Source organism: Sturnus vulgaris, chromosome 3 (assembly GCF_052056855.1).
Source record: "Sturnus vulgaris isolate bStuVul1 chromosome 3, bStuVul1.hap1, whole genome shotgun sequence".
NCBI lineage: Eukaryota > Metazoa > Chordata > Aves > Passeriformes > Sturnidae > Sturnus > Sturnus vulgaris.
This window is the reverse complement of record NC_142245.1, coordinates 38,550,153-39,656,699: the sequence shown is the minus strand read 5'-3', so window position 1 is coordinate 39,656,699 and position 1,106,547 is coordinate 38,550,153. Positions and strand designations below refer to the sequence as shown.

The 1,106,547-nt window shown below is 36.8% G+C and overlaps 4 protein-coding genes, 4 long non-coding RNA genes and 1 pseudogene across 11 annotated transcripts; 5 read left to right on the top strand and 4 right to left on the bottom strand.

The window, feature by feature from the left end:
* Positions 1-10,169: 10,169 nt before the first annotated feature.
* LOC148224291 (uncharacterized) lies at positions 10,170-24,758 on the bottom strand. The gene is made up of 2 exons (XR_015802300.1): positions 14,037-24,758; positions 10,170-12,946 (listed from the first exon to the last, which is right to left on the bottom strand). It is a non-coding gene; the product is annotated as an uncharacterized LOC148224291 (long non-coding RNA).
* A 56,520-nt stretch (positions 24,759-81,278) lies between these two features.
* LOC148224290 (uncharacterized) lies at positions 81,279-98,733 on the top strand. The gene is made up of 3 exons (XR_015802301.1): positions 81,279-84,554; positions 89,874-91,411; positions 98,509-98,733. It is a non-coding gene; the product is annotated as an uncharacterized LOC148224290 (long non-coding RNA).
* An 11,568-nt stretch (positions 98,734-110,301) lies between these two features.
* LOC148224289 (uncharacterized) lies at positions 110,302-113,561 on the top strand. The gene is made up of 3 exons (XR_015802302.1): positions 110,302-110,954; positions 111,044-111,122; positions 113,407-113,561. It is a non-coding gene; the product is annotated as an uncharacterized LOC148224289 (long non-coding RNA).
* Positions 113,562-136,182: 22,621 nt separating this feature from the next.
* Positions 136,183-216,961, top strand: LOC148224288 (uncharacterized). The gene is made up of 6 exons (XR_015802299.1): positions 136,183-137,330; positions 137,430-137,872; positions 184,169-184,234; positions 203,195-203,271; positions 209,957-210,092; positions 214,381-216,961. It is a non-coding gene; the product is annotated as an uncharacterized LOC148224288 (long non-coding RNA).
* On the bottom strand, positions 166,178-261,760 carry PACRG (parkin coregulated). The gene is made up of 4 exons (XM_088161416.1): positions 261,630-261,760; positions 261,001-261,186; positions 212,275-212,409; positions 166,178-170,839 (listed from the first exon to the last, which is right to left on the bottom strand). Exons 2-4 carry the CDS (start codon positions 261,142-261,144, stop codon positions 170,786-170,788), a joined length of 333 nt encoding a protein of 110 aa, XP_088017542.1. The 5' UTR covers positions 261,145-261,186; positions 261,630-261,760; the 3' UTR covers positions 166,178-170,785.
* Positions 261,761-261,828: 68 nt separating this feature from the next.
* Positions 261,829-933,705, top strand: PRKN (parkin RBR E3 ubiquitin protein ligase). Its single transcript, XM_014875951.2, has 12 exons — positions 261,829-261,959; positions 384,022-384,185; positions 475,005-475,245; positions 498,090-498,208; positions 564,884-564,967; positions 591,931-592,046; positions 667,761-667,897; positions 812,814-812,875; positions 824,357-824,506; positions 917,470-917,556; positions 929,286-929,403; positions 932,435-933,705. The coding sequence occupies exons 1-12, from the start codon at positions 261,953-261,955 to the stop codon at positions 932,542-932,544; spliced, it is 1,395 nt and encodes a 464-aa protein (XP_014731437.2). The 5' UTR covers positions 261,829-261,952; the 3' UTR covers positions 932,545-933,705.
* Positions 933,706-961,152: 27,447 nt separating this feature from the next.
* On the top strand, positions 961,153-1,035,245 carry AGPAT4 (1-acylglycerol-3-phosphate O-acyltransferase 4). 4 transcript variants are annotated; one of them, XM_088161408.1, is made up of 9 exons: positions 961,153-961,173; positions 977,717-977,947; positions 1,000,909-1,001,078; positions 1,009,120-1,009,281; positions 1,011,477-1,011,630; positions 1,017,779-1,017,881; positions 1,019,209-1,019,284; positions 1,025,089-1,025,287; positions 1,032,600-1,035,245. In XM_088161408.1, exons 2-9 carry the CDS (start codon positions 977,770-977,772, stop codon positions 1,032,704-1,032,706), a joined length of 1,149 nt encoding a protein of 382 aa, XP_088017534.1. In that variant the 5' UTR covers positions 961,153-961,173; positions 977,717-977,769; the 3' UTR covers positions 1,032,707-1,035,245. The 4 variants fall into 4 exon arrangements, with proteins under 4 accessions (XP_088017534.1, XP_088017533.1, XP_088017536.1 ...); XM_088161407.1 differs by lacking the exon at positions 961,153-961,173 and adding an exon at positions 963,608-963,675; XM_088161409.1 differs by lacking the exon at positions 961,153-961,173 and adding an exon at positions 983,837-983,958 and having other exon boundaries at positions 977,812-977,947.
* LOC148224287 (uncharacterized) lies at positions 963,323-972,386 on the bottom strand (annotated as a pseudogene).
* MAP3K4 (mitogen-activated protein kinase kinase kinase 4) lies at positions 1,034,737-1,100,616 on the bottom strand. Its single transcript, XM_014876009.2, has 27 exons — positions 1,100,495-1,100,616; positions 1,087,289-1,087,479; positions 1,082,090-1,083,471; positions 1,078,096-1,078,338; positions 1,073,915-1,074,061; positions 1,072,608-1,072,765; positions 1,072,164-1,072,280; positions 1,071,647-1,071,746; positions 1,071,477-1,071,560; positions 1,069,208-1,069,474; positions 1,067,230-1,067,379; positions 1,066,082-1,066,243; positions 1,063,539-1,063,672; positions 1,061,957-1,062,035; positions 1,059,930-1,060,008; positions 1,057,615-1,057,711; positions 1,056,626-1,056,742; positions 1,053,018-1,053,118; positions 1,051,856-1,051,936; positions 1,050,209-1,050,400; positions 1,049,323-1,049,393; positions 1,047,058-1,047,174; positions 1,045,469-1,045,628; positions 1,038,836-1,038,958; positions 1,038,200-1,038,306; positions 1,037,814-1,037,993; positions 1,034,737-1,036,917 (listed from the first exon to the last, which is right to left on the bottom strand). The coding sequence occupies exons 1-27, from the start codon at positions 1,100,566-1,100,568 to the stop codon at positions 1,036,897-1,036,899; spliced, it is 4,734 nt and encodes a 1,577-aa protein (XP_014731495.2). The 5' UTR covers positions 1,100,569-1,100,616; the 3' UTR covers positions 1,034,737-1,036,896.
* Between the last annotated feature and the right edge of the window lie 5,931 nt (positions 1,100,617-1,106,547).

The window sequence follows — 1,106,547 nt, the reverse complement described above, 5'->3', positions numbered from 1 at the left end:
CGCTGCCCCCTGTCTCCGCGGCGGGGGAGGGAGGGAGGGACGCGCGGGGCGGGCGGGCGCTGCTGGCGCGGCTGCCGCTTCCGAAGAGCCGCCGCCGGTGTCTCCCCGCTGTTGCCGCCGCCGCTGCTGTTGTTGCCGCCGCGCTGCGCCTAGCGTGTGTCCTCCTCCTCCTCCTCTCCTCCTCTCCGCCTCCCTCCCGCCCGCCCGCCCTCCCGCCGCCGCTGCTGCTGCCGCCGCCTGTGGCTGCTGAGTCTCAGCCCCGCCGCCGCCTCCTCACTTCTCCTCAGTTCGCTCCGGAGTTCGCTTCAGTTCAGGCTGCGCTGGCAGCGGCGGCGGCGGCGGCAGGAGGGGAGGGGGCAGGGCCCGCGGGGGTGGGACACGCCGGGGGCAGGACCAGGGGCGGGGCGGCCGCTGCCCGGCGGCGGCGGCGGCGGCAGGAGCGCCGCTTGGCGGAGCCACAGCTGTCCCTCCCTCCCTCCTTCCCTCCCTTCCGCTCCGGGGGCCCGGGGCGGCGGCGGGGGGACAGCCGGCTTCCCGTGCGGCTCCCGCCCGGCCCCGCCGCGCGGAAACACGCGCGCGCGCACGGAACTCTCCCAAACAAAGTCGCGTCGCGGCACCTCCGGGGCGGGGACGCGTCACGTGCGCTCCCCCCGGGGGCGGGGACAGCCCCGCCGGGGCGCGCGCGCTCCCGCCGCTCCGCGCGGCCCCGGTGTCGCGTGGCGGCGGTGGGGGGGAGGGGGGGCAGGGCAGGTGTGCGCGGGGGCTGCGGCCGCGCCTGCGCGCGCGCGCGGTGGGCGGCGCGGACGGCGCGAGGAGCGATCCCGGTCGGTCCCGGGGCCGGGCGGGGAGCGCGGAGGAGCCGCCGGAGTGCCCTCTGTAGCCGGCCGCTGCCCGGCTCCGCGGGGGAGCGAGGAGGGAAAAGCGGGGCTGCCGGGAGCCGCTCCCCCCGGCTGCGGGGCCCCGGGAGCGTTGGGTGGCCGCGGGCGGCCCCCGCGGGGCGCGGAGAGGGTCGAGGTCCGCGGTCCGCGGGCGCCGGCGCTGCCCCGGGCGGGCACGGCCGGCCCTTTCCCCCGGCTGTGCAGCGCCTGTCCCGGCCGGATCCCGGCCCGCTGAGCTCCTTTCCGTCCCAGCCTCCCCGGCAGGGCTGCGCGTCGCCCTTGTTGCTTGTAGGGCAGCGCCGCGTTTTGACATCAGCCGTGGCTTGTTTGACGGGTTTGGATGGGAGACGTGACGGGAGCAGCGGTGTCCGGCAGCCAGAACCAAAATTACCGTGCTCCATCCACTGCAGCCGCAGAGGCAAAGCAGCGCGACGCGGTTGCTTGTACGTATTGCTCCTTCCCCACGCAGCTACTCGGTGCTCTTACTTGGTGTTCAGCACTCAAGAGGCTGGCAGGAGGCTTTGAGGCAGTTCGCGGTAGCTTGGGAGAGCTTGTGTTACAGATCTGGATAAAAATCGCTGCGTTCTTCACGTAGCTCGCTGAAAACAGTCATATTTCATAGGACTAGGTATAAAGTCTAGCTGTTGCTTGAAGTTCCGTAAGAAATTCAAATGCATTTCAATACATACTGCGTAGTATTTGAAGATATTTTCAATGCTAGGTTAATGGTAATGAACAATGCTTCTTCCTAAACTAAATAGAAACATTGACACGTCATCTTGACAGGTGTACAGTGTCATTGAGTATTGTCAGGCATTGTTAACTCTGCTTTTCCTGAAAGATGTGCATTGACAAAAATGTAGAGAACGCATCATTCTCATAACAGTAAGAATGCCTTGAATTATTGCATTATGTCCAGCGTTCATTGTATATTCCCCCTTTAAACAGGTAGATATAACTCATTATTTGCACATTGGAGTTTTTATTTCATTTCAGGGTTTTGTTTACCTTAGAAATCAATGGCTTATGTAAGGTAAGTCAGTCTTACTGCTTTCATCCTTAAAAAATTGTATATTCAGTAAGAAAATATTATCTTTGTTATCGAAGAATAGCAGTGTTGCAAACCATTATTTTAAATATAGATTCTTAGTTCATCAATAGCATGCCCACAGCACACCGCAGTATGGTTATGGATGATAAAACAATGCGGTTTCTCTTCAGTAGCTTGATTATGTTTGCTCTATTCCAACCTTGTTTTAAGAGTGTGACAAGCTAAAATACCACTTTACATGCTTAACAAAATTGCCATCGTTTTGCTTCTTGTAGGCCAGTCTGGACAATGATGCGTTTTTGTAGCCCTTTGCTTTCCAATTTTTAACTGGTGAGTGAAAGCTCTTTTTAACCCTGGGAAACCGTGCTGTCGAATCCTTCCATTTGATTAAGGGCATCTGCCGAACAGCAAGCTTTCCTCTTACAATTAGATGAACGTTGATGATGTTAGAATAATTGTTCTGGACTGATGATTCTTACAGTAAAAATAGCATATGGAGACTTTTGCAGCAGATTTGGTGCAGCTGTTCCCATACCACATCATTATTGCTTCCTGCACATAAAGAGTTTCCAGTGCTCGAATATAAGCAGACAATACAAGGTAAAAAATACCAGCACAAGTTGCTGTGCAGTAACACCAGTAACCTACTGATAGCAACAATATAGTTTGTCCTAAGGTATTTTGTGCTTATTTAGTGGAGACTGAGATGGTGCACACCAACACTTGCAGAATCACTGATTCCAGTGCAATGCAAAATCCAAGATCTAGTTTGCTCGGTTGTTAATCTGAATTATTTTCTCAGAACAGTACAGAAATTGAGGCAAAGCTATGTGATGAAGCTGCCCGTTTAATTAGGCATAAATGACGGGAAAAGTTCTCATCCTTGATTCTTCCCATAAATACTTCAAAACTCTGGATTTAAGTCTTTAGAAAAAAAACCCTTGGAAAAGCAGAACGTTTTCATAAAATGCAAAAAGCTCCTGATTGGTTTCAAATAGGCAAATCAGCATGATACCTTTCTTTAGCAAGGATACAGTAAAAACCAAAAAAGCTATCTGAAAGCCCCTCTCAGCATACCTAATGTTCTGCTCTCTCCCTTTACCTTCCCACACTCCCACAAGAAGAGGTGTTTTAAGAGTTCCTGGGAGAATAAAGTTGAATTAATTCAGGTTAAAGAGCTGTGAGAAAGCATAGCTCCCATCAAGACTGGCATGACTACAGCTATTAAGGCAGTAGAAATACTTCTGCACTCTCTTAATTTTACAGCTCTCCCGTGGGGGAAGAAGGCTGGGGGGAAGACATGGTACAGGGCTGGGTGAGCAGGTTCTGTGGATATGGGGGAGAGGTTGTGTGGTGGTGATATCGGGGAAGGGGAGGGGGCAGGGAGATAGAGGTTGCTTAGTCTGTTTCAAGATAACCAGGTCCTGTGGTATGGTAGGGTTCTTTAGGTAACTGCCCAATGTCCTAACTTCTGTCTAGACACAAGCAGGAATCCTTATCTTCAGCTGTTTTCATGTAGGTAGCCCTTCTTGTATCATGTAACCTGTAGTACTCTCCAGTAGTTTCTCTTTTAAGGTGAAGTTTTATTGCATTAATCTTATCTCAAAGTTAGAAGAATTATGATAATGCCAGCAGCAGCCTCTGTGTATTACAGTAAAGGCCCACAATGATCATAAAAAACAAATTCAATTACTGCTATAATGTTCATAGCTGATAACACCTTTGGAAATAGAGGCAAAGGCTAATGACTACTGGGAAGTATGCTCTTTCAAAAGTGTTGGCTGTTACTTTCCAGTGTCTCTGACTAAATCATAGGCATAGGCTGTTGGATGTCATCAGCCTTCTGTGCTGCTCTCTATAACTGGAAGGTACCAATATGCTATACAACGCTGCTTCAGGGAAAGAAGCAATTCTTCACTCACCCATTACAGTCACTTGGAAAAACTATGTTGTATGTGTGATTCAGTATAGAACTATTCATGGTGTATGAGACTATAGCTACCGTAATCCAGTATGCCCATGTTGTGATTGCTGAAGAACTGAAAGATGAAGGTTTTAAGCACACCTTAGTCTGGAAGGATTCAGATTCGTATCTCTTAAGTTACTTGGAGCTGTACAACTACTGTGAAGAAAGGTGTAGTAACCCACAGTATCACTCCTAGTAGAACTGACTCTCCCTCAGTCTGGAATAAAGGAGCCAGAAGAGTTACCTTTGTGATTCATCCACTTACACAAGAGTAGGAAGAGCTACATTGTCATTGTTCCTGTGGCTGTGTATTAATTATGCAATCATTAAGCTGGGGAGAAAAGACAATGCTCTAAGTAAAACAAAAAAGTATTTTTCTACTTTCAACCTAAATCTTGTACCTGTCAGCTTTCTTGATAAGGTGGGTATTTCATATGCCTTAAGTCACTGTTACAGGGATATACCTATCCACTGTTACATGGATAGGATGGAGAGGAATAAGTTCTGCTTGATAAAATACTAAGCATTTTGTGTAACTCTCAGTAGTTAGGGAGGGCAGGGGTATCTCTGTATTTGGGTTCATCTTACCTACCTGCCAGAGAGTTATGCACAGAAAAGATGTAAATCAATATATAGTAGAGTATATTACAGCTGTGTTCAAGATTATCATAGAATGATTGCCTATGAGATTGTACTTTTCAGTAGCTAATTTCCATGGGTTTGCAGTGGCTGTACATGCAGTTCCTCTAAGTGCTAGGCAGACTTTTTTCTAGAAAAGATAGCATTCTAGCAACAAGAAAAGGTGTGTCTGTCTAGAGAGGGTGGTGCTTCCTCTGTGCTCTTGAGAAATCTCTATGCATTAAAAACAAAGTTTAGATCGGTTTCATTTCTTGCTGTCCAATAGGAGACTTCCAAAGTGAAGTCTCAGGTATGTCAGTTTTATGACAGCATTGTTGAGAAAGGCAGAAAATGGTTAGAAGGAGGAAAAGAAAAGCAATCTGACAAGGCATAGAAAAGAAAAAAATGCTAGCAGTTACAGAGAGAAAACTAAATTGAGGTCCTGCATTGTAAACATAAAATTTATCCACTTTATCTTCTTCATAATAGCACTTAAATAGTGTTGCCCCCCCTCACTTCTAAATTTACAGGCCATATTTGAATCCTGTATTTTGAAGTATGTTTTGCCTCTGAGCTCATAATATTCCCACAGCTTATAATTTATAAATACTTTCATTGTTTTAGTGCATTTTACAGATGGATTGTCAGTAACTGATGCTCTTCCTAGGTCAATAAAAGAAGCCAACTAATTTCTTTAAACACATCATGCACAGTGTTTTCCCAGTATTTCTGGCCCCATGGCTTCAAGTGTGCTAGGATATGACACTTTTCCATTTCTGCAGTCACAAAATTACTACCTTAGCTGTGTAGCTCTGTGCTCACATGGGGAGGAATTTCAAATGGCTTCTGGCCTGTCCCTTTTGGTAGCCAGCCTGTGCCCCACACTGCAAAGTGGGAGTAGCAGTGAGTGTGTATTACTGTAAATGCTGCCCAGATCTGTGGGGCACTGAACTGACCACTGCTAAATATAATACCTGCCAGTGGAAGTCCAGCTAATGCACCTTCAAGTTTAAAGGTCTACAGTATTATCATATCTGGAAAATAGGAATAATGAGAGTTCTTGGCCATTATTTCAGACATATTTGAGATTTTTTTGCCTTCTGTCTGTTTTGAACTAGATGCCTAAGTTTAAAACTATCCAGGATAACATTCTGCATTTTAATTGACACAGTCATCTCGGCTATAATGGTGCCCTCAGCACTTTTTTAAAATTTGCTACAGGTAGCTAAAAGTACAGTGTTGAAAGACACGTATATGATACATAACCAATATTTTTACTTTTCACCATAGTGAGAAGTGTTTTCACCTAAACTACAGGATTAAAAAAAATAAATAGTTCACATCTGGGAAAATTTCAGATTTATTTTGGCCACCACAGTGGCAAAGATCTGACAGCTGAAGAAACAGGTAGGTTTTGCTTTTCAGGTGCACCATTGGTAAAATACCAGAGTGTATTGGTTACTGTGAAATATGAATGTTTTCAGTCTTATCTTTGTACATAGATTTAAATTTGCTATTCTTCTCAATTATGACTAAAACAAAATAGAATATAAAATGTAGCTGAAGCATTAATTAAACTTTTCCTTATAACATTTGAAATGTGAATGCATATATATATTGACTTACACTGTGGGATTGCTAGTGATGTGTTGCATATGATTCTTAATGTTCAGTACTTAAAGAGCAGCACTTCTTACAAAAGGAGCATATATTTACTGGACAGAAAATATCTAAACAAATTACAAGAAAACTTCAGCCTTTTTTAAAGCTGCAGTAATGAGCAAGAAACATTTGTATTGCTTGGCCTTCTAAGAAAATGTAATTAATCAGTCTGAAAAGGACAGAGTTTTATTTTTTACTAGAAGTCTCTTTTTCTACCTGCTCAAAATACTTTATATTTTCCAAGTCATTATTAAGTGTGAATCGTTGTTTTAATGGTGAAGAGAAAAATGTGGAGCTACAAAGCTGTGAGAAAAGAAAGGGACTAAGCAGTACAAATGTTGAAAGCTTCTGGAGATGAGACAGAGTTGCTCAACAGTGTTCATCCGAAGCAAAGGACAAAGCAGTGCTACAGTGGTTGTTGATTACCCACACAAAGACCATTGTGCTTCCATGCTATAGTATTCTCAGACACTCTTTTTTTATCTGTCCATTGCTATTTTTGCTTTTTCTCTAAAAGGAAATTACAGTGTTCCATTTCTTAATATTTTCTAATGGTCCTTTTTCACTTTAGGAAGCCTAAACTCTGTTTTGATTGTGAATGACTCATTGTCTCCCATTTGTTCCTCCTACCCACAGTCTTTCTGTTGAGTGTGGGAGATTTTTCCCGGAATATAGTAGCCATATATATTTGAATTATCATATACCCTGGAATCCATTTCACTGTTTCCTACTCTTCAGAAGCTATGAAACACTTTGTAGTTGAACACTTCAAGTTGTTTATATGAAAGACGTTATAAAAATGCAGAGAATTATTGCTTAAGCACTCAGATAAATTCAGAATTTCCTCCTAGAAACAGGAAGCATCCCAAATCTCATGCCATCTTTGGTGGAATTTGTAGGCGGGTGCATCATAAGTCCCTATTTGACTGTCATCAGAGCTCAAAGGCCAAATCATAGCAATCAGTAAAACATGACTCTTAGGCTCAGAGCCAAAAGGTAGACAGTACTGGGTTGTTTGCTTATCTAGGAATCTGCCTCATTTTGAGCTGCAGTCACTTTATACAAGATGGTATCATCCTACATAGCTAATGCTGGATCTGATTATAGTTTAAAACTAATTCATTGCTTGATCCTATTAAGTCACTATTACAAGTTTATAAGCACAATAAAGGATAGGATTCACTTGCCTTGTGGTATTCCACTTGTATCTCCAGAAGTTCACTTTGGTCTCATATTTTTTGTATGGCATTTGCCTGCTCTGTGCAGATGTGTTCTACACCTTTTGGATGTCTGGAGTGACCATTGCCAACTGTTGAGCCGTCAGGTGCATCTCACTGCAAACATACAGAAACTTTTTCTGTTAACCACTTCTGCTCTTGGCATAGTTTGAACAACAACTTGGGTTCAAGTTTTTGACAAGAACGAAATACTCTGCTGAAGGTAATGCAGTCATTCCCTAGCTTTGACTTTCAGATGTGTGATAATATTTTGCATTCATCTAGCCATGGTGTTGGCCAGACCACAGAGTAGAGGCGCAGGAGAATAAGCTGAAAAGCTCTCCGTGGTGTAGAAGCAAAATACATGAAAAAATTATTGCAGCTAAATTTGCAGTGTCAGGAAATTACGCTTTACACCGCTGGCCATTCTCAAATTCTTAAAATTTTTTGTTACTATTTTAGCGTGAAATGTTTTGTGCTTGTTCAAAGATTATGACTGAAATATAGAGAGGGGAAATATAAAGTATTTCTTGCAGATTCAAATTACTTCTGTACGGATCCATTCATGTGAGTCTAGATGTTCCTGTTTCTTTAGAACACTCGAAGTTTCCAATATTTATTTTATAATTTGTAGAAACTTTTAAGGACCCTTCTCTAATAGGAAGCTTTTTGTTATGGAAGTTACTGTGTAGTTCATAAATTAGGGTGATCACTGAAATGTTAACATTATCTCTTATGGTATTGTATTTGTTTAAAAATGAGTGCATGAAAGATTCATGGACAGTTCTTAACCTTTTAGGTATTTAAGTAACTTGTCAGGTTGTTAAAGGTGATTACACTTCTTTGCAGGTTTTTGTTTTGACAGAACAGGTATGACAACTGTCTCTGGTTTTAGCATGTGCATCCCCTACACATCTCAAATCCAGATAGGGCTAAAAAATTGTTACCCTATTAGCAGAGCAGAGAAATGGAAAAATAAGTTTCCTGGAGAGTATACTCTGCTGTTCAATTTTCATAACAACACTATTTGTATAATGTATTAACAAATACTTGGTCTGACAGCATGCCCAAAAAACAACAGGTTGTGGTGGAAACAACATAGAAAAAAAGGTACTGTTAATTTTTGTTATGATTTCTTGAATAAAGAAGATCAACATGAAAACAGGTATTCAATAATCCAAATTATATCCTTCCTTCTTCTCACTGTATAAAGGTCTGTAAAGTTCCTGTTTTTTGTGAGGCTGGCAAACCATTTCTATGCTGGAGGTGGAAGGAAGGCACTGCTTGACCTAAAGCATTTCCCCATCTCTAGAATTTTTCTATTTGGTTTTAAGAAGTCATGACCTAGCCAATTAGATGGCTAATTTTAAGGCCAGGTGGTCTTCCCTTTAGCAAGTCAATTAAAATATACATCCCTACCTTGGTTTTCCTTCCAAGTAGTCTATTTCTAGCAATCCATCTGATTTTCATTACTAGAGGCATAATTGGTATTTTGTCCCATTTTGAAGCTTGTATGCACCTGTCTTACAGGTTCATAGCAAAATCAATGATCCCTCTGGCTACAGATACATCCTGGTGCTTCGTTAGTTTGTCTGTGTAGGCAGAGTCCTGCGTGGCAGAGTGGCACCAGGTGGTGAGTGGGGGAGTCAGAGCAGCTTGTGTGCTCCTGCTTGTACCTGATGTCACACTGGTGTGGTCACTGACAGGGTTTTGAGGAGATCTGGTAACAAAAACCAAACAAACAAACCCACTTTGGCTGAGTTCATTTAAAGAAGAGACTGAAATAGAGATTAATTTGAAAACAGTGTGCTTGGACTTCTCTGTTATCATAAGTCCATAATAGAAGAATAGAATAGAAGTAGTAAGAGAAATGGTTATGTGGCTAAAATTACCATTTTGCATGTAGTATTTATATAATTTTTCTGTAATTCAGTTCATCTGACTGTGTGGAATTTGATTAATTCAGTAATTACACATAGTTCATTATAAGCTTGTCCTCAAAAGGAAACAAAAATGCTATTTTGGCTGTTTATGATCAAGAATTTTGGTTTTTGTGAAATCATTAATTCTGTCTGATAAGAGACTTGAGTGGTCTTTATGCCCTTTTGGCTGAGAAGAATACCTGTAAACAGCAGTTGTAGATCAGAAGTCCTTGTATGTCGATAGTATGATGTAATAACTGAAAATTAATTTGTCTCCGATCATAAAAAAGAATGCATTACATATTCCCTCATTTTTAAAAATTAAAATATATAAAAACAATTTACAGAATCCTAAATTATTCTGTGACTGTTCAATTGTGAGGGTACACTATGTCGTGAATTTTCATCTGCAATTTTTGACACTGTTGTTTGTTAGAAATAGTGGAGTTTTATATGTAAATCTATACAACCCTTGGTCCAAGTTGTATGGGTTTCTAGCATGCTTTAAGCTACATCGTGATGTCATTACCTCTCATTAATTGTCAAATGACCTAAAATTGCTTTTCATATAACCTACTTGTCCTTTTTGTAAGTGATTTAATATGTATGTCGGTGTGTGGACCACAAGCAGGTAGAGAAATTTCTCCAGCTTCCTAAAGGTATTTTTCTTCTCTGGCAAAAGTACCCGACAGAAGCAAACCAGGCTTAATCTCGCCCATCCTTTGCAAAGCCAGGCTGGGTCATGCGCAGAGTACAGCCAAGCAGCGAGACTGAGATTGTATTGACAAGAACAAGATGAATGGCCCCCTGGAGACTATGGGGTTTGTATGCTCGTTTCCACCACCTTTTCATCCTTTTGTACCCCCTTTCAGTTCATATGCAGATTAACTCAAACCAAGTCCACACTAAATACTCTTTTTCACTTCAGTTTTGGAAGGTAGGTGGAGGATCTAAATATTTATGAGGCTTTTTTCCTCTGGTTTATGATGCACTCTTGTTGAATGTTGAGGAATTACGTTAATGAATGCATGCCTGCACACACAGACACAGAAACCAGGCAAAAGGAAAGAAACCACACAAAGCATTGTCAGCTCTAATGTCAGTGCTTACTAAAACAGTTCCCATTAAAAAAAAAAAAAAAAAAAAAAAAGGGGAAAGAGATTTAAAATCCATTGCCAGGAGAAAAATAAATTGTATGGCTGAGCACAAAAGAAAGAACAAAGTTTCATCTTTGCTTTCCTCAGCTGTAAATGAAACTCTTGTTTCAGCTCTGAATAAAATTGAAATAAAACATGTTAATGAGAGCTTGACTGAAGTTTTAAATGGATTTGTGTTTTCAGTAATAAAAGACCAAGCTTGAGTCCTGTACAAGTTTCCTTTAACACCAGTAGTAATAAACACGATATTTTTTAGTATGATACAAGGTGCAGTTAAGTATACTTTAATTAGACTTCCAAGTCAGATAATTAAATGACACTGGTTTTGCCACAGTTTTACTGTGTTCAATACACTTATTCAGGAGACTTTGTTTTTATGAGACAAGGATTTTTATGAAAACAGAACTTTTTTTTTATTAAATAGAATATACTAATATTATAGCTAGATATACTAGAATATTAATTTATTTTCAGAATTATTAGTTCAAAACTAACTTAACATTTTTTCTATAGGTGGAAGAATAAATGACATTAAAATACTAGTACTGAAATATGGGCATATTAATTCTTTTAATACTATGTTGTCAAAAAGAGTTGCCTCTTCAACTGAAAATTATCTCTGCCTTCCACCCCTTTTTATCCTCCAGTACACACATAGCTGTGCCAGACAGGGCTGCAGCTCACACAAGTGGGACAGTAAATTCTGCATTCAGGAAGCAGAACAAGAGATTTTAGAATGTGCTTTTGTGCTATAATTTAAAAACCTACTGAATCAATTGCAAAATAGTAGTTCCTCAAGGGCAGTAGTATTTCTCTGTCCAGACTCAGTTTTTCGTATTAACAATATGCATATCTGAAGTTCATAATACATTGTCCTAATAAATGGTAGTTTGTGTTCTATGTATTCAGTTTCATATGTAATTAAATCCAATAAAGCCATCTATATTTCATTTGTTCTGAACTTACTGCTTTTCATCTTAAAACACTGATTTTGCTATTTTCAATAACTTTGCCTGTGTTACTCAATGGTTAAGTGAAACGGCTTTGTTTAGCAGATCCCAAAATAGTAAAGCTGTATACGACATAATAAAAAATTAGTCTTTAACAATTGAAATTGCATCACTATTTTTTTTAATCTGTTATTATCCTTTAGCCTAAATCTTCTCCCTCTTGCCTTTTTCTTTTCTATAAGTCTACATAGCCAATTGTGACCACAGATACAATATTAGGTATTGCTGAAGTACTTAAATTCCTTGAATGTGAATTTAAAAAAAAACAAATGTCAGTTTTGTCTGTCAGCTGGTAAGATTTCAATTTTACCTGGACTTGTCTATCCTGAACAAATTGAAGCATTTATGTGTTAACTTAGCCAAACATACTTGCCCACCTCGATAATGATGTGCCTCTTTTTCTCTGGGGGTGGATTTGCAGGAAGGAGAAGTAGGACTTCCTTGTATATATACATGTACATCACACAGTGGACTAACAGGCAAGTGGAAAAAATGCATCAAGCTGGTAAAGGTTGGAAGAAGAGGGCATCAGGGAGATGATATACTTGAATAAACTTGGAAGAAGAAGGGTTAGAGGCAGGCATAGCAAAAAGTTTTTATATGGAGGACTGTAAAAAAAAAAAAAAAATAAAAATTCAGAGTCTTTGGCTCGAGCAAGGACCTTGGGGATTACCTTTATGCTATTAACATTCCCAAAGCGAGGAGATAAAAAATAGCACACCAGCTAAGGTCCTTTTTTGGGATAAGAAAGGTGAATGAACTAAGGCCAAAGTCAGGGAATAGGTACAACAGAGTCCTGTAAAAGACTTTAATTTGTAATACCAAGTAAGTACCCACACATACACACCAAAAAAAAAAAAAAAATCCCCAAAGTCAGAGGTTGTAGTGCCCAGGAGTGCCATGTTAATGATGAGGAGAGCAATTATCTCTACTTTTCCCAAAAGGAAGTGGCACAGGAAAATTGAGGAATGGACAAAGATCATAAGCCTGAGCTAGGCATCATCCACATGTGCCTGTCAGCTGACAGCACCTCCAGCCAGCATGTCCTGGTAAGGACAAGGCGCCTTCTCCAGGCCCAAATATTTCTGTGGAAAGGAGCCCTCTGAGGAGGCAGAAAATGCAGACCAAGGGGACCTGTGGCCTGTGCACTAGTTAGCTCACATTCCTTAAACAGAATATAGGACAAAAACTGTTACCTGTGCTGAGCGCTTTGCTTCTGCTGAAACCAATCTGCATCCACAGATTTCTGATCTGTTAGAACAACCTCTGCTTCCAGAAGATGAAAACACACAAATTCAACTGCGAAAATGCAACACTGATGTTTTCGGTGCATTCTTAAAGGCAACACCACGTGCCTACCTAGTGATCTGTGCCTTCAGAGGTTTTGCTTCAGCCATTCCTCACTTCCTTGATCAGAGTCCCATAGCAGATCCAGACTTTGGGTCCCAATGCAAAATCCTAACTCCTGGAGAGCAAAAAAAGAAAGAAAGGAAAACAAAAAAGGTAATGGAACTGATTATAAGGACTCAAATTATAGCACTGTCAGGATTACCAAACAGGTTAAGATTTCCAACAATAGAAGCTCCCCTTTATTTGTTTGTACTCTTTCTACATTTTTTACTGTTTTTCTTAATTTGTTTAAATTCAGAAATCACAAGATATATAAAGATTAAATAAAAATAAAAAACACAAGCTACTGGAAATTGCAGGTAAGTTCTTTCAATACTCAACTTTAGTGGTAAACACCAAAAATGAGTAATATTCCTTTTTTCTGAGGCTGATTCTGAAGTATCATCACGTATCTGAAGGCAGTGGGGTGCAGCCATGTGTTTTCAAGAAAGTACTTTCATGAGTCCACCTAATCTTGAGGCTGAGATCTTTCCAAATGGCATCCTGCATAAATTTCCCTTTTTTTTTTCCCTTCCCAAAAAGAAATTTCCTACAGCTGAATCACAGCATTCTAAATGGAGTCTGCCACCCGCCTAAGCTATGAGAAGTCTAGCTGTCTCCATACTAGTGTGACAGAGTCATCTCACAGATGGGAGGTGTATCCCCACGGGTGGCACTGAACTGAAAGGAAATCTGAAAAACATTTTTTTTGTGTGAGTTTGATGTACAGGATTACAGTATTTGTCTTTGGTGCCTAAACAACTGAATTAGGTGTAAAACACAAAAATTCTGTACTTACAGATGCCTCGAATTCTGCTGAGAGACAGACCTAGAGCCCCTAGCAGACAGAAGGGTACAAGTGCTGAAACCACAATTACCAAAGTGCTTAGAGGTCTAACATATGTCCTTAAACACTTTTCTCAAATGCCAGGTCTACCAAAAACCCCAACAAAACAGGTCTGCAAATTTTCTCAAGTTATGGGTGATGCGTGCTTTTTTCTTATATACAAAAGCAATGTTCAAATTCGTAGTTTAGATTCATAAGCACAGTTCTCTTTGGACTCCCCAGCCAATCTAGGTTCCAGAAATATCCTTCAGACTTCTAACCTTCATTAATTAATTGACGAGGGAACCTGAGCCCACCTCTAGACACAAAGATTTACTACCTTGGGCACAGAACTCCAGTAGGGCTTAAGTGTCATAGCAGAAAGGTTGTGAGATTCTGGTAGAATAAAACAGAACATCATTCCTTCTTCTTACACAAATCAACTCCAGATTTCTTCACAAATCATCAAGAGACTCGTGGTTGTTCTTCAGGCAAACAGCTTCCAATATCAACAAGTGCTGACCTAGGAAGGAGGAAAGTGGATTTGGGAGAGTTTTATTCTCCAAGCACAGTATTGTTCTTATCCTGCTTTCTCCTGGTTGAATTTCTGTGTGCAAAGGGGGAAGGGCAGAAAAAGAGGGTTCTGTTTGACAGCTGCTTTCTTACTTGTTACATCAGAATCTTCACACTTCATAGATACACAGGGATTATTTGAAAGGCAAAAGATGATACAGGCAAAATTTGCAGACTTATTTGAAGGAGAACAGAGTAAACTGAGGAGCCTATATTGTTATTTCAAGAACGAATATTCTGTTTCAGAACATAATAATTTGCCTCCATTTTTAAACAAGAACCATTGACAAAGAAATCCTTGACAAAAAAAAATTCCAAAGTGTGAGAATTTTTCTTTTAAAAACTATTGACTATCAGGAATTAAATAAATGAAGGAAGTTTACAGAAACCTCAAGACTAATTTCTTCCTAAAGATCATTTACTGTTCCTAAACTGTGTGGACTGAATTTGTTACCAAGTCTGCAAATATAAATGCTCATAAGTTGTGTATTAATTACATTATCTAATTTGGGAGCATTCTAGAAGTTTGTTATTGAATCAGCTATCTTTAGCTTTTTTCATTTTTAGGAAAAAAAAACCAAAAAACATGTCAAAGCTGAAAACTAATCAATTAACATTTTGTGATATTTGTCTGAGGAAGATCAAAGGGCTTGTTTTGTTCTTTAAACACTGTCTTAGTCACTTTACTAGAGCGACTTTTAAGAATAATGTCATCTGAATAAGGGTAATGATCTAGAAAGACACTGAAATGAGACAAAAGAAATCTGCATTTAATGTCAGCTTTTGATACAGATTTTTTTCTGCCTCTCATCTGAAAAGTTTAACAAACAGAACCAGGATCAAGTTGCGACCATAGTGCTGCTCACCCTGGGCTGGCCGTGCTCATAGTGTTGATATTTCATCCAACACAGCATGGCAGCTTATCAAACAGTGCCTGGCAAGTCTTTGGGAAAGTGTTAGTTAGCCTTGGGGCAAAACTGTCCCCAGGCTCTTCGGAGCAGCACTGCCGCTGGGGTGCATTCCCTGGCACTGCTGAATTTCTCCGTGCTCATGCAACTCTCAGGACTCTGATCAGACCATGGGACAGTTCTATCAGACAGTGCCCCTTTAGTGGGGAATAACTATTTTTCCTTTCTTCCTCTCCTTATCTGCTACATCTGCTTGGGCCACGATATCACCAGCAAAAGTAGTCTCTCCCTATTATATGTAAACCATCTATTACAGGCAGATCACAACTTTAATTTGAAGTTATTACATAGTATATTAATTAGAGTAGCAACAAAGAGATTGCCGAAATTTAGAAAAGTCTGATAAAAGAAAATTTGTGTCTTCCCACACAAATATATATCTATTCATGTAAGTGTGAATCTGTCAGTGTACTAATATACAGTAGATGTCTGGACATATATTTTTAAATATACTATATAAAAGAGTTCTGCGTTACTGCATCTTTCTGCCAGCAGAATTAAGATAACAATCTATTACACAGCTTTTTGACAGAGATGTTATAGCTACCTAGATAAGCTTATTCTTGCATTATTAATTGCTCCTCCAAAAATCTGGTCAATAGGCTTATTATATGACATTTCACTCAAAATTGACAGTATTTCACAAAGAAAACAAAGAGAGCTGTTCTCTGATAATATTTTTATTATCTTTTAAGATCAGGTTACATACCATATGATTTAAATTATAGCACCAAAACACCCTACGTAATGAAGGATGAAGTTTGGAATAGAGATGAGGGATAGCACAAGAAAAATGGAACCCATGCCTGAGACAGGTGTTTTAATGGCTACATCTTGGCAGTCAATTTCCCTCTAACACTGGTATCTGCACATGAAACAAGAAAGGTAATTAAGGAAACAGCAGAGGATAACAGTACATGCACAAACAGGGACCTTGCACAAAAGTCCAAGACAAAGTAAACCAACCTCGTAAACTGGAAACCAGGAATTCAGAAACCTAAAAATATTTTTTCATCTAATAATCATAGTTCCAAGTAAAACTGGGTGACATAGCCACACAATATGCAAAGTAGCTGTCTAACTGCACATCAAAATGGCAATCTACAAATACTCCAGGCTTCTTTTGGATTTACCAGCTCCATCAAGAATGTGCATTTAGTACCAGCTGCCAACATTTCCAGGATCAAATGTTTTAAATAAATATTACAGCGTGGGGCAGAATTTCCTCACTTGATGGTAAATTATGTGACTTTGCAAACTGATACAGAACCTCCTCCCTTGGTCCAGGGAAAGAAGCAAAATATAAGTGACTGAGCCAAACACTTATTAAGGCCCTTCAGACCTGATTAAAGTCAAATTGCAGGAAACATTTCATAGAAAATATGCACAGCAACACAACCTTAATTAGACACTCACATCTCTCAAGATATCAATAAATGTTTCCTTTTTGATAAGTCTGATTTAATAGACTGTAATAACAGGAACGATTCTGAAACATCATTCAAGGAAGTGAGAGAAATAAACAAGCTCAAACATTTAAAACTCAACACCAATTAGCAGACCATTCTTTTCAAAAGAAATCTGAATTTCAAATTTATTTCGCTTTAGTCAAACATAACAAAGGCTTTGTTTTTAGAATAATTGGCTTTGAGACTTGAGAAACGGCTTCTGGGTGTTGGTATCTTCATTCACAGAAGGCTACATCACCAGCGAAATGTATTTGGGCCTTTAAGTTTTAGCAGTGAATTAGAAAATAAATTTAACGACAGATCTCCCAATCTAAAGAGGTTTTGTGTCTGTTCTTACCTTTGGCATGAAACAGAAATTGAGAGGTCAGAAATGGGATCTTGCCTTCTGCAACTTCCTGGTGACAGCACCATGTGCAGCATGACCACGCGAGTTCTCACTTGGGTTTGGCACCTTCGGGAACTTTGAAGCCAGAAATGCACAGCACATACATTCAGCATTTTCAAGCAAAGCAAATTTATAGGAGCACTTGCACTCCCTTTTGGCCATCTACACCATGGAAAAGTGGTGCAGATTGCTTAAAATTCCAAGAACAATACTCTAATATCCTTTCTCATAAAGGTTTCTGCTCCAATTCAGACACAGAGTGTTTGATTTGTGTTGAATGGTGCTTGCTGGTTGTATTTCAGAGGTGATGACAGAAAGACAAATGGTCACAAAGACAGACCTGCAGGAACAAATGAGGACCCCCTGTGTCTCCTAGCAAAGGACAGGCCTGGGGGCAAGGTTTGTGTCTGGAGCCAGTAATGGGTGTAAAATAAAGTAGTGATCTTAAATCTTACATCATACCATGACTGTTCTGTGAAGAAGCCCAGGGCTGCAGAACGAGGAGATCTCTTTACTCTAAAATTATTTTCTTGCCAGCAAGGAAGAAGGGAATGAGCATTCCTACATGAGTGAAACCTGTGAAAACACTCACCTCCATCTCTTCATTTTCTCAGAATGGTTTCCTGGGTATCAGCTTTTCCTGTGTGCAGTTATTCTGCTGCCATGGGATGTAAAGCAAATAATTACCTTTGTTCAGGTTCTTGTAATTCAGAAATAAGAATATTTGAGCATAAATGCAGGAGTGGATTTTTAATACAGTGAGTTCATGAAAACACGTAACATTGTTCTTTAAAGTAGAGAGAAGGTTCAAGCCCACCTGACATCAATGACTAACTTGATTCAGTGATGCCAGGATTTAATCCGTAATTTTCCAAAACAATGATTAAAATTACAATATCCCCTTTAAAGGGGCTTTCCTTTAAAAAAAAAAAAATCCAGAGATTGTATTTGGGAGGTTTAAAAATTGTCCCTCATAAAGAGTGTCTGTAACAGCAAAAGGAAAGATTTCATCTGTATCACTGTTTCTATTACATCAGCTCTTTAAACATGCTGAAATAAAAGACCCCAGAATAAGCAGCAGCAGAAATCATAGATCTTAAAACACTAGAAAACTTCACAATATCATTAACTGCAAATATACTGAGTTTCAATGCCAGCATTTTGTATTTTTTCATGACATGACTACCTTTTTTAAAAAGACATAAAAAGATAAAACACTTTTTGAAAAGTTAACAAACATGCAGATATGAACTGGAACATTCAAATGTATTATCAAATAAGAGAATTTATTTTTAATATATACTGCTATATTATTGATTATACCATATAAAAAAAACCCCTGCACTTTAGCAATGGTTTTGCTGCATTAAGTCAGTGGAACTGCCCACCAGGCTGTCACAGTGTGCTCAGTGAAAGAGGCTGGATACTACATGATGTCCTAGCAGGTGGCCTGTTTAAATAATTTGTACGTGGTGCTGGACTAAGTGCATAATTCCCTCCAATCCACTAGAGTGCTGAAGTGGCCAATGCATAATAGGCCTTTAATAATGCCTTTGGTGATGAAGAAGGACAGTGGAAGAAAGATGCTCTAACTCAGGTACTTCTCACTCCTGATCTCTAGTCCTCATAAATCCTGGAGGGGAAAGGCTCTGTTGATGGAAAGCTTGTTTTCTCAAAGGTCAATGGAAAAAAAAGAAACAGAGAAGACATTCCCCAGGATCAGAATGTACAAAGCTTTCTTCTGCATCTTCCATTGCCACCACCCCAAACAGGTCAAATCTTCCAAAATTTAAGAACCACTGAGATGACTTTACCTCTTCTCAGAGAAAACCTCAGTCTCAGCAGATGGGAGTTATATATTTTTTTATTTGCTGTCAGAGAAACCCAAGTATTCACTGGAATCTGTAATTCACTTAAGGAAATAGAGAGTGAACTGCAAGAAAAGAAGAAAAAAAAAAGAGAAAAGAAAAGAGCAAACTAATGCTGTGGGTGCCAGATCACCTGCAGAAGAAAGCTTTTCCCGAAACGAGGGAAACATTCAGCAGTGCCTGTGGGAATCCGGCGCTAAAAAGAGAGGAAATGACTTAGCAGATAGCTTTGGTGCCTCTCAACATGGGCAGCAGCAAAAATGTAACATGAAAGTAGAAAAAATGCAAAGAACTGAAGCAAAGAACAAAATGAACCCCAGAGGAATTCAGAGGGTGGTGGCGAAGGGCACTTGCCGTGGATGGGACAGAGCAGCCACAGTAAGGAGGTGATAAACAGAGTGCCAGAGGCATGACGGCATGTGCTGTGGAAAATAAAATTTGTAACTGCAGACATTTTAAGAATGCATTCATTCACTGAATACAGTGCAAAGCACACAAGCACACAATGTCTGGAGGGCCAGAGAACTGTTCCTCCCTGAAAAGTTAACCTACTTTTTCTTTAAAAGTTACTTTTTTTGTGTGTGTGTTGGACCATACTCAGATACACCATCACTGAAACTTTCACCCTGTTTTGACTCTGTTGGGCAGACGAGAAAAATTCTATAACTTTCCACACGATTTTTTTTCCCCTGTGCTTCCATTACTAGCAAAATAAAGTTCTTGAGACTGGATACTGCATGCAGATACAGAGAGGCCACTAAGAGAAATGGTAACCCTCTATCGTCTTCTACAGCTTTGCTTACTGTATTGCATAGATAGTTTACTAGATCTAATGCTCTCCCACCTACAAAGGGCATATTCCCTCCCTTTTCCAATGCTTCTGTTCCTTCTTCTGTCCCTGTAATACACTTCCCATCCTCATGTTTGTTCCTTTCCCCCCCTCTTACTTTAATCTTCCGCTGCCATGCTTACCTCCAAAATAGATATCCTTAGCTTTTCTTAACTTGAATTTACTACTCCTCCACAGTTCACCTTCTCACCTTCCTTCTGCCAGATGATAGCTTTAAAGCCTCTCAGGTGGCTACATCTTCCTTATTCATTTCACCTGCTATTCCAACTTCAAACACAAAATGCAGACGATAAAATCTACTCCGTTTTGCTTTTCTTTCCATACGTCTCACAATTCCTGACTTTCTAAGCATTCTGCACCATTTTTTTCCTGCCTAATTACCCAGGCTTCTCCTGTGGAGCTGCTCTCCTGGCGCTGTTGGTTTGGTCAGCTTCCATGTGCCACATGTCCCCTTATCCTGCATCAATATCCACCCTTTTCTCATGGCTGCTACAACTAAACTGTATATTTTGACACAAACGATGTTATAGTATTTCCACTTTCTGTTTTGTTGTGTTGTGCAGACACACAAAGGTTTCAATTAGCCTGTAAGCTTGCCATGACAAGGATCTTCCTTGCCTAAACTAGAAAGAACCTTTTAAGCACAAATGCAGAGATTTTGGCACCATCTCATTTCCAGAGGCCTTATTTTGTGGAAAGTAGAGCTCAGTGCTTCCTCTCCTCCCCCATCTATTCTCTGCTGTCTCTCCAATCCATTTGGATCTCCAGGCATAAACACGATTTCACCAGAGTTGTTTTGCAGCTCTGTAAAATTGCATCAAACCTAAAGAAATGTAGAGGTTTCTGGGGTGACTGTTTCTGCCTGTTACAGTAATATGTCCTGCTGGCTGCTGTGTTGTAGCACACCAAAAATTTAAGTCCATATCCTACCCCAGCTACCTCTACTACAGAGTATAGTTAGTGGAAAAGTAAGGAATACAAATTAGGAGAAATACATGCCTCATGTTATCCTTCCACAAATGCTTTTTTATGTTTCCTACAGCTAAACTTACATTTTACTGCCTTGACTCATATGTTGGGTGTTTCTCAACTAAATCTTGTTACAAAATTCTGTCTTTGTATCACAGACCAAAAGAACAATTAAACTGAGTTGTCAGTCATGTTATGAAATGTCACCTTCACTCAGTCTTTCATTCCACTATTCAGTACAATCTGTATCTTGCTCTACTGAATACTGAGAGAAGGAATTCAGTACAGCATCTGCATAAGCAAGGATTAGAGCTGTAGTTTGTATAAACGTATTATACAGCATTGCAAAATGAAGGCAAAATTTAAATAACATAGAACATTTCTTTCAAGGCATACATTACACTTAAACAATCAAATTTTTCTGCCAATATTTTTGCAAAAAGTTGAATTGCTTATTATTGCAGCATCTAATGGAATCCCAAGCCCTTATTCAGTTTCTCTGGTTTTCCAACAGCATTGCTCCAATATCCCTCCCAAACACATACACATTACTCCTTAAGAACAGATGGAGTTTATGCACAACTGGCTTTTTTTTCCTGTAACGAATTGAAACGAGCAGCCAGACAAGACAGAAATTTGCTGAAATTCTGAATTCTTTCTGCAAGTTTAAAGATTTTATAAGTTATCACTCATTGATTATACAACATCCATGCTCACAAGCATCTGTTGGTTGCATATGGGACTTTAGACAAACTCCTTTTCTTATACTACTGCAGAAAATAAGACACAACTTGATCAAAAGAGAAGTGCTGCAGCAGCTGTTTGCAGGATGAGCTCTCTGCCCCCCTCTGAACTGAGGCAGAAGCAACCAGTAAGAGAAGATGTACCATATCACACACACCAAGAGCTCAGGGACAGATATGATAAAGCCAAATTTTCCCATCTGGGCAGAAACAAGGGGAGTTATGGCTGAGATTCAGCTCTGGCAACTTACAGGAAGATTATGAGCAGTTCATAATAAGCAGAAGTTTTTCTGGCAACTGTTTCGTATGTTTATGCAGATAATCAATCCATTTGCGAAAACTGCAGACCAGGTATATTTAAGGCTCCTGAAACTCATGGGTTTATTCCTAATCATTGGAAGACATGCTTATACATCATAGATCTTCATTAGCAGAATTTTAGCTTTCAGATTTTTGCCTCCAGCCTCAGCTATTTGTTTCAGTCCATTCAGCTCTGTGAACACTGGAAAAGATGAATAAATCCTGGCTTATATTCTTTCCTTTTCCTGACTATCAAAAGTTCAAACCCAACCAATAAACATGCAACATTTACTTAATGGCATGCTTTGTTAAGGAGTACTGTTCAGTCCTTTTGAATATGCCAAAAACACAGGAAAACAACTTAAAAAAAATTTAGGAAAATTACTCTGACTCATTCAGTTTGTTTCCTTTTTTCTACCGTGATGAAACACTGAGCTGTAGGAATAGAGTCTTCCAGGAAGCAGTAGGGAATTCTTGTCACCATTAAATATATCACTACGCTGGGCTATATTTTTCCCACAGGGTTAAAATTGCCAGTCTTTTAGGTTGTTCTCCCTAAAGGTGGAAGGGAGGAACATGCTAAAGAAATAACAGCCGAGTCAAGAAAATATCTATCACTGAAAAAAAAAAATAAAATAAAATCCCGCTACTCCAAACAGCAGAAAGACAGACAACCATTAATTTAAATCAGTAAAAGAGCTGGGTTCACTTGTCTTCAGTCTTTCTGGTTTTCTGTCCTGAGTTGAGAGCACATTCCTGCAGTCCAAAACTTGGCACATTTTTCCCTTTTTCATCTATGCTGCCTCCTTCAGATATCTTCTAATTTCTACTCTTGTCTGAGCCTAGTCCTGGCTTCAAACTTTCTAAGTATGCCATCTTTATTTTATGAAAGCTTTTCTTATGTTAATTTCAAGCCATCTAATCAATTAACACAATGAAGTTCAACTCACACAAACTGGTTTTCAACCAACACTTAAAGTTCACTATTTCTGTTTCAGGCCTGAAATTCAAAAACATTTTTTCCAAAAGTATCACTCGGTCTAGTAAAAGAGATTTATTTCCTCTCTCTTGAAAGGAGCTATTCTTTTGTGAACACTACCACCAGTGTGCTCTTGGACCCAGATTTTCTATGTTTCTGTCCTGTGCTATATATTGTATTTCTCTAATTTACGTAATATATTACTCAAAACCAATGCCTTGACTATTATAAGAATTTTATCAAGGATGCTTCACAAATAACAGTACTGCAGGAGATCAGTTTTGCCAATGCTTTGCTAAAATTTACTGCAGCATTTTGCTTTTCAATTGTACAGTAATGGTTTCTTTAGGATCAGCCTGATCCAAAAAAGCACATTCAGAGTTTGTATCTAGATTTTAGAAACCCCTAAAGTTCAAAGAAAACTCCAAAGTCAAGGTGTATATTTGCATTTTCACACTCCCCCCAGCACACTGTAGAGCCTACAATGCAGTATGACAGGATTAATGGCTTCATTTCTAGCCAATTTATTTTCTAATTCCATCTGGCTTCATTTTATACTTTCACAATCCAGTGACTTTGTTGACACTGCAAGACAGGAGTAAGTCACATACACAATGTTGTGTTTGGATGCTGCAATGTATTACAGAATTCTGACAGAAATAGAAAATGGCAAAGCATGTGCAAAAGTCATCTCATAACTTTGCCAAGGCACTCTGGGTTTCTCCTAGGCTGGATAGTATTTTACTCAAACTGTTGCAGAATATGCATCAGTATTTTTTTGTTTCAAATTGTGAACATGGTCTGCTTAACATAATGTTTCTATTTTAATATAAACAAAGCACAGCCTCTGTACCTTCTATGTTTAATCCGCTGTAACCATATAAGAAGGATGGAGAGAGATTGGTGAAAATTTGCTCAGCTTCTGTTTCTTGACTTCCAAGATCTTCCAAGGTCTTTTACAAATGAATGAGGGGCGAAAAAAAAGAAAGTCTTTGTATGTAGAATCTGCTGGGTGCTAATTTGACATGGCAATGAGATGAAAGTTGGATTCATGCTAGTTTCAACATCAGAGGATTGGAATGCAGCCTACTTAGCATAGAAGTCAAACAATTCACTGGCAATAGATTGCTTTCCACTTCTAGATCTGCTAAATAAATAGAAAACTAATTAACAGTGTGGTATGGCAGATGTAGCAGGCTAGAATTTCATTAGAGCACTGGCTGAGAACTGAAAGAATCACAAAGTCGTTGTATGTCCTAGAGTGTAATGAATCTTCCTTACTGTCTTTTCCATGGGACAGATAAGATACTATTTGTGTGCCCCTACATAAGAATTTCCTGATACATTTTCACATAAAATAAGAATCAAAGTATAAGCCCTTGAAATTATGCAAGTATTCTTTTCATTTCCCATAAAATAGCTTTGGTTCCTTTGGTTCCCTAACAGCAGCATCACGTTTCTTTGCCTTGTGCATTTTGGTTCAGCTACTTAAAGCTTATTAAATATGTTTTTCACAGGGCATTTTTCTGTTTCGTTATCTATGCTTCTTTTTCACCAATGAAAAGTGAAAATAGGTTGTATTTCCTGTAGTGTTAAGAACAGGGATCACACAAAGGGATATCTATACTCACACTCTGAACGGGGAAAAAAAAGTTAAGACATTTATTTTTAGACTTTTTCCCCCATAAACACACATTAAACTGAACTTCCTATATCCAGAATTGCATAACCAGATTTGGCAGTATTAATTAACAATAAAAGTAGTGTTTTGCCCCATAAGAATCAATAAGATAATTATGTTACTTAGGAAAGGGTAGTCATATGATTTTGCTTTCAGTGCATAATGAATAACACTAAGTTCTGTGCAACAAAAGGGTTTTACAGACCTAACCAAGCCCTAGGACCTGTCTGAAATTCTTCCAGGAAAGCCTGATTGAAGTTCTGTAACAACTACCTGCTTTTACTGACTCAGAGGTATGTATATATGCTTGCAAACACATACTCATTTCATCAAGCACACACATTCTTGAGCAGCATACTCCCAGGACGTAGTTTTCGGCTGGCATGCAGGAAATACCAGGACCACTTCTATATTTTAATATTTGGACCCTGGAACACTTTTGCCACACTCTACATAGCTTCATTCCTAGGCAAAAAAAAATGAATTAAATGTCTTTCAAGTGTCCATTATAAAGCTAAGTGCTGTACATAAATATGCATGAGAGGTCATTATTGCCAAGAGATGATTCTCAAGAAGTTCAAGTGTCTCTTACTAAGATTTTCCTCCTTGCTCTATGGCAGTGAAGTGAGTATTCAAAGGTGTAGTTGCATCTCTAGAATCTGATTTCAGTGTTTTGGCTTCTACTCCTGTTTTCTTGCAAGGTCTCCCATGATCCAACATACACTCCCAGATATCCCAGCAGACAGGTGGATCAAATGCACTGCTCAGCCTTCACTTTCAGTCACAGCAGAAGCCAGCTCCAGAGTTAAGGAGATGTCTTGGATCCTCCTCCCCACGGTCCCTGGAGCATGGAGGCAGTGTCCCTGCTGCCACCACTGCCCTGCTCAGCATCACCTTCCCCAGCAGTGGGGAAGTGCAGTGCAATGGGCAAGGCATGGAATATGATAACGAGGCTGAGGAATGCAAACATGCTCTCCAGGTAACTCTGGCTTTCAGTCTATTCTTTGAAAAGGTAAAACCCAGGAAAGATCACGAGCTGAGTGTATTTAGACTCGATTATAGCCTGCTGGGGTTTTTCCAGCATTGCTAAACATTCCCTGCAATTACTGTGGGAGCTGCATAAAGCCAGCGTCTGACTCCAAATCCTGAGCTAGACTCCTATCAAACACTATTTTTAGCAGTTCTGTTGTAGGCACAGGTTACCTACAGTGGCAGCAGCTGCACTTGTCAAATGCCACATTCACTGGGTATTTCCCCCTCCCTTTGTGCATTTTTCCACAGTTCTTCCAGTCGGGATTTTGACTCTCTCACATGCATATTAGCTTGCTATTATGTCATTCTTCCAACTACACAAACCTTTCCAAAATGCTTGTCAAACCTGCAAGTGTTTCAGTGTTTTGTCATTTTTTTGTTTGGTTTGGGGTTGTTCTTTCTGAAAACATTTGGTTAGAAGTACAAAGCATGCATTCCCACACTTTACTCGTGTGCAACAGGAAAGCTTGTGCTCTTCTCAGCACAGGGTAGCCTGGAGAAGGTGACTACATGGTCCCTGGCTATTGTTGCTCCTCTTCCATCAAGTCAGTCACATCCTCTGTTACAGATGGCTGGCTTGTAGATAACTCAAAGAGCAAATAAGTGGTTCACTCCTGATCATAAAGCTAATTTACTCCCATGCCTCTCACAAATCTGTTTCTATCATATGACAAGATTAAAATAAAAATCTGTAATTAATTTTGTTTCAGGTTTTTGTTTATGATTTCAATTGCTTTTAGTAACCTGGTGTGTATCCCCTCAATACATCTAATTCCAGAGCCATGGTTTAACTTTGGAGTATATTGGTTCTTGCTCTCTGGTTAATGCATCCATTCCTTGAGTTATTGCCTTTGCATTGATCTCTATTGACTCAGTTAAAAGACCTTATCCATGTTTCCATTTCTGTGAGGGAGACATGCTTGCATTATGGGACCTTTAATGGCAGGGTTATCTCTCCTGTCATAGCCTCCATCTGCAACGTATTTTACTGATTATTTTTCATGAGTAATCCTCATCAGAAGCTGCCTAAGAGATGGAACAATGTACGTGTCTGATGCTCCTCGCTGTTTTGCACTTAGCTAATGAACACACCCATGCAAGTGGGGCACGGCTGGCTTGGACCTACTCTTCAGTCCTAAAGAAGGCTGTCACCAAACCTGTAAATCTATCCAGGACATGGCAGGAATAACCAAAAGTATGCACATTAACCCAACAAAATGAAAGCTGCAGTAAAGATTTGACATCATGTAAGAACAGCAAGGGAAAGAGCAGAGGAATGGCTGGCAGAAAGTTCCCTGCTCTTTTACAGACAGATGTTAAGTGGAGGCTGTGTGCTCAGACAAGAAGCTGTTTGGAAACAAGGGAAATGACATAGTGTCAGGAGATTCACTTCCTCACACAAAAGCAGCCTGATGTAAAAAAACCACACCAGCCTTTTGCTAATGAAAATGTTGCAAATGCAGCAAAAGTACAAATAGATGCTTTTTGATAACTCAGCAAAAAGATAAAAAAAAAAAAGAAGAAAAAAAATATTTTTTCCTCTCAGCTAGAATCACCAATGTTTGTATTCTAGGACTGCAGTGTTTGCTTGGCAGGCTATGGGCTACCTGTTAGAGGGGAGGATAAACCCCAGCAAGGTGGTTCTGTTTCCAAAACAATCTTTGGACAGCTCGGGAGCTCATGCCCAAACACTTACTGCATTTTAAGGAAATGAAATTCTGACTCTCAAAAATAAAAAAGGAGAAATGAATCTAACCAGCTTTACATCGATTTAGCTCTCTGCCTGTCTGTGGCATGTTTCAAACACCAGCTCAGCTGCCTTTTAAAAAGAAAATTAGAGCTGGGACAAATGATGGCTCAGCAGCTGGGTTTGCCTGATAAATATCCATTAGATGCATCAGCCCCCAAGAACCTCGGAGTCAAACAATCTCTGGAATTTTAAGATTCCTCCTTCCCCACCATCTTCCAGCTTCTCCCAGACAAACAATTAATTTTAAAACGATATGTCCCTAATCCGATCACCGTTCTGTATGGTCACCAAATCACAAGATGAAACAGATCCTCCAGGGAAAACTCATGTCCCTGCATTGTCAGTAATGAATGGAATTATTTCATGCTTCACAATGCCCTTGAGGAGGAGTCATACCAATTAGCATAACTGGGCTTTTCTTATTACATGATTGAAATTAATGAGAAAAGAGGAAAAAAAGAAAGGGGAAGGGGAAGGAAGATAGTATGGAGCAGTGCTTTATAATGCGTTTTAATCTATAAGTTGAGGATGCGTGACTGTCTTAACAAAGCCCAGCCCCTCAGAGGTAAAAATTGCCTCAGTGCTAAGAAATTTGGGCTGGTTTTGCCCATGTAAGTTCATCAGGACTAAACCCTATTTCAAAATAATGTTTGTGTAATACTTAAGTGTAGGACATGTTTACAGGACATATTATTGCCCGAGTTCACTAGGGGTAAAGATTTCCTACGAGAGGAGTCCACATCTTCAGGTGGAAGTATAAGGTTGTTACTGCCAATGTCTAGACAGCATGGAAGAGTTTAATGCTCAAGGAGGCTCTACAGCCATAGCAAAGCAGCTCTGGCATTCCTTCATTTCTTGCTATCTACACACAGAAATGCAAAAAAACTTGCTTTGAAGACAGGTAAAAGCCAACAGCAGTTACAAGTTGGGACACTTTATTTGCTTTGTCACAGGCGGGAGTTAGTAATGATTTTGTCAATTTTTGGGGGGCTAGATTTATGAAAATAGGCACGAGAATGCAGCTGGCAGACCCTTGTACCTTGGTGTACATATCATTTACAGTAACAAGGTACTCACAGCAGCTCACTGTGAGACACCTGCAGTGTCTGACTGCCTCCATTGACACAGAAACACATTCTGTGATCAGCTCAGGGGTATCAGCCTTTCCTCTCCGTTCATATAGGGGATGCAGAAAATATCCATTTCCTCCTTTTTGTACCAAGGTCCTGAAGACTCATCTTCAGAAACTCCTCTGTTAACTGCACTCCATTACCTCCCCTCTGAAACTTACTGCCATTTCCCCACCAGCCAAATGATTTTCTCTCCGAGTTCCCTTTTTAATTCTCAGGTCATCCAGTTTCACCAGACATCTACATTTCCTAAGCAGGAGAACTAAGTATTTCCTTTATCTAGGACATAAAATTCAATTTAATCAAAGAAAGATATCAGTCAGTCTGGCATAACCTACTGCAGTAAGCTGAACTCTAGCATTTTCTTTCAGATTCTCCTACCTCCATGTATCTGAATATTCTTCCCTTCAAAAATTCTTCTAGAGATCTACATGCCCTTAAGGCTACCCATTTCTCCTTACTTACTATCCTTCTGCCTCCCTCCTTCTGCAGATGAGTGCTGGAACCCAAAACTTCAATATGAACATGTTCAATCTTACCCACTTTCCACGTCATGCTGAAATGTGAACATCAGCAGGGCAGCACCTGGGCCATGCAGGACAGTCTTGCTGGGCCCAGCTCTTGTTCTCTCTGTGGATCAATTGCAACTCAAAATTGAGAAAAGCTTTCCTTGGAGGAATCCAAAAGACCTATTTCAAGGTTTCACAGAGGAGGTCTATGGGCTGAGACACCTCCAGGAAGGGAGGACAAGCTTCAAACTCAATGTCTCCATGTCCCAGCTGCATGCTCTGATCACCTTCATGACAGGAGGTTGTAACAAGTCAGGTGAAGGGTGTGCCTGCAGCCCAGCTCCAGCTGTGCTCCTGTTCCACAGCAAACACTGCAGGGAAAGAGCAGCAGAACCATCTTGTGTCACTGGGGATCTGCAGCACTTCTTGCAGGGTAATCACCAGCTTAGTATGAAACAAGCTTTGGGTCCTATTGCTGGCTAGCTCTGTCTCCTCAAGCACTGCAAATGCAAGCATTAAGGTTATGAACTCCATCAAAGTACATAAAAATTAGATGTTGCAACATTCACACCTAGTTCTTTCATTCCCTGAACCTTAAAAAGGAACACAAACAGAAACTTGGCTGCTACCCTCAGATATTTTTCCTATGCTGACTTGCCCCAGCTATCTCCTTAAGGCACCTTTACCTTGACTTTCTTTTTCCCAGCCTCACATTTTTTCGGGTTAAATTCCATATACCAGTGCAAACATTCTCTGCTCCCAAAAGCTTTCTTCCTCTTTGCTCTCCCTTATGCCTCTTTCTTTGATGTCTCTGCTTTCTTGTGCTCTTTCTTCCAAATGACAGATGTACAGTGCTAACAGAGTTCAATATATAAACATGTCACTCAATTATCCACCCCTATCCTAAATAATTGCTACATATTTATCACCTGGATGAGGTAATCAAGCCCAGCATATCAAGAAACTCCATCCCATATCTCCCATCTTACTCAGCAGTGCCCCACAGAGCACTGAATCCTTGTACTCTTGAAAGCTGAGGATGCTAAAATAAAATCTTTTATTCCTCTTAATCCCATTTTTCTTCTTTTATTTAATGAAGTAAAGAATTGGTGTCCAGTTTTATCTGTCTAGTAATAATAATCAGCTGTCTTAAGTGCTTCCTGGAGTTGATAGACACTTCTTCCTCTATTATTTCCCTTTAAAAGTCTGGGATGCAGCAATGTCTCCTCCTAACTCCTCTGGTACCTCTCCCATAGCGAGCTTGTTTCCTAGATGATTTCATTCCTTTAACATTTATTTTTTTAGGATAAATCTGGGTGTAAACAACCCACCTTTTTTATAGTTCTTTATCTAGGTGGGTTTAGTAAATTGTTTGATTCCCTGGTAGCCTTTAATGATTTTTTTAATGAGTTTTTTTTCCTGTCCTTGGAAAATGTCTAGAAACCGTGACAGACTTCACATCTCTCCCTACTGAAGACTGAAAGTAATTCACTTTCCAGGCAATATCCCCCATTTAGTCAAGGTAGCCACCCTGTTGCCCAGGAAGATGATGCCTGTATCCTCAGCTGATCTGCAACTTGTTACACACCAAACTTATAAAAACTTTTATCACGTTCACATATTTTTCCCTTCTTATTTTTCTGTCTCAGCTTTTTGGATCATTTTCTTGTATTCTTTCACAATCAGCTCTTCTACGTGTTCCTGCAGCACTGACCCTGCTGATTTATAAGTCTCATATTCTTCTCACTTTATTGCTCATTTTGTTTCCCCCAGTCAATCACAGTGGTCATCCCTATTCCAAGTAGAACTATATCTCAATGGCATACAGATTTCTTGATTTCTATCGACTGTATCTTTGAGTATTTCCCCACTGCATCCTACCTCTTCACTGCCTTTTGCTGGTATTTTTTTAGAAAACATATGCCCCTCTCAGTGTTCTGAGAAGTGTGGAGAACTCTCAGTGTTTTCTGAGAGTTCAAAGCTTTTGCACTTCTAATTTTGGGGAGTCACATGTTCCAGGTTTCAGAACTCATTAAGTTTGGCCTGTGTTTTCGTATCCTCCTCTTCTTGGCTCTTCTGCATGATACATGGCATATCTGGGGAGGTGCCAAGTGCCTCAATGCCAGCCCACAACTTTAGCTGTATATTCATAGTCTGCTATACTTCCCATATAGCACAAGTGCTTCCCAGAAATGAATGAACTTGTTTTCACACCACCCTGTGAGTAACGAAAGTGCTATTATTTATATTTTATGGAGAGGGAAACTGGGGTACAGAAGCTAAGATTCACATTTGTGAATGAACTTAAGTGCTTTACTCTAATTCAGTTGAAAATAAAAATATTTTCTTAATGCTGTAAGTTATTAGTTTTTTCTGTTCTCAGAAGCCCAGCTGCTTTCCTCTGAGAAGCTTCCCATTTTTAACACTTTCCAGCCCCTTTGTCCCACACAAGTCCTGCCTCCACCAACACCAATTTGTTCATTCCACCTGCCTACATAATTCCCTCTAATTTCCCTCTTGCTTTCACACAGAAGCTTAACATACATGTACTCAACACAGCTAAAGCCCAGGCCAGCCTGCAGCCAGCATCACTTCCAGCAGGGCAGCATCTGGACTCTGATAGCAAGGCTTATTCAGCTTGCTTTGTTTTCCCACTGAGAGCATGGAGAGCATGGACATGACCCATCTGCTTTACAGTGGTTTAAAGTATTTAATTCCTCAGTGATGGGAATTTCCTTCCTACACAGATGCAAAAAATGAAGAGATGAACCTCTTGAACACTCAGACCCCAGAGGATGAGAGGCAGTCACTGCTGTAAGCCCCAAGTCCCCAGGCCCCTGCTCCACTGCCAGCTGCTCCTGGAAGTCTCTAAGAACTGCAGACCCTCACACTTCCCCTGCTGAAACCCCACAGAGCCACTTCTGCACAGCCAGATACAAAACGATGGTGGGTTACAAAACCAATGTCTCCCACACCTCTCCACCCTTTCCCCAGCCTTTCCCCTCCTGTTTGCTCCCTGCAGACACTTGTTATCTCTGCCAAAATGGCCCGAAGGAGAAGCCTGCCCTGGCTATGCCTGCAGGTGATAAGGGTCAGGGCTGCAGGCTATGCTCACTGACCAAAACCCTGAAGTCAGCCTGTTCCTGGTGGCTTTCTTATCCGCAGCTCCACAAAGGATTTATCTAACAACACACGGGACAACACATGAGACAGGTGCTCTGGACTAAATTCTGAACTCTGCTGTTAAAGTTGTTCCATACCACAATGATTTGTCACAGTTTGGACAGGGCCATAGGAACTGGGGATCTCATCATGCTCCCCTTTTAGTTAGTGGAGGTCAGTCAGCATGGTCAGTGGAGTCAAGGAAAGATTTGCCTGACATGAAGATGTCCATCTGAGTGGCTGATGTACTGACTCTGTTGGTCCACCCAGATCTCCCAGTACAGCAACTCACCCTTTGGGCCACAGGATTTTTCTGGCTGTCTCCCAGGTTATTGGCACAGCCAGTGTGAGTCTCACTCACAGACGGACAGAAATACACTGGGGCTCAGGAAGAGGAACTCACTGGGAGCCTGTGCACAGGACATGGGACAGATAGCAATGCTCTGTCAACAGACAGACCTAGGCAGATGAAGGGAAATTAATGAGGAGAGCAGCAGGAAGTGTCACAGCCCTGCCTTCCTACATCACCAATTGATTACAAATGACCCTGTTTTATCAGGCACTCAGTATTGGTGCTGCAGTCTCAGCACTGGGCAGTTTATGGCACAAGCCAGTGTGCTGTTACAATAAGATTCTAGTATTTTGAACAATCAGGTACTCGCCACCATAAAATAAAGCTAAGCACTTAAGATCCTGCTTAACAAGCCTGCTAATGCACTATTGAAATCAATGACACATTTGAACAGTAAGAACTGCCCTGAAGCTTTTTAAAGCCTGCTGTCCTTATTTTTCATTTTGTGAACAGAATTACTCCTTCCAGGAGAGCACCTTCTGTTTGAAAGGCTACACGACCAAAAGCAGAAAGACAAAGACATGATTAGTTGCTAACGTGCCAGAAAATAGCATCCAAGAAGTTACTTGATCTTGCCCTACCTCAGCTTCTGCAGCTTGCTGAGAGTCAGATATAAACACAGAAATGGCCTTTTCTACTGCTCAAGTGCTTTGTGACTTGTGGATTGATGGAAATGCAATATTAAAGGTTACAGACAATTATTCTTAAATGGGCTCCAGCGATTTTTGTTTACACAATACAGACTTGATAAAACAATTCCACATAAAACATATATCAAAACCATTTAAGCAAGAGCATCTGTCACACCTAAAATACGGAATTCCATGAGAGGCAAAGAAGAGAAAATGGGAACTGTATAATCACAGGAAGGGACAATGGGGAAATAATGACAAATCAAATATAGTAACTTTTTTCTCTTCCAAACGACACTTCTCATCAGCTAGCTTATGTCGAAGGAAAAAGGAAAAAATCTCCGGTGATTTTTATCTATTAGATTTTGCTCCAAATACTCGCTACGCTCCGGAGCTGCGGCTGCGAGGAGGCCCAGCTCTGCCACTCTCAGCTAATAGGTTTGATTGTTCCCTCTGAAATTATACTCACAGATACTGACCTGCGAGTCAATCTGCCAGTCAGCCTTGCAGAGCGAGGACAGGGCTCAGATAAGGGAGCAGGTGAGCGACATGTGCAGCCCGGCAGCCCCAGCGCTGCTGGGCAGATAACTCACTGTGATCCACAAAGTGCTGCTGTTTAGTATACAGTATTTATATTTTATGAATGTTAACAAGCAAGAAGCCCTGAACAACTGAGCAGTTACAAGCTCAAAAGGCTTTGTGAGATATTTTCTCTAAGGGCTCATTAATGTGGTCTTTTAATGGAGTGCTTGCATGTCTGAATCTTTAACTGTAGCTATAAATAGAGTCTATAAGCACTTGACAGTGTGTGGCAAAGCTGTGTTAGCAGTGTTTGCCCTGCTTTTTTGCAAGTTCCATTTGCAAAAGATATTTAAGAGGTGGAATATAAACGTTTCTGAAAACAGTTGTATACATCCTAATAAAGCTGCACACCCCATTCCCACTGGGTCTAATGCACGTTCCCTCATTTAACAGGGCATCACAGCACCTCAACAAAACATCTAATATTCACATGCTATTGAAGGGAAAATTAGAGCATAAAGAGGTCAAGCTACAACCCAAATGTCCTGCAGCAAGTTAGCAGGGGCAGGAACCAATGAGCTCCAATTACCTGCCCTAATGTTAAACCCCGAGAGACAAGTGCTGCCTTATTGTCCCTGGTGCTGAAGTAGAGTCACTCCAGGCCTGCAAGCTACCAGCACTGTCTGATGTAGCAAACAGTGGGATTTACCCTTCCCTAGTGGATTCCCTTGCCCTGAAAAACACCCACACTACGCTGACCATGTGGCCTTTTCTCCTACCCTTTTGATCCATTTAGAGTGATGGCACTTTCAGCTTACCAGCCCACCCTGTGCAATCTTACATAGAGTTTTGTCAGCCCTGGTGAAGAACCAACAGAATTACCCAGCTTAATGCACTGTACAGGAGTGTTGGTTTACGATGATACAATAAAAGCTGCTGGAGAATCACAGCTTTTAATAAATCACCACATAGTATTATCCATAAAATTGCCATTTCCATGCACTGCAGTGCTTGTAATAGCTCTCCTGTTTTGCCTGGCCACCTGGGGCTGTGCACACATAACACACCAGCACCATGTACATGCTGCTGTCCCATGCAAAGCAGCAATCACACAGGTCAAGCATGACAAATTCAAAGGGCTAGTTTCCAAAACGTCAATGACTTGAAGCATCCAGCACACCTAAGGTATCCACGAAGTGTAAATAGACTTTAACAGTTTGTTTTTCAAAAAATACTTTTAAAACATGGACTTTTAAAATATCTCCCTGTTGAAGTGGGTCCTGGAAACCTTGACAGCCTCAGGAGATAAACAGTGGCACATCCACCTTTATCTGTCTTTCCACCATACTCATCCTATCCTGTAGCTGCACTGGCTTACTTCACCCATAATACAGTGGGGACTGAAGTCCAGATGTGTCTAGAAAATGAAATATCACACAGATCATGAGGCTACACTGGGAGATGATTTCTTGCCTGGCTTCAGCACCCAGTTGTATGGTACATCTACTTGGACAGAATTACATGTATTTGCAGAACACCCAGACAGAGTCCCTTTAATGTAATTACAGGGCTTGTGTTATCCTCTAGGCTGACATCTACTAAGGGTCATTATTTGGATTTTTCACTAGCACTTTTAAATGCTTCCATTTTTGGTTCATCTCCGATGCGGCTGCAATTGAGTTTTCCACATGCATGCATCCTGAATTTATTTTAAATGTGCTCAGTGTTTAGGAAGGTAAGTGAGGATGCTATTAGCTACCAGTCTGCATCTATGAATGATCAATTACTACCTTCTCAGTAGTTTGGTTCAACATGTGAGAGAATATGTTAGTTTGTAATGAGACTATCACAGACTGCATTGTTTGAGGGAGCCTGTTGTCAAATGATTGCTTTTGTCTTGAGGAGGAAAAAAGAAAATCAACCAGAATAATTTATAGCTTTAAAATGCTGATATTCTGTGAGCATGTTTTGGATGCTTCAACACCAGTAAACTACTGTAAACCAAAACACAATTAAATATTTAGGCAGTATTCTCTTTACTACACAGGAATAAATATCTATTTGTCTTGTATCACAATTGCAAGCACTTAGTGTCGTTTCAGCACTGTGGTGTCCCACAGTACATACTCAGGCTCAGTGCCTCCTGGAGAAGCATGTGGGCAGCTCCCAAGTGTTGTTTGAGCAGATCTAGCAGCCGCATCCTCCCGTTACAGCACAGGAGTTTTTCCTCCTCCTCAGTCAACCATGTCCACCTACTACAGGGATATGTATTTTTCTCTGCTCTTTAGTTAATTTGCATCTTACTCCTTCTTTTACTCCTTCTTCCCCACCACCAATCTTGCCCACCTCGACCTTCTTCCTCTGCTGCCTTTTGCCTCCCATACACTACAGGTCTTCTAGAACATTTGCTCCTCTTCTCATGAGTTTTTTTCACCTTCCTCCTCTCACTCCATCAGCCCTTTGATGTTGAGCACTTCTTCCTATGCTCATGTTGCCTGCAAATCCTAATTTCTGAGCATCTTAGCTCCCTTTCTCCTGCCTGTAGAAGGCTCTGTCCCTGCCCAGAGGGATTTCTGAGTATGTGCTGCAGTGCTAAAAATCACAGAGGGAAGAGGAGACAGGCTGGGACCAGGTGGCCAGATCTAAGGAAGCACTTGCAGGAAGAACAGTTTATTTCTGCTGCCTCTTGGTGGCCTGGCAGGGACACCACTCATCATTATTGAGACATTTTTGCCCAGCTGCAGATCAGCTTGGATCCATCCCTTAAAACAACAGCTGTATATTTCTCTTGCAGCACCATGAAGTTTTCCCCAGGAGAACTTCCCATCTGGAGCCCAAACAGGCCATTAGGTGGGAGACAAAACCCAACATACAGGGTCCATGTACCAGCCACCTTTTCAGCAGCACATACTGCTACTTCCCTGGTGTCTGAAATGCTGCTGTAATTATTGACTCAGCCTGCAGCAGTAGGTCATCATTGGACTCAAGGAGAATATGATCAAAATTCAAACAAATAGATAACTGAGTTTAAAAAAAAAATACCTAACCCCCCCAAAAAAACCATTTCCAGCTAGGAAGGCTGATTTTGCTCTCCAGTACATTGCTATAAATCAGGGTAAGTGAGGCAGTGGAGAAACAAGAGAGGATGGGTAAGAAGAGGACTCTGGTTTTGACCTTAAGGGACATGTTTTGTTTTCCTGGAAGAGAAGCCAGAGACAAAAATCTCAGAAAACAGCCTGGGACTCAGTCTCTGGCTAAAAGGGCAAATATTATGGCACTGTAGGCTGAACTCTCTTTAGCTTGCTGCAGCATGTCCACGTCCAAATGGGATATCTCTCCAGTACATCCCACCCTGCCTCACACTCACTCTCAGCTCAGCAAGCAGTCACATTTGGGTGCCTGTATGAGATTTAAAATTTGGGGGTTGACCTATTAATCTTGTTCAAAAGAATCTACTCAGCCAGCTGGGACTGGAGGGAAAACTGTCTCGGTACCTAGGAAATTTTGGCAGGAGCAGTTGTGCCAATTGGGAAGATACTGACACAAATTTGCTCTTGCAGAAACAGGAGCTGCTGAGGTGGTTCCTAACATCTCCCTGCCTGTGCAATCACATCTTACCTCTCACAAAAGGAGGCATCACAGATGCAAGGTCAGTCTTTCACGAGAGTTATTTTCACTTATTCAACTTTAATTTATCTGTTGGCTTGTTTGGAGTTTTTTCCTTCCCATTTTTACTCTTTGTATTGGGTCTTATGGGGGAAAATGAGCAAGGCATAAAAATACAGTTTAATTTTTCCCTCTTACATTCAACTTTAAAGGCTATTACCTATTTCAGCACAAACAGCTGTTGACAAGGTTTGTTCCTGTTTCCGATTTAATTTCTTTCACAAATTCCACATTTATCTGTGAGTTTACCTGTGGTACTTACCAGAGTACCACACACCAAAGCCCTCAGCCACTTCCTGTGGGCAGGGCAGCACAGTCCTCAAGCCCTTCCTCTCCTCCCCAGGGGTGCAGTCCCTGCCCCACTGCCTCCCCATATGCTTTTGGAGACCAACCACTGCTGGGTTCTGTGGTTATGGTATTTTCCTCCCTCTCTCTAGCATGGCATCAAGTGGGCAGCAGGTGCTGCAGCCAAGGTGGGTTTTTCCAAGCCTGTCTTGGGAAGGTCCCAAAAGGCAGCCCTTGGCACCACAGGAGGATGGGTACTGCATGCAGCAGGAAAACCAGGCAGCTGCAAAGCCTCAAGTGCAAACCCTCTGTATGGGCATTTACAGTATTGGATTTATTGCACTTTTATTGGGCATTTACTGAAATAAGCGAAGAGGTGTAAAGTTCACCATAAAAAAGAAATTGCTTTCATAGAAATTTCATGATTCTTATTATTGTCTGATAGCAGCAGTTTTGTGCAAGTTCTTAAATAAATAGATAAGAATCACAGATTTTAACCTTAGCCAGTGTTTAAAGAAAGGTGCACACTACTTTTTTATCAAATCACAACATCATGTAAGAGAAAGAGCTCCCCAGCTTCCTGACATTTTCTGTAGAAAGTAATTTAAATAGAAAATTGCAGGTTAAGAGCTAATGAGTGAAACAGATTAAAATTGCATGAACCAAATAAACACAGAGAATACAATTGAAAAGACCCCACAGCTATAACATGGAAATATGGTTTCATGCAAATATGGTCCTTCTAAAGCACTGCTTGGAGGAAAAGAAGAGATGTACTGGAGAAAACCCTCATGCAACCCACTGTACAGCAACAGCATAAGTTTAAGCTAAGTTCAGGAGGCAGCTCCTTGCTCTTCTTTTTCCTATGAATAGCCACTTTGACTTTATTAAGGCCAATCTGAAAATGGACTATATTTACCAGCAATTGTGGCTCTGTGCAGCTACAGCCAGTTCTGTCCATGCTGAACTGAAACCAGGGCAGTCACACGGCCCTGCTTCCCCATTTCACTCTCATGGAGACCGAGGCAAGGAGGAGCTCTGGCACCAGAATGGCATCAGCAGTTGTTAGAGCAAGTGGCTGGGTTTCACCCTCTGCTCCAGCACACATTTTCTGTGTGACTGCAGTTTGCTCAGCTAAAAGCAGAAATAGCAGCACTTCCGACTGTACAGCAACATTTTGGGTTTCAGCTGGCTGACCCCAGAGAGCCACCAACTCCCAGGAAGAGGCTTGTGGTGGCCTGCCCTGCCCACCAGAATGCCCCACCATTCACTGAGGAGGAACAGAAGGAATGGCCCTTTGCTGAGCATTAGAAGTGAGCAGTCACAGCTCTTTCCTGGTCTCCCTATATCTGCAGCACATACACCATTCCTGCTCTTGCCCAGAGCAAAGCTAGTGCAAAGCAGCAGCACAGGCATCTCCTTGTAAAAACATATCACTGTGTTCAACCCCTTGCCCTGCTGCTGCTTCATCCTTTTCCTCCTCCTCCAAGCCTGGCTGATGCCAATTACCAGCTGCTTTTCCCGGCTGTAGTAACCACGTGCTGTGGCAGGAAGGAAGCAGATGTGCTGAGAATTTGGCAGCTCAGTGCACAGTGGGCACAGCGAGCACCTGCTTTTGCCAGGAGCAAGCTGGTGGGTGCTGCAGGGTCACTCACAGCTGGGTAAGGCGGCCACCAAACGCATCCTATGGCGCTGGGAAAAGTCCTTTCATTGACCTCCTTGGGGACCACAGCTTTGAGGTCATCTCCCATCCTTGCTTCATAAGCCCGGGTCCAAGTAGGGACCAGCAGACAGCTTGTTTCACCCTACTCTCAGCCAAGTTTAAGACATTTCTGCACCTCAAGGCCAGCAGCTGCCCTTCAAGGTTTATTGTGGAATGTTGATGAGGGAAGAGAACCTTCTCCCAGCCTTCAGGATGGCAGGTGCATGTGCCTGTATGGACCACGCAGCCCAGCAGGGTCAGTGCCATGGTTTCACAAGAGGGAGTGGGAAACAATCGCCACAAAACGTCTCAGGCAAAGCAAATGAAATTGCTTTATATATTAAAAAAAAATTAAATCTTTATGAGAAACTTGAAACTGAAATTGGAAATTAAAAACTACTGTTTGTACAACTGCCTTCTATTGATTAAATTATAGAAAACAGCCCTGAGTGAGGGCTGTGGAGAAACCAATCACACACTCAGCAGACCATCCATCTCCATTCCCCAAACACAATTATAGCAATACAGGAGACATGAAAATACAATGCAATCCTACACAATAGTAATAAAGAGCTGAAAATATTCGTGCTGTTGAGCAAAGGCAATGCAACCATCTTCTTGAGGAGAAAAAATGCTCAGTGTGTAAAAGGTTTTAAAAAAACCCACTGAAATCAGAGGAATATTATTTTTTCTTTCTTTGAAAAGAAAAAACCCCACCCTTATAATACATATGAAAAAACACTGCAGAATTTGCAACTGCCCATTTTTCCTACTTCATGTGGTACCTAGGCTGCCTTATAATTAAAAGCTGCTATAACACAGACCACAAAAATCAATTCTGCGCTATGTCAGTAGCAAAATTATTGATAGAAAACAGTCTTATCAAGTTAATTTAGGCCCTGTTATTTCCATTGCTGGATTTAAGTAAGAGGATCTATCCTTTAAAGAAGGCCAGAGCACTGTTACACAGATTTTTTAAAAACATATGTATATACACACACGTAGAATTTAAAAGCCAATGGTCTGAATTTACAAACTTATATTTCTTTTCTGTGATGAGGATTTATTTTTTTTCCTTCTACTGATAAAAAAGAAAAACCTTATTAATGAGGCCTCAGTGGTAGTTACACTGGTGCCACTACATGGTGAGAGATGTACACTTTTTTTTTTACTCAGGGAGGGTTTAACTGCTTTGTAGATCCATAACAATATTTCACAGAGAAAGCTTTATTCAACTGGAGCTCTTAAACCTCCTTTGTGAAATGTTGTGGTATTTTGTGAGATACGTGGCCTTCGCTATGCACGTGATGCTGGTAGGTTTCTAGGCATGCAAGTTCAAGAGCTTTATTTTCCACATTTTTTTCAATCAATTAATCTCATTGGTAAGACTGCACACACTTCAGAAAGACAGGAAAAGAAAAATAACCACCGACTCTTTCTTCTGCAGAAGCAGCTGGATTTGCTGCTGCTGTCTGCACAGAGCAGTGTGGATGCTGGCTTTGGCTGCCTGCAGGTTCACAGCCCTGGAATGTTTCTGGTGGGCTTTTCCTCCTTCATTAGGAACATTCTTGTGATGCGGGGGATTCCTATCAAAACTATCATCACCCTCACAACACGAGTCATTCCCCTGCCTTTGAATACAGACAGCTGCCAAGCTACAGAAAACATAGCTGAGCCTCTACAGAATTCTTCACAGAGGGTTTTTTTTTCCCCCTTAATGTTGCATTTTAACGTGCTTGTAACACCCAGCCCCTATGGGGGAGTGAACAAAAGGCCTTTTAAAGGCAATCTTTCAGAATGCTCCGATTGTACCCTTAATTGCAGTTAAGTACATGTGGGCTCAGCTTTATGCGGACATAGTTTTAGCTGTAGGTTGATTTGAAGCAAGCCACACATTCTATACCAAAGCAATGCATAAAAGCACACACAGGAGAAGAAAGATTTAATTTAGTCACATTACTACTGTAAATAATGCATAGCAAGCAATAATCAGATGCAAGAAGTTTAGAGCAGATGTTCCCTTTACTTGGATTCTTGAGGCAGTGCAGTAGCAATTTCTTCCTTTGTAAGAGACAAAGATGAGTCACTGTTAGTAAAAAAGGTGTCAGGCATGAAGTTCTTCCAGTTAAAAGCTGAGGAATAATTCACACTGTGAAATGTGGGGCTGAACGAGGGCTTCCAGGTATTTCCCCTCCCCATACTATGAGCATTTTGAAGGAGACCTGGGGTTTATCTTTGGGCTTATGGTAGTGGTTTAAAGTACTATTTCTGCTAGATTCTAGTCTTCCTCTACTCCCCCACCCCTTACCCCTGGAAGAATTTAGTTGCTTTCCAAAGAGGTGGGGAATTGCAGACCACCCACCTCAGAGTGTCTTGCTCAGCATGTGCTGGGGAAGAGGCTTGCTCCAGCCTGGGAAAACACCACCATCGGCCCATGCAGGAGAAGGGAAAAGAGGCTCAGCAGGTTGTGCCACTGGCTAGGAGGAACAAGGCTCAGCCCCATGACGCCTGGTGATACCCTAACTTTGATGGTGACAACATCCCATCCATCAAGGCAGGACGTGGCCATGAGCACACTGGGGCAGAGATGGCAGGGCTTGGAGGAGAAGATGTGTGCTGCTTTCCCAACAGCATCAGCAGCTCCAAGCAGGCCTTGGAAGTCACACAGGAAGTGAGGGGAGAAGTCACAGGCTTCCTCGTATCACAGTAGTGTGGCACCTGCCTGGCCCTCCTCAGAAGCAGAGCCTAGGAAGGCTCTGCCAAAGAAAATCCAGAAAATTCCCAGGCACAGGTTGTAGCTGGGGAACAAATGGTGGCCCAGAGAGGCATGGGGTGGTGATGTGCAGCTGCAGGGGCCCCAAAAGTTCAACAAATGCATCCTCTAAGTGCTCACAATGAGAGCAAATTGTGGGAAGCCGAGAGCTTCCCACCATTTGCTCGCATTCCTGTCACCCACCTGCAGCAGAGCTAATATTTCCCACCCCAGAGCTGCTCCCTGGGCAGTAGCTGAGGCAAAACATCTCTGCAATAAGGCTTCCATTCCCTTCCTCCATAATGCTGCAATGTATTGGGAGAAAGAGACGCAAGTTCCCCAAAACTCACATTTTCCAAAACATAAACTGTCAAGGAAAAGCCTTTGCCGGAATAGCTGCTCACTCCTGGTCTCTTCTCATCAGCTTCCCCCCTACCCACACAGATCCCTCTGCATCCCTTCCAGCTCAGCACAGCACCACAGGGACCCAGGAGAAGCGGGAAGCAGAAACACATGGAAATGAAGTAATGAGACTAATGCACAAGATGGAGATGGCCAGATGCAGGGATATCATCCCCTGCTTCTAGGGCGAGAGTTAGGTAAGCCAAGCTGCTTTTCAGTAATTGCTCCTTAGGGAAGGGCTTAGGAATTACACCCAGAAAACAGAAATGAAATTTGATACAAAACTGGATGGACCACACATTGAAAGCCAGGCCCCCTGATTAATGCAAAGATGTGCAACATGAGGTAGATGCTTTATGTCAGACATTAATTTTTCCTGCCTATACCCAGCGGGCTTCATCATCCAACACTGCTATACATGTCGCTGACAGGCTGTGCTTGTGATGCAGAGACCTCCCTGAGATTTCTTGTAATCTTTTGTGTTTTGAGGAGTTTGTGCACGGGGTTTCTTTGATCACTACGCCCATATCAGAGAGCAATGTGATTTCATGCAAGATCAGAATGACTCTGTGGCAGTCACAGAGCTGCAGTGGCTGCAACACTTATTGCAGAGTGGTATGCTACCAAAAGCATCCATCCAGTTACCTCCAGTCACATGAAGTACGGCAGGCTAAATTAATTTCTACCAAGTTGTGCATCACATGGCTACAAAAGCAGAAGTGGTACATAACAAAGCAACATGTTCCCACTGCTGCAGAGCAAGCTACAACAGCAGGCTGGCATATAGCTGATCCCATTCTGCCCTCCAACAACCTTAACCTCTGATTTTATTTTATTTTTTTTAAAAAGCATTGTGCTTATAGAGATGACCAGAGGAAGTTTGGATTGCTGAGACCATTTAATAAACTAAGGGTATGTCATACAAGATCCAACACTATGGTGCTTTTTTTGGTGCTCCCTTTCTTCCTATTACCTCAATGCATTAATCCACCTTGACCAAGGCAGAGTAAGAAGGCTAGGATTTAACTTCTTTCAGTATTTGGAAAGCACTAGGATTAGTTCCCATTTCATCCCCTCTCACTCCACGCCCCATCAGCCAGGGTCACCAGACCATAGCAAATGCAGAGGGCTCCTGTGCATGGGGTACCCACAGCAGCAGCAGAGACAGCATGGTCCCAAAATTGCCCATGGCAACAGCCTTGCCAACATGGCTGTGCCCTCAGCTTTCTCTTCCATGAAGGTGCCTGCTCTTCTGTAGCTTAAGGGTTTTGCTCTATGTGAGAGGCTCTGTTGGCCAAAAAAAAAAAAAAAAAAAAAAAAAAAAAAAAAAAAAAAAAAAATCGGAGCAGCCTCTCCTTTCAGAAGGGGACTGGGAGCACATTCCCGGTTGGAAAGTGCCACAGCAGGGTGGTGTAGAGAGTGGAGCAGTGTCACCCACTTCTGGGCACACAGACCCTGTCCTGCTGCACACACAGCCTACATCAGGAGCACACGGGGTGGTGAGCCTGGGTACGAGAGAGCTGCTTAACTCACTCCTGAATGACATTAGTAAAAAATTCATTATTTGTTGATTTGTGGCATCACAAATGGGATGTGAAGCACAAAGCTGACTCCCTGCTCTGCAAGAAACATACTTTTTCCTCCCTGAGGCTGCAATTTGCCGTCTCTGCTCAAGCAGGCTTCCACCCACCTCACCAGAAGCCACCAGGCACTGTCCAAGAAGGGGAGAGCTCTCAGCAAGGAACCCCACAGACATACCCAGGCTGGATTTGCTAGGCAAGAACAAGAACAGCTAAGATATGCCCCACCACGCACATTCCCCTTTCCTCCCCTCACATGCCGGAAGGATTATGGGGCCAGTGCAGGGAACTTCTTGTCCTGCCAGGGCATAAACCTTCCTCTCCCAGTCTCCAGGAGGCACAAAGCAGCTCTGAGAGGTTGCAAGCAGACAGGCTTTATATGGAGTTCCCACAAACATCACTGCTTTTATTTAAGGCAGAAAACACAGGATGTTACAGATGAGTGGAAAAATGTGATGCGCCCCACTGCCTGCAGAGCCCCCCAGACTGGAGAATGCTCTTCTAGAAGTCAGAGGGTCTCCAGACAGGATTAGGAAAGCACACAGTGTCTGCTCTAACATTTTATTTTTGCCCTGCTTGGCTGCAGCTACACCTCCCTGCACCTCACACACAAACACCCTCCCAGCGAGGGTCCCATACCTTCCCTCCCACTTACAACTTCCCACAGCCCTTTTGTATTTGACTCCTGGGAGGCTCTTTTCAAACTTTTTTGGCAGCTCCATCTCTTTGAAACACTGGAAAGCTACCAGCGAGAAGCCTGGCTCCGGCTCCCTGCCACCAATGCTGGCAGTGTCTCACTCCATCCTCTGCCAGGCTCTGCCCCTCGGCAGGAGCCCACGGGCAGCCCCAGCCCAAGCTGGGATGGAGCCCCAGCCACCCCTGCCCACCTTCACATGGGCAACTCAGAGCGTTCAGTGAACAATAGCTCACACAGTGACTGCTCTACAGCACCTGCCAGCATTCACAAAGTGCCAGAGTTCCCTAAACACCTGTTACAGGGCTCCCTTACACAGCCTTGGGGAGGAATTATCAAAAATATTTTATTTTATGCTTGTTTTCATGATCACAGGCAACAAAGGCAGCCAAATTTCCCCCCCTTATGTTACCACATGCTTTTTCTTCTTCAAACTAAACGGTTGCCAGCCAACCTAACATAATTATTAAGGTAAACTGGAGATACTTCAAACAGGTAGTTTCAGAAAATCAGCACTTACAGCTTAACTTTCCACACATTTGTTCACTGATGCTCCTTACCTTAACATCACTGGAGAGCTAGAAAGCAGCAGAAGACACCAGAGTAGGGCATGAACCACATCACTTCTGTAAAGCCAAATTAACCTTAGTGCCTCTACACTTGATTTATACCCCTTGAAGCACCTGCCCAGAGTACCTTTTAATGGATTACAATTAAGAATTGTTGATTGGCTTGCCCCTAGCATCAGTGACCACAATTACATGATCTGGTCAAAAGAGAGGCAGTTACTGTTTTTTGACCACAATCCTGGTTTTTCAGCATAGTAAGACAGCGAAGCAGTGTATTGAATGAATAGTATTACTCGTACGCTTAATCACAGAATTAAGCACCTGAGTCCTTGATCTTGTGCTTTATAAAGTGCTCTGAGCTGTGCTGTAATTGCCTATAAATATGCTGCTGATCATGCTTAAAAGGGACATTGTCAAGGTTGGAAGGCCCACAGTTTGACTTAGTAAAATGACATCTTAAAATAGTTTTATTCTCAGTGTTTCTAAATTACCAACCTGTGGGTTTTATCATGTTTCTTTTTATCAGTCCAGCTCCTAGAATATAAGGTTATGGGAGAATGTTCACTTTTAAATCAAAGGACCAGACATAGGAATAGTATTGATGGAGGCTTATGTTGTCATCCTGAACATGCAAATAAAAGCACTTTTCTATAAAACTTAGTTTTCCTGATGTGAATATGCATGACCCCTATTGCCCTTATGGTTTGCCATAAGGTCACTCCTTGTTGAACCTATGTCTTGTGAAAGAAATCTTCAAGAAAGAGCACAAGGCTGAGGGCATCAGGCCCGGGCAAGTCTGCAGCTTCACAAAGTACCCATTTTCCATGGTGTCTCTTTGCCAGTCAGCAGTCTTGTCCTAGTTGAGCTGAAGGGGAGGGGATGCAAGACGAGGGGGCTGGGGAACAGAATTACAAAAGCTGGTGAGGAGACTGAAACTTCTCATCCTTGGCAGAGCTGTTGGGAATGCAGAGGGGTGATGGGATGGGGAAAACCCAGGGCTGAGAGTCCTTTCCTGCACAGTCCCTTCTGCAAGTGGCTCTGTGGCTGGAGCCCAGCATCAGGGGAACTGAAGCCAGCTATTGAGGAGCTTTTTGATCTCAGGCAAAGAGCAGTACTGGACTTTCTCTTAAGGAAAGAATACAAATAGCTGAGGAGTGAAAGGTGGCCTGGGAATTCTCCTTTTATGAAGGGCTTGGTTTGTTTCTGAGCTGAATAACTCAGCTCCCTCCGAGCCGCAGTTTTCCAGCACAGTCTGTACTCATGGGAAACCTGCAATGCCACAGTTACCAAATCCATAGATGTCAGTAAATGAAAAACTATGGCTCATCGGTGCCAGGGACAATGCAAGGCAAATGGGGAGAAGCTGTAAGCAAAGGCTGTGAGGATACTGCCAGAGTGGCTGGGTAAAAAGGCATTTTTGGAAGAGGAGACGTGGCCTGTGCCCCCCTGCATTATCCAGCTAGCCTCTGTGCTGCAAGGTTTGAAGACAAAGGTCTCAAGTTTCCAGAGGGTTGGGCCTATAGCCAGGCTTGACCTCCCTTTCTGCCCAGAAGGTGAAAGATTTGTCGATACCCTAGATGTGAGCCAGAGTTTTGGATGCACTTAGCCATCACAGGTGTATGTTGGACACGGGACAGACCTTGTCTCAACTCTAGGGACTTGAGGGTAGCCTTGGAAAAAATGTGTAAAACAAAACTCAGGAAGAACAGGAAAAAAAAAAAAAACAAACAGAAAAGAAATGTCTCTGGGGCCTGGGAAAAAGGCACTCCTCCAGCAGCCATGCCTATTCCAGGGGCTAATGAGTGCTTGTGGCTGGTGGAATCACTTGAAGGTGCAGCTCCTCAAAGAGGTGGGAAGAGTAAAAATATTTTTTTAAATTTTTTTTTTTATTTACAGGAAAGAGAAGAATGTCAAAGAAAACCCTCAGGCTGAAGATGCCACAGAACAGAAAAAGGAAAGTTCTAATGTCAATCTAATGACAGATATGGCTCAAAGTTTCAGCAGGTGGGAAGATGCTCCCCACACTTCCAGCAGGCATCCAAGAGAGCAGGGCAGCGTAGGGGCTGTGTCTCTCACTTGGGCAAGCCTTGTAAGGTGTGAATATGGATATGGATAAGGATAAGCACTTGGAAAAAGTCTTATGTGTCTAACACCAAGAAGTGTGTTTCAGGCTCTTAACAGTTACAGTGAAACACTTGAAAGTGCAACTTGCATACATTTGAAGAGCTCCACAAAACATAATAAAAGCCAGATGAGCCCAAAGTCTTTAAAAGTACTTTAAAAAAATCTCATGTTTTTTAGGCAAAATTCATATCTCTGGTTTGTTTTGAGCCGACTCAATAATTTTAAATGGTTGTCCTTGAGAATTGTAAGACTGGTGGGGTTTTTTTGTTTTGTTTTGTTTTTATTTTTTTGTAGGTTTATTCCATAGAAATGCTCAAAAAGCAATCAAGTTGACTTCAATAGCTTTACTTAAATCCGTGATTATATCAGTTCTGTGTTATGGGTATGTAGGAAGAAACTAACTGAATAGGAAATTGTAAGGGATTCCTACAACAATAGTTATGTTGTTTGCACACATACACACCATAATAATAATAACAGAAAAGCAAAAGCAACCTTGTAGTTACAAAAATACCAAATGGCCTTTAAAAATGTACTTGTATATTCTGTGTTTGTCAGATTAACAGTGTTGCTATGGACTGATACTTTATGTATGTTGTATCTTCCATTGGATTTATTCAAGTTTTTTTCTGGGCTTCTTTTCTTCAACGCTGTGCTTGTGCCTTATGTTCAACAAGAGGAACCAAGTTCCATGAGAACAGGAGTGTGTAAGAAACCTGGATTAATTTAATGACAGTGGTTTATAATGGAAAATATAAATTTTCCTGCTGCAATCGGTATACACATTCAACAGTTTTATTGTATGTCAGTGCACATTATTCGGCACAGCTGCTAGAGAGGCATTGCTGAACTGGTGTTTCTCTTCCATGACAAACACCTATTAAGCAGTCAGCATAAACTCTTCTTGTTACAGCCTCTGACATCACCCTCAGGGCAAGCGGACACAGAACAGCGATTGCTGAATCGCGTATGAAAATTATAGTTTTATTGTCTACACAAGTGAAGGTTTAACTCAGATTCCTGTTCGAGTCAGCTCTGTTATAAAGGAGTGATTCTTTCAGGGAACAAACAAGCACAGTACACCATTGTAATCAAAGGAACAGACACTATTTATGTATTGGAAAGCCTTGTTCACAATAGTGCTAACACTCCAATGCCCCAGAAGCCACTATTTTAGCAGCTGTAGAGAAGATAAAGCATGACTAACAAGATGCCATACAGAGTCAGATACAGTTTTTTTAGAGCACAGATGGAATCATCCCATTTAATATAATTCAGTTTACATGCACGACTCATAAGTGGGGATCATGTAGTTAATGTTTATATAAGCATTTTTTCCACCGTAGCGTTCAAAGAGTTGCAGTGTCTCTTGAATGAGAACTCCGATATTTTCACGCTTCTGCTGGCTGTATTCTATTCCATCACCTAAATTAACTGGTTAATAAAATAAAAAAAAGAAAAAAAAAGAAAAAGAAAATAATTATATTGAATTTCATCTTACACTTTGAAATAACAACATAGGAAATTGCAATTACTGGTCAATTACTGTGGCTCTATTAGAAACTTTGTTCTGTGACATGAAACAGAGCTGAATTTGAAAACAGGATAGGTTTGGTATCTCTTTAAGGCTTTCCTCAGGCTCCAGCTTCATATGCTTTCAAAATATATGCACACATTACTTTAGTATCTAGGCAAAAATCCTTATGAAAATAAACAGATTATTTTATAAGATGAATATGGATTCTCTCTTTCACAGTTCACCTCTAAAACCATTACTTCTTTATCTTTAACATTGCTTATTTAAGACAAAAGTCTACTGCCAGATGCATAAGCACTTTTCTTAAAAAATAACTTAATCTAGACTTGTTATGGTTTGAAATTTTAAATAGGTATTACTTTGGGATTGCTCCACATTAGTCATCATATTCACACACTTGTGTGGGTCCTGATAGAGGGAATCTGGCTAAAAGAGATTTTTGGAGTATAACGGTGCTCATTCAATTTCAGCTTCCTGAAAAATGTGTAAAATTAAATCAATGTCAAAAGGACAAATTATTGCAGTCCCCAGACACAGTAACATTTACTGCTGCTTTCTCTAACATGGACTAGCAAGGGTGACACACCCTCATACACACAGAACATAATTCTTTAAAAATCAGTGCGAACAACCGTGACAACAAAATAAGAGCAATAAGAAATAACTTCACCAACAAAGTTGCTGAGAGATTTAAAGGAGGAAAATAGTTTCCCTTTGGTTTAAAAATAATATTCTGAAAAGTATCTGAATATATATTCCAAGACATGTATAAAAATAATTTGGAAGGAGCAAAGTGTACTCAGATCAGGTTTGGTGGTGTAGTGGGGAGATGTCACACTGCTGTAGGGTAGTGGCAGCCAGTGGCCTCACTCTGGGCAGTGGTGACAATGTGCCCATGCTTACATCTCAAATAATCAGTGGCACTCTCACTCAGCCAGAGAAAGACCCATTTGTCAAGACAATGCAACTCCTCTGGCAGAGCTGGCCTTTCACATTTGAAACAGGGCCAACACGAAGGCAAGGGTAGATTTTGCCCCCACTGTTGCTTCCAGATCCCCAGGCTGATGCCACATAGATTTACAACTGCAGCAATCCTCATATCCTCTCCTAGATCTAAACCCAAAGATCTGGATTTAAAGCTTGTGGCTTTGTTACCAGCAAAAGCTGAAGAACTGTGATTATGAAGAAACAGCTAGTGAACCTGGGTAAAAATCATCCTTCTGATGAATTTTTCTGTAAAATATTTGACTGCTTGCACAAACTACACTTTACTTTTTAATGAAATGGTTATACAAATACGGAAGTGATATACAAGGACTGTGCTTCTTGAGTGGGAAGGAGGTAATTTCTTTTTAACGATGATTACTTTTAAGTGCACAAATATTTTCCAATACATTAACTGCTAATCTCACTGACTTGAAAAGCCAAGGTTGTGACATCAACGTTTATTACAATGAATTTACTGTAATGTTACAAATAACAGATTATGAGAGTTCATAGAAAACACCAAGAACTAGTAGAAAAAGTATTGGCTTATACAAAAAAAGTGCAAAAAGAAAAGCACATCACAATTGTGTGCAATTTAGAGTAAACAGGGCTTGCTCTTGCAGAAGGCAACTGAGATAACTGTGCCTCATCACCTGTCTCGCGTGTGCACTGCAAGCCCTCCCCAGAATACCTGGAGGTATTTCTGATTTCACCAGTTTGAGCAAAGGAAACCCTGAACCTTGACCTAAGTCTTGGCAAATATGTAAAGGAATTACTGACTTTCCAACCATATGTCTATTATCTGTAATTTTAAGCCTACACACATGCTCTGCTAATGAGCTTACACAGCTTTCATCGTTCTTTCAAAGAAGTAGTAAAAAAAATCATCTGTCTGGAAGTAATGGTGATATATTTCTGTGGAAGTCTGGGGGAGGCCAATGTGAAGCTATGATAATGCTGGTAGCAGAGGTATTTTCTAGAACTGCATGTTACAATCTTTATTATAGAACATGGTCTGTACAAAAAATTATGTCTTAGATGCTTGATTAAAAGGTACCTAAGAGCATGAGGCAATGATAAAGGAAAGAGTCTGCAAGGGAAGACTGAATGTGTGATGTGCAGACCGTCATTACAATTTTTTTTTTCTACAGACCATCTGTGTTATATGAAGATTTGTAACCTCAAGACAGCCATAATTCACACTAGTGTCATGACACAAGCTACAACCAACAATGCTGGAAAGGTTATGCAAGCATCAATGTCACCTGGTAAGTACTAAAATGGCTATCCTATGTAGTTACAGGAATTAGCAAAGCTTTCATACAAAAAAGATAATCATTAACCCAAGAGGACAACATCCATTGAATGGATGAGTCAGAATGATCTGCCCAGTGCACCTAAGGGTAAATATCTACTCATAATAATAATGATGATTAGTTGGGAAAAACTAGCCATTGAAGTATAGCGGTCTCAGCATGCCCTTCTCTGGTGTGACTTTATTTCCCAGTTAGTTTGCCTGAGAAGCCAGCTTTGTCAGCCACAAAAATGTTGCATATGTAAAGTGTGAACGTGGATCTGATTCAAATGCTTTACGAAGTTGTCCTTTGTGAGAAAGAATAAATCAACATGAAAATGCTAGGAAGCACATTTGTCATATCTTTGCCTCAAAGTGAAATGTCTGGCAAATTCAGCATGCACCAAGGACTCATTTCAGAACAAATGGTACTTCTATGTTTAGAAGAAATGCATTGAAGGACTACTGACAGCTCTAGAGGATTACGTTCAGGATCTCTGATCCCAGCCCTTCCTGGATAAAAAAGTTCCTCATCTCCCAGATCAAGCACCAAAGGTTTTATGGTGTTTAAAGTGAAGTGAAAGTCTTTGCACCTGTCAAGACCTGTGTTAGCTGATGAAATCACCCAGCACACCAAGGCCAGGAGTGGCACTCCCTGCCCTGCCAATGCCAGCTGCTGTAGCCAAGGAAATCCTGCTCAGGCCCTCAGGGACTGAACTCAGCATTTGGCAGGGAAAGAGGAGGATTTGAATTTTGCTATAAAAGGTGGTTTGTATTTGAGTCTAGACATGCTTCTATTCATGATTTGGGATATTAAAGAAATTTTGGTGCTATTTGTATTCCATGTCATCTCATTTTAAAATTTTACTAGGGTAATGGTACAAATATAAAATACTATTGCTTTAAAGTAGGACAAGTAAGTTTCTTTCTGTGAATTAAAAGCCTGATATGGCAGTTTTGACATCCTGGAGTGGACAAGGTAAACCAACCCTTAAAGCTCACTCAGATCTATTCTTAACTCTAGACATTTGCTAGCACCTGAAAGTGTCCAAGAAATTCTTTTAGTTTATTAGACTTCACTTCAAGGCAGGCTGGATCTCAAAAAGAGGAGTTTTTAATCCTCTATGATGCTTGCAAGTATTTCACAGATACCAGAGCTTGCTCCTGGTGGTGATTGTTTGAAAGGTTCTGCTTTACACAAATTAAAGTCAGGGTTTTCATACACCTGTTGCAGGGATGTCATTGATCTTGGGATATTAGATTTTCCACAAATGTTAAATATCTGAGGAACGCTGAGTTGGAATTGGAATAACATTTAAAAGAAATTTCTGAAGTGACTGTGAAGACAGCCCCATGTCCCCAGCTTAGTCGACATTTTTAATCAAATTGTAATTCAAATGTAATTCCTTTATTCTTTACTGGTGAAAGTGTTTCTTTACTGATTTTAGGTGCATATAGTCACACTTGTGCACTTCAGCTTATCTTGGAACAATTTTTTTTTTGGCACACAGATCAATAAAACTACTCGGAAAGATATGCATCATGCCTTTTGAGTCTTGAAAAAATAAAGATACTGAAAGGTAAAGTGACTTCTAAGTCATGGAAGGTATCAGTCACAAACCATGATTCTTAACTTTTATTGTTGACAATGAAAGTACTATTTATGGTAAAATATAACTATGGTAAAAAATCCATTTTAAGTGGCTCAGTTCACCCTAGTCAAACCAATACATATTTTCAGCAATTAGAATGACTACAGGAATGCAACATGCTAAACTGAATATTACTTCAAAACAAAAAATCCCAGCTGCAGTGTGATTGAGCCTGTCACATAAAATGCAGCTAAGCAGGACAAACTAGCATTAAAACATTTTGAGGAAAATGTCAGGGCTTTCTTTCCTTCTAGGAGTCATCACCAAAACCAAGAAATAGATGGAAGCTGATTTCAGCTACAGATTGACACGCATCCATGTCAGGGTTCACATCATGTAAGTTCACTGCTTAGGTACAGTTCAGAGCTTAATTAAGCTTTCAAAGTCTTCTTGTTAGGATAAATTTAATTGTCATAGAATGTGTTGGCTTCCTGACTGGCATGGAAAATGAAAGCCCTGATGAGTCAGTGTGGGGAGAGAGAGGAAGGCTCCTTTGCACCACTCCTATCACTGTGACTCAGAACTGTGCTTTGAAATTGTCAGCTCCAGGAAGCATGAGGTAGTTGAGTCTCCCTGTTCATGTAATTGAAAGTCTGTGAAAAGTCACAGGCTAAGAGTCTAAACTCCTCCTGTCTGCTAAGAAACAGTGAGACATTTCCAGTTCATTTCACCCAGGGCAAGGAAGAGACTCCAGGAGGTTATGACTTCTAACCCACACAGAGAACCCCTTTCTGAAGGCTCTGAGCAATGTGACCATCAGTTTTAGATGTTCTTTAGGATAAGTCTAGATTATGTACACATAAAGTGCAAACTGGCCTCAAGTAGGCTGATCCCAATGCTAGAGTGTTGGAAAGAAGAGCTCCTAGAGTAATTTATGTTGGAAGGAACCTCTGGAGTCATTTGGTCCAAATGCTCTGCTCTAAGTCAGCTCCAGTTAGATCAGGTTGCTCAGGGTGCAATAGCTGCAGTTGCTCAGCACAGTGTAATCCCAGAATGGGAAAGGGTACAGAGATCCCCTTGGGCTGGCAGAGATTTTCACCAGCCATTTTAAATGTGATGGAGGAGAGTGTTACTCCTTAAATATGAACATCTGTTTCATGAAGGACTTGCTGGAGTTACAAACATCATAGGGAGAATTATTATGTGTTTTGATACAAAATAAATCTAAACTTTTGGTATAGTAACAGATTACCACATATATAACACTGCTTTTGGAACCTTAATCTTATTCCAAGGAAAGAGGCACAAATTTGGCTGAAAAATTAATAAAATTTCATTAGCACTCTGATTTGAAATCATGAAACATAATTTTAAAAACTCAAATTAGCACATATTTCAAAGCACTTTAAAACATTAAGGCTGAATACATGAATATAAACTAAGAAGGCCTAATCTTTAAATAAGCACAGACCTGTTTTCTGACACTATCAACATTTGAGTTCCTTGTCTCTTGCTTTACTTGGCTCTTCCTTCTATTTTTCAACACAAGTGCTGAGTGTTTATCACTTTACAATGCTACAGTACTGCAGAGATGGCAGAATATTTCAATCCAAAAAAGCATGTATGCTTGGAATTTAAAAAGAATACTAATATAGAGACATTTCAGCTCATCCTGTCTTAGAAAAGATTTTCTTAATTCTCATTGAAAGCATTTTGCTTTAGCATAAAATATAGATTCTTCCTGTAGTTATCTTCCATATGCAGCCAGCTTTTAGTTATTTTACAAATAAGCATCTATGGTAAAGTGAAAGCGCTGCTATACTATAAATGCTGTTCAGAAAGTCAACAAGTCAGCAAGTAGAGGAACTGATCTGACTGGACAGGAAACATGGAAATGAGGTTTTACTAATGATGTAAGCTTACTAGAGATAGCTGCAACTACTTGCAAATTGCTGTAAAAAAAAAAAACCAAACCAAAACAAAAAAGAAAAAAAAACCAGCAAACCAACAAAAACCTAAATAAAACAAACCAAAAAACTCAACTGAAAATGAGCCAAGCAGCTGTTATCACAGTTTTTCCATTTCCAGGAAATATTATCAATATCAGAGGCAACCCTTTCTAAGCCCAAGTTTTGGGTTTTTTTTGCTGTTTGTTTGGCTTTTTTTCAATAGAAGTACAAGTATGAAAAAGAAATCACAGGTTTTGTAACAACATTTATTAGCAAACATATCAATGCGCTAAAAAAATAAGAGGGTACTTTTTCCTTTATAAGTACTTAAACTTCTCCAATTAATTTAGACTTTGAAATTTGCCTATGTTAGTGCTACAGATCAATATCAAACAAAGTAGAGTTAAATAATCTTAGATAAATAGTATGCTCAACAGAGGAATGGAATTTGGAGGCTGACATCTTGTTGGCCTTGAGACAACATTTACTATTGCAAAATAATATATTAGTCACAAATCATGCTTAACATGCAACAAGAGTTGCACTAGTAATGTGAATCTGATGTTCTGCCAGTTGTTTTAGATGTATATAAGCTAGTACAAAGTAAATAGTATTTTTTTAGTTGGAAATCATGTTTGTGTGTGCAAAATTTGCACAGCTTTGCTGGACTGATGTGAAATATGTTTGTTCATCCCATTAATTTCTCATCCAAATATAGCATCATTCATGCAAAAGGAATTAAAACCATGAAAAAACAAATTTTTGCATGTGTGTGGAATAAACATAATTTACTTTTTAATGTAATTCAAAGTGACAAACCTGAAAGTCCTCAAGTGCTTCAAAGATCACTGATTTCAATATGAAACACAATCCTAAACCAGATGATTTTTGACATTGAGTTACATACACACTTAAACCCAAGATGCTTAGCTATCCATCCTCCTTCCACCAAGGAACGTTTTTATTAAAGCAACCAAAATGCTTTTAAGGGGGAACCCCATGTTTTTCTTCACAAGCAAAAGCTCAGTAATCCATTACTTTGTGTTAATAACTGCTGCTATGTTTGTACATCTGCCATGTACCAATGGAATTGGTTGTGCCTAATTTTGCCATTCAAAAGCATTACCATTTAAGGAGTCTATTTGGTCGAGCTTGCCCATCAAAAGTTGCAAGGAGAACTAAATGATTCAGTGACTGCTTTCCTAACTTCATGACTGAAGGGTGAATCCTTTTTTGTCAGGGGAAGTTTCACCTCAGCATGAGGAAGAACTTCTTTACATTGAGGGTTGCAGAGCACTGGAATAAGCTGCCAAAGGAGGTCATGGAGTCTGCCTGTCTGGAAACATTCCAAACCCACCTGGACACATTCCTGGGTCACCTGCTCTGGGTGACCCTGCCTTGGCAGGAGGGGTTGGACTATGTGATCTACTTTCCAACCCAGCTATTCTGTGGTTCTGTGGAATGCAACCATATAAAAATAGGCCAATGCATTAAAAACTTTTCATCAAAATTATGGGAGCAAGTGGTTAGATATGCCTAGAGGTTGCTGAATATGCCTAAAGCTGCCAGTTTTCTAGTTTCACTGTTCCCTAATTAAGCTAAATAAGCAAGAGCCTGAAGTCAACAGAGGGTGATTTAGCAGTGATTTGAGAAAGGACAAGGAGATGAAAGCTATGAATGACTGTGTGGATTTGCCAAAATTTCTTTCGTTGCTTAGGACAAGGACAGAATTTATGCAGTTTAAAGGACAACTAGCACTGAAACTGGAATATGCTATTTTATCCTCAAGCCAGACATAAAGGAACACCCTGCTCCACAGATACCAGTACTTTAAGGATCAGGATATCTCCTTCTGGTGTGTCTTTATATTTTTTATGAATATATATATATATATATGTAAATGAATTGGGTAATAATCTGATTACTCTTCCTTTGTTTTTCCAGTTGAATTAATGCATATTACAGATAAAAAAGTAGCCTTCCCATGATGTGGATTTGCTTTCATTTTATGAAGGACATAAAAATAAATACTTATCAAAAGCTAGTTAACAGCTATTCATTTTACATTAAGAAAAGCATATATTTGAATTCATAACAGCTTTTCGAGCAAACAGAAAAAAGCCAGTTTTTATACAACTAAAATGTTTTATAATGTGTAGTCTTACAGGAATGCAAAACAGATAAAAAGAGAAAGGAAATTGTGTCCCTTAGGTGTGGTAATTCTGCAGATTCACGGCTTTTGAATTGGGTAAGTCGAAGTCTTTTGAAAACAATGTAGAAACTGCACATAGACTACATTCAGACTGGGTTTTGTTTGCTCATTTGTTTTTTGTTTTGTTTTTGTTTTGTTGTGCTTTTTTTTTTTAACTGTAGGAATCTGAATTAAGTGTGAAAAAAGATAAGTGAATAAGAACTATTTGATTAGTGACTCTTAACTGGAAAACACTCAATCTTCTTCTTGTCTAAATTACACCCGTACCAAGTGACAAAAGATATTTAAATGTCACTAACCTGACTTAGACCACTTACTTAGATTTAGTAGACTGTCACACTCTTGCAATGCACAGCAAAACCTTTTGTTTGGCCACTTATGCAATGTTTATAAGATTACTTTCTTTAGTATCTCATACAAAATCATTATTTACTGTACCATTAAAGATACCACAGACTCTAGACTGTGTTTATTAAAATGTACTCCTAATGTTTACACAAAGGGATCACAGTGTTATTAAAACACAAGCATTTTAGGGAGGCTTAAATACAACTGTTTGTAACAAACAGTTACAGTTATGCAAATTTAGGTAATTGTATTAAAAAGTGTGTATAAAAACATTAGGATGGGAAGTGATTAGCAGCTTTTTTAAGGTAAAATTAATATTGATACTAAATAATAAATATATTACAATATTTTAAAAGAAAAATATTTTTACTATATCCCATATATTTATTTTATTACACTTTATTAGTTTTCTTTATTGTTTTAAGAAAATGGAGATATTCCAGTAAAAATTATTAATGAAAGGTTATTTTTCCCATTCCAGACAGCATTTTTTCTGATAAAAATGAAAAGCAATCAAAGGTCCTAGCTATAGGAGTAAGAATGAAGAATATATTTTTCTGATTTCCATTGTTCATGACACCATTTTACTCTTGGCATGTATGAATATAGGAAAAAAGTGCTGCTCTTACTTGCATTGCTTACACTTGAAGAATTGTAATCATCCAGAAGCATATAATGCCTTAAGGCTGTTGAGAAAAAGACCTTTAAACATCTATTCTGGAACTACACATGGGAGTAAAAATGGGTTTTCTGTGTGCAAAGAGGATACATGACATGCTGAGCACTGTGAATTGGAACCTGGTTAACACTGATCATACATGTGTCATAACAGAGACAACCTCCAACTGCTAACAATGCAGCACTTCTGGTTCACTTTGTAATATTTCTCTTAATATCCTTCCACTTCATTACAAAAGCAGTGAACCTGAACAGTCATGCTTAAAAAAAATAAAATACCTTTGCTTCTCAGGTGAATTTTTAGTTGCTTGTCTGAAATTGCTGCACATATCATGTATCTATAGGCTGATGGCAGTGAAGTAGTTATAGTAATTTCATCCCCTCTGTAGTGGTCTTTTGAGTGTTTGCTATCCTTATTTGCTGCCATGCCAGCACTTTAAAGTATGAGAGTAGAATTTTTATCACTTATCAGTCTCCAGCCAATCCTGGCAAATATGACCATTTTTGTCCTCTAACACTGCTAAAGCATGCTATGTTTTGTAACCACAATCTTAATTCTCTATTCATCATTCGCTCATCTTACAGTCCTTCCAGCCCTGGTGCCTGACAAGCCCACAGCTGCTCAGCTTGCAAAGAAAAACAGCTCATACACACACACAAACCCACCCACACACACACACACATGCATGTCAGGTCAGGGAGGAAGAGACAAGAGAAGAGCCAAGTGATATGGCTGAATGCTCTTGGTCAGCTCAGGCCAGCCTAGAGCTTTATAACAGCCAAGAAAACAGTTCTATAGCACAGCAGAGCACAATGTGTTTGAATATTTGAAGTTTGCATTTTTCTGTATTGTAATGAAGAGCAAAAGTAAAAAGCTGTCAAGAAAATTCTTCCCTGGGAACTTAAATATCCTTTCTCACACTTGGGTGATCTGAGAGGACGTGCACACATAGTAATCAGCTTTACATTAATAACAATGAAATGTCCATTCCTATGAAGGGAAGTCATGAAGGGGGTTTTTAGAGAAATTTGGGCCACCTTGAAAAGATAACCTGGAAGTCAGTGTGACTAATATCTAAGTGGGACATATTTCAAGAGCAATATTCTCTTGAAGTTTTCCTGGAATGCTTATTGTTCAGTGGATAGGGTAAGCCTCCAGAGGAAAGGAAGAAGTAACATCTCACAAAATTCCTTTATCACTTCTCTCCAGCAGACCACAGATGGCTGCTTCATCTCCTATGTTGTTTAATGCTAATGGCTGCAGTGAGTTTACAGGTCTCTGACCCAACTCTGCAGCTGCAGTGCTGCTGAATTGGTACCCATGGAAGCAGTACCTCAATATTAAGAGAAAATTCTGCATCAGAAAAATATCACTGAGCATTTTTTGACAACAGCAGCTAGAGCAAAATGGTGATTTTGAAGGAAACAATGATGTTATTTTAAGGGAAAAGAATAACATACATTAGTCTCAATAAAATCATGTGAAGAAAATTCATGAGTCACCAAGAAATGTCATCACTGGATGGTGGTATCTGGAAAGATCCTCCTGAATTACTTGTCCTAACACAGCAAAGTTTATTGGGTGCTTGACTGATAAGTAAATTAGATATTTCTTGTCCCAGGGAGAAGAATGTGGACATGGGAGAAGTAGAAGACAAACAAAGACTGAAAGTGGAGGAAGGGAAGCCAAGGACATTCCTTTGGCTAGTTAATTTTCCAAAGTATGCTTCATAAAGGTTCTAACTTATAAGAATAAATGCATTATGGTTTAGTATAATTATTCCAGAGTGTAACTTAAAATATCCCACTGGATGCTAATTAACATGTTGTAGCTGAGCCTGTTGACTTTCTGCTGTAGTTCTGTAGCAAAACACTGTGAAAGGGTAGATAGGCTTATCTGCACATCTCTTGCTAGAACTCAATATCTCTGCTTTACAGTTAAGAGTAAAAATCTCACCTATTTACATAGTCCCAAGTCTGCTTGGGAAATGATTAGAACGGAATGTCAACTGTATTAACACAAGCATAGGGCTCTTACAGGAATGTGTGTATCAGCTAAAGAATTGACTTTATAACATGGAGGAGGTGAACTGAAGCTGTTGTCAATCTGTGAGAAGAGAGGTACCAACACCTCCCAGTGCTTGAGACCTCTCCTACTGTCTTTTCCTTTGCTTGTATGGATTAAAAAACTGAAGAAAGAAAAAAAGAAAAAAAGAGTAATCCAGAAATCTCTTGCTGTTTTTTTTAATATCTTCATTTTACAAAGGCATAAGCTTTCCTCTCTACCTTGTATCAAAAAATGCAGAAAAATCAGTAAGTTCGGGCATGCTTGTTATCAGATCTAGTGCCTCAGCCATCTGTCTCAACAGTTCCTCAAACTGCTGATAGTTGTCTGGCAGGGATTATAACCACTGTCACTGAATCCTGAGAAGACATTAAAGAAGTCAGGCTAATATTAATTTATTTGCATATCCCTTCCCTTGTAATATATCTCTATCTAGCAGCTCAGCATGGCTTAAACTGGGCTTATGGTTCTAGTTCTGTAGAGGAAATGGCACGAGAAGATCAGAACTCGACTTTATAGGAGAGGAACAATAGTACCACCCGCAATTTTCAGCTAACAGACTGACTTAATTTCACACATCCACAGAAGACAACTGTGAAAACAGGCAGAATTAGGGACACAGGGCAGGAGGCAACACTGTGGTATAAATCTTTTACAGCCAGAACAGAAATTTCGACCACGTCAGGAATTGCAACACTTAGTTCTGTGGGCTCTGCAGGAGACTCGGTAGGGCTGCATTAAATTTCCCTCTCAGCATATAGTAGGAGCTGGATTCCCAAGAGTAGTGTTCCAGTGAGTGAAAGGCTGATCAGTGAGTCTCACGGAGGTAGCCAGTGGGGAACATGGAGCAGAAGAGTTTTTCTCTGAGACTTAAATACTTGCATTCGGCCTGGAGCTACAGCCCAGGAGCTTTCCTCATAGTAGACAGCCATTGCCATTCCTTCTGGGTGAGTCTGAATGATTTCTTTAAAAGCAAGTTGTGTCATGAAACTGTAGCGATGCCTGTTTCCCATGGATGTGTGCTGATTTTGCACTATACCTCTTTACAATGACAATTTGTTACCCAAGAGTTCTACCAACTAACACAGGGTATGAGCTGAGGCATGATCTGACACCTTCTACCTCTTGCATACCCTACCAGTAGTTCTCTCACCAGGACACGAATTTGGATCCCTCCCTCCTACCCAGATGCTTATTTTTCCAGAAGCTCTATTCTTTTTTCAGTTTGACTGATTTTGGACAATGAGTTTAAAAGTTATGTGAGTTGAGGGGGCGGGTGAGAAAAATTTACAGAAAAGAATAAGCTTATGCCCATTAAGCCTGGTGTTTTTAAGAAAGCAGGCAAAAAATGTATGAGTGAGGGCAGGCATGACTGCCTTCGCTTTTACAGTTTGAAAACCTAGTGATGAAGCACCCTCCCAGGAAGCAGGAAACAAGCCCAGCCTATGTGGTTTCAAATCTGCATCTTTCATGATCAGGGAGATTTCACCTAATTACCAAATTATTTAATCATGGAGACAGGCTCATGTGACCTCCATGCTTATGATTTGGCAAGGAAGCAGCTGTGAAGACAGACCTATTGTTAGACTATGAACTTGTGCCAATATTTCAGAGAAACACAAAGTTTAGCACCTGAATCCAATTTTCAGCAGCTACCTGAGTGGGTCGATCCTGAGCCCTTAGCAGTTCCCAAATAAAGGCTGCAGTGAATCAGAACATCTGTACATCAGGCTAGATATTTAAATGTCTAAATTCATATTTACATGAATACAGTCTACAGTGCCAATTTTTAAGTGTTTTGACTTGAACTAACTTCCTAACAGATGGTTATTCTGAATCTATCTTCATTTATTTATGGCTGTTTATGTTTTTACAGATATAATAAATGATCCAGAGCCTATTCCTTGTCTATTTATTTATATTTTAATAACAGTTAAAGATATTGTTGTACTGCCCAATTTATACAAATTATATGAAGATAGTCTTTCTGTGTTGTACTTACATGAGATCCCTCTGAATATTCAAGGAAAAAATTCTATGACCACAAGGCAAAGTGAACAAGCATAAATAAGGTGTTAGAATCATCTATAATATTGTAAGCTTAAGTGAGATGTTGCCACAAATTAAAAAAACCCCAAAATATATGAAATTAAAAAAAAAAGAAAGAAAAAAGAGGACAAAATATAGGAAGATAAAGAAAATATTTAAGTAGATGTATGAGAAGCTTTGGAAAGTGGAGTTCAACAAATTTCATGCAAATTTTCTCAAAAAGATAAAGCTCATGGTACAAAAAATGCTGGTTTTGGCTGCATAAGCAGATATAGGCCTGACTCAGGAAACTGTCATGAAAATGTGTACGTGATTGCAAAATCAGGACCAATCTGTGTTTATTTATATCAAAGCATTTCCTAACTAAAGAAACAAGCATATACAAAGTATTAACAAATGAAAGGTATAACACTGCTGCCAACTATAGTCATGCCTCACCATGTAAATCAATGAGTTTCAGAAAAGTAAATAAGAGAGGGAGTTAGTTTTTCTCTGCCCACAAGAGTGATTAATTAGCTTATTTTCAATAAGAAAAGTACTAGCTATATTGTTATCTCGTAGCTTTTTTTCACATTATCAATAGCACCAGAAAACAACAGCTATCCATTACCCCTCTAAAAGCAAAAGGCATATGTGACCATGAAACACTGTGAGACTTTGGTAAAAAATGTAATGAGAAAGAAAATTTCTCAACTTTGAAGCTGTATTTGTTTACATGTAAGTTTTAATATCCAGGCAAGCAAAGCTTCCTGTAATAATTTTCTTACATTACTATGACATGCATTTTTAATGCATGGTTTTAACTACAATTGTCTGAAGAAGGTTCAGAAGATATCAGAGTTGCCAACTTTTATTATGCAACTTTACATGCACCGTAACACCACTGCATTTGTACCAAGAAATCAGGTCTAGAAGGAAAGACAAGGAAATTTTCCCACTGAATGATAAAGTTGGTTTATTTCCATAAGCCAAATAAATTTTTCAGGAAACATAAACTCAAAAACTTATTGATGTAGAACAGTTTTTATCGCATCAGCTGCAGAACTCCACTGGGGAAAACAGAAGGGAGAAGCCCTTAGGCCACATTTTGTGTGACCTAATTCTTTCAAGGGTATGTTTCTGCAAATTTTTAGGAAGTAACAATACAAACGAACAACAGTTCTCACTGTGATGTTTTCATGGAATCTCTGCAAAACCCTCAAACAGCAGACTTTGCACCAACACTACAGCACGCAGTTTTGTTGTAGAGCTTAATTACTTTCGGATGTAAATGAGCAGAAAAACAATTATCACACACCCAGTAGAAGAAATGGTTATGCTTCTATAAATTTCTGGTATTCTACTGCTGTGATTGTCAATTTAAAGTTTCAGTCTCTGGGCTGCTGCCAGTTAATGATTAGTCTACTACATTTTGGTGAAATTGCACTCCAGTCAAGGGAAATGAAGTAAAAAGATGAGGGGAAAAAAGAAACTAATATTGTTGAAGTCTAATTAGAGTAGCAGGGCCAGTGCTGGACTTAGCTGCGATGAGGTTGACTTTCCATTAAACTCAATACACAGAATTCACTGAGAGCAAGATCAAATGCCATGATTTCATTTTCATGGGTGATGTGTTAATAGGAGTGGGATTAACTTCTTCCTCATGTACTGATTTTTTTTTTACATCAATGCAAATCAGAATGCAATCATTCTTTCCTTTGCAAGTATAGTTCTAAAATCTGCCACTTTACTTTCAGAAGGATTAGTGCCATGCAGCTTATTTTGAAGGAAATCACATTGCTTTAACAAAGGAAAAGAAATCTTTCTATTGACTTCAGCATCATCAGAAATATCTTCCAGAAATACACTTCAACAGCTTCCTATGTCAGACAACCATTTCTAACTTATATGGTTTGAATTCACATTGCTTTGTTTCTGAATGACTACTTGCAGCAAGTGAATGTGTGCTCATTTAGCAGCTTAAGTTTTCCATTTAAACAGCTAAAGATTTCATTTGACCCATAGTTAATAAAAATATGTTAATAAAATTCTTTTAAATGAATATTATTGAATTTTATCCCCAAAAAAGTAATCACCCTCCAAAAGGCCCCCCAAACCCCAGAAAACTGCCAGCCAAACCCCCTCCCCCTACCAATACCCTGATATTGAACTCTGTATTTCTTCTCTAGAATATCAATGTATCATATTATTTTACTTCTCCTTGAAAAGTGTTAATGGGCATTCACCAGAGCTTTACTAGCCATATATGCTGAAATACTTCAGGGCTCCTGACACATGATGTCACACTTGGTACAATAAGTATTGATAATAAAACCTGCTTGAATGCCAATAAATATATATTGTGGAGAAATATTACATATGAAGCTTTATCCTTCCACCTACAATTATTTAATACAGAAAGATCCAAACCATATATAATTTAGATAAGGCAGAATAGCATTTAAATGAAAAAGGTCAGATGCATGTACTACACATTTTTCATTTTAAATTGTGCACAAAGTCTACTTGTAGACCTTTGAAATTGATGGCAAATGTGAGTGTTTATTCAGCTGGAACTTTAAGTATTTCATATATAATGCATATGTTCCCTGGAATAGTTTAAATTGGCTACTACAAACAAATACTGGGATGTTATGCACTCATCTCAAATATTCTATACAGCAGATTAAAAATGTGATAAGGACATCAATTCCCTAATACTTCATAATGTCTATTCAATAGTAAAAGAAATCAATAGAATTTTGTATTGGATTTTCTAAGAGAACCATGACACCCCACTTCTTACCTGAATACAAGAAAAATCTAAGGAATGTATGCTATATTTATATACTTTTTTCCTTTCTTTTTAAATGTTCTGTTCTGAGGATATTCTCAAAAATTATTTTGAGAAACATCTTTAACATAAATACTTCTATTGACAGGATTATTTTCATTGGGGAGTAACTTTGATAGTCCAAAATCTCTGATGTGTCAATAGTTCCACCATGTTGTCTATTTATCTCAAAAATGTTCCCAGCTTTCACCTGTCCCAGTGTCTCACATGAACCAGCTCTTAAAATATAGAAGTTGTACACATTCACATTCTATCAAGATTGAAAATGACGAGAAGAGACTATTGAGTTAAATTTTGCTAAACCTATCATCTTCCAACCTATCACCTTATACTGATGGATTTTCACGTTAGCTAGAGAACCAAAGCAGTTCACTTGGATAGCTTGGCATTCAATCATAGAATGACTGAATAGTTAAAAATTTTGAAAAATGCCTTTTCCCACCTGAGGTTGACTACAAAGCTGCACCTGAGCCTGCTGTCTTATTATTAGGTCCTGGCTTTTTCATTGAAAACTGCCTGAATGAATTACTGAAGTTTATACCACTTCAACAGAAATAAAGCAAACACTGACTGCTGTTATCCTTTAAAATTGTCAGTCTGAAGATGTGGTCTCTATCTGTGAAAATCCTGTAAGAAATGTTTTTCCCCAAGTCCTGCAGAATATATTTATACATGAGGAGACTGCCATCCTCAGTTGTTCTCTTTTGTATTAATCATGACTCTATCAATCTGAAAAACGAAGCTCATGGGAGCAGAAGATAGGCTAATTCAATCAACAGAACAAAAGATTTCAGATTCCCTGTCAGAGGACACAATTTTCTCAGCTTTCAGAACAAAGCTGAAAACTCACTTCAAATTAGTATCCTCATAGTCACTATAAAAAGCAGCTATGAAGAAGAAAATAGGACATGGATCATGGTGGAAGGGGTGAAGCTAAGAGTAAATGAGGTTGCTGAGCTGTTGTGAGTCTAATTAGTTTTTGGAAAATGCTCAACTCCTATGATAGGTAACACTACGACAGGTGAGAAATACTTTACTCTGGAAAAGTATTTAATGTTGGGAAATGTTGGTTAAATAGAAAATCAGATAGGAAGGTGATTTTTTTTTTTAATTAGCAATGAAATAATCACATTAAGTAATAAATACTTTGTGGCTTTTACCATAATCACAATTGATTCTTTAGTTGCAATGGTTTCTAGAAAAGAAAATGGTTTAAGTTAAGAAAATGTGCTATTTAAAATGCATGTGTATGGTACTTTGTAATAAGGTATGGATTATAACTGTGTAATTGACATTCAATTAAAAAGCTTTAAATTAAGTTAAGATGGGTGTGTATTGAACTGTTGCATTTTAATACACTTGTGGTGGCAAATCAAGAGGTGGCTCTTGAATTGAATCACCAAGGGTGTGGAGCTGCCCGTTGAAGGGCAGTGTCTGGAATCAATACACTGATCTGTCTCTAACAGGTGTTATCTCAAGGCATGCACATGCTGTTTCCATCTTCTGAACCAAACAGAAAACATTAGGACAAAATTTTAGATTAACTTTTCTGTAAAATTTAAATGCAACTACCCTTAGATAATGTTTCTGGAGTGACAAGCACTTATATGAGCTGAAGATCTGGCCAATTCAATTTATTTACAAAAGACAAAGTGTTTTTCTCAAAGACAAATGAGTTCTTAAGGTTCTGAAACAACCACAAAAAAATCATGTTACCGTCTTAAAAGCACCTAGCAAAACATGCTTGGAATGTTTGGAAATATAACATAGACACTAAAGAATAATTTATATATTAACATTAAAGTCCAATATTCACTCCAGGTTTACTGACCTAGCAAGAAATAAGTGTTATTTAAATCTTAAAATTGCTAGTGCACAGAATTGCGCTTGGAAGAAGAACAGGATTAACAGAGTGAGGGAAAGATGAGGTTTTTGGACCTCTAGGTCCTTATGTCAATACTAGTGTGTGACAGAGCCCATCACTTGATATTATGAGCTTTCAGTGCTGGAAAGTTGTTTAATTTACAATATTACCAGTAGACCTACTTCATCACAGCCCATGTAAACATGGAAATGACAAGACCATGGTCATTAGGGATGTCTAAAAATAACAAAAAATTAATCTACTTTTGTCCATGAAGGTGAAGTAAATGAGTAAGGAAGAGGTATTTCCTACTGCTACTATGTAAGGTCAAACTCCCTTCATCAATATAGATGCTATTTTAATTGAGGTGCAAGCAGATCTGCAAACAGAATCTAAGATAAGGAAACTACCATTTTAAGCAGAATTAACAGTAGTATAATGTACATAATATTAAACAATTTACAAATTGACCTTAGTAGAGTTTACAAATTTGGATCAAAATATAAAATGCGGATATTTGGATTTGTATCATTTGTACTCCAGCTATACATTGTGACTGTCCTTTTGCATAATTCTAACACCATTTGTTTGTTATACTTTATTTATTAAAAGAAATAAATAATCTATATTTTACTTTTCAGAGTAATCACAAACCAGAAAAAGCATTTTAAATTATTCTGCTTCATACAAAATGTTATAAACTTCAGAATGCATTCTAAATGCTCCTAGAGAATTGTATGTTTGGGGTTTTTTTAGTTTGGTACCCCTCATTACTTCACGTTGAGCAATTAAACTGATCAAATACATGTTTCTCTGTGAATGATGAATGAAAAACATACTGTTCAGCATGTTTGTTAAATGTCATTGAATTTAGCACGTATGCTAGGAATGAAATCTCATTTCTTCTTCTAAATTTGTAGATCACAGGTTGCATTAAGTGGAGCGTAACTCCCACATAACGTTTGGATTTTGTACCATTATATCTCAAAAACTTATTCTAATTTCATCATTATAGCATATCCTTTAAGATGTTGAAAATCTTGAGGTTTTTTTCTGATGAATCTTTTAACATACTATTTCACATCTTCCATATTCCTAAATCCCATGATTGATTAGAATAGGGATTTGAACAAATAAAGAAACATATTTTGTTGGCTGCAAACAACTGATCAAATACAAAGAGATGAAAATCAATACATAGACCCAGGTATGAAAGGCCCTGGGCACCAATGAACATTGGCTGCTTACCTGATTTCTAACATGGGCTCTCATGGGCTTCAGGGGAACCCTGAATCCACCAGACACCTTTTCTGATGAATATCCTGACTATCACCCACAGGCTTCATTTATAAATAAGAGCCCACAATAACCTCTCTTTTCTCTTGTCTTTCAGCTGGTATACCTGGATATTTACGTTATGTCTTAACTAGCATGTACGTAAGTTTTTCAGCGAGCCACACTAATACAGAAATATAGTTTAAAATATGCTTTCAAATGACAAACTACTAATTAACATATAAGGTAAGTGGGCATGGTTACAGTACACGGTGTTGATAATTTATAAAAATTTTTGGCTTTGCTATTTAGAAACTAATGTGTTGAGCTATAGATCTTGTTACACCTATTAACTTTTACAGTTCTTGGTAATATTAATATCAGGCTTTTACATATATATAAAGCCCCCAGGATTGTTGGCAATAGCATAAAATAAATAAGATGTAGAAAAATCCTTTCAAACAAGAAGTTTAATAAGGCACAGGACCTTCTCTAAACTCAGTGAGAGTAAAAATAATTTTTAAGTGTTTTTTCCTTCCACATAAGCTCTGGAGGTTAATAAAACACATAAAATCGAGTCAGTAGTACGACTGCTCAACTAACCCTGAAGTTTTCCAAAAGATATGACAAAGATCATCTAAGCTTATTTCACAACTACAGTCACCCACATGATGAAATCATTGGCCCGTACTAAAAGTTAAATCAGCTTCTGGATGAAGAAAGAGCATATTTCAACAATATTACCAGGTAACTTTTAGACTTAAATTGATATGAAGACAAAGATAAGAGAAGAAATGTAGATAGCATGGTGACTTGACACACATTAACTGGATTTTCACCCCAACATATGAGAGCTGGGAGTCAAAGCGTAAAATTGTTCTCTGGTGTCTTATCCATTTGTCAACAGTACAACATCACCATGGAATTTTCTCCAGTTAATTGTGATTTATTCAAATAGTCTGGAACTGTACTGGAAGCTGTAAAATGACAAAGTGCCAACACCCATGTAGAAAGGTAAAGGTAAATGATAATTCTACATTTATCTCCTTTCCATGGTAAACACCATTTAACCTTTCCAGGAACTGAAATCACGCATGAAACAAGAAATGCAAGTGACAAGGACAAACAGGCTTTCCTTCCCCACAAATAATAGTAAAATGAAAGAGTAGAAAGAGGATTGGAAGGAAATGCTGTGTGACAGGTCTTCTGGAAGCTTTCAGGAAGCATGAAGATTATGTACATTTAAGAAGAAAAAAATCAGATTTCATTTAAACACAACTGATATATATTTCAGTTAATTTGGATGATTATTTATTATGTCAGTAGATAAATCTCTTTTGTTTCTTTCAGTGGCCTTCTGCCACTATTAGCTTCACTCTCAGTTTACTTCTTTCAGGAAACAAAGGGGCTCATTTATGCAAATAAACTTGATATGGGCAGATATGAACTACCTTTCTGATGGCTGATGTTGCAGATTTCCAATGCATTAGTTTCTGACAACACTCAGTTTCCAGAATGCATCCTATCCACTGGAAGAATTGTATAAGGTACATATACAGTTATAAAAATTACTGTCTGAACCTTCCCAAAAAAAGGCTGAAGAAATGTAGAAGCAGGTAAGCAAGATAAGCCAATAATTACCAGGGACAACAAAAATTCCATATCTTCTTGCTGGAACAGACTTGCAAGTAGTTTATCTTTCCATTTCTCATATCTTCATCCCTGCCACTTCTTCCAGAAGAAAAGGTAGGAATTGATAAGCTTTAGTCATTGCAGAACAATCAGCCAAGCATCAGGAAGGTTCCTCTCTGGACTTTTCATCCATTCCCAAGCTACTAATCTATCTGAAGGTTAATTAGAACTCCATTCTACTTTGCAAAATTATAGTTCCATTTCTCATTCTAAAAAGACTTACTAACTCTTGGTATTGGATAAATATCCAAAGTAACACAAAACTTTGAACTTCTGAATGTTCACAGACTACCTGAGCAAGTGCTGGTCATTCCTGTTTACAAAATTTCACAGTCTTCAGTGCAGCTAAGCACTAAGTTTGATAACAACCTTTTCATCAGACAACAGTTAAATCAATTAAATCTGAAACAATGCATTACTAAGACACATCATTGTAATTTTCCAGTGCAAAGCCAATTGGAATGATAAGAGAGTAATTTTGTGTTAAAAGAGATAACATGGTCATGCTCACTTTAATATTTGTATTCAAGTTAAAGGCCAGGAGTCAAAACAGAAAGCAAACCTAATTTTTAGACCTTAGTCTACAACTTCAGGAAAGCAGTGAATATACTTAAATCCATCCTAGCTTAAGAAATATAGTTGATTATGTTCTTAACTATAACCCAATGCTTATGCTCATTATGTGATGCTCGCCTAAATTCATTACCACAAGAAACAATTCTTCAAGTCACTGCTGGATGATCCTCTATCCAAACCTCAGAACCACATTACCAGATCAAAAACTAGGTGTATGGGATTTAAATATTCCTTTTCATTCGAGATCATTTGTTAACTTTTGCACACTTCTTTTCTGTTACATACAAACAAATATGTTCATTCTCAGTGCTCTGAAACGGTGAATGATATGAAATGCAGTGAAATGGAGTCAATAATGGCCAAGTAAACAAAGATGCTGTAGCTTATTTAGGTTCATCTTGTAAACAGGCCAGCCATGTGTTCATCAGGCAGGGACTAGGCTGGGCTGGGTTATCACACAGGGGCAATGTGCCACATTCTTCTCATGCCACACTGTCGAATTCCTCACGGCCTGGATGTAATCCCACAGGCTCACAGCCTTGACAGAGAGCGAAAGAGCAAAGTCACACAATCCTTCCTAGCAAAGCATCTTCTGGGAGATGCTGCTAAAGCTAATTCATTAGTCGAGAATTTTTGGGATGAACTGTGACCCTGCTAAATATAAAAGGAAGTGCTAAATGCTACACATCCCATGTTTTTCCCTTTTTCATGGTTATACAAACACTTTTGAATTATCTAGAAGATTCATGCTAACTTGATCAAAACCTTGGAATATATTGTAACTCCAAATTCTGGATTAATCCCTGATTTAAACAAAGAAAATGGAAAACTGAACAGTCTCTCCAATTCTTGGCTGCAAACAGGAATGGGATAAAATCAGATCCCATCTACTGCTCATGCTCAGAGGTACACAGGGAAATTAGAAAGTCATTTCTGCATTGGCAGTTTCACTCAAAATGGTTTTTTGAACTGAGAAACAATACTAATGATATAAAACAAAATAAGAAAACAGACACTTTAGCACTTCTGTCTGTCTAGAAAGTATTTTGCTTCTTCTAAGATATTTTAATGAGATTTATATTTTTCTATTATGAGGACACCCAAGACTGACTCCATAACACTTTATAAAATAAGTGATTCCATTCTACTGAGTTAGATGGAATATCATCCAGGAATAAATATTTATGCAATTAGACATGTTAATTTTGTGCAAGGCAATGCTCTAACCTACGGCAAATAAAATGAAATCACAGAAATTAATTTAAACAAAAGTGAACATAAATTTGGAAGGTGGCACATTTTTGATAATGCAATTTACTCACACAGTGATGTGTGAATTCATTTTCATAGACTATTATACTTTAATATTTTTCTGACAAGTAAAAATAAATTATGATGTAAAACTTCCAACAAAGTTTTGAAAAAAAGGTTGTGTTAAAACAAGAACGATCAGTGTACAGGAAGGGATAAAAAAAAATTAGCTCTGTTCTTTCACAAGTTATGTATTTTCACTTATACTTTTGTAAAAGCTCAAAAATTTCTAGCTGCTTTTGGAATTCCAGGCATAGATATTCTATTTAGAGTTAGACTGTATATCTACATTTTAAATATTCATACCATCTTCAGCACATCACTATATGAAATGATTCATCACTTTCCTGATACTGAGCCAAGGAAACAGGTTGGTTTCTATTTATAGAAGACTCTTTGTAAAGAAAGGAAATGCAAGGAAAATTAAAGATACTAAATAAACAGCACTTAGAATTGTGGTCTGCAACTTACAGTATGAAGTTCTTCATAAGAATTATTGTAAGGGGAGGCTTGTTCTATAACAGTCCAGAAAAAATCTCCACTATCCTATTCTCTTACTTTACGATTTCTTAAAAAATCTTAAGATTTCTAAAAATTTAAGAGGTTATTGAAGTAATTTCTTATTTCTTCTTATTTTTTAATTTTTTTTTTAAATCATACCCTGGGGGAAATGATATTTTTGCCAGGACCATATAAGATTTTTTGATCTTTACCTGTTACAGTGGAATAATACCAACTAATAGAACAATAACAGCTTCTGTTAGAAGCTTTGGCTCTTGTTAAGAAAGAATCAAATATTCAGACACAAGTAAAAATATTTCGGTTGAAAAGTTACTTATGTCTGAAAAGTTCATGTTAAAAAAAGAACTAGATGGATTTTTTAGAACTAAATTATATATTTTGAGGTTTTAAATAAAAATGGAATGATAAGTTCAAAAATATTGATTGTTCAGGACATAATTTTTAATGCAAACATAAATGGAGGAGTTTTCTGGTAGAGAATCAAGCCTTGATTACTTTCTTCCAACCAAAAATGCCAAACCAGAAAAAGTTAAAAAAATTTTCAATGACTACAAAATGGCTTTTGTCAGAGTCATAGAATTACTTGGGCTGGAAGGGTCTTTAAAGACCCTCTGGTTCCAACCCACCTGCCCTAGGCAGGGACACCTTCCACTAGGTCAAGTTGCTCAAATCCCCATCCAGCCTGGCCTTGAAGACTTCCAACTTTTCTGGGCAACCTGTTCCAGTGCCTCACCACCCTCACACTGAAGAATTTCTTTCTAATATCCAATCTAAACCCACTCTCTTGCAGTTTACAGCTATTCCCTCTTGTCCTATGTGCAAGGAAAATACTATTTAGGCAAAAAAGCTACGTTTTTCTTTTTTTTTTGTTGTTCAAATCTGGGTACATTACTACAGCTCTGATTTGCAAAAATCTGTTTATATACACAAAACTACTATGCACAGGTGAGTGCAGTCAAGAGGCAGGAAAGTACTCACAAGTGAAAACTTATGTTTATATGTGTATATGTTTGCAAAAGCAAGGAGTTACTTTAGAACTTGGTCATGCAGAGATAAATCAACGCAGGTATTAAAAAATCATAATTAAAATTTTAATGTAGAGCATGTGTTATAAAGCATGTAAAAGAGACAAATCCCAGCTAACCAAAGTTTTCCTTCTTTTGAGAATGCAAAAAATGTATTATCTCTTCCTCATGAGTAGGCTGTTACAAAAAAACCAGGGAACGCTGAATCTGAGTTGACATAATATAAGCTACAGATTTCTCAATCATGGAAAAACACATTATTGTCATTTTTATTTCTGTAGCAAGCATAATAATGGAAGAAGGAAAAAACTTTAGCCTTATCTTCAAATATAAGTTTAGCATTTTTTTTCTGCTTGTCTTATTCTCATTTCTGTATTGTCAATATAGTAATGAATTTCTTTCTCTTGTTTGCCAAAGTCCCCCAGAAAACATTTGTAATATGCCAGCATGTAAACTAATTCTGAAACTTGATTGGAAAATGTATTTTTGAATGTTTTATTGAATACGCTGAACAATTTTCTGAAATCTAGAATCCAGTTAAAATTACCAAAGCTGAATTTTGAAACAAATTAGTTCAATTCTTAGCATTTCTCATTAGAATTTGATTAGCACTTTGTTGAAGCCACTGGAAGGCAAACACAAAGGCTAACATTAGCCTAAGGTTAGTCTCTCAGTCTCTTCAACATTTATAGTACAGGAAGAGGTCAGATTCCTCCTGAGGTGAATCAAAATGCCTAAAATTAGATTCCTGTTTGGAAGTGACTTCTAGAGAAACTTTCTACTCACAAATGAGTAGAGAGAAACTCTATAGAAATAACCCTCTTTAGCATAATTTCTAACCTTTTGACACTCTGATTCTTCTTTCTCCTCCCTCCCCTGTTAAATTATCTCTTATTCTGGATGCATTTTAATTTCATGTTAGGCAGGATTTTGTGTGTGTGTGCTCACAATGTTAAAAAATCCAGTATTTTTAGTACTTTTTTATTTTACATTTTGGGGCCCCAGATTTGGAGGAACGTGGTATTTTTTTACCTTCTGTCCTAGAAACATTTCTTCTTGTCATTTTCTCTGAATATTTCACGTGTTTGTAGGTGAATTCAACTCACAAACCCAGCAGAATACCAACCATACTTTTTTTGTTGTTGCTAGATTCATTTTCAGACAAAATACTCGATTGCATCAGGTCTCTTAGGGCAGAGCTAAAGGAAGCAGCAGGGCCCTTTGCCCGGGAGGGAAGGTGAGAAAGTGACTGCCTTTTTCAGCAGTGGGAAATGCAACAGTCACTCTGACTATGGTCAGACAATCTATTCCAGCTGCTAGAATAGATCCTGCAACTTTGTTTAAGAAGTTGCCATGTAAAGTTACCAGCCCGGTGACTCTTTTTTAACCCTTTTTTGAGAGAAGCTTTCTATATGAAACAGGTTTATCTTTTTACATATATGGCAAATTATAGTTATGTGCTGAAAGGTAGTAATGATTCAGATAGTACATTACAATAATTTTGTGAGAGACACCTACAGTAATCAACATGCTGAGTTTTCTATTTGTTTAGTTTTTAGATGCAAAATACTATTTTATAGTATGTATTGAATCACTGGTAGCCCCAGGTTCAAACTGCTCCTTCTCTCCCTACCTCCCAGTCATCTGGATACTGGCACCAGGACCAACTTCCACTTATGAAAACTTATGAAATAGAGGCCCTGGTGCAGCACAATTCTACTTCTGTTCACAGCTGTCCATTGTATTAGCACATCTAAAAAAAAAATCTACTAGTAACAAAAAATAAATATATCTACAGACATAGTTTCTGCTGTGTCACATTATCCTGAGAATGTTTATATGGGTACACATATAGGAGTGACTACAATCTGTCTTTTACCCTTCCCAGCCTCAAAAAAAATCTGCCTTAAAAAAATATCAGTAGGTGTCCTGGTAATGAAATGGATACATGAAAGCAAAGCATTACATTCCTGAATATGAATGCTATTCATGCTTCCTTTTCTCAAGATACTATATGAGCAATAGTATGTTGCTATGTTGAATAGGAACAGCAGTAAAAATACATACTTCTAATTGCTGTGACTGAAAATTAAAGTAAAGCAATGCTTTATGGAAGAATAAACAGGTTTGCCTCTGAATCATTCTTGTCAAAATAATTCTATTATGGGCACTTTCGTCACAGCCGCTTGTTTTTCTTGTGGGGTCCATTTCCCCCAAACCTTTCCCGCAAGTTGCTATTCAGGAAACCTGTGGTTTGCTTAAGACAGGATTAACACCTAAATTTAATCTATAGTAAAAAAACAGAGATGTATGTTACTCTTATGGCTAACTTCACATAGAAAAATTATTTACTAATTCCATAAATAATTTATGTTGTAAAATATTTCAATAAAAATTGATAAAACATGACCAGCTGACCCTCCCTTTTATGCGTGGACAGAAGAAATAAAATGTCATATTTTATATGTTGATGAAAACCAGAATGGAGAGAAGTAAGACACTGGGCACAGAAGTATTTATTAAATGTAAAGACATTAAGGAGTGAGATTGCCAATTAATTAATAACTAATGAACTGTTATAATCTTCTTTCTTACTAAGCCAACAGTATACTCCCATGATCCCTTCTTAATAATTGAATATGAGATGGTTTAAAAGTCAATGCATTTAAGATGGCTTTGAAAATGTCAATAAGTGGGTATTCTCCTGCCTTGTTCTACTGCTGTCTAATTCACCACAATTGTGCTGTGCTTCATTAACTTCCATTTTATTATAAAAGAAAATGAAATTTATCATGAGAACACATTAAATGGTGTGACTTTAGCTTCCTGCAATGGGCAAAGTAATGATTAAAATATGTGTCTGCAACCTTATGGCCAGTTGGAGGGATGCCACTAATGTCTGAAAAATAATGGTGTTGCGTGACAGTTGTTATGATGGCAGGGGGTGATGTGTCAGTCATTTATTCCCTGTGGTAGAAATTTCATATGGGGAAGCAAAAAAAACCATAATATGACTGGCATTTGTAAGCCTAACTTGTCTTATAATAACCAGCTGGCTTTGCTTCCCTTTTTTGAGAGAAAAAAATCAGTGTTGATTTGGCCAAAGTGAATCTTATTAATTTTAAGAAAGAAGCAGGCTGGATCCTGTATCTTTTAAGGTAAATTCAGGAGTGAATTTACCTTGAAAGAGAGTGTGGATATAAGATCAGAAAGAAGTTCTTCTAAGATTACTTCCCTTTCCATTTTAATTTCAATTTGAAAAAAAAATAAGTGCTTGGACTTTATTATGTATGTCGCTTAGCATGAACTCTTTGAAGCTGATGCCACTCAAACTTTTATCATATTTCCAAAAGAGCAAAGGATAGCTATTAATAATATCTGTATGTTGGATTGGCCACAGACAATAATGATAATAAAAATATTAGTGTAAAAGTTCTTCTTTGCAATTTCCATACACAATATTTACAATGTCTCATTAACTTCACACTGGAATTCTACACATGGAAGAACAGAAAATTGGTTGAGCCAGGATTTACTCAAAACATATAAAAGAATAAGTCTGTTTAGTGCGTTTAGTGAGTCTCTATAGTCCCTAAACAAATAACAATTTCAGCACACGTTAGCATTAGACTAGGAGTTCCTATTACTCTGCACTACTGTCAAGAGAAGAATGCATCTTCTTCAAAAATATTAATTCATAAATTAAATGTCTGAATTTTGAACCAAAATAATTTTTAAAAACCCAAACAATATTTGACAGAAGGCTAAAGTGAAATAAGACATAAATAATTTGAACAGTAAAAAATAAGCCAGTCATATTATTTTATGAAAGTGTCCACCTACAGATGAAGATTAATGGAATTGATTAGGGTTAGTTAATCAAAAAATTCCACAAACAATCTCTCCCAATAATTTTCCAGAAAGATTTTGCATTCTTCTTCCGTAGAAATCATGCATATACTGAGCCAAAGATTATATATCATATCTTATTTAAGAGTGTTACAAAATGAATTAACATTAGATATTCATTGGCTTTGGAATGGATTTAGATTTCATTAGAAATTGAGCTTTTTGTGGGTTAATGGAGCAGGAAAAGCAGCAATCACAGTAGTAGGTCCTCATTCTCATAAACTATTATGTAGTTTGGAAAATAAATAATGTGCATTGTTTCCAAACACATAAGGAAATAGATTTACTACATTGACTGAATATTCTACTACATATTAAAAGTAACCACAAGAAAGGAAATAATTAAGAGTAAAAACCTCTAAAGGTCACACAGTCAGTAAAGAGTGGGTACATTGTAGAAAATACAATTTTAAAAGGGAGAAAACAAAATCAATCTCATTGTCTCCAAGCTTCTTAACATGGTGTTGTTTTCATCTTGTTGACTAACATAGTTGAAACACATAAACCCCATTATAACCTTCCAGCTTGGCACCAATCCCTTCAGTTCTAGTCTCCTTGACAGAAACTATTCAATTTTCAAGTCAACTCAAAACATAGATACTGTCATCTTCCTTCCCTGGAGCTCTGATGTAAATAATCACACCATTTTTGCACACTTTCTGGCTTGCCATTTTCTGCTGTATCAGACTCAGAGTTCTGGCTCCGTAACTTTCATTCCTTCTTCTACTCACTCCCATCACAGTGTATCAACCGACTCGAATTTCCATGCTACTCACCCTATCGACCAGCTTTGAACATGTTTTATTGATTGCTCCTTACAAACAGCTTTGTATCAAAAGAAACTTTTCAAAGCTTTTTTATTAGGGAGAGCAAGCTGAGAGGCGACAGAGGAGAAGTGCTCAAAATCCTCTGTAGTATGAGCTGAAAAAATCCTTTATCATCCCCAGTGCCAATTCTAGCTGTTCACTTTCCCTAGAGCAGCTGCTAAACTTTCTAAGTGTAGCAAGCACTGATGTGTGTCAGCTCTCCTCAAAAATATGTCAATATCTTGGCCAAATATTTTTTACTAAATAGGTAATTCAATTTCAGTGCAGTAAGGTGTTTCAGCAAGGAGCAGCAGTTAAAATTTTTGAAAATGAAAGAGATAATACATATAAATCCATCTTCATCCCTCCTAGTTTTGTTCACATGAGTCAGAAGGTTCCTAAGAGATGTTGCCATTATATCCATCTGAGAGACAGGAAAGGAAATTCTCTCACTTCCATTAAAGCTGGGGTAGAGCTTATGACAACCTACAGCTGCAGTCACAGAGGAGATCACTGGCTTCTTCAGAAGGTTCTATGATTACTGAAAATTAAATAGCTCTAATTTATATAATTCCCTTCTGTCCTGCCAACTTCTATATCCTTCTACAGACATATCTATCTCACTACCATTAATGAACAGACTGGAGAAATGCTGGAGAAAATGAGTAAGGAGCAGCACAGAAGATCTAAAACCCTCAGAGAATGGAACACAAGTCTCTGTAAAAGAGGGATGCTCTTATCCCTCTATGTGCTGTCACTACTAAAAAAGCTGAGTGAATGGGTGAATAACTAGATACAGATTCTGGGAGAGTCCTACAATGCACATAAAATTGCTTAAATATGGGAAAGTTTTGAGTTTTAATTAAAAAAACCCCAAACCTCTGCAGCTCTGTACTTTCTTGGTGACAGAGGGAAAGACTATGAAGGGGAATGCGGAACTGACAGGAAAGCAATTTCTTTCCTAATAGAGGTAAACATTAATCTCCTTAGTATATGGACACTAAGAGAAATATCTGGAAAAGTTATTTTTATCATTTGATAAGTCCAGGAGTGTTGAGAATGTGTCTGACTGAAATATTTCAGATTAGTTAACCAAACCTTCTCACACAGTAATCATGTCCTCTTTTGAAAAATTACTTTCATTTTAGCTGCTCATTTTTGATCAAATGATTGCGTCAAAAAAGGAGTTCAGCTTGGGTTCAGCTGAGGAGCAGCACAGAGGAAATCCTATGTATTGCTTATAATACAGCTACTAGAAGTTATAGTAGGCTATTTTAAGCTCTTTAACTGTCAACTGATTCTTCTTACTCAGCTTTAAATCTTACTACTTATGGTTCAATTTATGCTGATGATGACCTTTACAATCAAAGAAATTGGAAGACAACAGGTGTTAGGTATGCAAGGATATATACCATATATTTAGCTGAAAATAGCTAAATGAAAACAAGAGCTTTGTTGTTTCTTTATTTGAAAACTGCAAATGAGGCCTATTAATAATAAAGTGTTCACCCAAGACTCTAAAGGCATTTAAAGAATTGTTATTATAAGTTATTGCAAATGCTAATAAATACCATAGATGTATCTGCTTAATACAAAGATGCTTTTCATAGATCTTGTTTTGCTTATTTTCAGAACTGCTCTGACAGGAAATAATGTGTCACTACCCTTACTATATGGACAACAAACCAGAAGACATTAAGCTTTGAAAGAACAAAGTTAAAACCTATTTAGGATCCTGAACTGACCCTGATTACAAATATTTTGAAATCTCTCATATTAAACATACTGACAGACATTTAAGGAGGGAAAAGAATTGGACAATTGTTCAATTAGGTGTGAAAAGCTGTTTATCATATTTAAAACCAGAATGTAGAGATGTTAAGCAATGTACTATGAGGGAAGCTTGGATGCTGACACAAAAGAATTTTTAAAAACCCAAACATATCCTTAGCAGACAGTGGTTAAGTTTCTCCCAGCAAGGGAACCATAAATTCAAGAAGACTGGAAATATGCAAACCAAGTAATTTCATTCCTCTAATAGTTCAATTTTAAGGGTAGCTTTTTCTCCTGTTAGGTTATCTTTTTCTCTTTCCTATGGTAAACCAGTGCAGGCTGTCAATTAGTTCATAAATAACCCCATCTCAGAACTTCTGGTATTCAGTTAAGCTAATTACATGATTGCAGGCAGCCCAAACCTCAAGTGGTTGTTCCCTTCTACAATCTTGGCAAAGGCCTCTGGAGTTCCTGGCTACTTTAAATAAAAATTTAACACACTGCTTAACAGAGATCAAGTGGAGTTATAAACACTGCAGCAGGTTTGATATTATAGCAGATTATTACTGCAGATTTTGTTCACAGTATTATTTCAGTTCATAGTAGCCCAATAATACTGTGAAACTCTGAAATTTCCAATAAACTAGCTGCTTCAAGAACCTAAATAATAAATATTAAAATACTGTATTTAATTTAAATGTCTGGGAGGTAGTTTCAATGATCAAACTTAATTCCATAACTGATACACAATATGGAGTAAAGACTTTATGGTAAAATACATTTTTTCTTTACTGCTTAGAACTTGCTCATGAATACTACTGAGCAGATGTATCTATTTTTATGCTGAGAATGAAAAAAAATATTTTCACACTTGAGAGCATGTTAAAGAAGACTTTGACTCTCTTAAACAGCAAGTAAGCTTGGATTTGTTTATTGTATGTGAAAATATTTTTTTAGCAAAGGCATTAAAAATGGCACTGCCTAAACACAGCATCTAAATATGATGGTATCACATGTGATACCCTCTGTGTCGTACAAACACAATTTACACCAAATTTGTAAGTGATTCTATCACTTCTCACTGTCTTGTACGTACCACATTAACTTCTGAGCTTCAGGTGAAGTACATTTCCTTTCTCAGTGTTTCTCTTTTAACTACTAATATTGCTATTTTCTTCATCTTAAGAATCAGCTCATGTGTTGGAACTGAATATGGCAAATTGTTAAACACTGCCCAAACTCAACAATTGATTTGTTTTAATGTATTTTTGTATGACGAAAAAAAAATAAATTGAGAAGGGTCCTATTCCAGCATGCATAGTAATTATGTGAGAGAGACAACTGGTTGATGATTAAACTGTCAACTATACAAGACTCATTTCAGTTGCAATTTACAACTCATCGCTTAGTTTCCTTTAAATGTTACTTTGAGTCTAAACCTATTTGAATATAAAAATAAACAAGTCTCTGTAATATTTGGGCAAATCCTCTTTTTTGAGAAGTGAATGAAATAAGAAATTTTAGCTGCCTGAAAAAACTGACATACTCTGAAGGATATATTGGCACCAGAATATGACTTTTTAAAGTGTCTCAGTTTAGATCTCTAATTTTAGATATACTTAATTTAATAAGTCTTTTGAGACTGAAGACCATTTCTTCAGCAATATTAATTTTCTGGGGTTATAATTTTTAACTAGAAAAAATCAGTATTGTCTTACCTGTTTAAAAGTAATGATAAAATTCAGCCTTAACTGACTCAAACTTAAAAAAAAAAAAGTTTAAACAAGGAGAGCTAATTAGAACCCAAAGGTTATGAAGAAATGTCACAGTGATTGTACCTTACTAGCTTCTTCACAGCATTTTCTAATATATTGGAAAAACTGGCACTGAGGTTCTCACCAAGTTGCTTAGCACAATTCCAATCTGTAAACATTCTGCACACAGTAATTTGCATTAGTTCCACATAATGTACAGCAGCATTAATTAATAGAGTGGATAGCGTCTGTACATCTGTTAGCTATTAGTCTTTACTCTAATTCATTAGATCTTTATCATTTACCTGAGCAGCCCATCAAGATCAGGCAAAGGAGACCTTGGCTCATGTCATCTGTAGAACAGAACAGTCTGGAATATTAAATTCTCTTGTGTATGCCCAGCTACTTTATATGCGCAATGATCTCACAAATTTTGGTTAAGGACTTAGAAATTTCTCTGTTGTTTAAATGAAACATTCAAAAATTATCCAGGTCTAATCTGTGCAACTGCTGTGAAACAATGGTAAATACCATCTGAGCCAGTTCACGATACGCTCAGGATCTTTCTGATCTGACTAACTGAACTGCATTCCTGCAATTCCTGGAAGTTGCCTTCCACTTTTGGTCCAACTCACAGCTGATAAAAATTGTTATGAGAACAACACATTTACACAACCCAGCTGATTGTTGTGCTTATTTATCACTGATAACAATAAGTCATGGATTTAAGTTTAAACGATCCAGTTCTTCTGGTTCAGCATTATCCTTTCTTTTGTGTCCATTTCAGAAGTAATGAAATTTAGGCATAATATAAAGATTGAAGACATGATGAAAAATGTTATTTCACAAGCAGTGCAACAAAAATGCAACAAATTGCACGGTATATTGCATATATTAATTTCAAATCACCTCTTCACCCTGCAGATTTGATGAGTAAATCCTTTGGCAAATAATCTCCCTGTCCATCTCAAAAGTGTGGGTGTCACAGACACTTAAATATTTACACCAGTATTACTTTGGGATGAGTTCTACTTACCCTCATGGAAAGACTGTAACCCTTGTTGGAATCCCACTGACCTGAAAAGTTTCCTTAAAATATGCAAACTCTCTTAGATTGAGGAAATTTCAGGATTGTCACTATAGATCTTTTTAAAACAGGTAGTGATTGTAAGAAGAGGCTTTCAACAAAGAAAATGTATTTGATTAAAAGACCAGAAAATGAATGATTAGTCATTCTTATAAATTAAGCAGAGCTAAATCGATGTTTGCAGTAATATATCCAGTAAGGAGCCATACATCTTTGGTATATCTCTTGGCTACAAACATGAAAACAGATACAAGTGGCACAATAAGAGTTTCAGTGTGTTACACCACTATGCTGAAGCTATGAAGAAATGACCTATACACTAAAAATTAACGAGAATACCTAAAAAAAACCCCACAACCAGTAATTCAAATTACCTAAATTCTTGGCATCACTTAATGTGTTAAAGGAATAATTTTCACATAGGCTAATAATATCACAGATACCTACATGAACAAGCCTGACTCTTCCCAGAAAAGTGATTCTATCAATGACTTATCTACATGGGCAGGCTCTACTCAGCCATGCAGTGCTAGACAGCTGATGGTACAGCTGCTTGCAAATGAATAGTTCATTTTATTTCATGATGAGTAATTTCTTGCAAGCATAGAGAAACTTTCTCAGGACTGTATGTTTACTGTAAGTTGGGTTATAACTCAAGTCCTGTTGTATCACTGGTCCCTCTGGGAGAGAATTTGCAGTGTAAGATGGAAGTGTTCTGAAAATTAGCCAGGTGTCAGTGCAATTCCACAATATGATTATATAAAAGAGCCAACAAAGAAACAAACAAAACACCAAAACCCCCCAAAACCCAACCCGCCTGATTAATTATATCCCAAATCAACTTTTTATGCTTGCAAGGTATATAGATTTGTGTATCTTATTAATTTGGCAATCATGGATGTCCAGTTAGGTGACCATTGAAGTAATACTTGATATTTCACTGTGAAGCTGCATGTCTGTAAGGCAGCAGACTCTTCCATAACTTTTGGCACAGTTGTTACATGAACACATAGTCCTGTGTTGGAAGATGTCTCAGCAGACAGAAAACAAAGTGGGAGGAAAGAGGGAAATAAGGAAGAAGAGGGCATGGAAGGCTGACTATTACAAGACAGTGCTAGAGAAGTAACTTACCTTTCTGAAAAGGAAAAACAGCAGCCAGGACTGGGAAGTAATGAACAGAATTTTAAAAGCTCACATGGCAGCTCATGCTTCAGTGATTTTCTCCATAGCAATGCATTCTGAACATTTGAAAGGCTGAAAGGCTAGCTGGCAGTAAAAGTGAGACACAGTCCACTTCAGAGAGATCTCAGCTGATTTTATACATTGGATACTGTACAGTTGAAAAGCCTTTTCTGCTATTGAGTTATTGTTAGCCCTGGCATCTGCAGTAGCTTTCAAAGGAAACTGCAGGTTGATGCTTATGCCCTGTGGCAAAATCTGACTTACTCCATCATAATTTAGAGGTCTGATCTTTGTTCTTGGACATCCTGTGATTCATTTTCATACTTTAGTTTTAATGTGCCATTGCAACTGCGATTCTAATTATAATCAGGCTTAGCTAGGTCTTTATTATGACTAGAAAATGTCTCTGTTGTGATTTCTTATCTTCAGGATTTCTGGACTCCTGGCTTTCCTGAGGACAAATAAATTTAGTATTTTTGCATAGGTCCATATGAAAAGATATAACAGCATAGTATGGGAGTAAAACAGAGTCCTAACTACACTGACTCCAGGCACCAGCAAGTGCAAATATGCCAAGCCTTGCTGCCAGCTTTAAAATAGGTGGGTGCCATTCAGTCAGCTTCCCCCAGAGTAAATCCAGACCACTCAGACTAAGCTAATAAACACACCAGACCACAGCAACAAACACTTTGCTAAGGTTGAGAAGCAATATGGCAGAAAGAACCAAGATTTGACACATAGACGTATAAGCTTAGAATCCTTAGAAAAGCATATGTGGGGACTATGGTCTCAATAATGTTAATTATGCTATTTGTTATTCTTTAGGTTTTTTTAATTGGAGCTTCCCTTATGGTTCAGAATCTCCATCGTGTAAACCCCTACAGACGCAGGTAAAAAAATAATTCCTGTGTCAAAGACCAAATAGATTGAGTGATGGACAGAAAGCAAAAGCCTAAATGTTCATCATGGATGCACATGCCATTTAAATGTAAAAGCAGAGAAACAAGAGACAATGCTGATTATTATCACAGTGTTACTTTAGAGTGACTTTGTGTTAATTTTTACGTAGATCACAGCCAATCTTTTCAAACTCTCACCATTATACAATTTACTTGGGCTGTGATTCAGAATTTAATTCTGTATCATATTTTGCTGATACAGTCTGGTCACAACTGAGATACTAAATTGTAAAACTAAGATGATTCTGAATTTTTAGGATATCCTTAAAACTTTTCCCAGTATCTATTGCATCATTTGGATTTTTGTTCCATTTGCTATTATTTTTAATTGTTTTGCATTATTGAGAGTCAGCTGAAGTAAGAGACCCCTTCAATGCTGATGGGTGCTAAGCTCCTACTGATGTAGGCAGGGGATACATGGGATCAGCACTCCTCAGGTTTCACCCTACAGTCTTCATTGGGTTGACAAATATAGCCAAAGCCTGTGGGAGGAGGAAACCTTTGCAAATCTCTGCAGTCTCAAATAATACAGCAATGACAATCTTTCGTACCTAACACAACTCACTTCTCTGAAGAAGATCAAAAGTAAAATTATGGTTTTGTTATAAGCTGCATGGAGCTCAAATAAATTCCTGAATAAATTAATTTATTATTTTTAAAATTTTCTCGCTCTTAGTGAAAAAAATAGTTATAAAACCACCTCAACCCTTACATTGAAGGCATTACTCTCTGGAGTCAATTTTTGATGGAGATGGCTGTGACCAAATATTTGGAACATGGTATCATGTTCTGGGATGCTGTATGATGATGATTCTTGAATTTTTACTAGACATCATATTGTAAGCCTGGCTAAAAATATTTTCTGCTTCTTTCACAGGCATAGGCCTCAAATATGGTCCATTCTTGAAGATTTTCTTTTAACATAAATGGTCCTCAGACAAACATTTAACTTTCCTTCAAAGCCTACTGAGTGCTATATCCCCTGTTAAACTGTCATTATTTTATAATAATAGGTTTTTTAGAGATCATATTGCCTTGTTAAAGGCAAAAAACTTCCCCTTTTAGCATCTAAATAAAAATCTTATTTTTATATAGAAACATTTTAATAGAAGTAAGGATAAAAGAGGGGCTATTTACTTGTCCAGATCTCAGTAACTTGTTCTCTGCTAAGTTTTCCAAAGTTTATCTCTTCTACTTTTGAAAGCTCTAGGTGATTGCTCCTTCAAGAGAATTTTCTGAAAACTGAAATATCAGAACAGCAGGGAGTATTTCCCTAATTTCAGTCTCATGTATATTTTTTTAAAATTTCATTCTTTCACTCAACGTGATAGCCCCATGGTATCAATCTCTCCTTGATGTGAATGAAATTCAAATATTTGCAAGCTGAAGTCCTGCCTTTTCAAAAGTATTCATATAATCCTTCTTCATTATCAGTTCCTAAAGCTTCCAAGATCTTTTATTGCTTGCTTTATGCAGATTGCATTCAAAAAAGTTTGGGTTTCATTGTGGTAATCTGAAGTCAAGAAATATTAAAAAAATAGTGACATCAGATGCATGCACGAGTATGTCTTTCTTAGCTCTTTAAAGACTTTGTCTACACAAGTTGAATCAGCTATTTTTGTCCTCTACGGTACATTGAAAATTGATTGTCCACCATCACCCCTGCTTGCTTTGTCACTGCTGTGTTTTAGAGTATCCCCCACAGTCACTAATTGCAGAAAGGCAGCTGGATAGAAATGAAAACATGTAAAACTGTTACAACTCTCCTTCTGTTATTGAGTCTGAAGGGCGCTACCAGAGCTGAAAAAATTAATACCACTCTGGGACTGCGTGTGAGTGGAGTACCAGGAGATGCATTACCTGAGTGCATTTCCACTGCTGTTTCCATCGGCCAGCGTCTGAATAAGCCCCAACTACAATTACTGCTGCCTCTCCCAAGATGTGTGCGGGCACATAACAGCAGATATGCCAACTGTTCTTTCTCTGAAATGTCACCTTTTTACTACTGCCATGGTACAGTGATCGTTGGCAGCACAGCAAAACAAAATTTGCACTCTGTGCTGCTTGGGGTGACTCGGCCAGATATGCACTGCAAACTGTAATTGAAAATAAGTATCTCTCATCCTGAGTTTCACTTTATCTGCCACCCAGCATTGAATAAGTGATGTTTCTCTTCAATCTTATGTGGCTGCTTGCAAGAGACTATATTTATGACTAAGGATCACCAATGTAAAAAATCCAAATCATTACTGGCTTGGATCTATTGTATTTGTGTCAGAATTAGTCATCAAAAATACATGCAGGCAGAAATGGATATACAGAATCATGTATCCAGAGAACTTCTCTGTATTTGAGTATTTGTGTTTGACAAAGCAACATAGAACATAGTACTTAGCTAAAAACAGAGGACAAACAAATTGGACAGTCTACTTGTGTTTCTTGCTCTAAAGAAAAACACTGAGGCATGGCCTTGCTTCCAGTAAAAAAGTGTTAATTTTAGGTTGAGGCATCTTTAAAAAGAGCAACATAAAATAATTGGTGGTACAGACTGAAAGGGTGCAGCTTCATCAACATGAGACAATGTCAAGAAACTATGAGAAGCACAACTCTAACATAGGAAGGGAGGTAATAGCATAATTTTGGCATAGATAAAAGAAACTATAAAAATATTTTCAAAATAGCTCATAGATATTGAACTTAGGAAAACTGCAGTTACTGAATAATAGAATAAGCCTATTTAAAACCCAGCAATTAGAGTTGGTTAACCACAACTTTCATTTATCAACACTTTAACAACTTCATTAATGGAGCAGTTATAAAGACAGACCAGTTTCTGGTTTTGACAATACATTGGATGTAAAACCTCAGTTTTGGTCACCCAGAAACAAGTTACATTCTTACAGTGAATTTTCTGAACAGATTCTGGTGAAACATTTTGGTACAGCATAACTGGACAGTGAAAGGGACATCCCCTTTCTTCAAACATGCTCAGTAGCAAGGGTACCTTTCCCTGGGACTCTGAACATCACTTTCAGTTCTTGATGAACTGTCACTGAACTGTTTGTGAGCTCTGATCACTTATTCAGGACAGTTACTTTTGAGAAGAAGAAGCTCTGAATCTAGCATTTAATTTGTCTGGCTTTGATAGTAACACATCAATTGAAGAGACTGCAGAACAGCATGAGAAAAAGACACTCTTCAGAGTATCATTTAAGCTCAGATCATCTTACTTTTCCTTGTAATATGCTTGCTCAGAATAATGGAGAGAACTGAGCCCAAGTTTCTGTGCTATGATGATGAGCAGCTGTTAGAAAACAGGTAATAATAGCAATTCCTCAAGATTTTAGCATGTCTTTGAAAAGAAAAGAATCCCAATCCAGAGAATCTGGGTTTTATTCAACTGTACAGACCCTAAGCCTTCAATTTAAGCTTGTATACAAATGTTTGGAAAACACTCTTTAAGAACTCATTTTCATTAGCCATTGCATTTATGACTTATACAGTAAAATCGTACTAGGATTGCTTATCTTTTCAAACAACCTCATTCTAAATCATAGAATTTGATTTTTTTTCCCTATGGAAGCCGAGGACTATTTCCCTCTTCATAGGAAGTCCCTAATCTATATTATAGTATAGCAAATGCCTGCAAATGCACCTCTTGTGGGTACAGCTAAGTAAAACAGCTCCACTCCTGTGCAGAGCACAGATTCTTCGCCTGTGTTCACTGATAACAATTTCTTCCTGTATTGAGCTAAAGAACTCAGAACTTTATGCTGAAGAATCAGTATAGAAATATAATAGGAGAAAAAGAACATACACACAAGGAGCAAATCCTCATGTTCCCATCAGTACATGAAACCTAATCCAAGAGAACTGTTAGTTATAATCCCCTCCGTTGCTTGCAGGACCCCATGTCCCAGTGCTGAGAATGTGGCTGGAATGAATAGCTGGCGTTTGGGACAGAGGGCAGGTGGTAGTAAAGGACTTCTCTTCTTAGAAACAGCCCATATTTATGATAGACATTATCTACTGGGTAACAACAAGCCTATTTATAAAAGGGACACAACTAGCCCATAAAATCCTTTTGGAGCTGAACTGATCACTCCTGTGTACAGCACAGATTCTTTCCTTGTGTTCACTAAAAACACGTGATCCTACAGGATAACTAGAGGAAGAAGCAGAATAAAAGTGTGATGCTATGAGCCATTTAAAGTAAAAAAAAAAAATAGTACTTTATAGTGATATTAAAACTGCAAGTGACAATGACAAGGAATTTTAACTGTGGCTAATGTTTTTCAAAGCTTCTTCTGGTGCTCTGATAATGACACTGTAATACTAGGTTATCATGTAATATTGAAACTTCTGAAAAATAATAGTAGAAATTGTAATTGGAGAGTTCATTGCTTTGCTGAAGGAGTAAAAGGGAAAAATATTTTTTAAGATCTCTCAATTCTTTATTTCTTCCTTTAAAATATCTTTTTCTGACAAGCACAACGGAAGGATGCCTGCATTGCTTCGGGCAACCCTCTGAATAAATAAGGTCTAGGATGACCACTTTGTGAAATATAAAAAAAGAACCCTTAAGAAAATATGAAAAAGAATGTCTTCTCTTCTCTTCTCTTCTCTTCTCTTCTCTTCTCTTCTCTTCTCTTCTCTTCTCTTCTCTTCTCTTCTCTTCTCTTCTCTCTCTTTTCCCTCTCCTCTCCTCTCCTCTCCTCTCCTCTCCTCTCCTCTCCTCTCCTCTCCTCTCCTCTCCTCTCCTCTCCTCTCCTCTCCTCTCCTCTCCTCTCCTCTCCTCTCCTCTCCTCTCCTCTCCTCTCCTCTCCTCTCCTCTCCTCTCCTCTCCTCTCCTCTCCTCTCCTCTCCTCTCCTCTCCTCTCCTCTCCTCTCCTCTCCTCTCCTCTCCTCTCCTCTCCTCCTCTTCCCATTTTCATTTTCATTCTCATTTTCTCAGAAACAAGATGCTCCTTTTTTTACAGCAAAATTTCACCTGAGAAACTCAACTCAAATGCAGAGGCACAAAGATGAAGTTTTCGATATGGCAGAACTAATTTGATAAGATCCTTTTTCTTAAATTCCACAGGCATATAAACATTGACTCTGGAAGCACAAATACTGTGACTGTCCTTAGTGAAATACGGTTGCCTATAAAGTTAGTTACATATGTCAGCATGTAAGGGGAGGCATTTTAGGGGAATATTTAGCAATATCTACAGTGGCAAACAAGATCCCTTGGTTGTGTCCACACAGGGCAGTGGAACCCTGCTGAGAGACCCCCAGGCCAGCACCCAGTGATTCAGCTCTACTCATCTGCTTGTCCCAGGACTGTTTTGTGCTTCCAGCGGCTTGGCCTTAAGGAGGACAACTCAGTGTGCTGCTACAGCGCAGACATTTCCCAAATGTTAGCCAGCAGACAATGGGGAGCTCTCAGGCCAGTAGCTGTATTACTGGTAATGGCAGTAGAGACCGTGACTAGCACACAATAATCTATAGGTGGCTGAGCTATTCTGTCATTCATATCTGCACACATTTATGCACACCTTGTAAAGAAAGAAATTGATAACAATTTCTTGAATTTATATTAGAATAGAATAGGATTATATTAGAATATAATAGAAATTCCTGCTGGAATTAATTTGAGAAGACTGTTTTATTCTGAATCAGTGTTGCTGAAGTGCTACATTTTCCCTTTAAAATTATTTAACAGCCCTTTTAAATTGGAAATTTAAAAAAATAACAAAAATGTCATAGTGTATAAGTTATGTTCACTTTAACTCTTCCCTATCTTGACAGCTTAAATTATTTGGGTTAAATTTAATTTACAATGAGAGAAAAAAAATCCCTTTGAAATCAGTAGCTATTTTGAGCTTCTTCTTTAGACATGCATTTACTCTCCTCATCAAAACACTTTTATCAGAGATGACTATACCCTGTCCTACTTATTTGCCACATAAACCTTACTTACATAAATTCAGTTTAATGTTACTTGAGAAGTAAAAAGCTGAAAATAATATAAGGAAATATATGGTGAAAAAAAAATCCTAATGTGAAGATGATAAAGCCAATACACTGATATTTCCATAATCAAAAGCATACGATAAGTCTTTCCTGTGAGATCAATAAAAGCCTGATTATGAGATTTTTTCAAACCTATTCTGGAACTTTTTTCATTCAGCACCAAATATGTTAAAATATATACCGAAGCTTCACTTCTCTGTCCCAGAACTACAAAGTATTTGAACAAATATTCTTCTGTATTTTCTTGTAAATATTAATTGTATTTTCGTTAGCTCCAATAAGAAAGCAACTTAGCATAAAAATAATCAACTAAGGAAGAAGAATTTTACTCCTGGAGGATACAAAACCATATGCTGTGTAAAAGTATTCTTAGAAATACCTTGTCAGGTAAGAAAAAAAAAATACAGCAACAATAAGATGACGGCAATGAAACGCAGGGGCTCTCTCACTTTAAAGACATACTGTGGATTGACTCCTGAAAGCCCAAGTTAATATTTACTAACTCTAAGCACATCCAGTAGCTTCAGATTTCCTTTCTTTTAGTGGGGCCACTGCTCCTGTTGTTTGAAGACAGAGCAAAGCTGTGAATAATGCCTAAGAGCAAAACTAAACCAGAAGTAAATGACTTTTTAAATGTGAGACCTTCAACCTCAATTCCAGCTCCCCAGAGGCCGTCTTTGACTCCTTATCACATCATGCTCTCACAGGTGTCAATCGGGGATAAAGATTCTTCCACAAAGAAACTGATGAAGGAACTACTTCAGAGAAAGGTGAGCTTACAAGTCTCTCTTGACACTGTTGAAGAGAACTTAGGGCAGTATCATTTAGAACAGCCAATTTAAATAAATGTGCTGTAGGAGGTTTAACAGTGACTGCAGATAGCAAGGGCAAGCTGCATAGCTGTTAAACCAGTCAGTGAAGGCCACTGCTCAATAGCTGTTATAGCTATTTTAGCACTATTTAAAATAGTATTAAAAATGAATTAATTTTGCGTGTTTTGCAACATATGCTGGACAGTTTGAAATGCATTTGTAAGTGTTACTGGATCCTTCTGAAGACTTTTTATGACACAGTTAGAAAAAAAAATATTAGAAAAGAGCCATTTTACATGGATAAACTTCTCTTCCTCTCTATCCCACAAAGGAGTCTGGAGACCAAGGAAAAAAATCAGACTTTTTACTGTCTTAGTGACTGATGCAAGAGCTGCAAGTGTTAGGGTTGCCAGGATTTAAGAAAGAATGTCCCAGTTAAGGAATTAAATTAGCCTCTTCCCTAATAGAGGCTGAATTTTTATTGATGTATAATTCCTTTTCTGGAGAGGGATTTTCACTCCTTTAATACATATTTTGGTTGAACTGAAACTTGTTTGACATCTATTGTGATATTGCATAATGACCTAAAGGTTTTGCATGAGTTTACAACATATAGAGCTATTTTTCAAGTAAAAGGTTTATATTTAATACAGCACTACTTTCCCCCATCCCCATACCCTCTCAAAAGTTAGAACTTTCATAGCTAAATTTCAAATGTTTAAACATATGTTTATTGATAGATCATATATGCTATTCATTTATTGTGTCAGTTTACATCTTTATTTTTGTGCTGCTGATTACACATTTTAGCATTCCTATGTTCACAAGGCCTTCTCATCTCTGGGTTTTGAACAGCATTCCCTCACTATTTCCACTCTGACTGATAATAGTAGGTGGTTTTGCCGTCTGACCATGAAATAGCCAACAAGGCATTTGAGATGAGTTTATTTAATGACTACTATACAGAATACACAAAGATTTTTAAAAATGCTCGGTACATGATGTCCTAATAGGGCAGTGATTAGATATTTCCTTGGTCACCTTCAGTTATGGGAGATAACTTAATAGATGCAGCTTTCACAACTTATCAAGATTTATACAGCATATATGTCCATGCACATATATGTAAGCACACAATACAAATATGTCCATGCACACCATTCTTTTATCAAAGCCAAAACTCCATACAAATAAAATGAATATCATAAAACTGTAAGTGCAATTGTTACACAAAATTTTTGTATTCTAGAAGTGTGTATCAGTCTTACATAAATTATCTTTTCCATTGAAAGCTGTTTTTCTGCTACTAATTTAAATGTAATGCTAGTATTTACAGTCCCTGAACTTTACTTACTAGAATACAATAGGAAACTCTTACCTAAATCAATGTTAATAATTATGTATTTATCAATTACTTCACGTAATACTTCACATTTCATTATTTACTACTTCCATTAAATTCACCTAGACTATTGTCATAAGGGAAGGATATCAGGAGAAGTAAGTAATATTTATCCCAGAGCCTTACCAAGTAACTGACATGCAAAGATGATCATTCAAGTGGTTTGACATTAAGTCTGTCAACAAAATAAAATATCAAACCACATTTTCTCATTTAAAACCCCCCCAAACTTGAAATACTTGATTTGCACCTCATAAAACAAAGATCCACAGATCCACTTCTGTAGAAAGGCCCTTTATGTTTGTAACAAATTGTCTCTCTGCAGATTCTCCTTAGTTCAGGAACTCCTACATAGCCCAAGATGACATTAAATACAGCACAACATATGGAAAGTTATTATGCTGTTATTATGCATTTTTCATCATATTTATTGATTTGATATAATGATATTATATTTGAAATAAAATCAATACAAAAGATCCTTGTTATCCTTGCTAAATCCTTGATATTATTATTCTATGATTACTTTTCTTCCTTAATCTATTCTGTAGAAGTAAAGTCCACAAAGACTTTCACTTATCTGGGTGTGTACAAAAGTTTAAGTCCACATTGAACTGTACAAGACAAAATGGATCCTAGAATAAAATAATCTGTCTCACAACCATAGAATAAATTAAAGTTATATCTGGTTCTTCAGGAAATAATAGATTTGACACAATGTTAATTCTAGAGAAAAATTAGATTGCTAACACCAACACAAAGCGTTTGTAAGAAATTACTACTGCCTTTTAAATTGGGCTCATATTTAAAGTCATGATGTCAGGAAAAATGCAGAAGGTGGAAGAAACATTGCTGTAAGAACAGTCATCAAAAAAAGTTACTCCCATATGTCATTATAAAGCTAGCAGCTGTGTTGATGAAATCACAATTCCTTTTGGTGACATCCATATGGAATGTAGAGCTTTGACATTACCCTTCAGTAAAAGCTGTTGTCTGATTTTTTTTTGCATTAGGCAGTTGTCAATTCTATTTGATATTTTCTTCCAAAATAAAAATGCTGAGGAGCATTCATCCAGAAGAAATTCAGAGTTACATTTGGTGTGAAATATGTTGTGGTGGGCTTGTTCCTGATGTAAAGAAAATTGTCTGAGTCATGAAAATCACAAGACATTCAAGTTGGAAAGGACAAGTGCAGGTTTCTCATCCTCCCTCCTGCTCAATGCAGGATCAGCTATGAGATCAGATCAGGCTGCTCAGAGCTTTTTTCAGTTAGATCTTAAAAACCGCCTAGAATGGACACTCCAGAGCATCTGTGGACAATCTGCTCCAGTGCTTGCCTGCCCTAAGGATGGTTTCATACAGAAGTTTACATCAGAAATTAACTGTCTCATGTTTTCACAAGGAGACTTGGATTTTCTACTAATTAACTATAAGGAATGTTCTTTTACTATTGTTGTACACTCCTTGGAGCTTTGGTTTTTTTGAGTGCAAAGTCACAACAGCTTTAGGTGTACATTGAGAAAATAGTTCTGCATCCTTTATACCTCTCCTAGATCTCATGATTTCTTAATCCTTCAAAGAACTCCACTTAGTGACTCTAAGTCTGGAAATGGCTCTTTTGCATCACAATACAAGATATTTGAAATTATGAAGGCACCCACTGCACAGAGAATTTCACTGAATCAATCACACAAGTTTTCAGAACTCAGTAGCCCAGCCTTTGTCACTGACAGACAGAACAGCATATCCTTTTCCCACAATGTGAGTGAGGAAATGCCCTTGCTGGCTGGCCGTGAAGATAACATAGACATTATGATATAGTCAATTCTTATAATCAAGTTGTATAAATAAAATTATACGAAAGTCTTACTAGACAGCCATAATAATTGTTTCTGACTTAATTAAGCTATAAATCATTATATGATATACCCAGTACAAACAATAAGTTGAAAAGCCAGAGATGTTGTTTCTTCCCTTTGAGTGCCCATTGAATTTTGAAATACTAAGAAAATTCAAGAGAAAAAACAAAGAACTGAGAAAATCAGAGAAGACTAAGAAAAAGCTACAGACCAGTTTAATAGAGAACAAGTAGTTGCGCATTCAATATTTCACTGAAAATGTCTTATATGTGCCTATCTTTATTAGCTACTTCTTGCAACCATTTGTATGAAAACAAGGTGAATAAACACCCTTAATATTTAAGGTGAAGAGCTTATTTGATATCATGTAATGGTATGGGGAACAAATAGGTAATAAACAATAACAAATAAACTGCAACAGGCTGTACCTATTATGTGGTCTATTATATTTCCTTACCTGTTCCACCCAAGATTACAAAAGTGAGATTACTAGAATTTCCACTTTAAATTAAATTAAGCCAATGCAGATAACTGCAAGAGTGCCAGCAGTCTCACATGGTAATAGTCTGGACATTAGGAAAAAAATTCTAACAGAAAGATTGATTAGGTACTGGAATGGGCTTCTGGGGGAGGTGGTGGAGCCACCAGCCCTGAAGATGTTTAAAAGAAGAGTAGATGTGACACTCAGTGCCATGGTCTAGTTGACAAGGTGACATTCATAGGTTGGACTCCATGATCTCAAAGGTCTTTTCCAACCTAGTTTATTCTGTGATTCTGTGACATGAATGTACAAACAGCAGTAGCAACAGTGTTTTAAAATGTAGATCATACTTGACACTTTCTATTTTATGATACACATAATTCACCTTAACAGCAGAGCTTGTCAGGGCTCTAGATGCACCAATAGGCAGGATTACCTGTGGGGAGTCTCAGTGCTGGCAGAGACTGCTGCACAGAACTCAGGACACTGCTGACTGTGGCTGCTGGTAGATCCCGTTACCAGCTATCCTGTATGGGACTGTGACAACTGGTAAGGACCACCAGCCTGTGCTGGGGTCACCTTTGGCTCCTGGCTTGTCCTTGTCCATGAAACTGCACTGCTCTCACTTCTCCCTGCTAAAAGTGCAGGTCCAAAATGAGCCCGTACTACCAGGAGGACTGGTGTCCTTCCAGGTCACAGGAGGGCAGGGTGGAGAAGCCTCCCTGCTAGCTGAATACCTAGAGTGAGTTTTTCACCTCTCATCCTAAGCATCTCTAATAATATGATTTTTAAAAACAATTTGGTTTCACAGGCTGCTCAAATAAAAGGTTCTTCTTCTTTCGAGTATCTTCTAAGAACTCATGTTTTTGTTACATGGAACTTGTAACGCTGAAGCTTTTGGTCAGTAAAAGCAGTATTTGGTGGTACAAAAACCTAAAAGAACACGCTGCAAAAAGCTAGAAGGTATCCATTTACGAAATACCTGGATGATGGAGTGTTTGTCATTCCTCAGCTCCACCCAGCTTGACTTAAACACCTAACAAGGTTTGAATTCTCTGATAACAGAGCATTCGAGCCTTGACTACATAGTTCTTTCATAAGACCTGCCACTGTTGCTCTTTCAGTGTCACATAGCAGTGGGAAGTTCAGTGCAGAGAGGTCACAAGATGTTTTGTCACACATCTCGGCTGGCTTTGGGGAGACGCCATGGAGAGCCAGCCTATGCATGCAACATTCCCTTCATCGCTGGCATTGCTGGAGCAGCACCCTGTGAGATCCGAGAATGTTTAAAGGACTATAAATATGGCAAGAATTCAGAGAGTAGGCAGGCTTTCGAGGCTGCTTCAGGATACGGATGATCACTGAAAATGTTACTGAAAAGGCTTGCAAATTAAAGCAACAGTTGCTTTTTAATAGAAGAATCAAAGAATAGCAGACAAAATTAATTTTGTCTTTCATTTCAGAGTATCTACTGATCAAGTGGCAAATCTGCTATTCTTAAAGTATAGGCATATAAATAGAAATTTTCTGCATTGATGCTCCATTTTGCTGCTTAGTCTTTAGTGTATCTGTCAGTTAACTACATGGCACACAAATGCCGTGAAGGCATCTGAACTCTGCAAGTTATCATGGCATTTTGCCTAAGGCTTTGTCTCCCTTTCCTGCAGGGTTTGCTTCCTGGAGCCAGTTGACTTGGCTTTAGTGGTCCCAGTACCTGAACTAGGTTGCTCAGAGAGCTTCACACTGCTTTGTGTAACAAATATTCTTAACTGTCAGCTACTGGAAAGCAAGATACTTGCCAAGTGTTTTAATATACACCTAAAAATCAAATTATTTCTAAATGAAAATGTAATTTATTATTAATTTCTTTTTACACATGATAAACAAAACTGGAGGTTTTAATTTTACACTATTTTATTTCCTCTTTTTCAGTATGGTGTAAATTACACAACCGAATAGATTAAATTCAAGGTACTGAATGTGTTCCCCAATGACTGTATTTTAGAAGCCTTTAAACTGTGTTTCATACAGTAAAGAAAACAATATACATTGAGTGTTAAATCATGATATAAAAGCACCTATAAAACTGACTGCTGAGTTTTTTAAATGGCACTTAAATCCTGATTTATTTCCCTGAATGCATCACTTCTGAGAATCAGACTGAGATAGGTGTCTGGCTACAAATGTAGCTCTTTAACTACACAAATTTGCATCTTGCTCAATGAAGTCCAAGTTTCAATGTTGAAACATCACTCAGCTGTCACAAAAAATTTGGAAAATGTCTATTGCTCCTGCTGGATAACAGAACTAGCCTAAGTAGAGATCTATGGAAATATAAGAGTAAATAAATATTCTCTCATAAGAGCTGAAAATAACCCTTCACTCAGGCTGAGATAAAGCCAAGAGTGTATTTCTCAAATGTAAGCCTAAAAAGGTGTAAAAATTGTCTCAAACTAAGCACTAAGATGGCTGGAAATTAAAAAATTACATCCTACTCAAAGAAACCCCATGTTTGAGCTAGTTATGGTCTATTTATTGTTTCTCAACACTATTGACCATTTCTGTATTTGGGTGTGTATGTTCTGTAAACCAATTAGTTTCATTCAGTCAAAGCTTGTTTTAGTGTAATAGGTACTTAAGCCTTTAAAAGCTCTGCCCATGCCTGCATGCTTAATACTACTTATTTCTTCAAGACTCTTTTTCATCTGTTTATTCTGTGTATTATAAAATGATTTGGCTTACAGCGAAGACCTCCTGTTCATTAGGAGCTATGGAATTGCAGTAATTTATTATTTAAGATGTGGAGATAATCACTGAGGGCAAAAAAAAAAATAAGGCCAAGACAAATTTTAAGAAAACAAAGAAAAGGGGAAAAAATTAAAGGATGAGTTATAAAGAAAAAATGGACACACATATTTAAATCATTCATATTGGAAAGACATAGTCTGTTATGATTAAAAACTCATACCAAAATTAGATCTTGATTTTTTTTTTTCTTTGGGAAATCTACCCTGGTGATTGGGACTTGCTGCTGAGCCCTGCTCTTATCAGTAGAATCTTGAACTGCATACATAGAATGCATTTCTATGGTACCAGTCATGGAGACCCATTGCTGCAAACATGCACAAGCACACAAGTGTTTGACATATGAACACAGTTTAGCTTGTGATCTTGCCATCTGTAGTTCAAAGTTAATACCTTTTTATTTTGAAGCTCATAATGCATGATGGAACTGAGCATCATTTTGTTGCTATAGTGTCACCGGTATGAGCTTCATATTAGAAATGATTGAAAACTGTGTTGCTTTCCTCAGGTACAGAGTGTCTTCAAATCTCTCCAGTCTGAAGCTCAGAAACCAGACCTCACAGAAAGTTATAACAAGCTTTCTTGCATTCTCTTCCTGCCTCCTTTTGAGCTCTGCTCTTCTTTTTTCCCCCCTTCATCCATGGTACTCTCCTGTATCTATGCATCTTTGTCCGCTACACAGCTGATTTGACCTTGCTTTTGCTCCTTTGTAAATGAATAATAAAACTGCACTTGAAGCTTAAGACACTTTCTGAGTGACAATGTTTTTAGCCTTTCTAGTTAATAGGTCAATTAAAATAACAAAACAAGTTTTACTGAGCTGAAAACCTATAGTTCCTAAATATGAGAAATTCCTGAAAAGAGACCATTTTAACCACTTGCTTAATAAAGAGTAGGCTACAAAACTGTGTCTGTGGGTTGGGCCAATTGATTTAAGCTGAGAGATCAGATACACTCTTTAAAGATTTTCTTCTCCAGTGTATCTAAGAGGAGCTACTTGAAAGCATGAACTGAACTCTCACCTGTTTTGAACTATTTTGACTGAAATCTTTCTCTCGGTTTACATAAAGCAAGTATAACACTTTATTCCTAGCTGCAGTGGCACAGCATTTGCTACCTGCTCTTTTGATGTAATTTTGTCAAAATTCTTAAGTTGCGAAAGTGATCTGATGTTCTAAAGGGCAATGTAAAAAGATAGGTGAATTTAAAATAAAACCAAAACAACCCAAAACAAACTGAAAATAATCACACCTATGGTTCTTTTCTCCTTCATTCAAATGAACACAAAACCATAAAGACCTACTGCTGAGGCTACTGGCAAATATCTAGATAATCAGTTGTCAAGAAGAGCTCTGCCACACATTCACTTTTCTGACAACTGCAAAGCAAAATTGCTTAGCCCACAATTTAAAAAAAAAATGACAAGAGCTTTTGTACTTCAGAACAAAAGAAAGCAACACATTCCAGTGCTGTACTGAATAGTAACCTGACCATAATCCTACTAACGGAGTCAGCGAACATGAGGATTGCTGACAGAGAACAATAGAAAGAATTTTTTTCCCAAGGCATTAATAAAGTCAGAATGTAGTCTTCAACCCTGCAATAAAATGCTTTCAAGATCATGTGTACTCTTAAGCGTAAGTAGAGTTTTCACTGATAATCAAACACTGTGTATTAATTCAATGTGCTTCTGCATTAAAACACTTGATGCATAGAGCCACATATGTACAGTGGCTGTTATGCAAAATACCAGGAAAAGGAAAATCTGAACGCTGCACTATGTATCACCTATCTGATCTTTGCCAAAGGAGTCAGAATGATTCCTTCACAGGTAAGCCTTCAACTGCCTTCCATTCCTAATGATGCACTCATGTCTTGGATTTCTGGACACGTGCTTGAGCTAGAGGGTAGTGGGAGGTCTAGCAGAATCAGGACATTGAGACTTCAGGAGCTATGAGAATTTGAGATGCTCTTCACAACAGCTAATCCTGTGACAGCCACGGGCCTTATAAAGCCACAGATGTCTGCATCTGTCCAAAGCTTGACAAAGTGTTTCAACAAAGCAGACACTGAGAACTTAGAGATACTCTGTTTCTATGAATTTTGGGAGAACTTTTTCACCTGTAAAAAAATAAATGATGGTGGACAAAAACATATGGCCTAAATACAAGGCATGAAAGTATATAGTCCAATATTCATGAAATAGATCAGGCTAGTAGAAGCAATGTATAGAAATTAGTTTAAAGACAGAAATTTTGTTAATAAATCACAAACAAGTTGTAATAAATAAAGAATATAGTTTTTAATGTCTGACAAACCAGAAAGAGAAACACAGCCTATCTCATAGTCCCACATTTTAAACTATGCATGCTATGAGATTATAGTAATAAACAACAGATCCTGTGTCTGTACATAGGAAAACAAAGAACAGTTCTTTTTTAGGAACTCTCTGTAGGAAGAACATACAATTTAGTCAACAAGCGAGCTGGAATAACCTCTTGTATTCCTTCCAATGACTACAGTTTAGTATTTAGTAGAAGGAATGTTTTTGTTCTTTCTTTGTGCTTTTTCTTCTGTCTATCCTCCTCCTCTTTCTGGCATAGCATGGATTTCTTTTTCTGTTCTTGCACCTGGTGTGACAAACAGTATACCCACTATTTTAACATGTTCTAACACACAGCACTTTTCTTCAGACAGCTGCAAGTGCTGTGCTCTCTGACCAAGGAGGCAAGTCTCTGACCTCTCACTAATGAACACAGGCAATCAGACAGCATATGATCCTCCAAGTACCAATTTCTTCTAATGTCCATGATGAAAAACTGTACAGCAATCCTAGTCCAGCAATCTTGTCCTGAAATTCCCCCTTCCCCTGAAGCTCATGACTTCATAGTAAATATGGGGTAGCTACTTAATTAATTTGCAAAAATGTATTATGTTTTCTTTCTTTCAGAAAATCTGAAACTGTTAGTGGAAGAAATGGATGAAGTTCAGCCAAAGTGTGTTACATTCTAGATGGCTTCTGATGATGAACAAATGTTAGTTTGGCAACAATAGGAAAGATATCCTTAGAATAAGTTTCATTGTAACAAATAGCTTTCCTGTTCTACAAAGCATGTACACTGTCAAAGAAGAAAAACATGGGATAAACATTTTTGCGTTTTGGGCCTGAATGTCTCTGTGTACTGCGACAACTTCAATTCATCTTATAGACAGGTTTGGCGAGGAAAACAATTGCTCAGAATAGAAAAGGTGGGGGAAAAAAAATCCAAATTAATACACATCCAAAGCTTAATTTTAACTGAATGCACTTTTTTGTATTTAACATTTCCTGGGATTGTTAACATACCACACAAAAATTTCTCATTTTAGTGATTTTAATTCTTCATGGAATTCTTCTCATAGCTGTTTTTTTCATAGCTCTCTAATACTCTATTAGTCTGGATGATTCAGATTTGCTTAGTATTGAAAGGCAATGTAAACTTTTAATAAGCAATCTGCACTGGAACTTGGAAACTTCAGAAACTCATGAAAATATAAGAGGTTTTGTTGAAAGTGAGCACATCACAAGGTAAAGAAATGTTTCTTTGATAGGGTGTTTTACACTCCAATTTACATCATGTTACAATGTAAATGCAAGTATACGACAATCTAAATACAGTGTGAATTTAATGGAATGAAAACTTGTTCATAAATTAAATGTAAATTATTTTGAAATGCATTTTCATAGGAAACTGATAGAATCTGAAGAGCAGTAAGTCACAAAACATACATTATGCTATCTCTTTCTCTTCAGCAAATACCGGAAAGGTAATCATCAGCTGACAGAAAATGAGAGCAACATTTCTTGCATTTTCAGATAGTAATTATAGTCCTTAAATGCTAGAGACCTTACGAAGGTTGCAAATAATTTATGGGTTTTCTTGGATGCATTTTTAAAAAGAATATACTTTTAATAATGTTCTTTTATTTTTAAAACGTTTAGTTGCAGATGAAAAACTTCTAAATGAAGGACACATCTACCCAAAATACCAAGTTGGATCTGATATACGTTTAAATTGGCAGTTCCCTAGTATCCTTCAGAAATTAAATTATACAATGAAACCAGCAGGCTTTTTGGACCTAAAACTCCCACAATTACTCCAGTTACTTTTGAGAATTAAAGTGTTATTAAGACTTTACTGTCACCATGAGTTTGCGCTATAAATTAATCCCAGTTTTATTCCAAAAGGCATCTTTGCAGCGTTTTGCAACATGTTGAGAATAAATCTACTTTGGATCAGCATAAATGGAACATTCCATGGACAAGGTAACTTACTGGAAACAGTAATCAATGAATAGAGAATGAAAGGAGCTTCATCAAACATCCAGGTTAACCCATATCTGTTTGATTACATAAAGAGAGGAAATCTGCCATCTGAGAAGAGTGATGAAGAGTCTTAAATTTAGAGGTAAATTTTTCAGGGCTTGAATTTTAGAAATTATAATGTAAAAAAAAAAAGTTAAAAGTTGCTGCTGCTTTCTGAGACTAAATATTGTGCTTGATACATTAGTCAAATAAACTTTTGCTCAAAAGGATGATTCTAATACTTAATGAAAAGAGCTCATGGTACCTAAGTTGGAAAGAACAGAGGAAAGACTCTTCTAGATTATTTTCTCTGTCTGCTAGCACTGGAAGATGCCAGAGTGACATTGCCAAATATCTTGATCAAGATTTTTAGGTGGCACTCTATCTTATCTTAACACTGCACATCCATCTGATAATTCTGAAGAGAGGTGCATTTTTTGGAAGGTAACTACTATATTCTTCTGTCACTAAGCCACTTGGAATATTGATTTCTCAGAAAAAAATACAATGACCATTTTTTCAGATATTTAGTGTGTTGAACCACTGGCTGTGCTATGCTTCTTCCTTCTTTTGTCTTTACCCCAGCAATTTTAAGAAGTCAGATACACACTGATGTCACTGGGGCCTCTGGGAGCTGGACAGCCCTAGAAAATCAGATTTCATGTTATCTGTCTTCAGGAGATTCACAGAATTTCCTGATGTACAGGTAACAACTTAGCAGGACAAAAAATAGTATTGCTTCAGATTTTCAGATGTTCTACTGCTGGCAAGTTTTGCCTCTAGTAATAAGTACTTGACATTGCAAGATACAATCACTGACCTGCCAACCTAGCTGTGCTCAACATCTTAGAATGACAATGTGTGCTACTTTCTGTAAATGTTACTACTCGCATGGAAGAAATATATATTTTGGGTGGTTTCTACAGTTTAGCTCAGAAACATCTCTTCTATAGTGCCAGATGCTGATGATATACACAGTAATTTGTGAATTAGACTCTAAACTCAGTTCTTTTGGTGGTTTTATGCTACAGAAACAACATACAGGAAAAATATAATTTTCTTGTAAAACATATTAACATACAATCTGTGTGAAAAATAAAAGTAGAAGAAAACAATATTATAAAAATCTGATTTACAATTGAACCCAGCTGAAAAGGAATTCTGGTACAGTACATGCAACTACAGTGTAATGAATCAGCTCATAAAATTTCTGAATTAATTAGTTTTTGTTCTTTAGTCTGTATTTGTCACTGAGTATTCCTCTTTGTTATTTGTTCCTGACCTCTAATAGGCTGCCCGCTTTTCACATAAAACAAATGTCTGCTTACAGATTTCTAATATATTAAGCAAAGTGAAGTAGTTATTTACTGTGCTACATGCCCCATTAAAATTAGCCTGACAGTACATTTGGTTGGGTTTAGCAATACAACATAGCAGAAAAATAGGAAATCAATAGAATTGCTAATATGTATTTTGACTAAACTGAGGTAACCATGATGTAATTAAATCTATAGATTTTCATTAAAAAAAATTAAAATCCACCTTTCTAAATTATGGGGCTTCCATTTATGAGATACTGAAATGCAGATCCCGTAAGTGAGGAAAACCAAAATCAAGCGTAATTCAGCTTTTACATAAAAACGTTTAGCTAAATTCAGTTTTAAATGATGAATGAAAAGAGAAAAGTTGCTGATCTATCATAAACATTATCATCCTATTTAACTTACTAAACAATTCCATTCTAAATAATTACAGTATTTTCAGATTCTTGGCATCATAGAAGAGATATTTCTGCAGTGAACTGTAGAAATCATCCATAAGCAAAAGATGTACTACTTTAGAATATTATGAAACAAAATTACCCAATAGTGCACCTGTTTTACCTGTTGTACTTTAGGAGAAATTAAGGGTGGCAGGTATAATAGCAACAAACTACTTTAGTGGTTGGAGTACACAATAAGAGATGGATTCTTGACACAGTCAATAGGCAGGTATATTTATATCAGAGAGTCAATTTCTCATATTTAAGTAGGTCAATATTACCCTTTCAAAACGGTTACAGATCACACAGTGAAATACCAAAATATTGTCAGAGGATTATACTACAACCACCACAGCATCACAGTAAAGCGTGATAAAACAGCTCTGATATCTATTACTGAAAAATACAATAAAGACTGTGAATATCAATTATTTTTACTAGCCTCTCCAGAATGAAAATTTGGCTAAGCTTTTAAACTGGACAATTTCTGCTATGAACTCCTAGAGGTGGCAGCTGCTCTTCAGCCTCATAGGAAAATAAATACATTTGGAAGCACAGGGTGCCCTCAGTATCATAGGGGGTATTGTTTGCTTCTGATTCAGCAAAGGAATTTTATCCCTTAGCCAATGAAATTCTCCAGTTTCTTTCCCTTCTTGTTGGTCACTCAGACTGTGGTTTGTAGCTCATGACAGAGAATTTGCCATTTTAATAATGTCTCAGCATCCTGTTATTTCTGGCTTTATCTGTTCTTCCCAACTCTTTATTCCCACCATCTTCCTTCTATCCACTCTGACTTGATCATCTCATACTGGATCAGGCCATTTCACCATGCTAGTTTCATAGCAAATCTTAATCTTTTTGTAAGATCATACTCACTAGTAAGAAAACCAGCAGGATGAAACTAGTATTGGACCTGGCCAAAGAGAATGGGAAGAAATGTACAACTGCTGGTAGGAGAGAAAGAGGAAACAGGATGTAAATTAGATTTGGCTACTGTGGAACACTAACCATGTACAAAGAATCTAAGCCTTCCAATGTCAGTCCTCTAAGATTTTGTATATTCTGCTGAATATAAATTGAAACTATTTCCAAGAAGTATACATTATTTATAACTGATTCCTTAATAAACTATAGATTTTAGTACAAAGAATCAAATGCAAAAACACTATTCATGTCTTGTTTTAATGATGACAGTGAACTTAAGAAAGAATACATAGGTCCAGACTTAAAGCAATCGTTTTAGTCTCCAAAAATAAATTCAAAGCATGTACAATATGTGCTACACTTTCCTTTTACCCAAAGGAAGAGCACTCTAAATTTCCACAGAGCCACATTCACTGTCCGCCTTCCAATGCCTATTTAAAATCCTTTGTCATGATGACAAAAACCCATGAAAACCTCATGTACACAACGGCTAGGTGGCTGTTTTTCTAACTGCTGTTTTCACACTGATGAAAACAGACTGGTTTCATACTGGTTTGATGTTCTCTTGTGCTTCCCCTGTGCATGTGTTTTTCTTCCTCTGTTAATGGCAGAATTGCCCTCTAGACCGTGAGGTGTTTTGAGTAAGGACTGTCCCTTTGTAGAATGTTTGCACTGTGGGGACCAAGGAGTCCAGGGATCTGTAAAACTCTACAGAGGAGACCACTTGGCTTCATGGGGCATAGGGCCTGGCTATGGCACTTTCTTCTTTCCCTATGCTTGAAACATTCTGCAGGAAGGAGTCAGTGAGCATGAAGAAGGATCTCGAGCCACTGATGACATCAGATTATTTGTTAGTATTAAGCAACCCACCTTTGTTCTGATTCTGTTCATTCTAGCCTTTTTCTGTTTTATCTCATACTATTCTCAGTTACAGACATAGCTTTTTTCTATTTCCTGCTCTATCTTCTTCTTTCACTAATTCTTCCATATGGATTTTTCATTTCTTAAATGAAATATTCCCTAAAAATATTTAAGGCCTTTTTAAAGCCTTGCACCTTTGGCTTTATGGGCAATGTAGATCTCCACTGCAAAGAAGCAAGTACTTATTTATGGGGCGCTAAAAAAGTGCAGTGACAGAAGCAGAAGGAATTTTTATAGTCTTGGTGAGGCTAGTTCTTGAATATATATGTATTGATCTTGGGTATTGCTAATAAAAAAAGGGTGAAAACTGGCAGAGGTATAGCCAAAAATCACAATGTCTGAGAAAATACCACACAGCTGTGAGTGTTCCAAAGTGCAACACTTCCAAAGCGTTTCAGCTATTAAGAAGAAAGACTGAAAAGTAACTTGTACAAAAGCAACTTCATGAAAAGAAAATACTATCTACTAAAAACTTCTTTGATTGTATGAAGAGGGATATCACTGAAACAAAATGCTGAGCACCAAAGTCAAATTCAAATGAAAATTAAAAACTCAATTGAGCTTAGACATGAATTTCAACAATAAGAACATCTGGCTACTAGAAGAAATGCAAACCAAACAGGGCTTCAAATAAGGTGTGGCTGCTTTTGTGGAAACTAAAATTCAGTCAACCTTTGAGCTCTCCTTTTTTCAATAAGAGGCACATTTTATTCAAACACACATTATCGGGCATCAACATTGGTGTTGATGGTCTGCTTATCTCTTTGGCTTTGACATCTATGTATCTCCTGACATTCAGCCACTCCACAGCCTCAGATCTACCAGTCTTGCCTGTGCGTTCTCCTGATTCCAAAGTTATTGTGCAACGGCTGGCTGTTTATTATAGACGATTCGTTTGAAGTACTGAGTTAAAATATAATTAACTCTTCTGAAGCCTCAAAACCTCCGTTCAAATCTGAGGCAAAGCAGAAAGTTGACTTATCTCTTATTGCTTAGTTACTATAGAACTTACTAAGCATTGATACTTTAGGAGGTCTGTTGCTTGCTGAGGTTTTGGGGACCGGAGCATTAGCAAAAATAGGCTCCTTTCATCTCACGAAACATAGTAACTACAAATTTTGCAATGCAATTCAAGAAAACTGAGAAATATGGGTCTGAGTTATTTCAGGACATTTGGTGCATCCCTCCCACAGCAAAAAAAAATGCAGATTGCGACTGCATTAATGAAACAAACAGAGCTAGAGCATGGCCAAGCACTGCTCCAGTACTTCCCGTACTGTTTAATTATTAGCAGGCTTCCAAGCACAAATACTGAGCCACTAGAGAACAGGCTAGGGATATTTTATTTGCTAATAGAGACATAGCCATAGAATCTAAGGCTATAAATACATGACAATTTTCTCCCCTAAGAACTGGATTAAAATATCTCTTTAATAAATCTATCCGGCCCTATCTTAAAGGCCATTGTAGAATCCTGAATATGATACATAAATTGTTCCAGGGCATATTAACTACACTTGCAATTGGAACTTTGGGATGCTAGCAACTTTTAGTCTTTGAAAACTGCATTATCCTCTGTTGGCAAAATTAAGAGCTAACAAGAGTTTACATAATTTTTTTGTCACGAATAGCTATCTATGTCAAATTACTAAGTTCTTCCTCAATAGCTTCTGTAGTGTATAAAGGACTAAACTAAAAACTGTAAATTTCATGTTTCAGGACATCTTTTTTCCTAATTCTTTGAAATCTCTCAAATATTTCATGTTCTCTTTGAAGTGGGAATATCAGCTTTAAACACAGCACTATCACAATAATTTTAATGAGCTATGCACAGACACGTTCACTTTCTACTTGATAGTGCTTCTCTTATAAACATTGTATTATCCCATTTGATCACACACAGCACTGAGAATTCCTGTTGAGGCAGTGACCTTCAATGACCTTTGTTTCCAGGCTTACTATGCTTCACCTAGCTATATTAAAACAAATTGATTTCTCTACTAAATGGTGATTAGGGAACTTTTGATTTAATTTTTTCATACCAAACATTGTTACTTGCAAAGGTTTTGTAACCTTACTTGTATGATCAATCACACCATAGATGAACACAAAGCCAGAAAATAATTCCCTCTGAGAGACCCCTTCACTTAGGGCCATTGGTATCTTCCCAGAAATTAGTGCATTTTGATATTTGCTTCTGAGGCTCTCACTAATACACCTAGTATACTGATAAATTCCATGTATTACACTTCAGTGTCATACATTGTCAAAACAAATCAGCTGCAGATCCACGTAAACCATGTCAACATGCATCATTACATGGCCTGTTATAACAGTCTTATATGAATTGGTAGAGTTTACCTCTTCTGTTTATTCTAATTTTCATTTGTCAAAACCATCTTTACATGGAATTAGAATAATTTGAATTATTTTGGATATATTAATTGTAAGCCCATAGTAACAGTTGCATTAAAAATGTGGTTAGGATTAATTCTCTTATTTTTAATAGGTAAAAAACCCCCAAACATTCTTCCTTAATGTTTTCTGTGATTCAGTGAAAAGATGAGAAGTTAGAAGATTTTTTTAATAGGACTGATTAAAACACAACAGAACAAAACTGTGGCATAATACACTACCTTGCGTTTCTCTAGCTTCAAGTACTTAAAACTTCATAAATATGTTATTTACAATATATGTGAATATCAATCAAAATACTCCAGGAAAGGTGTGTGATTAATCAGCAACATTAAGTATTTCTATACTCTTTACCCATATTTCTCCCTACTTATGTTAAAACTTGTGAGAAAACAAAAACTTACAGAATTATCTTGCATTTACATGCAAGTCACATATTCCAGCCCCCTTTGCTACTTGTCAGATGTTTCACTTGCTCTCAGTCTGGTCCCTGATGCTCTAAAGTGCTGCATGATAGGAGATGTGTATATACAGGTAGATACAAATACACACAGGCATCCTAAAACACACCTATGTATGTATATACTTGCCATCACAAGAAAGACTCTTTTATAAATTTGGATTGGTTACTTGAACTTATGCGTGCAAATATGTTACAATTTCATGATTCCTAAACTGGTGAACGAATCATAGTCATGATGATCTGGGTTTTAATATTTGCATTTAGAGCTTGGTATCAGCATCCTTAACAAGTATCAGCGTGTCTTCTGTAGTTGTAGCAATTACAGCAAAACTAGAATGCAAATTTGGTCATTGGTTATGTCTTTTGCTTAATTTGTGGTTAAATCCAAAGGATGGAGAGGAGGCTTTATTTTACAGAGGCCAAAGTTCAGTAAGAATATAATAAAACATTGTCAAAACAAACTTTTCACAATGAAATTTTTAGTAAAATCTCACTTCTTTAATTAATGTTCTAATATAGCCAAGCAATGTTAGAGAACTAAACTCCCATAATATTGAAGAATTATCAGAATACATTGGATTATATTTTAATTTCAATCAAGATAACATCATCTATTTGATGCTGATTTAAGAATACATGCTCAAAACATTTGATACCTAAATCAATAATGAAGAACATGTGATTTCCTGCACTTCTATTCTTAGTGATTCATTTGTAAACTGCATAGAAAGAAAATTAAGAGAATGTGTTGTCACATACCATGTTCTTTGAATGGAATGAAGTTTTTATTTGAAATTACAGCATTCTTTTCAGTGCAAGGTTTTGGTGAAATTTCTTGAGTGGCCAGACAGCCCTGAAGGTATATCAGCTAAAACTAAGTTTCTGAACCTGTAATTCCACATGCAGAACTGGTTTATCAGCTCTCAGAACTGAATCAAAACAACTCAGTTTCTCGACCTTTTTTTTTTCCTTAGTAGTAGAATTTTGTGGCCTAGTTCTTGTGTTTGTAACTTCTTTTGCCATCGAAAAAACTGCAGAAAGAAGCTTTTTAAGAAGCCTCAAAATATATTTATCAGCAGCTATAAATAAGCTATCATTTCCACATATATGTACTCTTAAACTGCATGTCATGCTAACGTGTTAGAAAACTCCTTATAGCAGAAGATAGTAAACACATTCCCTACTCACATTTCCTTCACATGAAAAAATGAGATGTTTCTGCCCTACAGCATCCAGACATTCTTGTTGTTTCAATAACAAAGAAAATAAATAAATCAATAAATAAACCAACACAATAATTGCAGGAGGCCAAATCCTAACAATAGCAAATGTTATCTGTTTGCATTATGAACAAGATTCGCCACAAAGAAATGTGAAGAGAAAACCAAGTGTCACTGAAGTCAATAGCAAAACCTATGCTAATTTCAATACTCAAGAGTTCGAAATGAGAGTTTAAAAGTAAATAGGCATGTATAATTAAAGCTGAAACTAGACACATTGATTTGCAAAGAAATGAAAGGAACTGCTCTCCAAAATTTAAAAAGAAAACAAGTTTTTAAAATTACTTTTCATATACTGTCAGTGCAGGTTCTCACAGCATTGCATTTATTCTTTCGTTACATGGTTTCTGAAAGCCTGTGAAACCGGTATGTGCAAAGAATCTGTGTGTTAAGGTAAGCCTGAAGAGGACATGTTCAGAATCTTGCAAATGAGATGACTAATATACATGAAACCATCGGACTCAATATCCTGAGGCATGAGCATACTGTCACCACTGACTGGTGACTCAGAAGTGCAAATGCTTCCTTCAATCTAAAAAACATTAATGTGGGAGAAAGACAGATGTTACTAAGGAATACAGGACTTACTCTACAAGGATGAAAATTATTTCTCTTCCTGTATGTAATCAGCAGTACAAAAAAAAAAAGGGATAAATGCTTCTGAATAAGTAAATTTCTGTGTTTGTTACTCTTCCTATTGTATATGATTTGTATTCCTGTAAACTATTCTCTCCATGCTGTTACAGAGCTAAAAGCTGAACCAACCCATTTTCCATTAGCTGTTTTTGATGTGAACAGTTTTTACCTAGAGACTGAAGCGATGAAGCTCTTTTACAACTAGAAGGTAGTTTAGCTAAACGTATTTTCTGTACCTTGTCTACATTGCTTTAAATTGTCTAGTCCGATACTTATCTTCAGTTTTTCATCACTTAGATTTATTTTCTCCAACATGAACAAAGCACGTTTGATCTCCAGGGGCCATTATTACAACTGCTAAATAAAGGAGCACAAGGTAATTGTGTAATGCTATTTCATATCCAAATACTCTTTGGCCAATATGTCTCTTCCTTTGATATATGATGCACATTTCCAATTTTTACCACGTTTACAAAGCTTACTGTCTATTTGTGTCTGTGTTCAAAGAAAACTGCTGACTGAGATCTACCAGGAGTTTATCTTGTTACCACTGATTTTATCTTCCTCCTGCCTTTTTCACAATTAGTACTGCATATTTTGAGATTAAATCTGTCTGGAATATGCTCTATTCTATTGAACAATCTGCAAACAACAGAGAACAGCAGCATGGTACTGTCACCACTTGGAATGTAGTAGGCTGATAATTTTGCTCATAGAAGGCTCACAGAGATGCAGAAGAAACATGACATTTTCTTGAAATAGGCTAATATAAAGATATGAAAGGCAGATTTTGAGGTTATTACTGAGGGGAAGATTGGCCACATGCAAAGACTGTTTATACAAACTGTGTGCAAAACTGCATATACTAGAGTGTTCTTGGGAAGAAGAAATATTTCATGGTCATTCTAATTACCAATCTTTATGAAATACGGTGAATGGGAAATATCTGAACTTTCAATCAGTGTAGAACAACAAATATATTTTCAAAAATTTATGAAGTGAACCTGGAGTTTGAATATCTGAAAATATAATTTCCTTCAATTCTATCAGGCACTTCAATAAAAGAGGTCTTTCTCTGCAAACAGTGCCTATCATAATTCTTGCAATTTCTCTCAAGTCTAATTAAAAAAAGTCACTTTGATAGCTCATTCCACCAGATGGAACTGTTCATAATTCATTTGTAAATGTTCTTATTCAGACATTAGCACATATATTATACACAGCATGCAGAGTATATATATGGTGAGAGTCCATCACGAAGACAAAATAACAGAGCTACTAAGCACCCTAAACTTTTTCTAGACAGCTTTAACTAAAAAAAAAAAAAAAAACCAAACCAAAAACAAACAACAAAAAACAAACAAAAACCCACAAAACAAAACAAAACAAAAAAAGTGGGAAGACCAAATTTTCGTGAAAAATTCATTTAGAGTAGAATAATCAATGTGTCCTGTTTGGTTAACTGCTTAGCCTTTTTTCCTCAGAAGACTGACTACTCCCTAATGTCCAAGATTTTGCTTTCTAAATGTTTCAAAGTTGAATGTTGTTTAAAAAGGTATTGCCTGAATAATAAGGATTGGTAATAGGCATTTTGGAACAGGAAATAATTGATTAATACCATGGAAAGCAAGGAGTATTTCCGAACAATCAACATGCATACATTCTTCCTGTCACATACAGCAGCTTTCTGACTTCTCTATTTTTCTATGGAAACTAGCATCTTTACTGTGAAATTATGTAGCATACTTTACACAAGCAAAGTGTTGAGATTAAGAGCCAGATGGTTAATGAAGATTAAGTGAAAAATATCTGATTATATCTAACTAACTAATAAAGGAGATTTCTTGCACAGTGAACAGGGTAGGTGAGAAAAGAACCTCCACCATGAAAGGGGATAGTCCTACCAGTTCATGCTGGAACTCTGTGTGTAGGATTACAAAAATAAATTCTCTTAAGCAGACTCATCCTCTGTCCTCTGTGGATAGACCTTATGCTGAAGAGGGACCTCCTGAGTGAGAGAGCTTCAAATCACTTTTTAGCAGGTCCTTTACCAGAGGCATGAAAGCTCTGCTTGGACAAAGTAGAGAATCAAGATGTTTTGATCTGCAATTTTTTTTTAAAAAACCTGCTTCTTAACTGTTAACAAATTCAGGAAAAAAATGCAGACATCTAATTATTGTGATTTCATTGGTAATAATTGCACATAACAAGTCTCAAATATACACTAGCTTGTTTGAGAAAGTGACTTGAAAGATGCAATTTACACAACATGTGCATTGAAACAATATAGTCTTTGATTCTACAGAACACTTATGGAGATCGGGTATACAATGACAGTCAGTAATGTTCAACTAGAAGCTAAGACTTCTTATATCTACTAGATGTTTTATGTACATTCCTTGGGAAATGATGGCATTTTTCGGAATGCTTTCCTGCATTTTATTAGTACTTAAAAATGTTACAAAAATAAATAAAATATATGTTATAGAGTATATAAAATAATACATAAATTAAGGTATATATTATAGCATAATACTGAAAAATATTATAAGACTTCTTAAGCATCTCTTTTCAGGTACACTAATATTTTACTTAAATGTTATTAATATTTAGTATTGAGAATTTATAGCAAATTTAAGTATCATTTTATTTGTATAAAGGTGTGAATGACAGCATGACGAACAAGCTCCAGCTCCCAAAGATAAAACAAAGCTCAAGAAGTGGATGAAAGTGAACCATATATCAATGGCTGTCTCCTTTTGTAGATCACTCTATTTAGGTGCTTATTGCTATAAGCTAACTGTGTCTAATTTGAAAAGGAATATTCCACATTGACATGCTTGTAAATGCATCCCCAACCAGCACAGATGGCATAAAATGCTTAATGTTGTTTTCACACGACATGTCACGCTGTGGGAAGATATGGATGGAATAAATACATTTTATTTTGTCTTCTGACATTTTTCCATATTATTTAATTATTTGGAGAATAGTTTACAAGAGAACTTCAGTATGAAGGGGTTTTATTATATACTCACAAGTGACTTCAATACTTTGTCAAAAGTGAAAATATATTTGTGTGGCCTGTAAATAAGATAACATTAGGTGGTACTTGGTTTAGCTTATGTATTTTGCCCAAAGGAACAGGTGATTATGAGGTTACTTTCTCCTTCATCCACATATTCTGAACAGTCTAAATAATACGCGATTATTCAGATATCAATGGATAAATTCAGAAACTTTTTCTTTCATTGCCAGAGAAAGTAAAGATTGATTTTATCCTATTTTCACTATGTCTATTGACGACAGAAGAAAGAAACCAACACAAGTTACATGCAAAAGCGGAAAGAAAAAAGGACAGATTCTGTGTCAGCTCTGTGCAGATGCAGAGGAATCAAGTACAATAACCTTTTACATGCAGCAGTCAAGAAATAGCACTGCACAGATACTTATTTTTTCTATTGCAGAACAAAGAGCCTGAGTTCATGCATCACTGAATGTGAGGCAGCAGCTTGCCATCAGGGACTGGCTCTTGGGGAACCCACAGGCAAAACAATGCAAACTGTAATTAGAATACTTTTCTCTCCCATTCTGGGAATAAACAATCTTTTAATTGTTCAAGTTTACACAAATAACAAAATGCTCAGCTGCGTTTTACTAACTAAAGACAATACAGTAGCAGTCTTGTTATAAATAATATATATGCCAATGTAATTTAGGATTTCTAATTAATGTAGAAAATCTTTAAGCATTTTCAGCCTCTTGAATTGCTCAAGCACGCATTTTCTGCATACTATAGGACTTAGATTCTGTAATGTCTTTTCTTGTTAAATATTTTCAATTAAATGATATTAAGTATGACCACTTTTGAAAGTGGTCATACTTTTAACTTCCCTTTTCACAGCTTTCTAACTTTATATTAGCTAATATGCTGGGGAAGTAGTAAAAAAAAAATCTGCTTGTCTGACCTCAAGTAATACCTACAGAATTTATCAGTTTTATTTTGGTCCAATAAAAAATAGCAGTAGCAATTTTATTCCTTACAATTATAATTACTTTATAGTAATGGAAGTATTCACATTTTAAGTTAGACCTCTCCAGTTATGTTTCTTCCTTACAAGCCCTTTCTACCTTTAAATTCATTATTTACTTAAAGAGACAAAACACATGGAGAAATTTAATATGTAATATCAATGCATAGCCTATTTATAAATGGATGCTATATTTCAGAAATGAAAAACAAAGCTATTAATATTTTATTACTACTCTCAATTATGCCTCTAACATACTGTGCAAGGTATTTCACTAGCTGGGGATGAGTTAGGAGATCTAGTACACTTCATCTGAGTTTTATGATCATTGTGTTTGGAATGCATGCTATCATAACAACAACATGTATCAGACTAACACTATTTAATATTAGATGATTAATAAAAAACTAATTGCAATTACACACCATAGTCAGTTTGATGTGAAAAAAAATAGTTCATTATTTAGAATTTGTGTGGGTAAGAAGAATGGCCATTGCTTGTCCATTGAACAAGCAAATGAAACCAATAAAGAGTGTGCTTTTAAAATCTTTACCACATATGACAAAGTAAAACAAAGCTTCATATACAGGCAAAGATTTAAACTATTTTGGTTACCTACAGCATATGTGCTTCTTCATAAGAAGGCATCCAACAACACTATAGGTACTAATTTCTGTTCTTCAACATTATTATCTTTATTTTAGAATACACCCGACAAAATGACTGAAGACATTACAAGGGCATAGCTTGCAGTCTTTCTGTGACACAAGCCAGCCTTGAATGGATTTTTATTTCCTGTTACCGTATATATCTTACTATATATTGTAAAATTTTAATGTAGAGGAAACCTTTGAGAGAGATTCCTGACAAATGTGACTTGGCTAGAATTATGAGTATTTTTGAATCCATTAATCCCTAGTTCAGCTGATTTAAGTGACAGATAGCTTTAGAACATGAAAAAAAAGAAAAGAAATTGATTTTCTCACCTAAAATATTTTTTCCGTTTTTAATTTTTGAGAAAAAGAGAATTTATAGATGTCATGAAGTTAAATTCAGATTACAGAATTTCATAAAAATACGTCTATTTTCTGGCCAAAGGTTGAGACTTTGGGGATGTAAAATCAGGTATCTAATCCTATGTTTCAGTAACAGGAAACAGAACTTGATTGTCAAAGAATGGAAGCAATTCCTCAATAAATGAGGCCTGTGGTTTATTTTCTGAGGTCCTCTTCAGGCAACACAGCTGAAGGCAAACCAGCTATATGTGGGAGAAAGAGCATTTTAGTATATAATACTGAATTTCATGCAGTATCTCAGACAAGCTACTGTGACCATGTACAAGGATGTTCATGCACCTCCTGAAGTAGGTTGAGTATAAATTTGGCTTCAAGCCTAGTGATACACAGCTCTGAATCTCAACCAGGGATGACTAGTATGAGTAACATAGCTATCTCTTCTTAATTTAACAGCAAAAAGAAAGTATATTTCTTTACGTTCATAATCATGTAAGATGATCTTGCAATTAAAAAAATTACATGATGTTAAGTCTTGAAATCATCTTAAAGCTGCATTCTACTTCAGGGCAAAAAAATTTAAAAATCACTTTCTCTTTCACTTTTTTGGGATGATTATTATCTCCATCTTATACATTTTAAACTATACAAAACAAATTGAACTAAGGACTAGACATTCATCTTCAGAAATTAGAAAGAGATGCTGGCAGCTTCTATCTATAAAAAGGGCAGAGAATCACCCAGCATACTGAAACACTCAGGGTTTCTTCTCAGATTGACAGGACTTGTATCTGCATTTCCTACTTCACAATGAAACTGCTCTGATCATTATATTGTGCATTAGCCTGGGTTTTATGCATTTGTTTGTATTTTCTCACTCTGCTCCGGTTTGCATCAGTTATTTAAATGCTTACTGACACAGATAAAATGTACAATGTTATACTCTAAACAAAAAACATGTAACATTGAAACTCAAGTTATTGCAGTAAGAAATATTTTGATATATTATAATAATATTGATGCAATAAGTGGAATAACACCTGAAAAAAAACCGTAAAAACATTGTCAAAAGATATTGCTGTTCAGATCTGCTTTCTGTTTAGAAATTCAAATCCATACTTGCTAGGTTTTGGTGGGCACTTTAACAAATAGCTATGGGGAATCAGCTCCCTGCTAATTTTATAATTTAGTCCCTTATTTATGAATTATTTTCTATTTTTCTTGAAAAACTAGTTAGCAAAATAAAGTTTGCAAATAGTTTACATGTAAAAAAGCACTGACTTTCATAAAGTTCTCAGTACTTGCACTATTTTCTTCCACAAGATTAACAACATCTAGTATGATATAAATATTTGTTCACACCATCTTCTATGCTCTAGGCTTAACTCCATTTGCCCTGGAGTCAATTAAAGTCACTGATATCAGTAGATCTAAAATATTGATTTCTGCATGTAGTAAAAATTATAGCAATAAGTACATAATCATCTGCATACATTTTAGTCCTTCAAGCAGAATTTAGAATCTGAATCAAACTCATGGTTTGGTAATGTTATTCATACACCTTACATTTTGTTCACTGCAAAGCACCTAAGGTGTTTTGTGAATCAACATGAAACATATACAAAACTCAAAAGATTTTTGAAGTGCCTTTAATTCCTGATGAGGGAAAGCTGATGATTTTACTTTAGGTATTTGCTGAGATTTGTTTGAATTTAAAACTCTGACTGCAGCTCAGGAGGTAGTCTCTCAGAGTTGTTATTTTTTTCACTGTTCTAGTTTTTAGTTTCTTCATGGAAGTGGAAACTAAAAATAATGACAATATTTATTTTTTATAACTTATTTTAAACAGTTTAATAATAATTGAAATATTATTCTAGTTACAAAAATCATTATAAAGCACTTGAATTCAATAGCTAAGACTGACAACATCTATCTTTTCCTAATTAATTTATAACTCTAGCATACTTTGAACAGGTGGACTCAGTCTCAAAGTGCCAAAGAATTTCTAAACCTTGGATACATAGTGTAGTTCTTAAAATACAAAAGCTGGACTGTAAAATGTAGCAGTAAAAAGTAGCAGCCAGATAGACAATGGCTTCCTGCACCTATTTTCCAGCACATGGAGAAAGGCTTTGGTACAGTATCAAACCAAGATTAATTGCTTATTCAAGTTTATTTTCAATTTTTAATTTCAGTAAATATGATTCCAGCCTCTAATGTTTTGTCCAAGTACAGAACAAACTGCAGTTTAACTAATTTTTCTTGGAAGTGCATAGTCAATCATTTCATTATTGAACCTATGGTTCTCTGCAGTCTGGCAAAAAGGGTCTTCTTTCTTTTCAAATGATTATTGATTCAGAGAATAGACCAGATTACACTTTTAATAACATGAATTATATCCTCTAATAGCACATGTAGACCTTCGGTTAGGAGAACTGAATCACCAATTGTACGCATAGTCCTGTGATTCTGTTGTGATGACTAACTTGGCTACTTCAGTTAATTAAAAGGCTATACAAATTGTTCATTTATAGGCTGATCCAATTCTCATTGAAGTTAAAATCAATGGGAATCCTTCCTGGGTCTAACTGTTCTCCAGCTCCTAAGTTTGGAAGGATTTTATGACTTAAGTTTCTTAACACTGTAAGAGATGGGTGACAAAGCTATGAGAATAATGACATAAGAAATTTAGTAATCAAGTGCTAAAGAGTTATGCAGTCTAAATTAGACATTTTCTCTGGTAGGTCCTGTCTGAAATACCCTATTCCTTCTCGCTCTGATGACACCCCTACTTGCACTTCAAAAGGAAGCCCACAAAACCCACTAACTTTGCAGTTACGACCAGCCACCGCAGAACAGAATTCTCTGGACTGCAGTGCCACCCAGAGCAGGCATCAAGTGCAGGGGAAAGAAAAAGGGCAATAAATTAGTCTACTGGAAAAACAAGGAGTTGGTTTAAAAAATACACTGCATTCATCACATACATGTAGGCTCTCAAGTTTTTTGTGCAGTTAATTTTCTGGTTTGTGGAATCCAGTAGGGCTCATTTAAGGTTAGAAGAACTTTGGTTAGTTTGTAAAAAGGAAAAAATGGTCCGGTTATCCCAAAGGAAAACTGAGCCAATTTTCTTTGATAATCCATAACCGCAAACGTTTTAGAAAAATATCCTTTTTTTTAAAAAAAAGTGGTGATTTCACAATTTGAAGCTTTGCCTAGTTATTGTTTCCAGTTTAGAATGGAATTCAGTTATTTGGATTTGAACAATAAAAAATAATTGGACTAAATTATTTTTTTTAGAATGTACTTTCTGATAACCTATTCCACAAGTTGTCACAATGAACCCTGAAAAAGTACAATAGCATATACTGGGAAATCTATCATTTTAAAATTAATAGTTGGTAAAATTATGGTAAAAACATGATAAATATTATGATGTAATAACAGAGTAAAGGTATATTTTATTGAAGAGTATATAATATCCTACATATGCATTACTTTAAAAATGTGCAACTTAAATTTTCTTCTATAATTTTTGTTCACAAGCCATTTCAAAAATAGTTTTATACTATTTTTGCTTTAGAAATTCTAGGTTATATAAAAAACAGGGGGAACAGAGAAATTCTGATTTAGATCAATATATTGGATATATAAAATTTATATATTATTTTCAAAATGGTGATGATTCTGATGACAGAATCTGCTTAGGTTTATTTCTATGTTATTTTTGTTTGCATAAAGAGAGTTAGTGTTACATAGCTTTGACCACAAAGAGATGTGTTGCACCTTATAGAATGGAAAAAGTTCATTCATGCACTTTTCTGAACCTTAAGACTGATGGAGTTCTGTTCCTGTTTGGGCAAATGAGGAGTTTTAGTTCCCATTGCACTCATCTGGCTGTTACTACATGCCCCATTGTTTCACTTCTGACTATTTTTCTATGTTTTTCTATCAGATTATTTTTTCCTTGGAGAAATTTTAGGTATTAGAAGCAATAATAAGTAAAAACAATTATTTTGACTAAATCATAATTTATGAGACAAAAAAAGCCCCAACACAACTTCAGAAACTCCAAAACCAGACCAAGCCTCTGATTATAACAAGGGTTAAAGCGTTCAGTCAGTTTCCACCCAGCATGCAATTCATTGTTCTCTCACTGACAGAATTCTCTGTTCATGGCAATAAAAAATATAACTGCTTACTTTGTTCAACAGTTATATATCAAGATATATTTAAATTCTGAAAATAAATTATCCTCAAAGCATCTACAAGATTTTTATTCTACGGTTAGGCATCATAAAAATGATAAATAGTACTTCTTTACATTTATTTGAAAGAATTAGCTCTTTGAACATGAAAGTCAGTCCAATTTCATTTCTAAGAAGAAATGAAATCAGAGAGCTTACTTGAAAAACAAAAAGTGTGTAAGCATTACTTTAGACTCAATGTTATAGCTACACAGTGAGTGGTCAGACAATGAGAAAATCTACAAATGTATGACAATTCTTGATACAGGTTCATCACAAATTTTCACATCACTGGATTAGTTCAGAAAGAACAGCATGAAAAAAAACATTTTTGGGGCCTATCAGGTTGTTTCCTTAATGAAACAGGCCTATATCAATAAAGACACCAAATTTGTGGCTTCATCCGGACTCCATAGGTATGTGATATTTCTAGCTTATGCTGAAAGAATTTCATTACAGCAGATCAAACAAAATACAGAGGAAATAACTGTAGTGGAAAAGCTACAATAAACCAAATAGAAAAGAAGTTTAAGACAGCAATGATTTATAAAATCTTTGGTCAAAGCACACGAAGGCTCGTTTAGAAATTCAGACTTGCAAAGAGACTGAAATTTCATATGGATTTTGCTGAAAGCTTTGTACGAAATAATTTCAATTGGTCAAAGCACCAGGAATCTGCTTTGCCCCTGCCAATGTAATTCTGAGCACTTCATGCATTAATGGCACACTCCATTTTGGGCAAGCTGAGCATGACAGATAAACTGCTGGCCACAGATGTCCATTATATCCATTAAGTACCTAATCCTCACTGAAAGCACAAGTTCACCAGTATGGTTGTACCTGCAATCCTTTCCTAACTAACTTCTATTAGAATGAAGCAGGTTAACAAAAAGATTAAAATTCTGAGTTATTTGACAGACTTGGGGCAAGGAACAATGACACATACAAGTATATCAACTTTCAAGTAGTTAGGCAAAGGTCCCTCATGTGACTTCTGTAGAAACATCTTGATCTGATTTGGCTGCAGCCGTAAAACAAATTTACCTCTACTGTACTTTCCCCATTTATAAATTACACATACAAACTTTTGTACACCTACAGAGAAGAAAAATCCTTTGCAGATAAGTACCACCATCAGCTTCTGTCCATGCTGGTACTTTGCATATGAATTAGTGCATATGTGTATGCACAAAGTATTTATGAAGGAAACCTTTAAAATGCTTTTTCTTCAAATTACCATGAACTGCACTTAAATGCAATTTATTTTCACTCAACTGCATATAGGATAGTCGTAAATGGAGGCTTAAATGGATAGTCTTAAGTGGGTAGTCTTAAGTGACAGTCTTAAATTGATAGTCTTAAGTGGTCTATTAATTAAAAAATAGTATCTTTCTTAAAGGAAGTCCACACTGCAAGTGGACCACCATCTCAGATCTGCATAATTAAAAACTCCCATGGAGAACATGGCAATAAATATCCTGTTGCCTTCCTAATTTAAATCTTTCCTTTGCATTCTAATCAGATGGAAACAGGATCCAATTCCCAATATGAAAAATAAACACATTAAAGAAAATTAGTTTAGGCATCATTACAGTGCACATACACAAGTGTCTACATTTTTTTGATGGACACTTGCTATACAGCATTTAAGTAGTAACTGTAATTTCTCTGTGTGGCTAATTTGACCACACATATTGCAAACTGTTTTCATTTTCCTTTATTGTCCTCTAATGAGCTCATCAAGAGTATATAATTAGTGCAGTAAACTGCATAACACAGGCTCTGCCCTAAAGCAGCCAAGCAGAGTTCTTGACTAGCCCACTTTCCCACCAGAACTTAGTACTGTTAATGGCCCATGATCGGTAGGAAGTATATCGAGGGATATGCTCTGTTTTAAACAGCTTGTGATCTCTGCCTCGAAGCAACAGTTCTGGGGCTATCACCATCTGTACTGACACACAAATGAAAGTTGTTTTATCTCTTTTTAATGAAGCTACCGGGGTCAATTAATAATGGCTTCAGATGCCTGAAAAACATGTATGACTGAGTGACTGGATTCTAGAGCAATTTCTCTCTGTGTATAAAAGTTTTAATATTCTCCACAGTAGATAATCCTAAAATTCTGTACTAAAATCTGAACATAGAAGTAGATATGAGTTTACAAAGATGCAATTTATACAAGTAAGAAAACATTGCAGACATTTACGGGCACAAACACAGATATAAATATGCTATAACAATCAGGTAGATTTCAGTTGAGGTAGCTTTGGAGGACTCAGTACTTGAGAGGTATTCTTCCCTTCCAATATACAGCATATCATAACAAACCAGCCCTTTGAGAAATGGGCACCTGGAAGACTTAAGAATCTGGTGGTTTAGATTCACAGAATTTGCTACACTGTTGTTCAAGATCCATATGATAGAGATTCTAATGTAATATCTCTGTTATCATATAGAAATTAATTCTAATTTTTGTGACCTGTTTCTTGCAGGAGATGGCTATATTAACATAAGGAATTACGAAGATATTTGGTCTTGTCACAGTGTTTTTGTCACTCTGTTTTTGACACCACTGACCCCCAAAATATGCAGGAAACTGTTGACACCCCAGAAAGAGCATTGCAGTACTATCCTTTCTACTTCACAACTGGCATGAACATGCTCTCTTCAAAGAACATATGGCATAGACTCTGAATAAGCAAGTTCTTCAATACTTTTTCAAGCTAAAAGTAAGAAATGTCTTCCAAAAGAGTAGGGTATAATCTGTGCATACCCATTAACATAAGTATGTGTGTGTGTATATCTATACATGTGTGAGTATACATACATATACCTATGCATATGTGCAATTAATGTCCACAAAATCAGTTTTGGATATCTTCCTAGTGACAACCAATCCCCAAAATTAGACAGAGTTTAATCACTGGGCACAGGAGTAACTGACAGGAATGTAAGGCAAGGAGCAATAAAAACTAATAAAGAATGCATTGAAAAATAAGACAAAAATGTAAACTCAGTTACTGTGAAATCTGACATCACCATTCCTCTCCAATCACTTCTTATTTATCAGAGCCTGCATAGCAAAACAGCACACTCAGGAGCATCTCTGGTAATTAGTTTATCAGGGCTCTAATCTTCTTCTGCAATTAATCATGTAAAATCTTATCACCAGTTTAATTTTAATCCCTGCTGTTCATCTTCTACAGAATAAAGTACAGATATGTATTGTGGTGGAAACAGTTTTCCACTTCAGTAAACACTTAATATCTAAAATCAAAGTTAAAAAAATCTGTGCACAAACTAAAATTCTTTATGGAAGGCTAAAGTATCATTATAATTCACTTCCAGTGTTGCTGCAGCAGGTTAGGCGATTTCACACCACAATTAAAAGTGCTGGAAAAAGGAAAATTAACAGTCGCATAAGACTAATGAAATAGAAATAATCTTTTTAGGGTTTGCTTACATGTATTTAGATTTTTCTGTAAATAAATAAATAAATAAATATGTACATACATAACAGCACATAAATTATAAAGATCATTAAATATACATTTTTGCCCAACGTCATTGAAAATTTATATATTTTGATTTTCCACAAATCGCATTTGGAAACAAAATGACAGATATATAAAGAAAAATCAACAAGTACTAAGGATATATAAATAAAAAACTAAGTTTATTGCACAACAGTAGAAAACTGTTCACAAAACTGTCACATTCTTTCCTCGATGACATTGCAAGCAGCACTAGATTTTAAACAATGACTCAAACGTCCTGAATTAAAAAAAAAAAAACAATGCCCCCGACTTAATGTATTATTCTACTCAGTAACAAAGCTGCTATTTAAACTGAACCAAAGAGGCCCTTCAAATAATTTTTTAAAGTAAGTAAAATTCCATAAAGTTTACAAAACAGCAGTGTTTATGTAAACGGCATAAAGAGTAAAAATTTTTTGAGTTTTAATGAAATTTTATAAAATGTTCCTGTTTTCAATGCATTCTCATATCTAAAGCAGGAACTCTGGAGTTTATAATGTTTTCCTCATAGAAGAAAGGAGAAAAACTTCGAGATATACCTGCAAGTCCTCAGGAGTAAAAGAACATAAACACTAATGAGAACAAACTGGAAGCATAGAAAACATCCAAGTTAAGCTGAATTTATACCCTTCCAGATTAATATGCTTCTAGTTGCACTTCTAGATATAGGTTAGATATACATGAGAACTAAAAAAGAAAAAATGAAACATCATTCTTCGTCACAATTCATCTCCATTGTTTTCTTGAGAGCAGAGTAATTTATTAGAATTTTTTAAAAATCTGAAAAGATATGGACATAAACCAGGCTCTTACTTTTGAAATAGAAGATTCTATTATCGAAATTAATTTTTCTGCACTGAAACACAAAGGTCATTCCTTGTCTAACTCAGCAGTTTCTTCAAAAATATTTTCCCTACAATAATGCTGCCATTTATGAAATTTATTGAACTAAAAGAAATTCCATACTAAGTAAGGTCTTGAAATGAAATTAACACCTCTCCAAAGATATTTGACAGTAACTATTGTGTTGATCAATATGTATCACTATAGATTTTCTTGTAATTTATAAGCTTTAATATTTGGAATTTGTACACTTCATACAAGTTCTGTGAAGGACTTTGGATTTTCACAATGTCATTTCATCACATATGTACTCACCCAGGTGCTACTTCCTGTTTGTATTTAAGACTACCCCAAACCACAATGGGAAATCACAAATTTGTGGTAGAGGTAAATTTCAAAGGAAGCCTTTTCTAGAAAGAAAAGCAGTGAAGTTATCCAGTGGTAAATTCTGTAAGAGTTTCTGAGACCAGAAAGTTACCCAGGTACAGAGCTGAAATCACTGAAGGGCTTGACCATTATTTTTCATGAATTCACAAAATTCCATTTTTTTCACATTCAAAACACATGTAGTCCTACTGTGGAAGATAAACAATCATAGTTTAATGATATAGTGATGATTTAGCAGCAGCTAAATGGGATTTCTGGCAAGAAACATATATTGTAGAAAAGGCAAAGTTTTTTCTGTCCTGGCCAGAGATAGATGTTACACAAAAAACAATGTAACAGGAATTAAAACAACGCATATGCTCACAATTACTTCCAATGAGAAGATAATTTTATGTAAAAGGAAAAATAATACATAATTAATATATGCATAGCTAATATAATTAGTGTTCAGATAAATGACTTCTGGCACGGTGACTGTCACTGGATCTGACAATGTGGGCTTCTGCATTTAAACACTTCTGCTTTTGGTTGGCACCAGATTCTGCTCTCACTAAGATTTTGAACAGACCTTCACTTTATGAAATCCCTGGCTCCCCTGGCAATTTGTTTCACAAGGATCAATAACTATAAAAAGTGTTGCCTCAGTATGAATTAAGATATGTGAAGTGGACCCATTGCCTCTATATGGCTCCTTTACATAAACAGCATATTGCTTGTCATTCTAAAAAATGCAACAAGAGGAACCTTTCTCTTCTAATGTTGATATATAATTGTACTGGACAAAACATGGTAAATATTAATTATAGAAGAGTAAATGTGCACAGAATCCTGCCCTTGAATAACGTACTTTGTATGGTTGATGGCACTCATCAAAGCAGAACAAATATATTTCTTCTGCAGTTATGAGAAGTACTCCTATTAGATCAAAAGTAAAAGAACAAAAACTGTAAAAAATGAAAAGCACAGTGTTAACAGTTTTTAAAAATTAAATATTACCAAAAAAGTTTGATATATTTTTTGCTGCATTATCCAGATTCTCGACTGAAATACTGTTGTCTTTACTCATAAAAATATCCCCTCAAATGTTAAAACATCCTAACCTTTATATCACATTTGCTGTCTGAATTTCTGTACCTATTTAATGCAAACCATAAACAGAACAAATCAATGAAGAATCTGCATATATTCCAGCCATTTAACAAATATTTTTAATTGCCATAGAGTATACAGACAGTTTAAGGATAGGATGATATTTGAGGACCATTGTTTGTTTTAACAACTCAGATTGGCAAGGAGTCTTAATTTCTTTTACCAACGTGTTGCACTGTGGGATTTGCAAATAAACAGCAAAACAACATGGACACTACCCCTGTAGAACCTCTGAGTGCCAGGAAACTCCACCAATATAAAAGTGGCAGAAATAAGAGAGTAACCTTTTGTTCTGTGCTAATTTTTGCCTATATTTCCACTCTATCCAGCCATACCTAGCACATCTGGTGTTTGTACATGGTGGCTGCAGAATTGATTCATTTTTAGGGAAGGAACAAAGAAAGGGTGCATTATGTTGGATACAAAATTCACAGAAAAAGTACTGAATTATGCATACAGTAATACAATAATACTTCTAATGCATGAAGCCAACACAGATTCACTTCCTAATCACTAAACCAAATTAAAACTGTCCTGGAAATGACCAAAGTAACTTTTTAGTTACATAAGAAATAAACTTTTGGAATGTGTTTCTCTTCTTGTGACCAACTGGCAAAAGCATGCTGGACAGCACTTGGCACTATCTTTTGGGCCAGAGGTGACAGCTATCTGACCCTCAGGAAATGATTATTTTGGTTTCAGTTCTTTCTTCACTTCAAAGTGTCTGACATAAAGAATAGGGCTGGTGCAGCTCAGCAGAATGGCATTTATACAGCACAGCATCAAAAGTAGGAGGTGAACAAGGATGGGGTTGATGGTACCATGCACTCTGGAATGGTATTCAAAAACTGCAGGGAAGAAAGTACCCAGGCCACCAAAGTTTTGTCCATGCTATCTACTGGAGGAATCATTCTGTGTATGCTTCATAGATAAAAAATTGTCTCAGTTGTGCTAGTCAGTACAGGCCAAATTCATGCCAGGCACAGCGCTAACAGTTAATTAACACAGATGCTCACGTAACCAGTGCTTGAACTCAGCGTCTCTCTATTTTTTTTCAAATTAGCAGTAAGAATATAGCCTCATTGTCTCTGCTGCAGGCCGAGTCTAAACTCTGCAGTGAAAAGATCAAATGGTCACTAGTTGTTTTCAGTACAGAAACTAAGCACAACAAAGCAAGCTGGGAGTCCTACATAATATCACACAACACAAGAACAATATATGCTAATTTCTGTATGATATAGTAAGAAGATGCACTTTACACTTCTGAGGATCAAAAATTAAATTTCCTTTTCTGTGAAGAGACTGAAGAACATGGTTTTGTGAAGGCAATGCAGAAAACATTCATGTCTAACTAGAGTAAGGACAAAGGGGTCAAGCAAGTTTCTCTCAATTACCAGCATTTCAAATTTGAAAATCAGAATCCCACAAAATACAGTTCCAAACTCTCTGAATTATTATTTAAGTTCATTTTTATTTATCAAATCAAGACTTAATAAAAAACAAATAGCAACCTGTATTTTGTATGTGTGTTAGATTAAGAATACTATAATGTAAATATAAAGTTTTTTTATTTTATTATTTTCCAAAAAGAAAAGCCATTGGAAAAAAACCAAAAAAACAAAACCAAACATAAAAAGGCTTGGAATACTCTTGTTGCATGATCATATACTCTACTATTCATATATAAATCTACAATACACCTATACTACATATCCCATTCAAGTTATGTGTTATTTTGAAACCTAATTAACACAGAGTTGTTTTCTTTTCAAGGCCACACATAAAGTTCTTTTTCTCCAGCTGGCCTCTACAAAGAAGTCTCTGCTCCTACTTTGAGTTACATAGGATTTTTCTGGGATTACATACAAGAAATAATGATACTTCACTACCTACCAGTTCCAGCCAGAGAAGCAAGAATACTTTCTGTAGGTTTGATATAAATATGTACGACAGGTCCTCTGTTTAGTTTTCAAGAATATAGGAAATAATCTTTGCATCTCCTCAACATAACCTTGAATTGCTAAATTCATAAGAATAATTTAACAGAATCTTTACCATAGACCTGCCTTCATTTAAAAAAAAATTGTGTGCACACACACACACACACACACTTCTCATGTTTTCTGGTTCCATCCTTACACATGCATTATTTCAGATGGAAGGTTCATGATTTTCTTTATCACACAGAAATATGTGTATGCCAGCCAATCCTGATCATTTAAGTTTGCTGGATCTCTTCCTTGTGGGGGCCTACAACACAGTAGTTTCCATTTGACAAGTATTTGTTTATCAAAGAAACAATAGAAAAAGTATTCCAAGGCAACAAAATAATTTTGTTTCATCAAACTTTTTGCATTACTAGTAGGTGGTTAAATAAGGTATGTGTGAGTTCATTTAACAGAAAGAAAATACAAGCAATTTCAGATCTTTCAAGAAGAGATTCTGAGGCCTGACAAGCATGCCTCTAGTGCCACAGGGAAACTGCCTTTTCATAATGCCTGTGATAACTATTTGTGCTGCTGGTAAAATAGCATACCACATAATGTTTTTATTGCAGAGACTGCAACTACAACTGAAATTATCCATATGCCTTACATTTATTTTTCTCATGAAAAATCATGAACATCTCTAAGGATTTTCATGTTATGACCACTCCAGTGTTTAGCTTTGATTGGCAATTGGCATTTTTGTGATGGTTAATCTACTGGGACAGTCTACTTCTCTCTGAAATTTAACCCATGAAGAGTGTGCTCACCAAAGCTAATTTTGCTCCTAAAAAGGTTAACCACGCTAGGCTCTCCCTGCAATCAGTGGAGACAGGTTTCTCCAAAGATGGAACTTTCACATATCCAGCCTTTCTGAATATATTTAGTCTCTTTCCATTGCTAGTCAGGAATACAGTATATAATCTATCATTTAAGTACTTTAAATGATCAGCATTGAACATCACACTCTTATATTTATCAGTAAAGCTTTTTCTTAGTGTATGGTTCTCATCAAACCAAAATACAGCCATCTAAAGAGATTCAGGTACCTTGGCATATGTCTCGGTTCTGTTCATTTCTCTCATGCACACAGTCGAGCCAGCATGGCCGAAAAACAAACTCACTGTGTTTATCAAATCACAACACGCAGGTGGACAACTTCTGAGACAGTGGCAAGGAAGAGATGGAAATTTCTTAGTATTAACTGATAACAAGCAGGAAAACCATTTGAAGAAAGAAATCCTCAGAAGAAAGTACCTTCACATATATCACAGAAATATCCCTTAGCTACAGTAATTTCAGGAACTTCCTCTACAAAGAAAAGGTTAGATAATATTCTTTCTCAGTTTCAAAACAGATTTACACCGTTTTCTTACTTCCTTCAGTGAGGTTAGATTTATTAAACATGTAATTTACTGGATACACATAATAAAAAACTTTCTCTTCTCTGTAATGGTCCCTCCTATTTGCTTTGGTTGAGTAGGAATTAATTCTTAAAGGTAATTCTTAAGTGAATTCTGGAAATTTATTTCACTTCTTTTGGTGGCATTTGCTGAAGGACTCTTCTTTCTTACACAAAGATACTGACAATAATAGTAAACCAGCAAAAATGAAAGAATTTTTATTCTCAATTTGAATTAAAAAATTAAAGGTAAAGTCTTCAAAAGTAAGGCTAACATAAAATAAAATGAGATTAGGAAATGAAAGAAAAATGTAGGAAAATGGTAGGAGGAAAAAAGAGGACTGACAGACACAAAGGTGTGATTTGCAGGAGTACATTCTTTGAACCAAAATTTTTATTTTATGCATCTAGTTTCATTCCTTAGTTTTTTGCTAAAATTTGTATTCTTTTCCTTACTTTCTCCTAGCTACAGAAATATTAAGAATTTTTATCTTTAATTAGTTTTTCTGCTCTCTTAAAGTATATCAAAGAACAAATTGATCAATAATGTTTTTACGGCCTTATACTTTAACATACTGATAAGAGAAATATAAGGAATAATGTATAGTACAAAATTATAATTTAATTTCAAATCACAATCCCTAGCTCAATTCAATGCTCAATCATTGCTATCTAGTTAAACTACTGTAAAGCTTCAGAATCCTAGTCAGGGACCATGGATTATTAACTCATTAAAAAAACTATACAAACACATCAGAAACACATCTATTGTCTTTGAGACTTGAACATTAAGTAAAAAAAAGAAACAGCGTATCAACAATACACAGGGACTGTTGGGAGTGAAAAAGAATGTATACAATTACTGTTGACATTATAGAAAATCACTTCAGAATATCAATGTCTTAACCAATACCCAGCATTATGGAAGTAGAAAAGGCATTTTGCAGTGAGACAAGGAGTACCATTTGACAACCTCTACTTCGTATATTGGCCAAAGTCCTTTCCTATTTCATTCACCCCTAAATGGGTTTCTGATCACTGGTCTGGAGAATCAAAGGCAGAAAGTAGGCACAAGCAACCCCATCACTGTCATGTGTTAACTGAGCTCGAGGGTGGCTTGACAACTGCTAAATCCGAAGAATTATTAACATTCTTAATTATATATTGATTTGATTTCTTCTCATGTACTATGACACATTCTTTTTCTTAGAAACTGTATCATAATACCGTGAACAAAGTGAGAAGAGAGCTGGATGATAGCTTTGGCATTTCTTACATTTGTTGAACACTAAGATTATGCCATCAAAGCAAAAATAAAAGGGAACCTAACATGGTGCACAAGTGGAAAGTCTTAACATAGAATCAGGTGTTCTGGGGATTTTTTGTTTGCTTTTGGATTTTTTTTTTTTTTTTTTTAATTGGTTTGGTTGGTTGATTGGCTTTGACATTTTTTTCCTCCAAAAATATAATTCCTAGCTGAAACTTCTACGTTTTTTTCTAAGGTTTGAATTAGATTGCATTAATAAGCAAATGCTCTGATCATAACTGTCTAATCTACTTCACCTAATTCTCAAATAAGAAAAGTCAAAAGGGTACCTCTCAGCTAGCATAGTCCTGTCCAACAGACAAAGACTTCCATGTGCTAATTGCATCAGTATTGGGACAGCCAGATGATGTTATAACAAGAATACATATTTTTGCTGGAGTGTCTAAAAACAAAGATGATGGATGTGCAATATAAAAAATAAATCAATAGTCCAAAGCTATGGGCCTCACAAAATCAATTTTATTGCCTAGAGTGTTCTTCAAAAACTATGAAAAAACAACATCTTGAAATGAGATGAAATGATATAACAGAATAATAACTGAAAGACCTGAAGCACTTTAATCACCTGAGTATTTTGGTGGTTTAATCACACTGCAATATTTATGTTCCCACCGGTATCATTCCATTATATGGGGCTTTAATCTGTTTTCCTTGAGGGTGAGAGAGAAATGCCACAAGAAAATTGTTATCCATACAAGGAGTTCCCTCTCTCCCAAGCTTCTCTCTCCCCACTACTTGTTCGTTTTAGGGTTTATTTTTATTAATATAAGAACAGAAAGCCAGGTGCAAAGCACATTTCTTTGATTTTAGCTACCTCACACTGATTTTCACAGAAATATTTTTCTCAGAACAGAAATACTAATTGAGCACACAAATTAAAGACCTGCAATAAACCAACAGAATAAACTTAAAATTATTACGTGAACCCAGATTTCAGATGTATATTTAAAATAAAATATAAGCCTCCTTAATAAATGTGACAAGCTGAAATCATATGTCCCCTCAAACATACAGCAAATTTGTTTGCAAACATATATAAAAAGACAATTACGCACAAATATTTTCTCAGAATTATTTAGTGTGTATTCTGAAAGTAGTTCTATGTGAAGTCGGCAGTGCAAGTCCAACTGAAGAAATCACTTCTCAATCCCAACAACCAACTGCAAACCAACTGTGTGAAAAACATAGAAATTAATTACCCAGGAGAAAGGAATAACTCCTAGCTGGAGGGGCAGTAGCCAAATTTCAAATAATTTACATTCTAAGGGGCAGATCCAAAGAAAGCCTTAATATCTAGAGAACATATTTAGGTGTCTCAACTCTGCAAACTGAATCAGGAGCCTGAGAAGAGTGACAAAGAAGTCCATAGGGAGTTGCTTATAGCAAATAAATGGAAAATGAGAAATTTAGGCACATGCTTGAACTCTACTCATCTAAAACCTAAAGGCCTTTATCCAGAATTGCAGAATGGAAGGTGAAGTTCTGATCTACCCAGGACAGGCTAGGGAACTGTGAACCTCTGGATGTAATGCCACCAAACTGGGATGTGTGTTAAACTGGCTGATTCTGCAGGTAGTATTTTCTAGATGAATCTGTGCCAGCCTGCACCATCCCTTATGATGTGGTTCGCTTAGGTTCAGCAAAGAGTTCAGAACTCCTGCCCAAAGAAGAAATTATAGATGAAGCACAGTTACACAAGTCAACAAGTCAAACAGCAGTTGAGAACTGTGGGTTCTAGTTCAGCTTGCAAAATTGTACACTTATTTACTTTTCAAAAAATAGCCTAGAACTATAGAACTGTTTAGATTGGAAAAGACCTCTAAGATCATGAAGTCAAACCATGAACTGAACCCTGTCAAGTTCACCACTAAATTATATCCCAAAGTGCCACACCTATAAGTTTTTCCAACAGCCTCAGGGCTAGCGACCCCACCAATGACAGTCTGTTCCAACGTTTGACAACCCTGTCCATGAAGAAACTTTTCCTAATATACAATCTAAACCTTCCCTGACACAACCTGAGGCCATTTCCTCTTGTCCTATTTCTTGTTATTTGGGAGAAGTGACCAGCCTTCACTTTGCTACAGCCTCCTTTCAGGCAGTTGTAGAGAGCAAATGAGATTCTCTCCAGGCTAAACACTGCCAGCTTCCTCAGGTGCAAAAAGACTCGTGCTCTAGACCCTTTCCCTGTTCCATTGCTCTTCTCTGGACACACTCCAGCATCTCAATGTTCTTCTTAAAATGAGAGGTCCAAAACTGGACCACAGGATTGGAAGTGTTGCCTCACCAGTGTTGAGCACTGAGTGCTGAGTACAATCACTGCCCTGGTCCTGCTGGCCACACTATTGCTGATACAGGTCAGGATGCCACTGGCCTTCTTAGCCAACCCAATGCCAAAATAAGCCAGAAATAAAGCTGCTAGCAAAATAAAATTGCTATGCATGATGTGTTTTGATGTTAGTACTACAGCTCTGCATTAGATTTGCTCAAAGCATGCTTTCATGCTTTGAGGCTATTTGGAGGCCAGATACACACCTGCTGATATTAAGACAGGTATTAGCATCCAGTATAAACACACATATAGATGCTACTGTAATTCTGCAAAAGTCTAGTTCTGAATGCCCAGATCTTCCTCAAACATGGTATTTCCAAAGGTAATTATTTACCAAAGGAACACAAATCAAACAAATGTATTAAAGCAAAGCATGATATGAATTCTTAACGCTATAAAAACTATGCTTCATTGACATATATACCCACACTCCTGGTACTTTGTGAAAGCTCTGATTAATTGCCAAACAAAATGCTGATTGAGGCCTACAAGCCCTTTCAGGTTGTATCCATTTTATAGATGTTTGTACTGAAGCACAGGAAGAATTCAATGTTTCCATATTTTACTTGTCCATGAATTTTCTGTGAGTTCAGAAGTCCTAACTCACACACACCCCATTTGTCATTCAGTAGAAAACTCATTTTCTTGAGTCATAATACCCAAAAAATAAAAAACTTAAAAGGGAAAAAGAAAATATTGGATGTAATGTATCACTCTTCATCATGGCAGGCTTTTCATTTTTCTTTCATCAAAAATTCAAGATGCTGGATTAATTAGACTATTAACACATTAAAAGTAAGTGCTAAGTGTGAATAGCTTCAATTTAATCACAGCTGAATCAGTTCTATTTTGCACAGACTTGTGCTGTATTTTCAGCTAAGGAATTAGAGAGTAATTAGAAATTATCCAGTAATTATGATCTAAGTGATGATTCTCTCAATGTTTTAGAAAGTACCTGAGAGAGTATTGATTACACATTAGAAGTTTACTATATAATCAGTTTAAAATCACATGGTTTGTATTGAAGATACTAAAACAACAAATGCTCCCATACAGGTAGATCTTGGTAACTCCCAATTTCTCCGCTTCAGAGTTCCAGTGATTTTTTTGTAGATCTATATGTAAGAGTGGTCACTGAAATAAAATGAAATTGATTGGTGCAAAAAAAAGGTCAGATAACAGATGATAATGGTTGAGGATTACTTTCCTGCTTACTCAATTACAATGTAAAGCACTCTTTTGTATGACTTTTACTTTCAAGATGAGAATCTTGACAAAAAAACTTGAAACATTTTTGAAAAATACCATTAAAAGGCCATCAGGGGATATCATAGACAAGAAATGTTTTGATGTTCTTAAAACATTGAAGAATATTTGTTAAATAAATATCCTTAGAACTGTAATTCACAGAAAGCCTGTAGAAATAATATCATTAATCACAGTTCGGAATGACAAAAATATATTTTGCTTCTCACCAGTATGGTAATAACATTTTTTGGAGTGCAATCAATCTGTCTTCATCTGCTTAAAAAGGTGATTTACTGGCAGATGTCATTTTGGGAAAACCACAATATTTTTCATTAAACGTTGATGAATCAGAACATTCTGAATCCTCTTATACTGAAAGTAAATATTAAAACCTCCCCAGAAAATATATCAAAACTAGTTTTTTCACTTAGATTCGTGTTGTCATGGTGGCCTTATTCCTTTGAAGTGTGTATCCTTAAAGCCACATCAGAATCTTTGTTTTCAAATTTCAGAAATTATAACTGATAGAATTCAAAAAAAGCTTAGAAATAATGAAAATCTTGCAAAATATGCATAGTAATAGGAAGAGTAAGTGTCAAAATGTGGTATAAGAACAATGTGAAAACGATGTAGAATACAGTTTATGTTACTAGTATATTGCATGGCTTATTTTATAAATAATCTTATAGCATTACATGTTTTTTATGCAAATTTCAACCATGAATCAACTAATTCTCGGGGAATCTTCATTTTCCATTTAAAAGGAAAAAGAAAAGCCAAAGTTACTATCACTGGAACCCTGAGAAAAGTTTTCTGAGAATAGTCTGAGATCTCAGAATTCATAGGAGAAATTAAGAGAGCCTCAAATACATTACTTTGTAAACATTGATGTTCAGGATGTCTGGGTTTTTTTGTTTGTGGGATTTTCTTAATCTGAAACATGATTTCTGAACACAGAGTTGGCAAAATGCAAGCATTTTAGAACAAGACTGACCTTTGAAAGGACTTTTGTATTTCCCAGAGGAAGAAGCAGACAGTTGAAATGTTCTGGGCAAGAGATTTTTCTTTAGAGCATATTCAATCACATTAAAGCATAATTGCTGCTTCTTACTAGTAACTATGAACCACTTGGAAGAGCATCACTGCCTCTGAATACACAGGCAGCTCTGAAAATACTCAAACACAGGGAGGACTTGTACCTCTAGGCACAGTCTTTTGCTTTGCCATTTAACACTTTGGTCCTGCTTCTTCCTTTAGAGTCTGTGCAATATTATTGCACTTTCTAAAATAGAGTTCTCCAAAATATGTGAAGTACCTTTCAGAAAAGAGAATATTTTTTCCCAAGTGAAGTTCAGGTGCTGTAAAGCATGCAGAATAATTCTGCTTTGTAGCTTCACAATTGGTTGAATGCTGCAATGCAACTACATATATTCTCAATCATACCTCTAAAATTTTATATTCTAGGACTGGCTACATAGATAGAGACTGTCCAAAGTTTATGTTAGCTTTAAGTTATTGATAGTGCCAAGGCAATTTCATTGGAGCAAAAAGAAACTTCAGTCTGCCCTACTTCCACTGTTTACCACATAGTGACTGTAACAAGTCACAGATGAAATTACCATGCTGGAGAGGTACCTTCCACAGTGCAGTGGCACCTCCCACTTCTCTCTTTGAGGCCTGTAAATTCTAATAATATTTTTGTTTAATCTAACTTAATTTTATTTGCAAAACGGTTCTTGCTCCATATAATATAATATAATATAATACATGACATTTTCATTTACCAGTCAGGTGTCTAATCCTTCTAATGAATAGGTTTCTGTTTCAGACATCATTCTGGCATAAATGTACCCCAATAGCATATTCCAGGCTCTGAAGACTCCTTTTTTTCCTCTTTTTTCTCTTTTGTTTTTCTCTTCTGTCTGCTTTCATAAAATAACAAACTTACTGTATTTATTTTTAAGTTGTAATTACTCCAGATAATTCACAGATTTATAAAAGACAGCTTAGAAAAGAAGATACACAAAAAGACAGGGTTTTGTGATGCAAAAGAATACTTACATTTGAGTCTATACAGAATTTTCTTTCCCTCTTCACAAGATTTAAATGAGTTTTATAGGAGTACATTTACCTTACTCATTTAACTACAGTCGCAATACAGAATATATAAGACTTAGTAAGTACTGTCATGACATTTTTAGTTTCTTATCTTAGATAGTAGCAAATTTGTATAATAGTCCCTATGTTGGGAAGCTTGCTTGGAGACTGTTAGTCTCCTCCCAGTCTCCAGAAAATAGACAAACAGCTCCTGTATCGCAGCAGTATTCCCCTTCCTCAGTCACTGGAATATATTCTCATTCCTTCTCTTGCTCTCCTGCCAGCCTTATGGCTCTGGCTGGCAGTTTGAGGAGAAAGCTTCAGCCCTGTTTCAGAGCACACTCAGGCCACATGGTGAGGGTGCTCTCCCTGTCTCCACCAATAAAGACATGAGTGGTAGCATCACCAGCAGAACTTTGATCCTTTATGTCTTCATGCTCTGCCAGAGGGCAATTGGGAACCCAAGGGAAAAGAGGCATCCACTGAAAGTCAGGGCCAAAGTTCCAGAGAGGGCACAAATTCAGGCACACCAATTATGCTTTGTGCACCAAAAACCCCCTTGCTCACTAACCAGACTGTTCAGAAGTTAATGGAACCATCTCCTCTGGATTTCACACAGACTATCTTGGGAAGCTTGGATTTCCCCCTGGCATTTATAACTTCGATTGCATTGATTACTTTTAAACCTGTATCTTGTGACTTAGTTGGGTGAACATGTTTTATATGCTTTCAATGATTAAAACTCCTAATTTATTTTTCATCAATGCTCTCCTTTTTTATAATTTACAAAAATTACTAATAGTAATGACACGTGTTTTATCAAACAAGCAATAAACTCTCTTTTTTAATGACACTTCTGAAACTCCACCTAATATATGGAAATCTTTTGTATCTAAAGAATTTCAAGTTGGAAGTTCCAGAGCTTCACATCACACACACTGCATGAAGAATCATTTTGATTTGTTCTAAACTGGTCACCAGGTAACTAAGGTAAGTTGACCTTAATTTTTTAATAAAACTTTTCTTTTTTCCTTTTTTCCCCCCTTTTCTCTTAACTATAAGCTTGTTTACTGAGAGTGGTATTCACAGATGCTGAATTTGGGAAGGAGTTCCTTTCACCAGATAGATACTGATCTACTGAGGTGGAAATGACTAAAATATGGCTTCTTCCAGTTAACTTTAATCTGGACAAACTTCCACAGTGTCTGACTTAATAAACTGCAAATCATACAAGTCCAGGAAGATGCACCACAGTTCTTAGTTCCTACAAGCTATACAGAAAAGAAGAAAGAAGCACACTTCACTTACCCCATCTTTCACCTGTATCAATAAACATTGAAGAAAATAGCCCAGATCAGTCTCTACAATTCCCTTATAATTGGGAGCAAACACCTGCACCTGAGCTGCCTATTAGCTTATGTCAGATAGAGGAGGAAAGGATCCTGTATTTCCTGCCAACCACCAGTGAAGAAGGAAAGAGACATAATCTTTTTGTGGAAGGAGGAGACAGAAGTATTCCCTGTCATCCACATGTAAGTACTGAGTAAGTTGAACAGTTACACGTTAGGCGTTGCAAATAGCATCTATTTCATTCCCGGTAATACTAAAGCTTCAAAATTTTTATTTCTCAAAAAGTAATGACTTAATAAAATCAGTTAATTTTGGATTACTACTTTTCATTTATTTTGGGGGGTTTAGTTCTTAAATGTCAAACATCACGATTTAGTGTAGTTTTGTATAGGGACAAATTCACAGATCACAGATCTCATGCAAATACATTGAAAATATGTTTTATTTTGCTCACAATACGATCAAAACTAAAGATATATTTAGATTGTGTTTAATGCCTTTCCAAGCTATGTACCTGGCTACACTTGAGCTTTCCCTATTATTCATCTGAAATCACTGTAGAAAAGCCCAGCCAAGAGAATTTATGGGCTACTTCAAGCTGAAATTTGGAAAAAAAGCATGTGTGCTATATTCATTAATCAATGATAGTCATTTTTGCAGTCTTGTTTTGTGCCAGATACTGAAATTAGATCTGTTAGGGGGAAATCTTCCAATTCATAAGGAGCCCTACTGAAATTGCTTAAGTTCAGCCAACAGATTCACTCATAACCTTTCATCCCACAACTTCTGGAAAGCCACAACTGTCATCAGAAATAACTTGCATTTGTGAAATTCCACGTTACTGAATGGTTCTCACTAAGTAAAACAAAGTCAGAAATGCACATGTATTTAAACAGATCTAAAACGTAAATTTCATTGGTGCCTTCAAGTCGGTCTCTGAACAGGCATTTTTCAATCTGATTTGAATCATACACTTACTACAGAGTGAGTATAAGGTATTACATTCTGTAGTAATGCAAACAAAAAGTATAATATGGAGTCCTACAGAGAACTATTAAAATGCTATGAATTTCATGAAAACTCTCTTTTGAAAGCTCGTGAGGAATTAATTTCTTTTCATCTATATGGCTAAAAATCAATAATAGAAATGTTAAAGTCAGTAACTTCATAGATAATTGAAAATAAGTACAGATAGATTTACTACCAATAAGTATTTTAAAAATTAATTTGATAAAAGCAATATACATCATGCTGACTTCAGCTGATGACTGTGGTGTAAATGTATTCACAGTATATAGAAACTCATAGTACCAGTTATTAAAGACTGAGACTGGTGAGATCTGCACTACAAAGAAAACACATACTTAACTGTAGACATAAATTAGTACTAAAGTTCTCTATAATAAAACCTGCTAAGTGTGCAGCAATGACTTCAAACTTCACTATTTTGCTCAATATCATCTAACTTCAAATTCTTCTACAACATGGAGTTCTCTCAACCCTCAAATTAATTAGTTTGATCTCTACTTTTATTTTTAATCTTTCCTAAACCTTCTGGTAGCAGCAAATTGCTTGTGGAGAGCAAAGAATTGAATAAAACAGCTGGACTAAACTAATGTGTTGGAGGGAGGAAAAAACCTTTGCAATTTATTAATGTATTCAAAAGACTGTTACAAACTTTACAATTTAATTATTGGAAGATTATAGAACTGCTTCACTGCTTCTGTACTGTGTTAAATAAACTGTACGTGCAAGGAGTAATAAATGAAATTGTTAATTTCAGTGCATCCTTAGGGAATAGTAAGAGGGGGAGTTTACATTATTTAGAGCTCCAAATGGATTTGAGTTTATATACAGTAATAAATCTTAACTACATTGCTAATTAACCCTGCCTCGAGCCTCTTTTGCCTTAGGAGTTGAAAGACACAGTGTCTGTTAGGATAACTCACCATTCATGTGCTTAAAGATGCTTAGGACTGGGAGAATTTGCCGATAATAGGGCACCAAGGCCTCCCCCACCATTTCAGCTGACACCACCAGGTGCTGGATGATTTTCAGCGTGGTGCAGAGGATCTGTCGGTTACGAAGGTTCAGTGCATCTGTGATGCAAAAAGAACAACAGGCAGAAAGCAGAATTAATTTCTAAAATGTAGAGGGAGGGGGAGGAGTCCTCTAATGGACAAATTTAATTAAACTATACTCTGTTGGGAATTGTAAGTGGGCCTTTATTAGCCCAGCTTAGAAAGACCCCAAAGATGGATTGCCGTCCTGATGTTATAAAACACTGCCTTGTCTGATTGTTATTTGTTCCCACAATTTGTGCTGACTCTTCAGTAACCCAAAGAATGTGGCTCATTATTCCCTCATGCTGCCTGTATAATACTGGCGTGGTCCAAACAAATGAAAAATAAATGTTCAATAAGTACCACTTGGGGCCAATGGAACTATACAACTGCAAGACAACCTGCAAAGGTTGACAACAGATGCATTCTAGTGCAACAATTGGTGTTTGTAAATTTGTACTCATTTATTTCATGATCATTTTATTCATTCAACTTACAATTCCTACTATTCTGAGAGTCAGTACAATGAAGCAAATGTTTATAGAAAAAAAAAACCCACAAACAAACCTTGTAGGCTTTTTTCAAAATAAAAACATTCTAGGGGAAAAATAAGGGTTTTTTCTAGCCTACTTAGATGTTTCTCTTAGCTTTCAGTGTCATGCTTCTAATCTTATGACACTAAGACATTTCATAAAAAACACTTGTTTCATCTCTTTTAATTTTATTAAAAGCAAGTACTTTGCATTCTCTCTCGTAATTAAAAATGAGTCATGCTTGAAGTATTTTTTTTTACCTTGCAAAAGCCATTTATTTATAAAAGCATTTCTGAAATTAGGCAGCTGGATAAATTTGTCAGCAGTTGTCAAATTTTATATGGTCTTATCTATCGGTCTAATACTCCCATGTTCTGCCCAGTCACATAGACTTCTACATCATTGCACTAGGACAGAACTAAAAAACTTGACCAACTTGTCATACACATAAATAATAGCTAACTGAACTAATAGGGAAATTATCACTAACACTGGTAATTTCAGTACAATAGTTGTGTCATGCATAAAAGCATGAATGAATATTTATATTCAATGTTATGAATTATTACAAATTAATACAATTAATTATTCATACACACACAATTAAAGGATATAAAAATTAATCATTGACAGAAATCACTGCATCTTAAATTTTTAACAAGTTGTACCCACTCCCAGGAAGAGTACTTCTGGACTAGTTCAGACTAGAAGGTGTCCCAGACTGTGAGAAACCTTATTTCTAGGCATGCAGAGTATGTCCTGTAAGTGGAAATGGCTGTCCAAATACTCCTAGGAAGAACTTGTGGATGGATCCCATCTGATGCTGTAGACTCGTCTCTGTCCAAGTGGAGCAGCAGGTCCCTGACCATTTCTCCTTGGATTATGGTGGCTCCATTCTGCTCCCCTTCCCTATCTCCAGCTCAGGGATATTCAGATAACTGGTCTTACAACTGAAGATGGAGGTAAATAATGTATTAAGTACCTCAGCCTTTCCTTCATCTTTTGTCACTACACTTCCCCTACAACCAATGAAAATTGGAGATAGATTCTGCTCAGCCCCCCCTTTTGCTTCTGATACAGTTATAGAAACATTTTTTATTATATTTTATGGTAGTAGTCAGATTAAGTTTTATTTGGGCTTTAGGACTTCTAATTTTCTCCCTACATAACCTTATGACAACTTTCTAGTCTTCATGAGTTGCCTGCCCTTTCTACCAATGGTCATAAACTCTTTTTTATCCCCTGAATCCCAGACACGTTTCTCTGTTCAGTCAGGCCCATCTGGTGGCTCATCTTTCAGCCCATGGGGACAGTTTGCTCCTGAACCTTTTAAGATTTTCTCCTTGAAGAACATCCATCCTTCCTGGAGCCCTCTACCTTCAGGACTGCCTCCCAAGGATCTCTGTCAAACATGCTCCTGAACAGGCCAAAGCCTGCCCTCTCTAAGTCCAAGGTAGCAGTCCTACTGACCTGTCTCCTTACTTCTCTGATAATTGAAAAGTCTATCATTACATGGACAATGTGCCCAAGATGGCCTTCAGCCACCACATCACCCACCTGGATCTCCATCCCCTACCTATACTGAAACATAAGACTGAAGGACTTCAGTGGCACCATCCCTTGTAGAGTGGCATGCTGCACCCAGGCTTATCTCTAGTAAACCCTGTTTGATCACTTTTCCCCTTCAAACCTAATTTAAAGCTCTTTCAATGAACCCTGCTAACTCCTGTGCAAAGATCCTTTCCCCCTTCTGACACAGGTACCAATAGGCCTCATGTTATTTAAACCAATCCACGATCAAAAAACTCCAAATCCTGCCAGTGACACCAGCCTCAGAGCCAGATCCTGATCTGATGGCTCTTCCTATTTCTTTCCTCATTGTTCTCTGCAACTGGAAGGGTAGCAGAGAGAACGACTTCCACTCCTGGTCCCTTAACCAGTTGTCCCATAGCCTTGATGTCTCAGTTGTCCTCAGAAATCTTGTTTGGACTTTATCACTGCATGCCTGAAAAATAAATAATGGATAATAATCTGAAGGCCATCTGAGGGGAGGAAGCTTTCTCTTCATATCCTCAACCTCTGCAGGCCTCAGGGAGGCATCAGACTTTCCCAAGAAGTGGGTCCAGTCTGCATACTGAGCCTTCTGTTAGCTGCTGATGGGACCCTCCTATTCAAATGACCAGTTGGTTCTTTTTTTATGGAAGCAGTTTTGATGTAAGGCACAGGTCAACATAACCTTTGTGATATCTTCATGCTAGATGAACCATTATGCTTGTTGCTGTTTGGTACCACTTGCAGAGTCTTGTCCCAATTATATTAGGGCACCTTGGAAGCTGGGGCAGACCCAGAGGAAATGTGCTTGTTGTGCCAGCAAAGGAACTTGTCACCATCTCCCCCTATCCCTTAAGTAATTCTGTTTTCCCAAGTGGAGAAAGTACAGGGAACTTGTGTGTCTGCCTGTGTCTTCTCAGAGAAGACAGGGTACAATTTCAGTAGTCTCTCTCTCTCTCACTCTCCTCACTGCCTGGTACTGGTATGAGAGTAGGGCACACACTGCAGCCTGCAGAGGTATAGCTGCAGATGGATATGGTAGAATCAAACAGACTGAAAATTGGAGCCTGAATCCCTCCAAATTGCAGAAATTGACAGTGTGTGTTAGGAAAACACTTGAAAATATCAAAAGAAAGATCATTATGACTACAGAACTGTTGTTATTTTTCTTAAATATTTGGACTGTGCCATGCATAGCAGTCAACCAGCTCCTGGCTTAATTATATTAGGCACTTTATAAACATTCAATTAGAGGCAGTCCCTGCCCCAAAGATACACCACTTTCAAATATCTGTTTATCTTTTAAAAATCTGGTAATTCTTTTCTTTGGACTACCATCACTACAGACCATTCTCCTACATGACTAAAGGAAGAAAATATTAATGCAGTATTTGAAAAAAGTACATTCCAGTGCCGGAAAATATCAGTGGTATCCAGAGCTTAACAGAAATTGAAGAAAGTACCAGTATCCTTATACAGGTATAAAGCAGACCATTTAGGAATCTTGGTACACTACAGCTACATAGCCTAGATGAAGGAAAGATGCATAATACCCAAAGTATTCAAATTTAGAAAACATTCCAAGCTGTTGCCTCTTGGCCTAGAAGTCTGCTGTAAGACATGGATCTTCACAGTAACAGCAAAATCCACAACTGGCTTGCTCCTCAGTTAAAGGCACCTTTCTGCTCCCTGAAGGGTTTTGAAAGGACTTTCCTCCCTCACTGGTACATATTTCTCTTTCATCATTTTAGACTACTGTAACATTCTCTTAGACAGCAAAGCACTGCAACCTAATAAATTGATTCTGTTGCTTGGTAGTTTTGATGTTTTCTACTTTAATGGTATAAACTGGAAAATTTTGCTTCTGATTTAGGATAACCTTTTCCAAGAAATCCTCCAGCTTAAATAACTGCTCAATTGAAGTACACAATGAAGTATTTTTCATTCAAACATACACTATTTTGTACTGCTATAGCTTTTCCAAACAAATATTTTCCGAAGTTCATCATAACTTTTTTAAACAAAAGAAAATTTTACAATGATGGCAATTTAATATCTGACTTGAAAGCTCAGTATCTAAGTTTGTTCTGTTTCTACCATTCAAAGCCAAAGTAAGAAATAACTATGAAATTTGAAAGCATATTTGAAACACCACAGTGCTGTTTATCGAAGCTTGTTAGCAATGAGACAATATGATACCAATTCATTGACTTCAGTGAATGTTAATTCACCATATTTTTAATTTCAGATAAATTTTATTGGCAATTCATGTAAATTGATGTAAATTTATCATTTCTTTTGTTAATTTCTGTTAAGAGCAGAAACTCTCCTTAATATATGCCACTTGTTTGCTTACCCATTTAGATGTTTACATATAAAGCAATGGAAGTAATTATTTTAAAACATTTGTTTTCTTGAGTAACACTTCTAACATCTAAAAGAAAATACACAGAAGTTATATAAATTGATATTTTTTATTTTTATGTGGCAGTTTGGCAAATCCAATATCAGTTCCAGATATTGTCTATAATAGAAGCCACAGTTCTCATCTGATAGATGAGATTGATAGATTCTATAAGGCAGGAAACATGACAGCATTTCTCCCAGTACACAATGGATCTTTTTCATGACACAATATAGTTCCACAGAAGAGATCCAATCAGAACATTCTCTCCCAGATAGCACATTGATATCCTGAGTTTTACAGAATCAAATCAGTCTCCCTAAACTTCTGTCTCTTCTCTAAATACTAACTTTAAATTTTGATCATTATATTAAAAGTTATGTTGATAATTTAATTCTCTTCAACTTCTCTTTCAAATACACCTGTGAATCTATGCTTAGAAGTGTATCAACATTTTCCATTTTCTATTTAGGTCTCACAACCAAACATTAAAACCAGTTTATTTTGCATCCATATCTCTCACTCAATTGGTAAATGAGGCAACAGTTTCAGAAAATTCTTTGCCTGAAGCAGAACAAAATACATAGAGTAGGTATCCTGTGAGGTAAAAAGCACTCAGAAGAAAAATGCTTGACTGTTGTGATCTACTTAATCTTGTTGATTGAGGACTTATTTTAAATTCACACAGTCAGGTTTAAAGAAGTCCTAACATGAAGTGTTCTCAAAATGCAATTGATTAAAGTGATACAAAGTTTTGTCCAAAATCTTCAAAGTCATAATACTTTACCTATACTTATATAATAGAATTATGCTAAACTTACAGAACAGTAATGAAGGCTGTTACAAAACTCAGCATTTCAATCAAGAGTGAATAAAAACCAGAATAAGAACCTTGTGTTCCATACTTTTTAGAAGTCTAGTAAGAGCCTGATCCAAATAACAGTACAGATGTAAAAAAATTTCTTTCTGTACAACTGAAAGAGTGATGTGTTACAGTGAAATGATAGGAAGGAGAAATAGGGAGTTAAGGCATGAAAACTTTATGCCAATTTTGTCATCAAAGATGCTTTTTAATAAAGCCAAAGTCTAAGGCATAGAAAAGGCTGAGACCAATAAGTGAAACACTGATACTTGCAAACATATGATCAAGCAGAATATGGAAGAGAAAGTCAGTGGCTTTTTTCAGCTTTAGTTGTGCTTCTAATTGTAGCATTTCACTAGATCAGCTCCCATAAATCTGGAATTCTATTAACATTTGTGGACCAATTTAATTATATAGTATAAAGAACACGTAGAAGAGAGTCCCAAAAACCTGCTTATTGACTATGCCAGTCTACAGTTTTTATCCATTCCTAGATGTACATTCCTTCCTCTGCCCTAAGATACTAAAATTGTACCGAGTACCCACCCTCCTGATGAAAACAGGTCTGTTATCAATGAAATGTGATGCCAGTTAAAAAAAGTTCTGTGGAATCAAAGTAGTACTGGCATCTGTACTGCAAAACTTAATATAGCATTCTAAATGTGCTCTAGGTCCTTGAAGAAGGAGGATGTGGACAAGAAAAACCTGATAATACCATTTTCTTAGACTTTCAACAGGTATTTGATAAAGTCCCTCGCTGAACCGCCATGGCTTACACAGAAATAAATTATGACTTAGAGATAGAAACTGAGGGTAACAATAAATGATCACAGAGGAGGAGTATCACTGGTAGGGCCTTGCAGGAACCTATGCTGAAGTTCCATGTTTTTCACTAGATCCAGAGGTGATCTGGAAGAGTTTTTACTGATGATAACAAAGATTTCTGATGATAGCAAGTTATTACAGATGCCAAAGACAAGGACTGACTCTGAAGAACTGTAAAACGACTTACAGTACAAAACAACTGGGTGATAAAATTGAAGATGAAATTCATTACTAATAAATGCTAAATATTAATACATATATAAATTCAGGAAAGAATAGCTCCAACTGCAGCTTTCAAAGTCAGAGATGTTAATTGCAGATTTCACTTTCCAAACATGAATGAGATTTATCTTTATTAAATAAGAAACAGTTACTCCTCACAGAAAAGAGTAAAGAGGAGTAATAAAGGATCTACTTCCTACACCATTTGAAAATATCTGAAATGACCAGTTTTGAGCAGAAGAATCTTACATAAAGTTAACTGCAACTAGTTCTACTGGTTGATGAAACCTCCAGGGGAAATGTTTTACTATTTGAATACCAGGACAATTAAAAAAAAACAACCATGAGACCTTTGCTTTCTTTAAAAGCATTTTAAATCTATAAAAGCATTCTTGTTTACTTTTATCTTTCAATCTGTGATCTTAATAACCAGAATTGGTTCTCAAGAGCAACAGTCATCCAGGAGGAAAATTACAATTACATAAGTTTTAGCTTACTTTCTGTAGGTGATAGAAATCAACTTACATGATTTGCAGAAAGAAAATGACAACAGACCAGAAAATCATACTTATTCCATAAAAATATTGCAGCACTTCGTGAAAGGCAGTATTTAACAGTTATTAAATACTCCTAAATATGGTGAAGATACGTGAGAAATATAACTGTGCTTAAAACAACTGCTAGCAACACATTCAACTTTACATATCTAAATGCAAAAGTGACACTGATTTGACATTAAATGGGCATTAACTACACTGTAGTCCAAGACAACATTTTACATGCAAATAGAATGAACAATAAGAAAACAGAACTTAGGTGCAAACAAAATGTGAACAATAAGAAAACAGAAATCAGTTTAATTTGGAAATTTATAAAACATGAAAAAGGACTCTGTACCTGATACTGAGGAAGGAATGCTCTATTCATTTCTCTATATCTGACTCATAAAAATATATGTTTCCTTAATGAAACATTTTAAACAAAGTTTATGGTATCCTTGATTTATTGTACCACAGAAGTTATGTTTAACAGCATGGTAAAAGCCCTAAAAAGGAAAACTTCAGTATCCCTTAGGATGGAGATTATTCTTTTCGGACTCAACCAGAATTGGTCTGCTGACTGGAACTCTGTAGAAACAGTATTTTCTTCTAAGTTGCAAGTGCAAAGATGTGAGCTTTTCTGGCTTTTAGGCCTAAATTCAGATTGTCTGCATATCTGTTTTAGGATTCACAGCACAGAACAGAAAAGATTCTGCCAAATGGGTGATCCAACACTTAAGTGTTTAATTTCATATTATTATCTTCATGAACAAAGCTATATGAAGATCTTCCTATTGATAATTTCTACCTATTCACTCCAATATCTGTGCTATGGTGTACTGTTCCTTCATTTGTGGCAGTGCATTTATAACCTAGACCATTGAAATGACCTGACTTTAAAAGTAATGCCACTCTAAAAATATCTTAGATTTATTTTAGAGTTGGGTTCTTTGGCTGGTTTTTATTTTGTTGTTGGTGGGTTTTTTTTGGTTTTTTTTTGGTTTTTTTTGTTTGTTTGTTTGTTTTTTGTGTTTTTGTTTTTTTGTTTTTTGTTTTTTTTTTACCACATCTAGATGAGAGTATCACCAAGTTGCTCCACAAACAATTGCATTAACAAAAGTCAGAATGTGGGAGCTGGAACAATTGGTGACTTGATGCGTGCAGGGGTTGAAAACTCCTACAACTACATTGTCAGCAAAACAAATGCGAATGGCAGCATGCTTGCTGCCGCTGAAAGGAGAGGAGGTGCTTCCACACACTGTGCTGCATGTCCCTGATGGTACTCATAGAAATAATAGACAAAGGTGTAGAAACTTCTGGCTCCCTCAGTGTTTATGTCTACATGTGTGTCTCATGCAGAGAACATCAGGGAAGCCTGAAGTCAGGAATCTGAGAGCTGCAGAAGCCTAATGCAAGCAAGCAAAAGGACTTATGGCTTTTCTGATCCATTCATTATGGGAAATGTTATATTAAAAGTAATAATGTTCCCCAAAAATGAGCATCAAAAGGAATTTTGCATTCCTATAATGACCACAGAGAAAAACATAGCAGGCTAGACAGAATCCTCTGTTTCCTAGAAATAAGGGAACTCTAATGTAACCTACAGACATCTTTTCTTGCTACTCCAGGGTGCTATGCCTGGGTTCTGTTCAGCTCTCTGTCACCAATGCAATCGGTGATGTGGGGCACAATTAGCCTCCTTCTGCTTTTTTACCTGTCTGTAATATGAAAATAGCAATATGGCTCTTCCTGGCAAGGAAGATATCTGGCTGTGTATTCAGCATCAGAATTTCCATGATACTGCTACAAAGTACCTTGCTATTTGCCATATATTTCAATTTATATATCTTTGCTGAAGTTGAAATAACTCAGCCAATGGGTTTGCCTATATCTTCTGTGAAAGGGAGCAAAAAGCCCTACATCTTAAGTAATCCCATTTTCTAATTTTGTGTTTTATTTATTTTTAGTTGGATTCCTTACAAGTTTGACATATACAGGTAATTTGTTTCTTCTGAGTTTTATGTCATGCAATGACTATATTTATAAACTATTTTATGTTTTTCCAGTGCAAGATGCAATATACTCTGAATTTATATTTTGAGAAATCAAAGTATATTTTGAACATTTTTCTCTCTGAGAAATTAATGCCTCCAACCTGAGGGATTTTTTCTTCCTTTGAATTTCCAGTAAAATGTTCCTTCCAGTGTGACAAGAATTATTTTTCAACTAAAGATCATGCTTCTTTATTATTTTAATCATATTTCAGTTATTTTGGAAGAGAATCCAAGCCTAGTATTTCAATTGTCTGTCTTTTTTTAGTCACTGCCTGTTTAACCAGAAAAAAATGAAAGCATTTGGGCTTACAATAACCCACAGATGGATTAAATAATATTATTTTCATTTTAGTGATACAGTGTTTAAATGTGTAAAATTTAAACAAGGATGGCTGGAAGAAAAATTTCTTAATTATGTTCTTAATTATATGATTTCTTATATCTTTAAAATATAACACAGAATTCTAATATTTAATTTAAAATGTTTTTAGAGAACACTTAGGTCTTTAATAATATCTTCCTTTGATGACCATGGAGAAGAGAAAACTGCTTTTAAAAGCATTCTACCTGTAGAGTTGTTTTTCTGCCTTTCTTTTAGCCTTTCCCCCTTGATCATATATATTACCTTGCCTAACAATCAATTGATTCACTCTTTCACAGTAGAAATATGGTAGAGTGGTCTAGAAGACGACTGGTTAATCAGAAATAACTCACCCAGTGGGACACTTGAGAGACAGTAATCTGTGTAAAACATAGCTGAGTTTATTGTGGATGCTGCTGAGTCACAGAAATGTATAGCTATTACTACACTGCTGTATTACACAGTCATAGCAAATTTAAAAACCCTTAAAAGTACACATTTTCAGACTCCTGGAGATGGTGGTATCTTCTTTTACTATTAATACGGCTTTAATTAGGAAGAAGCCTTTATCATTGATAACACTTAGACCCTTCACATATTAAAGCTGATAGAGAAGCATTTTTTTTTAATAAAGCACTTTAGAATAAAATTAAGCAGAAATAATAACTAAATTTATCTAGCAGATTCTTGAATGTGTTCTAGCACCATAAATTATGACTTAAGACTACATATCAAACCCCTACAAATTCCCTTACCTAGCAATCTCTTTGCTAGGTAAGCAAAGGTAGCTTCTAGGTAATTAAATCTAAGCTAGATTCTGGTCTCAGAAAGACTACAAAATCCCAGCTGAGGAGGTGTTGTCATAAACTTGCAGTCTTTTCTGAAGAAATTATTTTAGCTTAAAAAAAAAAAAAAAAGATACTACTGTATATAATTTGGGTGAGGTTGAAAATGCAGTTCTAAAGAAATTATATCATTCCCCTCTTTACGTGATTCCCTTTTAGAGCAAAAAATGGTAATATTATTTTCATAACCTTTCTCAAGTCTCACAGAGTAAACATTCTGAATATTATATATTCCTTCTGACATTTTCTAAACTACAGTAAGATAGATATAGTGACATCTATAATCAATCTTCTTAAATTGAGAAAAAATTAAATGAAAAAAACACAATTCTGGCACTTCCAACACTATTATTTCAGTATTATCAGGTTCCCAACTACATTTACTTCCCTTTTTACAAAATTGTATTTAAAGCTGAACTGTCTCATGGACAGGATAAAGGATAGCAATAATACCATTTATGATTAATGATAAAAGAGAAGCCAAGTTCAACAAACACGAGCATCTATTCATATTGGTGTAGCGTGCAGATTTAAGAATCACCATAACCAACTAGAGAAGGACGATGGTTCACAATAATATCTCTTCAAGGTACTGACCTAAACAAATAGGAAACGGCAAAATAATATATCTGAAGGACTAGGTGGTTCAAGAAGATAAATTTTAGTTGTAGTGCACTTGAAGTTTAGTGGTAATACATTTGTGTTAAAATAATTTATTGCTTTTTACAAAATTTTTCTACATAAAAACTATGTTTGACTATATAAGCCCTTCAAAAGTAATATTGTTAAAATGACATCTCTTGATGTCTCCTGTCATTTTAGATGAACTGGTCTATACAGTAGAGGATTTACATAGTAAATATAGAAAATCAGCTAAGAAAATGTCACTTCACATTTCCAAAGACCAAGGGCCACCCTGTAATAAGAAAAACACTAATCAGAGAGAGTCTATTCTTCTGAAATATTGCACATATCAGATTATTGAAGGGATAAGCTTCCCGGCCTTATATCTTAAAATTTACTCACACTTGCAATAATCTTCATGTGATGTTCAGGCTGTCATGTCTTACAGCTTAATTAGCACATTTTCAAAAATTTACGTAATATAAATAGAATTTATGGATTTTTCTCCACGTGTTCACTTACTTTTTATTGGGATAATGAGCTGAGGAACAACAGGAAGAATCTTGTTTCCACCATGTTCCAGCATATCATGGCATCCTTGACGAGCAAAAAACTCATATGGAAATTCTGTTTCACAAAGCCCATCAAAGAACAAAGGAAGAAAGTAATGATAGTCCAGATTTTCAATCTCTACCTGAAAATACAAAATAAATAAACAGATAAATGCCATTTTTCAGTACTAATACAATGTGAGCAGGCCAACAGATAATACATACCACCTACACAGACATATTTAGTAAATAAAAATTCACTTTTTATCATTGAAGAATATATTGAATCCCAAATATGGTTTATGACAAGATATTAAAACACAGAAATATTAGTTCTAAAGAAGAGAATAAATATTAATATACTCCCATATATTTTCACTTTTTAATAAGTCAGTACCAGATTCTTATCATCTTGCTTACACACTTTGTAAGTTACCAATAGGAATCAAACCAGTAATTTTAAGAACGAATCTCTGCCTCTTTCAAAAAATTAGATATTACATCTTCCTTTGGACATTCCACAAAGAAAAGAAAGAATCCTGTAAGCAACAAATATACAGAACTGCACAATACATCAGTATCATCATTTGTACATAATTCCCTAATTTGTTGAATATTGACATAATTTATTTCCTATTCATTTCAAGAGCAGAATTCTGAAAAAATTCCATGGTTCTCTACTGAAAGAAAAGGTAGAAGAAAAGGTAGAGAAATTATGTACCTATTTTTAATAGGAATTTCCTTCCAATCCTAAAATACCAAATAACCTTAACAAACTGTGGAGGGATTTTGCACTCTAGTTTTCTTCCCTTTTCCTTCTTTTCCCCATTAGGAATCTACCACAGACACTCAAGCTAGCCAGGGAGAATCAGAAGTTTGTTTATGGCCTGTCAAAGCTTTGAATACAGCTGAGAAGTGACTCAACAGCAATGCATTTTCTCTGAAAAGAATATGATTCTCCAAATCACTTGGAGACTAATCCATCTCTTTAAGAATGCACTTCCATCTTTAAAAGACTGCTTAGCTGCTACCCGACTTTTCCAGTGAGATTTGGTAGTATTCTGGTGAGACTCTTCACACCCAACAAGCTTTGTCACATAGGCCAAACTGAAGCTCCAAATATCCTAAATAGAATTTTTCAGGTTAAACAAAAAAACCACCAAACCAACAAACCCCACCCATTGATTTCAGAACAGAAATCACAGTCTCACTTGAACTGTGGAAGTCTGAACTAAAGCAGCCAAGAACTGAACTTTACAACTCTTGGGTAAATCCCACAGTCAGGAGGCAGCATGTCGACATTCTCTGTTTGAGGCCATAGTTCATTTTTCTCCTTGCTGGACTCTGAGTCAATCTGAATCCTGGCTTTGAACACCTTAGCTACTGACTTCAATCTTTCAGGCTGAAACAAATCAATCCAGGTAAATCAAAATTAACTGGAACCGATACTTGAAAGAAAGTAATATGCATTTGCTGTAAGCATCTCAGAATTGGCAGACATTGTGCCAATGACATACTAACATAGCTAGCCTTGCATGCACTGGTTGTTAATCTCTTACAGGAGATTAAAAGGGCAATTGCATAATACCTATTCACCATGTGAATGAAATCAAGTCCCAATAGTGGATCATGCAGGAGAAGGAACAAAGGGAGCTAACATTTCCTGATTCCTCAACATCATATATTGCTTGCTTCTCTGTATTTTTTTTTCATTGGCTTTTTACTTCACAAGAAAAAATCATAGGCCTTTATGAGGTGCTTTTATAGTCAGTATGAACCCAGGGTAATGGCCTCAACTTGCTCCAGGGAAGGTTTAGATTAGATATTAGGAAAAATTTCTTCACAGAAAGGGTTGTAAAGCACTGGAACAGACTTTCCAAGGAAGTGGTGGAGTTGCCAACCACGGAAGTGTTCAAAACTATGTGGCTATGGCACTTGAGGACATGGTTTAGTGGTGAACATGGTGGTGGTGCTGGGTTGACATTTGGGCTTTATGGTCTTTTCTAACCTTAATGATTCTATGATTATATAGTTCTATGAATATACCAGGGTCAATTTGTGAGAAATTTCGAATATAACAAAATAATTAAGTAGGAAGAATAAATTAAATACTATGATTATTAATAAATAAGATAACAAGAATTAAAAGACATTTAAAATCCTAAATTGATGGGGTTAGTATTTCTTGAGGACATTCAGCATGCCATTAGCAATACTCATTAGATGATAAAATAAGTCTGCTCCAAAAGTCACTAGAAAGTTCTATCAGGTAATAAGGGACCAGGAGGTCAAAAAATCATTGACAAAAAAGCAGGACCAAGAAGAAGCAATTTTTTCATGTTTTCTGACAATAGGACAATGAAACTTCCTTTAATATTTCTTTTTAGCAAGAAAAGAAGTATTTGTCTGGCAAAAAAAGAATTGTCTGGCAAAAGCTTCAGATGTTAAAGGGAGAGATACAATTAGTAATATGTCTTTTTTTTTTTTAAAATTCATAATGGGAGGTGTCTCACTAGGCAAAACACCTTACCACACTATCTTAATGAGATGGAGTTAGAATGTATTCCTTATATGGGTATTTGACAACTCTTTCAAAATTACAAAGGATTTCCATAGCGAAAAATACCCTTGATGCACATCCACACTAGGTTACTGAATCAGAATTTACATATATTTTGCTCCAAATACACCTATGTCTCATTTCTTTTCTCCCGCTCTTCATTAATACCTCCCCTAACTGTAACTGCCAGTAATATTTCTTCTCAAAGATTTGGTATTTCTGATACTCTATGCAATTTTTTCCAGGGTTTTTTTTGTGCTCGAAATGAGGTTTCTCTGATTCAGATATGAAGAAAGCTTCTGTATTCAGAAGCTTGTCAATGTTTTTCAGCAATAATAACTGGTCAATAAAAGATATTATCCTTATCTATCAACTCTGTATTATGGTTGCACATTACATATACAGAGGAACAATATATCAACTTTAAGGTAAATATGATTTCAGGATTTAAAAACAACTCTTGATTTTTACACACAGCTCAAAATATTTATTCAGAGAAATCTTTTACAAAATAGACATATGACAAGCTGCAGATTATGAAGTATTTGTGTGTAGTCCTCAATTAGTTCCAAATCTCTAAGTGCTTAGCAACTAGCATGGCTCTGAAAACAATTTTGATTTCTAACTTATTTATTGAAGTGTCAGCTGTCCAAGCACACAATTTTTACTTAGGTTTTTTTTGCTCTATAATAACTCCCACAATATGGAAGCCAGAAATATTTTGTCTTACATTCTATGGGGTGAAACCCTTTCGTTCTGTGTTTATTATTTAGCTTTTAAAAGTGGCTATTATACAGCCATTCAGAGAAAAATGTGATTTTTCTGTTTACGCCTACAAAATCCTTTTGTTTTTTATATCCACTTACAAAAAATGCTGATTAATGCTCAAATTCTTGGCAAAACTTGTCCACATCTGACAATAATGCTGTAGCTATGAATTTTAAGAAGAAAAATTTCACAATAATTATTATGAACTTCTGTATTAGTGGTTTGTAAATTTTGCAGACATAGCCTCTGAATTTTCAGTGAATAGGCCCTTATAAAAATTAATACATAATATATGACTAAATAACAAAAGCAACCATAGAATGAGTAAAATCTTCTGTTTCATGAAACTTCCAGGCTCCTTAAATGTTTTAAAAGTTCCCTAGGTGAAAAACAATACACAGTTAATTAGTGTTGCTTTATCATTACAAAAAACCAATGTACAAGATGGGATGGAAGTAATCACAGTATCACAGTCAATTTGTCCAGGAGAGAATCTGTTCCTATGAAGCAACCCATAGAGAGTGGCAAGTCTGCTGAGACAAAGAAAAATCAGATAAAGATCCTAGACTGACAATAGAAAAATAAGAATTGTGGCTAATCTGCCTGAGAGATGAAAGAAAACAAACTATTTGACAGAACTTAAGGTATAGAAGAATTTTGACAATAATGGTATCACTGGTCTTCTTTAAACAATTTTATTTAAAATAATCTAGTAAACTGTAAGACAAACCCGAGTTTTAGAAAGTACTGTTTAAGCCACATAATTCAATTTTCCATCTCATTTCACACAACTGATTACATAATACCATGCCTTTGATCTGATTATCCAAAAACTGGATTTGATCTCCCAGAAACATTTTATCTAATTGTGTATGTACTCATTTAATGTCTTTGTCTAAAGCATTAAAATTAAGTAAAGAAACTCCAGAATTGTTAGGTTGATAAGGAAAAACAAGAGTTTTTGTAAGGCTTGTAAAGATTTTGTAAGGATTCTTTGGTAACATAATAGTTCCTCTTAAGATTTACTTTCATCTCTGTTTTGTAGGCTAATGAAAAGAGAAAAACAGAAACATTTTATAGCAGTCTCAATTTTAAACTTCCTTTCCACTTTTTTTCCCAAGGCTTTTTTCAACCTTTCTTTTTTTTCTTCCAGTACCTTGTACAAATAGTCAAGATAAAGCCTGTGCATTTCACAGCTTTTGATTTCTTGCTTTTAATATATTTGATGCATAGTGGCATGTTACTTTTAATCTTCACTACGGAGTGAGTAATGCTCACTAGTATTTCCCAGACTTGCCGAGATAGATTTTTCAATATGGTAATTTTGCTTATGGTTCAAAACACAATTCTGCTGTTGCATTTAGTCCCTACAAGTTTTCTAGCAAGAAAATATTCTCTTTTTAGTCTGCTTTATTTCACCTTCCAATAGGGTCATACTACAAAGATTTTCTATTAAAAGGGTTTAGTCTAAGTTATTACCTATGTCTTATGAAAACAACAACAAAAACAACAAAAAAAGACAGTTGTGCCTATATTTTCTATTCTGCAATGAAATGCTAAAATACTTATCTTAAAACAAGTGGGAGATTATCAGACTTGAAGAGAAATAGATAATGGCAAGGGACCTAAGAGAAATCATTCAACTCAGTCAAACTGTATTTACAGCCTCTTTAATATATTCTGTAGATATTTAACTTCCCACAAGAAGTTAAATAACAGAAGAAAATATTTGCCTCCTATGAATAAATTAAGAGAAGCAATAATAAGAAATATCACTGGAGTGTTACTATACTATCTGAATTTAGCTTTGAAATAACTCTTCAAGTAAAAATAAAACACAAAACCTAAAACCCTAAAAATACGGAAATGTTTATGCATAATAATGAACTTACTGTATTTTCTAGTACCTCCATTTTAGTTACAAAAGTAACAGTTACTTGGGAAGACAAACACCACCACTCCTAACGTCCTCTCCTTCCTCCTTCTTCTCCCCACTTTATATACTGAGCATGATGTCACATGGTCTGGAATATCCCTTGGGTCAGTTTGGGCCATCTGTCCTGGCTGTGTCCCCACCCAACCTCCCATTCACTCACCATTTCCTTATCACTGTGGCCATAGAAAAAGCAGAGGAGGCCTTGGCTTTGTGTAAGCCCTGCTCAGCAATAACAAAAACATCTCAACATTACTAACCCTGCATTCAGCACAAATTCAAAATACAGCTCCATACCAGCCACTGTAAAGTTAATTACTTCAGCTGAAACCATCATGATATGCTAACCAAAACATATTCTTTTCAGTTGCCACAGCTGAAGGTGACAATCTAATCTTACTGAGGTTATTGAGGTGAGGAGAATTAATAGTCAACATGAAGGCCATATTATTCCCTAATAACTAGAGGATCAGTGACTAGTTCAGAAATTAAGGCACTAAGAAGGAAGATACAAATTTGTGTAAAATATTCTCCAGCTAGAGAGAGAGAAAAAAAACACCCTGAAATCTCTTCCTATGAATGTAACTTAACAATTCATTCTTAATTAAAGAAATGTGAATCTCTAAGTCTGTGAGCCATGTCATCCAGAAGATAATCTAGCACATTTTTGTGAGGAGCAGATTTTAATCCTGCACTTTCATAAATCTTTTTAATTGTACTGCCAGGATTTAAATTTTTAAAATATACACCTCTCTGGTAATACAGAGCAGGTAAGCCTTGCAAAATACAGAGGAGGGTCAGTGTATCACTCAGGAAAAAACAGGATGACAATAAATCCTTGGATTACGGGATATAGGCCTAAAGTATGATATGCAATATTGAAGTGACAGATTAAAAGTGAGGACTTCTGCTACAGTATAGGAGTTTATCAGTGTGACATAGAAATAGTGTGACAGGAAATATAATTGAGCCAACTAATTAATCATTATGAATTACCAATATGTTGCAGCTACGAAAAGGCTAAACATTATTTTAAATGTATGAGCTCTTTCTAGTAGAGATAGGAAAACATTAAGGCTACTATACAAGGCAGTCATGAGAGCTCACCTGTCACTATCATCAATTTGCCCTAATATAAAACATATAGAATTTATTCTTATTGATTCCTCATTGGAAATGACAAGGACAAACTGATATATAGGAATACACAAAACTGAAAAGGAAATTAAGTGCTAACTTGCTTTTATTAATTTTGGATTAATTTAGATTATCTGAGTCAACTGATTTCTAAAAATGCATGTAAAATATACAATTCTTTCAATACAGCAAATAGTTGTAGACTATGCTTCAAGGACTCCTTTCTTTTAATTGATGGGAAGTATTATAAATAGAAGATTAAGTACCCTGAGAAAAGGGCTCTGTAAACATGACTCTGACAAATGTGGAACGTACCTGAGAATTGTTCACGTGAAGCAAACAATGGACCACACAATAACCTCGGCGGCAGACAAAAGTATGTCTGCTACATCAGAATGTATGTTTATCTAATTACATTCTTCTTGCTCTTCTAAGGCTTACTGACACATTTTCAGACACTCAGTTGTTCTCCTTTTTCTTTATGTGATTTATTAATGTTTCCCGAGTTTCACAAGCACAGTAATGTAAAATTTTAGATTAAGAGAAAGAAGCATTATGTCTCTGCATTTTGTTAATCTCTCATGTTTGCAATTACCTAATATGAGCATTACAAGATATATCAAGATAAATTGCCTATTTTAAAGCCATGTGATATTATATGTATTATATACACCTACTCTGAGAGGTGAAATAGAATTAGTGACCTCACTGGGATCTACAGCCTGGTGGTAGATTAAGGTTTCACCCTCAGCTGCAACATCTAAGAACCTCTCCAGATTAGGCACCTGCAAGAATCAGAGGACAAGCTCTAGTTCTTTCCTACAGAACACACAGAGGATTACCATTACAAAGAAGATATGTTCAGTTTTCCAGACACTTTATCAGACAGCAGTGGACAACTTTTCTCTGAAAGGGAAAGCAAAGATGCTAAGACTGTCCCAGACAAGGGGAGAAGGCTCAGTGGAGCCCACTTTCCAAGGCTGAATTTGAAGGTAGGACTACATGGAGCTAGTTGCAAGACTCTCCCACCACCTTCTGAGGAAGATATACTGATCTTCATTTATTTACTTCATGAAGTATGAAGTTCATTTTAAACATCATCATCAGAAGAATGAACCAGTTTGTTCATCCCCACAAAACACATACAAAGCAGTATGTCAGTGAAGAACAAATTTAAAACTGTCATCTTGGAAATAAATATTCGTTTGCTCAAAGGTCTGCTACCATTTTAATAGGATGGAGTTATTTGTAAAGAATTCTGAAGGTAAATCAGGATAGTGTCAAGTGATTGTATCCCATTAGTAGCCAAAGTATGTAGTTTATTTTTTTATGTTCTTTTCCTTTCTCTTTCCCAATTTTTCATGCATAGCTGTTTGTCAAATAAACTTGGAATTATTTGGTTTTAATAAAAATAACACAAAGCACAAAAGTAAAGAGATAAAGAAAAGCACTGGGACAAAGGCACATATAAAAAAGTGCTGCGGGAAAAGTTAAATACAACTCTCTGAACATTTGTTTTAATAATTAAACTATAGCATGAAATACCACAAAACCTTCTACAATGTAATGCACAACTAGAATTGTCCATCCATTCAATTTTTGTCATGTTTGACATATAAACATAATGAAAACCTGGCATTTTTATGGTGTTGGGAATTGTGGAAACTTATAAAACGTATCATTAAACATTATGATTTTTATTTTCACGCACACAGAAAGAAAGATGTGACAAAATCAAATTAGAATAATTATTTTTCTATACTATGAGCATTTTATGATACAGTTCCTATTGGCTTCTGATTCTTGTCATTTATCTCATGCATGAAAATGACACTCCTCCCCAAGAAGGAGCAGTGTCTGAACATTTCCACATAACCATCCAGAATCCAGAAAGAAATTATAACGCAGTGGGACAACTGCCATGAATGCTGCATACCTAGGCCAGGAACTCTTGCATCTTACTAACAAAGAAGTTATGCAGTCAAATCTTCCTGAAACAAGTTGAAAAAAAGCACAATATGTCATTCTTCATTAACTTCAGGGCCAGCACAGAGGAAAACCAAAATGTTCTCACTGCCTCCAAGTATGCTTGAGAAATAGCATGGACCAGGAGCAGTTTTAGAGTAGATGGCTGTCTTGAGGAGATGAGATCAACCAACAGAAAACCTTTGTCCAATGGCTTCCAAGAGTCCTGGGAGATGGCTCTGAAGTTACTTCATATTTTTCAGTCATAACCTGGTGGAATTAAATACCTGAGACAATGTGCTAACAACACTGAAAGGTCCCCAAAAGTAAATTGCAGATAAGTGAATCAAATACTAAATGAACAAATTCCAGATATTGACAGAAGGCAGAAATGGAAGGGAATACTGCACCATCTGCTGGCTGACACCAAACACTGTGAAGGTGTTCTCTCTATTTCAAGAGCAAACAATGAAACAAAACAAGCAGGATATTACTGAAATTGTCAAGGTCAGATTTTGGAAGAAATGACCTGTGTTACCATAGAAAAGTTAAAATGAAAATCCTAATGAAATCCTTAGGAAAACCATGTTATTTCAAGGAAGTCAAAATTCAAGACTAGCACATAATTTTCAGAACTCATAAGCAACAACACGACTAACAGATGTTTGCATGAACTGTATCTATGCTCAAAACCAAAACAGAGTGTGAGTCATTCTCTGAGCCTGATGCTCAGTAGTATGGAAGAGGTAACTTCTGTACAGCTAAATTCTTTGATTCTTTGTACAAGACAGGGTAGTTGACTTTAAATTATATACTGTAAATAGTCTTGGTAGTTGCTTATTCTGAATCATGGATGAGCATTATCTAGGCAAATAAGCACAAGAGAGAATCATAGCAGGGGCTGTGCTGTCTGCGTACTTAAACAGTGCTAGGTCAAGACTCAAGATCATACTGTGATATAAACAACCCTGTTAATTTTATAGGATGCATGTGGATGTTGGTATGACCTACACAAACTGAGATGGAATGAAGAGCAGAAATAAATTTGTAAAAATAATTCAATAGAAGTTGCCTTGCAGGACTTTTTAGTATTGTATAAAATACATCAAAGTGTATATGAGGAAAATTTTAGGTGAAGATGCATCAATCATGACTATTAAGGAAGTTGATTAGACAGTATTACTTTCAGAAAGCTAACAAAAAACCCCAGCTTTGGGAGGACATTAGAGTGGCTTGTGGCATCTGACATGGATGTCTATGAAATGAGACACCTGAATAACTGTTACATTGATGATGTAATTGAAAATGGCATTTAACACTTGGAAAGAAGTCTTCAGATGACTTTCAGTCAAGACATCCATATGACACTGCTGATTTTTTTAAAAAAATAATACGTTGTAAAAACATTAAACAGAAACAAATATTGTAATTATTAATTTGCTTCTTTTTCACATATTCATTTACCTGTGATAATTTATCAAGCTATGGTAATTTGAATTTCATCACACACTGCCATACAGTCAGCCCATACAGAAGTTTTCTTCATATATTGGATACAATGTTAGTGTTATGGTAACTGAGTAGACTCATAGCAATCAGGTAATTCAAAAGGTCTTCTGCAATTTCTCAATACCCATTAAAAATCTACTTAGGTGTACAAATACAGCACTTCAAGTGGCCCAAATGACTTAAGACATTGAATTTAGAACTCCTTCCTAATGTAGTTCTGATTTATTTATTAAGCATTTATCTGCTCTCTCAAGGAAAACTTTTTCCAAACTGTTTTCATTTCACCAAGACAGAGTAAGTCCCAGAAGAATGGAGTAGCTCTGATAAAATAGAAAACATTAAAACATTAATACTCAAAGGCTTTATTTTGTTGGGTTAGAAAAGTTACAGATAAAATTGTTCTTTACATTTAAAAAAATTAAAAAGCTTCTGTAGTGTGGGTAAACCCAATGACCAATGATCATTTGCCTAAGTTAAAGTGACATTTCTTATAGTAAGATGTGTTTTCTGACTTAGCAACTGAGCAAGTTGGTAAAGGATTATTTTCTAATTAGAACCATGACTAGCAACCTTGTTTTAAATATCAGAATATGGGTCTTTTTCTCTTTGGCATAACATATTTTATGTATTTCTTTTGTTTCAAAGCTAAATTTATCTTGAAAATTCACATGTCCTATAATGCCAAAAATGTCCAGTATTAGAGTTTTTAATTTCTTGTTTACAGAGTGCATATTACTGAGAGTCTAGATAAATTTTAAAAAGAAAAATTAAAGCATTATATTTGTTCATTTTTCTATTTTGAAAGTGGTCTTTAATTCTGGAAACAACAAAGAAAAAAATTTCAAATTATTTTCCCAAGATCTCAGAATCCTTCTCACATTTTGTGGATCTACTTTGCAGGCATATCTACAGTCTTCACAGAAACTTGCAAAATACTTCTTTTAAAATACACAACATTTAATGTCTGAACATACTGTAGATATTGTGACAGTGGTTGCCAATATAAAATATAAAAAAAAAATATAAAATCACTAATACACAGGAATTGAAGATAAGACAATCATATACTGAATATATATATAATAAAAATACTTGGAATCTGCAGAGAAAACTTTAAAAATGTTCCTAATCAACTCCTTTCAAAAACAGAAGTCATTAAGAAGTCAGCTAAAATTTGTGGGTTTAGATCAAAATTAAACTTTTCCTTACTAAAAAAAAAGAGTATCATGTTTACTAAGATTATTTAGTATGATACTCACCTGCCACAGCAATGCTTTAAATTTTAACCACTCAGAATACTGACGCAAGAACTTTCATTCAGGCTAGATGAAACTCTTCTGAAAATTACAGGCAAGGACAAACTATATCAGAAGCTCAGATAAATAACAACTGTAGAATGTGGCAATGATAGTTCTGGTTGATTTTTTATTTTCTTTGCAGTTAATAAAATGTGTAAACCAAAGACAAATTTGTGGAAAGTAAAGTGAACTTTTATAAAATAACTATCAGTGAAATAAAGTAAAATAAATAACAGCAAAATGGTTGTTAGCACAAAACTTTAATATCTTTGCAAACCTCATGGATTACATTATACAAAATACAATATCACACAGCACAGTAAGTCAGAATATATTTCATAAGATCATTGCCCAGGTTTGTCTTTTCCATTCAATTTGTCAATGAAAGATGAACAGTGCCTTTCTGTGTGTTGTAGTCTGCATTTTAAACGAACAGATTTTTATAATAACAGTTTTTCACTAGATGAAACAAGGTCAAGTTTTGCAAACTGTCCTTAAAAAACGCACTGAGGAGGTCAACACATCATGTTGTATGTGTCTCTAAGTTACAGTATTGATATGTGTCCTAGGTATGTATCTTTGTAAGTTTACTCCATAAGATGAATTTTGATTGATACTTCTAAGTATCTAAAGATAAGAGTTTCGAAATTCAGAAGGTACGCTGTTCTGTTTTGATATTGGCCAAAAGAATAAATGGGAACAAGTAATGCACAAAAAACTTGAGAAATTATGCCTATACATGTGTGGGACTTTTTTCCCAATGCTCTATTGGCCATAGTTACATTCATTAGCAGTTAAATAGCATATATGTCAGCAAGTTGAACATACAAGTTAAATGGACGAAAACCATTGTCAAATATACAGGAAAGATTACAAGTTTAAAAAATAGTTGGTTTCCAGGTCACATGAAATATAACTGCATAAGAGGGGCAGAGGGAAGTTAATGCAGGTAAAATAAACCACTGTATTTGGCTTGCTTTACATTGTTTTGTGTGTAAGTCCTATATTGGACTACTTTGCCATGTCAGTACTCACAGCTGATTTATGGTTGATATTTTATGCCTAATTAATAGTCAGATTCTCAGGTACAAATTCCTATGGTTAATGGGGCTGCAGAGTTTGGAGTAACGCTATTAATGCAACCATTCCTGCACATTCTCTAAAGATAAAAGTAATTTTGAAAAGCAAAGACAATGAAGATCTTTTCATTACCCATTACTGGAAATCTAGTTAATTTTTCTTAAATAGAAATATCCAGAAGTCATTACATCATAACAATGTAAATTCTGCATATCCCTGCAAAGTAAATGGAGAGTGCCCCTTTTTTTAAAAGTAATCTTCAAAATAATGTTAGTGATGATGGTAAAAGTCTCTGACTACCAAGGCAGAATCATTGAAACCAGCAGAAAATCTCACTGCTACATTACAGATTCTAATGAACAGAAGTGAACAGCCAAAGTCAGGAAAGAAATTCATTTTTTTTAATACTGGGATATCCTAGATAAGATATAGGATACAGGACCTGAATGTGAAAGCTGAACTTCTAAAAAATACATCAGAATGCAAGATAACTTGTTGATGGAGTTGTTCTAAATGTGGGCATCATCAAATACAGAAGCTTAACATATTAGTTTTATGAATCTCAAACTGCATTCTGAGTGAAATGCAGTAAAGTCAGACTGTGAAGAAATGTGTTAAAAATCTTATTTAGAGAAATAATTCAAAGGCTTTACATAGTATAATTATATGACAACTATAAAAAGACTTCACTAATGCAATAGGGCTCACAATTTTTAGAAACGACAGTATACAATAGTCATCCAATATAGAAATTCCTTGTGCTTTTTCTTCCACAGACCTATTTCCTTAGCAATCACTGTAACATGATGTGTTTGCTATGCAGTATAGTGTAGTCTTAGCAATCTTAACAGGAACTCTGCACTTCAGAGAGAAAGAAAGAAAAATAATAAAAAAAGTAGACAGGGTACCATGGACTGAGGTCCAAATCATTAGCACCTGGGCTTCAAAAGTTATTCCACTGTCTCCTTAGCTACCAAAACTGTGCTATGTAATTAAAAAAACCTGAAATGTTGATCTATTTTTTCTCTCATTATGCAAATATTTACAGTATGTACTTTATTAAAAAGTAATTGAATTTTTGCATAGTTTCCAATTCTTACATTGTTGTAGTGATACTTCAGTAATTTCACTTGCTGTCTGGAAGATGCAGTTAAATAAATGGGTGTGTCAGTGATTTTTCTACATGAAACTCTCTCTGGACTAAGCTGAGGCATTTTCCCAAATCAGTGCATTAGCACTGTTTGTATTGTCTCAGCATTGGGGCAGGAAATTAACTTTGCTGTGTAATGAGCTAAAACCAAATACTTGTCACTACGGTTTCTCCACAGATTTTCTTTTTTCAAAGTATGTTATATTTGTCAGTGAAGAGTTACTTGTCACCCTCCTTCAATAAGCTTCCAGGCAGCTTTTAAACTCAGTTAGGATTGAAATGCACTATGAAGACCAATATAAATATATACTTTTATGCAATATAAGATAAACCTGAAAAGTGAAATAACAAAAGAGAAGGAAATTAGAATCTGATAAAGGTTCATATTAATAGCTATCAAATGGGCTGTGAAATGTAAATTTGAAAACAACCTACACACACATTGCTGGAACACTATCGAAAATCGATTACAATATTCTTTTTTATTATTTACCATACCATCATTAAGTATCAGTTATGCCTAACAATACCTTAAGAGGAAGACAATTAATCAAAATTCTGCAGAAATCCAAGAATGTTTTAAGTGGGCTTAATAAAATTTTAAAAGAGCAACAAATATTTTCGTTCTTTGAATAATCCAAATTGTATTCGATAGACCATTCATTGGCTGCTACTGTACTTACAGCTTTGTTCCTACACTATGAAGTTCAGTAAGATCAATTAAACTTTATAACTACTTCCTCTAATCACACCAGACAAGCATTCAAGATGAATACTCTCATAAAGAACACTAAAAATAATTTAATATATTGAGATTTAAGTGATCATAATCAGCTTTCAGACTTAATACTCTGTTAAGATTGATAGTTATGTTTTTGTCTGCTGTGGTATTCTCATTATAAAAAAGATGTCTTCTTGACATTACCCAAAGAGACGAAAATAATATCTTTTAATATTTAGATACCAACTCTTTCCAGTGTAAAAACATTATATTCCATTTTATCAACTAAAATTACCTCATATATAAGGTCTAGAATTTCAATGGAGAATTAGGGATTTGATGTTGGGCTAATTCTGTACAGGAACCAGAGAGAAAAGTTGTGATTTGCATTCTTTTTATAAAACTGAGCCACTAGTTTAAGCCTCATGTCATTTGCAAATTCAGTTGATGTTCCTAGTTCATCATCTCAAGTAAAGTGAGCTTGTCTTTGCAGTCAAAGGATGGTAAGTATTAACCTCTCATTTCAGAGAATGAATTTACATTATATAACCAAAAGCTATGTCTCCATTTCAGATTGAGGTAGAATGGTTATGGAGTTTGGCACACACTGTAACCCCCAAAGACTTGTCTTTGTGCACAAGTTCTGCAGGGAGGAAGGAGACAGTGGAAAAAATGGAAAAAGATACAGTGATAATGGCCAGTGGGTTTTAAAAATAAAGAAGTATAAATCTGCCATTATAGCCAGAGCACCAAACTATCCCAAGTCTCATTATGGCTGATATTGATACTTCAGTAGAAGGCCAAAAAATGCCTGTTAAAAACCTGTTTTTCTCTCACACAGATGAATGAAGCTTATAAGCTTATAAGAATGAGTGTATCATTCAAATAGTGAAAATTTTATTTAATCAACAACTCAAGAAGATGAGTTATTAAGATGAATAATTTCTTAGCCTCAGTGGTTTCCTGTAAGGACACTTTTCACTGCATGAGGATTTCTTATGCATTGTATTATTACCATTTGATCTTTTCTTAATTTCATACTTGTAAATATTGTAGTTTCCCGCATCACTATATTTTATATCACTATATTTTGTATTTTGTCTGCTATGGAAATCCCAGTTGATGAGTCAAAAGCCAAATCCTCAGTTTATTACAAAGGCTTGTTAGTTACATTAATTTTTAAATAATGTATTACTGTCATCTATTAGCAAACTGATGAAATATCCTGGAGTTCCAATTTCATGATACAAAGCCAACAATTCTATATGAGCACTAACTCCATCATGGTTCAATACAGGATATTTTACTGAAAACAGATATGGTATATAATAACTTTCATTTTGAGAGCTCTCACACTCTTTGTGAGACCACAACAATTAAGAATTCACCTCCCATTTTCCTCTGTGGCAAAACTGCCTGAGTATGCCTGGCTATATCATAACTAGTCTTGGAATTATTTACCCAGGTTTATGATTTCACATAAAAAATTTAAGGCCTATTTTTAAACTCCTCATGGTTGATACCACATTAATAAATACACTTCCTCATTTGTATGAGGAAATTTTGGACACCTTATTTTGTACACCATTACCTTAAGGTAACGGGCAAGAACACTGAAACAGAAGATATTTGTAGTACTACGGCTACTACTATTATTATTACTAATATTATTACATTGTTTCATGTTTTCATTGCTTATAGTTTCTTTAAATACTTTATCTCCTATAGTGTCTTAGAATGACAATTCTAAGTTTTTAAAAATAGCTCTTTCCATATCACAGTGCCTTCAGCTCCCAACAGCATTAACTGCCATGTTCAGGTTAATAAGAAAAAGGTCAAGCATTACTAAAAAGTACATCTGGAGCCAAAACAAGTTGCCACTTCTTCATGTAACTTCAGCCAGATATGTCCCAATTAACTTCTATCAAGAAAAACGCTTACAACTGACCTCTTCATAACCTTATGAGCTCTTCAGATACAATCATATGCTTACCTTACAAAATATATTTATCATTTTGGGGAAAAAAAAGTATTTCGTGTCATCATGTCAAGTATAATCACTGTAATCACACTAACACTTCAGTTTTGAATGCAAACTTCCTGTCATCTTCAATATGCAAAAACATTGCTGTTTAGCCATAGCACACGGTATGGAAGATATTCACCACTAAAACACCAAAACAAAAAAAATCCCACAAAACAGAAATGGGAAATTAACAAACTGTTTTTGGTAGTAGAGTAGATTTTATACCAAAGATGGCAAACAAAGCCATACTTAATCCTTAAGTTTTCAAACAAAGCTAAAAATAACTATAACGTCTAACTACGCTGAAGGGTATGTTATCAAAAAAAGCTTCTCATTAGTTGTCAGCTAAGAGTAACTTCAAAAGCAGTCCCTGAGCATCCATTAATAGCTTACTGACAACTTCCTTATCTCTTACAAGCTGTTGTGAGAGCTGAATCAAACCAGCATATGAGGAAAACTTTCTAACAGTGTAAATCAAAGCAATCACATGCATCTCATCAGTTAACAACAGTTAACAACAGTTACCCTTTTCAGATCATCAAAAAGGTTAAGTTTATATAATGAAAAATAGACAGAAATCTACGTCTGTCACCTGCACCTGTGGGGTTTCTCTAGTTTGCTTGTTTTGGTTGGTTGGGGTTCTTTACTATAACACTATAGAAATATATTAACGAGGATTTAAATATACAGTTCAAAACGTCAAATACTTCTAACAGAACTGTGATTTCGAGTTTCTATATTTAAGCATATTTTGGAAGCAGAATTGAGACACTATCTTCTACTTAACTTTCATCTTACACTTATTTCATGTGATCTATAATAATCTATTATCTGCATTCACATCTGCTTTGTAAACATACTTATATTGACAGCTTCCTGAACACACTGTCTCAATACAAACTCTGGCTGTGAATGTTTCGGAACACTTCAGAATTCAACATAAAAAAGCTATATATTTGTTTCCAAATATTTTGACCTGTAGAAAAGTAGGTGGTAGCAAGTGAAAGTTTATTTTTATCTCTTTTTGTAGCTTTTAAATTTACCTGAACATGGAAAATAGATTTTTGTTCTGTTGCTTTTGTTTTTTTTCTCTGCTTATCTAGAGAAAAAGTCGTAGGATGTAGGACAAAAGTCCTCTGTAAGTCTAAGACTAATGTAACTTTTGAGTAGTAATTACGGTACTTTCCAGATTATACAAAAGAAGGCTGTTACACTGTGAAGCCCCTAAAAGCCCATGTGTGTAAGTACGCTTATATCTTCCTTTTTTTTTTTTTCAACAGTGAACAAAAGCAGAAGGCAAGGAAAAGAGTTTCGCCAAGATTCCCTACAAGGGTATACTCTCCAGATGGCTGAGAGAGTAGAAAACCATTGACGTGAGAAAAGTGGAAAAAACCCTAATTTGTTGTGGAAGAAAGTTCCACATCCTCATCCGTACAACCTCTTGAAAATTTTGGGTTTAATGCCTCTTAATAAAATTCTTATGAAAATATTAGCATGCAAACAGTGAATGTGACAATCCAAAGTCAGATTAGGACTTTAAGACATTCAAACATCTGAAACTTGAATGTCTGAAATTATTCTGAAAATCTGAACAGCTTTATTGTACAATGTGATTCCCATACCAAACAAACTTTTTGCAGTCAAAATATTCTACACTCACAGTTACAATGACAAATCCTAAAATGTGAGGTTAGTACTTTGGGTGCTCTTAGGCACCCAACTTGTCGGGTTGTTTTTTTTAATGAGCCAAGCAGCTAATAGTTGCTATATAGTTATTTATTGCAGAAGTACATTACTTTTAAAGCAGAAGTCAGAGGCACTAAAGTTCATGGTAAGTTTTGGTATAAAGTTCCAAATAGAAGCAGAAGTAAAGTAAAAGTAAAAAGAGCAAATGGCAAAAAGCAATGGCAAAAAGCAATGGCAAAGAGTAATGGCAAAACACAAAAGTAAAAGCACCTGCTCTTTTTACTGCATGTTCTTATATAGAAACTTCCCAACTAGCTAAGACGTAAACTCAGATCACTACTTTTTAACTTAGAATTTTGGCTTTTTAGCACACCAGGCTACGTATAAACTACACATATGGTTCATTTTGTTCTATTAAAAAAATGTAAGCAATATAATCACTATAGCTTTATTATGTCTAAGATTAAATTCTTGGAGTTTCTGCAGAAGTCTTGGTATCTCAGACTGTGTTTTTCAACTTTTACTAGGAACTCACACTTCTACACTGGCATCTAAGACTTTTTGCTTACTGAAGGCACTTAAAACTTGTTTTACTTAATAACTTGTCTGCTTATTTTAAAACTTAAACTTATATCTCTATTTTATATGTGAGTGGCTTAACATACTTCAATCGATCTAAAGGCTTTAATTCAATCTCTGTACTTTGATTTCTCTTTGAAGAATTCAGAGACTCCTGACTTACTAACACTAAAAGGTTTTTTAAAAATCAAGAAAAAAGCCTGCATATATATACATATCCACATGCTGTTTTCTCCACTTGCTATTATGTTCAATAGTTTAATAATTTTTTTAAACTACAAATTAAAGATGAGGTAATAGGTTGCATCAAGCTCTAGAAAAACTCTTATTTGTACGGTATTTCTGACTGACAAACTATGATCTCTGTGGAACTAACAGTTTTTGTGAGCATCATGTTGCGAAGAGTCTGCTTCATGTTTGTGTGTGAATCAGGCAGGCCAGTTTTTGAAGGAGCTAATCAGCTTCTAGAAAAAGGATAAAAACTCTGGGGTATATGTTCTATGTAGAAAGCTTCTATAGAGAAAGCTTGAAATTAGGCTTTTGGTCAGAGTGAAGACTGAAAAAGCAGGTGTCATGAGTTGAACCTCTTTCCCATCCTTGAATTCCCCTACTATTTAGGAAAGCAGGACTTCACACTTTCTTGTAAATAAACAAATTTGCATGAAAACATGAACTTCATTAACAATTTTTCCTCTAAGCTAGAAAGATGTGCAAAACCTTTAAGTCCAGTTAATTACTTTAGTCAAACCCATAACAAACAAGTAATGTACCAAACTGGAACAGAATTATTTTTTCATGGCATGTAAATATACTCGAAGAGGAACACAGTAAGGGCACTCAACTGAAATAGCCCAAGGTTATTTTCACAGTCATATAACACTGTACTGTCATGCAACCTACTTATTAAAGAATTCATATAAATTCAAGCTGGATAGATACAATAAATCTTGAAGTAAGAGGATATGAATGTTCCTTTATATTACACACCAACTCCATTTAAAGTCAGCTTTTCTCTATAGAGAAAATGTTTTTCCTGTCTTATTGACCCAGCGAAGCAGTGAAGACTTCCACTTTTATTTTTTTTTAATTCACATTTCCCAGACTATTATTCTACAAAACCCTACTTACTAACCCTGAAAAGAACAACAAATGTTGACTTGGAACACTGTGATATCAACAGAATAAATTACTGAACAAGATGGACAGAAATAGGAAGTTTCATCCAGCCAGTTTGAGAGGTCAGCTTCAGTCATTCTACAGAAATGCAGATTGCAATTGGAGTGAACCAGGATACACTTGAAATCTAGAAAGGCAAAGAAAGAAAAGATCTTGACTAGAACAGGACCAATGGAATTCTGACCCCTGGGCATAACCAGGTATCATCAAAAATTGTCAGCATATACAGGCACTAAACTGGTTCATTGACAGAGAACTTACTTGAGCATGCAGGTCACGAGGATGTAGAACCTGTTACAGAAACAATTGCTTGTGAAAAAGCAAGCAGCTACTAAAAGAAGACAGAAACGTTTATTGCTCTTTGTATAAAGTACTCTCTAACAAGTTTAATGGAAAATGAGACACCATTATAGTTTACCTGAACATTTGGAAAAGTAATATATTTATTTTGTTTTTCAAACAAAATAAATTTACTGTGGAAATCTAAGTAGTGAATACATACTATGACTGAGTAAATAGACAAGAAAAGATATTACTAGAAATATAATTTTTTTTCCCACCAGACACATTGAAACATAATTTCCAAAACTGTTCTCATTTGGAGAAATGTCTACCACAGAAGTAAACTTATGTCATCTCTTCTTCAATTCACTCTTGCAGAAAACAATGTATTAAATACAGGTGTATTTTTGGTCCTTTACTAACACTTTGGGTCAAAAATAGATCAGTATTTAACGAAGTAGTATGTTTAAAAGTATAAATATATTTGGCATTTGAGCAAATAAAAAATCTTTGAATTTTGCTTTAACGCTACTTGGATTTCTTCAAGCTTTTCCTATAAAAACTAAAAATTATATTTGCTTTAATTTCCCATTGCCTTATAATATAGTGTCTACATTTTCCTAAAGAAATATAATTTTTTAATGGAGTTTGTTTGGGTTGCTTCTGGAAGTACAAATTATGCATTACAGAACCAAAGCTGCCTATGCAATGACCTCTCAGTACAGAAGGTGTCATCTCTTCCTGATTGAACGTAATAATTGGCATTCATTGGTGGGACAACAGAAGAGACAGAAGAAGAAACAGTAAGGGCTCTCAGTCAGACACTCTGCTGATCTCGTTTAAGTTAAGACTCATAAATTAATTGTTGTTGTTAAATTAAATAGATGTATATAAAATAACCAAATAGAAAAATGGTTTTGTTTTAGACTTTTTAATACAAGACTATATAAAGAACTTTACTTAAAATCAAGATGAACTATTTTCACTGCATTACACCTAAACCAGATGTTTTTCAGTCAGAAAAACATGCATGATCTATTTTATAGAAAATAATGCTTTTTTCCTTCACTGTTTTCTTCCATGATATTGTCAAATTTATTTATTTTAGGGTTAGTGTCTAAGTTCTGTAATAGTCTCTTACTGTACTGAATCTGTCACTTTTAAAGATGTTATTTGGGCTTCCTAGTGTAATTTTAACCTTATAATGTGGCTACTCATTCTGCTTAGTTTAGGCCTGCAATAGCTCTGAAAGAGATAGATCAAAGAACAAATACGAATAACAGAATAGAAGTGCATATTCACTAATACTAGAAAAGAGAGAGTCTCTTATGATTTTCACCCCTATAGAAGACTTTGGCTCTGCCACTCCAGGCTTCCTTTTACTTCCCATAGACTAAACTGCAAATCTCCTGTTTATAAGATGAATAACATAATGGATATTGGTGTCTGAAAACGTACACACCTTTAACATTTCAAAATGGTTCCTGCAACCAGATCTATAATTATTTAATCAGGAGCTTATAATTATTTAATCAGTAAACAAATATTAGTGGCAATTTTAGATATATACATATAACTATATAGCAAGAGGGTATTATCTGTATTTATCCATCTTGAGTGATAACAGATTCTAAAATCACTCTACAAGAGCAGTGGTCTTCTTCTTGAAGTTGACATATGAAGAGGATAACAAATAACTTGTTTGCACACTTCTGCAAGTATAATTCCTGAAGATCTATGGAAGTTTTCCATATATTTTTCAAGGCTAATTTGTCCAGGAAATATTCTCTGACCTCTAATGAACATAATCACTGATGAATAATAATTGACTAACTTTTTCCTGCTTCATAACACTTAATACAGAATGTTGTATAAAAGACAATACAGGCAGGATCATTGACTGTGTCAAATATGAATTTTTATGGCCAGCAAAATGAGGGAGGGGATTCTGCCCCTGTACTCTGCACTGGTGAGACTCCACCTGGAGTGCTGCATCCAGTTCTGGGGTCCCCAGCCCAGGAAGGACATGGACTTGTCAGAGCAGGTTCTGAGGAAGGCCACAAAAATGATCAGAGGGATGGAACACCTCTCCCATGAAGACAGACTGAGAGAGCTGGGGTTATTCATCCTGGAGAAGAAAAGGCTCTGGGAAGACCTCCTTGTGACCTCTCAGTACTTAAGAGGGACTTATAAGAAAGTAGGGATGCACTTTTTTTGAAGGGCCTGCAGACTTAGGAGTAAGGGTTTTAAACTAAAGGAAAGTAGAGTCAGATTAGATGTAAGGAAGAAGTTTTTTATGATGAGAGTGGTGAGACACTGGAACAGGTTGTCCAGGAAGATGGCAATGCCAAGTACCTGGAAACAATTAAGGTCAGGCTCGATGGGGCTCTGAGCAACCTGATCTAGTTGAAGTTGACCCTGGGTTGGACTGTATGATGTTAAAAAGTCCCATTCAATCCAAAGTATTCTATGATTGTTCTATTTAGCAAGGAAATTCACTCAGGATGGTAAAGTGCTTTTCCTTTGTGAAGAAAAACTCAAGCTTTAGCCAAAGTATAAAAAAATCACAAAATATGATAAACTCATTTTCTTATTTGCAATGTACAAGCAAATTTTAGTGGACTGCCAATTTGGCTGAATATGTACTTTCTAAGTCTATGAAAAAGCTGTCACAAAAGACAGACTTTGGAGATATTGAAGAAGGTGCTGTGGAGCAGAGAAATCTGTATTAGACTCTCCTCCTGCCACTGTTTGTAACGTTGCTGAAGACTTACAGGTGCAATAAATGCTAATAATAATGCTAATATAAAGTTAGAAAAGAACTTTTACCTCTTTTCTTAAAACAAGAAAATAAACTCATATCCCTACAAATTTAGTTTTAAAAATAGTAAAACTATTTCAGAAAATCATCAGAATAAAAAGTCAACATCTAAAAAACCACAGGATTGTCTACACAATGTTAAATTCTCTCTCTATTATATCTGCACCACTGAATTCAACGCTTTTTCAAACTTTAAACCTTACATTCAGTGCAAAGAAAGAAAGAAAGTGTAAACGATTGAAATTTGAGTTACTCAGGCCGCTGGTAATTCCTGAATTTCAAGTTTCAAAAGCTTCATCTTAAATAATGCTCATCTAGCCTAGATGTCATCCCATGAGATTATATTTTCAGGATCACATTTTTTATTCTCCATTAGTCCATATTGTAGCAGCTCATTAGGTTTTTTGATTATCTACATATGAAATGTGGACATTTCACAAAAAAGAACAAAATATGATTCTAAACAAAGATCGTGAAGGACCTCTGTCATAAGTGTCATAAAATACAGAGGTGATTTTGAATCATGGAATAGCCAATTATTTCTTTACATTAGCACTTTGAAATGTACATTAAGGGTATAATGTGATTTTGTCTTGAGTTAAAAATTGCCAAGAAACTTATCTATGAGATCTGGTAGAGAACCTTAACCATGGAACTGTTGTGACAATACTGAAGACTGTGAGGTAGATTTTTGTCCTATTTAGAGGGAAGGGGAAGGGGAAGGGATTTGCTGTGGAAAGGACCTATAATGACCATCTAGTCCAACTGCCTGATCAATTCAGGGACAGCCAAAATGTAAAGCATATTGTTAAGGGCATACTCTAAATGGCAGGAATCAAGCACCTCTCGAGAGTTTGAGTCATGCAGCTCTTCACTAATCTTTGTTTTCAAGTAAATTCTATTCCACTTAGTGATAATCCAAGTATTTTTTGGCAAAAAACCCCAAATCAGAGAGTACATGTGTTACTGAAGAGAAAGACAACAGTTAAGTTCAGTATAGAATATTTGGATACATAATTAAGAAAGACTAGACATCAAGATTTAAGAAATGAAAATCAGCTGTTTTCTACTGAATTCTCATATTGAGAATTTACGACATTTTTTCTCCCACAGTAAAATATATTTAAGTCTTCTAATTTAATTAGATATCTGAGCAATAGTGCCTAGTAATTTCTTTGCTAAATGTCTACCAATATTCAGGTCACCTGAAAACAAATTTGTTTTGTTTCATTTTTAGGGGGGCCAAAAAGTTCCATGTCACTGTTGTTTATTGCTGTACTTTGATCTCACAAAGAAAATACCTAAAAATATATTGACATTGCTTTCCACTCTTTACAGATAAGGTAAAGTTTAATAATAAACATAAACATGAACTCCAAACACCTTAAAAGACTTTCAAAAAAAAGTAATCAGAATACAGAAGTCCTATAAGTTTATTAGGTAGCTACTGATTAAAACAGTGACTGCAACTCAAATAAACTTTTTTTTAATAAAAAAGGTACTTCAGTCTAGATCTCTTTGTGCCTTATTCAAATTCGACATGCAAATATAAGAAAACAGCTATACATGATTGTTTCATCACAGACCACAAAAGAATTAATCTGTTTATTTGACTAAAGATATTATTGGAGAGGTTTTCACTGACAAAGTTGACTTAGTAAATAATGGTCCGCATTCATTATTGCAGGAAAGACATCTACAATATCTAAGTTAAAAATCCAATAAATCACTTTTTTATTGCTTAATGCAGCAGCTGAGAGTACTATGAGGTTACAGACCTGTAGTTTCACTATTGGCATGTTTCAGGTCTTTCTCAGAAATACAAAATCAAAATATCCTAACCCATACTCATTTTTTTTCTTAAAAGAACAATGATTCTAGTCATGTTCTGATTAATGATCCTATGGATAACAAAAAAACCCATAATAATAACAGGTGCTAAAGAAAACCACTACTTTAGAAGATTAAGAAAAGTTATATCAAACTGGAAATTACGGTATGAATTTTGTAATGACACGGTTTCCAACACAAACTTGTTTTGCCTGTATGGCAAAGCATTACTCCAATTTGCATATAAACACACTTTTAGATGCAGGAGCTCCAGCAGTGTAATCTGCTCAACTCACAGTGGATGGTCACATAATTTTCAGAAAAAGGGATGCCATTCTCATACTGAATTCCTCAAAAATTCTACAAAATTGACAGAACAAAATAGCAATAATGTTAACAGTAATCTGTGTCCTGCTCATTATCAAAGTAACTGAATGAACATGACCTGAAATGCAATGAGTGTTGCTAAATGCAAAACAAGCCATACAGGTGAAAATAAACCTCCAGCAAATTGGGAAGATGACCTCAAGAAAAAGGGCAACTCATCAATCATTCACAGATAAATGAAAAAGACTATGCTCACTAGGGAGCTGTAACTAAGCAGTAAACAAAAGGTTAGAATTTGGAAAACATGGAATAGAATGAAAAGCAGAGGAAAAAATATAGTGCAAATCATCCAGAATATTGTACGAAGTAATGATTACCTCCCTTCAAATGAAACCTTAGGGTTAAAAAGTTCAGAGATAGTGAAACACTGAGATAGATTAAGGATTTAGGAAAAAAAGCCTGAGGAACTAAAAAAAGTGATTGATCATTTCAAAACTATGATGAATAAAGATTATTATATTGGAAGTACATGAAATAATGAATGGTGTATGTGAAAATTGATTGGGAGCTTCTGTTGTTCCTGTTGCAAAAAACAGAAAGGAAGGCAGTGAAATTAAGAAAAAATTAAAATTGCAAATATTTAGTTATAAATACATAATCAATGCATGGAACTCATCAAACAATGTTCCAAAAAAAGTAAAAAAAATTCAAATAACTGAATAATCATTCTTCTCTTATTGAAAATGTATTTGATCATTAATTTAATAATATAACAAAGAACAAAAGGCAATCCCTTACAAAGTATGTTAGAGAGTTAAGAATGTGTGATACCCTGTGCTTCACTGTTTCAGTGCATTTGCAACTACAAAAAGAAATTTTCAGATAATTACGCATTTCAGCAGAGGGGTTTCCCTTTCTTCCCACTGGTTCTGGCTGAACCAGAACTCAAAATACAACAGGTCCAGGCTAGTCCTCCTTTTCTTCTAGTATAACAGTTTCAGTATTTAGCAGCTGTGCTGCAGAAAGCAGTGCTACTATACAGATGAGGAATTGGACAAAGAAATAATGCTTCACGGAAGCTAATACCAAGGCTTTGCTTTTCATGTATTCATCAAGGTATTTAGGGGAAAAAAATATCCTCAAGAGTCATACCAACTTTAGGTTGTTGTCATTAGACCTGTGTGCAAAAGTTTTAATAACACAGTAGAATGAAAAAATTCTCAGGCAGGACAAAGAGGGCCAAAAGGGCTAGACAGGCTCTTCAAAGCACACAACTTCTTAAAAGTCAAGCAAGCATGGCAGAAGGACAGCAAAAATGCATCTTTTCCATGGAGGTTACAGAAACTTGATACTGGGAAATTTAAAAAAAAACTCACTTGGGCACAGCTCTGAGCTACCTGATCCAAGTTGTTCCTGCATGGGGGTTTGGATCAAATAAAGTTTACAGGTTCCTTGCAATCCTAAAGTATAATTTACTTTTATAATAGTCCAGTATGAGTATGTTATCTCAGCCTGTACTTCTGCACTCTCAGAGTAAAATAACCCTTTTTAGTGCTTCTCTCCCCATGGAATACAAAGTTGCCTCCTAGTTTGCTGCCAATCTGGCGATATACTCAATATCACTTTTTCCTTAGTCATATCATTATGGGTAACAAAGCAAATTCTAACTCAAACTTTCAACCATTTCTTCCAAAAGATTAGAAAGAGTTTAGGACATTTAAAATATTTTTTTCCAAAACTTAACTACCATGCATGTTTAAGAAAACATCTTGTTTCAGTAGTTTCTAATGGCTTAATCTCCTTGTAGTAGTGCCTAGCAGTCGCCTACTGTGGAACAAAATTTTGGAACAAAAAATTATGTTCTGCACCAGACAAAGATATTCTATTTACTTAAGTATTTTCATAAGCATTGAAGACATGGTACTTAAATACAATATGTGTTTCATCATCACGGTACAAGTTCTAATATTTAAGCTGAAGGTCATATATTCCTCTTAGGCAAAAGACATGTTCAAAGTAATACAAATAGAGAGAGATAAAATTACTGCAGAACTCTGGACAATGTAGAGGATGCAGCAGGAGAGATGAAAGTTATTAAGAGGCTCATGAAGCTCCTGTACATTAAGTAAGCATAGTTATTCAAAGAAATAAAGCAGCATAGAAACATAAAGCAGTGTTTTGTTTTCATTGCCTTATTTGTTGATTTTGCTAGGGGAAGCTCTTCAGAAGCACTAGAGATTTTAAGTACTGAACTTGAAAATTTTTGTCTCTGCTTGAAACTTACGTCCTTCAAAAGTATTGAGATGAGTGGGAGATTGAAAAATAGATTCCATGGAAATGTGGTGGAAGGAAGAAAATTAGTGAGAGGTATTATAAAGTACAAACTATAGCTGAGCCCCACTGTTGGAGAGCTTCTGTTAGATATTAAAGGAAAAAATGCTGTGAAGTAGATGTTAACTGCATGAAGATACACCAGAAGTTCTAAAGCTTTAAATGCTATGTTTAATAATAATTTATTTGTATCAAAGCTACTGACAACAGTTTATCTTAAAGTAAATATAGCTATGCTATTTCTGCATCTCTTACTGGTGCATCCTATCAAGCCAGCAAATACTCAGAGCAACAGAACAGAACATGACAGATAGGACAGCACTTGAGTGGGTAAAATGGATCATAAAATGAATGGATACATATATAAATATGATATACTTGGAAGGATTCAAAACATCTTAAAAGCCATATAGGAGGCATGTGCTGCAAGAAAAGGATGGTTCTGTGTTTGTATTGGTATTTCTAGAAATCTTTGATAAAATGGTGCATTCCTACCTGTGAAACCCTGCTTTACCATCTCTGGAGTGAAGAGCTACAGAAGAGACAGAGGTGTGACTCTGGGGGTGATTCTGAATGGGAGTCTAGCATATGCCATGTGAGAAATGTCTGTGTTAGTGCATTAGTTCAGGGAAGTATGCTTCTTTTGAAACAAATCTCCCTACTATCCTCACAAATAACAAAAAGCGGTCTTGGAGCGCTTGAATTGGATTCTATTCAGATAAAGCTAAATCAGAAGATGTGCTCCAAGAGCTAACTTAGCCTGTTCCAACTGCCGATGGGTATTCAACACATGAAATCAAAGCACAGATACCCAGACATAAATCTCCCATAACCCACGTGGTATGGATGCAAAGTTATCATGACTGACTGTTTTACAGACCTGCTTCTATTGCACCTTCTTGTTTGCTAAGATGATGTTCCTCTTACTCCACTGTCTACAGAAGACACTTCCAAAGGAGATTTAGCACAGTTAGGTGTCTGAAATTGCAGACATAGAGCACCAAATTCATCAAAAGATTCTTATGGAGACTAAAGAGCAACAGGCTAACAAGGAAAGCCCTTTAATATAGTAGTAACTTGAAGTGCAGTAAGGAGGAATGGAACCGAGTATTCAATTTCTGTAATGTGGAGAAGTTACTAGCATGATTCCAAAGGGTTATATGCTTGCCCATGCTGTAAACTAGATATTAAACAATAACTAGAAAAGGGCGATAGCATGATAGATTAAGTTCATTATTGGTAAAGGTAGAGTAATACACATAAGGGAAAACAATAAATCCTAATTATACAATCCTGAGATTACTACTTGGGAAAGAGACATCAAAGTCCCTGCAGATAGTTATCTGAAACGTAGGAACAGCATTTGGCAACAGTAAGAAAGGCTTATAAATAAAATGGTTACAATTATTAGTAAACATTAAGTTATGGTCATAAAGCTTCATTATGTCAGATGATAAATTCACCATGCTTAGTTGCTGCAAAATTTTGTACTCCCATGACTAAAGAGGATGTAAAAATTGAGACAATAAAGGGCAGCATGGATTACTCAAGGTACAGAACATTTTTTCATAGTGGAGAAAACTAAGTAAGCTAGAACTGTTCTGTTTAGATAAAGTGGTGACTGAACAGCATACATCAGAACCATGAACAGTGGAGGTATGAATCGATAACAGTAATTCAACTTTTTTTTATAATACAAAGGAAAAACAATAATCAGTAATAAATTAAGATCAAAGGAAGATTTTTTTTTTTTATAAAATGCATAAGGAAACAGTAGTTTATAGACAAAGTATATTATGGAGATCAATTAATAAATAGATTTAAAAGGATTAGGAAAGGTCCATCCAGTCTTCTTAAATGCAAAAATTTGCTACTGAGAGTTGGAATTTGGGAGGATATACTGGAGAATACAGATGAAATATTTACCTTGTTAATTATATTTTCCCCAACTGTTGCATGCCAATCCCCTTTAGAAATGAGACAAACAGACCTTTGACTGAGCATAATGGGATCTTGTTCTTATGAATAATAAAGTATTTAAAGTTTTCTCGGGCTCTGAATTGAAAGGAGAATATGATCACTGGAATTTTAAAACTACTTTGGGTAACAACTCTGAATCTATATTTTTAATATTCACTAAATTCAAGCATAATCTTTTTTGTTCTCATTCAGGGCTGGGATTTTGCTTATTAAAAATGAATAGAAGGCTTTTTAACAACTTCAGTAAAAGGTCTGAAATTCAGTTTGAAGTGACACATATAATAGTCAGTCAAATATATGAACGGCATGTGAAAAATTAAAAAGAGAAGGTCAATTCTTTCTCCACATAATTTAGTAGTAGAAATAAAACAGGTATTACCCCTGCAACTAGGCAAATTACACCCATTTACATGTCAAAGTAACTTTAAGATACAGTACACCAAACAGTGATTGTAGAATCAGACTACCAAGGAAACTAACTTACTTCTCTCTCTAATAGAAAACATAAGCATCTCTTCATTACCATACACGCTGAAACTAATCAAAAAATAAAAGAAAAATACTAGAGAAGAAATTATGGAAAAAATAATGGAGAAATTAATGATGTTGGAATACTGAATTTACTGCAAAATTCATTAACAATAATATCGAATAGACAGGTTTTTTAATTTCCTGAAGAAAACTTTTATCAATAAAAATAATATTATCTCAAAGGTAAAAGTATGATTGGAAACTGTTTTAGCCATTTAGAATACCCCCACTTTAAGATAAATAAAGCTTATTTTGTAATAACAGTAAGACTTTTACAAAACAAATTTTTTCCACTTAAGGGAAAAATTTAGGTATGCAGCAAAAAACCTCTCACTTAATATTGAACTATTACATCTTCATATACTGCAATATGAAGCAAGTCTTGTTTTATGCTGGAATATTTATCACAGAAAGGCATTAGAAGCATTCCTACAATGCTCAGTCTCATTTCAAGAGGTTTTTTTTGCATTGCTAACTTTCTAATAGCAGTATCATGAAGAGTAGGCAGTGAAGTATTCTTCTGTCTCTGCACACCACTACTTTTCAAAATCCGTTCTCCTATCAGATATGTACTCCTTCACAATTTTGTATCTGATTAAAAGCATTCTGGCCTCCTCAGTTTCCACTAAAGAATACACATTTTAGAAAGAATTATATAGACATTATAAAATTAATTGTGCACACACAATTTCAAAGTGTCTATTTAAGCCTTCTTTTAGAATAGTATCGTTCTCTATGTTATGATGATTATTATAATGCCAATTATCAATCTATTGGTTTAATGTCTGAATCCACTATCAGATTTGTACTACAAACCTTCTCCAGGTTGCATGGGAAGTATTTTGTAGCTACTTCTGGAAAATTCCTATTTTAAAAGTGAAATGCAAAGGTATTTTCCAAGTAGATGTCTGCTTTTTTCTTCTCACTCACCAGTCAATAAGACCCATCTCCAGCTAAAAAGTTAATTCCCATGGCAAGATCTCAGAAGTTTCAGTAAGAGATATTGAATAGGACGGAGAAAAAAAAAAAAACCAACCACAATATTATATTAACTATAAAAGTAGGTTTGTGATTTAAAAGTATTTCATTAAAATATTCTTAGCAAAAAAATACAAAATTCTGGGTTTGATTTGAATGTATTATTTTAGCTTCTAGACTATATAATAGTATATTACCTAATTACTAAGATAGTATTTAGTGTGATGTGACAGTTCTAGGTAATTACTAAAAATATTTTAGAACTATCTTAAAGATGTTAATTAAGCCATACCGTGCTTTTACTTGGCAGTATTGCTTCTGACAACCAATTTGCCACATGTTGGTGACATATATCTCAGTTAAAATGTATACATATAAAGTGATAATAAAATCCAAACAATCATAAATACGTCCTGTAAAACTTCCAGCAGAACTAAGATTTTTTTTTTCCAGTACTCATGTTTAGATTACATTTCTACTAATTCCTGAGGTAGTACTAAATATCAGTGTCCAGAGGAATGCCTGCAGTAAGATATTCTTACTGGAGCAGCTGTAGGTTACCCAGCAATGAGTCTGTATGAATTCCAGCTGGGTCCTCTTTCAGGAGCAAGATATCAGCTACTTGCCTTTCTCTCTTATTTCCCTTCTTTCAAACTATTCAAAAAGGAACACTGTTGTTCCATAGTCTTAATGCAAACACTATACATGAAGTCCTAAATGGAGAAGTTGACAAAAGCATATACCTAATTACAAACAAATACCTCAGTTGTTTCTGCTTGAAGGTTGCAACTGTGTTTCTTGAATAAAACCCCCACAGCATATCTCATTAAAAACTTTCAAATAGGTTCTTGCAACACTACTATGGATAAATGAAGTTCTTTTTAGCAAGAGGATATCGATTTAGCTGATTATTTTATACACTACATTGACAGTTTATGGCATTCTAATGCCATACATTTACATTTTATTTTTTTACATTTATTTTCATTTATTTTATTACATTTACATTTTATTGTAAATTACTATGAATTGATGGAACATAGATCAAGTTTTAATACTAAAAGATTACCAAATAATCACGTGTCAAAGTACTTGGAGAACTTAGCTTTCCTATTTGGTTTCTATCCGCAATCAAGTTTTTGTAGACATATATATTTATATGTGATTGGCTGCTATATTAAATAAAAATTAATAATTCCCTAATAAAAATGAATGTTAGTCAGTGAAATTACATTTTGTAGTTCTCACTTCTGCAGGAAAACATAACCTTTCCCATTTTCACTTTGTCTATCTAAGAGATAAATACTTTCTAAAACAAAAATGTAGGGAAAATCGGGTTTTTTTAATTTTATTTTTTAAAATTTAGGCTGTAGTGAATGAGTCTGAACTTGCAATCAAATACAACACTTTTATACCAACAAATAATTACCAAAACATTTCAGTCCTGCAACCTTCTGGAAACTGTCAATCATAATGTAGACAGTCACAAAAAAAAAAGGTAAGTTTTGATCCAATACTAAATACATCCTGATTGTTGTGCAATTTTGAAAAATTTACATCAGCAAAATGAGGAATCATGATATGACCTTAATATGCAACCACCATATTACTATTTTATTATTAAATTTGTTTGAAGACTATTGCTAAAGAGCCTGTCAATCTGCAAATTTAGTTGGAGTAAAATGATTTTTGCCATACCATACAGACCACTGAGTAAAGCTGGAAATTATTAAAAGAATCCTCCTTCTTAATACATCTACAGAATAAAACTACTGACAATAATTCCAAGTTATCTGTCTTATTTTAGCTTGCTTCCTGAAGGCAAAAACCACTCATGGCTACAAGTATCTTTCCTTTACGAACAAAGGTCAAACTTCAAGAGAAGAATTGTCCAGATAACTTTCTGTTAATTATAGAAATGCTGAGTACTTCAAATGAATAAACAAAAAAAATTCAAGAAATAAAACAAGAGAAAAAATATTTCTAGTCCAAAAGATTTTTGTTTTGCACTCCTTCTGTCAAGAAAAAGAAACACTGAAGAACTGAATGAATACTGTGCAAATAAGAAGTTAAGGTTTTATTTTAGTACCCCTTTGAGAAAATCATACTTATAGAGACACATACAAAATAATTTATTATCTACCAGAATTTTATTATCTACCAGAAATCTCCAGGAATTACAATTTTGACATACAATTCTTCCACAAGCCTTTCAAGTGACTGCTGCCACACAATTTTGAAGATTATTCCAGACTTTCACTACTGACACAATTTCTAGTCACAATCTATAACCATGCATTTATTCTGAGTAGCATATTTCCTTCTCAAGTTATGTTTGTCTCAGCTAAATACACCACTCTCCTCTCTCTTTAACAGGTATTTTATCCTTCTAGTCATCCTTGGGGTTCTCTATGCTTGTTTAAATTAATCTTTCTTGAAAAGGTAAGTAGAACTACAGAATAATAAAAATTACATCTTTTCACTGCCTTGTACAAAGTTACATTTCCTGTCTCTACTAAATTCACTAATGCATAGCAAAATTGCATTATATTTCCATCATACCCAGTATCCCATAACCATCTTCCACTCAACTGACATTGTCAGACTTTAAAAAAAAGTTTTATGTTAAGATAAGCACGAACTCCCACCAACCTCACAGAAAAAGAAACCCCTAAGAATAAATTAATATCACCAGGAGTAACTTTTACTATTACTGTCTATAACTTTTTTGGTGTTAGATTTAATCAATTTATTACGTTCCAGTTGAGAAACTTGTCTAACTTTTGTTTTTTATTGCATTAGCAATACTTTCCAACTTTATAATATTTTTATTCTCACTAAGACTTGCAAATACCTCAAGAAAAAGGAAACAAAAGCATAATAGGTCCCAGTAAACCAAAAAAGGTAGCATTGGTATCAGACTGAAATGAAGAGTAAAAATAATGTTCCTGTAACAGTGAGAAAATTATGAAGTAAATGGTTGGCATCACCAAACATGCAATGACATATTCATTGCCTGTAGAATATCTTTCATGTGCTGCTTTACATAATATATGAATAATACTCACTGACCTACAGAGGTATTAGGGTCCCTTATTATTTTTGTTCTAAATGTAATAGAGACAGGCAGATAGCAAACTGATACTGCTCCTTGATTCATAAGTAATTCTGTCACTGAAGACCATAGGATAGTGTTCTAATCTCAGTATGTTTTTCGTGATTCTTTGACAATTTAGTGCCTCCTGTTCCAAAAATGAAATGTGCCAGCTGATTCTTGTGGGAATGAGTTGTCAGAGATGCCATGAGACCAGCTGAGTTTTGTATGTCCCAAAAGTTTCTGACAAGCAGAATAAATTAACTAAGAGTGCCTAGCTAAAGAAATCTGTAGATTTTTTCTTTTCTGGAGTCTAGCTCATATCTAAAGCAACTTCATATAGTAGAATATGGCTCACTTTTGTGTTGTAGTAATACACTGTTAAAACAAATAAAATTAGATTTTCTTTATGCTTACTTCAAGTAATATCTTATGCAAGTTTTTTTGCTAAATTCATTTATTGATAAGATAAAGAACTATTGAGTTTCTCCAAATACAGCTCAGTGAAAAAACATTACACTGAGAAAATAAAGGCCTTATAGGTGATATATAAGTCACCAGAAATGAAATTAATGCCAATTAAAGCTCTATATCACACCATACCACTATGTACTTGAAAAATGTTTCTTACTTGAAATAAATTCTAATTAATAGACTAGCAATGCAAATACACTAGTCTTGATTTTATCATCTCTCCAATTGTAATATCCTTTATGACTACTGATATCTTTGAAAAAACTAATGATCTTCTTAATGATCTTCTATAAGCGAAGTCAAATGCATTTAAAATATTTTTATATATGTTTTTATTATAAATTTCACAATCTATTGAGGCTAGAAAATATTTTAACCCATTGCAATATAGCTATATCTATCATAACATCATATAACAGCAGAAAACCCTTATTCCTACCTGTCTCAATTGTTAGATATTTTGATGTAGGAATTCTTTCTTCCTATCCTGATGAAGATACCCTGTCAGTGAAGGACAGAGGTTCCTTTCACAGAGAGAAAAGTTTTAAGTACTTCTTTTACTCCTACTCCTGTATTTTTCTCAAAATAAGAAGTAATGATTTGAAGACACACAGAAGCAGGGACAAAACTAACTGATCTCACCAGTGGGCAAATTCACAGACGAGATTACTGTACATGCATCATATGCAGAGCTTTTCCTAAGATTTTCAAGTTAAAATCATGACCATATTCATTTGTATTATGTCAAATGAGAAACTGCAGCTAGGCAAAGTGATTACTTCCACTTTTTGTTAGACAAATACAGAGCATGAGGCTGAGCTATCAAATGGGTTATCTAATTTAAGATATCCAGGTGTTTGGCATATGACCCAGATGGCTTTAATTTGATGGACTACTGGAAAATCAAAGGAAAATATTAAACCAAGGCTTTCCATACAAAAGCACAAGTATTTAATACACATTAGATGCAACCAAATGAGGTAAAAAGCTTTTGAGACACTCCCTGAACAATTTTGTTAATGGAGAGAACTGAAGAAAAAGGACTAAATACAGTCAAGGCCAGAACGAACATCATTTCAACAGATGACTAAAACAATCTGGCTGTGTGACACACTCAATGAGGTCACACTTCCTCCCTCTCTCCATGATCATGCTTGCATTTGCAGTATCTTTCTCTCCTGCTTGCTCTGGTGTTCTCTTACCCTCTGCTGAGCAATTCAGATCACCAAACCAACAGAACACTATCCACCAGCTTAGTGAGGGGAGCAAAACACACCTTAGGCCTAGCTGAACAGTTGGACTTACCCAAGGGAAACTGCAGAAGCCAGTAGGGAAAAATTATCATTTTGGCAGCAGCAAGCTATTTTCCTGGCTCAATCATTTAATGAAGTACTATGGACCATACTTTCTCCAGAGAAGTTTACAAATCTGGGCATGGTTGAAAGTAGTTGTTCTATGAACCTTAATGAGAGGCTTGTGCACAGCTGGATCCTACGTAATTCATAATATGACAGAATCCCTATCAGACTAGTTAAAGGGCACACCAAAAAGTTTCTATCAATTGTCACCAAGGCCTCCACACAACCAAATGGCACAATTATAATCATGTGTTTTAAGCCAACCAATAATGAAAGATATACAGCAACTTGTGCAAAGCATCATTTTGTGGTATAAAGGTGACAGAAGTTTTACTATTAGTGACAAATTATACGATCACGTGAAATAAGCATCAATACAATCCTTAGCCTAAATCTGAAATCTCACAAAATACTACTGCTTAAAACTGTCTAGTCAAAATCTGATGTATCCAGTCAAAATCTGATCCTGTGCATCAACTTCAACAAAATTCTCGACAACAATTATGTATTTTGTACACTGAAATAGCCTTCTAATAAGAAAAGGGTCTTTTGCAAAGTGCTGACTTGTTTAAATGACAGAGGAAGACCCAATAAAACTAGAGAAGATATGCATACAAATAGCAATGATCCAAAACAATTTCTATTTACTTTTTGGTTTGCGTTTTTCACATGGCAGCTCAATAAAAGGGATTTATTCTACAGGTTTTCTAAATACATAGTACCTTCATATTTAAAATGTGTCTATGTCAGCGCAAGGTTTCACTGAAGTGACATAGACAGGTGATCCCTTCACACCAACGGAATTGACAAAAAAAATAGTTCCTCAAATGTTCCCTAGAGTGCTGAAACCAGGCTATTATATTCAATATAATACTTATTTAGGGAAAAATTAATCTACTCATTTTATACTATGAAAATATTGGCTCACATAATAAAATGTCCAAAATAAAATCTGGGATGAATGCTAATACACAAAGAAAAACTGACCTGTCCTCAAAGTTTCACTGCCAAAAGATTAAAGTCATTTGACTTTATGTACATGCTGCTAATATTTCTTCATTAAAAAAATTAGGTAAGAAAAAATGTATGAATTTTAAGTAATTTATTTACATTAGCCCAAGTACAACTTTATAAAGGCAGATTTAAAATCTGCAGTCCTTGGAGGCAATGTCAAAATTCCCATTTACTTCTATAAAATTGAGTTTGGGAATGAGGTCAATAATAATATGACAACTTAAAGAAACTTCAATGCTTTTCTCAACACAGATAATGGCATTGCTAGCAAGATAAACAACAGTATGTTTACTTTTCTAACATTCCATCTACTTGCCTGAAAAACAGGTTGCAACACGATGGTCACAACAGGAAAGTCAGAATATTTTGAAACAGTTGCATTTTGTCCAGTGAAAATATGAGCGAATGGGGATGCATTCTTACTCTTTAGACTAAGTCTATTAAAAGAATGCTAAAGAGAACTGAGCATGCAGATCATCTGGAGAATTCAAAACTTAAAGTGATTAATTAGACCTTATTTTGTCTCGAGCAGATTTACGGAGTTTTTTTCAACTTAGCCCCCATTGTTTGTAATTACCAAAATCACACCTCCATTGGCTGGTCTGTGCTGCTTCATGCATGAACAGCAATCTGATTGAGCACTCTTGTTAGGATTCCATTCGTCATTGTAATTAGCCATAATCATAGCCTTCCTGGGTGCATGAGAATGTGCAAACGACCGATTCACAACCCCAACCTATTTGAATATGAATCTTCTCAGTGAGTAGCAATAAAATAGTGGAAACAAAGCAGCTTCTCTAGGGAATTTTGTAAAGCATCCCTGTCTCTGATTCTCCCCCCTTAAAAATGTTCCCTTTTTAGTATTTGAATTCTGTTTGCTAAAACAAGGCTTGCTTAATGAAGACAATGGCTTATTATTTCGTTAAGTGCCACAGCAGGGCCCAAGTATTACAGACCCAGCTCTTTCAGCCCTTGCCAAGGACACAGGGAACAAAGGGGCAGGCAGTAACGCCAGTCAAATAGACCTCTCCTCACACTGCACTCCGGGAACACTTTCCCCAGAGCAGGACCCAGGTCTCGCCTATTCTGGAACTCAAAGACGGGGTCTTTCTCCCGTAAATGGCTGGTCCAGCCCCGCATTCCCAGCGCGGCCGCTCCGCCCAGCCCAGCCCAGCCCAGCCCAGCCCGGGGAGCGCAGCCCGAGCAGCGCGGGTGTCACAGCCACGGCTGTGCCCGCTGCCGAAACACAGGCACGATTAGGTGGGGAAACAGCAATTGTGACCACCGCAGCTCTGGCACGATGAGCTGGTTAACCTTTTAACATATTTAGCAATATTTCGGTAAGAGGAAATCTCAGAGGCAAAGTGTCAAATAAAAAGAATTATTACTTAAGTTGCCACATACCTCTTGCCTGGAATGAAATTCTGACTTGTAAGATCCCCAAACCAGCCCTTCTTGTATAATGATTATGAATTCGTTTTTGTTTTTGTTTATTGAGGAAATAATAGCATGAAATAGAGCACGGGATAACATACAAGACTGCAGTTTTCCTAATATTTAATTTTGAAATTATAATCCTCTCATGCAATATGTTACACTAGTTTTTCTTGCTACAATTTCTTGTTTCCAGAGCCTTCAATTTAATAGAGCAGCTATGCAATGGCTATTTTATTTATGCAAATATTTTATTCAACTAGCACTATTAGTAAGAAGTAATAATCCTAATAATAATAAGATATAGATTAACTAAAGATTTAAGACAAAAGTCCTTTCAAATGATCATAAAACTAATTTCACAACATTAAACTTAATTTCAATGGCAGATAAGACAAAATATTTATTATATATAGGTCTCTAGGAGAAATGGCAAGTCCAAGTGTTTCACACTTACAGTCTTGAGTCAGCAATCGTTAATTCTTGTAATTAACAAAACAGTTTTTCCTCCTTAATCAGTCTAACACCTTCATGAAAAAAATTAGAAAGCTCAGGATCTACTGTAACTAATAAACAGGATATTTACTAGATGACAATTTCGTAGATTGATCTTCACTGATTTAAAAACCTTGCTAAATGTGGGGGTGGGAGGGTTAACACTTGCTCTATTTCTGGGGAAACAACTACTTTCAGTGCAGAGCTATGCTTTCTGGGTGACTGGTGATCAGATCCTCCTGGAGAAATTGCAGCATGGAAGAGATGCAAATTAAATCCTGCCAAATGTTGCTCTGCCATGCCAGCTCAGAAAATAGTTCCATAGCAACCATTTCCCTGTCAACCTTTACAGTCCACGCTGAAGAAGCTTTCCCAGACGCTGAAAAAACAGTATTGTTGCAATTAGAGCAGCAAATACTTTAAAAGTAATAATATTCAGCAGGCTGCAACAAAAATGCATCTAGTAACACGGAGGTTTTTGTTGTCTGAGGCTTCCCCATTACTTTAGAACAAATGGAAATCATGGAAGCAAATAGGACAAATGTAAAGTTTTGTGATGGTAGCTGCTGCACTCCTGAGTCATCCCCTTTTCATCCCTTTGGGTACATCTTGGTGTGATGCCACAAACAATCCTTATGGGTTTTTGGATTCTGACATCATCACTGGAAACCTAAGGAGACTGCAAGATCATCTCTTGCTTTCAGCGAAGAACCATACTGAATAAAACTCTTATCTTAATATGCACAACATTTAACAGTTGAGACAGATGGTTCAGAGAAGTGTTGCTACTTTGTTTGGGTTCATTTTTGCTGATCAGTTGAAGGAAACAAGTTTCTGATACTTCTACAGCATGTCTCTTCAATAACTTTTTTGTAAAGGAATAGGTGAAAGATTGTTCTCATTTCAATGAGACTTATGTCACTAATTACTATTTAATGTAGATTTTAGGACTTGATCCATATTTGACTGATTTGTCAAATCACTAGAGAAAAAACCCTTTAAATTATATCAGTACATTTAAGAAAAGATTCTGCAAAAACTAAAAAGGTGGTAAGTGGAAGAAAATCTTTTAGCTCATTGCATAATACATAAATTGTTAAATTATAGCAATATGGAATTAGATATAAAGTATTGATGAATGATCATTTTATTATAACCTGTTCCATATAGATTTTTCACTACAATATTCCACCAAAATATTTTAACCATTTTCTGTATTAAAAGCCATCAAAATATGAATAATTGCACCTCTCCCATGCAATCCACATTAGAAGTGTGTAGGGTGGGACTTGCATATTCCATTTAAACAGTAACCATTAAACAAAAATTCTTGGCCCTGTTTGTGAATGCTTTGGAAAAAATAATCTTAAAACTTATGCCTCTTTCTGTGAAGTTAAAGGATTCTTCCTCTATATGTCCTATCCTTAAATTTGTTCAGAGAGATGAGATACTTGTTATAAGTTATACAACCAACCCCTTTCTCACCAAATTTTGAAATTTACTGCAATGGATGTCAGCTTACTAAGAAGGTTTCAACTGTCTCAATATATTTTTTCTTTATATGTATAATAGATTCACCTTTACTGCTTTTTTTCCCACCACTGTGTGGCAACTGAACATTTGTGCAATTTAATGTTTCAGTTGCTATTGAAAGCTTTTCTATGAAGTTTATTAACAAAGACTAAAGTAAAATGAAATTTAGATAAGCTCACTTCATTATTCTGTAATATTTCTTATATAATCTGAAAAACAGGATAGAGATGATGCTCTGAGCTAGCTATAAAATATGTATTTTTATATAATTCTCTATATTTTAATAAATTTATATTTATCTATTTGTATAAAATAATCTATATTTATATAAATCTATACATTTTCATAAATATTTATATGTATGCTTAATTATTTGAATCTCTTCTCAGCTGCAACTATTCCATATAAACTGTTCCCTCAAACCACAGATTTCATGGGATTATATTTATGACCCATATTTTTGAGTAGCCCTCTGGTTGCATAAGCACAATACTGTACTGTTTACTATGTGCTCTGTATTCCATAAAAATGAGATTTTTAATACCAATGTTATTTTTTATCATACACTAATATCAGAATTTTCCTAGCTCATTTTCCTTGGGGTCTCCATACAGCAGTGCACTTCACTGACCTGTGTATACAGGGAATAATGATGAATCTTAGATTGGTGTCACACAGAGTTCTAGTTAGAGCAGAGTACTTGATTTTAAGCTGGCCACTTCCAGCATGATTCAAGACAGAAATAATGTACATAACATATTCCCTTTTCTTACTAAAATGCAAGCAATTGAGAATAACTAATCATAAACAGGTGTACTGGGTTTTGACTCTATTGAAATAAAAAAGCAAAACATTCCTACTGTTATCATCACAATAAGATTAGGCTTCAAAATAGCAAAAGGCATGAATAATAGCTGTGTACTGAAAGGTATTTTATTCAATACATTGTGATGCATAAGGTTTCACAGCTCTATGAAAAGTTTAAGATATAACAAATAGTCTTTTAATAGAGATGGAAACATTCAATTTTGGGTTTTGATTTTTTCCTGTTAAGAGGTAGGAGGTTTTTGGTTTTTTTTCCCTTAAATAAGATAACCGTGTATTCATCTCTGCAGAAATATTATTTTTTCTTCAAAACTTATCTATAAAATTTAGGATACTAGAATGAAGTTACAAATAGTTAAATATGGCATTAAAAAAGAAACGTGTTTAACTTTCATTCTACAGGATTTTCAATTTGTTTCTGCACTGCACAGAGTGGGACAGAAAATACGTACTTATCTTTAGGATTGCAAAAATACAGGGAGGCAGATAAATACTGTAATCAAAAATTACAGGACAATTCTGAAGTTGCATCACTGAGTACTTGTTACATTTGCTACACAATCTAAAATGTGATCTTTTCATTTTTTATAAAAACGTCATAAAGTTTTTATCTATAGAATCAACCTTCTGCCTCTCAACAGGGATGATTTACACATTGTATAGAAAGATCCTATTAGAGAAGACATATGGTGTAAATTTATTAGCAGTTTGGTGTCTACAAAATATCTATTATATATAGTCTATTATATATAATATATATTAATAATATATAATATATATTATATATATATTCTATTCCATATATTCTTTGATTCTTTAGCTAAAGCAGCTGAAGATGTGTTCTTGCTAAGAAAGAAGAACTCCAGGAAAAGAAAGAATAATTGAAAGATGCATTGGAGGGTTCTGGATTCTCCCTTTCTGCCCCTTGAAAAAACCAGAACATCTAAGGCCATAGAGTACTTTTACTTTAAAATTTTTGTATGTCTACTCCTTGTTTTCCAGGAAGCACACTTCAGAGGCCTGGATTTGATTTGTAGAATTGCCTAGTAGAAGAATAAAGAGAGCTTTGTTTGGTTTGATTTCTGTCTGGAAACTACATTTTCTGTATTTTTAATTGAAATATTTGTTTCATTTTACTGAAATAGTATACTTTGATTCTAGGCAATTTTAAAGGATTTAAAGATCTGAAGAAAGTTTCTAAAGTCTTTCAGTTAGAGCCCTCATAAAAATTGTATAAGTCAGCAGGAGTTGAACAGGAAAAATAAATAAATAAAATTAAGTAATCTGAACAGTCAAGCATTAGAATAAAATGACCAGCTTCTAATTAATCATTAAATTATTTAAAAAAATTATCAGGATTAAGTTACAGTTAGAAATCTAATACAAAGTCTCCCTCTGTGACCTTTATCTACAAGACAGGTTTAATAGCATGAACTGTGTAAAATAAACTGATGAACCTTTGTGAAGTGATCTGATATAAAATGAGGCCACTATAAAAAAGCACAGATTATAAAGATATAAACCAAAATACTCTTCATGCAATGTTCCTAGAGACCACTGGTTAGATATTTTATCTTTTAAAATTGTAGATATGTATAAAATGGATTTAAGACATCTTCCCTTCCTCCTTCCCTCTGCTTCCTCATGTACTGCCAGGGCTCACACCTTTCAACTGTACCAGTACAAATATCTCTATGGATGCTGTCAGGTTATTGTGATGACCTAAATATAAATAAAACTAAGAGGAGAAAAACCCCACCAAACCAAAACAAAACCAAAACCACCACAAATGCATTTCTTACTGGCTTTAAGATATACCATTATAGTGACCTGATTAATAAAATGAAACCTAAGTGCAACTGAGGAAACATTGAACTGTGGCACAGGACATAAACAAACAGCTGGAATTTCTTTAATCTGGTTCTGATGCCAAAGCAAGTATTCATGCAGTTCCATTTCAAGTAAACTCTATCCATCCTGCATATTAGATGAAATCAGATCCTAAGGAAAAATATATGTTTCTGTAGTAAAAGAGCATAATAATGAATCAAAACAGAGTTTTTGTTGATTGGGATGTATGGCATTTCCCAGTTTGTTGAAAAAGCAAATGAAAATTTAAGATTCATGTATCATCATACTAGCATGAAGAATGCTTATTGGCAGAGACAGAACATATAATCTAAAACTATTGACTGTTTCAACATTAATAAGGATATGCTGTTGGTCACCATTCTTAGGAATGGAAGAACAGAACAGTATCCAAACACAGAAATTTTCCCACAAATCCAGTGGTATCGTCAGAACATAGACTCAAAAATCCTGAATACCACCATTATTTTATCCTAGTTTTTCTAGCCCAGTAGCTCCATTTGAGCAGTCTGTTTCTAAAAACACTACTTATTCTTGCAGATAACTCTACACCCAAGTAAAAGGAGCCAAAATGTTATCAGCTTTAATAATTATGCTCAGGAATCCTTCTTAAAGGGCTTTATATTTATATTCCTTACTCTGGTCTTGCCTTAGAAGAGAAAGAAACTGCAGTCAAAGGAGTACATGCAGATGCAAGGGCCTGGAAGGATTTTTGAATCTCTAATGTTAGATGTTAACTGTTTGTCCAATACCATATCTTTAAAGGCCTTCCAAACATTTCTACAGTTTATGCTTGAAACTCATCTCCACATTGACCATTCTAAATTACCAAAATAAACCAAATGTTAATAGGAGGAAAGAACATAAAGATATATTTAAGCACTCAGTAAAACAGCAAACATAAACAAATGAAGAAATGGGGGTTTCAAAGAATCCATCTTTTGTTTCCTTAACTGCAAAATGACATATTGTCTGATATTACTGATGGATTAACATGTGTGCACACCCACACCAGACCTTGGAGAAGATATTGTGCTGCAACACTTAAGTCACTATCAATTTTCCTAGAACATGTGGATTTTATATTTAATTTTTACATCCTCCCCCCCCCCCCCCCCCCCCCAAATGTGAAAGGCAAAGCCCAACATTAAGAACGATGAGTAAATGTAAACTAAAGCTTAAATTTCAAGGAACCTTCAGAAATGTGAAGAAACATTGTGGCATTCAACCAGAGGTGCAAGGCCCTGCAGCTCGAATAGAACAAGTAGAGGCTGGGAAGTGACTGGCTGAGTAACAGTCCTGCTCCCTTGAGGGTTATGGTGATGGCCACATTGCAGAACAGCCAGTAATACTCCTGTCACAAGGAAAGCAAAATTGCATCCTGGGCTGCATTAAAAAGAATATGGCCAGCAAGTAAAGGAAAAATATTGTCCTTTAATAAGAAATGGTGAGGCTGTACGTAGAATACAATGTTCCTGTTTCCTCACCACATCTTAAGAAATAAAATGAGAAGCTAGAAAGATGTTCCAGTTGATGGTTACCAAAATAGTTGCCAGATAAATTAATTACTATTCCATATATTGCCTCCAGGTTCTGGTATTCAATAGCTTGGTAGGAGATTTGTGAGGTATTAGATACCTTTTTCCTCATTAGTTTTTATAAGTTAAAGAGAAAACAGATGAGACTGTCCACTTCAGTCACTTTTAGAACCTGATTCTACATGACAAGTACTGTCAAGTCTTTGAGTCATTTGAATCACATTCAATCTAGAGGCCCAAAGCACTTCGTGCATTGTCAACAGAATAATAATACTAATTTTTAGCATTTCTGGCTTTCCTGCTTGAAAAAGGGATATTCCTCAGTAAGCTACATGAATATCAAAGCCTTCAAGAAGAACTAAACTGACACAAGTTCAGAGAGGTTTTAGTGTGTTGACTGTAGGATCTAAAGGTGGAGGTGTTTTTATATTTATCATTTAGTTATGGTAAACTGAACATGAACATAAATCTCAGACATCTCATGAATGAAGCTGTAAATTTACCTATGGCTAGAGAGAATTATCAAGTATGTACTGAAAAATACACATGTATGTATAAATACTGCACATGGTAAAGATGTGATTTTAAATTAAAGGAATTTTAAGACTGTAATAAAATGAATTAAGTTTGTTAACACATTTCAAGTAGTACCATTATTTTTGTGCCTTACTTTCTTTACCACTAAAGCACTTGTTTCAGAAGTACAGGGAAGTCTTATTAATTAAGCAGCAGTATGTTATGACATTTTCAATAGAAAGGTAATGCAGAAATATAAAATAATAGGCTCATCCATCTCATTTCATAGAATCACAATAATTTACTTTGGAAGAGACCTCTGGAGATCATCTCATTCAATTCCCTGCCTCAAACATGGATAACTATTTTTCCACTATCCAGTTAAAATTTTCTTTATTGCAAATTGTGACTGCTGCCTTTTTGCTTTCTGTTGCGCACCACTGAAAAGTGTCTGGCTCTGTCTCCTCCACAACACCCCTTTAGGCACTGGAAGACTGCAATTAGCTCTCAATTAGCTTTCTCTTGCCTAGACTAACCCAACCAATAAAATAAACAGAAGATTCTGGAATAAACTCACAAACTAAATGAGATGGTGGGAGTCTGAAAGGACTGCAGAGTGGTTAATGATCCAGAAACCATTCATACAATGATTAATAATAACAACCGGCCCAAAGATCTGACAACCAGGAAAAATAATAACCTTCTAGAAATTACAGAACAATAGTTATTATATCCCTAGTTGGTAACAATATCGAAACTTAAAATCCCCATACCAAAACAAAATCTAAGACGAGCATTGGACAGGATATAGGTATAACACTTTTTGCTAAGGAGGAATGAATGGTTTGAACTTATTTAAATTCTTGATATCAATAAAGTTGTAGGCAACTGGGAAAATATGTGATATCATAATCTGCACCTTAACTAGAAGGTGTTTCTTTAGGAGGTCTTGAAAAAGGCTTTGTCATGGTTGTTCATAAAAATGTAGCATTTATTAGAGAACAGGTTAAACATTTCTATGAGGGGGAAAAAACCTCACACACTTAAAGTTAGAAATAAATTGGAGTAAAAAGTAAGTACAGTTAGAACAAAATACTTGGCCCACTAAATCTGTGACTTAGATAGATAGACTTAAAAAGCAATTTGCAAATAAAGAACTTAACTATTTAACAATTTCACGAAGTATTTTAAAGTATTCAGAAACAAACACTCACCAAATGTGACTCAGGTACTGTTTATTGCTGAGCAACTGTAAATAATTGTATGCAGGTACACAGTATTTCTTGGTAGGTCCTAGGTAGGCCTTGGAAGATTCTACTGGCTTAGTGAAATTTTATATATATGGTATGATATGGAACACCTGAATCAAGTAATTTTCAGGTAACATCAGATCAGACGCAATTACTTTAAAAAACCCATTTGGAAATAAAAGGCAATAGTTTTTATTTAGATAATATCTTAGAGGCTTATTCGGTTATACCATCAATTTCATAACCTGCAGATGAGAATGTGGGTATAAGCAAAGACAATTCTTAGCTGATGTGAAACTATTGCTTTAAGCATAAAAACTTAGAAAAACCATTATAATGTGCTTGTGCACATTATCTGTTACTCTGTGCAAGGATGGAATAGTTTTGACTTCCTTAGAGAAATAACAGCAGTATAAAAGGCTGTCACTTTATAATGAAATATACATGGATACCGAATTAATTATTAAAGCAGAAAAACAGCTTCACTCTTAGAGAGAACTCACTTTTACATTCTAAGGCTTATCAGCAAACCTCTTTGATAAAATAAAAGATTAAGAGAAACAGCACAATTCTAGCAGTACCAATGTGTATCTGCTACCTTTAAAATTTCATCAAATAACTCAATGCTTTTGAATTACAGCTAGTGCAAATCTAAAAATTAAGCCACTTCTTAAAATATATTTTTGAAAGATTATTCTAACCTGATAGTCAACATATTAGATGATATCACCACATTAGGTTATGTTTTAAAAAACCATTAATAATCTAGGATTCTTAATGCATAAATAAACAATTATCTGGGGAAAAGGCATAGGGCTGAAGCTCCTGCTCTCTGTGATTGTTACTGATGGTTTCTAGTTTTATCTAACTGATCTATTTATCTAATCCATCAGAAAGTAGTCAGGCAGTGGACTAATGGTGTGTCCCTTTCAACTGAAATATCCTATTCTATTCTAGTGAGCATTTGAAATCAACTTTGTGCAACGTCAGTCAGATGGTCTAGATCACCTTCTGAGGTGGTCAATTCATGTAAGTTTGACTTTCCACACCCTTGAAAACAAACTGCTGTCCCTAATTAGCTGCAACTCTAACGTGTTCTTGTACACAAGAACACATTAACATAACCTTGCTTTCTGCTGTCATGACTGTCTAGAGACAAGAGATCACTGATGGATTGATGTCAGGAGCTATGGGAACAGGAAGTTGTATTCAATTCATCTTTCCACCCTTGTTATACATAGCTTAAGGACTTCTATTGAAGGAGGACTGAACTTTATGATCTTCTTTTATTATCTCACAGAAATAATAGATCAAATTAATCACAGTTGATGATAAATACATTGCAAATAATATGCTACTCATTTCTAATCTAATTTGTGAAGGAATTTTTTTGAGTAAGTTCAAGGTAAAAGATTAATAAAAATCCAAGCATAAATTCAAAAAAGATCAAGGTTTTTCCTCATCAGAAAAGCTTTATCTAAAATTTTTTTTTCTCATTTTGGGGAAGGTTTGTAGTATCATGGCTTTGGCTATATGCTTGTTATAGTTCATCAAAAAAAGAACAGGACAAATTCAGCGATATTACTGAAGAGTTTTTATTATTTTCCCAACCTCTTCAGAAAAGCAGCAAACCATATAAGGAATGAAAAACTATAAAGCAGAAAGTAGACATAAAACACAGATCTAGTTCTAAAAAGCAAAAATGCAGCTTTCTTCATCTTTAGCTTAAGCTAAAAATTTCCAGCTAAATTAGAAAATTGGCAGCTATTATTTGAGCTCAAAATGAATCAACCTCTGATAACTGTATGACAGCAACAATTTTGAACAGGAAAATTAATATTCTAACTCTCAAATGAGTAAACTAGTCTTAATAACGACGGAATACAAATTTCCAAACAAATACATACTATGCCCTTTTGTATCAATTTATAGTTGCCTGTGGTTTCACCCAAAGTGCTGCACAGGATCAGAAGGTTAGCTTTTGGAACAGACATAAAAAGGACTGCAGTTTTCACCTGATTAATATGTGGCTTGGCTTTTGTTGTTTTTTGTGGGTTTTGTGGTTTTTTTTGTTTTTTTGCAACCATTTGAACTGATCTGTGAACATGTTAACCAAAAATTCATACTAAGGTAAGTTACTGCATTTTGTCTTTCACACTGTGGAAGCACAAGGTAAGCAATGACTCAAAGGAAACTTAAATTTACCCGAGTTCAAGTGCGAACTTGACACTCTAGCACAAACTTTGTTAAAAGGAATGTTTCTGCCTCAAATATGGGCCCGTCTACCACTCTAGGAATAATAAGAGCAGCAATGTTCCAATGCTGCTATTAAATAGCGAGGTAAAGTAGGGGTTTCCCATCCAAACTGGCCTTTGTAAGAGCCTGGAAGGACAAGATAAAAAGCACAGAATGGGAACATCACTTACAGTACAGGCTCATATAGGTATTTATGATTCTGAAGTGTACCACCACAGGCTTCTGACCCTATCAGAATTTTTTTGGATATGAAGAGAACAGAGCAATATTGACTCTGATACTTTGTGACAGTAATATTATACGTCAGTGCACATGTTCTTCATTATGAGACAAGATCCACTACATTACAATAAAACTCATGTTTCTAATGAGATCTGCATTCAAACTGAAGTTTCAATTACACTGGAAGCAACACCCTTTTTTAGCTCCATTATAGCCTAAGACATTAATCTGAATATTTGTATCTCCTTAAAGACCAACATTTGTAATTTTCATTTGTCTATCTTTCTGTAATAGTTCTTTAAATAAGGCATGGATTGACTTGCATTTATGAATATATTATTAATTTGAAAACAATGCAAGAGATTTAAATTAATTCTTTTTAAATTTAATGTGCCAGTTAGGTTATTGAGGGATTTAACTGATATTCTAAATATAGAATTCTACCAGGTCTACAGCTATTCAGAATTTTTTCATTGTAGGGAAACTATGTAGCTTTAAAACCTAAGTAAGACACGTATTTTTTGCATGGTATTGAAGGAAGCCACAGTAGAGCATACTAGCAACCCACAGATTCTGTCTCTTAGTAAAACTGCAGTATTTGTAATTCCCTAGAATTGTCTGTTTCCTGAGTGTCAATGTGCAAAGCCGAAAGCGAAAAGAAACTATCTCATTTAAATATATAAGACATCTTATTTTTGTTCTGAAAAACTACCACGTGCTACTACACTGTCAAAAATTCACAGTGCTATTTGAAATGTAAATATAGACTCAGTCTTGTTTTTATAAAACTCATAATTCAGTCACCTTAATAGAGATTTTATCAGACACTTCAAAATGAGTTTTTAAGATCTTTAAGATCTTTAATGCCTTAAACATGCAATAATATTAATTTGAAACTAGCACTTCTTAAGGAAGTTGTGATGACATGATTGTGATCAAAAACAAACAAATGGAAGTATCTTTTTCTCACGGTAGAGGAATGTAAATCTCACACCAATGCTACATAGTCCAAGCAAAAGCTTGACTTCAGTGGTTTAATCACAAGGTATTAAGCGCATGCTTAAATATTTGCAGGAACAGATCTCCTTCATGCCAAATTTATATTTCATCAAACCAAGTTGTCAACAAGTTTCAAAGGATGAAGGAATTTAGGGAAAGAAAGAAAAAGTCTAAAATTTAGCTCTTGCTGTTTTAGGAAGTTTTATCAATCTTAATCTATATGATTTCTGTCCAAGGACACACTAACTCCATTAAAAAAATGCATAAAAGGCATTCTTTACTTAAACCAGATCCTGCTGAGTTATCCTTGTGAATAACTTCTCATGAAAATAAACTCTTCATAGTTAAGCAAGAGGAAATACAGATGAAAAAAATCAAGATGGAAGAAACAAAACAGACAATAAAATGGGTATTATTATCAAAGAGATACTATTATTTTGCAGAATAACAGTGTGAGAAGAGAGCAGTGCTTAGGCTAGATCAGAACTCAGTAGGATAGTAGATGTGAACATGAATTTGATGTGAAACATTCATCAAGGCTAGTGATGAGAAAACGTTACTGAAATGATGATGAATTAATTCATGCTCTGAAAGTAGTATAGGAAATGAAATGGAACTGAGGGAGATAAATTTTCCTCGTGCACATGCCTAATATATAGTGGACAACAAAAATGAAACAATGACAAATTAACAAAATATATAGTGTCTGTCACAAAACCGAGAACAGACATCCACAAAAAATACATTCCCAAAGTTGACACATTCATTGAATACGGTTTTAGAATGTATGTTTCCAGTGATAGTGAACTTTTCTCTGTAAATTTAGAGACATACAATATGAAGTTTTCTTAAACACCTCACATTCTCCTCTACACATCTTACAATTTTATAAGCTGCATTATAACTGTTTAACATATCTCTTCAACACTTACAGCAAAATAAGGTAGTTACAGTTTGTATGTAATTGTTATAGGTTCTTAGCTCAATATTTTCATAATCTTCAGTCACTCAATAACATACACAACATATGAATAACCAGTACCCATGTCAGGTAGTAACTTATATTTATACAAAAGAAATAATTGATAATGATGATCTAGTTAATCTGCACTACTCTGCTTTTCTTCACTGAAATTTATGTTGTTCAGAAAGTATATTGTCTGTGTGAGCTAGGTCAGAATATCCACGGCTACACAAAATCAGATGATTGTGGAAAGCTACACAAAGCCATTTTTTTTAAACAGTTGCCTTAAGAAGCAAAAAGTTCAGAATTGTAGAGCATGACTCATCCTGCTATTCACGTGAACATCTTATACCTCATCTTTGTGTTTTTCAAGGCAAAATCTGCTCCATATTTTCATATTGAAAGACTGTATAATCTCTATATTTCTTTTTTAAATAAAAAACACACTTAACTCAATGCCATCTTTTACCTGAAATGTCATTAAAAAATCAGAATTGATAAGAAAAAGTAGTTGAAGAAATTATTCAGTATCTGAGACTCAAAGTAGAATGGTCACGGTATATAACTAGTAGAAATTAAAACATCAAACACACATTGATTTTTATGTTGTCAATTCCATTTGTTTTGTCACTTGCCAGAGAACTCTGCAATATTTAGGTAAAAGTAGGAAGGTTGATAACTAATGGCCAGAGAACAAGTCATCCATTAATTGGATAGGGCTCAGAAATCACCTTCAGGGTAGATGGAGAAAATTCATCAGTGCTGTGTTTGCGGCACTGAACAAAACTTTCCGACAAAACAACAAGATGCACTTTTAAAGACAGATGTTTCTGCTTGTACTTTAAAGATTAAAGTGGAACAAGTCCTGGCACTTCTAGATGGCAACCTTTGTAGCTAGGAAAAGCTTACCCTGCTTGAATATAACAAGCATAACAAGTCTTGGCTGTATTACCTACTTCCTAAAATGCTTCCATCTTTAAGAAGAAAGGTATCTGCTTAGCTGAAGGAGGAGGAACAATTTGTTTTTGTCCTACATGTCAATTTACCAATTTCCAAAGCTTACACCACCACTTGTGTCCTCTGGAGTCCATAGTAATATGAATTGTCTTTATCCAAGTACCTAGCAAATCATTGTCACATAGCAGCAGTCGACCTTTCTTTTCAATCTATGCACTTTTCAGGAGTCATAAATCAGTTGACTTTCAGGCTCGATGAGATGGCATATGCCCTGGTTTGAAGAACAGATGGAGGCTTGGGGGAAAATTGTTTCTGCAGGCTTACTACATGCAGCACTGCTCCATAAAAGTGAACCATTCACACTAATTTCTCACATACATTATACAGGCAGGGAGCACCAGCCCATTCAGCAGAAAATCTTTCATCTAGCTTTCAGAGGTCATTTAGCAAATTTAAATTAAAGTTATTTCTGATACATGGCTGAGTTTTCATTCCATACACTTTCAAGAGATGCCAAATTATATCAAATAAAGAAATGGCTTTAATTGTGTATTCAGGGGAAAAGGAACATCAAATTAACTGCCACAACATTACTGTTTTCTAGAATCCTGGGATAAGTTGCAACTATTAATTAGCCACAGAGGAACCAATGAATGAAATATTTCTGCTGTGAGGAATCAGGTAAACTATCACTATTCTTTGCAAGACTTTTTTAGACTTCACCGCAAAACTAGTCCCCAGATTCACCACTGATGTTGTTAAAAGAATGCAAAATCTCACAAATTTATAGGAAAACTTTTACTTTAAGTAAAACATTATTCAGCTGTTAAATAAATGGATTTGCCATATTTTTAAAAAATATGCTACATTTTCTGAGCACAGAGAAAAGAGACATTTCATTAAATTAATAAATTATAAATATGAAAGAAATAGAAATATCTAGAGGACAGTAAAAAAATCTAACTCCAGAAAGAATTACATTTTACAATCACATTACTTGTGAGCCACAAGTGGTGAAACAGAGGGATTACACTGAATAACCTCTAATACATAATGTGACTTTAACTTGTGTTTCACTAGAAATAGTAGTTTAAATGTAAAAATCAACCAATGAGAACGTTGGTAAGTACTGAAATAGTCACAATGATTTTTATGGGATTTCATAAAAATATAGTATTTTGCAGCAGGGTTTTGCAGTAGCATTTTGATAAGACTTTTTTAATCTCTACCACCTCACATTTCTTCTAAGACCTGCACTATTATTAAAACATTTTTTCAACAGAAAATTAAATCTAGAACAGTGCTTTGGAAAAGCAAGACTTGAATATGATAAATTTATTTGGAATTTGTGTTATTTGTGGTGGGATCAAATCAACACAAATTTCAAACTTGAGAAACCTATTGTTGTAATACTTTCTGTGACTGTATGTACCATGGAATGAAAACTGGATATACCCAAAATTACACAACAACTTGAAAAATGTTTCCTTAATTGAAGGACATCAGCTTGGTACCCTATTTTAGTCTGTAAATGATTAAACTGAAGGATGATTAAACTTAGCCATGTCACATAAAATGCTAGTGTCAATATAAATAGTGACTTTTGAAAAAATCCAACCACAAACATATTGCATGTAAAATTAAGACATTGGTAAATATAAATGTAATTAGACTAAAAGTAACACTGTCTTATATTTAAGACAGAGATTTGAATTGGCAGTTGTTAAAAAGGATGATTATAAATTCTGGAACTTTCATAACTTTGGACACTATCATAGAAACACAGAATGGTCCATGTTGGAAGGGACCTTAAAGACCATCTGGTTCCAACCCTTTTGCAATAGGCAGGGTCATCTTCCACCAGATCACACCACAGGTAGCTCAGTCTGGCCAAGAACACTTCGAGGGATAGGGCAACCACAAATTCTCTGGACAACCTGTTGCAGTGCCTCACCAGCCTGACAGTAAAGAATTTCTTCCCAATACCCAATTTACACTTACTCTCTGTCAGTTAAAAGCCATTCCCCCTTGTTGTGACACTCTGTGCCCTTTTAATATCTCTGTCCATCTCTCTTGTAGCCTCTCTTCAGGTACTGAAAGGCTACAGTAAAGTCATCCTGAAACCACCTCTTTTCCAGGCTGAAAAATCCCAACTATTGTAGTCTTTATAATTTAGAGATGGAAAGGCTGCTGGGCCATCTTGGCTAAATGACGCTTTTGACTAGAAAGGTTGGATCAGATGATCGTTAAAGTCTCCTTCAAACCTACAACTGTACGATTCCATGGTTCTATGACAGCTGATCAAAAATGGGTTCCTGTGAGCATTATCAACTATAAACTTAATAGATCAGGGGAAAATTTGTCATACTATAGGGAGAAAAAGGGACAAGATTATGAATAATATTTACATCTGGGAATAATGATCCCATTCTATTGCACTCAATGGAAATTTTGTTGTTTTATTTGCTAGAAAATATTTGGCATTTATTCACTCTTTATATGACCTAGGGTCATAGAGTGGGTATACATATAGTACTACATAACTTCGCTCAAGAAATTTGAGGGAGTTTTCATTAAATGAACACCAGGTCATAGTCATTAAGATGTGCCTATTAGCTTAGTATTCTGCATTTAAAAAACAAAACAAGAACAGTCTTGTAATGGAAATTTCTAACAATCTCTAAGAAAAAGTCACATGCACATCAGTCAAGACAACTTCTGAAAGTGATTAGTAAGGTACTAATATCACAGTCATAAAGAATGATGAATGACATTTGTCTAAACACAACTATTTACACTAAGTATTTACTTGTGCTTGCTTCAGTAAGCCATGGTATACAAATTATTAATAACTTCTGACTTAAGATGATGCAACTGAGTATTGCTATTTTTAGTTTAAAGCTGAATATTTCTTCCTTGCTACTATGCCACACAGTTTGCTGTATTACTGTCTTCATAGAAAACTGAGAGTTTTACTCTCCTTTAAAAAAAAAAATTAGTATCCAAACTATCAGTTTACACTATATATGTTAATACAACTGTGGGTTTTTTTCCCCACAGGCAGCATTTAAAATTTGCTTCTTCGAGACTTGATTTTTTACCTCAATTCATACTTGCAGTTTCTCTAAATTATTATATATTATTTCTGGCTTAATAAATTCTTGCTTTCAGTTGCCTTTTCTTGAATCCACACTGCAATTTTCTGTTATACCAACACACTTTTATTGGAGACAGGCTTATAAAGGATCACTGGAATGATTTTAAAAGGAGCCCTCCGGGAAAGATAAACAGAGGTCAATTGCAGCAGAAGACGGGACTATCGCTTAAAACACTAATGAAGACATTTAATAAAATATCAACTAACACCACTCTGTGCTGTACCGACTGTGTCTATGCATGATACATGACTGTTCCTCTTTCTACATAACCTTGGAAAAAGCTTTCATTCTGTATGACAACACTTGTGGGGGATTTACCAGTTTTTTTACAGTGTACTCTCAGCATGTTTTACTAAGAAGATATTAAATACAGTTTAACAAAAAATGGATGCAGAAAAAATATGCTTCTATATGAAAATACATTTTTTAAAACTATTAGTTTTACAGCAATTTTTTCTCTTTGCTTTCAGATATCTAAGGCTGCAATTGCATGAACAGCTAAAGTAATCTAGCAGATCACTGCTAAAAACAGTTTTGAAATCCCTCAACTGTCTTACATTTTTCACTGTACTTCACTACTGTTTCTCTCTTCACCAACAATCAGCATGAACACTCATGGATTACCATGTACCCAGAGTTTCCAGGACCATGAGCGTGTTGCTTTCCAAAAAAAAACCACACCCACCTTCTTTTCCTGAGTTAGTGAGATAAAATTACTCAAAGAGGGTTCTGATAAATGTCAGTGCCAGTGTCAAGTGTGCTTCAGAAATAGAAAGCAGAAGAGGTGAAGCAAAGTTGAACCTCCTCCTTAAATGGCAATATGCTTAAAACCCCTCAACTTCTTGAATTACATCTTAAATTACACAAATTGCAAGATGACAGTATAATAATGGGGTCATTCCTTAGGGTAAATGAGCTCCATCTGATTACTTTTAATTTATTTAGAGATTTGAACTTTGCAAAGTGTTACCTGAGTTTGTGAATAACATACAGTGTTTCTTCATCTGGTTTAATGACAAAACAATATTAAAAAATGAAAAATATGAAGACAATAACTGAAAGCTCTGCAAATGAAAACCTGTCTTCCCTCCCAACTATACTGGTTGATATTAAAAAAAGTATTTTCTCTCTCTTAAGGTTTATCCCCCAAGCAAGCAAAAAAGACTGCACTTCCAGGAAAAGAAAACAAAATTTAAAACCAAGTTATTTTGTAGAGAAAACCCCAAAACAAAGTCCAACACTCAAGTCAACCAACCAAAACAAAACCAAAACCACCACCAAAACAAATGAAGAAAATAGTTTTTTCTTTGTGCTCAGTATAAGTACCAGCTTAATCATAGAAATTCAGAATTATATGTAAACTAGTATACAACTCACTAATAAAAATTGTAGTTCTATGGAAAGTTGAACTTATTTGTACACTCTACTACTAAAAACTTTCAGTATTAGGTGTAAGGAGAAAGTGTATGTACATTCCAAATTCATTATGTCCAAGGCAGTCACTTTCTTTCAGCCCAGCATTTAGTCTCTATCACAAAGAAATAATTTTGCTACCATAGCTTATACTAGCTCCTGAAAAAAACAAAAAACAAACTGTGTAGGAAAGAGGAGAAGAGAAACTAAAATGGTAGAAGTCATATCCTTAGTGAATACAGATACTCTGGGAAAGGAACCCCAGAAGATGGAAATCATGTTTGTGTTGACATTTTGCTTAGAAAGTTTGAGTTTCTGAATTTGGCTTTCATTTCTCTGAAATTGCTACAGCTCTTTTGAAGAATAGAAGTTTTTTTTATGCCTGCATAATGACTTCCATAATTAACTCCACTCCCTAAAAATTTTTTCAAACATTCTGGTGACTTTCCACTTAATACAGAGAGACTGCATTTCAAACACATACTTTATGATTCAAAAATACTTTCTTGGTTTTATCAACTTTCTTAGTCAAAGGTTTAATTGCATTCTGACCTTTTTTAATTCAGTATCGTATATTTAAAAATGGAAGTCCTTTTCAGACCTGAACTATGAGCTTTTATTATTCATAGCTTGGTATGAAATTGTGCAAAAGAATGTATTAATACATTTTGAAATAAAATTGCAATATACATAAGCTGAAAAAGAACTGTGGGAAAAGTAGTCAAAAAGACTTATAAATATTTTAGTACTTTTTTTGATAGAAAGATCACTTTCAAATATTATTTAATTCTAAATTAACAATAATTTATGTACCCAAGTTTTATTTTTAATACACACTAGAAATACTTTTTCAAACTGTACCATTATTACTCATTTTCACTTATGAAGCATTTGATTTTTTCCACTATTTGGAAAGACCCTTGAACATTTGTTCAATAACCCAACCAAAGAAGTTGTTTATTCCCAGATCCAAAAAACTACTTTAAGAAAGAAACATAAAAATTAACTATTTGCAGAATTTTTAAGGCATTGGTATATATACAGTTCTCTTTTTGATTACCAAGGAAGGATATAAATAAAGGCTTCAAAGTAGATATTAAAATGTTACATTTAGCAAAGAATTCATTGACTGCTAGTACATCCTCTGAATGGGGATGAAAAGTCTAGAATTAATTTTGAAATTAGTTTCTTAGTTTAATTGCAATCAAAGCCAGAAATCTGTTTAGCAAGTTATGTCTTGTATTCACAGACATGATTAACAAGTCATTCTCTATATTCACTTTTTCAAAATAACAAAAGGATAACTTCTTTCTAGATTAGAAAATAAACATTAGGAACCCCAAAACAATCAATGCCTTCTTTCAGAAATAAATGTGATTATATCCTCTGGAACCACATAGTTTTGCTTTGGCATTATCAGAGTTTTTTTCCTCTGGATCGTATTCTTTAATACCAGGTTAAATTTCCTGTTCTTGTATATTATATGTTGTAAATGTATATTATATTTTCACATTTTTTCTTCCATTAGGTTGAAACAAGTTTATTTGAACTTGCAACAATAGTAAAACTTACCAACCAGAATGACAGTTTTACAGAAATATTTGATGAGGTGCTTGTCTACACATAGATACCAAGAACACACATCTTCCTATAATGATCTACTGAGACCTAATTTGCTTTGGTCCCCTTTTTTAAGAAAAGACACCAAGGTGAACACCACGGTTTATCTGTACAGTTTAATCTTGTTTCTGCTTAGGATTAATTTGGAGCAAGAATGCCTCTTTCTAAATTCAGTGCATTTTGGAAAACATTAAGGTATGTAATAACAGATAAAGCACTATTATTTCATAATTAAATATTCAACACATGCAGTTACTCAAAAACAGTTCTATACATTTCCTGAAGTTTAAATTTATATTTCATCTAGGTCTACAACCACAGTTATGTGTAGCCAGTCTTTACAGGTAATTAATCATGGGCTTAAAATTCCAAGTATGCAGAACTGTATATCACAATATCAAGTGCCATTTGTATGAATTTCTTGGTACATATTAACCAAATACCATTCATGTATATTAAAGCATTTCAGATTCTCCCGGGCTGAAAATGACTGTATTCTGTCCACAGAATTATAATATAATGAACAGGCGTTCAAAGTGTTTAAAAAATAATAAATGTCTGACAATCACAGTTTTGATTCAGTAATTATAAAAACAAACAAAGAAGGAAATAAAAGACAGCTGTGCATTTTGCAGGAAAGAAAAAATCCTGTAGTATTTTCCTCTGCCAGTAAAAAAATCAAGTTTCTAAGACCCTCCTGCATTTTCTCTCATGCACCACTTGATAGACAAACAAGAGTGAAATGAACCATGATATACACTATAACTAAACAGAGCAAAATAAATGCTCTCAACATAAAACTTTGATATTGTGTAATTACAGCAGGATTAAAACATCACTGTTGTTATTTCTTCTTTTTATCCTTTGACTTGATAAAGATTCATGCAAATAAGTATATTTCAGCCAAGATTTTATATATTTCCCTAGACACATTTAATTAGTAAATCTCTTTTCAGTTGTCATGAATTTAAGCACTATTAAGTAAACTATATTACTAAAAAGTTAACTTCTTTATTAGATATAAAATTAAGTATGATGAACTTATCAAAATTAGCCATTAGATATCTTGTGGGTAGTGCAACTGTGTCCTTAAAACAAGGGAAAAATACAGACCTTAGTTTATCTGTACCTTAAATTATCAGCTAATGATAAACAACATTCTCACCCTTTTGCAGCTCTGGGCAGCCTCTAAGACTTCAGGAACTATCTAATGCGAAGTTTTAACTGGAAAATGCCAATTTGCCTGTTTCATATACTTAAACCGCACAATAATCCATGACAGTGGCATGTCAAACTAAACAACAGCCTCAGGTAACTCCACTACCTCAGTGTTGTTTTCTTGAGTGCCTGCCTGCCATAGAACTCAGTCAGGATTGATTCATGTGATAAATTGAGTGGCATGGAATAAGGAAAATAAGGTTGAATCTGAACATGCACTAATATAGGAACGGAATAGTCCACTACTGTGCTGATTATTTACATTCATGCTGAAGTTCTGATAGTTTTTCCAAAGAAAGGATTAGCAGAATAGCAAAAATAACTCTTGCATGACAGCTCAATCCTACACTGCACTAGCAAAAACATTGCAGTAGGTGGACATTAGGTCTAGAAGACTGCACAGTGTGTTAAGAAAAAATACACGCTGGATCTTTGACTAGAGACTCTGCTCAAAGCAGTATGTTTGCAAACAAAACTGTCAAATATAGGAATCAAACACTTACTTTAGCATCCATCTGTGGTTAGAAGGCTTGCAGATAAGTTAGCAAGCTGGAAGTGACCCATAAGGATCATAAAATACAACTCCCTCCTCCTCACAGGACTACCTAAATCTAAATCATATGATTAAGAGCTTGGTCCAGAAACTAACAAGCTTTGTGCTGTGACCACTTTCCTGGGGAATCTGTTCCAGTGACAAACCATCCTCTCAATGAAAAACCTTTTACTAATGTCCCATCTGAACTTCTTATGCAGCTTCATTTCATTTCCTGATGTCCTAAGTCAACTAAGCAGTCACTAGCATCATCTAGTGGAATGTCAGTCCAGTAGTGTTTCTGTACCTCTCTGTCTGATTTTGAGAAATTAGAAATTACAACGCCTCAAGATGAAAACTAAAATGTGCAGATTTTTTTGCAGTTGCTTGAAAATCACCTTTGAGTCTCACCTGGTGATGAAAGATTAGAATGCAGGCTTAAGTTGTAAGCCTGTTTTAGTCCAGCAAGGGAATTTCTAGTGTTGCCTAAAATCCAATTGCACTAGAATCTCATCTCGATTATGGGTAGTCTTTTGGGATAGAGATTCCTTTTGCTGCAAGAACTATTAATTGTTACTTGTGCTGATTTAAAACTGCTATACAGGCAACCAAATAGTAGCACAAATCTTTCTTCTGTATTCCAATAAGCAAAAGAACTACCTTAAAAATTTAGTTACTATCAAATATTGTACTACTTACCACACTACAGAGCTAATCCTGTTTGCTCCATTACAAGAAGAATTGGTTGTAAGATTGCAAAATCCCTCCTTTTAGTGTTGACTTAAGAGAGCTTTACATTTAAATTTGGTATCATGTTTTTGACATGAACAATTTAAAACATTCTACAAATCTGATGCATCATGTTTATACATATCATGTCCACTTTCTGTAACTAACATCGCTTCCAGCAAAATCTTATTCTAGTCCAATAAATGAGAGAAAAAATAAAGTAATTCATGAAAACCAAAATAATTAAATAGTAGGAGCAGGTTAAAGATCAGCATTCATTTTTAAAATTAAATTTAAAAGTCTGCAGTAGTTACTTAGAAGATTGGCAAGTTTTACAAATAACGTCACCAAGCATTTTAGAGAGAAACACAGCCGCATTAGAATGGAGTCATTAGGCAATACATTTATTTTGAAGCCAATTAACCTTTTGTCAGAGAAATGTCGGAGCTGTAATGGTTTCAGCAGTGGAGGTCAGCCTGTAACAGAGGCACGTATGACAGCGATTACGCTGTCTGACATATGCTGGAGACTGAGAGTACAGCCGTGGAATGAGAATCTGCCTTCGTTTGTATTCTGCTCTGCATTTTCAGGGAGCAGACAATCTTGACCTATCCATTTAGGTAATTAAAGCTTCTATTTGGAAGTGTCCTGCAGGAAGGTGAAATCTGGGGGAGATAAATGGCTGCTGCTCACTGTATCCAGCCACTTCCATCATTTGATGGACTGCCTGAAACAGGCTGCATTGCCAAGTCCTCATAAAAATAGAGATGAATTGGGCAGGAGACAATTCTCTAAGGCAAAGCAACTCTGTCATCTTCCTTTTTGCAGCATATAATTTAATTGTTAGCAAAGGCAGACAGCTGACTCAGGGGCCTTACTCTAATGACTTTCCCACCATCTTCCATTTGCTAAGAAATTATTTCAGTGTATTTACTTGCAAGCTAACTTTGTCTGACAATGAGAAATGTCACTTCAATAAGCTCAGCTGGTTGTCACAGCTGTGCCAGGACTTACCTTCCAGGCAATTTTGTTTCCTGCACACTCATGCTGAACAGCAATTGGAAAGTCTCCTCTGTCATAAAACTTGCGAAAAGCTGTGCGTTTTGCTGGTCTTTGTTTTACTGATCCTGCAGGTGGGGGCCCTCTTACCTTAAAAAGAAGAAAAACAAAACAAAAAAACCCCATAGTTTAGTAACATATTTTTAGAAAAAGCCTAAAGTCTGGCTTAAAAGAGATATAAAAGACGAATAAGTGATCTCCCAAATTATAGTTTGCTTTCTTCTTTACATGCTACACTACACTACTTTGAAAATACACTTTGGTAATGATCTACAGGTTTTGTTAACTGCCTTTTTTTTGCCACTTTCAGATTATCCCATAAAAATTTGCTATATTTTAAAGTACATCTTTCTATTACCACAATATTTCTAAGCAAAAAGAAAACACTAAGAAGAACATTACACAGTAGAAGTTGTTAGAAAATTAAGTATTTCTCCCTTTTCTATTTCTTTCTAGAAGTAATTTGACTTGATTTCCAACTAATATTACTGTTCATGCTCTCCACCATCTTTTGCTAGTCATTAGGTAATGAGATTAGGTAATCTCTTTTAGCATATCCCATCCCTAAATGCTATGGATTTGGCTTTCAGATGACTTCCAGTCCTTCAGTATTGATGGCTGAAGTACTGGAAAAAATGAAGGTCTTTTGCTCAGACCTCTCTTCTCTGCCTGTGAGGAAATTTGATTTAGCTTCACTCAGTTCCTTATCTGAGTTGTTGCTGGTTTAGCATATAGCACAGTCTGAATGACAGTCGAATTCCAAAATGCTCATGCTGGAACCTTTTCCTCAGATAAACATGGTAGCAACAGCAACTAACAATTGGCACTAAGATAATAGAATTTCAAGTACTTAAAAGAAATCTATTGTTTAAGCTAATTAACAAACCTAATCTCAAATGCTAGGAGAGTCTAAGAGAGCTAAACTAATCTCAAATGCTAAGAGAGTCTAAGAGAGCTAAACTAATCTCAAATGTCCTTGACAACTGATTCTTCACTCTGAAACTCCATAGCTGTGCATCCGGGATAAGAACTTCTTACAATTCTCTTCATGTTTCTTCTGTTAAAAATGCTATAATGTGTCATTTTCAAAAAAAAAAACAAAAAACGCAAAAATGAGAACTTCAGTGTTCGTAAACCATACCCAGTATTTTTTACTGTTCTATTTGTCTTCAGTGACCCTTTCATTAAGTTTCTAGCAGTACAGACATTCAGATTTCCAGCAAACAGAATGTAAACTTGTAACATCCTCTTTTTCATTTGGGTCATTCCATAATTTAACTCTGCTAAATACAGATATAAATTTGACTTGGCATTTTTTTCCCCCCAAAGTGTTTTCACATAATTTTCCACTGGCCAAGGTAGAGGAGTCCACTAGTGATATGTCTACACTGTGCTTTTCTACAAATTGCTTCAACTAGGCTACTAAACTGTGACCTATTGTTGCATATTGCTGTCCCTGATAGACCATGTCCAGTAAAACCAGATTTGATATGCACAGGTGTAACTTTGCTTAATAAACACATCTGCAGCAGTTGGGAATAATACTCCAAGAAAAGCATTCCTAACCCATGTAAATAAACCTCCACTTGCTGTTCTGCAGAGGAGCAATTTGTTCTACACCACCAGTATAATTACTTTCACTTGTTTTTTTGTGGGATCGTTTTGGTTTTTTCTCAGTTGAGGCAAATCTCAGAGTCACAGCACTTTGAGGCCAATGGAAAAACACCTCTGTTCTTTTGTATATTTTTTCACAAACAGGTCTTTAATACATCCTTTAAAACATTATTTGCTGTATAATATCAGAGGTACCTGTTAGATTTTAACTTAAATTATTGATAAAGAATATGCTGTCTTGGTTACATGAGATACAATCTGAATAATTTTAGGAGACTACCATAACTAGAGGTAGTTAATGCAATCTCAAATTACATCTTCTCTGATACCAGACATTCTCTTCTTCCCAACTCATATTAGTAAATTTGCTATGAGCCTTTCCCTACTGTACTTTATAAATTTTCTAGAAAATATGTTTATGTTAATTTCTTCATATTCTTTATCCAGGAACAAAGATACTAGAAGGACTTAAAGTATGCTGGTATCAAACCCCTTCATTGTGCATTGTCCTTAGATGAAGACTTTGAAGCTCCATCTTAATTAATATACCTACTTTGATCTGCCATCTCCAAAAAAGGTATGGTAGAATCAGAGAAGGTTCAGAAGAGGATAATGACTGAAGGTATGGAATGGCTTTCAAAAGAACAGAATAAAGGAGAAAATTATTAGTATGGAAGAATAAAATAAAGAACTATAAAATCCTGATATTATGGAAAAGGTGACAAGGGCAGATTTCCCATTATTTCCTTCAGTAAAAGCATGGGACATTAAATCTAGCCAGTAAGAAGTTTGGAACAAACAAAAGTAGTTATGTATTCATGCAGCAAATAGTGGATTTATGGAACTCCTGGCCAAAAGTCAGTTCACTGTAAACACTAAAAACTTCTGTACATTCAAGCTGTGACTGCAAAAGTTGACAAAAAAAAAGTCCATTCAAGTTGACTAAATCCTGATTATCAGTAATCATAAATACAATGAGTATTATTTTGGATGTGATACAGTCTGTTTAGGAGATTGCTCAGCCTTACATTTAGTCTCATGGTGACATCACATTGGCATCTTATACTTATCCATTGATTAAGTGCCACAGCAAGGGTCTTTCAGATGATGAGCTCAATGTAAATAATACAACTTCTTGTCATTAATGTTAAGTACATTATGTTGTACTTTGTACTATAATATTAAATTCCATTTCTATAACATCAGGACTCAAAGGCTTCCACTTCTGTCACACCATGATCTTCATCCAAACATTATGCCAACTATAAATTTCATTATGCAATCCTGATTTTTTCAATGAAAATATTAAGCAAGGTTATTCCTAAAACCAAAAATGAAGAAGTTCCATTAATAAATGCAATCTATTATCGTATCTCTCATTTCAATATTACATGTCATTTTTGTCTCCACTTCAATATGGACCTTTTTACCCTCTGAACATGTCTTGCTGTATAACTACCAAAGTACTGTATACAGCTGGAGAAACAGCACTGTACTGAATCCTTGAAAAGAGTGTCAACAGAGAGAGCTGCTGTTTTTCTCTTTGTCCTGAAGATGCTTTTCTTGTCAGATCGGTCTGCAATAGGTACAGAGACCTTTAAATACCTGGAAGACAAATTGATTTCAAAGCAATGAAATGCTCAAGACAGAAATGAGCCTGACATCTACCTAGAAGAAAGAAATAGCAGCAATCAGGAAGACAGTGGAACTGTCCCTGCAATGAAGATACAGTAATGTTGCATGACTGAAGAGTACTTTTGCTCCTTTATTTAATGAAGACAATTTGTTTTCTCTGTATCTGACAAACCTAGCTTATGAGACCTCTGCTAGAGTGGCTGCACTGAGCCAGTACTGCTTACCTTTTGCAAACAGTTTCTTTTCCTTCCAGTCTTCACTACTAGTGAGACCACCACAGAGCATTATTCTCTAATGCAGACACTGCTTTGGGTCATTCTAGCTGTGCATAATCTGCCTGAGGAAAAGTTTACGTGTTTGATTTCCTCTTTCATTTTTGCAATTCCTGATCTAAGTCTGGATGACATTATCTCTACAGGTGTCCCTCAGCTCAAGCTTCTCAGTGATTTTATGTTGCTAAGTGAAATACAAAACAAAATAATTGGACAATGCTTTTCTTTGGTATAGTGAGTTTTGCTTTCTTACATTTTATATTGTTATAATTACTGATAAAAAGGTCACTCGGAAAGTAGTCCATTTATTGGAAAAATAGTAACAAATATTATCTTCTTCAGGCTAATAAAAATGTTTCATTGCAATATAGTGAGAAAGATTAAGATTAGAGTTCCAGTTAATTAAAGGCTAATATTCATGATAGCAAAGTATATGAAGCAATAAACAGATTGTGAGGTTCGTTAAATGCCAAAGTGAAGTTGAAGAGTTTGATAATTGCAAAACTAATTTATTGTAATTCTATGCCATTGAACTATGTGACAAGATAAAAGATGTAAGCCATTAAGCAAAAAAGAGAGAAAGACCGTATTTCTTTCATTGATTCATGGGCATTGAAAGCCATTTTACCTGGTTGCATTCTTAAATTTTTCAGTGATGGCACATTAGGAAAATTACAAAGAAAAAATTTTTGAGGTCAGGTTTAAACAGTGATTAATATTTGAAGACTGAATTTTGTTCATTTTCTGAGTGTCAAACTCTATGCACACTCAGGCACCTAAATATCTGTGTAGGACAACCGGCCATTTTTGTGAAAACTATCACTAGTTTCATGAGCAGTTTAAGCCAAACAAAAACTGGACTGAGATCCTACTGGTCTTATACAACAATTCATGTATTCTATTAAAAAAAAGACAAGTGACACAATCAAATTTAATGGTTAAAAGATTTTTTTTATTATTATTTAACTCACATTAAGCATTTGGAAGAAAGAAATAGTGTCCACTTTTTGTCTGCCAAGATTCTTATATAAAAATTGGAATTTAACCCCAGCCTTTTATATTTTCTCCTCATAAAAATATTAATTGAATTTATTTTTGAAGTTACAGGGATGAAAAGTTATATGACCACCAACTGTCTTAGCTAAAAAAGGCAGTCTTTCTTGAAAATATAATGACGTTATCACCTTGAAGAATAAAATTTTCAGAAATAAAACCATAAATTCCCATTTTTGTATCTAAACTAAAAGAAAAATGTATGTTTACAAAATTGCACTGTACCCACAGAATAGAATTTACTAGTGCCTTCTGTCTCAGGGAACAAAAAGGTGATGGCATTAAGGAAATGTTTGTGTAATCACTGACAGACTCTTTGTCTCATCCTCCTCTTCTACTGGTGTTAAACTTGGCTAATGCAGCATAGTTCAACTGGCAATCCATTTATTTCACCATGGGAAAGATCAGCATCCATTTCTTTGTGCACTGGTGCCAGAAGCTATGACCAAAACCCTAATGTCAACTTCAAGCAAAATGCAATATATATTTAATAAGTCAAACTACACAAGGAAGAATACTCAAGCTAGCACAAGTGCTAGCAGAAGTATTCAAAAATAAAGACCAAGTAAGATACCTAGCACTATTCAGGGCCATGCTAACACACAAAACTTTACTAGAACTGTCAACTACAGGGTCCTCATCCTCACAGTGTGATAAAGCTCTTATCTTGGCTGGACAGGCATTGACACAAAACTGCCTAGGTACAACTCATGCCCAATGAACAGGCTGAGGTACAAAAGCTATGAGCCACAGTTTGTGTTTTTGGTGTCAGCCCACTAAAGTACCTTACATGTTTCTACATTTGTAACACAGACAATCCCATCATCAAAACCCTCTCATCAATAACCCGTGAGAAAACATCAAGATTTTGGCAGAATAGCATGATAGTAGTTTTGGTGACATCCACAGAGTTTTGAATAAGCACAGTAGCAGTACTGAAGATGTAGAAACCCAAATCTTAGGCAAGTGTTAACAATCAGAACCTCATCTAGGCAACCCCAAGGGTGTCTACTCTGACTGGTAATAAGCAACAAAGTCTGCCCTGCTCTTCTTAATTTACTGATCCTAATTTGATTAAACTGACTTGGGTAGTTAATACATCCTGAAATCATGTTTTGATTTTGTTATGCAGTCATACCAAAAATTGAATAAGAAACTTCAAATGACAGGAGAGGCACAGTAAGATGTCCCAGTAGATACTGCTGAGTTCCACATTAGTTCTTTTTATTTAATGTCAGTATCACAAGCATTCAATATCAAAAGAACATGATCCCTCAACATGTATCAGATAAAAGCTTTTGATATCCAAAAAGAAACCGGGAGATATTTCTTCAAATGTGCCACTCTTGATATGCTTTAAATGGTGCCACATCTAATGCTTAAAAGCTAGTTCTGGGGCTATTCCACAAATCTGGACAAGACATCAAAGCCCATCTCATAGCTTCAAAAGTCAAATGGAGAAAAATCAATTTTACAACCCCCAAATGAAACTACTGATAGGTCAGCAAACATTACAAATGCTTCCAAAGCACTACAACTTGAAAGAAAAATTAGACACGTGATTTTGTACAAAGATACTGTATCTCGTTACTGCCTTGAGACACTACAGCAAGTAAGTCATAAGCTGCATGCAGAATTATTCTATTTCACCACCTCAAGAAACATTACTTTTGATTGGGGAAGGGACAAGCTGTTTCAGTAAGACAGATGTGCCTATGTCACAAACTCCTCTACAGCACTATGTACTTGGAAGGTCCTTCATCTCTTATCCTCTACTGGAATACAATGTAATTATTTCATATAATTTAGATTTCTCTCCTGATGCTTGCCAAGCAATTTCCTTTGATGCAAAGGGAGAAGAGCCACAACTGCTAATATATTTCTCTCCTAATACATTTCTTTCCTTCCAGTCCAGATGAATATAGTCTTGCTCTGTTAGTTTCATAAAGCATCCCAGTGCATCAACTGCACTAAATCTGGAAGCCTTCTAAATTTTTCCTGATAGCTATTTTACTTTATGGCAGGGTTTTTTACTTTCAGTGATACTGTTGCTCATGAAGATATTTATTAAGCTGCAAAGACATGGCCTTTTTCCAGAGACAACTGATCAATTGATTTCTTTGATGTCAAGTTCAAATCATTCCCTCACAAGAGGAACTCTCATAGGAAACAAATAGTTTTTAATTCATATTGTGCGCAGTTGAAAATGTTTTAACAAAATCTGCTTGTCTGCTTGGCATATACGTAAAAAAAAAAACTCCCAAGAAGAGAAAATTTTCCTTGGTGAGTCAACTTTGTCTCATATCAGAAGTCAAATTTGTAGGATGCAAGTGAAAAGGAGCTCTCACAGAATAGTTCTTCTCTGATGCTTACAATAGCTGGGTTGTAACTGTGAAGCAACAAATTTATCTTTCTCAAGTCACAATGCTCTTTCATAATTTTATTATTTTAAATGCTTTCATATTGGCAAATGCAAGATTCATCACTTTCTGTAGTAACTGATATTCCTCAAATATTTTATTTCTATCTCCATAACTACCTAGACTGTTTGTTTGCAACCCTTTTACTTGAAATATAATTTTTCATGCCTAAAAGTAATGATAAAACTTTATTATATTGATGTTAATGATTTCAGAACAGCTGGAAGTTATAGTGCTATTGAAGTCTACTACATCTGCATGGAAAGACATGAAACTTGACCAGAGCACATGAAATATTAAAAAAAAACCCCCAAACTTTTAACTTTTAACTCCATAGGATCCTTTTACAATTTCTATTTACTGAATATAGCTGTTCCTCATACTGAAGCTCTTATGCAGCATCTTTAATCCATACAGCATTGTTACTGTAGGCTAAATCAATCTGCCCCATATTCAGGGCAGTGAGAATTCTGTGGTCTTTTTGAGGTCTGGAAGGTATGAGGGAGCCTCTTGTTAATGGCAAAAAAAAAAAAAACCAAAAAACTTTCTTACATAAAATTATCATCTTTATACTTTTTAGTAGTTTTTAGTTTGGCCATCATACATTGATATTTGTTAATCATCAGTGACAAGTTTTAAATCTATCCAGTGCCACAGCCTATGCTTTTATTTTAGAATTGTTCCACTTATGTGTGCTATGACTTAAGAAATCACTTAAGGAAAAAAGCAATTAAATAGAGTTTAAGACCTTTTCTGAAGTCCTGCCCCCTCTTTTTCTTTCCTGAAACTGATTTCTTCACACGTATCTGAAAGCAATGTACTGTGAATTTCACCATGATTCTCTAATAAACAGTTTGGGAAGGAGTTGCTAACTGTTTGGACATCATGATGTCTCAGGTGGGGAGTGGAGTACAGTTAGATTAACTCTTCTTGTTAAACATCAAAACCTGCTCAGTTTTTTAAAATCTTACTATTGGTTTTTGTGCTTCATTTTTTCTGTCATGCTACCAAAAATTCCTTGAAATATTACAAATCTCTCTTGTTAGTAAGCTGATTAGACTGGAGAATACTGACAAGGGTTTTGAGACTTGTCTTTGCCATTTTGGAAAGGAATCTGAGACACAGATTCCTTTTAGAATTGTGATCATTCACTGCCATAGGCTGTCCAACTGCTTCAGCTGTAATTTACTCAGTTGCTTTCCACATAAGATAATTAAACCTTCAAATATCACTTCAGCAGTTTTCCTGCTAGCCTTGCTGTCCTATATACTTATGTTATTAGAGATTCAGATAGGCATAATTTTTTTCATTATTGAAAATATCTTTTATTCAACTTAGAATTGAAATAACACAAGATAACAGAATAGCAGAAGATTGACCAAAAAGTTTTTCTTTGGTTCACAGGAATATTCTCAGGGATTTTTATTTTTTATTTTTTTTTTTTTGCACAGGAAGGTATATTCTATCCAGCTAGTGGAAACAGGGTTTTTAACAAGTTTGAGCTCATTTCATTCTTTATACTCAAAGCATTACCACAGCAGATGTAGAGCTTTTTTCTTCATCTGCCAGTTAATATGACCAACTACGTATTTTCTTTTCCTCATCATTATTATTTCCTCTTATATACCTCATCATCTCCAGAGCTGATTGCTAGGGTGCTAACGGGAACAGAATCCCAACCCTCTCCAGTTTTCAGCTAAGCAAGAAGCATGAAGATTCTCTTAGGCCAAAGTCAAAGGACAGAAACAGGGCATTTTCAGCATATATTATTAGCAAAATAGACTTTGTCATAACTATCTAGACAGTGAGCACATAAAATTTAATGAAACTTCTTGGTGATTTAGACATTCTAAAAAATTAACAAGGATCACTTTTACTTAGAAGAAACTGAGAAGTATGTACAATGTGAAGAATAAAAGTGATACTTTTAGACTTTATATCATTTCTCAACCAAATTATGTCTAATTCATCCCATTTTCTTGTGTTGTAACCTACACATTTATAGTCAATTCAGTTTAAATTGACACCACTGATTTACTGTGTACAGACTCCTTACACAACAAGTGGTGTAGCAGAAAAGAGAAGCCTTTTTTCCTATGGGACTTTTGGGGGTGGCTCTTTTCCTAGAATATTCTGATGCAGTTTTATATGGTATACATGGAATTCTGAGCAGAGACTGGAATGAAGGTATCTAGTTTCAAGGGGACTGCTCTAATCAATTTATTTATATCTTATTTCTTCATGTAGTTCTAGAATCCTTGAAAATACAGTTTTAGTGGAAACCATATCCCCAAAGCATAAATTTCACTGCTATAACTGAAAAAAAATTCTAAGATTTTCATAGCACAGACTAGTGTCTTGACTTCCAGGGTACCAAAACAGGATATTAGTTATTAAGAAATCTATTTCTGAAATTTATCAAAGAAATTAGAAAAAGCCAAAATAAATTAACTATTTATTATGATGAACTATGAGGAACTACGATGAAACTGCTCTATGCAGCATCTAGGAAAGGCATTAAGAATAAAACTATTAATAAAACTCTGAAATGCAAAATTATATCAATATTGTACAGGTACATCAAAGAGAAATATTGTCTCCATATGTTAGCCAAAAATAATCGTTCTTAAAAACCCCAGAACTCAAAACTATGCACATTAAGAGTTGAAAAACATACTTTATAGACTAGAATGATAAACAGGTCGCTTACAAATGTTGGTAACTAGCCATAGGAAACTTTAAATGGGCATTTTTTATTTAATGACTCCCAGCTCCTTAAGGAGGACCAGAGGTGTGTGAGAAAATCCAGTGCCATGAGCAACAAACTGCTACAATTACACAAAACAGTGCAATTAAAAAAAAAGTGAGTTTCAGTAAACTTCTTGGAAAGTAGGTAGAGTCTCAGGGAACCATATTCTTTGAATGCTTCATATAGTTTCCATTATAATAACGTTATAATTACAGAATCATTATCATGGCTTGGTAAGGACAATAAAGAATAAAAAGAGACTACATATTGATAGATTTAAACACCCCCCCACCAGACAAGAACATGCATAGAACATACGTGAATCACAGAATTTATAGTAATTTTGGATAGAACGTGGCAATGAAGAAAAAGTCAGCTATGTTATAATAAATAAATGTGATGCCAAGCATACCCAAGGGGAACTCTCTGGTTATGGGGAAAAGGTCATCAACAAAATATCACACTAACAAAATTGGGATAATGATCACTGCATAACTGTTTCTTCCAAAGAGGAAGAGCACTATTTACTTCAGAACCCAGACATGCATTGGAAGGCTGAGCACAACATCAGCTTAAGGCACAGATACTAGAAAGCTTGTGTGTATACATTGCAATGGCTTCAACTACTGGGCACGAGCAGCAACAGGTGGATAACTTGACTTTAAGTATCTTCTTATCTACACCACTTTGTGGGTTTTTTTTAAACCAAACTGCTAGGACTTTAATTAAATGAATCACAAATTCCTGAAGAAATTGCATAGGCCGCTTTGTCTGGTAACTTTGCCCTGGAGGCTTTGCTATTAAATTTCAGTGCAGCAAGCGATAGAGATTGCAGGTGATCTAGGCTGCAATTCAGATGCAACAGCATTTATTTACCATGCTACTAGATGCAATCCTTTTTATTAAGCTCTTTTTTTTTTTTAAACAGCTTTAAGGACGTTATTATTCAAATTTACATTTCGCCAGAAAGTTCAGACTCTTTACCTGAGACACATCTGTACTATCAACTGCTTCAATTATTTGTTTGGGGCTTCATTTCCTAACACAGGTACTTATGTCTGCTCTAATTCTGTATAACCTTGCAGCCTCTCAGACAAGCATCTCTTAAGAGATTTAATTTTCGAACTCCCATTTTGAACTTCAAGACACAGAAATCATACTTTAAAGACCATACCAATCAAAGTAAAAACATTTCTATTATTTTAATAATAAGTAAAAATTTTAAAATAAATCAACTGGTACTCAGGAGAAACAAAATTCCAGAAAAGTTTCAATTTTCAGTAACACAAAGATAAAAGATGAAAACAGAAGAAACACTGTTAAAATAATCTAGTAAGATGAAGTTAAGGGAAAAGGAGGTAGCTTTTTACATGCCAGAACAGAAACATGAATAATTTTACTCCATATAGGTTGCAAGAGAATCAATTAAAAAAAAGCCATAAGAGCTTACCAGAAAGTAGCTCTTCCATGAACACAAATGAACAAGAATTATGACTCCAAGACATGGAAGTTTCAAATACTTTTTTTCCTTTGAAAAAAGCTTTTCCAATATAGAGAAATGAAGGACTGTTTGAAGAAGCATTGAAAACAGTTCGAATAGATGTGACATTGTCTCTCAGTTGAGACTCTTTATGACTTTTTTCAACATGCACAGCAATTTTGCTGGTGGTCATATAAACAAACAATCTTTCAATGTCAATCCCGCTGCTAGATATAAATATAGACACTAGGATGAAGACTGCAAGGCATCTGGCTATTCTTAACAACATTGCATAGTTTCCTGTCATAAGGCTACATATGCAATGTTTTCCTGTCAGAGAAGCCAGTTTTCAGTACGCTAACAGGGATGCTGAAAGATAATTGGAAATCTGAGCATGATTCTCTATATGGAAAATTGTATTTTAATTTCCATAGTTTTCTCCACCTTTTTGGGTAGAAGAAATGCTCTTTCCAGTAAAAAGTAAAAAGCACAGTTGAGATCCCAGTAGAGTGACAGCTGGAAACCAGCAGTAAGACATAAGGTTTCATCTATCTTTTCTTAAACTCACTAAGCTTACTACAAGGTAAGCACAAGTTCTTGGCAGAACTGAGGATCAACAAAGAGACTGTTGTAATGGATCATTATGCATTAATAATAATTGTAAAGACATCTAGAATTTATAGTAAAAAACTTTATTTCTAACTATTATAAATATTTTATTAGCTCTATTTTCCTTGACAAATGCAATCAACATACATAGAATCTAGCAATAAGATTTGCAGATAGGGTGAATAGCATTTATTAGTTTAATTTATATAACCAACAAAATCAAAACAGAAGCTCTTCTTCAGCTCTGTAACCCAAACTGCAACTTCAAAGTTAAACAAACTGAAGAAAAAACCTGACAATTTAATTTGATACATATCAATTACACCATCTCGGAAAGAAAACATGGTTGGGTAATTGTGAAGTAAAAAACGTGAAAGAAAAGTGAGTAGTAACCATTATTTACTTATCAAATTTATTAACCTTTTAAGCAGAAATCAATTTTGAGCAATACAGTATTTGACAGATCAACTGTCAACTGAGAGCAACTACTAATAACACTGATGGAAGTCAGTGCTATAAAGTACTGCAGCTCATCATAGAATAGAATCACAAAATCATTAAGGTAGAAAAAGATCCCTAGGATCATTGAGTCTAGTCCTTAACCCAACACTTCCAAGTCCACCAGCAAATAAAATCCTTAAGCACCACATCTTCATGTCTTTTCAATATTGCTTTCTAAATACGCTGGTTCAACCACTTCCCTGGGCAGCTTGTCCAGGACTTGACAACCTTTTTGGTGAAGACAGTTTTCATCATATCCAGTACAAACCTCCCCTGGAGCAATTTGAGGCAGTTTCCCCTTACTCTATAGCTTTATACCTGGAAGAAGAGATTGATCTGACTATACCCTCCTTTCAGGTAGTTGCAGAGAGTGACAAGGTGTCCCATAAGTCTGCTTTTCTCTAAACCTGCTGATAGTTTTAATTTTACTGATTACAAACATGAAGCTCAGCTTTTCCATTTTTTTTTTATATTGAATTATCTACAAATTTACACAAAAATCACTTTTAATAAGAAGGTGTATGGACAACACTTAAATTTCTGGGACATTTCCTTTCTGTGAAAAAGGACTGTAATGTAATTTTTCATTGCTTGGTTCCCATCCATCTAAGAAGAGCTCTCTTGGTGAATTTATGAGATTACAGGAAACAATGAAAATCTCCAGCTGATCATATATTACGCTTTGTATTTTATGTGCCAAATTACTTTCAATCTCACATTTTATCTTCCAGTATGAAATAGCCATAGTTGCAAGTTACTCTTCAAAGTCTTGAACATAGTGATTCTGCTCTCAATTATACTTTCTTTTTCAAAAGCAAAGATTGTCTTCTAAGAGATGGTTAACTCAGATGGATTGAAGAGACTACTTAGAAGGTTTACCTAATTGAAACTGTGTTTTATTATAAACGGATGCCCACATTAAAAATACATTGACAAATTGCTGAAAAGATTTACACAACAAATCAGTACAATAGATAAGAGTGAGGGAATTCAGATAGTCTCAAACAATTTTGAAACAACAAAGCAAACTCATTTAAACTCATCAAGCAAATTCCTTTCTAGGACTTATTTCCTTGATTCCTGAAAAAAATGAGGCTCTAAAACTTCAGGTTGATATCAGTCAGCTTTTGCTTTGTATTTATCAATCAAAACACTTTCAGCTAGTAATAAAACAAGGAAGAAATTAATCTTATGGTTACTGGTAAAACTTCAAAAGCTTCAAAAAACCTCAACAAAAGATGCCTAGGATTATATAGTGTTGCGACAAAAAAACTGCAAAGATGCACAGGCAGAGCATGCAATCAGAAAAACTCATTTCCAGAATTAAGTCAGATTGTAACTGGCATAATAAAAACACTTATGTCAGACACTGGAGTTTGCAATAATAAAGAGTCTTAGAAAGGATTGAAGAGGCTATAAGAGATTAAACTAATCACAGCTGATATTGGCACAAATCAGGTATCAGATGCCATATATTAAAATCTTTATCTATGCCTTCTTTAGAAACATGGAGTCCTAATATCTTAAAAAAAAAAAAAGAAAAATGCATGTACATAATAAAACCCAGCATTTTTAAAACCTAGTAAGTTGCCAGTGGAAAATGCACTTCGAGGATTTTCCTCAAAGTTCAATGCTGAATAAAAGGAGGGTTCCAAGCATCTGAAAGGACAAAGTTTCTTTTCCATCTCTATCTACCTTTTTATTCTGCTCTACCAAAATAGCTATTTTAGCATGTCCTTTGTTGTCATGCATTTCTTACTGAGATTCAGATTTTAAAAAACCACAAACATAAACCTTCTCCCAGTGTCCCCCAGATGATTTGCAGAACAAGTGTCATCCCAAAGATCGTTAGCAGGCAACTGGATTATCAAAATCAAGAGCAGCTACATAAAAAACTCCAAACATTCTGTTGTCAGTTTTCTTTAGATCCTCAAACAGACTCTACTACTGAAAGAAAAAGGAATATATTTCAAAGAAGTTGATGTATATTTTTAAAAAAATAAAAATTTGAAAAAGGCAAAAAAGGTCCTATTAGCCAAAGGAATTGTAAAAAGCCAATGCCAAAAAATATAGTTCCATGTAAAATTTTTTAGTGAATTTGTCAGTTTCAATAGATAAGAAAAAGAGAGAATGCACTCATAAAGCTATAGGTTCTTTGAAGATCAAAAACCATATTGAGTAACTACATAGTGAATTTGGGAAAAACAAAATTAGAGCAGTGACAGAGCTAGATGACAGATAAAACTTATTTTCAAAACTACTACAAATGTTGACATCTAAAATCTTAACAGTAACTACAGCTCAGTGACATCATAACTTTTGATCAAATAAAGACCAAAATCTATTTCAATTTGCTTAAAAATTATGTGAAAAGAAACTACCTCTCCCTAAGTCCAATGATATATTTGCTTTTTTTATCTCATGCATTTTCTCTTTTAATCTCAGAGGAAAAGGGTCATTATCATGTCAACCCATGACTAGGATTAGACATAATGAAACTGCAAAAAATTGGAATCAGAGTAAAATATTTGCACATAGGGACAAAGACTAAATGAAAATAAAACGCTAGCAATTAGCACTATGTGATAGATATTTCCATACTATTTCTGTAGCTTTCTCAGAATATTCTGCCAGAATATCCCTCCAAGCTCTCTAGTCTTCTGTTCCAGTGAAATAATTCTCTTCAAATATTTCTATAACATGCAATTAAGGTTTTTAAAAGTACAGATACAATAACCTTGAGCTTCTCATTTTGCAATGGTGTACAATGCCATCAGCAGATCCTGTAATTTTACTATGGCTTCTAGTGACAATGTGTTATGAATTTGCAACTACACCATTAAGAATAGTACAGTAACACACATTTTTCAAGGATTCAAAAGTGATATAGATAAGGCCATCTCAGAAAATAAAGAAGTTACCCTTTCTCTGGCTTGCTGTATTTTCACTATAGAGGAAGAAATTGATCCATAAGGGAAGTACTAGTAAAGTTTTATGCTGTTTAACACCTTAGCATTTCTGCATGTTAAGGAATAAACTCAGGAACATGACTGTATAGAATATTTGATGCTGAGAAACAAGTAATTGTGAAAATGAAATACATGACCACAAATCTTTGCTCCAATGCAAATGCAGTATAAAGTTGCAACTAATTTTAGCAAATGACAGAACATGCTGAGTTGGAAGGGACCCACGAGGATCATCGAGTCCAGCGCTCAGCCAGGACAATTCCCAAGAGTCACACCATATGCCTGAGAAAATTGTCCAAACACTTATTGAACTCTGTCAGGCTTGGTGCTGAGACCACTTACTAATTGAAGAAAATTCCAGTGCTCAAATTTGAAGAAAATCTTCCCCCATACTGCAAAAGCAATGATTGTTTTGGAACCAGCAACGTTGCAGTAATTATTATTGATGGCATGACAAACTGCCTTAAGTGTGGTGTTCTGATAACCACTGAAGAATTGTGGTATGATTGATGCATGCCTTGTTGTCTCACCCTACATCTCCATTGATTCATTAGTTCCATGGGGTGTACTGTAGCCAAAACAGGAAGGGAATACAGAATATAGGAAGAGTACTGCAATATAAACCTGTTTAATAAAACAGCTTAAAGACATTTTAACTAATGAACAATAAACTACATTTTTACAGGAAAAAAAAAAACAAGAACTGGTAATGTTAACAGTGATTTTTTTGAAAACAGCTCAGAAAAAGAACAGTACTATTATTCTAGAAAGGAAGAATATCTAACATGGGGTTATTCCTAAAAATCCAATCATGACTGGGAGATAAAAGTAAAAACTAGCAAAATAAATAGATTAACATTCTTCTGAAAAAGCTATTTCTAAAGAAAATATGAGAACCTTAAATAATCTGAGAGTAATGTAAGAAAAAGTACTGATAATGTTAACCTTCTGAGAAATAGATTATTTCCTAACAGAAGAGTGAGTGAAAAAAAAAAAAAATTATTTTCCACAGTAAATACAGGGAAGAGATACAAAATAAGTGCTTATCAGTATAATTTTCCTGCTTTTAGTTCATGACATTGACAATACTCCATGATGTCCAACATACTGGTCTACATAACCGAGTGCATTAGGAATAGAAAAATAAAGTACTTAACTAGAGAATGAAAACTGAGAAATAAAACAGAGATCCTCTGTGCAGTATAAGTAAGTCATATTGTAAACTATATCACAAAGGAACTATGATGAATGCTCAACTGCATAAGAAAAAGGGAGAGTGCATACACACAGCCTGAACATTTCTGTCCAATACACCTGAACAGAACACCAAGTAAAAACTGAATGTAACACAAAGAAGGAAAAAATAATCAAGAATCCTCTAGAGGATGAAGAATTAATTCCAAATATAATGGGTTTAATAAAGAACTAATCCTAACAAACTTTTTTTTAATTCTTAGAGGTGATTATAGAGAAGCCTACACTTAGAAGCCTTAGCTCCACTGCCTGAAGTAGGAAATCATGCCTGCCAGGGTATTTTTGAGGGATCATTGTCAAGTGCAAGCTTCCATAGTGGCTTTGCTATCACAACATTCCTACACAACGAGCTGATATAACATCTCACCACTGCTTAGAGTTTCCTTCTCCTCCACTCCCTGACATACATAACCAGCATTTGACTTCTACTGGGTGATGTGCCTGTGAGTGTTCCCTGAACTGATTCATCTGAATAATTTTGTAAAAACTAAACCAGGATGAAAAAATAGTTTTTAATAGGTTTTTTTTCTGACTTAGAAAGCCAAATCACCTTACTCAAGCATCAGATGAATGGGAAAGATGGCACAAGAAGAGAGGCTGCAAAATGAAGACCAAGGAAGAAAAAAACACCCCAGTACAGATTTCTAGGCAGCAGCCAAGGTTATCTGCTCATAGAACCATAGCTGCAGAACAGAGGATTTACTGCTGCTTTTGGAAGCTGGTGGAAATGTTTCCTGCAGGGCACACACATGAATGACAAGGATGTTTCCCTTCACTCTGGAACAAGACAACTACAGTAGAACTCAATCTATGTAACACTTTGGAGAGCTCAATAAATCATCTGAATGCCCCATTAAATCCTATTCAAAACTGCTAATTGCCTGAACTCTATCTACTCCAGTAAATATTAAAAGCTGGCTCAGTAGTTTTGAAAGAACATTCATTGAAGCAAGAGGAATTAAATCCAATGGGCTTTGGACCAAATCTTCAGGGTACATCATTAAACACCCATCAAGAGCTGGAAGTTTTCTAAAATATTTCATTATGCTCTAAGTAGTCTAGAACATTTTTTCTTTTAAATTCTTTCACCTTAAGTCCATATGGAAACACACCTAGGAGTTGAGCATTCACATAAAGATAATTATTCTAGAATTACTTGACTTTGGAAAACCTAAAATGCAAACAAAACCAGGTAAAGAAATATTCCCTTTAAACTTGTCTTGCAGTATAAGGGATTTATATGTAATGCAAGAAGGTATCTTCATGACCTTTTCCCAATTGCTGACATTATATACGAATAAAATACTTTACATACAGTCTCTACAGGCCTTGTTTAGCCCATTATATACATGACCAGAGCTCATTGCTGCTTACCACTGCCAGTACCACTTAGACAATAGATAACTTGTTTTCCAATCCCGGTTTTACAACACATAGACCCTACTCAGCGCATCTGGCCTGCATTTCCTGCTTGCCAACTGTATAACCTTACACTGAGCTGTAAAAAAAAACCAAAAAAGCAACATATATTTTCTGGAAGATTTGCTATAGTTCAAACAAGCCATTTAAGAAAGCCTTGGGAAATCACAAAACTAAGCAACTATCACCAGGAAATAGCCTACACCTTACTGAAAATTACAAAATTTGCCTTATAGGAAGAGTTAGTTCCAGAAATTTCAAAGTAAATGTTACCTTTTGGAATTGTAATCCTTTGAATCTAGAATATATAAGAATTTTGTACACACTCAAAGTATTTTCCCTCTTAAATAATTATTCTAATAAAACAGATCTTTCAGAATTTCCATGAAATTTTAAATGTTTCAAATTCAACTTTTTTGAATATAAATTTTTTACATTAATTCAGAAAAAGCTCTATTATATTTAACCATCACAAAAAAACCACAAAAAGTACTAAACAAGCAAAAAACAGGCAACAAAAAAAACGTTCAAAAGCAGATCTGTCTCCTTGTAATTCTTGCTAAAATTCAAGTTCAAGGCTGTCTGTGGTAGATGACCGTCTTTCACCATCACAATAATTACTTCCAAAAAGAGAACACAGGGCTGCCTGCTGTTAGCTAAACTCAAGCAGGTACAAGGTTCCTTCTTTTTTAGAGCAGCTGTCCTATAAAGCAATTAACCTGAAGATATGCACATTGTACATAAGTCTATATAAAAATTTTTAGTGTCCTTATTAAAACTGATGCTGTTATATGTATCATGAGTTGAAGAATAACCTCACCAGACACTGCATGCCTAAAGTGTGATGTAGATCACATTGCTAGGAAGTGTTTTTCTTCACTGTGTTCAAAGAAGAAGTAAATGCTAAGTGAAAATACAAACCATAACAGGAAACACACATTAAATAAACATAACAGATTTTTGAACCAGTCGGCTGAAATTAGAGTTTTGTGTTTTCATAAATTACTTCATATGAAGATCTTCTGATACTTTAGAAATATCAATGAAATGTATTTAAACTTTAAAAATTGGATTGCTGCCTCTTATATGAAGTCTCAAGACAAAAACAACATGGTTCATCAGCGTACAGGTTAATTAAAATGCTTACCAAAATGCAGGTATTTTAGAGCCCCTCTGAAATTTACTGGTTTAAAGAAATGCAAATACTTTACAAAGAGTGGACAAATAGTTGAAATATCAAATGTACATGGAAATATGAAATTAATAGTATATTCATTCCTAAAGAACTTCTAAGTTTCAAAAAGGTATTTAGGCAATCTTATGCCCAGTATTTCTGCAGAATTAAGCAGCATGTACTAAGCAACTCTTTACCTAGCAATAAAAGAGAAAGGTATGATCAAATATAGGCAAAGTTAAAATACCTATTTTGAAGTTTTGTAAGTAGGACAACATTGGAAACTCTTTAGAAGAGTAAAAGCTGGTCTGATACTGGAAATCCATAATCTTATTTGTCCATCAGCCTTGGTGGATATTAAAATAAAATAATCAGTGTTTTGCTTAGGTTATCCAATTTTAATGTTAAAGTATCAAGTTAAAAAAAAAAAAAGTTTTCCTTTGTATTGACCATTCAGTAATGACTTAATTTGCAGTTTAAGAAGCACATTCATTTTCAAGAACTGAAACTTTAAGTAGAAGACCCTACAGATCCTCTTTACACAGAAAACTTAAAATTTTTATTCTATTCCAAATTACAAATGGAGATGAAGCTTAAACCTAATGCTAGGAAAAATATGGCTCATTGTTACTTGTTTTTTATTAGGATCAAAAAGACAATACTTTTCCCCAAAAACTGACACATCATTTTGTCTAAAATTATCCACACTTCCTAAAACCCTTTCAAAGTCTATAAAGAGTGTTTGGATTACTCAGACATTCTATGACATTAATGTAACACAAGTAGAATTACAATGATTGAAGTTCAACTGATGCTAACTCTTAACTTCCTGGAAGAAATAAAGACACAGGTGAATATTAAAAGTCACTGTAATTTTAATCAGTAATATGCAAAAAAGGTTGTGACTTCCTGATATGAAATAGTCCTTGACTTTCATAATTCTTAAGCACTTTCTTTTATCATTTTGCTGATGTATGTTATATTTTAAAATCAGAAGGATAATGGATGTGCTTCTTAAACTGTAAATTGGGTTTTATATCAGAGACCTGTCAGCACCACGACAGGCTGACCTGACAGTGGTCTTGCATTTGCAGATCTCCTTCATGGCTGCTTTTCAAGGTGATAGGTCAGTCTTTAGAAGTGTACAGATTTCTTGATCCCTCAGGAAGCATCTGAGAGTCCTAACATGTAGTGCTTCTATGATCTTTCTAACAGACTGAAAGCAGAGCTATCCTTGGCTGTCACATATATTGTTATTAATCAAGGGCATTTAATTTTAGGGAAAATAATAAATTAAAATACATTTGATTTTTCTATAGCCTCTAGGGCAAACATCAAAATTGAGGAGAAGTAGTTAATTTCTCAGTGTTACTGATAACTGCAATACAAAAACAAACACTTACTTCACTTTACACACTTTTTTTTTTTGCTATGCTGATTACTCCAAGACTAATGATAATGTTTTTTTTAAACAAAGTTATAAAATTTCATAAATCTACTCACACTGTATAAAGACTGTTTTCTAGGTATTATTAAGATTTGATTGATCATAATCTCTTGAAGGCTACTGGTATCAGCCTGCTGATGATACTGCTCTATAATACAACATGCATGAAATGAGAAAAAGCTCTCAGAAAACTGAGAGCTAATTACTACAGCATCTACTTTCTATTCTGTTTTGCAGTCCTCCTTGCTTGGCTTAGATAATAAGCAATAATATTTAAAATTTACCTTACACAGAGTATGCCATTTGGGTTACTTTAAGAACAATTACGATTCTTTTAGCATCACATTGCATCTTTCTACTGAAAAATTTTATTAGACTACTTGAAAATATGTACTTGAAATTCATAAAAATAAATTACATGAGAAATGCAGTAGTCACTGCCAACTCTTCCAGTGTGACTCTTCCAACCAAGCTCTAAAATGGTATATATTCTCAACAGCATTTCTGTTTGCAATCAACAGAAAACATGATAATTTATTTTACTAACTGATAATGTAAGCGTTCATAAGTAATTGTGCTGTGAAAAGTTCAGTATATTTTCAAATGAAATAGCAATGAAAATGTACACTGTACTTAAATTTTATTTTGACCTTGTCTTTCAGTGGTAAGTATCTAACAAAGTGAGAATGATAAAATACTGCTCTTTGAGGCTGAGGATACTGTAGTAAGCCTGTTATAAACAATTTGGCCTTGTTTTTCAACTAGCAATTATAAGTCGGCATTTCACTGAGGGGGAAATGAACATTAATACTGCTTTGAGATGAGATAAAAGAAATACTGTGAAATACACTCAAGTAAATTTGTCTGCACCCATTTCAGAATGTCACTTTTATAACTAAAATGTATTTTAGCATGTTCAAAGCTGCATGACAACAGCCTTATTCTTGCTTCCATGTTTCCTTTTCTTCTCTTCCCTTAGATCTAGAGATGCTAAACCGTTTTCATGCACTACGTAATCAAAAAATTGTACTCATGTTCACAGAAAAGAGGGATTACATTTCTGCCATTTCATCATGCTAAAACAGCTTCCAAATGTAAAAGCTGAAATCTTTTCATTGTTGTCACTCTTCCATTTAACATGAAATCAATGGAAATGGTTAAGGATATAAATACGTACACATGGAGGCTCATGGGAGAAGTGAACCTGAATCTCCTCTGTAGAATCCAACCCAGACTTTACATTTCTTAGCCAAAAGTCTCTAAACACAAGCTTATTTAGATATAGGATGGCAGCTGTGGCACAGAAGCAAATCTCAACTTCATTTGTTCAAAGAATACTGGTAACTGATTATTCTCTGAAAAAGACTCTTCAATCTTTCAGCTTCAAGTGAATGAGGGTACCTTCCTGCACTCATAAGCCAAAGATGACAAATGTAAGTTGATGAGATACTGTACAACACCATAGGTTTCACATTTTCTATTCCAAGAGGCACGTAGTCAGAACAGAAGTTTCATCTTTTTATGGCAGTTATCCTCAAGATGCTATACAAGGAGCTTAGTGACTAAGCTGTGGAGTCCATGTTCCTCCTTTGGGAACAAGAGCCTAAAATTCAGGACTGCATTCCACACCCATTATTGGGATTTGCAAGGCCCGTGGATGATTAAACACCTAATCAAACAGCTGGTACAGAGCTCAAGAGGCAGTGCCAAACCACAGGGGTTTTCAAAGAGAAATGTTATACAATCATCATCACAGGGTAAACCTGACTCAAGACCAGGGCTTCATTGTTGGAAAAGTGCCAATCAGTTATATTTTTCTTGTGACTGGATTGGGAAGAATAAATCCCAGTAACATATGATTAAAATTACATTTTATAGGCAAGAATAAGTCATGTCATGCCACACCAAATTAACAGGAAATGTTTGAAGGAATTGTGTATTTTATGGCAGCTTACCAAACAAAAATCTATAGAAATCAGCATTAATCTTTCATAGGGTTGCATAAATCTCTACTAGGGTTGCCCCAGTTAAGCTAATTTCAGAACTTTAAGAACAGTAACTGCATTAGGGAAAACATCCTCAGTTTTCTTTCTTGGGCTTTTTTAGCTCTACTAAACTTCCTAATTGTGTCCTGATTTACAATTTTTTCATTGACATAACATGCATCTCAATATTGGATACATAATTAGCCTTCAAGAAGCTTTCAAGAACAGATTCGTCTGGATGAGTATTTAAAGAATTGCTACAAAAAAGCAAGTTGAAATTACATCTGTAGAGTAACTGAAGTTTGTTCTTTCTCATGGACAGCTAAGTGAATAGCTACACTGAGGTATTAGAAGTAGCAAAATTCAGATAACGAAATAGTACTTATTTTTTCTGACTCAACACCTAAGAATGTTACATCAAAAGAAAAAGCCATTCAACAGTCAGTTGTGTAGCACTCTCAAGATATCAAGTATTCATAAAAGTGAAAAAAATAATTTAAGGATGCTTTCAAAATTTTTTTACTTGAAACAGTGAAATATCAGAAAACTTAATTTTAAAAAAGCGTAATTTTTCTTAACAAAGCAATAATATAACCAAACCAATGATTCAAAGAGACAGAGACAGTCTTATGTCTCAAGATTTGAGTTGTGTAGCTGTTATTGTGCATGCTGTTAACTTCTGTAACCTTCATAAATTAAGGTAATAGCATGTATTCAAATACAGAGATGTGCATGTTAGCCTTCTTTTTGGAAAATCAGGTATGTATACTTAACCTGTAGTCTTACAATAAAAATATCAAATAGAATTTAAAACTACACAAATATAAATACATATTCAACTGAGTTATGTTACTTTATGACAATAATTTATGTGGTTAACATCTTAATTTAAAGAAATAAGGGTGCAAATTGAATAAACACTGCTCAAATAAAAACAAAATCCAGCTTTTGTACAAATACATATGAACAAGTTTATTGTTCTTTCACATGATAGCTGGTTCTGAAACCTTGCTATTCGTTTCAGCTCTAAACAGTAGAAAACAATCCAACACGGGTTCTTGTGAGGATTTTCTTGTTATCATAAGATCTAATCTGCCCTAAATTCACACCCACACATATATATAAAAAGCTAGTCAGGGCTATTAACTAAGCTTAGAGTGCTAGCTCAAGACATCAACTTTTTTTTTCAAATTAAAACATTCTAATGTGTCTGATGAAAAGAAAAACAATAGTTGAAGTTAGAATTCTCAAAATAAGTTGAGCGAAGATTGAAATTACTTACATTTTGAGACTAAAGATATAACTAATGCAAGTTTAGTCAAGGTTCAGTTTTTTCAGGTAGTAACATAGCTTTTCTGAAAAGAAATATTACGTTCCATTTCAGTTTGCTCTTTTAAAAGTAATATTTTTAGAGAATTTAATCATTTAGTTAGCAATTCAGTCAATCAAAAGTTTACATAAGAATTCATCATAACTATTTTTAAGCCCCATGAATTCTCAGCATATAGACCGCATGAGACTTTCAAAAATCAACGGTTGTAAAACCCATATAATTTAATTTTGTAAGTAAAGGTTTCAACAACTGCTTTTTCTCACTCAAGCTATAACAGACACAAATAGTTTTTAATTTACAGAGAAGCAACAGAAGAAAAAAAACCTGTTAATTTAACAGTAATTACTTATTGCTTCTTGGTAGCTATAAAAAGAGTACAGTAAAGAGTGAAGTATAAATACATCCTATGTGCATTATTTATTGGTACAGCTTCAAAAACAAATGCATTTGAAACAATTAAATATACTCTAGCCCTACCATTTTGGTGACAAATCTTACAGCTCTGTATTTTAACCACAGAAAAAAGCTTCAGCACCCTAGTTTTCCTGATTAGTCAGCTCTTTGGTATATTAAAGAATTCTTTAAGGGCAAGTTTAAGCATTTCTTCAACGGCAATACAGCAAAACAAACTTTTCTAATAGCAGAAAATTTCTAACTGGAGTTTCCTACAGTTTTGTATTCTCCTCCACAGTACCCAACACCACCATCTCAGCTCCTTTAACATTTCTTATGACCTTGCCTTCAGCTTTCTCTCTCCCCCTTTAGAAACCACAATCAGAAAAAATGAAAAACAACTTTATGCTATGAAGAAGTCTTCAATCTTTGATGGAATGAACATGTGAATTTGTTAACTTATCATGTAATACAAATCTAATTTGCACACAAAGGATGAAAATATAACAGTAATCACCACTACCATAATGAGTTTGATTTACACTGGTTTGATATAAAAGGAATTCTATTATATTGTCTTAATTTTCTTTTGTTCATAGCACTTAGCATATTAGAATTTTACAACTAAATATTCTTGTCTTCAATGAATGCATGGACAGAACAATGGTAAACATAGATATACACTATATTAAACATTATTGGTTATGAACAGTATCTTCTAATGAAATAAATTTTAGCATTTCTGAAAAATAATTTTCCCAAATAATCAAAATAAACTGCATCTAACATAATATATACCGCAAATATTATTTTCTCAGATAATTGCTGATGAAATTCCATCACACTTGTCTACATACAGTGATTGAGCTAAAGATTTTAATATTGCAAAATGAAGCAGTAATCTAAACCCAGCAGATTTAAAAGTATGCAATCTCAATTCTAACACTTCCAAGTTTATCCTGAGGACTAAATATTAAAAGTTACTGTAACATTATTAAAAATGATAACACACTATGAACACACAGACACCGTAATTAAGATACCATAGGCAATGTAGAACCTGGAATTTCCTGATTTTGGTATGCCTTACAACTAATACCCATTTGTTCCTCTGTGCTCTTTTAAAGGAGCAAGCAACAGGTCGTTCCATCTTTGGCCAACGGAACAACTCCCCCCAGTATAGTTTTCCCCTCTACCTCTCATGATCTTTGTTAGAATATTAAGATACCTGGACATGGGGCGACATTTACCAGGAATAAGAACCAAGCTTCATGCCTTCTGCAGACATATTGCTGTTTTGTCAGGGGTAGGATAGAGCCAAGTTCTGAAAACAGGTCAGCAGCTTGGGGGTTTTTTTTGGATCCAGTCCCACCCCTACCAATAAAGAGCAGTTCAGAAAGCTCTCTAGTATTCACTTTGGCTGAAAGGTCTGTCTGACCCCAAATTTTGATGCAATATTATTCTGGTAATTAGCTACATTTCTTCTGCAAGTAAGAAAGGAAACCCCAAAATTCAAGTCTATATATCAGCCAAAGTTCAAGAGAATTTCATGTTACAAAACACACACTATAGCCTATAGGGCTTACTTACACCAAATTAAAGAACTGCAAACACCGTAAATGTGACACTTCTAAAAAAAAAAAGAGACTCCATTAAAACAGTAAAAGTTATGCCACCTAAGTACTAAGGCTGCTAGAAACACCACTATTAGCTACCAAGCTCTGCTATGAAGGCTGTAAGGAGAGGGAATCCAAGAAACACTATTCCACTATGAACTCTCACTTTCAAATACTGCTCACTGGGAAAAGTAATCTTTATGCTAAATTTCTTTATACTAATTTTATGCTAAAAGGTTAAGCTCTTGAAAAGTACTTACAAATCATCTCCACAGATCCATAGAAAATAATTAGTTATGTCTGTATGGTAAAAAATAATGACAGATTTGCTTTAATACTGAATATACATTTTCTCATTCATGTTTATGAAAATACCTTAGATCTTTTAAGATTATGATATATTCAAATGGTACAAAAGCAGAATTTGAGACATGTTTTGAAGTAACTTAACTGTGAATTATCTACCTTTTTGTGAAAATACAATAACACATTTATGTCTGTACCAAGTAACTGTGTAACTACATGTATATACAATTCAGTAATATATATACACATAGTACTAAATATAACTAGACATGGTAAAAAAAACGGATAGACCTATCTTATGAACATCCTCCACTGCGAGCAGAAGGATTATGACAGCACATATTAACACACACTCTACCGGCTTTCCCTGAGCTGACACTGAGATGGAACTATCAGTAGCTCTGAAGTTTCTGGCACAGAAGTGTTCATCCAGATTCCCTAGTACTAAGCGCAGCAGCTTCCCTGTACCGAACTTAATGTCACAGCAGCATGAAGTTTTACATTCCTGCTCATGCTGGAACCAGATATATACCATGTTTACAGAATAATTGTTAATATCCTAAACCATTTTTAATTTATATCAAGATCTTTGATGATCTGCCTTCAAAGGGACACCTACGATTGTATACAGCTCTTCTGACTTCTACAAGCAAAATGAAGAAGTTTGTGGGCTTAGAAGTCTACACAGCTACAAGTCTATGGGGCCGGGTGGATTCACTCCAGAGTACTGAGGAATCTGGCAGAAGAGTTCAAACCACTCACCATCATTTATCATCAGTTCTGGGTAACTCAGGGAGCCCATGACTGGAGGTTGGCCAGTTTGATGCCCACCTATAAGAAGGGAGGATCAGGAAACTATAAGCCTGTCAGCCTGACCTCAGTACCAGGGCCTGTTACGGAACATCTTGGTGCATTCACATAGCACATACACAACACAAAGGATCAATCGAGACAAAAGAGGTTTAAAAAAAGGCAGGTCCTGCCTAACCTACTTGATCTCCTTTTATGATCAGATGTCCTGACTACTGGTTGAGGTGGATGTTGCCTACCTGGAATTTAGTAAAGCCTTTGATAGTCTCCCATGGCATTCTACTGGGAAAACCAGCAGCCCATGGCTTGGACAGGTAGACTGTTCACTGTATTAAAAACTGGCTGGATGGCCAGGTCCTGAGAGTGGTGGTCAGTGGAGTAAAGTCCAGCTGGCAGCTTGTCACTAAGTGGTGTTGTCCAGGGCTCAATAACGGGGCCAGTTCTGTTTAACATCTTTACTGATGATCTGGGTAAGGGGACTGAGTGCACCCTCAGTAAATCAGCAGATGACACACAGTTGGGTATGAGTGTCGTCCACTGGAACGTACAAAGGCTCTGCAGAGGGATCTGGACAGGGTGGATCAGTGGGCTGAGACCAATTGTATGTGGTTCAATAAGTGGTGGGTCCTGCCTTTGTGTCACAACAGCCCCATGCAGTGCTACAGGCTGGGGGCAAAGTGGCTGGAAAACTGCCTGGCAGAAAAGGGCCTAGAAGTGCTGATGGACAGCTGGCTGGACATGAGCCAGCGTGTGCCAAAGGGGCCAAGAATGCCAATGGCATCCTGGCCTGTACCAGCAATAGTGTGGCCAGCAGGGTGAGGGAAGTGCACATACTTGGCACTGTACTCAACACTGGTGAGGCTACACCTAAAGTCTTTTGGCCAGTTCTGGGCTCCTACTTCAAGAAGGACATAGAAGTGCTGGAGCAAGTCCAGAGAAAGACAATGAAGCTGGTCAGAGGTGTAGAGTATAAGTTAACAGTCCTCCTGTGAGGAGTGGCTGAGGGAGCTGGGGTTGTTTAGCCTGTAGAAAAGGAGGCTCTGGGGTGACCTTAACACTCTACAACTTCATGAAAGGAGGGTGTAGCCAGAGGAGTGTTGGCCACTTCTCCCAGCCAGTGACAGGATGAGAGGACATAGCCTCAAGCTCTGCTAGGGGAGGGTCAGTTCAGACATCCAGAACAATTTCTTCACTCTAAGAAGGATCAGACATTGGAATGGCTGCACAGGAGGAGGTGAAGTCACCACCCCTGGAAGTATTCAAGAAACAACTGGATAAGGCACTTAGTACTATGATTGAGGTGACATGGTGGTGATCGGCCAAAGGTTGGACTCAATCTTGGAGGTCTTTTCCAACCTTTATCATTCTATGATATCTGCGGCTCAATAAAAATAAAGATAAATTAATGATAAAGGCATTCTGAGAAATATGAACAGCTTTGCATCAATTAAGTAAACTAATGAATTTAGTTTAATTAAACAATGAACTTAATTATTTCATTAATGAATTAACAAAGTACAGAAAAATATCAGGCTTGATGTACTTTCTTACTTTTTTTTTTTTTCCATAAAATACTTGTTAGGAGAAGCCTAACAAAAGTAAACTTAGGCAGTACTCTACATCCACCACTTCAGTTTTGGAAAATCATAGTCAGTAATCAAGCAAATGTTACTATAAGTGCATTATAATAACTACATGACTTATTCATAGGCTACGCTGAATATAATTTAATTATACGTTTTGATGAAAAGGAGACATTTTTGACTTGCTGATTTAAAAAAATACAAAAAAACCCAAATAATTTTTATGATTTGCAGAAAAGACCTCAATCCTTGACAACATTAGGAGAAAACAGAGAGAAGCTGACATCCTAACATTCTGTCATAGAATATTAAGCTTGTTCACCCTTATTTACATTTTCCCTTAACCACAACAGTGAGATAAAGTTGTTTATATACGATTACTGTTTGCTGAGTTAGGTTGGTGGCTCTATATAGTTTTGAGTTACCACACAAGCTATCATTACAATTGACAGTATGGAATTAACAGACAAGATAAAACCTGAACAAGCCAGCAAAATTAATTTTCATTTTAATGTCAAATTGGATTCTTTCTTGTAGCTAGGTAAATATGTTGGTAAGTACAATGAATTTCAAGAACATGTAAAATATTTAACATCAGTCAATATCCAGTGCTTTAAAACCTTTAATTTTCCTTAAATATTTTCAAGTTTTTAGAGATAATTCTGATAAATTAGCCTATAGAACAGTGCAATAGATGCCCAACTAAATATCGGGTTAAATGCAATGGTATTTTATCATAGAAACTGCAAACTATAGTTTTTAATCATTAATGCTTTACTGTCTGAGATATAAGTTTGAAATTCTATTAGAAATTTGAACATAACAATAAATTTTTAAATAAAAACAAGAGAAACAATAAAACTGAAAGTTATCCACCACTGGCCTCTACTGAATAATTCATGACAAAAACACAACTAGAGAAGCCTGTAAAATGTGATACACTAAACACATGCAAGGAAGTTGCTCGATAACTTCTTGTTTCCAAATAGTAGTTCAAATTAAAACATTTTCCTCTAAATTCTGCCTGATTCAATCACAGACACATTTATGTTGTGTAATGCAATCCGATTACCAGAGAAAGTTCTCAGTATCAATCACACACTGTGAAAAATGTTGTTTGGTATTTTATAGAACCCACTCCGCAAGAATTTTGTAACAGAACAGACCATCTTCGGGATTCCAGTTATTATGAGGTAATAACGCAAAGAATTAGTAATACAACTTCTGCCACATAGCCCTAAGGATGCTTTGTTTAATTCACATTCAGTGTAATTTGTTTCTCAACTATACCGCTGATCACTTCTGACTGCAATCCTTTTGGTCAAAAACAAGCCAAATTTCCACTCACACTGCCATGCCGACTGTCTGCCAATTACACTACTGAATACAGAGAGGTTCATTTTCACAACTGTGCAACATCACCACCCTACTGTAACGACTGAAATAACAACGAAAAAGTGCTAATATGATCACACTGTGGCTAAGTATTATGTAGAACATCAGATAATTTAGATTAGCCCTTAGATTTCATCAAAAGAGATGATTAGAACAAGACTAACAAGAAGTCAGACTTATGAGAGAAGAATGTAAAGAAAGAGTAAATACATCTTCACTAAGGATAGCTACAGAATAAATACTGGTTACCCACTTTTTCAGCATGTTTTCTCTATTTATGTTCCTGATAAATCTTATAAAATACTAACGAAATCCTGTTCAAAAATATGACAAAACCCCAACAGGCTGACCTCCAAAAGAAAAATAAACAAATGCCAAGATACACAATACTACATGAAGCTTCAAAGGCTACATATAAAACAATAAGCTTACTTTCATTAAGAAGAATTAAATTTCTAGCATTTTCTTCCATGGAGTTTAATAAAGTAGGTTTGGTTAACTTAATATTTAAAAACTGCATCTCCCAATCATGTTGGTTAATTTTTACATCTAGCTTTGCTCTGACCTACTAATACAACTGTGTATTCAGCCCACAATTAATCTAATCTCCATCAAATATAATTACAACAATATAGCTATGTAGAAGCCAGCTGTATGTATTGCTCCACACAGAAAATCTAGTCATTAACAAGCTTTTTCAACTTAGTCCTAGGGTTGCAAGTGAAAAATAACTAGTATTCAAATGATACAAAACCCAGAAAGCACTTAAAATACTGCATTGTATTAATTGCCATTAAGATGCTGAAATTTTACTTGCATTACATAACCAGAAATCTACATAATCTAGAAATGAATAGTAAGGTCAAGTGGCCCTGTTAACATGAATTACATTGCTGCTCCTTCTTGCTTCAAGAAATTGTAATTACATATATTTTTAACTCAAATTTTATATAGTAAATATAGAAAGGTCCACAGGCTATCAGAGAAAATTATAGATATAAGATACACTGTTTACAGACCCAATAGTGATGAAAAAAAAAAAAATCAGTTTTATAGTCTTCATATTCATCACATAAGGGATAAAATAAGCAATTAATCCCTTTAAGAAATGGTGGAGAATTAAAATTTTAAAATTATGGAGTGTAAAAATCATGTAGCTTGATTATGTCACTCTCAAGGAGCAGTGAATTGAGGTAGAAATGAGTTCACCCATTGACCCATGATCTTGATGAGACAGATCTTCATAAATGTGATATGCAGCATCTAAAGCCACTCCACAGTCTACATCAAATTTCAAGGAAGGCATTCAGAAACATCTTAACAGGCTGGAAAAACGAAATGATAGGAATTTCATAAAGTTCAGCAATAGTAAAACTGAAGTTCTGCACTGGAACAGTTCAGACCAGACACTGACTGGCCAGAATACAGCTTTGGAGGAAAGATCTTGGCGTAATCTCTGTGAACAAGTGGAACATTTCTGTACCCTTGGGGCAAAGATGAGCTAACTACATTTTGAGGTACATAAGAGCATTGTGGGGATTTGACATTTTCCTTTATTTGATGTTTGTGAGTCTATATTTGAGCATAAAGTCACAATTCGGACTACCCAGTACAAGAGAGACATTGATATATTGAAACAAGGTTGGTGAAGGCCACCAGCATGAAGAGAGGATTGGAGTATGTGACACCTGAGGAGAGGGTGAGAGAAAGAGGAATCTCAACAGGAATCTCATTGCTGCCTCCAGTTACAAACATGGGAGCACAGTAGGTATAGTCAAGCTCTTTGCAGTGTTGCACAAAAAAAGGCAACAGTCACACATGGCAATAAAGAAAACTCTGATTTCACTGTAAAAAAAACCACCTTTTTTTCATAATGAAGGTAGTCATGGAAGGTTATCCAAAGATTATATATCATCTCCATCCTTAAAGACAATCAAAACCCAGCTGGACAAAATCCTGAGCATCCCAACGTAATCTGAATGCAAATCACAGTCTTTAAACTACCTGAAAAATGAAGTGTAAATTCCCAGGCTGCAAAAACCCTTAGTCCAAATATTCTGCCCAGCTTTTTATTTTTGGGGAAAATGATCAAATAAATAATTTAGAAGCCCCAACAACATACTCTCCTACAGAATTTGACTTCTCTGCCAAGAACCTAAATCAGGGCAGTCAGGCTTTCAAACTTGGTAACAGCTTTCAGAGTGCATTAGTCTTGCTTGCAAACAATTTCCTCTCTGGCACAGCTCAGAGGAAGATATCCATGCTTACTTCATTAAACCCATCAGCAGTGTTTGACACTGAAGATCACCACGTGCTGCTGACTTGCCTGGGAGATTGGCAGAAATGAGTCAGCCACCCCAAACTGGATAGGTCAACTCCTATCAGTCAGATTTCAAGACAATTCTGATGGATGGTTTCTTTCTAGCCCTGAAAGCTCTTATGGAATGCTACAAGGATTGTTGTTGTTGTTTCATATAAACACAAAACTTTATGAGAAGTCTTGAGACAGACTTCTTCAGTGGCAATAGAAGCCATCAGATTGCTTATTTTATTTCTGCAAACACAGATGGACTTGCGGGGGGAAAAAAGGGGATGCATTGTTTAAAAAATACCTGGAATGAATCAAAGAAAGCTGTGGTATGGTGTGAAGAAGAGAAAAGACAGAGGACCAAAAACTGTTGTGATGTTTGATGAGGTACACGTATGTCTTACTTGTGGCTGTGCTAGAAAGGAACACTTTATCAGGAACACAGTACACTTTCAATGCAAGACTGAGGAGATGCCAAAACTAAGTCACTCAAGCCCTCCTGCTTCTTTAGTGAGCATCACTGCACAAACAGCACCATCAGCCATCCATAGACACACACTGCCACCATCTTTGTTCCCCTGTTCATACATGGATGTTATTATCTACACTTTCATTTTCAATCAAGGGCAAACAACTGCAGCTAACAAGGACATGACAGACTCAAAAAATTACTTCCCAATATTTTTATATTATACTTGAGAAATTTGGAGTTTTAAGGATAAGCATATATATTAGAGGACAAATAAACAGAAGTTCTGCTTAGCAAGATTGTTTAAATATAACCCCCCCACATGGTTGCGGCTCTAATATTAGTTTTCATGTTATATGGATTGCTGCACCCCTTGGTTAGTAATGTTTTTTTTTCCCTTGACTGTTATTCCTATTTCAGTGTGTAATGGTTTTCCCGCCATTACCCCAAGCCCCACCTATTCTTCGAGAGCTTTCCCTGCCAGTTTCCTTAATCCCCTCCCAAGCCCCTGTCAATCCCCCTTGGCCCCTCCTATTGTTCCAGACCTTCTGCATTAGTCATTCCCTCTTAAGTATATGATATGTTGTTATGTCTAAGTCCACACCTCTGTCATCCCCCATTGGTTAATTATGTATTTCTCCCCTCACCGTGTACCTTCCCCAAGGAGTTTTGATTGGTTGTTGAATTGTATCCACCCTTTGGACCTCCCCCATATTTAAGCTGATGCACAGCGATACTCCCTGCCTTTTTGGGTTCCCTTCCTTCGTGTCCAGTTGTCCCCCTGCTCTCCTAATAAACCCTACCCTGGAACCTGAAAAGGTCTCCCTCTCGTCCTTTGCCTCTCCTTGGATGTTGGAAGCAGCCAAAGGCGGCTTGGAGCCCTAGCTATACCCGTGGTTCTGGGAACCTGGGAGATAGCCCACTCTCAGCACCAGCAGCCTGCAGAGCTAGCTGGGCTTGCCAGGTTTGGAGTGGTTCAGGCTGCCGCATCACCACTTGTGATATGAAAATGGGAAATCGTTGTCTTTACATTCCATTAAGCTTTTTATATGTAAATTCTGAAAATGTCAAAATTTCACCTACTCAAGTCTTAAGCAAAAGCATGGTATTTTTTCATGATAAAAAGTTGAATTTTGATGGCTGAATTCTGTTTTCAGCATGTGTACAGTAAATCATACTGTTTTGGAAAAAACCCCAGTATACATAGACAGCTCATAGCAAAAAAAATTATTGATACTTAATCCACCCTCTATACTCTTTACGACAAAGTTCTCAGCTAGCCGTTTCCCTTCAATTCTCGGTAGTTACAGAAAAAATACCTAATCATTAAAAACCAACATTTTAATGTAGGTTGTGAATCTATTTAGAACAGTAAAAAAAATTACATATTCTGAGAAAATAAATTAAGTATCCAATACTTAAGTACCAGTCTATTAACTGACCTCACAGATCACTAAAGACATGTTTTTTTATAAACATGTAAAATGGATATTTATCAATATGTTAAGAATTTAGTACCTCATGATATCATCTTACCTCTGTAATTCACGCCATGTTATTTCTAAAAAAAATAGCTAATGATAATTTTCTATAAAATGCCTATCCTTAGAAGAATTCCTTTTAATACCCTTCCCAAAACACAATCTCACATGTTTATTCATAATAAACAAATTACAAACCATATTTTATATTAATGAGCATTGATAAAATTACTTTGGTTTTTTCTCACATGGGAACACAACTATTTGCCTTATACAATGCAATTACTCCCTCTGCCTTTTATCTAGCACTTAACTCCTATTTATAAGAACTTACTGTCTCAAGGCTATTTTTCATTAACACCACACAAATTATTTATATAATAAAACCTCCAATGTACATTACAATGCTTAGACTCACTGGTAACTTTGCAGCTGGATTCTTTGCAAATTAGAAGGGTTACCATGATTACTACCTTCCTGTGTTATAACTTATCATAAGATATACAGTAAAATTTGAGAAATGTTTCTTAAATGCTATACTTTTTCATTAAATTCATGTTTCTAGAACATTAAAATCTGGATGTTCAACAATAGGACCTAAAACCAACATACTTCCTGGTTAACCACAAAACTTAGCAACACATAATTCAACCTTTAGTCATTTGAAATTACACCTATAGGCTAAACACGGGAACCAGAAAGGAAGCGAGAGATTTCTCCTGTCACTACATGAAAACTTCTGCCTACTTGTAAGAACTGAAATGACAGATGCAGGGCTCTAGGTGGTTCTTTAAAATGCTGTTTATTGTATTTAAATGATACAGCAATTCATGGGTCATGGGTGACAAAAGCCCAGCCCACAGCTTTTTTAGCCACAGCTGCAGGTTCGTTTGAAGGCAAATCTAGTTCAGGTTACAACACATTATATACTTTTCATTGCAGACCATCTTAAAACATGACAACCAATCAATAGTTTTACTATTACTTATAGCTTATCATAACTACTAACATTGCTATATTCATGTTACTACTTTCTAATCACAAAAAGTTTAAGCTAGAAGTTGTTTTGCAGTTTTCTTGGAGTGAAAAACTTTGAAGTCTTTTTTCTGCTTGCAACATGGGCTTTCTTGTTCACCTGTGAAAATCTTTTTGCTTCGCAAAAACATTTTTTGTTTGAGGTGGATGTAGCCTTGGCTCTAAGTTATAAAAGCCCTTTCCAATTTACATGCTAACATACACTTGGCTTTGCAGTTATCCAATAAAATTAGCTCATCAATTCTTTTCTTCTATATCAAAACTTGCTACCATTTCTATTCTTCCTTCAAATTCTACATTCAAAGATCTTTTTGTTATCCATACATATCTGTAAAACTTTCCTGTCAAATCCTTATCTTTTCCAACACTTACTAGTGAAGCTCAAAAAGGATCTGCTTCCAATATTCTGACTCTACAAGAATTTCTCTACTGTGCTGCTGAGCCTTCTGTCATCAACTTTGTTGGTACCAGCCACTTCACTGGAAAACCACCGAAGTTGCTAATGTTCTTGTAGTTCCAACAATGAAATCCAGAGTCTGAGAGAGAGTGCTCATTTTCACAGCGCAATTATGTAACACAGGTATAAAGTTTTCATCTTCAAGAAATGTCTTCTGATTGAAAGGAACTCATGCCTGATTCACTTGTGATACTGCCATTTTATTTAGCTCCTTTGTAATCCCATGCTTTTTCATGGTGAATTGCATATCCTTTCCAAAACACCTCCATAAGGAAACAAGGCTCATACATCCATGCTGTGTGTACATTTGCCTGTCTTCACTCCTAAAAATGTGCATTTCTTGGTCATTTTCAACTGCATTTGAGGAAATGGCAGTTTCAAGCATAAACAGCTGCCCTTGTGTTTTTTTGGAAATAATGGACAAAAGGGTGATCCAAACATAACACTTCTTTGTCATGTTACTAGACACCAAGTATTGTATTAAAAAGCTAAAGAAGTTTAACTTTTATACTAATCAACCAGGAAAAAAAAAACCCCAAAAGCCCGCAGGATATCAGGCTTTGTTAGTTTGAATACATGGCACCTAGTACAGCAGCTTATTTTCATTCTGTGTTACTTTTCATATAGTATTATAATCTTCTGTGGTTCGGCTGCAAATTTTACATGGCTCTAGAGAGTCCTTCAGAAAACACAAGAATCTTGACAATATTTATTAAGATGTCCCTTAAAAAACACACCTTATTTCCTTTCTTCGGAAAAACATGACCCAAAATGATAATTTCGATCAGACAGTTTGTAACTTGCAAGAAAACAAGACACAATAATAGCTCCTTAATGGATACCTTGTTAACTACTCTGTCTCTTAGAGTAAGTCTAGGGGACCCTGAAGTAAAGTTAATGTATTATTTAAAGCTGTCAATTAGGAGCGATCAAGAAAACAGGGAAATAGAAAGCATAAAGAAACCTTAAAAATATAGGATAAAGGAAACTATTCTAAAGAGGATTACAGAACCTCTTCATATAATGAGTGCATTACATAAAGTGGAATGTTTTTAAACACTCACTAGGGAAATAACCAATTTTTACATTATAGCATTTTCTAGATGGCTAATTAAAAAGGTTTTAGCCAATTGAGTTACCCATGGTCAAACCCAAGATCAGTTTGAACACCAGCCCCCAAAAATCAGGGTAAATTCAAAGAGCCTAATTAGGCTTTATCCCAGGCTCCTTCCATTTGATGAAGACAATGAGACACTTCAGCATGCTTAGGTGCTGGAAGACCTTCTGTGAATACCTGCACAACCCTGAATATGGGGATGAATGTGAATTTCCATTCCTCTTTGGAGTTCAGACTCTTGAATCAAAACTATAAAAGTGATATCAGACTATTGAATATGCAGACCATGAAATTATTTTGTCAAGACTGAAACCTGCTTACAGGAAGGTCCTCTTAAACAACATTGCCTTCTTTTGCATATTTATTTAGAGTTAGAACACAAGCTCAAGAGGTGATGACTTTGTTAATTTCTGTGTTAAGAACGAAGTGAAGGCTTCAAAACATCTGACACTAGGGAGTCTACCTCCAGCCCACAGGGAAGAGCATTCAGTTAGGAGGGAGCTGATTTGCATTCAGTCTGGGTATGAACTCTAAACTGTGACTTCAAGCACAAAAAGGTGATATGCATATCTTAGGTAAAGGATCTCCCAGACGAACTGTTTCAGCAATCAGAAGAAGCATTTTGCTCCCCAATGCTTAGCTTTGTCATTGGCTAAGCATTTGTGCCAAACACCCCTAGGCATGGGTTTTTTTATCTTAGAAGAGATTAACTTAAAACTAATAACACTGAAGAATATTTAATGTAATAATAGAACAAAGACCTCAAAGTGTTCCACTTGCCAGAAGCAAAAGAATAAAGAGGATAAAATAAGGAGAATAATCACCTAAGTCCTACCAATGACCTGATAAAGAAAAATTAAATATCAAATGGGGGGAAGAAATCTAAAGTTAACTGATGTGTTAACAGCAATTTGTAATTACCTGTACAAATACATTTTAATATTTCCACCCACTATATACTTTGTTATTACTGTCTAATGGAACATGGTACAACAGAGGCAGAATTGTTCTATTGCTAGTAAAGGGTCATTTGTTTTTTCACTTAAGCTGAAAAATATTTCAATTCTATCTGGTGTCAAGGAAAAGAAAAAATGACAATCCAAACCAAATGCATTAAAACCCAATAATTTCTTCAATAAAATTTACACCTAAAGGTCTGAACATTGTATACTATTGGCAGGCACAGCATTGTCAATAGTTGGCACTCAGTTGACATTTCTCTTATAAAGATCCCTTTGTCAGACAACAGCAGAGAAGAGTTTGCGAAATCACCTGCAGTCTTAAATACATAACTCATTGATTTCTTATTGATACACTGGAACTTACTTTACTTTTTAAAATTAAAGTGAGGGATGTTACACAATTTTAGTGCACAGTCTATGAATTCTTACTAGATGAACAACTGGATGACTGAAAGCCTTCAGAAGCTATCAAATAAAATATTAAAACTTGATTGCTGTCCTGAATCATAATATTGTAATACATCTTGAATATGTCCAAAGGCATACTAGAAGCTCAGAAAATAATCCTGAATAAACCAGATTTTTAGAAGGCAGAAGGAGGCTAAAGTTTTACTTTCGTGCATTTTTAAGGACTTTATCTCTCTCGAAGTAGTTTTCTCACTCTAAACTATTTGCACAATAAAATTTGACTAATATGAGATAAATTCATATAGGTATGAACTTCAAATTTGTAATAACATTGCATTAGCATAATTTAGAGATAAAACAGACTCTGAGACCATTACCTTCGGGCTGCATTATTTTCTAAAAAACCTAACATAATTCTTAGTTCAACCAGATGTTACACATTAGATACAGAAATCACTTCCTGAATTTGACAGACTGCATTATACAGGAGACCAAATCAAGTTTTAGTAATCGTTCCTCTGACCTTTAACTATTAATATAAAACCTGACGAATTTCATGAAGGATACACAAACTAGAAGGGCATGAGATAGTAAAACACTGTATTAAAAAAAAAAAAAGCTAATACACATATACTTTATGTGAAAAATATTTTCCAGTTATGCCTTACAAAATTTCAATTTAAAATTATAATAATCTCATTCCTTTGAGGTTTTTTTTTTTTCCACCCCAGAAAAAAGTAATATATAGAGTACTCTAATAAGCTTGACATTCTCTGGATGTTTTCTTGCTATGTGGAACTGCCCTCCCTCCAAACACCCAGCTGATGAACAACACTGCAAGGGAAATCCACTGATATTAAAAAAAAAAAAAAAAGACACCATCCAGAGAAGTGAATAAAGCCATAGAAAAGGTGAGCCCAAATAGCAGATAATACTGCAGGAAGAGAGATCAACGGACCTGCTTTGGGAAGTAAGAATGTAAGTTTTTGACTTTTGTGAAAAAACAGAAAAGGTTTATCAAATTCTGTCTATAATGTCAGTAAAAGTACACATGCACCTTTGCCTAAATAGTCTTGCTGAGAAGATATCCAATACAAAACAATGTGACATTAAAACATGATTAGGACAGTAAAATAAACCAGGGAATAATATCTTTTTTCTGAAGACTTAAATGTAGACCACCAGTCTTTTCTACTAAGTATACAATTATTAGCCTTGAAACAGACAACTTGAATCATTAGGTATGCCTCCTAATTCTACGCACCAAGACTTACAAGAAAACTAAATCCAAAGCTTTCAGATTTTTTAGAACACATCTTTAACACTGTTTTAAAAAGGGGTCTCTGACGGCCACACTCGGTGAAGGATCCAGGACTGGGAGCACGCCCAGAGGCACATATCAGCCTCAAATGCATGATCCTGCACAATCCCAGTCTTGCACCCTAATTTTTAGCCAGGCTGTTCCTTGCCCACAAGCCCTTGAGCACTCACTCTCTTGCAGAGATTCTCCTTCCGTGGGGCTTCCCTCACTCCCTCCCTTAAGTAAAAAAAAAAAAAATAAAAGAATTCAGGAAATAACATTTCATTCCATAAATCATGTGCTTAAAAATGTCAAGGCAAATCCTACATGGAAATAATAAAAAAAACCTATTGAAAACCTATGTGAAAGAATGAAAAATTTGCTAAACTTAGAAGATCTAATTCCTATAGGTATTTTCAAGAATACCTAGTAAGTCCAAACAATTTGTGCAGAAGTAGTTCTTTCCTATTATAGCGGGATGAAGAGCAAGATAAAAATTATTGAAAATGCTTATGTGATTAGGGCAAAAACAATGATGTCTTAAGCACATTACATATATACACATACACTGTATTCTCTGAGCTGGATTTAGGTCACTTTTTGTGCAGAATACTATGTATTGCTTACCAACCACACAAAACATTCTCATTAATGCTTCTGACCAACAAATTGGGCCTCAAATAGAATTTTAAAGATGTATTCTTCCTCCAACTGGTTGTTACACAGGAAGTTAGCAGTATGCCATGATTGCTTCAAGAGTTGTCATTAATATTTCTACGATGTATTTTGTCTTAAATTTGTCATGTTGTGCAGTATTTTGTTCCTTACTGCAGTATATACTTGTTTAAAATGTCTTTTATTGCACAAAAAATTGAATCGATCAACAACCAAACCCCACCAAACAATGCTAGGCTGTACCCTAGTCAAACTAATGACATAATTCTGAAAACAAATCAGAATTTACTCTTGCTATCAAGATCTTGACATCACCCTTCACAGAAAGATGGTGAAAAGTAATTTTGTAAAAGGAAAAAATTAAAATACACCACCACAACAGAATGAAAAGCTCAATTATATGTTTATCATCCTATTATAATTAAGGCAGGTTTTATTATCACATCAGAATCCTTTTTTTTCAGGTAAGAGGCCCAGCAGAAACTTCACAGAATGTCTGACTAGAATTAAATTGCTCTCAGGAACAATTCCTTTATTATTATTGAGGCATCCCCTCAACTTACACTCAAAGTCCAAAATCTGAAACTATAAGAAACATTAAATTTGTAATGTATCTACACAATCAGAGTGCAACTATTAAATACAAGACCCCATAATTCAACCTTCAGCTCATTATGACCCAATAGAAGAGTTTTTAGTTTTATCTTATCTGACATGTATTTTATCTAAGAAAGGAAGTCATCAGAGTGCAGTAAATTTTCCAGCAAAAATTATTCAACTATGCTATGAAAATGAAAAGCTAGGCCAAACTGCTTATATTCATGTCAAGTATACAAAAGAATCAACTACTTCTAGGAGGAACCAGTCAGTCTTTCACAGGAGTTTTTCTATGACACTGTTTAGAAATATTATCAATGTACCAATAGGATTGTTTACTACAATTTTTTGATTTGACGATAATTGTCATTGCAAAATGGTTAAGAAAACTTGGTGAAAAAACCAAAACCTCTCTGACCCCTTAAAAGCCATATCAGGTAATTTCAGTTAAACTTAGACTAACCATATATATTACCCAAAGTATCAGTTATGAAAAACGGGGAAAACGTCATTTCCATGGTACAGACTGCAGCACACTCTGTCTGTAAAGTCTGGGAACACACACACAGGAAAATCATATTGTGTTAATGATCACCCATGTCCTCGCTTTAGGGAGTCACATTCAGCTCCTTTTCTGCGTGCACATGCCACTGAGCTAACATCTCCTGTCTTCTTCACCCACTGAAAGCTTCCAGTGTTATTTAAGTTTTAGCAGTGACAAGAGGAGACTGAAACAAGGGACACCACCCAGAAGCTGAAAGCTACAGACTTGGCCAGCAGCTCCAATTTCTTGAAGCATTCATTGCATACTTGGCAGCAGCACTCCCTGCACACTTGCAGCAGACCACATAAGAAGAATAGCTGCAGCTGAACTCATTTAATAAGCACATGTTGCTGCTACCCAAGCACTGATGTAGGCTTACTAAACTGTATTCAGAAAGATAACCTGCGGCTTATGATGTAGTTCACCATTGTAACTAGAACAATAAGCTGTTATATAGTTTCTCTGAGGGTCAGAAGAGAGATGTGTTTATTACCCTCTCCACAACTTGAGAAAGGCAGCAGATTTATTGAAGCAAAAACATTCAAATGCCTTTTTCCTTGTCCAAATATAAAGTAAGTTAGTCATCACTAATTTGTCTGATCTTAGCAACAAAAAAAGCCACAGAGTGACCACAAACAACCATAACGTGGAAGACACAAAACCATGGGAAAATTCAGGTTGAAAATTACCCCATGAAGTCTCCAATTTAACCTCTTTCTCCAAGCACGGTTATCTCAGAACAGGTTGCTCAGGGCTTTTTTTCCATTTGGGTCTGAAAATCTCCAAGAAGACTGCAGAGCTCTGGGAAACCTGATGCACTGCTTGACTATCCTCATTGCAAAAAACCTTTTCACCATCACAAACATTGTATTTCAACACATATGTCTTGTCCTCCTGCAGCAATTATTTTGAGACAGACATGACCAGCATCATCACCAACCCTTTATCAAAAGCTTTTCATGCCTTCTCTCAATGGATCCCTCTCATGCAACTCTGACTCCTTCCCTCACAGGCCGCTTCACCCAGTACTGACTCCTTTTATTACAGGGAGCTCCACACAGCACTGACTCCTCTCCTCTCTGCAAGTTTCCTCCATCCTTCTACATGACTGGCTAAGCCCCAAGCTGTCCCTTACCCAGTCACCTAACCACATCTATCCCTCACACAGAATCTTCTTACCTTATCTGTCCCATGCCTCCTCATAGCCAGCAGACTCTCAGTCCCAAGCTCCAACTGTAATTTTTGGCTAGCCCACTCTTTTATAATACCCATCCTGATTGGGCAGGCAAGGCTGTTTCTACTCCTTGGTAATCAGTACAGCTGTAATTCATTGGGAAAGATTGCCTCCTGCACTATGCTTACAACCCATCTTCCCACATCCTCCCATCACTACAGTGCTTTTTCTTCCTGACACCTTTCTCACAGCTATTAGGTCACTAGGTCTGTTAAGATCGAATACCATGAAGTATCCTGGTAGGTTTCTCTTTTCCAGGCTGAAATACACTTCTCCTCAGCCTCTCCTCCTGCAACATCTAGAACCCTTCCTTGATGGCTCTTCACTGAACTCACTTCAGATAGCATCCTAAAGTATTCCAAATCAACTAACAGGGAAAAGACTAAGACAAAGGCTGAAACTTACACAGAGCACAGGATTTTTCTCGAATGAAACTGAAGATACCAAGTTAAAAGGAAGAATATGTACATATGTGTCAGTTTCTTTGGAAACTGTTCTGGAGACTTAGTACTGAGAAGGGTGTATGGTTCATGCATTCTAACTCATCTCTTTCAATTTTCAGTTGGGTGGCTCCAGAGGCATACTCAGCTGCATAAAGGAAATGCTGACCTTAGATAATTCCCTACACAGCAAGTTGACAGCTTAAAATCATGTTCAGAGACTATTCTTACTAACTATAGTTTAATAATTTGTTCTAAATTAGTACATTTACAGTAAAAAAAAAATCTCAAAACTGAAAAATGCTGTCTTCAGAGAAACAGCAGATGAAGATATCCATATATTCAGAGCACTGTAGGATTTTAACTTGTATGAAATCTGTAAACACAGTTTGCAGAGTTCAAAACAGTTCAATTCCTGTGCAAGAATTGACAGAATTTAACAACTATCTTTGCAATCACTTCCAGTTACAATATTTTATTCATTAGTTCATAAAAAAGTAATTAGTAGGGGAGTTTTGAAAAAGCACTGCCATGTCTTAAAATCAATTTACTTTTACCTTCTCTAAACGTGAAACTTAAAACCTTCCCAAGGTCTTTTTCTTTATAAAATATCATTAATCAAATGAAGTGATTTAAGACAAGAATTGTCAATCAAACCACAAAACAGAGTCTAACTGATAATTTACTTATTAACTATTTTAAGTCATATGACTGAATTAGAAGAGAAGATTTACTGGAAATTCAAATGTGCAACAGTTTTTCATAAATGAAGCAGCATAATTTCTTAGTGCTTATGCTAAGAAACTGATCTTTTCATCCTCAGACTGCAACTATGAACAATACCTTTCACCACATTCACAAAAATAAAGTGCTGGCTTTGAAGTATTTTAAAATAAGAGCAGTATGATTAAGCCATCTAGGGTATAGCTGGAAAACATAATATGAAATAGAAGCTTTTTGAAGAAATTACAGTCTTAAGCATTAGTATTTTTTCTGTATATTCTGCTTTTACGTTTTACTATCAAAGAGGTCATTACAGTAAATACAAGCATGGAATTGGAAAGGAATCTAACTTTATGAGGGGAAATAAAAACCTCGTTGTGTTGAAGCTTTTCATGTTTGAATCTAATGCAACTGAAGTGCCTCATCAATCTAGTGGGATGACTATGTACTGGCACAAAGGAGGAGCTACAAACAGGCAGCAGACTCAGGCAGGGCTGCAGCAGTGACAATTTTTGTGAGCTTACACTATTATCAAAGTATATGTCAAGTCTATTAAAATGCTATTAAATAAAAAAAAAAAATTGAGCTGCTTTTAATCTAGGTTTAACCAGGACCCCTGTCCAGTTTACCACAAAGCCATACAAAAGTTCACATTGCACAAAGAATAAATGTCCAGGGATGAAAACAACGCCTTTCAATTGTGGTTCAAGTTTATGCTGCTGTAAGTGCTTGTGGAATTACTCTGCTAGAATTCGATATCATAACTGGTTTCAAATGAATTAAGACTGGAATGTTGCCAAAGAGGGTACATTGCCACACACATAGCTTGTGCTGACATTCTCCTGCTTCCCTTCTCATTGCATACATTAACTTAAGAGCTGTTACTGCTGATCCAACTTACTCTATATTTGCAAGAATAAACGTCAGTGCAAAAGAAGAGATGGAAGCATGCAGTCAGGACCGGGAGAAGGGCAAAACAGGTGAACCTCGTTAAAGAAGAAGCTTTGCTTGCCTCAATCCCACAGACAGCAGTTCAACGCTATAAGCTTTAAGAGGCTGGAGTATTTTCAGCAGGATCAGTTCTCTGAGCAGCCAACATTGTAAAAATGAGAACACAACAATGGGCAGCAGTACTAAACAGCCTGATGAGAGGAAGAAAATAGGATTGCCTTCCAGAGCACTGACAGTTTTAATTGTCTCACAGTGTTCACTGAAGTGCACTTGTAGATTGTACACAATTGCTATTGTTAAACTGGAGAAGCTCCTCCAAGACAGATGTGCTACTTCCCAATATACATCGACCAAAACACTCTTTTAACTTGACATGTTTTGCCCCAAAACACACTGCTTTTTCCAATAAATTAGCTGTTATAATCAAAAGATACAACTTCTTTCTCATATTCTTTCCTGTAGCCTCAAAATCAAATCAGAAATTTGGATTGCTACAAGGTAAATAACAAAAGTAGTCTTGGTTACACAGTGTGGATGAATACAAATATAATGACAAATTTCAGAACATAAATAAATCACATTATGGTTAAATTTAAACTTTTGCTATGAGTTATTATCAAATGGTAAAGGGTAAGAAAGCCCTTCACAACACACATTAGTGAAGATGCCTTGAAATAAGAGTGTAAAGTACAAAGATTGAGAATTTATCCCAATACATACAGACTGCAGACTCCTAAATGCAGAACAGAAGATGAAAATCCAGAGCTGCAATATAAATGACCATTTATTCTGCTTAAGAGCAATTACACTTTTTTTAAGAGAAGAAAGCTGCGCCCTACACATAGCTAAGACTCTCTAAGGTTGAATAACTACTTTGGTTTTAGAAATCCAGAAAAAAAATTTAGCATCCCTTCCTTTTTAAGGCCATCTAGTAAACGTTCTCATCCTATCCCAGTGGCCTGTTCCTGGAGGCAGTTTCTGACTGATGTCATGGAACACATCAGTGTAATAGTAAATATTTTAAAAGTTGGGAGATAGATAGGAATTACCTTTCTACTGTTTCCTTTAAGTACTAAAATGAATCCTGTCCTTGAAAAAGTGCTTTTACCATTGGTGCATTACAGAAAAGTGGGACACTAACACTTTATTCTCTTACATACAGTTGCAGAAAATAGGAAAATATCATCTAGAGAGAATCAGAAGTGAACAGAGATATCTTCCTGCTGTCCACATTCAAGTTCAGGCACTTCTATATTTGCTAGTTTATATATTAGTTTTTAATTGTATTCCTAATTCTACATGCAGCACCTCTGAAGTAAGAGCACATTACATTCTTGATTACATTGGAGGACAAAACAATTAAAATGTAAATGTAGTTTGTTAGCATAGAAGAGCTTTATTGAACCTTGCTTTTAATCTGAACTGCTATATAAATTTACAGTTTTGGAATAACTTAAACACTTTATTCAGTTCAGGAACATTTTTAGGTGAATATTTAAGCATTATATTTCACTTACCGAGAGCTGAGAAAAGTCTTAAATATTGTATCTACCTAATTTCTGCACTTACTAACGACTATGAAAGCAGACTATTCAGAAGCATTCATGAAAAACAGGTTAGTAAAACACTCTTTGCCCAAGCAATGTAAAAGAATTCTGGAACGTTTACTACAATATTTACAGTGATAGATGTATAATGGTAATCTGTTAAGACTCTAGACTAAGAGTTTAAGACTAACTACATGCTTACACCAAAGGCTATTAATCAGTACCTCATTGTTTGACCTGGGGATGCCAAACACGTTTAACCCTATGCCTTATCATGCTGCTAACAAAAAGAATTACCATGTCTTAACTAGATATTCCTGCTGTGCTTTCAACCCTCCAGTCAACTCCTAAGCCTTCCATGAGAACTTCATCAATGATGTCAACCTCTGACAAGTGAGCACTTAATAAATCTAAAGCTCAATTTAAAAAGTAGTTGGAAAAGAGAAAAGGAATTCCCACTTCTGCACAGACAGAGTGGCAGTGAAATATTCCTTACTCTACCCTGATTTTTCTGCACGCTGACTGAAAATTATTCTGGTGGGTGCCTGACCACAGCTGGAGCTCTTGCAAAACAGTGCTGACACTATCCATGTCCCAAGACCACTAAGAGTTTCAGAGCATCCAAGCCAGTTATGAATAGAACGTGTGCAGCAGGCCAAAACACTGTAAACCCGAGCTCTGACAGGCCTGAAAGGGCAGGCAAGGGAGCAGATGAGCAGGGCAGAATTGAAACAGATTGCCCAGACAGGTCAGGCAATCCCTGATGTTGGAGGGTTTCACAGTTTAGCTAGGAAAACCCATGACTGAGCTGATGTGAGTGCTGGTGACAGGCCCACTTCAAGCGGGAAGTTGGGCTACATGACTTCCAGATGTCCATGCCAAAGAAAGTAATTTCTGTTCTTCTGTGAGTAGCTGCAAAGGCAGCAGTTTACCTGTATGCAGTTCCCTAATGGCAGTATCACAATTTAATGTTCTGTTAACGTTTAAGAAATTAGAAATGCAGCCATAGAAGTTAATATTCTATAAATATTTAAAAGGAAACCTAAATTCTGATGAAACTCATAGTTAGTTATGTTCACAAGTCACAGTTCCTTTTTTAAAATTAAATATATATTTCTCAAACTCCACTGAAACTGCTAATTCTTCTGGACAAAATCATCTTTTACATATCTAGGTGCAAACAATCACGTGCAAATATCCATTACTTTAATTTTTTTTCAGAGATCAGGAAACATTTTAAAAACTAATCCTAAATGTTGCTTAAGTATTATAGTCTATTTCATGCATCTCTAGAATAAAAATAAACCTAACAGTCTTTTAAAAAATGGGATTTTTTTGGTCGTGTTCATCTTGTGTTTTTGCAAGTAAGGTGAAATATGTTTTAGTTTTATTAATTAGGAGAAAGTTTTTCAGGTACACAACTTTTACTCTATTTAAAATTTCATTAAAAATGTGCTTGTTTAGGTTTTTAAGTAGATGTTCTTGCAAATAACAAGGTCAGAGAGACCGCTCCAGGAAGACCACTTGAGCAAAACAAGGGGAAATAATGTATTTCATAATAGCTGTGAGAATACTCTATAGATTAAAAAAAACCCTGGAGGACTCAAGCCTTTGCTAACACCTTGAACTGTTTCCAAATGAAGAATACAATTCAGGAGTTTAGGCAGAGATGTATGGTAATATTACCTCATCCACTTACATGTTGAACATTTGTACTCTGTACTAGTTGAAGCTTTTTAACTCCTAAATCCTGATAAAGGTAGACAAATAAAACAGTATAAAGAGATTTGAAGGGCTTTTATATTACTATTTTAACGCCCAAGCCTCCAAGTTCATTAGAAATTGTGACTGTTACTTGTTGGATCAATTTCTCTGCCTTTGAACTACAAGTTGGAGAACTAATATTTGTTTGTTTAGTATTCTCCTGGATGGTGTGGAAGCTTTTTGTTATTTTCCAAGTTTGTTTTAAAAATCTATTAATCTGTTCTCCAGATCTTTGCCGTCCTATGTGACATTCACATCAATTTTATACACTATGCCAGTGTATGAAAACTTTTGAGAAATACTGCACTACCACTTGACAGCATTTTGCTATGTGGGAAGCAGTAAGCCTCACACACAGTTCCATAGTCTGGCTGTTTACAGAATGGGCACTGCCAATACAAAATCATACAAAAAAAGAAAAAATTGTGGCACCAAAGCAAAGCACTTGGTGAAAGCACCACAACTTCCACAGGCACAAAGTTACCTTGCAGTAATACTTCTGCAAAGTCTGAGGGTAAGTTCAGCAACCATCAAACTCCAGATAAGCAACTTGCACACCTTCCTGACGTGTTTTGTCCACAGCTCTAACTTGCTGTGCTTCTTGGACAAGTTAAGCTAATTAGCATCACCTCTATGCTAGCAGCAAACCTACCACGCTGTTTTTCATCATGGCTTTAATACTGAATCCCTCGCAGGCCTGCTGCTTGTCCTGCTGCTTGTCCTTCTTCTCTCGTTGCCGGGGGTACCTGTCACCTGCGGGCTTTGAGGGGCCCGGGCCCCCCTCCTCCATTACCATCTCCCCACCGTCGCCCGCGACGGACCAGATTCAAACTACGGACTGGAAAAAACAAGCGAACATCAGCGTCCCGTGCCCAGCGAGTTAGAGCAGGCAGCAGGTCCAGCTCCACTCCCTCCCCACGCACCCGTCCCGTGCCTTCCCCGCCCCTCACGGGCCCCCTTTGCCTGCCCCTCGCCCCCGCCCCCGGTCCCCTTCTGCATCATCCCAGCTCGTCTCCCCCGTCTCGGCCGTGTCCAGCCCTTCATCACCACCTGATGTCCTTGTCCCCGGGAGGGTCCTCGCCCCCGCCTGCCCGCCGCTGTCCCCCCGCCGCGTCCGACCCTGCGGGTCCCTCTCGGGCTCCGTTGGGCACCTGCCGCCACGCGCGGTCCCATGGCCACGCGACCGTCGCCAAGCAACGCGTCAACAACCCGCCGGGGAAGCGGGAGGGGAATCACCGAGAGCCCCGTCGGCACCGCCCGGCGCCGCACGGCTATACCTACCCCCGGTGCACCGTACACCGGGGCGGCGGGCAGCAGTTAACGAGAAAGCCATTAGCGGTGCGGTGGAGAAATGTGAGGCGATGACGTGAGAGAAGCGTGTGCGGGTGTGAACTGGCCAAGAACTCCGTTACCCAGGGAGCGCAGCGTGCCGCTCCACCTCCCTCACTGAGGCGCGTGCGCGTTCAGGGCCGGCCCACCCCGCCCGCAGTCGCGAGACCCCCCAGGGCGGCTACAGGGGCCGTGCTCGAGCGGCAGGCGCGGCCGGCACGTGCGCGCGCGTGCACGCGACGCCCCTCTCCTCCCCCGAGGCCGCCGCCGCCGCCATGATCGGTGAGTGAGCGCGTCGGGGAGCGGGGCGAGCCCGGATGCGGCTCCGCCCTTTCCTCCCCGCCCCTTTCCTCCCCGCCCCTTCCCTGCTGCCGTCTCGGCCGGTGCTCTTGTCATGTCTGCGGCCCTGGGGGTATTGGGGGCTTGCCCAGCTCCCTTCGTTTTCATTCGGTCCCCACCCGTCCTCCCCGGTGGCTCGGCAGGAGCGGGGGTCGAGCTGGGGCTGTTCTCGGTCTGTTCTCGGTCTGCGCCCGCTGGTTAAATCGCGTCGGGACCGCGCAGGGCCCGCCAAGCCCAATGTGCTGAGAGGGGTCACTGACCTCCTGTTTTACCCCCGTGGGAAAAGGGGTAAAAAGTCTGGCCAGACCTTGTGACTGAGGTCGTTTTTAAATTGCTTTTTATTCCTTCTCGGTATATCGATTGTAAGTGCTTCTCGGCGAGGTTTGTGTGTTCTGCGATCTTTTTTTGGCCTTGCCTGCATCTCTACATGTAATTGGTCTAGCGGGGTGCCTGGTGGCAGCCTGGAAAAGAAGCAGCTTAGAGCACCTCGTGGTGTTGGGAGTGTGACCCTTTGGTCCTTGATCTTCGCTCTGTACCCATCCAGTGCTCGTGGGAAGCGTGACTCGCTTGTTTCAGCACTGCGTTTTCTTCTCTTCCTTGAAAGATTAACCCATACCTGGGGAGTTCAAAATTACAGGATCCGTTTTGTAACCTTCCCGTTACACATTTCATCTTGATTTGACTTTCACAGTTTTGAGAATTATTTAAAGCAAAACCTGTAAAATGTAATGGATGCACATGCATTTTAGCAACTCTTTGCTGTCCTCAAGGTTTTCTGTTTCATCATCAGCGTTGGTGTCATAGTTGCTGTCTATTTAAGATCTGATCGAGTTGAAAACCATGCATTTTGTTGTGAAAGTAGTTATTGTTTCTAAATTGAACATCTCAAAAGTTTCCAAGAATGCTGTTTCAGCTATTCATGTTTTCTTAGCAGTATATGATTGCAGGTGTACGGCTAATGTTCTTTCACCTTTGCTAAAGCTAAAAAGAAGGTTATAAACAGTTGTCCAGTATTTTCACTTGGTATACTTATTAATGCAAATGATCTCTTCTTAGTTATGATTTTTTTATACGACTTTCTTGTCATTCGGGCTACTTTTTTCTTACATAGTTGAGAACCTTTTAAATTGAAGGCTTGGCTTAAGGAAAGCACAGAGGGTCAGGTGTTCCACTGTTTTTATTTTGCAATGTCATCTGCTGATCTGATGTATTGCTGTAGTATATAAAATACATGTGTTTGCAGAAACTGCAGTGCGTGTTTGTTTTTGAATGCTTCAGAATAGTAAGCTGAGTGTACCTAAGGGACTGCCCGTGTGGTTACAGAGCTGATGCCTCCAGCCCTCACACTGAAATCTAGGTATTTACTTACTGCTCATGAATATAAATGTTATATGACTAAGGAATTATAATTCTGTTTTCACTGTGGCAGACAGAAACGTTTGTGAATATTGATTATGAAATGTACAGACCGATTAGTTGCAAATTTAAAAACACAGCTTTACACGAGTTGCAGCCTGCCCTGATTTAACCCCAGCTGGCAACTATGCACAACACAGCCACTGGCTCACTCGCTCCTCCCCTGCTTAGCAGTGGCATGGGGAGGAGAATTGGGGGCAAAAATAAGAACAGTTTAATAATTGAAACAGAGTAATAATAATACTGATAATGCTAATGATGATGATAAGGAGAGAGAGAGGAATAAAACCCAAGAGAAACAAGGAATGCACAATAAAATTGTTCATAGGCCACTGACCAATGCCCAGCCCATCCTCCAGACCAACTCCCACCAGTTTGTCTACTGGGCATGATCTATGTTGTGTGGAATATCCCTGTGGCCAGTTTGACTCAGCTGTCTCCTGGCCACACTGTCCCAGGTTCTTATGCACCTCCTCACTGACAGAGCATGGGAAACTGAAAAGTCCTTGATTTGGGCTAAGCACTATTTAGCAACAACTGAAACATCAGTGTGTTGCCAACATTATTCTCATACTAAATTCAAGATGCAGCATTGTACCAGCTTTTAAGTTGAATTAACTCTATCCTAGCCAAAATCAGTATGACACCCTCCCTCACCCCCCAAAAATAAAATACTTATCTTCAAAGCATGTGATGTGGAGATCTAGTCCAAGGTCCCACTCTAAGACTTTCTGAAAACTCTCCTCTAAACATTTGTGAGCTGGGAATGCCATAACAAAAACTGGAGGCAGAATGGGAAGGATGAGATAACCGTCTACCCATTTTTTTAACCTGAGTATTGAAAAGAATTTTCCTATGAAACACATGGTATATTTTCAAAAATGTTCCACAGTTTCATATCTCTAGAAATGTCTTATGTCCTCATAAGTTAGTACCATAATATACTTATACAGGTAATAATTCCTTTAACTGATTTTTGATTTTCTATCTTTCCTTTTGATCTTTGTTTCTCACAGACCAGGTTGTATAGACTTGTACACATTCAGGTTCCTTAAATGGTAATTTGAATCTAGACTGAGCTAGTTAAGTGACATAGCTTGTCATAGCTCTATGTAGGGGCATGCAAGATTTGGGGAGTCGTTTGTGGTGGGTTTTAAAAGTTTATTCTTTATTTTATTTATTTATTTGCTTACCATTGGATCAGCTGAAAACTGCTGTTAGTGGAATGGAAGTGACAACCTGCAGTTGGATTGGCTGAACTATTTCTTAGCCAACAGCCCTGGCAATAACGTCACATTCTTGAACACCTGTTTTGGGGGGAGAAAATAAAAAATTAAAACTGATTTTGAAGGAAGATACTGGGACAGCTTTGTGGAATTTTTCAGAAAATATCTCTCAAAGAGCAAAAAACCCAGAAGGCCCTTGCTGTTTTAGAAATGTAGAAGATTGACTCTATATAGTTAACAGTGGCAGTTCTGCATTTCTGTGTTGAATGAGAGATGAAGGTGGTAGTAACGACAGGTTGCAAAGGGCTTTGACAGTGAAATATGATTCATCCAGCAGTAATCAAGTTAAGGGAGAATGGGAGCCTGGGTGAAAGTTTTAGCTATCTGGATGACCGATCACTCCCCTGTGTTGCACCCTTTTTCAGTGTGTTGGTAATCTACTTTCTGCATAAATATTTCTCATTGCTATGAAAATAACCTTGAGGAAGCAAAATAAGAATAAACCCTTTCAGAATTTCCTTGAATATATGTACATACATGGTACTATTATCATAATGGTACTTGTGTAGCAACCAAAGGAAAAGTAGTTCAGGAATTTTCTTCTTAGATATTTTGATGTCATGCTGCAATTTTGTGGTTTTTTTCTGTTTCCATTTTGCTGTTATAATGCTATGGATAGTTCTACTACAATACTGGAGTAATAGCTCAAGTTGTAGTTCACGAGCATGTGGCATAATCTGGCTGATAGTTTGATTAAACGAAGCTTAAACCTCAGACTATCAAAGGCTATTTGCATTTCAAATACATGACCTGTTTCGCTCAGTTTGTTTGAGCCTTTTTCCCTTCAGCTAGGGTTGCTGTATTGGACTGTGTGTACAGAATTGCATCATGAAACACTTTGTGTTTTACTGGTATTTTAACGATTATTTTCCTGCAAAATGCTTTGTTATTACTCTGTCAGCAAGGTGTTATAAACTTAGTGCCATTCGAAGTAGGATATCTTCAAAATACAGCTGCATTTTGCTAAATATACATAAGTGTTCTGCATTTTGTTTTTTCCATTAAGGGAGATGAGAAGGCTTTTTGCTTGGATTTCTTTTTGAAAGATAAGTAGTAAGGGGGAGGAAAAGTGGGATGTGTCTTTTTGCTTTCTTATGGTACTTTTGGTTGATTTTTTTTGATGTCTGCAGAATAACAGTATTATAATATCAAGACACTGGAGACTAACTAAGCAGGGGCTAAGGATATTCTGATGCAGTGTTTTGAGTTTTTCAGGTAGGGCGCTACAGAAAATTGATTTAGCAGGTTTTATAAATTATTGCCCATGCTTACTTGCATGTAATGTGTAACTAGAGAATCCATTGCCAAATGCTTTGGTTCAGGTGCTCTCTCCCTTTAGAGAGTAGTTGCAATTAAAAGCTGTTGGTTGTGCTGTGTTCTTTGTGAAGGTGGTATGAACAATGCATTTGTTGCCACAAAAGTTGGATATCCTCCTTTACTTTAGTGTATCTTTTGAGAGTGCAGTTTTCTGTAGTATGCAGAAGTAGGCTTGTGCACTAAGCTTGCTCTTGATGACCTAGAAGGGCACTGAACCAAATTCATTTGCATTTGTAAATTGTTTGTGGTACGTAAAAACCACAAACAAAAAAAGCAGAGTTGACTTTCCAGTAACAAAAATGTGCTTGCTTTGTTCACCACTGTTGTGATGACCAGTGTTAGTGTTGTTCTGTTAAAAGTGTAAAGCTTTTCTATATTATGATGTAGTTCCCCTACTTCCTTTTATTTGTTTGGTTTTTGAGTTTGATTTTTCCCCCCCAGTGTCTTCCTGTCTGTGCTGCTGTCTTCTATGTCTTTTGTTTAGCATTTTTGAATGTCTTGCTCAGTGGTGAATTTCCCCTCTTAATTGATTAATTTTTTTTTTCCTAGTAAATTTAGCCAGTAGAACTGACTTGTTAGATTTGACACACTTTGGATTTAAAACTTTTAGTGTATAGAGCTAAGGATATTTAGCTAAATTTACAAGAGTGAGAATCACAAGAAACTGAGATGCCTGGGCTTTTTTAGGCCCATTCTGTGAGCTATTTCTCCAAGACATCCTTTCCACCAGTGGAAACATTTAGACCTGCCAAGTTCAAGGAATAGTGTTCAGCTGCTATCTGTCATAATAATTTTACATGTGTATTTTCTTTTTTTTTTGACTGTGCCAATCCAGTAATGTTTTGGTAATGTGCTTTGATGTCATGGAAAAATTGTTTTCCATTTTCTTCATTGGTATTAAATTAAAGGACTGTGCATGATGGAAACAAAAGTGGTTCATATTGGACATCATGTTACATCTCTGGCATATGGTTCTCCTTTCAATTTTTTTTTTTTTTTTTTTTTTTTTTTTTTTTTTTTTTTTTTTGATGAGCTGAAATATTTTTGGTAGATTTATGTTTACATTTTTTGCCTTCTCTGGTACAGTGTCCTCTGTGGAATACTCTCAGTGGAAACATATGTTCAGAACTTCAAAGTAATTACGCTATTACTAAAAGCTTCATAATTAGATTACTGAAACTAAATGTTGAAAAAATTTGATTTTGCTTTATCCAATCATATCAATTTCATTCCAATCTGCTTTCTGGCTGATTGAAGAAATATGGTAGGACAAAGTCGAAGCCTGAGTAGAATTTCTTAAGTCTGGTATAGACCAGTTCCTGAAGAAGAAAAGGGAGCTTAGCGTAGTGTTTCATCTGAGAGCAAGATTTAAAAAGAAGAAAACATATATTGCCATTTTAACAGTAAATTTATAGTGGTAGGTACCTCTATTTGGCAAACTGGATTGGGATAATTGAAGCATAAGCTTATCTCTCTATGACAACTGACCCTATTTCTCAGAATTAATGGGTTCAGTTTGTGTCTAAGTTACTGTGTTTACAAAATATTGCCCTTATTGTCTGTTATCTTCCTTTAAGAGTGAATTTGTTGTTGTGATGAAATGGGTGTAGCTTGTATTGAAAAAAGCTGTTTATTGCCACTAACAATTCAGGGCTACAGTCTTAAGATATTGACACAACCAAAAAAACCACCCAAAACCAAACAAACGAAACCCTCAAAACAAAACAAAAATGAAACAAACACAAAATCAACAACAACAAAACAAAAAAACCCCCAGCTGTTTCATTTTGCTCTAGCACAGTTAGTGCACAGTACTTTAAAAATTCTTAGACAAATGTACAAGAAGTCGTCAAAAACTGTAACTGTAGAACTATACCTCATCTACCTGCTTTGTCTTTTGTAGCTCATCTGGAAAATACGGTGTCTTTTAAGAACAGGAGATGTTATCTTAATGTCCCTGAACAAAAATGCTGTGTCTGTTAGGTCTCACAAGGTCCTGGTGTATTGGTCTGTTGACATGCTTCATATTTTTTCTTCAAGCTGTATGAAGCTACAGGCTAACCTTTAGGTTGATTATTTTTTACTCATTTTGTCTAATTTTAAGATATTTTATTCACATTAACTCTGCTACTGTTTGAGATTTGGCTTTAGCCTGATATGTTCTTTATGTAAGCAGTTGGTGTTCTGAGGCACATAAATTCGAAACTTGGTTAATGATTAATGTTTTGAATTTTTAAAATTTTACAGTTTGTTTTCATAGTCTGCTTTTCATTCTGCCTGCCCTTATTATACACAATAAAATAACAGATGAAGCTGAAAAGTTTCTTTTACAGTACTTCTAACAATTTCCATTAGAATTGTCTTGTTGGAAGCAAATGTCCCATCTGGTTTACTTTTTAACACAGCAAAACTCCATAGTGAGCTTTGTGCTGGAGCCTGGCTGAATTCTATACAATGAGACTCTTGGCCCTAAGCAAGATGAGCACAATCTGTTTCCCTTATTCTAATAAAGGAAAAGGAGAGTTTCTTCATTTGCTTTGTTGCATTATGTTTAGATTTTATGCCTCCCTTTCTTAGAATAGCTGCTTTCCTGCTGTTATCCATTCTTTTTTTTTTTTTTTTTTTTTCCAGTACAGGTAAAATGAAAACACATTACAGCCTTATAAAAGTACTGAGTGCTGCTCTGAAATAACATTAAAACTCAAAATTTTCAAGTATGGCATGGTGCTTTGGCCACATCAATCTCATAAAACACCTGAAGCTCAGGAGAAGTACTTCTGGAGCTTTTTCTGTTGCCTTGTTCCTCAAATAAATACAAGACTTAAGTAACATGTACTAAAATCAATCAGAGCCACACAGTTAATCCTAGCACTGCTCCTAAAGTTTACTTGTGCTGTCCAAATTCACCTTCCTTGGCCCAGAACTTTATGTGCCCATTTGTACCTGAGAATTATTGAGTCACGTATACTTAATGCCAGCTGATATTCCTGTAGGTGTATGTGACTCTGCCTAGGAGTTATGACATTCTATCTCTGAATTACTCTTGGGATTAAATTTGCTAATTTTTGTTACAGATATGGAGACAAAAATAATTCCACATTTAAAAACAAGCATCAGATGCTTTAAAATGTATTTAAAACTATAGTTATTGTAATATTATATAAAATAAGCAAACATTTACTGTATTAACATACTTTCCCTTTTGCAGAGATTTTGGGTTCTTGGGTAATATTCTGATGGAGGGTCATGTAACTTGCATTAAAGTGAGCAGGCTGTTTTGGGAACACCAGCTTTTTAAAATCGTGTCATGAACACATCTGTGATGGGGTTTTTTCCTTCTCAGTTGTACAGAGTTTTACATTAAAAATCCCAAGTACCACTCACATACTACTAACAATCCTTGCTTATGGTATAAATTATATTTGGTCACAGACTTAAAATGTTTCTCAAGAAGTACTCCACTTCTGAAATCCTGGCATTTCCCTTCTTTCATCTGTCAGTGACAACAGTTGCAACATATGTTGTTCATTCCTGATTTTTCAACATTAAGAAGTCAGTAGTTCTTTTTAATGTAAATCAAATTGGAAAAATTAAGCACTCTCAGTGGGTGATATAACTAATACAACTATTGGTGTAATTCTGGTAAGAACCTAAGATGTCCTTGTGTATCACTGTGTGCAATGAGTATTCAGCATCAATTCCTGTTTCATTTCAAATGTGTTATTTTAGAACTGTTCATATAATGCGTTTCCTGACCTAGGAGAGCAGACAGTGAGCTATAAACCAATCTAGGATACAATTGCAACACATAAGAAAATGAGATAGTTGATTTCATGTGAATAACAGCTTTTGAAATTTAGTTCAGTTCTAGACATGAATTAAAATAGGCAGCCCTTTGATGACAAAGGACTGTGCACAGGGAGACTTTTCATTTATTTTGCCATTTGTGCAAAAGGGAGCATTAGGAAAAAGAGTTAAAACGTTTGTGTTTCTTGTTCATTTCATCTACAAGGAACTGTTGTGCGTATCTACTTGCTGTGTGTTGTTATTAAAGAATCAAACTATTGACAGTGATGTTGCAGTCAAATAAAAGAATGCTGATTTCTTCAGAAGGCAAGTTGGGACCACTTCTCTTGGTTTCCAGCTGGATTTGAAACTATCTTAGAAGAAACAGGTGACTTTCTGAGAAGGATTCTCAACTGTTTTTTCCATAAGACAGTAACGAAATTCTGTTTGTCCTTGGTGTTAATGTCAGGAAACACAACCTTCCTGGGCTACTACATTACTGAACAGAGAGCGAGTGAGAGACACCAGGGAATAGTTACCGTGTAGATGATTCAGAATCAGGACCCAAAAGCCTGACCTTCTTTGTTTTCCCCAACATTATCAGGACCAATTCATCCAAAGTGTGTCTTTAAAAGTATGTAGATAATGTATCTATGGAATGATTAGATACAGCCAGAAAGACAGCCTCCTTCCTTAGGCCCATGCACCTTTGAGCACTCATGCACTTAGGCCCTTGCTCTTTCAAGCTTTTATCTGTGTTGGACACTGCAAGTTACAGCCAGCCACTCACTAATATGATACTTCTTAAGACCAAACTGTGCTTGGGGGGAACAAAGCAGTTAAAACACTAACTGTGTTCTCTTGTTACTTTAAAAACTAAAAGATGGGTTTTGAATTTTCATACAACTAGAATTTTTTGTGCATAGGGCATTATTTTACTCAGAGAGCAGACTAAGCTGTTGAAGTGGATTTACTTTTTTTTCTACATCAGAATTAATTAAGTTTGTAAGGATAAAGCTGATTTTTCCATGGTGGTTTACTGATGCATCAAAGCTAATTTTGTTCCATTGAGTAAATTACAAAATGATTGTCTAGTCCCTGTCTTAATGTGTTTATATTGAATGTGATTTTTTACTGAATCTGGCCATCTAGTTAGTCATGTGCATCGAAATCCAGATGTTACTAATACATGACATAATTCTGTAAGAATTATCTATTATGTGACCATGAAGAATGAAGTCTTGTGGTCTTTATGGGTCATAATTGGTGTCAGTAACTGCTTTATTAGTAGGTATTTTTAACTATAGTTAAAAGAGTTCCAATTCCAAATCATAGCATTTTTGCATCATAGATATGTTTAATGGGATATACTTAGTTTAATCCTTAATTGAAGTAAAATATTCTTGTTAAAAGGATCTATTAGAGAGTCATGAAAACATAAATAGCTCTTATACCATATAGCTAAATGTGTGGAAATGTGACACTTCAAATCTGCAAATAAACCAAATTTCATTAGATAGATAAAATTTTGTTGGTTTTACTTATCTATTAAATTAATATCAACTTTTAGAAAGGAATGTAGAATTTTGGATTGTAAAAATTGTAAAACAAAATTTAAAAATTTAAATTCTTTAGGGCTTTTAGAGTCCCTGGGTTCCTGGTAGGTGGCTTCTCATTTTGATGGTAACACTGTTTATCTGACTTTCCCGGTTAAGTTATTTCAATAAGAATGATGCCCTAAGAGTGATGCCCCCGTAGTGAACTAAGGAAGTTGCCATGAATTATTAATAACAAGCTGAGTTTAATGTGATTTTATAGCCCCTTAAGGAGTTGGAGTAATGTACTCTGTAAAACCATTCAGTTCACCTGATCTTGACACTGGAAGCATCAAAAACATATTCCTACTTGTTAACACTAAAGGGGGAAGAGGTGTCTTGGGAATGCATCAGTCTGTGCATCACTGTTTAGCCCTCAATTATTTTTAAAAACCACTAATGTATTAATAGTAGATTAAGGAACCGAAAACTGTAAGCGCATGAACAATTGTAGAATTTGTGAAATGCAGAAAATTTGTTGTGTTTTAAAGACCTAATAATGAATTTTATCTCTAGAATATTACTTTTGAAACAAGTAGCTTTTTCATACCTTTACTAATATTTGGCAATATTTCATTTTTTTTCATTTTTTTAAAATGATTTGTCACTTAACTGCCTAACTTAAAAGCATTTAAACCTTTACTATCAAATTTTAATTTGGATGGTCACCAAAACGTATAATTAAAGAGTCAGTGCATTCAGCACTATCTACCTCTTAGTGCGTGCTGCCTAACCTGCTGCAGAGTTTGTACTGGGCAGTAACCATCTTGGTAGTGCAAGTTTATACAAAATCTGTATAATTTTCTCATAAGATGCTGGATGTTTCACACTGTGTGTGTTAGTTAATGTCACAATGGCTCTTGACTGTAAGCTATCATTCTGACATAAATGTTGTGAATCGAATTGTGATTTTACTGCAGCAAAACATTAGGCTTCTTAAGTTACTTTAATTTTGATATGTTGTAGTTTATACCTATGTTAGAAACGGGTACATTTCTTACAGAGTGAGCAGTTATTTTATAATATATTTAGCCTTGCTGGGATTTCTATTCTGTTTTTATGGTATATTACATCAGTTTCTAGATCTTGAAGGCTACGTTCAGTTTTTTCACATTACTCCTCAGTTTACAAATGCAACTTCTAACAAATGAAACTTCTAACACATAAATCAACAATACTTCAAACTGGAAAAGCACTCATTTAAGAAAAAAAAAAAGTTGCCCTGTGTTAGTGGGGTACCTTAGTGTTTCCCTTTTGGGCACTTTTTAGGATTTGCTTTTCATTGTCCTAAAATTTACTTTCAATAAAGATACATGAACTTTCAGGTACATGAACTATTTCTATACAACTCCACTTTTGTATTCTTAACATGTACATTTGTTTTTTTCACAAGTTACTGTTTGGCTTAGTTTGTTTTTTAGGTTGTGTATATTTCCCAGTTATAGCAGAAAACTGTGTTACTTAAGCTTCAGCTGCTTAGATTCTTTTGAAGTTAAGAGTGTAGGATTTTAGTTAGAACATTAAAAGTTGGTTTGTAGGTAATATGTTACACTGAAATGCAGTAGTTGTAAAGCTGGCACATACTCATCTCTGTTGCCCAGATTCTAAGTAGGCAGGGAGCTTCTGGCCAAAGATGAGCACAGAGATGGGCTGGAATGGCTCAACACCCCCACCTTTGTTAAGGGACTAATCTTAAAAATATTTCTCTGCAATGATGGCAGGAGAGATAGAATTGTCCTGCTGGAGAATCCTTTGGATTGTGAATTTTGTTTCCTTCTTCAATAACTACTATTTTAAGACTAGGCATTTATTTTGTCATGGCTCTTTTCATCATACGGTTTCCTTTGGGTTCAGGATGGCAGATTTCTTTATGTCATATGTTTCATAGTCAGTAGATTTGAGAAGAACCTCAAGATTAGGTATGCTTCTTTATGCCAACATACTGAAGAATAATTTAGGACTATAAAATTGTATTCTTTCAAATCCAGCTAACAGGTTAAAGTACTTTCATGCTTTTCTTGAGTAGTTGTATTGATTTTAGTGAGGGGAAATGCTGGAACTACAAATATATACTACAAATATAAACTGCTTTCAGATTTTCAAAGAGGTGAAAAATGCTGAAACTTCTTAATTGTGGTAACATTTGGTGTAAGAGTATATTAAAAGTAAAGGGCATATTAATATAAGGCATTGTTTTTATAGGTTTATATTTTAAATAAGTTTGTAAAATAGCAGTGTTTAAAGGCAAATTTTAATTTCACTTTGTTTTTAAGAAAAAAGCACTGTTCATATCAAAGCATAGGTTTCTACTAAAAAAAGTGTTTCTAAGACATGTTACACGGAAAGAATATAATTACACGTAAGTTTTGCACAGTCATGTTCACAATCTGGAAAGTCAATTAAATGGTATCTTTGTCTCGTTGCTGAAAGAAATCTGTTACAGCCTCAGAGTAAAGTCCTAGAGAAATCAAGACAATGAGAAACGTGTGTACTTCAGCAAATAAAATAAGTCTGGGTTAGCCTTCGTAATATACCGGTAAAATATAGCCTGCTTATTTGAAACAGAATCTATTAATTTGGAATTTATTGGAGCATCTTCACACACTGATGAGGGTAAATCTAGAAAATTAAATTGAATGTGCAGTGCAACATATATAAGTGAATATAAGCTGCAGAACATGGTACAACCAACAAGACTTTTTCTTAAGGCTACTTTCTTAAGGTAGCATGATGCATGTAGGTAAGCATCTTTAGTTAGATTTCTTTATTTATAAGTTGTAAGAATAGTAAGAATGTCTCTTAAGTGTAAATGAGTTCATTACTAACCTTTTTGATGGAAGTCTGGATCACTTAAACAGTTACCTGCTTTTAAATAGATAAGTATGTGTGATAGCAAGTAAGGGAAGAAAAAGATATTTTTAAAAACATGGATATATTAATATTTGTTAATTCTACTCTCATTCCAAGATAGACTTAGAATAAATTTTAGTTTGTTTCTGCAGAGCTTCTGTCTCATTCAGTTTAAATTCAATATGCCACTGAAATTACTCCTTATTAAGTATCTCAGACTGTGCCTATCTTGTTGTGTCCTATTGAAATCTGATTTGAAATCGGGACATATGTTCTTGTCTTTGATGATAAACACCATGGTACTGGAATGTTTCCCTAATCATTCCATCACTCCTTGAAACTGTTTTTATTTTCTTTTAGTATTTATTATTAGAATATTTCTTTCTGTATATTTAAAACTCAATAAAGAGAAAAGAAATTGAATAAAGGTCATTCGGTAGGAAACAACAGGCAATCTAAATAATGAACTGTCCTACACAGCTTGCTTACAATATGCAGTCTGCTTATACTCAGCCATAAGCCACAAAACTACATCTGTCCTGTAAGCATCGTTTTAGTGCCATGCAAAGAGAGGCATAAGTAGCTGGATTTGATAGTACATTTTCTTTTTTTAAACTTGAAAAATAAAAAAAATTCCCCCTACTGTAAGAATTCTGGTCGTGAACTCTGTTTTGTTACTGGAATAATTACGGAGCTTTGTCAGACTTCAGGAGAAAAGTAGTTTTAAACTGTTGGAAGTGTATAATGAAGTCTGAAGTGCTGTTCAGAAGGATATACACCAACAGTGTCAAAAGTACAAGCAGAGAATTTTGGTTTCTCTGTATGCATTGCACCTTGCTGAAGGGACCTTGGTGAGTCTTTGAGTCTCTTGGGTTTGGACTGTTAGCCTTCAAACTAATATTTTCCCAAACTTCCAAGTTATGCTAGTTAACATACTTCAGGATTATAAAAAGCTAGAGCTTTTAGCATGTATTGCATTTTTAAAAATCTCATTAAGCACTCAAATTTGTGATATAATGCTGCCTTCTCTTGATAATTTTATCCTGTATTTTCAGGCTTCCCAGTTAGGTGATTTGCTCTCGTGCACCTCTGTTCTGGTAAGATCACATTTGGAGGCAAATTGATGTACCAAGATTTTTAAAAAAGAGTTGGCAAAGCCTGGAAGCAAGCATGCTGTCCTATCCTGTTAATTTCACTTTTTAATAAAAGTGCAAAGTAATGTCTTCTAAAAATTTTTGTGTTTAGATTGCAAATATTTATTTAGTGTAAACTGATAAGCAGTCAAAACTAGTTATATGAGAGATACAATCTACTTAACAATTTCTGTTTACATCCTAAAGAAAAATGGCCACATTAGCAGTAAACTTATTGGCAGTATTAGCAAAGTAGTGATTAAAATGGTTCACTTTCTTAATTATTTGTTTGTTTGGGTTGGTTTTAGTAGTTGAAGCAATTTGTAGAGATTTCTTTAGAAGGGAAAGGCTTAATCCATTGAAAACTTAGTAAATATTCTTGTTAACTCTAGTTCCTTATAAACAGAAGGTTGTAAATTTTAGGCTAGGCTTCACCTGCCTTATGATGACAGAAATTCCTGTCTGAATACAATGAAATGAGAACACTTAGGTCAGCAAAGGTCCGGAGTTAACTTTTTTTCCAATTATTTTGGAAAGAGGATGATAGTTAATGACTAGAAATACACACACATGTACACGTGTGTGTGTGAGTGTATCTACCTATATATCACAAAACATGCTGAGTTGGATGGGATCATCAAGTCCAACTCCTAGCCCTGCACAGCACCATCCCTAAAGAGTCACACCATTTGCCCAAGAGCATTGTCCAAATTCTTCTTGAACTCTGTCAGGTTTGATGCTGTTACCTCTTCCCTGGGGAGCTGTTCCAGTGTCCAATCACCCTCTGGGTGAAGAACCTTTTCTAATATCCAACATAAACCTCCCCTGACACAGGTTCAGGCCGTTCCCTCGGGTCCTGTCACTGGTCAGCACAGAGCAGAGATCAGTGCCTGCCCCTCCTCTTGCCCTCACAGGGAAGTTGGAACTGCAGTGAGGGCTCCCCTCAGTCTCCTTTTCAAGCTGAACAGACCCAGTGACCTCAGCTGTTCATCATATGGCTTCCCCTCAAGGCCCTTCATCATCCTTGTTGCCATGCTCTGGACACTCTCTTAGAGCTTAATGTCTTTTTTACATTGTGGCACCCAAAGCTCTCCCCATCACTTGGGGTGAGGCTGCCCCAGCTCAGAGCAGAGCAGGACAAACCCCTCCTTTGCCCGGCTGTGATGCTGTGCCTGAAGCCCCTCAGAACAGGGCTGGCCCTCCTGGCTCCCAGGGCACTGCTGACTCAGGTTCAACTTGCCAGCAACCAGGATCCCCAGGTTCCTTTCCATGGCACTGCTCTCCAGCATCCCCTTCCCCAGCCTGTCCATATATCCAGGGTTGTCCCATCCCAGGTACAGAATCTGGCACTTTCCCCTGTTGAACTTCATACGGTTGGTGATTGCTCAGCTCTCTGGTTTGTTGAGGTCTCTTTGCAGAGTCTCCCTGCCCTCAAGGGACTCAACAGCTCCTCACGGTTTTGTATCCTCTGTGAACTTGCTCTGTATCCCTCCAGTCCTGTGTCCAAGTCATTTATGAAGATGTTGAGAAGCGCAGGCCCGAGGATGGAGCCCTGTGGAACCCCACTAGTGACAGGTCCCCAGTCTGATGTCACCTCATTCACTGTAACCCTTTGTGCCTGACCCGTGAGCCAGGTGCTCACCCATCCCATGACGTGTTTATCCAGCTGTGTACTGGACATTTTGTCCAGAAGGATCCTGTGAGAGACAGTATCAAAAGCTTTACTGAGATAAAAAAATATTACATCAACTGGATTCCCCCATCAGCTAGGTGTGATCACAAAAAGAAATCAGGTTTGATAAGCAGAACTTTCATCAAGTTGTGCTGGTTGTGACCAATGACTGCATTGTCCTCCAGATGTTTTTCAATACCTGCAGTATCTATAACTGAAGTAAGTCTGACAGACCTGTAGTTAACAGTTTATAACACATGATGGCTAATTTATTGCTTTCACCATGATATTAGCAAAATGTTAAAGTATTTCTCCAATTTTTCACTCAAAGTTAGTTTATGTATGTTAACTTAAACTTTTTTTTCATAAAGTCAACAACATATCTAATTCCATTTAGCAGTGGCAGCAGTTGATATGTTAGGTAACTGAGCATTCATGTTAGTTGATTTGGTCTGCAACTCAATTTGCAGTTTTGCAATATTGCTGACTTGTTCACATGGGTCGGCAAAACAATAAAATAGCTAAATCATCTCTTCCAGCACCTTTCACATGCCAGTACTCACTCTTACTTGTCTCCCTCAGTGCTTAGCTGATTCAGGTGTTTGCATTTTCTTTTGTTCTAGTTGTGGTGAGTTTTAGCTCCTTGAACCGGGCAATGTGTTCCAGTGCCTCACTGCTCACATAGTGAAGGATTTCTCCCTAAGGCCTAATCTGACACTGCCTTCTTTCAGTTTAAAGCTATTCCCCCTTTTCCTGTCACTACACCTTGTAAAAAGCAGCCCTCCATCTGTCTTGTAGGTCCCCTTTAGGTAATGGAAAGTGCTGTAAAGTCTCCCTGGAGGATTCTCTTTTCCAATCTGGACATTCCCAATTCTCTCATCCTGTCCTCCTGGGAGAGGTGCTCCAGCCCCTTAATCATCTTCATGGCTCTGTTCTGGACTTGCTCCAGCAGGTCACATTCTTCCAATGTTGGAAACCCCAGAAACTGATGCAGTACTCCAGGAGGGATCTCATCAGGGTGGAGTAGATGGTGAGAATCACCTCCCTTGACTGACTGGCCATTCTGCTTCTGAGACAAGCTAGGAGTTGTTCCTTTAAACACAATATAATCCTGTATCACTTGTCAGAGCTTTTCTGGGAGATGCTTCAAAGTCACGGAAGAATTTCTGGAATTATTTAAGCCCGTTTCAGAAATTTCTATTTTGTATTCCCAGTGTTAGGTGTAGTTAGCACTGGATTTACAGACACCTGTAGAGAATTGCAAATGTAAAATGAGTAAATAGTAACTTAAATTAAATGCTCTTCTTGGGAGATACAAATGGAGCAGTAGAGAAGCACTCCTGATTTTTACTGTTGCTTTGTTGAATCATATGCTATTTAGCTCTTGTAAAATTAAAGATAAAATATATTTTTAACACGTAAGGGTTTTTTTTTTTAATAAGGGGCTAGTAAGAGCCTGCATAGGACTGAATGAGTATCCAGCCATGCTAGCAGTCTGACTTCAGATACTGATGAGCTTATTAAATATTCATTAAAAAGTTCTACAGTTTTTAATTAAATAATTGAATAATAATCTACTGTTGAGGCAGTCTTTGCTCTACCCTAACTTTGGTTCTTACAATGGTAGACTTTCCATTCATTGTGCCTGTGGCTTATAGTAGAAGGAATTAATTAAATCTTTGTAGCCTTTTCCCCTTTTCATTCAGTTTATGACTCAATATAAAATTGCATTTATTTTGTTGCTTTTCTTTGACATTCGTGGCTATTGGGTTTTCTTCATTTTGTACCTGATTTCTAAAATAATTATTACCTCAATCCTCTAATGTTTTACCAGCGTTTCTTGTAACATTGGCTCAGAATGCCTTTGATTTGACAAGTGTTTCTATCTTGTGTAAATAAACAGTCTTAGTGTCTCCTCATTTCTTCTCATGTGGTCGTGTAAAATTCACACAGATTTTTCCTTCTCCTAAGATATTAACCTAAAATCTTTTGGAATTTTCCATTTTCTTTGCTAATTTTTCCCTACTGAAAGAAATGACAATTCTGGCCTGGCTTGTAATGAGAGTTATTACAAGACCCATTAAATACATGTATTTGTATTGTGCTTTTATGTTTTGGCATTTTAATAATTTTAGAGTGGGAAATTACTTCATGGAATTACTGTCCATGTTGAAAACTAGAATAGAAGGTAATTTTTTTTTTCTCTTAACTTCTTGCTTTGCATTCAGCCCGTGCCCTGTCTTTGTGCTCATTGATATAAACAGGCACGGACAGAAGGGTGGGCTGCTTTAAATCAGGATGTGATGCCTGTATGAGCTAGTGATGCATCCTGAACTTATTATATACAAACCCACAACAATCAGTATTTCTAAGAAGAAACGGAATTGGTGGTGATGGTGAGAATTTCTACGCCCTATAGGATTTACACACCATGCAGCAATGAAGACAATTTAATATGCAAAGATACAAGCATATTTAAATAATGTTCCTTGGGAAGACAGGAGTCCATTGTACATACATACACACACAGGGTCACTGGAAGATAAGTGAGCATATCTTCATATCATGTGTTTGAAATTTTGTAAGGTTCCTGTGATGATGATATGCCTCATGCTTTGAGCAGTTAAAAAAAAACTGGTTATCTTATAATGAGATGGGAATTGATTCCTTAATATTGGATGATGACGATGATGATTTTGAAAACAATCTGTCAATATTCTGGATCACTTTGGATGTTCTGACATATGTTTAGTATCATTGTAAGGAATGTAAATTTCAAAGCCTCCATTTTTTAAGAAATTAATTTAGGAGGTACCTTTAAATGATGCAAATATTTGAAGTTTCAACCTGTCTTACAACTTTTTCCTCTAGGATTTCCCTTTTATTGCATGAGAAAGCATAATTCTCATATTCCTTTTTCAGTTTTGGATTTCTTTTTTTTTCTTTTCTTTTTCCCTTTTAATAAAATTAATGTAGTTAATAAAATTAATGTAGTTGAAACTGAAGTAAGAAAGGTGCCAAACCTTTTTCTTAATTCCGGTTCAGCAGCCTAGTTGGTCAGAGTACAGGAACTTGACTCCTTTTTGTTGCTGTCTTGTGTGTTTGTCTTTTGTGAAAGCCAATACAATCTGCAAAGCCAGCATAGATAAAGAGCCCTGGAGGATTGTGGTATAGTAGCAAGACTGTTTTGTGACCATGTTCTGAAGGCAGACCGCAGGTGACAGTATTATTTACTTTTGTTGCTTGGGGTCCAAAGAGAGAATAAATTGCTATTGATTTTTGAGACATTACAGTGAGGTGTCTGAATGTCTGCGGAATCGCTGGGTGGCAGGACAGTCAGAGTCTGCATGGAGACTGCTTTGGAAATCCTTTTTTACCCCTTTGTGTTGGTTTGGTTTTTTCTTACTTTTCAGAACCAGCTGCTAGAAAATTTTGTTGTTTATTACAAATATATTTTATCTTTCCAAAAAAATAGAATTCAACAGCCATTTTATAACAATTTGAAATAGATGAATGGAGTTTGGAATACAGCCATCTGTGTACATTACTGTTAGGAAGAGAATGCTGAGCGTTGCATTAAATTAACCACTTCATTAAAGACATCTTTTTCAGAGGTGTAACAATTTATAAGAGGAAAATCAGCTGTATGGAAGTGGGAATGATTCGCAGCTAACAGTTTTCCCCACCCTCTCATCACAAAGCTCATTTTTGTGGACTAATCAGATTTGACATCATTAGTCTGCAGAGGTACTTTGCCAGTTTGGGAAAAGGAAAGGGAACTCGCTACTTGAATGTTTGTTAGTTTAAGATTGTACTGCAATGCTACATCGTAGTGACACCTGCTGGGAGAGATCTGAAGGGAGCAGCTGAAACTATGGCTGCTGCCTGTCAGCTCTTTTCCTCGAGTCCAGAGCGTGTTCCCGGGGTGGCAGTCCGGGATGACGCGCGGTTTGTAGCTTCCCTGGAGGGCATCTGCTGTCACTCCTCTCCGAGGAGCCTGACTCCCCTGCCACATTCACTGAGCCTCACAACCTCACTCGGATGTCATTGCGCGTTTGGATCTCCCAGCTGGGACTTAAATGCACAGCACCTAAGAGCCTAGGCGGATGTGTAAAGTAATGGTGGAGGGTATTCAGAATGGTGAATCCCAGGAATTAACCTGCTTCATTAAGGGAGACATAAAACAAGATTTCACTCTACTTGAATTGATCAACGTTTGTGTGTTTGCTGTTCTGCAATGATAATTTATGACTGCATTCATACCTATTTGGCTGTTTACCATGGGAAGAGGAATTTCCTGTGTTAAGAAGCTTTTCAGAACCAGCTTCCAAATATAAACAAACAGAAGCTGATTGATTCTAAGCTACAGCTTCCTCCCACCCGAAAGCTGAATGGAGTGAAATTTCCCAGACCTCTACCAATTGTAACTTTCAGTTTTCAAATCATGTGGAGAACTATGAAACTAGCAAACTTTTTTGACAAAAGCAGTGGAAAGAGCAGTGGGACCATGTACTTGTTCTTTAGCTTCTGTAGCCTCATTTTTGCTTGCATGTGGTATAGTTCTCTGATTTATAGCTCTTGGTGTATTTGTCTTGAGATTTGCCTCAAAACTATCTGGATACTTGAGCCTGAGAAATAGCTATCTGATTTCTGTCCAGGATACTGCCTCTCAGAGACTTCCTGAAGATTTATGTTAAGCAGTTCCCTGAACAAGAATGCAAGGCTTTTGTCCGTTCTTAAAGCTACAGAACCGTTCTCTGTTTCTTACCAAATTCTTTGCAATTGTTTTTCCATTCAATTAAGAAAGTTCTCAGAAATGACAGCAAAACTCAAAGGGTTTCAAATAGTTCCCCATAATCTCCCCTAAGCGCGCTCTCTCCTTTCCTTGTTCTGAGGGCTCTGTCCTGGTCTGATGGGTGATGATGGGTCTGGGTGAAGTTGTACTTCCATTGCTAACAATAGTGCTAGAAGTTTTCTCCCTATTTCTAGATATACATATTATCCATCCATAATAGTTGTGTGAAGTTCAAGATTTAGTTAATTGCAACAGACAAAGAAAATACACTCTCTGGCTTCTGAGCAGTAGAGCTCTGTAAAAGATGAAAGACCCTGAAATTACCTCTCTTTATCTTTCCTAAGGAAGGGCTACTTGTATTTCCTAGACTGACAGACATTGAGCCAGTAGCCTCTCCATAACAGTGAAGCCATGTAACAATGAGGCTGTGCCAGCAAAGATCAATAACTGCCACTTAGTTGAAGGGTAACAGTCTGTTCCTACCTGAACCAGTAGTTTGCCCATGACAAATAATCCTTGACGATAATCAGATCACACCACTTGATTTAATTCACTTTCTACAGCAGGAGTATTTGTTCAATGGACCACAAACCCCTCTGGTTTAGCATGATTTCATATATATTTGCTCATTTGTCTTATTCCACACTATTAAATTTTGTTTCTATTTCTTATCTCTAAAAGGTCTTGCTGCATTGCATTAAAAAATAAGTTTTCCTTTAAAACATTCCCTACTTTAGCTCTGTACAGCAAGTCCCTAGCCTAGTAAGCACCAGCTTCCAGAGAAATAAAACTTAATGGAAATCCTGATAGTGTCATTTAATATCATCTGATGAGAGACTGGTGATGGCCTACTCCTTTTCTGCTGCTCCTGGCAGACTCTTCCATCCAAGAAATCTTTTACAGCTAACTTTCTGTGGAAGCTACTGGGCTATCTTGTCCTAGGTTTTCTTGAGAGCTAAGAGAAAGTTCAAAAGTGAATTTGTGGGAGCCAGGCCAGCATGAATTCCTAACACTGATGTTCTCTTGCTGTCTTTAGATTCTTCATTGTTGGATAATGAACTTCTAAACTTGTGTAACAGTACTTGATCTTTACACTTGTACTTATTTATCTAAGAAATGTTTTACTTTGTAATATTTAACCTGTGAAACAGCACAATTAGTTTTATACATCTTTCATTAAGTATTGTATTATCATTGTTTGGCTGTGCAGGTTATTGTCCTTTACAACACAGTACCTGGTATGAAATGAGTTAATGCTGTTAGTCTGCAGAGAAACTATTTTTTTGACAAAAATAAAATTCCTTCAAAAAAATGTACTTTAATTGAAAACCCATTTAAGGAGTAAAATTATATTATTGATTATGATCAAAATGTCCCAGACACTGACAAATTCATCAATTTCTGGTTTAGACATGTTATAAATCTTTTAGTGGAGGCAGATGAATGTGAATGAGGTGAATATTTTCAAATTAGGTTGGCATATTACTTTTTATGTAAAAGTTTTTTGTTCTTTTCAATGTACCTGTGAATGGAAACAGCTTTTTTTTAAGAGCTGCACTAGAAAAATAACATACAATGAAATGTTCATTATAAATCAAGCTGAAATCAAAGTGGTTTATGCCAATAAAAAGTATGTTTAAAAAATCATGACAAATTGTTTCAAAGATTGTTGAAAAATTATTTCAGTAGTTACTCTGCTAGGGGAAAAACTGTGTAGTAAACAAGTGCAAACGATTCAGCTTTCAAGTATAGTGAGAAATTAGACCAGTATTTTATATAATTGTATAAGTTGCAACATCTTTGATTCAAGTTTCCTGATCAAGATTCATAAAGCAGTATTTATGTTCTGCATTAATTTGAAGATTATCTATGATGAATCTGCATTATAAACTAATAGCACTGTTTTTTTGTGGCAGTGATAAAGTCTTAAGAATGGAAAATACCAGTAATTTCCAAGATGTACAGCCCCTTACTACCCATAGGAAATGCTACATTGAGTAGGTAGATCATAAATGAGATACATTTTTGAGGGTATCCTGCCTCTTCCTAAGTTCCTGGAATAATTGAGCTTCTTGGTCAGGGCCTGGACACAGCTGATTCACTTAGTTAGCATCAGAGTCAATTCAAAACACGTGTGACAGGAACCTTGCACACAGGCTGTGTGGGTGGTGAGAGAGCACAAAGTGAGAGTTACAGATACTGTTTGCAAGTACAGTTCTCTGCTTGCAGAAATGTATCCTAAGCTAGGACCATCCTGTAGCTGAAGTTGGGATGTTTTTTAGCTGTACCAGATTCATGAGGTGTTAGGTATGGCTTCTTTTAAATGCCAAAGCTGGTTTAAATTGTAGGCTCTGATCCCTCTGTCCACACAGAGACTCAGTCACTGTGGTGAGAGTGGAAGAACCCTTTTCCTGGTTCTCTTTACAGCTTAGAGCTTTTTTCCTACAAAGAAGTTGTGGCTTCAGGGTGACCATGGCTTGGAAATCAGCAGTCAGGTGAGTACTACTTGAATACTACTCCATTGTATATAAGAAGCACTCCAATGTTTTCTCTAACTAAAGTAAAGTAAGTATCAGTGTGTTGCTAGCACAGTCCTTTTTGAACTGAGGTGTGAGGTTTGTACCTTCTTGAAGAAAGGGTGATGCTCTTTGTGATGGAAAGTATCTGCTTGCAATATTGCTGTTTCCTATGCCCCTGGTGGTCTGCATTCTGTTTTAAAGGGTTTACAAGTGTGCTACATAAACTGCACTGAGATAAACTGCACTGAGACTCTGATGATAGTTTTGACAAAAAGTTGACAATTTTTTCTTTTTTTCTTTTTTTTTTTTAAATTAGCTCAGTTCCTCATGTCCTAGCGAAAAGACAATCTTCTGCTGCAGTGTGGGGAGAGCAGCAATTCCATAATATATATGTATGGTATATAAACTAGAGTGTTTGTAGCATGAAGCTACAAACTATTTTTTATAATGAGGTCCTGTATTTATAAGTTGTCTGCCTCACTGAAAATACTAGGCATACTGTTTTGCTTTCTGGAAAACAGATATTTGATATACTTGAGTAAATACTAACTGAAGGATATTACAAATACTGGTGTGTTTCTTCAGTTATTGATAACGAACTGCCTGACTGTCCAGAGGAGGTGATGTGCATTCTGTACTGCCAGGATATAGAAAAAAGGAAATAGCAACAAATAATTTTTTTTCTAATATTTTTTCTTTTGGCAAATGGAACCTCCTCCCCTACCCCTGCTCCAGATATTATGGCCCTTGTAAAGTTATTTAATTGCTTCCTAGTTCTTAGAACAATAAATTGTAAAAATAAAATTGTAGGGAAAAAGAATTCATGTTCTCCATGAAACTCCTGAATATGTAAATTCAGTCATAGTCTTCTAATTCCTGTAGCAAATTCATCTGCATGTGGCTGTCCACATCAATCTGCTAATTATGGTAGAGATAGTCATGAATATCACAGAGCTGATAAGAACAAAGTATTTGACTGTTGAATCTGCAGTCTAAAAAGCATAAGTAAATAATAATAATAATAATAATAATTTCCTTTATATAATTGGAAAAAACACGTAAATTTTGGAAAACAGGATGCCTGTGTTTGCAGGTTTAGCTGTCAGCAGTATCACAGATACTGTCCAGACTTTACTTTCACAATAAAACCAGTTGTCTTCTATGTAACACCAGCTAGTGTTTTCAGAAAGTTGTATCATCTTCCTTTTGTTTTTGCCTCCAGAGAGATGCAAAAATTAGTAATGTTTCGGATTGTCTTATTGTTTGGTTTTGGAGCTTTTTGCAAGAATCAAAATGCTCAAAAAGTGTTTTTTGAGTACTTATGATCCTGGCTAAAAGAAGAAATGCTATACTGATTTTGGGGTCTTGATAACTATTTTAAATCTAATTTGTAATCTTCAATTTTTCAAACTGGTTTCAAAAGTAACCAGGCTCTTTGGATTTGGGTTATAATCTATTGAAAGGATAAGAAATTATGTCGATTATAATCACAGGCAGCACAAAGGTCATGAGAGGTATTGGGAGCTTCATCCAGCTTTATTCAGGGATTGGCGAAACAAAGTTCTGAGGTTATAAAGCAGCAAAGGTGTGGTTTAGTAGAGCTAAAAATCAGGTGTTTTACTAACACAAAAGTAACAACTCGTAGTCATTATTGACTTGCATTGTGTTTGTAGCAGTGACCCAGAGGTGAAAGGCTCCACATCTCATTTCCAACCCTCTGAGCTATGTAGCCCTCCATAATTTAATTTGATGCAAAGCAATTATCAGGCAATTGATTTTTATTGATTGTACTGTAGGACAGAAACATTTCTGTTGCAGCAGACAAGAACTTCTGGTATTGCCATCCACCCCTATTCACAGTAAGCAGAGATATGTTTAAAGCTATGTAACTGAAGCTCTCAATAACCTTAGATGTCAGTAGATAGAATATTTCTTTACTTTTTGTGCCAGTGCATGCTCTGTGATCTTTCTTAAGTTCTTTGTACTTGTCGTTTATTTTTGCTTTAAGTTTGCATGGATGCTTGCTTGCTTAATTTCTTCTTTCTTCCTGAGCCCTCTAATTCTTGAATATTTTCTAGTATCTCTTTCCCCCTTCCTCATTGCAATATTTTCCATTGCCAGGTCTTTCTCTTACATAGTTTTTTTTTCTCTCCTTACTAATTTCTATCATATTTGATGACCCTGTAATGCTGTTCTCTGTGGATCCCCTTTCTCTAATATTTTGTTTTGTGAACCTCAGGTTCTCTTGCTACTTGTGTGGGGATTTACTTCTTTGCTCCAGCAGTTGTTGTCTCAGCCTGCTCATTTCACCTCCTTTGTACACCTGAACTGCACCAGTAGAGCTCTCTTCAGAAACCTACAGCACTAAGTGTACCTCAGTGCTGTAATTTAACCCTTGTGTGTAGTTGGTTATAAAGCGTGGATGCTTCATCTAACAGGCATTGAATTGAGACATGCATTGTTTCAGATACCAACACTTCAATTTATAGCACAGTTGCTTATTTTTTCTAACTTATTAAAACAAGAATACATACCACACAATTTAATGCTGGGATTTGATTTCTGATAGTCTTAGTATAACTTATAGACAGTAATGTAGCATAGACTTAAGAGTATAAATCAAGTGGAGGGAAAAAAAGAGATTTTTAAGAGCTCTGAACTATCTTGAACAGTTGCAACTATAAAATACTAACTTACATTACTAACTTACTAATATCTTTTTGGACTGTATTCACTGTACACTGATAGATGATTTTAACTCCTGATTTTAATATAAATTCCTACATGATCACATTTTTCTACTTGGAAGTAGTTTAATTTCATAGAGAAAAAAAGTAACTGAAAATTGTTAAAACTGAAAGAAAAAGTTGAAAATGTTTTTATATGAGGACTTTTAATAGAAGTTTTATTCTGAGTAATTGTCTCGGTCTATAGATCTTTGACAAGACTGTTAGTGAAATTGGTTTCAGTGTTTCTCTCTGATAAAAGTGACCGGGAAATTCAGGTCATGGGTTTCAGTATGGGCAGTAGAAGACAACTTTTATGGGCTACTTGTGGGAATTGATAAAGCTTTTGAAAGAGCTTTGGGAAATCTTTCCACTGAAGCATTATTTCTTGATGCAGTGACTTAGGAGACAACATTCTGCTGCTGATCTTTGTAGATTGCTTAATTCCTTGCAGTTCAAGGCAGATTGTTAAGCATGGCTAAAATGTGCACTAAGAAGATAGAGCTGACTAAGTTTCATTCTGCCACCATAGTTTTTGGCAAAGTGATATTTGAACATTGTTGTAGTTGTCCTTTTAAATGTGATATTAACACTTTTAAAGCCATTTTCATCTTTTTTTTAATTTTTTTTTTCTTTTTTAATGGTTATGGCATGTTGCAATATACTGCAAAAATATTGTTGCATATGTTGCTCATTTTGCCTTTATATTTACAAATGGAAATAAATCAAGAATGTAGAAAATGATGGCACTGAGGGAAAGCCATGCTATTCTTCTATGTTACGGTAGTAATTTTCTTTTACAAATTAATCAAGCTTATTTACTATATTAATAGCAACCACTTTAAGTCCTTTCAGAGGGATTTAGAGACATGTCCTCTAATTTGCAGAATTTGAGAAAGGGTTTTGTATTCATAGTCTGGAGTTCTGGTATGAGAGGAGAAAATACTTTGTGAGTATAGCACCAGCCATATTTTCCAAAGTCCTGTATCTAGTTAAGTTGGATAGAGTTTTCAGAAGTCAGTGAACCCTTTGAGGGCATTCCTCCAAAGTCCCATTCTAGGCCCCATTTTTAGGTCTTAATCCACTATAGTTATGTTATCAGTCTGGTTCCCTTGCCCCATTCCAATAAAGTTGTATTATTTCACGACAAGCTGCAGCTGCACATCATTTTGGACAGACTTACAAACAAGACAGATGTTCAGGAATAAATTATTCCTCAGTCTTTCTCTGTGGTTTAGGGTTTTTCTGAGCCCAAGTTTGTAGCTTTCATTTTTCATTTGCACTTTCATTTACTAGGCATTGGTAGCAATTTTTACTTGCACTTATCTAATTACCTTTTGAACCCATCTATAGATAAAGAAAGCATTGATTGGAGGAACCTATTCTGTGTAAGGAAGTGGCACCAGGGCAGTTAAGGAAAGAATGATGTCAAAGAGAAAAAAAAGGAAGACAGTGAAATTCAGGAGAAATTTGTAGAAGTGTAGGAACTTCAAATGTCACAAACTATTAGTGTTTACCAACATAACAGTTTACTCCCATGGAAATGAATGTTGAGTATAGACAATTAAGAAGAGGGATGTAGCATCCCATAGTTCGTGCTTTTGAACTCCATACTGAAACCTTGGGAAATTAGGCAATATTACATGTATCAATCAAGGTTAGTGGGTAATTATTATAACATTGAAGTTTTCATTAGCTTGATCTGTGATCAGCAGCAAATCCAGCAAGTTCAAATCCCTTTTCTGCAATTTGGACCTAGATATCCTTAACTATTTTTCTGCAAAGCTGGAGTGTGTAATACTGAAAAGAATGTGAATAACAGGTTTACTCCCTAACAATGAAGGTAATATAGGTAGTTTTAGAGTACTTATGTAATTGTGAAGAGAAAGCTAACAGCTATTTTGTGAATTAAATAGGGGAAATAATAGAGACAGAGGAAGCTTAGTAGAATAGTAAAATAATCCTACTTAGCTTGTTTAATAAAGGTAGAAGTGATGTCTTATGAGTGTCTGATAGCAATTAGCATTGGAACATTTATTTGATTATTTCACATTTATTTGTGAAAACAACAGTGTATCACTTCAATAATTTTTGGTTGTTTTTCCAGTTTAAATTAAACTCAACTTTAAAAACTTAAGATTTCTTACCCTTGTAGCTGTTGCAGGAAGATACTTAATCTGAAAATGAATCTATTTTTAAAGCCCAGTCAGACTAAATCATATAAAAATAGCAACATCATCAGTTCCCTTTGAATAGATGGCTTTTGAGACTGCCCAGCAGCTCAGGGCATAGTCCAGCACATGACAACTGAAATCCTGTACACTTGTTCTAATGGTTCATATTAGACTTAAAAAAAAAAGTCATGGTATTCAGTGGAGATGGGTTGTTTTGTCTGCTCACTGGCGACTGCAGAGCATAAGGCAGTATTTCCATTTCAAAATGTTCTTACTACTGAGCTCTTGTAAGTAGAGCAAGGAATTACAGCAACTCAGGTAAAGCAGCACAAAGAATCTAAAGACTATCCATAGTTAAGATGCATGCTGGTTTATTACACAATTCAAAATGGTCACCAGAGGAAGAGAGCTCATGTGATAATGATACAGATTTCATATTTGCTTTGTAGAGTATTTTCTTAGTTACTAGTATTCCTTTATTTAGCAACTTAGGTCTAGGGAATCCTAGGACACTTCTGTTAGGTTAAAGGTCTTGAAGTTCTGTACCAGGACTCCAAAGCAGTGAGAACTTAATTTGAAATCGTTTGAGGGCAGAATGACAGATCAATGGCAAGATGAGTTAAGTCTGGAGGGGAGAAATCAATTTATAAGAGATAAATCACTACATATTAATGGACTAATTAAATAGCCTAGGGTAATCATTTAAATGATTCCTAGAATACAGTGCATTAATTGACAGCACAGTGATATTCTTTGAGTTATTGTTCCTGTTTCTCTATGTATTTGCAATAGAATATTGCTCCATACATAAGGAGAGTTCAATTTTATTGATGGTTTATTGGTAAGTGAAGTACAAGATAGGGTGATTGCAAGCATTGAGCAATAGATACAGAAATGAAATAACAACATTGTTCTTATTTGCTAGGTTTTCAATTTTGAGTCATTATGTAACATCAAATCAGTCATAATTGCACACATAGTTAAAAGTCTTTTATCTTCATACATTAATATATATTTCATGGTACCTACTAAATCTTTTTGGCCTTTTTGCAGTATTATGGCAGTCAGACATAATGACAGCCTCAGGTGTCTGGGACTAAGTTTCACAGTTTGCACACACAGGTATACTTAAGCACCTGGAAAAGTAACAAAGAATTACTGTTTGGATATAACAAGTAGGATCAAGAAAAGAAATAATAGTTCATTTAACATAGTGAAGATGTTAAGTGAAAAAAGTAATCCGAACTAAAACATAAAGAGATTTTTTTTATATATGCTCAATGTATTTCAGCAATAAACAGAAAATTCAGTTATAGAAGGCAGTGCTTTAACAAGGAATAATCAGTACTTTTCTGTTAATAATTTCTATATGGATCTTATTCAAGGCAATGTTAGATGATCATCTATATCTTTTGGGGAGATTTCATCTCCCTAAAAGATAAATTGATTTAGATTTCAACATAGGTTGTGTGTCCAACTACAAATCACTTCAAAGGAATCAGTAGATCGTACAAGATTGATTTCAGAGTGTTTCTAATTCATTTTGCCACACTTTCATTTGTGTATGTGATAGAAATAATTCAAATAAATGTTTGAAAGAAGTGGCTGCCTTTAATAATTCAGACTTTTTTTAATGCTGATACCAGATACACATTTTGAAGAAGCATGCACATAAACAACTTCATGTGGCTTCTGTTTTTATAGTGTATCTCAGGAGTATATGACTAAAATAATAGAACAACAGTGAGTAAAATAGTGTGAGTTAATTATACTTTGAGTGAGAGAATCTAACTTTAAATATCATCAGAGTATTTTTCTCTATCAGATATATTTGTTAACGTTTATGGAATTAAAATGTATTTTAAGCACTGTTATTTGCATATTTGCCCTATAATAATATATTGCCATTAGAGATCTTAAATAAATAGACTTATTTAGAAATTTTAATTTTCCAGTAAGTTCAGTTTTGGCACTGAACACTAGGCAGACAATGAAAATATTACTGTGGCTAACATTTACTTTTATTCAATTAATGAATAATTAGGAGAGAGCTTACTTTCCTTAAGTGCAGTCATCTCCTTATTTTTTTAGTGGCTTGCTGTTCATTATGTTTCTAAATGAATAATAACACAAGCTGTGGAATAAATGCCGTTTGGGATTACAGTTGATGATGACCCCCACTCTGGCTCGTCATTTGTAATATTTCTGTCTTGTGGTTCTAAAGATTTTCAAAGTAATTGAATCTTTCCTTTTTGTGACTGAACTCCAAAGGGGTTTTTCAATTCCCCTGTTGTCTTTTATAACCATAAAATTAATTTTTTTATCCCAGAGCTTCTGTGTTAGTAAAATTTCTTTAGAGAAAAATTAAATATGAAAGTCTTATAACTGGGAAGAAAGGAGATTTACATTCTCTTTACTAATCAGTTCGGGTAAAAAACAGCTTTTATAAAATTACAGGCAAGGAAATACATTTGTGAACTTGCTGTTAAAAAACCAAAGCCACAACCATATAAAATCATTACAGTTCAAACTACTGGGAGCATCATCAAGAGTATTCCGTATACTTGTGTTTCTTAAAGTGACATCTCTTTTAAAGGTCCTGAAAGTTTTATAGAGCTATCCAACTGATCTGCTCTTCAAGACTAGTAGGATTTTTAAATTTTTTCTTTTAAACCTCAAAGGCAACTCAGTTCTGAACTGAAATGTGTTTTCTGAATAATATTCTTCAAATTTTAAAACCAGTGTCTAATTCTCTCTGTCAGAAGTGGGAAAGGAGACAACGTTGTGTGACTTTCTTGGTGTGTACTCCCAGCTCAAATACCTTGTGTAACTGCAGCACTGCACTAATACCTGTTCAGCACAAGTCATGGTATGGGTTCATTGGACAGAAACAAGTTGGAGATAAGAGTTCTTCACTGCAAATCTCATGTATTGGTGTTAGAAAAGAAGGAAGGAGTATCTGGAAGAAAGGAGAAACAGCTTTTACTTTGCTGTTTAAAACTAAAATGAGGTCTTGATGGGCATAAGACAGAATTGAATAGGCTACTAAAACCTTGATAGCTGATTTATACAAAGAAGTCCTTATTAGGTAGAAATCAGTTTACTGACAGAATTATGACAGAACAAATGACACAAGACATTTAAGACTTTTCTTCAACTGGATTATATAAATAATCCTGAAAAAAGTCTCGATGATGAGATTATACATGAGTTTATTCATTTCTGTAGTACACTTTAAATTTTAGAACAACTATGATAATAATATTATTCTTGCAACAGCTGAGGTATACTAATTAATGCACTTTCAGTTCGAATTGACAAATTTTCCGTAATACATTTTCAATTTTAGATTATTTTTTTTTGGGCTTCTGAAATTGTATTTCAAAGATGTACTACGTCAATGTTGTGCCTCAAATATTTGATCAACTCCTGACTCTTCCCATGTTAATGTAGAAGCCATACTAGCTTCTTGTTTCACATAATGATTTTTAATGTAAAAATAAACCTTGAATGTTGTTTTTGGGATACTATAACTGGGATACTGGGGTTGATTCAGACTATTGACTGCTGTGTAATTATCATGTCCTGTTTCTCTCTCTGTATATATATATATATATGCTGCCCTTCTAACCTTTCAGTTCAAAGGTGAGATTTTAATAATCCGTTGGACAAAGCAAGCCATGCCAGATATTGAATTGGGCATTAACTTACTTGGCAACATGATACTCAACATTTCAAGTTAATTGGCTGCTTTAAAAGTTAGTTTTGTAACAAAATGTGGCAGGTGCAAGAAGATGCACAGACAAATAATGTGTGTACATCTGGAGAGAGTAGTCAGAAAGAAAAATGGCTATTGGGCCTCTTTCATAGTAATGTTCAGTTTATAAGAGCGTTTTCAAGGTTGGAGTTGAATCACTCAGATTTGTTCCAGCTTGTTGTCCCTTGAAGACGAAGAGCCTGTAAGTTTCTAAGCTGCCTTTTGAGTTGCTTTGGAATATCTTCCTTTGAAAGGAAAAGATTAAGGGTTTTTGTGAACTTTAATACTGTAAAAACCAACTTTTGTGTTTTTTCACCCCTTATTTTTCTGTCAGCATCCTGATGGCTTTTGCATTGGCTGATTGTCACACTGCCACTCTTCTGTAGGAGCCAATGCATAGGAAGGACATGACTGGCTGGTAGTTCATGGATGTGCTTCATAATTGCTCCATGTACAGGGGTCTCCAATCCAGGGACAAGATACTGTAATGTGCACGAGTGGTACCACAGCTGCTTTCTAGACATGTGGGTGAATCCAGTCAGGTATCAGAGTGAGGCTTGGTCCTGTGGAACCCACAATCTACGAAAATGACACAACAGCTGTATTTGGTCTTAGGAAGAAAATGCTGAGAAGAGGTGATGATACCCAGTGAAATGAAGCTCTTTTCACAGGAGCACTGTGATAGGACAGGAAGCAACTGACACAAGTTGTAAAAACAAAAGTAATATATTAGGGAAAAAAATAGTCAGAAGAGTAGTAAAATATTGGAACAGGCTGTGTGGGGAGGCTGTGGAATCTCCTTCCTTGATAATTGTATCTTGACTGGACACAGCCCTAAGCACCCTGATAAAATCGTGTCTGCTTAAGGCAGCAGTGTGGACTAGATGACCCACATAGGAAGGTCTCTTGCAGCCTTAATAGCTCTGTGGCTCAACCCAGTCTTCCCATCAGTCATGCTGGTACTAAGTGTCTGTCATGCTGTCAGACTCCTTTTTCTCCTCATCTGTCTCTGGTATTGGCCTCCCCTGCATTTCAGAAAGACAGCTCAGAGAATTGTGCAGGAAGTGGCAGGACTAATCCATTAGTTCATACCTAAAATTCAAATGGAAAGGAACTGGAAATTTAATGGAAGTAAGACTGTGTTGTAGTTCAATCTTATTGATGGACAAATCTGTTTCAGAGGACCAGGCATCAAGTGTGCTATTTTAGCTGTTGATAACACCTGGGTCCATATCTTGGAAAGAATAATTTATTCTGGGCCACAGCTTTGTCAGCCAGATGCCTGGCTGCAATAACTGTTTTCTGAAGAAGCGGGTGCAGCGAGGCTGCTATGGATAAAAGCAAAATGAAGGGTGCTGCTTATATATGGCCCTGCATTATACATTTAAAGGACAGCTGTCTTTGTCAAGGTGTCCACTCAAGCAGCATTCTTTAGGGTGGAAGCTTGTAGGCAACATGGATGTGCATTGCCTGGTTCAGCATGCTGAGCTGAAGAAGCTGAATGGTGTGTGGGAGCTGCATCTGCCAGAGTGCATCCACCCCCACACATGGTGCTTGTGCTGGGCCCACTGGCTGAGCCAGGCATGTGGCTGGCCAGTGTGTACAGCACGTGTTGGCTCTGTAAGAGGCTGCACAAACTGAGCTGGGAGAGTGGAGCCCTGTGCCAAAGCCAATACACTCTGAAGGCAAACATGGCACACTCTGGGACCCTTCTGTTTTGATGTTTGCCTTTGAGAAACTAAAATCACCTGATAGTCTGATAAATGCTGTTGGTAACAAGACTTATGGCAATGTCAGCAGGTGAAAGTGGCATCAATATAAGTAAATAATTTTGGAAACATTTTCATTCAGAGAAACTACCTTCTGCTGGTTTCTACATTGATTAACCTTAAAAAGTATGTCTTCTGTCAATGGAAGGGCTGGAATATGGGAGTAGAAGACAAAAAAACTCTTGCACTACAGAAGTGCTAATCATACACATTCTGAAAAGCCATTGCGACTTAGTGCTTATAAATGTAATTTTCAAATACTTATCTGTGACAGTGAACATTTGGCTTGAAGTTCTTTGTCACATTAATTTTTTTCAAGTCAGAAGGCTACTGATGCTCTTGAGCACCATACTCTTTAGAAAAATATTTACAAGTTTGGGGGTTTATAAATAAGGCCTTCATAAATGCAGGTTTCCTAATGGAAGTATGAAAGTACTGTCCCAGAAGGGTGATAACTTTGAACAGTAGCCACGGGGTGTGTGTGCAGTGTGAGGAACAAAGTCAGAACACAATCTGCTTATAACCTCCTGGCTGCAGCTGTTCAAACATTGTTTCTCTGCTTCCATCTCTGCAGAGAATTTCTCGCAAATATAAACAGTTAAGTCAGTAGATGATCTTATGTGCTAAAAATAATGACTGCTGGTAATTAATAAGATGATGATTGTGACTATAATGTTTTCAGAGAGGCAATTGGCAAACAAACGTTGTCTTGTTTGGTTACTCCATCCAAACTTTCCATTGGTCCTTTACAAAATGAATAACTTCTGTGGTGAGACTGGCATGTTAGCAAAGTTGACTACTGCAAGTGTTGCTGAGAAAGCTGGCTTAGATGCTACAGGGTCAGTTACTGTGCTGTAAGATATTTTGCACATACTTGGTGAAATGTTTCCATGAACAAATAAAAAAATAGTCTACCATTTCAGTGTAGATGTGAGAGATATGTACGCGAGAACCAATCAACTACAATAATAGAAAATCATTCAAACAAAACAAAGCAAACTGCAGAGTAACAAGGTTCAGAAAAACCACCCTGAAAATACTTTTATCTTTAAATAACTTTTGAAACAAACAAAATGAATATTCATGAAACTATGAAACATTTATGGCATGAAATGAGGGCAAACATAAAAATTTTATCATCTTTTGTGGAAGCAATAGCTAGAAAGTAGTCTGGTGACAGATAATTAAACAATTAAAGAATTAAGAAGTAAAGAAGTGTATACAAGTGGGAAATGGCTATTGCTATTAGGATGATTAGAAAACAATGTTGCAAAAAGTATTCTACATCTGTGTTGCTTCCAGACAATATTCTAAGAAAATATTTCTACTTTTTTGTATATTCTGCTAAGGGTTTTCAGCTGCTTACTTGGAAAATAATTCAGGAATCCACTGGATCTCTGTCAGAAAGTATGTTGTGAATAGTAGCCTACAATTACACACTTTAAAACAATGAAACAGTTTGAACGTAAACATTTCTTTTCCCAATCTCACTTCTTCATTTTCGAGAGCTTAAATGTACAAATACATTCAAGTATTTGTACAAGACTTGCATATGACAGTGTTTTCACTTTGTATCCAATATGGCATCTGAAGAGGTAGTGAAGGACCTGATTTAATTTCTGACTTTGTTTTCTAAAAGTGCTTTGTCAAGTTTTTTTAATATAATTTTCATAGTTTTTTTTTTTCCTTTAAACTAGAGAATAAAAATTATTAAACTGTAACTTGTAATTCTAAAGTAGGCTGCAGATAATGCATTCAAATATTAGTTTTCAATGTTGCAGTATCCCTGTTGTAATTCTGGCCTAGAAATTGTTTAAGGAGGGCAAGGGAAAGCCCATCTGTATTACTAGCACTCAGAGAACTCAAAGTTTGAAATATTTGTAATGGGAATTACTGAAAATTTCTTAAATTACTCTTGTGCCACATGTAAAACATAAATTAGTGAGGCTGTGAGTAAAGAGCTGTACTTTATGATTACAGAGAGAGCATCTTAATATTAACAAGCCCTTGGCTTATGGTTACACTAAAATATGAAGTAATTCATATTACAGCTAGCAAGAGCTAGGAGCAGGCATTGAAATCTGTTGTCATAGTGTTATTTTCCAGTTCAGTAAACTAGATTGCAGATAGTTGCTAAATTATCACATTTACTGCTTTGGCACAGACTTTGGTTATTTTTTTTTTCCAAACCTGCAGTCTCAGGTTTTTAAATTTTTGCATGTTTGTTTGTTTGTTTCAAGTGATTGCCTGCACTTAAGGCAATAAAGACTAAAGACAGTAAGAACACCCCATAATTATTTCACTTGTTGCATATTTCCTCTCCACATTCCTTAGTTCTGCTCAAGACAGAGCCACAAATTATTGTGGCTACAAAGAGAAAAACAGGGAAAGGGGTAGGAGTCAGAATTTGTTCAATTTGTTCTCAGAGACACTTCGCTAGATTAGGAAATTGGGAACACCGACCAAACTTGTGCTTTCCTAATGAGGTGAACAGGAGTTGTATTTGAAGGTGCCCTCCAATACCAGAAATCTTACTACATTCACAGTGATGTGAGTTTCAATTCCTTGGCTGCAAGGAACTTTTGAAAACTCATTTTGAAAGCTTCAGATGAATAATGCACCAGCTTAAAACTTCGTCTAGTATTTCTGCAGGACATTTTTATTGCAAATCATGGATGTTTGTATATGGGTGTTTCATACTTTCCTTTCTTCTTTTTATCTGATTTACTGGGATGCCTTCTTAATTCACAAAAACTACATATTAACAGAAGAGTTTTTGTCTATGTTTTAAGCAAATCCTAAGTAGACATGTCTTACTAAACAATATATACAAGCAATGTCATCCAGACTAGATGTTTGTGAAGTACTTTGCCAGAGCCAGAAGTGCTGTATTTTAGAGTATATTTAGTATCCAGTATATTAAAAATTGAGCTGAAACAAACTTCTAGATCTTAGGTCACCAGAGTTTCTGAATTAATTAGTCATTGATTTAGTTTTCAGTACAGAGGTATGCTACATTTTTAACTTCTGTCTAAACATGAAAAATAACATTAATGGTCCTAAAAATTCTGCAAATGAAGACAGGAAGAAAATACGTCTAAAACTTAAAAGCCCATCATGACTTAACAGATTTCATAACAATCACCTAGTGTAGTAGAATATGTATCCCTTTTTTCACTAGAAACACCTTTGGTTTTAAGTGGGCATGTGTTAAGCAGTGTTAGAGCTGAAAACCTTAATATTTAAATCTGCAGGTGTAAATTAAGACAGCTGAGATGCCACTTCCAACAAGTGATTGTGTTTTGGCAATTAAAAGGTTTTTTTTTTTTTTAATTGTATAAAAGAAATCAAGGAAACAAGTGATGGAAACCATATTTCAGGTATTTGCCTATCAGTACTGTCTGATTATTGGTCAATTAAGCTTTACTTTGAGAACATTCAGAAAACAGACTTATTGGCATCAGAGGTCTAGCTGACAGACAAAGCTACTATCTGGAATATATTATGCTTTCTAAGATATGAACTCAAGTGTTGTCAACAGCTAAAATACTGTGCTCTATCCCCAGCCCTCTGAAATAACCTATTTAGAAACATAATGCAAACGTAACATGCCCCAAGATTTGAATAAGTACAAATTGAATATTTTTTATGATAGTTCTCAAGCTACTTGGTACAGTATATTAAAATAAAATCAGTTTTTACTATTTTTTTTCATAGACTCTTGAGTTTCCCTAAATTTTTTCCTTTTATGCTTTGCATTATTCATTTCATCCCATGAAATCTGATTATAGGGCTCCAGGGTCATGATATGACACAATGAGGTTGTGTTTTCCAGCATTTTACGATAAAAACTAATATATTACTTTGCATAAAATTGTGTCCCAAGACCCTTTAGAGTATGACACATTGCAAGCCATGACAGTCTGTGCTATAAATCATGGAAAAGTCTTGTTCAAATTCATTGGATAGTGAACAAATTAAATCACTCATTGTGCATGGCCAACAACATTTTCATACATTGAACAGTTATAGCATTTTTTTCTCTAGCACTAGAGCCTGCCATGAGGGTGTTCTTTGAACAATGAAAGGTGACAGCAAATCTGCTTCTCCAAAATAATTAGCTCATTCATCAGGACATATTAAGCAATTCCAAATTATTTCTTCTTGTGGAGGATTTTTTTTTTGTGCAAGTGAGAATCAGCAACTCATAAATCACAAAGACAGCAGAATGCACTGAGTGCCAGCCAAATAGGACCTAAACATTTCCACCATAAAGTAATGAAGAGTATTTTAAGTAAAATAACAATGATGAAAAAAGAGTAATAGAAAGTAGTAGTGTCAGAATGCATTTGAGATGTAGCATGAAAATGGCATTGATGTTGCTGCTGGACAATGTCAATGTGTCAATTTCTATGTGTCCATTGCTGCTGGACAATGGTGGTCTGTAAACTCAAAATTTTACTTTGGTAGCCACATGTACGCTTGCAAGAAATGCATTGGTAATTGTATTGATGGGTTTATCCCTAGAGGGCAAATATAGCTACATCTGATTTCAGTCTTATAGAATCTAGTTTTCCTCCTCATGGAATAATAAAATGAGAAGAAAGGACAGGAGAAAGGGAAGAAACAACAAAACAAGTAGTTAACAAAAGCTTTATCGAATTGTACATTTGTAGAATTTGTAGGTTACTCAATGAATGAAATATTAGCTCATGTTTTAAGTTAAGGCCTTTGGAGATAATTTAGTCCAACACCCTGCTTAAACTAGAGTCATTCAGGTTGCTCAGAGTTTTGGAATGCTCTGAGGGTACAAACTGTACAACACCTCTTGCCAATCTTATTCCGGTGTTCTACCACAGTTGTGGTATAATTTCCCACCCCCCTCCCCCCCTCCCCTTTAAATTTAATTAGAACTTTCTGTCTTGCAATTTGTTGCCTTTTGTTCCATCCCTGGGTGCCAATGCAAAGAGTCTGGCTGCATTGTCTCTGTGCCCTCCCATCCAGAAGCTGAAAACAGCAGGAAGATCTCTCCTGAGCCTCTAAAGCTGAAGAGACTTAGTGGTCTCAGCTTCGTGTGTATGAAGAGTCAGAATTCTGCTGGGCTCAGTCCTGCACATCAAATCTTTTCCAAGGCTGAAAATCCTAAAACTGATCTCGGGACTTCACATACATTCTCACCCTTGCTCAAGAGGGGAATAATCACTCTTCCACATTGTGGTTTGTGTGTTGCTAATGCAGTCCACTGGGTCACTGGGTTTCTGGGCTGCAAGAGCACACTGCTGACTCATCTTCAATTTACTGTGCATCAGGAACCGCAGGTCCTTCCTAGCCAGCTTGCTCACAGTCTGTGCTGTAATTTGGTTTTTCCATCCCAGATACAGGGCTCGTTTACCTTTGTTGGGCTTTGTGAGGTTCTTGTCAGACCAATTCTCCACTTACTTCTCCAGGCTGACCCTGCAGCACATTGGCTGCTCTCCGCAGCAGGATCTGAGCTTTGTCAAAGACAGAACTCTGTTTGTGAGAAACTCCTTTGCACAGATTGCAATGCCACATCCTCACCTTTCTGGCCTCTCTTTCCCAGAGAGCTTGTTTCTGTCTGTTTCAGCGCTACAGGTATACAAGCTATGCCTCCATATCCCTCTAATTTTGGTGAGATCGTAAGTCTACAACTGTGCACAGATTTCTCATTCTTCCTTTTTTATCCAAGGCTGTGTATAACCATTGTAGAGGTGCTTGAGATGAGCCCACCATCACCTGGCTTTCAAAACAGAAAGGAAGTGTGAGAGCTTCCCTCATCCTATTACACCCTGGTCTATTTCTCACAGCCCCTGCGCTATTGCTTTAGGTAATAATAAACTTTCTCTGGTTTACCTAGTTTAAATCCCTTCTCATAAGGTCAATAAGTGTGTTTGTTCTCTTTATACCTTGAGGCAGATCTTCAAATACTGTAAAATGACATAGCAGTGCTTGGTAGAGACTTCTGCTGTTTTAAAGTGCTTAATAAAATTATGGTTTAATTTCGAAGGCTGGTATTCAGTGCATTGTTAATTTAAGGTGTAATTCACCAATTACATTCATCTGGTTTTATTCCAAAAGCTCAGGATTAGTGATGCTTTAAATTTGAGTTTGAGTAGTGTGGATTGAATTAGGAATACAATAGCTACTTAGTGCTGCTAATGCAATCAATCTGTGCTGTGTGCTCTCACTGCGCCTGCTCTCTTCTGAGCTAGGTTAACTCAAGAAGTGATAACTGGCAGGGAAATTATTTCAGGTAGTTGTCGTGAAACTACATACATAGTCTTTTTATTGTACTCATACCATGTTTTTTAGCTTCCGAGTGGCTGGTAGGTCTTAATTTTCTTCCACTTTTTAAGCATCTTTTGTTGTGACTGTTAACCTTAAGAAAATATAGCTATAGTCTGTATGAATGTGTCTTTGAACAACAAAACTTATTTGAGCTATATTACCATCTCTTAATTTATATTTTTAATAGAAAAAAAAATCCTTTAAAGTTGTTTACGAACTCTGAGAGGAAATTTATTTGAAAACCTAAGTCAGAATTGTGATTCCATTTTTACATTTCATTAATTGTCTCATATTTCATAATGAGGCCAGCTCAAAACTCTTACTCTAAATAAAGTGATTTTATTTCCCCCAGCACATTGCTAATTAACCTAATTTTGGTCATGTTGTGGGAAAGAAGTAAAGCAGATAGGAAAAAGATAGTGCTTCCTCATTAATTGCCTCATGCCACAGAAGGGATTGTTGCAATGAAGTCAGATTTGACTGTTTGAGACTGGCACTGCTGACCCCTTCAAAGACACTGAAGGAACAGTCAGGCAAAAAAGGGAGTCAAAGAAAGAAGGCAGTAACCACCCTTGGGGCTAGAGTGTTACCAATAGAAATGTCTCATCTGGATCCTTTGTACTACTCAACCACGGATTTGAGGTTTCTGGGTTTCTTTGAGTTGTTTTCCCTCACCAGAAATAGGTACTTATAAAGCACTTTCCTGCCACTATAACAACCGGTACCAAAAGTGATGGGGCAAAGCTACCTAGTACTTTGGTAGTCCATATTTTGGCAGTGGGAGACACGTAAATAAGAAATGAAGGGGTTCCAAGTTTATAAACATATTTTATCAGTTGCTGTGAAAAAACAGAAGGAACAAAATCTCCCAATCACCAGCATTAAGGATTGCTAGGGAAAAAGAAATCTTTTTAGAAACAGGGAAGAGAACACTGACTTAAAGGCTGTAACATTGGACAAGGAAAGATTAGAGAACAGCTGGTTGGCAATCTTCTGAACAGATTTCATTTTGTCAGAAATAATTTGCTAGTTGAATATGAATAACAGTTTCACCACAGATTTTTCCTTGGCTTTGTTGGAATTTGTTGTTTGAGTATAAAGGTAAAAAATAACCCTGTCCCAGAAAAAAACATGAGCATAATGTTCCCTTCATTGCCTCTTGCAGACTGCAAAGTTAAGTACTGTTAGAATTTCCCATATCAAATGCATGTGTTAACTATCATGTTAGTATTTGTCCTTCTTTCCTCCTTCCCTCTTTGTGTTGTCTGAAAATTTCAAGCAGAGTATTTGTGAAATCTGAGAGATAGGAAATCTGTCTTCTGGTCATCTCTGTCAAGTAGTAGATGTTGTAGACATACAGGAAATAAAAAGGAATAGTGAAAGGTGAAAGGAAGATCTCTACCTTGGTGGTTGTAAAGTATAAGAACTTGATGTGAAAGATGAAGTGACGACACAGTAGATATCAAGGTTTGTGAAAGTGATATTTTGAGAACTGTGGCAGATATAATTTTAATTGCAATGAATTAGAATCACAAGATAATCGAGGTTGTGTGGACACACTGTTAGAGAGCTAGGAAATTACAGCCTGGAAAATCACCCAGGCCAGAGCTTCTCCTGCTCTCTCAGCTCCCATTCGTAGGCTGATAAGCCTGTTCAGCTTCAGTTGGGGAGATTTTCTCCTAGGATTACAATTTGGTCAAAATAGAATGGAATTAATAAACATTAGATTAACACCTGGTACCGACTGTGGGATTCATCCTGAAGTACTGTTCCAGAGGTGCTTTCTTAGTTATCCAATGAGCTACTGTCTTGTCTTAGCTCTGCAGAAGATCCTCGAAGTACGAATCGTGCTTTCAATGAAGTTGTCTCTTTCCTACCATGAGAGGGACCATGTAGCTGTGTGTGTTATTTCTGCCACATCTAAAGAGTTAATATGCTAACCAACAGCTACAAGGTTGCAAAGTACCTCTGGAGGTCATGTTATCCTGGCTCAAGCAGGGCCACCTAAAACAGGTTTCCTAGGACCGTATTCAGACAACTTTTGAATTCCTCCAAGGAACCTCCACAACCTCTCTGGGCACCCTGCACCAGTGCTCAGTTACCTTCACCACCATCTGGGCCTGACCCCTCAGCTGGTTTTCAGTCCACCTCTCTGTCTGCTCATCCAGCCCATTCCTCATTGCCTTGTTGATGGGAACTTAGGAGAGGTAGTGTAGAAGTTCTTGAAGTTTTACTTGACTGAATTATCTTCACATTGAAGATATAACAGAGAAGAATCCATGAAGTCCATGGACTTCTACTATTACTACTGTGATGAGTAGGTAGAATTATAATTAGTAGTTTACTTATGGTAGTTTGCATTCCTTATTCAACCCTGGTATTTATAGGTTCCTTACTAGAAATAAAAATGAACAAATATTTGCAGATAGAGAATTTAATATCAGACCACCAATAGCTTCAAACTATTAAACAAAAGAAATGGTGTAAAAATAAGGTATTGCTCGCTTTTTAATTTATTTGAAACTTTTCGATTAGCACAAATTATGGAAATTAGGAAAAGTTAGGTTAAATTGCTTCTGTTTTTCTATACATCTAGGATTTCTATTATAAATATTCTTTAGTTATACTGTTAAGTGTGAAGTATGTTACATTAGAGAATCATTTTGATGCATTCACATATCTGCAGGAAAAGACTAATGCGTTTAGCTCCATAGAAATGCAAAGTTTGTTGTAAAACATGGAGATGCTCTTCTTTGGGAATCATTCAAAGCCAACTCCCAAAATCATTATCTCCTGGTTAGCAGTTTTGGCAAGCTAAACCTGGCAACTGATAAACATTTATTGAACAGTGCATTAAAGCAGTTTTGGTTTTTGTTGTTGTTTGTTTTTTTTTTTTCCTAAAGTGTGTTGATTTTCACAAGACTACTGCTAGAAGAATATACTAAGTATTGATCTTGGTAATTTGATTTTTTTTTTTCTTAAATAGTAGAAACATACTAAGGAGGAAAATAAAGTGTATGCAGAATATAAATAAGCCAGGCCAAGTTATTTATTCTTAGCTGTTGAAATTTTAGATCTGAATTTGTCTAATTGGCTCTTAATTAAAGGGTGGAACTTCAAGGCTTTTCTGGGCTGCATGGTACTTAAAAAAGAATTTTACGTGTTCTTTTAGCTTTATCTCTTTGGCAAGAATGCCTTAACCATATCCTATGAATGATCATAGTTTCCATAATCGATAGTTATGTTAAAGTTCTTATATTGCAAAAGCAGTAATTAAGATTTAAGTTCTAGCACATGGGTGGGGAGTTATTGTTGGAAGCAGATGCCCCAAATTAGACATGGCTTCTACAGAATGAGTCATTAAAAATGCTAATTACTTTCTATATAAAAAAAATCATTATTGCATCATTTTCATGCATGTCAGAGTAAATGCCCAGGGCTACATTGTTGTTACATGGCCAAAGAAGATTCTGATGCAAATATAACTATTTTCAGTCCTTTCAGCTTCCAGTTATAAAGCTGCACAATACGTATGGCTGTAGCTTTTGTTCAGTCAGCTTTTTGTTTGGGAGGTGTCTCTTCTCTAGAATTCAGTTGTAGAATGCATCCTTTGTAGTTCAATCCATCTGAGTGTCAGGAATCTTAAATGCATTTTCTCTGGTGAGGTTGAAAAGATGTGAAAAAGAGTAACAATACTTAGGAGGAAACATACTCTAGTTAATAATAATCAGCAGCAGTAAAATTGGTACAGCAATTTGTACGTAATTAGGCAACAGGACAAAAAAGGCATATGGCCAGGCATTATGAGCTACTGACTTTTCTGCAAAAAATTGTAACTGACTAGACTTTTTACTTATCACTTATTATTATTCTTATTATTACTGATACTTATTATTTTATTTATGTATTATATTTGATAGTAAAACAGCATGTAATTTATAAGTGAATATAAGTACATAAATATGCTCTGATTATTTCTGGGGTTTTTTTTTCATCTGCAGGCGAAAAGCTGGTGTTATTTAAGGAGAATTTTGCATTTGTTTCTGGTCTATTGTCACTGACCAGAGACATACATCTGCATATGCGATGATAATTTCAAGATTTTAATTATACAATTATTCACAATTTTGCAGTTGTTTTTTATAATTTTAGGCAATTTCAATATTACAACTCGTGGCTAAAGATGAATGAAGAAAGGTAATTTCAGAAAAATATACATGCTTTGAATTGAGATGATGAGAATATGGGAATAGATCCCTGCCAGATAACAGTGTTGCCATAATGGCAGTAGGAGAGAAGTGTGTCTCAACCGTGTACCTGTTATGTGCATTTCATACAGCCTTCTATTTATGTGGTCTCTGCGGGCATTTGAGGGTTCTCAGCTTTGCTATTGCAAAATCTGCAGGCTTGTTGTATGAGAAGCCATAGCTTAGCTGAGCTGGAATGGGAGCAGTAGATGAACTATGCATGTATAACTGCAGGACCAGGCCTCTCTCACAGCATCAGATGTTGACATACTTAAAAAACCCCACCTGCCTGCTTTACATGAGATGTCAAGACATCCTATCACATAGCCAGTTCTGGAACCACTTGTAGGTTTATCTCCATCATGGAACGGTTGTGAGGCCCAAAGAGCCGCAGTAAGGCTGGTGAGCAGCATTGCACAGTGTTCCCACTAGGACTAAATATGTTGGGTGCCAACATCATGTTGGCAGGGCTGTAGTCTTTGATGTTTTGGTCCTGGTTTGCGCTTCCCATGTGTTGTGCTGTACCATGCACTAGTCCTTATGGAGTCCAGGAGCACCTGACCTGCTAGCTGGTACCATTCTCTGCAGCAGCAGGTAAATGCGTAGCGCAGCTTTTGCTTATCTTGCTCTCCCAGGGCAGCAGCACTTGTTGAGCAGGATTTGTAGTAATCACACGAAGGGATAATTTGCTAGAGGCGTTGAAGACATGAGGCAGTGTTCATCTTTGTTGAAGTGGGCATCGCTAGGTCTAGTTAATGTTGCAATAACATTTATTATCTATTATTAGATTTAGCTGGATTCAAATGCTGTGCGAGCATTGTCCTGAAGCTCTTTGCAGAGATAAGAGGAAAGATGAATTAATATAATGAATAGCATGAGGAACAAAAAGCATGGAAACTAATGCAAGGTTAAAAAGTGAGACCGTCAGCAAAAGATGTAATAAAATAAGAAGTATGGATTGGAGGATAAGGGGCAGCTAAATAACAAACAGAAGAAATCAAAGAGAAAATAGGAATTTAAATTAAACCACCACAGAAAATAAAGAATGTTTCAGATAAAAAAACTTTATTTTATACTATTGATGCAATATAGAATTATTGCATTACTAGTTTTCAGATTATATTTTTTGAAATGTTATTCTATTTCTTAATCCCTATTTTAAGGGATCAGCTTCAATTTATTTTCAACACATGAGCTTCCACCCTGTTTCCTCTTTCATTTAGCTAGTTTGAAACAGCAAGGCCTCTGGATCTTCAGTGTCAGCAGATGCCCAGTTGGGATCTCCATGTGATTAAACATCCAAGAGTTACAGTTTCCATGTGTAAATATAAGTATTTCAAGCGTTTGAGATAATTTTGTGCTGATGGAGTTCACCTACCAGTCTCTTTAAAAATCTACTTTAATGCTTGATGGCAGCTCCCCTTTTGCTTAATTAATCTTATACCTGGAGAAACACTGATGTAACTGACTGAAAAAGAATTTAAAACAGTTGTCATGATAGAAATACTTGTTGAAAAATGCCTTTGTACTTTGCCAAGCAAGGACAGGCTCCGAGCACTCTTTTGAAGTTTCAGTTATGCAGTATTTCCAGATGGTCATGAGTTTCTAGTGGCAGTCTGAAGGATTTGCAACTTGCTGCAAATAAAAAAGGTAATAAAATAGAAACCCTTAGATATGAAATGAAGTGTTTAATGTTTTAAATTTAATTTACTAAACAGTTCTGTTTAAAAGCAGCAGGCTCTAATTTAGAGACCACATGATCATTTATTCTAAGAAATGTTTTCTTTTATGGCCTCTCTGGACACTGCCATCAAAATACATTTTTTATCGAAATACGTCTGACTTTTTCCATATTTCTTTAGCGGAGATAAATAATTTATCAGGTCTCAGGCAATAAAATCTGCGAAATGGATTCTTTTTTATGGATAAAAAGATTATTGTATAGGAAAAAACCAAACTCGCATAAAGTAGCATTCTGTAGACATCAGGCAAAGTTTGAACTTTATTTGATGAGAATTACTGTTTAGTTACAAACATGTAAAATGAGCCCTCTGTTTCCTATGCAAGAAAATGTCCCCAAAACATGTGGTGTGGCACACTGAAATTAAATTATACTGTCATAACAGTATCTACAATTCAATAAAATTTCTAACAAAATAATACAGGGACACTTGATACAGTCTTGAATCCTATGTTTCATTGAATGCTTTCAGTTAAACCTCTTGAAAGAAAAAACAAGAGTTGTATTTTCTGTCTGTGTAATTATTCAATTTCTATTACTTTTATACTAGTAGTAGAATAGTAACCATCCCGATAGGGAGTTTTGATTCAAAATATTTACTTCCTTCACTAGCAACTGCAGACCTATGCTGTTTAGATAGAATAATTGTTTAGCTTGGAAAAGACCCTCTAAGCTCATCAAGTCCAACTGTTAATTTAGCATTGCCAAGTCCATCACTGCCACCTACCATGTCCCAAGTGCCATAGGTATACATTTTTTGAACATGTCCAGGTACAGCGATTCTACCACTTGCTGGGAAGCCTGTTTCAATGCCTGACTGCCCTTTCACTGAAAAAAGTTTTCCTAATATCTAATCTAAACCTCCCCTGATGTGACTTGAGACCATTTCTTCTCATTCTGTCTCTTAGTACTTGGAAGAAAAGGCCAACACCCACCTGGCTATAACCTCCTGTCAGGTAGTGTTGGAGAGTGATAAGATCTGCCTAAACACCCCCAGCTCCGTCAGCCACTCCTCACAGGACTTGTGCTCCAGACCTCTCACCAGCTCTGTTGCTTTTCTCTGGACTTGATTCAGCACCTCAACGTCCTTCTTGTAGTGAGGGGCCCTGAACTGGACACAGGATTTGAAGTGCAGCCTCATCAGTGCTGAGGGGGCAGTCCCTGCCTGGGTCCTGCTGCCACACTTGCTGATCCAGGCCAGGATGCCATTGGCCTTCTTGGCTGTGTGAGTACACACGTTTCATGTTCAGCCTGCTGCCCATCACTACACCCAGGTCCCTTTCTGCCTGGCCTCTGTCCAGCCACTCTGTCCCCAGCCTGTAGCACTGCAGGGGCTTGTTGTCACCAAAGTGCAGGTCCCAGCACTTGCTCTTGTTAAACCTCATACAGTTGGATTTGACCCACCAATCCAGTCTGTCCTGGTCCTTCTGCAGTCCTCCTGTCTTCTAGCAGATCAACACTCCCTCCCAGCCTGGTGTCATCTGCAAATTTGCTAAAGGTAGACTTGAAGCCCTCATCCAGATCATTAGTAAAAATACTAAACTGGGCTGGGCCCAATACAGATCTCTGGGGGCCACCACTGATGACTGGCCACCAAGTGATGCAGCACCATTCATCACCACTGCCTGGGCCCAGTGGTCAAGCTAGTAGATGCAATATCTACCTGTGGCTATGCTAGGTATATTTAGGTATTTACATACAAATATCTCCATACATTTATAGCACATCTTGTTATTGTTTTGCCTATGAGGTCTGTGATTAGCTTTACATAATGTAGATGTGTATGAAGACCATGACTAATTCTGACTGGAAATAGTCATAAAACAGTCTAAATATTTGACTAATGTAACATGATAAATTACACTGTCAATCTATTCTATGCTATTTACCTTTTCCCCTAAAACTGTGAGTTAGATTTAGTTCAGAACCAGACAGGGTATTAGCAAGTACTTTATAGGTTTTGAACACATTTGGTATCTGTGTTCTAACCTCAGAGAAGAAAAATCCTCAAAAACTTGAAAAAAAAGAGGTGAAAAGACTACAGTATTTAAGAAGTGTACACTATATGCTATGTATAATAAAAGGAAGTATCATGTCTTAGGAAGGGCTCTCCCCAAATTAGTACTACCACTAAAAAGAAAACCATGAGTCACTCCCCTCCCCACCTCCAGTGGGAAACAAAAACAGAGAGCCAGGGCTCATATAAAAACAATTTATTGGAAATAGCAATGAGATAAGAAAATGAACAGTAGCAGCAACAATATTGATAACAAAAAATGTACAAAGAGAGGTTGGCTTACATGCAAAAAATATTCAGTGACCAATGCAGGGGAACCCCAAGAGAATGAGCAACAGCCAATGATTTCTCTACACAGCCACACTTTTTTTCCATCCAAAGCCATGCTCTTCTTCCTGAAAGCAAGGGTCCCTTCCTTGCACCCCCTCACAATGATGAGGTGGTATAGAATAACAAGCTAGCCACATACACACATGGCTCCAGGCTCAGCCCCCTCATGGCTACTGGGGAAAAATTAATCTGCCCTGGCTGAAACCAGGACAGGAAACCTTAGGCTGAAACCTAATAGTTTTATTAGAAGTGACAAATTGATTTTAAGGAAATACTGAAGATTCCTCATTAAAAATGCAATCTGTAAGGAAATAGGAGAAGACAAGTGTAGAAAAGTTGTAACTAAACTTTATCTAGAGTAAGTTATGACACAATTGCAGAAACTACTACTGGGTCTCTGGAGGCACTATCCATTCCCCCTAATGTGACCTAAATGTGACCTAAACAGAGGTCACAAGAAAGGGTAATACTTAATTATAATGTTTGCTTTTCTTCCATAATTTCAAATACTTTCATATCATAGTGCAACGGATACATCATGAGAAAACTATTAACAATGCCTCTGGGGTGTTTACACCTACAAATAAGAGAACACGAATAGTTACAGTACGCAGCAGATGTGTTTGAATTGCTGCACTGATCAGGAAAGAAATAGCAGGTGAATATGATGAATGATGTTGAAATTGAGGCGTGTCTTTCTATAAAGTACAGGTGTTCAGTTTCTCAAAAGTACATAAATTAAAATATAGTTTTACAGTTATGTCTATGACTAATGTATTTAAAATAATACTATTATCTGACTATGATGTTATTTTAATATGAGAATTGAGTTTGCATAGAATTTTATCTTATGAAAATATATTATTTGTAATTAGACATCTTCGAAAATATATTGTGGAATTCTTTATATGAGAAGCACCATGAGGTCCTTGCCTGAAAAAAATGGTTAAGATTTCATTTCACTCTTTAGGGGAGATGAGGCTTTCTTTTTTAAAAAAATTAGGTACAGAAGGCAACCACAACAGTTTAACAATCCAGGTCAAATAGATTTGATTACCAAATTTTATTGAATGTCTTTTGGACAGTAATTATTATGGATGATACTACAGCAGGACTATTTCCCACAAATAGGCATCACAGAGGAATCAGTCAAACATTACAGCATGACAGTATGATGTTGACTAGTATGCCATGTCTGAAATTCTTAAATTCTTACTTACAGTCTTCATTAAAAGATTTATGGGACTCTGAATACAAGTAGTCTAGTAATTTAATAACGTATTGGAAAAAAAAATCTGTAAAATAAAATTTCCTTAAGTTGTATGTAAATACTCCTTTCTCTTTTCTTCAAAGTCACTTCCTGCTTTTGATGTTTGCAATTCTTAGTAAGAAAGGCTAAAACAAATCTTCTATATAGCATTGTCAAATACAAAGAACATTGATCTGAATATGACAGCCAGTGTATTGGAACTGCCAAAACAGTGCATTGATGCTCTTTATAAGTATTGAAATATCTCAGAAGTTATGTACTTCATTATTTTGAAAGCATGGTTTTTATAATACCCATTTCTCCTTCAAATCTAATCAATTGTTTGAATTGCTTTGAAAAAAGTAAAGGTAGATGAGTATTTTCAGAATACGAAAAGAACATTGAAAATGAAAAAATGCACTCTGGCATGCCTTTGTCTGGATTTTGAAAAGTTGTCTTTGAAAACTTGTATCACTTTTAAGCAAAAACGCATGTAGAGGTGATGAAATCAAATTATTTACTGAATTGTAGCCAGAGACGGATTTTCTAATCACAGGAGCAGGAAATTGAAATAAGTGTTACAGTGGAAATGCCATTGTTCCAATGGTGTTCCTACTTTATTACAATATTCGTCTTAATATTAAACTTGATGTGGTATAGGCAGACAATAGTTTACTGAAGTTTTTACTTTCAGTCCATTACTTCTAGTTTGCCTTGGATTAGGAGCAGCCAAAGTTGCAATCCACTATTGAATCTCTGATGTAAAGGTTTAATTCTACCCAGTGATACTAAAAGCAAGGCATCGGTAGTTTACTTGATGCAGATATTTAATAGCTTCCTTTATCAAAAAAAAAAAAAAAGGTGAGCAAACTTAGCTGTCATCTTATGGGCAAGTGTCCAGATTTTTAAAAAACTTTCTATCTTTCATTGCCAACAATACAAATAATAAAAAAAATGTAGAAAGTTATTTAAGTTATTTTACCTGTTGATATGGGTTACTTTTCATTTAGTAGACCACAGCCACAAAGATATTTTGAATAGCATGCAGTTCAAGGAGCAATATATTATTATTGGGCATTGTGTTCTGCCCTATAAGAAGGTAAAATATGTCTGAATGGCTTGAGGCACAAAGAGAGCAAGAAAAGCAACAACAAAATTAAAACACAGCATAAGTCTACTCAGTTTGTAAAGATCCAGTGTTTGTTTTTGTAGATGATTTTTTCAAGTTGCTATTTGGAATTCAAAATTTACCAATTTTTCCCAACATGTTTTTCCCAAAGGCTTAATGCTAGGCAGATATAATTACTGCTAAAATGCTGTTTGCAGTTCCACATGTTGCTTGACATTAAGGAATCGTAAAACCAAATATGAAATATTTCACTCAAGAAAGTCTGTTCTTTTGGAAGTATACTTTTTAATATTCTTAGTGACTTTATGTTGAAAATGGATTGTTATGCAAATTGCAGATGTCTAAATATTAAATAGTGCTTATCATAAATCACTGTGGTCAGTTGATTTTTCAGATCAATCATTTTAAAGGGAAAATTCCAAATCTTCTTTTGACAGAAGACTACTTTCAGTAAAGGAATAACTACTCTCCTATTCATGATGAATGCTAGCATTAATTTCTTACTCATTATTTGAAATCACATTCTTTTACGTTCTGAGTACTTAGCTCATGTCAGTGTTTCTGTGAGTTTACAGGAACATGAATTCTTCAGTGAAATTGTTTGTGAATAAATGCATCATATGCCTTCAACGGGAATTTTACGGAAAGGTACTTTGGTGTTTTTTTTTTTTTTAATAAAAATATGAATTTTTGTCCCACCCAAGATGAAATCTAAAAGCTCTTAATTTCATGAGGATGCTAACAGGTTTGATATACAATATAGCCTCAATCTCAACTCTGTGCTGCTTATCCTTTTCTTAAAAGAAGATAAGGTTGCTCCAGTTATTACTGCTGTAAATTCTATAGAAGATCTCCATCCCTTTTCCTAGAAATAGCATCCATATCCTGTATTTATCTTTGTAAAAGTACTTCTGCTAATATTTCCAAAAGATTTTCTTTCCATCCAGGTGGCAGAACAGAGTACCTACCTATTTATTTCATATATAGACATGTGTGCCTAATTGTTACTTTAAATCAAGTGGTCTCATTCTGAGTAAGACCAAGTTGTGATTTTGCTATAAAGCAAGTAAAAAATATCAAGAGCTGTGCTTTAATGGAAGCAAATTTAAGTGGTCTCATCTTGCTCTGTGTTGTCTCTGAGAAGAGAGACTGGTAAATGATCAGACATCCAGATTTTGTCATGCAATGCAGTGCAATGGTGATTTAACTAAGCATACTTATTGAGTGCTAACAAATGAATGGGAACAGTAAAAAGACAGAAAATGAAATCAATTGATTCAAGTGAACTGCATATGCTAACACAATCCAAATGCAGGCACATCTTAGATCTCCTTCCTTTGGAGCCAAAACTCTCTCATACAAAAAGCCATAACTTGATCCAAGATCCTGATGCCAGTGAAACTGATGGCCAGGTACTGTGTAACACCTCTGTTTCCTTTCCTTGTCATATGCCTGTGATAGTATCCACCTTACTTTAATGTGAACCACATATGGCCATAGATGTCACTAAAAACTAGTCTTGGAAAAACATGAAAAAATGCTGTCCACAAAACCTGTAGATAAAAACAGAGCCTACATTTTGGTGAAGTCATTTTGCCTTTGAAGTAAATGGTTTGAAATGTGAATTTATCGATGCTACCATATTGCATTATTTCTTTTATCCACACTTGCACTGCAAATGTGTTCTATTTAAAGATAGTGGCATTCAGACTGCCTAGTTTACCAGTGCTGGTGTCCTGAATCAGTTAAAAGAAATTCAGCAACTCTTGTTTGCTCTTGAGCCTTATTCCATTTATTTCTGTAATGTAGTTAAGTATTAAATCACTCATCATTTTCAGCAATTTATCTAAAATTGTCACTGGCTTGGAACTTTTTTCATAAATGCAATCTTTGTGTTTAGCTAAATACAAAAAGTAAGTAAGCAAAGATGCCAGATCATGTTAATAGTTTTTATGGCTCCTGCATACTTAGAATTAGCATTGGTGTTCAAGATTTGACTAACAAGTAGATTAACAGAAGGGAGCTGGGCAGACAATAGAATGTGTTTTATGATCAGTTTGAACTATTAGGGGTGAAAATGTCTATAGGGCTGTCAAATCCTAATTCTGATGAATGCACTCTGGTTAGTAAATTACTGTAGCCTTTTAAAAGAATAATAAACCAGTCCTTATTTTATTTTCAATTGTTATATTTCTGTTAAGCCTGCCTTAACATTCATTAAGTGTACAAGTTCACATTGAAATCTTATTTTTTGTCAGAAAGTTTTAGATTTTAAGTTTTCTAAGATTTGTTGCTGTAATGGCTGTGTTACTAGTACTAGCATTTTAATACCAGCATACATCATTAGAGCCATTCAAATATCAGCAGTATTTTCTGGAAAAAATAAACAAACCTCTGCATAAATAAGGAAGGGAAGAGATTGGAGTTGTTTTGTTGTTTTTGGTGTTTTGTTTTTCTTTTGTTTTTGTTTTTTCTTTTGTTTTGGGTTGGTTTTTTTTTCCTTCTCAAGCATTAGTTGTAAAGTGTGCTTGGTTATGATTATATTATATATAGAGAGCTGAGAAAATTGATAACCCTTTATCAATGAAAGAGATACCTTTTATCAGAAACATTGTTCTAAGCTTCTGTAAATCAGGCAGTTTGTTTGCTTTGGGAAAACTCTGCCATCTGGCAACAGCAAATAGGTGTTAGAGATTTTAACTAGTTCCCAAGTCTATGTGTATTTTCTTAAGTCATGGGAAAAATAAAAAAGAAATAATAGTATTTTTTGTTTCATTGGCTGAAGATTCAGATATATACCTTTTTCAGTGTCAGGGCATCACTGAGGCACAGATGAAAACATGACTCTTCAGGTGACTCATTCTCAAATTTCAATTAGGCAAACCAGCCATGTGGAAATTGATTCTGTCTATAAGGACATGTCTCTAATACTGAGGAAACTTTTCAAAAGCACAAATGCTATCTTGCACCTACTAACTTTCAACTGCTCTTTTTCTTTCTGACTTGTGTGAATTGAATTGTCACACAATTGGTTTAACAGCTGGCTCAAACAGTAGCCAGATAGTAGCAATGAGGAAGAGGTATTAAATGAGCATATTGCAGTCACTGCATTTTAATACAGAGCGCACATTTCTTTGAAATTGTACTGAGCGCTTGCCCTGAGCTATACTCAATACTGAATGTAATAATTTGACAAAGTCACTCTAGCTTACCTATGTTCTTAGTATTTGGTGATTCAGCTTTCTGACTGGAGTTCATGGTTTTATTGTAAAATGGAGTGATCTGGGACTTTTCAGACTGATATTTCATCATCGGCCAAAATTCTCTAGCTGAGATCAGTGGGGATCCTCCCCACTGAGAGTCTCCAAGCATATACAGTCCAGCTGCAAGCAGTTTTTCCTGAAGAACTACTACTTTTTTTATTTCTATTCACATAAAAAAATGCTCACATCAGCTATGTTGGTATCTATGCTGTTAAGCTTAGCTGACAAAAGATAAATATACACACTTTCTAGGTCCTTCATTGTTGCAGTATATTCCATTCTAGACCAAAAAAAAATTTTAAAAAAGAATAGATCTTAACCATTTCCTAATATTGGTCTACCTTTATCCCATTGAGACTTCTACCGCATTAATTCATATCAATTTGAAGAATTGTTGAAAAATTATGATACTGTTTATTTAGGTGAACATTGTATGTTCAGCATTCTGTGGTTCTTAACATATTAGAATATAGTAATCACAAAACATAAAAAAGAAGAGATGCATCTTAGTGCTAGACAAGTAATTAATTTTTCTTTGAGGGGAGAAGAAGGTAAAGAGAAGTAAAAATATCTATCAAGATTTTGGAAATATATAAAAAATACAGCATTGTATTCATGATGCCAAAGATATGTCAGCACTTTTGTAATGGACTGAGGATATATACATCTGCAGTAAAATTTCACTCCAGAATGACTTGTTTATATTCCTAACTCTAGGGGAACATTTATTTAACCTAAGAAATATAAAATTTAATTTCTTTTGTATTATTTAAAATATATTTTATGTTTACATACGGTCTTTTAAGTTTCATCATATAGACAGTTTTCAGTTTGTGAACACATGACTGTTCAAATGCAAATGCTACAGGGGTAAACAAGAGAAAGCAGTAACTTCTTAATATCTCATACTGGGAGCAGGATAGGAAAGTTTTGTCTGGGCCACTAGATCCTGGTTAATTAGTCACTCATTTTCTTTCCCTTTTATTTTGGGTCATATGGATACCCAGGATATCTGTAGAATAGTTTCTGACATCACTTCTGAAAGGCTGCCATGAATTGTGAACTTGTACACTAAAACACTGGGCTATGGCCCGTATATGGCCATAAACCAAAGTGACAGTTTAATAGCTTGCCTGTTGAACTTCATTTTGAAAGACTGACTTTATATTTATGTCCCTTTCATTTGTGGTTTAGTGCTTCTAAGTTACCATTTAATGTTGCGATTGTGTAAAGCATACAATATATTGTCTGCTTAGTATTTGAATCTAAAGGTATTTGGTAGGGCTAAAAGTCCCTATGCTTTACTCTTCCATTGGTAACAATAAGTAAAATTTCTCTGTATGGATAATTAAACTCATTTTCTGGGGAAGTGAGACTTGTTCAAGATCCCTTTCAGTTCATTTGTGAGTTCTCACTCTTTCCTCCTCACCTCTCCTTATAGATTTTGAACATTCTGGCCATGAAGGCTTCTGATAAGTTTTGGGGATAACTTCTTGGCATTGGTACTAGATGGGTCAAGCAGGAGTGATGCACAGCTAGATCTACCTATTCTTTACTAAGCAGTAAAAAAACCCACCTGTTGGAAAATTTGGTAATAGGTTTACAGCCTTGGATATTGTGACCATGAAATGGAGTTCAAAGTCCTGGGAGGAGTGGGAAAAGAGAGCAGCAGAGTGAAGATCTTTACTCAGGAAACTGTAGTTTGGGTCCCATGGGAGGCAGCTCTGAAGGGCAAATGAAGCCAGGAAAATATCAGGTCTGTAAGGACAACATTCTTCAAGCAAAAAAGTGGTCCCTCCAATCTCTGCAGAGAGCTCTATGCAAAGTTGTTGAGAAAACAGGTCATACATCTCTTTACTTAAGGTCGGTCTACATCTAAAAGTAAGTAGAATGATTGATGAAGCATATGTGCATCTAGAGTTATATATATACACCTATATGTACGCACACTGTTTCAATGTGCAAAATCATGTTAGTTACTTTACAAATAGTCGGAAAGTACCTTCAGTTGGTTTCTTTCTGCCACAAGCTTATTTTTATCTTTTCTTTGTTATATATTGCTGAGCGTGGTGTCTGAATTTAAGAAGTACTACATTTTAGTTTCAATTTTTATATTATTATTATTTATATTATAGGCTTGCAGAATAAATAAACCTTTCAGTTAAATGGCACTACATAGGAAGTAATTAAATTAATTTAGGTCTTCTTGGTCATGTGTCTTCTTCAGGCAGATATTAAGGACGCTGAAATTAACACCACAGAAGTCCTTGGGTTGGCAAAATTAAATGTAACAGAATTAATGTAATTCTAATTCAGATTTTAGAGGGGCAGGAAGACAGGCTGTCATGGAAGTATCATAAATCATCTGCTCAACTCAGGTAGGTACCTGAGTGACTTTGGATATGTGGTCTTTCAGGTTAATACTATCAAAATCTGTGTCATTGTAAGCATAGTTTTTAAAATGTTTTTGAGACCTCTAGTATATATGTTACCAGGTATAAATTTGTACGAAGTTCAAATTTGAGCATAACCTTATTTATAGTACTTCCTGTAATGCTGTACATGGGGAAACACATTAATAACATAAATGCATAGCATTGCACCATAAAAATAATTTCAGAACAACACCTGTAATTAATTCTAAAATTAGTTCCTACATTTGGAAGTATCGTGAGTCCTTTTACATGAAGAGTATTTATATCACAGATAATTTACAACTACGTAATTGAAGTTTGATAGGCAGAAACAGATAAAGTATTAAATTAGTACATTAGGTATTGGTGGGGTTTATTGGAGTTCATTCTAATATTTTGCAACAACTGAATATTTTTTGGTTTTAATGACCTCATTAAGACATAATGATCTTCTTGCACTGTCATAGCAGATAGCCTCTTAATGGCCTGGAATAAAACATAAAGCTATCAGGGGCATATATTAGGGTTGATTAAGCACTGCATTGCTTCATTTTTACTCTAGTGTAACCCCACTGAAAACAGCTGAAAGATACAACTAAATAGGTATAGTAATGCACTGGGGAAATTAATCTTTTTACTTGTTTTGGTCATTGAGAAGAGAAGCAGCATCTGCACTAAGGAAAGCGGTTTAGTGCAGTGAATTATACTTGGATAATTTTTGGTGTGATCAGCACTATGCTGAGACAGTCGATTTGAGAAAGAAACAGCATTAAGTGTAAGTTCAGCATTAAAGTGTAAGTTTGACTTTTTCCATTGGATTGCCTATCACAGGCTGAATGAAGGCTTAGTCTTCATAGATGTATATATGGATAACCATTTTAAAAAGGCAATCTGACAGATACCAAAAAATAAATTTGTAAGATATCCAGAAATATATGAAAAGATGGCTCTTAATTTAAGACCTAAGAAAGTGTTCTAAAGAAAAGTAATGGCATGAAAAAAGACCAGTAAATTTAAAAAAAATAAAATAAATAAAAAAAGCACCAAAGAACTAATGGGGAGATTGAGGAAGAAAATGAAAACAGATAGTACAAAATGCTCAGTGTCTAAAGGCAAGATTTTTTTCATCATGGTGAGGGCAAGTTTGTACTTTCATCGACTGAACAAGAATATATTTACAGGTTACTTCTTTTTTTCTGATTTAAAAAGGATACTGTCTTTTTGTGTTTGTAAAAAGATGTAAGACATTTGTGGAATAAAGCAGGATAAGAGAGAGGGCAGCGTTTAATGAAGGGGCTTTGTTTCCAGAGAGCTGGAGCAGAATCAGCAGCCTTGAACACAGAAGAGTTTGAAGTTTGCCACAGGAAAGTAAGAGGAGCAGGGCTGAGCATCACCTGCTCTTAATAGCACTGTGCTGCCAACATCTCTATTTCTCTCTGTATCTACCTAATAACTGTCATAGAAAATTCAAAAAAAATACACCTATAAATACCCATGATATTAGATCCTGTTCTGGGACAAAGGACAAATTCATATGTCAAATCTAAGTATGTAATCCATTAAATGTAGAGTAGTATCTCATTTTCTGACAGTTAAATTTTTTACATGCTTACACATCTGCAATTGAACCCACTCAAAGTACTCACCATCTAGGAATGCTGCAGGGTCATTTTCTATATGCCTCTGTGTCATGCCTAAACCTGTTTTATAGTTCATAAACTAGATATTCCATTCTAGAGCAGCAGAAAGTCTTATACCATGCCTAATGCATATAGTAACATATCATATTCCAGCATGTCAGTCTCAGTAATTGTTCTGTCCACCATTTATATTGTAACATGGAGGTTACAGCATTTAATCAATAATCATGGTTGTAAACATGCTTTGGCCTGTAGTAGTGGGAACTCTAACCTTTTACCAGATTGGCCACTGGAGTAGAGATGAGATTGTCATGGCAGAAACTCATCTTGCCTCCCTTCTCTTGAAGAAGAAACAACACAGCACAACCAGAAATAGCAGATTTGTGATTTGTGGGGCTGGAAGCAGTGTGATCAGCTTTGCCTTTGTGAGACACCCAGCTTTAGTTTTCTTCATAAAGTGATAACCCTGAGTTCCGTTTCTTGTTCTAAGTGCCAACTGTGTATTTTATGTAAAGACTGATAAACGTTAAAACCAGAGCTGTACAATAATGCTGGCCTCCCTTCTCCTGTGTTCTCAGGTGCATGACCTCATTCACTGAGATGTCTAATGACAATGCCTTTTTCCATGTCTCTGTAGACTTTTTTCTCTTCACTTATAAGGGTGCACCTGTGGTAAACAGACTAAGAATGGCATCAATGTTTTGCTTGGTGGTTAAGGAAACAAGCATAATGGAATTAAGGAACTGTGGGATATGGGAAATGTAAAACTAATTCAGGTGAATGGAGATGTAATCATAGTATCCTAGAACTTTCATCAGTAGTCCAAGGTATTAATTGTGCAAGTTTTTCATAGTTATTGGCAAAGCAGACTAAGCTGATTGTCTATGCCTAGAGGGATATTTTTTTCAGTTTTTTAAATAAAAATAAGGTAACAAGCCAAATATCTTTCCGTCATTTATCTACAGGTCTGTTGTAGAAACCTAAACACTGAAGGACACCCTCAGCCCCTTTTGCTAAACCTGCCGATGTCATGCAGTGCAGCACTGAGTGTAGGTAATCTAGTTCATATTCTGAAAATTGCATGTCTTCAGTAGCTCATCTCAGTGCTTAGGCCAATTAACCATGCACTTTGCAGAACTACTCAGTTCTGGTGGATTGATATGCTGACACAGTTTTGTTTGCTCTCAAGGCAGGAAACTTTTTATTCACTGGTAGCTCTTGTGTCTGCATGGGATTACACAAGGACAGTATCTATCAGTGTCTAGGCCAGATGAATTTATGCTTTGCAGCCTGGTTGTAAATCCTGTATTCAGACCCTATAAGCTTTCCTTATATAGGTCGTTTGCATGTTTGCATAGGTTATAGATTCCATGCTGAGATCAGGTGCCTTAAAGTTAGATATGGTAATACTCTGTTAACATGTCTAGTGGGATCAGGGCTTTCAATATAAAAGGTGAAACATTACTCAGAGATCATAAAGCAGGACTGTGGCCAAGTGTAAAACCCAAATACCCTAAGTCCAGGGTCTTGAGCAGTGTGTTACATCATAATTTGGAAATATATCTCCCAGTAGATACAGATATAGCAAATATCTGTGAATACCAAGGACAATTTTTTGTTCAGCATTTAATTAAAAGGAGTCAGTTTCAGCCTTCAGCTATTCCCTGAAAGTTGGAGTAAGGGATTCGACCCTAACTCAAATGAAGCTATAAAGTTACTGAGACACTGTGGGTCTCTGATAATTTCTTAACTGATGTATTTTCCTTGGCTAATGGGATTTTATTAAATGTGATATGTAGCTGTAAGATCACATTTATCTGGGTAATGTTTCTTTATATCTGCATTAGAAATAAGTAGACAGGCTAATGAGTCAAGAATTACAGTGGGAAATAATTGCTTAATGGGATAAAAAGTAACCAATACTAGCATATTATTCCAAAAGTAAAAGTCTCACGCCTTAGTCACAGGTGTGTAAATCAGTAAAATAATTTCCTAGGAGATTTTGTTGTTAAGAACTGTATAATAATAATAATGCCATTTTCAACATTTTCCCACTAACAAGCATGGTTTAGTGATTCTTTACTAATATGCTCAAGACATAGTCAAGATACTTATAAAGCAGTTTCTGAAGCAAACCCATCTGTACAAACCACTCATTTTTGTATTTTTAACATAAATAAATGTATTTTTAGTAGTTTGATGAACTGCTGTGAGCTGCTTTTAAAAGTGTTGTCTTAGAAATTAAATGCTACAGTTCTCAATATGAATTTCCAATCATTCTCTGTATATGTGTGATAAGACTTATTTTAGTTCAGTTTACTTCCTATTAGGAGACACGGTGTATAATTATTCACTTCTACTAGAAACAAAAGCCCTTTAAATATGATTTCCTTTTCATTGATATAAATGAATTTCTGTGAACTCTGAAAGCATTGTTTTTTTCATTTCTCTATGAAAAAGTCAAAACAATTCATGAATAACACAAGCATTAGTAGGACTTTTGAGTTCTACTGATCATACTTAAAAGAAACATCTTGTGTTCAAAACTGATCATAAAAAATTACAAACTTCCATCTTTCTGAGTGCTTTACTGTTCTAAATATGAGTAAATTCACCAGGCTGCATTTGCTGCATATAGATTTAGAAGAATACAGTTTTTAAAAAGTATGGCTTCTTTTTCTTTCTGTTTTGGGATCAATAGTACATACAAAAAGCTGAAATTGAAGGTGGAAAGTCCAGAGCTGAAGGGCTTGTTTTTACAGATTTATTTTTCTGCACGTTTTGTTTGGAAGCTTAGAGCAATTTAAAATAAAAAGATAAAGAAAAATAATTATAATATAAAGAAAAATGTGATCGTCCTGAAAAATTTACTGGGTTGGCTAATAGTAAGGGATTTCATATTCCATTGGTGTAACCATGCAGTGGTTTGATTACTAAATAGTTCAAATTTCTTTATTATGTAGTGTTTACTGTTTTTCCAAGCTCAATATGAATCTTGATAATAGGTTGTAAAAAGTACATGTACTTGCTATATTTGTGTTCTTACAGGTCATTATTTTTTTTCTAGACATGTCAGTTTTTATAAAATTAGCAAGAGAGCACAGCAGTGATATAAGCCACAAGGTTCACCTCTATCATCGGAGGAGGACAGCAGTGGTCATCTTGCTTCATTAGGGGCACATCTTTAAAGTTACATCTCCTAATTAGTGTTGAAGTTCAAACAAGAAGGTAGGGGATGCATTCTACCAGTTAGCCTTTCTAAGAATGGTGTATGTGTATCTTTTGTTACAAACCACATCTATAATCACCCTACAATTGGTGAAAATAACTTACATGTATCCTAAAGACCAATTAGGAGATAAACTCAGAATTTAAGTCTGCCACAAAAATGTTAAATATTACATCTTGAATGATCAAAATTAGCTATTTTTTGCTTTCATTATTTCAATAAGCTTTGAATAAGGTCATTGCTCTCAAAAAGACTCCTATATATTTGTCCGAGGTCTTTGGCAATGGATATTAATTGACTGTCTGAATTTGAAAAATAAGAATTTATTTCACACTTCAAACTTAGCCAAAGTTATTTAATGATAAGATTTTATTAATTACATGTTTTCAGCTTGCATCTGTAGGGGAATTCAAAACATCCCTATTCTGTCATTGAGGCACTTGGTGAGCCATCAAAACTCTAACTTCTTAGTCACAAACTGTAGGATTTCTCTTATAAAAGGAAAAAAGTGAGAAGAAACCAGTGTTGTTTGATCTAACTACTTATTTTCATCATTATATTCACCATATATTAATTTTATTTGACATTACTTTAAATTCCTGTACACTTTGTGTGCCTTTTCGTATTGTAAATTGCACTATAATTTTTATTTATTTGAAGCTTATGTACTACGTTAGTTTAAGCTTCACCACAGGCTTTGTCCCATCCTTTCAGACAGTATTAAATGACAATATAAGTAATGTCATAATGAGCTAACAGTGTCGCAACAGTCTCAAACAAATAAAGGCTTAATATAGTCCCTGAAATAAATTGAAAGACTCTCATTAACTTTCACCATTCATCAGATTGTCCCTAATTGTTCATCACAAAGATTGTTAATCAGAGAAACAGGATAAGGTTTAACAAATTTGACCTTGTGTATCTGCATGACTGCTGTATTATGCCTATATAGTTTAGTGAATCTCTTAGTTTTAATTTTCTGTAGTTTGTGTAGCGTGAAATGTAGCAGGCCTTTTTCTTTTTTTCTTTTTCAGCAGCAAAAAGCAAGTATGTAAGTGTGGCTTTGTAAAGAGACATTTAATGTGTATTTCTTGTATCATTATATGATGCTAATAAAAGTCTACAGTGTATTTTATGTAACATAGAGAGGAGAGTCATTAATGTCAGATGTCATAGTAAGGCTGTATTCCTAGTTAGCATCAGCAACTGTTCAGCAGTGGTGCAAAACTTAATCACAGCTGTTGTTTCCTTAATCTGTTTCTTTCTGAACCGGATTTGATAATGCAACTAACCTCACAGTCTATTTGACATTAATATTCCACATGCACAAGGACTAGAAGTAGTGTGTATTAATGAAAACCATAGCATCGTGATTTTCTAACAGTGGAATAAGAACAGATTGAAGGAGAGGAAATATTTCCTGACTCCTAGTGCTTTAGCTTCAGGCTGATAAATAGCATGGTTTGGAATCAATTTCAGCATTGATCTGAAAGATAATCCTCTTCACAACAACCACGTCCAGAGGTTTTTACTGTTAGGTGTGAAAATGAATGGCAGGTCCTAAACAAATTTAAAAAAAAAGAAATGGAAAATGGAATGAGGCCTACAGGGAGAGGGGTAGGTAGTTATTTTTCTGTCACACATGAGCTAATACACTGCAGACATTTATTTAGGAAAAAAAGCGAGTTGTACATGGAAAGAGTATTTATTTTCTTAATTGCCAAAACGATGCTCTGAAATTGAAGAATCAATCATGTTTATTGTTATATGTGGGAAATTAAAAATATACAGTATACGGTAATTTAACTTGCAGTGCAAGGAATCCATAGTACACTTCTAATCGATATTCTGTACTTCATGCTAGCTTGGTCATGTAGGGCACCAGGAGGGGAAGAAAAAGCTATGAATGTAGACTCAGCTGTTCAACTTGGAAGGCTTTTATTCAACGAATATGGATTACAAGAGGTACCTGAGAGAATACATGTTAGTGTTTTGAGTTGGAATGTATTTAATACAGTGTCTGAGAATTTCTGTGAATCAGAAATGAAGAGTTTTAGCTTTCCAGTTAAAATGTGCTAGAAGAAAGAAAAAAATATTTTGCTCTCCTGTCAAAACATAAGAAGCTTATCCTATCCCATAGGCCATAGCCAAATGGACTGAAGGCATTCCATTCTACCTAAGCCATCACAATCTTCATTACTTTGTCACATCATCATACTTGCTTGAAACACAAGGGCATTTTTGAGCAAAAACTCAAGGGAATTACACTTCTAACAAGCTGAGCAAATATGTCCCAGTGGTACAGAGTGCGTCTGTACTGCAGCCTTCAGATGCTGCCTGAACATCATCTCACATCATGAATAAGTTAGCTGACATGAGAATTCAGGGACTTGTAGTTCACTCCCTTATCCAAAGTTTCCCAAGATTTGAAATACTATGTCTCTGCATACAAACAAACTAATTTCTGTCAGACACAGCAAATACAATAGACATATATCTGGTCAGGACAGTTCATTACAATCTCCATATCTTTGCTATATGACTTTTTCCTAGCATCATTTAAAGCATTTTAAAAATGAACAGTGGTGATGCTTAAAGTGCCATGCAGACACCTGAGTTTTCCATCACCCAAAATGAATTGGATCTTGTATCTGATACTACATCAGCATTCTGCCAGCATGAGTAGCCAGTACTGTACTGGTTGTACTGACCTTCACACTTCAGGCTCTCCTGCTTTCCTGCAAATAGCTTCCAGACTGGGTTGAGGTTGTTGCTATGATATTTTCTTTTATCAGGTTTTCAGGAGCTTTTTCAGGTTTTCCACTTTCTAAGATAATTTTTTCCACATGGTCAAGTTTTTTTTTTTTTTCAGTCCTGGAAAACATCTTACCTGTAAGCAAAAACCCTGTCTCCATGAAATGAGTGGGAATTTTGCCACAGACAGTGATGGCTGTGATTTCACTACCTTCTCTACCTTTAATGAGGATTCACTAAGGCAGAGAGACAGGACAGAAATATGTGAACTTTTCTGATGCAGGTTTCAGTGATTTATTTCAATTTCAAGAAACCACAAAGCTTGTATTAGTTGAAGAATTGGAAACTGACGTAATTCCTGAGATATGTTTCAATAAAGCTAAGTATGATGCGTACAAACTAAGCAATTACATGCATTGTTTTTAGCATAAAAAGTATTACTACTCAATATTTTCATTAATTGCAGGACACTTTGAAAAATTAGAACAGAAAGTAAAGTTTGTAAGTACTATCTCTTTGGAAGTTATACTGGAATATATTAAACATTTTAATTGTGCAGAATTTGGAGACTAAATAATCCAAGATAAACCCTGAAGGATTTTTAAGTAGCAAGAAAACAATTATATCTTTGGAATGTTGCCAGAACCGTAATCCTGGAAATTTTTTTCTCACAAGTTGCTATGGCTTTTTTCACGGCTACCAGGACCTAAGTTTCATAACCTCCAGTGGCAGCATGTTTGTTCTTTCCACTTTGGGATTATTAGATTTTTTAAATATCAAAATAATTTTCCTCCTACTTAATCTTAAAGCCTAATGCAGGTTTATTTGAGGTAGAATGTATATCTGCAAATGTAGGGTCATTACATTTGTTTGCAAACAAGAACTGCTTTTCATTTACATATCTTGCATGTTAAATTTAATAATAAGGTCCTGTTTGATAGTGGTTTCTGAAGCAAGCAGTTCTTTTCTGTGAGCATATATGTGTACATTTATTGTTTCTTAATTCATACTTTTGATTCCTGTTTGAAAGTCCTGGCTTTCGTTGGTGATTGCAGTAGTATATAAGTGCCAATTTTTACTAGTCCCACACCAGCCTCTGTTCAAACATCACAAAACCAAAATGCACACTGCCACAAATAAAATTATCTCACTTCAGTAGTTACTTTCAAGGTGAGATATACTGAAAACAAGTTTATTGTTACAAATATTAATTGATGGGAAGCTATTGTGCTTTTGATTTTCAGTTCACCTAAGTGTAATAGTGAAAAAGCACACAAAGGGGAAGCAAAGATAATTGTAGTTTAAATCATAAAGGCGTAGTGCTGGCAAAAACCCCATTTTATTGGCTACTTCTGTCTGGGCTTGGATGATGATAGTGGCTTCTAGATACTGATGCAAGTCTGGATTAATATTACTGCTTCTCTTGATTTAATTAGTCATATGAACCTTCCATTTCATTAATGGATGTTATTGACTGAATCGATACAAATTATATTAGTGCTTCAAAGCATGAATATCAGTTCTGGTAGGCCTTTTGCTAACACTTGAAATTTAGGACTTATACGTAGGAAATACTTGTACTTTTTCAGACTTTTAGAAACTTTTATTTGCTTCTGTGAAGAAAATTATTTTATTATTCCATAAGTCCTTTCTACAAAGGGAACTGTTTCTGAGTGCAAAACCCTCACCCTGCTATTTTTGATCCAAAAAACCCCAATTTTTTTTTTTTTTTGGAGTGAGGTGTCACCTAATTAAGTTTATGTCTGCATTTTAATCGTGTTTAAAAGAGAGGCTAAAATAGTGGTGGTGTGGTGGAATGAAAATATAACTAAGGAGATAAGAATAATAAGAACTATTGAAAATGAAGTTTAGAAAGTGCCTTGCAAGGTCATTAGTTTGGAAGTGCAATGAAAAATAGTGTATTTTCATGGACATTAATGTTGCATTGTTGATCCATTTGAATCTTTACCACTTCCTTGATGAAGATCTTGGTGAGTGACAGTGAACAATGGAGATGAAATTAAAGTCAAATTTAGATGTGAATATTTAATGAAGATAGAATAACATAGGACTGGAATAGTGATTTAAACTAGAGCAATGTATGAGTGGTGAGAAGTTACTCACCTAAATGAAAATTACTGGACATCTCTGTGCCTGATCCACATTACCTGTGGAAGATTTTAAGGGAAGTTAACATTAAAATAGGGCAGGTAGTCAAGACAACAGTATCTTTGTGACTTTTCCCCTGCCATGTAACACAGTGTTGTTGGCTGTATTCTGAATATGCCTTCAAGCCCACTGGGTCTTTCAGCTTTTCTGGGAGGTAGATTTGTATTCCCTCTCTCCATGTCTAACAAGCGCCCAAGTGGCAAAGATATCTCCTGGAAAGACCATATGGATGTACATGAGGTCAGACTGGATAACTTTCAGGAGTCTCTTCCAGTCTAATTTATTATATGGTTAAATTAATTGAGCTTTTGTGGCAATTGATTTGGACTCTGTTCACAGATGTGTAGCAGCCTCCATTGGTCAGTGCATGGTGCTGACAATGCCAAGGCTGTGCATTTGATCCCCATAAGGGCCATTCACTTAAGAGTTGGACTTGATGATTCTTGTAGGTCCCTTCCAACTTCCAGATCAGTATTCTGTGATTTTATATGGCAGTACAGCAGCTGTTACAGTCGTACTTCTGTAACTTATAACTCACCTGGATAAAAAGGATGATTCCCAATTATACAATGTTGAGATGGGGAAGAAAGGAAGATATAGCCTATAACAAAGTGTTAAAAAACTATTTTATTGGCTATGTTTATTAATTTTCTCAAGTCAGCAGTGTCACTAGCAAGCTGATGGCTTGTTGAATAAGCTCACAAAGTCTTTACCTGTGGTCTGCTACCTTTGGTCGGGAGGAGATACAAAAAACTTGTTGGAGAAGTTCAGGAATAGCTGTCCAGTTCCTTTTGCAGATTGCTGGATCAGAGTTTGCAGCTGCTGCTGTATTGTAAAAAGCAAGTACTGCTGCTGCCACTACAGGGACCTGCTGAGGAATTGCAACACCAGGACTCAGCCCACCTGACTGTGAAATTAAACCAATTTACGGGCTACCAGGACAGCAGCATAACATTTGTCAATATTAAAAGAAATTAATGTGATAAACACAAAATATTTTTAATGCGTGTTCTCTATATGGAGTAGATATTTATAAGCTTCTAGACTGTTTTGGATTTACATATGTTAAGTGAAAATTCTGTCTTCACAGGTTTATTAACAAACAACATGCACTTGATGCTACTTGGAAATATCATTGATTTTTCCTGTATTGGCAGCTGGCCTCCTGGATAGGATTCGCAGCTTATGAATATACCACAATTGATTTTACAGTTCATATGGCTTACAATTTTATTACAAGAGAGCAAGTAACCTTGGATATTTCTGTAAAAAATAAAAAGTTCCATGTAACTGATAAAACTATTCAGGTCTTAGGACTGCAGCTGTCAACAGGTGCTAGTAGGTTTTTCATTTAGACCTAATAAATTAAAAAAACTTAATAACATATTGTTTGACTTGCAGCATTGCCTCCTTCTGTTCCATAATACCAAATCTAGTGCAAAGGAGTGCACCTGATGCTGCTCTGATTATTGCTGTTATATATAATACTCTCTATTAACTCAAAATAATTTTTAGAAGAACAGTTTATTCAAAGTAGGACACAGTAGGTGAAAAGAATAATTTTCTTCTAATATACATGTGATTTTTAAATGAAGTTTAATAAATCCTTAACAGTTCTACCATTAATGTTCCTGAAAAAAAATTCATATGATTGATCTATGCAAGTACCACTGCATAGCTATTTGCAATGAGAGAAGTCCATTTATTTCCCTAGAAGATCTTACTAAGCTATCATGGTGAAGAATTTTAGCTTCTTCCTTTCACCCAATTCTTATCTCTTCCTGCCTTCTTCTGAATAGACTGCACAGTAAGATAGAACTCTGTAGCATTCCAGTTTCTTATATGCTGCAGGGATTCTTTAAAACTCTATATCTGCATTGGATCTCTTGGTTAAAATTGGGAGCTCACAAAACCCTAAATGCCTTTCTCTGGCCACGCAAGTCTACTCTGAACATAAAAGAAAGTGAATAGGCAGTGTGTATTAGTATTACAGTCAGTATGTCTGTTCTGATTCTCAGATCAAAGACACAAAGTTTTACTTTTGATGTTGCATGTGTTTTGTAATTTCATGACACTGAAGATAAAATCTTCTGATCTCCCCAAGAGGAAAGAAATCATTCCCCTGTATCTTCTCAAATGGAAAATATAAACCTAAGGAAAAGTAGCTACAGGTTAGTAAAGGAAATATTGTGTCAGTTTCATTTTTTCAAAATCTAATACTTTAGGGTAGGGTTTAGTGATGTACATCTTAGCAACTTGTATCCGCTTTCCTGGTTTTATTTGTAGTGCAGTAACTGGTTCTTTAAGAAAAAAAAGCCAAACAAAGCAAAAACAAAACCAAAACAACAACACAACCAAACAAACAACATCAACAAAAAAAACCCCACACCAAAACCAACTCAGCATTTTTTTTTCTAGTGTGTTCTACTGTTCTGCACACACAAGTGAAAGATGCTTGTAATGATTACTTGGGAACGCCATCACAGGAACATTTGAAAACTGAAATGACCTAGATGAAAAGAAGCAATTAAAGGAAGTAGAAAGGAGAATACTATTTTTGTAAAAAATTAAGAACTTTGTCTTCAGAAACACTCTTAACTGAAAGTATTTGTACAAAGACAAGCACTCGTGTAATTGTAAGATTAAGATCCAAGCATAAAAAAATGTATATTAGGAAGCTGATCAGAATTTTTTCAAGAAGGAAAAGTGTCAGCCACTATGAAATTTTCCATTAGTTGAGGAGTGTTGGAAACCCATCTGCTTTCACAATATCTGAGCTCGTGTTACTGAATTTTAGGCAATTGTATAACTGTTCTATTATATGGTGTTCTTCTGCCCTGTGGCCATTCAATTTTTTCAGGAGTTTCTTGGTTTTTGCATGTACTTCACCATCCTCTGGACCTAGATAATGAGGTGAGGCACTAGCGTCATGTATCATGCCTCAGGTATTCAGAGAACAGCTTCTCCTGACTTCAGTTGCAGCTGTTTTCCTCATGATTGACCCATACTGGCACTGAATTAACAGCTTAAATAAAATTTTACATGCTCCACTTCACCCTCCTCATTCTCTGTCCCACTTGCATTTGGCATGTTATGTGTCAGACTTCGCACAGTTCACTAAATTTGAAAGACTTTGGGTCATATGTTCATTAATTGTGGTTTTCTCTCTGGAACTCATATTGTAATTAGAAATCTACTTAATGTGATGGTAACTATTAAAGTCAAGCCATCTGATCACGTCAGCCTTGTTATAAAATTGTACAATCCTAAACTATGCATGCAGAACACTCAAAATTCCTGTTAAAGTAATTTAATTAAAGTTTAATTTGTGCTTATAACAGGTTTAAGTGCCTGAAAGCTAAAAGCATAGTTTACATTTAAAATATTTAAAAGTTAAAAGTGTTTCATTTTATTACTAGAAAGAAACCAAGATTACATTATATGGAACCCAATAATGTTTTTTATATAATTTAGGAAATGCGAAAATAAAGTAGACAAAGTAATTTTTAGATTGTTACATTTGCAGCAATATTGAAGAACAGACTGTTCTCCTTTGTGTTTGGGCATGGTGTGGAGAAAAACATTTCTTAATGATTGAAAATCAAGCGTTTTGGGACCTTTTCTTGGCTGGGATACTGACTTCTGTTTTGTAGTTTATTTGATTCCTCTGTGCTTCTGCATCAGTAAAACAGGCAAACCTACATTTAATTAGTAAGTGCAAAATGCTTTGGCATAATTTGTGATCTCAACAGAGAACTGTGTTGGAAAGTACTGAAGATATATTCAATATTTTTGGAAGTCTGGCCTTTTTAATTATATACCTAGGTAACATATGTCTTCGAACATCAGACTTGACTTTTGAATTCAAAAAGCTTTTAAAATCTCTACTTAAATTTCTATTTAATATGTGCTTCATACTCAGAAGTAATATGAGATGCTAGATATATAAATAAGTCTTGGCAGGGAAAACTGCACATGTTGAGGGGCAGCATTTGAAGCATGTAACTATATCTTACTGAATACATGCTAATCTCTTTCATCCCATAGTAGAAAATTCTTTCAGATAAAACCTCTTCCTTACAAGCAGTAGGGGATATGTCAATTTTTTTGTGAACAAAGCTTCTGACAGGACTGAAAAGTTAAGTTAAGGCCGAATATATGTAAGTACCAAACTACTATTCCTTCATGTAAAAAATACTCAGTGAAGAGTGTAGATGGAATTAAAAAAGTGTTAAAAAATTTACTTCCCACAGTAGTAGATGATGATGTGGACGTAAGGAATTAGGTGTTCTCTTGTGTTGAAATTATAATTTCTTCTTTATTACACCCACTTGGTAACACCTTTGGCAATTTGTTTGTTGTATTTTATTGTATTTGATTTCCCTGATCCTTGTTGTTTGATAATGTGTTTATCTTGGAGGCTTGCTTTAATATTTTTTCTTACAATTCTTGAACCTGAGACATTTTAATTGATTGGCATTAACCTCATTTTATTTTGCATTAAAAAATTTTACCTTTTGAATTTAATAAGTGTTTCTTTTAGTTTTGAGATATCATAGAGCACTTCCAGTGGCCTGTGTTTTCAGTGTATGTTTTTAGCATAATCCTGCAATTTTTTTTTAGAGTCCCTCTTTGTTTTTTAAATAGAAGACTTTCAGGATCAAACCTCACAGCTTCTTTGGAAAATATTTCTTTTTAAAGCAGTGGAGCAAAGAAAATTATTTTTATCTGGATTTGGAAAAATAAATGTAAAGAAATTAAGAGTGGAAAGACTGTCAGCAAGACCAGAAAATGCTTTGAAAATTGATTTTGTAAGCATCATCTTTAAATTTTCCATATGATATTTTCCTAGTAAACAGAATGGACATTGCTCCTCATCCTGTCACTAAGCACCACCAGAAATAGCCTGGCTCCATTCTCTTGATATCCACCTTTGAGATATTTGTATGTATTGCTGAGATCTCCTCTCAGTCTTCTGTTTTGTAGTCCAAGCAGGCCCAGCTCCTACAGTCTCTCCTCATAAGAGAACATTTTGCACGAGATGTCGCTAACCTTTGAAAAGTTGAATAACTTTTTTTCTTGTATTGATTGTCTTACAGAAGGTTTAAAATAATTGGATTGAAGAAAACTAGTATTTATTATAATAGACCACATTTCTTGGTATTTTTGATATTCAGGAATCTTCTAGCACCTTTTTTAATTTAAGTAGTATTTGTTTTTGCCAGTATTTAAAATATGTCCTTTTAATATTTTTAGCAGTTTGAGTAACAGTGAGCCCCCTTAAAAGAGATACTTTGCATCATTATGACAGACATCTTAATAAGGATATAGTGGCTTTTGCCATATGGACTTCCTCAATGCAAAGGCTTTCTTGAAGTTGGATAGGGTAATGTCTACTTGATGTGATCTGCTATGTAGTACTGTCCCTTTATGCTATTTAAAAACTGCCTTTATTCTTTAAAGAGAAAGATGTTAGATTTCAGAATGAATTATCAAGGAGTTTCCATTCTGATTAAAAGAGTGCAATTCTTAGACCTCTGAAAAATTCCATAATTACAAAACTAGGGGTAAAAGACAATAAAGAGCACAAGGAGTCAGATGAATACATAAAGCAGATAACATACTGCATAATAATTGTGTTATATTGATTCAATGGTATCCACAGCTTTGAGAGAATAAAGTAAAATTGAAGAAAACACCAAGAAAGTATACAAAATTTATACAAGCTTTTTCAAAAAAGATGCATGTGGGACCAACATAGCTAAATTAAAATAGTCTAGGAGAGAGTGGAGCACATAAAAATCTCAGAAGTTAATTATGCTTTTTCTGGAGTCAAGCAGTAGCCTGAAGCGTAGAATTTAAAGTTTAGGTGAGTTATTAAAAGTAGATGCTTAATAGCTGAGGAGTAGAATAGCTTACTGAAAGGCATGGTTCTACTCCATGACTGTAGGTACTTAAGAAGAAGTTAGGAGGAGATAGTATTTGACGTGTATTGCTCATCCATGACCTGATCCAGTGCTTATTGCAGTCATTATCTTCTCAGAAGCTGGATTAAATTTGCAGTGCATCAGAGCACTTAAAGTACTTCTTTACACTATGATTAAATAATACAGATATGGGATTCTTAAGATTTTGTTTATTTAATCTTCTGTAATTCAGATGTAAAATAGAAACCCAGGCAAACATTGCTAAACAGGTCAGCATAGGCCAGAGCCTCATGCAAGTCAAATGTAGCCCAATTAAATAGCAGCATAAATGCTTACCTAAATTGGATCTCAATTTTGTCCACTTTAAAATTTCATTTCTCTAACTGTATCTGCTATCAGCTCATTCTGTAATAAATGTTTAGAAACATTTGGCATCCAGAACATTTTTAGGTATTTGTATTTAACAGGGATTCCTTTTTCTAATTTTAACAAGTATTCCTTTTAATGATAGTCAGAAATTATAACTTGCATGATAAGACATTTGTAAATGGGTATATAACGTCATGATGAAATTTGAATGTCACCAAAATCACCCTACTACATTAATTGCTGATGTACCATTTTCAACTTATTTCATTTTGCTCTCTGCCTCATATAGTGTAATCACTCACCTCCCAACCCCCTGCAGAGCAAGAGGTGTTGTCATTTGGAGATATGATGGCCTAGGATCAAACAGAAAAGCCAGCATAGAAATGAGATGAGGTTGATCTGCTCAGCATCATCCACTAACAGCCTCATGTTTTTATTATGACTTCAGTTCTGCAAGTGCTCATCTGCCATGGCTGTTCCCTGTACACACCATATTTAAAAAAAAAAAAAAAAAAGAGTTACGTAGCAGGTAGTGCTTTGATGGGTGGAGCTACATAAAAATTGTCAGTGGCTGGAGCCAAGGGATGTTATTTACCCTATGTTAACTGAAGTTGCAGTGTCAACCTTAACCCACTTCCAGTGACTCTGCTGTTAACCTGCCCAGCTTGCACTGAAGTACACTTGCATTCTCAGTCGTAACTATGTGATAATTTAAGAAGCTTTTGATCTAGTCTTGTGTGGTGGATAGTTGTGTATGCCTTCTTGAAGAGCTCTTCTAGGAATGAATGGGAATGAGGACAGGTAAAAGGAAAGGAGAAGGAGCTGTAGCAATGTTAGTTGATAGTTGAAGTTCAGATGCAACCACAGCCCCCCCCATGGAACTTGCTCTCAGATGACGTAGTTAAGGTCTTCTCTTTCCTAGTTCTTTTATGTGGTTTGGATTTTGGGATGTTTGTTTGGTTTGGTTTTTTTCTGTGATATAATAAATCTATGGCAAAAGTCTTGAGATTCAGAAGAAAGATATTGCTAATTTCTACCTCAGTTGTGGTATCTCTTGTCATATTTTATCACAGTTTTCACAGACTGCTTGCACAAGTAAGCTTCTACCCATTGGAATGCATAATATCCACCTTCTGTTTGATTTTTGTCCTCAGAAAGTAATGATTTAATGTCTTCTATACATCTCCGAGGTTTCCCTAAACTTTAGGAATTATAAGTTTTGATAGTTCTATTCCTCTTTTGGAACTAGTTTGAAAATCAATGAACTCAAAAGTTACTAGAGGGAAGAAACAATAGAAATTGTTTTAGTCAGTTGATCTCAGAAATGAACTAAACCCACATTTCTGTTCTTGAACGTGGTACAAAATACCTAAATCAGCTAATCCTAGAGCAGTAGTAAAATATCTTTGTGTCATCTCCTCTTGTAAAAAGTCTACATTTAGTATGTAAAAATTTGCGCGAACTGCTGAAGTTCAGAAAAAGTTGAAGAAGGTAAACAGATTTCTCTGTCTACAATAATCAGCTCCATTCTGCTGGACTTACCGAGGCTTCTTTCATACAACTGATAAGGGCTTCTTTGTTTCATTTTACTTTTCAACCGCTTGTGGATGCAACTGGAAAACAGACCTCCATGTGCAGGAAAGAAACACTTTCTTTTAGCAAGCTAAGGGAGAAGGCAACTCTAGATGAACATAGCCCAGTTCACACAAAGGGGAACAAGCTGGTTACCTAAAGCTCTGGAATGGAGAGATGATGAATGTGAAAAATAGAGGAAGGTGAAAACCATTCTCCTTAGATCTATGAACAGAGCTGCCCCCTACTCAGGTAGTGTAGTTTTGAAACTGTAATGTTTTGAGGTTCTTTTGGTTTCCTTTCCTAATTTAAGATTGTTTACATAATGAATATATGTTTTAGCTTAAAAAATTGGGGTTTTTTTTTTCCATAGTGTTCATAGATCTTGACACATGCAATGAGGGATAATGCTGAATAATGGCTTCCCTGTAGAGAGGGAGACAATAAATAATTATTTTGAGTGACAAGACATTACTGAACCAGCATATCAATCTTCAAAATACTCGTTAAAGCTGGCAAGGAAGTTTGTGCTTTGTGAAATCCAGACTTTCCTCTTAGTCATTTGTAACTGTAAATGATAGAGGATATAAAGTAAAACAAAACATGCACACACAAAGAAGTAGAAAACAAAATGCGTCAAACTTCAATTATACAGTAAGAAAAAGAAATATGTTCAAAGTTCCATGATCACAGAGCTATGTTCATTTATGGCATGGTTGGTGGGCTTGAGTGGAAGGAGATTGGAGGACAAAGCTATTGGCTTTATTAAGACTGACGAATTAGTTCAATTACTGCGGATGGAATTCAAAAAAAGCATGCCCTTTTACTGCATCTAGGTTGGTAAATGGGAAGTAGTCTATCGAGAGTGAAGTAATTGAACCAAGAGTCATTTCAAATACTGAATGATGTCATGTGAAAAAGACACTAAGTAATGTATTGAGGTTCCTTATACAGTCCTTCACACTTCTCCCCTCAGAATTTCAAAGAATGCAGAAAGTCAAGTTCTGCTTTCCTAGTACAGAAGGATTCCAGGTGCTGAAACATGGTCTTACTTGATATGAAGTCGTGCAAATCCATTGATTTTTAGTAGTTCTCTTCCCGTGCTTAATTATCTGCTATATTTGTACTGCCCTCAATGGTTCTCTTTATTGTAGTATCCAAACACACCTTTATGGAGAAAACCAGAAGAGATGATACCATTGAAAGTTTACTTTCATCTGTTCAAGAAGCTGTTTTTGTTTCTTAGAAATATTTTTTTCCAAAGGAAATAAGTATCATATTTTACTCTGAATGATAGAAAGAAGACTAATTTTAGCACTAAAGGAAGAGAGTTGGATATCATTATCTAGAATAATGCACATAGCATGCACTTATACTATAAGTTTTTCTAAATGAATCCCCAAGATTTGGCTTTGTAGTAATATTGCTTCAGAATAACTTGAATCCATTCAACCTGTATTACCTGGCAATTGCTCACATGTTTTTAAAAAGTAAATTGTTTTGTGCCCTTGTATGTAATCTTTGGAATGACATGCCTTCTATAGTGTAGTTTGTGTCCTTAAGATTCTCTGGGAGTCCTCCAAATAACTTGCTTAGCACCATGACTGACAGGTCTGTGAATCTATGTATATTGAGGACAGCTTGACCAGATGTCACTTCATTCAAATGCTGGCAGTCATGCAAGTATTCATTTTTCAGTACTAGTAAGTTCATGTTTCTCTTATAACAACTGGACATTTAGTGAAATCCTTTTTGGGTCACTGCACAGCTTGAAAAGTAGACTATCCTTTTGGTAAACAGCTGGTAAAATAGAAGGTACACTTTTGCTTCAAGAAGGGCCACTAGAATGTAAATGTCCAAATTACAAGGTAGTACACAAGGAAGAGCAGCTGTTCCTGGAGCTGGAATAAATCAAAGCTCAGAGTGAAGGGATGTAATTATAAAGAATGTTGATTTATTTATTCATGTGCTAAGGAATTAGCCTGATGACATGTTTCTGTAAATCTTCCAGGTGACATAGTTAAACATCCACTGGTAAAAATTTATATTACTGTTGTGGTTTAATCCCAGCTGGCAGCTGTCCCCACACAGTTGCTCATTCACACCTCTTCTGTGGTGGGATGGAGGAAAGAATCAGAAGACTGTAAGTGAGAGAAGTTGTGTGTTGAGCTAAAGACAGCTAATAGGTAAAGCAAAAGCCATGTACACAAGCAAAACAAAACCAGGAATTAATTTTTTGCTTCCTATGGGCAGGCAGGTGTTTATCTACCTCCTAGATAGCAGAGACCCTGCTATCACATATAACAGTGACTTGGGAAGACAAACATCATCACTCCAAACATCCCCCCCAGTATTTTAGTTATTATTACATGACAATGACATTGTTTCAATTAGAAAAAATCTGCCTACTGTCCATAGCAATGGATTTAATTTCAGCTATTGATATGGCTTGCATTACAGCACTTGAGGTGTAACTGATTGACTGAAGTGAGTTAGTGAGCAAGTTAGGACTGTAAAAAAATTCAAGTAGTATTATAGCAGATGTCTAGATATTTGAATTACTGCGTTAAGTACAATTTGACTTCTTGCTTTAAAAGCCAATGCTGTTTCTTAAATAATTTCTTTTTGTGTTTGTTAACATGGAAGACTGAACTGTTCACCATAATGTACAAGACCTCATAAAACTGTCATATAAATTGTAGTTCCACATAAAGTAAATTTCAGGAAAGTAGGAATGAAACATTAGTGATGAGTAATTTGACTGATATGTGAACTATGATGTGTGATCTTATAATTAAGTAGCTTATCTAGCCTGTAAATTTGGCACATAAGTAGATGCAGCAAAAAAATGTATGTGACTTTAATTGCAGCATTTCCTATGTGAATGCTTAACTATGTATCCTTCATATTTCGGACATGCCTCATCTGTAGGTTCAGTAAGGGCTCTGCTGGTCTACTTATCCACTGGAATGGATATGCAGTATACTGCAGTATGCCTGACTCTGCTTTCCAAGGGATTTAGGTAGGGGCAGAACCAAGGGAGTCAGACAAGTAACATAGAAAATATAGGGTTTTTTTTTCAGTCTGTGAACAAAGTGCATGTAGATTCTGTGGTTATCTTTAGAGCCAGTTAGGGTTTCCCCTGTGATAAGAATAATAAAACATCAATGGGAGAGTACTCCTGGCTCACAGGAGCAGGAGCTGTGGACCTTGTCAAGTGCTTCAGACTCTTGTCTATTCCCACTTGCCTTAGAAAGCAGATGGCCATGCTCAGCTTCTGCACATGCCTATGCTGCTATTGGCCTAAAGTGTGAGACATCTTTCTTAAGCATGAGTGTTTTAGAAGTTGCTCTGCCTGACTCAGCTTAATTACTGGATCAGCTTAAGTTGCGTTCTGTGAGAAATAGATATTGAATTTTTCTTGACAAAGGGAAATGAAATGACTTAGTGATAAGTGATGGTGATAAGGCAGTCATGGGGGAAGAGTCATCACTCTGGGTCCTGAGATACATTAGAAAGAATAAATGCTAATGTGGAGAACTATTTAAAGTGCACACACTGTTATACCAGCATAGGACCATTAGCGATCATCAGGTTTGATCTATTAAGCAGAGGTCAAAAATGTTGCTTACTGGTTTCTGGTTTATGACGAGAACTTCTGTCTGGACTATAGAATCTCTTTAAGAAAGATGTCTGGTCAACCTTAAAGAGCTTCAAATCATGAGGTATCCTTTCTGTACCTGGATAAATTATTTCAATAGTTACTTATCCTCAGCAGAAAAAAAAAAATATATATTCTAGTCTCTATTTATTGGCAGTTGCATCAATTTTAACCTCTTCATGGTTAAAACAAACGAAACAAAGTATCATAGACTGCAGTTTTGTTGTCTAATTATTGTGGAGTTGATTTCTAATTTTTAGTTATTCACAAAGCTCATTCTCCTCATCTTTTTTCAGTATCCTTTTGAAAAGAATGACACCAGAAAAAATGACAGCATTCCAGCACTGATCTTTGTTTCATGTACTATATTTATAAAGTAGAAATAGAGGGAGTTGTATTCACCTGCTTACTCATTCAAGATGGAAATATAATTTCTTTACATTGACAGACTGGATTGAAACTGAACAGTTACTCAGAGCTGCAGTTAACTGATTGGTATTTTGCCTCCAGTTTCTTATGTTATACTAAATGGACCCCTAACAAAGAGTACTGTGGAGTAGGATGATTCCTGAGTTAAAGCCATCAGTTAAATAGTTTTATATATTGTATAAAATTGTAGTTTTCTTTTGAATACTTTGTATTCATAAGATAGATTTATAGACTATAAATACATTTTCATAATAGTGCATTAAAAATGGCAAATGGAGTGCAAACTGACAGTGCTTAGCATTAGATTCTCCTGCGCTTATTTTCAAATTCTTCTAGCACTATTGCTCATTTAAAATCTCTCTTCTGTTAAAGATGAAGAATTCTTCCTAATGATTCAAAAAACATTAAGGCTCTCATACTATTATCTTTTTTTGCCTTTTTACAGTTTCTGAACCTCAGTAAAACACTTATTTCATTCCTTTTTTTTATAAACCTTCCTCAAAGTCTAGCAAAAATATCTTTAAGACCTAATATACTGTGCATATTTTTAACAGTCCTCATGCATCAGGCTTCAAATTCTAATTTTCCTTTCACTTTGGTGCAAATATCTTGAACTTAATGGTTTCACATTTCTGCACGTCTCTGAATTTTAATGCATTCCAAAACTTTTTAAAATAGAGATCTAGTAGTTTCATGTATAAACAACATAATGTAATTATCCCCGATGAAATCCTGAAAGTTTCTTCGTTATTTCATGTTACTGTATTTTATCTATTTCTAGATACTAATTTTTAATTTGGCCCCATAATATTTATGATGGTGAGGGCTGCAGGTTTTTAGATGTATGTCATTCAAAACAATGTCATTTTGCTATGAAATAATGATCAGACACTAATTTGCACCACTTGTGGAACATTAACCTTAGCAACTTTTATCAGAATCAATTTCTTTCAGGCTTCACCTAAAGACTGATCAGACCATACCATACAAAGCTGATTAATTTGTCCTCCAGAATACTAAATTCTTGGTCTTTTCTTGGAATCTCACATTCCCCATGCGTGTTGCCCACATCAGCTGTAGGAACCTGAAATAAAGATGTGCAACTGAGAGGATGAATTCCACTACTAATAAAAATAGTAAGAAAAGACAAAACATTTTTATCTGCCTTTTGTAATTTTCTCTTATGATAAGGGAGCTAACATCATAGATCAGTTTTAGGTGGCTTTAATCTACCAGTTCTACTACCACTACCATCCTTTTTCCTGCAGTATTGGGAAAGGTAAATTATCCATAAAATAATGAATAGTAGAGGAGAAACATAGGTATGAAAAGTAATCTAGCCATTTTCTTTCCCCTTGAAATAAATTACAGATTGAAGGATTAAATAGCACTATTTTAACGGGATTACATCTGAAATGTTATTGGATATCTTCTGTTTTCCCATGGTATTTCTAGACCTTTGTTCTAAAAACTGACATTCAGAAATCTGTGTCTCAGAAGGGTCAAGATACAGGCTGTATCAGTGTGGTTTTTATTTACACCTGATTTGTCCAACTCTATGCTGATTTCCCTTTTAATACTCTATGTAGAAAGAAACCATACAAACAAAAACGGCACTGTAGGCTGAAGATGCACTTTTAAGTAATTGGATGTTGCATTAAAGTGTCCCTGGGTTTCTTTTTTAGTGATGCTTCTGCTTAGAATTGAGCCAATCTGTCTTCATATTTCCTCTTCTCTACCATTATAATTGATCTGGCAGTTTGCCACACTTAGACCCAGACTGTAATCACTTGGCATAGAGGATATTCTGCCTCCCTAATTTGACTGACAGAATAAATCCTGTTTTTAAACTGCTGTCATGTGGTTTTTATCAGTAAATAACACACATTTTACTATGGCATGGGTACATTGAGATAGACAGCTATGTCTTTTTAATGTGCCTACCCAGCAGCAGCAGAGGAGTCATGAAAAGCAATCATATTTTCATCAGTTCTGCTGTAAGTGTGCAAACCTTGAAAGTGATTCTTAGGGAAAAAAACCACTAAAGCTGGAAAACATCTCTTAAGTTTGCATTTAGAGGAAGTTGTGTGTGTTACACCATCTAACAAACTGAGAGAAACGGGCTTTACAGCGCATGAATTATTAGTAGCGGTAAATACGGTGTTCAAGTTGTACCCACCCATTTGTAATTGGTCTGGGTGAGAACAACCTATTTGGATGGCATGTGTACTGTTTTCACTTATGTTTAAAGAAATAATTATTTTGGTAATGAATAATCTGCTGTCAACAAACAACAAAGTTCCCGCTGCCAACAACATTATGCAAAGTGGAGTCACTTAATGCACAAAGATCTTCTATAAGCTCATGCTGGACCTTGTCAGCATAGTTTGGGAATTGGTACTGCAAAAAAATCAAACAAATGCAAAACAGTTGTTACAGGATTGCGTGTTAAATCATCTTATCAGCATCTATTTTGTTTAAAACAAACATAAATAAGTAGTTTCAGTAATAGAAATATGTATGTTCCAGAAAACAGTGCATCACTAAAATGCATACAATTTTTGCTGGATGTGAAAGATTTCAGCTTGCACAGAGTAAGATAGGAAACAAATCCCATCATTCAAGGATCTTTTTTTCAAGGGAAAAAGCCTTGTGAACATAGTGGAGTCAGAGAGAGCTACTGACTTTCCTGGGTTTTTGTCATAGTGCCTTAAAGCTAGTTTTCAATCAGAGCTATAGTTTTCAACCTAAATGCCACACTTAAATTTACCTTTAAATTTACACCATGTTTATCAGTGAAGATTGAGCCCAACAATTTTTTAAGAGAAGTTTCTTTATGTAGCAGGCTTGCAGACTGATCACTCTCTAACAGTTGTCCCTTCATTACTCACTGGCCTGCTGCTACAGGTAAGGTTCTGTTGGATGTGTCCTCTGTGGGACATGATCCATCTCAGAGGTATCCTAGACACACAGGCAGATTGTCATGGGAATTTTGAATATCTGAGCAGAAAATATGATGTTTCTCCATTGAATAAAGAATTACTAGGAAAAGCTGGACTATATGAAAGGGTAGGAGGAGCAGAGTGAGACACATTGACAGTGACAGTATTGCTAAGAAATTGAGATGGTGCATTTCCTACTTGTTGGATTTTTCTAGGAAATGCAGCTTCTTTGTATACTGAAACTGTATAATCTTGAAAATATTACTTAGCGTTGATTTTTGAAAAATATTACCTAAGCTTTTTCAAGTTTTGGGTCATTGCACAGGATAGATATGATGATATGTGTGGTCAGGCAAATGTCAGAGCTGGACAGCCATATTATCATAAACAGAGGGATTGTTTCCATAGCTGCAATGAGTAAAACTGAAAGTTCCTAAGTCCTCTGTGAAACCGTTGTTTGCAATTCTTCCACAATCATTTTGTATGGTTGTATTATGTCACAAAAAAGAAATATGGTGAAAAAACTACCAATAAAAAATAGCTCTTAGTGTGTTTATTTCTTATGTAAAGCATACTCTACATTGAGTATTGGTGGTCAGCATCTCTACATTGTTTTTTGTAGTATTGTCCATAGTTGGCAGCCAATTATAAAAACTTGATCTTTCTCAAAAAGAAAAGCTATTAACTAATTACTCTCTCAATCTGCAATTATATATCTGATATTTTCTGATTACTCAGAAATTTCTATACAGTTTTGAATGAAAGTATTAGTGTCTAGTTCTCAAGCTTGTATTTCTTTTTTTCTTTTAAGGAAAAATAGTACTAAGAGAAATTGATTTGTTTATCTGTTTATCAGTTCAAGGTTTGTCATCATTCATCAAATCCTTAATGTTTAATCTGAAAAACTGTATTACTCTAGGAAAATAGCATTTCAAAAGTTGCAAGGTTGCTTTTCAGGCATTCAGCTCAGATGAGAGCTGAGAGCATCCTGATGTGAGATTTTTCTTGAGTACCTTCTGTGTAAATGATTGTATTTACTGTACTATGGAAAAAATTATTATGTTACAGACTATTGTATGTCCTTCTTTGCCTTTAAGACACACATAAATTATAGTAAAAATTACAAAAACATCTCAGAAGCTTTTTAGCAAGAGCTATTTCTCTTGTATCACATCAAATATGTTTTCCATTGTGAATTATTAGAGGAGGTGATATTTTCTTGTTTGGATTTGTGTCTGATGTCATAACCTGTTAAGGAAAGCAAGCTACAAAAGGCATCTATGCATCTATTAAAAAAAAGCCAAAATGACAAACAGCAAAATCAGCAAACAAAGAACACCCCACTTACAACCACAAAAAAAAAAAAAAGAAAAGGAGAAAGATAGATAGAAATGAACCAAAACCTAGAAATCTACAGGAAAAAAGTGTACCTATTTCAGGGTGCTTTCCACAAAGAATCGAAATCCTTTAATCAAAATCAGCTGTCAAAGTAAAACCTGAATAAAGGAAATATACTTTGTTATATTTGTTAACAGGCTAACTCGAGGGTTTTAGTTTCTTATACTGAGGAACAATTGACGATGTAATTGAAAAGTACAATTAAAAGTAATTGACAGTAGAGAGAAAAATTACCTTTGGTATTGATAACAGAGTTATTTAGGATATGAAACCTAAAGCACTTTGACTTAACTGTCAAAGTTAAGATTAAGATGCTGTTTTATATACAGTTATCACTGAATGAGCAGCATATTCTTATTACCAGAATATCAGTACCAGAGGATCTTCCCAAGTATCCTTCATAGTGTAGGGTAGTAGCATGTCAATACATTTGATGCATTCTTTTGACATGAGAATGTTACTTAGGTTGAAAGTTTGGGAATTGCTGTTGGCCATACAATCTTCTTTCTCGTTTAAAGTGAGCCTAAGAAGAATCTGTCTAGAGTACAACATTTCCATCTTCCTCAAACCAAAAGAAAATGTCCTTTATTAAAAAGCTAATGTAATACTGCAAAACGGGTATATTATTTACATTCTAATTCTTAAAATAGCTATTAATAGCATATAAAAATAATAGGTTTTTATTTTTACTTTAAAATATTTTTCCTAAAATCTGTTAGGTTTATTAAAAAAAGAAATCATGATTCTTCTGTCCTTACTAAGGATGCAAAATTTATGCTGTTATAGAAACTGTACACTCCAGAAAATAAACAGAAATATGCATTCAGTAACTTTTTATTTTAAACAACCTCCCCCTTGATTTTTCCTATGATCCAGTAGGTTTTGAAGTTACATTTGTCAAAACTCTATATAAACAAGTAGCTATATCACTTGTCCTGATTGTCTGAACTGCTCCAAAGATGGATTAAATATAGAGGGGTGGAAAAAAAATCTCATGGACATCTACAAATGCCAGGAATGCGTGACTTCTCACATGATGAAAACCACTTCTTAGCAGAGGGTGCCATATGTGTTGCACAAGAAAGATTAGGCATTTTCCCTGTTTTCACTCAAGCTTTCCTCTACATTCAAGCAGTGAGCTGGTAGTTTCTTAGTTTAATGTAGTTTGTCTGTGAAGCCTTTTGAAACAACCAAAGAAGCAGATGGGGCGACTTCTGTCACAAAAGTTGGGTCCATAATCCTGGTGCTTTGTGCCATCTGGACAGAGTGAGGGGAGGTGGGAATGACCAGCCATGCTGAATGTGTACCCTGTGCCATTAACTAAACCCTTCAGTTTTCAAAGGGCCAGAAAGCTTATCACACATATGCTAGTGAAGTAAAAATAGAGGGGAAAAAAGTGTTGAGGTGCAGTTGCAAGGGTAAGTGAGGAGGGTGTAAGTGAGGTGCCCCACAGAGCCACAGCTACAGCAGAGTTCAGGCAAGGCCAGTGCACCTCTGAGGGCATGGGGACAGTGGTGGAGCTTCTGCAGCACTCACACACGGCTCAGTCCAGTCCTTTTGTGTTACCCGGTTCTGGAAACCCTCTTACATGGCCAAGGGCACTGTAATAAGAGCAAAGACTTTTTAAGACAGGAAGATATATGGTATTCTGGACATATATTTCCTTCTTTTCTGACAGATTTGGAGCTACCTGTACTTATTTTAGAATAGTACATCTTCACTGTGTGGCTGCAGTGCTGTAGTGTTAATCCACTGGTAATACTGATAGGAAATATATCTCCAGGATTTAAGACATGGCCAATATGTCACTCTACAAAATATGAAGAATATTTCTGGATCTGTTTTCTGTGAAATACTGACTTGATCCATCAGCTTTTTCACTTAACAGATTTCTCTTGGAATGTTTCATCTGTTTGAGATGGTAAGAATACAGTAACTTTGTATGGAAAAATTCAGAATATGTCAGGTCAGGAATTTACAGTTGAAGGCAAAATATTCCAGAGACAGAAAAATCATAGCTTCAAAGTTCTGAGTAGGATATGCCTTCCTTTATTTTTAGTTAGATTAAGTTGTGTGTATTTATGTGGAGCTTTGATTTTTAAAAAATTATATTTGTTTTAATTTCTTATTTTACTTCATTAGAGGACATAATGTTTAGGTAACATGTCATGGTTATCAAATAAAAGAACTACATGTCCCAAATTCAGCAGGATATGTGAGGGTTTTTACACAAGCTACTGCAGCCTATGAAGCTGGTTATGGGATTCAAGATTTAAAGTGAGAACTGTCAAAACCAGAAGGGTGACAATAGCAAATATCAGAGAGCCAGGTTGTAGCTGGCTGTGAAAGGCAAGAAGTGCCAGCTAGGGCTTGGTTTTATGTGTCCTTGCATGCCCAGTAGCTCACTATTGACAGGTATATTTAAAACAGGAGAATATTTTCCGGCTTCAGCATTCTACAGCATCAATAATCCTGACACCTTTTCTGACTGTAAGGCTCATTTCTTTGTGTCTTAAAGAACAAATGAACTCCATTCAGTTCTCCTGCAATATTTAAAATAGCAGTCAAATATAGATAACTGTATACAATCATTCACTAGTTCTTCATCTAATCCAAGTAAGAAAGCAGTAGTGTGGCTGATGGTGCAGCTCATGCCTTGCAACAGTGCTCAGTGTCTGATAGAGAACCACGACTGACAGCTCTGATAGCAGGCTAGATACAGTATGAAGGAAAACTTCAGATGTGCTCTCTTTGATCTTGTCCCTTTTCTGTCATGTTATGATAGCATTTCTCATCCTGATGTAAAACTTTTTTTACATAATCCTGATGTAGAACTGAATTCTTCCATTTGATCTGCATTTGTTTTATGTACCTTATGTATACCCTTGGTTTTAGTAGATGAACTAGGAAAATAATGTATTATTAATGTACTTTGGACAGTTGAAACTGTTTTTAGTAATTCTGGTGTTAAAAATAATTGTTAAACTCAGGTCTTTCAAAACAAATGCTAAGTGCTTTCATTTCACTGTGTCATACTTCTTTGTAGCTAACAGCCAATCCTTCATTGTGCTTGGAAGGCTGGACCAGAGATTTTACAGTTTATCAGTAATGGATGTTCTTATATTCTCTTAATTGCTACATCTTAATTTTCTGTAGGTGTATTTCTTGGAGGGGAGTTTACTCCCCTTCTCTCACCTCTTTTGGTTTAATTACTGACCAGTTTCTCTGAGTTCTAGGAAAGGAGTTATGTTATTTTCTTCTTTGGTTCTCATTTGAATGTATTTATGTGCAGAGAGCACTATATGTATTTCTGTTGCACATGAATATGAATCTTTTTATGAATATTGGAATAAAAAACTCATCAGCTGGATGCACTATCAGCAGGTTTCGATTACAGTACTCTTTTTTTTCCCGAAGGAAATTCAGATAGGATGATTGCTCATCACATAAGTATTATCAGCTCCAAAGTAAGAATCAAAAGATCATGAATCATAAGAAACAGGCTGAAAGAGACTTCAACATGTCATCTAATTTCCTTTCCCCTGCTCTCTCTTCAGTTAACTCTACAAATGTGTTCTTCATTGATGTTTCTTTGATCTCTCAGTTGAGATTCCACAATCACCTGAGATTATCTGTTCCAGCAGAGCTCCCCTGCCCTTGCCATTTCCATTAGTTTTCCCTACTGTCTGAGTCTTTCTTGTTGCAATTAAACTCATTTACACCTTGTTTTATACCCCATGGATATGGACAAGTGATTAGTCCTATCTCTTCGCAACAGCCTTTCACAAACTGCCAAACTGTGCTGGGCTTTCCAGGAGTGAGGCTCAAGGGCCGTGCTCTCTGTGTGCACTTTCAGCTATGAACCATGTCTTCTCTGAGAGGCAAGGAAAAGGATTTCTCAGAGGCAGGGTTTCACAGTCTTGTTTGCTGGTACAGAGACCTAATCCTTTTCCTGATGAAAAAAGAAACAATATACTATCATTTAACTTTTCCAGTTTTCCTGGTCAAGAGCTCACTGCTTCTGTTAGCTTAACTACAGTTGCTCTCACCCACCCCCAAAATATATAGCTAAAATTGTTCGTTTAAAAATTAAGATGCTGACTGGGTCACTGGGTGGTCCAGACTCAATTCTGTTCTTTTAATCTTTCAGATGGGCTGCTCCTTGGGAGCACCAGAAAGTGCTTTTGTAGCTGTTTTTCTTCTCAAACATTTTTGGAATTCACGAACTGGTATATGTTCCCTGCTTGTGTCCCCTGAAAATCACAATAACATGCTATGTGTACATCTTGTCAGGGAGCAGCAGGAGCAGGATGCTCTCCAAGGTAAGGGAATATCTGAGCTGAAGCATGATAATAAGGCAGGCAGAAACTGCGGCCTCACTGGCAGGGGAGCAGTGACACAGTAGCCAGGCAGGAAGGGTGACAGCAACCAGGGCTGATCCAGCACACCACATCACTAGAGAAGTCCACAGTGGGTCAGAGGGTGCAGAAGCAGGGGTAGGGTTCTGAGCCTTGGTTTAAAAACGTCTTCTGAAGTGTGGAGCCTCTACTGAGGCTCCTTAGCCTAGCTGCTTGGAGGAATTTCAGCTCCAGAAGCTTCTTCTAGAATTTTCGTGAGGTTCTCCAAGGCACAGGGGCTTCTGAAACCCTGCTCTCTTACCAGAGGTCTGGCCTTGAGCATGGTGGGCCTCGCTGCAGGATATGGGGAGAGAACCCTGGCCCTGACACATCGGTCATACCATCACAGTTTGGTGTTCAGCACATAATGCAGCACTTTGCATTGAAATAGGTGGGGAAGCCTAAAGAGATCATAATGGCTATGGTTTATAGTATTTGTATTTTTATAATTTAGGTCTTTTTTCAGAGACAGTTCATTTCTAGACTGAATGATACATCTAGAATTTCTTCCATCTCTAAATACCTGCAGTTTTAAAATCTACTAGTTTCTGCCTAAACACTGTAAGGGAGGAAGGAGGGATAAGATCTTGCAGTGATGGATACTGTATGAACACCTAGTATATGATGGAAGTCATCATGTCTAACTTGCATTGTGGAATTTCAAGGATTGTCTTTCACAGAATGGCATTTCCCTCTCCGAGTCTTTAGGAATGGTATTAGCAATGATGGAGATTGGCTTTTAGAATCCTAAAGTCTTCCTGCTTCCAAAATGGAATTACTTAACATGTATGACTCCTGGATAAGGAGTATCAGTACAAATCTGAGACCAAAATTTTGCCATATTTACGTCTGTAGAAACTGCTTTTATAGAAAGTGTAGGACAGGGTCAGAAAAGAATATAAGGAACTCTGACTATCCAAACCTTACTGAGCTCTGGCAGCTGTTGTATCTGAGAGCATAAATATTCATGCAGCTACACCAGAGACTATGAGCTTTGGTAGTGGTCCTGTATGATGCAAAACAGTTTAATGCTGATAATATTAATGTGTTTCTCAAAGCCTGAAACATGGGAGGTTTTATGGGTTGATGTGTGAACTCTCCAAGTAGTACTTTAGGAAATGAATGTGTCCTGAGGATAGTTATGTGAGCCTCATGAGGGAGCACTTAGCAATATGGTAGTGCATTACAGTCATTTACTCATTTTTAGCCTCTTGAAATGGGTTGGAATTTCGATTTAAATACTTTTCCCCCAATTTCTAACAAAATGTTGAAAGATTGAAGAAAAGAAATGGCACAGGAAACATGGTGTAACCCCCATAATTTTTTGGAGGACAAAGGGTTTTTTTACAGCCCCTTTGGTTTGGTTCAGGGGGTGGAGTGAGGCATTCTGGATTTTTTATATCATATGTGCTATATTTTCCTGTGTTTTTGAAACTCCAATTATTATAACAGGGTATTTAAAATTCAATTTTTTTACTTCACTTTTCCATATATAAGAGATCAAATCCCAGGCATACAAGTTGTCCCATTAAGTACATTATTCTCACTACAATTTGTAGGAATTCTAATTATGTTAGTGGCATATAAATATGCTAAAAAGAACATAGATATTTGCAGAGTAAATATTCTGGTTATTTATTTTCAATTCTATATTTTTCACACACAATGAATTCACACTTTATCTGTAATTGATACCTGTCCTAAACAACATGTATTCAGAAGAGCAGTAATATAGAGAAAAATAAAGTGTTTGAGATCAGGAAAGTGTATTCAAATTACATATAGTTCTTTGCAATGCTTTCTCTATGAGTAGCAACTTTGAAGGCTGATTTAAGTCAAGTTTACAGCATGGCCCAGATCAAATTTTCCTGAACAGCACCTGTGTAGCTAAGCAAAGCTAGCAGTGACCCTGGCTGTTTCCTGGGCAGTATTTTCTGCAGAACGCATTGTTTCTGGGCACAGACAATGATTTATTTCTAACTTCAGGCATACAGGCTAGAGAGGATTGTTTTTTCACCTTCAGAAAACTTCCCACAATACCTCTCCCCATTTCTCTGTGATCTACCACCGTGTAGATAGTGATGCATTACACCGTCTGGCCCTGATGCTCACGTCCATTCCAGAAGTGAATTATGATTTAGTAAGAAAGGCAGGCACTTGGGTTTCTTAGAACAGATTATGTTTGCTTTCATAGGAATTACAGCAAAATGGAGTAGCCTCATTGCAAAGAACAGCTGCACATTTTTTTCCAAATCCGATAGGGGATCGAAGACGTTTATTGATTTATTAACAAGACGTAATTAACTGCCAATCAGTGAACTACATTTACAGAATCAAAGTCAGCAACACAACAGATAAAGCACAACATGAGACACCTAGAAACTGTAAACATATTCTTAGAATTTGCTGAACACTATTTTGTACTCTTTCCCAGGAAGTTATCTCACCACACACAAATGCTTCACACAGCTGGATGCATCCTGCCCCTGGGGACACGCAGGGTGGGTTACCAGCACCCCCTTTCCTGTGAGGGCAGTTCCCATATTTACACCTTCCCCACACAGCTCCCCACCTGCCTGCACTGCTCTACATGATCCACTGATCAGCATGCTGGTGAGGGACCACCACCTTGGCCCTGTGCTCTCACCTCCCTCGCTGCAGGGCAGGGAGGGGCAGCCTTTGGCAGGTGGGGTTGCAGTGCCAGGGGTGCAACTTCTGACAATATCAAACCCTGTCTGGCAGCTGCCCGTCTCCAGACAGAGATTTTTGACCTTTATAAATACTTCCTTTCAAACTCACTTTTACTCTTGTAAGTCTTGCTACTGTTTAATCCAGCTGGTGGTCACATTGGGCAGACCATGACTCTTAATTTCTGCATTATCACATTTGGGGCAAACACCCTCTCAGAAAAGGGAGCTTTGGAATATCTGTTCACACACCCTGTGTACACACAAATTCTTCTCACATCACTTGCTGTTATCAGGTCATGTTAACATGAGCAGACTGCTCAGATTCCCCCATGCCATTTCCTAAAAATATTGGTGCAAAACTGTGCATTATTTTACAGAAATAAATCTGGGGAAAAAATCATACAGTGGCCAAATAATGACTACATAAATATAGGACTGGCAAATATGGATTTAAAGGCATATCATTCCTAGATTTTAAGATGGGCCTCCTGGCTACAGAATATAATGCTTCCTACAATGGGTTTGTTAATTAATACCTATTTGTGGCTTTTAAGTACATTTATAACTAAATACATCTTCAGCCTGATAGATGCTTTATGTAATGAGCTTTTGGATTTTGGTACTTTTGAATGCTGAAGGTGGAGTTTCTCCGTCCCAGGGTGTCATTGTAGCCATGAGAATATACCCAATAGTTAGTTCATTGTGAGAGAATGTCCCATGATTAATGAGAACCTAGAAAAATCATGAGGCTGTAGCACTGTGAGCATTCAAAGAAACAGATTTTTCTAAGTATATTTTTCTTTGCTCTTACCTTAATCCAGCCTGGTTACTGGGCGCGTCATTAAGGAATCTAAATGGTATAATTTGTTGATGAGTTATAAATGGATGAATTACTCTATTCCGCTAAATGTTCTTATTTCAGGCTTCAGGATTCACTGTGCTGTCTCACATGTATCACCACACTGCAGAAAGATTCTGTGTTCCCTATTAATGAATACTTTCAAAATCAAAGCCCACCTAACGATCAGTAGTAGGTTCTCTCCTATGGTTCCTGGGTGTTAACCTAATAGGTTAAAATGTTCGGGCGTAATTAATTCAGACTGTCACTTGAAATAAAGGATAGGGACCTATGGAGTTTTTGCATTAGAGCATTTCAGTGTGTTGTGCAGAAGTAAAAGTTAACATTGAAATTTCTCCTTAGGCATTCTTCTTAGTAACAACTTAATTGACATCACAAAGGACATTGAGAGCTTTTACTGGTCTCTATCTAACCCGTCACGGTAATGAACATAATTATTGAGGCTTTTTTTCAATCTACAGCAAACTGTGATTATTGAGCTTTGTTTCAGATTATTCATCTGCATTAGCAGCATGTACAGTACTACACTGGCAGGGGTGAGGAAATAAAATTTCAGATCCTGGACCTTTCAAATGTTTATTATTATTTTTGCATGAATTCTTAAATCTCCAATTAGGATATTATGCTTGGATGCTCTACTCTTCATTTTGCTTAGAAGGAAATGCTGCTTTATTCCAAATGAGACCCTCTTACATGCAGAAAGTCTTGGATTATCAATTTTCCTGTTTTATGTTTTCATGACTTTAGAACTCTTCATGGTAGAAACTATTTCCTTTTCAATTTATGCAGTGTTTCATGTCATGGGAATGCAGTTCTAACTAAAGGCATCAAGGGAAAGTATCATCCTTGTAGGGTTATGTAATTTATGACCTATTATTTTCCCATCTGAAAATGGTAAGGTTTGAGATAAGCAAAATTAATACAAATTGTTTGGTTTGCTTAATAAGGACAAGAGAAATACATTTCCAAGGGTATTGTACCTTCATGACCATGGATGTGAAAAATGAATAATAGATGTAAGGTAGGCTGTTTTTATTGCCTGCTTAATACCTCCAACATAAAACTGTAATTGAGCATAAAAACATAAATTCTTCTAGCACAAAACATTTCTTATTAAGATAAAGCTGTCAGTATGATGATACAAGCAATAACCTTGGATTACAAGAATATGGACTTTAAATCTTTATAAGTAATCTCACAAAAGTCCTCCTTTATTGACTTATACTTTAAGAATCAATTACTTCAGATTTTCATTGGATTGAGAAAATGCTTGAAAAAGCAAGAATAAAATGTATATAAAATACTGATATCCTTATTTGTGATTTCTCAAAACTTTAATCATGCAGCTTTAGCTCAGGAATGACTACTGTGATTTGCTTGCTCTTTTTCTTTCTTTTTTTTTCCAACATAGCACTCATGCATCCAAGTGCAGCTGAAAAGAAGGCAAAAAAAGGCTCAGCCCCATTGCAGATTTACCTTTACAGTGTCTCCAATAGGTATTGCAATTAACAATTTAGGATGGTAACAGACACACTCACATTTAAAAGTAAATATCTGGTGTCATCATCATATACATTCATCTTTCATTCTTCTGGATGAAAGCAGAGCCATTTCACTGCTTTTATTTATATCCTTTATTACAGATAGACAAAGGGAATAATATGCATAGTAAGAGTCTATTTGCTGAAGAAAGGCGATCTGTCTCTTCTGAATGCTTATAAGTCCTACATAGTGACAGTCCAGTAAGTCCTATATAACATGGCAAGAGTAGAGATGCTCTGTTTGTTGGCCCATATTTTTCTGTCACAGTAAATGTGATTGTTTTTACTACCTGCTCACTGAAAGAGAGAACAGTAATTGCTTTTCACAAAGTAGGAAAAACTCTACCAATTATAGAGTAAAATCATCAAAAGAATATTTTAAACTTCCAAATTATTACTAAAACATTTAAACTAATCTGCGATTTCATGAAATCTGAATCTTTAAGTACCTAAATTTATAGCTGGGTTTGAATTGAAGGCGTCCCTTAGTGAAATAGAAGTCTTTAGTCAGAAGGTATGTAATGAAATTAAAATCAAAGAAGGATAGCAGCACTTTGAATTGGAAAGATTCAGTTTGTGTTAAGGACAATATATTTTGACGTTCAATCTTTTTTGTGGAGTTTAGCTGGTTGAAAATGTTTTAGCCTAAATGTATATCTCATTAATGTAAGCTAAAAAGAAAAATATATAGCCTAATAATTCAAACATACTAAAAGATAATTCTGTATTGTCCTTTGACATGTAGACAGTAAGATATAAATAAGTACATGTCCTTTTCTTTTGATAAAAGCATATTTTCTAAAATTGGTTCAGTATAGTTGAGTCCTCTATTTTTTTATATTTTGGGCAATAAAGAAGGTTCCTCAATGCTGTCTCTTAAATTCACTTAATCCCTGATCTAAATTAATCATGTTCCAGAACAAGGAAGCTCAGTTCCAAACCTATAGACTCTTTGGCTTCTCTGTCTGCCAAATTTTCACTAATCTTAGGTATTTTTCTTGACCTTCAGGTAAGCATATAAATACTTATTACTATGCGGGCTATCATTTTGTCTATTTTGCATATATAAAAATGCAAAATATAATTTGATAGGTCAGTGGATACAGTAATCTACATATATAGTGTTGGTTTTCCAACAACCACTTTCCAACACTTTTCCAGTTTTCTACTCTAAACACATGGCACATTTAATTTGAAAAAGTACTGCTTGAACCTTGCTTCAGAAATTTTATTGTGAAACAACCCATAGAAAATAGGTGTCTCCCTGTAAGAAGTAAAAATTTCTCTTTTGTGTAAAACAGGATAACCTTTATATATGAAACTAAAAAACTATATATACATTTTCAATAAACTTAGGCATAGAAAAAATATCAGGACTTTTTTGCCCCTTTTGCTTGTATAACCTGACATTGTCTGTGAACAAATAAAGAAGGTACCATGAGAAAATCCTGCAAGCCACTTAAAAAAAAATCATCATTGTATGATTCAATTCCAAATCAAAGCAAAAGCAATCTAGGAAATGTTCTTTCGCTTCTAATCCGTGGTATTTGTTATTCTGTGATTTGATTGGGTTTTTTTTGTGAAGTTGCCCTTAGGCAGTTGCCTCCACGTTTTAATCTGCCTTGTCTGACTTGAAGTCTTGTAGCTGTGGCCATTGTGTTCCAATGTGTTCTATGTTGAAGATATATGGCTAATCTCAGTATACAACTTCAGACATATGGAATTCATTAGTGTGAGGATATCAATAGTTTCATTCCCCATCCAGCAATTCAGTGCAAATAGCAATTTAAATCTAGGAAGGAAAAAATTCTGTTACCTTGCAAGTAAGGATTTGTAATAGGTTGTGAATGAATATTTAGGCTGCAGGTTCTTCTGGATAACAACAGTTCTTTACATTTGTGTTCTTTTAATGTCAAACACAAGTCCTAATTCATGCAACAAAATTAATGGAGTTCAACTAAAATCCTCTGAAACCCTGTGTCTATTAAAGCCAATGGTCATTTTGCTGCAGGTAGCAGTGATGCCAAGAATAAATCCTCACTTATAAGCACAAGCCACTGTTTTTTAGGAAAGATTCTATTATAAATTTCAATTTTTTTTAAAAAAATATAAATATGTCTAATAAAAGAGAAACAAAAATCTGGGCAGGTGGTCAGGAAGATGGTAGTACCAAAGTTTCTCATAGTCTTACAGCATAATTTATTTCATTTATTAAAAAACAGAAATAAAATTTTCAAAACCAGTTAAAAATAATAGAGAGATCTGACCTGTATTTTTCTACCAATATATCACTAAATGTTTACATTATAAGCTGAAAATAGTTTGCTAAGTAGTCAGAATTCAAGAGCAACTTAGATTAAACATTTTCATGCTCATTTGTGCAATGCCTCTGGTATTTTAGCAGTATAAAAAGATTTCTTGGCTTCAAACCATTGGATCAGGGTGATTTTGACATCCTTAATCTCTCTTTAAGAGCATTAGGGTTTTTTTATTTAAAAAACTGAGTGGTAAAAGGTAGAAGGAAGTAATTTTCTAGAAATAGCACTTTAAAAAAGTTATGTCAGCAAACACTGCAGATAAAAGAAATGACTGAATTTTAGGCTAATGGTTCCAAAGATAGTTCAGACATACAGAGTTTGCAAGGTCTAAGGATATGATTTTGAAGAAAATGTATAGCCTTGAGCTGACTAGTCTACATGCTCATGTATGTGCAAGGAATTTCTGCCTCAAGCTAAGAATCCTTGTTTCAAGGAAAGACACTTCCAGGAGAAATAGTCTTTAGGGGTCTGCAGCATGTTAACTCACATTGAAAACCACAATCCACTCATGAGTAGTGTTGTCTTCTCCTGGGGCAAGAGTACTGCTACCAGGGTGGGAATTGTTCTTCAGTTGGGTGACTTTCTGGGCCAATGACTCATGTGTGAATAAGTTAATAATTGATACACATTTCATTGAGTAAATGAATTATTGGTTTTGAATTTTAGCAAGAGTTTGGGATGCTTTTGGTTCTACCATAAAGCTATAATCAGGAGCACACTAGAGTATTGTTTAGTGATGGTCAGAAATAAAATCAGTGTGTAAAACCTTCAAACATTGACATTGGTGGGGGGAGAAGGTATACTTGTAACACAGTTCTAGTAGATCAAGGTGATTTGGGTGGTACATTCACATTAGTTAGTCTGACCTGAATGGGTTTAAATAAAAAATTAATGCAAAGTTTGTGCCATCTTTACAGGACGGTCATTTGGAATGACAGTCAAATAATGTAAGGGTCATCAAAGACGCTGTTTAATTGAACATGAGTTTCAGCATGATGTGGTGGCTGATAAAATAAATGTAATTCCTGTACTCAAGCTGAGGGCCATCAGTTGGAATTGCACCTGACATATATATGACATTTACAGAAGTGTCACTGGACATGATGGCCTTTTCTGATGTCCATAAGTTCAGAAGAAAATTGATAATTAGTAAAGAAGTTTAAGAAATTTGAGAAACCTGTCCTTTGCAAAGTCTCATTGCCTTTCTGTGATTAATTATTGCATGAATTCTGGTTGTGCCTGCATAATAAGCCAGCCATTTATAGCAAAATGATCTACTAGCCCTTAAATACTGTAAGTTTTCCCCTTCTCTTGTTTCAAATTTCTGTACTATCCATCTTTTTAGTTCTATGCTGTACTGATGATACCTTCCAACACTGCAAATTACAACTTATTAAAGTATCCATAAAGTCAAAGAATTAAAAGAATTACTAATCCCAAAGCCAATACTTACAGAACTGTAATAACGAAATTATTCTAGCATAACACATTGGTATTTTTTCTTTTTAGCTTGTAAGATATTACCATAGAGAGAGGGTAATACAAGTTCTACACCTTCACTACCACGTATTATCTTTACTGAACTCTAGACTGATTAAATCTTAATTTTCTAGCCTTAAAAGAAAAAACATATTTAGCTTGGCACACATCTTTACAACTTCGTAAACTTAAATTGCTTTTTATTTCATTTTTCCTTTACCTTTATGGGTTTAATTATACTTTCCTTCAAAATTTCCTCTATAGCCTTTCAGCTATTAAGGTAAGATTAATGAGTCTGTAATTGTCAAGATCACTTTTATCAATTTCCTAAATATGCACATGGCACTTGCTATGCTCCGGTTATATATGTTTTCCTGGGATTGTTAGATTTATTAGCACTACTCGTTCTTGGATTTATGTTGTCGTATTCTTATTTTCTAGAGACTGAAAGTGATCCAGTCTTACTGGGATATAAAACTCTTTGGATGGTGCTTCATGCTGATACGTTACATTCTGTACTCTCATTCCCATTAGCTGTCTCTTTGTACAGTTTTGATTATTTTTATCAACATATCAGATAATATAATTGAGAGACCAAAGTAGAGGCCTCTTCATTATAAAGCATGTTGGCAAATACTCACCAACCATATAGGTATCATTCTGATCATCTGCATTCAAGAAGGATGACTGGAAAATGAAACAGGAAATAAAAGCTTTTGTGACATTTCCAGGCTGAGTAAGACTGAGGCAGATCCAGTTCAAAGTTCAACTGTCTGGCAACTTTGGGAAGATTCAAATACCGAAGTTGTCATGAATGAGTGTTTGAAGGTCACTTCAGGAATAATTTAAGCTGGATTAATTTAGGCATTGGTTGGAGTACTTTGCTGTTTGTACTCCCATTTGGATCACCAGACATGCAATCTTTACAGACACTGCAGTGTTGTGAGCTGAGAGAGCAGCAAAGAGATAGTGACTTTTACCCTAAAAGCACACACCTATGACCTAATCCTATGTCCTATACACTGTCATGCTGTGCCATTCAAAATTGTCTCCTGCTTCTTACCTGGACTCCAGGTGTCACCACCTGCTGAAGTGAATGCTCTCCCTTTTGTTCTGTGCCCTATTTGCCAGCCCCACGTGCAAGGCCCCCCATGCTGCGTCCCAGATGACACAGGGCACGTACTCTGAAGGAAAGGAAGGAAACTTCAGTAACATTACTGTACATTGGGCCATATGCCATGATGTTAGGAGATCTGCCTCTTGTCTGCAGTGCACAGACTTTGTGGCTTATGCATCTCTGTTCTTTAAAGGTCTCCAAAAGCAATGTATATGCTTGACAGTAACTGGGAGCTCTGATGGCAGTGGTTAGGTCAGGTTCTTTCTTAAGCTGCCCTAGATATTGTTGAGGATTGAACAAATTCTGCCATAGACACAAGATAGTAAGTTGTCTGAAGAGCACAATGAAGGGAAGTTCACAGTTATATGTACTTCCTTATATCTGGATAAGGAATGTGTGAAAGGAAAGACCCGACTAATATTTTCAGCATGCTTTTTTTATTAGTGGATATAATCTTTGCATATTAGACATAATTAAATATTGCTATTTTTATTTTCCAGATAATTATTTAATTCCATAATTGATTAATTGCATATGTACTTATTGACTAACTGGTTCTCTCCATAGCTGAGTATCTATGTTATCGATTCATAATACTTTATTTCTCTTCATATTTACTTCATGATGATGATGATTCATAAAATTACTTCACAGCTTAATTGAATCATTGCACTATTGAGCACTTTTATGGCAGTGCTTTCTAGATACTTGTGTGACCAAACATAACTCACCTGTCATTCTTTAGAGTCCACTTGTATTTCTTCTTTTCTCCTTCACAAAACTGTCCTTGTCTTCCTCTGTTTTCCATTTACTGTATACATCCTTTTTTTCAGTATCCGTGAATTACTTCTCCATCTCTTTCTCATTTGGTTAGTTATCTCCTTGAGCACATGCTTGATTTTCTGCTTTCCCACTCAGCTACATCCAGTTCAGTGCAACATTTACTCTTTCCATCTTCCTCATCTAAATATAAGGCTAGAATCTCAAGATGGTCTTCACAATTTCTCAGAACTTCCAAGTAATTTTTCTTGCCTTCTATCTGGTTTTGATTCTGTTGATCATATTAACCCATATTAGCTTTACAGCACTCACAGCCTTCTGTTTCTCTTGCCATCTCTCACTTCCATTTTTGGTCATACAAGAGTCCCTCAGGGCCTCTTTCTTCCATTTATATTTTTGGTGTTCATATCCACATCTAATTTCAAATTCTTATTTTCTAATTGTTAATAAGTCTGCCATTTTGCCTTGCTCTGCTTCTGTATGTTTTAAAATTGCACTGGTTTTAGGCTCCTTCCTTCCTTCCTTCCTTCCTTCCTTCCTTCCTTCCTTCCTTCCTTCCTTCCTTCCTTCCTTCCTTCCTTCCTTCCTTCCTTCCTTCCTTCCTTCCTTCCTTCCTTCCTTCCTTCCTTCCTTCCTTCCTTCCTTCCTTCCTTCCTTCCTTCCTTCCTTCCTTCCTTCCTTCCTTCCTTCCTTCCTTCCTTCCTTCCTTCCTTCCTTCCTTCCTTCCTTCCTTCCTTCCTTCCTTCCTTCCTTCCTTCCTTCCTTCCTTCCTTCCTTCCTTCCTTCCTTCCTTCCTTCCTTCCTTCCTTCCTTCCTTCCTTCCTTCCTTCCTTCCTTCCTTCCTTCCTTCCTTCCTTCCTTCCTTCCTTCCTCCCTCCCTCCCTCCCTCCCTTCCTCCCTCCCTCCCTCCCTCCCTCCCTTTTCAATGCGACTAAAATTTCAGCTGCTTCAAGTCATAAGCTACAAAGGCAATAATATAAAAATCAAACATGATTATTCTGAATCACACCAAGGTCAATCTATACCAGAATCTTATCTCCAGTTGTAGATTGTAGTAGATAATAAGGAAAAGCCGACAGCAAGGAAAGTGACAAATGATCCTTTTTCCAGTTTCCTTTCCCTAAAGATGGCAATTACATATTTACTTCCATAAGATACAAGGTAGCCCTGATTCTTTGAACTTTTCTCTTACCGTGTGAAAAGTTACAGCCAGTTTAATTTTTCCCTCAATAGATAATAAACCTCTGTGTATTCTTATCACAATTTTCAGTAACTTTTCTTATTTTACTTTAGGAAATGGAGAGGTAAAAGTTTTGTTCAGCTGCTCAAATTATGAAAGAATGCTATAATCGTTCTGTAGCAAATTAAAGTTTTTTGTTCTAGTCTTTATACCTTTTTTTAAAATAAATCTTACATTTAATTTGCCTTTTGAACTGCCATTAATGTGATGATTCCGATGAACTACATAAATCTTTAACCTCAGGCATAGAGGGCATTTAGAGGGCATAGTTCACATTTATTCCTATGTTTTCCAGTCTGTTATGGGCTTTAGTATCATCTTATCAATAAATCTCTCAATATTGTTATTTTGGTAAGTTTTTCCATTTTAGTTTTATATCAGAAAATTTTTATGTTGAAAATTATTTTGTCTCCTTTCCTTTCAGCTCTTTCCCTGATCATTTATGACTGTCATGAATGACAGAGGGTTCAGCATCAACTGCTACAGAATTCTACCAGTAATCTCCTGTGTTACAAAAACCAATTGCTCATTTGTGTCCTTTCCCTCTTGTTTTTAAATTGGTCAATAATCCATGCAGGAGCATTTCTCTTTATTATAGGCTTAGTTTCTTTAAGTACCTTTTAAGAGACATAGTGGAAAGTTTTTTAATCCAAATGCACATTTTTGACCAGATTGCTTTTCTTTCTCGTGGTCATCCTTTCCATCAATGAAGGATTTCTTTGTCATACTTCTTCCACCAAAACTCTATAGATATTTAGTCATTGTACCAGACCTGTAAATTTTTTGTGTTCTCTTCCCTCATATTCTGCCACTGGAACAAACTTTTGGGGACACATTTGGCTCCAGCCTGACTTAAATTGTGTCTTGCATCCAATAGTTGGTAGGCTTAGAATTATATATTTAAGTTTCTTCAGAAGTCTTGGGGAAGAGCTGCTGGTTATAGTGATGTTTAGTATTTTCTCACTCATATTTTCCATTTGATAAGATTCCTGTATTTCTTTTTTTGCAAAGATAGATCTACTTAAGCTCCTGAACATGGGCTGCAAATTACCCTAAGATCAGAGCTTTTCTCTGTAATAGCTGAGTCATTCCTGAGAGATTCTGTTATGCTTTTATCATTCAATAACTGTACAGACTTCATAGCAGTTTTCTTGCCTAAAATGTATTTGAAATAAGTTTTTACTGATCGTTTTTATCTTTTGCAAGTTATTTCTTAAAATCCTGTTGGGCTGCATTTGTAGCCCTAAAATATGTAACTTATGAGGGCATATGCTTTTTTGTTTCCATCACATGAACAAACCTTCATCTTTTATTTAATTTAAATAGCCTTTTATTTTGCCATGTAACTTTCCTGACTCTCTAATGTATTATTAAAGTTTTCATGAGAGCTGGCTTACATTTACACTCAGCTTGAGTCTTTGAACACTTAGTCCACTGATGCGCTTCACCCTTTTAGCTCCTCCTTTTAATTTCCTTAAATTTTCCCTTCCTGTATTTCTTTGGACTTATTATGTTTATTATGTAATAATAAAGAGGTTTCTTTGTTTAATTTTAGTGTATTAAGATCGCAGTTTCTGTTTCAACTAGGAGGAGTCCTTTACACTCAGGAATAGAGAAGGTTGCTAAAGGTATCTGAAAATTTAGGCATCATAGTCCTCTCTGATACGAGACTGTGTTCAGAAGATTCTCCCAATATGTGTGTTTTCTTCTTACATCTCAATGACCTTTTTTTTTAAAATAAATTCAGTCACTGTTGTTATGTTCATCAAAAGACAGATACGGAATCTGTATCTATATTGCTAATCTATATTCCTTCTTTTTAGCCAGTAATTTCAACCTGTAGAAATTCTGTGATGCATGTTCATTCAATTACCTTTATTAGTCTCTTTATTAGTTCTTGAGCATTCATTGACAATTCTTCACAGGCTCTCCTGGTGGTCTATTTTAAGTTATTCTCATGTTCATAAGTCTCTTGCTGACCACCTTTCAGTTGTGCCAGACATGCCTGTTCAGTTAATATAGTCAATTAGTGCCAAGCATTTTATTTGCATATCTATTTGATGTCTAAGTAGAAATACACTGATTTTTGATCTTGGTCTTCTCAGATGTTTTGATTGATATTTCAGCTGAATTTTAGTTGGTGAGATAGCTCTTTCCTATTTAAGGCCTGAATGTTATTAGCCTTTCTTCCCTCTCTTTTCTTGAAGATGTTTTATTGCTCTGTGCCCTGGAAGATTTGTTACTCCAAACTTGGCTCTTCAGTACCATTTTTTGTTCCCCTTAGTTTATATTACTTACCTCTCCTGTGGTATACTTGCCAATGATTCGGCTTCCTTTTTGGTTCACCTGAAGTCCAACCTTTCCATATGAGTTTCTAGAAGTCCTCAGATTCATCTCAGGAAACGCTACCATCTCTTCGAGAGCAGCTTAACTTTTCTGTCTGTCCTATTTCTGCTGTTTTATTGCTTTCATCTCTAGCAGTCAGGTCACAGGCATTGTACACCCAGCTATACATTCAGTAGTGTATTTGAGATCCCAGCTTCCCAGAGCAGTACTAGCTGCAGGATGATGTGAAGCAATCGTTGAAGTGAAAAGTCCCACTGGTTGGTTTGTTTCTTCCTTTCAGCTAATTGCACTTCTCCTTTAAGCTGCTCTCTTGTGTCATCAACATGGAGTTGGAGCTGCAGTGTGATTTTGTGGGCTTTTTGACAGACTGAAGTAGAGCTCATTCTTTCTCCAAGCTAGTTACTTCCTCTAATAGTTTTCATTTTATGGGAGAACTTGTTATATGATTGCAAGGGCATATAATAATATTTTTTAGCAAGAAAATTATAGGAAAGACACTGCATTAATCAGAAAATAGTATTTCCAGCAAAGAAAAGAGGCAATAAAAAAGTACTGAAACACTCAAATGAGCCTACCCATATATGAAAGTTCAGGCTTATAACAATTAGAAACACAAAGAATATTTGGACTCTTGCTTTAGAGTTGGACATTTAACATCTTTTTGATTTGGTTCAATCCTGGAGGATAGGTCAATAGATGTGTTTATATATCTGTTAATTTGAAACTTTTACATCAAAGTCAGGCCTTTATAAACATGAAATAATTTCTATCTTAAGTAAAGGTCTTCTTACAAGCATTTGTTAAGGAAATTCAGAGGAAGACTATATTGGAGGGAAGGGCAGAGGAATGCAGAGGAGGAATTTATTTTAATTGTGCATAGAGGCAGATTGCTTCTTTCTGTTTAGAACCTTTCTAATTTGTTTTCAGTAAACATCACCACTGGTTTGGTAATGATTGATTTATGTTTATTTAACACACTTCAGCTAAATAATTCCCAAAATGTGTAATGTACCAAGAGATAGAACTAATTGTAGCTAGTTTTAGAAAAAAAAAAGGGCCAGCACTGAATTTTAGTTTTCCATAAGGTGAGCGTGTCACAAACTTCAATTGGATAAGTCATCTCATTTTGTAACATTCTCATGACTTTGTCTTTCTTTTTTTTTTAATAGAAATTATGGTCCACTTGAGTGAAGCTGTAAACTGGGGCACAGAAGTTCTATTTTCACACTGAGTTCAGATAGACTTCCTGAAGGACCATTTATAATCATATAATTTGTCCAATGTTTCTGTTCTTTCTTTGCTACATGAAGTTGGCATTTATACTCTAAAGAAATCATTGTATTTTGTAGGAGTAAAGACTGCTGATAGCTAAGGGCTATACATAAATAGCAGGCTATGCTGGAATGAAAGAAGGAAGGATATTACTAGAAAAAAATATAACTGCACATTTAATTTGTTGCTGGAATACTGTCTAGTACATCCATCTAATAGTAAAATGCTTACCTTAACCCTGGAAATATTTTCCTGGGAAAGGCTCTAGAAAGATCAGCAAGTGCCATCAACTTATTTTGTTGAAGCTTACTAGAGGATTATCTCTCTACTGAACTACATGCTTTGTAAATGTCTTATACCTTTTATTGAATGTTAAGAAAGTAGAATCAGAATAATTTTGTTGTTTTTTAGACTGTGGACAATATCTTGCTAAGCAGCCTGAGGATAGAGGCTGATAAGTTAGGCAGCAGATCCACGGCCACAAGGGTTATCATATGTATATGGATACATTTAGGGAGGTGCCAATAACCCAAACATTGTGGTTTATACCTTAGGGCATTAAGATGAATGAGACCTTGTTGCAGAGTTCACAAGTAATTGCTGTAATGTGTCACATAATCTGAAGATGCTTTGTATAAATAATATCTTAATGTTTTCTCAAGCATTGCTTCCCAGTATGGAGGATGTATGACATATACCTGTGGCCAGACTTAATGGATAAACAGGCATGAGAAAATAGCATGCAGTGTTTCAGGAAATGCTTACTGAGGGTAGGATTGATCTAAGATCAGTTTTTCAAATTGAAAAAATTGAGTCATTTTTGACAGGGCCATTTATCCTACCAGTTTATCTCCATTGACTACAGATGTAGCCTGGGTGACTGCTGTGTCCGTGATAGTTTATATGTATCAAATACTCTCCAGGACAAATAATTAGAGTTTTACATGGCTAAAACTAATCAACGACTTAGGACCTCATCAGCTGTCTCTTTTGCCAATAATTTTTCTACTGCTAATGCAATTTACTGTAATGTGTACCTATGCCTTTTAAGTGGTCCAAGGTCATCAAAACTGATTCATCATTGTCAACTTCCATGTAACTTTGAAGTCTGTAATTTTTATTTCAGATCTGAGGAAGAGCCTTCAAGCCTGTCTCCTCTTTATCTCTTTATAGCAGCCTTTAGGCATCCTGTCTTCTTAGAACTATGTCACAATCACATATTTGGACTAAGTACAACAGCACTGCTGTTATGGGGCCAACCAGTTCATATCCCTATCTGTATAGGGAGACGGATGCTTTGTTGTTCTGAAAGAGAATCTGGAGAAAACTAATTCTGGTTGCATGTTTCAATTTTAAATAGGTAAAATGATACAAATCCAGTAACAAAATACTATATATTTTAGTAGTAAACTTAGTTTCTACACCATTTAAGGACAGTAATTTTCCAGAGCACATGTTGATTTTTAGAGTGCTCAAAAATACCTGTTAGAACATCTCAGTTTAACTGTGGTGTCACTCCACTAATTCAAACTCATAAAATATGCAGTGTTTACCTGCAGCAGTAATTGCATATAAAAATTTACATCAGCTGCATCCTATACGTACACACTACTCACCTGAAAATACATATTATATCTCTGGTCAGATGTTAATTATGCATTTTTCTTCTTTTATTATATACATTTTTCATATGAAAAAACTTTAAAGCTTGGCTTTTGGGTAAATTTATGTAGTCACATGGATGATGATTTTTGAATGTACATTATTTACTGCATAGACCTGCTAGACTGCTTCACTGAATAAATAGAAGTCTTGGCAAAGTCAACAATTTTGCAAATACATGTTATTTACATAATCCTTTTCACAGAAGTATGAACAGTATTTCCAAGATCTGTTTGTGAACAGTGTTAATTAGAAAGGCAATTTATCTTCTAATGGACCCTAAAAGTGATTATGGTTGCCTCAGTTGCACTTTCTTTGTTTACAGATTGTGGCTCAAGAGATTTTTGGGAGTACCTCTTTTGTCAGTCTAGGTGTAGTGCTTAAATTCCATGCATTTTGAGCACTTACAGTCCTTGCATGTTGTTTCTTAGGATGATAAATCATGTTTCCTACACCGTAAAGATATGTATTACATTAGCTTCAATATCAAAGAAATTATGGGTTACATATGTTGTGAAAATGAAAGCACTACTTCCCGTTCTCCTTATTTTTCTTCAACTTTTTTCTGTGAAAATGTGGATGTTAAACCTCAAACTTCTGGAAAACAGTTATATCTCCCAAAATGCAGATTTATGTATTTCAACTGCTGATTAATGAAGCCATGATATCTGTGACTAAAGTCAGACTCTTTGATATGATAATTTTGATGAAGCAGTATTCATGTAAGCTTTTGGGGGTATTCTTCTTTGTCATGCAGTCTTTGTTCTGCCTCGCACCACATTGATGAAAGTCAAAGCTGAAAACTACTGTATTTATTTAATGTACTGAATATGCAATTTATATTCTTAGGCTTGGATAGGGTTTAGTGTTAACAAAATACCCAACCAACCAACCAACCAACCAACCAAAAAAAACCAACAGAAGAAAAGAAAAAAAAAACAAAACAAAACAACAAAATGGGTGTCATTTTCTTGTGCCCGGTATTTGGATCTGCTTTGAGAAAGGATAACTTGCTTCAAAGGTTCTGGTTTTGCCTTGCTTTCCCCAAGGCAGCTGCTTGTGCTCCCTAGCAGGAGTCAGTAGATAGTGAAGAGTGAGGCCTGAACAAGTTGTCTTCATATTTATGCAGATTGCCTAAGGAAAAACTCACAGTGATTGCTGTCACCCTGTTGTTTTCTGAGAGAATGATCGTTCTGACAGAGACAATTGCTGCCCCAACATTTCTGTTAACAGGAAGATTGATTCTACCTTTAGGCATTATTTTGAGGTCCCAGTGGAGCTCGTAACGCTATTTTGTTTCCCTTGTACATGCTTCTCTTCTTTCATGCTTGGCATTAGTAAACATATTTCAAAGCACAGGATTAAAATTGTAGACAAAGGATGTTGCTGGGTACTGTATTCAGATTGACCTTACTCAGAGACCAGTGTGTGGATATAGTTTCAGAGAAAGGCTGTACAGAATAAATATTGGAGGTGACCTTCAAGAGGGATCTGGTGCTGAAATGTTGTTACCATCACAGTGTGTATTATCAGAAGGACAATATGTGTTTTTAATTAGGGAAAATTGTAGGATGGGATTTTTTTAGTATGTGGTTGATTGGTCGGTTTTTTTTATAATAGAGCTTCAATTCCCCTTCCCAAGGATATATATTAGTCCTAAAATAATCAGAATGCTGCGAATGATTTGGTATGACAGCTGAAGAAAACATCTGTAATCCCTTCTGACAACATAAGTTATTTAGTATTTTTAAAGTTAATTCAATATTTCTGAATGTAATCATATTCAGAAATTACTAGCACAAAACAAATCTATTATTGAAGAATTGCACTTATTATTTATTGTATTTAGCCTCCCCACAGTACAGGTTTTAGGGTTTTGTAAAAGAAGCTGGGTATTAATGCCAGAGGCCAACAGATAATGAGATGACTTATCCCTCAGCTAGAAGGGGCTATTAGAAAAATTATTTTTTAAGATGTCAAATGCATTATATATGTAGATAAAATTAACAGAAATATAGCATGTCATTTCCCCTATGTTATTTTTGTATTGCTGTGATTTGTTTCTGCGAACAATAGAAAAAAACCACAGTTATTCCCTGAGTTGTGACAGGATGATTGAGAGCTGGTTGAGCATCCACCTCCTTGAATAGGTCTGTGTTGTCACCAAATGTATGCTCCTGTAATCTGCAAACCAAATGTAAGACAGTAAAATTTATTCAAGCAAGAAATACAAATTTACCTCTCTCTGATCAGATTCCAACCAATTCATCACTTTAATGTATGCTTTGCCTCAGCATAAAAGCCTGCTTAAAGGGCTTTAACTTACTCTGATATGACATGTTGAACAAAGTAACACTATTTAGGGAACAAGACCTGTTGCAGTTATCACCACTGTTAACTTGATGAATTCTAATACTGAATATAATTTACTGAAAATGACCTGTTGAAGTATCACCTGTGCAGTGAGGAGGCAGGGGAGAGTAAATTCCCCTCATAACACAGCGGCAGAACCAAATGAAGGTCACAGGGTCACATTTCAATACTGAGCTTGTTTTCACTGGTGTTATCTCTGGCGTATGAACTTCTGACTTTGTTATTTTGTATGTTAGGTATATTGATTAGCAAAGGTTTTGTTAGTTCACACTGCTGGGAAAACACAGTGAGGCACCCCTTGTGTCTTATTTGCTGTAATAAGAATTGTCCTTTAGACACAGTTTGTTATTGTCTGTTTCTCCCTGCTGGATCGTAGTCTTCTAGATCTTCAAAATTGGTTCAGTATGAGTAAATAAGTTGGTATTTTATGTCAAGCATCAGAGAATATTCCTTTTGGAGCCCAATTGTATGATGTTGCATGTACAATACATGTAAATCAGAATTCCAGGATAAATTATGCTTTGCAGAATTCACCAGTTTCTATATATAGTTGAATCACAATGTGAATGTGATTCCTACTGCCAGTCTATATAATGTTCTCATTGTTGTAACACTGGGTGTCACCAGGATAGAAGACATGGAGTGTGAAGTCAGCTCAAGCCCATTGGTATCCAAAGCTCTTTTTGTTCGTAGCTGTGTTATTTAATACTCTGTGTTGGTGAAAGTGTGAATACACCCCCAGTGCTAGCCCAGCACGTTCTGGAAGACATTTAGTCTCTTTGGATTAATTTAGGGATGAACATTGGTTGGTTCATTTAATAACAACAACCAGTTGCTGACCCACTAAGCTGATATATTTATCTAGATCCAAGTCCCCCTGGAGGCCTGTTTGTATGAAGCCAAGTTCAGCTGTTTTTGTAGCAATTGTCACCAGTGACTGACTCCCTAGATCCTACCCCGAGCCTTGGAAGCACACTGCCCTTGGCCATCTTCTCTCAGATGTCTTCCATTGTAGGGCTTCAGTGGTTGATCACAGTTCCTCAAAACAATGCACCATGATAATTTAACATCTGTCCACAACCTTAGGCAAGTCTTACTGGGTTCTTTGCAAGACATTCTTCTTTCTACAAGTAAGTCAAGCTGTATCCCTAGTGCAGCTAGAGTTCTCAGCACACATAAATACAACACAGGTATCTCGTGTAGGGAATTACAGTGATAGTTCACTAGATAAAAAACTTCTCTCAAGCTGGTCCGAATTCTTAGGATTACAGAAAGTAAGTCTAAGATCAGAAGAAAAAAAGATGGTGATTTTTTTAGATAAATATTATACTCAAGGAAATAAAAAATTAATAACATAATCATAATTGAATAAAAATTGAACCTCTGGAAAACTACTAAAGTGTCCTGCTGTTGGACTACAGCAAACCCAGCACAGCCTCCATGTCTGTCTCTCTAGCATATAGAAGGAATCTTGTGGCTCTTGATGCCCTGGTATTCTTAGAGGGTGGTTCATGGGGTCAGGATTGTTGATGATGTATCAGCTGTATTGCTTTTGGCTTCAGTTTTAAAATAAAATTATTTCTCACATAATTTTTCTATCATATACTGGTTCTTAGGCTGTGCAGTAAAATCGAGATTTAATGGAAATGTCAAAATGATCCAAACATTTTTCTCTTTGTATTACTTAGTGTCATATAAATATTTAGTACTGGTGATTTAGTGAACTGCATATGAGGCTAGACTAATCTGGTCTCTCTCCATATCACCCAAAAGTCTTCAGGAAAATTTAGCGTTAGGATTTTAGCCTTGGGTGTTCCATCTTGCTCTACACAACTGCTGGTGTTGCTCCCAACACCAAGTGAGGAGTGGTTCAGCAATCCTTTAACTGTTAGGTCTAGATTTGATGCAGTCACACTGAGTGTTACCAAAAACGAGTGCCCAGGTCTTCTTCAGCTGTCATCAGTGTACAACAAGGAAGCCAGTCCACATATATGATGTGATAAGCTTTGCAGCTGAATTATGAATGGGAAGTTTTTTAAATCCAGAAAACAAGGCTTTCTCAGCTCTTTTTGTAGTGATCGTTTTCACTTTCAGCCTTTCTCAGTATAATCAGACCCTTGAAACTTTCCCATTTGTTAGGAACATATATATGCATGCAGAGTGAGCATGTTATATGTGTATATGTTATATACAGTGCATGTATATAAAGGCAATGTTTGCATATGGGTAAATGACTCCTAAAAGAACTATTAGATGATCTTTGCTCAGTATTTAACCGTTTCTAATGTGCTTCACCTAAGCTCATGCATTTTTAGGAGGGCTATTCAAGCAATGTTGAGTGTTTCAGAATAATATTTGTATCAATGTCCTTATGTCCTTGACTTAATTTAGGATTCCTGCAAGTTTTGAGAGATTAATTTTATTCAGTGCTTTGGCCAATGATACAGGCTTATTTTGTAGAACTACATTTTTAGCTTTTTATTGCTTTATACAACTTGAATTACTTTGTGATTTTTTTATGAAATGGATATCTGCATCTTGTAAATTTAGTACTGACTATTCCCTATGCAACTTTTGTATGACAAATTTATATCAATATTTAACCTTGTAAAATATATGACCTGTGGTAGGGAATGGAAGTGTTTTAGCAGGTTCACAGTGAAAAGCTGGCTCAGTTTTGCATATTGTCTTCCACTGAACTGATTCCAGTCTCTTACCTGTGCTATTATTTTATTTTCCTTCTATTCTTTGTTCTTGAAAAATAATAATATACACTATTCATTGAATAGCTAAGAAAAGCTAAGAAAAATGTTGGGATGTATCCTTTTCTACAGATACTGTCCTGTATCCTTAGTTATAGTGTGAGTTAGGGGTTCTTTCCAAGCTTCTATTTTGATGCAGCTTAGAGTAAAGACAAACTTCATGCTGCTTCAGGAGTTACCTACATTACACAAGAAGATGGAGACTACTCATTTTTTTTCTCCAAATAATGCACTGACTCTAGGTCCTCTATAGCACCATCACAAGCTTGGAGATGACACCAAGCCTAGTGGTGTCACACCTGAAGGATGAGGATGCTGTACAGAGGGATCTGGACAAGCTGGAGAAATGTGGGCTCTTGGTAACTTTTTGCTGTTTAATAAGACCCAGGTCAAGGTGCTATACCTGGGCTGGGCCAACCCTTGGTATCAACAGAGGCTGGGGGATGAACAGATGGAGAGCAGTCCTGGGGAGAAGGACTTGGGGATGCTGGTGCAAGGAAGGCTGGACATGACCCAGCAATGGGCACTTGCAGCCCAGAAAGTCACTTGTATCCTGGTCTGCATCCAGAGCAGTGTGGCCAGCAGGCTGAGGGAGGGAACTCTGCTCCTCTGCCCTGGTGAGATCCCACCTGTAGTGCTGCATCCAGCTCTGGAGTCCCCAGCACATCAGCCTATTGGAGTGAGTCCAGAAAGAGGGGCACCAAGGTGATTAGAGGGATGGAGCAGCTCTCCTGTGAGAAAAGTCAGATAGCATTTGATTTTTTCAGTCTGGAGAAGAGAAGACTTTATGGTGACCTAATTGTAATCTTTTGGTACCTGAAGGGAGCCTACAACACACGTGAGGAGAGACATTTTACTAGGGCATATAGTGACAGAGCAAGGAGGAATGGCCTTACAATGGGAGTAGGTTTGGATTAGATGTTAAAAATAATTTTTTTACTGCAGGGGTGGTGAGACACTGGAATAGGTTGTCCAGAGAAGCTGTGGAGGGCCAGGCTGGATGGGGCTCTGAGCAACCTGATCTAGTGGCAGGTGTCCCTGCCCATGGCAGGAGGGTTAGAACTAAATGATCTTTAAGATCCTTTCCAACTCAATTCATTTTTGATTCTATGATTCTAATTCTGGAAAGGCCTTTTCTTCATTGTCTGATCTATTTCTTTTCTGCTTCCAATTTTTTCTCTCTGAACTTCATTCTGTTTCTTTTGCATTGTTCTGTTTTGCTTGTGAAAGCCAGAAACTTCCAGGATTCTAGTTCTTCTTGCCTCTTACTAGGCCAGTAAGACTTGGGAATAAAAAGCACATTAAAAATCTGCCTTCAAAAAAGCTGGATGCTGGGGAAGGTTAACACTCCCTTTTAAATCTGATTTAATACAATTCTTTGTTTCTCTGCTTATTGTAAATAATATCCCTATAGAAGTTGTTTATCATGGCAAGGAAACAGTTTCAGTAACACAGTGTAACAGTTAATTGCTGTTGCTGTTTCAGCCACATTAATCACACAAAAAAATCTTCCTTGGGATGCACTGTTAATAACAGTATCTTTGGAAAATTTAAAGAAACCTCCCCATAAAAATGACCTGTGTTAATTCTCTGGAAATCATGAGGCATGTGCTAGGTCTTCAAGGGTTTTTCAAGTAAGAAAGTAAGGATTTCATCTATGTGATGATAAATATTTGCCATTTTGCAATTACCAGCATATGTGTATTGTAAATGTATAATATTTCAAAGTCTTTGGAATATATTTTTGTTACTAATGTATCTTTCTTCTTCCATAATGAGTACAATTTTTTCTTATCAGAGAATTATTAACTGCTCAGTTGTGATCCAGCTGTATAATTTATTATAATTTATCATTCATTGGAGGGAAGAGAACCTAAAGAAAAGCACTATGTTTTTTTGTAGAGGATAATCATTTATAAGAATAAACATGTCCAAATTTTACTCCTCTTGTCTACAATGAGGATTACAAAAACATTGTCACTCATTTATATCTAATGTCTTACATACACAGTTTAAAACAGCAATTTTTGTTCATAATTCTTATTCTTCTTATACTAATTGAATTTTTCTGCTAAGTTTGTCCAAATACCTTTCTAAATATCTGATCAAATTAGCTATTTCTGTAAATTTTTGGCCTTTTAGCTTTTTCTGTGAATTTTTGGCCTTTTAGCTTTCTATGGTATTTCATTTTTAATTTCAGTCACTATTCAGAGCTCCCACATGCCATTACAAAGGTGTGGTTTCAGTTGGATGATTGGCTTAAAATATGTAATGGCATTATTTAAATAAATCTTGTTCTGATTTTATTCTTGTCTCACATTTATCACTTGCCTAAGCTGACACAATTAGGTTCATAAGGTGTTAAAATTGTGTTACTGGATGGACATGTTTGCATTATACATCACAATAATTTTATTCCTAATCATTGTACAAAAAAAGTTAAATGTCTTATTCAGCTCAGTGAGGTTATTTGCATACAGAATTATTAATACTCTTAAATTTATATACTGATAAAGTCTGTGTATGGAGCATATGCTGTGAAAAAAATTACCTATTTACAGGTGCTGATGCCCATACCATTCTAATTAGGGTGTGAGGGAAAACTGTGATCAGAATTTGGCAGACTTCCACTGTATCTGAAAACACCACACAGTTTGTAATGCCAATATACTGTAAAGGAACATTATGTGTTAAAATCCTTTTAGTTCTTTTCTAAAAGGCTCATCTAAAGTATACTGTACTCAGACTCAGCATTTCTGATGTCTGCTTCCACCATCTGCTTTTGCAGAACTATTTTTACCTTAACAACTATCAGTGGCTGCCACTGAGTGGCCCTTTGATGTGCAGTCAATCACAGACAAGAATAAAATTGCATAATAGACTGTAATTTCCTGTCTGATCATAAGCTCTGCTTTTTGTGCTGGGCGATTTCCTTCAAACTAATTGACAAATGCACTGGCACAGGGAGTGATGGGCTGCAGCTGCCTGCAGTTTGTCAGCAAGAGAGAAGGAAAGGAAATCTTGAGAAGTATTGAGGTGTTCGTGACATTGAGATGGATCTTCTTCTGGGAATATTCATAGTTAGAATGAAGAACTTGTATTTCGTTTCAGCAAAGAAGACTGTCCATTATTCAGACTTTAAAATATGTTTTGAAAAGAGAAAATCACATGGAAAACTAAGTTGCTCTTTAGCATCATTCCTCCTACCAAGTGACAATGGAAACAGAGCACACAGCCCAAAATAATTACCTAATACTGGTCTACCACATTTTCTTCCACAAGCTGAAATAATTTGTTAGCACAGTCAGCCTTTAAAACCAAAGTTAAGAACAACTCTTCTCTTTTAAACTGTATTGCACCACACATGCCTCACAGATACGATGGTGCATTTTTGTCTTCCGCCCACCATTATAAGGTGTGCCAACCAGCATTTTTGCAAGAGAATTTGTGGAACTGTGCTATGGAGATACGTTTTGGCAGGAGTGACCCGTTCACAAAGACTGGATGTTAGGTGCAGTCTGTACTAGCAGCCTCTCACAAAGCTTCAGCTTTCCGGTGAAAAATAGCCCGTGTATAGAGAATTACATGTAATCAAATGTAGATTTATTTTCTCCTTATTCAGAAATTTTAACTTCATGCCTTGCTCAGAATTCTTTGAATTTGCATTCTGAGTTCCTGGGAAAATTTTTTGAGGGTAAGGTGTTAATTTGGATCTAATGAAATGAATATTTTAATTTAAAAAACTGTTTTAAAACAAGCAAGAAGGAGCAGATTCATCCTGTCATCATCAATTCAGCATTATTTCACATTTTAATTTATGTGTATCTTGCTTTTGACATAGCAAATCTTTCGAATAATTTTCTTTATTTGGCATGCTCAAAATTATCAATGCCCAGAAAATTTTTGGCTTCAGTATATTTGGCAGGGGAAACTGCTCTTCCAGGGGAATTATGATCTAACTAGGTAAATAGTTTTTGTATTCTGATGTTTAAGACATTTTGATCTATCATGACAAGAAGCTAAAACTTCAGCTTATGAAGCTTCCATTTTTAAATTTATGGAATTACTTTATATAGATATCTTAGTTTTTAATTTTAAAAAACCCAACAACTTATAGTTTCTTAGTTTGTATCATCTATGGACCTAGATGTAACCAAGAGAGAAATCATGATGTTATCTTCCTCAAAGTTGCTGATGTGTTGGACAGTGGAGGTAAATCCAGCAAAACAGATTGGCAGAGAATTGGTAAAATAGTGAGAAATTTATTCAGTACACACAACAGAGCTCCACATGGACTTCTGTATTTGCTGAGCTTATGTATAATTTATACATGCATTCAGTCTGCTTAGTTTAATAAAACCCAAACAACAAAACAGAAGCAAAGTTGCTTGCATATGAAATGTCTCACAATTTTCCTCCCATCATATTCAATTGGTATACTGTGTACATCACCATTTTTCAGTATCTTGAGAGACCTCCTACTGTATTTTGGCATTTCATTATTTGGGGTTTTTAACTTTTCATTTTTGTAATAGTATTTGAGTCAGGTGCCCAGTAAGCATTTTTGTGAATTGAAGCCCATGCTCAGCATGCTCATGTCTACATCTGCTCAGTGAATGGGATTTGACTCTGTACTGAAATAATAGAATCTGAGTTGAAGGGTTTAAATATATATATATAAAATAGATTTAATATATTGAAGGGGAGATTGTAAATGACTATATTGTGTAAATTATAAACAGGCCAAATAAATTTCTGTGTGTGTGTGTTCAGACAGAATAGTGAGTTTTTAGGATTCCTTTGTGACTCTGAGATATTTGGAATTATGTTTCTCTTTTCCTGCTAACTAGCAGTTTTATAGTAGGAATGTCAGACTATTTTTGGCAGTCAGTTTGGGCCATATGCTTTTTCCTCTCAAAAGTGGCTGCTGTGTATTTTGTTGTGTCAAGGGCTTAGAGGTGCTTGTTATTTGGCTGTGAGATAGATAGGAAAAGTAGATGTTAAAAAAAAACCAACCCCAAACAAGGATGGGAAGAGTTTTGAAAAGCTCGAGGGAGAAAAATTATCTTCTATATATGGTAAATCTTCAAGTTTAGGTACAAGAACTTCTATTTTTACAAGTTCAGAAGAAAAGCTGGGTATGCATTCCTATGACACAATTGTAAGTATCTTTGGCTATCCATCATTTTGCAGTTCTCTTTTGATTTATGGGGTTAAATTGTGCTGCCAGCTAAGATAGTTTTACAAATGCTAGTGTAATTACTTATGATATTTAACTCATCTTTACATTACATCCTTAAGAGATGTAATTTTGCCTTAAGCATTTAATTTGAACTTATCAGGGTCGACTCCAAGGTGCTGCAGGCAGGGACTGTGACCCCAGGGCCCTGGGCACAGTGCAGAGCCCCTGGGGAAGCCAGGCAGGGACAGTCAGGGCTGGTGGTGTCCCCAGTGCCCTCCCTGGTAGTGTCTCTTCAGGCTGCTCTGCCACTGCCATCGTTTTACTTGTGAGAAAGAGGCTTTGGGGGAGGAAAAATGGTGCCCACAGTTTGAAAGGAGTACGGTGAGGTTAGCATTTAAAAGTGAAGGGCAGGGATTGGACTGTCCCAGAACATCAAAACTTATTTTTCTGCTAGCCAAGAACTATTTATCAGTAAATTGGTAAAATGGAAAGATAGTTAAGAAAAAGAGGTGACAGAACATAGCCTTAAAATTAAGGTTTTGATAAAGAAAATCCATTTCATTGACCTATCATGCTTTTTAAAACAAATCAGGACATGATTGCAATGATATTGGGATCCCCTCTAACGGAATGAGTAAAAGCAAAGAAATATGGACATTCAAAAGCTGATACTAGGTCTGCAAACACCAAGGAAAGAAGCCTTATTAGTTTTCTGTTCTCCAGAGCAGCCAGCCTCATCCTCTCCCTTCAAGCAAAGCATTTGCTGTACAGCATCCAGCCATGTAGAAGTTGTACAGCCCACTGTCCTGGGCTTAGCAGGGCTGTAACAATGTTTATTCCTTGGAGTTTTGGCTTGATGGTTTTTGTCGTAGTTCTTGTAAAAATGAAATAAAGTGAAACCAAAGGTTTCCATGGCAGTAGGTGGGTACATAGATACGCTTTCTCTGGGACTTTTGGTTTTTTGTTATGTGAGGAACTAATCTGTTTCTACATACCCATTCCAATGATGTATATGCCATTTTAATCCACATTATAATGTGGATTTTATACATTTTTATGCTTGTTTTGTTCTATACTGAGCATCTAACATACTTCACAAAGTGAGAAATCTCCTTCCTTAGTTGAGTGTGACTGCTGCCATGTTTATCATACATTTGTTTGACTGGAACTTCAGCTGTCCATCAATGCTTCAGTATTTAGATGGTACAAGAAAAATATATCAAATTTCATGTGGAACTGCACATAAGTGTAACTTTTAAAATAATGGAATCTCCCTACTGAAGTCTTCTCCTTGACAGTTCCCTTTACAGTCTTAAAGCTATTGCAGTCTATCCTACTTCAGATTTTCTGACCTTCTTATGAATTTCATTGAACTCATGCTGTCTTTGCAAAAATATTGACTCATTCTTTCACAGGACAGGGGTAATTTAAAAGCTGCAAGAGTATACATTTTATTTTTAAGTATAATACTTCCTATTAATACAGAAAGCTGTAGCATATGGCTTGAAATATGTGGAATTGTAAGACTCTTATCCATATCCAAGCACATTAAAGAACAGTGTGCATCTCTTTAAAATGAAACATGAATTTAGGTTGAGTCTATATCAAAGAAGTTCATGGCAGCTTGGTGCTGACATAAGCAGCCAGTAAATCAGGGCAAAAATAGCTAGGAAAATAGCATTTTTAAAGAGACTTATAAAGGAAATGCCGACATAATTGTAGCGTTGACTTAGCTAGCTATGCATTCCTCCAACTTAAAGAGAATAGTAAAACTGAGTGAATTAATCATAGGAAATAATTTGCTGGACAAATTTAGCATATGTCTTGGATTAAAAGGCATACTTCCTAGAACAAAATTAGGTTACTGTGAGAATTGCTGAGTTTAAAAATTGCCTCACTGCAATAGAAGAAAGGAACTGCATGTGCACACATAGCTCTGGAGGAAAAAAGAGACTAGTGCTGAGCTCTTGTCTTTTCTTTTTGCCTCTGTTCTTGGTTTGGATTACTTGGTAGCATGAAGAGTCAGGAGTAAACTGTTAACCTGCCTGCTTATTACTCAGTATTTTATTCTATTGGAGTATGTGTATGGAAATACAAACCCAGGACACCTACAGAAGAGCACTTTTCTTCAGAAGAGATTGTTAAATCCCTGTAATAAAAAGCTGTAAATGTATTATTGTCTTCAGCAGCAGCCATAAGCAGAGACCCTTCTGAAGACCATTGGGCAGGCATAGATGATATTTCTCCCTGATGTCCTTCCAACTATTTTTAACTCAAATGACAGCTTTAAAATGTATTTTAATAAAAATGAGGGTGGAAAGATTTTGTGTTGATGGTATCTGTTATTTTTTACTTTCCTTGTATTTGTATGTTCCTCTTTGGCTCAGCATATGACTGAAAGGTGTTGCTTTTCTGAGCTCAAAACCTACATATAAACTATTTATTACATACTTGTGTATATTATTCTTTTGTTTCCAGTATAGAGATTACTGAGCTGCCTCAAACTGCCTATTCCTTTTCTCCCCTTGAGCCAAATTCAGACATCGTGCATCTACCACTTCTCTGGCAGAGTTTTCCAGAAGGCCTGCTGCTAGTAGTGTGGGCAAACGTACTGCTTTTGCCTCTTTTGAGTGTGGCTCATATAAATTTAATATGATGCCCCTTAAATCTTGTGATAGAGATGAATCTCCTGTCCTTACTCACCCTTTCTGTGCTGCTCATGACTTTGTAGAAAACTGTCATCTGGTACTTATTTAGAATTTATGAGTAAGAATGTCTTTTTAATTTTAAAGTAAATAAAAGAATCAGAAATCTCAATCTTAAAATTTGAGTTAAAGATCAAGGAACACATTTTTACTATATTCATTTGGTATTAGCCAGTGCTAAAGATGTTTTCCTGAGAGTCTATTCCTTTCACCAAGGATGAGGTTTTATAGATGTTGTTTATTTTAGATTACTACATTGCTCTGTGTGACTACATCATAAAATCATTCGTTAGGTGAAGGTAATTTACAAATGATCAGAAGCAACCAAATTACTCCAGCTTAATGAGTTGCCACTTATTGCCTGTGTAGGCTCTTTTTCTGCTGCGGCTGTGAAGTTGGCTTACATTAATGTACATTAATTTTATTTCACAAATGCAGTGATGGAAGAGACCTAATCCTTCCAGTTACCATGGCTCAGCAGTGAGTGGTAATGCATTAATTCAGGGTTAACTTCATTGCACATACCTATCGCTCTGGCCCTGGTGCAAAACACACACCAGGGTATTTTTCCAGGAAAATGTCATACCAGTGCATCGATAGCTGCAATGACAACCCACTCATCTTGAGGTAGTGTTCAAGCTGTTGATTTTTAGCCATACAGACTGAAATGTGTGAAATCATTTATTTCTGAGACACTATCTCCCTCCTTGTGTAAACAGCAGAGGTTTTGTAGTTGGATTTCCTTCCCTAAAGAAAGGAACTTTTTGCAGAATGTTCAATGCAAGGGCATCAAGATTCGGGGTCCTGCTATCTCAACTTGGCTCCAAACCGTCAGATTTTGGCAACTTTTTGATGAAAAGACATCTTTTTTCTTGATGTCTTTTGATGAAAAGGCATCTCTTTGAGAGTTTTCTTGGAGAGTGCTAAGGGTATTTTTGCTAATTGAGGAAAGAGATACATGAATTGCTATGGGATTGGTTATTCCAATGGCTATGAGTTTTTATCACGTATTTCTGTCAAGGAAAAAATCAGGCAAGGCCATTGGCCAGAGCTTTGTGGCAGTGATAGCCTCCAAACTGAGATTTGATGTAGTGGAAATAGGGTAGAAACTAAAGTAGAAGATGACTGAACCACCCTGCTCTCCAGTGCTTTTGAGAACTAAAGGTGTTGGGAAGGTCTCCTTGTCCAGTGCAGAACCTAAATGTACAGATATGTGATGCAAATCACTTCCAGGCTGCTTAAGTTGCTGTGGAAAGTCAAAGTTCAAAGAACTGTGCACTAAGTTGTTTAACCATTTCATTGGACTTTCATTAACATTTACTGACTGGTTGAGTAATACAAGCCTGACACAACTCTGAGTTACTCCTTTCCCGTCCTGACCTCATCTTGCAGAGTCTCTTTAACCCATATTTTTCCATGTTTTGTTTCTGTTTAATCTTTTGCTTTACTTTCCTTTTTTTTTAAGTTCATCCAGCACCAGGAAATAACAATAAATAGTTGTGGAATAAGATTTAGTGCCATCCCGTTATCTTGTGCTCTGCTGCTAATTTCCCACTCTGCATATATCTTACAGTTGCATTTCTACAATTTAGATTGTAGAAATTCCAGGCAGCAACTGGTATTGACTGGGGTTTATAAAGTGTCCACAAATGTATCTAATACTAATTGAGTCTAAAGATTAAAAGAGACTAGAACAATATCTTGTATGACTGAAGATGCAGAAGCTCCAGAGATATGAAAAATACGTTTTATATGTTTTTATTTTATTCACTGAAATAAAAAAGATGCTTGGAACAGCTGCCTTCATCCTGTGCCTTGAGAGGTGATACACAGTTGTGTGGTAATAGAGGGACTTCCAGAACATTTCTACACTACTTTATCAGGAGGCAAGGATTTTATGTTGTCTCAATTCCTACCTTCTCTTGCTTTACTTATCCTTTCTGTGAATTTTCCTGCTCTTAATCTGTACTAAGCTGGTTAACTATACTGAATAAATTATTAATCACAGTTTATGAGAAAAAATTAATACTGAAAAGGAAGGGATAATACTTTTAAGTGTGAAGTAGTCTAGATGTAGGTTTTTGAGCTAGGAAGAGTTGTGTTCTCAAGTCATGTGCTGAGGCAAAGAGGATCTGATCATCACAGACAGATATTGTCGCAAGATTTTTATCCCCCCAGTCTTAGTAAAATAACATTTTAAAGGTCTTCTTGCCTGACCTTAGTAGAGAAAGGGCTTTTAAAAATAATTTTTAAAACGTTTCCCATACTTTACACTGTCTTTAGGTTAAACTTTTGTGACATTCTTTTTTTTTTTTTTTGTCCATAGGAAGAATGGATAATTAGATCTTATTGAGATCTTAAATTTTAAATATATGCATTCTTTTGCCACAAATGATACGTTTATAGTATAGCTTTTCTTTGGTGTGCTGCAAAGCAGGATTTTGTGATTCATTACTTTAGGAAGAAAAAGAATTGGCAATTTCATGTCAAAACTAAAAAGGAAATTAGTGTTGTGCATGCAGCAATGTAAAGCTGTCTACAACGTCTTTTCATTCTTGCCATGGTTCTTTCTGTTGCTTTGGTTCTCTGTATCAAGACTCTGCCTTCACAGTTTGTTCACAGGTAAGGCCTAAGCTTCTCCAATATTTTGCATTTATCTTCTCCATTAAGAACTGGAAAACTTGTCAGATAATAACAATGGGGATTAAAGCTTTGGAACTTTTGATATGACTTGCCAAAGAAGACAGGCTGCTGAATCCCAGCAGCCTGATTCTGAATGGGACTCTGGAACCTCTGTTGAGTTTCTGGCAGGGGTTCCTGCCCCCAAGGTTTCTTCCAACCTTCACTGAAATTCTGCAGCTCCTCTACACACCTGCCCCATGTGCTTGTGTCTGAGTAACTCTGTTTATTTCTTTTGGATTTCTGCCAGCAGCTTAGGCCTCAGGTAAATTCTCTTATCTCCTGTTAAGTCAATATTTATTTAAATTCCAGCGGATGAACTTTAAATTCTGACCCTTTTCAACATAGGTACTGTTTAGAAGAGGTCTGGAGTGTCTGCCCAACTTCACCTTTGATCTCTTGAATAACATGTGTTGTTAAGAATATCAGCTAGGTATTGATTATTTATTTATTGAGGTGAAATGTCAAAGAAGAAAATAAGTTTATTTTTCCTAAAAAGACAGCTTGAAATAAGTTTATTTTTCCTAAAAAGACAGCTTGAAATATTATATTAATGAAATTCTAGTTTTATTCCAGACTGAAGGTTTGTATTCAATCTTTTTATGCTTTCGTTTACATTAAAAAGAGTTGTTGGATAGCAGACTATATAATAGAATAAAAGTGCTTAAGGGCAAAATATTTGTGGCTTAGATTTTTCCAGCAAGAAAATTTGGCATTTTAGCATTTTTTTCTGAGTTAGGTCTTCAGGCTTCTGTGCTATGAAGTGCAAAATGATGCACTCACACTCATTTGCCATGTTTGCTTGTGGTAAGAATTGTGATGTAAATTTCTGATATCCCATACACATTGGGAGGAGGACAATATACCTGTTATAACTAAATAAAAATAAAGTTATTTGAGAGAAGGCTTTGAGATTCTTGATGTCAAACTTGACTTACATTTGCAGTAAATATGTTGAGTTTATACTGCCTTTAAAAATAAATACATAAATACCACTGTGCAATTAATTTAAATGGTGCTATTTTTATACTTCTTTTATCAAGCACTTTAATTTTACCACTACGTTTGGTTTGCAGTCACTGCATCTGCTTCAGACTTTTTTTTTCCCATTTCCAAAACCAATAGCATTGGCTTTTGCAAGACTAAAGAGAAAGAGGATTATGTATTAGTTAGGAAGAGCTCTTTGAAGATACACATGTATGTATTTTATGTGTGTATGTGAACATATCTTAAAATATATCTAGATATATATATAGTTACAGTGTAGCATATTTTAATAGTATAATCCCCGTTGATTTAACAATATATTTTGCTACTAGCATGGATAATTTCATTTACAGTTGAGGATTGTGTGTTCCTGGAAAGATGGGAAATGTTCAATTGCCATTGGCTGTAACTACTTTTTGTCATATACAAACCATAATCAAAATAAAATTCAAGTTCCACTGATTTTTCTGAACAGTCTGAATATACAAGTTGCACAGTTATCTCCAGAACACCCTTTAATAGAAATCAAACCCCATAACGAGATGTACTGCAGGAAGCTGCATAGCACACTGAAAGACACCTGCCTAACACTGCATTGTGCAATCTTACCCTGCATTTTAGTACATTGAGAGGGTATTTTCAAGTATAAATCTTAAAATGTTGCCTTTAATTTTATTGGAACACGGCCTTATCCCTTAAAGCCAAATCTGAACTGAAGATGTGAAATTGCAAATACTGGCAACAGTGGTGGCTGAGAAAAACGATGGTAGCAACCACAGCCATATTCAAATGTTCTTAAAGGATCTGACACCTTTGGAGTTGTCTGGTAGATTGTACATTGGAAAAATAATAAAACTCCTATTTTTAGTTTTAAAAATAGTTACTTCTTTAAACTCTATAAGTAGTTTTGGGCTCATGCTTCTATCAGTCAACAAAAATGCAAAGGAGTAACATCTTCAGCTAAAACATTGTAGTGGGAATAGGAAATAAATCTTTAAAAAGACTGGTTGTTGCAGTCAATACCCAGGGAGTTTAGGTGACAGGTATAATTGATATAAATGATTTTTTGTTTTATATTGAATTTTGCTAATTTCTTTGCTTCCTGCCTGTGAAGGTATTGGTAGAAGCAGTTCATTGGGAACATGTCTACTGTACATACAACCTCCATGATTGATATGGATGTTATGAGGTTTTTTTTCTTGTTTCATAAGTCTTGCAGTCATTCCTCTGACCAAGGGCTCAGCGAGCACATTCAGGCTTCTTATGAAAAACAGCTCTGCCAGCTGAATGGCAGGAAGCTTATGAGTTTGTTTGCCAGGCTTCTCTGGGTGTATAAACCAGTTGCTGCAGCTCTAAAAATGATATGACTGGTGCAGTAGTGATTTTCTGCACTGAAGGTGGATGCTGACAGGAGTTATGTACTGCAGATATTTTAGTGAACTCTGGAAAGACTGTGCTGTAATACAACACTCCCAGATACAGAATTCTGTGGTTCTGATTTCTTCTAGAATGTGATTTCCTCTCCATCATTATCTTCGGTAGAATTATATTTGTGGGAAACCAGTCTGTATGACCGTGCTTTACCGTGTAACAAGGAATTGTTTTCCCTTGTTTAATTTAATGTATTTTGGCTCCAGATTATACCTCAGTTTCCTGCATTTATTTGTTATATGTATTGGGGAAGTGGATGAGGGGCACAGAAAGTGCATGTGCCCTGTGCCTGTGAAGATTGGACTGAACTTAAAGTCTATTGTGCCAGGCAGCAACTACTTTGAAAACTGCCTAGCTGGGTTTTTTTTTTATTCTAAATGCTCTATGTAATTTCTAATACTGCCAAAGGGAAACACATGTGTTTTATGTATTGGTCACTAACTATTCCCTGAGGGGGTTAAAAATACCACACTGGACTATTAATAGCTTTTCTCTGAAAATAGTAAATGTTTCCTGTAATTGAAGAGTAAGCCTCTTGCCATCATTGTAGTATAAACATGTTATGAGAAATCCTCGCTTAAAAACATCTTTTGCTCTTGTTCAGTGTTTGTCAGGTTCAACTCCAGCCATGGCTTCCCCGTGGAGGTTGGTTCGGATTCCAGCATCCTCCAGCTGAAGGAGGCAGTTGCCCAGCGACAGGGAGTTCCAGCTGACCAGCTGCGGGTGATTTTTGCAGGGAGGGAGCTCAGCAATGACTTGACACTGCAGGTAAGAATCCCTTGGTAGCTTCTTGCCTGGACTGCTGCCAGCTACACTGCCTCTGCCTCTAATGCTGCCAATCTGATGTTCATGCCTGAGATCTAATAAAATAAATAGTGCCTGGGGATTCCTTGAACTTTACTCCACACTGCTTCATTAATTCTGACCTTCTTAATTATGCATTAAAACAGCAAGCAGGAAGGGTAGGGAAAGAGAGAGAATACGAGAGAGAGAGCTGTGCCTAGTGAATAAATGTTTACTGACTACAGAAGCAAGCCATGCACAATTTCTGTATCTGTTCAATTTCTATCTTACTTATTCCATTTGAATCTTAATGAAGAAGGATGTGAATAAATTGCTCTAAATCAGGCTGCACAGTCATCACATTTTATAGAATTTGTAACCCAATTGTGACCCCTGGAGGATATCTACACGGCTGCTGCTGTGCCGTGTGCTGCTCTGCCTGTACAGGTATGTGATGCTGGAGGGGGTGGTTCCAGATCAGAAAGCCCACAAAAGTGTTCTCCAAACCACTGAACTCATAAATGTGTGAAGCTAAAAGAGGAGCAGGGAGCACAGAAGAGCAGCTATAAGTAGGTATCTGAATTTCAGCTCCTGAAGGTTAGCGAACCGTTCTCTTCAATAAATGCAGAGGGTTGTTCATCTGTAGTGAGCAGTAAGAAGCACTGAAAGATAGGTTCAGCTATCTATCTTTAAACTATTTCATCTTTCTATCTATCAACTGTTTGCAACTGCTACCAGTGCAGCTGCAGTTGCTTTATAAATAGTTTTGTTTATCCTGTGTGTGCATTTGGCAGTTCACTCCGGTAGCCAGGGTTTAGCATAAGATCACACATTTAAGACATTTGGGAAGCTTGGGGAAACCTACTGGCCTTTCAACAGAATGCAAATACTGATTTAATGAAATTGCCATCCTTCTCTAGTGGTATCAAAGAGCTGCACATACAACCTGTAGTAGTGCAGGTGATGGCATAAAAGAACCCTCATATGCAGAACTATTCAGATTAATTTGTAATCATATTTCAGACATACTAAGAATGGCTTCTAAGCCTGGGTACAGAAGGTCGCTACTCTATTGATGACCTATCACTGTTTCTCCTTGGGTATTGTATTTGTTGCTTTGCAAAGGACTGTAGGGAGTTCCAGCACACAAAGGAAGGTGTAGAAATGTGAATTGCTGTCAGTCTCCAGTGCATCGGCTGTGAATAGTGTTGATGCATACCTGCAGTGCACTCCACATACATGTGAAAACATATATATAAAATTGTAAGAATAAAAAACAATCATGTGAATTGTAGAAGTTGTCAGTTGCCAGTTGCTAGATTGGAGTGTCTGTGTTGTTCTGTCAGAAGCTTCTGAACCACTTTGCTTTTCCTGGCAGTCTACAGGTGTTGTTATTACTGCCATTTTGTGTCAGCATGAAACACAGATTTTCAGCCCAGTTTGACACTTGCAACCAAGTTTGTTGTTGGCTACAATATACAGTCTGTTGCCAGGGTAAATTAAAAATTGTGTTCCGGATATACAGACCTCTTGATGATGTAATTTCCTTGCTTTCTCATAATTATCATGTCTAGTCAGGACTTCCTATTATTTAGTAAACTGGATCTAGATTCATTGCTTTGACTCTTGATTTCTAAATCAGATAGGAAATTCAAAAGCTATTTCAGATGGTACAATTCATACTTCTGTGTTTAGGGATCTTAACTATTGCAATGATTAATATCATCAGTATGTATCAACTACACTTTTATTCTTGGTATTTAAATGCATTCTACTTTGCTGCTTTGTTTCCTTTTTTTTTTTTCTGTTAATTGTGCATATTTATTTATCTTGGAAATTTCTCAACACAAGAAGAAGAGTTGCATATTTGAGGTGTTTGAGTTCCTGTGGTAAGCTGTCTGGGTTTTTTGCAAAAGCTAAAAAAATTTGTGTGCTAGTGAAATACTAACCGCTGGCATTTATGTTGCATCTGTAGTTTCAGAATTAACATCACATATGAGTAAATTAATTAATGATTGTTTTCTAGATCTGTGGATTTGGATGCAAAATAAGAAAAATTCTACTCAGCTGATGCTTTAAAGTTATTCATTTTGCAATAGCATAGATTTCCTGGTAAAACAATTTTGTCCTTCCATTTTTTGTAAATTACTTTTGAACTTATTTGCCCAAAGTATTGTGGAAGAATCTAGGGGTCAGGAAAAAGAATTGATGGTATTACAGATAATGAGATTATAGAGGATATGAGAAAAGCTACAGTAATTGCAGGAGTATGGGGCAGGGATATAGGAAATAGTCCAGGACAGCAAACTTTATTGGTTTCACAGCCCACAGAACAACTAGATTTGGCTTGACAGCTACCTTCCAATATCAGGCAGCTGATACAAAGCATAACTGAGAATTTGAAAGCTGTGTTTGTTTTCCTGTTTGGAGAGAAGGAAAAATCTTTTCTGGTAGCTGAGACTTGTAAAAAATAAATGAAGCTGTAATGGACAGATGTTAAAGAGAAATTATTATAAGAATGAAAGTGCCAAGTTGAGATCTTAAATAAGTAATTTGATATCAACAACAACAGTAAAAAAAAAAGTAGGAGGGATAGAAGTGAAATATGTGTGGAGACATTTAATTTGGTACCACAGATAAGTGTTTTGTCCTTGAAAAAAGAAAGGAAGATTAAACACTGATTCCACTGTGCACAGGGGAGATCAGTATCTAAGCTGGTGACAAAGGGACAAGTAGTGAAATTAGAGCCATGGTAAGCAAAGATTGGTAATGACTAGATGAAGAATGAGACCTGCAAATTTGAATCTCATAAGAAGGAATTAGAGCAATAAGCTGATTCCTAAAACCCTAGCAAACCATGTCACTTAAAAATGCTAAACATTCCGAAGAATGATGAACACCTTGCTGAGTACAGTTCACTTTGGAATGAGTAGAAGTAATTAATTAATATAGACCCAAAAATAGGAATTCTTTCAAAAGATTGTCATGAATATGAAAATATAGTGGAAAGATCTTCCTTTAGCAATCATAAGATGGAAAGAAGAACAGAACCATAGCAAAGTCACCAACAGAATAAACAGGAGGTAGCTGCATACCAGGGACCTTGAAGTGTTCTAACAGGGGGCTACTGCTTACAGTATTGTCATTGCCTCAGAGAATGGTAAAATTAATTAACACAGCTTCTGGTAGCAGAGTCTGTAGTATGTATTGACAAACAATTTTGCTCAATGCAAGCAATTTGAAACTTACTACTGATAATAGCAGTAGTATTTTTAGTACAGACTTCCTCTTTCTTGGAGAGCTCAAACTCCCTTGTGTGAAAGAGCGCTTTGCAAACAGTTTTCAGGAGAGATTCTCTGCCTTGCAGAGCTTATAGTGTAAATGAATAAAGCAGACAAATGATGTGCTGGGAATCAGTAGCTTAGCTTGTCCTCAGTCAGTAGCAAAACAGGGATAGAATTAATTCTTGTTTTCCGATTCTGTACCATTTCTTTTTGACAGTGTTTCCTCTATAAGGTAAAGCTAGAAAATACTGTTCTTTGAAACAGACTAAGCATGTGGTAAGCAGCAGGACATATTAGCTTTGTGCTAACAGCTGTGCTCCCCTGAGACAACTTCTGAATCACTGTTAGCTTGCATTTGACTGCAGCATAGGCTTGAAGCTTGGAGCATAGGTTTCATGTGAATTTGACTTTGACTGCATCCATCCACACAGGTGTTTGCCTAAAATAATTTACACATACATTCAAGAAACAAAGAAGCATGACTAGAAGTTATTGTTAAATATTATGAGCTCATAAACATAACGAAAACGAGTAAAAAGGAATGGTACAACTGCAGTAGCAACATAGATGATCGTCTATGCAGAGGAGGGAAAGGAGAAGTGATAGGGGAGAAATGGTGCTGTCTTTTAGCAGGAGCAGGTACTTGAACAATGAAATATTGTATTTCATCCAAGAAGGACCTTGTGTACATAGTTGTATGGCAACTTTCTTGCTCTCTAAGCACAGCCCAGTGCAACAGAGCTTCCAGCAGTTCTTAAAATGCCTTGTTTCATTTTACTGAGGGTTTAAAGAAGAAACCAGGGGACACGGAGCAAAATGCGTCCCTAACCAGGAAATAAACCCCCATGTTTAATTATAAAGTACTGAATGCTAAGATTAGGTTGGGTCTTTACTTACTGCCTTGTGCTAGTGTTATATATAGGATACCAAATCACTCACAGAAACAACTTTGATACTCAGCAGTTTTGTGGGTTACAGAAATTGTTGAACCAACATTTGCATACTGAAATGCTGCTTGTAGAGAATTGCCCATAGACATACTGACAGAATCAATCATCATATGTGAAATTCAAAGAGAAAAAATAATTTTATGCGTTTGCATGTTTAAATCAGTATTTTTGGTCAATGTTTGATTGATCTGTGGGTGGTTTTTTTTCTTGTAAAGCTGGAAGAGATTTGTATTGTACTTCTTCAAAACAGGAAAAGCTAGCTGAGTTGTACTTAGGTATAATGTAGTATCAAAGAAATCTAGAGATGCTACATCTGTGTTGCCAGGTAATGTGGACTTGGCTAAATGAGAGGATGGCATACTGCTCACCCATTCTTTTGATGGTTGCAGACTCACAGTGACGACAGAGATGTGCTGAATAAATGTTCCCAAGACTTAGGTTGGGCCTCCTGGTGTTACATGCCCACAATGCCTGTGGAAAGTACCACAGAGCCTTATTTACTGTGATCTTAATTCAGGGCTAGCTCGGGTCTCCAGATATTCCATATTTTCTGTATTCCATACTTCCCAAAGTATTTTTGGTATTTCAACATTCTGAAGAATGTTGAAGAACTCCCTGCTAATTATAGTTCACTTTGGAATGAGTAGAAGCAATTAATTAATATAGACCCCAAACCAGGAATTCTTTCAAAAGGTTGTCATGAGTACAGAAGAATAGTGGAAAGATCTTCCTGTAAAAGTGTGGAGAATTAAAAAAGAGGATACATTGCATATTAATTGCTCTGGCAGATCAAGAACTAAATGCATTTATAAATGAGACCTTCAAGCCTAGAAACACAATTCCATTCTGCTTTTAAATGCATTTGTGTTTTGTTCTTTTTATGCTAAGTTTTTCCTGGAATTAGAAGACTATGAGAAATATTTAACTATATCTAAATGAGGGGTAAATTATCTTCAAGTAGCTTGAAAATGTCAAAACGTGAATGGGCCATTTGTGATGGGGACTACAAATTCTAATATGGCCTTGAAATCTTCTGGGTCCTTCTTGATTCTTCTGATATTTCTTAATGTATTTTTGTTGGCCTGCTGATGATTGCTTAAATAGACAGAGTTTTCTTTGCAAACTTTCTTCAGTGTGCACTCAGTACAAATGTGGTCTTAATTTCTAGATGTATCTGGGTTTTGGTACCCAGATGAATTCTCTGTTGTCTGCTGAGTCTGGTTCAAGGGTTCCTGAAATAGGGGGGCTGGTGCCAGTGTTCTTATAGAAGCCTTACTGAGTCAAAATACTTCTGTGTGACCTGTGCTGCTCTTTTAGGTTAATTTCCAAATTTCTAAGTATGAGTTTAGTTTGTGTTCCCCTTTGCTGACAGTTTCAGTAAGTTGTGAATCTATTGAATTAATTTTTATTTCATGGATGGTTGTTATTTCTTTATGTGCGAACATGTTCAGGCAACAGATGAATTTTACCTAAAATTCTTTTCTCTTAGTCAGTCAAAATTCCCTGTATTGAGGCCATTAAATGAATTTTGCGAAATCCATTTTTGAAAGAGCAGTTGCTTTCTGTGGGTCTGATAGAGAAACTGCAATACTCTTTCCATGAAATACAGTATGCTGATAAGAAAGTCCTCTGGCAAAACATTCTAGTTCTTTTCAGGACATATATAGCATTTCAGAAGAAAATTATATTGAAATTTCCCCCAATATTAGATGTGCCTTTTGTTTTCCACCTACACACTTGCATTAGGCAGACACTTGTTGAATATTTTCCCCTTGTCATGAGTATAACTCAATTCATATGTTTACAATGATGTCTATTTTATCGTTTGGATCCATCTTCACATTTCAGGAGAGAAAATGTGTAAGCAAAAACTTAAAAAAACTGTAGTTGTTAAAATGGTGGCAGTGAGTAATAACTTTTATGAGTCTCTAAATCATGACAGTATGAGAAAGGTCAGCCCACATCTTTCATTCATCACCGTTCTAAATTGCTTTGGTGAAAAAATGTTTAGCATACAGAACATCATTACCAAAACCTGTAGTTGAATAAGCAGAAGGTCAGGATAGTAGGGATATTTTCTACCTTCTTCCTTCTTTTCCCTCAAAGGAAAAACATGGTATTCATTCTTCTATTAGACTACATTACTAAGAAAGTATTGATAGAGACTATGTACTTTATAATTCATAATTGAAATAGAATAATTTGCAAATATTTGTATTGTCTCAAAAAAAGAAGGAAAATTAGGATTTGATTAACATTTTATGTAGAGAAATTACTAGATTAAGAAATGGGAAATTGGGACAGAGTGTCTTTGAAGTCTTTGTTAACATTGAAAATGTTGCCTCAATAAAATAAAATTGTAAATGAAGAATGGAATGTGTTGGAAATTTTTTTAATACCGGTAGCATACCAAATATCTCTCCTCAATAGACAGGTGGGATGTAGTTTCTTGCCATTATTTCTTTGCTTTTGTTTTAATTCTACTTATTTAAATATTTACATCTCCGATTCTCTGAAATGTTTTCCGTAATATATTTATAATTTTAATTATCAAAATCACACAGCTATTTAATAAACCATTCTCATTTTCCATGTTTTCTTTTTCAAGCATTTTCATTAATTGTAGTTGAAAATGTTGGAGGGAAACTTGAATGCTTCATATCTGGTTACAGTTTTCATCACAGATGAAAACTCCTTACTCTAGGGAATGCAGAATTATTCCTGAGAGGCATGACTTTTATGTGTCATGGGAGAAAAAATGAAAAAAAAGAGAGTTGCATTATGACAGCAAAGGCCCCATGAAAGTAAATAAAATTGGTCATCCCAAAGAAAATAACACCAATACAGGCTCAAAGAGAAAGAAGAAATTATTTTAGGAGTTATTGAAGCAGAAGTACGTGTGTAATTTCTTATGTGTCCTTGGAGCAACACTCAATACATTTACAATTCCTAGAAGCTTTCTTATGCACTCTAAAAGCCTGTTGAAGCAATGAAAGTGTTTAAAAAAAAATCTGTAATAAGGAATACAGTAGAGCAATGCAATTGTCTTCTCATTTAGACTAAATAAAGAAGTAAAAGTATACCTGCTCCTCAAATGAATCATTTTCCTCATATACAGACCAGGTTCTTATTTCATTTTTTTCAGGGAAAACACTGGTTCCTTTGATTTTATGAAAATTTTGCCACTGACTTCCCATGAATCAGCATTCTCGCTCTCATTTTCTCTTCCTCTCATTTTCCCTCTCACTTATTATTCTCTCCCTCTTCCTCTGTCTCCCTTTTTCTCTTACAAATACACAAAATCCTTACTGTCCTGGGGAAACTTCTCAGCTAGTGTGAAATTATATACCTTCCATCCATAGAGGTTATGGGTGTGATTCCCATTCCTGTGGAGTCCAGTTTTTAGTGCTGTTCCTGAATGAATTGATCAGTGTGTTTGTCACTCGTATTGCTTTTCTTATTATTAGTTTCCCACAGTTCAAGCCACTTCTTCTGCTTCCATTACTGTTTTCCCCAGTCAATTCCAGGACTTTAAATCCTGTTCCCGTCCAACATCTGTTGCCCATTAAACCACCTTAGGAAACTTTGTCTTTTCTTACCCAGCCTAAGAAATAATGGGGAGAGAATGGCAAAACAAAGTTGCCTTGTGGATCTACTCTATCTGCCAATGAGTAGAAATTTCCTTCTAACCATGGTTTCTGTTTTTTATTGGGTGATATGCTACTGTATCATTTGGTGACCTCCTTGTTTCCTGATTTCCTTGTATGAAACCAAGATATCTATATGTGATAATATATAAAGGGTCATCACCTTATTTTAGGTAATTTTGAAAAGGTGTGTAAATGTTGGCAGATTTTGGTTGATGAAGTTACACTTCTCATGAAGAGACATTAAAAAAAACCTCAGTTTCTAGTTTTATGGTAGAATTAATAAAAAAAAAGAGATACCAATAATGAAACATCTTTAAACTGCAAAAACATTTCTAATACAGTTTTTCCCTATTAACTATTTGACATAAAACAGTACGATGGAAGCATATAAAAGTTTTATTGTCATATATTTGGTATGCATGATATACCAGAGCTCTGACTTCATGATTTGTTTCTTTTGCAGCTCATCCCAAATTATCCTATAAAATATTTTTATTGTACTACCTTGCCATCTTTAACATAGCAATCTATTCATTTGTATCTTCCATAGTATGCAGCAAATTGTGTCTACAAAACAAATAAATGTATGCAAATATGTTTAAGGAAAGAAAATAGTAGCTGCTCACCTCTTTAACCAATACCATATAACCTTTATTCCTGCCTTATTTTCATTACCCTAGATGGTAGGTTTGGGTCTTTGTTTACTATTTATCTTGCAGCAGTGTGTTTATTACTACAATTTAAGCACATCTAATTTAAAGTGTCGGAGCTTCAGGAAAGGAAGAAACAATACAATTTTAAAGCATGTTAATGTTTCTACTGTCGGAATCTTATAGCAAAAATGTCTCTAAGACCATAAATGGCTATAAATAAGTTAAAGTGACCAGTTGAATATATATCATTAGAAACATTCTTCATGAAAATGTCCTTTCTTCCTTATAAATAGTGAAAACTTCAGTGCCTTTCTTCTGAATGTATTAAGATGTTTAGCTTTATAATACTAGTGTAATTTTTGTTTCTGGTCACTAAGTAATAGTGGAAACTTCTGTTAGTTTTCTAAAAATAATTTTATCTTTTTTTTTGTGCTATGACGAAGTGAGGAAGTGGTACAATAACACAGCACAGTAACAAGGGGAAGAAAGGATACTTGAACAAATACATGCCATGCTGAGTATCAGAAGTCTGGAAGAATTGTGTGAATTTCAGATTAAAAGGTTTCAGATAGACCTGGATGGTTTGACAAAGAAGATTATGCTTATTCATATGATATTTACTAAATGTGGTGGTGATTAGATGAGCAGTCAAAGAAACAATATTATATGGCAGGGCTCATGAAGTATCAGAGCTTGTCCTACTAGGCAGGAAAGCAAGAGATAAAGATGAAGGGTGAGATATACTAGAGATGACTACAAAAACATAGAAACCCAAGGAATTGAATTGCAAAAATATATTAATTGACAGCAACCACGGGTAAGCCCATATCTAAAGCAAAACATAACAAAACCAAACAGTAAATTTTCAATTTGTTAATATTATTTGCACTGTAAGGCTATTTGTGGACGATATAAAGAAGTGCATTTATGGTCTGACACCTAAAATAGTAGAGATGAACATGTTTTCACTTTTAAGGGGTGTGGTTACATTACAGAAATCAGCCTTAGGTGGTAGGCCCGTTCAGTGGGTCATCAGAATCAAGTGATTCTTTAAGCCTATCATCAGCCAAGATTAAACACTTTTCCCTTGCAAAATCATAATATTTTTTAAAATTAAAAAGACTAGATATTTATTCAGTAAATTTTTAAAAAATTAAACTAAAAATCGAAATTGAAGAGCAGTAATCCATTCAGTTCTATTGTCTGGGAAACCAATTTACAAAATAGTCCAGCTCATTCACCTGAGCTATGCAGTGAATGCATACTTACAACAATAAGTTGAAACAAAATATTAAACTTGCTCAGCATACTTAATATTTATTACCTTTTTTTTTTAAGGCAGATGCTAGGAATTGGTATCCTATAATCCATCAAGGCAACTGAAGAATTATGTAGTGCTGAAGTGCATGCAATTCTGAATAGGTTATAGGAAACAAGATTTGGGGAGATTTGAACTGGTAGCCGTTGATTTGGTGGGATATATTTTCAACCAGAAATGTTGGCCATATAAGCACTATTCAGCCAAGTAAGCTTTTAGCCTTATTATGAATTAGAGCTATGAGTTCTGATTTCAGAAGAGTGAAGAAACTGGATGCAGTAGCACGTAACAGTATTAGTACTTACACTATATGCTTGCTATGATTTGTGCACTTGCTTTTCAGAGGACCATTCTGTAAATGCCATCCTTTATCACTGCAGAAGTAATAAAAACAGCATCCCCAGAAGTGTTCATTTCCGATGGAATTCATTGCTGATCTCATCTATTTAAGTGAATGCAAATTAAAGCTCTCTCTCCTGTTTCTCTGAAGGATTGATGCATTTCTGACTTGTGAGCAATGCTGAGTGTCAGTCTCCAGAAAACGAATGGAGGAAGATTGACATAGAATGGGTTCATGCCTGAAGTAGCCACAGGATTTAATCTCCTTGCATCTCTGGGTGTATGTGTGTCAGCCATAAAGCAATCTTTGAATTACTTATCTCCTGACATAATTCAAATCTCTCAGAAATGTTATTTTCCTATTAAAAAGAAGGATTGGCTATGTAAGGCCACAGTGGGCTATAGAAAATATTGAAAAAATTGCTATCAATAAATAAATGAAATATAGAACTGGAGAGAGAGTTAATTTTGTTCACATTTATGGAAACTTCCATATGTTCTGTTGTTTCACTGCATTAGAGACATGCTACTTCCATTGTAATGTAATTTAGTGTGATGTATTGTGTATTTAGACTTAAAACTAAAAATTGAATTTTTCTAGCAGCAGAGAACAGTAACAGCCCTGCAGGATGTACACCAGCTCACTAGTTAGGCCACTACCTGCCGCTTTAAAGTTGCACTTTACTGGAGGCTATTAGTCAACACCAGGGTTTTTAGTGCTGCTTACATAAAAGAAGTTGCATTAGAGTCCAAAAAAAAAAAAAAAAAAGTAGTATTTGAGAGGGAAATAACCTTTCCTAAAGTGAGAGAAGGGTAAGGTTTGCTTTGAGGGCTTGTTTTGACATTGCCCACTTTGAAATCTTTTTGTGGTATGTTCGTTTGGTCCCTTTTGAAATTGTCAACATGCCAGTGCCTTCTTAAAAGATGTATACCGGGGATAGCATGAGAGGCCCTGTTGCTGAAGAATTGAATGTCATATCCTGACTTCATTACACTACGGGAAGGAGGCTGAAATATACTTTTTAATGTCCGTATAACTCAGTAATCCTCATAGTTCTGTAACTTTATGTTCTTTTGAAGAAGACTGCTTCCCTTTTATTGAGGAAAATGTTATTTAAAGACAACATTACTTATTTGGCAATGGAAGCTTCCTGCAAGGGTCATAAAAAACTTTTGGCATTCACTTGTAGTTCTGATAGAAATGTTTTTATACTAATTATTTTTTAACCATTTTTCATTGTATTAGTAATTTATATCCATGTGATTGGATGTTATTGGAATGTATTAATTAATTTGCAGCCACTCATTCTGGAATGTGGACTGCTGATTTTGAGCTGAAAGAGGTGCTGCAACCTGCTGTTAAGAATCCAAGTGACTTAGAGTGTGACCTCCCAATATTGCAGCTTTTGAATTTAATTCTACTCCTTTGTAGACTGTGTGAGAGATCTTTTTCAGTTCTTCTTGTGTAGTCACAGTATACTGGCTGTGTAAGAAGTACTCTTCCTACACACCCTGCTTTATTCACTTCTTATTAAAACCTTTTGTTTGTTGTTTCGTTGTTTTCAATTGAGTTTGCTGTAGTCAAGATTTTCTCCAGTGCAGAGTTCAGGTTGATGATCTCAGGTCTCACAGACCAGCTTTTTGCAGACTTACTTCCTATCCTGGGGCTGAAAATGTATGATTCAGACTTGCAATCCTTTTTATCAAACTTCCATTAAAACTTCTGGGCTTTGATGTTTTTTGTTAGTCCTATGCTTTACATCTTCTTCAAGTTATTCGCTTTAAGGTAAGAAAGGTCAAATGCTGAACTTAAAGTAATGTTTGCATTTTGAACTGAGTGTAGAAGAACCGTGCTGCTACATTCTTCACTCCTGCCTAGAGCAGTGTTCCTTTCAGTTCACTGGGAAGATGTGCAATTTGTTATGCAATATGTGGCTGGATAATACATAAACCTTACTCCCAGTTAATTTTCAGCTGTTGGTTTGGAAACAACAGAACTGGAATGCAAAGGCATATGTTAATGATGAACATGTATTGGGATGCCCATAAGGCGACCCTGCCTTGGCAGTGGACTTGGACTAGATCCTCAAAGGTTCCTTCCAACCCTAATTGTAATTGCTTCAAATTGGTTTTATATAAAACAACAAAGCAAAGATTTTTCTTGCCATTGAAAAAAAAAAATTCCCCATTTTCGTTACTTTCAGAATTCAAACTTACATTTGGATTGTCATAGTTTGTAATTGATTCTACCTAACTCCAGTCTGTATTTCCTGTCTGCCTTAACCCATGAACACAGAAGATTTCCACAGATGAATAACCATGGGTTTGTTACTTGTACAATAAGAAATCTCTCTGAAAAGATCTTATTACAAAGTGATGCAGAAAAATACAGTGACGTGGTCTTGTATGATAATGATTTCATTGCAACTGCAGATTGGTTACAGTTTCACATAACTATTAAATGTGGTAGCCCTTTATATTTTCCTTTGGAGGATGCCATGCTTTCAGAATTATGTATGTGTGTGTCCAGACAGTATATGTCATTTTCTGAGCTTTTTCGTGTGTAATTCATTTGTGGTTTGAGTTTTAGGAAAATGTATCAAATCTCATAATCATACGCAGATTTTATGTCCTATATAGCCTGCATGTGTTGAATATACAGTGTGTGTATATATATACATGTACACATATGACCTTCTAGTCTTTCTAGCTCCCAGTAGAAATTTAGCCCTCAAGCCACTGTTTCCTTTGCCCTGTTGTAGGTATTTGGAAGATTTAGGAGGGAACTTTCATTGCAAGTTATTAATATTTACTGGTGATGTTATTCACAGTAAGTATATATCATAACTGCATCCCGTATGTATTTTTCAGATTTTGAATAATTTGGGGATATACATCAGGGTTGATAAAATGCTTTCCAAAATGGTTAAACATGTGGTTCAAGTAGGACATTTCCTATTATTATTATTCGTTAAATATTCTGGTTCTTAAGGCTTTATATATATTACAGATTCTGAGAGTAGAAAGCTTAGTTGTTTCAAGTTCTTTTCATGCTTCAGAAACTAATGGTATTCAAATTCTAGGTGAACAGAAAAAACCTGAAGCCATTAGGTAGGAGTTGCATTGCTTTAAATTGGAAGCAATCATTTCCCCATCCTTTCATTTTATGCTAGTTTTCAATTGCTAACAGTTTTCAAGAGGAGAAGACATGGAATCAAGCTGTAGAATATAATACCCTGGCTTTTTCTAGGGATTGCCATGTAACTGAGCACTAAATGAACACAATCTCTGTATTTTCCAGGCATAATTAATCTGGGAACAGCTATATTTGTTCAAATATTTCTTTGAAATATGGTTTTAACAAAAAAGAGCAACTATTCAGAAGAAGTGTATTCAGACAGAGAATTATTTAGGCATATCTGGAATTAAGACTGCTCAACACCTGAGATACAAGGCAGCTCATGCTTCTGTCATACCAAAAAAGCAGCAGAAAGTCATCATGGCACAGTGGCTTTCCATTCTCTGGGAAGCCTCAGAACCTCTAAGAGATACATCCTATGGAGATAGTTGTTGCTAGATGTGCAGAGGGAAGAAACCTCAAAGCATACCCCATTTACCCCATTTTTTTTGGTAGATGGTTGTCTTGCAATGTGAGGTAATAGCTGACAGTAGTATATTTTCCCGCCTAACTACAACCATAAAATTAAAAATAAATTTTAATTTAATGAACTTTAAATAGCTTTAAATAGAATTGAGCTGGAAAAAATGTGTACTTATTTATCTTGAAAGTCCTTTTTTTCCCCCAAATAAGACTCCAATTAATTGACAGCTTCTGGATGTAAAAAATGTCATTTTAGCCAATTTCAGTGTATTATAGGCGAATACTATTTTAGCATGTTTTGCTACAAATTTCTTATGCATAAGAACCAAGACTTGGTCAATGCTGGGAAAAGACTAGTTCAGAAAACAGTGAAATTTATCAGATATAAATGAGATTGGTATGCCTCTGCAAACAAACAAATACATAATTTGTTGCTGCATGTTTGTTGCTAAGTCTTTCATAAACTAATGAACATCAGCTAAATTGCTGGCCTGTCACTTGTTTTATAATCCAACCACCCTCCATGCAAAGACACACTTCAGTTGCTCGTACTACTTTCTGTCTTCATTTTCAGCATGTGATGTATTACTGTTCACTTAGTTACTAGTTCATTGAACTTATTAATTTCAAACAAATATTGTCTCACCTTCATCTTGGCAGAATATGTACATAATTTACACTATTTATTTTACTTCTGCCTGTGTTGGAAGTGTTGGGTGACTTTTTTCGCAATTCATAAACACGAGGAAATATGAAGAACACACAGACTTTAGGAAGCCTTTGAAGGGCCTATTAAATCATCAGGATAACTGCAACAGCTATAGTAATATTGTGTTCTGTTGCAGAATACATACAATAGGTTTTATCTGGATGCTATCTTTTCAGATAAAGGTGTGTCATCCCTTGTGAAACCTTTGCTATTTCTCTTCAGGTTAGATAACAGGGACCTTCATGTCAAAATACTGAAGTGTCTTTTTGGAAACAGCTAAAAAGTCCTGATTATTCTTTCTGAAAATATTCAGGTTTTTTTTAATAAATATCTCACAGTCACTGAACACATCTGGCATTTTTCCATTGGATATTTTTCTGCAGAAAGCAAAAAAATGTAATATTTTTTAAATTCTGGTGCCATACTTGGGCTGTTAAGTATGTAAGAAAAAGAAATATATACTTAGATATTAATTTATATTTGGATATGATTGAAAGTCAATGGAATTTAATAGGTGGCATACCTACTGTTGCCATATGCTACATGGATAGTCCTCTTCCATTATAAAGAAATGTTGTTTTGTTTGTTTGTCTCACTTTTGAGATGGTTGAAACACAACTGTAACACCTTAATTTAAAAAAAAAAAATCATGTGGGAACTTGACTTGCTATTAGCATATTTGGTAGATTTTTTTTTTCTGAATAGAGAGAGTCTCAGGCAGTATTATCAAAATATGAATCATAAAGCAAGCTACCAAAGCTCAGGATCTGGGGGAAAGACCAAACTAAGCCTTGAGTTTAAAGTGAGGTGGAGGATGGAAAATAGTTGAAATTCGTGCTCCTTCCTGTGGTCCTGTTCAATCTCTTTTTCTTTGTTAAATCCAGGGAAAAAAAGAAAAAAAAAAAGAAATCCAGTGCTGCAACATTTCTTGAGAGAATCATAGTAGTTATCTGCTTACTTCAGAAACTTCTGGGGCATATAGTGATCACTCTTAAAATTTGCTTTCTAATTAAAAATAAATAATGAATTATTTTATTTTTATATTTATTAATGGAAAGCATTTTCTTTATCTAATATTAAAGTCTAACTTCCAAAGTGACTTCTCTTCTGAGCTTGTTCTCTTTTCAATCAATAGAAGAAAGACAGCAATCAAAATAAATATTCTTCAGACTTCAATCCCTAGGCCCAGCAAAATAAAACATGAGTTACAATTTTAGTAAACTTACAAGTGCTCTTGTTCTTTTAAGTAGATAGGTAAAGGCAAGAGTTAAATATAGATTGAGATTATTTATTGTAACTATACTGGAGACTCTGACACACTTAAACAGAGTTTGCTCTTAAAAATTCCTGCACTGAGCTCTGGTCTCTGGAGCTCATGTTGCCTCTTTTTTGTGTGCTCCCATTCCCCAGGCTTGCCTTGGCAGACAGTTTCATCCTCTGCCATCTCTCTTTCCCCCTTTAACCTGGTCAACCAAAGCTGTTCTTATGCCCTCGCTGTTCCAGTCCCTGCAGTTCTTAGATATCTGCCAAATATTTTACCAGTTTTACCATGTCATGATGAATGTGTTTATGTTATGTAATAATGAAATTGCTTACTTTTTTTGATTCAGCATAAACTATCCCTCATTAGACAATCATTAGAAAGTCACATAGTTTTTTTTTAGTTTAAGTGCTAAATGTCTTTCTGTAACAGTGTTGGCTATTGTTTGTATGGCGTAATGTGGTTATTCATCTGTGATTTCTAAAAGAAGGCATTAACACTGATTGGTATCAATTATTTCTTCGTTATTAGCAAATGTCAGGGAATAGAAATGTATTCCTTAATGTTTCTCACTAAAACATTCTAATCCATGCAAAAACACTATTATACAAAGCATTTACAACTTCCAAATCTATTTTAAGCTAAACATCTTTTGACGATATATGTGGTTATTTTCATAATTTGTTTCCATACCATGCAGGATTCTGGCGTTACACATGGAACTCTCCATTTCAGAAGACATGTGCTATCACTCAGGCTGGCACACACTTAGGTGTCTTGCTGATTTCAAGGACTAGCACTCCTTGTTTACAGTGTGACTCCAATTTGCAGTGGATGTCACTTGGCATCTTCACATGTTGAGAGTATAGAGCAGCATCCTGCTTTTTCCAGGGTAGTTAGGACTCTCTCAGTGAACAAACAGCTTAATGATGTCTACAGCTACCAGCTGGGTATGGATGTTAGGTGAGAGGATAAAGGCAACTGTGTCCTATACCTGAGGTACTACAGTTATGAGGTTCAGGAATGCTGCCAATGGATAAACTTCAGCTGCAGAAAGAGCAGATGAAGAAACAGCCACTGGAAAATTGCCAGCCTTCTTTCCAAACTATTCTATTTGATTTGTCCCGTGTTTTGGATTTGTGCTAAACACGGGGTTAGTAATATTGAGATGTTTTTGTTATTGCTGAGCAGGTCTTACACAGAGCCAAGGCCTCCTCTGCTTTTCTGCCACACTGATGAGGAAGTCGGGGGTGCATGGGAGTGTGGGAGGAGACACAGCCAGAATAGGTGACCCAAATTGGCCAAAGGGATATTCCAGACCATATGGCATCATGGCAAAACAGGGGGGAGAAGAAGGAGGAATTGAGGGACATTTAGAGTGATGGTATTTGACTTCCAAGTAGCCATTGCATATGATGAGGCCCTGTTCTCCTGGAAAACATGTTTATTGGACATACTCATACAAGGACCTGCCGGTGAAGCAGGTTCTCATGAGAAAGATTCTTGGAAGGAGGCAGGGAATGAGATAGCTGATAGGTTCTGTGTAAGCCCTGCTCAGCAATAATAAAAAAAAAATCTCTATATTATTAACACTGTGTTTTGCACAAATCCAAAACACAGGACAACTCAAATTGGAATGGTCTGGAAAGTAGGCTGGCAATTTTCCAGCTGTATCTAGATACCTTATATACATGGAGAATTTATTATTTTTTAAGGCTAAGATCTATTAAGGACTTGATTGGAGGCTTCTCTTCTGTGCATTTCTTCCCTGCCTTCATAATAGAAGAGCCAGTTCTGCTGTGGCACGTTAATCTAATCCTTCCATTGTTCATGTACCATCTGTTTGAATCTATGGTCGTGGCCTCCAGCAGGATGGGAGGAGAAAGCCTTTGCTCCTAAGTGATCTCTCAAATACTTCCTGCTCTGGTGCCTTCTCTGTTTTGTTTTTTAGCACAGTGTTCCTGCTCTCCTTTAGAGCCCCAGAGTGTTATTTGAATTTCACCTATGTTTGGAAATTAACTACCAGTTTATTTGTTTTCCTAAGATGTTATTTAAGGTACTAGAAAAGCTCTCTTTTCATTCATTAACAGAAGAATCCCTTCTGGAAGCCTTCTGTTCACATCTTTAATTCAAGAAGTACTTTATCCGTGGGTGATAGTTTCCTGTCTCAGTGTTCTAAAAAATAGTTGTAGAGCTACAGATTGTTCTGTTTGTGGCTACCATACCTCTTTGTGTGTGGTGTTTTAGCGGAAGGGGGATTATTTTTTTTCAGAGAAGCATTTTCCCTAGAGCTGGAGAGCTGGTATCTTTACACTCAAGGAAGTGTAAAGCAGAGAAAAGTTGCAGCATACCCTGTTCTTTTATTTCAGTGAAAACTGAACACAGAGGGCAGACCCAGCAAGGTTATAAGAAAGGTTTAACCTGGAAGGTTAAAGGAAAGTATGTACAGAGTAAATAAAAATGCAATAAAAAGAATACACACGCGCACACACACTATAAGTGATAAACCAACCTTCCTTAATTCTTTTCACGCTGGAAAAAAAGTGTGACCTTAAACCACTTCACCTTAAAGGTAACCCAGTTCTTTTCATGTTTGAATTTCACATTTAACTAAGTAGGGTTTTCTTGTCTGTGGTGGATTTCTTTAAGAGAAGGGAGCTTGAAATTATGGAGTCTGTTATTCTCAGGGAGTGGTTTTTCATTCAAATGAGCAGCATCAAAGTATTTAATATTTTAAATTATATTTTATTATTAATATGACTGGAATAATTTCAGCATCCAAAGTAAATCAGTTGTGATTTCTAGAGAAAGAATGAACAGGTCAAAAAGACTCTTTCCTGTTGGGAAAAAAGTATCAATGTGTCTTGAGCAGCTTCCAAGGGAAACCCAATTCTATCAGAAATAAAAAATCTCAATACAATCCCAAGTATTTATTCTTTGCAGGTCATCTCTGTGTAGCAGAAGAAAAGGAAATGGGATTTTTTTTTCCATGTCAAAAGTATATGTTCATACAGCTATAAAGTATGAAATCTTAGAGTAGTTCAGGAGAAAAAGAAAAGATTTGCTTATGAGGTATTCTTATTTTCATCAATAAGATATTTTGATATATGTGCTGGATCAATGACAGCTGCCCAATTGAGAACTTGTTTTCAGGTATGAAAATAAGATTAGGTTGTTTCTATTTTTACAGTGCTACAAATGCATTCAAAAAGAATGTAAAAAGAAAATCCAGTAATGATTTCTTACTCTCCCAGAACTGAATTTTGCACATGAAATCATTGACTTCACTCTGGATGGGTCAGTTTTGAGACATTCTTATACTAGTAAATGTAAAATAGTCTTTTTTATTGGGCTGTTGCGTGAAAAGAAATTTAAAAATTGGAGTAAGTTGTCACTGCTAGGATGCTGCAAGTGGATCTGCAAGAACATGGAGCTATATTTTAAGATTCCATGTGAAGCTGGTCTCACAAGAGCCACAGACCTTTGCAAGAATAATTGCAAGACCTTACAGGTCTTTTCAGTCAGCTGAAATTACATGTTAAATGAAATTGCTAGGGGTTTTTTTGTTTGTTTGGTTTGTTTTTGGTTTTTGGGTTTGTTTTTTTTTTTTAGGTGCCGATTGCTTTTGAGCTCTTCTTTAACTCTGGTCTCCAAGTTTATGTATTACAGCTTCTTTCCCTTACCTTTCCTTGGACCACTGGTGCTTCTTACTTTACCCTTTTCCAGTGAGCACCTATTTGATGTTGATTTACATTTTCTGTATAAATGTTTGTTGCATTGTCATGTGTAGGGTCCTAAATCACTTATTCATACATGGAACTTTGAAAGAAAACATTTTCTCTGTTTGATCATGTCTGAAGTGGTTTCTGGCTGGCTTGCTCCAGGAAGGGCAAAGGAAAGGCTTTTTAAGCATAAAACAGATTCTTGCATCTAAATCATGGGAATAAGGCAATAATGAAATCTTTTGCTCTCTGAAGCAGTATTTTTTGGACTCCCTTATACCGTGGCCTGTGCAAGATTGAGGGAGATCATGATGTGTGGGTTCCTTGTGTTCATCTAGAGGTTTGGCTTTTTAAAATTTTATTTTTCTGTTTCAGACTGTTAGTGCTTTTAGAAGAGTTAGCTGCAGTTTGTAAATTCTTATAAATCAGACTAAGACTGCTATTGAAAAACTGAACTTTAGTGTTAGGGAAGATGTTTAGAAGAAGTTTTTCAAAACATATATGAATTTTTTAATTTTATTTTTTTTAGAACACAGTTTGTCGTTTGTATTTTTTAAATTACTATCGGCATTTGTTATTCCAGTGAATTACTTTGGGCTTGTAAGGCAGGAAAGTATTTTTTACTCTGTCTAGGGGTTGAGAATTACAAGAGCCTCAGAAATCACTGTTCCTGATTATTGGCTTCACCTGCTGTTCTCTGTGTGAAGACAATAAAGGCAGGTCCATTCCAGAACCGTAAAGGTTGTAGAAAGCAATACAGTTCCCAAGAATCACACCACCTGATCCCGCCAAATGAAGATATTTCTGTAACAACGTGTGCAATATGGTTACAATATTGCTCTTGCCTTACTAGAGTTCTTTTCAGCCTCTGTCTGCATTAGCTGTGGTTTTTGCCTTCTGTACTTCACCAAGATCTTACAAGTCCAAGTGCTGATGAAAATGATCCTTGTCAGGCTGTGTGCAGGACGTGTTTTAGGATTGTCCAGCCAGAACCGTGCTCCTGCTGCAGACAAGGCAATGATGCCCATAGCCTCTTCTGGCCCAGTTGTGTAAGCTTGGGAACAGACCCACTGAATCAAATGGTGAATGCTCTGCACATTTGTTTTGAGCTTTTAATGTGTAGCAATCTTCAGCTGAAACATCTGCTATAATGAACTTGACATTTCCACTAATCACTGCATCAGTTCACTTAATGTCCTGCATTAAATTTGCTTCCAATAGAGCTATCCTTTTTCAAAGAGAAGAGTGTGAATTTCGCTACTTGTGTCTCCAGAACTAGTGAAATACCCAGCCTTCTAACTGTGTGGCTGATAGCTGGTGTTGAGGCTGGGCACTGGGAAATAGAAAGGGAAGCAACAGGCCTGGCTGAGAGGAAATATTCCAGATTTGGTGCTGATAAGACAAATTTGTGAATCCAGGGAGCAGCAGTGTGTGGAAGCAATTAATGAAGACTGAATCCAGTCTCCAGTGCTTCAGATTGATTTTTTTTTTTTTTAATGAGGCTTAGAAGGTGGGACAATTAATTTTAAAAATAAGTGGAATGACTGTGACATAAGACTTTCCATATAATTTGATTCTATTTCTAGTAAAAAAAGCCAGCTATTTGTTTAGAAATTCCTGGTGTCTTTGTAGGTACTGTTAGAAAACTTCCTTCAGAGCAGCTAGCCAGAAAAAAAAGAAACAAACAATTCCATTTTATGAGAAACAAAGAACTGATATAATCGTGATTATATCTTTATCTGCCTACTTGATAGGTAGATAATAAATATCAAAATATTTATTCTTAATCAAGTTAATTGTTTGTAGCAGAACCTATGAGATTAAAAGTATCCACTGCCAGAGAAAAGAAGGTATCTTAGTTAATGAGTTCTGTTCTATGTCTTTAGGGAAATATTTGGATTCAGCACTGTATTCAACTGAACAGTGAGGATTTGTTTCCAAATGAGAGCCTTTTTATATGTTTTTTCATGATTTTTATAATATGGTAGTGCAGTTAATAACAACATGATGCATCACAGCAAGAAGTGATGGGACAAAGGGAGCTACCCCTTTTATTTGACAGCAATTATATGGCTTTGAGTTCAGAGGAGATTTGTAAATTGGGGAAAACATTGGACTCACCTCTGTGCAAAAACAAGCAAATAGTGTGTTGAAAACTATTTAATCTGAAATAACTAAATTTAGCCTGGATTGTTTTTAGCCATAACTGATTTTTGCTAATAAAAGCATGAAAATGTGAACTAAATATAGCCCTAATTTTCCAGATGACTGACTATGCCATAGGGCTGGACATTAGTGCATCTCTTGGATCACTTTCTGGTTCTTCTTCAGTTACATCTTTTATGTACAGATATTTTTGTAAAACCCTATTGCATCTTAGAAAGACACTCAATCACTTTTTACAAAAGGACAGATATTTTCCCTTTTTAGATTATGCTAAACTTTAAGAATAATCAGCACATTTTAGTGCATATCAGTTTTCTGTTTTAGTCTTCATTATCTTTCTTATGCAGCAGTTTCTTATTGGAAGGGTTAAGGTCAGAAGTAATAATGTTGTAAGTTTGTGAAATTTTTTGAAATATCTAAATTATGATAATGGCTTTGTGTTTGCAAAGTATTTCAACCATGTAGATATTAACACCTCCAGCTATTTTTATTAATCCCATTGATGCTGGTCATATATAAATAATTCATCCCCTTCTTGCTGCATTATTCCTTCAAATCTGTGTGTTTTTATATAATTCAAATTTTATTCAGGTTTGTGTCAAAATAATGTAAGTTTTTTTGCAAAGTCAAGCACCTGAAGGTTGAAAATGGCATTTTTATTGCTCTTGGTACAATGTTAATTCAGCTCCTTTCTGCATTAAGCCGGTGGGCTGAATGATGTCCCATGAAAAAACAGTATCCAATGAGTTAATTAAAATTAAACCACAATGCGTAGACATGTGCAGCAAGGAGAGAATTAATTTTACACTTTCAACTCAATAAGTCTGGCATTTCCCAGCTCTCAAGTGCTTGACTTTGCAACCTCGGTGTGCTTGTGAAGTTTTCTGTTGCAGACAATTCCTAATTTCCTTTAAGAAAGCTGTGATGGGCTGGGCTACTGAAAACCTCTTGCCTGACAGTGTCACTCAGGATGCTGGAGACTTGAATTCTTAAACTAAACAGCTGCTCCCCCCTGAGCTACCAGACTCTCCATGTATTAGTATGTATGCTGCTAATGCCGAAGGGGGAGAGAGTCTATTGATACAGATTTCTTATTGACTAATCAGACTCTAGTCTAGTTTCCAGAGGTATGGATTTCGGTGTGTTGGAGAGCTGGACTAAGTGCTGAGTTATCATCAGCTGAAAATGGGATCATCTAACTGGCAGGCTTAATTAGGTTGTATCTCCACTTAGATAATACGTGGCAGGAATATTTTTAATGCAAAAGCCAATAAATGCAAAACACAGAAGTCAAATTCTGTCCATCAGTATAAAGGGAGCTTACAGATAGTTTTAGGCACCGAATGAAGAAACACACTGTACCCAGCTGAATGAAAAAATAGATATGTAAAAAATGCATAGTGACACTAGGATTTGGATGCATAGTCAGTTCTTGCCAAAATTCATTTGAGTTTCATGTTCCTTCTGAAATTTGGCACCTAATCTGAAAAAATCATTTTCTACTTGCGTACTATGAATTTAATGATTCTTTTCTTTTTCATAAGCTTCATCATGTCAAGAAGGGTCAATTGCTGGCTTATAAGTTAGGGAAAGTAGCAAAGGACAAAATTTCTGTCAGCATAATGAACAAGTCAGTAGTGTTTCTCTTCCTTGGTCATTTAGTATTATTATGGTTACTCTTTTCTGAGGTCTAAAATGATACATTAAGTTGGAGGCACCAGAAATTGTGTCACTGAGGGAAAGTATGAGTTCTGTGTGGGTATTAACAGTCTAGACATTTATATTTGTATAAAAAATGGAGACATTTCTTTTTTTCTTAGAGGAAAATAGAAAAATGTTTGCTTCATGAACACTGGTGAAACATATTGGAGTTGTTGCATTATCTAGAGATGTAAGGAGGCTGATGGTTAAAAAATATTTTGAAATAAGTATCTCTGTTATAATTTTCCTTTACAAATCCTCATACTGCCTTCACTTGGCCCCATATTTTCTTCTGAATTGTCTTTTTAATTCTGTTCTCATTCTGTGGTTTCTTTTAGCCCATAACTAACCCACAGAATGATGGGTCAATAGACATGCACTGAGGCTTACTCTGCTTTTAAGAAGTTGCAGGGATAGCTGTGTAGGTTAAGAAGTGAATAAAAGTACAAATGATTCTGTAGTGCTGGTAAAATCTTGATGCAGTCATGGGTCTTGGGTAGAGGAGAAAATCTTACTTTAATGGGATTTCATTCAAAGAATTGTTTTAATGCTCTATCATTAGGAGTATTTTCACCAGAATAAGACACTGCTGGGTATTTACTATAATGCTGTAAAGAATTACTTATCAATGTTGACAAAGACAAAATTGTCTCTTCTATTTACTTGAGGTCTGAACAACAGACTTTTGACAGAAACTCCAAACATTCAAAAGTAAATGTGAGAAAACTCTCCTCTTTTTACAGTAGAAATTCCACAAAGCTGTTTCCATCTGCATGCAAACCTATCATTAAACACTCTTTCCTCTAACTGGGATGCACTCTTTCCAATGTGGGCTTCTCCAAAATTAGTTTTGTTTAAAATGTGCCACAATATTTTCTTGTTTTCTTTTTGTCTTGGTAATTCAAAGTGAGGTAGATTTTGCTGGTATTATTAAGTGTAAGAGGATCCAAAGCAGGGCCTGAATCTGAACCTTTCTTTATACTTGACTGAGCTGTGGAAAGGATCATGAACTGGTACATTAAGACTTCAGGTATCGATTGTGAAGTGCCCCAGCACAGAGGCAGCTGGCTGGGACCTGCACCCAAGCACAGACTCTGATTCAGGGGTTCTGTGAGATCCTGGGCTTCCAGGATGGACTGTGGATGGATCTCACACTAGAAATGTCATTCGTGGCTGAAGAAACCCTTCCTTACAAACAAATCATCAAAACTAGTATGATTCTACAGTTAACTTAACAAATTAACATCTTCTGATGAAATGCATAGCTGAAAAATGCCTGGGCAGCCCTGTGTAGATCCTGTTTTCTTGTTTGTTATGTTCTAGTTTTGCAACTTATATTGTCCTACATGTATTCTTTAACCAGCCTAAGCATTTAATGAAGCTGATGATATTATTTGCTTTAGGCTTATATATATATATATAAATAAAAGACAATAGATCTTGCCTTTCTTTCCATCTTTCAAAAAATAGTAATTAATTTACAGCAGCATCAGAAGCCACTGTGAATTTGGATCCTGAAATGGAAAACTGAGATTAAAAATGTGTACTATAACTGTGTATTTTTGTTTTTATTTTCTTCCAGTGATTTTCATTATAAATTAATTAGATTTTTTCTGTTTAAGAGCACATTTGCAATTTAATTTTTTTAGCTATCAAGCATTAAACACTTGATTAGCTTAAACTAAGAGGATTCAAGAAAACATTCTTCATCCATGATTTTCAGCTTCAAGTAAGATATAATAGAATAAAATAGATGTTAATTAAATACCTCTGGTGCTGTCTTAGGTTATGCAGGAAGAAAATTAGAAGGGCCAAAACCCAAGTAGGACTTAATCTGGCTTCTGCATGAAAGACAATAAGAATGTTTCTATAAATACATCAGCAACAAAAGGAGGCTGAAGGCATCCATAACAAAGGATGAGGAAAAGGATGAGGTACTTAAGGCCTTTGCCTCAGTCTTCTAAGATCACTTGTTCTCAGGGTACTCAGTCCCCTGAGCTGTGAGATGGAAATGGGCACAAAACGCAGCCCCCAGTAATATGAGGGGAAATGGGCAGTGGCTGGCTTGCACCCCTTGATGCCCACAAGTTTATAGAGCCAGATGGGATCCACCCAAGTGCCTGGGAGACCTGACAGAAGCATTTATTGAGCCACTTTCAGTCATTTACCAGTGGACCTGGCTAACAGAGGAAGTCACAGTTCACTGGAAGTTAGAAAATGTGACATGAAGGAATGAAAAAATGTGTCTTGCAAAATTTTATACCCCTGAAATTTTGGGACATAGAGATATAAAACTATGAATAGGAAAAGAAAGAAAAACAAAAAACCAAAAATAATTCTATTCAAAATGCAGTAATTACAACTCAGGCAAAGATTAAGAAGTTCCAATTCTCATAGCAGTACACAGCAGTTATACTTCAAAGCAACAGAATCCTAGAGGCTCCTGAGCCTCACATCAGTAACCTGAGTTGGAAGTGAGGCGTATAGAAAAGACTCTTTGGGCTCCAAAGTAGTTTATGAGCTCTGCTGAATCTATACCAGCATTTGTGGTATACCACCATTTCTCCCAGAGAAAATCAGTGTTATAGACCTATTCCTTAAAAGGTACATGTGTGGATGATGCAGGGCTGGTATGTTTTGCTGTCTGCTGTTATCTGGGCAGTGGACAGTCTTTCTATCAGTGTTCATAAACTTTAATTAGCTTTCTGTGTTTCCTTAGTTTGAACAAATTTAAGGGTATGCTTGTTTAACTGTCTCTCAATATAAGATTGATAGAGCAGGGGCTGATCAGGAAATGCGCTTCCTGGGAAGGGCAGATAAGTAAGGTACAACGGGGCTCCAAGAAATGCTGCTTGTTTGGCAGAATCCACTGTCTTTTTTTACCTTGCTGTTTGTACTGTTATAAAAGCATCTGTTTGTTCAGCTGGTCTGTTGGAGGGAGATATTCCGTGGGCATAAAGGAATTCGCCTGTGGCTGTGGTACTCAAGGGAGCCTGTGTATTGTAATCATCTCTGAGGCACCAATGGATCTGTTCACTGTCAACTCCTTTCCCATTTGGTTTCTCTAGTGCTGCTTCCCTCAGATACCGAGCAGGGAGATACCTGAGACATGACTCTACCTGGCCCCTACAAAGGAAAATTAAAGCCTTTTGTACTCACTCCCCTTCTTTTCACTGAGAGCTAAATATCCCATAGCATCCTGATTTTATAAGTAACACATATGATTCTGGTTTTCCATTGATATTGTGGTTTAAGATTTTATTTTTTAACTTTCCATTCATGCTGCACATTAAAAGCCATGAAAGAGCATACACAACCCACAACAAGTCCTTGCTGAATTTTGTCGGAGAATATATTTAACTGAATTATATCCTGGAGAAAAACAGAAGGGCAAAGCTGCAAATTAGCCTCTTTGCTGGCTTTCCCATTACACCTTGAGGATGAGTTCCTGATGTACAATAGTACCTTTACAGTCAAATCCCAGGAGCAAGGTGCTTCTGGCATTTGTCAATGACAAACATATAATCATGGAAAGTTGGCTGCGTCAGCAGCACAAAACATTGGCCAGAAGCCTACTAGTGTGACCCCTTGACTGGTTAAGAGAAATACTTGCACTGAAAGGATTTACTGATCAATCAGTTTAATTAGTTTTCACAAAGGAGGCAGAAGTGAGCAGTTTCTCCTTGCTTGCTTGCTTGTTTACCATGTAGTGCTGTAATTCACTGTAGGCTCCTGAAAAACCTTGTTGGATTGCACAGGATTTATTTTCTTTGTGAGTATGCCAATATTTTTACAAGAAAAAGCTCAATTATACTACATTGACTTTAAATATCAGATCACCATATTATACACCAACTCCCAAAAATACTTTTAACTGTAAACTTTGAAGTGTTTTTAGCCTTTCATTTGGGTCTTTTCTTATTTACCGTTCAGAAAAGTCTATTCAAGTACACATTGCTGAAAGGGAAGGGTGTCTGGATTTCTTTAATTTTCCAATTCAAGGAAAATTTAAGATAAATGTTATATTAGTTCTAAAGTTTTTCCTTCTTTCTTTTTTACTCCTAGATCTGCATGGGCAATTTTTAAAAATATCTTTGCATTTTTTCTTATACAAGATATCCAAAATTTTAAGGCAGAAAATGGGTTTCATTACCAAACACTAATGCACTGTGAAACCAAAGATGCTATCTTAATGTCATTGTGTATCTGCAGAAGACAGGCATACTGTAACATGTTTCTGCACAGTTTTTTTCAAGCTATGCTAGATAAGAAGGACATTTAGGAAGTAATTATTAAGCATGATATTTCAATTTTTTTATAAATACAGACAGATATGGAGCACCTATTGATTGACATCTGCATGTAATCCTACTTAATCAGATTTAACTAAATCGCTCTTTGAAGTGTTGTTAGACTGAACTGAGATGCTTTCATGAAATTTCACATTAGATTGTAATGGATTTTTGAGTTTGTCATCTATTGAATGAAATATAGAAATTTAAACTGTTTCAAATGTACATAGAAAAGGTAAAAAGTATACTTTTTCTCTGAAACTCATTTTGTGATTGCATCATTCTGTGCATGTTCTAAGAGTTACTTCCTTATTTTAGGTGCTTATGGGGATCAAATGCTAAAATAATTAGAGTTTAATCAGTGTACTGGGATAGGTTTAGAGATTTTGGCTAGTCCTTCTATCTTTACTCAATGTGTTAACATCTTGTTTTTCAATTTTCATAGTGTTCTCTAGCACCGTATGTTATTTTTTACTTTACTTTGTATTGATTAGTAGATGAATAACTGTTGGCACCAGGCTTTCTTTGCACTATCTTTTCAGTGCCTTTCAGGATCATGGTTGTTTGTTTCTATGTTTTTGCATAATGTTTTGCCTTCATAATGTTTGCCAATCACATATAGTTGCAGAGATGGATTTCAGTTGATAAGGCATTAAATCATAATAGCCAAATGTGTTTTGTGAATCAGTTGATTTAATATCTGAAATAATAATTTCAACTAGCATAGTTGGGTTTTAGTGTTGCGCATTTACTTTGCTCATCTTTCATTAATTTCATTTTTAGCTCTCCAATTTTTAACCATCTAGCTGATAATTCAGTCAAAATTAGACCATAGCTACTGAACTGAAAGTATACCCAAAAAAATATCTCCAAACTTTATGGATTTATTGATCCCTTTATGAAATGTTTAATTGACCTGGCATTTCAAATTAGAGAAGTCAGCTTCTTCTCCTGGCAGACTATTTGGAAATGCAGTCATTTGCTAACAGCTTTATTTTTGTAGTTTTTCTAAAGCTCCACTGGAAAGAAATTAGGCATATGTTTGCACATTATTTGGGTTACTGTGCAAGCAGCATCTGGAGCCAGCCTATGTGTCTGGCTGGCCTGGCTGATGGTTGCAGTGTCAGCTCTACATGGGCAAAGTGTGGATTGAAGAAGCTTCTCTGAGCAAACAGGCTGTACAAAATCATATGCATCCTACCTTTCCATTGTAAGTGTTACCTGAGGTAGGTGCAATTAAATTATGTTTGAGGCATGCCTATATCTGTTATCCTTTTCTGGATGTAAATTTGACATTCTCAGAGGCATTGATGTGGGTAAGGACTGAATACTATAAAATGTCTGGAGAAACAGAACCAAGAAATAAGCTTTTTTTGAAAAATAAAGTCAGTGTATTGATGGCCTCTTTGGTTGAAATCTTTAAGAAGGGTGGAAGTGTGGACAGCAAGGCTTTAGGAATGCACTAGAAAGTGTAGTCGGTGTTAAAACAATGCCTGTAATTGAACAGAAGGTAATAAGATTTGTCTAGTGACAGTAGCAAAGAAAAATAAGAGATGGGTTTTGCCCTTTGTATTACTCAAAGAAATGGTAGTTGAAGCACATTAAGTCCTAGAAGGAAAATGGTAATGGAAATGAGAAACAAGGAACAAATCACAGTACATTCAAGTATCAACAGTTTACAGGATAAAGACAGGAAGAGTAAAAGAATGAAAGAATTCTCCTGACAATTACTCCAGGTGAACTGAAAACACTTTTTCAAAGAGTAAATGTAATACAAGAGGAAAAGAAGTCTAGTAGTAAACGAGCTTAGGAATGAAACTCTCGGGTTTCTACCTGAGAGCCACATCTTCCAGGCTATGGGGAGAGAGACTGTTTTAAATGTTTCTTTGGCAAACAATTCAGTCTTTGCTGCCTTTTTCATCAGAAACACCTTCTTTGGATTTTTATTCCCTCTGTGTCTTGAATTTAGCAAAAGGAATAATTTCTTGTTTCTATTTAGTTACCTTGTTATAGATAATTCAAAAATATTATGGTACTCCTCAACTTGCCCTCCCAACAAGATGAAAGTCTAACCAATACATACTATTTTCCATCTCAGTGCATCTCAACTTGCAGCCAGCTGTGAGACCGGAGGGATGGAGGCCATAGTCTCTGGTACGTCTCCGAAGGCAAATCCTGCTGAGCTTCACCTGTGCTGGGAATCCAGATCCTAGTCACAGCCACTCTGTGCCTGCCACCCACAGCTCTATCTGACACCTACACTCTGCTTGAATGGCCTTATTGGTTATTTGAAAACTTTGTAAATCTTCATCAGTTTACAAATTTCAGGATTGTTAATCTCAGGAGATTTTAGCCCGAGATTTCACAGAGTGAGATTTGTACCTCTTATAGGAGCAGCTCAGCCTCTGTTACATGAGGTTTGTTTCATTCCCTCTGGAAGCATGTCCGTCCCACTTGGCCTGTGTGTTTTTCCCATGTAGGTAAGATAGATGGCTGCTGTGTCAGTGAGTCCGTGTCAGGCTGTAGTGAGGAAGCTGTCCCGTGCTGTGCTGTGCTCTTGGAGTGTATAAAATAAAAGCCTCTCTGAGTCCATCAGAGGGAGAAAAGAATGCAGGGATTCAATTAAAGCCTTTAGAGAAATTAAAATATGTTAAACCACATATATTAAACCACACAGATACGAAGTAGAAGTTTAAGTTTTAGTTTTAAGTAAGTAGGAATATACTTTAGGTGCCTTAAGTGCCTTAAACTAGGCTTCAAACTAAAGCCTAGTTTGAAGTTCAGTAACTTAGCTCCAGACATAACAAAAACATAGCAGAACATTGCTTGCATTTCTAGATAAAACAGATAGAATTATTTGCGTGGATAATAGAACTATATGTGTAAATTATATGTAAGAACTGACACTACTTTCGTACTTTAGAATTAAGTTCTGATAGATGTAGAAAGTATGTTACAGAATTGTGTTTTTAGTTGATTGGATGATTTATGAATAAAATCCCCTGTATTGGGGTGAGCAAAAAAGGAAGAAGAAAAGGAAAGAAAGAAAGAAAGGAAGAAGAACAGAAGAAGAAGAAATGCCAGGGAGCTGCTGCTGCTTCTTCTACTTGGGACTCCATGCCAGAAAGCTTTATCATGGACTTTAATACTCTGAACTCTTTGCCTTTGAGACTGATGTATTTCTGCAACGCACAACTTTGCAGCAACCAACAACTGCTCTTGTCTCTTTGAAGACCCAGACCCATGAAAACTCGACGCTGTACCAAGCTTCATGCACAGGGAGCCCGAGCCCTGCACACTGGGCAAGTGACAGCATCGCAGCACATTGGAGCGGGCCTGCGACTTTGAGTCGGGGTCAGGAGACGCGTGGCCAGGCACAGGGATTGCTGCAGCCCCTCAGGCATCGGTGAAAGGCAGCTCCCCAGCGAGGGGGCTGGCCCCACTGCTCACAGCCCCATCCCAGCAGCCTGGTCCTGCCACTCTGCCCCTGTGCACAGAGCTGGCCCCTGTTTGCCACCCATTCTGGCCTTCCAGAGTCCTTCCTACTGCCTGGTGATTTTTCATCTACAAGGAGCTGTGATTGCAGTCTCAAAGAAAAAGCTTTCTTAGCAGAAGGGGATATAAAATTTTCACTGTACCAGCAATAATGATTGAAGAGGGCATGATGTTTTTGCACAGCTTCCACGTGTGCTGCCTGTGCTATCTCCACATCTTCAAGCTCTCACTGTCATAGATGAGCTGCAGAATTCTCTGATCCTTGCTGCAAATTGGCCCTGAAGTGCCACAACATCCCAGGAGCTTTGTTTATATCTCATCGGTCAAAAATAAATAGGCCTCATACATCTAGTTATTTTGAACAGTGATGAAATATAGTAAATGAATGTCACCCTTGATGCTAGTAGGAGTAATATGAAAATATTATGCAGGCATCTGCTGTATATTTTAAAATGTTACCAAAATTTAGGATTGCTGAAAATGCAAAGTACCACATAGGGATTTTTATGCTAAATATGTGAGTGAAACAATTCCTAGAAGGCAAATGAGAACGTTACGATATTACGGTACTGTTAAGAGTGCCATCATGGCTTGACTAATGATGTTCAGAACATTCTTAGTTCAGAATTGTTTGTGTGAGGCTTGACTTCAGTCCACATTCTGCAACACACTGGTGTGTTTTCTGTAGTCTTCCACAGCTGTTGCCTACATTAGCAAATAATTTAATGGGATAGGAAGGATCAGTAGATCAAGAATTTTGTATCAAAACATCAACATGTTTAGTATATGTAGTTCAGAGATTCTTTTCAAAACTAACTTCAGTACTCTGAGCCAGAATGCTAATGTAAAGGCAGCTTATGTAGTCTGTATATCTAAATGTTTGAAAACTGAAAAGGATCATCTTCTATTACATAATAAAACCTGTGTTTAATGGTAGCACTGCATTAGTGGTAGAAACTGTGAGACTGCTTTCAAATAACATATGATCCAATGATCTGAACCCAAGACTAATTTAATTTTTCAGGATGTAACTGATTCATATTTTAAGGCTGTGGGTTTTGTTGTTCTTGTTCCCTACTCAGTATGCAGGGGGAATTGAAAACAACTGACTGGGCTACTTAGTTTAATTAAAAGACTTTAGAAAAAAAATAATTAACCGATGACACATTATTCATGTTTCTTCCCCCCCAAGTTATTTTGATTTTAGAGCATCATTGATAGCTGGTCTGTATACAGACTCTGTGGCTATCTACAATGAAATTGATATTGCAGGCTATGGTGATGAAACAGCAAAAAGCAATATATCAGTAGTAAGAGGATAAATTGGGCTTTTGAATCACAAGAACAGAAGCTGACATTAGGAAGCAGATAGTATATGTTTAATATCCTTAAATAGAAAGGATTTTTTTCTTAGTTCTGTAGAACAGGTCAAATTTTTCCACACATTTTGAGGACTCAGGAAATATAATAACACATAAATGGCTGATAGCTAGATATTTTCAGTGTAAAAATGTTTTAGTTCTATGAAAAGACAGAGAAACTGTCTGGCAGATCTATTCTCCACTCTCCACCTGTGCTTGATAAATAGACGATAACAACAGTTATAACTTTCAAATGTGTCTTTTGAATCTCTGTCATTTTCTCTAAACTTTTTTGTTGCGAGTCTGAACAGGATGTTTGGAAGACGGAGGGGGGAACAAAGGAAGTATTTGAAAGAATCAGCCTGTTCATATTGTTAAAATGAGCAAATTCATAAGGGGAAAAAAAATATTAGGAAGCTGGAAGATGCATTCAGCCCTGTCCTAGTTGATGAACTGAGAGTGTTGTTTTGCATACTGTAAATTGGCAGTTAGCTATCTTTATTCCTTTGAAAGTAAATCAGAACTTCAGCTTATGTTGGAAGACATTTAAGCCTTTTTCTTCCCTTTCTTTTTTCCCTGCAAACATCAGTCACACAGCCATCTTCTATTACAAATTTGAGAACACTTCAGAGACGGGCTGGTTTCCTTCCATGTTAGGGTAATCCTGTAAAGGTCACCGTCTAGCCAGTGTGAGCTTCCAAGATAAGGTACTAAGAGTGACTATTTTTTTATTCTGGGATTGGATATTTGAGAGCTTTCTTTGAAGTTTGCAGTTCCTTTGCCAGCTGTTCCCCAGCTTGCCAGAGCTGAGCAAATAGCACATAGCTGGTAACCTGGAAGCTTGCGTTAATTACAGAAATACTGGAATGAACTTCCTAAGCTAGCTGTCGCTTGGTCAGACATTAATCTAAAATCTGAGAGGAAAGTTGATTGCTCTGAATATTGCAGATCTATCTGTTTATCTGACAAGCAAATGGCTGCTCTTTATGTTTTCTAAGAGGGCAGTGGAGTTACCAGGCTTTGCTGGGATTTATGTTCTCCTACAGCACTTAAGATTGTAAGCCAATAAAGGTGTGGATTTGGCTTTGTTACACGACTTTCTGAAATGAATAGGGATAAAGAGCATGAATTACATTGCTTTCTCATTTCTTAAGTGAAAAGCAAGCTCATATTTCAGTTTCCTGTTGGTACCTTTTACAGAAATTGCTCCAGAGACTGCTGGCTGCTGGAAAGCAGTTTGTTCTCTTTGCTTAGTGTCTGCAGACAGCCACAGACTGCTCTGGCAGGGCTTACTTGATTCCTTTGTGTTGATCTGTAATTTATTTGAACAGCTGGCATTTGTCTTGCTTTGTGTGTGATTTCTCTACTCTGGAGATTTAGAAGGAAAGAATCCTTTGATTTTAAGTGTATTTCTCTGTGTCTCACTTCCAATTTTAATTTACAGACAATTGACATTGTATTTATTGATCTTTGAAGCTTATTTTCTCTTAACTTTTTGGCACACTGGCCTATGTATTCTGCATGTGGTCCCCACCTATCTACTCATTAGCTATTACTTAGTGGTGGAGTAAAGAAAAACTTTGCATATCAAATTGATTTTGACATCAATTCCCTGGTCAAAAAATCAGTCTGAAATCTCTTTAAAGAGCTATGGATATTAAATCACCTGCCAAATTAACAGGAAAATCTGCTGCAGACAACTCCACATCTCTGCATGAATTTTGAAGGTGAACAAGGTGGTCTTTGTTTACAAACTTCTGTTGTATTCTATGATCACAAAATACACATTAAATTCAATATTATTTTCAGAGGATGTATGCAAAAATAATTTCTTCTCTTTCAAGGCACCTGGCACTGTAAATATTCATGCTAATTGGACTTTCAGGTGAATAAGGATGTGCAAGATAAGACTCTTCATTGCCTCTGCTACTGACTGCTGAAATATTGTAAGAAGTTAATTTGATTGTAAATGAAAATTTCCATCCTGCATGTTTAGTTGCTCTCCATAAACATTTTTTTTCTGCCTTCTTTTTTTCTTAGTCAGTGCTCCAGAAAAACAAAACAGAAAAGAAGTGGAAATGCTTTGAGCTCTCATTAATGTTTAAGTGTCTTTCCAACTGAATCCCAATTACAGAAAGGCCTCATATTTCTTGAATAGTGGTACCTTCAATAGCTTTTGAGTGTCTCATCAATAAACTGTATAGTTTTCATAGGTACTGAATTGAAATTTATTCAGAGGTGACATCACAATCTGCTTGCAAGATATGTATTGCAATACTGCAAGAGGGAATTGAATGGCATTGACTGGTACTGATATTATCATTGAACACAGTCCCATAGAATTATATTGCTTTTTAAGCCATGAAATGGCAGCTATGTATTTTAAGAAATAATGAATTATCTATAAAACTAAATTGTAAGAAAAATGTAATTTTTAATAGGCTTTTCTGAAACATTTCTTGGCTTATTTTGATTATTTTTCCAAGTCTTTAATCTTTTCATAGAATAATGCAATATAAGCTTTGGATGTGATTTCTTAAATTCATTCAGTAATACCTTTTCTGTGTAGAAATGATACCTGAACCCTAATATTTTTATATTAGTTTCCATTTTAATTTCTTTTTATGAGCTTATGTTCTGTTTTCCCTGAAAGTGTGACTGGTATTTAACCATAATTACTCACATAGACATGAACAGCAGTAGAAAATAGTAAATTTTCATATAATAGTCTTAATCTGTATACATTTGGTCCAAAATTTAGTAGAATACTTATGAATGATTCCTCTACAAGTACAAGTCAATGTATGTCATCAGTTCATCACTGGCTAAAAAGATGGAATTCAAGAAAGAATGTTCTTTAATGTCTTTAAACAACTTAAGTGTACTTCTGAAACCTTAGATATAGTAAGTACAAAGCCAATGTACACAGTGAAAATGCAGCCATTTCCAAGCTGACTGATGTTTACAAGCCATGGTTTCACCAGGCTGAAAGGCATTTCTACACAAATCCCTTCATTAGCTTCCACACAGCTAATACCATGGATGCTCTTGTTTTGCAGCCAGCTTCAAAGATACTGAGTGGGGTGCCAAAGTTTCTTATGAAAATATTTCAGTTGTGATGAAGGGCTCTTTTAATATGTTGGACTTTCTTTCCCCCTTCTAATTTTCACTAGAGCTTAAAGCTTTCACAGTATTTCTTTCTAAAAGGTGATCTCAGCATTTATCTATTTTGTCATGAAGACCAACTTCCATTCATGATGAAAATTGTTTTAAAGTATCAGTGGAATCACTTATGAGTGGAAAGCAGAAGGATGAAAGTACTGTTAATGATTAGAATCAGAATATCTGTCCTACCAGGCTTATTTTATGCTTTGAAAGTTAGCTTTGATGATATTCATAAGCAAAGGTTGAAAAAATAAAATTGGAAAAGCAAAAAAAAAATTAATTTTGCATGGTTTGATTTTTTTCCTTCAGTGTGTTTTACTGTAGTGCCTCCTGAGATTCATTTTAATTTTCATGGCATCGCTCCTTTCTCACTGATCTAAATGGATGTTGACATTTGAAGTTTGTTGATTTACAAAATGTCAGATAATTACAGAGAGAAAATGAATTATATCCTCCTTTCTCCAAATGAAAGTTAGTATCATGTACTAACCTGGGATTATGAAAAAGATAGTTATAACTGCCATGTTATAAAACACTATTTTATAATGATCTTGTGAGTCTTCCTGTCGTCTTATAGGGGAAACTACAGTTTTATGTAATCCTTTTGCTTTTGATAAATAAATATTGCTGCTGATTATTTTTGTTTTTTTGGGAAACTTTCTCTTAACACTGCGAAGTGTCTCATTTTGTGAAAGGTTATGATAGTCATTCTAACAGAAATTGTCAAAAAATGGGGGGAAATTAATGCAAAATACAAAAGAATGTTTTTATCTTCCTCTTAGTTCACAACATGCTAAAAACATTATTACTATGAGTGACTTCTCTTCCTCTTGTTTCTTTTTATTAATAATTTTGTTCTGGCCACTCGAGCCCTTTGCTAAATGTGAGTCTGTGGATTCAATATCTAATTCAGTAATTCTTGTTCCTTTTATTTTCCATTTTGTTTTGCTTGGCAGACCACTCTGTGTATTTGACATTCTGTAGGACTGTTTTCAGCCTCGTTCACTAACAGAATTGATTTCCTTCTTTATTTTAGAAAGATATATGCATCTCTCTGTCCACACAGTCTTTGACAGCAAAGCTACAGATCTGCTGTAGTGATCTCCCATCATGGCAGGGTGCAGTAGGCTTTAAGGATTCATTTCAAAATTTCCTGCTGTTCCAAAGATAACTTTCCAAACTATGGGGAAGAACGTAAGCAGGAGATGTGGTTGTATATTGCTGAATTTCTGATCATTCAGGCATCTTGAAATATTATTTCTGAGATGGTGGGATGGCAAATTCCTCATTTTTATGTTGTCATAGGAAGCTTGACTCCAAACTGTTAGCTTTGAAATGTAAACATTGTTCTTTTTGAAAAGTAAGAAGTGTCATATGCATAAGGATAGTAATATTATCTAGGATACCTGGAAACTTGTTCTTCCTTTTGCCTTTTGGCGACTTTTCTCTGGACTTTGTGTTTTCACCAGAGTCTTATCTATTCCAGCTCTTTGCTAATTCCTTTTTTCCTTTGAGGAACCTAGTAAAAAGTAGCCCAAATTTCAGCTGGGAGCTTTAACCGTGCTGAACTATGAACAATAATAATTTAAATTAAACTGGGTTGGTTAAGCAAAATTATGGTTAGTCTTTTCAGAAGAATACAGTAGAAGAGTTGGCTCGCATTCAGAGTTCCCTTTCCAGACTTCATATTGGAAAGAAAAAGACCCATTTTCTCTTTAAAGCCTTGGTCTCCCAGGTGTCTAAGCTATTTATCACAACTTGTTAGGTAGCCAGAGCTACAGCTGCACCCATCCTGGATGCCAAAATCTCCAGCTTCAAACCTGACAACTTCTACACTTATTTATAGGTTTGGTTTTTTCAATCTGTGACCTTTTAAAAATTTGCGACAGCATGAAATTCAATTACTTACCTATCTAAATGAATAACAGAAGGGATTCTGAAGTGCTCGAATTTTTCATTTTCACATACATTTCATAATTTTTCCTTTGTATATTTGAAGTTGGGATGTGTGGAAGCATCTTTCATTCTGTGCACAACAGCGTTAGTGTTTTATCACTTTGCACACACAAAAGGACTGTATATCACCCTGAAACGTTGATGAGTGGCAGGTATCATGATGTCAGCTGTTACATGCTGACAGCAAAGTTAGGTAAAGATACTTTCAAAGAATAAAAGTTTTGCCTTTTTTATTGTTTTGTTTTGTTTTGTATCTCATTAATTGAGTATCAGAAAAGATATGTCATTTTTGATTATTTCTTTCTTTGGCTGCCTTCAGAGCATCATTTAAAAAAGAAAAAATCCTACCCTTTCTCAGAGAGTGTACCCTTAAGTTAAACAGAAGGCTTGAATCTTTTCATATGAGAATTCATTTCTCCAGCCTCTCCTGCTGGGAAGCATATGGTGACATAGTAATGACTTTTCACCAGCTAGATTTATATGCTGCACTGCAGGATCAAGCAAAAGCAGAATGTTGTCATTCATCTCATTCTGAGAAATTAGATGAGACAATGTCCAGGTACTTCATTACTGAATGTTTTTGCAGAACATGAGGTGGCATTACCAGATGGTCAGGTGATAGAATTAGGGACTGAACACTTCCAGAAAGCTTTGCTATTGCTCACAGTGTGATTTTGTTCTTTTAGTAATTTTATTTTAGGAACTCCTTCTTCATGACTTGAGAAAATACCTCAATGATAAAAATGTTGACTTGAAACTTCTTTTCCATTTGTACGTAAGACTAGACTGTGAAAACAGCTTTTTTTTCCTCTCTCTCTCTTTATGCCAAAAGCACAATCCAACCAGAAAACTACCAAAAATGTTTTAATACTCATAAAATATTATTTTTTTTCTAGTTAAGCTAAAGTTTTCTTCTGTATTTCTAAGATTTGTTGCATGTGTTTGTCTTTCCTTCATCTTACGTAACTCTGTAAATCCAGTTTTATTCTTCATTTGATAGTGCGTATGTACTTACTGTTAATATAGATTATAACCTTGAGAACATGGCTCCCAAATATACTACTGTGATTGAAGAACCATCTTTTAGCCAGATAAAATTCAAAAGCAAAACACTTTCTAAAATTGAGCATGAAAATCCTATTGAGTTTTAAAACTTCCCTAAATAGCAAGTTTCTCATCTTCATTTGTAAAGAGTAAATTCAGTGTTGAATAGAGGATTAAGACTACTTTCAGAGTATGTAACCAAATAATTGTTAATCCTTAATGTTTTCTTAGTTCTATTATAGGCAGTTTATAATCAGAGCATTTTGATGTCAGCTCAGTGTCTTCTGAATTAGATTTACTGTCATATGATAAAATGTGACTTTTTTAATAAGAAGAAAAGGAATAGAATCTAATCAAAGCAGCAATCTTTTAGGGTAATGACATCAAAGACAAGGGTACCCTGCTTCCATGAAATCAAGGATGAAGACCCAACACAAAAATCTGATTTGATGCAGTAGGATTCCAAAATATTCATTCTAAGCGAAGGGAAAGGGAGTGAAACATAAAATGATTCTTGATGACTTTCACTATCACAGTTACTCCTAGTAACTCTGATAATTATAATAAATGGTTTCATTTTTACTTCATGAATTCTGAAGAAGGCATTATATTGATCATAATACTTGGCTTTCCATTTTTTCTCAGCTACTGTTAAAAAATAGGAGGAAAGGAGATACAGCCTGAGAAATAAACCCAATATATATAATTGGTACAAATTAATCTTTGTTTTCCATGCTGGATTCTTAACAATATACTTTTTCTTACATAGTGGTTTGTCCCACAGAGTATTGAAATATGTCTCATGGTTGATGCCACAGCATCCAGATTTTATTATTTGATTCAATTTTCTTAGTTTTGTTTTGCATTCAGTCACCTGTTAAACAGTTACGTTTTGATTGCAAAACAGTTTTTGAGCCATTTTATGCCCTGCAGTAGGAATCATAAAAGTAAGAGGAAACTGTCTTGCATTGAGATTTTAGGGATTATTGAATGGCTTGGCTGGAAAGAGACTTTCTCATGATTTAGAGACCCTTTCTGAGGCAGGATTTGCACTTAACTGTACTCCTTTTCATGCTAATTCTGTGATATTTACAATACTTCTTATCTTATGAAGTCAGATTTCTAATCCAAATTTCACTGACCTATTTCTCACTCTTTTTGTACAGAAAAGTACTCTCTATGCACCCCAAAGCTCTCATGTTGTGTATTGGTTAAGATTGCTAACACACCTGTGAGACCTGGGGCAATAGGTCAAGAATTTTGTTGGATCATTCTTTTGCTCCCTGCTGCTTTTCTAGTCTGGCATTTTTCCATACATGCAGAAAGACTAAGTTACCTCCAACTAATACAGTAAGGATTTTAAGAACAAGTAATATGAAAATAGCCTTTTATTTCTATTCTTTCCTCCATCACAAAATGCTGGGATGTATGTCCACAATTGAGGGAAAATTTTCAAAAGTATTCAACCTTTCCTGTTGTCTGCTTTTATTGACTTTCAAAGTAAAAGCAGGTAAGAACAATATTCAAAATTATGACTTTTTAAGAATTCCATGTTTAAGTTAAATATATTTATTTATTAAGAGGAAAAGGAGATGCAAAATTGCAGAATTTAAGTACCTAACAACTTAGAGTTATTATTTAGCTATTGTATTTAATTAAGAAAGAATAAACTCAGGACCGTGTAATGCCAGCCTATGGTTAAAGTATCCTCTTCCAAATTAGTATAACTCCTCATCAAAGGCAGATTGAAAATAGCTTCTCTTTTTTATTGAACCCATGCATGCTTGGAGAAGAACTCTCTTAGTTTTTATATCAAGAAAAATCTACATTAGTAGTGCACTTAATAGTTTAGTTTGATATTACTCTGAGAATTCAGGTTCCTAAATGGCGTAATTCCTGGAAAAACATATTTCTGTCCTTCCCAGGTAACATATTTAGCAATATTATATCACTACTCTGGGATAAAAAAAAAGTCAATTAGTAAAGAAAATTATGCACTGGAAAAATATCCTGGCACATTTTCAGACCTGGTTTCATTCAGTGGGCTTGCCTAGACCACAGAATAGTAACTGTGGCTGGATAACAATTATCTTAAATGTATTTTCTAACGTTGTGTGAACAAATAGGCTAAAGGCATTACTAAAAATGTATGCTCAAATGTCACTGCTTTAAAAATAGATCAGATGTGAAGTATGGGGAGAAGAAATGTCACAAATTTCTTTTGAGTTTCCTGTTGAGTCTGCACCAGTTTACAGTTGCACATAGAATTCAAGACTGAAACCCTCAAGAGAGCTTATTTATTATTTTATTTTATTAATTTGTTACAAGTCTTAACAAGATAAGAGTGACTTCTGTTTACGTTAACAACTGTGAGCTTTTGCCTAAAATGTTTCCAATAATTGCTGAACAGTTACTGAGTACTGCATTAAACACTGAAGAATATTATTATAGCTGAGTGACTATATGAGAAAGAATAAGAAAAGTAAGCAGACAAGAAATGAGGATCTATGTGTGGGAAACATGTCCCTAAATTATGTAAACTCTACACTCAGTATGTCTAAAAATTTTTCCAATTTTCCCGGACACGTATTTTCTTTCCATGGCAAACACATGTTAAAGTAGTGCTGGCTTTCCCAGTAGCAGGCCTTAATTCTCACTATCTTGTTATGAAAACTGGAGAAATACAAGCAATACCTTAATTACAGGGAAGCCAATAAAACTAAGAGACACTCCAGAAATTTCCAGAGGGCAGATGTAGTAGAAGTTAGAATAAAGGTATGAGTATGGCAAGGAAGTTTCCTAAGAGCAAAAAGCATTTTATTTCTGAAAATGGCGAAGTCAAATTCTTGCATTGATTGAAGAGGGTACTTGCATAGAAGTGGTAAAAATGAATAGTAGAACTGCTGCAGATCTCATTGTAATAAATTTTGCCATATGATTTGAAATTCAGGTTTCCAGTTGACTGAGTTTACAGTATTGAATTTCCCTTCAGTTTCTGACTGTAATAATTTCATACTACCTCCATTATTTATTGCTAGAAGGGTCATAAATTTTAACAGATCTGTTATATAAATGATGCAACTGAGATGAGGAGAGTCAAAATACTTTTAAAAATGAAAAGATGTGGCTGTGTTTTAGATAGCGTGACACCGTTTTGTATGGGGAATGCTTTGCTGCTACAATTTTGCCACTGGTGATAATATGCACTGTATGAATTAGGAAGCCTGGAAAATATGTAGAACAACAGTTCTACCCATCTGTAGTGAAATGCTGAATTCACTCAAATGATAGTCTCAGCTCCCACTGATATTTTCTGCTATTGTTTTAGGGTCCAAAACAATCAGTATTTGCTTGACTACTCTTGCCATGTTAGAAGACTTGTCCAGCTTAGGAAACTGTCTTGATGATTTTCCTTGTTAGGTCCTTTGTGTTCAGATTGTTTATTGTCTAGTTTACCTGTGCTGGATATATGATTTCTTGGTCTCTTGCATTGGCATGAAATCCTAAAAAAGTGTAGTTTTCCATTTGCAATTTGTGCTATAATCTTTCATGCCTCTGACAGCTCTTGTGCTCACACTTTCAAGGTAAATGCAGTGATCTTATGCGTTTATTCTTGGAAGCTTCTGCTATGGGAGAAACCTTGCTAGAACTTCACTCTTAAATGAAGTTCAGTGAGCTATTTAAAGTAGAATTAGCTGATGTCTTTACATAATATGCTACAAGTCGTTTTGTCTAAGGAAACTCCTCATCTTTGGTTAATATTTTAATAGTAAACTCTTGGAGGTAAATTATAGCACTATAAAAACTTATTCCCTGTCTGCTCTTCGAGAGGGTTTTTTTAAATTATTTTTTAAATTATTTTTATTTTTTTATTTTTATTGTTTGTTTTTTTAAATTATAGACTGATATCAGCTTCAAATCCAGCTTCAGCAGTCCTGTGGATAATGTTCTATCTAGGATGTTCCATGGCAACCTGCTACATCAGTTCTCGTGTCTTTATAGTTATAGTTTCTATGCCAAACCATATAACTTAAATCCTCGTATAAAAAGTCATACTTGTCTTGATATGTGAAAACTGGGTCCTGAGCTACTGCTTCTATAAAAAGGGTGAAATTTATGCCAATAAATACTTTTCTAAAGACGCCTCAGTCTGACTTTGCTACTGCAGCTGGGTCCTTCTTGCATAAGAGTCTTGTGTAAGCCCATGCATCACAGCAGGCATACAAGGACCATGCAGTGTGTTAGAAAAGCAGTGACAGATCTGGTACTGCTGTTTGCAGTACAACAACTTCAGTGCATCAGCACTGCTCACCTGGCTTGCATGTTTATGAGAGAATGGAGCTAGGCAGTGGCAAGGACTCAAGCACTGCTAAGCAGCCATCCATGCATCTTTATTACCAGCATACTCTCTGTTGTAGCTTTGATGCGCTCCAACCCAGTAATTTCCCAGACAGTTCTCAAGAGTGGCTTGAGTCGACAGCATATGCTGGGATCTGTTCCCAACAGGCACTTTAGATGCTACAGTTCCATTTTGAGTGATTCTGGCAAGTGAATAAAAACTGCTGTGTTGCCAGCCTGAAAAGCAGAGATTAGTCCTTAGCACGTTTTATTTACTGTTTCCCTTCTCTAGAGCAGTGTTAAACTCAAAAGTATCAGGGATTATTTGGAAGCTACATAGTCTGTCTGCTTTTTGAGTCTGGTAGCTGTGTGGCATATGCAGGACATTACTTTTGTCCATTCAGTTTTTCGAGACTCTTCATCTCTGGTGGCTTGGTATTGCTTACAGGTTGTTCTTAACCTTAATTGTGTTCACTGACTAGAGATCTCTCACTGAGAGCGTTCTCATATTAACATTTCTATGCAATAGACATTTATTTGAAATTTAGATCTATTTAGGTCATATGGAGGTCTCAAGAGTGAGCATACAATGGTAGAATCCCTACATTTACCGTATCCCTTTGGATCCAACTGGACTTAACCTATTGCAGGAGATGCATCTCCTTGGAAAGTCCATCCATTACTCCTCCCTGAGATCAAGTTCCTGTTCAAGAAAGATATTACAAGATATGATGTTTTTTAAAACTTCTCTTCAAACTATGACTGAAAACAAGCTTAAGAAAATGTAAAAAATCAGGACGTTCAAATTAAAAACAGGGAGATGTTTAGAATAGAGCAGAAAGCAATGCACAGATTAAGAAGTGCTAGAGAATGTCATAATTGGAAGAAAATGTTCTCTATCTGATAAAATGATGCTATAAAAAGAAAAAACTTAGAACATCACTGGATTATTGGTGTATCTGCATGTACTGGTACTAAGGATGGATATGTCTGCTCGTGGTAATGCAAAGAATATGGTTTCTCATCCTCTGCAATATGTCCTAACAGAGAACACCGCTGAGCAGTGTAAGTGTAGTTGAACAATGGCTCTGGCAGCAGATGTGACAGATGCACACAGACACCGGCAGTCAGACAGCCTGAAGTTAGTCTAAAATCTCTAAAGATGTGGAGTTTTTGAAAACAAATTTGTATCCCTCTATAGATACAAAGCAAAAAATGTCAGCCTTACTGTGAATTTTATAAGAAACGGCTTGCTCGAGAGCTCACAAAATAATATTGCTGAAGTTAGGCAGTATTAGGTTTGTTTCAAAGACTTGGCTTCAGAGCAAAAGCTGTAACAGGAACTTTCTATAACTGCCATTTATAAATCTTGCAAGGCAAAAAAGGTAGTCATTTTCCCCATTAAAATGCATGTTGCTAATCAAGCCTTTGGGGGAATTCAAAGTTAAAAGAATTGGTAATGAAAACAAACAGAAACAACAATACCAAAGCAAAGTCAACAGGTAACTGAAGTTTAACAGAAGCAAATTATAATTAGACAGAATACAATGATGTATTCCTTCCATTAAGGGGTCAGGCTTGTTCAGTTTCTGATACCTGTGGGTAAAGGAAAGTGGGAATGCAAAACCATGTATGTGTTTGAACTTACAGAGTATTTCTGAAGTGACAACAAGGAAAATTCATTTAAAAAAAAATGTATTTCAGGATCTAATAACACATCTTGTACCTGCAAAGCCTTTTTCATCTCCTGTCTTCTGTCCTCAGTGTCATGCAAAAACCCCTTCATTGCTACTATTATGTTAACATCCATTTATGAATTTTAAATGCATCGTGGTTGTTCAAGTAGCCAGTCATCAAGTACAGAAAAATGAAATGATAGAACAGAAACATCCAAACTGCTGTAATTGTGATGCTTCATTAAGGTTCCTGAAATGAGAACATTCACAAGGACTTGACTGTGAAGTCCTGATCCATAAAGGTGCTTTTCAGAAGCATTGCCAGGATGAACTGATCTAGTCAGGCAAGCTCTTTTAAGAGATAATGAACTATGTAGTATCTTTCTTGCAGCTGTGTCAGCTTCCATAGACCTAAACAGAATGTAGGCACAGGCATAGGCTGGCATAAATTTGGATTCCTTATCAGCCCTGTCATGTGCACTAGCCTACAGTCAGCAAAACAAACAAACAGTTCTGTAGAAGAAAAACATAGAAGGATGTTTGGTTTTATATCAGAGTATTGGCTGCAAATCAAACAAAGAATATGTGCTTAAATACACAATACCACTGTAGCTGAGAGGCACTTTTATTATAAGCACCACTTTCCAGACACACATGACTTCCTGAAAATTTCTTTCAGCTGAAGACTAGTATGCCTATTTTCAGCAAAGAGGTGTTTTTGTTATTTCATGCATTATTAAATGCATGTGAACTGATTTTGATATATGAGTTCTAATATCAGATGAGACCTTTTAAAATTCTTTTAAATACAAATTTTGGGGTAAATTTCTATTCTGAGAACTTGTATTTTTTGAAATAATTACTTTTCATGTTGAAAATATGGGGTTTTTTGAAATATTTTCATTCAGATGCACTAGCACTGTAAATTAAGAGTAAGGGTAGGGTGAGTAGGGATGTTGGTCTATTGTCTGTGAGACTCCATAATAGGAATATAGAACAGGAAAACAGACCATCTGGATAGAGAGGATAACTGGTAACATTTGCTTGCAATACAGTTAAGTCTAAAATGCATTGGAAAAAGTAAAACCACATTAATTTCTTTTGATTCCCTGAACAATAGAAAAAAAAAAGGAAATCATGTAGGAAAGTAGGAAATTATGCTTCAAGATTTTAAAACAAATAGTTTAATTCCTCTCCAAAGTCATAAATATTTTTAAACTTATCTGAACAAGAAATTTTTTTAAGCTTTGAACTGTGCTTCTATATTTTCTCTGTTTTCCTTCTAAATTGTACTTGACATTTTTCAATTAACAGGGAGATTCTAATTGCTGTTTCTCAAGGCACAGCCTGAGGCTGAAGCTTTAGACCAAGAGTTTGTTTTCTATATATTAGTATTCAGAATGCTGGGGAGACCAAAGATAGCCCCTTAAAAATCAACATTCAATGTCACATATGTAACCTCTTTGCTACCCATTGGTTTATATAGTGTTAATTTATTGGCAAGTGATCAACCAAAACCGTAAGGTACAAAGGAGTCTTTTTTATTCTATTTCTCCTGTGCTGGAATTAAGCACTTCCAAAACCTTGAAAACTTGGAGAAGGACTTCTACAACTTTATTCAGGAAGACAAACAAGTCTTATGGATAGGCGTACATCAAATTTACTGAGTAAAAACATTTTTTTTTAATTTGTTTTTTTTTATTCTGAAAGACACTTTAAATATTCCACTTACTAGTCTTACCTAGTCTTTAAAGCTCACATACTTCGTTTTTCACTAATATTTTTAAATAATGCAAAAGTTAGAGCTCTTTAATCATGTTCCTATATTCAATAACACAAGAACCTCATTCATTAGATGACTGAGAAAGGTTTTCTATTTTAGACTGTGAAATGGTGGTGATTAAATGACATGGGTACAGAAGAAAGTTTATGTTTTATCTCTACTTTCTACTTTCTTTGTAGAGAAAATAATTGAAATTTAGAGCCTAATTATATACAAATGAAAAAAATTGAAGCTTTCTGCACTTCAAGTAGGAATGCACTGAAATATCAATAACTCATTTTATATAGCTGAATTATTAGCCACTATTTATAAAGCATTAAAGTAAAACATTTTGAGCAGTTTGTGCTCTATTTTGCAGTTAAAAGAAAGCATTCTACATTGTTGATTAATAGGTTGGGATTCAGCTAGACAACTTGAAATGTATTTTTTTAATAAAAAATTCAATGCTGTGTCTGTTATAAGAAAAACAGCCAAAACTGAAGAACGATAAAGCAAAATAAATATATTCTTTTTAATACAATCTGATGGGAAGAGGTCAGTATAAACGAAGTGTATAAAGTCCATGAATCTGGTTCTGAGCAATTTACTTGGCTGCAGACTCGTTTTCTTATGTATTTCTCACTTTATGTTTTACTCAAAAATTGTACTGGTTTGTTGATTGTTTTTGTGTTTTTTCTTTGAGCGCTATTCCATCTGTGTTGGAAAAGGACTTTCCTTTGCATTGCCATCTACACTGAAAGGCTTTGGTCTTCTTTTTTTATAAGATGTTTTGTAACATTCTGTTACCTAAATGGGCTCTGACACATTCTTCATAGTGAAATGGATATTACAGTAGATTCTTCATCAGATGAAGTGTAAACCAAGGAGGATGCATTTTAAGAACAAATGTTTTACTTCATACAATTAATAAGTTTTATGAAGAAATTACTCTGTAAAGCTTTGTGACAAAAACTGAATCTGGACCCAGACCTGAAAATCATAATAGTCACGACTGACTCTAAAATCTGTGACTTTCATTTAATAAAAAGTCATAGATGGTTTAGTACCTGATGATATCTTTGTCTTTTCAGCTTTGTGCTGAATTTGAACTCATTACCTGGAAGTAAGCACCCTGTTGTCAAACGCTTGTATCCTGTATCCAACAACGTTATGAAATCAGATATTTTCCTTCAATTTTTATATAATGCATATAAAACATTTGTACAGAATGCTACATATGCCAAATGTGCCCTAAGAAGTCTAAGAATAATGAAGTATAAATTGCTTTTATCTTAAAAGACTAATAATAGCAAAGTACTATATAGATATAGTAGAGATTTTAATAGTAACTAGAAACTGTGGTGATTAAGACGTGACCTGAATGTATGTACACAAATGTGTTTAAATTCAAAATATTTGGTAATACTGCCAAGGAATTTTAAAAAATGTACTAGATAATTATCCAACTTTTGGAGCTCTTGAATACTAAGGATTTTTCTGAGAAAACTGTGGTAAATGAGATTCTGTATTAAATCTGCACCTGCACATGCGCTATTGTGTGATACTTTAACAGCTCTAGCTTAAGTATGGAAATTGGCTTCATTCATATTTGACACTAAGACATGGTCACATCTTGGAAGCAAGAACTATTTGGATGAGATTAATAAATACATCACTGTTTAGAAACAGTGTTATGATAGAATGGGAACAACATAATAAGGATGGCACTGTAACTAACTTCAGTTGATCCAAGGCAGTTAAATTACAATGTGCCTTTCTTTATAAGGCAGTTTTTTCTAGGCAAATATCCTTAGTTTAGAAGGGATTGTGCAGAAGTTTAAATACATCATTCTTTGTTCCTAAATGAAATTGCTGATGCAGCTAACAACAGAATTGACTATCTTGTGCGTTCTTATAAAAAGCAAAAGGTATGAGAATATGTAAAAATAAATTTATAATATCTGGTGAAGTAATTTTCCCTTGGAAATTCTCATTTTGCACAGTAGAAATATTACTCAAAACTGTCAATTCTGTTAAAAATGTCAGTGGAAGTTGTGCAATCAATAGTAATAGCCAAAAAAAGAGCAATGCCATTTTGCAAAACATTTAGGGGTTTGGAAATATGATTCTTTCAGATCCCATGACATTCAAGTATCTTCATGAAAAAACAGCACAGTATTTGAGAGACAGAATTACATCTCTGTAACGTTTGATGTGTGCCAGATTCAGTCTTCCATATTTTTCAGGAGAGTCCTAATAGCAGCTAATGGCTCATTTGGAGAGAGTGAGGCTCAGTCCTCTTCCATCTCTTTTAAGTTTTTTGAGGAATAAACTTTTGTCTCCCCAGTGGGTTTATGCTTTCTAATGCTGTGTAAACTCAAATACCATCTTAAAAAATAAAATTAGATTAGTATTTGTGCTATGATGATCATGAAAAGGATTATTATGTTGTCCTTGATGCACTGCTTCTTGGATAAACCATTGCCCATTCCAAGATCCAATCTTTTTTTATCTTTTATCAACTGCAGGAATCACTTAAGCTTCAGGTTCCAGCTTCCTGTCATTATCCAGATCCTCTTTTTCATAATTTGGAAAAAAAGGGAAGTTTTGTCTTTTAGCCATTTTCTAATCCAAGGCAAAATTTTACTTATTTTATTTATAGATATTTCATTAATATGGTTCTGTCACAAGAAAAAGGTCTTACTCATATCTGACTCAGAGCAAAAGTTGTCATTTCCAAATAAAAATATTTTTATATAAATCCTTTTCTTTTTCTTCCTTCTCTCCTCTTTCCTGAAAATTTGGAGCCATAAATATGACAACCATATCAAATTTTCATAGTCCAGTGGATTAAGTATTTTTAATAGAATTTTTTTACCAGAAGCTTTACTATTCAGTGATTATCACTTTCCACAGTGTAACTCTCAGAACTGTGGCACACTGGCTGTGTTCCAATTTATAAAATTGGAGTGGCCACAGTTCAGTAATTTTTCTATGTAGGAAATAAAGTTGCTCAATGTAGGTGTGATAAATATTGCTGCATAATGGATTATGCTGTATAAACCAAACAATAATTGTTTTATGCTAGTTATTAAAATGTTCCTTAAGCCTGTGGCTAGAATCAAAGTTGAACTTATTAATACTCTAAAGTTAGCTGAAATTTACCATACTTGATTTAAAGACATATCTACTTACTGATAGAATACAACAAGTTTGGTGAAAGTATTCTAAAAATAGTAATATAATATAAACATGCTTTAATCTTTATAACATGGAATAAAATTCTCAAGTTTTATCTATACTGGAAAAGTTTATTAATTGTAAATTTTACAGAAATATATGGATTTTTTTTCTCCTTCAGTTTTAAATTAATGTTTTCTTCTTTTAGGTTATGATTACAGGGGGGTTTTTAACAGCTTTTGTTATAAGGTATTTACACTATCCATATTTACTTCTGTATTTCTTCATGACATATTGTTATTTTCCCAGAGGAAATGTACTTCCTCTCTCATCCCTTAGTATTATCATCATCTTATACATCTCTTGTATACAGGATTTTTTAGCTATAGCTTAAATTTATTTCAAAGTTATTAATAGTATTTTTCTCATGTTTTATAGCACTGTGGTCTTATTGTGTGATAATAACATAACTTTATTAGCATGGGGCAGTTCAAATTTGGCTCTTCCTTCTGACATCATTCATAGACATTCATGAGCATTCCTAGAAACAGGATGAGAGACAACATAAGGAGCAAGGGCAGTTGGCAAATTCTGTGTGATATGTTTAGTGTCATTCTCCCTCTGGGTCTTCATGAGTGCAAAGGATTCATGTTTTCATCTCATAGGAAAGACACAATCCCAGACAAACCTTTCTTCTATGCAGGTTTTAGACCATTCAGCATGAAGTGTTTCGTTTTTTACAGGTTATGAAAATAGAAAGTGTTAACTTTACTCAGAAGACTCATTTTGAAAACTGGTCACTTTTAGGAATATCTCACGAATATTTAAGGGATTGTGTCATGGTTCTCCATTATAATATAAACTTCACACTAAATACAGTCATACAGAACATGCTTTTATCTTTACATTTACCATGAGAGTGGCAGAAGCTGTGATAAGGCTCACATTCTCACTTACAAGTACTAATTACTTGATCTCACACTCAACTGGCACAGTAATCATCATCAAGCCCAGTAAGTAATGATAATAGATGAAAACCTGCTGATCTTCCAGCTGCCACTGACAAGGAGAGAGATATTATGGAGGCAGAGTAGCAATTTATTTGCTTAAGACTGCATTGGAATATGAATATTATCATAGCAGCTTTTCCCAGCTTCAGTTATGAAAAAAAAATCCTCTTACTCCAATTTAATCTATGTATAAAAAAATTTCATACCTTGAAATACATTGTATAAATTATTTCTCTAGAAAATCCATAATGAACTTTGCATATAGTATACAATCAAAAATTAACACTTAGAAAAAATTGTATAATGTTTTGTGGTTTTTTGAAATCTCTAGTTTTCTCAGTATATATTTGACAATTTAAAAACTCTCGTTTTTATGCCGTCATCTCTCTTTGATTAAGAAAAATAAAAGTTATTCATTTAGTCATAAATTGTGGAACAATGTTGAGACTCAATTTGTGCTGGCAGAAATCATAGCATTGTGGAATTTCAATGGCTTTCATAAACTCTAAGTAGAAATTGTGACTTTCAGTGATTGACACGTGCAGAGACACAGAGCCCTGCTCTGGACAGTTTTAGCAATATTTCTGGTCTCCACTTCGGAATTTTAAAAATACATAATTAATAGTATGTCATCTCTTGAATTACATTAAGAAAAAGCATTGAAACTTAATGGAATCTTTTATTTCGGAATATTGACCCTGTGCCATCCTAAAATTGGATAGAGACAGAAAGATAGATTTTTGATCTGAAAGAAAGTTATTATTTTTGAAAATGATGCTGTTTTCTCACCCGTAGTTGTATGATAGCAGAGCCACAAACTGTAGTTATTGAAAATGAAGCAGAAATTGTGGTGTTAGAAAGAGATGTGAACCTTTGAAAGAACTACATGGGAATACATCTCCATAGAGCTGAGCTTTGACTGCACTGAGAAGACCTGAGCAGTGAAGTTTGTAGCAGTATATTTTTCCTGGGTTCCTGTACAAAGACTGCTGTATCTCACCCAATTCTTGGTACATCAAGGGTAGACATTTTTAGTCTCATTCTCTGCAATGGAATTCCTCAGCAGCCTTTGAAATTATTAGGTTTTATTCTGAGAGGATTTTTAAAAATTATTTTCAAATTTTAATGAGCTAGAGTATCCCTTAAAAACAGCTAGCCCCTTTCTTTGAGCTTTATTTTCAGTTTTATTTCAGTTTTTATTATCACTTATAATGATTATCTTTTGCAGCACCAAAGCTGAAAAGTAGTGCCATGATCCACACAGAATGTTGTCTTACCAGTAGATAATTCACACAATCCTTATCCAGCTTTGGAAATCCCTGAGCTGAAAATAAATGGAGATTTGAAGAGTGAAAGGGAAGTGTCATATATGCTTGGCCTATTGTATCACTCCCATCTGCTGTTTGTAGGTACTATTGAAAATAGGGCTGCTAGGATAGATGGCCCTTTGGCCAGCTGGGTTTATTTTATTTTTTGAAAGAAAGGCTAGGACAGTACATACCAGAATACAAAATTTTGAGGCTGATGTTTGCATTAAGGACTACCCCAGCATACCTGTAAGACAGAAACACAGCAGGCAGCCTATTTGCTGACTTGCATTTGGGAAAATTCTCATTGCTTTTGACATGAATTATTGTGGTTTCGAAAATTATCTACCAATGTTTTTTGTCTCATTAAGACTGAAATGAAAAAAAAAATTGGATCGTAACTTACACTAAACAATGAATATTTGTGGCTTTTTAGTGGACAAGAGGAAGGAGCAACAGCAACAGTGAATATTCTGTACCTGTAACCATCTTCCTCAGGGCCTACCAGGATACCTCTTTTGGTCTTAGACCTCTGTTCTTAGTTTATAACAGGGACTCTATGCCTACAGGATCTGCTGTGTTATTAAAGGTTGTTAAATATTTAGTCTTATTGTACCTTCTTGAAGGGCTGTTTTAACCAGGCCATCTCAAGCACTTTATCACCACTAAACCATCCTTTTGCAGGGTTCACCAGAGAAAGTACTCCCTTGAATGTATGGTTAATAAGGGCAGTTTATAATAACAAGTTAATGGTTTGAATATGATAATTATAGGTAGACTAAATAACTGATTAAATATTCTATTATAAATAATATATTATAAGATATTATAAATAATGTATTTATGAAATATGATAAATAAATAACTGATTGAATATGCTATTCAAGTGTCAGGGTTTCCTGGGGGCTGGAGGTGTCAGGGGACAAGACCTGTCCCCACCCTGTCAAGCACGGGCAGCCCCAGTGCTGGGCATTGGGCACCTCCCTGGGATAAGTCCAGGCAGGTCTGTGGGGAGCTGGAGACCAGCCCTGGTGCAGAATCATTGGAGCAGGAGCTGATGTGGGGTCCTAAGCCATGGAGGAACACAGTGGGATAGGGAAAGGGCAGTCAGGGCTGGTGGTGCCACCAGGGTACTGACTCCCATAGCTATATTTATAGATTTACTCCATGAAACTATCAGAAAGACATATGAAATGCCTCTTTATTAATATCTTAAGGTGCAATTCTAGAGATTCAAATCCCTATTGCTCCCTTTGCACTTAGTATAGCTTACCACTACTAAAGCAAAAGCAAGTTTCAGTACCTCCTCTTTAACACTAGTCTGATACCATTTTAGAGAACAGTCTTTGAAGGAGATGATTATTTGACTTGGGTTTTGTGGAAATACTCGTAAAATGAGCCGGAAAGCTGAACAACCTGCCAAATTCTATACACATTTTCTGAAAATGTTGGCTTGACATTATTTGAATCATTGACTGGAGGTAAGAGTAGAAGATGCTGTTAATGAGGCATGCCTCAATCATTTTCACATAATAGCCTCCATATTCATTCTACTGTTCTCATGCAAAACATGAAGAGAATTAGCATTTTTTCATGATCCTCTGTCAGTTCAGTGCTTAACAGTTGGCATCAAGTTATGTGCCAGATGGGTGGTTTTAACTTTTAGAACAGGAATGGCTATTTGGATAAACTGTCCTGTGTTATATAAACACACCACTGAAACATCAGAGGACTTGAGCTGTTCAAGAATTGAAATTTATTCATGGGTCAAGAAAAAGAATTCATTGAAACACCCACAAATCTGTAAATGCTAATTGAATGTTTGGGATTTGGTGATGCATTATCTTTCATCCGACTATCCCCACTGCAACGAGAAATTGGTCTAATTGTAAAGTTGTTTATACAAGGAGAGACCATAAATTGCTTTTAAAAGAAAATTCAGAAAGAATACTGGGTTTATGTATGTTTCTGCTTTTTCTTCACTTCATGTTTGTATCTTTTGATCTTATGATGGTTCGAGGCCATATTGAAGCAAATGTCAAAATATCTTTTGACTTTGATGAGATAGTGGTTTCACCTGATTGAGCTTTTGGAATATAATGAATACTCCAAGAGAAAGGGCCTAGGATGTAATATTTTAAAAGACCTGATTCAAGAGAACAGCAATTTGTCTTGAAGAAATTTAGGTAGAGCTCCTTTGTTTTTGTGTACTAAATTCAGGTTGCTGTGAGCTGATTTTCGTACTTTAAGAAATGTATAATTATTGCAAATGTAAAACCTAATAGAATTATAATTATAAATTCCTCCTTCCATACAGTTGCAAGAATTTGTCTGTGATCAATTTTTTTTTCTTTCTGTGATCACTCAAGTAATGAAAATCAAGAAAAGAGACATGCCATATTATTTCTTGTGTAATTATAGAAGCATTTTTGAAAACATAATGAGGTTGTGGAAATTGTTTTTTTGGAGAGTCGTGAAGGAAAAGAAGGGAAATTATCTCATGATGGAACAAAAAGAATGAATCAAAACGTCTATATGATAGGATAGGTGCAGTCCTGAAATTAGACATAGGCATTATATGTGCAGCTGCAGTTGATGAATTTATAAATATTCTTTAGACATAACCAAAGAAAATGTCAATCATTGTGCCTGTGTAACATATTTGTATTTAATTTAAATAATGTTATGGTTCAGTGTTTTTGCTGATTTGCTGCAGGCAATAGGAAAAAACACATTTTATTTTTATATATGTTACAGATACTGAGAATTTTTCTTTTGGCCACAGATAGAGATGGGATACTGGTCAAAAAAGCTTCAGTTACACTCTAAAATCTCTGAGGAAATGTGCTTATTTGGTGTGTCTTGTTAGATATTAGTGATAGGCTGACCCACTAAAGCTGCTCTATCACTTCCCTCCTCAGCTGGGCAGGGAATAAAAATAGAGCAAAAGGCTCATAGGTTGACATAAGGGCAGGGAGAGATCACTCATCAATAACCATCACAGGCAAAACAGACTCGACTTGGGGGAAAGAAAAAAAAAGTATTGTGAATTAAAGCAGAGTAGGATAATGAGAAATCTCAAAACCACCTTCACTCTAGCCCTCCCTTCTTCCTGTGTTTAACTTTTCTCCTGATTCCCTTGCCTTCTCCCTGCAGTAGGTAAGGGGACAGGGAAGTTGCAATCAGTTCATCACACCTTGCCTCTGTCTCTCCGTTCTCCTCAGGAGAAGGGCTTGGAAGCATGGAATCACCGAATGATTTGGATTGGAAAGGACCTTCAAAGATCATTTAACTGAACTCCCTGCCATAGGCAGGGATATCTTTCACTATCTCAGGTTGCTCAGAACCCTATCCAACCTGTCCTTGTGTACTTCCACTGATGACAGCTTCTCTGGACAAGCTATTGACTTGTCTCACCATCACCACTGTATTCCTCACAGCCTTTCCAGGCTCCAGCCTGAGATCCATTTCATGGGAGACAGTCCTTCAAACATCATGGATCCTTCCCATGAGCTGCAGTTCTTCAGGAACTGCTCCAAGGAAGGTGTCTTCCATGGGGTGTAATGCTTCAGAAACAGGCTGTTCCAACCTGGTTCCCCCATGGAATCACAAATGCTGCCAAGAAACCTGCTTCTGCATGGACTTCTGTCTTCACAGATTCACAAGTCCTTTCGAGAGCCTGTGTCAGCACTGGCTTTTCACAGCCTCCTTTGGGCATCCACCTGCTCTGACATGGGGCTCCTCCATGGGCTGCAGGTGGGCTCTGCACCACCATGGACCTTCATGGGTATCAGGGACATAGCTCCCTAGCCATGCAGGGGAATCTGCTCTGGCACCTAGAGCACCTTCTCCCATTCCTTCTTTTCTGGTCTGAGTGTCTGCAGGGATATTTCTCTCACATATTCTCACCCCTTTCTTAAATCATTATGCCAAAGACTGTCACTGATGGTTTTGGCCTTGGCTGGCATCAGGTCCATCCTGGAGCTGACTGGCATTGGGTCTGTCAGACACGGGAAGCTTCTGGAAACTTCTGGCATCTTCACACAGAAACCGCTCCTACAGCTCCCCCTGCTACCAAATCTTGCCACACCAAGCCAGTACAGCCATAGAAAGAGATGACTGAGATGGTTTTTCCTTCACGTTAACTTAGAGTAAACTGAAGAGATTTTCTGGTGTTTGTCTGTAGCATGGTTTAGTTCTTTTCTTTGAATTACTTGAACTTGCTGTGCCTGATCAATTCCCTTCCAGTGCAAACACAGAACAAATATATTTACCATTATTTCCTGGCACTCCATTTTATTTTAATATATAAATTTTGGTACTTATGTTTTAAATTTGTTTGTGGAATAATGCATTGAAGTAGAGTTCTCACTTGTCAGCTGTGAAGGGCAAAGAATGCTTTTTCTTGTGTACCCTTCTGGATAAATACATATTATATGGTTATCTGTTATAGTGAGGACTTACATTTAATAACCAGGTAGCACCAAATAACAAATAATCAAATTGTGCTAAATAACTCAGTAGGAAGTTTTAATTTTCCTGCAATTATTCAGCCAGGCTAATGTAAATTATACTGAGTATGTTGAAGTACTTCACCAATTTTGTTGATATATTTTTCAGGAGAGTGTCAACCATGCCTGAAGGACTCTGGTAAAATATATTAAAATTACACAGCCTAATCACATCTATTAAATTCTTGACAAAATAAAACTTCCCAGAGAGTAGCTGCCAACCTTGTACTATCCCCTGGCATATTTGAAAAAGGCTTCAACCTGATGAATAATATTCACAGTACAAGTTATGCTTCTTTGCAACTTGTGAGCTTGTCATCTTTGATTTTCATAAAATGTGTTGGTTCTCCACTGGAAATATTCTCACCATCTTTTTCTGTCTACTGATAACTTAGCAGCAAATCTGCAGTTTAAATTCCCTTAGGATTATGAAAATCATAAGTCTAAATCTGTCGGGGAAACTCTTGTGATTCTTTTTGTCATCTTTGGTTTTTATATCTATCACTTTTTAAAAAAGATTTTCAGCAAAATTGAAAGTAAGTGTATTTTGGTGATGTGAATATTTGTCTCCTCTCATAAACTGTAGAAGCATAAACTGTGGCAGTGCAAACTTTTTTATTCCCTTGTTATGTGAAGCTCAAGAAGAGGGTTTTTCTATGGCCTGACAGATTCTTTTACTTCTTTGTAGGGAATATATATATATGTATATGTTCAGTGAAGAAATGTTCAAGACATTTAGAAGTCAAATGTGCATAGTCATTTAATCTGTCTGTTGAATCAGATCTGTCATAGGAAAAAATAAATATGTCAAAATTAAATAACATGACATATAAGAAATAAATGTGGAAAAATAGGCCAGCCATGGCAATATTTTTTTAAAAACGATTTTGCAGAATAGTCAGATTTTGCTGAATACTTCGTTTCAAGAAGTCTTTTATTAATTCTTTAATGAAGTCTACCTGCATGTCATTTTTTCCATGTTTATTGATACAATGTGTAAGGCTAAATGGTTTCCCAATTATCATAAATAGGCTCCAAAAATAATTCAAAACTTCGATGACATCCTTTGAACAGTTATGAGAGCCAAATAGTACCTTTCATGGCAATGGAAAAAATTGAACAAAATGCAAATGAAACCTACCCCCTCTTGGGGTTTTGTTTAAAACAAAATTTTCGTAAAAGTGAACTCAATAAAAATGACTAGTTAATTATGAATTTGAAACTCACTATGGATTATGCAGTTTTTTAATATTAACCAAATCAAAGATCTTATGTAAAAAAATTACTTTCTTTTTTCCTATTACAAATTAGCTTAATTGTAGTTATATTTACTGCACTGAATCATGGTAAATGTACTCTAGAGTATCCTAGCACTACTTCACTGAAGGTTTAAGGTCTACTCTCATGCTGGAATCTGTAAAAACAATTATTAATCCTAATACTCTGAGTTCACCAAGAAACCACACGTCTTGCTTTGCAAATGTTACTGTGTTTATTCCTGAAATTTGTGATGACACCCAGCTTGGTTGAAAAGGAGGTTCTAGGATTTCCCTAGATCTATTTCTACAGTGAAGTATCTGAAGGGGAATGTCTTTTAAACTCACTCAGTAGCCCTTACTCAACAACTTCTCCAAACTACAAGTTTTCGTGAGGTTATAAATTTTTAAATTAGGAAAACTCAAAATTGATTACATAGAAACTAACAGAAATAAAATTAATTTATAAACATCTTTGCTCTTTCTACACTGTGTTCTTCTGGATGGGTTCAATTTAGTGTCAGCCAACTCTGAGGGATAAAACACTGGGCTTTTCTCCATTACCTCTAAAGCTTACCTTTTCAGCTTCCTTCTCTTAAGCCACTCTTCCACTACTGTGTTCTTTTTTTCTCTCAGTCTTTCCTGTCCCTGACACACTTTATAGTCTACTCACTTGGAGATTCCCTGCTGGAGCATACCAAGTTCCCCTCCAAGCTGGAGCATTCTTCTTACTCACCTATCTGCTCATCTGTCCCAACAGGGTCTAAGGAAGGCAGATACCTGTGTGGTTTAGAGAGTGACATCTTGAGCTGTAGCACAAACACACTTTGTATTTTGTGTCTAAGAAGTCCTACTCTCGTTAACCATCTCTGAAACCATTCTGTAAAGTCAATTGGTAAGATGAGGAGAATTCTTTACAAGAAATAGTGATTTAGTCTGGACCGTTCCAGTCTTACGACTGAAATCCCAGGTGTCTGGGCTGTTTGGAGGATAGAACCTGGCAGATACTCGTCTGATGAAAGAAGGGATTATAAACCCTTGAGAGTTAAGTCTCCACGGAGAGCCTAAAGAGAGGCACCTACAGTTGTGATTTTTGAGACCAGTCAAGCACCAGTCAGAACCAGGCGTGGCAGCTGCTTGTCCTTGACTACAGACCACCTTATAATAGATGCCTACAGTTCTTATGTATAGGGAAATTCAAGCTAATTTTCTTAAGTACAGCACTTAGTTCAATGAAATTCTCTATCTGCTGAACTTGTTCTGTCTCTCAGCAAGGTCAGAATTTTTTCTTAATTGGGTGTGTTAATCTCTTGGGATGTTATTTCTGTGGTGTGAAATCCCACAAGTAATCATAATTTCCAGAACTATTCTGCCTGTATTACCTAATTTTCCCATCACATCTTGACTCTACATCTTCTGACCCCACAACATACATAGTGTGTAAAAAAATAAATATTCAAGTACATTCCAAAATGAATTAAACTATAAATTATTCCTGTCTATTTTTAATTAGTTCCTCAGCATTTTTGATCCCGTTTCAACCAATAATGACCAAATTTATTTATTTTTCAGTATACATTGTGCTGATTCAAAACATATGTTGTAAAATAGAATTTGTGGATCGAAGTTCACTTTTGGCAAAGGCACTGAAAAAATCATAGTGTTTTCTTTGGACTTAATTAACGGAATATCTTTTAGTTTGCCTCCTACAACTTCAAAGGAAAAAATATTTCTTAGACAATAACCTGGTTGAACCTTCAATTCTGAGCAAGACTTTTAGGCTTAAACAGTAGCTGAAGGTGGCATCTTCCAATTTTAGGGTAGCCTTCCAAAGTATGAAGAAGGTGTGGGCTGCCCTGAGTCATCCCATACACCATTGTTTTAATGAGAGTCTTAGATTAAGCAGAAATAGACGGGCACACCTATTGCTTAAACGAAACCTCTCCATTTTCTGTGAATTAGGGTACTTATTCTGCTATCCTTACAAATGTGCTTATGTACACAGGAGTCTCTGCTCACCTGACAGACTGCTGGGCTTCAGCAGAGCTCCACAGTCACGGTTTGTGAATCTAATGCCATCCAGAAAATGGCTGAAATCTCAAGTGAGGGAGTTTTTTAGCAGAGGAACATGTTTATTTTGTAAGTTCCTTACTGCCATTTTTCCATTTTATAAAGGCTTAGTTTGTTTTATATCAAAGAAAAGTTATATGGTTTAGAGAGCTATTTTTAATCTCTTGAAGTTTGAGTAGTAGGGACCTCAGGCAAGAACAATTCTCACTGTTAAGTAGGAGATTAAAGCTGAAGTCTAAGATTTGCATAATGTAAAAGGTATACGTCATTGTAAGTATCATTAATATTTTTTAATCCTTAGTCAATTAATAAAAGGACAATGTTAGAATTTTCCTTTGGGTAGTATCCCCTAACATAACATCATATCAAAATATTACTTGTTGAATTGTATTTGACTTCTGTTTCCCAGTTTGATTGTGGTATTTCCTCAAAGAATTATGAAACCATCTAAATTCTGCCAGTGCTTTCATAAAAGACTTATCATAAATATTTCTTCTAATCTTCAGTATCATCAGGCAGATAATATATGTCTTTATTTTTCTTTTGCAAAGGATGTAAGATTTTAAGGCAGTCTCTGAAGCAGCAGATTACTGCTAGCACTTCACTGTGACCCTCAGTATGACCCTTGATGAAAGGAAACTTTCTATCTTTTTGTCTCATTGAGCTCCAGATGGTGGTTTGTCTCACAGACCAAATTCACAAGTTTTTATTAGACTTTTGTTTCAAAAACGAACATAAAGAAATTTCAGAGTTCTTTTCTTAAATGAATGGGTTAATGGCCACAGCATTTTAAAAAATTTGTAAATTTGCCCAGGCAAGTATAGGTGTGGAGGAATTTAGTTTTCTTTTCTGTGGGGGTTAAATGTGAAGTGGGGAGACAACAAAGGAGATGAGGGTTGAGTGAAATACCATTTTGTCTATACCAATTGGTATGATGTAAGTCATGCGAGTCAATTTTTTGCATAGACTGGAATTTTGCTAGGAAGCAAAATGGTTGAAATCATAACGGACGATCACAGTGAGATTAAACACTGCCATTTCTGAAGCATTTCTGCCGTCCATAGGTGTGCTGTGAAATAGACTAAAATTGACTAGGCTACAAAATTTGGCATCTCAGAGTCATAAACAATATTTCGTGCTGATGCTAAGGAGAAACACTACTATGAAGTAATTCAAGGTTCACTTTAGTATGTCCTGAGAATGAAAAGCAAAAAGTCTTCACTGTTCTTGCAGGTCTTGATGAAAGGTTGGACTGAACTTCTGGCATACTGGAGGGAGAGTTTTGCTTTTGTAATGTATGCTATAATCCTTATTTATGTTGTTTTTCAGACTTCCACCCTTACCTTTTAATTCAAGCAGACAGAAAATAGGTAACCTGAAAGGTATGATGATTAAGGGTTTTTGACATCTTTGAGAACCTCTTTTCACACCCTGTCTGAGTTCTAGACAGAGTAATTGTGCTCTGTTGACTTTAGTTTTCTGTATTTCTAGCTTGATTAGGTTTTACCCTTTTTTTTTCTGACATGCTGGTCTGTCCCAGCAGTTGCCAGATTACAGCTCAGGTTTCACAGTGTTTTGGTGGTGAAAAGAAGTGATTTGTGCATATAATATTTGTATAGTCTGACTTTAGATATCCCAACAAGTGTCCCAGTGAGACCATACAGAGTTGGATGTCTCTTATCATGGCATGACTCAAAATTGCCTTTGAGACCCAAGGACAGGACAGACTCTAAGCTTCTCTCAGACTGCTCTTTGGCTTTTCTGTCAGATGTCTTCTGAATGCATAAGGATGAATAGTTCTATAATGTTACAGTAGGTGAAGGTCTATGTATATAGACCCCTGTAGATGTATGTGGTTTTTTAGTAAGCACTATTCAGGATCCCATTGTGGTAAGGGCACTGTAGCCTAAGAGAAAAATATGAAAGATATTTCCTACCATAACATTGTTGAAAGGAAGAAGAAAGTGTGAAACAGAAATTCACAATCAGGAGTTAAACTCCTAGCTTCCTTTCTACTGTTTTGGTCTAGGTTTTCTGTTTTCCGGTTTTTTGGGGGGTTGTTTTGTTTTGTTTTTAATTTTTTAAAATTTTTGCTGTTATTGTTAGTTTGTTTGTTTGTTTGTTTTGTTTTTACATTTTACCTTCTCATCTGTTTTCCGTGCTTGGTTCAGGAGCAGCTGAGTTGTCTGCTTTAAACTAACAGGGCTGGTAAAGAAGAGGATCCTACTATGTTAAAGAAGTAGAGCAGCCTGTGATATCCTGATTAAATTGTGTCCACAGTTAGGGAACCATTGCAATTTAGTTAGGAAGGTACCTACTTTAAACTGTTTTGGGTGGAACATCTAGTACAGCTCTGACTGCGTGGATGGAGCTGAATATGGAAACTAACTTGTTTATAAGGCCATCAGTAAGAGCATCACTGTAAATAAAAACACATGCTGTACAGTCAGGGCCTTCTGCTCTTTTACAGGGACTTGGAGACTCCCAGCTAGAGAAAACCTTTGGGATCATTTTGTCTCACAGTGTTAAACCACAATGTGTTAGTATAATTATGTATATGGGGAGCAAATTGAGGGTAGGTGTTGTCTCCTGTTGCTGAATCATGCTGAGTGCAAATGTCGGGGGATTATTCCAGAAGTGTGGAGGTGTTTTAATGTAAAAAGATCTATTTATATGTTGCTCTTACACAAAATATGCAAGTAATTTAATTTAAAGAAAAGAGTTAGAAGTATTTGGGTAGAGGGTAGGTGACACTGAATGAGTTAGGAAGTAGAAAATTAAGATATGGCTCCTGTCTAATCAATCCAATGTGGATAGGGACAAAATTATTACTATGATTTCTCATACAGGGGGAGTCTTAGGTTATAAGAAAATTAAATTCCAGAATTATATTTTTCTTGTTTATTTGTTCTGAGGTCATCTGTAAGTTACTTATAATACTTTAAGTTACTCTTATAATTTTTAATCAGCCCCTAGTTTATACTCCCAATTTAAAATACTTGCCTATCATATGATACTGAAAAATCCTCTGATTTTCTTTCTGTATTAGCCTTTTTTAATTCTTTGATTGAAATACAGCTAACAAAAACGTCACAGATGTATCTCAAATAGGAGACTTTCTATTTTTATCCTGCTTCTCTGTCAGTAATGGTCAACAGATGCTGGTTTAAAGAGCAGTGATTAATAGATGCTGGTTTAAAGTGCTCAGACAAGCAATTATTTAATTGCTCTCATCAGATTGTTCTCTGATCTTTACACAACTGTAAATTTAGTTAAAGGAGATGTATGTATTAAGCACCAGTATGTAGTTTAATGGAAGAAGTTGCAAAAGGCTGTTTTCTTTGGTAAGATTAGTAAAATATTCCTCTCCAGTGCAGTGGCCACGTATCCATGGCTGACCTGAGCAGAAGCCAAGCCAGACAGATCAAGAAGTTGCCTGTTTACAGACACGAGAGAGGAAGCTTGGCAGGTTACATGAGTGTGAGAAAGGGAAAGCTGGATAACATTGTGTAAGAAACAGCAGTTCAATGTTTGTCTGAGCCAGTCTAGCTCATTGTGACTACCTGGGACCCAGCCAATTCCCTTCACCCTGTTTTGCCTGTTTTCCCTGCTTGAAGCCACTAGCTCCCACTGCCCACCTCTCAGGCAAGTGGAGCTCCTTTTTGGTGTTGTGTAACTCCCTAATCCAGCAAAATTCCTGCTTTTATTGTCAGGTTCGTTTTTCTGCTGATATCTTCTTTGCATGTCCTCAACATGGAGTCCAGACAGACCACTGCCATGTCAGGGAGGGTGGGTTGAGAGGACCCAATAGGCATCTGTTGATAAGGATTCCCCCTCGTGTTGTATTGGGATGATCATTCAGAAAATTTGGGCAATGATTCGTGAGATTTTGATAGTCAAATTACAAGAGTTTGGTCGTATTGAAAAATCAACAGAATGGGAGTTGCTGCCCATCAGGTCAGAAAGTCAGACCTGTGCAGCACTAACTGAAAACATCAGACACTTGCAGAAGCATCTACCTTTTCAATTTTTAATGGTAATTACTAGAATATGGAAAATTAGAAAATATTGACGTGTTTCTGGCTTTATTAAGGAAGATCTGTAATACTGAAAAAGATTACAGAAGCTTTTGTTGCTCATGTATATAACAGTTGCAATTACATTCCATGTTTAGAAGCAATCTTTCCTTTATAAGAAAAGCAGTTCATCACATTGTGATGGCATTTGTATCTTTTCTGCTTAACACCTTAGCAGGAATTTCTATAGTCCTGTTTTTGAACATTTGGATTATCAGGCATTCACTAGTGTTGACAAATCCATAAATGACACTGAAGCAAATACTAGTGTAAATCTAATGTGAATAACATTTAAAGGAGTATTTCATTTTTACAGTCTGGATGCTAATTCTTTTACAAAGTGTCTCTGAAGACGTGAAACCAGTTATTGTAAGAACCATTGGTTTTCTCTGTCTTTCTGTTGTTAAGCTCTGTGCCTCGAATGACTTCTCAATGTAATCTGCATATGATATTTCTACCTTATGCAACCAAGTCAGATATAATTTTAATTTTGATATTTTAATTTTAATTTTCAACACATTGAGTTTCTTAAGTTATGATTTTTTTCCCCACCAGTTGAACCTTTTCTCTCTCTTCCTTGCATCCTTCCTATATTTCAAGATCATAAAAATAATTAAGATTAAAGCTGTACGCATCAGATACAATTGTGTATTTAATCACATACCATTGAATAAAAAGTGTTGCACCGGGCTTTATATCAAAAAATCCTTAGAAGAGCCCCATTTGAGAATGAATCCTTACAATAGCAGGTGATAGTTCTATGAAATGAGGGATTTGGTAGCAATTTTACCTCATATGAATGAACCTTTCAACCTTCAGTCTCTTACTCCTACGTATGCCATGCCTTTTATTAAGATTTATGTAACCATGATTGAACTGGCTAAAGAAGTTTGGAAGATTTTAAAAATGAGGGCAAAGGTATTGTTTCAAATGTAGTTTAAGTCTCTCATCCTGTTTGCAGGGCAGTTCCACAGACTTGTGGGAACAGCAGCTGGAATGCTGGGACAGCTCTGCAGCAGGCTGAGGGGGAAGGAAAGGCAACATCTTAAGTTAGCTTTACTGGCAAAGGAAGTTATCTTTCTCAGCCAAGCTGCTCATTTCTATGTTAAAAAATGAAACATTTTGTTTGGCAAGATCTACCTTTCCATGTAGTCCTGTTGATGCAAAAGGATAATGCACATGTTTTTAAAGCTTTAAATCAAGGTGCATTATTTGTATAGTTTTGGTTTTCTTTTTCTTCAGATTTACATCCAGCTACCTGTCTTAAGCTGGAGCAAGCAGGTTATCTTGCTTGTTTTCAGTATTAAAAAATAGTGTTTCACACTTCAGTACAAATTAAAATAACAAGTCAGAGATCTTCCCTTAGACTACCCAAGTCTTTTGACTTAAAACTGCTCATATATGTTTCAACATCCACACTGGATGCTATTAGGATGGAAACTTCTTCTACACCTTGATAGGATATAGTTATTCTTTCATTCCTCTCTACAAATGGAGAATAAAAATATTTTGTGCAATACTTTTGCATTATCAGTATTTTTTGCGTTTATCAGTGGGTATGCCACTCTTTAAATTCCTTTTTTATTCCAGAATGCTTTTTAAAACCCTGTTTATTTCTCAAGAAAATAAATTTAATTTTATATCTTTTTCATCTGTCATTACTTTTTGCCTCAATATAAAGTGCTATTTCTTTAATTTTGTTGCCCATTTCTTTTCAAGTTATGTTGTCATTTCATCATTGAACAAGAGAGTATATTTTACACAAAGTGATTGACTATGAAAGCCTATGATAAACAGAACATCTGAAACCCATGCTTATTTGCCACTGCATGACAGATATATTCATTTGACAATATTTACTAATTAACTTTTCAGTGTGTGCCGCTGAAAATCTCCTCTCACTTATTTTTGGCCACAGGGGGTTTCAAATATATTAGATCAGAAGTCAGAAGAGAATCAAGGTAATTTTAATTGAATACTAAGACTTCACAATGTTGCAGGAATAGCATAAAGCACCTATAAAGTATGCTTATATGTACAAAAGATCCAAAATGATTATGAATAATTGTGCTGGGTTTGCATGGCCTGGTTTTTGGTAGTGGAAGGCCACAGAGGTGGCCTCTGTGAGAAGCTGCTGGAAGCTTCTACCACATCTGGCAGAGCCAATCCCTGATGGCTCTGAAGATGGACATGCTGCTGGCCAAGGCTGGGCCAATGAGACAGGCTGGTAACACCTCTGTGATGACAGATTTAAGAATCAATCAAAGCAAAGGTGGGGATGCAGTTTTAACTTTTCAGAGTAGGAATGAAGGGAAAAGCAACATGGAGACACCAGGGTCAGTGGAGAAGGAGAGGAGGTGCTCCAGTTGCCAGAGCTGACATTCCTCTGCAGCCCGGGGTGAGACCATGGTGAAGCAGCTGTGACCCTGCAGCCCATGGGATCCATGGAGGATGCAGAGATCCATGCACAGCCCATGGGATCCATGGAGGATGCAGAGATCCATGCACAGCCCATGGGGATCCGCGGGGGATGCAGAGATCCACCTGCAGCCCATGGTGGAGCAGGTGGATGCCTGGAGGATGCTGTGATCCAGTAGGAGACCCGGTGGAAAGTGGGCCCCTGCTTCCAGGCTGGAGCAGCCTGTCCTTGGAAGACTGTACCCCATGGAAGAGTGACCCATGGCACAGTAGTTTTGGGAGGACTGCTGCCCATGGGAGGGACTCACACTGCAGCAGTTTTGGCAGGATTGCTGTTGTGAGATTTGGAGCCCTGCTGGAGAAATTCACAGAGAACTGTCTCCTGTGGGAGGGACCCTCTCCTGGAGCAACCATAGAAAAACTCATTGGAGAACTGACCAAAACCCCCATCCCCTTTCTCCCTGCACTATTGGTGGGGAGGAGGGAGGGGTTGAGGGAAGAAAAGATGTTCTTTAAGGGCTTTTAAAACTTCTCATTATCCTCCTCTGATTTTGTTAGTAATAAACTCACTTTGCACCTCTTAGTTAAGCCTATTTTGCCCTTGAAGTGTTTTCTCCTAGTCCTTAACTCAAGAACCCTTGGTTTAAATTTTTCTCTCCTCTGTCCAGCTGTAGCAGGAGAGGATGAATGAGTGGCTATTGTGGGTGCCTGGTGTTTGGCCAGTATCAAAACTTGATAATAATATATTAAAAACCAAAAAACAAAAAAAAAACACCCCAAAAAACCCCAAAAACAAATAAACAAAAAACCAACAAAAAACCCCCAAAACAACACACACAAAACCCCCCCCCAAACAAACAAACAAAAAACCCCAAAAAAACAAATATAAATTATGCCATCAAATTCTATAAAGTATCTGATTCTAGACTAGAACACGGAAATTATTTCCCTATATCCTCTTCATGATTATATTATTCTCAGAGCAGATTTTTCAGATTCTTTGAGAAACTGGATACTTTGGCCAATCATTTTCAATACTCTATTTCAGGAATTCCTTGTCTGATATTTTTGCCAGCACAATTTGATATAAGAATTTATGAAGGGGAAGTACATTTTGATCTAGTGTCTTCATGTTGTATTCAGTTATATTTAGTCTGATTATAAATGAGAGAAATAATATATTAAAATAAAAAATAATATATGTCACGAATACAGTCCTGGATATAGCTGAGAGAAATCTATTAATTGGTCCAGGCGTCAAAAAATCCTCTGTTGCGGCTATAAATTTGCTTGATTTTTCTTGAGCAGTTGATTAAACATTTAGGTATTTAATTTACATTGGAAACTGGAAAAGTTCATAGAGATCTTAGGTGCCTCTATTTCTACATATAAGTGCAGGAAAAAGTTATTTCAACTAATACCAGTACTAACTTACATTGTCTGTGTTGTAGAAACATTTGGTAGGTAGAGGTATGAGTATCCCGTTTATCTTAATTAACAAATATTCCAATTAAATTACATTCCTCTTTGTGGATCCTGTACTGGAACATGCAGTGCAGAAGGTAAACAGGCTTGAAGCATAAGGAAAACTAAAGAACACTAAGAAGGAGGTGTTTTGCTTCCTCAAAAAGAAAGAGAGACAAATTCAGATGGAGAGGAGAACTTGACTAGTGCTACACTTGCACAAACTTTTAGGTATGCATATCAACAAAATTCAGGGTGCCTAAAATACAGATCCACACTGAAAAAACTCTATAGAGGTCAGCAAGCTGTGTAAATTTTATGTGATGCTATATATTATAACTACAGGAATGAAGAAAGAAGGCAAAAATCAGATCTTCATCTGTGAAAATAAGCAGGTCAGCCATTCTTCTGTGAATTAAAGAAGAATGGGAATGCAATTTCCAAAGAGGAGAATAATTTTTATGTTTACATAAGTGTGGGACTGGGTGGATTGTGCTGTTTACACAGGAGTCAGTGTTGGGCACAGGGTGGGTTCACACAGAATTCTGTGTGAATTCACACAGACCCACGATGGGGATGTGTCATGGCAGAAACCTGAGTGCAGCCACCCTGCACACAGCTCAGCCTGAACATCTCCTGGCACTTGGCTTCTGCCCTCTGTCTCTGTGGCATAATTCAAATATTTTGGCAGCTTCTTACATCAGAGGCCCTCGAATAATAAAAGGCTCTGTCATGACCTTACAAAGTAGTGATTTTTAGCACAACACCTGTGGAATTTCTGGGTTTCCATTTAGTCACATTTCTTTCTACTTTGTCCCCTCATTTCCCATTTACACAGGATGCTTATAAATCTTTTATTCTTTATGTCTTACTGCATTTTCTTATTAAACTGTTCATTGATCTTTGTGAGTTTTCCTGTTTTATAACATCTGTATCAATTATTTGTAACATCTGTTTATGATTTCTTGAATGTTCATTACTATTTCCTAATATTCCGTCTTCTTTTCCTTTATGTACTAGCATTCATAACTCTTTAAACATTACTCATTTAAAAAATTGCAGTGTTCTCTCAACATACCTGTTCTTTGGATTCAAGTACTGCCAAAAATGAGTATCAAAACTGACTATTGAACTGAATAATTTCTTCAATGCCATCACTTTCTTTCCTAGCAAAAAAGTGATCCAGAGCTACTTTTCCCTGCTTAGGTTTTGTTTTCTCTGTGTAATACATTTAGGTCAGTAAACAGAATTGTGTGAACAGGAAGATAGCAATGCTATTTTAAGAAAATCTGAAGCACACAGAAATACATGTTTATCCAGTTGCATCTTTCTTTGCTGGGACAAAAATCTACTGTGCTTGTGTGTAAAGTTTAGATAACTGCTCACTCAAATAACTGAAGACTTCAACAGGTCTTCATGATAATATCTAAAAGATAAGTCAGCACATGGAAATGCCTCTAGCAAATTTCCCACATTTTTTTCCCAACTTAGATTATAATGAAAAGCCCTTTCTTAGGTGTTTTTCAGGCATGTTTTGTCCTTCTCCCTCCCTCTGTATATCAAGTCAGCCATGTTTGTTATTGCTGAAAATTGCTGCTGCAACTTTAGGTAGGTTTTTTTTAGGTGTTTTTTTTTTTTTTTTTTTTTACTTTGGTTGAAAGGAGTGGTCACATCTGGAACTAAGAACTCTCTTTTTATTAGATCTCTCTATGAAGAGTATTACATATGAAAATATGAAAATAACATAGCTTTGCTGAGTATGTCCTTGAAATAGAGAAACAATAACTTATGTCAGGAAGAACAAAAAAGGTAATAAATGTTAGTAAGTGCAATTTTATAAACCGAGATATGAAAAAACAGATATGATCCCTTTTGCTGTCTTGTTTCCTACCTGAAGGAATACTTTCCTTAGACAATTCACAGAAAAAAAACATTGTATAGAGGAGGGCTGGAACAGCAGAAATTAGTGCCTGCAAACATCTGGCAGCAGTCCCAACTTTTGTGTCCCCAGATTGGATCATAATACCTAGAAAATGACCAGGAGATACTAAGCAATGTGTATTGGTAGAGGGGTGGACATATGGTGGCTAAATCTGGTCTGCTGCTTTACAGAGCACACTTTGTTCAGCTCCAAGAGGTATTTAGCCTGTTCTGAGATGACTGCAGACTGAGCAGAGGTGCGCACATAAGGAACAATGGCCAAGTCATCCGATGTTGCTGTAAAAGCAAATGTCATTTATGGTGCTGCACGACTGTGTGGTGACCACAGGTGCCCTCGGTTACTGTACAATGTGTGTGCACACAGGCATCCCAAACACATCAGCTCAGCCCTGGGCTTGTCCTGTATCCTCAGCACAGGGATGCATTCACGTGCTGTGGCCATGATAGCGTTTGGGCTAGAGGACTTTTGCCCAGCTATGACATTCAAAATGTCCCTTACGGCTTCCAAGGGCAGACACAATAAAGCTGACATTCTCTCGCAGAATATTTGGAAATTCTGCCATGTTCTCCCCTGTATTCTCCTTTCAGTCCTCTTCTCCATCCCAGAGAGTGTTTGCATAAATTCCCCAAGCTCTCATATATTCCCCAAGCTCTCATATTAACTTTCTAAGCAGTGTCCAGTAGCTCTGGGATTTACAAGACTTGATTTTTTATTTTCTGGACTATATTATGCTATATTAGGCTTCAGCACAAGAGCTAGATTGTTATTAAAAAAAAACCAAAAACCCAAACCAGGAGGCCTAGCACCCTTTAATTTTCACAGTTTTGTTTATTTACTATTTATTAACTGATTATAGGTTACCCTATGAGATGTCCTAAGTTTGGGGAAAGTTGTAAAAAATATATGAATTTCACATTGTAGAGTATGGCGTCACAATTAGAAAACTAACAGACACTTGACATAAAATATTAAAACACCCAGCCGAGTGCTGTCATTTGATTACTTAGACTTTGTTCTGAGATGACTTCAGGTACTTCAGAATCAGATTTTAATTTTGTAACATTCTGCATTTTCCCATGATGCGTTGAGCCAACTGCATCTTGTCTCTTTTGTTTACCCTGGATATATGGACATATGACCATCTTAGCTGCTAATGAAATTTGTGGTAATGACAATTTGTATGTTCATCTGTATCCAATTCCATACCAGTCTGGTAACAGCTGAGGCCCTGTAAAAGGAACATCCTTCTAAATATGACCATCTAGCAAACAGAATAACATGAATAATGTATCTCAGATAATTATGACACAGCAAATTCTAACTTTTGCTTATGTCTGGTAAAATATTTCAAATTATCTATTTTTTTCAGAGTAAAACAGATGAACTTGAAATTGCCACTGTCTTAATCACTTTTAAACACAAACAGGAATGTGTTCATCATAGCCATTCCTTTATATGAGCTGGCTTTTGCTGTCCTTCATGCAAGCTTTAAAAACACCCTAGCCTGTCTGTTCTCATTAAGGGACAGCCAAGTAATGCAAAAAGAAAAGAAAACATAATTTCTGCCAACATGCATTTGTCTTGGAATAAAGAAAGAACAGAATAATATACTATAACCTGGTATGGATTAGACGAAAAATAGATTTTTTCATCTTCTTATAAATGTTCCACATGGTTTATGATACAGCCTTTAATGAGACAGCCAGACTCCTGTTTTTAACAAAATAGTCAGGATTTTTTAAAGGTAGGCTCTCAAATTTTTTTCCAACTTGTTTCACAATATTTTAACTTCCAAGATTTTTTACTGCACAGCATTTATGTTTTAAGATAAATATATAGAAAATTGAAATAACCAATTAAATAACACATCTGAAACATAAGTTAACTTGCTTACCAAAACACAAGTTTTTAAGGATGCATTCTTTAGTCTTTTTTTTCCTAAAAGCACTTGGGGTGTTCATAGACTTGTTTGCTCAACCCCCTTCTATTTATGGAAACAAAAGATATTTCTTTCATCTTTTGAGAAAGAGCTTCCATCACAATCTCACAGATAGCTTTGTTACTGAATGAAGTAGAGATCCTGTAGGGAAAAAAAAAATTACGTAATTTATTAAGTCAATAATTAAAGCCCTTGCTGGACCTGAAAATTGAAAAAAAATTGGAAATCAGTAACAGATTTGAAATCACGTATACATCCCAATACATCCCACAGACCTTTGCCACATTAAATAACAGGATAACCAATGTTTCATTATGTCACAATCATCCCTTGTCAAACTCAGGGAGGAAGTGAAGTACTTGGGAAGCACTTTGCCATCTAGTTTAATTTATATTTTCTAATAGAGATTGTAGCTTCCAGGTTTCATTATGGTTTAAAGAAAGAAATGTGCTCTTGTGGCCTTTGACTTTTTTTTATTTTCTTTGATCATGGATTTTTCTCACATTTCTTTTTCAGTCTGACTTTGGTGTCATTCTCCCTTTTCTCTCATTTGGTGTCTAGTCCCTGTCTACTTGTGGAATCTGTCCCTGTGGCCATTTGCCCAGGCTTTTCTTCAAATTCCGTTGTTCTTGTCTGACAACTTGTTTATTGAGCTTCATGTATCATTAAGCTGAGCCCTTTTCTCACATTCATAGTCCAATATCCTGTTCCAGTTACTGGACTTCTGTATCATCACCACCAAGTTCATTATCATCAGAAGTATTTCTAATGAGTGAAAACATTGCATTTTTCTTTAGTCTCATTCTTATAAGGAGCTGAATTCTTTAAGCTGAGATTTTTCCCCGAGCATTGACCCTTACACAGAATTCTGCTGGGGGGAAAAAAAAAAAAAGTGTTGCAGATACTTAAAATGTAGCATTATGTTATGACAAATGTAGACCAGAGCAAAGTAATGACTGATGTTGAGGAACTGCCACAATAAAACCCTTACCATACAGGACATTTTCATTAAATGCTTCTGTATGTTTTGCACCTTATCCCTATGGGGAAAAAAAAAACCAAAACCAAAAAACCCCTCAAAACATGTAAATTAATGTCTAATAGGAATTTGTTTATTAAGTTTTCACAGCAGGTAATAAGAATCTTCATTTTTAGTTTCTCCCCAGGTTCAGTAATTATTATTGAAAATTATATTAATGCCACATATTTATGAAGCACATTTTTGTGTGTATCCTGAGGACTTTATATGCATTTGTAAGCTGGTACCTCAGGATTGTTTGAAAAAATTGAGCTGAAACAAAGCATGACAAAAATTTGCTGAAGTGTTCTTCACCAGAGTACAATTACTGTCCTCTGCATATCTATACATTAACATTCAAAAATTACAGGAATTTAGCAAATCTTCTTCCTTAGAAAAACATATCATTGTGCCTTTCAATATTGCAGAGCCTATTTACCATGAAAATTCTCATATACAAACCTCAAGGTTATATCAGTAGGCTCTACCTTTCTCTCTCTTTTATATAACATTAGGCACTATTTTTCTAGTACTAGTTTAAACCACTAAAATCTTCTTGAGAACAAGGCACTGCAATTTTGTATCACGCAGTAATTTAAGAATCATTATAAATATGCATCATCTAAATTCTTAATGAGATTTGAAGTGAAATATAATATGAAATAAGTATTCCTTTACTTACTGTCAGCAGAAAAATGGAATAGTATTTTAGTGACTAATCTTCTCTTCATAATGACACAAAGTTATTGGTTTCTTAAAAGATTTGCATATTTACTTTCATGGCTCACATCTTTGAGACCTTTATTATTAGTTGCAAAATCTGCTATTGAGGCCATGTTAGAGGAGAAAATCAAAAAGAAAGACATTTTCAGAGATTTGCCTTTGGAGTAAATGGTAGAAAACTTTAGCTTGAGCCTTAACCTGGTAGCTACTGGTAACTTCCAGATGTACTTTCCAGCCTCCAGTTAGCAAAATTTTGCCTCTTTTCATCAGGAACGTGATAAAAATGTTAAATGTTTGCATTTGTCATACTTAAATATTCTCTAAAAGGAGAATTTTTCCATCCTTTGTGTTACTAACACCTCATGTAGGAAGGAAAGTCTATACCAAATCTGCCTAATCTATCCTGTAGGCATTCAGTCAGATAGAAAATAATGAAAAAAAAACCAACCCACAAACAAAAAACCCCAAATACCCCAAAACAACTCCAACAAAACACTAGGGATAAATATAAAGAGCATAATGGGAAAGAGTCCTTACACAGTGCTGGCTTTAAGAGAGAAAAGACTGCTTCCCTGTCTGATGGTGATTTTCTAATCCTCAAACACACCCTCCTCAACCTCCCTGCACCTTGAGACAAAAAAAAAAAAATAAAATTTTGTATGAAAAATTAAAGCCTTTACCTTATGTTATACCTGGCTTTTTTATCAGATACTTCCTTAATATTTAGAGGTGAATAACCATTCTTCCATCACCTACTGTGTGCCATTCATGACTGTATAGCACCCTCCTCCAGAATCTTTTACCCCCAAAGTCAGCACTGACAAATTAGCAGCTTGTCACCAGCATTCTCCTAACACACTACAACTCTGCCACTTCTGTGCCGAGTAGGAATGAAGTCGAAACATGCTCCTAAACCCCAGTAGTTTTTGTGCCCAATGGTTGAGTCCTCCTGCCTGTCTTCATCTGTGCTCACATATGCTGTCCATGTGAGAAGGCTTCATGGCAAGGTGGGGATCTCTAACAATCCTGTCACTGGATTGGAATCTCCTGTGATTCATATTAACGCTTTCCTGCCCTGAAACCTTTCTCTTCAGCAGCCCAGGAGGTGGGAACCTGGTTGGAGCAGCTTAGGTGTAGCCTGCCCCTACAGCTACAATTCATTTATGGATTTGTCTAAATGAAGCTCTTAGTCTCCTTAGTTCTCCTCTGTCTGGGATATTCAAGACAACATTCTTCCTCTGAGTGGCACGAACAACCTGATGCATACTTATGAAGCAAACATATGCATAGCACTTTCTGTGGGGAGCACAAGGCTCCAGTTTTTTTGCCCATGAATTTAATTTCATTTTAAACTTTTTTTCCGTTTTCTTTTAAGGTGGTTTTATTTATGTTTATTGTGGTTTTTGTTTCCCCCGAGGAGTCATAAAAGGGAATTTTGCAGTCTCTGTCTCTCCTATGGAAATCATTATATATTCAACCTTTTGTTGCTGCAGCAGCTCACTCTGTTCTGGAGCTATGTCACTGTGCATTGGCCTTGGTGTGCTGTGAGACTTTTGGAATGATATTTATTTGTACAAACTGAGGATCTTGTTCAGATATATTGAAACCTTAGTTGCTCTTCAGCTTTAGCAGCAGAAAACGTGTGATATTTGTTCAGAATGTTTTCTTCCCCCACAGTCCTAGGTGGCATTTAAAATGAGCCTTCAGACCGAATAGTTCTCAATGCATTTTGGGCTCAAGGAGAGTCTTGTGGGCCAAATAGTATGGACTTGGAATGTTTGCTAAATTTAGTTTATTGTCAAGTAACAAAAATTTCTGAACACTGAGTTGGGAACTGAGTCAAAAAAGAAAACATAAATAAAAACCTTGTCTTCCCCTTCCTAATTTAAAGTCCCCTTGTCTTCACTGCTGGCTGTGGTCTGTCCCTTACAGTCTCCTTGGTGAAGTGATGGGCAGCACAGGTGATATACATAATTGGAGTAAAGTACATAATGGTTTCTGTCTGACACTCCTTTCTAGTTTTCCTTTGTCTGTCCTTTGTTCTTTATGTCCCTGCCTGACAAGGTTCACCTGTGAGTTTCAGTCCTTCAGGGCTGTTCCTCCACACTGAGGTATGCCATGGGCTGCACTCCCTCAGGGGTCTCCCCACTTTGGCACGGCTTCCCCCGTGGGCTGAAGTTCCCTGCAAATAACCCCTTTTGGCAAGGGGACGTTCATTCAAAGAATGCCTCTGGCTGTGCTGCCTCCAGGGCACTTTGAGCAGCACATCTCCATCTGTCTCCTCAGTCACGAGCCTCCAGCCATCGATCTCCGTGTGCCTCTTCTTCACCCTGATGCCTGCAGGTATTTCATAAGTAGGCTGGAGCTGGGGTGCTGCCAGCTCGCCTGCCTGACTGCAGTTTTGGTGCTCTGTGTGTTTTGTCACCCAGTCCAAAGGTGTCTGGGCTCAGCTGTGACTGGCATGTTGTGGTTGTGGCCTCTCCCTGCACAGTTCCCCCCTGCAGACCATTTCTCTGTTTAGAAATATTTGGAAATGCAAGAGTTCCCTGTAAGAAGGAATATTTGCACATTCATGTAGATGTGCACGCTTGCTTTCCGACTTTGTCACTATCAGGCAAAAGTGTTTCTACTGCTTGGAGCTCTGCAGGGCCATGATATATCCTTCACACTTACTTTTCTTTCTTGATTGATGGAGATGCAGCCACAGTCATGTGTAAAATGATATTCATGTACCTTCTGCCAAGAAAGGGAGAAAAAAAAAAAACAACAAAGGAGAGAGAACTTTCTCTGATAAGACCGAAATCAGAACAAGATTGCTTTTGATAAAAGATTGATGAAGAGGCATTCACTGCTTGCAGGAGAAAACATTTGTGAAAACAATTGATATTGGAGGCTTTTGATAAGACATGCAAAAAAAATTTCATTTTAATATTTATCACTTGTTCTGAAATAGATAGGCAGCTTCAGCATGATGAGGTCATGAAATAAGAGATTGGTTCAGGCAAATTCATTACTTCCTTTTCTGTTTTTGATATTAGTTTGCCTCTTCTCAGCTTTATATAATATATTTTTTCTGTCATCTTTTATAAAATACTTGGGTGCCCATCTGGTATGAAAGTAGGTATAAAAATATTTTTCAGAGCAAAGAGGGCCTAAGTTAACACACTAAGAATCAGTATTTGTAAACTGTATTAGAGATAAGCTCAGTAAGATCAATCCTCTTCTATGGATTTGTATTAAATTACATTGACTGCTGCCAGGGCAGTCTGCCCTATCTAGTTTTTTTGTTTATTTGTTTGTTTTATTTCAAATCCATTAAATAGACTTTAAGGGTTTAAATCAATAAAAGAAATTACTTATGCGGGTATTTTGCAATATTCTTGTAGAATTCTTGTTTCTTGTGGAACTTGATTTTATGTCTAATTTGAACAAACAGGAAAATGCAAGAACAGGGGAAGAAAAGGGTTCCACGAAGCAGAGGAGCATCATCCATTGAAACTGCACCACACTGTATTACAGTTCAGTCTAGATACTAGCTGTGCAGGTGCTGCCACACTTCTTAGCAGGGCTTTTTTTTTTTTTCCCCTTTTTTATTTCTCCTGGCCCATTGCAGGGCTGCTACAATAATCAAATGCTTGAGGTCAGATCAGAAGAGCAGCAGTGGAAGGGATTGTGAGTCATATACAATAGCTAGTACCAGAGAAAATTTTCTAGAAGAGAATACTTGAAATACTTGAAAATACTTGAACTGTTGATGTGAGAGAGAAAATCAATGAATCACACGATAAGCATATCTAAAATAATGGCTATAAAGTGACTAGATATTAGAAATTGTCATTCATCTGTTTTCAGTGTGTGGTGTAGTGGAAGTTATAGTATGAGTGCTGTAGTTTGAGTACAAATACTACAGCTACTGTGTTGACAGCCCCATTGGGATTAAGGCAGTGGATTTCCTAGAATTTTTCCATTTGTGTTCTAAAACTGAGTATCTATGTGCAAATAATAAAAATACCTAGAAGGAATAGGAAATTAATAGATGCTAACCCTAAATTTAGGTATAAGATTTTGCTGTAACTGCCTTCTACAGTTTCTTATAAATTCCCTTAAAGTAACTGATGGTGAGTTGGAGATCCTTTTGTCATTCACTGCAACTATTACTCTTCCTTTTTATTTAATTACTCTTTTAGACCACACCAGTTCTTTAACTGAGCTTTGTATTGTAATCCTCCTATTCCTTGCTGCCCAAAAATTCTTCCTATCAAAATACAATATTTAGTGTTCTTTCAAACTACAAAGATCACCATTAAGCAATAAGATGAAAACTAAAAATTATCTTTTCTTACAGTTAAAAGGACTGTAGTGTGAAAATAGTTGCGCTTCATTGAGGAAGGCATTTGAAGACTGTTTTGCAGCTCAGAGCAAAAAGACATCTCACAGGATATTAGGAATTTATGAAAGTAATTAATGATGTTTTACTGAATACTAGATTAAATATTAGCTCGGAAAACTAAGTAAATGTCCTGAGTGAAAGAAAGAGCTGCCCCTGGGCTTCAAGCATTTGCATATGTTCATTTAGAGAAACCATCAAGTGTAACTTAAATATGTATAACTATGTTTTCATCTTTATCACTCATTGATTTGTGCAGCTTGTGGAGCACAGACTAAAATTAGCTTTTTCTTTTTCTTTTAATAATGACAAGATAGCTTGTAGTAGTGAATTGCATCATTTTATCTTTGTGGGTGTATAAATACTGCCTGCATAAGTGGTGCAGTGGTGTTTGTCCTAAGCCAAGCTGAGTCTGCTTTCTGTGCATTTTTGTTCTGCACACACCCTGGGTGTCAGAGGCAGGCAGAGGATTGCTAATCCCACGAGGTCTCTGTGGCTCCTGAAATACTGATGTATTATGATTCATGCAAACACTCAATGACACTTTTTTTAGGATTAAAAATATACCTTTTATTAGCTTCTGGAAAATATTCATTTTTGTGATTGGAAAAAGATACCTTTTGCTAACTTCTTAGTTTGTTTCATTTTGTCCCCTGGTTAAGTGGGAGGTTGTCATTTATTGCAGTCAGAAAATGACAGCACAGACTTCCAAGCGTAGCATTCTCATCCTTAAGAACACTAAACTCCTGCAGTACATGTATGATTTTTCGGGACTTTTTGGTTTTCTACATGAAGCTTTATGGTGCAAAAATTCGCAATTTTTATGAGTGCCTTGTGGCTGTATCTTAAAAGGTGATAAATAGTAGCAACGAGTGCCCTGAGGCAGCTTGCATTGCTGGGTGTGAGTGTGCAGCTTGCTGGAACTTGAATACACAGCTTGGGTGCTGCATCTCCAGGAGCAACTAAAATAGTGCTAACATCTGAAGAGATTAAGCTTGAACCCAGCAGAGGAATCTCTCATCCTGCTTGTTTTGTGTGAAAGCCCCATCCCTCCATACCTAGAAAATATGGAACTGACAGTGCCTTGAGACAACCAGAATCCAAAACCTGAGCGTGGATCCTAATAATTTGCAGATAACATTGCAAACTTTGGCCCAGTTTGTTTCTCCATCCCCTCCTCAGTCACAGGACAAATGAAAGAAGTAAAATTAAAGGAATTCTTGCTCGTTGAAATTTACCTAAAGGCATGAAAGCCCTGGATGCTCTGAAGAGCTGTGACTAGAACCCAAGTAAAATCAATTTGAATCCCCTATTTAAATTTAAAAAATACATATTTCTGAAAATGTTAGATAGAAAAATAAATAATATATTTAAATTTTCACATTTCTATCTGCTGTCCTTTGTGTTTAACTTACATAAATATACCAGCCTTGAATAAGGAAATTTCCTTTGCTTGGTAGTAAAACAGGGAAGATCCCGGATTTGTGGCTCTCCATATCCACACAAACCAGCCCATCACTGTGTTTCTCCTGCATCTTTTGTGCTTTCAATTCCAGTGACAGCTTATTTGAAGAAAGGATAATTTGTGCTATACTTGTAAGGGTTTCAACTTTCTAACTTGTTAATTGCAGCCAGCCAAGTTTAGCATCATTCAAGTGGACACTGATAAAACCATGCAAATATAATCTCCAGATCACTCTTAACTGTGTACTTCTAAAGACACACGTGCTTTTAAATTAGTTTCAGAACTTTACTCACTCAAGGCAATGAGGATGAAAACAAAAGAAAATTAAAAACAAGAAATGTGACTGTTTTTTCATTGGCATCAATGTTCTTAGTCGCTTTTAGAGAGGGACCTAAGCTGAGGCTGGACAAGATCAAAGAGTTTTAGGAAGATGGATTTGTAGCATCCGTACTACAAATTGAATGTTGATCCTTGCAGGAATAAGAGAAGTGTCACCTTTTACTTCCCAGTAAAGTGAGAATTCCAAGACTGTTAAAGCTGGTCCCTGGCTGAAATCAGAAAATTTTCTCACACCATGAAACCATGATTAACACTAAGAGGTGCTCGAAGGTGAGGTGTGCATCTTGCCCATTGGAGTATGCACCCAGTCTGATAGCAGGTGTGCTACAAGGGACAGTGCTTGCTGTGTAACAAGACAAACCCTGTCACAAAGAGCTAGAAGCTCTGCTGGTAGTCTCTCTGCTTTCTCTTATTGAAGTGGACACTCATTGACTTTGTCTTGGATTATTTTCTTCCCTTCATTGTAAGGCTGAATAACCTGTTTTCTGGCTTTAAAATGTCTGTACAGCTTGTGAATCTTTAAGACAGAGATGATTTAAAAGTCCGGGCTTGCAAAGCTTAATTGCCATTGCTAAGGAAAGTTCACAGGAGTTTATATGCTTTCTTGGCACAACTGTTAACAAGATATTTGTTTTTAAAATAATAGGTTTTTTAAAATTGATTTTTAGTGGAGCTAGCCAAGCAAACCAGGCCTGATTCTCTGGGGAAATCACTGTGGTGGTTTTACCTGATACACCAGTAGAAAGTTAACAGTTGTAAAACCTGATGAATTTCAACGCTGTTGGAAGAAATGGTCAGCTGATATTTTAAACAGAAGTGGTTTAATTTTGAAGAGAGGACAGCATACAATTGCTGATTTTCATTTAGTAATTTTATGGTACTTTATGTATTTCTTTTACTCTCTGTAAATGTAGATAAATGTAATTTCCACCAAATCGCTGAACAAAAGTATGCAACTAGACAGCAGCTGTGCCTGGTTTAATAAAGCTAATACCTTTAATCAGCAGTAATACATCCCTGTCAGATAATTTGAAATGTGTCTGCTGATGCCTTTGATGAGAGCTCAGAATCAGAAACTGAATGTGTGTCTGGACTAGTGTCTTAGTTTGGAATAGGAGTCAGCTTTTGAAGTAGATCTCCTGATCATCCCCATTTACCATGTTTTGGCTTGCATCGAGGAGCATCCTCAGAGCAAATAAAGATGCTTTTTGATTGAAACTAAACAGGGAGATGAATTTCAGAACTTTACCTATTAAAGTTGCAAAAGAGAGCCAAGACTAGAGGTAGACTAAACTCAAAACATCCCCAAGCATCCCCAAACGTTATAGTGTATATGCCAGGTCCTTGACACAAATCATTTTGCTGTGGAAAGCTTCTTTTGGTCTGCAGTACTTGGTAGTACAAATTAGGTTGCTTGCTTGCTTATTTACTCAGACAAGCCTGACAGACTTGGAGAAATCTCCATCTCAGTAAAACTTAAAATGTTTGAAACCTTGGCATTTCTCAATTTTACAGCATTTTTCCTTCTCCATGAATGCTTATAGACATTATTCTTGCATGTGTTTTCAGAATCTGTATCTTGATCTGAATTGAAATCAAACAATTTCTTATCCGTGTGGAAAGGTCTTAATCTTCCAGATTTTTTAGCAAAGAGTTTGGACTTACATGTGACATGCCTATGAAAAGCATATGACATGTTATAAACTGAATGTATGCAGGAGAATGCCATGATACAAAAATTTTCAAAATAATTTTCAGGAACCTGTTTGTCTTAATAGTCTGTGTTTTTCTAACAAAATCTGAACTTCTGTATCATAGCTTGGTGCTATATCATTGAAGATTTCTATATTAGAATTGAATTGCCCCAGGGGAAAATTGGACATTTTTTCCCAGGTATGGGTAAAAATACACTCTTAAAGCAGGTGGGTTTTTTTAATTTTTTTTTTAATAGATTATAATTCTCTTGTTGTAATGTTCAAAAACATCTTTCATCTGTGACTCAAAAAGATGCTCTCATCTCCCTTTTATAATGCTATATGGTTAATATATATGTTGGTTCTTTAGTAGAATCGGTCTGGATTCATTTATTGTCATGTTTTCCATTTATGCTAGATGTTTTTTGAAAAATCACACAGATTACTTAGAGGTATAAAAAAGATCTTTTCATTTGAATATCAAATTTTAATTATTTCTATTATATCTTGATAGCATTCGCCTTGTTTTTATTAGCGTGCAATTACAATTTTGGCTGGGGTAGAGTTAATTTTCTTCCCAGTAGCTGGTACAGTGCTATGCTTTGGATTTAGAAAGAGAATAACGTTGTTAACATGCTGACATTTTAGCTCTTGCTAAGTAGTGTTCACACAGAGTCAAGGGCTTTCCAGCTCCTCACCCCAGCCCAGCAGTGAGCAGGCTGCAGGGGCAGTAGTTGTGAGGGGACACAGCCACAAAAGCTGACCCCACCTGACCAAAGGGATATTTCACGCTGTGTGGCCTCTTATATCCAGAATATAAACAAGGGGGAAAGCTGGCCAAGGGCTGCTGCTCAGGAACTGCTGGTGAGCTATTGTGGTGTATGTCACTTGATTTCTTATTATTGGGGTTTTTCCCCTTTCTTTTTTGTCCTAGTAAACTATCTTTATCTCAACTCACAAGTTTTACTCTTTTTACATCCCCCCTCACCCCCACTGAGAGGCAGGGTGGGTGCAGAGAATTGAGAGAGTGGCTGTGGGACGTGCCTGCCAGGTCAGACCACAACATGAGTGTTCTCCCTTTTAAAATTAGGCATGGGTTCATAAAGGGTGGGAATAAATGAGGTGACAATCTATGTCCATATGCACTGGGCACAGGGATTAACTTATTCTAAGACTGTTTTCTGATATGGTATGGATCCCCCATTAGGGATTGGGAAGAATCTGTAAACTGTGTCTTTTGTAACATACTGAACTATGTGTCTAGCAAACTAGCCCTAAAGTAAAGCTGAATATGTGCTGCACAATATTGCACTGCATAGATTTTCCAGCATTATCCTGCTGGGATATTTTTGTAGGCATAGCCCAAAAATCAAATCTGAGGCCATTTTCACCTGTCATAGAAGCTGCTATTTTAAAATCAAGTCTTCAGTTAAAATCAGGGAAAGCTGTGGAAAATATTTGATCTCTTGTCCGTGTTTATACTAGGAAGTTAAGAAGTTACCAGGTAGAGCCACATAGGGTGCTCACTAGGCTTTATTTACAGCTGTTCTCATAGCAGCTGCTCAAACTGATATATAGATGCATGAGCTGGGACAAGTAGAAGACCAAAGTGTTCCTTGGTTGGGATGTATACCAGGTGCTGGCCATAAAGCATGAAAAAGGCATCTGTGAATGACTAGTTGAAGTAATTGAAATAAATATTTATAGCTATTAAACTTCTGATGCACTAGACAATAAATTCACAGGAAAAATTTGCTTTCTGCAGTGAAGTATTTACAACATATAGGAATTCTTTCGGAGATCTTTGGAGAAGGGGATTTTCCAAATTCCTTTCTGCAGCTCTCTAGCTGCCACCATAGTGCCCCAAACAGCATGACAGACTACCAAAGTCTTTAAAATATTTTCAGTTCTGCATAGTAAGTGACTCCAGTTTTTCAAATAGAATTTATCTCAGTAATGTCCTGGCACTTATTAGGTGTCAATGTGAGGCCACTTTTATGCCTGTTCCTCACATACTCACTGTGGACACACACATTTAGAGAGCTAGGGATTTACAGCTTGGAAATTCGTTTCAGGCCTGGATTTCTCCTGACTCCTTAGGTCCATTCCCAGGCTGACAAGTTGACTACAGCTTCGGTTAGGGAGGAAATCACCCAGGCTGATAACATGGTGAAAAACAGAGTGGAATTCATAATAAAGATTAACACCTGGTGTCTTTCCTGTGGAATACATCCTGAGGTACTGTCCCAAGGATGTTTTTCCCAATTGTCCAATGAAATACTGTCCTGTCCTAGCTGCACATAACACACTTTAAATACGGGATGTCTGTACAATAAATTGGCCTTTTTTTCCCCAAAGAGGTCCGTGTGTGTTGCTGTCCTTTCTCTCTCTTTGCAGCACAGTAACCACAACTCACTAATACTTAATGCATGCCTTAAGTGAAGATACAGAAGTGTAAGGAGATTGGCAATATGTGCCTTGCTGAGATGAATCTTCTCAAAGAAGAATTTAAGGAGAAGAGGAAATAAAAAATTAGGTCTTTTGTTAGTCAAATAACATATAGTCCCCAGTCCTGAGGCCATGCTGGACTCTGCAGACTGTGAACAGTGCTTCCTTATGAGACTTTTTCTGAGCACATGACCTTTTATTGCTGTTTAACCCACACCAAAATGTGCCCAAATGTAATTCATTCAAGCATTTTACAGAATAGGCTTGTTAGTTGTTCTGTTTCAGTGTGGCTTGAGAAGAAATTAGAGCAATGGAAAATGTAATCCATACCTGGTAAATAACAAGCTTTCTTTTTTTTTATGTTTACAGCTGGAGATAACATGTTTAGAGAGTATAAATTCTATCAGATAGTTCAGTGTTGGAAGATGGAATAATAATGAGGCGCACTCAACTGCATTTAGGAGGAAAGCAAATGGTCTTGAGAATTTAACTGAATTCATTTTTAATGTAGCATTATAAGCTTCTCATTGTCCTGTTGCTTTCTATACAGACATGATAATTAATAGTGGGTTTGTAGGTTATTCTTTGTGCACAGTATATGAAATTACAAGAATGGAAAAGTTGTTCATTTACTGAAAGAAGTTTTACGTTAATTTAGTGTTCATTTGACTATTTCTCTTCCGTTTTATGTCACATGATATGGTCTTAATGTCACTGTGGAGATTCTAATAGCTTTGTAAACAGAATATCAGAAAGTTTGTCTGCCTTCTGTGTCTTTTGCAGATCATTATGCAGAGTTTTGAAGGGAATAACAATAATCTAAGCAGGTATTTTAATGTTGCAGCTGTCTCGTGCTGCCAGTAAAACATTTTTATTTGTTATAAGGGTTAATATATCTTCTGGGAATTCGTGCTAAAAGATCTACATTTGAGAAAATGTATCATATTAATGGTGTCATTTCATTAGTAATGTCATTTAGAAATATCTATATAGCATTGCTAAGGTCTTAGATTGTGTACAAAAAGTAATAACCCTGCAACATTCCTAACTGAGCATTAACTCTGCATTCCCTCCACTGAGCTAAAAATTAGCATTAAATTTTTGTGTTATAATGTGAAAAAGATGGAAATGAAGCATAAAGTGATTTGTAACTGAAGGAAGAGGGGGAATTCTTACTTAGTTGAATACATTTCCATTTCCAGCAAATTATTAACTCATTAAGGGACTAGTTTGTATAAAATCCCAAGTCTTTTACTTCTCTTCAAAGAGTATCATTCAGAGCAGAACCTTTGAAATACATGAACTATTGTCTTTGACTGTAAATCAGGGACTTTTATTTTTGGGAATGCTACACAGAGGGATCGTTGGCTGAAGGGACTGTAGTAAATCCCACAGTATGTACGTATTGCCTCTTGTTAAACATCAACTGTTCTCTTTGCTGAAAAATAATAGAATCTACATTTGAATGTGTCAGAGTTAACTCTTTTGCTAAGTGAAGGGTTTTCTGCCTTTTCATCACATTTATTTGAATGTGTGATGCTTTCAATAATACATCTATTTTTCCTTCTACTTTTAAGTGTTGCTTAGCACCCACAATATTCTTGATGCTAAACTAGAACAGTAACATATAACTCTGAAAGTATTGAAAAGGTGAACTGAAATCAAATATAGATGTATTCCATAGCATCATAAAAGAGCAAGTAGTTTCTGATTGCTGGAATTTAACTGCTAAGTGGTCCATGTAATTTAGTTCTAGTGGTGCACTGGCTTTTTTCCCTTGCCCCATGTGGAGCAATGTTTAGTTCACTGCCATTGAGGAGTCAGCATTCACACAAATGGATGGTGATATCAGATCAGAGTGCTGATTTGCTTCATTATTTTAACAGTGCTTAATTTTCCCTTCAGGTTTCCCCCTGCCATGACCTGCATAAGATTCTCTGAGCCCAGAAGCTGATTTTTCTTTCTATATTAGCTGATCAAATAAAGGATGTTAAGTCTACTTGCAAATCTTGCTTCTGATTCCTTAAACCTACATGGCTCAACAGAATATTATTGCTATATTTGTATCTTTTATTTTAGGTAGTCTCTACTTTCAAATTCATTAATATACCAGATTTAGCTTCCTAGGTAATAAAGTGTATTATCATGGTGTTGCTTCCTTCTTGCTTTTTTGCATTCACTGTGACCAGAGGATGAAACAGTATTCCTCTTCCAATTGATTTCCTTTCTGTTTCTGCTGCTTTTGAGACCTGGGCTCTGTCCTTGTGAAAGGGTTACAGCAACAGTTGAATAAGGCTTGCTGAGCTTTTTTTTTTCCTCCCTCTTCTGGGAACTTCATATGCTTATTTGTCTGTTTAGAAGGTCATCTTTAATGTCTCTCTACGTTATCCTTGAAAAAATATTTTCCCAATAAAATCAGTGTGTCATCTACACTTTTACATGGGGTCCTATTGGTTTGAAGAGATGTGTTGTGCCCTTTTTAGGGAAAAAAAAGCAAACAAAACCAACAAAACTGGAAAGCCAACTTATTTGGATTTCGTTGATCATTCCTAGAAAATACCTATTCTTGAGCATTGACCTTATGTGAATCTGTTAGGGAACAGCATCAGGCAGTCTATTATCTGCTTTATCTAAATAGGCAGCAATTAGACAATTCCACTGTTAATGTATCCACAATAGGCCCCAGAGATTCATGGGTAAAGGTGTGAATCTCCAGGTAACATAAAAGTTTGAATTTCAAACTGAATCATAGGTATTGGAGTGTGAAGAATTTTTCTTTGTGATTGATATGCAATAAGAAAATACCTCAACACCTTAAAACTCCCAACTCATGGTTAGCAGGAAGTGGAAATTTATCTAATTCCTTTTCAAGACAAAACACCACAAGATTTTTATTTTCACATACAGAGCTGCAGATTCAAACTATTTTCTTCTCTAATGTTTCTTTAAATAAAACGTTTCAAAATAAAGTGTATTGCATTTCAGAAAATATGATTTCTCTAGTGGGCTTTACATTTGTTAGATTGGGAAAACTTTCAGTATTTGTCTTACTATCAAAATATGTTGTGAAGAAGATATCAAACAGAAATCTGTCAATCACAGAATGGTTTGGGTTGGAAGGGTCAATAAAGATAATCTAGATCCCACCCCCTCACTGTGGACAGGGATGCCACTCACTAGATAAGGTGGCCCCAGGCAGCCTGGCCTTGGACACTTCCAGGGATGGGGCATCCACAGCTTCTCTAAGCAGCCTGTTCCAGTACCTCACCACCTTTTCAGTGAAGAATTTCTTCCTGACATCTAATCTTCTTGTTTAAAAGTGTTCCCCATTTGCCTTTCATGATCTGCCCATGTAAAATGTCCCTCTTTTTTTTTTTTTTCTAAGTCTCCTTAGAGACTGCAATGAGGTCTCCCCAGAGCCTAACAAGAGGATTTCAGAGTAACTTAAACATAGTCATCTTTTCCCTTCTCATAATTTATTTCAGTCTTCTCAGCTGACCTTCTAGTTAGCCCAGAGCTCTCAGCACCAAAGTTGTGTTGTTCATTCTGGTTGTGCTGATTCAGCCTTGTGAAATTCAAGTTGAGAATTCAGAAAGAAAGAAAAAAATAGGTAAAAGGCTTGTATGAAAAAAAAGTTTTAATATTAATTTGCTCTGCTATGAATTGATTTTCCCAAGTTGGACAAAACCAATTTTCTCTAAAAAAACAGTCCTTATTACTGAGTTTCATAATTTTTGTATCTTCTCACTTCCCTTTGCTCTAGTGAAAGAAGATACTTCACAATCTACTTTTTATACACTTGCAGTATTTCCCATTGGAATATGGCACACAGGCATTAATTTAAATCAACAGATAAGACACGACAATATCTCTAGAATCATTAATAATAGATATATTCAAAAGAATGTTTCCTGAGGCGTAAAACAAATACACAAAGGAAACAAAAGTGACATTGACATAAACAATTGTACCTTACAATAGTAACCTAAGGCACAACCTAAATTCTCACAGAAATAGTTAGAATTCTACCTCTTTTCTCAAAGAAAAATCTGCAGACTTCATCCATCTATTGCTCATGAAATGTAATCTGCTATAAAGCATTAATCACCCATATTCTGGGAAATGCTTGGTTATATTCCCATCCACATCTCTCCACAATTAATATATGATCACAACTCTTTTTTTATTTTCTTCTTGTACCGTTTTATCACTTTTCTTACAAAGATTGAGGATTACTTTCCTCCTTTAAATACAAGCCAAATTCAATTCAAATCGTACTCAGAAAAATATTACAAAACTGATTCTTTGGGATTCCATGTTTGTTATTGTTCAGTGACTTCCATATTAAATCTACATAGGGTAAAAATCAAAGGATATTGTTTCTTTCTTCTACCTGCTCTCTTTGAAAGTTATCCTAAGATCTGCTAATTAAGCTTTCCTGAGACTATTATCTACACTGTCGTCATCAGTGATGTTCAATCTGTCAAAGCTTGTTTTTGTTTTAGATAAAGACATGGAAGAAAGCCAAGATACAACATGTTCACTGTCCTTTTAAAATTTTATTAAGGGAAATACCAAAAAACCACTGTTGCTATGGTCCTATACAGAATCACAGAATATTTTGAGTTGGAGGAGACCCACAAGGATCATTGAATCCAACTCTGAAGTGAATGGCCCATGCAGGGATTAAACCCACAACCTTGGCATTATTAGCACTGTGCTCTAACCAGCTGAGGCAATCTATAGAATTGCCTAAAGTGCAAATTCAGAATCTTTTTCTGAAGTATGTAGTTCTTGATATTGCTGGAGAGAGAATAGTAGGTAAGATGGAGTTCTTTTTTGTCAGCCCTTCCACTGTTTCTAAGCTAACCAGAAAGCCTCTTAAAAGATCAGTTGGTATACCCAGGCATATAAACATGTGCAGCAGCCAAGATCAAGCAAGAATGGTGGAAAACGTTCGTGGTGGAATTGTGGGGGAATTTTGTTTTAGCTCTTTCCATCCCTTTTATTCTCTCCTATGCACTATCCCCTCAGTGTGATCATATCACAGCATCAGGCAGTGAGATGAACCAGGAACTGATGAAAGCTTCAAAAAAATAAAAAAACAGCCAATTGAGAAGGACAGTAAATATTGAGAAAAAAATGAAGGGCAGAACAGGGTCTACTTAAGCAAGCAAAACTGCCAGACGAGGTGATCATTAAAACAGAGTATGACTGATTGGCAGTTTATTAGGGGTTTCCAAGGTTGTGAGTTCTTACACACATACCTCTTTCTCTTTTTAAACTCTCACTGTAACTGAGCAAATCACTTTTGAGCTCCTCATTTGCCTAGTTATTAATTTCATTATTAATTTCTTTTAGATTATTAAATAATTTAATGTTGCACAGTATTCTTAGTGAGAGAGGTTTTACAGTGACAGACATGTTTTGTATTTTGTGTTAATGAATGAAATTATTGAGCTATTTAAATGGATCTTGTTAAAATGCAACGGGCAACAAATTGTACCAAAAAAAAAAAGAGGAGACCTTTAATGCCAACATAATGTTCTAAGGTTGAAATCTAATAATTGCTTTGATTGGCTATTAAGACTGCAGTGTCCTTGCTCTGACAAGTCTCTGCTGGCTGATTACTGCTTCGCTAAGGAGAGAGTGTGTTTTTAAAAATTCTGTTAAAACAAAACAAAAGCCAGATTTTTGTCTTTTAAATTGCATTGCATAAGAAAGAGTGGAGGGAGAAGTACTGAGAAATAATGTAAGAGAATGAAGGAAAACCACTCAACAGAAAAGAGACCAGAATAGAAGTGGTAGAAGAGAGCGTGGGAGAATGAAGGTGTAAAGAGCACTAAAATATCTGTAAAGGAATCTTTTGCAGTTAAAATTGTATATATTAGTTGCACATACAAATTAAAATTGTAAAATATTGTGTAAACACAGAGACAAATGCTTCAGAACTCTTTCTTCAACAGTCTGTCTTGACATTTCACAGCAGAGATGGTCAACCTAATGATGCTGCAGGGAGTTAGAAAGTTAATTTTTGACAGACTTCCTACTTTCTGTGTTGGCTGATGTTTATGTTCATTCATGACACTGGAGAATTAGGTGTGGGTCTCCAGAAGGTATCACTGAATAAAGAACAAATTTTCTTGCAAGGTGTGCTGTGGAAAGATCAATACAAGTTTTTCTTGAAAGACCTTCATTAATGCTAGGTCTTCTAAAATCTCTGTAACTTCTAGTTCTGGCATAATATTTTGCTGTTCTGTTCAGCATTGTGAAAATGCTGAACAAGTTGGGAAACACATCCTGATTTATCATGTATAAACCTTTCATTAGGTACTTATTTACCCTGCTGTTTTCTAAGATATAAGACCTGGAAAGATTGTCTAAGAATCACCTCTGGTGAGGACTGAAAAGGAGAAGCTTCTGTATATGTGGGACCATAAAATGGCTAGCAGTTCTTCTGTTTTATCATAAAAGACCACAACAGTCATGAGATCCTCCACAGGCTTTCTCTCAATGTAAAGTCAACAGTTAAATGTCATTTTTTGAAAGAATGGGAAGCTCATACTGAGTCTACATCTAAAACCAGATTTAGGCTGAAAATTACATTACAGAGAAGAAATAATATCTCTCTTCATCAGTAGCATCATCTTTCCCATTCCTAATTATAAAAATATTTTGGAGTAGCTTGTTCATGAACTCTCTGTGATCATCAAGTTTGACCCTAAATTGCTACATGAAGAGTGTGTTTCAGCATTTTTTGTGCAAGTGCCTCTTAAGTGTTGAATATTCTTAGTGCTTGATTTAGTGGTGTTCCCACTGGAGATTTTTTACTTTGTGCCAATAAACCTGACTTATTTAGAGCTGTTGGCTCTGGTCCACTATTTCTTTTTTAAATGTTTAGCACTTGTAAGTGTTGTGAACCTTTTGGCAATGCAAGTAATCCTAATTCCAGCAATTTACACTTGTCACTTTGCTTTAAACTCCATTACTGCACACTGAAATTCTCCCCAAAATGGTTTGGAGACCATTTAACAAATAACAAATTGGAAATAGAGAGATTGTGTCCATTATGTCACAATTAATTATGTATTGCGATTTTGGTTTTGTGTTGCAGAACTGTGACCTGGCCCAGCAGAGCATTGTCCATGTTGTTGAGAGTCCACAAAAGAACAGTCAGAACAAGGAGAAGACAGAAGATGGCTGTGTTGGAGGTGTTCTAAAAGACTTGAAAAGAGAACCTGAGAGTTTAACTCGCTTAGATCTCAGTACCAGCATCCTCCCATCAGTCTCTGCAGGGTTGGCAGTTATTCTGGATCCTGGAAAAAGCAGTGTTTCACTTCCCTCTGAAAAATCAGGTAATTCAGTGACTTAATAAATTTCAGTATACATTTCTAAACATGTGTCTTTTTCTTTCTTAGGGTGAACAATTCTAGTTCTATACCACAGGGCAAAAGCCCCCAAAATATATAGTTAATTTTATTTATTAAACAAGAAATACAACAATATTAAGGTGATAAGCATCTGATGTGTCTTCTAGCATAATAATTTTGCTTTGTGGATAAAATTTGTGATTTTTTGTGTTCTTCCTGTCTCTAACTTATATTATGCTCATATTTTTATAAGGTATTATAAGATGGCAAAACCCCTAGAGGTCTATGAGAAGGCAAAATACAGTCTCTAAAATTTCCATTATAGAAGTTTCCTTAACTAGAATTTTGGGCAGCTTGTGCCTTGCAAATATGCTTAATTCCCAATCTGTTTTGATCTTTTCATACTCATACAATTTATAAAATAATACTTACAATCCATTTAAGATTTATTAAAGCTTTGCTGGCACAACATATGATGGTTTGTACTATAGATATTTGTAGTTCTTCATCCACCAAATGATTACTGAGAATATCTTCATTGTGAAAAATAATCTAAGGCACAAGTTACTGCAAAATGATCTTAATGACACTATGTTGCCCCAGTGAAGATACATCATTCTGTGCAATACCAGATTCTGTTGTGATTTATCATAATAGTCCATCAGAGATGTCTTTATATAAAGAACAGTACACAAATACCCTTTTTGCACAGAACAGAAGGTAATAGCAAATACATATATCCAGAGCACAGAAGATAAATTGTGAATATGACACAGATACCTCTGTGACTAACCTGGCCACAGAAATCATCTTGCTTAACAAAATGGTTACTAAAACTGCTAAAACAACTTCTAGAGAATTTATTAAGTAGCTCATGCAGAAAATATACAATCCATGGGAGGGTCACAGAAGTATTCCACAACTGACTTGGTCAACCTCTCACTGCCAACTAATGATGAATGAGTGCAGTTTAGGAGCAAATTAGTACCCAGCTTAATGATCCACATCTCCCAATCTGAATGAGTAATGAGATAAGAGGGACGCATGCTGATTTAAATCTGGTAAACTAGGGACAGAACTCCAGCCTGGGCTTACTCTCGGAAGCAAGACAAAAGTGTGAGCTTTTAAACATTACCACATATTTATTTTTTTCATTACTGTATATATGTACACGAATTTAATAGCTGTGCATGACTTCATAGAATAGTTTATACACGTGTAAGGACTTTTAAAATGTGCCATGGGACATGTTTGTCTACAGACTACACACTCTGTGAAGTATAAACTGATAGGTGTTCTATTGCAACAAATATTTTCATGGCAGAATGGAGGAGGACAACATGTATTGATAAAATATGTGGGCTAGTTTTATCTGTGATTAAATTATAAAGGCATTTTATAAAAAAAAAAAGAAAGAAGAGTCACTCTAATGACTGATAGTTCTTTATGAAAGGATGTTAATAAGAAGTACTTTTTAAAGGCCTGTTAACTTCTTTCCTTGTTTTGACTCTCACTATTAAAATTTGTCCTTTTGTCTGTTCAGCTCCACTCCTTTGTTCAATACGGGGAACTGTATTTTTCCTTATGGATTTAGGGTGAGTTAATTTGCAGTCACTTATAAAAAAATAAAAAAAAAATAAAATAAAGGAAGATTATTCTAAAGATCAGTTTTGCAGTAAACTTTACTGTGTAGCAAGGATTTCCTTTGGCATAAATGAAATGGCTAATAGTAGTGGAAATGAGTGTCTGAGGGAAGCAGGTACCATCAGTGATAGCTGAAATTATACTTACCAAGCTGTTATCTTAGGAGATGAATGATTGTGATGATCAGTCTACACTAACAACCTAGACAGGTGAATGATGTATAACCTTTATTTTTCAGTGTGTAGATGACAAATTTAAACATACAATTTAGAGGCAAAGGCTTAATTGATTGAATACACTAATATTGTTTAGTCTGACATGCTACACAGCTATTCCATAATTGCAACAGTAAACACTGAGACTTTAGTCTTTCTGAAGCTGAAGTTATTTTTGTTATGCTGACCCCATATTCCTGCCCTGACTTTATTTAATTTGCCCTCTTTTGAATTCTGAGGTAATTTTCACATCACAAGACCTTCTCCCAGAAGCTTTTGCAGCATTTGACTGCTAAAATAGTATTTGTGAAGTATTTCTGTGAATGCTTAGAGGCCAAAATGTAAAATTTTACCAGATACACCAGGAGAGAGGCAACTACTGTTGTGCTGTACCACTATTATATAAGCAATATACTTAGGTAGTATGAAGTGCTGCACTTGATGAGACAAAAACCCTTATAGCCTGGCAGTGTATCTGCACCAAGGGTATCATTTGCTCCTTGCAGAAGCATGTAACAGGACATCCTCCTCCCAGCTCATCCCCATTCTTGGTGAGTAATGAAATCAACTCCTGACTGCTCTGGAGATACAACTTACTTGCACTGTGTTGTTTAGACTACCATGTCTTTCTCTGAGAAATTCAGAAGTTTAAAAGTCATTAGCAACTGAAAAAAAAAAAAGAAATTGGATCCAAATTATCTCTTTATCAAAGAATTCCAGGTTTCCTGTCTTTGCAGACAAAAGTAGGAAAAATGCCTTTTCTTCTCAATTGTTTTTTTTGTTGTTGTTATTGGAGATTTTGGTTGGGGTTTTTTTTGTTTGTTTGTTTGTTTTTGTTGTTGTTTCTTTGTTCTGAAAACATTATGTGATGTCTAGTTGATATGTAAAAAAACCCTCAGCACAGGACTTTCATTCTACCTCACCCCCTCCTCATTTGCATCTGTCCAATATCTGGGACAAAGTGATTTAATAAACACAATGTAAGTAAATGAAACCATGTTCCATAATGGTTGCATATCAGTAGATACATGTATAAGATGAAGAGATAATGGTTGGAATCTATGACCTTAGAGGTCTTTTCTAACCTTAACAATTCAATGAGTCTCTGATTTCTACCTAAAAAAACAATGACTCTGTAAAACAAAAGGGTTTGTATGACTCATCTGCTGAATATGAGAATGCATCACGATTTCAGATTCAAGAAAGCCAATAGAATATTTGGGTATAAACAGAAAACAGAGAGGAGTGCAGAATATGATTTTTCTCTGCGTTTTACACTTGCATAACTGGAACTCGTATAACACACTGTTTTGATGTCTAAACTGTGAGAAGGTTCAGGAGAAGAGTCATGAGAATCCTACAGAAGTGCACAGCATGATTGGTTTGTATTTGTTTTGGCATCTGTGGAGTGCAAATCTGGTAATGTGGGAATATTAAGTCTTACCAGCTAACTTAAGATTTTAGTTCTCATTGTCTAGAAAGTGCAAGGCAGCAAATACAAATACCACACATGGATTTTAACTTGCCAGGAAATCAACACCAATGCAAGTTATCCTAGCTTACAAGAATTCTGCATATTTGTCCATTTAAAAAAAAAGATGTAGAACATTTTTTTCTGAAACATGAAGATAGGACCTCAACCTAGAAGTAGTAGGGAAGTCAGACTGCAGATACCCATTTCCTCCCCTTTTTAAATGTATGACTGATGTCAAGAAATTTTGTAATTAAAAAAACAGTTCAACAGAATCTGTTGTCTGTAAACTGACATGAATGTTGTTAATTATGTAATTCCCAGGTTAATCCATTATCACCTGGTTTATTATTTTGTCTGAATCAAGTAGATATGGTCATCATTACTTAGGTTATTTTTATTTTCAACTTTTAAATAAATGTTTATCTGGTCAGTTCTAAAAAAAAACCAACTAAAAACCTGGTATTCTTTAGGTAGAGTTTTACAAATGCTTGCATGCAAGGCACTTCTTTTTCCTTATCTTTCCATGATCTTCTGTTCAGAGAAGAGTTAATAAAGTACTGGTATATACTGACTTAGGTGTACCAAGCTGTAAATTCTAGCAAAAAGCAGGATTGACTCTTTTCCATCTAGTTAGGTAATGCTTTACCAAAATTTAATATATGTTAAATCTTCTTGTCTTTCCAAAAAATACAAGTATCAGCTAAGGCAGATGAAGCTGTTATTACCAAAACCTCAGTATTGTTAGTGATGCATGAAGTGATGAACTGGTGCCCATTCCATGTAAGAGTCTGATTCCATGAAAGAGACAGTAAAAAATGCTTGGAAGGCAAAGCCACAATTTAGGGTGTGCCTAGTCAGATCTGTGCATGCTTCTGAGGCAAGACCTGATGAATAAAAAAAAAAAAAAAATCAATTAAACATGGAAATTGCTGACATTGTCCAAATAGTTTTTGAATAGTATTTTGATGACTGTGTGTTAAAAATTCCCATATGCTGTAATTGATATTACAGTTTTATTCTTTTATTCAAAAAGCCTAAAAGGATAAGAATTTCTGTGTCAAATCTGTTTGAAGTAAACGAGTAGTCTAAACTCCTGAAGTATTGTAAAATTACTTCGGTTTTATACACTTTGTAATGTCAAATTAGATCCAGGCTGGGCAGGCTTGTGGTGTACATCTACCTCCCCGTTTGCATGTGGTGTTTGGTTGAGTAGGACTACCCAGCACTGAGCTGAGAACAACTGCAGCTATTTCTTATCCCTTTTTGAGAATTTCATCAAATCATGAGCACTCATCCATTCAAAAGAGCTTCCAGCATGGAAAGAACATTTTTATTGTCACTAAGAAACCTGAAGCTCTAACCTGATATTGCTTTTCTGTGTTACAAATCCAAATATCTAAGGATTTACTATTCCCTTAAAAGAGATAAAAAAAGGATTCCTAAAAGTTCTCATGTCATTTAACTGCATTTTTTTCCAAAGGAAATTAATCAGTATAAAGATTTTTCTTTTCCTTTGGCATGTGTACAAATCATTTGTGGCTTAATTATAAAATTAATTAATTAAATATACCTTGGGTCCAAGGTATTGTAAATCAGTAGTTTAGAGAAGGAAAATCAGTATCCTGTGCAATTTACATTTAGTAATTAGACCCTTTTTCCTAGAGTTATCAAAATTTTGTTCTAAAAACAAATTACCAGAGTGCTTATGCTGACCTTCCTTAAATTTATTGAAATATTAATACAGCATTTCCTGGTGGTTACATGACTCTTATGATAGTCCTCTTTCACAGACATCCATTTCAATATGATTCATATTGCTGTACAAGAACAAATAGTATTAATTACTTCATATGCAGCCAATATATTCTTTCAGTAGACATAATCAAGTAACTAGCTAGCTTATTATTTATTTTTGGATTTGGTGCCCTGACAGTTTACTTTTGTATAAGGATTGAACTTCTTTTAATTTAAATGAAAATGCATCAAGCACCACATTGTGATTTACCCTATATTTGATTCAGATTTTTCATAATATATTATTTTACAAACTTTTAAATATTAAATGCAATACTAATTTGAGGATCAATCTACACCCAGAAAAGGGAAAGTATTAATTTACCTTTTTAAGAAATGCAGAATAAAATACCAATTCAGAAATAATATACTAGTCCTGATTTTAACAAATAATTTCTGGGAAGGAAGGCTGCATTTGTCTTCATTAGTCTTCATTACATATTGTAAATTTACTGTATGTACAAGTCTGTTTTAAAGTTCAAAACAAATTTTTATAAAATTCCTGCTTTGACAGCTGTCTCTGTGCACATTGCACAGAGTCATAGGTCCAGCACATTGCTAATTGCTATCACTGTGTGTTCATTGCATGCATTAAACTGTTAGACTTTCACTGTTAGGCCTTTTATCTTGCATTTGCTGTCAATGTGCAAGGCCATAACCTGATGCCATGTTCATTGCACTGATGTGTTGTAGTCACAAAAGTTGAGTTCATTGGGCCTGAGAGCTCTTTTAAAAGAGAAACTGGAACTAAAGCACTTGTCTTCCTTTTTCTCCATTTTTCCTTTATTTGATAATTTTATACTACTTGTCCCCATCTTGAATATCCTTTGTGCTCTTCAATGCTTCCATGTTTTTTTTGGTTTTGCCAGCTACCTTTCATGGGTGTTCCATACCTGGGAGATGTTCTACCCATTTGCAGTCCCTCATGCACGTTTTACATGTTTTGTTTACATATTTTATTTTACAAGCTTTTGAGGAATACTCCTGAGACAAAGATGTGTGCAACTACACACCTCTTGGTTCCTTTGGTAGTCACATTGCTCACATACTTGATGCAAAATACTTACACATTGTGCCTGACTAGACTGTCAGAACATGTTTTTCAGAAGTAACTATCTTTTAAGTTATGTGCATCTCAGGTCTAAAAATCCATGTGTATTAATAGAAGAGATGGCAATATAATTTTCATAGTTTAAAAAGAAATTGTATTTAATTTTAACTCAATTGCACTAAATATTTTCTATGTATCAAATGAGAATTTTCTAAAAATTTAAAGTTCCCAAGCTGTTTGGTAAATGTATGACAGGAGTTGTTGAATGTGATCCAGAAGGGTTTTTATTGATGATCCAATGAGGTAGTGCTAAAGTGCTCTAGCTCCACTTGTTTTCGACTGCTAAAACATATTGCAGTCATAGAATCATGGAATTGTTCAGGTTGGAAGAGACCTTAAGGTCATTGAGCCCAAAGGTTAACACATCACTACCAAGACCACCACTAAACTATGTCCTTTAGTGCCACATCTGAACTTTAAATACCTCCAGGAATGGTGACTCAACTCCTTTGCTGGGCAGCTTGTTAATGTCAGTACATATTAAATTATTGCTCTTGATGCTGTACTTCCTTGGATTATGCTCTGTGAATATGTTCAGAGGTAGGGAAGGCATGCCCCTAGGAAAATGTTTCCTTTTAAAAACAGGGTAATGTTTCTGAAACAGTACTCTGTTTTTTTTATGCACAGCAAAAAAAGAGGTTTTTGAATATAAACTACAAAACCACATAATTGCTATTATGCAAGATCAAACATTGCCTATGTAAATCATGTTCTCTGCTTTTAATACTTTCCTGTTTTATAAACAATAATTCAAAAGAAAAATGTTCTTAATACAGAAAGTTTTATTTAGAGAAGGAGTATTTCCCTTTTCAAATAATCACCCATGTACCCCTCTGTCATTATCCTTCATATTTGTTATCTGGGCAAGTTGACAAGAATGGTAATGGTATTTTCTATTCTGATCTTCGTTGGAAAAGAACAGTCTCCAGTGTCAATTCAAGGGCTAATTGTAGAAGAGAGGGAGTGTTTTCAGCCCAGAAATTAACTATTGCTAATTTTGTCAACAGTTCTTTTAAGAAAGTTAAGCTTAAGAAAGCTATTCTGCTTCCAGTAGGGTTATGAAAATTTGTCATTACAAAGTCCTTGGAAGTTTGCTCTTATGTATATTTTATCTTCTGTTAGGGTTATTAACCCTTGACAATTCACTGCTGCAATACTTCCAAATTCTATATATAAAAATTGATATCCCCTCTTCACCTTCTAGCAACAGCAGAAAGTGATTTTATAAGACATTAGCATAATGGAACCTTTTCAATAAAATGATAAATTGAGCCCATTTCAGAAAACAGAACGCATACTTGATAATTTATTGCAGCCAGTGCCATGCTGGAGACCTCATTCATATCATATGCTTTTAACGCTGATGAGAATGGTGCCGTTTTCCCATCACACCTTGCATGTCTGTGAAATTAATTTGAGAGGAAAAATGTAAAAAATGCTCTTTTCTAATAGAGGCTAAAGCTCTTCCGGGAATGCTTATCTTTACATGACATAATTATCTCTCATGAATGTGTCTAATTACTTTATTGTTTTTAAAGGCCTTGCCATGTGAATTGAACAGTAGCACCCCCGTGTCCAGGGGTGGGGTAGAAGAGAATTGTATTCTTATAATGTATTTTGATAGTTTATTGGGGACAACATAGATGGACTTTCTTTTGTAAGTGCATCACTTGCATCTTTATACTCCCAGCAGGAGGTGACATTTGTAAGTGAAAAATGTTCTGTACTGATTAAACAAAACTATGCATTTTATGTTTTCCAGAATAATTGTTGACATTAATTTATTACTGATGCTACTAGGAAAAAATAGGAAAGTAACACTTAGGAAACATCTCTTACACATAAAAACAGTGATAATAGAGTTTTAGGGTGATTCTTTTTTGACAGGAAGAGTCAAATTATGAGGCACAAGTAAAAATCATAAAATCATAGAATGGTTTGAATTGGGAGGGACCTTAAAGATCAGTTAGTTCCAACCCCTCTGCCATGGACACCTTTCACTAGACCATGTTGCTTAAAGCCCCATCTAACCTGCCAACTTCTCTGGGCAACTTGTTCCAGTGCCTCACCACCCTCACGGTAAAGAACTTCTTTCTTATATCCAACCTAAACCTACCCTCTGTTATTTAAAGCCATTATCCCTGTTCTATCTCTGCATGCCCTTGCAAAAAACTCCCTCCCCAGCTTGCTTGTATTCCCCTTTAGGTATGGGAATGCTGCTATAAGGGCTCCCAGAGCCTTCCCATCTCTGGATGGAACAACTTCAACTCTCTCAGCTTGTCTCTACAGGAGAGGTGCTCCAGACCTCTGATCATCTCCTTGGCCTTCTGGATCCACTCTAACACATCCACATCCCTTTGTTGGGGGTCCCAGAACTGGATACATGACTCCTAGTGGGTTCAAATAAGAGTATGGGGGAGGATCACCTCCCTTGCCCTGCTGGCCATGGTTCTCTTGATGAAGCCCAGGATAGAGGGGGCTTTCTGGGCTGTGAACACGTGCTGCACATCATCTTCTCATCCACCAATGCCCCCAAGGCCTTCTCCTCAGGGCTGGTCTCAGCCCATGCCCAGCCTGTGATTGTGCTTGGCATTGCTCTGACTCACCTGCAGGACCTTGCACTTGGCCTTGTTGAACTTCATAAGGTTTGTGTAGCCCATCTCTCAAGTGTCAGGGTCCCTCTGGATGGGATCCCTTCCCTCCAGTGTCTCGACTGCACCACAGCACTGCAGCATTGTCCATGTCACCAACAAAGGTGACCTGTGAGGAGCACCACTTGTCACTGGGCTGCACCTGGACATTTCTTCATTCTGCCTATCTGTGCCTTTGCCTTCTGCCACTTGGAGCACTTACTGGTAAAGACTGAGGTAAAAGACTTACTGAATATCTGACTCTTACCCATATCCTGGGTAAACAGTTCCCCCAATTCTGTTTTGAGCAGGCACACATTTTCCCTAGTCTTCCTTTTATCACTGACCTACCTATAGAACCTTTTCTTGTTGTCCTTGATGTTCCTGAACACATTTGATTCTATCAGGGCTTTAGCTGTCCTGACCTGATCCCTGGCTGTTTAGACAACCTCTCCATATTCCTCCAAGGCTGCCTGTCCTTGCTTCCACCTTCTGTAGGATTCCATTTTGTGTTTCAGTGTGTCCATGAGTTCCATATTCATCCATGCAGGCCTCCTGAAGTCCTCTGTCTTGGGATGCTCCTAATCTTGGAAGAGATGATCCTTGAATATTAACCGGTTTTCTTGTTCCTCTCTTTCCTCCAGGGCTTTATCCCATGGCATTCTAAGAATGCCTAAACTTCATTAAAAAAACAGTAGTTATTGCTGCCGTGCAGCTTAGTGCTTGCCCTACATGGTCTCTGTTAGGAGCTCTTAGCACTCGAAACGACAGGAATCATAGTCTGTGCTCAAGTCATGTGCTCAACATTCATTAATGTCATTGGGAGCTCTGTGCACACAGCAAGGACATTGGCAGAACAGACCTTCTAAAAAGGCTTGATCTACAGAAAGTAATTACATAGAAGAGATTAAGAAATTCTGTTGATAGTAGAAGGTAAAAAAATAGCTTTGCAAAACACACCCATCTTTCTCCTTATAAATACAAATAATTACAGTGGGACTAAATTTGAACTTCTGTGAAAGAAAAAGATCATTGTGTTTGGCAGGGGAAGACAGATTCTCTGGTTTTAGTTTAGTGGGTTTTTTTTTGTTTTTGTTTTTTTTTGTGTGTGGGAGGGGTTTGTTTTTTGCTTTTTAAGGAAGGTGGTCATTTTAGGAAAATGGACAATTAAGTTAGAAGTTCTAATTCCTATTCACAGAAAAACAGAATTAAAGTTAGTGCATGCTCCTGTATTGCTTTGCCAAAGGTCTTTAGGATTTTACCATCAGCTTGTTTTGGTGAAAATTTCACATTTTCACCGCTATGTGAGTGACCATTGTTAGCTGTGCCAAGGTAGTGACCTTCATGTCCATTCACAATTCTCTTCACAGACTGCCAACAGGGATTTCAGTTAGTTTTATTAATTCTTTTTGCCTCTGGTTTTCTGTCTTTGTGTTTGTTCATATCTCTCTTTCTTTTTGAGAAGATCTAATCATAAAAACTGAGATTATCAGCTTTGTGTGGATTTCCAAATATCTTTCAGTGCAGGGTTTCTTTCTTCTTACTCTGAGGTACACTGAACCTTTTGCATAAACCTGTTCCTCCTTACACATTGGTCATGAAACAGCATTGCCTACATTATGCCCAGCAATTAAGATTTTATTAAGTTGGAACAGAAGAGAAGATGCATATTTAGCAACATTTATCATTATTTGTAATTGATAAATATTTTCTACAAATTTCTGAAATGTTGGTATTCTATGGGATCTATTGGCCCTGGACAGAAAGTTTGTAGGTCAAAGCATCACATTATCAAATTGAAAGGAAAATAAACTAAGAAAATGTTTTCCTTGATCTGCCTTTCATGTAGGAAACAGAACGCTACAGTGGCCTGCAAGTGAAACGGGAATATTTCTTAGCTGGATTACATGTGCCGTGACACCAATTTTTTGTGTAACTACTGTCTCAGAATCACAGTTTTATTAGTGAGGTATCCAGGATCTGCAAGTTCCTATTTAATCATCAATCTTAAGATTCAAAATATCATTTTCAAATGCTACTTCAAAAAAAGATGAATTTTTATATGCTCTGAAAAACCTGAAACTGTATCTTACAAGTCTATCTGTACTGTTGATACCTCTGTGAGTATTCAGCCTTAGGTCTTATCTTGAGAACATGACAGATTCTCTGAGTACATAATATATTTTCAGTTATATAATATTACTATATTAGCAGTTACAATCAACTACTGCTATAACTTGTTATTTGCAGATGAATTCTTCAGATTAAGTTTTGACAGTCTGTCTACCTGTAATGTTTTCTGCATTTCTGGGGTAGAGAATCTGCAACTATATTGCAAGCCCATGCAAAATGCAAGCCCATGTGGTAGAGATTGAGATATATATATGTAGTTATGTTCATATTTTAACTGTCCTCCCACTCAGCAAAACGCAGCTTGCAATATCAAAGGTGGCAGCTGCATCCTGGAGCAAAGTGCTCCAGGGGTCCTTGAAAGCCACCGTGTTTGCCGAGCACCATCAGTCTTTCCAAGCTTCCGTGATGCCCTGCTGCTGCAGCAGTCAGTTCTGTGGGTCTTGACATTTACCTGTCAAAAGACAGGAATAGAGAAAAAGAAACATGGCTATGGAAATGGAGTCTTCATGCGGAGGGTGAGGGAACAGAGAGACATCGTGCTCCAAGCTGAGCCTGTTCATCATATACTGTACTCATGGATGTTCAGCTTTCTGCAACACTGCACAACTTGTCAGGGATTTTATTAAAAACCCCAGTATCCTGGTTTTCAGTGTTGGCTGACATTATCTTATTGCCTTTTGGCTATGAAGGTGGTTTAACGAAATTGTAAAAAAGATCAAAAGTTCACTTGAGCAACTAAAGTAGCAGGAGCCGCAGTTCCTCCTTTTGTTCACCACAGTTTGCTTTTTAGCTTTGTCACACAATAAATACTCAGCATATATTACTGGAAGGAAACTCTAACTGGCAGCAGTTGGTTTCTGATTTAAAGATATATCATTTGGCAACTGATTTTTTTTTTTACTGCAACTCTTCCCTAATAATTAGCTTCCACTAATTATTTTTGGAGTAGCTGTATCAACATCAGTAGTGTTTTAAATGAAGTCTGTCCTGGAGATATGGCCAGGTGAAGGTCATAATTAACATCCTCAGGACTTTTCCCAAGCATATTTTAGTTCTCTTCAAAAGAATGGTGTATTTATTCATATAATAATTAAATAAATAGCAAAATCTCCACTATCTTCAGCTGTGAAATATTAAGATCTAAATTCCTGATTTGATGCAGAGTAGCGATTATGGATATTGTATTTTAATCCCTCTTGATACTCAAAATGGGATGAATAGCTATAGATCATCTTGTCTTGGTTTCTAAACCCCATAGCATTGTTCACAGTAATTTTTAACTTTTTGGGAACATAATGAGGGTTGCAGCTGAGCTAATATTTGACTCATCTTGAGCAACGTCTTCTTTATATTGTGAAATATTTAGGGTAGAAATTAAAAAAAATATGTTTCAAACAGAAGTGTTACCAGTCCTCAACATTTTGTCTCCTAATCTGCAATAGAAATTTTTCAGGTACACTAAAGCTAGCAGTGTAAATGTGAACAAACACATTTTATATCTACTACCCAGGCACAAAGATCTATGTTTGACCAGCAATATGTAGAGAAATAAAACATCTTCTTGAAACGTTAGAATATCTAAAAACATCTACCATTCTGCTTTTCTGCACAATCTCTATCATATTTCATTTTGCTATCCCTATTTTCCTGTAGCCCCCTCTGGAGTCACTTTCTCTGGCTAAATGTCTTATAAATATACTATAAATAGGGCAGAACTGCAAGGTTGATTACTTCCTGCACAGATACATAGTAGAACAGGAATCTGCATTAGGTATTGGAGATATAAATGTAGTACCTTGATTGTTTTCTAGATTATCTTAATTCTTCAAGAGAATCAACTAGAGATCAAATGCTTGCTGGTGAAGGAGATAGGGAGGCATTAGGATGAAATCTTTTCTCTTTAGACTCTGCAGGAAATGTCTTCTACTTTATAGTGTGAGTTGAGAATTCAACACTAGAAAGGAGAATCCCTCCAGCACATAACTTTGTCAAACTGTGAAAAGTATTGTATGGAAAGAAAAACAACGAAACAGCTTTCTTAGGTTTATGTGAGATGGCGAGAGGAGAACAGGCTTCTGTAGAGATGAAGTGGTGTGAAGCGCATCTCAAGTTGAATGTACAAAATAGTCTCTATGCATTTCTCTTTAACCATTCTACAAAATCAATTTGTTTAATTGATTGGTGTGGCACCCCGGGGAGCAATTGAGAGTTCAGCTGGCAGCCTCTGGTTTGGTGTCACAGTAATTGGGAGTAGGGTAAAAAGCAGCTGCTAAAGCTTTGTGCTCTACATAGGGTGGTGAGGAGTGGAGGCTCTACAGGTCATGTGATAGGAATGTGAACGAGGGGCAGAGGGTGGCTTCCTAAACTGACAGGTTGAAGAATGATAGCAGGACTTGGTCTAAATTAATCTTGAGCAGAGAATTCCTATGCAATCTAGTCTCTAAAATGTAATGAACATTTCATACTGGTGTCACATTTGAAGACACTGCACGTATAGTACAAAAATATGTATAACAACTGATGAATCCAAGATCATATTGATAAATGAACCATATATATATTGATAATGCCTGCAAATTACTGCATTGTCACTTCACCATAGGTTTGCATTAAAGGAAAAAGGGGTAATTAAAAGTGACAGATATCTACTTAGAAATGCCAACATTAGCTTTTTTTCATTCTGATAGAGAAGCCATTTGATTCCTTCTGGATAATAAAATGTGTTTTCCTGTTGTTTATGAAGATGATCAAGCCAACAGGTTTATCTGGCTGGAGCCGCCCCAAAGAGTCTCCCCAAAGTGCAGTGGGCAAAGGGCATGAGCTGAAGCTCAAAGCTTTCCTGTGTAGAATTATCTATCTTGGCATAGCAAGGGGGATCACTAGATCATAGGTACCATCACCTCTCTGTGAGGAATTTTTAGATGTGTTGAAGCATCTGTAAGTGTTGCAAGGATAGGATTAGTTGGTATCACTGTTTCAAAGTCTGAGACTATTATTTCCATGCTTCTTATCAAATAACAGACGCAGATGCTCAGCAGACTCTAGATGTAAACATGTCAGTGAGGATTATTATGATTCCATTTTCTGCATTTAACTTCAATGTGATGAATCTTGCTGCCTTTCAGCTAATCTGTGGACAGGGAATTCTGTTAGTTAATGCAGAGCTAGAGGAATTTTGTGGCTTAAGCTCTGAGTTTAGAGTGCCTTCTGTCTTTCTCTTTGTCTGTTCTTTCCTTCTTTTCCTGAAATACTTTGTTCTGTATTTTCCTTCCTCTACAGAAGGACGTTAGCTCTTAGCATGCGTCACAACTGAATTGTTTTAAAGAGCTGCTGTTTACTTCCCATTGCTTAAATACCTAAGCTGGTTTTAAGAACCTGGAAAAACTAGTATACCTTCTTCCCAAGCCCTTTTGGTCAATGGTTTAAAGAGATAAAGAAACCTCTTGGCTTAGGTTTGTATTTTCAAAATGGTCTTCTAAATGCAAAAGGATGTTGTATATACAACATTCCAGTTTAGAGCATATGTGAACAGAGTATGTGAAATTCTAAGCTGAACCCTTTTCTTAAAATCATTCCTACTCTTATATAGTCCTAGTACTGCATTATATAAAAGTGATATAATGACCATGCCATTATGCTGAGATATCAGAGCATGGTAAAGTGCCATTTTTACTCAATCTTTTCCTTTTTTCTGGACAAGCCTTTAAGAGAACGATTGTCAGTTTATATATTTTCACTTGTAAAACCAGCTAAAGAACTTCCTCAAAATATTACTTTTACTGAAATAATAAGTTACTTATGTCATTAAATAGCATATTCCAGAAACTAAATAGTTCAATTTTAAAAGTGCAGGTAGCGGTATTTTCTGTCTCTATTGAAAAACATTGTATCAACTAAGTTATACATAAATCTTTCCTGAGCCATTTTCCATCTCCCTTTCATTTCTAAGAGAAGTAAATTGTCATTAAAATTCTAGTTCTGTGGGAGCTTCAGAGTAAGGAGCCTGACATGCAGGGCATTGAAAATGAAAAAGGTACCACAGGTCATTCGAAAAGACAGTTTCTGTGGTACACTGGTATTGTGCTACGTTTTGTGACACACTGAAATGTCAGAATAAAAGCACTAACAACTTATTTAGTACATTAATGGACAGTCCTGTGAAAGATGGATCTGTGGAATCTATGATTGCAAAGCAAGAATAGAATTGCACATGCAACTGAAAATGGAGCACATAATGAATTTTTACAGCTTTTGTACAACATTGTTTTCTGGGGTAGGTTTGTTTTTTTGTTTGTTTCGATTTTTTTCTGTTTGTTTGTTTATTTGTTTTTTGTTTGGTTTTTAAAAAAAATTTTATTGTTTTTTGTTTGGTTGAGTTTTTTCCCCTTCTTGATACCTCTCTTAATAATTCCTAGCATTCAATTTACTTTTTTGATTGCTACTGAGCATTGAGCTGACATTTTCATAGAACTAGCTATTATAGCCCCAAGATCCTGGCTTTGTGTGATAATAACTAGTGAAGACCATCACTGTTTGGGTAAAATTATTTTTCTTATGCATATCAGCTCACATTTATCTACAATGAATTTAATTTTTCATTTTACTGTTAGTTACTCAGCATCATGAAATCTTCAATGTGTTTTTTCTGGTTGGCCTTAATTTTTACTATCCAGAAAAAAATTATATCACTAACAAGCTTTGCCACTTCACTTTTCATTTTTGTTTTTCTGATGGTGAATACTCAAGTCTTGAAACAATTTTCTTTTGGGACTGTACCGAGACAACTGATAGTTTATTCCTGAACTTTATTTCCTGTATTTTAACTATATATTTGAACACAAGAGAATTTTGCATTTCATTCAGTAACAATATAATTTCTATTTAAAAACTGTTGAGAAAGGTTATTTTAATCATAGAATTTTGGGGGTTGGAAAGGTCCTTAGAAATCATCTAGTTCCAATCCCCTTCCATGGCAGCAACACCTTCCACCAGACCAGTTTGGTCAAAGCCCCGTTCAAGAAGGCCTTTACCACTTCCAAAGATAAAGTTTTAGTACCTTGATTAAATCAGTTATCTTCCATAAACCTTGCTACCTCATTATATATTCCTTGGATGCTCTGAAAAACAAACTTTTCCAGAATGTCATGTGGGTGACCAACTGTAACAAAGCTAACAGCAAGAATGTTGCTGCTGGTTTCCAGCCTTTCATAGTTGTAATTATTTGAGTTGTAATTGTAGTTGAGTAGAGCTGGGTTTTTTGGGACACAGGACGTAATTAGGGAGCTAATGCAGAGAAGCAACTCAGTAGGAATAGCCATTATTTTGACTTCTTCAACCTTCCTCACTCCTTGGGTGTTTAGCTAGTTGTGTCAAAGGCCAGTTGTGAAATGGGCAGCTGTGTAACCTTGGGTCAGACTTTGATTAAATAAGAGCTTTGTGAGAAAGAGCTGCTGGAAGCCTTGTCAGAGGTGTTCACTTCACATCCTCAGTGGGCCCACTGGCCCAGGAGTTACATTTAAACTCAGGTCCTTTCCTTTGTTCCATCCCTGGGCTATGTTTTTAAGTGTGCTGTGTCTGGATATATATCTTGTATAGTCTTGTTTTTCTGGCCTGACATGGGACCAGCCTTGTCCTTATGGATTTTTTTTGATGACCACTGATTTAATTTTTAAATATTTCTTAGTTTATTTGCTGAAACTGTGACCAACTGGATCTGCTGCTCATACTGAAGCCTACACTGCATGATCTGTTTGACCCACACAGACTTCTGGAGCATCTTCCCTTCCCTTCACATGCTTAGGCTTAAACTCAGAAGCTGCTGCCTTCAGCTGCAAATAAACCAGGCCTAGCCAGTTGTCATCACCACAGGTCACACTGGGTCCCTTCAATGATGTAAAAAGCAGCACAGGGTGGAGCTATGTGGGGAATATTATGATTGGTGCATAGTGGTTTCCTCGTGCACAAGAAGTAATTTTTATGGGTGACATTTTGAGAGTCTTAAGTCTTGAACACTGTTGTTGTATCACTGTTTTTCTTCCATGTATTATCCTATGTATTATCCCACGTATTATCCCATGTATGCCAAGCTTTCTGCAGTTTCATTAAATTTCTGGTTGTTTGGAGATTTTTTTATTCCATGTTTTGGTGTCTGGCAGAATCATCACAATTGTTTTCTGGAGTTTTTTTCCTCATTTTGAATCCTTCACTCTTTATTGTTAATATGAGCATTAATGTTGAATTTTGCTCCTTTGTCTGAAAATCAGAGAGCAAGCTAAAGGAGAGAAAGATATATTGTGAGAGGTAAGAGAAAGGTAAAGCTTATATAGAGGTCAGGAAAGGGAATGAGACAGGGAAAAGGTAATTACAGAAGTTAGATGTGTAACAAGATAATGAAGGATTTGGGTGAAGTATAAAAGAAGTGAAGGTAAATGATACTGAAGCTCAGAAAAGTGAAGCAGATTATTCTTTCATGATAATGATTGGAAGAAAAATCCTAATATACTAATATCCTGAATTCCAGTAATTTAAGATAGATCAAATGCTGTGCTTTTTGCATTTTTTAAATTCACAGATTTCTTCTGGTTGTTTTTTTCACACAAATTTTTTCACTGAAAAGGTATTAAAAAGATAAGACAGCCCCACTGTCTTTGTTAAGTAACTTCTGATATTCCACCTCTTAGGGATTACACCCTCTACAGCAGATTTCAACTCTTCTTAAAATTTTAGTCCTTGTAACAGTGACAAGTCCATTTCTTTTTTTCTAAATAACTGTGTATTCTGTATACTTTAATTACCTGAGATTCATAGACATTCTGCACGTCCTATTTGAGTGTAAAGAAAGAGTTGTGGTTGGTTTGTTGGATTTTTTCAGGTTTATTCTGTTTCATATAGTTATCCATACTGCAGAATTCTTCAGCTCTTAATCGTGAATTCTTTTGCATGGCATCACCAAGTGGGGCTCATCTTCCCTAATTTTGAGGTTTGCAAAGTAGATATTCCCACAACAGAGAGAAACAGACCCTTTTAGACACAATTTATCTGACATGTTTATGTGTTTTTATATCTACTTTAGTATGAATTGAATCAAACCATAAAAGTGTAAATTTCTCTAACTAGAATATATCACAATCAGTTTAGATGAATCTAGCTGTTAAATAAATATCATTTTCATGTTCTGAATTAGACAGGCATCATAAAGAAGAGGTATAATCTAGAACAGGTAGAAAAGTTTATAAATGTGTGCATCCACATCCATAGGTCTGGGGATGAAAGCTATGTGCTCCGTGAAATCTTTGCAGACAAAGAAAAGTGGTTAAAGGAAAAAAGTTAATAGGCAGAACATGCCAGTTGTATTTTTGCAAAGTGAATGAGATCTTATAAGTAATTTCTCTTTTTTTGGGTCCAGAAGTGAAACCTACACACTTCTTTTTTTAACTTAGCATTATGAGGAAATTTTCACTAGTTTGAACCTTCTGGGTTTATACTTCAGATGTTTTTGCTCCTCCTACTGTGTTGAATCAAACGAAGTCCTTAAAGTGAACACAGTTGGAAGAATACTTTTTTCTTTCTCTTCTAACTGTATTTTTCATTATGTGGGTCCAAATTGCTAAAATAGTCTGAGGTCTCTGACAGTCAGTCTAAATTTGTAATTTTACAAATGTCTAAATGTAAATATAATGGAATCTGATACAATGCTAACTTTGTGTAGTTTTCAATCTGTTGAAAGATTTCCTGTAGCTGTGTCCTGTTTTAAATAGGTGATTATAGGAAAGACTCAGTAATCAGTATAATCTATATGAAAATGCAGTTCAAATGAAAACAGTAGGTTTGCTACTAATATCCCTATTTACATCTTATTCACTTAAACAGTCATAGAGATGATAATGGGTGTTTTGACAGATTAGAGATTTCAGGATCAAGTCTACAGTCATTATGACTAATGTTTTCTCATTAACTGGTCATGCATATGAAAATAATTGGTCTGTGCTATGACTAACATGTACAAAGCTCCCATAGCATGGTCATCATTAACAGCACAGAAATAAGGAAGTAATTCAGGTCCTAAGGAGCTCAAAAATCTAAATGGGGAGAGTATAAAAACACTGGGATGCACATCAGAGAAAGCTACTTCCCCTTTTTATATAAAAATACTGAAGGGAGAAAACAGTTTTAAGACTTTTTTTGTTATGTGATATTTGCGAGGAAATTAGCTTTGAAGAGGTAGAAAAGAGAGAGTGTGACTCATTGTGGTGAGAGGACAGGTCCTGACACAGATCATAAATGAGAGGCCTCTTGCATTCCTGCTGGGATTTTTTTCATTTTTGGGCCACTAAAGTCAACTTAATTAAATTAACTCCATGGAGAAAACCATCAAGCATTTTCCTAAAACTAGCATGTAATAAGTGGCTTCATATAATAATATTTGGAAGTGAAAACTGCAAAATAGAGATTTTTTTTCTGAATTCTCGTAAGTTTTTAAAGTTATACACCCAAAAAGGTGTGTGCCTCATACATTTACTTATATGGTTGGTTCTGCAACAATTTTAGTGATTACTGGCACTGTGCCATAATTGCATTCTTTGTTAATATTAATACGTCAGAGCTGGTGCATAAGATAGATTTCCTTGTTCCTGTGTCTTTCAGTTTCTCTTTGAAAAGGGGTCCAAGGGGATGCAGTCTCAGCCAAAGTCCATGCTAATTTAGACAGTGACATGAACAAGTCAGTAACGAGCTTAATTCTTGTCATCAGTGTTGTACTGTAAGCCGACTTGCAGCATTTACATCTTTAATTAAGTCTTTGTTTTGCCTGGTGATGCTGCTCAGGACATGCACCTAATGATGTAGCTGCACTTTGTGAGAATGTGATCCGCACATCTGCAAAAAATGGTGAATTGTTGCTGAAAATCTCCATTTAACACATTCCTTCTAAAATCAGTGTGTTCCTCTTGTCATGTTGTGCCTTTCCAGCTTCCTTTCTATAGCAGATATTTCTAAAGTTATTCTGTGTCTCTGAATAGATCTGTGCTGCTTAACTGCTCCAACTCATTATATTATAAATTTGTTTCTTGTGTTTCAAATTTGTGCACAGGGAATGTGTTTGGGGGGACTTTTTATATTCATGAAAACCAAAAACAAAATTGAAAGTGCTAAGAAAAATGAATATTGAGCTAATGTAGCCTATTTTTGCACAGAGCAAATATCAAGCTAATGCATAAGATTTATCCTCTATAGTAAATCAGCAATATGTCTCATTTTAGGCCTCTCCTATGACTACTATTTTTTACTGCAGTATTCAGTCATGCTGATTTATGCCATACTATCTTGTGAATATTTTGCGGACTATTATCAATAAAATAATTTTATCTTTGGGTCCAAATGGAATGAGCTTAGAACACAAAGCAGACAGAGACCATGATTCCTGCCTCGAGTGTTTTAATCCTTGAAATAAATTTTAATCCTTGGCATAAAATGTGAGACAGGGACACAAGACAGCAGGGAGTGGACGACTGGATCAGGAAAGGCATCAGCCAATTAACAAATTATTTTATGCTGTAAGGGCTCATGTAATCAATAAGATGGTTCTGTTTAACTGGAAAGGTTTCATTAGAGTCATGCCAGGAATCAGCTTGGAGTGTAGGACTGAACTAGGACAGTGAGCGCTGGCACCACAGAATTACTCAGGATAGGTGTGAATAGAAGCAGCAATTTCAGTAGTCCCGTTAGACAGCCCACATAGGAAATTGGAACAATGAGAGAGGACTGGGGATAACAGAATAGATAATGGCTCTGGTCTCACTTCCTGCTGTTGAGACCAAGTCAGGAATCAGTGGCTGAAATCATCTTGTTTACTGTGGACCTCTACTAGCAATAACATTCTTGCTTTCTTAAGTAGTAGAGCGTTCCCTTAGAATTGTGCTAAAGGCGCTGACATTTACTCTTATTGTTTGATCTGCTGATCCTCCTAGAGGAACTGCGAAAAGTAAAGTCACTTGCAAGTGTCCTCCTTCTCATATGCAATACCATAGTTTAGATTTTTGATGTGGATTTTAGCACAAATCAAGTCTAATCCAGACATGCTCTCAGTTCCAGTAATCAGAGCCACCAGCAAAATATGAGTGAATGGATATCCAGATGTCCAAAACTTTGTCATATTAAATTTCACAACTTTGTATCATATATTAAATAGTTCATATATTAATCAGTTTTTTCCTTTAATTTAAATATTTTAATCCCAGAACTGTCTTTAGACTGATTTGAGAGGTGTGCTCTCAGCCTTTGAGTTGCAATTATTCATATGGAAAAGTGTGTAAGTGTGTGAATGTATGAGTGTGTGTCATTTCCCACAAAAACTGAATTCCATTTAAATTCTGTAATACTTTATGTTCTGCCATGGTAGTCAATAGTTTCCAAGGAAGCATAGTGAATATCCTGAGAGATCAGTTGACTAAAATTAGTTTTGGATGCTTCACTGATATACTCTTATGTAGCTAATGCTTGTGAAAATGGAAAAAGTGTTACAAAATTTCTTTCAACGATGTATGTCTTCTTTGTAGACATCTGCATACTTTTTCTTAGAAAAAAAAATTTTGGATGATACAGTTCTCTGAGGTTGAGTTCTGGAAACTGAAATTATATTTGCGTTACATTTATATTATATTTGAGCACGTTTAAATCAGGACAGCCATGAATAGGTATAAAATGTAGTTGATTGCCATTTAGCATTGGCTGAACACAGGGTCTGACCCTTTACTGTGCGAGGGGCAGGTAAAAATAAAGGAAGACAGACATTAAAAACAAAATTATTCCAGATCATGTTTACTGTGGTAATGTGCTAGGGTTCAAATGTACATAAAACATGTATTGCTGATGAATGTAGTGAGAAATAAGACAATAGGGAGAGAGACAGTGAAAAAAATTCACCTCTGACAGATTGCTACTGATTCTGAAGTTCACCACTGTTAATGGGTCAAATCTCGTCTTGATATTGAGAAATTTTTGTTTGAAACTTTATTCTGGTCTCATTTCAGCTCCTGATGATAAGCATGATTCTCTGAACTTGGAGCTGTCCAGTCTAGATTAAAACCATGCCAGGGATAGTCCAACGTTTTGTGAGGAATAGCCATAACTATTCTAAAAAATGCCTCACTCAAAACAGTGATCAGCATTGCCTGTGAAATCAAATTCATTAGCATTGCCCTGGGTTTTCACAATTCTCTTCATATCATATTCTGTTCCATACTTTCACGGAAACGAATGCGTTTCATTTCATTTTCCTTGAAAATTTACTTGGCCTAATATCTTGGCAGCATTTTGCAAACTTTGCTAGGTTATAAAGCTGCCAGCAAGAATAAAGAACTGGCTTCCAGTCTTCCATGGATAGAAGTAAATTGGCTAAATTAAATATTTGTTTTCTTTTTGTGGTATCAGTCAAATTAATCTTTTAAACTTCATCTAAAGAAATTTTCATGCAATTTGACCTAAAAATTGCAGCTAGACAATTTTTAACTAGAAGTGAGATGCAAATTATGGAGGGCTGGGGTAATTAATCTCATATATCACTTGACAAGGATTTCAGTTGGTGCTCATCAGTGGTAAGCTCTGGATGCATTACAGCTGTAGTTCACCTGTACTTATTGAGCAAGAAGCAGGAGTTACTGGAAGCTAGGAAGTTAGGAACTAGACTAGGCAAGAGAAGATGATTGCAAAGCTGTCTTCAGAACTTAAAATGATTTTAACTTATCACTTAGAGAGTCAGAAAGCTTTCATGACAGTTTGCTGCTGATTTTCACTATATATCAAAAGTTGTTATTTTCTGTTTGTCTTGACAGGTGCAGCAAGTTACAACAGTTTTTATGTTTTTTGCAAAAATTTCTGCCAAGCTGTGAAGCCTGGAAAACTGAGGGTCCGCTGCAGTGTGTGTAAACAAGGAACCCTGACATTGGCAAGGGTAAGATTTTTTGGATTTGTTTCAAGGTTTTGGGGTATATGGAGATGACATATCTAGTCTTTTCTATTTGCATACATATGGCTATGTATATATGTAGTCCTACTTTTTTTCCCCCTTGCTGTTTATATCTGAGAAGAGTAATTCAAAGGATGTTGAAAATGTCACTCACTTGTTTCCATTATTTGGAGCATATACAAGGAACATGGTGCAGACTAGAGCTCCAATCCTTGAAAGACATACTTAGCTCTTTATTCTAAGGACTAATGATTAACCTGATTGTATACACAATCTATACAACTGCATATATAATACGTGCTAATATGTTGCTTATTCAAAGCTTGGAGCTGTTGTTAAGGCCTCAGAAAGACCTGAATTCAAATCTAGGTTGTGACCATTATGGGCTGAGGCCAGAAGTTTTTGAACGGATGTGTAGTTGAGAATATTAATCCCTCCAGCCCTGTTGCAGCTTGTAAAAACAAGAATAAGTTATTGTTCCTGGACAGAAAAGTAGTAAGTGATCTCTCAATCTTGGTTTGCACCCTAAAATGAGAGCGTGTTGGGGAGAGAGTTGAATGTGCAGTATTGTAAAGTTTTGAAGGGTTTTTCTTCTGTCTGAGTGCTGCTAAATTTCACTGGTTAAGTTATTGTTGAATGAGAGTTCTTCCTCTCTCCTAAATTGGTGTTTGTCAACCGGGTTTGTTATGTGAAAGGCTTAGGTTTTAAAGAAGACTGAGCCATACCATGCTATGGCTTGGTTATAAGGAACTTTCATATTCAGGCCATGTTCAAGTGTTTAAATTTGTCTTTTGCTGTGGTTTAAAGTTTCAGCTTTGTGTTCTCAATGTAGTACAGTGCTTCAATGTCTTTACGTGTAATAGCACTGTAAAAAAATAGCAATTAAAAACCCAGGTTCTAAATTCTCCTTGAAAAGAATAAACCATACCATGATTACGCACATCTAATTCAAAAAGCCACCACCACAACCCCTCAAGCTTTGTGAGGCTTCAAAGTGTTGCATTTTGTGGTGTTCCAGATGAACACATCTAAGGGGATTCTTTTTCTCTTAAAATTTTTATTTAAATGTTCGTAATTAGTATAGGCTTGAATCACATATAAATCTAGACAGAAAAGAAGACACCATTAATATACATTTCCAATGGATAAAAAAACAGTATTGTATTCGGCTTATATACATGAAGTCAGTGCTGCTGAAAGGCATTGCTTTTATCAGATGAGTTTGAATCTTATAGATTCCATTGACATCACACAACATGAGTCTTTTGCTAGACTCAGCAGCTTTCTTCAGCATGCCCACTTTTGGAAATGATGACTTTCACATCTGTGCTGTTTAATTTGGGATCATTGCATTCCTTGTGTTAAATAAACCTAAATACATTTCCAAACTTTGCAGCTTTTACAGTATCTACATGGTTCTTTGTTTTGGAGGCTTAAAAAAAACCAACAAAACTTAAAAATATCACCCCTGTATTGTCTCCCAGGGATTCCTCATAACTCTATGGTGGAAATGCTATTATAAAATGTTTCAGTATGGTATACCTATTAATAACTTCTGCTTGCCTGGAATGTACGTGGGCCTACATTTTTTTGGCAAATACGGGTTCAATGACACAATAAATATATGCAGGCTGATAAATTCAATTGAATGAGCAGATTACAGCTGCATCTTCTTTCTATTAGCATATTTTACAGTACATATGAAAGCAAAGTAGCTGGAAACTTGTAGTGGAAGCTGTTCCAATTTTCAAGGTTGATTCAAAAAATGCCAGCTTTCAGAAGATTTGATAAGGTACTTCAGCATAAAAGTACAAAAGAGGAAAGGGAGATATCTTCTGCAGAGTTTAAAATTATAATTTTATTCTGTTTTAGTTTTCAAATAATGCTTGGCTGTGAAAATAATTTGCACTTGAGATCCATGTTACTTTCTCCCCAAAATGAAGAAAAATTCTTATCATTCTTTTCCTCTTGAAGTGAAGCAGAGCACAGTAGTTAGGAATAGTGAGCATGCTGTTGCTGCAGTTTGTGCTGGCAGTCCTATGGGCTTCCAAAGGGCAGTGTTTGCAATATGGGCACTCTTAATGTCATGAGTGTGCTATGCAACAGTCAGTTTGTTTATAAACACACAGCATCTATCTCAGTCCTGTGGTTATAAAGAGTAGATGCAGATTTTGCATGTGCCTGCCTCACCTTCTTTGCTGGTCCGCTTTCCAAGGAGACAGAAAATAGTTCCAGTTGTAGTGGATTCTAATATGTACTACGACTTATTTCTTACTGTATAGAGACCACTCTGTGTTAAGGCCAGGCAAAAGTGTGGCTGTCACAGCAAGTGAGCTGTATTTGCCCTGTTTTCTTCAATGCATTGCAGTCTACAGTAGCCAAATTCTGCTGAAAAGGTTAAAAAAAGTTCAAGTTAGTATTACCCCAAACCCCTGTCTTTCCCCTCCAATCCCTTTAGGCTGTACCACTGATTGCTGGTAGATACCATCTCTGCTGGTACTACAGTTATTCTCCTTTTATAGTGAAATTAGTCAAAATAAAGTTGACATAAACAAACTATAAAACTGTACCACTGTACTACAGCTCTGTCAGCGAAGCCACGGTTTGTTTTTTTTTTATCTCTTTTTTCGCTCCAGACTTGGTGCCTGACCTTTACATGGCAACACAGCAAGTTTCTTGAGAAGCTCTTTTGTGCCATAAGCACCAAAGCACTCTGTAAGCCAACATTTGTTACACTAAATCTTTCATTGAGATGAAAGTGAATACCTGTGTAATACCTGCACAAAGCTTTGTGCAGCCTTCACTTACTCTACATGCTAATCCTTTGACTACCTAAGCTACAAATGACCAGCCTAATTAAATTGAGCTTTCTTTTTTCATGGTGTGTTGACTGACATTTAAAATATTACTTATTCATTTAAGTAGTCTTATTCTAAAACCATATTTAGCAGTCATGCCTATTTGCATAGCATTATTTTAATATATGATGCTCAGATTAGGTTTATGAAACAATATTTCTATGAAATTAAAGAGCACTGTTTTTATTTTTACTGAGGGCATACATCGAAATATTAGATTTGTCATTTTACAGTTGGCACTTATCTGGCACTTTACAAAAATTTCATGACCTTATGCTTTATGGGAGATGTATGTAGGTTAATTTAATTATAAGAAAACATCACTGTAAAAGTATCACATCTTCCTAGTTTCTCTAATTAATCAAGCACAAAAGATATCTGTGAAGATTGGTGTGTGGGAGTCTTGTGTGGGCCACCTACAGACCTACCAGTAAGATTTTTCATATATCTTGAAAATATTAGTAGCCATGATACAGATAATTAGGGTATTTCTCTTTCCAGGAAAAAAAAAACAACAAAAACAAAACAAGAAAAAAACCCCAGCAAAACAACAAACCAAAACCAAAAACCTAACAAAAATCCAAACAACAAAGGAACAGAAAACTCAAAATATGTGAGCAAACAAAAACCCACCAAAAAAGAGGGACTGATTATAATAGTCACATTTGCAGTCCTTCTTTTGGAGCTGTAGCAGTGTTAACATTCACAGTGTTAGGCCTCTAGTGAAAAGGAAAATGTGTATCTGTGAATGGACGGCCAGATTCTGGGAACTGATATGCACCAAGCTATACACAAACCCACACTTTTCCAATGTATCTGACTCTGTGTGTAGTCCTGGTTAAAAAAAAAAAAGACAGGAACATTTGATTTGGTATCTGTCATAATTCAGAATTCAACCAGAGTAAGAGTCTGGATTGAAATGTGACAAGTAGCCTTTGAGCCTCCCTATTGAGGCACAGGTGCTATGGTGAGGCCGTTTCTAGTGTGGGGACTCATCACTACTTGGTCATTCTTCTTCTTGTGTCCTTGCTAGTTAGTACTGAGTTTTGCACCAAAGGAGTTTGTCATAGCTCTTTTATACTTTGCAAATGTTCACATCATTATGTCAGATCTTTTCAGACATGGGGAGTTATATTCAGATCTAACTCCCTGCAGATGAGATTTAGATCCTATCCCTTACAGCACATCTGGTGTGTACTGTCCCATTGCTGTCCCTGCCCTCTGTGATCCAGAGGAGCCTCCTGACTTCACAGGTTTTGTTAAACTGTCTCTTCCACAGAGTTCTCTTCCATTGTTTATCAAATTAAGGATGTTGCTTGCATCTATTTTTTTAAATCTTAAACGTAGAAAAGAAATGGACATTTGCTGAATTTTGTTTCTCTGGAACCATGAATGTCCTATGATTTGGGTGATTGGTCAGCACAGGCTGTGTGGTCCATCACAGTTTTGCACAAGAGTCTTCTGTGTGCCTTTCAGTGACTGATAAATAATGGTGTAAGTGGTCTTCCTAATGGATGACAGTACAGCATTTGGAATTTGGTACTTTCATACTTCCTAGGAAGAGCAAGATCTGTGACACAATAATTTGCTTTGAGCTCTTACTTCCTAGCTCCTTTTAAGCTATTTTAATAGGGTGGTTTCTTTTTGATTAATATAAACTTAGCAGAGATTTTACAATAATATAAAATAAAAAGGCAGTATACTCTTGATCTTTGTTTTTTTCTTCAATATTTCATTGTAAAACTCCATTTCACAGTGCATAGCCTCTCACCACTGCTTCTTTGAGGTCACTTTTTTCCTTGAATTAACTACTTGTGTCCTCCCTCAGTAGCAGATAAAGGAAAGAGTGCTGCTCACTGCATCGGAGCAAGGCTGACTGAAAGAAAAAGGGACAAGTAGCACCTCTGAAATTATGTAGTCCTTACTGTTGCTGAGTCAGCTTCTCCCCTCTGATGGTTACACTACTGGGGTAATATGGCAAACAGATTACAACAAATCAGTTTGTCCTTTAAAGCTAAACTGCAAAACAAACAGCCACTGAAGTGTATGTGAACAAGTGTGATCTCATTTACAGGCTGGGAAGATATTAAAAATATGATTGAATTCTTGAGAATGGGTAACATAGGTATTTGTCTCTCGAAAATTACATGTGTTCTGGGAGGATACAAATGTTTTTGATATATATTATAGCTAACACATGACAAACACAATGTGTCAAAATGCTTCTATTGAATACTGTGCATAAAAAAGTTACCACTGTAATGTGTGAGTTCTCGGTCAAACTAACAAATGTGGAAAAAACCATTTATTGTTTGGTTCCTGCTAATAAACGTGTTAGTACAAAAATAGCTTAATTTCCCTGCATTTGGCTGACAGAAGTAGCATTTACAGGAAATTACACATATTCAGTATATGTGCTTCTTTTTACATAAATAATGAAAAATGCCTCAATTCTGACATCTGAATTGCCACCACTGGGCACTGATGTTAATGCTGTCTTGAGAAGACTAGGCCAGTAAAAATAAGCTCTTGGAACAATTTTTCCCAGGGTTCCTACAGAATCAGGAAATCCTTCTTCATTAGTTATATTGAGTCATCTCTCTTAATTGTAAGCTTAATGTTTTTTCCTAATGAACCAGTGTTTTTTGAGAGAGAGGGAACATCTTAAATACAGATCCATTAATCTGTTGTGTAGGCCAAGCTCAGCTGTGCCAGGATTCCAGAGAGAAATCAGGCATATTTTGATCTTCTCCCTACCTGCTGCACAGGGAACTGTACTCTTTTGTGCAGTCATTTCTCTTATGAAGTGATCTGGTGGTAACAGGGATGCTGAATGTGAGCTGCTGAGACTGCCATTCACACAAGGAACTCATGTCATCCACTCTTCCTTATTGTTCTCACATTGCTTGCAGTGACTTGGTACACGGCATCAACATTAAATAAATTTAGTGCTGAGCTGACTCTGAATTTGGAATTACTGGTGCAACTTTACTAAGGATGATTGCAGGGCGTCTGCAGATCTGATTTGGCGTTGCTCATCAAGTGTCTTCATTGCTTTTAATAACATGGATGTGGATGTCAGAAAAAAAAGAAAAAAACAACAAAACAGGATAATGCCTGCATTCTGTCTTTAAAAGTCTGTTTTCTTTGATGATATGTTAGATTTTTCTAACATATCATCCTCTAATCCAGATGCATCCTGGGAAGGCTGCTCCAACAGATATTCCTGGGGTCTGCTTATGGTACTGTGGCACTTACAGAAACAAGAAAGCTCAACACGGGGTGGATGAAAGTTATTATTTTAAAATCATTTTTATTCTTTCTTCTCCACTTCTCTCTTTGGCTCTAAATCTCACTTCATTCTGAACCTCTTAAAGGACAGCCTCACTCTTGCACCTGTCTCACATAGTCACGATGCCGTTAGGGATGGCTTCCAAAATGCTCAGCTCCATCTGAAGAGAACAGTTGGAACGATTCAGGAGACTTGACATGGTTTTATTCAGGCTTTTTTCTACCTCTTTCATTTATTTTTAAATATCCCTTAAGAAAAATTTCATTACATTGGACATAAATTGTAATATACAGTAAATGAAAACACATACTTTATTTATGAGTAAAAAAAAAAATCTCATCCATTTCAAAAGACAGGACCAGTAATTCTTTCATGCAAAATAAACTTGGCTAAGGAAATAGTTTTGCCTCTAAGTTGAAAAAAATAATGTCAGTTCTTCTTTTATTTTAATAGGATAAGAAAGTATATTTTAACTCAATTCTATTAGAAGCTCTGAGATATCTATGCATGATTTATAATATTTATTGCAGTATGTGTTTTCAGTGAAGTTACACGTTATAAAGTGTCTTAAAAGCTAGAAAAAAATACCATTGGAAAGAGGGAAAATGACTTCAGTATTATGTACTGCTTCAAGTCATGCTGTGAAATAAAACTGCCTTTTAATGTGAAGCCTAGAGTGAGTTTCTCCAGCCTGGATGACAACACTCATAAATGAAAAGGAAAACAGTTACCAAATTTACTTTCAGATAAGACTTTTACATGAGTTTCTGAATCAAATGTCTAATAAACCCTTTTGCCATAGAGGATAGATTTATGCCTAGTAATACAGATGGTGTTCAGTGTATCTTGTCCTTGCAGTTGCTGTGATACCAGGAAGCAGACTCACAGAATGGTTGAGGTTGGAAGGGAGCTCTGAAGGTCACCTGGTCCAACCCTCCCTGCTCGTGCAGGGCCACTTGGAGCCGTTTGCCCAGGACCGTGTCCCTTTGAGTATCTCCAAAGACAGAGACTCCATGGGCTGTCTGTTCAACCTGTGCCAGGTTCACTCAGTGATCCTCACAGTACAACACTTGCTCCTTATGCTCAGGCAGCACCTCCTGTGTTTCACTTTGTGCCCATTGCCTCTGGTCCTGTCACTAGGCACCTCTCAAAAGAGAATGGCTCTCTCTTCTTTCTATTCCCCCTTCAGATATTTATACAAGGAGGTGAGATCACTAGTAATGCCTGTGTCAGTATATCATGGAAGGCTTGGGACTAGTAAAAAATATCATGCTCAGAGTAACACTTGTTTTGTCAAAAATATTATTTGCTTTTGATTTTTTTTTTTCATGTAATATTGCACATTCTCTGAGCGTATAAATGTCGATCAAAGGTAGACTTTAAACTCTTTCACCCTTATAGGTCTTGTGCTATTTATATTAACGTTGTTATGTATTTTTGTTTAGATGTATACCTTTTGGGAGGAAAAAAAGGGAGTACCAACAGATGTGATAAGTAAGTTATTCAGCTTTAGTTTGGGGGGCAGTTTGGGGTCCCCTCTTCTTGGGGGCAGGAATGTAATGAGAGAGGGAATGCTCTTTCCCTCTGCTTGCATATTGGACCCACTGATGTGTATTATTCTCCAGGGAAGTGAAAAGTTGCAGTATAATTTTTGGCAGCACTGCTGTTATTGTCTTAACTACGTGCAAAGATGGACTTCTCTCCATACAGTAACTCCTCCTCTCACAAAGAAGAGTCCTCTTTCTAAAATTTCTTAGCTTTTTATGTTGAAAGGAGATACAATGAATATTCATTAGCATTCTAGATTTTAGAGCCATAGTTGCATATGTTGGTAAATCCTTCTTGATCCCTCCTGGATCCTCTTTTCTACTCAATAAGACCAAAATGTGCTGTGGATGTGTTGTTGGAATGCATTACAATACAGACAAATCATGGGCTGTGAGAGTGGGGCTTTTTTTGCCTTTTTTTTCTTTAATATGGCAGCTGCCACTGAGATTGAGATGTCCCTGTGCATAACTCTCTTAATTTGGTTTCTTTATTAGAGTACATCCAAACTTCTGTCTACCCAGTATTATTCCTTGGGTAGCTGTGGGTACAAAGAGATCATGCTCACACTACATTATTTCAACATTTTTGATAATGATTAATATTAAACAAATCTAAAGGATCAGGAATTTTCATCCTAGTTTTAAAAATAATGGAATATCTAAGGTACCAGCTGGTTCAGGAGGAAAAACTAAGTATATGTACTTAAGGTATTGTAGTAGCAGAAGTAGCAAATGTCAAACTATTTTCTTGCAAGTGTATCTTCATGTCCATTAAGAAGCTGGTGTATTTTCTCAATAATAATAACAATAACCATCATCATATAATAGCAATGATGATGATATTATTAAAATTATTGATATCTTTAATGGTTAATTTAAAACATAGTAAAGGGACTGTTTACCTCTAAAAGAATTGTAAACAGGTATTTTTTCTAAGTCACTGTGGAAGAAATCATTCCAAATCTTTACATTTGGAATGTCAGCCTATGCTGTTTTTCCTAGTTTTGGACTGAATTACTCAATAAGAAATGTTTGGGATACTTAAACATTAAGTAAGTAAAACTCAGACACCTCTAACTAAAAAAATCAGCTAATTTTAAGTTACATTGATTAAACTTGTTTGGATAGGTTTGTGATCTAAAGGTATTAAGGTCAAATTCATTAAACCTTTCCTCAGAGCTTCATTACTGTAGAGCATCTATTAACATGATGGAGACACAACCAGGGTAGTTATATTGATTTAACTTTCTTGGCAGAGGTATGTGGTGTTCTAATGAAGGTTTTTCCCTTCTTCTTGGGGGTGATGACCAGTTAACAATCCACAGATAAATTCTTAGTACTTATTTAAGTTATACTGCTGCAAGCAACCGGATAAAACATACATACTTGGTCCCCTGTAGTAATTGCATATGTTTAAAGCTTGCTGCATCGTGCAGAAAAAAGAGTTTAGTGGTATATATTAAATGTAGAAGGGGTTGTGTTTGTTTTGGGGTAATTTCGAAATATCATAAATATTCTGTGTTAAGAACTTGATTATCTTAGGAGTCCAGTTCCTTTTTTTTTTAATAACTATACAAATATATATGTAACCCTGAAAATTTTCTAGCCTTAGTTTGCACATGGTCATAAAAGATGAGTGAAGAGATTATCAGTGATATATTTTCTTAGATTTGATATGCACATCAGCTGTTTATGATCTGATGGTGGAAGCACTTTGCAGTTGTTTCGAATCTGTACATCCCTAGATTTTATTGCTTTATTAAAGAAAAAAAAATGAATTCAGGATTTAATAATTAAGATCAGTATGTTCTATATGTCCTTATTTCCATAAGTGCAGTCAAAAAATCAGTTCAGTTGGCAGAAGCTACTTTTTTCAGAGTAAGGCACTGCATTTAACTGATGTCTCAGGTTCCTGTAAAGAGCACCAAGAGATGTTTTTACTGGCTTTCTTCTGCTTAGCTCTGCACATATCTTGCCAGATGAAAACACTGCTGCCTCATCCTGTCTCAGGAGTGTTGCAGAGGAATGTTTATAACTTTGAAAAAATGACCAAAGATGGTGTTATTTGTCTGTTACCAAAATAGATGGTAGGGCCTATTCTCAAGACAAAAAAAAAAAAAATTCCCTGAAGTGTGTTCGTTCTCACTCATGTTGCAGATTGCCTGTCTTCTCTTATACTTCCTCCTGTGAGGATGTACTATTTTGTACTGTCCTCATCTGAGCAACATGTGCTTTCTGGATGTTCATACTATCGGTGCATATTTTGACTTGCTAGATTTGAAAAAAATTAGTTTCAGATGGAGAAAATTAATTCCCCTGAAGTTAGGTTTTCCATTTCAGTCAGGTCTAATTGCTTTTTTTAAATTTTTTTTTTATTTTGAACTAACAAACTTGGAAAAATAGGCAGGAATGTGTTTAACCCAAGGTTTTCCTGGTGTTTTAAGTGGTGCTTAAGAGTGGGAGAATAATTTTGTTTTAATATGCAATCTTTTCTGAATCTGTAGTTATATGTGCTTTAGTTAGGTCCAAAACTTTCAAGCTTCTTCTATATGTGTTGGAAATAATTTCATACAAATTTTTAAAAAACAGTTACTGAACTGAAAGGCTTCCTGGTTACTTGCATGAGTCTTGAGCCTCGTGGACCTTTCTCTTGAGGTCAAGTCACCAGAATGAGTCTCTGCCTGGAGGGAGTGTGACGGTACTTTTGGGGAGAAGAAAAATGGATTTAAAATAGTGCAGTCAGGTGCCATCAGAATAAACAGTTTCTATACTCATCTCCTGTCTTATAGTGTATAAATTAGTTCAGTCAGTTGTCAGATGACAAACTGAGGGTTGTTCTTGTTCTGGACTAATCGAAAAGGACACTGTTTTTTTACAGTACTAAAAATTCTTTAAATATTCTTAAAAGGAAAAACAAAAGCCACAATGCCAATTTATGGAAGCAAGGGTTCTTTCACTATGCAATAGTTCTATTTATGTTTCTTTCATTTTTTTGCTTGCATTTTAGGTAATGTGTTTATTATGTGTGGTGTTATTCATGGTGGGTTTTTTTGGTATAAGACCATGTCATAATATACCAACAGTTCTTGATGGTGATGTACAGATTTATTTATTGAGGATGGATTTTAAAAATAAGCTAATATTCCCTCACTCTGAGTCTTGGAACAATGTCCAAGACTTCTTTCTCTAAATTTCCCTACAGGTCTTGACATCATGACAATATTTCTTTAATGAGTATTTATAATTATTCAGTTGATGTCATCATACGTTAGATCTGATTTCCTTCATGCCTGTGGCCAACCCAATTAAGAGGAATGCAGGATGGGGCAGTTCAGATTCTAGCCTGAACTGTGATCAGAAAGAAGAGCCAGCAGGTTTCCTCTTTGGTTCTCTGTCCCCTTCTGTCTCAGTCCTGCTTATTTTTAGTGTTTTAAGAAGCTGTTTTCTGAAATTCAGGGCCAGTGATGATTACTGATTTTGGCATTTTGGCAAAACAGTAATTTAAAGAGGAAAATTGAATTAATAGGCTTTATTTAAATCAACTAGAATGAAATTGAAAGATTAACGTTCTTGTAACTACAAATTTTGCAAATTTATTTAAAATGTTAGAGCTCTGCTGGAAAAAGTTTTTTCAATTTGATTCTTATGTTTTTCTTCTAGCATATTTCAATTTATATATTCTGTTGAAGAGAACTGGAACTTGGTAACTTTCTTATTTGAACTTTAACTTTGTGTGCTGAGGTAGATCTTCCTGTATACTTCAGGGAGGTGACACGGTTAGATACAATCCACTTTACCCTCTATTCTCTGATAAAATAAATTAGGAGGCCTGAGTGGTTTTTGTATGTCTTAGGTGACAAGGGAAGAAATAAGGTGGGAGAGTGAAAATAACTTACTTTTTGCCAGTACAGATACTCATTTTGTGCTGGATGCATATGTTGGACATGCATGGACAGTAACATGTCACAAGAAAATTAAGCAAAATTTGGTATGGGTCCTGTTATATTCTGATAAAATCATGACTATTACTTCCTCATGCAAAATTTGTTGAATGCCAGCTCGTCCATAACTATAATAAAACCAACTAATGCATAAATGAATTCTGGCAATTTTCAATAGAATTTTAAAACTTGATATGACAGGCAGGAATGCTAAGAGGCAACCAAGTGTGTAAACACTAAATGAAGGATTATCCTTATTTGTGAAAAATCCATTCCAGCGAGAAATTGAACTGGGGGCTTCTCTCAAAAAAGAAGGGCTACTTGGTTAGAGAGCCAAATCAATGCCTGATTTTACTCCCTTTACAGTAATAGGGTTATGTGAGACCTATAAACAATACACAAGTGAGAATAAATGTAACTGAAATGTAACTCTTCTTTAAAGATTCATCTCTAGTCAAGTACTGATTTACAGCTGAATATGATCAAGCATATTAGGACTGATGTACTTCATTTAATAAAGCATATTCCCTGAGCAACCTCACCTCTCATCTCGAATTTTTCTCTTGCAGTGAAGATTTTCTGTGCAAAGCAGATATGTATGGAGTATGTATAAAATAACTAAATGCATAAAATGGTAGATCCTGTATTTATTATTCTTTCAACTGAAGAAAGATTTCACCTGAAAACAGCTGGTCCAGAATCTGGTCTATGCCAGTATTTTAAGTGACATTGTGGTTAATGATAAAGAAAAGATCAAAAAACTTCATGCCATTAATAATGACTTCTAATGAGTCTCAACAGTGTGTAGCTAGCAATTTCAGAAAGTAGACCTGTAAGGGGTTAGGCTGCAACAATCTTGGCACTCGTTTACAGTAAATAGATGCATCCCACTTAGAAAACAATTTGCATTAGACATACCTGTCTGTATGTGCTTTAATTATACATAAATGTTCTCCAATTATACAGAAATCCAAAAGCTGATGGTAAAACCTAAGGCAGTAGATTAACTTCTGGAAAAGCCTCTTTCTAAGGAGCAAACTCTAGGCTTCCTGTATTGTTAGGAATTTAAACTGTCTCAGAGTACAAAGTGTTTCTGCAAATCTTATTCTTAGGCAAAAAGTTTTGTAGCAACTGGTACAGGACACACCAAGTATTAAAAAAAAAACAAAAAAAAACTAGAGAGAGAAGAAGAAAAACATATGGATCTGCTTCTTTTCAAATGCAGATTGTTGAGGCTGGAAGTCTACCACTTAGTCACTCTGTTCTCCATTTGACCATATGGTTGCAAAATCTAGTGGGATGATGTAATAACCCTAGTTAGCCTCCTGAAAGCAAAATATAGTAGAATAAAGTGGGAAAATGTAAGGATTTATTTTATTAATTCTAGCTGTTATGCAGTGTTTAATATGTTTTATTTTCAATAGTTCTGATATGCTGTGGAATCTATATCCGTTTATTGATATTTGTCTCAGTTAATATATTTGTTCTTGCAATATATGAGGTGAAATCTCTAAGTATGCCTTTACATTTAGAATGAAATGACAAGGCTTTTTCTACCTACTTCATAGCGAGCTAAAACTCAGCAGAATGCAACACGCCTGTTAACAAGGTATCTCATATTTATACAAAAATTGGGAGGCCATATGTGCAAAAAGAAGTTATTTTGTGGTCCATCACAACCTTATGTCAACCTCAACTATACAGCTAAAATCTTGATGAATTTACTGGTCTCCATTTGAAATTAAGAAGGACATGACTACCTGTAGCAACTCCTAGGCTGTCCTCCTGCTCTTACTTTGCCAACAAGGCTCAGGAGAGGAGGGATAATGCAGACACAGATGAGGACTTTTTGAGGGAGGACAAGAGGAACACAGTTTTGTGTGTGAGTGTAAAATACCATTCAAATGTGAATCATGAGGGAAGAGGCCTCTCAGTTTGTCACCACCAGCAGCATGTCCACATCGGAATGCAATTTCAGTTTGGGAATAAGTGGAGAGAATCATTGATCACTTTTGGACAAATAGCAACTGATTAGTAAATTGAATTTTAAACAGCACTTCACTGGGCTTCAACTATGTTATTTTTACAGTTCCAGTCTAGTTTCATTATAGTGTAAAATCAAGTAAACAACAAGATCCGTGCAGTGTAACATTTCAGGAAGTGCCACTGGCTGAGACTCTCCCCAGGCACCAATCCCTGTGTGTGATTCCTGGCTGGCACTGATACACAGAGACTTACAATTTTTAATAGGGGTGCTGTATAAGAAACAAGAATACAGTTCTCTCTTTGTTTTGCCATTATATTATGACTACTCATGGTTTGAAAATCACAGTGTTATTGTAGACAGGATCTTTTTATGTATTCATCAATATACTGTGTTTCTTCATGGTTAATTAACTCATTCTGTAAAAATATGAGAGTAATACATTTGTTCTAGTGTCTAGTAACCAAGCACAGTTATCTACAGACTGAAAGTTCATAAAAAGCAAATGGTTTATTCTCTCACTTATAACTGTTTTACATTGAAGTAAAACTTTTAGACCTACAATACCTGACTTGAGTAAAGTTATACTTAACCCTCACCCATAAAAGTGAAAGGAAAATTAAGTCTCTGTGAAAAATAATTCTTCAGAAGTTTTACACTCCTTTTCATTACCTTCCGAAATGTTTATGGCTGAAGTAAATCTTTCCTGCCTTTGTGCTGTGTTAGAAACTTTCCATCATGATTTTCTATCTTTGTAATAGTGTTTAGAAAATAATAGTATTTGCTGCAGCAGTTACTCAGCACCATATCAAAGACACAAACTACAGACTGCCACTTCTGGGACTGCTGTAAGATAAAATCTTGTGTGGATTGGTTAAAGAGAAGATCCCCTTTGTTAAATTGACCTTTTTGATACACAAGTGTTTTCAGATCTGATGTCAGTAGCAAGGATGAAATTGAAAATTCCTTTGTGAGAAAAGTAAATCTTTCATTAACTATGGCAAGAGGTTTACAAAAATGGTAATTTAACTTCCTAGATTTAGATTCCTGTCACCACCTGTCTGCACTTGAATTTGGGGATTCATTTAAAATTTCTAGCCTGCTTGCCAGTGAGATGGTCCTCATGAATTAGAGAACAGAGCAGAATTTCATTCCATGTTGGTGGTTACCAGGAGAGCTTCCTAACCCTGTGGCACACCAGCTTTGGTGCTGAAGGGTCAGCTGTTAAACACTTCCTTCAGATCCTGTAAATCCCAATGTAAACTACATCTGTCAGTGGTACAGTATTTGTTTTCATTCTTCTCCTCCTGCCCCAGGTCCAAGTATGTCACTTTCAGAACATGTGGTTTCCTTCAACAGATAGGATACCATAATGCAAAAGTTATTCCTCTTCATTCTGTATTACCAGTTCTGCTCTTCAACCCACCAAGAACTTTTGTTTCCTCTGTTCATGGTTTAGGGATTGAAGGGGAGAATATATGTATTTATCCAAGAAGATTCTTCTTCTTTCTTAGTGAGATAAAAGGATAATCCTTTATAGGCATTTTACATAGTCTTTTGTTTGCACAATATTTTCTGTCTAAAGCAAAATGTTTTATACTCTGAGTATGAATATAGGAAGTATTCATGGGAAGGGAAAGATGTAAATTCAAATATTGAAATGTGTTGTGGGATGAGGGAGAGAAATCTTAGCCACGCTCCATACACTTCATTGCACACTGTAGTAGATTCACTGTAGACCTGCAAATAAACCAAAGTGGGCTTTAAACTTGCTAACTTGGACCCCATAGACAGAAGATCAGGAACTCAGTGCTGGCCAGCTAACACCACTTCTCTGGTGTGTTTGTAGGCCTTGATGAACTCTAATTTGCTTTGTCCAGACTTTTACCAGTACCTAATATAGCCCTTTAGTTCTTACCTCTACAGTTCTATTGTAGAAATAAAGCCTATTTTTAATGAAAAACAGAGTAGGAACTTCAGCATCCTATTATACAGGATGAGCAGGCAGGTCTTTCCTGTTTAATGTCTCAATTAGAAGTTAATCAATTAATTAAATGCACTTTATTGAATTCAGTTACATTATCTCAGAGAGATGGAGAGCAAGGAGACTTACAGACTTATAGGAAGTAGAGTTACAGGTTATGACTCAGTCCTTTGGCTTAGACTCTTCACCTATCTCCTTCAGCAGAAAAGCAAGGATAAAGCCCTTGGTTCCTCAGTATTAAAACATGTTTTGCTCCCTATTTAGGCACCAAAAAATTTTACTGAAGTTTCTTTCTTTGATGTCTTTATATAGTGACCAGGTGTATAAGCAAAGAGACAACAGAGAAGTTGGAATTGCAGGAAGGGATAGTTGTTGATAGGCCTAAATTAAAGGGAAATGCCTTCCCTTTTCCTTTCCAACTCCCTTCTTTCCCCATTGGTGACTTCTGAAGTCTCATTTGTTCCCAATTTTTGCTCTCTCAGCTGTCTGCATTTTATTAACAGCAAAGTGAACCATCTTCATTTACTTGCACTGATTTTACTTTTGCTCTGGTGTCAGAATATAATCTGGCTAACCTTATATATTCACATAGAAATATACAATTTATGCACATGTTGTAATACTTGTCCTTAACAGTGACAGATATGTGGTAACTATTAAAGAAGATAGCTTTTTGCAGAAAATATGCAAATATTGATATTTCATAACAAACTGGTAGTCAAGCCAGAAGCCTGTTTTCAGAACCCAGGTTTTTGTTAATAAGCAGCTCTTTCAAAGTCAGATTTCTAAAAGTAAGGCTCTCTAGTCAGAAAATTTTAACTGTAATGCACTATACAAAAGCATGCACAGGAAAGTAGCAAGGGAGATTTGGGTTTTGTTTGTTTGGGGGATTTTTTGTTTTTTTTTATTCTATCTCCTACTTTAATTTGTCTCAGGTTTTAATGTGTAGCTGTAATCAAGGAAGAATGAAGAAAAACTTCAGTGCATTGAGTACTGAAGGAAAAAATGGAAGGAAATGCTTCTCAAGTGAGCTTACTGCTTTTTAATTAGTGCCTGTGGGAAGATACTTTGCTGTATCAGTGCCATTTATACTAGTACTATCTTGCAACAGTGATGTGCAAAATGTTTCCCACATCTCCCACCATCCTGTATTGCCCCAGAGCAGACATACATAAATAAGTACTGGAAAAGATAGGAAACATATTCAGTGATGCCTGTTTTGCTTGATGCCTGATCAAGGGGGAAAAAAAGAAGGAAGGTACAGAGGAAGATGAAGAGCATGTACTTCATAAATTCACTGTAACAGCTGTTCTATGAAATGCTGGGATTTGCTATTCCACACAGCACAGGGTGAAGGCAAAACTTGCAAGACTATATTTCTCCATGTAATGAGGTAGGCAGCCATGCGGTTAAATCATTTGCTTTCTCTGGGACACTGCTGGGTTCTTTGCTTTTGCATTTAACTGCTCTCAGGTACCAGAGGGTCATTCTCACCTTCATTTTTATAATTTTCCCCCTTGTACTTCCTAATAAATGAGCAGTTTTACAGTGGAGCAGCTGCTGGTAAAAACATTGACGTAAAATAAAGCAGTCAGTATCTTACAGTTGGTTAAAGTCACTTCAAACTTCTTGGTACAAGAAAACAGAAGCAGTGGCAGGTGGACATCTGTTAGTTCAGGAGTTTTTTTGAAAAATCTTACTAGGTTTGTGCATGTTTACTGCTAACTTAGTTTGCCTGTTCACCCAACTGAATTTCCAAAGATAATCTTAACTCTTCTATGAAAAGCAGATTAGAGTGTTGAGAAAGTAGGATATTCTCTCTGAATTTGTCTTATACAAATAAAATCTATAGATAAATAAATTGATAAATGCTTCAAGGTTTTGTATTGAAGTAAAAATATAGGGTTTTTTTAATAGAGAATGAAGTAAAAATAATAGTTTGATGTTTTATGTTGGTGACTTTGGACAAAAGTCATCAGTATAACACTGACATTACTTCAAAAAAAGTCAACTTTACTTCAAAAAAAGTCAACTTATTGCTTACAAAAGTATTTTGCCAACTCTCTTTGCTGAAATAACACAACTTAAGAAGTGTGAAAAAACCCTGCCTTGTATCTTAGGCCTGTAAAGTAATTGTAGCATGTCAAGTCAAGTGTGTAGTCTTGGTTTATGTCTTTTAGTTTAAAATGCAGTTGCATTTACTGAAACTATTGTTTCTAACTTGTTGTACTGTAACATAGGATAGATTCTACCAATGTTTTTTATTGCTAACCATGGCAATTAAATTCAGTTCTTGAAAACCAGGAATCCAAAATAATTTGTGTTCCTTTGTCATTGTCATGACACATCATTGATCTCATTTCTTTAATGAAAGTTTTCAAGTAAAGGAAACCAAATACACATGGGGAAAAAATTCTGACCACCACCATGGTTTTCCTGACAAGTGTGTTTGCTCCATGTCTTCAGTGTAGAGTGCAGAATGTAAATAATGGTATGATCCTCTCAGAGTGTGTGTAATTAACTATTTGGCCACAAAGCCATACTCTCATTATTTGTCTAAATATGTACTAGGAAAGGTCTGTTCATATATTGAAAATCTCTGTGGACTGAAGCTGGCATATTTTATGTGTCCTTTCTAATGGAAGTATGTTCTGCAGTGTTGGTTTTGACCAACCATTACTGTATTCAGCCTTTTGAGTTATTTTAATCTCCTCAAGTGAAGATTGTAATTTTTTTTATGTTCTTTTCCAAGGTATATATTTTAACCACTGCATTATTATAACAGAGTAATAGTAGAGGAATGTAAGGAAGCTTTCAAATTAAGTCAAGGGTAAAGTATATTAATCCCATACTTCAGAGAAATAATCTTAGATTTTGAAGTATTATGCCATAAATTTGAAAAATATGATTTTTTAATCCCCCTCTCTTTTTATTCTGAATAAAATATTTATTACAAGTGGAATAGGGGGAAAAAAGTGAAAAGGCTTCTTTAATTGCAGAGAAATATTTAGTTTTTACCTCTGCAGGCATAGGATTTTATAAAATCATAGTGTTTGAGCTGAGATATCGAAGGCTCAGGAAAAGAGATTTTTTTATATATAATCTCTGAAAATGCTATTTTATAAATGAAATTCTCGTGGATCAACAACTATGGCATCATTAATAGTTAAGGCCTGGTATTGAGAAAGGTCCATATTAGTTCTATGCTGCCAGAACTATTAGTTACTTAAATCCTTTTGCTGCTTTTGTATGACTCTGTAAGTTCTGTAAATGCTGCTTTCATCTTTTAGGAAAACTGCTTGAAAGAAATATATGAGTCGTTGGCAGTATATTTTGATGAATGTCATCAAGTCCTAAGGGTTTCTAAACCATGACAAATTGTCACACAGCTCACAAAGGTTATTAACTGTGTTTATTAATATAGATCTGTTTATCTTGGGGCAAAGATCATCAGAAAATGTAGGCAATGTTGTGGAGTAGATGGAATTTATTAGAGAAGGGGGATGTCATGTTTTCCAGTGGCACACTTTCGCTTGTTTCTGAACACTTAGGAAAGTGCCCAACACACGTAAAAACTTTCCCATAAAACTGTGGAGTTTGAATTCTAACTATTGCATTTTAAATATATTTTGTTCTTTGATCTTTTGCTGTATCTGAGGTACTATCCTGATGGATCCCTATGCAATGCCCTGGTGAGCTGTAGAATCCATAGATGTCAATCTCTCAGATTTCCAGCTCAGGACAGCTACCAGAGACTCTCATCCCTTAATTTACAGTCCTGACATTCTCTGTTGAGCAATGAAATCCACCATGTGATATTGAAACCACACTCTGACTCATATTCAAGTTGTTGACTGTTCCTGTTTCTAGTCATATCTTTAAATAAACAAACAAGCAGCCTTCCCCAAATAATAACTTCAGTGAAAATGGTAATATTTAAAGTATTTAAAGTCTCTCTCTCAGGGATCCAGATTCATCCTTCTGTAAAAACTTTCTGCAGGAGCTCAGAGGAAAGTAAATTTAGCCCCAAACAAATTGCATGCCCAACATGTCTAGTTGGGCTGCATCTCCAAGGATGGTCCATAATCTGTTCTTTGCCACAAGGGCATGTTGCTTGTTCACTGTCATCAGGACTACCTTTTTTGCAAAGGGCCTTTGTAGCTGGTCAGCTCCCCAGGTGCAGTGGAAGGATGTTGAAAACTTCAAACATTAATACATGGTAGAAGATGAAGGTGAAGGTGAAACTCTAGAATTTACCTAAGAGTTATCACAAAGATATATATACACAAAGTCTTCAAGGTATCTTATCTCAGATATAGCAGATCATATGAAATATGAGCAGAAAATATTGCTAATATTGCCTGAAAACTGCAGAAATACACCTGATCTAGACTAGATGCTTTATTGTCACTTTAAATTTTTGTTAAAAAGCTTTAGTTTAAAATGTTTTCATTATTTTATTGAATAGATATTGAGGGTCACCAGAGAGACTGGCAAAGTTGTTAATCCTAAACTGAGTAATTCTCCTTTATACCACTGGTACTTTGAATCATTTCCAGGATAGTACCACAACAAGTGGGGTGCTCCAGTTCCCCCCAGGTACTGTATACCATAAAACCCTAAGTCACCCATTAGAATTCTTTTTCCTGTGATACCTATTAGGTGTCACATATACTGGGTAATTCATTGCTTAACATCTGACATTGCTTTTCAAAGATAGGAAAAGAAAAAAAAAGTCTCTCTGCAAATGTCAACATTCAAGAAAATGTTCCGTTTTCTGAGGTCTAGGACACAGCTGCTCCAGCAGGCAACATGGCAAATAAATATATTCCTTCTCAGCATAAGTTGCCTAGAGGATTCTTTCAGTTCAGAAACAGAGGCATAAAAATGCTCCATGTCGAAAGATTCATTGTGGAGGCATTTCCAACAGGAGAAGCCACTCCTACAGCACCACTCCAGGACTGCTGAACAGATTCTTATTTTATTATTCAGAATTAAATACAATGATTAAGTAAATCATTGTCATATAAAAGTACTGTCTACATCTTCTCAGTATATGAGAGCTTTTCATAGTGGCTGTTGTAGGCAGAATATAACTCAGTTTAAACTTCCTTGTGGAAAACTTGTGATTAGAAGATGTGGCTGGAGGAATCTTAACAACTTCAGAAAGGTTTCATAAACTCATCTCTGATGGCAAACCTCCCATTTTCTGCCAATTTCTCACAAGCATCTATGATATCTTGACTGCCAGGTTTCTAAGGAGAGAGCTGGATGTGACTAGTGATATAAACAAGTAACCAAGTGAAGTAACCAAACTACGGCTGAGTGACACAGGTGCATGCACTCTGGGATCTAGAGGATTGTGAAATGAACCTTACTCTCCCCATAAGTTGTTCAGTGTAAAGTCAGAATATGAATGCATACACTCAAAAATATGCTTAAGTAAACATCTGTGGAATTCCTACAGATGTGAAGTTAGGCATGCTGTCAACATGACTCTTCCAGAGCAACATGTGATTGCATGCTCGCAGAGATCCTTTGATGCTTTCCTTTGTGCATGCACATTCCCATTCACTTGTGCATGTTGTCTGCTCATTTTCTACACAATTTGCTTTGGAAATATTTAACTCTGCGTCTGTGTTAATAATTAGAAAGATGTATTTTCTGGTTAGTAAGATTAGTAAGATCTGCAGCTCACTGTGGGTGACAGCAATAAGTAGAAGTGATTTTGTTTAGTAGCACTCTCATTCAAAGAGGGCTGTGTGGTGACAGCCTGTTGGACTAAAAGTGTTTTTTGGAAGTGTCACAATGTTTTACAGAGCTGTTTAGATTTCACAATGCGCTGTGTTCATTTTCTGGGTTACTGTCTGGCTTAAAACCACCAGAATTTTTCATACCCTATTTGTGTAGTCAACTGAATCACGATTTCAGGATTTTATCAGTCTTCAACTGCAGAAGATACCAACTTTGCTGTTTTCCTTCCACCTCGCTTCTCTCAGCCTGGAGCTCTGTCATTTAAGTTGTTTCTGTATCTGCTAGAGGTGATGAATTTTAAGGCAGTTACTTAGGCTACAGAAAAACAGTGGGATGTATAGTCAAAAAGTGATAGTCATTAGGAAAATGTAGGGACTTCTGGCAGTTTCAAACATTGAATTTGATTAATGGGAACAAGTGAGCTACATTTACCACAGAAAAGTTTTAGCAAATTCTTGCTTCGCATAAAGATAAAAGGAGGCTTTTTAAAATTGGAAAACACTCTAATAACTTTCATCAGTAAATGTACCTAAACACAAGCTTCTTTGCTTTTGTGTGAGTCCATGCATTTCCTCATTGCCTGTGCCAATTCTGTGATACTTAGTGTGTGTTTGGATCTTTGCCTTTTCTTTCCCCTACTACTAGCATGCAATAGGTACAGCTTTTTTCACTTTCATTACCCACAAAAAACCCCTGCAGTTTAACATTTGTGCACCCTGGAGATTGGAAATGACAGGTGCAATGCACTCAGTTGTGGAAATGCAAGTACCTTTGAACACATAAAGTTGGCACTCTGCTTTTCTCATTGACTTTTTTCTAACCATGCAGCCATGTTTGGATTCTCTAATAGACAATCACTAATTAGTGTTTACCTAAGAAACTGTTGTGATTCCACCTTTCATAACAACACTGAGGTCTCATGTGTGTGAACATACCCTGCAGACCTTCACTTCACTTGTTAACAATGTTTGAAATACTCAAACTCAAGGTATAGTTTATCTTGCCACAAGCCAGCTGGCACACAGATGAATATTTTCTTGTGCTAGCAATAGATCTGCATCTACTTAATACACACAGTCCCCTACAAAGCCTAGCTAGCTCACCATCTTTTTCTCTGCAATTGGTCTGTGGTACTCTCTTAAGTTTTCTAGACACTGAAAACAAGCTATTTTGATGACTTTTTGGCTCTAAGTAATATCCTTTATATTCCTTGCTTGTTGTATTAGATTATTTTTGTACTGAATTTTAAGGGAACATTGGTGTCATAAAGATATTGCACTATCCTTCCAGTAGATGCTGAGAAGTTTCTTATTAACCTTATTTTGCTTAGTCACCCTACAGCAATTTTAACAATGTACTATGAGTTATGGAAGTCCTGTTTATTCTGAAGGAGTCTGTGTGCTTCTGCTTAACAAGATTTTGGAAGCAAATGAAACTTACGTTCTTGGGCTCCACTTTGGTCAGCTAAATATGCAGAATATAGGTACTGATAAGCATAAAACTAGTAACAGGCAAATCAAAAAGAATTAACAAGTAATCTTTATACTGGTTTGAACAAAGTACCTTTGATGGAAGATTTTAGGATATATGTAACCACAGACATTTCTCCAGCTTTGTTCTTGACAACTTTTGTCCATTTGGCTGTTCCTTGTGTGCCCATGCCATGTTTCTTGAGAGTCCATTCTCCCCCAAGGTTCAGATTGGCTCTGAAATCCAAGTTTCAAGTGAACTAAGCATTCCTTTGTAAGGATACAAAGGATCCTTTATGAAAAACTGGAACTGGTTTAAGCTGTCAGAATAGGCAAATGCAGTAGAGGAGGTAGGTGATAAAACAGAGTTGTAGAGGAAGCTTTTACCTGGGAACATTTCAGAATTAAATGCAATACAAATTTCTTAAGGCAACCCTTCCTGCAATTTCCCTTCTATCTGTTTTTCTCATACTAATTTAAACAAGTCTAGAAGCAAATTAAAATATTTTCTCCTAAGCACAGAAGGAAGCAAAAGAGTGGTAGCCATTTCTATGGCTATTTCTCAGTGTTTGCAGTGTTCAGTATAATAGAAATAGGCCCTGTTAAAGACGAATAGTTAGGTCTGAGTCGATTTGTCTTCCAATCAAACTTTCAGCAGAGATGTTATGATTGATTTTTGACAGTACATTCAGCTACTGGCAAAGCAAAATAAAGTTTTTTAGAATTTCAATCTGAAGCACGGTGTAGACTATTAGGAGGAAGACACCTGCTTGAAGTATTTTTAACAGTACCAGAGAATACACTGATGTTGGTAAATAAAAATGGTGAGAACGAATATTTAATAAGGTTAGAATATATTTGAAACAACAGAAATGCTTTAGGACCAGGTCGCATCATTTTCATCACTTTTTTCATGATGCCTTCAGTTCTTTCATGGCTACTTCTACATCCGTCTAATATGTTCTGGTTTTATGTTAACCATGCATCAAACTACAACTTATTTCCATTACCTAACATGCATTTTGTGTGACTAAAATAGCTCATTGTTTTACTGCAGTTCCATGCTGCACGTGCCTGATGGACAGGCTGTAAGAGTGGAAATATGGCCAGTATTATATAGTAAGACCAAAGCAGGAAACTGCTTTTCTTCCTGAAAAAATGAGTTTGTAATTTGTCATACTTATTTCTGGTTGAACTGTTCCCACTTGTCAGAAGAGAGAGATTTTGGGTGGAAGAACCAAACAGAAAAGACAGGTTTTCTTATTTGAATCCATTCAAAGACCCAAACATAAATCACTCTGCTACTTAGCTTCGATGAACAAATGAAAAAGAAATAAAAGATATGAGGTGTTCAGAGGAAGGGGGAAAATAGTTTCTCAAAGACTTATTTCTTTATAATGACATTTAATGTTAGTATTATCAACAGCAGCATATTGAAACATACAGTTTAGAATTAAGTTCCTGTAGATTTACTGTAATAAGGGCTTTTTTTACCATTTACCTGATTTTTTATTTAACCCATTGTGTTTTAGAGGGTGCAGACTCTTCTTTCAGTGATTTCATCTTGGTACTTTCCAGAGGCAGACTTAAAGGACCAACCTGTCCCTGTAACCAAGGAGAACCTCCCGGAATTTGCATTATAATCTGAAGTAAACTGCAACAGGGATTTTTTTTTTTTTAATGAGGCAACCGAGAGGATGGAGGTGGTAGTTAGGCTATGTGACACTGTCAGAATGTTGCTAAGCTTTAGAGTGGAATAATTTTAATTGGCAACATCCTCATTAATCATGGCTAATGTTAATGATAGCTCCCTGTAGTGACTCATGAAGAGGTGATGGCCTTAATGAAAGCTGCCTTTGAGTTTAACAGATGGTGGTTAAATTTCAGTATTTTAAATATACAATTGTTCAGTTCTTCTAAGGAAGTTTTTTTCCTGCCAAATAATAATATGGGAAACTTGGTATTCGGTCCTATTCTTTACTGGGCTTGTTTTTTTGAATTACTGAGTATACAACAGACAAGAGCAAAAGGAAGACAATTCAGCAGGCATTATAAATCCTGATCCACTCACACAGGTTAAGCTTTATGTTTTCTGATCTATGTTTAATACTATAGATGTCATTGTGAATTTACTGAATAACACAAGAGTGTTTACTGTTACATAAAAGAAATATTGGCAAGATGTGGGGAAAAAAGTATAATAGTCTGATGTTTTATCTCCCTACTAATGCTTGATATAGCTCAATATTCAGTGTTTACCAGTGTTGCTAATCTCCCGGTTATGTTTATGGGTGCCTTTGGCTTCTGCTGCTCTTTTTGTGAGCTTAAGGAATAGGAAAAAAAGAAAAACCAACTCTCAGCAAAGGCATTGGGTTAGAACCTCAGAGAACGTCAAAGTTCTGGTCTTCTAGCATTTTATTCATAAGTATGGATATTTGAGGACTCTATAAATAAGGGTCCTGAATAAGTAAGATACTTGTAGTTCTGTTAGAAAGCTTAAATTAGTCAAGTGCTTAAATGTAATGCTTCAGTAAATACTTCAGTGAACTGGAAACCAATATCTATTCTCAAAAAAACAAAAAAGATAAATAATGCATCCTTATTTCACTAGGGTAGTTTAGGATTAATACATTAATAGTTGTTAAATGCACATATTTTATATTAACAAGAATAAAACTTTTAAATTATTTTGCAGGGAATTTATTTTTTGTATTTTGCATTTCTCTTGCCTGACAGTTTATTCTTATGTGCTTCCTTTTAATTTGCTTTAGCCTTTATTCTTTCTTTAGCCAGGTACAGCCTTAAAATGTGTAGGAATTTGTTACCCTAGTTGTTGCATGCATATGTGTTAATATTCTGGAAAGATAATTAAACAAAGGTGCCATAATGCAAGATCTGGATAGGAAATGCATTTTATCATTCTTCCCAGTGATGGAGTATCTTTGGTGCACATAGAGGAAATGTATATTGGCCCTTTTCCTTTCCATTATGTTCTCATCTCTATATCACCCAACTGCTGTGACATCACACCACGTCATGTCTTTCAGAATTTAGATACATTTCAAGTCGCATGACATTTTATTGTTTTATGACCAGACTTCCTTGTGAATTTCCCACTCAATTTATATATATTGCTATTCCATCCAGTATGCACAAGAATGCAGATTTTGGAACATTTAAAGTAGACCTTGAAAGATAAATTCTCAACCTGACTATGGTAATAGTTTATAGTACATTGAAATAAGGCCAGCCTGAAGTCACATCTCCTTAACATAGTGGCACCTTGTTTACATACCTTTCAGTACTCATGTCACTTGTTCTTGTGTAACCAGTCTCACAGCTGGTTTCCAAACAGGCCAGTTAGAAGGCCAAGCATATGTGGATTTATGTGGAGATTTTCTGAGACATTGTGTTAGAACTTTATTGTTTAATGTGAAGAGATCTGTTGATTCAGAAATGCTGCATGGAGTTCTCTGAACTTTACCATCTTTTGTTGAGCACTGATATATCAAAAAATTGTTATTTATGCAATAAGGGAAAACATTAAAAGTACTGTAAGATACTGCTATATTTGATAGCCCTTGATTTTGAACAGTTACAGTATTTAGGATTTCTTCACAGGTAACTTTTTTTTGGCACAAGGACAAGATAGATCATAGCTAATTCTCAGGAAAATCTCCAGGTTTTCCAATGATGTGAGGAAACTTCATTGCTGCTTTATCTGTTTCCATATGATTCCTTCTTGAGTTACCTCTTATTTTACCTGCCATGACAGTAGGCTTTTGAGAGAGTTAAATTATTCGTAGCTTGTGCAAATAATTCCCATTGCTTATTTTGAGGGATTTTAGTACGAGAAAGAATCAGACATCCCAAAGAGCTGTGAGGCTGAGGATAAGGGACCACTTTCATTTATTTTCCTCCATACTAAGCTTTTTTCTTTGATTGTCAAGTCCTATGAGCACACTGGCATCTGAAGTAAAAATTCTGACCTTTCCCTACATGTAATCAAATATGGGAAAATAGAGTGGGGGACAGGATGTCAAATATCAGAGGTCGTTGGGATGGAGAGAGCTGCCACTTCCCTAGAAATGTAGTATGTTAAAAATCTTCTGTGGGAGATTTGTAAGCTGAACTGGTGAGACAGAAAGCTAGATTCATTATTTAAAAAGAGGAAAAGAAAGAGCATCCATCATCCAGACAGATAGCAGCCTTAATTGCATTCCCTTTTAATTTGGGCTATTCAATAATGCATTGTGTTAGTCATCTAAGTTGCACCTCTCTGTGTTGCAGTGTGTTGCAGATAGGAAAGTAAGTTTATTACAACTAATCAAGCAATTACAACAAGTTCCAAGGCAGGAGGCTGATGGAGCATTGAAATAATAGATTGTAACTTTCAAGCGAAAATTCCAGGCAAAAAAAGAGAGCAAAATACAAAGCAAAGCCATTGGCTAAAATTAGGCCAGCATAGTGTAATTTAAGCTGAGGGCAATTTTAGGAAATCACATATAACAACTTCTGAAGCGGTGTCCACTCTGACATCTAAAGATGATCCTTTGTGCCTTATAAAAGCTGGTAAGATAAATGTATTATATATAAAAAATTATAATTAAAAAATAGAGGCCCTCATCAGGAATGGTTTTGTTTCACCTGAATCAACTAAATATTTATGCTGCTTTTTGCCTATACCACAGTAGGTACATATTGCAATAAGATTACATTGTCCTACCATACTTGTAGGTTAGTGGGAATCAAGATGTTATTCATTTACCATATGCCAGAGAATTAAATTGTTAATTCTTATATTTATATTTTTCCCCTTCATTTAATAATGGCAATAATGATAATAATTCTCTCTACCGTTTCTCAAGTTCTTAGAAATCAGAAATATATAGTTTCTTTCATGGTGGGATCTGCCTTCAAATCTTTTTTCTAGACAATATAGGAAGTTAGATGCTGTTTCATTAAAACTTCAATATTGAATCACTAAATATACTGCAAATTTTAGTCATCTCCCTTGCTATGCACACTGAACAATCACATTCCTTCTTTCTTATACTCTAGACATGGTTTCTGCTTATCACATCCTGAGGCAACGTTCTTCAAGGCGGTGTTATTGTTTAGATTTCATGTTTTAACCTGTCGATCTATAAGCAGACTGATACTGCCATTGAGTCAGCTGGTTTGGAGCAGGTCTTAAAATGGGTCATGAGTGTTGTAAAGTGAATCATCTTCTCTGGTCTGATAGAAATTGGAAGCAGTTCCTCAGTTGTATCCGCCAGATTTTTTTCAATTTTTTTCCCCTCATTCTTACCAAGGTTTCACAATACTTTTTGCAGTTAAACTATATTCATTGTTTCATTCATAGTTCTGTTCTAAAAATAGTTTATCCTCAAAAAATTGCATCTTTTCTTGAGCAGAGAAAGAATTTCATGGAAGTCTTTAAGAAGATCCATTTAAAAATTCAATTAGGTGGGAAGGTTAAGAAATTTCTTTTGCTTCTGATTCTTCTGCCCTAGAAGTATTCAGAGTACAGAATTCAATGCTTTTTAGTTGTTAAATGCATATACTGTATTTTCAATAGTAACTATACCACTAATAGAGGAAAAAAATCATACTTCATAAAGGGAAGTTTCTTTTGTTGCATGTTTGTTCCTAAAATACTCCCTAGTAATGTCAGACCTAACGAAAATTAATGTCTATAGTTTTGTAGTTTTATCAGATTTTTCTTGTTTGTGGATTTCTTTCTAGTCCTTTTCCTAAGCAGTTTTGGTCGTATTTTGTTTATGGTTTTAGGTTTTATTTTTCTTGCATTCACATATATATTGTCTTCTATATTTTCTTGTTAAGGTTTTGTTGAGTCCTTATTCTGTCTTGGTTTTGTGCTCTGCTTATACCTTGTGCTGTGCTGTTATAATTGCTCCTTAGAGCCTGATAAAAGCTGCTTTCCTGAATATGGAATTGTTTTAATCATTTGAGATGGTTATCAGCTACTATTCTTTAGCAGTATGCACTGAAAGTACAAACTTTAGTGAGACTTAGAGTTTATGGATATACTATTATATCCATTTTTATTCTAGATGATTTTAGGCATTAACCAAATATTCCTTCTTACAGTCTGAGAAACTTTAAACGGATCATAAAATGCAAACTATTGTAATAAGTGAATTAAAAATTGCACAAAATTTATATTATTATTTTCAAACTGAAGCCAGTTCTTCTCTAATTACATGCTAAAATTATGTGGAGAGATTCGTAGGCTACAGTTCTGTCTTATTACATATAGTGAAGGACAAAATTCTCAGCAATGGTATTGTGCAAAGGAATCAGATCAATCCACATTTAGATAGCTTGTATGTTTGAAGTTTACTTTCTGCAGCACAGCAGTCCCAAAGATCTTTTTTCTCCCCTATGTGAAGTAGTGATATGATGTGTTGATGGGATTAAAAGGAATCACAGCATAAAGTACCTTCTAGTTCCTCGCATAAAATTCACTGTAAAAGACTAAGTCAGCATTTTTTCAGTTATGTAGCAATTGAAAAAATTACATAATTTAAAGCAAGGCAAATGTACATATACACACATATATGTAGTACAAGTGGAAGTTAAGAGAAAACATTGATTTAGCTTCATCAGTTTGATTCAGACTGCTTGGACAGAGAGTGAAATCCTTAGGATGTAATTTTTGTATTCTTAGCAAGTTGATTTTTTTTTAATCAACATTTATTAGTCCATTTTCTCTCTTAAAATGCTGTGGAAAATAAAATGTCAACAATAAAGGAAGGGACAGCAAAAGCTAATTTTGTCAAATCATCTTGAATTAAAAATAAAAACAATCAAAAGCAATGAGGCCTCTTAGGCAGAGCACCCATGAAATTAAAGGGAAATTTGAATCATATGTTGCTTATTATGTGTGACTGCCACAGCTTGATGTCTGCCTGATGGTTAAAATCAATAATCCACTTTTCAGCTCTGGCTTATGCATCCCATCCTTCTCCCCTCTTGGCTCATCCATCTTGCTTATAGTGACTGTGAATAGCTTTTAGTTATAGAAAATATCCAAGTATTAGTTTTTCACCTCTCCTTCTGGTCCTGGAAAGGAAGTTATTTCTGTACTTATACGAGGAGAAAATATTTTAAAATTATGTGTAAATTTGTAACTTAAGTCCCTTCAGACACATAGGCATGTTTCTTTGGGTTTCCAAAAAGAATTGTTCTATGAAAGATGATAAAGTGTCTGTCCAAATGCATTTTAGCAAATTACTTTACTCTTTGGTATGAGATGCCTTAAATATTATTTATATACAAATCCTACCTGTGACATAATTAAGCTATATTAATAGCCTTGGCAAGCAACTGTGTTTTGTTGTTATTAGAAGCATAATCTGTCACTTGAATTTATGCATTTATTTTTTCTTGCTTGTGCACGTTATTTGCTTTCCTATTTACTCAGTAATTAAAAAGCCAACCAGCATAGGTTGGTACTTTATTAATCTGCTGCCATTCTGCATGCATTTCCCCTGGACTCAGTCTCATGTTGAGTCATAAGGTATTCTAAATTCCCCCATAAAAACAATTAATGGGAAATTTTGGTAGTACAGCAGTGACTTAATTTGCTTGGGAGAAAGCAGTTTGGTAAGCACAGTTGTACCACATTAATTAGAACTAGGTTAGATGTGTTACAAAAACATGGTTGCATCAGTAGAGTAACAAGCACTTGCTTTGGCCAGATGTTGCCACAGTAAGATGTAGGATGTACTTGTCACTGGTTTTACATTTGCAAAAGTTTTTAATTATTTGTCTGCAACTTAGAAGCAAATTAACAGGGTCTGTGTTTTTTATGTTCCCCCTCCCCAAATTTCTGAATATCTTTCTAATGGCCTTATGCTGACAAATAGAAAGAAAAACAACCTTGTTTAAGGTTTCTTTTTCCTCTTAGGGAAACAGATTTTTACTTCAAGGATTGAAGCACAAGGAGGATGGTGAAGAGTTATATCGCTTTGATTCATTTTGTTGTGTGATTAGAGCTCTTTGAAGAAGTCATCAAAAAAGGAAAGAAAGATGAAAAAGATGTACCCTGTGTTTCAGAGGGGTCTCTGTGTCTCAGGTGTGAGCTGCAGCACTGTCCCCATGAGTGTCCTGGTTTAACCCCAGCTGGCAACCACACAGCTGCTCACTCACCTCCCCCCACCCTGGTGGAAAGGGGAGGAGAAGCAAAAGTAAAACTTTCATGTTGAGATTACGACAGTTTAATAATTGAAACAATGGAAAATATGGCAATAGTAGCAAATAATGATAATAAAAAGAAAAAAACAACTAATGCTAAATACAATTACAATTATTACCACCCACTGACCATGCCAGACCCCGCCTGGGTAACTTGCCCAGTTCATATTGTGGAAAGGATTTTCTATGGTGTGGGATATCCTTCTGGCCAGTTTGGGTCAGCTCTCATGGCTATGCTCCCTCCCAGCTTTTTTTGTGTACCTCCTCACTGGTAGACACAGAAAAGTCCTTGATTTAGGATGAACATGACTTAGGAGCAACCTAGTTGTGTCTAAGTTCTAAGACACATCAGTGTCTTACCAACATTATTCTCATATTGAATCCAAAACACTGCACCATACCAGCTGCTGAGAAGAAATTATCCCAGCTGAAACCAGGACAGTGGGGAAAGCTTCCCCAGAGACTGGCAGTGATTCCTCTGGCTCATCAATAATTCAGTCTCTATCAAAGCAAAAGTTTCCACAATCTCTCAGCCTGGTAACAAATGCTGAAAAAGTCATGAGGAACAGCTTGACAGGATCCTTCTAAGATAAATGTGTACATTAGAGATTACACACTTCAGTTATATCTTGGATGGGTATTTTCATTTCCAGCATGCTTTGGTTATTTTCTTAATATCCATCTGTTTCTGTGTTCAGTAATTTATACTTTATTTAGTAGCACAAATTTAGCTCTTAGGCTCAAAAATAGGCTGTTTGCACTATGTTTTCTGGACTGCTTATGCCTTCCCCAACCCCTACAAGCCAGTGTTTGGCCAGATCCCAAGTGTTTGTAGAGCTCTATTTGAGGCTTTACCTCGGTGGTGGCTCCAGGAGCTCATTTGGAAAGAAGCACAGTGCTCTGCTTTCTGCATCTCTTGGAGCCAGCACACATGAGCTGCCACAAAATCAGAAACAGACTTTTTGAGACTTTTCATTTAAGCAGCAATTCCAGGGAGCTTCAGGAGGCATGATAGTGTTTCAGAGTAAAGTCTGGGGGCTCCTTAGTAAATTAGAGGAAGTAAGCTGAATGAATGAAGGAAGAAGCCGCTTTATTTTGACATCATTACTATTGGAAATGAATCTGGATCCTTACAGATCCTTACAGACCCTTTCAGCCCGGAAATTATAGCAGAGCTGAAAGGGTGCAAGGTTTAGTGATTCCAAGATTGCATCCAATCCTCTGGAACACCTTCTTTGCCATTCTTCTTGAATTACATTAAATATTAAACTCCTTAAATGAAAGGAAAATAAGTGGAGAAAAAAAGAAGATAATTATTTAATAATTTTCATAAGATTGTTTATCATGACAGAGATAGAAACAAATGTTTTGCTTAACGTGACTAAATGGAGTATTGGATGAGAGTATGTAGATGTCTTAAAAATTTTTGTATGATTTGCAAATTATTGTCTTTAATCATGGACGGTATCTCATTAGATCGTTTGTGACATAAACACACTCAAAGATATTGTTGAAAAAACTGTGTTCAAGCACAAACCAAAATTTTTAATGTGCTTTAACATTGTTTTAGTAGTAAGCTTCTGAAACCATAACTTTTTTTCTTTCTTTTTCATTACTGTAAAAGAATTTTATTTTTTTCTTAGCTTTAGGTAAAGTCTTTTCAAATCACAAAGAAGTGACTGTTCTTACATTGTATTTAAAATATTACCAATTCACCACTGAGGAACCTCAATTATGCTTTGTGTTAAAAGTTTGTTACTCATGGAGGAATTGCTCTGGGGCATATTGTACATATGTAGACAAGTATGATCAAGAAAAGTGCCACTGCTGCATACAGACGATTTTTCAAGTATTTTAAATTGCACAGTACTGTACTCTCTAAGAATTTATTAAAAATACATGATTTTATTTCTTGATTAACCTATTTTCAAAAGCAGAAAAGCACATAGCTTCTCATACACATGGACAGTATGTGTTAACATTTTTATGTGGACTTTATACATTTATGTAAAATACAGTTGAGTGAAATAGAATGATTAAAACTTTTTTTGTGTATATTTTATGGTATGTTGCCAGGCTTATTCTTAATGTGTTTTGGCTCATAACAATAATCTTGTAAGTATAGCAAGTATTTAAAAAGAAAAGTCACAATTATGCAGTGAGCCGTGATGATGATGCAGTATTCTGCACAGTTACCTTCTCTCCTTCATAGTTTGTGTATGAAATTCATATTTCCCAATTGCTGCATTTCTTGGAATGCTTACAATATAGCCTCTGTGTCTAAAAACCCCAAAAACTTCTTGTAGCAATAAATTTTTACTGACATAATTCACCTGTGTGTGCTGGAATAAATTGCTTTCTTTTTGAGCAGCTGTTTCAGGGGATTCTTTTGGAAATGCTTGAGGTTGTTTGGCACCTTTCATGAATGTAATAGTTGTCACTTTTCTTCCATTGGCAAAACTATGCTGCCTAAAGAATACAGGAAGCTAACATAAAACTCTTTTAAAATAAATCTAAAAAATGTGAACAGCTTTTACATTCTCAGCTCCCTCCCTGCCCCCATCCTGTGCTTTATTTTTCAGTTGTCATGATTGTTTTTCTTTACTGTGTGGCACAAAGAACCTCTGAAGCCAAGCACAATTTATATTGCCAAGACAGATCCTATAAAATGAAGCTGAACATGGCAGATGTTGAAAGAGTTGTATGTTTGCAAATGATTAGCTGTCATAATATGTTTTTCTGATTCTTTATTTTTTTTTCTGAAACTCTGCACTAGAAAAGAAAACAAGGTGGCCTGGTCTTTCAGTGCTTGATTTGATGCCAAGGAGGAGGAAGAGTTTAGTTGCTCTCCCTTAGACTAGAAGAAATAGCTGACATCATAACTTAATTCTAAATAACATGTTGAAAACAAGCACAATGAAAGATATTTCACAGCTTTGAGCAAAGTTGTTCTTTGATTCCTTACAATAAATGAAAGTGACTCTGAAGGTTTAGATAGACAAAATCAAGATGACAAATTTGAAATTGTAATTATAGAGCCTTCTACTGCATAAGCTTGAACAGTAACTTGTTAGAAAGTGCCTTTCTTTTTAATTTTGCTGAGACCTGTTTCTGAAAGTTTCACAGAAACAAAAAATGGAAGAATTGTTGTCACAGCAACTATTTTCCATCTCAAAGTTTAAACAAGTGAGAGATGACATTAGTCTGAATTTTATTTTAGTTTGAGACATTTAAAGGTTCACTGAAAATATTTTTAGAAAAAGGATTTGATTGAAATTGTTCAGTGATCTATTTTGCAATTCAGTAGGGTGTTTTCCTTTGAAATTCCATGAGCAATTAATACTCAGGAACTTGTACCTCAAGGTGTCTGATATTCTCTTGATGGTGGAAAGTCTGTTCAGAGCAATGTTACACTCTGGGAAGTAAAACCAAAACTCCACGCTTCCATCATCCTCAGAAACACATGATTTCCCAAAGAGAATAGGAAGACTTGAGGATGCTGGATTTCTGTAAAATCTATTCATCCTCCAGAGTCTCCTTGACAGTAAGACATTTCTACTGTCAGGAACTTTTTCTGTACTCTCCTGGAAGTCAATATCTCCTTGATACAGGTGGATGCAATTTGCATCTGACTTTGCCAGCTGTTATGGGGGAGAGAAACTGGAAAATCAATTTTATTAATGCTAGCTGCCTCCTCTTAAGTACAACCAGGAATATTGTTCTATTGCCTATGAAATGGCTGCAATGAAAAAATTTGATGAGCAATTTAACATTGCAAAAAAAGAAATGCAAAAATACCCGTACTGTGTCTTTCCTCTTTTGGGAGTTTTGCCTGGGAGATCTTACAATAGTGTAAGCAAGATATTAAGCAACTGTATTTTAAATAGCTAAGGAAAAAGAATTAGAAAAATAATTTTGAAAAATACTTTTATTTTGTGTGATTCCCTGGAGTGACACATTTTTTCTCCAGGCAAAGTAATGCACTCAGTCATCCCAGATGGTGCTAGGTCCAGCTGGCTTTGTGTAGGCTGTGCTGTGTGGATGCATAACTGGTGTCAGTTCATAACTGGCTGCTTTCTAGAGCTTGCTTACATATCTTACATATATTGTGATTCCTGTTAGGGGAAGATGAATGATATGAATACACAGCGTCTCTTAAAACATAGATATCAAAGTTAATCAAAATATAACAAGCTTGAAAGAAAGTACTTTTCAGCAGAGAGAACAGTGACATAAATTGTATTTATACAACAAAGAATAGATATGGGTAGAGGAGCAACTGAGGTTAAGGAAAAGCAAGCCAGGGAACACAGAGTGTACATAAACACAGACAGAAAGAATATATAAGTAATTTCAGTGCTACATCTTGCAGATAAGACCCATGTGCATTATTTTTCTTGTATGCTTAGAGCACACTGCACAAAGATATATTTGAACAAGTTGGTAGTAGTATAACCATTGCAGAACTGACATTTTTCTGGTCTTTTTGGCCAAAATACCTGCTTGAAAACCCAAATGTCCTTGCCTGGCTGTGAAGCTCACTGCACAGGGTTTTTATCACCCCATTTCCTTTCAATTCCAAGCTTATTAGTTAAAATAATCTGCATAATTCCTACTTTGTGCCACCATCAATGTGAAAGAATAGATATTTTAGAAATAGATCTGCATCATATAGCTTATTAATTATTTTGAGAATCTCCTCTTGTATTTGTTATATTTAATAGCTTTAAAAATTATATAATAAAATTAATTGCTCCTATATGGAGTGCTACTGGAGTGAGAGGTAGGAGACATGTAATGAAGCTTAGCAAAGTCAAACATTTGAGCTGTGAGAACGATGTGCTGCAGCAAGGAATCTGTGCTTCCAGAAGAAAAGGCTGGATACTAGGGGAAATAAAAAGCCCTTTTTAAACCTGGGTTTGATCCTTATATCTATCACAAGGCAATCCCAAGCCTGTAGAAACCCTAAGTTGCTCAGTTGCTGTCCTCATTAGGGCTTCTGACAAAGCCCATGGAGGTGAGAGTGACACCCATTTACCTCCTGTTGGTCGTGAATCTGGGAGACAGGATGGACAGGCCAGGCAGCACTTGTGTGTTAGGACTCACTGTCCTGTTTCCATTTAGCTCAGCATGTTACTTGGCCTGCTGCAAAGAGCTCTCAATCTTTCTGTGAGTATAGCTAACGTAGGGAACTAGAGCTTTTGCCTTTTAGATATCTGGGGCTTTCTATGGTTTGAAGCTCTGCAAATAATTATTTGCCAGCAGAACTTCCATGTCCAGAATTTTGTTTGATATTTTTGCTTTGTTTTGCTTTGCTTTGTTTTTTTTTGGTTAGTGGGGGGTTTTTTGTTGTTGTTTGTTTGGTTGGTTTGTTTTAGTTTGTTTTTTTTGGTTGTTTTTTTTTTTTTTTTCCTGGTAAATGTCTCAGGTCAGGTAATGGCTTTTCTTAATGTTCCTGTTTATACTTTGAAAGTCTGAAAGATGAAAGACTCAGGAAGAAGTTATTTTTGCTTTTTCTCTATTTAGTTGACATTCTTGTGGAAAGCAACATTTTCAAGAGACAGGGTTAGCCAAGCAGCTCCACACTGGATTTCCTTCTCTTCAGTTGTCCTATCTTCTCAATATAAAACGTAGAAATGTAATATTGGTTCATTTTAGATTTTACAGAATATGAGTATGTTTTTCAGATCAAGTCTGAAACTTCAGTTTTCAGTTCACAAAGGCAGTTTTATTTATTTTTGTGTGTCATTACAGGTAATTTTTAAAGACATTTCATGTCAGCCTTCAATCTAATAGTATCTGCCCCAGTTTATATGACTAACTCACCAATTTACAGTAGCCTAGCTGCCAGTTGTAATTGTTCAAAATGTCCAATTGTGTTAGTTATTCCTGCAGTATCTTTTGAAAAAAGATTAATTTTGTGACCCAAACCAGCTTATTTGAAACAAACTATTGTTTAATTTAATAGTAGGAACAATGTATATAAAGATAAGACTATTTTAATGCAAACAAGTATCCGTACTTGTCAGTCCTAATCCAAATACTCTATTTCTGGTAAGTAGGCTTCAATCAGCTTCACCACCTTTGATTTTCTCCCTCTCTCCTTTTGGGGCCTTTTTTGCTGTGCCATTCTCAAGATCTCTGGTTTCTTCATGGCTTTTTCCCTCCCATAATTTCTTACCTGGCTTCTCTCTGTCTTGCACAATTGCAGTATTGATCTCAACATGACCTGAACAAATAGCACCTGCACAATTTACTGAAGGTGAGAGAATGGGGCTTTAAAAAAGTATTTATCTTCTTTCCTGATTGCCAGCAATTATCTTTTGTTGGAATTATCACCTTTCAGTTGCATAGCAAATGTCATCATAACAATTAAAGAAATGAATGTATCTTATAACATTATTAAACTATTATTAGCAAGTTACAGAAATTTCAGAGTTGTCCTACTGAATATATCAAGATAGCACAAAGGGGCAGAATTTCATTCATCTATTGCAAGCTTGGTTATTAGTTATAGCAATGGGTGATGATAATGAAAATGAAAAGGCAAAAAGGCAAAGATCTCTCAGGTCTGATCATCCTGAAGGATGTTCTTAGAGTGAACTAGTTTCTCTAACTGATAAAATAAGTTGAATTACTTGAACAGTACAAACATAAGACTTCCTAATGTATATACACAGCAAATTTCAGCAGAAGTCTGAAGAAAGTCTGGGAGCTGTGATGAGACACCTCATCTGCTCTACCACCATGCTTCATATCTGACTAAGCAATATTAAATTGTTTGCAGGTAAAAAGTTAAACTCCAACAGGGACAGAAAAAAGGACATGCTAACTTCTTAGTTAATTAGCAGGAAACAGAATTTAAGGAAGATAAAGTCATTCATTTCCATGTTTTTCAGACAGTTAAGGTAGCAGCAACGGGTGATCCTAGCAATCCCTTGCTCTTTGGATTTGGGTGAAAACTACAAACTATTTTATCTTCCTGACACGTTATTTTGAAATAAAACACTCAAGTATAACTCTGAGATCTAAGCTCTGTTTCATAAAATTGGATCCATAGAGGTGTAACATTAATGGTGTGATTTTTGTGCCAATGTAAGACTGCAATAATAGGGTGTGTAATTTTATATTGGGAGAGCCTAAGTGAAATTTTAGATGCACCTGTGTAATTGTAAAATTCACCTGTTCATAAAATATAGTTTGGGATAACTGTAAGATCTTCCTAACATATTTATTCTTAGGTTTGAAGCATTCCTGGTACTTCCTCTTAGTCTTAACTGCCAGTAAATACTTAATCTCAGATGTAAAAATTTACCTGCATTTCTGTTAACTCTCACTGCAAAATAACAACATAGTACAGAAGCAAGTGGCTGATTGATAAGGTTACATTTTTGAAAAATAAAATGGCAAAATCAATGATGGAAGAGCCACCTTGCAAGGCTTTGTTCACATTGACTTTGTTCACATTGTCATGACATTGCTACATATTGCCATATGTAGCAAATTGTAACCTCAGCATCTTCTATAGTCATAGCGCTTCTTACTCTTAAATAACAAACCAAGGACAATCCTCTGAAACATCAATTTCAATCCCCCAAAGAGAAAGCTACTGATATAAAAGATCAGTAAAACATGCCCTTTGCTCCATAACAGTGTGGGAGAGGGAAAGGTGGGAAAACAAAAAACTAATGCTTGATGTTATAGTAAAATATATGTCTTATGAACTGGAGGCACCACTCAAGGACAGTTCACATGCTTAGAAAGCACCATCTGTATAAATCTGCCAGAGTCAACAAGGGGCTGACTTAGCTGTGCCACAGATAAGTGGGAGAAATAATAAACATCTATTTTATTCTATTTCACTGTCATTCCCTACTTTTCTCATTCACTGTCCTTTTTTCAACACCAAAAATTTCATCAAGAGAGGCACGTAATTTTTTGTACTGTCACTTATGTTCATGTTTCCCCCCCCCCTTTTTTTTTTAAGTCACACAAGAATATCCTCCATATTTCTCTCATAAAAATGGGTGTGCAACATTTTTAGGAGAATTGATTCTTGCATAAACATACCTTGAGCAACTAGTCAAAACTGTACAGTTATTCACTTTCAGCTCCAGCCCTGAGAAGTCTTTTTACTACATTTCTAAAGGGAACAAAATTCTGACAGGTGCTCCTTAAAGGCTGAGGATCAAATGCAGATTTTCTTCTCTGGCTGCCCCAGCCTCTGCCCCCTCCCTTACCAGCACTGGGGGACAGTGTGTGAATGCCAAAGAACCGAGAACTGTGCCTGCAGTCCTGGGGCTTCAGCCTGGGAGAAAGACGAAGATAAGGGCTCCTGTCTATATCCTCACTGCTGTAGTGACTTGGAAAAGAGATTCGGGAATATTTAGGATCTGATCCAAAGTCCATTCCAGTCACGGGAATGTTTGTGTCAATCACTAGGGATCAGCACGGGGAGGGTGCTTGATTTACAGTTGATGTCACATACCTTGAGGTGTATGTTCTGTACTGCTTGGATATTCAGTGTTCATGCTGTACTTCTGTGTGGACAGTTCAGAGATGTGCTGTGAGGAGAAGCTTCTGTTCAGAGCATTGCACGTTGTATGCACCTGTCAGTAATACAGTAGCATGATTTTAACCACACTCAAATCTACAGAGGTTTTTACAGAAAGTGTGTTGTAATGATCCATCATGATACATTACTAAATTGTTTATTAATGAATATGGTAGGGTGCATATAGTTTATACATTTCAGACTCCCTTGAAAGAGCTTTAACTCAAAAAATAGATGCAAAATTGAAGAGCAAAAAATTAAATTTAATTGGTAAATTTCATTCATTGGTAATAAACAGAGTATGGATTGTATCATTAAATGAACCAGTATATTTTATTGAGAAGTTTCTATTTCCTATTTGTTCAAAAATATCATAGTTTAAGAACATATTTTACTTCTGTGGATCATGTCTAAACTGAGTCATTTCTCCCACACCCCACAGATGGGAGGAATAACAGGAATAGGTTATGTAAAGTTACAGAGTAAGATCTTGCTTGTAAGTAAAAAACTATATGTGCCTATATACAGAATTTATTTTTTATTAAAAAAATTAAATTATTACAGCTCTTTTGCGATTTTAAACTAGCTCACTCTCTGAACTCACTTGTTCTTACAAACATTAAAAAAATACAGTATTTTGGAAATGCCAGTATGGAGAGAATTTTTTTCTTAAGATCAACGTACCAGCACCTAGGAAAATCTTTTAAGATTTGCAAGGTTAAAGGACCATTTTTGCCATCCAAAGACACCACTACAAATCTATTTTCCAAGAATATACTGAAATTTGAAGTGAAATACTGGATTCGCTTTCTTTTTCTGTTCTAATTTTTTCTATCTCTTTCTCTCTTTGTTGACAAGAAGGGAATGCAGAAATTAAACATGATTTTTTGATATACACATTATTTTCTTGTATTTTTTTACTTGTTGCAGTGACCTTTGCATCTTAATTTCAAATATCTCAAATAGCTTCCCAGGTATGTTGTCAGTACTTAATTCAAATTGTGGCCATGCTGTGAAACAGAAAATGTTATTTTGTATGTTTTGCAGATAGTTAAATTAAGGTGCAGAGAAATAAAGAGCCTTTACTGTACAGGACTTTCATGTATGAGTTTTCTCATCTTAGAGAAGTGTCTGATTCATAGGTCAGAGAGCTGCAAGCAAACAGAAATGGTGAATGAAACTCTACACTGGGGACAGGTACAGTTAGACAGAGAAACTGGTGCAACTTCACTTCATTGTTTTGGGGGGCTTTTTGAAGTGATAATCATAAACTTTAAGGCATGAAGGATGCTCCAAATACTTCTGACTCCACATCACTTTGACTTCTAAAGTCACTCACAAGTGACTTTATAAAGGCTTAAGATAATAATTATGTATGCCCAAATTGTGCAGTGTTGCCTTGGTGTGCACACTAACACAAAACTGGACCAACTCATCTATTTTAAAGGTGCTGAGCAAGTACAATTCTTTTTAGGTCTATTAGAATTTCTGGTCTTCAGTGCTCTTGATCATTACTAGCTTTTAATATTTTATCTGAAAGGTGCTTCCTGTAGCAAATTGCATGGAACACACTTTATCTTAGAAGTATAATGGGCTGATACATTCCTGATGAAATTTCACATGTTAAAAGCTAATATGAATTGAGGAAAAGTTAATGTAAACTGTTTCCAAGTAACACACATTTCCAGAATTTTTCTGTGTAATAAATGGTTTTATTATATTTGTTGTACCACATGCAAAGCAATTATTTGGGTGACATAAAGCACATAATTATGTAAGTTAGGAAGTTGTTTATAGGGTCATTCTCTTTGTATGTAATTTACTCTATAATTCTTTAGTTATTTATTATAATAGTTTCCTAAAAGGTTATGTGAGATTTAACCTGTGTGTTCTGGCTGTCCTTAAGACTTTTCTTTCAAAACTCCTTGGCTAGACCTTAAATGATGAAGGCAGCTTCTAGGGCAAGCAGCAAGGGCTAGCTAGCCCTTGTAACAAACTTTTGACTTGAAGGAACAGCAAAAAAATATCATCAAGGATCATCTACATCCTGTTCCACAGACTCCAGCAAATCTTCTGATAAAATGCAGAAAAGGAATTAAAAACCAACCAAGTTCTTTGTAGCATAATTAGCCATCTGCCACAGTCATGCTGCTCTGCTGCCACCACCAAGCAGCCCCTGCACCCTACACTGCTCACCTGTCAGCAGACCCTCACATATCCTCCTTTGAGGAGACACCCTTTATTTCTGCAGGAGATAAGCAGATGGTTATGTTATAGATTTGCTTTGCTTTATCCAGCAAGTGAGTCTTAATCATGACAGAGCTCATTACAGAGAAAGGTTTCTGACATGCAGTTTCTCTCTTCTGTCCCTAAAAGGGATTTATGTGAGCTGGTGGAACTGTGAAAAGTAATGATCTTGTTTGAGGGAGAAAAAAGGAAAGCTGTAAGTGAAATTTGGGAGCGGAGGGAAGAGTAAGAAGTGAAAAAAGAACAGAGGCAAGGAAAGTTGGTACAGGACCATCCAAGACAGAAGACAATGAAAAGAAAAAAGGGCTAGTGTGGGAAACTAATAGGCTATTGAACAAAGGCTGTTGGGCAAGGGAATGGAGAAGAGTAGGCAGTGAGGGAAAGAAGCAAACAGCAAACTGTGGGAAAAGGAGGATACTGTAAAAACTTATTATGAGAAGGGAGTGAAATAATAGTAAAAAGAAGAGTGTTAAGAACTCAGAGATGAATATGAAAACATCATAATAAAACTGACTTTAATTTTAGTGCTTAATGTACAAGTAACTGTAAACACTTGGTGGGAGGACATGAAGGAGGCCAAGACATTGTCTTCCCAATGGTGTTCAGTGTCAGCAGAAGAGGCATGGGCATACTTTGAAACAGGTTGTCCAAAGGGGTTGTGGAGTCTCCACCCTTGGAGATATTCAAAACCCACCTGGATTCAGGCCTGGGCAACAGGCTCAAGCTGATCCTATTCAGAGCAGGGTGTTTGGTCTAGATGATCTCTAAAGGTTGCTTCCTATTTATCAGTTCTGTAATTGAGTGGGCATTTTCAAGGGGTTATGAGGCTGGAATTATGGTTTTCCTTGCAGTGTGTTGGGTTTTATTATGCAATGATTTCAGGATTTCTGCTAATAATTTGCAAGGGCCTGGAATGATTCTTGAGTACCTAGGCACGTAATTTGGATTGAATTGTTGGGTTTGAGGTTTCCCTTCTCTTCAAAAGTAATGGAAAAAGCCACAGCTAGATAAAAAATGTATGCAATTGCTTTCTATTGCAATAAAATCCTCTCATTTTGCCTGTGATAAAACCCACAAATGTGCTTGGAGTTAAACTAATTTCCAGCCCCTGTGTAACAATATGGTTGTGGCTTTAGCTTTTTATTTTTGAATTATTTATTTTTTAACTGCACATCTTCAGTTTGTTTTTAGGACACCAAAGAAATGTTGTGGTCATGGTCTGATAGCATGTAGATATTTTACGGGCAGCTTTGAATTTGACAATTTTTTATGAACAAGTGCAGTTTCATAAAACTGGAATTCATTTGATCCCTCTGCCACCTTATGCTTTCATTTCAGAAAGAAGGAAATAAATTGGAAGTAATCCTTGTGATTGATAAGGGAAAAATACAAATATATGGATGCATAGAGTCCTTTTTGCAAACAGGTTTCCTCTGTGTAGTAAGCAAATAATACTGATTGTGGTGATACATTTCTTCCATGAATTTCAAGCTGTCTCCATTAAACTATGTTTCTTACCCAAGATATTGGCAGTATTAATTATCAAGATGTATGTTTTAGACAATTACTTAGTTTAAATATCTCTTCTTTTTTATTCATTACATTCCTTTCTACAATATCTGAGAACCTACACAAATATTTCCATTAAAATACTGTTTAAGTGGAAGTTTCTATGTTATAGAATACTTCAGCTTTATTTTGAATACTCTCATGCCCAAGTAGAAAGCTGTCACAATGCAATTACAGATAAAACAAAACTTAAAAAATAGAATCTACTTTTGACTAGCCTCTGCTATGATTCTCAGTTGTTATTCATAGAAAACATAATTATTAAAAAATTAATGAAAGCTTTCTGAGACAAATTGTTGTAAGCAATAGCAAGAGTTTAATGGGGAAGAAAACCACAAACAGTAGACTGTGCAAATTTGAATTAATTTATTTGGTCAGAGTTTGATCTTCTGACAAGATACTCCAGCTCATTGCAGATCATATTCTGTCTACTGTTGTCACAGCTTTATAATGCATCATAACCCATTGTTTTTCTGCAAATTCTCTTCGTTTTGTTAAATTTATCAGAAATCCATCTCACATTTAAGCTACGTGGACTTCTCATTACCTCCAGGGAACTAGCATACCTTGGAGTTCAGAAAGATTCCTGAAAGGACAATGCTGGGGATGTTGGGATCCATAACAAAGTTTGCTCTGTGTGTTTCTTACTTCAATGATACCTTGAAATGTACAGCAGCTATGTAAGTTCAGGGAGCTGAATAAGACTCATGAAGCATAATTGGCTCAAGCCTAGGTGCAGCAAAGCTCATTATTTCAATGGGGAGTGTTTTCATGTTTGAAAGTTAACTCCTGCTTGAGTTGCTGGGTTTGGGCTTTTAAGGATTCACGAGTTACATAAAGAATGACTTACATTATCATTAATATATTAGTATTTGACAGAGAAAGTTATTGTCAACGATTTTGTATATATTATTTTTAAAACTATGGAGTTAGAGATCAATTTAAGATATTATAAATACCCCTGGAAAACTAAACCAGAAACTTTTATTAAGTAATAAGGAGACTGGCAATGCAGGAGAGAGAAAGCTGAGATATGGTATTATGATCACAAACCTTATTCTCAAGGCTATATTAACGTCATCATTTAGATCTGTTAGCTTTTTTATTTGTCTGATTAGTTTTTTATTAGGAAAACCACATAGGTGGATTTTTAGAAGATTAATTTTGGAATACATTACAAAAAGGCTCATTGAATAATTGACATTTCAATTTCATGAAACAGAAGTTTATGAAGTACTCTTTGCTTCTAGATTCTAGATTGTGCATTACTTTTTATTGAGCTTAGAGTTTAGTCAGAGGTTGAATTAGAATCAGACTGGGGAAATACGACCACTTACAGAGCTTTGATTATTTTCCTTTACCTACATCCATTTTAAATATTATTCAATTTTCACCATACAGCTGCCCAGGCCAATGGCACTATATGTAAATTTCAAGCATTCAGTTGAATACTTTGCTGAATCAGGGCCATTTTCAGGGCACACACATTACTGTGAAATGGCTTTATTCCACATTACTCACAGGATAGTCCTAATAGCAATAATTCTTCACAGATGGACTATTTTTCTTCCACTCAAGTAACTTAAAAGATGGAGGAAACATGAGCTGATAAAGTTCCTCTAATTTCTTGGTGGTAATTAATATTACCTATAGTCTTTAGGAATTTTAATGTGGAAGAGGGGAGCAGATTAACACAAAGTTTCTAGTTGGGTAAACAAAAAATGGAAAATGGGATAGACTTTTGCAGATTACCCACTCACTCACTGATTTACCATCTGCAAAATAAGACCCTTTTTTTAAAGATAAGTAAATATTATGCAAACTGTTAGTGTTCAGTATCCAAAGTGTATTTTCTGTAGCCGGGTGATCACAATTAATATTGAATAACTATTTATAATTAGCTTGGTTTTTAGTGTAAAGCAACCCTGAAAGCTTTATAAAAATTGATTTTAGATTTAAATTTTTTTCAAGTACTAGAGAGGACATTAGCTATAAAGTTGAGTGTACAAATTAGAAGGTTTTACAGTTCTTACAATCCTGTTCATTGCTCTATAGCAGAACCAGAAAGATCTGAAAATATTTCATGTGAGAGTCTCACTTTAGTCGTCTCACATTCTCCTCTAGTATGATGTGTGACATAAATGTTTTTAGACACTGTTTGTTACTGTCATGTTTCCCTCCAGCATGCAAACAAAGCCAAAATTGTCTCTTGAAACCCTTGAAATACTTTATTTTGTAATTTAAATTATAGCCTCTAGTTAGCTGTCTTGTATGAGACTCTTTGTGGAAATTGCTTAATTGCACATTTTTTTAAAATAAATTATTTTGGATTTATGTTGCTCTTGAGGTAAATATTTACAACCTGTTTAAGTGACAGCCTAAAACTATCCCCAAACCATTGCATTCTCTTATATTACCTTATTTTCTTTAAAAGCTTGCTTTCTTGGTAGTTATACAGTAATGATCTTTGATAATTTTTCCTCTTCTGTTAATGGCAGTCTTTTGAAAACAAAACAAAACAAAACAAAAAAGGAACTATTTTTTTTTTTCTTTTTCATCTTTTTGGGGCTTTTTTAAGCTTTTAATTTTTTTCTAACCCAAGTCACACTCAAAATAGAAACACAGTGCTCTGTTCTTGCCTGCTGCTAAACCAGCAGAAGATGACTGGGTGCAGCATCTGCTCTTTCTTCTGAAGAGAAGCATAGCTTGCTCATTCAGATCTGTAAACCAAACACCAAGACACTTTCAATGCCAAAACTCAGATCCAGAAGCTCGCCATAAGCTCCAGTCCCCATCTGAGCCTGAACAGTACAATGCCCGAGTACTGAAGCAAGAAGTAGTTGATATGTTGAGAACAGGGTTTCAAATACGAATTTTTGTGGCTATCAGCACTGAAGGGTTTTGGCTATATGTATGTGTGGAGCAGAGAGTCATATGGGGAAAAGAGAATTTCATTTGTGTTATAAACTGGATTTTTGGCATTTATTTCCCACAGTGCTAACTTAAGCATTCCCTCTCTGTTTCTTAGTCCATGCCCTTTTCTGGCTTAGTATCAAACATTGTTAAAGGCTGTTCATTTTCAAAAGAGTCTTTGAAGTGGCTATCTTCTAAAGAGCAGGCAAGGATATTTTTCTGTAACCTTTAAGAAGTAAATAGAGGGCTCTGATGATCACAGAGCGAAAAACATGGATGCAGATTGACAGAAAGTAGTGCTTAAGTAAGTTATAAGAATTTGTATTTATTTACAATAATCTTACCTAGACCAAAAAAATACTAGGGATAATAGCAAAGTTTTTAGGTATTGCAAGAAACAACCGTTCCTGTTAAGTTTGTGATTGAGAGCTTTGGAATGGCAGAGGTATAGGCAGTTTCCAATGTAACTTTGCTGTCTGATATACTGCACGCAGATAAAAATGGTACAAATAAAAGCATCTCTCCTCCTGTTTAGTTTAATAGAAATATCTGTAAGAAGTAACTGTAGATCATAATGTTGACTTTACAGCAAAGGAGCCATTACATTCTAATGAAGAATCTGCCATGAATCACTCATAATTTGCTCAATAAGAATTTACACATGGCTGCACTTTTATTGTATTGAACAGAATGTAATCAGGCTTGATGACCTTTAAGTCCTCTTTTAGGTTAGGTATCTAAAAATGTGATCTGCACTCAGCAAGGTCTCAGAATTGCTTTTTTTACAAGGCTTTGAAATACAAAGCTCTGCAAAGACACAATTCATATCCAGTCTGTGGACTGGCAGTACATTTTAACATTTGTTCACAGCTTTGTGCATAACTCTGATTTTTATTTTGTTCATGTCAAATCATAATGTCTTGTAGTAGTGATTAAGGAGTGCAGACTGGAGCCAAAAATTACAGAGATAAAAACATAAAATGTTTCTCTAAGGAAAATATTATAATGATATTAAAAATAATAAAAAATATATCAATCATAGAGGCGCTGTTCAGTACGATAGTTCAGCAGTATACCAGATTCATTTCTAGAAGAATGTACTTCAGGATAAAATATGTTCTGCTGTTGAAAATGGCAAGCTGTTTTGAAAGTGCAAAGTGACTTTCCTATCTTTGTTGTCAAAGACACCAAAGATCCAGGTACTTTGTATTACAGACAAAAAAGGAGTAAAATTAAACTCATGTCCTTCTTTTGTGTAGAGCATAATCTTAAGCCTTTGGTATTGTTAGAACCACTGCCAGCTTTGCTAAAAGCAAAAGATAAAAAGTACAAATCTCCAAATTTAATTTTTCTCACAAGAAGTTTTTTCCCTAGGATACCTAAACTGTCCTTTTATGAAACCCCTTTATTTCTTTGCTTCCTATTTGAGATAAAGTCTAATGAGGCTGGACTCAGCTTTCCTCTGCTCCTCTGAAAGCTTAAATCCTTCTCTGCCTTGCCACAGCAATACATTCTGACTTGGTTAAGCAGCTGGAATGCTGTGACAGCGGGTTGCTGAGCTAGTGTGACCTCTTCCAGGAATTAAACACATACACCTGCTCAGATAAAGAGGTATTCTCATGTCATTACAGGTGTAATTAAGGCTCAAGACAGACAGGATGTATACTTGTTTTGTACATAATACTTATTAACAATAAAAATTCACTTTAGCCCCTTACCTTCAGCTGTGAGGAACCATATAAATATAGGTAAAAGAGGAAAACTCAGCTTTGGTCAAGACCATTACTGTTGTCCAAGCTGTACTAGGATCTGCTTGTGGCTTATTTCAATGCTCATTAATATGCATTTATAATGCACATTATCAGTTAATTTAACTGTGTTAGTAATCTACAGATTGATTCATGATCATACTAACCTTTGATGCATTCATCAGTTTGGCTTATAGTATTCTGGCATGTAATCACATGCAAGAAAGCCCAAACATTATATCCCTTTTTAATTTTGTTCAATCTATTTCATGAATTGGAAGGCAAGAGTTTATGTAAGCTAGATAACAAAGTAAGAATGGAAACTCTCTGCATGTAATACAATTTCAGGGTTCACTTTAAAATACAAAATCTAACTGAAATATTTTAAAATAAAGTTTCTTTCAGCCTTAACTATATGCTCAATTATATAGTTGTAATGATTTGAACTGATTTCAGATTAATATTTCCAGCATTCTCAAAAAGCAAAAAAACAGGAAGCAAATGTCTCTTTTAACTGTCAGTTTCATTTATTCATCTTTGAGCAATAAAAAATGCTAATTACTGGTTATTTTTCAAGTTGAACGTTAGCAGAGATGTGAGCATGTAATTCTGACCCACACAAACATAGTTTTTATTCAGTTTTGAAATATTTCTGATTGAAGATTTCTTGCCTGCCCCTGCTTACTTCTGTCTTCAGATACATATTTTTCACCTAATCTCTATGCTTAGCATTGTGGCCAAGGGGATTTGGCTAAGTCTAACACAGTAAGTTTTCCCATCAGACATTTTCGTCTATGTTGGTAATGCCACTTTTCATTCCCATTATTATGCTTTATTTAATAAGCCTCTATTACAATTCGAACACATTTCTTTATTTGCTGTGTGAACATGTGGTAAAGACACATCACTGCTATAAGCTCCTTTTATTCTGAATCAGATTTTCCCTGACTTCATATCTCCTGAAGAGGTGCAAATAATTAATATCAGCAGTTGTTTCAATGAAAAAGAACTCTTCAATAATTGTTATATCAGATCTGGCAAAGCAAAACCAGTTCTCTTATATCTGAACATCAGTAAGAAATAGATTCCCCTCACTTAAACATTTATCACACAGATACTCATGTTGGAGTTCACTCTGTGTTGTGGTTAAAAGGAATAGACAATTTCAGGACACAAATCATCCGACCTGTGCTAGACATTTACTTGAGAATAAGACGGCCCAACTCTGAAGCTATGTATTTTTCTCCATTAAAAAGAGAACGTAGGCAATCTTGCTCACACATAAATGTCTATACTTAGTTAAATAAATACCACTGAACGTGTCTCTGGACCAGGCTTTCAAAAATAGAATAGGAGTCTGAATGCCATTTCATGACATGAATGTCTGTGATTTTCTGGTGCATCACAATTTCCATAGTGGGTCTTTGCCATCGTAGTTGCATAACCTGTCCAAAACTAAGTGGTGCAATATCGAAAATATTTAGAGCCTGAACCTCTTGTCTCAATATAGACAATTAGTGTTAATGTAGGAAAAAAGCATTGCCTCATTAATTGGTGTCACTTAAAAAGGGTAAACAGGGTATGGAAATATGCTTAACAGGCTTAGTAGCTTCAGTATTTTGGGTAAATACCAATAAATAAAGTTGCTAGTTTACATAAATATTATTGAAGTCAAATAGACTGTCTCAGCTGGGTGAATCCATCATGTCATTTAACTTGTTCAGAATTACAAAGTTTGCTAAGGTAAAACAAAATATGTCAAATGCTGATGGATGTACAAGGTTTTCTTAGGATCTGTATAGTGTCAGTTATAATATACAGATTATTAAAAACAGGGGTCAGTTTTATGCCTTTATTATGGTAATTTATTATGTGCCACAAAGAAGATTATCAAGGCTTTCTGTCTTTTAGCATATATTTAGTCTTACAATTGGTAAAATAACTGAGCTCTGCTGGCTGGGATTTCTCCTCATTTTCATATTAAAACCAAATATGAATCACCTGCCCCACTAACACTGAGTAATTTCCCTTTTGCTGAGTAAACCTGCAGATCTAACTTCTTTGGGTTTCCACAGCCAAAATGTCCTTTTCTACTTCAAGGCACTTCAATGAGCCATAAACAGAGTTTCAGCTTCCTCTACTGCTTTAACTGTTAGATCGAATGTGCTTCTTTTGCATTTTTTAATTCTGAGTAATTTTCATGTAACTGCTTTAACCAGTTTAGGTGAGAGCACCTTGAGAACAGTTGAGGATATAGTGTTGTCTGGACTTATTACCAGAAAAGAGTTTTTGTGTGCATCTTCCCAGCAGTAATCCTGGCACCCCCCAGTATCTGATTAAAAATACAGATGGGCCTAAGAAATGTGTACATTGCCCATGTTCCCTATTCTCCACCAGCAAGGATGTGACCTAAGTGTAGCCATTAGCATTTAAAGAGTTCAGAGGCTTCTGTCCCCAGCTCTTGATATTGCCTCAGCTTTTCCCTGCAATAGCCTAGATGACTTCTTCTCTCTGGTCTGCAAGTGAACCCAGGTGCTGTCTGAGCACACAGGGCCAGGCCTTTGTCCTGTAGCTTTAGCACTCAGCAAGGGCCACCAACAGCCCTCTCTAACAGTGACAATTCCAGAGCCCCAGCTGGCAGTCACCCTCTCATTTGGGAGCCCAGCTGCAGCTGGTGTACAAGTGTTAGTGATAATGCTGCTCACCTGTAATGTGGTGCCCCTGGGCTTGTGCCCTCACTCAGTCTTGAAGAGAAACTGCTAGAAGAAGTACTGAGGGAAAGCTTTCTTTATATTGTGCAAAGATGAACTTTGATGGTGGACATCTACTGCATCTAAAGGCTTTTTAGGGTCCCCTTCTTATCCTGGAAAGAAAAAAGCAGTGCTTCTGGTAGGTGTTTATTTGGTTGGTTGGTTGGGTCTTTTTCTTACCAATTTCTCTGCAGTGTTCTCGACAGATAAACCTTCCTAGGCCTGGAATTACAAACTCCAGATACTTGAATGCTTCTGATTCTTTTTCTACTGGAATCTTTAGAAATCTTCTATTGGAACATATTTCTTCTTAATTCTGGAGGCTGCTTTGGGAAGCAGTTCTGTTTACTGACTCCTTCCTTATTTCCTTCTTCTTGTGCACCTCCAAAGTCCTTCTCTGGGAAAATAAAAAACAAACAAAAGCAAAACATGAAGTAAAAAATAAACAAAACTGAAACCTTTGTTCAACAACAGCTGTCTCTGAGTACCTTCTGGCTTTGTGCTGCAGGTTTTTATTCAGGCTTTGCTTTGCACAGGAATGTTTCTTTATTAATGTACAATATTTTAAGAAGATAATTACTTTTTATTTATCCCAAAGGAATGTTTGGCAATCATGTCTTCAGTTTATTAAAATAAATGTGTCCTGATAAAGAGAAACTAAATATCTCACATCTTGAAAGGCTCCCTTTCAGCTTACATCTGCTTTATTTTGAGTGAAACTACTTAACACAAGATGTGCTGTGGGATTATCTGACTTGAGGGAGTTTAAATCCAACTTACATCAAAGATGTTTCTCTATTTATTTGTATTTCCATGACTCTGTGTGTTTAATCAAAAATAGAAACACTCAGGTATGGAGTACAAATATTCAGTAGCTGATTAGTGCAGTATTTAAAGAGAAAGTTCAGCCAGTAAATATCTGTGATGTTCTCAGCAGGAACCAGACAACTGCAATCGCTGATAGGAGTCAAAAAGTGCAGTTAATAATTTGTAGATATTTACACCTTTGCTGGTTTCTTTCACGGTACAAAGGCATTAGTGAAAGTGACAGAAACGAGTTATGAGCCATTTACTTGGGCTATCTGGAGGGATTTAATCTCACTTGGGTCATGGAGTTGAATTCTCTGGGAATTGGTGTTACTGTGATAGGCTGTATCTGAGGGCCTGGAGTGCAGAGATAAGACTTTAAGTCCAGCTGGAATTAGAAGCAATAGAATTAACTGGATTGTAATGCTGTAAACCTTTTGGTTCAGATCCTGAAATGCCTCTGGATGGTAGTTCAAATCTCTTCCAGATGGAAGTTTGGCTCTGGGACCTATATGCAAGGCAAACATTCGCAATGTCAAGGACTTTTTTTAGGAGCCTGCACAGTGAAATCAGCCTGATGTGGCTCAGCATGCTTCTTGTTGTTGTTGTTCAGTCCTACTGTTTCCTTAATACGGTGGGGAGGATGGTTTACGTGTTTCAAAAGGCTAATTTTCCACTTCACTGCCACTCACATGCATGTTTGTGGTTATTTCTTTTAAAGGAAGCCTCGGAACGTGTTTGAAAGGTCATTGCTTTTATAACAAATGAGACAAGGCTGAATATAGCTGACATATGCATATCAGTTTGAGATAATGGAGATTGCTGTAATGGAAAACATAAAACATCTATAAATGAGCTACTAAGGGCTGGGGATTTCTTTGTGTTTTTCTTTTTTGTTGTTGCTGCTGCTGTTTCCCCTCCCACCTTGAGAAGGCTTTCCGAGGAAATACTTTAAAAGAGCAGATGCATGGATACTTACCAACATGTGAATATTTTTTGTAATGCAGTGTATTTTCTGTGATCATACAGCATAATTAGACAAAAGTGACAATGCATGAGTTGATAGATTAATTCTATGCTTACATTAAAGACAAGAAGTTAATTGCAAGTCATGATTGTAAAAGACAAGTTTGTTTTTCTGAACTTAAAAAGAAGCAGTTTCCCCTAGTGTAATAGGAAATACAATCTCTGTCTGCTGAAGAGAAATAAAATTAAAAATTAAAGTACCATAGAATACTGATTAAGGATTTTTTTTAAGATCTGAGAACAAATCCTTCTTCCAATTTCATTGGAAAACATAATTTTATAACAAGAGCCAGTAGGGCTTCTTTAGAGTTGCATTGCTGTAATAATTTTTATTTCTAAATCAATGCTCTTATTAATATTTTTTTTAGTTTAATGACAAATTATAAATTATGCTAAATTTAAAAGTGAAGATTTCTCAATAGCTCCGAGACAGTATGAAGAAAATTAGTATAGTATGGATTTAAAAAATAGGGGGGCAAGAGGCAAAGTCTTATTCTTGCAGCCACTTAGTAGGCAAGTGAGACCTCTGAACAGGAACCTTTTATTTCAAATCCCAACTATTCCTGTTAGATATTGGACTATAAACACTCTCTCCAATACAATTATTTGATCACTACAAAATTGCAGTCTTCTCTTTCCTGTTTGTAATAGGATTTTCTTCTTTGCTATTGCCACCCTTTATCTCAAAGGAATTCTACCCGATGGGAATTTGTCCATGCAATGCATGGGTATTTGCACAGTGTAATTAAATGCTTGTGAATAGTTTTCATGCATAAATGTCTATCTATAGTCCGGGGGTGGGAGCACCAATGCTCTACAGAATAAAGCTTATTTTCCAAAGTATTTTTCTGCCTAAGGAAGTTTGAAAGAATTTAGCAGGAAAGAGCTCAGGAACTGGGAGTGCATGAGTGTGTATTCTTTATTTTGCTTAAAATTTTTGAGGTGTGAATTGTTTACAGTTTTTTTTTTCCTTTTTCAGATATAAATGTGTTGTCTAAATGCACGGTAACTTCAGAACATTTTTTTGGTGTTCATCACTGTGGAAAATTGTAGAAATTGTTGTATGAAGATGATGAATTAGTTTATTTCCCTCTTATCCAAAACAGATTCAATGTATTTGACCCTTTTGGTTTTCATCAGAGTTGTTCACTCTGTAGTATCTGATATCAATTTTTGCAACAAGGAGATAAGCCACTAAGATTTCTTGTGTACAGACTGCACTCTATAAAGGCAGTGGGTTTACATATGCTTTATCTTTGTGAAGAGAAGGCACTGCCTTAAATTATAATTACCTTGTTTACGGAGTTGCAATTCTGGGCTATTAGTTGCTCTGGAGATGTAGTGTCTGTTCAGACCAGACCAAAACTTGAAATAAAGATGAACAGCTTGTGCCTTACAGAGACTGAGTCTCAGAGAAATATGTGAGACCTGGAACAGTGGAACAGAGTTATAAAGAGCAGTTGTTCTAGTGTATATGTGTGTGTATCTGAGGAAGTTCTGCCTGGTTTACTAATATATATTGTACTCCACATCTATGCTCTGATTAAAGTGCCAGTTCTAGATCTTTTTCATTATCATAACTGAATTTGTTATAGCTAAGCCTGATGATAACAAATAAATAAAAAGTACTGATTAGGCCACTGCCATAGGCACTGAACTATGAATTAATCATAATATTAATTCCAGTTAATCAATTTTATTTGTTGTCACGGTTTACACTGAGCCATAAGCAAGGAAAACATCACAGTGATAGTTAAAATGTTATTATAAAATGCCAAACATTTAAATAATATATCTGTTTTCTTTCTATGTGACAAAAGAGCTACTGAATGAGATTGCAATAAAAGGGAACTCTATCTTCAGAATAAAATGTATTAAAGTCTGTGGAAATGCAAATAAGTTTGAAATGACTGTCATGCCAGTGTAGAAATACCCTGATTTTACGTCTGAGAGCCTACTCTTTTCTGAAATGATTAGCATACTTGGTTTTACAGGTAGTCTTAGCCTGAAATGGATTCAGTAATTTGAATTCAAGTCATAACCTTTGTAAATGAAATACAGATATCTTGTCTACAAAACTGAAATCTTCTGCTCAGGCTGTTCAGAATTCAGTGGAAATCTGAACTTCACTGTGAAATTAGATGATGTCTTATGTAGCTTCTAGCTGATCTGTCCTGAATTATGCATTTCAAAATATCCTGATAGCAGTCACTTTTTAAAGTAACTTATTTCTATACTTTCCGATGCTTGTGAAGTGGCTTCTGATGTACCATCTGTGTCTAGAGAGTTAATCATTTTATAGCAGAGTGTATCTGACTCTTTTGTGTGGAAGGAAATCAAAAGCTAAACCTAGAAAAGCAGAGATGAGCCTGAAACAGGGTGGATGTGTTGTGGAGTTATCCCAGTGATGTCCTGCTGTGTTCTCCTTTAAGCCTTGTGGGTGTCTCTTCAGAACACTGGAGCACAGGGAAAGTCAATGCTTATGCCCCAAATTCCTCATTTAAGAAAATCAGCTGCTAGAATTATATAAATGATTCAGAGCAGGTATAAAGAAATGAGGCATTTCTTCAGCTCAATATCCTTCAAAGGCTTATCCAGCAAGACATCCACGGAGATCACCTTGTATGCACAAACTAGACAAAATTCTTACAAAATTCAGGTGTAGGGACACCCTTTACTGTTATGCAGGGGCCTCAAGAGCTTCTGTTGGAAAATGAGAGAGTTAATTTCAAATGTCCCTTTAGCCTAAGGTTGTTCACCTTTTACTTGATTTCTGTGAAAATGATAAAGATGGGCTTAACTTACTTTCTGGTGGTGCCAATACATAGAAAATTAATCAGGAATAATTGAAAATAATTCCAGATTCATGCACATAGAGAGAGATGAAATGGAAAAAAAAAGACTGAGCTGTTTTTTAAAGCACTGCTTTAGGAGAAGAGAAAGTTGATACTAGATTATAGGAATATATGTCTGTGTTAATAAGACAGGTTATGCCACAAAAATGGTGTGAGGACCAGAGCACCCCTACTTGAAAGACAGGCTGAGAAAGTTGAGGTTGTTCTGCCTGAAGTCACCAATGCTACAGGGAGACAGGGTTGTGGCCTTTCAGTACTTAAAGGGGCCTTATAAAAAGGATATGGACAGATTTTCTAGTAGGGTCTGTTGTAACAGGGCAAGGGTAATCATTTTACCTGGAAGAGAGGGTACATTTACATTGGAAATAAGGAAGGTGTTTCCCACAATGTGGGTGATGAGACACTGGAACAGGCTTGCCAGAGAGGTGGTGGATGCCTCATCCCTGGAAACATTAAAGGTCAGATAGGATGGGGCTCTGAGCAACCTGATCTAGTTGAAGCTGTCACTCGTTATTGTAGGAAGGTTGGAGTGGATGGCCTTAAAAAGTCCCTTAGAACCTAAAGAAAGCCATAATTCAGTGAGTGGTTTAGATCAGCTCCTTCCAGTACATGCAGTATCTTGATGGCAAAGGCAGGATCCTGAACTGCCTGGTCCAACCTTAATTCTTTAACACTTGTTATGTTCTCATGTAAAATGCTTAAAGAATCATCTTTTCATTTGTGTGTGGTAGCAGGATCATGTTTTAGGGGAAAAAAAACAAACTCTAAAAACGCCATGCATGCAACATAATCTTAAATGGTTCTCAAATGAATCTGAACAATGCACTTGATACAGGGTTGCCTGTATTTCTTAATAGCTAAAATAAAGATATTTCTGTTTGTGAATACGTTGGTGCATATGTAAAGTTTATAGTAATTGTAGAATTCAGGGAAAAAAAACGAAGGCAATATTTTTGTTTAGTTTTCCTTTTTAGAAAAAAAAGAATCTTTGATATCCTATACCCTTTCCTTTTGAAACATTAAATTTTTCTTGCTGAAGTAGATATGGTTTTGTCTTTCAGGGTTTCTGATTATGTGTAAAATCAAAAATGGTTGATATAGCAATCTATTTTCCTCAGATACTGTAGTGTGTAATCTTGATTTTACAGTTTTATATAACTGCAGTAAGTAAAAAAAATGTTTGAACACCTTGTGAAGTGAATCTCTTGCTAGTGGCCCTTTAGCTTTAGAGATTAGTTGAGAAATTTTTTCTTAGTAAAAATGTGGAATGGATTCTGGGGTGGGGTTTTTTCTTTGTTTGTTTGGTGTTTGGGGCCTTTTTTAGTTTTGTGGTTGGTTAGTTGGGCTTTTTTTTAAGATGTATGTAGTATCCTTGAGGTGGGTGGGTCTTTTCACAGGAATGGGAGAGAGACCCTTTGGACAAAGAGCAGCAACAAGGAAGCAGTAGATGCCAGGTCAGAGAAGGAAAGGGAATGGCAGGAGCATGTAGCCAAGGGCAGTACCCATTCCATGAGGATTTACCATAGCCCGGGTAATTGAATGGATGGTTGTCTCTGGATACGTTGTCTAACAGTGCCTTATGGAATCAGTGGCCTGAGGGCTTCTCTCAGTATTGCCTACAATAGCAATGCCCTAGCTTTGTCTCTCTGCCAAAAGATTTTTCGCTTTTTCATCCTAGTAAAAAAAAATTAAATTTAATGATCTGACACTCTATTATTACATCTGGATTAAATTATTACTGTGGAGTATTCATGAGGCTTGTTTTTTATTTTATGTCTTTGGTTTATTGTCTTTGTTTAACTTCAACTCATATTAGTTTGAATTGCAAGGTGTCTAGTTGGCATTATTAGCAATATGTCAGCTGCAGACCTTGACTTGTATATTGACTTAGCTTAGATTGTTTCTTTTTGTGTACTACTTCATTTAGCCTGTATATTCCCCATGCAGATGTAGCTTATGATGTATCCAAATTGCAGGAATGGCATAATCTTCTCTGCCTAAAATGTATGGAGTTACTTAAATATTTCTGTAGCTGAAAACTTTTAGATAAAATGGTTTCATATTTGACATGGAATTATAGTTGTAACTGATAAAACAATACCTTAACACAGAAAATGTTTCTTCACCTACTCTGTGTTGAGAGATTTGCCTTAAGAAATAGAAAGTTGAGCGTCAACTTAGTTCAAGTTCCCGAATCAGCAGCACGGTTTTGTACTGAATTTAAAATATGTTTACTGAGTGTTAACGCTACCACCCACTTCTAGGGAGCTGAAAGACCTGAGGCTTTGCTGCCTGATCCTGAAAGTGCTTCACCTCTGAATGGCTGACACTCTTCTGCAGCTCCTCTGGAGCCCTCTGACTTGTAGGTTACTGATAATCTATCCTTATGCTAAACACTTCTCTTTCAAAATTGTGCCAAGTCTGTCAGTGCCCCTGACAGGACCCTGATCAGGCCCCAGCATCCCCCTCTCACCCTGCACGGAGCACCCACTGGTCTGGGCTGCTCCTCTCTGCCCAGAAAGTCCTGTGGGACAAAATCCACGTGCTGCAGGCAGCTGCCACTTCAGAAAAAGCTGAGGTACGCAGTAAATTTAAGCAAAGTTCTGCTCATTTTTACAGTTTGTAACTGTGACTTAGGAGGGGAAAGCATGGAACAGGAGGAGTGTTTTAGGTAGAGAAACAAGACAACCTTTGGACTTTCTGATCACGACCAAAAATTCTCAAAACATACTTTTTGGATGTTGATATATGTGGCTCAAATAACTGTGAGCACATCCCAGCTGGAGAGAGAACGGGGATGGGTCTTAGAAGTTTTGATTTCTCCTGTCTCTTAGCTCCCTGTCCTCTGCCTGCTGCCTTGCAGAAGAAGCCCTGAAAAGTCACCACAGCAGAAAGAGCAACTGAAGCCAGAGGGCTTTTTTCTGTTCCTGGTTGCACTGACCTCAGTGAGATCTGCTGGTGTTAACACTTGTAACTGTGGATTTTAGTTTATTTTTTAATGATTTCATTTCAATGGATACAAAAAGTACATGGCATGTTTAGGGAATAACAGGTATTTTCTCCAGTTGACTTTTCTTCTTTCAGCCTTGAAAAAGTATTTAATGCCATCTAGATAGAGAGCATTGATCGATTGGAAATCATTAGTTTGACAGATTATTTGAATGAAGTTTGGTTTAGGAGGCTTTACATCCACTTTTTCTCATGGTTCTATCTTTCTCATTCAAGACTAAAGTTTAGAGCAGCAGCATGACTGCTTTTCAGCTGTAATTTTATTTGAATTATCTGTATTCTCTTTTTGCCCCTTTTTTCTAGGAATGACCAACCAAAATAAATGTCTAAAAACACTCTTTGAATAATTTTAATAATTTTCTTTTGCTTATATAAGAGTTTGTGCTGGCAGCACAATGCACGCTATAAAATGTTATCAATGAAGAGATGAATCTACAGACCTTTATCTTGGGTGTCTTTTATGAGCCTTCATTACTTAGTTGTGGTCCAGTAGAATGGATCACAACTAAATAATGAAGGCTCATAAAAGGATTTTACTCTTGTAAATCCTTGTTCTATAAAGAATATGAAAGAAAAGAAAGACCAGAACTTTTTAAAAGCATCTCATTAATGTGTTTTTCTTTATTCTTTTTATTTTTTTAAAAAGAAACTTGTGTTAAGAAAGAAAAAGCAATGATCAATAAAACAACATGATTATTTTTACTATACTTACCTGTGTTTTCAGTTCCAGATGTGATCCTCTCATGTTTCATTTGAAATAACTATCAGGTAGGAATATTTATAATTACACATCTGTGAGCAGTTCAGCTAATTGCCTGCTACTTAATTTTGGAAGAGTTGTAACTCTTGACATAGAACTGTCAATTTTATAATTAAGCTGGTCACTCTGAAAGGAGAATTTTGTTTCTAAGATCCTACTATAAATCAAACCAGTAGTTCAATCCCCACAAGGACTTAGAGCATATGATTGACTTTTCTTCAGTACTGTTTCTCATATAAATAAAGATATCTATGTGCTTTATTGATTTGGTCTAATAACCAAAGTCAATAATAAGAAAAATTTTCCTTCTGATGGATTCTTTAGTGTGCTGTTTAGACTGAGCAGTTAACTCCAGTCTTCACAGTCCTATATCACAAACCTCTTTAAAAGCAACCCCAAGACTCATTTAGTAGTCTTTTACTTTACTGTGCTCCCTGCTGTATAGGAGATTCCATATCAAAGTCAGTCCACAGTAAATTGGTTAGCTCTACCTGCAATAATGTGTCCCCATGTGCTAGCTAGTTTGTATCAGTCTCGTCAGAAATACATTAAAAAAAATACATAGCTTTGGAAACAAAAATTAATCTCCCTGTTGGAAATGGTCTCTGTAGATCTGCATAAGTTGTAGGTAAACTTTAATTACCTCTACCTTTGTGTTAAGGTTTGTGGTTAAGCAGATGATTTTAGTCCTAGAAGTTACCAATCTGACAGTTTTTCCCTTCAATAGATTATCTACCATAATAAATTTTCAAGTGTTTTAAGTAGAACATCTATAAAAGACTAGCAAGAACCTCCTGGCTAATTCAGTAGTAATCTCTTTTATAAACTTATTTTGTTTTGTCTTCCTTGTGAGGGATGCTGACAGTCTGGGATTTGGGAATTTGGAGAAATGCATTTTGTGCTAGACTGGATGCTGTGGTTCATAGTTTTACTCGGGGAAAAAAATACTATCTTTCTGATATTTAAGCATTTAGTGAAAATCATAGAATAAATTGGGTTGCAAGGGACCTTAAAGAACATTTGTCCCTCTGCCATGGGCTAGGACACCTTACACTAAACTAGATTTCTAAGTGCCCCTTCCAACCTGGCCTTGAACGTTTCCAGGGATAGGGCATCCACAAGTTCTTTGGACAACCTGTTCAAGTGCCTCACCACTCTCTTAGTAAGGAATTCTTTCCTCATATTGAATCTAAACCTACTTTCTTTTAGCTTGAAGCCATTCCCCCTTATCCTGTCAGTACATGCTCTTGTGAAAGGTCCCCATCCATCTTTCCTGTAAGTTCCCTTAAGGTGGTAAAAGGCTGTATTTAGATCACCCATAAGTCTTCACTTCTCTAGGCTGAAAAAAACTAATTCTTTCAGTCTTTTCTCATAGGAGAGATGCATGCTTACCATTAGGATACATCATGGTTCCTACTGTGTCTGAGAGGCAGAGTTGTCCTCCTGTAGTGGCATTGGAAGCAGTGAATTGTGGTAGCTTAGTGTGGATATTGCTGTTAGAGTGGCAAAAAGGAAATCAATTTTTATTTAGTAAACCTTGTATTTTGGGAGATTTTTCTGTCTTACTGTCTCAAGATGTTGAAATCATGCTGAGGGTTCCTTATACAATGCTTAACTCTTCGAATACTCTCACACACAGACAAGTCAGTAGCCATAACTTTGCAGAGGAGCATGAAGGTTTGCATGATTTGCATCAGATTTAACACTTTTCCTGTGTCCTGTATGCTGATTTTTAAATCCTCTCAAGACCTGAAATTATTTCTTACATAACTTTAAAAATCCTTCTGCAGTAAGAGTTGTTCTTTGGTTGGGTCATTTGCTCAACATTTTAATGATTTATGTCTCTCATGTAGATAGCAGCAGGTACAAAGATGTGTTTTAATGATATTCTGCTGCATATTGTTCACTAGAGGAGAATATAAAGCAAGGAAAATACAAAGCATTGAGCACATGGATAGTTTCCAGCCTTTCAAGTGATTCAGTCTTTGATGAATCACTAGTTTCTATTGTTGACCTCTGCTTCTGACCTTTCTCTGACTTCACAGGTCAAGAGTTCTGTCAGCAACCACGTTTTGAATAGTTTGTCATCCAAGACCTCTAGATGCTATTTCTGGTTTGGGGGCTTTTTAATTTTTTTTTTAAGATATTCTTGATGAAAATTTAATTTTAGTTCTAAAACACAAATTGTATTAGCTGCAGGATAAAAAAAGACACTGAGAGTAGAATGTTCTGTACTGGGCATAAGTGCAATATACTAGAGGAATGTACACAGACTTCCAGTGCTTCCTTCATACACTGAAAAAGCATCTTAGTCCTCCCTGTTTTTCATATGCTGCATAGGAGTTTCACTTCAAGCTTAATACACCATTCACCAATGTTTTTTCCTGTCTTCCCCCTCAAAAGGGGAGGAACGACTGCCATATGCTCAAGACACAGAAATTTTCATACCTAGTTATTTGTGAAATGCTCAAGTGCATTTGATATTACTTTTTCTATTCAGTGGTGGTATTTCTATTTCTTTCTTTATTCTGTCATTTTCCCATTTATATGCTGGAAAAGTCTTCTCTGATGTGTTTATTTTAAAGCACAGTTTTCTCTGTGAGCCATTTGGTGGGATACAAGAGGGGCCGTTTCTTTAATCTTGCAATCAGAAGGCTTTGTTCCTCTCAAACTATGTTCTTGATTAATGTGAACTAATAATTACAAACACTAGAGCCTGCCATGTTATAGTGCCACAAATGATTGGCTAGCCTGTACGTTGACAGGCTTTTCTTACACTCAAGAATGAACGATACAAAAATTGCATTTCAAAGTGTTTATCTTGCCAGAATTCCTAATTGTGTTTTGACGCAATTATAGCAATGACATTTAGTAGTACTGTCGCTACAGAAACATTAACATTTTGAATGCACAGTGTTCAAGGACAAATGTCTTTTCTTCGATTTTTGTTTTGAAGGTGGAAAACTAAAATTTTCAAGCACGTTAAGTCTTTTGAAAGTGTGTTAGGCTAGCATTAATAATAAAATATGGCCATGAAGAATGCCAAGAACAGGTGTGAAAAAGGAGATTTTTCCTCTTACTAATTTGGAAAATGAGGTGTGGAATAGGGGCTCTCTGGTTGATTGGGGTTTATTGTTTTATTACTTTTTTCCACTCTGCTCATCAATGCCAAACAGGCTGAAACCCATTATATCCTGCCAGTCTATAATTCCTGCTGGATCAATGCCTTCTTGTGCCTTAAGAACTTGATCTAACTTTTGCTAGAACAGAAGAAAAGAAACCACTGTTGGCTTAAAGCTAGCTCTGATTAATGTTACCAAAAAAGTTAAATGTATCTGACTTTCTTACAAGTTTTATGACCATCATAAGAGTTAAAGTAAAGAAGTGATGAATGTTGTGGGGCTAATCATGAAGGAAAAAATAAGGAGTTGTTAGCTACAGTGTGAGTAAACAGTTGATAGGTGCTGATAGCATGGGACCGTGCTCCTAGTTCCCTGTGTATATGCTCTAACATACCTTTAGTGGAAGACAGTATTTTTATTTCAAACAGTGAGCTGCTTTGTGTGCAAAGTGCTCTTGTGTGCTTGAGAAATGTCGTGAGGAAATGATTGCAGAGAGGGAGAGCACTCTAAGTTCATATCAAGCCATGCAGCACATTAGCTTTCCCTTGGAAATTAGAACTCAAAGATAACTGCAAAATTCCTATTAATGTTACTGTTTATAAATAAAATATCGTATCATACGAAGCATATTTGGACCTGATATAGTGCTACTTGTAGGTGGTTAAATTCTAATGGTAGTCAACATTACATAAATTCATCCTTATTTGGTTTCTTTTAAAAATGCATTTTTTCTAGAACCTCAACCTTATAAATGCCTGTGGATGTTTTGGGGCTTTTTCTAGCTTGACAATTATGATGCCTTCTTGCCTTTTTGTGATTATACACCCAGACCTGCAAACTAATGAATACTTGGGAAGTTTTCACCTGAAATAACTTCAGTGAAGTAAAATATTGATTCTTATAAGAAGTTTAGTTTAAAGTATTTTCTTCTTATAAAAATCAAGATAATTAGTACCAGAGCTCATAACATACCTGTGGAACTGCTTCTACACACTCTTTTAAATTTTCTTGGTGTGTATCTTGGTGTGACTATTTTTTATGTATGTGCTGGTATAGCATCATTAACTTCGAGAGTCTCCTATTAATCACACAAGAATGAAGAAACAAGAGAAATTATTGTCCCATGTCACCAGTACCAGATATAAAAAATAAAAAGGCTTTTCTTGGGGTTTGAGCAAAGATGTTTCTGGGGCTTTTTATTCAAATTAGTGTTCCCTCCTATCCCTTCTTAGATCCCAAGTTTTATAAAGTGCACTTGCTTCTTATTTCTCATTCTTTTTTTTTTAGTATCCTCTTCCCAAATGGAAATCATGTAAGGATTATCCAAAACTTTAAAAAACCTATTGAATTCCTCTATTTTGGAAAAAGAAATATTTTAATAAGTGTGTGCCAATAAATGAGTATGAAGAAAGAGGGATAGATGTTAATCAAATGCTAACTTGTTAGTCTTGGTTGTTGTCAAAAAGTCAGTGAGTTAGATGTTATCCTTATGGATTAAAATTCCAGGCCTCAAAAGGGGAAAAAATGTTACTCTGTTTAACACCTGTGTGACCACATAATGATAGCAAGCCTAGCAGGCTGGGGAAAAGCAAAAGCTTGAAAGTGTAGGAAAAACTGTCATAATGGGATATTTAAATTGTTTTAATGTAAATTATGTAAGTATCATGTCAAATCATGATCCCAAGAGTAAACTTCTGGATGCTATCAGGTTATGTTATGGAAAAGTTGATCAAAGAACCTCCAAGAGAAGGAGGACCTAGTTTATAACATTACTGATGAAGTTCTGATCTTTAACAGTGATAACTAAACTACTAGAAAGCCCAAAAAAAGCTCAGAATTCCAGCACCTTAAATACAAAAATTCAATTAGGCAGGCAAAACCCCTGAAGCTTCTTACCTGCAAACACAGAAAAAAATGTTTCTGAGTCCATTTAAACAATAACAGGAGCAGAAAGTGTACAGGTCCATTAGGTGATTGCCATAGACTTAGAGTGAGGTATATAGCTGGTTCATCCTTGGAAACAAGCAGATGGGTTCAGTATGGATGAACCTAGAAAGTACCTACTAAAAGCCTCTGTGGGCCTTAGGATGCACATTTCAACTGCTGTTGAAATGGCTAATGAAATTCAATGTATGCCACTATTAGGTGATGTGCGCTGGGAAAAATACCCTCCAGATTTCTTATACAGGAGATGGATTTTGAGATAGATGTTATATGTGGAAATGAGATCTAGAAGCTCTGATAGATAACTCAACCAAAATGCTGCCTTGGTACTCTAGTAACCATCAGCAGAGTAAGTTACATTTTAATAAGAATTTAGGAGGACTTGAACAGATTCATAGACATCAACTTCCTATTCACTGGTCCAACACTTAAGTCATATGTACTATGTGGTGTTCCTCATATTCCAAAATGATAGAACTGGAAGAGCTACTAAGAGATAAAAAGTAAAAGATAAGGAACAGCATCCATATGAGAAATGGGAAGGAAGGTTACTTTTCTTCCTAAAAGTAAACTGCTGTGTAAGGAGTGCTAGAGATCTGTACAGTCTTCAGTGGCATGGGGAAAAATAAATAAATGGGAGGCATCAAACAAAATCTTGAACTACTAAGTGGAAAGCAATTAAAAGGAGATAGTTCTTTGTGCAGCATCTCAAGGTGGCCTTACTGTTCTTCCTGCTAAATTTCTGGAATGCTAAAACTTCATGAGAGGTCAAAATTCACTGGAATAATTGACAGGAAACTTTTTTCAACTGTTTTAAATCATTAACTCCAGGTGGTTCCCCCTCCCCTCAATATCAAGTATCACTACTTTATACTAACTCCACTGTTCACACAGCTGTGTTCACCCAAGGACTCAAAACTATGATTTGCCACCCCTGTGTTTGCCTGCAATTCAACTTTATATCTGTTAAAGCTCTTGTTTTTACCTATCTCAGCTGCTAGCACTTCTGTTGGATGACACTAGAGAATTGAGCTCAGTGAAGACCAAGCTGTTTTACTCAACTTTCTAGATAGTTATAAAACATTGATCCAGTCTAAGATCACACTACTAAGAGAATTCTAAAATCATTTCAGCTGTGCCCACACAATGCTGAAGAAGTGCCTCATACAGAATTAAAAGGAGATGGATCTAAATGTGACACTTTAATTCAATTGTGTTTTAAGTAGGCACTAATTTCTCTAATGTGGTTAATGTCTTGACTGCCATAATTTCTCTTCTGGGTAAAGATTTTTATGCTATTTCATGGGTACTGATTCTATGCCAAACACTGAGTAATCCAAGTACCAAATATTTTCATTTTTGATACCTTGTTTATTATGTATGTGGATAACTGTAAGCTTCATATCTATTGCTTAGATTAATTTCATTGTTTGTAAATTAAATATTAACTGGTGTGAAATTAATATAAGAAGAGAAAGCATACAAGTGTGATGACTTTTTTGTGATGCAAAATATTTTTATAAATGTTCCTATAAATGCTATATATATGCACTTTCTTCTTCGATAGATCATCCTGTTAATCACACTGTTTTGCAGTTGTGAAATATTGACGATTTGAAATCTTTATTTTTTTTGTTTTGTAATATACTCATAAGTGAACTGTGTATATTCAAAAGGTCAGTGTAAAGTTTGATAAGGATTTTCTGTCAGTTTTTTTCTGGGTATTTATATTGCTTTGTTGGGGGAGGTTAGGGGATTTTTAGGTTTCTTTAATAATGACTGATAAGTACTGAAGTTAATGTAAATATCCAGAAATCTAATAACACTTTTCATTTAACATTTTCATTATGTTGTATTGCAGTTAAGTAAAAGCTTTATCTAGAGCCAAGAAATCTACTTACAATTTTCCTAATATTATATTCTACTTCCAACTATTATCTTTTTTCCCCCCTAGTCAGCTGCAGGCCCATGTTTAAACAGTGTTGAACCAAACAATGAGTCTTTGTAGCTTTTTAATTACGATTAACTCAGTCCCTGTCTTTAGCTGAGAAAAGGTAACCTACTATTGATGCCTGTTCACAGCTCTGACCTTGGGGTGGAGGGACCACATGTCGTGTCTGTGACTGGGCTTTAGTGGTGAATATTGTTATGTTTCCTGAATATGAGCTCTCTCAGTGTAATCATAATAAAACTGTCTAGCTAAAATCTAAAAGAAGAGTAGGAAAAGCAGCAACAAAACCAAGGTTTATATGTTTATTTATGATGTAAATGATCATGTTTGTATACTTTGGTTTTATTTTGAAGGGCCCATCCTGCTGGGACGACGTGCTAATTCCCAACAGAATAGAAGGCGTTTGCCAGTCCCGAGGGTGCACAGGAAATGTAGCGGTAAGATTTTATCACGTTTCTCCAAGTACTGTGGCACTTATAAGAATAATTCTTTGTAACAATTCTAACCATGTTAGAATTTCAGTAATGAATGTGAAGAGACAGGTATGGTACACTTCAAAAGAGCTGTTCAGCATCAGATAATAAATCTCTGATGCCTTGCAAAAGGGAGGAACTTTGGTCAGATGCCATTTGGAATGAAGGAGGAAATAATTTTATTTCATCTTTTGCACTTAAGTAGAACTCTTAGATTTTCAAGTATGCATAGGTTAAATGTGTGGTGTAATACTTAAATGTTACTGTCCATGCCTATTTCATAATTATGTATATCTTTGCCTTGAAATATTCCAATTTCCATGTCATATTGCATATCAGAACTTTCATAGTGGGCTTTGTCCACAGGAGTAAGTTCTTCATGCTGATCATTCTGCAGTTTTTCTCCCACATTTTGCTGCTTTTGCTTCATTTGTTTATTGAAGTGACATCAATGAAAAGACTGAGTAAAAGGAGCATAGGTTTCTCAAATTCTTAAGCAAGATTTTTCAAAATATTATTTATGTATACTTATATCTTCCAATTTATTAGATATTTATAGCATTTAATACTAAAATCTAAAGGTAATTCCTTCTCAGGAAAAAGCTTAATTTGAGTGTTACTTCAGGGCAGAGATTTTAAAGGTAAACTCGAATTTCCTACATATAAAAAGATTCTATTTGTTAATGATTTGCAGATTGGAGCTAGATAAATTTCTTTTTTCAGAGAAACTCACCTGCTCTGGTGTAACCTTCTCTTTGTCTTCCCTATCAAGACAGTTGTGTAGTGGTGTGTCCATACAGTTTCATAGGTGTCTCCTGCTTGGCCACAGATGGCGCCAGGAAATATTTTTATCAAACTTTACATACCAAATGATTGTTTTAATAGCAGGGGATTTATGGCTGAGTCCGTCACAGCCAACTGAAACTGAGGTCTGGCAGCCTTTGGGCTTCTGCTACTTGGAATGCACCTTGTAGCAGTGGCTGAGTCACTCAGGAATCACAGAATGTCCTAGGCTGGAATGACACACAAAGACCACGACCTTGAAAGTGGCAGGTGTTAGACATTCAAATGGTATTCTCTGGGCAGTACAATTCCCAGTTTTGTCATCTCTTGGCAGGATATACCTGACTGATTGCTGCTGCCAACTTACAGCTTTTGCTATCCAGTGTATTTGTGAAAAAGGTACTGAAATAATGACACTTTTGGCAACCCTGCTGGCTAAACTGCAACCCATTCCTTTATTGAATCAATTCTTATTTTTTAAAAGCAGAAAATGAAACAAAATGCCATCTTTGAGAAGAAGAAAACCACTGACCGTAAAACTAAAATCTGATGCTGTGGCAAACAACCAATACCCAGTCAACTAAGCCCCATGATTCCAGTTGCTGTCAATCCCTCTGGCAAGTTGCATACTTAGTAGAGCCAAGGATCAGTGTTATCTTTCAGTAAGGCATCACTGAACAAATTTCAGAAGACACCCTATATTGGACAGACATATTACTAATGCAGCTTGAGACAACCTGAACTACAGGCATGAGGCTGTTACTGCAGAAATGTGCAAACTGACACATTTTCTCTTTATCATCTACAGCCACTCTATCCAGTAGTGTTAGAACTCAACCAGACTGATGTGCAAGAACACTTCTAATTTTTATGATTTTTCTACCAGAATTTCCTGCAATACCAATCAAATGCACTTAAGTGCTTAGTTTTTCTTGATTAAACTTCTTTTTTTACCTAACTATCCAGTAGGTAGGTAACCCTGCATCAGATATTTGAATAGATGGCTTGTTGAGATCTTCTGGTTGCTGAAAGACATCTTTCTTGTGTTTTGGGATGGTTTGGTTTTCTTTCGCCTTAATCACTGTGAAAACACAACTTTACTTTCTGGGAAATCTTCCAGTTCAAAGGCTTAAATTACTAAGTCTTTTGTTTTGTGTCTTGCTCCAAGTGGGAAATAATAGAGATCCTACAGATGTATTTCCAAGGATTTTCCATTTTTTTCTGCTCTGGTAACACAGTCTAACTGCTTGGAACAGAATAAAAATAACCTTACCTAAATATTGGGTTGAAACCTCTAATCTTTTCTTGGTGTTACAATCTTTGGAAGATTAAGTCACATTTTATCATTAAATATTCATTTTTGGATGGTTATGACAAAGTTTGTGGAGTTATGTTTTGTCTCTTAAATAGCTCTGCAGTGTATGTGCTTCTTTACAGTGATGTGCAGTGAAGAAGCTTTAGGGCTGTTGGTTTTAAGTTATCAACCAACTTCAAATATTGCTATTTAAGGAAAAAAATTCCTCCATTGTTTCTCCCCCAAGACATGTTTCATTTTAAAATTGATTTTTTGTAAGTTTTCAATTTCTGTAAGCACAAATTTGCAACCTAGGAAAACACAAGGTAATGTGTCTTCCCCCAAAATACTAGTTTGTATGTCTTTTGGTATGAAATTAGCCTCTTGACAGAATGGCAGACTTCAAATGTTGATTGCAAAAATGTAAATAGAATCATTGACAATATGATAAAACAATGAAATCAAATTTCAGTTGAGTTAAATAAAGTTTATAAATTATTTGTAGAAGATAATCATTATATCTTAATGTTAAGTGCACTGCGTTCAGTATGTGTTCCAATGTGTTCCCAAGCAGAGGCCAGTGTGGGGTTTCTTTACATTAATTACAGTCTATCAGAAACACTCTGAACTTCTACAGCTTCAAAAAGATGAAGCTGCTGTGAACACTTGGGTTGCTGCAATTGTAGAAAAGTCACTTCTATAACAAACTTTAATTATATTTAAAAATGGAAGAGTCAACTTTAGCTGTTTTAAATGTGGATTTAAATAACTCTTTCCAACTGTTGCACAAATTAGGACCATTCATTAAATGAAAGACGACCTTGTACTTTTGGTTTCTGTCTCAAAAGACTTTCAGCCAGAAACATTGTATGTAGCTGTGCAGGTGTGCTTGGGAACAGGTGTGGTTCTATGAATTTCCAGGTGCTTCTCTTACATGACCATAATTTTGTTACTGCTTACAACCACACAATCATTAAGGCTGGGAAAAACTTTTAAGATAATTAAGTCCAACTGTTAACCTAGCACTGCCAAGCCCACCACTAGAAGAGGTCCCAAGGGTATTTCTGATATAATTTTTGTGGATTCATGCTCATCTTTACAAGTGACCAGAATACGTGTCATACTAAACACTTTATTTAGCCTTTTCTTACTCAAATGAATTATTAATGAAGCAGTGTTCTTGTTAAACTTTTACAGTTCCCTAAAATACATGCAGAACATTTTTTGTTTATCATCCATTGAAGTGAATTTCTGTTTAAGGACTTATTCTACTTCTATATATAAAAATGCTATTGCATTTGCTTTCTCAGGTAGGCTCATACTTTTTGAAAGTCATCAAGAGCTAGAGAAATCATGCGTCTCTTACAGTGACACAGAGCTGTAATACCACCATAAACCACGGTAGTGGTGATTTCATAGGAATCAGCTCCACGTTAATTCCTCTTTCCAGTGAACATGTATCAGTTTCTAAAAGACATTTCCACGTCCCCAAGGCAAAATGTAGGGTTATGTTTTTGAGCTTTAGAAACCTGTGGAAAAATATTAATGTTCTGTATGTGTTCCAGAGAGTCTCATTTGATGTGCAAAAAGAGTTGCTGTAGACTTGAAAATCTCAGAAATAATGACAGGGTTAAAGAAGATTATAGGTCAGATATGGCTTAAACTACTGGGAATAAGGAAAAATGAAAATCACTTTAATGGAAATATAAATGTACTTCTCTTCCAGTTTGATGTATCTCACTACTGTTACCTTGAAATCTTTGTTTCTGATGAAGACTGCATCGACTGTCTTCATAACTGAATAGCATTTTTATCTCTGCTCCAGTTACTGAAACATGCTAGACTTCGACAAACCATTTCTAAAAGAAGCAACAGGACTTCTGTGAACTTTTGGAATCATCTCTAAGTACTGGATTTTCTTACATATCAGTACACCCTTATCAAGCTCTATAGTCATCTCCTTTGCCCAAAGCAAAGATTTATATTCCAAGTTTGGTCACTTTTTTAAAATGTTTATTACTGGCCATTATATGTGACTTTCAATAGTCTCACTGTTGTAGGGTATACTTCAGAGCAAAGAGTTTGCCATAGGAAGCTTGTTTGTTTTTTTAAATTATGTAGCTTTTCCTATTATTCTTCTCCTTCCTCCTGTCTGATTTTGAATCTTTCAATTATTTCTTTTTTACTATATTGAAATTTTTGAGCGTTTCTCATATTTTTCCTTCCCTGCTTGTTTATTGTCATTAGGCTTGGCACTGAGGACAGCAATATTATGTATTCTCTTCATAGTCTGTTCCGCAGGGAACCTGTGTTCATCTGAAATAGTTTGGACTAAGAAATCAAGGGAACAATGTTCAGCTTGTATGCTTTAAATATGCAGCTTACCAAATGATTTTTTTTCTTTCAAGTGTTCAAAGCTATTATTTTCAAACATCACTGTTCAGATGAAATATGTTTCATTTTTCATCTCATTTTGCTTTGATTAGTTCAGAACTCAGTTTCAGTTGAGAACAGAAATAAATCCTGTAGTAGTTAAAGTATCATGAGCAAAGTAGTAAATTTAATGATGTTACTAAATATGAATATAGTAAAGGGCTATCATATCATTATAGGAAAGGTCTGATACATTTCTATATCGTTTATTTGTTATTCTTTTCATACAATGATTATTGTTAAAGGTACTATGTCTGTCTATCCCTGGAGCCATTATAATATTTTCAATGTCATAATATTACTAGAAGTAATTTTTTTAATTCTAGGATATTTCCTGATACCAAGAAGCTTCTTGACTTTGCATTTTTAATTTGTTTCATGTTAGTTTGTCTTATGCATTAGAGAGTGGTCCAGATAATATACATTAATAAAAAAAGCCCACAGTGAGTATGATAGAGTAGGAGTGCTAATTAAAATACCAGATAATCTTACTCCAGGAAATATTAAATTGATGCAAGGATTCTTATCACAGAATGATTTAAGTTCGAAAAGACTTCTAAGATCATGAAATCTAACCTTTGATCAGTTACTGCCTTGTCAACTAGGCCATGGCACTAAGTGCCACAACAATCTGTTCCAATGCTTAATAACCCCTTCCGTGAAGAAATTCTTCCCAATGTCAGACTTGAACTGTCCCTGGCACAGCTTGAGATATGTCCTTTTATCCTGTTACTGGTTACCTGGGAGAAGAGGCTGACCCCCACCTGGCTTCAACATCCTTTCAGGGAATTGTAGAGAGAATATGGTTGGGTTGCCTCCAAGCCTTTTCTTCAGGCTAAACAATCTCAGTTCCCTCAGCCATTATGACAAGTTCTTTATCCAGCATAGAATTCTAGTGTGGCCACAGTTGGAAGGCACTGTTCATCTCATTCCAACCCCTTCACTGTGGGCAAGGGTACCTTCCCACTGGACCAGGTTGCTCGAAGCCCCATCCAACCTGGCCTTGAACACTTCCAGGGATGGGACATCCACAGATTCTCTGGGCTGCCTGTGCCAGTGCCTCACACCCTCACTGAAGAATTTGTTCCTAATATCTAATCTATACCTAGTCTCTCTCAGTTCAAGTGTTCTATCACTACATTCCCTCGTGAAATGTCCCTTTTCACCCTTCTTGTAGCCCCCTTCAGGAACTGGAAGACTCCTCTAATGTCACCCCAGAGCCTTCTGTTTTCCAGGCTAAGCAGCTCTCAATTTTTTAGCTTGTCTTCATAGGAGAGGTGCTCCAAGTGCTGATCATCTTCCTGACTCTGCTCCAACAGGTCCATGTCCTTCCTCTTCTGGGGTCCCCAGAACTGGATGCAGAACTCCAAGTGGGGTATCACGAGGGCAGAGTAGAGGGGGAGAATCCTCTCCTTTGACCTACTGGCCATGCTGCTTTGGATGCAGCCCAGGATAGAGGTGGCTTTCTGGGCTGTGAGCACACACTACTGGGTATCTTCTCATCCCCCAAGTCCTTCTTACCAGGGCTGTTTTCAATTCATTCTCCTCCCAGCCTCTGCTTGGACGTGGGACTGCAAAGTGTAGGATCTTGCACCTGGTCTTGTTGAACTTAATGAGGTGTGCATGGGCCCCCTCTTAAGCCTGACCTGTCCCCTCTGGATGGCATCCCTATCCTCTAGCCTAGGCAACGTCATCACACAATTTGGTGCCACCAGCAAACTTGCTAAAGGTGTGCTCAATCCCACTGTCCATGTTGCCAATAAAGGTGTTAAACTGTGCCAGTCTCATTGCCAATCGCTGAGGGATGTCACTCGTCACTACTTGGGCATTGTATATAAGCCACAACTCTTTGAGTGCAACCATCCAGCCAATTCACAGAATAACTAGGTTAGAAGAGACCTCCAACAAGATCATCAAGTCCAACCCATGCCCTAACACCTCAACTAGACCATAGCACCAAGTGTCACATCCGGTCTTTCTTTAAATACATCGAGGGATGGTGACTCTACCACCTCCCCAGGCAAAGCATTCCAATACTTTATCATTCTTTCTGTGAAAAACTTCATCCTAATATCCTAATATTCTTTATCCACCAAGTGGTCCATCTGTCAAATTCATGCCTTTCTAGTTAAGAGACCAGGATGTTGAGAGTGAAAATGTCAAATGTTCTGCCCAGGTCCACTGCCATCAGTTATTCCTCCCTCACCCACCACCACTGTGGCCTCTTCACAGAAGGCCCCCAAATCTGTCAGGCACAATTTTCCCTTGGTGAAGCCATGTTGATTGCCATCAATCACCTTATTTTCTGTGTGCCTTAGCATAGTTTCCAGGAGGATCCACTCTCTAACACTGCTGGGGGCAGAGGTGTGACTGACTGGCCTGCAGTTCTCTTTTCTCCTTTTAAATAGGGGGGTTGTGTTTACCTGTCAGTGAGAGCTTCACTGGACTGCCATGACCTCTCAAATAAGATGAATAATGACTTAGAAACTTCATTCACCTGAGGGCCCATGGATGCATCACATCAGGTCCCATGGACTTGAGCAACTTCAGGTTGCTTAGATGGTCTCAAACCTGATATCCCACAGTGGGTGGTTCTTCATTCTCCCAATCCTTACCTTTGCCTTCCGTGACTTGGGTGGGGGGGCTGGAGTATTACCAGTGAAGGCAAAAATATTTATTGAGTACCTCATACTTGTCCATAGATGAGGGATACTCTCTGAAGAGGAGATTTATTCAAATACAGTACAAATTTGAGAATCTTTCATATCTACCAGATTCTCTGACTATTGCTTCTACTACTTAAGGATTGTTTTATTATTTTGTGCTCAGTGCTGTGGCAAGTAAAAGGAATAAAGCATAAATTCAAGTTTATTAGCAAGCACACCAGACCCATTGTTGTAGTTTGTTTTCTGTTTTGTGATACAAGAAGGGCAAACAAACAATTTCAGAGATTTTTTAAAATTTATTTTTAAAGCCATTTCTCTTCACAAACCTATCCATTCTCCAAATGAAATAATAATATGGCACTGTTTTATAGTAGTGATGCCACTGGTGCAGACCATAGGAGTGATACACTGCTTACATGTGTTGAAATCCACTGTTTAATTAGATAATATAACTATAATGTATCATGAGGTTTCCCGTTTGGCTGACCATCTACCAAAAATCTCAGTCATTTCAAATTGCTGCCTCACTGGACAGAATGGGCCTTACTTCTAAGGGTGTGACTTCATTTCTGTCTGCTTTAAAATGCCATATTGTTTTTTTGATCTTAGATGAGCTGTTTATGTGGCTTTGTCAGTGACTTTTAGGCTTCATTGTTCCCACTCTCTCAGATTTTGGGCCATCTGTAATATTTGAGCAGTTACTTTATGCCTTCATCCAGATCATTAAGAAGTGTTTTGAATAGCATAGGCTAGGAGATGTTCACTGCAAGTCACCTTGAAAAACAGACATTGGATGATTCACTGTGGGAAATTACATTTTGAAACATATCAGTTAAATGTCTCTTACATTGGTCTCATAGTGCTCTAGTTTCTTAATCAAAATGTCAGTGCTGTATCAACTGCTACACATAAATCTGGGTAAATTCCCACATCGCAATTATGATGTACTTCTGAATTTGTAATCTCATAAAAGTGTCAGGTTAGTTCGATAGAGTCATGTTACCATAAATCCTCATTGATTGGCATTAATTACAGATCCCTCTTTTATTAATCAAGCACCATATTAGCTATGTATTGTATGTAGGGCTGGTATCAGGTTTCTATACTGAAAATTGCCTATAAGGTTGCCCTAAATGATTATGTGGTTGTGTTCCTGTAAAGCTCTGTATTTTAAACCCTCCCTAAATGTGGGTGGGTTTTTTTAGCCATCAGTGCATTTTCTGAGGAGTAAAGAAGAGGTGAACAGTAACTGAAAATAATATCCTTGGGACTTTGGAATAACTTGTGAAAGTGCTGTGACTGTATTTTGCTGATTTTGGTTAGGCCTTTAAACTTATACACTTAATAGCAATTAGAGATTAAAAATATTTACTTCAAATGATTGATTGTGAAGAAAGACACACAGTAGTTGACTTACTGTGGTATTTAAACGTTTTTGAGGTGTTTTGAGGTGTTCCATTCTTGCTCCAAATTATGTTAACTCTACATTTCTTTTCAGATTCTTCTTTAGGAAACCATAATTAGATCTTTCTTTAACACGTATTCTCAAAGTAACCTCATTCTGGAGTAGATCAATTTTTCTTTTATAAAGAAATTCTGTTGTTCTACTTCTCAGTTCAGAAAAATCAATGATAGGTGAAAAACTGAATTATAAAATAGAATTAATTCTATACAGGGAGAAAAAGCTAAATTATTTATCTTGGAGGTAAAAGTTAAACCTTTTATAATTAAGATCTCTCCTCTTTAAAAAAAAAAGATGAATATATATTCACTTCTCATCAGTGTAAACACAATATTTCTATAGTATATTGGCTGTTTTTTATGGGCCACAGACTATCTTTATCAAAACCCATTAGTAGCACACTTAACAGTATGATTTCGGTCAGTTGATTTTATATATATTATGGTTTTTTCACCATAAAAATCTTACAACTGAGACAAGCCAGCTCTTTGGAACTGTTTATCAGTTTTCACATCTCGCCAATAACTAAAAATTGCTAATAGTTTTTCTGAGCTGAACTTTTCAGACTAATTCTGGCAAATCCAAAAGAACTCAGTTATTTTTGCTCTGTGCTGAATGGTCTCAGGAAATTTAGCTCATCTTTTCTGTATTGATACCACCATTTTTATTTACATATGTGGAAAGGCCATCATTTTGTAAAAGATTGAACAGAAATTACTGAAGATTAAAATGCGTTTTTCAAAAAAATCCTCTGCTCTTTGGGATGTTTTCTTCAGTTGTTAACGTTGTCAAATAGAGAAAAAAAATCACCACCAGCATCTCTGTTGCTTGTTTTATTTTTGCATCTCTTCAGTTCAGTTCCAGAAAACCTTATCTCGAAAACATGAGCATTAAGCATGCTTTCAGTGTTTTATTCTGTCTTATATGAGCAATTTATATGATTGTGGTCAGCTGCTAGGTTCTCATTGCCCTGCACAACTGCCTTTTAAAACAACTGCCTTTTAAAAATAAGCAGTTGTTTTGAACAGAACTTTGCATCTTCATCAAGGTAGAGCTCTTGAAAAATTCTTCAGATAGAGTAGAGGCTTCATCATTTGAAGAGAGGCAGTTTCAGATGAGTAGAAAATTTGCCCTGTACTAGGAATCAGCAAGACCTTTGGAAAGACTGATAACTGTACACTAGCAAGCTAACAGCCTTTTCTTCAAATTATTTAATGCTCCTGGTTTCACTGAAAAATAAGTTAACTTTTATAAATGATAATTTCTATATCCTCCTTGAGATTGTCAGTATCAAGGGTCCAATGTTATAGAAAGTGAGCAGAACACAGCTCGTGTTCATCTGACCAAATCCTGGATCATTCTTGTAATAATTCCTTTGACTGCTGAAAGGTAAATTTTGTATTTGCAAACCAAAACTGAATGTAAATTCACCTTTAATATTTTAAAGGTGTTTTACTTCTAGAAATGTCTGAAAAACATGCTGATGATGCACTGCAGCAAGGAACTTATTCTGTGCCCATGCTGTGTTGACTGTCATAAAAACTTAATATTGTATGATTATAACATCCTATTTCAGCCTGATGCAGTGTCTTTTTCCTGTTATTTTGATGTTCAAATCAACCACAGGGAGATTCCTCTTTGCCCATTACATAATTAAACTTTGGCACTCTTTACTGCAATATATTGTGGAAGATGCAATGTGTTCAAAAAGTGAAAAACTAATGAAAGAAAAATCCATTGTGAACTGTTAAATGTGAAGACTTTCTGGTTTATAAAGTTCCTGAACAAAAAAAAATGCTGGAGATTAAGAATAGGTTTTTGGTGAAAACTATTTTAAAGTTTTTATTGTTTTTAGCACACATTCTAGGCATCTACTGTTAACTTCCTACTGAAGTCAGGATCTTAGGTTGAATGGACTGCTCTGTGATTTCATGCAGGGAAATGTTTATAACCAACAGTTCTCTGATGAAAGATAGGAAAGATGGTTATCATCAGATTGAGACAGAAAGGATGACTATATTTCTCATAATCCATGTTATTTTTTTTCAATATCAATCCATCCCAAGTCTTAGCTACACCTAGCATGAACACAATAGGCAAGTGGAATGGAAGTTCAATGTGTTGTACTCTGCCATGGGAAGGAGGTGTGAGAGATTCTCACTGCCATGTGTTGTTGCCATTATATGGTCTTGAGCCTAGTAGTGAGAGCAGTGTTACAGTTACTCTATTTTTGTTGGATATTGACCAAGTCATTTTCACATACTATTTGGAGGCTATTGTACCATTAATGTATTTTGTCTATTAGAGCTGTAGGAAATATGTGGGTATTTGGAGACCTAAACAAATCGGGAAGCAGTAATTGAAAATTATGGACAAAACAGAATTATGTGAACACCAGAGGAAGAAACTCAAGAAGACCCAGTAGAGTCAGATCCAAACCCAAACACTGGATTTGCTCTGTCCCTTGTTTCACAAACAAGACCCGCATTTTCTTTCAAATGAAGCTTGTTATATATATTTTTTTTCCATGTACTCTGTCAATGTGTCTAACGTGCTCAGGGATAGATTTTTGTAATTCAATGGATTTCAGTAACACTTTGACTGAATCTTTTGTTGCTCACTGCACATGACATTTAAACAGTATGTTACTGTCTGCAGCTGTTGCAATTTCATAGCTGGTGATTGAAGCCTTGGATTTCCATTCAAGCATGCAACATATTCCTGCAATCATCTATCAGCAATGTAATCAGATGAAGGTGATTTTGTTAGGGTACAGTGTGGTTACAGAGGAGTCTCTCCTCAAATGTCAGGCAGCATTTACAATGCAAGAACACAATTTCTTCATTCACATGCGGCAAGTACTGTTACTGATTGTTTAATAACTGTGTCAATTTGCAGGCTGACACACTACGTGAGACATTTTGTTAGATCTAAAAGCTGCCATAAAATTTACCTTGGCATTAAATCTGTTTCCCACCTATAGTTTTCATGCTAATGTTCTGGTCTGGGATTCTTAAACATGAAGGTATTAGGTTTTGATTAACAATTGTCTACTATTTTTGGTCTAACTATTTCTAAGAAATTGTGCCTGTAACTGATTTAGGACCAGTTTGTCAACTTGAATTTGTGTTTTCTGCTTCTGTTCATGCACCTTATGAAATTAGCTGACTTTTTACAAATCAGAACTGTATTTAAAATACGCGTACCCTGTTTATAGGATGTGGTGGTGTGAGATAATGCAGTCAATGGCATTACCTGTGAGTTTCTCTCACCGGGGACTGCAAGGTAATTCGTATTGGAACTGCTGCAACATATTATATGGGCTCTGTCTCTCATGGTTCATGCTAATGTGATGGATAATTATCCAGTAGCTGCTGTCAGAAATGCCTGAATTCTCATAGTATAGCTGTCTGGGGCAAGGCTTAAGGTGTTGTATTCAGTTTACAGTATGTATTTCTAGCTCAGAGAAGTTTAAGGAAAATTTACGTTATTTTGAGCCTAGAAGGCTTAAATTGTAATAACAAATGTCTTCTGGATTCTGTTTTCTGCCTTAATGGACTAACTCGGAAAGATATTTTCAACATATACCCAGCTTTACATATACAAATACTCTGCTGTGGTTAACAATGCTCTATGTTTTAAGCACTTGCCCCATTTGGGAATCAATCTGAATGCAAAAATAATTCCTTGGATAAATACATAAAAATTCTTCAGTGGAGGTCTTGCAATTGTCATTAGAAATACTCAGTATTTTGGCCTGTTTGCTAGGAGGATGCTCAGAAATGAAGTATTTCCCCTGCTTTAGCACAATGAATGGTTAGAAACATATGTTTAAAAAAACCCAAGAACTTTTTAAGAACACATTATCCACAATTTTTGGCAGTATAGATTGCTACAATTGTCTTTCAAATATTTGTGAAATATTGTGTTTCACGGTGCTTACATTTGCTGTTCAATTGTACTGTACATCATGGCAGCTCTTTGGGACTTCAGTAAATGTTTGGGGCATTCCAAAATGAAATATCTGAGTTTTGCCACTGTGGCACTTAAATGTATGTGGGCAAACTAACCGTGGTTATGAACTGTTCTTAGAAGCCACCGATGGTTAAAGCGCTGGCAGGAAATGAGGGAAAGAATGTTCTAGTGACAAGTAGGTTTCTTCCATTTCATGCATAAATCCGCTTCACTCTCCTGCTACCCCATCATTGCAACATTAGAAATGGAACAGAATTCTTCAAGTTGCATCAGTGTGTTTTATAGTCCTCTGCTGCACAGAAGAAATGGTTATTTCTAGTGCATATGAAGTAATTACTCAGAAATAACTTTTCACCAAACATCACTGTTACAGTGCCATTAGGAGGAGCTGTCAATGTGCATATCTCATTCTTTACAAACAAAAATATTAGCCCCACATGTATTTGAATTTGTAAATGGGGAAAAATAATGAAATTTGCTGTGGAGATACCTATTAAAGGTGCTATGACTTTTATGAGTGTTAGAGGTTGTACCCACAAACAAATTGATTTTTGGAAGCTTATTCTTAAATACTGGTAGGCAGTAGTGCATTGCTTGCAGGATCACTAATTTGTCAATAAGGATTTGTTGTGATAACTTAATTCTTGTAATTTACAGGTTTTGCTGGAACTTTTGTGTTCTATGACAATCTTTTAACCAATTTTTTTAGCTCAGAGAAACCTGACCTAATAAATTTGCACAGTTTATTTAAACTTTGATTTAAAGTATTTAGTTTTCTAAGTAACTATAAAAGTCATAAGTACGCCTTGAAAATATATAGGAATATATATGCAAGGTACATGAACAAGAGAAGAAACATTTGATCCATATTATCCTCTCCACTCCACTCCCCTGCCAAAAAATCAACCACCCCAAAAAAGCACCCACAGACAAAAGTGGTAAAAACTGCAAGGTTGAAAGCTCTTAAAATCAAATAACCCACATACATTAACATTATATTTACAGTTGTAGTTAAAGTGACACTATTTACTCCGTTAATTTTTTTAATATTAGAGATTATAGAATATCACATACATCAGATACTGAGTTAATTTTGAATATTTTAACTAGCATCTTGGAGCATGTTTTGAATTAATTATAGAATGATTTGGGCTGGAAGAGATTTTAGAGATTGTCTAGTTCCAACTTCCTGCCATAAGCAGAGGCACCTTGAAGGCCTGGTTTTCATTTTAGTTTTCAGAAAACTCCTGTGATTGGGAGAAGATCAGAATAAACAGTATGGGTTACCTAGGAGATGGCACACTGTAGCAACAAGATGTGTTGTTGTGTATTCGTATTTTGTTTATTTTTCATGCATCTAGAGGTCAGATTGTTTTTTGCAGCATTGGGATGACTTGCTGCCTGTCTAGTTTTGGAACATGATGTTTTAGGGTTCCTGTTGAAAATCTCAGCTACAGCCTGGTTCAGGTCCATAGATGTATGAGAACTACACAGCTGGAACTCTCAATTTCATGAAAACACTGGTGTGTTATATCTTGGTATCTTGTTGTCCATGAATTTATGTTCTCTCTGCTTACGTTCTTCAAGAGCAAGGGAAAATCCATTGGAAATATTGCATTCAATGTTACTGGTCTTCCAGCTTTCAACAAGGTAAAGGCATAGCCCACATCTTGTTCTTGATAACTCTCCATTAAAGGATCTGAACCCATTTAGTTTGGAGGGAGTGTCTGGTTCTCTAGGATTAATCTCTGTTGAGGGTTGTCTTTTGCTATAAGTGCAACATTTGTTGCTTGTTTCTTAAAGTCCATGGAGACAAAGGTGCTTTAACTGTTAAGTTACTGCAAAAGGGCACCAGCATCACTATTGGGTTTGTGACTGAGAGTAGTTGTGGCTTCTGTGCCTTTTGTCTGAAATGTACCAGAATTACCAATGGGAGCAGTACACAGGGGATCTTCTTTAGGGCTTAGCTTCTTTTGCAGGTGGTAATCTTGAGTGTAGAGCATATTGTGCCCGGACTATACTGTCCTAGTCTCTGAGTCCAGCACTAATTAAGCATTTGGTGTGTCAGGCTGGATAAAATACTGAGCACATGAGCTAGGTATTTGTGGCTATAGGAATGCAGTTGCATACCCACTCTGCTAGGAGCTAAGTAAAGAGCTCTGTGTGCTCAGGAAAGGGCTAAATACAGGTTTTCTACTTTCTGTGTAAATGTGTGTGCTTTCCAAGCTCTTGGTGAGTTATGGATTGGAAAAAAGTGACTGGGCAGACTACTTATCGTTGTAAGGGCTGGCCCATCTTTTCTATGGTAGGGCCTGTTTAAGTGGTGAGGTTTGTTTCCTCAAGACTGGATCATAGCATGATAGCAGATGAGAAGTTAAGACTGTAAGCGTGTGAAGCAGGCAAGGCAAAACCACACCTGATATCCAGCTATAACTTCTCTCTGAAATTTAAAGGACACATTTTTTATAATTTGCAGGCCTGAACACTAGAACTCTGTTCAATTACTTGCCCTTGGATAGTTTTTAGCAACAAGCTGTTTGCTAGTGTACATGTAGCCTTATTCTAGGGCTTTTGTTTCTGCTTGTTTTTTACAGTGAAGACAATGTAAATAGACAACTGTTTTAGAAAAAAAATTAAGTCACATTAGTGAAAACAGTCTATCAAAGCTTCATCAGTATTATACTAAAGTTATGCAAACAGCCATCTACACTAGATAATATATCTATGCATTAAATTATCTTAAAGAAAGAATATCCACATCTTTCTGGCTTTAATAGTGCAAAATACCTTTTCAGATATGACACTGGGCTGTCATCTGCTGAGAATTGTTGTCTTCTTCTGTACTGGCATGTACATGAAATATGGCTTTTGTATTAAATGCTTCTTTAACTTATTTACTGCATTTTTCAGATTTCTTATGCTATAAACTGTACGTAAGAGTATGCAAACATAGATTTATTTTTTTCCCAACTAGATTATACAGGAGCTAATGAATTTCCCACTGTGACTTATGTATTCTAGCTCATCTTGCATATATATTGCATCTAGATCATCTCTATATATTGTGTATAGAAAATGTCTTGGGAAAAAGAATGGTGACAGCATAAAACTAAATGCCAGAAAATTCAGTTTGCTGCAGAGACCTTAGAGATTTTGCAGTACAAGATTAGCCAAAGAGAAGAGTGGATTTTTTTGGACTTTTTGTTTGTTTGTCCCTTCTACCTACTTCATTTCCTGCAGCCCTCTATAACTTTCAAGAGCATCTGTTAACCTGTAAGAACCTCTGGGGAAAGCTTTTCAAGAGTTTAGGCTATAGTGCCATTTTATTAGATAGGGATTTATTCAACTCCATAGCAACGCTGTGGATATTTGTGTGTTTTAATGTGTGAGTCGTGTAAAACACTGGACATATATTTCTACTTTGTAAGTTTGTGAGGTGTTTATGCTAGATATTATAGTTCAAATTTTGCCATTTAAAATACTGACTAAAATACTAATCCTGCCAATAAAACCTCTTTATCTCATTGCACAGAAGTGGAAGAAAAAGTTCTTCCTTGTGTAGGGTTACATACAGGTTTTACTTCGCTGAAACAGATAGGATAAAATTAACTAAACATGTGCATAGTCTTCTCCCCTTCTTGGAAGATGGCAATATGAATCAACTATTAGCATTAATGTATTCATGTGATTATATTTGGCATCATTGCTCCTTTTTCTGTGTATCATATATTTTGGCTATTGTGCAGAATATTTTGATTGCTTTTTGTTTTAAGAAAGTCTCAGTTTGTGTACTACTTCACAAATATTCCATCTGTCTTCTCAGTCCATGCAGAAGAAAAGATTTAAACTAGGAAACCAGAGGAAAGGAAAAAATTCTAAATTTACTAAAATTAATCCCAACCTCATCAACTCTGGCAGTTTGACAAACCTGAAAAAAAACTATTGGAACAAACCTGGAAAAAATAACTATTGGGAAAGCTTTGCAAAATTTTTTCAAGTGTTAAGGTTTAATGTGTCTTTTTCTATGTGGTTAGACATTACCTCTGTTGGTAGGACATGAGACATGCTCCTTAGCATTTTTGTAAAAAGGAGAAAATTAGGAGCATGAACCTCAGTGATTTAGTAGAACTCTATTAAGACTTAAGGCTGTAGTTGTGCTATCAATGTATTATCATCACAAAGAACATAAATCAAAAGAAAAGCCACAAACCTCTGGGTGTCAAATAGAATTAAAATACCCCCTGCTGTCAATTCAAAGAATATGCAGGAGGTGCCAAACATTTCTGAATCTTCTGAGAAGGCAGGCATACCTTGTACAGAGGGAGAGAATAACATTTCTGCCATTTCCTTCCTCTCCTCCTCACACTGTTTCCATCGTAACTGGGCAGTCTTAGCTGCTTCATTCTCATTCATATCCTGATCTATGGCAGGCTTTGGGAAGATGACAGGACAAACTGTCCAATTTTTCAAAGCTGGAGACACAGAGATGAAGCAAAGAGCCACTCCTGTAGTATTACAGCCTAATTCTGTCTGCCCAGTGTCATCACATAAATACTGATGTTCCCCCTGAGGCAGTCATAGTGCTAAATGAAAGGTGTCTTAGTACTGTCTTTCAGCTGTGTTAGAGACTTGTAGATTGTCTATACGGTTAATGGATGGACATGAGGCTCTAGGATATAGGTGATATTAGTTAAAGGCTGGAAACCTAAACCCAAAAAATAACAGTAATTTTTTAAATGACTCTTGGGTTAAAAATACTTTTTTTTTGAAGCTTCAAACCTGTCCAATCTCTTTGATATCAAGGCATGGACAAAACTTAAATTTTTCAGTTGTGACAGGATCAGATGGATGAAGATCTACTGTATATATTGCAGAAAAACCATCAGTACTAACAGACTAGACTATGGAAAGACTCCTGCCATATAGAATACTCAAGAAAAAGTAACAGTTAAAGAAATTATGTACTTTGGCACTGTGATTTGTTAACTCTGTGGGCTTCTGAAACTTCTTTGAGAGCCCTTACAATGGAATGGCACCTATGCAATATTTATAGATCAAGTTTAGGGGTCCTGTTTCTTGTACTTTTTAGATTTTTTTTCTGTAGTTATTTTGAAGCTTTGATTACTGTGTTTAAATGCTTGCTAACATGTTTGGAAGATAAACAAGTCACTCAAACCTGTGTATGCAAGCAACTTTTTTGTGCCATAAGAAGCACAGCCTGTGTATCTGCTATCATGTAGCATTCTAGTTTCTTCTCTCCTTGAGCCCTTTTCATGGCTTTTGATCAAATAAAAATTCAAATCTGATTGTTAGAGGAAATTAAGCTCAAAGTAAAGGGTTTGTTCTCTACAGGAAACACTTGATAACAAATTTAGGCAGTTGGGTTCTACTTAAAGAGAGGCTGAGGGGAAAGTTTTAGTCCTAGGAATCAGCACTAGTGTTCAGGATATAATACGTTGTGAGAACCTGCAATCTGGTTCAGCCCAAAAGTCAGTGTTGATCAGAGGTAGCATTGGATAGAGGTATGGATAAAAAAAGTTAGGAGAAGAGGAAAGAGGAAGGGTTTGTATTCTTTCAGAGAAAGGAATGTGTAAAGCTTTCATACTATTTGATATGGAAGCATGGCTGTTCTGATTGAAAAGTTATTTACTTAAACTATCTTACTCTATTTTTACGTGCCACAGGTCACAGTACCTGTGACCTATTAGTTAGGCATTTTTGGGGATTGACTATCTATAGGGCCTTTGATTCCACTACAAAGTAACATTTCAGGCAAAGATCAATTGTAAGGACACACAGTGCCCTGCAGCCTTCATTTCTTTGTCTATACTTTGAGAAAATGTGTGATAGAAGAGCTGTGTTCTGCATTTGTGTCATGGAAACACTGCTACTTGAATGAATGACAGCAGAATTAGTGACAGAGTTGTTCGAGCTTGAGTCACCACTTGCAGAGAAAAGAAGCAAGTGTGTTGTGTGCTTGCCTATAGATGACCAAAGCAAGTGAGAAATTTTGCTGTTAAAAATGTGAAAAGTCACTTTCCCGCAAAGTACTTCCCTGCGTGGTTGAAGTAGTATTGTGTGGGCAGCAGCAGCTAAGGGATTCCTAAGGCACTTGTGTTCTATTTTTCCACTATGTTGTTTCTAGAAGATAGGAAAAGAAAATTATAAGATAGGTACTACATTTCTTATTGCTTTCCTTATACAGAAAATTCCTAGAAAACTACAGTTTCAAGTTCTCTTCAGAAACCAGGTGTCATAAACTTGTACGTTGATAGCCCATCATGCCAGTTATGTTAATCCTAAATACAACTTTCTCCTCTGTTTAGATTTTTTTTAAAAATCACTAACTGCACAAGGTTTTAGTGTGGACAATAGATAAGCAAGCTTTTTTTCAATCATCAATTATATTGGTTATATCATATTAAATGTCTGAATAAAGCTGAATGGTACTATAGCTGTCCTAGTAAAAAATTTTAAGCAATACCTCTGTTCTTCCAATGAAGTGTGGAAAATGAAAGATAGAAATCTTTTTACTTGGCAAGGGGAATAAATACATAAACAGGGTTTTTTAGCTTGGTTTTTGTTCATTTTTTTTTAAGAATGTGGATAAAAGTGGGATCTGGGTATGATGACAATAGTCTGTCACTATTTTCTATCCCTAAAAATGTCTCATGAAAATGATTTATTATGAGTTTTAAATACATTTTTATATTCCTAAACCTTGGCTTTAAGGGACTTGATCAGAACTAAAATGCTAGGTCTTGTAAAAATTCATGAGTAGTATGTATATTTCCTGTCCCATAATCCTGCTACACTCAAATACTTTCCATATCAAAGGCTTTCTGTTCAAATAATTATTATGCAACAAATTGTTTTTGATATTCCCTACTGAATAAAAGGCATGGTTAATATGTTAAATTCTGAAACAAAGAAGTGGAACTGTGTATTTTTAATATTTTTCTTATATGAATTTAATTAAAGTCAACCAAGAATTAAATGGAAATATTCTAAGAGATACTGACACTTCTTTCTCTGATTGCAAGTGTTACAACTGGAAAGAAGAGAAAGTCTGAAAAAACACAGGAGGATAGCATTTCTGCTCCTGAATGCTACTTATCTCAAAAGTGTAATAATAATTTTAAAAGTTCACTACCTCCATCCTCCATCCTTCACACAGTTCAAAGGTGATGTTTTCATTGAGACCGAGCCCGAGCAAAGAGTTGACAAAAGATACTCATCTTAAAGAGCTTTTATTATGAATAACAGATCTTGTTAGCCAGAGGCATTTTGAGAAGGGCAAAGGGGTTTGGTCAGAAAGCAGATATTAGAGAGATACTCATATTTCTTCCACATTGTTCTGCTGCTTTTGTCTCTTGCCAAATTAAATAACTATATAGTACTAACAAATATTTTAAATTTAATATATTAGCACTTTATTGACTTTCTTTGCATCAGAAGATACTTCAATTTATCTTTGAGGTCAGCTTAGTTATTGGCAGTTTATTAACAAGGACTATTATATAGCATTTGATCTCTTGGAATATCAGATTTTCTCCTTGTATCCTATAAAGGCATTTCTTTTGAAGTCCACACATTCGATAGTATCTGTGAATTGCCATCTCTGGGATGTTCAACAGCAGGGATTCTGTGAATTTGAAGGTGGAAGGGATGGGGAAATTTCTGTAGAAATGTACATAAAGTATGCTGTTATTGGTGACATGCTTGTCTTTTCATTTTTGCAGATTTTTATGATTCTATTCTGAATGCTTAGGTCTGAGATCAGGTATTGAGTTTTTCACAGGGTCTTCTCTTTCTAACAGGAAAATTTACTTTAAGTTTGTGGGGTTTTTTTACAGTGAAGAAATGTTGTCCGAGTGTAATGATTATGCTTTTTAGATATTTGTATTCATTTTGGTATGTAAATTATTTAAGCGAGCAACATATTAAATAATTGCATTGAAGTATTCCTAAAATCTGTCCTAAGGAACTTCAAATCCACTGTCACTTAATAACCTTGAATATTTTTCTGCTAAATCTTAATAGAAAATTACAAATTAATCATGCATTATTATATTGTATATAGTGATCAATTCCTGTATTTCTTTTAAATATTGAAACAGACTTAAGGACTTACCTGATTCAGTTTAAATGCTAATTTAATACTATGCATAATTTTTTTCTTTTTAAAATGAGTTAACTGTTCATTTGTCCTTAACCACTGAAGCATGAGAGCTGTATTTATCCTTAGTTTGCCTAGGAGGGGATCCACTTAGCTGTGCCCAGGGGAAGTTGCATTTTTCAGTTTAGGGAAGTCAGCTGCCCTCAGGAATAATATATACATCAGTGATATCCTGGTCAAGTTTAAGAATCATGAAGCATCAAGTTTACGAATCACAGGAAATCTACAGAGAAACGGTTTAATTTTGATTGGAAGCTCAAGTAGGAGAAAAATGTTCTTGAATGGAGAGCATCTTAAAAGGAAATAGTGCTGATGACAGGAGCAGAGTCTAAGGTTAACTTCCCATCTACAAGTATAATAATAACAGCTCCAGGTGAATTGCAAACATAGAGACAGAAGAATTTGCTTGTTTAAAATGTATGTAGCTATAGGAATGCTTTTGTTTTATTTATGTGGTTTTTTTAGCATAAACCCAACTCTATTGAAAATATTTGCTATTTGGGTAATAACTTTCTTCCTGTGATCTTAACAGCTGTTTAGGTCTCAGTGTTTGCTTAGCAAAGCCAAGCTATGCAGAGTATCAGTGACCAAATAAATGGTACTCGGTGATGCTTACCATGCTCAGTACCTGATTGGAGGCTCTTGGTAGTATTTAGTGAGGTGCGTGGGGGAACTGCCACTGTTTTGAGCAAGATATCTTTCAGTAACCAGAGAGAATCAAAATACTGTTTGCTCACACAGGAAAGTGGAGCAGTCTTGTGTATGTAATGCATTCGCAAGTCTATCACAAGGTCATTTAGGACTTAAATCTTTAAGAATTGCTCTTTGGCTCTACAACCTTCCTCATGGTAGTTAGCCAGTGTAGTTCTGACTTTTTTTTATGTTTCCATAACTTTCATATGTTTACATAACTTTCCATATGTAGACAGTGATGTCTTAAATTTATTTGTTTTTGTCATTTATATGGCTTGGAAAACCACTACCTGAAGTTCTTCTGAGATGTGGGAACCTGGAAATGTCTCTGCACAAAGTAAAGCTCTGTCTTTCCCAGAACATCCCAGAAAAAATATTTGATTCCACAACTGTGCTGAAGTGAGCCTCCTTCAATCTGTCCCCAGATCCTCTAAAATTTTGCAGTTTCAAAAGCAAATAAATCATTATTACAGGGAGGTGCCACAATAGTATTCAAGTTTTTTCTCTTTCACGGTGATATAGTTGAAATGGGATTTAAGTTTACTGATAATTTAAAAAAATTAGAACCACACCTTCAATGGCTATAAAGCATTCATAAATGGCTTTGCCTATCAATCCTAAATAAACATGTTATTTATGTGTGGACAACTGAGGAAAAAATACCATCAGGTTCTTTTGTAGCTTGTTAAGAATTGGGAATAAGAAATCTGCCTGAGTTTCCTTAGTTAAGCCAATTTACACAGCACAGAATGAGAAGTAAGGGGAAGAATTATTTATATATTTTTATGTGTATGTCAAGGTGCAGGCTATCTTGGTGGTACTTAGCAAAGACTAGTGTTTTTTTTCTTACAGTGTGTAAACTGGACTTGAGAACATATATCAAAAAGGTAAAGTTTCTCCTAGGCCTTTTTCAGACTGCCTTCCCCCTGATGGTTTGTGTATGACTTTGATCTTATTTATGTTAGTTACTTGACCATATAGAAGACAGTTGTTATCATCTGCAGTTAGGGATATGTAAACCCCTGGTTTGTTTGAAAAAACAGAGTTTACAGAGAGATACTTTTGGTAAAATATCAAAGATGATTTGGGGGGGCTTTGAAAAATTTGAGCATTTTTTTCTTGAGTTTCATAAAAAGTAGCTAATATTGACCATCTATCTTTGAACCTTTTCTTCCCTCGTGCACTTTTTATGATGTTGCATGACACAAAAGCGATAACAGGGGTGAAGAAAATGACAGAGTACGTAAGAGTGATGCCTGCTCCCTTCTCTGAATAACAATCTATCAGATACACTGCCAAAAGGAAGACATTTATAGTGTTAAATAGAATGTTCACAATTTCATGGGACCTATGCCTTTAGGCAAGAAAATGATCTAAAGGTATTCACTGCAGTAGAAGGTGACCATAAAACTACTCACTTTTAGAACTAAGAAAAGCACTAAATTTTGTCTCTCTTTTGCAGTAATTCCTTGACATCCTTACTTATTGCTGAACAGCAATACTTACAATCATCAGAGATTTTTGTAGCTAAAAACACATGTGCAGAAAGAAGGAATTATGTGATTTCTTATATTTTAAAATATTTTAGAAGTAGTAAGATATTGATGTAGAGTTCATGAATTTTTGCTCATTCCTTCTGTGTTATTCTGTAAGGTTTGGGGTTTTTTTAATTATGAAGTCAACATTATGAAAGTACTGTCTCATATAGCATAAGTTTAGAGACATTCTGATATCAATTTTAAGAAGTAACTACTGCTTGTATGAATTTTACAGTTTGAGACTAATTTAGAATCTTAAACTGGCTGGCTCCTAGATGTATACACCTTTACAGAGATTAACATTAAAACATAAATGATTTGGAGTAAAAAGTCTGGCCATTTTCCTTCCTTAGGCTTCCATACACCGGGTGAAAAACTAAATAAAAGAATAGCTACATTTACATGCTTAGTGAAATGCAAGACTGAAGAGTGAGGAGTGGCTACACTCCTCCCTCTTATATTTTGCTTTCAGTAATTTCATTGCTGGAATCAATTGAGAAGCAACTTGTTCTGATGTGTTATCTATAGTGATAACTCCACAGGTATATGGGCTGGCGTAAAAAAGTATGTTAAGTCTCTGGAAAGTCTTGTAGATTGAACAAATAAATACTTGTGGATTGTGTATTTATGCAATGTGCAAAACCAGGCAACATATATTTCTATATGCAGCTGGAAAATTAATTGGTTTCATGACTTTTAAAAGCATTTAAACAGATGGAATGTGTATTACTGCAGAAAAAAAGACATATTAAAAATGTGAAAATGAAGTCCACACTACTGTAGAACTGTCAGGCACTCAGCATATTGCATTCCCATCTTTCCCTGTACTTCTGAACTCCCAGCACAGACTGAGGTCTCAGACCTCCAGAGACAGACTATTGCATTGATTGTGTAGAACTGTGCTTTGTGTGGTTTGATACTGTTTGATTTTCCAAGGGTATACTGCTAGTCTCAACATATCTGTTGTGAATAACTATTTTATTCTTTAATCTTCAGGATTTCTTCTGAAAAAATACTTGACACATAATCTTGAGGGATTTTTTTCTTGTACTTTTAATGAGCCCTCTGTTCTGTTTGTATTTAATATTAAGATTTACTATTTCTTTAATTGCAGTTTAGTCAAGCAGGGAGTCTTTGAATGGATAGTTTTGGAAAGTGGCAAAATTTTCTTTTGTTATATTAAACAGTGTTTTCACGTTCCATAATGTTCTCAATTCAGCAACACTGAAGCACATCATAAATTTAATTAGAGGAGTTTTCTTAAAGCAGTGTTTGGACTGATAAACAGAAATATTGAGAAGTAATTTTCCTAATGATACAGCAGAAGTATTTTGGGACTGTAGCACAAGACTCTTGACTATTTTTCCCTTTCTGTCTGTCTTTCTGTGGAATAAGAATTGGATGGGTTTATTTACCTTCTTCATTAAATACCTTTTATGACAAGAACCATCGTGAGGTATTATCACAAGCAATTATAATCACCAAACAGATGCTCATTAGAGAGAAAAAGAGGTCTAAACCTATTTCAATTAGTTCAGAGCTTGATACCTTTATTAGTCTTTTTGTTTGTCATCCAAATAAATTCTTATTATAATGGGTAAATACTTTTATCAAATTTTTGTGTGTGTTTTCTTGCCCATAGTTTACCTGCTCTGAAATTGTGATTTGTCAATATTCTCTTAGCTGTGTGAGAAGATGTACTGAAGCAAAGAACTATATATCTTCTGCATTGAAATAAATCCTTCTTAACATTTAATTCAAGCAAAATAAACTCAAATTAAAGGGCAAAGAAACTTAAGCTCCAAAACATATTAGCAAATAATGCAAAGATCAATGGATACATTTTTTAAAGGTTGAAAATAAATTGAAGTTACAGATTACGTAAGGTTATCGTGTATACTGGATAAACGTGTAGTTCCATTGACTCATTTGAAGCTGAAATGCTTCAAGTTAAGCTGATATTTAAAAGTTGTGTGTATATCTGTGCCTTGAACAAGAGTAAAAACTTGGGAAGTCTGAAGTCTTGTCTAAGGATGACTTTAAGCATCTTTTCTTGCCTGGCACTACTTCCTGATGTTATGAAACAGGACACAAAGGTAATTTAGCTGTGTAGAAACATGTACTGGTGACTTATTTCAAAAGTCTTGTGAACAATGGCTTTAAAGAACAGACTTGCCCTTTAAACTGTACTCTTGCCATGTACATGCTTCAGGCATTGTGTCCTTCACTTACTGCAGGGTGTGAATATATTGCTGAATCTATTGTATATGTCAGCACTTCTGTGACAAACAGGAGGGACTAACCTAGGAGGAAGGTTACATTAATGCTTCTCATATCCCAGTTACCAGATTCCACCTTAGAGTGGCACGGTACTGCGTGGTACTGTATTTGTCTTATGCAGAAATACACAATATAGCTAAATTATCATCACCACTGAGGGAAAAAACCCAAAACATAAATGACAGCTGTTGTGCAAAGAATTCCCTACTCCAAGGCTGTAGGTATTGAGAAAGTAAGAGTCTGCTTTTAGTACAGTACTGCAGGAAATCATGCAGAGTTGTAGAGAGGGAAAGGGGATTTTGTATTAAACAAAACTGGTTTTATTTTTTTTTCCATTCATCCACATGTTCTCTTTTACTCATGTATTAGTGAGTGCTGTAATATGTGTCCAGATTGTCGAGGTAGGAAATGGGAGTGACACTAGCAAATACCTGGCATGACTTTCTCATGGATTTTGGATTGTTCCTGATGCTGAGGCCTGGATGTGAGTTTTTCATTCCAAAAAACTTGACAGTAGCTGTAATATTTTTACCTTCATCTTGTCACACCTTCAAGAGTCATTAGGAAATGCTGCTGATTTATTCACTGTCTTTTTTTCTTCTCTTGTTGCAGTTTGTGTGGGGTTTTTTTCCTTGTTTTTTTAGTATTTTTTTACTAAGGCCAGGTTTCTTGAGGATAAACTGTGATATTAGGATCTTGATGTTGTCAACAATTGTCATTCTTTTATGCCTTCTTATACTTTCATCCAATGTTTTTATACCCTTACGTTCCAATTCACATTTCATTTATACCTTGTTTTCATTGCAAACCTCCACAATTTGTCACTGGAAAGAAGGTCTCACAGCAACAAAGAAATTACAAACTTTAATCTGCAGCTCCTATCGCAAAGTATGTGTCTTCAGACCGCTTTTATTTACATATGCTTAGAGTGATTTGGACACTTAGACCAATTTCTTGTAAAAAAATCTTATCAAAGAATAGTATGCTTCATATGGCCTTCCCTGGGGTGCAGTGGAAAACAGAACAAAACACACATTTGTGTGAAAAGTATTATGCTAATGAAGGCAGTCTAAGAGGCTAAAGCAACTTGATTCAAACACTGTATACTTGCAAATGTAATACGGGCTACAAGAGAGGTAGAATTTTCCTTTATTATGATGGTAAAATTGTATCTTAAAGATTTCCAACATCACAAAAGCAAGGCCAGACTTCACTATTTTAGAGCTAAAATTTTATGCTGTGGAGTTCAGAAAATGGTAATATCTGTAACAAGAAAAGATAGTGGCAATATTAATGCATATTGAAATTGGTTTGTATTTTGCCTTTGATGACTATACTTAGAAAAAGTCTAGATGAAGTGATTCTTTGCTTTTTTATAAATCCAGAAGATCACAGAATGTGTCACACTGATATCTTCTTTGCTATAAAAGACACTGAACAAAATACACACCTAGACTGGTATTTTTGCAAGGGATCCCTTGTAAACCTTTCCTAATGATTGTCCTCCTTTGCTGTTGGCAGTGGTGATTTGTCTGTTCTCTAAAATGTCAGTTACCCAAAGATAAAGGAAGGACATGAGCAGCAGGTATGTAATCTTCTCTTTATCTCTCCTTCAATATTTCAGGAGTTCTACTTTAAATGTGGAGCACACCCAACCACTGACAGTGAAACATCTGTGGCTTTGAACCTCGTTACAACAAACAGCCGCTCTATCACATGTATAACATGCACAGATATTAGGTAAGTACAACAAAAATTGTCAGAGATGTACAGTCTCAGTGCTTCATAGTACTTATCACTTCCAAAGAGCCTCTTTTTCTTTGTTCATTTTCCTTTTTAAAAGCTGGGTTTTTTTTCCCCTGGTAACATGGTGAAAAATGGGTCATATTTTCAAGTGTGTTATTTGTTTTGCTGGTAAAATTGCAGTTCATATTTTTGTACCTTAGTCATGTTGCAGGTGGAAATCTGACTGCTTAAGTTCTCACTAAAACATCGAGTGCTCAAGATAGTGGCATAAGTGTGTAGATATTTTCTACTGATATGTATTCAAGAGCCAGGGAAAGAACTGGATTTTTGAGGGGGACAGACTGTTCCTGAAGAAATTCACTTCTTGGTGTTCATTCTATAAATCAAAGTAAAATGCATCTGTTCTCATGTTTGTGTTTATTTTAGTTTGAAATACTGTAATCCATCTTTGCATGTGGTATTTCAGCACATACGTTCAAGGATATCCATTACTTGCAAATGCACAGATTAAAAGCCAATTGCCCGAAAAATACAGCTACCATTGTAGTGAAGAATTACCTGAAACACATTTATCTACTGATTAGGAGATATTTTATACAAAAGTGTAAAGAGAATTTTGAAATGCTAGCTGTTGGTCAGAAGGGAGAAATTAGCAAGGACACTTGAACTCTGTACATATTCATATGGGTGTCTCCTGGAAAGAGCTGGTTTTGGAAGTGTCCTTTGTGGTGTATTTACAGAACTGGCTCCTAGCTACAGATTAAACGAAGACCAAATATCAGTCTGTCAAATTGGTATGTCAGGATTTTGCAGTAAGGGTACAGACTCAGCTACTCAAAAGTGACTGATTCTCCTGTCCCTTCTAAAAATTCCCTGGGCAAGAGAATGATTTGGCTTACTGAAGTGCAGACCCCTAGTGCATGTCTGTACTGCTAAGTACAAGAGGGCCAAGGGCTGATCCCCAATCCCAAGCCAGATGGAAATGACTGAGCTCCATAACCTGGTGCTTCCTCATAGCCAGCTTGAGTTACTTGTGTAGATCTGCAGTGAAAGTACACTTTTTATCTTAGCAGTAACATGGAATGGAAAAGCGTCATTCATACCCCAATATTTCCTTTGTGGGGCCCAGCAAGTTTCAGAAGAGCTCACTGAACTACATTAAATACAACAAAGGGGTAAAACTTGCTGAATAGCTGAGCTCTTTGGGATAAACAGTACCTATCTCTGGGACCTGTGTCCACAGGGTTCTTAAGAACTCTAAGTATTTCTGGACTGCAGGAAAAGTTGTCTGTTCCTGAGAATTGACTATGTTTTTATGTTCTCGATTAAACAAAAAAAAACAGAACAACCATTTAAAAAAAAGTAAGAAAATATAAGGAAAAAGCTTGCTTAAAATCCCTTTTCTGAGTAACATCATTAAAAGAAGCAAAATGTAAGATTTTTTCCTGTGCCATCATGTCAAAATATTGATACACATTTATATGATAACTCTAAACTTTTGAGAATGTATCCGTACATTAAATTCGGATTATCTTTCAGAATTTAGATTATTTTTCAAGCTATAAAAGCCTCCTATGCACTTATGTGTAATATCAGACATTTGTTCATGATACAAAAACCCAAGATGCTATTTTACTATTTTATTTTTTTGTATGGCAAATCCTGCAAGTTGTTAAAATAGAATTTCAGATGTATCTTTGGGTGGATGAAATAATTTTCCAGTTAAAGCTGTGCAAGAAATTGGTTTAGCTTCTGATTTTGTCTTTTACCAGTTGCAAGGATGGTCAAGTGTAAGTTTTGACCATTGGAAAGAGTGAGATTGTACAATGAAAACATTTATCAATTATGAAAAGAAGGCCATTGCAAAATCTTGGGCTACTTAATAGTCTCCCCTCAGGTTTTGTTTTTCTTTTTTAAATTTCTAATTCCTTTCTCCAACCTAACATTCTTGTAATATTTGTCTGTAATTCCAAGAAATTGCATAAATAGCTATAATCTTTTTACTTCAGTTAAATATTTATGTGATTGCACTGGCAATTACTTTCTAATACGCTTATGCAGTTGAAAAGTAGCATTTAGGGCACTCTGCAGTTTAGAGGATTTTGTGAAACCTACCTTCATCCTTCTGTAGCATTCAAGTGAAAAAGAGGATTAACTGTATTTGGTACATTAGCTATTACTTTGTATTAGCTTCACTGTAGTACAATAGAAAAATTGTGTCTGATCTTCCAAGTAGATTTTTTCTTCCTTTTTTTCTGAAAAAAACCCTAAACCAACAACTAGACACTAAACAGGAAAATATGATAATGAGGTAATATTTGCATTTTTCTTAAATATTTTTGTTTGCAGCAACATACACCATGGCACTTAGGTGTTTCCATCAATTTATCATTGACAGTTAGTCCACCACAGGCAGAGTAATTAAGCTCCAAGATTCTTGGCACAGCATTTGTATGGCTTTAGCAAGGTTTGCAAAGCTCCTAAAAATCTTACATAAAGTAGTAGTGTACTCTGTGATATAGAAAAAATAAAAAGTGAAAGCTGTGTTAGTCTATTGCCAGTTTTTATTCTTAAGTTTACATTACATACACTTAGATTGTCTTGGGTTTCTATTTTATATAAATATTTTCATGCAGGTCTGACCACTAGAGTGAAATAATTGAAAGCCAAACACCCTTGTAGGGCTATGCTAAATCCATAGGCAGTATTCCATGTAGCATAATGCCTTCCAATGTATTCTGCTTATCTACAGCAGAGTTAGTGTGAATTGGCAGCCTTTATGCATTTTTTTTTCTGTAGTGTTCAAGGTGTTGGGTTGCTATTCTGTGTCTTTGAAGAAGCTGTAATAGGTTGAGCAAATGGCTGAAAGTTGAAACAAATACTAAAACTGTGCAATCCTCGAGGGAAGATCTGCTTTTGTCAACTGTTTCCAGTAGAAATAACATCAAAAGGGGTTAGGAGTACCCCAGGGTACCCATAAATCAGGCTCAGGAATAACAGCAGTTTTAAGCAGTGTAAAAATAAAATGTGTAGAACAGAAATGCCTCACGTCATCTTTCACGAACTCGGTAGGGTACAATTCCTAAAGGCACCATTATTTTTAGCTTTCAGCAGATACAGATAAGTGCAAAAGATATATAGGACATACTGTCACTTAATAGGTAGAAAGAATTCTCCAGAAGGAGAAGTACTTGGTGTTGTGTTATCAGATTTTTTTTCTAGTCTGAAAAATCCCTGATTCATAGCCTTGAACAAAGAAATGTTTTGCTTTGTTTAAACAGTGTAACTTTTTATATGTTTTTCTGCTCTTTGGACTTTCTAATACTGGAGTTGGAAGTGAGAACTTGTGCTAGTAGTGATAATAGTGCATATGTTAGTTACTCCTCGAGGGTAACTGTGATGTAACGTCTTTGTCATAGTTCTTTCCAGGCAAATCAGTTCAGACTGTGATCACATTCGATTCCATGGGCAGGAGAGTAATGGAGAAGGTCAGTAGTGAGAGGGAAAAAAAGTGAATGTAGTATAGGAATTCCTTTTGGAAATTCAATGGGCAGCTCTCTTCTCCTTCAGACAATAAAGAATGCATGGCTGCATGTTATTGGGAATAGCTGTGTGTTAATCTGATTTGCAAGGGATTACTTTGGGCATCCTAAACTTCTCAGTACCTCCTAATAAGCCATCTTTTCCAGTCTCTTTTTTCCCGAAGTTAGTACGAGTTGGAATTTTTTCCCCACCAGTAGTAGTTTGTGACATTCTCCTATCAGTGCTCCTTGCTCGTGTCCTCTATGGTAGATTCAGAATTGAGACACATGAGTTGTTTGGTGTTTGGGTTTTTTTTAAACAGGGTAGTGTTCCTAAACTGGTAAAGAATAGAATCATTTATTTCTCAATAAATACATATGTGAATTATTTTCTTTTGTGGCTATTACCTGTGGATTTTATATGCCAAAAGAAAATAATCTCCTCAAATTTATTATAGGGATTAGGGTTCATCTGATTTCATATTTTGGGTGTTGATCTTTATGATGTTATTGTTGACATAGGTGTGCCATGTTCTTTATCGACCTACATGTTATACTGTGTTGTGCATTAATTTTGTATGTTGCTTTGAAGTATTTCTCAAATTACAGCTTAAATATTGTTTAGGGATACCTGAAGTAATTTGCCTTATCTTTCCTCTTTTAAAAGATATATGGTATTAATGCAGTCTGGATTTAAAAAAAAAAGGTGGAAGGAATATCAGAGGAGGAATATAGCAGTGACTATGACAAGAAATAGATGAGGTAGCAGGTCAGCCATGGTATTCAAAACCTTTTACAAATTACAAATAATTCCAGAATCTTGAGTTGATTATTTGAATCCAGTGCTACAACTGGAGACAATTTGCACTATTCAGCTTTTGCTAGAGAGCTACCAATGAGCTCAATTGGTTAGAGCATGGTGCTAATGTCAGTGTTGGGAGTTTGATCCCAGGCCATTCACATAAATGTTGAACTTGATTCTTGTAAGTCTCTTTCAACTCGAAATATTCTCTGATTTGTTTGAGAACTGTTAACATTTTCTTAGAGAAGAAGCTGTAGGACAAATTTGTTTCAAGTCAATTCTGCTGTTACTTGAAGAGAATTTTACCAGGGACCTTCTGTTATTTTCTGAGATGAAAATGAAGACCATGTCCATTAAAAGACGTTACCCATGTGAAGTTTTCAGAAGAGTAAACAGCACCTTTTTCTAGACTCATAATTGCTATTTCTCTTTGCTTCTGGGATATAGGATCCTAAATTTACCCCTTGGGCAATTATAATCCAAACAAATTATTAAATCTATATTCAGCTTTTTTTTTTTAGTATTTTTTCCCTCTCTGTGACCTGTCTTGATAATGTGGTCTCTGCTCCAAATCTCTGTTAAATTCTATTGTCTTTATAGACCTTGAGTAGTTCAAGGAGGAGTAGAAAAAGATTTTGATAAGAATTAAGTCTACTTTGTCTAAGCACTCTGACCATTAGGGACAATGTCTACTGCTTTATTCCCTAATGTTCTTTAAATTAATGAGACTTCTTCAGAATCGCTTATTTAAAGCAGGAAATTAGATATAAAACAAAGAACTGTTACTAATTGATTTTAGCTTTTTTTTTTTTCTTGTCCCCAGTAAGGTAACTTATAGAATACTCTTGTTACAGCTGTAATATTTGAGTTCTGATACAAGCAAAACCATGCAGAGAAAACTTTTTTTGAGAATTCTGGTGATCTTTTGAAACGTGAACCAAGTCTGATAATGCCAATAAGTGACCTTCATTTCCTCTGAGGTGCACACTGTGGATTTCAGGTTCAAAGACTTGTACCATGGGCTACCTGAAGATCTGCCTTGCACATGAAATTCAGTCACCTTAATCCTTCTCTTGAATTATAATCACTAGAATTCAGCAGCTGCCTATGGCAATGACAGGACAGCAGCACAGTTCTTACTGCTCTGCCTCTGAATCTGTGAAGATCTGCACTGCAGCTGCATCTCAGTGAGAGCTTCCAGCTTCAGCACATCTGGGAACAGATGGGTGCGTTGGCAATGCTACTGCACTGTCACATTGGATATATCCTTTACCAGCAGGGGACAAGTGAGGAGGAATTTATAAAACCTCACTCCTCTCCTATGCTGGGCATCAATAATGAATTTCTCTTCATCTGGGAGAATAAAACCTGCCTACCTTTCTTTCTTTATGACACGGAGGTTTTTTTCTATGTTATTCTTTTGCTTAGCATGTAGTTGACAGAAAGGACAAACAGAAAGGAATGTATTGACTGGCTGTTGATTTTTAATTTTTTTTACATTTTCCCATGTGTCTCTGTGGTATGTCTGAGTTTTTGAAACAGCTGCGAATGAGAATTTTTATGTCACAAGCGAATTTCATTTCTGATTTGAATTTATTTCAATAATGTGCATTTCCTGATACTCGTGGGATAAAATAAACCACCTTAATTTCATTTTGCATTTGTCATTTCACCTGAAGCCTGCAGATTCCAGAATATTATCAATAGGGTCTATATTATATGTTGTATGTTCTCTGCCATTCTAATTTACAATTTGATTAATACAATGAGCTGTTTTTATAGATTTCTTCACTTATGTATTTTATTCATGTTGCAAAACACAAAGACTTAAAAGTTTAAATGGTTTCGGATTAATCAGTAGTTTTGGTGTGTCAGGTATCCAAGTGTAACATATCTGAAATTTCATAAACCTCACTTCCAAAATATTCTGAAGAAACCTGACTATGAATACTTGCATATAATCAATGCAGAATGATAGCTAATGAATTTAATTTTGTTCAAGTATTTTAAATTTAAATTGTCAAGTTAGAATTTATTTGCAATCTCCAAGAAAAGCAGAGTAGCAAATGTTTTTTAAAAGTTGTTCAAAGAGACTTTTGAAACTTGCAAGCCCACAGTGTGCTTTTTCTCCCATAGATGTTTGCAGGTTCGGGTGACTGGGACTTTGTTTTCTTTTCCTTTTAAAATGAATGCCTAAACACGAAAGACAAAACATTTTCATCTCTGGTTAGTTTTGCTTCAGGCATGGTTAGTAATAGCTGAATATTTTTGCCATTTGATAGCAGTGTAGTGACCTATGAGAATTGTTATTGGAGGTCACAATCCAGTTGTTTTGGAGATGTATCTCTGTTGCAAAGGCACCATCACAAGTGATCATAGTAATTAGCGAGCCTCATCCTCTCAGCAGAGACCTGAGGTCTGAAGGAACAAGGTGAACAAATTAAGGTATTAAGGGAATGGTTCGGGGAGGAACTCAGCTGTTGCTCTCTGCTGAGCAGCCGGTGCTTTGGCTCATCTTGTGCTTCAGTAAGGAGAAGGAAGGGAAAGTGTTTGTGAAAGATGTGGTTGGCTTTTACAACATAGAGAAACAAGAGTGAAAATATGCAAGAAAGAATGAAGCTTCCCAGCAGCAAAAACCTTAATATGCACACAACAGAATAATTTCATGTGCAGGAACTTGGGAAAAATTGAAAATAGCAGTACTGGGCAAATGTACCAGGACATAATTTCTGAAATCAATGAAAAATTAAGGCCTATCCATAAGACAGACAACCTGTCATAATATATAGAAAACTTTATGCAATGTTATGGTACTTCATAGAGTCACGTAATGATCTAATATGGAACAGTGTTTGTTGTTCTGGCTAATGTCTTGGAGAGCCATTCAGTTCCTCAGTTAAATAGCTCCATAGAAATTGTTATCAGATCGCTAAAATGTGTAATTCAAGTAAACATCTTGATGGAACTTGATGGCAAGTGTTTACACACTATTTTTAATAGATATCTGGGGCAAGGTACTACTCTCAAATTCTATAATCATATTTTTCATGTATATCACATTCAGGGGCATATGGGTACAGAATTTTGGGAAAACAAGGGAGGGGTTGAGGAATATGTTGGAGAAATATGTTCATTTGTGTACATATAACAAATAGGGACACCTGCTATATTTCTCTCTAAACCATGGTGTAGAATGAATTGTCATAGAAGCATATTGACTGACAACAGTATAAGGAAAATATTTCACATATTTTCTATTGACAGTCTGCACTGAGAGTGCAAAGCTTTTGGTACATTACAGTCTTAATAGAACTGTAATGGAATTTATTTATTAGAATTACTATATTTGCTTTTTAACTTAGCAACTCATGATCATTGATAGCTCTCTTCCCTCTTAATTCTTTAGCTGTTGTTAAAGGTTGTTTCTGAAGACAAAACAGTTTCTGAAGGCAGTCTTAGAGTCTGTTATTTATTTTGTTCTGTAAGAGACACCAGTAGGGTTCTAAATTTTTTAGATTTTCAGAGAAATTCTTTCTTCCTCCTGATGAATGCATTTGTATAAAGCTTCATTTAGTAAACTTGACTATATGTTTACTTTAAAGCCTAGCAATTTTGAAATAGTAAATTATTGCAATAACAGTATAATTGTTGCACAATGATAAATTATGGTAAACGTTTAGTGTGAATTGTTCTGTGATGCACTAAGTTTTTTATCAACTAAGTTACTAGCAAAATTAGTTTCCCTATAAAGGGAAAATCCAGGGCAGGATCAGGCAAATGCATAGAAAGTAAATTCAGTCCCATAGTGGAAATAGACAAAAGTCAAGTTAAATTGTTAATGCATGATTGTTATGAACTTGGTGCAAAAAGATGCTGATTTGCAGTGTGGTTTGAAAATGACAAGAAATACATCATAATCAAAGTCATTCAAAATCTGTTAAGTTCTGCCAATATCTGTGACATGTTAAGGGAGCTGTGTGCAAACATTTGAAAATGGTTGAAAATGTACACAATTAAGGGAATAATAATTTTCCCAGTGCAAGTTTTTAAATACTAGTGATACTACACTGGCATGTAAATGTAAGAATACTGCATGGAAAATGGCACCAATGAAAACACATTTTTGTATTGTTACAAACCTGTGCTAAGATATGTATTTTCACTTGACATGTTTGTTTTAGTTTATGTTAAAGTAATTCCATGTCACTGTACATTGAAATGCAGTAAACAGGATGAAAACAAGTGCATTTGTCCATCAAAAGTGATTGAATTTCTTTTCTTAATACTTCTCTAATTACACTGACATAACTTTCTCTTGCTGAGGAAACAAGTCTTACAGCTGATCTCTGAAGATCGACTGTGACTCTGGTTGGACATGCTCCTGAATGAGTTCAGTGGTAGTGAAAATGAGTAAAATAGTAGATAAAATGGGTGTCGCTGGATAGCAAGATAAGGGAAAAATGATACCTACTCTACTGAATATATGAGTTAGCATAAGTGTTGCTTTTCTGTGCAGACATTTCAGAGGTTTTCTACCACAGCAAACTTACAAAACCCTCCTCTCAGTCACTTTTCAGTTTTGTTTCCCCTTAAGGATATTTATTCCTACATGTTTACTAAGTAAACTGAAATTTTGATTAATTTTTCGTACATACTTATATATAATATGTATATACATTCTTATGTGTATATACTTGTTTCTTTGTTTGTCTTTCTTCTCTGTAAGCAATCTTTAGTTATTTGAAGCGGATTATATATATAAATGTTTCCTTCCCATGCTATTATTTCACTTTACACAGAGACAAATCTGCCCGTATTTCTGGTGCAAGTAGGAAGCAGACAGTGCTCTTTTGGCATGCAAATACGATTTGCATTTTAAAAATTGCTCATTCTTTTTGTTTTGTTGGAAGCAACAAAGAGAACAGTCATACCACTTCCCAACAGGTATGTTTTCTGTAACCACTAAAGGCAGTGTCAGCCAAACAGCTGCCAAGAAAACCAGGACCAGCCCTCTGATGTCCACAGTGCTGGAAAGATGACTGCCACCTCTGTGGATCTGTCCAACCTCTTTGGAAACAGGCTGACAATGCTGATGTCAATCTTGAACTGTACTCATGAGCAAAACTATGCCTTTGCTCCCTATGGATTCTCTAACCTTGCTGGTTTATTGGACTTCCTGACAAAAGAAGTTATATTTATTCACTTTTGCTATATCTGCCTCAAAAGGTGTCAAAGCATGTCCTGATCAGAAAGCAGGTGGTGAGAGTGATGCTGCAATATGGTTCAGTCTAGTTATATAAATATAAAACAGATTCAGAAAGTCATTTATTCAGTTCAATGCATTTGTAATTTAATTTTGATTTTAAAATAAAATACCAAAACAAGAGAGAAAAAGCATTTTAAAGGCCCTCATCACTGAGATTTTGAGAAATAGCTCTTTTGCTGTCTTGTCCTTCAAATATATCCGTAATTTCAGGCAAAATAGTAATTAGTGTTTTGTGGGGACACATTTATGCAGGTATCTGCTAAAGTAATTTTAATTAAAAAGACATTTCTCTCACCTTGACCCTTTAGACTTTGATTATGCAAACAATTTTGAGAGTTTGAGTATTTTTTATGATACGTGTTTGCAGGTTAAGGCTTATGTACTGCATAACTGCAGATCATTTTCACATAAATAGAACGATGACTTTTCTAGAAATAAGTATCGTCTATGGATGCACAGCCTGTCCCTCTTTCATTCAGCTGTGACCTTGAAAACTGATTAACAAAATTGTACTCTAAGGGATGCAAGGCTTCACATAAAGCAAGTGAAGCATATGCAGGCCCTTGAGGGGTGCTTAGAGTATCTAAAAGACTCTAATGGTAATTCCTCTCTCTTTTAATGCTATTAGGTGATCCTGGCTTGAGGCAATCTGTAGTACTTTTCTCTTTATTTAATTTTTTGTGCCACAGATTTTATGAATTATCTTATTACAACCCCTGTTTCATGTTTTAAAGACAAAGTGCTCTATATGTCCGGTGTACTAAGTGTCTTCTTCAGCTACTCAGATATTTTGGGTTGCTTTATTGATTTTACACGGCATAAATTTTGGCACAATAAGAAGATGAAAAGTTAAGTAGAGTTATCATTACCTAAACCTGAAAATAAAGTGGTGCTTGTGAAAAGCAGGTAGAGTGCCCTGCATTTAAGACCTCATTTTCTTCAACAGTAAGAAGGATTATTCGAAAATACACCATTTGCTACATTCCAAAAAGTAGTACATTTATTGTTATTTAGTAACATTGGCAAGCTGTGAAAACTTTGTTTCAAATATTATTTTATTCATTAATTAGAGGCTTGTAAATGATTGTACTTTTGACTTTCCAACTCTTTTTTTATATTTGAATTATATTTTGGTTAATTGAACACCACCTTCTGGAAGTCAGAATTAAGAAATAAAATGCAATTTAAAGCACTCTACACTTCCCTCTCAATCTTGTTGCCAATTTTTGTATCTTAAAAACCAAATTTGTGTTACATGAACAGGGATGTAAGGTATTGTTTTAATGAGTTATTAAACTAGCAGAAGGCGTTAGAAGAAGTTTTGCTAGTAAAAAAGTAAAAAACAGAAGGCAAGACTGAATAGTAGCTGTTCTTAAACATCTGTAATGTGCCAAGGTACAGAAGTATAAAACATAACATTCCCTGCACCACTACTTTGTGCGTTCCTTGTTAAAAAATCTGGGCACCAAAAGTGGAGACATTTTTGTTGGGTTTTTTGTCTCTCAAGGTTTTCCAGTTTCTGAAACTAGAAAGAATGGGTAGAATATACAAATTTTAGTTGGCCACTTGGCAACATCTGCTCTGGCTGTAGGGCACTTTCCTATCCAGGACAAAGAAATTGAATCCCCTGTGAATTTTTCTTTTCCTTCTCTGATATCTTTCATTTAATTAAATGTGTTTTTTATAATAGAAAGGAATAAAATTAATTCTATAGAGATGTCCTTATCGTGTTGATACAATCTCTATGGAGTTCTATAGAACATTTAGAACCAAACTGTGACCTCATCTCAGTAAGTAGTTAAACTTGTGTTTAGCTTGCTGCATCTGAATAATCCCATCAAAACCAACAGGGTATAAATGCAGGTGTACGTGCTTTGCTTGGTCAGAGCCTAGACTCATCCAATCTAATCATCCTGCATTTTCTGAGTGATATCCTCACATCCAAATAGTCATGGAATGTCTTTAATGAGTCTCTCAGTGTGAGGTAGGATTTATAATGCTTTTTATCACAGGAAGGAGATCTAATAGTGAATATTCAGGGGGATTTGTTCTTATTTTTTTGAGAATAAGACATTTCTGGAAATGTCTGCTGTCATGAGAATGAATTTCACTGGGAAGAGCTCTTTTCTCAACCCTTTGCTGTCTTTTCTGATTATCTGAGCTAATCTGTATGCATATGAAAAATCCCAGTTCCTTATAATGACCCCCTGTTTTCAGAAAGATATTTATGTTTTTGATAATAATATTTCAGAGCTTCCTATTTCTAGAAAATTCATTATGCATATTTGCAGTTCAGATGGTATTTACCTAAGGGTTAAAGCAGTAACGCTAGTAGTAAAGCATGTTAAAAATATTTCTGATGAAAGTGATTCTTTTTCTTAGCATGTTGAACAATATTCTTGGCCTTTCAAAATGTTACAGAATAGTGAGCATTCCTTTGGATTCTAGTTGCTGATCAAGAAATAGGATACTATTAATCTGTGTATGTGTTCCTTTCCTTCTTTGAGTTTGTTATTTTCTGAATGTATGAATGTTATTTCTTCTTTTTCTACAAGATTCATAAGATTGTATTAAGCTCCTAAGGGAGTCAGGAGAATATCCTTTGAATTCTTTTCTTCCCTTGTCTCTTTTCTTCTCCCTGCTGTGCTTAATAGATTCTGCAAAGAATATTTTTTTTTTAGTCAAAAGAAAAAAGGGAAAGGGAGAGGAAAAAGAGAATGAAGGCTTTACATTAGATCTGCCAAGAATGCTCAAGAGGTCATTTTTGATACCAGCAAGCATTTTTACTTCATTTTTTATTTTAAAAGAAAAATGTTTTCTAATGGTTTTAAACAAGTAGTACACAGTCATGTAGTTGAATTTTACTATAAGAAGATTTTTTAAAAATTCAGTATGAAGCAGATTGGGCAGTATTGCATTGACCTCAGTTTTAAGTACTAGTGTTAAATAATAGTTTTTTACACTTGGGCAGAATATTCCATTAAAATGGTTGTCTTAAATTTTTTTTTTTCCAAGTAGGATTTACTGATATCTGTCTTATTGCTTACCATGTGCCAGAGTGAAAAACATCCTACAGGTAGAAAGGTCTATTTTCAGAATTGAGTTACTTTTTAACATTCAGTTGCATCTTTAACATTGCATTGCAGTTTTATTTATTTTATTTTAGAATGGCTTTTCCTACTGTGCATATAGTCATATGCCAATGAAAGATTGATTCTGTAAAGCTGTGGGTACTCAAGTTCTAGAACAGGATGCTATTTAAATATATGTTTGACTTTGAACATGTGAATAGTAGCTAAATATGCCAACAGAAGAATGCTTATTCTCATTAGTTGGCTTTTTTTCAGTTACCCCTTACAAATTTTTTCTTCTCTAATACCTTGTCTTGTCAAGGTTAGGTCACAATATTTCAATTTTGAGAGCCATGAGCATAGGTACATAGATACCCTAAGAGGAGGTATTTGCAAAATCTCAATGGGGTAACTCTCCAGGTGGATGAGTTTCAAGACCTGAAGCAGATGAAGAATTACCTTTTCAATAATTCTGAATTCAGTAATTAAAACACAAAACTGATTTGAGAGCTAAAAATTGGAATCTTCCTTCCTTGTTTGGTTATTGGACATTCTCTTGTGGAAGTTTCTATTAAAAAAAAATAATTCTTGGTTTCCATACACTATCATGTTTCTTTGATATTTAAACATTCTTTGCTACTTTAATGACACTGTACTTTTCTTAAGTTTGAGAGGGTTTACAGTGCCAGTTAGTACAATAAGCTTGAAGTGAATAATTTGCAGGAAAAAATGATTATTTAACAGCAGAAACCAGAGACGTAACAACTTTAGCTAGGCTCAGTTGCCTGTAGGTGAAATATTCGGTATGTTTTGAAACACAGTCCGCTTTGTACTTTGGATTTCTGAAAGGCTGCCTGCAGAACTGGCATTGCAATAGCTGCCTGTGGAAAGGAAATTAAATGAAGACTTTGCAAATTCAGACCTATACTAACATTTTTGAGTGTTCATTGCCTGTTAGAGAACAAAATACTGGGGTCGTAACGATAAAAATTAAAAAAAAAATTGAACAGTGCTGAAGAGCACAAATGTGTGGTATCACTGAACCTGTATGAGATTTCTTCAGATACTTTGATATTGCTTGTGAAAATTGAGTCATTCAGCTATGATGTGTGGAATACTGTGAGGCAGAATGAGTACCTTTGGCACATGTTACAGGTTATCGTATACTAGGACTTGACTGACACTCTAAACATCCCAAGCTTTTTATTGCAGAATGTGGTGCTGTCAGGTTTGGGTCTGATTATGCCAGCTGCTTCCCTCATGTGCTGAAATAAATATTGGAAGGCTTGCTTGCTTGCCTTTTTCTAGGTTTGACTTACAGCAAAGTGAGGAAGCCTACCTTTTCTTAACTGTGCATCCTTGATAAATTATAATTTTGCCATGCATAACAGCTTCTTGTTTTTCAACATTTTGTAGGTGTGAGAAGTTTTTCTGTATGATTGCAGTCATTATGTGTTGTTTTTCATTTATGCAACTTTGCTGTTTTGCTCAGCTAGTGGGGTTAGCATAAAATTGGCAGGACTTCACTGAATCAGCTATCATAGGTGGCTTTCTGCTTGCAAATTGTTGGAAGAGGCAAGCAGCCAGCAAGGGTTGTTGCACAGCCAATAATATGGTATACATTCCAGAATGTATGGTATAGGTTCCAGAAAAATGTTAGATTTTCAAATAAGATTTGTCACTGTTAGAATTATTTCAAGGCAAAAATTAATATCTGGTCAAAAGTTGTTAAACCAATCAAAGTATGCATGGAGCAAGTTGCAAATAAGTGTTTTTATCCCTTGCTTTAAAAGATTTAAAGGATCTCTTGCCAGTGTGAGGCTAGGGATTAAGTATTACATTCTGGTGAGAATGTTATCTGCTGCCATGGGTGGGATTTTGATTCTGGGTTTGAGACCCAGTGCAGAGAGTTCTATAGGGTTTATTGGTTGGTTTGATTTTGTTTTTTTTTTCTGTAAAAAGAGATCTTTTCTGTATTTTGATATGTTGTTACCAGGAAGGATTCAGAAAATATTTGTCTGGAAAACCGACTGCTTGGACAAAATACAATTTCAGACAAGGAGATAAAAACCAAAAACATAATAGTCAAGACCACCCTCCTAATGCATTCCAAGAAAAAGAATTTTAAAGATAGTGAAAAGTTGTTTTCAACTATGCTCAATGTTGAATCCATGAACTGTCAATTGTGTATAAAAACAATCTTAAAAAAAAAAAGAATTTTTGATTTTTAAAAGTTTTAGTTCAAGTGACATTAGTTTCCCTAGGCTGCTTCACTATTACCAGATTCTTGATGCTTTGTTGCTTATGTGTACTTATGCTTGAGTATGTTCTCTGTCTCTGCCAAGTACCTACCTCCCCAACTCATTCTACCATCAAAGTCCTGACTTAATTTCTTCTTAGATTTCCAAGTTTTTCCTTTTTATGAACCACCCCAGAGCTCTAGTGTATGTGTATTTGATTGGCAACCTTCAGTTTTGTTTGTTTGATTTAAAAAGAAGCAATTAAAAATTTTATAGAGTGAAATATTTTATGTGCTGATTTTATGAGTATAGTTTTATTGTCATAATCTTAAATGGCAATGACATGATTTTTCTCTGCTGGGTGAGTTATTAACAACTTCTGAACTCCTGCCTTCGGAATGATTTTTTTTTAATTTATTTATTTTAATTCTGTTTTTCTAAATCTCTTTTAATGATGCCTTCTAGGTATAGAGATAATTTCATGAGAACTTCTGGAAACAGAGCTTTGTGGCTCAAGCTTTGCTTGCTTTGTGATCTACATGTATATTTTGACAATCAAGGTTGTTGAAATACTTTTGCCCTTCAAGAGAGTAAAATAAGGAATTCACAAAGCATATTTTAACTGAATACCAAAACAGAGATATATATACCTTGGAATGTAAGGGCTTATTAAATGAAATGCCTAATAATTGAGTCAAATATAAAGCTGCAATTCTCATAGCTGTGGGATGCTGCAGCATTGAAGGTAATGCTTGCCAAGGGACACCACAAAAGCAGAAGTGAAGTAGATCTCCTGCAACCATTTGTGTACTTCTTTACATTTTATCTGGGCAGATCATTCTAGTGACCAGAATCACAGCCAGCTCGGTGCCAATTGCAGAGTTGTGCCACTTGCTTTGTGCTTTTTCATATCCCAAAACTTAGCTTTTCATAATGCCACATATACCAGGTTTCGCTACATGTGTTTAGAAAAAGGAAAATTAAAAAAAAAACAAATAAACAAAAACTACGCAAAACCCCTCAAATAACAAAACTGTTAAACTTATCAAGATTACCTTTCTATCTTGAAATGTAATCTTGATAAGTTTAACAGTTTAGTTATTTTCAGTTTAACTGAAAAGCCCCTGAAGTTTTGTCTAGATTAAAGGACTTGTCAGAACAGGACTTGTAGAATATCCTATTGAAGTTTGTATTCTATATCTTTGTAGGTTTTTACCCTGAAAAATTCTTTTCCATTTTTACCCTAAATTTTCTGGTACATCATTTTACTTAATTGTTTCTTAGTAAACAATATGTAATTTAGTTGTTCCCCACTATCAGTTGCCTTTAGAAGGATATATTTTCCAGTTGTTGATTCTCAGCCCCAAAACAATAGGCATGCTTTCTTTTAAAACTGTAGTTTGTTATTTTTCAATTCTTTATATCCCTCATTTACTCTCCTTCTTAGGACTGGATTGACTTCTTTTTATCTCTTGTCATACTAGATTTTTTCTTTATTTTGTTCTCTTGTTTCTCTGCATTTTATGTAAGCTTGCATTGTTTTATTTGAACTAAAAGTAAAATGCTTTGAATCGAGAATTGCATCCCATTTGTGGTTTATTTATTGTCTGGAGCTCTATTTACCCTGAGCACATGAATATTATTTCCATGTGAATCTCCTTTTGCATGTAGCATTTGGATTTGGAGCTGAGATTGCCCAACTGCTAGGTAACAACTTTTAACAAAAAAATATTCATACTTTATTTGTTAGACCCACAAAAATAATTTACTTTTCTCAAGTAAATATCTTCTTGGAGATTGTGCAGAGTCTGGCTTTTCATTTTTGATACTTCATTAGGTCTTTTTATTTTCTGTCTTTGACAGATTTCTTTTGCCCTGTCTTCATTTGAAATTCATTGCAGTGACTGACCATTCATTGGAAAAATTAACTTAGTAACATACTTAAAGTTACCATATGTCCTCTCTGACATTCTTTTCTTCACTGCTTCCAAGTTTTTCCAAGAATTTGTTTCTCTAAATAGTTGGCACTTCTGGGTGTTGGATAGCAATTCTGAAAATACAGCTCTGTGGCGATTTTGTATTGGGGGTATAAAAATAAATGAAATAACATGTTCTTTTTCAGCCCTTCACTTACTGTTACAAAACTAAAATACAAAGGACTTCATAAACGTTGTAATTTTTCAGGTGATTGAGCTGAATATGTGCACTTTTAGTTTAGTAGACAGTAGTGAATGGACATAGAGACAAAACTACTATGTATATGTTTTTTTCTCTTTTCATTTTTTCTTACTGTACATTCCACAGCAGTAGCCCATTCAAAATTTGGGCTCAAACAATAGTAGTAGCCTTCCAAAATGTTACCACTGTCCCCTATATTGTAGAAGTTAAGTGCCTTGCTTTCTTCAGTAATTGATTTCTTGCTAAACTATTGTTGGGCTTTAAAAAAAAAAAATCTCATTTTCTTTCTTATCTTTGATTATTGTTAAGGATGTATTATTCTTATTGTTCTTTTCCATAATACTTTTCAGATATGTGCTCTTCCAGAAACTTAACAGTCTCACTTGAGGTCATAAGCAGTCCATAATCAGTCTGTGATGTGTTGTGTGCAGAGGGAATGTCACTGACTAAGGAACTTTGCTGCTGCTGGCAGTAGTAGTAGTGCTGCTTTGCTGCTGCTGAAGAGAGAGCATTTTTGTGTCACTCTGTACAGTGTTCAGGTTGTTGGGCATGTGCACATGGGACTAAGAGTCTCGGTATAAGGAAAAATGTTCCAGCTTCTCAATAAGGAACCTGAGTACTCAGATGTGAAGTGACTCTCCGTGCATTTTACACTATTTTTCAGCTCCATCCAGGATATAGAAAGGTTCCTTAGATGCCAAGTCCATATGAACTGATCCTGGGCATAATTTTTTGAAAACTAAAAAATTTCCCATTTGCAATGTTTCCAGACTTTGTCTTCTTGACTTCCTTAGAGTCCTGTTTCTTGGGAGGGAACGTATCCATGTTGCAAATGCTGTATTACAGAAATTTCAGTTTATGGTGACAATCCTGTGCTTCATGTTGTTTTGGTCTCATATTTTTGATCAGTCAGCCAACTAACATGGAAGATATGTTTGTGAAAAAAATATAGCAGAAGCAGCTCAGATATTCTTCATGTAAACGAGCTAGTGACTTATATATAGGATGTGTGTCACTATAAAAGGCAATATACTTGTAGCTGAGATGAAATTCAGAAATTTTTGGACACTGTTGCATGTTTCAGCAGCCTGCAGAAGGCATGGAGAACAGTTGGATAGTGAGTATTCTTTTGCTGAGGCAAAATCAGATTTAAGCAGTCATTACTTTGATGGTGCCACAGGCAATGGTGTATCAACTAGACCATTACATTTTTCTATAGGTAGGAATATTTTTAAATTAAACTAACATAGCATTTTATTTTGGGAAGTGTTGAAAACGTCCCTCACTGAAGAAGTAGTTTCTGCTTCAGATTTTTTTTCTGAGCAGCTCACGAATCAGTGCAAGGCATGTTTTACGCTTGATATGAAAAGTCATACCTCTCCATTTTATAGCAGGGATTTTCATGGACGGACAAGGAAAGTCCCACCTCATCCTCTCTAAAAGATGAATTGCTAGTTCAGAGAAGAAACGTTCTAAAATGTTCCTAAATGCCATTTTCTTTGTATTAGTAAAATATTAAGGCAATGTATGGATATGCAGAATTAGGGTCTCTTATACTGTGAGAGATGTGGTCTTGTGGGACATCTTGCCTTCATGAGGCAAAGCTCTGGAGGGGAGGCAGTGCCAATGAGGTTGCTTTTTTTTTACTTTGCTCTTCCAATAGGAAGAGCAAAATGGGGAGACAAGCAGCCCTATATATGTTCCAAAAAACATAAGCATCTGTAGATTGATTAAACTGACTCTCTCTGAGTCCATGCTTGCATTTTTTTTCTAAAGTCTCTAAGATCAGAAACAAGCATTAAAAAAAAAAAAACCCAAACAGGTGAGTCTGGTAATGGTGCTTCACAAGGGCAAGGTTGATACTGGCCTCCTTTTCTTGGCAGATGCATTTGCTGACCAGTATGGCAAGCCAAAATTCTGCATGAGAGGGGTGTCCCTTGCATATTTGGTTGAACTTCTCATGGCCTTTTCTTAAACAATCATTTACTGTTTATTATGATGGGAAACAATAATGCTTTAATAAAACATAAGGAACTCAGAGTAATCAGCTGCTTTGCAGGCAGACACTTCCGGAGTTCCCTGGGGTTTCTATCAGCAAACTGTAGTAATGATGCTGATTTGCACAGAGCTATTGTTTCAGCTGTAAATACCTGAATTGATTACCCAGGAGCCCTGGTCTCAGTATAGAATTGTTTTCCTTTGTTCTTTATTATGTTAGGTATCCTGCATAGTAGGGGGCCTGTAACCACGGCAGAGTCACCTTGGGACTTCAAGTATGGTAATCTAAATGAATTCTTTGTTACTGTAAATTGCAAACAGAACAGCAGCCTGCTGCCACGTTTATAAATATGTATGATTTACCTGCCAATGAAATTATGGCGAGGGATAGATCAAAGTGAATTAGTACTTGTCAAGCAAATTTGATTAGTCATTTTGGACTTTAATTTTATTCCTTTTTCTCTGATTTGTGATGAAATAACAAAATTAATGGTTTTGCTCTCCTTATAGCAAAAGCCGTTGATCTCACTAAAAGTTGGTTTAAGAAAATGCAGCATTGACAAGTGATTCTTCTATACAGACCATCTTGATGGTACATCTGGTGCATTTGTAGTGCCCATAGTGGTGGTGTGCACTTTTACATGGTGAGGTGTGAGCTCTGTCTCATGTACATCTGCACAGTGCTGGCTGTTCAGCAGAAAGCGTCTGCTCTCTTCTACTTCTCGCAGTAGGACTGCTCTCCTCACCCATCTCTTTTTCCCTTTTCCTTGTGAAATGAGAATTTCTGGTTCAGCCTCATTTTAAAGTGACTGAAATATTCCAAGAAGCCATCAGCATTTCTTTCTTTCCATTTTTGTTTTCAATCTGTAATTATCACTTAGCAAACGAGACCTCTTTATAGCAGGTGGTATCTCTTCACCTTAAAATAGTCTCAGACAGTAAATTATCTACCAGACAAAGCAATTATTATCTACTGTCTTCACATGCCTAGAAAAGATTAGAAAACAGGCACTTTAAAAGAAATATTCCTATGATGATCAGAGATGAGAATAAAGAAAACCCATCTACATTTGCTAGGGAGAGCCAGGTTTCACAAACAACTTTTTTATTGTGCTGACCCAGATGTGCAGATAGATCCTAAAGATACATGTTAGCCAAGGGGGACTTCTTAGGGACGAAATAGCAGGAGTTTCCTGTTGCTTTTTTTCCTTTTCTTGGTATACTCTGAGGCTAGATTTCATTTATCTTACAGTAAAAGGAATGAAAAAAGGAAACATTTTCATTACTCTTTGTTGCTCGTATTGTTTTGCCAAAGCATCTGAACAGCCCTATACATGCTTCCTAAAACCAACAATCCCTTGAAATTAATTTTAATAAAACATGAATGATTCTGTGCTTGGTACATTACTCAACCCTGCAGCAATAAATTAAGGACATGCACCCCAAGGGGCAATCCTGCCCTAAACAATCATGTTGCCACAGAGTAGAAGTCTGAGATACTGGAACATTGAAATTGTGAGAAATTAGATCCTGATTCCATAAGCATATGTTAGCAACAATACTGCAAGTAGTCTCTAGTGGCTTTAAGTGGCTAACTGCTTATCTCTGCTATAGGAAGATGCAGTCATGCCCTTTGTAGATACTTTTCCAGATGCAGTCTCTTCTTAATTCTTGGCTTTTTTCAACGTAAATACTCATACACCTCCATTTCATGGCAGGGGTTTTCATGGACAAGTGAGGAAAGTCAGTTTGCCTCCTTGTCTCTTAAAAAGATTAATTGTAACCATCCTGAATCACAGGTCCCAAGTTTGTATTCTAGATGTAGAAGGCTTTTGTGCTTTCTTTTACTTCTGCAAAGTAAAGAATGGCAAGATTTAGTAGTTAGGAGTATGCTGTGTTGTGTTACAGTGTATTTGTTTTTTTCAAATACTTTGTGGTAGTTGACACAAACCAAACTACCATGCCAGATGAGCATTTAGTTTATCCATTTTATAGACGAAAAAATTGTGTAACAGGAGCCAAAACCAGCACATATGAAGCTATGGGCTTACAAGGGGATGCTGAATTAAGCAGCTTGTGTTTGATAACTGCTGAGCCCTTGAGAATCTTGTTTATTCTCAAGGAACTTGGATATCTTTGTAACCTTTATCAGTGAGATTATTTGTTGAGTTAACCAAATGCTGCTCTTCAGGCTTTTCTACTAGTCTAGAGAATCTCTCCAGCTAAGGCAGGGAATTGCAGAGTAGGGACAAAAGTCTTCTCTGCACCGCTGCTTCTGCTGGCCACAGGATTCAGGAGCTCCTCCTGCCATGGTGCAGTGTGGGGCTCCCGCAGTGATGTGCTGGCAGGCAGCTGCAGGGCAGCTCCTGCAGGCAGCAGATGGCAAAGAGATCCAACCCAAGCTCTGGGTGAACTTCAGAACGCTCATTTTTTGTCATCCCGCTTTAGTTTGGTACTTAGCTCCTCAAGAGAAAAATCGTCTGTGCCTCTGCCTTTGATTTATCTGCAACAGCAGGGTAACTCCCTGACTGAGGCATCTGGTTATTTCAAAACAACAAATAACAAATGTTATTAACATAGAAGTTGTACTGTTGTTTTCTTATATGCCTCTTGTGGCCAAGCAAGGACTAAAATGAATTTAAAACCAAAAAATTATAAAAATCTAAGAGTGTTTAGTCCATCTGGATGCATAGAAGTTCTGTCTACAGCTAAATATCAAGCAGCAGGAACAGAGAAGGGAAAAAATGTCACCCAAAATAATTCATTAAATGAACCTAGCTTCAGTTATATTTTCTGATGCTGAATTACCTTTGTCAGGCTTTGGCCAGGACCATCACAAGATTTATTCTTCAGTGCCTTTTATTCCAGCAGTATCAACAATTACTTGCTTTTCAAAAGGTGATACTGTTTTCATAATTGTTACGGGCTTAGATGCATATTTAGAGTCAAACTGGTTGTGTAGAAACAGGTTTTTTTAAATATATGGGATAAATTGCAGTGTTTGGACATTTTCTAGCTGCTGTGTCTTAGACGGAAATGTTTGGTCCAAATTCTTCTTCTTATAATTTTGCCAAGCTCCAGTGATAAAGCAAGGGTTAGTTTGGCCCATGGAGACTATGTGAACTAAAATTCAGTTTTGCATGAGAAAACAGAAAAAGTGACTATACCAGTTGAAAAACTACTTTGGTGTTGGAAAGGGGATTTTAGTACACTTTAAAAATATATGTTTATTGAATTGCTTTTGGAAGAAAAACATTTTTAAAAGAAAAACAAGAGGAATTATTTCTGTTGTTTATTCTCTTTCAAAGAACTACATATCATGTTGAAATGAAGGTCGGGGAATTTACTGTCCTACCAGCAAGGAAAACCGTGTTCTGAGAAGTCTCAAGTGACCGTAGCATATTGGCTGTTGCTCAGTGAGTCGGCCAGGTTAGGCTTGGCTGCCCACCCCATTATCACACTTGTTCCTGTATCTGCTGCTTCAGTGCAGCTGGCTTCTCTGGTGGCCCACAGCTGAAGAGTTTTAAATGGCAGCACAAGGTCAGGAAAGTTCTCTTGGACATGACGTTTTACTAATTAGTATCTAAAAATATTCTAATTCCAGCCTGTCAGGATTGCAGGTGGACAGATGCTATTCCAGTCACCATGGTGGATGAGACTGAGACAAGTCTTCAGGATAAGTTAGCAGATGGCAAAGGAAACAATTGACTTTTTCAGCTTAATGAACCCAGAAGCCTCTTTGCTCAGAAGTGTGTGAGTTTGTTGGGGTTTTTTGAGATGGCTGGTAGCACAGTGATGTTGTATTTTGTTACGAGTTGGGGAGTTGAAACGACATGTGAGGCTTCAGCTGCTACAGCTGCGCTTGGCACACAGCATCCTCTGCAGGTATAGGCCAGTGTATACCATGGCAGAATGACAAACTAAGAAGTCATTATGTCTGGGTTTATGAGGGCTTTCTGACTTAGTTACATGTTGAAGGTTGTGTGCCATAATTCTTTCTTTCATTAACCAGGAGCATCATTTTAATGTTTGGTCCCAGTTTTGGACCTTTTAAAGATTGCCTTTTTCACAGTTATTATTTTCTATGTGGGAGACACTTGTGAAGAAATAGAAGCCATTCTGCCTATATAAAAAAATATTTTCAATAATGCTATAGTCAGTAAACGTTGGGATGTCTGCATTTTCCTGACCTTGCAGGTGGCAGAAGTCTGCTGTGATACCAGATGTCAGGCTAAAATAAGAAATAGAGAGAGACATTATTAGGACACAAATTGCATGGTTTTTACTGCTAGAATTTAATTCAAAAATATACTATGTAGGCTTGTCTCTGAGACTCCAGAGTACATATTAGAATATTAAATTTTATATGTAAGATTTTCAAGCTTAGAACTGTTCCATTATACATGTACTTATAATCATGTTTGTGCTCTAAATCTGAAGGATTGAGAACTTTGTCTAAGAGTATGAGCTAACAATGCTGGAACTTAAACAGGATCACCTGATTCATCAATAATGGGTGATGTTTTGGTCACTTTTTGTCAATTAAGTAGGTGCTGAAGAGACATAGTTTCCTCCAGTCCATACATGCTTATTGTGCTTCTTGAATCCTCACAAGTTTCTTCAACCAGTAATAATGTGAAAGCTGCAAATAAGGTTTGATTATTTTAATTCTTAGAAGAAAAAGGACCACACTCTGAATTTCAAAAATGTAAATTATATTTGTTAAGTATTCCTGATTCATACTGATCTCTAGAAAATTGAAATTAGAAAAAAAAAAGGGCAAACATATGTGTTTATTTATAACTTATTTTTTCTCCAGCAAATCACAAACAGGCTTACACAAAATCAAACTTTATGCCCCTTCGCTGCAGTTTAACCATACTACCTTGCAGAGGAATTAACGTGCTGATTTCAGCAAAACAGTAAAAATGCTTTTTTCTTTGGAAATCCTTTCCTTCAGATACATTGCTGAAGAGTTCGGGGAACTGAATTAAAAGTATACTACTAAGTAAAACCAGATATATGACCACTGCTAATATCATATCCACTGTTCCTAAAATTTTTTATGTGTGTAGAGAAATCTCTATGATTCTCCATCGTTGCTAGACCAAAAGAACAGCAAAGACACTTTATAGAATGAAGCCTGAATATTTCCTGTGTCCAAAGATCTGAGAAGTTTGAGATTTTTGATGCTTATCAACTTAAGTATTTTACACATTTTTTGCTCTGAGTTGATTAACTGCAAAGCTAGTTGGCTTTGTCTCTATATTTTGAGGCCAATTTGTCTAATTTCTAAATAGTATTTGCTTTCCTCACTGTTGTTAATTTCTTGCTGTGCTAATAGCTAAATCATTCTGTAAAAACGTTTTCCTCTTCTGTGACTGCGTATACAGATGCGTGTGTGTTTTTGAATGTATATGCAGATGTATAGATGTATATATACTTGCATATACATATGCATATTTATACATGTGGTTATGAATGAAATTCTTTAATAGGGAGCTAAAAATATAAACTGCTTAGATTTATCTTTGATTTTGCTTTGTTTTTTAAATACATATCAATAATTGCTCACATTCTTTTACTGGCATATTTATTTCAAGTCTGAACAAATTGACAGATTACCTTGGTTTTTAATGCTATTAGCAGTGCCTTTGCCTTTCACAATAGGAAGGTTAAAGCTACGTAAAAGAATATAACAAATATGATACATGATGGAAGGTTACAGCAGCCCAGAGTAGATGAGGTGTCCATGGAACACTAAAAGATTAAACGAGGGTAAAAGGCTAAGGAAGACCAGCTGGCTCTGTTACATATTACTGTCCAGAGTGCATTACTGCTAAATTGAAAAACGGGTTCAAACTGCAGGTTTCCAGGATGCTGCAGAGTAGAATGCATAGCGAATGTGGTTACTTCAGCCTGGGTCAAGAGTAAGGGAACATGAACTATTGAGTGTTATTGGCACTGTTAGCAGCTGCTTACTCTTTCTCTGGGGCACAGGTTAAGGATAGGGACAAGGTACAAAAATCAAGAGAGAAGAAATGGATAAAACAGATTTTGGATGCACTGTAACCCTTATCAATTGAAAAATAGGAATAATGTATCTCCTTTTCTTTTTTTCAAAATTATTTATTTTATATACATGCTATCATGAAAAAATCTACACAACATGAACAGGTTTCTTTAACATTTGCTGAGAAAGGAGAGAAGTACAGATCTGTTACTTTAACCCTCTCTTTGTCACAAATGTCTGTGTAACCTAAAGCCCATTTGTAGCCTACTGCCACAGGGTTATAAGCAATGTCAGCGAGAGTTAAGAAAAAGATGATGCCAAGTGTCCAGTCCAGATCTGGATAAGCTTGCATTCATGCTCTCTCTCTGATACAGACTTCCTCTGTGACCTTCAAAAACTTTCACTGTCTCATCTGAGATGGAAGTCCCCATAAGCAGAATAGCAGTGATAGTCTGTTGTGAATGTAGGTGCCCTACAGATTGTGAGAAGACATTTCTGATTAAAGTTGGGGCTACACAGAAGTGTGTTATGTGATCTGTGCTATTTCTATAATAGCATATCAGTAGACAGAATAGTTTAAAAAACTCCAAAACAGCTGTCAATTGGAAATGGTGTGTAAAGGTCTCTTTCACATTTCAATTGTGAAATGTTGGCCAGTGTAGCCACATACATAGCAAAAGAAAGAGATTCTCAAAATGGGAGTTTTCCTTTTTTTTCCCCTTATCCATTGAATGGAACTATTTAGACTATAGACTTACCATATAATGTTCTTAGTGTCTCCCTGTAAACTCTTTAAAAATGCAGAGATTTTATAACAGTCATCAATTAAATTTTAGCTGTTTACTGAAGTAGTAACTTTTTAGGGTAAATAAAGTGGCATTAATATGAAAGGCTGATACTGCAACCAAAATTAAAACCTAAAAGTCTGTATTATAGGTTCTTTTTTTTTCTCCTTCAAGAATATTAGTGTATTATTATTTAAGCACTAGAAAAATTAGGTTTTATATTGGTCTGTATTGCAAAGTATACATCCTTTTTATAATAGTTCTTATGGCTAAATACATGCCACAGCCATGAGAGTGTGGCACAGTGGAAGTGTGATATCTTGGATCTGGTTCTGGAATGCAGAATGCTGCACTGACCCAATGCATCACTAGTGGAAGATAAGGTTAGGGCAGAAACAAGAAAGGGCAGTTGAGATTTTTCAGGCTTTTCCTTTCCTAGAGGTCTTTAGCATCTCTTTCAGTCTGCATGGGAAGATCTCTATTCTGGCATCAAGAGGTCTGATCTCATCTTTGCCACTTCTAAGATTGTTTTTATGCCTGTTTTTTCAGACTGTACACACTGAATGAGGGGAGATAAGTGGGAGTACAGAGCAAATGGCAATACATCCTGGTCCCTTTGCACCTGGCTCTTTTAACACAAGAAAACTGTCTTTCAATAAATAAAGAAAAGGGGGGAAAGTGACTCTTATATTATTCTTTTCAGCAGCTGAAGCAGCTCCTAGTATTCCCTTGGGGCTTTTAGGAGCAAAGTTGTGATGTTGTCAACAAAGGAAAAATAGCATAGCAAAGTGAATGCACTGCTGTTGTTCATCTGTATGTAGACTGATGCAGCATTGGAGGGGCAGCTGCTGCCTTTCTTCAGCAATGAGGTCTATGTGTCTGAGTGTAAGGTAGCCGTGAAAATCCTTTATTGTCTCTTTTATAAACAGCATGAATTAAAAAAAAATAAATGGAGCTTTACTTCTTATTAACATTAAATTATAAGAACCATGGTGTCCAAGTGAGTCTGGGCTAGGAGTGTAATAAGATTTCTGTTTCAGAAAATTATTTTTATTTCCTGACATATGGTCAAGCTCACCTGCTGTTTGATTTCTTGTCCAAACTTGTGGTCACAAGCTAAGGAATGGACTTAAGGCAGAAAGTTGTGGCAACCTAGAATGAGGAGAAAGGTTTAAGTTGTGGAACAAAAAAGATAGATATTTAGCTTTTATATGTTATGAGCTCCAGAAAAGCATTAATATGGTGACAATGAGAGGGAGAACAAAGAAAAAGACATATTAAAACCTAAGGGTGCTAGTTCTCCCAAGTCTGTAAAGAGTGAATATCTCCCTTTGTGTGGTCTAGTGTAAAACATACATATGTAATTACTCCAAATGCAACTCCACTCGGCATGGGAAAATCACTTGATGTTTTGCTGTGATCCCTATCATACAACCAGGACATACCAAGAGTAATGCAAAATCTTCCGTGTAGATGTCCCTCTGTGGTGGGTTACACTTGGCTAAAAGCCACACTCCCACCTAGCTGCTTCTCCCTCTCTGCTATAAAGGAAGAACAGGAGGAAGAAAGCTCATGGGTCAAGATAAAGATAGGAAGTTCCCTCACCAATTATTGTCATGGGCAAAACAGATTTCAGTTTGGAGAAGACTAACCTAATTTGTTGACAATTTAAATGAATATTTAATTAACAGAGGCAAGAATCTGTCACAATTCCTCTTCATAGTGCTTGCTGCTCTTCAGATAAAGAGTATTTATTTACCTGTTGCTGCAAAGAAACATTTTTCTCTTTGTCACATGTTAACTTACTCCTGAGATCTGGCAGAAAAGAGAAGGGCACGCTTTCAGAAACAGTGATTGGATTCATGTGGAGAATTTTTTAAAAATGCAGATATGTGTTTGAAAGGCATGATGAATGGACTGAAGCTGTTTGAAAACAATGATGGGAGAGGTGTTTTGTTATGGCAGACAACATTTAAGAAGCAAATTATTTTAATACTTGCCAAGTCTGCCCTTTCTTCTGAGTGGCTGCTGCATTCCCAGGATTATGCCAGTCCTAGCTCTAGCTCCATTCATTTCACAAGTAGAAACTACAGTGGCCATTCTCAGTGACTGAGGACTGACCTTGGCAATTATTGTCATCTTCCAGATCTTTCTCACCTGTCAACAGAGATGCAGACTTAAGACAAATACTGCTTCAACAGCTGCAGATTTCTGAATGTCTCAATAATGATCAGCAGCTTCACTGAGTGGCAAAGTAGCTCTTTCTCTGTCTTTCAGTGCTTGGCTACAGCTGCTCTGTAACTGCCACAAGACTACAGCTATTTTACAATTAAGTCATTGCCCTATAAAATTTTAGAATTAAATCTAATTGTAATGTTATACATGTATATATATGTATAACTGTTTCAGATAATTAAGGAGGTAAATCACACATTTGTGATAGTGGTTACTGTCATTGAACCCTATCTCAAAAAGAATACCCTGAGATGCTTCTCAATTTATGAGGTACTGTATAGATTATGTCTTATTGTTTTCATCAAAAGACTGTGAGGGTAGAAAAGTCAAGCACTCCAAAACTGGAAAGTAAAAAATCTTAAAGAAATCACAGGTTTTTTTCCATCAAAATCCTTTCAAAAATAATTCTGATTTTCAAAAAATTTGAAGTTATTGTTGTCTGTATTTTTCTTCTCCTTAAAAATGAAGGATCCAAAATATTTTATTAAGGAATGCTGATGCAAAGCTTTGTGGCAGCAGGAAGTCTATTTGTCTAATATCCCTGCTGTTCTCTATTGGTTTAGCACTGTCATTCATTAACTTTTTATATCATTTGGATAAGGGGCTGTGGTCCATCATGGAAGAATCACTGTGATTGTGAAGCCAATGTGTGCTTTTCTGGAAAATAACCATTGAGTGTGTTGTGGTAGCAAGACTGTTGTTTACAGTGAAAATCGTGACAATATATTTGGTATATTTGATCTGGACGAAAGTATTACACTTTACTGTTGCTTAGTTGACATCTGGACTTTGGGTTCTATTTGAAGTAGGGGTTTTTTGCTACCTTTGCTATTTAACTTCTTAAATGGAAGGCATTAGTGATGTTCTATTGGGTTAATATGTTAAGCAGAAGACCTGGTACTGCTGGTACCAGCCTTAATATTGAAACCTCCTATTTTTTAAAAAACTAAAATCAAAGGTGTGTTAGTAGTTTTGGTGGCATTTATCTTGGAAAAATACAGAAAATAACTGGGTAAAAAAAAGGGAAAAGCAAAAATGCTGTCTCCTGAAAAGAATAAATAAACCTCCATCTTGCATGAATTCTTGCAATGGCATTTGGCACTCATCTAGAAATAGAAGTCAGTGTAGGAGAAAAAACTGAACAGCTGTTTAGCTGCACAACATAATGATAGTGCTTTACGCTTTCTTTTTTTACAGGCATTTTAAGAGTCATGGAGTTACTAATGCAAGCTGGGCACTTTATGCTTGCCTCAGTGAACTCACAGTGAATTTTGAACTGCCAAAAAGGGAAATTGAGAATAAATTGTAACTGAAATAAAGCAATTTTTAAGATAACACTTCACCTTAAACTTGCATATGAACACAATATCACAGTACATTGCAAGAAATTCTAGAGAGCCTTATCTAATTTGTATGTATTTCGTTTCAAATGCTTTAAAATATATTCAGTTTTTTCTGAATCTAAATGTAGCTCACTTGTAGCAAGTCATCTGGGACAAGTATGCAGGCTATTCCACCTCAATTAGAGCAGCTATGCATATCTACTCTCTTAGTGTGATTATTCTGTGCAGATTAAGGAAGTAGTTTTCGCAACAAAGATTGCAAAATACTTCAGCCAAGAGCATCACTCATTCTTTTTAATGGTTTCATATCCCCATACAGGTTTTACCTGTTCAGTGTCTCACATCACTAAATCTTTCATCTGATTAACTTCTTCAATATTAGACATCTCAGATAAAGCTTTTCCATTTTGATTACTACTTACTAATAGGCAGTATTTCATTATTTTAACTGCCTTCACCCAAAATCTGCCTTGTCATAATAGGCCTGTATTAAAAATCCTAGTCATCCCTGAATGACTTGTGTCTCATAAATTGGTCTTAACACCTACCAACATCAATTTTATTGTTAGAAAATTCATGAACTAGATGTCAGATACAGATGAAGGAAGGACGACTTATATTCTGCTGCCCTTTGTGGTAAACTGTTCAACACATAAATGAAAAGCATTTCAATGCTGTCAGAGATGTGATTCACAATCTTTAGACCAATCAACCTTTTGAATTGTAAATCCTCCCTTGAAAAATCGTTCCCTTTTAAATTCTCATATAACAGTAACAACCATGTTACATGTTAAAGTGTATTTCACATGTCAACATGTACGAAGCTTATACATAAAAGGATCATTTCAAACGTATTTTTAATCCAGCTTTGTCACTGAAGTACTATCCCAGTGTAGGAAGTGGGTTGCATTTCCTATTGTGTCTTTAGGGCTCCTGTCTTTGTATATGTGTTTCTAAAATTCAATTTAAAATATTCAGTTTGAACATGGACTGATGCAGTTGTTTAATCCAAACAGACCTGAGCCCTTCAGTATGCTTGCAGATCCACTGACTTTGACTATTCCATTTGGCCTGCTTACATTTTACTTCTCTTTCTTAAATGGATGAGCTAATTTTCCTAGGGAGATACTCCAGAACAGTTGGCAGATAACTAACAAATAGAAACAATTGCATTCTCACAGCACTTCTGGTGATTTTGTTGTAGTAACAGTGATTTTCGTGTCTCTAGTCAGCAAAAGTGATTGGGATTGGATAGAAATAAATATTACCATATCTAAAACTGAAATTGTGAACATGCTCACTGGGAGAAACCTCTGTACTTCTTATTGCAAGGGAAAAGACCTCACAGCTGCTTTGTAGCTTCTTCTTGAATCCCAGCCTTATGACTCCACAGGTATCTACAGGAGTGTGTTCATACATGCAATAGGAATATTCTTTCTGTGGTATATGTATGATCTTACTGTGGGGTTATGTGTATGAGTCTGAATAGAGGCTGTAGGTCAGTGTGAGGATGCAGGGAAAGAACAGTAACGTTTTCATTTTCAAACTCTCTAAAAATTCTATATTATAAGGGATAGTCCATTCAGAAATTGTAAGAGAGTGCCACCAGGATTTCATCTCAGGAAAAAGCTCAAAAGGGAATTGAATCACCAGAAAACATGCATGTTGTTCTTAGAATTTGTTGTGTTCACTTAATATGCAGCTTTTTGAATGGCACATCACAGAAAAGTTCTGCTTTTGCTGCCTTCACTAGGGCAATGATTTCTCTCTCTGTGATCATCCAGTGTGTTGTAAGGGGCTTTCCTGTGAGTGGTAAATCAGAATTAATACTTATATTGGTGGCAGGGCTGCTCACTCTCTTTACCCTTCGGTTCAATAGCTATTCTTCCACTGATTTAATAAGGAAAAGATCAACTCCTTATGATAAAGCAGAGAGTAAAATAACAGAATAAAAGTGTATAATTGAATTGGGTGGTGAGGTAGTGTGTTTTGGCAAATGAAAGGGAATTTAACAATGGCCAATTTCCTTTCTGGAAAGAATATCTCATAAAAGCAAAGTTTCTTTGAGATAGATTTGAGGAATTCAATCTATAGGCCTTATTTTCGTCATGCATCCCTTCTTATATAGATGGCCACAGTATCTGACAATCAAGTAATTAAGTCTAGCCATTGGGGTGACAAGAAACTGTGGTCAAACTCCTTTCAAGTAAAATTTTAGAATACTGAGAAAATAACAAAGTAAAGACAAACAGGGTTGTATTTTGCTTTGGATCTGTGAGTTCAGTAGCTACACTTTTTGTCTCCTTTAGAGACATAAACTCCTGAAGAGTTTATTTTCTACTTACATGCTGAAGGAAATACAATTATTTAAGTTCTTCCTAAACCTTGCTGCTTTGTAGGCTATTCTGTAAAAGAATGTCAGTTCTCCATAGACTTTACCTAGCCACAGAAAGCTGATCACCATTAGGAAGACTTTCAGTAATGTCTCAAATGAAAGAAGTAAACCATGATATTGAAGTCTTATCTATTTTGGAATTCTCCTGGGAAAAAAAAACCCCAGCAAATGAATGTAAATACCTATTTATGCAAGAGTGGGATCTTAGCCTTGGTGGCTTAGAAAATTATTACTTCTAGCGTATTATTGATTGGAAGATTTTTTTTTACTTTAAATTTATGCAGTTAATATTTAAAATTTTGGATGTTGGCCTTCATTTATGTGGAATACTAAAATACCATATTTTTAATGTACTAACTACTTCTACATATATATTTTTAAAAACCTATCATGATTATTCTGGAGAAACACAGCTCTTGATTGCTGCTGTCCTATGCATAAACCTTCACTCTCATTGCTTTCTGCAACTTGCTTTACAAGCAATGCATTCAGATAATACAGACCTGTAAGGTTTGCCAGGTTTTGTCCATTTCACAGAATCATGAGATAGTTTGGTTTTGAAGGGACATCTGGAGATCATCCAGCCCAACTCCCCTGCCAGGGCAGAGTCACCTAGAGCAGGTGGCACCACACAAGAGAATCTGGCACCATCCTCTGGACACCCATCTTTGGGATATTTGAATGTACTGATGAGATCTGAGGTCTCTGTCTTCTCTAAACTAAACAGACCCAGCTCCTGCAGTCTGTCCTCAGGACAGAGATGCTCCAGACCCCTCATCATCTTTGTAGACTTCCACTCTCTGGTAGCTTTTCATCTTTCTTGTACTGAGGAGGCCAGAACTGGACACAGTATTACAGATGTGGCCTCACCAAGGCCATCTAGAGTGGGAAGATCACCTCCCTCAACCTGCACCTCCCATGCACCCCAGGATCTCATTGGCCCTCCTGGCCACAACAGCAATGATGGCTCTGCTCAGCTTGTCATCCAGCAAGGCTCCCAGGTCCTCCTCAGCAGAGCTGCTCCCTAGGAGGTCAGTCCCCAGCCTGTGCTGGCACTTGGGGTCATTCCTCCTCAGGTGCAGGACCCTGCTCTTGTCCTTGTTGAACCTCATTTTGTTTTCCTCTGTCCAACTCTCCAGCCTATCAAAGTCCCACTGAATGGCAGCACAGCCTTCATGTGGATGAGCCATTCCCCCCAGTTTTGGGTCATCAGCAAACTTGCTTAGGGTGCTTCCTATCCCTTCATCCAGATTGCGATAAATAAATTGAATAAGACTGGACCCAGTATTGACCCCTGGGGAATGCCACTGACTACAGGCCTCCAGCTAGAGTTTCCTCTACTCATCACAACCCTCTGAGCTGTGCCATTCAGCCAGTTCTTGATCCACCTCACTGTTCGTTCATCCAACCCACATTTTCTGAGCTTACTTACAAGGATGTTATGGGAGAAAATGTCAAAAGCCATTCTGAAGGTAGATGACATCCATATAAAATTTCCCATTTTCCTTTTCAGTCTTTTTCACAGCATTCTCACAAGCATAGCTTAGCAATTTCTGGAAATGACATTGTGGAAAACAAGTTTCTTTGAAATAGCTTGGGATTTTTTTTTTTAATAACACAGTTTTGAGCTTTACTTTCTTTCAAGTTTATAGGAGGACTACTGCTCTGCTGGAAAAATCTGCAGTTCTGGTGTATGGCCAAATGTGCCTGGGTCAGCCTAGAGCTTCACTTTGTTTTTCCTCTAGAGCTGCTTTTTTGTTTTTCCCCTATATGATCTCTGTAAGAATCATACGCATTGGTGATGCTTTCTCATGTTTCACACTGGATTTTATGAAGCTCTTCTCTGTTATGAGCACCATGCTGCATTAAGGACACAGCAGAACAAATGCACCATGCTGGTTGGTGGCCAGCAGCGAGCATTCAGCCAAGAGTTCCTGAGAAGGGCACAGCAGGAACAGGTATTTGTTTGTTGTGTCACTGTGGCACCTATTGTACTGGGGCACTTCCCTACTTTGAAACTCCCTGTAAAACACAGGAGCAGGTATTAGCATTATGCAGTTGTTCTTACTGCTCACCCAAAAATTCAGTCACAAAGTGCTTAAGAACCAGACCAAGGAAAAGAGAAGGCAGTTCTGCAAATGCTCAAAAGATAATTGACCCTTTTGCACTGTTAGTGGAAGAACTGACAACAGCTCATTCATGACTGAAGCAGTTCGTTTGGGAGAAGATAATTTTTTTATTTTGGTTTGTGACTATGGAATGGCTTTTAAGACAGAGGTGCCATCTCAAAAGTGGTAGCAATTTAAAGAATGCAAAAGTAGTGGAATGGTAGAAGAGGCAGCTGGGGAATTTCATGCCTGACTTCAGAGCACATATGTCCTCGTATGTGGAAATAAGTGATCTCACACTATGCATATATTTGTTAACTTTTGAAGGATTGGGGAATAGATGGAATCTGCAGCTTGACTATTACTTGACTCTCAGTACCTGTTGGAGCATATGTATGATTTTTTTTTCTCTATATAGAGGGCATAAATAGGTGAGTAATTGAGGTGAGTTTATACACCAGAATTCACCTCAATTCAGCAATTATCATATACTTGAGTTCTATACTGATGTGCTACATCAGTTAACATTAAACTCTATCAATTCCTGTAAAATTAAATCACATTAATTGATTTTAGTAGGGCTGTTATGGTACCTATAACCATAGGAAGAACTCTGCCCAAATATGTAAAATAGCAGATATTTTATGCTAATTTCTTAGGCAAAAAGTGATGCCAGTTATTTTTAGTGCAGAACATTTTTGCTTTTAAATTTAAAAACAAGATTGCATTTTAAATTTAAAAACAAAGTTGTAGTTTTAACTGTGGGAATGTAATAATGTATTATAATCTTTTTTTTATTAAGCAGATAATATAGACAGGGAAGTAGTATAGCATGTTCTGAACACCAAGGGAAAAACATATCTAAGATCATATATGCTAATTCAACTGAATCCAGTACACCCTCTTTTTGTCAAGTTTTTGAGAAGTTGGATTACCTGATATTAACTCAAGCTAAGAGATGGTAAGAGTAATGAAAACATCCTAAGAATGTAGGTTTCATTGTATATGATAATTCTTGCATTCTATATAATGTTATTTTCCAGAAATGAGCAGTGAAAGAAGTTTGAAAGAAAGCTGCAAAAACCCATGAAGCACTATATTCTGTAATATTGGACCACAGGGAGAAATTTCTTTCTGACCTATAATTTTCATCCTGAATGCAACTGCAGATACTGCTCTTACTCATCTAAAGTGTCATTGCAGTACCTCCTAGGGACAAGCACAGTAATGTAAAAACATTCACCAAGGGCTTCAACAGTTAATGACTGTTGTCTGAAAGAGGAGGGGAAATGGGCATTTATCTCTTTGCCTAAAGCAGCAAGTAGCCCTACCTCTAAGACGGGTGCTGTGAGTGCCACTGTAGAGGAGGATTAGTGCCAGTAAATTATTTTTCTGTGTGCAACAGCTGTGAGTAATCTCCTTCTAAAATCTGAGAGCTAACAAAAATAAAACTAAAACATCTGTGCCAGCTGTGCACAGCTGTGTCTGCCTCTGTGGATACATCTGTAGCACATACGCTGCCATAGCTGCCCATTTTCTTGTGCCCTATTAATTCATAGGAATCAACAGGAGAATTAAAAGTAAAATTTGGGGAATCATTTAATTTAATAATTTTATTTAATCTTTCCTGATCTCAGTGATTCTTCTTCCTTTTCCGGTTTTCCATGTTATATTTTTAGCCAAATACTTTGAGGTAACCTTGTCAGTAAATAAATAAGTGAAAGTGTTGATAAGAGCAAAGAAACTCTCCTATCACTCCTGCACTCCTCCTTCCATTCGTCACAGTATTACTCAGAAATTACTTCTACTGAACCATGTTCAGTGAAGCAGCTGAGTGTACTTGATAAGAACTTTGAATATTCTCATATCCTGTTCTTTTGGAACTGGTTATATGTTTTCTGTTGATATCCATGCACCCAGTGATCTTTTAATCAGATGTAAATCTGGTACAGGACACCTAGTCTAAAGTTCTTATTACTTGCACTGCTTTTAAACTCCAGCTTTGAATTGTTTACCTTTGCTACTTTATCACCACTTTTGTAGTATTGAAATTCCCTCTACAGTATAAGCCAGAGGTATGAACATCATAAAAAACTTTGAGCAGGTTTCCTATTTTATATTCTGCCGGTTTTTTCCCTGCTCAATCATATATGATATGCACATCTAATTTTTCTCATTTCCTGATAGTATGTAGCAATACCTACTTAATCTTAGTTCTCCATATTAATCCTCCCACCAGTCGTATTAATGCATGCACATCTCTATCATTTATGCTACCCTTTTTTACTACACTTGTGGCAGATCCTGAATCACAGGGAAAGGAAAACCAAAAATTAACACTTGAAGAAGTCCCAGGAATATGGACATATATCCTCAGTGTTTTCTTTAACCCTTGATATAATCAGAAATAGCAGATTTTATTTGCTAATAACTCCTTTAGTCTATATTAGATACAAACTTCAGCTAGGACCTAGAACTTTAGTCTAGGACCATTCATGAAAGACCTACTACATGTCTGCTGTGGACATTCTCCTTGATTCCCTGTGAGGGAATTTAGAACTGATCTTCAAGATTTCCTAGAAGATCACCATTGCACTGAAATCATATTTAGAATATATTTTGTTGAAATTAATTTCAGGAAATAAGAGAAAAATTTACTTTGATAACTCTGAAGGGAGAAAAAAAAAATAGAAACTTAATAATGGGCAGAAATAAGAAACTTTGCATAGGCTGGCTGTGAATATGTTCTAAGGAGCTTAGGAGCTTCCAGTCATGAGAGGAGAGCTTCTAAGTAAGAATGGTGCTGAGGAACCTCACCCCACCCTTACCTAATTGTAAATATCATGTTGATTACTAGTGGGATAATATAATGTGTTTTATACAGTAAAATATGGATTTTGACTGCCTTCTAAAGTCATCTTAACTGTCTAGAAAGCCTAGATGAATAAACTTGGTGCTGTGCAGGGAGAGATTGTGTGACTTATTTGTTACCTCTGTGTTGATAAAGATCCTTTTTATGGTTTGCTTTGTGGTCTTCTGAGCAACACGAAGGTATTGGTAAATCCATGAACTTAGAGTTCCAGGAGCAGTCACACAGAATTGGTGTGCCCTACTGGGATGGACTGTGTTAACAAACAGTCTCTGTGCTGAGACACAATTTGTCCATTTCCACTCTTTGAGAAAGCCCAAAGAATACCTTCAATTTATTTTTTTTTTGTGGTGCTGATGTACACGTGGGTTGCAAATTAATATGAAGAGAAGGTGAAAAGGAGTTGTTTTAGGTTAGTGAAATAAAAAATAATTGTATAACAAGGATAACCTGAAATATGTAATACATGAATTGTGCTGACTCCTGATTTTTGTGCCCACTAGAATTACCCTGGAGAAAAAGTTGCTAAAGGAATCATATAGAGAAGTCATGCGTGCAAGAGTGCACTTCAGCCCTGCACTTCTCTGTTCACTCGTAAGACAGGTTGCATCTTTCTAATAGCTCAAATAAGTAATTCAGTTTAGCAAAGTTGAAAGTATTTGTATTGCTAGAAAGTGGAGCTTTGAGTCAGTCATTTAATCATGTCAATATTTTTATTAAACTTTACAAGTAAAGAGAAAATTAAATCATTTTTATTACATATTCAGGGTTATACACATCTTCTTTGATAATGCCCTCAAAACATCATAGTTTAATATAATTAAAAATATTGTCTCTTCTTCATTTATATTTTAGTATCAAACTGTTACAGACACAGATTTCTCTGTGTTTGAAAAAACTCCTGAAAAGTTGCCAAAGCCTGAGCAAACACAGAATCTAGATATGCTGATTACAAACTTAATCCAAACTAAATTTATAGCTGAAAAAATTAGGTAAACTTCTACTGTTGTCGTTTCTTCTTATTAATATTCCTCATATATTTGGTTTGGTTCTATTCATCCTTGCAAAATTTTCATGGTCAAATTTAGTAGGAGTTACAGGGTTTGTGTGTTTATTGTATCAGACCAGCTCTGGTTCCTACCATATATTTAGTCCTTTTTGAAATGTAGCTGCAATTAATGTTTTAAACTGTTTATGGTATACAAAATATTCTGTCCATATAATGAAGACCTCTGGATGACAAATGAAAGATGATAGAACAGGATCTCCTAGCTCAATTTCTATATGAGTAGTTATCTACTATTTACCTCCAAATTGCATTGCTATACAGTTTGCAAGTTCATGTGAAAAAGAGGCGTATTTCATAAAATGATTGAGATAATATTAAAAATTATTAAGTAGCTATAAGGAGGATCTCTTCATAGGCAGCTTCCTATCATTTTCTGTCATTTTTTTCAAAAAGGCTAGATTCCAGGAGTCTAAATTTCAAGTTTCTGGAACATGATTTCAAGGTCAAGTAATACAAAAATTTCCCTACCCCACTGGTGTAAATTTTTTTATAATTTATAATCTTTCAGTTTTGCTAAATTACCTGCTTGTCATTAATTATAGATGCATTAGTTCATTTTATGTCTCTCAGCAACCAAATTATTTACTTCCACTATTACAGAGAGAAGTAGAATAGAGAGAACTAGTTTGATGCTCAAATTACTTGAGAATGCCAAAGAAGTTGTTTGACTCGTGGTGAGCACAGGGGACTTTTAGCATATTATCATTAGAAAGGGAAAAATAGAGTAAAACCTGTGTGAGTCTGCAGGGAGATGAGAACTCAAAAGCTTAAGACTTCATTTGATTAAGAAAAGTCGGAATGAAGACTGTCATGGAAATGTAGAAGTAGATAGACCTCACGAGGCCATTTAATCAAACCTGTCATCCATGGCAAGATCAAATATGCTGAAATTAATCCAGACTGATATTTGTCTAGCTCGTTCCTAAAAACCTCTGAGGATGGAGATGCTGTCTCTTCCAAGCAGTCTGTTCCATGGAATATTGGTTCTTTACTACAAGAAAGGATGTCTTGTGTCTTCTGCTCTGGTAGGCAAGCTGATGTTTTGAAGTCTTTCTGCCTGTGGACATTAAGAGCAGATGGTCACTGTATTCTTCTGTCTGTTTGCCTATTGGAAACCCTCCATGATATTCCCTTTATCTCTTTTCTAATTTGAACAAAGTTAATCCCTTCAGTCTCTCTTTATAACTCATGTTTACCAAAAGACTTAATGTTCTGTTGTTTTCTTTTGAAAAAGCTCTGTTAACCATATTTTCCTTCAATTGGTGTGCTCAAAACTAGACAAAGTATTCTTCAGCAGTGGATAGAGCACAATCATTTCCTTTGGTGGATTACATATGTCATATACATGACTTGTTGAAGTATGTCTCAACTTGCTCTCTTACTCTGCATAATTTGTGGTTAGTTTGTATTTATTTTAGGAGGTACTCATTTTTTTTTAAATTTATTCCTTAGTACAGCCTAGTAACTGATTCTGAGGTTTTTCAACCTTGTTTCTTTCAAGTTGCTCTTTTTCTTTTGTCTGGTTCATTTGGAGGCTATCCAAGTCTGATCCTGTCTTTGTTATCTTTCCAAGACTGGTGCTAGAAGTGAAAGACGTGGTCTCTAGTCAGTCCTACAGGATGCTGTAAACTTTGGATAGACAAAGGCCTGATACTGATAATTACTCTGAGAAGCATTAAATGATATGTGCATATCATCATAGAAATTTTGTGTAAACTCTATTTTTCCATATTGCTTGTGAGACTGTTGTTGAGGACACTGTCAAGAAAAGACCTAATTTCTAAGGTACCCAAACTAAATTTGAGTCGAACAGGCAATATTCTCTGGCAGTCACTTTGTACTTTAGTCAATTTTAAAAGTGTATGATATACTAGACAGGTACCGTGGATAAGCAAAACGTGACTTCAGGGCTAAATAAAAAACAAAACAGAAAAAATCTACCATATAACTTATTTTCAAGGAATGAAAATAAACCAAAGGAGTAAGAATTAAAAGAATGAATGTTGAGATTCCATCCTAAATGAGACCAGGGAAACACTGTTGCTGGGTTGTTCAGATATCTTGCTGTCTTCCTCTAGTTTTGGCTGTGTCCTGGTGTTCTGTGCTTACTGATGTATCCTTGGAGATTCATATCACTGAAAGCTCACAGAGGATGGATGGTGAGCTTCTTTCTTTGCCTGACTGCAACAAAAACAGATATAAAGAAACATATATAAGAATATATAAAGATAACATGAGGTTTTTGTAATGTAATGCCTGTTAATGACATTCACCAAAAGATTACTTACCCATCAGTGGTAGTTAGAATAAAATGGAGTGAAAAACCAAACCGCCTGAAGCAAGGGTAAAGATCACCAGAGTGATGTCATAGTCACCATACAGTTTCCCCATCTATGTCCATATAAATCTATAGAGCTATACCTCTGAATCAGTTGAGTTTTCTGTCTTCTCACTCAGAAAATCATAGCTAGAGCATGAGGGAAAATTTGGTTAAGTTATATGCTGAATAATTAGTTTGAGAATCCTTCTTGAACCACTGCAGCAGTCCATATATGTTCAAACTGGTAGTATTTTTCTTAAAAGTAGGACACACCACTAGGTCTTACTGCCACAGTACCTAATCTAGTGCCTTTTGAAAAGATGCCTTTCTTCTAGACATGGGGCTAGAAAAGAGGGATGCCAGATAATACAGTCTGTCATTAGCACTTACCTTCTGTCCTAGAAGACTCTGAGAGATTTATCATATTTAATTTTATGCTATTATTCTTTAAAAAGATATTGCAAATTTTACTTCACTGTAATTGATATTATTTTTTTCATCCTTTCTCTGTGGTTGAATTTGAGCATGTAAGCTGCTTGTCCAAATAGAAGACAGTAAGGATAAATAACTGTCTCACTAAAACATCTCTAAGTCTCTTTATTAGTATGGAATGCAAAATGCTTTAGGTAGTATTGCATGAAAAATTTTCTACCCTTCATTTTGGCTTTATTCAATTGATCTGTATTTCCTGAACTTGTGGCAGTAAAGTATAACACACACCCGCTTAACCAGCTATTCAAATGTGCAATTACACACAGGGAAGGGTAATCATGCTTATTTTTCCTAGTGCTGCCAGCCTCACTCTGTTTTTTATAGCATAGAATGCATTAAGGAAGAAAAAAAAAGTCTGTGGCCCAATTAGCTACCACATTATTATTTATAGACTTATCTAATGCCATTTACAGGATACGAAAGAGTTGAACAATAAAAAAGTGCCACTGTGATTGTATTACTCCATAAAATAAAGCATGCCAGCCTCTTAAGGCTAAATCAGTGTGAATCTCATGCATCATCAGTTCCTTTATAAATATTTTTTGTTCCTATAATGCGGCTCTGATGATGGATAATTTATATTCTACTTTCATTTTCCGTCTTTAAGTGGTTTCAAATTCTAGATATGATCATGTTCCACAAATCATTGATGAAATTCAGGATCTGTTCTTAAATACAGACTCTGTATGCTTTCAAAGAAGAACCAAATTGCACTAATTACCTTGCAGTTCCTGCTTTATAAGATTTAGGGTGGTATTTGTAAATGGCTTATGCAAAATTAATCATACCTTGCAGACTGCATCAGGAGAATCGTTCACAGCAATACAACTTAATCCATTGGATGAAGTATTTGTTACAAGACAAGAGAACAAGACTGGTGCAAAATGCTTCTTGCTATTGCTCTTCTGCATGTTATCATGCAAACAATTTTATGTCCCTAGTTAATTTATTTTTTAGCCATCTTTGACATTATATAGGTTTTGGAGGAAGAATGTTTTTCCTCACTACTTAGAAAAACTGAGCCTTGATGTTAGTGCAAATTATTAGGCACAACTGTAATGCAAATAGTAAGTAATTTTTGCCATTAGTGCTCATTAATGGAGGAGCATTATTATTTATCATTCAGGATTTACCTGATATTGCATCCTAAAGGCACCTAAAGCAGGTGTACTGTTATAACTGAAGGAATATGCAAACTCATGGCCAGGATACCTCACAGGAAAGGAATGGGAATTCAATGCAAATAAATGGAAGCAACAGGGTGGTTTCATTTTTCTGGTCATGCAGCTATGAAAAAATCTGCTGCAACACCCTAGCAGTTTGATTCTCCAGTAGCAGCAAGAGATAGAGTACTCCCAAACTGCAAATTTGAGTAAAAAGTAGGCAAAGTGTCAGAAAAAGGGCCATGTATAAACTTGACATTAACTCTTACAGCTTCTGTCACTCTGCTGGTATCACATCCATTTCCCTGAGATCTACTTTAACCAACTAGTCTTCAGCAATATGCTTCAGTCTTGACCAGATGCTCTGTAACATATTTGGCAGCATTTTCTGTGTAAGATGGAAGAAGGGATTAGGAGCTGCTTTTCAGTGGTGTGCTGAGTACAAATAGCTCTGCATCCTAACTTTGTTTTTCAGCATCCAGGTATTCACTGATATTTGTGAATAGTGAGGAAAAAGAAGAGACCTTTTTGTGTTATGAAAAAATATTAGAAGCCACTAACAGTACTAAGCACAGAAGGATCAGTTTTTTATAGAGCAGCCCTATTTGTTCCCTGCATACAGTTTATGTTTGAAAATGTAGGGCTGGTAAAGGGACTGACATTAGCATCCTCAGAAAATACTAGAAACTCATTTTGTGCAAGGAAAGACATTAATTCAGCCCTCAAAATCCTGGAAGAGGGTCTATTTGAGCCCTAACAAGACCAGCTTATTCAAAATCATCAACTGATTTCTGAAAAAAATAAAGATTGCTTTCTATAGTTGACAACAGTGAAAAACAGTCAATGTATTGTTTATTAGTCCAGGCATCCATCTTCCTCTGTAAGGTCTTATCTTTGTTTAAAAATCTGCAGAAGTGATTAAATATTTATCTTAATATGCAGTATTAATAAAATGCTTGGCAGTTTATTTCTTTAAAATTCTGGGTGTGACTGTGAGAGAAGTTGAAACTGACACCTTTTTAGATTAGGCACTTTCTAAGTTATACTTTCCTGATACAACAACTTGCCTGGCAAAGTGTCACAGCATCTTCTCTTATGCTTGAAATAATTTGTGGGTGCTCGGGTTTGCTCTATTAGGTTTAGGCTGGAGTACTTACATGATGAAGCATTATCCATGATCTGTTTCTACCAGAAGTTTAAAAATGCATATTTTGCTGAGCAAATTGGTTAAATATGGAAAAAGGTCACCGAGTAACCTGATCTGCATATGTAGATAGACATTCTAAATGAGGGCACATTTGGACTAGATTATTTGAATAGTAACCTAATTGTTTGCCCATGTTCATATGAAGTATGTAAAACATGTTTTCAAGACAAAAGCATGAATATATATTTGCATATTTTGAAATTTTTCATGAAGACAATTGTACAGGCTGCAAAATAAAACACCTGCTTAATCATCATATAAATAATATATAAATAATATAAATAATCATATGTTAGTTAATTCCTAATAGATTCCCCCCTTCCATCAGTTAGGTAACAATTACAACATTTGTTCAAAATAATGTATCTTAATTTGTTTGCTGTTCAATCACTGAATAGCAGCAATAACCAGGGAAGTAAAGATTCAGTATTTTTAGTATGTGCTTCTGTAGTTTTCATTAGAAGATAATTCCATATTCATTGTACAATATTTCTACCATGAAAACTGAGTATCCTTTTGGGATAAATGTGTCAAGAGAAAAGCACATCACAAAAATAAATGGAATAATTGCAAGCAAACAATTTTCAGCTTGTGTTCTCAGGACTCTTTTATTTTTATTGATGTTTCACTCACCCTGGGAATCTTTCCTGATAATGTACTCTTGAAAACAGTTTGGTTCTTATCTCACCTTTGTATTCAGAAATATTTGTTGAAGTGGTTTTGCATGTATTTTTCTCCCTTAAGGTATTGCAGGAAATTCTGATCACAGACAATTTCATTTAAGTGTAAAATGGCTCTACACAAGATCACAGGTTTAAAGCAGGCATACAGATACTTCCTTCACATTTTCCAAATGACTCCCTCAGTTTCATCATTGTGGCATCTTTGCATCTGTTTATTTCCATAGATCAAGAAATAGCAACTCGTATGCACCATCAAGGAAAGGATATTTAAATTTAGTTTTTCTCCAGCATGGGGCTTGACTGGACCACCTTACTATCTTTCTTGTTTGGATCAGTGTATCTGTGTTCCAGCCCCTCAAGCTCAGTTTGCATTATATCAACAGAAAAATCTGAGGCTGATTTTATTTGCTCTGTGTTGACTCTGAGGTCTGAAGATATAAGCTCTGTACTTGTTGGAAACAAGAAATAACAAACAATCACTTTTGTGCCTTACTCGTGGGCTACAGGGCCCAGGAACATTTTTGTGCTGCTCTGATTTTGGAGGCTACTTTGCCCTGTGCCACTTTGCTATGGTCTGTCTGCACACTGGGTCTGTAGCATCCTCACACTGCTTTGCCTGAGACAGGATCCGAGATGTCCAGCTGACTCTTACATTGTACTGTAGCTAGTGCATCAGATCTCTGACTTTTTTTCTTTTAACCTTACTTTTCTGACAGTAGCTTGGTCTGAGCTACGTACTAGTAATGCCACCTTAAGGTATTAATCTGTTTACCCTTTCCATATCACTTCATCTAAAATGCCAAACAGTAAAAAAGGAGGTCTCAAAACTTGTTGCACAGCACTGACGTCTAAATGAAAAAACACTTTTTTCATGGCAAGATGACTCGGAGCTTTCCCCTCTAATAAAACATATATATGATATTATATATCTTTGTGGCAGCTGCAATGGCTTCTCACATTATTTAATTAGAATAAAGAAGCTATTCATTCTAGCAGAGGAAAGAAAAAGTGTGAGTTAGTATGTTGCTCGTCCTTAACAAGTGTTTTGCAATACCAAGCTTTGAGAACAAGCTGTTATACCTAAAAGTTTAAAAACCTTACTAACCAAGATAATCAAGCTTTTTAATGACAAAGTCTTTGCAGAGTCACAGTGCAAAATTGTGATTATGATTAATTTCCTTAGGGGACGCATGACTGACAGCAATTGAAGCTGGCTATCACACAGTCATAAATTGAGATATGGTTAAGTAGTGCTGTTTGCTAATCAGGGGCAAGAAATACAGACTGGCATGTTGAAGTGCACTGGGTATACTATATCTTTTAGCAGAGCAGGATTAACTCTTCAGTACTTTTGCCCCAAACTCTTTCTGACCTTTTTCTGTGCTCTCTAGTGCATTTGACATTCCAGAGGAAGACACAAACCAGTACAGCAAGCACTTTCAAGGTTTTCTGCAAGGAAAGTTGTACAAGTTATCCTGAATGCCAGTTGACAGTATGTTCTGCCATTTGCATTTATTGTCTCAGTAGCATTAAATATGTGGCTAAGTCTAACTGGACTTTTCACTTTCTTCTTTCATGCAAGGGCAACCTATAGCTAATGATCCTTTTTATACTCACCTTGTCAAACTACCATCAGAGGAGATATAGCCAGAATGGATCTGAAGTGCTGAACTGTCCAGAAATTCCCAACTGTCTGTGGTGCTTGGCCTTTTGGAATTTTCCTGAAAAGTTTTACAGCTTCTTGAATCTATGGCTGTAAGAATAGGACTGAAGCATTCTGCATGCCATGAAAGCAAGTCTTCTCTCCACGTTTTACTTCTTGCATTTGGTATAGTTTGGAAATCAAATGTAGGATGTTCTAAAGAAAGATGTCCATCATTAGCCATAATCTAAACTTCCAGGATTTTTAGAATACTATCTAAATCTTCATATGTGCTCTATAGAATGAAATGTCTTTTTAAAGCGTTTTTAAAGACAAGCCTATCTATAACAAGGAGTTACCTAAAACACATTTCTTTATAGAAGAAAAGGATGCAAGTTATAGAAACGAGGAGTTTAATTTCACAGTTACAAAATGCTGCCCCATCTTCTGTGTTCTTCTTTACATTCTATTCACTCTAAGCTAGAGAAATCCTTACAGTGAATTTTTGAAGGTAGATTTGTTTGTCTTCAAAGCATTTGTTTGTTTGATTTGTCTTAAAAGCATATACCAGACTTCATTACCTATCAATTGTATCCATGATCATAAATGACTTGAATATATTGAAAATCTTATCCTCAGTCATCATCACGGCTGTGTTGCCATTTCAGATAGTCCTTCAGTCTTTGCAGCATTAGGAAACAATCTGCTTGACAAAGAGGTGTCAGCCCACAGCAGGATAGCAAGCCTGTTGTGGCATAGCAGCTGTCAGGAGAAAAGAAAAGAGCTTCAGTCTTTCTTTTCCTTAGTACAGGGGACAGCTGAGGCAAATAGAGCTAGTTTTTTGTTGCTGTTGTTTTCTTTTATTTTCTTTTTGTTTTTCCTAGTGTATTAGGATATACTGTGCCAAAAATGTTAGTCATCTCATGGAAAAGAACTCTGTTAAACCTTCTGATTTTTCTTTATGTATATAAGCTTTATCAGAATTTTTTCTTTCTTGAAGAGTTTTGCCTCCAGTTATTTTGCAAAAATAAATTTATTATAAAGACCAGTGTACACACTAGTAATGTTATGGGATTTCCCTTCTCTTTGAGATGTAAAACTAGCAGAAAAAGGTTTTGTGGTGAAGTTAGGTACTGTCAAAAAGGGATCTTTATCAATATCAATTTTCTGTTCAGACAATAAAATGAAGACTGAGGTGCTTGGGAAATTTCTTGCAGAAGTGCAACATTCAAGCTGACTTGTGTGGCTAATCAAGACAAATAAACAAGCCTAAGCTTAGTTAACTGAAAGGCACAACTAAGCGATTACCCACGCTGTATAATACTGTTTCCATGCAGCCACCCACACATTTTCTGATCCTGAGGACAATAACGATGCTGTTCTATCTCCTTTTGAGAGGAGTAAAGAGAAGCCTTTTAGAAGTATGGTTTTGTGGCACCCATCTCATCAGAAAAATAATATGCAGCTCAAAAAACCCTTATGTCAAGGTCCTTGAATCATAAAAACATCATCGGAATTGTGATGGACAGGAGCAATTATTTGTTATGTAGTAGGCAAGCACCTTGTAGGAAAACTGCCAGGCTTACTTTCAATTCTTTGCAATACTTAAAACAGTTACTTAATGGACAGAAAGTAAATGGCCACAGTGATTAAGTGATGGTTCAGTAAATGATGTAGACTAGATTAGGTGGTCACTCTTATAATCTTTTTCTGTGCTAACTTGCTGGAGATGACACAGGGATTTCAGATGACTTTAGGAGTAAACAGTAAGCAGAAAAATGTCTAAGTTGGTAGCCACTGGATTTCTGGTTGATTCAGGTGCTATTCAAAAGGATATCCCAAAGTTAAGTGGTGGGTAAACAAGCCAGCAGTGGCATATTTATCACAGTCTGGGACCAATGATCCAGGGTTTGACTTGTGTTCAGTAAGTTGAAACTAAATATTAGGGGGAGGTCTTGTTATCCAGTGCTTGAACAGGAGAAATGCAGTCATGTTTATTGAATCAGGTAATGAAGATATCAGAAGGCTTAGAGGTCAGTGCTGTAACTTAGAATTAGGCATCTTTCCATCTGTAAAGCCATACAGTGGACGGCTTTACAAAGTGCTTACATGTTGAAAATATTTAGACTGTAATGTTGATTAATAAAACTTTTCAAAGCAGAATATATCTTCAATTTTGACAACTTAAGAGGCGTTTAAGTAATGGTTATAATCAATTTTTGAAACACTAGAATATGCATAGTGGGTGTTAGACAGTCAATCTCCATGTGTACCTTTATAAATCTTTCTGTGGCAGTTCTAAAGAAACATCATAAGAGTGATCTAGGTATATTTCCTTGAGAAATTTAATGAGAAAAGCAGGTATAGCCTTCATGAGGCACACGCCTCTTTTCATATTTAGAATTCTCAATGCATATAGTGCCTCCTTTTAGTGTCTGCCCAGAATATAGGCCTATTTCACATTAGAATGGTCTAATCTGCATGGCAATAATAAGACAAATATGAGTTGGCATTATTCATGTCCTGGATCTCATGGAAATATTCTTTCCTAGAGTTCAAAATAAATGGATCGCTATCATTAGTAGGAGTTTGAACAATTTGGGAGAAGTTTAGCTGTGATTTTGAAAACCTGGTTTTTTTTCTTCTTTCTTATGCAGGATTAAAATAAGGAAAAGTACTGAAAGTACTGGGTGTCACATAAGGATCAACTTATTGTAAATGAAAAAAGTCAGGCCTCAGGGATTTAACTGGGATCCTTCCTTTAAATGTGTTCATTGTAAAATTCTGTAAGCTGTAGACAGCCTACTTGGAAAATTATCTCCTGTAACTCTTAGCCTTTCAAGGACTATGTCATGATGCTACCTGCAATGAGCACGGTAGTCTCTGGATAAATAGAAATCTATCCTAGATGGTGATTTACAGTCTTGACGCATCTCAGTGGGATGTATATTAACCTGACTATCCATTAAGTGCCTTCCTGCCTTGAAAAGGCCTGTTTTTAAGAGCTTCTTTAGCTCTCACTGGTTTAGAATGATGGAAATTAGCACAACTACTAGCAGATGTTAATCATGTAGCTTAATGCACTGCTGGAGGGCATTTGCATTTTGGTGGTGAGCATGGTGTAAGTACCTGTGCAGAACAGATTAGACTATGTTGCCCTGTGTGTTTTCAACAGATGCCACACTCTCCACTCCAGAGAATCTGCTTGCAATGCAGCCATAACTACTTTTATTCTGGCTCAGTGTCAGTGTTTTAAGTCTACCCTAGCTCTTGACTTTCTTGTTCTGGGCTAGTTCTTTTTTCTCTTCCTCAGCACCTTTATCCTGTAAGCCCTCATGAGAGCCCTCACTCAGCTCTGCTGTCACTCCCCTCTTTTTTTAGTGGCTGTTCTTGAAAATTCTCTCGTGTAATTCCTCTATTTTAGCATGCTTTAAGATTTTGCCCTTGACCACTTTTGTTGCCTCATCTTCTACTTTTACTTCTTTAATTATTTCTTTGCTAATTAGTTCTATACCTGTTTCTTCATTCTGTCTCCTATGGGAGAAGCCCACAGTGCTCTCCCTAGCTCACCTGGAAATTTTCTTTTTCTCATATGTAATGTGGATCGAATATAATGTAGATTTTTGCTTTTCAAATTGTCCACCTGGTATCCACTCACCCATTTTACCAACTGAGCTTCCACTCCAATACCCTGTGCCTAAATCCATCAGCCTGGGAGAATTGCCCAAAACTGGAGTTAAAATCAAAAATGTTGAAAGTTCCACTAAGGAAACTATAGTAGAGAAATTCACTATTCTAAAAAATGAAGCGTTACACATAGTTAGCTTTATTTGTTCAATTAATTTTAAAAATTAAGCAATCCCACTGAGCACTGTCTGCTTGGGTCCCAGGTCTTGTGAGCTGCAGCTGGCCCACCCAAATTTCTACATACCGAGACCTGCTTTTCTCACAACAAAGAGCTCGAGTTTTGCTGAATTTTTTCTGTCTTCTGTTACAAACAAAAATAGAAAATTTGTTAGTTTTCTAAATTCCAAATATTTTACTCTATTTTAAGGATTATTCCACGTTAATTAAGATATAGTCCTTTCTCCCATTCCTCCTCATTAGAAAAAACATGTCAGCACCTTTCTGTTTTACATTCTAAATCAGTGACAGATTGAAAATATTTCCAGTGCTAGCAACTGTCTAGCAACTCCCTCTCTCTGATTTTCTTATTCTTTTCTTAATAGGAAATGTTTCCAAAGTATTGCTCATAAGTAGTCCTGCTCTCCTAGCATTCTGTTGGGCAGTATGTTTAGGGTCTCAAAATTAAATCTAATCTATATACAGTTGTCAAGCTTGATCAAGTATTTTACAGTAACATACTCTGTTGATATTAGAGGAAATGGTTTTCATGTAAGTTCTCAATATATCAATGTAATTAGGAGTATCCATACATTTACAAACCCAAAGCATGATGAAGACCAAATCGTATGAATGCCTGGTTATTTTCCCTGTAGGTCTGAGTATGCTTACTTATTATTCTGAATTTTCATTTTGTCACTTAAAGCAGCATTGATCATTGTGATAAAGTCGTTCAGCCTGATGATTTACAATCAATGAAAAGCAGACATAGTGAATTCCAGTAAACTGCAAACCAATTACCTCTAGACATGTAATTTTAATAATTCAGACTCCTTTTTATTTTCCTCCATGCTTGTTACACATAACAGTGTTGATGGGGGGAGGAAGTGCACATTCTCTCTCTCTCTCTCTCTCTATTTAGCTCTCTTTTATTTTCTTTTTCCCCCTGGTTTGCACATACCTACTATTTATATTATTAAAGTACTGAAGTAGGTATATAGTAAATATATATGTATTTATTTTTTTTAAGTGTCAGGTTATTCCTCAAGTGAAGAACTGGACTAGGCTTTTTCCCAGGTATAGTGTGTCCATGTTCCAAATGCTTTTATAGCTGGTACGACCTGCAGTGTTGAACAGCCAGATGGGTAATTTCTCATTCACTTGGAGTGAGGACTGGGACAATTTATATCCAGAGTGGTAACTAAACCACTCAAGGTCTGGTAGTGCCCCAGGGACCTCCTTCACTTCTCCATGTGCAGGGAGAGGTGAGTTCAGCATGCTGAAGCACAAAGAATCAGGTGATATGTGTCTCCTCAGGAGATGTGGGGTGGCAGACAGTTTGCAGTCCTGTAAAAACAGGCAAGGACGCACTAAACTTATGTAAGACTGTGTAGCTGCTTATACCTGAGCTAGGCAGTTTTGGTGAGGCTGCCCGTGCTGAGAAATCTGTGTTAAAACTTAACAAGGTTACTCTAAAATCTCTTCTGACAGCTATTTAATGCCTACCAAGTGCTGAGGCTATAAAAATGCATTTTGCAACAGCATTCAGATAATAAATACTGTGAACAGTTTAAAGTCACTGGTTTGTCTTTACAGCTTTATGCTGTAACAACAGTAAAGTTAACCTTATGCCAGTTCTTGTTTCATTTAAATAAACTCAAGTATTATCTCCATGTTCTTGATATGACATATAAAGCATCTTTTAGAAAACAACTGTGAAAAAATCATTATATAGAACATGAATGTAGTGGAGTACTTAAGTGGCAGCACTGTTCTTCAACAATTACTGTTCTGTATGCATTACTTAAGTTCTTATTTAATTATATTTTGCACCTATGGATTGGAAATATTGTTTAAGAAATAAAGTTCAGGCTTGTTTGGTTAAAAATTTCAATGGAATTGTTAGACTATGTTCAAAGTACTTTACTTTTTGAAAGCTGAGAAGTTGAAAAAAGGCAACAGTAATCAGTACAGCTTAATTGTTTGCATGGTGACTGTGGTCTTATCCCAGGTCATTAGTTTTCCAGCATGTATCTAGGAGGGATGATGCTAGCTGAATTCCTTCTATGAGTAAATTCTGCATTGCCTTGCATATAGACAAAGTTTCAGTTGCTTATATAGTTCTGCTTCCAAATTCTGTCCAGTAAAATATATAATGTACTTAACTGGAACATTAGGGTAGTGCTTGGTCTTCAGTGTATTTTCAGCACTGTACTGCATGTCTTTATCACATATGCAAATGCAGAGCTCTCTGAATTTTTACTGTGTGCATAGAAGGAAACTTGTCTAAGGCCTGTCTGCCATGATGGAGGGCAGCTTATTGCATGTTCTTAAGGGACTTTTTATACCCTACAGTGTTTTTTATGTCATACACTTACGGGCTGTCCTTCAAAATATTCTGACTGCTTCAACTCTGTAGCAGGTACGCAGTGGAGGGCAGAGAAATTCCCCTCAGTACACAGGACTCTGTTGTGTTTTCTCTCTTCTGGGGCAAAACAAAACAAAAGCAAACAAACAAACAAAAAGGCATCCTGTAACTACCTGAGTAATGTCAGTAATCCAGTTATCAGGTTTCCTTTTAATTTTGTATAATTTCGTCTTTAAATGCACAAGTGTTAGAAAATTATCTGTATTACTATCCAGAATATTAATATTCCAGAGGAAGTAATTTGGAAGCTTTTACTCCAAAAACAAACAAACAAGAATTATCCTCTCTAAAAAGAAGAAGAAAAATTTAAAAATGCAGGTTCATTTGCTTTTGAAAATCAGCAGTATTCTCCGTTACCTGAACTGCAGCCATAAATACCTGTAATACTGTAATTTAATGCCATGTATAAAGAGTCAAATTCAGAGGAATCAGTGAAGTGGAGTTGAGCCATAAAAGAGGAAAGATGACAAATGTTGTCAAAACTATTTGGTCTATTTTATATGGTTTTAGTAAAAAGATAATATTGAAAAATAATCTGCATTAGAAAATTTCAAAGTCTGAACTGGTTAGAATCAATCCTTCCTTTTCCCTTCCCTCTTCCTGTCAGATTTCTGATGCATCTGACAGTACTACCAGGCTGTTTGTTACCTTTATGGATATCAGAGCCCTGGAAGCTTCTATCTCTGAGCAGAAAGTCATATTCAGTAAAATGCCCTCTGAGAAAGGATGCTTATATAAATAAAAAGGAATCTTTGTCATAAAGAGTAGATACAAATACAGTTTCAACAAAACAAAGCACAATGACATTCTGTTAGGTTTTATAAGGATCACCCCTGAACTACAGCAAATTCCATTGGCAGATATTTTTATATTGCCCACCCTCCTAGAAGTTTTCAGTCCTAGCTTATGAAATAATGTAATGATATAATGATGTATAATGTATTTTATGCAGTTCAAAAAAGTGATTTATTTTTAGGAAGTGAATAGCTGAGGTTTTTATTCTTTACATTTCTACTGGTTCTAAGTAAGCAGCATAAGTTATACATCTAGTATCCTTTACTTCACTATTGACTTTATTGCTCAAAATCCTTTATATTGGGTTCATTACTAAGGGAGTTTTAAAAAATACTAACAAATGGGATTTTTCTTTCTTTAATTACCCTCCCTTTTGAGGTAAAGATATATTATTTTTTCAGTTCTTTATCAGTAAAACATGAATAAATGATGTTGCAGGCTTATTTGTAAGAAGGGATTTAAATGGAAAAACTACTCTCATAATAACTTTTGCAGTCTGCATGTCTTGCTGTATTTCTAAACAAGAACTACTTATTCTGGAGCAGAATATCTGCATAATACAGTGACTTCAAACATGGTAACTATATAAGGATTCTTATTGTGAAGTAATTGTTCCTCAATATCTGTTGTAGTTAGTTGTCTGTATAGAAAATACCTCTCTGTGAACCTCAGTATACTTCTTCCAAACCTGAAGCTTCTACCTAATTTGTAGGGACATCAAGCCTTTCATGAAAATACATGTTATGAATTCTTGAGTTCTTGTAATACTTTGACAAAAAGACCATTTTATACAAATATTAACTATGTAATATATTTCAGCTTGCCTATTTTACTGAGAAGTGTAGGATTTTTTTTCTATCTGGGAAATGCAGAATTGCTATAAAGGTGCAAGTTATTGCACTTTGCTGGCATAATTATTGTGATTGTCAGCTACATTCTGATTGCTTATTTTTTCTTAGTGGTGTGATTATCAAAGGCAGCAGTGCTGGGATTTTTGGGTTCCCACATGGCTTGAAGAACTAGAAATTTAAAAACATCTTCTCTTTGACAGGTAATCTGAACATTTTTTATGGGCAGTCATTAGAGAATAAAGCTGGGATTTAGCAGTTTCATTTTACAGGCTCACTTTTCTGCAGCATTATGCTAACAAAAATCCTGATGACACAATAATTTGAATATGTTGAAAATGAGGGACAGAGAGCCCAAAGAGACATGTAGAGCAATTGTGAACTTGAAAAGTTTTCACCTGTGTTCTGACACGCTCTTTTATCCTGGGCAATTTCCTCTCTTCATAATCAAGGTTCTCAGTGTGGCACACAAATAAAAAAGGCCTCTAATCATACTAAATTGTGGGGTTTTACTGTGCCTCACAAGGGAAAAGATTAATCATTAATAAACTGTTTTCATTAGTAACCTAAGCTAGCATCTTATTTCTTTTTTTTGGTTGGGTTTTTTTTTGGGGGGGGGGTTGTTGTTTTGTTTTGTTTTACTCTAACAGATGATTAATCTGGTCTGTTTGCAAATGCTACTTTCCTCAGCATAACACTTATTCAAAGCTTATTCCTGAATTCAGTTTCCCTCGAGTTCGTGATATTCTGTTCTCCTATTGCTGGTCCTGGCAACCATTCAATGGAAGCTTCTGTAGGATTGTCTTTCTTCATCCACCATCACTGTGTGGTATTGATGCAGATTTCTCCACAGATTATGGTGGCTGCCTAATTGCTTTTTCTTTTGCCTGTCTTAACAAGAAATGTGTAAATTTTTCACAGTTTGAATTTTCCCAAGAATGTAAGAAGGGCATTCCATTCCCTGGGCCTGTGCCCATGGCAATCATAGTAATTGTAGGCTCTGGTTATTTTTCTCTGTTTGAGATAAATGTCTTGATTTAGATTGTTTGTGAATGACACTCATTCTGTTCCCACTGTGATGCTGTGAACCACAGGTATCAGATACTCATCCTGATTCTGGCCACCTACATGCTGCCTCTGTTGTTCATCTGGTAAAAATGGTGCCTATTATTCCAGACAAGTCGTTTTATTTCCCAATGCCTTTTTACCTCTTTTGTTTGTTTAGATTCTTATGTTACTTAGGAATTGTCTTTCATTCTCTATTTTATATTGTGCCCAGCACGATGAGCCATCATTCTTCCCTGTGTCTTTGGGTAGGTGTATAATTCAAATAATGAATAGTAGTCACCTTTATCTAAGAACATCTAGTAAAACAGTGGCATTTTCATGAGGTGATAATTCATAGGAGCTCCATGAGCATGTTTCTTCTTGATTTATTTTAGTGCAAGGGATTCACACTGAAAATCCTGAAAAACTCTGGAACTCAGAAGCAATCTTTGCTAGTGGTTCCTAAGTGGCCTTAATGTTGAGGATCACTGAATCCATTCAAAGGAATATTTATAAATGAAATCTCAGACTTCCACTGAAGATGGCCTACAGACAGCATATTGCTGTGCCTAAGCAGAGTCCATGATATGGCTTCATGTACTATTTCAGGACTGTGCTGATTTTCTACTGATGCAGTCTGGGTGAAAATACCCTTTCAGGGGGTATTTTCATTTCCTTTGCTTTCTTCTCTTTTTCATATGTTGATAATTGTTAAAGAAATTATATTGTGGATTTTTTTGGGGGAGAAAAAGGACATTTAGGACAAATAACAGAAGAAAGAAAAATAAGAATAATCAGGACAAGATTTGAATCAAAACTTTGAGAGCATTTTTGGGTTCTTGCGCTTTGGGAAAAATTTTGTGTATCTTTTGTGATTTTTTTAAGGGATATTAATTTAACTCACTATTTCACTGATAGTGAGATTAATAATAAAATGGCAGAAGTCCCTCAAAGTTTTGTCAAATGTTTTAGCACCACATAAAGGGAGATGCATAAGATAAAGAAAAAAGAGGAATAAGGTGCTCATAATATAAAGGAGGTCATAGAAATGCCAAAGGATATTAGGATCCAAACTCCATTAAAATCCTGTCTGGCAGAGGTGGGCCATTTCTATTTACATCTCCTCCAGAGCGAGTGAGACATTGCTCTGATGCTGGCAAACTAAACTTCTGTCACGCTTCTTTTATGTTTCTTTAATGTTTCCATAACTTACTTTTATAGTCTAGATGCTGCTCAAGGAGATTTCTATGTACAGGGTGGATGGGAACTCTTGAACTGACAATAGAGAGCTTGGCAGCCTTTGAATTTTCAAGCTTTTTTCATGCCTTTTCTTTCCCTTGTGGCTTATCTGGCATGCAGTGCTTCAGAGTTAGTCCAAGAAAGGCTAAAACCTCTTCCATAAAGTTTACTTAATCAAGCTGGGCATAAATAATACTCAGTACTCTGATTTTCCTTGTTGAATTTACTTCTTAATGAATTATGCTCAAAGTGTGTGTAATGTAAACTTACATTTTGAGAACAAATACCTTTTTCTGTTTTCTGACTTGTGCTGAATTTCTTAGCTTTTCAGCTTACATTTTGCATTGATTTGGATTCTTTGTTTGTTTTCCTCTGCTGGTAAAAATTATGGAGTGTGAAGAAAAAAGACAAGATCTTGCCATCCACAGAGCCCTGTCAAACCAGAATGCACATTTTATCCAGTATAAATTACCAAGCGAAGCCCCTATCTATGCCTTTTTTCATGACAGTCTTTCTAGAATTTTTTTGTCGTTACTTTCTTTTAGCAGAAATGTAGGCAAGCTACTCCAAGGTGCACTAAATTTGCCAGTAACACTAAATTGGGAGGAGCTATTGACTCCCTTGAAATGAGAGTCCCTGCACAGAGACCTGGACAATGACAGGGCTGGTTAATTGCCAACTGTAGGAGGTTTAACAAAGACTATGCCAGATTTTGCACCCAGGATGTACACAAGTATGTGCTTTCTGAAACCATGACATAATAATGATCTCAAGCAAAATAAACCAAACCAAAACCAATATAAAATCACACCCTATTTATTTTCCCTTTTCATAACAAGCATCTAATATCTTGGGAAGGTGGGAGGGCTTTGCAAATGTTTTAATTGACAAATGTGTTCTACAGCACTAAGAAAGGGAGGTTTTTTTCAAACCCAGGAGCAGTCAAGATCTGAGGTTTTTTAATGCGAGCAGTTAAAAACATACCATGAGCTACAGAAATGATTAAAAATAACTGTATTTATTTCACTAGTATCTCCAGGATGAATGTTAAGGCTTTGCAAAGCAAACAAACAAACAAACCATTTGTTGGTTAGGATTTTTGTGTAGCTCTGTTCAAGAGATCTGAGGAGTCATTAATGGGGAAACTAAACACAGGAATCAAAGAAAAAGAATGAAGATATTCAGTGCTGAAGTTTCTGATTCCAGAGCTAAAACTGTGGAGTCACTCTCTGATTTTGGGTCAGTAAGAGTTCTATGGTGTAACCTTGATTTGAAATTGAAAATAAAAAGGGACATTATTTCTGACATTTGGGAGAATATCATATATTATATTTTCACAGAATTGCCATTTTAGAATAGATTCAGGACTTACTATGGTATGGGTGTTGCTAAGAGTCTTTCTACTTGATGGAAATATCAGACCTTCCATCCCTGAAATACATTTCCTGAGGGTTGCATATCAGCAATGGGACTCTTTGCTGTACTGAAGATGATGTATTTCATTGGGGAAGATAACTGACAAGATATCAAGCTTATTTTGGCATGCAATTTAACATTCAACCCCAACAGTTGCAACTGCAGAAGTCGTTTTCGGATTCCAATGGTGAAAAAAAAAATAAAATGAAATAGTAGTATAAACTCCCTTTCAGCTGTAATTGTTGCTTTTACTAAAATTTATTTGCACAGAGAGAGGAGTGTAGGGACCAGCTTGATTTTCATCTGAGCAGAAGTATAAAAATTTTAATTTAAGTGTATAGAGTTGGGCAATTAATGCCAAAAAGATACCTTTTCTAAATGCTCAAACTTTGACTAGATTAACTGGCCTGAGACCTCTTCTTCATGAAGAGAGTGGTAGTTATGTCTGTGGTAGCTTCCTTTAACCACATCACTGTTAAGAAAAATGGGTTCCTGAACCTGCCATGCCAATAAGCATTCAGGCACTGTAATTTTTTGGGTTTAGCTACTGCATGTAGCCTGCTCCCTGGATAATCAGGCAGACATGCTTCAGCTGCTGGTTTCCAGTTGTTGCAATAATGTGCTAACATGCTGGTCCCCTGAAACAGCCTGCTTATTAACTGTGATGCCCAAAATGCCATCTGGAGTGTTATTCAGACATCTATAATTATTCTGTCTACTTCTATTTGATTGTCTGCTTTGTTTCACTATGCATGCTCTTTATTCCTTTTCATTTTTTCTTTCCTGTTTTTTTTTTCTTTACTTATCATGGGATCATTTCATTTTTTCATACAGAAGTACCAACAACTCTCAACTCTCTTCTATAAATTTATTTTACATAATTTCAATATATTCAACAATACAGATTTTCTAGAAAAAAATCTGGGAAACAAACTGCAGAATCTGTCTTTCAAGTTAGAGTAGAAAAAAATACCATAATAATCACTTTGGCAGAGACTAGTAATCATAGAGAACGAATTCTTTGCTTCATGCCTTTTTCCATTTATACTAGCACATAGTGCATATAAAACATCTCCAATTTATATGACAGTGAGTTGCACTCCAAGTGTAAGTGGAAATGACTTTAAGAGGGGCAGGCCAGCACAGAACAGGTTCCTGATGCAATGAAGTGGAAAGGGACCTGTGAGTATGCCAACTAAATTGTTTGATCTGCTTATATCCTCATTGTTCATTCTGCTATGTGAAATCACTCTTGATATCTTGCAAAAAACATGTGGGAAAAATGAAATTATTTTATTTGGGTAACAAATGTATTCTCTAGGGATTTGCTTTGACTTTTCAGTATAGTGCTAGTTAGTTGCAAACAGCTGAGAAAAGTGTCAAGCTGAAAATAGAAATTAATATGAAGAAGATAACTCACTTGGCAATAAATGGGAAAGATACTACGTACCATACGAGTTAAACCAAAAAATTAACACATGCATCCTCTTGGTGTTTTCAATCATATTATATCTTATTGAAATATGTAAGTTCTCATGACAGAATTGTCCCTACATCACTTGCTGACTGCTGCTAATCTTGGAAGTATCCAGAGTTTTCTCGGAGCAGCCGTTAGCTCTTCCTTTTTCTGTCTTCTCTTATGTGATTGGAAAATATCTCTTATTGCAGTGTAGAAAAGGGATGAGAGAGAGTTAAAGGCTTTAACGTGTGCCAGCTCTGGCCAAAGAAGTATGTAAGAAGGATGAGGGGGCTCATAAATGGGCCAGAGATTAATAAATAGTCAGTACTTAATTTTATTTTCTTGTGCTGGGAGAATGGAATTTGTAATCCCAGCGCAGCGATTTGCGGACAGTATCCCCATCTAGGGGCAGATGCGAGTATCTGTGCTGCCGGGAGCCTGCGGCTGGGGGAAGGGAGGATTTGGGAAACACCCACATCCAGGCCAGCTTGAGAATACAAACAAGTGCACGCCAAGCGCCGTGCCTTTAGTAGCAGGGTGTAGTGGAAGAAGCGGCTTAGAGTAAGAACTGGAGAATCCGCGGGGGTTTCTGAGGTTGCTGTGCTGCCGTGCTGCAGCCCGGAATGCTGGGCACGGGCTGAGCCCGGCCTGGCACCGGCGGGACCGGCAGCTCCCGGCTCGGGCTGCCAGCAGGGCAGGATGCTTGGAAAAGGCCGCCTCTGTCTCTGCAGAAGGTGAATGTGTGGCTGCTGCTTTTGAAGTGTCCTCCACGGCATTCGTCTTCAATTTTAATGGCTACACTTTAGCTGGGCTCATGTAGAGGTCCGTGATGAGATGGAGCACAGGAGCTGAGCTCTCACGCAGAATAGATAACCTCAGGTCCTTTGAGAAAATGATATTACAGATGAGGGCTGAGGTCACTGGCAGGACAACATGGGAAAGCTTGCACTGGGGCCATATAAATCGTGCCTGGTGTCAAGAGAGAAGGATTTTGCTCTCTGGCCCTTAACTTTCACGAGCTACTTTATTTACATAATTATCTTTGTTGTTGCTGCTGGTTTTTCTTGCCTTTTCATATAAAAATGCTCTGTGTGAAAACTCATCTTTGAAGATAAAAATACATAAATAGCAAGGCAGTTACAAAATACTCTGTGATGTTATTGAAGTGACCTTGTTGCTTTCTTTCCCCCTACATCCTCTTTTTTTCCTGAAATAAAATTATTTGAACAGGATAACCTCTTGTAACTTGATAGAAAAATGTGACCTGTTCAGTTAGTTGCCTTTGCAGGACTCTCTTAGCTTGGGGATAGAGAAAAGGAAAAATAACTGCCATGTAAGACTCTAGATTTAAGGTCAGCCATTCTGGCTGATGAATTTAACAGAATTATGTACAGCATTTTCCTCCCCATCCTCCTTCTGATGGAGTGATCCTGAGTAGAAGGAATAACCAGATTAGGGTTTCAACGTGACTATTTGCATAAATGAGCCTGTATGTGCAACTGGAACGAACAGCCTAGCGCTGGCAAAGCTCCAGAGACCCTAAATCAAATACCAGAGAGAGAGAGAAATACAGAGAGGGAAGGGAAAATACTGTATTCAAACACAAGATATTGGGACAAATATTGCACAGCTGAGTCGCTGTGGGATGCTTATGATAAAATAATCCTATTCAGCTCTCCTACTCTAATAATTGTGCACAAGTTGTGGTGAAACAAATTTTTGACTCAACTTTTTTTTTCTTTTTTTTTTAAGAAAATGATGTTTTCTCTGAGCAACACAAAGTTCCTAGGGTATTTTGAAATAATAAGCATATTTCCTATATTAACACACACAAAAAATACCATTGCGTAGCAAAGCCAAAGTCCAAGCAAGGTTTCTTACACATGATGTGTATTAGTAATAAAACTTGTGAGCTGTGTTGCTGTTTTTATGCGTGCATGTTCTGTGTGGCAGCCCATTTATGCATTTTCCACTGTGCTGGGGCTTACATCACTGTCGTATTAGTCTAAGCAGAATAGAGCAGATTGTTTATTTTGGTTGAGCTCTGCTTCGGGCTGTAACATCAGATGTAGCTCCTAGAGTGACAAATTCCAATTGCAGTGTCACAGATTAAACAAGGGTACAGAGGAGCCCTGCAAGCAGTTTTGTTTCTCATGGAAGTGAAAGGATACTGTGCTTGCTAAAGTTAGTACGTGTGATCCCACCATGACCAAAATAAAATAATCCACTCTCATAGCTTTCTTCTGTTTAAAAATTTCATTGCCCAGAACCCCTTTTTTTGTACACTCTTCAGTTTGGGGTTGCAATATTCAGTTGAAGTTAGTCACCTTTTATTAATGAATAGTGCAACTCTCCATTACTTTTATGTAACATAGTAATTTTTAGCTTTGTTTGTTCTACTGTATGGTAATATCTCATTCACAAAAATCACAGACTCAAAAATAAGTTATGGTTAAAAGGAACATCTGGAAGTTCTCTGTTCAGGGCCCCTGCTCCAGCAGGATCACCTAGAGCAAGTTGCTCACACCATTTCCAGATGGCTTTGGAATATCTCCAAGGATGGAAAACTCAAAACCTGTGTCAGCTCCTGGTCAAATTCAGAGTATAAGTGTTTCTCCTTATGTTTGACTAGCAGCTCCTGTGTTTCAGTTTATGCCCTTTGGTTCTGTCACCAGGCACCACAGAACCAAGCCTATCTGTCTTCTTTACACCTTCCCTTCAGAATCTACTCTTTTGGTGAGATTCCACTGAGGCTTTTCCTCCCTAGGCTAAACATCCCCAGCTCCCTCAGCCTTTCCTTGTACGGGAGATGCTCCCGTCCATTAATCATTTTAACAGCTCTGTGCTGGAATCTCTCTTGGAGCTCCCTGCCTCTCTCGTACTGGGGAGCACAGAACTGGACCCTGCAGGCCAGGAGTGTTTCATCAGTGCTGAGCAGAGCAGTAGGATCAACATCCCTCCCAACTCAGCCCATGGTACCATTAGCTGTTTCTGTGGCAAGATCTTATTGCTGACTCACATTCAACTCAGTGTCCTTGAAGAAGCTGAAGTCTGCTCTCCTAAAGCCCAGGGTTGTAATCCTTCATTTTGTTCTGCCTCCTCTTTTCAGGATCCAGAATTCCAGTGTCTCATGGGCACTGCAGCCAAGGCTGCCTCCAGCCCTCACATATCCAACAAGCCCCTCATTTTTGAAAGCATGAAAGCTGGCAGAGCACCTTTCCTTGTTGCTCCTCTATCACTTGGATCAGCAAGTTACACATTTATACATTTCACTTAGCAACTACATATTGCACTAACACAGTTGGTTTCTAGGGTGATTAAGTATCACCTCTGCTGTGGAGCATTAATATTACCATCAGAAAACATTTGAAGGTACTTGCTTCCCAGAAACAGGTGCATTAGTTTTATCTCAGCTGGACTTTTTTGCTATATCCATGACAGATACGAATAGTGACCTTTTGGAATATAAGATGATTACACAAATAACTATAGTGAATAATAAATAAAAAACAAGTACATTGGATAAAATGGCTAGGAGTTCCTCAGCGTTTTCAGGTGGCCTCTTTGCCCATTTTGAAGCAAGTAATTTTGTAATAGGCATCCTTTCATCTCATCTTTAAAATGTGCACTGTTGTTACCTGTAAGACCTGACTGAAGATTTTGGCCTCCTTAAGATTGTTCCATTAACATGTGACATTTTTGCTGCAATTTCCCAGTGGTTCCATTTGTGACCCATTATCTGAGAAATGCCATGAGAGAGAGTTGTGAGTACTTTGTTTACCAGAAAATTTTGATCTCCCACTGGTTTTACAGCTGACTATAGTTTCACTGTCCTCAGTGTGTAGTCAGTTCTGATTAATGCAGAACTAAGCAAGATTAAATTTAGGCCCCATCCTCTGAGTACAGATAAGAATCTTGACAAGGTTGCTGAAGCTCTTCACCTTTCAAGGTATATAAGAAATGTCTCCCATGGAATTTGCAGCATGTGCAGGCTGTTGAAGGTCATTTGGGCACGTGGCTTTTAAAGAGGTGCAATTCCATTTTATCCCCACTCCTACCCAATGCCAAGAGTGTACATAACATAAGCAATCCCACCAATCCAATTATTAGGTTAGAAAAAGGTCTTATTTCATCATATCTTCTCAAAAATTGAATACTGAAAGGTCAACGTTTTCTCAGTAGTTACTTGAATGTAAAATAAAATATGAATAAAGCTAAGAAACAACCCTTTAACAATGTACCACGTGCTGGGTTCATCATAAATGAAGCTATACTTGTTGCCCCTGTGTTCCTAGAAGTTGGAATTTGTACAATAAACTGGTCTTGATTTGAAAATAATAGCTAAAGATAGAATTAGAGAGATGTTGAAGGGGGAACCTAGAGAAAAGAGAGAAAAAACCCAAAGTATTAGGAATTAATGTTGAAGGAAAGTGAGTTGCTTCAGGGAGTGCTTCATTTATTCAAACGATTGAAGAACTAGCTGCTGAAAGTGTTCTATCTGTCAATAGAAGATGCAGGAAAATTTCTTTTAAAAGAAAATAGTTACAAATACTTGAAATAAACAACTAGCTAGCCATAAGTTTGGATCTCTGGGATGTCTTTGTAAAGTATAATACGTAGATGTACACACACAAAGAGAAGCAAAGGCTGAAACTCTGAATGGGGGCGTGCAAACAAATTTCTTCATGCTTTTTATATATGTATTTAACTGTGAAGTTCATGATTCTGTATTTTCAGTTCTCCTCTCTGTTACAAGTAGTTGATGTTAGGAATCACAATGCCTCAACAGAGATCAGGGATATTTTTTCTGTTGTCAGCTGACATGTCAAGGTGGTTTTTTTAGCTGTTATGTTCAGAGAGTGCAGGACACAGATATTTCTACACTTCTGTCACTTCATGTTTAACTTTAAAAGGAATATGTGAAGCAGAATTGGAAGATATGTAAGCAGCTGACATGTCATATGCGCTTGGAAATGTGTCCTGAATTCTAACAGTGTTGCTTCTAATCCGATAAACCTCACCCCTTGTAACAAGGCAGGCTGTCTGTAGTGAGGCCAGTCCTCAAATAAAAATGTCCTTTGCCCAAGTGCACTGAAACCCTGTGCAGGCACTATTTATAAACCTGCACCACTCCAGCACGGCACGTGTAGGGTGGTGATTCAGAGCGCCGGCGGCTGCGGGTTTCTGATGCCACAAGACAAGGAAATGTCATTGACTTCTCACACTTTGCCAAAGCAGGCTGGGGTTCAAGGGCTGCTCTCTTCTACAGCTCATGTTCAGAAACAGAAGGAAAACCTAATGAATCACACATGGCTGAACAGATCCCTGTCAGGGTAGCTAATGTTCTGCAGAGTGGGAAACATAATTTCTATCTTATATAACGGGGAATGTGTGAGTCAGTTTTGATAAGAATTGGCCTGAACCTTCTTTAGGGGATCAATCATGCTCAGAGGGTTTGGCAGTTTCTGTAAGAGCTTTATATTGAATCTATACAGTAGGATTGCTGGCTATTCCTAGTAGTTGCCATTGCAAGGGTTATATTTGCTTTGGTTGCTTCTTTTCTCTTTCTTCTTTCTCAGACTGCACATTGCCTCCAGCTTGGGAAGTTTCCAAAAAGGAGGAGTGAGGCAGAGTCCAGTACCTGTGTAGCCAAAGATGTAACTGCTAGGAAGCCTGGTATAAACAGTAGTACAGGAAGCATCCTAAAAAATGATGCCTTATTGCACTTACCGATTTAACTTGGCTGATGCATTTTTTTCTGAACTCTAAATCAGGTCAGAGAAGGTGCAGTAGTGAGATTCAGTGGCCTTAACCAGTGCTCCAAACTCCTGAATAACTGATATGAAAAACAAGTTGATTATAGTATTTAGGGTGAAAGGAGAAAGATACCATTTTGACAAAGAAGTTTTGGTAAAACTTTTCTCAGTTTTACTTCAGAAATGAACTTTCTGTCACCCTCCACTTAAAAATGCAAAAATGTCCAATGAATGCTAAAGCAGAATGTTTTCAGCTAAAATTAAGCAGATGTACAGGTGCAACATGTTTTCTGTATGCAGCTGCTGTGCAATTAAATTTTTTAGATGTGATTAAAACACCTGGTCTGCCCCTGTCAATATAAGATGTTCTTTTTCACATTGAATTATATCTTTGTAGTTATTCAAAGAAGTGTAAGGCCAAATTGTGGTCAGATAAAGTAAATGACATTTTAGCAATGGGTTATAATTCAAACAGAATCAGATTTAGGAAAGTGACAAGTCTTAACTTTCCTGTTAGTCATTTTGGAAACTTAAATGCCAGTGTTCTGTGTAGTTTTTCATTGCTGTGATGTAATTGTTCTTTTGCATAAATGCAGTGCATTTCTGTTTTAACTGCAGAGAAGCACAACAAATTCCTACCAGATTCAGTCATTGTTTTTGTGCTAATCAAAGACTATGCTGTGTCCATCTGTTTAGAAATGAGTGTGGCCGGGCCCAAGACAGCATCCTTTCTCTTGAAGAAAGCATAAATCCTATGTATAAACTACTTTCTAAGACATTAAATTGTACTGAGAGGAGGATATATGACTTCAGACAAGTTTTATCTCTCCCTGTCTTTACTTGTTAACTTAATTTGCACAGCTGCATTTTCTACGTGCCCTCCAATCCTCATCAGTGAATTTCAAGGCTCCCTTCATTATTACCAGAAAAGTTTCTGTCTTTGTGAGACTAGAGTTTGACAGTATATACGTGGTAGAAAACATATATATTAGAATTATTTTAAAAGTTGACATTTATTGACATTTAATTTCTCAGTATTGTTACACATAAACTCGATAATAGTGTAACTGAATATTTTACATGGGTCACGTACATGAATTGTAACTTAGGATATGGAATTTAATATCCCATTGAAGTATTGCAGTTTATTTTGTGAATAGAGCCATATACCATGTGGCATTTTTGATTATTTTGAAACATACTAAAGAAGCAAGACTCTCCTAATTTAATAATAGTTTTTTTCTAAGAATCTCTTTGAGTTTTGAGGCAGGAAATCAGCATTTTTGTGGTTCAGTTTTTGTCCTTATTTTATCTGACTGCCATCTACAGACTACAGTTTACCAAATGTACTTTTGCTCGATTGTTAACATAAAAAAACCCTCTTTACTTTTTATTTTATACAATCTTAATCTCAGAGGTTATTTTTGCATGGCATCTAATTAAAAACCAAAATCTAATCAAGTAATTTCTCTATATTATACTGATCCGTTTGAAGTTTTTTTCTGAAACAAAGTAGTTGAATGTCGTGAACGTAGTGACTTTTTTAGGAGCTTATGAATATAAAAACTCCAAGTAAAACATAAAGAAAAAAACTGTATCTTGGAGTACAGCTTTCATATCTAATGTTTCAACTGATTAGAGAAAGTACAATAGTCCGAATGCTTCCCTTAAAAGTAGACAATTGGTGAGTGATCTAATTTCCAGTGATCATTGGTAAATACCAAGGTATTCTTCTATAATTTGAAACAGAGAAAATTCAAGAGTCCCATAAACTTTTGTATTGAGAAATGTTTGGTTTTTTGGGCTACATTTTGAATTAAATGATGCTCTGTTTGTTTTGTCAGCATGCTTTGTGTAATAAAGTATCTCTGCTGATACTGAACAAGAAAAGGAGTAGGAAGGGTTTTGTCACAGAGTCCAAATGTATTCCTTGGACACATTTTAGCAGTGTACAGATTCTTAGGGATGAGCCAGCTCTTAGAATCCATGTAGAAATATACTCTCTTTGCCATGGTAATAGAAGAAATCCACAATTTGTAGTGAAAAATCTCTGTATATTGTTTATGGTTTGATGAATCTGATGATGAAGTTAAGTAGTTACATTATCCATACTGGTTTCAGGGCATCTCCAGCTTATTATTTCAATTGTCAAAAAAGTTTTATTTATTATTATGTCAGATTATGGGTTTCCTTGTTTTCCACTTGATTCCCTTGTTATTTTTATTCCTCCTTTTTTTCCTGATAGCTAGATTATAATCCAGACCCCAGTTTATATACAGTTAAGTATGGTGTGTTCAGGGAGTTGTCAAAAGGAAGTTGAAAAAGATAGCTTACCTTACTAAGCCTTAGCCTTTTAATATTTCTGAATTTATCTTTCTTTTTTTCTTCCATAGAAATTACTGGGATATATATCAAATTTCTACCTATAACCTGTCTTCTCCCCCAAGGCCAGGTTACTTCTTCCAGCAGAGAGAATGTGTAACAGAAGACTCAGTATGAATAATCTCTGTGGGAATGAACCCACGTGTTTTGGGATAGACATGACGAGTCAATACTATTCATTAGTGCTGATAATTTTGGCTATTATGTCCTCTATGAGAAAGTTGCAGAGCTGCCTTTTCCCTCACTCTGTGTCAGTCCACGTAACTAGCTACGTGTGAGGTGGGAAGCGAGCTGCTTTATCAAAACAAGGGAAAACTTGTGACAAAAGTGAAGTTTTAGTGAGATCCCTGAGATATGTGGCCTTTCAGGCACACTCGTTTTCCAGTAAGAGTCTTCATATAAGTTCTGTGACATTTATGTGAATAGTATATCATTATTTCATTACCTGAAAACCTGTTCTTGAAGAACAGAGGGAATGGCCACCATAATTCTTTTCCTACAATGTATCTTCTGTCATATGTCAGTTCTTGTTATCATCACAAGCAGCTTCCACAAGATTTTCAGAGATGATATTATAAAGCAGTATTGTGAATACCCTTTCCTCCATTCCTGCAATATTCAGTAAGTGTAGGAGAGGGATAAATCTCATGGGTCTATTTGTTATTGACTGTCACTGTACTCTGCATATTGTTTGAGTGCCAAGATCTGGTATTCCTATGGGAATGCAAAGTTATATTTAGACTGATGTCAGTCTGTCAGTCTTCCTTAGACTTACACGGATTATTAGGCCAGGTAGGCAGATTTTTCCTAAGTACTCCTTTACAAAGAGCAGTACATTACCCGAGACCTCATACATACATAGATACATTCCTTGAAAGAAGACCAGCCAGCCAGCCCCCAATTAGGGAGTATAACACTAATGAAAATGGATACTGAGATTAAATAGAAAACAAGCACCTAAAATTATTTGAGCTTCCAGAATCTTCTTTTGAATTGGGTTCAATAACTGTACATCTTGAGAATTTTCTGCATACTTTTATTGTCCCCGTTACAAATTCAGAAATTACACTTCCCAAAATTTATGATAATATTTTTGGGTTTACAACTTAATTTGGGTGGGGAGGGTGTGGCGTTGGTGGTGTTCGTTGGCTTTTACCTAGCTGGAAAGTTGATTTCATTTACTCTTTAAAGTTCTGGAAGTTGGCATGTAGGGAAGAAGAAGGAGGAGGGAAATTAAGTTTAAGCATAGATTGAGTGCATGTTGGGCATTTAAATTCTACAGTTGTCACAGAGGGCTGTAATAAAATCAGAAACAGAAATTCACAATATGAATATGGCATAAGAAGACACTTTCACTCCTAGTACAATTTTTGGATGTTGCAAACTGTTTTCTTCGGATTACTAAAGATAATCGACTGCTTTGAACATTTAAAATCTGCCAAGTCAGAATGCCTTCTGTGAGACTTACTAGCCCAAGGCTTGTTCTTTTCTTTGAGTGGAGATGCTGATGCAGGTGTTCTCAGATAAATGCATCTTGACATTTATGCTAAGGTATTTGCCTTGAGGAAGAAAGGATAAAATATTATCTGTAAATTTTAAAGACAGTGAGGAGCTAAAAAAAGGGATTTCTATAAAGAAATGTCTTGTTATAACAATAGCTTTAGGGTGTTTTTTTATAAGCTAATAATCATATCTTTGCTTCAGATTGAAGACTCATTTAATGGGAAGCACTCTCAAGTTATTGTTTGGATCAACATACAAATGGAATATCCTTATTTGAAAAGAAAGATGAGAAAAAGCATAAAACATAATATTGAGGTGGTGAAAGATAATTCTCTAAGAGCAAATGCACTTAATGTATCCCTTCTACCTTCTGCTCCCTCTATCTTTATTTCCTCTCCCCTCTTCTCTCCTTCTCTACCTTGCTTTGTTTTCCAGTCTTTTTTTTTTTCTTCTGTATGTTAAGAAATACAGTCCTAAAATACACCCTGGTGGATGAACTTTCAAAGCTAACTGGAGGGGAATAACTGAAATTTACACAGTGGAGACATATTTTATCCAAAAGTTCTAGTCCCTCCTGGAGTCTCAGGGAATGAAAATTATAACATGATAGCATCTCTTAAGATAATATCCAATATTCTTTTCTTCCTGTACCTTTTCCAGGGATTTAAGCATCCCCAAGAAGGCAAAAAGAGCTCATGATTGTGTCTTTTGTGTTAGGAACATTCTTCTGTGTAATGCGTTTACAGACACATTGATTTTCACAGGCTATCTCAAAAGGCTTGATTTTGGGAATGAAAAATAAGAAAAAAAAATTGGCAAGATGTGGTAATAAGAAAACAGTCCCAAACGAAAGCTCTGTTGTCATAAATCTGTATTACAGGGCTCTTAGTTTTTAACCCTGAGTGTCCACATGCAGACTGCTGTTGCCTGTTAGAGACAGCATGCAGTAACCCCTGGACCATGCCCAAGAACTGTTAGGGACTTTGCTATTTGGCAAGCCTAAAAACCATGTCAGGGCCCATTCTAACAATTTAGCAGCATAGACAATTGCATTCCAGTGGCATAAGAACATTTTCTGACAATATTAATTCTACTGACTAGAGTAAAACTATAATAAGATTACTAAATAAGGTTTAAATTCTTCAAAGAAATCAACATGACCTCAGTAGGCCCAGTGGAACCAATCAGGAGAATAAAATGCCATTAGGGTATGAAGGCATTTTGTCTTTTTTCATTTGTTCATCCTTAATTACTGAAGGATTGTTTGGTGCTGAAAATAGTACAGGTGAATTTAGGTCTTCTTCCTCTTATTGTGATTTCCCATCATTCTCCCATCTTGATTGGTAATCTTGATGGGTTTTTTCCTGAAAAACAAATGATGCTGATTTCTTACTGTGTGTAGTCAGTCCATGACTTTAGTCAGAAAGTTATGAGTCTGTGAAAAGAAGGCTCCTTGGGCTAACAGGAGTGTGTGACTGCTGTGGACTGTCAGAGATGAGCAGTTTTGCTTGTGCTGCCAAGGGCTGGGTGCTGCCTAAGAGGAGAGGAAAGTCTGCTGTCACCTGGCTTAAATCTAGGGAGGAGGGGTGAAAGAAGCATTTGCCACCCGGTGGTGGCTAAAACTGAGAGTACGAGGGACACATGCATGCCAGTGTCAGTATGGAGGAATCAGGCCACAGTAAACTGGAGCTCAGCAAGCTACAAAGGGTAACCAGCAGGAAAACCAGGGTTTGGGTTAGGGCAGTTTATGGGCTGTGCCTTTGTTCACATCTGTTGTCTTTTCCTTTTCTCTCCAGTGGAGCATTAGTGAGGTTTTACAAGCACAGATGGAGGAAAAGGAGCAGGTTCTACCCATCTCCTTTCTGATTTGTTGGTTATTTGCTGTGCACTGTGAGCTGAATCTGATAGATTACAGAATGCTTCTCCTCCAGCCTGATCACCTTCTACTCCTTGATATCATGATTCAGCCCTTAGTGGCAAGGATGGTTATTGTGTCTGAACACAGAGCTCAGACAAGGCATGTCTGAGCAAGCAGGCAGAGCACACACATAGTTCCAGGTACTAATTCGAATGTACCAGTGCATGTAACATAGAATTCCCTTGCCCCTGTCCTCGGACAGCAGATGCTGTTGCCTGTCACAGCAATCAGAGATTTTACAGGCAATAATGTGTGCCATTTCCATACCCTGGAAAAACCCTTAAGAGAGTTAACAGGAACACTGCTGAAAGGAGTACTTGCCATCATGTGCACTAATTTTAAGTGTGCCTGTTTTTTCCTCTCATATTCTGGTTTAGCACAGTCAGGCTGTTTCTGGGTTCTGGTCTCTTGGTGCTGCTTTCCAGTAGAAATAGGAAACATGGAAGCACATTTTAGAGGAAAACATGTAACAAAGGAGAAAATAGGTCAGATTTCACTTGCCAATGCCTCTCTAAGTTAACAGCTGTGGGTCAGAATACATTTTTATACAGAAGCACAGCCAGAAAATTTAAGCTTGCACAGTGATGTCTCATGGTGTTCATAACCTTTATTTCATGACCTTTGATGCATTGTGTGGCAAGTGCTCAAAGACAAAAAAACAAGGGTTTTTTTGTTGTTATTGTTTTAAGGGACTTAATACGTGAGTTTTCTGATAATACTGTATTTATATATACTGAGTTTTTTGATTAGCACAGCCTATGTAAAGATATATTTTCATTCCTTAGGAAAGGAAAAGTAGGGATGTACATTTTTTTCTGTTCCATGAAAGATGGATTCTTGACTGCAAAGTCATGTCACTGATACTACGTTCTTAGTACTTTTCTTAGTAGGTTTTCTTTTCTCGGGTAAGGTCTTGATACCTATTTCAAATGCCTACCCTCGTCTAAATATTTGGGGCCTGCTTTGTTACTCACAAGTTGCATCTAACTGATAGGTCACTGTTTCTATTAATCCATAATAGCATATTGCTCATTAAAATGCAGGATTTGCTGCTCTGCTTTCCTGAAAACTGTATAAATTCTAAACCACAAATGACTGTGGAAATTTTTCTATACTTTCTATATTTATATTTTATAGAAATATTAGCATCTTTCTAATTAATTGTAATAACATATTCAATCAAAAAGTACCTGGAAGTATTTTCATGGTAAGAAAACCATGCTCTTAAAGCGTCATAAACAGGCAATTCTTTCAATAGTTATGAATAAGACTGTGGAATGTGTGTGATAGACAGGAAAGCCAGGAGTGTTACCAGCTTTGTAGGAATTAGAAGACTATATGCTCCTACATACAGTTCTATGAGAAAGTCACATGATGGATGAATAATTTGGCTTATTTGGGCATTGTGATTTTGTTCTTCTACAAGGATAGAGCCAAAACTGATTGCTGCTCAAGGACAGTGTTTCTGTTTAATCTTTTTGATTGCTTATGAAGCAGGAGAGTGCCTGTAGTGTCTGTGTCACCAAAGTTTATATTTTCTTTTTTTTTTCCCTTACACTTTTTTTTTTCAGTGATTCACCTTTTCTTGAATGGTGCTGACCTGAAACCTAAAACAGATCTGCTTTGGAATAACATAGAGATCCATTTTGAAATTAAATTTTTTCACGGTGCTTATATAGTAAGCTTTTTGAAGCACAGGAAGATTGCCAAAGTAGAAAAATGTGCTAGAAATACAGAAGTGTTTTATGATGAATATAGTACTCATAGGTGGGGTTAAAGACTCTGATATAGCTGTGTGCATTCATATTTATTTACTGCAGAGAAATGAATCCCACGTGGCTATTTTTGCTTTGCTGACTGTAATCCCATCAAGGCAGCCTTATAGACAGCTGCTAAGGTTTTTTTATTATTATTAGGTTAACATTTCGGGATTGAGGTGAGAAAAATCAAACTGTCACCTAGAAAGGACCTCAAGGCGGTTTCACAGATTTGTCCAACATGATTTTCACATACTTCTACAGGCTTAGATGTATTCCTTGCCCCAAAGTGCTTCAGACTGTGGCTGCTCACATTTTCTAAAAAATAAGGCTCTCATATATGTGGTGAGATGTTTAACTTTTATTCAATCTAGCTTTTTTCAAAACGTTAAGAGTAAGGGCCAAAGAAAGAGAGAAATTGTCCCATGTATTTTTCAGTAGGCATTGCAAGAGATTTCAACTGATCCACTGTTATGTCTACAAATAATTCCTTATCCTCACATCCATAGCCATTGAACTCAATACAGTAATAGCCATCATGAGATTTTTGGGGTGTACTAGAACGATCAATTTCTCTCAATGTTTCTTATCTAAACAAGACCAAGGCTGTATCTTTCTTTAGCCAGTATCCTGTGGTAGTCTCTCTGAGAATTATCAGCGCCCTGCTGCTCTGGAGGGAGGGAGGAAAGGGCTTATGGACCAGAAAGCACTTCCACTGGTGCTGTTGTGTCACACTTACCCAACCCGAAGCAGAAACATTTAGGGTTGCCTTTCTTTTTCATTTAAGTCAATGCACACTGATAAAATTCTCATGAAAAGGACTCCAAGCACAGGAGTGAGTTACTTCTTATGGAGATTTCCGATGATGCATTGTAATGTTGGATTTCCAATTTTTAAAGCAGTTACATTCCTAATTGGTGAACAAAAAGGACCAATTTATCCCTTGCTGTGAGAAACATTTTTCTTATATATTATTCTCATGAAGCCTCTAATTCAGCCAAACACATTATGTAAATGGAACCTATGAAACATTTTCTAAAATATATATCAGATTTACTTTCCTAGTCTGCTGTGTTAGATTGAAGAAGGGACCTTGTTACACTGTAGCAATTTTTTTTACTTTCATAATCCTCTTTTCTAAAATAAATTGTATTTGGTTCAAGCAAGGTTTCTATCAATAACTGTTAGGGTTATCCTAAATGAGTATTCACTAACTTTACCTGGGCATTGTGAACATAATCTCTACATCTTCACTTTACTGATCTCAGGAACAAGACTTTTATGCCCCTTTGAAACTAGAATTGCATTCTTTTGATACAAAATCTGCAAATGTTGGACTGCAGCAATTGTTCCAATGCCAAGTGAATTTAGATAAATCTGCCTTGCATACAGATTGAGTTTCTCAAAGCCTTATGACACAGATAGCCTGGGCTGAAAAATTACCGGGCAGTGTAAGAGCTGTGAAAGCCAAGCTTGTTTTGTGTGACACAGTCAGAGCCCAGATTTATATCTATATATTGCTTGGAGTCTGATGGTGTTGAAATATAGCATTTTTTAAGATAAAATAAAGATGCAGTTTGTTTATTTATTTATTTAAGAGAAATTTAAGATAAATAAAGATGGAGTGTAAATATGTACATGTATGGCTATGCCCCTTCTGGAGACTTTAGTTTTTATTTTAGACAGTTGTGATACATTAATAAGAAAAATCAATTATCACAAAATAATTTACAGCAGAAACTGAGCATAGCAGTTCATTTACATAATGAAGCGCTGTTAGTATTGATTTCTTACAAGTTTAGGTGGAAATATTAATAGCACTGTGTTCATTTCTGGCCTGACTTTTTTAAGATACTCCACTTTTGATGGCTTTCTCATGTATTTTGCCACATACATGTATTTTGTCTTTGAAGTGAAGGTCAGAGAGGTGTGAATTTAGAACCAGGGAGCTTCCCATGAAACTAGAAAAGATACTCAGACACTGAAGTAATACAAAAGAGCAATTAATACTTAAAGTGAGCTATCCATTAAAACTATAGGCAAATTTGATTATATCTGCAATTTAAGAAGAAGGGGTGTTTTTCTAAAGGTTACATTTGACTAGTGACCATAGGGACTTTTGCACTGTAGGACAAGATAACTGCTCCTCTACTTCTCCATTTGGTGACCATCCAGAGCTAAACTCATAGAGATCAGCTTCTCATTTTACCTTACAGCTGTCTTTTTAAAATTATTATTTGGTACATTCAGAACAGCAAGTGGGCAACTAATAAGGATTAGTAATGGGGAGGTTTTATTTAATTCAGTTTTAAGCTGCTTTATTCAAGAAAATCCTTAAAACACAGAGATTATATTTTTGGAGATACTAACACACTACTATGAATTCTATAGTATATACAATACTAAAACATTTTCATGGAAGATTAAATGCTTGTATACAGTATGTGGAATTACTGATTACATTTTGAAGCTGTATTCCCACACTGAAGCCTTTGTGTTTTACTGTTTCAGGCGGTTTTCAAAGCATCATCCAGTAGGTTTTAGAGAAGATGTAGCAGTATTTCTAATTCTAATGATTTTATAACAAGTCTTCCTGTATTTCATTTTGTATTGCAATACTTGTCTCCTGGAGTACCATAAATGTGTGAGAATTCATAATTTTATTTCTAAAATAAAGTCTACTTCCTAGTTACTAAAAAAAATTGAAATTTGTGGTAAATTTCTGTCTATGTTCACTCACAAGCAAATTTAAGGATTAAAATAATTCAGGATTTCAATAGGAATCTCACTGTTGTGTTCAACTTAACACATCTCTATTTTTGCCATTTTGAGACTTGAGGTTGGTAATAGCTCTGAAAGACAAGAAAAAATGTATAACATACTTTACTTTGGAGCAGACAGTTATGTCCATGAGGAGTTAGCAGAAGTTAACCTATACTAGAGCAAAATCATTAGGTTTGATCAGCGTGTTCTGCAGGGAAGGCACATTTCATGTGTGCATAATATTTTCTGTGTTACTCAGTTTTCCTTTCATCTTCAGCATGCTGGTCCTGGGCAGGTTTTTGGAAACCACTGGCTCTCTGGCTCTCCTTGCTGTGACTATCACTGGAGAGTCTCTGAGTGCAGGCCAACTCAGGAGTAAAACTGTTTGTCCTCACTTTTTCCAAGTGTTCCCTCTGCATCTCCACAAGCAGTGTTGTGTCAGGCTTGGGACAGCCATGTTTAGTTAGGTCTCTGCATGTGTGATGGGTGTCTGCACTCCTGTAATGGTCCATGGAGACTTAGACCATACAGGCAATGGAGCCAAACTGGTGATTCAGCTCACCCTGCTCAGCTACCTGGAGGCTCATCAGCTCCAGCCTGCACTAAGTGTATTGACCATAGCAGGAATTTCTCACTTCCAGCACTTAAATTTAGGTGTCTTGCTCCCAAACTGAATCCCACACCTCTGACCAGAAACTGAATTACTTATTATTACTAAGAGAATGTCTTTTTTGCAGAGTTCAAATGGATGCCTTGAGAGTCTGAAGGCACATGGTGGTTTTCACAAAATCTTTAGCTTTCCTAGGTCGTCACATTCCTATCTTATCCTACCTATCACTGTTCGATGTTTTACCATATATGATCTTTCCTCACCTAATAAAAAGGATATCTTTTACTAAAGGACTTGCTTTAGGTTTCAGTTTTCAGCAAAGTTTCAGTAAAGCTTTACTTCAATTTCCTCCTATGTGATTCATGTTATAAACTGTCTCCCTTTGAAAGTGCTGCAATATGCCAGGATAAATTCTATTTTCATGTACGTAATAATCCTGTGTACTATGAATTAAAAATTGTTATTAAATTAGAAGTTTGAAATTAATCTTTTTGTGAATTTCAGTCCAGTCCTTGCTCATCACTCTCACTACTATGTCTAACAGGAGTCCTGTGCTTGTGTTCCAATGTGTGCATCGCCATGTTATTTGCCTGGACTGCTTCCATTTGTACTGTGTGACCATGCTGAATGACCGCCAGTTCATCCATGACCCGGAGCTTGGCTATTCCCTCCCCTGTGTAGGTATGTTTCAGGTGGTTTTTTTTTTATTATTGATTTTTTTAAGGTGATTTTGATTTCAGGGTAAGATGTATTTTTTTTTAATCATCTATTAGTTTTGTGTCTATCAGTGGAATTATACTGCATTCATAGGATTTGTTTAATTTGTTGGAGAAAATATTTGAATATTGAAGTGGATTTTGCTAAGCATGTGAACTGGAGAATTAACTGGATTTTAAAGGGCATTTCTTTTTAAATCAAATGTTTACTTTCTTCACATTAGTATTTTATAATCATGAAGTGCAAGCAGATGATAGCATTACATTCTGGTTAAAAAAAATACCTTGACCTCCACATTTTCAATTTCAAATTAAGTTAATTATTACCTTTCTTGGTCTGTCTTCAAGTACTAATGAAAAAGGACTGCAATAGGAATTTTAAATAATCTTTCTTTTGGTGAAGTTATTACTGCTAATTATCACCTCATTGAATGAAATGAAGAGTTTTACTTGAGTAGGAAACAAAGTTTGACTTAACTAGACGAAGAGTTAAATGGAATATAGAAGATCTGGTTTGAGAATTGATTCAATTACACTGGCATATGGACTGCAAAATTGTCAAAAACTTTGCTATGAAGAAGTATATTCTATAAATAGCATTCTTTTTTCTTGGTGTTAAATTAGAATGGGAGCATATATATTTGTCTCAAGTACTGTATCATGGTATGAGAATAATTTTACAGCATATTAGAAACTGCATAGAAGATGGATTTGCCTGGTTACCTGAATGGCTGATAAATAAGTTTCAAACCCCACTAGATGGGAGAAAAATTCACAAAAGTTCTTAGCAGAGTGGCAGCTATTTAATCTGAGAACATGCGTTGAGGATATTGAAAGTACAGTAGTAAGAAATATTTAAAATTATTTCTTTTTAACTGCTTCATGAACAAGCAAACAATGGTTCTTCACATTTCACTCGAATTGCTGTTTAGGTGCTGTGTTGCCAGGTCTTATTTTCCTTCCCCCTGAATAGCTACTGCATTTACACACTGATGTCATCCTACACAATGTAATTTTTAATGTTGTGTAGGAAAACCTTTCATGAGAAACTGAACGGGAACTCTATACCCAGTGTTCTTTCCTTGACCTTTCCATTAGCGTAGTACTGTGTGGTCAATTTCTCAGCCTCTTCCTTGCTTCTCCAGAAGTTAATCCGTTTGCTGCTCCCACGCAAATTAATAAGCTGCTTGAGTAGAATCCTTCCTTTTTCCCCCTCTTTTATTGATTTTCTTCCATTTTCTTCTGTTAGCTCCTTAGGTTAATCAGTTATGCCAGTGGTGCAGCAGGCAGCTCATCTTTCTCCTCACTTGTGGGCCTCCTTGCTGCTGTGGCTAGTGTCACAGAGCTGCCTCCAGTTAAGGCTGATGTGTCAAACGAATGACCCTTCTGTCTCTTCTGTCTGTAAACCCATTGCTAGTCATGCTGCACTAAACTTTTATTAGGATTTTTCCTTATATCTTCAACTCCAGTTGTTTAGTTCAGAAGATATTTTTTCTCAGAGAGGAGGTGATAAATTTTTCAGAAGTTTTTACCCCTGACTGGCAGTTGCCAGCCAGTCTTTTTCTCTTTTCTGTTTGCTGAAGTTGAACATTATGGGAATTGAACAGCAGTATATGATGAGGATGAGGACAACACGCAAGAAGATGGTGCTGGGATGCTCAGGGATGCAATTTCAGTCTTGGAGTGGTGAGGAAGGTATGGGTTTGACTTAAGAAAGGGATGCTGTAGAGGATGCACAAAGGATGAGTGTACTTCTGCTGTTCAAGTGAGATAGAGTTCAGCTGAGGGAATGGGAAAAAAGCTATCGCTGCCAGTCTAGCCTTAGCTGTGTTATACTCTAAGTGTTACAATAGCTAAATATGGGAAGACTAAAATATTGCTAATCTCAAAGCTTCAGAATTCCCCAAATTGGAAAGTGGTTTTCAAAATACTACACCTTTAAGCCGTTCTAATAGTAGTAATAATAAGTTCTAATAGCAGTAGTAATAGTAATGCAATTGCAATACTTTGTCACTGATTGCTACCTCCATCAGTTGTTTCTGTTACGTTAGCAGTTTTGCATTTTACAAAAAAATTGCACTTGGAAGTATTCTGTTTCGACATGCTTTGCAAAATGAAGAATCTAAGCAGGGCTGTTGTAACTTCTCTGGTTCATTTCTGCAGCTGTCTGAACCTAACTTTCTGATATACAGGTCATTTCGTTGTCTCAAGTATTGTTATACTTGAGTTAGGAACTAATGATTATTTTTTGTTCTTTGAGAAAATCATGAGACTGAGTTTCATCATACCTGTGAGAAGGAGGCATGCCTGCATTGTCAACCCCTTCCTACTGTTCAGATCCAAGGGGTTTTAGTCTCCTTCATATATATGGATGCAGCAGCTCTCATCAGTGAATTCAGTTAAGAAACTGTCACAGCAGCATCACGTGATTTTTCTTTTCCACTTATCATGGTACTTCTACTGAATAGCATAAGATGGCATTTTTGCAATCTACAGTTCACAAACTTCTTTTTGCAACTGCAGCTTGCAGTTTGTATTTACGTATGGGTGATAAAGCACTATTTGACACAGCTTTTTCTAATTATCTCAGTGACTCCTCAATGAATTCTCCTTGAGAGGAATGTACACTATGGGACGTGCCAAGAAAAGACTTTTCTTATTCTGGCAATGTGGGTTTCATACATGCTATATCTAATAGAGAATGACCCAAAGTAAAAAAAAAAAATGTTAGGTCTGAGCTTTACTGAAAGATAGAGGCTTGCTTGAGCCTTCTTCTACAAGGAGTACAGAACAAAGTCATATTCACTCTGATGAGATTTATGTTTCGGTAGCTGACCATGTTGCACAGACAGCTCAAAAGAGTCTGCATAAATACATGTATTTTTAAACACCACACACTAATGCCGAAACAGTGTTCATGATATCTTGAAGTTTGAGGTTTGGACTTTTTAAAAGTTATTTGATAATTTTCATGTAAGGGTAGATTGACTTAAAAACAAGCACATTTCTTCAAGGCATTCATGCACACATTGCCCTCAAATTGTACAGGAGGGTTTGATTTGTAATTAAGCATATTTAAATTGTTGGCACTTACAATTAGTTCTGTTCATTCTAGTGTTTTTCAAAAATAGAGATAACATAATGAACATAGCCTGCAGTTTCCATTAACATTTGACTCACTGTTCCCGATTTTTATCAAGGGAATGTACCAACATAGCAAGTTTTTTATATCTTTTATTGGATCAACCTAGAGGTGAAAGCACCACACACACAACAGAATAAAAATAAACAGCAGCTGCTACAGCAAAGGGTCACTGTGACAGATGAGATCAGTGTTATCATCACAAGTGTATGATAACTTGAGCTGGAAAGGATCTAGGGATTTCAGATAAACAGGGCTTCTCAAGTAGGTTTAATTTCTTGCTTCCTGGCACAGATGTGCCAGAAGGGTGCATTTTTTTCATTGCATTCAGGTATTTTGTGTGGTTATATCCTTGCTGTGCTTTGACTTCTGTTATAGGGCTCAATTAAGCAGGAGATAAGAAGTATTCAAAAAAAGCCATCATCTCAGCTGATGAGCTATGATATAACACCTCAATAGTGCCATAGCTTCACTTTGTTCCAAAACAAAATGTGTCATTGCTGTGATTTTTGGAAGAACAGCATTAATTCCTTAGTGTTCAGCTAGTAATTGAGTGCCAGGCAGTACTCCAGCTGAGAAGAGCCAGCATAGAGGAGCAGAGCTCTGAGCACAGTAGCTGGTGCAGTGACAGGATTAGCTGTTCACAGGAGTGTGGCAGCAGCCCCACGACTCAAACCCACTGCATCAGCTCAGAGGAAGCACTTGCAGATAGGAGCCGGCCGAATTTCATCGGTCATTAAAATAAAAAAGTAAATGTTACAGATTATACTCTCTGCCCTTGTTAAATATCAACAAAAATCTATCCCATCTCTCTGTGTGGTGTCTTGTATTAATGAGGCTTCATGCATAGAAATTTCCATGATTGGTGACCTCCAAGTATCTTTGAAAAAATTAATAAGGTGCTTAGAGGGATGGATTTGCATATGCATGAAAGATCATTTATGGTTATTTAGTTACTGTGCTGGGCAAAGACTCTTGTAGCATTACCTCAAAGAAGGAATTGTATACAAATATACAATGTATTACTTCTTTTAAACGTATTCTGTTCCTATGAACGCAGTTGCACTTTTAAAATAGCATTAGAGCGTTATGAATCTTGGTCCCTAATCTAAAATAGACTTCCACAGTTTTTTGGTAGTAAAAAAGTTGGTGATACCAAGGAAAGGCAAGGTTTTACGCTGCTATAGGCACTTTGCAAAAATAACTTTGCATCACTTTATTTCTTCTGAGTAATCATATGCATGATGTATTTTAAAGGAATCTAGATAAAAGATGCAGTTCTCCTGGTGACTGTAAAACACTGTATCTGGAAGTAATCTGATTTTACCACAGATATATAAATAAATAAGGAGAATTACCCCAGTTTGTGCATGGAACTGCTAATAAAAAGGACTAAAGCTTTAAAGTATAATAAATTGCCTCAAGAACCACATTCCACTGAAGGAAAGCTTCTAGGGTTAGATTAAATTTTTTATCCACATTACATGCTATTTGTATAATAACAGTATGTCAATGAAGTCATGAATCTGTGAATCATCTTTCAAAACCCTACTGCCCTTGTAGAAAGGGGGAAAATGAACAGCTTAAGCGAAGTTTGCAAGTAGAAGGGAGGAGGAAAACTGTGATTTGACCACACCAAATAGTGTGTTTGAATCTTTTCTGTTATGGACAAAAACTCTGATAAATTTCAGAAGGCGTGTGTATACAAGGGGGTTTAAAGTGAAGGTCAGTGTTCTAGGAACAGAACCTTGTCAATTATGTAACATAGAAGCATGCCTAGTTTGGTGGGGCCTAAAGTGAACCAGTTGGTAGAGGAAATAAAAGTTTCCTGGTGTGAAGCCTCAATATGTCAACAGTTCCTGAAGTCTGTGCTCTCCAATAACCCTGCTTAAAAATATTTGAGGTACCTTAGGAAATCACAAAATTTAGGAAATGGGAGTGATTATTAGAGGAATAAAATAAAAGGGATTGAAACACACACATTTGCAGATTTAGAAATTAATGGAACGTGCTCTTCAAGTTTAATATTTGGGAGCTGTTAAATTCTTGGCAGCAATAAATTTTTTGTAATTTCTTGTTGGTATGAAATATACAGAAGCAGACTTTGACAGAAAAGAGAGCCAAAAACATATAGATAAACCAGATTTTTACTCTCAATTATTAGTTGCATTTGTGGAAGTTTCCTGAAATAGTTTCCTGAAGAATTTTTTATGGTCTTCTGCATTCTCCTCTCACTGTGGTCATAAAATAAACATTAACTAACACTGTATCAAGTGCTTTTTTGTGTTCCTTTGCTAGCACAAGCTCATGAGACTAGCTCAAAGGACATACTTAGAAGTCACAGCAGCTCTTTCATTTCCATTTTCAGTGTTGACTGAAGTTCAAGCAGTGACATATGAGGTTTGTTCCCTCCAGTCTTTGTGCTGTGTCTGTGGCTACAGATTGCCAAATTCTTATCTAAACAGCTTCCAAATCTAAAAAACAAGCAGAGCTTGATCCCATGGTATATTTGAAGCAGGTGTTGGATTCTTCTCTGGGAACAACTACAGTGAAATGATACAATGTGATACTTACAGAAATCTGAGTGGCCATAATTAAATTCTGAACGAGATGTCTTACCCATAGGTGTTTTTCTTCCTTATCTCTCACTAGTCCTTCTATTGCAATATATTTCAGTTGTAAATTGCATAGAGATGACAGTGCACATAGGCTTAATCTGGTTAGCAATAATGAAGGACAAGAGATAATGAAAAAATCTTGCATATAAATTAATTGACTTTAAAAGGAACTAGAAATGAACTTTCAAAGCACACTTCTTGTCCTATGAAATGAGCTGGCCTGAATCAACATACATACTGGAGCAGTGGCAGAAAAGTCTGCTGAGGGGTTTTTCTGTCCTTCACCATTTCTGTGTCCGGCTGAAACAGAGATGAATTTTTGCTTCAGCTGGAGTCAGTGAAAGCTGTGACTTTGGGAAATGAAAGGTATTTGTTCTGACTGAAAGTACTTCAGCCCATACTTGTTTACCTTACAATGATTCGTTGATGTGGGTATTTGGTTGACAAGTCACTTTTAAAATGCCATCTGATTGAGAAAACTCATCACATACATGAACAGTAAAATCAAGTCATATGGTTTTATAAGTCACCAGCTTTACACTGAACTGCTTGGATGGGTTTTTAATTCAAACTATTTTTTAATTCATCTTATATTGGTGCTGTTATAGCAAGTACAATAATTATCCTCTTAATGCCTATTTTTTCCAGAAAAATAAATTCTTTACAAATAAGGGTCAGCTTTGAAAAGGAACTTTTGTGTTCATTCATGGTTGCAGCTGCATTTTGAACCAGGACTAAACTGAGTTGTCCATGGATGGTGTTGCAAGTCCTTAATGGCCTTGCTCGGTGCTCCCATTCTAGTCCATAGGCAGTCAATGTTTATGAGGAAGTCTGGGTGAAAGATGGGAACAATTGAGATAACTAGAAGGAAGGAATAATAATAAATAATAATATAGGGAACAGTGGAAAGAAGAGTCATGAAGGGAAGGAACTGAGAGACTGAAGAGGCTGGGAATTAAGGAGAAGTGTTGGTGACTATTCAAGGCATGAAATAAGAAAGATCTAAAGAGTAGGGGTAGGTAAAGTGAGTAATAATGCCTCCAGTTTGTCTCATAAAGCTGGGAATTTAGCTTTCCATGACAGTAGTTCAGTAGTTTATATGCAGAATGTTCTTGCCCAGACTGGAAACACATTTGTCCTAAAACTGTCCAAGAGACTGAAGAAGATGATTTTTACAGCTGGAATTCATTTAAGGTCTTTATCTTACACTCATGCAGCATGAGGGGAAGCTGACCTTTCATGTTTGGATAATTAGAGATTTCCTAATGGATCAGTTTTTATCCAAGCAGAGGGTTTCTTTCAGTATAAGGCCATCCCTGAGGTGGGCTGTGCAAGCAGCAGCCTTTATAAGAAATCATTGCTGTCTGCTAACTTATAGACTGCATAAATAACCTGCTGGGACCAACTGTGGCACATTCAGCATGTGTTTAGTCTCTGAAGCCTAGTGATTAATATTCCCTGAGTCACTTTCTGAGCTTTGGTCTCCCACATGGCAGCATGTAGAGCTGCTGCCATATCACAGAACCAGCTAAGGACATTTCCCTTCAACAAGGAGTTGGCTTTAATTAAATTTCTGTGTCTAGGAAGTGAAAATCTAATTTTCTTTTTGACATTTTCTATATTACTACTTAGACAAAATTATGAAAATAATTAATCCCTATGAAGCAGACATCAGCATTATAAGGGGTAAAAAAATATTGCATATAAATAATACTACTAATCACCAATCTGTTATAATTTATTGATGGAAGGTCTTATTAAAACTCTTAAATCAGATTTGTTCTTCATGTAGCAGATGTGTCAAATGATTGCACAATGTAGGTGCAAGTGAGGGTTATAAAAAGTAACATGGTTCAAACTCCTTCTCAATAAATTCTATCTCTCCAGAAATGTATTTCAAGACAACAAATAAATGGGGGAAAGAAGAGAAATTTAGAGAAGAGATTTTGATTGTGTATCTGGGTCAAATTCAGTCCAATATAATGGTCAATGAAACTGTTGATGGATGAAAGGTCTGTATGCAATAACAATATTCTCATTCTGGCCCATAGGAAATCCTTTTTCACATTAAAAAAGCCATCATGTCACCTAGTGTCATTTGGTAGCCTTGTTTCCTTCCCTTCTTATAAGAATGGAAATTATTAACTATAATTATCTGTTGCTTATAGCAATTTGCCACCATATGATAGAAGAAGAGTCTGATTTGGAAATAAGTCTAGATTCTTTAAGACAGTAAAATACATATGCTTAATCAGATGGTGAGTTTTAATATGCTCTTATAAAGGTTTTATTAGAATGCTTGCAGTTAGCTTTTTTGCTTTGATGCCTGATAAATTTGGGCTAGTTATAAATGTTTGTTTCGTTTTCCCAATTTAAAGCCAATGTTGCCTCATTATTTCTTTGCCAGGACAATTTAATATCTATATTTATTGCATTTTTAACATAAATGCATAAATATCTGTAAGAAAATTAACACTGGAGTTTGCAGAGTATGGTGATTCTGTTGAGCAGAGCTGGACAGAATCAGGGACACCTTCTAAGAAAGGACTTTCCTAGTGCACCATTCGGTCTGATTCATTGCCAAGGTAGGAATAAAGGGACATGAGTTACAGTTAGTTGAGAACCATAGTGAAATATATATTTTACTTATACATTGTTTTAATAAGGGTGAATGAAGTTCTTAGAAAACTTTCCCATTTCTGAAACACCTGTGGAAGTGAAACTTGACAGACCCTTGTTAGTCATGTCCTTCACTAACCATTTAAGATTCAATATTCACACTTTTCCTGTTAATACCTTTGTGTACCTTGCTCACTGCAAATGCTCATGGATACATTTCAACAGTTAATAATAAGTTGTAATTCAACAACATTCATAAGATTACATAATGTGTGAAATGTTAAGGCTTAAGTCTTGAGCAGGCCTAAACTGAAGATACATCCTATAATCTATTTATTTGTAACAGAGATCAGAATGTTAGGAAACAGTTATATTTGAAACTGAGACCATCTATCAGCATCCTAGTGGGTGACTGCGAGCACACTGTCTGCCTGTCAGTCAGTACCCGTTTTCTTCTCTTCTCTCTTACCCTTTGCCCTAGATGTCTCTTTTTAAACCTCATAAAAAATGAGGTACTGCTATAAAAGCAATGACCTGGCAAAGTGTGCAATTCTTGCCACTTGGTGCACACCTCAGCTACTCCACCTTCAGCTTTGTGGCTATCACTGCATGTGATACTAGTGCTTCAAGAATGCCTTTACTGTCGGGCTTTTACAGAAATAACCAAAATATTTATGACAGAGGTTTACTGTATTAATACCAAAGTGGAAATCTGAAGAAATTCTGACCCTCATTTAAGATATTTGGTTGTGACTATGAATTCATATATATCTGTATAAAACATATAAATGTAGAACATATGTATATAGCTATATGTAAAACATAAATAGCTTAGCTGAAGGTGTTAAAAACCAGACAAATTACACAACTGGGAAATACAGTGACAAATATGTCCCCATTAAAATTCTCCTGCTTAGTTGTTCTGATTTCTTCCTCTATTTGCTCCTTTTCTTTATTTTTCCCCAATAATATTCCTGTCTTGATTCTACATTATTTCTTTGCATGATTTATTTATTTATTGGTTTCTGGGAAGTAAAATATATTTTCTATTCTGTCCTTCACTGCCATTCCCTTTGTTGTCTGCCCATCTCTGTTGCCTTATTTGCTGATCCCTAAATATTGCTGGCACACCCTCTAATTCTTTTCCACATTTTTCTCTTGCTCTTCATTTCTCCTTTTGTCTTTCTTTTCTCTCCCTCACCCTGTCATGCCTTTCCATCTCCCGTCCTCTTTTATTCTGATTGAGATTCCAGTCACTCTTGATCTCTTCTGTAAGGACCACAAAGCAGCGAGACCTCTGGGCAGATGAAAGCCTAAGGAAAACTGACTCTGGAGGTGGAGTTATGAAAAGGGGTCGCTTCTGAGGGTCATTTTTTGTCTGTGATCACTAGGAAAAGGGCGTCTGGTATTGTCCCTCAGCTGCACAGGAGAACCAGCTAGGTCTTATTGCCTGACCTTTTTCTTTCCCACCTGGTGAGCAGGAATATTCATTCACATGCGTGTGTTGAACGCCTGGCACTGTGGCTGTGTGTCCCCTGGAGAGAGGCAATGGCAGTAGCTGCGAGTGAGGGCTGGTATGCTCTGACAACTTCCCAAGAAGTTGCTGCTTGGGAAAGAGAACCTTGTGTCCCATGGAGGGCGGGGTTTTTAGGCTTCATTATTAAAAACACGTTCCCTTCGTTATCCTTACCAGGTAGAAAATAACTAATAAGAACTTAGGTTTTTTTTTTCCTCTTTTCTTTCTGTAACCTTGCATAAGCACACATAGGCGCATCCTTCTGCAGAATTTCTGGCCAGCTAAAACATGAACTAAATTACTTTAAAGTTCTTTTGTTTGTTTTCTACTGTGTTTGGAAAATGAAAGAGTGCAATGCCAGGTACAAAGGAAGCTCAGCTTGTCATTAAATGGGTTCCCTGGCACAGCCAGGTTATGCTTTTCGTGATCCATGGCCCCAAGTAATATCCGCTGTTGATATCACTGCTGGAGGAAGGCTGGAAATTATGGAGGCGTTTTTGGTAATAACTGCCAGCAGGGAGACAGTATTTACCAGGAGTCTGCGATGAGACTCTCAGGTAAATAATAAGCATTTTAGAAAAACAACCTAATTATGTATTTAATCGCTTGGAGCCATTCCATTCACTTGGGAAAATAATGTGCATTTTGTAAATCTGCCTAATTATTTATTTGAGAAGGAAGTAATTCTAGCCTCTGGGGTATGGAGTGTGAATTTTTGATTTTCTGTACAGATCTGATACGCTTGAGAATGTATTTTTTAAAAAATCAACACTCCACTATCTCAAAATACCAAACCAAGACAATGCAAAAATGTTATTAATGCAGTGGGGGTTTTTTAACTTTTCTATCCAGTGCTCTAGTATTTCTACAAAGGCTTCAAATTTATTCTGCTTTAAAACAGCCATCTTCTTAGTATTCTCAATAGAAAGATGAGCAGTAAAGAGCAAGCAGCCATATTTCTATGTGGCATACTGTCTGAATAGAGAGTTTTGAGGCCACTAATGAATCAAGCTAAATCTAGTCAGCAGTTATTAAAAGCTAGAGCACATTTCAGGTCTGAAACTCCATTGCATCTTTGCAGTGGACGTGATGGTTTTCTCTTATGATGGTATGAATAATGAATTGCATACTTTGGCCATAACTAGTTACCAGCAAGAGAACTGAATGTCTAATATATGTCAGAATTAAAATAAGTAATTTTGTTCAGTGCTCATGCCAGTCCACAGGGAGTTATTATTCTACTAGAATACATTCTTTCTACTCTCAATTTGTGCCTTTTACTCTGGGTTTTTCCTTAATCAAGAATTTATAGACTAGCTTCTGTGGACTATCATTAACACTGTCCTGAATTTACTTGGTGTGACTTTGTATTTGCTGTGCATTTTTAAGTGCTATGGAAGTCCAAATGAGAATTTTTTTTTTTCTGAAATTTTAGAAGTCATTTTTGGCATAAAATACATCAAGGCAGAAGTATTTAAAAATCGTATATTTACCCTATTTAATGATAAGTAGAATTTTCATAGTAAAGAATAGTCAAGAGGAATTATCTGAAGAATCAATTTCTTGACATTGCATTTTCTTACAAAGTAAATATGATGTCCTCTGTATCTCCTCTTGACTTCATCAGGATTTTTGGGAATGATACATGAAACCCATTTCCCATCACAGAAACATCAAGGGTCAGGACAAAACAGTCACATTATGCCTATAATTGAACACTTCCTCTAAAGGGCCAAAACTCTTCTCCTGAGTTCGATGTCTTCCACAATAAATACAAGCAAAAAATTCTAAAAGAGCATTCTTAATATAATTCTGTACCCATTTCTGTGTTTCATTCCAGGGTAACTTCAAACTCACATATCTTTTACTTATTGCTCTTATTGCAAGTAACCTTCTGATCATTCCTTTGTTTCCCTCCTTTCAGAAGATTCTGGCATTTCTGCTGATTATATTAGGTCCTTCACCAATCAAAGGAATATTGCTGTTCTGCACAGGAACATGCATAATTAGGCCATGCTTTACCTGTTTGGTTCGTATTCAAATGCTTATGTTTATGCATGGACCTGAATACTTTTCTGGATAAAGAAATTTTCATACATCAACCTCATTGCTAGATAGCATCAGTGTCATCAGGATGGAGTGATTCAGTGAACTGGTTTATTATTTCTAAGTAAACCAATTTTCCTTGTATTTTTGCAGCATATATGGAAATATATCCCAACCTGAAAAGCACTTTCTTTCAAAACACATTGTATTCAAAAGTAATTTCAACCCCTCATGCATTGTGTGACTATCCAAATGCGCAGAAAGCATTATAGTGGATTTTATGTACTGGATGAAGCTCATGAAAGTGTTTTCCCTCTTTTGTTACATAGCTTTTATACTAAGTCCCAGTTAAGCAGCGCTCTATAATAGAGTTCATGTTTAAAACCCTTTCAAGAAAACACCCCCCAGTTCATTGTATTATTCTATTTTTGTTTACAAAGCAGTAGACATTTACAGCATTTGTAGAACTAAAATTATATAACACAGTGGATGTGTTAAAGAGTCTGACTCTTTAATTACAGACTGAAGCAGTGCAAGGTTGGGATTTAGTGCAGGTAAGAAGGTCCAACCTTAGAGCAAACGTAAGATGGTTTAACCCGTGCTTTTGTTTCAGCCTGACTGGCGCCAGGACAGTAACTAAAATTTGGTAAGGGGAAAGTATTCCTTTAGAATAGGATATCTCTGTGCTGGATTTGTTCTCTAGATGCCATAAGAGTTGTATGAGTGATGTCATTCAACAGGCTATGACAGTGAAATTCAGCATAGCCTCTGCTCCTGTTGCACTGGGAGAGTTTCCTAACTTTAGTATGATCCTCTTATGGCTGCTATGGGTGTGTTAAGGTCACTTTCTGTATCTCTCAAAAAGCAGCCAAAAGCAGTTGATAATCAGTTTGTACAGACTGAGAGGAAAGTAGGATAATTGAAGTGATATTACATGGAATATAAGTTGATTTGGTATTCCAGAAATCAGGACTGGTATGTGACCAAGATTTTTCTCAAAGATTATTACTATGGTAACATCAACTATGGTAATTAAAAGTACCATATAACTCATATTGTCTCATAAGTTAAATATTTGAAAGGAACATTAAGTTGCAACCAAGAGAGTTTGTTTGTACTAGAAATCTGTATAGTCATTTTAGAGCAGTGCTCTGAGGTATAACTTGTTATCCTACAATTACCTGAGTTGCATAATTTTAAAATGGCAGGGTTATGATGGATGGCTCCCAGTGAAACTAATGTGAGTTTGGGGTAGATTTTGGTGTTTGAAAATAAAAACTAAAATACTCATGGCTTTAAAGCCTTCTTCCCGGCGGTTTAAAAAGGTAGCCAGTTGAATCTTGAATTTGAAAAGTATCTGGGATGGGGAAAACTTTGGTTTTAATCAAAACACTGAAATTCCTCCCAGTAGCACAACTCTCCCAAATTCAAAAAGCTGGGGGCTGTATGTAGGAAGCTTCCTGGCCATTTCAATAGAGACCAGAAAGCAAAGGATACTTCTTAGATAAATTTCTTACCTCAGACACTACTGGAAAATGTGGATTTATGCCAACAATAAAGACAAAATGAGATTAAATTCTAGTCCTCAGAATTCAAAAGCATAGAAGAGTCTTCTTATGAATGACAATTCAGTATTTTGGAGAGGTTTTAAATATAAAATGTTCTTTAGGCCATATGTTGTGATATATCCAAAGAACCTGAAAATATGGTCCTCTGTCTTTTCTAGTTTCTCACAGTTCTGGTATGATGACATTCTTTTTTATTTCACTCTCTGCTCTATTTTGAGAGGCAGTTTTCCATCTGAAATTAAGGCATAGTACTAACAATATGACACATACAGTATGGTATTGTTTGCAGCCAGAAAATGGTTGCTAATGCACCAGAAAAAATTTGGAAGAGATAACACTGAAATCTTGGCTTGCTTCAGCCTCCCACTTACAAACTGCTGATCTGGCAGCATGTAGAGATAGACTTACACCCAGAAATTTGGGCAAATCTAAGCAAAATGTAATGCAATGATTTCTACCTGAAAAGAATAGTCCTGACTTAACTTGCTTTGAGTACTTATAAAAGTAAGTAAAATTACTCTAGATATACATTTCTGATCCTTGTCTATCAAGTTTGATGCGTGTGCAGATATCTATATTTTGCTTTTTTTTATGTCATCTTAACTTCATTGCAATAAACATTGTATACTGGGAGGATAATTCAATTCAAATGCACAAGTACATCTTTATTTAGCTTTGCATTTTTTTTTTTACTTTTTTCATTATGGGACATATATTATTTAGCTTTATCAGGTAAATTTGACTATATTGACTAAATCTTTCTCTAACCTTTTTTTTGTCTAGTCACCCTACTGATATTGAATGTCAATATATAATAATAAAATTATCAAGCTGAAAGTGAAATATTATTGCAATCAAACTGACTGCTTTTAAGGGTGGATTATTACCATTAGGTATTCATGTTTAAACACGTATTATTGAAAGACAATTCTCTTCAGCACATATTGTATGTTCTTAAATTCTGTCACATGAGGATTTCCCCTTATTTTAGAAGTCCTCTATTTCTTTTAAGTGGCTAGAGAAAAGTAACTTTGTGTATTAGGCTTATAATGGTTTTATTCTTGCCCATGGAGAAATGAGATATTCCAGTCCTTTTGAGTCAATCATCACTCAGAAGCTGCCCTTCACTAACAGTCTTAACTCATTTTTTCAAAACTAGAGTTGCAAAATGTATTGCCAAAACACTTGTTTCCATTTCCATGTTTATAAAACAAAACCCTGGTTTTTGTTTATGTTATTGGTAATAGCTACTGATAGCCTGTACATGGGAGGGCAAATTTAAAGTCAGGTTGTGGGATAAGCTTTCTGTGGGGCTGCTCTCAAATAGCACTGTGTGCAGTTTCCCTCGTGTGCCTGTTCAGCCAGTCTGACTCCTGGAAAAGTCACTCGTTGTATTTGTGTGTCACATTGTGTAAAGTATTAGGTATTCACGTGGTCATTTACAAATCGTGTGCATCTGTTGTAGCCACTTTTGCCAACTCCCCTGCTCTTGTCCCAAAGGGACTGAACTGGAGTGAATTTGCACTCCAGATTTTCAAAGAATATCAAGTTGTGCAATTTTTAGTGCAACTTGCAAGGAAAACACTTTTTGTTCGTTTTTCTCATTTTATCTTCTCAGAATGTGCACAAGCAGTGCTAAAAGTTAGATTTGTTGAAGAGCAGGTCTGGGCACAGTTCAGCACTGTTGCCGATTAGAGATATCTTGCAGATCTAAGGAATGAAAATGGAAACTTTATGCTCTAAGGGAAGAATCCTTGATTTCCATTGGCACATGCTTTTAGCTCACAGCAGACTTTAAGCTTATGACACTTTTTATATGTTGGAAATCTACTTTGCATAATTTGAGAGGTTTTAAAAAATATTATACTATTCCTCTCCCTCAGGGCCCTCTACAGTTGGAATCTTAGTACTAAAGGAGCCTGTTTCTACAGGCAGATGGATATGAAAAATAACGCTAATAAAATTTGTAAAACTCTTTTTAACATTTTTATAGGAATATATTTGTAAAATATATATAGAATACAGGATGAATGATGCCATTTTATGGCTTAATATTGCTCAGTTAGGATGACTTGCATAGCTCCCTCATGGTTTTGCCACTGTTTATTTTATCCATTACAAATTCATGTTATGCATTTTATATAAACATAAATATTTGTATATGTGAGGGACTAGTATGCATATATATCCAAACAGAATACATATGTGTACATACACGTGCACATAATTATATGTAGAAAAGTATAGCTTTTGAGTTAGAAGTCGAGAAATCTCAGAAATTGTCGTTCTGTTTTTCTACTTCATGTAATGAAATCATGTTTTCCTTTAAAGTATTTCTCTTCACAACTTCAAATGAAGTTATTTGAATATGATTCTTTATGTTACAGTAGAAGAGCTGAACCACTGACTATTAAGAAACTATAAACATTTAATATCATAATGTTAAGCATGCATACTTTAGAAGTGGTCAGTTGTCGTAAGAGTTTCTGCCTCTATTTTTTAGAATTTTTAAAATATTTTTTCTTACATTCTTTCTCCTTCTGTGTAATATTATGTTCTTTTTTCCTGTTGTTTTAACTTATTACACATTTTACTAAACAAAAGCAAAAAAAATAAAAGGAAACAAATAGAACCTCAAACCCAAAACCTTGGTTTTTTATCATACTATGATATAATGTAATGTAAAACTCATGTAGGTGTAGGATAAGGAATGAAGGTGAGAATAAAAATTAAGATAAATAAGCAAACATGAAGGATGGAAGTGGTCTCTAACCAGTAGGAACAGCTGCAGAAGTGAAAAAGAGACAGCTGGCTGCAGGAAGAAGGCATGGAATTGGCAGTGACTCCTTCTTCTGTACTCTTCAGAAGGTCACGACCATGTGATTCAGTGTCATTGCCTCACTCTGGGGAAAGTTGCAGTCTAGCTGATACCTTAGTTCTCTCCACCTTCTGGTCTTCAGGGTTAAGACTGGAGAGGCGTATAAACCGATGTATAAACCAACAGCTGTTGGTTGCCTCTCCCTTTGGCTGTTTTCTCAAGCCACTCCCTAATTTTACCCCATAGCTGCCAATTTTTTGCACACCCTATTCATTCACCTTTTCTTCTGGGCTACTTGGCCTTCTTTTTATCTTATCTCTTCTTAATGACTTTTTTCATGCTCTAAAACTACATTTAAGGAATAAATTATATTTAACGCTAGTGCTTATAGCTTCTTCACGTGTGTCTGCTTTACTTAGAAGCTATGCAGTTAACATAAAGCAAGGATTTGTTTTTCAATCTAGCTCAAAGAGAGATTCATTGGTCCTTGCTATTATAAGCTTGAATCTCCATGAGAAATTAAAAAGGCATTTAAAGGAAATCCTAAGGGGGGAAAAAAGATGCCATTTGTAAGACCGTAGAACATGCTTTAAAAGACAGATTCGGTGAGAACAATACTAAAATATGCAAAGGGAGATGAATCAATGCATAAGGTTGCAAGACTTAAAGATGACTGGATGAGTCACTAAACATCTGTGAAAAACAGAAGCAAAACTGCAATGCCATTAGATATTGTGGGAATTACATTGAGATAAATATAACCACAAGAAAAAGTTGGTAGAAAATTATTCTGTCATCTAATTTTGCTGGCTAGTGAGAATCTATATGCCTATTAAGCTCTGAGTGGTTAGCATCTTGGAAACCCTGCTGAAGGACACGAAGACATCACAGTTATTAGAAGTGAAATGGGACACGATAGCTCTATTAGAACCCCCATTCCTAATAGTCCTTTCCTGCTCTCTGAAGCGGTCAGCATGGCATCTGTCTATTTCTTCACTGTAAATGGGTGAATATTCTCTGCAAATAGTGCAATCAACTACATTACTGGTAATGCTTATAAAATCCTTGGTGGCTGAGAGAGGACTTTCATTATCTTGGATGTCAGTTTTAGGGGAAAATAGCATACATATGTAACACATCCTGTTGTATATGGTGCTACAGTGCCCAGAATGGAGCTAAGGCTTACAAAACTATGGCTCTAAAACATAGCTTCATAAGCAAAAAAATAATTGAGAAATTTGTATGTTGGGCTTAGTTGTGAAGTAGGACACCTCTAAACAGTGGTCTAGCTGGAAGCAAGAACATTAGTGATAGATAGAAGCATCAATGAGATATATAGTCCTGAAACAATTATCCATTTGGAAAGACATACTGAATTTCAAAACATGCTGTCAGAAGTGGTTCTGGTGCATTTTGGTTCTGTATGCCCATGTGTTTCAGGCCAACAACATAGACCATTAATGAAATATAGTCAAATGTACTTCAGGTTTCTTCTGAAATTACTTTAAAACTTGCATTTACACATGAGATGTGATATCAGACCTATAGACTTCAGAGCATAAACTGAACATGGACTTAATTCTGTTACTTTACTGCTTGCTTGCATCTGATCACTCTACAGGATAACGGTGCATTTAAATGAATTGTACCTTACTTGGCCTTTTTAAATATAGTTCATAATCAGAGTTACTTAGTGGAAAACTCAAAGGAGTATGTGCTGGTATATCTAGCACTGAGTAGATCATCTTACAAGTCATGCCATCATGCCAATATACACACATCCTGGAGTCCCTTGGTCTCATTACTTGGCATCCTTTCTGTGAACATTCAGATCTTGCCAATTCAGCTTGCTTGGTTGCAGTATTTTCCCTCAAGTTTAGTGGAATATTTAAATGGCAGGTGTTCTTTCAATTCTTTAGTTTTAACATCTAATTACTCCCCTCATTTTCTCTATCCCACTCCTTTGTGTTTTTACTGTTCACTGTTAGTCAGCTGAGATGTCCTGATGTCCTCAGTGCAGGGACACTCTTTTCACTCTTTAATTCCCTCCATGTAACTCTCTTTATCTGTGCTCTGTGCCTCATTTTATTCTTACTGGGTCATTTCCTTTCCATTCCTGATTGAACTTCACCAATTTTCTTTTCTCTCTTCTTTTCCAGACTCTCACTGTTTTATTGCTTTGGCAGCATGAAGAGTCTAATTTGCTTTCCATCCCTTTTTTAACTCCATTGGCCAGCTTTACCTTTTACTCTGTTCTTTGGTCTTGTTGTGCCTGTTCCCTGTCTACCACCTCCACTCTAATTGCAAACTCTGACTACGGAAATAGTCGGCAATCAGCTTTGTCAGTGCTAATGTCTTTTGAATGAGTCAGAACCTATGGAGTGAATGACATGCAGCCCAGTTTAATATGGTCAAGCCGTCCCTTTCTGTAAGTGCATGGGTCCCAATCATATTTCCTGATGTCACCATTTTGGGTGGCCTTGTGGGACCGTAAAGTTCCCCACGCTGTTTCTTGGCACAGATACTGTCATCTGTACATTTCATGGTTGGGGTTGAATTTTCTTTGGAAGGGAAAAAGTGGAGTGCAGTGAGGGAGTCTTTACCTTATCTTTATTTTCTCTCTGTTATTTTAATTCTTATTCCTAAATTTCATTATTCTCTTTCTAATGCCTTTTTAAAAAAACTTTTATCACCTCTAAGGCAAGAACAAGAAAGTCCTGCTTATCAAATTTAATTTCCTTTTCTGACAAGGTATTCCACCTAGCTGATCAAGGGAAGCCAGTTAATGTAATCTTTTTGGATAGCAGTAAAGCTTTTGATACCGTCTCTCACAGGATCCTTCTGGACAAAATGTCCAGCCCACAGCTGGATAAACACTTCATGGGATGGGTGAGCACCTGGCTCATGGGTCAGGCACAAAGGGTTACAGTGAATGAGGTGACATCAGACTGGGGACCTGTCACTAGTGGGGTTCCACAGGGCTCCATCCTCGGGCCTGCGCTCCTCAACATCTTCATAAATGACTTGGACACAGGACTGGAGGGATACAGAGCAAGTTCACAGAGGATACAAAACCGTGAGGAGCTGTTGAGTCCCTTGAGGGCAGGGAGACTCTGCAAAGAGACCTCAACAAGCCCTTCCAACTCTGCATAGTCTGTGATTCTGTGAACTTCTGAAGAAGGGATCTGTTTTGACTCTACATTAGACAGGCTTGGCATTGCAGTAATTTTTCTCAGTTGCTGGAAACCATAGAGTGGTTTCCCAGGGATTTGTGTGATACCTGGTCAATTGATGGTAATATCTGGCAAGCACACAAGCACTCACTGAAAAAAAGAATCATTTTAAGGTCAGTTATCTTTCTGGATTCTCTACTGCCTAGTACAATATGAAGTCTTATATCCAGCATTCCTCTAGATACTTATCAGGTACCTTTCCTCTGTCTGCTTATTTTTTTCAGGACCTGTGATTATTTTAATTTGTACTTCTATGCATAATCAGTCCATGTGTTAAAAAAAATGTGAATGTGTAGTATGGGAAGAGGGAAGAGACTGTCAAATCATTTTAAAAAATCCAGCTCCTGAGGCATAAGGTCAAATGTCCTAAATGTCTTAGCTGCAGCTCAGATTTTTTTCTTTTTCCATACTGCCATTCTGCTGATGTAGGAAAAGACAATTGCATTACTTTCCTGATGACTTAAGGTAGTAGTAATTACACATGTGATGTTACTAGATTCTCCACATCCTCCATTAGGACAGTTATGATTGACCTATTGATGACTTCATTAATTCATTTCAGAGGACAAGAGCTTAAATATCACTTTTTAAAAATTTTCACGTATAGGCTTGACACTCTGAAAGATGTTTTAATGTCTAATTTACAGTTCTTTGAAATCACCAGCTTTTCCAAACTTATTAGTTTCAACGGTTATTAGGAAATAAAAGTCAATTAGCACTTCCAGTATATACCATGAAAAGATATTTCCCCAAGGTGTAAATGTGTTACTTAGTAAGACTGCTAGCCAGTTACATCTTGTCAGTACCCAGAATGTGAAAGCTTTGGATACATCTAAATAATGAGAAAATCAGTCTACACTTCACATACTGCAATAAGTCGATAAACAAAACTTCCCATTGGAAAGCTGTGAAATACACTGTGCTGTCTCTCCCATTAAGAAGTGGATACCATAAAAGATTGGCAACTTTTACATGCACATATTTAGTGGATGAAAGGAGTGACTTTAAATGAGTATGTTAGTATTTTCTAACCTTCATAAAGTGAGATATTTAGTCTCTGGAGAGGAGAAAAACACTCGTTTACTGAGTTTGCTAACTAGGCCAGGGAAGGTTGGTTGTTAGCATTAAACTTCTGACCATCTCATCCTTCTGTTTTGTTAGAGGAGACACGTGCTTTCAGCCTGGTTCTTGCTTTCATGCAGTTTCATCATTCCTTCTGGCTTCTTGTTCCTTTGGTGCTTTGGCTGTTCTTTTATATGAAATGAATGAAAAGAGATCAGCTTTTCAGGATCAGTCCTTTGGTAAAGCCAGCAACCTTATGTCTTTGCTTTTAACTCCTTACTTTAATGTTTGGAAGGACCTCTGCTTTTCTGAAAGGGAATAGTCATTGAGGATGAATCTCCTCTCCTCTCCTCTCCTCTCCTCTCCTCTCCTCTCCTCTCCTCTCCTCTCCTCTCCTCTCCTCTCCTCTCCTCTCCTCTCCTCTCCTCTCCTCTCCTCTCCTCTCCTCTCCTCTCCTCTCCTCTCCTCTCCTCTCCTCTCCTCTCCTCTCCTCTCCTCTCCTCTCCTCTCCTCTCCTCTCCTCTCCTCTCCTCTCCTCTCCTCTCCTCTCCTCTCCTCTCCTCTCCTCTCCTCTCCTCTCCTCTCCTCTCCTCTCTCTTTTTTTTTTTTTTTGTTAAATTCTGTCTGGGAGAATAATCTCTTCTCAATCCATGGAAAAATAGACACATATGGATTTTCATATCTTGGCAGCTCCACAGCAAACCATTAGAAAAACCTGCAAAAGGTAACAAGCTCTTAATTAACACTGAGTTAAAAATGGCAAAATAAACTTGCTTTAATTGGGTGAGGATCATAGAAGCCAGGATTTAACTTTCACAGATATGAGTCACCATCATGAACAAATGCAAGTAGCAATTGTTATTTAGTTGTCACAAATCGAAAGATGTACAGGGACAGACAAGATGATATGTTAAAAGGTCATGTACTCAGAATCAGAGTAACAAAAAATATTGCTGTGGTTAAAAAAAAGCAGCTGAAAAATATTAGGTAAAGTTTTATCTAGTGTGTTCTTTTATATTTTTGCCTTTGTATGAATTTGTATGTGTAATAGAAGAAGCTTGTGATTATGCATCTCTTTGGATATTTGCTTAAGCGAAATAATAACTATAGAATATATGTTTTTTAAATACTTGTACCTAGATAGTTAGGAATGTGGGAGGGTTTAAATTAAAAAATTAAATATTAGACGTTCTCCAGAATGATGTAAACTTTCTATTATTCAAGCTGACTTACAAAATTGAGAGATATATTTTACTGATGTAAGAAGATAAAGAAGATTAAATGGCAATATTATAATTCTTATAATGAAGATGATCTAACCTTGGTGTATGCTTAGCTAAGAAAGGTGAATTTCACCTTTATACAGACAGTGTTGTGGAAGACTGTTCCTATAGCACTGTGGAAGACTGGGGTTTTTGAATGAATGTTAGCCATCATGAGCAAATGAGTTGTAGTAACTGTCATGTAAAATATTAAGAAAATATTTAGAGATGGATTCTCCACTACCTTCACTTTGTCCAGTAATTTCCATCTGTTCAGCTGTATATCCATTTCACAGAGCTGTAAAGATGGAGAAATGCTGAAGTTTTGTGTCAAGTTTTCTCACTCCCCTTCTCCATCAGTAGTGGAGTGTGTGAGAATTGTTGCAGACCTACAAAGCCACATTTACAATGCCTGAGCCATATAGAACAGAAACACTTGGGAACACATTTTCCTCTCCTGCTTATCAGTCTCATTTTGCAGTACTGCTACTTAATTCAATTTCATCTATTCCAAATTTACCCTTTATCTTAATATAATTAAATAACATTCTCCTCTGTAATTTTTTTTTAATAGCCTTCTACTTCTATTTTATCCATACATTCAGATATAGTTGAAAACTAGTAATACTGAATTGCTGCTACTGAATGTGATGTCACAGCAGAATAGTTCAAGTGTCTTGCTGTGGTGCCAAGCTTGAACCTTGTCCTGAGCATTTGCTTTAACACCACTCTGTCAGTGGGGACCTTGTCCTTTGAGCTAGGTAATCAGAGGCTTCTGCACACAACATCAGCTGCATCATTTTATTGTGTGCTATTGGCCACAGAAAGTGGCCTAATTTTTTTTTTTTTTTTTTGCCAGTGACAGGGAAATGGTCAAATGGGCTCTTGTTTGTATGAAACATTTTGTGTACAAAACTGAAAGTATTTTGCATTTAATATTTGATCAGGGTTTTTAAAAACTCTATAAAAATCTTAACACTTGAGTAATTTTTATTCATATGAAATATATACATATATATTCATGGTGTAGTAGAGCTAGTCTCCCCTCACCAGCTGCTGAATCCCTATTAAGATATTTCTCCCACCTTTTGACTATATTTGTCATTGGAGATTTCCACCAAAATCCATTAAATTCTGGTACTCTGCAAAGTAAATAGCCATGAAAGCACCATGCTTCTTAGCACAAATCCTCAATCCCCCGCTAACACCTTATATTACAACTGTCTAATTACCATGTTCTGTAGTAACCTTGTGGGACTTCCATAGGTAATTAGAACTCCAGAGCATTTCTGCAATAATCCAGTAAGGACCTCTTAAGTAGGAAGAATTATGTGGTACTAATATTTTGGCACCTACGTGTTCTTCACAGTTAATTGTTTCAATTAATATTTGGCAGCAATGAAGAAATTCATAGAGGTTCATAAACTGAGGCAATTCTCAGGAAACTTTTAAGTCATATGAGTTGTAGTTGTGGTCACTTAAAGATGCAAGGCACTTTAGAAAAAATAAAAATTCCTAGTGTGTCAAGGTATTTCAACAGCAGAGTTTCATATTACTACTAGGAGAAATGCTTTAACTTGCCCCATTCCTTTAAGACTGCAGTGTTTGGGTACATTCTCTTTTCCTTCCTTGCAATTTTTACCAAGTCATTGTATATGAAAAATACTGTGTGAGTTAAAAAGCATGGTGAGTACACTTTGATACTGTTCTACAGACATGTCTTTGATGACAGAGAGTAGGAGAGAGAGCTATTGAGATGTTTCCTGGATTCTGAATATCTTTATTTCACCTCAGTCTCACCTTCCCTTTGTTTTTCCTTTCAGTTAAAGATACCACGTATCATGGAGCTGTGAGCCCTGGGTAGACTGCACACACTGCTCACACTGGAATTGTGTGCTTCAAACCTTGGCTCTAAATACTATTTCTTTACTAATTATTCTGATTCTTCACCTCTTTTCAGTCAGTGTCAGGCCAATGGTATTTCTGTAGATTTATGACAGTGTCATCTGTGCAAGAAAATCACTTCATCATTCCTGAAGTACACAAGGATGTAGAAAAGATCTGTGATCCCAAAGGCACATGTCACTCCTCCCTGCTTCCTGCTCCCCCCAGCCTTTGGGCAGCCCTTCTGCACCCTCACTTTGATGCTTCCTAGGAGATCTTCCACCCCTTTGGAGTGGCCTCTGACCCACACAGTTATTCTGACACCAGGATAGAAGCAGGAGCCCAGGAAAGACCAAGGAGAGAGAGTGGGCATGTGAGGGGCATGATGAGGGTCGGTGCATTTCTTCCCATTGTACCCAGAATTGGTTTCCTTTCCATGCTGCCCTTTCCATATTTCAAGTATGTCTCAGTGTTGGACAGAAAGACCTAATACTCTCCAAATCTGCATGTCCCATCATAGGTACCAACCTGTTTCATTAGTTAGCTCCCAGTGGGGTAATGACTACAGCTTATTACTTTACTGTCAGTAAGATAATGACTACATTTTATGGTTGTTTGCCATACCCTTTTAGTCTTAAAATCTCAGGGTTTTGTTCATGGCTGTTTTCTACTTTCTGTTTAATTTTAATTTTTATTGAACTATAATATCCTGTAAAATAAGGAGAGGTCTGGAAGAAGTCATTGGACAGGTTGATTAGAAGGTCACTTATTTTTCTTGCATTAAAAGGGCAGAAGAACAAATGCCATTCCAATTTATCATCATATGTAACCTTTGATTAAACAATTTTTTCCTATATCAGTGAGACTGGTTTAGGCTTTAGAGTAGATTACTGAAATTAAGAAATTTAGCACAAAATAAAAAGTCATTGGTTTAGATGATTATTAAATTCAAAAGTCCAATCTGGAAGTCACCTTAATTAAATGTAAAATTGAGTCCACTGGACCTCTGTGCATTTTCAAATCAGAGCGTGATGCTTCCCTAAAATATCATAAATTGCCCCTGTTCTGCCAGTTAATTCTGTTGTTTTGCAGCCAAGACTATAAGTTAGGCTTGATTAAAATAAAACGAGCTGTTTCTTAGAATGTGATCCATGAACCCTAGTCAATACAGTCTTTCCTTAACGGCCTCCTATTCCCAAGTTATGAATTTAGTTTAATTTATGTTGCGAAGTTTCCAAATTGAATGCATTATAACAATCTTATAACTGTGAGAATAATAGATCTAAATTTATGTTATTTTTCGTTGTTTGTATGGCTTTGAGAAGGGATTATATTTTCCCATTGGTGTGTCTAAGAGAGTAATAGCAAGTACATAAGTGAGTAGGTGTGTGCACATGGAGAGCCACACGTAGTTTTGCCATGAAAATAGACAATCACCATGTAAAAATTCTCAGTACGTTCTCAGAGAGGTAGTACAAAATGCTCTCAGAGAGAAAATACATCACCAAAAGAATCCCTCTATGGCACCAAATGTTTGAATAATGTCCATACAAATCGCTATTCTTAGTGAATGGGCTGTGGCTTCTGTTTCTTACTGAACAAAAGAAAATTTACTGGCTGCCACACAGTGTGGGTAAAACTCAGATTTAGTGATGCCAGCAGCAAAGGCAGCAGAATTTACATGTTTCCACAGGATAGGATTTTGACAAGCTTTTTTATATTTGTACAGCCCAAAGCAAGGACACAGTCACTGTTGCTGTATTGCTGAATAAGTCCTTCTGAATCACATTTTTTTCCATTTGCTTCTTTGTTAATTTTTAATTTTTTCATTTGTAGAGCAAATTTTTCATTTGTAGCATTTCAGTCCCATTAAATGCTAACTACTTTGATTTTCTCTAAACAAATCTGGAAGATTAATCTGATTCTAGGTGGGAAAAGTTTATAGATGTTCTCTGAACCTCCAAGAAATCTTAGCTGAAGATACATGCTTTTTTATATATGTGTACAGCTTGTTCTCCTATGACATAGAATCAAAATTTCCACAACAAATAACAAAGCAGTGCTTTTTGGCACTGGAAAAATGAGTGTATGCATTATGCCCACAGAAAGGATTTGCCTTCCATGCGAATTTTCATTTCTCTGGGACCAAACTTTGAAATTTCCTCATTTTCTTGTAGTTCTGTTTAACAGCAAACAGAGACTATGTACCTGTCATTTCTTAAAGCTGGGGGTGGGGTGGGAGGGTGCTGGTGAACAGACACACTCTGTTGATCCCTTTCATGGATCCATTCTAGTTGTGGTGGTCCTGGGCAGCCTGTACATATAACCCGTGCCAGCTCAGTCACAAGCCTGAACAGTAGTTCTTCATGGGACTACAAAATGGGTAGACAAATGCCCATTTCTTCCCATGGAAGGCAAACCTCCCTGGATGTATTGACACTGCTATGAAGAAAGTCTGTAGAGTCTCCGCTTTGGAGGCAATCCAATGTTTTTGCAAGGGCTAAATGAACTACTCTCTAGACCCAGCTTTGTACAATTTGCTGAGCTCAATGAACTCTTTTCTTTTCTCCTTTCCTCCTCATACTTCTTTGTTACTTTTAACAATGTGTAGTAGAAAAATTGGCAGTTACTCAATGAAATCACTGTTCAGCTTACACCAAAAGGAAGATTTTTCTTGTGAATTTGCACTTCTAAGAAGATGTCACAGTTTTCAAACGAAGTGGTGAGACTCTGAGTTAATGCTTTTTGAATAGCTTGAATAAAGGGTTGCCCCTGAGTCTGTAAAACAGAAGCAGTGAGGCACAGTACCTCCTGGAGTTCCCTTTGGCCAGTTTGTCTTTGCTCTGCCCTTAACTTGGGTCTTTGTCTGCTGGGCACAATCTTGAGCAAAGTAGTCCTCAGTACAGCTTAGAAATATCAATGGAATGCAGGCTCTGACTGATTTATTCTTCCTCCTTTTTCTTTGTCTACATTAAAACAGAGTTGGCTCACAGTATTTCTTTGCTCCATCATTACTTTTCTTTGGAACTTATTCATTTAAGCTTCAGGAGGAAAATGCTTTTTTTTCTGCTTTTTTTCTGTTTTGTTTTTGTTTTAATTCTGTTTTTGCTATACATTAGTGCTGCTTGTAACATACCATTTCTATCACAATTATATGTGACTACCAGAAAAGAATCTGTTTATTGGTTGTATTATGCAAAAAGCATAATTAATGAAGCGAAGCAAAGTGATTCACAGGTGACATTTGTTCTCAAGATTTAGTGGACTTCGTGAAAAACATGATGAGGATGTAAGAGCACAAAGGGAAGGGATAAATGTAGGTAGGATTTTGCATGTGTGCTAAAAGGGAGATCTTCAGCAATATGCAACATGGCCTTTCCTTTCTAATTACCATTCCCCCCACCCAGTATTTGAAGTGTGAATGTATGCATTTTCTTCACTAGAATAAATAAGGAACATGGGTGTCCAGTGACTGTAATCTTCATTAAAGTTATGGAAACCTTTTTGTATAGAAATACTGAATTCATAGTGCTATCATTTGTTTTGTACCGTTGATATTGGAATGAAATCTGTCATTTTAAAACCAATTTGATGCTGTTAAGGAGATATTTCCAAAGCACCATTATAATATACACCCATGATCCTTACCTCAGCAAAGCATTGATCATTAGAGATAAATGGAGTTGATCCATTTTTGTTCCTGATACTGTGAAATTAAAATGTGACAACCGACCACATGCAATATTGATGGCTAGTAAAAACTAGGAAAAGAAGAGAGATCAGGTTAACAGGTGGCCATAAAGATGTACTTTCTGGGAACATTGTATGTTTTCCCAAAAGAGTATGCTGGTAACACTAACATACTATAATTACAACGAAACTTTGCATGAATAGTTCTATATTTTGTTAAGATCCTCAACAGGATGGTGTTCCATCAGTTCTGCCTAAGTACATACTTCTGTTATTTCCTTTTGTTAAAAAATAGAGTTGCCATAACAACTTCTTGCAAATCTCATGTGACTTATATAGAATGTTATTTTTAGAAGCAGTTAGAATTTTGGTTGCTTTAAACTGAAAAAATCTTTTTATATAGATAGCACTTTCGTCTTAATCTCTTTTGCTTTCCTTGATAAAAGAACCCTGCGTTTTGTTTCCTTCAATAAGCTGAAGAAATAAAACTGTCTAAAACCCGAAGAGTTATTCCCCAAATCACAGTTGAAGTAAGCAATCATATTTCCCAGATTAAAAAAATCATCTTCATGGCCTTTGAAATGTCTGAACATTGATTTGTTGAATCAAAAATAGTGAATGAAGAAGTTAGGTTGTCCCCCTCTATTATTACCGAGTGATTAGGTTAGATTATCATCAAACATGCCCACCTAACACTAACGAGCCACCTTTTTGTGTGGTTCAGCAGAAAGTTTCTAAGTGAAACAAGTATCAAGAACCCTTAAAGTATTCAAGGAATTCAAGCATTAAAACTCTGAATTATGGGTTGTAGCTGAATTTGGTGCAATGTTTTTGGTTTAGATTCGAAAAAAAGAAGTGCTTTTTAGAAGACTATCTGCTGCATGTCCTATTTTTGTGCATCCTAGGATAATTTAACGCTTGGTTATGTGCTTAAAAAGAGACCAAAAAAAGGAAAGGGTGAAGTAGCTGTTGTAATTTTGTATCATTATTAATTTTAAAAAATGTATTTGTTGTTGTTGCTCTTGTTTTTTGAGGCTAAACGTTCTGGTGTACTATATTGGTGTCCATCAGGTGAATTCAATTTTCATAGCTTTCAATATTTGCGGTACAGGATTTTTTTCCAAGTTCATGATAATTGTGCCCCTGTGCTATAGCAGAAAATATAGCAGAGGCTTATCTTTGAACTTGTGATAACTGTCCAAGTGGAAAGTTTGGCAGTTTGTTGTCCTGAATATATTACTTGAGCTTTTGTCATAGCTAACAATAAACAAATGAACTTTGCGAAGTTCACTCTGGTTTTGGTTTTTTTATATATTTTTCTTTGATATGTATGTTTTACTGTATAAACTCCTATTTTACTTGCTTAATGCATTAGTGATGCTTTTATCTGCTTAATGTTTTGATGCCTTCACTACCTTTGTTTTTATCTTGTTCTTCTACTACTTGTCTTTTACATGCCATTTTGCTTTTGCAAAGAAATAGGATCCGTTTTCTCTGGGTGTATTTTTATTTGACTTCTAAGTAGTACATGCCATAATCCAAGAAAATGAATGTTAAAAACCAAATTGCAATTTGTCATAATTAATGTATTTTGGTTTTTTAAAGTAGGAAAAAAATTAATCTCTATCTTTGTGGTGTGTCACACCATTGATTTTTCAAAGCGAAACCCACTGAAATCAACTGAGGGTGCTGCATATAAATCCATGGCACACTATGGTTCTTTATTTATGGGTTTTAATTGAAAGGGGAAAGACATTGGAAATCTCAATATAACACTATGAAGGGCTTTAGGATTTTTATTTTTTGAAAGTTCCTCCCTTTGTATGAGTCTATCAAAATTCCAAAACAACATTTTTATCTAGACACGTAAATCGGATGTAGAAAGTAGATAAATGTAATAAATTGAAGAGCTTACAGCATCATTCAAGTGATTGAAAGGATTCAGCACCACCTCTTCCTTTCTCCATATCCCCACTCTACATCATTCTTATCTGCAGGATTAGACTCCCTATTAGGTCTTCTGATAAGCATCCTCCTGCTTTCTGAGAGTCACAACTCTCAGGGCACAAGGCTGAAGTACTGTCCCTGTGGGTCCGTATGTTATAGCACATACTAAATCAAGAAGAGGATTCAGGTTGTGGTAAAGGTTGAGCACAACCTTTGAGAAGCAAGGCATGGAACTTCATTTTAAACTCTGTGTCATGTTTAAATATTGAAGCCTGTGCAGTGCAGTAAGCTCAAAACACTACTTAATTGCTACAAATCAGTCCCTTATCTGTGGAAGAAAATCAGACCATGATTGCAGTAAAAATTAGCACACGAAACAGTCATGTAAGATCCCAAGGGAAAATGAGATCTATTGAATAAACGGCTTTTTAAATGTAATTAGAAATAGCGGTTTACTTGTGGATTTCAGTGGGTTTTGTTGGCTTGTGGGGCTTTGTTGTTTCTGTTTTTGTTTTGGTTCAGGGTTTTTTTTCACTGATGTGCAGAATTTTCCACTTGAGCACTAGAATCTGTTGCAGGTATTTAGGTCACCCATTGAGTTCACTGCAGTCAGAGGACTAAAGTCACTTCTTAAAGATAAAATATCTCCTCACAGCCTGGAGGTCTCCAGTGTGACCAGGGGTCAGCTTATAGGTGAGTGGTAGATATTTAACTTAGAGAAAAATAGATGGAAATCTCTAGTTCTGTACAAACATAATCCCTAAATAAACCAGAGGCCATCAGGAGGTGGCCAGTATGAGCACACCAGAAAAAGTTTATGCTTTCTTTTTCTGGGACTGTACATTCAAAGGTACAAACCTGTATCTGCACTCATTTATATGCACACACATTGTCATGCTTTTTCTCAACCACATGTATTGTGTCTGTATGAATTTGTATGTAGCTAATATGAATGAATTACAAATGGTGCTACTTTCTGCCAGTTTGGACACCGCTACATGGGACTTGTGTTCAGTGATAAGTAGAGTTCTCCAGACGAGCTCTTGATACTGTTACAGTCTATTGAGGTCACCCCTTTGCCCTCACATCCTTCACCTATATGTTTTGGTCCTTTAGTTACAGAAAAGATTTCCTTTCATTTCTGTGCAAAATAAGACTCTGCACCATCCATGGATTTCAAACAGCAGTTGTACAGTAGTAGAGTGATCCAATCAACAATTTTACAAAAACTTAGCTCATGGTTCAGGGATGAAAGCACTTAGTTTTATGGTGATGAAGTTTCTGTTAGGTTACTGCTACTGTAACTGAAAGAAAACAAGTGCAAGTTATCTCTAGTTAGAACCAATTTAGTTCCAGTGATATTTTTTTTATCAACAATGAATTTGCTAATGTATCTTCTTCCATTTCAAAAGGGCAATAATAATTTAATCACAATGGAATATCATGCCACTTTAAGCCAGGGAAATAAGATCGATTTGTTAATGTGTTTCAGTTTGCATTACTTTTGTGACATGGTCTTTTACAGTAGAGAGAGAGTCTATTGAATTGATCCTTAAGTTAAACCAAGTAATAAAAATTTTCTACTAGAAATAATATTTCTCCTCAGATGAATTTTTTTCTTCCAGGTTGTAACCTGGAGCTGCATTTTGTTTGCCACGTATCACATTATACAGACTTGTCAACAGAGATTTTGTAAAGGGAAACTAACACCAAATAGTTCTATCAGAAATTTATAGTTTAAAAGTATTGTGAACGTCTGGGTTTCTTGAATCTAATTCAATCCTTCTTATAAATATATTAAAGATAGTCCAGGTACCACATGACTTCTTAGCATCACCAGCAGCAGCTATACAACATCTGAAATATTAGTATTTCCTTACTTAACTGAGTTTAAGAGTTTAAACTTAACACTATTTTTGCACTCGTAATGAAATATAACAAGTGTAGGGTTTTATATGGATGTAAACATTTAAACAAAGGATAAGCAGTCCACCAGAACTGCAAATAATGAGGAAATAAAATGAAAAAGTTCATCATCGTTAAAAATTTTTGAAAACAAAAGCAGCAATATTTGGAAAATTGAACACTCAATTGAGAGAGCTGTTTAGGAAATATCTGTAACTAAACTGAATTGGTTTTGGAAATTGGATTTCAAAACTCTCTTTGTTCTCTCAATTAAAGTCATGGTCATGTTTACTTAATAAATACTTGGGTCTCCACTTCTGTTTAAAGCTAGAAAACAAGAAGATGTTTGAATGGAAAAATGAGTAACTAATGTCGATTTGTGGGTCAGCATTCTGTTTCACCTGTATAAGAAGCTAAGTAATTTTTTACTTGCTGCACAACTTCTATTCCTGGAAAACACCCTTCATTCTCTAGACCTAAAATTCTAGCTGTTTTATGGGATGAATTCCTTCCTATTGATATATGTTTGAGGGTTTCTTTGAAGGTAAAACTTCACTTTCTGAACGGAAATGCAGTTTTAGTTTCAGAAAATACAGACCAGTATGGGTTTTGTCATCTTGTGATAAGTCTGACTTCAATAGGGGGTAAGATGGACATGTGTGCTATCATCCACAGTTCTAAATTTGTGCCATCATAACTCATAAATTCTGTCATTCAGGTATTCCTGGCAGTATGCAGTAATGAAAAATGTCCAAGAAGTAATAGTGGAGGAGGTTCTTCTCAAAATTCCGCAGTAGGCTATCTATAATAGATCATTTCCAAGAGGATTTGAGATTAATATGACTTTTTCTTTTACTCTTACACAGATGAGATGTCTCATTATGCTCAGCCCGTTTTAATACATCGGCCGTACTACAAGATTTAATTTATTTATTGTGTAGGTGATTTCCATTTCCTTTTATTTACCCTTTAGGCGAAGTAGCTGACTACACAGCAGCCCCTGCTGTTTGGAAGGGACATGAATGGATGTGTGAAACTTAGTTTATTTGGCATAAGAAATTGAGTCAGTCAGAGCAACTTCAACATGGCTTAATAACAGAGAAGTAAATCTGTGTGAAAAAAAATCTTCTAGGCCATATCTATAACAAATCTTGTTACATCTCGTTTAATTTGGGGAGATTGGTCACTGTCCCGGAAAGGTCTGATAAAGTAGGTGCAATTCACTGTTTTTATATTCAAATTGCTTTTTAAATGTCTAGATGAATGCTGAAACACTTTACCTACAAATCTTCTTGAAATTACTGCTGTATTTAAAAGGTACAGCCTCAAACAATCCTTCAAGATTCATTTATATTTTATGAATTTTCATCTTTGAATTATCTAGCACCTAACACTAGGGCTTAATGGTTCTTTAAAATGACAGACTGGAATTTTCTAACATGGATATGAGGATACATTTTTGCCACACTGAAGAGTCTAAAGATCAAATTTTCTACATTTATTATAATTTTTTTTTTTTTGCTTTTTGATAGAACTAGGGAAGTTATTAGTACTCTCAGGGAGTATAGACTTCTGCACAAAGCTAGTCAGTTTTTCCCCTTTCCTTTTTAAAGTCACTAACACTTTTGAGGTGTTCCAGATATTGCAATGTACTGATTTTCGAAAATGACTGAGTATTTAATGGAGCCCATTTAATTCACTTGAAAAGATTCATTAGCTTTAACTTTTTCTATTGCATGGATATGATATAATCATGCTGCACATACATCAAACCCTTTCTGCTCATTTTTTCCCACTGCCACTATATATGTCAGTTGAAACAGAGAGGAAGCAGCCCAATTCCTGTTTGCATTCTTTTAAATCAATTTATAAACCAGTTTGCTCTCTGTCCATTATGGAACTTTTGTTTAATGGTTTATGGCAATTTCTCAAAGAGTCCATAAGCTTCAGCCTCATCAAATATGAAAAATCATACTTTTCCTTGACGAAAACCCCCATGATTATTTATTGACTAGGTTCATTATCTCTTTTAATGTTTCATTACATTAGTAGGATTCTTTCCCCTGGTGACACATTTCTGTCCTGATGATGCTAGTTATTCTGTAGCTAATTAGCAAAAAGTTGTTCATCTGGTAAAAAAAGAAGCAGACATGTTATTAATATTCTCCTTAGTAAACTGTCCTAAATAATTAATGCAAATAGACTTCCAGGGTTGTGAATTTTGATGAGAAGTTACTCTCAAAGATGAATTATTTGGTTTACATATTTTCCTTGCTAATCCACAGGTTTTTGTGTTGATTCATATAAATCTGATTTTGCCTTAGTCTGTTGAGGAGGAGGGGAACACAAAATTTAAGTTTTTTAATTTAAGTGAATGCCAAGAAAGTACAGCAGAAAGCTAGATTGAGTTAAAACTCTTCTGCAAAGCTCTGAGGCATAGAGTTTGCATGTGTAATAGAACATGAATCTGCAGTGCTGGGAATTCTCACTGCAAGTACAGTTTCCTTACATTACTGTAATATTTGAGTTCCAACTTTATGTTTGCTTAAAGGAAACTCAGTGCAAACACAAAATAAAGGACTGTGAAGGATTTACAAAGGAGATCACGTTTTCCCCTTTTAAAGCAATCTCTTGGGAGGGGAGGAGGAAAAAAAGAGTGCATTTTTGTGGGATGATGCATTCCATCTTTTCATCCATATAGTTTGTGGGATTGTTCCAGCTTCCCTGGTGTTGCACAAAAGCACACAATAATACACTTGTGCAGCTCTGGGGTCTGAGAAGAAAATGAACCCTGCTGATGCCAGCACCCTATCAAGCAACATATCCTGCAAGCTCAACATCGCACATTCACTTCACTTCCTTCCTGGGCATTCAGGCGCGAGTGAACTCCAAACAAATGCCATCAGTCGAGTCCAAAGTGTTGTAAAAGGCTTAATATAAATTCCTTGCCTCTGATGCTGTGATTCAGTTGAACTCTGGGAATTTATATGTATATTCTGCTGCCATTTTTTTCCTCCTTTCACTGAAGATGGGGGCACAGGGTTATTTTCTATATGCCTATATTCAGCTCTCATCTCTTTTTTGTTTGTTTGGGTTTTTTTGGTTTTTTGTTGTTTTTGCAGAAAGGCTTATTGGAGAAGGGTTATTTTATGCACTCTGAAGGCCAGCACACATCGCTCAGTGTCTTGTAATATCAGATGCAGTCCTAGTAGAGTAGCTGATTTTACAAGACACCTGCCTTAATATTTGAGGGCAAGATCAAGCCCTGCCTTGATGACTGAGGACAGAAGCTCACTGCTTATTCATGGTGCTGTATTTAAGTGTGAACAGGAGCTAGAAGTTTAGTCTATTATGCCACAGGCTATGTCCTATATGCTAATCCCATCCTGTCAAACTACTTGACTCAATTTTTAATGAATTGATGACAATTGTTTGGAAAAGTTCACACTTAAAACTTCTCAGAACTTACACATCTCTGTTCAGAAATGCAAACACACACTGTCTTCTAACTTATACAACATGGCACTAAATATCAACTCTTTCATGGGTCAACAAAACATGCCTGTGTCACATAGCTGCCAGTTTTGATGAAATTCATTTATTTAAAATTATTTCTGTAGGAAGGCCAAAGATATTGGAAGTATCGAAGGGGAGATTCACTTTGCTTCTTAATGTATGAGCTTGCTACCATTAACTTTGTTAAGAGCAACCTTACATATCTGTAAGTATAAAAATCTCATTTAGTGTCCCCTTCTGGTGTTTTTTAATAGTAACAGCCAGTTGGAAGCAGGGTTTGAATCAATGTGTACTTGTGTTATCTTGCACAAATTAGAGATTATGAGAAAATGGGAACATGTATTTCTAATCTTTACCTATTCCTAAGGTAACTTAGCTGAAGTGAATTTTTGTCTCAAGGGAAGATGGCAGCTTATGGAAACCTTAGATAGGGTGGACTGGAAAGTAGTACTTTAGATCGAATCTAAATACATCCTCTGTCTTATGGAAGCAGCATCTTTTTTCTTCTTCTCCCTCACCCTCCCCACTTTCTTTTAGAAATGTCGTCCCTTTTCCTTTGCACTCAGATTTTTCAAAAAGCAAAAGACAATTGATTTCCCTGGTTGGTGCCATTATCTGAGATGCAGGAAATTCTATTTTTTTGTCTAGGACAGAGCTGGGCAAAAGGAACTGTAGTCTGTCTTTTGTAAGTTAAATTACTAAGTGATGAATAGCTTCAATAAGGAAAAAAAATCATCTCTTCTGTTAAAGAAAATGTGAACATTTGCCTTTCCTCATGCTAAGTCACACAATGTGACCTATGAAGATTTTCAGACCTAGAAGAAAGTTAGCTGTGCTTTCAGTTTTAAGATTTTCCTAAGTTTTGTAGAAAACAGGCCTCATTGATTGATTTTCTGAAAAGTAAATATGTAGAACTTTTTTCAATTACCAAAATACTTAATGTGTTGAACTTTGTAAACTGTAGCACTATAATCTACATCACTATCACTATGCAAGTGTGTGAAATAATCAGAGCTCATATACTGAAAATCTTTTCTCATATGATATTTGCATGGATTGTAATCGTAGTTTCACCTGCTAGGGAAAAAATCTTAGGGCTTCAGGACCTGCATTTAAATCTGCAAGCATCCAGAAAATACATGTGTTTTGCAATTCTCAATTTGACCATAACTGAGTTCTGGATCCTTTTTGGATCAAATATATTTTCATTTTGGAAACTTCTGTTGTCCCCCAGCCACGACACAAAGACTTAACAAGTGCAGCATGTTGGGAGTGGGCTTAAGAGAAGCAGCTCCTGGATCCACCATAAGCGCTCCCTCTCCTGTTCTCCAGCAGTGGATGCAGCCCTCGTTGGGAAGGGCAATGGACCTGTGGTTTCCTCAGCAAGGCTTGAGTGGCAAAGATATAGGGCTTTTTTCTTTGCTCCCCTCTCTCCCTCCCTTTCCCTTCTTTGAAATGAGAAAATAGGCCACCAATTTAGTGGGAACTGAGTCTGGCCAGGCAGTGCTGTGAGCTTTGTGTGCTCGATGGCTGCCCGCCATTTCCCAGACCATCGGCAGCCCTCTCTTACTGTTTTCCCTGGCTGCATAAAGAGAACATTGTGTCTCTTGGAAGCTCTGGCTCATACCCTGCCCTCTATGTGAGAAAAGGAAATGCTCCTTCTGTTCATGACTTAGCAACGGTTGGCAAAAATGATGTCATATCCATGGTAGCAGAAAGACAAAAAGAGAAAGAGGGACTGCTTTTTTAGACAGATTTTACACACCACACTGTTCCATGAAGGGCTGAACAAAGAACCGGCATTGAAATGCTCCATTTAGAAAAGAATACCAGTCTATTTTTTTTCAAACTGGAAAGAAATGTGGTTTATTTATGACTGTGTTTCAGAGTTACACTTAGTAACATTATAGTATGGTATATATGGGATTATTTCTCTCTAGGTTTGGTGATGTCACTGTTTGCTTCAGTCCCTCTATTAGAAGTACATGTGGTGGTGTGCCATCATTCTCTTTCTTTAGTGCTACTAAGTATGGGTTCATATTAAGTAAAATTATATTGAAAATTGTGCATTAACAGTTACAGACAATCACAGAACTGCCATATTCTGCTTTGTGGTCCCTCACTATATATTTATAATATAATCTTATTAACACATAGATATAGACCTCGGTCAACTGAGCATCAAAATGTGGGCAATTCTTGGTCTGTAGTGTTTCTTAATCTTTCTTCAGATATGCTGCACAATATCAGTGCTCCTGTGTAGTTAATAGTTTTAGGAATAAACCTGTTCAGCATGTTTATGCGCCTCTGTGTGTCTGTTCAAGGCTAAAGGGGAAAGAGAGGAGGCACCTGGAAATTTTGGATGTATTATTATAACACCAATGACCCTACCCTCCAATTGAGATTTGAACAAATTCTAAAGATCAAATTCAGGCCTCTCTGTAGCTTTGTGGTGGTTGATGCTATATGATCTTCAGTTATTAAAACTCTGACAGATTTATGATGAATGCCAACACATTTAATTTGCCACTCCATCTCTGTTCAGTAGGCCTGTCCCTGGAGAGCAAGAGGTAACCCCCTTGGTTTTACAGCAAAATTTGGAAACTCATATATATAGGCACCTGTCCTTTAATGAAGTGCTCTGATGCTGGGCATCCTTCGCTGACTTGGAGCACTAAGTTCATCCAGCACAGATTGAATCCAGAGTACAAAGCAGTGCTCTGCATGCATAAATCCCAAACCTGAGTGGAAAATAATTTTTAAAAATATATGAGCCAGGTTTTCCTTCTTTTCATGCTGTTTGTCGTGTGTGTTCTTCTCACTTTTGTTTTGCTAAGAGGTGATGTGCACTGCTGCCACTGAGAATACCTAAACCATGTCCCCAAATGTAAGGTAACCAGGTCATGGACAGGTGTCACAGACTCTGATTGTTACTGTCATGGTCACTGCTTTCTCAAGTAGTTCCTAAATTTCTCAAAGAATGAGAAATGTCACAAAGATTTTACTTGTCTTCCAAATGTGTGCCTTTGGGAATCAAATGTATATGGCTCTAAAATGAAACAAAAGCTTAAAGAGTGGGCTTCTCTGAATAGTGTAGTATTAATTGTCTTTAGCTGCTTGTCCAGTCTGATTTTCCCTTGTACAGTAAGGCGTGGCTTTGTTTTGCAGGCGATTCAAATATTTCTATGAGTATCTTATCTTGAGATAGGGGAAAATTCTGTTGGATCCTGAAATAGTTGTTGCCAGCCAGTTTAGTATAGAGCCGCCACAAACTCTTATAGCATTTTGTTTATTCTTGCTGCAAAACAAAATGAACCTCTTTGGAATAGACATTGCCAGCCCTTCTTGAATCAGGCTTGAAATGACTTTTAGTGCTGCTGCAAATTGATTTGGAAGAGAATTTCGTTTCTGTTTTCTGCCAAAATTTTGATGTCATTAATCTCTACTGACTTGAAGCTCCATCATAAACACCAGCTCTGGCATGTGTAAGGAGGCAATCTCCCAGGTACACAAGACACTGGGAATGGGCTCCAGAGACCCTTAAACATCAGCTACAGATTAAATAACACTATTTTTGTGTTTGCTGTGCTTATAATCTGGTCTACTAAATTTGGTACCCATTCCAACGCAAAAGGGTTGGAATGGATTTAAACTGTAGCCACAACAGCAATTTTTAGTAGTGTAATTCTTTCTTAGATATCTGAGAGAAATTGCATAGGTGGCATATGGATCCAATAATAGCATTTGATCTTTGCAGAGAGCTGAATATGATCATTTCTTGTCACCATGTTAAGAATTTTTTGCTTTCCTTAAGGGAAATGCTTTCTGAGTTTTTGATATTCGTCTATTTTGAATAAAATTGTCACTGTCTTCATTAAAATTCTTTTGTGAATCTTCTGATGAATTTATGGTAGGAGCACAAGTACATCAAGAATAAATAAACAAAGGTTCTCAAAGTGTGTTCAGCTTGTTAATGGACTATGTCAATAGCAGATGGACGTTTCTCCCTGTCCACATGTCCTTATATGCCTACAGCTCCTTCCTCTTGCTGCAAATTCAGTATCAGCCAAAACAACAGAAGAGAAAATGTCCTGCTATTGCAACATTAATCTTTTCTGAAGGATTCTCTGATGACAAAAGATTAGGTTATTTTTCTCAACTGCCAGATAGCACGTGCTTATCTAAGGAAGAAACACAAGCTTTTTCCTGTGCCTTTTCAACACCTGTGGAAGAGTTTGGGATCCATAAACATTGTGCAGGAGATATTGCAAGAATTTCGGTTTTCTAGTTTGAATGAGTAGGCTGAAAAGAAATATGTATATTTACGCTTGAAAGGGAGGGAAAAACTATTTCTAAAATTACAGAAAGGAAGAGTCCATTGCCAGACTTCTGATTAATTTGATTTAGAGAAAATTCATGTTCTCCTAAAAATAAAGACATACTTTTAAAGGTACTGAGCAAAGTACACAAAAGTGAACATGGTGCATCTTGACTTCAATGCAGTCTTTCCAGATCCCAATTCTCTTAAACGTAGCGAGTTCACATTATCAGAGAGGCTGTAATTAAAACCAGTCCTCCCAAAGAGTGAGTGTGAGAGTACTTCTCATCTTTTAGCATGTACTCAGAGTTCTGAAAGTTATCTCCTTATGAAGACCGTATTTATATCATCAGACTTTCCGTATCACCCTTGTAATCTGAACAACATCTGCCTTCTGTTCTGAAAGGCTACTGGCATTTCTGTGAATCCTACCTTCTGTGCACCCAGGTGGAAATTGTTAGTTTTTTCTGAAAGAAACTGGGTCATGGAAGAATCCTGACCACAGTGCCCTGCATTTGCAACCGAGTGGTCTGAACTGACTCTCACAAGCAAGCCCTATTCTCTGACTTCACTGGACTGAGGTGTAGTGTCAAAACTTGCAGCTGTGGCACAGTGTATATACTCACTGATTTATTTATCCTCAGGAGCTTGCCTGCCCTAGATGCCATGTAATAATGAAAAATGCAGCAGTAAAGGAAGCAAGCCTTTCCTTAAACAAAGTCAAGATATTTTCTTATCTTACGTAAACACCAAACCTTTTGACAACTCTTACAGCACACAATTCTTCTGAGGCCGCAGGGCAGGATATTTGAGTCAGCCAGTACTTCAGAATACATCTGAGTTTTGCTTCCAGACAGTGTTGTAGATATTTTTTAAGACCAGTGTGGTACAAGGTAGTGCCATTTAGACTTTACCACATGTGTACAGCTGCAGTCAAACAATATCAGTCTGGTGTCAGCATACTGTTGTTCTGAGATCATCAGATCTCGCTGTCAGACTTCAGGAGTCCCATCCTCCTACATCTGAACTGCTGAACTCTACTTCATGTGAACTTTTGCATCCTCCCAAACAGATCTTCCTGTTTATTCTTACCTCCTCTCTTTTCCCTGGATATTCACTGCCTTTTTATGTTTCCACATTAAATCTGATGCCGTATTAACATTTAAGTCTTTACTGTTTGTGATAGAAGCCACTTCCTTTCTGTCATTTTAGCATGATCCTTGCTTTACCTTTGCATTTCGTTTTTTGTTTCCATATTGACATATTACAATGGGAATGTTTCCTAGTTTTGGCCAGGACCCAGAGGTTTCTCTGTACCTCACATCATTGCTGGGGGTGAGGAGAAAGGAGCTCTCTGGCTTTCAAAAAGAAGGGCAGAGCTTCTAAAAACGTGGGGCATTTTCAGACATTGTTCATTGTCTCAAAGTCCATGTTGAGCATTTTTGTATGTGGATCAATGTGTCTCTTGTATGCTTTTGTTATTCATATTTTTTGCTGCTACTGTACATTTCCTTCTTTCATTGCTGTTTCCAGTAATTTGTTCTTATCTCAGCCCATTATCTGCCTTTTTTGCCTCCTATTGTGGCGGGTGGGAAGGGAGAAGAGTGGCTTATGGACTTTTTAGTGGGAGTATTAAATAGGCAAATACCATTCCAAAACCAGGACAAGAATGTAAGCTCTTTGGGACAAGAAGCCTTTTCAAAACCCAGGAAAATAATGTGAAAAATATACTGCTTCAGAAAGACTTTTTAGTAGTCTGGTGTGCTAGAGTCTGTCAGGGAGCATGGTATACTTACTGTCCTCTTGGCTGTGGTGGGTTTTGCATTCCAGATTGCTTGCAGAAGTTCTCCACTGTGTAATAAATACCATGTTACTAGCACGAAATTGCATGCTAGCATGAATGTCAGCAATTTGTCTTGGTACTCTTTTTTTTTTCATAGTTCTCTGATATTCTGTTATTCTGAAAAATGCTGCTGGTTGTTAATCGACCATCTTATTTGGCATGCATGTTATCACCTTCATCAGGGACACCAAGAAAGATAATGCTCAAGGAGCATACACGAGATACTTACTTTCAAGAGTGGACCTCTAAGTTTTAAATTCAGAAGAAAATAAGCCAACTTACCCTGAGAGTTAATCACTATTCACCTCTGAATTTTTTTAATAACATCTTCCACATTCTATCTTTGGCAATATCTGTCATTTCAGTCAGATAAGGGGTTTGATTTAGTTTCATTGTAACATATCTTCAATTGCCTTTCAGTAATTTTTATATTTGTTTTTTGATGGGACAAAGTCTCTACTTACTGCCAAGCGTATCAAGATACCATCATATGTGGCTCTGGATTTAGTTGAACCTGCTGTTGAGCAATTTCTTTCTCAGTGGTATGCTTGCTGTGTCCAGGACCTTTCAGTTATTTCTTTAGAAAGTTCACAAAATTAATAGCCTTCCCTCATTTGCAGAACAGACTAATTCTTGATGCTTAATTCTTGCAATTTCAGTACTGGATGAAGTATTTGTTTGAAATAATGTATTACCGATGCATTTTGGCTTGTTGCTATCACTTTCCCCAAATCAGGCCAATATTTCAAAACTGAGCTTGCCAGTGTCTTTGGCACTCTGTTGTCCTGGCACCTGATGTCTGTACTGCTAAGCCCTTGATACCTTGGCTGCACTTCTGCTATCTATCAAATATCTGGACCAGCAGTATCAAAGCAACAAAGTAATGCTTTGTGGCCGTTAGTTTGAGAAAAGGAAGAGTAGTATTTCATGAAATCATCTAATTACAAATACTGTTAAAACAGTTGTGGTTCCTCCTGTTGAAATCAGGTGTTGAATCTAGGTATAGCACAAAGCCTGACATCATTCATGAGAAATCATGTAAGCTTAAATTAAAGCCCATAAAGTTTCTAAATTTTGTTTGTGTTTGTGATTGATACACTTTGACATTAAAGTGAGCAGATGTAGAACTGCTTATGGGAGCAATACTAGTTTCTGCCTAGACTCAGTTATTAGGTGGCTTCATGAAAAAGTAGAAATTGCTCTGGGAGACAGAGGTTGCTATTTTTAAGAAGTAAATGCTTCAGTCTTGGCATTCAGAGACTCAGCTCCGTGGGAAGCCAAATCCTGTAAATTTAATATCTGGAATAACAGAAAAGCTCAAGGAGTGTTGCCAGGTGCATTCAACTGGCATGTCTCTGAAGTCCTCGGGTGAGATTGATATCATATGAGCACACGTTCTATTGTATTGTATCCAGAAATTAAAAGCTATTTGTCGTGGTTTAACCCCAGATGGCAAATAAGTACCACACAGCTGCTCATTCACTGTCTCCCAGCAGTGAGTTTGGGGAGAGAATTAGTAGGGTAAAAGTGAGTAAACTCATGGGTTCAGGTAAGAACAGTTCAATAATTTAAATAAAATACAATAATAGTAGTGATAATAATAAATTTTAATGAAAGGCAAATAACAAAGAGAGAGAAATAAAACCCAAGAAAGACAAGTGATGCAAATGAAAATTATTGTTCACCACCAAATGACTGATGCCCAGGCAGTCCCCAAGAAGCAGTTCCTTCCACCAAACTTCCCCCAGCTGCCTATGCTGAGCATAACCATGCATAGTCTGGCATATCCCTTTGATCAGTAGGGATCAGCCATCCTGGCCACGTCCCCTCACATCTACTTGTGCATCCCCCACTCCCCTTACTGGTGGGGTGACAAGCAGAAAAGGCCCTTGATGCTGTGTAAGTGATGCTCAACAATAACAAAACATCCCTGTGTTATCAGCACTTATTCCAGCAAAATCCAAATCACAGCCTCTTACCAGCCACTGTGAAGAAAATTAGCTCCACCCCAGCCAAAACCAACACACGTTTGGAACAATGCTTACATTCTTGCTGAAGTTCTCAGCCAGCACTACACAGCTGTCATTCTGGTTTTGTATCTCTTATTGTTCTATTCAAGGTATTCTGGAATAAATATTTAAATGTTAATTGACAAATTTGTGCTCTTGTAAGGTGTGTTTTGAAGGGGGGGTTCCCATGGAGCCATCTAGTTGATGCTACTTAGTTTCAGTAAGAAATGTTTGGATGATTAAAACAATTATTTTTGGACAAAACTGAAAACTGCCCTGTTCTTGAACAGGAGGAGACATTACACATTAAGATCCTCTATAGCTCTCCATTATTGCTCACATGGCTACAATATTGTTTCTGTCAGCTATTGATTCCATGTAGAAGAGGATTTTTAGTTTTTTTCACTATTCTTTCATGCATAGTTGTTCTGCTTCACTTTATGAGGCATTAGTGCAGGTTAGTGTATATATGTTATGTGTGTATATTCTATGTACCTCTGTATTTGTATTCTTCACATCAGCAGGAGACACTTGGCAGCATTGTGACTCTACTGTGCTGTAATATAATATGCTGCTATCAGTCCTTACATATGTTGGCTTATATTCATTATTTTTGGGATGGAGTGAGTAGGACAGGGATTAACTGCAAGAAATGTGAGCACTTCCATGTACTTTATAGTCATCTGTAGACATTCAGACACCTCAGACATGAGGTAGATCCATGCCTACCGTAAGGATATCGGGTTTCTTTTTTAGTCCCATAAAGTTTGGATCCTTATAATTTTCCTCCAGGGATTCTTAGCATATTCCACTATCTCTCTACCATAATGTATCCAGAATTGCATTTTTGAACATGTTTCCTGTGATTCCATTTGTTGCAGAAGGAAAAAAAGGAAAAAATTTATAAAATGAAAATGCCTGTGAAGGATGATTCTTCTATGAGGAGAAAAATTCAAGTGATTCATTCTGCATTCGTTACTTTTTATGAAAACAGTCCCATCTATAGGGTATGACATAAGTATAAATATACTACATGTTGATATGGCATTATCTAAAATCAATCAGTGGATACCATTATGTTTGCTGAAGAAGAATAAGATCAGGATAGAAATATGTGTGTTTTCAAAATGGAAGGGTTAGATAGATCAGTATAGCAATTCTATCTTTTTTATTTGTTTGATCCTTGTATCACTCTTTGTTAGTAAACAAGAACGTGTTGAAAAGGCAGTTGGAAGCACAATGTCCTTCTTCATTTATATGCTCATGGAGCTACATCAATAGGTCAATATCTAGCCTACACCACACATGGTATAGTTAAGCTCATTTGTTCAGGTAAGCTAAGTAAAACTATGTTCCAGTTACATTGCTGTAATAATTTTACATTTTTAAAGGTTTTTTACATAATTTTAAAGGGTTTTTTTTTCCTAATTCTACATCTCCTCATAACCATTAGAAAGAATTCTGCCAAAAATGTCAGGTTTGGTGCATTTCATATCTGTCTTGTGGCTGTTCACAAATTGCTGCTTTCTTTCACAGCCATATTTCATGCATTTGAAATTGCAGTAGGAGGAATACCTATTTTTTTGCCTCAAACTTCACAGAGAGATCTGTGTTCCTTTATCTTAGCCAAATATTTTAATAGTAAGTAGAAGGAAGCTCTAAATTCTTACTTAGTAGACATGACCCAACAGAGAGAGATAAGTAAGCCACAGGTTTAGGGTTGCTTCTACCTATTAATTGATAATAGGAAATAGTATCTTTTCCAGATGTATTTACTATTTTGTGTTCTTATACAGCTTCCATTACTGCTCTTAACTTGTACTCAAAAAAAGGGCAATATCAATATTCCTACTTTACTGATAGGAAATCGAAGCATCAAGTCTTGGTCTAGCCCAAAGTCATACAGGAAGTTAACAGTTGAGTAGATCTCCTGAGGACTATTTTTGTAATTCCCAAATCTGGAATCACTATTTCATGGCCCCTGAATTATTCATTTCCCATTGGAAATAATTACCACAGAGAACTTATGTGTTTCCAAGGCTGCTACCTGGTAGAACACAAATATGTCAAAGTACGGTTTTTATCAAGCCTGTGTAAGACTTTTCTTTAAAACCTATTTCATGTGTTGCATATTATGGATTGCCCCTCGTTGTTTCCATGTATTGCATATGAAGTACATACACAGAAAAGAAATAATGAATATATATACTGCATCAAAAAGAGATAAAGCATAACCAAACTTATTAAAATACATCTTGGCTGGGAAATTACAGTGTTTCAACAGCAGCAGCCCAAACAAGCGTTTTTCCAAGGGAAATTACTTCTTCATCTCTGACATTAAAGTTGAAAATCTTTGCTGTTTGTTGGTAGCAATAGATAAAATGTAGTTCTTGAACTGATTGAACAATTTTACTACACAAGTTACTATAGATGTTTCTCCAATATGTCAAGTAACAAAGAGTGTGAAAATATATGTGTTCAAGTGTTTATTATCTGCTGATATATATTTTTCTTACACAAGTAAAGGTTCAAGTTAAATTATGCAATTAATTACATTTCATTTTCTAATTTACACTTCGTTAGATTTGATTTCAGGAAGTATTTAAGGGATAGCAAAATTATTTAATATGTGTAACACCACATTCATTGTCCTCTATTTCTCAGTCTCCTAAAGCCAGTAGAAGTGAGAAACTGCTACATGGATAATTATTTATGTGCATGTGGTATGATGTAAAGAACCTCTGTGTTCTTACACATCAGCACAATACAGAGCATAATAAAAATAAAAAGAAAGTGAATTCATTACTACAGTACAAATATAAAAAATTCAGAATTGAAAATTAATGCCATAGCTAAGAGTGGCCAGGAGAAAAGCCAGGGACTTGCAAATATGAAATTCAAGGGATACTTCCATGACAAGAGGATAAAAAACTCTTCAGAAAAGAATATCTGGGGCATGTCAGAAATCTTTCTTGCCTTTATTATTAAGGTTTCAGGAACATTATTTTGAACAGTGAATTTGTTATGCCAGTGAAATTATTATTGGTCAAATCATGCCATTCAGAAACATCATTTTGATGTAGTGGTTACAAACATTATTTGAAAATCACAATTGTTCTGTAGAGTACTGGTTAGCTACCTGTGTGCTCCTATGCCTGAGTGAAATTACAGATTTAGAGAATTGTATACCTGTGTTCCAAACTGCAGAAAAAAGAATTTCCTTAACTCCTAGGGGAGTGCTTCCTCTCATTTAGCACTTTAGAACATGACTAGAGGTGCTGGCTTTGTCTCAGTGTGCTATTATCTACCAGAAATTGTAACAGCACCCAGCTATTCAAATCCAGTCACCACTGTGTGCCTGATGACTCTGCCGACTTACTGAACTCTTAGTGCCTTTGGCTGAGCAGTTGGCAATAAAGCTGCTGCTGGTGGCTGGCCATTCCACCAGACTTTTTTCCTATCTTGATTAATAATTCAGTGGAAGTTAGCAGTAAGGGATAAAACACGGTAACATTTGAAGAATTTGAGGTTTACTTTTTGTTCTGTGAATTGTAGTGCATCACCTGAGCTATGGTCAGTGTCCTGTATGTGCTCTTGGCCCCGAGCAGTGAAGACACTTTGCTTGACCCTTTCAGGTGTGTGCAGCACCATTTTGCAAAGACTGGGTGGACCAGCTAGCACAGTACTGCTCTCACTGATCAGCTGAGTATCAGCTGATGATACCACACCTACATGTACTAACTTTGTGATATAGATGAAGCCTTCTGCAATAACAGACAATTACAGTGTCAAAAGCTAAAGCAATTAAAAATAAATGTAAGAGGTTGTGTAAATTTGTGGGCGAACTTTTATTTCATTATAATCTGTGCAGGTGCTCACATCATACCACATGTTCTGGTTGCTGGAAATCTTGCTCAGGAAATCCGATGTAACCAACATATTGTGAGGTTGAAAGGAGAGTGGGAGTGAAGCCAAAAGAATTTGGTTCCTTTAAACCTAGAAAAATGAAGATCTGAGCAGGAATATAATTCCTGCCTACAAATGTTGCAGATATGATAAATATTAGAGCATGAGAAGAGCTAAGGAACTATGTTGACATAAAACCAAAAGGAAATAAACTGTCCAAAGATCAGCTTAGGATTCAAAATATAACTCTTCTAACCATTGAAAGCCACTTTTCTAAAACAAGTTTTTGTGGGTGCTAACAGCCTTATCCCTTTTATGACAGAGCATGATAAATTTCAGATAAGGATTTTAAGAAGTAGCTGCCTATAGATGGAAATATTCATACTTGGTGACTTAGGAAGTATGTTTGTGATGTGATTTAACTTTAATTTTTGTTTATTGTATTTATTTATTTACTTATTTATTTTTCTCTAGTTTCTGTTTTTTTTCCCTGAAGTCAAGGCAAACAGGGTAAAGAGATAAAAACATATGGAAAGCAATTCTGAGATTTCTAAATTCTGTTTTAGAAGAGGCACAGCAGTAGATTTTTCTGTATTTTGGGGGATTTACTGGAGTTTATTTTTAAAAACTTTTTCCTTTGTTGATAAATAAGGTTCCACCTTTAAATAAACCCGTATTCAATACTGTATCAAAATAAAAGTAAACAAAATATAAGATGTAATTCAATTATTAGTAGGCTGGTACCAAATTAATAGAATATTCAATAATTTTTATATCCTGTATTTGATGAAGTTAATGGTATTTTCTCTGTTAAAAATGCCAGTGAGATGGGATAAATAAAAAATATTCAAAGTGTTCAAAAGATAGGAAAAATTTTGATCCAAGACATGAACTTTGTGTGTCCAGTTAATTTTGACATAGCACCCCTGAAGAACTACTATGCTCCAAAAGATCAATTTTTTTGTACTGGTATGTATATTGTTTTGGTGAATTTGACCATTTTAATTTGCTATACAAGAAATTTGTTTCCCAACATTATCTTCAAATGGGCATTGAATTTTTTCAAATCACTGCTTTAATGGAACGATGTTGTTTTATACTGGGGAGAAACAAACTGTTGCACATATTTAGCTTATAGTATAAAACTGTTAGATCAAAATTCTTCCTTTTACACTTATGCAACCACACTGAATTAGTAACTCAGCAGATTAATATTTAAAGTGTTGCAGAAGGACTTCGTTGCATAAATCCCATTAATGTTAATTCCTAGGCACTGTGCTGAAAATGTACCTTTAAGTGTCTGTCAGAGCAGCTATTCTTATAAAAACATATAAGCCAATTTAGTTTGGAAGTAGCAGTCTAACCCAGTGCAAATGCAAAGTTATTAAATATTAATTCTTTAAGAAATTAGTCTCAGGCTTTTCATCTGAAAAATAATAGTTGCCAATATATCTTCCATTGATTTAGGAAACTTCTCTATCTGTTATTTCAGGGGATTGTTAGTCTTTTACTACCTAAGCTTATGTTTTCTGTTCATTTCACTTATCTGTTATTCTCATCTGAGAACTTTTTTCTTAAGTACTTTTGAATATATAAAGAAAAATTAACCCAAAATGTTGTTTATAAGCTCTTTAGTCATCTTAAGCTATATTAATAGTACATCCTTGATCGTTAATATATTAAGAAATATTTATTTTTCTGTTTCCGAGTTAAATACACTTTTGAAAAACAGACAGTGTGCCAAAATATATCCTTTTATTGCAATCTTTGTTAAGGTGTAATACTTGCACTTCAGAACGTGCTAACAAAACAGGTACGTACCAGTAAGTGGTCTCAAAGCTTAGGGAAGGAAACCTGTTAACCACCATGGTCATAATATATTTGCTAAAAAAAAAAAAAAAAATAAGCAGCTGCTACTGATTCATAGAGGTAATTTCCATGCAGGAAACCTCAAGTAAAGTAATTGAAACAAAAAGAGAGGCCTAGGTTGAGGAGTGCAATTGCATTGAAGCTTAGAAAATGCAGATAGAAAGGTCTTTAAAAGGGGGCCAGAACCATAAGTTTTGCTTGGACAGGGTGAATATAGTGTTATGGTTTATCCCAAATGTGCTTTATCGGTGCTAAATCTGGTTCAGCCCTACAATATGCTGTTTCAAATATTGTATGAAGGCTGTTTGATCACACATAGCATCCAGTGTGCCATGGACCTGCAGTGGGGTGAAATGTTTTTACAGTGGTTTCCCAAACCTGCGGGTCCGTGTACGAGAGCTGCTGCTGCCACAGCCCCGCAGCACTGGGGAGCAGGCAGGTGACCCCACGGCAGCCGGGTCTGGGAAGAGCAGCCACCCCCTGGCCTGTGCTAGGCTGGCCCCCAAAATCTCCCTGCTGCTTCCCTGAGGGCCTCCTGCCCTGGAGGAGAGCTCCATTTTTGAGCAGGAAGCACCTTTTGAGGGGATGGCTACTGGCTTCAAAAATAGGCTTTCCTTCTTCCTTAAACCACTGCAATTCCCACATCAAGAAGACCCTGGGGGAAGAGGTAGTTGTTTCTCCATAGCACAGGCTGACATGCCTGGCAGAAGTGGCATGACAAAGCTGTAAATAAACAGACTTCCTGGCACATTCAGATCTTCTGTACAAGCATTTTGAATCTCTTTTTCTGGAGTTTCCCAATAAGATGAACCAGATTCTGCTAGACAAGTGTTAAAATACATTTCTGCTCTTGTTCTGATTCATTTTCTAATTCAAAATTTGCTTTAAAGTTTTCTAACATCTTCCACTTATCAAAACAACAAAGGCATTTTTATTGCTTTTTGATATTTTTCTTTTGGAATGGTGTCAGATAGTACAGGTTGAGCCCCTCGTGTCACAACCTTACTTAAAAGGAGCTTGCTGAGAAACTTTGCAGGTTCTTAATGTTCATAAAAAGAAGGTTTGGGGACCAATTTTAAAGGGAGAAGGAAGCTAATTAATGTTTCAGAAAGGAGAAGCCAGAAAACTCAGGTAACTGAAGGTCTGTCATTTTGCTTTCAGACTCAATTAATGGAGACCTAGAGATGGATAATGTTAAAAACAACTGAGAGTTATTTGTGGAAAATCTATTTTAAGTATTATAATTATCATTTTCATGACATTAAGGATTTTGTTAGAAAATTAATTATTTTGAAAAAAGGAGGCTTACAAAAGCCTTTTGGCATAGTTTAGTAAGGCAAGATCTTAATGTAATAGAAGAGCACAAATTACATGGCATAGTTTTTTGGTTATTTGGTGAAAGCTCTCAAATGTCAAATGAGAAATTAAACTCCTAGATTATAACAGAAACATGATGTTTGAGGTAAAATATTCTTGGTTGTGTTTAAATTTTATGAAAGAAGCAATTGCAGAAAAATTATTGATTGAATAACTGTAAATAAAGAGAAAATATCAGTGATGCAGAGCAACCTTACTAAGTTGACAAATTAAGAAAAGAAATGTAGGCATTTCATTAGGGAAATACAACTGGAAAAGGAACATTAATTATACTTCTAAAAACAAGGAATCCATTCCTCAAAAGTGCTTAGTCTGGAAAATATTGAATGAGTCATATTAAATAATCAATCTGACACTGATCTCAATGCAACTCTATGGTATGCAGAGCTAAAGTGTTCCTATATAATCAGGTGGATATCACAAAAAGAGAAAAAAGGACCTTTACTCCCATTTTTGCAATGTGCTAAGAGTTTCAGCAGTTCTGCAGAATTTCTGTAATTCTGAATCCAGTGCTGTAAGAAGTTGAATACTGTGGAGGGGTCAGTAAAGAGGCCCATGAATCTCATCAGAAGGGATAATGAATGTCAAGATCTAAAGGAAAATATTTTCATGAAGAACAAATAAATAAATGGCCAAGTCATCTTAATTTATGAAAATCTCAATATATGACTGAATGAGTATAACTATATGTTTGAGTGACAGAAATTTGAGAGTAGTGGGCTTTTGCTGTCTCAGGCAGTGGTGCTGAAGACAAGAAAACACAGCATTTTTAACAGTGAAGGAAGTTAAACATTACTTCATGTTATCAAGGTTTATGAGGGATTCTTCATCACAAGCATCTTTAAAATAGAAGCTGAATGTTTTCTTAGGGAAAAAAGTTGTGTTTGACATGAAGCAGAGTTAGCTGAGTGAAGTGTTTTGGAAGGTATAGCAAGCCACTTGTACATAGAGGTTCTTTCTATTTTCAAATATGTCAGTCAGTTAAACATAACAATTTCTGATTACTTCATGGCCTTTCTACAAAAAGCATATTTATAGCCCCATTTTTAAGGTTTATGTACAATTTTCTAAAATGCTTTTTCTTTTCTTTTCTTTTTTAAGTAAATAGTATTTTCTAGTCTCCCTTTCCATTTAAGCATGGAGAGGTGAAATGACTTGCCTGATAAAGTACAGCTCTCTTTATTCCCAGGACAGTTTCTTATAGCACCCCGTTTCCAAAGCATCACAAGTCATTATTTCTGTAGGAAGTCATATTCCTCAGAGGAGTCAGGCATTTTTGCTTTTTTGGCCAACACCTTTGATTGAAGAGGAATTATTTTTATGGACGTTGTATACGTACTTGAGATGTAAGTTGAATGAAGACATGCTATTTCATGCATTGAGTGGCAGAAAATCACAGATAACATTAACAAGCGAAACTCTTGTTCTCCTTTCCTTTTCTTCATCATTGAAATTTAAAACAAAAAAAAAACCATAAAGAGGTAAAACACATGGACCATTTCAAGAATTTAGTGTAATTGATGTCTTTCTAAATTGGTCAAGCATTTATCCCTGCATACTATTGAATATTGTAGTAATTTAGCTCATGGGAGTAAATCTTCTGTGTAAAAGGAAAATTGCATGATCACTGTATCTTATTTTAGCAACACTGTTAGACATAGTCACACTTATTTCTCATTTGATGCTTTCTGTGCCTGTCCTTTACTAGCCTTTCTAATTTCTTCATGTCATTGCCAAAAAGCTGGCTTTATGTAGTACTGCACACGTAATCCACTGGCTTTCCATGGAATACTGTTAGAAGACACTGGCAATCTTTAACTGTGCTTTTATCCTTTCACAAAGTAAACGCACAATTGGCAAAAACAGTGTTTACCTCCCAAGGACTCTTTATTGATCCCACTCAGTGCTTGCTACCTTTGGCACTCGTGGCAATCACGCAGACTAAAACAGCATTCCTGAAGCACTTCCTTGGTCTTCATGACCCACAGAGTACTGCTTGCACAAAACCAATGCCTGAAAATAATTTTGTGCTTTATATTTCTCACCTGACACACATCAGTTTATCAAATTTTTTTCTGAATTTTCCCTGGTCTCGAATAAATAGAAATTTAATCTATCCAGATATTAATTTCTAAATTTTCTGATTAATAAGAAGATGCTTACAAGTTTCCCACAGTAGATTCTGCTATCTTTTCAAAGCTTGGGCCATGCTGTTTTGTCACAGAAGTTCCTATTTGCTTATGATTTTCCTTACCATTTCTCTTTTTCATAATTATTATTGGTGCACAATGGTGTTTCTTCTCAACCAAATATCTTTCAAATAAGGCCTTTGGGTTTGTTTTTTTTTTTTCCTTCTGAGCCAGTCTCTTGTTTCCTCCATTTTTGTTTGTGAGCAATATTGGAAAAGGCATGCTGTTCTGCTTTGCAACCAAGAGTTCCTGGAAAGATACCTAGCTGCTAAAGGAGAACATTTATATGATAGATTGCTGGCAAGACTTTTTCCAGCCTGTATACACTTACACTTTACAGAATATTATTTCATGAGATATTTTTAAATATGCTTCTTATTTACCTCTATTAATCTCTGCAAGTCTCAAAGGAACCACCTATGCTTTCCTATTGGCCAGGCTCTAGGACATTTAGCTGCTCAGATTCCTATTTCAAACAAGGAATTGTAATCATGATGCTAAATATTGAAGCATGTTTTTAACCAAGCTGTTTTAGAGGATTTTGTTGCAGTTTATGTAGTTCTCATTATCATTGTCAATAACAATATTGTCTGAACAGTAAAACAAGAGGGGGATAGAGCAAAGTTTAGAAGCACGTAGATCCCACAGTGGAAAACTATATTTCACTTTGAAATTGACAGACATTCCCTTAATCACTGTCCCTAGCTGATATTTAATTAAAGCGTATATGCAATTTGAATTAAATGCATAGTCAATTTGAAGGTCATGTCAAAATGAGGTTTTTTGTAGATAATGGACTAGTGAAATATGTTTTAAAGTGATTGTTACTGGTGTGAATGATTAGAGAAAAAAGAACAATGCATACCGAATCACTCATTAATATATATAAATGTGTGTGTATATATGTGTACACACGTATATGTTTGGACTCTTTCCGAGTTTTAGAGGGGTATACGTGTACCAAAAAATATAGACCAAACAGTGCCCCATATCAAGAAAGGTCATTTTTTGTAACAAAAGTCCTTGGCACGTAGACAGCTTCCTGTCTGCAACTTCTATGTGAATGCCAAGTAAACTGTTAAGCAAGTTAAATGTCTGTAGGGTGTCCAGCATAAAATCCCTGCTTTCCAGTGTTATGTATAGCTTCCTATAAATTCCTTAGTATCTCTAAGGCTTACTTTTCACAAAAGCAATTCTTTTACTGAAACGACAAATCCTACTCAAGTTAGTCTTTATCAAGGAAACCAGACCTGGCCTCTATGGGGAGAGTTTTGTACAGTGTAGAACAGTGCTTCCTCCCCACTCTTATTAGTTCTTAATCTTTTCCATCCTCACAGGAAATCTAGATCATGCTTTAATAGGCTAAATATCATGTGAGACATTATCAGTGGAATTCCTACTAATTATGAAATGCTGTAGTCTATTAATTCTGAATTCTCTGGTTTCTGGGAGATCCTGGTTTGCTTCCTTCTTTCCTTGTCATGATGGGATTTTCAGAGCTATCTATGTGTGTAATTTGTGTGGACACCATACCTTACTGTTGGAATTCTGTTATCTGGCATGTTAAGGCACCTCATAAACTCGTTCAGAAGAGACATTCACCTTTCTCCTGAGAAGATGAAAACCATTTTCTCTAGAAAAGCTATTTAAGTCTAACCAGAAGGGTGGACTTAGAAATACTAGACATCATTCCAATGCATATTGAATTCTGAAATATCCAGCTGGTAATGAAGAAAGATAGATATGGGAAGGAAATGAAGCTTGCAGCTAGCTGCCTAAAATTTTCAGAGCAAGTGAAAACTCAGTGGCTGTTTTCCCAGATGCTATTGCTCATCAAGGCTCCAGGCCAGTGAAGAGGGACCATTATAGAATTTGGTTAATAAAGTTATATATGATGTATTACAAAACCCCTGTAATAAGCCTTTGCAGAACTGTTTCTTAGCAGTTCACTTGAAGTTTGATCCGTATGTGATATCTTCCAAAAGTAATTCAGCTCCACTGAAACCAGCATCACTAAACAAAGTGTTCAAATACATGCACACAAAAGGGTAGATCTGGGAACAACTTTAATATTAATTTGCTTATATTCATAATGACCTAACTCCCAAGCACTGTTGTTAGGTTTACTTGTGCTCTAAAAATTGTCAAATGCACACTCATTCAATCAAACAAGAGTCTGCCACTTAGTTTTTGGTTGTAGCTGCAGCTTCTTTGAAGTCATGAATTGGCCAGAGTTCAGTAGAGAAGTTTTGCAAGCCTTAGGACACCCCACATTTTAATTGATATCCAATATAAAAAAGGAAATCAGATGAAGGTCTCTTTCCATTGAGGTTTTCTTGGAAACATTTCCTCAGTACTTCAGCACAGTGAATTCTCCTGTGTTTACAGAGAAATAAGGATTTCTGGATTTTCCTCTAGAATCTCAGCTTTTCATTGCAGAAGTGAAATTGCTTGAGTAGATTAGAAGGGGAGAAGAAGCTTAGTCCTGATTAGACAATTTGGAAAGAAGATTGTTGTTGAATCCTGGAGGTTCATTGTTGCCCAGAGGGCTAGTGAAAGTGAGAAAGATTTCTGTGATGATCTGAATAGGCTTTGAATCATTTTTATTTTGGCCAAGTGATAAAGAAGAGCATTGATTTCAGGATGTAGGAGAAAGGTCTAAAACAGGGCTAATATTTCTTAAGTTTTTCTTAGATGGAGATGCAATGGTATATTGCAAAGGCTTTTTCATGTGCTCCATCATTGACATAGGCCTCAGAAAAACAAACTGCAGTTTACACTCCTGCATTCAGCAGGAACAAGGATTTTAAAGTGTAAATTCGATGGCACTGCTGGCTCTTCACCTGTCCAAGGAGCTGGCGGTGGCAGCTAACACCGTTATTAGTTCGTCCCTGCATAATGAGGTCGTGCTTGCAAATCACTATGTTACCTGTTCCCTCCATACACAGGCTGCGTGTCATGCCAGTGCAGAATTACTGACATAGTTGCCTCCTTCCAGAGGTTGTTCTGTGATTCATTCACATGGAGTCACTAAGGAGTTTGTGATCCTGAAACAGCTACCACAAATGTGGAGTTTGTGTAGTGCCCTGTATGCTGTGTTTGCACTCTGAATAATGATGAAACAATGGCGATGCTGTGCAGTCTTTATTGTGATTTTGAGTACTACTAAGTATACTGTGTCTGCAACTGAACCATTTCCTTTAGCAAACTGAAAATTCAATAGTTAGCCCACAATATGAAAATAAATGTTGGTTGGATGCCTTTTTTGTTATTATTGCTGCTGTTATAAACTTCCTTCAGCCATTTTCTTCTTTCCCCTTCCACGAGATTCTTCTAATAGACATTTCTGATCCTCATATTTCTTCCTATAAAGATTCAGCCATGAGAGTTATACATCTTAATGGAAGAAAAATTGAATTCATAGTCTTACAGAATTCTTTTTTATTCTGCGTTATTTGAAGAATAATCAAGAAATACCTGCAGTGAGACTACTGAAATAATGAGAGTGGGAAAGAGATGTTTAACTTCAATAGCACTCCCCACTTCCCCAGTACATTAGGCTGATCTTGCAAAGATTTTATTTCTAGGACATATAGTAAATAATCTTACTATTAAGTGATGATACTCTCTGCAAAACTCTTTGTTTTATCAGTGACTAACACAATGGTAGACCTGTAGCAAGTTTTCATCAAATAATTCTGAGTACAAATAATGAGCATAAAGTATTTCACTCATCCTTGAACCGTGCTTCAATAATGAATTAAGAACTAAAATCTAATAAAGACAGTACAATCCGAATAAGTTGGCTGTGGAACAATATGAAATTCATATGGAGTCACTTTTATATTGCAGATTTGCACTTTGCAAGTTTTTTTTAATGTCCTTAACTGCATCTTGCAATGGCAAATTCAGTTTAATAGACACCTGGCAAAATTAGATTATTTGAATGCACAAACTGAATTTGTGCACTTTTATGGGAAGAAGGAACTCTTACAATTAAGCCAGTATAGGATTTACGTGTGCAATTAGCCACTGATTTCACATGCACATTTCTTTTCACAATGTATTTGGGAATCAGCAGATTAGATCCTTTTGTATGAGGTAAATTGAGCATGCAAATATTATTTCTTTTGAAATGCAATAACAAATAGCTCATTTACTTGCATAATGTTAATTGGTTATGTTAACCACATTGGTGAATGCACATTTTATCTTTGCTACTTGTTCCTCTAATTTTTTATAGTACTGTACAACTGTAGAGTACAGTCCTAAACAAAGGATCTTATCCTTTATATTACGCCTTATAATAAAACTATAAGTAACATTGGGTCAGGCTTTAAAAATGACTACATAATGCTGCAGCTCCAAGTCAGGCATCTAGTACAGAGAAAATTATTTTCAAAAGTGCTCAGCACCCTGCAGTTCCCACTGAGAACTGATGAGTAGTAAGCATTTTTGACACTCAAGCCTCTTGTTCATACCAATTGAATTTAAACTGTATTTGCCCAAAAGATCTATATTGTCTTCTGTGCAAAACCACTTCTTCCAAGAGATGCATTATTCCAAGTGTTACAGCTGTGAACCTGATTCTTTTCTATTTGAAGAAGTAACTAACTAGTGTAACAGATGGGGCAGGAGGAGGTGAAGTAACTGCCATGTACCTAGCACAGAAAATGGAAGAGAACTGATTATTTCACCAGAAACTGCTTCCTGTCCTGCTTTAGCATATGTATGCTGGACCTGCGCTTAAATGAAATTTTAATTGCACAAGTTCTACAGTAATTTTTCTTGCTTTTTAAAACAGATATACATAATTCAGCTCAATGCATGTGCATATACTTTTCAAAACCTTGCAACAATTCTTCTAGTTGGTGAAATTACATATTTATCATGTAAAGCTTGCATTAGAAAACAGGATCTGAAAACCTGGAGGATAAAGATTTGTATCCATTAACAGAAAAGAAAAGTAATGACCATGAATCCCAGTAATTTCTTACATTAGTGAGCCAGTGTGTTTCAACTCTGAACAAGAACTGTCTTCTGCAATAAAAGAAATTAGTCTATTTACAGTCACTGGCTGGTTTCTTCAGTGAGCTGGCAGATATCAGGGTTGGAAAAATTTTCTTGGCTAATGAAAGATGAAGAATGCCTTCAGGAAATAGGGATTTCAGCTTTCATGATCCAGTGATGTGAAATTTTGTTATCTGTATTTGAAATTCTGGCTTAAAATGACCCTTCTGTTTTATTCTGAAAAATGAAGAGAATACTCAGTCGCATTCAAATTTGGCAAGAACTGTGCTGGAAAATTGGAATTTGTTGATCTTGTTTTCAACTAAAGCACCAAAACTCTGATTTTGTCCTGCTCCTTCCATTGATTTCTGAGACTGATCCATAGTAATGTGAGGAGCTTTTCTTGCAGCTTTTTTTGTCCTTTATACTTGCTAAAATGACAGGAACATGTAATGTCTGTACTTGCTGATTTTAGCTTCTCATCAAATTCATTTAAAAAGCACTGAAAAAGAGCTAAAGAAAAGAAATAAATAGCCTGATGTACTAGAGGTCACAGCAATTTCACTGTATGTGAAATAAGAAATAATGCATAAAGCAAGAGTCTGAGGTAAAAGAAACATAATTCTGTTCTCACATTGTGTAGCTACCTTTAAAAAGTTGAGAAAACTTTCTTTTCAAAACCATGGTTGAGATAATTTTTGTTTGACCCTCTTGCCCTCTGCTTTTAAGTAATTGCTCAGTTTTAGTAATGTTATTCAGTACCAACTATTTTTTATTAGAAGAATAGTGTTGAATTTGAGTTAAGTCAAGCTCCCAAGAAAGTATACTTTTCTTTCATGAAGGATACTCCTTTCATGAAAAGACAATATATTCCTTTCAAAAATATAATTTCTTTTCAAGAACCTGAAATACAGGTAATTTGTAAAGTAAAATTGCTCACAGTTTAGCCATGAGCTAATTCAAAAGGAAGGCAAACAATGGGTATTTTATTTAAAGTTAACTCATAATTTAGTGTTTATTTGTACATGGTCAATTATGGGCTTTATCACGAGGTAAAAATCAAATGAAAGAGCAAAATGAGCAGGGTTCAGAAAGCTAAATTAAACGTCAGAAGCAGCTTTGAGTGTTTGGAATAAGAACAGCAATGGCAAAAGAATTGTAACAAAACAAAACTACTGATTATTTAGATAAGATTTGTGAATTCTGTTATTTTTGCTCCCATGCATAAGACAATCTTCAACTTTGATAATAAATGACAAAAGGAAGAGCAGTAATCAGATAGTGAACAGCCTGTAATTTGGAAAATTATCTTTACTTAACATATCCAATTACCAATCATCTCGCTTTTGGTACATTTGAGGAAATAAGGCTTAATTTGATAATTTTTAAAAAAGTAACAAAAAATGTTAAGACTATTATATACATGTGATGTATTTAATAAAGGAAGATTTACATTTATGCAGCAGAAAAGAAAGTGTGTAGTTTTCTAGCTTTGTATCCAAATGTACCTGCAGCTTTAGCAAAACTTAATGTTATCTGGATTATAACACTACCCTTGAATTTTTCTTGGGATAGAAAGAACCTGAAAAGCACTCTTTGCATTTCCTTATTTATCTTCTTACATGGGGATAAAGAAAAAAATCAAACAGTGCAGTTTGAATGCAGTATTGCAGTATCTCTAAGTTATATAGAAATTAGTCTAACTGCCCCTCATCTTCTGACTGAGAAGTACAGAAGGTAATCTTTCAATTATTATTATTAGCAGTAATAGCATTAGAACTAAGAATAATAATAATATTGTTTAAGAATTGTACAATTAACTCTAACATATTAATTGTGTATCTTGCTGGGCATGACCTCAGTTATAGTGTAAACTCTTACTCCAGAGCTGCTGGAATCATTTTGATTGAAAAATTCAATAAAGTGATGAGAAGCCCTTTGTATCCTCTAGTGATTTCTTTTTTTCCTATGGAAAGGATCATTTTGTGTCTCGTGAAGCAAATATTCTGACATGGTTCTGATCCTAAGTACTCAGTTTTATGGGAAGCTCAAGGTAATGGATCTCACTGCTTCTTTTCTCCCTCTCTGTTGAAGATGTCCTTCACAAAAATGCAAGGACTTTTAAAGTGATTTCCAGGCTTTCAATCCTCCTCTATCATCTGCTTAGTGCCTCAAGCTAATCTAACTATGATATATGGTAAATATTTTCCCTTGCAGGAAAAGTGCTTAAAGTTATTTCTATGCATTGATTGAGCACATTAGGCTAATATTTATCCATTTGAAACCTGGAGGTTTAGCAGTACATCACTTAATAGCTATGCACTGATTATAAGAAGTAATTATACATAAGTATATCAAGGAATATTAAGTCCCTTGTGGAGGAACCATGATAGATATTTTAATGGTGATTAAATCTAGGGAAGCTGGAGTAGTTTGAAACACTGCTTATTAATTTCAGAAGGTGCATGCCTCTCTGAGCATTACATATAAATAGGAGCACTAACATTTATGGATTTAGTGACATTTTTGAGCCTCAGGAATGTGGCCTTCATGTTTCTGTCTGCAGCTGGGTGCATTTGTTTGTTTCAGAGGTTTCTCTCTGTGTAAAGTTCACAATGTTTCAAAACTGTATCAGTATGGAGTCAGTTCTTAGCAATAATGTTTATCCCTTTTGTCTGTGCTTGAAGGAGTTGTTCAGTAGGTGTGATCTCTGAGTTCTCAAGACCTCTTCTTAATGTACATTTCCTTACTCTCTTCCTTCTAAACAATTACCACCACCTTTTTTCTTCAGTGTTGCTGCACATTGTTTTCTCTTGCTTTTCAAGCCAAGGACGTAGTACAAGACTAGTTGGAGAGCTGTACCATTCCAATTTCATCTCACAAAAAGAAAAAAAAAAAAAAAAGAACCAACCAAACAAAAGAAAAAATAAACAAGAACAAAAACCAACCTAAAACCCCAAACCACCACCAACAACAACAACAAAAAACTAAAGAAAGGAGAAGCATAGACTTCCCTGGGAGCTTCAGGAAAAGGCTTTTTTTTTTATGGGCATTCATTTAAATGAGCAGTTATCTCAAATTGTTGTGCACTTATGACACATTCTCACAATCTATATTTGTTGTTTTGGTATTTTTTTAAGATCAGAGGGTCAAATTCTGATGTTCTCTATGGAATGAAAATTTGGGTTTTATGTTATGAGTTTGCTTCAGTCATGGATGACAGGCTGTGCCTTGAAATCTGGTGTCAAGTATTAAAAAAAAACCTTTTGAATTTTCAAATTAGCTTTATCTCCTACCATGATATTATATTGTGAAAGAACATGACAAAACATACAGTATTTTTTTCTGAAATATTGTTAAGTGTTTGCAGTAGCATGGAGTTAGTGTGATTTCACTGGCATTGCTATAAAGACTATAAGTGCTATTCCAAAAAGGAAGGCATAGACTGATCCTGCTGGCTTTTGAATCTGCTTACACACTAGCCTTAAAATCTGACCTATTTTCTTTGCACGTGCTATTTGGCCAAGTGACTGCTTGTCTAATTCCATAGAGTTGCATCAGAGATTGGTACATGTACAAGAAATATATGCCCTTTTAATTCCCTTATGAAATGGATGACATATGTTATTTATTATGTACAGTGATGTCAGATAGTAACTTAATATTTTTGCAATTTTATCTTGTTAGCCTTAGATGTAGATGGAATCCTAACCTGCAATTACCATCTGTGGATAGCATATGATAGAGTGATCTATAGTCCCACAATTGATTTTAATACTTTTTAGAGTCTAGACATTCTTTTTGTTATTGTTTAAAGTGCAAGTCAACTTTCCAAAATTATTCTGAAAATGCTATAGTATGATTCTGTGCCTATAAACTGTAACTATAAAGTACAGTGCATGCACATAAAATTTGAGACTCATCATTATCAGGCTTGCTTTTTTTTTTTAACTGAAAGAGTCTTTTATGCTGAAAAATGAGTTGTTGCCAGCTATCTTACACCTGTGCCTCTCCTAAAATTGATAAAGCATGTGCCACCATCTTCTGCCACGATCTCTGTCTTAGAGGCAGGGATGCTAAGCCCAGAGTGTGAGGTGTGATTTGCTGTCACTGACACAGATCACAGGAGACAGAGATGAGACTCTCACTTTTCTCTGGTCCCTTAGACCAGCTGAACAGGCTCAGTGTTGGAAAGGTCTCCCATTTCTGCCAAAACAGGATTCTGAAGTGACAATGTGCTTGAAGACCAAGTTTCATACCAAGCAGTCCTCTGCAACCCTAGCGTAAGGGGACTGGGAAGGAAACATAGGGAAGAAAATGCTGTGGAAAGTCTGAAAAGGTCTGTAATTTATAGGTTACCATAATTTGAAATGTAAATATAAATTGATTATTTGCAGACATTAACCTCAGTATGTTTCATTAACGCTACAAACTATTGTCTAAAAAATTTCAGCTGTTCCTTCCAGGTATTTTACCAAAGATTTTAACAAACTTTGCCTCAGTTTTGTCTGACCTTCTCTCTTGAACACCTTCACATTCTCATTTCCCTGTTGTAAAACAGGGAATGTAACAAGAACTACATCTCCTTGGATAAGGAGAATGCAAAATAGCCTTACTCAGTATATGAGACTTCTCACCTATTGCTTCTTCCTGATTTACTAATAAAATTTGTGAATACAAGGGAAATGAACGTGCAGATATCTGTTTTATCTCTTGGATTAAAAATGCAAGAGAAGACAGTGACTGAATATAAGAGAATCTGGAAACGTATCCCGTGATACACTTGCAGTATACTTTATTATTTTCTCCTGAAGTAATTGTTAGGATTAGAAATAATCTATAAAGCCTGAAAACTCCATGACTACATCATAGAACACAGGGCCATTCAAGAGGCGTGGACATAAAGTCCACGTGCTGTGAATGCCAGGCTCTCCAAGAGCCACCATCAGTGCTCAGGAAAGGAATAAGAAATATATAGCTATTTGCATTTCATAAAAGATAAAGTGTTGAGCCTTCATGAACTTCAAACTCCTTTGGACAAATTGTCTAATCTGACATGGTCTGCTTTGTCTCTGTCTTCCTCTGATAAGTCACAAGTTGCATGTAAAGTAAGAAAAAAGGGTAGAGGGAGTCTTAAATACTGATTCTCAGAGCTTCATGTCCAGTGCAAGAATTACATCTATGGGCTGTCTTAATTACAGGTAGATTAGGGATTTACAACAGAAGGCAACGAATGCCCTTAAATCAAAACTGCCTAAACAAAACTGCCTCAATAAAATAGAAATTAATAAAAGTAATAATAAAAAGTCTGTAGGTAGAATCATTAAATGAGCAATTTTATGTAGAAAATAATGTTTTTTTCAGAGAATGATTTATATGTTTATGATATAGATACATATTTAGAATCAAAACTGCTCAGTGTTTAAATCATAAATATCACATAAAATCTTATGTTACTGAAAACTCCTGAGCACAAGAATGTAATGTCATGCTGGATATGAAAATATAACCAATCATTTATGTTGATTGAACAGTATCTGTTTCTCTTGCAGAAATACTGGAAATATGCTCCTGCATATTTGTATTTGAGAGAAGAGTGGAAGATCTGTCATTTTTCTCTAGAAATATAATCTGTGTGTTTGTGTTTGACTGAAGTAATTTGCTAATGAAAAGCTCTGTGAAAGGTTTTGGTTAGAATTACTTGGGAAATTTAGATAGAGGTCTACTTTTCTTCAGCTCTTTCACATGTTAATTCCACTGAACTATCGACTGAAAATATCTTCCTTTTTCTACCTGCAGTCATGACAGCTTCAAATGTACCTTTTTCAGGTGATAGCTAATGTGTCATTATTCCTCAGCAACATAACTTCTGCCTTACTTGCCTGGTAATAGTGACTCTGTAGTGTCACCTTACAATAGACTGAGCTGTGTATTTCTCATTTAGAATAGAATACCTGCATCTTTTACAATGTGTAGATCTGTAGCTTTTGGCACTAGAGCTTCAATGCAGAGATGAAATTTGATAATAATTTGCTTATTTAGTACTAGAGATGTGGTTCAGGTTAATTTTGGTATCTTCAGAAGCATGCAATTTATTTCAATCTGCTGGTAAATGGAGTTTGCTTTTTTCATTTCCTTGACTAATAGTCATGCTTAATTACTTGATTTTACATTTTTTCCCCCCACATCTTCATGTTTACCATTATTTAACAAATGTTATTTTGAAGTATTTCTTCAGAGTTTACCAATATTTGTGAAAATTACTGATCACAGTCAGAGGGAAACAACTTCTTCTCATCCTTATTTTACTCTGGCATAAGTTCATTGCTTTTTCTGCCTTTTTCTTTAACAAAATAGCAACCTTATTATTCTGAAGGTCTTTCAACACTTGCTGTTCACTTCAGACTGCAAATCCTAAGCCAAAGTTATAGGAGAAGTTAGAATTTTTGCTGGTCAGTCTGAAGATTCATAAAACACTTTTCAGCAGGAACCAAATGCAAATGTATCTGAAAAGAGTTTTAATTGCACTTGTCATGTTACAGCAAGAACGCTGTCACCAGCCAGAGGCTTGAACACGCTGTCATCTGACACTGACAGGTAGTGCTCCTACTGTAAGAGACTGTAAACAGATTTCCAACCTGTGTAATACTGATTTGGCAGTCAAGACAAAAAGTTTAATATTTAAACAATATGATAAATATTTAGAGTAGAGTATTTTATTTTTCTGGGATTCATCAACCAGTATTAAATCAGGATAGACACTTCTTAGAGTAGCTTATCTCTTGCAATTGTGTAACTGGTGTCACAAATTATGTTATTTTTCAGGTAGATGAATGCCATCAGAGGGTGACTCAGAAATCCCTGCAATAATTACCTTTATTTTGAAATACCTTTCTCAGTTTATTCATGCTATGAGTGATGATTTTGATTTTACAACTTCTATTTTCTAGAAATTAGGGTCCGTTTTACTTTTAATGAGTGAAGCCAGTACTTGCAGATGTTATAGAACATACAGAAGCACATAAACATTTGTCATGCTGAAGTTTAATCACCCCTCTGCAGTATTATGGATTCATTAGTCATAACTCTACAGCCAGTGATTCAGTGAAAACTAAGCAGGGAGCTAAGTCCACTGATCTCTCTGAAAATACATGGCCATTTTTACTATTTTGGCTTTTCTCTCAGGCTGTATTGAAGCAGTGTTGTCTCCTATGAGCTCTTTACACTGCATGCTGTCCTGATTATAATCTGACATTACTGTACAGCTGCAGCAAATGGGATAACTGAGGAAAATGTTCTGCTTTATGAGAGGCTCTTCCTGTATCCATCACAATTTTTGTGAAAGTATTCTTCCTTTCCATCCCACTCCCACATGTGCTCTCTCCCCTTCCTTTTTTGAGGCACAAGCAGAGAAGACAACAAGTAGTCTTGAAAGGTAGGCACCAGAACCAGACTAAGCTACTGTTTCCAAGCAGAAAATACTTAATAGAGAAAAGAGTAATTCATCTTGGGATGCCTTCAAAACTACCTTTCAGGCAGTGAGGCTTTTGTTTCCTCATTACAAATGGCAATGGAAACTCCTTAGTTCCATTGCTTTTTTTCTCTCACATGCCCTGTGACCCTTTTGAGACATCTAATATGGGTAGTACTTGAAGATATAAAGATCCTTTCATGCATTCCCATCTAAATATTCTTCTTTCTTTGAGTCTCTTCCAGTTAATCTAGTTATTTTGCCTACACTTGGAAAGTAGCAGGTTTTTCTTTCCCTGCATTATAAAGGCAATTTTCTTTGAATTTTGGGAGTCCCCTTATGACAAAAATAGGAATATTCATTAGGTACTGCATCTGGAACAAATCTAAGAAAAATCATCCTCTGAATGAAGGGTGGCAAATACAAGATAAAAAGCCTAAAATTACTTTTGTACAAAAGTTTTCCTTGATGAATGATTTTGAAGACAGAATAACCAAGCCAGTCAGTTCTCTCAGAGTCTGTGTTACTATAAATTTAGGGAAAACAGTGAATGATTCTCATTATCAGAGTGCTCTGATGTCTGGTGAAGATCCTTAAGTTGTATGGTTGCTTCTACCTCACATCTGAATGAAGATTCTATATATACCATGTAAGGCCTCCTGCTCAAGAAAAGAATATGTTTTTTACTATTAGTTGTAAAAGACCGGTGTTTTGAGGGGCTATGAAGTCTGTCTCATTCTATATAGTTGCAGCTTTGATTGCTAAGGAAAGTGGTTATGTAACCAAAAAAAAACAGTTTTACATAATGTTTTTCAAGTTTTCATTTAATTCAGTCAGTAGCTTAGAGAAATTAAACACCAAGGGGGAAAAAACATAGGAAAATTTTAGTGTCTGATCTTCTTGTAGGTTTCCAATGATGGTGGTTTCTGGAACACTGTGGCTGTAAATTATTGGAAAGTATGAAATATTATTGTTGTGCTACAAAATATGAAAAAGAATCCCTGAAATAATACATTGCAGAAAAAGAAATCAAATTATTTGCATACAACAAGTAGTAGCTTTGGATTCATATTATAGTAGTCTTCCAAATCTGTTGAATGTCCAACATTGGTTGATCTCTGCTTTTTTTCTTGCTGTTTTTCCCTGTCACATACTTCCTGGATCATTGCAACTTGAAGTCAGCTTGGTCAGCTATTTCTTTCTCTGCAAGATTGGCTTGAGTGTCTTGCATTCATTTTGCATGCTTATGAAACTGGTTCCTAAACTCACTGTTTTTCTAGCAGGTTTTGTGTGGAATTTATTTAGATGTAATTTTCCACAAATAATGTAAAAGTTTTGTGTATCAAAATTTTGATCATTCTATAATGGTGAGTAGTTTTACCATTAAGTTTTGTGGGAAGGGAGTTGGAGCAAAATTAGTGAAAAAATACTCTCTATAAGCAGAAGGAGCTATTTCCCAATGCAGGCTAAAGCAGCATAAGCCATATCTGTTGTATTTTCAGCATAGGAAATTTGCTGAATAACTGAGATTTGTCTTCCATTTTCCTGTAGTTGTATTTCTAATACCTGTTTGGCCTGTGGTTGACTTCTAATACTGATCCTAAGGGTATCTTTTCTTGAGTTGATTCTTGAAAATGAGCTGCAGGTCTTTCAGCTTTAGGCTTGATCCTGTTTGCAGTGTATTGCTGGAATGTTAAGGTTCATCCAAGCAGCCTGCAAAGCCTTAAATTAAACAGTCAAAAGCTTCAAATAGTAAAACCACTAGAAGGAATGTCTATAATTGATGTCATCCACTACAGCAATGTAAATTTCCATCCTATTTTTCCACCTATAAGCTGTTTCACTGAGTCTATAGGTACTATCTTGACTTAATTAAACATAATTGCTAGCCAGCACCCAAACATGTATGCATGATAGACAATTGATAAAAAGGAATAAAACAAGGTATATTAATTTATTTTAGTAGTACACAAGGGAATAAGAAAAAGAATGCAAATATATTCCAAATCCTTGGATGAAAAAGAGGAGGAATCATAGGTGAGTAAAAAAATGTGAGACATATAAGGCCATGTCTGTGGGGACAGACTCAAGCTGTTCATATTCAGAACCTATATTTGTCATTTTACTTGTTAAATCATTAACAGACTGTTACGATGTTTTCTGCCATGTGACAGAGTAGGAATATAAATTTTGTAATGTACATGGCCAGAATGTGGCATACTGCCTGTATCAGCATGTGGTGACAGTAGGTTGAGATATTGTTAAAAATGGTGATATGCCTATTTAGAACATTCAGCAAATGTGGTATTTTTCAACAAGAAAATACAGCAAATTTCAAAAATGAATTGCCTGTGTTTAGTGATCCGAATTACAAAGAAAAGCATTAATTGTGAATGGTTAAAGCCTGAGTGTTGTTTGTATTTGAAGCCTAACATTCCTGTCATTTAAGCCAGCTAAAAATTACTGTCTGTATGGCAAATTGCAAAGCCTAAGTATTAGGAATCAGATATTTAAGTTAGTTTTGGTTTTTTATGTGTCCAGATTATTCATTGATTTAGTTTATAATTGAGGAAGCCAAAGACGTCTAATAAATCACTGCAAAGAATTCAAATGTTTCTCTGCTTCAATATCCGAATTAGTGAATATTAATTTTTAAATTGATTTCCATATGCTAATTTCTGAATTGTGCATTGATTCTGCAAGATTACTGTGAACTGTGAGTTGTTTAAGGGCTCCTGGTTTTTAGTCCATTTTTCTCCCATGCAGCTTATTTCAGCATGAGTTATAGTTGCAGCACATGTTTCTCTGGACTTCTAGTGAATGAGTTTGTTTTTTTCCTAATACCAGAAATCTCTTACTGACCTGTAGTCAGTTCCTTCTCTCTAATGCTTTCCATTATTTTTGGTAGTCCTACATTTCGTTACTATTTATGGAATTCTTTAATAAATCAACAAGCACAAATTATTTTTGGCTTTGATCATTTCCTCAAACAGAGCAGTAGATACATATAGATAATTGTACCATTTCCTAATCAATAGAGGAAAGAGAAATTGTTCCTGTAGGTTTGGTGCACAACTTTTCATATGGAAAGGTTAGTGTGTTGTATGTACAGTGAGTGTTTACAGCATAGCACCACACTGTGTGTACCAATCCTTTTGTCTTTGCAGCAAATAACGAGTCAGATATGGCTCTTTACTCCTACTCTCTTCTCAGCAGTGAGGTCATTGCTTTTCCCATCGTCTCTTCAGCTGTGTAAATTGTGCAGTGATTTTGCAGTACATTTACCCTGACCCGGTGCACATAAACCTGCATGGCACGGGAATTGAACTGTTCTGAACTCCACTAAAATCAGGATAAATATTCTGACTGATTTCCATGCAGTATAGAAGATCAGTCATAATATTCATTGCACTTTATAAGGGAAAAAAAAGGGGGAGAGAAAAAAGCACTTAATAAGTCAAATGCTACATTTTTGCTATTTAATCTTCTTTATTTACTTCCAGTTTTATTTTTGAGTTTCTAAGGGCATCAAGATTTTTCCCCTACTGCTTTTGATATTCTTTTGTTTTCCAATGCTGCTAAGATTTCCCATCTATAGATAACATACAGTGATAAAAAATCTTGTTTGCAATTCTTTTTTTTCTCCAGCAGAAATAGGAATAGAAGTATTGTGTTTTGAATATGCCTTGTAATACTTATCCCTGCTAGTCCTGCAAGTCATAGTTTTCCAGTTTATTGTAAACCTAAACATATTTATTAGGCTATGATGTCTTTTTGTTTCTCCAAGATGCAGTTGACTCAGAGGGACAAAACACCTCACCTTTGCATTTGAGTCTGATGATATCCAAGATTTTGAAATTTAGTTTGCCTTTGTAACATGGCTCTATTCTGAAGCATGTTCAGAGTATCACAGTATTACCTTATCTTTGATCAAAGAGGGGTATCTCTTTCTTTGGCACCTAGTTATTGACTGGCTGTTATAGCCATGGAATTTATCCAGCACTTTGAGTTTCATGGTCAGTTCATGGAGATCTACCCCTATTGTAACACATGTTGGCTTTTTCTATAACATGAAAATGGAAAGGGAAAGAAGATCTGTTGTTTCTGTTGTTTCTTGGCCTTCTCTCAGATATCACAAGTTTCAGTAATGAGAATTAAACAGAAAATAGACGCCTGTGTTCCACTTCCCTTGGACAGCAGGGTTGTTGGTTCCTTGGAAGACTGAGTCAACAGATGTGAAATGGTTGTGTTATCTTCCCAGCACATCAACATGAGAGCATTTGTACGTTCCTGTGATCTCATTCCTTCATCTTTCAGGCCCCAAAGAGATAGCCTTTGTCTTATAATACAAAAGGGAAGAGAATGAAAAGGAGACAAAATATGGGAGAGGAAATTTAGGAAGTAATGTGATACCTTCAAGCATAGACAGCTTGGGTGAAAAGTGTAAAATCGATTAAAATAATTCATCCTATGCTTAATTCTGTTCCTTTTGGAAGTTACCAAATGTTTTACCATGAAATTCAGTAATGACATCCCACTTGTACCTATAACTATTCCTTGGTGATACAGTTAATGTGACTATGACATTTCCTTGCATAGGCCCACCTACGCAGAATTTTGTTCTGTATCCAGTCTGAATTTAAGTCTGTCTTTAACAGCATGAAAACCAAACCAAAGCTACTATATAATCTTTCAATTTGCATTCATCATATGTAAAATCAGCTTGACTTTTCTTTGTTTATTTGTTTTAGAGTAATAGTTAAAAATGGAACTGTTTATATGCAGATTTAATTTGAGGACATAATGAATGTTGATTGTTATATTGAGATATAAGTAAATCCCTATAATAATATTCAGACTTACTAATAGACTATTCAATGTATTTTATGAATAATGATGAATTAATTAATGAGAAGATGTGGTCTGTATAGCTTTTCAGGAATAGTTGTATAATGCTTTTCTTATCCCTGTTTTTGCTGATTTCACTACAGTCACTCCCTCTTGTGTAAGAATGCCTTTTGTGGCCTCTTTCAGCAACTAGCAATACCATCATTATCAAGAAAGCATGGTTTATATTCCAAGTTCTGACTAGTAATGTTGTCAAAGATAATGCCCAGCAGTTGAAATTTAATTTTTCTTGAGCCTGTTTTCTTTTTCTGCCTCTGCTACATGAGACAAAAGGGGAAGAGCAGAGGAGGTCTGAGATCAGATTCATGCTGTGTGCTTACTTCCTACAGAGAGATTTTGAACAGCTTGGGATCACATGACTGTATGCTCATTATCAGGAGACAAATTAACCATGTTTAAAACAGGACTTTATGAAGCAAATAGAATAGAAAATACATGGGAATTCACTAGAAATGGCAAACGAAATCTGGAGAGGCAGAATGTAGAAGCCAGTGAAGCAATTTAGCTCTGAGATATCTCTGTAACGGGCTTCCATCATACAAAAACATCTATGCCAAATCTGTGGCAGAGCACCAGTGAATGTCTCAATATATCAGAATTTGTAATACCCCTCACGTTATTATGATATTAAAAATCTGTATTTCCAGGATTTTTTTCAAGTTCCACTTTTCCTTCTCTTCCCCTTCCCCACAAGTGGGGGAAATCATCATCCCATGGTATGGATGGTGAGAGGAAAAGTTTTGAGAAAAATATTAGTGTGTCATAGAAAAGGAAATATTCATGGAAATCAGGCAAAAAGAGGAACAAAAATAGAGTTATTTCAGCAAGTAATTAAACTGCCAGATACACACTTGATACTTGTTAATTGGTAGTGCTGACATATGCTATTCCTTTGCAAGTATCCACCCACTCGTTGTGTCCTTAAATTCTTCACTCGTTTGTGCTCAGTTGTGGTCTTGTTTTCAAATACAGCTTCATTTTGATATGCCATTTTATGAACCATCTGAAAAGCTCACAGATATCATTGAAACCTCACTGGAAATGTGGAAAACACACACTGTAGATAAAAGTATGAAATTTATTATTAGTGATACACATATCATTAATTCTCATAATTATACTCTGAAATAAGCTATTTCATTTCTTAACTCTTGCCTTGTGTTTGTCTTTTACCTACATATTGCTGAAGGAAAGAACAGAGGAGTTGACCAACAACAGAGCAGTTGTTATCCTGAACATTCAGGGAGATGTGGAGGTGTGGAGCAGGGCTCCTGGTTAGAAGGACCCTGTGTCTGCATTCATTGACTGGAGAAGGAGCACCAGGAAACTTCCTTTGCCTAAACTTATCCTTGTGAACATTTTTCTTACTCGTATTTCACAGTAAGTCCCAGGTAACTAATCCACTAAGGTTATTTAATGCTACCTGGTCCCTGTGGCATCAATTCAGTAAACTTTAAAAGCTGCTTAGCTAGTTTGAAAACAAAGATCTAGGTGTTTATTCAGACCTCTTGAGTTTACTAAATGGCATTAGAGATCTCTCTACAAGAGGCTTTTGAGAGAAAGTCATTAATTCTCTGACTTGTGGGAGCAAAGCATCATGAAAATAGGCTCTCTCACTAGAAAAATGTTTCAGAATATTTTCAGATCACACTAAGGCTTAAGTTCCAAAATGAAAAGGGGATGGATCATAAAATTTAGTAAAAGCCTTTTGTAAAAGCACGATACAAGAGAAGATTCTTATAAGTTCTACCCCCCCGCCTCTCTTCCTGATACAGTGATTTTTGTGACCTGATATTTATAAAATGTAGGAGTAATTCAGGGAAATGGGTGTGTGTTTTGGAGGTTTTTTACATGTAGTCTCACAAAACAAACAATTTTGCAAAATTAATATTCATGTTTTTCAGTGCATTATGTAATAATAATGATTTCTAAAAGTCATGTTCTTCCTCCATTTTTGGCTTTTATTTTCCTAGTCTTCATTTGTGAAAATATTCTTCCACAGCAATATAGTGGATACCTACAAAGGATAGTCCTGGCTTTGTGGAGCCAGGTGACTTTATTTTCCGATATAACTAAGGATTGCAAGTTCTCCAGTGAATGATCCTGAGCACCAAAATTAGGGCTATGCTTTGAACTGGAGAAATTAATCTTTCACCACAAATCAACCACAGAGAAAATCTCAAAGACTAAGCTTCCATATATAAAGTTTTTAACATATTAAATCAAAACTTGTTTGATGACACCCTCCTCAATTAAATAGTAAGACGAGCAAACTGTAAGCTTGTGATTGTGAGGACAGCTCGGAGTACTGGATGCTAGACTCAGCTGGAGAACTCACCATGTTTCCATCCACCCAGCTGCAAGGGATACTTTCAGTTATAGAAGTGATTAAAGGATCCCACTTACCAGTGTCTTTTGCATTATCAAAAAGCCACAAGCAACTAATTTTATGGCATAGTGACAGATATTTTTTGATTGCAGTAACAACTTGACTTGGAGCTGAACCCCATTTCTACTTTCCATGTCTCTTTATATCTCCACTTAGTGTAGTGGAGATTTTCCTTTAGAACTGGATTGATTTCTGTTAGGCTACCTGCCAGATAGTAATGCTTGAGATTTGGCATCTTCACTCTTCAGCTGTTCCATAAAGTACAGTGCTTATAATTTAGTAACTCTAAATTTCCTGTTAGCATTTTTATAAATGGTAGCATAAATGTTCTGGTGGTATTTTGGAGGATGTTCCCAGGGTTTTTAGACATATGCTGCCAAGCGGACTGTCAGTGGTCGGTGTAGACTTTCTTCTGATCAGCATCTGAGACAGAAGAAATTATATGTCCTGTATTGTCTGTTGAGAAATTACAGATGCTTTCAAATGGGAAATAGTCTTTTTTCCAGTCCATATTTCTCTTAACAACTGCAATTGTTTTGGAAAGGGATTGTCTCACACATTATCACAAGCTTAATTTTATATTGTGTAACTCAATGAGAAATCTCTATATCTATTCCTTCTTAAATTTTACCAAATATACCTAGAAAATAAGAGTAATTATCCTACTTTTGTGATGTCAGGAGTAAAAGTAATTCTTCTATTCACCAAAGCTGTAAAAAGTGATGCAGAAAAATTATTTGAAATAAAAATACTCGACGTCCTACTTTCCCTTTGATTTCAAAGTGGAAATATTTTTCTTCATTTGCTACTTTTTGGATCTTTCTGCAGAAACATATTCCTCTGATTGTCAAAAACTACCATTCAATTTCCAATCTAAGTTTAGATCATAGCCAGCTTCTAAAGTATTTGTTGATTTAATTTTTTTTTTCCTGCCAGGCATTTACCCCTATCCTGTCTTATCACGTTCTACACAAATTGTCAAACTTTCTATATACTTACCTGGACTCTGTGTTGATAATCATGGAATCATAGAATATTTTAGGTTAGAAAAGACCTCTAAGATCACTGAGTCCTACTGTTAACCTAACATTGCCAAGGCCACCACTAAACCATGTCCCTAAATGCCACATCTACATTACTTCTAAGTTTCCTCCAGGCATGGTGACTAAACCGCTTCCCTGGGCAGCCTGTTCTGATGCCTGACAACCCTTTTGGTGAAGAAATTTTTTCTAATATTCAATCTAGACATCCAGTGGCTCAACATGAGGTCATTTCCTCTTCTCATTGCTTGTTTCCTGGCAGAAGAGACCAACCCCACCCCACTACAACTTCCTTTCAGGTCACTGCAGAGAGTGATAGAGAAGCACTTGGGTAATTTCTCCTTGATCCCACTCAAATTACTAGTGTTACTCAGTGGAGTCCTAGTGTGCATCTCGTTATAGATATTTCTTTCCAGTTCACATGTAAGACAATTTTCAGGATAGTGTTTTTCTTAGGAATGTAAGACTTGTAGTTCTATTAAACCATTTCAGTGAGACAATGAAAGAAGCAGTCATGAGAGATATAAAAAAATAAGAGAATGGGATACATGAGAAGTGTAATGAAATAGGAAGGGAGAAAGAGCAGCAGAGCACACAGCATGAGATCATGTAACCAAGTGATGAGTAGGTGAGAAAGATTCATGCTTGCTGCTCTGCTCCATTGCCTGTAAACATCAATAACCAGCACAGTGCAGTAAATTAGATGACACCCTTTGCTGATTTTTTTGCCATTTAATTATTCAATTATAAATTTTATAGCACTAAATATTATCCTGCTTGCAATTATCATAGCTTCCTGTTGTCTTATATGACATATTTGTTGTTCCAGTGTGAAGGTTCTTTGGAAATAACTTCTTTCTGTTTCCTTGGTGGCTGCAGCTGCTGTCTCATCATACCAATGCAGACTTACAAGCAGGATGAGCAACTTTTGTGTAATATTTGACCCTCATTGTTAACAGCAGCAGCCTTCTGCTAAAGAGGAGGCCAAGATTCTGATAAATCTGGATTATAGGGGCAAGCTTTTTTAAATGACTGTGAGTTTGGAAACTTGTTAAGGACACACATTAGAAATTTGCATTCAAAAGGTATCAAATAGGACAACCTATTTGAAAAGAATATCAATAATGAGAGTGTCTATTCTTTGGGTGTTTTCAAGGAAAGAATTACAAATCAAATCTTATTAGTGCTCTTCATCTTGTTTGCATCTGTTTTATTAGCAAGTACATAAAGAAGTAGGCATTGTGATAACACAGTAATACATTATAGTTCCATAACCCAATTAAACTGCAGTGATTACATGGAAATGAATCCATAAAGGATTCAGATTATATCATGTCAATGTTGTTTACATTTGATTTTTAATCTCTTGTGTTCGTTGTATACCATTAACATTAACATAGTAAGATGCCTTGTTTTTTTTGTTTCTAGTTGTATTGGCAAAGCAGTGGATTTTTTTTGTTTGACCTGCTCCTACTACTATTTACTCGCTGCTGGAGGAGTGCAAATGTAAACAAAAATAAATAGAAAATTACCTTTATGTTACTAGACTTACCCAGTATCACAAAGAATATAAAAAGCTTCCATGTAGTGCTAGGTCAGAAATGTTGATTGTTGTTTAGAAGCATCTAACCCTGCAGTTTCCAAAACTGGAAGACATTCTGCAAAGTCATGAGTTTGTATTAAAGTTATGAAACTATAGTTAAATGTGATTTAAATTCAATGCTAGGGAAGAGCTCATTATTTAAGGAAATGTGTAACAACCTAAACCAAGAATGTATGAGTAGTATAAATTGTGTTAATGGGTTTAGTGATACCGCCTTTGCTGCACTAGTGATCCACTTTAATAGTATCTAGAGTTTCAGGGGAAAATGTTATCTTTTTATAGTGTGATATGAAAATTTTAAAGTCTAATATATTCTATGAGAGACTGTAGTATGTTTTACTACTTTGATCTTTTCTGTGTTCAGTGTTTTGATTGGCTGGACATTTTGCTTCTTCCCCACAGGTTTCTGAGACTGTAAACAGGGGAAAAATTAGAGTAGCCAGTCAGTCAAATTATGGAATATTGAAAAGGTCAAAGCCATACAGGACTGTACTTAACTTATGGAATATATGAAGCATTAAAATTCTGATAGCTTGTTCTTGTGCCTGGGTTGCAACAAGAGAGAATAATGCAATAGGTTGAATCCGTACCTATGATGGTAATTATAATGAAAATGGAAAATGGTGCAACCATAGCCTACTGTCATTCTGACAGCCTTTTAAATTTTAGTATGAAGGCTCTTTTTAAAGTGTTCTACATGTAGAGCTAGAAATATATTTATTTCTAAGTTTATTGAAACTGAGGTCTCATACAAGTTCTAACTCGAACTTTATTTATAATCAAAGACAGACTGATTGTAAAAACAAAGGGACAGGACAAAAGCAGAAATGTGCTGTCTCTCATTTATAGTTCTTTGCATAATGTAATGAACAAAGAGACATGACCATCATTATAGAAATGAAAAGGAGTCAAAATGTCTGATCTGGTAATTTGGTATAGTAACTTTAAGAAAAACTGATGTTCCAGGGAAAGATAAAATTTGTCCAAAACCTGCACATACAAGCTTTTCAATGCAGATATTACTTTCCAAAGTACTGGCAGGGGAAATAAGAGATAAAAAGTCTTTAAGAATTAAATTTAAAATTTGAATTCCACTGTTCTTTTCTTAGCAGAAAGAACAGAATTCTTTTCTTATTTGAAAACTAGCTAGTCAATTTTAAAATCCACCTACACTACTTTTTTTTCCTCTAGTTTCTTTTTAAGTGTGAATTGTGTGACTCCCTAATGTCTCTGTGGGCCTGAGCTGCAATGGAAACATCAGGATACATAGTTAAACTCTGTCAAGCGTGTTTAGTAATTTACAACTACGTTTTAAAGTTTCGGAAACTTGCAAATTCAATTGCCATTGTAGCCAGCAAGGAAAATACTAATTGGCTTCCCAGTTATTACCCCAGATTTCGATTTTACTTCCGCATTCTTTCTTAAGACAGGTCAAGACCAGTGGGAAAAGTAAGGAGGGATGGGAAGTGTAAGAGATGAGGGAAAGTAGAAGAGTTAAAGGGATTTCCAGACATATCAGGCAGTCTTTTCCACCAGTTCATCTGCCTTGTAATGACATTTACTGTTTGCTAAGTAGCCAAAGTTGATGTTTCACAACCTTTATAGTGATTTCTTTTATTATAGTGCCAATGCTTCTGGGCTAAACAGAATGATGATATATCTGAATGTATTTTAATGCTGTAGATTTCTTGGTGAAAAGTACTTATTGAAAAGTAGCAACTGACATGTCCTGGTTTTCATCTTGCTAATTAGGATACAGATAGATTTTCCACAACATTTGCCTCTCTACCAATTTCAGTTGCATCGGTACGCCAGACCGAGGTATTTGTGTCAAATGGTAATATAAATGTTGGGTGTCTAAATCTGTGAATTATGTAGATGTTCATTAGGATTTGATATACCCAGTATGGCCATAGGTAGGAGAAGAACATCTATTAAGCACTGTATTTGTGATATTCCCTTGTGTAACCTGATTTTTTGTTGGAAATATATGGTAGCACTATCTTCAACTATGAACTAGGAATATATAGATCTATGGGAAGGTGTGCCTAGTGTCTGCCCAGCTAAATTGATACCTGATGTCCCTTAAATACATAAATAGGAATAGAAATGTTTTTAATTATGAATATAACTTCTTATTCCCTCTTAAAATACATATTGGTACTAGAAGAATAAAAATTTGGTACAAAAGCAGAATTTTCTCCCTGTATGAGGATTTGTGAAAACCTAATGCTTCCTAGTAACTGCTCAAACATGCCCTCATGTGTTTCCATTTCGTAATCCTCTTTTAGCATTGCCTTTCTAAAGGAATTTTAATAACAGCAATCCATCTATATCCATTTGCTGCCTTCCTTCTCTCTTGGAGAATTAACATGGCAATTGTTGCAGCTGCTTTGCTGATGCACCTCTAACAGACTGGTGTGCCTTGTCAGGTGAACAAGGGGTAAAACTGTAAAAAGCTGATGTGTATGAAACCTCTAAAGAATTCACAGCCTTACATGCAGAGTTGGAAATTATAGTCTGGAAGAACTTCTAGAAGTGTCTGTCCATCCACCTTCCCAAAGGCAAGTCAGTCATGTCACACCTAAAAGGTTTGTTCTCCAAAAAATTCCAGCAACACAAACTTCACCTGTTCTCCAATGTTCACCTGTCCTTTACAGGCTTCCTGGAACAGATGAACTGAATCTCTCTGGCTATGATTCACTTGCATTGTCTTCTACTGGCTGTGCTCATGGAGAACACTATTTCTCACCTCCCTGAAGTTCCCTTATCCGTATTTCTAAGCTCTTGTCTTCCTTTTCTTCAATATTGTTTTTTAGACCAAAATAAAAACAAGCAAAAACTGATGAGCAAATAAACATTTGTTGCTTGCCCAGTCTGCTGTCCTGGATTGCATTATGCAAAACATAACCCAGTCCATCTGAGTCAATCTTGTTCTGGCTAAGTAGACTGGAAGAATTGCTTTGCATTCTCTGTGTATGACGTTTCTCTTCACAATCACTTATTCTGTAATTTTTTTTCTGGCTACAGCATGATATCAGCTATTGTAGAATTGGTCTTCTCAAATACAGATCATCTACCCCACAACTAAAATTATGAGGCACTGTGGATGTCCAAATACTCTGAATATTGGTTATTTAAATTTTCAAATTAAGTTTAAAAATTCAGGCCAGAGAAAATCTCAAGGAACTCTGCTGGCTTCTAATGCAGATGGAGGATTAGGCAGCATGAAAGCAAATGAAATTCAATATGCCAAATATGAGGTTGTACATACTGGAAGTAAGCTGAAGATTGTAACATTTTCCATGTTGGCCTGGACACCTCTATTCAGATCTGGGAAAAAAAATGGTCTGGCTGTCTCCCACTATCTTGTAATCTGTGGCCTTCCCAAACAATGACAGAGAGGGGTGAAGCATAGAACACTTTGTGGGTAGCAGTTTGACAAGCAGCAGGCTCTGAACAGTGTGTTTATGTTTAACATTACTCTTTAAGGGGCAACAAATATAAACATTTTAAATGTAATTATAGTCGGGTTAGGGAAAAATGTAGATATTCCTGGTTGCTATTCATTTTATTAGCTTTATTAGTTTCTTCCTCTTTTATTCTTTTAAATCACCAAGTATGTGTATGTTTTTTAACTCCAATTTTAAATTTAGAAATATTCTCAGTCTTTTCGAAATCACAGACAAGAACATAATTTAACACCTTTCCTTCACAATAAATAGAGAAAAGAGAAGAAAAATGCCAGTTTACTATACTTAAGTATTATTCTCAACTGAAACAAGAAATTTTATAGTAGACAGATGACTGGATATGTTGGGTGGATGAGTTAGCTACACAGAAACCAGAAAAATATGCAATATCCACAAAATACCTCCGCTGTTTTTAATTCTCTGTAATTCTTCTTACAGCAGAACGCAACAGATTTTTAATAGTGGAAAAAAATACAGATTTAATGTATTCTGTGTGTCAGAAAGGAAAAGGCAGAAAAAAAGTAGTGTAGGATGTGTGTGTAAACTAACCAAGAGAGGGAGAATTCGTGTTATTCAGAAAATACCAGCAATTTCCAAACTGGTGAACTAAGGTGACGTACCAAATTATATTTATATAATTATTGGAAACAAACTAATATAATTATTAACAAGATATATCTATCTGGGAGGCAATTTACATCTGGGGGGGGGGAAATAATATTCTCTAATCCATCCACAATGAAGATTCTGTTCCAGGACCTCTCTATGCAGACATAGCTAGGTTTTTGATGCTAAAATGAAATGTGCAGCTTACTCAGCATTGCTGTTTATAGCAGAAAATTTCATTGGAACTCCATAGTGTTGGCTTTGGGGCTAATGGGTTCAGTGGATTTTGTCAAAGTTGGGCATATAGTCTCAGCAGATTTATGCTACCATCATCATGTGTCAGTGGCTTTGAGGTATTTGAAATGAGGTATTTCTTCTGTAAAATTAGTCAGAATTATGTAATCTGTTTGCTGCATCTTATTGTAGACAGCATAGTAGCTGGTTTCATTTTTTATAATGCCAAAAGCATTAGATAAAACACAGACTATCAAAATTCCCAGTAGAAGAAATCAAATAATATTGGCATTAAAATCCAGGGTGTTTCTTTGTCTCTTAGGGACTGTGTCCTATGTGACACATTGAAAATACTGTAAACTGGAATTCTCTGTTGCTAATTTTATGCATACCAATTAGGTACCACATATTGTAGCATTTTCCATGTTGACCTGGACACCTCTGTTCAGGTGTGACAAAAGGGTCTGGCTGTCTCCCACTATCTTGTAATCCTTGGCCTTCTCCAACACTGGCAGAGAGGGGTGAAGCATGGAGCACATTGTTGGTAGCAGCTTGACTGGGCATGGTCTCGTTTTATATGGTCTGAGACTTGGTTCATGTCTTATGGCCTTTAAAGAGATTGGTTTGTTCCCAGCAAAAAGTGCATTTAGACAGTCTTCATGGAGGTGAGGATGAAGATATCATATTAGCATGTTCCTGTTATTCTATTTTAGTTTTACAGATTTATTGGGATTTTTTGTTTAAATATATATATAGAGAGGTAAGTTTGTATTTTTTGTTTGTGATTTGTTTATTATTACTCTATTCATAATGGTACCAGTTACTGCATGCAGTAAGCATCAACATTTTACTTGGCTCTAATAAGAGGAGAAATCTAATAAAATTCAATTTTTTTTTCCTTAAGAAGTATTTAATAAAGTGACTTAAGTTTAAAGAATAGCATTGATGAAAGGTATCAGTCAGAGAGAAATACATTTGGAGGTTTTTAAAATTTCAACTGAATCAAGAGACAAAAAGGGACTGGTTCAAAAATTAGCACCTGAGAGTTTCAATTTAAATAACTTCATATAGACATGTGTTGCCTGCCATGAGGACAGAGAGACAAGCACTATGAACTGTACTTTGTGAAACTAAAGGGTTAAAAACAGTGAGAAGTTATTTTCTGACTAAAGGCTGGACAAGTTACACCATGGAGGAAGAAGGTAGAGAGCAAAGAGAACATAATCACTTGAAACTGGTGTCATCTCCCCTTTCCTTGAAAACTGTATTTTTTTTGTCAGTGTATAGGCTTGACACTGTGCCTAGGAATTACCCTTCCATTTCTCTTCCTCTGCCTTCCACAAAACAGCCTAGGTTCCATTTTACCAGATCACATATCATTTAAGCAACAGAGACAGAAACATTTTATAAATTGACAGCTATGACAGCAAAGTAAACTGATGTCAAATGTTACACAGAAAAATCTCATTTTTCCATGCATAATTTAAGGCTCCTGAAACAAAAATGTCTGGCAGTTTTTAAAGTGGAATACTGGTGCATATATACAGTTAATTTTTGTATCACGTTTTCATGGCACCAATAGGCACAGCATTAACAGCTTTGATATTAAAGTGATATAGGAACCTTTTTAAAGTGCCTGTGCACGATACAGTAAAGTTCACTGTATTTTGATGCAGTAAATTTCTTTTTAAGTTAAAAACCAGATATGATTACGCTTTCTCAAATTTGTTTGCTATCTCAGAATAAGAGAGATGTGTTGTTATAGACTGGAATTTTGGCAGGCATTTTGCAGTTCTTGGGCATGAATCAAGAAAATACTGGAGATCCTACCAGTGTGTTGAAGTTAATGGTTCTTTAGGAGCCTAAGTAAGAGAAAGGCATCTTAGGGCTGCACTGATCAATGTGATAATTCTGCTTGGACATCAATGGTTCTCTATCCTGTTTATTCCCATTTAAGAATTCCAGACCTATTCAGGTAAAAAAGAAATTTAGATTTTGTGACGATGAATTGGCCAATGTTACGGTATCAACTATTGAAGCAGCTCAGTTTTGTATCCTTTCCTTGCTCTGGCCAAGGATATGCTCTAGCTCTGCTGCAAATTTCTTCCTGGAGAGATATATCCATCTTTTTTATGCCTGAGAGGAATGTTAGCATATTTATTACAGGGTGTTTTCTCAGGAATACGAATGGTAATTGAGATGTAACTATGAGGGTTGAAATAAGTTTTTAAAATGTTTCTTGAAAATATTCTCATAACTTTATTCTACCAATTTAACATGCAGAGCTATAAGTCAGATCAGTTGAGAGACAAATGTTATCTTACAGAAACAACAAGATTTAGAAAAGGATTTGAACCTGAAAAATCAAACTAAGGACTAATCCTAGTGCTGTGATCTATATAAATGATTGGGAGTGGTAATAAAAAATCCCTTCTATATTGTGCTGATGTCAGCTACAATGTATGTGCAAGCTTACTTGCAAAAACTGCCTGCCTGCTAACTGTAATAGCTAATAGCATAGATTTTCTCATGCTAAGACATTCTGCTTATTCTGTATGGATTAATGTATTCAATATACCTGATTTTCTAAACTAGAAGAGAATCAATGACTGAAAAATTTTATTTGACTGGTTTGCTTACCAGATAGATCCATATTAATGTAAGACATCCTGAGAATGACAACAAACACAGTTACGAAAATCTCAGCTTCAGTTTCATCCATGATGTGTCCTGATTATCCTGAGTTACAACATTTCATACTTTCATTTATCATTTTATTCTGGTTACTTTTGACAAAATTATGCATTTCTGAAGTCTTGCAATTGAAACCTGATTTGTTATCTCAGTGTATGACAAAGAAGCTTTTGTAACAAGGCATCTTAAGGATGTTATTTTCTCTCACCAAGATCAATTCGATCTTTGAAGTCCTTGGAAGTGAACTGCATGGTATTTCACGTTATTGTGGAGTGCTTTTTAAATCCAAAAATTTATGACAAAGAAAACTAGTGCTTTTCTTCACATTTTACCTGTGAGGAAAACTGATGTGTAGAAGAATCAAGAAATTTGTTCATGACCAGGGTCAGCAGCAGCAGTAAGAGCCATAATACAAAGAGAGAGCTTGCTTGTTAGTCCTTATCTGCTTTTCTGGCTTGAAGAGCACTGCTGACCTGGCCTTGGGCTGTTGGAGGTTTCCTTATGGCTGCAACTACAACCCAGGAGTTTTTGTGAGCTTTGTTGCCCATTCTGCTAAATACACTCTTGTGTCCTGCTGCTATATTTGCCATTTCCTGGCTTTTTTTTTTTTGTTCAGGTCTCGTTCATTTGATCACATGGAACATAATACATCTCTTCTGCTTCTGAATAGGTTTTTTTCTCACGCTGTTGTAGCAAAAGCAATTTCAGTGGAATTCGTTCAACTACATAGAAAATTCCTTTCATTTGTTTATTCAATACCAGATGTACAGAGTTTGGCTGGGAATTTTCTCACCACACCCATGACACTAAGTTATTTTATGATTTACCTTTATCTAGTAACTTGATTTTTCTTTCTTTTCTTTCAGTGAATGGCTGGGCTGAAAATACACATTCCAGGTTTGCAAGGGTGGGATCTCTGATTGATTGTCAATGTTCCTTACAGAATAGGTTGCTCTAGTAATTCACTGTGTGGTTATGTGATCTACAAATGTGCAGTGCTGTGAGACCACAGCTGCCATCAGCTGCAGTAACCATTTCTTTGCATTCAGAAAGTGGTTGTGCAACATGCACAGGCAGTTTTTCATGTTGCTGGTCTTCATACCTAAGTCACAAAGCGTGAGCATTAGACCACAGGCTTCACTAGAAGAGAAAAAAAAACCTTCCACCAGAATATAATACCTACCAAAACAGAAGCTTAAGCTCAGTTCTGTACCTTTCCTTTCAATGTAAGTAGATTTTATTGAGTCAAGTGGATACAGGGACTATCCTAGCTAATAAAAGTCATTTAACAATATTGATTTGAACTTATGAGTCTTCAGGAAAACTTGCAAGTAAATTTTCATTGTTAAAGTATAACAGACATTATAGAGTATTTTAATAATATTTGCCTATACCTAGTGTAGACCTGCAACTGAAAAACCTTGTGTGGGCATCAGAAAGAATCTGATGCTATTTGATATAAAGTAGAAGTGCTTTGTATTTGTGTACTGGATTGTTCTTGGAAGCACATTCACTGAGTGGATGACCTGGAGTGAACTGGAATTGAAAGGAAGCTGAGTGAACTGGAACTGGAAGAAAGCTCACAGAACTTAAGCAATAATAAATACGGTTGTAGTTGTTTGATATGGTTTTCAGACATATTTTTAAGTCTTAGAAGTTGTCTCCTTTTGGTCCTACTGTGATGTATTCAAAGAGAGGTAGTCATGGAAAATGGTTCTCTCTTGGATTATATCCTCTGCTTTGGTTCCTGGCTTGTTATGGTTCAAACATGACAAACTTCCTTTGTATTGAGAAGAAAGTGCCACATGCCACTGCTTTGCAGTTTACTTAATTTCAAAATTTTTGTTGTATTGAGGAGGGTAGGATGATGGAAAGAGAGAGCAGAGAAGATATTAAATTGACAGGAGAAAAATATTCTCTCCTATGAACACTAAGGCAGTTAGAAGTGCATAATTATAGGATGCCAAAAAAGGAGATTTGACTTTGTGAATATCCAGGACAAATACTTCTATCAGAAAAGCTGATTAATAGGTGCCATCTCATATAACTTAGGAGAAATTTTTCTGATGCTTTTTATTTGTTCATTTTCACATAATTTTGTTTCCTTTTCAGCTTTAAAAAGCAGAACATTCTCTGGGGTTTTTGTTGTTGTTGTTGTTTGTTTGTTTGTTTTTGCTTTTTAGGTTTTTTTTGCTGCTGTCTGCCTTTTAGCTACTTAATCTTTTTATTATCACCATGGTGCAGTCTGTCTGGTGCATATTGTCACTTTGACTGTCAGAGGTAATTGAGGGCTATACGGCACAGACTGCCACAAGCTGCTTCTTTCTGAGTTCTGACCATGTGACAGAAGATGTTAAAGCTTCAAGTTTCATTCTCAGATTTGACCAATCTGGCAGATATGTTAGCCTTAGAAGTGATCATTGCTAAGCCTTTAACACTGAGAGAGTCAATCAATCAAAATTTACTCTACTAATAAATTTTATAAACTTTATAATGTCAGCGATCCAGAACACAAAGCCCCCTGCCTTAGTTAATTCTCTCTTAATTCTAACAACAAAGAGAATCTGTGATTTTAAAAATGAATAACTATTATAATTTAAAATCTGACCTTTATCCAAAGTCTTCTGCCTGCACACCTAGAATTTCCTCTAAAGAGCAAATTTTGAGTTGTTATTAAGAATATGTCCCCCAATTTCCTTTCCAAATGTTTTAAAAGACTAACTTCTTTATACCACTATAAGCCAAATAGTTGGGGTTAATAGAATAATTTTTACTGAAGCAAAAATGTAAAAAACAAAATAAAACTGGAAGACACATGGTATACCTTCTATTGAGATATGAGAGTATAATATGCAGTAACTGGCCAAATTTCCAGTTAATGCCTATCATTCATTCTGATGTCTTTTTTTTTCATTTCCCATCAAAGCAGGGAGGAAGATTTTTAAGGCATGTGATTTTTACCATCTGATATGTCTAAGCTCTTGCATACATTGTTTTTGTGGTGGACCAAGTGAATCAAGGTGAAGGGAGGAGAAAATACTTTTTCTGCACCCTAATATTTCAAATCAAACATTTGACCAAATAGAACTTCGTGTTTGGGCAGGAGGAGTTCTGAGACATCTTTCACTTGTAAGGTATTTCTCATGGTTTAAACTTCTCATCTCATCTTGGGATGCTGGAGGGTATAACTCTAAACTCTTTTGTTACAATAGCTGCTAAGACTTTTTATCAAGATATTCAAGATGAAGCAAAAAAATTGAAGATGGTAATCTGGGACATTATAGCTATCTTTACGTTTAACTCTTAGTTTGCATCTTATTAAACTTTTTATAAGTGAATTTAGTGTAGGCTCAACTAATGTCTTTAGAGACAGGGGACTTACTGTCCATGGTTAGAGCACATTGCTGTTACCAATGTACTGGTATTGGGAACTAAGGTTCTTTAAAAAAAAAAATCAAATGCTCTTGAAAAAAATGTACACTTTGACTCTCTCTCTGCTATCTCTATAGAGGCTTTTATTCATCAGAATTATTAATTTCTCATTTGCCATGACTTTGAGGGAGAACAGGCACGTCAAGATAGTTTGACTCTTGCTTGCTCCAAATATTCCACAATTGCATCCAAATCAAAGTCTAAAACAGATAGTTTTGCACATGATTAACCTGAATAGCTCTGATCTCACACCAGCTGAACAGATTAGCAGAAAACCTTTTTCCAGAGCACTAAAATACAGTTTTCCAACCTGCCTTTCAAGACTGATTTATATTAAGCTATAGGTTGGTATTTTAGTTTGGTCTAGAATTCTTTAACAGACCTGATAATGCTGCTTTTGTTTTGACCATTTTAAGGACACTAAGAGACCAAAGGGGAAGTTATAGAATTTTTATCTAGTGCTACATTTCTACAGAACAACAGTTGAATAGGAGTATCGACATGAACGGTGATAAAACTAAATATTTAGCACTGAATTTTAATTTTCTCATAAAACCATCAAAAATTGTATTCCTAGAAAAATATCATCTTATAGAAATGTTAACCAAATCCCCAAAATTCATGGAGAGGTAGATACACGTTAACTAATTGAAAACCTTATGATGGTGTAGACTAGCTCTTCTCTAGCTCAGAATGGCCTTGAGTGACCTCATGTAAAGCCATTATTTTGTGTTAATAAATTACCAGAAGGACCGTTTAGCAGTAATTTATTAAATTGAGATTAAATAAGGATGAACTTAATTTACCATTTTGAATTAAAGCACAGCTCAAGGCTGTAAAGTCTTGACAAACAGGGGAAAGGATGATGGATGCCAGCAGATAGAATCTATTTTTAACTGGTTATTTCTCTGGTTTTGAGTTGTGAGCATTTTCTTCCTAAGCATATTTTAGGAGAGCAGGATGATGGGTTTTTTTCTCTTTTAAGACTTTCTCCTTTTTTTCCCTCCCATTCTTTTTTTCAGTGCCATTTTCTTATTTTGGTAGTCAGAAATATTGCCCACTGTATTTGTCAATTGATTGTGCAGGAAAAAAGAGCTTGAAAATATTCAAAAATGAAAAGTTTATTTAAATTATGCCTTCTATTTTTTGTTGTAACGTGACTAATCAAAATATGACATGAGAGGAGATTATGTAGGATAATAGGTTCACTTGTTACATGGCTGTTACATGGCAAGCCTCATCTTTCTTTTGTGCACCTAAATGCCAAAATTCCAATGGCATGCATTAGTAACCACACAGAAGTTGTAAGTGCTTTCTGAAGAGGAATCAACAATCAGAGTGCAATGAAAACACCATTTTTGGCATGGGAGGAGCTCATCATACATCACTTTTTTTGAGGGATTTCCTTTACGTATTGTAATTGAGTTATGCCATAGATACCTGCAGAGGACTTCAGGCAGAATAAGACTCCCATAATCATTTGACTCACATCCAGCAAGTGTCATGTCTCAGAAACTCCATGGAAAGGCAAGACCCACAAAATCTCTGTAGCAGAAGGTTCACTTGGGGAGTTGGAAGGGAGACTGGGTTGTTCTTGTTGACGTTTATATCCCTATGGAACTCTTGAGATTTCTCTTTGCATGGTCACCAAATTTTTGCCCCGGGCTGATTTCCTCGTTAGTAAGAGCCAAATATTCTGGTCAGATTTCTTCACTGAACTGGGTTTGGTAAGCTTTAGAGCTCAGCCCTTTGTGGTGATTAGTCTTAGTGCAGTTCCTTTATGAAGTTTCATTTGTAACAAATAAATGTATCAGATTACTCCATACGGCTGATAGAGACGTCTCATTAAAATGTATTCCTTTTTACATGCAGAAAAATATTCATATGATTTGCATTACTCTTGCTTTCATTTCAGTAGTTTTTGACATGGTGAATCCTTAACAAGTTGCAATAGGTTATGGCAAGTGGGTAATTTAATTTTCTGAGCAGTCAGAAATGGAAAGGAGGAGGAAGCCTCTAGCTTCAATGCCAGAAGAAATGGCATTGAAGATGGCATTGGCACAGGTCCTTGAAGTGAATGTGGCTTGTTTAGAAAGTTTATACAGCTCCTCTGCAGTGTTACTGGCTATCATGCTGGTCAATTTGTCTTTCTGACACTGTTTATTCCCTTGTCGTTGCTCTTTTGCTGTGTTTTGGGGTTTGTTTGGTTGGGTTTTCTGCTATGAATTAGATTGCAAGACCCATAGTACATAGAGTATATTTTTATTCAGTGTTTGAACAGCATGAATTACTTGATCTGTACCTAGATGTTATGCTGATGATAATAGTAATAATATCAATAGCTATAATGCCATAAATAATTGTTAGCAGTGGTCATGGATAATTTGCACAAGAGATATATTGCAGGGTAGCTTTGATTCTTGTTTCGTGACATAATGTTTCACTAAAAGCTATGCTGAAAGAGTCCATTGCAGGGATTTGGAATGAAATGCAAAGGATTATGCCTTGTAACTAATGTAGACATCTGAATCAAAGTTTGAAATTTCAATTACATGTTATCAGATAGACATTTAAATGTCAGACTAGTGTTTGTTTATTTGTGTAGGCCTTTATTATCTCTTCATCTCTACTGTTTTCCCTGAGGAAAGTATCTGTTATGCAGGTTTGGAAGCTCTTATTTAAATCCTTCTGAAGTGTTGGTTGTTGGTATGTTGGAAAGAACATTATAGAACCGTCACACACAGTTTGTCACAGTAGAAAGTCCACATGAAGGTAAAAAATTGGGTGAACATGCAACTCTACTGGCCATTTTGCTTTAGAAGAGATGGCACTTTAAGTTGGATGTGAAGTGGATCTGCACTGGTGGAATAACTTTGTGTTGCTTCCACTTGAACTATTCCTAGCTGCTACATATCTAGAGGACTGAGGCTTCTGTGCTGACATTTCTTTACCCATCATGAGAACCACACTGGTAATAAAAGCATAACTAAACAATGATTGGGGAATAGCAAAACCTTATTGAATTTATTTTATTTCAGTGAACTGCAAAGCATATTAAATTTCTTAGATGCATGAAAATATTAGGATCTTTATTGCTCGATTAAATTATGCTTTTTTCATTCTAACTCTGCTTTAAAAAGAAAGTGTACCAAAAGGCTAAAAACACAGGGCTGAAAATAGGCTCAAGATACACAAAATTTGCAAGATATGCTTTCACTTTAAAATATGTTTAACAATCGAATAAGTAAACAAAACCAGTTTGTTTGCTGTGGCTGAGACATTAAAAGCATTAAGCAAGTCCCTCATCTAGGAGGTTAATATCTATTTCTGAAAATGATAAAAGAGATGCCTGCATCAGCATTTCAAACATTTTAAAACCTTCGATATTTATACTGATTTAAGGAAAAATCTATTTACTGCTGGCACTTATTTTTTCATCCTAGTCTCTACTACTCCCACACTCATATTCAGTATTATAAACTGAAGTGATTCATTCTCACGAGAGGGGTGGATTTAATTTCCTGGATTTTTTTTTACTCTCATTGTCATCTATATTCACTTTTTTTTTGTTTCCAAATATTCATTGATTTTTGTTCACTGCTAACAGACGATGGGTGTAACTGTTCAAAATTAATTGATTAAAGTGTGCTTGCAGTAACAAATAGAAAAGAGCAGCAACTATTAGCTACTTCTCTTTAGTCCTTAGGTACCCTGCAGTATTCACACTAATATTAAAAAAAAAAAAATTAAAATACCAAATAAACAAAAACAAACCTTAATTTTATGTAGGCTTTAGTGCTTATAAAAGATTTTCAAGTTTAAACAAGTAAACCAGTCAAGCACCAGTTAAAAGTATTAAACCACGGTGAATTCCTTTTTCTTTAATAAAAACACTCCAACAAAGTAATAAAATATTTACTAGGCATGACCTCTCCAATCCACCTTGAAATGTGTTGGTAACTTTTCATTTCAAAGGTATGATTTTTTTTTTTCATTTATTGGACTTCCTAAGACAAAGTTTGAATCATGTTACAGCTTTTGTATGAACCCATATGTTCTATATGATATGTGAAAGGAGTAAATGGTTAGTTAGCTTATGATAAAGAATTTTTTAAATTGTAATATTTCATCCAGAATATACAGGGAAGCTTGTTTGGTTTTGTTGGTTTTCTTTTTTCCATAAGCATTTTCCTTTTGCACCAGGAATACTATGATGTTCTGCCTTCGTTCTGCATGTCTCATGATATTTTATGCTGTACTTTGTGGTCTGTCTGCCAAAAGTCAGTATAATCCTGGGGCTTTGGTGTTAAATTTAACAGTTCTTATATATATATATTTTTCATCTCTTTCTATTTTTTTGTGTCTGTGTGTGGCAGGGGTCGGTTACTTGTGTACTGTGAGGAAAACATCAACAAATGCTGTGCTTTTCAGATGATGCATCTAAGCTGCTTCAGACTTTAGAAACACAGCAAGCAACGTTTCTTCGAGGCAGAGAAAGAAAATATAACAGAGTTTCTCTGAGTGTTTATCTTTGTGCATACCCACACTGCATCTGCAAGTGTTACTGGGGCCATGTGCTAAGCCTCTTGTCCTTGTGTGTCCCTCTGTAGTTTTAAAATGAATGAGGAATACTGTTTCCTCTCTCTTTCTGTCCAATGTTCTGCTGAGTGGAAATAATCCTTCTGTGCTTGCCTAAAGCAGAGTGCCTTCAGTATTTCATTATTGTTGAAACCCTCTTATTGCTTCCTTGAGGATGTATTTTTGTTCTTCCTCATAGACCAGTACAACCATTAAAATGGTCTGTCTTCGGCAGTACTACAGGTGATATTCTAATTCTGCCTTTTTACTGTGTATCATGACCCGATTTTATTCAGATTTTCCTCTGAGTTTTTATCTTGATGAAAAGTCTTTTTTTTGTCACACTATGCTCCTGTGCTCCATTGCACCTTCTCTCAGTGTAGCAACACTACAAAGGGAGTTCTCGACTAGCTGGTCACTAGCCTCAAAGCCCTCAGGTTCTTTTTTTTCTGGGAAAGCCTACTTTAATTACCAGTAGGATCTGCAGTTTTTCATATAGTGGCATATGATGCTATTAGTCATTCCTGTAGCTTTTAAATAGATTAGCTTCCTCTTTGACTATTCCCCTTGAATGAGCTTCTGCATAACACATGGTCTCTAACCTCCACCATTATTCAGTTTCTAATTTTTTCTTGGCAGTTACTACAGGGCTTGAGTTCCAGCATGTGTAATTTGACACAATACAGTCTTAGGGAAAGATGGGCAGGATAAGTGTCTAGGTGAGAGGGAGGAGGGTCCTGCACTCCAGGATAAGATACTAAATTTCTTGTAGACCTTCCTCTTTGGCAGCTGCTGCACCCACTGAGAAGATCAAGGAAACTAGGACTTCATTTATTTGCTCCTTGAGGGCTGGGGGAAATAGGGCATGGACAGATTTCTGTGGCTGTGCTGCAATTTTGAGCTGCATATAGTGAGCTGACTGTTATTCCATAGAGTCCTTGCCCTTACTGTCTTTTGGGGAGTTTCTACTGAAGGAATTTAGAAAAGTACCCTGATTTTTTTTTAACAGTTGTAATTGCAGCTGTTTTCCTAAATCCTTAGCAGTGGTTCTTAGAAGACATTTCTAGTAATAAATTCAAGGGATTCCAGAAGTTATGATGTGTTATCCCAGTTTTTAGTCAGAGAAGAAAGACTTTCTCATTACTTGCATGTTGAGACACTTCACTCACATGGATATTTTTGACCACTCCAAGGATTTTAGCTATTTAAAACCACACAGAAAGATGAGATTTAACTAACAGTATTCCATTTGTTTCAGATGCCAATATTCTGGTGTATCATTTTTCTTGCAACTGACACATCAACAGTCTGCAAAAATTCAGAAAATGTTTCACTTGTTGCTGCTTACTAGGAATGTATTCAGGAGTAATGCAGGCTTTAATGAGACACACCTGAAGTCACATCAGAGTGGCACAGAGTATTGTTCCCCTCTTTCATAAAATCCCTGTGTATCTCAAGGTAGTAACCTCTGGTGAGCAGACTGACATATTTTTTTAACCAAATTAAGTTATATATCATTTTAAACAGATGAAAATTTCTGTGTGTTTTTGCCATTGCCACTGTCTGAACCTTTTTCCCTTCTCCAGTGGACACTGAGAAATGTCAGTCCTGCTTACATCTCCAAAATAAAAAAAATGGTGAGAGTTCATTTCTCAGGGGAAAGAGCTCCACATCAAATATTTCCATTTGCAGAAAAGAACAGAGCTTGGAGAACATCCCTAGGTACTGAAAATTTAACTCATTTTATTAGAAAGTTATCATGCCAAAGATGACCTCAATGAGTTATTCTGTTGCTCCAGAAGGGGGATGGGATTGCACCTTTTGACCAGCAAGATGCTATGGAGTTGTTACATTGTATTATATCTAATACTGGAAAGAGAATTGAATTGTTAACAAATTAGAGTCTTCCTTTAGGTTTTAGCAACCAGTATCCTCATAAGGACTGGCTCTGACTGTTCAAAGAAAGCTGTGGTCATCCTATCTGACTGATGCAGAATAGCTTTTCTCATCAAATGATGAAATCTGTCAAGCTCATTCTAGGTGTGTCAGGTTTGCTGAGCTGAAGTGTGAACTACCAGCTGGCTCGCTGTCACTGCTTGACATTTACAGCAGCAAAACTGGACTCGATTGTAGCCTCTGTTTAGTAGTTCATCAGCAGAAGAAGCTTTTTTCCTGTGTTTTCAATCTCTGTTTAATCTTTTAACTCTAGCTAACATTAAAGTATTGCCTCATTTGGATGGGCTGTATGATTGTACAGGTGTAGCTCATGTATACCAGACTTTGGCTTTTGTAAACACCATATCTTTTCATCAGGCATCTCCTAATCAAATGTGCTGGATCCATCAGTCCACAACTTGCTTGATACAAACCACAGTAATTATTGTAATTAATATTCACAGTTCCACATGCTACTCAGATACCAAACCACACCTGCAGAAAAATAAAATTTTGTTTTCTTACTTTGTGTAGGATGATAATTTTATTTGATACCCAAGAACCCATTTGACTGGACCAAGACCTCAAAGATGATATGCTGTGAGCAAGTTCAGTGTACCTGAAGATATTTTAGTCAAGACTTCATATGACATTTTGCAGAACAGAAAATCTGTAAGGCAATAGGCAATATTACTATTAATCTCTCGCATCAAATAATGGCACTGTTAGATTCCTCTAACTATACTATTATTACGAATTTTGTCTCTGGACTTGGTGCACAGGCCATGAGATTCATCAGATTTTGTCCATCACCACTCAAGGATGAAAATTGCAAAAGAAAATTTTAGTTATTTGCTGATGCTAGATCATGAGTAAAATGTTAAAAACATGGGTTAAATAATTTTAACAAGAGGCTTTTTGATCTGGGTCTACTATAAAACTACTCTCTTTTTGATTCAAGAATCATTAAAGACACAACAAAATCCTATTCCAAAACCAAACTTCCTCTTGAGTATCCAAGATCTTGATTTTGTTGGAAGAGTTGATGTACATGTTTATTTCACTTCCCTTCCTTCCTGAATTAGTGCATATGGCAATACAGAACTGAATAGCCAAACTGTAGATGACCCCAACTAAAAGTCAATGAAGCAACATTTTCAAGACAATTTGTGGCCCTTGTTCCATTGACAAAATCCCTAGAAATTATTTTTTAGAAATTCTTGATTGTTCACTGGAGCTAAAGAATTTTTATCTTTTACTGGTTTCCTCAAGTTTCATTGAGGTGCTGTTCATCTTCTGCATCCTGAAGTTGATCTTTTACCCATTTTATTAATTTTTCTACTCATAGTTTTTGAGGTATTTTATTAGACTTATTTTACCTGTCAGGAGTTGTGTTATTCAATGAGGTCTTGATCTTTTACTGTTTTCTGTAATTAAAAATCCAGTTAATCAAGTAATGACATGTTTCTTTTAGAGTGGAAGGGTCTTATTTCACAAATATGCTGATTGCCAGAAAATCTCCCTAAGAGTAGATTTATATCCCCCACATCTGCTGAGACAGTATTGTTTACTGTGGTTGGTAGACATGTCTTATCTTTTTCTATCTGCTAGAGGGTTCCTCATCGTCCATGTAAGATTTTTTGACAGAGGTATCTATAGTCAAATATTATCGACGGTGAATTGTCAATTTTCTCATGTCAATTGGTGTACTTATTTTGTCACAGAGACTTGCAGATAAATGATTGTCTAAAGATGTAACACAAAATTCAGCTTGAAGTCTGACACAATCCTCTGCAGAAATTGCTATTAATTTCTCCCATTTATCCTTGGAGATGAAGACTTTCTTGAAGTCTCTGAGGTTATATCTTTCTCTTCAACTTCTGGTCTGATTCAGTGTCTGTTTCCATGACCCTTCTCCCCATGTCTATCTGTATCCTAAACGTACTAACAAGGAGTATTGTCAGGGGAACCCATTAAGAGTGTTGGGTGAGCAGTGAGATCTCTTGCAGACGTACAATTTGGTTAATCATAGTAACTCTTCAGCATACAGGCTTTTCCCTCAAGTCCAATAATTGTGTTTACATTCATAGACTGTCCACAGCTTCTTTCTCTTTGCTGCTGGACTGAACCTTGCCATTCCCGTCTCAATTAGTATGAAAACACTGCTAAGTCTGAGTTTTGCCACACAATTAAAAAACTCTTACAGCAGCAATGGTATAAGTGCTACATTACACTGAACATAGACTACAGATTTTGTCATCTGTCATTGCTTCCTAATTGGCTTAATTCTCAGGTTCTGCATGAGAGCACAGCATTTTTGCACTGGGCAACAGCATCACAGGAATGTCCCCAGATAGAAAGATCCTATATGAAATGGTACCAGGTAATCAACCTCTATCCCTTGTGTCTGAACTACATAGAAAGTTTCTCAGCATTCAGATGTTTTAGCCTAAATTTCACACTGAATTGAGTGTCAGTTCTTCATGGTTGGAAGAGTTTTGTCAAAAGAGAGCCTGGTATAATTTATAAGAACTTCATGACTATATGCCTCTCTTAGTAGCTGAAATTTTTTATAGATGTGTTCTACTAAAATAAATTTTCATTGAGCTCCTAAAGTATTCTTGATATTTAAACAGACTATAATAATTTTCAATAAGAGGGTATATTATTCTCTGTATGAAAATACAAATACACATTAAAAGAAATACAGCTATGTACTTACACAAGAAATTATTGCCTTAGACACAGATAATAGGTCTTGTGCAATCTTACTTTGCCACACACACACACAAATATTATATTCCAATAGGAAGGCTTTACTAAAATATGAATTATTAATCATTAAGTACAATTGTCACCTAATACTGAACATTTGTCTCTTCCTTTTGAACTCAGGGATAAGAAATCTGGGTAATTGTGACAGTTGTTTAATCACAAGCTCCTCCATTGCTAAAACCTCAGGGGGTTTTAAAAGATTAAAAATGAAGATCCTTGAAAGTATCGTGCACATTCAGTATTAATCCATGTAGATGTTGGAACCTGTATTTTTTATTTAACAACTGAAAAATGTTATCATTAGACAGGCCAACACTTTCTGTCTCCTTTCAAACTGATATTGTTGAATTGGCACTAATAATCATATCTGGTTTTTCGCAGTGCTGAGTATAAAATGTCTTTTTGCATCATTTGCATATGTCTCTATGGCCATTACAATATATTCCTTCATAATCATATGCAATTAGAATGTCCCATAAAGGCTTTCAGAGTTTTATATCAAATTTTGTAAGTTGTGGTTTTTGTTGAATGTTTTTGAGAAGCAGAAAAGGGGCTAATGCTGCTAAAATCCAAGTTGTTCAAAGTACAATGGTTTATCTTACTTTCTTTGTTAACCTTCCATTGCTAAAAACTTAAGAAGCTGAATTAGTAGCACACTGATTTTGTAAATAGAAATCTTGCCTAGAGAACTATCCTTGAGTCATATTTTCTAGGGATTTTTTTCATTCTTCTAATCAACATTTTCAGAATATGTTGCATTTTGTAATCAGTTGTGGTTTTTTAACCTACTTTTATTTCTTCCCCCCATTCTCTGATGTATGGTTTATGCAGATATCTATGGCAGTATGAAATTAGCTTTCAGAAACTAAATAGGTTACACCATTTTCATTTGTATTAGCAAACTTGTATGATAATTTCTTCACAATAACAAAGAAGTGATGCAGTCTGATGTATGCAGCATCTATTCTTGCCACTTATTTTTTACTTGTCATAAATTCCACCTATACAGAATGTGTAATAACTTGCCTTGAGGATATTCAAACTAATCTTCATGAGACAAATTTTCTTTCAGCACTTACTGTTGGCATGTAAAGTTCATCTCAGGCCTTGGAGTTAGCACATATTTGTGCTATATATTTTTCTGTCTTAAAAATTGCAACTCAATTTTCTAGTGTACTTTAAGTTTTAAACACTGATATAATTCTTCTTTTTATGCCAGGATTATGCTGAATTTTGCTTTGATAGAAGTTTTTTAGCAAAATAGGGTGTTAGCAATGACCAATGGCAATAGTGATTGCAATATTAGTTGGTTACTTAAGGGAAAGCATAGATCACTTTTTTATTTCTCTGATCAGGATAAACTGCAGACTTCAGTGGAGATATCTGCATTTCTCTTTCTTGACTCACTGAATATTCAGTAGGACATACAAATTCAGATTTGATACCACATCTGACCAGGCTGTGAGCTGTTCTGGTGGGTTATCTTTGACTAACAGCCAAATTCTCACCCAGTGAGGTCAGCTAAGAGATGCTGAGCAAATAAACAAGCTGAAGTTCTCTCTAAATGAGGAGACCCTTTTTTCATTTTAATATTTTTCTTTTACATTTTCCTATTCACATCTACTCCTTTTCAAATGCCTCTATCTGTTCAAGGACAGCTTTTCCTATTTTTTCTACTCCTTTTTTTTTTTTTTTTTTTTTAAGTGTGGCAACTGTGCTGTATTGGTGATAGGGATTGTAACAATCTTGAGTAGAAAGGGAAGCTTTCTTTTTCCTCTCCCATTCAGGGTTATAGGACACACCTAATACAGAGAGGATTTTAGTTTGCTCTTCAGTATTGTTTATTGTGTTCTATGTGGAGCACTGCTGGAGACAGGTAGTGCATTGGTGAGGTAATTCCTCAGTTTCCATGGGGCCAGTTTTTCATGCTGCAGTTAAAAACTCATTGTGCCTTATATTATACACAAATGAATAGCAGGGACCCAGCACCAGATTTGTCAAAAAACAGGAAGCAAAATAAAGATTGCAAATCCAAAGGAAATTACCGAGCAGACAAATCTGTAAAATCAATACAGCTATATCAATTGACACTAGCTCAAAGGTAGTTTGGTGTCTACATTAGTCTAACTAAACAAAATCCACATTCATTTACATTGAACATTCTTTTAACTTTTCTTTTTTTAAGCAACGTTTATGCATGAATGGTGCACAGCTAGCTTTAACCTCTTGAAAGTTAGACAAACCAGGGATTTGTGTAGCCAGGACAGAAAAGGTGCCTGGTCACAGGTAACACAACTGTGGAAGCTGATTTTGGGAGTGCTCTTCATTGATAATTTCCTCAGGGTCTTTAGAGAGCTACCTTGGGGTCAAGATCACAAGTGAGAGCTGCCAATCCTGCTATTCAAAATCCACATCTTACAGCCCTAGTGGGGCAGTACACCATCCTGTGCTGCCTCTTCTGAGAATTTGTTGCTGATTCTCTCCTTTTTAATGAAATGCAATATAATGGGGCAGTAGTCAATTCCTGATCACTGCTCTTTCAAAATGCACATTTTCAACCTTCTCCTGATTTTAAAACCATAACAAGGCTGAGTTTGTTACAGAAAGTTTTTTTTGAAACAAATTTATTAAGGTTTAGATCAGAGATAATATATTGGAAATAACCCAAATTAACTAAATTTATTGGGTAATGTAACTGTACTTTTCCTTAGGCAGTTTTGATTAAGAGAAGATATAAATTAGTGATACTTCCATTTTGAGGAACTGCATCTCCTTTAGGCAACACTTAACTGTTATTTTCAATCCATCTACTTTTGACATTCTTTCAGTCTGTCCTTTCCTATACATAATGCATGAGAAGAGTATTTAAAGTATACTTGTGTTTTGACACTAATGAACAGTGCTCAATAGTATATGTATTTTGTAGGAGCTAAAACCTCAGGAAGGAATAACAGTTTTGGAAAGAGGTACATGTACAGGTTATAAATGTCTGAGTCCCAAGTGTCTTTAAATTTCTATAACAAATTTCAAAGTCAACATTACAACTTAATCACACTATTCTGCAATTCTTTATTTATTTCCTATATGTAAAGGTTAGTACCTTAAAAGTGACTGTTTTGAAATCCAAGGTTTTTTTAAAGGTGCTGTTTTGTACTAAACCTGTGAATCTGTACCAGAGGAAGGATTCAGCTGAGACCTCAGTCAAGAAAAGCAGTCATTGACGACTGAGCCTGTCATTTCAAACTCCCTTACCCTGAAAGGTGAAAAATAGATGTTTCTAGAGGTCTTCAAGGAATAAAACATTAGGAAACAGTTCTCAAAAATATTTTATGCACTTTTAGAGGGTGAATTATTTGAGCAAGCATTATTCTGTTTTATTTGAGTAGAAAATGGAAACATCTGTGTGTGTTCTTCATAAACTGAGGGTAGAAAATCTTAAAACAAGGTTTGAAGGTAGAGCAGTATGATTCAAGCATTCAGATTTCTTTTTCCATTATCAGAATTCATTAGTTACTAGTGAAGTGGATTACTAGGTAATTTCTTTGTCTTTGGAAAGTATTGCCTCACTTTTTTGTTACGCAAAGTTCACTCGTAAGTTGCTAATTCTTATCTTCACACTTTTTTCCCTTTTTTCCCATAGGAGGAATAAAACAATGAGACAGTCTTCCAACATGTTCTTGCCCTTGACAGTTTAATCAGAGAAAATGTATTTCAGCCATTTGACATTTATTTATGGTAATGAAATTGATTCAGATTATGTAACTTCCCAAAGCTCTTGGAAGTAATGTGCTTTTGGCTTTTATATGTAGTAAATTTAAGTGGACAACTGAGGGAAGTAATATCAGCAAGATAAAAAGAATGTCGTGGTTCTAGCTTGCAGAAGTACAACTATAAAATAGAAATGATCAAGCAGCAAAACATGCCACAAAGTTGCAAGTTTGTAAAACTCATTCATACTATTGCTCAATAAGTCTCATTTTTTCTAGAATCCCATTTCAAATCCTGTTCTTGGTTATGCTCTATTAACTCTTATGAGAGGACTCATACTCCACCAGTTGCTATTTCTTCAGATAAGATGCTTGTGTGAGATGACACAGCATATTCAGTAAAGGCTGTTAATTCTATGTGCAATCTAATCTAAAATCATAGAGAAACATCATCAATAAACACTAATGTTTAAAGAGTTCAGTCAACTGATTAAATAGCCCTATGCTTTGCAACTTTGTTTGTTTAATTTTACTTGTGCATGTTGAACATTACTGGAACTTTTCTGATACAAATCTGCAGGGTCAAAAATACTGAGGTGCATCCCAGGTTTTCAGAATTTGCACCAGCTGTCAGGTACCACTGTGACTTCTAGCATTGCTATTAACAGCCTGACAGGCCAGCATCAGGATTGGTGTCTGACATTCAAATGCATAAATACTTTCACAGTTACACAGTTCAGCTCTGTTTTGAACTTTGTCCTTCTGACCTGGTATCTTCATCTCTTCTGCTTTATATTCTTTCTTGCTAGGTAACTAGGGACATTTCTGACAAAACCTGTTCATAAAACACCTGCCAAAAGCAGTGATGGCTCTAACTTTTATGAAATTCCTTCAACAGCCCTTCAGCAAATAACCTCTTCTCTTTTTCAGCTTCCTTATCTGGGCTCAGCTGCTCATACAGTGCTTAGCCATGGCTTTCCAGCACACTCAGTGAGGGCATTAGCATTGGTGCATTGTGGCCTCTAACATTTTTTAATGCAAAGAAAACTCCGTTTCTTCCAATACTGTCATTAGTCATGTTTATTTCTGTTCCATGCAATAGCCAGTGAAAACTGGAACCTGCCATGCTGGGCCCTGCAGAGGAGAGTAGCAAACAGGGCCTCCACATTCTGACCTGAACAGATCCAATTTGAGGTAAGAAAGGAAGTCAGAGGACACATAAGCAGCACAAACAGTGGATGGAAGAATGGATTTCAATCCAGGTAGATTAAATGGGAAAGACAAAGCTAGGTGAGAAGTCTGAAAGAAAAGATGATGGATGATGGCAAAAGAAGACTCTACCCCTGTAAGACCAACAATTACAAAAGCATTCAAGGGGACAAGGGATGAAGCAGCATATACTTGCCAGTACATGGGAAATATTGCAAACCTTGGCATTAGGATAGGGGAATAGACTTTAGGATCAGAAATATGCCATCTTAAACATCTCATCTCCTACATAACACAAGCTATATTGAACCTTCTTCTATAATGTCATCCTCGAAAGAGAAAGAGAAATAGCAATGCAAATAGAAACAAAAACTAGATGATAGCTGTGAATACATAAATTTCTATTTTTATTCCTCTTTTTGTTTTGGTCTTTTTTCTAATTTACTTACACCAAAAACAATTTTAAAATAAATTAACTCTACTCTCCTAGTTTTTATTTTCCTTTTCTTTTCCTTTATTTTTTCTCCTTATAGGAGGGTCCAATAATTAAGGGAATTTCCCATGTGATGTAGAGAGAGCCCTTTACGCACAATACCTCTGCATATAACTGACCCGGAAGAACTGGAAATTTCAGAAGAGATTTTGCTTCTGTATTTCACTTTCAGGAGATATTTGCAGGCAGACTGGAATGTTGATTGCTGATGCATATTGAATCTGATGACATTTTAAAATTTCTTGCCGCTGTTTGTCTTATCAATATTACAGACCACGTCTGAAGCTTTGTGGTTTGTGAATTTGCATAACTAAGCAGTCTTTGAGTATAACTGCAATATATATTTTTTTTTTTTTATTTTAACTCGAGGATGAATGTGTAAGGTAGATATTCTGTACAGCTGGATTGAACTAAGATTGCCCTGCTGGTTTTTTCCACTGGGTGAATCTTATAGGAGCACATCTCAGTATTATATGAGCCATTATGAATGTCTGGGAACAGTGTGTCTCAGTCATTTATCATTATGCAATTATCTGACTTCTTCATTGACAGGAGAAGGTGCAGGAAGGACGGAAATTCTTTTATTTTGCCAATTATTTATTTGAAGTATATTTCAGTTGATGTCGTAGGATCTTCCTTTATCACTTCATGAACACACATCAGCTATAAGATCCTAAATGTGCTTTGCACCATGGAAACCTCTTTGCTGAGAATTCTTTGCCCCACTACAGATGTGCTTGTTACTTTAATGTGTGGCATTCTAATCAGCTCTTTTCAGTCTCTGTTAAAAGTCCATAATGCTAATTTGTTTGATTAATTTTGAAAGAGCCCAGCCAGATTATCCCATTAAGTTAATGCTACTGATTTTTAACAGATGTTTAAAATAGAAAATGCTACTAAGGGGAATATTGCAAGAATTGCAATAGTCTTTTAGAAGGTGAATTTTACTTACCATAGGCTGAACGATTTTAAAGCTTCATTCTATAGGTACTCTAATAAAGAGCTATGAACTGTGGATTTAGCTAAAATGATAATAGTTTGTTTTTAAGTAATATCTAGAGGGTCTCATTTGTTTTGTAGTGTGAGCTATTTAAGGTCTCTCAGCACTTTCAAAGCAAAGTCAGAGACACCTAGATCACTTGCTGCAAATGTCACTGATAATGACTGAGGACCTCTCTTTAAAATGCTCCAAGTGAAAACATTTCAGGGGCTGCCACGTGGACAAGTGTTGATACATCCTGGAGGGAAAATGTGGGGATGGTATCAAAAACAGCAGATCAATTCAGCAGCATTTCATGTTCAGTAGCATCACAATTCTTTCTGATTGCAATGTAGGGTTTAAATCCACCCAGATTTTGTATCCATGCAGGATTAGAGTGTTGTTATTTAAAAGAGAGAGAGAAGGATTTGAGAGAGTTGGAAGATAGTATAAATAATCAAAGAGAAGGTTTACACCACACTGCTTAGGTTGATCAAATATAGACCTACTAGAAAAAACATTTTGGTGACATGCATGTGCCCAAGCTATTTTTCATGATGTAAGGAGTAAAAAAGAGTGAAAGGAAAATTGTCCAGTTATCTTTCTATTCTTTCAATCCTCCTTCACTTTTCTGTTTGAAATATTAAAATAACGCAGATTTTTAAGATTTTGTTTCCATTAAGCTGAAAAGACAGTGCAGCAATTGAATAGTGATGAGTGGAGCTGAAATCAAAGGAGTCTTCCTCCCAGTCTATGTAGTCATTTATAATACAGAAAGTCAGGTCACTTCTTAACATACTGGCATTTCATGGCAGACACAGGAAAACAGTCTGCATATTTACTGACTCTTCTGATTGTACAAACAAATGCTTTCTGTAGTTTTCTATCTCCTCTTTTTAATGATCATGTTCCTTACATGAGTTTGAATTTTAAGTGTTCATCTTATTATTTCGCTAAATGCAGTAGATACAAATAATTGGATGCTGTGGCAAGACATGCCATTAAGAATGTTATTGTGATTCCAAGTATATAATAATAGGCAGAAGCAGATGAGGCCTTTAAAAGCATATCCTGTTTTTGTGTGACTGTTCACAAAGCCATTGTAGTGAATAAAAGAGAAAAAATATACATCGTATCTTGCATCAAAATACTTGTTTGTAAAATTAATTTTATTTAAAATATTTTATTTTCACTACTTTGTCGAGCCATTAAACCCCTTCATAAAGGATTAGAAGCTCAGGCCTGTTAATGGATAATGTTGCTGGTCTATAGACCTCTAACTTTAAAACTGTTGACTTTAGCCTCATGCAAGAGGATTGCCTTACTCCTTTGAAATAATAATTTGGTTGGCCAGCTTCAGTTCTAGCATTTGGCTACAGAAGAGATGAAGGAAGAAAATCAGGATATCCTTGGAGAAAATTATAGAGGGCTTTCCTTGTCAGATATACTTCTGTGGGCCCCAGAAAAAACTGAAGTCCAGAATAGCTTTTGGACTAATCAGCTAACAAATGGATCCAGTAGTTAGAAGCATAAAGATTCTACATGACAAAACCTTACAGAGTTTGTCTGGCCACATAGTCTGCATCTGAAACTTAATGAGCTGATTGTATTTCTTTTTATATTGTGTTTTCCAACTCATATTGTCCAGACACAACCAAGTTTTACTTCTTCCTCTGCTTTCACGACTTTAGGCCTCATCTATATTAATGACAAGATTGTGTAAAGATAGAGAGGCATTGTTAAACTGAATCTGCAGGGTTTGTGGGGTTTTTTTTCCAATGGTCTTCTTACTGTCAGCTTGAAAGTTATGGTATTGTGAAGGTGCATCTATTAGTCTGAATTGGTAATACAGCTCCCGTGCTTCTAGGTACACACAGACTGCTTTCTTTTAGTGGTAATCAAAGGTTCATGCCAACAGCCCGATGAGAACATTCTCTGTTTCTGAAGGAAACTTTATTAGTTACCAGGTTAGCTGTAGCTTAAAATTGCCAGAATCTCACCTGAGAGTAGGTCTGGGATTTGCTGAGATAAGTTGCTCAGAGTAGAGGTCAGCACTGCTACTTTGAGTTTTGCAAAAAGTGGGACCTGTACTCAAAACTCTGCAGAACAGAGGTGAAGAGCTTTTAACACATAGAGAAAAAAGTAAATTAGAGTTAAATGATAGAAACTTAAACCAAAAAGTCAGGAAACATGGTGTATGCTTTCTTCACTGTGTCATCCTAGTTGTGTCTCTCTATCTCCTTGTTTCTCAATGATGGAAGGAGATTAGCTGGAGCAGACTGGTGTAAAGTTTTTGTTCTGATACAATAAACGGTGTGTGTACCTCTTGAAGGACGAAATATATCTAATTTCAGTCCCGAATTCTGGATAGTGTTTCAGGGCCGGTGCACAGATGGGATTTATCAACAGTCTGATGGCAACATGACTATCGTTTATGGGCCCTTGTGAGGGGTGAGTGAAGGTTATGTCACCAAATTAATTCTAAGGGCAAAGTCGGGTGATAGTTGTTAAAATTGCTTTCTCCTTTCCCCTTGTTAGGAGATACATTTTCTTTTTCACCACATATAGAAACGTTAGTGACATTCACCACACATTGAAACACTTATTTATTGAAAATAATGATAACCCTTCCTAATGTGAAAAAATAGATCATTTTTCCATTTGCAATAACCCAAATGCTACTGTAGATCCCAGGAGTTCCTTGGCTCTTCTTTTTTTCCTAGTACTAATATCTTGTTTAGCAAAAAAAAGTCAGGTTACTGCTTTTATTTCTTGCAGGTGCTCCCTCAACACCTATTTGTATTAGAATATTGCAGCCTGTTTGCTCATCAATCCATTTCCTTTTCAAGAAATTCAGTCCATTTAAGCAAAATGAGCTTTTGCTCTCATAAGAGGTTCAGCAGAATGACATAATAATAGATAATGTCATATACAGTACATAATTGTACATAAAACATATAAAACTACCTAATATATTAAATAATATTGTGTTAATATGATTAAGATAAAAGATCAAACATATGAGGTCCAAATTACCTATAAATTGGTAATCTGCATCAAATATTATATGTAAATCATGTCCTTTCCTTAGACTTGTTGCTGTTTTGTAAATTACTTCTCAGTAACAATATATAAACAAATTAATGTAACTTCACCTTTTGTGTAACAGCACAACAGTTTCATTAATATATGAGTAAGCAGTGCAACTTCACAGCAACCAAGGTACAAGATACATGGGAAGACAAAAAAACAAAAGGTATTTTTAACCCTGGAGTGGTAAGAGTGAGACAGACAAACAGAAACAGCCTTCATGCTCTTCTCTGGTCTTTTTCTTGATTTTTAGCTCTGCTACTTTTACTTGCTTTTATTTCTGCCCTTATGACACTGTGTGCTTCCAAATTTGTCTGATTCTCTGATTCTCTAAGATCTATTTGGGTCTTGTGAAAGGCTAGTGAAACCATGCCTTTCTTTTATTTTTGAATACCAGCAGAATACTATTGGGATGGGATCCTTTCTCTCTGTTCTTTTTCTGGCAGTCTGCTGACAGACTGGAACTTGGTTTCTTCTAAATTAATATTTTCCTTTGTCATTGCTCTGAACAAACAAATTTGAAAGGATGTATTTCAGATATTTGTCGATAACTCTTCACACCTGGATTCATGGACACACTAATTTCCTTATAAAAGGCTGGAGATTTTACCAGGCGCACTTCCCTCTGACATTCACATTTCATTTTTAATTGTCTGGCTTCTTCACCTTTACCAGAGCTCCATTTTTCCCCATTTCCTCCAAGAGCTCTTTTGAATTGAACAATGGAGGAGCTACATAGGTTAATTCATTATTACTTGCAAGGCCTTTTTGTTTACCTGCTAAAGGGGCATTTGTGAGCCAAAGCCCCTCTCTCTGAGTACCTTCAAACAGAATAAAGAGGAAAAGGTTTTAATGGAGTAAAGGGAAAGATAGTTGTACCAACTTTTGCTGGCAGGAACTCAGAGAAGGACTCCACTCCACACCTCTTCTCTCTGGGTTTTCAAGTTGTTTAAGACAGGAAGTGGCCAGCCAGTTTCTTGTTATCCAACACCTGTAGTAAAATTACAAAGCATGCAGAATGGTGGTAAGTGCACACATTAGCTGTGGGCAAGGATTAGGACATTAGATATCTACTCTTCTGACTCAGAATTAGACCCAGTGTCTGCAGCATAGAAGGTGCCAGAAGACATGAAGTGGTCTCTTAATCATACCTTGATGTTTCTAGCTGAAAACACCTAGTGGAGATAAATATAGTTTGACATAAGACTCCAGCAGCTGTGAATTGCTCAATTCATCTCTGTGTTCTCCTCTTTTTCAGTTCTTTTGACCCTACAGTACTGCCAAGTGTGCCTATTATTTAGTGTGAAATCTTTTACCTTACCTCTATTTATTGCTAGCCTCCTGAATAGTACCAAAGCAAAATCTGTATTATTCTTGAGCTGAAGATCTCTCTGACTCAAATAAGCCAGATCTTAAAACTAACTTGATCCTTTACACACTGAGAGGGAGGAAATGTAATGGTATGAGTTAGGATTTTCAGAGTAATTCCACCTTGAAGAGCATCTTTTATACAATTAGCAAATCTCCTCAACTGGAATAGAGTCACTAATTCTTTGCAGTACCTTTCAGGTTCACTTCTACAAAACTATGGTATGGTTTCTAGGTTCACTTTGTATAACTCTATTTGTAGTAACAGAAAGCACAAGGAAAATTCTCTGTGTTCTCACAAACTGTACAATGGAAACTATCAAATTACTGGGGTCTTTCTCTCTCTCTTTTCTTTTTATTTTCCCTTTAATTCTTTTTTTTGACATACTGACTCAAACCATAGTTCTTGTCTCTGGTGATGTTCTATGCAACTGGGCACATTTTTCCAAGGAAGAGTAAGAGAAAGACTATGACAAAATCATATCAGGATGTGAGAGCAAGCCTATAGAAGTGCCTTCTCCTTCTCTTACAGCTTCCCATCTGTGGCTGAAAGATGGTTCTCCAGCCATCTGCATCTTAGGACACCCTGACTAGGGAACCTACTTTCACTTCCCTTTGCCATTGTTACATCTAGCAAAATGAAATTAGAATTGCACTAAATATGGAAGCTGGGGTTTTGTGCTTTGCTTTAGTTGTTTGGGGCTTTTTGTAGCGTTCTGACCTTGTCTGAAGAAAGGTACTCCAGAAGTTAGCCAGTGTAGAAGCTAGTAATTGAAAATTTGATCGTGAGCATAGATACAGGGGTCTCCTTTAAGTGTTGGTTCTCTGAACCAAAAATAAGGTATTATCATATAGCAATAAATGAAAATTGTAGGGGTTTTGGTACTTCCCATAGCTATTTTTCTGAGACAGTTGCTCGGGTCATCAAACTAAAGGGTTTTTTTAGTGTGGTGTCAAATTTAAATATGTTATTTTGAAAGTTAGTGGTTTCCCCCTTGCTTTTTGCTTGTGTCTTGCTATGGTAAAGGACAAATGTCTCTTGATAAAGGGCAGAGTTGTAAATGATAAGATAGTGTCTGAAGATGACAGCCTTCATTCATTGTAATATATGTAAAGGGATACTGTTATTGTCTTAAGTGCTGCTGTCATGTTCAGTTCCTGCTCTCAGAGAAATTTCTGTTCCTTTCAGAACAACAGGCTGACTCAGAGTCCGTTTTGTACTGTGAAAATGGGTATGAACTGTGACATTCTGTGTTTCTCTCCAGTTTTTTTCTTGGGTCATTAAAAGTTGAAATCTTGTTACTGGAGTCCTCCTGAAGTGTGCTTTCAGTAACCTACTCACTAGATAGATGATGGGCTGCCAGCTTCCTGAACCCTGTTGAAGATTATGAAATCTGCTCCTTTTACTGAATGGCATGGGGAACATTCTGGGCTTGTAATGATGAAATGTTATGAATATTCCTGGAATATGGTTGTATGGTTTAGCTACCTTTACCCTAATGTGAGAGCAGAGGGAGTAAGCAATTACCTCCCTGACAGCTACCAATCCGTATATTTCTTGTCAGCTTTTCCCATGGAAACTTGTCTCATACCCTAAAATTACATCTGCATGAGGCACATTACTGCAGTTTCCAAAAGGAGTACATACTCAGTGGCCAAAATGAAATAAGAGTGTTTATAGACCTGCTGCACCTTCATGCTGTGGTTTACTGGGATTTATCCCCTTTGTCTAGATAAGTCTGCACAGACATTTTTAACATTCTGACAATTAAGAGGAGAGAAATAAATTTATCTGTTATTTAATGGAGAAGAGTCCCTGTGCTAGAGCCTCATTCTAGTTATAGCTATTTTTGATTTTTATGCTGCAGGTTTCAGTCCCTAGAGCAATAAAATGTTACTCTTTATTTCCCTTAGGAAATAAAGCATCCCACCCACAGCCAAGAAGCAGTAACTTAAGTAGCACATAAATTTGTGTGGTGGCTGGTTTTCCTAATGGGCTTGGTTCCACTGACTACACACATCATGTCATTAGAGTGCTTTCTGTAACCCATAGTGGCTTGAATCATTTCCAGATAATGCAAGGAACACAAAGCTGTATGTCTTATCACTAATGATACGTACTCAGTGATGTCCCTGAGTCCATTTCCAGGTCACCTGTCATGATATTTTTGCATGAGGTCTAGTGAAAACAGTGTAGTATTCTGCTTTCCTGAGTCAACAGAAAAATCCGGCGTGTGGCATACTGATTTATGAATAAGGTTATCTCATTCTGCTTCAAAGTGCTACCGATTATTGCTACTGTTATTAGCCCTCTCTGCCTATTCTGGAATCCCTCTTTTTCTTTTTTCACTGTAGTGTCCTCAACGTTGTTCCTTGGGATCTGTTACCTAGCAGTGTCACTCAGAGTACCTAATTTCAGAAAAATTTAAATATGTTATTGGGGTCAGATTCATGATTCAGCTCTATCTGGAGATGACTGAAGGAAAAAAAGAAAATGGTACAGAAAATCATGCATAACAACATAGAATTGCTTTTTTAAAATAATGCATCACCCACCAGTTATTCCACCGTTAAAAAGAAAAGATAATTCAGAACTGGATATAAACCCAGAATTATAGTGGGAGTGTCCGTTTTTCCGGTCTGGTTTATTTTTTGTGTTTGATGCTTTTTAACAAACATCTTATGAACATTTTGAGTAAGTAAATGTATGGAACCAAGGAAAACAAATGGAATTTCTGCATTACCCTACTTATAGATATTGCTAAGTGTTTTAAAATTAAAAGCATTAGCCAAAGTATTGGAAAAACAATATTGTTTCAGTTACTTCTAAGATCACTTTAAATTTTCTTTCTTTTGTAGTCATTTAAGACTCCTTGTTATAAATTGCCTTTAGCCCTTTTTATTAGCTTTGGCTGTAGCTATTGGCTCTGTTAATGGGTTTTATTTGTTTTTGCTTGTGTCCCAAAACCAAATTACTGTAACTAATGTACCACTGTAACTTTTCATAACTGTCTGTTCGTGAAAGGAAAAAGCAAGTTCATCAAGTCAAAATATTAACACTTTTATGTCCTATTAAATAACAACCCAAAGAAAATTGTGCTGGTGTCTACGGGACTCAGCATTAAACCTATGAAATTTAATGTACTGTAGCAGATTGAGATTTGACACAATTTCCCTCTGTGGAAATTGTCCTCACTATCATAATATCCATACTAAGCAGCAGAACTGGGATAAAGCACAACAGAAATGAGCCCCATTTGGAGCATATGTTACTATTCCAGCAAGACAAGAAGTTTAGTAGCAGGTTTTTTAAATAGTCTAGGTTGTGCCCAGAAAACTTTAGGACTGTCTATGTGGTTATGGAAATTATGCAATTCCGTCATGTTTAACAAGCTGTCTCCTGTATTTTTCATTCATTAGGTTCTTTGGCTTTCCACATAAATAGACTTACTGAAGTATTAGGGAAATAATGAATGGTTGTTCCATCAGCTTTGAGTGAATATGCAGGTGTTACAGTAATTGATGAAGAAAGAAAATGGCTTTCCAGCTCATACAGCAGTGAAAAAATGTGATTGTACACAAGAGCATTGCAGAAATTAGAGTAAACACAGCAAATGTTTGATTAAAATTCTATTTTCTCCGACCAAATCAACCAAATCAATATTTTCCATGCCAATTTTTTTTTCTCAGTGACTGTACTTCTCTAGCTCTGATTATGCTGGGCAATAGCACTGAGAGGAATTAACCTGAAGTCATCTACAATGCGCTTATAATCTAAATCCCTGAAAGAAGTTATATTGTTTTAGACTCTACAGTATATAATATTGCTTCCCATTAGTTTTTAAGAAATGCTTTTAGAAATGCATTCTTACATATCACTGCAGTGCAGACTGAAACACAGGAGAAGGCAGAAGGCTTCTGTAGCATGTAAACAAGGCAGAAATTGCTGCAGATTTGGGGATGGTAAAAAGTAAACACAGTCCATGAATAGTGAAGGATGAATCTGTACGTGAAGACTACTGTGAATACTTGGAGCAAACTTGCCCAGATACTTAGGTATAGATACAATTGTTTGGTATTTTACCTTTCTTGCATTTTGTCTTCCTTTACCTTTCATCTACTTGTGGGCCTTCCAAATCTTGGCAAGTAAGTTTGGAAGCAGTGGCTCCTTACATGGCCCACTTTCTTTGTGAAAACATATTAAAGAGAGCAAATCCTGAACTTATCTGAAAACAGGAAAGAAAAAAAAGTATTTAAATTTTGGATTGAATTCATTAAAGGAACAAATATCACATCTTAATAGTCTAAAGCTGTGCCTTTGCTCTGTGGTTTTCAGAATAATTTATGTAAATAGTTTTGCACTGTACTTTGTTACTTAAACTCTAATTTTGAACTTAGCAAAATATCATTGTTTTTCAATTATTTCTTTTGTAAGCAAATCTTCAGAGATGCTTGTGTATGTGCATGTATTTTATTTGCATGTCATATTTTACAAATGATCTATTAGCAGTAATGACAAATTATCCCATTTAGATTGTATGGCAGAGTCAGGAATCAGGACCATAACTGGCATAAAGACAGTTTTTGTCCAGTTTGGATGTTAGTAAAATAGACTTCTTTCCATGAGATTATCCTGAGATTGGTAAAATGTAGTTCACACTTGCTAATTTTGTGAGACTCAACTCGTGTTAGGCACGCTAAAATTAATGCAGAGAGCCACGGGCAAACTCAAGGGGAAATGAGGATATTAAACGTTCTCTATTTATAAAGCCAAAGAAGCATTTCTATAAAGTCAGATCTTGCTACTAATCTTTTATCCCTTTCATACATTTTACTAGACGTGGCACAGCAAGGTGGCAAATAACTGTTAAAATTACAAATTTTTTTAGGAGCTGTTTTTTAAACATGTCCTTTCACATACAGTAGTGTCTAAATTAGAGATGTTTCAAAATATATTGTGTGCTTTATTTCATCAGTTAAAAGGAATACCTTTGCTTATTCTTTCCTTCTGCATGTTTAGCTTCATTTATTACACAGTGACCTATTTAATTCAATTTTCTATTGAAATCCTTTGTGGATACATTGACTTTACTTATATCTTATCAAAATCTTTGGTGTAATGACATCCTAGCCTACCAATATCTTGTTAGAATATCATCACTACAATTTCACAGCAGTTTTAAGACTTTTCAGTCTGACAGATTAGCACATAACGAAGAAGTGTATTTTATTATCTTTTAGCCCATTAAAAATTATTTCCATCGTTTGAAGCACAAACCATGCATATTTCTGTCATACCAACCAATTAGATTTTCAACCAACAGGGTATGGCAAGTCCTATTTTTCTCTGTCTCATATCACAAATAATAATAATACAAAAACCTTTTCTATTATCAGCTGCATAATTTTATCAGTGTTTATCAGAGAAATCTGTAAAACTTAATCTGAAGCTGAAGTATTGACAATGAGAAGGATGCCTAATTGTTCTACTTTATTCCTCAGTGTCATGAAAAGTGAAAATTACTTCATTACACCATTAGTTTCAAACACCCCAACGTTTAGCTTAGGGAGTATCTGCCTTTCTGGGCCTGTAGGTCTTGAGGTACCTTTGTTCTTAGATGATGTTTCTTATTCTGTAAACGGGAAAGCAGTGACCCAGCTGGACAACAGCCCTCAAGTGGTCCACAGAGCCTTTACTACCTACTTGCAACTAACATCTTAATGTTACAGTGTTAATTTGGAAGATAGATTAGTCTATGATCCAGGAAGTTTGGAAAGGACTGATTTTTAAATCATTAAAATGTACAAAGTGGAGATTTAACATTTATGTTACACTTGATATTAATTTCATAGCACTATGTTCTTCTATGTGATGAAGTATGTTTTCATCTCTAAGAATAAAGACAGACTGTCAGGTTTATCCTGATAAATTTATTTTTCTAGTTACCCATTTCAACAAATGATTTTATATTTTATTTGCTTTGTTTTGATTTCAGAAATCCATCAGATTATATTAATTATTTTTATTTAGGCTCCCTATCTGCTTTCCTGGCCTGTTCAGTGTCTGTTCAAATTGTTTAAAATATGAATATCCAAGAAAATTTTAGGAAGATGGACAAAGGAGAGAAGTGTTCACTGTTTAACTTGGCAATTTTGAGTCACCCTAAGGATGAATGGGACCTTTGAGCAATTAGTTATCACCCCTGTAATGACAGGTCATGCAGTACTTTTGTCAATACCAGGTGAATGCTCCTCACAGCCATCTTTCATGGACTTCTGGTATCTTTTAGCCCTTTTACACAGCTGTGTCACAAGTTTCACTGCTAGTGAATCCTCTCTGCCCATCAGCTTCTGAATCAAAGTGTTTGGGCTGTAGCCACACAAATCAGTATTCTGATTTAACAGATATGTAGATTTTAAGTTTAGGATGCATAATTAAGTAATTTAGCCTGATATTCTATGTGTCATATGTACCATTATATTTTGCACATTTGCATGTGTATTGCTTCTGAAATCCCATAATCTGACAAAGCATAACTATTTGGCAAAATCAAAACTTTTAGAAAGGCACTGGATTTGCATTGGGAAGTCACAAAGGAACCACCAGTTTTCTTTCTAATTAGTTCTAGGAGGTTAATCAGCCATCTTCTTACAAAAGAAATGATGTTCCATTGCTTCATCTTTATGTGGATCTTACTGGCTTCAGCTTCCAGCAGTAGTTCTCATTAAGTGTTTCTTCACTAGATTATAGTATCATGTACTATCCAGGGGTTTTTTGTCTTGGTTTGGTTGGATTTTTTTTCTGATGACAGTACTTATCCTCTGAAATCAAGTCAGTTCTCAATCTTCTTTTTCAATAAGAGTAACAGATTAAGCTCTTCAGTTCATCACTGTAAGATTTTCTTCAGGCCCAAATCATTCCTGTAGATCTTTTCTCCACCGTGCTCAGTTTCCTAACATGCCTTTAAGACTAGGACACTACACAGATGTGGATTTTCAGTGCTAGTTTTGGAGCTGTTATATACAAAGCTGAAATAGCTGCGTTTTTCCAGGATCACTATGTTAATTTCTGCAAATTTAAATGCTCATAATAGTGCATTTTTATCATCTAAGAGCTCATGTTTACCTTTTCTAGAACATATGGCTTTGGACCCAGATGCTCTTTCATTGCTTGAAAAAATATCAGTCTTTTGAGATCTTTATTATTAAGTGAGCCACAGAGTTTATTATGATTCACTGAGGACCCATACAGCTGTAGCTTTTATTATCTCTTTTTTCCTACCCATATTCAGACCAGTAGCATAACAGAATGATAAACTCTTGCCTAGAAAGGAAAGAATCTTTAGGGATTTAATGATAGTGCCAAGAGAATGTCAGGGTGGATCTGTGTAATTTTGTATTGGAAAAGAAGGGATGCTTAAAGTTCGAGATCCAAGCCAGCCATCACCATCTGTGTTGTATTGATCAGTAAACCTGCCGGTATTAGGTCACTATTAATATTTCGGAACCACTGGGACCATCTTCTCACAGTATTTTTTTACCATTGAATGTCAAGAGAAACAAATTTTCACATTTCCTCACTCTAGTTATTTCAGCAAGTACACTGCCCCTAATGCTTCAAAGTGACCTTAAAATTCCTAAGTCTTTTCTTTTTCCACTTCATGGCATTTTTTAATGTTTAAAGCTGTATCTAAAATGTACTTCCATTAAATGCTTCTTAGAAATGTCATTTCAGAAATCTTATGGTTAAGCCACTGGGATGATGTATCTAGAGTTGACCCGATTAAATGTTTGTAGGATTAGGCCAGTGATCAGATATGCTATAACATAGCACAAGGTAAATTATATTGTCTCAGTTTACAAGGATTTACAGCACTGACTTTTCTGTATTTTGCAGTTACCCTGCTTCCTCTTTGACTGAAGAAGTTTAACGACTAAAAATTATAAAATAATAAATATGATGTAAAGTGACATCAAAAAATGGTGGGGAAGTTGAAAAGCACAGCAGTTCTTGCTGTGGGGAAGATTTTTCAAACCATATGAAGAAGAAGGGAGTGAGATGACTACAGAAGTTTACAGGGAAGTAGACAAAAGGATAAAAATCTTAGTTCTTATGGATTTCCCACGCTCTGTGAGCATGTTAGGAAAGATTCTTTCCTGCATTAGCTTGAGAGCTTTGGGGCAAGAAGGACTAGGGAACTTAAGTACCTAAAGCACACTCATGGAATGGAGTACCAGCCTTCATTTGCTAGCTCCTCCATTAGAGTTAGGGATCAAGAGATATATGTTATACAGGATATATTGCAAAATGGTTTAGTCCCTTTCTGATTGTCAATATAATTTGACTGATATTTTATTACCATTTATTATATTTTCTGTGAAGTAATGTAGAAAGATACAAGCCTAAAGAGGTATATTTGATGGAAACAAAAAAAAATATTATAGACCAGAAAATACATTGAAATTTTATTAATTTGCAGTGGAAACTATAGAAAAAATATGGAATTAAAAATTCTGCGTAATCCTTATTTTCACAATGGTAATAGAAAAATCATCAAAAAACATAAAGATATATTAGTTGCCTATGTATTTCATTATTTGATCTTTTTGTTGTTGTTTTGTTCAAGAACCACTTAATCTGAAATATATCCACATTTGAACCAGTAAATGACAGCAGATTTTGTGTAACTATTTGTGCTTAGGTTTTTAAACTTTAAACTATCTTTTACATGTACTGAGATTTGAGAGGAGAGCCCTGTTTATTTGTATCAAGTTATCACTTGATAGATTAACAAAGTGGGAATTTCAGGTATTAGCATTGGTTTAATAAGCAAAGTTGGAGAATAAAGAAAATTGGGAGAATACTTTATAAATCTGCCAACTTAATCGAGGCAAAAGCTAGCTATGTCAATTCAGAAGCATTTGGACACCTCTTTAAAATTCAGAAAATACTCAGAACAAACTCTGCAGGAAAAAAACCCAGGTGATTTCTTGGATTAGGGCCACAACACTTTGTATTTTGGGTTCTTCCTGGAATTATCACAGCCTTTCCTGAAGGTTTGGTTTTTGGGTTTTTTTCTATTTATTATTGAAAAATTGATTCCTCAGTATTTCAGCTCAAACAGCATCAATGAAATTTCTGTCATTTTGTTTTTCTGTGTTCCTGAAACTTGAATTGTACCAGTTATTTCCTTGCACATCTATAACACATGCACCAGAGAACCCAAAATAACGGCTAGAAGATCAGAGTGCATTTTGTATGGGTTCATTAAAAACTGTTAATATTCAGTAGGGATTATTAGGATAGCAGTTCTTATCCATTATGTCTTTTCACCAGTCAAGAGTCTAAACTTGATAGAAGAGGCTCTAAAATCCCTTGTTACTGCTGAAGGAGCAGGTCCATTTGGCACTGGAATAAACTCTCTCCCCAGGCAGGTCATAAAAAATCATGGGATCATACAGAGAGGTGCCAGATCAAAGCAGAAGTCTCTTCAGTTCCACATCCCACTTGATTATGAGTGGCACTTTCCTTTTTGTCCTTTTATCCTAGCACTTTCCTGCAGAGATTTTTACTCAGCTCTGGTTTCTTGCTGACACAGCCAGTCTGGCTCACTCATTGTTTCAGCACTTCCCATCATCAGTCACAGCTGTGCAGGGTGAGTACAAATGCTGCTAGGCAGAATGCAACACTACAGTCATCCAAATGAATGCACAGGTTGCAGAGCAATGAATATTCAGCAATTCTGCCTCCCATATTGACACAGGAACATCTCCTTGTCCACAGTCCCATTTCCACATTACCTTCATCTGGAAAATAAACATCTCTTGCTCCAGGAGGAAAGGAGAAGGAAAAAAGAGAACAAGTGAGCATATTGAATCAAAGCCTTTTTTTTCCTTTCCTCTAATATCTATTTTATAATCTAGATTGAGAGCAATATCTACCTCTTTCTTGCACTAGAATCATTCCTCCAAACTAAATTTTTAAATATCTTTAATTACACTTAGTGGAGGTAAGACATGAGTGCTGCTTTAATATTCTAGATGGTCTTGTGGATTAAAATTAGATTTATACATTTGCATAATAAAAGTAATGTTGTGAAAGAAAGTAGTTTGAGTATGTGAGAGGTAATTGCATTGTATGACTTGCCTTGGGCAACCCTTATTGGATTGAACTCAGCACCAGCCATTATACCGCTGGAGCATTTTGTATTTTTATGTAGCAGTGCAATGGAATTTAAATTTTATGCACAATTAGTTCTGTATTGATGTATAGTTTGTAGGTAGGGTTAAGTTATAAGACTGAGTCTAAGCCTCTAGTTACAGCTTTTCTTTTGGTGGAAGGGAAGGAAGCATTAAAAAAAAAAAAACAAGTTGGTGGAGGGAGTGAAATGTCTAGGAGTCCAGCAACATTAATACAATTCTGCAGTTTTCTGTCTGATAGCCTGCATTGCCAGTCTTCTGCAGTGCCTCCCCAGTACAGTATTTCATGCTCATGAAGCTCAACATGAGTACTGACAAATCATGTAACTGCTTTAATGACACCTCTTAAATTTGAGTTTCTCCCCTACCATTTGCCTTTACACACTACAGTATTTGAGAAAAGAGATGAAGTTGAGGTATTTACGAGTTGAGTGTATAAAATGAAACGCTCTCTTTGCTGCAGTGGTGTCTCAGAATATTTTGAAATATTCCTTCACAAGCTGACATGACAATAAAATGACCCAATCCAGAGTGACACAATATTTTACACAGTATTCAGGTTTAAGGGTGAATAGTCAGTTTATTTCTTCATTCTAAGGAATTTTAAGTAAAACAAATACCTTCTAAGAAGGTAGATATCCTCACAGCAGCTGAAGAATTTATAACACACTCAATCTCTCAAATAAATCTTTCCTTCTATGCAGGAGTGGGGCAGAGTTAGAATGCTTATGTATCTCTTAAGTCTCATGATTCCGTTTTTTAAAGTTATCCTCATTACCCCAATGAGCCTTTTCTTTGCCAGCTGCCCTCCTGACATGAGACCTACCACATCACTGGAAGTTTCTAATGATGAGCCAAAAAATTAAAGGTAGACCAAAGTTGCCTGAACAGTCCTAATCTTGCACCTTTTATGCTTTTTAAATACTGCCATTGAGATTAGTGTTGTTATTCTTCTTACGGTCGTCATATTGCACACCTCTACCTCTAAATCCCCTTATTTCTTGAAACAGTAAGTCTTTTCATTGTTTCTCACTGATCACACTTTCCTCAAGCATTCTTTCAATGGTGCTTTATTTAATTTTCAAATACACTAAATCTGGAGTAAAGAATACTGAGATTAGAATCTAAATGCACATGAAAATTCCTTTTGAAATGCAGGATTAAAAAGAATGGGTTTGGCATGAGAAGTTGATTCTCTCAGGGGAGAGTCATATTTTCATCCTAGATTTGGTTTATTGCATTGCTTAAATTAAATCTGACCTCTGTTACTCTCCGGCTACCTTCCTTTATCCATGATGTTTTACAGCAACTCTTCACCCAAGTGCTGAATTTTACTTCTCCTGTGACACTAAAGTTTAAGGGTATGCTTAGACAGAGTGGTGTGTTCAGTAGTAAAAACATCTCAAGTCATTCATATACACCCTCTCCCTTCACATCAGCCCCTCTTACCCTTGCACCTTTTTTTACAGCCTCTTCACTTGTGTTGGTACAGTTCTATCTGAGCTCAGGGAGTAAAGCAAATCACTATTTTACTTAAGCAAAGCAAGAAAGCATACGTGATCTGAATGTTCCCATAATCTGGTTTACAAGTGGTTGCATTGGCATGGCTGGGAGGATAATGGCCTGGAGAAACCCATTCCCTTAGCCTTGCTGCTGCCATTGTTTTATGCAGTCAGTCCTTAGAGAAGTCTAGACTACAACATCATACACACCATTTGTATTGGTCCCCATCGGGACCGACTATTTAATGAATTTCTCTTCTCGAATACATTTGCACAAGGAGATTTAATCAGCATTATCATTGGAAATGTTTCATAGCACTTCACTGAAAAGCCAGTTGGAGAGCACTTGCCTTGCCTGCTCCTGTGAGTTTTCTGGATAGAAGAATGCTTAAAGCTTGAGGTGCTGTCTTGGGGGACCTCATCAATTTATGAAAAAATCCCTGTTTATTCAGACACAGAAGAAGATGATGTGTTTTGGCTTGTTTTGTTTTCATGGTGCCCAGTGCATTTTGTAGAACTTTCATCCCAAAATATTCCTTTCTAAGAATATTCCTTTACTCAAGGCTGTAATTCTAGGAATTTTCCTATTCTCAGAGGTGTTTTCTGTAGACATGCCTTGCTGCCTCTCTCTTACATCACACTTCTTTGCACCATTTTTTGACGGCAGAGTCAGTTTCAGGTATGCCTGAAGTATTTGCCTCTGGGTCCCAACTCCTAGCCATCTCCAGAAGTGGAGCAAGGCCACATTTTTGGGACTGCATTGAGATGTAAACCAGAGGAACCAGTTGGGTTGACTCCAACAGGGTTGCGATGACAGATTTGCAATGTTCTTTTTAATATGGACAGTTGTCTTATGTAATTTATAATGTCTGCCCACAGCAAGGAAAAGATGTTGTGTGGGATGGTGTTTTTCACTTTTCCCAGTTGTCTGTTCCACACCCAACCCTTCACAGAACAGTGAATAGGAAAGCTCCTCCACTGACACCTGCTGCTGTAGTTGCCTTTGCTTTGCACAGTCCTGTGTGCTTTGTTGGGGTGGGAGACCAGTACTGTGTCAGTAGCTCCTTCAGAAATGAATATATTTTTTCTTGCACATCTCTAAAAAAGAGGGTATTTCTACAATCTGTTAACTTAATAGTGAAGATAACATAAAGGGGAGAAAGGGAGGGAAATTTTTTCTCAGGTCTTTTTAGACCATTAAGGATATGATGAAACTCAATTGTCCTTCAAATTTTGGATGATCTTTAAAAACCCATCTTCTAGAAAAATGGCCAGAAGGAAGGGAATCTAATTTCATTTTATTGTGTATTTTGACAAGATAATGATGAACTTAATGACACCCAATTTTAATTAGGTCCTCCAAACCTTAATTGCATTATAAATTCATTATTAATTATGATCTCCATTAAACTGAAATTTTCCAGTGGCCAGTTTGAGGAATACAGGTTTTGAAGTGCTATTAACATTTAAAATTATAAAAGAAAACATAGATTATTTGAAATGGCCATTGGAATATTTAACATTTTGTGTTGATAGCATCGTTGGGAGTGAAAACAATGCAGGTGTAGTGTGCTATGGCAAGCAAGCTGTCTCCAGCTGCATTCACTTTCAGAACAGCTAATTATATTTGGGAAATATTAGCAAAACCGCTTTAACTTTCCAATCTGAGGTCTTTCTGAAGTTTCTGTGCTAGAGTCCAGTATTATCCAGTATTGTAAAAAAAGGAAATTTAATGTACATCATGTCATGACCTCATAGCCTATCTACAAGGTGGAGTAGGGGAAAAGGGAGAGGAGCTACTGGGGAAAGAGGCAGCATCTTCAGAGACTCGTTTCTGGGTTTTAACCTCATGGTCTAACCTGTGGGGGTTGAAGCAGAGAATTATTGTTTTTCTATGGGTAGCTGAAAGAGAATTCAAGGTCATGATACATCATGAGAACTTTCCCTCTAAAAATAGCTAAAAAATCAGTCAAGTACCATTTCAAAATAATCACCAAAATTTGGAAAATACAAATACACTGACATTTGGAACTGCTTTGGTAGCATTCCAACATTTCATTAGGGAGCTTTGGAATGACAAATGAATGTTCTATAAAAACATCAGCTGAATATGTGGATAGTCTTACTGAAGGGGTTTTTCACATTTTGATTAATACTTGTAATAAAAAAGTAAGGTAATGCAGATTTTTTGCTAATTGGTAAGCATAGCTTTCTCTGTGAGATTCTAAGGATAATACTTCTATTTTGAATATACTCAGTTTTCAGATTTTTAAAATGTTAGTGTTATGATAATGGTAATATATTTAACTTTCAATACTAATTACAGAGTTATGCATCCAATGACTTTTCTAAGCTCTCATAACACTGTAGGTATAATAGAACCAATTAAGGTATGAATTTAGGAAACTTGCTCCTCAAATCTGTTGCTTTTCTACTGCAGGCTAAGCTCAATCTTTGAAGATATAAATAATTTTATTTTCTTTTTTGAATGCTTCCCTTTCCATGTTTGCAAATTGCCTGAAAACTACTAAGACCCTTTGTTTTTTTGAATTTTTGGACAACTGCTTTTACCAACTTGATTCTTTGTATGGCTTATGAGCAGTATTGTGGAAGTATTTTTTATTTCAAGTTTGAAGAGTTTTGATGGTTTACATGATGTATATTTTATCCAATTGTATAACAATAATTTTACAATGGAACTTTGAATGCAATTCCTTACACTAACAATTTAATTTTTTTTGTTGTATATCTAAAATATTTATTTTAAAAGGATTGGTTTTGCAAGGTCCTTTACTAGTAAGTGCACTCTCCTGAATTATGGAGATGATATCTTTTCTTCCAAAATCAAGGATTGCCAGCTAGGAAAATACAGCAGTAAATTTATGTTTAAACCAAAGCATGAGAAACACAGCTAAGGCATCCAGAAACAATCTTTATGCAGCCACTTGGTTTCATAGTGCAATGGCCATTCCATCTAAAATTTTCAAATAATCCTTGAAAATGTACAGCTCTGGCAGTGTCATAAATAATTACACCGCAAATTCCATTGCTCAATTTTGCACCCCCTCCCCCCGAAAAAAAAATCCAAAAACAAAGCAGCAGGCTTGAGTAAGAGAGCAGGTTTTTTTAGGCAGTATAGGTCATGTAAAGGTTGTGTCACTGTGACATGCATGTAGAACAGAAGTTAACATTATTTTTTAAATATACAATTTTAAACAGGTTCATATGCTGCCCCTTGACTTCCTGCTTTTCAGAGAAGGTATATGAGTTCACATGCTGGGAAGATGACTATTTCTAATCCGATGTTGCTTATCCTGTTTGGAAAGTGGCCAAATCTGCTGCTTTGCTTACAAGTGCATCAGTGCAAGCATCCACACGATCACTGAACATTAAACATTTCTGCAGTACCCTTGCTAGAAGTACATGACTGCTTTCCAGCTATGTGTGTTGTGTGCATTTCCTTCACTGTAACTCCTTGTGTTATAATTTACCCTTTTGAACCTTTTCTTCTTTTTAGAGAGAGAATGAGAGCTGAACCCCTTGAGTGTGTCTAATGATAATCTTCTGTGCCCTCAGGGCAGAGTTAAGGAGCTCTGTGTTGGAGCTGCCACAGCCCTCGAGAAGTACTGAAATACTCAGTGAAATATAAAAATTTACCCTGCATTTATACTGGTAATTATGTGTGGTTTATACATTTAAACATTCTGGAACAGAGTAGAAAGCTCTAAAATAAAAAATATAAGTTCAACTTTTGTCTCTTTTAGGAAATTAGCAGTCATTTAAACTGCTTCTGACTGATACTGTTGCATATCTGCTGTCCAGTGGAAATGAAGCCCTAATTATATCTAAACTTAAAAACTTTTTCTCTATAATAAAAAGCTTTCACTACAGGCAACTTAATGATAACAATTTGTAAGGGAAGATAATAAGTCCTAACTAAATTTAAGTAATGATTTCCAAAGTAGAGCCATAAATCTTCTGCAGTTGAAGTTCATGAGGTCTCAAAGGAAAGGGAACTTATGGCCACTGAAATGAATAATCCACAAACTGCCAGTAATTCATAGTGTTATTACGAGTGGGAATTTCTTTGATAGAAGCCTTTGAGTGAAGTCATTAAAACAATTGAGTGGTAAGCTAATACAGCAGTTCATACACAAGAAGTTTTAGCATATCAAATGATTTTACTTCTCTTTCCTCCAGCTCTCACAATTGTTGTAAATCTTTAGTGTTTTTATCCTCAGGACATAACATACATGAAAACCTAGATTTCAGAAATTTTCACCCCAGAAAGTAAGGTTGTACAGAATTTAACTAATAGGACTTGGCAGATAACAAATTATATTTCCATTCTTTGCTTGGACTGAAATTTTCATTGAAAAGAATTTACCTTTGCCATAAGCACCACATCTGTATTGTCTTTTTGTAAGACCTAACTCTGCTTCTGTTTCAGGACAATGACAGCTTGAACTTTGCTTTCACTGAATTAAATAGTGAGTTAATACTAACTGCAAGTGAGGGAGTAAATTGATAATTTTCTAGTCCAGATCCGTTCTTGTGTTACAACACTAGAGATCAATAAGGGAACATTCTGCACCTTTTCATGTGTGGTGTTAGGCAGAAGTAGGAAGTTTTACCACAGATTTGGATTTGGTATCTAGAGCAGTGGATTAAAAGTGAAAAGGTGAGGAGCTAGGCACATGAAGGCTGCCTATGATTACGCTGGGGAGTTCTTCAAACCTCCAATCCAGGGCATCTGCATGCAGAAAGCCTTTGGGAAATGGATCCTGGCATGTTATTGCTCTGAAACTCAAAGCAGTAACATATTCTCAGGTGTGATCTAAAATAGTACAGTTCTAGGGTCAGAAGTACACCAGGACCCATTGTGATATTTTATATAAATTACCATTACATTTCTTTTAGAGTGTACAAGTAGCCAATGTGTCACTATCTTGCTATAGGAGGACTTGAACCTGTTTCACAGAAGAAAACCAGTTTCTATTTCTTGATCTAGAATTTGTCTTAAATTTCCTGGGGTTTTGCCTGGTTTTCATTGGCCGAGCAAAATTGTCTGTATTAGCAGTCCTGATAATATTGATCTAGCATCAACAGGTTGTTAGACCTGCTGAAGCTCCTTTGGGTAGACTTGTCCTCAGGCAGATTAGTCCTTTGCTGAGGCATAATTTCTGACAAAAGCAGAGAAACGTTTGTGTCTAGATTTGCACTTTCCAGTAGTAAAGCTGGGAGTCTGACTAGTTTAACAGTGTTTAGCAAAGACCATTCAAGCAATTTCAAGCCCAAATTGCTCACAATGCTGTCTCTTTTCTACAGAGATTGATTCATCTGGTTTAGATTATCTGAAAGTCTTTGAATGGCTGAATGAGTCCCACTGATTTTCAGGTGTGCACCTTCCAGCTGGATCAGCTCCGTGCAGACCTGCTCTGCACTCTAATGAATTGTCATAACCAGCAGAAGGTAATCCTCATAGGATTACAACTCCTGTTTCCTCCACTTCTGATCTTTCGGGATCTCATAATTTGTTGGATCATATTTTGTTCATTTGGCATCATGTCATTTATTCCATCCTGATAGCTATGCCATTATGACTTAGGACAAGGACAATTTAAGTTTCATGGTGAGTCCAGAAGGCATTGGCTTTTAAAACCATAAAGTCACTTCTAAGTCCCAGCCAGAATTTGTCCTTAAAATAATTTACAACCTTCATTTAATACCTCTATTAGACATGGACTCTTCTGTAGACTTTCTCCAATCTGGGACAGGCTGAAAAATTAATCACATCTGATCAGCAGAAATTTATTTTCAATCTTCAAACATCCTCCATTTTCTTAAAAATTCTGAAGGAGTGAAACTGAATAACACTGAGTCAGTGTGTATATGAAAACACTTGACTATATTCTGAACTTTTCCACGTAAGAGTTTGAAGGGGCTTGGAGACCATATTCAGTCATGTGTTAAAATATTGAAAATAATTTAGGTTCAGGTAGAAGGTTTCAGTCCCATTTCTTTTTGTTTATATAGGTATTAATGCACATAAAATTATTCCAGTATTCTTCATAGGAATAGTCTTGACTGAGATGATTAACCACTATTGAAATAAATTCTGCTTTGCTTCCCATGCTTCTTGCTTAAGGAGTAATCTTTTAGGTATTGTTGACAAGGGAACAAAAGAAAGGCAAACTTTCAAAATTACTTTAACTGCCTAACTCAAAACTTTGCGAAAAAAAAGCATCCCTGAAGAAGTTTCAAGCTTCCTCTGAGGATTGTGACAGGATTATGCCATATTCAGTCGATGGTTTGCCTCATCACTTCCAAGGCCTTCATGCTCAGCTCAGCAAGGCCTTGATATTACAAAGTCCTTTGAATTTTTCCTAAAGGGAACTAAAGCCCTTTCACACTCCAGTCTTGCTTTTTGTTTCATTTGACATTACTCAATAGGTTTTGCTATGTCTAAATTAGAACAGTGTCTAATAGCTGTCTGATTGCATTCATCATTGCTACAGCTTGACAGGGCTGCAGCATGAAGGTCACATCAAATCCCAGTTCACATAAGGCAAAGTCCTGATTTATTTCTGTCCAGAGCTCTTGTGAGGCAACTGCAGCTCCCTGGACTTCTTTACACATAAGTGCTGTGGATTATTGATTAGAATCATACTTCTGGATGTAAGGGCTAGGATTTACTTAGCTGAAGTCTTGGGGTACTCACCTTGCTGTATATTGATAGGAGTTTTTTTAGTTCTTTGGGGGATGAATATTCAATTTTCTTTTTGCTGTGTTTTCATTCCACACATTTATTTTAAATCCATTATAATTTTATCATTACTGAATGACTTTAGGTCAGTGATATGCCCTTCTACAAATGTTTCCTTTTAAATATTTATTAGTGTATTACCTTGTGGTAATACAAATGTGATTTCATTAAAAAATCATATATGATACACATGAAAGGGAGTTTAGACATAGAAAGAAATGTTTGCACATCCTTTTCTGCAGAGACTAAAGAAGTGGTTTCCTCAGTGATAGGTAAACCTGTATGTTTTGTATAGATAAGAGATTCAGAAATACTATGCGGCTCACATTTGTATTTGGTGATCTCCATTTACCTTTTTCTATAACAGCAGTGTTTTTATCTTTTTAAATGCTGACACGCTGTCATGGAGCACATCCAGGCCCTCATCAGAGTGCAAAATTGAGGTGACATCATGTAGTCAGCTAAGATTTCCCTTCCTGGCTGATGGCACAGAGCTGTGGAACTGCCATCAGAGACTCTAGGGAGTGAGGAGTAGAAAAGGGGTGTCTGTTTAAGGCATGCTGAGCAGTCTCTTAATGCCAAAACATATTTAAAACACTGCACTTGGCAAAAATGAAAATACTCCATAGGCTGCTCTGAATCACACCATAAGATAAATTAGCCTTTGTTTGGCTGTAGAGGTTAGGGGTGGAAAGGGCAAGGACTGTACCTCTTAATACCTCTCTTCATTCCCAGTCCTCCCGAGTGGAATTGTACATTGTGTGATGCACAAATGTTAATATATGTCACTGTTAGAAAAATTGCATGTGAAATATGGAGAAATGAAAAACACTTGAACACAGGCCCTGCAGCTATCACCGTCAGCTGGATTTCACAGAGGATCTTGAGTGATAGGTCAGCCAAAATTCTTCTTAGGGGCAAGGATCTTGTCAACATCGAGTGTACTGTCAGTCCAGCTATTTAAGTTTGTTATTTTTTCTCATAAGTCAAGGACTTGAAGATGTTTTCCTCTGGTTTTACTTACCTGTTTTACTTACCTGTTTTCTGGTTTTACAAACCTGTTCTCCCTGAGTTCTAGAAGTTCATTGCAGCAAGCTGTGAGTTTGCTTCATCCGTTTCTTTAACCATCCTGGGATGATGTTTGGGAAGCCGTGTTCATGGAACACCACTCCATGGCTGAGAGAACTAATGTTCCTGTCAAAACCTCCTATACTTATCTCTGGATCACATCTATCTTTATCTGATCTCTGACACTTCTCCAAAGGGATTAGTGGGAATAGCCCCAGAACTGCCATCTCTTCATGTGCTCCTAGAGACCCTCCAACCCTTTTGATATTCCCAAGAATATTATACATTTTGAAGAGCTCATATCCTTGCAGGCCAAGTGGGGCAAGGACAGAGCTCATTTCTTTGTACTCTAGCAATTTTTCAGTGGTCTCGTGTTTCTGAGAAGCAGCACATGAGTTGTGTGTCTAGCACATGTGTCAAGGGGCTGCTTTTGTTCATCACCAATTCTTGGTTAAATTTTTGTCTGTTACTAGTTCTTTCCACATATCTGTTCTACTAGAGAGTATAACACTTTACCAGCAAAATGACCATGTTTTTTCCCTGCAGAGGGGCCATTTATGCCTGGGAGATGTGCACTCATCTCTTCTGCCTTTGGATGCCTCCCCACATACTCTATGAATGTTACTCTCAGTGAGGTCTCTCTGATTACAGCTGTCTCAGCACAGCCCCCTTGTTCTGCATCATTCTTTGTGTGTCAGTGGAATGCTGGTAACTGCAGCTGCCTCAGTGCAACCCATCTCCTTCCTGGTCTTGTTTCTCAGGAAAATATAGGCCACAGTCCTGCAAATGTCCAGTGCCTGGGTCAAGGCAACATGATCAATGTGCTAATAGGTCTGGCCCTGAGACTTTGCAGGTTAAAGAAAACCTGACATGAAAAATAGCTCTGCTGCTAGTGTGTGTCTTCAGTGTTATCTGTTTTTTCTTATAAGCTTCAATCCCTGTCTCCTCATCCTGTGCAACTACCATCAAATTCCCTGCTGAGACTATCCCTATTTGGTCTTCTCTCTTCACTAGCTACAAATTATTATTTTGGCTGCTGGGGTTATGCTCTCTCCTCCTGTCCAGCAAAGCCCTACTTCCTTCAAAATTGAGAGGGCTCATTTCTGAGCACTGAACTCAGATTTATCATAATGATCACAGGAGAGCATTACAGACCAAATAAACTGCAGATTGCATGCTAACAATGAAGCAATTTATTAACAAAATTATGTCTAAAATAGCGTTCCAGGTCCTAAAGTTTGCTTTAAAAATAGTTGTATTGCTAAAGCAGAATAATTATGTGAGAGCTGGTACTTAAATTGCATCCTCTGGATTTTTGTGCAACCTTCAGGGCTAGTAATGACTGGACTCTAATAACTAATTTTCCAGCAAGCCAGGTAAATAAGCCAGGTTAATTAAACGAAAGGAAAAAGAAACAGGCTGTACACAGCACACAGAAATTGCTAATTTAAACTGCTTTGTTCTTATGGGCACTTCTCTTAAGGATAAGACTTCACTCTCTTGAGTAACATGTACATTACTGTTACTTTTATTCCATAACAGATTTTGTGGGAGGCAGAACTTGTATTTTTTAATCTTATGTAATACATACATGAATGTTGAGTGAGCCATATTTAAATACTGTGAAGACTTCAAGAGAAAAGTCAGAAAATATGGAAGTGATATTTTGTCATGCAGCTGTGTCTGTTCTTTCTCCACAAAGTCATAAAGTGAGGATTCAGAGCCAGATGTTTGAACTTTCAATTGTCATTGCTTTCAGTTGAGGTTCCCAGGGTAATCGCATGGCAGCAGTGACTTATCATTGTCAAACACAGCTTTGAGTCAGCTGAAGATTGTTGGTATATATATTCCATAAGTTCAAGATATGAGATTTATGGTTTTCTGCTTGTAAAGAGTAGTTGGAGAATTATCTTTGGCAGGGTGATATTTTTTTTTATGTAAGATCACCAAGTGAGGCCAAATTCACAGCTTACAATGCTGAGAGACAAAGTTAAAATCCCAGTTTTGCATTGGTCATTATATCCACAGCACAAAAGACTGGGCAGCCTTCTTGTTCTGCTTCAGGCCCCTCCCTTGTGGAATCTGCCATGCATTCTGTACCACACGTTCTGCCACACATGGCATCCTCTTGTAGACACACAAATGACTGTATCATCTGTTTAATGTGACATGTTCACCCACTATTTAGCACAGTGGGGTTATCAACAGAACGGAGGCTGTCAGATCAGCTGTAATATAAATTTATCACCTTTGCACAGCTAGGTGCAGCATACTTTACAAAGTCAGGATTTGTAATCAAAAAAGAGCTTGTCCTCAGAAGACAACAGATGAGAAAACCCATAAACCAAACCTGCAAAGGGATCTGCAGATTAAAGACTAAGCTACAAATTGAGATTTTGTTTTCCAATAATTATGAGTCAAATGCTCTCTAGGTTTGAAGTCCTTGTTTCTCATAGCACAGAGAAGAAAACTGAGGGCACCACACAAATTTTTGCTCTCAACCTCAGGAATTTTCTGCATGAGTTCAATACAGGCTCTACTAAAGAACAAGTGCTCCAGCATGGTGCGTGCACAGGAGCAAGGGGCTTTGTCTCTTAATGAAGCTCCAGGCTTTTACATCTGGGGTATAGAGACATCATTCTGCATAGTTTTGAAATTCAAATCTATAATACACATATGCAAAAGTGCTTTCTGTCTCCATTTCTCTTTGCATTGATGGAAAGACAAGAAACTGACATTCCTATACAGAATACAGTGCCTTTGCAAATGTTGTATAGTTAAGGGTTGCCTACTCTACTCATTTCTTACATAGCTTAATAACATGTTTTGGGGACAGTGGAGAAATTCCAATGAACATCAATTATTGCCTAGTGTTGAATTTCCAATTCTGTGCCATTTCACCTGTCAGAAAATTAAATGATCCTTGTAATTTTCTTGTTATTGCATGATCTTTATGAGAAAAAATACAAGGCTACTTAATGCAGAGTAAATACAGTGCTCATAGAGAAATCTGTGTCCTTTAAGAGATGAAAAGAAGGAGGCTGATGGTAATTTTCTTTGTTCTTTCTACTTGTTTGCTATCCTGCTCCTTTGTCCGTTGATTTCAACTTTCAGATAAAAGCATTTAGTTGTTCATTTTCCTGTGTTAGTTTTGGATTATCTGACTTATGTCCATTTTGTTTCCTGCCCTTATACCTCACACCACAGCTTAGCTCCCACGTTCTTAACTCCTTGGAGACTGGGTAAGGCATTCTGCAGTCTTGTCTAGAGACTACTTGCTGGCAGGACATGTTGCAGTGCAGCAATTCTGGGGCAGTAGGGAGGCAGCTGTGCTGTGCTTTGCCATGCCAATAGGGCAAGTGCCAGGCAAGGTTAGCCACAGCCCTGTGATCACTGGGAAGACCCAGAGCTGGGGCAAGCTGAGGTGAAGCCATGAAGGTGAGTTAGGCTGATGGAATACATGGCCACATCCTGAGCTGGCTGCAAGGATGGAGTAGCAAAGCAATTCAGTTTCCAGAGCTGACTGTCAGCATGACACTGCTGGTGGTTTTGGACAGGCTTTCCAGTAAGCCATCTTAGGAAGCAGAGGTGGCATCATTTGGAGTGTCCAAGGGCAAAAGCAGATAGAGTGGCACTGGTCTCTCATCTGCTGCCTCATTTGTTTGGCGTCTTGTTTGGGTGGTTCACTGAAAATATCATCTGAGCGCTAAGTAAAAATCAAAAGGACAATTCAGATCTTAGGAACTTTAGGAATGACAAAATGTTATTTCTCCATGGAAAATCAAGAGTGCAGCCTGCTCTGCACATTCCAAGAGCAGTTTTGGTTGTTGTCTCTAAAAAAGAAAATGCTAGCTATCGTTTAAATGTAGGGCAGCAAGGATGGTTGGAGGTAAGGAATAGTTTTTCTGTGATGAAATGCTTATTTTTCTGGTCTGACAAAAGTCATCTGGATAAAGATGTGATGAGGTTTTCTAAAAATCATAAGGGAAACGGAAAAAAGTAGTAGGAATTTATCCATTTTTATTATGTGGGAACTGTAGAGAGCCGTACTATAAGGTAGTACATATAAAGCAAAAGGAGGAAGTTCACATGCTGCAAATTAAAATTATGGAACTCAGTGCTTAAGGCAATTGTAGAGACCAAAAGTATTCAGGGTTCTCAAAGTGACTAGACACATTAATGGAGAATTCCCAAGAGGGAGGAAGGGGATCTGATTGCATCCTCTATCAAAGAATGTTCCTAAATGACAGTGTGCAGATAAGGATGAAATTCAGACATGTTTAACCCTTTTCTCATGGCATCTGTTACTGACTTGTGCCAGAGATGGGGTACTGAGAGATGGATTTTGTGTTAGGTTCAGTACATTTGTTAATCTATAGTACTTACAGCCAGCTCCAGCTTCTCCCAAACCAAAGATACCTTTTCTTTCCCAGAAGAGGGATGAGAAGGAAGAGGAAGGAGGAAGAAGCAGGGTTGAATGACTACTACCTTTTGTGCATTGTGGAGCTTAGTGCTGCAACTCTGTCATGAGTGTGTGTGTTATGTCCAGCCAGTATTGTGGGGGTCTAATTCAACACAGTCGTTTTTTGCTCTTGCTGACCTGTCAAAGATTATTTTCCCATCTTTTTCTATCAGACAGTAATGCTAAGAACAACGGCTCTACAATATTGTCAAGCCTATTATTTTGTAGCCAATACAGATGGATTTCTGAGACCTAACTTGGAAGGTAGCTTTTCAACTATTTGGATGGAGGATTGGATAGCTGAGGGAAAAAATGCAGGCAATTACTTCTAACACTGGGTTTCTTCTTTATCTAATCTGCAATTTTCTGAAATACTGCTATGTCTTTTATCAAGAAATAGTGGGTAGCTGGCTTGGAAAATCTGAGATAAGGAGTCTCTGAGGCAGGAGTAATTGGTTGTGGTAGATTGGGACAAATTAGTAGGCTGCTCGGCAGAATTGTTTACTGTACTGTGTACATGCCACTTATTTCAGCCACTTCAGTCGTGTTTTGCTTTCTCTCTATTTATTTATCTATTTAATATTGAGATAATCAATGACATTAGCTTACTTTCCTACATGAGACTGTCCTGAAGAACAAAGACACAAAGAATTAGCCTGAAACATAAAAATGTCGCATGTCCTCTTAGATTATGCACAGTCTGTCTTTGAATGTTAGCGTTAACCTTCAGTTCAGTAGGATCTGTAGATACAAGTCTGAAAAAAATGCAAACTGACACTGTGGTGTATTTTTTCATTGCAAATATTTATGTTTGTCTTCTGATGATATTTTCCAGGTATAGTAAGAAGTTAGGAAACTATTACTAGAGTTGCTGGAGTTTCAGTTGATTAAGCACCTGTCATCTGAATCAGTTTTATATCAGAACTGCTCTAATTCACTGACCATTGCACAAAAAAATGTCATTGTACCTTTCAGATATTTGCCACCTTGATTTGTTATCTTCCCAGTGAAGGTGGATATAGTCCTAATGATCTGAAGTGTGCTGTGCTCCCAAAACCCACTTTCCATCAAAATCCCAAAGTAACAAAAAATAAAAATAAAACTAGATAATGCTCCACAACCTTCAAAGGAGAACTATAAATACGTAGCTAGAAAGGGAAAAAGACAGAGAGAGAAACGACATGTGCAAAGAATTTGTTGCAGCAAAGTTTACTTTGCATTCAAGTCCAGAGACTGCTTGATGGCAGCCATGTGTTTGACTCTCTTATAATGACTGCAAGAAGTGTGAGCAGAATTAAAACATCGAAATGGGTGAAAAAACCATGAATGTAGCACTCATCACTATTACATCCATGCAACCCCCGCAATGGGCTGTTGAATAAATGTAGCATGAACATGTCACAAGTTAGGCATGGCATACTTCTTGATAAAACCAGGAAAGCAGGGGAAAACTCTCTAAATGGGAAGTTACAGGTATCTGTGGAAACTGAGATAGGAAAATGATCAGTGACAGCAACCTATAGCCAAACATCAAAAATCCTGCTTTTCTCTTTTTTTCTCCTCCTCCCGTTTCCCTCAATAGACATCCATCAAACTGCAATAGGATTTCTGCTGGCCAGTTTGTGTCTTGGAAATTGACAAGAGAAGGGAGAATCACTTTGCCCGGAATCCTTGCTAAATTACATGAAAACAGGATTTGTGCTGCATGTAAACTGTGTAAATCCAGTCAGCTTTTAAGTAGAAACCAATTTTGTGGTGTGTAAGTATCATTGATTTGTTAATCTGACAGTTTTTTTAAACAAGCTGATGTGGATTAGCCAGTTCTGATTGTATGTCTCTTACAAGTCGTTTGAGTGCTGGATAGCTTGGGGAGTAAAGCACTAAAAATTAACCTTTGAGTCCCCTGCCTATAAATAAATTATTGATCCTTAAGAAAGAATCAGATAATCTCATTAGATATAGTTTTCTGTAGTGTGGGTCTAAATCCTGCCATACAGAATCATTTATCATAATTGACAATCTTTTTCCTGAAGCAGACAGGAGCTAAGCTACAATAGAAAGCAAATCCTGCAGGAATTGGTATAGAAGAACAGTATGAAGAATTTCCAACCAATTTGATGCTTAAGGGATGTTTTGTTTCCCCTCCAAGTATTTCTAAGGGCTTTTAGCTTTTATGTATGCTTTTATAGCTGTATATCCAATAATTCTCAGTCAGGAAAAAAGTGTCTCTGAAATGTCATGCATGATGGTATTCTGGAGCCAGACAGAAGTACATGGAGTGAATTTTTGATCCATGACATAACAGACACAAATGGAAAATACATAGCAAGCAGTGTAATATTGAAAGGCAGAAAGGGATACAGAGTTCAGTACTTGACATATAAATGACTGCTTAGAAGTACTTTACAGAAAAAAATAGTTAATGTGGTGTCAAAAGGTAAATGTACAGGCTATGAGACCTAATGTTGTTATTTTTTACAACTGCAGCTCAGTGATCTCCTGAAATGAAGCAAAGTCAAGTGAGCATTTTAATGGCATAAGGGGGAAAAAAAGCTGAACCTTATCATTAGTTTCAATAATTTGACTTTCCATTTTGTAAAAGAAAAGAAGAAACAAAGGACACTCATGTCTGAGCTCTGATTCTCTGTTGCTGGGCAAAGAGGAGCTGTACATGTGGGAAGCAGAAGGGGGGGTTCCTGGGGAGACAGCAGTTCTTACTTACTTGGCTTCTCAACCTGATTAAAGGTTAGCATCAAGTTCAGAGACACTGCAATCTCGATTTCTAGTGTCTGTCAGTTCAGAATCCCACTAGTATAAATTTTCTAAAAAAATATTTTTTTTTGTGAATGGAAATGATTGATGCAGCAATACCTATTACCAGATGAAAAAGGAAAAAACACATTCACACCCCCACAACCCTCTGCAGTTGGACTGTGTACCCTGTGGGGTTTCATGTATGCAGTAATCAAGGTTGGAGATTTGGTCCTACACCTATCTGTCTGTTCTGTCTTCAGGCTCACATCTTAGAAACCCCACACTGTTAAAGGAATACAGAAAAATAAGTGTAGATGAGGGAAATAATGGGCATGGTCTAGATATGGAAAGTAATTCAAATATCAGAAGAAATAGCATTGTATAGAGTGTCTGATTTAATGAAGATATATCGGACTTGTGCTAATGGAATTATTTTTAGGTTAAAAAAGTTTAAAGACCAATTAATTATAAGGCATAGCATATTTCTGTGTAAAGTGGTAAAGATTAAGGATAGATTCTGTTGCTCTGGATTAACTCAGAAGTTATTTGTGGTCATGTAAGTAAAAAACAGAGGGAGAATCCTGTAGTGTGGTGTGGCAGCTGTTCTGTACCAAATTGCTGGCGTAATCTCATGAAATTGCTTGCACTAATTCACTTCAGTGTAGTGATGAGTCTGATGGCATAATGCTGAGCTGCGGGGGTTCTCTCCTGCCCTGCACATAGTAGAGCACATCCATTTCCCACTGTGTTCCTGGTCCACTGCAGACACTGAGCTTTAGGTGAATTGTGACAGCCTTGGAATTTTATCACTACAGAGCAAGCACAGCCTCCTCTGACTCATTGGAAGGGCCTGTGGCCTGTCCACCTGGCAAGGGCTGTTTTCTCTTTTATGGACAAGGGAAAAAAATTAATCAATTCTTATATCAGTATGATGGCTAAGCAGACAGAAGTTTAAAAAATATTTTGCAGAAACACATGGGTTTTTAAAAATGGATATTCCTCTGCCAGGTAGAAATCATTTGGTATTTCTTCACTGGTACTAATGTACTAGTTTTATCCCTTGTGATTAAAGTGTTTATCCCTGCTGATTAAGAAAACCCACACCGGGGTGGACTTCATCTGTACATTAAAAATGATAGGGAATTTTTTTTTGTTTTCTCAGGGTTTTTTTTGTAATGTGGCAGAAAGAGTGTTTCTTTTATTTCATAGGCAAATATGAAATTGTGCACCAATAAAACGGATAGACCATCTCATTGACAGATCCAAAGAAAAGCATTCTTTATGAGAAAACACTGTATTGCTAATAAAGTGATCCCAACAGCCAAGTTTGTGCTGCTTAATTTGTTTCCTCGGAGTAATATTATAATTCTGACATACTGAAAAATTGCCTCACAGAGACTCATATTGCATTTGTTGCCGAGTGCCTCTTTGATATAACATTTGTTATTGTAGTGCTTGGGGTGTCTTCAGAGGAGTAATATTCTAAATGAACCTGGCTGTATCATCCCTTTAATGTGGAGTAGAATTTTGCATTACATTTTCAGCTTATTTCAAATGTGTTTTGCCAGCTATTCATCATGAGCGATCTGTTCAAGCACAGGGCCAGTATATCAATATAAAATCAGAAAAATCCTTAACACTTTCTCTTTGGGGAATCTCTCAGGTCGTTTCAATTCTTTTCTGTTAGATAAACAGAGAGTATGATCTCGTGTATTTATGCCTGCCTGTCAGGTTTTTTACAGTAGAAACACGAATCACTGTTTGTAATGCAGGATTAGCCTGTCTCACACAATGTTATTAGATTTAGACCTGCCTAGTGACTTAATTACTTTTTCTTCTGTATTTAACTTTAGGTTTCATCCCACACCAGCTTTTGCACTACCAGGAACGCTCTGCTTCTTATGTTAGAGCAAATATTGAAGAACATATTTATTATTTGTCTGGATTTGCACAGACAAAAAAATGAGAGCAGTATGTAGTCCCCCCTCAGTGGACTTCTGTATTCTGAGCTGCCAGAGAAATGTGAAAAGATTGCACTATGATGTCCTATCAGACCTCAAGACTGGAAGGACAGTTTGTATTGAATGCAGGCATTTTCCATAATTATGTTGCCTGCAGAGTTGCCACCTGCCCTATTTGATCTGATTACGGTGAAATGCAAAACTGTCCTCATTTCATAAGTGGAACTTTTCCATGTTCCCTCACAGAGAACAGCAAGATATGCACACATATTGCTGCTGCAGAGGAAGAAAAATATTACAATTAGGTATCAATTAAGATTCGAACTCCTTCACAAGAGTGCAGGTCACTTTTAGACAATTGCTTCTTTCTTAAGAGCTCTAGAAATAATTTTCTGTCTTAAAATCTCCATGAAAAAGAGAAAATCATAGCCATTCATCCAGATATGTCTTTACTATTCTGAGAGACGTTATATATTCTGTGGCTTTTTAAAATTCTCTTTTGGTTGGATGGGCTTATTGTCCATGAACATTTATTTTTAGAGTAGCCTGGGCTTGCCTTGTAGTCTGAGTCATTTATGTAGCAATTTAAATATTTGTCTAAGCTCTCAGTGAAAGGCTTATGTTGAAGATTTATAAATGCTTCATAGATTAAAGAAATAGCATTTTTTATATACTGTTTATACAGAGTGATGTCATATCCTGGGGAAAAAAAGAAATGCAAAATTCAAAAGAAAAGCATTACTGTTTCTGGGTCAGTGGATATTGTTTGCCATTGTCCTTTCTCCAATGGTAATTTTGTGCATGCTTATGCATGTGTAAGAGAGTGAGACCTGCATGTGTGCATCTTGGTTTTTCTGCAGTTTTTTTTGTTTTTTTTTTTTTTAGTTTGGCATATTGATTTTCCTGTACTCTGGACAGAAAATAACCTAAGTTATAATAAGTATTTTAATATCCTTAAACAGTTGTTTTGAAATTAAAAAGATGGAAAGCTGTGTTTGTTCTCTGGCACCTGGCCACATCTTTCTTGATGTTGCAGTGGCTTTATTCTACATTACATAGTCAGGGTAATAACCTCCCTTGGTAAATACAAATGAGATAGAAATTTATTGCAATATAAAACAGGGGTTTTGTCTATAACTTCCAAAATTATAGGAGAAAATTTTCCTTAATTCAACTTCTAAAAGGAAAAAGAATAAATATTTACTTTCCAAATCTGATTCTCAGTATTTGGGCTTCACAATACTGTTTACCATGACCAATATATTTCTGTTATTGAGCCATCAGCTGGAAAACGTCTGCATGAACTTCAGTTTAATTTCAGCTTAGCCACCTTTTAGCAACTCTATATTATACTTGCTTAGTTCTGGATTCAGGAATTGGAATCTTTTAAGGATTTGCCCTTCAGTAACTACCAAATGAAAATCTTCTATAGTTATTTTGGCCTTGTGTTGACTTTTATTCAGGGATAGTTGGATTTTCCCTGAGAAGACAATCTCCTCTCTCATAAAGTCTCCACCACATGCTGAAAGCTCCTGACCTCTCACTTCCCTTCTCAAAGGTACTGATCATCATCAAAGGCCAATGCCAGCATGAAGGTGGGAATTGGAGAGAACAGTTTTCTTTAGAGATTTCAACTACTTTTTGAATAAAAGATGAGCTTTCATGAATTGAGCTGATAGAGCTAAAAACCTAGCAAACTGAGAGTGAAGAACTCCTTTCAGGCCAGATCCCTGCAATGAGATTTTCACTTCGATGGTTGATATGGTAGAAGGTGTGAGTCTTCCAAAAGAAGTTTAAAATAGTGCTCTTGTATATCAACTGAAAAAAAAAAAAAAAAAACCTGGTTATGGTAGGATCTCTAGACTTGTCCTCTTTGATGTAAAGAAACTGTAGAAATTACTTCTGTTAATTAAGACCATTAAAAATATGGTGTTCTGTAAAATTTAATTTGGCAATAATCAAATCTTCCCAGTTGCATGGGAAGAAGGGAATTTCCTTTGTATTTTTGCTTCTGGAGCTTCTGTATGTGAGCAGTAAAGGTCATAGCTCAATTTCTCATTACAGATAGACAGCATGGAATTTGTTGTGTTGCGTGAGTTTGGTATTCACTGACTTTACTGAGAATTGTGTGGGTGAATTTACACCTATAATTTAAACTGGAATATTGAGCAAGCAGATGGCACAGACTATTCATCAAATATGTTTGCACTACTGCATGGTTGCCCTGAAGTCTCAGTCTCTTGGGCAATACTGAATATTATTTCTTAGAAAATTTTCCCCCTCTGAAAGACTCTTTCAACAGTTTGTTACATAGCAGCACAGAATATACAAAAAACTGCCAGAAATAACAAGCAGTGGCTTGCTGGCATTGCAGAACTCAAAGCAGTTCAGGGTTTGAATGCTGATGCGACTAAACATCACTTGTTCAACTGTGGTTTAAATGTTGTTTTAAATATGCAAAAAGGAAGCAAGGAAGTAGGTTCTAAACTGAAATGGCAGGTCAATATTCCTGCTGATATTCTTTGTGGTAAAGATTAAAAGAAAGACCTTAGCAGAAAATGGCTAATGTGGTTCATTACTTCTAGTCATTTGGCTTTAAAGCATCATTAAAAAAAGCAGTGAATAACAGCATAGTGAAAGCCAGAGTTGTGTGCAATGTGAGAAAGCCAGACCAGCAGAATTTGCTACAATTGCTTTAAGTGATCCTTTCCTAACTCCGTTGCAGTCCATTTGCAGAATTCTTTCGCAAATACTTCATGAGAGATAAAAAATGTGCTCTGTGTCTTTGGAGAGTTTTGAGTTTCAGAGCACACAAAGATGTAATCTGTTCAGCTGGGCAACTAGCATCTAACATCTCTAGTGACTGGTTAGGACAGGACAGGTATTTTGTCCTGACAAACCAGCTTTCATGAAACTTTCTTGACTAGTATCTTCAGCAGCCTTTTTGATAGCAAAATAATGTATAGGTCTTTTTACTGACTTCAGCTGTCAGAAGTCAATTTTAAAAAAAAGCAAATTAGCATGATACTGTTTGATGAGGTCATTAATGAAGAGAAAATGATGCTTCAATTCTGATTTTTTTTTTAAGAGAATAGGTTTCTTGCAGATTGACCTTTGAAAAAGTAGCAATTAAATATGTGCTTTACTGGCACACAGTCTTCTTAACAAAATATTGCATTTTCTGTACACAGTCAATTTGTTTGTCGTTACAGATATCTGTAAGCACCACTGGCTTAATTGTTGCTGTGATAGTTTGCTTGACCTGCTCCACCATTTGTAGTTTTAGAGAGATATTTAAAGACAGAGGAAAGATCTTCACCAAGTTGACCTCTGGGTACAGAAACCACACGCAAGTGTTGGTTGTCATCTTCTCTGGTTCAGCATTGCCCCAAGTGCAGAGCTGAGCTTTGCAGTCTAAATACATGCCTGCTGACTTTGAAAAGACAGAATTCAATACTTCTTACTTTTGAAATAAGCTTTTAAAATTTTTTTTCCCAAACTGATCAATAATATTGAAGCACTCTAATATGTCTTGTTTTGGGCATATATTTGTATACCTACTCATCTAGATTATTGTGCAGAAAAATATCATATGCAAACTGGTGATTACTAAAATGGCATAAGTACAAGAAAATAATGCAATTTTTTAGTTTATTTGATTTGGTTTTGCTGGATAGGTAGTTTTTTACACCAATTGTAAATTGGCCAATACAAGAAATTTAGGTACTAAAGGGCTGTTCCCCAATTGCCAAACATACGGCTGACTGGTTTAATGAGAGGGTTTTGAGTCTGACATGATTTTATGATTAATGATGGTTAGTAATAATTGATGCTCCAGATGAAGCTGTGTGCTCCTGTGAATCCTCTGCATTTTCAGGTTTACAGATGAAAGGCATGGGACTTGAGATGACAAGTTATTCACAGGACTGTTTTATACCTTTCTTTTTTTAAAAATTAAATCTTTTTATACAAAGGAAGATTCAAATGTAAATATAAGTGTACATATACAAATTAATGAAGTGCTAAGGTTGTCTACATTAGGAAATTATATGGACAGCAAGAAAAAAATCTCAATAATTTACCAAAGTATTGCTCATGAGTGTTGTAAAAAAATAGTGAAAATGGCTATAGTAATACCTGTCTGTAGGATCTGTGAGAAAATACTTCAACATCTTTTCACGGTGAACAAGCAGTATTCCAAATATAGCCTTATATGCTTATATTCTATAAATTACCTACTTGATATTCTTTATAATATGTTTTTCTCCTTTCAGTAAAATATTTATGCATTCCAGACACTCCCCTTAGTTTTGTCTTTGTTCACATTCACAGAACATCATAAATGAGTAAAGGTCACCTGTAACATCTAAACATTTAATTAACACAAGCTCAGTGAAGTCACTTCATACTTTGAAATCACTCTCAGTTCCCACTGTCACCAGCTCAGGATTGCTTTTCACTGGAAGAGATGCAGACAGCAAAAGATGTGGGGGTTTACAACAATGTTCTGGTTAGTCGAACAATTTAGAGGAGAAATTGGGAAATTTACACCACTTTCCCAGTGACATAACAAATTAATGCGCACTAGCTATAGGATTTCAAACATGTTAAGTTTTGTGTGAAAGTCTGGTGTGACTCCAGCTTTCTTGCTGCCCTGTTTCCACTCCCATTGTTATTATCCTCAGTGCAGGGCTGTGCTCTTCCTGCCATTGCTGCTAACTCAACAGTGCTGTCTGTGCTGTGCTGAGTAACCTGCACTCACGCCAGGAGTCCCAGTCACTGTCCCACTGTAGCTGAGGCTGGCTGTGCTCTGGATGCACACCTGCTATAAGAAGCACCTCTGAGCTGCAGGATTCCCTATTCACCTTTCCTTGCTGTGCATGCATGGCAGGCCAGCTTGCACTTGCCTACATACATATATATATATATACACACACATATATATTAGAGTGCTGCACTGCCAGAATTTTTAGGATTATGTTTTTGAATACAGAACATTTTTTATACCTATATTAAGTCATGAAAAAAAGAAGTCAACATATCCGTTAATTTTTAAGCATGAATTGGTTACTCCCAAGTCTTTAAAACATTTTCCAGTGGTGAGCTTGGTCTAGCAATTAGCACTGTGAAAAGATATCCTTTGAAGGACACTGATAGATATTCGTGCATGGTTATGTTCAGAGCCCACAAAAGGGATGTACTTTTCAGAATTAACAAGTGTTGATGAAGATATAAATTCTAAGTGAGAGAAATGGAAGTTGCACTGTGCTCATAATGTAAAGGCTAAGCTTGCACGGAGCTAAATGTGAGGGGGAAATTTACATGCTCCAGTGTTAAGCATATGTAGAGATGGTTGGAATTGCAGCTGTTGAGTGAAATTCAAATATTCTAACTTTAAAAATCTAAGTTATTTGTGTAAATCTTGCCAAGTTGCCTTGATCTCCTCACTTAATGGAAATAAGGGGATATTTTTTTTTGTGCCTGTCTTGGATGGTGAAAGCATGTATTCCTTCTATCAACTATAAAGGAAGCATGCAAGGAATATATTAGACTCATATAGCCAACATTTTGATGCTTAAATGCATTGAAATGAATCTCACAGAACAATACTGTTTGGGGAAAGATGAAATTTAAAATGCAAAGCATGAAATAATGCTGCAAATATATGGGAGAAGATGTAACACACAACCCTGCAGTGGAGATACACATGCTTGTAACCGTGGTCAGTGAAGACATTTTGTGATTTTCTTTGATTCTCTGAGTGATCCAGCTCGGGCACCTCCATCCGGGTGCTGGTAGGCAGGACAGGAGCACTGAGCTCTGAGCATTGCCTTTTTATGCAACACTAAAGGCTTGGCTTAATTTTTCCTTTGCCTTCTCTCAGAAGAACATAAGTCATACAGAGGGATAATTTTAAAGGAAAAAAAAAAAAACACACAAAAAAACCCAGAAGCTAATTCTGTCTGAGAAAAAATATGTGAAGATTTGGGTAATTAAATTGGTAGATGTTTGAATCATAGTTTAATTACAAGTGTAGTTGAAAATGTGTGTTCAGACCAATTGAAATCAGGGTATTTATGATGTGAGGAGACATCAAGCCATCCTTCCTAAATCTTGCTTCTTTATTCTTCTCTTTGAGATACATGTACTTATATGAAGAGATTAAAAATATGTTCGTGAAGAGAATACTACAATGTAAATTTCAGGTTTGCAGTAACACATTTCTGTAACTTTAAATGGACCTTTCATTCGTAAGTGCAGCATTTGGAGTTAAATTATAAAGCAATATGGGAGTCAAGTAACAACAAAATTATTCAAACAAGTAAACTGGTGTATGATGGAATGCGTTGAAACAAATAAAATGCTTAAATTTAATTTAAGTAATAAAACTTTAAATAGAAGCAAAGAAATTACTTGTGACTTTATAAAGCTGCTGGTCCTTTGAACTGGGCATCATCCCTTCATTATTTTCCTGCTTAGATTTAGGCTTATTCCTAAAACATCAAATTAGTTTTAAGCATCTGGTTGCTCTAAGGTCAATGGAAGTATGAGAGGATAAAAACCGGTATAAAAGTATTAAATATTTGCAGCCGTTTTTCTTTCTTATATCTTGCTCTGCCTTCATAGCAAGAACGTGTAACAGTCACTGTAGCAGAGAATATATAAACACAAGTTTGAATGCGAGCTGAAAGAGGCAACAAATAAACAATTTAGCTGCCATTTTATTGGTCTGCGGGTGTCCTCAATCCTGAGTTTTGGCTTCTGACTAAAGCCAATTGTTCATGCGTTTTCACTGTTTCCTTTCAAAGATCTTATGTGTAATTATTATCGATTATTTTTTTAATATTCCTGTTGTTTGATTTATGTCTGTGGACGTTTCATGAGGCTTGTACTTTTCAAGCAATAATTGGGAAGAGGGAAATGAAAAGTTTTGGTAATTGTTGAGACCATTCATTGTAAGGGGTTCTGTAGGACAGAGGGCATAAAAGCTAATCCTCAAAGCATTCTATACAAAATAGCAGAAATCTGTAAAGCACAGTTTATTTATGTCATTTGGCATGTGCTAGTTTCACATTAGAGACTTAGAAAACACACTTTTCTATAAATGTTTGGCGTGTACAGTTTGCCAGTGAACCCATCAGGTGCTGTGCTTAACTACTAAAAATTCTCAGGTTTCCATGTATGTTTTTGTATACATTAATATGTTGGTGGGTATATGGAGGAATTTGAGATGGCAAATAGTTCTTAATGTTTTTCAACAGAGAGGGTTTTTTTAAGTCTCTTTGTGTTTTATTTATGGAATGGTTATTTGTCATAACCTTTGTCTTTAGTCAATGTGCAGGAATTTAACATAATCCAAGACTTTTTCAAAACTCATAGATAGTTGGTAAAAATAGGTTACAGTGTTAGAGTATGTTTTACAAAGGTCCACTCACAGAAAAGACGAAATTAAAAATAGAAATAGGAAACATCTGAAATATGCCCAGAAATATTAAAAAAAAAAAAAAAAAAAAAAAAAAAAAAAAAAAAAGAAGAAGAAAAGGAAGATTTCTTCTTTTTCCTGAATTTTTTTCCTTCTGAAATGTGCCAATCTGAGATGGCTTCTTAAAGACAGCAGGCTGTTAAGATGTGTCAGTATAACTCAATATTGTATGCATTTGACATTTCTGAACTCATTGCTGGAAAGAATCATGCCAACAGTGACATAGGTTTTAAGCTCACTCTCTTTGCTAGTAATGTCAGGATCTGTTGTACAATCAGCTAAGCAAGATCCAGTGAAAATCTGAAAACTAGGTTGGGCAAGTCTGAAGAACAGACTGTACAAAATACTGCATTTGAAAGAGGATGCAGCAGTGGTGACTAGTAACACTTAAACATGCGTGTTTTTCATAGAATTATAGAATAATTTGAGTTGAAAGGGACGTTTAAAGGTCATCTGGTCCAGCCTCTCTGCAATAAGCAGCAACACCTTCAACAAGGTCAGGTTTCTCAGAGCCCTGGCCAGCCCGACCTTGAATAGGGCAACCCATTCCAGTGTTTCAGCACCCTCACCACACTTATTTCTTAGATCTAATCTAAATCAACCCTCCTGCAGTTTAAAACCATTACCCCTTGTCCTTTCACTAGATAGTGAATATTTGTCCTCATCCTTCTTATAAGTCCCCACCAAGTTCTGGAAGGCTGCTATAATGTCTCCCCTGAGCCTTCTGTTTTCCAGGCTGAGCAATCACAATTCTCTCGTGTTTCCTAATAGGGCAGGTGCTCCAGGCCTTTGGTCTTGGTGACCTTGCTCTGGACCCACTCCAACACGTCCACATTTTTCTGATGTTCTGGGGACCCCAGAGCTGGAGGCAGCATGGCAGGTGGGGTCTGAGCAGAGCAGAGGGGCAGGCTCCCCTCCCTCCTGCTGCCCACAGGGCTCTGGATGCAGCCCAGGATACCTTTGGTTTCTGGGCTTCAAGTGCTCCATGCCAGCCTCTCACCCCCAGCACTCCCAAGTTCTTCTTGGCAGGACTGCTCTTAATCCATTCATCCCCAGCTTGTATGGAAGAAAGGGAGGATGCAGGTAAGGACTTCATAAAGGGGAGATTATATAATTTATGTGTGAGTGCAGAATAGGATGGATTTCTGGGGGTAAAAAAAGGTACTCAGGAAATATGATTTCAAGGAGAATGGAGAAAAAAGTTCTTGCTAGGGAAGGAAAAGGAAACCTTCCAACTTTAAGGACTTTAGTGAATGATAACTTGGAAAGGATAAGAGGGAAGAAAGAAATACTTGATTGAAGTAGAAGCTGTAAGGACTCCAAAAAGCAGAATGCAGTTTAGTTGGTGTTCTAAAGCTAACATCTGTCAAAGATTAACAGGCAGCATTACATGAAATCATAATTATCCTCTACACTTAGAAATTCCTATGGCAGTATGCAATCAATGCAGATATTTTCAGGGAAAATCATGTGCAGGAAAATGTATTGCTAATTATGTAAGAACTTGAGGCTAAGAAAGAGGAACCATGTTTTATACAATCAGATTTGATTTGAAACACAAAGACAACAGTTCTGGACTAGAACTCAGAGCTCAGGTCAAGAAGTTGGTGAGACAGAGTTGGATGGAGATGTAAATCCCAGTGAGAATACAAGAAAGTGCTGTGTAGCAGTGATTCTGTAGTAGGAGTAGCAAGGACAATTAAGTGCATTGAGGAAGAGAAAGAATAAACAGCATGGAAAAAATGAGAACGGAAATTTAAAAGTGATACACAGGTTGTGATTATAGAAGTTGAGGAGAATAAAATCTGATTAAGAAATAATCATTTAGTACTAAAACACACATTCAAATATGTGAATACCCTTGTGCATGAGGAAGAGTTGGGTGAAAAGAAGCCTGCAATAATATCATAGGTTTCATTAAATGGGAAGAAATACTAATATTTAGTAAGAGGCAATTCATTAATAGGCAATTCTTACTATGTGCTTAAACGTGGACCCACTTCAAGCCTTGTCTTACCTTTGTAAGGGTTTGCTGATGAAGTTATGTAGATGGTGCATTCTTCACCTGTTCCTCCTCGGAATGAAGATAAAACGTTTACCAGTAAAAGGTTGACTTGAGGAACATTTAAATCAGTTCCCTAAGTGGAAAACTTATGTGAATACAAGACTTGTACTAGTGTAATTGTGTCTATTGTTCATTTTTTGCCTTTTTAGCTATGTTACTTTCAAGTGTAGTTCTTTTCTTCTGCATCCCTAAGACAACTATGCCACAGGAAGTGTGAGTGTAGGCCATGTCTCATTGACCTTGAGTAAAACCATGGTACTAGTGGAGATTTCCTGATAGTTACAACCAGATTCATTTGTATTCTTTTAATGGCAGTGAAATTAAGAGTGAAAGGTAACTATTTGTAGTAGCATCAGCAGAAAAACAGGTTGATAAATACTATGGTTCCTCCCATTTTCTGAGGGGAGGTATGCTCTTAATTTCTTTTAAAAAATTTTCTCTGCTAACAAAGAAATGCTTCAATTTATGGTAAAAATAGTAAAGCCCAGACAGCTTTCGCAGTCTGCACTTTCATCCCTTTTCATCAGGAATTAGTCTAGTAGTATACAAAAGTCATTTACAAAAGCAGTGTACAGCAGCCTTGGATTTCATTGCTGGGAAGATGATCACAGTCTGAGCAGGTCACTGAAGTGCATGGCAGTTAGCAAGACATGTTCTTTCTTACTGGCTGGTACAGATGTGAAAGTTTGTAGTGATTGAAAATTAATCTCGTTGCAAAATTCTGGTGAATGACTCCTCTGCCTTGGTTCTTGGTTTGTGTGTTAACACCAGCAGGTAACAGCCATATATATGTGAAATGGGTTCTATTTGTGACAGCCAAAATTAAAGCAATCTGTGGGGCCTATTAAATCCTTCAGGGAATCAGGAAAAGCATGTAGAAATTAATCCAAACCTGTTGTGTGAATCAGAATTCAGCTTTGGGCAGCTCCAACGTTTTGATGTGAGATCGTCTTTTAACAGGCTTTTTGGCTTATACTGAGGGTTGGCGGTATCTGGCAGACAGTGCTGCCCTTTTCATCTTGCTTTTGTTTGCAGTCCTTTGGGGAAAGGGCTAAAATATTCGGAATATAACCTTTCTAAGTGTTCTTGGTAGCATGCTCAGAAATGTGGAAGGATTATTTGATAGATGGTTTTCAGTATTCTGGTGCCTGCAGAGCCATGGCTAATCTTTCTAATCTTCTTTATCTAAGGTAATCTGTATATTCTATCATCTCTGCATCTATGTGTCTTATGCTGAAACTGCACTGACAGGAAGCTCTAAAATGCCTATTTTTGTTTCTTTCCAACAGCTGGCTGTCCAGATTCCTTGATTAAAGAACTTCATCACTTCAGGATTCTGGGAGAAGAACAGGTGAGTTAGCATCTCAAAGGCAGCGTCTTAATGTCATGAAAGATAGACGCTAATGAGACAGTTTCATCTCTCTCCAGGGAAACAGAGTGTATCTCATGACCCCCAAAGACCTAAAATGTGGAGAAAAAACCACACAGGAGTTATATGTGAGAGCTGGGTTTTTTCCCATTCTATCTGTCAGCCTTGACAGGTTATTAATTGGTACATCTGCTACCTGCCACAGTTTTTCGGCTTTTGACTACAGCAGTAAACAGACTCTCTAAAGCAGCAGACAGACAAACAATCTGACTAGGGGATTGGTACTTACAGCTACTCATGATATTATCCATCCTTTTGTGTGTCCTTTTTTCTCTTTTAAAAGAGTGTTTCTCATAATTATAGCTGTGCTTTGCACTCAGAAAATTTCTGTAGAGGGACCTTAGGAAAGCATAAGTGAAGTATGCTTTACAACGCTCACAAGAATGTCAGTTATTATGTTGTCAGTAATGAAATTAACATACAGAGGTATTGAGTAATGGCCTTAAATTTTGAGACACAACTTGAATTTTCAAACGCTCAATGTTTCTGAAATTCAAGTTGTCTTTTTCTCTGAAGTATCCCTCCGAAGGCAGTGGTTACAAAGCTGACTGCATGACAGAGAGCTACAGGTGCTAAGGACCAAGGGGCTGAAAGCCCAGCATTAGTGTACATGACAATATCCACATCTTTTCATGAACCTGGCACCAAGGGACTTGCACAAGGTTGTATGAGGGCTGTGACAGAGGTAGGAGCAACTCCTGAGTTGTTAATTCAAAGTCTTGTTTCATCATTTTTAAATCAGATTGTATTGTCAAGAACACCCTGTTGCTTGTCCTTTCCCTGTCACACTCCCTTTTTTATTGCAATTATGGCTGCTGTTACAATTTCTAGACTTCCAATTTTCCTCCACCAGCTACGCCCTTCAGTTGTTAAAGTCACAAGTCATGTTTCTCAGGGACTCAGCTTTTCCTGAGCAAGAGATACCGGAAGCAGGAATCTGATGAGATTGAGGATTTAGGAAGAGGAAATAAAAGAAATTACGACCAGGTTTGATGGGGTCAAGAGACCGATTAGAGCTGCCTGACAAATGGAGGGCAGAGTGAGATGAAGCTTGGGTAGAATGAAGAGATGGGGTTGGTTCATGGGAGGGGTTGGGAGCAGAAACCAGAATGACAAGGATACAGGTCTGACAAGGAGCATGGACCAAGGGCTGGAAGAGAATGACCAAATACAGAATCTTGCTGAGGAGACTGGTAAATAAAGGAAGATCTGCATTTAAGCTGTGTGAAGAGGTGAAGCTTATCAGTCTAGGAAGAGTGGGACAAAAGAAGAAATTTGAAGGAAAAGTAAAGAACAGCTAAACCAAAAGACTGTTGCATATGAGAGAGAGGACTGAACCAGACAGACTTGACAGCTCCCCTGGAAAAGCCCTAGAATGGAATTGTGGACCTTAGCCTGACTAAATAACACTGACAGAGCAATATTTAACTTATGGACTTTCTTTGCAAATTGTGAACATTGTCATGAGGCTTGAATTATTCCATTAGCCCATACAAGTATAAGGATTGTTGCAAATATATTCTGTCCCTATAAAAGCATTGTTATCGTGAGTCTACTGAAGACCACAGTAGCTTTTGTTTCAAGTTAGCACACACTTTGATAGTCAGGAAATAAACTGGTGCAAAACCAAGGCATAAAAGAAATTAAAATACATCTAAATGAAGAAAGAAAGGAATTAGAGGCAAAGTCCTTATTCATGTGACTATCTTTTTATTTCTTATATTTATATTGTTAGATATTTGCTTTTTAAAAATATCTAAAATATTTCTTTTTCCGTTATCATGCCTACTAGATAGAAAAAATTAATAATTAATTATAACACTGTTTTATTCAAATTCCTTACAATTTCAAAATTATAAACCATCATATATGTTCTTCCACTCCAAGCAATAGCCAAATAAAAATAGGGACATGTTCCTGCTTCATATGCAATCTTGATTTATTTTTAAAGTGCTTATGTATTTAAAGCCAGATTATAAAAGCAGAATGGACTATTGTGATAATCTGTTCTGATCTACTTTAGAATACACATTACATGACTTTTTGGGATTAATTCTTGTTTAAACTGCAGTATATTGCCTAGAAAAGCATCTATTCTTTGTTTACAAATCATTTGCAGACTTTAGATCCTATTATACCTCTCAGTAGTGAAAGACAAAATATTTCAAGCCTCTTGCCTTTCCACCACTCCACCAGCACCAGCATGTTTCCCATGTTGCATATCTCCCATTCCTCAGAGTTCAAGCAAAATAACCCTGGTTTTCCTCTTTGTTCACTGAGCATTTGTTTCTGGTAAATATAAATATAAATATAAATATAAATATAAATATAAATATAAATATAAATATAAATATAAATATAAATATAAATATAAATATACTGACCATATAAATGCTCATATAAATGTAAATACTTAGCATATGTAAGGTTTTTTGATGTCATCAGGAAAGAAAGGCTTTGAGTATCTTTCAGGATCAAACCTCTTGATACAGATGTTTCTGCTTGTTTATCTGAAATATCTTTAGATAAATGTAAGCATTAATGAAAAACTAATGTTGAGAAATAGGAGTGTGAAGAGTTGATTAATATTTTCTTAAAGGAGTTGTTTAATAATAAGACTCTTGTTCAAATAATCAAACTTCTTGGTAGTCTCCTGGACATGTAAAATTTCCATGTCTTCTATTCCATTAGGAACATACATTATGAGAAATTTATTCTAGCTGGAAAGTCTGTCTTTTAAGGCTTAGCTGGTGGCAACAAGATAGAGTTTAAAGAGGGAATCTGTTTTGGACTTTATGGAAAGACACAATCACAGTCTGCATGGTGAAATAGAAGACTGCAAGCTTCCCTGGTACATGATATGCATTGTGGATACCTAACTTACCACATAAAACCACCTTCCAGAGTAATTGGCTGCAAATGCAACACAAACACACTCAGTAGTAGATTACTGCCCTACTTCATATTTGACTCTTTGAGATGGTGCCACACGGCCTGACCCAGGGAGAGCCTCCAAAAGCAGCTTTGTCTGGTTTCTTTTGGACCCTCTTGTCACAGACTCTCCTAATCCACAAAGGTCTGTACAAGACAAAGAGAGTCTCCTGCACATGGAGTCCCAGGAGGGGTAGAGACTGAAGCTTTCTAGTTGCCCAAAGCTCTACTGAGCTTTCTCTTGCAATTTGTTCTCACTTCTCATAATCCATCTATTTCCTCTAGCTTAATGGCCAATCTGCTGGCTAACTCCTCCATTTCTTAAGTATCTGAGATACAGTCAGGATTGGATTGAAAGACTGAGTAAGTGGGGAGCTATTGAAAAATAGCACAATGTAAGAAAGTCTCCTGCAGTAGCCATTTGCCCTGTCAGGCTGGCTGTCTCTGCAAGTAAATGTTTCTACAAGTGGTGATAGTACAAGCTGCTTACAAGTATATGCTAAAAATGCACCAAATATGGGCCCTGTTCAAATACAGTGGAAGGCAGGTAATTCTACAAGCCAAGGCCAGAACAGCAGAGAGAACACTCCAAGCACAAACACCACAATATACCGGTATAGCAAGATGACTTGCAGTGAACTGTTGTGGAGTCTCCCTAATGACTCTGTGAGAAACTTCACTCTTGTCCCCAAAGTGATAAAAAACCCCTTGTTTAATTGTTTAAATGGAATATTGTGATTCATGAATAAAATAGCAGCTACATCAGAAGGCTGGAAGAGAAAACAAATAACACAAGAGCAAGCAATTTGCTGCTATACCCGAGTGCCCCCAGCAGGTCACAGCTCAGATGAAGCAGATGACTTGCTAGTGGCAAGAAGGGAAGCTGCTAAGTGATGTATAGCTGCGCTTCTCTGTTACATCATCTGCTCTGACAACTTTGCAGAATGTATTGGCCAGTTCCTTGATATTTTGACAGGGGAACGATCAATTTTAACAGATCTCTCCTATCAACTGCTACTGAAACTCATATCACTGCTCACTTATTTTTTGGAACTGTTGTGAGCGTTTATATCTCCCTGGAATCTGAGCAAGCCTGAATGGGGGCAGTTTGGGGTTGGGTTTTCTGTGGGATTTTGGTTTGGTTTTAGGGGATTGGGGTTTTTTTCCCCACATTTCCTTGACAATTAGGGAAAACTTACGCAAAGGAATATCCTAGAATACCCTATTTTGAAAATCTGCAGATGCACATCCACATGCTCTTCAAAGGTGGTGTGGGCTTATGCTGGTTTTTGCAGTGAGCTGTAACATTAGGAGAAACAGAAATCAAGTATGAAATGAACACAGCATGGTTAGAGATCATTTAACATTAGTTGAGGTTTTGTATATGGTGAGTGAGTGTGACAAGGTCGATTTTTTTTTATTGCAGTACTTGCTAGAGGAATTATTTTTTTCAAATGCATGTTACTGAATATTAATGTAAAGTCAGTCTTAAAGTAATTGATATATATTTACCCGTTCAGGCAAAATTAATGTCATATGACAATTCTAATTAACCAGCTGAGTTTAGTACAGGAAACTGTCAAATATGATCAACAAAGTGCTTCTTAAGTATTTCTGGGTTAAGATTTTTTGATAACTACACTTGGAAAAAATATAAGCTATATCTCAGTAATTCTAATCAGTAAAAAAACAAAATAAATTTTCACTGGATGATTTCTCCCATTCCTAATTACTAAGACAAAGCTATTTTGTTAGTATTTCAAAACCTTTATCTTTACAAGTGTAGTTTCTTATGCCTCTGCTGCTTTCCACCCAGTCCTCTGATTTCAGCTACTATGCAGTGTAAGTGATACCTACACACATCTCTCAGCTTCTGCCATTTTCCCATCTAATATCTCTTTTCTCTCCATCTCATTTGACTCACTTTTTGGATTTTCCACCACTGTCCCATCGCTTGCTCTCTAGGACTGAGCTACTGCATTGAACTCTTGATCCTCTTTACACCACCTGTTTCTTTAATAGGTGGAACTTCACAACAAACTTGAGTCTTGCAACTTCATATGACTAGTGATATGCCTCTTTTTCCTTCCTATGCTACACCTGCCTGGAGTGTCTCCTAGCCACCTCACTCAGAGGTAATTGGGATTCATGTGAATTCCTCAGTTTTGTCACTTCTGGATTATCACAACTTTGGCCTTTATGTTTTTGTCATAAGCAAGATATCTCTACATTCTTACACTTTTTGAATTTATTATACAGTAGGCAGGTAAAAGTCATTTATTTTGGTTCAACAGCAGAAATAAAGGATGAAGAGAAAGAAAGAAGGTACTTCTACTTAAATTTAAAGAATTTTTTTTTCTGTCAAAGCCAAAAACATATGTCATTTTATATAGAATTAAAATTTCACTTCCACACAGTTTTTATTTAATTTAGAGTGAAGATTTGAACCCCAGTGTTCAGGATCTCAGGTGCATGTGGAATTTAGAAATTCTTCCATCCCTTGGATAGCTTTGATCTGCTCTTAGGAAATATCCATGTGTTCACACTTGTGACCTGAGAATTGGGAGCCAATAGCTACTGCACTTAAATTCAGTTCCACAGTTTGCAACAGCATCAGCTGAACAGATTTCCTTGCATCAATTACAGCCTTGATGGCTGTTACTTGCAGTGGGAAGAGGAATGTGCATTTGAGCTCTGCAAGGGTCAGAAGAAACCAAATGTTTTTCTCTGGCATTCAGTCTATTCAGGCTGATCCCCCAAATACTTGCTGGAAGATCACAAACATCCAGTAGTTTGAAAATACAGTTCTGACCCTTTCTACTCAGTGCTCAGTCCCCTTTCTTCATTGTATCATATTGCCCCTCATATATTCAGTTTGATTTACTACCTGTTTCAGTATCCTCTGTTTTGTATTTTCTATTTTCATGTTATCACCTTATGCTTGCTTTCATATAATTCTGCAATCTTTTTTTTTTCTCCCCATCTCTAAATTTTGTCTGTGAATTGTAGTGCACTGGTCCAGTTAGAGGTTTCTAACCTTTTTTTTTTTTTTTTTTAAATAACTACCTTACCCAATTTTCTATGACTCTTCAGTCAGGCAAATTCCAGCCCTCCAGAGGTGATTGTCTTTCTTGGGTGCTTCTTTGGGTGCTCCTATGGTAGTAAGGAGCTGATGCTCTGAACTTGCTTTTCCAATCAGACCAGCGGCCAGCAGAGAAACCCAAAAACTTGGGAAAAATAAATTAGAGGTGCTCCATGGAGAGCCATGGCAGTCTATCACTTTTTAATCTGTATTTTAGATGACACATTTGTAAGTATTTTTACTAGTCTGAGGAGTGCTACTGGTTTCATACTCTAAGTTGCCTAATTACATTATGGAACTAATTCTTGGAGTTTTTGTATGTGCATAATACATATAAATAAAGTGCTTAGTCTACATTATGGACTCATAGCCTCCACAATCTAATTTTGAAACACACAGATGGTTATTTGATTTATAGGAGCAGTAAAAACAATCTGACTCCAGAAAGTAGATTTGCTTTCCTCTGAGACTCTTACATGCAGTTAAAGAAACAAGTAATTGAATTACGTTTCAGAGATTTGGGCTTTACATCTACTGTTATACTTTTGTCCAAAGTTGTCTACAAGGCTGCTACTGAGCAGATGCTTTTAGATGTGATGGGGGGAAAAAAAAGGAAAATAAAGAAAACAATGCCTAAAGTGTAAAAGCAGAATTAAAACAGTTCAAGGCATGCGTGCTGTGGCTGGGGGATTGGAATAAATGACCTTTAAGATTCCTTCCAACCCAAGCCATTCTATAATTCTATGGTATTAAATCATAATTTGTAAATTAAATGACACAGCCATGAATCACTGTGTTCATGAAGTGTGTTTTGCAGTGGAGTTTTGTGCATCCAAGTGCATTTCAGTTTTGTTTTGGTATCTGAATCTCAATGTAACTGAAAACACTGCAATCTATGGTTAACCTAGTATTCCTGTGTCAGCCCAGAGATTTCATTTATGTTACACTTGATTTACAACATCAAATGATTGAATTTCCACTGCTTGAAAATGCAGTATGGTTCTAAGACTCAAGGGAAAATATCCCAACCTGGAAAATGGAGAGCAAGGAATAAATGGTTAGTTATCTAGCCTCCATGTCTCACATGTCACACTGTAATCTAGATCTTATAATCTAAAGACTTTACAAACAAAGATTACACAAAAGAACTTCATTCTATGGTCAAAACACCATAAGTAGAGCTTATAAGTAGAACTTTTTCCACTCCAAATTTTATTCCCTGAAAAGTGTAGATTTGAGTGACAGGGGCAATTCACAATTTGAGGGGAAGCTTCGCAATGGAATTCAGTTTTTAGAGAGCAAACAGAATGTTTTACAACTACCTTGCTCATATACCTTTAGCTGTCTTAGCACCAATGTTTTAAAATAAATTTTATTTGTGAAGCTTTGGGGTTTTTTTCCAAATAGGCATTGAAATATATAGTTCTGGAGGAATCCAGCAACTACTTACCAACCTGTATTTTTGAGGACCTTATTACAGTAGCACATAGATGCTTGACATGCTTTGCCTGGAAGCTGCTTTCTAGCAGCAGTAGATGGCTGGTGATTTCTGTGTAATTTTATGCCACTCATTAGCATAGTATTTGACGTCCTCATGACTATTAATGGATTTTGCCTCTTAACGTTACATTGAAATCAGCAAGTATCATTCTTCCTCTTTACAAATGGGGAACTGATGAGAAGCATAGATTAAATGACTTACATGAAAGCCACAGGAAGGCTGTGCTGCTGCCAGGAATGAAATCAGGTGCCATGAATGCCAGTTCCATCAAGTTTCCCATGTATTATACTTTGTGAGAGGTTTTTTTCTAAAAATAATTGGAGATACTTTCCTCCTTGTAGCATACAGAACAACTTTACACGTGATGAGTGCATCTCTAAACAGGAGGCACACTGATAAAAATTGAGTGATAGATACTGTGCAATACTTTGAATGGACAGAAGAGCTAGATTCATCTTTCAATGGCAGCTCTTTACATGTTAGATATCTAGCCTAAGTTAGTTTTCTCAGCTTCAGCCATAGCACTTCCATAGGGTGATTGATCTTACCTATCTTAAACATCATATCTAAGTCAGGATAAATGCCCTCCTTGAGATCTTATTTCTTCTCATTCACTTGGAGCCTTGTTTAGGCTAGGTGTTTAATTTTAGATGAGCTAAAACTCTGTGAGGTGGCTCACAGTCTAAGCTATTTAGATACCTAAGGCTTGGTTTTAAAAATAGCTTAGAGCAGGTGAGTTAGTTAGGATCAGAATGATTGGAACTAAAGAAGCTATTGTAGGAGTACCTAATTTCAGGTGCCATTATCTAGGAAGTTGCCTAATCTCTCATTATTTTTAAAAAAACAGGACACTTGAGGGCTCAGTTCTTATGCAGCTGTACAAATCTAAGGGGTAAAGATGAGTTGCATCCCATCTCTCCTGTTAATTATAAAAGAAATCCACACAACCAGTGCAACTATAGGCATCATCACTGCAGAAATTCAAACTAAATTAAGTTAATTCTATGTTAGGTCTCCAGTTAAGTGGCGGAGTAAACCAGTGGGTGTTGTGTGCTGCAATGTCCTTAAATATCTCATCTGGACATGTGATCAAAAACACATCATGGGCTCCAAAGACATTTATGGGCCCTTGAAAACTGACTTGCTTAATGCATGTTGAATGTATATTTAGTCGCTATGATATGTATGGCTGTGGTGTATCGGGAAATATGTCTCTAATAGATATGGTCTGTCACTATATGCAAATAGTTAATTAATAATTCATGATAATAGTTTTGGTCCTTTACAGGTTTTTTAGAAGTGCACCCTTAATGTAGAGTCATTTTGTTTCAGACCACTGAATAAAGAAAATAAATCCACATACGTTGTGTAGATTGTGTTATGGCAGCAAACATGTTTATGTTCTGCTACTTGTTTCATTTGGTTGCTGGTTTTATTTGAGCAGAACCCAAGGAAAAGAAATTAGAAAATTGCATAAATGTATCTGGACTTTGAAGGCAGAAAACAGGCTGGTAACTCGATATCAAGATATGCAAATTAATTTATCAGTATCTTTTCTGGATAATTTTTTTGGCTGTTATAGTGTGAAAATCACTGGTGAGGGTGCCATACCTATTTGGCATGAGTCCTGTGCTGAACCACTATAAAATGTCAAATTTGTTGGACAGAAAACAATGTTTGCTATCTAACTTGCTAGTAGGTAAATTGGACATTTACATTCTGTAGCTTTCCCTAACAAGATAAATTAAAGAGAAAAAAAAATTAAAATAAAATAAAAACTTCTAAAAAAAGGAAAGAAAATGAGCGGAATCTCTCTATGCCCTTTTAGGCTAAGTTAATGGCTGGAAAGTATATTCTTTTTTTCTGCTGAGAATTTTTAATGCTGACAGAATCTCAGCTATAGTGTCACCAGTGTTTGCCTTCATAATGAGAAGCTGTTAACAATCCCACATGCAGCACAAAGTTCCCTCTTAACAGGGTAAGACAATCACCATCCTCACCTTCAGGTCCAGTTTGTGCCCTGAAGAAAAATTAGGCTACTAGAGAGTTTTGGAGCTATGGTTACCTATATTTCTATAAAGGCCAGCCAAATGACTCACTCAACACATATTTAGTGGAAAGATCACAAGCTTTACTGAAAACTGAGAGCATCCAACATTAAATATTTATGGCATTACTCTGGGTTCCAGCATAATAATAGCGCAGGAAAACACCAGTTGACTTCTTGAGCACCCACATTCAAGAAGAGTTTGCAAACATGTCTTGCACATTTCTCAAAATACTATTATTTTCCAAATAAAAGAGTCTTAAATCAGAATTTGTGGCTGTCATTCATACACTGAAAGATATTTTGAAGTATTTTTCTCCTTTTAGATTTTGCCTTTTTTTCAGAGGTTGTTTGGATTTTTCGTCAATTAACAAAGCTGGATACTTTAAGTTTGGGTTGATTTTTTTTCTGTGATTCAAACTTCTGTGTCTATATGTTACAGTCTTTTAAGAACTCTAATATTATTTTAAGAAGCCAGTTTAACAAGACATGTTGTGACAGCATTTGTAGAAGAATCTTCTGAAATGTACCCAGAATATGTCTAGTAGAGCCTTCTTTGGCATTTAAAATTATTTTTTGTATGCTGTGTGTATGAGGTGTTGGTCCTAAAGCTTCCATTTTCCTCTAAAGATTTCTTTGGAGAGGGATGTGGATTGGAGAAAGAATTTTTTGTTTGCTATCCTCCCAAAAAAGGAAACAGGATTTTCATGAGCCGTTATGGGATAAAATCTTATGAAGCACTAAATACTGTAGTGAGTGCTGTAACATAAAGCTCTGTTTTGTTTCTTTAGCACACCATAAAGTCTGCTCACGGAGAAAATTCATACCTACTCCCTTCCTCTTTGGCCTTTTGGATTTGCCGGTTTTCTTTGTGGCTGTTAGGACCAAATGCTTTCATTTATTTCCTTCCACAATAGAGCAGATTTATAGGTGAATCTGAAGCCTGGTTTGCAGTGGTTATACAGCCACTGGTGTGGAACTGCACCAGCACAGAGCCCAAGAGTGGATGTGATTTACATGTACACAGCATGATTTGTACTAGCTCAGCTTATCTCTGGCTGAAAGCAGGGTAAATTAGACATGGGAAAATTATTGCAGTGATATCAGTCATTTTAGAGCAGGCATTTTTGTCACTGAGCATAGATTGAGCATGTTACTTAATATTTCTGTGTGTCAGTGTCTCCATCATTAAAATTAAGACATTTCTAAGGCCTTTTAGGCTATCAGGATGGAATTAAATGAAAAGTGAAAAAGCTTAAGAAAATGTCATGTGAGACACATGAAAAAAATACACCTAGCATTGAAATGAATGCATATAAGAGTTATTCTGCTGATCAGTTTAATGATCAGCTTGCTTTTAAAATAAAGTTGCCTAGGCGAATTTTTACAGCCCTTGAGGTCTAAAACATTATACTGCTTCTAGCTATAGATCCCTGAAGGGGGTTTTTTGTGTGTTCTCTTCAATGCTGCACACAGCATTTATAATTTCTCTGTTGGACTATTTTTATGATGTTTACAATATTTTTTTATAGTAATATAAGTGTACTCAATGTTACTTACAGAAACAGTCTGCTGTTTTCTTGATTTTAATATCCCACGAAGTCTTCTGGTGGTGAAAATGTCTGTGAGCCAGAAAACAATGCACATGATGTGATTTGGAGCAGAGTGACACCCCATTTAATAATACTGCAAAGTTTTAGACTTTTGTCAAATGACCTGAACTTAGCATGTGAGACATTAGAACAATTGACTGGATTATGTTGGATAGAGTAAAACTCAAGGACTTGGGGTTTATCTTTGCGTGCTGCTCGGAGTTTAACACCGGTGTGTTTTGTGTTGCAGTACAGCCGCTACCAGCGCTATGGGGCCGAGGAATGTGTGCTGCAGATGGGAGGAGTGCTGTGTCCAACCCCTGGCTGTGGGGCAGGTCTGCTTCCTGAGCCAGGGCTGAGGAGAATCGTCTGTGAGCCAGGCAACGGGATAGGCTGTGGGGTAAGAACCTGCATTTTCCTTCTAGTGCTGTGGGAAATAATTGATATTGTACAACAAACACTAAGACGAAGGGGGAAAATGTGGTTGGCTTTTTTACCTTTTCCATTAGTGACTCTGAACTGCCCGTCACACAAAGTGGGACAAGACAGCTCAATAAACAATTTAAATATAGCACAATGGCTTAGGAATGATGACTTCATCACATAGAATGTGTCCATTCCATAATTCTTTGCTTTATTTGGTTTAAGAAGTTGCTGAGTAGTTACAGTGAGAAATTGAACTGTGCAAATGAAAATCCAAATGCACTCTTTCTTCTCCTAGAACTCAGCAAAAATGAACAGGATCTTGAACAAACCATTCACTATCATATTAATTTTTTTTACACAAAAAGGAGAGATAGAATAGCCTATTCGTGACACTGTAGTGACATTGCTCGTGCACATTAAAATACATGATGAAAAGAAATATAGAAATATTTTTGTTTACTCATAAAAATTGCTTTTAAGCAAGGGGAATGAAAAATTAATGGTAGATTTATGGAAATCAAAATCGGATGAAACTTGAAAATACTTTTGCTAAGAGATTACATCATATGGACCATCAACATTTTTGGCAGTAGAAAAAGCAAGTACTTTACAAGAATCAAGCTTTGGGGGAAGTAGATGTATGTAGAGATAAATCTATATATAAAAGAACCTATTAAATGTTTTGTCAGAGTGACTAACTGGTGTTTACACTATGTGACTCTTTCCATAGTTGGCATTATGGCAGAATTCCACAAACACTATGAGAGAAGATAAAATATCTATATTTGTAAAATACTAGGATGCTCCTTCTGCTGTCTTTCTTGTGGAAAATGCACTTTTTATTGCAGTGTTGATGTTGCCCAAACTGATACCATGGAAGAATAATAGTTTGCTGAACTAGGAAGTCGCAGTAACTTGTCTTCTTTGAGTAGGTTAGCATCTGTCGACCTTGGTAAGACTTCCTATCTGTCCATGCAGTGGTGCATGTAAAACAGAGTACTGCCTAGTTTCACTGAGCAGACATGGGCTATAAAATAAAGCAGAATATGAGAAAGTAATAAGAAACACGACTGCATAAACAAAAGGGAATGCTTCTAGGTTAACTATTAGGAATTGGTTAGAAAAGATAAAATCACATATAATTTTTATTCAGGTCTCTGCCTGGAAGTGGTGAAAATCATACTGTATTTTGCGGCTTCATTCATCATCGTTCTGAAACTGCAAATGCCCTGTAAATAAAGTGTATGTAGCATAAGGGATTGATACATTGCCTGGTTTAGCAAACTGCTGTTTCCTTCTAAGGACTCCGTGCTGTGCTTGGTAGTGATCAGATCTGCAGCCTTGAGTGTAAGCTCACCCTTTGTTTTGAATTATGTGAAGTCTTGAACATTACAGGGTACACTTCACTGAGGCTGAAATGAGAAGCAGGAGGCTGGTCTGGAAGCCAAATTTTGATAACATTAAGGTCCTTCCTCAGAATCCATAATGGAACAGAGGGAAAATTTATGCCTTTGGATCTTTCTTTGCCCCCTCAAAAGTGGTAACTTAAAGGAGGATTTGTCAAACACTTCATGTGGCGAGGGTCCTAGCACTGAAATCAGATGCTGGTGATGAAAGTGCATGAAGGTAAAAGATCCACCTGCAAGAGCACCAAGATAGTTAGAAAAGCTATTTATTTTTACTCTATTTTATGAAGTCATTTTCAGTGTTTTCTATTCTTAAACTATGACATTGTTTTTCCCAGTCAAAACCTGACCTTTTTCAGTGTGAAGGCCTTCCACTAATTTTTTATGGAATCCAGGAAGATCCATTTCAGAGCTCAACATTCCCTCATGAGTGTATGCATGATTTACAAGCTCAAAGAAAGGCTCTCAAAGAGACAAAGAATGTCCCTATTATCCATCCAAAAAAAAAGACTGCAAAAGATGTCTTGTAATACTTAACCTGTACGGCTTCGATTAGAAATATGTTCCTTGCTGAAGCTGCTAAGCAAAGAAATAAGGAAAGTAGTGTGAATCTGGAGATTCTTTAATCTGTACTTCAGTTATGTAGAGTCTCTTTTGGGATATTTGAACCTCTGTCTTTGGTTGAAGTTCATATTGATAGCAGCACAAGTTATACTCAACATCAGCCGTCTGTTATTCACACGAAAGCCCTTGCAGAGAAATAGTCGCCTATTGAACAGAACAAATTGATTGTTCTGGCCTGAATTGGCATGTTATGGTAGCTAACAACTGTCCAGTAGCTGAGGATTTTGATTTGCTGATGAGATGACTCAGGGGAGAGAGGAAGGACAGGTGGTCAAGAGAAAATCAAGGGAGTGAGGGACAACAGGTTTCAGCAGCCATTGTAGGAAAGTAAAGGAACCAAAAAAGAGAATAAGTTAGCCACCAGGGAAGGAAGCAAAGTAAATATTTCAATATTCAGAGAGAACTGTGAGAGGCAGTCCCAAACATATAAGGACTATGACCAAAACTGAAGGAATCATGAAAAATGAACAGGTGACTGAGCCAGGCTAGGATGTAGACATTTCAGTTTCTTGCTCTGTTCCGTGGAATGGGAAACTAGAATGTCTTTTTGCAGAGGAACTGCCATTGTTATCAAAGGGAAATGTGAATCTCCAGGAGAGTGCTTATAATTTGCTAAAAGGGCCTTTGGTAAAGTTAAAAGATGGATTTTGTTTTGACTTAGGAAATTAGGAAACAGCAACATGCAGGGTCTAGAAAGAGTCTGGTAAATGCCTATACAGAACTGTAGCAAAAAGATGAGAAAGGAGGTTTAAATGTAAGCATCTCCATATGTACCCTCTGCAGTCAGGCACTGCTATCTATTCAGCTTTTCAGGAAAAAAAAATAACAAGACAAAAGGTTTATTTTGACCGAATAGGAGCATGCAGATAAGATATCCTTTTAATGATTGTGAATAGTCCTCACCTACAGTCATGTTGTGGTTCCACTGACTGACTCTACTGATGTCTAATCTTTCATATTTTTTATTATTAGCCATAAACTTATTGATTGATTTACTAAGATATTACCATTATACACTATTCTACCTTCATTACTATGCATCAGACTTATGTTACTAACTTCTATTGCTCAGCTATAAAGTCCTGGCATATTTAACACTAGAAAACAGCAACAAAACATAGTAGATAGTACATATTGTACCAGCTGGCCTAGGTACAGGAAAAGCTGTGGTAAACAAGACATACAAAAGCTTTATGAATAAAACATTTTGTCTTGTTTTATATTATATTGGCATATTATTTACTACACATTAAAGAAGCTTGGAGTTAAAAAGAGGTTTGAATGGATCTTCAAAAGGGACTATACAACTAGTTTGTTAAGAAGTGTGCCTTGGTATATGTTACACATGCAGCTCAGCTTCCTTGCACAACATTCCTTGTCAGTATCTGTCAGTGGGATGATAACTGACTGATGTGTAACTGCATCCCAGATTTTGCATCCCCATTTTTGCATCCACAATGGTATGTTGTGCAGCAACAGTGGTAAATGTTTTGCAGCGTGCAGTATCAGTTTACCTATCCCTTGAAATGAGGTGAGAAGGGAGATAGAGGATAGTGGAAACAGAGCCTCTGCCAGTCTTTCCCCCTTGAGTTTATTCATTCCATAGCATATACAATCACGAAGAAGAATGATTTCCACAGATTGGGTGTTTTTTAATAGTCCCTGGCTAGGAGACCTGACTCTCGAAGGTCTGTGGAGGTCCTGAGATGACTCTAAACTATACTAAGGTCTAGGTGACAATTTAAAAGATCTTAGGAATAAGCTGTCCTAATTGATGTGTTTTATTGTTTTTCTTTGAGATCCCCTAATGTGAAATTCCAATCTGCAAGTGGGTACTCAAATGTAATGTATTAAATGTGCAGTGATAAAGTAAATTTTATAGTTTTGCAAAGGGAATACAAAATTTGGGTTTATTTAATCTCTTTTACACTATCTATACTGTTCCATATACGTAGTGCATTGAAGAGCATCAAGAGATGTGTTCCCATCTAGGACAGGTGAAGTTTTATGGCTGCAGACTACAAGAGGTCCCTGAAAAAATCAATAGATATAAATACCATGTCTTCCTTATAAATAGAATTCCTAGGCTGTTGTATTACATAAAACAAAATCCCTAAGGCAATTTTACTCTACCCAGCAATTTTTTCTCATTGATTTCTTCTTGCATTCTTCTTCCATGGCTAAGGAAGCATATGTCAAAAGCAATTGCACCATATTTGTAAGATTAATAATTGTCTGCCTTTTCAGTAATCTAAATAGAATAGAGGACACTAAAATAGTTACATGAGAAGTGCAATACATATTCCTGTTGTTTGCAAAGTTGGGGGTTTTTGTGATTCATCATCGTTTGTTCATGCATGTCCTAGCAGACATGTTTCATCTGCAGTAATGTCTTTGTTAAACCCACTGATACGCATGTAGGCAAACCTCAAACAATTGGGGGAAATCTTTTCTTTGAGGACACAGATCTGAATTGTAAAAACTTCCAAGCAACAAGTTCTTATCCACTTAATTCTGATAATTCAAATGATGATTTTGTTAGTTGTGTATGTCCTTCTAAACTTCTGGAGCGGGGTTGTTTAATTTAGTCTAATTTTAGGCTTTTATATGCCAGTTGAAGTGCTATGTGAGTGCACCTATACTTCCTCTGCAATCTGAACCAGCTTGCAAATACTGTTTCATATATGTGAAAGTGCACAAGAGTTTTTGAAATAAAAAACGATTTCCACATCTGGAAGCTATAAGTCTTTTATTGTGAAGTTCAGTCTTAATGCAATGCATGTCATGATCAATACTGACTTTCTCTAATTCCTGTCCCTCTTGAGTCTGGTTTTATCATATTATTCCATATATAGTGTCTGGTCAAAATGTTTAGAAGTCTGACTAACCACAAAAACTTAATTTTCAAACAAAGGTGTAGGTATAAATGTGTGGTTCAGGACATGTGCTTTGTTTCTCTGTTAGTAGTACCAGGAGAATGTTCAATGTATATAAAGAGGAAATAGGCAACTTTTAAAACAATTTGAGATATAAAGATAGTCAAGATGAGTAGTGGTAATTCAAGACAACCTTTGAAAGTACTTGCACTGAAAAAAATATTTTCAATTTTATAATCAGATGAATAAAAGGTCATGGGTGAAGAAGGGTTGTGTGTAAAATGATCTGAATTTTTCCCTTTAGCTTTAAGATGGGAATCTAAGTTGAAGCAGAAAATAGAGGCTTCACGGTTTTGAAAAACAGAGGAATAATTCAGAAAAAAAAAGACCTTGAGACCTTTATGTCATTTGGAAAACACTAAAATGGAAATAGGAGATTGCTGCTATCTTATAGCTGTTGCAAAATTGAAGGGTTACTCCTTGTTATTACATTTCAGGTATCTGTCCTTGTTCCGTATGTCATTAAATTTTTGCTTTTAAGAGAATTCACCAGAAAGGTGTGACCATGGAAAAGGTAATAGCTGAAGATATTGCTGCGATTAAGAAACCAACTCACAGCAGGAGTCTTTCATAATATTGTATAGGGAGTGTTTTCAAGGGGAATGAAAATGAGACAGACATTTTCTATTATTGCTAAATGTTGAGTTGCTAGCACTGCGCCACAAGCTCTTAGCAGCAATCATGAATTGCTTTCTTCTACTGAGTGGGCACTCTAGCCTTTAGAAAGTGGAATTCCATCTTGTTGACACATTATGCTTCAGTAGCTGAGCAAGTTGTTGAATTGCTAAAATATGACAGGCTGACCAGAATTCTTTTTGGATTTTTAGGAGGTTTTGTTTGGTACTGTTTTACATAGGTTAAAATTAACTGTAAAAGCATCAGGCTTTTTAAGATGCAGTAGAATGCTAATGTTTTAATAAGGTATTTACCCCAGAATTGCACTGTGCAATTAACCAGCTATATATTGCTGCCAAGGTGCATTATTTCCATTGCCCATGTCTTGCTGCACAGGGCGATTTATTGATCTGGCGACTGATATGAAAATCAGCTGTTAGCAGTGCGTGGATAAAGCAATCTAGAGAATGTTTCCATTTTTAGAAATATGGATCACGTTAGTTCACAGGACTAGCAAAAGAAAAAGAAATACTTTTTATATAGAAAACAAATAAATTACTTGCACTTGGTTTAATAGTAGAACAATAACTTATTTTTCCTTTACATCACAAATCATGAAATACTACCTAGAAAAATGCTGTTAGAAAATGTGTGTCTTCCATTTGATGTGAACTAAAACTGAAATTTCATTAGTTTTGTCTGCTAGATGTCCAAAATATTATGAGATTACTCGTTTCCTGTGATAAAATTCTGTATCCCTTGATTTATGTAGGGTATAGCTTTTGCCTGACTTCTGCATCATGCAGACATCTGGAAAATGGCAAATTGAAAGTGTAGTGTCTTCAGTTGTTTTTGCTTGACTTATTATTCTGTGGCCTACCTGGTAAAATTTAAAACTATTAAAATCTGTCATATGTGTTCTAAGACAGGATCAAGGAAGCAGAGAAAAGAGGTAGTTACCCAAAAGAGGATGGAAGATGATGTTCTCTGTAATCTAGAGATATCACAGATATAAGAATAACAGTGTATTTGAGTCAGGAAATTGTATTAGAGAAAACTAGGATAAAATCAAGTTCTTGCTTGTAAAGATAAGTCAAAACTGGACACAGAGACCTAGGAACTAGGTCTGTGAATGTAAACCAGCTCAGACTGGGATTTGTAACAATTGTTTTGCAGAAGATAAATGCTCCCAATTTAACCAAGTTGTCTGAAAAACGAGTGAACTGAAGCTGCAAGCATTTGAAACACATTTTAAATTGAGACTTGAGATAAAATAGCAGGTGGTTTTAAAATCACATCAGTAGCTGATTTTAGGATATATCAACTAACTCTTAGTCCTTGTAAACTGTTAGATCAAGCAATCCCCTGGAAGGATGCTAGGGATTTTCATATTAGAGATACCAAACACTCGACTTTGTCACTTGTTCAGTATTTAGATTCCAGAGCCAAAGATGCCTGGGCTTCCATTTTCTTCACCTGTGGAAAGAGAACAGCATTTTACAGTAGATGCAATGAAAAAATGTGCATAATTTAAAATACACAGCTTACCCTAAATTGATTTTAGCACATAGCTGTGGAAAAAGACCTCCCCAAAAAAGTACCTTCTCTGGAGAGATTCCTGGCTTTAGGTACTCATTGAGTGTATTATGCTGTCATCCTCAGGTCAGGATAAATTGATCACTGAATTTGAGGCAAGGTCAAAATTTTCTCTCAGAACTTATTGTCAGAGATTTGCTATTCCGCCAGAGTTGGTGGACGAGCTAAATACAATCTCCAGAAATTTTAGGGGGCATTTCTCACCTAGAAATTCCTTGTTATTTGAAGAGACACAGGATTTGATGACATCTTTGTCTATTTTGGACTATGCCTGTGGCACAGCACAGTTTACTCTCTTGACGACTGAGGTACTCTTGTCTAATTAAAGTAATTGGGCTCCATGTAGCAGTATCTGGGTGATGTTTAATGGCTTATGATGCTCAGGAGACTATATTAGATGAACTCATAATTCTATCTAGTCTTAAGTATAAGGGAAGTTTATGACTGGAGAGAACTTGCAACTACTTTTTTCTTACTAATCCTCTCCTCTTCAGCGAAGTGCCTAGAAATATGTGTGGCAGTCAGGGACAATGTATTGTCATGTGGCCCATCAGAAAAGACATGGAGTGCAAAAATCAGAAAGAAGGAAAAATAAACTGTTAATGGGATTTGCCAGTTAATTCTGCATGTATGAAAAACAAAGCTCTGTATTCTGTCTTCATATTTAACTGACATACAGTATAAGACTATTCTCCCTTATTTGATAGAAAGAAACACTTTGCACATGATAGGAAAGTGTAGCCATTTTAAATCAACCTGTATATCCTTCGAGTAATAGATTACGAAGTCCTGGTTATAGCAGCCTGTCCCAGAGCACAAGAGGTGCCTGAGCTTTCTTACTTAAATAGCTCATATACTGACTGCAGTTTCATAATCAGTAAGACAAATACAAATGAATTTATAAATTATCAGAACTAGGTGTTAGTGGAAGATTTGGTATGAATAAACAGATCTATCGCTGAATCACTGGAGAGGGAACAATAATGCAATCAGGACAGGATGTGCTGATTGAGAATGGCAGCCGCCAAGGGGAGGATTCTAATTGTGCAAGAGGCTTACTTGAGCAATCTTCTAAAAAATTTCTGTATTTGAATAGGAAAGAGAAACATGGGCTGAATGCAGGAAATCACTTATAAATGAAAGGAAAATAAATATGAATCAAATAAACCTATTTATTGCCTTTCATATGAAGGCCTCCTGAAGCACTTCAGATTGTATTATTATATTATTGTAAAAAGCAGGAGGTGCTTAATCAGTGAGAAATGATGGAGTAAAGAGCTAGGACCAGAACAATAAGACTTTAGATTAAAATGAATCTATTGACTGACCTTTTTAGCTTGGCCAGGATAAAAATTCAAAGTTCCGAATGCTAAAGAAGAATAGTCCTCATCATGTAGCTGGTATAATTCTAGCATGTAGCCCAACTCAGAAGCAAAGCACAAGATTCATAAAGTGAGCAGTTTACACAGATGTTGAAAAATCATGTCTTTCTACTGCTTTTGTGGCACTTTTGTAGGCTTCATGTTGTAGGATGTCAGAGTGAAAAAAATGTAGTAGAGATCTGGGGTTTAAGTCTATTCGGTGTAAGTACAAACATGAAAAAAAGTCATTTGTGTCAGTTTGGAACTTACAAATAATGACGCTTTTTTTTACTAAAATAAGTACCCCCAATTAAAAATGTTTGCAAGCTTTTGTATTTCTTTATAAGCTGACCAAAGTAATGCCAAAAGAGTGTCTTTCTCTACTTTACTTTGAATCTGCAAATACGTAAAATCTCTGTTTGTCAGCCATGCTCTTGGTTCATTTTTGCAAGACTACAACATCATTCTTCATGTGGAAGGCACAAAATAGTAGCTTAAGAAGACTTTCATAGTCTTTGTGATAAAAGAAAAGAATGGCAGAAAATGCAGAGTACAAGCATACCATAGGGATGGTATTGTGCATTGACATTTTCCTGGAAAATATTTCTTTTGTGATAACAAGATCCTGCGTAAAGTTTCCCACTTCTGCTCTTGGGTTTACAGTTATATAGGATTTCTCTCTGGATCTTTAAGGAAAAGCTTTTTCAAACACATTACAGTTACAATAGTATATTGGTGGAATGAAGCAAAGTTACTCTTTGTCATTTCACCAGTATAAGAGAAATGTTTATTTTTCATTGCACATGTTGCATTACTTCTATGTACTGTGTAGAATCCAGGTTAACTGGTCTCTGTAATGCATCTCTTTGGGCTATGCTCCACAAAGAGTGGTATGAAATTGGCATTAAAAATATTTAAAGTATAGCTAAATGTAGTTCTTGTACAAAAATTAATAGCTTTTTTAAAATAAAATTAAGTCCAACAGAGTTATTCTAAGATCAATTCCCTCACCACTAGTATTTTAGTAAGGTATTTAATAATGATGTCATATGCAAAACTTTATTATTTCAAAACCATTTCAAAGAGATAACAAAGCCACTATTCTACAATCAAAGCTGAGTTTGAAGTGCTTAAACAAAGCTGATTTTCAATTATCGGAGTCAAAAAAAGCATCTGAAAACTGTCTTGATTGCTGCAAAATTGCTGTCTTTTTAAGTTAGATAACTCAAAACAAATAGATAATGCTTATGAAGTTTAAAACAAAAATCCCCTTATAACAAAGCCTAATAAACACTCAGCCTGAAACAGAATATCTGGGTAAAGTTATAAGCTTCTGAAAGTAAGTTTAGAATAGAAGTTGCATCTCAACTTTAACAACTGTATTAAGGTCACTAAGCTATAAAAAGGGAGTAAAGAAAATGTTGCAAAGTCAAGGGCAAACTATGAAAATAAAATAAAATGAAAATATAATGACCAAATTAAATAGAAGTCATCCCTTGCACAGTAATAACATTCTGAATGAAAAGCAAGGACACGGATTTGGAGAACAGTGACCAACTGTTATTCAGTGGGAAATAACAGAAAATGAGAATGCAGTGTGTGCCCATAAAATCCTCATGAGAGAGAGAAGTAAAAATTCTGATAAGGATAATAAAATATGTCTTTGAATGGAGGCCTTGACTAAGGGCAGAAAATCATGTGTGGATAGTCAAGACTCAGTTAACTCCATTTTATCCGCATATTTCACAAAAAATTAAATAATTCATGCCACACTTTTTTTTTTTCCAAAATCTCTAACATTATATTGGCTGACAATCACTGCCATGATAGCAAATCTATTTCACTGACACTTAAAAGGAATAAGTAAAGAGATAAAGAGAAAGGCTTAAAGGTACTGGTGGCTCACTTCTTGAGACTAAATTAAATGAGCAGTAAAATAGGCTAGTCAAATTGGGCCTTGTTTCCCTTAAGAAATATCAAATAGCAGTAATAAGTATGTATGTACCTCTGTCATTTTAATACATTTTTTTAGTAAAAAAATGCTCATATATGTAAAATCAGATAATGACATTGATAAGTGTCTTATGCACATCTGAAATAGTTATATTAAAAATACTGAATTTCAGACCACCATGCTAAAGCCAGTGTTTGTTTTTAAATATAGTCAATATAGTCTGAAAACAAAAAATAGGTATGAGGCATGTTGTGCAACATTCTCATATCTAAAGAAAGCTTTGTTTTCTACTTACTTTTCAAATTAAAGTTAATGTAAATTTTATTATTTTATTTAGGGAACTTCTTGTAGGTCTCTTAAACATGCTTTTTAAAATTCCTTAGTTTTTATGGTAAGGATACTTATGTTAAAATCTAATAGAGCAACATAATTCTGAAAAAACAAAATAGTTGAATAGTTACATATACCTGTTGGCATAGACCTTCAGCAACATTTGACCTAAATCAGAAAGCTGAAAACTTAAAAACCACCAGGAGATCAAAACTAAAATCCACAAGTTCCCACTGGAGAATGAAGGAGGAGAAAATTGGAAAGTGAGGGCAGCCTTAAGGCAAGGTCTGAGAAAACATGGTGGGAACTTGCTGATTATTCAAAACTCTCACCCACACACCAATATATTCACTCCTTTTACTTGACTCAAAGAGTGAGAAGTTGCTCCTCCATTTTGTGGGAACAACCTGGAAAGAGATAACAGAAACATTAATTTGACTCCTCTGCTGAGAGCTGTGAGTGAGTGTGAGGTTGGTTGGTTGATCCCAGTAAGCAGGCTGAGATGGAGTATACCAGATAGCAGGGAGCATGGGTTCTCCAGAGATCTCAAGCAGAGTCTGAAAATGTGTATTCTATAAGGAAAACCTAGAATTTGTTACCTCCTTTGGTGGGCGGCTCTGGCATAAAGGAATAAAAGTATAGATGAGAGTGTGTGTGCCTTGGCTGCATGTATTCAGAATTATGGGAAACTACCTGCCACATCTTTGTATAGATGAACATGGAATTGGGGTAGTTTCAGTAACCTGAACTGGTGGGTGACATCCCTGCCCATGGCAGGGGGGTTGCAGCTGGGTGATCTTGAATATCCCTCCCTACACCTCCCTTTCTATGATGATATGAGCTGAAGTGCAGACCTAGTAGCAGCACTGTAGAAGTTGCTGGGCACATGTGTGAAAGGAGCCAGGGGACAACTGCAGGTGTGCACAGAGTGAGAGGTCTGTTAAGTGGGTGAAAGCCTCACAAAGATGTTTAAGCATCAATTGTGTAAAGAATGGCCTGGCCACATGACCATGATAATTTACATGAGGTCCCGGCCATTGCAGAATTTTTTGTGAATGTATATTGATTGGATACCAAATTTTGTGTTTGCAAGTATCTACAAGTATCATATTTTAAAATCCTTTTACACTGACAGGAAGCTTTTTCTGGGCCTGAAGTAGTTACCTAAAGTTATTTGGGAAAATGTTCTGGATTTGGAAATGGAAAAAAAATGTGGCTGCCAAACAGTAGCATTGCTCTGAGCTAGAAACCCACCATATCCTGCTATGAGAGGGGTGACAACAACTGGTAATTGGTGAGTTAAATAAATCAAAGAGGAAATAAACTGTACAATAAATGTACAATGCAATAATAGCTTTTATATGCTGCTGTGGTTCTCACCAGTGGTGTTTTCATAAAATGCATCACAAGCTTTCAGTGTTCAGGGAAACACATTAGTGTTTTTGAATTGTTTTTATTATAAGCCATGCAAATAGTGTTTGTCCCAGTGGGGCGTGACATTAATTATTAGCAAAAGATCTCTTGCATAATTTCAGTCCACACAGAATGAACAGTTCAGTCTTTATTTTCAGAGTGTGACATATAACTATTCAAAAATTGCATTTAAAAACATTTAACCCATGCAGAGTATTCCTGCTGAAGAGGTGACACATGGCAGAAATAAATTGCCCTAATAACATCTGCAAAAGTTTTGTGATTGCAAAAATGTTATCAATGTAATTCAAACATGTTCACCTTCGTTATGCGTCAGAAAAAAACTGTATTTAAATTCTTTCATATGAATGACCAGTGGTCAACTCAAATAAAAAAGTTTTAATCTTTTAGAGATAGATTTTTTAGAATAAGTCCTTTAGACAAAAGCAAACAAAAAATCAATCAAACAAAACATTACTTCTGCAAGAGAGGCAAGAGGAAAACAGTGACTTCTGAAAGGTAGAAATAGGCATTCTTGTCTAACTAATAAGAAATCAGTTCTAAGCAGAAAAAGGGAGCTGATAAGCCAGTAAAGAAATCATAAAGTCACAATGGTAAATTAGCTCAATGTAAAGGAGGATTAGGAAGGGTAAGGAGAGACCAACTTGCTTGAACAGTGAACCTTTTTATGACCTGAGATGTAAGAAAGACATGAATGCAAAATGTAAGCATGCATATGTTACTGTGTCATTTTGAATAGCTGGAAAAACAGAAGAAACACAGGAGCAATCACAAAGTGCAAGGTATGAAATAAAATATTTTTAATAGGAAGTCTACCAAATACTGTTCAGAAGGTTTTCCATAAAGAAGAGAAACAGTAACATGAAAGATAAGGAAGCTTTTAGTTGGCTTCTCATTGAGAGGAATCTGTATCATTAAAATTCTTCAAGAAGGCAAACGTGTTTACTTTTATGTTTAAATTTAAAAGGTCAAACTTGCTTAGATGGTTAACAGAGCTAAAACTAGTGAAACAGAACTAAAAATACATACTATAGTGGAGAAAGGACAGCATAAAGACGTTTTCAAATCCACTTCACTTGATGAAATTTTTTCTTGTAGGAATGGCTGAAGAAAATCCAGAACATTAATCATCACCTCTAAGAATAGGGTAGGAAAGATTTTGCAAAAGGCAAAAGCATGAAATCTATGTCTAAAAAGACAAAAAAACACCATAATCTGAGATTTACTGACAAGTGATTTTAACTTGAATTCCTGAGGAGAAAATGTAGCAAATAATTAAACTACTAGTAATAAGAAAGAGGACAAGAAGATAAAGTCTCAGGAAGTGTGGACTTAATAAGAGTTTATCACATCAATCTAACTTACTTTGCCAGAGTAACAGGACTTGTCGGTAGGAGAGAAATAGATGATGTTTTCTGTATTGAATCCATCGAAGCTTCTCGCATTGTTTCATATAAAATTCACAAAGGTGAACTAGGAATACAAGACCAGATGATAATTTCATTAAATGTGTATATAATTACTTGGAAAGCTGTGTACAGACTATCAGCATTTCACAATTAAAGCAGAGAGTTGCTTCAAATCTGTCCTGAGGTTGATAGATTTTAGTATTATCTCTGATGCCATGAAGAATGATTATAGAGTAAGGTTTTACATTTGCATAGGATATGTAGCGGGGGGACAGAAAACATTTTGGAATTCAATAGCAATTCAGTAAGAATAAATATAAATTTTCTTATGTAGACAGGTACAAACAACTGTATGTTAAGAGAAAAAAATGCATAGAGAGACAGCAACAGGGCAGAAGGTGTTCCGGGAGCACAACCTGATCTTGAGTCAGCTGTGTGCTAGTGTAGAAAATCAAAATGCTGGACTGACATATATAAATCACAGTAATTTCTCCTAATCCAAAATAAGACAGCAAGAGTAGCCCTGTTTTCTTTGCTGATGTTATTGTTCAGTTGAAGAAGGAAGATGTCCATTTTAACATGCTTCTTATCCAAGAAAAGGGCCTTTTTTCCTGGCCTCTTCCCATTCCACTTGGTTTGGAAGATAAATTGCTGAGATGTGCCATCAACAACTTCTCCATAGCTGCTTGACTGTCTGCTCATTCCAATCTGTAGCAGACTTTGCTGTAGAAATACTGAGTCCCAAATAAAAGCCAGCTGAAACAAATAAAATCCAATAAGCGCAATAGCAGAATGCCTATATGCTGTCAGCAACTAACATATATAAACCTAAAGAGAGTTCATACCCATGGAGTCTTTCTAAATACTGCTTTACAGAAAGCCAGTCCTAGCTCAGAGTCACATCAGTTCTTTCACCTCTCCTGTGAGTTCCCACTGCCAGGATTTGATTAGATAATCTTTTTTCCTTCAAATAGCCAGCTGCTTATGAAATGGCACTGCTGATGCTTCATGATAACACAGAATAAACTAGCCACCATGTATAAAATCACTGTGGACATTTTATGAGGAAAGAAACATTGAACTTGACCTTTAAAAAAGAAATCTATCTAGTTTATAGAGCCCACAGTTTCAGAGCTCCAAAATGTTTGATCCATCTCCCAGTTCTTTGAACAGTCTGGAAATGACACAGGAAAGTCCACACTGTAACTGGTCCCATTCAGTAACTGATTTGGTTGAAAATGTTCATGGAAATTGTGGAATTTGAGGCATAGGACTGTGTAAAAGGCAGGGAATTGTCAGTCTTCTTGTCTTTTTTCTCATAGCAAAGGCCATTCAGATTTTGTGAATGTGATATAAATCTCGCAATTATTTTATTGTATTTCCCCTTGACTGTACATTAAAGTATGGAAGCAAGTCGTCATCACTGAGCTCCAGAAACCTTTTTATATGATAGTTCTTCAGTGCTATTTTCTCCTCTGTCCTTTGGACCAACTTGTTACTTTTAGATGTCTTTCTCAGATTTAAAGATGCATAGCTGTGCTCTGGTGTATGTGTAGGTGCATGTGGGTTTTCCATGCCTTGAATCCTATCATTGTCTTGTGGTTTCACCCTTCCCCCTTTTCTTACCAAATTCTATAAAAAATGCATTTGAGGTAAAGCCTCCAGAGCTTTTATCAAGCAAATGAAGGAGTATTTCAGTTTGTCTTTTTCAGGTATTTTCAACTAATTCTGTTTTAAAACAGAAAAATGCTTTCAATTTTTTGGCAAGATTTCATATTTATCTTAAGTCTTTTGGGTACAGTTAGATTCACTTAATTCCCTCCACATTTTATTTGTAGTATATTGGTTCTTCAGCACTTAGCTATTCATTTCTATATCTTATATGTGTTCTTTTATCTTTCTTTGTGTATGGTTTATTTTCTTACCTTTCTTGTCCTCTCAAATGCAGCACTTACATCAAGTCTTATTATTGTTTTTAAATAACTCTATTCCTGCTACATTAATTTCTAGAAGACTTTTTTTCACAGTTTCCCCATTTTATCTCTCTGTTAAGATGTACCTGTGAATTTACACAGTAAACAATACCTGTGTACACACAGTTCAGCAAAAGTTGTATTTTTCAAATAATTGCAAGCACCAGAGAAGTCTTATTCATTGAAAGAAACTCCTGTAGTATAACTGTCTTTTATGGCATTTTACCAATGATATTTTTATGATATTTATGATATTTTGTGAATCGCATAATCCTTTTCATAGAGCCTCCTTTTATTTTGGAATTCAATGAACAGTTGCAATGACTTTTTTTTTTGTGTGTGTATTCCTGCTTTTCAGACTTCTATAGCTAAACCTTTCTATTTGAATATATGGAGAAAATGAGTAAGGAAAAGTATTAGGCTTTTAGGAGTGGAAGATTGTTCATATCTGAGTTTCCTTGTCATGTGAGGATTTTCCAAAATAGTCTCTTAAACTGGATAAAACAAATTTGACAATCAAGTTCAGTCACACCTTTTATTTAATCTGTTTTTATATTAAAATTATAGGAGTTCATGCCATAGCCAAAGAGAAGTTATCATAAATGGAAGTTGAAGACATATTTGAATGACAGCAATCAGAATACAAAATTTATTTTTTCAAAGTTTCTTCAATAATTTAAGGTGTTTTTGCACATATACCTATATAATACCTGTAAACAGCTGAAATTGCACAGAAATGTTTAAAGAAGGGAGCTCCCTTTATCTTACTGATACCAGAACAAGTAATCTCATTATAGGCTAGAAGTGTATTTAGGAATTCAGTAAAATTCTTAGGTTTTGTATTGATTCATACATTTGACTGTACCTAGAAAAGCATATTAAAACATGTATTTTTGTCAAAAATCTGAAAATATTTTCATTTGGTTTTGAAAGGATGGTTGTCTGGCTTGCAAGCAATATGCCTATAATATAAACTTAGCTTCTGAAAATAAATGTTATTAATATTTAAGAACGTTATGTCACATTATGATTATTTCTGATGAAGTAGTTATGAGATTGGTATTTTAAACTTGAATCATCAGGCAGATGGCAAAAGCTAATGGGAATCTTAGCTGGGAGTTGACTTTTCCCCTAACATCACTTTTAGCATTGGCTACTTTCATTCTTCTGGCCGTCTGCCTTGTTTGATATTCTGAGCAGTTCATGGTAGTTCCAATTTCATAATAATGATAGTACCTCTGGCATGTAGTTTTTCACTCAGCTGAGCAGCATCTTTTCTAGGGAATTATTAACTCTTCGTATATGGCCTTTTTTTAGATCTGGTATCTCAAGAGTAGTTTTGGAAAGCTTTTTCCACTTGTTCTCTTTTAAACCTGAAAATATCACAGTGAAGAAAAGTGAGAATGGACATTGAAAAGCCAGCGATTCAGCTTTCTAGCTTGCATTTTAATTTAAAGCTAATATTTTTTTCAAAGTAGCAAAGCCTACCCTTTCTGACCATGAGGGGCAGAGTCAGATGAAGCAAGGAGGTTCTCTAGTTCAGTTACACCACTATGTAGCACAGTTTAACTGCAGCTGTCATGTCTTTAGGACTTGTACTGAATTGCTTAGCATTTGATTGTGGATCAAGGAATTGAAATTAGTGACCAGTGAAGTGTGCAATCAATAAGATTAAAGTACAGGATTGGAATAACTTCACAAGTTAACATTCTGGTTTTACTCATACAAGCGAGTTCTGTAAACAGCTACAGAGATAAGAATGGCACAAAATCATTCCACTAAAATACTATTCATTAAATTTAAAATTCCTGATTTACATTATTAGAAATATTCTGTAAACGCTTCATAAAAAATTTCTGAATTATTTCATTTTTCAATGTGGACCTGTCAGCAAAGGCAAGTGGAATATTTTTTTCTTATGTAGTGACTTGCTCCACCACGCATTTGGAGTGAGTGAGTACCACTTTGATTTGTTTACTCAGAGCTGTTTCATTCCATGTGCTTCAAAGCAATGGTGAAAAAAACTGGAAGTATCAGCTGTGCCTTGTTGTCTGTCATATATAGTGTCATTTTAAATGTGAAGATTAGTCAAGATTCAGGAAAATTGTAGTTGCTGCTTATCCTAGAATGTTTTAACAAACAACTGATTCGTTTTGTTACACAAAAAGACAGTTTGAAGACCTGAGCAGAGCTCAGAGAATATGAAGCAAATGTCTAGACATTTCTTTACCAAGAAGAAGTTGTTAGGTTTTATGGCGTAATTTCACAGGTGGTTAACTGTGTAGCTTCTAATATTTGGCTGGGGTTTTTTTTAATTATTATCACTCTCATATTCTTCATAATGCTTTGGGGCTTGGGGAAGGGGAGATTTCTTCTTAAAGGTCACTGCTTCCAAAAACCTGTATTCTCACTCTACCCAACATCAATTTAAAGTTGCATAGCCCTGAATGATACCATCTGACTAACACATGTGACACATGGGAGACCAGAAACAGCTTCCTGCAGCCGAGATGCCAGTAGAGCAGTAGAGCCAGGGAATCACATTTTTGGCATTGCAGTTAACAATTATCTACATCCTCTTTCTTCTCAAGCGACAGCACAGGTCTCTTGCATCATATGTTGGCTGTGCAATGGGCTTACAGTGTATAAATCCATCAGAACATCCAGCCTTCTATTTTCTTGTTGTTTTGAATAAGAAAATTGTATGAACAGTAGAGAATTGTAGTCAAAAGGATCCCCTGTCCAATTACACTCCTGACAAAAGTGTTTGGCCCTCCCCTGCAGCTGCTGGTTTTGTCAGAGTAGGAGTTATCAAGACATCCTAGAGTTGCTTCTGGAACTGGTGAGTTGCAAACCAAGTAATGATGCTGTTTCTGTTTGTACCATCTGCGTATGGAGCGTGGAGGCGCCAGTTAGAGGAGGAGCCCTGGAGCAGGTCCCCTGAAGACAGAGGACAAAACCTTAGCACTTCAGTTATACCCCATGCTCACACAGAAGATTTGAAGTGGTATATCTAGTGTTGGTCAAGTCTTTTTCAAGGAGCAAATATCTCTGTAATGTCTTCCTGATCCTGGTTAGATGTCTGGGCCCATGATGTAACTCTACACCTGCACCAAGGGGCACACACTGTTGTGCACAGGGGAAGAGTTTCAGAACATTGGGCCTGCACTGCTGATGGAAATGTTTTGAATATCAGTGTACTTGTGATAGATAGTGGATCAGGGAATATTTTTTTCTTAAGCATCCTTGATCAAGATATCTAGATAAGGGGTCATAACTTTGCTTTATCATAGAGGAAATAGTTCTCTTTTGCAGTTAAGACACACGTTTGCTCACTCCCTTTCTCTTATGGTCATTCCCTAAATCCTTTCCAATAGTCCTAAGTTTTTTACTTCCTTCTGAAATTGCCATTCAAGGCAGTTTGACTGCAATGCCACTTAATACTGAAACATCTTCCTCAGACTTTGATGAGGTTTTCTTCCTAAAGAAATAGTCAGGTTCAGAAAAAGTCTCGTTTTCCTCTTCATCAGATGATGACATTATTCATCCTTCTCCTCCCAAATATGTTCAAACAATCATTGCTTCACAAAACTAATTAAGACTTGCAGGAATGCAGGCACTGGTAACCCAGGGAATTCCCAATCCTTATTTCCAGATAGTTGTGGAGATTTGCCCCACCATAGCATACACTGTTTTCGAAGTATGACAAGTTCAAGTTTTATTCCTTCCTAAAAATTTGCTACAGATTGCAATGAAGACTGGATCCTGCAAAAATAAAAGCATGATTTACAGATTTAAAAAGCATTCACTATCAGAAAGTTCATACTAAAAGTTTCTATGCTCTCCCTGTTTGTTAACACTGTTATGCTGTTATGCTAGACAGCTGTCTGAACTGGCTAAATTTTTGTTCTGAAATTTGCCTTCACCTGAAAATGAAATGCCTGCCTATTGTTATTCCTCTCTCCTCAAGGTTTTCTCTCTCTTCTTTCCCTGCAAATTTTGCTGCAGTTCTCTAGGGAAATGAAAGGCCTTTGAATTGAAACTGATGCTCCTAGACAGTACAATGCTGTTGTCATCTATGCATTTGCATTTTCCATTCTCCTTGGCTTGGCTATTTACTAGAAATACCAGCTTTCTATAGCCTTAAGACAGAAAGAATGTCTTACACTGTGTACTTCTAGAAGCTGTTGCAATGCCCTGTAGGGCATCCTAACTGTTGTCCTAAATTGAGATGACAGTGTTGCTCATATTAAATTGCCTTCTTGCTTGGTTTGGCATGCTGGGATCCATATCTATTAATGCGGGAGTGTCCAAATGTCCTGCTAGGAAAGCAATTTGTTCCTCCGTAGGGTGTCAGGAAAGCAGCTGGTCTAAGAAACTATCAGAGGTGATCTTAGGGGCAAGTTGTGTGTTTCTTGATTTAATGGAAATTTTTAGTGATCCATCTCCTTGCCTGTCCCTACCACTTGTCAACAGGGCAGCACATATCCATCTTCAGCCATCTCCTTTCCCTCCTGACAAGCCTGTCATAACTCTCTTGTGGAGAGATAGGCTTTCACACAGCCTGAGCCTCATAATAGACACTTCAACAACAGAAGACATGTCATTAATGGATTTTTTTTTAATGCCCTACAGAGACACAATTTCAGAATTCTTGCTAAGTACCAATTTTTAAACCTCCACTTGGAGAGAGAGACTCTCACAAACTGGGGGTTATTTTTGTCCCTCTTCTCTTTTTGCACTCGTATCGTAAAATACTTTTAACCCCTTGGGTAACTTTTATCACTTTGCCTTTTTTTCCATTCATATTCTAAATTAGATTTTAAGTCAACTAATGAAAGAGAAATGTGAGTTTTCTGGAGTCTCATTCAATGGCTTATTAATGTTAATGTACGTTAGCTTTTGTTTGAGAGAATTATTATAGTTGTGACTACATTTATGAAGCTAGACTTTCGTTATGGCAGAAATAATGTTCTGGTGATCTTAAGAGAAGCACAGTACCAATAGGGTGTGACAGCCTATATATTTATGTCTGTACTTGCATCGTGATATAGATAAGTACAACATGAGCTGTATGATACAATTTGCTAAAAAATAAGGGGCATGCATATTAAAGCTTACTTATTAATTAGGTCTGCTTTAAAAGTTCTTAAGGTCTACACATAACTGTAGCAAACCTCCCTTAGAGACCATGATCATTATGTCATAGAATAAATCAGAAGTTCTGTCAATAAACTTTGGAATAAGAAGCATGTAAATGTTCCGTGAGAGCTAAAATCATTTCCTTTCTAAAAAAAAAATAGTTTGAACTCTCAATGTAATAAGGTTCAGTAAAGAAAACAGCTTTAACCTTAGCTTACTTAATTTGTACCTCAGTGCTTCCAGATGTCTCTTAGGACTGCAAAACCTACACCATTTTTGGAGATAGAGAAAGAGTTAATAAACATTAAATGGGTTGTCAGGCTTTAGTCTGTTAAACCCACTAGGATATGCCCAGGATATGCCAACTATTTTTTCTTTTTTTTAACTTTAAACAGCCAGTTACAATATATATATTATGAAATACCCCAGTGAGGCTTCTAAATATTTCCCTGCTACCTGTTTTCATTCTCAATGTCTTTCTGAAGGTTTTGAAATTGGAAGTTCAAAAAAATAACTAAGCTTTAACTTCCAGAGTTGACATGCTCATTGAAAATGTAAATGCTCATAGTAACCTGGCCACCCTTTTTCCTGATACCATTGAGAAAGGTTTGCTTGATTTTACTTAGATTATAGTTCATATCATTGTATGAAACTATCATAGACCTTCAGCTTAGAAAATGGATAATGAGGTGCAAGATAGGAAGAACCTTTATTTTCTCATGGAAGAATGAAAACTTAATTTTATAATTTATTCTAATCAGAGTGAGAAACTCTTTAAAAAGCACCACGTAATCTCCCTAAAGTTGCCTAGTGCCAACTCATCATTATTTAATCCATAAAATGCATTTTCTGTATATGAAAGGCTGTGGTGGTTAAATTTGGAGCCCAGGAAAATGGATTTGAATGTCTTTTTTTTTTTCTGCTTTAACATTTTTTGTTAGATAATTTTAAGATTTTTTAGTTCATTTTAACAGATACTTTTTCATTGCAGTGACTCTTTTTTTTTAATTTGCCACTTATTTTCCATAGTAGGGCCATTATAAAAAATCGAAAAAGCCAAACATTACCTAATATATAATTTAATCTATAGGTTGCTATATTTTTAAACACTTCATTTTGGATGCTGATATGGATGTTATAAGACTGAGGTTTTGACAGCATTTACCTGCTGTCCCTTGAGGGAATCCTGTCATCTCTGTGGTCTGGATCTAGGATTAATATTTTGATAGGGCTTGATTTCAGATTTAGCTGACTCACAGCTATCTCAAAATTATTGTTTACAGGTATCCTTTTAGAGTTCAGACAGATGGGTTTTTTTCTGCTCTCTGCCTATAGATGCTGTGATGTAGTACTGTTGACTATATAATTTATCCTACCATTTCCAATTTTTAACTGTATTCTTTGGCTAGGCATCTTCTTTGTTTCATTAATTTGTATAATTCTTAGAACACTATGGTTCCTAAACCAAAAATGTTTGTTGTGCTTAATGAATTAAGAATTATAAGTATACTGAATATGTAAATGAATATATGTGAGTATATATTTCACTCTTATATGTAAGATTTTTCAGTAGATGCAGTAATAAACCAGCAAATTTTACAGAAAGAGAAGAAACCAAACAATAACTTACTTTTTTTAATGTGACAAAAATATCAGGGAGTTTTGGTCCTTTACCTACTAGGAATAGATGATTATATTCATAAGCCAGTCTGGAAAATATAACACACCAGAAATAGTTTAATGTAAATATTATGAGGGATTTTTTTTTTCATGAACTGAGGTGAATATTGAATTGCAGATATATGTTTATATTTTAGTCATAAGTGAAGGAAAGAAAAACAAGAACTCTATGTCTCCAGCAGGTTTCCAGTTTACAGTTCCACTTGGAATTACATTTACTATATAACTGATGTTCCTGCACCACAACATGTTGCACATTTTTCATCATTTTAGTGTTTTGTTTTAAATATTATTCAAGTTCTAGATATAGGAGACTTTATACCATCCAGACCATTATTTATATCTTAAATCTTATTGGAATATATGACAAACGATTCCATATTGGAAATACACTGAATCCCTATGAACATGAAAAACATGTACCATTATTTGAGATATACTTTCTACGTCTTTTGCCCTGTGCTAATTATGTTGTTTTATGCGTTTTTCATTAATGCATTGGCATTGAAACTCTATTAAGAAGGAACACAATGAAATTGATTTAAAGGTGTCAAGGTGACAGTAACCTGAAAGAGAAGTCCTTGGAGGGAACAACTTGAGGGGATGGGATGCAGATGGGTAAGTCTGTAGATATTGCCAGTATGCATGCTCTTATTTACTTGCTGTTGTATTTAGATCAAACTTTACATACCACATGTGCCTAAAAAATCATCACAATACAAAGAACTCAGAAACTGTATATGATTACTTTGACTTTGAGTACTCTGTAGCTTTTAATGGAAATTACTCCTGACTTGATTTTATGTTTGCATTTACAAATTAACGGAATAGAAGAGAATCTGAAATAGTCCAGGCTATCTTCTTAACTCCCCTGCTGATCTCTTTATACTAATCCATCCGTTCACAGCAGTAAAACTGGATTAATCAGATTAGCACTAGGGAAAGTCAATTTAAGATAAAATAGCCTCACCGAATGTATAGTGTGTCTGAGATTGGCCCAGAAGTGACTGGGTCATGATTTGGTGGAACATGAAATCACCTTTGCTCCTCATGCACAGCTATATCAACCCTGCTCAGAAGCTGGATAAGAATTAACAAAGTTCTCTGCTAAATTGCTTCTCCAGTGGAGCTTCTTGCTCTTGTCTTTGGAAATGTTTAAGGTGAAGGCAGTATAGAGCTGAGCATAGACTTGTTATTCATTATACAGGGAAAAAACCTTTAAGTCAATTTCAAGACATTTTCCTTTTGAAGGGATGAAATAGAGAGTAATGAAAGTAGGAAATCTGAGGACAACTGAGTTTGCAAACTAAAGTGATGTGAGAGTGTATGTGAGGAGAAGTAGCACAGAGATATTTGTCAAACAATTCTAAGTTTAGAGTCTGAAAGTGAAAAAAGAAATTTAAAAGTGAAAAAAATCAGGAATTTTTCAGGTTTTTGATAAATCCTCTCGTATACCTTGTATGCGAAAGGTACCCTTTCACAGAATTCCCACTTTTCTGGAAATCTCATTTTCAATAAATCTACTGACGGTGATAATTCTGCCGATTCACACATATTATACAAGTGACAGATTTTATTTTTTTTTTAATTTGTTAAGGTGTTTAAATTTAGCCGTTTGATTTTTCAGTTTGAATGCTGCTCTTTTTCAATGGGCTCATTATGAACATATTGTATGGTATTAATAATATTCTCAGTATTCTCAGATGAATCTTCTCACTTTCCTACATCTTTCTTATTGTTCTTTTATATCCAGTCTCCTTTATAGCAACAAGGAGCATGAGCTGTGTTTAAACAGTGGACCTGAGATAAGCAGATGTGCAGAACAAGATATCTCGGTGTCTGAGATGTGACATTTCTTTTTGTAAGACTTCATCATTGAAAGCCAATAATAGTTCCCACAATAAATGTAGTAATGCATGTACGTTTTCTCTTCATTCATTGTTCCATGTAAATTCTTGCTGAAATGACAGCTGAATGCTTTCCCAATAGTGTTGGCTTTTGAAGAGTGAATCTCATCACTGGCCACACTTAGGATACTGCATGTGTCCAGATCACCAAAGTGTGCCTCTTTGTTAAAACTTGTTTGAGAACCTGTAACTTAAAGCTTTGATGCAGATTTATTAAATTTAGAGGCTGTAAACAAATTCATATTAATAGAAGATTTAATATTAGAGAATTCTTATAGTGCCATTCATGGTGTGTGTGAAAAAGAGAGTGAATTTTAAAAATTCTCGCCTGAACTGCAGCTGAAAGCTCACAGTGAGACAAAGTCCATTTCATGATAAAAATGAATGCCACTATAGAAGCTGTCATCACAAAACTGAAATATTGTTTTCTCAGTCTAACATTTCTCCTGCAGAAATGGCAGAATTTTTTTGGCAGATTTTTTTTTCAGAAAGCAAACCATCTGCTCCTTGAACCACAGAGTAACTTTGCAACTCACCACTTTCACCGTTGTTCCTCATCTTGACTTTAAGGAAACAATCCAGAAGATAATTGCATATATTTCTCTTCAGAGCATGATGTGTGGCAACTGAGGATACTTGTAGACATCAAAGCTTTCAGGGCCTCCTAGAAATTAATGCTTCCTCCAAAACTCTTTCCTGTCAACACAATTTACTCTTTGTTCTCTCTATCAGCAATTCTCACAGCACTTCTGTGACAGTTTTAAAGAAATAGTTATCCAAGATGTTCATTATTTTACCATTAGAGATGAAGAACTGAAACTAAAAAGATTGAGGTTACTGAGATTGCTTTTGATTTTATTGATATTGTTTTCTATTTGAGGTAGATTATGTTCTTTTTTTGTGATAATATTTCTTAGCATGACATATAAAGCAATGGACAATTTCCAGTCTCTCAGTCCTTGCTGGTAAATGTAGTTCTGTTTGCATGAAAAGTGAAAGAAAAAATTGACAGCTTTAGTTTAAATACTACTGAATTTAAAAAACAATAAACTCAGCTCTATGCTTTGTAGGCCTTTGCTTCCTTGCTTTTTCCTTTCAGTCAAGGTGCTCAGTTTGCACGAGAGAATCACAGAGGACAGGGATGGATCATCTTTCTAAAGTGTGTTCTGAGTCTGAATTTCCTACTTCCATCCTTTGATCAGTAAAGGGAGCAGCACATCAATGACTGATCTTTTGTTCAGCCATCTAATGAAAAAGACTAATTCACCAAAGGAAAACAATATCATATGATATAAAAAAATTTTATTTGGCCCAAACTAGTCTGTTTCACTTCTGCAGAGTATTTCTGTTATAGACAAAGCAACAGAAATTCTGGGCTAGATTTAAGTCAGATCAACAAAGGAGGAAAAGGAACCATAGCTCCCCCTCTCTCTAGGAGATTGGAAACACTTTTCCAACTCTGATGGTTCATCTGATGATCTTTGGAGTACTTTCAAGGAAAGTAATCCTTACATACAGTGGTGTACAGGAGTTTCCTCTGAGAGATGAGGGTTCAAGGCTCCTCAAACAGAAGAGAGAACTGCTGTCTCCTTGTCATCTGCTCACATGCCTGTTTGGTTTTTGTGACTATAGCCAGAAAAGGAGAATCCTCGCAACCTGTCTGCCTAGCCCATGCCAAATTCACAAATAGTGTTTGGTGGGGTTGAATCAACTGTAAGTGAATATAACTCACACCTGCTGAATTTGCTTTCCTTATTGAGCATGTGGGAAAGGATTTTGCCTTCTCTGATATCATCAAGTAACACTGAATGGCAAAACTATTTATTTTGTAATTTCAGAAGGTTCTATCTCCACCCCTCCAAAGAAAAACACAAACAAAAATCAAAAAACACACAAACAAAAGGCTTTTCAGGCAGTTCTGTCTATCCTGTAAATATCCCAAAGGTGTCTAAGAAACTTAAAAGATGAGTAAATGAAAGAGGCCATGCTAAATTTGTTAAAACAGACAGATGGCTTGAACAAAAAGAGAGCATATTCTCTCCCTCAACTATAATGTTCTCAGCAAGTGGCTGTGTTGAAAGGATAAGCATGAGAAGAGATAATAGGATCTTAAGATAACTAGCAGCACATCAACAAAGCCAGTCTGGCACAGAATTATAAACAAGAATTATCTTGGTATTATTTGAAGGCCCTCCACATGCTGGGAGCTGCAGCGTCCGTCTTTTATTTGGAAAAGATATTCATCACAGGATGGGATAAAATCTATCAGGAAATAAAACCTGTTTGATTCGTGTTAGTCAACTGACTGGGGATTATTCTAAATATTTTTTGAGAACTTTGGCACAAGTGTTGAACACCCACTTTTGTGAAGCATATGGTGTGGTATAATGGGTTTGTCTAACTGATTTTTAAGTTTGTTGGGTCAAAGAAATAACATCAGCTTTTTTTTCTTCTGAATTCACTAAAAGTTATCAAAAATTAAACAAATAATATTATGGGGATGATAATAGAGTAAAAGACAGTTTAAAATCACATACCCTTGGGAAAGACAAATTGTCACTGAGACATTTAGAATGAAGAAATCAAGCAATTTTTAAATGTATCTTGAGGACTGCGGAGGAAGCCTTATGAAGACAATGATTTAGCTTCCAGGATCCCAAAAAGTCATGGAGCAGGTTTCCATGTCACTCCTTTACTAAGCAGGAATTTTTAGAAGTTGCTGTGATTTAATAAGGGAAAGCATAGCCTAAGTTGTGGACAGTCAGCTGGGGACCATTGGTGTTGCTGAACAGCTGGGACGAGTCATTCTCTCACGTTCAGAGGGGGGACTCTGCTGCACAGCAATGCTGGCAGTCACTGTCACTGCTCTGCAGATTTACAACAAGAGCCATTCTAGTGCTTGCTCCTGGAAACTGAGGATATATAGAGCACTTTGGGGGCTGCTGGTGGTCTGACCTCAGAGGATTGAGACCCCCATGTTTTTCAGATGTTTTTACATCTAATAATTTTAGGGTTTATATGGGATTAAAGTGACATCAACAGGTTGAGCTGAGTGTTTTCAAGAGGGTAATTATATTCCCGAGAGTTAGCCTGTGGTGGCATAATTTACAGATGATATCTTGAGTCATCCTTTTACTTATGAGTGTCAAATGTGTGCCAAGTTTTGTGTTGGTTCAGTGGCTGGTACATCATGAACCTGCTTGTGAATGGGGTTCCTTGACTTCCTTTGACTACCATAAATTATTTTATATTGTCAGTAACATACAATAACAGGGACTGTATTGACTCCAGTAGAATTGTTACAGAGTGTGATTTAGTATGTAAAGGTGGTCAAAACTCTCTCTTCGCTAGAACTGCTAAGATTTTTCTAATTTTCAATTATCCTTGATACTGTTGTACTGACATATCTGACGAAGATTAGAAACCTGCCTCACCTGAAAAATGTCAAATCTTCAAAGATAGAACAAAAAAAATGCTCAATTTTTAATCAGCAGTTATTCTTATTTATTTCATTAGGAATTCATTTTTGTTATAAAATGGATGCGTAGTTGAAGGTTTTGCTATATTTTTCTTCACTGAAACTTCCAAATGGTGAAAAAATTGAATATTGCCATTTTTTATGTATCATGAGCAGAGACAATTAATGTGACTGCTCTGCATAATCACTGTTCAGCAATCTAGAGACAGAAACAGAAACAAAGTCATTAGGTTGCTTTTTTCTAAATCTCATGCGGGGCAACAAATTGAACCTTGTGCATTTGAACAAGAATCACTGTTATTAGAGAATACATTTAGTAATATCCTGAGGGGCTAATAGTGTTGAAATGAAGATCTCTCAGTCTGTTGGTAAGTTAATATATCAGAATATTACTCTTTAAATCTAGTAGTCAAGGGAGAAAAACCTATAGTGAAAGATAAATAGTTAGTTTTGGTTTTTTTCTGAAGTCTGTCTTACACCACAAGGAGAAAAGTTACACTACTAAAAATTGTTAAGTCTTCCAAATTGCAGAGTGGTGTCTGTCGAATGCACCTGGTAATTTTTCTTATTTGGAGAGTGCTGCCTGGTTGGCACAGTTTGTGCTGTAGAGTACTAACTGTTCATGTTCTTGGTCCTCCAGTTTTCTGCCTACCCCAGTCCCATTTTCAAATAATAACTACATTAAAACCATAAACAGGGACGATCTGGGAGCACAGCTACCAGAATTATACAGTACCTGAATTATATAGTACCTGCATCAGCTTCTCCCAAAGTTACATTTCAGCAGGGTCTCAATAGTTGAAGTTATTGGTTTGCATTTGTTCACAGCAGCTTCTACTCAGCCTTGCTTACCAGAAAGAGCTGAACATATGCTCTTTCACATGGTAGGGTGATAATTCTCTTCCTAATTCAGATAAAATAGTGTGATAAAGCAAACTTTAGTATCTATGGGCCTAATTTGTTGTTCAATGAATGAACATAATCTAGACAGAGATCTCTTATCACAAGTAGCATCAGACTGGCTGCTTTCATTTTAAAAAGGTTATAAAGCACTTATCCATCAAAAAAAACCCCTAAATGAGTCAGATAAAAACTGCAAAGAATGGGGGGATAATTTTTTATTAGATAATTTGTTATCTGATCTGCCTAACAGATAGGTACAAATACATGTCTCACTGGTGGAGTGGATCTGCACAGTGGATCTGAAGTGAGTTTAGACAGAGTGGTTTGGGGATGACTGAACATCACTGGGCTGCTGTCACTGAGCAACTGTTGGAGTAGTATCATCATAATTCCAATGTGCAGTTCTATGCTTCTTGCATTGGAATTGTCTCCATTGTACAGGCTGTCTCAGTCACTAATACCATGGAAAATTTAGAATCCTTGCCTCAGAGCTAAAACTTTGAATGTGGCATGAAAAAGGAAGTTTTGTCCAGAAGAGGGGTGGAGAGGGGAAGGAAGCAAGAAGGCTACAGTAACATGTTATTCCAATTATCTAGGTTGGTTTGCTTTCTGCTTAGTTATTTCCTTTTCTTCGAGACTTACACTGTGCAGGACAGGTTTCCTAGGGGATTTACTCTGGTAGATGTTTTAACTGTGGTACCAGATACAGAAATATTTTAGGAGATCAAGTTTTTGATAGCTAAGAACCAGATCCTCAACTCTTTGCTCTTTGCAGTATTTGGGCAATGTAAAACAACTGGGAAATGCCTGGAGGAGGACCTTTGATATGCTTCTGCATTTTGGTTGATTCTTGCTTATATAATGGTCCCTGACAGATTATTATGGTTCATTTTGAGCTGGGTCGACCCTGTAGCTCCTGAAGATACTAAGAAAATTAGATAGTGGTTTGTAAATATTTTCTTCATTCCAACATAAGAAATTAGATTCAAAGACCAATAAATGATTCACAAAAATGGCATAATGAATAGTTGAAAGGGGGTAGCAGGGAAGAACTCAAAAGAGGAGGAAAGTAGATGAATTTATCTATCCATAAAGATAGATTCTATCCATTTCCAAGATAATAACTGATGCTATCTATAGAAAGTACTATCTATAACTGTCTTTCTTTCAACATTTAATTTAGAGATCATAATTGAATCTGCAGTATACATTGTAAAATATACAGACTTGACAAGTTGGCTGAGGTGACAATGCTATTGGATCCTTAACTGGGAATTTTAGAGATTTTGCTATTTTGACTACTTTGCTGCATTTTCTACTGCTTGATTCACACATGCTGCAGAAATGTTATGTATAGAACTTTGCAAGTTGGAAAGTCACAGCTATTAGTTTATCAGATAAATAAAATAAAGTTTACAGAATAACAAGAGTCTCTGAATAGAAAAGAATATGCACAAATTATGTAATAATCAAGGATCAGGAAGAAAAAAAATTCCATACTGATTCTCTTCTCTGGAGAGCCAAAAATGAGGAGTAATAAATTAAATAAATTAATGTAACATCATTCAGGAAAAAAATCAGCCATAGGAGTAGCTGTCAAAGTCAGAATACTTTAAACCATGATTAAAGAGTAGTAAATTGCTAATGCTACTGTATTCCAGGGGAGTTGCCTGTGGTTTCTAAGGTAAGAAGATTAATGAAACTCCAACTGCTAATGGCTAAGAGTAGGTATTCGACCTCAGTGCAATCTGAGTCAATCAGAGTCTTGCAGAGTACCCTTAGGCTATTTTTCCATTATTAGATGTTCTGTCTCTGTGTACTAATAAAGCATTCCTCTTTCAGGTTGGCAGCTGGTACAGGTATACAGAGAATGTCTGTAAGAATGTCTTAAAGAAGCCCTTTGTAAATCTCATAACAAGAAAGTAAGGGCTTGTTAAACAGTCACCACCTGCAGTGCCACTGATATTCTGGACAGTGTTATAGGCCATGGAAAAACTTACAGAAGCCCTTATAATTTGAAGAGTCACATATTTCCATGTTAGACACCCACTGAACTAATTTTTACTTCACATTTTGGAACTGCATTTCTCCTTCAGCTGGAGCACACTGCATCATGACACAGTAATTGTAAAATCAAGTTAATTATATCACTAAGTCACTGTGAACTTGCTTGGATTCCTCTGAATATTTGATTCTTGCAATTGTCACCCTCTCTGAGCTGGGGAAAACACTCCAGTTGTCAGCACTGGCACACAGCAGTACAACTCCCATAGAGCAGAAGGGGATAAACAGGCATATATTCTGTGCCTTCAGAAAGTTTTCACAACCCAGTTCTGCTTTCTGTAGTGGAAATATTCTCTGCTTCTAAAAGACTTAATGAAAAGCTATTTCAGTGATGAAAACTTGGACTTTATTTATATGTGAGAAACTCTTTTATAAAGCTTTCTGGGCTCTGTTTTTTTGTGTTTTATGAACTTAACCAGATTCCTATTTTATGTGATCAGGAAAAGAACAGGTTTATAAAGAGTGCCCTTTATAAAAGTAAAATTGGTTTTTAGCTTGCAGGAGGTCACGCAAGCAATTAACTTCAATCAACAAGAAGTGTCAGGAGTCCAGGGAAAATTATGCAAGTATGTTTTGCAAGATTTCGTGATAATTGTCTACTCATCATGCACAAATTCTTTAAGGAGCTTCTGAAGATAATTGAAAAATAAAATCTTTCCTGTTGAAAAAAAGGTTTGTTATTCTGGATATGACTTAGTAGAGTCTTCAGCAGTTAATTTACTTTTAATTAGGAAGCTACCATTATGCTGCTGAATAGCTTAAAAGAACATTTTCTGCTTTGATGATGGCTTCAATAATGAGTGATCAGGTTCTTCTATTGACGAGTTTTGAATCATTAGACTACAGGTAAATCATGCTCCCAAGCTTTTCAAAGACATATTTGTTTTAACTCAAAACTAATCTGGTAGCTCCTGGTGCTAAAACATCTAAGTAAACTTTACTATTATTGGATTTCAAGTTAGTAACACTTTTAGCAGCCCTGAATAAAATCACAGAAATTATTCAAAACCCTTTGGAAATTCAAAAGTAATACCCAAGTAGAACACTTTCTGCTTCTGTTACATTCACATTAGTCCTTATTCTACTATCTATTAAAGAACTACATTTGCAAAGCAGCCTAAACTCTTTGGCAGTCAGCTTTTTTCCCAGCCTGTTCACCTGTCCTGTAGTCACTTTAGGCACTGAAATTTAATTAATTTGAATGATCTGCTTTTTTGTCTGCACCAATTTTCAGGCCTGTGTGTAAAACATATGCCTAATATCCAGCACTTTTAAAAGGTGAATTAGTAATAAAGCTCCTTACACTGTAGATAAACTCTGAGCAGTTTGCAAAAATGGCATTGGGGGAGTCCATGCTCGGTACTGCATTAAGCAGGGACCTGCTTTTCTATTTCCTCTCTGTAGGGAGCCTCTTGGAATGCAGCCCTGACCTCTCAGTGTAAATGTTCATCCACTGCCCCACCACTGACACTCATCCATGAAGAAAACACCCTGAACTGAAGAGTCTGTATATTGCTAACTCAGCCTGGACTCAAAACACCACCATGAATGTGCTATCCACAGGCCATTCCTTGTGGTGAAGTTTCTCTTGGAAAGACCAGGCAGCCCCATCATGCAAACCTTTCCCTCAAATGTCATTCATTGATATAGTCAGTGGGAAGTCATTGAACAATTTCATTTATGCACCAGGAGAATTAGAACTAGGATCACCACAGCTATTATCTAGTATATAAGTATTATTACCAGTAGCTATGTTGTCCCCTAAAACTCTGACAGCAGGAAGCAACAGCTGCTACTTTTTTCCACTGAAGGCCATTGGTATGACTGAGCATCCTCAGAGAGTGGTTCAGTTCTCAGGCAGAGAATTAGAATTAAACGATTTACTCATCCAATATACAAGCACAAAACAGTAATAGACAAAATATCAAAAATTAAGGAAGTTTATATAAACAACACTGCTGAAAACTAGCATGGAATGCCATGGAGGTACATCAATAGGTTGACAGGAGAAAAATTATTGTGGATGTTTTAGAATGTATTAAAATATTAAAACTTTTAATCTGTTATCTTAAATCTTAACAAAGAATAAAAGAGCTTCTTCCCACGTATATTAGCATCCAAACTTGACTTATATTTTGGAGACATCTTTTTGGACAGCTTCATATTTTAATGTACTGTTAATGGACTTTTCGATCGCACATTTTTAAAAAGTAAAGATTAGTTATATGTTCCTACTATTAGTATAAAGAGTTGCATTAAAAGTACCTCTGTGTTAAATGAATGTTGATTTACTGGCATTTCTACTAAAAAAAAAAAAGTCTTTGTCAAACCACTTTCTTCTCTTTTACATCTAAGTTTCTCTGACATATTTGTAGCCCAGAAAATGAATCTCCATTTGGTAGCATAATTACAGTAATTCTGTGAGTTGCTTACAGCTCGTGTCTGTCTGTGGGTGAAGGTATACTTATCCATACTTTTTTCCAAGAAAATGGGCAGGGATGTGGGATAAGTAGAAGCACAGGCTAAAAATAAGTTCTGTCCACCCCCAATCACCTAGGGACAAAGACATGAAGGAGCCTGCATATATATTAATTTGCTGAAAACTTTTCTTCCCAGAAACGCTATAGAAAAAGATTATTCAGGTGTACTAAGGGAAAATTTCAGTGTTATGTGAAGATTAATGCTGCTATCACTGGGAGCATATGGAAGGGAAGTTAGGTGAACAATAGAAAACGGAATGTTATCAAATGCATCTTTTTACACAAAAACATAGAATCTGGTCTTTGGTCCCTTAAAGAAAACCTGCTCCTTTTAGTTGTTAAAGAATAAGAAATCAAACTGCTCTTCTGTTAAACTGAAGTTCAAAATAAATATATTATTCTTATGGATAATAATGCATTAAAGACAAAAAAATCATGTTAGAGGAATAAGAATGGTTTTTAAGTGGCTTCTAAATATACTGAGAGATAGTAAACCGTATATAAATGGAGAAAAGAAAATAGACACCTAAGACTTAATTGTAATTATCATAAAGGAAGAAAGCAAGTTGTGAAATTAGTATTATACTCTTTTCATAAGGCAGTTTTCCCATTGGAAGAAATAGTGGAAGTAGAGAAGAGTACCTAATATTTTTCATGACTCTGTCACTAAAGTGAAATACTAAATTAAATGTTTTTATAGGGACAAATTCAGGGCATACCTATTTGAAATAAACCCTTTAAAGAAACTGTCCTTTGATCCTAATATAAATGTACTGTTGTATATTTATGGTATTTATACTAGTCCTCTACGTACTGTAAAAAAAACCCCGGACTTCCTTATTATGAAATGGTCTGCTGAACTGATCTTTTCATGGATTCTATGCTTTCAGGGAAAGAGAAAAAAAAAGGGAAAGAATACAAGTTATGAAGCATAAATTGAATTGATGATTTCTAAGAAATCATGATGTATTGTATAGTGGCAAGATTTTAATTAGTAAAGGGTATGCTTTGCTTTTCATGGTGTTTTAGATGTTGATGTTGTTGATGAACAAAAGCAAACACTAGAATCTTTGATGTCAGCTGGTCAATTTTGTGTGCCTCTTGAAGCAATCTTGTAATAAATAATGGTTAGTAAGGAGCAAAATTTCAATCAAATGAAATTTATTTAGTAGTGGGGTTTTTAATTGTGTTTTGTAGTAGAGAAATCACATCCCTGGAACTGTATTCCTTTTGATATAAATTACAAGTGAATCCCAGTCCCTTTTTAAATATCTGGTTTAAAGGTAATGAATTATTGTCTCTTTAAATTTGTTTCTCTCTTTCTTAAGCTAGTTGCAGCCATTGTAAACACTGTCAGTGGAGGGCTCTGGAAAGCAAAAGTCATGCACATTGTAGTAGGCTGTCCCATGTCAGCATGCTAGTGCTTCAACCTGAAGACTGCCTCTTGAATGAGCAAATTAGCTGAGTCACAAATCTCTTTTCTTTTTTCTTGCTCTCTCTGCTGTGTGCTTGGTACTCATAACATGAATCCTTGTCCTCTGGAAACTAGTTCAGAGTAGCAGTCCATTCCATGCAACCTACTGAAGAAAAATCAGGTTTTAGAGTTTTGGCTAGATCTGCAGTAATCTAATGATGATAAGATGGTTCCTTGCACCATCTAGATCCAACACCTCTAGGCCACAGTTTCCTGTAATTCAAAATACATTTTATGACAAAATATAGGATAAAGGAAGTGGATTTTGGTTAGTTTTTCCTATAAATTTATGTTTTCAGCCTGTAAGGTGTCATTTCTTCATATTTATGCAGCATATAGAAAATATCTTTGCTTTTTTGCTGGATTATTAATAGCCCCTTCTAAATGAAAGTGGTTTTCTTATTCCATTTTTACTTATAGTTATTAATGTTTGGTGGTTAATCCATCAATGATATTGGATTTAGCAGCCTGACATTATATATTATACCATGTTATCTCAATGCTTGTGAGAAGATTCTTCTAAAACATTATTTCAGCTTTATTGCTTGTGAAAATAGTAATGTGTATAAATGCAAGCAATGAGAGTTTGCAGCCCAAGAAGTTCTTTCAGAGCCTTGTATTTTGGTAGGAGAGAGCATGAATTCTGAATGTATTTTGCCATCAGTAGCTGATGAGAAGTTTGCAAATTTTTCTTTCTGGAACTAATATGACTGTGCCTGATATTCCTATTTCAATATGTGTGATAGCCTTATTTGAGGTCTGTAAGGGGAGGTGTCTAGATGTTTCAGTGTACTGGGCATTCAAATGTTCATGGAGCTGAGGACACTTAGAACCTTACCAGTCTTAAGGAAGAATTTCCTAAAAATGTTGTTTGATGTGTTCTTAGATGACTGTGTGTTGTGTTTTCACTTAGTTCAACTCCATTCGAATAGGAGCTTTGTAAAATGGTCTATAGGCATTGCATGGAAATGCATTTTAGTAATGACACCCTGGCTTTACTCATGTCCATGGCAAAATTCTCATTAGGTTAAGTGGAGTCAAGATTTTATCTCTCATATCTCTCATGCAGGACTGGAAAGTGAATGAGCAGATGAGGCTCCAAGACCAAAATGTGAATCCAAACTTCCAGCTCACAACTAAAGTTCTTCAGGTGGCAGCATTATGCCTCTCAACCGGAAGTAATTTGTATTTGTAGCTGTATGTACATAAAACTGAAATTTAATCTGCAAACTGTTACACATACCAGTTTGAGGTCTGAATCTGCTCAAAACCTGCAGAGGATCATTTCCTACTTGAGTACTCTATAGTTCACAGTCCTGCCAGCAGAGGCTTTGTCTGTGTTAGCAAACGGAGTCAGAAAAATGGATATGCAAAATGAGATACCATACTGCTAACATTTTAGGAGTTCTGCTTCAGGGTAGTTTTAATCCATCCTATAGACATAATGTCCAAAAGCAGCATATGGCATTAAGTGACCTCTCAGAGTACATCTTTCAGTTCACTGTAGTAAGAAAATCAAAATGTGAACCAATGTGTGGTAGGTGAAGGTGGCTAGGACTTCCGCTTTTAAAGTGAATTTTTGCTCCAAATTACAGTGCTCATGTTGATGCATCCTTGATTTTTTTTTTTCCTCCATTTGATGTGTTTATATTCTTTTGTAGATTCAGCTTTATTCGTGGATTCATTTGTACAAAAGCTTCAAGACTTCAGGAATTCATTTGCATGTCTTGTTTATTCATTGTCAAACTGTAGCATATACTAAAGCTGAGCTTTCTTCTGTGCAAAGAACTCTTTCTCATGGAGTCATTGCAAACATATGGTTTTGAATTACTTAGTGGTTTTTATATAACTTATTTGAAATATTTACACCAAATTGTCACATGCAAAGGGACTCCAACAAGGATTCATCAAGTCTGGCAATTTGCACACCGTAAAACGGGTGATTACAATGATGGGACAGCTTGAAAGAGTGAAAGCTTCCAATCCATAATGCAAAGTACTTGGCTTTTTCCCTGAAAAGTTGTCTGTCCTAGTCAAAGCAGTAATTTTTAGCAGTCATAAACAGTGAAGAATTACACAAGGATGAAATTATCTTGAAAATTTTCTTGGCTCTATCAAGTAAACACACTTCTTTCAGCATTCTGTATTCAAGACATCCCATTTTGTTTACATTATTTAACAGCCATGAATATTTTTTCAAGGCTCATCTCTTTGCTTTTGTATTTAAATTCCCATAAGAACCTACTGCAGCTCCCCAGAGGATTAATGAAGTATGACATTTTCTCCCTTGCCTATACCTCAGCTTACAGAAAAAATGGTTTTGACCATTATTTACCACATTGTGGTGCAAGGATGACAACAGGCATTAGTCTCTTCTAGAGTGTCTTTGAAGTACACAAAAACCCTTGGAAAAATCTAGTTTTGTTAGTTGAACCATAAAGAGTTCATTCAGGGATTTCTTCATATTTTCTTGGAAGATTTAATTTGGTCAAGAATGAGTTCCGTTTAATTTTATAGTTTCTTTGTTAAACAAAGTAGAGTTCAAAATTTTACTTTCAAAACAGTACTGAAAGCTGTATTACTGAGAAAACAAAAAAGCCACTGTCCCTGCACATATTTATATTTTGCTTTTATTTTCAGATTATTATTAATCATAGGAACATGCACATAGGAACAATGCTAGACATGAAAGACCTGCTAGAGGTAGCAAGATCAGCTGGAAAAGTCGTGACAAGTATGACCATGGCTCAGCTTCCCTTTCCCATGAACACCAGAGCACAGTGTAGGCCCTGGGGTTGGATTGTTGGAAAGGAAGGGAAAAGTCAAGAAAGAAGACTAGTCAGATGCAATGTTTAGGAATTTTGAGGATCTAGGTTGAATAGTAGGAGGGTACTTTTTAACAACTGTTCCCCTCCATTACCTAAGAAGACTGGAAAATATCTTTTTCTTAACAGTGCATAAAGTGTGTTTTGTCATGTCTTCATCCCTCCAACAAAACAATTTTTGTAAGAGTTCTTGTTCCTTGCCCTTGATCTCTGGGAGAGACCACCACTACTCCACCAACATTATATTCTAGGAGAGGAGGAGCTGCTTTTTTAAGATAGTTCCAGAGCAGCTAGGTGCAATTTTTGTGTCAGTCTGTAGCTATGTACTGGATCTGGCACTGCAGCAAATATTCCTTGTGTGGTGTTTCTTTTTAAAAAGCTAAATTAAAAAGACAAACAAGACTGCATTATATCAGTAGAAGGTAGAGCCAAAAGAAATGCTACATTTTCTGCTCAATTTGCTAAAGTACTAGTTTCCAGCACTACTGCAGTACTCAAGGGAAGATATTACAAACAGTATTCAGCTGAAGTGTACAGTAGGTTATTGCAGTAGTTTAAGAAATATGAACTCTGCTTGATTTCAAGGATTTTTCCATTTTCTTTCTATCTCACTTAATGTAGACTTCTCAGCATTATCATCATAAAAATGGTCTGTGGGGACTAGAAAGGAAGCCTGACAGATTTAAAATGAAAGGAGAACCTTGATAGGATTTTGTGACTACAGAAGAATTTAATAAATAGCAGAATGATGATTCACTGATGTAGGTGAACGTTATTGAATTATAAGATTAACTAGAAGAGTTCCCAAAGAAAGTATCCAGCTTCTGCTGGTAGACTGATTTCCTGCTGTTATTTCTGCTCCTAGTTCATAGCTTCATTTGCACCCAAACATGAAACTTTTTTACCCGACTCAAAAATTTTGAATTCAGGAGTGTAAGATTTTTTAAACGTGTGTTTCAAAATATCTTCCATTCTGTCATTTTGAGTCTTGATAGGAAGTCTGAAAAAGTTTTGAATAGTCAAGATATAAAGTTTCAATGGTTATCAGTTTGCTTTGCTAAAGAATTAAATTCAATATTGTAGTGCAGTGCTATACTTCTCTTATGCTAGAAGGCTGCCCTATTACCCTACAGTTTCTTCTGGCTCTGAGAGGGAGAGACAGCAGAGAATACTTAAAGCTTCTGCTCCTGTGATGTTGCTGGACATGCAGGAAATTATCTTCCTTGTCAGAGACAATGAGCTGTGTTGACCACACCACTCTGGAAGAAAAGGAGGACTATGAAGAGAGCTGATCCAAGTACCAGCTGCTTGATAGTAACTACTGAGCTAAAGGGGCTCTTTTCACATAGGTGATGCTTTGCATCTCTTGCTTATACATTGTTTATGATGTCTAAGTAGAAATCCCTCTCAGGGATCTGTCTGTGAGACAATGCTAAGGAGGGATACAAGCTGCAATGCCAGCAGGTCAAAAGCCAGCCCAGCGTGCCCACCAGGGCATAGTACCAAGGTAGTTTTTGCTGAACATGCTGTAGGAGATAAACTGTGAGACTTATCACATTACTTCAGCATCTCAAACTTGAAATAATGCCCAAATCTGCTTTGGGTTAGGAGCTACTAAATACATGTCCCGCTGGTGCAGGCCAGGAATGTTTTAGTAAGAATATAACTCTCAATGGAAAAATATGAAAATATGCACAAGCCATAAAATATTAAGAACTAGAAAATTATATGAACATAGAATGACAAGTAATGGCAGTGGTTTTACACCCCAAAACAGTATTTCTATTTAACCTACATTTTGAATACATTACATATTTGAATTACAGCATTTGTTGTAGGCATTATGAGCAAATGCTTTGGTAAGAAATCCCTTTTCTTTTCTTGGCCCTGTCAATAAGACACCTGTCCCATGGCAGGAGGCAGCAGGCACTCTCATTAACGGCTATTTGTTACTCTGAGGGAAAGTATTACTCCAGTTTCTATAGACGGAAGGCCTGGAATTGCAAGATTAAGAAACTTGTTCAAAGCCTCAGGGGTTCCATACTCCTGTGCCTCAGTCTAACCATTTAAATTAAAAACTCTCCCTTGGAAAAAGAGGAAGTTCTTTTGTCATGCAGAGATGAAGGGTATCATATTCCTCTTATGTACTCCACTGTGAATCACAAATAATTCCATTGCAGTGAGTGGAATTGCCTGGGTAACTCTGAGACAATAAAACCAAAACAGCGGGGGATTTTTAAAAGCATCAAAGAAATTTAGAAGCACGTATCCTTCTGAACCTGAATGTGTCTTGTGTTTCTAAATTACTTTGGTGCTACAGAACTTGCCATCCCATGACACATTATCTCTTTCAAGGTGGTCAGTTTGTCTTTCTGGTGATTATTGTCTGATTACAGGCAAAACACAGAGAGTTAAGGAAGAAGCTAAGCAGATTATTTACTTGCCTATCAAGTTTCCTTTCTGTAGAACATAATAGAAATTTAGGTGAAAAGTTGAAGATGTTTGAATTATCCTCATCTTGGGAAATGATCCTACTATGGCTGTTTCAAAGATGGCAGGTTTTCATGTATAAAATGTGAGTATGTATGCCTGTTTGGGTGTGTAAACAGATTAAAATATTTTTCTATTCATCACTTCTAAAAGTTTTCCTTTGCTGATGCTCATTTTAGAAGGAATAAGCAACTATCATACTGTTTACCACTCCTGAGGGATGGTTTTCTGACCTTATTTCCCCTGGCACATATATAAATTTCTGTTAATCTAAACAGCTAAACAAAAATTCCTACTGGAACAATGCTATGTTCCCAGTTCCCTGTGGAGATACCCCAGGAAAACAAACAGGTACAAAACATTAGCTGCATTGTGTCTTGAATTCCTGAAAGGCACTAAAAGGCAATGTTGTTGAGCAGTGAATAAAAACATAGCAAAGTGAAACAGAATTGCTTGAAATCATATTGTTATGGACTGAAAAGAATTATATTTAATTGTAGTAATATTTAAATTCCACCAACAGACAGAAAATAAACTTCTAGTGAACTTTTAGTGGATAATGGGATATCTAAAGATCAGTCCTTTAACTGCCTTTGAATGTCTGGATGTAAACAGTGTTGTTTAAATCAACAAGTGTGACTTAAAATCCTCCCAAACAAAAACAGAACTGCTATTTTTCTGTACTTGGTTTAAAATCTTACTTGATATTTTTGAAAATAGAAAGAATACCTATCTCTGAAAATTATCTGCATTGGAATATTAAGTGCTTCTGGCTTTACCTCAGGAAAAGCATCATCTAACTTAATTTTTAAAAACTCCTTGCTTCCTTGAGAGTCCCACTGTTTAATTAGGGTAATGTATACCAGTTTGTATTGAATTGAAGTTCACCTCAGCTCACCCAGTAGTTTTTCAGTCAATAACATGTCAGCTGACATCTGGTTTTTGTCTTTTTGTCTCTCCTGCATGTGCTGGGTGGGGATACCCAACCATGAAGTAGTTCATTTCCCTGTTACTGTGGAATGTCCTGCCAGGAGTCAGGACCAAGTGTGGTGGTTGTGGTTCGTCTCTGGCACTCTCATCTCACAACTGATCCCTGTGCAATGGCAGTGCCAGTGTTCAAAACATACACAGGAATGGTTTTGTCTCTTTTTGCACTCCTTTTAGACATGTCCTTCACTAGTGAAAAGTAGAAGGGGTTTGTCTTTAGCAGTTTCACTTTTACTAATACTCACTGGGATTTAAAATCATAGATCTTCTCTGTTCTCTTATTCTTCAGCAACTTTCCTAGGAAAAAGAACATGTCTGTTGTCTGAAGAGGTTGGGTTTGTACCATATTCATCAATACAGGGCTGTTCTCTTCCTGAATAAGTCCCTCAGATATTCATCTGATTGATCAGATAGTTAGGGACTTTTATCCCACTTCCAAGCAGAACTACTCCAAGACACCATTAGTTGACTGAGTTTGTGAATCATCCAAGGCTGGATATATCTGTAACTTTGATGAAGAAGTAAAGATTTCCTAGCACTACATTTCTTTTTAATATTGTAAGATTTTCTTCCTGCAAATCTGCACCTAAATACACAACATATACAACCTTGGTAACAAAGTGATAGTAACCACTCTAGTTAGCTTTGTTGTGTCATCACTGGAAGCTAGGGTTTGGTATTTGATTGCCTTCCAGTAAGTGATTTAATAAGCTAATTATTTTGTAGAGCAGAAAATTCCCAGAACTGTGCCTGCATAAGCAATTTGGCCAGTATTTCTTCCCATCAGCACTCTGTGCAGTCAAACATTTTCTGAATTGTTGGCAATTTTTCATCTCTTCTGGGCAGCTTATCTAATGAAACATAATTTGGGTAGCTGTCCAGATTTTATGGGTAAGTATGGATACAGACACAGGTAGGCAGCATGTTAGGCATGGCTCCTTAAATGGCATCCTGATACCATACTCTGCAGTGTTTTTTAAAAAATGTTTAATTTAATTGGACTTCCCACAATGAGGTCAGGCATACCAAAAGAGAATTTGTGATTGTATTGAGGAGTCCCTAGAGACCTTTTAGTTTTGAACACACCTACTTAGTTTTCTAATATCTAAATAAAGGGGATTTAAATTTCCTAGGTCGATGAGGAACCCCCTTGCTTAAAACTATTTGAATGGTCATTTATTGCTACAAGGATTTGACTGCAGGGGGAGGATCTCTGTAAGCACCAACAGGTGCAATCACATATTGGATGGAAAGTAAAGCCAATTTTTCAGCATTGTCAGAGAGAATGGGATTTTTTATGAAGGAGACAGCAGTTCCAATATTAGGTATGCTGCCTGTCTAAACCTACAGTCACTTGGCACTGAACCTCTAGTGATCCTGTCCAAGTAATTTAGATGGCACATGTGTTCAGATGGCACAGCTCCACCCAGAGTCAGAGGCAGCCAAGAGATCATCCATCTAGGAGCATCAAGTGGTGCTGTAGATAATAGGGTTTCAAGCCAAAAAGAAGTTTCCAAACAGCTGTCTGTTCCTGTATCATATACCAAGAGCTAAAATGCTATGTGATTGATAATCTATTTTTTACTTAAATTGCTTTTCAAAGTATAGCCTCTCTGTAGATGTAGATACCTTGACCCTGCAGTGCAGACCTGGTGCTGTGGTGAGTCAAGAGAAAGAATCTGTTTCTGACACCTTTTAATTTTCAGATAGCTGAGGAAGCAGAATCATCCCAGTCTTTCTGTTCTAGAACAAGTGACAGAGTAATTCTGCTGAAAACATCCCCATTGTTATCTGTCGAAGCAATTAGTGACAATATGAAATATGTGAGGTAGTTTTAGGGGTTTGAATAGCAAAGTCCAAAGCTGTTTTAGGCATTTCTGGTATACAATCAAGATCAACATTTCAGTGGTAAAATTCATGTTCACGACATTCACACATCCTTGAGAAAGGAAAGCTTTTAATACACGTGGGTGAGTTGCCTTTGCTGTGCAAGCCAGAGCTCCAGCTCTTTGTCCTGAATTTAAGGATTTGTTGTGTGCCTGATTTTGAGAAGGTGGAAGTTAGCAGAGCTGCATGGACTTCAATGCAACTGCCAGTACAGACCAAGCAGCACCGTGATGCTTTAACAAGCAGTGGGTGAGGAAAAAAAATTAAATTAGCTGTAAAAAACATGAGTGGTGAACAGATACACAGATATACAAGACGATAGAATTGTGTCTGCCAGAAAGATTTCACTTTTTCTTTGATGACTGCTAGCATCAGGGAAGTTTGATCTGTGATTGCTTTGAAAAAAATTCTGAGATTAAAAGATGGGATCAGAAGCCAAAAGAGAAATTGCCAGGATAAGTCAGAGCCAAAGGAAAATGTATTATGGGAAGTCACTTCTCTCTTATGAAGCAACTGATATTAGCCATAACTGGACAGCTCCTTGCACAGTTCCTAGGTGAGCCGTTTCATATAATATCTGCACAAAATATGGGCTCCTTTGCAGTTTTCTCATTTTGGTAGAACAATGGATATATCGTTGCCTCATAGAACTCTGAAATAAAGTAGACAGTAACTTGAACACAACTGCAAAGGATTAAGTGAAGATTAATCATTAACTAAATCTACTGGATCTCTATCTAAAACCAGCCTAAATCAATGGACCTGGAACTAGCTAACTCGAAGCTCTAAATACTGAAATTAGGTAGAATTTAGGCAGCTGAGTTATGATACTAAATAAATATTAGAATATATGCATCATTTCCTGCTTTATCATTGATTATGGTGTAGTAAGTAGTGAAAAAGTCATGTATCAGAGTGTTCATGTTCAAGTGTATGTGTCCAAATTCTAAATTGCAGGTGTTCTATGTAGTGCCAGCAAATCCTTTGCAGCTCTCTGGTGTTCTGGGCAGCACTTGGTGTCTCAAAGCCAGGCTGAACCATACCACCATAATGCAGGTCCCCTGGCTCATACAGGTGACAAACTATTTGAACAAACAGATTTAATCTATAATCAAAAGATAAGAATTAGACTGTTTTCCTTTCAGATTTTGGGGTGCTTCATGCAAACAATTTTCATAATTTTCTGTGTTCCCATCTAACTTCTTTGTATCAGAAAAATTTCAAAAGGTGCATATTTAGACTATCATGGTAATACAAAAGGACATTTTCTTTATTCCTTTCATTTAGCTAAATATTTGGTCAATTTAAAACTCTGCACAAAGTGTCAGGATGAATAATGGTGGAAAGGAGCAGCAGGGGGAACATTCTTACTTTAAAGAGTTACAAACTTCAGAGTAGAAATAATATTATTTAAAAGTAATAATATCTCAGAATATCATAATATTTGTTGGCCTTAGCATTCTTATCTCAGAAGAGTCAATTTTAAGCAAATTTCTTTTCCCACTCACTGCACTTTGAGTCACATCATCATATGGTCTCAGGGCACATCAGCTGGCCTTTTGTCCCGAAGAAATTAAACTGAAGGATGAGGTCCAGGAGCTTATGTCATGCATTCCTGCTGCTAATGAGCACTCAGTCCACAAGACAGACTAAAGCTGGTCTGAAATAAAGCTCCTGAAACATTAATAGTGTGGACATTGTGTCTCCCATACCAACTGTTGAATTTTTCAAATCCATTAGATTGCACCACTGAAGAAGTCTGCTCTGAATGAAGAGTAAAAGTGTAAAAAGTGCTATGATTTTGAGCTTATGCCGTTGAATTAAATGGTAATTTTAATAAATATAAAACTTACCTCTATCTACAGAAAATAAGGCTACGCCCTTGCAGCAGTCCTTAGCATACAGTTTGGATTTTAGGATATGTCACCTGCTTGCAGCAAGGTGACAAGAGGATTTCCAAATTTTAACAGAACTATTCAAAAGCTACTTATTCCATGAAAACTTTGGTATAGGGGTCACATAGCCTGCTAATGTGAAACCCAAGAAACATTTTAGCTTAGAGGGTTTTCTTTGCAGCAGAAGACACTTTAATGACTGGTCAAATGTACTACCCATCCACTCCTTGCCTTAGGCCTTCAGACTAATTTGGAAAGCTATTAACTGTTCCCTAATAGGAAAGCATATGCCATATTATCCATGCAGTGTATGCAAAATCAGATAAGAAATTCTGCTCCACCACTGGAAATGCAAAATAAATAAATAATCTCTTAATTCTAAATGAACACTGTATCCTGCAACTGTGAAGCTGCAGCATCTGTAAAGCAAAACTGTATCTCTCCGTTTGGTTCATATATATATAATTCATTGTGGGAGATGTTCAGTCTTGCTGATGATTTGATCCATTCAGCAAGAATGTGCTTTTCACAGTACCTTACACATTGCCAAGTGACAGAGGCCGTCCTTCTTACTTTTCTGCGAATTAAAAAATGTATATATTTGCATCTTGCTCTTGATGAGTTCAAACCAATCTTTCCATTCTGAAGGTGCCTGTGAACGTGATCAGATTTAGTGCTCTTTTACCATTGCTTGCTATGCAACTTGGGGTTTCCTGTGGATTGAATGAGAAAGTGATAGCACATAGTATTTCTATTTAATTTCATAAAGCTACACTCACTCTGGCCTCAGCATGTTTCATGAAAAATGTCAACCATATAATCACAGAGGAGTACCCGTGAGCAAAAAGAAGGAAAACTATATTAAAAATTATCCACCACTTAGTACTTAAATTTACCCTCACAGATCTTGTTTAGTAGAGCATTCTCAAAAGTTTTTGAAGAGTCTTAGCAAAATAAATGAAGAATTTATTCAAGGAGAAATACTTTTTGTTTGAAACTGGTTGCTTATTTGATATAGAACTGAAATAGATTCTTCTCCACTTGACAGATGAAAATTTAGTAAGTGTTTCTGTTATTAATTATCTACAGTAACTATTTGTTGAGTGAGTATTAATTTTTATTATGTATCCAAGATCCAAGAATGCTTTACCAGATGTAGTTTCAATTCCCAGTTGATGTAAATTGGCTTTGCTTCACTGAAAACAGAACATCTATATCAATTTATAACAGCTGAAGATCTGGCTCCAGAAATGCAGGACAACATTGAGATTTCAGACCTGCTGAGCAACATGCCGCTCCCCATATTAAAATATTCTAAGTATTTAATATTTAAAACAAAAGCCAAGCCAGCAAACAAAGAAAACCAAATAAAAGCCAAAACAAAGAACAAAAAGAACCACAGAAAGGGCTTTGATTTCTGCAGTAAAATCTCAGAGCCTTGTGCCTCTGAGAACTCGATACCAGCTGAAGGCTGAACCCTCAAGGCGTGGTAAAGGGAAGGGGGAGTGTGTTATAGCAAAGATGGTTTCTCCTGCTGCAGTGCCACAAACGCCCCTTTGCTCCTACCGGCTTCCTTTCACTCACTCAGAAGTAGCACACTGCCACTACAAGAAAAACGTGATACATGAATTAGATTAACTTAAAGCCAGTAATAGTTTGTGAATCTAAATATCCAACTTCAGTATGGATATTGATCACATACTCTTTTAAGCTTTTTTTTTTGCTAACCTGTTGTCCTAGCTGAAAGATAATACTTAAGTAACTAGTCTAAGATCCTCATTTTATAATTTCATCTGTGAATTGTCAGGTAAAGTGTAATCTGGATCGCTTAACGGGGAGAGATTCTTATTCTACCTGTCCTGTGGTTGCTGCCTTAGAGCTAAAAGGAAAGCTGAACTAGAAATAATTTTCTAAAGGTTATGGGCCAGAAACGAAGAAAGTAAAAACTCATATAAACCTTTCTCTGCCACTAAAACAAAATTTTCATCTGAACACTTCTGATTTTTTCCCCATTCCTTTTCTGACGCTTGTTCAATCTTCAAGGCTCAAAAGTGACTTGTAGGAAGTGCCTCAAAAAACTTCAAAACATGTGGCTCACTACTGAAATGACAGCATGGCTTTGTCACAATGTATTGTAGAGACAATTTTGTTGTACTACTGAGAAACTGTGACTTAAATTTAAAAGGGGCAAAGTCCCCCATTACACTGTGGGGCCATGACAATCCTGTTCCTTGTGTTTCATGTCACTAAGTCAGTCAGTGTGATTTAAGTCCAATAGAGGAGAATAAAATAAATAATTTCTTCTAATTTAGACTTTGTGAAGTGCTAGGGCAACTGACATGAAGATGCTGTGGGTGCCAATAAGGCAGGCTGCTGTTTTGTGGTACTTAAGTTATATCACCCTGGTAACATGACAGGATCACAAAGACTGAAGGAAGTACAGCTAGATAATGTCTTGCTGACTGGTGGATTAGTGTGGAAAGGTTTGTTTTATGTTTCTTTTCACTCTACTAATTAAAATTCCTTCATTTTTCACAAAGATGTTAAAAATGAAAGGCCATTTCTAAATTCTGAAGACTATATCAGAAGTTTCCAACAGTAAGCCAGACTCCCGGGACTTTTGTGAATGGCTAATACTGTTTGTCATCTGAACATCTGAGTGCTTGGCACACTGTAGAGCTAAGTGCACTTCTTTCTAGTAGAATTGTACCACACATACAAAATTTTTTTTGAAAGCTTAGTAATAAGAAAAAAATGTTTCTCATTTTTTCATAAAGCACTTCAAGCATTCAAGGTAATACTAAAGGTAGTAATTTTCCATATGATAGTTCTCCCTGTGTCAGATAATGATTTTTCAGCCTTTGAATTCCTGACTCAAAATTGCTCTATATGTTTTTATTATTATCATTTTTTCCAAAAAGCTTTACAAAGGGAAGACAACACGAACACACTGCTTTTATTGTGTGGGCGTGTGGTTGCCTCTGTATAATAGACTCCCTAATGTTCTTGGTTATAATGTGTAGCATTGCACATACAGCACTCTGGATTTCCAAACTCCATTTTCAGGCTCAATAATAGCCTTTCATTCAGCCAAAGGATTTATACCTAATTATAGATCTGTGTGCTTTTTGTTCTGTTGTCTGGTTGGAAAGTATCTTGGGCATCTTGGCCTGGTCATTGAGGGCAAAGAACCAGTGTGTGTCAAGATTTTGAAAGTTTTTGATTTTTCTGAGAATACACAATGTGTCCTATAGGCTTACTGAGGGTAGTGATAGGCAATTACCATGACGCTAGTATTGGAATAATCTTTTTTTGGCAATTGCTGATAACTACTTTGTATCTTCAGTAGGAATTTGCAAGAATGGATGGGAAAAGGAACAGATAATTTTTTGGTTATTTTTTTTACCCCATAACCTGGCTCTCTTAAAACTGAATTTGTTGAATGTAGTCTATATCTTAATATAAAATTTTATTTCTGCACATTTTATCATAAATCCATCCTTTTGGAGTGGTTGCAGTTCTAAACTGTTTTGAAAGCTTTAAACATTAAATCGAATTAAGAAAAATGTAAGTGTAATACTGAGTTTGAAACTCTTAACTTCATTAATCTAATTCTATTCTCCCTCTGATCTTAAATATGGTGTTGCTACCAACTCATACCTGTATGCAGACATGCAGGAGTTTCTTTGCTGTGCAATTTACTTGGAATAGCCAAGGAACAAATCCCACTATGAAACATATCATAAAAAGAAAAAATAGATGGTAACAACAATAAAAAGTCGAGACACAAGACCAAAAGAGAGACAGAGAAGTAGCGGTATTTGGGAAATTATATGACAGGACTACAAATAGGAATATCAGCAAATGAGTTTCCTAATTGTTCTCAAGTATTTTTTAGGTAGGCATTTAAGCAAGCAGATACTTCGCTGTGGAGGATGTGAAACTGGAGGAAGAAATTCTATGCAGCTATTTATAGGGAGCTTTTCTGAGCTGGAAGTGCACTGAGGTAGAAAGCAATAATGCAGTCAGATCTTTGAGGCTGACATTATCACAGTGGACTGATAAGGGTGGGAATCAATATTTTGTGTTGGTGAATGACAGATGGTATGTAAAGAAACAATAGTCTGTGAAAGGTCTTGCAAAGATGACGGATAGCTTTTGCTTAAATATGTAAAGGAAAAAAAGATGAAGGAGGATGCAGAGGGAGGGGGAACATAACTAAAGTTACTGGTTAGATAGATGATCTCTGCAATAGCAATCATAATGCAAGCAAGAAAAGGGGATATTTTATTAACCAGAGCACAAGCCAGCACAGCTCTCATCAAATGTTTCCAGATGCATGTATGAATAGGAAAAACACTTCAAAGCATCACAAAGAAATGAAAGAGATCAAAATGAACAGTGAGTACCAAGTTACACAAGTAAATATAGTTCTCTTTCCCGTGGAAGTCAAAAGATACAGTAAAGAGAAAAAGAAAGACTTCTAGTTTAAACATATTTATCTTTATATCATGGCTGCAAATCTATGAGAAGACAGGAGGTATGTGAAAAATTTAGTGTGGATGGAAAAGGGAAGTATGTAGTAGAGAAGGAGGCCTACTGTCAAGTTAGTTATACATCTACAGATTGAATCACCCCAAAATATATTATACAAGGAGAAGGACATTAAGAACAGAATCCTTAGAACTGTTACACCCAAAAAACAGTAAAAAAGGGTCAAGAAGTCGCTTTAGCTGAAGGGGTACCTCGTGCTTTTCTAGAGAGTGTGAAAAGGACAGAGTTATGGAAACAAAGAAATGACAATAGATTAGAGGAGAGTGAGCAAAATCTAAAGCCCAAACATACCAAAGGGAATGAAAGTGGAAAGAGGGAGGAGAATAAGTATGGCAGCAGTCAGGAAAAGACTAGGGTAAAGATTTAATGAAGGCTCAGAAGAGGACAATATCTGAGAAATACCTATGTTTAACAGGGGAGCAGAAAGGAGTTGTATGACGGTGAAAGTGAAGAGAAAGCACAGTGCATTTATTATAATGAGAGAAGGTTGAATAAACAGCTTTTCTATGGGAGAAAATCTTAAATAAGCATTGCAGTATTACTACTGATAGCAATCCAGCATATGTGCAAGAAGTAGAATAGAAGCACTAGTAATTGACTGTATATTCTTGCCCCACGTAGGAAGCAGGATTAAGATCTGATTTTCTGCATGATGACATAAAGAGATAAAATACATTAATCTTCTTTGCTACTTATGGTAATATAACTGTGTCATGCTTTGTGTACTGCCACGCTAATACTGATGCCAAGAACTTAATGCATATGTCAATATATTTAGATCTAGTTTCACTTATGTCTATCACATACTTTATTTTACATTATTGATGGTTATCTAAGAGACTCAAACTGCCTCACCCCGCTTAGCTAGAAATCACCAAAATAAGGCAGTTTGACATGGAAAAGTGATAGTAATAAATAGCTGTAAATCAAGTACCAGCAGAAATATGTAACACAGAAGGAAAGTGAAAAGGAATATTTGATTGCAATATGGAATAGCAAATTATCATTAAGAGGCTGATCATGGCTGAAATCTCATTTAAAAAAAGTTTAGGAAACCATTATTTTGGAATTTATACATCCAAAAAGCAAGAACAGAAAACCCAAAAGAAATTCATGGCTCATAGCAAGGGTGATGACTTGGATAATCTCTTTACAATCCGTTTCTGAGTTTCTGACTGATGCTGAGGATTATTTCTTTCATGTGAACCTAAGAGCGTTTTTACTTTCTTGGGGGTTTTTTTCCCCCTGTTTTAATTGTGTGGGATGAGAGCCTCAGGAAGCATGGGCACAGGATTGACAAGAATGAGTCTTCAATTTCAGGTCTTCTGTCCCTGAAAAGAATTGATTCAGGGCAATAGGTTGACTTCTGTGTAAGACAGTTAGCTTAGCAGGGGTGACGTTACCTATAAGTGATGTGTATTAACCTGTCAAAGTGGATCAGGAGTCTATGCCACAGAAAAGTGGAAGGTTATAAAAGCACAGACAGCACTATGCCTCTGACCATTTTCCTCAGTGGAAATAGAGATGATGTGTTTTAGGACCCTATTGAGGCAGAGAAGTCCTCACAATATCACCAGAGGTGAATCATTCATCTTTAAAGGAAGGGGATGCAAGAGCAAATACCATTGCTGAAAAAATTTTTTCTTCTCAAATATCTGTAGGCTTTCTTTCATGTCACGTTTTTAATAAAAAGTAACTGAGTTAGTACTTTCCACAAATTCTCTGCTCATTTTTACAGAGCTGAACAGTAAACCAGGAGCCTCAGTCCTTCAGTGAAGTGGTTTCACATTGTAGAGGCAAACACAGAGGCCCAAACAAGGGAACCCTAAGGTGAGGCAGCAAGCAAGGACATGGCTGTGCCTGTGCAGCAGCTCAGCAGTTCTCAGGGAAGGAACCTGAATCGGACCTTGGATCAATACACAAAGATAAACCCACCATTAACCTTAGTCATGCTGAACTATCACTAGTAATAAAGAGATATATTACAGAATTTCTGTTGCTTTCTCATGCTTTTGCTAAAATATTCCATGTAATTCACTTCTGAGTAGGAGGTCTGGCATGAAGATTTAAGGAGTATTTAAGTGGTACAAAGACCTTTTTCTGAACTTTCTATAATTAGCAGATGTTGTCATTTAATTATTTTTTGAGGGAGAGGGGGTCATAATACATGCTTTTTTTTTTTGTTGCTGGGCAAATTGTTTTGCCACTGGAATTGTGCTGTCTCCTGTGAGGATAAAACTGAACCAGCCAAACTAGGAAAGGAATTAGATTTGGCCTTAGCGTGGCCTTAGATACAAAGATGTATCTAGACAGAGGAAGTTCAGCCCTGCACACTGGGGCTCACCACCACCATCTCTCAGCTTTCAATGGCACACACATTGCCATTGTTTGATGTGATAGACATTAGTGTTTCTCGAGTATACACTGCTGCATGACCTTGCTGTTTCAAGAACATTTTTCTTTGGGGCTTCTGGGAATCTGTTTTCTTTTTCACTGCTGACCTCTAATGATAGATGAGTCTGAGCTTACGTGACAAATGGTCTCAAGCCTCACGTAGGCTTGTAAACTCTATTTGCTGGGGTTTTCATTACTTTCTTTCAGATCACAGAAAAGATTTTAATATAAATGGGTAGGCTTTTATGGTACCATTTGTTTGATACTTATTACCATATGTGATTTCTTTTTCATACCACACTTAGAGCTGCCTGGGGGTAGAATGAATAAAGCTGTACATTTTTTTGTCCATTTTGATAGTGACACCAGAAAAAGAAGAAAACTGCATATCCATTGTATTCCTTCAGAATGCAAGAATACCACTATATTATCTAAGCCATTGGTAGTTTCAGATTATTACTGTAGTTAACGGAATCATTAATTAGTTTAGAATCAAGAGTTCATATTAGTTCTTCTGTGCTTCTTTAATACTTTTAAATCTTAGATTTTTTTCACCACAAGAGGAAATTTATTGAGAGTAAATAGGGTTTTGTTTTCAAGACAAAGGCCCTCATGTAAGGTTTATGGCTTCTGCTACTACTACACTTAACAAATAAAATTGACAAGTGCCTAAGGGACATATTTTCACTTGACTGTCTAAAATAGTCACCAAAAAGCGAACGGTGGCACAATAAAATGGTAGTATAATTCACTATTGTAATAAGTAGGTATTTGTCAATAGCTTCTTGGTGGTATTTGTCACTTTGGCTTACAGATACATTTTTCACATTAGATGCCTTCTCCCCGACCTGTGTGGTAAAACAGTACCACTGGGAGCTGTGGAATAGCAAAAAAATTCTCCAAGAGAAATGGAAACCAAAATAAGATACTTAGTATCCCCAATAGTTGTTTAATTGCAAAAAAAATCTTCTTTGGGGAAATATTAATTCACATAGCCCTGAATTTTAATTGTGGAAACAGATGTTCAGTGTCAGGAGCCCACATTTAAATATTTAGCCTTAGGTAACCTATACCTCATTTTATCTGTCAAATCAGAGCTTAAAAGGCTTGTTAGAGCCGTAAAGTTTGTTAAGAGGGTTTCTTTCTTATTATCTTTGCACATTACATTCTTTAAATGCATGTAAGATGTATCAGCAAAATTATTTTCAAATGCTTTAATCTTACTTATTTTAAATGCTACCTATTTATGCCATGAATTTTGAAAGACTACCTGATATTAAAACCTTACTGGAAAGCAGCTCTGGATCTGTGAAAAAGAGGTATTAAGAAATTAATACCATAAGTCTTAAATAACTTCCAAATATTTAGAGATCATTCACTGCTGTGGTGAGTCATTAGTGCAAAAAATACAGTCTGGTTATAAACTGTGCTGCCCAAGCTAAGTATCAGTAAAATTAGTTTAGGGGATAGTCTGGCCTAGAAAGAAAAAAATGTCAGTCTTCCTATCAGCAGTCTTCTTATTGCCTTAAATATATGACAAAGTTTTATTAAAAATACATCTGATTGTATTAATAGATACAAAATGGGGTTTAAAATTTCAGTTGTGGTATGAGTAGAGAAAGCTGGCTTAGTGGATTACATGCAGGATGACTGAGAGTGAAGAAATGTGGTGTGATGAGATTCAGATTGCAATGCCACACAAATATTACAATCAACTAGCACCACGTGTTTGAAATGAGCAGCAAGTAGGAAAAAGGAATAAGAAATAGCCAGTGATTTATGTTAGGAAAGATGTATATGTTTTAATGCTTTGCCATATTAGCAGGATATTCTGATGAAAATATTAAAGTATCAGCTGTTCTTTTTATGTGTCCAATACAGTGAGTTTAACACGTTTTGTACCTAAGCTGCCATTTCCACTTTCTTCTGTTAGATGAGCAATCGAGGAGAAAAAAGCAGTTGCTGCTGTTATTAATTCAGATAAGAATGGCAGGAGTTGTCATCACTGTCCATGATTGTGGAGTCTCCAGCTGAGAGCTCAGGGTTATGCACATCTTCAGCAGTGGCCGGTTTGCCACAGTGTGAAATAGGGCACGTTTCCTATCTGTACCCCACTTTCTCAAATATTTTCCTTCCAATCTTGTGGCATATTCTCCCTAGATTAAATATTCATAGCTCTATGTATGTGATTTATTTTCATCTGATTGTCTAGTTTGTATTCACCTGAAGCCTAAACTCCTAAGGTATCCCAGACATTTGGGTTTTTTCCTGCAGTAGTGAATTTATTTTCAGACCAGAATATATAAATCTGTCTCATTCAATCTGTCTCACAAGCTGGTCAAGAGAAACAAAAGAGGGAAATGTACATATTCCCACCTGTTGACTAAATCTCTGAAATAATACTTCAGAATACAAATTTTAAATTTTAAAATTGTATCCTTAAATGTGTCTAAAGCATTGCAGTTATCAAAAATCCATCAAACATTACATTTTCCTAGACATTTCCCCTGTGCTGTCCTCTAAAAAGAAGCAATAAAAAGAAAAGAAACCCCTGTTGTTCATCATCAATGCCATTCATAGAGTGGAAGGTTAGCCTTGAGCTCAGTCTTTGTCCATGTCTTCACATTTACTGATCTCCCAAAACTTTGTTCCTCTAGCCCACTTTGCTCCTGATTTTTTACAGCTTCTCAAGGGTTGTCTTCCCAAGCCACAGTATTTTTAAATATGTGTGAATAGTTTGAAGTGTGGATAGATGTGTCATTGCACAGTGTAACAGTTTTTAGAGTTACCTTTGTAAAAACGCTATTCACACTGATCACAGTAGAGGTTTCTCAAGAAAAGTAGAGGCCAAACACCGGAAACCAAACTTAGTTATAAAAGAGAATCTCAAGAATTGAGCTTGCAGAGGAAAAAATAAAACAAAAATCAAGAACAAAAATCCCACAAAGGATAGTTAGAAATGACACAGGCCTAAAAAATATAAAACAGCAATCTGTGCGGTCCAGCATTTATGGCACATAAAATAAATGTTGCTTTCTTGCTTGTTGTCCACAAAACACTCTCACAATGAAATAGTGTTTCTTTTCCTTTTCTATATTTTTATCAGGATTGCACCATTTTATCTCTGTAATAGGCTGTTGTACAATATTAAGTGCTTTATTTCTGTGTAATACCTAGACAAGCTATATCACATCTGTTTAGATTCCAGTAGTAGAAAAAGTTTAATTTCTTAGCTGTAATGCAATGGGCAAAATAGGTTATTCTAGATAGAATAATATTGTTCCTATCAAAATGGTGGAATTATATCAGGACGAAGCGCTAGCTGGAAATAACAATTGAGTCCCTGCTACCCCTGCCAAGTACTTCTTTTGCTAAGATATATAGAGAAGTCAAAATTATTTTAAGATGTTATTGTGATAAAGAGACAAAGAAAACAGTTTTCTAGTTAGGTATTTTAAACAACTCAGAAAATAATCAGGGCATTTTAGGTTGATCTTGCAGTGCCCCAAAGAGGTAGGATTAAAGAACATGATCTAAATTAAATAGATATGTTGCTCAAATATGATGCTTTAAAATAAGTTATAAGTTATGGGGAAGTGTGTATATATATATATATATATATATATATAAAAAATAAGTAAGTCTATTTAATTGGGTCAATTTAAGATTGAAATGCCTTTTTAAGCATCTTATGATACAGTAGAAATTTATTATTTCTCAGTTAATCTGTCAACAATGGCAGTCCCTGACCTCACAAGCCTATTTCCATGACTATAAGAATCCTATTTCCATGACTATAAGAATGTAGACTTTCCCACTAAGGAAACTCTAAAAAGGGAGCTGCAGAAGATGAGATGATTTTTAGCTTAGGAAATGTTTACTCCTCTTTACAGGTTGCAGCTCAGCATATGTATGAATTTATAGATATGGTTTTGAAACTATAGGGCACACAGTTTTTAAATTAGTAAGGTGGTATCTTTAGGGTAAACTGCAACTCCTGCTAGTAGCACTTGCAACGTTCATAGACCCATTCAATCTCTAGAAAGAAAACAAGGAGAGTGACTTCATGAGTTGGACTTTTAACACACAGGAGTTCTACTGAAACCATTTCCATCAGCCTGTTAGGAGAAAAGGTTCTTTGGTGGATGAGAACACATATTATTCCTTTGAGAATGCTAATGTCCTTTTGTCATCCAGTTTACTTCAGAAAAAGGGTAGAGTCAGGAAGGTTGATTCTGGTGGGAAGAATGAGGAGCTCAGTTCATTACCCAGCTGGGAACTTAACAATGGCTTCTAAGTTATTCTGCATACAATTGGTGAATATCAAGCACGAAAATCATTTTAGCACTAATGGACTAGTCTGGGATTTTTTTAAGGGTCTCACCAGCATGGAAAAGAGCCTGATAAACCACCCAAACAAAAATCACTCTTGTATTTATTTTTCTTATAGTAGGATGTTGCTTCGTTTAAGTCCATCAGAGAACCAATCTGAATAGCTAAATAATTATCTCTAGGATAAGGTATCAAACATTAAAAAGAGATCTGTATGTTTAAAAGAATGTTTGGAGCAATATCACTAAGATGAAGGAGTATATTTTTTTAGCATTTTGCCTTGGAAGAATCATGGTATAATTTTTTTTTTTAATCTTGTGGAATAGTCCAACTTTATTGTTGCTTTCACACAGTTTGGGGTGAAACATTGTTTTTATATTCCCAGGATGCAATAATTAGATATATGTCAATGCATATACAACAAATATTTCTGAATGGAAATATTCTGACATTTTCAAAGAAAAATACATAACTGTTGCAATAATCTGAGAATCCAGACGTCCACAGACATGTGGCCATGTGGATCAAAGCTAAATCACTTTTTAAATATTCATTATCAGATGACAGGTAAATATTAGCAGGAGTAGCCTTTTGCATGTCATAATATACAGTGTCAGACATGAAGAACACTACTCCATCACTAATCTTTGGGGACATGGAAAACACTTGCATGGAAAACCCAATGCCTCCTTTATCTCTGCAAGATTGGCTGTCTTAAACCAAGTTTTGAGGAAGCAAGAGCCTTACATTTTGGAAGAGATGTCTTTAAATTATGTAAGGAAAATGCCAGACCCATAGAATGGCTCCTTTTCAGTTTGTCACCTTTTAAGGACTCTCTTTGTGGTAGTAGGCTTTGATGACTGAATATAGCATAAGCAGTAATTTCATGGTGATTTTTCATCTTAGAAACAGAGCTGAGTGTTCCGGTGCATCTTCAAAGATTTATTATTACTATTATTATTATTAAGCATAATAATAATAATAATAATAATAATAATAATAATAATAATAATAATAATAATAATAATAATATGTATTATAGTGTATGCTGAGCTTGTGGCAAGAAAAATAACTGTTGGAAACTAAAAGACAGCCCTTCAGACCTATGGAAAAACACCTGTAAACAATCTAATGGAGTTACAGTTCAGCACACTTAAAAAACTACAGCAAATTAAGCCTTCAAGCCTACAGTAAGAAGCATATACTTTCAGAATCAATGCTGAACAATAGAAACATCTAGTGGTATAGAGCCCCATCTGTTCAATATTAAAGTCAGACAGAGTCACACAGGGTATGTCTGCTCCACCCAAACCCTCCAGTTATATTTTGTCTCCTTTTCTTAGACATGCTGGGAAAAGTGTCAGGTTTTTATGTTTTTCACATTCTTGACTTGTCAGATGCTAAAAACGTAATGCACTATTTGGGAAGAAAACAATAGATTGCTTTGAGAAAGCCTTAGTTGTTTATATTATATTTGATTTTAAAGGAGAGAGAAGGAGAAGTCCATTCTCTATCATGCTGGGACCAAAGTTCAGGACACTTAGGAAGTGCTGCCTGATTCAACCGTGCAAGACTGCAATGATTGCAAAGCATTACTCGTGAGTTTAGACCATGTAAAGACATTGAATTTGAAAGAGAGGAATTGGGAGCTTCCAGCAGTGACCCTTTAGAATGATGGATGGGTTTTGCTGCTTGTTGGGACCTGTAAAACCTCTAGGAAACTGGAAAACTACTATCAAAAATCCCAAACTCAATTGAGAGTTAATTTGTTTGTCACCTTCACTTAGAAGTGCAGTACAGAGAAAACATCTCAAAAATTCTTCAAGAGCTTTTGAGATTTCAGTTAACCAATAGTTTAGGTAGGTAAATTTTATATAAACATTGCAGGTATTTTTGCAGCCTTATAAAATTCAAAGTTTACGGTATGTTTGCCAAATGAAAATCACTGAAGTCCAATGTATACAAGCCTGCAAAATGACACATAGTGGTGATAAACTATTACATGTTTGGGCAGGACATCTTTTGTTATCTTTTCCTGTATAGCAGAATGGTGTCATCAGCAAATCTGTCAGCCTGCAAATTGAAATTCCTGTGGAAGTGGCAGATGTGGATCCATTGTGCTAGAAAAAGTAAATAAATAGCTCAGGTTAGTGCTTATGCGAGAATTCTTTAGTGTTCATCCCATTTTTACTACAATTAAGAAATGATAATCAAGTAGCTTAAGGATGTACAAAATAGAGCACAAAGTAAGAAAACATTTGAATGGATAAGACTGTTCTTATAAATGTTGGATGACTTCTAATTCCTAGTGTGTTAAGCAGCTTCACTGTGGCTATTTCAACTTTTTCTCCTTTTCTTTGTCCTCAGTAGGAGCAACTCTCAAAGAAAGGTCTTCTCTGCAAGGCATACAAATAAATCACTTTAAACTACAAAGAGGTCTTTATTAGACCCTGTTACAGCTAAGACAAACAATATGAAACTAGTGTTTAATTCATCCTTACCTATCCACACACAATTCTGGACTAAGAGGAAAAGGATAACTTTACCTTACAACTAATGAAGGCCAAAATAGAGGGAGGGACGTCAAACCAATGCTCTGGTGTTCTGAAAAAAAAAAAAGAAAAGTTCTTAAGTGGCTCTGTAAACTGAGGAAACTGCAAAACCAACATATATGTTATCTTCCATTAGGAAAGAAAACAAAAATGAGACTGAAGAGAAAACTGGGAAAAAATACGGTTTTGAGAATAACTGAAAGACATCCTTGGCTTCAACTCCTGTTTAGGACATTTCAATTATTTTAGTGATACCTAAAAAATAGATGAATAGATGTCAATTTTTTTAGTGAACTATCTCCTCCCAAAGCTGTTTCCAATACTTTATATCTCTGCAGCAATCCTAATCAACTTTAAGGGAAATGTTGAAGTAGGAATTTGCACCCTCTTTGTGATTACATATGTAAGCAGAAGCTTTCTTATAGTATCAGCTTTAGGATGGTCATTTTGGTATATAGGACAGTACAACAAGGCTAAGATAATACATCTGACAAGTCTTCAATTGTATCGAGAAAATCCTAGCATGGTAGTGAACTCTGAAAACTGTGAATTTAATAAAATGAGATTGCCATTTTGGGGACATCCTTTCTTAGTTGAGGGCATCAAACCGAACCAAACTTTGAAAGGTGTCTGTAGATTAAGGATTCTCCTACTGCCAAGGACATCGGTGCTGTCAACTCATTTCATGGTGTGCCACTACTTCTGATGCATCACAGACTTTCTAGCTGTCACTTCATCTCCCTGAGACTTAATAAGAGGCTAAATTTAAAGAGTGTCATAGGCAAAATCCAGTAGTTCAAGTACCTGCAAGTTCAAACATTAATCTGTCCTGTGCTTTCAAAATTTTGTTTTATTCCTAGGGAACAAATTGATAGCTCACTAAAGCCTAGTTGCATTAGTGTGGGGACAGTGTCTGTGTAAGGTTGATTTTTTTCCCAAGGTGCAAAGTCAGACCCTTTAAGGTCTTTTGTTGTTTTCCCTCAAAAAGTGACAAAAGTGTGTGTTTTTAGTTTAATTTGAGATATGGTCTCATCCAAACAGAGCTTGAAATTGAGATTTTAGAAACTCAGATTCCACACATGAAAGTAGTTGGCATGTGAAATTTATTTTGGGGACCTTCCATTTGAAATGGTTCAAAACTGAAACAACAAGCAAAATCTTCTTCTTCTTGTGATGTTCCTTGTTTTGTTTTCACCTGTTTAATGCTTTTGCTACCAGTCAAATTGTCATTGATCTCAGACGTATTTTACAGTTCCAAGCAGATCAGTCTGTTTTCATCTTTAGATCTTATTACAACTAAAGGAAGATTCCTTTTTTTATCTCACTTGCATGTAACTGTGGATAATTATAAACCTTGAAATTCAGATGGTAAGTGTATATGTTTTTCATCCTTCAAAAAGCTTTAATTTCCTTTAAACACAGTGTGCAGGAAGATTATTGTCTGTTCTGTATGCCATTCTGATTGATTAACAGAGAAATAACCTGCCCTGCTTGATTCTCTGCGCTTGCTGTGTTGGCCTTGCATAACAATGGGAATAGGAAATCTGAGTTGCTGGATCACATTCTGTCTCTAAAGCAGCAGTGCTAGGGAGCTGCACGAATTGCTCGCTGTACAAATTAGCCTAGACTGTAGAAAGCAATAGCCACTGTGCTTGCTTCAGTCTGGATTAAGAAATGGAATAGGTTAATGAAGTTCAGCACACAATGCCATTCTCAGTGCCTTCCCTCATGCATGGCACTGTGGTAGAACCATGGCAAGCATCTTTTCTTTTAATAATTAACATTTAATTCTGTAGTGTGCTGTCCCATCACAGACACTTTATTGAAATATGCTGTCATGAACTATCATTCACTGTACATGATACCTCAAAGAGCAAAATGTAACAAAATTGTTCTGAAGCTGTGTTGATTCTGAGATAGATGGCTTTTGGTCATGGATGAGCATGACTATAAACCCTGCACATCAAAATACTTATAAAATCAAGAAAAAGTTTTTCATTTCTTGGTAGATGAGTCCTGTTAGGTATGCTTATGCTCACTCATGAGATCTAACTCTCAGTGACTGTTTTCATTAAGCACTGCTTGTTTTTATAAGTTTCTGAGGCTCTGAAATGGCAGAGTTAGGAAATGCCATCCAGTTCACTCTTCTGCCAGTGCATACTTCTCCTTACTGTTCCCTATACTTCATCCAGACTGAGATCAAAAAGCTTCAGAAGCTACAGTTACATTATTGTGTAGTTCTTTGTAGTCTGTTCGAGGAGAGTTTTGAAAAATGGCACGCAGTCACCAAGGACCTGCAAGGTTTTGGTGAGGAGTTGCAATCGTGTCTCATTGATTTCTGTGTGATCACAGACAGCCAGAAAGATGATCATGAGGAAAAAATTCTACTGAAGACCATCAACCATCTGCAGAAATAGGGAAATGCTTCAAAATCCGGCCCTATTGTAATTCCATTGATTTAATAGAAGCCTTTTACCAGAATTCATATTTGCTAGCCATGTAAGAAATACTGTATTGAGTAGGAAATATGCAGCTGCACTTTTTCTCTTCACCAGAGGACAATGTTTAGCACGGAGTAATGGCAGCACATTTCCCTACACTAAGCATTAGCTATAAAATCAGTTCTTTAAAATCAGTTCTCTAGGTACCAATTTATGTGTGTGCTCAGTGTAATCTCAGGAAGCCCAAAGTCACTGTTACATTATTCTCAGTTCCCAATCCAGATCCAGGTCTATGTCCAACCCTGACCACATCCAGTAAAGATACAAACAAATTCCTTTATAGATTATTTTATGCAGAGATATAGATTAAACTGTATCTCAGCAGCTATAATGAGCAACTCCTCAGCATTCTTAATAAATTCCACATATTTTCATTAATTGGTGTTACCTAAATTTCTCAGCCTGTTGTCCTGACAATAACTGGTATAGAGATAAAATTCTTCAAGGAAGATACAAAAAGGCTGAATTAGGAAGATACAGAAGAAAACATTTTTATTGAATTGTTAGAGATTTTAGTAAGGAAACCAGTTTATGAATATTTTCAAAATGTCAGCAGACAGTCATAAAGTGATCATAATATTGAAATGCACAGGCCAAACCCATCAGGCTTGTTCCTGCCTTCTAAAGCACTTTATTCTGTAGGTTTTGCAAGCATGACTGCTTACATAAATATTTAATGGTACAAACTGTATCATGTGTTCACTGGAGCACAATGAAGAAGGAATATTTTCACAAAATATGATTGCTAAATTTGGAGTACAGGTGTTACATGTTTTCAAATATAAATATAAATATTACATACACTGTTCTTGAAATGAAGAATGAACTCTTAAAAATTGATTAATAGATAGTAATGATCTGTTATTCAAGAAACATAATTATTTATTGACCATAGTAAGGTAAAGGCAGATTTGGCCTATCGTTTATCTAAAGCAGACATTAAACAGAGCTAGAGAGCAGTATATGACAAATAGGATGAAGAAAAATTAGGTTATTGTTAATATCAATTGGAATTTATCAAGAATAGAAAAATCAATAAAAGAAATTAGAGATTGAGCTAAGTAAATATGCATGGTTTCTAGGGATATGAAAAATTTAAAAGATAAGAATAACCAAGATGAGTACACCCAATGTTAAAGAAACCTCAGTTTGGTAGTCTCATCTTTAGATTTAGTCAGCAAAATTATCAATAGTGCACCATAAATATTTTAGCTCTGTATTTGGACATAATTATCATAAGGCATTTTGTTTCACACACAGACTTCCAGTCTTTTACTAACTTGGAAGGACTGCATAAATTTGTGCTTGGCTTTAATATTTCTAAATAGGTAACTTCTATAATACATATTCAGAAGGGCTAGATAAGGAGATCTAATGTCTGTTGGTGCTCTTGCTAGTTAATTGTGGACTGGTAAAATGAAATAACAATAGTGACGAAGTGCCAGCTGTTGTTGCAGTATATGGTGTCTTTTCCCTATTAGAAATGTCAAGAAGGATGTCCCAAGTGCTGGTTAGGCTGACACCTATTCCTGACAAAAACAAGAAAGTGCAAATGAAATTAAATTAATAAAGACTTAAAGGACAAGAAAGTAATCAATTTCCGACAGCATGACTTTCTAAAGAGAAACTCTTGTCAACAAACTTGATTTAAATCTCAGACGTCATGGCAGATTTGGTTGATGAATGTAATTGGATAGAAACGCTACATTATGATTTATTGCAAGGGGTCTGACTTTGTGACTTATGACATTCTAATGTACTGAACAGATGTCAAAAATCTGTTGCCAATGAGAAATTATCCTGGATGGGAGTGATTTCATTGGACTTTCATAGACATTGGTACAAAGCCACATTTTAATCAGTGATCTGGAGATAAATGGAAATGACCCATCAGGGAACTGGTGGATGGCACAAAGACTGATAGGAACTGTAGACACAGATGCACTCATTCTCAGCCACTGAGATCACAAACCAAATGTACTTGAATATACCTGCACAGCTGTACAATTACCTCCCAAATATATTACATTTAACAAAGAGGTGACCTTGACAAGAATCTCTGGCTTGTAACCCATTCAACCACCCATGCACTCCCAGAATGAAGCAACAGAAATAGGTGAACCTTGAATGTGAGAATACCTAAGGAAACAGGTGACTGGGAGCAGCTGAAAATTTGAGGAGGATCTGGTAGATTTTATTTTGGAACTGGAAAAAATGTCTTAAAAATTGAGACTGCTCGATAAATTTATGTAAGCAGAAGATACTGAGGGATGACTGATCCTCTTCCTGGGGACAGTACTAATGGATTTTCTAATTCATCAGAGGATTTTAAAACTAATAATGTAAGAGTTTAACAAGAATCAGAGTATGAAAACTGAAGCCAAACAAAACTGAATTGTACTAAGACTGGAAGACCTTGTGCACACTATAGCTTTTCAAAAACACAGTTTTTAAATTTGCACAATTAGTGAATCAAACGTTTTCACAAATGATGCTACAAATACTAGATTTACATAACCAGTAGTATTAGACACAATATACTGAGCTTTGCAAAGCACTGCAGGTACAGCAGGTACAGTCTCATTGCTTTCTCTTCTATCTTATTTTCTCTGAATGAATGCTGAGTTATATAAGAGCATTAAAAATACTGAAAATATTCCACATTTGAGTTAGTTAATTATTGCATAATTTTTTATTTTTTTTTTTTTTTTTTAGCGGTGACGTTTCTTTTCGGAACGATATTATTCAATGTTTTTTCTCCAGAATAGTAACTCAATTTAAAAAACTCAATTTAAAAATAAATATGGTTTAATCTTAAGTATGGTTGGGCTTGCTCTCTTCCCATTGCAAACGTATCATTCCATCAAGTTTTATTTGTGCTAATGTTCACAAAAATAAATTGCATGTCATATTTCACAGAAATATTTGCAGAACACATTAAACTCGTTAGCAATAAAGAGTCACAAATAACAATTCCCATTCCCTTGTAAATAGAATTGACCTCTAATAGAAAAGTCAGAATTGAAAAATTCATGGTTATTTTCATTCTGGAGAATATGCTTGCTGTGATGCAACAAATAAATATTTTTACTTTCTCTCTTCTCCTCCATTCTCCATGTAAGAACAAAACAATTCTACTTGTAAAGCATGTAACAGTATTCAGCTTTTATGACTGAGCACTGCTGTAATTTTTAATGTCTTAATTACAAATGAAAACAAAGGAATGTGGTAATTGGAAAAGGCGGTAAACAGGAAATTACCATTGTGGGCAGGAAAGAGATCTATAAAAAGAAAACCCAGATAAGTCAAATTATACAAAGAACACCCAACTACACTTTGCTTGTCAAAACGATTGCAGTTTTCATCTATAAAAAGATGCTTCTGGGTGGTGACTCAAAACCCCTACATTTGCTATTTCAGATGTAATTTCCTTCATTCCATTCTCCTCTGGTGTCAAGAGTATAAAAAGAGACACAGATTGCACGCTCCCTCAGCAGACATCCTGAGAGCCAACACAACCTTTTCAGAACTAAATTCTTTATTTTAGTCATACTTGAAGCTGGGCTTTCCTGTGTATGTAGGTATAAATATGCCACAAAAGTAAAGGACTTCTGAATTTGGCCATTCTTAAAGTAAGTTTTGCCATTCAAAGATACCTGGACTTTGTGTTTAGTTGAGTGTGGGGGCAGGACTACACTGTCTCTGATAAGTGGCTGGGGACGAACTTCATCCACTTAATTTTTATTTTTTTCCTCTTGCCTTTGGCAGAAGAAGTCTTGTTTTGTTTATTTTTTTGGGATGGAAAGGGGGAGAGAAGGGCCTGGTAGTTCAGCTGGAGATTTTCCTTCTGGGTCTAGAGTTTCCCCAAGGGAAACTGAAATCCTGGTATTTCAAATTTGTGACCTAGACATATGCTCAGCAACATGTCTGTTCCCCAGCGTGCCCAGGGCTGCATTCACCTTCTGGGGAGATTCTTTATTCAGCTCTGCCTCTCTTTAAGCCTTTCTAGCAGCTGGTGCCCTTGTAAATTCAAGGGCTGCCCTAGGCCAAGAAAAGCCAGAGGCTAAAGGAAAAGCTCTTGTCATCTGCTTTCACCCTTATTAAATGTCTTGTAAGGCAGTTTGACCAAATCTTGTGGGAAGAGAGCAGCTCATTGCTGTCCAACAGCCCTGTCTAGACAGGGTCACCTTGATATGTCCCTGCCAGGCAGGACTGGCTTAGGAAGTGCTTCAGAATCAGTCCAGCATGTGGACAAATGCACTGCTCAGAACAGAGACATAAAATGATAAGCAGAAATAGAAATGAATGTCATGAAGGAGAATCTCTTCCTTTTCATTCAGATAAGCTGCTATTATTTATTCTTCAATCTGCATTTTGCATAATCTGACATTCAATAGAATAGAATTTTCCTATGAAAGCTGACCCACATTTAGAGCACTGAAAGATGAGGATGTTTTCCCTGCATGGCTTGTGGCTGGCATCTAAGTTGCAAGCAGTCTGAAGTACCCATTGTAAAAGATTTATGGATTTTACAAAACGAAGCAGGAAGTTTCTATGTGCATTCTTCTTTGCTTCCTTTGAATCAATAGGCAGCATTTCGTTTTGTATCTGGCTACAACAGTGGAAAGACATGGGCATTTTGAGAGGAACCACATTTGTAATGAATTTCTTTAAAGCCTTCGGTCAAACTATAGCTGAAACATACTCATGACAAATGTAGTTGGTGCATGGCACTGAATGGAGGCATATGCTGAATCCATGAGGTACTTCTAGTCACAAATACAGCGTGATAAACTAAGCAGGACAACCATTTTCTTTGTACACAGAAGAAAACTCATTTTAGAGATTATTCCTACATTATTTTATCTGTGATCCTCAACACTTACAGCTAAGCTCTCTTGACACTGTATAGCCTCAGAAAAGTAAGTAATCATAACTAAGACTTGGAAAGGACATTAGCTTTTCCAAAGATAAATAAGTTCCTTTTCAAAATCTGTTACAAAAATATTATGGATGAAGAGCTTGGAAGTCAAAAGTTAAGAAAATGTCATATTAGCATATACAGCCTTGACTGAGCTGCACAGGCATCATTAATATGTGCACTTATCTTCTTAGTCACGGTCACTGGCAATGTATCATAAGTGAGCAGGATACAAGGCCTTGAGTATGTTGATATTGTTTCTGATAAAGCCTGGTCCATCCCTATGGTTTTATTAATTTTGAGAACAGTGTATTAGTGACACAGCACCTGTGGTTTTCACAGGTTTTTGGAGGAATGACAGTCTGCATGTCATTAACCAGTGAAGCTGTCAGATAATTTTAGAAAGAGAGTGAATACTCGATATTTCTTCTTTTTAGAATAAGCTTAATTTTCTGTAAATGGAAAGAGTGTCTGAATTTAGAACTGAAATCCGTTCATTTACAGCCCATGTATAATGTAGTCTTTGACAACTAAAGGATTTTACCACAGTTCTGTGTTGATATTCTGATCTACAGAGACCATCCTCTGTTGGTTGAGAGAATAATTTGCCTTTCATACATAATCAGCCCTGAGTTTCATCTGGAAAAAAAATCCCAGGATGCTATATATTTATATAAAATCCTTATTCAAACAATTCCCTGTTCTCTTGTACTACAGTATAAAAGTAGTTTAAGAAAATAGTCTTAAAAACTCAACTCCTTCTGCCTGTTGTTTGATCTATTTTCCTACCACAGTTCAAAAAGTTCAGCAAGTACAGTAAATAATGCTCTATGTGTCCCAAAGCCTGATAATTCCTGATAATGTTAATGTGCAATGTTCATATGTACTTCATGTTCCTAACAATATTCACCATAGAGATGGGTCTTTGAAATGAAAGTTCACAGTTTATTGTATGACTAAGTATTAAAATCTGTGGGCAGAAGTTTAAAACCAGATCCAAACTTTGCTCAATTTCTCTTGCTTTTACTGAGAATCTTATAAAGGCCTATGCTTCATTGGGTTGTAAGAAATCTTCAGTGTCTGATATTCTGGTTGCAGTCATTGTAAGTCAAATTTTCTATGTTTTATATATTTCAAATATGTACACATTTAGGACACTGGTATTTTGCATTTTGGGAAGAAAGAGACTGAGAAAAAATGTGAAAGGAGTGGCCTTTAAAATAAAAATACAGATTCTGGTTTTCTATTCTATCATTGCATGATAGGCAATCATAGGATATCCTCCTGATGACTGAATAGAAGAAATAATCACATTCATAAATAAAATTGCCAGAACTTTGTGTGCTTACAAAAGGCTTTTGCTGATTAGGAAACGCAGAAGTCAAATTAAGATAAACTGTGGAACACAGGTTGCATGTGGCAAAGGTATATAGGTTCAGAATTGATTGATGGCATTGAAGAATTTACAGGTTTTCTGATCTTGGGCATTGGGATATTTCTATCCAAAAGGGACTGAGACCTTCTTAGTGCTGGGAAGTGCTTCTGATTTTTTTAAGCTTCTATTAAGTTTAACAGCACTACTAAGATGAGTAGCAGGTGGGGGAGTCTGAAACTGGGGGCATGTGAGGTGTGCTGCTAGGGAACATCCGAGAGCTTTGAAATTCAGAACTAATTGCATTTGGGAAAACAAAACAAACAAAAAAAATTAAAACCAAACAAAACCCAAACAAACAAAACAAGAACAAAAAAAACCACACCTCAGTTGAACAGGAGGAAATTTGCTTAAAGGTGTACAAACTATTACCGATATTTCCTTTGCATGCAGCTTGCATATCCCATTCTTTCTCTTACAGCTCTTTTGTTTAACATGTTCTTTCTGGGTCAAGGGCTTTTTCTAAGGTTTAATGGAATGCATACCTTGTAATATAAATTTTGAAAAACTGCTTGTAAACCTCATAGGTAAGATGAAAATATGTCCAAGGCCCTGAATTAGAGCTGCTGTCATGTTTGCACTGGAGCCCCATTTTCAGAAGACAGCGAAGCCAGAGATTTCTGCTTTGCAGAGAACACCTCCTGCTCTTGCTGAGCAGCCGTGGGCCAAGCTCCCAGCTCTTAGATAGTCCCTTTTAAAGCTCATTAATGAGAAACCCCAGGTTTTTGGTAGCTTAAAGGGTGATTTGCAGATGCTGATGTCTGTGCTGGTGTGCTGCAATTGTGTTCAGTTGCTCTGTGGTTATTTCACAGCAGTTTCCTAGGTTACAGTTGGCTCCAGTTTGTTGCCTGTGACAGGTTCCTTATAAAAGCTGGTAAGTGCTCACCCCTCCGTGTCACCTCAGGCAGGAGGTGCCTCAGGCAGCCCCAGTGTGCCCAAGCCGTGCCAAGCAGGGGAGGCTCTGCTCCCTCTGCTCTCAGCAGACTGCAGATATTCACAGGGGCTTCCCAAAATCTGCAGTGCTCAACTCCATCTCTCTAGCATTAGGAAGTGCTTCATTCAGTACATGAGTCCTTCACCAGAATTTTCAAATTCTTATAGGCAGAGTGGTAGGAATTCCTGGAAAAGGAAGAATGAGAGCCAGTGCCATGGGTAGAAGTCAAAAGGGATGTGTCCTCTGACCCACCACATGAGGGATTTCCGTTTGCACATTTCAGAAGTTTCTGAAGTATTTCCCAGAGTCATTCAAAAGTGCAAGGGATAAGATTCAGGAGTTGTGACTTGCCAGATATAGCAGCTAAAAGAAGAACCAGAATCAGAAGTCAATCTTCCTTCAGTTTCCACTTCTCAGGTAGCAATGATATGAGTGTTTCAGGCTACTATCAGCTACCCTGGAGATTATTACGAAAGTACTAGTTCAAAAACTGATGTTAGAGCACTATTATTTCAACAGAATTAATAATAGTAATAATAATAAGCAATAACAATAATTCCATGGATATGTTACTTGCAGAAGGAAATACAGAACTCCAAAAATAAATTTAGAAGTCAGAATGGCTTCCACACATAAAAGAATCTCTGCTAGCAAATCAAATTTAGTTGCAAATCTGTGTATGCTGTCTGACTGTTTCAGCATCTTGTCAAAAACTCCTCTATTGTCTTTGGAAAGATAGGATGGATTTTTCTGATGTTCCTAGTAAAAGGACACCAAAGCATCGCCTTTGTTTTCCTGTCATCATCTAAAAAGTAATCAAGCTGTAAAGTATTCAGCAGCAACTTGCATTTTTACTTGGCTGAGTAGTTAAAAAATTCAGCTGGTGTACATTTACCTATATTTATAGTTAATGATGTATACAAGCTTTAGCTAGCTTGGAAAATAGGCTTTTTATAATTCTATCCACTGTGACAGTGTTTCTACAAAACCATTAAAAAGATGAGGGCATACATAACTAGCCTGGTTTCCTCCATTTGAGAAGTACCTACTTAGAAAATACTAATATAAAGTATAACTTAATTTTAAAAGAAAATTATCAGATTAAATTTGCTCAGATTATAAATGTAAAATCAATCTGGGAAGTATCTTAAAATCAATACATATTTTCCCTTGTGCTTTTGTTCTTTTAAAATATCCATTGATCAGTGAACAATCTGTTTGCTTTAACTTCCACATTAGTCCTACAGCACTGAAGGAAAAGTTCAGTGTTTGTATAAAAGATCTTGAATTAAATTTTGGTTTGAAACTTACTGGATAGGAGAGTAAATGTGGATTGCCTCATTCAATTACCCCAGCTGTTTCTAAAAGTAAACAGCAAAATGTAAAAGCAATGTCAGTTTTATAAAGCAAAGAGGGGTATGTTTTTTAATAGGTTATGAAATAAAGCCACCTTTTAACCTAGTCAGTTCACATTAAAAAACCCTCAGGTCTGCAAAAAGCAATGTAAGAAAGAAATTACAAAATATCGTGATCTGAAGAAATTCAAGGGTAAAAAATGTCCCAAGTTATATAGCATTCTCTCTTGCCTTTTGTTCATGGTATAACTAAGAGAGAATTTAATCTCTCTGTTTCAAATATCCACTAAAATACTTTTTGCTTCTACTTATCAGCAGAAAATCAAGATGGGTTCAACTTCTGCTACTCAAATTTATAAAGATACATAGGAATGTTATTGATCTGAAGGAACTGGAAGAGCCCCAGTAATGAAAAAAGAGGTTAACTGCTGTCAAGAACTGCTGTTTCTTTAAGCTTATACTGAAGGCTATATAATTTATAACAGACTGGGGAGAAGAATTGGTTTTGAAGCTCTGCATTTTAAATTTGATTTTAAATTCTCATTCCATATATAGTTTTTCATTACTTAATGTAGTGCCAGATCTATGTAGTCAGCATCTCATATACGAGGAATGAGTTTCTGAGTGGCTCCTCCAGCAGGGGCATCACAGAAAATGCAGTTTAGTGCAAATGAAGTTGTAAAGGAGTGAGGCATGCTTTCCATTTTGAGTTTCTTCTGGCATTGACACAACCCTCAACACAATAAGGGTGGATCAGCTCACTGTAGCTCCTGCAATCACCTGGTACAGCTGTCATAGGACCTCTTTTTTGGCTCTGTTGCCCAACAACTTCTACTGCCAGAGCTCGTTGGCAGCTGCTGTGGGTGGTACCAATGCTGGCACCACTGCCCTGGTACCAGTACCACAATAATTCCCAGTTCTAAATCTGTGTGACAGTGAATTGCAGCCAGTGTTACTGTGCTGCCACCTGTGCCACCCTGGGCAGTTCATCCAGCCTCATTGAGTCCCACCTGGCCCTGCAGCATCCCTATCCCAGGCCAAGCACTGGCACACACCTGGACTCTGCAGCTGGGCTGTGCCAGCTCTGGTGTCACCAGAAGTAGGTCCCTAGGACTGAGTAGGATAAGAAGAAGCAAGTGTTCTACTTTTACATTTCTCAGACTCCAGTTAACTAAGGATACTTCCCGAGATGGATGTGTCTGTAATTATTTCCTTTGGATTTGTCTTCTGTGCACTTAACAGGTTTTCTTGGAAAAGTGTAGATTTCCAGCTTGTGTAACATCCTTTGGCACTAAGGTCCATGAACATGTGCATGGTATGAGGAACTGCTTCCTTCCAGGCAGCTGCTTTGAATTTCACTCCTATTTTTTTTGATACTTCCTAAATCTGGTACTGAATCAGAGTACATAGCCAAAAAAACATACAACGAATTTAACTCACCATTTTGTCATCCAATCTTATAAGGTTTTTGTACAGGTCTTTACCATCAGCTTTCATGTCTGCCTCTAAACAATGCCCTGTCATTTGCAAACTTTTTCACCTTGCTGCAGGCTCTTGGCAGGGTGTGACAAGCACCAGCTCCTGGCAAGCATCACCAGGGAACTCCACTCACACCACACTTGTACTGCAAAAACTGGCTGTCTGCTGGGGTTTTTTAGTCTGTGTTGTGTCTGCCTGCAAAATACCACCTATTTGTTTCTGTGTAGGCTTCTCTGTGCTGCTCTTAAACACCTAAATCAGATTGCTGTACCTGTGCAAGTGTCTGTATTTCATTCTAGGACATTAATGCAGTGTTTAACTTCTGTGCACCCACACCCTTTATTGGATCTAGCCTGAAGTACACACCAACACTGTTCCTTTGTATAGAAAAAGCAGACTAGAAAAGCATTTGAAGGTACTACCTTTTTACAGTCCTTTACTGGGAACCCAGCTACACTTCTGAAAGACTGATAAATGTTGGGCTGAGGATGTCTGCACAGTCAGGACGCTGAAACCTTTCTTTTGCCTGGACTTCCTCTCATACTTCTCTCTCATCAGTAAGTCTTTGGATCTCTGAAGACATGTATCACTGAAATGGGGAAGCTTATGTGGGAGACAGAACTAGATGTGCTTTGGACCCTGGGTGAGACTTGCTGCAGGGCGTCTCACTCTCAGTTTTTTGCAGATGGATCTCAGCTGTGTCTGCTGTACTTTAAGCCACAGGATTCCCTTTACAAACTCCTTTCCAAATATACATCAAAAGGGATTGCATAATCCTAGAGGTTAAGTCAGTTTTAATAAATGGCTTCATGTTGTTCAGAAGATATGAAAACCTCTCCCCCATGATTAGACTATTTCAATATAATTCATTTATTTACTTAAAGATGATGCACATAAAGACACTTAAAGACAAACACAGTGAAGATTAATCATTATAAAATAGTAATTACAGGGAAGAGTCCTAATTGACTTATCTTTTGAATCCTAAAGGTATTTACCCTAACTGGATAGTAATGAATTCTTACTGTATATTACAGCAAGACCTCCAACTATCCAGAAGCTGTAATGCTGAACTGGCCTGCTTTTTCTTAAAAAGAAAAGCATGCTGAGGAAAAATTTTAAAATTTAAAAAAAAAAAAAAAAATAAAGCCAGGAAAGAATTTTCGACTTTTGGAGAGATTTTACTAAAAACAAACCAAACCAAATACTACATATATTCTTTTTATATTTATGTATACACACACATACACTCAGAATATGTATATATATATGAATATATATATATATATATATCATATCTCATATACTGAACTAGAATGAGGCAATAATTTTGAACATACAAAACTCAGTGGCCAAGACATTAAATAAATATATCTGGGATAAGATAAATCAATCAGCATGTCGTTACAAGTGTGCCATTACTTCCATTATGCTTTCTGGCCCATCAAGTGCTAGTGGCTTTTTAGGTTGCAACAACCTTGGAGAGAGCCCTCCAGATCTTTAAGGACTCATCAACTATTGTCAGGACTTAGCTGTGCATTTGCTCCCTTCTTCATATACGTCTCCAGTGCCTCCTAGGAGATTCTCACCCTATATTCCTGTCCCAAATGCCAGGTCTCACTCCCTGTTCCACTCCATACTCCCAGAGTTTGCCCCACGTCCATGTGCACAGGGGGAGCAAGCAGGTTCCTGCTCCCCTGGGAGTGCAGCACAGGACCCAGAGGGCAGCAACCATGACAAGGAAAAATGTAGTTTTCCTCTTTTCCATTCTGAACTTTCTTAACAAAAGCATTGCTGTGACTACAGAGCCAACTCCAAACAATGTACATGTTTATATCCTCTGTTGTGCACATAATAAGGAAATCATTCTACTGCTCTGTCCTAAGATATTTATTTACTCTGAATTTTATATGTGTGGTAAATGGGTTATGTTTGATGTGTCAATCTGTTTGCCCTTGCATCATGTATACTTGCCAATACCCTCTGCTGCAGTGAGTGCAGTAGTGAATCAGCTCAAAGCCTCATTAGTCAAGAAACCGTAAAACAAATACCTTTAAAACATTATTGTTTTGTCAGCTCTGGGGGAGGATCAACGTAAGTTATGATCTCTCATAGTATTAAATAGACATAGATGATTCATTAATTACCCCTAGCTGATAATGGCATGAGAATGAGCCTATATTTAGCTTTCTTCTGGCTTTTTCTTGATAGGTTTTGCCCATGAGCTCACATATGCTTATGACATCAAAATTCTCTCTCTTGGAAATAGCAGTAGTGTTGCAAGCACCGTGTTGGGGTCTTATCATGAATGAATTGGTAGGAAGGTTGAAAGGAAACAACTTCTACTTAGCTACCTTGTTAATCAGCATTCACAGGAAAAAAATCCTTCCCAGAATGGGGATTATTTGATATGAGAGAGATTTGGGAGTTGTTTATAGAAAAGTCCCTAAAGCCTTTGGAATAAAACACAGCTGCAGTGCTGAAAGCAAATCAGATGCTGGATTGTATTACTGGGGTAAACAAAGTGAAGCAAAGCCTAGGAGGGGATGGTCTTGTTACATAAGACATCACTTACATTGCATCAAAAATGCTGTAACTCCTATTGTGTCCTGCTCCTCTGGGTGTAATTGCTCTTGAAACAAAGGAACAAAGCAGGACAACCAAAATGATAACAAGTTTCAAACAGTTAAGCACTGAAATGTTGGCAAATGTGAAGGTTTTTTTCAACGGGAGAAAAAAAAAGAAAAGAACACCTTTAGAGTAATCTATTGAAAGTGTTTGGGTTTAGCATACAAAAAGCTAACCTGGGAATAGGTGCATTTCTTTTTTCACAGTCAGAGAGAGCAAAAAATGAAGCTCAGTAATGTGAAAATCAGATGATGGAAACATAATGAAGGCTAATGATCCCATAAAATAGGTTACCAAAAACCTATTGAAGGCCTTTAAAAGATATCTTTCTTCCTTTCAGAACACACAGCAGAAAAAGAGATAGAGACTTACAGGAGCACGAAAGAAAATGATATGTAGAGCACAAAGAGGAGAAGATTTAACAATGGGACATGTCACCCTGTTCTCTACTCTGTGAGAGCTTTCTCTGTTGTCATCACTGTGTATCTGTTCCATGTTCCTGTTCCCTTTTTATCAGCAGACTTTGCCTGTCAGTGTGAGATGAGCTCACTTTTTTTATCCTGTTTTTGTATGGAAATTAGTCTCATGGAACAGCATTGTTTCTGTGTCTTTGCTGATCTTTCACACCCCCTTAGGAACTTGGCAACATATGGGGCCAATTTTAACTGTATGTTATCAAATATATTGCCACAAATTTCATTAATAGGTAGTGGGATAGAAAAGAAAAAGAGAATTTTCAAGTGTCCTGAGCTACATTACAACCTCAAGCCTGATTAAACATCAGAAAATCCATATCATCTCTCACACTCATTATACAAATGTCTGCAAAACTTTCTTCTTGATTGCTAATGCTCATAGAAAAGCTTCCTTAATTTCTTTTATTCCAGGGAGCTCTTAAATCTGAGAAGTTTTGGGGGTTGGATCATATAGAATAAGCCAGTATATATCCAACAGCTCTGCTCAATATTCTAATTGTACCAACTGGTCTAGCAAGAGATATTAAATGTCTCCAAAGATCTCGCCCTTGAACAGGATACCACATCTCAGCATATGTCATATTTATTTATGTCATATTTATGAGATAAGTAATAGCATGTGAAATAACTGGAAAAATAGCAGGTGTGGATTTATAATGTATATTTACAGCTAAATAACATCTCAAGAATTTCTTATTATGTACAGTCTTGATGTTGTACTACTTGAATTTGGAGGTATTCGTTCATTCATCTGCTTTTGTATCAAAGCTGTATTTTAGTCCTGCCTATGGGTTTTCTATGACCACTACTCACAGGGAAAAAAAAAAACACAAGAGAAACTCACTCTTGCATGTGAAGCATTTCACTAGTGTGGAACCCACTGCTTCAGGACACTAAGTCATCTGCTGAGATATTTTAAAAAGTTGATTTGCAATCAGTATTTGGATTGTTATGCCAGACAAAACCAACATGTAGTCACAGGACAAAGAGGACAAGTACTGGTTGTTCTCTGCAATGGTCTGGACAAGTTTCCCATCTCTCTTATCTTTAACTGATTGTCCAACAAATTAGAAGGCATTTTCTGTTTTCAAAGAGTAAAATTCAGAAGCTTTATTAATGGCATTATTGAAAGGTTTCTGCAAGAGGGAACTGGAATTTGCTGGTTTAGTATCTCTTAGTATTTAATCTGATACAGTTGAACTGGCTTTTTATTTTTTTTCCTTAAGTGCTAAAGACAAAACACTGTAAATCCAGAATAGCCCTTGATTCTTGCTAAAGCATCATATAAGGTTGCAAGATTTCCAAGCAAATTGATCCATTATTTACTATTGTTTGATAAATGAATTGTAATGATTATTGGTTTGTAAGAATCCTTTAGAAAAAGATTCCATATTTTCTAGAAAACTTGAATCCGCTAAATTTTGTTTACTTGGAAACACTGAATTATTCTAGTTACAGATAGATAGATAAATAGATAGATATAGATATATTAATTAAATTGCAGGCTGCAAAATTTGTATGTCTACAGGGCTGTGGTATGAGCCAGTATGGTAACTATGGCATTTTAAATGCCAATCAGAATTATAAATACAAGTGTGTCATGAGAAATATTAAGGTGCATGAAAAAAAAGAAAAAAATCTCTCCAAACTATCTCTTCCATTATTTCATTCTTGTTTTAATGAAGGACCTTTTGGAGAAATTGCTATGCTTGAATAGCATGTAGAGTGTATATGACATTTTATTTCATTCACCTGTGTCCCTGTCGATTGTTCTCCTCAGCAGTCCAGAAATTAAACATTTCATGAGCTATTTGCTCTTTACTGGCCATTTCATTATTACGCATGTCATTTCTTTTGTTTAGTTGTTAAATTAAAAAAATAATAATAATTTTCTGTGTGTTTGGGGCTATTTTCTAATTTCGTAGGATATCCTAAGGTGTGTATGTTGCTGCAAGATAACAGTGGCAGGTCACTAAAAGCATTTGCCTCTGCCTCACACTCCTCAACACCCACGAGGCATGTGTTATCTCAGAGTAGCACACGTCCCGTTAAGCCTTTCAGTTTGTGTGGCTGATGGACAAGGATCCTGTCAGGGTCTTACAGAAGTGCTGCTTCTGTGTGTTTGTAGCTCTCCCATTGTCTACAGCTCCGTGCTGAGATGTGCATCCATCCTACATGGGATGTGCATAGCGGGAAGGCACTCACACCAAAGCCAAGAAAGGGATAGGCATAACACTAGTTCCCTTTGGAAACCCCTACAAGTGTGGACATATTTTGGGTGCAGAGCTGCTAATGGGCTGAGATGGCCCAGCAGAAACACCAAGAACACTGCCAGTATGTCAAATTATTTTCTAGTTTAAGAAAGAAATTCAGTAGAGAAGACATGAATAAAACAAGATTTACAAAGACTTTCTGTAGGTGCCAGGTGTAAAAACATGTTGTGTTGGGAAGGTTTCATATAGGTAATCACGTATTTTAGTTGCCTGGCTTTATATATTTCTAATACAAGCTCTTAGAAAATCTGAATGAAATAAATGTGCTGTGCATTAGGAGTAAAGTCCTAATGAAAAAATTTGCTTAAACATCCTCTTATGCTTGAGATCGATTTGAGTGAGACTGCTCAAATGCTTTAAATTAAGCCTTTCTTAGTGCGGACCTAATGTCTAGCCTGCTACTCTCAGGCATTAGACATTGCTCTCATTAAGAATTATACATCTTAATTCCTTCTGTAATGCCATGTGTATGCATCCCTAGCAGCCATTATGCAATTATACATCTTAATTCCTTGTGTAATGCCATGTGTATATATCTTTAGCACTCATTATGCAAGACAAAACATCTAATTGGATCCCACAGCAGCAGTAGCATCTGTAAAAAATCAGAGAAATTCCTTTTCTTTAGAGGAAGACTTTTCAAAAAACAGCAAATGTGTGTATTATTCTTTGACTTTAAATTTCTTTTTTTAATCTACTGTCATATTAATAGGTTTGGTGGTATATACATACTATAAATACGGAAAAACATGGGTTTGCATCTTGTAAAGTTGTTTGCCCTTGGAAGCTTGTATGTGTCTCATCAAGAACAGGTGCTGTCATGTTATTCTGCTGGGAGGTGTGTGTGTGTGTATGTGTGTACTGAGCAGACAGGTAGATGGTTCAAGCATCCTGGACAGGCTAGAGCAAACAGTTGTTAATTCTGACTTTTGAATCTAATCTTAACAAGTGATGAGCATTTAACAAACTCCTGAAAGTGGACACTGGCTGCTCAAGAGCTAGAGTCCACAAGCAGAGGCTGTATAAAATGAGCTGAACCTAAGGGTGAGATTAATTTCCAACTTGTTCCTTGGACACGAGACTGAACAAAATGTTGATACAAACCTTGAATTTTGTAGCTTTGGAACATTTTTAATTTAAAACCATAGCACTCTGTGTTAATGGAAAATAGAGATAACTTGAACTGTAAGTCATATTGCATCCTTTTCCTGTTAATACCTCCCAGGTTTTCATGAACTAAAATTTTCTCGTAAAGCAGCTGAGAAAAATGATGCACACTTGATTCTCCAGTGGGAAAATACCAGATACCACAACTTACAGGAGCAAATTAAAGTCCGTCTCTATTTGACAAATGTGATTTTGCCACTTCAGTACAAGCAGGCATGCTTTGCCTCTTTGTGTTTCACTGCTTATAGAAAAATTCCAGCCTTCTATGTATCCAAAAATGAGATTGAACTCAGAAAGAGATTGTTGCACACAGTTGAAGTAAATATTTCACACAATGGCAAGACATCAGAAGCCTCCCAACAAGGTTTTCTTACTGATCATTATTTATCAACAAGCTACAGTAATAGCCCCCAAATACAGCAGTAAGACAACTGAGAGCTGTAGTGGTTAGGAGTCATTATTGTTGAGTGCTTTTAAGATAGTTTGCAAAACTAACCTTTTTTTCTTTTCTGTGTGAGCTGGTAGGTTATCTTTGAAGCCAAAGCCACTGTAAAATTACAGTGGGGTCATGCACTAATTGTAGCTATTTTCTCTTGTCTTTGCATTAAACTTCCAATAGCAACGGAATTTGAATTTTGAGGGGAAAAGATAAAAGATTACAACATTTTCCCCCCAGTTTATAATTATTTCAAGGATCATGATACATTTCTATTTATGAGTGACCCAGGGGTATGTTACTTTTTCCTTTAATTTGTGCAAAAATAACCCCCCCCCCCAAAAAAAACCAAAATACCGTGATTAGCAACAGAATCGAACCACATGTATGCTTAAGTAGTGGGGATTAGACACACATTAATAATTTCCTCAGGATCAGTTATATCTGAATAATATATTTTTTAAAAAGCAAAGTTTCTTCCTTTTATTTCCCCCTTGATTAATTATCTGCTTTCTATGCGGGTCCTGAATACAGAACTTGGCTCATGCTACCCTAATTACCATTGGCTCATTTGCATAGAATGCCTGAAGGGTGTACCTTGGGAGGTAGAAAGGATGAATGTCTCCAAACATACCTTTTTGTTCCTATCTCATGAATCCACCAAAGTCATGTGCCTTCGTGGCTGGAAGGCTTCCAGGCGTGGCTACTTCCAAGTCATTTGAGAGCAGGGAAGGGGATCAGAGGAAGAGATGTCAAACACCTTGTGTTTGGCAGTAGTGTTGCTCTTTGTTGGTGGTATAGTGGTATTGTGAGCATTGTTGTAGTTGTATTATTGCTTTTATGAAGTTCTAATAGCAATTATGAGGTTCTTTCTATCTTCAGGAGCAATGTGAGAAAGAAGAGTAATGCTTCCAGGTATTAACAAAAGGAAAATGAATGTGCTGGGAGAGAGGGAGCAGAGGAGCAAGAGAGGGGAAAAAAATGAGAGAGAGCAATTTTGATAGCTTCAAGACAAAAGGTTTTTTAAAGGCATGGGGGAAAAAATTTTTAACAGTTAGTGAATAGCTTGAATTTTGTTTCAGGAATGCAATCAAGAGAGTCAAGATGTAAATGTAGCTAGAGAAATAGAAGGGAAAAGTAAATTTAGAGGGAATGAATAAGAAGAGTAGTGAGAGGGGGGGAGCCCAGGAGGAGGTGCATTACTGCAGCAGAATATCAAATGAGAAGTATTTAGGTATGTGCTGTGCTTGACTACTGAATCTTGGTGCCATGCAGCCATATGAATTCATATCCTAGGTGTCAGAAACAGGCAGGTAGGCTCTGATCCTGAGCAGCTGTAAATTAATGTAGCTCGGCTGGAGAAAATGGAGTCATGCTCATTTGCATAAGCCAAAGAACTGGCCGTGATAGCAAGAAATTTCACATATAATCAGGTCATCAGACCACAATCTAATTATCACATAAAATGAATTCTTGAACTCCCTTTCTTATTAAAAACAAACAGTAAGCCCCATCACATTGGTTTCTTAGAAGCAGTGCATGAATGAGGAATTCTTCAGCCATACATGCTTATTCTAAAATCCTAGATAATTTCCATTACAGTCATTAATTCCAGAAACTAAAAAATACCAGTTCAGAGTTCTGAGAACGAGACCTGTTGGTAGGCAGAGGAATGTCCTAGATGTACTTGGAGGGCCTGGTTCATGCTTTCCTAGATTTCAGGCAAATTTTGTTTCAGCCAGCACTGGTATTCAAATGTACTGTGTTAGATTTGCCTTCTCCCAGAGGATCTTTTGAACCAAGACTGTTTCATGCATATTTTTTAATCAATCATAAGCTGTTTTTATACCGAGGTCTGGTGTACTCCCATGTTTTTCAGAAGCTCGAGGTTGGAGTCCTTCTGTACTCATGTACATGCAGATACACATTTCCCTGGGATTTAAGGATTGCATCTGCTTTTCTGACTGTGCTGAGGAAAGGGTGAACATCTGCACTTTGGTTTAACATTATTTGTTGTGCCATCCAGAGTGTAATTGCATATCATAGTTTAGTAGCAGTGAAATTATGCTACTTGTGGGTCCTAGGACTGCACTGGCTTTTTCCATGTACTTTCACACCAAATTCCACACCCAATTCAATAGCAGACCCACACTTTCCTTTTTGGTCTTCCTTTTGTTGCTGATGTACTTGCAGAATTTCTTGATGTCTTTTGTATCCCTTACCAGATTCGAGTCCAGGTAGGTTTTGGCTTTCCTAAGCCTACATTTGAATAGTGTCTTTATAGTCCTTCTGGATCCTTGCACGTTTCATTTTTATGTCTGAGTTTTGTCAGGAGCTTCTTATTTATCAAGCAGGTCTTCTACTATTTTTAGATGACTTCCTGATGGTCAGGATGGACCACCGTTGAGCTGGAGGAGGTGATCCTTGACTATCAGCTGCTGTCCACAACCCTTGTTTTCTCCAGGGCCAGCTACCATGGCACTCTTTGGTTCTAAATAGGCCAAAGTAGGTTCCCCTGAAATCCAGATTTATAGTCCTGCTTTTTGCCTTGTCACCTGCTCTTAAGATTCCAAACTCCATCAATTGCTGCAGCCTAGGCTGCATCCAGTCTTCACATATGCAGCTAGTTCTTCCTTGATGGAAGCGCAGCAGACCATGTCCCCTTGTTGGCTCCTTCATCCCTTGGGTCAAGGGATTGTCATCAATGCACTCCAGAAACCTTCTAGATCGCTTGTGCCTGGCTGTGCTGCCTCCCAGGCAATTAGAGAAATGTAGTGCTCCTTGGGTGATTTGTAGATGTCAGAAATCCAAAGAAAAGTAAACAAATTGCTGAGTGGTAAAGTTATCTTGATAAACATGAAATATTTATGGAGCATATTTTTTGTAGACAGAGATCTTGCTACCTGTCAGTATATGCTGATACAGGACAATATTTGCAGTTTTTACACACATGTATATGTACTCAGAATCTGAATGGAGTTTCTTTGGCAATAAAAGGTTTATTGCGTGGTTCTTCAAAATGGTGCTGAGACAAGTGCCAAACTGTATTTCCTGTAAACCAGGCAATATTCTGAGCTCACATTTCAGGGATAATTTTTTGGTAGTTTGTATAATTACTTTACAGTAATGTCGAGGATCAACAAACCAGAAAAGGATTAGTTTGAAAGGTCAGACAAGAAGTCACATTATTGACTAGGTATATACACTGTGAATGCAATTAGCACAGATTCTATAAGTTTGAAAAAACATCCCTGTTTCAAAAGAAAAGCACTTGAAACCACACAGCTAGGCTTTGCACGAAGAAAAAAGTAGAGAAATTGAGGTATCCTAAATGGGAGCTCTGCACTGTGACAGGGTATTCCTGGGATAAACCAGTCCAGCTATCATTGTTTTTTGATTAGGCCTTTTTTTTCAGGAAGCATCTGCTTTTTTTCCTTGAAAGATGAAGCATGATATTTTCATCGTTATTGCAATGCTTTCTCCAGCAGTGTTTATAGAACATTTTACAAAGATGATTCTCCATTAAGAAGAACCAAATATGACGGCTTTAAAAAAATTCTTGCAATTTCTTTCTCACTTCTAAACAATATTTATTTTCGTTTATTCCCCTTTCAGATTAATTGGAATTGTAGATCCTTGGTCTAAATCCATCCTTCAGAGCTTGGAGTTGGTGGAATTCCAAGGTCTGTCTACATCTAATTTTACACTGAGGCTTAACACCAAGTCTTCATCTATCTTTGAAATGTGTCCAAAGTTTCTTAGTGTTTTTCAGTGTCAATATTCAGACTTAGAGATACTCTCAATTAGAATCCTCTCATGCAGGGGTTTTGTTGTTTAGGTTTTTTGGGTTTGGTTTCTTTGTTTGGTTTTTTGGGGGTTTGAGGGGGTTGTTTGTTTGTTTGTAGTTTTGGGGGTTGTTGGTTTGGTTTTGTGGGGGTTTTTTAGTATTTCCAGTAAAGTACTGTTCATACCCAGAATTTGAAAGAAGCAGCTGTTGAACTGAGTGGTGCTGGTCTTTGGAGAGCATATGGATTGGATTTGATGATTGTAGATTATGCTCTAATTTTGAAAGATTAACTTCTTCATAAGACAAACATAAATTAGAAGTAAAATAAAGACTTGAGGTTCCCCCCAAAAAAGAAACCCAAACGAACAAACAAAATTTCTCTCAGAGAAATCCTAATGCCCTTAATCTGATCACTAAGAGGGAAGGCACACTCACTGGACCCTTGTGCAGAAGCTAGGCATTTCCTGAGAGCACAGAGACACACAGATCTGTTCATTATTTTATGCTCTCCCTAGTACATAAACCAGATATGTGCTTACAGTTCTAAAAAGCAAGTGCTACAAATAGAAGATAGCATGAACCCAATAAAACACTTAAAACTGCACCACAGTTATCCCAGATACATTATTTATGCAATTTTATTTGCTCGATGGTCATATTCAGAAGGGTCTTCTTTTTACAGGGCTTCAGCAGTTACCAGATTCAAGTGAAGATGCAATGCCCTTGTAACGCCCCTTGCTCCTTTTTATGTGTTTCAGTGCATCTGAATACCATTTCTTCTTTATGAGACTCTCTTGTCAGGACTGGTTTTGCGTGTATCAGCTGTTAGTAACCCTGGACTGGATCATAGCTGTTGACTACGATTTTTTAAGGATCTTTTTCGACTGCAAAAGCTTAGCCAAGCCGGTTTGTGTCGATTCCTGTGTCACTGCTGCCATCCTCAGGAAGTTTTCAATATTGCTGGGTGGGCTTTTTTAAATGTAGATGAATTCCAGCAAGCAGGATATGAACAAAATATGTACATCTCGCACATTGTTACAAGAATAGTCCGAATAGCACAGAACAAAAGTTTGTATCTGGGGTGCCTTCATTCCATTAGGGATATTTTAAAAAGCATTCAAGGAAAGGAGTGTCCTGATTTCTATTGCAATTGGATGTGAATTAAGCACTGGGTAATTGCTTAGCTCTCACCAGCTTCCCTGCCTGCGTGTTCAGTAGTTCATTTCAAGAACCACATAAATGAACCCGTCAGATTTCCAGGTCTGTTTGCACATATAAATGTGCAGCTAGATGCTCAAATGCCCAGGGCATGCATGCAGAGCAGCAGTATTATCATATGGAAATAGGTTTGTTGTACTTTTTAAGGGCATATTAATAGAACTCTAAAGCTGCTAAAGCAGGAGCTAAAGCCACAGGCAGTAAAATTCATTCCTCATTACATTGCTTATGAATTGATATATGCATTCAGCAACAAAACATCTTTTTCAAACCTAGAAGTGATATTTTAATATAGCTTTCAACCAATTTGTTGAAAAAACAATCAAGTTTTTCCTTCACAGTTGTAGTGTTGCATGTTCTTCAGGAAAAAATAACCACTCAGTTATACTTGTTATAAAATGCATTGTCTCACCCTTTCTAAAGGCATCTCAAGAAAACGATCATTTTCCCTCTTTGCATCCTAGTTCCTAAAAATAATGCTTTCTTCCATGTAAAATTTCACTACTTCTTTGTATCCATTTGAGTGATGACAACATACACTCTAGCTTTATTTTCTTTACAGTGTGACTCATGCTCTAACTTTATCTGATCTGGGGTAAATACTGTATTGTTCCACCGAGTGACAGAGGATTTCTACCACCATAAGTGGGAGAGACACATAGTTTCTGTTTTATTATGTCTATATATATTACATAGTTAGAGTTTTGTTCATATTTTATTTTCCTTTTTGTCAGTTTTAAGTGAAATGCTGCTTTCTTTTGTGATATAAACCAGGGAATTATACGCACTAGATTACAAAAAAGTCTTTTAAAAATCCCAGTTTAACATATTTTACATCTCCAACTGCTTTAAAATTTTTCCTTTTATTCATAAATTACTAATCTCCTTATCCCTTGTATCTAGTTTCTGAGACATTCCATTAAATTATAAGGTGGCAATGATACTGGGATTTTTTTCAATGTTTCCTCATATAAATACTCTGTAATTTATTATGGAAATAATTTGTAGAAATCTTACATTAACCTCCATCCACTTTGCATTTTATTAGTCATCCAGGCATGAAATTGCTAAACATTATACACTAGATATATGTGATTAGGTGTCTGTACTACTTACTAAAGTTACTTTAATGGGAACAGATTTAAGTCAATACACAATTGTTTTTTCTCTCCAGTGGGGCCAGCAAGAACCTAATACTTAATTAAATTCCTTTGTCATGTCTGTACTGCACAAGGAAGTCAGGGATCTCTGCAGTTCTGCATCCCCAAGCAGTGCTGGAACCTCTACCCAGCATAATACATCACCATGTAGAGAGTAGTCCAGATCCCAAATAATCTACAGCTGCATTAGCTACAGATTACTGGTGTGGCCATAAGACTTCCAGCAAGGATACCACAAAGCTTCTCAGCAGTGCAACCTGCAAGTAAAACTCATTTTTTCCACCTGAAGAAGGAACGAGTCTAGGCTACTGCCACACAGAAATGAGAAGACAGAGAGGAGAAGGGGTACAAAGGAATTAAGAGCAGAGGAGGATGAGTAGCTGTGACAGCTGGTCCTGAAGGAGGGGTCAGACTCTTTGGCAGCAGCTGTTTCTGGGGCTAGGAAGAGCTCCCCAAAGTAGTAATGTTTAACATCTAAGGTCTTGTCAGAGTCCCTATAACATGACAAGCTAGAAGCCTTGCTCTCTCTGCTTGCTGTCCACAGCTCTGGCACAGGCAAGTAACAGGGACACAAATGCCTTGCAGGATTTAGCAGCAGGCTGCTGTAGGCAGCTGCTTACTTTGTTTAAGCTTGTTTGGCTTCCTTTTCCAGCAGTAGTTTGGTTGGCATCTAACTGGGCATCCCTTCCTAGTGCTTCAGGGCACAATATTGTTCTGCTTCCAGTTAGAGCTGTGCAGCTCTGCCAGGGTCATCTATGCCTGTTTCGACAACCAAAGCCATGGTCTGCTTTGAAAATCATGGAGTGTTTGAGCTCATTTTCTTGGATAGTCAGCGATCAGGTAGATCATTCAGTGATAACATGACATGACTCTCTTATGTGCACATAATAGCACGACCAACAACAGTTTTTCACACTTTCAGTGTACCACATAATCTTGTTAGTAACTCTGCTCCATGGGCTTTTCCTTCTTTTTTTTCTGGGATGGGCTAATAAGTCTCACATCCTAGCCAACATATTAAGAACAAGATTGTGTAATACCCTAGTGTGTGGGTATGGTTAGAGAAATCTGGAAAGAGCATTCCCTCTTCTCTTTCTGAGAGAAGTACCTGGGTCTGACCCTGCTTTTTTGTTTTCTATCCCTTGTAGCATTTAGACTACAAGGCAACAAACAAGGGGGCTGGCAAGCAGAAATAAGATTGGCAATCCATATAAATCAGCAAATTAGGTTTGGGGAGGTCTGGGACAGGTTTTTTGAGCTTATGCTGTCAGTTTAACCAGCCTACCTTTTGGTTAAATGCTGCCTGATGTAAGGCAAGCTCCAGGACAGTATGTTTGACTGTAGGCACAAACTCGCCAGCACTCATTGAAGAGGCTTCAGATGTTAATGCCATCGTCTAGATCTTAGGAAATGAGCCCATGGGTTGTTTTGCAGAAGTCAGGAAGGAGACTTTTACTTTCAGGTTCAAAAGGAAAACATTGAAATCTTGATGCAGTCCTGCACTTAAAGCTTTTTATGTTTATAGAAAATTGCCTCTTATAGTATTGATGGCAAATTGCCCTTCGATTGCAAAAGCTGCACAGAGAATGCAGCTGTATTTTTGAAACCATGTTTTGACAGATTGTCATGCTCCTCACAAAAGTTTGATTTTAGCTGAAATATGCATAGTAAATGTGTGTACTTTATTATAAGGCAAAAGACCAAAATTACTTTGCAAGTACTACTATGCTTTGCAATTGCTTTATATCTGATAAAACTGGTGTCAGTAGAAATGAGTGCTTTTTCTACTGTGGCATTTATCTTCATTGTAGTATTTGCAGGTTTTTCTGTAACTGGCAATTGGCAAAGCCACAAATTCTGAGTAAACATAGCTACTCCAGATGGTAAATATTCTGCTTTTAAAGTTTCCTGCTGTAAGGACAAGAAATATCAAAAGACAGAGTGTGTGGATGATGGTTTCACACTTCGTTCTGGATATAACAAAGTGCCAGAGGCAAAGTCAATTCAATATCAGAGATGTCTGGTTTAGAGCAGCAGCATTACAAGGACTGTGACCTTCGCAGAGGTGAGGGGTGGTTTTAATTGACTTTGGGTGGAAATAAATAACAAAGTTCATAGTTTCAGAGTAAAAAAATACTCAGTTTGTGTTTATGGAGGTCTGAATTCTCACCAAGATCCAAGTCCTGTCTTACTTGAAAAGTCATGCAGCATGGTAAAATCTTTTTCTGTGAAATCTGGGGTTTGGGGGCTTTTCTAGAAAAAAATTAAAAATTTTGCATGTACTTCTCAGTCACTATAACATACTTTTGAAAGTGCATTTCGAAACCACGTTTTTCTAAATGGAAACACTATAGAGAGATGACTTGGTCATTCTATTTGTCACTTCCTGATTGCTTTGTTTTCCCATAAGGCATGCTTATATTTTCAATATAAATGTTTGCTCCATTCGGCAGCCTATAGTTCAACTACATGAGTTCATTTAGGATTGGAACTTGGTGCCTTATAATATTTTACATTTTCAAGGAAGCTTTTTGACCAGATGTCGTTGTTGTCCAGTGAAGATAATTTTTTACCTATCCAATGTTTTGTTTGTACTGCTACTTAAAAAAACACTCTTCAGGTTAAAAAGTCTGGTAAAAAAATCCTGTTATTCTGATAAAGAGCAAACAACTATACATTTTCTCTATTCTATATAACTATTCAATGGTTGGAAATCAGGATATTCTGTGTGATCGGTGGCTACTTAGTTGCACTCCTCCATTATATTTTCATTTACAGGAGAGATGGGGGAAAAAGCATAGAAATACTTCACTGATTACCTCTATTAGCAAATTTTTGACCTTATGAAACCAGTATGATCAGAGATGGCAACTGGGGGAGTCCAGTGTCTAAAAACTGGAAATCTCCTTTACTGCTGCTATATGATCTTGGACAAGTGCCTTTAGTGTGGATCCTCAGTGACATTTAGGTACACATATCTTAACTGAATTAAGATCCTCAGATTTTAGAGATCTGTGGCCCAGGTTGTCTACAAATTAGGCTTCAGTCACTGAAACACTTACAGCAGTCCTCTGTTGCTTCACTGGCATGCAATGAAAGAGGTTTTCTTACAGTTCCAAGATGTTCTGATGCTGTGCTGATCAAAGCTGTGCAAGTATCTTAGAATGCTTATTTTGCTTTGATGTGTAATGTATAACCAAACTGGTTTTGAAGACATAAAAATGTCTGTAAAGTTCCATATGTGTCTTAGATTATACATGGCTTCTCTGGGATTCTCTTTATACTATAACCTTCTCACATTACAAGAGCACTTAAAGTGCATTTTCTGGCAGCTCAGTAAATAATAGAATTAACACTTGTCTGCTGTGGTTTATTTCAGCCTTAGCATGAATTACAATGTAGCACTCTTTTGGTTTGGTTTTTCAAGCTTGATTTTAGAAGAAAGAGTGAGTAGATTCATTGAAGGTTGATTTCTTGAAGTACTTGTTTACCTGAGAAAGAAGTTAAAACTTGTAAGCACTGCATTTTAAAAGCAAACTGAGGAGATATGTGTGGGTTTTATTTGTTCATATAGTTAGGGTTTTTAAGAGCCTTTGCATTACTTGCATACTAGTTTTGCTCCAGTACTGATGAAGATGTTGATCCTGCCTGTATTCAGTAGCTTTTAATTTTCATAATTCTCACCAGTAGTGGAATGTCTAGACAGCCACCACTGAATGAGGAATGATAAAAAGAGAAAAGGTAGAAGTGGTATTTTTTAATAGGATTTTATAAGTCAATATATTCTCAGGGATGACAGGTCATAACAGAAGAAACTGATTTCATTCTATCATGAAATTACATGTTTGATAAGATAAAGTAATTGCATAAAATCAATTTCTTCAAGTCTTTTTGTAAGACCTCCAACTAGAGAATATTCTGGTAAGGAATTCATCACCATATTATATCAGTGAAAGGTTTTAGTGGGTTGGGTTCCAGCTGATGTGGTTGGGGTCTGAGCAGCAGCATTGTCTCATTGCTGTCAGGTGATGCAGTATGGATGCCTCATCGTGCTTTGCTCATGAGGAGTTAAGACCTGGCAGATCACAGAAAGCAGTGTTTTCTATGAAGAATCTTTGCAAAGCAGGGTATTGGTAGCAGCATTTGACAGGGACTGTCAGCAAAACTGTCAGGATTCAATACTCAACAGTGATTCAGAAGTATATAATAAAATTTGCTGATGCAGCACAGCAATGATACTATTATTAATCAAATATAACTAGTGACAAAAACAAGACAATCCTCAGAAAAGTGCAATGAATATGATTTGGGGCTGGAGGAGAGAGGGAGGATGAATGGTTTAACCAGTGAGAAGATTAGGATTTTCTGTTTAGGTTAAACAAGCTTCAGAGGTATCTTAATTACAGTACCTAAGCGCCTTTACAGGAAGGAAGTATGGGACATGGAATGACTACTTTAAAGCTGAAACCAAGAAGAGCCAAAGTAGACATTAGATACAAATTTTGAAAGTGATTTTGAAGACCCAATGAAACACTGTACTAGAGGTATGAGTGCATCTTTCCTCACTTGATGTCTTTAGTCTGGATGTGAATGTTTGCTTTGGAAGACACACCTCGGCCAAAACATGGTCTGTCTTCAGTACAAAGCCAATAGTGACAACTATTGGGAAGGAGGGAAGAAATGATAGTTCAGATTTCAACATGGATTGCAGAAGGCTGGTAAGAAATCTGAATGTGTGCTTGAGTTTTCACTTGCACAGAAGTCCCTAGCAGTGCACCTACAGTGCTGCAGATTAAACCTTGTGTGTGACTGCCTCACTTCAAACTTGCCTGCACTCTACTGTGTAGACACATGGAAGGAGGTAAGAGTGAAAAAGAAAAGGAATAGCTGAGTTCAGGAGTAACTTTAAAATAAAAGAAGGGAGCTCAAACTTGAAGCTTTGTGCAGGGAATGGGAGTATTTTATTGAAGTTGGAAGAAAGATAATTTTAACAGTAATATTTATAAGCACTATAGGGAGATATTATCAGAGACCAAAGAAAAGGCATTTTCAGTAGGCAAGGGAGAGAATGAGAGCTGTGGTGCTTAATCCAAGGGAAAGCAAATCTTTGAAATGCTATGAAAAAGGAAATGGTAAAATCTTACTTCTAAAAAACCAAGCAGCATAGCATGCAAATGACAAACTCATTTTCCTTTCATCCAAAAAAAAAAAAAAAAGCTACATTCCGCTTCCACTTCCAAACTTAAAACATTATAAATGGCCCAGTCAGAAATAACTGAGACTGAAGCTTCATTTTACCACCATAGATTTTATTCAGCATCACTGCAGATATCATCTGTGGGGTTTGAATTCCACAGAAGTGACCAGAGTTTGATCTGATTTTACCTTTTGTTTGTATAATCATAACCATAGGAGGATTTTAAAAATAGGATCTGAATCCCTGTTGAGGTTTTTAATACCCCCTATTCTGAGGTCACTGGATTTAGGATTTCTGCTTGGGCCTATCTCATACATTTTTATAGATATTCAAAAGCCTGTAATAGCCCACACACAGGTTATATTAATTTCCAGTGCCTAAATCCCGAAAGTGCTTTGGGGATTTCCCTGCTAATCCTCTTTTTCAATGCAGGGGTAGGTTTGAACCTTTGAGATTTATTCTTTTTGTTGGTTGTTTTCCAACCAAAGAATCTTTCAAGGGTAACAACAGCAAGTCTTAAATACGTAAAGACGTAGAAAGTTTATCTGCTGTTTTTGTTATTACAGCAATCTGCCAGTCTTTTTTTTTTGGCACAAGAAGGAAAAGAAAGTGTGACTATTATTAGTAATTACACTACTTATAGTAATTTTAAACACTTACTAATATTAAATTTATGCAAAAGTATTAAATCCTGACTGAACATCAAATCCTTTCTTTTCCAAGGGCAAAGTAACTGTATTAATATTAATGAAGCCATAAAATACAAGTTAACTGACAGCATTTTTGCAGTTGCCTTCTGCAACTGTATTTTGTTACGGAAAATTTATCATATTTTTCATGTCTGAAAGTAAAAAATGAATAAAACTATCACAAACTGCTCTTTGTTGTAAGTGACATGCCTTTTCTTTATGATGCATGCTTTGCCATAAAAAGGGAGTGCTTAATGCATTTCTGTTGGGAGATGCCTATTTATTCTGACACACCGATCAGCCTCCAGGGTGTTTCTTTGCCACAGAACTGATTCTATATCTCATCCATTATCTAATAAGATGTGAAAAGAGTATCCTGTCTCACAAAAAAAATCAGGCTTTGTTTCATTACAAGGATGTGGCAGGCCCACTTACAGATTTACTTGCAGGATATACAGTTGTTAGTGAAAGGGCCAGTTATACACTCATGAATGTTTCCAATAGGCCTGTGGGGAAAACATTGGTAACATTGGTACTGAAGATCATTTATTTCAAAGGCAAGTATAAAATATGGCCTTTATAATGAGAAAATGCATTTCACATCTTAAATAGTACTGCAGGAGCTTATGAATTTTATTATTGTAATAAACACCAATGCCACATAAACTAGCCAGCCAGAATGTCTCTGCAAAATATATGCCCTGGTTGTTTTTCTTCTCTTTCTTCATTATTTCTCCCTTTACAATGTTATGAAAGGTTTAACATTGTGCTTGCATAGGAAAAGAGAGATTGGAGTAAGGAAAGCCAGCTGAGGCATTGTGAGATAAGGCAGTGATAAAGCAAGTGTGTACAAAGCACTGTCAGATAAACAGTGTCAGTCAGATGTGCTCATAAGGAAATAGTCACAAAGGAAAAAGAGAGTAGGATACACAGTAGGAAATTCAATTAAACTTGGACATAACCTTAAATATTAAGGGATAACAAGTCTTTAAGATCTTAGGTATGCAGATGGAAAGTGAAAGTACCTCTCTCTGCATGTTTGAGCAGAGCTTAATACACCCAAAACTTCTGATCACTAATGCACTGCAAATCGTTGTTGTATTTAAATGATGCTCTATTACAACAGTGCAGCCTCCCATACAGCATACCCCACAAAAAAGTGCCTCCATTGTGAAGCTGCTTGCTAACAACCACGACTGAATTAACAAATCAGTGTCGGCTGAAGTAAAGCAAAACATTTTAGATCATTGACAAAATATAGGGAGAAGTGACACGAAAGCAAACAAGTGATTAGGTTTGATATCTCTGAAGTTAGAACACTCCCTGCACTCCACTGCTCCAAATTTCCTTGACTTTCTGAATAACAGAATCAATCCTTCTGGACTTGCACAATGCGTCTTTTCATAAAGGGCAGTTTCTTTAGCATGACAATAAAGTATGATTTTCAGTGCTTCTTGGAAAAGTGAAAATACAGCTTGAAAGAGTCCAAAATGAAAATACAAAAGCTGAAATTACTGGCAGACAAACGTTCTAGTGTCATGTCCTGATATCCTTTATTCATTACATGTGAATGCAGCTCTGTATCTAAATCAAGGCTGTTTTATTAGTCTTGCTTATAATGCCAGTCAGAATGGCTTACCACTGAGAGATCTTTAAGAGTCTGGAGTTGCATCAAGACAGCATAGCTTTTAAACAGCATAAGAGAGGCCCGTTCTACATTATTGACTTTTCCCCTTACCTGCAAGGACACAGAATTTAATTCAGCATTGATGGGTCAAAGATTTTGACATATGTCAAGTCAGATATCTTCATTTTAGAGTTTAAAAAAAGGCATCAAACCTGATACATATGAACCACTTTAGGTGGCAGAGGCAGTCAGACTGAGCTAGGGACAATTGTTTCACTTATCTGCAAAAGACATTTTCAATGAAGAACATTACTTTTCTTATGTAAAGAACATGCTATTTAAGGAGGATAAAAGCAGAACAACTGCTAGAAATGCAGTAAAGGTCTAAAGGTAGGTCCCTAAACCCTGTGTTAAGTATCCTATCATTGTGTTCTTTCTATGGATTTTTTAAACCATCCTATAAAGGTCTGTGGAAAGGATATAATTTCCTAGAAAATGGTATTTCATATGGCCTTTTATAAAGTGGTCATCCCCTAGCAAAGTCAGCAATAGTTTTCTATAGAGAAGACATTTGATTCAGAACTATGAATAGACTATTTCCATTAGCAAACACTGTACGCCAGAACAGCTTTTTTTCAGCCATCATCCTTCCTCTATAAATAGATTTCACAGCAGGAAAAGCACACCCAGAACTATCTAGTATGACTTTACATCTCTAAATGAACCATGTTGCAAAATCTCATTTTTAATAATGGCATTTACATTACTTCACCGATTAAATCTACAATAATAACAGCAAAATTGTTGTGTTAATGATCAGAGTGTATAATAAGATGCACAGTTAGGAGGATTTTGGGAATTTAATGGGAAGAGAAGGGCAAGGGATCATCTGTTGTATGACTCTTCATGATTGTAACCTGCTGTCTATGTCCCTAATGTGTTTTTCTGACTGGCATGCTTTGGTTTGTTTTCCAGTCCGTGTTTTGTCGTGAATGTAAAGAAGAATTCCATGAAGGGGAATGCAACTCTCTCCTCAGCCCACAGGGAGCCATGGCCCAGAAGGTATGGATCTCACAACTCCTTATCTCTATCCCTGGCCCAGCCAGAGTGACATTTGTCAAATGGGTCCTAATTATAATCCTAAGTAAAAGCAATTGCATTCGTGCTGAATTACTCCAGCCGTTGGAGTTGCCGAATTGGCTTTGCAGCAGATTTCAGTCTCTGATTGATAGAGTAGCTGAGTTCTGTCAGGAACACACAGGGCTTTGCCATCAGTGATAAAGAAAAGGCCTTCCCAGTGGGCTTCTAGAGTTGTCTCTATTCAATGTGAACACTTTTGAAAGGCTTTGTATAGTCTTGCTGCCTTTCAGTTTATTTTCAGTGTGCCAGTCAGGAAATCATGTGGGATTGAGCCGAATAACAGGACTTTTATACACCCTATGCAGAAAATACTATTGGTAATTTATGTTTTGACTTACAGAAATAAAAAATAGATTGTCTAGGCTGCAAGCTGTTAGATGATAATTATTCTAGGCTGCTCTATAATTTTGTAGCTATAGACCTGGACACGAAGTAGTTTTTCTCTCCTGACATTTCTCTTTGTTTGAGATTCAAGTTTTCCTTGAAATAAATAAATCATGTAAACCATAGTCTTTCCAACTTGAAAAGAGAGCAAGAGAGAGAAAGAAGAAAGAACAGGAAACATAGCCCCTTAAATATCTCACAGCTTGATGCCCAGGCTGTACTACTAGGAAGCAGAAAACTGGTGCTCAGATATCTGGCAGGTTTGGTGCTAAGAGGAAACTCAAAATCTGAGCCTGCACATAGTCCAGTGTGGCAGATAAAGGTTTGTGGGCAGGTGCTGATGAGGGCTTGCATCCAGCCAGCTCTCAGGGAAGCATGCCAAGCTCCTGTAACTGCCTGCAGGCAGGCCCTGCCCGAGGCTGGCTTTTGGGGACTCACTGAACACAGAGACTGGCAGGGAGCTGAAATTGTACTGGGAATCTTTGCCATGGGCTACCTAGAGATGGTTCATATGCCATACTTTGCAGACCTTGCACTAGGTCATGACCTGTGTAGAGATTCTTCTCTTTAACCTTTCTCAGTGAAGCTCTTCTAATTTATAAAAGGAATAAGCACTAGTTGAGACAGAATAAAACAGCCTGTATCCCCGTAGTCAGTCGGTTGACCTGGAACATGTGTATTGTATCAGACCCAAAATCCATCTACTTTCCCAGCCTCTAATGATTTGTGATGCACATGTGGTATTTTATGTTTAGTAGCTATCGGCAATTTTTTTCCATGAATTTGTGCAACCCATTTTTGAAGCCATATGTATATGCAATAAGGAGATTTGCACTTAGCTGCCCTCTATGAAGAACAGTTTAATTTTATTTGCAGTCTTCCCATTCACATTTATATTTTAAAAAAACAACTTCAACAGAGACATTGAGATATGCTTAAAGCATCCAACAGCCTAGTAAAGCAGGAGACCAAGGCTCAATGTCTTCCTTGAATTAAACTGAGCTAGAATTTGAATACATCTCAACATGAACAGAGAGCTCTGTATTCATTAAGTTATTTATGCTTAGAGTTTTGCCTAGAGTACTGAAAGTTGTCATGGCATGTTAAAAGTGAGTTCAACAATGTTGGCTCTGTGAAAGCTAGAGTTCATGTAATTTTTATCTTCCAAGGCAGAGATAAAGGTATGCTAGGAAGCATCAGAATACCACAGGAAGAAGTCCTTTATTTTAAATATTTGAATATTGCCTTAGCTTTTCCATATAACAATGGGAGCACTTCACCCATCTGATTCAATTTCACAGCACATGAATTGCACCGAATTAGACCTGCTAACTTAGCAACGTTGACTACTGTTACAGCTATAGTGTCATGTGAATGTTCTTGCTGCTCCTGAAAAATTCCCTGTACTCTCAAAGAACTGTTCCAGAATAGCTAAATGATAGTGCCAGAAGAACTCTTGCACCTATACACATCGGGTCGCTGCATAGACAAGACCACAGACTATGCAGAATTCACTGAGACTCCAGTCTAAGCTGAAGTTAATAGACTCAGGTCCTCCTTCTCTTCCCCTAAAAAACTGAGAACTGCACTAATTGCACGTCCCCACGAGGCGGTGCTGTGCCACTGAAGGAATGTTTTCCCTCCTTTTCCTGAGCAAACCGAGCGGCAGCAGCAGCAGGGCGAGCACGGGCGCTGGTGAGATGCTGGTTTCACCTGCCCAGCATCACTGCAGAGCCGCCTGCACACAGGGTACCACAAACCATCCGGGGGGCATGCATGGAGAGCAGGGCCCGTGGGACAGCTCCCATCTCTCTCTGAAATGAGTGTAAAGGTTTACCCACCGTGCTTTCAGGATGTCTGTTCCACTTGGCATCACCTGCCAGGTGCATAGGTCTGTGTGTCAGACCTGACTTGCTGTGATTGTAGTGAGTAGTGAGAAGGTTTGTTTTATCTTTGCCCATGGTCTGTTTCAAGGTAGGAATAATACACTTCCAGGGTTCTCTCTAGCTCATGCAATTTGACTCCTGTCTGGATCCTTCCCCTATAATTTATTTTATCAAGACATCTTATTGCCACAAGTTCTGCCAGTCAAATTTAAGGATCAAAAAAACACACTGCCACTAAAATGTTCCTCTCCAGGGCAGGTGCAGGATGCACAATCAGTTTCAGGGAAATACTTCCAGTAATGAAAATGCAGGGTTTGCTTTTAGCCTGCAGTGGCTGTAGTAGTGAAAGCAGCTTCTCTTGCCTTCACATTTCTGCAAATGCTTGCAGGTCTCTGATGTTCAACAATAGGAAGCACTGTGGGCAGGTTCAGGCCTAAGTCAGCGTGACAGAGGTGGACATGGTGGAGCATGAGGAGTGTAAAAGAGGTGAAAGAAAAACCAGAAAGGAGAGTTGTTGTAGAGGAACTGGGTGACCATAGTTGATGGCAGCACAGAGAGCAGGAAGAGCTGTGGTGGCACTCCTAAGCTCTCCTAAGGTGTGTCTGCTTCCTGGGGACTTTCCATGTGCCAGGGCAGGGCCTGAGGACAGGGATGAGCCAGTGTGGTGGAAGGTGGGTCCATAGGTGGCTACGACTGGGCAGGACAGGGATGTGGGGAGCTGGAGACAGGCCCTGCTGCAGTGTCACCAGGCAGTGACATGGGCTCCTGAGCCATGACCAGGATGCAGGGATTAGCAGGGATTGGGAGAGCAGGTCTGGTGGTACCCTCAGAGCCTGGCACCAATTTGGGAAGACTTGGAGAAAGAGAGACAGAAGGAGAGACAGAACCTGATATAGAGGAATTTGAATGTCCATGAAAGCCAAGAGCTCGCTGGAGTGACTGTAACCTGTCGGGTGGAGTGGAAGCTCCAGAAAGAGGAAAAGAAAGAGAGATGTGAAATGACATGGCACAGCTATGAGGGTCCAGGAAACATAGATGGTGGTGGAGAAACGGGGCTGTGCTTGGGCAGATGTCAAAAGGAGGGAAGAGGAAGCCTGAGGTGAAGAGAGGGGACAGTGGTGGGACTGGTGGGACAGTGAAGGAGGGTAGGGAAGGATGGAAGGGGGAATGGGGTAAATTGGAGGAAGAAAGAAGAGGGCGACCATGACTGCAGGACATAAGAGGGATACAGCAGGTGCCACATGTGGATCCCTGAAAGCCTTTTCCAAATAAAGGAGTTGGAAGCTTCAGGGGAGCTAAATGGCATTACTTGCTGTTTGGGGTGGAAAAGGCAAACTCAGCAGCAAGCATGCAGAGAGCAGCCCAGCTGTAACTACTGGTGTATCATGACCTTTCAGAGCTGTGCACAGATATTGCACAGCCCATTGGGAAGGATAAAATGTTCTCCTTCTGCTGAAATATCTACTTTTAGCCCAGATAGGCCATTGAAAGCTTATCTTAAACATTTACTTACTGGTGCAGGACTGATTATTTCCCATCTTAATGTGTAAATTAGATTATTTCAGGGAAAATAAAATTTATCTGTGGCAATATCAGTTGAGAAGCTTTGTTTTAAAACCATTGCAGCCTCCTGGAGCCATTTGAACTTTGGGATGAGAGAAGAAATAATATTTGATGAATTAAAAGGCACAGTGTGCAAGATGGAATCAATGACACGGTAAAGGTGACTCCAACCAGATTTAAGTTTAGAAATAACCACATAGTCCCAGCTATGTACACCACAAAGCCAAGCTTCCTGGCTTCTTTTAACCTCACACATAGACAGTCTGTGCTGATGGGGAATCTAGCCATAAACCAGCTTCCTCTCTAAGTCTCATCTTAAAATTAGCCTAGCTTTCCTAGCTTTCTAAATGGTTTTCCTTTTACAAGAATAAGTAATGCACCTTCTTGCTCACTAGCAACTGGACAATAAAATGTGGCCACATATTAGATTTGAACTTTTTCAGAGTAGCTTCCAGGATGGTTTTGGTCTTGGGTATGTTGCTGAGACACTGGCAAAATAAACTGTAACAGCAATGACACTGATGTAAAAGTGGTGCCTGTGTAAATAAGTGAGTAGAATATGGGGCACTGAGTCATAAGTGTTTGAGGGGGAAAAAGGTAACACAATCTGGATGAAATTAAAAAGTATGGTTTAGATTTGGTTCTGTGGACACCTTCTCCAAGAATCTGCTGATTATCTTGTCCTACCAAAGTCTTGTCAGAACATACCTGGTCTTAGTCCAAGCCTTAATTCCAGCTAGTCAGAGAAGGCGTCTGTTCTAGCATGTCTGGCCCAGCAATCCATGCAATCCAGTAAAATCCCTCTCTAAATATTCATCTTTAGCTGCTGGTGCAGCTAAAAATTCTTACCCATTTCTTGCACACAGGTCACAGACTAGCTGGTGTAAATTTCTGCCATTTTTTTACCTTGAAAATCTCATTGCCTGCTAAAGGTTTTCATTTCAGACCATGCTCACTGTATATGCAAAGTAAAAAAAGGTATTGCTAGTTTTATCAAAGTCTTAGCTAATCAATGAAGTATTTTTAGCCCATTTACAATAACAGTAGGACTTACAGTTCATAGTTAAAATAAAGGATATGCAAACTTTCTGATAACGCTCATTTCCCCAGTGTTATTTTTAACCTTCCACTGCTTCTCCGGGTTCTAGGCTCAATAACTACAGTCTGGCATAGGCTGGTACAGTGAATCCTTTACCAGAACGAACATGATGTTGATATTAAACGATTTTTTTTCCTTCTTATTGTATAGTCTGCTTGGAGTCAGTCTTATGTGTTTGTTACCAGACTCCTCCTTTGATGCACAAGCCAGTGTTGGTGTGTTTTACCCAAGCTGGTTATGCCTTTGTTCTCTTTGTTGTCCTCAAGACTGTTTTTGCCCATCCTTCAAGGCTGTATTTGGGGAATTGACCCCTTGAGTGTGGTTTATAACTCTGGGGCCTCACATATCATCCTGTGCCTCTGCTTTCAAGGCCTCTTCTATCATCCCATGCCGTGATTCCTCTGTGTAGCATTTTATTGTAGGGTCAGAGACAGTATAGTACCTCTAATGGTCATTCCTGCCCGTTAGTTACAAAAATACATGGAACTGTTAAACCATGCAATGAAACAAAAAGTGTACAAAAGCAGAACAGGGTAATAGTCATCGGGTCATTAAATAATTGCTGTCACAGGCTAAACCAAATCTCTAGGTATGCCAAGACAAGTTCAGATAAAGCCTGATGGGTCCTGAGGCTCATGGTGCTGGCTTGGCACAAAGGCTGTGGTCTCTTACAAGAAACAGCAACATTATTTTTATTGAGGCATAAAGATACATGTTCTAAACCTTCATCTACAGTCTCTTCCAGTGTAAATTTATAGTTAGTGCTGTAAAACTTGACTTCAACTCTGCTTTTAAGCTGTGGGACACTGCCTGTCCTGGCTGCAGCCCTAAGCTGGAGGCCTTTGTCACCCAAATCCCAAAGCCCTTCCCAGACCCACCGCCTTCAAATCAATCCTCAGCTTTTCCTTGTCTGGAACTCAGCCCTCACAGTCCTCAAATAGCTAATGTAGGATCCAGGTAATAGCTTTGCTGTTCTGCAGCTGGCAGTATAAAATTTATCCAGCATGGATTCCTGGGCTGACAGGAACCCATCAGAGCTAACCAAAAGCAGAGCAATCAGTGCCTCAGCTGAGTCAGGGCAAACCTGATCCTCTTCATCAGTATACACTTCCAGGGCCCTGCCTGCACTCTAACCAGAGTTTCTGGGCTCAAACCTGACTCAGGCATGATGTCTCAGGCAAAGGATTGGCTCAAAGCAGACCCATTGGATCACTTCCCAGGCCTGTTTTTTGCTGCACAAGTGCAACTTAAAGTTTGCACATCCATGCGCTCGCGCACACGCATCCAGGAAAGCCTGTCACATCACCTGGCATCCTGCTGAATGTAGCTCCTGGAAAAGCTCCCAGCTCACTTGGGCTGCAGGTGAGCCTCCAGCCCATCTTTTCCTCTCACTGCCTCCTGTGTGCAGGTCTCAGAGTTGACAGTAGGGGGTATGAAATGTCCAGGCATTGCCTGCCAGGCTTCCTTTTCCATCGTGGAACGACAGCTGCTAACCTCCCATTTCCAGCAAGTACGTAGGGTTGTGAAGCCTGGTCTCTAAGCAGCTAATGATAGTCTGAATGATAAATAGTAAATGCTAACCACAAAAAACATTAATTGTTTCCCTGCATTTTAGGAAAGGAAAAGCTACTGAAAAGGTTCGTCATACATAGTATCTTATCTGAGTCATAGTGTGAAATGTGGAACATTTCTATTATTAGGCCATTGTTGTTTTTTTTTTTTTTATCCCTTCAGGTAAATTTTAAAAGTTAAATAAAACATGGTTGTACAAGAAATGGCACACCTAGCTTGATTTCTAAAATATCTTAAATAACTGAAAAAGAAACTGAGGCTCAGGGTTTTAGTATTTGGTATACTCACAATGTCAAGCTTGGGACATTTCAACCTACAGGTGCCTAATTAAAGGAGCAAGAAAAATAACTATAACCGGAAAATGTCCTGTAAAATTAATCTCTGTGTTATAAATAAAGATGCACCAGAGGAAATCTGAGAATAGGTCTTAACTTCCCGTCTAATGAAAAAGAGGTGATAATTGTATAGAGAGAATTTTAGCTTTCCTATTTTGGGCAGCAGTAAAGTAAAAAAGATATGACAGACTTCTTTTGTTTATGAGCTTAAGCTGACAGTCATTTTCAGCTGTGCTGCCACTTATAAGAGAAGGCACGTTCTTTATTCCACTCATGGAAAACAGTTATATAAGAATAACCTGTATTAGATTAGATTTTCTGCTTTAGAGCAGTGCAAATTCAATATTCACCATCTACCTGAATTTAATTCATTATATGAATGGCTGCAACACACAGAGTGAGAACCTTGATGTGCAGTGTCACCCAACCAGAGCACTCTTTCATCATGTATCTAGTGTAATACCCTGTGTATATCAATTTGATTTTAACTAGTTGCTGTCATCACAAAGCAGCTCTTTCATTTTATGTCAGGAGTCCCTAGCCACACTAGACAAATTGGCTCACACAAAGCTGCTGGATTTAACCAGATCATTGTAGTACTGGCACCTCTATTTTTCCTGTGTATGAAACATTCTCATAGAATTAGTTTCTTTTCTACTCCTTATCCATAGCCACATTTTAGCATTTTGATTAGCCTAAATCTGTCTCTAAAATACAGCAATATTCCCATAGCTATGCACATCTTTTTTTGTGAGATTTTGACTCTTAAGTGGCTCAAATAATCCATTTTCTTCCAAAACCTTCTAGCCGATCTAGTGCCCTAGACATCTGCTATTTTTACCCCCTGCAGTAAAGGACACCAATAAACATGACAGTATGTTAATTCATGTGATCATGTTCATAAAACAGCCCTGTGGAAGCCAAGAAGAAATAAATTTAAGTTGGACTGTCACCAGCCATTGTAGAACAGGCTTCAGTAGCTGAGGCTGCTTTTGCTTAGAGCTCTAGCTCTAGTGGGCTGTGTTAACCTAAATATTATGGTGGGATGAACATTGCTCGGGCACAATGAATTATCCTTTGACTTCCTTTCAAATGCTTTCAAGTCTACATAGCTTTTCTCATATTCTTGTTAGAAAATGAGTAATGCTTCCTGTTTTGAGACATCTAAACCTTTTTAAAATTCTTATTTCACATAAAGTGAAATAATTTTACGTATTTCTATTACAGTAAATAAAAAGCTTATTTTGGCAAGTAAAAGACTCTTAAAACTAAGCATTTCTGATCAAAAGCAAATGTATTTCAGATTTAAAGATAGCTTCACTAGGATACATTTTTTAAAAGTTATGCTTGACTAGGTTTTTTGGCTTATTGGGGAGAGATGAAGCACTAAGGGCAAACAAGCAGGAATGCAGAAATTACAATTCCACTTAAAGCAAAGCACAGAGAAAGTTAACAGTTGCATATTCTATTGTGAATTAAAGGTCTTCAGTTTTCATATGTTGTCTATACCAGGCAAAATAAGCATGCTCATAAAAGAAGCGTGCTAACATAAGGCAGTATATCATTCAGTGGGTGTCAAAATTCAACATCAGATATCTATCTATATATATATATATAATACATCTATATCTATATATCTTATATCTAAGACTTCCATTATTTTGAACAAGAATATTTTTAATCTAGATGGTACTGCTTAGTTGCTGTCTGTGAGCACATTCTTCATTTGTTTTGATGCAGTTCTGTTGACAGGTCGATGTGTACTCTATCACCTAAACAAGATGCTGCTCTAAGAAGGACACTTTATTTCTATTTCAAGATGCTTTCTGTCCCTGTAGATCTCTTTCCAGTATTGCATGATATTGATTAACTGCAAAGAAAGCATTCCATGTACATGTTTTTGTATTGTTGTACAGTCCTCAGCAGTCTCTGTGGTCTCTTTATCCCTGTTAGTTTTTCCAAAAGACTCAGCATAGAAACAGAAGTAAATCCATGTCCTTCAGTGTGACCCAGAGATAATAAGACAAACTTTCCCTCTTGTCTCCTTAAGGGAATAATGCAGGGAGGATATTGAATAGTGCTTACAACAGCTCTTTCTGTAGCTTGTTGGTATTTATGGGTATTCATTCCTGGTCAAAGTATGCAGCACAGTTGAGAATAAAAAAAATTATTCATAAAGTGGAATGGATGAAATCTAGTAGTTTTTCCATAGTGCTGGGACAAATGTTCCATACTAACTGGGGAACCAGAGCATATTGTGTTGAGTGAGCATCAGAAGTGATCAAAATCTCCTGTCCTCAGCCAGCTGATGTGTGATGCACACCTGGAGCATCTCTGAACTTCCCATCCAAGACCAGGCAGAACAAGCAAAGTTAGAGACCCCTCTGCTTGACAGACCTAGGACATTGGCAAGGAGAATAGAATTGCTAGTTTAGGATGTAAGAACATGATTTAAATAGACACCGGTAATGAAGAATTGCCATACACCTTTTCTTTACTGTTTGACAAAAAAATGCAGATAAATATATGTGTGCTTGCCATCACTGGATGTGAACCACTAAATAAAGGATATGAGCCCTGAAGGCTTATAGATCTAGATGGTATAATTTCTTCACTGAATCAGAGGGACTCCATTACTGCATCATATCTCTGCATTTGGTTCATGCAGCAGGAAGTTTTTAATTTAGCATTCAGCAATAGTGGGCATAGGAGGGATGTTTCAGCTCTAATGGGCTGAAAAATCATGCTGCTGCATCTAGTTCATGCTAGAATTTTTGCAATGGAAAATACTAAAATAATAATTCACTGCTATTTTCAACAATTTGTTCTTGGTGAACTGCATTTTTGTGGCTAGAAGATGTTTCTTTTAGTTACTCCTAAGGTCTCCCAATTTTGTTTTCAGAACTAAGATCAAATAAATAATACAAACATATAAATAAAGTTAGCAATTTGGTATGTGAAAGTTTGCCTCAGTGTCTTTTGCTATTAGGTCACAACAAAGACATGAAGATGGAGAAAAAAGTATATTTGCAAGTATTAAAACATTGGATTTGGACTATTTGAGAAAATAGAGCCATTGTGAAGCTCTTCCGGACTGATTACAAAAATTTTAAATACTTCTGGTAGTGCTTCTGGAAAGAATAGCAATGCTTTGTCACTGCTGTAGTGATTTTCATCTGTATGCATGTTAAGCAATGAGTTCCCATTAAAATGAGATATCATCTTATTTCTGTCACAGAGAAAACTGAGGCCCAGGTCAAGTGTTCCCCACTCTCCTGCTCTGCCTCTCTGAGCTACCTCAGACTGCTTACAAAAGTCATCCTTCCTTAAGGATGTAGGTGTTGAAAAATCGATACTAGATTATGTTCTTTGCTATTAGCCTGAGCAGCTTTTTCTATTTCCCAGAACTTACTGATGTGCTGTTGTATAGAGGTCATCTTTCTGCCGAATTGCTGAATAATCCAGCAGGGTGCAGGGCCGAGTTCTCTCTCCACAAGCACAGAGATAAAAGTAAAAGTCATTTCTAGGATACAGAGAAGGAGGTTTCATTCGCTTTTGTCACCTCTACATCAAAAAGAAAAGCAAATGGGAGAATATTAAGTGAGGAGCAACAAAAGCCATTCACAGACTGAGGAGACTGATGTAGGTTGTAAAATAAATAATGACAAACATATTATTGGTGTTTCTTGAATAAAAGAAGACAGTGGGGGTTTTTTTGTTGTTTTGTATTTTGGTTTGGTTTTCCTTAAATGTATATTGAAATGGCCACTAGATGGGCTGGAAATAAATTTCTGTAGATGCTGGTCTTTGTTACTCCATTTTAACTCAGGTCATTTCAGCCAAGAACTAAAATTGAGGCACCACTAGCTGACACAACTTATATATTTTATCAATAATAGATGACCAGAATTAAAGTGGAGTTATGGCTTTGTCTTATTATTTAAAGTTGGGCCAATTTCCTTTTCTGTCATATTAGAAATAAATATTTTAAAAATTATCTGTATCAATAAATATGAAAGTCTATCCACATAAAAGCCTATAAGTATTTAGGAGGTATACACTAAGAAGTTACAGGAATTGTTATAAATTAAATAGTTTTGTTTAAGTTCATCATTTTCCCATATGCTTGAATAAAACCATATTATGACTGGAGAGAGCAAAGCTTCAAGGTTGGAACCTACATGCATTGTTTACAGGAGCTATTCACATACTTGCCAGCCTTGTGTGATGGAAATGACCCAAGGCACTGCCATCTCTTTTGTCCTTGTACTATCATTTTAGGTAGGAAAAAGCCAAATAGGCCACTTGTGTAGATTATGTAATTTTGTCCCAGTCATAAATAGGACAAACACAGGAGTCCCTTTTATACACTTCATGATGACATTTTCCTTCTGTGTCATTCTATCTGGGGAGCTTTCATTGCTCAAGAGTGAGGTTTTTTTCCTTTTTTCCCAAAATTTTAATGTTTATTCTTTGTGCCTGTTATATTTGTGTAGAGTTACATTGGAATGCAACTCAGACCTCAGATACAACAGAGTATCAATACAAACAGTATTTTCATTATGAAAAATTATTTCCTTCCAGGCACCCCCCCATCCCGCATTACCAAATGTTGCACTTCCTTGGTGTTTTTGCTTTTCTTGCAAGGGCTTTAATCTCTGAAGCAGAATCAAACCTGTGGTGTCTAACCTGTGATGCTGTCAGCCAGATTCACCTGACTCCTCCTTCACCTTCCCACTTGCTTTACCTGTCCTTGTGCATTTGCAGCACGGCTTGATGCCCCAGTGGGTGCCCCTTTCTCTCTCTTTGCAGGGGTATGCCGTTGATGAACAGGCAGCCATGCACGCTCGATGGGAAGAAGCATCTAGAGAAACAATCAAGAAGACAACCAAGCCATGCCCCAACTGCAATATTCCAGTCGAAAAAAACGGTAAGTTTATTAGACATCTTGTACTTACCTGTCTCTTAAAATTCATTTTACAATATAAACATATGAATGTGCAGGTCTACATATGCATAATATTATTCCAAGAGCAGGAGAGCACAAAATGCTTGAATACTTCCCTGTGTCACCTTACCTAAATTGTCTTGAAAACACTAACTCTAAATCACTTAGTTCTAAAACCACTAATTAAGCCTAACAAAACGTCCACCTATTTTTTAAATGGGGGAAATGGGGCATTGGATGTAGCATTCATATGACTGGATATCCAGCTAGTTATCGAGACTTTCCATTGCCACTGGGAAAAACAGACATTTGTAGGGTAAAACTCATCTCATGATGAAGCAGAACATATGTAGGCCAGATAATCACCTAAAAGTGGAGTGTGAAGAATCCTGCTGTAGATGTCTACACAGTATATTGCTGAATTTGAGTGAGATTAATCCCAGCCCAGCCACATGCCCATGATAGAAGAGCAAGTTGGAGGAAGCAACATGAGTCCTGACAAACAATTTGCATTAATCAGTGCTTACCATGTAGGAAAAAACTAATCTGCTGGCACTGGGATGTTTAGAATGAAGAACAGGAATGGTAAATAGACTGTACTTTATAGGTTAATACTGTTCCAAGACTTAATTGTATTTATGTTAATTAATAAAAATATATTAACATGATTGCCTAAACATTATACAAATATTTAGAGGATGCTTCCCAGTTTTGTGGCATTCACCTGGGACGCTGAAAACGCCAAATAAGGCACTATGAACTGCAAGGGGAGAACACTTTGAGCAGTGACACTGCAGAAATATTACTGGGGAAGAAATAGGACAAAATCCTGAAATCTGGGGTTTGATGAAAGAAAAGAAGGCAGTTGGCAGATGGAAAGTGGGAGACACCTTCAAGCATAAGAAGCAGAAGGAAAGAAAGCCTGAATTGAAGAGTGGGAAGGTGAGACAAGATTTGGCATAGCATAGAGAGCAAGGTGGGCAGCAGAAGAGAGGTAACAGAGGGCTAGGTCAAAAAATTATTCACAGATTTGCAGAACAGACTAAAAACCAGAAGTTTTAATCTGATTAGAAATAGAAAAATTATAATGGTGACTATTTATATTCTAGATTTTGTGCACAGCCGAACAAAAACCCCTTCTGGTTAGGCTTGAAGGAGTGGTACTTTCTCTTAGACTCTGAGCACCCCACTTTAGTTGCCCTGCTTTGAGGAGGGTTTTGAATTGGATGATCTCTTAAGGGACCTTCCCACCTCAGTGATTTTGTCATTTTGCAAATAAAAGCATGAAGCTTAAAAAGTGCAGTGTTTGCCTTCCTCTTTGGTCATGGGTACTGCACATGCCAGCTTCCAGTCTGCCATTTGTAAACTTAAAGAAGCATTTCAGAGCTGCCAAAGTACAGCTGCTGTCAAGAGACTGACAACTGTATCCTGAGGTCTGCCAGCAGTCCTCATCTGGGAGTAGTACACTAACTCCATACGGGAGAAAAATTCTGCTTTCCTTCCCCAAATATTCTGTGGACAGTGTCTTTTACAAGGGGCAGGGACAATGCCAATAACTTTTTTGTGATAGCCCGTGTAAACTACAGGCATTGTTGAATATTTCTGGATGCCAGTAACTTTCCTGTAATAGCTGAAGCGAAAGAGAGAAGCACTTTCCCACAGCTCAGTCCTCAATCTGAGTGAATTTAAACACACATCCATGTCTCTCAGAGGGCTGCTGTACTCACAGAGCTGTAGGTCCCATTGCTGGAGGCACTGTCCACTGCTGGTCTCAGCTGCCATGGAGCAGAGAATAACATGGTTTATGTAGCTCAGCAGGGAGGGCACACGTTTTACAGTAGACACCTATTGGGTTTGGGTCCTGCACCGGGACTGAGATGAGTTTTACCCAGTGATGGCTTAATACAAACTGCAAGAGAGGACTGGATCTAAACTTTACATAAACCGTAACATGCAGGCTGGCCATTTGTATGTTTACATTTAAATAAGATAAAAATCTTTCTGTCACATTGCATTTCTTAGACAAAGATATAAACTGACAAATAGACCTTGCTATCACAAATGGTTTTCTCTCTCTGTCAGGTGAAGCATACAGACCTATTTTAACAAACCAATTCTTGTTTGTTTTTGCCATCTGAGAAACATTCTGGAGTGGCATTTTTAAAAGCGTGGTGTAAGAGTAGCAGCTCATACAGTAGGGAACACACACTTCGTGTACCTCCCATCACCATTTGGAGTCAAACCAAGATGACATTTCAGCATTTCTTCATAGCACATGCTTTTCTCTCTGTTTGAATTATACAAGAGCTCTCTTTGTGTGGTAAGCAACATAATTTCAATTTGAAGGGTATTTCTGTAATGACCTTTGACAATGTTAATGTTTTGTATATTACAAAATAAACTTTTGATCAAGGTTGTGAGCAGAGAAGTTAAAGCTGCTGTCATGGTATGGAGAAGAAAGAAACCCAACATGCAAAAAACATTGATGTGATCAAAAGGCTGTTTCAGATACTAAAAAGGTCAAATCAATTTAAATTACTAATGTCATTTTTGTGTAAAAAGTAGTCAGCCATCAAAGTCTCTATCTCTTGATTCCCCAACTTTGCGAATCTTGCAAATCTTTGAATCCAAATTCAAAAAAGAATTTAATATTGTTTATCTTCTGGCTCACAGCTGGACTAGCATAGAGTAACCTTGAGGAGATACCTTCAGGACTGCTTTGAGAGGTCACAGACTATAATCTCTTTTCTCTATCTCTAGCATAGTCTTTTTTAATTTCCTCCTACCTAGAAAAGCACATCAAATAATGTGCTTTAATAACACAATAAGAGAGGAGTAGCAGGTTTTAGAAAGCCCAGGGAAATATTCTTCAGGTTTTTACTTTTCCTTTATTAAATTATTTACTTAGTTGGTAAATTAATGTCTAAGAAAGTTGATTTTGATGCTCTTAATTGTTGATTAACATCTCTAAGTGTTTTCCAACTACCAAAGCCGTTCTGTTGCTGTTTTGCAGGTGGCTGCATGCACATGAAATGTCCTCGCCCTCAGTGCAGATTTGAGTGGTGCTGGAACTGTGGCCTGGAGTGGAACAGAACCTGCATGGGAGATCACTGGTTTGAGTAGCAGTGCTGAGGCCAGTCTGTGTTGCTGCTAAAGCTTGTTTTTAATCAGGGTAAAATTCTGAACCACTTGCTTAAACAAAAATCCCAGTGGTTTTAGGGACAGAGAGTTCAGAAGTTGGCCTAGTTTGTTGTTTTTTTGCTTTATTGCATATGCAATCATACCAAAATCACATTGAAGTTATGCCAAGGCTTTTAAATCCAGTAAGTAAAAAGAATAATTGTTTTAATGGACTTGCTCGTCATGGTACAAAGAGGGGTAAATTACAACTTTTTGAACTTGTGCAGTCTGTCAACATGGAGAGTTGGCAGGGTTGCTGTGAGGAACCTTACTTGACATTTATAGTCAGGAATCCATAATTCTTGCAAGAGAGAGCAGCCTGCATGTGTGTGTGTGTCTCAGTGTGCAAGCATCAAGGGGCGTGGAAGATGTTTCCTGCATCATTCTCTTTTTTTCTTTGACCACTTCTTTGCTCACTCAGCACAATTTTTGATTTTGAGGCAGTATTTCTTAACAGCATTTTTGCCAGAGGGAAGGCTGTGGCTCTTATTTTCTCAGGGTTTCTTCCTAGCAGGCTTTCTGCAGGGGTTTTGCTTTCAAATGAAATTCTCATGGAAACACCCAGCTTTATGCCGTACTTGTGTATTTGTGATATACAACACAAAGCCAGCCGACCTACTCATTAGAGGCTGTGTTACCATGGGAAGATTGCTAAGGATGCAGTTTCAGCATTATCCATGGCTGCTGGTGCAGTGGTGACCGGATCCAATTAAGTGCTCTGCAAGATAAACTCACAGGGCTTCGTTTTTCTTGTACTTGTGGGATGCTTTGGATGTGGCAAAGTGAGGCAGGAGGAGATTTCTCAGGGCTTTTCTCTATCATGATTCTTCTAAATTGAATGACAATATGGGTATGATTCTGAAAATATATTCATTGCTCTAATGATGTGGGGCAGAGACACAGCTTCATTTTAAAATGTTAACAGAGTAAGTAAAGTTTAATAGCATTTCCAAGTCTGAACAATTTTACTGTTTGTGATCTTTACATTGATATTTTATGAAATGGGCAATGTCCACATCCAACACACCATGTAAGGATATGCACAATTTAGTTCTGGAAAAAAATAACGCACAATAAATAAAGCGGTCAACATTTTAAACTTTATTTCGTTTTTTCATTTGAATACAAAGTAAGTGAGTACAAAAATGTTGGGTGGGTCATGTATTGTCTTGACTGATTCAAACTCCCAGCTGAGAGGCTAGCCCTTTGATCAAGACATAATGTTAGCACAAAATAAATTCCACATGCATGGTCTTCTTTTATCAAGTTTGAACTAATATTTTGTATGGCATGACTGTAGAGTCCTGAAATATGGGTGTGCCTCATATCAGTGCAGAGTATGGAGCTTGAGGCATAAAAAAAAATCCCAGGCTCACTAGAAGAAATGTCTAATTGCTAAAAGCAGTGGAATATTCATCTGTCTAAACTGGAAGTGACATTAAAGGTGTGAGGAAACAAAAGAACGAAGGCATGAGGTACCAAAAATTAGAGAGTGAACTGGTAGAATTAAGAAAATGAGAAAGAAAATAAATGGCAATGAGAAGGCAATTGGCATTTCCTAAAGGTAATTTTCCTGTTTGGAAATGCTGAACTAAAATTTATGCAGGAGTAGCTACAATGAAGTGCAGGAGTGTAATTATATGCCTCGATTTAACTCATTTAATATTTTCTCTTAACAAAGGTATTTTACTATGAGCTCTGATTATCTCATTATTTGATTTCCTATATCTGGGTCTATTTTATAATTTATATGGCTAATTTCCAACAGGCCGGGGAAAAGTAACAATGCTTAATTTTACTTTGATGATGTGTTACAAGGGTTGATCACTACATTTCATATTCAAAAACATTCAGAATTAAAGAAGTCTGAGTCTCTTTTTTTTTTTTTTTAATGTCTTTCTCATATAGGAAGAAGTTATTCACTATAAGGCAGTTTCACTGAGTTAGAGCCTGACCTAACACATTAATGCTTTAATTGTTAGATAGAAACATGTGATTTATGCCCCTGGACCAGGGTCCATTGAAGTCAATGGACTACAGCTCCATATTTCTTTCTGGGCTGGGAAGGGTATGCCAGGCATGAGTCATCAGGCTGGAATAGAAACACCTCTTTCTTGGAAGAACTTGTCAGAGAACAGGATTATGAGCATTTGTCTGAGATGTAAGCAAGGGCAGGAAAGGAGAATAAAGGAGTTCCAGCATTGACTCAAGGTTGTGTCACACAGTCCAGATTTTGCACTCTGCCAAAAACAAAAGTGTATTCTGCTGAATTTAATAGATCCTGATCATCTCTGTGTTAATACTATATGTCTCCATGCATACATGCACAAACTTGGGGATGGTACAGGCTGTTAATCTGATTTCTCTTTAAGATTCTCATAGTTTCCACAATTTAAAGGGCATGAAAATTCAGGATTAATGCTCTGCTGATACTATAAGAATGCTGGAATTCCTATAGAGATGTGTGAATTGAACCTAAAATGTCCTACACTGGTAACTATTTTTTTGCATGGAAAGTGCCATTTAAAAATCTAAATATCTAAAATGTCTTGAAAAAATCCAATTTATTTTGCAATTTGAAGCAGAACAGAACAATCCAAGTTTTCAGTGTCTATTCAGTCTACTCCGCTTATTTCAGCTCTGAAATATCAGAGTGAAATTCACCTCACTCAGCTTTAGATCTCTGAATGGTTCAGTGGCTTCTGAAGCTCGTTGTGCATGTGCATGGTGGATCCTGCTGAGTTTTTAGTACAATTGCTCATGGCTAGAGGTGTGATGGCAACACTCCTGCCACAGACTAAGCACAGCTCCTGACAGGATGTACAGGACCTGTGCTGTGAATCCTGTACACTCTTGGTTCAGTTGCTGCATAAGGAGGGGAATCTTCCTTTTTTTAAAAACTCTTAACACTGGAACTGCTTGCTGGCATTCATGAAGCCAGCCTTGGCAAACACTTCCTCAGGATTGGCACACACATCTCTGGAAGTGGTCCTGGGCAGCTGTGGAGAGTTAATGAAGAGAAACAGGACTCAAGCATGAAAGAAGGTAACAAACCTGAGGGCTTAAGCAAATGAAATGTTTTCAAAAGCTTGTGGGTTTATGTTCTCTCCTAGCAATACACTCTGGAAACAATGACATTTAACTGTATGTTCTAAGAAGGTGATTTATTGTGGAGCTATAAAGCAAAAAACAAGAAGTCTCTACCTTTTCACATCAAGGTTTGGCTTTGTTAATTGAATTCTCTTTACCTTGAACCTTCTTCATCTTTCAGATTAAAATAATTACAGACTTGTTCTTGGTACTGCAATCTGGGATCCTTTAGTGCATGTTAAATGGATTAAGTACAGGATGTATGCTTAAATATTAAACAATAATTATCAATATAATAATTCAGCTCTATAACTACAATGAAAAATCTCTAATATTTAATTCTAACTGGAAATGAAATCAAAATACCAAGTATATTAAGAAGAAAATACATAGCAATTTGGGTTCCTCGGGAAAAAGCATATCTTAAAGTTTAAAGTAAATAATACTTCGAGAGCTGTGACTTTGACTAAAATATCATTTACATGTCTGTCAACTCATCACAAAACATAAGCCAAATTATTTCATTTTAAAGGGTACACTTTAAAGAAAAAAATCAGTAAATAGCACTCCAGAAGAAACATTATGCCTCTGATGGGAAATAAGAGTCAAGCTCTGAAAGAACAACAAGCAAAGCAAAATGCTGTTTGCATCTGAATAGTAAGGTACCATCTCTATTGCAAACCAGTGTAGTAGTTTTTGCCTGCAGATGTGGTAGATGATGTAAGCTGGAGTGAAATTGGTATTTGTGCAGGGAAACATGAGACACTTGGAGGTGAGAGGCCAGATTCCAAGAGATTCTGCTGTCCTGGAAGACTGGGAAGATTCAGCCCTTTGTGCCAAACTTTCTCACACTTTGAGTAACAGCAGCAACTGTTCTGTTCCTCATGTTGACTGTGCTGCTCAAACCATTACACAGGTAAACCATCATGTGCGAGAAGCTCCGCAAGCAACCCTTGCAGCAAGATTGGAAGCAAAAAGCATAAAATCAACTCTGAAGATTGGTTAACCCCATGCTGACCCAATTTGTCTGATGCAGTGTTTGATGAGTATGGTGTCATGCTTTAACCAGTCAGCAAGCTGAGCACCACGCAGCTGCTCGTGCACTGTGCCTCCCCAGCCCCTCTCTGGGATGGGGAGGAGAACCTGGGAAAGGTAAAATCGTTTTTAGAGTTGAGATAAGAACAGTTTGATAATTGAAATAAAGTAAAATATCATCATCATCTTTATCATCATCATGGAATCATAGTAAGGAAAATGGAGATAAGCAAAAGAGAAAAAGGAATAAAACCCAAGAGGAACGAGTGCTGCACAATATAATTGGTCACTATCCACCCACTGATGCTCAGCCCTGCCCTGAGTAGTGATCAGCCCCTCTCAGCTGACTCCCCTTGTTTATATACTGAGCATGTCCTTCTGTGGTGTGGGATATCCCTTTGGCCAGGCCAGGTCAGCTGTCCTGGCCATGCTCCCTCCCAGCTTCGTGTGCACCTCCTCACCAGTGGAGCATGGGAAACTGAAAAGTCCTCGACTTCAGCATTTTTTAGCAACAACTGAAACATCAGTGTGTTGTCAACATTATTCTCATACTAAATCCAAACACAAGCACTGTACCAGTTACTAGGAAAAAAATTATCCCATTATCCCAGCTGAAAACAGGACATATGGTGATGGCTGATGGAGAGTAACCCTACACAGAGACAGAGAGCTGCAGGAGCTCTTAACAGCTAGGTTTTGTCTCCAGACTGCAAAATTCTCATTCTTCCTTCAGTTCCTCATTAAGCAACAGAAAAGCCTGAAGAAGACAACACCAGATGAAATTTTCCAGGAGAAGAAAACCCCATGTCCAGTGGTTCCTAATGGTCCCTCAATAGATTCATCCAGATGTATCTGACAGCACAGCATTAGCAGTGATTTAACAAGAAGAGACAAATATACTACTTTACATTTTATCTGATTTATTTAAAGATTTTAAAGAAATATTTCTATCTCCAATTAGCAAATTTAGAAAAGCACCTCTCCCTTTTTTTCAAACATGTTTGTCCACTGGTTCCTATTATGTTTATTTGTGTGTGTGTTTTATGTGTTTGCCCATGTGGTTCCCCTTGTGTGTCACCTACTGATTTCCAGCTGTGTTGGTTTGAAAGTAAAACCAGTGCGAGACTCCAAGTCAGTAATACAATTTAATAGGAGAAAAGAGAAAAAAATAAAATACATGCAATAATATAAAAGAAACAACCACCAACACAGTCAGAAATACAACCTGACACCCTGTCAGTCAGGGTGTTGGTAGCAGTCCGTATAAATGGTGGCTGCAGTCCTCCTGGATGACAGATGTGGTTCTGTTGAAGCAGTGCTCCTGTAGAAGGTGCAGTTTTCCTCCGAAGATCCAGCAATGATGTGGAAAAAGGTCCGACTTTCCTCTGGGATCCAGTAGAAAGGTCTGCCCTCGGGTCCCAAACCCCAGTTTTTTTATCTAGGTAGGAAAGGCTTGGCTCCTGCCCCTGGTTGGGGCATCTCCCAATGGGGTGATGTAATCTTATCAGTCACACAATAGGACTTAATGGCCCATTAACAGAATATATCTTCTGGAGGAGGGATGGGTTGTGAATAGATAACGATGATCATCCCCCCATCTTATCAGATGGCACATCAGCAGAGGATATCTCCCACAGAGATAAGGATCACCACCCCTCCCACATTTTAACAGATGGTGATAGAATACACATTTTTGCATTGTACCCCAGGACATAATCCACCCCTTATTCTATTACCATCTACATCACACCCAAACCAATACCCTCTTACAGATATATAATACAAAATGAAACCTTACATACAGTTCTCACTAAAAATTAGGTCTCTTTGCGGTACACAACGGGTTTCCCCATCTTTCTGCATTACCCACCAAGTGCAACCAGGTCCTTGAGCAAAAACAATCCCACGGATTGGTTTGCCTTTGCCTGTGGTGGGATTAATCCAAACAGTCTTTCCTAAAATACCTTTCATGTGTACCACTGGGACCTTGTCCCCATCCACTGTGTGTAGGGGTTCAGAGTGGGCAGGACCGGCTCGATTGATGGACCCTCGGGTGTTAACCATCCAGGTGGCTTTGGCCAAGTTCATTTCCCAATTTCTGAAGGTTCCACCACCAAGTGCTTTCAAAGTAGTCTTAAGGAGTCCATTACACCGTTCAACTTTCCCGGCAGCTGGCGCATGGTAAGGAATATGATATATCCATTCAATGCCATGTTCTTTGGCCCACGTGTTGATAAGGCCGTTCTTGAAATGGGTTCCGTTGTCTGATTCAATTCTCTCAGGGGTACCATGCCTCCAAAGGACTTGTTTTTCTAGGCCCAAGATGGTGTTCCGGGCAGTGGCATGAGGCACAGGGTAGGTCTCTAACCATCCTGTGGTTGCTTCTACCATGGTCAGTACGTAGCGTTTGCCCTGGCGGGTTTGGGGAAGGGTGATGTAGTCAATTTGCCAGGCTTCCCCATACCTGTACTTTGACCATCGTCCACCATACCACAGAGGCTTCACCCGCTTGGCCTGTTTGATTGCGGCACAGGTCTCGCAGTCGTGGATGACCTGTGAGATACTGTCCATGGTAAGGTCCACCCCTCGGTCACGGGCCCATCGGTACGTCGCATCTCTCCCCTGATGACCAGAGGCATCATGGGCCCAACGAGCTAGGAATGATTCTCCCTTGTGCTGCCAGTCTAGATCCACCTGTGATACTTTCACTTTGGCAGCTCGGTCCACCTGCTCGTTGTTGTGATGTTCTTCGTTAGCCCGGCTTTTGGGTACATGTGCATCCACGTGTCGAACCTTTATGGTCAGTTTCTCTATTCGGGCAGCAATGTCCTGCCAAATCTCAGCTGCCCATATGGGTTTCCCTCTGCGTTGCCAGTTGGCCTTTTTCCAGCGATCCAGCCAACCCCACAGAGCATTAGCTACCATCCATGAGTCAGTGTAGAGATAGAGCCTTGGCCACTTCTCTCGTTCAGCAATATCCAAAGCCAACTGGATGGCTTTTAGCTCTGCGACCTGACTCGATCCACCTTGTCCCTCGGTAGCTTGTGCAACTTGTCGTGTGGGGCTCCATACTGCAGCTTTCCATTTCCGGTTAGTGCCTACAATTCGGCAGGAACCATCAGTGAAGAGGGCATATCGTCTTTCAGTCTCTGGTAGCTCATTATATGGTGGGGCTTCCTCAGCACGTGCCACTTGCTCCTCTTCTTCTTCAGAAGACAATCCAAAAGTCTCACCTTCAGGCCAGTTTGTAATTATTTCCAGAATCCCAGGGCGATTTGGATTCCCAATACGGGCGCGCTGAGTGATGAGGGCAATCCACTTGCTCCATGTGGTGTCAGTGGCGTGATGTGTGGAAGGCACCTTTCCCTTGAACATCCAGCCCAGCACTGGTAGTCGGGGTGCCAGGAGGAGTTGTGTTTCTGTGCCAATCACCTCTGAGGCAGCTTGAACTCCTTCATAGGCGGCCAAGATCTCCTTCTCTGTGGGAGTGTAGTTGGCTTCAGATCCTTTGTAGCTTCTGCTCCAGAATCCCAGTGGTCGACCCCGAGTCTCACCAGGCACCTTCTGCCACAGGCTCCAAGACAAACCATGGTTCCCGGCTGCAGAGTAGAGCACGTTCTTCACATCTGGTCCCGTCCTGACTGGGCCAAGGGCTACTGCATGAGCAATCTCCTGCTTGATCTGGGCGAAGGCTTGCTGCTGCTCAGGGCCCCAGTGGAAATCGTTCTTCTTGCGGGTAACCAGGTAGAGAGGGCTCACGATCTGACTGTACTCAGGAATGTGCATCCTCCAAAAGCCTATGGCACCTAGGAAGGCTTGTGTTTCCTTCTTGTTGGTAGGTGGAGACATAGCAGTGATCTTATTAATTACCTCTGTTGGGATCTGACGACGTCCATCTTGCCACTTGACTCCTAGAAACTGAATTTCCTGAGCTGGTCCCTTAACTTTACTTCGCTTAATGGCAAAACCAGCTTTCAGCAGAATCTGGATAATCTTCTCTCCTTTCTCGAAGACTTCCCCTGCTGTGCTGCCCCATACAATGATGTCATCGATATACTGTAGATGTTCGGGGGCCTCACCCTTCTCCAGTGCAGCCTGGATCAGTCCATGACAGATGGTGGGACTGTGCTTCCACCCCTGGGGCAGACGATTCCAGGTGTACTGCACACCCCTCCAGGTGAAAGCAAACTGAGGCCTGCATTCTGCTGCCAGAGGAATGGAGAAAAATGCATTGGCGATATCGATAGTGGCGTACCACTTTGCTGCCTTGGACTCCAGCTCGTACTGCAGTTCCAGCATGTCTGGCACAGCAGCGCTCAGCGGTGGAGTCACCTCATTCAATGCACGATAGTCTACGGTCAATCTCCATTCTCCTTCCGATTTACGCACAGGCCAGATGGGGCTGTTGAAGGGTGAGTGGGTTTTGCTGACCACCCCTTGGCTCTCCAGTTTACGGATCATTTCATGGATGGGAATCACTGAGTCTCTGTCAGTACGGTATTGCCGGCGGTGTACTGTTGTTCTGGCGATTGGTACCTGTTGCCCTTCAACTCTCAGTAGTCCCACAGCAGAGGGGTCATCTGCAAGACCAGGCAAGGTGCTCAGTTTTCTAATGCCGTCTGTCTCTACAGCAGCTATCCCGAAAGCCCAGCGATATCCTTTTGGGTCTTTGAAGTATCCATTTCTAAGATAGTCTATGCCAAGGATGCATGGGGCCTCTGGGCCAGTCACGATGGGGTGTTTCTGCCACCTGTTCCCAGTTAAACTCACTTCGGCCTCCACTACAGTCAGCTGCTGGGATCCTCCTGTTACCCCAGAAATAGAGATGGATTCTTCTCCTACATACTTTGATGGCATCAGAGTACACTGGGCGCCGGTGTCAACCAAAGCCTTATGTTTTTTGTGGGTCGGATGTGCCAGGCCATCGGATCCACACAGTCCAATAGATCCGATTATCCCTCTCCTCTACCTGGCTAGAGGCAGGGCTCCTCTATTCCTGATCCTGGTACACGTTGCTCTCTCCCTGTAAATAGGTTCTTGAGGTTCCTTCAAGAGGATCAGTCATATCATCATTCTGATACTGTCTGGAGTTCTGTACACGAGAGACTGGAGCAGCATTGACTCTAGATGAACTTCTTGGGGTAGGTGTCCCTCTTTTCAGCTCACGTACCCGGGCTGCTAAGGAGGAGGTGGGTTTTCCATCCCACTTCCTCATGTCTTCTCCATGCTCCTGAAGGAAAAACCAGAGGTTACCTCGTGGAGTGTGTCCTCTCTCCCTGCCTGAGGAACGCCGGCTCCTAATGGCAGAAACTCTTGTTGGTTCAGGAGAGATCTGGTAGTTGTTTTCCTTAAGTTCTTTTTTTAGTTTCTGATGGCCCTCTTCAATCAGGCTTCGGACTTGCTCCACCAGCCTTGTTTCCACGGATGAGACATGGGTACGAAATGGGGCTGTGACAGTGTCCTCATAAATCCTTAGTTTATTGGCCAAGACGCCTACCATGTCCTCACCTTCCCTCCACTGCAGCGTTGCCAGGTAACGGGAATACATCTCTGGTCCAAGTCGTGCAAATCTCAACCACATCTGTGACGTGCACCGGACACAGTCTGGGCTCTTAGGAAATCTCTCATCTTCTGAGAAAATTATCTCCAGCACGGCCAATTCCCTCAGGCATCGGATACCTTGTTCTATTGTGCTCCATTTTCCTTGGTGCACCTGAAGATCTTCTTTACAAAGGTATCTGTCCTTCACACTTGTCAGCAGTCGCCGCCAGAGGCTGAGAGTTTCTTGGGTTCTCCCAATCCCCTGGTCAATGACCACATCCCGGGACAGAGATCCCAGTTGCCTGGCCTCACATCCATCCAGAATGGTGTCATTGGCTGCAGCGTCCCAGATGCGGAGCAGCCAGGTCAAGATGGACTCATTTGTCTGGCGGGTGAATTCCCTCCGCAGGTCACGCAGCTCACCCAGGGATAGAGAGCGAGTGATGATTTCTGGCTCTGTCACTTCTGCTGGGTGCGAAGGTCCTGCCACGTCCTCGTCAGTCACTATGCGAACTGATTTGCTCTTTGATTTCTTCTTCTGAACGGGCGCAACTGCTACTGGTCTAGGCTGTTCTGGCTCAGTGATGGTTTGTGTGGAGATGCTGATGGTGCTTCTGTCTTTTTTCTCCTCTGTGGCAGACTGCATAGACACGGACACTGTTGCTTTGCTTTTGGCTTTTTCCTCCTCTGTGGCAGTCTGCGTAGACACGGACACTGTTGCTTTGCTTTTGGCTTTTTCCTCCTTTGTGGCAGTCTGCATAGACACGGGCACTGTTGCTTTTTGTTTGGTTCTTCTCCTCTTTGTGACATTCTGTGCAGTCGTGGACGAAGTTGATTTGTTTCTTTTTTCCTCTTCCTCAAGAATACGCATCAATACGCCATGTAGTGTTCTGTTTCTAAGCATGTTGTAGGCTGTAAAGGCTGTGCAGAGGAGACAAAGCAGAACTAACAACAATATTATGCTGTCCTTAGCATCCAGCGGGAACTCAACATTTCCAAAAACTACTGTATCAGGCCGGAAAGATTGGAAAAAATCATCCTTTACCCCTCCCCCCAAGGGCTGGGTGTGATTGTTAAAACCCCGGATGTAGCAACCTAGACTAGGACAAGCAAACAAAGTCGAGTATATATTCCGGATTATGTTCATTGCCTCAGAGGTTATCATGCAGTAGACATAATAGGCCAGTAAAGCAATTTTTATACCATATCCTGGTCTACACAGGAGCATTACAGCTGGCAGATAGTTCCCCATGTGTGGAAAAATATAGAGAGCAAGATATAAAACCCATGTAAGCATGTTGAGAATCATGGTGAAAACAAAATTGTAATACTGACTTTCCTCAGTACCCTTCGTGCCCCACGTTGGGCGCCAATTAATGTGTTGGTTTGAAAGTAAAACCAGTGCGAGACTCCAAGTCAGTAATACAATTTAATAGGAGAAAAGAGAAAAAAATAAAATACATGCAATAATATAAAAGAAACAACCACCAACACAGTCAGAAATACAACCTGACACCCTGTCAGTCAGGGTGTTGGTAGCAGTCCGTATAAATGGTGGCTGCAGTCCTCCTGGATGACAGATGTGGTTCTGTTGAAGCAGTGCTCCTGTAGAAGGTGCAGTTTTCCTCCGAAGATCCAGCAATGATGTGGAAAAAGGTCCGACTTTCCTCTGGGATCCAGTAGAAAGGTCTGCCCTCGGGTCCCAAACCCCAGTTTTTTTATCTAGGTAGGAAAGGCTTGGCTCCTGCCCCTGGTTGGGGCATCTCCCAATGGGGTGATGTAATCTTATCAGTCACACAATAGGACTTAATGGCCCATTAACAGAATATATCTTCTGGAGGAGGGATGGGTTGTGAATAGATAACGATGATCATCCCCCCATCTTATCAGATGGCACATCAGCAGAGGATATCTCCCACAGAGATAAGGATCACCACCCCTCCCACATTTTAACAGATGGTGATAGAATACACATTTTTGCATTGTACCCCAGGACACCAGCTCATCTTCAGACAGTTTAATGCTCTAGAAGTTTGCTTGATTGTCTAGGAATTACTGGAGTACATGCTCTCAATAGTGTCTTCTCATATTCTGGGTAAGTATGTGCTGCCAGAAAAAATATCAGTGGCTTTAAGAAAGCAGAAAGGTAGGCAAGTTGAGAGAAGCTCATTTAATCATATGGAGAATCATATGGAGAATCATATTTAATGCAGTGCTTTGTGGATCTGTAGGAATATTTTTTTTTTAGAAAACAGGCCATATGCCATTTCATTTTTCTTCATTATTATTAATAGCGCTTTTTTCTTTGCTTTTAATTTGTTTTTCTTGTCTCTGTCTCCATTTTTCTGAATAATGGAGTAATGGTTCTATGCCAGTAGATAAAATATGCAGCAAGACATCACCTGTTGCATTACTTTCTGGCTTTTATCCCTAGAAAGCTTGAGGAATTCACAAAGTCCATGAAGGCAGGAAAGTGCCATTATCTGTATTTTATCGTTGGGGAATGCAGTCCAGAGAGTACAACCAGACTACATGGAGGCAAAACAACAGCTCAAATGCACATCATCCCTTTCTTCACAACTGGGAAAATCTGGCTGCACCAAAGTGGAGGCCAGCTGTGTTCTGGAATGGTGATGACACAGGCTTAGAGATGCAAGAAGCAAGTTTCAAGTTTAAGGTCCGGAGAACACTATGATATTCGGGAAACAAATAAATATTTTTTTAAAGATAGGATTTTCAGTGGCCTAAAGAGCCATGATCTAATCTGACATCCTTTGCAACCACTGAGAATTTTACTGCTGGCTTCACTGGTGGAAAGACTAATTTAGACTTTGAAAACACTACTTACTTTGGCATTTTAGCAGTGCATAGGAGATCTCTGGGAGAACTTGATGTCCCAGTTTCATTTTGTCTGTTTGTCAGTTAAATATTTAATCTAAAAGACATTTTCATGCCCACCTTATATTCTCTCCACCTCATTTTGGTCCAAACTAAAATCCATCAAGTGATGTCACCCTGGTTTTAAAAACCTTTAGTTAAGTACATCTGAAGCAACAGACTGTACACCCATTCTTACTTGGTACACAATTGTATTGTCTGCATCATAAACAGTAATCCTGACAGCCTGCCAACTTCAGCTGCTGGTTAATAGGCCAAAATCTGGTTGAATGATGGCCTTAAGTAATGCTCAAAAGATAATGCTAAAATGGAAAGGAGCAGTCAATACAATGAAATAGGATTTGCACACTTGTGTTGGGGCCAATATAATGTTTTTCTTGGAATGGATGCTAAATGCTCCTGAATAGCTTCAGCAACTGAGTTTGTTTATGCCTGGAAGCTAAACCTGGAAAGCTCTGCACTGTGCTTTTCCAAAGAAAAGAGATCCCAATATGGTCAAAGGGTTTGAATTTTTGTAATGAAAAGCTGAAGTCCATGCGTTCCACAGCTGATGGAGTTAAACCTCAGAAAAAAACAACCTCACTAAGCTACACTGACATTTTTCAAGTACTCAGTGAAACAACAAATGCCAGGTTTGTCTGGTTTTTTTTTAAATCTGCTTCTCAAAGGCCAGAATGACTGTGATATTTACATTAAATTCAGTCATTTAATGAAGCTGAAATAATTTTTGATTCAAGCTCCTAAGTTTCAGTGGCAACGTAACTGAAACTAACATTTTACCAAAATATTATTCAGGCTTTGCTTAGCAAATATTAAAGTGCTAATTAACTGAGTGGCAATCACTCAGGTCCTTACTTTATACCAAAAGTACAATGGTAAAGGCTATTTCTATTGCCTCGTTCTGTTGGATTTTACAGAAAGCAAACATGGGCTTCAAACCAGTGCTAGCAATAAGCTCCTGCATGGTAGAATATCTTCTTCTGAAGCAGTGATCTCTTCTCAATGACATTTACTGTTCACAAATTAAAAATTATCAGTGGCATTTCATTTTTAGTCCTCTTTATTGTGTGAGCTCTGGGGTAGAACCGAATAAATAAAAATATAAAGTGAAGTCTATACAACAGAAAGCCTACTTTTCTAGGTTTTTCCAGTACAGCTGTGCCACAGACCTACCTGACACCAGGCTTGGTAGACAAGTGCATTATAGAAAATTAGCTGTAGATCAGCAAATGTACATATTTACTTACGTCATTATATTGGAATATTTTTTAAGGCTTTTGCAGTCCAGAAAATTCATAAGCCCCTTCCCTCCTCAGGAAGAACTCATTCCAAAAGACCTCTGTGATGGGTGATGGCTGGGGCAGTCCAACTGCTTACACATCAACTGTGTCATCATCAGGTGAGCTGGGGCACAGATTGCTGTCATACTTGATATTTGTGAGTGCTCAGCTCCCACTTGGGATCCCAAAAAAAGGCCAGGTGGTCAAAGGTAACAATCATATATACTTTAAAAAAAATACCTTCTTTGAGTGTCTAAGCAAAGGTAGTGCACATACATAAAAGAGACCAGTTGAAACTTTTTCTCTGATTCTGAATGCTGTGCAGGATGGAAAAATCTGACCCTGAGAAGCTTTAAATCAATACATTTGCTTCTTCAAATAACAAAGAAGTCCATGATCCATCCTTTGTAATGACTGCACCCAGTGTCACTTTCCTGTTATGTTTCCAGCAAAGAGTATAAATGTCAGAGTATTTTGCTAGTTGTGTTTATTTAGACATTTGTATTAGATTGTTAAAGGCCTTAGCAGAACTTTAGCAAGTCTCAGATAAATTATGAATACTTATTATTATGTAGCACTGCTTGGCCCAAAGAAATAATGGTTTTTATTGCCTTCACTCCATTTTTGGTGAAAGAACTTTTTTAAAAGTAGTTAAGCCTTGACAGATAAGATGATCCTATGAGATCCCTTCATATATGTTCCTACAGCATTGTGTTCACCTTCTCCCAAATTAAAATTCCATCTTTGGAACTATTCAATGAATTATTTAATTGCTTGAAAGAAGAAAGAGAGATCCAGAAATGTTTCCTATTAATGCAGTTGTTGTTTCAGATCCAGCAGCTTCCTCTGCTAGTCAATGCCATTGAAAAAAAATTCCATACCAGGATGCTTTCCTTATACTTAGCATCCCCTAATTTCTTTTCCTTTCAAGCTATTAAGATTCCAGGGGTATAAAGGTCTTATTGGCTTGTGGTGTCCACCTACGATTATGAGTATCTTGTTATGTAAGTCTTTCCATGAATTTACAGAGTGCCATGGCAAGTTTTTAACTCCCATTTGCTTCCACGGCAAAGCAACTCTGCAACGTGATCCCAGCTGCTAGTGATTAACAACTTTCTCATGCCGAGGTATTAATAGTCACCTCATAATTATGTATCATTATATCAGTATCACTGGTAAGTTCAATGTTTTCGTTTTCCTGTTAATGTTTCCTATTCCCTTTGTTCCCTGATTGGGTGGAGTAGACAGCAACATATTTCCACCTAGGCTAGGCTTAATAGACCAAGCTTAAAAGTTTGAATAAACATTTTGGTAAACATCCTATAATCAAGTATGAATGATGGACTTTGGCATAAGATGCAGGTGTGGTTGTACTTCTGTGGCATCCATGCCTCTGTGTCTCTAGTGGAGCCACTCCCAACACGTGCCAGATCATAACACGTTGTTCACTGAGACATCATGCTGGTAATCCATAATCATCCTACAATAGTCTACCTCACCCAAAACCTTCTTCACCTCGTTTCCAAGTGATGTGCTTCTAGTTTATGAGACATCTAGACTTTCTTTATGGCTTTTTCTCAGTTTCTGCATTTATGGAGTTCTAGATGGCTGCTGTCTTCATCTCAGGGTATAGGCAAGTTACTGCAAAGTGAGGAAGTACAGAAACATCCTTTGATAACAACCTAATGTGTGTTTGTATTCTAAATGTTTTTTTCATGTGCTACATGATATTTTTTTACTACTTTACAGTACTGTAAATCTGCAATGTTCAATGTGTCTGGGCTTGAATACCTCCAGTGTGGCTAGTTATGTAATTGTTTGCCAAATATGTTCCAGCTTTTTATCCTGAAGGTTCATCTCTGCTGCTATTGGTAGATCTCATGCAGATGTAGATTAATGTAGTGGGTTGATGCTTTCCAGCAACTAAATACCCACTCAAATGCTCACTCACTCCCACATCCAGCAGGATGGGGGAGAGAGTAGGCAAAGCAAAAGCAAGAAGAAAACCTCATGGGTCAAGATAAAGACGGTATAATAACTAAAGGTATGAAAAAAATAATCATAGTGATACAAAAGCAATCACCACCTCCCACAAGCAGATAGATGCCCAAGCAGTCTCTGGGCAATGGCTACTTTAGAAAGACAGCTTCCCAGGTTTTATTGATGGGCATGATGTTATATGGCTTGGAATAGTGCCTTGGTCAATTCAGCTCAACTGCCCCAGCTGTGTCTCCTTCCAGCCTCTTCCTCAGCCCCAACCCAGTCAATGAATGTACCTGAGTGGGAAAAACAGAAAGCCTTGATGCTGTGCAAGCACTGTTCAGCATCAGATAAAACATTTGCATGTTATCAATACTGTTTTAGTCCCAAATCCAAAACCCAGCACCATACCAGTGGCTAGGAGGAGAATCAGGTCTGTACCAGCCAGACTCAGTGCAAGGAGCTTGCTTTACACCAGCCAGCACAGGATGCTGCTACACCTCTGGTCATAGCACCACAAATCCCTCCTGCCTTGGGTCCCTCATGCTCTGAGCCAAACGTGGCTGGAACTGAGGATTAAGGGCTTTTTTTCTCAGTGCAGGCATTAACAGGTTTTCTGTACTTGACTGGCAGGCTACTTTTATAAATCATTTAACAAAAATTGACTAACTTTGAAAAGCCTCTGTAGGAGGACTGACAGACAGCTGCACAGATAGACAGATGGAGACAGCAAGGAAGGTAGCCAAAGCTACAGATAGCTACATGAAATTCTCACCAAGCTACTGGAGAGTCTGGCATAGAATCAGAGAGATGAAGCTGATGGCTACACAAAGCATTAAGCATTCCCAGTCCAGTCCTAATTTCTGCTTCAAATTGAGATCAGAAGTTCCCCATTAATTTAAGGGGAAAATTGTTGCACAAATTTGGATAGTGGTTCTGGTAAATGGATTAAGATACACCTACTCCACCCCCTCTTTTGGGGCTATACAGGAAGGATGAAGAAGTTTTTTGGATTCAACCCAAAAGCTGGGCCTTTCCTGTGGTGTTATTGAGTGATGTTTCAACTGACTCATGAGGAGAATAAGGTTGGCATTAATTAAAACACATCAGTGATGAAAATTATATAAATTATCTGATTCATTTTCACCAAGTGTCTGCCTGCCTCTCTCTTGACTACAGATGAAGTCTGGAGCAACCACACTCCCTAATTCTGGTATCTCCATTAAATATCTCGAGTTGGTGAGATGACACCAGCAGCAGCCTGCCTGCTTTTGGCTACTATTTAAAGATCATCAGGACAAAGGCAGTGCACGTCCCAGCTCACCAGGAAGGACATCTGAGTCACAGCTGACTACACTCAAACTGTTTTTCTGTGGTGCCAGTAGCCCAGTGAAACAGGGATTATAGAACCAACTTTATCACTTCATGCAGCTTCAAAGAATGTAACACTCAAGGGAAAGATGAGAGCAGGATAGACATAAAGGTGCCTTTCAGTGATCTTGTTCTTCAGTCTGCCAGATTCCAGGCTGGGCCCATTTATCAGGAAAGAGTGAATAGGAAGAATTTCCAGAGGGGATTATAACGGCTTTTTATCAGTAAAGTGCCAGTGTTTAAAATACTGCCACGTAATCACATCCTTGTATTACCCTACTTAGTTTAACATCTCACAAGGGATTTTAAAAAGTGTGTTTTGCTTCATTTTTATTTGAATCGTTGTGGTATGGTGATTGGCAGAATATAAACTATATTGCTAGATAATAACTTCTAAAAAAAATTTAAATTAGAAACATTTTGAAAGAACTTGTGCTAGTCTTTATTGCAGTACCTAAGAAACCTTAAGTTAAAATAGTATTTTGCCTTTTCTGTGATTTATGCACTTTTAAGCATTTTCCCCAGAATTCTGTCTTTTACCACTGAATAAGGCCAAATTAAATTGCATTCTATAGACATATAGAATATTAAGGAGGTATAGCAGGTATGATTTTATCCCCTCTATTTGCTTTGGAATATATAGTACTCTATAGCATGGTTAAAGTTCTCATTTCTTTATGTAAAAAGGAATTTTAAAAAACCTCCAAAGCTCTTTTACAGATTTTTTTTTTCCAGAAAGAAAAAAAAAAACGTTCCACTCGTCAGGAAATTATTCAATTACACAAGTCACATTTTAACAAATGGCAGTACCACCAGGTTAGTGGCTTCAGTGCACCTGAAGCCACTGCTCTGCAGACAGCAATGGCTTGTCAGAAACCATTTCTCCAAAATAGGATTTCCTGTTTCTGGAGACTCTAAGACTTCCATATTCTGAGAGCAAATATAATAATATTAAAATCTTCTTATGTAGCTATAGATCCTGTGCAGTCTGATTGTGTCCTACTTTAGTGGGAAAAGAAAAAATAAGCTTTTTATGAACAACTTTTTCCCTTTGTTACTAGATAAAGATATTGCAAATCTTGAATTGCAAACTTCTTAAGTGGTGGCACCAAAAACCTGGTGAACTACCACAAACAGAGGAGCACCACTTCAGTCAGGTTTCATTCTTTGAATCAAAAATGTTGATGTCTTTGCATCGACAATGAACGTTGTTAAAGACACGTCAACCAATGCAGAGAGCAACAGTTGCTCGAACTATTATTCAACATTTCTCATTTAACAGGAAAAAAAAAAATTAAAAAAAAAAAAAAAAAAAAGGAAGCCAACCAACCCCAGGAGATACCTTTGCTTCAGTTTCAGCTTCTTATCACCTTAAATAAACAAAGCAAGCATCATTTTGTTTCACGTGAATTGCTTGAAGAGTGAGCAGTGGTAGGAAATTTCAGTTTAGAAGCTGGAAATTATCTAGGATTATACACATTTGGAAGAGCTTTGCTATAATGGAAAGCATTAGGCATGCTTTTTCCTTTTGCCATTACAATGTCTTAGATCCCAACACTGTAATTTTCATTAATTACACTGGTAGCTATTAGAGCTAAGGGACAGTGTTTTGACCCTGTACACACAAATGGCTGGGTTATCAAACTGCCTGTGTTATAGTACAGAGGAAGCTGTTAAGTAGAATGATAAAACAATTTTATCATCTCTTTCCTCTGCTGCTGTTCAGGCTGCCTCTGCATACTTCAGTCTCTACCAGCCAGGAGGGCCAAGCATTACAACTAAAAGGAACTACACATGAGGATTTATGTGACTGGACACTGTAAAAAGGTAATGGAAAAACTGCACATGCAGAACAATATCTGGACTTAATGACACACCTCTCTCTCATTGACAATCCTGATTCCTCCTCTTTGCACTTGATTTTAAGTTCATTCAGCATCTCTGGTGAGAATCTAATTCACCCCAGGTGATGATTATCAGGTTCCCACACACCGTTTTGGTGCAAGGAGGGGGGCATTTAGAAGCAGCACAAAACACCAGCTGTAAATCAGACTTAAACCCTGTTTCCTTTTTCTGAAGAGCAGCACCAGTAATGATGAAGGAAGTTACTCACCACTTGGGGTAACAATGGCAGGATCAGACTCATGCCCCTGGCTTCAATTCACAGACAATTTGTGAAAATATACTTGAACACTATGACAGTATTAGCAAAAACACCCATGAGGGTTTAAACAGCACACCATAAATATTAGCTAGTGTTGCTGCCACAAACATTTAACAGGGATGATAAAACAGTTTTAAACAACTCATTAAATTATGCTTGTTTGGTCTTTGCTCTGAATATGTGGAAAAAGGACTGGGCAGCCATGTGAACTGAAACCTATGTAATGTATGAAGACCCACAGAGGAGGTAATAAATTTGCAAAGATCACTTTAATTCTGGCATTTCCATCTTTGAGTGGCTGACGTTGCAGCATCTATTTAGATGTTTATATGTGTGTGTAGCACACATATAAACCAAAACTGAAACACTGCATTAAAACACTTATTAGTTCTACAGAACTTGAAATCTCATGCTTTACTCATGTTTTACTACTCAGAGTGATTTCGAGATGTGTTGCACATCTGTGCCTTCTCCTTTCTCCTTGGGAGAGCTAACTGTGGGAAGTCAGTCACTGTGCCTTCCCTACCTCTTTGCATAGATCCAGTGTCAGCAAGGACCTTGGCAAATGTCCTCTGAAGAATTTTGCTGAAATGGCTGAAGACGCTCCTTTGCCTGTCTGAGGTTCCTGCCCTTCTTCTGTTACTTGCCTTCTTCCAATGAACAGTGAGCATCGAGCACTTCACCTTTGGGGGTGATTTTCTTGAAAATTTGGCCTATGCCTTGGGATAGTTAAGACACAGTCACATGTTGCTCCTTTGTCTTCCACAGGATCAAAAACCCAAGAGGGTAGGAAAGACAGAGAAGAAGACCAGTAACATCTGAAAGTGCCCCTGTGAAATTTCCCAGAGTCTGTCTGCTCAAAAGCCCCTCAGCTGTGTTGGCAAAGCCCAGATCAAGGGCCACAGTTCCTCTAGTGTAAGCCAGTGCCTAGTGTCATAGAAATTCATGGTGCTACACCAGGCTGACGTAAATTAAACAGCTATACCTATTTATAGTTCACAGCCTGATAAATATTTAGCCATCAGAAGGCAAAGCTCCTACATTCTACATTGACTAAATACATGTTAGGCCAGTCCATAGCTTCCTCTCTCCAGAGCTGCAAGTCCATCCCATTCCCACCTGCCCCAAATCACCCCAAAGAGGACAGCCACAACGTTCCCCAAAGTGATTTGCAGTCACACAGGTAGTGAGAAGAACACAACATTAAGTAATTCTGTTCTTGTCTAATTAAGATGATGCAATCAACTGTTCCACAAACACTTGGATCTTCTTAATAACTCTATTTTTATCAGCTTGAATGCCACACACAGCAGTGCAAGGTAATCATCGGGGCTGATATCTGAATTCAGGAAAGTTTTACCTTACTGTGTTTTCCCTCCTGAGCATTTGCTCTCTGGTAACCCACTCCCTCTGTCATTACTGTGCTGGCTTCCATTTGCATCCAATATAAAGTAATTTTCTTTAAATTACTTTAAAGTACTTTAAAGTACTGATGATTCTGCTTCCAAAAATGCACTCTTAATAACCAGCTTCTAGGCACAATTTTAGGATACAGGAAACTAAAGTGAACCAAACTTGAATTGCTTTTAAGTAAAAAAATTTGGCCAAGGCTTTCAAGAACTACTTTCTTGTGGGAAGATGAATCTTGTCTATTTGTTTGCCTCCATTTCCTGATTAAGAAATGGCTTTTAAGTTTCCATAGATATTTAGAATAAAATAGTTCATCCACACAATTAAACAACTTCTGCTGCCCAAACCTGTCACTTGTTGCCTCCATTTCACTGTGGAGTATTATTAGCAATATTTTAGCAGTTCTTACAAAGCCTTATTGTGCTTCATATTTTCGAGTGTTTAGAAGACTGTTCATACCCTTAAGGTGTAATGAGCCAGGTTGCTGATATTTCCTGCCTCCCACCTCACTTCTGTGAGGTCTGTTGTAGTAACAGACACAGTCCGAGGGCAAGTTACTCTCAGAGACACAGCATATTCCCACAAGGTCCTCTTCCATTTACAGAAGAGCTGAAACTCTGTGGCAAAATCCACAAAATGTTATGAAAGCAGCTGGACCCCTTCATCTGTGATACACGGGGATTCAGCACAGGACCCCAGGAGTCTCTTTTGGCTGTAGGATGCAGCCTACTACTCCATGCAGAAGTCTTCACCGTGAGATTGTGCAAACATCACTTGTTTTACCACGTGATGGAAACTCCTGCATGTGCAGGGATTGCTGTTTGAAAGTCCACTTGTCTTCGTAAGTGAATGTAACACCAGCTGTAAGATCCTTACACTGCACTAAATTGAGAACTGACAAAACTCCTTGCCTTTGTAGAAGCTTTAATAATTTCAAGTGGAGGCACAAATCAGTGCAGGAGGGAAGGTCAAATGCAATCATTTGACAGTGCCACTGCATGGGATTTAGTTTCAGAGTTAAATTCTTTGTCTAATTAAGGTATTTGAAATGAGAGAGGAAAAAGCATTTCATACCTGTCAAGTAGTTAGTTGTCCCTCTGGCACCAGACTTTTTAAATAGTTGTCAGGATGATATCACACTGCCTAGTGTAGGTTTTGGAAAAGTGCTAGTATGAGGTGGAGATTTTTCAGCCATGGGTTTTGGCTGTGTTGGAAAAAAGAAACACCTTTTTTTTAATTTTGATTTATTTTATTTTACTGTTTGTGATTCCACTTGTGAAGAAAAAGGACAGGAAAATCAGACATCAGGAGAGAAGAGACATCTCCAGTATACAAAATACTCAGACTATGAGGTCACTGATGTCTCAAATGCTACTAGTCCCTGGGGGTGACAAGAGAAAGCAATGTTTAGGAAGCCAGATGCAGCCATTTGTCTCCAAGGAGCACCTGGTGAAGAGATGCTCTTATTAATGAAATGGGATTGCTCAGTGTTGTCAATTTACTGCAGTTAGTGTAGCCAATTCTGATGCATGCTACCATTATGGATACCAAGCCTAGGAAGCAGCAGGCTTTGTTGGTTTTATTGTTAATATTTGAGGAACCTGTGATTCAAAAAATTTTGTAAAAAGCAGTAGATATAGTGCTTATGTAGACTGTTTTATGGCTGAATTGCCAGGTGACTGACTGACAGATCCCAGAGCTCAGTTTCCTGGACCAGTGATCTGGCACTTGATGAGTAGGAAATGCTATTAGCTATGTTATTCATGTTGGGAAAAAATATAAATCAGTGTGTTTTGTAGGACTAATAACATACTGCTAGCATGGAAGTGAGCATGCAAATTAAATTGTGTCAAATCGCTCTGAGGCTGGTTGTGCTAAACCTGCATCAAACAGCTGGGGCTGAGCTCGGGAGCTGATGAGGACATGGGCTCACCAGGATGTGAGTGTATGCACAGCAAGCCTTTTTTTGTTAACATTGATGGCTTGAGGTCAAGGCATCTGAACTCCTGTGACAAATGAGAGTAGGATGACACTGAGGACTCTCCATAGAGCAAGAGGTGCCTTCAAACAGCAACCCAGGTCCTTTGTCTCCGTGAGTTTTTAATACATCACACATAAATGATCTGACATGGACTGCACCCAGCTTTGGCACTTTTGCGTTTTCTACTGCATTTTCTGTAAAACTTCATTGTACCACAAAAACATGCCTAGCTAAGCAATTCTGATGTTGAGTTATAAAGTTAATCTTTCTCAGAAAACGCTGTACTGTATCCAACCACTTTTCATGCAGGATTAGTGAAGCAGGCAGCCCTCTGATAAGGCCACACTTAGTGACTGTTCTTAGTTTAGGTGGCCATGTCACGGAAGTTCACTCCTCCAGGGCCAGGTGGGAGTACTGCCCAATTTCTGCCCATTTGGGCATTTAGCCATAAGGCCACTTAGCACAGTTTCCTGTAGGAGAGGTATTTGGAGCAAGGCCTTTGCCTCGGGTTTGATGAATGTATTAAATTGCTGACAAGGGACCCAGCAGTTTCAAGCAATGTGATGGTCAAGGAACCTGAGGACTGGTTTCAGAACAGCCTGCCAATGGTTTGAAAGAGCTTGCTATCTACTATCTATTGCAGTGACATTTTTCCAAAGGAAGTGGATTGGAATTTCAAATTCACAATGCAGTTTCACATTGACTACAAAGGAGTTGCCTGAATAAACAGACTGGTTTGCCACCATCTTTTGCTGGATTCAGACTGCTGACTACCTCCATGCCCTGTTGTCATTCCTACCCCTAGCTATCCCCCTAGCCTCAGCTTGCTTTTCACAGAATCAAAGAATAGAAGAGAAAAAGATATGGGAGAGCTTGTGCCATGAAGTAAAGATGGACCCTGGGCTGCATCCAAAGCAGCGTGGCCAGCAGGTCAAAGGAAGTGATTCTCCTCCTCTACTCCACTGTCATGAGACCCTACATGGAGTGCAGAATCCAGCTCTGGAACCCCCCAGCCATAGGAATGATGTGAACTTGCTGGAGCCAGTCCAGAGGAGGGCCAAAAAATGATCAGGAGGCTGCTTTTATAAGTCAGACCAACAAAGTTACAGTTGTTCAGCGTGGAAAAGAGAAGGATCCAAGGAGACCTCACTGTGGACTTTCAGTACCTGAAAGGGGCACACAAAAAAACTGGGGAGGGACTTTTCACAAGGCATGTAGTGATAAGACAAGAGGGAATGGCCTTAGGCTGAAAGAGGGTAGATTTAGATTAGATATCAGGAAGAAGTTCTTTACTGAGAGGGTGGTGAGGAACTGGTACAGGTTGCCCAGAGAAGCTCTGGATGCCCCTCCACACCCTGAAGGCGTTCAAGGCCAGACCAGGCTTTGAGCAACCTGGTATAGTGGAAGGTGTCCCCGCCCAGGGCAGAGGGTTGGAACTAAATGATCTTTAAGATCCCTTCCAACTCAAACCAAAATGATGGAAGGGCTGATTTCTAGCATACACAGAGAATCAGGGCCCTTACACTGAAACTCTCCTGGGGGCTGCTGTGATTTGTGCTGGAAGCCATACTTAGGACTGAGGTGACAAGAACACAGACATCACATGGGAGCAGCTGGGGCAAAAGCAAGCTCCTACAGAAATGGCCTGGTTTTTTGTATCTGATAATGGTTGTAGAAAACCTCTGAAGTGATGTGGCAATATCACCTAGTTTGCTTCTACCAAAATATATCCCTGGATTACATGCCTTTCTTAGATCCCTGGCAAATCCTTTTACATTTTGCCCTGTGAACAGGCTCCACAGGGATACCACAACATGATATAGAACTAGAACCAAACATGTATAAAACACTATGGTTAGAATTCACAGGGAAATGATTAGTAGAAGCCAGAGATTTTAAACTATTTTATGTAAAAACACTTCTGTTCTAAGGTTTCCACACTCACTTAAGAGTTTTAGATTCAGGAACTATTTTCCTTTTCTCTGGAAGTTAGTAATTAATACAGTATCTTTATTCAATAGCCAGTTCTGAAGCTGTGTCTGCATCTACTGAAATCATGGAAATGCCACTGGGTGCAAGATCAAGCCAAATTATAGAAAATGAAGAGCCAAGACGTCTTGGGACACTGGAAATACGTAGATTCCCTAAACCATCACTTCAGTGGGGAAGAAAGGTCAACAGGAAGAAATCAGAGGAAATACAGCATCCTGTACTCTTTTCACAGAACACAGATCTGCTCCATTTAGTGGGATAAAGCAGTCTGTAATGTACTGTATTTTTTCAGTCACATCACAAATATTTGACAGCCCAAGGCAAAACCAGTACAAGATCTTACCTGGCTCTTTCACTCCTTTTCTCTAAGTCAGAGCTGCTAATGCTCTTTGCATTTCCTGTTAACAAGTATCATGCAATCTCTTTCTGCAATTTAGTACGAAAAATGATATTTCAAATTCTTTCATTCCTTAATTTGTGTAACAGACATTTACAAAAACTGCAAGTATCCAGCTTTTACCCAATTAGCTTTTAGCTAATGCCTTTTTATTTGAAAATCTATTTCATCAACCAGCGGCCCATTATGAGAAAGAAAGCAACTGTCCAGAATGTCGGTTAGCTCAATTTTTGATGAGTCAAATTTGCTAACTCAGAGCATTAGTCTATAAATGACCAATAACCAAACTTCACACAATGTCTCTGAAGTATAGGACCTTTATAAATCATTAGTGGGCTCTGCTAAAGTGTACAGATTAAAAATTGACCCAAATCTGCTCTTCAAATACAGAAGACTACACATAAATTGAAAAAATATATCTACTATCCATATGAAGACCCTATATAAAGACTGTTGCTTAGTAATTATTTCCTAGCACTCAAACCATGGCTTATCCTATAATTTTCTTGGGAAGGAGGCCCTTCTTGGGAAATAGCTCCCTTTATCCCATCAGATAAAGCTGTCTTTACAAAAGCAGCATGTAGGATAACATGGGGTGGAGACAGCTACAGCTGATAAGACGAGAGTTGAGTCCTGTCCTGTGTTTCCAGCATGGTGAGGGGTTGGTGAGAGGACCTGCAGCAGCTAATATGTTCTTCACTGAGCCATGTATAAGGATCAGTATTTTTCCTGGTTCTTTTTAAAAGTTTTCTTTTAAATTACCTTTCCAATTCTGTGTGATTGAACAGATAATCAAACACTAACTTCAATGTAAATTTGACAATGGAACAAACTAGAGTTGTTACCTGGCAGAATGAAGATGAATGCTCTAAGCATGGCTTAAAGTCGCTGTCTTTTATGGGTGGGGTGAGGATACTGTTACAGAATTAATTCCAAGCTAGATCAAGAAGGCCCCTCTTACTGCAGGGATTGCCGTTTTATGTAAATTTGTACAAAGCTCGAAATGGCAGGCTCACATAGCTCATTTCTACGCACTACTGTGGCATAAAGCAGCCTTGTTCTCATTATACCGAAGTAGTTATTTTCTCTTCTAGGTGAGGAAATGTACATATGTAAGCAACAAGAATAATTGTGTGATTTGTTTCTGACTGTAAATGTCTCTGTAACTACCTATGCGAATTAGGTATTGCCCTTGAAGACCTGGAGAGCAGCCAGTGTGCCGTGTTTCCTTGATGTAAACAGTTATGCATAAACAGCATTTCTTTATACAGGGTCTGTGCTACTCCAGCTTCCAAGTGTTCAGACCAAGATTTTTCTTCTGCAGTTCCTTATCTGAGCTTTTCTGCCGTTTCCTGAGTACCCTCTAAACAACCTTTACCTTTGCAGCTCCAAAGAGATCTTTCCTCTAAGATCTTAGAGGAATTCCACCCACGTACACCCATGACCATGCCAGCAACAGATGTTTCATCTCTGCATTCCCAAGGTGCTACTGGAGCCCTCACCATTTTGTTACATTCTGAACCATGCTTAATCAGAGCTGCAAGATTTCCTCCTGCCATGGGGTAGGTGTTTGTATGTGTGTGAATGTGTGTGCATGCATGTCTGTGTGTATGTCCAGAATATCTGCTCTGTTACCTGTACATGTAGGTATATCTAAAACCAGTCACCTGAGTCACCAAGTTTCAGCCCAAAGTGGTCCGTGCAGAAGTCTTCGCTTTAATCACGCTTTAAGAAAATAAGAAAAACAAATCTGTGGCATTTTTAGTAGATACATGTGTAAAGAGAAAGAAAGGATCCTCTCCTCTTCATAGGTAGGATCAAGATGAATGCTTAAAACAGCTACAGAAATAATATTTACACATGTGTGAGGAGTATTTATTTTGTGGATTTCAGCAGATATGAAAATATGTGGTGTAATTCTGAAAAGAGTAATTTGGAAAACATTTTGTGTGGTAGGTTCCTTGGTATTTACTAAAGGAATTGTATTCTTTTACAATTGTAAAGAATTACATAACTGATTAGTAATCGTAGACTCGTTGCAGAAAAGAAAGCATGCTGAAAGAATAAACATGTTCAAAGAAGTGGGGTTTGGCATTTCAGTCAGTATAATTTCTGTACGGACTAGACTTTGTAAAGGGTCAGATTGGACAGTCTGGAGCTTAAATTCCTGTAACTCGTCTCACACAGCTCTTTTGCTAATGCCTATTCAATTAAAGAATGAGTCTATTCTAAAATTACCTGTGGCTCCAGGGTTTAGTTTTAACAAGATGTTTCCATTTGTGAGTACCATGTGGCTTCTTTGAAGGGAAGTTGGAATTTCTATATGAAAACAGTGGATCCACTGTACAGCTGAGGTAGAGGAGAAAACAGCAGGTGTCACAGTTGTGGTTAGTCCACACTAGAAAAACTTGCCCAGAAAAATTAGTTACACAGGGAGGGGGTGTGATTTTAAACACCACTCCTCCACTGGCCTATTTAAACTAGTACACCTGCATCCACATTATGACTTCTCTCATTACAACAATGCATTGCATCAGTACCTTTCATTTTTGGTTTCCATACTTAGATAAACTGTCAGCCTATATTAACCTATGTATAGATATTTTCATGTGGTTTCCTAGTGGGAAAGGATTGTGCAGTCATACTATACACATCAATCCTCACTATAATTCCTGCCTGACCTTGTTAGCAGATTTTAATCAATCCCCAAAAAGCAGCAGAAATCTCAGACACAATTACTTTCCCACAGTTTTCATAAAGACGGATAAGCCAAGTACAGGAAAGACTTCCTGTTATTGCTGGCATGGAGGAACAGTCTGCAGTTCACCTTTATTACACTCAGTCTACACAGAAGAGGACCATTATGAATGCTTTTAAATTAAGGAAATAGGCCTTTTATAACCCACACCTTATTAGATATTGGAGATTCTAACCATAAGACATGCAGCAAGAGCAAACTGGACCTCTTCGGTCTGCTCACGGCAATGTATCCCAGTATATCCCTATGTTAGTATTCATCCTATCAGTTTGGCAGCATCAACACCAAGGGTGCTGCCTCTTTTCTCTAGGCTGGCATAAGTAGCACTGCAGAAGTTTCCAGGACAGACAAGCTTTTGCCTGCAATAAAATTTCTGAAGTCAAATTCACAAGCCATTTAAAAGTGTGCATGGTGAGCAGGGTTGGGGTCTAGCTGTGAGAACCAGCAAGCAGTTAATTTTGCTTGTGCCATGAGAGATACCTGGGTTCCTCACTGATTGGAGTGCACACTTTGACCAGTGGGACTAGAGGAGGGGGTGTGGTTTGGGGTTTGTTTTTGTGGTTTTGGTTTGTTGTTGTTATCATGTTTTTGTTATGTTTATTTCTTACAGGGAAACTCACTGAAAATCACCCATTTCACACAGTGATGGATAGCTGGGAGGCATTATTGCCTGGTGTAAGTTACCTGACTCAACTCTTGAATCTTGCCCAATGCAAATAAAGTATTTGCATACCCACCAGCAAGGAAAAAAACTGCACTGAGGGTGCAAACCAAGGGTGCACTCAGTACAAAGAATGCCAAAATTGAGACATACTCCATTCAGTGCTCTGGAGGACAGAGCTTAAAGAAAAAGAATCCGATTCCTTTTTATTCTCCTTGTTCCACCACCTAGAAAATACTCAGTGAGGACATCACAAGACCTGCTCTTAACACTGAGGTATTTTTTTCTATGTGCTTTTCAGTCTCAGTCATTACCATGGTATCTAGCAGCTTCATAAGACTTAGCTTTTAATCCTCAACTTAAATAAGAGGGGTTTATTATTCATATATTCCTGGTTAGTCTTTTGAGAAATAGATGTACTGTATCAAAACTAGAATTTGCCTCTCCAGTGTAAAGTTTTCTCAGGTGTAAAGCATCCATAAAGCCTATTACATTCCACTGCAGCTTAACACTAATGAAAGCAAGAGGGCAGATTTTTATTATGGCTTCACAGAAAACCAGAACATACAAATAACCAGCTGCAGAGAGTTTGGTTTCAAGGAAAACTATGTAAAACATGTTGAGAAACCACCACACTCAGCATCAGAGTGCCTGACTTTTGGACCCTTGGCTCTCAGGATAACACTTAGATGCTGAGTAAAATACCCTGGAATAATATCCTACAAATCTGTACATGCAGTACACAAAGCTGCTTCAAGTAGGTGGTCGGGGATGCTTTGGACATGGCTGTGCTACAAACCCAGCCACTCTTCATAATTAAGTGCTTCATTCATGATTTTAAGTTTTTTCCCTCTGCCTGGAATTAGCTCTTTTTTCAAAATGCAGCCAAGGATCAGACTTTTAAAATGTGGCTGGAGAAATTCCCTTTACCAATCTCTCGCCAAGTAGCAGCTCAGCAGCTAGACCACTGACCACTGGTCAGTGAGCTAGATTCAACTCCCTTCATGACCAAATGGGAATAAGGTGACTAAATCTTGACCTGCTGAACAGTACACTCAACACACCCCATCAGCAGGAACCTGTCAGGGCACTGATGGCACAGTTACATCCTCATAGCCCTGCCCAGCCTCACCCGGCCCACAGGCCAGAGCTCCATTTAAGCCCAGGTCTGGGTCTTTAGTCCCTGTCAGAGCTTCCTAGTAGATACATGCACGTTTGGTTTGGTCTCCTGCCTTGTTTCTCAACTGTATTGTAGCTCTGTTTCCAGCTGTGGCCTTACGTTCTGCTGCTCTTTGTACACTCTTGAGACCTGTTTTGTTGTTTCATCTTTTCTAGGACTGTCAGTGGAGCTGCATTGTGCTGCCACTGCCCTGTTCAGGTAGTGGAAAAGTGAACCTGGCCAGTGAATGCACTGCCTGTGGTGTGGCTGCCCTCAGCTCCAGCTTTTCCTCCCTTGAGCAGCAGCCTTGCTATTGCTGCTCCCTAACAGCAGTAGTACTAACGATAATATATAAATATATATATATAATTATATATAGCAGCAATAATGAGAAATGTAATGAAAAGGAGAGAGAGGAATAAAATCCCAAAAAAACAAGTGACGCACAGTACAAGTGCTCAGTACTTGACTGATGCCTAGCCAGTAGTTGCCGACTGGCGTTAAACCGAGTGCTTAATTTGCATTCATTTTACACTGAAAGGAAACAGGGATTATACATGGCTGGTATGGACCGAGACTGTAACAGGGCTTTACTTGATCCAGCTCATCGCCCTCCAGCCCCGCTATAACCAGACACCCAGCAGCTGACAGTGCTGTCCCAGTGATGTGTCCTCCCAGTCACCATCACCTTCCAATGCTTTGGGTGTTCATAACAGACTCAGTTCCTGCCGTTCTCTATTCATGGAAGCTGCCTTTCACCACACAATCACAACCTGGCAGCAAATGTTTGCTTTGTCACATAGAGTGAATATTGTGTGTCAGGGTACTCGGTGCTTGGATGGCTGTCACGGCATTTATCTTCTTCCTCAGCATTCAGGCCGTGGAGCTCCTTTTGCTTGCTCGGTTTCCACTTGAAGGGTCACCAGTCACAGGTGCGCATCACTCCGAGTTACTGCCCCGGTAAGGGATGACGAGCACTCCGCTCCGATCAGCGCCGGCTACGCTCAGGGGACGGGCGCTGTGCATCGCCCCTTTCCCGAGGCCGCCGCTTCCCTCCCGCGGCCGCGCCGCGCTTCTCCGCTCTGCCGGTGCCCCGAGGGGCGGGCGAGGCCGGTGCGGGGAGGGGTCGCCCCTTCCCACCGCCCCCGGAGGAAGTGACATGATGACGGCGGGAAGGGAAGGCGAGAGGGGGCCCTGTTCTCGGAGTGGAGCCGCCCGGCGGGTGGAGCCTGGCGGCCCCGCCCGAGCCGCCCGCCCGCTCCCGCCGCGTGCGAAGTAGTGGCAGCCGGTGCGGCTCGGCCGCCGCCCGCTCCCAGCGCCCCAGCGCGGCACGCGTGCCCCGGCCCGCCGGCGCCAGGTACGTGCTCTCCCCCTGGCGCCCTCCGCGCTCCGCAGGTGCGGGGCCGTCCTCCCTCCCTCCTGCGCCCTCCGTGCTGCCCTGGCGGAAAAACCAGCCCCGAGCCAGCCCCTCCCTGGCGCTGCCGCCCCCCGGCACGCCGTGGCGGTGGGGCGAGGGACCGTCAGCCGTCGCCAGGGCGTGCGAGAGAGGCGGGTGGTGGGCTGCGAGTACAAGTTCCCTGTGTCTCCCCCGCCGCCCGGACCCGCGCCGTTTCTCCCGCGGCCGCCGAGAATTTTCTTGCTGCCTGCCGGGCCCCCTTTGTGTGGCGAGCTCTGCCCGCGCCGGGGTTTCCGTGGAAACGGCGGAGCTACGGCGGCCCAGCCCCGCCGAGCCCCCCTGTGCCGCGCCGGGCGGCCGTGCCGCCCCTTCCACTTTCCCCTCGGCGCTGGCCGCGCGGCGCTGCCGGCCGTGGGCGGACATGGACATGGGCATGGGGATGGGGCGGGCGGCGCGGTTGCCCCGGGAATGGGCGGGTGCCCTGGCCCGCTCGCTGCCGCCTCCCCGGAGGCGCCGCTCCACAGCCGGCGGGCGCGGCGTGCCCGGAGCGAACGGGCGCGGGTCGGTCGTGGCTGCTGCTCCGGCCGCCGCGCCCAGGAGCCCGTGAGCTGAGGCGGGGAGACGGGCAGTCTGCCTCCCTGGTGATGTGCTCACGTGTTGTAGGTGCTCTGCCTTGCTTTCACCTGTCGGCGTCTGTTCATAAAGATATTTAAGCCGAATTAAATAATGGCCGCGAACCGAGTTAAGGTGTGTCGGCTAACTCTATGTGGTGAACATTATTTAAATAACAAGTAATGCTTTTTAGCATTTATTTCAACAAGTGAGCACTCACTCGAATGGCTGAAAAGACAACCCGCGTAAGAGTCTGTTTCAGCAATGTCACACCAAGACTTCTGGTCCTTATCCTTGTTACACATTTCTAAAAGTTGTCCAAGTCCCTGTGCAGACATCTAAGAATGATGTACCTTATGCAGGTGCTTATGTGGGAGAGAGCAACCTTGCTGCTACAGGAAAACTGAAAATGTTTTACAAGAAGGTAGAAGGATGCCAGAAACTCTCAAACAAAAAAAACCCTCAAGCATTTATTTAAAAACAGTGATGCCTCCGGCCCAGGAAGTTGTACCAGGCGATTGTAGCCTCAGCTTGTACTGATAATGATTTCACACTAGAGTGAGTAGCAAAAGAATTAAAAACTGGTGGAGTAGAGAAACTGTTGTGAAACAACTTAAGCTGAAATTTGCAGCCTTTTTTTCTGGAACTTCTCATGTGAAGGACAAGATTGGTGTAAACGTACAGAGGTCTGTTTATGTATGCCAGGACTACTGTGTAAAGACTGACTGCATGGATCAGTAGAATAGTTGATGTGCTCTAAATGTTTGTTGTCATTTTCTTTCTCTAGCTGCTTATATCTGATACAATGCTGTGGTTTTCCAAATACTATGAGTTAAAACACCTATTTATTCACTTTAGAAATTCGTGTAAATGTTATGTGTAGCTTTGTTCTTCCCTATTAATATTTAGCATTAACAATGCCTAAATAAGCTGTGTCGAAAAATGAAACTTGAACTGTGTTTTATGGATGACAGGGCCAGGTTTCATGTGGAAGAATATATTGGGAAGCCTGCAGAGAAGAGCTTATGGATAAAGGTTGCTCTTAAGTAAAGTTTAGTTGTGTTGCTGGCAAACACTTTAACATATTTTAGTAAGTGCCTCACAACAAAGTGGAAGTAACATACTTAAGGAGTGGAGAAATTGTAGAGAGAGGTTAGCAGTTGCTCTGAGTCACAGAACAGAGAATGCTGTGCCCAGAGTACAGTAATTAACTGTGTTTCTTGAAACTCACTAGGTGTCATTTTGGTGAGGGAGTTGTTTTTACAGTAAGCCTTGCTCTGTCCGGCCCAAATGCAGAGGCACTGAAGCAGTGTTCATCTCTCTCGAGTGAGGTGTGTTCTCCTGGAGCAATGGTTGTACATCGCTCACAGTTTAATGGACTTACTGTACCATGACAGAGAAGAGTTTTGTAGGAGAAAGACTTTCTTGCAGATGATGGATGAGAATCCTACAGCTGTACTCTGCCCTGCTGAAAGGGGTGGATTGTTTTTTCTCTTAGGTGTCCTTGATTTCATTGCTGGAAAGTGAAGACTGGGAACAATATCCCTTCAAATCTCTTTTTGCATGGAGACACTGCTGAGAGTAGCACAATACTATTCTTGCGTTGCAAATGAGCACTTGTGGCCCTTAAAACTTGTATTAGTAATTTGGTCTTAAATTGTAAGAATTCAAATTTCTACTGCATGATGTGGAACACCACTTCCCTAACTAATGGCATCACTACTACTGCTCTCTGTGTGTCCCGATAGGGGAGCAGATGAGCAGGAAGGTAACAGTGCATATAAGGGCACTGTGCATGTGCTTTACTCAGGAAAAGCTTTTGCAGCTGTGGGCCTCGCTTATGAGGGAAAACATTATGCCAGTCAAGGCAAGTGTCTCATCAGGTTGTTTGATTCAGCTGTACTGATTGTAGTGGGCATTTTGTAAGGGAAGTAGAAATGTGACAGAACAGTGCCCTGTGTGCTTTGTTGCCTTTCAGCACTGGTATGTGGCAGCTGAAAATGCGTTTTTTCCCTGAAGTACTTTATCTTGGGGTGGCCTTGCCCAGTGATTCATTTTCAGGTGTTTGGGAAAGTTTGCTCACCCGTCTGTTGTTTGGTGGTCTTGGGCTCATTCACATCTGACTGTGGTGAGTACCCTGATCACCTCTGACTAATGCTGTGTGCATTCTGCTGCTCAGAAACTGCTGACTCACTTCATTTTCATGCTTTTCCCCTGCCTTCCTCCAGTGCCTCGAACTGGAGAGGAGGTAGGGTCCAAGGTGAGATCAGAGAAGGAAGAAATGGAAATGAATGAGTGACTGTGTGTTGTGGCAAGGATGAAGATGCTGCAAAGACCCCTCTTTGATAATATGAGGAAAATATGATAGCTGTAATGGATTTACTGAAAAGGCACGTAAGCTATGTATTGGGAACCGAGCAGAGCCGTTTAACAACTGTAGTGAGCCCACCAGGAGATGCTGGGTTATGGTCCTGCTAGTGGTCTCTTCTTCAACTTTAACTTAAAGCCTTTTTACTTCTTATGCCACTGTTTTGACCTTCTGCTCCTTTGTCTGTCGTGTCATGTTCTGCCACAAAGAGCTTTACACTGAAATAATCTGCTTCTTGCAAAAGGGCTGACCTGGCTTGAGGTTTCTACTGCAGCATAAATAACAGGAACAGGGAAAGGCAATTAACCAGTTTTCTAGGCTGCAAAGGAGTCAGAGATAGAGGTCACTGAGAGAGGGTTCACTTGCCAGAAGGCTAGGATTTGCAGGCAAAGACAAGCACACTGATTTCAGTTGCATGTACGATTGTTTATTAACATCTGAAAAACCTCTGATGTACACTGGATTTCCTTTTGATTGGACCAATAAAGTTAAACGTCAGTCACGTTTTCCCAGCAGGATCCAGGTGGATTTGTCCGTGCTGGTTCAGTTGGCAGATAATGCAGTTTTTTTCACTGATTGGAAAAAGATTAAGACTCGACTTTGCACCTGCTGTTAAAGACAGGGAAAGAAACATATGTGGGGGGAGTGTATATGTGGAAATGGCTCACGATTTCAAGTGACAGCTACTTTGGGAAAGTTAAACTGTGTCCTGCTTCTCTCCCTGTCTCCACATTATCCGTGTCTTTGCACAGTGTAGTTTGCCTCTTACTACCATGTTTTTGGGCAATATGGAAAATGCTATTACTGCAGATACGGTGCTTTGCACTTCTGGAACATCTAGAAGCATTCTGCCTGCAAGCAGACTACAATTGCACTTGAATAATTTATGAAGTTCCCCCCTTTAAGTCACAGGTGGTTTGTCAGGGGTTAATTCTGTGATTCTGTCTCACTGTATGTTTTTTACATGCCTAAGCCTCTGAGTGTGTGCATAAATATTACATTTTACCCAAGAAGAAGATAGAGAAAAGCTTCATTTTGAATTTAAGCCTTGTAAAAATATCGAAAAAATATTCAAAGTAAGCAGGAGAAATGCTCAAAGCCAGGTTTTTAAAAGGATCTAGGCACGTGCAGTTGTTCAGTGATTTTGTAGAAAATCCGGGTAGGTGCTGATGTAGCTAATGCTTAGTTGAATGCAAAATTTATAAAAATGTTCTCGGATTCTTAACTGCGTGTTTAGGAACTATTAACATCTGCACACTTGGCATCCACTAAAGTAAATGCAGTCTGATCAAACACTATTTCTGAATGATCTCGCTGGATGTTTTAAGGTGATTTTAACTAGCCTTGGCTTTAGGTGCTGCGAATATAAGATCATTGATTAGTTACATCACATTTGGCTGCTTTGGCGTCATAATATTTGCTAAACAACAAAGATAATTGAAACTTGTTGAGAGATTTCTTCTGGCTTCAACAAAATTTGAATCAGGTCCAAAATGAAACCTCCCTTTATTATTGGTGCCTGTGATAAAGGCTTTTGTTCTCTGAAGTTCTCAAATTAAATCAGGCTGTTAGGGGACTGATAGTCAGGGAGAATGAGTGTTCCTAGTTCATGTTGTGGTAAAATAGTTCTGAACACTCATATCATGAGGCAGAGGTTAGTAAAAACTGATGTAGAATGGGACTGCTGATATGTGGGTGAAGCTGTCTCCATGTTTATTTGGGTTTTTACCTGGCATGTGGATGTCTGGTTGTTTGCTGGGTAGGTGCATCTGAACCTTTCACTGTCGCTGGCATCATAATTTTTGGAACTATGCCATCCACATCTCAGCCAAAAGGTGTTTTATTTTTAAGTATTGGGTGGTAGCTCTTAGGGCTATGAGTTGGTTTTCTTTGAATAATAAATCTGGAAGCTTCATTCTTCAGTTAAACTATTTTCTACAGAAAGTATAATTAAACAATATTTAATGAATAAGTATTAATATCCTGTGTATCTCTGTCTTGGTGTGGCTACATTTTTTGTTTGCATTGTCATTTCCAGTTTTGGGATGTGATTTCATAAAGGAGAAATTCAGCCACTTCATACTCTTCAGTGTCATATGATAGAATACAGACAAATTAAATCAATACTTAGAGGTTAAAAAAAGGCCTTGTGAGTCTTTTTCTGTTTAATGTTTCCTTAGTATTCAAAGAGCATACTAATGTTGCTTCATATTAATTAAAAATATGCAAATGATTTAGCTGAAGGAGACTGTCTCCTGTCACAGAAGATACAAAACCTTAACAAGCTCACTAGGAGCTGTAATCAGGTGAATGGCACTTTTTTTCCCAGCACGCATCACAATATCTTGTGATTTGTACTGGGAGTTTTTGGATTCCCTCATGGAGAAGGTCGGTGCTGTTGACTCACACCGTGTGACTTGGAAGCACAAAGAATGTGGTCTGTGCTGTTTACCTGCTGCATCTGTGGCAGTGTGGGCAGCAGGGCTCAGACCCACCCAGTAGGAGAACATAGTTGTCTCCAGCAGGGGCCATACAGCTGCTCAGAGAGAAGTACCATGTCAGAAGTAGTCACACTGAGACTTTGGGGACAGTAGAAAATTTGTTACCAGCCCACAGCTCGGTGGTGGAAGTCGCACTTGAAACCAGCAGTGTTGTCAGCGTTGTGTATTTTTCAGCTCAGTGACACATGCCCAATCTCAGCCACTTTCCACAATTTTTTTTTTAAAGATTCTTACTGCCACAAATTCTGTGTTATTCTGTAGTGCACTTTCTGGGGGATTTTTTGAATAAACAAAACAACAAAGCCACACGAGTTAGGAGTTCGACTCCTAGGAAAAGGCTTAAAGACACTGCCCAAAATCACTAAAATGTAAATCCCAATTCCAGAAAATATCAAGAGGTCTTTATATGGGAGTGAGGAAAGAAAGTTACCCTTTTCCTAGTGCTGATGATTTTTGTCTTCCGATTGATATCTTTTTAGCATCTATCACTGCCTTTGACTCCTTCTCAGGTAAGAATAATAGGAGAGATGTATATTTGTGTGCACATGCATGTTATACTGCCCACTTGGTGCTAAAGCTGCAACTTGTAGTTTATAGTACAGAGCCATCTAGGCTGCTGAATACTTGACTTACATTTCTTGAGGAATGGAGAAAGGAAGGGAGATCAGGACATACATCCTGGATTGTATAGAAGCATTTATACTTATTGCATCATCTGCTTCCACTGGAGGTCCTTGTGGGATGTGTCCGTTCCCTCTCTGCTCTCTGTGTGTGGCTTTAAAAAGGTGTTGCAAGGAAAATGTGAGCAAGAAGGCAAGTGAAGGAGTGAAAAGTACGGGTTTATGTTGAAAGCTGGAGCCTGGAAGTGGCAGGTTGTGGTTCTGGTTTTGGCGCTCCTGTGGATTTACCACGTAACTTTCACAAGCTCTCTACCGGGGGAGGTAAGAGGGGAGCAGCAACAGGAATCTTTCCAGGTTTATTTCCCTAGTGTCTTCTGAATGGCTGTAGCTTTCCTATCAGAGGGGATTGATAAATACAGGGGAAAAAATGAACAAAATCCACATTGCTTTCTAATCCTATATACATGAAGGATTTGATTTTGCCTAGAGAAACGGACTTGCTTATGTTACTAAGTCTGCTGAGAGGATATGAAACTCTTCTGCCTGGATAAGGCTGCTTATGTGTTAGAGGTGTGTTTGTTGCAGAACTGGAGTTGGGAGGTGATACCTTTGCACTCTAACTTTGCAACTTATTGTGGGTAAGAATAGGAGGATTAAATATTTGAAGATTGAAAGTAAATGTGATCCATGTTTCTGTGTCGTCTCACACGTAAATGTGGTTTGGATGTGGGAGAAGTATTTTGTCTGTTGAGACACTATAAGCAGTTCCTATTCCCTGTGCTGACCCTTTGTGTTGCTGTGAATGTAATTTACTGTTCTTAAAACAAGGTGAGTGCAATTAGTGGCATAAGCTATGAGACTTCATAGGAGAGGCCTCCTTTCCAAAGCTTATCTCTTGTCAAGAGAATATTTGAACTCCCAGCACAATTTTAAAAAGCAGCCCTGTTTTTGTATCAGCTCCCGAATAATCCTTTGTCAGCCTTCTTCCTTACCCCCATTTATGTGGGCTCCTTTAAAAGAAATATTTTTATATTAACCACTGAAGAACTCAGTAGTTACTCTTGTGTTGGATCTGTTCCTGAAATGCCCAGTGTAGAAGAGGTGATCAGTGTGCCCTTGATGCTGGGTAAGTATTACCATGCAGGTGGCAACATCCTGCTGTACTGCCCCTGCTGCCTCTGTAGGTTTTAATGTATTAATTTCTGTGTAAGGAGTGATGGTGTGGATCTCACCCTTGAGAGATTTTTCTTAGCTGTGCACTAAGGATAAATGCCCTAACTTAGACTGACTCTGATCTCTGTACTTCAAATGAACAGTTGCCCCAATTGGTTTGTGACTGTTCTGTACAAAATTTCAAAATTTAACGTATCATAAATGCAAAAGTATCTCTACTTACAGATGGATGTAGGTGCACTTATATTTACTAAGGCTTTGTTTGTTGCAAACATTCAGAATCAGTAATTTAACAAACCACTTTTGAAGAATGCCCTAAGTCACTGAAGTGACTTTGTGCAAGCATCTTTGTGGGGTTGTTTTTTTCTTAATAGAGTGCCAGATGATGGTAACGTGTGGGTCTGGTTACCTTTGATTAAGCACTTAATGTTGTCCGTAAAAACAAGTATTAAATTGTCTGTGAGAATATGGTATAGTTGCATGTCCTACACCCTTTGTGGTTATTCACCTCAGTTATTTTTGAGGAACTATCCAGGTTGCTTTTGTTAGTATGACAGCACAGCCCACATCCTGCTTAAATTCTCAGTATACTTTCTTGTAATTTTTTTACTGTTCAGTCCTGCTGTCTTGCTTAGTCCCTAAATTTTACTTGTGTGGTGCTGCCCTTGTTGTCAGTGCAAGTGACTTTTTAATTTAATGGACCAAGTTAAAATAATAAAGTAAAAAAGGGAACAGGGACTCCATGGTCCCCAAGACTGAACTTTGGGACTGAACTCTGATATACTCGTCTGTGTCTTGAGTATCTTATTACGCAGCTCTTTATTTTATTTTTCCCAAGCAAATTGCAGATAATTGTGCTTTATATATATTTATATGCATATATATGAACATATTAAACTATAGAAATCTGTGTGGGAAATAGTTGAACAGCAATACTTGGCATTTTGGAAAGAAGCAACTTGCCTTCCTGTGCTATTTTTGTGAACTTCATGTTCTGCACCCAAGATAACTGATGTACTTCATCCTGATGTATTTTTTGAGGATCTCTTCAGAAGCTTGCAACAGAAGTGCTTAACTCCAAGGAGTTTATTCTTTCCAAATAAATACCTCCTCTCAGCATCAAGCCCTGCAGTTTCTAAATGTTGTCTTTCCAAGGGGTTTTGTATTGATATGTGTTTAAGTTCATCTCGCTCCTCCCTGGATATTTCATACTGCTGGAAAAAGGAGCAAGACTGAACTGCTTCTCACTAGAACTTGGGCAGTTGCTTCCCATCTTTCCCACTCCTTCCCAGACTATGACTGCCTCTCTTGACCTGCTGTCATCCTCCTCACCTTGCTGTATAAACACTTTGCTACGTTGGGACAAGCATTGAGTCTAACGGGAGCTCTGCTATGCATTTTGCCAGTAAGGTATGTGTACACAGAGGATTTGTGTCCTGGCAGGCATGCAGAGTTTGTGTAGCTATTTTCCCTACATTAGATCACAGCAGGAAGAAAATTTAAAAGGGAGAAGGGGAAAGCATTATGCTGCAATAACCGTTTGAAAACTCCCAGATTACTTCTATTTCTTCAGTTTACACTGTTACGCAAATTGTCTCTCCGCTCACTAGAAGATAAACAGTAAGTTTTATACCACATATATAAATTTGAAATTCTAAATCTTGCTGGTAGATGGTATTCATTCTTCAGCTTTTGAAACAACCAGACTGACTGATCTCTCCATTGTAACAATATGCAGCTCAGGAATGCAGGACTTGTCATGAAAATCTAAAAACATTCCTAAGTTCCCTTAACTTTGGGGAAAAGGTCTCAAGATACGCTCAAATTATTCCCCAGTTTGGGACTTTTTGGGGAAATTGTGGTGGGTTGACCTTGACTGAGTTCCAGGTTTACATCGAGCTGTTTCCTCACTCCCCTTCTTCAGCAGGACAAGGGAAGAAAATAGGACAAAAAAAGTTTGTGGCTTGAAATAAGGACGGGAGGTGGTCATTCAGCAGTTACCATCATGGTCAAAACAGACTCTCCTTGGAGAAGTTTAATATGACTTATCAGCTGATAACAAAGAAGGGCAGTGAAAAAATGCTCCATTAGTTGCCTTTGGGGGAGGTGGAAAGTGATTCAAACCCTGATTAAGCATGAGGGAAATAGATAATTCTTCCTCCAGATTTGGGGGGTTTGTGGTGTGGTGTGTACAGATACCTACAGATACAGTCTCCTTGCACATGAATTCACACATGGACGCAACCTCACGTTTGTTAGCTTGATGCTCACTGACAGAGAGGAGCAAAAGAGCGTCCTGTGACTTGCTTTGCATAGGTATTTCATGTACAGCAGTACTGTTAAAAGATACTGATATATATGCAGTGCTACTGTCTGTGCTCTTTTCGCAGAATCAATCAGGTTGGAAAAGACCTCAGAGATTGAGTCCAGCCTGCAACAGAACACCACCCTGTCAACCAGACCATGGCACTGAGTGCCAGGTCCAGTTTGTCCTTTAAATACCTCCAGGGTCAGAGACTCCACAGCCTCTCTGGGCAGCCCATTCTAATGTCTAATCAATCACCCCGTCTGTGAAGAACTTCTTCTTGATGTCCAACCTGAACCTCCCCTTACACAGCTTAAGACTGTGTCCTTCTGTCCTGTCTCTGGTTGCTGGGAGAAGAGGCTGGCCCCACTTGGCTACACCCTCTTTTCAGAGAGCTGTAGAGAGCCACTCCCGAGTCTCCTTTTCTCCAAGCTAAACACCCCCAGCTCCCTTGGCCACTCCTCACAGGACTTGTGCTCCAGACCCTTCACCAGCTCCATTGCCCTTTTCTGTACGTGCTCCAGCACCTCAGTGTCCTTCATGTAGTGAGGGGCTCAGAAGCGGATGCAGTACTGAACTGTGGTCTCACCAGTGCCAAATACAGGGGTTTTGGTGCCAGCTGATGTTGACTTAAAAGGCACTACTGAAACTGCTTAATCTGACCTGAGCATATTTTCGTAATTGTCTTTGTAACTCATCCATCCAAAAATCTGGTTTAGATGAGAAAATGCAAGAATAAGCATCATCTGATTTGTTGTTTTTAGCTTGCAGCAAAGCATTTGAGGACTGAAGCAAAGACTAAATGTAAGTGAAAATTTTCATGTAAGCTTGAAATATGTACTGAAAAAAAAAAAAAAAAGAGGTGTAGTGCTGACTTGCATCTCTTTCTAAGTGGGTGATATCAGCCCAATCTAGATGCCGTCAGATACATACCATGTTGCTTTCCACAGTCCAAGAACTCAGTATACTACATGAACTTTGGAAACAGTAGGTGACACTTTTTTGCTTCATTAATGTGCTCTAAAAGTGCAAACAGCTGTGTTCTTTGAAATCTCTAGTTGTAGTCTCAAAACCCTTACTGACTTGGAAGTATGAAATAGATCTGTTCATTGGCAGCAGCCTCTGCTGAGATAGAGTTCTTCACTTGGTATCACTTCTGTGTCCTCCTCGTCAGTTAGTCTAAACAGAAGGAAATGCTGAGAGTAGTTGAAGGAGAAGACGCAGTGGGTCTTGCAGAAGAAGGGAAGTTGGAGGGGAAAGAGGTAGAATGAATAGTCATGTAATTTGCTTTTAAACCTCAACATGTGACCTCTTAGTCACATGAATAGATGCTTGTTGCCTTGGTCCCTAAACAGGCATTTGAGGTTTGAGTCTTTTGTTCTGTATCCAAAGGAAAACTGTTATAAAGAAAGTCCCTATCTGGTTTAGATGCTCTAGCTAGCCATTTTCTCCTAATTAATTTTAAGGGGTGTTTGATAGAAGAGAGCTTCTTGGCAGCATTCTGGTCTTAATAGCTTCTGCTTCTGAGAAAATGCATTGATTGGCCCTTTTGTTTTTAAAAGATTGCTGTAATTTTCAGTCATTATCTATAAGGAAATCACTAATTTATTAAACCAGCATCATGGATTAAGAATTAAAGACCTGACTCTTTTATCACTTCAACTGGTGTTATGTTGATGTTACCCATGAGGACTTTTAGGAAGACAAAGAGTAAGTGTACGGTGTTCCTGTGGACTCTCAACCCCATGTTTCTAGACCTCATTCATAAGATTAGAACTGATTCTTTTCCTTACTTGTACCAAGAATAAATTGCTTTCTTGGAGTTTGGGTAATGAAAACAGTCCAAAAAAATCTTACGAGATTGTGTCTGAGAAACAGAAACTTAGTGACCATTCCGTATGCAACGTTTAAGTTGCACATTTTATAGGGAAAATATTGCATTTAGTCAAAAGAGAAAATTTCTCTGTGTAGTCCTCACTTTTCAGATAAGTAGAATTTAAGCCGTGTCTCTCACTTGTTCCTTTTGCAAGCAAGTTAGGTTAGATGCCTTGAATGGTACTGCTTAAGTAGATTTAGTTTGCCTTAAAGTAGCTCTCTGAAGCATTACTGAATTGAAGTTTGATGGCTGAAGGAGGAAAGTGAGGAATTAATTACTTTCAGATATTCCATTGTAGCTTAATAAAATTGTAAGGCAATAATTATGTTTTATCAGGATTATCTCATATTTGCTTATTTTACTTCTGTGAAGTTTTATTTTAAAGACCCAGCAGGAAGTAAATGATTCATACAAACATAACATTTTAATAAAGTTTGACATCTGATAATACTAAAAGGTAACAAAAATAACGATTACTGTATTAGTTGGTGGACAAAAAGACTGATTATTTTTTTTACAAAGTCTGTCTATCAGCTCTTACTGCAGTAGATTTTTGTTGATTATATCAAATAGTGAGTTTTCAGGTCTTCACTAAATAAACAGTGCTCCAGTCTTTATTTGTGGCTGCTGGTTTTATGTTTTATCTTATGTCTTACTGATCTCTGGTAGTTATGTTAGTGTGATTCTGTGGACTAGAATTAAACAGGCAGATTAGCACAAAAAAACCCTTCTGATCAGTTTTAACCAAGGACAGTAGGATAAACCCAGTCAGCAGGGTTTTGAACACTATAGAGTCTTTGAAACCATCCACTTGCAGGTAGCTGGTGGCTTCTATTCTGACTTTTTTAAATAAGGTTTCTGCCTTTTTAATTGTTTGGCTTTGTCTTCAGAGTGTTCAGTGAAAGGGCTGGAGAAGAAACACAGCAGTGATTCCTACTAGACAACATTTCTCATTCTGCTTAGCCTTCAAAAACAAAGCCTTTGGTCAAAACCCAAGCTAGTAAATTATCTGCCACCCTAAGAATCTTTAATAGGAAGGTTTGTTAAAGCTGGAAAAGCTTTTTGCAAGTATCATGACAGTGGTTACTACAATGAATAGAGGCCTGTTCTGCCATTCTGAGCTACAGCTGGTGTCAGCTTTGGTACTGAATAGTACAGCAAGATAAAGGGAACAAAAGGGCACATTTTGCCTGCTAATAATAGGCTTGGGACTGCCATACACTCTTTATATAAATTATACAACAGTACTGATTCTCTTTCTTAAATTTTTCCTCATCTTCCTTGTGGTTGAAAAACTGGCTAAATAACTTCCGAAGACTGCAGCAATTCTTGTGCTCTTTGCTGTGGTAAGCAGAGTCCGCAAAGGGCAGTGAAACAAATGTTTCAGGACACTGATCTAGACTTAGTGCCTCACATAATGGGGTCTCATATAAACTAAAAGGATAGGCGTAAAGATTTTTTTCATCAGTTAATTCCCTGGGCTGCTGACAGCTGCTGTTTTGTTATTGCATGTGACTGGCACATTCAGAAATACTGTCTCAGGGCTTCCTCCCTGGGAAAACTCTTCCACGCCTCAGAGGGGGGAAACAATGGAGGAATGGAACAGGATGGCAGAAGTACCTCCTGTCTAACTGAATTCAGAATACTGGGGGTTGTGTTTACTGAGAGATGTGTCTTCATTCTAGCAGTGATGGTAAAGATGGTAGGGAGAGGTCAGTACAATATGTGATAATTTGATAAGAATACTCTGCAGAGGACAGTTCCTCTGAATGCTCAATTGCTAAGGTTGGACTGGACCTTTCCAAAATTACACAAACATTTCATAAGTAACCTTAGAGTTGATTCCTTTCTGGAAACGCTGCTGGGTCACGGGTTAGTACTGTTATTGAGGTTTCATTTCTGGGTTTATGGATTACAACTGACAGAATCAGTGTCAAGGAATAATTGAACAAATTGTACGTATTGTACATAGCCAAGCTTTTATTCTCTTGCCAAAATCAACTGTTATTTGAATATGAGAGGGGAAGAGGACAATAAATGTAAAATTAAGAGGCTGCTGCTACCTCTTGTTTGGGGACCATGGCTAGTATGAGTTGTAGAGAAAAGCTTATCTCCTAACCAAGCTCTAAATCTTGTGTTTGCTTTGGAGCTGCTCTTGAAGATTACAGAGGTGACAGTGTATGTCTTATGAAGTACAGACAATTCAAGTAAAAATGTAAGTTCATATCAAACTTCAAACCAAAATATTTGCTCATATTTTTTCAATGAAGACCTTATAAAAGAGTAATGTAGTCCATGGAGTGAATTCATATGCTCACAGGTTTTGTAGAGTTGAGACTGAAATTCAAAAATTTGTTTCCAAAGCCAAATGTAAATTGATTCACAAATACAGTATTCTCTTTTGGTTGTTACTTTTGCAAAGACTGACCTCAGGCCTTTTCCTACAGTACATTTAACTTTAATTAAAGTGTAAGCATGAAGTCTGTTTTAAGTCTGTCTATAGAAACAAGTGCACTCTGTAACTGCTGATACTATTTGGTTTTGCAGGTTGTCTTCTGAATTTTGTGTCTGAAGGTACCCTCTTGCTTTCTCAGCAAATCATGGACATCGTTGGCTTTCTGAAGTCGCAATTCATTTGCCACCTTCTGATCTGCTACATATTTATAGTGTCAGGACTGATCATTAACTTCATTCAACTCTTTACACTTATACTTTGGCCAATCAACAAGCAACTGTTCAGGAAGATCAACTGCAGGCTGGCTTACTGCATTTCAAGCCGTAAGATCCCTTTTTTTTTTTTTTTTTTTTTAAGTATTTTCGTATTTTGTCTTTAGGGAATTGATAGAAAAGTTCTGGATTTCAAAGCCTGTATAAAGGTCATGTCTGCTTCCTACAGCACCTGCACTTGTTTGAAGAGATGTTTGCCTTGTTGAAATGTCTTCTTGTGCTGAAATGTTTTGCTCTGTTTTAGTGGGATAATTGCTTGACTATGTATGTTGAAATAAGATTGCCTATCATTTGGCTATCCATCATGTTTCATTAAACTAAATGAGAAATACTGACCAAAAAATGCACCTCAGCAAGTTCAGCTGTTATCTGTAAGGTTTACATTGTTAACAAGTCACTTCCAATAATGCTTTCAATCTTTTTATCAGCCATGATTTTGTTTATGATCTTGGTATAAAAGTTTGATGTGCAAATTCTGTTCAGGACTGGCAAATAACAAGAAAAAAGGAAGAATCTTTGATTTCATGCGCTTCTTTCTGAAGCCAATTATAAACAGTTTTTTCTTTGAATAGTATTTCAGGTGTTAAGCTGCATCTGTATGTATTTAGTATATGGATGTAGTTATAATTCAGAATACAGCAGGTAGCCTGTAACCAGTTGAAAGAAGCAGAGATTGCAATGATACTGATTTTTCAGGGGGAGATGAGGGCATGAGCTCAGGATATTGTAGATAGACCAGACCTTTGAAACTTCTGAGATATGTGACAGTTGACTGGAACTCGACAAAACAGGCAATTCCAGTGCAGTGAGGGAGAGCTGTACCCATTTGTTTGTTCTCTATTAGTTGGAGTTTGGTGGAATCTTCACCTGACAACAGTGAATTATCAGAGCATGTGCAGTTTTCTTGTTATAATCAGTTTGCTGATATATTTGCTTTTAAAGAGCTACAACTGCAGTTTCAGCGTTTTATTGTACTGCTGCTTCTGACTTCCACGCAACTGAATTAACTTACAGCAGAGAGAATTCTTCACAGAAACTGTTACAGAAATGCTAATGTACCCACATTCAGTATTTAGGTGTGCTGTTAAATATGTCTGCCTTCCAGAGAGATTTCCCTGGGCCTTTCTGAAACTTAGAAGTACTTTCTTAGAAGGAAACTAAAATGCATGCAAAATGCATGCTTTTTGTTCCTACCTAAAGATGATTCAAGTGCAATGTTGCTGTCAATGCTAAGTGACTTGCAGATGTTTTCATACTGGAGAAAACAGCCCTCCCAATACAGCATTTAACAATTGTGCTGTAGAAATGCAGCAAGTAACCTTTTCTGATACTAGGAACCTGAAATGGAAAAACATTATTAGTATTCAAAATAAACTGTGTGAGGTAGAAATCTGTCACGTGCCTCAACTTGGGGGCCACCAGGGTTTATTTATCTTTCATCAGTGACTCTGATGAGCCACTATTCGAAGCTTTTTTTAAAACATACTTTTGACTTAAATTTCAAACACGTCAAAGTGTATAGGCCCAAATAAATTTGGGATGCTGTTTTATTATTTCTGCAATGGAGAGATGATGTTCTTTCTGAAAAACGTCATTTTTGCAGTCTGTATGTCCCTGAAGAAGTGAGTTTGCAAGTACTGTTCATTTGTATGTACAAACAGTGGCATTGAATATAGCCAGGTTTTTATCTTTTGCCTGGCAGTATAGCATATGTTTGAAGCCATGGCATGTAGAAGATACTGTACAGCTATATGTAGGTATATATTACTATTTTTCATGCAATGCCTTCTGGCCCATTCTTGCATTTGGCTACTTAGTGCAGTGGGGGATGGACAGTATGGGAGAGGGAGTAATCCTGCCTCCTTGTCCTTCGTGGGGCAGATGGCTTTGAACTCAGGGTTGCTGATCCAGTCTTCAGTGTTGATGCCACTGGAATAGATTGCGTTGTGAGGTTTTTGCCCAGTCATACTCAGAGCAAACTATGTCTAGGTTAAAGCCATTTATTTTAGCTTTACAACAGAGCAAGCTAGCATTTGATGAGTCACTCTTATCTGAGTGATATTTGGAAAGGGGAAAATGATAGTTAATTTGAAAAAATATTTCAAAGAACTAAAGACCAATTAATCAAAATGGATGTGTTTTTGGGGGCTACTGATGTGGTGACTAATAAGTCAGGTCTGTATGGGTCTGATGAAAGTCATGGAAACAGCCTACAGTTGGAGACAATGAGGTTCAGCATTGGAGAATATAAAGAGGCATGTGCTTTCGCAGTGGTGACAAACATCACGTTACCTTGAGAGCCTGATACAGCCTGAGTCACCAGGTCAACCAAAGAGTGAAATAGAGCAGGCATGGTTTAATTGAAAAATGGAATGAAAGCAGCAGTTATCCTTAGATCCTGCAAGTTCAGTTGTTTTCCATTTGATGTCAAAGGTAGAGATAAATGGCTTCATGAAATTGGAGAGTTATTTTGTCTTTGATGCTGTGCCCTTCAGGCAAGTTGGGGGTTTTTGTATTTCAAGTAGCAGTATTTTTTTATACCCTTTTTCTTCCTTTCTTCTTCCTATATAAGAACGTAATATTCTCACTTGTCGTGCACTGTCTGCTGTCATAATGCATATGGGAAGCTAAAGTGCTGTTGTGATTAATGACTTGTCCTCGCTTGAGTTGGAGTGCTTCTCTGTTCACATGGATCAAATCAGACTAGCTCAGGTTGAAGTATTCACAGACTCATGGAATCATTAAGGTTGGAAAAGACCCTTATGACTGAGTCCAGTTGTCAGCTCAGCACTACCAAATGCACCAGTAAACCATGTCCCTAAGAGCCACATCTACACATCTTCTAAATCTCTGCAAGGATGATGACTCAGGGCAGCCTGTTTCAGTGCTTGATGACCCTTTCCATGAAGAAAGCTTCCCATATATCCATCCAATCTAAATCTTTCTGGGTGCAATTTGAATCCATTTCCTCTTGTCTTGTCACCTTTTACTTGGGAAAAGAGGCCAACCCCCACTTTGCTACAGCGTGCTTTCAGGTAGCTGTAGTGAATGATAAGGTCTCCCCTGATGCTCCTTTTCTCCCTCAGTTGCTCCTCATAAGACTTGTGCCCCAGACCCTTCAGCAGCTTCTTGCCATGAGCTGTCTGCATGGAGTAACTGTGGTGTGCTGGTCGAGCACAGGTAGCTGTGTGAAGCTGCTGCTTCTCTGCCATGAGTTTGGCACCTGCACTGCAGCTTCTCACTGTAAGTACTGACAGCCCAGAAGGCTGAAGCCACAGACATCAAACTTGTCATCAGTGCAAGTTAGAGAAGAGCTGAGAACCTGGTTTCCAGTTTGAAGTGACTGTCAGAAGGATTAACTAGAGCAACAACTTGCTTTTAATGAAACAGAACAGGTGTAATGGCACATACCAAGTTGCCTTCAGCAATTGATGATAAGTTATTGCCTTTCTTGAAACCAATTGTGAGTCAACAGGGTGAGAGCTTAGCTTTTCTGTTGACCTGGTCCAATATGTAATACCATTGGGGATGCTTTCCAAGGGGTGTGTTATCCATTCTCCATATTGCAGTTTGGGTTGCTTTTATATCTCCAAGATACTTTTCATACTTTACGATTAATAAACTCTTCCTTGACCTTCACTGAAGAGTGTTGTTGCAAAGAGTGGACATCCAGCTTCAAAAGAGCAAACTTTTGTCTGTGCTGGCATTGAAATGAGCCACAGGATTGGTAAGGGTTATGCACCCTCTTTCATGTTTAAACAAACAAACCAAAAAAACCCCAAAACAAAAAAACAACAAAAGAAACCACACACACAAGAACCAACAACCCTCCGAAAACAAAAACAAGACACCAAAAATCTTTAGGCTTCGAACTTACAGAAAATATTTTCTGGCTTCAAATACATAGTCATGGATTGGTTCAATTGCCTGTTAATCCACCCCTCACTTCTATAAAATGACAACCCAGATCAAGTCCCTCATGCTGCAATCAACATCATGCACCCTAAAAACGAAGTTGAGCACTGCAAACCTCAACAGGGTGATAATAATAAAAATTTCAAATATAAGTATGCTTGAAAGTTGACACAAGAGCAAAGAGTGGGTAAGCAATCAATCTTGGGTTTTATTTTTAAATAATTTAGGAACGTTTTGTCCTCAGTTTCTTTTTCTAAAAGACAGAGAACCAAGGTAGGAAGCACTTGGTGTTGAGTACATCCCAGTTCTCCTAGATGCTGTTTGTGCCTGAATTGGAAGAGGTGGGAATACACCTTACTCCTCCCTCTTACGTGACAGCACACTGCCACAAGGGGTACACACAGCTATTCCGCAGTAGCTTGTGAAATTGGCTAGACGCATAGAGGGAACAGGTTGTCTTGGGTTTGTGCCGTATGTGCACATGGCTGCAGAGTTTGCTGGGCAAAGTTTGTACTTCCCAAATCAGTTTGTGCTTGCTTGGCTGTGGAAATGCAGCCCCAGGTCAAGCAGAATGTGCTGGGCTCCTGTGGACTGTTCAGGACACGTGCCTAGCCTGTGCCCTGAGACATACACATACAGGATACATGGCTTCTTTAGAGGTGCTGAGGGGGAGATATTTGTCTGTGAGTAGAGCAATTGTTACCTTCTTGCTCTTGGAAATGAGCTTCTTGTGCTCCCAGGGTGAGTGGCAAACTGGCCTCCTGCTGACTGTGCACCAGGTGAACGCTGTTTAAACAAAAGACCTGGCAGTAATGACATGGTCATGTGGATAGGTGTGCAAGGGCTTTAAAAGCAATCAACTTAGCTTCTAATCTGCCTTCATAAATAAATTGTAGCAGTACTAATACCTATTGTTGTGCCATGAAAGGGGTGTTATTACACCTCTGGGTAAAGTTACACTATGTAGGCTGCAGTTTGTGGATCCTGCTGAGGGGAAGATCCTTGTTCGTATAGAACGAGGCACCCTGATGCCTGTTCATCGACTGCAGCAAAAACAAGATGGAAACTAATTCTTTTTTTGACTGAGCTTCCTAGAAACAAAACGAGGAAATTGAGAACTACTTCAAGTTCCATCATCTTGCCTGACTGTTATAACACAGTAAACCTAATTCCTTCCATGTACAGCTATAGGTTTTTGCAATGTGAGGAATGAATATCTGAATAAGGCTTTGTGGTAGTATCAGGGCCTTGCTAATTCTCAGTCTTCGTTTCTTGGAGTTTAGAGGAGCCCTCAGCCATTTTACTTGTTTGTATGAAGGTGGTGCTGAGGCAGGGAGGAGAATTCTCTCCTTTGGTGCAGTTAAGTGGTTGGGAAGCAAGAGGTGCTCAGTGGGGTAAGACTTCCTTCTTCTTCCATTTCTCTTTATCACCATCTTATGCTGCAGAGGAAGCAGTCTGCTGTTGTCAAAGTATGGCACAGTGTCCTTAACACAATTCTGTAGTATTTTATTTATAAAGCAACGTGAGTTATGCTTGTCAGTGTTGATGTAGAGAAGGGTTTTTCATAGGACACTTAAGACTGCTTTCTTAGCCACTCTGAAATGTTGTTTTGAGTAATCTGTGCAAAATGTATTTTTCTCAAGAGGTACTTGTCTACACGAGCCTTTGTTCTCTTAGTTTGACATACCATGTCCATACAAAGCCACTGGTGAAGATTATGGGAAGTTTACAACAACTGCTGGGGGAAAATTGGAATCCAGATTTGATAGTGTTGCAAAGGGAAGATGTTTATTTGAACCTTTAGAAAACTAGACCATCAGTTTAGCCTTTTCTTTTTCTCTCAAGTCAAGCCATGGCAATAACTGTGGAAATAGTGTACTAAGAAAATGCCCGCGTTAGTTTTAATGTCAATAAACTCTAGAAAAAATAAACTTCAGTAGAAATCATCTACACTGAAGTCATCTACTTTAATTCATTAATGTCTTCCTTCGGCCTATTCTCTAATACCCTTTTATTACCTGTTAGGTACTTATGACAGTGCTTCTGGTTATCTGAACAATTCTCCAATGAGACCAAACCTTGACTTTCTCTTCTTTAATTTGGAAAGACGGAGCAATTACTGCACCAGATTCTCCATTGTTTTACTGGTAGAGTAAGATAAAGTGTATGTGTGTATGTTTGCTGCATCCATCACAGCTTGAACTTTTTTTCCAGATTGTGTTTGTGGAATTGCATTAATTGCTATGAATAAGTCCTCTGCAGTGTCTAGCATATGCCTCCATATTTTCCCCTACTGTCATTAACTTGTTGTATCAACTAAAAACATTTCAGTCCTTCTCATTTTGTGCCACTTGCAGGTGTTGTTACTCAGTTTCCGTAGATGTTCAAGTATTGGCAGTGAGCTTGAATGGGTCACACAGGACTGTATGCTGATTGCAGGCATGCTGTGTGAGTGTGGTGAAGGTGTGTTTGAATGACATCTGTGCATGACCTTTACCAGAGTTCCTAGTTCAGCCTACAAGAAATATGATCTGTTATGCTCAGCTCTCAGTTCAGGAGAAGGGGACTGCTTTCTGTAAAAATGAATGTGAAAAAGCTTTTGATACTGATGCTTTCTATACAAGACTAGTGATGAGCTAGAGAGGCACTTAATCTGACCTTTAATGAAAAGGGCATCTTCACTGTCACTGATACTATTTTGTTGTGGTTGTTGCTGGAGCCTTTGTAGAGGTCACTTGTTTGTTTGGTTGATTTTGGGTGGGTTTTTTTGTTTGTTTTGTGTTCGGGTTTTGTGTGACTTAGGGTTTGTTTGTTTGTTTTTTGGTTTTGTTTTGTTTTGTTTTTTTGCCTCAGATTCCTGGTCTGAAGTGTGATGCTGACTGCAGACTGGAAAGAGAGATGACAGAGAAGCAATAAGTGAACTGCATTCTGTTTGGTGTCTAGCATCTCACATCACTTAAACATTAGATCTGGCCAGAAAGCTTCCATAGATTCCTGGGTAAATTTTGGAGTGTTTCTACAAAAGCATTTCAGTCTGACACAGCATAATGCAGGAACATGATATCTAATGACCCATGATATAGCACAGAAGCTGAAGGCATTCTGGTGCTGCAGTTGTTTATTCATTTAAGGGTGAATATCACAATCAAAAGATCATTTCATATTTGTTCATATTTCAGCTACACGTCTGATTTTATTGCTGTAATGGTACTGTAGCTGAAGGATAGTCCCTTGATGATGTGGAAACTTCATGCAAAGGTGCAGAGAGTAGCTCATTCATCACCACTTACAAGCGAATATAAACTAGGAGTAATCCAGCCCTCTCCAGGGAAGTGCAGTACCTCCGTGGGAAGGAGTGCTGTGGGAACTTTGAATTCTCCTGTGTTTTGTCAGGGAAGAGATCTACTGGTGCAACATCCTAGTGAGGTGCATTGTCGTGTCTCATTTGCTGCATCTTCTACCCCCTCCCGCTCCCTTATGGGCAACGTGCACCCCTTAAAGTGTATGTCTGAGTGATCCTTCCTCATCTCAAATCACAGTCACATAACAGCAGGTTTTCATGGAGTAGGTTTTCAGGCTCATCTTGTAAAAAGAATTTCAGCAGCTGGTCCAGTGAAAGTATCTGATATCTGACTAATTTTTTTACAGGAGGATTTCCTAGCCAAGTAGGAACCAGTACGTCCTCTCAGCAGATACTTGAGGTTTTTCAGTGTGGCACTTGAGATGAAAGAGCTTCTAAGTGCACATGCTTGGCACTCTTCTGTGGCTAGGTGTTTGTTTCCAGTGATTTGCTTGCAACCTTCAGGCTTCATACTTAAGGATTATATTGTTTTCTTGCTTCTGAGACTGTTGCTGAGTTTCCTTTACATCCATCTTGGAGTAGTATATACTTAAACATTTCTTCCAACACCATATTCAGGAGGAGGAATCCTTTAGCTGTGAATAAGAAGCCAAATAAAAATATGCACAAAACAGTTTTTTCATCTGCTTGGTTTCAGAAAGGCAGTTACCAGTTTTCCAGACCTACCTTGTTCCTTGCCGAAATATCATTTGAAACAAAATAAGGAACCATAAAGAGATTACAATGCAATTGTTTGTGTACAGATTGTTTTACTCTTCAGTTAGCACACTTTTATCAGCATTTCAGTGTGCTTTTTCTGTACTCAAGCAAATTGCATTGGAGTGTCAATAACTAACATCTCTTTTCTCTCATGGTTCTATGTTCATTTAGCTGTGTTTCTAAATTGAATCTCCTGTATATTGCATCTCTAAGTGTGGGTTTTCTTCGGGAGTTAAAAACAAGTGGGCCTCCTAATAGGTGAGAGATTTTTCATTGTGCATAAATTTTGTACTGCTCTTACACTGTACTTATACGACTCTGTTTAAATGATGCCCAGATCAATATGTATTGCTAATGAAAGATTTTGATGAATGAATGTATCTGTCTGTGTTAGGTAAGGAAAAATAAATAGTGATTGTACCAACTCAGTTTCTTGATGGCACTTCTAAAGCTTACCCTTGTTTCTGGAAAACTGCAGCTGGGAGGCTTTTGTCAGAGGCTGCTGAATAGGAGCTACTCTCTTATCCTACTGGATTTTTTTTTTCCTAGGAATCTCATACCATTCTCTGACATTTTCCAGGTATTTCCCTTTGCTCATAGAGTATATCTTCTAAAGATGTGCAGTGTGCTAATCCTCTGCAGTTTGCTAAGGACACTATACTGGAAATCTAACTATAGAGAATTAAATAATCTATTACTTCCTTCGAACTCATATAATTTATCTCTAAGGTCTATATGACAGACTTTTGCTATTCTTTGTACCAAGGCAAAAGATAGGGAGGGAGATGTTAAGCTTGCAGTATTCAGAAAAATGCTTGTATTGTATGGATTGGGTTCTATTTTTACCCACCAAAATATATCAAAACTTTATTATTTGAGCCTTTTGTGATCACAAAGGAGAGAGATACAGGCAAAATAGCTGGCATGCCTCTTTGTTTATGTACTTAATTTATCTAGTTTAAAATTGAGACCATATAGTGCATTTTCCTTTTAGTGGTACAGTATCTTTTTGGTATTTTTTTTAAATACGAAGAGTTCAGAAAATTTCTGCTTGGATTAAAGCTTACCATGAAGCTTGTCTCTCTTATGTCTTCACAAGCTCTTTATTAATTCATGCCTAAAATTCAGATTTTCTTGAAAGGTGATTTAAATTTCTCTTGTACAATGATAGCTTGGAGCTTCTTTGGTACATGCAGTTGTCAGGTGAGAATTAGAAAAACTCGAATGGCAAGTCCATTAATCTTTGAGATGTGATAGATTTCTTCATGTGGAAATCAAATTATAATTATTAATTATGGAAGTGCAGTGAGCAGAACAGCAAACAATATCCCAGAAGCCGTCCAAGCTGTGTGGTTACACTGTTGGATTTAGTGACTTAAAATTTTTGGGAAAGAGCTGTCCTATGCTGTTGCTCAGCATATGTGCCATGCAAATAAGTCCTTGAAAAGTTATTTTTCTGTGTTGGAAAGGTGGGGATGGGAATTGGGCCTCTTTTAAGAGCAGTGGTATGCTAGGTTCCTCCTGTGTTGTGTAGGATATTGGAGTGCCATAGGAATCTTCAGGACTGTTTTTCAAAGGTGGTTCCTGTGAACAGTATTAGAAAGTGGAAAATAAAGTTGATTACCCTAAATAGTGGGGGAATGATAATGCTGTCTTTGACCTTCATATAGAGTCAGGATGCTGGAGGCTCTCCTTTATTTCCAACTTGTGTCATTGATTTCTAGCTGTAAAAAGACTCAAAAAAGGAAGAGGGAGTTTTTCTCTTTCATACATGAGCAGTACCTGTTGCAGGTGAGTACTTTTATAGGATGTCTTTTCTTCAGATATAAAAAATAAATGCTAGTAGAAGAAACCTCTGAGACCAACTTTTCTGTCTGGAAAGGCACCATTACTGATTGGTGATATTATGTTTGGAAGGTCATTCCTGCTGCTCTCTTCACTGCTTCATTAGGCCTTCAACAAGGAGCTTTGTGCTGACCTTTGGGGGCTGTCCAGGTGGACAAAGCAGCAGGAGAAAATGCCTGGTTGATTGTTATCTGCACTGACTGGTCCTGTTACCAAGCCAGGAACTGCTGGTTTGTTGAAACGTGGGAGTACTGCTAAATTCCTTGGGGAATAAGGATAAGAGGAGCCTTCAGATGTGAGACAAATATCTCTGACACGTGGCTGTTAAATAATTAATTTTCCCAAAGGATTTGAAAAGAGCATTTCAAAACACTGACTACTGCAGATCTGTGTGTGTGTTAAACCCATTGTACTTGTGAGGCTGGCTTTGTTCCATACACTGTGTAACTTGGAGAGAAGCTGTTTTGTAGGCAGATTGTGTCAGGATAAAAGACAGAAAAAAGCTGTGAAATTAAATGTTTGAAGTGTGCAGCTGTTTTTTTGGGTTTTTTTCTGAAGGATGGTTGCTTTGTAACTTGGGGCATGGAGATAGTTTAAAAGGAGCAGTGGCTGAAGAAATGAACAAAACTTGTTTTCATATTTCTCCACTCCTCTAGCTCAGAACTGCACTAGAGCAGGAAGGATCACTTAAAAGTTTTTTCAAGACTACATATGCTGACTTAAAATTTCTTCCTCACCTCAAGAAATACTGAATTTTACATTTTGTGAATATTATTTTAGAAGGAGAGAATCTGTGTGATTAAACTGGAATGATGTATATGTGTTTTGAAAGGGAAGGCACTATGGGAATGGGAACTGGAGTGAAGCTGGGAAGTGAGGTGTTGTGCCAGAACACATGCAGGAACTGGAAGGGTCCTGTGTAAGGCTTGTGCCCAGATCCAATGCTGGTTCAAATACTAGAGCCATGCCTTAATTTACAGGTCTTAAACACAAGTTTTCAGTTCCTAGCATAGCCCCTATGAGGAAAGCCCACTCTGGCTTTCTGTATACCATGAAGGCTTGTGCATTTAAGATCTTGCATTACATCTGATTCTGATCTTGATTCCCAAAGCAGTTTCAGCTTGGCTGCATTACAGGAATGCTGTCTTCGCCATATTAAACTGTTCGTAGTTTATTTTGTTTTGTACATTTAATCTGAGAAACCACTGATGACAGCCCATCAAGAAGGGTGAATCTCTTTTTTATCAATAGTGTTTTCTTGTCTTAATTTCATAAGAAAATCAAATGGATCTTGGCCATGGAACTGAGACACAGCAAGCACCAGAACTATCATTATGTGATGTCAGCCTTCAAAATTACAGCCATAATGTTTTAATAAAGCAACGTATTTTTCACTTAGTACATTAGCCACTTTATGCACATGTATATGCAGGTTTTAATTCTATGACTAAGCAAGCACTGAGGTGAAATTGCTAAGAAGATCAAAGCACAGATAAAGCTTTAGCTTTGTAGTAGGTACGATGAGTCTAATCCTTATTTTGTGTAACTCAGCATGGTGTTAACAGTAACTAGACCAAAGACAAAGCTTATTTTTATGCCAGAAGAGAATCTGGCCAACTTAACTAAATGTCAGTGTGTGTTTGAGAGAAAAAAAATCTGTTCACCATCAATCTTTGGTTTGGTTTTTAAGAGCACAGTATACTTGGTCTCTCTCCTAATCCGTGATTTTTATCTTGAAGTTATGTTGACAAATTAGTAAGTGTTGGGCGTAGGTGATTTGTTACCACTTTAAAGTGAAACCTTTGTTTGTACTTTAATATTCAAAATGACATACTTTATTAAGTGTTCCTTTTAGCATATCATTCTAGTCACAGGCTGCCTCTGTATAATGCATGCCTTTGAGCTCCTCTTTCAGCAACCTGTGTGTGCCCTGTTCTCTGTAAAAAAACACTGCCTTGCATGCTTGCCTGAAGACTGCTGCTGTACCCTGCATACCCTGCCTTAAGTCTCTACATTTAAGGGGTGAGCAGTGGGCTCTGGCCAGCCTGGGACTCCCTCTGTCCCCCCTCCCAGGAATGGTAGATGGCCGGTGAAACTCTCCTTCCTGTCCACCATTCCTTGTTGTGTTGGCTTTTTGATAAATGGCCAACTCTGATTTGCAAAAATGAAGTGCATTTTAAAACAGCATTTTGAATGTACTTTTAGCTTTATTTTTCTTTGCTGTTCAGCTATTTTTTTTCTTCACTAAGAGCAGAGACTTACTCTTCAGATTTGATGCTAAACTCTTAGTAGAAGAAGCTGTACTTTTTTCAAGAGTATGTACCTCTTGCATAAGGTTCGTAAATTAAAGTCTTCCATGTTGAACCTTGAGATATGCTCACTTGCCTGCTGCTTTATTAAGGAGTAATCTGATATGCTGCAACATCTAGATTTGGACGACTGTGTGTTGAGTTTTTCCTTGTGGAAGCCTCCATGCAAGCGTTCTCCCACAGAGGCAGGCTGTTGGAAAAAATCCTTGCATGACATCTAGCTGAAGCTATAAGCTTGTCTCACAAGCTTCTCAGTCACACCCTTGGCAGTCAGAAAAAAACTGAAAGTAATGATGCCCACAGTAACCTAGGGACATGAATGATTTCTGTCCTTCAGCTGAACCAGCTGATGTTTCTTCCACTGCAGTCGGATTACATGGCACTTCCACTTGGATAAAAATTTGAACTGGTAGAAATTACACCAATTTCAAATGAAAGGCCCCTAATTACATAGGACCTCAAGGCTCTTCCTGTTCCTTTTTCTTAGTTCTACTGTTGGTGCAAGATGTTGCAAAGACATTGAATCAGCAGTACTGATACCAGAGGAGGTTCTTGTCTAAGCCTTTGAATACAGCTCGGTGAACTCAAATGCTAAGTAGTGTTTATTTGCACTGGCTTTCTGCTTTCCAGCTTTTTAGGCAAGACCTTAGAGGAGATCCAAATGGCCTGCACAGAACCACAGAGACCTCTGGCATAGTGCCAGCTGGCAGCCTAAAAGGTGCAGTCTGCACTTGATAGGTCTGATAGAGCTGATGCTGTTACTGTGCTCCTCTTAATTTTGCGTGTTTGAAATCCTGTGAGAAGTCTGGATGGCCTTTAAGAAGAGTTGTTTCTAAAAAGCTATAGGTCTTCCTTAGCAAAGAGGAAGTGTTAGCCTGCATGAGTCAAAGCAGAGTATTCTGATCCATGGTAAATCAGTAGTGTGTGTGGCCTGAAAGGTGGGAAGCCCCTGTTGTTTTGCAAGCTGATAAATGTGACATCCAAGTCGGTGAGTCACATGGATCCTGTGTGTCTTTCATTTTGAGAAAGTTGGCGCAATGAAGGTGGTAAAGGTGATTCAGAAAGGATTAAAGCTAAATTCAAGGAAATAACTGACTTGCAATGGGCTGCTTGCTTTTTTTTTTTTTTTTTTTTTTTTTTTTTGGGGATTCCTCTATAGTTTTGATCAGTTTGTCATGGAATAATATTTTGGTACCGGTATACTTTATGTAATATTGTATTCCCTTGTTAAATCTTGAAAAGTTTCCTTTTTTTTCTGTGGTGCCAGAAATACTCATGATAAAGTTGTCAGAAATATCAGAAGTGCATATGATTTTGTGATACTTCTCTACTCCTGACATGTGCATGACTTGTTTGTATGACAGGTCTTTATTTTACTACTGCTATGACAAGTCAGATTGTGCCTTTTAGACTGTTTCTCCTGTACCAACCTGAAATGGTGTCTGGCTGCTATTCTTCATAATTTGCAAAGCACTGAATAGGAAAATGGCTTGGGTAACCAGAGAAGCAAAGCCTGCCTTTTGTAACTTCCAGAGGTTCTCTTTCTGGAAAATGAATAGACAAGGGTAAACTTGGAACCTGTTGATGATGCAAGATTTCCATGGACCATGTAAGCTAAAACTCTGTTTTCTAGGAAGATTATTCAACACAGATAGTTCTAAGAATACAACACTGTTGCTTGCACCAGATACGGAAAGAAAAAAAAAAGCTTATTACCTCTTTGTGCAGAATTTTTGCAGTTATACTGAGCCACTGGAGCTACATAGCAGGAAGACAGCAATGCTTTTTTTTTGTGGATACCCTTTCAATTTGAGCAGTGAGAGGTTAGACAAGCAAACGGCACATTTGCGTCCTCGTCTGCCAGAGCACATGATCTGCAGGCTGTCTGAGCAGGTTGTGATGTTCCAGCAGTGGATTAGTTTTCTAAAAGCTTTGAGGAAAGAGAAATGCAAGCACAATCAAGCTAAATGTGAATTGAGAGGCACCAGTGTCCTTTAGTGTGGTGTAATACTGTTGTATACTTTGGGCATATGTCTGTCTTAACAGAATGTGCATTTTCCCATGTGTATTACATTCTTCAGTGAGAAAAAAATGGGGATTTTTTGTATATTTATATATTTGGGTAGCATCATCTTGAAGGGTTACAGGCTGCACCCAGTACAAAAATCACAGGTTGATACTTGATAAGTATATTTGATCTGTAGTGCTTTATTTTTAATTCATGAAAGCCATTTGTTTGATTTGTAGTTTCTGACCTTATTGTCCCTCTAAAGAACATTTTGTGTAAGTCACTGATAGGGATTAAGAAGCTAAAATAAGCACTGGGACATAGTTCTTGTCTCTCTAGACTTCACGTGATGAGATGCTGTAAGATTACAGGCAGAGAGAGTGAATTCATAGAATGCAAGTGAAAAATGAGTAATGGTTTTGTTCTGAACAGTGTTCTCAGTGATAGAGGTTCCATGGTTATTCACCATTAACTCTGATGATATAATACAGCTACTTGATCTTTTTTTTCTTCCATTATTGAAATTCAGATGGAATATCTTGTGCATAAGAGATTAAGTAGAAGTTATATGCCTTGACTTGAATCTAAAAATTAATAGTTTGTGGCATATTATATCTGGAAATATGTAGATATTTCTCCTGAGCGCAACAGTTACCGGAAATCAAAATCCAAATTTAAATTTAACTGGATAACTATAGAAACCTTAGAAGCCATTATCCCTGGTTCTCTTGTTCTGTCATTCTGCAGACAGCATAGTTCCTTCTTTTTATGTGTTTACACCTCTATGAAATGTAAGTCTTGATAACTAGAGACTTTATTTAAAAACACTGCAGATTTTCTTAGAATTTAATTTACCTTTGTTTGGTTCCCTAATTCACTTTTCTTCCAATTTGTGCTAGAGGCTACTTGATTTGGCAACTACAGTTTTTTTGTATCATCAGTCATTTTTCTCAGAGATAAATTCATGTCAGTTCTTGTCAGTTGCTGAAAATACAGGTTAAATGTGTTGATGGCAGAGATGTGGAGCATCAAAAATAATGGGATTTTCTCTCTTGTTCTGAAATGCTTTCCTTCTAAAGCCCAAATTTTTGATTTTTCATTTGAAACTAAGGAGGATAAATTTATATATATAGAAATCATTCCAAGAATACATTCAAGGAGGAGAAAAATTGAAGGAGAACAAGTCTTCTTACTAAATACATGAGTTAAACATGATTCACTTGAGTCAAATAATTTGCCTAATGCATATGGCAAAATAAACTCAGTCACATGAGTGTGTGTACTTTTGCTCTGAATGAAAGCATGAGACCTGAGTGTGGACAATGCTGATCACGCTATAATTAAGAACATGCTAATGACTCTCATCAAAGAAGTCATTTGTGATTGAATAAATACAAGGTAGGACTGACATCTGTTAACTTGGTTCGTGTTTGCTTATGTGGATACTCGAATTGGAACGCAATTGTCAACAGAGAACTTCCTTGGGAAAGGTTTCTGTCTGTTGCTACCCTGCTTAAACAGAAGCCTTTGCTCATTGCTGCAAGACACTGTCTTCCCTCTAGTCCAGTGAATGCTCATTGTAGCCTGGTGTAGCAGAATGTTTCTCAGTCTGCAGTGTGTTTCTCAAGCAGTGCTGGAAGAGAGGAGAGAGGTCTGTAAGGCAGTCTGTTTAGAAAATCTCACTTTTTTTCCCTAATTACAGAGAATAGAAAGGAGTTCCTGAATCACTGAATTTCTAGCAGTGGTATAATGTAGTGTTTTTAAAATGATTCTTAGTCAATTTACAAAGCTGCTAAGCATTTTTATCTGACAAAGTAATCAGAAGAATCTTCAGAATATTGGATGCCTGTATTTTTAGCCACTTTAGACATGAATGTTCTTGTGCTAGTGGTGTTTAGCCATTTCCAAATTGAGGCTCTATTTTTATTATTCTGCAAGATATGATGCAGTGATGTCTCCCATCAAAATTAATTCCATTTATGCTACCTTACCTCTCAAGGTCATCTGATTCTTAAACTCTGTTCTGACTTGATATCATCCACAAAGTTTATTAATAGGAATTTCTTTTATTGTACTAAGTAAATGGCTTAACATTGCCTGGAAGTGGTAGATTCGTAGTCCCTTTTTTCCTGGAATCCCTTTCTGGCATCAGCAAAATATTTGAAAAGAAACTGTAGAAACTTGAATACCTGATGGCAAGTACTTTTTTATTTGGTGTTTTATGAGACCAGATTTGTAACCTCTCTGTAATTACTAGATTTGATTTTTTTATTTTGTCATTTTAAAGATGGCACTTACTTAAGCTTCATGTAGGTCACCCTGCTTTCATTCAAGTTTCTGTTTTGGGAGTTAGACAGCAATATGCCACCCAAACCATACAAATGAGAACTGGAGTAACATCATACTTACTCTTCATTTAAGCTTCATTGCTTCAACAGCTTCATCAAAGGGACACAGAAGTTAGCCCAGGGGTGAGGCGTGATGTGGGATCATACTTGATGAAGGCATGACAGGAGAGGGATGTGTGATGGATCAGGTGATGTTTTGCTTTGTCCCAGGTGAGTCTGTGTGCCAGAAAAAGAAAGTTGTTTACCTCTTTGGAAAGTGGTTGCTGTGCAAGCCTGAACTAATCAGATAAGGGTTATCAAGTGCTGTGTTATTGAGCACTCCAGAGCAGTTAACACCTTTAAGTTTTTTCACCTACTTTTTTCAAGTTTCTTCTCTCAGTGCTCATCTCTTCTGCCTGTCTCTGCTCGATGTCCTAGACTTCCTGCTTTGTGTACATCAGATACTGAATAGTGTAATAAAAAACATAATATAATATTCATGGAACCTGACACCAGCTACTGCTCTGGTGTGGGGCTCCTCCACAGGCTGTGGGTTTGGTGGGAATTATTTGTGTGCAGTGCTGTTTGACACTGTGAAGTACTGTGACAGGCACTGCCCGTCCTCACAACAGGAGGCTCTAGCATATTTGGTCTTTACTATTTGGGGTGATGTTGTCTGGTTGAGCACAGCTGGGAGAGGGTTAAGGAAAATGGATCATGTACATGATTCGTTGACAAAAGTATTGTTTTTATTAGGCCAGTTGTGATGTACCTGAAAAACTGGAAAGGATTTGCATGCAGAAAGCCTTCAAGTTTAAAAGAGAAATTCAGGTTGAGAACAGTTGATTGAAGGTTAATTTATTTATTTACCCGTTTAGCCTTTAAGAGGAAGGAGAGTTGGTATGTATGTATTTAGAACAGACAGTGACAGAATTGTCTGTGGAATACTGTGTTGGAGGTACACAGACATCATGGAAATGATACAAACAGCAGCTTCGTAATCATCCTTTCCAACAGTCTTCTGACTGGTTTTAGAGCTTTATAGATTAGGCTTTCTTTAAGAGGAAGCAGAAGTTATTCATATGAATCCACCAACATGGAAAACATGCATGTGTTCTCAGGACAGATACATGTTGTTTCTTCTTCTCAGTTAACTTGCCACTATAAGGGTGTCAGTGACTTCTTCCCACAGGTTTCACGGGATCACCTGCTAGCTGGGGTTTGTAGCTTTAGCACTTCCTTTCAGGCTGTCATCTCCCTTCTGCTGATAAATAATTTCCACGGAGAAGTGAGGTCTCCATAATAAACCTCCTGGTCATTATGTACCATTTGTAATAGTGAATGGTTTATCCAAATATCTTGTAAGGGACAGTATTTCTTAAAGATATGCAGGCATAAAATAATAAAACCTGCAAGTAGGCCAGATGTTTTTTGGGGATGCATGTGCTTGTGAATGGGAAACTACTTAAAAGAAAGCACTGGAACGAGACTGGTGTTCCTTTTGCACAGTGACTTGCAGTGAATGAGCTGTAACCATTTGTTCTTTGGTAAGCAGTTCCTCTGTGGCGCTGCTTCTGCACGCGGTAGAAAAAGCCAGCGGTGGTTCGGACAACAAGAAACCACATCCGGAAGAGATGCAACTGCCTGATTTCATGCCCATACAAAAAAGCAAATGTCAGTGTCATAGGAACTTGCCAAGCAGCATGTTTTCTTTCACTGTTTGTTGTACTAACTCCTTTGATCAGCACATGCTATACTGTCCTTAGTCGTTTGTGGCAAATGCAGCACATTATCTGTGTTGGAATATATGATTGTGGAAGAAGAGTACATTAAAATTATTTCCTGCAAGCAAACTCTGAAATTAATTTTATTTGGAACCTGAATATATGAAAGGGCTGTGCTGTGCTTATCTTTCTCCTTGCAAGCACATCCAGTAACTCATTGTGATGAGTGGGGAATTAAAAGTCACCATTTCTTCCTTCCTCTCTGTTGGTGATTTCTGTCCTTAAAAGTGCAGACACGTAAGTAGTTGGAGTGTTATTCGAGGGAATTGCTCATAGGGTCTTCCAAGGAGACTGGGGCAAAAATCTGCAAAACCAGACCTGAAGGCAAGAGAGAAGGGTTTTGCTCATTTTTATTTTTAAACTTGTGTGCATGATTCCCCAAAACCCCTCCCTGTCATCATCCAGTACTTTGTTTGCAAGACAGCTTTAAGGGAGGGGAAGACAAGTCCACAGATACCGGTGCTTTGGTTTTACCACCAGCTGTGGAAGGTGGTGGGGATGGAGAATGAGGCATGGTGATGGTGCTAAGGAAAGAGGGGGCTGGATTTTGGTTTTCTGTTTAAACCCACAAAATCACGGAAAACCAGGCATCATTTTCCTACAGGTGGAAGACTAGGACCTCTGTGTTGAAGTGAATCACATAACTCCATTATACCTCGTTAGTGCAACATATGCATGAAAGAGAATCTGAAACTGGAAAGCTGATGCTTTGTCTGGCTGGGCTCCCTGAATGACCTCCCACTTATCTTGGAGAAGGGGGAGAGCCATTGCTCGACTTCCCGGCTGCAGGGTTTTTTCCCCCCAAGAACTGGTTTTTGTTACCTCTCACAGGAAAGATATATATGTTTTCTATAATAGTAAGTTGTTATAAAAAATTTTCCTGGAGACATGTGGCAGTATTCACCTCTGAGCTCTAGTTTCATGTACCTAATCAATGCAAGCAGAATTCCTGCCTTCAAGTTTTCCTCATAATTACTTGCAGCTCCTGCAGAGAAGAAGGAAGTAGAGACCAGAAATAAATGCCCAGTCGGGTTAGACAGCGGAGTGAAACATTAGAATAGCCTATGTAAGGAATACTTGAAAGTATTTTAAAAAACTCTTAGGCAGCTTTGCAATGAATTCAGAGATTTAACCCTGTGATGCACAGAGGGCTTTTAAGTAGTCTAGGGAAGATACAGACTTGCTTTTCTTAGTTACCTGTAGGCTTCATTCTACGAAAAATGCGTAAGAAATGCCCCTAATAGGTGCAGTCTGAAAATCTGGAAAAGGTAGTAAGTAATTGCAAGTCATTCTTCCACAGACAGGCACAGACTCTAGAATATGCTACCTGTCAGTCTGTCTTTAGCCTTATTTTTTGCATTTTTTTAAAATGCTTTCCCTATCTTGGACATCTCATCCTTCCTGGTGTTCTGTGCAGTGCAGTCATTCATCATGCAGCCATCTACTCTTTGAAATATGATCACATTTTCATAATATGAAAGATGGTCACAGCTTGCCCACTTGTCTTGCTTTTATTTGTATTTGAGAGTTTACTTTTACCATATATTCCTGTAAGAATTTTCTGTGTTCTTTTTCTTCATGTTGCCTTGATACAGAGATTAAAGAAAATGAAGAGATTAAAGGAGATGAAGACTGTCATGGAGGGAAACAGTTCTGTAGCTCTTTGAATGAGGTTATGCACTTACTTTAGATCTTCAAATTATTGTACCTATTGAGGCAATAAAGAATTATGCTTTGAATGGAACTTTAAAATAGGTAATTTATAGTTAATCTTGTAAGCAGATATTTCCATGGTTTGTCACATAATCACAGATTGGAGAAGGTTGGAAGGAACCACAGCAGGTCATATGGTCCTTATCAAGAATAGTTAGCTGAAGGAATTACTAACACTTTCTACAGAAGAGCAGTGTTAAGTGTTTTAATGACTCATTCTTGCAAAACTTTGAGGTGGAAGTCTCACTAAACTCTGTGTGTTTCCCTTCTTCCTTTGAATATTATTTTTCATGTAATGACTTTCAGTTCAGCTCTGCCTTGGAGATTTTTTTCCTAGTTACTTTTTCTGGAGGTGCTGGGATTGAAGCAGCTCAGATTTGTGCAGTGAAAGGCAAGGAAATTATCTACTCTTGTGGGAGGTAGGAGTATTCTTTGAAGCAGGATGAGTCCTTTTTTTTCATTTCAGAAAAGTTAAGAAGCTCAAAATTCCTAAGCACACACTATCCATATTAAGTATTTGACATCATGATTTCTCTCTGCCATAAGCTTCTTCTGGAGCTTGTTGTAGTGCACTGCAAGAACTCTGCCTTCAAAGCAGGGAGTGGAGGTTTCAAGTTCCTCTGGTTTTTCTCCTTCCTTTGCCATAATTGTTTGACAGTGCCACTGGAGGAATTGCTTTGAAAGGTAGGAACCCTCACGGTGTGGTTGAGTATGTATTCATCAGCTCAGTTGGGGTGTTGAAACTCCAAAAGCTCATTAAAGGGGCCAGAGAATCTTTTTTTTTCTTCCCACTATGCATTTGATTTCTGCTTATACAGTATGACTGGTGTACAAAGGGAGAAACTTCCTCTGATCATCTCTGTGCTGTGAAGGAGGGAGGAGAGTGTGAACGGGTGACCTTGTGTGGCTGAGCCACCACAGCAGGTTGCTGGGTAATAAATTTCTGTGGAAGGTTGTGGAAGTAAGCTGGTGACACAATGCAAGAGTAGCACAAACTGACACTACTTATCATTGCTTGAGATCCACAAGGAGAAAGGAGGCTAGGAAGAAGGGGAAAGAAGTAGAGAAGATGAGGGAAAGAAACACTTGAAGATACTAGACGCTGGCAGATGGTATTTACTGTATTTAAATACAGTGGTTTTCAATGCCTGCAACAAAAATCTTGCTTACGTGAAACCTGAAAAATCAAAGCACATCTAGAAATATTTTTGCCTGTGCTTTTTTGGAATGTGTTTGAAATTGATTGTATAAAACTGAAGAGCTCTGTGCACGTGGCACACCTGTATAGTGAGATTCACGATATGTTATTTGTTTTATTCAAATTCCTTAGTAAAAGACAAAATAAATAAAAAATCTGCACTTGGGAGGACTTTTTCTCAGGTAAAGTTGGCTTTTTTATCAAGAGAGCCTTACCATTGTCATCTCTGCCTTTTTGGGTTTTTTCCCTCAGGGAATAGATTTAATGGCAGTAGGTGTTAAAAAGAGGGAAAGTCATGTGGCAGTCATTTTTTATTTTAGTTGGATTGTTAGTTAAGCAAAAGATCTAATCCTGTCACTAATTTCTTTTCTTTTCTGTGATTGTGTTCTGCCCTAGGATATGACTGTAGATTCCACAAAAGTTTGCAAATTATAATGTGGGCTGGGGGTTTTTTTCCCCCACCTATTACTCAATTTTGCTGTGTTTCAGGGAGTGAAGGGCTTTTATTTCCAGTATAAATCTAATAGAAAGCTATGACCTTAGAAAGATACGATATTAAGTGCATTTCACAAGGCAGCTCTTTGCAGGGGAAGTCTTCAAGGTATATGCTTCTGTATCTTCACAGCTGCCTCACTGAGATGTGAACAGTTTTGGTTTTCACTAAAAAATTAGTTTGCAGTCAGTGAAATCTGCCATTGCCTGTTTAGCATATGGAACTTTAGGTCTCCCTCCACATCTCAGGCTATTGTTTGGATGCATAAAAGCATGCACTGAGTAATAATGTACTCCTGCTGCAGTAGTAGTCACATCCCCTGATTAGAAGTAAGCAGGTGGACTGACAAGTCAGTCATTTATCTGTATCATAAACATGCTTTTATCATATTAAGGTAATGTTACCTGAATAGAGATTGTCTATTAGCCTGCCTGTAGCACTGTTAGATAGAATTCATTCACATCATTAATGCCTGTTCTCCATTGTACAGCATGTCATCCAGGGGCTTCAGGCAGTTAATTTTACTCCTGATGACTGGAAATGTAAACCTGTTCCTGGCAGGTTTATTTTCTGTCACTAGTTGTGACCAGTAGGGAACCAAAATGGAAAGGAATTCAAATGTATTTCAAAGACTGGCCTGGTTTTGATCTTTCCTCAGGTGAATGAGCATTTTTGGTGCCTTCTGGCTTGTCTTAAGCTAGGAGAGCATCTTGGATGTCTCATCCTGCCAGCAGAGGCATTCATGTGGCACCAGGGAGATATATTTCACTTAACAAAGAATAACCCCTTGCATTAGACCTTTGCCTTCAGGACTTTGCCGACAGCTGTGACAGGAAGGAAATGTGTCCCTTAACTCCTTTTCAGTCTCAGACAGACAGCTTTCATTTAGTCCCATGGTACCTCCAGCTCAAGACATGGGTTCCTTTAGGAGAGCCATTGCGTTTAGATTTTCTTTTTCCATCTCCATGGAGATAAAGGTCTCCAAGCTTCTTGGCTTTACCAACTCACCTCAACTTCCTGTGCCCCAGACCAGAGCAATTTCGCTAAATAAAGGTTTGATTCACAAGTCTTGTGGTCAGACTTAGAGTTCCAAGCAAACAAATACAAAGCATACAGTACAAGCCTATGCTTGATAATGGAACAAGCAAATAGGAAATGAAAGGCATATGATAGCCACTAGGATACTGCTGAGAAACCACTTTCCAGCTTGTAAAGATAGCTGTGTTTTAAACAGCCCTCTTACATGTTCTTCACTTTCTGTACCACATGCCGTGGAGGTGGCTGATGTTTTCAACATGTTACTGATTTGTGGTTTTGCATATACTGTGTACATTGACATATTTCTTGTTCTTCTTTTCAGAGATGGTGATGTTGCTGGAATGGTGGTCAGGCACCGACTGCACCCTGTACACTGACCCAGAGAATTACCACAAATACGGGAAGGAGAATGCCATTGTAATCCTTAATCACAACTTTGAAATTGACTTTCTCTGTGGCTGGAACTTTTGTGAGAGATTTGGGGTCTTAGGGGTGAGTTACTTAGTATTCCAGGTAAATGTCCTAGGATGTGAAAAAAAATCCCAAAATAAGTTAGTTGTGTTTTTGAATTAACAGATCCATGCTTGAATTTCACTTGGCTGCTGTCCAGAATTAGAGGTGAACCTAAAGCAGTGCAGTGCAAGTATGTGGAGACAGGATGGCTTGGGAAACCACAGAAATTTTTAAAGCATTGCAGTTAAAGCTGATGAAGGAGATATTTTCTTAACCTGTGGAGATCATTAAAGTTATTTCTCTCTGTGTGTTTACTCAGTAACTATAGCAGATCATTGTGCTGCATAAAGATGGGCTATCCCATGATTCTTTCCCAGTTAAATTACAGAATTTGTTTGCTTTTTCCAGTGTAGTCTTACAAATCTATAGCTAGAGTTTGAATGATTTAGCCTGCCTCTCTCAGAACGAAAGAGCAGCCATCTTAAGTGAATGCAGTGACCAGCTAAAAGCAGTAAGGGAGGGGAGAGGAATGAGTTATTCATGGTTGAACACACTGCTACATTAGCTAGGAGTTCATGTGCATTTGTTTTCAAGGTTGCTTTTTTGTTTCCCCTGTCAGATCATGGGGATAATTCAAGCCCGCACCTAAATCAGCCTGACTTCATTCTGTGGTGGTGACAACATTCTCTGTCTCTGAAGGATTTAGATAAGGGTTCCTGTTCATAAGAAAGAAGACTAATGATTCATTTTGGCAGTGTTCTGCAGCATCCGTCTAGCTTTGGTACTGGCCATTGTCAAAAGTCCTGACCTTGGGTTGTGTGAACCTCTGATTTATGTGGCCTTCCCTTTGGACTCTGCATTTTCTGGACATTTAGGCACCACTTCTGTCACGTTCAAATTGCAATAATGGCAGTCTGTTTGACAAGAACATAAAAAGGGGCCTTAAAAGTGGAGGAAAGTGAACCTAAGCATTACAGGCTCTTCGTGTAACCAGAATGGCTGTTGGCTTCTGAATAACACTTCTGCCATATTGTATCAGACTTGAGCACAGAGCTGGAGGATGGCATGGAACAGTAGCAGATGTAGGGAAACCTGTTCCCAGCAGGCATATGTAATTGCAAAAAACAGTGGTGCTGTAGTACAGTCTGTCTAATTTTGTAAGCCAAATTGCCTGAGTTCTCTAAATAAAGCTGTGTTTTCAAGGATCAGGTACATCTTCAGAAAACACCAATGTAGAAAATCAGTGAAGAAGGATTGTTTCTGTACAAATAGGCGCCTACAAGGTCAAAAATACCCTGTTTTATGTTGTTGCTGTGTGGTTGGATGGAATCTCACTAGTTGCCAGTTTTTTTAATAGTTTTCCAAGTTAATAAGAATTCTGTTTTAGTTTTTTGTGTTCTTACCTACACATAAGGAAACCACAACACAGAAAAAACTGTTGAAATTACTGTGCTGCACTAACTGAAAATATTTTTTCTTTTTTTTGGCTCCTTGCATTTATTACTCAGTTTGCATTTATGCTAGTCTTAGCATTATTTTAGAAACTGACATATGCTGGTTGTGGTTTTGCTTTTTTATTTTTTAACAACAAAACAAAAACAAAAAACCCAAACAACCAACACCAAAACCAACACTAAATTATTTCAGTCCTGAGTAATGTACTGTGGTTTTACTTCCCAGAAACTGTTCCCGGAAGAAATAGTTTCCATGTGCTTTCATTTGCATAGATATCTTTACTTTACAAAGCAGTGCATTTCTCTCTTGGGGCAACCAGCCCAAGTTCTTCTTAAGCCATGTTAAAAATAGCCATAAAGAAAGGAAAGTGCTAAACAGTGATTTTCCTGATGAGATTGTCTGTATTGGTACACTGGTACTTGTCTTGGGCCAGTGCAAGGGTCGGTGCTTGTGCAGTGATGGGGAGTGTAGGTTTGACTTGTGCTGCCTTCCATGGCCTCCACTGTGCCAAGTGTCAGGGCATGGTGTGCCAGCACAGGTAGGAATGTAAGAACCATGAGAGCTGTCGTTTAGGGAAAGAGTTACAGGAAAGGGGAAAGTGTATAGAGGGCTTTCTAAGGTGTCACAGCTTCCACTGTTTTGTAGCTCAGGGACTTTGTGAGCCAATGGGTGTTTATATTTAATGATGTTTAATTGTATACTCCGTGAAGTTTCTATGCAAACTTTGGGTATCAGCCAACACCCTACTCAGCTGATCTCATGTCTGCTGCTGAAGTCTTGCACGTGCAGTCTCCTGTGTCTATTATAATGCTTGTCTGCCCTGTTTGGTGATGTTTTAGATACTCTTTCTGTCTCTTTTCTGCCTTAACTAATCCAGTGAAGAAAGGAGAGATGACTGGGGAGGGGGAAGAGGGAGAAGGTGACGACAGCTTAGAGCCCAAGGAGTTGGAAATGAGTGTGCTTGGCTGGAGCAGGCAGAATGGCTTTGTTTAACATCCAGCTGTGCCCTGCAGCTCTGGCAGACAACAGTAATGCTCTTAAGCGTGTCACAAGCATGTGTTCAAACTCTCAGTATTTTACAACTTGAACATTTCTTTATTGAAGCCCTTAAATGTTGTAATTTTTTGTTTGATTGTTACAGTTTAACCATCCAGGCAACTAAACAACCACACAGCCACTTGCTTACTCCTCGCCCCCGTGAGATGGGGGAGACAGTTGGGGGAGGGAGGGAGGGGGAATTTGGGATTGAGGTAGAGTTTAATAGGAGTGAAAAGGAAGGGACAAAAATAATGATGATGGTGATAAAAGAATCAAAGTGTATAAAAAAAGGATCCACAATGGAGTTGTTCACCACAGTCTAGTTCCTTATCAGCAGTCCCCAGCCATCTTTCCCCCTAGTTTATATACTGAGCATAACATCAAATGGTGTGGAATATCCCTTTGGCTAGTTGGAGTCAGCTGTCCTGCTGTGTCTCTTCCCAGCTCTTTGTGTCCGCCAGTCTCCTCGCTGGCAGGGTGGTGAGAAGCCAGAGTCCTTGATGTAGTGTAAACACTGCTTAGCAACAACCAAAAACATCCATGTGTTATCAACATTATTCCTGTCCTAAACACAAAACACAGCTACTGGGAAGAAAATTAGCTCTATTTCAGCTGAAATCCAGCCATTGTTTTTGTTTATTTGAAAACAATGTTAAACATCCTTAAACCTGTCTTGCCCCTTGGGTTCCCAAAAAAAAGTATTTCCCTTTTGAAAGCTACCCTTCCTGGTCTTAGTTGAAGCATTCAGTCTGTGCATTTGTCTGCTCCTTCTCTTGTCTCTCTTCTTCTGGACTGGCTTTCTCCTTATAGCCAAATTGCCATAATCCCCACGAGTTTATAAAGCTCTCAGTGTGGCTTTGATTTATCAATGTGGTTTAGGGTTTGGGTTTTTTTGCTGTTTTTGGGAGATAGAGTGGGAGTGGCATAGTCTCTTGCCTGTTTTTAGGTTTGTGAACCTGAGTGTTCTTCTGAGGACTCAGATCTTGCACATGTGTAGCATGAGGTCCTCTGCTCTCTGCCGTGTCCTTCCCTTTCCCTGTCTGTGACATTCCAGTCTGAGGATTGACTTAGTTGGGACAGCCTGGCCATTGTGCCGTTGTGTCCCCGTTCAAATGCATTAGTAGCCCTTAGTTTCGTCAAGGTGTGTTGCTAACCATCCTCTTGAAAAGAGACCCAATGGACACCAGAACTCAAAATCAGGACATGGGCAAGTTCTGAGGAGGGAGCTGTTATTCAAGATTCTTTCCAAAAGCACTTTAATATGCTCCCTGCCTGGATTCACTACCTTGTTGTTTAGTCTGACAAAGCAGCAATAAAATAGCTTTTTTAGTAATTTTAACAACCATTTGTCTGAGATAAAGACACTGATATTGGCAAAAATTGCCTGTGCTTTAAAGCTAAACCTGCTGGTTTTAACCTCAACTACCTTTTCCATATGTCAGGAAACTTAATTTTATTTGAGTGTTGCTCATGTTGAAGCTTGCTGTTTCAAAAGCTGAGCGTGGCCTTAAATGTAGGTGTGAGAAGATACTTTATTATATTATTGTACGAGACTAATAGGTGTGTGGGCACAACACGTTTTTTAATATATTAACAGATTTTTAAATTAGATTTGAAGTGGTAAAGGGACAAAATCAGTCTTGCTAGAGATCAGTATGTGTTACCTTTCCAACACGGAGAAGTTTTATTCAATATGAAATATGAGGAGCATAACTAAATTTCTGAAATGATGGCTTTGAGAAAGAAATGTACCTTGCCATCATGATGTCCCGGAGAGAATAATAAAAGGAATGATGTATTTCAAAAGTAGAGCAGTCAGAATCATGGAAAGTATGTCAGTGCTGAAGGCAGCCTGGAGAGCAAATAACTTACAAGGCAGGTTGCTGTTGCTAATGGTTTGCACTAACAATGAACTTGTTTTAAAATCAAGAACAAGTTTTGTTGGACACTTTCAGCTTGCGTGTTGATTTCATGCTGTTTGTTGTGTTCTCTAAACAAGAGGTGTTGAATAACTGAGGCTGGGCATGTAGAACCAGGATTATCTTGCTTTCACAGCATAGTTGGGCATAAAGCAAGTTTGTAAAAATACTTTTTTTAAGGTGATGTTGGTGCAATCGTTCATGAAAGGAGAACTTCATGGGAATTTCATTTGAATTAATTTGGTCAAATTTAAATTAAATTTTTTTAATTTGGTTAAATTAAAATTATTTCAGTGTTAGTCTTGTAGATAAGTTGTCCCTGTCCAGTGGTAATTTCATTAAACATCTGTTGAAATTAGACAGTTTGGAGCATTACGAACATTCTGAAAAATGTTTGACTTCCTTCAAGAAGGCAGCTTACATAGAATAAATCAGCATTTTTTAATGATTATTTTTCTGTGAACAAGCTGAATTTGAAGGTTAGGGGTAACTGTCACATATTTACCAAAGCACTTCAGAAAAGGAAAAGTTAGTGTCTGAAGTCAATTAGAGTTGCGTTTTTCCCCCAAGGTATTTTCACAGGAGCTGTGCATGAGTAGATGACTGGAACAGAACAGCACTAGTTAAAGCTCTTGTAATTGTAAGAGGGAACACAGAATCACAGAACATGCAGAGTTGGAAGGGACCCACAAGGATCATCGAGTCCAGCTCCTGATCCTGCACAGCACCATCCCCAGGAATCACACCCGGTGCCCAAGAGTTGTTCAGATGCTTCTTGGACTCTGTCAGGCTGGTGCTGTGACCACTTCCCTGGGGAAGTTCCAGTGCTAAACCCTTTTCCCTAACATCCAACCTAAACCCACACTGACACAGCTTCAGGCCATTCCCTCGGGTCCTGTCACTGGTCAGCACAGAGCAGAGATCAGTGCCTGCCCCTCCTCTTCTTCCTCTCCCAAGGAAGCTGCAACTGCAGTGAGGGCTCCCCTCAGTCTCCTCCAGGCTGACCAGACCCAGTGACCTCAGCTGTTCTCACACGGCTTTCCCTCAAGGCCCTTCCCCATCCTCGTGGACCTCCTTTGGACACTCTGTAATAGTTTCATGTCTTACCCCAGCTTCCCCCTGCACTTGGGGTGAGGCTACCCCAGCTCAGAGCAGAGCAGGACAATCCCCTCCCTTGCCCGGCTGTGATGCTGTGCCTGATGCCCCCAGGACAGGGCTGGCCCTCCTGGCTCCCAGGGCACTGCTGACTCACAACTTGCCAGTGACCAAGACCCCCAGGTCCCTTCCTGCAGCACTGCTCTCCAGCATCCCATTCCCCAGCCTGTATGGCAGCTCTGAGGAGAGGCCTAATGTATTCCTCCCTCACAGGAGCATCCTTGCCAGCAAAATGCATTGAGGAGTTTCCTTTGTCTAATTAGTTCTGTCGTCAGCTTTCCTTCTACTCCTAGAACAGATGGATGCATAAAATAGTGTGAGGTGATTTAGTTTATTTTTATGTGCATCTAACGAGTCATACTCACACGTGTCTAAAAGAGCACTTTTAAATTTAAAAAATGCATCAGCACAGTAAAAGAATTAAGCACGTGCCCCAGGGAAGAGCTCAGATATTGTTGTGCTTTCAGTTTTATACCTGTGATACAGAACCTTCTCTCACAGGATCCTTCCTTGGTTTCACTGAGCTGGGTGCAACTTCTCTCCTGCCTCTTGTGTGACTCTTGCTCTTCTTAAAATATGTTAAGTATTAGAAAATAGGTATGGTGAAAGAGTCATTTTAGCTAGCTTTTTGGACTATAATTTCTGCAATTTAAAGTCTGCAGGAGGAGCTATTACATTGTCTGTTCTGACACTGTTCTGTAGGCCTTGTGCACTCTATGCAGAGTACACTTACATTAGTTTATGGTAGTTATTATGACACTGAACACTTGCTGTAAATAAACTTTAAGAACACGTTGAGGTTTCTTCTCTTTTGCAGGGGAGGGTAGTGGTAGGTGGTAGGGTTGCTGTTGGCCTCGTTGTGCAGGGAAGTGGTAAAAGGAGAGCCTGTTTCTAAAAGGAGAGCCTATTTCTCTGTGCCCAGTTTGGGGAGCTGAAGAGGAGGCTGGATTCAGTGTTGCTGCTGTCCTGTAATGGGGACTAATGTACAGCATGGCTTGAAACTGAAATTACTGCAGCTGCTTCTCAGGGGAGCATTGGGTTTGGAGTCCTGATCTGAGCCCGTCACTGAAACTATTAAATTCTCAAATGCTCAAGAGAGAGCACTATTATTACAAAGCATTAAATCATTTGATAGAGATGATTCCTCCTGCATTCTTAGAAATGGAACTCTGGCATCCTCTGTTCTGCTTCTGCGTAACATTTGCTGGTGAAGCTGTGTGATGTACACTTGCCTTCCAGTCTTATGAGCTTTTAGAGAGCTTAATTATTTAAGGTATTTTCCTTCTCAAGGAAGGAGAGCAGATGAAAAGAATGAGCTGAGATAAAGAATTAGGTCAAGTCTCTTGCTGTAGCAGCCAAATGAACAAGAGTGACTAAAAAAATAAAAGTAAATATTTTCTGTTGATGGTAACTTCTACCAGTAAGTAATTTCTAGTCAAATGCCTTGTCCTGGAATCCATCTGCAGAGCTTTTTGAAGGGCTAGCTTATAATAATATCATAGTCAGAAATTGGACTGTAATTGGTCCCATCTTTCTTCTAAGGAAGTGTCACTGTTTTTTAGGAAATGCTGAATTTCTTTATGAACGGAACACACACATGTGCCATTTCATTGATTAAATAACCAAGTGAAATGTAAGACAGCTCACCAGGGTAGGCTGGCTTGGAAGACAGGAAAGGAGCACATAGGATCAGTTCTCCTGCCCTAGGGGATGTTAGGGGATGAGATGATCACAGAGTTAAATTCTGGAGTAGGATTAACTTACAGAATATGTTGAATGCTTGAAAAATCAGAGACTTCCTGTGGAGGGTCTGGACCAGTCACTTCAATGTCTGTCACACCTGTGAGACAGGAAGAGTGCTTTTTTGATTTTTCCTACTCCAGAAGCATGCTTTGAAGAGAAATTCGCTTTTGCTGCCCTTTCATCAACCAAACTGAACACAAATTAAGTATTCTTATTGCTGCTGTTGTTTCTAGTTTTTAGCCTAGTTTCTAGTGTTTAAGGTTTCTTCTGTTGGTAAACCATGTGTGCACAGCATCAGTATGTTGTGCTGCAATGGCTCTGTGACTCTGCTTTTTTTTTTTCTCTATTTCTTTTTTTTTTTCCCCTGTGTTGAGATGCCCCAGCTTTGGGGAGAAGCATAGTTTCAAGGTATCTTAGAGGAAATTGAGGTGCCACTGCCAGGATCTGACTAAATTAAGAATTTTGATTGATACGGCTTCCTTTGAAGGAATTTGGCTTCACTTTTGGGTTTCAGTGTTTGGGGAGGATAGAGCAACACACTCTAATATATTTAATTCTAGAAGTTTTCCGTGCAGATACCAAGATGAGATTTGACTGTTCTGTCATAGGAGAGAAACTTATTTTTTCTTTGTTTGGTTTTACACTGGTGTTAAAACTGGGTCTGGTCAATATGAATCGATAAGCTTGTGTCTAACTATGCTAGTCTCATTCCTACAGTGCACTCTTACATCGTTTAACTCTGTTTGACTTGCTTTGATTCTGTCTTGCAGAGTTCCAAAGTGCTTGCAAAGAAGGAGCTCTCCTACATGCCCATCATTGGCTGGATGTGGTATTTCCTAGAGATTGTCTTCTGCAAGCGCAAGTGGGAGGAAGATCGGAAAACAGTCGTACAGAAGTTGCTCAATCTCAGGGACTACCCTGAAAACTTCTGGGTGAGTGATGACTAACAAGTGGAGTGTGAGGTGCTGTAGTGCTCAGCAGGAGTGAGAGGCACAGGCAATATGTGATGCTTACCAGGTTGTTGCTGAGATTTTTGATTCAGTAGCTTTCTTGAGAGTATCAGGAGAATACTCTCAACTGAATTCTCTCTGGAGTTTCCTATGTACTGTGTTGTGTGTTTCCTTCTCTATAGTACAGAGCCCTACAGAGAGCCCTACAGATATTACTGCAAAAATACCTGCAGTGTGATCTACTCAGTAAAGTTTGGGGTTCTCTAATTACAGGCACTGGATAGGGGTGGGTAGATGCAGGGGTTCATGGCTGTGTAACAGATGCATGTGACAATGTTGTATTGAAGCACATTAACTGTATTTGTTACCTAAGCTCCCGTCTCACCTTAGAGTGCTGAGTTCATATTAGTGTTTTCTCCTTCCCTGTGATGGTGCCATTCCTGGGGAAGGTGTTTGGTCAGACATGGCCCAGTAGAAGTAGAAGCCATGTGGTCAGAGAAGTGGCCTGATGGAGCCATTGACTATGTTCCAGGGAGAGGATTGGTATCACTCTTCAGTAAGAAGCAAGTTTTACTTTTTGCATCACCATAATTTTTTAGTATTCACCGTTCTGGCATTTCCTTATCTGAGAATGAAAAGCCTTTGAACTTCTTCTCTTCTCAGAAATCATAGAAATTGCAGTTCTTCTGAGCTAGTGGTGACAAGAGTGCAATTCAGTTAAAGAAATGGAATCTTAAGCAGCGTCTCTGGGGGCCTACAGAAACTATTGCTGTTCCCTTGTGAAGATGTATATACTATATTTCTCGTGCTCTGAAACAAATTTTTTTTGTTAATTGTCATTGCTTCAAATGAGTGCTAAGCAATCAAAATTGATCTCTGTGTTTCAATGTTTAAGTGACTTGCAGGCAGGAGGCTGTAGCAAAGGGGTGATTCTGGGATTTTAGTTTCAGTTTCTCTCCAGAGATTTGCCTATGCTCTGTGACTTTTCTATACACGTAGGCAACTCAACTCTAATCAGTGAGCACAAGCCACCACCATCCTGCAGATACTCCTGTAGAGGGATTGCTAAAAAGGAGCTATACCTGTGGAAGGGACATAATTGTTGATGTACACTTGGGGTTATTGCAGTGTGGAGTTTTAATTTGCATTTGTATGATGACATAATGTCAAAAGGCACAACAATAGCACCTTGAAAGGCAGACAAGGCAGAGCATGCTAAGTGAACTTGAGAGATTTTCTTATCAGTTTCTCTATGTCTCATCAATCTGATAACATTTTGCTTGCAACACAGAGTGAAAGCACTCTTGGATGGGCTAGAACTGAAGCTGACTGTTTGGCTAGTTTCTTCAATATCTCTTGTCTTTTTTGGCTACATTTTTGCCGTGGGTTATAAGGAATTACTTGGTGTGATTTGGCAGTGCTCTCTGATGTGTTACTTTGCATTCATGCTTGGCAGAAAGCAGATGAACAAGTGGTAAATCTGCAAAGATCTGTGTGCTCTCCTCTGCTTGCCAGTGACAAGATTGTAATTATTCATGTCTGAGCACTTCCCTGTATAGTTCATAAGAGCATGAGCCTTTCTGTTGTCCTGCATGTGCTGCCTTACATCTGTTACCAGCTGTCTCCCTGGCATCAGAGTTACTGTCTAAGTTGTCCATGGACCTCAAGTGCCATAGGGAAAGCAAGCAGGTTGGAGTGAGAGTAAACAAGCTGGGCACTGAAGCACTTCCTAAAAATGTGTTCGGTTTTGACACTTAGCAAGTTTTAGATGCCATGATATTTGAACACTTCACCATCAGAGAGAGAGGTCTACAACAGGAGTGGTTTTTAAGTGTTTTCTGAGAGCTCATTAGAGATGGAGTGACTCAGAGAAACCAAGCTATTCTGATGGCAAGTAGCAGAGCAGATGTTAAAGCCTAAAGGCTGAAGTTCAAACCGGATGGAGAGTTGCATGAGTGTTTGGATTTGGGGTTTTGGGTTGTTTGTTTTTTTGGGGTTTTTTTTGTTGGTTGGGATTTTTTACCTCTGTCAAATAAATTATATAAATTTGTATGTGGCTACACCCATCCCTGCTAGCAGTGTTAATTTGGGTTGTGCTGGTGGGAATTAGAGAAACCTCTGCTCAGTCAGCAGAAGACCTGACTGTGTGTCTAACTGTAGTTGTGTCTTGGTTTTAGTTCCTGATTCATTGTGAGGGCACAAGGTTCACAGAACAGAAGCACCAGATCAGCATGCAGGTAGCTGAAGCCAAAGGTCTGCCCAAGCTCAAGTACCACCTCCTGCCACGAACAAAAGGATTTGCTGTCACCGTGCAGTGTTTGAGAAATGTAGGTAAGGAAAGTCACAGGGGACAATGCTAAGTGGTTATTTCCTCTGACTGCTGACAGTTTGCCTTGCTTTTCTTTTCCCTCTAGCACGTGCCCTAGCAGAAAAATCCTGGGATGCTTTCAGACCATTTTTTCACTAGCCTCTGGTTTTATTAACAAAGACCTGAATCAGTTTGTGGGGTTGGTTTTTGGGGGGTTTTAATTTATTATTGTTATGTTTTGTTAACTGTGACTCTGTGTTGGGGAATCTCAGTTGCATATTTTGTACCAGTTGGTACATACTTTGTTGCATATTCTGTACCTATTGCCAAAGGATACTATTTCTTAGTATTTGCTAAGCAATTCTATTCTAAATGAAGCAAATGCATCAGTAGAGAGTCTGAGGCAGTGTGGCTCAAAATAATTTCTTGTGGTAAATAACTACTTCAAATAATGCAGTTCTTAAATCAGAGAATATTCTGCTTTAAATTTCTATATAGATTTGCTCTTTAGAGTTTCTTAATGGAGCTGAGGAAGGGGAGTAGACATTGACTGAAGATACATCTAGGTGAAATTTATAAACAGTTTCTACATTACAAAATGTGTAAGTTTTTCTTCATTAATATTGTTTTGAGCTCCCCATTTATTTCTGGTTACTTGCATTTGCCAACTTTAAAGTGACATCAAGTAAGAATATTACACACGTTGCCTTTGAAGTTATATTCTTTGACTGATACTATTGGAGTCTTCTGCTGTGTACTTCATGGGCAAAGGAAAGACAGTGCTAAGTAGCTGTAGTGTTACAGGGTCTTTGGGGTCTGGTAGGTTTGTGTGTTAGATGGCTGATGTGTAAGAAAGAAAAAAATGGTTTCTGGTTTAGAAGAAAATGTTCCATCTTGACTGAAATTAATGTCAAAACTTCTTTTGTCTTTGAAGACATGTTTTCATGTGGCATATCTGGGATAGCTGCTGTAAGAAAAGCTTCCCAGTCAGCTGGCTTACTCTCTCTTGTATTTCTTCTAAATGTCTTCTGGCAAACCAGGTAGATCATACTACTGTTGTAGCTTCCTAGGCACCCACAGCTTCCCACCCCCAAGATGGATAGGAGAGCTTGGATCCTTTGTGATCCGTGAAGAAGAGGTAAGTTACGTGAAGCGTCCAGCAGCCCCCTTAAGAGCACAGTTCAGCCTTGCCTTTTGAATAAGGGTGACTGCTCTGCTGAGGGCAGGGGTAGTAGACTTGAGGCACAGAAAAAGGGATGAGTCAAAACTCTGTGGTCTCTAATCCCTTAAGCTGGGAATCAGGAAGAGGTTATTTTGGTGGTGATTTTTTTCTTTTCACTGCTCTGTGTAATGCAAACAAAATATGGCGTGATTGGGGATAAGTAGCTGATCCGTGGGCAAACATTCCATAAGGAAACAACTTTAGGAAACCCAAGTGACGTTTATAAAAATTTTGGACATTCATGCAACACACTACAACAACACTTACTAGTACCCTAAATATTTGAAATACCTTCAGAAAAAGAAGACTGAGGTTGCTAGATACCTGTTTCTTTAGGGGAGTATATGTCACTGCCTCAGTCCAGAAGCTGTAACTTGCTAGATCGAGCAGTGTCAGGCCAGTAAGAAGGCAGTATTTCCCTGTGAGGGTTCGAGGAGAAGCAGAGTCATAACTTGTCATACACAGTTTCAGCAAAAACTGTTGAGCTTAAAAATCCAACCAACAAACCTCTGAGAATTTGATGACCCCAAACTGGTGTCACAGGTTCTTCTAGGTTTATTGCTTTACTTGCCTTGTTGCTTTTTGCAATGAGAGGAAGATAGAAAGGTTACTGCTTGGGTTACTGCATGTTTCTGTCCTATAGAGATAAGGGGTTCATGTAAAGAGCATCTGAAAACAATGTCTTATTTTTTAGAACTCCTAATAACATTATTATGTACAGATAATAAGTAAGTCCATTTATGTTTTTTGAATAGAGAATGTGATGACAGTTCTCCTTTGACAGTCCATGATCTGGAAATGTAATACTGTCTGGAAATTCGGTCATATCCCTATGCATGTCTGAAAGTGAGAGACTGGTGCTGAACTGCCTGAGCCCATTTTGGGTTCTGCCACCAAGGCTGATGCACCTTCTGTTCACCCACAAGGGTGATGTGCCTGGCTGGAGTGCCTTGCTAAGGGATGTAGCTGCGGCACGACCTAGCAGTGGAGCCAAGTCACAGGTTAGGGACCAGTTCACAGCTGGGTGTGACAGAGCTTCTGTCCCATTTTTTTTCCTCCTTTCTGACAAGGGTATGATTCAGCTTGTCAGAGGCTGTAGTACTGTGGGATGGGTAGTTGCTGGTATCTCTGGCTGTAGCTGTAATTTACCCATGGCAGCAGAGATCACGGGTTGGTCCTCTTCAAAACTTTGTATCAAGTCTTAATGCTACCAGCTGGAGTCACTCTGGAAGCAGTTCTGAAGTAGTTCTGCAGTAGTTGGAAATAGACATTGGTGGCATCAGTCTGGCAAGCCCACTTGTTTTGAAAAGCTTTGTTTCAGAAAAAGTTTATTTAATGTGCATATATTGGAAGCTGCCTCTATGCCAGTGATGCCGTATCTGTCAGCATAAGCAGATGAATTTGGATAAAAATACTCTCCATGCTAAATAACAAGTAAAGAACCTTCCCTCCTAACTGATTTCTTTCATATGTGGTAATGGAATTGTTTTTTCCTCCAAAACTTGCTTTCTGAAGTTCATATCTCTGTACATAATTTGATTCTTAAAGAAATGCTTTTAATATTTTCTGAACTTGTTCTGATAGTTTTGTCAATGACCATTCCTACCAGTATGGTTTTACAGATGCAGTTCCCAGGAACTTAATTCCTAGAAGCTGTTCACTTTCTTTAAAAATTGCTGTTTGCTACCTGTACTGTTCATGGAACCAAATTAAAATACAAATCTGTTTCTAAAACATTCATCCATTACTTACAGTAAAAGTAGATGTCTCAAACACTACAAAAGATATATTTAACTGTTCCTTTTATTGTCTGATTGTGTATCAGGCAGTTCCTTCCAGCTGCTTTTATTTAGTTAAGACTTGTACTTAAACATGTACTTCACAGTGGGTTGTAGATAAGCCCAAGTTTTGTTGTGTACCTTTTCCTCCAGTTGTGCATGTCTGTCCCAGAGGGAATGGATGAGAATAAATTCCAGGGTGGTATTCTCAAGGATTCAGTATGACAGTATTTGGGAGTATTGCAATGACTTTTTTCCCCATGAGCTGTATGTTAGTCCTGGATTTTTAATTTTTTTTCCAAGTGGGCCTCTATTCATCATCCAGAGCAAGTAACCAAGTTTGAGAGGATGAGTGGTTTTTGTTCAATCTGGCCCAATTAATGAAATGTTAAATCAAAGGATTGTGTCAGGGTGGTGTCACATCAGCAGAACAGTGAATGTCACTGTACCTTTCCCTCCCTTTTCCAGTCTTCAGATCATTTTGTGCTAGTATGAAAATGTATGTAGCCATAGTCATTGCCTGTAGGTTGATTTTTCAGTGAATCACCCTGGCATAATCCACCATGGCCACAAAATAATGCGAGAAATTCAAGAGGACAGTCAAAGTAAGAAAAATCCTCTCTAGATACGTAATCCGAAGATTTTTTTAGGTTGAAGTTAAGAAATTAAATCTTAAAGTCTTAAGTACTTAGCTCTCTGTCAGAATGCTGTAGAAGGAACCAAAAGTTAATGATATGAAAAAAAGCTGGGCAGAGATTAGAAAACAACAACAACAACAAAAACCTAATCAGTTTTTTGACAGAAAGAAAAGGCTTTCAAATATTTGTATTTGTTTTTAATGAAAAAGAGATATCTGAGCTATAACTCCTTTGAAAAAATATTTTACAATTTAAGCAAAATTTCTCAAATGCTGCTTATATTAGCCTGAGAGTGAGACAGTTGTGATGTTCTCAAGATACTATGGAGTTATTTTTTTACTTGTTTTAGAATCTAGATTTTCTTGTCTCTTCAGGTTTTGGATGAGAAAGTCATGAGATGTCCAATTCTAATTATCCAATTACAAAATCTGTGTTTAATGATAACCAGTTCTAGTGTGTCACACAGCATGCTAGTGCTGCTTTGACTATGGATGCTTTCTGGCAAATTTTAATTTAAAGCAGACTTTTTCTTGGACACTTCCATTGTTATTTTCCTGCACTCTCAGAATGAGGAAGCTAAAGTTTTCAGTTATCTTCAATTATATCTAGGTAGCAGAGGTCTGTTTACTCCTGCACATTGCTATCATTGTCTTGAGTTTGGCACTGCTTTGCAGCAAAAGATTTCAGTGTTTTATTAAAAGATACTGGACTGAATACAGACCAGTTGGAAACTGGAATAGCATTTTTTTTCCCCCAGAGAAAAGGAATGCTCTGTGTAAAACTTGTCAGCACATAAAGATGTTCCTGTCCATCTCCACAGTTTTTTTTCAGAACAGGACAACTGTCTTCCAATGTGTCTCAACAAAAGCCCAATTCATATAAAAACTCAATGTAGATACCTTGTAAGAGACGGAAGAAAAAGTGTTGTTTATATCATACTTCACTTTATTGCATCCCTATTGTTGTTAGAATAATCTCATGCTATTATTGAAAAAACTAAGGAGCTTACACCATATAAACCAAACTGAGCTCTTGTTTTCCTTCAATTACATTGGATTACTAAATTAGAGTAGATTAGTAAAATCCTTCTACACTAAGAAGCTTAAAAATGGAGGCAGATAATTGATTTTTAAAAAGTAATTTCATACTTGTACAGAGAAAGCAGTGTGCTTGAAGTAGACTTTGTTTTGAAGGAGTTAGTAGTGAGGGACAGAGTCTTTTGCAGTGACAGGGGTTTGGCCTTTGTTTTTAGGATTTCCTTTCAGCACTGAAGCCAGGCTGTTCTATTCTCCACTATGAATTCAGTCCTGCAGTAACAAATGATGTGGTGAGTTTCTGGGAGCTAAATGCTGAGGCCAAATCATATTTATTTCTCATAGCTAGAGAGGTTTCAAAACCAAGAGCAAATCTGTCCTGTGTAATAAGTCTTTCCTAGGTGGGTCAAGAGGTCTAACAATAAAGGTTCACCACATGCATTTTTATTCATTATTGCAAAACTCCAAAGCAGAAAACCTAAAATACCACAGGCTATACATGAAAATGCTTCTTTGTCATTTTTGTGACAAAAAATCAACAAGTTATTTTTGTTGTCATTGCTCTTAGAGTTCATACCATGATGCACAACTGATTTCAGTGTCAGGAAAATAAATCATCTCTGGTAATTTAGTACCATCAGGAAAATAGTGTATGTAAGGATGTGTTCAAATAAACTTTTTTGCAACACTTCATGTGATTTTAAACAGTGAATGCTTTTTCTGTAGAAACTGCTTGTTACTGCTCTTTTAGTTTATCTGCCATCATCCTTTGCAAATGGTTTTACTGTTCCAGCTCAGTCCTGAACTTTACAAACAGTTTTCTCAATGCTGGAAGTTTGGCTGCAGTTTTGTTCATCAGAATTTTATGTTCTATTCCTCACATCTGCATGTCTTCATAGCAGCAGCCAGCTGACACCAGATGTGGTGTGTCATTCTCTCTCTGCCTTTGCCCTAGAGGAAGTGCCTGAGTTACCAAATAATGGACATGGACCCCGGCCACTTATGGCTGCATGAAGCCCTCCTGCTGTAGGGGGTCTCTCACACACACTTTACCTGTTCTTAGTCAAAGGGTATATATTGGTCATTGTTTGTAAAATGTGTATCTGCCTGGTTGTTTCCTGAGATTTCAGGGGTAGTTGTTGATTCACAGTGAACTGAAAAAGGTAACAATTCTGCAGCCATTTGACTCCTAGGAAGTCCTAGGTGAATTCTGTCAGAAGCTGTAACTGTGTTCCCTGTGCCCATCATTCTGCACCTGATGAGGAAGGAGATGGGGGTGAATGGAGAGCAAACCTTTCCATTCTGCTGGTGCATTTCCTGATTATTTGGCTTCTGAAAACCTGCATGCTGAATATTCCATTGTCATTTTTACCTTGATGACAGCTCAAACTGTGGTGCTATGGCAATGACTTACTTAAATATTCTCCTTGTCTGAGAGAGAATTACTTACTTCCATTGTATTACTACAGTAAACACATAACCTGTTTTTCTTCTTGTAGTTTCTGCAGTCTATGATTCTACCCTTAATTTTAGAAATAATGAAAATCCAACATTGCTGGGAGTTCTAAATGGAAAGAAGTATCATGCAGATTTATATGTAAGGCAAGTAATCCATATTTTAATTCCTTTTTAGTAGGAGTATGTACTTGAAATCACACTTGGTCAAATAAGGGGATGTTTTCAAGTGGGTAACAGAAAGCAGATCTCTACCAACCTGGCTTCACAGAACTTCAAATAAAAATTCCTATGAGTTGGGAAGTGTTTCTGGTAAAGTTTTGTGATTATAAGTATGTGAGGAGCCCATAAATGTCTAAAGAACTTTTTGTTTGTTATTTTTTTACTCATTTGTGTGTCTGTTAGCTCAGCAGCAGCACTGGGGCCTCTTTTCACTCCCTTGGCCAGAATACCCAACACAATCTAAGTGTTCAGGTGGAGTTGAATATACCTGTCTCTGGCACAGTTCCAGTTCCTCTGGTGGAGGTCAGGCTCACAACTTTCCCATCTGGTGGTGTCATTGTTGAAGTATTTGACAGCTGCACCCTCCCTACCAACAAGGAGGTTGTTTAATGAAAAAAACATTACCTGGATTCCTTTTTATTAAGGTTTCTATAAATTACAAATACCCTAATGGTTTCCCATGATCTTAATGGGAAAGGGCCAATTTCCAGGTGAGGTTGTACCAGCATCACCTGTGCTAAGGCACTCAGGGCATGTGATGATGTAGGGTTGGAAGTATCTAGGGTAGCCTAGAAGTGATGCTGCAAGTGATCAAGAGTTCATCATAACCTCTTAAGAGCTCTCTTAAGGACTAGTGAGCTGGTGCAGTTACTTTATTCTGGAAAGCAACATGAAGTGGAATAGGGTGACCTTTTTTTTTACTTCTCCTTTTCTGCCTGTTTGAAAAAGTATTTTGTTCAGAACTGTTTTTGTCCAAGAGTAAAAATGAAGTTTCTCTTGATTCCTCTTCCCGCATGGTAGCTCAGCCGGGTGTCCTCATGTTTGGTGTACACAGCCTGGCTGGTTGGCATTCATGGAGCCCTGCCTGTGGATGTCAGCTCCAACAGAGCAGACGAGTTCCTCTTGCTGTGTCTCCCTTTGCACCATTTCAGCCTGCTGCAAGTCACTCTGGCATAGCATAGAAATTGCTTTTCACAACATAGGGTAGCTGCTTGCCCATTCTGAAAAGCTGTTAAGGCAGGATAAACTTCATGGCTAAATTTGTTCTGACAGGTAGCTGGGGACTATCACAGATTTCTTCAAGATCTCCTCCATATTTGTTTGTTAAAGTGCTGTAGGTGTTGCACAAGTTCAAAAAAGGAGATAAATGTAGTGAGTCTCCTGTCAGATAATCTGTCTGTATAATGCAAGCACTGTTCATGAAAGTCAAGGTATTTAATATTCTTCAATATCTCTTGTTTACCATTGGCAGGCGGATTCCACTAGAGGATGTCCCAAAAGATGAGCAGGAATGTTCTACCTGGCTCCACAAACTATATCAAGAAAAGGTTGGTTTTTTTGTCAAGACAGCACTTGTGAGCCACCAGTGCTTGGTTATTTGTAGTGCTAGTAGACCTTTACAGTGTGCATGTGTAGTGTCCTAATTTGGAGGCTTGGAATGAGTTGGTTTGTTTGGTTTTTAGGGTAAGTGCTCTGTTTCTCCATATACAAATTGATCTTGTGCTGCCAGTCATGATTGCTTTCGTTTTGTACATAGAGCAACAGGAAGAAAGCTTAAACATGCCTTTCTAGAGCAGTTTTAAGCCTCTTCTTTAGAAAGTTGCATTAGGATGCAAAAATCGAAATTGCCGTACTGCCATCTGATTGCTAGAAAGATCCCCTTCCCCTAGAAGACACCTTCTAAATCAAGAAGTAATTTATTGGCTAAATAAAAAATTTTCTTTAGTGTATTAGACTTTTTGTGCCTTGTTTTTCCCTGCTCTTTTTACCAAAGCAGACATCCAGCATTAAAAGGACAAGCTGATAAATTGTTATCATCCTGTGGGTATAGAAGGCATGCATTTAAGATTCCTAATTTCATAGGTTGGGGAGAGAATAATAATGATTGTGTTTGTAGATACCCAGTGGGGTTTTTTGTTTGTTTTTTTCTTCTTTGCAAATGCTTTCACATTAATCCTTCAGTCTTTCAGAATCTGTTTCTTCTGGGCTGTTTTTATGAATATTGGAGATAGTTGCTGGGGGATGTGCTTTTTGAATGCACACAGTACTCCCATTTCAATCAGTGGGAGTCATAGGTATGCATGGCATGAGGGCCTGGCAGCTCACTTTGCTTTGATACCTTGATCAAAGTTATGTATTCACACTGGAATGCAGCAGTGGTTTGGATTTAGAAATTACAGAATATAGCTATGCTCTGGTCTCCTCTTGCTGTGACAGCAAAATTCTGCTGTGCCATTTGTCGTGCTCTTCCCTGGACATCACATTAGCACTTCTGTATCAACAGTGCCCTGGCTGTTCTCAGTTTCACACCATGACTGTTTCTGGTGTAATTCATGGCTCCTCTAAGCAGCTTGCTTACAGGAATGTGGAAGGTAAATGTGTCTTGGGACCTCATTTGTAGGTCTACTCCCTTTGGCTCTTGATCCCCCTTCTCATAGTTTGTGCCCATAACACCCGATTCAGGCACAACCCCCAGCACCTTCACAGAAAAGCAGGGTCAGGCCCATGTACTGGTCCTTTTGCTCAACACTGCAGAAGTCCACTTTCTGCTTCTGTGACTTTGTAGCCCTGTTTCATGTCCCTAAAAGAATTATTCAGACAAAGCTTTGCAAGAAAAGAACATAAGTGTGAATGTGGTTATTGTTTTCATGAATCCTTTATTATATAGTTGCAGTAATTCACTCCAAGATTTTTCTGTTGTTGCCTCTTCGGCAAACACTCATTTGTTTCTAGTACAAACAGAGTGTACATCTATCCTTCATAATACTATACTGCACAATATGTCATATTATTCTTCATATCTGTTCTTCATGACAACTTCATTTGCTGGTAGGTTAGGTCTCTGCTTTCCTGTTTAGTACAGGAGTGAAGTTTTGCATCCAGGAGTGAAGTATGGTGTGTTCAGTTTTCCATTCCACTGAAACCTTTTTTGGTTATGGGAATGTTTGTGATTGATTAGGGATGGGGGGAGATGTTTGTTTTTTGGTTTGGGATTTTTGGTGACGATGTTAGTTTTTCTCTGAAGGCAGCATGTTTCTCTTTCTCCAGTTGTTTTACTTTTGTGAAACTTATTTCGTTGCAGTCATTCCTGGTTTGCTGAAGCCCATGTTTTTGTAAAATCAGACTGGCAGAATATATAGCAGGGACAGCTTCTTCCAGAGTTCTGAGATGATGGAAGCCCACCTGCAGGGTAGAAATAAAATTTTGTTCAACCTTTCTGCCCTGCATCTTAAAAAAGTAATAGGCTATTACGTCGCATAGCAAACAGCAGTGCTTCCCAGGTGCTGTTTCCAAAAATTAATTCTGATTCAGATTGTCTTCAGAGTCAGAAAATATTTATGATACCATGTAAAAAATCGTTACTCAGAGGACAGTAATTCATTGCAAGTTACATACTCATCCTCCGCTTTGTCTCTTTTGGTTGCAAGCACTTCACTTGCTGTTTCAAAATAAGACAAGATGTACACGCTACTGGAAAGCTGAGACCTTATTTTAACACACATTACTGTTCCCTGTGCTGTTGCTTATTCTCAGTAAGTTTTATAATTTTGCTGTAGTTTCTCAAGACTCACAATGTGCTGAATTATGCTGTAGTAGCATGATTTAGTGACTGGAGAGTGCCACAGGTACTGAGGTCAAGGCCTGTGCACTCAAGATGGACCAAGATTGCAGAGCTGTTGGAATAGTAATGAAATCGGCAAGGATGTACAAGGAGGGACATGAATCTTTTTCAAATTTATTTATTTATTTATTTATTTATTTATTTATTTCCCCATGTTGACATTAGTAAAGGAGTGAGGGCCTTTGAGAAAAGTTTATTCCATTGTTTTTTACCTCCTTGTCTGATCTCACCTGCATGTACCTCAGTCTGAGATACTTTTCCCCGAGAGCCTGTCGTGTTTATGTTCTTGCTACTTATCACTTCATTTTTTGGCTTAGTCACTGCTACAAATGCAGTTGAACAGAGTCCTGCCAGATAAACAGTGGCATTGTGCTGCTGCTCTAAACCAAACACTGTTCTCCTTCCTTTTCCAGGCTTACAGTAAATACCATGTCCATATGCTTCTTCCTCACTGGGGTGGGGTAGATTTTGTCCTTCCACATACGGCCAGCACTGTATCAGTTCCAAATTATGACATAAGTTCAGTTTGGGTTGCACATTGCCTTTTCTTTTTATTTCTTTAATTTCTTTTTAAATGCTATTGCTTAAAAAGCTCTCTTTGACTTATACAAGGACTGTGTTGAGGATCTTTTTGCCAGGTCTGAAGAGGTAATATAAAGTAGTCACAACTCTGCTAGTCCTTGCATGTTTGTTCTCTTTTTTTAGCTCCCTACATCCTCAGTGCCTGAAGTAGAAGTTCTGCTTGAGAATATTAATTTCCATTAAAAAGAGATCAAGTTTTTTAGTTCTTGCTTGTAAGAGAAGCTTGGAAAATAGGGCCTGAAAATATATACAGGAATGTCCTAGGGAATCAGTAAAGCCTAACTGAAGAGAAGTGTACAGAACTCCAGTGTTTGGGAACAAAGGATATATTTTTGGATACTCCTTCTTTGTGGGCTTCCTCACGAAGGAGCCACAGCATACCTCTGCTGTCAGACCTCCTGGTGGGCATGGGGAGGAGGAATCCAGTTAGCCTCTCACAAGGAGATGGATGTTCCCTGATTTCCCTTCACTGCATTACCCCTCCCCCTCACTGTCTGTAGTGCCTTAAATTCAGTGGGGGCAATAGAGGGAGTGTGTTTCCGTGTCGGAATGTGATACCTGCGTGGATGGAATTTATTACAGACTGAAAAGAAGCTCTGTAGGCAGAGGAATGAAAGGAACCTAATGTGAATAAAGTGATTTTGGGAAATGGTGAGGTGTATCGTCTGTTTAAAGCCTGACTTGTTGCTGGGTATCACAGGCACCCTTGCAAAACCTTTCAAGACAGATGAACTCATAAATGCCTTTTGCAAGTGAATGAACGTATTTAAGGGTAAGGAATCCTAACTGAAGAGCTGTTCCCTACAAGAGTGGGAAACGTGGCAGAGCTGTTGGCCTTGACATTGTTTTGCCTCTTGTATTTGTTTTCCATCTGTCTTAAGTCTCTCAGTGAGGTGTGGTCATGGTTTGGCTGCCCCCTCATGCCATGCAGAGCCGACAGAGAAAACCCTGCTGCACTTGTTTCAAGCAAGTGTCCTGCTCTCTGTAGTAGCAGGCCCTCTAATGGCAATGCCAGCAATAGTCGGGAATTCTTCACTTTCCTGGGTAATACCAATATTTGGAAACCTAATTGTATGTAATAAATTCAGTTTAGTGATGATGAGTAGCTCTGTGTTGTAAAGCAGCCTTCACTGCACTGTGAAGAAAACTTGATACACTCTGTTGAAATCTGTTGAAGATGGCTCAGTAACTGGCCTCAGTGATCCCACTACAATCCAGCTCACATGAGTCAAACACTTAGGATATTTCTAATCTCAATAAAGAGAGTACAGTAATTTAATTCCTGCATAATCCCTTAAAAGCTGAATGTTCACTTTGAAATAGATAGTGGTAACAGCTTGTTATTGCTCAAGTTGCTATCAAGTAAGTAAAGAATTTTTTGTGTCAGCTGGAGTGTAAGTGTAAAATCATAGCATAGTAGAAAAAATAGTCTTTTGGTTGATTAGTCTTGGCTTTCCTAGAATTTTTAGAAACCAAAAATCCTTTCTTTAAAGAAATATCATACTTCATTCTGATTAAATTAAGGTTTTTTTTGTTGGAGTTAGTAAGTCAAGAGTCTCTCTGAATTTTTCAGAGAGAGATCAAAGTGCAAGAATTGAATAAAGTTATAGTTAAGAATATTGCTTAGATTTTTCAGTTAGAACAAGATAAGCCATGTTTGTAGTTTATGCATAGCCTAGCGTGCTAAGAAACTAATATTCTAATAAGTTAAGAAGTAGTAGTCTAAGTTTGTCTCTCAACTTGTTGAAAAGTTTCTATATAAAAATATGCATTGGGGAGAGCTGGGGTGTTTTGCCATTGCCTTTTGTCATTGCTTTGCTTTGCTTTGCTTTTGCCTTTAAAACTAATGTGCTTCTGCAATAAATAACTTTGTAGCAACTATTAGCTGCTTAGCTCATTGAAAAAAAACAACCTGACAAGTTGCATGCCTAAAAGCACCCGAAAGTCTGACCTCACAGTTTTTTATGTCAGTCTAATGCTGACTTCATTAATGAACCATTTTTTTGTGATAACACACATAAATAGATAACAGATTAATAACCTTTGCTTTTGAACAAGGACGAAGGGAGTTTTTTCCCCCACTTTTGATATCTTGGGTTGATGAGATGAGTAAAGGCAATGCTATTCACCCATGTGGGCTATAGAGGCAGGTACTGAATTCAAAGTCTCCTGTGCTTTAAAAAACAGATGCTACAAAACAGAAAAACCAACCCCCACCCCACCTCATTATCCTTCTTGTATTATACCTAAAGGTCGAGTCATTTGCTAAAAGCCAGTGAGAGATTTTGTACTGTTTACACACTAAACTGCCTGTAGGGAGGTTCAGCACCCAAACTTCCACAAGTGTCATGGGAGCAAGGTGAACAAGACTATGTCCATGGGACAAAGACAGGAGGGGATGGTGCTTCAGAGTGTGGGACCAAATGGTGCCTGGTCGCCTTTTCTGGCAGGTTTATGGTGCTGTTTGAGAGCAGCAGTTGGAGAAAACAAGAGAGAGCAGAGAATGCTGCTGAGTATGGAGCCCAGACACTTTCCTGGCTTACCTGCAGTGCTTGGGCAGTGGCTGTGGCTCCTGCAGGAGGTTCAGCAGTGATGTCTGCATTGCTGCAGGAGTGTACATCCCATCATCCCTCCTGTTTTCCTAGGCTGCTATACTCTCCAGGTACGGCATTTTTCAGGCTGCTGTGTGTAGGAGAAAGAAAGTATTCACACATCAGTGTATGCTCCCCCTTTCTTTTTTTTCTTGGGTTTTTTTTTTTTTTTTGACTCTATATTAATTGACTTCAAAATACAAGCTTTCCAGCCATCAGCTGGTCTTTGATCTTCCCCTGTAGTTACAAGCCTCCAGAAGGAGGAACATCAAAGCCAGGAATGGCTGGTTTTGTTGGCAGATGGGGATGTAATTGTTGCCCTCCTCTGTTCTACTAGGATGCATTCCAGGAGGAATATTACCGCACAGGAACCTACCCAGCCGTCCCTATAGTACCACCCCGTCGACCATGGACACTTTTGAACTGGCTTTTCTGGGCCTTATTGCTGCTATATCCTTTGTTCAAGCTGCTCATCAACATGATCAACAGTGGATCATCACTGACACTGGCTAGTTTTGCATTTGTCATTATAATAGGTAAGTTTTCTGATACAAAAAGATTACTTACAAGGTAACTGTCCAGTAGGATTTACTGAGATTTGCTAAATATAAAGATGACTTTTGAATTCAACCCATGATGAAACAACCCATCTAATATGTCCACTCTAGCCTGGACTAGGGTTAAAAAGATTCTTTTTTGTTTACTTTTTTATAATTGTACTGTTTTTTGTAAGAGCTTCATACAAAATTTTGTTTCTGTAGAATTCAAACAGTGACTTCTCAGTGGGTTGCCTAAAAAAGGCTTTCTTTTCTTATGTTGTGTGTTGCTGTGTTAGGTGCTTAGAAGAGCAGCACAAGGATAATTTATTCCTTTGAGAATGTATTTCAGTCATAGTCTGATGTGTCATGCACTGGTAATCCATGAACTCGTGATTAAGCACAGCCTGTTGTGGCCATCTACTCTGATTTATATAGCACAGAGCATGGACTGTCACAGGTGATTCCTACACTTCCTGTGGCAGTTCTGAGCTGCCTTGGTTTGTATTTCAACTAATATGATACTTAAGAGGAGGAAGGGACACAGAACAAGGAGCTGGCCCAAAGAAAGGGAGGGAGATTTATTTGGTGTTCTTCACGGAAGCAGGAACCAGGGCAGTTTAGCAAATTGCATCCTATCTGAGTGTCTGTGATTGAGTGCTGGTTTGAAGAATAAGTTCCCTTCCAGAATAAGCCATACATTCTTAAAGTAAAAAGTTTCAGTGACTGCACTGACCATCACAGGTATTTATGACTTCATCACCTTTACATCTGTGTATATTACAAACAACCTTGGAAAAAGAAACAGAACTTCACAGTCTTCCTGGCTCTGAGAGAACTTGGATACAGAGCTGACTTAAAAAGCCATGTCCAGAATAGCAACACAGAGGAAATAGGAAAATGTGGAGCATTTTGTTGTCTCAGAAGTGGATCTTTGCTCTCTACCCAGGAAATTGTTCCTAGCACATAACATTTCTTCTTTGGAATTCTCAGAAGTCTGAGTCTTGAGCTAGATTGATCAACTAACATCCTTTTAGCCATCTGTGAAGAGTTTGATGTGGTAGGCACACAGTATTCTCTTTCAGGAATTGCTCACTAAAAATGCACCAATGCTGCATTAGGCTCCTGTTGATGCTTCCTATAGAGGTAACTGGAGAAGGGACAAGTTGTGTATTTTTTGTGTGTGTGTGCAGGCAGGAAATTTCCTTCATGGTGCTTTGAGCCAGAGGAAGGAGAACGAGCAAGGATAAGGTCCAGCATGATAATTGGTACATTAGGTGAGCAGGGTAGAGGAAAAAAGAAGGGAATCTTGAGCTCTTGTCTTCATCTGGAGAAATTGTTGGTGCTTGTCACCCTGAAAATGCTTTATGTAAAATGTGTAAGAATTCCTTGGAGCAGCAACTACAACTTAAAAGCCTCTTTTCCCACCCATCTCACTTGTTGGAAGTCACAAGCAGTGCCCCCTTCCCCTTCGCTGACTGGTGAAGAGGATGGGAGTGTGGAGTAAGCACTGTGGTTGGGATGTGCTAGGAATGGGAGGCAATGGATTCCAATCCCTGTCACTGGCAGAGAATGTTGGATCAGCCTCCCCTGTGCTCCTGTGCAAAGTGAGCAAATGGCAGTGGGTGGGACGAGGTGCGACACCATTGCAAATGCTGCTGCCTGGCAGTTTGTTCAAGAGGACACTTACTCTGCCTTTGGAAGAAATGCTGGCATAGTCTATTTGGTGCTGGATTGTGGAACTATGGCCTAATGGTGCACTGAAGCCTAGCTACTGCAAAATTGTTTGAAATTCTCATCTTTCCTTCAGCATTTTCCTCTTCATGCAGTTTCTCCACTCAGCAGATTGGTGGGTTGGGTGCCATTTCAAAGTGCTCCATGCCTTGTGTACACTCCCCAGGGAGCCTCACACCATTCAGGGTGTCTGGAGTTTAACCTCAGGGCCGACTGCTTTACTGCTTGGCATTACAGCATTTGTGATGGTTTTGGATTTAGCCTTTTATAATTTAGCTGAATGACACTACACCCCTCACCCTGCACCCTAAGCCTAATAAAATCTTACCATTAGTAACCTAGGTCATGTCCTTTCTTTATCAAGAATTGAAAGAAAGAACCTGTAATGGAAAAAAAGCTATGATGCTACCAAGAATAGACAACAAGAACTACTTTCTTTTCATTTTTTTCTCCTTTTCTTGCTGTCTTACTCCCCATTTATCTTGCCTCTGCTTCTAGCCACAAGGAAAGGTTAATAAGCAGGCTGCTCTGAGTCATCTCTTGAATGCAGTGATAATCCAAAGGATTTATCTGTAATACTGGAGCTGTTAGAAGTCTAGAGCAGCAGCCTGCTGCCAGAATGAGCAGCAGCATTAGGTGTGAGCTCCCAGGCTGCTAAAGCCCAGCACAGAACACCTTGAGGGTCTATGGGCTGGTGCAGCTTGCAGCCCTCTGCTGGCTCTGCAGCACCTCTGTGCTCAGCAGCAGCCCAGTTCTCATTGCATGTGTGCTGTGACCAATCCCGGAGTGCCTGCAATTGCCTGGGATTTGCCCTGCAGTGGATGACCCTTGGTAGAGGCTGCTGCCTGACCACACTCAGGCACCTCTTGCTGATGAGCAGGGAATGAGAAAGATGATGTCACTTATGAGCAGATAGCCACTGTGAAGCTGTGGAGGGAAGATAATCCATGGGAGTGGAGGAAAGCTCAGCCATTAGTCAAACCAAACAAAACACAGAGCTGCTTTATCCTGGTCACTTAAAACTGGATGTGTCATTATGTGCTAAAAAAACCACAGTTACCTTAGCATGTTATGGTCTGTTTCTGTTTTACAGTATTCCTTTGAAACCTGTTATTGCTGGTGGGGAGTAATTGGTCTCTTTCTGTGGAAGCAGGAAAAAACCTCATCCCAAGTTGTCATAGTGGCTTTCATAGCCAACAGCTGAGTTTCTGTAGCAAGGCCATTCTCCCCTAACTGTGTCCTGTATCCTAAGGGGGATCTCTGTCACAAACGTTCTGGATGTGGTGCAGCCATCTATTGACAGAGAGGCAAGCAGTATTTTATTCTGCAGTTTGTCTCCAGCTTTAGGCAAGGGCTCCAAAGTGACTCCTGCAGTGGCTGGGACACAGTGGAGCATGGACACAAACACAGCTTGGAGGTTGTGGCTCTTGGTGGCAGCAAAGGGAGGACTGTGTTTGCTGTCTTTACAGTGGGGAGTGGTAATTGGTACCTAGTGGCTTAACAGTGTAAGAGGAAGATTTTTCTGCAGACTGGAGGGATTTATCAGATGACAAAATCAGCTTTTCACATTGCTCCTAGGAGGCCTTTTCTCGCTGTTTGTAACTGAAGCACACTGAAGGGTAGTGGTTTGGTTTTTTCCAAGAGTTTGGCACTTTGACAGCTCACCTGATATTCCAGAATCAGGAACTTTACTGCAGTCCCTAGTAGCCCATTGTAGTAGATGGCTGATTTTAAGGGTAGGTTTCAGTACCTGATACAGGTGCAGATAGGCACAAAATAAACCTTTTGTGATAGAACAGAGCAACTAGCAGGTCCTTTTACCTGGTACCCTCTGCATTGTTTCTAGATTGTCATTTGTCCTTTGAATATTTCTGCTTATTGTGCTCTCCAGTAAAACACTGACTGGCTCGTAAGTAACTGGCTGTTCAGGTGGAAAGAGCTGTTAAAAAAATGCTCCACTCGAGCTGGAGTGGTAGGACAGTAATCCCTCAGACCCTGACTCTGAGATCTAAGGATGAATAACCAGTGTATGTACAGCTCTGCTTGGTTCAGCTCAAACTCCTTCAGCCCTAAATAAATGACATTTATTTATACTTTGGATGCTGTCCCCTTATACTCCCAACAGTCATCACACTGTGCTCGCACCTTACTGCTCATCTGGGACTGGGAACCCTTTGTGACACGACTTGAATACTAGTGCAAGGCAGTCACTGCTCTAGAGGATAAACGCTCAAATAGTTTGAGGGACAAAAGCGTTTTGAAAACCAGCTTTAGTTTCACAGGACACATGGCAGGAGGTTTAGGTACTTAGCTCACAACAGCTATCTAAAACTTGGTGCTGATATTTTGGTGCTGAAGCAGCAAGCATGTCTGTCAAATGTCAGTATCTGTATTTGACAGCAGCTTCTTTTTCTTCCTCCTCCTTACCCAGTCTCATTTGGCTTCAAAGAACCAAATGTTGGGTTGTCTTTCATGTTTTGATAACTTGTGTTAAGGAGGACACCCACCCTTTGTGCTCTAGAAGTAATTTATTGTAAAGCTGTCAACAGCATTTAAAAGGGGAATGTGTGCAAAAGATGAGAGGGTTTTTAAAGGGAGCAGCAGCTATTTCATGTTTAATGCTAAAAACACGGTGGCATCTGGGCTGATGGCACAGGGCCAGCAGCTACGTTATCAGTTCTAGGAGAGAGAAGTGTTCCATCTGAACTGAGTGCAAGTAGTGATGAGCCAGCTCGGATTCCGAGGGAGCTGCTGTGTGTGTGCTGTGCACTGTGTGTGTGGGATCACACTGCAGATGTCACTGGGGACGTCACAGTGTCCAGGAGCAGAGCATGACCTGGGCAGCAAGGCTGGCGATGCCTGCAGGCTGAGATGAATGGAAGGTGAAGAGGGGACAAGTCAGCAGGGCTGTTTTAAGTTTTACAACAGGATACAAACCATGTGCAGGATCGTGCCTGTGTTGATTCTGCCTTTTGGTGGAGCTGCCAGATAGTTTGGCCTTTCAGCCTGGTGCCTAGAAATAGGGGGACTTGGGGTGGGTTGTTTGCTTTGTTTGTGTGAGTCTGTTGCTTGTTTCTTCTCCTTCATAGTATGTAGGATAGGCCCTCAATGGAAATGTCTGCCATTCATACGGTCTTTAGTTGTACAAATCTTAATTTCAGGGCATAACCTATGTAACTCAAGTGCAAACTCTGTGTGGGAAATTTTTACGCCTCTGCCTGCTGTGCTGCTTATAGCACTTCCTTTGTGTAAAGGCAGGGTAACAGATGAGAAAAAATCCTGAGCTGTAAGAGAAAAGGTGGAAGTCCTTTGAGGTAAGGTTTTACTAAGGGATGAGATACTACATTTGGAGGTGGTAGTTTTCTTGGAGTTAAAATGTGTTCCAAGAAAGAGATTACACTATTGGTTCTCTTGGTTGTATCAGCTCAGCCCTCCTTGAGTCCCTGACACTCCAGCAGGCAAAGCAGGTCCTCAGCAACCTCCTGAATCTTTTGGAAGATGCAGGAGCTCAGTTACTTCAGTTTGCTGTGGAGTAGTGCAGGGATGCTTCAGCCAACAGCTTCTCTCATGCACTTCTCAGGGTGGTCTTAAGCCCTCACAGCTATAAAGTTAGGCACTGCTGATTAGTTTCTGTTTGATCTCCCTTTCTCCTCTTTCTTGAAGTAAAAACCCTGAAGTTCTCCTTACTACAGTTGTATGTAAAACAAGAAGTGAGTAAATCCTTAAATGGGATGGTATTGCTCAGGTCTGCACGGGGGCTCCAGGAGAGCTGTGGCGAGGGGCAGTGCAGGGACAGAACAGTGAGGCAGCCCAGCCTTACCCCACTTGGCTTCTACATGGTTGGCAAACATGAGTAGTCCTCTTCTCTTTGCACCCCACCCTCCCCAGGGTGCTGAGGGCTACAGGGTGAAATGGGGACAGAAAGCAGTGGCAGCTTCTGCCAGGGAGCAAAGGATGAAAAAAAGACATCTGAACTGCTAACTAGTTTTTTTGTGTCCAGGCATTCTTGGAACTGGATGAAATCCCCAGTACGATGTGTGTCTGCTGTAACAGCTGCTCTTATTTTTGCTCTGTGTCCATCTCCAGATGCTGTTTCTATCCCTTGTGGTTAAATCTTAATGATTTCATGCTTACTATGATGTTATGATCCCAGACTGCAGGCTAGATGTTGGATCTTTCTCTTGTGTTCCTCAGCTCATGGCCAGTTAAATGTCAGAGATGGTTTTCTTTCTTTCTCATGTCTCTGAGTGAAGCCCTTTGTCTGTCTCGGTGGTGTGTGTTTCTATTCATGGGCTGACAGTGGAGTGTTAAGTGACAGTGAGTGCCCTCAGAGCCAGCTCCCTTTCTGGACTGTTTACTGCACAGCTGTGCTTGTGAGAGGGCCCTGCTTTCCTGGCATCCACAAGACCTGAGGGCAGCCCCATGGGCAGACCAGCTTCCCAGTGTCCAGCCATACTGTCACATCACATGTGACTCACTCCTGGTATCCAGTTACCACTTGCACTCTAAAAAATGTAAATTTTTTTACACAGCAGGAGTCTGTAGTGATGGCTCTTTGTGGCTGATGCTGTTGTGCCAAGTAGCAGCTGGTAAAGCACAGGGCAGCACTGTTTGCCAGCTGACAGCCCCCTCCCCTTCCAGTCCACAAGGGGTGCCAGGTAGTGGGATGAAACCTCGGATTCTCTTGGTGATCTCGGGCACTGACTTAGCCATAAAGAGTCCTTTAGCTTGTGAGAATTTGTCCAGAGAAGTAAAGAGTGATGGGAATGAGATATTTACTGGGAATGAGACCTCACCTTACTGGGCCTTCTCACCATCAGTCAGAAAGACATTGGGATTTGGAGGCTTAGGGGAGGTTTGTGGCTTTCTTGGTTTTTTTTGTTTGGGTTGGGTTCCTTTTTTTGGAAAGCATTCTGAGCAGAAGGAAGATGTTTGTGACTTCCTAATAGGTTTAGGCCTGAAAGAAGCATGGCAGTTGTGAATGTGTAAAGTAGCTGAGCAAAGCTTGAGGAATAATAAATTTTGGGCAATGGAGCCCCTTTACAAAGAAATCCAAAGTGTGAGGGAAGGAGTTTAGGTTAAATTACATTCAACTTAAGTCACTTTAAGTGGTACACATAAACAAATAAAATAATCCTTGCATATGGTAAATTATTACCAGTGAATCATTTATAAAAATCTTTCAAATAAACCTGCAATAGACTTTTTCATGGGCTGTCATTAACAAATACCACAACTTACATTTTTTTTCATTTATCAAGATCTGAAGTTCCCTTGTGCTTGCTTGCACTCTTCCAGACGAGGGGCTGTTGAAAGCCAGCAGGATTCCCTTCCCCTGGCACACAGGACTGTGCATGCCTGTGCCTCTCACACCCATCCTGGTTCCTTGTAGCCTCTTCCCTGCTGCTGGGAGGGGACGTGTCCAGCCTCAGGCTCTTCCTTCATGAGATGCTATAGGCAAATAAGTTGATGTGGAGGTGTGGGAGCATCAAATGCAGGTTTCATCCAAGGTCTCTTACGTGATGCTACACCAGCACATGCCTTTCCTCACGCAGCCTTAACTGTGTTTGTTTTGCAGCTTCTGTTGGTGTCAGATGGATGATCGGGGTTACAGAAATTAACAAGGGCTCCACCTATGGCAACAATGACAACAAGCAACAAAAAGGCAACAAGAAACAAAAGTAGCACCTTCAGAGACTGCTTCAATCCAAAGGGAACAAATGCAACTGCTGAAAACTCTTAAGTGCGTATCATGGTCTTTCAAGTGAGATCAGAGGATGAGTAATTGCCAGGCATATCTGAATTTGTGCTCCTGTTGTTTTTCTCTGGGATTTGGGCTGGATGACGTGCTGGAAAGATGCACTCCTTCATATACTCTCAACAACAGGTTTGCACATGTGTGGTTGGTTTGTTTTCCTATGAAGTGTCTTAAGTTTTTGAAGAAAAAAAATTCCAGCGTGCTTGTGTGAAGAGACTCTACTGGAAACTAACCAGAGGTGCAGGGTTTAATGTCAGAAGACTGGTACAAGATGATTAAACTTGATAGTTGTGTAGATCACACAGTTTAACAACCATAATCTGTCAGTGTTTAAATACAGCACAGCAGGATGCTGTGCTTGGTTATAGCAGTATTGGACTGAAGTAGCTCTGCTGAACTGGCAGAACTACTGTAGAGTTTTTGTACATCTAGAACTTATTCACACCGTGTGCACTACATGGCCCTTCAAAACTTCAGCCAGACCCCCTGGAGCTGGCAGCAGCATAACCTGGATCAGAATTTGGCCCTGTGGCCTGAGCAGAGCTAAGTTACCCACTGCCCTCTCCTTCCCCAGGCCATACATCCGAGGGATAGCTCAAACCTGCAGTTCTTCAGAGTAAATGTCACTTTTAGTTTGGAAAAACGGAGGTAGTAAAATTCCTTTTGGCTTTAAATGCTACTTAAAATTCCATGCCCTTCTAACAGTTGTGGAAAGAAAATAACTGGGCATGGTGTAGTGAAATAATGCAAAGTGTGCATTAAAATGTATGCCCCACACCCATACTGTTGTGATCCTAATTAATCTGCTTGTCTGCCTTTTCTGATAAATTAGTTTACTTGGTGCCTCATTACAGTCAGCCTGAAGTAATAGTAAATTATTTTCTTCTGGAGAGGAGGGGGAACTAGGAGAGAGACCTAGGACAGTGGGTATGGCTGATATTTTTATATCTGTCTTGATTTCACACTCTTCTGAATTAAATAAAACTAGACTTAAGCTCTGAGGAAAGTGGGTTGCTCTGATATCCCTGGTACTGATTTCAGGACAGCCGCCTCCTGTTTTTAAACTTCCAGAGTTAAGGATCTGCAAGTTACTAGAAATAACTTGTTTAAAGTAGGAGAAAAAAAAAGGAAAGGGGGGAACATTACCTAACAGCAAGTATGATTGGAAAAAAAATCCCAATTTTTTACAGTACAGATCCTAACCACTGAGCAGTGGAGGTTGTGATTGACACTTTCAAAGACAGTCCATTTTCACTCAGCACAGGACTAAACCATGGTAGTCTCTAGTGAAGAAAGTGAGTAGTCTTACTCTAGCAGCTGGTATAAAAACATTACTCTTTTCATATAATAAAACTGAGACCAGAAGAAACTAATACAACACTATGAATCATTCCATGAAATATGTATTTGCTGTTCAGTACATCAGATAATCTAAAAACTCACCTTTTTAATATGCAGCACCTAAAAAGCAGGTTAAGGAGTGCTTTTAGCATGGAGCAATAAGTGAAGTTTAGGGATAGTGGAGGCAGTAAAATTTACAACATGAAGGAAGGAATAGGCCACGTGAAGTGTGAGACTGCTTTGGGGGGCTTTTTGCCTCACACATCTTGTGTACACATGCATTCCTTATGCTCTCAGGTCGTTCAGTGTCATGAACAGAGGGGGTTCATGGGCTCAGATGTAGTTTTTAGAGCCCGAGTAGAAAATACTGTAATATTTACAATGCTTTTTAATAAAGAACATGCCCTGCACTGTGTTTTCTGTAACACTCTTAACAGTGAAAAACTGAGTATTGCATCCTGTAGTAGTGATCAGGCACATCAACAAGCCAAACCTGAAGACACTGTACACAAGAGCTGGAAAATGGGTGGGAGGTGAGAAAGGAAAAGTTCTGCAGGGTAACATTTTACTGTAAACATCAGCAGGCAGACCCAGGGACCTTTTCTTGGGGTGGTAGGTGAGTATTTCTGAGCAGCAAATCCGTACTCCTGGAGTGACAGAGGCTGTTCTGCCTCCTAAGAGCCACAGATTTAACATAGCGTAACAAAGACATTTGGCATTCCTTATGAATTTTAGTCCTTTCCCCTCCAACTGGGTGCAGTGCCCTTCTCCCAGAGGAAAGCACCAAACAAGCAAACACTTCTGAAAGAGTGCAGAGATGATTTCATACCCATTTCCCTGGGACCAACCCTTAGACCAGGCTGAGGGCCAAACATGCCACTCCTGGATCCCTCCTCCTAAGCACTCATGCAAGTCCTGGCACACCACTGAGGCCCTTCCAGCACTCACTGACAAACAGAGAAAGCTTAATGGTCCTTGCCAAAGTTAAACTTATCCAGTTCACTGTATTAAAAGAAATAGAAGTGTTTGCCCCTCATCCCCACAAGCACCTGTATGTTCCACAACTGCCTTAACAAAATTAGTCTTAATGTTTGTTTATACAAAAATAAAAGTATAAAAAGCTAATATGCAGTGAATGAGTTTTCTTTTGGTTGGCAAGAACAAACTGGTAACAGTTTGTCACCTCTATCCTCACTTCTAAAAGCTGTCCACAGTTCCTGTTTGTGTTCAAGGGCACCTGAAATAAGGCAAGCGAGGACATAACTCACTCAAATACTTCTGTTACACTGCAAAGTGAAGCACAAAGCAAGCTGGGGGTACATTTTTACTTCTTTCATTGTCCTTTACTGAGGATGACAACATACTTCCTCTCCTATCACACAGCTGAAAACAGAGCACTGAAAAGACGGTAAAGTCTTTGTTTAAATTCAGCATTATATTTTTGAGAGCCTAAATACATGCACAGCTGATATGCACAGCAAGGCTCATACTATTCTAGATAGAAATGTCAGATTTTGTGGTACTTTTTGACAGCTCACGCCATACCTGTGACTAAGCAAGGATTTGTGGATCAAGATGAGACAAGACACTAGATTATAAAACCAAATATTAAAAGCAAATTTTAAGTTACCTATTTTAAGTCTAAGGCTGTAACAGGAATATGTAAACTTGCACTAATGTTTACAAGTAACAGTTTTAAGTCACCTGTTTGTAATAGTAAGTTAAAAAAAATCAATTAGATCATGCATTGCAGGCTTCCAGTTGTTAACCACTTCTGATCTCCCTTTTCTGAGACTGATGATAACTGAGGTGTGATGGGGAAATGAAAGCCATGGATCAGAAGTCAGTTTTCGAAAGGTTAACGCTAGGTTCTTAGTTTTGCCAAACAGAGCACAAGAATCGGCTTGTACAGTTCTCTCCTAGAAGACAAAAATGCCATGCAGAGGACTCCCTGTTCACACTGCATGCATTCAAAAAGGAAATTATCCCTGAGATGAAAGGCAGTGTCAGGAATTTCCCATCACCCTCTTCTCTCAGAAGGCGATGAAAGGGAGAACCTTACTTCTCTTACCTCTTGTGTAAGAAGGATCTCACACTACTTACCTTAAAACTTGACAAAACACTGACTATTGCAGTATTAGAGCAGCTTATTCCAGTTAGGTCAGCTTAGCAGTCCAAATGTTGCAAAAAAGTTTAAAATGTGACATAGGCCTACATTTATTTCTGGAAGAAAAACCCTTCACCAATATCTCCTAAAATAAACCATTTATTGAGAAAAAACTTTTTTTTTTTTTAATTTCGTTAATCAGCCTTGTGCATAACAAATCCGAAGCTTGCCAAAAACAAATAAACAAAAACCCCAGTAAAAGTTCACAGTCAGTGCACTCAAACAGATTAAAAAACAAGGTCCATAACGCCTGATAACACTATAGCATTTTTCTGAACCTAGGGAGTTCAAAAATACTACATATTAACAATACAAGTTTTCTCAATCAAATGAGAAACAGGAGAAGGAACAAATAGGGTATGGTCCATATACAGTAGTAATGGCACTTTCACTGAAACATGCAGCTTCTTCCAACTTGCGGACACGTCACGTGAGCAACATGTGCCGAGTAAAATGTACAGGAGCAGCAGAGGAAGTGACACTGTCACTTGTGCAGTCTTCGTTAAGGTCAACTTTTATACTGTTCGTCAACACAGTCTTTATGTAAATATTACATACAGTAGTGATCCAAATCTTGTCAGAAAAGAAAAGGCCAGAGATTGAATAACTTCATTCTTCGTCTGTGCAAACCTGTGAAGGTAGCAAAAGGCAATTACTTCAGCCACGTCCCTCCTGCAGCAAGATGATAATGGATCAATTTCTTTAGCACCTTCACATCTTTGAAGTTTTTTCTCTCCCTTGTTCCACAGTAATGCATTATGAGTGTTTATATGGGAGTACTGACATTCCCACTGTCACCATGCATTCTTTAGGTGCTTAAAGCAGTGTCCACCCTCTGATGGATGGGATCTGCTACAGCTGCACTGCTGAGAGATGGGTGATGATCCCAAATACACTGCTACTGAACCAGAACACCTAAGTGATCAACTTTGTGCTGGAAAATTAGAATTCAATAACCTACTGCACTCCTTCAAAAAAGAAGGTACTAATGCAGCTCAATTTGGAGCTGTGAATGTTTGCCTTTTCTTAAGGAAAGCATCACACCACAGTTCATGCAAGAACTGCAGACTTACAGCAGCTGCCAGAGAAGACATTCAGTATAACCTTAACCTTAAGTATGAACTTAAAAGCAGCCCTTTGCACAGCAGAATGGGAGAGTTCTCAAGCATGTGCAGGTTTCACTCTTTAGGGAGGGGGCTGTGAATTTGTACTTCAAGTTTTTGCTTCAGAGCCCTTCAGATTCAGTTAGCTACCACTGAGTTGGAGCCTGACTTGTCTTTTTAACATAAAGATAACACATTTCAAAACAGCAGTGAAAGTTTATTGCATGGTGCATACCACATCCTATAGTCACATGCTTGCTGAAAAAAAAGGTGTTTCTGGAAAGTTGCCAACCCATGTTTCCTGGACAGCATCAACCTGCTGCCAGCCCCTCACCATGGTACCGGCCCCTGTGGCATCACTGAGAACAAAAGCTGTTCCCCATTCCCGTCTGCAGGTTTTGTAGCCAAAGTCATCAGACAAACCTTGACAAAAGGATGATCGAGAAGCTGGCTGGCCGTCCACCTCATCTTTGGGTCACTTTCCAGGCAGTGGCAAAGGAAGTCTTTTCCTTCTGGGCTCACTTTGTCAGGAATAGGAGGTTTATGACCCATCCCCACTTTATACATGATCTGGAAGTTGTGCTCATATTCATGCCAAGGCCTCTGCAACAGGTAACAGCATTGCTAAGCGCAAGCTTTAGTGAGTAACTTCCTACCCACTAGAGCATGTATTTCTGTGCTCTAGGACATGAAAAACCATCCCAGTCTTTGTAGACTTAAGTGTGACAAATTGCTGAGAGCAGGACCAGAATTTGCAGAAAAACTGCTGAGAACAGTTTGCATTTCATAAGCACATGAAACATCCCTACCTTGCCCGTGACCATCTCTATGACAACACAGCCCAGGCTCCAGATGTCTGCTGCACGTCCATGCCCTTCTCCTTTAGCTCTGGTGATTACTTCTGGAGCCATGTATGCTTGGAAACAACATATATGATGCCATCAGTTCATACAGTAGAAGGAACAGTATACGTCAAGTGACTGACTGGGTAAAACAAATGCTTTTTAAAATACTCAGTGAATTACTACTCAGGTTTCCTTGCTAAGTTGCCATTTGCTGGTTTCTCGGTCTTTGACATGTTTTCAGCACAACTCTCAGTTTGAAAAGTGATATTGAAAATACTGTTACATGCTTTCAGTTACTGCCATTTTCTGAAAATCGATTAAGCAGCTGTTTAGTGAAGACTACTGTTTCAGTAAGGCTGCAGAGAAAAATACAACCCCAGAAAACATATGCTTCAGCACCTCTGTAGTTACAGACAAACACAATTTTAACTCTCACATTGTATCATTGACTGATTGTTTTGACTTCTGGATGTAAAGCATAAAACTAGCTTAGGTAAAATCAAGTTTCCCTGAAACACATGGTTTTACTCCAGACTTCTGGCAGAGGTATCTTCTTTTATGGTAACTAGACAAGTACCTGCCTAGCACAAGCTTCCTTACCTGCAGTCCCCAAGGTACTGTTCACTTCTCCAGGCATTGTCTGGGTATTGTTCTTCAACTTCACTGAGCAGCCAAAATCTCCTAGTTTAATCAGTCCAGAGGAGGTAAGAAAGATGTTGGCTCCTAGGAAACACAAGGAAACACAGACACATTTGTTTAAACCAGAGCTGAATTGAGGAATGAGGGCTTCTCAATATAGCCTTGGAAGTTGCAGTGGATAATAGCCGAATTCACACTTAGATCTTTACCTGTGAATTAAGTGTGGAATATGACAGCATTAAAGATATTCTGGTGGGTTTGTGCTAACATGAAGTGTACTGGAAGTTGACAAATGTTCAAACAAAAAAAAAACAAAACGAAAAAGCAGTATGGCAGGCAAATTAAATAGCTTTCCATACAAGCTCATTACAAGAAACGACTCCTCCAGGAATTCCCAGTGCTTCTCCTTGTGAGCATTAAATTCAGAGGAAACTGCTTCCTGACAGAGGCCATTGCTGAGTCACTCCCACCAGTATCTCTTCAGTTCTGAGTCAAGACAGAAGATATCATACTTGTCCATAAAAACAGTGTGTCCAGCAGGACGTGGAAAGGATCATCCCCATGTATTCTGCTCTGGTGAGGCTGCACCTCAAGTTCTGTGTCCAGTTCAGAGCCCCTCACTACAAGAAAGACATTGAGGTGCTGGAGCACGTCCAGAGAAGGGCAACAGAGCTGGTAAAGGGTCTGGAGCACAAGTCCTATAAGGAGTGGCTGACGGAGCTGGGAGTGTTTAGCCTGGGAGAGTTTAGCAATGAGGAGTGAACTCATTGCTCTCTACAACTGCCTGAAAGGAGGCTGTAGCCACATGGGGCCAGCCTCTTCTACCAGGCAACCAGGGACAGGATAAGAGCAAATGGCCTCAAGCTGCACCAGAGGAGGTTCAAGTTGGACATCAGGAGGAATTTCTTCACTGAAAGAGTGGTCAGGCATTTTAGGAAATAGGCTGCCCGGGGAGGTGGTGGAGTCATCGTCCCTGGAAGTGTTCAAGATACAACTGAGCACGGCACTCAGTGGTGATTTGTCCAAGGTTGGACTCAATCTTGGAGGTCTTTTCCAACCTTAATGACCCTATGGTCACAGTTGACTTGCAAAACAGAGTTCAGAGCATTTTATTATGTACACTACCAAATGCCTACTCCTGTTGCACTTTACTTCCAGAATAATTTTTGGAGGAGGACTACCATTACAATAACTTGCTATACTGGCAGCTTACACTAGAACAAACTTCCCTAGCATAGTTAAAAATCTCCAAGGGGTATCTGCAAGTGGCTTCAAGTCAGTTGCTCTACACAATACAAAATAAACCAAGTGGTTTTGACAACCTGTGGTTTTCTTTCATTCAACATCCTGCCAAAATATTCACTTTGACAGCAACAGAAAACAGGTAGAGCAGAAGGAGTTCCTTATGTCAGGCCACATTCTGGACTCTGCAAGTATCACAATGAAAGCACAAGTAGGTTTCAAGTATCACCTGGCAGAAATACAGCTTCAGCTGTGATCTTTCTTGAGGAAAGATGGATAGTATGCACAAAACAAGCTGCTCACCTACTCTACGAGTAGGCAGACGTTGGGAATTTCACTACAAATCACCTCTTCCCATGTCACACAAAAGATTCATTCAAAAATGGCTCATCTCAATAGAACCTTACAAATTTTCTCACTTTTGTTCCACCTTGAGCAGTGCAGAAAATCTTGGCTGCTCCTCCTTTGTATTAGTCTTAGTTAATATTTTTTTCCCATTCACTTGGTTGGACATCCCCAAGATACTCATAAAGAACAAAAAGCTCAAGTCAAAAAAAGGCAGTGCAGGTCAATGATGCCAAAACCCTGACTATTTCTCAAAGGACTCTCAGACTACGCTGATGATAGTTGATAACTAGTCCAAGAGGTGTTACACAGAATTGCAATTAATGGTTGAGCAAAATTATTAACAGAATTAAATTCCAACCTTTAGTTACTGTAGACTTTTACAAGTCCTAAAAGGGACTAACAGGTAGGGAATACAACTCGTCTCCACGTTGTGTGCAATAGGTTTCCACTTCTGGCATTCAGATGCTTGCACATCCTCCAGAATTCTTACACTGGATTCTGCAGTTTGCCATCAGTGAGGCCTATGTTCAGAGTCACCCTGCAATCACAGGTGTGTGTAATGAAGTTGGTTAGACCTTCCCTCAGCTTCCTGAAGGATATAGAAAGACTGAAAGCAGTACCAGAAGGCTGCTTGATGGGACACCAAGTATGGGCAATGCATCAGGAGAGTGACAGCTTCTTCCTTTGAACTGTCAATTGCTTTTCCAATGTTTTCAAGCAGTTGCTTGTCAGACAGAAAGTAGGTGCACTTTGCCTAAACAAAGAGCTTAGGAAAAACAGTCCTCACTAGAAAACACTTTTTCAAGGATGTTCTGGAAACCTGTGTTTCCACTCCTCAAGACAGCAACATGAAAATTTCACAGGAGGCTACAAAGTGTTTCCAACTACTACAGTGGATGGAGCCTAGCAGTGCTTAAGTGCAACAATCTCTCTTCGGAGGGAATTTAGGCTACTGGAATAGTTTAGTTTAATACAGTTCAAAACCTTTTTCCAAGGCCTTTCAAACTAGACTTTGTCCCTTTGAATAAAAAGTAATGATAATTTAGCCTAAGTATTACCATGAAAGCTCCTGTGAGCCCTTTTCCTGAAAGCACTTGGAACTGTCAAATGGAATAAAGCACTGAACCAAAGTTTCAGCAAGAAGACAGACAGCACTTGAAGACTCATGCTGCACTTTGTCAGCTTCCACTGATGTGGTATCACTGGAGCTTGTTTTGTAAACTGCTTGTTCAGAAACCAAGACCAGAAGAGACTTTAAAAAGGGTAAATGAAACCTGCACAGAATCCAGCTGGACTCGTGTAAGAAGAGCAAGACAAAAGGTCAGTACTTTGAAGATGCCTGATGATTTTTTACCTTTGACAATTAACAATCCTGGGAATGTCACAAAATTCCTACGTATCTGCATGGTTAATAGGCAAAATAAAACCAAAGACCATGAGTAGAACAGCAGAAAGAGACCACCCCCATCTGTTCCTTCTCTCCCCCTTCACCTGCACTGTCTGAAGCACCATCACTGGATGCACGTGGCAGAGGCAGAAGGTTGCCCAGTTGTGCAGATCCCTCCTGCTGTTACACCACAGGTCTTCCTGGACACATCGTGAAGAGCCAGTGTCAAAAGCCACACCCCTCCAGAGCAGCCAAAATCTAAAGCATTTAAACTGAAGTTTCATGCCCTCTACCTCTGCCAAATGAGCCACATAGTAAAAACAGTGGAAACTGCACTAGCATGATAGTCTAAAGGTTTTGGTGGAAATCCTGTGAGTCCATGGAGCAGTACAAAGAGCCCCACTAAAGGCTGTGCTGTAATTCCAGAAACAAGCAGGCCAAATGCTACCCTTGGATGAGAAAATCAGCTTTCATATACTCTTTTTCTCCTCTGTTAGAGAGCATGACACATGCCCACAGTCTCCTGTTGCAGTTTTCCAGCTCTTGCTGAATGACATTCCTTCCTTTGTGCTCATCAGGAAGACAGGATAGCAGATGTTTTGAGCTAACACCAAGGTTACAAGAAGACAATAATACAGTAGCAGTTTGGAGAATTTTTGGTATAGAGCGTCTCATTCACAGGTTTCTGATTTACTAAAGCTGCAAATACAATCCTTTCATTTTCTGTATTCATCCAAGCACTGTTCAGGAACATGCCCTTGTCTCCTGAAGAAAATCCACTAGGCACGGCCTCATTAATTCCTCTCAAGTCAGCATTTCTGAAACCACATCTTGAGTGCTGTGTCTTGTTTTTAGGATCTCCAGCAAAAAAGAGACAACAACACGCTGGAGCAAACCCAGGACAGTGGTGTCAAGATGTTCAGAGGGCTGGTGCACCCAATGTACAAGGAAAGGCTGCAAGATGGGATTGCTCAGCTTGAAGAAGGGATGTCCAGGGGAGTGTGTGTGCAGGGGATTTATTGCTGCTTTCAGCTGTGTAATGGGAGGATAGCAAGACTGCAGAATCAGACTTTTCCCTCTTTTCTCTCAAAGACACACTGTGAAATGGTCATGCAGCAATAGACACAACAGCAACCTTTGCAGATTCCAGGGAGCTATCAGGAAAAAGCTTTTCACAGTGGGGATAGGTCAGTCATTGGAACAGGGCCTCTCCATCCCTGGACATACACGTCCTCAACAAGGTCCTGAGCAATCTGATCTAATTTGATATTGAATCTGATACTAAGGCTGGGCCTGTTTAGGACAGAGGGTTCAGAGATGTCCACAGGTTCCCTGCAGCATTAAACATTCCATCATTCTGCATCACTGAACAGAACAGCTTCCTTATAAAAAGTGAAATTAATTCCTAAGCAAGGAAACTGGGCTTAGCCACAGGAGTTAAAATTCAATACCTAGAATAGAGATTAAAAGAGTATCACAAGAGACTACTTCCTGCTACAGACCAGCATCACCTGCTTTCCACAATGATGCACACTAAGCAAAAGCAGTCCAGCCAAATGTAACAACCAGCCAACACAACCCTCCATCTGCCCTCACCGCCACAGGTTGAAAAATGGTTTTGGCAGCTGCATCTTGCTTTGTCTTTTACCCACACAGAGCTGGATGCCATAATAGCATCTGAAAGACAACGATGGCACAAGGGGACACTACTAACCAAAAGTCTATCTTTGAGCACAAGGTACCTGCAGACACCAAGTACAGGTATCTAGCAGGATACAGATAAACAATCATTATAAGAATTGCTTATCTGCTGCTAAAAGAAATAGATCCACAGTGATGTTTAGCAAACTGGCCATGAGAGATCTTGTATGATCTGACAGTGAGATTTTCATAGGAAAGTAGCTTTAACAGTCTGAATGTCATTCTTCCCTATCAGAAAAATAAGAGTACCAGTCTACACAAGAGATAAAATTAAAATTAGAGCGTTCTTTACTGCTGTTAGCCTGAAAACTTGTGGATGCAATGTTAGCATAAAAGAAGTCAATGAGCAAAAGACTTCCTTCCAATGCATCAGGTAACCTTTATAAAAATACCCTCTGTGGTCTGTCTTTATATTCTGCCATGGAGTTTCAGGAATGTCTATACACAGATGTGCCTGCAGTGACCCTCTATTACTCTCAAGAAACACTCCAACATTTGACGTAAGGAACCTGTTGTGACAGAAATGCTCTCAGGTATCACAACATTGCAGTTCTGTTAAACAGTTTTTCTCACTCCATGCGTTTCCCTGAAGAGCAGAAGATCTATTTGGAAACATATCCAGATATCATCAATGACATTGAGCAGCACAAAAGAAATCCCTGTCAGCCAGCCTTGGATTTTGACCACAACGAGCTTCCAGGAGAGCATAATCCAGCTAAGCAGAACCTGGACAAGGAATGATCAAGAAAAGGGCAAGGAGGGAACTGTGAAAAGCACAAAGGGAAATCCACAACTGGAGAGAAACCTTTGGTGAGGAAGGAGAACCAGAAAAGGTAAGATTGCTGGGGAATGGGAGTGAGGGAAAGTGTTTTCTAGAAAAAAAAAGCCAAAACTAACTCAAGAGTGGCCTACCTGGGTGGAAGGCCTCTGGATCGTAGATAGTTCTTTTCCCAAATGAGAAGCACGAGGCCAAAGGACCAAGAGCAACTGGGAACCTCCTACACTGCTGCGGTGATTCAAAACCCTGTGAGCAAGAGGGACATAGAAACCCAGCATCGTTGGGTTGCACTGCCTTGTCACAAAATGAGCATTCACAGGGCATATTGTGTGCATTGCTTCCCCTACCTTCGCCTAAGTTTCCTGCCATCGGTGAGCCAAATATGCCAGACTAACAAAACCAAGATAACCAGACATGGAGGATGTTGTTGGAAGGCGCAGAAAAAAGAAAAATGAACCTGAAATGAGGACTGACACTGGGTATCTTAAATGCCAAGCCCAACCCCCCTTTGGTTACTGTAGTTTCTAGTCTGCTAATTACGTACAGAAGTGCTGACAGCCAGGCACAAGAAGATAAATGTATGGAGAAAAAACACTAGATAAAGGGATATCCTAAAATCACTTAAGTTCTTTTAACAACAGTTTTGTTACTAAGTTTATTCAGCCATTCATCTGAAATTCCAAAACTCTTTGGGAAAATGGAATCACAAGGAAAAGTTCTGATGCACAACTCTAGCACTGTACACTGCCTGTCAGCTCCAGAAAACATCACTTATTTGCACAGACAAGAAGGAAAACAACATTACATAACTCAGTACATTAGTACTAAAAATGCAAGAACTAATAACTGAGTTTAGATAAATCCCCAATAATCTTAACAACCTCTAAAAAACTATATAAATCATGGGCAAAATTTATGAGTTTGAAATGACAATTGAGAATGGTTTTTACAATCTAGGCTTAAAAGAAAAGACATGAAACTAGCCAATAACTTGTAAACTGAAAAGTTAGTGAAACGCTTTATACAAATAATGGCTGCATATATAACGCACACTAAATATGCAAATACATCCTCCCATCCCATCCCCCCACTCTCATCTACCACACTGAAACAACATTACCTTTTTGGTTAACATTACCTTTAATGTCTCGATGAACAATACCATGTTCATGTAGCACATTGATAGCAGTCGTGATCTGCTTTGAGTACAGCCTAATGACATGCTCCTGAAGGCCCAGTTTTGACACCTCCTCCAGAGTGCCCTCATCGCAGTACTCCATGAAGATGTACATTTCTTCCTGTTTTGGGAACCAAATCAGATTTCATTTGGTATAATTTTTATATTTTCAACACTGAATTAAGATAAAGTTTTCCTTACATCCTTCATTGTTCGTGAAATAAATAATGAAAGTACCACTTACCAAGAAATATCGAGTAAATCATCTCTTCAGAACTCTATTCTCTCTAGCATGCTGCAACCTAACATACTCTATTGCACAGCTATGGTAACTCTCTGCTATATGCCTATCTGCATCACTTGTACATAATTTATACTATTCAGTGGTATAAAAATACAGTAATAAAATTTGGCATCAACCAAAAGACACTCTGGAAACCTTGCAGGTGTTACACAGAAATATATAGAGATTCTTTCCTTATTTAGAGAAGAGGGGGGGAAAAAGGGCACAAAATGATGTCTTGGACTTGCTTTTCGTCCCTTCTCTCTGTCTCAGTTTCTGCAGTAATCATGAGTTGATTGCTTGGAATGGGCAAGCTTTTTGTTCTTTGCTGTGGCTTGAACAAGCATGCCAACTCTAACTCACTTTAAGGAAAAATAAGGTTTCTGCTCCCACTCTGTCTCCAAGCCCAGCTGATTTCAGACAGACTGAATTAATATAAAAAGATGGCAAGGACACCAAGCTCTTAGAAACTAGTCTGAGAAACCAATGACCCAGTGGCACAGACACGCAAATGTGTGTCTCCAAACACAGAACTGCAGAAAGCAGCCTATGTTCCCTTCTAAACCAGCAATGGGTCACTGAAACAATTTATTTCATATTGAGCAAATCAGTCAAATCCAAGCAGCACTTGCCAGCAAGACACTAGGAGTTGAGACTCAAAAGTGGGAAGAGCATGTGGAAAGCAAAGAGTAATAAAAAGTTGGGTATCTCAGCACACAACTCTGGAATCCAACTCCACAGAAAAATACATTTCATTAGTTCTGCTGCTCAAGCAAGAAAACTTGCTTCTCCCTTCTGAAGAGATGCTAGCCAAATTCCAATACTTGTCTGGCATCAAGATTTAAATACCAGAACAAGATTTTTCCAGGAATCAACACGCCACAATAAAAGTCCAGCCTTTGCTGCTAACAGGGACGGGTTTTAGCCCGTCTAGTCTTTATCTACATACAGAAGTTACCATACCATATATGACACAACTTGCTTTTAGACCAGTTCAACAGAGTAGCATCATAGAATAGCTCCAGCATTAGTCACTCTATTCACTTATTTTAAGCCTTCTCTGTTTGTGTACTAGTTCCAAAAAGGCTCTCCAAACTATGTTTCACAGACCTCAATATTCAGAGGAAGAAAAGACACACTGCTATTCACAAAGATAACCAGACAAAATGAACTAGAATGTTCTCATGTAAAAACCTCCAATAATCAAAGCTTCTTAAAATTTTCTCTAAGCCTTATAAAAATGGCCCAGTAATTTATGTTTTCTTACCCTGTGGAGCTCCACACCAAAATAACGAACCAGATTAGGGTGTTTGATGCCTTCAAAAATCTTCAGTTCATCAGCTGTTTCTTTGATGGTTTTGTGATCATTAGGTTGAAATCTTATCTGCAAGAAAGATTTCTCATTATTTTGCTGCTATTTCAAATTAACAAGGAACAAAAAAAGCAAACAACCCATCCTAAACTCAAACACAACAAAAAGCTTGTGTTTTTGTTGTTAAATAGCACACTCACACAAAAAGCCCTTAAATACCCCTCTCCATCCCCAAACTGAAACAAACACAGCACAGTAAGCTATTTCTGGAAAATTACCTACAACTATGATGATTTATAGACTTTATAAGAGCAAAATGATGTTGCTTAAACATGCCAATAAACTCATGAGCACATATGTATCTCTTCTGTGGTTTCCTTCTAGCTTAAGTGTGGTAGACAGACACAATATAAGAGAATCTGATAGCAATGTCAGAGTGAGCTTTCATTCAACAAAGATTTTTTTTGCCAGGGACTTCATCTCCAGAGAGTCTAAGGGATCTCTTTGAGGGGTTTATACACTGAGAACGAGGCAGCTGTAAGGAAAAGGTGTAGCATGGAACAAATACAATCAAAAGTTTTGATGAAAGAAACAGGTTTTCATTACTTTTCCTATAATATATTGTGACTGTTCAATGAGGAAAAACATTATCAGTTGTTCTGAAAAACTGATTTAAAGCTTCTAACCATGCAAAGATAAGCAAGATGAACATCAAGTTATGGAAGATGCTACTTTTACCATATTGTTAGAAAACATAAGCTTCATTAATTGAATGCAGGACAACTGCTAAAGAAATAAATGCACATAATATTGCCTTCAGTCGCTAGGATGTTACATTCTGTGTAACAATTCCAGGATACAGTTTGTATTCAAGCAGTGGTAAAATTAAATACATAAAGATTACAAAAAGGTGAAAAATTATATTCAAGTATTTTACATATTCCCTAATGCATAGTTGCAATACTATGTATTTGTAGTAAAGCTCGTCCACTATAATTCAAAGTCATTTTAATGACACTGTGGTTGAGGTAATACAGTGTGAAGAAATCTTGGTGCAAGTGCAGGGGAATGTAGTGTTCTTAACCGGTTAAAAAAAAAAATCAATAAATCTATCTTCTCCCAAGTTATTCTTTAAGAAATCCAGAAAAGCCTTTTATTTGGAAGTTGCAAACAGTTTTCATTCAAGCCTAGTAAAACAAATATCTGTCAAACAAGATCTATTTATGAGCTTACTTCAGCTTCTGCTAAAGAGCACACACATGCTAATCTGTAAACAGCACCTGCATCTAGAAAGCAACTCTGAATTACAGAAACAGAGTGCAACTGATGGGGGGGGAGGGAAATGTTATTTCATCAGGAGAAAAAAAAAACATACCAGCAACAAAATCTCAAGTCTTGGTATTAGTCAGTGACTAAGTATGGTACAAGAAGTTAAACACAAGCCCAGTCTTGCTTTTCTACACCTTGGAGATCACACACATATTGTGTGCATGTGTAAGAACTAGATCATAAAATGTAACTGCTGCAACATCCAATGGCTGTCACAGTAACTGCTGTGAACAGTTAATGCTTGCAGCTGTCTAAAGATGCAGAAATGCATTAAAACTGAACAATAATTTAAAAGAAAAACAACTACAGGGCGTTGTAGGGGAAACAGATCTCTACACCTACAGAGCTTTACTTACTTCTATCCTGAAAACTAGATTTTCTGTACCCACCAAGTTAGTCAGCAGTTTTGTGACTCAACCTAGCTCACACTACAGGAGAAGCTGAAAAATATCTGATGTCACACTTCCTATCTTTTGCTCTAAGGAATGAAGAAAAAAAATAAAATGTGAAAGGAAACAGTGCAAAGAAAAATATAAATTTGTGTACAGTCTTCACTAATCTTTCAAAATTATTTAAAATCTCTTAATAGAAGTTCACATATATTAAGCGTCCATTTAAATTCACAACCATCCTATGAGATCAATAAAAAACACATTATTTTATTTATTATATTTTACATACATTTAAGTTTAAAGTTATGAACTGAAAAGCAACTTGAGGAAAAGGTGCTATCAGCAGCTGTGGCTACATGAAGAAACAATTTGTCTTCCCACCCTTTCCCCATTAGCTAACAGCAGTGTGCAGAAACCCTCAGTGCCTCCTATGTCACCTGTATTTGGTTTAGAAAAAAAAACCAAGGGCAGCAGTGATTCTTGTATTCACAGTACTCACTTCCTTCATAGCCATCAGCTCTCCAGTGTCAACACTGATACAGGTATAGACCTTCCCATACTGGCCTTCACCTGCAAAGTTAGAGTAAGGAAAATTCAGTACACTACCTTCAACAAGTAACAGGTACATTAACTGCAATGAGGAAACATGACTGCTTTTTACTTTCCTTTTAATTTAAAACTCCAAGTAGCTTTTAACTGTAACAATACCACATTCATAGCTCCAAATTCAAGCTGAATAAAAGTAAAGACATTATTTGGCTGACCTGAAAGAAAACTTCTCAAGAACAAAAATTTTCCCCAAAAAATTCCAAACCAGAGAGTAAAAAATTATCATATGGGGGAAACAATAAAATTGGTGAATTAAATCCCAGAGTTCCAACTAATTTCCATTCATATTTATGGTTCTTCCAAGTGTAGAACTTGAACATTTTATAGGGTTAAACACATGCAGGTAGCATAAGATCATACCTAAGTAATCATCCTAGCCAAATCCTTCTCCTTGTTTCCTGTTATTTGACCAATCCTGTGTGACACCTTTAGTCATACAGATGAACTCATGAATTCATGCTACACATTTCTACAAGGAAAGCTGGGAGCAATAGTCATTCTGAGTTTTGATTATATCATTAAAAAGATTTATCTGCAGATAAATCTGCACTCTGTGCTTGAGTCTGTACCTGATTTCTTTAACTACAATTAGACAAATCCTTCTACATTAAGAAAATCCTAGCTGCAACAGTATTTTGTAGTTTTAACATTCTGATTTCAGTAAAGCTGACAATCCCTATGCAGGGACCCAAGATTTTTAAAGACAGTCTTTGATTTCCTTCACAAGTATAAAGTTTGGTATTTTAGATAGATAAATGAAAGTATAAAGAACATACCAATTTTGTTTCCTCTCTGCCACTTGAATGTCACTTTTCTCAAACCTACATGCATGACATTATCATAAGATTTCGGTGTGTCACAAACTTGGCCAATGATGTTCTTCCTTCTCATCTCTTTGTATCTCCTTTCTTCAAACAACTGAACAGACTTTTGAACAGCTTCCATTGGGGCTTGCTTGGAAGCAGTGTCTAAAAAGAGTGATGAACAATTTCTTTGATTAAGAAATACCCACCATTATATTTTGTTATCTTCTGATCTCACATGAAGTAACCAGAGTTAAAAGAAAACTATTTTGTGAGTCTAATGAAGACGTAGGAAAAGAATAAGACATTTTAACAATCACATATGAAACTATCATTTATGAATCACATACAAAACTAAGGTAAAATGAGAACAGTGGTACTTCCCTAATCATATCTTACTTGATTAAAGGAAATCACATTTATGAAAGACAACACACTTGTTGCATTTGACCTGTAACTAACCTCTGATACTGGAAATATGTTAGGGTCACAAAAGCACTAAGGAAAGGACAGGTAAGGTTTTGTTCTTCAGAAATATGAGAGGTTTCTTGAAAGACCCATGGCATCTGTTATTTCAAAGATTTAGAGTTATCAGAAACTCCAGCTCACAAGTCTTATCATGGAACAGCATCCTAGTGAATGAGACCAAAGAGATCTCAGGGCACTGTTAGCTCATCCTCTCCTAGTAAAGCACAAAAATTATACACCTGTCACTGTAGACACCAGTAGCCTGTTACTGGCAGTCTCCAAAGAATGGAGATTATAATCCCAAACTATATATTCTACTCCCCTACCCATAATTGATACTACTTCCTCAATACTAAATATGCCTTGCTGTAGTTTCAAACAAAAATCTTTGTCTTATTCACAGTGGGGAGTTCCCATTACAGCAATCTTCTAGAAATTTTCAAGTTTTCCCTCATTCTTCTTTTTCAGTTTAAACAAACTCAAATTCCTTCAGTATTTATGTTCTGACTTTTAGATTTCAAAACATGAATTTGTAATTCCTCCTGTGTTCTGTGTAACGTTGTTCTCATGTTTCATGAGGTTCTACCCTCACACTCATGTTTGCCACAATGCATGCAAACAAGCTTCATGTATGGATCCATACAGTATAGGAGTGTCTGAAGTAATCAACTTACTTTCAGTTTCATGAAAATCAGTAGGAAGACAGAGAGGAAGGGGCCCCACAATAGCCTTAAATTTAGGAAACAGTGCGGGACCACACACTATTAGACACAAAACAAGAAAATCCCACACCAGGGAGAGATCTTGGGAAGTGAGGAAGTGCTTCCTACTGTCATAATTGGGCACTGAATAGAGACAACAAACTTCTGCAATTTCTATATAGTAACAAATGAACTCAATTTTGTACAAGACTGCTAGTACTTTTCATAAAGTGAAAAGAATTAACTTTTATAAAGTTCAATTACTCCTACCTCAAAAAATACACCCTGTGATTCTCTTAGCAAAATCCCATACCTGCAATCAGGGTTTTCTTTTTCCTCCTTCTTATGTATAAAGTCGTGAAAACCTCTTCACAATCCACAATAAAATCCAACCTTCTAGTACAGCACTGCTTTAACAGGCATTATATTATAGTGACTCCTAAACACCTACCTTTGGTCTGGTTGATTAACGTTCTGAGCTCCCAACTCCGCCGGGATGAAACACTGGAATCTCCTTTTGGATACAATGGCTCTAGAGAAATAACAGTGTGAGCACAAAAGTAGCTTTATCTCATAATAAGTATTATGCCACTATTTTCAGCAGAAACTGACATCTTACATGTAGGACTAATACACTCTATATGTATAGCAATATATGCTCTTGAAATCAAAATCGACTTCTCTTTAGAAAACAAATTATAAAATAGAATTTAATTTATTCCACTCCTTCCACAACTTAGGCAAGCACTTCAAGCCAGGGTACTCAGAACCAAATATGCAAGATACTTGTAGGAAAACCATTTTCTAAGGTTCCTTAGAGCAATATTTGTATTCATTCCAATCTAAGCCATTTTCTTATTCATATACATACAAAAAATGGAATAAGCATAAGGCAGACAATATTTTCAACATTTGCTTAAAACTAAGATGAAAAAAATCTCCCACACTTTTTAATATAAAATTTTAAGGCATTTCTCTCTATGATATCCAGTGCAGATGACTACATATCAGTTCTATTTTGCTTCAGATTTTGTACTTCCTTTTAATTTGCACAATCAATCTTTCAAGATATTTGTTGCAATGAATACCACATATACAGGGACTGGGGAAACCTGAAGGAGAAACCCCGATCAGGACACCAAGTCACACATCCTGTCCCTTCTTCTAGGATTCAAACAACAGCAAGTATTTGTAATACTTATTATACTGCAGGGATAAAAGAACTGGACAGAAAACACTTCACTTTCCTCATTAATCCTGATTAAGTTCATACATCATTAACAGTGTTCCGGAAATTTACTATCAAATGGGGTATATAATTCAGAAATCATATTACTAATTCCTTTTTGAGCATTGGGACTTAGTAAAGCACCAGGAAATCCCTTCAGATACAATTCAGAAACAATACAAATGGCAAGAGAATAGTGAATATATCTGAGAATAAAAGAACTTCCTCTGACCATATAAGCCCACAATTTAAAAATCTAAGATTTCTGAATGTGATGAGGTGAAAAATTTTTTTGGAAAGGGTAAGAACTGGGAATAGAGAGAAATATGTTAATGACATAAAGCATCTGCACATCCAGGTCACAATTTATTACTGTGACAATCACCTTCTCGCTCTTCAGTGGGACTGGAGTGTCGACTAAGGGATCTGAACTGCAACTCAGCTGCTATTGAAGCAAGTCGATCATTTTCAGGAACACTGGAACCCCTGTCAAAAAGAGCCATCATACTAATTAATTTGTCATTAGTATTTATATAGTGCAATGCTAATTTAACTGCAGTTTTTCATCAAAACCTCTGAAGCCTAGGATATGAACCATGAAAGAAACATGAAAGAAAAAATGATGCTGAAAGGTAATCAGAAAGCCTTCTCTATACACTTTTTCCCTCAAATGAAGATTTTTAGATGATTTTAATTATGCTGCTCTATGAAAAAGCCATAAGCTTCCAAAGCATAAACTACTTCAGTTTCTTGCCCATAGCAACAGAATTCATTTTCATGATTTGTAGCCTACTACTAAGACAGCTGCTGCAGGATGCAGCTTGTGCCAGGGTTGGATATACAGTCAGAAGTGATTCAGCTGGGTGATGATACAAGCCACATCATCAGATGAAAGACAGTAACCGAATTCATATGTGCCTAGTGCACTGCAAATACAGTCATAGTCCATAGCCATTAAGTCAGAACTAATGGAAAGAAACATTAACTGGTTGACAGGAAGGACACTGTTAAATGACAGCAGCTTGACTGCTTAGAGCCCCCTGTTCTTCTGGACAACATGGAGTGGAATCAGATGCCTCAGAGTAAGAGCCAGATGAACAACAAAGCTGAACAGAAAGGAAAATAATAATTAAGAGAAATAAGACTTAAATTCTTAAGTCTTCAGGCACCTTTCTCCAGCCCCAGACAACAACTAGTCCACTCTTTTAGAGCTGTAAATTCCTTGTGGAAGTCTTTCTATCCTTTTGGAAAAGGCTCCTCTTCAATTTTTAAAGTTTGATGGGGAAGAATTGTGACTGACATCTCCTTAAATATAACGCTTTAGAGGTATGAGCTAAACGTTACTGAAGAGTGGGCAGCATTGTTAAATCCTTCACTGAAAGCTAAGAACTACAAAAAGATGAAAGATACCTTGCATCACAAGGTGCACACACATCTATGAGAGGACTACCAGTCCTATAGTTGTTTCTAAATTGCATCTGAGTATTACCTAAAAATAGTTTTTTAAACAAACAAACAAACAAACAAACAAACAGACAAAAAAAACAAACAGAAAAACCACCATACTACAACCTTGAGAACAGAAGCCAAAACCACACACAACCTATTCCTACACAAATGCTCTCCAGATGATGTTTGCTTTGCACTTCCTACTACTGTCCAACCAGATTTTACAAGTTTGAGCAGGAACTGAAACTACACAAGTGAAAATTCTCATTATTCTTCAGGAAGTTGAGGTTTTAATGAGCAAAAAGGCTAAGCTGGTTCTCAGCATATAGAGAGCAACAACTCCTGATGCACAAAATGCTTAAAAACAAGCAAAGCTACACCAGCTCTAAAAGGAGGCAGCAGCTGAACAGGCCTGAGCACCATAGCTTTGAACGCAGGTGCCTAAACCCCATTTCAGTCCATCTTAGGCACCCACACCTCCTAATGATCCAGAAAGTCTACAGGCACATTATTAGGCAAAAATTATAGTAAAAGAGAAGAATGCTTGATAATTTTTGGTTCCAACCCTGGATTAAAAACAAAATTAAGAATAACCACAGTTAGCTCAAAAACTGACCATCCATAAACGTTATAAACATAAACCTAGCATAAATATATAAATATCAGAAAGCTGAATATAAACCACCAGGTATTTGTGCTTTGGATTTTAATTTCTAGCTATACTATATTGGTTATTTTTTTCTTTTAATTGTTGTTGCTGTTAAGAAAAACTTCACTAGAACTATGGTGGCACTTGTGCAGTATGCACTGCCTAGTACAATTGATTTACCAAGTTCCTACTGTCAACTTTTCATAGATATTTACTGCTTATAATCATGTCTTAAAGGTCTAAAGTGTTTCTAGAAAGTGTACAAAGTTTCTGTCTTCATGCTATTCCGGCACTGGAATCTACATTTTGCCAAACCACAAAACACTTCATTGATCCAAAAGATTCTGTTTCTCTTTTGGAGCACAAATAAACAAAATTCATAGTTAAGACTGCAATGAATCAAAGCTTGCAACTTTCTTTTAACTATACTAAAACAAAAAAAAAAGTAGAAACATATTACATTGTAGTATTTTGCCTTCCTCAATAAACACAATCTCTAAAAAAAAAAACCAGCAGCCTTCAGAATTCTGCCTCTGCTTTCATAAATTTTTTCTTTAAATTATTCCTAGCTCATACAGAGTATTAAATGCTACTTAAAAATCCAGACAGTGCATTTAAAAAACCAAGATCATGGAATATTTTAAGACGAACCATCAGAAAAATAGTTTCAGAAAAAAAGCTGAGAATTCTAAGAAAAATACAAATCTTCAAAAAACACTGATTATCCATCCTATTGTCAGCTTATAAAGCTGCCCGAACCTCTCAGTGAAGATTCTCTAGAATGTTACTCACTTGAAAGGGGTATTCAAATTCTGCAGACTACTGCCTGCTCTTTTTCATGAGGGGGCTTAAAAGAGGAATAAGGGATAAATAGGTCTTCTGGCTCACAACAAAAAATAATTTATTACAAAACAATTCATAATCAAGTTATATCCAAGTTTGTTTTGGTCACCATCAATCTATTGCTCCTTCACCACCTCTTTTTTTCTCTACCAGCTGTGTGATGTAGTCAGATATGTGTATCCATTCATATGAATTTCTATCCCAAAGAACTTTCAGTACTGTGCAGTAGAAATAAGAATCCAAAAAGCTATTTTTAAACCCTAAGGTAACATCATTGTCTTAAAAGCAGGCTTTTCAGGGGTGCAGGGGTAAAAAAAAAGGTAAAGTTGGGAGATATGTCAGTGTAACTGTAATATGGGATGAAGAAATATCAAGTCTGAAATTAAAAAACAAAGATAATAACATAGGTCTGTCCAAAGAAAAAGTCATTTGTGATGATACAGAAGCAGTTTCTGTTACATATCCTGATACAAGTATAGTTTCTTTCATATTAAGTTTATTCTGCTTCACCCTAAGAAGTCAAAGGTGTAGCAAGGAATTATTTTTTAAAATCCTCATGTCTTTAATTTTGCATTTGCCTCTATACAGTTTTTCAAAATATTTGTGACGGACAATAACAACATCAAAACGGTTAGCTCACGTGAAAGAAAATGAAAATTCTTGCGCTTAGTTGTATCTTGCAGTTATCTTAGTGGAAGTCATTCTACGATTCTAAGTGTTAGTTATCAGCACTAATTATTTACTGCAGTTATACCAATGAGCTGACTGGTGTATGTTCATTGCACGGACATTTTACTGAGCAAATCTGTAATCTCTATCAGAGCTGCATGCTTTAACTACCACACTGTTCAGGCACTTTGAATGTGAAAGTGGTCTCATCATCAATTTCTAAGGCACGTGATTTTGCTCAAGTGGAACATGAATGAAGGAGCCAGCGGAAGACACGATGGGAGGGAAGAGCGCGGTGCAAACGATCTATTAGGATGTATGTGGGAAGAGTTATGTGGGTGATGTAGGGAGGATGAGTCTGCTACGTCACGGAGCGCAGCTACCTGGTCTCATTTGCACTGCTGAGAGGTTTGGGCTGGGCGGAGTCGCTCCCGACGGGAGCGGGGCGACTCATAGCAACACTGCCATGGCTCCGCGCATCACAAGGGACACTCCGCGTGCTGTGGCAAGAAGAAAAACTTCAGGAAACAGTTAAAAAAATGTACGGAGTTGAAAGTTTGTTTTAGAAACAAAATATTGAAGTGTGTATAGTGATGCCTGATTTTAGACGGTTTTCAATTACATGAAGATTTTTGCGTGGAATAACTGTGGGTCTCAGAAGCTTTACAGAATAATAATAATCCTCAAAAAAAATCTTCAAATCTTTAGAATACTACTAGCTTCTGACAAAGCTAAGTGGCTTCTGAAAAAAATTTCAACTGCAGTTTCTCAATGTCATCATATTCTTTAAAAATAGGGCCTCTGTGTAAATTATGCACGGTGATGTTTATTTCAAAAATTTTTTAAACTATTTTTGCAGTAATTCTCACATCAACTCTTCCAAAGGAAGGAGAAAAGATCCACTGTTTAAAGTTTATTCACAGCAGGTTGGTAATGACGCAGAAATGCCACCATATTTCAGAATGCTAGATTTTTAAGTTCCATATATGTAAATTACAGAAAGCACTGCCACAGGAACTTAGGCAGGCATTCAAAGTGTGGACGGAAATACAAGTCTTGTTTCACTGAATTAAAGCAGTTTTCACTGAATTAAAGCTTTTTACACTGAAACACTGGTTTCAGGAAAGATAAAGGGGATAAGAATGACTTCAAAGTGAGAACGCATGCACCAACAGAAATGGGGGTGGGCGAGCAGCAAGAGAAGGAAACTTGTATTGTCCTTAAAAGCACATCAGTAAAATCTGGATCACTTATGCGCTGATTTTTCTATCTGCTTTGCCCTCAAAGGGAAAGGAAAGGTGTTCCACTTACTGACATTCAGCATAATCAAGAGAGGATAAACAGTTTAAAATGCTGTACTAGTGCTCAATACCTGAAGCCTTCAGGTGTGGGGATGATGAGATGAGGATTTGGTGGATCACTATGGCACCGAGGCACTTTTACAGGACGGGGACTGTTTCGATGAACAGCTGCAAACATAAAAACAGATCATATTTATAACTCAGATGTCAGAAAAACTCTCTTAAGGGCCATTTCAAGACACAAAATTAATTCCTATTTACAGAGTTAAGTGTGAACTGGCACATATTTTCTTATCTTTTAAGAAAAATACATATTATTCCAACTTTTAATAAATCAACTGTACATATTAATACTTTTCCTATTTTTGTAGTACTTAACTGATCCATAAAATAATGAAAATTCTCCAGATACTCAAAAACTAGCCATTAGAAAATGTGTACATATTTCACAAAAACTTCATTATTTCTACTTCACAAATTAAGCTTATTGCGAAATAAACATTAACCAATTAATAATTAGCAAATCCAAGAGCAGTATTATGTTCCTTTCCATAAGAATTAAGCTTTCTCAGACAATAATGGAAAACAAATTAAGCTGTGGAAGAAACCCACATATGATAGTTTTACCCAAACTAACGCCCCCCATGACAGTCTGCCCCAAGGAAGTTGTGCAAATGGGCAGGACAAAACCTAAATGAGTAGTCACTGTCTTTATGCCTAAAATTCAGTGCCTCCAAGAGCAGTCTGCACCATCTGCCCTCAACTCCTCCTTAAATAATAAGTAAAATATGTGGCAGTCACATCTCAAGACAGCTGGTTGCCCACCAAACCATGAGTCAGTACTTTCTGCCAGGCTAGGTTTATCTCAGGCAGCTAGGTTTCTGCCTTGTTTGCACTACTAGGGTAAGCAAAAGATGGCAGGGCCAGGTGTTGGTTGTCCTGCTGTAATCGGAAAATATGCTAGCAGCAGACCCAGAAGGCAGGTCCTAACCCACCCAGGTAGACACCAGCTGTTTCACAAAGCAAAAGGACAGGATAAAACACCAGGAGATACACAGCTGTGTATCTAGAGGCAGCAGTGTGAATACAACTGGATCCTCACCCTTGGGAAAAGTGGTAAAGACCACAGTGAGTTTAAGTCCTTCAAAGTGATATGCAAATGTAACTAGGAAGTCTTATTTTTCTTCTGATCAGGAGATAGGAATGGGTATCTGCAATATCTGCAGCCAGGATACAGTTTATGTTAAATTTCACATCTATTAAAGTTTCAGGCTGCTGTTCAAGTCTGCACCATTCATCTGTGTCACCCTCCCCATGCCTCTGAGACAAAAGCTGTCAAGCAATTTAGTTTGTATAACCTGCAGTGTCTGCAACAGCATTTTTAAGAGTTTCAATAACTTGGCATCATCACACTGGTGGTTCGCTAAAACAGGCCTCCCTCTCAACAACAGTACTGAAAGTGAACATACATTAATGTACAACATAAAGTGAAAGGTGAAGGTTTTACATCACTGTACAGAATTTGGCTAAATTTGATTTTAGACTATGCTTCTTTGACTGACTTTCACTGCAAAAGGTTTGTCAGCTAGAAGACTTTCTTATCAAAATGGTCTCAAAACAAGCTTTCCTGAAAAAGTGGAACACCTCCTCTGCTGGAGGCAGATTATCCTCCCGTCTTCTATCATCAAGCCTGCCCAGGACATGGACACCAGGAGAAAAATCAAAAAGATGACAAAGTATTTTGAAAAGTAAATGAATCAATGGAGTTGAGAGGAGAAACACAGAAACAGTACTGAGAAAGAAATGAGTAAAAGGCACACACAGCAGACAGAACATTATTTTCTCAAGACGCATCATCAAATATGTTGATTTCACTCTAATGAGATCAACATTTACATCTATAAAGATGTATTTTACACTATGCCATATTTTATATCAGAGAACTGGTTTGCACAGCTCCCATGTATAACTCATGGGTAGTTGGTAATATAAAGTCCATTAGAAGCAAAAACATCTGCAGTGCCAAAGTGTAAATAACTGCAGTGCCACAATGGAAGTTCGGGAGAGGGAGCTGTAACTGTCTTCTTAAAGTCAAAATCACATTTTTATTCAACCTTTAAACAACAGAGCCCTTTCCTATAAGATTTGCAGGACTTCATAGGAAGGACAAAATCAGAGGAAAGAATCTGTAACGCTTTGAAATTTCTTGGGAAAAATTACCACATCTTTACACTTTATCAGGCAATAATGGTTTCACATCAACAATCATAAATACACTGAAAATACTTTTATTGGTATTTCTTGCATTTTAAAAGCACTTTACAATCAAAATTCTGTAACAGCAGCAGCAAAGCTCCAGAACAAACTCTAGTAACTTCTGCCTTACCAAGGTACAAACCTGTAACAGGACTGTGAGGTTTTCCAATAACATGGCCAATGCACTCATTCATCAGAGCTTGTAAACTCTAGGAAAAGACAAACATAAAAAGTTTTGTTACAAGAAGGTTGATGATCATATGACAAAGCTCACAGTAAAAAAATGTAATCTGTCAGATAAGCACCCCTATATTCTACCTATTATACTAAACTTCTGGATCCACATTAGCGTTTTGACTTAATCGATTTTTTTTAAGTTAGGAAGTCTTTGTTTTGTCTTGCCTTTTGTCTTTGTCAAAATTACCTAACTGTAAGAACTGAACAGTGACATATCATAAAGAACATTTCAAAATATAAAGATATTGGAACTTCATGTTCATTGCTAATATAATTAAAATCACATTTCCTGGAAAAAGCTGTAACAATTTTCTCTGCTCTTCCCCTTCACATCCCAAGAAGAAATCTAAAAAATTGAGTGAGAATATAATGGCCTGAACCTCAAGATGAAAATCTGTAAAACAAAATATATGAAGTCCTGCATATTAAAAGAAATACTACCTACCCATGAAGCTATCAAAACTTTCATGAAAGCGATTTTAAAAGTTAAAATCACTGAACTGGGCCTCAGACAAGCTGAGCCAAATTATTAGGTGTACTATTCAATGTGTATGTAATCCTGGAAAGTTACTAAATCTTCCTCTGGTTGAATTTACTTGTCAGAACACCAGGGATAAAATGTATCTTCACAAAGTAAAATTATGTTCTTCGGTAGAGCTGCTATGAAGGTCACTTCTGTATGTCAGTCACTCAGTGTAGCCAAAATTTCTTCCATAAATTAAAAAACTTAGTGAAGACCAGGAACTTCAAGGACTAAGAAAAAACTGAATTATAAAACTAAAGGACCATTGAGCTTCAGACTGGCATATTTTGCCAACAATTTCATCTTGAAATGCAGAGTTCTAACTCTAGACCATCATTCCTTCATGATATGACGCAGCATCTAAGAGATCAAGATTGACACTGCCATTTCTAGGTAAAAATACTGTGATCTGTGCTATACAGATTAATCAAAGCAGCTTCAAGTGATGATCTCCAAAACAGAAATACTTTTCTTCTTTCTTAAGACAGAAAAAAGCTCAAAAACGCAGTTAAGGTTTTGGGCTCCCCCATTTCTTTCCCCCTTACTTGTTCAAAGTTTATTTCAGAAACTACGTCAAAATACCAGCTTTATTCCATCATTAAGGCAGACAACCTTTCCCCAACAACATAAATGCAGGACTAACACATATTTTACTAGAGAGACCCTGATAAAAATACACGTGAAAAAAAGACTAAACCATGTATTTTCTGTATTATGCAAGATTAATGTAGTTGGCATTTCATAACACATCTTGAAATTAGTAAAAATCAAGAGGTGCTGACACTCACATTCTGCTATTTTGCGGAAACTGCGCTTTCACTTCTCTTTAGTATTGTACCAAGATCAGAGAAATAAATTCTCAGAATAGGAAAAGGAAGAAATCAGAGCAGACAAAAATGCCAGCTTTAGTCTACTGTTTTTTTATAATAAAAACAGAAGAAAGATGCTTTAAAGTCTTAAAGTCTGTTTCATGTTGGAATTATTTGAAAATTAAAAAATATTTCAATGACAGTGATTCCATATTCATAACCACAGATGAACTTTGGGTATTAGTTAAGCCTTAGAAGCTTACATTTAGAAATTAATTATGGCAACTATAAATCTCTGTAGAAAGCTGCTGTCAACTTTCCAAGACACAAAGGGAGGTGGCCTCCCCAGACAGTACCAGCAACTTGTCAGCAAACTGAAACCATTACTGGCAATGGTCACAAATCTACTTCTTTTCAGACTCTAACAAACAGAAGAGATAGCTGCATCAACAGTGATATACAACAGCAATTGTTTCAGAACTGCATCTGTGTTCAGATGTTGTTTTATAAAAAGTATCCCTGCAAAATATATACTGATAGCTTCAGAATCATTTACAAATAAACACCATAAGAAAAACTTATCCATACCAAGAAGTCATCTTCTGGGAGAGCTGAAATAAATGCTGGCTCAATGGCTTGAAGAAAATCAAAACCTTGAGTTGCCCATCTATGTAAAAAAAAAAAGAAAAGCCAAAAAATGAAAGTCTTTGGCTAAAGCCATCATTAAGAGTTTCAACCACATCCAAGAACATTAAATAATAGTTAATTATTTTTTCTCTGTAAAATATGATCAAATTCTCATTAAAAAAAACAGACTAATATATAAAACAAAAATTTTACTTTTTATCCAGTTATATTCGGACAAAGACTGATTTTAGAAAGGGCACTGCCAAATACACCCATACACATGCTATCTTCCAAACAGTGTCATCAACTCAACCATAATTTGTTTCAGAGCAACAAGCCAAACCATTGGGATCCCTGCCTGAAGTCTCCTTTTCTGAAACCAGACTGAAAGGATACTGAAGATTTCATGAACTATCTGATTAGTAATGACTGGGCATCAGTGGTTTCATGGCCTAGACTGGTAAAGTAACTTGGCTGGAGTGAGTTGTGTCTTCAGCCACCTGCTGAACCCCCACTGCCTCCTCTTTGACCTATTCAACTAGCAATTGCAACCTACAAAATACAAATAGAATCACAGGATATCTTGAGTTGGAAGGGGCACGCACGGATCATCAGAATAACTTCTGACTCCACAAAGGGCAACACAGTCCAAATGGTTCTTGAACACCAGCAGGCCTGGGGCCATGACCATTTTCCTGGGGAGCTTTTTCAGTGCTTGACAACCTCTCAGTGCACTTTTTCTTAATACCCATTCCAAACCTCCCCAAATGCAGGTTTAAGCCATTTCCTCTTGTCCAGTCACCAGAGGGAAGACATGAAGAAGTTGCAGATAGCAACTCATTTTCCTCTTCCCCAAGCTGAGCAACCCTAATATCCTTAATTACTCATCATTACATCTTGTCCTTTAGTCCTTTCACCATCTTCATTGGCCTTCTTTAGACCTGCTGCCATATTTTTATGTCCTTCTTAGATTGTGGAGCCCAAAAGTGCACAGAGTACTCGAGGTGAGGCTGCACCAACGCTAAACACAGTGGTACAATCACTCCTCCCAGCTGGTCAGATCTATTGTGCCTAAAACACCCCAAGATATAGTTGGCCCTTTTCACCACCTGGGCACATTGCTGACTCAGAGCTTACAATTAACAAGAACCCTGAGGACTCTTTCTGCATGGCTGCACTCCAATCTGCTGGCCTCTGATCTATATAGATATCCAGAGTTACAACACCTCAGGTGCAAAATCTGGCACTTGCCCTTGTGAGATTTCATAAGGTTAGTTTTTGTCCAGCCCTCAAGGTCTCTCTGTACCCTTGAGGGATCAATGTCTCCTCCTAATTTAGTATGGTAAACTTATTTAGTATGTACACAACTCTTGTATCCAGGTCACTGATAAAAACATTGAAAAAACTGGCCCTAAAACTGAGCCCCGAGGAACACCCTAGTGACTGGCTGCCAGCCAGACGTCACTTCATTTATTCCAATTTTTTGAGCCCAACCCTTCATCTCTTCCAAAAACTACCATGCCAGTAACAAGTTGGCTGTTACCTGGGTCGAGTGCCTCGGCCACTCTCACATTTTGTTAGCACATAATTCATCCATTTTCTGGCAAAGTTGATATATTTGTCTCCAATTTTCTGCCTGAATTCTCCAGACATCAGACGAACAACTTCTTTATGGTACTGTAAGAAACTAAAGATTACTTTTCACATATTAATAAGAAGAACAATATCCACTGGAGTATTTGCAAGCTAACAAAACTCTACAGTATGGTAACAGTCACATCCTATTCTTAGATAAAATTATTTTATGCAAGCAGTTGCCTATTTATATACAAAAAATTAATCAAGTATGATAGAAAATATGCTACAGTGAGAGGCAATACTGAGCCATATTGCATTTTTCTCTGAGTATCAGGCACATGTTGATGTTTAACAGTGTACACATCACTGAAGAAACATCCTACATAAACACTTGGGTCTCTAGCCAGACACGGAACTGCAAAGTAGTGTTTATTTTTTAGTTATACTGTAGTAACATTAGGGGATAAAAAAGCTGTGTGCATTTAAAAATCAAACAAATATCAGCTATTTCTTATTACTATCCTAGAAGTACATTAGGGCATGACACCATCTTTAAAAAATTTTACAAAGCCCAGAGGAATCAAATAGCTAAACAGTTAAAACATCTGAACATAACGTTTAGAATGCCCACACTCTAAGGCAAGCATTCAAAAGCTTGCACTGAATCCAAGAACCACCATCAACTCTGAAGGAATGTCTCATGTTACAGTATTATATTATTCTAGGCTGAAAAACAGTGAGAAGGTAAGTTAAACCACAGGGTGGTAGAGTCACCATCCTTGGAAGTATTAAAAAAATAATTAAATATGGCCCTTTGTGATATGGTTTAGTGAGCATGGCAGCACTCAGCTGAAGGTTGGACTTGATCTTGGAGGTCTTTTCCAACCTTAGTGATTCTGGTATCATCTAAAATGTTGCCAAGCAGCAGAGCTTACAAGGCTCTATCTGAAATCATCAAATTCTTAAAAGCTTTTCAGATTTCCAGGCACTGCTAATTTAATGGATTTATCAGTTTCATCTGTTGCCTTTCAATTATTCTCAAGTAAAATTTCTGAGGCAACACATTTTTTATGATGCTCTGCTAAAACTGAGCAGTCACAGATCACTAGAAATTACCAAATGTGAGGCTCATCTACATGAAGGACTGAAAGGAGGATCCAGAAGACAAAAGACCTGTCAGTTTGAAGGTTATGGATCATCTAGTACAGGACAAGCAGGAGATTAGGTCCAGTCAGCATGGTTTGTGAAAAGGAAGTCCTACCTGACTGACCTGGTCTCATTCTATGAGAAGGTGAACCACCTAGTGGATCAGGAAAAGGCTGTGGATGTCATCTACCTATATTTTAGTAAAGCTTTTGACATTGTTTTCCACAGCATTCTGCAGAAGCTGGCTGTTCATAGTCTGGATAGATGTTCATTGTTTGCTGTGTAAAAAACTGGCAGGATGGCCAGGCCCAGGGAGTGGTGGTGAGGGGTGCTACACCCTGCTGGCAGCCAGTCACTATTGGGGTTCCCCTGGACTCAGTTTTGGGGCCAGTACTGTTTTATGTCTTTATCAATGATTTGGACCTGGGGATCAAGGGCACCCTCAGTCAATTCACAGTGGCACCAAATTGAGTGGGAGTGTTGATCTGCTGGAGGGCAGGAAGGCCTTGCTGAGGGTTCTGGACAAGCTGGATTGTTGGACCAAGGCCAATGGTGTAAGGTTCAACATGTTCAAATGCCAGCTCCTGGTCCTGGGTCATTGCAATCCCATGCAGCACTACAAGCTGGGGGAAGAGTGGCTGGAGAATTGTCTGGGGTAAAAAGACTTGAGGGTGCTGGCTGACAACTGGCTGGACATGAGTCAGTGTGTGCCCAGGGGGCCAAGAAGGCCAGTGGCACCCTGGCTTCTATCAGCAATAGTGTGGCCAGCAGAACTGGGGCAGTAATGGCACTGCTGAGGTTGCACCTCAAATGCTGTGTTGGGCTCCTCACTACAAGAAAGACATTGAGGTGTTGGAGCAAGTCCAGGGAAGGACAACAAAGCTGGAGCACAAGTCTTGTGAGGAGTTGGGGTTGTGTAGCCTGGAGAAAAGGAGCCTCAGGTGAAACGTCATTGTTTTCTACAACTACCTGAAAGCAGGTAATAGTGAGGAGGGTGTCAGTCTCCTCTCCCAAGTAAAAAGTGTTAGGACAAGAGAAAACAGCCTTAAATTGAGCCAGGGGAGCTTTAGGTTTGGTATTAGGAACACCTTCTTCACTGGAAGAGTGGTCAGGCATTAGAACAAGCCCCAGGAAGTGGTTGAGTCCCCATCCCTGGAGTTATCTAAAAGATGTGTAGATGTAGACATGGTTCAGTGGTGGACCTGGTGGTGGTGAGTTAACAGCTGGAAGTGATTATCTTAAAGGTCTTTTCCAACCTAAATAATTCAATAGTTCCATAATTCTTTGTATTTCCACAGTTACTAGTTACCTTATTTGCACCAACACAAAACCAGAAATTTCAATCAGTTTTTGTTTCCTTACCTCAAACCCAAAATTATAACCCTGAATCATGGCTTCCCGGTAGTATTGCTGCAAAGTGGCAGATTCAGATTCATCAACTTCAGCATCAAACTCAGATGTGAACATGTGATCAACTCTATCAATGGCACTGCTTATCTTATTGCATAGCTGTAATGCATCATTCTGAGTAACAACAAAAAGGGATGGGGGGCAGCAAAATATTCCTTAGTCTTGTCAATTGTAGAATATCAGGCAAATATTAATCTAACAATTACATTATTTTAAATAAAAAGGTACTATAATGCCACAAAAATTCATTCAGTCTTGGAAAAACAAACATTTTCCAGCAGTTGCATGAAGCAAGTCTTGTAATTAACTCAGGTATTATAATAAAGTTTGCTTGCACGTGATTAACTTTAAAAACAGACAGCAAAAGGGTGACCAGGGAACCAACAAAAAAACCACAAAACGAACAAAAACATCCAACCAAAACCAGACAGACAAGAAAGGAGAACATGAGTTCTACTATCTATAGGGTGACCAGCCTTTGGTTCTATTTTCACCTTGGACACAGCCTCTATTGAATGCAGGGACTTGATACTGCCACTTTTAAAGCCCAACAAACAAACCAACCAAACCCATCAAAGGAAACACTCATCAGACAAAAGCAAAACAAACAATCAAACAAACAGCACCACACCCCACACGCAAAACAAGCAAAGATTTAAAAACCCACACCAAATCCAAGAGAAAAGAAACAGAGAGACTACCCACTTTTACGTTTTCAAATAGGAAGAAAAGTTTGTTGCAGATCATTGATTTTGATAAACTTGGTTTTAGAAAATCATAGACTTACTTTCAATTCAATATTGCTGCCACCCAAAGAGGTATTCACTCTGTTGCTATGGTATTTCATCTGCATTATGGACTTGTTTCCCAATTACCCAATGCAGAAACGATTACAACAATATAGCTCGAAAACACACTCACAAGTCATTTGCAAAAACAGAATGGAAATTGTACTGAAAGTAAAGTCCATAGAGGACTACCACATTACTTAAAATTGCAGAATAGGCCATTAGCTTTGCAATCAAATCTTCTTCCACTTTTTCACTTATCAGTGAACAAAGCACCATCAGTTTTGATAAATAATCTCCAAATCTGCTTACCTTTAGCTGCTGCAGAGCTTTGGCAATGATTGGTTGGCTGGATGTCTGTTCCTGGTGCAGAGATATGAGCCCTTCAATAGACTGCTGGAAAGCTTTTCTCTGACTCACAAGGTGGGCAGACTGAATTACTACAAGGAGGAGGTTATCAACCTAGAATACAAGACACCACTACTTTTTGTAAAGAAAATTCTCTCTGTAAAAATATATCCAATATCACTAGCTTCCAATCAGATTTTTAAAATTCTAATATATGAAAGACCTCTCATCACTGTTCACGAAAATCTAAATTCACACAGAAAAGCTTGATGCCGGCAACTAAACTCACACTCTCATCTAGTGAGTAGAGTTCCATTAGGGTAAATGCCACAGCAAGCTTTCAGGGGGAATATATGGTCTTGTTTACTTCTGGAAAATACGGGAAACACTGCATTAAATTATCTTCAGATTAGCTATACACAAAAAAAAAGCAACAGAGAAGCAAAAATAATTCTATTTTCTCAAAGCAGACAGAAATAACAATTGTCACATAAACGAAGGGGTTTTATCCAAGAAACACAATATTTTTTCATTTTTTCAGGACAAAAGCCCACTATCGAATAGGGAAAGACACACTGTATTTGCTCAAATTTTCAGAATTATCAATATGTGATGTGTTTTGGAAACCAGAGCTCTGATATTGCACAAGTCTATAAAAGCATACAGTCACAGATGGTGCTGCCATACTAAGGTCTGCTGATTTCAAACCACAGACAATGCATCTGCAACAAGTTACTCACAAAATAAGACCTAGTTCATCCTGATTTTCAAGACCTCTGCCCCAAAGAGTAATTTCATGCTCAAAATTCTTTAAGTGTTGATGAGATTCTTTCATTTGATGAGTATTTAACTAACACCTTACATTTTCTCTAGTTTGCAATCAAAATGTATTTTTTAAGGCAGAATCTTTCTGAAGGACTTTTTATTTCCTAACCTTTCAATCTTGGATTTTAAAAAACCTAGTAATTGTTATAGACATAAAAACACACACATATAGTGTTTTATGTACACTCACATATGGAAGAAACCATTTGTAAATAAATTTTCATCTATTGCTGTTTTCATTTGCTGAATGAAATACTAACTTTGATAGAAGTCTGAAGAATTTCTAAGCACTTAATCAAAGGCTGGCTTTTATTGTTCAACTGGAACAACAGGCAAACAAGAAACATGTTTGCACGTTAAAAGCAGAAGTATGTAGAGGAGTGACTTTTTCAACTGCTTGTAACTGCTAGAACCATCTGAATGCCAAAGGTCAGGCACAGTCACATGGAAAGTCTCTCTCTTCATGGACAGTACAGCCCATTTATGGTAGGGATCCAAGGAACTGACATATCAAAAGGAAAATCCATATAGCTTAACCTTAAGGATATGAGAACACAAGGGGCAGGGAACTGGCTCAGCTGTCACAGTGCAGCACAACTGCTGGCAGGGAAACCCTGTTGGCTTGGGAAGAAGGAAAGTATGACTGGAAACATTTCTTCCTGCAGAACTGTTGAACATCCAGTTAACTTCCAGAGACATTTAACATTAAATGTCACAATTCATCCAAAATCAAGACTAACTGGTTTCATGCCTCAGTGCATGGAAAGCACACAATCACCACATGTTCTTGGAGACTGATGACTTCTTAATAAAATGTTCCATTTCCAAGTCTTACCTGCACTTCTGAACACCCAACTAGGTATTAGAAGTATCTCTATTTATTATAGAAGTACAACTCTGAAAAAGTCACATTTGTAGAGACTGATTCTGCCAAGAAATGCTACAAGCCATTTAATATTTGCATTTAACACAACTAAGAATCAAATTTATTCCTGATTTTAACTTTTTGTAACCTATAAAAGGACACATGCTTCACTTGAATCACTCTAGTTAATCTGACAGAATAAGCATTCCTAGAAGTGTGGAGACAACAGTGAGGGAATAAGAGCAAACCCACCTGCATGGTGCGCAGCGTATCAACAGTTTCAACTTGTGGCACGACTTTGACTGGCTGACCCTCCCAAGCACTCCAGCTGTCATCTAACTCATGGTCTTTGTCACTGTGTTTGGTCATTAGCAAGTAGGCCTCATAGGTCAGCTCATCTGAATCCTTGGAGCAATCCTTCCCAGCGGCCGCATTGAGGAGCTGCAAAATCACAGATTTTTCCCCCGCAATACTGCCTGGTACAAATACTTGTAAACTCTCGAGTCCGGGAATTTGCACCTGCAGAAAAGAAATACACTGAATGAGTAAATCTCACTGTCTTTTATGAAAAAATAAAAAGGATGAAAGAGGTAGCATAATTCAAGCAACAGCAAGAATCTCCATCCTAAAAAGTTGCATAATATACATACTAAAATGATACCTTCAGCTATTTTTGCATTGAAAGTCAAAATGCATTATAAATTATTTCTTTCGAAACCCACTGGATCACCATTTTCAGTGACTTTTCTGTGTACTTCAAGTTAATCTTTCTACATATTCTTCTAAAGGAATCTTGTTACAAAAGAAACAAAAGTTTCACATCTATATATGTATGCATACTCGAGTATAAAACATATACACACAGTTTAAAAATTAAGTTAGTCAACAAAGAGTAGAGTACTAAGAGAAAAATTCCTTCAGAATTCATACATTTCTCAATGACTACAAAAGACAAAGAGTAAACAAAAACCTGTCTAAAAAAGTATCAGTTATTCTTCTATTTTCATAAAAGCTAGATTAAGTCCAGTTAGAGCATTCTCTGTTAATAAAATACTACTGTTACTACTAAAAAACTACTTCCAATTATATCTGTCACATTGATAGCAATACTTAACCAAGTTAGGCATCAGAAGTAGACTGTGAAAATAGTAAAACAGCCAGTATCTTGACTTGACATGAGGTAATTGACTCATGGAGTGAAATTCTCTCCTTTCAGAGTGGGATGTCATCAAGCTAAGACGAAATACTGCACTCTGCACTTTTAAGATTAGGCAGACATATGTTATAACTAAAACTGTTATAATCTGTAGGCCAATGCAAAATACTAGACAGTTGTTACTAAAAGCTAAATTAGACTCCCAAAACTAATGATCATCTGCCTGAAAAGGCTGTTAAAAATTTAAGCTCCCTACATGATATTAGAGGGCCAATATATATAAAGTGTTCATTATCAAAACATGCGTCATTTAACTCATGTATGAAAGATGTGTCAAACTTGAGACACAATTTTTTCTTTAAAAATGTACATAATAAAAAGATACAATCTTTAAAAGGTCTACTACAACTAATATGGTGTCTTGAAGCAGCCAAGACTACATACTTGAGGGACAATATTTTATAAAGTAAACATATCCTTATTTCCCAGGCTATTTTCCAACTCAATTCACAGACCAGGGCCCCAATGATTCAGTTGTTCTATTCATGTATTTACAACCCTTTATGAACTTCTCTCTTATGAACTTGTTTGTGTCCCCTTAAACGAATTTCTGTATTTAGCAAACATTTACATAAATCTAGCAAGAATTATGTCATGAAGAAGTTAGGGCATTATTTCCCAACTGCAAATTATATCTATATTAAATGTTTGGAAGGACAAAAAAGAACAGCAGGTCTAAATACATTTGACCTGTTGAAGCAAACAACTTAATTAAACTACAAAAAAGACAGGAATTTTTAAGGAATTTTGCAAAACCACAAATGGGGGACTTTACATTGCAGTAAATATAGAGCACCAAGAGCTTAAGTTACTTCTGCTGTATAACAGTCTTCTAGCAACAGTTACTCTGGAACAGAACAGAGTCCATGCATTTCTCATGTCCTTAGGACTCTCTAGGAATCTTGCTAAAGCAGACCTCCACTCTAACACTGTTGCTTTATAAAAACAAAACACAGGTCTATAGTCTGAGATTATCTACTCAAACACATATCCATTTACCTTATAGATTTGAAAGCATTTGTTTCGTAGCACTCATTACTAAGTGTTATTAAACAAAAAGGTTTTTCCTCAGTCACAAAGAGAATCTTTGGAAAAACAAGGAATTAAGACACTGATTTCCCAAAACACAGACTACCATTCTCACTCATACAAACACAAGTACAGAATTTGACTACCTCAATTCAGTATTAAATATACAATACTTTAAATGTTGAAATATAGGTGTCCCATTAAAAAACTAAAGCATGCCAATATTTGGCATTTTGCTTAGCATGCCTCTAAACCTTATTACCTATGTGAATTTACCTTCACATACTCTTTTGTTTTCAGAGCATTCAGAAGATCTCGCACAGGGGCTGACAATGCAAATTCTGCTGCTATTTCAAGGTCCTACAAATAATGACAAAACAAAGGAATATGCTTTCAGACTAAATTTCTTTAAAACATATAAATAAGAGGAGACTCTGTTAACTTACCTTCCTCAGCATTTTAGCAAAACCAAGAGCTTTGGAGGCTCTTTCTCTTGCTTCATGGAACAGCTCTTTCAGTGCTCGGCTGGTCTCTATAACAGACCTCCTGAAACATTGGAAGAAATCAAATAACAATGTTTTAACAAACCATATTACACTTATACAGCCATTAGAAAATAATTATTTGCATATATGTTAGTAAAAAGAACATAAATATTTGCAAGCAAATGACAAATAAATTGAACTTGAGTAGACACATTTTTGGTAAGAATATAAAATCTAATTCAAATATCATTACATAAACAACCTCTCGTAGCCTGAATTAAAGAGAAGGTTACTAGGCTTCAAAAAAACAAAATGCTGGTTCATTACTACTGCACACAGAAATATAGTGATACAGTCTATGGAGCCTTGCATTTACCAAGTTTGCATTCTAATGAATAAAATACATTAAGCATCTGTCAGAGGAAGAGAAACATATGTAAGTGTTTTGTTGTTATTATTAAGCCAAAAGGCTTAATACCTGATTTCATCTGATGCAGTACTGTCATCGGCACTGGCCCAAAATTCATCACAACTGTCTTGTAGTCCAGAATCTAAAAATATTCCTGTCGATTTCAGCAGCATTCCTGCAATATCACTGTAGCAACAGAAATGGTGGAACTTCAGAGTGTTATTGAGGTAGCACGGCATCTTAAACTTCTTCCTTTTTAATGCAAGACAACTGTTGCCAAGTCCACATACAGGAACAAGCAGCATCTTGGGGCCCATGGAAGCCACCTGCACCTACTGCATCCTACACCTACAATCACTGCAATGATCTATTCACAATAATACATTCACAAAGACTACCAGCTGCTTAATGACATCTCAAGAAGTCCCATCTGAGAACCCCAAACAAGTGCTGATTTGAATACCCCTCTGGTATAATACAACACCATAAGGAAAAGAATTAAATAAAACCTACCAAAATAGTTTTCCAGCTTGAGCTTCACCACCTCTTATATAAGGAGTTATTTCTTTGGTGAAATTCCATTCTTCCTCCAACAGATTTTTTAAACTATGAGATGCTTGAGGTAACTGCTGCAGCATTTGGATCCAGCTTCGCATATAATCAAAGTAAACCTGAACATGGAAACAAATAATTTAAACAGAAATCGTTACACGAGGTCTTAAGGACTAGAACTTCTCAAACCAACAAACTCAGTAGCATACAATTTTTAGAAGGTATTTCTACAATAATTTCCATTTGCTTCACCTGAAAATGCACTCCAAGTCTTCATATAAAAGGTGCAATTTATGGATCAGCAAATATTAAATTCTTTGTCTCCACAATACCTTCCTGAAAATATTGACCACCTTGCTTGCTGTGCTGCTATTTACCATTGTATTAGTGAATTCCCACAGTACCCAGAGTTTTTTAAGCTGAACTGCTGAAAAACTGTATCTAAACTTTTTATTAATTGGATTACATCGAAAGGTTTTACCTCAACATATCCTCCTGGATATAGATAAGTGCTGTGAAAAGGCTTCTGAGATTCTACATCACTTTAGATCAAGTCTTATCTCTCACCTTTATTTACTATTGTTTTAAACCAATATAAAAATACAGGTAAATTCAATTTTTCTTCAACCATCTGCCCTTCAGGATTATATTGACTGCAAAAAATTACCTGCAATTTGTTTTAGTTCAATAATCTACAATATACCTACTCAAAAATGGTATAAATGGTAAAAATGGTAAGATGCTTTCTATTAGTTCAAGTATTTTCAGACTACACTTTAAAAATGCCAAGAATATTTTGGGTTGAAAAGGACCTTAGGGATTATCCAGTTCCAACTCCTATCTTTCAGAGGCCAAGTGTTTTTCTTAAAAAGACTTCTTTAACTAATGTAACAATGAATACACATTAAAAATAAGGTATTGCATTAATGCAATGCCAATACAGTAAGATATAATGTTAGTCAAAAAATCGTATTTTATTCAATATTAAAAGGTTATTAAAAGTTTAGTTCAAACTTATGAAATTTACTGTTCTATATATGAACCGTTTTGGTAAATACAGGCAATTTACAGGTAAACTGTACCACAGAACAAAACCCAGTACTGCTAAAAACATTGCTAAAACAGCATTCTGTGTTAACTTTACAAGTCCATTAAAATAATGAATTTTTATCAAAGTAGGGAAAGAAAAAAAAAAATCCCTAAAAGGGATAACAGATTTCTATTAGCAGATTAATACACTTACTTGAACTCTCCTTTTTGAAACTCACCATTAACATTTTATGCAGATCCTCTTCAAAAGAATCAATGTTGCAATCAATCTTTTGCAAGTCATCTAACACTTCCCGTAACATGAACTGGTAATATTGCTTCATTAAGAGTCCACCCTTCAGAACTTCTTTACACTCTCTCACTAGCTGCAAGAGAAAAACCCCAAAACTGCCATCAGTCAAGACATTAAATTCACTCCCTGTCAGCCCAGTTTCTCCAAGTATATTAGTTTGCCACTCAATAATTTCTACAGCTTTTTGAAACAAATAGTTGCTCTGCACATCTGCAGTAAATATGTCATTAGTTTTCCAGGATTATTTAATTGCAAGCCCATTATTTGCCACATCAATGTAAATGGAGATGGAAGCAGATGTTTCAGAGTTACTCCCTGCAAAATGTCACAGCAAGCAGCTTACTAGATAATGAGTTTAGAAAGGGGCAAAAGAGCTTACAGTCACGAAATCATCACTTTCAATGGAAGTAAGTCAGGAACAGTACACAATGTGTTTAACATATGCTTAGAGAAATGTTTTACTACAGTGAATTCACTGTCAATCTCCTGTGCCCTGAATTTCAAAATCTGTATCAGGCCTGAAAACAACTAGTGGTTTTTTGTTGCTTCCCTGGGCAAAGCTAGTATGAGTAAAGTTCTCTTTCCAACTGCAGAAGCGGTCTCCTTTGGAAGAGCTGTCACCTCTCCCTGAAAGCTTAGACTTTATCTATTTCAAGAGACATGCACAACCACAGGTACAGGAGTACATAATAAGCAAGGAACATTTCAAGTCTACAATAGCAAACGCCTTTCTTTCAGTAGCCCTTCAAGTGCTAAGTGCGTATTCTGAAATCATCATCAGTCTTCAGGTTTGACAATCCCTGATCTTTTCTGAGGGTCAGTAGGAATGGAATTGCTGGCTGATTAATACGCTTTTTTAAATGCTCTATAATGGCTCTCTTGGCAAAGTAATATATCAATACAGTGGACTCAATGTATGAGAAATTATAATGGCACAAAAGCAGAAAACATACAAGAATGCTATTAGTATGACGAGAGTCCTTGGAATCTTTTACAGGCCAGAACACATTATGTTGTGCTCCTTGATGTGCAGATGAAACAAGGATAATAGTCTCAACTCTACAGTTTAAAATTTACCAAATTAGGTGGAAAAGAGTAAAAAAAGTGATTTTTATAAGGTGGAAATTAAAAAGGATACTTTTATATCCCTAACATGTCATAAACTTTTAAATTAATGTCCTTCTTCACTCCACTCAATCACATCCAGTGTACTTTGTGTTAACCTATGGGGTTTTTTCCCCTTCTATGCACATCCATTCCAAAATAAACTTGAAAAACTTCATTAAAAATGGAGTTTATTTAAATAATACTTTTACAGGCGTATACTATTGAGTAACAGAATACAGGATTTACAAAAAAACAGTAGAGCTAATCTTAGTGTCAGCTTTTAAAACCGAAATTCATGAGGCAGTGGCCAAACAAAATTTTGGTGTATAATGAGCACATAAAAGAATATACAGTTTAAATTGAAAATATTATCACTATTACTGGTTTGATGGGTTGCTTTTTGTTTAGGTAGTTTATTCAATAAATTATTTTCTCAAAGGAGGTGGGGCAAGACAAACAATACCAAATTTAACAACTAAACAGAAATAACCCACATGCATACACACACATCCACATCTCAACATGAATGCTGAATCTGAGAACCATCTTGAACTGTTCAAGTACTAAACTGCCATTAAAAGAGAACTGCTCCCTCCAATGACACAGGATTATCAGGATTACTAAAGCTAGTACTGAATGCAAAACATGGACAAAAAGGAGGAAGGCAGCAAGAAAGGACAGGAGAAAAGGCACATTGTAAGAGGCATATAATCTGTATTAAATTTCCTTTTTGTGTATATACTTTTTATTGAAAATCAGATCAATTTTTTGAATATAACTGACTTGCTAGTAATACAAAAATTTAGTATCACCTTTTGAGTGACAAGACTAGCATATCTGATACATTCACACAGTACTGCTACATATTTCAAATGGTACCAAAAAGCAAGAGATGCTTAAAGGTCTCAGCGCCTCAAGTAAGATTCACTATGTCAATCACTACAAAAAACAGACCACGCTGTGCTACTTGCATACAAAGAACAATTCAGGGATTGGGTTTGTTCAGCCTTGAAAAGAGAATATGCAAGGGGAATTTAATCACAGATTTCCAATGCCTTGAGGACAGTTGCAGAGAAAAATTCAACAATAAAGCAACGGCTCTGGCCCTCAACACAGAGAAAGCCAATACATAACAGCCTACCCAGACCATCTTAATGAAGGAAATGGAGCAGTGCCACTTCCAGAATGCTGTGCTGCAGCACCAGCCCTTCTTCCTGAATAGTACCTTGAAAGAATTGAAAAATTTTATGTCTGCAGTTAAGACGGCCCATCCCTGCCCAGTGGCCAGGAGAGCAGCATGACTGAAGATATCTGGGTTGATGATATTTCACATGGTCATCTTCTGATGGCTACACAGTGTGGTGCAGGACCTTAATGAGGTCCCTCTCAGTTGTCTCTTCTCAAGGCTGAACAGGCCCATCTCCCTCAGCCTTTCCTCACAGGAGAGATGTTCCAGGCCCCTAATCATCTTTGTCCTCCACTGGACCCAGTCCAGGAGCTCCATGTCTCTTGTACTGAGTAGCTCAGAACTGGAGCTCAGTGCACCTCACTAGGGCTTGAGCAGAGGAGCAGGATCACCTCCCTCAACCTGCTGGCAATTCTCTGATATGACAATAAAACAATCTAATTTGGGGATCAACCTAATTGTAGGACCCAGCTTCCAGAAGGTTGGATGGACCAGAGTATCTCTAATCCAGTCTTCTCTGTAATTCTGCAATTCTGAGTTCTGTGAACTTGCAGAATAACACAAAACTCCTGGACTCTTCTTTTAAGCTTGCTCAAGATTTTAGAAATTATAATTCTTCAGGAAACAATCAGATCTATTTGTGAAACATCCTCCACAGCTCCTTTGCCTCTTCAGAAATATTGTGTGGGAAGGGAAACATTTGCCGAGCTGAATTCATTTTTTCAATGTCATTAGTAAGGCAGCATCCACCACCAAAACAGTCTGGTACAAATGCATTGTTTTCCAGGAGGAAAGTGTAATTTTTACTTAACTTGGGAATCCCACAAGGAGCACACAAAATGTTAAGGGGGAAAAAAAACAAAATCACCCCCTCTCTGAAGGGCATACTGTGTTTAACAGCAGAGTATGCTATGCAACATATTACTCTACGACTGTTAAGCTGAATTTGTAGGCTTCAATCAATGGGGAGAGCAAGCGAGAGCATAAGGGGGAAAGGAAGAGAGGACAAATTTATTTGGGACCACAAAGTAACATACCAATGGATTTTGGATCAGCAAATAACTGGAATGTGAGATCATAATCAGTCCAAGAGCTTATTTAGATGTTTAGTCTTGGAGATCATCTGATAAAACCCCAATGTGGTTATGCTTGCCAGGATGCAGGGAGATCAGATGAATTAAGTAGGTCCTGGACTATACTTTGAGAACTGGCATTGATTTTAACAGCCTTCATTGTACTTGATAGCCTCCATAAAATAAATCCTTATACAATATTCTCAGCCAGTGACAGGACTGAAAATCTTGGGTCACTGCCCACAGAAAATAAAACAACAGGCTGGGGAAGGTTTTTTTATTTCATTTTTCTTCTTAATTAACTGTCACTATGTGACTACCGCATGTTTGCAGATGTCTTACATTCACAAGAGAAAAAAATCAAATCACAGAAAAATGAAAATACAGACCCTTAAAACTACTTACATTATCTAAGACACTCAAATAGAGGAAGATGTGCTAGAGAAGATTATACAGCTTATAATGCAACTGGAACCAGTACTGATTACTTTTGTTGGCTAATAATATTTTTATCACCTGTTCTGATATAGAAGCTTAAATTAGAGACCTATACACGACCAGTTATTTTATTATGCAAAAAGTAGATCTCCATATGAAATACAAGACTATTTACAAAAATTATTACATAATTATACATTATAATTTCTTACACTAATCCTCTATTAGCTGACATTTTATCATAATGAAATGACAAAACATTTCAAACAGGAAATATATATTAAAAAAGCAATTGAAGCAAACCTGTTTAATACTCAAAAGAGATGGCTCGCCAGCAGGTCTTTGTTCCAACCTCAGCTTGAGACATTCATGGATAACATTGAGCAGGACTCGGCAGAGAACCAAGAATGCAGGTTCAAAGGATGGCAAATCCATGGATTTCAACTCCTCCCATGATACAGCACTGCATTTTTGCTCGCAACAAGGTGGGAAATTTAGTAACTGCACATAATCTGAACATAACATGGGATCTGGAAATTCTGAAAACTGTAGAATGATACAAAAATAGGTATCATGAAAAGGATCCTTAAAAGTCTTTAGGATTTTGGATTTAAGTAGCATGCACAGAAGTATTTTTAAAAGACAATATTCTATTAGCTGGCAAGTCAACCACACAGGTTTCAAGTTTATATCACTGGGGGATTTTTAAAGCTAACAACTTCTTTAAGGATCATCAGTCTCAGGAAAAACAACTATGGACCCTTGGGAATGAAAAAAATCACTTACTTTATGTTTCTGTTATGACATTATCTAGAGAAACAATTGTACACTAAGCTACATCAGGTACATAACCTCATTCCTTTTCAAATAAATAATGCATATATTGACATAAAATTCCACATTGTAAATCAATGCAATATTCAAAGAAATGTCACTAGCTAACCTAAGCCAAAGTACTGAAAAAGTACGTTTTGAATTTTGATAGATTTTAGATTTAAACTGTTTAAAAAAGGAAGATGAAATCTAGACATCAAGCTAGTTTGTTGTTTTGGGGATTTTGGGGGTTTATTTTTAAATAATAAACTTACTTTTCATTTACATTAAGATTCCATTTAAATTAAATTGCTTTTCTAATTAGAGAAAATAGTTGAGACTCTATGAAATAAATATCCTAGAAATCGAAACTATATCCCTTCTGATAACATTCTAAGCAAGGCTGTACATGGAGGTACTCTGGGATTTAATTTAGAAAGAAAAGTTGGACTGAAGAACATGTGTAGCTCCTAAAGATAGCAACACACTGGTCATCATTTAAGGATAAGATTTGTTTCAGATTAAGTTTCTTTTATTCTTTTTCTCATTTCTCAGCTGCTAACTATGACATTTAAATATCCTTCATTCATATAGTAGAAATAACTAGCATTTTCTAGGTTTTTCTTCAGCCAAATTTAAATAACACCATTTCCAAAAGGGAGAAAAACATTACCAGTAATTAGAGTATGATAATGATAAAACTACTGTCTAGAAAATTTAAAAAACCTTTTAAGCTCATAATCTAGCAGAAAATTAAAACACATATCTTCTTAGATGCAATATTAATGTTTTCTTTTTACTCTCTTTAAAAGGAACTTATAGCACCAGAATAGCATCAGAGTTAAAGATTTTTATACAAGGAGTTTTCATTAATAAACAGATCACGAAAAGTCTACACTTCCACAGTACAACAAAAAAAATTAAGAAATACAATCCTCATCGCGATGCAAATACAGTTTGGGAAAATTCAGTTCTTATAAAAATATTAAAGAACTAGTCTATGAGCAAAAATAACACAGCCAAATTGAATAAATTTGTATATCCTTTTCTAGCATCAAGGATAACAGTAAATGACATTAGGGCTTAGTACTAGACACCTAAACTTTTATTGTTCAATCTGACTAATTTTAATCTTCTGCAGACCCAATCTGAAATGTTTCAAATACTTCTGATAAAAACCTCAATAAAAACTCTAAGTCGTTTATTGAGATCATACAAAAGCCACACTCTAAAGTGGAGCTAGCTGAATAACAGGGTACACAAGCTGAAATAAGTTCTATTAAAATAACATCCAATTTCATACACTAAAATTAGAAATATTATCCATCTTCACCAAGAATAAAATTGCATGACTTCTACACAGAATGGACTCTGTACTGCATAGAGCTCTGTAGAAGTACCAGAGCCTACAGAGGAATCAAACATGTTTTAGAAAACACTAAGACCAGAAATACGTATAAAGATTTACACATATTTAGGATGAAATGAACACTAAAATGTATACAGTGGAAGAATACAGAAAGCACATTTTAGATGCATTTTAGACACCATTTAAGCAACAGTAGAAACAAAAAGAAACAAAAGTACGTCCAGAGACTTGTAAGTGTAAGTACACACATAAACACAGAGTCAGGTTACAAAAGTAACAGAAACAATAAAGATTAACAGAATACTAACAACTCTGTAAGCATGCAAATATCAAACTGACCTGCACTAAAAAAAAAACACTACATTCAAAGTATTGTCAGATGCAAGACCAAGAAACTGAAACCCATCTCTTCCATTTTAGTATGAAGTCATCTTTTGCTGCACTAAGTACCACAATTCTGACAAAGAGTTATTTGTGGTTTTTTCTGATAACATCCTTTAAATACTGGTGCAGGAAAGCAGTTTACAATTTGTAACATTCACCTTTACTACAAAACGTTTCTTAAAAGAGAATAATATTCCAAAGAAAAGGCAGTAAGTACTGAAAATGAACATTCAAAGTAGTCACAAGGGTAGAGAAGGGAGAAAAGATTACCCTTACATCTTTTACAGGTAATCCAACACTACATTAGCAGAAAGTTTAATTCTGTGAAGCTGCAGCAAAAACTCTAGCTACTTAATGTTTCATTAAATTGTTTTAAAAACCCTTATGCAGTCAAAACTTTTGAGGTATTTCGCAGTTTCAAAAATATATTCAAAGTCCATTTTCAATACCCCCATATTACATCTTGTTCCGATTTTTTGTTAGATTTATTTCAACCTATATATTGAGCTGAACTTTCTAAGAGTATGCAGTTTGGGGCTGCTATTGATTACTGCAACTAGGTTAAGTTTTGCTTAGGCACTTGACTCCAATGAAATGTTCACTCATTGCTAAAGCAAATTTTCTAAAAGACAAGCTGAAACCAATTAGAGAATAAATAAAAACTCAACTAATGGCTTCATTTCTACAGTAATATCTACACTAGTAACACTACAAATAAAAACTTTCAAAATCAAATAGCTTTATATTTATAAATTTATTCATCCTAAAAAAATAACCTCTAAGGGAGATCAACAATTCTTGTTCCTTTTGCAAACATGAAAATCAACATTAAGAGATCTGCAACATTTTAAAGACCACATATGGTATCTGTATCAGAATGGGCATGCTGGCTAAGAGATGCCTTTATCCAGAAGTCACAGTGTCACTTTACCAAGGAGAGCATGTAATCCTTACCACCAATTTTTCCTAGCATAAAGATGCCTGCAAGTTGGATAACAGTTTATATTCAGAATCAATACTCTGTCTTGAAAGAATTAGTGACCACATCTTACAATATGAAACTACTGTCCTTCATGAACTTCTTAATTCCTACATTGGTTTTATTAACTCAGAGTCATTCTTAATTAAGAATATAAAATGACCCAGAGAAAAACATTAATTAAGCTAAAATCCAGGTAAAGAAAGCAACACACTAATATTAGTTGTTTTCATAGATTTCAAAGTTGAGTCCATTCATTCATCCCCTCTCTCCTCAAGCATAATGTGCCACCACGATACTTTATTTATGCAGATGAGAAAAACCACGAAAAAAAACTACAGTGACATTTTTATAGAATGTCTTGCAGAAAAACATCCAGTCTTGAAGACAAGAAAAATTACCACCTCCATAGCTGATTTTTCTCACAATTCAACTGTTGGGCCTAATTTTCCACAATGATTTTTCTGACTTGTTGATTTAGACATTAGAAAATATAATGAACCAAGATGTTATCACAAAAATGTCATTTCAATTACAAACAAGAACAGAGTATGAAGCTTTTCACGCAAATTCAGTCGAACAACAGATTCATTTCTGTGGAAGGAGAACTGGGTTCCTAATCATAATATACACTGTTTTTCAAAAACCAGCTAAGCAACCAAAATGTTCCTAAGATCCCAATTCCTACGTTTTCATTTAGGAACAACACAGCAAGGAGGTACTCCTTTTATCCATGTACACTAGTAACCTACCTCCAGCTGGTGATCACTCCTTACCAACGCCATACGGGCTCTTTGCAATGAACCATGCATTAGCTTGTGCAGTCTTAAAATCAGTTTCCTCAACCCCATTTGCTTCAGTGCTTTATCAACAAACGGCCTGTAAATAGAGGTCAAACAGTGTTGGCTGCAGCTTCCCTCAGCACTGCATTCTGGAATAACCCAGGAAGTAGAGTCATCCTCAGATTCAAGCCTATCAAGTCTCCTTGAAAAATGGTCCTGAAAGTCAAAATTTGGCTTATTAGTAAAATTGTTCTTGATGGCTTGTCTAAGTTCCTCAACATTCTCCTCAGAGATTTGTTCTTCACCATCACTCTCCTCTGTGCATGTTCCTGAGGATTCCTTTACTTCTGTTTCCCTATCAATGTCTTCATCATCTGGATCATTGTCCTTAGACAGTCGAGGAGAAGGAATTTCAAACACTGGCCAGCCAATGTCAGAAAGATTTTTGATGCCCAATACAGTTCCCATAATCCTTAGTTTCTGGTTTAAGTCTTTTGTAATATTTAACCATAGACAGAGTGCCTGCACCCTGTCTTGGAAGTCCTTTGCAGCATACTTTTCGTAGTCCTTTTGAAGAGCCTGCAGAGATGGATAAAGTGCTTCTATGTACTCCAGCAGCTCCATTATTCGCTTTACCTGCTCAAATGAGACCCGCTGGCGATGGAGGTGTTCATGGTAACTTGAGTAAACCAAAGCACTAGTTCCATGTGTCGATTTGCAAACTCCTTCCCCTGAAGTACCATTGAGACTAGCTCCATTTTTTACAGAGGAGAAGCTTCCGTAGTCCACTTTGAAGGTGAGGATTTCATTGATGATATCGGGGATAGCCTGACGGGCTGCATAGAGATAGAGGTCTTGGTCATTAATGCTCCGGCCAGCATGCCAAGCTTGCAGCTCCAGCCAGATCAGTTCATTGGATCGGTTCAACCAGACAGAGGAGGTGTTTTCCTGTCCCCTTTGTTCCCTGTCCTTTTTCTTCGAGACTGAGGTAAGTTTTAACAAAAGCCGCAGGGTTTCAAAGAATTTTAACCGGTCTGCTGGGCAATCAGTCCTAGAAGTCTGGCGTGTAGTTCTAGGTATTGGCATGGGCACAGAGACTGGAAGCTTAGCATGGCTACAGCCAAGGCTGAGGTAAGGCTTATTGAGATCAACATCTGGAATTGTTTTTTTTGGCAGAGATCCACCAACTGAGTCTAACATAAATGAGCACTGCACATTTTTCTTGTGATCTCGTTCTGTTGTCCTTAGGGCATCTCTGATCTTTTTCCCTTGCTTATAGCTGTGCTCCTCCACATTCTCAATGGTTTTCCCATTGTCTTTATGCAAAGACTGAGATGGCACACTCATCTTTTCTGTAAGCAAAGAAAAAAGAATGTGACTGCAGCAACAAGAAAAAGCATTTTTCAATTCAGTTCCCAATCACTTTTCCTAGGTTGAGCATAAAAATGTTTAATATCAGTAAAACAAAATAGGCATGGATAGGAGTGTAGTCTTATTATTAGAAGTTACCACTAGAATACCCTAAACGAAAGGATTTTTTCTTTTTCTCTTGTTTTATCTCTTTTGTAGAAAGGACCTCAGAGAATTCTCATCTTGAGTATGCCATCTAGTGAGAACTGAGTATGATCAAAAGGAAAAGAATGGTTTCCAAGCTCATTTTGCATACATTTGTCACACAACCTCCCAAACAAAAACTCAAAATGCAACAAAGCATTATCCCGGCAAAGTCAAACAATTAAAGAGACTCTACTGCACATGCAATCTCATAAAAGCTGGAGTATATACAGATTTTGAAATTTAGTTTGAGTGTACCAATCCTGCCTCTTGGGAAGGTTTATCTTGGTTCTGTGAACCCCTCTGTCACCTGAATACACTGACTTAGCACCTTGAGCCTACCTCCCCACTGTCACAACACACAAACACTTGTATTCTTCCTTACTATGGACAACAGCCCTTTTTCACCTAAAGGTGCAATCTCCTCCTCACCTCCTACTCTTTCCTCAGGAGCAGCAAACCTTGACACTTTTCCGCAAAACTATGAAAATCACTTCAGTCTAGGCTTTGCGGATCAGAATAGGAAGAACTGCTTGGCATGAAAAGAGTGGTTCTCTCAGAAGTGGTGGTAGGCAGAAGAGAATCTCTATGCAGACTACTGAAGTCCAGTAGCTCCAATTGATCAGCAGCTGGAACACAACAAGCTCCATGGTGACAGGGCCTCTGCTCACCCAAGAACTGAAAAGACTTTCAGAATGACGGCCAAATGCTTTGTCTGTTTTCTCTGACCACAGAGCTAGGCCAGGGAGAATGCAGGAAGGGGCATTTTGCATTGGCAGGCAAGCAGACTGAAAATGGAGCTTGACAGAGGTGAAACATATACCCACTTCACACAGACTTTAAGATTATAAATGAACCAACTTCTAACAGCACTTTGATGTTGAAGACTTTCATGGCCTTGCAAATTAAATTAAAATGCCATTACATGTGAAGATCACTGTCTTAACTTACATTCTAGATAGCAGAACCTCTAGATTCCTGCAGTTTGTATTTTTAACATGTTATTCTCCTTTATCATCAATCTTCAGATTCCCCACACCACCAAAATACATTGAAAGAAAGGTAAGTTCAAAATTATTCATTATTAGACATCCAAAAAGCTGCAATACTTGAATGTTCATCATTCTTAACAAAGCCCAGACACAATAATCTACAAATTGTTTCAAACTCATCTCATCAAATAGACATCAATGATTCAAATACACCTGACAGTCCTGCAATAAATTAATACTAATGCTATAACTGTACTGAAGTATTGCAATATACATAGATATTGCATATGCATATAAATACAGACTTCAATTAATTTGCAAAAAAAAGTTCAGCTGCACTAACAAACTTTGAGATATGATTACTTTTAATCCTACAAAGGGCAGGGGCTTTCGCCACTAAGCCACTATCAGTTGGTGAGAGGGAGCATGTGGTGGAGTCTGAGATCTTAAACAGGTCATTAAAAGAAAATACAACAAAATGCATGTGAAGAACATGATGGGGGTAGGAAAGCAGGGTGAACAGTGGCTCCCTTTCAAGTATGAAGCTGCAAAAATTTTATACTATATAGCAAACATAGGCACTGCTGTTACCTAGTACATGGAGAAGCTAACACAGCAGTAAATAAGCAAGCATTCATGGAGTTCAGGAGACACAGGCACCTCTGAAATGCATTTAGCTTAGAAAAATGCGAGCCCCATAGAACTTCGGCTACAGGAGAAACAGTTCAGAAACTAAACAGATTATTGCATCGATTTATGTTTGGATACTAAATGCAAGTTGTAAGGAACTTGGTGTTACAGAAATTAAACAACAAAGTATCAGAAGCACAAGTTTGCCAAGCCCCCAATTTCCAAAATTCTTTCAGTTGTCTAAATAAAGATACCTTAAATCTTATTTGTAAATATCTGAAAAGTTATTTCAAATTTACATTTTTAAGTGATTAGTTACATTGAACCAACCCCTGAATGAATTATCTTACTTGAGTATAACCATTCAAGCTCAGTAAGAGCATACGCATATACATTCAAGGTCAACAAGCTGCTCCACAAGGTTTTGGGCTGGTTTTTTTTCCCCTCTTCCAAATACAAAATAACTGCTCTGAGATGGTACAGAAGGGCAAAGTTCAAAACAAACAAACAAACAAAAAAACCTATGAACTTTCCAGAAAAAGATACTTTACACAATACTACCTAATTAATCAGAAAAAACCGCAAACATATTTTAAGATATTAAAGTATAAAGATTCATGATAACAAATAACAGAATATTATCATATCCTGTAAGAAGTAGGAACCGCTCCCCTCACAAATAGAAATATAATATTATATATTTCTAACTCTTTTTAAACATATAATGAAACAACAATAACAAAAAAAAAAAAACTACCAGAAGCAAGAAAAGTTTACATAACCACTCTAAACAGGGTTAAAATAAAGTTAATGTTGCAATAGAAGAATTTTACTGGCTTTAAACTTTTAGCAAAATTAAAGAGGCTTAATAATTCCAATGCCTACAGTTAACTGGCAAGAGTAACAAGATTTCTCTGTACTTTCATATAAGGAAGAGGTATTTTGGTGAATGTTCTCTTCAGTGACGTTATTTTGAGGTTGCAAGAAGCCTTGGAAAATGTTTGTACTGGCCCTTCTTTGTATTTCAGAGTCCTACACAACCAAATAATTGACTTATTCCCTTAGTCACCCCAAACAATTTACCTTCTTCTTCCCTACATTTTACCTCAAAAATGTTATCCTTGCTATGCACTCTAATATTTCCTTGTTTCATGTGAAGCAATTTTAAAAATTGCTTCCAAAACATTAACTGGCAATAGTCAAGCTGCCATAACTGGTAAATAATTGTCTGACATAGTTTGTTATTTGTTCAAAAATGTATTAAACAAACAACAAGAAAAGCCCACAAAAACCTAGTTGTATTCTGTATGAAAACACTGAACATACAATCTCAAATGGCTTTTTTGCACCCATGCAATTTCAACAACAACAAAAAAATTACTTCAAGCTAAAAGGTTTCATTATTCAGTACCATTACTTAGCAACATTAGGAAAAAAACACATAACAAGTATGGGTTTTCCCCCATTATCTCTTTACACTGAAGCATCAGAAGCAAGCAGGAGTAACTACACTTTAAGTGCTTCACTGACATTAACAAGTAAAGAATAATCACTGAAAACTGTATTTTGCAATGAACAGCCCGTGAAGTGCTCCAGAAAATGAAAACTGAGCAGAAAAGCAGCTACATCGTTACTACAGATCACAGAATCGCAGAAAAAGTGATTTAAAAATACTTCTGAAACCAATTTTTTCCAACTTTCTGCTCAAAGCCGGGTTTATTTCAAAACTAGTTTAGCCTGCTCATGATCTTAACCAGTTCTGTTTTAGATATCTCCAAAGATAGAGATTCCACAAGAGAACAAACCCTCATTGTTTAAGCACTCTCATAGCAAAATTTTTCTTCTAATACTCAAGAGCTTTTCCTTGTTGCAACTCACAGCAGCTGCCTCCTGTTCTTTCATTGTAGCTCAGTATCCAGCTCTACCTTCTGCAGAAACCCTCTACCAAGTAACAACAGGCATTTTAGGAAAGAAACCGAGACACCACGCCTACCTTTCAAAGTGGAGCGGCCAGCAGGTCTGCTGACATTGTTCTTCTGATGCTTTGTTGACATACGCTTCATCTGGCGGGGTGTACTAGGGGGAGAAGCGCCATAGAAAGTGTCAGCACTTGCTTCATCTGATAATTCCTCAGGGTCAGATTCAGAGATCTTGGAAGTAGCATCTCCTGATTTGCACTCTCTTCTGCAGAGAACAAGGTAAACCGTTCCATTCAAGATAAAGGAATTTTACTTGCAATATCTGTTTAGAAAGCTAATTCATCCATAAATCCCAACCACAGTCAACTTCTTGTATTTTACTGCCACATCCATGTATATTTACTCCATTTTTTTCATATCCCTAAGGATGAGTTTCCAATCAAATAAATAACAGGGACATTCAAAGAGGATGGTATAGACAGAGTGTCACTAGAAGAACACAATGTAAACATACATATATATATATCTTTCTCAAAAAACTTGTGGCAAGCACAAACTAAGAGGAGCACGAAATAAACAAAGGTTCAAACATACAAACATTATGCAAGATGTTCAATCTAATCAGTAGGAGGGACAACAGCAAAGGTCTTTCATTATCCTCCACCCCCTAACCCCTCATATCACAAAAACAATTTCTAAAATCACTCTCCCACCCTTCACAAAACTTTTATCTAGATCTGAAAATATTTTTTACAGATTTTAACATCAAGAATATTAGTACCATTAATATCATAAATAAATACTATCACTCCCCAGTGGTGCCATACATTCAATTCTCTTGCTTTAACACATATCAGGGAGAAGAACACATACCATTTTCAAAGAAAGAAAATAAATGGTTTGCCTCCATTCCCTCATTTATTTCTGAAGCAGGTCTGCAAATAACAACTCTACAGAACTTTGAGTAACTCCTGGCTCTAGTAAAAGACATTGTGGCAAAGAAACAGTCAATCTAAATCAGTGCAAGATAGCATCAGGATCCAGTAACTTCAACTTCACTCAAATCACAAATTTTATTCTACTTGCTACTACTTTAGAGGTAGACAAGGAATGTTATTCACACCCTAGTGAAATAAGCCTGAGTTACTGCAGCAAGAAATATTTCAGAGTATTGCCAGCTAGAACAGCAGTAAGGCTAACAAAAACAAACAAAACACAGATACTGTACCTTTTCTTAGCCTTTAGCTATAAACAGAAATAAGTATCTTAGCATGCAGAACAGTTACGTTCTCTACAAAGCCACAGAACATTTAGTGCATGATATTCTTTTCACTTTACTCTTCTCACTCTACTACTTCAGCATTGAGAAGGCAGCAGGCAAGTTCACCAACTTCTGCAGATAAACTTTATTGGTTATCCAACAAAAATGACGCAGGTGGTACCGCAGCACCACCTGGAGTCTTGGGAATGCCCTACAATTTGGTCAAAGTGACAACCACACAAAATCACCAATAGTTTTAGTCTGGCTTACTTGCCTTAGGATATCATGCTGTTACAACGTCTTAGCGATGTGATTTAACCAACCCTCACTGCCCAAATATTGAAAAAAAGTCTAACAATTGTTCCTACAGATCTTGTGAAAATAGGTGGATGAGTAAGACAAACAGCTCTTGTAAGCCCTGAGCTGGGAAAGTGGAACTCAAGTTTACATCTTTTTGGATATCAGAAGAGCTTTATTTCTGAGAACGCTTATGAACAGCCCTACTGCAAAAAACACTTCAGGTAGAGAACACCCCTCTGATCTTGCCAAAGACAAATCAACTACAAGAGACTAAACCACATAAAACAGAAGTCATTAGTTCCAGTGCTTATGGAGCCACTTATTTTTTCAGTGATCTCACTGGCCTGGCAAGGCACAGGGTGGGGTGCTGATGCTCTTTGCGGAGGCTGGCAGAACAGATCCTGCAAACACTCATGTTAGGTCTCCAAGGCAGTTTTAAACTAGGACAAGTTACCTCATTAGGAAAGACCAGTGAAAACACTGTTTTCCTTCTGTTTAAAAGTAAGCAACCTCTTCGAAGAACCTAACGATCAAATCTCTCCACCAAGCCGAATACAGTGATCTTTAAAGAACTTAAGGCAATTTTGGTCACTAACCCTGGAGGCATTTGAAAGATCTGTAGATGTGGCCCTTATAGGACATGGTTTACTGGTAGACTTGCATGTGTTATTTTACAGTCAAACTCAATCTTAAAGGGCTTTTTCAACCTAAGTGATTCTATAATTCTACCTTGTTTGTTTCTTGCTATGTCTGATGAGAGGGCATGAGCTCCAGAAGTATCCAAATTACCCTCCAACCCCACACCTGAATTACAAACATACCTATACAGCAGCATCCAGTATTACTTACTTAACATTCAACCATTTTTACTGGGTAATTTAGTAAGATGCTCTTTGATAAGACGCAGAGCAGATATCACAAAATATGCAGCACTTGAAATCATATCACAAAACAAGCAATCATGCTCTCATTCATAACAACAGAGCCAGTCTTGTTAGCAGCTGGTGAGACGATCTAACCAAAGCTTTCTGGTCTGCTTAGAGAGAGAAAGGCACAGGTTGCAAAGCAAGTTTTAAAAATCCAGCATGCTCAGTTTAGGGTTTGTGTGCAAAGACTATACCTCAACTCAGAACTCAAATCAGTGCCAATTAACACAATGATTCAGTTTCACCAGTGCAAGCCTCATAGTACAACAATGCATTAAATATACATTAATATACAGGTCTGAACTAAAGCAGCTACATTACCTTTGACATGCTAGAATCAATTTTTCTAATCCAGACAACAAGAGACATATGATCTTCAGCAGTGACACTTTAGTATTAAAATCAGTTATTGATTTTTACAGATTACTGACACAGCATTTGCAATGTTTGTGTGTTATTTACTCTCATCAGCTAACCATGGACTAATTAAATCTGCCAATCTATAAAACGCAGTGCCGGCAAGCCTGCATCAGATTATAGTGTGGGTTATTAGACAGAATTGTTGTTTCCTAAATACTGTTGCAACCAGGGTTGAGAAACATTAATCAAGGCTAATTTCTTGTTAGCTACCACGATATGCAGGTTTTCTCCCCCACAGCCAGTGAGAACCATCCAAATCTTAATTAGGCTTACACACAAGAAGTGAAAACTAGAAATGTGACAAATGTAGTTACTACTTGCCAATAGCAGCCCAAACCAAATCCCTACAAGGTAAACTAGAAGTGCGTCATTTTCATATTCTATTTACAGGTTCCAGCCTCAATTTTAATGAGAAAAACGCTTCTTGGAAATTGACCCTTGGAATATAAAAAAGACTGTAGCCAGGATGCATAAATCACAAATATTGGGAAAGTTTTAACAGTAGTATGGTAAAAAACAACAACCAAAGCAAAATACCTTGACAGCTCTGAAATGCACCAAAAAAAAAAAAAAACCAACAAACCGAGAAAGTTTCCAAAAAGTAACTACTGTATGTTACACCAGGGTGCATTTCAACCAGAATCTGGAAAGACAGAATATACAGTTTTTTTAATTTTCACTTCTAGATGACAATGGGATTTTTATTTTTTTTAACTAAGCAAAAGTGGTGGTAATGTATCTACAATTCCAGCTCAGCCATGAAAAATCAAGATAATTCTTCTAGATTTTCAAAGGTCTGCAATCAAAAATAGAAAGTGGGACAGAAATCAAAGTATGAAATTTGAAGCAGGACAGAGAGCAAAATATCTGGTAACCACCACCACCACTAAAAAAGGCCACAACCTTCGGAAAAATACATTCACTTATCACTACAAATAAATTAACAGATGAAAATATCATTGAGGATCACATGGAACATTACAATTAATTAGGTTGAAGTCACACTGAGGAATACGATTTTTAACTAGTACAAACTTTTGCACTTTCCTGAAGCATTATGCCAACTTGCAAAGTTTGTAACAGCCATTAACGAGAGAACATCCTAAAAACTGTGACAGCTATATGGGGGAAACATCTTTTTATTATTCCTTTTCTAACAGCTACCCTCCTTATAAGTAGGAGTTCAAATACATTAGGCACTTACATAATTAACTCAGGTTCAGCCATTGCTTATCATCCCACATGCAGCCTAAAAGCTTGTTGGGGATCAGAGCAGTAGAGGTCAGTGGACTGGACTACAAGCACATGGCAAGAAAAAGTTGAGTTAGGCAGTTACCACACAGGAGCCAGGATCATCGCCCACCACAAGGGTTTGGAAGCTGTGCACTCCAGACACTGCTGCTGTAAACAGCTTCCTGCAGTTTCAAAGACATCACACAATGCAGGAATCAGTGAGGCTCTTTCTCAACACTTCTCACAGCACCCTGCAATTGTCACACAAAGAACTGCAGTATCTGTACAGGGTCCAGCATCAAATTACCAAGTACCAGCTCTTGACATTCAGTGGCTTTGTTTTAAAAGCAAAGTGTCTATTTTTCAAATACATACTCCTTTTAACTCAGATTCAGCTCGATAAGGAAGACAAAGCTACATTAGTCTATTCTTAGTAATGCACATTCCCAGTCAGCAAAAGTAGCAGAAAACACAAGCACTACACACTGCCAAACACATCTTGTTGAAGTTAAGTTAGCTCTCCCTAAAGGCAGCTGCAACCAACCTATTTCAAACAAAACTCTGACAAGAACTGTCATCACTCAACAGCTGGTAGTGCAAAAAGCAAACAGAATTTTTAGTTACCCACCTTTGCACCTCTTAAAACTGAAAAACAATTAAGTATTCAGTCAGTGCTGCTAAACACCACGCACAAGAAAACTCTGGAATCAGAAGCTCCAGTTTCTTTGTAGCAGTACTAGGTTTCATTTTGTTGCAGAAGAAAATGCAATGGTAGTCCTGGACCAACAGCACAATGAAGGAACTTCACTAAACAGTCAGTTTAGTGAACCTTGGTTAACAAAGACGGAGGATTAGACAATTTAATCAGGAAAACAAGATGAAAAACCCTGAAGTTCTGCTACAGTACAGGACAGCTACCTGGGTAAACACCAGTGTTATGTTGCAACATTAGGAAAGCATCATGCACCCCTACATTTTAACCATTTTTTTAAATTATGTTCTGAGGGAAGCTGTAAGCTTAAATAAATGGATGTGGTTCTGAAACGCTGCTGAACCGAAAGCAGAAGTAACTAAAAATCCAGCTTGGGATAAGGTAATTTTTGAAGATCTGTTACACGTGCGAATACAAAAATGAAGTGTTTGATGCTACTGCATTTACTATAAACGGCCCTAAGGGCAGCAAAAGGAAGTCTTCAGTAGAAGGCAAGGAAAATATCTTGTTGGGTTTTTTTAATGATATTATATGCACCGTGCTAAAGTCTGGCACCGCATTACAGATAAGAAATTTCAAATTATGTGTAAAGAAGATACAGTACTAGCATAACAATTTCCGTTTTAAGAAATACTCGAATTCAAATTCAGCTGTACATAGCTACATTTCTTTTCTCCCTGAGAAATCAGGGGAAGGCAGGATATGTGATCATTTATCTCTGAGGCACAGAAATGAACAACCAGCATATTGGAAGGAAAAAGCTGATACCTGGACAGGAGGAAAGGAGAGCAAAGAATTTACTTATAGCAGATAGTAATTTTGCTCCTGACACAACATGCAAAAAAGCGCTTGTATCTTTCATCTAGTATGTCTACATATGCAAATCTTACACAATCTAAGTTTGCATTAAAACAGCTTACAGCAGAGACACTTGTAAGAGCACAAAAAGGAAGCAATATTTTTAAAAAATTAATCAACTCTGAAATGTAACACTATTCACACAATTTTTTACAGTGAGGACCCTCAGAAATTACCAACACTACAGTCACAATAAGATGACACGCACAGTAAAAAAGAGAACCTGTTCCAGTGCATCTTTTGCTTCCTAGGCTGCACATTCCTGCCCCTTTTGGCATCCCTTCTGCACAGAAGGCAACAATCATGTGACCTCAATCACCAATCTGACAGTGAAAAAACCCATTGGTTTTTTGGTGCACCATCTGCCTCTCACATCAATACCCACAAGCGAATACCCCACAGCCACGTGACAGCCAAGCTCCTCCACTAAATCCTTCCTGAACGTGGCATTCTCTTGTAGAGAGACCAAGGCAAAGAAGGCAACCTGCTGAGTGTTAAGTGAAATCGTGCCCTCAGTCCCTCTCTTCTAGCTGCACATGAATCAATTTTACATGACTATCTGGCCCTTCTGCTTTCCAGACACTTTGCCAGAAATCACCAGCACCCAAGATGCACAGGTGTAACTTAAAGTACCATCCCTGCTTCTTCACTGGTGCTGCCAAAACAATCCAGCTTAGCTGGAATGCCTTCATTTAGCAGGATTTTTCCTACTTCAGTCCCTTTAATTTTGATTAGGCAGTCAAATGTACTTAATGTCACGCTAGCAAGATTCATGTAGCAGACATTCCTAGTTGAGGGAGGGCAAGAGAGAGACATTAGGAGATGAGAACAGTAATTTTTAGCTGAGTCCGCCACAATACTAATGCAGACTTTTACTTGCAGCAACAATAAAAGCAAAATGCTTGGGCAGGAAAATACTTAAGGTAATATTGGTATCACCACCAAGAACTGATTGGTCATATAACTCCATTAGCTTTTCTAGCAATTAACCTATGAACAAGGGATTGTGAACACAGAAATAAGACAGAAACAAGACAGAAATACTAAAACTTCATCAGTGAATTGTCAGGACGTAACAGTAACCCTTGAAAAGTCCCACTTTGTTCATTATTTGCACCTTGTTTATCTTTGAAAACTAACTTGCAGCAGGGCTGCACAAATGCAGATACTCAAGGCTGCTATGAAACCCACTGCCAACTACTGGTTTACACTACAACAACCCTGCTAACAGTTAAGAACCAAGAACAATAAATTCCACATCAGCTGAGGGATCAATATAAAGCAAGTATTTCTGCTGCAACACAACATTGGTTTGGAGTGAGACTTCACTGTGACAAAGCCACCACTATTTCTGCCAAAATCACCTAGGAAAAAATAAAAGCCATTACTGGGGAAAAGACTAATGTACAGCTTTGAGCTAAACAGTTAAACTGCAATTGATCCCCAGCAACTTTTCCTCCTTGGTAACTCTCAATTAAGCTGTTTAATTAGAACAGAAGGACCAGCAAGTGAGAAGACACCATTTCTACAGTAGACGTCAAGCACATGTCTGACTAGGCATCATACATTTCCTTACAGCACTAATGTACTTACTAGCAAATTTCAGTTTAACAGAAAAACATTAACAGATTTTCTCCTTCTCAGGATTTGGAAGCTACCAGAGTCGGTTCTGCAAATTATTACTACTTTGGCACTTTTCTCAAAATTCTCCTATATTCCTGGGCAGAAGCTTCTGTATGTGCTTACTATATTTACGACAGAAAGACAAAGTCATAGAAAAATCTAATAAAAGCTCTTGGAAGAGTGGTGAGGTATTGATGCACATTTTGGCTGATTAGAACATGGTAAATTTCAAAAAGAAGAAATTGTCAAAATTGATTCAAGAATAAATTAAGCAGAATGCAAAGTACTATTCATCACATCTTTTTATAGCAAGTAGTGATAAGCACTACTGAGACATATTTAAATGATCTAAGGAAGTAATTTTTCTTCCACAAGTTATACCAACTAGAAATAAGTATAAAAAAATAAATAAAATAGAGCTCTTGTATAAGTTTTGGCAGTTCTTCATGTTCTCATCTCAGAAAAAAAATACTCAGAACCTTCTGTTCTTTTTTACTAGCAAATTTGAAAACAGAGAAGGCTTAACTAATTTTTCCATCCTGGATTATTGTAAGTTTTCATAAAAATTTGAACTATGATGTAACAGCATTTACAGTAGATTAATCTCTGAGTTTTCCCACAATTAATTATCTGATTAAAACTATGCCATATTTTATTTCAAAAGAAAAAAAAAACCTATTTAATTCTAGCTCTATAATGTGCAATAAAGTGTGAAAGTGTTGATGGGTTTGCTAGGTTTCCACATCCATGTTTAAGCCTGCCAAGTAAGGCTGCAAATGGATCAAAGGTTAGAACTGTAGAAACAGGAGCTAAGAGAGCTTCACCCAGCCCAGCCAGTATCCAGCTCTCTTCGCTTAACAACCAATGTTAAAACACTCGTTGATTCCAGACCCCATACTTCTCCATTAGTGCCACTTTTTCAACCTCAACTATAACCCAGCTCATATTTGAGAATTTGAACTGATTCGTTTATTTTTTTTAAAGTAAGAATCTCTGAAATATGTTTTCCTCACTAATGATGTCTGAGCATTACACAGTACAGTATCAATCCAAAGGGTAAGTGCTGCAATTAAGCTCTTGGCACCCACACAGATCAGATACTAAGGTCTCAAGCCACACACCAGTACAGTAAAGTATACTTAATGAAGAACTATTTATGAAAAATCTATACTAACACATCTGCATGGATTTTCTGGAAAACTTAAGGTACACCAAGAAAAGTTACATACTACTGGGAAAAGTGTGTTAGGCTGCTAGGTTCAACTATAAACATATAATATATAAAAGTGATAAACTGGGAAATGCACAGACCTGTGATAAAAGATAAAAATAACTGTAACAGCATTCTTCCCCCACACTCTACTCTTCTGGCAGAAAGTTCCATTCCTAGATAAGAAAAAGCTAAGAGGTGGTTATGATCCCAAAGTTTCAGTAAATCATTTGGATAAAGTCAAAGTCTACCAGAACTCTAAAGGTGAAGCATTGAAAGTTAAATAGGTTTTCAATGGAAGCTGGTGTCTAAGCACGGCATGCTGGACTTCATGTCTGTGACATTTGGAAAATCTGCGCAATGCAATGTGACTTCAGTACTCTGCAGTATCTGGAGCATCCCAAAAGCTCAGTTGTCACGTCCATGGAGAGCTCTACAGTGAGGCCAGGAAGTAATAGAGGCATGAGTAACTGTGGCCTTGTTATCACTTACTGAACGCATGTTGTACAGCCAAGATGGTAAAAACCTTTACAAATACTGCTCTCGGGAAAAGCAAAAGCAAGTAAACCAGCAGCACAAGTAAGGCGAGGGCAGAATAAACTATACATTTACACCACATTAGAAAGCAACACGTGACACTCAGTACCACTGAGTATCAGCAGACACACAAGGAACAGAACGAATTTCCTTCTTCTACCCTAAGATTGCAAGAGACGTTCATCAGCACAATAGTTACATCCCATCTTGTCTGGCTCCAGAATAAACCTGATCTGCTTTCATGACAAATTAATGTGACATTACACAGAGGCTCCTTGGACTGCACACAAGTGAACATTTGACAATTCAGTAATACTGAAATTCAGATGTTAAAGGCAAACTTTCTCATTTGGCTTTACGTTTGCAGTAAGCCAAGAGTAAGCACGGGAGGGATCTTTTTTAACTCTTTAAATAAATAAGCTTCTGAGTTATTTTTTAAAATTCGAAAATTATTTAGTTATTAAATTACAGATTAGGCGTAGCATCAGTACAGTTAACATCTGAGAGAAGAATAAAACTGAAGGAAAGTAACAGTTTTGGAAACATAAGTATTGTAGACAATGGCAAATCCAATCACGCAACTGAAGAAACGAGCTGAGATTCCTGTGCTGACAGAGGTCAACACACTATTGACTAGGAGTTGGTACTATAAAAAACTGTCTTCTAAATCTATTTTAGATGCAGTTTAAAATAATGGTTTGTATATAATTTAAGAAATGTGGTTGTCATGGAAGCCAAATCTTTATAAGCCTCTAAAAATCCCAATTAGCTCCCTGAAGTAAGAGTTACTGCATATCCCTTATACTTTCCTTTAAATTCAGTAGATTTGTTTTCATCACAGCACAGTTTGCATTCCACAAAGGTCAATATCACTAGCTTACATAATAGTAAAACCAACCTTGACACAGACAGCACTAATTAACAGACATAAAAGCAACCCAAGCAGCCACACAACACAGACTAATCCTTACTGCTACAAATGCCAAAGACATCTCAACTAGCACTGCATGTGTGTTTGTGCGTAGGTGGAGCAATCAGTCATTCATTCCAATCTTGCACATGTAAACAAGAAAATGCAATACATGTAGAATAGAGATTACATCTTACCTCATTTAAATTCATGGAGGGGAAAAAAACTATGGCAAAGCTCTATATACTTAAATCATTTTTTCCCACTGAAGCTATGATCTTAAGTTAACAAAATAAACTCTTTCACTGCTCATACACTATCAGCATTACAGATAGTTTGGCAAGCAGGAAAATATGTTGAGCACAATTCATGACATAACCTCAGGCTTCCCCCAAACCACAGATGCTGCAGACTGCCAGCTCAATTCATTGTTATCCTAGAGACAACAAATCTGATAGACAGACGACTGAAAAGTTCCACAGCAAGGACGAAGCCTGCACACAATTCACAATTCTGTCCCACTTTATTCACAGCCTTGGTCCTTCCTTCACCCCTTGCACTGGAAGTATGTCAGGAGAAAAGAGGGCTACAAGCAATCAAGGCACAAGTCAGGGTAGCCCCATGGCTCTTCATGCCTTTGCAGTGCCTCCAAACAAAAGACAAAGCCCCAACAAAGGACACGCTTAAGGCCTCGTTTTTCTCTATAGAGGATTTTGCGCCAGAAAATTCTTAGGAAAGCCTAAAATTGGGCTTGGGAAATTTAAAGCCTGTGAGTAATAATCAAGAAGCACCAAATACATCTGTTTTAACTAGTAATCTAAATTATCTAAGTGGAAACATCTTATCTTGAAAACTTTCCACTTGTTTATGGATTGATACTTAAATGTGATTTCTTCACAAAACTTTCCAGTATTATCTTTTCACTTATCCATAACCACTGCATGCTATCCAGGGTCAAAGTGCAATTCTATCTCAAAATCAACATCTGCTCATACATTCCCTGAGCATTTTCCAGTTCAGAGCTACCCACTCTCTTTCCCCCCACCAAAGTGTGTTTCAAGAAAGAAAGGAAGACCTGGGGAAAAAAAGTGTGCTTTTGGAGAGGGATTCACAATCAAACGCTTTTGACTAAGGACCGTGTAATTCAAAAAAAGCCATAAATATATTTTATGTTTGCCTTCAGTTTATAAAATGTACCACTGCATTTATATTCTAACAAAAGACAGACTCCTCACACAAAGCAAAGCAGATTTCTCGCACAAGGCAGTCTCAAAACAACAAATCAATAAGCTTTATTAAACAAATGTAGGTGTATTGCTAATTCAGAATGACTGAATACTTCTCCACCAGAACTAAACTTAAAGAGACTTAAAGAGAATGCATTATAGCAATGCACTTTAACACTAGCCAGAGCTCTTTATCATAAGAACACATTCATACTCTACAAACAGGATTAAAAGCAATCTGCCATCAAACGGATTTCAAACGCCCAAGCCAGTGCAAAATAAACCAATTTCAACAAGATTCTGACCTCACAGCCCCAAGAATAAAAACATAATGATGACTCCAAAATTGAAATCAAAAGTAATCATGTTTGAAAAAACTTCAGATACTTTAGTTGTATTACATTTAAGTAAAAGCAAGTGCTGCACATAAAGCCAGAGAAGCAGGTGTGAAGTTTAGACAGAAAGTATAGACAGAAGTGAATCACAGTGGATGGAGTGCATGCATTACCCTACACAAATTAAGGCTACCTAATTGTTTTGAGACATCCCCTTCCCACCCACCAGCTCACTCTGAAATAGCTAATTCAATTTTCATTTGCTGGGTAAAGTTGTCACCACATTATCCACACCCACATCCGACTCATATAAACTGTCCTGTAATAAGCAGAATCCAGCAGAGGTCAGAAATGGCCCTGCACAGGAAATGCCTGGGTGTTTTCCATTCAGGCTCTGAAGATTATTCTTACACATGAAGACAGCCCAAGTCTAGGGTCATGCTGTTTTACAAACTTTACTTTAAATCATTTTCTGCTTAACCTGCAATATTAGTCTTCAAAGAGTCCTTTGAAAAGGAAGCTTACTAATTCAGTTGCCCTATAGCATTTGTACTTCATAATGTTTCTGTTAAATTTTACTAATTTAATATATCTTCTGATTTTGGCATTCTCATGACAGAAGAACAAATCGTTAATGCATATTAATGAAAACTCAAAGGCATTGTTCAATCCCATAGCCTTGACCCACACAGGAGCACATCACCACTTCCTTTTTATTCCATCAGTACAAAACAGCAGCTCGCAATATTCAAGAACAATCTCAGCAACACGACAGCAGATTTTTTGCACAGTATACCTGGAACAAAATGCACCTTACTACTGCCTTACAGTACTAATGGATCACACAAGCGTTTTAAAAAAGTTTCCTGAATGCTTCCTAGTGAGAAGTGAAGTGCCACAACAGGATGTTATTTAAAAATGAGAAATAATTGCCACGGAATTAATAACTTGGACTTGTGCAATACTTCTGCAGCCAGCTGGAAACACTAAACCATAAAGTAATTTGCATCCCCATCTCTCAGCAGGGCACAGATGGAGACTTGCAAAAAGCCAATCTGCAGGTCAGCACATTCAGGAGGTGACAACAGTTGCAGAAAGCTTTGAGGCATCACAACACTCCTTTGTGAACGCTTTTTCTTTTTTTTTTTTAACTCTATCTTCTTACAACTATCGATTGCAATGCTGCCAGCAGCGATACTCCATGACCCTGCTGTTTTACCGGCACGCCAAAGAGAGCCCGATTTTAATCACGGCTGCCATAAACACGAGACACCCTTCCAAGAGGGCAGCGCTTTTATCGCTGCAGTTCACAAGTCAAGGAGCACAGGTCACGCTCCGTCAGCCTCCCGCGGGCTCCAGCTGCTGCTCCCTCTCCGCTCTGCAGCCTCCGCACCTCCGGCCCGACCCCGACAGCCGGGCGGGCAGTGCCCCGACACACCCGCCCGCACTGCTGCGAGGCTGGGGGCAAAGGAAATGATTTGCTTTTAATTGCAAAGCGCCCACAAAACACTGCCTTACCCACCGCAGCCACTAGAGATTTCTTATCGAAGCACCTCTCGCTCCGTGGGCGCTCTGCAGAAGCGCTGAAGCAGCAGCAGCCGCAGGTTCTGCAGCGCAGAGGAGCCGGGCGCGGGTGGCAGAGCGTGCACCCCCGGCCCCGGCGCTCGCAGCCCCCGCCCGGCATCGCTCCCTGCACGGAGCTCCCTGTGAGGCAGCTCTGGGTACTGACCTCCCCGGCGGCGACGGCGGCGGCTCCTCCATGGCGGCGGCGGCGGCACAGACCAGCGCGGTGGCGTCTCTCATGCATGCACCGGGGCCGGCATGGCGTTGGGCCCCAGTGCGCGGCGCGGGGCTGCAGCGAGGAGCAGGAGCAGCAGGAGGAGGGCAGCGGGTCCCTACCCGGCTGCAGGAGCGCGGCCGCGCAGAGCCGCCCGCGCGGCCGCCATCTTGGGAACAGCCTCCGAGGGCAGCGGCACCGGCAGCATCGCTACGGCGCGCCAGGAGGGACCGGCCGCGCCAGAGGCGCTCGCTCCGCCGCGGCTGGGCGAGGGGTGGCTCCCGGTGCGGATTTCCCCCTCTCGGCCGCGAAGTCGGGACAGGCTGTGGGACAGCGGTGCTTCCCTCCGGCACCGCGGAAATCACATCTCCGCAGTTCCCCGCGAGGGGCCGCGTTTCTCCCGAGGCGGGGCCGTGCTGGGGGCGCGGCGGGCGCTGCCGCCCTCTCCCTGCCCCCGCGGCGAGGCTGTCAGGCGCTGCCTGCGGCCGCTCGCTGCGGATGCCGCGGTCCCTTGCCGCTGCTCGTTCCCACACCGCCGGCAGACGGGGAGAGAAGGGAAATGTAACTGCTGAGGGGAAGATGGTTTCCCTCAGCAGGTGCCGGCTCTCGGCAGCCGTGCTGGCCCGAAGTCCAGCGCCTGCGGGGCCTGGAGCGACCGCGGCCGGATCCAAGGGGATGGAAGGCGTGAGAAACCCTTGAGGTGCCCTTTGGGGGCGTGCATAGAATAATCTTCTGTCTTTTATACTCTGCTGCTGACAGAGTAACTTGCTTGAATTTACGAACCTGGACTTTTTAAACCCTCTAGCAGCACTGGTTATCAGCCTTGGACAGAGAACTGGAGTCACATTATCCAGTTGGAAATACGGGGAGGAAAACGTGATTTCCTGAACTGTAGGTTGGCTGGAATGTCACCATCAATATTAACACACGTCACTGGCAGAAAACTGCCATGGGTCGTTTAATTGTTGGGGTCGGTGAGAGGAAGCCTCAGCTTCTGTGTTACGGGACTGGAAGCACAGCAACAAACCCTGGCATCAGTAATGTGTATACAAAGCACATGCATTATTTCTGATGAGTGAAATTTGAGCTTGGACTAGAATCAGTTCTAGATTCTGCATTTATGCACCAGTTCCTTCATTAACTGTACAAGAAATTTGCAACTTTCTAGTCTGATACCAAAATTCAGTTGTAAAATCACTGTTCATGAAATAAAGTTGTCCATCTCTCTGGCGAATTTTAGGAAACAAATTCAACAGTACCTTTGAAATAAAAGATTTTTTTTAAAGCTGAAATGCAGGATATACTTCAACTATATCATCTTAATACTATCTACTATTTATCATCGTAATGAATGCATGCTTTAAAATGCAGGACCAGATAAATAACACTATGTAGGAAGCCACTTAGACTGTTCTCCGTAGGATAAGAAAAATACCTGAATCACCATGACCCTGATGATCATGACATTGAAACATCAAGACATTCCACATTTATGTCAAGAATTAGTAGTTAAGATACCTCATGTAATGGAAAAAATGCAGTATTTAGCATGCTAAAGACTTTTGCTCGAGTACTTGACCCCAAAACCATAAAGCAGTTCCAATGGCAGATACATACAATGCATTCCCACTAATCTGTCATGGCGAACAAAACTTAGAAACCATAGCTGGAGGTAAAAAATTTTAAAGTGCTAACCTAATAAATTAGTTGTCATCTCCATAAAAAATATAGATTATCTAAGGAAAAGCTGCTTACTTCACATTATGTATGTATTTTTAGTATGATCACAAATAACAAAAAGTCAATGTTACAGAATAAATGTGAGCATTCTTTTCAGTTAGGGATCATTGTCTCACACCATCTCTGCAGCTGTTTGTAGGGCAGAGACGTATTTAGCAATCATGGCAAAATATTTCAGCTTCTTTGCTTCTTCAGTCAAAACAGTCAGTGCAGTGGTCTGTTAGAAGCACAGAAAACCAAGAAAAAGAATCTGATACTGCATTTTGCCATAGATGTGATAGTGTGGAAGTGGAGACATCCCAAGGGCCCTTGGCAAAGGGAGAAATGGGGACTGACCACTGCCACTACTTTCTGTAAATATTAAGACAATTTACTGAAGTAAACTGGGATTCACTGCAGCCTCTCAAACAAGGTGGTCCAGAAAACTCTTCCCTGTATTCATTTTCCCCTTTCCCTTTAGGGCAACCCAGGATATTGTGTTGCATCACATTCTTGTGGTTTATCACAGAAAATATCCTAGAACTACAGATACCAGCCAAGCAAAGCAAGGCTGTAAATTTGATCGGGAGATGCTTCTTTATCTGCAATTGACCATAGTAAGCAACACAGCTCCTGGCATCAAGGAGAAGATTGTAAGGGGAGAAGTTTATGAATGGCCTTACAGAGAATTTGGGAAGAAATTAAGAGATGCAGGAATATTTGCAGGTGATAATACAGGAAACATCATATGACATAACAGTCTCAGAGCTTATATAGGGAAAATATTTAGCAAAGAAAAAATTTCAAGGCAATACAGAGGTCTTAAAAAACTGATATGCCAAAAAAAATTTTTAATTATTTTTTCTTCTTTTAAGGAATATCATCGTATTTCAAAGACTACCTGACTTCCAGCTTCTGAGTCTAAACATATCAATATCTCATAGGTGTATGGAAACTGATAAATGAAATTGTTCACTCTGGTTCTACTACTGGAACAGAAGAAGGCACAAGATTAAAATACACATCACAATACATAGCATCTGTCTGTAAGAAAATTGAGGTAAAAATTAGAAATGGATTTTATTGTCTGATGTGACAAAATCCTGACTTCAAAATTCCTGGTTAAATAAACAAACCAGGAAACAAGTAACTGTCAAAATAGACAAACATTTCAGTTTAATTACTGTTTTCAGAAGTTTTAGAATTAATTTTCTTCTTTTTTCAGAAAACATCTGGCTTTATAATTTAGTTGATGCTGCAATAGCTTAGGAATTGCTTTTTAGTCTAGCAGCATGCCTTTTATTACAGTAGCAGTCCTAGAACTTGCAATAGAAATTTGACATGGCAATAGCATCCTAATAACATAAATAGGTCTTTCAAATAGCATTTTCAAATTTCTACTGCAACTACTCTTGAAATTGCTATCTATTCCTGGTTTATATTCTGATACTCCTTCCTCCTCAGCTCATCACAGGTATCAGACACAATTGTACATGTAGGTGTGCTTTTGCCATTTGCCATTCCTCCAGTTATTTTCTATATACAAAAAATCTTAATGAAGACAAAGAAAGATTTGGTCCAGGTAGGTAAATAAATATGTTATAAGAATATATTTGAAATTTTTTCTCCTGGTTCCTGTCACAAGGCCAAACTTCCAAACTTTTTTTCCATGTTATGAATGTTGTGCAGAATAAGGCACAACTTGGTTTTGGGGTTTTTTTAGTCAGTAAATTAAATCTAGTAATCAGATTGTTCTTCATTGTGTGAACTGCATGCAAAAAAAAAAATCAAATTCTTGACAAAACCAGCTTTGTACAATTAGTTTTTCCTTCAAATAAGTTATTTACTTTAATTCTAATAAAAGCCATTTAAAAGTAAAAGCAAAGTTAAACAGACATTAGAAAACAGCCTGCTAGGTATGGTTAGTCTAGACTTAGTAAAATGTGCTGAAGACAGAATATTAATTTTTTCTTGGTCAGAGATTAGAAATTCTCTTCTGCAATGCAATGAAGAGTAAAACATGAACAATATCTGCGTTTAATATCTAGAACACAACCTGACACTATTTCTTATGAAGACATTGCAACTAACATCTCCAGATTCCAAATAAAATACCAAGATGTGTTTCTACCTGGGCATGTGCAGATTCCTCCATCTACAGTTTCGTTGTTCTCACAGAAGGTCAGGTTGGGGTGGCACTGAAAGAAACAGAACTCAGTTTTCAGTGTTATCTAATCTGAGCTTTGCTGCAATTGATTTGAAGTGTGAAGCTGAAAGCAATTAAGGAGTCCCACCGTATATACCCCTGTTCAATCACCCGTTACTGCTGTGATTCATTCACTTGGGAAGCTGGCAATGATAGCTGCCAAAGCTTGTTCAGCAGCATGGTTTAACACCCGTGCTATAACAGGAGCCAGCTAACTTGACGGAGGTGGAATATTTTTGTCTGAGCGCTGTCATCTCACAGGCTGCACGTCAGATTGCACAGGGCTCAATACCATTAATTCACCACTATTCACTCCTATTAAAGGAGTATTTGTTAGTAAGAGTAGCATGAGGTCAGAGACATTCCTGTGATTATTGTTTTATCACTTCAGCTGGGCATTACTTTTGGGGTACTTCCTGTCCTAAAAAGCAACTCTATGTAGCACTGCCTCTGCATTATTAAAATGGCATGACTCATATGAGAGAAGTACAAAATCCAGTTGTCCTTAAAGCTGTATGCTTTCACTGTGTAAAGCTGGTCTTTGGGCTCAGTGTCTGTAAAGCTGAGCATAGCTAAACCCACCAGCTGCTCTTCAAAGATATCAAGGCACTGGACATAGAAATTATTTAAAACTGAAAATGTTGACACACATATAACAATCTGACTGCAGCAGTTTGTATCTTCCCAAGAACTGATTTTGGACCTGTGAAAATCAGCTTCATTGAATTCATTGCTACTTGAACTTGATTATCAACAACAGAGTAAGCTTGCTTAAAGCTAGCTTGGCTTCTGCTAAATTATATTTTAATTCTTTCCCCAGCTGTATAATAGACATACTCAGTGAGCAGCCATAGGGCATTTATAAACAAGACCAAATGTTTGTCTGCATTTGTGTTCACTACATTAACTTCACGTTCAAAGAAGCTCCAGTGAAGAACTGGGGCCAATTCTTTGAAATCATATTAGTAGGCCCAGAGCATAGCCATCTGTGTGCACCTCACAGTTCAATTCAATTCAATGCATTGTTGCACACAACTCTTTCAACATGTTTTCAAGCATCTTGCAAGTCTGACTAGTTGCTTATACCAAAATTTATAAAGTGATGTTTCTTATTTCCATCATCCCAGAAAGCACCAAAAAAAGTTCCAGACTATATCTTTTAAAATATCTGGTTGTGCAGCTGAGATTCTTTCTATGTCTGCCTTACAGCAGCTGTGTTATCCCAGCAGAAAACAGCTGTGAGATTTGTATCAAACTTCCCTGTCTAGGAAGACAGGAGCTGTCCATGTCTCCTCCTTCCAACAGCTCTTTTTATAAGTGAGAGTAATCACAGAAAAGCAGCAGAGCTGGCATTTTCCTCTACTCCAGCAGTTCCTGGCAGTATGTAGCAGCTGAATGGAGTTATAAGCAGCCATGAGAAAAATTTAATCTTCATTAAATGTTAATCCCTGCAAACACTTACATACACATCAGTTCACTTATATAATAGGCATACTGAAATCAGTGGGACAACCCTGGGAGATGAGTTACTCATACATATAAATGTTTATTGGATTCATTTCCTCCTTTTGCACTGAATCATCTCAAATAACATTATCCCCACAACTTCACAAGGTGAGTTTTGTAGTGCAATCCTGTTGATGGCTCAGTTCTGGTGAACATCAATAGGAATTAAGATATTTCCCACTTGTTGCAAAGCCCTCCTAACTAGAGCATAGTAAAATAATGTCTTATTCTACAACTCCCAGTTGTATCCCATTCTGCAGTGCCTTAGGTTTTATTTTTTCATTTCTGTCCATTTCATTACTTAAAAAACCTGTTCCTTCATTGTTAGCATAACTATTTTCATCCTTCTAAATACTTGCACATTTCCTACAGTAAAAAACACTATAAAGAGGTAATCGCCTGCTATTTGACATTATTTTAATGCAGAGTTTTTTATTCTCATTTGAAGCTCATTGGCCCCTATCATTATTTCTATAATTAATTTGCATTTCCTCTTCCTCACAGGAATTGATGCTTATTTTAAGGCACATCCATGCTAGAAGACATAGCACACAGCACTTGAAATAAATGTGGA

What these genes read in the sequence shown, in the direction of transcription:
- MAP3K4 (XM_014876009.2), bottom strand. Translation starts at nt 1,100,568, where the DNA reads ATGAGAGACGCCACCGCGCTGGTCTGTGCCGCCGCCGCCGCCATGGAG. An exon ending in CTCTTTTGAGTATTAAACAG is followed by an intron (nt 1,074,062 to 1,078,095) that starts GTTTGCTTCAAT and finishes TTTCTCTTGCAG; the next exon opens with CTAGTGAGAGAGTGTAAAGA. An exon ending in AAACAAAAGAGTATGTGAAG is followed by an intron (nt 1,069,475 to 1,071,476) that starts GTAAATTCACAT and finishes TCTTTTCTGCAG; the next exon opens with GTGCAAATTCCCGGACTCGA.
- PACRG (XM_088161416.1), bottom strand. Translation starts at nt 261,144, where the DNA reads ATGGTAATGGAGGAGGGGGGCCCGGGCCCCTCAAAGCCCGCAGGTGAC. An exon ending in CCATGATGAAAAACAGCGTG is followed by an intron (nt 212,410 to 261,000) that starts GTAGGTTTGCTG and finishes CTTCTTTTTAAG; the next exon opens with GTAAGAGGGCCCCCACCTGC. An exon ending in GAAACAAAATTGCCTGGAAG is followed by an intron (nt 170,840 to 212,274) that starts GTAAGTCCTGGC and finishes TTGCCTTTCTAG; the next exon opens with ATTTCAAGTGTATCCTGGTT.
- AGPAT4 (XM_088161408.1), top strand. Translation starts at nt 977,770, where the DNA reads ATGGACATCGTTGGCTTTCTGAAGTCGCAATTCATTTGCCACCTTCTG. An exon ending in AGAGATTTGGGGTCTTAGGG is followed by an intron (nt 1,001,079 to 1,009,119) that starts GTGAGTTACTTA and finishes TCTGTCTTGCAG; the next exon opens with AGTTCCAAAGTGCTTGCAAA. An exon ending in TGCATTTGTCATTATAATAG is followed by an intron (nt 1,025,288 to 1,032,599) that starts GTAAGTTTTCTG and finishes TTTGTTTTGCAG; the next exon opens with CTTCTGTTGGTGTCAGATGG.
- PRKN (XM_014875951.2), top strand. An exon ending in ATAACATGCACAGATATTAG is followed by an intron (nt 592,047 to 667,760) that starts GTAAGTACAACA and finishes TATGTCTAACAG; the next exon opens with GAGTCCTGTGCTTGTGTTCC. An exon ending in CTATTCCCTCCCCTGTGTAG is followed by an intron (nt 667,898 to 812,813) that starts GTATGTTTCAGG and finishes TCTTTCCAACAG; the next exon opens with CTGGCTGTCCAGATTCCTTG.